This window comes from Stegodyphus dumicola, chromosome 7, assembly GCF_044657685.1.
Source record: "Stegodyphus dumicola isolate Sdum_Otavi_A_Nest chromosome 7, ASM4465768v1".
Lineage (NCBI taxonomy): Eukaryota > Metazoa > Arthropoda > Arachnida > Araneae > Eresidae > Stegodyphus > Stegodyphus dumicola.
Window position 1 is genome coordinate 164,423,978 of NC_140774.1, and position 916,606 is coordinate 165,340,583.

Here is a 916,606-nt window from a genome sequence, read left to right on the forward strand (position 1 = left end):
TGTTCTTCAGATTTATCCTTTAAATCGGCATGCTTAAATTTAAGATGTCTTAAGAAACAATGGTTTCATACTTTTGATTGGATAATAGTTCACCCCAAACTGAGGTTTAGGGTCCATTTCATCTCCATTCCAAGAAAACACAAATGATAAATAACTTTCATTCTATTTTCTATAAATCATTTTTTTCCCAATATTCTTAATGTTAGTAAATTGTCCTGGATCCATCACCTGTGAATCATCACTTTTCCTGCTTAGTCAATCCTAGCCATTTTTTCCATTTTGAAAATCTAAGTTTGTTTTATTATTATTTTTTTACAAATATTTAAATGAACAATATATTAATTCTTCAAAAACTATGATATTCTCAACAGCAAATCCACATAAAAATTATTTTAATTAAAAATGGAGCAATATGAGCCGAGACAAAGTGTAGACATGCTAATAAATCCATCAACTCCTGAATTAATCAGTATCATAAGTATAGATAAGATAGTAGTAGTAGTATTTAAGTAAAGTATAATGTTTATTTCCTATTAAATACAACATCCATTTCTAATCCTCTTTTTCAGAAACATAATTTACAACAAATTTTGTTATGTCTATAGCTAAAAGAATATTTGTGAAAATAAAAACTGATTATTTTGCTAAAGCCTACCAGCAGCTACAGACCATAAACAAAGCTCAGATCGCATAAATTTACGAGCGTTAGAGAAAAAATTTAATAGTTAAAAGTGCTTTATTTTGCATACCACCAGTTGAGAATCACTGGTTTATTGGGTTTTCCAATATATCTTTGTTGTGTGCGAACCAAATGGAATGAATAGTGGTTAGGAGAACTTACTGTAATACCAAAGGCTTAGGCTCGATTGCCATAGAGGGCATGGTTGTAACTGTCTGTCCCTTCATATAAGGTAAAAGTGCCCACCTATTAGGTACACTGCAAAAAAACGGGGGGAAGATCTCCCCCAGTCAATCTCCCGCTCTACTGGGACTATTGACGAAATTTAAATTGCGTTTTTCACGTCTCGAAAGCGCAACTTAGGATATATGTTAGATTTATATATAGCATCATTCTAACATACCGTATATACCCACGTATAAGTCGAGATATTTTGGACAAAAAAAAAAAAAAGACTTCAAAGTGGGGGGTCGACTTATACGCGGGGCCATAAGAAATTAAAAGAATCGGAAGTTCAAAAATTTCTTTATATAATGCAGTTGTTTTCTTCCCGCACTCAAATTGGACGACTTATCAAATAAGTCACTTACTTGAAGTAATTTCATGACTTAAATTATGTGACGAACTAATTAGAGTCCCTCTGAAATTATTATAAAATCATTTAAAAAATGTTGTATTAGCAACGAACTAGACGGCACGGAAGATGATGCTGTTTTTGAAAGCGAAAATGACGACGAAGGCTCTAGTAGTGATTGTAACAATACACAGTTCGAGACTGAAAATATGTATGATGACGAGCCAATGACAACAGAAGAGTTCTATGAAATGTTTGGCGAATCGGACGTTGAAGGATTTTTTGTTTATTTACCAAGGTATTTTTTCTCAGATGATTTTGAATAAATGTAGTACTTAAAAAAATTTTTTTGAAGTTTCTCGATCGATTTCGGAAGTGGGGGGTCGCCTTATACGCGGGTTTCTTATTTTCTACAAATTTTTTATGTCGAAGTGGGGGTCGACTTATACGCGGGTATATACGGTAGGTATTTTGACACAAAATCGGACTTTTTTCTGAAATAACGCCCATTTTTTTCATATTTCGATTTTATGACTCAAATTATGCCAGACTACTAAGTTTTGTAAAAATCACACGAGTAGTTTTTAAAAAAATAGCTCCTCAATGTTAACCACTTGCGTTAAAAAAGATGTGCCACTCACGTCGAGATGCTTTTGTCTCAAACCGAGAGCGACGTGAAAAACCATGTCAATAGGCATTTATCGCAAAAATGAAAATAACATGGTGCACACATCGCCTAACAACGAGATTGTTTATTTCTCGAGTTACAGCTCTGGACTGCACTCGCAGACACGGAGCGGCCTAAATGAGACACTTTACCGCTTGTTATATTGTAGCGACGGCACCACAACTGTGAAGTTTAATCATAGCGCAAGTGGTTAACTGAATTCAGTATATATTTTTTATTAAACTTTTTTGATTTTTCCTTTCACATTTCGAAATTTAAGTTCATTCCAAGTAAAATTCACCTTTTTTTACGATTTATTTTTAAATAATTTTTATAAATTTTTCGAAAAAAATTTCAAATTATAACCTATATTTCTAAGCATACTTGCAAAATTTAGACTTTTTTATTCAAAATTTTCGAAGATAATCGTTTTGAAATTTGGCATCTTTTTTTGTGAGTGATAATAATGCCAAATGTGGTTTATCAATTTTGTTACAGTGAATTGCCACAGCTATTTTCAACCTTAACATTCAAATAAATTTTTATGCAGAATGAAATTTTTTTCCTCAATGGTGTGTAATAAATATTTATTATTACTATATGAAAAGCTATTTTTTTAAATTAGAGATATTAAAATTTTAAACTTTTTATAAAAAATATTTGTAAGAGTAAATTTTTACCTTTGTCGTGTTATCGTCTGCTACTTTACTTTAACTTCATTTACATTGAATTGTCTAAAACTGAGAAAAGTTCATTTGATTTTTATTTTCACAATGTTTTTAAGCAAACAAGATGTTGACACTTTGGGTCATGTAACAGCTTTAAAAAACATATATATAAACATAAATTTTTACATTAATTCTCTTAGAAAAAATGTTTTAAGTAGTAATTTTCTCTCATGTTGTAGATTACATAAAAAACATTTTCTTTAATATAGAAATTTTTAGGCTTAGAAACTCTAAACAATAAGATTAAGATTTTTTGCACTCCATATAAGAATTGGGTTACTTGGTGGTACAGAATAAGCGCTGCTCGAGTGGTTTATTTCTTTTCCATTTAACAAAAATCTTTTAATTTAAATATCTATCCTTTGAACTTTGCTTTAAACTTTATTTATAGTTAAAATGTCTAGAAGCTGTCTTCAGCTGAAATGCATTTAATTAAAAAATTATTTAAAAAAATATATTTTAAATTATTTCTCCTGCCTTTTTGGTTTAGTGATACTGTACACTGTGCCGGTATCCAGAGGTCCGTGATTCGATTCTCGGTGAAGGCGATTTGCTCATTTTCATCTCTCCAGCTTTTCCAATTAACCTAATGTCTCTACAGTGGCACCCAAACTAAAAAGGTGTAGGATGAGGATTCTCCACACCCACCAGTGGCGTAGCGACAGGGGGGCAAAGGGGTGCATGATGCCCCGGGCGCCGCTCGTAGAGGGGCGCCAAATGGTGTCCAAACAAGATTTTCCGGAAAATTTCAGTTTTTATTTTGTTCGATTTCTGGAAAATATATTTAAAATTAATAACTATTGTAATATAATTAATTATTTATTTCCTTGATTTGTTTGATAAAATGTGTAATAAAATGTTTGTAGTACCATCAACCAAAACGTTCTTTCTGACCATTTTATTTCTCCAAAGTAGAGATATATTTTTATTTTTTTAAACGAAATGCATGCATATCTCTCGCTTTTTATTTTAAAACGATAACACGACCTTCTCCCGAATTTCTCAAACATATCTAGTTTCCATAATCTGGAAATGACATTTTGGGAAAATCCTAACGCTTCCGCTACAATGGATTGCATTTGACTTTCCTGTAAACGACTGATGGCCTTCTAGTCTACTGATTCTACTAAGTCATCTTGCTGAGACATCGGACTGACTGCTGCAAACAGTCAACTCTTGTCAATTGTTTTTAATCTCCTACTACAAAAGGAATGCTGCAGGTCGCTTTTCACTCCTTATCTTAAACTCATAGTTTTCGACGTCACAGACTAAATTTGCATATTCCCAACTTTTTAAACGTTATAATTTCCCTTTATAATCTATTCTATTTCCTTTTGTTCAAAAAGGTTATCGATTATATGGTTTTCATACCGAACCCACAATATCCCCTAATTGTTTTGAGCAGTGAATGTTACTTCATGACGTTACTCCGCAGTAGAAAAGAAACGGAACCTAAAATTCCACATCAGATCTATAGAGAAAATGTTTTTCCAAACCTAAGAGTCGCACTTTAAATACTGCTTACTATTTCGTTATCAAATGCTAGCTATGAACGTTCGTTCAGCAAATTAAAATAAATTTTCACATATTTACAATCAACGATGGGCCAAGATCCCCTAAGTCATCTAGCATTTTTAAGTGTGGAAAGAGAAAAATTTGAAAGGATCGACTTTGATGAAGTAAATGATAAATTTGCTTCATCCAAGGTAAGAAAAATGTATACATAGTAATTAATTGTATTCATGTATTATATTATTATTAATAAATATAAGTGCTCGACCATGTCGAGGTGCACGTGATTGAAGCGAGATGAGAGCAAATTAAAATTTTTAAGTTGGCTGGTGGTGTGTCTGACAATTTTAGATCTTTGGCACTCCAAGCACAAACGTGTCAGGTTGGCTATGTCCTTTTGCGTGCTAGGCCATACGAAACGTTGCTGTATCAGTTTCCTCGAAGCCTTGATGCCAGGATGTGACAGACGATGTAATTAACTAAAATGGCATGGCGAAACCTGGAGGGAACTTAAAGTCGAAATCTTGAATCCTAAACATCACAATAAAGTGATTTTCCAGGTGACAGCTGCATAGGCTGCAAGTTGAGATTGGTGGAAGATTTGCTTTTCAAGAGGGTTTGTAGTTCTGAATCCCGGTGTTGTTCATCCTCAAGGGCAGCAAAGTTTATTGGTGAAGGAACGGCTAGTTGTTCAATACGAGACAAGGTGTCTGCAACAATATTCTGCGAACCCTCAATATAACGGATATCTTTTGATATATATTGCTCGTAGCATATGTCGAAAATATTTGACATCTTCATAAATTCCTAATAATTCGCGATCGTGAGTGCTGTATCTGGTTTACACTGGTGAGAGTTTTTTAGAAAAATATGAAAGTGGTCTCCATAATTCTTGATCTTTCTGTTGTAAAACTGCTCCTATACCTGTTGTTGATGCATCATCGTGTAGAGACATTAGGTTATTTTTTGGAAGCAGAAGATATGAAAAATATGCAACGGCCTTCGCCGGGAATCGAACCGCGGACCTCTGGAGTACCGGCCCAGCGTGCAGAACCACTACACCACAAAGCACGCTAGAAGAGCGGGAGAAATACCTTATAAACGTAGAGTGATAATTGTTTAGATGCGGAAGGATACTGCAAATTTGGTGCCGAAATTAAATCATTTTTGCATTTTTGGAACGCTTCGCGAGATTCTGTGGTCCAGGTTATAACACGTTTATCGTTTTTCTTGCTTCCAACCGAAAAAGAATTTAGAGGTGCTTGTATGGTCGCTGCATGAGGTAAGAAACGTCGATAAAAATTGGGCATGGCAAGATTCTTAAGTCCTTCACTGAAGATGGTTCGGGTATATCGTGGATAGCGTTGACTCTATCTGGAAGGGGTCGAACGCCATCAGCGGAAATTTCATAACCAAGAAAGGATACTCTTGGTTGGCCAAAAACGCATTTGGAAGGATTAAGACTGACATCGTACCTTTGAAAACGTTCAAAAACTGTTCTCAAATGTGATAGGTGTTCTTGCTCTGAAGAGGAGGTGATTAAGACGTCATCAAAATAAGGTAAACAAAAGTCGAGGCAGATTAACACCTGATTCATGAAGCGTTGAAACGTTTGAGCAGCATTGCAGCAGTTTTTGGAATATCAGCTGGGTGATACGCCCGCTCAAGATCAAAGGTTGTAAAAATAGCTTTTCCGTCTGAAACTTGCATACAGTCTTGAATGTGCGGGACTGGGTAACGATAAGGAATTGTAGCTGCATTTAACCGACGATATTGGCCACACGGGCGCCAGTTACCATTTCGTTTCCGAACTAGATGGAGCGGACTGGCCCATTAACTTTCTGAAGGACGGAAAATTCCCTGTTCCATCATGTATTGAAATTCCTCTTTGGCGGCTTTAAGCTTGTCCGGAGGTAAGCGTCTTGGTTTAGCCGCAATCGGAGGTCCGGTAGTTTCAATATAATGTAGTACATCGTGTTTGGATTCGGAACTACCCATAACTGGGCTCGTGTTTGTAGAGAATTCTCTGAGAAGTTGTCGCCATGGGGAGTTACCCGAAATCAGTTTAATGCTCAAATCTTGACTATTGTGAATTACTCCCGGATAAGTTAAGTTGGTTGTAGAATCTATCAAACGGCGATTCTTAAGATCGACAAGCAAAGAAATTTTTTGAAAAACGTCAGCGCCACTAATAGGTCTTGAGACAGTAGGACTTGAAATGAATGGCCATTGGATGTTGCGGCGCAATCCTAAATCAACAGATATCAGGCGTTCACCAAAAATTTGAATAGGAGTTCCATTTTCTACATAAAGTAATAGCTTGGTAAGACCCTTTTGTTCGTGAAAATGTGGTGGAACGACAGAAACATCACTCCCGGTGTCTACAAGAAACCTTAAGCCCGAATTCTTTTCGATGACGAAAAGGCGTGCAAAATTCCGGCCGCTGTCGTTCACAACTTCGAACAACGGCCCTTCTCGTTATAACGACACAGTGGGTGGCATTTGTTTGCCTTGTTTCCAAATTTGTGGTGGTAAAAACAAATAGCCCTGTTACGAATACCCGGCTTTCATAACGTTTCCTCAGTGGGCTACGACGTGTATTTCGACCACGGGATGTGGAGCGGTTGCGCTGAAAAGGTTCAGCTTGGATGGCTACAGGACAAATCATCAATTTGAGCCTGTAGCGCCGCAGTACCTGGACCAGGAGCCTGCACTGCCTGTATTTGCGCTGGACTGGCCAACTTGTGAATTTTATCAGCGATTTCGGGAATATTTTTAAGTGGCTCCCTACTGGCCGCTAAAATGGTTTGCATGTTAGATGGGAGTCTATGTATCCATAATGTTTTAAGAATGTTATCCGTTAGGTTACCGGTGGCTAAGTCTGGCATTTTAGACAGCAGTTGAGAAGGCCTCCTATCACCCAATCGTAAATCGTGCAACAACTGCTTGATTCTGTCTATGATTCTTCACAAACAGAAATTAAAATTTTTTAAAGATTTGTATTTGTCCGTCGCAGGTGAATTCAAAATTATTTCACGTTTAAAGATTTGTATTTGTCCGTCGCCGGTGAATTCAAAATTATTTCACGAGTTGATTGCAGTACCTCTGATTCTAACACGGAGATCGCTGTATAAAATTGAGTTTCGTCGGCAGTAATGCGACTTAACTGCGCATCCAATTGAATGAACCATAACGATGGGTCTCGGCGACAAAAAGGTGGTGGCTTAACTGCCACTCGCGCCAATTGTGAAGCAGCATCGTTGTCAACCACTTTATATCAATCAAATACGCACAATAATAATATGTATAGAAAAATAATCAATTATGTTTATAGTGACACAGTTTCTTGGTACTTGAAATCAGAGAAATTGGCGGCTCAAATGCTGTAGACGATACATATGTCCACTGAAATTATGACAGAAATATGTTGACTCACCGGAATGCGGCACAACGCTTTAAATGACAGGTGAAATGTCTTACTTGCATCTCATCACACTGGATAACTTACTGCTGCTCAGAATTTTGACATATGCACTCCATATTCGTGCATCATTGAATGTTGCTATTCGTAATAAGTACGTGTCACCAATTATGATAGTACAATTTTTTGAGACAGATCATTAAATAATTATAACAATTGAATAGAATAAATATTATTTTGTTCTTTGTTGCTATGGGTTACCAGACTGGCAGAGTTGAGTTGTAGTAGGCAAGTTGCTACATATCTATTTATCTATAATGTATATTAAACTTTTAATTGTTTAAAACCTGCACTTTTTAAAAACACTTATAACACCTTTTGAACTAATTCTAGATCATCGTATGTCTGATTTTTCCGCCGACACAGATGCATTTCCGAATCCAAGGATAGTGTAGTTAGTTAGGTAGTGACTATTCTTAATATATTTTTGAGTATTTTATGGCAAATTCAGCATTTTATTATTATTTGCATTATTTTCTTATTACGAATATATTCTATACATTATATTACTGAAATTTTTTATTGTGTGGGGGGGCGCCAAAAAGGTATTTTGCCCCGGGCGCCAGTCATGCTTGCTACGCCACTGACACCCACGGTTTGGCGATTAGTTCCCCTAAAAATCCCAGCTGTCCTTTAAAAAGGGGAGTATATAAGATATTTCTCCTGCCTTCGTGGTGTAGTGGTTCTGCACGTTGGACCGGTATCCAGAGGTCCGTGGTTCGATTCCCACGAAGGCGATAGCTATTTCTCTTGCTTTTTTTTTTTTTTTTTAAAAAAAAAAACCTAATGTCTCTACAGTGTAACAATCTAAAAATTTTAATTTTCTTGTGTTAGTACTGAAAACAAATGCAGAATGAAATGGGGGGGGAAGCAGAAGCAAAAATTTAAAGAGGAATCTACTTCCAGGAAGTGTGGTTGGAAGAAAACACTCAAAGAGAAAACACTTTTGACGTGTACACCAGCAAATGGCAGCAAATGAGTTAGTGCTAATGGAAAAGACAAAAATGATATCATTACAGATTTAAGTGAAGAGCGACTGGTTTTCAACTACAGTACAAAGTCCGTAATCCCGACTATTCCGGATTATAAATCATCAATATAAATCTGGCAGAAATTATACAATTAAAAATGTGAAACCATAATTTATGAAATAAAGAGCAATTACGATCTAAAGGCTATCAAAATTTACAAAAAAGCTTAATATTTATTTGTTTACTTTATTAAACATTTCTTTCAACATAAGTTAAGATGCTTCCAGAAAAAATTCAAAAAGTTCATTTTCTTGTGTTATCCAATGCCATACTCCTCGCATAATTTTGAGAGGGATATGCCTTTATTTATTTTTTGCAGCAATTCCACTTTTGTTTGATGGACATCGAAACATGGTTTCCTCTGTAGATCCTTTGACAGCTCCAGAATTGGAAACTCTTTTTGACAATAATCAAAAGTTCAAACTTTATTTTTATAAAATTGCTCTAGCAGTCTGCAAAAAATAATAAGCCGAATCCAATTAGAAGATTAAGGAACAGCGCAATCTGCAACATTAACTGAAATGCCTTAGAATCAGTAAAGATAATTTTAACCTAGCTTATACTGTCCATTATAGATTAAACACGCATGCGTAAAGCATACAAAAAAAAAAAAAAAAAAAAAAGTTTGTGGCTTTGAGGTCCAGATTATAGATCATTCTGGATAATGGACTTTGTATGGTTGTATAAATTTACTTCACAGAACATCATATTGTATCATAAACGGAGCATCCCTTGATTTCTCAGTCGAATTATTTAAAGATTCCATGATTTATCCAGTGACATATATCAGCTAAAGATGTTTTCCCTCTTGATGAAACCAATCTTTCCTTTCATCTCACGCCTTCAAAATGCTTAGCCTGTAAAGTCTGATAAAGGCTCAGACCAAATACTGATAAATGGATTGATTTGGATTATTAAATTATGGCAAAGCTGGGCTATCTGCCTTAAAGGAGGGATGCCTTAGTGTAGAACTTTCTAAGTGAAACCAGCTTGTATACATGTTACACATGAAAAAAACTATGAAAACGTCCATGCAACCAGCCCATACGCCGGGATTCCAACCCCGAAGCGAACTACCAGTATTCAGCGACTTTACCGCTCGGCCATTTGTGGGCCCTTTTGAAATGGAAGACGATAAATTTATTTAAAATTAATGTCAGAAATACCAATATTTTTCGAAAAGTTGGATGCTTTTTAATATACTTACACAGAATGTCTGAAAAAATTTTGTTAATTTTATGATATTTGATTCTTGCGATTTCAAAAATATTTTATTAAACTGACTAATATTTTAAGAAATTAAATATAGGATGATAAAATTGTTTAAAGCAACGTATGCAAGTCATCCTAAATTAAATTGTCAGATATATGTCTCTCTTATTCATATATCTTTTCTGAATGAAACATTGAAAGGCATGTTAACTGTGCTTTTACTGTTTTCCTCTTTTAATATATATGCAATTTTTAAATGCATCATAGTCTGGGTCACAAAGTATTCTTCCAAAAGAAATGCAATTGAAATAAATAAAATCAAATTCTGGAAAATTTATATTAAAAAATATATTTAAAATGTGCAGTTTGAATGAATGAATAGAAAATTTTAAAACAATTATCTAAAGAGAATGCAACAAAAAAAAAAAAAAAAAAAAAAAAATTAAAAATTACCTAAAATAATAACTGTTGCTAAAAATATAGTATAAAGAAAACTATTTGGAAAAAAATAATAAATGATGAACCTTTTATTTAAGCTACGCAGTTCGAATGAATAAATAGAAATTTTTAAAACAGTTATTTGAAAGAAACCATGCAGCTTACATAATTGAAATGGAATTTTTAAAATAATATATTTAAAATAATAACATAAAAATATACTATAAAGAACACTATTTGAAAGAAAAGAATGATGTGACTTTTTTTCCCTGTCACACACAATGTAAAAAGGAAAATAGGATGCCATATATTAAGAAGTTCGCCAAATGAACTATTCTTGGCACAAACTGGAAAAAAAAATGGCAATATAAATTGTTGAATTTCTCCGTAAATTTCGCACCAAATTTGACAAAATTTAATATTTAGGCATAATTTATGTCGTAGAATCGAAATATGTAAAAAAAAAACAGGTATTTTATTTCAGAAAAAGTCTGATTTTGTGTCAAAATACCTATGTTAGAATAGTGCTATATATAAATCTAATATATATCCTAAGTCGAAAAACGCAATTTGAATTTTGTCAATCAGCCCAGTAGAACGGGGATATAGAACTGTCTTTTTTTTTTTTTTTTTTGTGCAGTGCACCTCTACAATAAAATGGCCACCTTTCTGGTCATAGGAGTGGCCAGTGCTGATGATGTAAGTGCCCACCATTGGATTAAACTCATAAATTTATTTCAATTAATGTTTATATGAAATAACACCAATCAAGTCGTGAAAGTAATATTTGTTTTTCGCATACCACTTGATTGATGTTATTTTTTCCTGCTAACAGTAGATAAGATATACTGTGGCCAAAAAATTAATTTTTGATCCATGAAACCAGTTTTTACTGATGCTTTTTCACCTTTTTTTTTTTAATAAAAAAATCTCGTGAAACTACATGTCAAATCATAGATATGCTAATAAAAGAGTAACATCACAATCAAATATTAATGTTGATCATGTTTAGAATGCTCTAAAATGAAATTTACATGATTTAAATTAAAATTTGCACATATTTATTATTTTACAGTATGTACATGTGAGATTTCACTGTCTTGATTTCTTAAAACCTTTTTTCTTCCCTCCACGGAATAAAACATTTTTAACATATTTATTCTTCTTTGCTTTCTTCTTCTTTTCATCCTGCTTTGCTTTTTCTTCACTTTTTGGTTGCTTCCTATAAAAAGAAATATATTGTTAATTTTCAAATTAATTATTATGACTATTGTGTGGATGTGTCAATCTACTGATAATCAGGTAACCCTTTTTCTTTCAACATTTGCTTTTCAAGCATTTGTCTGAAATAGCAGAATCTATTTGTCATTTAGTTTGGTTTATTTAATTATGGCAAAGCACAACTAGGGCTATCTGCCTAAGGGGAGGGATGCCTTTGTGGATGACTTTCTAAGGGAAACTGGCTCGCATACACGTTACACATGGGGAAAACCACAAAAACGCCCGCGCAGCCAGCTCGTTCGCGGGATTAGAACCTCGGACCGAACTACCAGTGTTCCGTGACTTTACCGCTCGGCCGCTGTTGGGCCATTTGTCATTTAGACTTTCATCCCTGAAACACTGTGTAAGTAAGTACATTACAAGAGGTGACTCTATCTACATCTGTAGAGAGGCAACACATACATAGTGAAACCTTACAAACAAGTTAAACCCACACCCTTGTTTTGGGCTAGCACTCAGCCATCACTGGTCCATGGTCGCTAAATATATAAATTAGATTAAATTGAAAGGAGAGTTCTTAATTGTAAAAAATTTTGGGAAATCTGCATTCTCCCCTTGTGGCTGCGCAGTGCTGAAGATGTATAAAGTTCAATGCCATACAGTTCTGCGGTAGAAGTCAAGATGTGTGTGAGAGAAGACTGTATATTCTTCCGATGTCCTGGTCATCAGCATGGCCAGTAGTTGTAAATCTCTTCAGCGTCATGCACCAATCTGATATACGGAATACTGACATGGAAAGGAGCTGTTGAAGATTATAATGGAAATACAAATCTAGCTGAATGTCCCAGACATCTTAATGAAATATCACATGGAATTATTGGTACACAGGCCATAAGCTTCAAGACCTCTTTAAAATGTGCTGAATATAGATCTCCCATCTTTACATTTTTATATGTAAAATATTAATTTCTAATAATTCATTATCAATAGCCATTTAACTCCTCTCTTCTTTCTAAAAATAGGGAAAGGAATAATTTCACTGTCTTGATTTTATCTTGTTTCTAATATAATCTTTACTTTCTGTCATTCTGAAAAGTGATCCATTATCTGATCTCTATTGCAATTATTCCAGGAAGGCACTGAAATCTTAAACCAGCATCTCAATATTATTTAATCTGCTATGTATCTGAAATTTAATTCACTTAATGTAAACATTCTTCCAATGTGATCTGAAATGTAATCTTGTGTAAAAGGTCTTTGCTGGCAGTCTCCCTCACTTTTTGGTCCGCTTTCTCTTTGTTTGACCCCATGCTTTGCCCTGCTGCTAGCCACACAGAGTTTACTTTGCATTTCGTTCACCCTCTAAGAAGAACACAAAATTATATGTCACACCCATAAATGATACTTGTTAATCTGTTTATGTATATCAAGGCTTATTCTATTACAAAAAATCAGAAATCAGATGAAATCTTTTCTTTCTGGTTCTCTTGTCTAATATCATATGACTGCAGGTGCAGAATATTTTTCACCACATGCATATCTATTATTAGAAGTAAAACGGTTTTTTCTTAGATTGTTAATAAAATAGACAAGAGTCTCATTTTTCTCTATATTTAATACATAATTTCATAAGTCATCTTGCAAATTTTTCTCCACGTTACCTCACATAATTTACATAATCGCCTTTGCAAACTGTCCTTCCTCTTTATAATTACATATATCATTAAAAGCAATATTTGCTTAAAAAATAAAGTAATAATATAGAGAATGCATTTTTTACTGTATTGTTAAATAATCTTATATGTATACTGTATCGTTACATATTCTTATACTCTTTTGCAAATTCTTTCACACATATTAAGTCATCAATTTTATCGAATGAAACAAAGTGCTAATGGTGACCTTACACAAAATTTCCACTGTACATAAATATATACATATATATATATATATATAAATATATTACACAATTTTTCAACAGAACACACATTTTACATTACAAACAGTTTACATTTATTAATTCGCAATACCACTTAACTCTATTTTACTTCAAAAAACTTACCCTCTAGATTGGCTTAACTCCCTAAATAATTTATCGTTAAAATTAAAACTTGAATTACATACCTTTAGGAATTTTAATTTTTAATTTTTTCTAGATTTATTTTTATTTTAATATTACTGTTTGCAAAAAATTTTTAATAACAAAGATAGCAGCTTGGCACTCAACTTTACCTACATAAGCGCCATCTATATAATTAATTTGAAGAACACACTTACTTCTCTTTAAAAAACACTTTTGCAGACCCCAACGCTCATTTAGTAGGTAAGTTAGAATTAAAACTTACTATTTACTTGCCTTAAGTATTTTTTAAAATTTTTTATGTAGTATTTAAGTATTTTCTAAATATGAAATTATATTTTTAAGTATATATTTGTTTTTTAAAAATTGTGAATTAGTTCTTTTTGTTTCTTATTGGTTTATATGGATTATGTCTAATTCTTTTAATTTCTTTTTATTGATATGCAAATTCGTGTCGGGGAGGTTTCTGTAGACAAGGGTTTCTATACATTAGTTTCTAGATGATTTTTTATAAAAAATTAGTTTTTAAAAAAAATTAATTTAAAAAAAGTTTAATTTAATTTAATACTTGACTTTACTTGCTTGTTTCTCAAAAGACTTCATTAGTATTTTCCTTTTAGAACTTTAATTCTTAAATGCTAATTTCTAAGGGTACCACTTTATTGGTATTTCTTTTTGGACATTCTTCCCTTTTTACTTTTACCCTTGCCTGCATGAATGACGAAACACGAATTGAAAGATTGGAGAGTTAGGTTTGGAGGCAACTTCCCCTTGATAAGTCTGTCTCCTGCCTGCTCAACAGTCATTCATTTATGCATTTTTTAAACAAAATTTGGATTTGGATTGATTTTAATTTTCTAAATTAGTGAATTTGTTTTCATGGATTGGTTTTGTACTTGATTTGCTTATGCTTCTGAATTTAAATGATATTGTAGATTAGTTCGAGAATTAAATTTTTTATATGTTTACACATTTTTTTTGGCTTTAAATTTGCTTTTTTTAATTTTGAATTTAAATTTGCTTTTTTACTTTTATACGTGTTTGATAAAATTTAAATTTAATTTGTTTAAATATAAATATATATATATATATATATAATTAAATGATTTAACATTTGAATAGTTTAATGATTTATAGATATGCTACAAAGGATTTCATGTAATTTATCTGCACATTAATTTGTAGATTAATGTGCAGATAAATTACATGAAATCTAATTAATGAATCTGTGCAAAAATTATGTCACATTTGTGAAACTTGTTGTGACTAATACCATTCAATCAACAGTAACATGAGATCAGATCTCAGATATCAGATCCCACAAAATTCATTGTGGTAAGGGGCTAGATTGTGCCTTGAGCACCATGTAGGTGACAGTACAACTCTGCACAGTTCTGCCCCCAATTTTGATGGAGAGTGCCTTTGGGGGGGGGGACTTGTAATACAGTCAAAAGTCTTAATCCAGACTCGTCGGGACTTTGGCGATTCCGGATTATAGATCATCAATTTAAATCTGGTAAAATGCAAGCAGAAATTATACAATTAAAAGTATGAAACCGTTATTTATGAAATAAAGAGCAATTATGATCTAAAAGGTATCAAAATTTACAAAAAAAAAAAAAAAAAAAAAAAAAAAAAAAAAAAAAAAAAAGCTCAATATTTATTTGTTTACTTTATTAAACATTTCTTTCAACGCGCGCATGCGAAAAGCATACATTACACATAGTCGGAAATTAGAAAATTGCAACCAGAAAACTATTTGATGTGTATTTGTGATACTCATGACAAGGAATTTGATTTAAAACAAAGACGGAGAGTACATCGAGATGAAATACTACATTTAGCAAGGAACTAGCGGGCAAGCCTGCCCGCTTTTAATTGTTCGTTTTTAAAAGAATTCCCATGTTAAAATTCGCCGGTATTCGAAAGTTGGACCGAAATACGAGATTTTAGCAGTTCTGCTCAGGGTGCACCCGCTTTATTTATGCACTCATACAGAAGATACTCCATATATGATACAGATGCGTAAAATCATGAAAACACCCGTGTAGCCAGCCTGCTCGCCAGGACTCGTAAATTGGACCAAACTACCAGTGTTCAGCGGTTTTGCGCGGGCTCCGCTTGCTTTATTTACATATGCATCCACAATATACTGCCAGAAGGTACTGCATATATGATATGCATGCGTAAAATCACAAAAACAGACATGCAGCCAACGTGCTCACCGAGATTCAAAAGTTGGTCCGAACTACAAGTGTTTAGCGGTTTTGCGCGAGTAGCGCCCACTTTTTTTACGTATACATCCACAATATACTGCATACACGTTACACATACACAAAAATCACGAAAACTTCTATGGAGCCAGCCTGTTCGCCGGGATCTGTAAGTTGGACCAAACTAAAACACCCATGGAACCAACCCGTTCACCGGGATTCATAAGTTGGACTGAACTACCAGTGTCCAATGGATTTGAGCAGGCTTCGCCCACTTGATTCGCGTATGCGTCCAGAAGATACTGTATACACGATATGCATGGGGAAAATCACGAAAGCACCCATGCACCCATTTATGGTGCACACATAAATGATACGGAACGATAGAAATTGATACTAATTAACACCGCATTGAGAATTAAATTAACGTCAACACAGTACTAATTAGATAGTAATTAACAAAATAAATATCAGCTTAATGAATGATACAATTTGGCATACTCATCGAATGACACTAATTAACTGATAATACAAAATCATACTAATTTATGCATTTAAATAGCATAAGTATCTAATAACAGCGAACACTATGGTAGTAATAATGCAGTAATTAATTGCTTGAACAACAATACTAACTAAAGCAGTGAATGATTGCTTACCTCAGTTAAAAAAAAATGAGCACGCTGATTTACGCTATTAGAATTATTAATTTCGATTACTCAAAGTTGCTTAGTTAATCAGATTTAAAAGTTAAAAAAATTCACTAAAAATTCATATCTTGTGAACCAATAATCCGATCGGCTCCAAAATTTAGAAATTTACGACTGATAGATGGTCAAATGAGGGATGCCCTTTGTCCTAGATTGACTGGCAAATTAGATGATTAATTAGCATAATGACTAAAAATACTCCACAACGTTAATTTCCCCCTGGGCGAATGGCCTTGAGGATTCCAACCATGGATGCGAAACCATCTGCTCTCCCCAGACGGCAGCTTCCCACTGTCCACAAAAAAAAAAAAAAAAAAAAGGAAGGAAAAGGTATTAGGGCTTTTTTAATGACCCTACTAATTACGATGCTAATTCGCAAAACTGTTTGCAATTAATGCCAAGTTTCATTTGAATTTCGTCCCTGGCGAATGGCCTTGACGATTCCAATTGTCCACTGGATACAGCTGCAACCCCTCAAAACCTATGGCCTTCGAATCCCAGCTTGTCCACAAAGATATGGGAAGGAAAGAAAATGGAGTATTAGGGTGTTTTTAATTACTCCATTAATTAGGCTCCAAATTCGCAAATCAGTGTGGAATCAATGCCATCAGTCGTTTCATCATCTCGCGGGTTCAAAATTTCAAAGAAATCGCACGGTAAGATTCCGAGTTACCAATGTTTTCTGCAATTTTTGGCCTAATTAGCATCTTGGCTAATTAAAGTCGCAAGAAGATGCCAATGGCGAGCCACGGTCGTCCTGAATCCAACGGTATGTTTCGCTAAGATCTGCATTCAGCCGTTCTCGAGAAGCTGAGGTTACAAACAAACAGACAGAGGGCACATATTTTAATTGTATAGATTACATAAGCCGAATAAAATAAAAACATCTGCCCTGAAGATAAGGATAGTGCTGACAGATCAACTTCCAGTTCATTGCACACCGCAACACGTTGCAGCGTGAAATTGATAAACATATTTCGGAATGGTTAGCGAATCAAAGGATATGCTCCTTTATCCATTTTTTGCAGGAATTCCACTTTTTGTTTGATGGACATCGAAACATGCTTTCGCTTTATAGAACCTTTGGCAGCTCCAGAATCGAAAATTTTTTTTGACATAATCGAAAGTTCAAGCTTACTTTTATAAAATTGTTCTAACAGTCTGCAAAAAATAATAAGCCGGATCCAGTTCGAAGATTACGGAACAATGCAATCTGCAACATTAACTGAAATAGATAATTAGATAATTTTAGCTTAGCTTATAAAGTCCGTTATACATTAAACGTGCATGCATAAATGTAATATGCGCATGCGTGGACACGCATGCATAAAGGTATTATGCGCATGCGCAGAAAGTTTGTTGCTTTGAGGTCGGATTACAGATCATTCTGGATTAAAGACTTTTGACTGTATGTATATAAAACTATTATTATAGCTTTCAATTATCTTCACTTTTAGTTCAATAAACAGTACTTTATATAACACCAGAAAAAATAGTCATGTGAGATAATATAGTTACAAAATAACATATAGTTAAAGGAGAAATATCAAAAATAACTACTTTGTCTCAGTCTAATAGCCGAGATTTGTGCTCATGATTCGGATTTAAGATATTCATACTGAAAAACTTACAGCAACAAATAAAAAAGAAATAACATAACGATCTACGCTGCGAATTACAGTATGCCACTTTACACACGCTAAAACTCACACTTCCTCTGAATAACATCAGTAGGGTATGCGTATGTCTGACAGATGGCACCAGCATCAATTATTATGAATTATTGAAGTCAGCTCTCGTTTGACGGTTGCTTGCTCTTCTTTGATTCCATATTTGTACACATCTAGCTCCGCCTTTCCACATAAGCTCCACCTACTTCGCCTTGCTGTGAAACAACACATTTTGCGATCTTTGGCATGATGTAAAGTTTTTTTACAAAGAAAAGAGGAAGAGAGAGAGCGAGAGCCTGTCCTCCATTTACCCCTCCCCATTTGCCGGTCGCGATTTCTCAACGGTTCTGCATCGATCTCAGAAACAGCCCGGGCGACGTTCAAAAAAGCGGAATTCCGCGAAAACGCAGAAAACTTTCATGCCTGTAGCTTAGAGTACTTTCTGCACATATTTGGTATAAATACCACTTGCAAATAAACTGCGGCATTCCTTTCCCTAGCTTCCGCCTTGCGAACATCTCTATGCTGGTATGACCTGCTTTGTTCTAAGATGATATAATGCACACATAAAAAATATTGTAATTGCTTATGATCTGGAAATAGCTTATCTACTACGGAATGATATGATATGCTTGAAAATAAATATTGGTGATTTGTTGGAATCCAGTTTTGTCATCTTCGTCTTGTCTTCCCACTCTGCCATCACTACTACCACTTATCAAAATTATTACATATATATCAGAAATACAGGGTAACCAAAAAAGTCTTTTCTTATATGACATTGGAAAAGTGAACCCCAACAAAAAAATAGTTGCCAAACCTGGTGATGAAGTGGTTAGGATGGAAGTCCGGACATAGACTAGGAGTATAATAGCTCGTTCCATCGGTACTTCAAGCATAACTCACACAGTGACTGATTGAAATGGACGTGTCAAAGGCACTCGTTCGGAGTTGTTTGCTGTAAGATTTTAACGTGGGTCCTTCAGCAACAGAATCAAGTCGCCAAATTTGTCAGGCTTTGGGGATGATGCCGTTAACAAACAAAACGCTAGGCAATGGTTCCAGAAGTTCAGGTCAGAGGATATGTCTCTTGGTGCACTACGCGGCACTAAGCCACAAGCGTTAGACGTTCAGGACCTGAGAGCAGCCACAGAGAACGACAGTAGTCAAACATGTGGTAAGCTTATTGCACACTTCCAGGTATCTGATAAAATGATCAGATTCCATTTGCACCATAGGAAAGACATACAAGCTGAGCAAGTGGGTACCTACTCACTGTCCAATGCAAACAAGTAACAGCGTGTTGTCATTGCTTACTCGGCACTGCAATGCATCCATATTTGATTGAGTACGCACCAGCGATGAAAAGTGGGTCCAGTATGACACACCCAGACGTTCCAGACATTAGCTGCCACCATGGAACGCTGTGCCTCACACTGCGAAACCTTCTTTCCACCCACACAAGATCAAGCTCTGTATCTGGTGGACTAGTCACCAAGTGGTACACTACAGCACCTGCCAAGTGGGCCAAACCATCACAGCAGGTCTGTACTCGCAGCAGTTGGAACGTGTGCATCAGGCACTGATGCATAAAGAGGTAGCATTGGTCAATCGTAAGGGTGGACTCCTCCTCTATGACCATGCAAGGCCGCATGTGGCTTGCGTGGCCAGACACACAATCCAGCAACTGGGCTGGGCTACACTGCACCATACACCATACTCCCCAGATCTTGTGCCAACAAACTACCACCTTCCATACTTTGGACAACCATCTTCATGGGAAATACTTCAACAACTGGCCAGACCTTAAAAAGGCCCCAACAGACTTCTTTACATTCAAGACTCATGAGTTTTACCGTGATGGCATAGCATAGCTAGCCACTTGTTGGCAAAAGGCACTAGATGCCTATGGTGATTACTTTAAGGATTAGCGGTGATTATTGTTTTATGATTTTTCTTTCTGACTGCCCAAAACGGCAAGAAAGTTTTTAGTTACCTTGTAGATTTGTGGCATGACACAACCATTTTATTTTCCAGATTTATAATCTAGTATGTATACTCTTCTCTTTTATGAAGATAGTTTAATAGGATCAGCATTTTCAGAAAATTCAAGCTAACCAAAATTTATATTTTAATGCTAATGGCTGAAATTTCAAAGAAAATAATATTTTACATTTCAAATTTAATTGCCCTATAAGTATTTTAGATAAATGTTCTTAATAAAGGACTGAACCATATAATTCATTACATAATACAATATATTTACAATGTTTAAAAAATTAAAATACTTACAATGGCTTTGTCATGTAACGTTGTAATGCCTATAAAAGAAAGAAAATTTTTAAATACACAAGGAACTTCACATGATATATAACAAACTTATAAATTGTATGACACAATGCAGTAAATAAACAAGATAACCATTTGAGAAGCATAAGCAGTAATGTTTAATTTCCACGTGTACTGTAGCATTTTAAATCTCTAGGCATCAGCAATTTTAAAGTAATTTAATAAGTTTCCTGTTTACACATAGCTTTATTTTCCATCTAATAGGGGGACCGGAAAGTAATGTCGCTTTCTTACATTAAATTCAAATGAATACATTTTTAACAAGTTTTTATTTTTAATCAATAATATAATCGCCCTCGTTATCAACAACCTTTTGCCATCTAATGTGCAGATTTTCAATACTGGACTGATAAAAATAAATTGGTTTTTGAGTAAAATATCTCGAGAGGCCGTTTTGGACATCATCCAAATTTTCAAATTTTTTGCCACTAAGAAAATGTTGTAGGAATCCGAATAAATGGAAATCCAATGCTGCGATATCGGCCGAGTATGGCAGTACCCATCACCCCAATTCATTAATTTTTTCCAGTGTTCGTCTTGCACAGTGCGGTCTTGCATTGTCGTGTTGCAGAATGATGCCTTTTCTGTTGACAATTGATATTTTTCGATTAAAGATTAGTTCACTCCATCCAATTCTTCACAATAAAGGTATGCATTAACAGTTTGTCCAGGTTTCAGCAATTCAAAATGAACAATTCCGCGAATACTCCATCAAACATCCAGAAGCACCTTTTTGGGATGTAAACCCTTTGTAACCCCTATGAAAACTGCCTTTTGAGTTTTGGATTATCATCTAGGACTTTTTTTTTTTGTCTCCACTAATCAAACGATCAAAAAACGGTTCTGTATGGTGCCTTTAAAGCAATACGTTGCATGTGATGGATAGGTTGGCTTTGTTCTTTTCGGAAAGATTATGGGGGGACTCAAACACCTGCTTTGCTTATTTTTCCATTCTGCTTTAAATGTTCTTGGATGGTCGACCAAGGTTGGTTAAGAGTGTTTGACATGCATTTGCTTCCACTTCTGTCCTTAGCATGATGTTGTCGACATGCGCAGAAACGACATTACTTTCCGGTTCCCCTATTATATTTATGTTGTATTATTTTTAGATCAAGAAAATCTCTTTTGAGATTTTTAATGATAAAATGTGCTTTTAATTGCTCTGTTATTAATTAGTAAATATACTCTTCAACAGCCAAAAACACTTTCGTGACAAAACACTGAAACAAAATAAAGACAGTTTCTAACTATGGCTAATATCTTTTGACTAAATCTAGAAATGGTTAGTTGAAATTCAAAATAATGGTAAAATGTTACATAGTTTAAGCTTTCTGTTTTACTTATCAAGAGTTACTATTTTAATAACTTATTATGTAAAACAATAACTACATTTATTTAATCTAAATTACACATATGAAAAAAGAGTATCCACTAGATTAATTATTACTAAATCAATTCTCATAGTTTTATGAATTATTTTATAAAAATCTCCACAAGCATTCTTTACAAAATCAGAAATAAACATATCAAAATTACTGCTAAATTAATTCCTCCATACCTGAATTTAGTTCACACTTTTTAAATAAAAACTTAAAATGATTAACATATAATCACAAATTATATCAATTTTTATTCTGAATGTTTATACATTAAAAATACTTCTTTCACCAGTATCATAAAACAAATTAGTATATGCAGAATTTTAAAACTTATTTCCTTTTAGCATATTGTCTCTGATTAGCCTTAAATGTTAAGAATTGCTAAATTTAAAAAAAAAAAAAAAAAAAAAAAGAATAATCTCTCCTTTAACATTATGAACTATTGCCTATTTCCTTATTTGGAGGGAAAAGAAAACTCGATAAAAATGTTTTAAAAATATGTAAATTAAATTGTTATATACAACATAAATTATTTAAAAGGGAAAAAAATATATGTGCTAATAATTGATGAAAGAAGATTTAACATAAATAACATGCATTTAGAAACTAATAATTTTGTTTATCCTGCTTATTACATTCATAATCATTTCCCACATATATCATTTACAATTAGTATAATTAATTTTAAAAGAAAGGTTATTAATATTTTGAACAAAATACATACCTCTTGAATGTCTAATTTCGGCTTTTTCTTATCTAGCTCTTCAAATATCTTCAAATTGTTCTCTTTTTCTGACTTCATACTGCTCGGTATGTTAGGCTTAAACTATAAAACATTTACAACTTTAAATTTATTACTAGTTTAAAAAAGACATGACTGTTTAAAAGGTAACATCTTTCCACTGTAAATAATATATTCTAAAATAGCCTCAATTTACTAAATTAACTCATAAGAAAAGTTTAGATAAAAAAATATTGCAAGCTTTCAAGACATTTAATTTCTTAATATTTAACATAATTCCTTCAATTTTACATTTATTATAGACATAAATTGCAAGGTAAATAAATAATGACAAAAAATTACATCTCATTCTAATCCAATGTGAAATTACTATTATAGGAAGCATAACATTCTGAATTTCTATAAGAAGAATAACAACTTCTTAAAAATGAAACTTTCCAAACTCCAATCAATTCCTAATTTACCAAACTTTCCCCAAAAGTCTAAAGTGCAACTTTGTTTTCTACAGAATAAGATGAAAATTACTTTAACAAACAATCAAAGTAAAATCTACTATGCTGTCTCTGGAAAATACAAAATGTATGCGATAATAAAAAAATAAAAAATGTATACGATAATAACAGTGATGGCTGATAGCATCCCAAAACTTATTTATTTTGATCCACAACAGTATGTAATCCAGAACATGTAACTAAAATTTTGCCTTTTCTATGCAAGTCTAAACTTGAAAGCATTAGTCAAATGCTTTTATAAATATTGTTCTTTATTGCTAGTTATAACTTAATTTCTTCATTTTTCATAATGTTTATTCTTTCATTATTTGCAGTGTGTTCTTTTAGCCCTGAATATCAATATAATTTATATAACCAAATGAATTTATTCTTCAGATTAAACTGCTTGAAACAGAGGTAAATTATTGTTAATAGTGTTTTTCTGTTATTAATAATATGGGTTATTCTTTTTTCCTGTAGCCTTCAAATTAACCATGATTTTGAGTCAACTGTGGAATCTGTCTCCAGTATTACCCCTCTGAACTGGAGCACTCTGCTACTCTATTGCAGAAATTAATTGCAGTTGTAGATAATCTATCACAGTGGGGAGTAATGCCCACTCTATCACAGAAAATGTAATGTTTATCATGTATATACCATATGCAGAACAGAACTATTTCTGGGAAAAACTAATTGGTACCTCATAAAATTCTCAAAGAGTCATTTTTATGACTCTTTGAGAATTTGTTAGTTAGCAAAAACTGTGAGAGAACCACTTCAAGATGACAAATTTTTTCTGTCTATAATAAAATGAGATGTTATTTAACAGTTGAACACAGATGAAGAACACTGATAGGCAAAAGCCAATGAAAAGCTGATTATTGAATCTAAGCTCTGTTCAGTTGCTCACAGACCATTAAAAATTCTATGGAAATCCAGTGGAACCCAAAGTCTTCAATATCATTACAAAAGCACAGTACAAATAAAAGATAAACCACAGTTGTAAATATCTTTAATTACTTCTTTAATAATAGGGCAACTGCACCAGAAAGACCAAGATGCATCTAAGCAATCCTACTAAGGAGACAAGACTAAAAAAAAAAAAAAAAGGGGGGGGGATTTTTTTGCAAAGGAAACTTATAATAGTACATTGTTTAAAATTCATATCACTGCCGTGATGTTTTAAAACAAAACTGAGGAACTAAAAATTACACTAAATTGAAAGTAGTTTAGTTAATATAATTATTAATTATGAACACCCACACAGTGACTTACTCTATTTTTGAAAGGCAATTACATTTTGAGATCTAACAGCTGCAGTCCTAAAGAAAAGAATGAGGAACAATTTGCTAAGAAGTGGATAGGAAAGCTAGATCTATGTAAAGAGGACTAAAAAATACAATAACTTTTCTCCTGTTTCCTTTTTAAGATGCACAATTTTTGTCTATTGGCTATTATTTATTTAAAACCTGATTTTTTTTTAACATTTTGAATTTAGTAAAAATTTCAGTTTGTCCTGACTTTTCTGAATAAACTTGATTTTTAAGACTTTCTCCCACTTTTGCTTTTCTCTGTCTTTCAAGATTTTCCTAGATGTGTGAGAATTTTATAATAATTTTTTTCACTGTTTTAAATATTTTCATTATAAAAATGTTTTGTAATTTATGAAAACTACTGCATCACTGTGCTCACTCAAAAACATAATCAAAATATCTCACGATAAAGCATTTTTTCAGACTTTTAAATTTTTCCCAGATAGAATTATCTGCTGATTACTTCCATCATATAGTTAATAAATTCAGTTGGCCACAGACACGTTTCCACTTACGAATATGCTTGAAATACAGAAAATATGCATATTATGGCATTTTAAAATTTAAAACATTTTTTGCAAAAACCACAAAATCTACCTTTTCAAATGTTCACAAGTCCACAAATTTATATACAGTAGTTATTAGTTTATTTATCTTATTTGCACAATTTGCATTCTAGAAAACGATGGTGAATTTCAGCATTAACACACAGCCAATGATAGTATTTGCAAAAATTAAAAATCAAATAATTCTAGTCTAATGACTTTTTGTTCCATATGACTATTTGAATGTGATATTATAAATATATTTTTAACATTTGAAACTATCAAATGAGACAAAATTATAAATTAAAGACTGTTACACACTAATAAACCAGAAGAGAATACCTCGGGAATAACATTAAAAGGGGGGGGTCTTGATTATTTTTATTTATTTTTTAACCTCTCGAGCAAAGTGAAAAGTTTTTCTGGCACAGAAATATCAATAAAAATACCATACTTCAAAATTAAATATCTTGGCTAATTTTTGTATATAATAAATACTCAATAATATATATAATAAATACTCAATATATTGTGAGGGACAAACACATTGTTTTATTTTTTGAATAAGTATAAAACCTTTAATAAACATTATATGAACCAGAACACAAAATGTTCTTTAGTGCACTATAAAAAGCAGATTTTTTACAATTTCTTTTAATAAATTAAAAAATATAATGTGAATATTTGCATCATTCAAAATATTGTGACTTGAAGTATATTGTTTATGGCCAAGAATTGTAAGAACTTTTATAGATACGGTGTATATTATATAATTTTCTGTTTTTTAATATTTTTCTTATTTGATTGCATACATTTTTGTATTGGGCTTTCCAATACCCTAAATTAAAAATAAAATAAAAATTTTTTAGAACCAATTGTTTTATTTTAGTATGAATATGAAATATAATAGTATTATGAACATGAAATATAAGTAGAATTTATTGCCTTTATAGAAAATGTTAAATCCAAATTCACATCAAATGCTTATGTTGAATGTAATCTTTTTCAAAGAATAAAAATACTTGTAAAAACAAAAAGTTATTTTAACATATATTTTACCTTTCGCTTTTTCATAGAATTTTTGGGTGCTTTTTCTTTTGGCAGCTTGTCAGTAAAGCGACCTAAAGAAGCTGTGGCAGTTTTTGCTGCAGCCAGAGACCTGGATAACTATAAAAATAAAGAAATATATAAATCCATGCCTTATATAAAAACACTTATGAATAGCAGTAACATTTATTGTAGTAGCTTACACAACAATAGTAACAAAACAAAACAAAAAAATCCTTACAATTTTGGTTTTAATTAAAGACAATACATTTACCTGATGCTTATCAGCTTTGTCAACAGATTCCAAATTTGTTACTAAAAGGGGGGATAAATGTTATTAATGTACCTTTAGTATCAACAATGCACAGCATTAAACTATTTAAAAAGAGAAAAAAAAAAAGTTTTCAGATACAATTTAAACAATATCATATAAAATGGCATCAAAATAACATGATACATTCCAAGAGAATAAATTCCAAAGTAACATGAAATTATATAATGTTTTTACTCGACTTTTATAGAGCAACTATACCTTTCATTTTCTGAGAAGCAGCAAGATTTCTCAATCTTTGATACTCATTTTTAGCCACTTTTTCTTTCTTTTCTCCTTTAATTTTCCCAAAATAGTCAACATTTGGATCTAAAGAAAAGTAAACATGGGTATAAAAGTATGTTGTTATAAACAAGATAAACAACTATTTTGACAAATTATTAGGTGCCAATCTGAAAATAAGCAAGTAACATTTGATTAATTCTACAATCAGCTGTCTTGATTTTATCTGGTCATGAGATTTACTTTCATTTCATTTCGTATTATATTATTCTGTTCCTCACATCCTATAATTTAAAAATCATCCTTACTATCTAATGATTACAGTAGGAAATCTCACTTTTCAATAAAAAGGTTACTAGTTGCATCAAAAATAAATAATGATCTGAAATTTAACTACAAATATGAACAGCAATCCTTTCAATACATGCTATTAAATGAAAAGAATGGCTATTATCATTAAGCCCATAATCAACACATTTACAACGAACAAAGAATTAAACTGTGGCTTTGCCATTTGACAAATCATGTAATCCATATTCACACGTTGACGCCACCCTGACCCACCGGTGGGTCATACTTGTCTGTTCAGTGAGGAATGCTTGATTGTTCTGTGGGCCGGCATGACCCACCGATCAGTCACACTTCTATATAAAAAAATACATATTTTTTAAAGCAGACTAAACAAAGTGCTGGCAAGCCCTTACAAATATCGCAATATGTTGTTACTTTCTTTGCTTTATATGTAGCGTTTATATCATTTCTTGTATCACTTTCTCATCTTACTCACGGATCCTTCATACGAATAAAAAAAATTGTTGTGTTTTGTTATTATTACTTCACTAGGGGGATTCATATAATGGGCAGCGAGTGAAAAGAACCGCTAGTTAAAGCCCGGCGGTGCGAAAAGAACAACGAATATCTGCTCCACCATCAACGTATTAAAGCACTTTAACAAAAACAATTTAAAATGTTGCAGGAAAAATTCATGTACTGATGTCCACTGCTCGATAAGCAAGACTATGAGTCACATTTCACTGGTCCCTGAGGTGTGCTACGAGGCTCTGACTGCCGAAAATATAATAAGAACAACATACCAATTTTTCTCTTTCATCATCCTCTCTGGGTACAACATATCACATATCATGTCTTTATCAAGTGTGTTTTACATTATGGAATATACTGTAAAATAGCACATAATGGGATAATCCAATTTAATTATAAATTTTTTGCTTTTCTTCTCACACACAATTTTCTAAAAAATTTATATATTATACTTATTTCTGCATTAGCTCTTAACATACAAAATAAAAATTAATAATAAAACAAATTTCTCTATTAAAAACAGTTAGAGGTATACTAATGAGTCAATTACCTGCATTATCTGGAACTTCTATTAGCCAATCTGTTTGGTTGCTGATACCTCGATAACCATATTGTGGTTTCCAGTCCTTGGGGAGGGGAAAAGCAATTTTTTATATTATAGTAAATATTTTCACACAGATTTTAAGAATTTAGGGATAAAGAAAACTTAAAAAGTTTCATGGTATGGTATGAATAGTAATTTACAGAAAGAAAAAAAGGAAACTTGCTAAATCTTAGCATAAGCAATGAGATTTTCTGCGAAAGCAAAACTTTCAAACTTATTGTGTGGCATTTTTACTGGAATGGAAGTCTGAAATGAAGTTCTTAAATATTATTAACAGCAGTTTAAAGCTTTAAATCAGTGTTTCTAAACAATGTTTATATGTTATAGAAACATAACATTTTCAAGTCTTGCATTTCTAATTGTCTCATTTAACTATTCTATGATGCTAATGATGAAAGAGTCCCCTCCTCCGGGAAGGATTAAGTTGATGCACAATGTTTATACAGAAAACTGTTTAATGTATACTCTCCTACATTGAAAAAGATCTTTAATTTTGATCAAATGTTTAAAATTGACATCTACATGAATTTACAAAACGTGCATTTACTTATTTCGTACTTCCAACTAATACATATTTATAACATATTGTTTCTTGGTATATTAGTTTATAGTTTTACAAAATCATGCTACTCTTTTTAAAGTCTGTTTTAGCTAATACTTTATTTTTCAAGCTGAGTCTTTCCTGCACTGTTACTGTTAATGCTATTACTCCACTAGAAGATAAAAATGAAATAAGTGTAAATAGAAGTGAGACTCTGAGTTTAAGAGAAAAGACTGCTAGTTTCAACTTGCCATAATGAAACTTCTCTGTTATTAACTTTGAGTGAACAGATGGTGTAAGTTTGATAAAAAATTATGTTAGCATTGCTGGAATAATGAAAATGGGTTGTTAAGCTTTATATTGTAATAATTTTAATGACTTTTGTCATTTAACCATATGAAGTGGAAGTTTTGTTAGACGTTTTAGCTCTGTAACTTCAAGATAAAGCTCAAATAAATATGTAATTGTTCTACATTGCTGTTAACTACTTTATTCTGATATTCAAAATTGTAAAGACAGGATATTAATTTGTCCAGAAGTATAAGAAGGTATGACTAATATTCAGATCAAGCCCAAGTGAACTGAACCTTATAACAGAATCACAAATCCAAAACAAGCAATGCAAGTTAAGCATTTTATTCCAGTAGGAATATGTTCACAGTTTCCTTAATAACTAACTTTATATGCACTTATAATATTTTTTTTACACTCATACAAATAACACTTAAAATTATTTTTACAGAAATCAAAGACAAAGTCATAAACGGGGAGAAAAAAATACCTTAGAGCTCTCATCCCAGACTAACTTTTCCTTCTTTTTCTTTTGGATTCCTTTAGTTTTCGCAAATTTCTCCCACTTTGTCAGAGGCTTTGATTTTGGCAACTGAACAAAACAAATTAATTTGAATATTAAAGAACAAAGAAATTTGAAACACTTATACTTCTATGTAACACAAATTTTGGAGTAATATGATTCCAAAATTGTATCTTTAATGCTACAATTATTAATTTAACCATCTCAGTGTTACGGCCGGAAAATTCCGCATAGAAGGCTGCCTTCTATATTCATTATACATGAAAATTTCTACTAGTTTTTAATGCATCTGATTTTGGTTTGGATGTATATTGGAAGAAAAGGAATCAAGGTACAAAATGAGAGTGTCATTTTTTAATTAAAATCAAGAAAATACCACTTATTTATGACATTTTGAGGAACTTTGAAATTTCAGGGCTAAACCCGTAACGCTCCGAGGGTTAAATTTAACAGTACCTCATTAAGTATGTTAAATAAAAATTTAAAAGATTAGAATAGGAATAGAAATAAATAGAATAAGAATGAGAATAGACTAAGAAATAGAAATAAAATATCTTTTATTTCTTACAATTGCTCTAATTTAATTATTAAATTATTCCCATTATAGGTAAGCCTTTGAAGATTAATCACCTTATGCATCATTTGCTGGTGAACACAGGCTATAAATTTACACAACATTTGTCCACATTATGTTAAATTATTCAACTTGTTTATTTGATGGAGTAGACGTGAAGATTACATTCAATCACACAAAACACTTATCTATTAATAACATTTTATGGATAAGAAAATTGACACTATACAAACATATATACATATTTTAAACATTATATGATATAAAGTATTCACTAACTTTAGTAAAAAATATGTAATGCTAATATTTCTTATACGGAACTTAAAAAAATAAATAATAATAATAATAATAATAATAATAATAATAAAAAAAGGGGGGAAAAACTCACAGGTTTTTCTCGAGGAATAACAGTACTTGGCTCTGGCAGCTAAAAAATAAAAATAAGAATTAGTAAATGCTCAGGATATGAGTAACTTAAAATTTCTCCATTAAGGAGAAATTATCATGTTCTTTGGGATACGCTGTACAATATGCTGCCGTGATTCAAATTTAAATTTAACACTAATGTATGTCTTGTAATAGAAAGTAATTTTTAATAGATTTTATAGGTAAATGAAAGTACTATCTTGTGTAATATGTGCTGTCAGATATGAATTTTTATTTCACAGAATCCAGATCTTTACACAAAACTGTCTATATCAGTGGTTCTCAATCTTTTTTTGCCTCATGCGCTCCTTTCACCACTGCTAGCCAATCCTCTCTCCTTTCCAAAGCTTGAAAAGTGCATATACATTTATTTAAATTTAGATTATTTTTTACTGTATTTTGTGAAGCAGATAAGAAAAAGTATAGAAAATGTTGACAGATAACAAAAATTGAATAAAAGCAGTTTTTTTTTTTTTTTATATTCATAAACTAAATACTTAATCGCTAATAGGCTGCCTGTCTGAAACTATATTCTAAGGAATTAATATTGTTACAAAATATCCAGGCGCGGTAAGATAGCTTCTCCACAACAGAGTTTTAGGGTTGCCATAATATGGCATTGAAAGGCAGGGTTGGCGATATGCCACGGTCAGATGGAAAACCTGAAACGAATTTGTACCGGTTTGCCCAAAATGTTCTCGAACACAAGCCGGAAGCTACATAAACCCTGGTGGTCCACAGTCAGTGAGTGTGCCTCGCATAGAGTGCGAGATAGTTAGTCTCGAGTTAGTCAGTCAGTGCAGAGTCGATCGAGGTGATAATCGGGCAGCGAGTGCCGAGTGGGTAGTCGAGTGCATCGAAGAGTCTCTTAGTGTATCGTCGAGAGAGTGTGTTAAGCTCCGGGACCGACTGAACCGAAGAGTCAGGAGTTGAGTGCATCGCGAGTTGCAGCGTGGAGAGTCTCAAGAGTACGTGGAGTTCTGTGAGCGACCGAGCAGAGTCAGCAGCCGTACTCTGGCGCTTTGCAGTGAAGCTGTCTCCACCGTTATTGCCTGTCAGTGTGAAGGCTGTGTCGCAGATTGTTACAGCATGTTTATAGTAGATCTTCGACTACTGTAAAAGTGTTTTGGAGCTGTCCTGATTAATATTGGTAAATAAAGTGTGTTTCGATATTCCATCAAGTGCTGTCGTCATTATTCACTCCAAATCCACACGAACCCCGTACTTACGAACATGAAATAAAGGAAAGAAAATAACGTAATAACTGGTGTCAGAAAAGAAAGAACACAACAACTGGTGTCAGAAAAGAAAGAATGCAACAACTGGTGTCAGAAGTGGGATTTGCGAGTGAATGCTAGTGACCTGCCTGCAGAGGAAATGAAGACTTTGATGGACTTCTTAGCCGAGATGAGAGCTGAGATGAAAGCCGGACAGGAAGAGATGAGAGCCGAGATAAAAGCCGGATATGAAGAGATGAAGGCTGAAATGAAAGACAGACTGGCTGAGATAAAAGCTGGATATAAAGAGATGACAGCTGAGATCAAAGCCGGGCTGAAGGAGATGAAAGCTGGATATGATGAGATAAAAGCTGGATATAAAGAGATGACAGTCGAGATGAAAGCCGGATTGAAGAGAAGAAATACATGTTGGCCAAGAAAAGGTATGACAGCAACTCCGACAGGTGAAAGGGGAAAGAACAGAAGAAACTAGAGCCACAAAAGACGAAGTGGAAATGAGACAATTGGCATCTGAAGAATCAAAGGATGAAGAAATGAAGGAAGTAGCTAATGAACTGTCTGAGAAAGATCCAGAAATGAGGGATGAAATATCTAATGAGATCAAAGACAGAGATTGAAAAGGTGAAGAAATGAAAGACAGAGAAGAAGTTTTTGATTCTCATGTGCCTGAAGTACAGATAGAAGAAAGTGAAAATGCGATTATCAAGATCGTAGAAAATGATAATGAAGTTAGAGAGTCGCAGTTGGCAAGAGTTGAACCATCTGAAAGTGCATGTGATGCAGAGATGGGAGAAGCTGATATACAGCCTAGGCATTGCGCTCCAGTATTGCAAGAAAATTCAGCCACTTTGCAAACTATGTGTGCATCTCATAGTGCAGGTTTTGCAGACAAGGACTTGATTCTAAACCCAGATACTTCTGCTTGTAAAGGATCGGCTTCTATTCATGATCCTGGTGCAAACATTGGAACTAGCTTTCAGGAAATAGAGGCAAATAAGCATGTACCATTTGCTGAAAATATAACAAGGTGAACTGCAGGCATGCTGCAAATGAACTGCAGAGTGGTGAACAAACTGTCTCGGATCTTCCTGTGGATGACAAAGACAAGTCTGAAAGGACTAAATCAGGGTTCGTAGCCACTTTTAGTTAAAAAAAATAAGCACCTATAAGCACTTTTCAAGCACATTTTAAGGAAAAAATAAGCACCTGTCTAATTACTTTATACACAACTGCATAACCTTAAAAGACAAATTAGACTTTAAAATTAGACTGGATGTTTGATTAATTTAAAATATGAGCAATGCAATATTTATTAAGAGAATGAGCATTACCTCAACCATGGAAAACAATTAACATTTTTTTTTTTTTTTTTTTAAATTTCAAATGACAGTTCAATTTACAGAATTAGTTTACAATGAAACGGGGGAAAAAAACTATGCAGAACTAAACTATATTACAAGATTTAATGATGAAATTTCAGTTCAAAATATAGAAAATAAATAATAGTAAGTCATATTAATTGTATTCGTTTGACAATTTAAATAATTTAACTTAAATTAAAATTCTGAACATTTTCTAAATTTCCATTGCATAACAGTTTTCCCTTAACATATATTCCAAGCAAAGTAATTTAAGTAAAAAAGAGGCACATTTCTGAAATCAGAAGGTGGGAAATTGCTTCATGCAGTCATCCTTTAACAGTAAAAGCTTAACTAACCCACATACTCGGAAATTGCCAAATATTACGGACAGTAACTGGAAAAAGAGGAGTGGGGGAGATTGTTGCCATTCTTTAGATTTCTCGGCTAAATAAATGATTTTGACATTTTGATATGTGCATCACATAAAAATAGACCAGCGGAACTGAGAAATATTCTTCTTAGAAAGCACAGTAAAACTCTTTTAAGTGTTCATAAACAAATTTCAGACTGAACATCAAAATTAATTATCTGTGCAAAATACCGCAAACATTATTGCGCAATACGTGAGGTGTAATTCTTCCATAGGTGATATTACGCAATCGGAATCAACAGCTACTGGTATTCGAAGAATAAAGAATTAAATAAAGGAAAAGAAAGAGACTTGCTAATCTGGGGTGTTTTTGATTCTAATTTTCAACAGACTGCGTTAAATTTCCGGAATAGAATCAATCTTCGCTTGGGTTGGGTAGACAACAAAACTTTTAGTCCTATTCAATCCAGATTAGACAATGATATAAAAAAAGTCAGCTGCTTGAATATTAGAGATTTTGCAGAGACAGGGGAGAGCCTCCCAACCTCCATACTGTATAATGTATTGGAAAAAAAAAATGAAATTATTTTGACTATTCGAATATTTTCCTTTTATTTAAGTCATTCTGAATATTATTCCTTAGAAAGCTAATTTGTGTAAAAACATACCCATTTTGGAAGTTTATCTATACTTCAGCAGTTACTGCAACTATATTATAAATATTCATACATATGCTCATAATATAAGCATAACGATCAAAATAAACACGAATATGAACTGACCACGTGGAAAGAGAATGCAAATTATTAAAATCTTGATAGAAATTCAAACGTGTGTAGTATTTGGGTGGGAGGAAATGAATACCGAATGTATCGGAATTTTCTACTGTTTTTGCAATTCTTTGACCAATAGAACTACGTGCACCTGTCTGTACTCTCGTGCGCACCATAGGTTACGTTAATACAGAGAAGGGGGGAAAGCAATTTCCGGGAGTATGATTCACCATCTGGCGTTGCATATAAGGAAGAAAAGTTGTTTATTTAGTTTCGGCTTTGTACGGGGAAAAAAATACGCATTCATTAAAAAAAGCACCGAAATCAAAAAATAAGCACTAAAAACAAAAAAATAAGGGCTTTAAAGAAAAAGTAAGCACCTATAAGGGCCTTTATATTTTATTTTCAAATATAAGGACTTATAAGCACTTGTAAGGACCGCTATGAACCCTGTGAATCTTCAGACTGTGACATGCAAAATACAAATACATCTGAGAACTGCAGTGGAGTAGGCTAATCTTTGGAATAACAGGTAGTTTGGCGACATTTTGGTAAGGCGATAAAGGTTACTAGCTAGGACTTTAGCAGTGTACATGGATAAAGTCAAGAGTGTGTGCAATGCCATTTTTGTGCAATTCTGGGATGTTTTTCTAAGTGAAAATAGGTCGATGTGTACATGAATGACACCGTGTATGTGCAATTCTTAAAAACGCGACAAGCAGTGGCCGATTCTGCACTTTTTCCCAATCTTGCACCTAATCTTCGACACGATTAAGCACTTTTGTTCCATAAAAGTTCAAGCATAAGCGTAATTCAGCTAGCAGATTGTTGGGAAAAAAATGTTGAGGTAAAAAAAAAAAAAAAAAACTAGCAGGTTGCTGTAGCAGTGTTGGTTGCCAAATTTCGCCAAGTTACCATAATCCAAAGATTAACTGTGGAGTATTTGACCCGGGTATAATTTAATGAAAGGACTGAGACTGAAATTCATTCTTAACTTTAATTTGTATAATTTAAAATTATTATATATTTAATTTGTGTATATAACTTGTATATAGTGTATATATTTGTTTCTTTAGTTATGTTACTTGTTTATTTTATTGTTTTGTTTGTATCGAATTTGGCTTCTGACCAAGGGTTGTACTGCCCCGGACATCTCCTTGGGAGGGGGCAGTTTTACAAAATATCCAAGCGTGGTAAGATAGCGTCTCAGGAAAGCAGTTTTAGGGTTGCCATAAAATGGCAAGGGAAGGCAGGGTTGCCACATTTGGTGACAAAATTGGCGATATATCATGGACGGCTTGTGTTTGAAAACATTCTGGGCTAAAGCGGTAAGAATTTGTTTCAGAAGGTTTTCCAACCATCCACGGTATATCGCTAATTTTGTCACCAAATGGATGATTTCTCGCCAAATGTGGCAACCCTAAAACTGCTTTGCGAGGAAGCCATCTCACCGCGCCTTGACATTTCGTAACACTGCTACTTCCCAAGGACTGCACGTCCCGGGCTGAGTATCACCCTTGGTCAGAAGCCAAAATATACCATGCGTGGATGGAGAATCTTCTGGCACGAATTCATACAGGTTTGCCCAGAATGTTCTAGAACACAAGCCAAAAGCTATGTAAACACTGCTGGTCCACAGTCAGTTAGTGAGTGTGCCTCGCATAGAGTACGCGGTAGTTAGTCTCGAATTAGTCAATCAGTGCGGAGTCGATCAAGTTGACAGCCGGGCAGCAAGTGCCGAGTGCATTGTCGAGAGAATGTGTTAAGCTCCGGAAACGACTGAACCAAAGAGTCGGGAGCTGCGCTCTGTGTGTCGTTGAGTGCATCACGAGTCGTAGCATGGAGAGTCTCGAGAGTACGTGGAGTTCTGAGAACGACCAAGCAGAGTCGGGAGCTGCACTCTGGCGCTTTGCAGTGAAGCTGTCTCGACCGTTATTGCCTGACAGTGTGAAGGCTGTGTTGCTGATTGTTCCAGCGTGTTTATAGTAGATCTTCAACTACTGTAAAAGTGTTTTAGAGCTGTCCTGATTAATATTGGTAAATAAAGTGTGTTTCGATATTCCATCAAGTGCTGTCGTCGTTATTGACTCCAAATCCACACGAACCCCGTACTTACGAACGTTAAGTACAGGAAAGAAAATAACGTAACAACTGGTGTCAGAAAAGAAAGAACCCAACAATATACAAAGGATACATTATATCTTTATAAATCAAACATTAAATGCATGGCACATAACAAAGGATCTCAAAATAGAAAGCATAGAGTCATATTTCTTTTAAAATAAAATGAAGATTGGAAAACGAAAGAATCTTACGGGTTTAATACTCATGTGTCTTGAAGATAACAACTGAAATATTTAAAAATAGCAGATAATTTTTATATGAAAAAACAATAATTATTTTCATTTTATAAAAAAAATATATCAGTCTCTCCAATGCTGATGAACTTTCTCTCCTATTAGCAAAGCATTAATTGATTGTATCATAATTTATTTTGCAATGGCTAGAGTGATTTTGGTTTGCATAAATAGATAGTATTATGTTTGTTTTGTCAGTCTTCTGGCCATCTCATCTATTTTTTTCTTTTGAGATTTGGCAGCTGATTCGTTTGGGTTGTTATAGAAGCAAATTCTGTTAATTTTTATTTACAACCATTAGCTGATGGTCACTTTTAACATGCAGTGCAAAAATAAACTTTTTCGATATATTTCAATTTTTTACTTCCTTGTACAAAAGAAAAAGGAAGTATTGTAATCGTGAAAAGTTTCAGGCAGCATATTTCAACGAAAATATCCATTTTGACCGCTATCGAATGCAATTTAACGATGTTTTTGCATGATATCTGTACATAAGGAAAGAATAAAATACTCTTTTCCTCCAAAAAAATTATAAAACTGCTTTTAAACGAATTCTGAAGAGATTTTTTCGAGGAGTCTATACGAACATATGTACGTACGTACGTATCTCGCATAACTCAAAAACGAGTATCCTCAGAACGTTGAAATTTTGTATATAGGACGGCTATAACATGCAGATAAGCACCTCGTATTTTGGTTGAAATCGGCCGCACCAAAAATATATAAATATATTTATATCCACTCTGTTACCCGGCTCAGTGATCTCAGTTTCTTTACTCTTATATGTTTGTAAATTGTACATTTTTTGCTTTAAAAATGATTGAATTATGTTTTTTTTATCTTCCGGTTAAGGTTTTTATGCCTTTAGTAAATCTGTGTGAAATATTTTTAGAATTATCAACAATTTTAAAGTTGTTTAAGTGCCGCTAAGCCTTTTTTCTGACGGCGGCCATTGATTGTTTACGTTTGAAACAGCAGACTAGTGGATTTGTTGCCAATCTAGAGAAACTTAGCTTCGCAACAACAAAGATAACGCCTTCATTTATTATTGCCAATTAAATCATGCTTAATCCTTTCTGGAATTTTTCAATATAATATGAACGAAATATAATACTGTTAAGTAAATCTAGCGCCAGAGTGTCTCTATGGTAAACAAATACAGTGAATTTTAAAGAATGCATTTATTCTATTGTGGTTTATGCACTGTCAACAAAGTAGATTTAATTCAATCCAATACGTTTAAATGAAATGCAAGAAAAAATGCATGTAATTTAAATATCCCGTACAAGGAAGTCATGTGGTGTACACATCAGATTTTTTTTTTTTTTTCATAAAAGGCAAAAGAGTGGCTGAGACTTACAAAGAGATAGATGACGTTTATGATGCTGACTGTTTAATGAAACACAAATGTCAGAATTGGTGTTAAAATTTCTTTCTACAGATTTTTCACTTGAAGATGAGTGATGTTTTGGCAATCTTTCTGAAGTTGATGATGAATAAATTAAAGCCATAATTGAATTGAATCATCATATAACTGTCGGAGAGACTGCAAAAAGGTTAAACATATCAAACAGAACAATTGAAAATCAGACAGCATGTCTTGGACTTATCAAGAAGCTCGATATTTGTGTTTCAAAGGAATGAAAGAAATTCACTTAACACAGCGAATCTGTATTTGCTATGTGCATGTAATACAACTGACTCTTTTTATCACAGGGGATGAAGAATGAATTATCCACAATAACATTAATTGAAAAAGATCGTAGTGCAAGTATGGAATTAGCAGACATCATATTGAAAACAAACAGCATTAGAAAAAGATCATGCTGTCAATTTGATATAGTTGCAAAGGTGTTGTATATTTTGAGCTGCAAACAAACAATCAACTCAAGATGTTTACTGCTAACAACTTATAAAACTAGAGAAAGCAATCAAAGAGAAAAGAGTAGAATTAATAACAAAGGAAATGTGTTCTATCACGACAATGCGAGGCCTCGCACATCTTTCACAAAACATACAAAATTAATGGAGCTTTGTTGAGAAGTGATATCATATCGCTCCATCCTTGCACAATTGGATGATCCTTTATTTCAAAGTTTACAAAATTTCTTAAATGTTACAAGTTTTAATAATAACGATGACTCATTCATCTAAAGTTAAATGAAGTACTAATATTAACTGATTAAACATTGGTTGTCTTCAAAATAATTTTTACATATGTCTACAGTAGATTAAGGTAATTCACAGCAAATAAAATTTAATAATAAAACTTCTGCTGAAAATCATTAGGAGTTCCATTAATGCAACGAATTTAATTTATTACTATGAAACGTTCTCCTTGGCAAAGGCTAAAAATTATAAACCAGGATAATAATGATCTACCAGGAGATCTGATGAAAAACTGAAAATTTCCCAATAAAATTGAAAAAATTGCCAGCTATGCATTATGTACCCTTTTTATTTATTTAGCACATATTACATAATAATTTTTATTATGCTAATTTGGCATATTATGTTTATCTTGTACTTTTAAATGAACTGACTTTTGAATTGTAATTATAGCTGAATACTGAATGAGTATAGATATGGGAAAAAACTCTCCTGCTGGGTTTAGTGACATTTGGTAACCTTCTTGCAATTTTGTCACATACTGGAAAATAAATTTTGGGGGCCTTATGGTTGATTTTTCTTGAAACTTCATGAAAAAGTGCTTGAATAACGGTATAAATATTAGTGTCAGAGCCAGAAGTCAATTAGCTAAATGATATCATTCAACATTATATGGTTACTGAACTTCAGCTCAGTGATTACTCTTAAAACTTTGATCTGCACATGATTTTGATCATTTATGTCACATCCCTCATGTATTAAAGGGAATTAGCGTTCCCTGCTGTCTCCTTGAGCTATTTTTGGCTAATTTACGTTAGCATGGTCATGTGATGCCACAGAAAATGGCAGCCAAATAGACATAAGTTCAGGGGCAGTATTTTTGAGATGGCCAAAGTATCATCTAAAAGTCAATCCAATTTTAACTTTGACTATTTCTCAGTCAGTTTCAGGTATCACAGAATTATATGAACCAATGATTATGCTGTTTTGCGTATCCACTGGTTGCGCACATTTAAAAAATCACTTCTGTCTCAAACTACAAGCTTAGCCAACAGTAGGCACCCCCATATTTTTAAGATATCTTTAAACGTATTAGTCGGATATCAAAATGTTTCACTGCATAAAATTATGAATTTCATTTTAATTTATTGCAATTTACAAAAAATAAAACCAAACAAACAATCCAACTTTTAATTCATTTTTACTGTTACGATTGCAGCAGATGTAAATTAATCATCCATTTTTGGTTTTTCTGACATGACTTTTTATCTTACGAGGCTCGATTTTATTACTCTAGTTATTCCAAAATTATTTCAGATCTTTTAACAAAGAAATTTTCATTTATTTGCCTTTTCACTTTGCAAACTCATTCTTCTATACTTTCAATTTCATTTTGCAAAGACATATTGGTGAAATGTATAGAAAAATGAAGCAACAGCCATTGTGGTCAGTACATGGGAAGGAGACTCCTTGGTACATCTGCCATTTCCCCCACACATATCTTGTATTCTTTATTTTTATTTGGTCCTTTGAATTCCATATTTATATTTATTCTAACATCTCATTTTACTGAAACCAGGGTCTCTCTTTTTTACTTTTTCCCCTTCTTCCAACAAGAAGTTGCATTTATAGTTTCTACATCTTGATGTACTTACTCTATTTAGGTAAATCTCAAGTGCTTGAAATTATATGAACTTTATGTTTAAATGAGCATTCATGAAGCATTATCAAAGTACCAAACTGAATTCCTTTTAACCAAATAATAATAATAAAAGCACAGAAAGTGAAAGTACCATAGACAGATGCTCTTAAATAAAAAAATGAAAAAGTGAGAATGAGAAATAGAAAATGCCCCCCCCCCACAAATGCATTTCTGACACAATGAGGAATCTAGTATGCACAGATGATACTCTTTTTAAAGTGAAATTTTTTACTGCAGTGTGAATTAAACCTTACAGCTGTTCAGGCTGTAAGGTTTAATTCACACTGCGTTATTTTTTTAAATAAATAATACTAAAAAAATACTGAGTTATTTTTTTAAATAAAATGACAATTTTTTCCCTTACACCTGACAATGTAATTAAGAAGATCTACAAACTTGTTGATGGCAATACATTCAAAGGGTTTTAAGCTTATGTAAAAAAATTCTAGTTTTCTCACTCGCATTTTAACTTCTATTATGTAATATATTATATATGTATCAAATTTAGAAACAAACAGTATCTTACTTTAGCAACTGGCACATGTTCATGGTATTCACTGGGAAGCTATAACAGAAAATGGAATATTCATGAATGACAAATGTTGAAAAAAAAATCATTCATTTAATTTAAATAATGAAAATAAATTTAGATGTGAAAATAAACAACGTAGAAAGAATACAATACTTCTCATATTGTGTAATTTTAAAAAGTAAAATTACAAACTTAAAAATACAGTACTGCTGTACATTTTAACAACAAAGAGAAAAAATAAAAGTTATTTATATATTAAAAAACTAAAGAACCAAGCAAAATTAAATATTAGACACACAATGGATATGAAAAAAAGAAAAAATTATACATTTCAAGAGATGATTTGATGTTTAAAAAAGTAGGAATTAAGATCAAAGAATTCAAAACACATCACTGACAATGAGAAACAAAACAAATGGACTAATACAAGTACATTATAACTTTATCAAAATAACTTTGCATAGTCGGAATCATTAATATGATGAACACCCAACAAAAAAAGGGGGCACAGTTGTATATAACCTGTTCTACTTGACCAATTGACGAAATTCAACCTGCATTTTTCATGTCTCGAGTCTACGACTTCGGGCATATACTAGATTTATATATAGTATTGTTCTAACATACATATTTTGACATAAAATCAGTTTTTTCCTGAAATGACATGCCAATTTTGTTTCACATTTTGATTTTACAACTCAAATTCTGAGTTAAAACTAAATTTAGTAAATATTTGGTAGAATTTAATCAGTAATTTGAAATTTACATTACTTAAACTTTTTTTGGCTTCGTGCCACTTGGTGAACTTCTCAGTTCTTGGCGACTTATTTCACTTTCATTCTGCACAAGCAGAAAAAAGTATTATATTTTTTAATCACAGTTGTTCCTTTTAGACATTTTTTGCTTTTTAGAATTTCATTTTAATTATTTAAGTAGCACAGTTGAATTAGTTATTTAAAAATTGTTTATTTATTCATTAGTATTTTGTACTTTAGCATTTTTCTTTAAAATTGATTTCATTTATTTGAGTAGTATTTATTTCAAAATAATACTTTGTTTGGAAGCACTTCCGGAGAGAACCCGGTGAATGTAAACATTGCCAAATTTGGCGATAATAGTTAAAATCTGGTAACCCAGCGGATTCAACCTATTCGCTTGTTGCAACCATTCATCTTGCGTCCATTTTGTTTCGTTATCACTGTGGTTCTTCGCATTTGCAGATTTCTATTATTCTTCTTTTATTTATTACTTTTTTTCTTAATTTTTTAACAACGAATAGATAGAAATATTTTCGTAGATCCCGGTTCTCGGTTCGGGATGAAAGGAAGAAAATAAAGCGGGAGGGGTGAATGCTAATTTGTAACACGGCTGTTCACGTTGTGTTCTTAATTATTAACAGCTGTACGCACGCAGAACCATGAGGTTCGAAACGCTCAAATAATTCGTTTTCGTACTCCGCAAAAATGTGCGTTTTAAATAATTAAGTAATGCTTTTATTTTTATTATTGTTTATTCTCACCTAAAACTATGATAATAAATCAATTTTTATGGCGTAAAATTGTAACAATATATTGTTAATGCTTTTCTTACAATAACCTTTCAGAGGATGGCAGGTGTGACATAAATAGATTATTAAATTTTAATAATAAATACTATTTATTACTGATTATCTGTGACAGAATAGTTTGATGTATTCCCATGGTCATCAAAATTAGCAAACCACTGCTGGTGTAAGGAATATAGTTCAAATGACTCTTGAAAAGTAATGAAATGTGTAATGTTCAAGTTTTATTAACAATGCTACTGAAGAAAATTTGATTACTGTTGAAGGTTATTAGTATTGTGAAATAAATTATGAAAAGGATGGGTATTTGTTTCAATGTAAATTGCTTTAACCTGCATGCAAGTAACATAAAAAAAAAAAAAAAAAAAAAAAAAAATACTGAAAACTGTTAATCAGAGTTCATACACATTTCTGCACACAGAAATTAAGGACCATTAATGAAAAAAAATTCAGGACCTATGAGTAAACGCGAACTGAATAAATTCAATTAAAAATATTAGCGATGCCTGCATTTCACATTTGTAATACCATCCTAAAAATAAAATAGATCCATAAGTAGTATGTATTATTACTAAACATGAATTAACATAATTATTAATAAGTTTGAAAATGAAATAAACTTTAAGTAATTGATCAAGTAGCATTAAATATTTTACACTTATAATAGTTGGGCATATTTGAAAGAAGTGACATTTACATTTTACTAACTTTATGTAACTTTTTTTTTGTCTCATAATGTCACATACTTGGTCAGGCTAGCGGTTTAGTAAGTAGCAGGTTGATTTTATGTCAAATGGCATAGGTTAAAATGAGAAGTATCATAATCAGCAAAATTCATAACAAAAGTTAATAATTTAATAATTAATTTCTGTTTAAATTTAATACCAATTTATTTCCGTATATCACGTTTAACCTGTTAGTTTTACATCTACATGCTTATTATCTGTGAATTTTTACTACCATATGCTTAATATATTGTTTAGTCTGCTAACTAGAATTTACATGCACTAAAAATCACGTTTACAAAGTATCACGTTTACGGCTCGCCTCAAGCGTTGATGAAACGCGAGCTTGGCGAGTAAAAATGGAACGGCGCCAACGGGTTCTCTGCGGATGAAAACCCCTTTGTTTTTATTTGCCTTTGAAAACTGCATTCTGAATTAAAAAAGAAAATACTGTAAAATGTGATTAATACCTCTTTCAGAAAAGGTATATAAATGAGAAAGTTGTATAATCTACATTTTAATTTAGAATGATATGCATACAAATAATTTTCCACGGTTTTATCGCTGTACAGTTGCTTTCACAATTTTATGCTCATACATTTAGTTTGTTAAAATATTATCTATATTTCCAAAGAAGTTATAATTTTTTTACTTTTTAAATTGTAAAAATCAAACAGCATAACTAAAAAAAATAAATAAATAAATAAATAAATAAATAACTAAATTTTATGCATATAAATAGAAAAATAAATATTTTATTCTTAGTGCCTTCAATTTTTCTTCTTAATGGCTTAAAACCTCAAGAAAACCTTGTAGAGTCATTAGGTTAATTGGAAGCAGAAAAGATGAAAAATATGCAACCGCCTTCGCAGGGAATCGAACCACGGACCTCTGGAATACCGGCCCAGCGTGCAGAACGACTACACCACAGAGGACACTAGGAAAGTGGGAGAAATACCTTATACACTGACTACCAATAAGTATTTGGACACCTATGCAAATGATGATATCTGCAGTCCTAAGGTACATCACGGACTCCGCCGGTATATATCGTGTAGGAAACAGCATCGGTTTTAGTCGCATGCAAGATGCCTCGCAGATCGGAGCTCTCTGATTTCGAGAAAGGTATAATTATCAGGTATCACAAATGTGGCCGATCCTTAAGGGACAGATCTAGCGATCTGAAGTACCCAAAATCGACAGTGGCCTATGTGATTAAGAAGTGGAAGGTGAGCGGTGATTGTCGGAATGTGCCCCGAGTCGGCAGACCAACGAAACTGGAAGATAGAGACCGACGAGTGCGGTCTGGAGAAATTCGGAAGAACCGCACCCAGCCGATGGCCCTCATCTGAGAGGAGTTTCAACAGGCATCCGGGAGTATTGTTTCAATGAATGCCATCCGTAAGGAAGCACATCTGCTTGGTTTTCATGGTCGTGCTGCTGCCCATAAGCCTTTGATCACAAAGTCCAACCGCGCTGCTCAGTTAATGTGGTGCAAAGCACATCGTAATTGAACCCTAGATCGGTGGAAACGGTTTCTTTGGAGTGAAAAATCAAGGTTCACCCTTTACCGTTCGCATGGCAGGGTCTGGGTCTGGCGTCTACCTGGAGAACGTCTCCTGCCAGAATGCATCGTGGCAACAGACAAGTTCGGTGGAGGTGGAATTATGGTCTGGGGTGTTTCTGCTGGTATGGGCTGGGACCCTTGGTCCCCATTCATGGTAAGCTCAACTCCGATGCCTACTGCACTGTTTTGGATGACAATGTGCTTCCTACGTTGTGGCAGTTTTACGGATTGAACCCCTGTTACTTTCAGGACGACAATGCCAGTTGTCATGTTTCGACGTTAACCAAGGCTTGGTATGGTGCCAATGGAGTTCATCGAATCGACGGCCTGCCCAGAGTTCAGACGTGAACCCTATCGAGAACCTCTGGGACGAGTTGCATCGCCGAATTGAGGGGTGCACTATCCGTGCAAAATCGGTGAAGGAACTTCTATGTCTTCTCCAAGCCGAGTGGAAGAAAATACCACTAGCTGTCATACAAAGACTTGTGGAAAGTATGCCCCGGAGAGTCCACGCTGTAATTACCTCTCGTGGAGGCTCTACCTACTATTGATTTTGAATAAAGTTAGTTTTTCGTTTCAATCACAGGTGTCCAAATACTTATTGGTAGTCAGTGTATAATTCCCTTTTTAACTCTTTCGCATCGAAGTCGCCCGTAATGCCCGTTCATTCAGGCAACGGCAAACCGCCGCAATGCCTCATTTATTTTCCACCTAGTGCTTTCCTCTTCCACGTTAGTGTATGGCTCATTGGTTTCGTGAGTTGTTAAGAGACATGTCAATCATTCTTTTGAAGCAACTAAAGGAGACATACGGAAAGCCATTAACGTTCGCATGTGTAATCCGGCTCTAGGGCGAACCTGCACACAATGGATGAAACCGCTGAAATCCCCCAAGAGAGAAACAGTCATTTCACTTAAGTAGGTTATTGTTAATGCTGTAGCTATCTACCAGGCAGTGGGAAAGGAAAACTATTCCAAGACAAATTCGTAAACATGGGCGTTTTTGATGTTTGATGAAAACAGATTTGGTCGTCTCTTGATGCGAAAGAGTTAAAGGGCGACTAGGGTTTTAGGGGACCTAGTCGCCAATTCCTGGGTGTGGAGAATCATCATCCACAAGTCGTTTAGTTCGGGCGCTACTGCAGAGTCATTAGATTATTTGGAAGCAGAAAAGATGAAAAATTAGCAGCCGCCTTTGCAGGGAATCGAACCACGGACCTCTGGAATACCGACCCAGCGTGCAGAACCACTAGACCACGAAGGACGCTAGGAAAGTGGGAGAAATACTTTACAACCTTAATGACTTTTTGAGCCATTCTGAAGATACATATATATATACAAAAACATTCACCCCCACCTTTTTTTTTTAATTCACTACATACCATACTCATTTTTAAAACAGCTTGTTTTCTACGATATTTTTATGAGTACAGATCTTGCTTTCCATTTTATTAGTAACTCGCCAGAGTAAAAAATAGCAAAGCAAATGACTCTGACCATCTTTAAAAGCAATACATTTTGAACGCACGAAATGAAAGAAAACACCAGTTTCATCAATAGTGAAAACAATTTTAGATGATATCCATACACTTTTTTAGATAAATTTGGGGATTTTCAATAAATTAGGTGCATACCTGTCAACCTCTAAAGATAAAAATTCAGAAGATTTCTCCAAAATTCAGAAGAACACAAAGAATTAATATCATGCTTTGATATTAAAAAAATAACAATTTATACAAATAGAAAAAAGAAAATTGCACTTACATTAGTAAATCTCAATTAAGTAGTAACTAAAAAATTTATTAGGAAACATAAAACAAGAACTTAATGTTACACAAAAAAATTATTGCAATGAATTTAGAGTGCATTTTTTGGCTTTAGCCAAAAATTCTTTGGAAAATTTCCTGTCATAACAATTAGTTTCCTCATAACATTCAGGAATTAAAATGTTTTCTAGAGTTTTTGGTGAAATTGAAGAACGAAACATAGTTTTGTTTTTCTTCACAACACTGAAGACTCTCTCGCACTCAGCATTACTGTGTGGAATTACGAGAATAGCACATAAAACTCTTGCTAGTCTATCATATTTTGGTGTTCCATCAGCTCTTTTTATTCTTTTTAAGGTACCAACAAGGACATCAAGTCTATCTTCTCCAGAACTGGCAAAGTCTTCAAACTGTGCAGCAGAAAATTGGTTCTGTAGTTCATCTAACGCATCATTTTCTTTAATTGTTAAAAAAAAATGGAAATTTATCAATTAAAAAAACGAATCTTTTCAAAAGATGAATTTTCAATTTGTTTCAAATTTGCCACTTCAGCATCTAAAAGAACTTCATTTTGCAAAGGAAACTTCCTTACAATGTAATCACAGGCTGAGGAAAAGTACTTTCTAACACATTGAAAAAATTCTTTTTTCTCATGATCTTTCAAAGAATTTACAAGTTCCCTGGTTTGATTTCCAATTATAAGATCATTGTCATCCTTTTGATTTGCCAAACTATTATAGGCAACACGAATCAACACACTGTTTTTCACAACGGACGGTTTTACAAACTTAGTATAAAGTTCTTTCAAAAGATCATTAAGAATTTGGATAAGCAGGGGAGATTTTGGCAAAGCTGATTGTAGAAGGGTATTTACACTTTCAAAAACCTTAATGGTACTTAACACAAAACTACAATATGCTTTGTTCAAATCCGAAGAAAGAAGATAGAAAATCCTTTCCTCCCGGCTAATAGAAGATTGTTTCTTCTTCCCTTCAACTTCTTTAACAAAGTTGACCTTTGAGGAGTCTTCTAAGCATTTTCTTTTTAAAGGGTTTGATTCTGTGTATTGGCTTTTCCCTTTTAAAGCATTTTGATTAGAAGCAAAGTTGGTTTTCGGAATCTTATATGCCGACAAATTTGATGGGATCTGTGGTTTCGTTTGGTCTCTTTGTGGAAATATTTTAGCAATGCATCCCACTGTTCAATAAACCTTCCTAGCGCTCTGCCTAAGGATAACCATCTCGTGCATACATGTTTCAGAATTTTTCTCCTTTCACCAGAGCACAGTTCTTGGAAATTCTTTAGGTTTTCTTTCCTTTTTACACTTTTTTCCAGATAGAAAAACACATCAATCAGAAGCTGGTCAATATTTAATGGTAAAGCTGCTGCAGCTTTTTCTGCTGCCAAATTAATTAAGTGGCATGGGCATCCAATAACAATTAATTCATTTTGTTCTTTTTTGAGGAAAGAGGCTACACCCTTTTTGTCACCCACCATGACATGAGCATTATCTGCACCAAATGAAATGCAGTTTAATATTGGGATGTTAAGTTGTTTCAACTCATTAATTACCAAGGAGGCAATATTTTTCCCCGTAGCGTCTCCATTTAACAATGGAAGACGCAAAAGATGAGTTTTCATTTCATTAGAAACATCACAGAAATATGTGACAACGATGGGGTAAAGCTTCCAGTCGCTGTCGTTGCTGCCATCGATTGACACCGAAAATGCTGAATTCTGGAGTGCAGCTATCGTTTTACTTTGTGCATCGCAAGCAATTTCGTTCACAATAGAAGAAGTTTTTGTGTGAGCACAAGCTCTAACAATCTGTAAAAAATAATAAGCCGGATCCAATTCGAAGATTAAGGAACAACGCAATCTGCAACATTAACTGAAATAGATAATTAGATCATTTTAGCTTATACCATCCGTTATACATTAAATGCGCATGTGTAAACATATTATGCGCAGCCCTAAATGTCTTACGCACATGCTTCAATGCTACGCATGCGCAGAAAGTTTGTAGCTTTGAGGTCCGGATTATGGGTGTCCTAATTAACGACTTTTGACTGTATAACTAAGACAGGAAACCTAAATAATTAAAAAATATATTACTAAATAAAAGCAGACTATAAATCAAATTATTTCATATAATACAAAATACCTTATGTATTTCATTTATTAACTTCTGTGTTCCTTGTGCAGCTAAATCCTTCAAATCCTGCTCACTTATACCCCTTAATGAAAGCAAAATTATAAAGAATTAGACAAATACATGAAATGAATATTAGAACTACATAAAATTCACTAATTATTTTATAACATATTTTGTTATGAATTTCACACAGTATGTATGTGCAATTGTGATAGATAGATTTCAGTCATTGTGCTGGGATTTCTAGTAGTGTTAAGAGGTAATTTTTAACAACTTTTCAATAAAGTAGAACGAAATGTATTTGCAGCACATGATATCATAGAACGAAATGTATTTGCTGCACATGATATCATTTAGATGGTTTAAATTATACTGACAGAAACAAATAATATACAAATATTTTTTCACAGTCTTTCATTTTGACTGATAAGAATTCAGTAGTAATTGATTCTTTCTATTATTTAATTATACAATTACATCTTTTACATAAATTTACTCTTAAAAATTATGTAATAAATTAAATATTAAGCTGTTTGTTACACCATTTCAGAGACATCAACTCCTCTGCCCAAGAATACATAAATCTAATAGCAGTGACAAATGATATTCTGGAATCGATGACCGACTTTCCAACATGGAGGCCCTTTTTGCAATTTTTAACACTACACTTCCAAATGGTTTCATCATTAACATAAAATTTCAGGTTGTGGTTATTTTTGCATACTCATTTGCTAGGTAAAAGACCTCTTTGTTGAAAAAAATGATCCGCCATCTACCTCACTACTTGGTAATTTAAAGCTTGTTGATGTCATATTCACACATGCCAAAAAAAGGAAGGGGGCTATGAATATATTTTTTAATAAATAGGTCCAAATTCGAAAACCTCAACAAAAATTAATAAAGAATATATTGCAAACAAATCAACAAAAATTATACGAATATGTGGTGGGAGGGAAAATGCCATATGGTGGTAATATGTGTGGCGAGACATAAGGAAACGCAGTCAGTGCTAATACAGTCAGAAGTCTTTAATCCAGACTCGTCGGGACTACGGCGATTCTGGATTATCGGTTTTTCTGGATTACAGATCATCAATTTAAATCTGGTAAGATGGCATGCAGAAATTATAAAATAAAAAGTATGAAACCGTAATTTATGAAATAAAGAGCAATTATGATCTAAACAATATCAAAATTTACAAAAAAAAAAAAAAAAAAAAAAAAAAGCTTAATATTTGTTTACTTTATTAAACATTTCTTTCAACGTGCGCATGCGTAAAGCATACATTATGCATAGTCGAAATTAAAAAATTGCAACGAGAAAACTATTTGATGTGTATTCTTGATATTTATTATGACGAGAAATTTGATTTATATCAAAGACAGAGTACATCGAGATGAAATACTACATTTAGTAAGGAATTATAAGCCAAATAAAATAAAAATATCTGCCCTGAAGATAAGGATAGTGCTGACAGATCAACTTCCAGTTCATTGCCCGCTGCGATGTCCCCCTCCCCCCGCAGAGCAGCGTGAAATTGATAAACAGATTTCGGAATGGTTAGAGAAACAAAGGTATGCCTTTATCCAGTTTTTGCAGCAATTCCACTTTTTGTTTGATGGACATCAAAACATGCTTTCGCTTTGCAGATCCTTCGGCAGCTCCAGAATCGGAAATTCTATTTGACATAATCGAAAGTTCAAGCTTACTTTTATAAAATTGTTCTAACAGTCTGCAAAAAATAATAAGCCGGATCCAGTTCGAAGATTACGGAACAATGCAATCTGCAACATTAACTGAAATAGATAATTAGATAATTTTAGCTTAGCTTATAAAGTCCGTTATACATTAAACGTGCATGCATAAATGCATATGCGCATGTGTAAACGCATTAAAGTTTGTAGCTTTGAGGTCCGGATTAAAGACTTTTGACTGCATATGATCAAGCAGTGAGGCAAAAACACACGCAGCTACGTTTTGGAAAAGCTTCTTGATTGGTTGGTGATTCAATCTCAGGGGCTGCTATAACAAAGAAGTACTGATAAAAACTAATGAATTTTGAAGGTTCAGGATTAGAAATTAAGTCCTTGATATCGTCTTTGGTTGATATTTCTGGCTGGTCTGCAATGGATTTCATCATGCGGGATTTTTTCCCGTAGTTAGAAGTCTTCTCTTATCCAGAACCTTAATTGCATAAAAATTCTTTCTAGGATAAAAATGTCATTTTTGGGGCACATCGGTCAGCATTTTGATGAAACTGAGTGATCATATTTACTTGCACATCTGGTTTTGCTTTTCTTGAGTTGGCAGGTTAAGTCAAGTTGCACTTTCCCGTGTCTGTAACAGTGAATTAGAGTATTGCAGCTGATTTGGCCATGTTCAAAGCTTTAGCAGCAGAAACAGATCATGAAGATTTTCTCTGATTAGTATATGCTAATGCTGATAGAAAGCCCTGCAAGGATTTTGAATTTATAAATGCTTTTTTCAGCATGCATGTGTTGTAGTTCTGCAAAAAATAGGAAGTAGTCACACCATTCTTCTTCCTCTTTGATGAGTCTTGTGACATAAATGATACAGCGCAAATTTCACTTTTTGTGAGATTTATGCCTCATTCAGGCCCTAAAGAACTTTTAGGATTATTGCCACGCAAAGGTCAGACGCGTGGAGAAGATATCGCCAATACTTTAATTGAGTGTATGGATAAACATCATATTCCCCTCGATAAAATCATCTCGATTTCAACAGTTGGGGCCAAAAGTATGACCGGCGTAAGAAAAAGGGTTGTTGCTATTTTGAAAGAAAAAAATAATCACAAGATACTTGTTTACTATTGTATCATTCACCAAGAAGCGCTTTGTGCGCAAACATTTCCGGAAGAAATTGTAAAGTTATGGAATTAGTGATTACCATTTTCAACTCCAATCTTAGCTTAATCATCGCCAATTCAAAGAATTTTTATTTGAAATGAAGAGTGAGTACGCTGATCTGCTTCATAACAAGTTACGTTGGTTATCAAGAGGGAACGTTTTAAAACGTTTCGCATGCCTTTTTCCAGAAATTAAGCATTTCTCCTTGAGAAGGGCATTCACTATCCAGAACTAGCAGACGATCAGTGGATCCAAAACTTTTATTTCATGGTAGACGTTATGCTTCATCTAAATCAGCTTAATCGTAAATTACAAGGGAAAGGAAACTTAATTTTTTCGATGTTAGAAGAAATAATAACATTCGAAAACAAATTATCCATTTTTGCACAGGATTTTGAAAGGAAACATTGTTTCACTTTCCGAGCCTGCTGAAGCACCACCAAGAAAATAATTCCTCTGTTGATAAACACCATTTTAAAACAATAATTTTAAATATAAGGGAAGCATTTCTCAGCAGGTTTCAGGAATTTAAAAACAGCAGAGCAACTTTAGCATTTGCCAAAAATCCTCTTAATGCTACGATAACCGAGTTGAAATTTTCTCCTTCTGAAATTGACATTGATAGCTTTGAAGTACAATTGCTGGATTTAAAAAACAAGGGTATATAGCGTTCTAAATTCGAACGTCTTTGTGTTGAATTGGAAATACTGGAGAAGAAAAAAGACCTTAGTTCACAACACAAGTAGTCTGCTTTGAATGACCTGGAGAAGAAAGACATGATCATTTTCAAGGCTTGGAATAGTATTCCTGACTCTTACGATCAGCTAAAAAAGCTCGCGTTTGCTATTCTTTCCCTTTTCGGTTCTACATATATATGCGAACAATCTTTTTCAAGCATGAACATTATCAAGAGTAAACTGAGAAGTCGCCTTATTGATGAGAACTTGGAATCATGCCTAAAATTAAAAATAACAACATACAAACCTGACTTACTCAAACTTTCTAAGGAGATGCAAGCACATTGTTCGCATTAATAAATACTAAGTATTAAATTTAGTTTTATTTAGTGTAATAAAAGTTTACTAAACAAGCAGATGTGGCTCCCAATTTTTTTTTTTTTTTAATTGTTGTAATGTTCATATTTGGCTCTTTGGCTAATAAGTTTGCCGACCACTGGGTTAGGTCATTCCTAGATCCCCTTGCCGACGCAATTCCTCAAATGGGTCGTTAACAGAAAGTAGTCTGACATCATTATGTTGCATCAGCTCTAACATCACCTGTTTAAAATTGTAATTATGTTCTGTTTCAAAGCAATATTCTAGCAATGTGGACATCCCAAATTGTTTTTAATTACAAATATTTATTATTGAAGTCAAACTACCGGCTCTCGGAGTAATTTTATGCTGCCAGCAAATACATTTCTCATAATTTAATTAGCATTATTATGAGAAGAATTTGAGATAAAAATGCATTTAAGAGTGCCTCTTGGCAAAAACCGCCGCTCCACAAACCCCAAATAACAAGTCAAAGAATTGCACAAACTTCATGTTATACATTGATCTATTTTCATATCTGTTATAATAGGGTTTCCATAACATTTAACTACTCAGGTTACTATAAATGAAACAACAATTTGGTGATAATCCAAGGGGCATCCTAAAATATAGGCTAACCCGGCAGAGCAGTGTGAAATTGATAAACAGATTTCGGAATGGTCAGAGAAACAAATGAGATGCCTTTATCCATTTTTTGCAGCAATTCCACTTTTTGTTTGATGGACATTGAAACATACTTTCGCTTTGTAGATCCTTTGGCATGTCCAAAATCGGAAATTCTTTTTGACATAATCGAAAGTTCAAGCTTACTTTTATAAAATTGCTCTAACAGTCTGCAAAAAATAATACGCCAGATCCAATTAGAAGAATAAGGAACAACGCAATCTGCAACATTAACTGAAATAGATAATTAGATAACTTTAGCTTAGCTTATACCGTGCTTTATACATTAAATGCGCATGTGTAAAGGCATTATACATTTACGCATGCGCAGTAAGTTTGTAGCTTTGAGGTCCGGATCATTCCAGATTAAAGACTTTTGACTGCATTGTCAATATTTCCTTTTTGTAGTGCATATATGCGATAACATGTATTTCCTTTTTTTTTTTATGTTATTTCATTGTGTGATTTAAAATGCAGTTTATTAAAGTTTGATAGGCAACAAATTTTGTTCAATTTGGTGATCAGCAACTTTGTTTTAACATTGTATGACATCATCATTCTCCTTATTTTTGTTAAGTAAAAAATAGATTGATGTGTACAAGGATACGGAGTCTGTGCAATTCTTTGACTTTTTATTTTGGTTTTGTGTAGCGGCCATTTTGAAATTGTGCTTTGTTGGCCAATCGCCAATTTTTACCAATGGGCACCCTTAACCTTTTGTAGACGGATGGCCAATATATTGGCAGTTGTATTCCCTGTTTAAATGGACGGGGTTGTCCACTTTAATGGCCATGTCTTTTCCCCCATTTTACAGGCTGAAAAGTGGGGTGAAATGTCAAAGTTGACGTCCCTGGGTTTTCAACCACTTATCTGTTTCAAAGATTTCCCTTTTGCAACATAGATGCACCCCTCTGAGAATCCATTAAACTACACAAGAATCTTTGTTGCAAATAGGAGGTGATTTCTTAAAGGGGGGAAAGCATTCGGTTCAAGATTTCCCGTCTTTTGGTAGCTTTTACTGCTACCAAAGCCCCGGCCTCAAAAGGTTAAATATATTTTTACCACCACGTTTATCAATCAGCAGCAGGTACAGTACTTCCAATATGGATAGCAATTTTCCAACATTCTTTGAAAAAAAATCCGAGCTGTATTATTCAGATCAGATTCCACGTCTTTTAGAATTTTCCACGCATAAGACATGAGATGTCATCTTAGTCTCTTAACAAAGTTTTGTTCCCGAGATCCTACTATCCGAGTATATCCTATATCAAACCCGAGATCCTACTATGCATACATCAAGGAGCGATGTCAACCCTTGCTGATGACGAGTATGTACATAACTGGGTTGCAGATAAATACTTTGATGAAATCCTAGGTTGCCACACAAATAATTTTTTGCGAAATAAAAGTTGCAACTTAAATACAGTCAAAAGTCGTTAATCCGGACTCGTCGGGACTTCGGCGATTGCAAAAACTAGGTATTGCGCACTGCCTTAAATATGTCCATGTACAAATCAATCTGTTTTCATTTAAATAAAATCGGGAAGCTAAAACAAAGTTAAAAACTATCGTGGTAACCAGAAGTGAGGTTTTATCGGCACAATTTTTTATTAAATGTCGCCAATCGAAGGGACACCCTATTCTACACTAAAATCCAATTCTTCCTGTCGCTGTTACCCAGTGCAGGTGTGAGGCCCATAGCTGCTAGGTCTCTTTCAAATGCAGTTTCCTGGGAGTCAGGTTTCTTGGGAGTACAATCCTAATCAAGTGGTAAACTATACCTAAGGCTAAATACTGCCGCGAGACCGATAGCAAACAAGTATCAAACTATACCTAAGGCTAAATACTGCCGCGAGACCGATAGCAAACAAGTATCACGTGGGAAAGTTACAAAGAAACTAAAAACAAGAGATTTGTACAAAAGATTTTAAATTCATAAAATGCACAGACTCAGATTGTTCACCACAAGTTTACAGTATCAAAGCTTTTTCAAACATTAAACTGTGGAAGATTAACCCACACCACCTTAAATTAATCATGAAAATACATTTGATTTAAATTTATGAGATCATGCTGCAGATACATAATTGAATTCTACCACTAGTTTCTAAATTTTACATTTAATTTTAATGCTTTGAATCAATAACAGGAATTTCAAGATTATGTAAACACTGCAAAACATAAAAAATTTGAACATGCACCCAGCATCGCTTTAGATAATAAATTTAATAAAAATTATCAGCGAAAATTAAAATACCTGCTAACTGAAGATTTTAGGCGTACTATTTTAAACACAGACAAATTTCCAACATCTAAATCCACAAGAATTTCGCTTTCCTCGCTAGAAACCATGCTTTCTGTATTTGTAAAATGGTTGCCAAACGCAGTTACTTAACATTGCTGACATTACAGTTAACAACTTTACTCGAAAATTTATTTTCAGTGACTAATACATGCAAAACAAAGACGGTGGACTTGATTCACGTTATATTCCTTCAGGTTCATGAATCGGAAACTTGATATTTTCATGAATCAGTGTTTGATAGTCAACGAAGAAGATAACAACGGCCCTAAAACTCTGATAAAGAGATTAAATGTACTTAAACAACGAAGCGCGTGGCATCAAACAAGCGTCTGCTCGCCATGTTCATTGTTTGAAAATGCAACGTATAATAATTTTCGGTGATATACTTCATGCTTTACTCTGTTATTAATTGTTAATTTTTTTAAATTACTGCGTTATGAATCAAGAATATGAGAAACGGTTGTTTCGCCAACAAAATGGTCAAAATTCCGAAGAAGTTCTGCGAACGGCCACCCCTGTAAAAGAAGTCTATGGTGATCGTTTTATTCCTTGCCGCAATCCGTCTTCTTGGCAAGTAAGTTTTTCTCTTTTGCAAGAAAATATTAAATCTTCTAGCCAAAGTAAGAAAGCTAAAGACACAAGTTCAGATTGTTCGAAAGATGGGGTGGCTTATACATGCTTATTAAAAAATGAACTGTTGGGAACTGCGATTGAAGATGTTAAAGAACAAGCAGAAGAAAGAAAAGCATTCTCTCCTTGTGAAGGTAGAAATTCAAATTTGTTTAATTATCGTGTCTTGGACAATTCTGTAATTAATGAAGCATCATCCCCATATTCATTATCACCAGTCAGCAGTAAAAGTCAGAAATTGTTAAGATCTCCCAGGAAAGCTGCTAGGAAAATATCTCGTATCCCTTTCAAAGTACTGGATGCTCCCGAATTACAGGACGATTTTTATTTGAATTTAGTAGATTGGTCTTCAACAAACGTTTTGAGTGTAGGACTTGGTACTTGTGTTTATTTATGGAGTGCATGCACGTCACAAGTAACACGTCTTTGCGATTTGTCTGCAGACGGAGACACTGTTACTTCAGTATCTTGGGCTGAAAGAGGACACTTAGTAGCTGTGGGAACGCACAAAGGGTATGTTCAAGTTTGGGATGTTATTGGGAATAAATGTGTTTCTGTTTTAGAAGGACATTCTGCACGTGTTGGTGCTCTTGCTTGGAATAGTGACATTCTATCATCAGGAAGCAGAGACCGCTTAATTTTACAAAGGGATGTTCGAACACCTTCTTTGACACCTGAGAGGCGATTAGGAGGACACCGTCAAGAGGTTTGCGGCCTCAAGTGGTCACCAGATAACCAACATCTTGCATCAGGTGGTAATGACAATAAATTATACGTATGGAATATGAGTAGTCTTGCACCCATTCAAACATATACAGAACATTTAGCTGCTGTTAAAGCTATTGCGTGGTCCCCGCATCACCACGGTCTTCTTGCAAGTGGTGGTGGGACTGCAGATCGTTGCATACGATTCTGGAATACTTTAACAGGACAGCCTATGCAGTGGATTGATACTGGCTCTCAAGTTTGTAATTTAGCATGGTCCAAACATGCATCTGAATTAGTTAGTACACATGGATATTCTCAGAACCAAATCCTTGTGTGGAAATATCCATCTCTAACTCAAGTAGCAAAACTAACTGGCCACTCATATAGAGTATTGTATTTGGCCATGTCTCCTGATGGAGAATCCATTGTCACAGGAGCTGGAGATGAAACCTTGCGTTTCTGGAATGTTTTCAGTAAAGCACGATCACAGAAAGAAGCAAAATCAGCTTTGAATTTATTTACTAGCATTCGTTAACAAATTTTGAATTATTTTTTTAATAGAAAACTTAACAAATCTGTGTTTAATTATTAATGCTTTAATATAAAATTTCACAAGCATTTTGGTTAAAATATGTTAATATTAGTAACTTTATTTCCCTAACCGTAAATTTTGCAAAAAACCATAACCTTCTCACTTATAAATCTTTCAATTTGCTCTTAAATTTAAATTACAAAAATTGTGTTCTGCATTTATTTAGATGTGTGCAAAAATCTTAATCTTCTAAATTAACTGATATTAGCATCATTTTTACATCTAATATACCTGGTGAAGTCTTAAATGGTACATTTAACAAAATATATTTATATATATATATAATTTGAAATGATATATTATTTATAGTTATCTTATCTTTGTGCATCTTACATCAAATAGGACAATTTTTTTATGTGAATGAAAAGAAATTGAGAAAATCAATAACTGTGCATATAAAATTTTATCACATTTTGATTAATAAACTGAATGTTATATCTATTTAAAATTTTAATACATTGATTTTTGTTATATTTATTATAGTTTTAATAATTTTGTGTGAAAAGTTCTTTTACTATTAATTATTATAATTTTTTAAGTTCTAGTTCTCTCAGTGTATTTCAAGTATTTGTTAAAACGTAGTTTTTGTATTAAGTGAATTGCGTATACTGTTATATTAGAAGAATTTATGTCTTTTTTCCAGGGGGGATACATTTGATTTGTTTGTACATTAATTTCCTGCTGCAAGGAAAAGCTGTTGTAGAATGTTTTTGAATAAAAAAAATTATCACTTAAAAACTTTAAAAAATGTATTATTTCAAAAGTACATGCCTTAAGTTCATGTTTAAAAGATAAAATATCTTTCTTTCTAATTAAATAAGCTATTAAAGACTAAAAATCAATGCCGTTTTCAATATTATAGTTTTTTAAATTAATTGAGTGAGTATAGTATAATGAGTAGAAAAATGGCTATATATAATTTTTGAGGTTCTGCTGTATAATATGAGAAAATGGTCTGGAACGTACAATGTTTGTTAATAGCTAAAGTAATACATTCTTTTTAATAACATTTGGAACATCTGTCATCAGTAAAATAAGAGATTTAATCAAATTTTCATTCTTTTATCTAGTAGGTTTTTTTTTTTTTTTTTTTTTTCTCATTTCAAATTAATTTTAGTCTTCATTCTTGCATTACTATAATTTTCATCATTTAAATTTTTTGTGTATATCTTTACATGTATTTCCCCCCCCTCATTCATACGTCCTTTTTCTTTATTTAAATATCTTTTTAAAGTTTCTTGAGTATTTTTAATAAATTATTAAAATTTGATCAATTTATATTTCTGTATTATTAAATATCTAAATGGTTCATTTCGTATATTTATCAAATGAATTATTTTTCTTCTATTATTTCTTTCTCTTGTCGATGTGGTTACATTTGTTATTTGAATCTAAATGTACCATAATTTAATGTAGACAAAAAAAAAAAAAAAAAAAAAAACATACATTGGATGTGGTGTAATCAAGAGATTATTTTTCAAATTTCCGTGTGTATAATTTAAATTTTAATACATTATTATTAGACATAGAGGATAAAACAACCATTTATTGAAAAACCAGTTTTTTCTGCAAATTTTCGATGAATATATTGTTTATTAACATAGGTAAATGTGTTGCTTTGAAATTTTTATTTTGTTCATTAAATAATACTTATATATTCATAGTTATAGTACTTTTGAATTTCTTTGAATCCAAGTCATATTTTTTTTTTTTAAATTTAAAGCTTAAAACATTTAATTTTAAAATGTGTAATCAACAGATCTCTTGTAATAAATATATATTCTTATTTGAGAGTCTGTAAAAATGTTTCTCTTATAATCAGTGTAATTGCATCAAGAAATGTGCTGCTTATTATATTGGGAAAATTGCTGTCATATGCCTAAGATTATCCAAGTATAATTCTTGGTTAAAAATCAAAATCTAGTTTTAAGAAACAGCTAAATGTAATATATCCAACTCTGGCATGGAATAAGTGCCTGTATATATCCATATAATAATTTTTTTTTATTTCAGTATAAATGTTGGTGTAATTTTAATAATTTTTCAGTGATCATTAAATATCCTGGAACTGGGATAATGTCTGGCCATTGTTTTTAAAATTAATAGAATAAATGGCTAATCTTTGGAATATGGTAACAGGTAGTTTGGCGACATTCATGGATGATACCGAGTATGTGCAATTCTTAAAAACGCGACAAGGAGTGGGCGATTCTGCACTTTCTCCCAATTTCGCACCTAATCTTCGTCATGATTAAGCATTTTTGTTCCATAAAAGTTCTAGCATAAGCTAGGCTAGCAGATTGTTGGAAAAAAATGTTGTGTAAAAAAAAAATGCCTTCGTGAAAACAAAATGACGTCCAAAAAAAAAAAAAAAAAAAAAACTAGCAGGTTGCTGTAGCATGGTTGGTTGCCAAAAAATCGCCAAGTTACCATAATCTGAAGATTAACCGAATAAATATGTGTTTATTTTTTATAATTAAGTGTTAAATCAATTAGACTAAATTATGTGTAGCGACTCTTAAATATATGGTAGACAGATCAATACTTATGTATGAATACAATTTATTGATATTTAAGATTTATTTTTATATTCTACACATTATTTGAAGGCAGTTTTGTAATATTTATATAATCAATATATGTTCTGTATGATCCACTGTGAATAGATTTACACTTTGCAAATCCTTTGATTAAAAAAAAAAAAAGGATACTGAATATCTTGCTTAGGCCAATAAAGCTCTGTTTTCTTTTACACTTTTCAGTAAGCAGGACATCACTTGACATAGAATCTAACTGTAGAGGAAAATTGTAGTCATAAAATAAGTTTCATGAAAAGAATGAATTTTATTAAAACAAAAATATAAATACTTATATAAAAGTGCGTGTAATTATCTCAGTCAACAGTTGTGCAGTTTTTTATTCCTAGTCACAAGTGATAGGATTTGACCAGTATGAACTCTTGAGATTAAAATAATCTATAGTCTATATTAGAATAGTTTGACATTATATAATCTATGAATAATTATCAGAAAGGAATGCATAAACCTTCAAACCAGCATCTATCCGCTGTGCACTTTTCTTCTACTGCTTAATGTGATTGTGTTTAATTTATCATTCGGATATTGTTATTGATTCTCCAAGTTATGCCTGTTTTTATAAGAAAACTCAGAAAATACATCTTTTATTGTAATCAACAATTCATATAATGATGAAACTGAAGTCATCAAATAAGGTCAAAATAGATTATAAAAATTGCAAAGTGGCGGAGAAATGACACCAGGCAGCTAGATTTCAATTTAAGTCAAATTTTGAAAATCAGGCAAAAAATGCTACCGTAGTTTCATGTGTATTTTGAATATATCTGTTGACTTTGAGGATGAACAAACACAATTTTTTTTTTTTTTTGGGAAGGGGGGAAAAAAAAAATTCCCTGAAATCATCTATGATAAACTAAGGTTGCTTTTATGCTTATCTCTTCAGCAGTTGCAAGATTAAGCAATTCTATCTCTCCAAATATGCATATCTGTCAGATACAGTGGGAACAGATGGCACTTGTCTTTTCCCTAGATCCTTTATGTCATTATCTATATGAATGAAAGGAAAATTTGCCTACACCTGTATAGAAAGTTAATATTTTATACGATTTTTAATGAAATAATAAAAATAGTATGACAATAAATTTAATGGAAATAACACTTTTATTTGCCATTATATTTTTGCATATTATTAATTTATCAGTAATGCTGTTTTAGTAATAATGTACAAATCAATAAGATATGTAAACGTATAATAAAAAAATTTAACGAGTGTATATTTATATTTTTGTTGTTTGACTTCTAAATTAATATTTGTTTGGTGTGTTATTGTATCTTAATATATTATTTACCTAAAAACCCCTTTTTTTGTGTGGTAGTCATTGAAACACGTAATGATGCAAAATGTGGCATTTCACACTATTAAAATCTTACACTGGAATCATTTTCAGAACTTCGAAAACATCCAAATCATTTTCATTATCTTAGAAGTCAAACAACAAAAATCAGTGTTATATTTTCAAATTTTCACTCTGAAAATTTGAAAATATAATGCTGATTTTTGTTGTTTGACTTCTAAATTAATATTTGTTCGGCGTGTTATTGTATCTTAATATATTATTTACCAAAAACCCTTTTTTGTGTGGTAGACATTGAAACATGGAATGATGCAAAATGTTGCATTTCACACTATTAAAATCTTACACTGGAATCATTTTCAGAACTTCGAAAACGTCCAAATCATTTTCATTATCTTATAAAATACTTTTTTCTTCAGAATCAGATGCCTCAATCAAAAAAGAAATATGTTTTAGCTTTCTGTGATACCATTTCTCTAGCTATAACACAAATTCAAAGTATTGCAATAAAAAATTCCTTAAAAAAGCTGCCAAATTAACCCTTATTATAATGTGAAATATGCATTTACTTTCTGCAACTATCTATACCAAGAATCAAGTATTTAGAAGTTTAACTCGGTCGTAATATTAAAAACCATTAAATTATTATCAGGATTCTGCATTAACATCCCTGCTTTATGCTTTTATGATCCTCCCTATTTGAAATTGCTTTTTATTATAGTAAGTGTGTATTTCAGTTGCATTGTATGTAATTTTTAGCATTTTGAGGTAAAGTGATATTTTTACTATGTTTTTCCATCAAATTTAAATATTTTCTCTCATTTACAAAGCCTATTTTTTTTTTTTTTTTTTTTTTTGAGAATTGTTAAAACTATTTTTTTCCTTTTAAAAGATTTTTTCATTTTTATCTCTCTAAATAAGTACATTATGTGCTTGCCGTAAGCATTTACTTACTTGGTCTTCGAAGAATAATATTTGGAATGGTTGACAGATGGAAATGTTAGGCTTTTAACCAGAAAAATTTGTAAATTATGTTGAAATTAATAATTATTGGATAGCTGTCAATCTTCAGAATTCGGTATTTGAGATTGTGCATTGCAGTTATAATTAATAAATTTGCTTTGCTTAAAAAAAAAAACCTTTTAGGTTGAAGGATGCAACACAGAAAATATCAGATATAAATAATATAAAACATCACTGCCTATAAATTCCCCAGTGACAAAGAATTATCTCGTTCATAAATGTGGCATATAAATTACAAAAGTCCTGTGAATTATTTTAATACAGTTAAAGAAAATCTTGTACTGACATTATTTGTTGTATAAAACTTTTGTGTAAGACTTCAGTCAAACGAATATTTTTTTCAATTGTTCTGATTTTTGCTTTCCTAAATTATATTATTGCAAATTAGATTAAGAAGAATCTATAAAATTTTCAGTATATTTCAGAATTTATTGCTTAGTAATCATCTGTATAAAGCTATTAATTAAAACAAATAACAGTTTCTGGAAAAAATATAACATTTACAATATTTTATTTTAGTTTACATTAATATTTTATATGCAGGATGTACAAGAAAATAAAGTAATTTGTATATGATTGATTTAGCAGTTTTATCTGTGTAAAATATTTTGAATATTCAGCTGTTTTCTTGCATCTCGCTAGCTATTGAAGAATATATGTTTACATAACTGAGATATTTCATTTGAATTGGAAAAAGAAACTAAAATCTATAAATTTATTTGCAAAATAATTTAAAATACTTTCATTTGATTATTGATGTATGTCTATTTATCTAATATAGATTTATATACACAGATTACTTAAACAATTCTCTTTTACTATATATTATGTGTTGAATAATTGCTTACAAGCCCATTGTTTCACTTTAACCCTTGGGCAGTTGTGAGATTAAGCAATTCTTTTTCATTAAGTACATGCAATTCATTTGACACACTTTTGTGCATAAATGGATGCAAGCTGAGCTCATTGGTTACCATCAAATGTTTAAGAAATTAATCAAATTGTATAGACTTTCAGCTTATGATAATTTTTGTGAAGTGATGTGTCTTCTTAATAAAAATACATGTAAGTTATTTTATAATTTTTAGATATTTTTATTAAAAGATGGCACTTATGAGCTATCATGAAGAAAATATTTGGTTAGTAAATTGTTCCTTATCCTACTCAATACTTATCATTTCATCTGTTGAAGAAAGTTTATCTGATGAGGAAAACATTGATGTAAGGTGTCATGTAAAAACTGAATTTTATGAGATAAAATTTTTTGAATTCTACAGTTCAGAATTTGATATTAATGCTTTTCTACTTCGTTTTTTACACAACAGATTATTATTATCTATGTAAGATAGACTTACAAATTTGAGTTATCATAATGTGATAGATATATTTTAGAATTTTAATTTAAAAACTGATGTGCATCTTTAAATTAATGTGTGTTATAGCTATTAATTACATTAAGATGGTTTTTTTTACTTTGCTTGATTTGTTACATTTCATTTGTATTATTTTTTCTTGTATCAATATGACTGTTCATCTATTCATTGACATTTTGAATTTCCTTATGAGACTTGTATAAAAATTTTAAGTTTTCATTTCAATTGTACTGAAAGTTCTCATGTGATGTCATGGTCTTTCTTAATTTCTTAAATCTGAATTATAAAACTGCCTTAAGAACATTTTGTCAGTTAATAAATTCAATTTTATGGAATTGTGCTTTTTGTTATAATTCAAAAAATCTGTAATATATATATGAAAGGAATACAATATATATATATATATATACATATAAATATTCTTAGTTGAGTATAATTGTAATAAAATATAAGAGCTCATATTAAATAGAAATGTTTTATTTTAAAGTATAGAATTGTGTAGATTGTGGTCTTAAACTGGTGGTTCCTAGATGAGTTTTGAAGACATTTCAGTGATGTATTTGTTGTAAATATGGTGGTGTAAAGATTTAAAGATTTTAATTATTTGAAGTCAGAGTTCATATTTTCATTTCTGTTAAAAATGTGTGTGAATAACACACCACAAAATCTATACATGGAGCTAATTGATTTGTAATGTGATATAAATTTTATTTAAAGATTTGAAGGCACAGATTTCGTTAACATTTATTCGTACCTGAAAAAAACTCAATTGTGAATTTAGAGTAGGAATAATCGTTTTGTTTGGGAATACATTTATATGTAAATAGCTTTTTCACAGTGAAAAATAAATAAGAAAGGAATCTAATTTTTAGTAGTTTCTCTCTAAGGCTACAAACTTTATCTGAACTAGAATATCATCAATTGTCAAACAAGTGAATAAGAAACAGGAATGATTTATTATTATAATTATTTACATATAGATGAATGTTGTTTTATTTATACATTGAAGAAAAATTTGATACATAAAAAAGAAACCAGGTTGCTATTATTTATTCTTAAATTTTGCCCCACTTGGTAAATTTCCTCGGAAAACTTGTAAATTGTTTAATGATCAAGTAAGCATTGGTAAATTTCCTCGGAAAACTTGTAAATTGTTTAATGATCAAGTAAGCATGTTATGATTACTTGAAAGAAATGACAATCTATGTGGATTACCAAGCATTACCAATGAAAGGAAATCTTTTTATTTATGTTAGATAATAAATATAATATGAATTTGAATATTTCTCCTTTGCGATATTATGTGTGTTTTGACAAATATTTAGTAAATGAAATTTAAAATATTGTTGATTTTGTTAATAAAGTTTTTCTTTTTGTTAAAAAAATAATAATTAAAAAAAATAAACTTCTGGCCCAACAATTGTTTTCAGATAGTGTAATTGGCTGCATAAAGTTTGAAACCACTGGTCTATTTCTTTAAGTCCTGGAGCATATGCACTAATTTATTCTTGGTTTTTAATACATATTTGTATTTGAAATAATATAGAAACAATTATGTCTTGAATGACAAGTTTTTGTGAGATATAGTGCTTTTTTGAATGTTGTATATTTTTACATTGAAAAGAATGTTGTAATATCAATTTCTATTACTATGCATAAACGTATTTCATTTAAATTTAACACCAATTATTTTCATGATTTTTGTAAATAAACTATATTGAACTTTCTTAGATGTATATTTTTAAAACTACTGTTCCGTTTAGAAATTTAATACTGTAATAAAGTGGTGTGTTTTCTGCTAGTAGATTTCTCTCTCCTCATTTGTGTGAAATAGCTTAAATGCCATAAAAAAAATTGTATCTGAATTTGTAGTGAAACAAATTAGCTGTGCGTTCGTTATTGAAAATAATCACTTAATTGTTTTCCAGATATGTTATGATATTCATAAACTGAATTCAGTAATTCCAAGTTATTATATATATGTACATTTATTTTACATAACACTTTTGCATATTTGAAAAATGTAACTGAAAATATGAATCATTTTTCTAAATATGCATCAAACGTTTCATTGCATATCTAATTATTGTAAAAATTCAAAATTACTTCTTGAGAGCCAGTACACATAGCAGTCATCAGCATGAAATTCATTTTTATGCTAATATTGTGAAAAATCTTGTTACAGAGCTTGAGATGATTATCTTGCAATTTTTTATACTGGAAGTACACTGCTCAAAACTGTTAAAAGGTATCGTAAGTTCGGTATGAAACAGAAATATAATATATTAGTATTTTAATAAAAATAAAAAGTTTCAAAATTTTGGAATATGCAAATTTTGTCTGTGACACCGAAAATTAAGCGATTATTATAAAAACTCAAAAGCACTAAATCCATCTCACCATCATGACTTTACAAAATTGGTCATATGAAATGCAATACAACTTAAATAATTTGGTATCCTGGAGAGCCATCTGTTCTTTAGAGCTGGCCAAATGAAACCATTTTGTGAATACCTAAAGTTTCATTTGTAGAGTAAGGAATTAATTTTTACAAAAAAAAAAAAAAAAAAAATGCTATGCAAGTCAAGTATTTCACACCAATGGCAAGAGGAAACTACTGTTTGAATGCCACTCTTTTGAAACATCTGAGTGCTATGATCACCTAAAGTTCAACTCTAACTGTTTGACATGAACTCCAGAGTTTGACAGCCATCTGTTCTTTAGAGTTGACCAAATGAAACCCATTTTGTGAATACCTAAAGTTTCATTTGTATTTTAGGGAATTAACTTTTAGAAAAAGGAGATGCTATGCAAGTAATGTATTTCACACCAATGGCGAGAGAAAACTACTGTTTGAATGCCACTTTTTTGAAACAACATCTGAGTGCTATTGCCGCCTAAAGTTCATTTCTAACTGTTTGAAATGAACTCCATAGTTTGAGTTCACATGCTTGAGACCATTAGTTTGTATTTCTTTATGAACAGACCACTGTGATACCTGCAGAAAGTGGGCACATGAGCACCTCAAATAGAGACTGAATGGATCTTTTCAGATGAGTTCCACTCTTAAGTATACAACCTAACAAATAGACAGCTTAACATTTGAAGAGAATGTGGCAGTTGGAATTTGTAGGAAGCGGATTGTTGGTCTGAGCCAGTACCTCTATGAATGCCTGTGTATAATCAGAATAATGACATGCCATATTGTGCTTGGCTAATATGCAACTTCCTTTTCAATGAAGGATTCCTTTGAATAGGTTGATCAGTATGTTTCCTAGATATAAATCCTTCAAACATGTTTGGAACATTTTAAGGAGAAGGGTTGCTTATCATTTCCAAAAACAGTTCAACAGCCCAAAACCTCTCTTCTACAGAAGTGAGAGAATACCTCAGGCCCTCCATGCCTCATAAGTCATTATCATTGCTTTTAATTGAGAGAAAAGATGCATCATATTAAAACTCATTTGTATCTTAGAAATTGTACTTTTAATTCATTTTTATAACTTGTACAAAATAAGTTTTTTTTTCCCAAAATATATATATATAATTTCTAGTTCCACGCATTTTCCTTTGTTCTAGCTTACAACACCCATGGATCATATGTCAACTAACAAAACATTCTCTTATCCATAGTTTATATCCAAAATAATATCTATTTATTGTTTTGAGACTGTATTTTGAATAATAAGATAATTACAAAGAAATTGGGATTTATGTAACACAAAGCAATTACCATTTATAAAGCCTTTGTAGCCCTCTACTTGATCTAAGCTTAAATGGAGAACAAACTGTCATTTATTTGTGTCCTAGATATTTCTGTATACCACCCCGGTCTTTCCTTTCCTTTTCTCACTACTGCCGTGTGTAGCTTGCAGATAGCAAGCTGTATACAGGTTGTCATGAATTAATAAATACACTGATAGCAAATGCATGAGTATGTCCGGAGGACAGGATGCAAATTGAAAGAGGGCGTGACTATTTTGTCATGTGAGGCTATAGCGGCATCTAGTAGGCTGGAGAGATGCTGGTCGAAGTTTCAGGAACAGTGTGCATTTTTACAAATATTCAGTGCATAAACTCATCGAAGTGCATTTTTTCACAATTAGAAAAACTATATACAAAAATAAAATACGTATCTACAAAGTAAAAGTAGGCAGGGAGTCCAGCTGAAGCAGTCAAAGATATCTCTTAGTAGAGGTCTTCTGATTGGCTGTTGAGACGAGTATGCGAAAATCATGAAAAATTTGATATTTACAAAATATTCAATTGCAGAGACAAAAAAAAAAAAAAAAAAGTAAACTAGAAGTTGAAATAAATAAAATAAAAGAAATTTGAAACAAATAGGAGCAGTGAGATCACCCCGGTATGGGTTGCAACCATCTAAATCAAATCGAAATAAAATTCCAAGTTCTTCAAAATAAGTTTTTGTTTTATATTATTGTCTGACAGGAAAATGCAACACCTTCAAACAATGAATAGAATATGATGAAAATTGGGAGACAGAATGCATATATAAGTAAGTGATTTTAATTTTAAAAATGTTACACAATACAGCAATCAAATACATAGGGCAATTGGCACAAAGAAAGACCACCTCTTGCAGCAATATAAGAAGAAACCATTTGACATACAGATGGAGGAGAGGGATCAGCATGCAGATTGTGTCCCAATACATGGATGGATGTCACATCCATGTATCATCAATACTGCATGCAGTGTCACATCATCTTGCCAGAAAACAGTATTTTGTTACAGGTTAAGTGGGGTGGGACACTGTTACTCACCATTGCTAGTACAGCCATTCAGCTTCGCCTCAGTTTTGAAGAATACCCAGAGGGTCAGCCACTCCTCTTTTCCTAGCACCAATTACCTGAGACGACTTTTGGCTCGCTGTGTAGTTGATATGCCCTGTAGCAATGCCAAAGCACATGCAACTATTGCAGCAGAATTTTGAAGTTGTGACGTTTGCATGTGGTGGCAAAATGTCTAGCACTGGCCTTGCTGAGGGCCAGACACATGCTCGCACCTTGAAACAGTTCAAATATCGGAAACTCTTAGACAGAAATTTTTTTGCGAATAGTTCGGTATTTAGCTTACTACAAACAGACTGACTGCCTAACCCCAAGGTTAGTTACCACCATCGAGGGATAAATACTCATATGCTGCACTTCCCAGCAGTGTTAAAAGATGGTGACATGAGCAAGCAATAAAATATTGAAAGTTACACAAGTAATCCTGATACCTTGGGATCATCACACACTTCATGCAGCACAGACTCCATACACTTATAATTATCTGTACTTTTTCTACAAATGAACCTTGACCTCAATGATAAAACCAGGAGCACTAATAATGGAGCATCCAAACCTCCCTGCACATTCTGTATAGTGTTGACAAATGTGCTTTTGGATTGATTTGGTTGCCGAGTCATGCCTTTGGATGCGTTGATCCAAATATGTTGACACTCATCTAAATGCACCAATATTCTAGCAGGATTCACACTCCCTCCTTCAATCCATCTTCTCCAAATTCTTTCCGCTATGGATATACATGGAGTTGCAAAACAGTAGAAGGGCAAAGTAGCCGTTTGTAGGCCTAAAATGGACCTTGAGAACTATTGTGTTGTCAGCCAGGTTCCTCTTCAGTTACATGTATCTTTTGAGATAAAAAAAGCTTCAAAAACAGATTTTCTATAACAACAGAGTATTAACTGTTGATTCATCTGACATTTTCTTCTCTTTATTTCACTAATTTATCACCTGAGAAATGTGCATTTATATAAATTGTTTACCTGCATATTCCTTCCAATTCTACGTAGTTATAGAACCGAATCTTCATTTCTTGTATGGAGTGGCTGTCACATTCCTCTTATCTTAATCTCTATGAAAAACCTTTAGACCCATACTAATGCAGGAATGGCTGTTCTTAATATCCATGATAACAGATCACCACGTTAAAAGCACGAGCAATCACTTTAAAGTTTGTGTATAGATCTGGAATGATCACGTAGCTTATTAACACATTGCTGACAGAAAACAAGAATTCTCATTTCTGATCACCAGTACATTAATATAAGTTTTGTTTTTAGGTTTAAACATCAATTATGATTCAAATGTGACATTATGATATAATTTATGACTTAAATACTTTTTTAAAATGCATAATCCTTGTTTACTTTCAGGCATACACATATTTGTTATCTTCATGTGCCATCAATCAAAGCTTTACTTTTCCATTTTTGTTGATTTAATCATTGTGTGTTTAATCATGGGATGCAAATATAATATTAAAATAATTTATTTGGATCTACTTGCATCTCACTGGCACTACAGTTTTATTTAAAATATGCACTTCAAGGTTATAATGACTCTCACTCTGATTTATAATGATAAAGTATATCCTCATGCCCATCAGCAGCTGAGTAGGTAAGACCAGTGAACACAAGTAGTTTGACCCATATTTAAATCCTGGTGAATGGGCTGCCTATGAGTGAATTTGTTTTCTCTGTGTGTAGTATGAAGACAAGCTAGTTTCTCTTAAGAGAGTTCTTTACAAAAGCATCCTTTCCCTTAAGAGAGAGCATTAGCATGCTTTGTTGATTAACTTCTGGTATGCTGCAATCTTGATATGCTGTTTGTTCACCATATCTTTCTGGATCTTATATTTTGAAGCGAAATAAAAAATAATCACAAAATTAACCCAGATGTTAACATTTGTATGAAAATGAAATACAGTCAAAAGTCGTTAATCCGGACTCGTCGGGACTTCAACTATTCCGGATTATCGATTTTTCCAGATTATAGATCATCAGTTTAAATCTCATAAGATGGCATGCAGAAATTCTAAAATTAAAAATATGAAACCGTAATTTATGAAATAAAGAACAATTATGATCCAAAGTTCCGCTGTTCAAGTCCCGTAATTGCTATGCCGAGAATACCCACTAACTTGTCAATCGAAATTTTTTCGTTTTCACTAACCTCTCTGTCACCTTCTTCATGTCTTTATCCATTTTTTTGCAGCAATTCCACTTTTTGTTTGATGGACATTGAAACATACTTTCGTTTTGTAGATCCTTTGAGAGCTCCAGCATTGGAAATTCTATTTGACATAATCGAAAGTTCAAGTTTACTTTTATAAAATTGCTCTTACAGTCTGCAAAAAATAATAAGCCGAATCCAACTCGAAGATTAAGGAACAACACAATCATCAACAATAACTGAAATAGATAATTAGATAATTTTAGCTTATACTGTCCGTTATACATAAAACGTGCACGCGAAAACGTATTTTGCGCTTGCGCACACGTATATGCGCAATCGTAAAGGTCTTACGCGTAAACGCCTATGTGCATGTGTCAACACGGCGCATGCGCAGAAAGTTTTTAGCTTTGAGGTCCGAATTAATGACTTTTGACTGTAGTTGTGAAAATAAAAGCTACACGAAAACTTGTATGTAACATTATGCAGTTATCTATGCTGTTTGATAAAATTTTTCAGAACTTTGTTACATTGACATGAATTATGTTAAAATTTTTATGTTAAAATACATAAAGCATATATTTTTATCACTGAAATATGATCACAAAATTTATAAAAAGAGATCTAGTTTTAATTCTTTAATAAATGAAATATGTAACAAAAAAAGAAAATGACACAATGTAAGAAATGTATTTGAGTGAAGACTGCAAAAAGTATAATTTATATTCAATACAATTATATTATCAATTTATATACATAAAAAATATATGTTCTAATATAAATAATAATAATAATACAGAAGTAAATACATAAGCAATTTTCTAATTTTAAATATATTCTCAAGAACATTTCCATACACATATTGCTTTGTTGCCTGCCAAAAACATATACATTAAATGTTTTGCATCATGAGATATTTGAAATCCAAATGCTTCACCAACAACAACATGCCATGGTGATCCATACTTCTGGTCTAAAGTTTCTTTGATAAATTTTGCAACCTTCTATAAATAGTTTGGGAGAGGAGGAAAAAAAAATTAACATTCGACTTTGATCATACAAAAATTTATTTTTGACATAAGAATATTGCACTTTGTAATAATAATATATATTTCATGGATATTTTACTATATATTTCATAATTTAGCTTTAATGCAAGAATTTTTTTTAAAGCAGACTAAATTCGGAATCTTGATAACATAGATTATGTTATTTCATATGTTTTGAACAATATGGTAAAATTAACAAATTAATTAATGCTATTATTTTTCACTTCAGGTACATTACTGTTAATCTCAACTTTACTGTATTAATGCAATAAAATTTGAAATATTTCCTCTTCTTAATAATACAATAAACATGCATAAAATACAACAATACTATACAATTATAAGAAAATTAAAAAAATAATTAATTTTTTAGTAAAATCAATTTATTACTTAACAATGACAATCCAACTTATATATTCTAGAATTCAAAGAGTTTTAAGAAAAATTAAGAATTTGCTTCTGTTATTTTATAAAATTCCTATCAAATTTATTTTACTGAAACATTTTGATAATCAAATTAAAAAAAGCTAATTAATAAAAAATGAAAATTACATGATCATTTTAAATTACTCATATTGTCATTCACAGATGGTTAAAATATGCTCATGTGATTTATGAATATGCAGTGAATACAGGCAATATTATCTGTTTATTAAAAGTTGAACTCCAGCACAGGATTTAATCTATTGCATCAGAGTTCTCACTCACCTGTCAAGTTTCAGAAATGAAAAATGGTCAGAGAAAAGAAGGTAAAACGAACTTTTTTCACTTATGTCAAGAAAAATCAAAACTTTTCTAAAAGTCTTGAAAGTTAAAAAAGAGAGGAGAGTATCTTTTCAGTTCTCTCATATAATAAATGTTTTAAGAGGTATATAACATAGAAAAGCTATTCTTCTTAAAAAAAAAAGCAAATATAGAGTTATTGTTATACTTTATTTATTTGCAGAAAATATTTTATCGAGTAATATTTGATACAATTTTATCAATCCATAGCTCTTATTTTCCATCATTTTTTCAGAAATGTTTCTATACTACTATCCCTTTCTTAAGAAATGTTAACTGTTCTTTAAAGATGAATAGCATAATTAAGTCATAAAGTGTATGGCTGTTATTATAATAAATAATTATATTTATTAAGTACTTTTTTCAGTCAAGTATAATTGAAAATTCTTCAGCTGTATCTTGAAATACAAGTTACTTACACATTATCCCACTCATTGTGAAAGTTGACAGAAATTCCACCAAAGTTGCACCAATCATTCTGAGCCACACTTCTATCTGCAACTCTTAAAATAAAACATTCACCAGTCTCTCTGCACAATAACCACTGCTTTAGAAGTTTTTGACCCGCTTCATTTTTGTGGCTCGTAAAAAGATTTTCACTAATTTTTACTATTTTGTCAGGCCCTCCAATTTTACTGGAAGCTATTTAGAACACTAGGAGTACAAACATCACACATGTGATTGTTCCAATCTATTACAGTACAAAGTCCGTAATCTGGACTCGTTGGGACTTTGGCGATTCCGGATTATAGATCATCAATTTAAATCTGGTAAGATGGCATGCAGAAAATATACAATTAAAAATATGAAACCATAATTTATGAAATAAGGAGCAATTATGATCTAAAGGGTATCAAATTTTACAAAAAAAAAAGCTTAATATTTATTTGTTTACTTTATTAAACATTTCTTTCAATGCGCAGATGCGTAAAGCATAGGCGGGTAATGAATGAGCATTCTTTATGCGCATGCGTAAAGCATACAAAAAAAAAAAAAAAAAGGAAAGTTTATGGCTTTGAGGTCCGGATTATAGATCATTCCGGATAATGGACATCCGGATTACAGACTTTGTACTGTACTAATTTTTCTGCCCTATCTAGTCATTCTTTTTCCCATTCAAAAAACATTAATTGTTTAGAACAGCTGTAAATAAACTATAATACAATCACAAATGTGATTCTATAGCTCTCAAACTTGTCCCTCCCCCCAAAAAAAGAATAAGAGGGACAAAAATATAGAAATAACAATTTACTTATATCCTTTTCATAAAAATAAAATATTCTTGAGAATTAATAGGGGTTACATCAAATGAAAACACAAATGTTATGAGTGTGCAAGTTACCCCTAGCTAGTGTAAAATTGAGCTGTTTGGCAACAGTTTCATGGTTGACAAAATAGCATGTAAGTACCAAAATACCAAATGAATAATATTTATTATGAATGATGTACAGTTGTAATTTAATTCCTTTTGCTAAATGAAATATTTATCTAGATTCTGATTTTTTAAGCCATTATGTAACTTTTGAATGATTTAGATACATATTTCCTATCTGTATTTCTTTCATTTGTTTCACAGTAATTAAATGATAAGAGCGAAATATGTATACTGTATTTTGTAGTAAACATATAAATTGCAATTATTGCATTATACTTTGCAGTAAAAATTATTCAGTTATTTATAGTTAATTTCATTATGAATTATTATGTTTGATCAGGGAAATAGTTCGTATTATCATAAAAATTTAGGGAAATAAATAGTTGAAACTCTGTTTACTCAGCTGATTCAGATTGAATATATGTATAAATTAAATAAGCATTTGACTTAAAATGAAGAACAATATGATCATTTGCATAAATAAGAAAATAAGTAAAATCTGAATGGTTAATATGTTGGACAAAATAAACAGATGTAATTTATTAATAAGTCTAAATTTACTCAAAATACTATTATCACAGACTGTTGGATTATTTTATCTATAACTTACTATTAATTTAATCAAAATTAAACCAATGTATCATTAATAGTATACACAGAGCACAGCATTTAGAAAATAACTCGGTTTATATGTTATATAAGTTTCCTTTTAAGGTTTTTAGTCGTTTTATGCCTAGTAAATTTGCAAGATTTTCCTCTTTAATATTGAGCAATTTTTATTTTTTTAATTTTTTCTTCCAAAAAGACTAACTGTAAAGTAGGTTAGCTTCCTCATTATCTTCATACCTTAGTTAAAATCAATTGAAATAAAATTGTGTTAAACTTCTTATACATGGTTGGAATTACTAATATTATAGAGGAATTGCCTTGCTTTGATTCCAATTTAATAATAAATTTAGATGCTTTAAGTTTATTCTACTATAGCAAAGGACAGGTTAAAATTTAAAAAAAAAAATTTTGTAGCCTATTTTTATGTTTCTTTTTGTATATATATATACATACATGTGTGATATCTCTGCAACTGCTGGATGCAATTTCCAATTACCTGGATATTACTATTTTGATGTCATTTTTTCTACAGATGAGGCTCTGTTTCGAATCTAAAGTTATGTTAGTACTTAAAACATGATTACGGTCATTAGTGATTCCTTATGCTGCATATAAAATAGTCTTGCATAACTTGAAAATATAAGTGTGCTATCTAGATAGCCCATGGCTGATCCTTTACTCCTTCCAGAAACAATGAATAAAAACATTACTAATCAACACACCATGATTTTATCAGCTTACTTGTAGACGATAAAATGATCTGCTCCTGTTTTCAACAAGATGGTGGTACTGCAAATACGGTCAATATTTTTATGCTGATGAGGATATTCCAGAACATGTCATTTCTGAAAACTTGAGGTCTAGCTCAAACTCATGACACACAGGCCTTCAAAGCAACGTTGCCGTGGATAAATTTCAATTATGTACTTGTAGCAAATAAGGAGCTTATAATTTTACAGAGATCTAGAGATATGGACTGAACTTACATGCACATCTTATATTGAAGGAGAGAAGAAAAAAAAAAAAAAAAAAAGATAGAGTAGGTTAGGGCTTTGCCTTTTTCACTGCATGCTTGTATAAGAGGCCACATGACTAAAACTGAATTTCCCATATTGGTGCAATCAGTAAATTTAGTTCTTCAGCTGACAGCTGGTGGAGCTTCCGTATTCAGTTTTGTCAGAGTTTTTTCTTTCTACTGATTTGGTACTTTCTTTGAGTCAATCACTAGCTGATTAACTAGGTGAATAGCTAAAAAGTTCACAATGCTACACAGATGGAGACAATTAATGCATATTTTATAAAAACTATTTATTTGCACTAGTTATTAGATGTATATCATATCAATACTATAGTTTGGAATAATGTTTGTGCATGATGTTTTAAAAGCCTTGGCTATTAAAAGTTCAGCTTGCTGAAATAAAGTTAATAAAAGAATTAAAGAACCCTGCTGTTTTCAAACGAGGTGTTACTCATAAACTAACGGTAATTGAGGAATTATTAGAAATAATTATTATGAATAGAAAATCTGGTGCGCAGAATATTTGTAAATGATATAGTATGTGATCTACCATTTTAGTTTAGTTATTTATTTCTCAGACTGCATTACTAAAATATTTTTTTAATTTGAATGTGTGATTAAATGGTGGGAAAATGAAATGATTAAAACAACTAATTTTAATCCTGCCATTTAAAATAAATAAACAACTAAAAGTGATAGACAGCAAACTACATCATTGCTGGATATTTTTTCTAAACTAAAAACAGAAACAAATAAATATAACTTAATTTGGGACAAAATGGTTGAATTTGTAAATGATGGTGCAGCTGATATATTGGTAAAAATATAAAGCAGTGGTAAAATTCAGAAATAATGTAAAAGAAGTAAAATTTCAGAGCATCTTTTGCACTATACTTTGCATTATTTAGTAAGCACTTTGCATTAAAAATTTGCAGATGGATATTGTGGAAACAGTAAACTTTGAGAATTTATGCAGTGCTTGAAGAAATTAAAAGTAAGTACAGAAAAATGATTTATTATAAGGAGGTAAGGTTATCAAATTGAAAAACTGTATTAAAGTAATATTTTGATTTAATAAATATAATCACAATTTTCATGACACAAAATAAATAAAACTGCCAATAAGCTACGTAGGATGGATAACAAATTTTCGTTTTTTTTCATATTTTACCAGCCATTTAAATCTTTTCAAGAAAGATGTACAAGAAAACAATAAACTGACCACTAACACACATGCTTGTATTAAATCTTTTTAATTACAACTATGTGAAACATAACTGTAATTAAAAATTATATATTTCCTACATTTTAAATCTCACTCTGTCATTTCAAATGAAAAATCTCAATATATATTATATATATGTGAGATAAAAAATTATATAAAGGATGAATTATAATTTAAATTAGCAATAGCCCCTTGATTCTTAATTTGGTATTCTTCCTCTCTATTCTAAAAATAGTAATATTTTTCTGCACTCCATAATTTTGAGACTAATCCATGTCATATCCTCTACTCTATACATAACGCTAATGATGAAAATGGAGTGTGAACTCAAACAGCCAATAATAAGTTTTAAATTATCCAATCAAATACATTGAGAAACAAAAACTAACTCCTTCTAAATTAAGATTTCATCGTGAACACAACTGCACTTCACCCTAGCTGGACTGCTGCCTAGCACTTTTATCTTACTGCAAAGCTATAAAAAATTTAAACATTTTTAAAATAGGCAAAAGTAGTGTGCCAAGTTGTTATAGGGTGTTAGTGAGCAGATTTTTGAAAAATGCAGAAAATTTGAAATCAATACACATAATTTTTTTTATAGATTTCAGAACTCCATACTATTGCAATAATAGGGACTTACTTATAGAGGCCATGGGAGAACTAAATATTCCAGAAACACTTGTCGCACTTGTGGCTTTGACTCATAAGAAAAACAAGATACAAATTCGTTTACAAGGTGACTTTACAGAACAATTTAAGGTCGAGAACGGAGTAAAACGGGGATGCATTGGCAAGGCCACTTGTTTAGTATTACATTTGAAAAGTTATTAGAAATTCTAGGATCAATACTAGAGGAAATGTTTTTAATACTACCATTCAATTACTGGCTTATGCAGACAATATTTGCATTGTTGCCCAAACTGTTCCTGCTCATAAACAGGCATTCATGGCACTGGAAAAAGTGCAAAAAGATTTAACCTATCTGTTAATGAAAATTAAACTAAGCATTAGCCTTGTTGATTTACCACTTAGTCATTCAGAAATTAGTAGTTAAAGATATGAAAATGCCTACAGTTTCAATTATCTGGGAGCAGAGATGAATTGTACAAATGAGATAACTTCTGAAAATAGAATTTTCCTGGCTTGAAGAGCTACTTAAAACCCAGCTTTCTCAAATTAAGAACTAAATTACTTCTTTACAAGAATCTTGAACGATCTGCCCTGACTTATGCATCAGAAGCTTGGGTGAGGAAGATTTGAGGAATTTTGAGAGATGGATTTTACATCACATACTTGGTGGGGTCCATGTGAATGGATCATGGAGAGAATTTAACTAAATTAAAGCTATATAAGATCTCTAGATAACCTGATGTAGTACAGTTCTTCAAACAACGTCACTTTAATGGGCTGATCATCTGGCCAGAAAGCATGAAGATTGGTGTTGTAGGAAAATCTTTCTCGCAAAGCCCATGGGAGCCAGATCTTAGGGTAGATGCCTAGTGAGATGGATTGATTGTGCTGAAAATGACCTAAACATTCTAAAGGAAACTAGAAAACAGTTGCCAAAAGCAGAGATGTCTGGAGAAGACTTCTGGAGAAGGCCAGAACCCACCCTGGGATGTCAAGTCAAGGAAGAAGAAGAAGATATGAAAGGTGTTCCCAAAATTCAAAGAACTGAGCTCTAGTTCAATTCCTAGAACAACACAACATTTCTACACAACGTTATTGGCCAGAGACAAATCCTGACATGTTTATGTAACTTTTCCATGGAGTACTGTTTAGTTCAATTCAGCTGTTTGCTGATACTGGTCATTTTTGTAGCACTGTTTTGTCAACCATAGAAAATGCAAAGATCAATTGTTCTTTGTAGAAGGAGGTGTTAAAACTTCAGAAGTTGTTCAACGATTATTCTATTCACACATTTTGCAGAACCTTTTTGAGTTGTTCTATTTGAGAGTTTAACCATGTCATAAATAAACAGATTGAGGAGACACCCAGAAATTTTTTTTGAAGACGGCTTAAATTAGTTTTTCACTGAGATAAATGTATTCAATTTAAATGGGGATCATACTGAAAAACCACACTGTAATACTGATGAAACTTGATGAAATAAAAAAATATATACCTAAATTCCTAGACCTTTGTAAGGTACCTCGTAAAATATATACTAGTTATCTCTACAGAATAGTAAAAATTTGATGTAATTAAAATAACAATTAAACGGTTTTTAGACTCAGATCAATATTCTTTTTCTGTATTATTTTAGTTAAGCTTTGTTGTGTTTGGCTAATCAAAATTTTATATGTACATTATACATATTAATACTAGGCCTGTGGAGTCGGAGTCGGAATCGGAGTTAGGCAGATTTCTGGGTAAAAGGAGTTGGAGTCGCTAAAAACACATCAACTCTGACTCCAGTTTATATTAGACAGTTTGAATTTGAAATGAAATTAAAGTGAATTGAAAAAAGATTTAAAGACAAACTCAATTATTATTTTTATTTATGGACTATATACATTAATAAATAGTTATTTTCTATTTTATTGACATATTAATAAATAAATATAAGGGAGGAGGATGGATGTGATATTTGCCATTATGATTAAACTGATTCCTGTAAGCAAGCAGCACTAGCAACAAGAACTCCCAAAGTTGATGCCATTCTTAGGAAGCGAGCAGGAAAAGGAGCAATTATTGATCAAGCAATGCAATGGGGAAGTACATATTTGATTACATAGAGATTGTTTGAATTAAGAACTTTTTTAGAAGATGTAGATAACCCTAACGTTTCACTAACGGAAAGACTGTGGAATGATCTTGCAGAATTGAAAACTTTTCTTTGTACACTGCATATAGCCAGAAAAAAGTTACAATCTGAAGGATCAGGATTATTATCAGGAGGTGAGAATGGAAGAATGAGACATTTGTTCTTTCTGGAGGGTTTATTGCAGAAGGAATCTTTTCTTCAATGAAGAAAAGAGAAACTAGTTTGCTAGACAATGAGATCTTGCTAGGTTCAACATATGTAGATCCAAAACACCGAATTTTGTTGGATGATGAACAAATTAAAAAGGCAAAGAAAGCCATCTGTGAACTTTCATTAAGAATGAAATTATTCTCAAAACAATTGGAGTATTCAAATCAGGATAGTCAAACTGAAGACATTGCAACTGAGTCTCTATCATCCTCTTCCAGTGATGAATTAGATTTTGAGAAATATTTGGATAATATTGAAAAGGCTTAGGCAAATCGAAAAATACAAACAAAACTTCTATACGGCATTTGAAGAAATAGAGAAATATGATTGCTCTCGCAAAACACTTCATTTAGAACTTATAAAAATCTATCCTGACAAGTTAAAAGAAGTAGCTCTAACAGTAACAGCTCTTCCTCCTTCTCAAGTCAGTGTGGAAAGACTCTTCTCAGCTCCAAGTTCAGCAAATTGGATCTATGGTCTTTATCAAAGATCTTGCCAAAGCTATACTGTTTCTTAGAAATTACTAATGTCAGTTTTTCTATTTCATAATAAATATTAATTAATATAAATAATTTTCTATGTCATCAATTTTTTTCTATAGCATCTATTACTTTTTTTATATTAAAAAAATAAGCTGCAATCCGTGTGTATAGGTATACATATATCTCAGGAAGTCGAAAACTTTAAAATTCCAGGAGTCTGTCATTTTCCTTACCGACTTCACAGCCCTGATTAATACAGCATCTATTATCTTTGATCTACAATTTTAATACTTTTATTCTCTCATAAAGAGAAAGCAAATTTTGATAAATTATGATAATGATTCATAATTTCTCAAATTTTAGGAAATAAATTATCACCTCATGATCTGCTCCAAATTTTTCAAAAGATGTAACACAAAGATCCATGGTATCACTTTTCATTTCTTCTGACATGTCTGACTCCTGTGAAATCAAATCATAAAGAAATGGAATTAATTCTCTAATTAATCTTCAATGATTATTTTAATTGTAATAGTTTATTGAGAAATATTCCTTAATGACAATCATCACCATGGGTCTTCTGTGGTTCTTTAAAAATATATATATATGCTTAAAACAAAAAGGAATTAAAATATTTAGAGAAATTTCATATAAGCATGCACTATTTCATTGTCATGTTTATTTATATTAGTATAAATTCACTTTATTTAACAAGTTTTATTTAAGATACAATAACACACCAAACAAATATTAATTTAGAAGTCAAACAACAAAAATCAGTGTTACATTTTCAAATTTTCACAGGACTAGTTTCAATGATTTTACCGAACCATCATCTTCAGCTGCAAAAGCGCAAATGAATGGGATAAAATATAATGATAAGATAAGAAAGCCTAAGACAGGAGATAAGCTACTGGCACCATCTGTTGATGAAACCAGAACTAAAACATAATTTCCTTAAAGGGTTGAAGGCAAAGATGGATTGGTATTACAGTCGTTAACTAGAACAGAAAGATTTTTTTTTTTTTTTTTTTTTTTTTTTTTTAATGTGACATGCCTCTAGAAAATCCAGTTCACCAATGGAAGATGTTTTATGAATAATTTTGGCAGCAGAAAAATTGAAAGTGTGGTTTTCGGACCAACAATGTTGGGCTACAGAAGATTTCTGCGTTTCCTTTTTTCTAACATATGCCTCATGTTCCTTGATGCAAAAATTTAAGGCTCTTTTAGTTTGGCCAATGTAAATTAAACCACACTGGCAAGGAATCCTGTAAATACTCCAGGAATTCACATCTGGAATGGGGTCCTTGAGTATGGAACTCGGAATTTTATTGATGGGAGAATAAATGACCCGAAAGTTAAATTTCTGCAAAATACAAGCAACTTTATAGCTAATTGATGGAAAGCAGGGAATGACAGCAGAATTTTTATAATCTCCTAAAACAAGAGTGTGTGTTTTGGTGTGTTGAGATGAGAATTTTTTAACTGCTTGATTAATAATGTTGGGTGAAAAGCCCCTGTCAATAGCTATTTCTTTTAAATAATTTAGTTCTTCATCAAGGGATAATTTGGAGGAGCAAACTTGAAGAGCACTGAAAACATAGGAATAAAATGAAGCTAACTTTTGTTTAGTCAGATGATATGATTTGAAGTGTGGTGGAAGGCAAACCGATGAAGGTTTACGGTAAGCCTTAGTACTGAAGTTGGATGTGTTACGTGTGACCAGAATATCGAGAAACGGAAGAGAATTGCAAGTCCCCAAGTTCAAAAGTGAACTGAATAGCAGGATCAATGGAATTCATTGTTGAAAGAACTTTATTTAAATCATCTTTATTATCTTCAAACAGGGTCAAAGTGTTGTCTACGTAGCGGAACTATACTGGGATGTTTAAAGTTTCAAAAAATTTTGATTCATAATAATGCATGCAGATATCAGACAGGATGGGACTGAGGGGGTTTCCCATGGCTAATCCCTCAGTTTGCTTGTAATATTTATTTTGGAAAAGAAAATGCATTTGTTTCAAACAGAGTTGAGTGAGAGAAATTAGCTCATCAATTTCGATGCAAAAGAAATGTAATTCACGTCTGGTTTCTAGACATCTTAATGCACTCTCCACTGGAACATTGGTGAATAACGATTTTACATCAAAAGAAACCATGAGTAAATTTCCAGGAGAAATGTTTTTAACCATTTTTACAAACTCTATTGAATTTTTTATGGTGTAAATGTTATTGTGTAATATAGTTTGGAAGATGACCATTTGCCGTATACTTATATATTCTGTATCACATCTGACTCTCAATGATACTTTTCTGTTAATGGTCTTTATTTATCCCTCCAATTTTGAGGTATCTATTTGATGCACAGTACATACAAATTGTAGAGAAGCTAGCTGGCATATCCTAAGATTTTGAATCTTGGTTTGAATCCTGGTAAAGGAATAAACTTTCACAAAAGTACAGTGTCTTTACAGCATAAGGGCACTTAAAATACTATTAATCTGGAAATCCTCTTGAGATAGAAGTTGCTCAGATTTGTCTTCTGGAAGATTCTCTTTCGAAATTGGGACAGAGATGGCCAAATTTATACTTTCACCTAAACAGTGTCCAAGGCCTAAGCCAATGATAAGGCAAAACCTTTTGGCCATAAGAAATTCCATACATCTAATTAAGTTATAGGATCAGAACATTAGAATTAAAAACAAAAAGTAAGAGCTATCTATTCAAATAAAGTACAGTCAAAAGTCGTTAATCCGGACTCATCGGGACTTCAATGATTCCGGATTATAGATCATAAGTTTAAATCTGGTAAGATGGCATGCAGAAATTATAAAATTAAAAATCTGAAACCGTAATTTATGAAATAAAGAACAATTATGATCTAAAGGGTATCAAAATTTACAAAAAAAAAAAAAAAAAAAAAAAAAAAAAAAAGCTTAATATTTATTTGTTTACTTTATTAAACATTTCTTTCAATGTAAGTTGTTTAAGTTGCTTTGTTTTATGTGATAATACTTTCTCTTTAATTCTATAAACAGACACAATTTCTTCTTCAGTTACAGAGTTCTGCTGTTCAAGTCCTATAATTGCTGTGTCGAGAATACCGACTAATATGTCAATCGAAATTTTTTCGTTTTCAATAACCTCCGTGTCACTTTCTTCACTATTGGAAGCGAATTACAATGACGAGGAATTTGATTTAAATCATATCAAAGACGGAGTACATCAAGATGAAATACTACATTTAGTAAGGAATTATAAGCCAAATAAAATAAAAACATCTGCCCTGAAGATAAAATTAGTGCTGACAGATCAACTTCCAATTCATTGCGCGCCGCGGCGTTCCCCCCTTCCCCAGGGCAGCGTGAAATTGATAAACAGATTTCGGAATGGTTAGAGAAATGAAGGATACGCCTTTATCCATATTTTGCAGCAATTCCACTTTTTGTTTAATGGACTTTGAAACATACTTTCGCTTTGTAGATCCTTTACATGTTAGTAAATATATATTGGAAATTCTTTTTGACATAATCGAAAGTTCAAGCTTACTTTTTATAAATTTGCTCTCTAACAGTCTGCAAAAAATAATAAGCCGAATCCAATTCAAAGATTAAGGAACAATGCAATCTGCAACATTAACTGAATTAGATAATTTTAGCTTAGCTTATACCGTCCGTTATACATTAAATGCGCATGCGTAAACGTATTATGCGCATGCGCACACGCATATTCGCAGCCGTAAAGGTCTTACGCGCATGCGTCGCGCAGAAAGTTTGTAGCTTAATAATTAATTACCGAATTAACGACTTTTGACTGTATATGAATTAATCATGATTAAGAACAACAGAGTACTATTATCAACCAAGGCCTTTGGCATCTTATTCATAAACAAAAGTATGACTACCCACCTCTTCTTACTTTTGAAGGCAAAGATCCCATATGTGAAATCAAAGGGCCACCTGCCACTCTTTCTCTACCATTAATCTCTCAAAGGGGCTTTTAGCTCAACAGTATTTTAAATGTTAACATGTCACAAAAACTATATATTTATAAATATGTATGCATCATTTGGAATTCCAATCCTGGCAAGAGTACAGTAATTGTCACCACTAGCCACTACACCAATCAGGGCAGCTTATTTTTCTCTCTTCGAGGCCACATTTATAATATTAGAACTTCACATAAATGTTGTATTTATAGTATTAGAAGTTTATATAAATTTTATATTGATAGAATGCAAGCAGTATGAAACTGACTACTGCTTTGATGTGCATCAACTTCTCTGAAGTGCACACATAGATTACATAGTATTTCATTTGATATGCTTTTTGCATATTGTGGCATGTTTTTTATATTGTAGGAAATGTAAATGTGATGCTTACATTGTTAAATGATATATTACATGCTTTAGTCTTGTTTTGTTTTTTCAACGCCTGAACATTAGGTAGTTAAGCATTTATTGGAAATGGCCAAAATCATCAGCTATTTAGTCATTTGTTCACTGATGATATTGCTTAGGAGACAACCAATATTACAAACATAAGAAAGTGAAGACAGCTAAAATAATTTATGCCTCTTTTTAGGTTCAAATCCAAACCTAACAATATGGTAACCAGCATCACTAACCACCCTTGGTACGGGAGTAATATGCTGTTGCATCGTAAAAATCATAATGTTTTCCATGCAAGTAAAATCGGCTCCTTCTTAAAATATCATCTGTTGCTAATCAAAGCTACTGCATGGCTGCCATAACTAGGTTAAAACAGGTCAATGTCTACATAGGAGTGCAGTGCCAAGCTGCTCTGTGATGCTGAGAATTCTGCAATTCTCCGACTTTTTTATGGTGTAAATGTTAATGTGTAGTAGAACAGATTACTATAAACAGCAGAAGACCAGGAAAAATGAAAATTACGTATTTTATTATGGATGTTTTGTTTTCAATTTAGTTAATTCATTGCTATTTTATACATTTTTGGTGTTTTATTATCAATGTTATTTAATGTAATTTTCAGTTTTCCATTATAGATGTTTTTTACTTTTTTAATTTAATTTATTGTCATTTTTTATGTAATTTCATTACTTCGTTATGGATATTTCTTGCATTTTTAATTTTGTTTATTTACTGCGCTTTTGTGCAATTTTCAGTGTGCCTCCCATTTCTTTTAATTGGCTACTGTTTTTCATTTATTAGGTTGTCAATTTTGCAGGCTGGTTGGGCAGATAATGTGACAGTTGCAAACTTTGTTTAATCACTCAGTAACTTGGCTCTGATACTTCCTGATTAGTATAGAAAACTAGTGTGCTGGAATCCCTATGATAACTACTCACAGAAATGAAATGTAAATGAAAAATAAACAGATTAGTATGCAACCCCTAAGCTCGTAGGGTCTTCCAGCAAATGTGCTAATGGCCTATGCTTTAAGACAACACTGACTTGGTCCAGCAAAGGCAGTGAGCATAGATTTGAACTCTGAAGTAGACATGAAAGTTTGTAATATACAATGCTTTAGTAGCATAGCAGGACTTATAATAGAGTTTAAAGTCTCTTCAAAAGACTTATGCTAGAAGAAAAGTAGGCTATCTTTGGATCTTTCACTTGGGATATTCTCCATCAAAAAATGAGACAGCTGGGAAATCGGAGGGTCATAAGTCCACAAGGCCTTGGCTAGCAACTATTAGCCATAATGGATTTATAGGCCTAAATCAAAATCCTTTCACATAAAAGGGATGAATCATAACAATATAATGTGGCTTTTAAAATACAGTACTTCTGTAACATTTCAGGCAACATTCTTACTATTTTTAATGCTAATAGAGACAGCTTCAAATTCAGAATTATGGAATATTATATGATAAAAGCGAGTTTTTAAAACTTACTTTAAGCAATGGATAATTGAAGATAATTTTTTTATTATTTGAAGTTTCTTTTTCTTTTGCTGCTTCATTCATGACATCAAGGCACTAGCAACAATCAAATATTAACATTATTATAGAAAGAAGACAAAATAACATAATACTGAAAAACTTAAAATACAGTAAACCCTTTTAAAACATGAACTTGCTTAAGGCAAAAACTCGGTTAATGTGAACACAATTTTGGCCCCAGCAGCAATGCATATGAAAGTAAGGATAGATTGTATAGTAAGTTTTCTTGGTTAACATAAATTACAGTCTTTTCTTATAGTCTGTAGCATCATTAGATTTTATCATTTAACATGAACTTTCAAAGTTTTTCATATTTTTTCCATGCTGTTTCTCTGCTAGCGATGTGTTCAGAAATATTAACCAGCATGATTAGCTTTGCTCAATAATCACAATCAGCACATTGACAGTGTGCTTCAATTAAGAAATACAATTCTGTGCTCAGATGTGCTTTGATGTACACTGCACAAAAAAAAAGGGAGACACAGTTCTATACAGTCAAAAGTCGTTAATCCGGACTCGTCGGGACTTCGGCGATTCCGGATTATCGATTTTTTCGGATTATAGATCATCAGTTTAAATCTCGTAAGATGGCATGCAGAAATTCTAAAATTAAAAATATGAAACCGTAATTTATGAAATAAAGAACAATTATGATCTAAAGGGTATCAAAATTTGCAAAAAGAAAAAGCTTAATATTTATTTGTTTACTTTATTAAACATTCCTTTCAATGTAAGTTGTTTAAGTTTTGCTTCGTTTCATGTGATAATACTTTCTCTTTAATTCTATTAAACAGACATAATTTCTTGTTCAGTTACAAAGTTCCGCCGTTCAAGTCCTATAATTGCTGTGTCAAGAACACCGACTAATTTGTCAATCGAAATTTTTTTGTTTTCAATAACCTCTGTCACGTTTCTTCGCTATCGGAAGCGAATTATAATGACGAGGAACTTGTTTTAAATCATATCAAAGACGGAGCATATCGAGATGAAATACTACATTTAGTAAGGAATTATAAGCCAAATAAAATAAAAACATCTGCGCTGAAGATAAGGATAGTGCTGACAAATCAACTTCCAATTCATTACGCGCCCGCCGCCGAGCAGCGTGAAATTGATAAACAGATTTCGGATTTCAAAACATACTTTCGCTTTAGATCCTTTACATATTAACAAATATATATCGGAATTTCTATTTGATATAATCGAAAGTTTAAGCTTACCTTTATAAAATTGCTCTTACAGTCTGCAAAAAATAATAAGCCGGATGCAATTCGAAAATTAAGGAACAACGTAATCATCAACATTAACTGAAATAGATAATTAGATAATTTTAGCTTATACGTCCATTATACATAAAATGCGCACGCTAAAACGTATTCTGCACTTGCGCACACTCATATGCGCAGTCGTAAAAGGTCTTACGCGCACGTGTGAACGCCTCTGCGCATGTGTCAACGCGGCGCATGAGCAGAAAGTTTTTAGTTTTGATGTCCGGATTATAGATCATTCCGAATTAACGACTTTTGACTGTATTTCCTTTCCGTTCTACTGGGCCAATATTGATGAAATTCAAATTGCATTTTTCATGTCTTAAAAGTGCGACTTGGGATATGTATTAGATTTATATATAGCATTGTTCTAATTTAGGTATTCTGACACAAAATTGGACTTTTTCTGAAATAACATACCAATTTTTTTCCATATTTCAATCCTACAACTCAAATTATGCTAAACTACCATGTTTTGTAAAAAATCCCACGAGTAATTTTTAAAAATTTAGCTCTCAAAATTTTATCTTCTCAATGTTAATTGAATTTGGTACATATTTATTAATATCTCATTTTTTATTAAACTATTTGACTATTCCTTTCATATTTCGAAATTTAGGTTCATTTCAAATAAAATTTGCTCATATTTTATGATTTATTTTTAAAATTTGTATTGCTAAATAAATAAATTTTTTAAAAAATATTTTCAATTATAATCTACAAAATTTTTACCATCAACTTAAAGTAGATGTATTTCTAAGCATACCTGCAAAAAATTATGAGTTCTTTATTCAAAATTTCCGAAGACATATGTGAATTTTCATATTGGCACGTTTTGAAATTTGGCATATTTGTTGAAAGTCATAATAACATCAAATGTGGTTTAGGCACTTTGTTAAAGTAGGATTTGAAAGTAGGAACAATGTGACTTTCTTTCCGCAAAGGGAAAGGAATTAGGTTGCCATATATTAAGAAGTTTGCCAAATGAATTATTCTTGGCGCAAACTGGGAAAAAATGCTGCAAGATAAATTTTTTAATTTCTCCACAAATTTCACATCAAATTTTACAAAATTTAATATTTAGGCATGATGTGAGTCTTAGAATCGAAATACTGAAACAAACTGGCATGTCATTTCGGAAAAAGTTCGATTTTGTGCCAAAATACCTATATTAGAACAATACTATACATAAATTGAATATATATTCGAAGTCACACTTTCGAGACATGAAAAACGCAAGTTGAATTTCGTCAATCGGTTCAGTAGAATGGGAGATATAGGAGATATAGAAGTGCCCCTTTTTTGTGTGTGCAGTGTACATATGTGCAGATGTGCTTTGATGTCTTTAAACATTAGATAGTATGACTAATGTTAAATCTTGAATAATTCTAAATTAATCAGGTAAAATTATTTACCATGTTCTTTCAATGTTTACCAGGACAAGTTAGTATCTTGTCTTCTTCCTATAACTAAGTAGGACACGGCACACAAAATGAATAATTCCAATTCAAATTCAAATGAATTTAATTTACAAGTAAAATATTTACATAGATAGTAGTTTAGTTACATATGAATTTTTGGCATGTACCAGCATGACTTTTATTCTCCGAAAGTTCTAGTGATACTCTTCAGCACACTCTGACCGCTTTCTGAATGTAACAACTAATGCTAAATTAAGCAAGTAAAGAAAAGCAGTACGCCAGTGATTCATGGCCGGAAAATTAAGGCAGTAAGAGAGTGATTCATATCCCAGAAGAAGATGGTATAGATATGAAAATAAAACTAAAATCCCTAAAGAAAGCAGACATTGGTATACTGAAGAAAAGTACAATTGTTGTAAGGTATGGAACTGCCAAATCTAAAATTATGCACAATACTTGAAAAAAATTATTAAGGCTACTGCCCATTGGGTTCCGGGAAAATTTAAATGACTTTGTAGTGCTAAGTAAGAAGATGTTGAATCTTTCCTTCAAGGATGGTTCAGTCATATGCATGCTTTGAATGTATCTCTAAGTGGACCTATAATTCAGTCGAAACAAACAAGATTGCTAAAAAAATTCAGATACTAGACATTTAGACATCGTTGCTCTGCTGGTTGGCTGTACCGCTTCCAGAAGGGACACTCAATTCCATCATTAGTGATCTGTGGTGAAGCAAATAAAATTGATGAAGCAGGTACAAACAACTGGTCGCATGAATCCGACTAAGCGAGAGAAAAGTATGTCTTGTGTAATATCTATAATATGGATGAAACTGGACTTTTATATAATCTTTTCTCAAGTCATACCTTTGAAATGAAAGGTGACAAGTGCCATGGTGGAACATACAGTGCATAAAATTTAACTGTTGTCCGTATGTACAATGCAGATGCATAAACATCCCCCCCTCTCCTAATTTCTCTATTGCTCTTTATAATCTCTCAGTCCCTAATTCTCATTTTTCTACCAGCTCTAAATTTTTGGTAATTAAGGTAATACGATAACTGGCTAATGTGACTGATAACACTGATGACAAAAGTCACAATAAATAAGAAAAAATCTTGATTAGTTAAAATTTCCATCATGTTATTTTAATTTCTGGAAAATCATTTATTAATTCCCCAGACATCCTCCACTTTCTCAGCCATCTGAATACCACTCTCTTAGCTCAGAAAGTGAGCAGCATTTGTAAAGTGATCAGTGATATGTGTTAAATCTGTTCATTTTCCAAGCACATCATGTTCTCTCAGGGGATTTTCTCATGGAATCTGTGCATAGCAGTAACATGGAAGATAACTGACTATTTTATATGTGTCACTTGGACAAGAATTACACTAATAATGTGAAAGAGAACCGAAAAATGATATGCAGCATAAATATGCAATAGTATTGCTTTTACTCTGGGCTGGATTTTAGACAAAATGAAAATGTTAATAATACAGTAATTTTTCAAATTATAATTAAATTGAAATGTTATTTCATTCAGGAAAGCTAATTAAACATTATTATGAAGTGCTTACATTTACCAGTTTTACAAATATGAAATAGCAGTAAGGATTTTTGTCAAGAACTGAAGAAAAACCATACATGATACAAATGCAAGCTACATTGAACACACGAGATCTGAATACTGAACACAACAAGCATTATTTTAGAGCCAACGAATACATATTTAATTTATAATCATCACTGATAATCTTTGCGTGTAGTGCTGCCAAACTCACTTGAACAGTGCAGAAAATTATTTATGCCATATGCTCATTAACAGGTTAATAAAAAGATCCATGGGAAGAGTATCAAACAGAAAGGTTTCTATGACAACCACTCTCTTAGCTCAGAAAGTGAGCAGCATTTGTAAAATGATCAGTGATATGTGACATTTTGCAAGCACATCATGTTTTCTCAGGGGATTTTCTCATAGAAAGCAAAGTTATCTGCATTTTCTATAAATCTTAGCATAATTTATAAGAATAGGAAAAGATAAACGGATAGGAGAATGTATGTCACATTCTTTTTGGATTTGTTATTTTGAAGTACACTGGATTGATGAATATGTTATTACGCAGTTAGGCTAATTGTTATAAACAATTTTGGTTGATTATCAATTTTTAATTAGAAAAAGCTTATATTTCTAGATGACTATGTAGTCAAGAAGCTCATTCAGAACTCGGGAGGACTGTCCATGGAGGTAGGCATACCTACCTAGCCGCTTGACCTCTGTCTCTCTCGTGAGAAAATAATGCATTATCTGCAAAAGTTTCTATGAAAAATGGAAAATTTTCAAAGGAGTATAAATGCAGTCATTTCTATGGTTTTTAGTTAAACACAACTGCAGTTATGATAAGAAATTTGAACACATTGTTCATCATGATGCAAATTTACATTAAATAAATAATATTATATCAAAAATTTATTTTATATTATTTATAATTTAACATCGAAAAGCCAATGGGCATAAAATGTATGCACATATAAGAATTTGTATATGCATACTCGTATGTATTTGCATATGTATATTTGTATAGCGAATTTCTCGTGTCTAGAAACAAATTTCCCCATTGAAAATAAAGGAAATCCAGTGAATCTGTTCCACACCCCCAAAAATCTCCTTGCCACCTCATATTCAGTCAACGTACCTTCAGTTTTTCGGAGAAGGTCCAAATACAGATTCTTAGCCTTAGTGCAAATGATAGCTTCCGACACCAAATCATCTTTCAACTGCTTCTCGTTAATCCGCACAACAGCTTCTCAACATCATCTAGGAGTTTTAGATGGTGTTTGGAAATAATGGTAATTCCTTTGGCCACATCAAGTTTCTTAATTTTTTTCCTTTTACTTCAGAATAGTGCAGATTCTTTACAGTAATCTCCTTGGGAGGCATCGTGAAATAATTATTTTCACGTTAAATGTAAAAAACAATTAACTCACTAGCACACAGACATGTAGATCAAAGAACACTGAGTGATTTGACAAGGGTATTCCCCATGTTGAGCCAGATCGGGAAACATGCCAGGTTTATCAACAGCCTGGCTCATTGCTCGAGTCAATGCTCATACTTAGAGATGAATTTTTCACTCTTACTTTGTACTCGTATCTCGAATTTCTTGTATATACAGTTGCTCATAACTCGAGGTTCCACTGTATTTGAAATAACACTACTTAATATTAATTTAGAAGTCAAACAACAGAAATCAGCATTATATTTGCAAATTTGCACAGGGCTAGTTTCAATAGTTTTACTGAACCATTAAAACTAGTCCTGTGAAAATTTGCAAATATAACGTTGATTTTCGTTGTTTGACTTCTAAATTTATATTTGTTGGACGATTACTAATGTTAAAATTATACATTCAAGTTAAAGATCACATGCATTTCCACCTAAAATAAATAAATAAGAACATACCTACTATTTGAACTTATGTATTTATTTCAATGGCTAAAGAGTGGTATATTTATTTTAAGGATTAAATTCAGTTATTTTAAAAGTGAAAATGCCATGAAATACTTATCAACATCTTAAAATGCATATATACACATATATGTAAGTTATATATATTACATACACATCTTAATTACTCTAAAAATAAGAAGAGTGAAACATTATGATCAATAGTAGGAAAATATCTATAGTAATATACTTTATATTCTACGCTCTTTATTTGCATGTATCTGTATTATATTAAGTGAAGAATGCACGCCATTTCAGTATAATTTTTAAGAATAGTTTTGACTTTTAATAATGAATATGCTGGATAAATTTAAGGAAAACGCGCCATGCAATTACACTAAACAACTACTTCACATCGTAGTACTTTTGTTTACGGTATTTTTAATTCGATTTTATTTACTAAAAGTTATTGCCAGATCTTTTAGTTAAACTTGTCTTTTTTTTTTTTTTCCTTTTTTTTTGTCTTACAAGATATTTAACAAAAGTATGACACAATCGTCATTAAAAAACAGTGCACAATTCTCTAATTGGTTTGCTATTGACCTACTACAGCTCAATCTTGGATTTACTACAGAACTGCTTACGGAAGGTCTACATAAACTATGCAAGACGATCGGCTGCTGACTGTGGACGTCGGATGCGTAGACACGAGCATCACCGGTGACGTAATCGAAAATTAAAAGTCTCGACCTTTCTCGAATGTATGATAGAGATTTCGTTTCGGGTTTCGTCAGACAAGCGATTGGATAAAAACCCGCCGCGAAGAATTTGTGGTATTTGAAACTTATGTTGTTGAATGCGTTTGGAAATTTTTTATTCTTGAACCTATTATCGTTGTTGTGAACTTATTTGCTAATATTTTCGTTACTTAAAGGTACATTTAAGGTGACAAAGGGAATACGATAAATAGCAGCATGTCAATCTTAATAAGGCGAAGTGCTCCGTTCGTCCGTAATTTTGTATCGAAGTTCTGTGGATCTTTATGTCCGGAAAATAATATTGGTGTACGATATTACTGGAGACGCCGGAATGCATTTTCGGAGCTTTCGTCTGCTGTGCAAGCGCTTGAAGATAGCGTACGAGATATGGACCGAGAGATGAACCAACTTTTTAGCAATATCCAACGGGCTAGTCCCTTCAGAATTCCGCAGTTGTTTTCACCATTTGAGTGGGGTCGTGCAAGAGAAATTCCAGTAATATCTTCAGATGCTGATGGCAGAAGATATAAAGTGGAGATGGATATGCAAGGTATGGCACCAGAAGATATTAAGATAACCTTGAAGGATCAAGAGCTTACTGTAACTGCTCGAAGAAGTGAAAAACGAGATGATGGTTCACGGTATGAGCATGAGCACAGTTACCATTACACTTTGCCCAAGGAAGTGGATGTAGATACCATTAGGTCATCATTAACAGATGGTGTACTTACTATTGAAGCGCAGTTACCTGCACTGGAAGCAAAGGAAATTCCTGTGACTATAGAAAGTAGTTCAGGTTCCGAAAACAAGGCTGATGATGGTGTCTCCAAAAAGTAAGATTTCTTATGGAACATTTTTGTTTTAGTTTGTTAATAGGAACTATAAATTTGAATGCTAAATGTTGTATTCTTTTTCATCTGTGAAGTTCTACTCATTTCATTTGTCCTCTGAAACTTCAGCTTCAATAAATTTTTTTAAGTATTTGGGTGTCTTTTATTGCATATTAAATCTTTAAGAATGTAATACTTAGAATTTGCAGTTTGGGTACTGCTAATATCATTAAAGTTTGTTTCTTAATTTTTCTTTGTATGATATGGTGATATGACAAATACATTTTGTAACACAATAAAATTTTGCGTATTAAATGCATTAGGAATCAAACTAAAATATCAGTAGTATCTTCACTTTTAATACATATTTAGTGACATATTGAGTGATTTATTTCTCAATAGGTAACATGTTATTAATTTTGATTTGAGAATAATCTCAAATTATGTTAATTTTCAATATAATTATTTTAAAATTTAGATGTAATCAAGATATGCGAACTGTATCTAAATACATATAGTAAACATATTTTTCAGCCTAATATTTGAGAAGTTTTTTTTCTTTTGGCATTTGATATATTATAGCAACTTTCATGAAGGGAACTGACAAGCAGTCCATGGTTAAAAAAAAAAAAGCTAAGTAGAAAATGCATGAAAATAACAAAATTAAATATATTTCTTGTATGTAAATGTTGTCATTATAACACTTATTTTTAACATATACTTTACTTTTGGCCATACATCTGAGATTGCTGTTGATTTCGGAAGAGCTTTGGGCTGATCTTTAGGATATGGTAACTGGTAGTTTGGCGACATTTTGGAGGCGATAAAGGTTACTACCTGGGACTTTGGTAATAATGTGAGCAGTACTCAGTTCCGATTACGCATTATTTTGTGTGAGGGAAATGAGAGATCATGGGATATGTCGTGATATTAATGGACGAATTACGGTTCTTTAATCGGAAAAGGGGGGAATTTGGAAAAATATCTGTGGCTGTATATTATTTTGTATTAAGCTTCATTGTGTGTTGTGTGAAGTAGGGTTGAATAATTTTGGGATTGTATGCGCTGTCTAAAGTGAATTCTAGATTTTTAATGCGTTTGTGTGATAATTCAAAAGAATTGGTTGAATGGTGCATGAGTATAAGTTTAATTGCGGATAAGTATGAATGTCCAAAATGTGGGAATGAAATGAGATTGTGTGAAAGGAAGGATATTACTGATAAGTTTGAATGGCAGTGCAAGAAATCTGGTGAAAATAGACATTTTGTGAAACGGAGTGTAAGGAAGGGAAAAAATCGTTCAATAATTTTATTGAATCCATAATAAAAGTGTATCCACCATGTAAGAAGGATTCTGAAGAAGATTAGGTAAGTTAGTATTTTTAATTATTTGAGGATATTATTTTTATGCATTGTTCTAAATGTAAGGTGGAAGTAAAGTAATTTGGTATTATTGGGAAAATTGTTATTAGCAATCATTTAGTTTAAAGTAATTAGAATTGTAAGCTAATTTTTATTAATTTAATGTAAGTGCTTATTTATATTTTAAGTAGTGTTTTTGAATTTAATTATATTTTAATTAAATGATAGTTATTTTGTGAATTTTATGTTTGTAGGAATTTGGTATACGTTTTAGTTGAAGTAAACGTGCATGGAAATAATTTAAATATTTGACACTAAGTATTTGTAATGTTTGTGGTATGAATTCGTTGGTGACGTTTATAATAGATAATTTAGAGGTAAAAGTTTTTGGATATTTTATTTATTTTATTACGTGGAAATGTTCATATTTGGAAAGGGTATATACTTTTTCGTTATTAGGTAATTTCATATATGTTCCTTTTAACGGGTTTAAAGATTCAGAAAATTGTCATGCATTTTCGTGAAATTTTTCTAATTTATGAGAAAAAAGCAGTGTACATGGATATGGTGAAGAGTGTGCGCAATGCCATTTTTGTGCAATTCTGGGATGTTTTTTTAAATAAGTCGATGTGTACATGGTTTATGTGTATGTGTTATTTTGAAAAACGCGTAAGGAGTATGGTATTGTGCACTTTTCCCAATTTTGCAGTGAATATTTGTCATGATTAAGCAGTTTTGTTAGATAAAATTTCTAGCATAAGTGTAATTCGGCTAGTAGATTGTTGGAAGAAGTGTTCAGTAGATAAAAAGAAAAGAAACATGTCTTTACTTCGTGTAGACAAAATGGCGGCGGGAAAAAAAAAAATAGAGGGTTGCTGTAAGAGAGTTGGTCGCCAAAAAATCGCCAAGTTACCATAATCTAAAGATCAACTGAGCTTTGCTTTACTATACACTGGTTTTATGTGTATATTCTGCTAGTTATGACTAAAGGTAAAGCCAGGCTGTTTGTGATCGTTTCGATATGCCGTATTATGAAAAAAAAAAAAATGTTTTTTCCTATAAAAGAATGTTTTGATATTTTCTTTTTTCCAATTTTAAATTAAAAATTTATTATTACGCATATAAAAGAATGATCATCTCGCACATTTAGTTTCTCTTGATATATAGAGTGTCTTTTTTAAAATAGGTTGTTTGTGAAGATTTAACTGTATTTTAAATCAATGATCAGCTTTGCCAATAATTGTAGATGTGGCACTTTGCACAGAAAAGCACATTATTGTTAAATTAGAATGGAGTAATACATGGGTGTTAAATTTTGTTTTAAACTTTCCCAGACACATAAGCTCAAGTACTGAAGAAGTAATATTATCTACCATATCTACTAATTTTAATGTAGAACAGACATTTCAAAGACTTGAGAGAAGACATTCATGATTCAAAACCAGTTTACCCAAAAATACTGATAAAACTAACCTAGGAAGCAAGCTAAAATGTTACAAAGGATCTTAAAGTGTTGTGCCCAATGCAAGCTGACGAATTTGGCTGTCATAAGACATGTTGAATAAAGAAAAAGAAATGGGGGGGCGGAACTCTGAAGTCTTAAAACTATTATTACTAGTACTGAGACATGTTTAACATGAAACCTGAACATTGTATAAATTTTTTAGAGTTGTCAAAAACAGCATGGGGGAAGGAGCATGTGAGGACAATTATTGGAAAGGAATTATAATAAGAGCATAATATTGTCAGATAAGAAACTAATAAATCCATAATACTTCACTACACTCCTCGCAGAAAGGAAACATTTTGGGGGAGGGAACTATCTGCAAATTATATCGGTAAAAGTATATTTAAGGGTACTCCTTAGTGAAAATTGGTGCTACACAAAGCCAAAATAACAAGATGAAGAATTGCATTAACTCACTATCCGTGTACACATCGACCTATTTTCACTTTTAAAAACAAAATCTCAGAATTGCACAAAACTTGGCATTGTGCACTCCCTTGACTTTATCCATGTGCACATTGACCTATTTTCACTTAAAAAAACATCAGAGAACTGCACAAACTAGGCGTTGCACACTCCCTTGACTTTGTCCATGTACACATCGAATTATATTCACTTAAAGTCAAGGGAGCAACCAACAAAAAATACATAATCTGAATAAACTATTTTAAATCAATGTAATAACATAAAAAAAGGAAATTCATCTTTGCACTAGACAAAGGAAGTATCCACTTACTTTATTTACGAATTAACACCATCCAAAAACTTCCTAAAATTATCTGAACTAGAATCTGTATACTGACATAGCCACATAGTTCACCAAATAGGAGTAAAAAATATCTTCCGTAGTGCCCTATCATCCGACCATAGGCACATTCCTACAAACAGGACACTTAATAATGTCTACTAAGTAAACCTCATTTACACACCAGTGAAGTAATACTTTTTTTCCCTTTCTTTCCAAATTGTACAGAAACTTCAAATTAATCTTAGCACATTCAGCCATTTTACCCTCTAAAGCAGAAAACAAGCAAGGTACTTCGTATCCAACACACATGACAGGCCTTTACAAATTCACCGTAATCATGCAACTGACATCATAATAGGGTTTCCATAATATTCAACTACTCAAGCTACCATAAATAAACTGCCACTAGGCAATAAATGAAACAACTTTGCAATAATACAAGGGGTACTCTTCTACTCTAACCACTATACCTTATAGTCTAACATTTCAAAAAAAAAAAAAAAAATTATTACTAAAAATTAAAAATGAAAATAAATAAGAATTATAAAAATATTTCATATTTCTTCTCTGGATAAAAATATCTAACTAATGAGATTTTTACAGCTAAATTTTAATTGTAAGAGTGCTGGTTTGTACTTTTTAAAGATAAAATGGTATAAATAGCAAAATGTAAAAATTTAAAAAAGTGTTACTAAATGAAATTTTATGTAATATTTTTAGAAGACTGAAGTTTATGTACTATGTATTACAAAATTTCATTACACCTCTTAATGATAGTTGCAAAAATCCAAAAATATTCTACTGAGCATCTCTTACAGAAAAACTATTAAGTTCACATAACTCGGCAATCTGAATTATTATATCCAATAACAAATTGCATTTCTTGAAAATGTACTCTTACAGAACCAGTCTGAGAAGTAGATTTCTGTGTGTAATACTTTTATTCAAAATATTGGTGTAAATACCATTTAGTCAGAAGGAAGTTAAAGGGTCTCTGAAGGATGTAAGCAATAATAGACTTTTACGTGCCATATAAATCAATCAGCATAAGCAATATGGTACTCAGCTGTTATTGGGACCAGATTCAGAAATGAATGCATGTAAGCATGTGTGTCAAGATGTACGTGTTCATGTATGCATGTATATATGTATGTTAAATTTAAATAAATTAAAATTTAATTTTTAACAAATACATATAAAAGTAAAAAAGCAAATTTAAATCCTGAAAAAAGGAAAAAAGCCAAAATAATTTTTAAAACAATGTGCAAACATATAAAAGATTTAATACTCAAACTAATCTACAATATCATTTAAATTCAGAAGCATAAGCAAATCAAATGCAAAATCAATTCATGAAAATAAATTTACTAATTTAATAAATTAAAATTAAACATTTTTTTAAAAAAATGCATATGTGAATGACCGTTGAGTAGGCAGGAGACAGACTTATCAAGGGGAAGTTGCCTCCAAACCTAACTCTCCAATTATTCAATTCGTGTTTCGTCATTCATGCAGGCAAGGGTAAAGGTCAAAACCAAAAGTAATTCCAATATAGTGGTTCCCTTAGAAATTAACATTTAAGAATTAAAGTTCAAAAAAGGAAAATACTAATGAAGTCTTTTGAGAAACAAGCAAGTAAATTCAAGAATTAAACTTTTTTTAAAAAAAAATTAAATTTTAAAAAAAATTAATTTTTGATAAAAAAATAATCTAGAAACCAATGTATTTTAGAAACCCTTGTCTACAGAAACCTCCCCTACACGAATATGCATATCAATAAAAAGAACTAGACATAATCCATATAAACTAATAAAAGAAACAAAAAGAACTAATTCACGATTTTTAAAAAAACAAATATATATTTAAAAATATAATTTCATATTTAGAAAATACTTAGATACTACATAAAAAAATTTTAAAAAATACTTAAAGCAAGTAAATAGTAAGTTTTAATTCTAACTTACCTACTATATGAGTGTTGGGGTCTGAAAAAGTGTTGTAAAAGAGAAGTAAGTGTGTTTTTCAAATTATATAGATGGCGCTTATGTAGGTAAAGTTGAGTGTCAAGCTGCAATCTTTTTTATAGTAAATTATTTTTTTTAAATTTAATTTTTAACAAATAAATGTGTACATACATTTTTTAATCCGGTCCCAATAATAGAAGAGTACCACAGATTTGTTAATGATGTCACATTGAGCAGAACTTTTAAATAATCTTGATAAAAGTGATAAGTGATATGTACCGTATATGCTCACATATTTTGTCCTTAGGTTTCTGAAAGTTTTCATGCATTCTGAAATTAAATTATATGAATATTTTAAACATTTCAGCCCCAGGCCAGTGGCATAGCTAGGGTGGGACATCTGCCCTTGACCACAGCATCCAGGAGGTGTCAAATTAATGTTATGATATTTTTAATGAAATGATTTCCATTCTTGGCACACAGAAAAGGACACAAAATCTTCAGTTATCCCTGGCCACTGATAACCTTAGCTATGAAAATTTTTTAAATGTTCACATAATCTCCTTATTCCCCAGCGAGTTTAGAGAAAGAGCTAAAGTTTTCAAATGGATTCATCTACATAATGATTGTTTTTATCTTACTAATAAAGACAAATCCTCAGAAGGGTCACAGCGAACCTTTTCCTTCTAATGGTTGAATTTTACGAACTGCCTAATTCACAAACTAACCATTTAACTAGTTAATCAGACATGAACTGATATTCAGTCTATGATTTTACTGAATCAGCATAACATACATACAACCACATTCTGTAATTAATTATGGATGATTTTGAGGCCTACCAGAGATAATGATAAGAATTGTTACAGAGTTATGATAAGAGATAAAGAATTGTTATTGAGAAATAGAAATGAAGATATCTTGTTTGGTACTGTAATGTTAACATTACTATGTATTCTTATTGGAATTTATTTTAAAGAAATATGTTGATATAAGCCAGTTTTTTTCAAGTCTTCTATGAAGGTATCCTTAACCAGATCATCCTAATGTGCTTTGCCATAACCAAAGAAACCAGAAATGTAGAGTGATATCACAAATAACTATACAAATTAATTAAAAAATATTGCTTGCTTTGTATTCAGTTTCCTTCTCAAGGGAAAAATATCATAAATGAGATTGACTGGGTATCTAATGGAAGTAGATATTTAACTCTGACAAAGCACACAACTGCTTAAGGAGGAATGTCTTTGAAAGGCCTACAAATTATATTGAGAACTTAAAGAAGCTGTTTTGCATATATGTTTATATGATGGGAAAACCTTAAAAGCTATGCTCAATGACTGAGGAATAAATGTGAGGTTGACTGTCTGCATGAAATGATCATTATTTTAAGTTCTGAAAAATGGAGAATTAAGTGTTTTTGTATGTAGATTCATAAATGCAAAAGTACATTTGTTCTCAAAAGTGATAAAATACCTTACTTACTGACATAAGAATTTGTATAAAATGTTAGCAAAAATAATTTTTATATAAATATTTATACCTAGTAACTATTAACAAGATGTCAACTAATATGTCTGTAAATTTTGATGAAATAACAATAGTTATTGACAATAGGCCTCAAGATTTAGGGTGTATAGAAATATTTTCTGAAAATTAATAAAATGAAAATTTCCTCTCTTTTTATACAAGACATGCCAATGAATAAAATTTTTTCCACTCCGATTCTAGCATTTGATTAAAATATCTGCAATTAAATTGTATATTTTTTTTTATAAACACAGCTAATTTTAGAAAAGAAAACACAACGGAAATTGAAGTTTAATTTTTAGTACAAGAGAAAGGAAATTTTGAAAATATATTATGGTTAATAATAAAGTGAGCTTTTTTAATTGAATAATTATCTTAATAAATTCTGCAATGGTAAACTCAGCTACTACTAGAAATAAAAACTCATATACTATAACAAAAGTATTTCAGTATCACTAAAACTCAATACACAAAATGTAAATATTTATTGAAAAATTAATAATTGGTAGTAAAGTACAAGAAATACAGAGTATCTGGGGAAAAAGTGACAAAAAAAAAAAAAAAAAAAAGGGACAGTTATATTTAACATTAATGTGTGTTTTGCATTGTGGTTTATATAAATCAAAAGAATTAAAATTTTCTAGTACATCTCTAGGTAAGCAATATGCTATATTTTCATTCCACATATTTGAAAGCATCACTGGTGTATGCAGTCTTTAATTGCCTTTGCAATTCAGGCATGCAAATCTAAAAATTTGCCACAGAATTTAATACACCCTCTCCTTAACAAAATTCCACAGAAAGAAATATATAGGGACTATCAGCTTCATACCAGTCTTCCAAGCAAACAAAACTTTTGAATTTTCTTTCCAGCTATGTAAATCATGATGCAGTAAACACATTGATTTTGCAATATGTGCCATTCTTTTTCATTACTTCTTTCGCAAACATACTTCATTGTAAAAAAAAAAAAAAAAAAACTGAAATGTTTCAGATTTTAAATTACGTCCAAAGGGGCATTTTTTTAACATTTTGAGTGTTACCTTTATTTATTAAATATCATGTTCTTTGCACTTAAACCATAAAATTCAGTTCAAGAGCAATATCGCAAAATAATGTTAAATTAAGCATATCTTTAGAATTTCCGATATACACAGTCTCGCGAGCTGGAGATAAAAGTATTTTTTTTCTATATAACATTGCCATTTCTCGCTTTTAAAGCATTGAGTTTGTAAATCAAAAATTCGTTAAAGTTTTACAAAATATAAAATCTATAATAAAACAAATTCCAAATTTGGGATTTCAGATGCCCATATTCGCAGTAGGATTTCGTCATTCAAAATTCGATGGCTCTATGTACCATTGTTTTATCACAATGCGAGAAATAGACAATCATTTATGCAGATTTTTCATTATTTAATTTCTTCAAATATAATGCAGGACTCTAACATTTTGTGGCAACAGTTTGAAAAGTGAACCGACGTTTATGAGTCTGACGCAAAATCGCAAAACGAAAACAATAGTCCTTCACGGACAAAGCCCCTTTGGACTAAAAAGGCATAGAAATAATATGTTAGCAAAAATTAATCAAAGTAATTGTTAAAAATTAAAAGTATTTTAAACTTAACAAAGTTCAAAACAATGACATAGCTAAGCAATATTTAGATTTCTCAAAGTGAATGAGAATTTAATACTCATTCAAATATTTTATATATTAAATTCAGTTACAATGTTTTAATTTTTACTAATAAGATCCTAATGATTAACTGATCACAGAGATAATAATGTTCTATGCAAGTTCTTTCAGAACCTAAATCAGTTTTGAATTTAAAATTAAAATGAAAAAATAATGCTGTCTCAAACTTTTTTTGTTTTACCAGTTTTTAAATTTCTGTTATTTTTTTATAAAGAAAATATTTTAGACTTTGGGTATGAAATGCATTAAATACACTTGTTATATATAGTATTTTATATTATTTAATAATTTTTATATTATTTAATAATTTATGACTTAAATGTTTATTTCTTCTATGAAAATAATTTATAAGACAGTAAATTTATTGCAAAATATATTGCATTTTCATATATACAGTCAAACTTCACTATACCGTCACAATCAAACCCAGCTTATAATGAACAAATATTCAGTACTGTCTAATTTAGACTTGATTTTATTTTATATGACTATTGCAAACTTCCAGATGTATAAAAATCAGATATAATGAATTTTATAGCTATCTTGACATGAAAGGTTTTTGTATTTTTCAAACTTTCTCCTAGAATTTCTGAAATTTTCAACTGAAAAATTACTAATTCTTAAATTCATGCTGTTTAGGCTTTAAAGTAATAATAAAATAATACAAAATAATAATAAAAACACCTTTAGGTCACTTTTTTATCTTCACCCCAGCTTCCTCAGTGTTCTAAATAAGAAGCTGCATCAGGTAGGTGTAGCACTGAATTCTTGGAAAAACCAGGATATCCAATTAAAATATCTTAGGAGATCCTATTGTGTCATGCATTGAGCTAAATCCATTGAAACAAAAATCCTGAATCAGTACTTTCCTTCATCAAAGTTCTTTGATTCAGCTATCAGACAACACCCAATTGAAGTCTGATGCTTATTTGTATTCCTAAATGTATATTTTAGATGGAAATATATAATTGGAAGGAAGGGTCTAAATCATGACTTTTATGCTAGATAATTTTCCATGGAAAATTATTAACATATAATGAAACTGAAAAACAATATAAAACAAAATTTACAATTGTAAATAATAATAGTAATAAACTTTTTATCTCTTTTAAAATCAAAAGTTAACTACATTATTAACATCTTTTGAGAGATGTAATGGTGCCAATAAATCTTTTTGTGTGATTCATTTCATTCATCAATCAATTTTTACACTATTTTGTGAGGTGATCTATTTTTTTTCTTATCAGATTGGATATAGCAAATCAAAATTTTGGTCCTTTGAAATTCATTCTAGCAGGGTTCAACTGCACTAATAACGACATCAATGCATCTTCTCATTCCTCTCCTTTTATTATTCATAAGATTGGGAAAACAAATATTAGAGATAAATATTAGTTTCACTTTTTTCAGAACTGCCAACCCTCTCTGTAAAACTATGAGAATGCTGAATTTTCATCATAGTTTTTCGTGTCTTAGTAAATCTTCAAATCTCGTGGTTTTAATTGTCTGAGTTTAGATAACCTCTTTGAAATGTAAAGAGAAGAACTGTCAATAGCAAAATGTCAACAGAAATGCTGTGAAGAAAATTTTGATGATAAATATTTAAAAAAGCTACCACATCTATGTTGTCACTTCTTAAAATTAAAATCAGAAAGTTCCAATTTATTCCAAGTGATTTTTGCACTAATTGTTTTGAATATTTTTTATTAACTCTGAACTATTTTAACATATTATAATTAATATGTAATTTGCAAAGATTTTTCTTTACATCTGTAAACAGTTTATTAGTAATTCCGATCATGCACTTATACAAGCAATATTTTTACTATGTTTAAAGTATTTTGTTAAATAAAATATTTTCTTTCCAAGTTTTCGTCAATATGAAAGTATAAAGTATATTAAATTCAAACAAAGCCCAAAACCATAGATTAATGAATTAATTGATTTTATGTATAATTATGAATTAATTATAGTATTAATTTATTTTAATTTCACCAGGTTTATAATAAATCACATAACTACTACTTTAACATGCTGTATTATACATATGGTTAAACCTCACTTGTAAATTTAGTCCTTTGGAAGTTACACTGCAGCATGGTATGAAATTCTGATTTTTTTTATGCATATAAAGTCAGCAGGTATTTTTTAAAAGTTATTATGTATTTAGATTTTGAGATTTATTTATACTTATATTTCAGACATTATACATAATCTGTGTATTATAAAACAAGTTTTCTATACATAATCTGTGTATTATAAAACAAGTTTTCTATGTCTTGCACATAATGATCCAAGCACTGACAAATTTCTACCATGTTATGTACAAGAATTTACATTCTTTTTTTCTATTACTTACTAAAACATTGATTTATTATTGTGGAAGTTTAGAATACTTATAGTCCATGGTTTAATATAAAATCTTTTCTTCAAAAAATTTTTTTGGATAAAAATGTTTTAATAAGTATTTTATTATATATGCTTTATTCACATAGTAAAAAGCATTACAATAATGGCATGAATATGTTTTAATATAACTTAAATTTCACTGCATGATACACACTAAACATTTTGCTTTATTAAATGAAATTTCAAGTGAAATTGTAACAATTCATGTTCTTAATTAAAGTATAAAAAATCTTACTGTTCAAAATCACTAAATTGATATGCATTCCAGGGTGAACACTTATGATTAAGAATTTTTCTTTTATGTACAATTTTCTTCAATACATAATAAAAATTTTAAATTAAAGATCATACAATGTGACTAATTTTTAAGAATTTGTTTGTTCAAATAATTAACATGTTATTTGTGATATCTATATCTACTTTACCCAAAACATATGTAAAAATTCTAACCCATTTTTTCTGTAATATATAATCTGTTTTCTTGAAAATGCTCAAGTAAAGCTGAGCATAAAATAATATACAAAATTCTGAGATAATGCACAAAAGTATGATATAGCATATAAAAAAATTAAATATAACTACAATAATATAATACTCAGTAGTGAAATTTTTTAATGAGACTAAAAATAACTAATATGAATATATATAACAACATAATACTGAATATAAAAAGTGAATGCAACAAAACAATAAAAGTATTACATTATATGGTTATAATGCAACATTGCTTATGGGTCAGTTTTGAGTCGTTTTGTGGGAGAATCATTGGAAGTCTCTTTTTTCAGCCATGATGTTAAGGATGTATGTTTGTAGGGCTCGATTTTTTTTTCTGTGCCTCTAAATAATAATAATAATAATAATAATAAAATAAATAATACAAAAAAATTCTCAATTTGTAATTAGTAGTAATTACATAATTTAACAAGTTAATGCATGTGAAAAAGGCTACAATATTTTGATTTTATGACAAATATTTACTGGGAAGAATAAAAGTAATTAAATGTACATTCCCAAATATGAATATTTTGGGGAGAAAGAAAATAGTCAGTAGTGAACTTTTTTGATGAGACTAAAATAACTAATATGAATATATATAACAACATAATCCAAAATTGGAAAATAGGACTATTTTTATGATCCTATGCCTTGACTGCATATATTTAATTCATAAACAACACAATGAATTTAAAAATAACTCCTATTGAAAAGTGCACATATTTAGATAAAAAGTTAAGAATTTCAATGTGAAGTCAAGAGTTACACCTGATAAATAATGCAGTTTAAGCAACAACTCTTTTATTAAAGTCAATGTAGAACAAATTTAATAAAATTTTAAATTATTGATAATTAGAGAAATTAAAATAATTAAACTTACAAGATAATGAAGAAGTGAAGTAAATTAGGAATTAAAGGAAATCTGTCTGTCAAACAACAACTAAGAGTTAAAGCAAATACATATAATACAAGAGTTAAAAGCATTCAAAATCAGTAAAAAATTCAGTTAAGTTAAAAAAAAATGAACAACTGAAAAGTCAGAGAGACAATGCCAACTCATCAGGGAGAATTAGCTTATCTCACCTTCCCCTCAGTTGTTCAGACATTGTGTTTTGTCTTTACCATTCATATGTAATCCTAAAAAGTTTTTTTTATAATTTTTAATATTACAAATTCTTCCATTAAATTCATATGCATGTTAACAATTCCTCTATACAATGTTTCATCTCCAATTCTAATTCAGTTAAATTTATTAAATGCAAAAACTGCGAGAAATAAGTCTTTCAAGAATTACATCAAATATTCATGCAAATTAAAATCAGAGAGAAATACATATTAATATCAAAATATATTTACTTCCATGGCTTTATACATTCAACTGAATTATTTCTAGAATTATTCACTACAGTTGACACTGGATGCATCTGCAAGTTTTCAACTGGTTTTAACAATGTAAGTGCCTAATAAGAATAAATACACAATTAAATTAAAACCAAAAACTTACTCAAACAAGGAATATATTTCAAAATAATTTGCATATATAATTTGTACACTGTAAACTTTAAAATAACATTTTAACAATTAGTTTAGATATTTAGAAGGTATCTTAGACACACTACATGTGTAAATTAAAAGCACAAAGCATTGCAGAAACTTTTGTATAACATACATTAAATAACTTATATAGCAAATAGTAACTTTAAAATATAAATTGTAGCATAATTTCTATTTTATTGATTAACTGCTTATAATAATAGCTAGAAAACTAATAAATAATTGTGAAGTAACTTCTGACAGATTTACATTGTAATTTATAGCATATAAATATGTCAATTATAGCGTATGAGCTTTTCCTGACTCCTTAGATAGAGACAGGTTCAAGAACATCATAAGTAGCAGGGAATGCATCAGTCATTGATCATAGGTGTGGGGTATAGTCATTATCATGATCATGCACAAGCATTAGGTCTGTTTTATTTTAACCAAGAATATCTTAAGGGATGGCATATGATGGTTTAACACCACTCTTTCCCTTCTGATAACCTCTTAAGAGGAACTACATTTTGACAAATATTACGTGCCCTTATTCAGCATGGATAATCACAAATATCTTATCTAGAATTCAAAACCTGACCCCTTAGTAAAGGCAGACTTCACTGAAGCATCATATAAGTTGAGCAGCAATTTACATTCTAAATAAGAATTTGGTGAACATTTTCAAAATTTATTCAAATATGCAAATTTTATAGCTAATCAAAATTATGATCAGTTACTTGGAAGAGAGATTCTGAACAAGATTATGCCCACTCTAATTACAGAATAAGGAACAAGTAAGATAAGAACCCAAATTCAGTCAATATTTATTAAAATTTTCCTAAATTTTACCATTTTGTTAATATACTCATAATTAATATTTTCAAGAATTTTTTCCAATTTCTTTTATGATTAATGTTATTGATCTTGTTACTACTGTTGAAGGTAGTCTGTAATATATTTATAATAAATAAGCCATTTAGGGTAACATGATTTGGCAGTTCCATTCCATATTGCATTGATTTGATTGAAAAAAGTAATTTTGCTTTATTTAGTTACTTTAGGCAAAATGCACAAGGGCTCTCTGCTTCAGAGGGATATCTGCATAGAGGACTTTTAATGGAAAATTAACTTGTATTACACATTGAAAAACTCCAGCGAAAACATCAATGAAGCCAGTCTATCAACTAGTACTTAAAATATTCTTGCATCATTTCAGAAATATTTGAGTCTAAAATGCAGCTGTACATTGCTTCACCTTGTGGTCAGATATGTATTAATTAAAAAAAATTACTTTTTTGGTTGGAACTCTACTGCTGTCCAACCACATTGCAACTTCATCATCACTCTCTAAAATAGCCTACATAAAATTAAAAAAGAAAAACTATTCATAAAACATATTTAAAATATCAGATTTCTTAAAAATATATAAAACAATTGAATATCAGGTTACATGAAAGAAGTTTAATGAACAGAAAATTATAAAATATCATAATAATAGACAAAATTGCATTATATATATGAAATGAAAATTTTGATATTGCTGATGCAGGTGTGTGATGACAGTACTTGTGCATAAACAGTAGCAGCAATCATAGCCAGTTAAATACTCCTTTATCAGTAATAAAACACTTTTTATAAGCAAAGCTAGGCTCACATGGTCTTTGAAAATTTCACCTATATTTTCTTGAGTTGTCATAATATATTTAAAGTAAGAAACAGCGGTAGTTAACAGTAAGCTAGTAGGAGAGAGAAGCAAAGAAGAAAAGAGCAGATTATTATGCTAGAAGGAATGGTTTGAAATGATGCAGTTTAGAGAGATTCGTTATAAGCAATTACTATATTGAGGACAGAAAAATGAGATAATAAAATTAAAATGAAGAGTTAAGAGACTATTCCAAATTAAAGATAAAACTTTGATTTATACATTTATTACCTTACACACATGCACACACATATGTTGTGTCCATCATAGTATTCTTGTGAGATGCAGTTTTTTGAATCAAAACTTTTAGTTGGAAGTTATATTATTTTTGTTTTACCTTCAAATAATTACTATATTGCTTGAAATTTCAGCTGCACTTCTTATTCAAATATTTAAGCTGTAAACTTTTGATGCAGCTTAAATTTATAAAGCAAATAATTTAACATCTTATTTTTGCTATTCTCACAACTCTTAATGATTGGCCCTTGCTAGATATATCCCTGAGGAAATTATCATAAATTCTTTTTTAAAAATGACTGAAATGGAATTGAAGAGGATGTATTTTGGGGCAACAGGTGAAGATGAGATTTCGAAGTTCTGAAAATGAAGATATTAAAAGTGAGAGTATATTTACAAAAGATTCTTAAGAGATTACTTAGCTTATTATAGTTATGGTAGTAACTATTTAAGTAAATAAAAATGTTTCTCATTTTTTAATACCTATTACAAAATTGCTATTATTTTTTATTAATTTTCAATTTTAAAATCCTACTTGGCCTAAGTTTAATGATGAAAAATTTTATTATCTTCAAATTTTAAAATTCTACTATGACTGATACTTTGGCAGCTTAAATTTGAAATAATACAGGAGTAATTTTATAATATAACAAATAATACTTTTATTTAAAATGGATATGATAATTAATGTTTATAATTTATCATATAGTTTAATGTAAATAATAGATTAAACAATTCTATTCACAGATTCATCTACAATTTTATATCCCGAATAATACAAGGATGGGGTGCCCATAATAAATAAAAAGATTTAGTTAAATACCTATTATTTCACATGGATACAATACATACATGATCTTTTTTAAATGAAACTTTTTACTGATGATATGTACGCAGACAATGTATTTTGAATATTTTATCAAAATTAAAAAGTTTTGGAAGAATAAAAAGTAGTGTGGTAAATCTACTAATATTATTAACAAGTATATTTTTATATAAAATGAATTTACACTTAGATATACAGCAATCTGGAAATTTGTGTGATAATTTAAAAAATAATTTTCAAAGTAATTTTCAATTGTGTAATGATACATCATCACAAGATTATTTAAAATTTCTTGCATATTTTTCATTAATGCATTATAAGCCATTAAATTACATTAAACAAAATAAAAAGCAACTAAATATAAAGTATAATTAAAAATTACTGGCATTCTTGAGTGAACAAATGAAACTGTTTTTGATGCATCCATTGTAATGACAGAATAACTATACATAGTTCCCATCTATAATGAAATAAATATAAATACTTCATTTAATAACATTAAATTATAGTAATTAAAATTTGCATCATGAAAACTGTTTCAAGAAAAAAATTAATATTTACATTTTCAATGAAAAGAATTTTTGATACTTGTCTTCAACATCGGCCTTAGCAAGTACACTCAAACCTATTTTTGTGTGGTGGATATGGACCACATAAAAATGAATAATAATAAAAAAAAATCGTGCAAAACTTCATGAGTAGCTATAAAAATAGTTTTCGCTGAACAATTAAAAAGTATTTTTTTATGTGGTGAATAGGGACCACAATAACTCAAAAACCTTATGAAATAACTAGGAATTGTTTTTTTAAATAAAATTAAGACACAAGGCTTGGCAGCTACCTGGAATTTCACCAAACCTTTTACATTCTGGTTTAGAAAATACACATGCAAACATTTTTAAATATTTTATTTACATATATACTTATTTTACACATACAAAACTTTTCAAAATGTATAACCATTATCCTTCATAGTATGACATTACATAAACTTTCTTGTGGTAAACTGGTTCAAAATCGCTTCCCTCACTTGAAGATACTACCTCGCACTTGTTTAGACTCGACTTTTTTTCACTGTTCATGTAGTCGGTGATCAGTTTTTGCGACGACTGTTGTTTTACTAGATGCTTATATATGTCTCAGCTAGATATACAAGATTGAAGCTCATTTTGATGCTCTTTCAGAACTAGCATTGATTTCAAGAAAATTCTAATTTATGGCAAATATCCTTATAGCACAAATAACATGTTAATTTATGGCACAGTTGGAGTCCTGCATGATTTTATCTGCTGTCATATAATCATATAATTATGCTTTAATTTGATTGATATTTTCATATACCATGCAAAAAGAATCGCACAAAAACAGTTTTGAGTGTATGTTAATTTGTTTGTTTCTACGTTAGTTGGAAACAAATGTTTACTAATCTGCAAGATTGAAGATATCTGTGCATGGGCAAGAAATGGTTAAGAATCTAACTAATTTTCTGTAATTGTGTCAATTTAGCCATTTTTCATTGCAAAATACTCATTATGCTTACTATTTTCAGTCTCCCATCAATAGAATAAGAAGTTATAGTTGACAGTTACATTATTAACAGTATTTGCTAAACTGTGCCACCATGAGTCTAAAAAATTATTTTTTGGTATGTTTATATATAATTACAAAACTATTCTTTTGAAAAGTAAATATAAATATGCCTAGTCTTTTCAAGCATTAAGCTGCAGAAAAATTATCATTAAAGACATAAAATAAAAATTTAGAACTAATATTTCACAAAGACCAAATATTGAAATTCATAATTAATAAATTTCAAATATTTGCAACAAAGAATTTTAAAAAGTTAAAACCAAAATACTTTAAACAAGCAAAATCCCATTAAAAAATTTGGATACTTAATGTATATATTAAATAAGTTCTGTTGAATTATGTTGTTCAAATTCATATTCAATTCCTTCTACAGAGTGATTCTATGATCATGGGACAAACTTGGATGGGTGCTTGAGCATACTAAAACATGTATTTTTTAAATAGGAATGTAGGGTCTAAAGTGACATGTTAAGGCACGAACACAAAAAATGACACGAGAGAAAAAATGAGTTTATTTACAAAATCAACGCAAGGTGCTTCTTTGCAGCAATACAGTATTCACAAGAATTGTTCAAAAGCATGAACACTAACAGTAATACAAACTACAGCTGTGACTGGTTGGCAATGAAGCGGGTAACAGGCGGTAGTGAGCTGGGCAAACTGCGATCCGATGCATTAGCGGAAGAATTATGCCATTCACAACTGTGATTTCGAGCATGATGGATGAATTTACTCATAGTGAAAAAGCTGGCATGCATCTAATGTATAGAGCAGCTAATGGGAATGGCAGAACAGCCTGACTGTTGTACCAGAAACGGTTTCCAAACAAGTGTAAAGCACACAGTGTTCGAGAGGTTGTTTGAAGGAAAATGGAATGCCATTTTCCTTTTCGTCTCTCTGGAAAATGCCAGCTCTTCCTTTCAAGCTACTCTGTGAGGAAATCAAAGCTCTTTGGAAAGAAGTTTATGAACCTCATCATTCTAGGAATTCATCTCATGCCAATTTTTTTGGATGCAAATGTTAAGTTGCATAACAAGTTCTGCTTTTATTACTGAAAATTCAAAGACAATGCAAAAAAGTGCATTTCGACGTGTTACTATAAGGGAAATTTGATGAAGGAATAGTAGAGGCAACCGACTCTTCCCACCCTCCCACATCATGTTGCCTTTTCATTACAGATAGGTGTTTTATGATAGATTCAAAAAATGATGGCAGTTTAACTGTCACTAATAAATCTGAACTGAAGGCACCAGTACACCAAAAATTTTGTGCTGCCTGTGGAACATTCCTTGATGTTATAGTCATAAACATTGATGAATGTTAATGAAATGAATTAGTTAATGAATGTTTATGAAAACATTAATGAATAAGTAGTGGTCAACCTAAGCTACGAACCCTAGATGTGCTAGAGAAAAGAATGTGCATCTGGAGAAGAGTTAGTCCTATCATTTTTAGTCGCTTTAATTTATAAATTAAATAATGAAATATGAATATTGTTGAGATAAAGACTGATCATAAAAGAGAATTTACAAAAAGAACATTGTTTACAGTTTGTTTGACAAAATTATAATTTTCTTGTTGATTAAAGGAAAAAATTAATGACATTCCTGAATTGTAAAATGAAGAACAGTTAAATGATTTCTTCTTTTCTATTGACATACTAACTTATATGAACGAACTAAACACTGCACTGCAAAGAAAAAAGCAATATGTTTTCAATAAGTACTCAAAAACCAGAGCACTCGTGACAAAATTTAAATGAGAAATAGTGAAATCACTTTTCAACAGTGGAATCACATCCAGAAAACTTGAGAAATAATGATTTTGTTAAATATGACTGTAAAAAGGGATATGTGTTAAATTTGGAATAAGATTTGAAGACTATAAACTGAAAAAGATTTGTCATTAAGAAGCATGCCATTTAATTTAATGTGCAATATGCACTACTTCAGATTCAGTTAGAACTGACCAACTTGCAGCGGAATCATTTGTTAAAGCAAAATTTTTATTCAAGCATATCAACAGTTTTTTATGGTTGCCTAAATGCAGATAAATTCCAAAAAAAAAAAAAAAAAAAAAAAATTAGATTATGTCAGCAAATATTTTAGCTTTATTTGGACCAACTTATTTATGTAAAAGAATGTTTTTTGTTAATGAAGTATATACATGCAAAATATTGATCACAAATTACTCAGGAAAATTTACATTTGTTATTAAGGATTGCTACAAGTGAGCTGGAATCTAATTTGGGTGAAATAATCACAAACAAACATTTATAATTCCATTTATGATTTCATGTCTCACATTCAGTGCATATTAATCAATAGTTGTTTTTACAACAGTGTTTTGTAATACAAATAAAAATGAACTGCCCAAATGGTATAGTGGTTAGGGGAGCTGACTGCAATACCAAAGGGCCTGGGTTTAAATCCTGGGGAAGGCATGGTTGTAACTGTCCATCCCTTCACAGGAGACAAAGGTGGCCTACCTCTTAGATACCTCCATAAAAAAGTGACCATGTCTGGCCGTAAGTATTGGCCAACGTCTATGATGATGACTTGTGCCTGCCATTGGAAAATATATATATATATATATATACATGCAAAGCTATACATTTATAAAAATGTTTGATTAATCACCAGTGTCTTTTTTTCCCCTTTATATTCCTTTAAATTTATGAGTATATATAATATTTCACTGGTTGAGCTGCATACATGGCTGTCTTGACCCTGTGTTTACTACAATACAAAGTCCGAAATCTGGACATCCGTTATCCGAAATGATCTAAAATCCGGACATCCATTATCCGAAATGATCTAAAATCCGGACCTCAAAACCACCACCGTTTTTCATGTAGGCTTTACGCATGCGCACTTGATTACCCCCCCCCCTGCCCCATGCATAATAAAACATTTGGAAAGTCCCGATTCTTAATTTCACTTTGACACTAAATAAAATACCTTCTTATTGAAGAAACAATCATTTTAGCATAAATTTGTAGGATCAGTAATTTGGCTCCGTTGCTGCATATCTGCTTGGCACACATCTCAAATTGAAACATTCCATAATGACACATCATTGATCTGACGCCAGGCTGGCGAATCATTATTTATTATACTTTCCTTTCATCACCGGATGTTTATCAAAACATGGCAACTTGAGTAATGACTCATGTAGCGATGCCTAAGCAATTTTTTATGTTAGCAACTGAATAATAAAGGAGTATGGTAACCTTTTATGTTGACATTATGCTTGGCGATGATTACAGATTTAAGTAAATGCGCACTAAAAAATGTTGACGAGGAAAAATTTACCAAAAATTTTGTTCTACATAACTAAAAATAGATTTTGTTGATGATACTCATAGACCCAAAGATTGCATTTAAGGCTATTTGAATTAAGAATAACTGATTTGCTATTCATATAAACCCAGAACCAGCGCCAGGGCTTGTATGGCTGCACCAAGTCACAGAATTTAAGAGACTGTATCAGGCGATAAGATATCTAGCGCCGGCCCTCAATAAGGCTTAAGTATATGTGGGAATTTATTATTCTGAACTCTGATAAGCCTTAAGCATGTGAAGAAATAGGCATAAGTATAATAAATAACTAAACTAATACAATTCAGGCTTAATTGTCTCAGTGTACGATAGAAGCAAGATAAAATTTAACAGAGCAACTTGTCATTAGTCGCCAAGTTCATGATGACTAGCCAAATATGTATAGTGAAAGATAGCTAAATTTGATGATGATAGCCATTAATTTTTAAGGTTTTCATATATCGCAAAACAAAGGTGAAATTTTCCAATTAACGGATTTTGTAAAGAAATGTGGAGAAGTGGTAATAAATGAAAATGATATAAAAGAAGTTTTTCATTGTGATGACAATGCTTCTCAATCATCAATCAATTAATGAATGGCAAAATTTGTAGTATGGTTCTAGATCCAGAAAATACTGCTACCGATAGTGAGCAGTTACAGGACTTCAACAATGTAACTAAACAAGAGATTATGTCTGTCTACAGAATTAAAGAGAAAGTATCAGCATAAAAAACGAAGCAACTTAAACAACTTACATTAAAAGAAATGTTTAATAAGGTAAACAAATAAATATTAAGATTTTTTTGTAAATTTTGATACTCGTTAGATCATAAATACTGCATTATTTCATAAATCGCAATTTCATATTTTTAATTTTATAATTTCTACATGACATCTTACTAGATTTAAACTGATGATCCGGAAAATTCCCAAATCCGCAACAGCTGAAGTCCAGACAAGTCCCGGTTTTTGACTTTGTACTATATCTAGAGCTTATTTAACCCCTTAACTGCAGCGGGCACATATATATGTAAGATGTAACAAAATATGATAGCTGTTTCAAAAAAATAATTGACGACCTCAAAATTAACATTCTAAATTTGGTAATCTGCCCCTAAATTCATCTCTTCTCACAGGTTCCAGACTTTTCTATCTTATGTAACGTTTTAATGCAGATGCCTCTCGTTCAATCAAATTAATTCTAAACCAAAACTGTGAACTGAAACTTCAGCCTTCTTGCTATGAAAGTACTATAACCTTGCCCTTTTTACCAGCATAGCTTTCCTGCTGGCAAGACGCTCTTAAACCATGCTGCTGCTTACTTGCTTAAGATGACGTCGAACTTAAAAATGTGAGTTATTCTATTCAAATATAATTAGGAAATATCTTGTCTGAAAAAGGATTATTTGATATGCATGGAAAAAATAAAGATTGTGATTTTTCAAGATATGTTGTGCTAAATTGTGTCATCATGCTTTCCACTCTGCCACCGATTCGATCACCGTGTAAAAAGAAAAACATTCAAAGTGCTTTAAGATCAGCAACCTCATGAGGGAAAGAGGGTTTTGTGCACATTTTGCATTTTTCAGTGCTCTTATTCAAAGAATGGAATATTATCAAAAGTTATTAATGTGATATTGAAGTTGTATTAAGTTCCAAAATGAGTAAATTACATTAAAAAAAAAAAAGAAAAGAAAAAAAAGAAAAAGAAAAAGAACTTTGCGTTTATAGGTATTATGATTTATTGACGATAAAGTTTTGCGTAAGTCATTTTAAAATCAAAGTTAATAATTTAAACATTTTATGATTTATTTAATATGTAGTTTTGTATTTCTGAATTGGGAAAAAGAAATTATTGAATTTGGTAAAAATTAGGAATGTTTTACTTAGGGAAGGTCTAATGCGAATAATATTTTTGTACTATTGTTTAAATTTTTTTTGAATTTTTACTGTATTTTAAGAATGAAATTATTGTTTGAAAATTTTAAATTCTAGGAATTTCTTTAACGTTTTTATGATAAACGTTGAAGGCTCTCACCTTATGAAAAAATACATTTTTTCAATCTAGGTATTTTTATTTTTTCATTAAATGGAGTGTGTTTTTAATATTCATATGGAATGACAGCAGTTCGAAAAAGGCCAGTTGCCTCTACAGAAGCAACGGAGGCCTTTTCTACTACAGTAACTGCTAATTTGGCAAATCTTTTGGCCACTGGTGAAGAATATTAAACACCAGTTTGCTCAACTGATAAACCAATATGATGGAAATGCTAGTATTTAGATAAAGTTGTGGAGTCTTCAAGTTTTGTAAAGAATAAGTAAATTTTAAAATGTCTTAATAATAGTGAAAAGTTTAAAATTTGTTGCGGTTATGAATGATGTGTTACAAGATTTTTATATTTTAAAATGCCTTCCTTGAAAAACATAATAATATGAAAATTGGCATCTTAATTTGTAGTATAATAGAAATATTTTCATCACCAAAAATTTGAAAGAATTTTATTTGAACATTTAGTTTGTGAAAAAATTTGAACTTTTACCATGTGGAACTCTCAAGAACTTTACAAAATTTCATTGGACATTCTTATCCCAGAACACTAAAATGTGCAACTGTTTTAAAAGAGTACAGTGTCTAAAATTATTATTGAATTCAAATTTCTATAACATTCAGTTAAATGTCAAAATTGATTCAAAATATCGGTCAAAATTTTATGACAATAATTTTTTGTTTAAAAGTTAATATGTTTGTATTTTCAAAATTATATCTTTCACATTTTGCTGCTCTAATGCTTGTTCTTCCACCCTGCTCACCCAGCTTTTCTTTTGAAGGGGAGGATATGTAAGATATAACAAAATATGATAGCTGTTTCAAAAAAATAATTGACGACCTCAAAATTAACATTCTAAATTTGGTAATCTGCCCCTAAATTCATCTCTTCTCACAGGTTCCAGACTTTTCTATCTTATGTAACGTTTTAATGCAGATGCCTCTCGTCCAATCAAATTAATTCTAAACCAAAACTGTGAACTGAAACTTCAGCCTTCTTGCTATGAAAGTACTATAACCTTGCCCTTTTTACCGCATAGCTTTCCTGCTGGCAAGACGCTCTTAAACCATGCTGCTGCTTACTTGCTTAAGATGACGTCAAACTTAAAAATGTGAGTTATTCTATTCAAATATAATTAGGAAATATCTTGTCTGAAAAAGGATTATTTGATATGCATGGAAAAAATAAAGATTGTGATTTTTCAAGATATGTTGTGCTAAATTGTGTCATCATGCTTTCCACTCTGCCACCTCATTCTTAAAGCCACTACAGTCTTCTCGGTCATCTACACAGTATCGTAAGCTGTTGGGAGGTCCACTGCTTTCATCTACACTTTTGAAATCATTACATATATATGCCTTGCTCAGCCAATGCGTTAACTGCCACGGGCGTATATATATGCCCTTCCAAAATACTATCATTTACTTTGCGCTGCTACCCGTAAAATTATTCGCAAAGCTTTGGAATGCAACACCACAATGACCTTGACAAAGTATACGAAGGAGGATACTATTTCAAAGAGGGGGAGAATTGGAGAGGGGGATGAGTGCCGTGAAAGTAATCACTGCACGGTATTGGCTGGAGTTGTTTGAGTAAAACGTACTTTTTTTTTAATTCTGTGTACTCTGTTTTCGTTTACTTTTTGTAGTAGGTTCCAAGAATAAAGAATGATATAACATATGTTTCAAACCCATTTATCTTTTTTGAATTATTTTTTGATGAACTGCTCATACTTCATATTGTTACTGAAACTAACCGTTTTGTAGACGAGTATATGAACCAACACCTTGCAAACGAAAAATTAAGAACAAAATCGTAGCATTCAACCAGTTCAGAAGAAATATGTGTTTTTTTAGGCATACTGATTTCACAAGGTATAACACTGAAACCTGATGTTACACTTTACTGGTCTAAAAAATGAATTGATCGAAACTCCATTTTAGGGATCTTTTCTAGTATAAAAACATCATTTTTATTATACTTTTACTCAAAATATTAAATTTTGTGCATTCATTTTTTCTTTTAATCTTTATTTTGTGAAAGTAAACAGTTTTTAGAAAGTAAAACTTGCACTTATTTTCACCCTAATACATCGCATAACTACGCGTGGTGTGAAAAACCGTGGCACTGGGAAATGAATCTTGTATGTTTTCCACGGCAGTTAAGAGGCTAAATTCAAATATCTAAAACTAAGTGGATAAAACATATTTTAAATTGCAATTTTTTTTAAACATTTCTACTGAGGGAAAGTAGTTCCCCATGTAGCGTGACATGGTAAACTATAGGGGACCGCAAAACATCCTCACACAAGCATTATTGTATCTTTCAATGGCCCTGCCCACATAATGCACTAAAAATAATCTTTTTGGCTGTGATTAAAAGCATTTACCCATGCCTGCTTACAGTCATAAATGCTTCATTATTTCATAAAAAATATTTTATATTTTTAATTTTATAATTTCTACATATTATTTTACTAGATTAAAACAGATAATGTAAAAATCCTGGAAATTTCCAAAATCTGAAATCGATGAAGTCTTGAATCTCGGACTTTTGTACTGTATTAATAATCTGCCATTGCTTGATACAGATATTATTAAAAAGGCTCAATCCCAATTACATCAAATTTGGATTTTACTGGTTATTACATTTATGTTGCAACGAACAATAAAAATAGTAATTCTGCTGAAATAGTATTAATTTAGAAAATTAAAATTAAAACTATTCTAGCAATCATAATTCTCTTAAAATCATAATTCTTTTCATATAAAATTCGTTTGCTGCTAAAGAGAAACAGCTTTAAAATGGTTAACTTAAAAAAGTCTGAAAACCATACTTCTGAAGTTCTCCATATGTCAAAAAGGCCTGCCATTGTCAGAAGATGAGGTCCTTTCCATTCTTTGCTTTCAGATGAAGAGTCATTTTCCCTGCAGAATACATCAGGACCATCTTCTTGAGGAAAGTAAATAAAATAGGGTTTTTTCTGCTTATTGCTAACAACTTTCCATTCATAAAATCTAATTGAAAAGTGATGAAGTTAAAAAGAAATCATCAAATAAGAAAAATCATGGAAGTACATTAAAACAATTCATGGAAAAAATATAGCATGAATTGATGCAATCAATTCCAAGTATGTTTTTTCACTTCAATCATAAACCATCTTGTCTTTTTATTAACTTCTTTACTTGTCTTTTTATTAACATTTTCTTATACTTGAAATTTTATATTTATAATCTTTCAATCTAAAAAATAATTTTTATGAAAAAGAAATACAATTTATTGTATCTGGAAAAATTTAAGAAATTACAATTTAATTAAGGGGGAAGAATAAAAGTGTGTATTGCTTACAAGTAATTCTTTCACATTCTGAAAATCTTGAATTTGAATTATTAATATATATTTATCAATAACATAGTAATAATAATTTACAGTTTATTTAAATAGCATATTAAATTTAATTTTTAAATTGTTATCATATAACATTCATTATTGAAGATCATATTAACTCTACTACATGACATTTATTATTTTTAATATGTTCTTTAAAGCGACTAAGTCATACCTTCATTAACCATAACCCACAAAATATAATTTCATTAAAATTTTCTTTTTATGGCTTCTGTTTTATGGCTCAAGAACTGAATGAAAGCATTACTGCTGTGATGGTATAAATAATTTTTTATTATGTTCTTTTTATTATTTGGAAAATTCCATATCTAGTTTCACGCCTTCATTAATGTTATTTGTATTTCAAATTCATAAATCCAGTTGTTTCTATGTCATTCAATAATTAAGCAATTTAATTTTAATTCCAAGCAATTTAATTTTAATTTTAAATTTACATTATTTATTTATTTATTTGGTTCCTTGCATCAAGTAATTTAAAAGAAATTCTGAAAACCATTATTATTTGCACTCCTTGAATTGGAACATTAGTTCAAAATAATTTAACATCAAAAGAAATCACCCCTCAATTTAGTGTCCATGTGCTTTTCTTTCATAAATAACAACACATTGTTTTGTTGAGATAAATAACTTTAAAAATCAGTTTTCTTTGAGCAGTAATTGGGAGAAAAAAAGCTATTACAAATTTAAAAATTTTTTTTAATAAATTCTCCTTAGAAATATTAGCAAATTAATTTGATTAACAGAACTTTATTCTTTTCCAATTTTATATCCATTTTAAATGAAACAACAAAAATTGCTATGCATTCAACTTCTTCCTCTATTGAGGGATGGCTGATTATGATACAATGATAATGAGTGCAGAATAAATCTGGGAAAATGGGATATCCTAGTAAAAGAATTCATAATTATCTATCTTTGCCCATTTACAAATGTTGTGGATGTAATGAAAATATAGGTGGAATAATCTTTAAAAGATTGGATTGTGTAAGACATACACACCCTATCTTTGTTATCAAATAATGAAGATTCTACATGTATACAAGTTCCTTGCATAGTGGAAATATGACAGCATATAGAGCCATCAAATTTTAAAGATAGAAAGTCCTTCATCCACCCATGAGCCTCTTGAAGCTCAAATTTAAAATTTTTTTATTGAATTCATATTTTATGTGAATTTAATGACATTTTGATTAACAAACTTATTAACTTAAAGTTTAAAACCAAATTTTCATTAACAAACTTGACAATATAAAAACAAATTTTGATTAACAAACTTGACAATTTAAAAACAATCTTTTGCAACTAAAGAAAGAATAAACTAAAGTATATAAAGAAAGTATACATTTCAAGTTTAATCAGAAAACTCATGATTAAAAAGAAATGTATTACCAATCAGCAAAGCATAGGATATTTATGTCTCAGATTTAAGCAGAAAATTCAGCTATTTAAAAGAAATATATTGCCATTGATCTAAATACAAGGCAAACCCATAAAGTAACTGAACAAACTAAAATACCAAATGATAAAATAAAAAAGTATCTTTTAGAAATGCATATACAGTCAAAAGTCGTTAATTCGGACACCCATAATTCGGAATGATCTATAATCCGGACATCAAAACTAAAAACTTTCTGTGCATGCGCCGCGTTGACACATGCGCAGAGGCGTTCACACGTGCGCGTAAGACCTTTTACGACTGCGCATATGAGTGTGCACAAGTGCAGAATACGTTTTAGTGTGCGCATTTTATGTATAATGGACGTATAAGCTAAAATTATCTAATTATCTATTTCAGTTAATGTTGATGATTGCGTTGTTCCTTAATTTTCGAATTGCATCCGGCTTATTATTTTTTGCAGACTGTAAGAGCAATTTTATAAAGGTAAGCTTAAACTTTCGATTATATCAAATAGAATTTCCGATATATATTTGTTAATATGTAAAGGATCTAAAGCGAAAGTATGTTTTGAAATCCGAAATCTGTTTATCAATTTCACGCTGCTCGGCGGCGGGCGCGTAATGAATTGGAAGTTGATTTATCAGCACTATCCTTATCTTCAGCGCAGATGTTTTTATTTTATTTGGCTTATAATTCCTTACCAAATGTAGTATTTCATCTCGATATGCTCCGTCTTTGATATGATTTAAAACAAGTTCCTCGTCATTATAATTCGCTTCCGATAGCGAAGAAATGTGACAGAGGTTATTGAAAACAAAAAAATTTCGATTGACAAATTAGTCGGTGTTCTTGACACAGCAATTATAGGACTTGAACGGCGGAACTTTGTAACTGAACAAGAAATTATGTCTGTTTAATAGAATTAAAGAGAAAGTATTATCACATGAAACGAAGCAAAACTTAAACAACTTACATTGAAAGAAATGTTTAATAAAGTAAACAAATAAATATTAAGCTTTTTCTTTTTGCAAATTTTGATACCCTTTAGATCATAATTGTTCTTTATTTCATAAATTACGGTTTCATATTTTTAATTTTAGAATTTCTGCATGCCATCTTACGAGATTTAAACTGATGATCTATAATCCGAAAAAATCGATAATCCGGAATCGCCGAAGTCCCGACGAGTCCGGATTAACGACTTTTGACTGTATATATATATGTTTAGAAAGAGGGACATTTCAACTCTTGTTAAAGACAGTTTAAAATAGTTATTTTGTCATCTGCATATCAAAATGCCACAGTCATTTTGATTTAGCGAGAAGACGTAAAAAAAAAAAAAAAAAAAAAAAAATGCTTCGAGATGGAACAACGTTATAACATTACATTTTGTTAAAAATTGGCCAAATCTGCTCCCAAAATGTTAGAGATGATTCGAACAGCATGTGATGATACATCATTGTCAAGAACACAAATGGATGAGTGGTACAACCACTCTAAATGTGAACATGAAAGCTTTGAAAATGAACCAAAGATAGGGTGCTCTTCAATTTCAGAGAATGAATTAAATGTGATGAAAATTTGTTCTTCAGTGAAAGCTGATAGATGTGTCAGCAACTTTTGGAGATGCTTGGGATAATCAAAGAGAGAGTAGGTTAATTTTAATTGAAAATCTGAAAATGAGGAAAGTTTGTGCTTAATTTGTACCTCAGATTCTGCAGAATATAAAAGAAACAGAAAAGCTTGCTGAGAACAGAGAAAGAAAACAGAAAAACTTGCTGAGAAGATTTTTCTGACTATTGCAAGACAGAATTATAATTTCTGAAAGTGTATCATAATGGAAGATGAGACTTGGTGTTGACAATGTGGCCGAGAAATTAAGAGACAAAGTGCATAGTGGAAAAGACAATCTCCCCCCTTTTTTTAGAAAAAAGGATGTCAAAACTGAAAACTAAGATGATACTGATTGCATTTTTTTTATTACAAAGGACTTATTTAGCATGAGTTTGTTCCAGCAAACCAATCAATTAATCAGTATTTTTACAAAGAGGAGCCTTTTTCAAATAAGAAACATGATAAGGTGAGTTACGAAGGAACCTTTTCATTCTGGGCAGTAGTTTCTTTTAAAGCAGTAGTTTCTTTCTTTAGGCCCTGTACAATATCTTGCCAAGCAAATACAATGATAAATCACCCATTATATTCTCTTGACTTACCACCAGTTGATTTTCTCTTTTTCTGAAGCTTAAGATGACCATGAAACGACAAAGATTTGAAAACGTCTCAGATATTAAATCAAATGTTACATGTATTTTGTGAACAGTTAGTTTCAATGTCTATAAACAGTGCTTCGATGACCTGAAGAAATGTTAGAAAAATTGTGGACTACTCTAGTGATTATTTTGAAGGAGATAAATTTATTTGAAGTTTAGTAATATTTTTCTTATTTAATAAGATATTGTTACGAAATGTACAGGCATGGTAAGATGGCTTCCCCGCAAAGCAGTTTTAGGGTTGACATAAAATGACAAGGGAAGGCAGGGTTGCCACATTTGGTGCAAAATCGACCATTTGGTGACAGTTGGCGACATGCCATGGATGAATGGAGAACCTTCTGGAACGAATTCTTACCGGTTTAGCCTAGAATGTTCTCGAACACAAGCCGAAAGCTATATAAACCCTGCTGGTCCACAGTGTATGTGTGCCTCATCTAGAGTGTGAGATAGTGCCTTGTCTAGCGAGTCAATCCCTGCAGAGTCGATCGAGCTGACAGCCGGGCAGCGAGTGCCGAGTGGGTCATCGAGTGCACCAAAGGAGTCTGTTAGTGTATCACGGTTAGTGCATCGTCAAGAGAGCGTGTTGAGCTCCGGGAACGACTGAACCGAAGAATCGGGAGCTGTGCTCGTGTGTCATTGAGTGCATCACGAGTTGTAGCGTTGAGAGTCTCGAGAGTACGTGGAGTTCCGAGAACGACCAAGCTGAGTCGGGAGCTGTATTCCAGAAAGCAGAGTCAGGTGCTTTGCAGGAAGCTGTCTCCATTGTGACAGCCTGATAACCTGAAGACTGTGTCGCTGATCATGTCAGCGTGTTTATAGTAGTTCATCAATGACTGTAAAACGTGTTTTGGAGCTGTCCTGACAATATTGGCAAATAAAGTGTGTTTCGATACTTCATCAAGTGTCATCGTTATTCACTCCAAACCTACGAACCCCATACGAATGTAAAGGAAGAAAATAACGTAACAACTGGTGTCAGAAGAAAAGAGAAAAACCCAACAATACGATATTGTCTGGTTACTTAATGAGCACTCCTTGTAAAATAATTTTATCTTCAATGCACTATTCAGCTAAACATAAAACATTTTTCTCTCAAATTTAATCTGTGTATTAGTGATTAATAAACTGTTATGGGTTATACGATTCAAAATCAATATGATTATATGATTCAAAATCAATATACACAATTATTTATTTCTGTCATTACCAACAACGAGCTGGACTGGTGAAAGTATACTAGCTGGATTAAATAACATAATTATATATACATTTTTTTTTCTTTCATAACTTTCTTTAAAAACTTTTCTTTGAAACTTTTATTTCAGGTAGCTGGATGTACAAGCAGTTAGCTATTAGTTAGGCAAACTGCAGAGTATAAAATCTAAATGCAAAAATGCCTACTTTTGCATTTGGATTTTATAAAATGAACACCAAATGTATAATTATGACCTCATTAGAGGGCTCTTGTATTCTCTTTCTTATGGCTAATACATTTTCTACCGTGGACTGAAATGCTTACATTTATTAAATGCTGTGGAATACAAGTAGACATAGCTGATGAACCTCATTCTACTGGAATAGTCACTTCAGTGATGTGCGTATCTTGGTCATGTGTTCTAAATTCAAAGAACTGATATCTTAACCTCCTCAAAAAATAATGCTGGGCGAAATTTTCCATAACAGTAGATTTTCAATGATATTTTCAAGGAAAATAAGAAATGCGTACTTATGTAGCCCTCTAAACAAAGACGACAAACCATTCATGGAAACAAATGAGCAATATTTTAATTGAGTAGCATCATATACTCAGATTGCTGGAGCAGACAGAAATCTAAGGGCATAGGAGCCATAAGTTTTCTCCAATTATGGTAAACCCAATTATAATTTCACAGAAACAGATAATGATGCTCATATTCAAAAGATTGAATGACTTTGAAGATCAGTGAAATAGAGAAACAAACACAAATGAGACACTGTACATCAGTACATGGATTTGAAACTCACAATTTGGAGAAACTACAATTTGAAGTAATTTTACCTGCAGTAGTATATTTTTGGCAACCAAAAATTGTGCAAAAATAAAACAACAGTATATGAGAACATTTATAAGTAATAACTACAGTATATAAAAACATTTAATTGTTTATTAGAGTGTAAATTGATCAAAATTAAATTAATTTAAATTCACCTTATTTTGTTATTTTAAATCATAAATTATACTATATGTCTTCAGATGATGTGAATTTAAATGCATGTTTTCAAACAGTGCCAACTAGAACCAATCTGTTCTCCTATTCTGTAAGTACCAAATTGTATTTATGCCCTTATAAATATTTGCACACAATGAAAACGTTATATACATATACACTTACCTATGAATAAATATACATAAGTAGATAAAACATTATTTTAACTAAAGGTTTCAAATTAATAGTGGAAAAACTGAAACTATATATACAGAGATAATTATTTATATAATTTTTAAAAGGAAGAGTTGCAAATTATGGTACTATTCCGTTTTGAGGGCCGTGAAAAATTGCAGCAAAAATGTATGCGCAAAATCGCCAAATCTAGCAAACGCGTCCATACAACAGCGTGCCAAATCTAGCGTACGCACTGATTTCAAATTGCACAAGTTTAGATAGTTCTATATTTCTTAAGATGCCATTGAAATACTAGTTTAATTTTTAAATCTTTTTTTGATAACTTATGGATTTAACAATTTGCAAATTGCCCATGACGAAAAATCTGCAATAGAATTTTTTCAAAGAAAAGGCATCATTCATTATAGAAAATTATGTTTGGACAACCAACGAGATGAAATTATGCTTTAGCGATAACTTAGTAGCGAAATAGCAATGAGGGAATACATTCAGCTATGTTTAGCCTTTTTTATATAAATTTTTATAATAAAAAAGTATTATATGAAATTAACCTTTCATCTAAATTAAAACAATAAAATCTTTGCTACTTATTTTCTATTATACTTCCTTTCTTGCGTTAGGGTTGCCACAATTATTTTTAGCAGCACTGGCATCAACAGTAGTATAGCGATTTTTATGGTCCTCAAAATGGAATAGTAGTACCCAAATTACATAGTTTATAGAAAGACTAAAATAAATTTTATTAATGGTGTATAATTTGAAATTACAATTAAAATCTATAAAAAAAACTCAAAAGGCATTAGCAACCAAAACTAACCCATCGGCAAGAATGACGCATCGACGACCAGCTACGGCTGATCCTCTGTAGGTAGGTTTCTCCAAAATGCCTTCTATTCGGCAGTTGTTCGTTTTCAGGGAAAATTCTTCATATGATCCTTTGTACCACGATGGAATAAAACCCCAACGCATTGGTGTAATAACATGATTGTAATCAGAATTATCTTGTGCAGAAATTAGATAATCAGCTACCAGAACAGGACTAGAAAATGAAACTGATTTAGACAGAGAATAAACAAGGTTTACAATTTTTATATTGTTAATAAAATAACAATGGTTTTTTTACATCTGTATCTTCAAAAACTATTAAGACTAAAAATATATTACATGAGATGAAATGATTGCAATAAGTTGATAAATTTAGCATCTCTTATTTCTGAAAGAATCTAATGAAAAACAGTTGAAGCAGACTGTTTGAAACAGTACATATAAAAATGAATTAATAAAAAATCTTTTCTAAAATAATTAAAAACCTTAGTTTGGTATTACACATTAAAACATATTAATATAGGACATACTAATAATTTATTCTGTGTTCAATAGCACCCTGTAGTATTACTTTAAGCTAAAATTTCAGAATTTTGTCTTTCCCTCTACCCATCCATAAAAACTGTTGTTTTTGTGAATTCCCATATTTTCTGATGTTTTAGAAAGAAAAAAAAAAAAAAAAAAAAATACAGAAGAGTCATGGTTATAATTTGGTATAACAATACAATTAATTCTTAAATATTTATTTATTTTTTAATACTTCATACCATTTACACTTCTAGGGGGAAAAACTTCTCATGAACGCAGGTTTATTTAAAAAAACAGGACAAAAGATTTGTGTTATATTATTGAGGATTGCATTTAATTAAAAACATATAACAATCTTGTAATCCATGAATTTCCGAATAAATTCTTTTTTATCTTTGATGGTAACAGGACAAATAAGAACCAAGACACTTAAGTTTTTGCAGATTTTTAAAACTGCAAGAAAAGAAAAGCACTGCACTGCAAAACAAATAAGACTGTTCCAAAAAGAAAAAAACTTTCCAACAAAAATTATGCTTATTTTGGACTACAAACATGCGAGAAACATTTTTTTGGAGGGGTATTTTCTAATTATCAGAACCCAAGTCAAAAAGGCAAAAAATCATTGATGACAAATTTTTCATAAAGCTACTGCATGAAATGCAAAAGCTATTTCCAGAATGGCAGTACACTAAGAATTCCATACAAGAAATGTTTAAAAAGCAAGAAACATCACTAATAAAATACTACTTGCCTTTTTTTTAGAAATTCTTCACAAATATATTTTTAACTATGTTTAAAAAAAAATATATAGCAAATTTCACAAATTCAACATAATGTACCAGCTAAAACAGACATAACTAAAAATACATTTCAGGGTGCCCCTTGGCAAAAATTGGCGATTGGCTAGCAAGGCACAATTTCAAGATGGCCTCTATACAAAACCAAAACATCAAGTCAAAGAATTGCATAAACTCGCTGTCCGTGTACACATTGATCTATTTTCACTTAAAAAAAAAACAGGAGCATGATGACGTTATATAATGTTAAAACAAAGTTACTCATCACCAAAATTGAACAAAATTTGTAGCCAATCAAAGCTTACAATAAACTGCATTTAAAATCAGACAATGAAATAACAAAAAAAGAAATTTTTGTGTTCGTACATATGTACTACAAAAAGGAAATATCGACTTACCATATTTAAAAATTTCTCTGTCTTCTGTCTGTGGCACACAAAATTCCTTAATAGCATCCAAAATCTTTCTAAAATTATCTGAACTAAAATATGCATAAAATATGCTGTCACCACATAAATTCACAAAAATAAGAGTAAAAAATATCCTCTATAGCGTCAGACTGTCGGTGGCATTTTTTGCATGAACCTTTCTTGGGACAAATGTATTCAAAGCCATCTGAACAATCTTTATGTTTGACCATACACATTTCCTTCATACAAACAGAACACTTATAATGACTACTAAGTAAACCTTCATTTACCCACCAGTCAATGCTACCGCCTCTCGGCGTAATTTTACGTTGCCAGCAAATACATTTCTCATAATTTAATTAGCATTATTATGAGAAGAATTTGAGATAAAAATGCATTTAAGAGTGCCTTTTGGCAAAAATCGCCGCTCCACAAACCCCAAATAACAAGTCAAAGAATTGCACAAACTTCATGTCCATTTACACGTTGATCTATTTTCATATCTGTCATAATAGGGTTTCCATAACATTCAACAACTCAGGTTACCATAAATAAAACAATTTGGCAATAATCCAAGGGGCACCCTAAAATATAGATTAACCCAGACTTGTACTATTTACATACTTGGGTTGCCATATAAATACTTTTTGGCAATAACATGAGTTGCAATATAACTACACTGGTTTATGGAAAATAATAAAAAATCACAAAAATAGCAATAATACATTCAGAAATATACAATCCATATAAAACTTGAATATGTTCTCAAATAAGAATTGCTGAGTAAAACTGCAGTATATGAATTAGTAAGGCTGCAATCAGAACATGCCATTTGCGAGGAGTATAAAATTGCATGTTTGAGAACAAGCCTGCAAATTTCAGTGTAATATTGAGATATGAAATCTGGGATAGCCAATTCATAATAATGATCTCCACGCATTTTTTACTGGATAACCATAATTATATACTGGATTTTAAAGAACTGGAATAGAGAGCCACTAGAAAACTAAAGGCAATACAGTCAAACGTCATTAATTCAAACACTCATAATACGGAATGATCTATAATCCGGACCTCAAAGCTACGAACTCAAAGCTCGCATTGACGCATGCGCAGAAAGTTGAAGATCTTTATGGCTGCAAATATGCGTGTGCCCATGCACATAATACTTTTACGCATGCGCGTTTAATGTATAACAGACAGTATAAGCTAAGCTAAAATTATCTAATTCAGTTAATGTTGCAGATTGCGTTGTTCCTTAATCTTCGAATTGGATCCGGCTTATTATTTTTGCAGACTGTTAGAGCAATTTTATAAAAGTAGGCTTGAACTTTCAATTATGTGAAATAGAATTTCTGATATATATTTACTAATATGTAAAGGATCTACAAAGCAAAAGTATGTTTTGAAGTCCATTAAACAAAAAGTGGAATTTTCACACCATTAAACAAAAAGTGTCAATTTCACGATGCTCTGCCGGGGGGGGGGAGTGGCCGACGCGGTGCACATTGAATTGGAAGTTGATCTGTCAGCACTATCCTTATCTTCAGGGCAGATTTTTTTTTATTTGGCTTATAATTCCTTACTAAATGTAGTATTTCATCTCAATGTACTCCGTCTTTCATATGATTTAAATCAAATTCCTCGTCATTATAATTCGCCTTCGATAGTGAAGAAAGCGACACAGAGGTTATTGAAAACGAAAAAATTTTGATTGACAAGTTAGTCGGTATCCTCGACACAGCAATTATTGGACTCGAACAGCGGAACTTTGTAAGTGACGAAGAAATTATGTCTGTTTATAGAATTAAAGAGAAAGTATTATCACATAAAACGAAGCAACTTAAACAACTGACATTGAAAGAAATGTTTAATAAAGTAAACAAATAAATACAGTCAAAAGTCATTAATTTGGACACCCATAATCCGGAATGATCTATAATCCGGACCTCAAAGCTACAAACTTTCTTCGCATGCATCGCGTTGACGCATGCGCAGAAAGTTTGTAGCTTGTGGAATTGCTGCAAAAAAATGGATTAAGGCATATCCTTTGTTTATCTAACCATTCCGAAATCTGTTTATCAATTTCATGCGACTCTGCGTGTGTGTGTGTGGGGGGGAACGTCGCGGCGCGCAATGAACTGGAAGCTGATCTGTCAGCACTATCCCTATCTTCAGGGCAGATGTTTTTATTTTATTTGGCTTATAATTCCTTACTAAATGTAGTATTTCATCTCAATGTACTCCGTCTTTGATATGATTTAAATCAAATTGCTCGTCATTATAATTCGCTTCCGATAGCGAAGAAAGTGACAATTAGTCGTTATTCTCGACACAGCAATTATAGGACTCGAACAGCGGAACTTTGTAACTGAACAAGAAATTATGTCTGTTTATAGAATTAAAGAGAAAGTATTATTACATAAAAAACGAAGCAACTTAAACAACTTACACTGAAAGAAATGTTTAATAAAGTAAACAAATAAATATTAAGCTTTTTTTTTTTTTTTTTTTTGTAAATTTTGATACTCTTTAGATCATAATTGTTCTTTATTTCATAAATTACGGTTTCATATTTTAAATTTTATAATTTCTGCATGCCATCTTACCAGATTTAAAGTGATGATCTATAAGCCAGAAAAATCGATAATCCGGAATCGCCGAAGTTCCGACGAGTCCGGATTAACGACTTGACTGTATAAAGTCAAACAGAAGTGACCAGATGGTTAAATGGGAGTCCTTCTGTGGTCCATATACTTTGTCAACAATTTCTAACCACAGATTCGGCATCCAGGAGGTTCACCAAGGATTGGACAACCGCTACAAGTGCTGATGACCAGTATTTGATGTTAGAAGCCCGAAGGAATAGAACGTCAACTATATCTTAACTCACATCCTCCCTAGCTGCAGCTACTAGAAGGTTGGCATCAATGTGAAGTGCAAGTAGAAGGCTTCATGAAGGAGGTCTGTATGCGAGCCAACCAGCCATTTGCATGCCATTCACCTCACGTCATATAAGGTAACATTACAGATGGGCACATCAACTGCACAGCTGATCAATGGAGGGCTGCTCTCTTCATGGATGAGTCTAGGTTTAGTCTCCAAAGTAGTACAAAGTCTGTAATCCAGACGTCCATAATCCGGACCTCAAAGCTACAAACCTTATGCGCACGCGTAAACGCATAATGCGTCTACGCATGCGCATAATGCATTTACGCACGTGCGTTTAATGCATAACGGATGGTATAAGCTAGTCTAAAATTATTTAAGGCATTTCAGTTAATGCTGCAGATTGCGCTGTTTCTTAATCTCTGGCTTATTATTTTTTGGAGACTGTTAGAACAATTTTATAATAATTAAGCTTGAACTTTCGATTACATCAAAAAGAGATTCCGATTCTGGAGCTGCCAAAGGATCTACAAAGTGAAAGCATGTTTTGATGTCCATTAAACAAAAAGTGGAATTGCTGCAAAAAATGGATAAAGGCCTATCCGTCTCGAAATTATGCAAGAAGTACGACATTGGAAAGTCCACTATATATGACACAAGAAAAGGAACATTTTGAATTTTTTGTGGAAGCATCTTAAACAATGTACATTGAAAGAAATGTTTAATAAAGTAAACAAATAAATATTAAGCCGTTTTTTGTAAATTTTGATACCCTTTACATCATAATTGTTCTTTACTTCATAAATTACGATTTCATATTTTTAATTGTATAATTTCTGCATGCCATCTTACCAGATTTAAACTGATGATCTATAATCCGGAAAAACCGATAATCCGGAATTGCCGAAGTCCCGACGAGTCCGGATTAACAACTTTTGACTGTATTTGTTTTGAAGAGAATCTGGAACCCATTATCATCCGTAAAAAATCTGTGAAAGAGATGCATATAAAGAAAGCAGTATCTGTGTTTGGGGTGGTATCTCTCTGGGTGAAGCCACAGACCTCCATATCTTTCCCCATAAAACCGTGAATGTTCAGGTTTATAAAGATGACATCCTTGATGCTTAATTGCACCCTTATGCCAAGATGATGATTTTATGCTACAGGAGAACAATGTTAGACCACACAGGGCTCGCATCGTGAATGATTATTTTCAACAGCAAACAATTCAGCACATGGAATAGCCAGCTCGATCATCAGGACCTAAATCCTGTGAAGCATGTTTGGGATGATTTAGGAAGATATATGGCTGCTCTCAATCTTCGTCTTAAGACCCTTGCCATGTTTGCAACTGATTTGCAAGTGCAATGGCTCTCACTACGTATGGAATTGACGGACTGCATAATTGACAGCATCACATATTGCTGTAATGTGCTGTATTGCTTCTAGAGAAGATACTCCATACTAAACGCAATTTTCCTATACAAACTGACATATTTCATACATATGCTAATTTCTATAAAATCATAATTATCTGGTAGTTTTTTTTTTTTCCATGTTATTTTATACCTTACTGTGTGTACTGCAGGTCAGTTTCATTAAATTCTACATGTAACTTTTTGAGTAATTAACATTTGGTTTAGAGTAGATTGAAGGGTGCCCTTTGTATTATCGTGAAGTTGTTATTTCATTTATTATAACCCGAGTAGTTAAATGTTATGGAAACCCTATTGTGACATAATCGGTTGCATGATTGCGGCAAATTTTGAATTATGGGAAAAGATTTGTAACGGCTTGTGGTGTGTATTTGTTAAGAAGTACATTGGGCTGATCTTTAGAATATGGTAACTGGTAGTTTGGCGACATTTTGGAGGCAATAAAGGTTACTACCCGAGACTTTGGTAATAATGTGAGCAGTACTCAGTTCCGATTACGCATTATTTTGTGTGAGGGAAATGAGAGATCATGGGATATGTCATGTGATATTAATGGATGAATTACGGTTCTTTAATCGGAAAAGGGGGGAAATCGGGAAAAAATCTGGAAATTTTGTATTTGGCTTTATTCTGTGTTGTGTGAAACAGTGTTCGTTAATTTTTGGATCCCATGGCCCTAACTAAAGTGAATTCGAAATGGGTATTTAGTGGGATTGAAAGGGGTAGTAATAAGTGTTTCTTTAAGGTTGTGTGAGACAGAAGTAAAGATGTTTTATTAAGTTATTTATTTTACCTGGTACCTTGCTGTGAACTATAAGTATGATTTTAAAGATCCTGAAACAGGCGCACATACGCTTGCTTTTTGTTTAGCGGAGGAAATAAGAAAAGTTTATCGGACACGTAATCAAGATTCTGAAGAAGATTAGGTAAGTTAGTATTTTTAATTATTTGAGGATATTATTTTTACGCATTGTTCTAAATGTAAGGTGGAAGTAAAGTAATTTGGTATTATTGGGAAAATTGTTATTAGCAATGATTTAGTTTAAAGTAATTAGGATTGTAAGCTAATTTTTATTAATTTAATGTATGTGCTTATTTATATTTTAAGTAGTGTTTTTGAATTTAATTATATTTTAATTAAATGATAGTTATTTTGTGAATTTTATGTTTGTAGGAATTTGGTATACGTTTTAGTTGAAGTAAACGTGCACGGAAATAATTTAAATATTTGACACTAAGTATTTGTAATGTTTGCGGTATGAATTCGTTGGTGACGTTTATAATATAATAGATAATTTAGAGGTAAAAGTTTTTGGATATTTTATTTATTTTATACATGGAAATGTTCATAAAGGCTGTAGGAAAGTATATTTTTTCGCGATCAGGTAATTTCAAATATGTTCTTTTTACCGGGTTTAAAGATTCAGAAAATTGTCATGTATTTTTGTGAAATTTTTCTAATTTATGAGAAAAAAACAGTGTACATGGATATAGTGAAGAGTGTGCGCAATGCCATTTTTGTGTAATTCTGGGATGATTTTTTAAGTAAAAATAAGTCGACGTGTACATGGTTTATGTGTATGTGTTATTTTGAAAAATGCGTAAGGAGTATGGTATTGTGCACTTTTTCCAATTTTGCAGTGAATATTTGTCATGATTAAGCAGTTTTGTTAGATAAAATTTCTAGGATAAGTGTAATTCGGCTAGTAGATTGTTGGAAGAAGTGTTCAGTAGATAAAAAGAAAAGAAATATGTCTTTACTTCGTGAAGACAAAATGGCGGCGGGAAAAAAAAAATAGGGGGTTGCTGTAGGAGAGTTGGTCGCCAAATTTTCGCCAAAAAATCGCCGAGTTACCATAATCTAAAGATCAACCGTACATTGCTTGTTTTATGGTTTAGATGGTAAAATGGCTGAATGTGGTAAGACTAATTTGAAGTTTCTATACGATTTGAAAAGAAAGGAGAAAAGAGCATTAAATGACTGGTGTGTAAATGAAGGTTTATTTAGTAGCCATTATTAAGTGTCCTGTTAGTAGGAAGGAAATGCATATGGTCAAATGGTTGGACAATAATGCCGTTACAGAGGAAATTTTTATCTCTTATTTTTGTGAATTTATGTTGTGATTCCAGTATACAGATTCTAATTCAGATAATTTTAGTAAGTTTTTGGATGCTGTTAAGGAATTTTGTTTGACTGAAGATGCATTAATTTGTAAATAAGGTAAGTGGATATTTCCTTTGTAGTGGAAAAATGAATTTCCTTTTTTAAGTTATTTCATTGTTTGATTTAAAATGTAGTTTACCGAGATTCTATGTTTTTTGTTGGCTGCTCCTTTGACTTTTTAAGTGAATATAGTTCAATGTGTACAAAGACAAAGTTAAGGGAGTGCACAATGCCTAGTTTGTGCAATTCTCTGACATTTTTTTAAGTGAAAATAGGTTGACGTGTACATGGATAAAGTCAAGGGAGTGTACAGTGCCAAGTTTGTGCAATTCTCTGATTTTTTTTAAGTGAAAATAGGTCGATGTGAACATGGATACCGAGTTTGTGCAATCCTTTGTCTTGTTATTTTGTCTTTGTGTAGCGGTGATTTTTGACGTAAAATTCAGCGATACACAAGCCAAAATAAATATCCTTATATATAACAAGTCAAAGAATTTCAGAAACTCAGTATTTATATACCGGCAAAAATTGCCATGGGGACAACCATAAATATATTTTTACCCATCATTTTCGTGATTTTTTGGTAATTAATGATAACCAGTGTATTTTGACTGCTCTCAGGGAAGATGAAAGGCACAAGAGAAAATTCTCAGGGAAGATTAAAGACCATGTATATTTAATACTTTTATTTTTAAAAAATAAAAATGAGAATAATAATGTGAAAAGAAGATAACAGTGTATTCTCAAAATCTTTGGATAAAATATTCTATATATTTAATCTCAGCAGTCATTAATTCTGACTCAGTTATGAAAAAGATTCCCTTAAAAAGATCAGTCCAAAAAAATAATAATAATAAAATAAAATAAGAAAGAAAACCTTACATATAATCTATAATACTATTACATATAATCTATTAAATCTATAACCAAATAAAAATGTTAGAAAAAATATCGGTTATATAATAGAAAATAAATTTTAATATAATATTTGCAACAATTCTTCTTTTCTACATCCTTAAATAATTCAAAATTCTGTAAGTACTTATAAAACAATGGATGAAACTTCAAAATTTATGAATCCTAGAATGTTAGAATTATGTTGAATAATAAAAAGTAAACAACATAGGATTAAATTTCGAATTTTAACTCGAACAGCTATTTTATTTACTTATTTTAAAATACAAGTGAAAAATTAAAAATAATCAAATAAAAAATTACACATTGCTAGAAATTATAGTTTCTACAAAATAAAACTTACGATATCTGGCTAGGAGAGAGATTATAATTTGGTTGATAGCTTTGCCAGTTATACTTTTCAATCCAGTTTAGACTTTCCTTATTTTTCGAATATCGACAAGTCGCTCTTTGAATGCAATCCTTGTCAAGTGTACTATTAAGAAATGAGGAATTTAACGTGCTTATGTTACTAGGAAAACAAGATTTCCGAAAACGATATTCATAAAAGTCTAAATGATATATATAAATTACACAACAGTTTTCCTTACCAAGCAATTCTACCGCACATATTTTATAAACTGTGCTTTAAAACTGCATCCTAGCTTGCCAGCTTCAAACTTCGTGTATCCTAAACATTGAGATTTTCATGGTAGCAGACGATACCAAACAATGTGCGTGATTTCTGCCAGATTCAGAAGGCAATTATTCGGAAAGTTCGATCAAATTATCTAACCAAAGTGTATGAACTCCTATTGATATACTTTGGTTAGATAATTCACTTGGAACAAAAATCAAATATGAAGAAAATCCGAGAATTAAATTTAAGTGACATTTAAAGTTAAACATTTTCGTGCGACACAGTTACTGTTTGTTTATCTACGAGCCATACTAGGAGCGTTTTTATGCTAAACTTGAATTTTTCAGTTATTTGTCGTGAAGTGAATTTACCACAATTACAAAAATTTTTAGGGAAAATATAAAATGTGATGGAGATAAATATGCGATATGCTGATAACAGCAGTGGAAATAAGAAAATTTAAATGTGAAAGGATCTTTTTATTTCTCCATTCTCTTTTTTATGAACTGGGTAATTTTTTTATAGTTGCAATTCTTTATTCTTTAAAATCATGAAAACATTTAAGGAATTTTAAAAAATTCAACTACAAAATTACTGTCATTAGTGATCATTAGATCACTATTGTTTTAATACATAAAAACTATTGTTTTAATGCAAAACAATTAAAAAATACTGAGTTTGGGAATTTATTATTTCATAATTATTGCCTTCTTGTTCAGATATATGCTAATTTTAACTATTTAAATTTTCTACTGAATATAAACATTTGAATAAGGTGAAAGCAGAATTTGATGTTTTTTTTTTTTTTTAAATTATTATTCATCATTTTATTTTATAGCACTAATGAACACATAAATGTTAATGTGTAACACAGGCTGAAAACTTGCGAATGTTACTTTAGAAAGTAATCACAGAAGTACAGTTTTGTTTTCATTTTATCATTTCATAATTCAAATACTACATAACAGAAATTGGTAAAAGTTTACAATTGGGTGCCCCTTTTTTTTTTTTGGCGATTCTTTTTTGACGCCAGGAAGGCACAATTAAAGATGGCCGCTATACAAAATCAAAATAAGAAGTCAAAGAATTACACAAACTCTGTGTCCATGTACACATCGATCTGTTTTCACTTAAAAAAACATCCTAGAATTGCAAAAACTAGGCATTGCAGACTGGCTTAAATTTATCCATGTACACATCAATCTATTTTCATTTAAATAAAATCAGGAAGCTAAAACAAAGTTAAAACTATCATGGTAACCAGAAGTGAGGTTTTATCGGCACAATTTTTTTTTTAAATGTCGCCAATCGAAGGGGCACCCTATTCTACACTAAAGTCCAAGTCTTCCTGTCGCTGTTACCCAGTGCAGGTGAAATTTGAAAAAAATTGTCGCTAATCGAAGGGGCATCCAATTCTACACTAGAGCTTAGAAATTCATTTTTTTTTTTTTTTTTTTTTTTCATTTCATGCATGAAGAATTCATATTTTCATTTGTGTGGGTGGGCTATACTGAAGCTGTGCCCTGTTATTATTTTTACAAGTGATAGAAATGTTCATTAATCTGATGTTTTTAAAAATTGGTTTAATTTCCAGCATAGTTTCTTATTGAGTAGGTAATCCTGCTGTACTCCTATGGCAGTTTATAGTTATGTGCTTTCTCATAAATAGTATTAGCCATATTTAAATAAAATGGATTTCTCATATTAGTTTGTAAAAATTAAAAAAATATTAAAGCCAAAAGCCATTATCTGAAAGAAATAAATACATGTTATTTGCTGGATTATACTTTGTTGTTGCCTGCAGTTTTTTTTTTTTAATAATTTAGCAAAGCAAAATATCAAAAATCATTTTCCTGGATATTTATTTTAAATATCTGAATAAAGGGGGGGCGAATATTTTTATAGATAGACACTTATTTATAATCCACTACTGCAGACTTTAATTGGCATTAAGATAACTTTGGTAGTGGTCAGGAAAACACATAGTTTGGTTAAGATCTGATTTCCACAGGGGTACATGAGACATCTGCTCTGGGCTTCCACTTTCAAGGAAGTTTCCTTTAAAATATGTAAAAATATACATGCCATTTGAAGTTTTAATGCATAAATACTGCAGAATGGCACATTAGAAAAAATTATTTCTTCTGCATTTGGAAGACACTGATTTTTTATTTTACTCACATACTTGATCATTGAACTTGATAAACAATTTTGATTTGGTTATGCTTGTAGAACTCAAAAAGGGTTTTTTTTTTTTCAGTAAAATCAGTAATAATTCTGTAGGCTGTTTCCTTGTATTCGATTCCTTTCAGAAAAAACAAGATCTTTGTTTAAATGCATAAATTTATATTTTATGCAACACATACAGAACTGAAACCATGAAAACAAAATGTACCTTTTTTTTTTTTTTTTTGTTTAAATAATTTTGAATGAAAAATATTGAGTAATAAGATTATTTCATGAAGTGCTTTATATGAATAAAGATGTGAAATATTCTTTACATGAAATGTAATTAGTGTCAGTGATCTTTATTATGTAAAAAAAAAAAAAAATTAGAAAGGAGAACCCCATAACTCTTTTGTTCCAGGCCTGTAGCTTTGCAAATTAGGCTTTGATTTAATTCTTCCTTTAATTCAGTAATGCAGACTTTTCAAAAGAAAGTTGTTACAATCTATGGCAGTTGTATCTATCATATCCATTTCTTGGCAAAATTTAACATCTGTTACCATTTTGAGGTGGTAGTGAAAAGATTATATATTAAGTCTGAAGTTGTAAATGTCATTTACTATTCTCACCTGCCCATCAATGGCTCAACAGTAAAATTTCTGAACATGGATAGTTTAAGATAGGTTCAAATCTGGGGGGAATAGGCTGTCTGTATAGGTATTTTCATGGTATTTCTCATGTAAGTGAATACAAACCTGAAAAGTCCTTTCAGAACCATCCTTTCCTTTAAGTTGATAGCCCTTGTGAGCTATGCCATAATGCAGTCTAATCCAGTCCTTTTCTTATCATCTATTTGCACTTTTTAATGTTGCATTCAGCACATAAAGACATCTTTCTGTTCTGGACAAAGGCATCTCTGCTCCTTGTAGTATGGTATTAGCACCAGGTGAGCAATTTATTTAAATTATTTTTTGGACAAATAATGTGCTTGCCTGTTACTTGCATAGCTTGCCTTTTTAATTTTACATTAGTGGCTCTTATGTAACAAACTTCTGTACTGTATGTTTGATGATGATGTATGATTGTATGACTGATGTATGATTTCATACTCTGCGAAATTTTAGAAACCTGTTGCATGCAGAACATGTGAAAGATAATATAAGATTAACAGATATAGTGCCACACTAACAAACAATACACTGCACTGCATAAGTCATATTTGATATAGTAAAATCCCTCATAACTGGTGCCCAATTAACAAGCAATTTTAAAATAACAGTACCTTTGAAAGTCGAAGTTTAAAACCAAAATTTAGGCCCACAAGAAAAAAAGTGTATAATAGGCTAACAATCTGAAGACTTAAAAAAACATTTGTGTCATGTTTTTGCTGCTAACTTATCCAATTAATAATTATTCAGAATATAAAAAGGAACTATCGATCCCTTTTTATGCATTGTTATGTGAACTTTGAAAGTAACGTCATGAACTGAACGTTCATGACGTAATAATATTTTCTTTGGTTCTTTCCTGGAAAAAACATTATTTGCTGTTGGTGTATATTGTGGCCTTTGATCATACTCATAGATAACAAGTTGAGTGATAAAGATTGGCTTAGTTTTAAAACAAGTTTGATGTCCATGTCATGGATCAAGAAAGATTTGTGTTAGTAAAGAGGAAGTGCAGGCTTAGATGGATGTAGACAATATTGTTCCTTTTACATTCTTTCAAGATGATGACTATATTTAAATTTTTTTTTCTGACATATAAAATTACATGTATGTGTTTTTATTTAAATAAGCTGTTCAATTATCAATATTATTTATTTAATAACAGTGACAGATAAAAAAGTATGACCAACTTACTTCGCATTTCTAAAGATGGCTTGACGAAACAAACAGGTAAGTTATAGAAATATATATTCAGTTATCTGAAAAAAGTATCTTATCTGGCATTAGAGAGGTCCTATTGCTAAGAGAGATTCTGCTGTACTATTGTTATGAGAAAAATGACCAACATAAATATATTTGAGTTTAAAATACAGATGTATTGTTAACCACGTTTGGGTTGACTGGTGTGGCCTCAGTAAAGCATAAGTCGTATCTGATCCGGTAATATATGTGTTAAACAAGTGGCTAAAAGAAGACAATGAAAGCTAAAATGTCAAAAATTGACCAGGATATTTAATTTCAAAATTGGCAGATTTTGATGTCATTTTCAACATGCCTGGAGGAATCGGCTGATTAAATTAGTGTAATTTGAGGACATAAGTTCAAGTGAAGTGCAACAAAAAATGTATGTAACTTAATAAGCATACAAGGAAGTCATGGTATCCATATCAGATATCTTAATTTAGAACTATCTTTATCCTTAAAGGTAAAGAAGTATTTGCATTGTGTAATTAAAATGTATTTTTCAGTGCATTTTAATTGTCCATGAATACTTATTTATTTATCTTGTTAAATTAAGGAAAACGTAAATATTAAAAATATGCATTATATCTTCTTTTCTAGTCATGACTTTCTAGAATTTCTAATTTATATTATTGATGTCAGTGCTTATAATGCAAATCATTTACGTTAGGTTCTGTAAAATTTTATCATTATTTAGGTCCAATCTGTGAAATTAAATTTTATGAGTTTCTAAAATTGAAATTTATTTTTCTATTAAAACGTATTGTATTGAAAAAGTAAAAACAAATTTCAGTTATTGAAATGAAGTATTCATCCCTAAATTTATATTTCTTTTTTAGTTTTTTTCTAGTTCTGGGTGAAAACAATGGATAATGAAGAGAAGGAGTCCCTTATTTGTCAATACATGAAAGAACTTTTAAACAATTATAATAAAATAAGAGGTAATTTTGTATTAATTAAAAAAATATGCTAATTTTAAGAAAATTTTTTTTACTAATTTTAAGAACTAATTTTAAAATCATATTCTTTTTTATGGATACCGAGGTCAGGGGAAAAAAGAAAAAAATTAATAAAAAAGTCTGAAAAGTTTAAAATTTTAATGGTCTCCCAAAAGGGTTTATTGAGGTTTTTTATTATGTCACTGAGCTTGCAGTCTACCACTCTGCTCTTGTGATCACTTTCACTACCCCCCCTTTTTTTATCTTTTTATCTTTATTATAAAGCATCTTCCCCCCCCCCCACCTACGTCACTCGGAATGACCCAATAGAATCACAAAATTTTTAAAAGTTGAATAACAGCATATGTTTAGAATTTGTGATGCAGTGTTAAGTGTTGACATAAATTTTTATATATTTTTCAGTTTTAGTTCATCATATCAATATTTTTTTAATCTTGACTTTTCTAATATGAGTAAAAATTTTCACACTTAATGATGAATTTAAAATGTGAGAAAATACATAAAATCATACTTAAGACTTTAGTTCTTTAAAACATTGAATGAACTTCAGGAAATCTTTGTAGTAGATGGATACCTATTGTTTCTTTCCTAACACCTAGCATCTATTTTCTGCAATAGCTTTTAGATGTTTGGAGATATGTTGCTCACACTAGCAGTTTTCAGAAGCCAAAAGAATGCCTGTTAACTCATTAACAACTGATGTTTTGTTTTTGCAACATTAATCAAAACAATGTTTTTGTCTTTGTAATATGTTTTTTCTTAAATATTTTTTTTAATATTGTAAATAAAACTGCATTGTTTCTAGACCAAAAAGAAAATTTCTCTTACAAATAAAATTTTTTATAAAAACGAATTATGGTACATTTTTTGTGAAATTTTTTCCTTTTAATTTTGAGTAGATCTCAGAGGGCACAACCAATAAATAGTTTTATGAAGGCATGCCAATCTTTTAGAAACATTAGACTGTATAATGGTGTTAAAAGCTAAGGTTATTACTTTGTCTTTCTTGGTATAAGTATGCAATTTTTAAAATGTTTCAAAAATGCAATGTTAGTTAAAAGAAGTATCTTTATTATAAATATACATAGATTTTCATAGACAGTGGTATCTTCTTTTGCAGTTCCACAAAACAAATGTTCTTAAAAAAAAAGTTTTAACATTCAATTAAGCATTGAAATTTATGGAGGTAGATAAATGTGATGTTTTAGAACAGTAGGTGATGATGGTTGAGGTGAAATAGATTTAGTAGTGATGCCCCCAGAACCAGACTTTGTGACCGATAAGAAATACACTGATGATCTGTTAGATGATAATTTGCCATTTGCCAATGAGGAAAGATGTATCAGATGAGATAGAGGTTTTTTCACCTAAAAAATTTTAAAATATATTAAATTTATCAAAAAGTTTTAAATTCTGAATCGTCTAAAAAAAAAGAAACTGCTTGGAAAAATTGTTCTCCTTTACATTCAGTGATGCCTGTCATCAAATAATCCATTAGTATGCACAGTAGTGACACATTCTACTTATACTAATATCAAACAGAAATTGCATTTAGCTGATAAGCATTGCATGAGATAAAACTGAAAAACTGGCTTAGGTTTGTCTCTACTTAAATATTTTTAATGCCAGTTTCACGTAGCATGAGGTTTTTTAGCAAATGCTTCAAAGATTTCCATATATCCCCAAAATAATCAGTTTTGACTGCCGTTGTAATTTTGTAACCTTTTTTATCTTCAGTAAAAATGATTTTTTTTTTTTTTTTTTTCAATTACAGTTTTTCAGCACATCTTTCTACAGATGAGCAAGTGATACCTTATTTTGGTAGACATTTATACAAATATGTTTCTCAAAGGAAAACGCATTTGTTATGATTAAAATGTTTGGTTTTTGTGTTCCTGTGAAGAGTACTATATCAGTTTGATATATATTCAGGAAAATCTTCAAAGATAAATACTGACTGCCTAGCTGGAAATGCTGTAACAGATCTTTTAAGTGTGGTGGAAGTTATTTCTAATCATTACACATATTTTGACATCTTTTTTATGCCACAAGTGTTATCGGAATTGAATGAGCTGAAATTTAATTTGGTTAGTACAGTTCTTGAATACACATTAAGAAATTGTCCTGTAAGCAAAATGGAATACCTGTAAATAAAATGGAAAAAGAAGAATGTAGAATATAAGACACTGCATTTGATAAAGAACATGGTATCATAATAATTCAATGGAATGATAGTTCCATCACAGGTATGAAAACTAACTTTGATATAATTTTATCCACTTTCAGTGTCCAAGAGGTATTTAAGGAAAGGAAACAAATCTGTATTGTAAAGCAACCTAAAATCATCAGAAATTACAACAAATGTATGTATGGAGTGGACCTTCTGAATAATTTTATTGTGATGTATATAGAACGCAAGTAAAATATTAAGAAATTGTAGGAGCCAGTTTTTATGAACTTTATTGATGTAACTAAATCAAATGCATGGAAACTTTATAAGATTCAAAATTTCCCTCCCAGGTTTTCAAAGAAGTGTTGCACGGACATTGCTGAAAACAAGGGAAGAATATTCCGAAAATTCGCAGCCGTCATTTTCGTATACTTATTGTTTTGGCTGATCATCTGTTTTTTGATAATTTAGCATCAAGCAGAATGAGAAAGGATCCCACAAATCAGATTAGTGAGAAAAATTCATCAAACAAAAGTTAAAGAGGGAAATACTGTAGTAGTCAAACGATAACTGCTTGTAATAAATGTGAAGTGCCTTTGTGTAGCAAATGCTTCAAAGATTTCCATATATCCCCAAAATAATCAGTTTTGACTGCCGTTGTATTTTTATAACCTTTTTTATCTTCAGTAAAAATGATTTTTTTTTTTCAATTACATTTTTTCTCTTAATTAGACTCTAATACATTGAAAAACTGATTTTTATTAATTTCTTTCAGGTGAAAGATAGTGTGGTCATTTACGGGTTAATTAGATATCATTGGGTATTTGTTTACTTCCATCTGGGAGAAAAACCATTCACACTCATAAATACTACCAAACATGGAAAGGATGTACAAAATTTATGGCTTTCTGAAATCATGTGGGCAGGTATTTCTAAAATTCAGAGATACCTACTTTACTGAATTTTAGCTGTGCAGTTAAGTCACACTGTATTAATATTGTTTGTAAAAGGGCTGGTACTTTCTCAACATCAGCACTTGAACTTGTAGCTTTTTAGTACCTGAGCTTGTATATGTTCTTTATGTAGAATATAATTCTAATTTTTATTAATATGTTATCATTGAGGTTTGCTATAATTCAATAAATTCCAATCTTTCCTTTTGCACTGAAGGTTCATATGACTATATAACTAGTCTTATATGAAAAATGCTGCCTCCAAAAGTGTGTCAACCAGAGCAAATTGCTCCATCTAACTTCAAGCTATGCAACAGCTATAAACTGAGTTCAGTGTTTTTATAACTATAATTTGGTATGTGTAGACATCTTCAGCAACTCATAGTCTAGTTACAAGATGTCAAACCTATCAAAATGAGTGTGGAGTATGAATGAGAGTTTTTTTTTATCAGAAAAGGTGTATGATAACATTTACCCATGTTTCAGCTGTACCAGGAGTTCACTGAATGTGAGATAAACAAATTGCATACCATTATGGAGCTATCACAGCCTATACTAATCTCCTGTTGGCATTTAGGATGTATGTGTTCATGGGCTTGTGGGAACTGGAAATGTGATTGATCAGACCCGGTAACTTATTTCTTGTCATTAAGATTCACTGTCCAAATTGCCAAATATAGCTTTTTACAGTACATTTATCAGAGGTATTGTAGTTGGGTGTTGCCTTCTAGAACTGAGAAAATAAAGACTCATGTGTGTGTGTTTTCTGGGGCCTTAAGCATTAAATTCAGATATCAGTTTAGGTAGTGTTGTATCATTATTATGTGAAATGATTCTTGTCCTCAAGTACTGGTCATCTTCATCCATATTGTTTACGGCCACAGACTTATTGTAACTTGAAAATTTTGTTGCAACTCTTGAAATTGTGGTACACTTTTGAAAGTGTTGTATTTAAAATTCCAAATTTTACCTCTTTCTATGGCATAGACTTCATATAATTTAGCTTATAAATTCTAACTGTTAGATCATATTAAAATATAATTTAAATTATCAAAATTAGTCACTTTCAGGATGGGAATAATTAAAGAAGTTTCTACAAATGCCATAACTTTATGTAAGACATTTAAAAAACTAATGGAATAAGTTTTAAGGCATGGTAGAGAACACTAAACAAATACTTTTAATTATAGAATGTTAGCATATTAAACAGTTAGTATTTTTCTTCCCTCCCCTCCCACAGACTGTTTTTTGCAGTACTAAGATATGAGCACTTTCAGAAACATATATAATAATAGGGAATTTTGCAAAGCACCATCATTATTTTTGTATTTCTAGAGGCGTAGCTTTGATTTTCAACTGATGATTTTTATATTCAGTACTTCTATTTTTCATTTGTCAAAGCAATCGAATTAACCTTTGGTTAAGAGGCAATGGTCTTACTAATTTATTCACTTTTTCTGTTATCTCCTCAGAGAGGTTTTCAAGTCCAGCCTTATAGATCATGTGTCTTCAATGACTTCACTGAGCCATATGCATCGTGCCATGATTAATATTCCAGACTGTACCATTGTGTTAATGTCTCGTTCTGTCAGTTGCCAAACTGGAATGAATTGGTTATAATTAAGGGAAGTAGACACCATTATCTGCCTTTGTGATGCAAGAGATGATGCATGTGGGGAAAAAAAAAGTTCATCTAGCCATTAATTGCTTAATAATTTGAAATACATTCTATGATAAAAAGTGTTTGTTTTGTTATGTTCTGTCAACTTTTAGAGTTTCTTCTATTAGTCTTGAAAAACCCTATATGTGGCCTTGTGGACAAATCAGTGATGCATAGATAATGTTCCTTAATATTGGGCACTACAATATGAGTTTAGTGTCTGTCTTAAATGTAGAAAATTATGATTTGCCAAACAGACTTTTTATAAGTTTATGCTAGTATTTTTTGTAGAAGCAAACTGACTTTTGTAAACTGAATCTGTACTTATATCTGAAAACTCCTAGTGAAATCTTTTTGGAAATTTTTCTTTCAATCTTTTCAAAAGATATATTTCTGTTTTCCAGAATTATACATATCCTAAGACTGAATTTTTTCCCATATTTCTTTAAACATCTTGAAAGAAATGAAAGAAAACATAAGTAGTTTGGAAAAATGGTAGTTATCAAATAATTGATAATTTTACATGCAGTGTCATCAAGATGAGTATTTTGCATTTTTGGGATAGAATTCAGGAAATATCTGTAGGAAACAAATTGCAGTATATTACTCAGTATTTTAGGACTTTGCAAAGCCATGCTTCTAGTCACATTTAAGTAAAAAAAAAAAAAAAAAAAAAGCAATTATATTTTTTGAAGCACTTTATACATGTATAAGCTACTTTTGTAAGTTTTGTTCATTTTTATGCATCCATACTATATTTTTTATTTATATTTGTTTCATAGAATTCAGTTTATATTTTGTCTCTTGTTACATAGTTAAGGCATTTTTTGAGATAACAGACTTTAATCTTTTGAGATTTTCCTTGCATCATTTAACATGAGCATCTTTTTAAGCTTGAATTTTGTGAAATTCAGTGTGAATATATTCTTTGCACTTTTAAAGATTCAAGTAAAATTAAATGCACTTGGTTGCTTGAAAAGTTCAAAGATGCCTTGGCTTCATCATATATTATATGATGATTTGAAGTGGTCCTTCGTTACATAACATCAATGTTTTCTGGTATTATATTGGTTCTTGCTAATCTTCATGAAATTCTTTAAACTTTTTATAAATTCTTGCTTGGGATGGTACTTCTTCACAAAAATCGATTTTTTTTTATTAATAGCTTTTTTTGTGTTTAACCTAGTCGATGGTCATAATAAATCATAGCAGAAAATCTCTTGGAGCTGCTCCATGATTTTTTATATACTTAAAAATGGAGCTCTTAAAAAGAATTTTAAAGAAATCATTTATAATTGTATCTATCATTATCTTTTGTATTATAAAAATGTGTCGCTCAGTGCAATGTTAATTAATCGTTTTTAATAAATGTTATTTTGTACCATGAATATTATAAATAAAATAAGTTTCTAATATCTTATTAGTTGATTGCAAAACTTCAGACTATATTTCTTTTGTATGTTATCATCTGCATTCAGAATAAAATATATTTCTTATGATGAACTTTTTTATAGTAGCTTAAAGATAAACATAGTATAGTGCAATAGTTAATATTTTAAATGAGTACAAATGAATGAAATAATAAATTAGGTACATATAGCACAACCATCTTATCTGAAGACACCAAATTTTCAGTGTACAGCAAAGTCTGAAATTATGTGCATAACAATTCTTCAGGTAATCATGTGGGGGGGGGGAAGTGAAAATCAGTGAGCTTTTAACTGGAGGCTTCTAAAAATAAAAAATATATATATATAATCAGTCTGCTGCCAAAAGATTGTTGTTAAAGATTTTAAACTTTTAGCTTTTTTTCACTTAATGAGAACTGGGTGTATGGATAAGCAAAATAGGCTTACATTAAAAAGTGTGTTCATCAGTTGTGTATAAATTATATATAAATAAATATTTTTCATTTATTTTGATGGAAATGCTATATTACTGGTTTTATCAAATATGTTTTTTGGATTCATTTTTTTTTTAATGTGAATTAAATTATCTGATGTATCCTTGACTGGGGTGGCAGATATATTTAGTGAATAACTAATGAGGCAAAATAATAAATTTTTCAGATCAATATTTTTTAATGTAAAGGGCATTTTAGAACTTTTACTATGCATTGCTTCTTTCACATAAATACAAGAGTGAATAAATTAGCCTAAGATAAAATCCTTATATTCTCTAATTGTTTGGAAAACACCTTTTCATCATTCATTAAAGCATGCTTTGCTGTATAAATTATTTATCTCTACTGAGTATAAAATGCCTTGTAATAAACTAACAGTTTTTCCCCTGCATCACAGGAAGATCAGTTGATTCTCAAGAATTATTTTGGGATGCTGTCATTATTTCTGCCAGTGATACCGGTCAGAAAAAAGGTTATGAAGCACAAATAGCTGAGAAACTGTGCAGAGGAGAAATCCCACTTGACATTCCATTTCATGTATTTGCTGATCCACCTGGATATAAAATTGGTATTTTCTTAATTTTTTTTTTTAAATCTATAAATAACACGTCAATTAGGGAAATGTCGAGACCTAAAATCTTGCTAGTACTTTGCAGTCAAAAATTGAGGGTCGAAGAGGTCAATGTGATAATCCGTTTATTTCTTGTGAATAATAGTCATGCAATGATGTCATTGTGATAAGCAAAAAGAATAAATAGTGATCTAGTATATTTCCCTCGAAGATTTTAAGTTGTTTCTCTTCTGGTTTGAATCCTGATTTCCTCTTCCTTTTTAAAAAAGAATCCAAGTGGATTACACTATTTGACACCTACTGGATGATGAAAAGTTGCAGATACATTCTTCTATCATATTGAAAGTAATATCATAGTGATATCATTCATATTGAAAGTAAAAAAAAATTTTTTTTTTTTTTTCTGTTACTGAAGTAGCATCCTTTCTTCTGTACACAAGAACCTCATGCAACCGATCTGATTATAAGCGTATGTGAATCTTTAAGCATTTCACCGTTTGCCTTGAGAAAGACTTATTCACATTAAATGCATCTTCATCTGCTAGTAATGGCAGATTCTCATCGGGGTGAAATGTGGGCTGAAGGTAACCCCTGAGATGCATTTGTCACATCATGTTTTTCCAGCCCCCCTCAAACTCAGAATGAGTCAAAAATGAAAAGAGGTGATTGATGGCTTATTTGGTCCCACTTGCTCCTCCGCGTTGTTGCATTAGGATCACAGCGTGATTGTACTATCAGGAAAGTAAAGGATGGGGGATCACTTTCTCTGAGTGGATATCCCCTCAACACATCTTGTGAGATCCACAACAAATTTCTCCCTTCCATTAACGAACACAAAGGTTTGAAGGCTTTAAATATCTTTTCAATTCTTATGATTCCCTGAGAATATAATCTGAACTTTATTCTCTGAACTATGAATTGAATTGAAATGTTATACCTAATACATGCTTTTATTTTACCACCTTACATGCACAGATGGAGATATTATTTGCTCTACATTTCCTTATGATTTGGTTGTGCCAGTTATAAATGACATTGTTGAACTGAAATTTTCAAAATTCATTTTTCAAAACTTGAGTTATTAATTATTATTTTATTTTCAGTCGATACTTTTATATTTTTTAAAATCTCATTGATTGAGAAAGTTACAGTATTAAAAGTCTCAGAATTTACCCCCTCCCCAAAAAAAGTAATATAGGATATTTGGATTGCTCTATTGTTTCTTTTAGTTTCTTCCTAAATGTATTTTGCACAAAAAATTTTAGACAATATGCATTTTTTTGGTTTGAGAATAGGTGTCTGTCATTTTTTACAGATTTATAAACTGCTGGAGTAAAGAATTAACAAGTGGTAGAAATGGTTGGTATACCTTAATTTGTAAAAAATGCTGATATAAAATTTTATAGAATTTTCATTTACATTGTAGAAATCTTAAAAATAATTAGCAATCATATTTCATAAGCAAACTTCATAATATATCTTTACTGTACAAAAATTTATTTTTCAAATGCAATTTTAATTTCTTTAAGTAGAGCTAAGTATACCTTCATTGTAAAGTTGTATAGAAATATGCAAATAAGAATAAAGTTTTGGTATTTTTCAATTTATATTTTTTTATATTTTTTTCACATTATATGTTGTTTATGTTATTTATTTAACACTTTCATATTTATGCTAACAGTTAAAAATTTAGTATTTAAATATTTAATGTATTTAAATTCTAAATACAAAGTGGAAGACTCAGTCTTATGTATAATTATGTTATTTAAAATATGCAAGGTATAATGTGAGTGTATTTTTAACCTACATATACAAAAACCTTATAAATAAATTTAGATAAGTATTTAAGTTACCCTAATCTAATTTTAAGAACACTGAAACAGTTTTATGAAGATAGTCTCAGAAGATACAATTCTTAAAGCCATTTACTTTTATGAGGCTAGATTAAGAAAAAAGAAATATTAATGGAATTATAAAGATAGTTGCAAGAATTACAATTTAAAAAATTAAAATTGGAAAGAAGTTTGCTGCCTAATTTTATTGTGAATAATGTTGAATTTTAGTCCAATTTAAAAATAGAATATTCACGCCTTTAGTAACTTATTCAACAAAAACAACTACAAACAGTTACTACCTTCTTACTCTTTGAAATTAGCACTTCACATAACTAAAACTTTCTTTGCTGTAGGAAGAGTATAATAAACTTGAAAAAATAAATAATAAATAATAATAAAATTTTAAATTAAATATATAAAAATATGCTGGAAATAATTCAATCATTATTTTTGTTACAGTGCATCAAGAAAATAATAAAACAAAATTAAGGATATTTCAAATATGCAATATTAGCTAATGTGCTTATTTTTACTTCAATGAACAAAGCTTTTACTTAACATTTTAAAATTGCATTTACATTGTAATAAATTGCAATAGATTTAGGGTTAGGTGCAATAAGTGAGGTCAAAGTGAAAAATATCTGATCTAAGCGATACACAAAGCTTTGCATTTTATGGTCCTTGTTAGGGGTCATTATTCAGTGTCCTTGAGTGTGACAAGTATGCGGTCAAGTTGATTTGAATAGAACTTCTAAATGGGTCTTCACAGTTGGTGAAAGGAGGAAAGAAATATTCTGAGGTCAGTTTTGGAAACAATTTAACTTTGGACGAGATATCCAATATATTTTCACATGTTGGTAAATTGGACATTTTTCACTTTAAAAGTGGTTGCTTTTGGACTGAAAAGATTTCTGCATTGTTTGAAAAATGCAAAGCTGATATTGTACAATCCACAACTCTCAGCTTCCACGCACCTGTCCTGAAACTGCCTCTGATGGTCGTTGCATCTGACATCACCATCGGATCCGTTTTAAATGGTATCAGCAACAAAGGTGACCAACCATTTGCACTTTTTTCATGAAAACTTTCCCCGGTGGAGCAGCGATACAATATGCATGACCACAAATTATTTGCCATATGCAAAGCTGATATTGTACAACTGATATTGCTGATATTGTTCTTGACACACGTACAGCATGTTGCTGGGACAGATAATGTTATCGCAGATACTTTGTCCTACATCCAGGGAAATGACGCCGAAGGTCCCATTGATTTTGTAGCTATTGCAGTTGACCAAACAATAGATGTTTAACTCAAGTTAATTATTCACTGATGCTGCAACCACTAAAATTCACCCCTGATTTACAAATATTCTGTAACACAAGTGATAAGCAGATCAGACCTTATGTTATGCCTAAATTTTGCAGACAGATCTTTAACTCACTGCACAACCTCTCACAACCAAGCATCCATGCTACTAAAAAACTTATTCTGCTTATTATTTTGTTTGGTCATCAATTGCCAAGGACCTTATGGTCTTGTGCCTGTATCCATTGCTAACAATCAAAGATTTCTCGACATACTAAGAGTTCACTTCAAATGTTTCTGCCCACAATACAACAGTTTAACTATGTACATTTTAACTTGGTTGGCCCTCCTCCACCTTCCAATGGTGCAGTTTACCTGGTTACTTTCATTGACCGGTTTGCATGTTGGCCAAAAACCATTCCTTTGGCTGACATTTGTGCCCAGACTTTTGCCTGTAAATTTATTGAATGCTGGATTACGCATTTCAGGGTACCCTCCATCATCACAACGGACCAAAGATGATAATTTGAGTCATTGCTTCTTCTTTTGCTGACATCTCTACTTGAAACAAAGTGCACCCGCTCGTCTCCATATCATCCTCCCAGTAACAAACTTGTCGAGCACTTCCATCGCTCCCTTAAGCAGCCCCTCAAATACCACAACAATCCTTGTTGGACAGAATCCTTGCCTGTAGTTCTTCTTGGACTTAGGTCTGCCTTTAAGTCTGATCTTCAATATGCAGTGACAGAAGTGATATATGGTTCCCCTCTTTCACTATCCGTGAATTTCTCAGATTCTGTGGCAACCAACAAAGTTGAACCATCAGAATTTCTCAGACAATTATGTGAAACGATAAAAAAGTTATCTTCTAAACCAGCATCATTACGTGATGTATCAAGAGCATTCGTCCATCTGGACCTTCAAACCTGCACTCATGTCTTCCTCCATCGAAACAATGTTGGCAAGCTACTACACTTTATGACGGCGCCTATCAAATGCTTTCTTGAACAGCAAAGTATTTCAGCATCTGCATACACAATAGGATGTCTACAATTAGTGTTGATAGCTTTAAGACTACATTCCTTCTGGCTGATGACTGCCTGTATCCACCTAGAGCTGTTCCTCCAGCCATCACCCATCCAGCTTTAATTGTATCACCCAGTCTTATGCCTTCTTCTGACTCTAAGCCTTCTGGAAGCTCAAGCAATGTTACAGCACCAACAGTCACCTGCTTTGGACGGAGGGTTTGTTTCAATCCTCGGTGACTCTAACTCTTCGTACCTTTGGTACTTACGGGGGAGTACTGTGGGGAATTGTTCTTTTTTCCCCCAATAAATGGCAGCACTATCCAGAGCGAGATTTCTTTTGCCATTGGCATTAGAGAATGTTCTCTTTTGGTCAGTGCTATGAAACCAGCATGTGATCAAATTACTGTAACAACAAAAGCAATAATTAATGATTAAAATTATGTAATTGTTTGGTGGTGGTGTGGTGTATTTAATTATGGCAAAGCACACTAGGGCTATCTGCCTAAGGGGAGGGATGCCTTTCGTGGAGGACTTTCTAAGGGAAACTGGCTCGTATACACGTTACACATGGGGAAAACCACGAAAACGCCCATGCAGCTAGCCCGTTCGCGGGATTTGAACCTCGGACCGAACTATCAGTGTTCAGCGACTTTACCGCTCGGCCGCTGGTGGGCCGTAATTGTTTGGTGAAATGTATTTTATGGTGTTGGTATCCTTTCTTCTGTATACAAGAGACTCACACAACAGGTTTTATTATAAAAACAAGTGGCACTTTAAACAACCTCTGTTTCCACAGTGCTTTTGATTATCTGCACCCCCGAGCCAACTTATTGGCTATTTGGTAAAAAAAAAAAAAAAAAAAAAAAACACTTTTGTTTGGTCATTTTTATAAAACATAGATAATATAAGTACATATTTTGTTCATAAATGGTAAAAAAAAGGCATTTTTACAAGAAATAAGAAATTTTATGAAGGAGGAAAAAGTCTATATGGCCAAAATTTACATTTCTACAGCCAATGTAACTGTTTAGCAAAATGGGGGTTAAATTTATTTAATTTTGTAAATTCATATATATTCAAACACGCATGTGGGTTGGCTGTGTAACATCGGACACCCGTGTCGGGTGAAAGAAAGACAGGTTGTCTTTTAAATTATTTATTTGATAAACTAAAATAGATTTCTTGATTAAAACATAAAAATAAACTGATCATTACAGCCCTAAATCATACAATATCCGCTGACGCAGATTGGACGCAAAAAGACGTCCTTTTTACTGTAGTTACAGCATAAAAAAAACTGTTGTTCTACAGAAACCACTGGCGTGGTTTAGAACGTAAAAGAGGCATCCTGTCACCTCAAAATCACATGAAGAACTCTTACACAAAGATTTCACTCGTTTTGTTATCTGCGAAGAGAAATATAATTAGTTCCTTGTGTCCGGAAACTCCCAGGGGGTTTTATCTGCAGTCCTGCTTTTGCAGGTATGGTCCATCTCGTCCGCGAACAAAACAGGAAGTTATAATTCAGCACCTGTGCCCGCGGGGGGGGGAGTGTGCTAGTAGCTGTAACGTCACAACCCCTTTTCTCCCCGGGGGGCGGGGGTTTTCAGAACTCCAATTCCCGGTAGCTACCACAGCAAGTTTTCAAAGTAAACTAATTAGCAGTTATTAGCATTAATACATTTTACAACAACACTGGGCTAAGTACCAAGGATAATATAACAAGAACTATATTGAGGCCAGTAAACAAACATATAATCAACATAATGCTGAGAACTAAACTTAATTATACTCATACAAATAAAGAACGTATAGTTTTCTGAAAAATGGAACATACATTCCTAAGTTTAATATTAATTATATATCTAGCCAGGCTGAAAAGGGAAACCTTGCAGATTTTTAATTTTCCGTTTGTGATAAACTCTCATTGGTAGCCCAACACCTGGATGAGAACTACTACATTTGACCTCAAAATAAACATGTACATTTAATTTGGCTTTAACATCAGAAAAAACTACTTCATTACAAGTTGGATTTACATCATTCATGAAGTAGCTATATTTAATCCCCTTTGACAGTTCAGTATCAGGCACTAGTATAGATAAATGATAAACTGGGGATTCTTCTACTTTCCTTGGTAAATTTACATTACTAGGTGTCTTGGGCAATTCTCCTACGGCATTTCTAGGCATTCGCAAACCTCCCGAGTCTGGTTGGTACGAAACGTCATTTAGCTTACCTACAGTTTCTTGTTCGTGCCGAACCGAAAAGGTCATTCTTAACTTGTGCACTTTTCCCAAAGAGTTACTGTGATCGTTTAACGCGACTAAGTCACAAGATGGCTTTACAATGTCACTTTTCTTTTGTAGGTCCGCTATAAAAGAATATTTTATTTTAGGCAGTGATAGTTCATTCACTTTCGTTTCAGGCAGAAAGAAATTGGTTTTCTCTATCCTTTGTGTTTGAGACAAGACTTTACCCCTTTCTATAATGAGGGGAGAAACTTCGCTTGAGGGTTCAAGTTCGCCGCGTTCAGACTCCAGTGGACAACTTTTCCCCATTTCATTCTTTGATTGACTCGGAGCTCGAATACCTGTTTTCACCTGAAAGAAAAGTTTATCGTGTTGATCTACTGCTAATTTTTCGGTGGTTCTGTTTCCTAACAGATAATGTTCCAATTCATTTCGAATGACCACTGCTTTTGTTGTTACTTGGCCAAAAGTTCCTTCTATTGTAACGTTTGCTAAGGGTACACAAATTGGGGCCTCATCAAACGGGTTTTTTACCCAAAATGTCTCGCCCGTCAGCATCGAAGGAGTGAGATATTTCTTGCAAATTACGTCAAAGCATGACCTGGTATCTCTCAAAACTGGAAGATCAAAACCGTTCACTTTAGCCATCGTTAGATACGGGGCTAAATAATCTTCTTCAATCTCCTGGACTCTATTTACAATAAACGGAGTTTTGAGATCCTTTTTAATTTGCGGACATTGAGGCCTTAAGTGTTGGGTTGAACCACAAGAATAACACTTAAGTGGTCTTCTCATATCAAATTGACGCTCATCCTGATTCCGGAGATGTTCCTTTCTGTCAGAGGCATATCTATCTTCCCCTCCAGACTGGTGATACTTTTGCGGATCCCTCGAATTTAAATTATTTGTATTTCCCCTTTGTGACTCAACTATGAACAGGAGAGATCTTCTTCTGGGGTTCGCGCACATTTTCATATTCTTCTAGCATTTCCGCTAATTTCTCTGGAGTTGTTATCTTCGACCATTCGTCAATAAAATGTTGCCGCACTTCGGCATTTACACGATGCTTCATTTGGTCTGTTATCATGAGATCCTATAAAAGTTCAAAATCCGTAACTTCCAAACCTGCAATCCATTCTTTAAAATAATTCCTTAATTCAAAGGCAAAATCTCTCCAAGTGGTTTGGGGGTGTTTCTGAGATTGCATGAATTTGATGCGAAATTTTTTTTGACTAAGTTTGAACCTTTTAAGCAGTATCCCTTTTATATAAGCGTAATCATAAGCCTGTTGTTCTGGTTATCGCATAATCAGCTGAACTATGTCAGTTGGCAAAATTGTCAATAAAACCGAAACCCATTCTGATTGGTGAAGATTCGCACGCTTTGCTTGGCGTTCAAATATGACTAGATACAAACTGATATCGTTTTCTTCAGGGTCAAATTTTGGCATCATTTTTTTTAGATCGTATCGGCTTTTTTTTAGTCCATTTTCTTCATTCCCACCATTTCCAGAGTCATTTCCATTAGCGGCTAGTAAACGTAACTTGGATAATTCAAATTCCCTTTCTTCTCTTCTAATTCTGTCCTGCCTTTCTTCTTCTTCTCTCCTAATTCTTTCTTGCCTTTCTTCTTCTTTTCTCCTAACTCTTTCTTGCCTTTCTTCTTCTTCTCTCCTAATTCTTTTTTGCCTCTCTTCTTCTTCCTTCCTAATTCTCTCCTGCTCCTTTTTTTCTCTCTCAAGCCTCGTTGAAGTGATATTTTCTAACAGGCCTTTCACTAGTTCCTCCTCATAGGATTCATTTCCCATAATCAGCTGTCTTAAATCCAATATCCTAAGTTCAGGGCTATTTTCCCTAACTCTTCAGCCAAGGATTTAAGATCTTCTTTCCTAACTTTTGCTAAGAATGCCATGATATAACCAAAATTATGATTCTAACAATTTTAGCTCCCTCACACTACAGATACATACAATTGATTTAAACAGATATCATTTTCACAGGAGAGAGTATAATATGCACATTACGCATTCAAAAATAAAAACAAAAATTGTTTACTTGAGGACGTATGAAACTACAAATAATATTATCCTCTGAAAAGCTTTAAATTCAGTTGCGTAAAACACACTTGCTTATGATAATACAATATACTTTCCTCAAAATTTGGGATATATTAAAATATGCATTCAGAAATACAATAAATTACACAATACCTATCCATATGCTAGTAATTAACATTAATATGACAACAGTTAAAAGGAAAGATACTGGGGGTTTTATCATTCACCTTTTACTCCTTCAGTAGAAAAAAAAAGATCCCAGTTCTTACCAGTTCTTACACAAATAAAAGTTTGACACACCTTAACTGAAATTCTAATATTTATAACATTCAAAACGTCTTAGAAATGATATGTCAGAATGCCACCTAACATTAAAACCTTCAAGTTACAGTAATTCTACTCCTTTACACAATCCAATATATAAGTTTAATTTAAGCACAACACATTAACATTTCAGATATTAAAAAAAAAACTATTAACACAGGTTTAAATTCTAAATTTTATACTTACTTATTGTAACATAAAACCCAAAAAGCACATTTCTTTAAGCTTTACAGGAACAAGTTGACTTAAAACAGTTATGTGAACTTACATACTGATTTAGAGAAATAAATTAAATCACTTTACTGCCTCAATATAAAAATCCAAGGTACTTACCCGTCTGGAGTGGAGAGTGGAAATGGTTGCGATGCAAAACCGGATGCCGTCACGACTTCGCTTTCTCACAATTTGAGATTTTATGGACACTGATGATCCAGGCACCTATATCGCACACACACAAGATCTGATGATCTAAATTTTCTCAATCACAAGGGTGATCACCCACATATCACTTTTTCAATACTCTACACATCACAATGATCTGATGATCTTCGGACAATGATTGTCCCACACGCTCACTGCGGTAAATTTTCTCGAACACAAAAGATGATCGCACAAGTAGCATCTTTATCACCGCGCTTAAAAATGAGCTTATTTCAAGAGACTGTCGTTCCTCTTTTTCTGGACTGATGTCCGTAACTTCTTTGTGGATTCTATTCCCCACTTCGAAGAGCAGTAAATCACTTTTCGAACGGATGTTCGTAAATTCGTGCTGCACTTCAGAGCCTGGCAGTCTGTACTATCTGCAAACACTGATGATGTTCGGACAATGGCTGTCCTACAAACTCGAGATGAATTTCAGACTCGGACGGTCTGCAATCTCTGCATGGATTTTGTCATCCCACCGCTGCCACCATTTATTATAGCTGTAACGTCAGGACACCCGTGTCGGGTGAAAGAAAGACAGGTTGTCTTTTAAATTATTTGTTTGATAAACTAAAATAGATTTCTTCATTAAAACATAAAAATAAACTGATCATTACAGCCCTAAATCATACAATATCCGCTGACGCAGATTGGACGCAAAAAGACGTCCTTTTTACTGTAGTTACAGCATAAAAAAAACTACTGTTCTACAGAAACCACTGGCGTGGTTTAGAACGTAAAAGAGGCGTCCTGTCACCTCAAAATCACATGAAGAACTCTTACACAAAGATTTCACTCATTTTGTTATCTGCGAAGGGAAACATAATTAGTTCCTTGTGTCTGGAAACTCCCAGGAGGTTTTATCTGCAGTCCTGCTTTTGCAGGTATGGTCCATTTCGTCCGCGAACAAAACAGGAAGTTATAATTCAGCACCTGTGCCCGCAGGGGGATGTGTGTGCTAGTAGCTATAACATCACAACCGTTGTTGCTAGCTTATTTAGAAATGAGCCAAAAATAAATAAGTTTTACTTATGTTGAAGTTGGGGGCCAGATAATCAGAAAGTACCATATTTATTTTGGATTTAATAAAATAGAAATTTTTTTTTCATGAAGTTGTATATATATCTTTCAGGATCATTCATTCCTATATCTAGTTAGATTTCATGCAAACATTTATTTATGCTTGCCATGAAGGAATATCTGTTTTGAAGGTATTGCAGTGGTTGAAAATGGGTTAATATGCCATATTGATCATTGCCAAGTTCTTTCCTATCTTTCGTATTGTAATTTCTTTTTTAAAGCTGTATCAGTGTAAGTCGTTTACTGCTTGTAACCACAAGAATTATGTGTTGAAAAATTAAAATAAAAGGAAACTTAGAAATCTTCTTTCCCTGAAAGCTCTAAAAGTTAAAATGATTCTTCAATAAATAAGTTGAAAATTTGATGTGTTCTTTTCTGAAGGTACAGTGAACCTTCATTAACACGAATCTCAGACTGAGAAAAGGGTATACGTTTCAAAAACATCATGTAAATGGGTGACTCAAATTTTATTTTAAAAATACTTTTTTTCTACACATTAACCATATACTGTAAGATCATATACATTGGTGCAGGGACAGAAATTTTGTTCTTTTTAACCGAGTGCTCAATTTAAGCGAATTCATAGTAAAGGGATTTATTGTATTACCTTTGTATGAATTCCATATTTCATTTAAATGGCCAATGACATTACCATCATAATGTAACTTCTACTGTAATAATAATAATAATAAAAAAATTAAATATTTTTTTTTTTTGGCATTCAAATGAGAATCCCTGCTTGTAATAAATGAGCTCGCATAATTTTTTTGATGTACTGTATATGTAGCAAAAGGATATATACTATAATGATATAATATGTAATATCTGATTGATATAATGTGTAACTGATAATTTTTATAAATATTTTCACCATTAATATAATTAATAAAGGACATATGTACCATTTTGTCCAACATGGTGGCTAACAGTACTTACTGCCCTATCGTTTGGCCCTACCTTTAATCTTGGAGAAAGCAGGGATGTTTATAAATATATACAGGGTGTCCCATAAGTCTGTAAATATTTCAAAAATTCATAGAAGTTGAAAGCATTGATGGGATTGAAGGTGGTTTGCAAAAAAAGTTATTCTTATGAAGGAAGATTTTTTTGGGGTTAAGGGGGGGGGAGTTAAAATTTTCGTCTATAGAGGGTGCTGTATGAGAGCAAATCACACATTTCAAGGAAAACTGTATTTATTTGTATGCAGGCAAATGTTTACAAGCATATCACTTTTATTCTATGTGTCTGCCATCACCACAAACTATAGTTTGCAAGCAATTTACAACACTGTTAACTGCAGCAGGTAGCATATCTGAATGCAAAAGATGTTGGAACGAATAGCATCCTTTAACTGCATCAAGGAAGATTGTTTACTGCAATACACTCTAGACTTCACATAACCGAAAAAGACAAAAATCAAGCGGTGTTAAGTCCGGCGAGTGAGAGCGCCACTTATTTCTACAATCATGGCTAATTAATCACTTTTCACTGAAAGTTCTTCTTAGGAACTTCTTCACATCAGCTGTCATATGAGGAGGTGCCCCGTCTTGCATTAACGTCACTGTGTTAAGGACATTATGTTCCAGTAAGTGTGGTATCACTTTCTCTTGCAGCAGCTGCAAGTAGAATTTTCCAGGAGCAGTTCTTCCAGCCAGCTTTTGCACAGCACTCTTCAAAGAAAAAAGGGCTGACAATAATCGACATAGTGAAACCATACCAAACAGTTAAACAAACTCAGTATAGGCATTTGGGTTCTCCTTTGCCCAGATTCTACAGTTAGGTGTGTTGATTGTTCCATGCAATGAAAAATGAATCATTCATAAGGGCTTCAGTGGGCGATCCTTGGCTGAGGTACAACTTCACTAAATGCTTTATCCACTAATGTCAGCATCACAATTAAAAACGTCATGTAAGAGCAAGTAGGAGAAAAAATCAGAAATGAGCTTTTAATCCTAAAACTTGCATTTTAAAGGACTCTGATTTACATATTTCTTTTTACTGCATTTGTGCGGCGCCCTGTATCGATGAAAACTTTAACTATTTTTTTCTCTTTACCCCCCCCCCCCCAAATCCTCCCTTCACAAGAATAACTTTTATGTAAACTGCGTTCAGTTCCTTCAGTTTTTTTTTTTTTTTTTTTTTTTAATTTAAAAAATATTTACAGATTTATAGGACACCTTGTGTTGTCTTTGTGACAGAGCTATTAAAATATCTTTGATCTAAAAGTCCCATTGAGAGGTTGTGGAAGAAGTGTTGAAGAGGTTGTGGAACCAGTCCCTTGGATCCATTCATTGGGATGTTCTTGAAAACTGGGATAAAATTGGGAAAACCTTTAATGTCACCTGTGAAAAGCTTAAAACCTTGGTCAACGATAAGTGCTACTCTATTAATCTTTGCCATAATAAATTCATGAACCTGATCTAGATTTTGATTTAAGATTAAAAAGTTTAGAAATAACACCAACATAAAAGATATTTTCAGTATTACATAAATCAAAGCTGTTTAGTTTATTGATTGCTATATGCTTTTGAATCAATCAGATTGTGCATTTGTTATATTAATGGACAATTATTTTGTTTTATTGTAATTTTTTATACACTCTGGCTGATTGTAGTTTTGCTCATGGGAGAAGAAAAAAGGTATTACATTAGAAGCATTATCCTCTGTTTAGTATGTTAGTTACAGAATAATGATATGTGCACTGTCAAAAAATGTGTGATGCACGTGTTTTTTTAAGTAGGCTACTAAAATTCTATTAATAAATAATTGAATAATAAAAATAGTAAAATTAGCAAACAAGTTGCTTTTTTTTTTTTTTTTTTTTTTTTTTTACAGAACACTTAATTTATTTCTAGTCCTTTTAGTTTGTCAATAAAGATATCTTTTTAGGATGTGGAGGCTCTACTATGTTTGTTCTGGAAAAGATATTTCAAATCTATGGTAATGCTATGCATGATATGCGTTTCCTGCTTATACCAGCTGGTGGATACAGTCAGAGACTTCCAAACTTATGTGTTGTAGGAAAATTATTCTGTCCATTACCATTTGGCGAAATGAGATACCAAATGTTGGATTTAATTTTAGCAACATACCTGCCTTTCCTAAAAAACATGCCTCCTGGAGTTTTTCTTGCCAGCTCAGATGCTATTATTAGCTATTCCTTATCTGACAAAGGTAAATTGTTTAATATTTTATTCTACACTTTTTTTTTTTTTTGAAATGTATCCTAAATCTGTAAGGCAGTGGATTTCTGTTTATCCTGTTTGTCTATTTTATAGCATTATTGTTATTCAGAATTATATTTCTGAAAAATTCATTAATCTCTTTAAAAATTCAAGTTAAATTCATTCCTTCTTCAATAATTAAATCCATTCTTGTTGTTATAGTGCAAATATAAAGCTGCTTTTTAGGGCATTGGAAAATATATGCTTTATTATAATTTTATGGTATTTGTGGACTTGGAGAAATTAGTTTACCAAAAGAACTCTAATCTAAACACAAGAAATTTTCTGACTGCCATAATTATGCAGTTGCCTCAAGAACAGTTTTTCTTTACCTTCAACATAAATTCAACAAGATAGGAAATACAAATAGTGAAAGGGGCCATTCTCTTCTTTTCGTATTTGCCATTCGGCTGCTCCCTGTAATTTCTCAATTTATTTTGAGGTACGTGCTAGAACAGGGATGGGCAAACTACGGCCCACCGACCGGATAGAATTTTAATTTTCCGGTCCAAGGCAAATTAATATATATATATATATAATCTTAAATTCACTTAGTGCGAAATCAAGTTATTCTACTACTTGTGCAATAGCTGCTAAGTAATTAAATTTTTCCCCCTTTTCTTCAAAGAACTGACGATCTTTTTACTTTCTCTATTTTTGTTCTGCAAAACATAAATCGACAGAAATAGCAAGCACAAATAGCTTTCAATGGGTAAAGTGTTAAAAGTGGAAGTTACTTGTTAGTTATAGCTGTAGCTTGGTGCCAACAAGCATGATCTCTTTCTCAGGGAGCAGACAAATGGGAATCCTATATAGGTGAATTAGACCTCACATATGGCAGACCATGCATTTTAAGCTCCAGCCAGTGGCATTTTCTTTTAGCGGGATTTCCGATATTATAGATTGCAGAGTTATAGCATCATTGTGAATAGTGGTGAAATTATTAAAAGTATAGTGTAGCTAAGGCTTGTTTGGGTTATTCATAAAATATTTCAACCCCAAAATGGCTACTAAAATACGTAAAGTGCCATGCTTTTAATGATGAATAGACCTGGAAATATTTTTTTACAGTTGTAAGACTAAACCAGTCTCATCCGCAATGTAGCTGTAGCTGTCTTCAAAGAATATAACATTTCCTGTCATTTCACATCTAAGCATAAGAATTCCAATTACAAAGCAATGCCCGAATACAAAAGAAAGCAGAAAGTCTTTGTAAAACTTAATCAGGCCAACAAAAGTTTTTCAAGAAGGTAAACATAATCCAAGAAGCAGCTACGCATGCAAGTTACATTGTAGCATACAATATTGCTAAAAATAATAAAGCTGTCAGTGATGGGGAGTTCGTTCAACAATACGTGCTCCAAATTTGTGATGTTTTAAAATAATTTTGAAAAATAATTTTGAGACTGTAAGCTTATCTTGAAAAACAGTGACTTCTAGAATCGAAGACATCGATAAAAATTTGACATCACAATTAGAGTCAAAGATTGGCCAGTTTAAATTTTGCTCCATAGCTATGGATGAAAGCACTAATATAAATCATACTGCTCAATTAGTATTATTTATAAGAGGTGTTGATGAGAACTTTGAAACTACTGAGGAACTGATGTGCATGCATTTTTTAAAGGGAACTACAACGGGATATGATATTTTTCGTGAATTTCAGGAAGGGATTTTAACTTTGAAAGTGCCTATAACAAATATATGTAATATTAGAACCAATGGAACCAAATATGACAGGAAAAAAGTCTGAATTTCTTGGACTCTTTAATCAAAACTATCCTGGGAACAATGTTGTTTTTCTACATTGTGTTATACATAAAGATGCTCTGTATAAATCTGCACTGAATATGAAACCTGTGTCTGATGCAGTCGTGAAGCTTGTAAATACTATTCGATCTCGTGGGCTTACTCACAGGCAATTTTGAGATTTTCATCAGTCCGTGAAATCTAAATACTCTGACGTACTGTATTACATGAAAGTAAGGTGACTTAGTGCAGGATGTGTTTTTGAGCGATTTCGGCAGCTGAAAGACGACATTCTGTCGTTCTTCCATAATAAACAATGTTCTTGGAGTGCAAAATGTTAAAAGATGTAGAATGGCTTTTGGACTTTGCATTTTCCCCAGATATTCTTGTCATATGAGCTACTTGACTGTCAAGATGCAAGGGAAAAATCAGTTTATCAATGATATCTCGGCCTATCTCAAAGCTTATAAACTAAAACTTGATCTGTTTGCTGGGCAGCTAGCTAACAACGACTTGTCTTATTTCCCGAGGTTAAATTCAATACCCTCAGTAAATGAAGAGAAGCTTAAAAATTATGAAGATGGCTTGAAAAAACTGCATTTCAAACACATATTCAAGTGCCATTCAAACAGAATCATTTATCTTTACCATGCCTTTCAACTTAAATTATGAAGCAGTGAGGCCAAATTTGCAGCTTGAATTAACTGAGTTGCAATCTAACAATCATCTCAAGCAGTTGTTTTTAAATATGCCAAATTTAGAGTTTTATAAATCATTATTGAAAGTAACTTTTCCAAATTATTATCCATTATTCCAAATTATTACCTGCCCAGAAAATCAGTGCTATATTTTCTTCATCTTATATATGTGAACAAGTGTTTTCCACTATGAACATTGGAAAGAATTACTTCAGAAATAGATTGACAGATGAGCATTTAGCTTTGTTCCTTAGAATCAGTTCATTTCACTTCGAACCTCAATATAAGGAACTTTTAAAAATGAAATCACAATTTCATTCATCTTATTAAGATATTTAAATTGTAATATTTGTATAATGTTTTTAAAATTTTAGAAAAATTTATCTTGGCTCGCCAAACATTTTTCTTTCGATTTTTGGCTCGCGACTGAAAAAGTTTTCCCATCCGTGTGCTAGAACTTCAACCAGAAAGCACTCTCCAGATTTTGCACTGATTTTTCAGCACATACTTCTGAGCATTCACTGTTTAGGTAAATTTTTTTTTTTTTTTTTTATGTGCAAAGAGACTGTTGTGAATTTCAACAATTTTATTAGGTCATGTAATTTGACTGGAGCATGTTTTATCAAATGTTTTTAGCAAACCTCCTACCTAAAGTTATTTCAGTCAATTGTATCACTGCACATATTTAATTTTCTCACCCTACTTGATTGATCTGATTTCTTCTGATCAGTAATCGGTAAAACATAGGGTGGTCAAAAAAGAATTTATAATCTGTAAAACCAGTTTTTATCACAAAAGTTTTTTTAGATGTTTTTTAACCATACACTCCATGCCCTAAAGTATCATTTCATAATTGTTCTTACAAATCTTAGTTCGTGGTAAAAATTTTTATTGATGATAAAATGCAGATGGAATATTCTTATGATAAAAAACTGAACACTAGAAGCTAACACGTGAAATACAAGAGGCATACATGAGGGTAAGAACTCGCAGAAAAATGAGAATTGCTATATTAGAGGCCATTAAGGTTATCTTTCTAGGCAATTTATTGAAGCTATTCCAAAGGTCCACAAAGACTAATTTTATTAAATCAAATATGGATTAAAAATGAGAGCTAATAAAATATAGAAGCTTAGGGATAAATTTCTACAATAGTTTCACAAAGTTTATCTTGTGATGATATTCATTATTGTTAATTTATTACTAAAATTTTGATTGAATTTTTGGTATTGATGTAGTATGTGATTTACTGTTTTTCCAGTTGTATCCTAGGATCATCAAACAGATTTTGAAAGTAATGATTCTATGCAGTATGTGAAATGCTATATTGCATATACTTCTATATTATCTTGCAGAAGCGTAGTGGGTATCACTTAATAAAAATGATGACTATTTTTAGCCATACTGCATGACATTAGTAGTGTATATGGATAAATGCTCATACAAATGATCCTTTTAAGGTCCACTCCTGTTTCTGTTATGTAAAACTGTGAGCAATTTAAATTTAATGGAATTAAAAATTTAATAGGTTATTAAATTGAGTAATGGAGTAATTTTCATTTGTGTATTCTCAATTATTTGTATTTATTTTGATGCTTAAAAATAGTATTTTATTGGCATCATCTAAGAAATAAATAGCTCTAAGCAGTAGATCATGTACCACATAAATACCAAGTTTTCTCTGTAACATTGTTGAAGTTTTATTTTCATGTATAATTTGATAACATTGTGGACAAATTCAACTTTGATTGTTATGCCTACAAAAATATTTGAAATACTGTATTGTCTTGAATATAAGATGGATTTATATGTAAAATGATTTTATATTTTTAAAGGTACTTTTCCTCAAGAAGGTAAAATAAAAACTAAAATAACTGTATAATCTGACATATTTGAAGTGGGTTTGAAATTTGAAGTATTAAATGTATTTAACAAGAAATGTAAGAAAATGGTGTAACTATTATTCCTTTTGATAAATTATTATTATTATTTGGTTAATAAGGAAATTGAAGAATAAGTGTTAAATTGTAAAGCTACAGATGTTTTCAGATGCACATTTTAAGGACAGAAATGCCATCTTGAAGTTTGGGCCAATGTGTTGTTTAAATCCATAGTTTGGTATATTTTCTATTTATTCATAAATCATATATTTGAAGCATATTTATAACTATTTTATATGTAATTACAGGGACATTCACTAAGTTCTAAGCATAGATATGATGTAATAGTTATGAGACTCTGAAACATGGTGAAGTGATTGGATTATCCTCAATGAATATTAACAGAAAAGTACATGTATCAGATGTTATTATTTGATTTTCTAAGTGGCTGTTAGATGTTTCAGTAATGTTTGCCATTACTAGAAGTATCAAACAATATACAGTGACTGAGTTTTTGACAACAGAAGGCATAATGCTGACAAATATTTATGAATATATGATTGCTGTCAGTGATGACATAATACCTTCTGATACTGCCATCATAAAGTGGAAGATGCCTTTAGTCATGCAAAAGTGTTCCTTGAAAATGATTCCAGACCAGGCTACAGTACAGATGTGACAACTGAATTAGTATGTGCTGATGTTGAAAAATATATGATAGAAAACAGATTCATTGCTGTTTCTCGGGTTGCTATTGAAGAGGCATCATTGTTGGGTTAGTGGAAAAAATTGTGCCTAAAAAGCTGGAGGTTATGAAAGTCTGCATCAGATTGGTGCCCAGGATTTATATGCATGATGAACAAACACTGGGCTGTATGTTCTCAAGAAGTGCTTTTCCTGATAAATGCAGGTTAGTGACAGGAGATAAAATATGGCTTTAACACTTTGACCCAGAAATGAAACAAGATAGCATTATACGGAAACACATTGTCTCTCGGAGGTCTCACAAGTCCACAACGGAGAGATTTGTTTAAAAGATTTTGGGCAACATTTCCAGTATGGAGTAGAACCATTACTTATGGATTATATGCTAATGCTTTAGTACACATTACTGAGATTTTCAAGAATGCTATCCATTAATGTTGATTTGAACTTCTTCTCCATATATTTCTTAAATTCATTAAACCTGGCCCTAAGTGACATTTTGTTTCTAAAGCTGAAGGAAATTTTCCATGGTTCAGATTACAGTGATGATGATTTGAAAGATATTTTTCAGAAATGGTTTGCAGGTTATAACATAACTTTTGTTTTCCTTCTGAAATGCAACATTTAGGGTTAACTGCATTAAAGCCAGGAGGAGTTATAATGAAAACTGAAAAAATAGTTATAGACATTTATCGTGTACAAATGTTTTTGGTTTAAAATTCATTTAACACCCTCTGTAGTTTATGATATTGAAGTGAACTGGTTCTATACATAGAGCTGCAGCAAATTGAGTATTCTAAACAAGTCTGCTTATTTCAAGAAGTAAGCTAAATAAAGTTTTGATTCTCAAGCTTTAAAACTGACAGCATACATGCAAAATTTAAATGTGTTTTATGTCCAAAAAGTTCGCATAAAATCAGTCACAACTTTCTGTATAGTGTAATTTACAGTTATTTTTAACTAGTAATGGAATTTAAATATTGCTGTATAATACTACAAATAATTTATAAAAATATGAAATTCCAGCCAGGAAAATAATGTGTCATTTATTGAGGAAAAAAGAGTAAAATTATGAAACATTAAATGTGTAAAAATGCATAGATTATTATGAATAACTTTTTTTTTTAAATTTTTAAATTAAAAGATATTTGTGATAAATGCAGAAAGCATTTCTAAAATTCTAATTTTTCACGGTAAATAGTGCATTTAGTGCATTTCTAAAATTCTAATTTTTCACAGTAAAGAAGTTTCCTGGGTTATTGAAACTCAATTAAAATTATAGTATATGAAGTTTAAAATATTAAAGAGATGGTTTTTTATACCGCTTTCTTCTTTAGAAGCATAAAGCATGTTCCTTTACACATTATTTTAAGTATCTATTTAAACAGTTTATAGAAGTTTGTGAATTAGACTTCTAATTCAATAGTTAATGTGGAAAAAGTAAAGAAGATAATAATCATGTTATTGTAATTATTTTAATGATTATTTTATCCATTATAGTGAACGAATTTCATCATAAAAGGTTAGAGATTTATATTCAGTGGCAGCAGCTATTGAGTAGAGTTCAAGATTAAATTAGTAAAAAAAAAAAAAAAAAAAAAAATACCAGGACTACCTTAATGAACTTAGTTCTATCTCTGATCAGAATCTTGAACTTTTTATAAATAATCCAAACTCTAATCACCAGTGTTTGTCTGTATTAAAACAAATATTCACAATTTTGTTTTTATTATTTCTCAGTAGATGTCAGTCTTTTATTACTTCTCAGGTAAGTTTATGGAGGATAGGATTTATACTTTATGAGACCCTAAGCTATTTTAAATATGGAGCCTGTTATAAGGAATATGGGACAATTATGAGTGTTCCCAAGAAAGTGGGGTGCCAAGGCTATAGCTTGTGTAGATTATGCATACTTTTGGCACTAGTTTCATGTATTATTAACTGATTTGAGAATTTTGTGCTTGCTTATTTCTTATTAAAGTAGGAAAGTGGTTGTGTATCATTCTTGCAATGCATTTATTTTGTATAGTTCCTGAAAATTAATGCAATAATCTATTGCTTTTTATTTTTGTCTTTTTAAATTAACCTATGTTATTTTATAGTATAAGAATGTGGTGCATTAAAGTACATTCTTGATTTGAAAAACAATTTAATACTTGAAAATATTTATTTTAAAAATGTGTTCTGTGGAAGACAGAGTGAGTAGTAACATAAACGTATATCTGTATTAATCAAATTTTGTGTTTATATAATGTGTTTTATGGGTAATGTAATTTCTGGATAATATACAGAACATAAATTTGGACTTGTCTTACCAATTAAATTTCTTGTTAAATATCAATAAATCCAGATTTTTACTTCCTTGTATGAAGAAAAGGAAGTATTGTAATCCTGAAAAGTTTTGGGTGTCATATTTCAACATAAATATCCATTTTGACTGTTCCTGAATCCATTTGGATGATTTTTTTAATGATGTCTGTATATACAGATAGAATAGTAGTCTGTATATGCATAGTAGTCTGTATATATATCTGTACATACAGTCTGTGTATACAGATGATTTATTTTGAATGATGTCTGTGTATACAGACAGAATAAAAGACTCTTTTTTTCCAAGATAGATTGTAAAATGGATTCAAAAGAGATTTTTTTGTAGTGTCTGTATGTACATATGTTTGTATTTCACATAATTAAAAAAGGATTAGCTTAGAACACTGAAATTTTTACATGCATATATGACTGCTATAACATCTGGTTCTGCACCTCTCTTTTTTATTGCCGTCAGCAGTATTAAACATATGTGTATAGCCATCCATTTACTTGGTCCTTATTTTCGCAATTGTTGGTCATAATCGTATACTTCCAATTACAGAAGGGTTTTAAATGGTGAAAATACACTCACTTCCAAAAGTCAAGCATGGAGAGGAAAATGCTAATTTCCGGAAGCCAATCAGAATTGAAGAAGATGCAATTGGCTGCAAAGGTAGATGGAAGTATATGTTAGGTAACAGCCAGTTGCACTTTCATGTCAAGAAATATGCAAAAAAGGCAGTCTTATAAGAAGCCAGCTTTATGAAGTGTTACAGAAGTTGATTGTAAGTGCTGATAGAAGGTGTTTAAAACTTTCGTACAATTTATTTTCAAGACATACGTGTTTCTATGACTTCCAGAAGACAAATGGAAGATTCTGAGCACTGGCGTGTTGTGGGGCGCATTGAAGCAGGACATTCGATCACAGATGTTGCTCTTTTCTTTGGCATTCATGATTCTGTAATGTCACACTTATGGAAATAATTCCAAACCACACAAACAGTTGTCCGAAGGCCCATAACCGGTCACCCAAGGGTTACAACCCCCGCGGAAGATTGATATATTTCTATTGTAGCCAAGCGGAATCGCAGAGTGACCTCCACACGTGTGACATCTATGGTTACAGCATTCATTGGTAAGGCGATATCTGCAGCTACTGTATGCCGAAGATTACATATGAGTGGACTGTACGCCCGGGTACCTCGAGTTTGTGTTCCTCTATCCGTCCAGTCGAGATGGGCACGGCAGTGGTGCTGGGAACATGTCATTTGGAATGTGTCTGACTGGGGCAATGTCATGTGTCCTGATGAGTCAAGATTTGCTCTGGAGACAGATGACAAGCATATAAGAAGCATATAAGGATATGGCGTGAACAACGAACACGCAATCAGTTCCAAAACATCACTGAACATCATGCATTCCGAGGCAAAAGTATTATGGTGTGGGCAGGGATTTCATTAGGATACCACACCGACCTGCACATCTTTAAAGGGGGTTCTTTAATGGCTGTCCGGTATAGAGATGAAGTCCTAGAACCCATTGTGAGATTGTATTGATCCTTTTATTTTCTCTATTTTTGTTCTGCAAAACATAAATCGACGGAAATAGCAAGCACAAATAGCTTTCAATGGGTAAAGTGTTAAAAGTGGAAGTTACTTGTTAGTTATAGCTGTAGCTTGGTGCCAACAAGCATGATCTCTTTCTCAGGGAGCAGACAAATGGGAATCCTATATAGGTGAATTAGACCTCACATATGGCAGACCATGCATTTTAAGCTCCAGCCAGTGGCTTTTTCTTTTAGCGTGATTTCCGATATTATAGATTGCAGACATATAGCATCATTGTGAATAGTGGTGAAATTATTAAAAGTATAGTGTAGCTAAGGCTTGTTTGGGTTATTCATAAAATATTTCAACCCCAAAATGGCTACTAAAATACGTAAAGTGCCATGCTTTTAATGATGAATAGACCTGGAAATATTTTTTTACAGTTGTAAGACTAAACCAGTCTCATCCGCAATGTAGCTGTAGCTGTCTTCAAAGAATATAACATTTCCTGTCATTTCACATCTAAGCATAAGAATTCCAATTACAAAGCAATGCCCGAATACAAAAGAAAGCAGAAAGTCTTTGTAAAACTTAATCAGGCCAACAAAAGTTTTTCAAGAAGGTAAACATAATCCAAGAAGCAGCTACGCATGCAAGTTACATTGTAGCATACAATATTGCTAAAAATAATAAAGCTGTCAGTGATGGGGAGTTCGTTCAACAATACGTGCTCCAAATTTGTGATGTTTTAAAATAATTTTGAAAAATAATTTTGAGACTGTAAGCTTATCTTGAAAAACAGTGACTTCTAGAATCGAAGACATCGATAAAAATTTGACATCACAATTAGAGTCAAAGATTGGCCAGTTTAAATTTTGCTCCATAGCTATGGATGAAAGCACTAATATAAATCATACTGCTCAATTAGTATTATTTATAAGAGGTGTTGATGAGAACTTTGAAACTACTGAGGAACTGATGTGCATGCATTTTTTAAAGGGAACTACAACGGGATATGATATTTTTCGTGAATTTCAGGAAGGGATTTTAACTTTGAAAGTGCCTATAACAAATATATGTAATATTAGAACCAATGGAACCAAATATGACAGGAAAAAAGTCTGAATTTCTTGGAATCTTTAATCAAAACTATCCTGGGAACAATGTTGTTTTTCTACATTGTGTTATACATAAAGATGCTCTGTGTAAATCTGCACTGAATATGAAACCTGTGTCTGATGCAGTCGTGAAGCTTGTAAATACTATTCGATCTCGTGGGCTTACTCACAGGCAATTTTGAGATTTTCATCAGTCCGTGAAATCTAAATACTCTGACGTACTGTATTACATGAAAGTAAGGTGACTTAGTGCAGGATGTGTTTTTGAGCGATTTCGGCAGCTGAAAGACGACATTGTGTCGTTCTTCCATAATAAACAATGTTCTTGGAGTGCAAAATGTTAAAAGATGTAGAATGGCTTTTGGACTTTGCATTTTCCCCAGATATTCTTGTCATATGAGCTACTTGACTGTCAAGATGCAAGGGAAAAATCAGTTTATCAATGATATCTCGGCCTATCTCAAAGCTTATAAACTAAAACTTGATCTGTTTGCTGGGCAGCTAGCTAACAACAACTTGTCTTATTTCCCGAGGTTAAATTCAATACCCTCAGTAAATGAAGAGAAGCTTAAAAATTATGAAGATGGCTTGAAAAAACTGCATTTCAAACACATATTCAAGTGCCATTCAAACAGAATCATTTATCTTTACCATGCCTTTCAACTTAAATTATGAAGCAGTGAGGCCAAATTTGCAGCTTGAATTAACTGAGTTGCAATCTAACAATCATCTCAAGCAGTTGTTTTTAAATATGCCAAATTTAGAGTTTTATAAATCATTATTGAAAGTAACTTTTCCAAATTATTATCCATTATTCCAAATTATTACCTGCCCAGAAAATCAGTGCTATATTTTCTTCATCTTATATATGTGAACAAGTGTTTTCCACTATGAACATTGGAAAGAATTACTTCAGAAATAGATTGACAGATGAGCATTTAGCTTTGTTCCTTAGAATCAGTTCATTTCACTTCGAACCTCAATATAAGGAACTTTTAAAAATGAAATCACAATTTCATTCATCTTATTAAGATATTTAAATTGTAATATTTGTATAATGTTTTTAAAATTTTAGAAAAATTTATCTTGGCTCGCCAAACATTTTTCTTTCGATTTTTGGCTCGCGACTGAAAAAGTTTTCCCATCCGTGTGCTAGAACTTCAACCAGAAAGCACTCTCCAGATTTTGCACTGATTTTTCAGCACATACTTCTGAGCATTCACTGTTTAGGTAAAATTTTTTTTTTTTTTTTTTTTTATGTGCAAAGAGACTGTTGTGAATTTCAACAATTTTATTAGGTCATGTAATTTGACTGGAGCATGTTTTATCAAATGTTTTTAGCAAACCTCCTACCTAAAGTTATTTCAGTCAATTGTATCACTGCACATATTTAATTTTCTCACCCTACTTGATTGATCTGATTTCTTCTGATCAGTAATCGGTAAAACATAGGGTGGTCAAAAAAGAATTTATAATCTGTAAAACCAGTTTTTATCACAAAAGTTTTTTTAGATGTTTTTTAACCATACACTCCATGCCCTAAAGTATCATTTCATAATTGTTCTTACAAATCTTAGTTCGTGGTAAAAATTTTTATTGATGATAAAATGCAGATGGAATATTCTTATGATAAAAAACTGAACACTAGAAGCTAACACGTGAAATACAAGAGGCATACATGAGGGTAAGAACTCGCAGAAAAATGAGAATTGCTATATTAGAGGCCAATAAGGTTATCTTTCTAGGCAATTTATTGAAGCTATTCCAAAGGTCCACAAAGACTAATTTTATTAAATCAAATATGGATTAAAAATGAGAGCTAATAAAATATAGAAGCTTAGGGATAAATTTCTACAATAGTTTCACAAAGTTTATCTTGTGATGATATTCATTATTGTTAATTTATTACTAAAATTTTGATTGAATTTTTGGTATTGATGTAGTATGTGATTTACTGTTTTTCCAGTTGTATCCTAGGATCATCAAACAGATTTTGAAAGTAATGATTCTATGCAGTATGTGAAATGCTATATTGCATATACTTCTATATTATCTTGCAGAAGCGTAGTGGGTATCACTTAATAAAAATGATGACTATTTTTAGCCATGCTGCATGACATTAGTAGTGTATATGGATAAATGCTCATACAAATGATCCTTTTAAGGTCCACTCCTGTTTCTGTTATGTAAAACTGTGAGCAATTTAAATTTAATGGAATTAAAAATTTAATAGGTTATTAAATTGAGTAATGGAGTAATTTTCATTTGTGTATTCTCAATTATTTATATTTATTTTGATGCTTAAAAATAGTATTTTATTGGCATCATCTAAGAAATAAATAGCTCTAAGCAGTAGATCATGTACCACATAAATACCAAGTTTTCTCTGTAACATTGTTGAAGTTTTATTTTCATGTATAATTTGATAACATTGTGGACAAATTCAACTTTGATTGTTATGCCTACAAAAATATTTGAAATACTGTATTGTCTTGAATATAAGATGGATTTATATGTAAAATGATTTTATATTTTTAAAGGTACTTTTCCTCAAGAAGGTAAAATAAAAACTAAAATAACTGTATAATCTGACATATTTGAAGTGGGTTTGAAATTTGAAGTATTAAATGTATTTAACAAGAAATGTAAGAAAATGGTGTAACTATTATTCCTTTTGATAAATTATTATTATTATTTGGTTAATAAGGAAATTGAAGAATAAGTGTTAAATTGTAAAGCTACAGATGTTTTCAGATGCACATTTTAAGGACAGAAATGCCATCTTGAAGTTTGGGCCAATGTGTTGTTTAAATCCATAGTTTGGTATATTTTCTATTTATTCATAAATCATATATTTGAAGCATATTTATAACTATTTTATATGTAATTACAGGGACATTCACTAAGTTCTAAGCATAGATATGATGTAATAGTTATGAGACTCTGAAACATGGTGAAGTGATTGGATTATCCTCAATGAATATTAACAGAAAAGTACATGTATCAGATGTTATTATTTGATTTTCTAAGTGGCTGTTAGATGTTTCAGTAATGTTTGCCATTACTAGAAGTATCAAACAATATACAGTGACTGAGTTTTTGACAACAGAAGGCATAATGCTGACAAATATTTATGAATATATGATTGCTGTCAGTGATGACATAATACCTTCTGATACTGCCATCATAAAGTGGAAGATGCCTTTAGTCATGCAAAAGTGTTCCTTGAAAATGATTCCAGACCAGGCTACAGTACAGATGTGACAACTGAATTAGTATGTGCTGATGTTGAAAAATATATGATAGAAAACAGATTCATTGCTGTTTCTAGGGTTGCTATTGAAGAGGCATCATTGTTGGGTTAGTGGAAAAAATTGTGCCTGAAAAGCTGGAGGTTATGAAAGTCTGCATCAGATTGGTGCCCAGGATTTATATGCATGATGAACAAACACTGGGCTGTATGTTCTCAAGAAGTGCTTTTCCTGATAAATGCAGGTTAGTGACAGGAGATAAAATATGGCTTTAACACTTTGACCCAGAAATGAAACAAGATAGCATTATACGGAAACACATTGTCTCTCGGAGGTCTCACAAGTCCACAACCGAGAGATTTGTTTAAAAGATTTTGGGCAACATTTCCAGTATGGAGTAGAACCATTACTTATGGATTATATGCCATGTAATACCATAGTAAGAGCTGTTTATTATATTACACGCTGACACAATGCCAACAAACTATAAAGATGAATCACTGTGGCAGACAAGTGTTATTTTGGTATGCTAATGCTTTAGTACACATTACTGAGATTTTCAAGAATGCTATCCATTAATGTTGATTTGAACTTCTTCTCCATATATTTCTTAAATTCATTAAACCTGGCCCTAAGTGACATTTTTTTTCTAAAGCTGAAGGAAATTTTCCATGGTTGAGATTACAGTGATGATGATTTGAAAGATTATTTTCAGAAATGGTTTGCAGGTTATAACATAACTTTTGTTTCCTTCTGAAATGCAACATTTAGGGTTAACTGCATTAAAGCCAGGAGGAGTTATAATGAAAACTGAAAAAATAGTTATAGACATTTATCGTGTACAAATGTTTTTGGTTTAAAATTCATTTAACACCCTCTGTAGTTTATAACTATGATATTGAAGTGAACTGGTTCTATACATAGAGCTGCAGCAAATTGAGTATTCTAAACAAGTCTGCTTATTTCAAGAAGTAAGCTAAATAAAGTTTTGATTCTCAAGCTTTAAAACTGACAGCATACATGCAAAATTTAAATGTGTTTTATGTCCAAAAAGTTCGCATAAAATCAGTCACAACTTTCTGTATAGTGTAATTTACAGTTATTTTTAACTAGTAATGGAATTTAAATATTGCTGTATAATACTACAAATAATTTATAAAAATATGAAATTCCAGCCAGGAAAATAATGTGTCATTTATTGAGGAAAAAAGAGTAAAATTATGAAACATTTAAATGTGTAAAAATGCATAGATTATTATGAATAACTTTTTTTTTTAAAATTTTTAAATTAAAAGATATTTGTGATAAATGCAGAAAGCATTTCTAAAATTCTAATTTTTCACGGTAAATAGTGCATTTAGTGCATTTCTAAAATTCTAATTTTTCACAGTAAAGAAGTTTCCTGGGTTATTGAAACTCAATTAAAATTATAGTATATGAAGTTTAAAATATTAAAGAGATGGTTTTTTATACCGCTTTCTTCTTTAGAAGCATAAAGCATGTTCCTTTACACATTATTTTAAGTATCTATTTAAACAGTTTATAGAAGTTTGTGAATTAGACTTCTAATTCAATAGTTAATGTGGAAAAAGTAAAGAAGATAATAATCATGTTATTGTAATTATTTTAATGATTATTTTATCCATTATAGTGAACGAATTTCATCATAAAAGGTTAGAGATTTATATTCAGTGGCAGCAGCTATTGAGTAGAGTTCAAGATTAAATTAGTAAAAAAAAAAAAAAAAATACCAGGACTACCTTAATGAACTTAGTTCTATCTCTGATCAGAATCTTGAACTTTTTATAAATAATCCAAACTCTAATCACCAGTGTTTGTCTGTATTAAAACAAATATTCACAATTTTGTTTTTATTATTTCTCAGTAGATGTCAGTCTTTTATTACTTCTCAGGTAAGTTTATGCAGGATAGGATTTATACTTTATGAGACCCTAAGCTATTTTAAATATGGAGCCTGTTATAAGGAATATGGGACAATTATGAGTGTTCCCAAGAAAGTGGGGTGCCAAGGCTATAGCTTGTGTAGATTATGCATACTTTTGGCACTAGTTTCATGTATTATTAACTGATTTGAGAATTTTGTGCTTGCTTATTTCTTATTAAGGTAGGAAAGTGGTTGTGTATCATTCTTGCAATGCATTTATTTTGTATAGTTCCTGAAAATTAATGCAATAATCTATTGCTTTTTATTTTTGTCTTTTTAAATTAACCTATGTTATTTTATAGTATAAGAATGTGGTGCATTAAAGTACATTCTTGATTTGAAAAACAATTTAATACTTGAAAATATTTATTTTAAAAATGTGTTCTGTGGAAGACAGAGTGAGTAGTAACGTAAACGTATATCTGTATTAATCAAATTTTGTGTTTATATAATGTGTTTTATGGGTAATGTAATTTCTGGATAATATACAGAACATAAATTTGGACTTGTCTTACCAATTAAATTTCTTGTTAAATATCAATAAATCCAGATTTTTACTTCCTTGTATGAAGAAAAGGAAGTATTGTAATCCTGAAAAGTTTTGGGTGTCATATTTCAACATAAATATCCATTTTGACTGTTCCTGAATCCATTTGGATGATTTTTTTAATGATGTCTGTATATACAGATAGAATAGTAGTCTGTATATGCATAGTAGTCTGTATATGCATAGTAGTCTGTATATATATCTGTACATACAGTCTGTATATACAGATGATTTATTTTGAATGATGTCTGTATATACAGACAGAATAAAAGACTCTTTTTTTCCAAGATAGATTGTAAAATGGATTCAAAAGAGATTTTTTTGTAGTGTCTGTATGTACATATGTTTGTATTTCACATAATTAAAAAAGGATTAGCTTAGAACACTGAAATTTTTACATGCATATATGACTGCTATAACATCTGGTTCTGCACCTCTCTTTTTTATTGCCGTCAGCAGTATTAAACATATGTGTATAGCCATCCATTTACTTGGTCCTTATTTTCGCAATTGTTGGTCATAATCGTATACTTCCAATTACAGAAGGGTTTTAAATGGTGAAAATACACTCACTTCCAAAAGTCAAGCATGGAGAGGAAAATGCTAATTTCCGGAAGCCAATCAGAATTGAAGAAGATGCAATTGGCTGCAAAGGTAGATGGAAGTATATGTTAGGTAACAGCCAGTTGCACTTTCATGTCAAGAAATATGCAAAAAAGGCAGTCTTATAAGAAGCCAGCTTTATGAAGTGTTACAGAAGTTGATTGTAAGTGCTGATAGAAGGTGTTTAAAACTTTCGTACAATTTATTTTCAAGACATACGTGTTTCTATGACTTCCAGAAGACAAATGGAAGATTCTGAGCACTGGCGTGTTGTGGGGCACATTGAAGCAGGACATTCGATCACAGATGTTGCTCTTTTCTTTGGCATTCATGATTCTGTAATGTCACACTTATGGAAATAATTCCAAACCACACAAACAGTTGTCCGAAGGCCCATAGCCGGTCACCCAAGGGTTACAACCCCCGCGGAAGATTGATATATTTCTATTGTAGCCAAGCGGAATCGCAGAGTGACCTCCACACGTGTGACATCTATGGTTACAGCATTCATTGGTAAGGCGATATCTGCAGCTACTGTATGCCGAAGATTACATATGAGTGGACTGTACGCCTGGGTACCTCGAGTTTGTGTTCCTCTATCTGTCCAGTCGAGATGGGCACGGCAGTGGTGCTGGGAACATGTCATTTGGAATGTGTCTGACTGGGGCAATGTCATGTGTCCTGATGAGTCAAGATTTGCTCTGGAGACAGATGACAAGCATATAAGAAGCATATAAGGATATGGCGTGAACAACGAACACGCAATCAGTTCCAAAACATCACTGAACATCATGCATTCCGAGGCAAAAGTATTATGGTGTGGGCAGGGATTTCATTAGGATACCACACCGACCTGCACATCTTTAAAGGGGGTTCTTTAATGGCTGTCCGGTATAGAGATGAAGTCCTAGAACCCATTGTGAGATTGTATGCTGCAGAAGTTGGCCCTATTTTTATTTTAATGGACGATAACGTACGTCCCCATAGAGCTGACATCATCGTTGACTACCTGGAGAGTGAAGAGATTGCGCGTATGGCGTGGCCAGCATATTCGCCTGACCTTAATCCCATTGAAAATCTTTGGGATGCTCTCGGCCGTGCTGTATCTTCACGTGTCCCACCTCCAGCCGCTCTGATTGAGCTGGAAACTGTCTACAAGAAGAATGGTGGTTGCTTAATTCTGCAGTGGTTGACCACCTAATTGAAAGCATGGTCACAAGGTGTAAACTTTGTATACAAATGAGGGGGGATCACATACCCTATTAATGTTCTTTTTTTTTTTTTTTTTTTTTTTTTCATTTTATGCTGTTTATTTTCACTTTACACATAATTCTGTATAAGTCTCCAGTATGTCATTATCTGATAACTTACAAAAATTTAATATTGTATTCATTTCTGTATATAATTATTGATTTTGTTTTATGCATAAATATATATGTACTTTCCTGCCGAATGTTGTGTCAATCAAAGCAATATTTGTTGATTTTTGTGCATTTTACATCTTTGTACTTAACTTTTGGAAGTGAGTGTATTTATGTTTTGGCAATAACAAATTGAAAAAAAAAAAGTTTCCACAAATAACAAAATCAAACTTTTAATGCAATCTCCCGGTTTTTGTACTTATATTTGGGAAAGTTTTATACTTGTTATGATTAAAAATTGGCTAGGGTATTTAATTTCAAAATCTGTAATTTGTTATGTTATTTTTAACTTGCATTGAAGAATCGGTTAGTCAGGGAAGTTATATGATGTCTGCATCAGATTGTTTTTGTGGAAATTATATCTGTTACATTAAAAATAAATTACTTTTATTGCGTGTATATATGTATGTTTGATTTTATAGATATTTGGACATTTAAAAATGAAGGATTCACTGCATTGGCTCATCCATCCCCTGTTCACATTGGAACATCTCATGGTGTATACATTCTACCAGAAAATCAAGATCTTGGGAATAATTCAACTGTTATGAGTGAATGTTTACGTGTTCTTCAGAAGCCATCTGTGCATGAAATGTATGATAAAAGGGCAGTACTAAAGTCTTCCTGCTTGGCTGGTATGAGTTTCATTTTAAAGGAAATGCTGAAAAATTAAAATTACGTTTAAAGGAGAAAATAAGATAGCTGGTTAAATCAAATTATCTAATATATGAAAATTCAGCTTAAATGCTGAGTGAACATAATTATTTCACTGATTTAATAAAGAGTTGGTATTGGTTACTCTGGTTCACATTTTCTAGTCATAATTTTTTGGTTCCAAGAATTTTTTAGGTATGAAAACCTTTAGTGACATTTTGATAATCTTTATCTGTAAAAGAAACATTCCTGGTGACAATCATTTGTGTTTTTGCCTCTGACCTTTCAGTGCATCAATTTTGCTGACTTTTTTTCTTCACTTTTAGCAGCTGAGTATTTAAAGAATAATAACTTACAATGCAACAGATCAAACTCAAAACAATAGCTGTCTTTCTATACTTTAGTAATGTTTCCAAAATTTCACTGCTTGTGTCTTGTTGCTAAAAACATTCTTGGCACTGAAGAAGTATCACCAAGAAAATATGAATTGAATAGGAAGTAAATATTGGATTTTAAAAATAAGCATAGCCAAACTATGTCTTATTGCATGTATCTCTTTCATCTCTAAAATGCAGCTTGCATTGTAAGAGAGTAATTTTATATTTAAAATAAAATTTAAAGCAGAAATTATGCTGCTTTGTAACAATCAATAATTAAGTTTTAAAATTACATTATGCACTCAATGTGCATAATGTAATTTTAAAACTTATTTCTTATTATAATATAAGTAGGAAAAACAAATGTGTGAAAGCTTTCAGATTTTATATTAGACCCAAAGGTGCTTTTTTCTGTAACATTTTATGTGTTACCTTTATTTATTAAATATCATGTTCTTCGCACTTAAATCATAAAATTCAATTCAACAGCAGTATCACAAAATATTTATAAAGATCATACCTTTAGAGTTTTCGATACACAGTCTCGTGCACTGGAGATAAAAGTGTTTTCTGTATAGTGTTATCATTGCTAGCTTTAAAGTCATTGAGTTTGTTAACCAAAAATTTATTAAAGTTTTACAAAATATGATATAGATAATAAAACAAATTTCATATTCCAAATTTGGGCTTCCAGATGCCCATATTCGAGTGAAGTACTATGTTGTTTAAAATTTAATGTCAGTAAGGTATCATTGTTTTTTCACAGTGTGAGAAACATACATACAGTCATGCAGTTTCGTTTATTTAATTTCTTTAAATATGGGGCAGGACTAATATTTGGTGGCAACAATTTAAAAAGTGAAATGCTGTTTTATAGTGGATGACGCAAAATGCCAAAATGAAATTAATAGCCCTTCTGAGCACATTGTTCCTTTAGGATAACAATTATAAACTGAGTGCTGATTATCAAAATGAAAAATAATTCCATTTGTGTTATTTTCTGTTTTGGCAGTGCTAATTTGAGAACAGACTAAATATCAGACCAATAGAAAAAGACTAATAATTGGCTATGTTGGTTAATGATGCACCTCAAATTTTAATAAAAGGTGTAAAAATGTGCATAATTATATTACATTGGAAAAATTATATACATTGGAAAAACAAATATATTTGATATCCAATTCTCATGAAACGAATTACATAATGGAATGATTTAAGTTTGTGTGTATTTGTGTGTATAATTATAAATTACATTGGAAAAACAAATATATTTGATATCCAATTCTCATGAAATGAATTACATAATTGAATGAGTCTGTATGGTTTTCCTCATATTTGTTGCAGAGAAATCTGAATAATTAAATTCATTCAAAATCAAAGTTAAATAGAAAGCATATTTTTAAATAATTTTCATATTGATAATTGTAATACCTCCGTAGCACATGCTCATATTCGTTTTGTCCGCTCCAGAGGAATGAATAGGGGTTAAAGAGTAAAAATTATATTTTTTAAATTATTGCATTATTCTTCATATGAAGAAAATTTTTTACATTGTACAGGGATCATTTCTATCCGTTCCCTTCTTTTTATTTACAGCTAATTTTGATTGCAATCCGTAAACAATTTTAGTCAAAGATTTTTTATAACTAGAAGAAAATACTTTGTTTTCTATTTGGGAGAGGGGAAAAGAAAAAAGTGCTTAATATATCATGTAAAATTTTAATAGTGTAGGAATATACATTTATTAAGATCAACAGGATATTTATATTAACAAATAACCACATTAGTTGAAAAGAACAAATCCTTGTTAATTTACTTCAAAACTTTCTTTTTATTTAAAAACTACTTTTGGTACTTTTTAAAAGGTACAGAAGTATAGTTGCAACCCTTGGAGGATCTAGTTGTAGCTCTTGAATATAGAATATAGTTGCCTCCTACCCAAGTCACACGGCAACGTCGCAAACTGGTCGCGGATGTCGTTGCAATATGTTGTCTTTAAGACGCTCAGATGTCCGCGAAACTCCACTGTTTTGCAACCGTTGCAAAGACGTATTTATTACGTCTTTGCAGATAAGGTTTATGTTGAATAAACGTTGTTATTGTGTCTTTCTCACATTATATTTTGGTTGTGAAAGCATCGTATCATGATGTCTTAACGCTGCCTAAATGTTCGCAGAATTCAACCTTTTTGCAACAGTTGTGAAAATGTCGTTATGACGTCCTTGTGTTACATATTGATTTATGCAGAAAAATAAGCTTAATAAATAATGTATTTTTTCTTTTTTTTTTTTAAATTTTGTATTCCTTGTATTTTTCTAAAGTTTAAATATTCTATCATTAGAATAGAAGAGAAACACACCAATGTGACCATCAAAATTGCAATAACAACCTTGTATTTCACGCACATTTATTAAAACACTCGATCGATTTCAAGGGCAATTCTAGTAATTTCATTCTCCTGATGAGGAGGGACCTGTAGCCCTCGAAATCGATTGAGTGTTTTAATAAATGTGCACGAAATACAAGGTTGTTGTTGCGATTTTGATTATTTTATCATTACCTGAAAACCAGAAGATAATACATTTTTTTTCTTTAGACTGAATGTGCATAATTAATAATAGCCTTAATTATTTTCAGTACTTTAAACTATATTTTTTAAATAACTTAAATTCTAAATTACGATTATTTTAGATTTCATCATTTTTTTCCTTAATCCTCTAGTATGTAAGTGAGAGGAATAATAAAAGTGGTTATTATAAATATATAACAATATTAGTAGGTTTTAAGTAAATGAAACTCAATCCGACATAAAAAAGAGTTAAGCTGTATATGTGGGTAAAGAAAAGAGTGTTTCTGATTATGACAGCATTATCACATTAATTTCTGTTAAATCTCAGAGACAATGAAAATTGCTCCTGTCATGATAAATTAGGAAGTGTAAGGTAACATAATCAGTATTTTGCCTGAACTCAAGTATAAATTTATTCACGTTTCATAGTAAAAAATATAACATTAACTTCTATATCTCCAAGATATACAAATGAAAGACTGTATAAAGAAGTTAATAAATGTGATCAAAAATATTTCATACAAAAATATACCTAAATCTAATAACCAAAAAAATGTCCCATATTCATATCTAAAATGAAATAATAACCTAACAAACAACATACATGGCAGCACTATTTAAGAAAAAGCATGAGCTAGCAGTGTTTGAAAGTATAAATAGCAGAAGGAAGGTAACAGAATTAAAATTTCAAATTAATAAAAAAAAAGGTACTGCAATCAAAAGTCGTTAATCCGGACACCCATAATCCGGAATGATCTATAATCCAAACGTCAAAGCTACAAACTTTCTGCGCATGCATCAACGCATAATGCATTCACGCATGCGCGTAATACTTTTACGCATGTGCATAATACGTTTACGCATGCACGTTTAATGTATAACGGTCGGTATAAGCTAAGCTAAAATTATCTATTTCAGTTAATGTTGCACATTGCGTTGTTCCTTAATCTTCGAATTGGATCCAGCGTATTATTTTTTGCACACTGTTAAAGCAATTTTTTAAAAGTAAGCTTGAACTTTCGATTATGTCAAATAGAATTTCCGATGCTAGAGCTGCCAAATGATCTAGAAACGAACGTATTTTTCGATGTCCATGAAACAAAAAGTGGAATTGCTGCAAAAAAAAAAAAAAAGGATAAAGGTATATCCTTTGTTTCTCTAACCATTCCGAAATCTGTTTATCAATTTCATGCTGCTCTGCGGGAAGGGGGTAACGTCGCAGTGCGCAATGAATTGGAAGTTGATCTGTCAGCGCTATCCTTATCTTCAGGGTGGATGTTTGTATTTTATTTGGCTTATAATTCCTTACTAAATGTAGTATATCATCTCGATGTACTCCGTCTTTCATATGATTTAAATCAAATTCCTCGTCATTATAATTTGCTTCCGATAGTGAAGAAAGTGACACAGAGGTTATTGAAAACGAAAAAATTTTGATTGACAAATTAATCGGTATTCTCGACACAGCAATTATAGGACTTGAACAGCGGAACTTTGTAACTGAACAAGAAATTATGTCTGTTTATAGAATTAAGAAGAAAGTATTATCACATAAAACGAAGCAACTTAAAACAACTTACATTGAAAGAAATGTTTAATAAAGTAAACAAAATAAATAAGCTTTTTTTTTTTTGTAAATTTTGATACCCTTTAGATTATGATTGTTCTTTATTTCATAAATAACGATTTCATATTTTTAATTTTATAATTTCTGCATGCCATCTTACTAGATTTAAACTGATGATCTATAATCCGGAAAAATCAATAATCCGGAATCGCCGAAGTCCCGACGAGGACTTTAGACTGTATTCGGGTTTGAGGGCCGTAAAAAATCACCAAACTATTGTTGATGCCAGTGCTGACAAAAATAATTACGGCAACTCTAACGCAAGAAAAAAAGTATAATAGTAAATAACCATCTAAGATTGATGTTTTAATTTAGATGAAAGGTTAATTTCATATAATACTTTTTCATTATTATAATTTATATATAAAAGTCTAAACATGACTGAATGGAAGCATAAGAGTAAATAACTATCCAACTGAATGGATGCCTGCATCGCTGTTTTGCTACCGAGTTATCGCTAAAGCATAATGTCATCTCGTTGGTTGTTCAAACATAATTTTCCATAATGAATTATGCCTTTTCTTTGAAAACATTCTCGGTAAAGTGCACAATCTCCCACTTATTTGTTTGCCACTTTTACAAGTGTAAAAGCAATTGGATTTTTTGTCAATTTTCTTTTGCTTCTTAAGTGACAATGGGTCGATGTGTACGTAGATAAAGGGTGTGCGCAGTGCCATTTTTGTGCAATTCTGGGATTTTTTTTTAAAGTGAAAATAAGTTGATGTGTACATGGATACCGAGTATGTGCAATTCTTAAAAATGTGTCAAGCAGTGGGTGATTCTGCACTTTACCCAAAATTCTATCGCAGACTTTTCATCGTAGGCAATTCCCAAATTGTTAAATCCATAGGATATCAAAAAGGATTTAAAAATTAAACTAGTATTCCAATGGCATCTTAAGAAATATAGAACTATATAAACTTACACAATCTGAAATCAGCACGTACGCTAGAATTGGCACGCTGTTAAATAGGCACGTTTGCCAGATTTGGCGCTTTTGTGCATACATTTTCGCTGCACTTTTTTTACGGGCCTCGAAACCAAATAGTACGAAACAAAATTTCCACTTTTTAAATAGTAAGCAATTAAAAGTGCAATAATTATGGATTGCAGTATTTACTAGTAATGCTGATGTTTCTTAACACCATTTCTTTCAATCATATGTAAATGTATTTACTTACTATTAGTTTCTACATTTTAGAATAGTGGTAGATTACAATGATCATTTCATGCACTTTTTATAATAAATAACGTTTCTTTTGATACTGTACAGAAATAATTTAAATAATATAGTATGCGATAGTAAGCTAAGTACGTTAAAGTAAGCTCTTCATTAAATAGCACACAATGAAACCTTTTGTTTTATTACGAAAATCTTTGTTATCACATGCACATAAAATGTAAGCGAAGAAAATAGAATATACTTAAAAACAAAATATTCTTAAGAATATACTTAAAACTTTAATAAAGAACAAAACCTAACTTCCAACATTCATTTATTGAGATAATCTAACAGACATACATAACAGCAATATTTAAAAAAAACGCGACTTATACAGTGTTTGGAAGAATAGCTACCAAATGACCAGTAATAAAACTACAATTTGCAATCAGTAAAAAAATATTTAGTGTTTTTTAATATTACACACTATTATTCCATCATTCTCTTGCTGTATTGAAGCTCTCCAGTATTTAATTCCGACGGTGAATTACAAAACCGCGAAGAAAGTATTTCTGTAAATAAGATGAAGTCTGAAATTATTACACCATTAACTAACTTGTTTGAATTTGGCAGCTAGCCAAAGCACGCAAGCCTCAATCTCAGATGTTCGTTTATATAATCATCCAGTAAATAATATGTGCATGGAATGTCAATCTCTCGAACAGCAGTTCAGACTAAATTTTTCAGCAGTTTATATGGTGGCATTAAACCTTTCGACGGTTCTTCTGATAATTTAATAGAATCCTTTTTTAAATGGCATAGAAGAATTATTTCAACTGAATAGAATTACGAACAATGTTCACAAGATTATATTTACAAAAAAGTATTTATCATTTGTAATGTCAATATCGCATTTGTAATGCCAAATATCAATTTGCTAAAACATTTGTAATGTCAATATCGCCAAATCCCGAGTGTACCGCATACTAGGATTAAACCAAGCATTTTTAAATGCATGGTGATGGACAAAAATGTAACAAACAGTTTATCAGAACTTTTATAGCTAATGATTTCATATTTTTGTTCACGGTTTCTCTAATTTTGATGTCAATATTTATTAGTAATTTATCAAAGCCATTAATTTTGTCATTCTCCATTAAAAGTGTTAATATTTCTTTCTCCTTTTCCATTAATTTTTCCGTTCTGCTTCTCCTGACTGTTGGTGAGTTTTCCGTCAGATATATTGGACAGCCGTTAAATATGCATGGAAGTTCAACGTCTTTTAACATTGGACATTTTCTCGGACTTCTTAAAATCGCCTCATTTATAACCATGAATACATCTTCAAGCACAATCATATCTTCATGAAAATTGTACTTTTTGCTCTGTAAGCGGTAAAAATATGTCATATTATGTCAGCATATTAATTCAAATAAATTCGTCCTTACTTCAAAAATAAAGTCATGTTTCAGCAGTAAAATAATTGCTAGCATGTGATGTGCATTGATTTCGGAAATATGGTTTTTCTTAAATGTATAAAATGCATAACTTAATAACTTACTTTATAGATTAGTTTCATTTTAAAATATTTTGCTATAATATTTATAAAAAAAATATTTTAAGTATTAATTATTTTAACAATAATTTAGCACATATTTTTAGTACTAATTAAATTTAATAATTCAAGTATTTATATTAAATTTATATTTCATTAGATGAATCTACCTTAGATTAATATATTTAGATGAAATAAAGTAATGAAACATTGCAAAATAAATTTTATGCAGACTTCAGATTCTTGAAAGGGCAGATTTAGTTTCTTTTCATTCTAAAAGTAACGTTGATGAATTCTTCTACATAACAGATGATTGGGGAGAAGCATGAGACCTAATCGACCAAATCTAGGTGATGATGACTTACTCTCCACTACATTTTAACACCAGCATCACTATATATACCATTAGACATTTCAGGCCAGGAAACATGAAAAATTAACTGTGCTCCTGTCAGAATTCAAACCACAGATCTTCCAGATTTCCAGCTGGACATGCTAATTTAATTAGCAATACAGTCAAAAGTCGTTAATTCGGACACCCATAATCGGGAATGATCTATAATCTGGACCTCAAAGCTACAAACTTTCTGCGCATGCGTCGCATTGACGTAAGACCTTTAGGGCTGCAAACATGCTCTGTGCGCATGCGCGTAATACGTTTACACATGCACGTTTAATGTATAACGGTCGGTATAAGCTAAGCTAAAATTATCTATTTCAGTTAATGTTGCACATTGCGTTGTTCCTTAATCTTCGAATTGGATCCAGCGTATTATTTTTTGCAGACTGTTAAAGCAATTTTTTAAAAGTAAGCTTGAACTTTCGATTATGTCAAGTAGAATTTCCGATGCTAGAGCTGCCAAAGGATCTACAAAGCGAACGTATGTTTCGATGTCCATCAAACAAAAAGTGGAATTGCTGTAAAAAATGGATAAAGGCATATCCTTTGTTTTTCTAACCATTCCGAAATCTGTTTATCAATTTCACGCTGCTCTGCGGCGGGTTGAGGGGGGGGGACGCCATGGCGCACAATGAATTGGAAGTTAATCTGTCAGCACTATCCTTATCTTCAGGGCAGATGTTTTTATTTTATTTGGCTTATAATTCCTTACTAAATGTAGTATATCATCTCGATGTACTCCGTCTTTCATATGATTTAAATCAAATTCCTCATCATTATAATTCGCTTCGGATAGTGAAGAAAGTGACACAGAGGTTATTGAAAACGAAAAGATTGTTGGCAGTGGTGATAAAGGCAAAGCATATTTTGCTTTCCTTAAATAAAGCTAAGACTAATCTAAATAAAATGCATGCTTTATTCCGTAAATAAAATAAAAGAGCTAACACTGTAGCCTTTACATTTAAAATCATTTGATTGAAAGAAAAACTAGCATAATGCTAACTCATAATACCAAGAGAACAAGACATTCGCCAATACCGGCGTACATATACATAATATTTGGCCAACCCGCCGATCTTGACGTCATCGGCCAATCAGCGGCAACCACGTTATTTTACCGCCGATTGACCTCCAATCAAAATTTGCATGTGGAAAACTAAAGCCAACAAACGACCCTCTTTTCCTCATGCAAAGACAAAAAAAAAAAAAAAAAAAAACTTACACAGAAGTTCATAGTTCAATTCTGTTAAACGAAAACACTTATTGTCTTTAAACACTGAAAACATCTAAACAAAACTTTCTTAAATTAACAGCAGTCGCTGCTTTTGTAAATAAGTCGGCAGTATTTAATTTACTGGTGATAAATTCAAGGTCAAACACTCCATCATTTACTAGTCTTCTAACAAAGTGATATTTTATGTCTATATGCTTAGTTCGGCGATTTTCTATTGGCGATCTAGAAAAATCAATGGCAGACTTGTTATCACAAAATAGTTTACACTCTCTTAAATTGAACTTTAAAATTTCATCTTGTAAGACATTTTTCGTCCACATTAATTCCTTCGCTGCTTCAGATAAGGTGATATACTCCGCTTCCATGGTTGATAAACTTACACAATTTTGTTTAACAGTTTTCCAGATTACCGGTACTTCACCTAAATATAATATAAATCCTCCCATGGACACGCGGTCATCTCTATTACTTGCATAATCAGCATCTGACTAACAATATAAATTTATATGTTTAATTTTCGATAAGTTTAATTTATATAATTTAGTACTATTGAGATAACCAAGCAATTTCAACAATGCTTCCCAATGTCTAATTCCAGGATTCTCCTGAAATTGTGATAAGATATTCACTGCATATGTAATATCAAGCCTTGTCCTGTTAGCTACAAAAACTAAACATCCTAACAGATTTCTAAAGGGTAATGTATGCATTTCCGCAATTTCTGCACTTGTAGATGGACATAATTTTATAAGAATAGTGCCTTTAGATATGGGAAGTGAAGTTATTGATATCTGGAAATGTTTAAATTTTTCAAAAATTTCTTCGATATATTTTTGCTGATGTATAAAAACCCCATTCTCATTCTCTAAGAATTCAATTCCAAGTAACGTTTTAGTTTTGCCTAATACTTTAAGATCAAAAAACTTACTCAGCTGTGAAATTACTTTATCTATATTATATTGATCTTTACTAAAAATCACAATATCATCTACATATAACAAGAGAATTACATTTGAACTCTTATAAACACAATTACACCATTGTATTGTCTTAAAATGTAGATTTTCTAAAGTACTTTCAAATTCACAAAACCATTCACGGCCGCTTTGATGTAGACTGTAAATGGCCTTGTGTGATAAACACACTTTATTTTCCTCTTCGATAAATCCCTCTGGTTGGGTCATATATATTTTCTCATTTAGGTTTGCATATAAATATGCGTTCTTTACATCTAACTGACAATTAGTCCATCCATATAAACATACCAGGATAGTGAAAAATATTCTTATGATTGAAAAATTTACTACAGGACTGTAAACGTCATCAAAATCTTCACCTTTTTTCTGCCTGAATCCTTGTGCTACTAAACGTGCTTTGTATCTAACCACTTGATTCTTTTCATTTCTTTTTAGCATATAGACCCATTTGTTTCCTATCATAGTTTTATTTTCTGGCTTTTCGATTAATTCCCAAACCTTTCTTTTCTTTATTGTGTCAATTTCTTCTTTCATTGCCTTATCCCGTTCTTCGGCATTTACTGATTTTCGTGCTTCTTTAAAATTTTGTGGGATAATTATTTCTATGGAATTTGCCTCTTCAGACACGGAGCTAGTCTCCTGTTCTACGAAATTTACTTTCCCCGAGTATTCGTTTTAACCACTAAAATTAAACTTATCTTTTTCCAAATTTAATGTTTCTTGCTTCACAATACTTTTCAATATCATTATAAGATCTAAAACAGGTGTCTGTTCCCTCTACATAATAATATATGTCTGTACGTGTTCCATCTGGCCTTTTAACTGCTCTTCTTTGCCAGTTTAAGCCTGATACTTCTTTCGGAGTAGATTTGTCATCTGACAACTTTATTTCTTCTCTAGAAATTTCCTGTTCTTCATCTGATTCTGCTAATAGCTCAGATTCTTCTAGTCTTTTAAATTTAGGTTTTGATTTCTGTTCCAGGATGGCATTTGCTGCATACAGTTTTTCATCGAACTTCACATTACAGGTTTCTATTAATCTGCGTTCTTTTGGCAGCCTATAAGCCCTAGTTTCCTTCGCATATTCTACCATGATTCCTTCTTTGCACCTCATTTGTAATTTATTTCTAATCCGTTTTGGCACGCCAACATAGGCTTTACAACCAAATATTTTAAAATAAACAACACTGGGTTTCCTATTTAGGAACATTTCATAAGGGGTTCGGTTGCTTTTATGACATACTCTGTTCCACGTATGTACGAAACAGCCAAGAGCTTCTGCTCACCATTCTTTTCCCATTTTACCATCATTAAGCATAGCTTTAACTGCATCTAATGCCGTTCGGTTAAAACGTTCATACACACCGTTCTCTTCTGGGGTGTACGTGTTTGTGTGTTCAACAGTAATTCCATTTTCAGCTAAGTACCCTTCGAATTGCCTGTTACAGAATTCCCCACCGTTATTGGTGCAAATACTTATTAATTTTCTATTCATCAGTCTTCCCATTTGCCTATGATAGTTCTGAAAGTTGTAGAACGATTCATTTTTATTTTTCATACAATACACTGTTACTAATCTACTATAGTCATCTACAATAGCAAGAAAATATTTACTCCCACCCTTAGATGGAACTGGTAGTGGGCTACAAACGTCTAAATAAACCAACTGCATTGGTTTATCCGATCTTTTCGGAACAGTTTTAAAAGTTATTCTACTAGATTTAGCAATAATACACGGTTCGAACCTCTCCATTGGTTTTTCAATTTCTGTTAACCCTTTCACGCTTTGATTCTTACTAGTTTTCTTAATATAATCAAAATTTACGTGGCTAAATCTCCGATGCCACAGCATTGCATCGTCTACTTTATTTAACTTTCCAATTTCTGTACCGTAACCAGCTTCCCTTTTACCTGTTGCGTATCTAAATGGTTTTACGTGATAAAGTCCGTCATATCGTTTAGCGTAGCATAATCTATCCCAATTATTAAAGTATATCCACATTTTCCCTTTTGAAATTACAAAATGAGCACCTGCCTTTTCTAACCTTGCTCCCAATAATAAATTTCTTCTTAGATTTGGATTATATAACACATTATCTAACTCAATCCAATTTATCCGATTGCCTACTTTTACTGCAAATTTGACGGTACCCTTTCCTAGTACTTTACTTTCACAATTTCCTATAGCTAAAGACATACGTATATCGTTTATTTCTTCAAAATTTGTCATTAAATTTCTATTACAGAAATAAGTTGTAGCTGCAGTATCTACGACCCAATTAAATTTATCTGCATTACCTCCTTTATCTGTAGTTGTTACATAATTTTTTACTAACATTAATTCTTTATCTTTAAACTGTCCATTTTTATCGTCTATTTTAAACTTCTGATTTTTAGTTACATTTTCTTTACATTGAGCGATTAAGTGCCCAAATTTATGACATCTGAAACAAGGTCCTATTCTCATATTCCCCATCTTTTTCTTAGATATAGTTTTATTTTCAACTTTATCTTTCCCTGCATTTGAATCAATAGTATTAAACACGCTTACCTTGCTGTCTTCTAAATCGGCGTTTACCTGGCGAAGTCGGCTTTCTTCTCTTACCAGCTCTTCAGCAATTCTTTCCAGCACAAAATGTTCGTCCTTCCACCTATAAATCAACTGTACAATGCCGGAGTATTCCTGGGGTAATCTTCTTATTGCCTGGAATCTTTTAAAAAGATCTGCCAAGTTGTGACCAGCTTCAGCCAACTTCTTTGCAGTCATTCTTATCCTGGCGATGAATAATCCTATTTCTTCATTTGGAGTATATCTAATACTAAAAAATTCATCCAGTAACTGAATTATCCTTGGTCTTGTTTTGGGTTCGAATTGCTTCTGTAGAACTTCCCATGCTTCCTTACCACTTGAACATTCTTGTATCAGCTGCCTGAACTCAGTTTTATTTCCGTAATATAATGTAGTGAAGGTTCTGTTCTCTCTCAGTTTGAACTCCTGCTTTTCACGTCTTGTTGCACTTTTATCTAATTCTTCTTCTTTGTCCTCTATGAAGCTCCAACAATTTCTATCCAATAACAGCATTTTCATGTCGACTTTCCATCGATCCCAGTTGTCATGGTTTAACAGCTCAAAACTTTCAGGTAGTAATGACCTTCTTCAATTAAGTGTGAGCACAACGACTTGAACAAACTTCTAAGACAGGTCAGCTTCTTTTCGCGGATAACGGCCCTCTTCACCTACATTCCTACAATGCTGAGTTGAACTGGATGACCGATTAGCTGTTGGCGCTGGGCCCATAACCCTGTTGGCAGTGGTGATAAAGGCAAAGTATATTTTGCTTCCCTTAAATAAAGCTAAGACTAATCTAAATAAAATGCATGCTTTATTCCATAAATAAAATAAAAGAGCTGTAAATAAAATAAAGAGTAAACTGTAGCCTTTACATTTAAAATCATTTGATTGAAAGAAAAACTAGCATAATGCTAACTCATAATACCAAGAGAATAAGACATTCGCCGATACCGGCGTACATATATATAATACTCGGCCGATCTTGACGTCATCGACCAATCAGCGGCAACCACGTTATCTTACCGCTGATCAAAATTTGCATATGGAAAACTAAAGCTAAAAAAAATTCGATTGACAAATTAGTCGGTATTTTCGACACAGCAATTATAGAACTTGAACAGCGGAACTTTGTAACTGAACAGGAAATTATGTCTGTTTATAGAATTAAAGAGAAAGTATTATCACATAAAACAAAGCAACTTAAACATCTTACATTGAAAGAAATGTCTAATAAAGTAAACAAATAAATATTAAGGTTTTTTTTTTTTTTTTTGTAAATTTTGATACCCTTTAGATCATAATTGTTCTTTATTTCATAAATTACGGTTTCATATTTTTAATGTTATAATTTCTGCATGCCATCTTACCAGATTTAAACTGATGATCTATAATCCGGAAAAATCGATAATCCGGAATCGCCGAAGTCCTGACGAGTCCGGATTAACGACTTTTGACTGTATTGTTTTTTGTAAATAGGTGTTATTTGTAATTTGCTCCAGGGAGAAAAAATCGCTAATTTTTTTAATAATATCAAACATATAGCATCTTTTTTTGCTCTTTACCTTTTGTTTAATAAATAAGCTTTACAAATAAGTCAAATTTGTTTTGCTTCTAACTCTTCCTTTGCCTGATTTTGCATTATCCTTAATTTATGGACATGAGTGTATTTGATGTGTATTCATGATATTTATAATGATGAGGAATTTGATTTAAATAATATCAAAGACAGAGTACATCGAGATGAAATACTACATTTAGTAAGGAATTATAAGCCAAATAAAATAAAAACATCTGCCCTGAAGATAAGGATAGTGCTGACAGAGCAACTTCCAATTAATTGCACGCTGCGATGTCCCCCTGCAGAGCAGCGTGAAATTGATAAACAGATTTCAGAATGGTTAGAGAAACAAAGGATATGCCTTTATCCATTTTTTGCAGGAATTCCACTTTTTGTTTGATGGAATTCGAAACATACTTTCGCTTTGTAAATCGTTTGGCAGCTCCAGAATTGGAAACTCTTTTTGGCATAATCGAAAGTTCAAGCTTACTTTTTATAAAATTGCTCTAACTGTCTGCAAAAAATAATAATCAGGATCCATTTAGAAGATTAAGGTACAACACAATCTGCATCATTAACTGAAATAGATAATTAAATAATTTTAGCCTAGCTTATACTGTCCGTTATACATTAAGCACGCATGCGCAAACGTATTATGTGCATGTGTAAAGGTATTATGCGCATGCATAAACGCATTATGTGTTTACGCATGCACAGAAAGTTTGTAGCTTTGATGTCCGGATTGTAGATCATTCCGGATTATGGACATCCGGATTAAAGACTTTGTACTGTAATACTTTCAAATTTCAGGAAATTTTCTCTGGCATAATCCTGAAATTAATTCTAGCAGTATGATGACATACTATGACGAAATTGAATGCACATATTTTTTGCTTATGTATGCTGCTAAATAAATATAAAAAACCTGGATTTATTTAAAAAATCATTAAATAGATTTCTTTCTTTTGTTTAGCTGCAAACTGTCTGCTGACAAAGACATTTTTAAATACTGATTGGGCAGATTCTGATATCAATCTTCAGTGGAGAAAACAACTCCTATTATAGTTATAATAATAATGCTTTGGGGATATGTAAGTCATGTGTAAGCGCAAATTTTTGTGTTTTCAAATGGTACTATGATTAATTTACCTCTAAGCACATCCATCGTGCATTATGCGAATAGACTGGAATTTTCTTAAAACACACCTGAAAAACCTGGAAAAGTCAGTGAATTTCATTCTCCTGTTTGAGTGGTAACCTTGTAATTACTTATACCATGAAAGTATGTATGGGGGAATGTTATAATTCCTATTCTGTCCTGTTTGAAATGCAACTAAGAAATGGTTTACAAAATTCTGGTGGTGGTGGTGAATTATTGTGCAGAACATCTTATTATGGGTGTTAGTGTACAGTATATTGCATCATAAAACATTAAAAATCATCAAAATTTAAATAGATCTTCCAGTTTTTTCCAGTCATCATTTGGATGTGCTAACCACTTGCACTACAAAAGCACACATGGGAGAATAAAGTAACTCCTACCATTTTAATCTTTATTTAAATATATGCCTGTAGATTTATATATTTATTAAAGCCATGGTCTTTTTTTTTTTTTTTTTTCTGTTCAATCTTTTAACAGTCTTATTTAATTTTGTAGGTTAATAAATGCAAGATTGCATGAGATAACATAGTATTATTAAAGTATGTTTTTAAAATCAGTTATTTATTTTATGAAAACCTTTTGTCTATTTATTGTTTCAGGAGGTGATGAAATGCAAGATGTTGTATTCAGTGACAGTGCCTTTTTCTTTGACAATAGTGTTATTTCCAAATTACTGAATTTCTACAGAAGTAATAAACCTCTTAAATGTGAGTTGAGTTCTTATGGTGACTTCCTTCAGCCATTGGGCTTGACCGCTAGCCCATCTTATATAGTAGAGAAAATTACCAGTGAAGATTTGGCATCAACGAGATCCGCTTTATATCGGACTTTATATGGTTTGAAATTGTCTATTTTAGTGCTAAAAAACTCAAATTTTCATCATTTAGGTACAATGAAAGAATACATTGATAGTTTATCTTGCAAAAATAAATTTCCTGAAATGTTCCCTATATCCAGATTTTCTGTGAGTACTTTATCTGTTAATAATATTATTCCATTGTATATTGAAGGAACTGTGATGCATTCAATAATTCATCCTTTGTCCTTGGTGCCTGAATCAGCTGTTATAGAATGCTGTGACATTAACATTGCTGTGGATGTTGGAAGAAACTGTATTATCAGCAATGTACAGCTTCATGGAGTTTTTGTACAAAGGTTATCATTCCAAATTCCAGAAAATACATTAATGCATACTGTGTCAGTAATGGATGGGTATGTGTGTATTGCTTGTGCAATTAGTGATGATATTAAAAAAACATTCAAGTGGAAAGATTCTTTAGAAATTCAGATATTTGGAAAAAAGTTGAAACAATTTATAAGACCTGATGACAATATTTTTTCCTCTGGCTGTAGTAAGCCAGCATTATGGAATGCTAAACTTTTCCCGTTATGTAAGACTGCTGATGAAGCATTTAAGAAAACTCTTGAAATTATTATAAGAATTAAAGAAGAGGAAATGTATAATCTCTGTTTTATGCCAGATGACAAGGTGTTGAAATGGGTCTCGATGTCTGATGTTTTGTCATTAAAAGATACTGAACAAGTATTAAAGTATCAAAAAGAATTGTATGAAAAAATTACATTCAAAAAGTAAAGTGTAAATAAATTTATATGATGTCTTATGTGTAAAGGTGCTTTGGACTGAGAAGAATGGGAAATTAAGGAGAGTTGATAGCTCTATTTTTTTATGAAGCTTCATAAAGTGAAAAAGCGATTCACAGCGGGATTTACTCATGGCTTCAAAAGCTGTCTGTTGCATAATAAAATATAACCATTTTTATTTCAGATAAGCATAAAATCCAATAAAGTGCATTTACATACTGTGCAACTTTTTTTTTTTTTTTTTTTTTTAAATCTCAAATCACCATTCCTTGGAGTATTCGATGGCTCATATTTCCCCCTTTTACTTTATTTAAGGTAGCAATATTGTTGCGTGTGTACGGGTTCATCGCACAAGTCTTAAAATTGATTAATAAAATTTATTCTTATCAAAAGAAATATATTATAACTTAGGAATTTTCCTCGGAGATACTCGTACAAGTTTTAACAATATCACACAGTTATAATCAGTAGTTATACTTCAAACTACTAAAATCATTAAATAAAACACAATGCACAGCGCATTTAAAGAGAAATCTAATCCGATCTCGCGCTAAATTCGCAACAATAACACAGCTAACTAAACAACTGCACTGAGAAGTGCTCTCTCTGACATTTTATAGATTTCAACCGGTCGCGAGATATTTCTAGCAATTTCTGTTTCTCTAGATTTCTGGAAAACAATAAGAGGAGGAAATTATGGTTACAATTAACATAGTAGTCAATTACATTTATTCAATTTAAATATAAATTATTGAGATATCATTTTACTGAATGTTAAATGCACGTTCTCCTGTATTTTTACTCTTATAATTTGTCTTGAGCTGCATTGCACAGGGAAATGCAACAATTTTAATTATAATTCTACTAAAATTAGCTAAATTAAAGTAAAAGTTTAATTATAATTGTACTAAATGCAAAATTCGTAACAATATGTTTAATTTTTTTATCAAGAGTCATAGGTTATGACTCTTGTACATGGGAGTGGGCTGAAGCAGGCAACTTTGAAGTGTTCCCATCTGCTAGTGGAGATTTATGATTTAAGATTCAAAATATACCAACCTTAATACTGAACTATAAGTTTAAGGAATATTTAATTATATATCTTTACTATTAATTATTTATCTTACAAAACTAGAGACCTAGAGCAAAACCTCTTTGTTATGTGCACCCCTTCTTCTCTAATTCTTTTCAGTATTGTAGATATCACTGATTCGAATTTGATGAGTTATTTTGAAAAATTACTGAATAATTTATGAAAGTTACCTAATGGCTAATGATTTATTTAAAAATCAGTTCCTCATTCTACATATTTATTTTCAGTTTATTATGTGTTGTATAAGGTTATATATTTTAAACCAGAGTTTTGTTTTTCCGAGAATTTACTGGGATAATGAAAAAGGAGGATCTAAAGAGCTCTTAACTGATTTTATTATAGAAGACCAAATTAATAATAAAACTAATATAAAAAAAAGCAGTTAAATTGTTCATCAATGTAATAATCAGGTATATAACTAAACCTACAATAACAAAATAAAATCAGGTACTTTGCCTAACATGTTCGGCAAATTAAAGCTTTTTTTTTTTTCAACCCTGATTAATCCTCGATAAGGCAGTTTATCTGTTCATTTTCTAATTAAATAAAACACTGTTTGTTCCTTCCAAACGTCTACCAAAATAACTGCTGCAAGTTTGAGATTGGTGAGATTTCTGCCAACTTTCACAAGGGAAAAGTACATAAGTACCAAATCTCATATTCTTATGATATGAGCTTGAAATAGGATGGTTATGTTGTAAACATTTTTACAACAAATTACCAAAGTAGAGATTAGAATAATTTCTCTTACCTTGTATCCAGCACAGCGTCATCATAGTTTTGTAAAAGGATTAATCAAAAAAAAAAAAAAAAAAAGAGGTTATAGATTCAAATTGCAAGATTACAAACACATTTTTTTTACATAATAATAAATTAAGATTTTTTTTATAATATATATCAATAGAGAATTATGTGAGAGGGAGTTATATCACTGTCCTTTTCTCAAGTGAGAAAAGAAAAAGCGAGTCACACAATTAAATCCTTTGCAGGGTGCCCAGATTACACTGTTTTTCACGCTACTGGCGACTGTTCATCACCATTTGCATACCAATAACCCTACTTGATGGACAGCATTGCCATTTGCAGCGATTGAAGTCTCTCGAACACAGGCTTGCCTAGCAGTTTGGTGAGCAGACCTGCAATCATGTTGGAGCTTCTGCAGTAGTCTAGTCTTAGGATCCCCTTTTGTTGAAGTTCACGCAGAGGTGTAGCTAGAGTTTTCAGCACCCTGAGACAATTGAAGATTTTACGCCTCTTTCTGTGTGCGAAGAATGTAAAACATTTCCTTCAAAAATTTCGTAACATTAGTTTGGCACCCCCTGATACAGTTTGGGCCAGGGACAGATGTGCCCTCTTGCTTCACCCTAGCTACGCCACTGAGTTCATGCAAATAGTGGTATTTGACGTCTATATGTTTTGTTCTGGAGCTATTTTTCCCTGTTTGTGAAAGTCTGATACATAACTTGTTGTCTTCATAGAGAGTAATTGGTAGATTTTGTCTTAGTCCTAGATCTTTAAGTAAATTTAACAGTCATTATGCTTCTTGAGCTGTATTAGCTGCTGCAATATACTCTGCTTCTGTAATAATACAATACAGTTTTGACTTTTGTTGCTAGTTATTTCCTAGTTTGAATACGTATTAGCTAATAGATTTTCTAGTTGTTCTGTCATATCCCCAATCTGCATCTGAATATGCAGTTAATATAGGTTCTTGAATTTTAGTAAAGACCAACTTCAAGTCTTTAGCTGTATTATGTATCGAAAGACTTTCTTGACAGTATTTCAATCAATTTTCCGAGGATTTTTGTTTCTTCTTCTCTCAGTAGTTTGATGGTGCATGCTATATCTAGTCTACTAATTATTTGCCATGTACAATAAAGCCCCTACTGCTTGTCTATATTCTGTATTATCTTTTAGAAGATCATCTCCAGTTTCTAGTTTGCAGTAGGGTTTTTTTTTTTTTTTCCATTGGCGTATATGTTGGTTTTTCATCTCGAAGTCCGAATTTTTAAACTATTTCTTCGATTTTGTTCTTTTGGTTTATGGCTAAGGCTCCATCTTTAGATCTTTCAATGTTTATGCTGAGGTAGTAGGTGACTTCTCTTAGGTCTTTGATTTCCACTTTAGCTTTTAGTGGTTGGATTGTTTCCAATAAAGCTTCTTCTCTTTCATTGCCTTATAAGTATATCATCTACATATAATATTATATTTAAGAATTTTCTATTTATGTTTTTTTTTAAAAAAGCATGGGTTTGCTTTACTTTGTTTAAATGATATGTTTAGAAGTATTTTCCAATTTTTAGATTCCCAGCTCTAGCGGCTTGTTTTAATCCATATATTGATTTAATCAGCTTGCAAACTTTATTTTCATTTTCATCTTTTGAGTATCCTTCAGGTTGAGTCATGTAAATTTCTTCTTCTAGTTCTCCATGAAGGAAAACTATTTTGATATCTGTATGTTTTTACACAAAGCTGCACATAGGAAAACTTGTAGAGTTGTGTATTTTACTACAGGAGCCAAAGGTTTCATCATTGTTAGATCCAAACTTCTGGCTAAATCCTTTTGCGACTAATCTACTTTATATCTCTCAAATTTTCCTTCTGTATTGAGCTTGGTTTCGAAAGACCATTTACAGCCTATTGATTTTCTTCCTGATAGTAAATCAACTAAATCCCAAGTATTGTTTTCTTCTAGTGAATTAATTTCTTCTTGAACAGCTGTCAGCTATTTTCGTTTTTTCATTTTCTTCCAAAGTTTGAATTTCCTTCCAGGTTTCGGGAGAGACTGCATATTTTGCAAGATATCCGTAGCGATCAGGAGGTTTACCTTTTATGATTCTGTTCGATCTAAAGGTTCTTCTTCGGGTTCTGATAGTCCTTCTTTTTCGGGCTCTTCAATTTTTATTTCTTCCTGTTCTGAGCTTTCTTCCTTAGCATTTTCTTTATCCTGGTTTAAAAAGACGCTTACAGGCTCGTTAGTTCCAGTGTCTTCAATAAATCGTACAGATCGACTTATTGTGATTTTTGTCTCCAGGAAATAAAATGCTGTAGTCTTTACTTCTGCTGTCGTAGCCGACGAGTATTCCTTATACAACAGTATCATCCAGTTTACCCCTTTTAGATTTTGCACTCGAATGTGCTCAGATGAGAGAGGCTGAGTTTCTTGTTACAATACAAAGTCTTTAATACGGACGTCTATAATCCGGAATGATCTATAATCCGGCCTCAAAGCTACAAACTTTCTGCGCGTGAGTAGCGTGTACGCATGCACATAATACGTTTACGCATACGCGTTAAAAGTATAACGGACGGTATAAGCTAGGCTAAAATTATCTAATTATCTATTTCAGTTAATGTTGCAGATTGCGTTGTTCCTTAATCTTCTAATTGGATCTGGCTTATTATTTTTTGCAGACTGTTAGAGCAATTTTATAAAAAGTAAGCTTGAACTTTAGATTATGTCAAAAAGAGTTTCCGATTCTGCAGCTGCCAAAGGATCTACAAAGCGAAGCATGTTTCGATGTCCATCAAACAAAAAGTGGAATTGTGGCAAAAAAATGGATAAAGGCGTGAAGAAAGTGACAGAGAGGTTAGTGAAAACGAAAAAATTTCGTTTGACAAGTTAGTCGGTATTCTCGGCACAGCAATTACAGGACTTGAACAGCGGAATTTTGTAACTGAACAGGAAATTATGTTTGTTTATAGAATTAATGAGAAAGTATTAGCACATAAAACGAAGCAACTTAAACAACTTAGATTGAAAGAAATGTTTAATAAAGTAAACAAATAAATATTAAGCCTTTTTTTTTTCTTCTAAATTTTGATACCCTATAAATCATAATTGCTCTTTATTTCATAATTTACGATTTCATATTTTTTATTTTATAATTTCTACATGCCATTTTAACAGATTTAAATTGATGTTCTATAATCCGGAAAAAAACTCTAATCCAGAATCGCCGAAGTCTCGACGAGTCCGGATTAAAGAATTTGTGCTGTATTCCATAATTCGTATGGTGTTTTGTCATTGGGTTTTGTAGGCATACGATTTTGTAGATAATTTGCAATCAGGGCTATTTCTGCCCAGTAGCTGTGAGGTTGACCTGAATCGGCTAAAAGACATCTTGTCATTTCTATTAAAGATCTATTTTTGCGTTCACTGACTCCATTTTTTGCTGGACAATGCGGTACAGAGCTGGTGATTTATACCGTATTTTATGAGATATTCTTCAAGTTCCTCACTTGTGTATTCACCACCGTTATCACTTCTTGGCGTTTTTACCATTTTCCCTAATTTATTGTTTGTAAGTGCGATAAATTGTTTTCGTTTAGAAATTAGTTCATTTTTTTCTCATTAGTTAAATCATTGTAAACGTACTGTAATCATCAATAAAAGTTACGAAGTATAGGTAACCACTGACAGACGGTGTTTGTGCTGGTCCAAAAACGCCAATGTGAATGAGTCCAAGCGCTTTAGATGCTGTGAACTTCGATTCTGTGGGATACGGAAAATCAGTTAGCTTACATTTTATGCATTTGATATCATGTTTACAATTATCTAGTTTGGTTCCTTAAGCGAGTTCTTTGTTTACAAGCTGTCTGATCACGTCGTCGTTTCTGTGACCAAGGCGTCTATGTCAAAGTTGAACACAGTTTTCATTTTTGCAGTGAAATGCTACATGAACTGATGGTTCATTATTCCCGTCAATTGGTTTAATTTGGTAAAGATTGTTAGTTGCACGACATTCTAGAATAATTTGATCTGCTTTCGCGATCATACATTTATTTCCTTCAAACAGAACTGAGAGTCCCTTTTCCGTTGTTTTTTTAATTGAAATTGAATTTGTTTCTAACCCCGGAACGTATAAAACTTCCAATAAAAGACTTCAGTTATTTTTGTTCAGCATTTAATGTGTTATAACAGACAGTTCCTTTCCCTGCAGATTTGAGATTTTGCCCATTCGCAATTATGATGTCTGAAGGATTTATGGGTTCGTGCTCGATGAAATATTTCTTATCATTTACTAAGCGGTTGCTTGCACCATTGTCAAAAACAAAACTCTCTGCTGATTGACGTACGATGGTGTCAGCAGGCAAAGCGGCGACATCACTTCTGGATTCGATTTCGGATGTTTTACTTTTTTTTTTTTTTCTTCTTGATTCATCGCGAGGTTACATGCACTCTTTGCTTGGCGTGTTTTACAGTCCGCGTATGTTTTCTTCGAGTTTTGTCGCGGTTCATTTTTTTTATTCCGATTTTAGATGATAGCATTGTGATTACTTTTGTGATAGTATGAGAAAACCTTTTCTCTCTTTTTTGTGTGTGTGTTTGAAATGAGGCTATAAATGCCTTTGAATCTGATGAATTATTTTCAAGTCTCGTATTAAATTCATCGGTTAATTTTCCTTTTATAAATTCTGGGGTTATTTCTGTGTCTGATCTCGTTTCAAGAACTGTTATGAGCGTATCGAAAGAACTAGGCATTGAACAAAGAAAAGTGCTGAAATATGATAATCCTTTATGTCACCTATTGCCAGGGGCGTAGCTAGAGGGGGGGCATCTGTTCCCGGGCGCAGAATCCAAGGGGCGTCAAACTGATGTTACGACATTTTAGAATTAAATGTTTTCCATTCTTGGCAAGCAGTAGGGGGCGCGAAACCTTCAGTTGTTCCTGGGTGCTGAAAACCCTAGCTACGACTCTGCCTATTGCTTTTAGTTTATCGACTAACTACAGTAGGGTTTTGATTTCAATACATTTTTTTATATCGCCGAAAAATGTATTTTCGTTTTTGATATGAAACTACAATCTAGCCTTTACAGCTTTTTTCTTTATTATTATTTAATTAAGCTATGGTATTTCATTCAGTCTTATAATCTTTTGTTGTAAACATTTTTATAGTAATCGTTTTCATAACAAATTACCAAAGTAAAGGTTAGGATAATTTCTCTTACCTTGTATCCAGCCCAACGTCATCATAGATTTGTGAAAAGATTAATCCAAAAAAGAGGTTGTAGAAGCAAATTGCAAGATTACAAACACATTTTTTTTTACGTAATAATAGGTTAAGATTCATTTGTTTTCATAATATATATCAACAGAGAGTTATGTAAGAGGGAGTTATATCGCTGTCCTTTTTTGAAGGAGTGAGAAAAGAAAGGTAAAAGAAACTTAGATTGATAACATAAAAGAGCTATTATTGCACAGCGCAACGTTGCCGGTTCTCGACTTCAAGCCCTAGGACACATGATATATAGAATTCCGGACGTAGAGACTATCTCTGAAGAGAAAACGGAGTAAAGGAAAAGGAGAGAAGTACCAACACTGAGGTAAAAGAAAAAGCGACTCACACAATTAAATCTTTGCAGGGTGCCCAGATTACGCTGTTTATCGCGCTATTGGCGACTGTTCATCACCATTTGCATACCAACAGGTTATACAATAGTAGAGTTTGGCTGAGCAAGTTAATATTAATTTAAAAATCAAGGTTTCACTAAATAATATTAGTCACCAATGAGAATGAAAAGCATTGGTACAGTGTCCGATTTTTGAGAAAAGCGAAAAAAATCAAAGAACAGAACTAAAAGTATTATCCTGCTTCTAATTGTAAATTTGTATTGAAAATTATTATTTAAACTTGCACGCATTCTAAATATTATTGAGGGATTTTAAAGCCCGAACACAAGCCCTGTTTTCCGTTACATAAATCAGACACTGGAATTTCTAAAAAAAATTAAGAGGTTAAATATTCAATAAAATGGTTATTGCATATTTAATCTCGTATTGTCTAATAGTTAAAATATTTCTGTATATTTTCGGGCAGCCTAATATCAGAAAATATAATATGTTTTGGTTACAAAAAAGGCTTCCAGAGAGTATACTAAGCATCGTGCATCAATGCATGAATGCAGATGGAGACTACTTTGAAAACATGAAGATCAGATTTAATTCAGGTAAGTCTTCAAAATTTGATTGGCCTAGTCTAATTTCTTCATTATCAAATTGTATAGTATGTTATTAAAAAATTTTGCTTTGTATCATTATCAGTGTTCGGAAGCTACTTACAACTTTAAGCAAGTTCTTAAGCATATTGTATTGAATTTCTTAACATATTAATTGCATTGTCAATTTTTAAAGTCCCCAGAATAAGGAATAAACTGATTATTATTTTTCCAACTTGAACGTCACAACATCTTTTATTTATTTAAAAAAATTACATGGTCTTTATAAGTTTCTGAATGTAGCAAATGACCGATGATTTAAATGAAAGGACTAGATTTATATAACCCCGGAGGATTGTAGGTAACTATGTACATAATTCGATATAACTAAACGATCCGATTTGTGCGATTTTTCTGCTGTGACTTTACCTTTTTCTTTTGTTAATGTTCTCTTATTTGTTGAGGGGTGATGGCGATGACTTTTATTTTTTTATTCCAACTCCTGACCAATTACAACACTGTATATTGTAAATTTCCGTAAAAATTTTAATTCATTTGATTGCATTGTTTTCGTATATTATTGTAACATTGTTTATTATTTTATTTATTTATTGTTTATTAGTTATTTATTTATTAATCCTCTGAGATGAATAAATGATACATCTTGAAAGATGTAAACCGGAAGTCACCGAATTTCCTGCTATTTATTTGTGGCCACAGCACGTTTGTTGAAATAAAATCAAGATTTAATCAGCCTCGCTATTTACCTTTGAGTCTCAGGCTGTGCTAAAAAAACATTACATACCAAAGATTCTCAAATAAAGATGTTTTTAGTTACAGCATTTATTATATCAGACAAATCGAGAAAATCCCGTATTCTTATACATACATAATTTTCTTACGTCTGTTTCCCTGTTTGATTTTCTCCCAAATGTAAGGGGAGGTCTGTTCCTATATTGCTGTGCTGGAATTGTAGCATTTTGAAAGGCCAAAGTAGCTGTCAGTTAATACGTCAACGATAGTATCTATGTCCTGTTAGTCTATCGTTGACACTACATCTCAATCAAATAATCCGCAAAGCGGTAAGAAAAAATAATAAACATAAAATAAAATACTGCCTCCCCCTTCGTGGCCAGCAACATGAAATTATAACAGGGGATTTTAAGTTTGCAGAATTTCGGAGAGTTGTTAGAGAGCAGATAAATAAATAGCCTCCAATCTATAATACCTTTTAGTTCGGTATCAGCAATTTTGGTAATGCCCACAGTGACAACAAAAGGAACGGGATTAGAAGTCACTTCTTATTTAACATCAACAGCAATGTGAATTGAGGTTGCGGAGAGAAAGAAATCCCGAATCTCCACCTTCCGGGATTGCTAGAATGATATGTACACTCGAGCATAGAAAAAGATAGGATTTTTAAAATGAAATTGAGGAACTTTCCCCATTTATGTTTTTTTCTCGAACCTAAGACCCTTTTTAAGAGGTCCTTCATCATTGGAATTAACCTCTTTCACTAGCCTCCCCACCAGGCTGCAGTTGGCTGATTAAACATCCATTCAATCGCATTCATCGTGCTATGTCTTACAATTTAATTCCAAGTAGAATAGCAACAACAATGAAATTGGTACCGTTGGGGGTCAAAATACATAGTGGAGCATCTTCCTTGTCTAACAATAAATCTACGAAAAGCCAAATAAAATGCTTCAGTAGATAAACTGGGGGCAAGTTCTAGATGTACTGCCCGGTAAACGGCGCAGGTGAACAGCAGTATGCGTGCTTTCAGAATCCCTCTCCAGTGGCCCCAGTAGCCGCGCCCAGAATCCCTCACCAGTGGCCGATTAGTAAAATCGCTGAGCATTGGTAGTTCCGACTTGGGTTCGATTCCTGGCTTCACAGTCTGGCTTCATGGGCGTTTCGTCGTTTTCCCCACGTGTAACCAGTATACGAGCCAGTTTCTCTTAGAAAATCCTCCACGAAGCATCCCTCCTCTTAGACAGATAGCCGTCGCATGCTTTGCCATAACTAAATAAACCAAACCAACCATATAAGATATAACGGTCCAGTTACATCCTGGTGGGCCTCTATCTTCTTTGAAGAAAACGCGTACAAATGACGCCCTTTGGTATTATTTTTGCTTTCCTCTGGTTCAAATCTAGAACTTTTCACGTAGTATAGTAATTTTAAAGGCCTTTATTCAAATTATTCTTGTGATCATGTTTAATGAGTTTCAGCACAGCTTTGTGAGAGTAGAACTATTTTCTTTGAAAAATCTCCTTTGTCTTTTTCTTATCTACAATTTGTGTCTTGACACATGATTCTATCTTCACCTAGGCAAATAGCCTAACTTTTAAATCTTTTATTTTCTCTTTTGAAAGCTTTATTTAATTACTTGTACATAATTTCAACTCTGCTTTCTGAAATTCAAAATCCAACCCACTGCACGAACGATTGTAAGTACGATTAGATCCTGTTGCACTGGGTAGCATTTCCAGTCTTAACTAAAGACTTTATAGACTTTAATTTCTCCTCTTCTGTCTCTTCTTCATTAATATCTTTATTCAAGGTGCTTCCACAGTTCCAAAAATCTGATGTTCTTACTATATGACTTTCTTGTACGGTCAATTAAAGTACACACATATTTTGCTGCACTTTTTTAAACTTATTACCTCAAATTATTCTAACTTGATTAACTGATTCCTCAAGGAAAGTTGAAAATGACATAAGAAATTGCAAATTTTCAAATTAAATATCCTGACCAATTTGTTTCATACGGGAGTCAAATTTCTTATAATTTTATTTTTTCATAATTTAAACTTTCTCAAATAAAAGTATGGGAACCGGGAGACCGCATTAAAAGTTATATTACATTATCTTTCCAAAATAATGTTTGTTTGTTTTTTAATGTGACGTTACCAAAATATAAATATTTTCGCCATTTGAAACACTTCTGTGATTGAAAGTGTATCACTACTACTATCAACGACTGCGAAAATAAAGGCTGGGTAAGAACTTTTAAAACGAGTACGGGGGCGGATATATGTAATACTTGCTACTGCCGATTGCAATAAAAAAAGGGAGGTGCACAACTAGATGTCATAACAGTCACATATACAAAATTTCAACGTTCTCCTGCTAATCGTTTTTAAGTTACGCGAGATACATACACACATACGAAAAAAAAAACCCTTTTGAATCCATTTTACAATCCGTTTTGAAAATAGTCCTTTATTCTGTGCGTACGTACAAACGTCATGCAAAAAAAAAAAAAAAAAAAAAAATCGTCCAAATGGATTCCGAAGCGATCAGAATGGATATTTCCGTTGTAATATGATGTCTGAAATTTCTCTACGTTATAGTACTTATTTTATTTCGTACAAGAAAGTAATAAAGGCTGGGTAAGGGGATGGGTGTATGCATATATATATATTTATATATGTAAGATATAATAAAATACGATGACTATGTTAAGACATAATTGATAACCTTAAAATTGACTATTCTAAATTTGATGTTCTCCCCCTAAGTTTATCTTTTCTCCAAAATTCGAGATCTTTCCAAATTACATAACACTGTTTTTAAAAGAGAAGTAAAACCTAAAATTAACTAATCGCAACTTAGCTTTACTTATGCAGCTATCTAGTATAAATGCTGCTTCGCGAGCAATTACGTCGCTTCTTCTTGTTCTTAACTACTCCTGTCATGCAAAACCTCTGCTGCTATGCTTACTTACCTAAGAAGACGTCGTACTTTAAAACTCGTGTACATAAAAATTATTGTACTCGTATTCAAATATGACTGAAAAGAAATTTGTCTGCCAAAAGGATGATCTGATATGCGTAAAGATGGGGACTCTTTAAATTCAGTTTTGTTGGCTTTATCGCCTGTATGCCTTCGTACTCAGCCACGACGGATACCGGAAGTTAAAATATCACACATATATGTATAAATCAAACAGTACCGTTTCGTACTGCTGTTCGCGATAAAAATTGTGGTTTACATTTAGATGTTATAGCTGTCCCATACGCAAAATTTGTATGTGGGACTGCTGTAACATCAATACATATACTTTTCTATGGCTAATCATTGTTGAGTTATGCGAGATACATACATGCGTACGTACGTATGTATGTACAGACGTCACCAAAGAAAAAATCCGTTTTACAGTCCGTTACTACTCAGCCTTCAGTTTCTGGTGAACGGGATGGATTTTTGGAAGTTTTCTGTTTTCCTCTTGTGTAATTTGGATACGAGCCAGTTTCCATTAGAAAGTCCTCTAGGAAGACATTTCCCTCCTTAAGGCAGATAGCCTTCGTGCGTGTAACAAATAATCCAATCTAATCTTACTTAGGCATTGATTGCTATGCAACAAAACTAATGCTCTGTAAAATGAATTGAGCAAGAAATGACGGGAGATGGGAGGGATGCCGCCATCATGATGAACTTTCTAAGAAGAACTAGCTCGACTTCAATTTACACATCAGGAAACACGAGAACAACCATGCAGCCAGCCCGTTCACTTGGGCTCGAATCTGGATTGAAGAATCTTAATCACGGCTTTCAATAGTCTTAATCAGTCGAAATGCATATAATACTTAATTCCATTCAAGCTGCTCTATACTTAATTCCATTCAAGCTTGTCACTGCTATGCAGTGAAGTTCAGATGGTTGAGAAAAAATTAGGTATCTCTAAGGAATTAGTAAATGATTTTGCAGAAATGAAACTAACAAGATGCAAACTGTAATAAATCATTACCTTTTTTAGGGTTTATTTATGGTGACTTTTATCATTGGTTTTATCTGTCACTCTAAGTCTTTAGGTTTGTCGAAGCAAGGAATATGAAAAATCATTACGCCCTTGCCAGGATTCCGGGCATTCTGATGATAGCCTGAAGTGCTTTTTAATTATATTCCAAAGGTATAGGGTAAAGAGGGAAAGTGCCTTACAAAATTAGTCAACTACTATTACCTTAATTACTTAAAAGTTAGAGCTGATGAAACGAAGAAAATTAGGGAAATAGAGGAGGAAAAACTTTAGAAATTATATATTTTATAAAAATAAATTTTTGAATTACTTGCTGTTTGACTTCTCCAATAATGATTATTCAACATGTTATTTTAACATAAAATATTTACTATATTTAACTATACTTATGTTTTGAGATTTCATTGTAATATGTAGTATTGTTTTTTATTATCCATTTTGATTTTATTTTACTTATTATTGTACTAGTTATATACTATTATTTCTTTAGCCGTAATTTATTATACTTCATTTTATTTATATATTTTTCTATTATAAAAGTGCATATTATTTATATATTTATTTTAATTTCATATTTGTATTTTTCAAACATTATTCTAACAGTAATTTTATAGTAAATATTTTATTACTTGTGTTTATATAAACATAAACACAAGTAATTTATATTTTCTAGACTGCAGTGTTAGCATCTTTTTTGTTTTAATATGTCGTCGTGTTCCAAATGCAATTTATATCCCATATAATAAATAAAATGTAATCTAGTTTCGTGTAATGTTATAGTATTATATTATTAAAATAAGTGCGCATGCGCTTTAAAGCCAATGCATTTATGATGCTGAGCTCTCCAGACGCTAGTGAAACCAAATACAACGACCAATGAAAGAAACTTGCACTCATATCATACACTCACAAGTAATCGTGAGCCTTCTTCTTTGGCATAGCCCCAAGTATCGCTTTGCAGTATAGCCTCAGGTATTATACTTTAGAGAGCACTGCTCTGTAGAACGAAATTTTAAGGTTTTCTGTGTTTGACATTGTATACTAAACCCCACTTGCAAGGAATACTGTAGTTACCCCAGGAGCTTATATTTTGAATTGGGTCTTTTAAGTATCAAACAGCGAACAAACTAATGACAAAAACAAATTTGCTTGCCTGACGCCTATTACTGTTGCTTATTATTTGTTTCTTTAACGCTAGCTTATTCAATGTGTTATATTTGTAAAATATCATAATATAGTCAACCTCGATTAAACTGGGGTGTATAAATCTGATTGTATATTAACAGGGCCTTGTATAAAATCATGTTAAATTCATTTACAGCAAAATAATGGAAAAATATTTTCAGAAACCATCAGAATAAAGAAAAATTTCTAAAATAAACACAAGAAAGAGATGCAAATGCATGGGATAGCATAAGTGATATAAAATAAGGCCCCTGTGTTTCTATGCACAACGGCATGTAATTTAAATATACATAATATAGAGTATGTAAATATTATACAATTTTCTATTAAAAAGAAATTGCTAAAGCGTAAACGTAAATTAAATGAACAGACATTAATTAAGACACAATAACACGCCGAATAAATACTAATTCAGAAGACAAACAACAAAAATCAGCGTTATATTTACAATTTTGTAAATATAACGCTGATTTTTGTTGTTTGTCTTCTGAACAGACATTAGTTTACTACATGAGATATTAACTAAGACACAATAACACGCCGAATAAATACTAATTCAGAAGACAAACAACAAAAATCAGTGTTATATTTACAATTTTGTAAATACAACGCTGATTTTTGTTGTTTGTCTTCTGAACAGACATTAGTTTACTGTTTCTCATTGACTGCTATTGAAATTCGAGAATAATATAAGCAAAGACAGTTCTTTATATGCTACATTGCGCTCGTTTTGACTGCTGATAGCCAAATGAACTAATTATACAGATGAAAGTGCTTAAAATATAGATATAAGTATAATACTTTTTTTTTCTGTTAATTATAACATCAGTTATTCCTCTTTCCTGTGCCATTTTTATGCTGTCGAATTGTCATTTTTAATTCTGTCGGTAATTTGGGGGTAAACGATGAGTGTGTGTGCGTGTTAAGAGGTTAGAGAGTGTTAAGAGGGGGTATACCGTATTATTGATTTATGAATGTAATTGCGAGGTAAGCTTTATTACATTATGAGCGTCTGTAAAATAACTTTTAAGTAGAAAGGGAGTAGTTGTAGCAAAATGTTAAAAACACCTTAGAAGAAGCGGTCCCCAACTTTTTGTCCCTAAGCACGCATTCTAGAATATATGTTGGAAAAAAAAAAAAAAAGATTTCGCCATTAAAAATTTCAAAATATTTTTTTTTAATATAAAAACTTAAATGTGTGAAATCATAAGAAAGTTTTTTTAGTTTAGTTAGTTGTAGTTTTGAGTTTATTATATTTTTAATTTGTAAAAATCAGTAAAAATACTCTTAATTCCAAATTTTTTCTCGGAGTCTCATACGATTTATAACTATGTTTGGAAGAAGAGGAAAAAAAAAACATAGTTTCTGATTATTAACGTACCACAGAAGATGCTTTTATTTTAACACAATCCTGATTTCATGTCGTAGTAGAACAGAAATTTTTGTAACGTTTTAAGGAGCATTAGGGCAAGAAACGTCAAAATCAACTGTGTCATTCCCCGATAATCGGGCACCATTTTCTTTTTCAAGGTGAATTTATAGTTGATACATGCACATTAAAAGGGATCGTTCGCATTTCGCTTTGTGCTGATATCGTGCTGGACGCAATTTATCGAAAATGAGAAAACTTTCACATAGAATTTTATTGAAAACTAAAACATTTTTGTGATCTATAAACTTAAACTATTGTGATCGCACAGCGGTGAAAGCGCGTTAAACGATCGGCGGGCGCGATGGTGCCCGCGGGCATAGGGTTGGGAACCCCTGCCTCGGATGAATGTGAAGTTTCTCTGCATACTTTCTGTTCATGCAGAAAGGCTCGTTTTACAGGTTAATTAATTAAGTGGGCAAGTACTCGAATAATTAACTGCCTATGGAGTTTACGCTTCCTTAGAAGGTTTCTATAGAAACCTCTTTAATATTCATGATATATATTTTAAACTATTTTTTTGACAATTTCTTTTCGCTTATGGGAACCGAAAACAGGATGAAATTGCAAATTTGTTTCCTTTTGTTTGCCACAAAATATAGAGGATTTTGGATTTATTAGATGATGAAAAAACACACTAATGGTTATTTGCCTTAGAGAAAAGATGCCTTCGCGAAGGACTTTCTAAGGAAGCATAAGTCGTATTAACATTATACATCCGGAAAGCCACGAAAATATCCATGAAGCCTGTTCGTCAGGACTTGAATTACCAGGTCTTGTACGTATTTGAACTCGAGTCTTTTTCGCTTCATCGTTAATGGACCACAAGAAATAGAGAAAGTGTAAGATAGAGTTAGGCTAAGCTGAGTTTCGTCCAGTCATTGCTTGATTTACAAAACTGCATTCTCAGGAAAAAGCCTCTTGCCCAGGACAAAGCGTCCTTCTCTAATAATTATTTTCCGGGTAGTATATATCACTGATGAAGTGTTTTGTGAAATATCTAATAATTTAATATTTCTTAGTTTAAAACTATTTTAACAAAAATACATTTAATCTTTATATAGTTTTTGCTTTTGCAATTTCATTTTATTGTAAAAACAACTTCTGTATTTTATACGAGGCCTTTTTTCCCTCTGTAAGCTAGCTGGATTTATTGCCTTTTACACCACGAGAGCACGCAGAAGAGAAGGCGAAAATTCTTTATATTCCCTCCCTTTAAAGGTGGAATAAGATCACGGCGGAAGAAGATCAAATCGCCAAATACAGGTGATAACGAATTATCACTCACGACGTAGAAATTTATTGCTTGTTGTGTTATCATATTGCTTTTTGTGATACAGTATTTGTTGTGTTATCATATCATATTAAATTAATATGAAGACGTAACTGGGAATTTTTTCATTTCAGTGCTTGCTCACAAGACTTGCAACAAATATTCTCTGCAACTTAAGTTATAATAATTGCTGCATTTCCCATTCCATTTGCTGAGTTAGCACGCCCAAAAGATCCGTTTTTCGATTCTCGGGGTATAATACAGTTGATTTTGACATTTCTTGCCCTAATGCTCCTTAAAAAGTTACAAAAATTTATGTTTTACTACGACATGAAATTAGGATTGTGTTAAAATAAAAGCATCTTCTGTGGTGCGTTAATAATCAGAAACTATTTTTTTTCTCTTCTTCCAAACATAGTTATAAATCGTATGAGACTCCGAGAAAAAATTTGGAATTAAGAGTATTTTTACTGATTTTTACAAATTAAAAATATAATAAACTCAAAACTACAACTAACTAAACTAGAAAAACTTTCTTATGATTTCACACATTTAAGTTTTAATATTAAAAAAAAATATTTTGAAATTTTTAATGGCGAAATTTTTTTTTTTTTTTTTTTTCCGTACTGGAAATTGAAATTCTTTAAGTGCAAGTACTCTTTTTCTCTCTTTCTTTTTCTCTCGCAGAAACTGGTTGTAAAATTCCGTGCGAAATGGAGTTATGGAGTTCTAACAAATCAAGAATCATACAGAACGCTGTACCTGGAATATAGGAGTCATTCCTTATAAGTGGCAGTGCTCAGGGTGAAGGGAGTGATGCTATCGGGATATCCCGATCCGAGTGCAGGACGCCTGCGCTGCTCCACCCTCCTGACTGGTACCTTTTGTTGGCTTGCGCCAGAAATTGGCGATTTCTCGCTTCGTGGGAAAAAAGCTTTAAGTTACTTAAATAAGAAGCATTCTGGATAAAACCGACGCTAGTACGTAATTACAAACCGGTTTAAGTTCTTTTTGAGGGCGGATAGCCCTCGAGTGCTTTGCTCAAACATGGACCAAATAATTTCTTCTAAAAGATATATATACTAAGGATACTATTAGACAGCTGCAAATTAAATATGTTGACCTTATCTATTACAAGCCGTTTGCGCAGACAACCCCCTAAAATAGTTGCTAGCATGTATGATAAAAATGGTGGTAATATGTTATAAGAATAGTTCACAAAATGAATTATTGTAGCATGAAACAAAAAAAAATTGCAACAGTAATATGTTACAAGTAGCGTTCAAGGGAAAAAAATAATAACTCGAAACTTTAAAGTTTATGAATTTAGTATGCAATATGATGTCCCCTAATTTGACATACATATCACAACGTGTTTTCATACCGTCAATAAAGTTGTTAACCACGGTTTGGGGAATTAAGTTCCACTTCTCCAGTATTTCAATCTTTAGGGCATTTATTTAGGAGAAGGACGGCTCTGTGCAGCTGATCTTTCAAGGTAGTTCTATCTTTACTGGGTTAAGATCAGGAGATTTTGTTGGCCATGGTATGAGCTAGAGGTTAAATTAAACCTATACTCATCATTAAAAAGAACACAGGGCCATTGGTGTTCATTCCAGTTCTGATATTTTGTGTACCAATTAAATCGATCTCTCTTTTATTATGAAAACTTGAAGCCAAGGCTTTTTCATTAAGACTTTTGTAAACCGTTTGCAGTGATAAAACAATTATAGTGGGAGCTTCAAACTCTGGACCTTAACTGCCTAACTCTAGACCTTTTTATATGACCGACAGTTATTGCCAGATATGGATCCTGACAAGCAGTTTTGTAGAATCATTAGGATTTTTGAACTAGGAAACACGAAAAATGAGCAATGTCTTCGCTGGGACTCGAATCTGGATCTCTCGAATACGCGCCGAGTGTGCTACCGTTACATCACGAAGGCATGCAGAAAGGATGAAGAAAATATCTTATATACTCCCCCTTTTAAAGGGCGACTGAGGATTAGGGTACCCAGTCGCCAAATCCCGGTGGTGAAGAATCATCATCAACCACTTTATATTTCTCGTTCCACCACTTTGTATTTCGGGTTTTTAATTTGTCATTAGAATTTTTGATGTAGGAAACACGAAAAATGAGCAATGGCCTCTCCAGTACTCGAACCTGGACCGCTCCAATACGTGCCGAGTGTGCTTCCATTACACCACGAAGGCATGCAGAAAGGAGGGAGAAAGCAGCAGCATGCGCTAGGCTAGCAAAATCACGCTCTGACTGACTGTCCCTTTTCGTCCTTTAAATACTCTTTTTCACTTTAACTTAATTTACATCCTGCCGAGGAAATGCGAGGCGAAATTGAGGAGTTCAGGAAAGATAACAAAAATTAGAATAATTGGTAATTCAAACTAAGGGAAACCATACAGTTTGTTACTCGTTTAGGATCTTGTCTGGGCCTCCTTTTATAGTTTCAGTATTTTGAAATCATTTTCTTAGCGTCAAACTGAAATAAAAGGCTGTATTACAAAAATTCACTCAGATATTCAATCTGTGCAAAGAGCTTGATTTCACCGTCAGATGATGTAACGCCATGATTTGCATCTCAGAAACCATTTTACCACTTTTGATTGGATAAATCTAATTAGGTTTGTCTTTCACAAATTCCCTGCAAAAGTAGATTGCATCGGCTGAATAATTCATGAATATAATTATATTCAGATATGTAAAGATAAATTTGGACATGAGTGTATAGTATTCAAATTTAGTTAAATAAATGTTAATAAACTTAGCAACTTGAAACATTAAATTGCTCAGCTTATTTGTAACTATTATAGTTTAGTGATATCAAATTCACAACGAAAACTACTTATCGAATTTTCATATATTTTGTTGGATGGTTTTTAACTAAAGTATAATAAGTTTGTTTAATCTGAGGCTGTTTAATCTGGCTTTCTTAAATAAATTTATGAAACTTTAGAAGTATCATCTGAACGATTTTTGAAACTTTTACATCATTCTCAAAACTAAATAAATAACTAATTTAACTGTAAAAAATAATATAAATTATGAAGTAATCTTTTTCGAAGCATGTAGCTCAGTTTTAAAGAAAATAATTTTAAAATGTAGCCAAAAACTCGTTGTCAAGTGGTTCATAAACAATTGTTTTGCACTGATGATTGTACGGAAACTTTACTTTCGAAATGGTCATAGAAATTACCAGTATAGTGTGTTACAAATCACGGGATAACATGCAAATTACATTACAAATACAATTATTATTAAAAGTATGATAACGATAAACATTTTTAAGAAACTTATACAGATAGTTTTAAAATCTCTTATTTAACAATCTCTAATCTAAACAATGAAATTTGAAAGTTAAAGATAGTATGCCATATCAAATAACAATATCTTTGACATCTCAACTTTAAAAATAAACATATCTGTTGGGCCGATTAAAAAGGCGATAAAATAATCTTTCATATTCCCCTTTTAAGTAGCAAATGTTAAAAAAAAAATCAAAAGTTCTTAGATTCACTGATTCCAAATTCTTAAAGTATTCCTTCATTTTTTTTGTAGGTAGCGAATGTAAAAATTTAAAAGAAGTATTCTTCTTTTATTAGATTGACTAATTGAAAAATTGGTAATGTATTCCTTCATATTTCCCTTCTAAAATGGGAATGCAAATAAATAAGTACATAAAATTAAAATTAAATTAAATAAATTTAAAAAAGAATAATAATAAAAATATATTATAAGGTATTTCTCCCGCCTTCCTGGCGAGCTTTCGTGGTGTAGTGGTCTGCACACTGGGCCGGTATTTCAGAGGTCCGTGGTTCGATTCCCGTTGAAGGCGTTTGCTCATTTTTCATCTTTTTGGCTTTTCCAAACCTAATGTCTCTACAATATATATAAAAAAAGTCTGAAAGGTTTCAGATTTTAAATTACGTCCATTGGGGCGTTTTTTTTAAACATTTTGTCTGTTACCTTTATTTATTAAATATCACGTTCTTCGCCCTTAAACCATAAAATTCAGTTCAAGAGCAATATCGCAAAATAGTTTTAAATAGATCATATGTTTAGAATTTCCGATACAAAGTCTCACTCGCTGGAGATAAAAATGTTTTTTCTGTACAACGTTGCCATTGCTCGCTTTGAAATCTTTGAGATTGTTAATCAAAAATTCATTAAAGTTTTACAAAATACGAAACTGGTAATAAAACAAATTCCAAATTTCAAATTTGGGCTTCCACATGCCCATATTCGCAGTAGGATTACGTCATTCAAAATTCAGTGGCTGTATGACCATTGTTTTATCACAATACGAGAAATATACGTACATTTATGAAGATTTTTCATTACTCAATTTCTTCAAATATAATGCAGGACTCTAACATTTGGTGGCAACAGTTTGAAAAGTGAAACGGACATTTATAGTGAACCAACGCAAAATCGCAAAACGGAAGCAATAGTCCTTCAGAGACAAAGCCCCTTTGGACTAAAAAAATCTGAAAGCTTTTAGATTTTACATTACGCCCAAAAGGCGTTCTTTGAATGTTTTATGTGTTACCCTTATTTATTAAACAAATAAGTAATATGTATGTTCTTCGCACTTAAACCACAAAATTTAGTTGAACAGCAATATCGCAAAATAATTTTTAAATGAATGTATCTTTAGAATTGCCGTTACATAGACTCGCGCACTGGTGATAAAAATGTGTTTTTTTCCGTATAGTGTTGCCATTGCTCGCTTTTAAATCGTTGAGTTTGTTAATCAAAATTACGTTAAAGTTTCACAAAATATGAAATAGATAATAAAGCAAATTTCAAATTCCAAATTAGGGCATCCAGATGCCCATATTCAGTGGAAGATTAAGTTATTAAAACTTTGATGGCTCTAGGTACCATTGTTTTATCACAATGCGAAAAAAATAAACACATTTATGCAGGTTCTTCATTTAATTTCTGTCAATATAACACAGTGCTCTAGTGTTTGGTGGCAACAATTTGAAAAGTGAACCGACGCAAACGGATAGTGACCGATAGTGAACCAACGCAAAATGCGAAAACGAAATTAATAGCCCTTCTGGGCTAACGCCGTTTAGGCTAATAATGTGTGTTAGTCTGTTGGACCGATAGATTAAAATGTTGCTACAATATTTATTCACATTTCCCTCAGTAGCAAGAGCAAAAACGAAGAGCATCTGTTAAATTGATAATTAAAATGCTATAAAATATTTCATCATATTAAATCAATAGCGATTGTGGGAAAAAAGATTAACATCTATTAAATTGAATGACTGTAAAATGTTACTTCATATTTTCCTTCTAAACAGCGAACGCAAAAATTTTTAAACGATCAATGTCAATTTGAGTGAGTGAATAAAGTTTATTTTTTAATATTTCCCTTCTAAGTAGCGAATATAAAAATTTTAAAGAGATTGATTAATTACAAATTTGATAAAATATTTCTCCTTATTTGTTTTCAAAATAACTAAAGCTAAATTTTTTTCTTCATATTTCATTTTCTGCATTTGTATTCCCGTAATCTTGACTTGGCGACATTATGTCATGCTTTGGCGACATTGAAGTTTAGTGTCTTGCCTCAAACAACTCTTTCTTCGAGCTTGTAACCCTACTTAGCCTTGGCATAGAGATAGAATAGGTAGATAGTTCGAAAGGAAGAAGACTCGAAGGGATAAATAAACGGACTAGATCGTCTGATCGCTGAATGATATGTGAGCGCATTATGGACAGAACTGTCAATTGGAAGTTTGGCATTGCACTATTCACCGAACGAAGAAGATGCCAATCCTATGATAGAACTTTTGTGGCACTTTTATTCAGTCAAAATTAAATTTTTAGGTAAGTAGCTGAAGTATATTGATGTTTTTAACTGGACATGCATAACTATGAAGCACATTAAAGTTTAATTCAATTTTTTAATATCATTTTATTAAATTGATCGTTATTCTAAATCTTCAGTTTAAAGAACTAAAGAAAACTTCGGTAAGTAATTTTCATAAATAAAGCTCCAATTCTAACTGAACTACCGAACTGGAATAATCTGAAACCGAAGGAAGCGAGAAAAATTTCGAGTATATTGAAAAGTGGATTAACAATAGTTTGGGCAAATTACGTAGAACAGATATCTAGGATTTTACTATGCGTATAAATGTATATAAATGCATAAATGTAACGCTGCATAAAATAATATAGTGTGAAATCATAAGATTTTGATAGAGAAACAAATGAGAAATTTCCATTTGAAATTTCTAATTATGTTATTAAAAATGTTTCCTTTGCATTTAGTATACTTCTTTTAATTTCATTAGCATAAATATCACGTGACACCATTAGTGCGAATTATGTAACACAAATATTTGTAAACTATCATGTTTTGATTTTTTAAAAGTAAATGCATTACATTTTATATAATGTGGAATGAAACGTAAAATATGGAACAGATGAGTTTTTACAAAATAACACATATTGCATTTCTGAAATAAGTTTCAAATTTTAGTTAAATAAATATAGTAGTTTCCAAAGTCTTGGAAATAAATAATAATATAATAGTAATATAAGTAAGTAGAAAAATAGTTATATACATAGAAGTATATTTGGTTTAATTAGGAAAATTTGATTTCATTTTAATGCAATATTATTACAGTTCTTAAAAAAATTATCTATGAAATTTATCCAGATGCTATTTAAGAATTAAAAAAAAAAATACATTAGCAATACCAAAAAAAAAAAAAAAAAAAAAAAAAAAAAGCGTAAGGTTTTGGGGATACTGAGAAAGAATTGTCGGAAATATCGAAAATGTTTCAACTCCTAAAAAATCTAGTACAGGGATTCTCAACCAGGGGCGAAGTTCCCCTGCGAAGGGAATTCCACAATTTCAAGAGGGAATGCGATCAATCTTTTATATTCAAGCTGTTTAGAATTTTCGTTTATGAATATTAAAAACTACTTTTATTCAAGTTTTAGTATTATCAACATTTTCTGTATTTTTTGTTTAATTTATAAAACACATTAAAAGTAATCTATAACATGAATTTTCGGATTTGGGAAAGGAGGAGGGAAACGATCGACTAGCGATGATGAAAGGGAAACAAGCTGAGAGCCAGTGATCTAGTACTCAGTAGGCCATCGTTTTGGTTTCATTACATATTGCAAATGTTTTGGCACTGTATAACTAATTTTTTGTAAATTTTGCTCTAAAATCTATTTGTAACTTTTGCTCCATTTTCAGCTCATTCCCCCCCCCCTGTTTTTTAAATTCAGCTTTTGATGACATGCTACATTTCCTAATTGGAGATGAAACAATTCTCTCCAAAATATATTTAAGAGAATTTAAATTAGGAGATTGAACAAGGATTTTGATCACTTTTGATAAAATGTATAAAGACCACAAGTGAACATTTAAAGCAACATGCCTAGTTTTGCTGTTGTAATATTAATGCTTAGTTTTATGTAGTAATGCATCGCAATTTTGTTTCTAATACTCAGTTTTTGTGCTGATGTCTTCAGTTTGCTTTTGCAGGCATCAATAGAAACTAAATTAGATAATCCTTTTGCGGACATAGCAAAACATCTTTGGTCCGAAGCATTGCATTAGATACCAAATTCTTTAGAGTTAGTTCACTTTTCTTTGCCAGCTAATAATATGACCAAATTAATAAAAAATATTAAATTTATTGTCATCTATAAAGATCACCTGATTTCAATATTATAAAGTTATATTGATTGTTTATTTTATAAATTAAAATAACTAAGTTTATAGTATCCTAAGTGTGAAATATTAATTCAAAGTCATTCACGCCTTGTTCGACTGCCAAGAGAGTCTTCGTTCCGTCTGACAAATATCAGACGGAGTTTTATGAATATTTTAAACAAATCTTTAAGCTTGAATTGAAGAGATTGCCCAGATTGTGGAAATTTTGCACTTAAATCAAAACTCCTTGAATTGCGGGTTTAAATTTACAATTTAAAGAATCTGATGACACTGCATAATCTCCTCGTACGCCTATTAAATTATACACATGTTTGCTGCACTGCATTTAAACTTATTTCCCCAAATTATTCTAACTTACTTAACCGATTCGTCAAGGCAAGCTGAAAATAACATCAAATTGTGAAAAGTTTGAAATAATAATATAAAAAATTTTTGTCGTACTGCAGACAAACTTCCTATAATTTTGTTTTATTAATAACGAGTATAAAACTTTCTCAAATATACGTATAGGAACAGGGAGATGTCATTAAATGTTAGATTTCGTTATTCGTCAAAAATTAACTTTTTCTTAATTTGACCTTGCGAAAACATGAATATTTTCATCATTTAAAAGATTTCTGTATTTGGATATATATGACTACGACCAAGGATTGGTTAGGTTAGGTTAGGTTATTTAATTACGACAAAGCCTTGAGGGCTATCTGCCTATGGGGAGGGATGCCTTCGTGGAGGACTTTCTAAGGGAAACTGGCTCGTATATACGTTACACATGGGGAAAAACACCCATGCAGCCAGCCCGTTCGAGGGATTCGAACACGACCAAGGATTGAGAAAATATAGACCGAGGAAGGAGATGGATATGTATATACTCACATGTTTGGTATCGCCTATTGCAATAAAAAAGAACGCTGCACAACTAATGTTATAGCAGTACCATATACAAAGTTTCAACGATCTACGGCTAATCGTTTTTGAGTTATGCAAGATATATACATGCGTGCATACAAACGTCACTAAAAATACCTTTTAAATCCATTTCGCATCCATTTTACAATGCGTTTGTGAAAAAGGAGTTCTTTAATCTATCCGTAGGTACAGACGTCAAGCAAAAAAAAATTATCCAAAGGGATTCGGGAACGGTAAAAATGAGTATTTCCATTGAAATATGATACCCCGAAATTTTTGGCTATTACAGTACTTCCTTAGAAGGAAGTAAAAAAAGAAATGAAAAGAAAGCGTCTTGAGCATCATTGGAAAAAAGTTCAATTTATCGAGCATTTTTCTGTTAAAGGATTTGTAGCTCAACAAGAAAAGTTATTACTAATTTTTAATAAATTTGCAGGAAAAAATTAGCTGAACTCATAAAAAATTTCGGATTACTAAAATGTAGCTAATTTTACCAAAGGGAATTTTTAAAGGCAATGCATGCAAACTAAATTTGCATTACAACTCTTTATTTCAATAAATATAATAATATAATTAAGGTATCTGCCTACGTTCGGAGCACTTTTTTTTAAAAACATAGAATTCTGATGAAATATATATTTATTTAGTCAAAATATGATATCAAATCATGAAAATAGGTAAATTTTTAGGAATATTTTTATAAATTTTTGAAATGTATGCAATTTTATGCAAATTTTTAGGAGAATTTAACACTTACGTTAAATGCCGTATATTTTTTCTCACAGCATATATTTCAGTTTTTTTATACTATATACTACTACAACACTTATCTGTGTTATGAACTAAAATGTATATGATATTTCTAAAATTTACTAAAATATGTGTAATTACATGAAAAAACACAGTTTTTTGTAAAATATTTCTTATCGTTTTATATAGAAATACTTATAAAACAATCAAATTAATAAATATTACTTAGATTGTAGCTTAAAACCTAATAAATAATATAGAAAACATTTTAGTGAAATTTAATAAAGATATCTTTAGAACATTTTGAGTAATTACATTTCTTGTATGTAAAAACACTAGAAAAATTAGTTTTTCAGAAAACGCATTTAAAGATTTCCCATAACAGAAAAACTGTTCTGTTGTATTTACACACTTAAAATTCTCCACACTTGTACATCACACCTTCCATATCTTTATACTTAAGTAATTTTGATTTCCTATTTGATTTTAATTTTTTTCTGGCTATTTTCGAAATGAGCGACGAATGAATTTTCGAGTTCTTTATTCTTTTGTTATCAATTCCAAAGTAATTTTTAATCATTTCTTGTTCAATTGATATGCCTAAATGTTCAAACACAGGAAGTAATCCAAGATACCCTGAATTAAAAATTAAAACGGCTATATATGCACCCAGCAACATAGTCTTTATACTTAATCGCAATGTTGCCAAACCCAGTTAAAAAAACCGCAATGTTGCCAAACCAGTTCAAAGAATTAAGGCAAATAATTATTGCCAGAAACAAAAAAAAAAAAAGTACCCAGAATTAAAATGAAATGGTTTAGCACAATTTTACACACAAACAGTTAAAAAAAAACACGGATAACAACACTGTTTACCTTTAAATTGAGCCTTTTAAATGGCACTTCCGGTCTTTCTGCTTTCACTTCCAGTGCAGTTAATTGGCTATACCTTCTCTTCTAATTATCACAAACGTAAAAATGAACCATTTTCGGAATCCTACAAAATTGACCTTTCAAATTGGGCAATAAAAAAAATCGAATTTTTTCGCCGAAATCGTTTTATTAACGTAGGCAGATACCTTAAGAAATTATGAAAGTTAATTAGTTTTATTCCAATCTGCTGATTAATTTTTAATAAGATTTTACAATAGCTTTTATTCTTCCCTTCCTAGGGATAATCAAAAATAAGAAATTAATAAATACATTTATATAGTTATATAATGCAAAATAAAATAAAAAATAAGATTTCTTCCCAAATTTACACGTTTTCTTCTTCCCACGTTTCTCAAATTCTTCCCACGTTTAATTCTTCCCAAATTCATTTCGGAATAAATCACGTGCAAAAGAAAAAAAAAAAAAAAAAAGCACAGTGACAAATTGCAAGAAATAAAGGGCCAAAATATGCCATAACCAAAAATGAAATATATTTTGTTTTTCCAAATATTCAAATATTATATTAAAGAACCACTGAATTATTATTCTTGCAAGTTCAGTTTTTTGGATTCGATCTACTCATAATTTTTTTTTAATTTAATTTTATTTTACAATTTTTTTTGAATTTGTCTATGTTTTTGGTGCTGTAATTTTGCAGTTTTTTGAATTGCTTACTTCGGTCCATGGGGGGAGGACTGATAAAGAAACAGATTACGTTTATTGTTTTTCTAAGATTATATTTAAATTTTAAATTGTAGCTTTTGCCTTTTTCGGTACAGAAATAAGCTGTTTTAGTTCGCTGCACCATTCGATGACGATGCAGCGAATGATGTAAATTTAACACTATTTCTTTGTTTTGTTTTGGAATATTTTGTCCCCATGTCGTTTAGATTTTGCATTTTATTTATTCCGAATTTAATATGTGATCACTATTAAACGCATTTAAAAAAATTTTATTTCGCATTATTACCATCACTTGTTGCTGCTATCAGCGCACGATTGGGTTAGGTATATATGGTGTGTTTGTGTATGGAATCTTATGTATATGATGCATGCATTTTGTAGAATACAAAACTGCCTTTCCGCAAGAACATCTATTTTTTTTGGAGGGGGGGGGAAGAAACATTTGAAAATGAGTGGGAATTTCTCTTGATTTGCGGCAATATTAATTCGAAATGAAATAATCTGTACTCATTCTTTGGTGTTAACTTTTCGGAAGTTTTTGTACGAAACTTTCCGTTTCGCTTGAATCCTTTTCTTGCCATGTACGTAACGTTTTTCGAGAATGGAATGTACAAATCAGTGTCCCCTTTAAATGTTGCATTTTTTGTTGCCTAGCCACGTGACACTTCTCCCATTTACACGGTAGAATTCTGACTGTCCGCGGTTGCTTAGTGCTCGAATTTCTGAAATTTGAACTCAACCAAAATTTCGACTTAACCACTTCGGAACGAGAGTTTACTTCCCTTATAAATTTGCAAATATATTTTTTTGTTAAAATTAGGTTCTGATGATAACATATTTGCTTGGGAAAAGTATTTTTTTTAAATTAAAGTTATTTATAACAGTCTTTCCATCCGCTAACGTTTTACTTCTTACAGTAAAAAATAATCGTGAATCTTTATAAATTTTTCTTTTTAGACAAATCGTTATTCGTGAGGAGTGTATATCAAGTTGTCTTTTAAAATGAATTTTAGTTTATATGGTTAACATGTGAAATGAATTGATTAATTCACGGTGTTTAGGCGTCCAGTGCTGGTGTGCTAACATTTTGAGCAGTGAACAAATTTGTTTACATCGGCGGCGATAGGAAGAAATCCTTTAAACTAACTCTTGTAATGGTATTTATTGAGTTAAAAATGGAAAACTTAATATAAAAAAGGAGTAAAGCTCGCATAATATTTCTTTTAATAAATCTAAATTTCAGTCCTATGTTAAGTTATTTATTATTTGCTAAGATATTTAGTTTAACTGCTCGACACTTAACTGGCGAAATAAGCGTAAGTATTCAATTTAGGGAAAATTTTAATTATTTGGAATTTTGCAAACAGTGTATTTATTTATTATTCTCTGGTTTAAGAGAATTAAAATGACTTTCAAATTAATTTCAAAGGCGTATATAAAATTTTTACTTAAAATACTTTGATGTTTCTTAATAGAGGAGCTCTTTAAAACACCTCCTTGTTGCTTACACCCTTTTTTCCTTATTACGCTTTTTACAGCATTTTTTCTGACATATAAATATATATGGAATAAAATATTACATTGGGTGGTTATAAAATCTCACACATAGACCATGAAAAATTTGTGGAAATTCCAGAATGGATATTTAAGGTAAATTATTTCAATGGGTGTTACCCCATACTGTTACAAGTAACATATTACTTGCAATTTCTGTCAAAAAGTATGCTGTTAGCTTCAAAACCCATTTGTTTGGTGCAAAATGGATACAGTTTTCACAAGCAGAAAGAAATTTTATTACTGAGCTATGTCGTGTATTTGAAATTTATATAAAGCTGAGGCAATAATTAAGTACCAAAAATTGATAAATACATAATTTTTTTTCTTACTTTCAAATGAACATTATGCACAATCAAAAGCAACCGCAAAAAATTAAACCCAGGTTCGATTAACATAACACACTTTACAATTCTTTAACTGTACTATAATGGACAGAAACATAATCCTAGATAAAAAGATCACATAATCTTAGGCAGAAAATATTCTTTATTTTAATAAATATCACATTAACATATTAAAATAGCAATCTACATACAAATAAAGACTAACTAAGAAGAGGTTTTTTTTTTAAGAAACAATAGCTGATACTAGCCATTCCGCCACTAAGCCCATAAGTGGTGGTTATTTTATTATGGAGGTACCTAATAAGCGGCCACCATTACCTCCTTTGAGAGGACCGACAATTTAAATCCATGCCTTTTTCGGGATTCGAACCCCGACCCTTCGGTATCGCAAACTAAGAAGAAGTAAAGAGTATTTACAGCAGCAGACTTCATGAACACGGAATATAAAACAAACTTATGGATGCTGAAGGATAAATTGCGGAGGCGGCAGGCTGCAGAATAAATTACTGTAACCTGTCCTAACACAGTCACTTACAGTTTTAATACTGTTCGCTATAGTTCGTAGAATGTAGCCATTTCTCCATCACGCTGAATTATCAGGTCGTATTGCACTTTGTAGACCGGGAACACTCAACAGGAACCTTGCATTTTATCAGTCAGAAGCCGATATTCTATGTTGCTAGGTCACTCCGTCTGGAACAGTCTCTTTATAATACTTCGTAAGTAGTAAAAAATTGCCCAAATAATTGCTCCTCGTCAATCGGTACCAGAAGCAGATATTCTAAATCGCTAAACCAGAAATTTCAATAATCATACACCTTTTTACTTACTTCTTTCATTATAACAGTCCCGAAGATATAGTTTCGGTTAACCATCACTCATAGAATCATAAGTTTGGTATATCTTTGTGTAACACATATCATGACAGAACACTACAGAGACCATTGCATTTACATCGCAATGAATTTTTCATTCACGTCTTTCTAGTTCATCAACTCTAAATCATTCAATATAACTGTCATCTTCCACGAGGCCGACACGTCTTGAGTAATTTCTCATTTAGCTCCCACATGCTTGAGAATTGTCACCATATTACTCTCAACTCTCACTTCCATTTCCATATTCTGGTCGTAGTTCTCAAATTTCTTTCCTTTTCCTTCTTTTCTTCTTTATTTTGATAAACTCTCATCTTAAAACAAAAGCTAAAAATCCAAAAACTCAAAAAAGGCTCCATTCTTCTTGCGACCGAGCTATTGCATCTAGGTGCGACTTTACCGGCTTCTTGAAAGTTAGCCGTGATGGCCCTTGACAGTTAATAGTTACAGACCGTGGGGATCTCACTAAATCAGGAATCAGAAAAAGGTAGGCATAGGGCTGTTCGAAGGCCTCAGAAAAGACAGAAGCAATCAGAGGTGTTAAAAGTCACGCGCAACGTGCACGGAGTCCTCATCCAATTTAAAGCAGGTCCAAAACTAACCCCCAAAAAGCGTCTCCCCATTCCTCAACAAAATCTTTCCTAATTAAGACACAATAACTGTCTTTCTAAAATCTTTCCTATTTAGCCTTACCTAATTATTAACCAAAAGGCATGCTCTGAAGCAACCACTCTTCACATGAATGCTTCTTTTGGCAGGTACTGCCAAATACCGGTCGTCATTCGGCATTGTAACTCGTTGGCGACCTGTACTGTAACGGCTACTGACATTTCCATCATTTTGGAATCGTTGCCAAAGTCTAGACATAGTATTTTGGGCTATTCCAAAGTCATCGAATACTTCCATCTGAGTACGTTCACATTTCAGGCGATTCATTAGGTTATTTCGAAGCAGGAGAGATGAAAAATGAGCAACGCTCTCGCCGGGACTCGAACCACAGACCTTTTCGGACTCGAACCACAGACTTTTCACGTCCAGCCTGCTGACCACTAACATTTTATTTTTGTGTTAAGTTTTACTGTATCATCTATTTATTTCGCTAGCCCCCTTCCCAAAATACAAATTAGGTAAAATTCAAATTGCAGGTGATTTAAAGAAACAGACGTGCAACTCGCTAGTAGGTGGTGTGGTGTATTTAATAAACCAGCCTGCTAAGTTTCTCTTCATAAAACAAAAATACTCTGCAACAGACTAATGCTACTTTTTGAAAAAAGAACATTTCTGTTGAAAGCACATCTTTTAAATTAATGCTATTCTGAGGTCAAATTGACTAATTTAAAAAGCCAAACTATTATGCTTCACTTGCATATATCTGTATAATGATATACACATGCAGATATTGTTTTACTCAAAACATCTTGATTTCAGTATATTTTATTATTATTATAATAAAATATACTGAAATCAAGATGTTGCTTGAACATCAGAAATCAAGATGTCTAAAATGATGCTTATTAGCATCATTTTAGACAAAAAAATCTATTACTTTTATAGACATATCCTTTAGTATTATCTATGAAAAATATATTCTACACACATAATTACTTAATGGGATATTAGAAGGAAATAATCTGAAACCTTTACAGATACAACCATTGGAATTTTACGTAAGAAAAGTATCTTCTACTCACATAACTTGCTATAATAATACAAGTAAATAACCTGTAACGGTTACAGATATATCTGTTGAGATTTTACATGAGAAAAACATGTTCTTTTTACATAATTATTTGCTGTAATATTACACGCAAATAATCTGTAACCATTACAGATATATCGTTTGGGAATTTACATGAGAAAAATATGTTCTACTTACATAACTATATGCTGTGATATTACAAGAAAAAGATCTGTAACCATTACACTCAAAACTCTTGTAATGTTACAAAGAAAACACCTGTTTCTGTTACTCAAATAACCCATGGCATCCGAGTTTCCATGAGTTTTCTTAGTAACCTTACAGATTTTTTTTTACAGTGTAGACAATAATTCGTTATCTCTTGCATTTAGTTGATTGGGTCTCGTGCCTAGTCTTTTTTTGAGTGGAGGAGAGTTTAAATAATGATTTCACTCTACCCTGTCTGGTATAGATAGTCAGAATGTGTAGCCATCAATTAAAAAATTTGTGATTCGACTCCCGGTGACAGCACGGTTAGGTTTTTGCATATATTGCTGCTAAAAACCTGATTGTCTTTACTACAGTTCAAAGAATGAAATATAAGAAAATTTAAATAACATTAAGTAAGCACATTTATTTCCCTGTAGCTAACATACACAGTACTGAATATGACAGAAGCTTTACATTCACTTAATCATTTTTTCTTTGTTCTAGCCTAGCTGCTATAGTTATTATAAAAAAGAGAAAATGTATAGTAATTTTAATGAGTCCAGTTAGTTATTAATAATAACAGAGATGGGTTATCGTTTCTAAATGGGTTAGTTTGTTAACAAATATGATACCATTTAATTTGAAAGAAAAGTTTACCTTACGATTTAGCAAATAGCAATACGCTGACGCCCAGAAGATAAAAGTATTTTATTTCGGTCTGTGGCAATACAATTCTTTTAAGTCGCTCAGTTCTTGATTGGATACGATCTGCCGAAAGACAACACATTGCTTTTAAATGGCTAAACTATGGTAAATATCACAATCTGTAACAAACCTATTAACCTACTGTTTAATCTTCTTGTATTTCAGATGAGCTCTTGTCTTCGAACTTAACTAATTGTCTGAAAGAACAAGAATCCAGAGAAAAGTTTAACTAAAGAATAAAAGTCACGCCTTGTAACACTAGAAAAACTTAATAAAACCGCTCCTTTTGAGATAAGAGCAATATAAATATTTAACAGAAATGGGTTGTTTAGGAAATAAATAACTTACTAGCGAGTTGCGGCCCACCAGCGGCCGAGCGGTAAAGTCGCTGAACACTGGTAGTTCGGTCCGAGGTTCGAATCCCGCGAACGGGCTGGCTGCATGGGTGTTTTCGTGGTTTTCCCCATGTGTAACGTGTATACGAGCCAGTTTCCCTTAGAAAGTCCTCCACGAAAGGCATCCCTCCTCTTAGGCAGATAGACCTAGTGTGCTTTGCCATAATTAAATACACCACACCACCTACTAGCGAGTTGCACGTCTGTTTCTTTAAATCACCTGCAATTTGAATTTTACCTAATTTGTATTTTGGGAAGGGGGCTAACGAAATAAATAGATGATACAGTAAAACTTAACACAAAAATAAAATGTTAGCTAAAACAAGCATTACAGATTTGCTTAAAAATTTAAATATTTTATCTATGAGTATTGCAAATTTCTTAAAAATATAGTGAGAATATCACAGTTCATTTTTAATTATAAAGTTGCGTTTGTGATTCTAGTGGAAATTTCTTTATAATAGAAACATAGTATTATCTGAAAAAAAAAAATGCTCGTGAAATCTTTCTTACTTTTGCTGTGATGTAAAAAACTCTGGAAAATACTAGAAAAGAAAATTCTTTATTAAGAAATTGAACTGTATATTCCCATCTGTGCCATAAATACTGAAAATAGAATGACAGGAAGAAAAACATGATAACTTAATATTTTAAGGTTACCTAAAAAGCCATTTATAATTATTAGAAGACAGGATTTTTTGCAGTCAAAATAGGTTGAAAAATGAGGAAAAATTTATTTGCAGTATGTTTTATATATTTAAGTCGTTAAAAACAGACTAACTGTAAAAATAAACGCACACAAGATTTAAGAAATGTTTACCATATTAGTCACAAGATGCTGTATTTTTTTATTAAATTTGACGTTTTATGGAAAAGTACTTTTCTAAATGCAGTGTGGATAAGATACAGCACATCACCCAAATTCTGGCACTTTCACATTTTTCTTTATTTTGAAACTTTTTGTAACAAGAACGAAAAAATTAAAAGTCTTTCCCGTATTTGATTGTGTCCTCGCCGGAAATAGATTTCATGTATCTTTCAGTACTAGTTGAAAGGGCCAAATAGCCAAAAAGTTACGAATGGGAGATTGCCATAATTTCTTAAAACATTAGATTCCTTCCACGAGAAAGTCTTAGGTATTATCTCACAAAATTTGTCAGTTTACATATAAGAAATGCATGAAGGATTGGCGGATTTGCCTTCCGAAAGCAGGACATAAAATAATCCTCTTCACAAGAATTCCAACGTCTTTGAAATTCTAAATCATATATATTTGCAAACATAACATTTGTTTATTCTGATGTATGATAGCTACGTTCGGAGGAAATGCGCTTTATTTGATTTCCAGGCCTGCCTGTACTTTTTGTTTTTTTTTTTTCTGAGCTCGATCGTTGCTCCAGTGGCTCTACAGGTGTCAGAGAAAGTGCAATCCACTCCATTCCCGACTACCCGTCCGAAGACCTCTACATCCCCGCAAATTGGCTCCTCGCGTGATACTTCCACCCTCTCTCTTGCCCCATGATTGGAATATTTATTGATTGATAAAAGAGTGGACTTCGTAATGGACAGTGCAATCGAGCAGAGCAAATGGGAAAATGAAAATCTTGACTTAATGATGAGGTGTCCGCGGCTGGTGGGATGGGCACTATTTTCTTGCTGTCACAAGGATGTCAGTGCAAAGAAAGAATTTTCGATTCTTATAACGTTCTTTATGAATATTTTAAATTTCTTGATGTTATTTTTTCACTATTGCAACGGGATTGTATTTCTTTTTATAGTTGCATTTCAGCCGCTGATTTCAGAGGAAATGGGCAAACAAATAAAACAGAACACGAAAGTTAAATCATTGCACAAAAATCACTGTGTTCCTCCAAGTGAAAGGACGCACTAAAATGAGTAATCTGTTTATTTTAAACAGCTGATAATAAGCCTTTCGTAAAGGAAGCATGAAGAATCGCTAGTGCTCTTGATCGGAACAGAGCCACCGATCATTCGACGGCTAGCTGTATGGTCTATGCATTATACTTCGACGAGGCTACCACTAAAAACATAGCGGCAAAAATATCGTACCGTTGAGAAAGCAATGCGAGTGGAAAACACCGTCGAGTAAAATGTCGTCGCAGAAATGAAAGCTAAGAGAAAATATTACAACCCTAAAACATACGGTATAAAATATCATGGAAGCAAATAAAATTGATAAACCATTTGAAAGTTTTCAAACATCGTTATATTAAATATTGTGCGAAAAATAATCGTCTGCAAAATGTTGCATAACATTAATATCGCAAACCGGGACTTAAAGGTTTTAAAATTTTGAAAAGCACATTTTATAAAAAAACTATTAATATATTTTTATAAAAAAGTTAAGAATTTCTAACAACCATTAGGCATTTTATTTAGGAGCAGGACATACGAAAAACGTGCAGCGCTTTCTCTAGAATTCGAGCTCTGGATCTTCCAACTTTTAGCCGGATGCAAATTCCGACTACACCACAAAGGCACACGATAGGAAGAGAGAAAATATCTTATATACTGATTCTTAAAAAGCAACTGCTTTCGAAGTTTTATTAACTACTTTAAGCTGTAGTTTCTACTGATTTTCCGATTTTTAAGGTTTCTTCATGATTTTTCTATTAAAATGTATTAATCAATTTAAAAAAAATATATGACAAGTAAATATATTCCTCATTTTGTTCTGCTCTCAAAAAGCACTGCACATTACAACAGCCAACATATTGTTTCGAATTAAGGATTCTTTGATATCTCTTTGATAACTATACCAGATGCACAGAGGAAGATTTTTGTTGAAATAAATAACTCTGTAGTTTTGTAGCAATAACTTTGTAGTAACAAGTAAAGAGCTACAAAGAACTCCAGGAGGACAACAGATATGGAGCAAATTTTCCTAACATGCAAAAAATACCGCAGGTCATTGAAATCACTCCTACAGTTAACTCTAAGGAAATAATCATACCATTCTAAATTGACTGAGTTAAATCTTTAGACTGAACTATCAGATTCCCACGATTCAGACGCAGCCATGCATACAGGGCTGCCAGCCTTCCGGAAGCTTCGGGAAAAATCTCTCCTAGTTCTTCAAAAATATGTATTCTAGAAACTTCAAGAATGTTACTACTTGGACCGCAATTGCCAAATAACGTCGACGTAGTGACAAAAATTATTCTCCAAGGTCTATCCAGAGAGTTTTTATCTACATCTCGACTTTTAACTAAACTGTTTTCAGAATTTAAATGTTAATCTATTCACAATTACAAAACTGGCGTTATAAAACACAATAAAATGCTTTCAGACACAACGTGTGGCTACAAATTTGATTTAACAACAATACATAATTATCGCGCAAAATGCACTTAATAAGCATATGAATTAATGCAAACGAAACATAATAATATATGTCTATAATGTAGCATCATGTGATGGTTTTCGGTGATTTCTTTACCATTATGTTTCGTACTACTTTTTTTTAATGCCAAGTTCGTCTTTGATTTATTTTCTACCATTTTAGATTTGGATGTTTTGTAATTGCGATATATTCATTTTATTTTGTCTCCTACCACGAGATTTTGTACGATGATAATCTTCACTCGAATCGTTTTCAGTGCGTTTTTGTCTTCAGTGTTTTTGCTGTGATGTTTTCGGCAGATAATCCTTAGGAGATGCAGGAGAGATATCTTAATTACCCTGCAACACTTTCTAACTACTTTAATAATTCTGCATCCAGCAAGTGAATACTGTAAGGCAAAATTCATTAAAAAAAAATCTGAAGATTATAGGTCAAAACCTCTCTGACTCAGTATAGGTACAAGTTGAAGCCATTACATCTGCATTCTTGAAGGTATATTAGGTATCTCTGGGCCTTGTTAACTGTCAAGCTTTCCCCAACTTCGATGGGGAATAAATCAATGGCTCGTCCATGGGGTTTCCCACCTTTCTTCTCCTACCATCAAACCCTCGAGAGGACTTACGGCTCGTCGTATATTTTGGGTATCCCCTTGCCGTACAGAAACTATGCGCTTGCAAACAACTTCTCCGGAATTCGAGCCCGAAAATTCAGTTAAGCCCTACCCGGGATTCGAAATACGCAGGTCTTCTCTTTGCTAAATAATATATGTAATAATTAAATAAATAAATAAATGACATACTAATCGCTTACACAACGAGAGCACGGATCAGAAACGCCATAATTCGTTATTTTCGTCCCTACTTAAAGGATAAATGGGAAAAAACACAAGACCCAGGTCACATAATCCAACTGGTGACGAATCATCGATCCTCAATTTGAGTTCGGGCGCCACTGCGGACATGCGTTTGACGGTGAGATGGAACTTTTCGTATTTTAAAAAACACGAGAAATAAATTTTGCCTTCGCTGCTACTCAAAACACTGATTGAAATCTTGCTGGAATGGACCCGCTAACCATGCACACCATGCACGGGTTGAATACGAAAATTTCTTGTAGATGTTTCTTTAGCTGTAAACATGCCTCATATGAGCTGGATATTTTTGTTGAAACTTAATTTTTATGCAAATGATATCTACTACATTCTTTTAATATGCGATTTATAAATACTACAGTTCATTTCCTGGGGGTAAAAAAGAGAATTAACATAATAACATTGTGAAAAATTGCTTTTGACACAGTTTTGTTTTATTGAAAGCTTTCTATTGCTATGTAAGGAATTATCACATTGTAGTACGTCTAATTAAGCATCTGGAAGATTCATGATCTGAATTGCTGGTTAGAAAGAACTGACTTCTACGAAATTGATCTGTGGCGTGGCTTCTCCAAATAGAAAATATTGTGGACCATAGTTCGTTTGAATTTGATCTCATTTGAATTCCATGAAGTGGTATTATGCATCTACCCATCCGCCTTTTAAGTGAGGAATAATGTAAGGAATTATCGCACACCTTTGCATGTGCTTTTCTAGCCTGTGTAAGCAGGTCTTATTACCAAATGGAAAATCGGGGATCGAACCTTTAGTTGGACACAGTTGATTTCTCATACTCCATGCTTCAGAAAACCTAATAGTCTCTATAATTTCATACTGTATTTGAAGAAACAGTGTAAAGTATGGTGTGATCATTGATGTTTATGTCCTGTTAATGTTAACATTGAATTCATGTACTATTATCAACAAGAATATTTGATATACTATATTGTCTTTGATATATTCTGACAAAAATAACCGAAAGAGAGAGGAAAAGATTGGAAGCGACTTATTAGTAACATCATCATTTGGTCCCCAGTGACTAAACAAACAGTTTAAAGTATTTCGTTTGATAATTTGCAAATGTCAAGTTTCCAGGTGGAACTAATCAATCTTTCTGTAAGGTATATTCTTGGAATCTTTATCCAGTTGTGTAACTATCACCAGTTATGTTGAATTAAATAAATACTACGTATTATTGTACCTGGAATGATGAAGAAAAGTTCACAAAAAGCTCCACCGCAAATATCAGTAAAATTCAAAGCTCATTTTTACGCAGTGTAAGAACAAAAATCTCTGTATATATGCAAATAAGCAAATTATAGCCATTTGTTATGAAAACACTAATTTTCTCTTACCTGAGAAAAAAGCTCTCACTTAGCTTTTGTTGCTTCTGGTGAGATTAAACTGGATAGCAAACGAAACATACACTGGCGGAAATATTAAAGGAACAAACCATAAAAGTTCATGGACCTTGAACAATTTCGCTGCTAAGAAAGCAAAACTTGTACAAGATCTTTATTTTATTATGCTTGATATATCTTCAAAAAAGCAGAATTGTCTATTATTGTAAAAAGCAAATGTAAATAAGAACATAAGAAAGGTGATATAAAGTGGTGATATAAAGCCTATGTTTTACATATAATACTTTACCAATAAAATAGCCTTCGCTTTACTGTATACGGACATACTAAATAAGGAATTAAGACATCTTTGCTTTTCAATACTTTGAAAAGTTCTCTTTCTCTGTTGGAATGATAGCATTTTATTACTTTCGACCTTTTTGCTTTTTCTGTTTCATGAAATGTTCCCATTATTCCTTGATGCACAACAAATATAGCCACTGAAAATTACATATACAAAAATACAAATTATTTGGTGTGATAAAGATTTAAGAGCAGGTATGATATAACTTGATTAAGTGGAGAATGATTAATGCCTGCAATGATTTATAGTCCCGAACAGACAAACAAAAGGATCAATAACTTACTTTCCAAAGCCGAGAACTGTTAGAGATTTATTGGAATTAACATGCTATTTAACTGTTTTCTGCTTTTCAACTGTTTCATTTACTCCATCAGAAAATAAAAATTAAGTGAGTTCAAAATAATAAGTGAAAATCTACGTTTAGAGAGGGAGAGATTTGGCAACATAATGTTCGTTGTGTATGTACAGGGGAATTCTGTTTCTTCCTGTTGAATTTCTGCACTGATTCTTAGCAGTTTAGCGTTTTGCTTGTAGATATGAGAGAAGATATATTAGCATAGGAGCTAGGCTTACATCTCTACTATTAAATAATTATTAAATAATGAAGAATCTCTATGTATATGCTCTTCGCATTGTACAGATTGAATTTTAAGTCGGTGATGATGAAAGTTTTTACGTAGTGTGAAACCTGTTTCCTTACCAAAAGAGCATACATGCTGTATGTTAAACATAAAATTTAACGGGTGCTTTCCTTGACCTTAATTAAACAGACGAATAGGATATGTATGACTATGACATCTGAGGAATAAATATAACATAAAGGAGAGAGGAGTTCGATAACGGATGGTGAACATAACTGTTATGTGGTTAGGTACTTTGCTGTAACGATTCCATACGATACTTCATATAAATGCTGCCTCGAAAATTCATCTAGATTTCTATTTCCGTTGTAATCTTCTACATATCTGTACATATCCTTCCCACGCCAGATTCTATACATCAGATTGCCATACCCCGCTGAAGAGATCGACAAGGCTACTAGCCTTGTCGATATGGCTACTAGCCTTGTCGATATCCAAGACGTCGAGAGGACACACAGTCTTCTCACACACACAAGAGACAGAGACACCTTCTTGGCTTCTATTGCGGGACTATGCAGCTAGAGCAACGCAAATTTCCCAACAGTGCAGAAAAGGTGGCATTCTGTAGACTTGCCAAATTTCTAACACACATAATCTTTTCCCTAAATGCGTGCATTTCGAAGCAAAAATTTTGAATTTGTGTTTTACTTAATTAACATTTTGTGGAATATTAATGAATTACTGATTAAACATTTTAGCGATTTAAAAGCAATGTGTTTCCACTGTTCGAAATAAAACATTCTTATATTCCGCACACCAGTTGTTTTGCATTTCGGCAAAATGCAAGATATTTATCTTTCAAACTAATGAACAATCTCGGCTACTTAGCTGCAATGGGCTGTTATGTCGAAATAAAATGCTTTTTTATTCCATCCGCAAATGTATCGCCATTCAACAAAGCTTAAGCTTTTGAACTTTCAAATCTGTTTATTATTAATAACAAAACTTAGCGATTTAAAAGCAATCAACTCATATTTTAATAACATATATATATTTTTACTTTTTAATATAATTGATTTAAACGAAAATACATTTAAATAATGATATACCTAATTAATAATTTTTAACTGGACTTTTTTAAAGTTAGGAAAGTTTTTTTTATTGCCGTATGGTGTGCAACCAATTTTTTTTATTACCACGGTTTTTTTTTTCTCTGTTGTTGCCATATAGTAAACGTATACAGAATCCGTTTATTACCCCAAAAGAGCTTATCAGTCTCAAAATAGAAATTTGTATCGAATCACTAAATATGCATCGTTTCACTCTTCATTTGAATTTGTTATCGTTCGACATAATGTAAAACATTGATTAATCTTTCAGACTGAATCTCTTTGTTGTGGATAAACAAACTAAACTACTTGAAAGCAATAGATGGAGTTCTTAAGAATATTCGTTTTTTACTTTTGAAACGGATTGATTTAAATAATAAAAGTGCATTTAATTCATGATATGTCTAATAAAAGATACTCAGGATTTTCATCGAATAATGTTATATATATATATTATTATTTATTTCAAAACTGCGTAAAACATTAATGAAATTTGATGATCAAACTCAATGATTTGAAATCAAGCAGTGACAAAATTGTACAGAATAAAACCTTTTTATCTTCAGCGAGCGAGACTGTCTGTCGGAAATTCTAATAAAATGCTGTTTTTAAATATTTTATGATTTTGCTACTGAATTGTATTTTATGAGGTGTAAGTGCGAAGAAGGTGATATTTAATAAATTAAAGTAAAAAACACAAAAGGGGCCCATCAGCGGCCGAGCGGTAAAGTCGCTGAACATTGGTAGTTCGGTCCGAGGTTCGAATGCCGCGAAAGGGCTGGCTGCATGGGTATTTTCGTGGTTTTCCTCATGTGTAACGTGTATACGAGCCAGTTTCCCTTAGAAAGTCCTTCACGAAAGCAACCCTTCCCTTAGGCAGATAGCAATAGTGTGCTTTGCCATAATTAAATACGCCAACACACAAATGCCAAAAACACAAAAGGTTAATGATGAAAACACAAAAAAAAGTTGTGGAAGCCTTTTTATTAAGAAAATTGAACACTGAACCGAGGAAAGACTGAAAAATGTAGAAAAATTTATTCCAACACTAAACACTGCTCCAAAAATTCTAAACATTTGCTACTATGCTGCCTTTAAAATTTTTACGATGTAGCTATTGAATTGTATATCGTAAGGATATTTAATAATAAAACTAAAAACAGTTAGTAGGAATAATTGCGACTCATAGAGCGTACGAAAAACCTTAAACCTTAACAAACCCTTTTTGGGTGACTTAAAATCTAAAATTTCAGATTTTTTTCAGTTAACATTTTTCTAATTTTTATAGCCTGTTAAATTTTTTTTAAAAAGCAATTCCTTTTTCAATATTTTGTATTGTAATTTAAAAACTTGATATGCAATCTTCTTACTTATTTGGACTCCTGCTAATAATTCGTACTGAAATTTTTCCATGTTGTTTATGTTTAGTCCGACTAGTCTATCCTATACCTTATTATAAAATCGTATTCCTTTCTTGATTAATTTAGTGATTCTTTGAGAAAGCTTCTCCAGGCTTCATTGTACAGATAGAGAGAAAAACTGAATTTATTACAGAAGTAATATTAGTGGTGATTAAAGTAAGGTTGCCTAAGTCGTACCACCGCTTAAGTCGTACCTTTTTTTTAAATATTGAGTAATATCACAGCAACTGCGAATCTTTCGGCAAAACGAGTTACTCTCAACCATATTGTTTCATATCGCGTTCGTCTCCCTGTAACATTTGTGAGGATGACTGTGAAAAGAATATGATTCCGTGCCTAAAATGGAAAGGCTAGGTGCTTATGCGTTAGAGCTGACAAGAAAATGAAAAAAATGTTTTTGTGATCATTGCTGTAATCAATTGTATAAATACATTAATTGAGAAAAAGAAAGTTTTATTATAATTGTAACAGTTTTAAATTCAGCACGACTTAAGCAACATATGGTAAGACTTAGAATACTGGAAGTCGTATTAATTTCATGTTCATAAGTTTTATTAATTTTATCCAAGAGATTTTATTGTAAATAGATTGCATGAAATTTTATTGTAATAAATATCAGCAAGGATAACACAAGATATTATTACCACACAGAATTTTTATTTTTTTTTTTCATATATCCTATAATTTATACCTATTCTTTCTTAGGAGATACGACTTACGCAACCTTACCTTGCCACGAAACGACCATTATGTCCTCTATCATAGAATTCTTCGAATTATTTTAGAAAATCAAAATCAAAATAAAATGAAATAATTCATATTTGAGCTAATATTCAGAACTGTCAATACATATTGACAAACAGATTACCATATCTGTATTTAATCAGTAAACTTTAAGACGCTTTAGTGCCCTAAAAAATAAATTCTTTTAAAGCATTTTTCTTCATTACAGCTCTTTTAGGAGCGTAATTAAAAGAGTTATTAAATTAAAGAAGTTGTACAGTGAGCTGTAATATTCTCTGCAGTTCAAAGTATAATTTCTATATCTAAAATCTATAACCTATTTACTGGAGCGATTGATCAAATTGATGTAATTTAAAAAGCAAAACTTTTGATTTATTATTAAAGGCATTAAATATTTTATGAAGTTATATTAGTTGAACCCTATGAAATTACATTAATTGGTTAACTAACTGATCTTTTCCCTTTTCTATAACAACTACTTTAGGCGACTGACTGCTTAAAATATTTATTATAGTCCTGCGTATTATAGTTGCTGTATTATTGTTTTATCAAGCTATAAGCAAAAGGAGTTGAGCTTTGTTCATCTCCTTAGTTGTTACTTCCAGCTGGAAATGCCAATAAATATATTAATTACTTGGCATACGCTTGTGTTGTGGGATTCTAAAAACGGAATGAAAAGTCATATGGCACCCTAAAACAACTGTTCATTTTTAAACTTAAATATAATTAGATTATAACTTTATCAAACAAAAAGCATTTATTAGTCCAAAGGGGCAATTTGCCCAGAAAGACTGTTAATTTCGTTTTGGCATTTTGCATTGATTCATTACAAGCGTTGTTTCACTTTTCAAATTGTTGCCACCAAATATTATCGCCCTGTATTATATTTAAAGAAATTAAGTAATGAAGAATCTGTATAAATGTATACACGTTTCTCGCACTGTGATCAACCCATGTGTGCGATGTTATGTGCGATGTGAGCATCATGCTATGATTTGCAGGTACTTTATTTTTTACCACGATATTTTCTACGACGATGTTTTTAAACTGCAAAGTTTTTTGAACAGCTTAATTTTCGACCACGATGTTTTATACCACGATGTTTTAGAACTGCGATATTTTCTCTTTGCTTTCTTTTCTCCCACGATGTTTTGTACCGCGACGTTTTCGCCTTGCGTTGTATTCTCCGCGACGTTTTCGTCCACGACGATTTTATCCCAATGTTTTTCGTGCCCCGATGTAACCCTAGAGCCATCAAACTTTGAGTAACGTAATCTTCCTGCGATTATGGGCATCTGGAAGCCCAAACTTGAAATTTGTAACTTGTTTTATTATTGATTTCATATTTTGTAAAACTTTTAACGAATTTTTGATTAACAAACTCAAGGATTTCAAACGAGCAATGGCAACGTTGTACAGAAAAAACATTTCTATCTCCAGCGCGGGAGATTGTGTATCGGAAATTCTAAAGATATGCTCATTTAAAAATTATTTTGCGATATTGCTCTTGAACTGAATTTTATGGTTTAAGTGCGAAGAACATGATGTTTAATGAATAAAGGTAACACACAAAATGTTAAAAAAAGTCCCTTTGGACATAATTTAAAATCTGAAACCTTTCAGGTTTTTTTTTTTTTTTTTTTTTTTTTCCCTGTTTAGTTTCACACATGCTAACTTTTTTTTTTTTTCTTTTTTCTTTTATATATATATATATATATATATATTTGGATCCAGCTGAAAAGCCAGTAAAAAATGCAATATATTAGAAACAAGGAAATTTTTGACGTTAATTAAAAAACAGATTTTATTAAATAAAATTTTGAGTTGCTTTCTAAAAAGCGTAAGTTGTAAAACACTAATAATACAGCTTAAGATATACCTAAGCAAATTATTTTTAACTGATTTTTAACAGTTTCATTTCAAAGCAAAATTTGTTGTGTTACTAAACTATGTATCCTTTTGTGTTTGTTTTCAGAGCAATGGCCGATGAACCGGATGATGATGAGTTAGAAGCGTATCTACGGAGTAGTTTAAGCGAACGCAGAAGGAGCAGATGGGGGCGGCAGTCGCTGCGCAGGGGGTCTTCTCCCTTCCTCACCGAGGCCATGGCAGCCAAACACGGCAGAAGACTCTCATCCTTCACCACTTCTTCGGGAGAGTAAGTAGTAACCACACGCTTCGTAACAATGAGGAAGGGCTTCAGTCGGGGTTTAAATCAATATAATTAGAAATGTTGCACTTTTCTTCGCATAAGGCGAGGAAGAACTGAAGTTACCCTCTGAAAGGGTTTGAAGCATAAGCTAAGTGTAAAATATTATACTGGCTTTTATTTACACACAGTAACCAAGTTAATTACTATATTTAATAAAACTGATTAATTGTATATTTATCGTTCCAAATGAGAGCCCAAATAAAAGAAAAACGTATTTGCTTATAAAAACTGGATTTTCAATCAACATATTATGAAGGGGCAAATAAAGAGCGGCGACTCTCTATGCTCTCGAAAAGTTTTTAAAAATAAATTTGTGCAAGAAAAACCATTTATCTAAGCTTTCATTTCGTTCACTTACAGTGTTTGTCGCTGCTGTCTAAAGTTTGTCATCGATTTCTCAGCTACTTTTTGATAAGCTAACGAGTTCAAATTTTCTATATGCGCTGTTTGTTAACGGCAATGCAATATAGTGGAAGATCTCTTCAAAATTCGTATAAGAGTTTTATAAAATTAAGCATTAAAAAGCCTTTTCATACTTGTATTGTTTTAACGAACAAACTGAAAACCGCAGAATTTTATTGTTTGCGGAATTGGATAGAGAGGGGGGAAAAAGATATTTTAAATAATATTCATATGAGATTCATATGAGAAAAATCTAGAATTTTTCGATCGTTTGATGACGTAAATAATTGTTGGAAGTAAAAAAGTGATAATTATACTTATGAAAGTGATTTTTCAAATCAATAATGTGATTGATAGCGTGTCATTGACACAAAAATTTGATAATATAATACGAAAAAATAGAAAAAGCTTTTATAAAACATGCTTTTATCTAAAATCCATAAAATGATTAATGAACTAAAAGCAGAAAAATTATTTATCTTGCAGTTCGTTCAGAGAAAGTGATTAAATAATTCTCGTTACAATATTCATCTACAAATTTATGTCACTGATAAATAAAACGTAATAAATAACGAAAAGTAAGAATCGAATTGCATTGCCATAAATATAAATCATTAATTTTATATGTTTATTAAGTGTTCTCCATGCTTATTATTGGTGATATAAAATTGTAGATGAATTTTGTGAAGAGAATTATTAAACCTCTTGCTCCCATTTAATTATATACTAAAACCTTTTTCTCTTCATAGTTCATTAATCATCTTACGAGTTTTAAACTAAAAATTATTTTATAAAAAACTTATTTTTATTTTTATTAACTTATCTTTAAATCATTGACGCTTATTTAAACTCAATCGTCATCATCTGAAATTAAATGCTGTGCATCATTGTACATTTTCTTTCTGTAAGTCTTTTACTATACCAATTTGCAGTCATCCGCAGTGTATTCAACTTGATAAAAAGCATGCGCGTGATGTGTTTTTTAATATTTACGTTACATCATTTTATAAACAATGTTCAGAATATTTTTTTTAAAGCCTTTTTTTTGTAATACTACACACGTTTAGAATAAAAGTCAGTTTTTTATATTATTTACTTTTACATTTTGAATAAATGTTTTGGAAAGAAAATTATCGGTAAAACGATTTTGATTGGTCATAACGGAAAATATAGGCAAACTTACAGTTTCTTGTCAAAAAAGTTCATTTACATTTCGATTTCATCACAGGCGAGATCGTTCTGTATTGAGGAAATAGATAAACTGGGTAGAATAGCAAAAGGTTATTTACAATAATAAACTGATGCCTCATCATTGCTGTAAATAAAATTCGGTGTTTTTTTCCGCTGAGGGGAAAAAGATAAAAACTTAACTGTATCCTCACTGGGAATCCAGTTATATATCTTCTAATTACAAAATCAGTTACAATCTGTTGTACGCCACAAGGACACATGAGAAAATCAGTTACAATCTGTTGTACGCTACAAGGACACATGAGAAAAATGACCTTAATTATTTGCCCTTCAGTCTTAATACGAACTATGTAGAAAAGTAGATTAAGGTGTCTAGAATATCATAAGCATAAAAGTATTTTAAAAGATTTGTCAATCGGAAGTTACGTTGTGAATATCGTATTTAGTTGTTCTTGGTACTGTTGTACATTCCCGTTAACCGTGAAAGTTGGCGGATCTTCTGCAGAACTTGTGGCTAGTCATTGTAGCGGAAATGCAAAGGAACAGGTCGCTTTTTATGCAGCTAGATAATAAACCGATTTAAAGTTCCGCGTACAGCATACGGAAAATTTAAATAAAAAAACACAACTTATCGCCATTGTTTATTTTCAAACAATGCCCCATATCGTGACTATTAAAAAAAATCCTTCTTTCCCATAACTTTGAAATACTGCATTGTATGCTGTTCTGTAGAAAGCAGGTTTCGAATTTTAATAGTTTTCTTTCAAAAAATAAATAGTGAATTAATTAAGGAAAACTAATAAATAATGAAATAACATTTAATTCATATTTTTCCGTATAAAACGTGAAGTGGCTTATCAAGGATTAATTTTTATATTCAAGATTAATCGGGGGGGAGATCTAATGGGTATATAATGACATCATGCTTAGTATTATTCTTAAGTTATATTTTCTGGCGACAGTCCTTGTTCGTCAAAAAATGATCGACCGTACAGTACATAAATCCCTCATTTTTGCAACCAGGTCCATTTCTTATTTATATGCTTGCTGTTTTTAAGTCTTGAAGAATATGAGACTACGAAATGCCGATTCTATTTTGTAGTGGTTTCTTCCTCATATTCTACAGCACTTCCATCCCACAGCCACGCTTAATGAGAGTAACAATACATCGCCAATAGCGCCTTAAGCGCGTAGTAAATGAGAGTCCGAAGAGAAGATGCGGCACCCCATCGTCTCGGAGAGGGTGTGGTTCTCGAAGCAGGAAAGAAAGGGTGTGTCCGCCAGCTGACCCCCACCGACAATAATTCATTGAGGACCTTGAGATCTTGGCCACGTTTCGGAAAAAGCGCTTGCCTGCTGCAGCATCTTTCACGTGCAGTCACGTGCGTTTCGAAAGAAGCGGCTGACTAACTCCTTCTTTATAGGGTGAGAGAAGAGAACTAAATCTACCATTCCTTGAGTTACCATTTAATTGGATCTCAGGAAGCTTTCCTTAAGAGAATTTCTAATTATGAGCAGGATTTCGATCCATTTGAAAAGGAAAATAGTTGATTGATTTCTCTCGTCACAAAAATTTTCAAATTCTTAGCTCATATCATTTCAGTATTAAATGAGAAAATAGCTGCAATACTCAAAGAGAATTATTCTCTGTAGTTGTAACTTTGAAGCATAATAAACAGCATTTTATTATATATTTATGTATGAGACCTGTAAGGGACTATTGCATTCGCCCATGAGGGCTTAATTTAACAAAATATCCCCAGGACGTTCTGTTTATGTCGTGACATCCCATAATTCACTTAAGATATTTCGAGCATCTTAATTCTCAGGTATGCTAAAGACTTCGTAATTTAACATCCATGATAATATCTTACTTAAGTGGCTACGTACCGGAATGTACGTAGATGGGGTGAAGATGTTGATTTTCAAATGCCTTGAACATTTCGTTATTTCACATTCTAAGGGCATTTATTCACAGTTCTAGCGATTTTAGTTTTTTTTTTTTTTTTTTTTTTTTTGAATTTGGAGGCCTGAAAGTATGCATTATTATTTAATATTTATATATATTTTGCTTTTTAAATATGTATGAATATTAATAGTATGCTGAACATTGTTTGAATTAATATAGGTATGCAACTGTTGAACATTGTTCAGAATTAATATAGGTATACAAGATAAATTTAACGTTTATTAATTTTAACGGCACCTTATCAGACATTTGCGTTAATTTACTACTATATACGGGGAAAATATTTTTAATAAATTAGATATGCCTAGAATATTTTAGTAAATTGCATATACCAACCAGCAAAATTTGCATAGCATATAAAATTGCATATGCAAATTTTGGTCAATAAATTGCTTAAATTATTTGCGTAATTACTTTTATATGTAAAGTTTTGGGTCAAATTGATAAAAAATTATTATTTAAATTATTTATATAATTATTATCATATTTCAAATTATCATAAGTATAAATCAAATTACTAACATCTTTAAAATTAGTCAAACAGAACAACAAATCTAGAAATTTGTTAGTAATCTAAAACGAATTGAGATGCGTTTTAAAAACTCTTCGTATGTTAAAATGTCCTGTAAAGTAAACCCTCAAATGAGTACTATCTTCCTGAAACGACCACCTCTGGAAGAAATCAGTGATTCTCAGAACATTCATACTGAACATCATCACTTTTAAATGAACACTGTTGTCACATTCCCCGTGTATTTTCCCATGCATTACGTTAAGAAATTTTATCACGCGGTTGTAAAATAATCTTGTACTTTAAAAGTTGGACAAAATTAAAGAAATTAAATATAATATATAAAATGAAATTAAATATAATATAAATAATATATAAATACTATATTATTATAAAAATAATAAATATTAAAAATAAGAAGCTCAAATATAACTTTACTAAAATCCCGCTATTAATGTGACTAAAATATTTCCATTTAATCTTAAAAAAATTTCATGCTTATAAATTTTATCGTTTCTTTGGAAGTGGTCTATAAATTTGTAAAACTAACAAGAGGAAGGTAAGTGTTTTACATTAATTTAACGGACCTCGCATTTAAATGTTATTTCTTTTTTATAATTTATGTGTAATTCTTAGAAGTGGAGACAATCACTGAAAAATAGATGAATTTGAATTAGAGCTAAATTATTAGGGAAAAATAAGAAGACCATCTAAGCAAGAGAGGAAAAAAATTAAATTGAAAATGAATAACTCACATTAAAAAAAGTATTGTTTATTATACAGTTGTTAGGTACAACTGTAATATCCTTTTTGTGTATAAATGTTAAATTCAGGCGTAGCCTCAAATAAGACGAATTTCTTTCTTTTTTTTTTTTTTTTTTCTTTTCTTTTTTTTTTTTTTTTTTTTTTTTTGTACAATTAAATCTCAGTATGTTGTATGATATTTTATTTTAGTTAACCAGATATTATGGGTATCAGCCTATATTATATTTTTTTCTTTTCATACTCCTCACTAGGATGCGAATTAGGTTTTCGATGCATTTAAGCTGAGGCTAAGAGTAGAACTTCTGGCAGCCTCATCTTTCCTGTTATTTAAGACAATGTCATTTTGAAGACCCAGAATTTCTAGCACCAGTTTTCCTGTTCTTGTTTGAATAAATTCTGCAATATATGTAGCTATTGAGATTACGTTTACTTGGTTACTTAAGTAAAATGACTGATGAAAATGTAATCGTTGGTTCGAAAATATTAAACTGTTCAAATCGTTTTTCAAACTGGTCTTTAAGTAATTTAAGATTGATAACAAATGAGGACAAGTCAGTTTTAGCTTCGCTGTTATTTGTTTCATAGTTTAGAAATGCACAAGTGACTTCCTCTGCAGATGCGATATGCACAAAACCAGTTTACATTTAAAAGACTCTATCATTTAAACTATATGTCTTTCCCTGCAGTTCCAAGTTTAAATATGTTTATATCTCAGTTATGTCTGTGAGAAAAACCTAAAACCACCAGCCAGGAAAAGTCAGCAAAATTTTGATTTTTGTTTGGTAATGATATAATCGTTTTACTTATTCAATTAAATTTCCAAATCTTGAAGCTCTTTGCCTTTACTGAGCTAACGTACTTCAATAGAGGATTTTCTACTAAGCCGTTGAAAAGGCAGTGTTGCAAAGGGCTGTTCCAGTAAAGTTTACTATTTTTGTAAATATTTTCATGACGCGTCCGAAGCAACATTCTACCACACCAAGTTTCAGGAGGGGTGATACACTGACTCGGACATAAAGTTTGGAAGTGATTTATATTTTCTGCAGAGGGCAAATAATCCAATAATATTATCAAGCATTGCTGGTGCTTCAGCAGAGATTATCGCAGCTTATGTAAAGGCATAAATAGTTCTAGTTAATTTACGAGTCCGTGGCTACTACAACTTTACTGAAGTTATAAGGTATTTCTCCCGCCGTCTTAGCATGCCTGCGTGGTGTAATGAGCAGCACACTCGACGCGTATTCGAGAGGTCCGTGGTTCACGTCCCGGCGAGGGCATTGCTCGTTTTTGATCTTTTCTGCTTTCCAAAAATACCTAATGTCTCTACAGTGGCTCCCGAACTAAAAAAGGTAGTGGATGATAATTCTCCACCACCAGGATTTGATGATTGAGTCCCCTAATCCCCAGTCGCCCTTTAGAAGGGTGAATATATAAGGTATTTCTCCTGCCTTCTTAGCATGCCTTCGGGCTGTAATGGCCAGCACACTCGGCGCGTATTCGAGAGGTCCGTGGTTCGAGTTCCGGCGAGGGCATTGCTCATTTTTCATCTCTTCTGCTTTCAAAAAATACCTAATGTCTCTACAAAGTGTTTAGGGACTATTCGCTGGTCTTCTTGCAACTATGAACTATATATCAGAGAAGAGTTAGAACACCCTTTTATTCATTCCAAGAATTACTACAGACGGTAAGCTTCCACTTGGGCTTTAACTTAAGATAGAAAATAAGGAACTAAACTGATTCTAACTAGCTATACTTTAGCCGAAGCTGTATAAAGACAAGTAACCGAATTTTCCCGTAATTAAACCTCATCTGCGAATACTAACAGGCACGTAAGATTACAGCGGAAAGTAGTAAGATAGGCTCAAAGCAATGACGTGGCCCTAAGGTAGAACACGCTCTACTAAGAACTTCTGAGCTCTACTACGGAAGTGACTGAACTTCCCATTAAATACTGGTTGTACTTCATTTGCATAAAACGCGATACTGAAATCTTATTCTGGCATAGAGTTGTAAGTGGAAAACAAGAATTTAAAGGAAAGGGTTTCAAAATAAAAAATAACTATTAGAAAATTAAAATAATCTCTACAGGCATATCTATAGACTTTGTGTATGCTGTAAATATGTTGCAGATATCTTCATCGTCTTTCAGAACGTTCCCATGTCAGTCTAAAAGGAAGGCCTGAAGGCTAAAAATAAAGAAGGGAAAGAATAAAATAACTAATAAAAAAGAAGAGGAAGAAGGGGGAAAATGAAATAACTAATAAAAAAAAATTCTGAAAGCTTTTCAGATTTTACATTACGCTCAAAGGGGCGTTTTTTTTTTTAACGTTTTATGTGTTACCTTGTAAGGATCTTAAGTTTCACTAACGTTTATTTTATTTTAAAACTTTACTGTCCTCTCTTACTTTCCACATCCGACCAGAATAAACGCGTGAATATGTTTATGCAAATTGTACTTGCTAACGCTTAGATATTTAGGTTCTGGCTTTTCTCCAAGAACAGAGTTAGATGGAGAGAAAGTGAGTCTCCTTGCCACTGTGTTCCACGCGAGCTTTCAATCAGTTGCTGTCCGCCTTTAAGGCCATAGGTTTAGTCCTCACGATATTTAAAACGTATTGTAGTTTTCCGCAGGTTGCGCTCTACATACGTAATAAACTAAAAGGCCAACCTTAGTGTTTGTCATCTGTATCATCTCTTATTTAAATTTAGTTAGTTAGTAGTTCTCATATTTTTACGTTCAGACCACAAGTGTATCCCGAAGTGCGGGAGCGCCTGTAATATCGTGGAGAATAAAGGGTAATTAAACCCTTCTCATCTTGTCGTCTCTTTTACACTCCATAAGACATAGTTTGTAGTCAGACTCACTGTCTCGTCATTACACTTCATGTTTGCAAAGCAGATAAGGAGAAATAGGAATCCTGATAACCTTTATTTATTAAATATCATGTTTTTTGCACTTACACCATAAAATTCAGTTCAACAGCAGCATCGCAAAATAAATTTAAAATGAGAATATCTTTAGAATTTTCGATACACAGTCTCGTGCGCTGGAGATAAAAATGCTTTCTTTTCTTTCCCCGTACAGTGCTGTCATTTTTCGCTCTGAAATCGTGGAGTTTGTTAATCAAAAATTCTTTAAAGTTTTACAAAATATGAAATATATAAAATATAAAACAAATTCCAAATTTGGGCTTCCAGCTGTCCATACTCGGGTGGAAATGTATGTTATTCAAAATGTGATGGCTCTAGCTACCGTCTCTTTATCACAATGCGAGAAACATACAATGCATTTATGCAGATTCTTCATTATTTAATTTGTTTACATATAATACAGGTCTGTAATATTTGGTGCCAACAGTTTGAAAAGTGAACCGGCATTTAAAGTTTTCAACGCAAAATTCCAAAATGAAATCAATACCCCTTCTGGGAAAATTTTCCCTTTGGTCTAAAAATAAAATGACTAATATTAAATAATTAAATTAAATTTCAATGAACTATAAAGATATTAATAAAATTTAATAAATTATTAAATTCATGACAAATAGTTAAATAAAAGAAATAAAATATCGGGCCTCATCTTATTTGGATCTCTGCTGGACTTAAATTTCATTCAGAATAAAACTAAGTAGTAGCTTAGTCGGCCTTCGGCTAATTCTAGCCCTGAATATACGGTATATTGTACAATTTCAAGGCGTGATACAAACAAAGGCCATTCTTTTCCCAGCATGCCGCTGAAAAAAATAAAACGATTAAAGCGGCACTAATGAGAACAGAGAGAATTATAGAAACAATATGAGAGTATAGCAAGAAAATTTAGTGGAAAAATGTAGCTTCGAAAACAAAGAGGGAAGAGTCCTAAGCTTTCTGACCCCTATGCCCCGCCCGGTTATTCTAGCTGTCAAGCAGAATGTGACTGGGCACCCCAAAAAATTCCCCGGAATTCTATCTAATAACAAAATGAGAAGAAATATAAGGTCTGCCACAAGTGAAAATTTTTGGCTCTCGTATTTGTTGAATAGTTCAAGTCTGCAGGACCTCTGCAGTGAGAGGTCACTAGCTGTGGAAGTGCACAACCAAAGAAGTCATTTTTAGTACTTTCCGGAACAAAACATTTTACCCGCTCTCATAAATTCTTTGCACTGCATGGAGAATACGCTTTTGACATGTGGATAGCGGATTTTCTAACCTTAAAAGTATTAACACCTCCGTCCGTTTTTACTCCAGAGAAAAACTGGTATGCATTCGGAAGTTATAATCAACTTTTACGTATATTTACTTTTAAAAGAAATTTTTCCCATTGAAATTGTGTTCTGTTTACATAAAAAAGTGCCAGATGGAAAAATGTTCTGTTTACATAAAAAAGTGCCTTTTATTTCCTTTTATTTAGGGCTCCGGTGCGCTCTGACTAGAATCATCATTTACCTCAGAAATTGAGAAATACCGGAGCCGGACTCCGTTGGGCTCCGGCGCAATTTAAGCTCTGGTCAAAATACATATTCATCTAATATCCTATAAAAAGTTTCCCTATATCGCCTGGGCCATGTCAATCGATAACCTATACTGATAAACCAAATTAAAAGAACCTTTTGGGCTATCTTTAAAACCTCAGTCGTTTCAAAATTTTTTGAAGACTTAGCTGTTAAGCACTTTTTATTGCTTATCTATATGATTTAATAAATGTTTAGTAAGCGAAACTATTTACTATTAATTTAATTATTCTTCATTTGCCTTATTGTTTCATTTAATTCTTACATTTATTCTTACATTTTAATTTATGGTTTATCTATTTATTATTAATTTAATTTAATTTATTAGTATTTTTATTATTTACCTTTAATTATTCATTTCTTTTCAGTGGTATTTAGTTATATATTTTTATTCATCGTCTTCCTGACAGTCTTCCATAGGGCTCTGGTAATTCTAATTTTGGAAATTAAAACATGACTAAATTGCAATACACAGGATGACGGCAAAGCTGTTATAGCACTGTCAATCCTAATAAAACTTTACACCTCACTTAAATTTTATGTACATAGTGACACATAAAAACACGTATTTGGGTGCTTTTTCTTCATGGAAAATCCAGTAAATGTCAGGAGAAGTGAGTATTAAGCTCTAATTTGCCTCGAATAGTACAGTTTGCAAGACGGTAAATAACGGAGGTTAAGTGTCGAATAGCAGATGAAACTTGTGAGTTTTTTTTAAAAAAAGATGAATTTGGTGGTGATACAAAGAAGTTGCCTTGCACACTCTACTGCAAAAGACGCTTCTTACGAACGGATTAGTCAGCAGTTTGAAGCCACTGGCTGTGCATTGGAAATGAATCAACGACGACCATCAAATGCTCACCCACTTGCAAATGGCAACAGGTTTCTCTCTACACACTCAGTGATTTATGCAGAAGAGCCTACTTCATACACTGCAAATGTTGTTCTCCATTTCCTGATTGAGATATTTAATATGTAATATCTCATCGGTTTCCTAAACGCCAGGAGGGAGCAGACCCAGCGCCAAAGCCAGTGCATTCGCTTTGGGAAGTAAAAGTTTAAGAATTCAGGAAGAAACAGAGCGCAATTTATAAGTCTAAAATTTTACAATGTGCGGCGAAAAGCCTAGGCCGACCCTGAGTGAGAGATAGAGGCTCCCACATAGCCTGGATATTAATCCACTTGATTTTGTTTTCTGAAATTTTTAAAGATAATGTGTTTGTAAGGTAGTCTACAGACGTAGTGAAACTAATCTCTCTTTCTTGCAGTTGTGTTGCGCACTTTCGGAAGAGTCGTCCGCAAGTTTGTGACAAACGCAAAGGTTCGCTTTCAAGAAATTGTGAACCAATTTCAGAAATTCATGGGCTGTTCTGAGAATTTAAAATCCAACTACCATATCTTCAGGATATAGCAGAATATCCCCTCCCTGTGCGTAATGTAACATCCTTGTATATCCGAAGAAAATTCTTATGAGCTCCTTAATTGTATGCAGGTATGCAACAACGAAAAATTATTGAGCTGGAAGTAAATTATTCGTGAAAACCACTTTATGAAGTTGCTCTAATGAAAATATTCGTTTTGCGTATGGGTTCTAAACTGCAATTTCAGCACTACTTCATGGCAAATACATCTCAACAATTCAACATTCTGATGAAGGGAGTGCTGTTAACAGAAACAAACATCTCACCTTTCCCCGTAGGCTGCAATGAAGCCAATTAGAGAAGGCGACAAACCAAACAGTTCAGAGAAAATTGAACAACGTTGTAATCAAAGAGAGTGGTGCACCAACTCAAAAGAATAAATAACTGAGACCTAATGAAATATTTGGTTTGGCTTAATGGCAAGAGTGAAGGCGTTTTAACTTAGTCATCAGCACTTCGTTTCTGTCAATAATTTGCCAGTGGGGAAGTCATTTAGAAAAGTTATCTACTGATACATTGTATTTAATACGTTTATTTAAAACTACAGTTTTGTAGTACAGCGATGAAAATATCATTCTTATTTTTACCCGAAAAATTTTTTTATTGGTATCTATAACTTCTTACTTACTATTGTTTCGTTTCCGGATAGAATTAAATTACTGTTTATTTCAATTATATAGTCAACTCCTGATAAACCGAGGTGGATTGTTGCAGCTGCAGCTTAACTGGTATGTGTATAAATAAAGAAACTTAAGGTGGTTTATGGGATATGGTGAAAACATTATTGTCACAAGTCATATTCCTAAAACAAAATTGTCCTAGAAAATGTAAAAAGAAAAATATAATTATCAGGGAAATTGCAGTGATACCTAGTTAATGATGGTATAGTATTTGGAAGCTGTTTTTTTCGCAATAGTTTGTAATTTAACTCTAATCTGGAATATATAAACATTAATTCGCTAAAAGTAAAGTATTCAATCTGAAAAAAAATCATGTGTTCTAACAGCTGTTTTTAAGCGAGTTGAAATCAACGATATTTTTTAAGTTCTCTTGCAAACATAATACTATTTATAACGTAATGTTTTTCATTTCTAATGACATTTATTTTTCTGTTGTATGTTATTTTTTTATTTCAGTTTATTTTTCTTTATAACTGGCAACTGTTTAAATTCCGTTTAATAATGGAACACATTCCTTAATAAGAATATTGGTTTCTTAATAACAATATAATATTATTTTCTGGTAATCCAAAGTCATGTTTTAAAACTGCCACATTTTTATACCAAATAAACAAATTTTTGCAAGTCCGTGTACTATAAAAATATATTCTTTACTAGGATTCGTATCATGTAAAGAAAGTAGAAAGCTTTTAAATTTAAATATATATTTTTCCCTAGAATATCTATAAAAACGATTAAACTTCCCTAAGTAGAAATGGTAGAAATACATTGCGTCCTCCATGGAATTCGCACCAGGGATCTTCCAGTTGTTAGCTGGATGTCTTAACTCCTTATACTATAAAAATATGCATAAGGAAATGCGACAATTTTTTTATTTTCTATTTAAGTGGAAACTAATTAAGAAGGGACATGAAATCTCCTTTAGCAAATCCAAATGATGTTGAGTTCAGTTCGGGTGCCACTTTAGAAATATTTTTATATTATTTTAGGAGTCAGAAAGCAGGAGAAAACAACTGTATCCTCACCTCGAATTGAACTACGCATTTTTTAGTTGCTAAATGAACGTGCTGACTTCTTACAGCATGAGGGAAGGCGATAACTTCTTGTATATCTAGTTCAGAATGATTTAAGTGCCGTTTAAAATTCCTTTCACCGATTTTATTGTTAAAACAAGCAATATTGTTTCACATTATGTACTTCAGTGATTGAATGATCAAATCACATGTCACTTCGTCAACGTGTGTTTTAATAGTTTGTGATAATGATACTTGTGTTTCCATTCTTTGGGAAATTAACTAACTTTTGACACTATTCCTTGTTCAAGAAACTTTCTGACTCACTTTTTGATGAAACTGTTTTGAAAAACTGTTTCGAGGGCACTCGTAATTAAACCTAAGTAATTTAAACTTAAAGTATAAAATTTAATTATACTGTGATTATGCATTAATTGTTATACTGATGTGTTTCATTTTTCGTTGACATTATGTTTTCTCCTAAATATCGGAATGAAATTTTCTTTCATTCTTCCTTCAATTTTGATGCGAAGACAGTTGACGGCTCGTTATTGGCCAAATGAATAAGATTGCTGAATACTGGTAGTTTGATCCGAGTTCGCAACCTGAACAATAAATTAGTTGCGTGGGAGTTCCCAGTGTATTCTGTACTTTTAACATAAATAAGAGTCAGATTTTGTTAAAACATTCCCCGCTAAGACATCCTTTCCTTTAGTAGGTACTTTACACGATTAAAAAACGTTTTTCAATTATTATATATTTTCTCTTTCAGTTTGTTTTTGAAAATTTAATTGTTTATCACAACAGTTCCAATGCTGTTTTTCCGAAATATTTCAAAATTCTAATAATCTAATTCTAATGTTAAATTGATACTATGCAGAATAAATCTAGGTGCATTAAAGTTTGGATAAATATTGCCAGAAATAAAATAAAAGCACGTAGATTCACTGAAAAGTATAAGGATCGTACTATACACAGGCATTCTAGAGGTTTTTTCTGTAGGTAAAGTGCACGAGAGAGATAGTTTCCATTAGAAAGTCCTCCATGTAGGATAAAGTTGATTTCGCCCTTTTTCTCCACTGAAGTGTCTAATAGTTTTTATAATGGACTAGAAGAGTGGAGAACAATAATTCATCTTTACTTGGATTGTCTGACTGCATCTCTTGCCTTTCTTCAGTCGCCCCTTAAGTGGCAGAATGTAAAATTATGGTATCAACCCTTGTGAGCTCTTCAGGTGTTTACCTTGTGTTGGTTAGCATGTGTACCTAGCACAGTGGTTCGAATGCCGCAGAGGGCACAGTTTCTTTCTCCCTTTTCTTGCAGTCTTAAAATAAGGTAGACGACAATTCGTTACCGTCTGGACTTGGTTACACCTGGTTACTAAAGGAGGGGGAAAAACGCTCTTTTATGGGATCAGATCAGAACCGTTCAAACTACTGAATCGACTTTTATATGACTCACCGCTCACTATTAATCTTGAGGAATAAGATCTTGAATGGCTTCATATTCCATTTACAAAATGCTTCAAATTAATTTAATCCCAAACTGCCTGTACCTAGTGTGGCAGTGATTATTACAATAGTCTATTTTCTTTAATATTAAGCAAAAAAGGTTGTCTTTTGGCTTATACAGTAGAAATGGGTAATTCGCTCGTGCAATGATTCAATCAACCGTTTTACTTCAATGATTGAGTGAACATTCATGTGATAAAACCGTGAGAGTGGATTACTATCTCTCTGGGCTGATTTCTTTCAAACGTAGTTTTCAGATTCCCCAAAACCTCTTTCTACACAGAATTACATTAAAGTTCTGGAATAAAAAACTATCAAAAAGTTGAGAAATGATAAAAATAAAAGTCACTTTTAACATAGGTGCAGAATGCCACCCAGATAGTATAGTGGTTAGGGGATCGGACTGCGATACCAAAGGGCCCGGGTTCGAATCCCTGAGAAGGTATGGTTGTAACTGTCCGTCCCTTCATAGGAGGCAAAGGTGGCCCACCTATTAGGTGCCTCCATAATAAAGTGACCACCACTTCTGGCCCTAATTGTGGCCAAGCCGAAGTCGGCTGACGGTCCGCTATTAGGGGGAAAAAGATCCCTTTCTTTCGTAAAATAGGAACCGAACTTCGTTGCACGCTTCCAACAAGAACAGAATTATAAAAGAGTAACCGTTCGGTTTAATCGAATGAACGTTCGCTCTATTAAAGTAAAACGGTTCATCGAATTATTTCACCGGCGAATTGCCCATTTTTAATGGATAACCCAAAAGAATTATTATTATTATTTTGCTAATATTAAGGAAAACAGCCTATCGTAACAATCAATGCCACATTAGTTATGAACGGTTTTGGTATTAATTCACTTGCAACATTTTGCAGAAGTGCATATATAAAGCCATTTTTACTGTGTACATCTAGTGTAATGGAAGATTTCGGCTTCTATTCTAGGGGAAAGCACAATCTCTCGCTTCCTTTTCTGCTTTTCTGAAGTCCCACATTTACTGAACGGACAGAGACTGTTGTTGCTAATGCTTAGTTGTCTGATCCTTGCTCACTTCTTCACTTGTCATCCCAAGCCCATGAAATTCCTCAGGGCTAGGAGCAAAAGTTTACGTCTATCGTTGGCAACAGCCTTGAGCACCGTACAGGTGACAGTGCGATTTAACTCAGCTCTGCTCCCCAATTATGCTGGAAAGTATCCCCGACGGAAGTGTCCAACCCTCTTCTCCTATCATCAACCTCATCAAACATCCGTACCTTCTCCGGGATTCAAACCCGGGCCCTTCGTCACGGCAGTCAGTGACACTAACCACTATACCGGTTGGGCAGCACGCAGGGACTTTACCATGTGTCTTTCGCAGTGTAGTTATCATCATATACAGCTAGCAAACTTGTAGGTGAGAGGCCCATTACCAGTAAGAACACAATTGAATTTTTCCCGCTTCCTGCTCTCAGATAGATAATAACAATGTCGCAATTTTTTCTGTTTCATAAATGTTTCAGAAAATTCATAAACGCCTGAACCACATAATTGTGCTTACTTATATATTTAGAAATTAAAAAATTTATAGAAAGTAAAGAAGTGTAAAATACTATAGTCATTTTTTACGACTAAAATTAATTTGTTTTTGTAAAACAAATATACATGTTATATTATTTTATTTATAGGTAATATTCTCTGCAATGCTAGTATTTATAAGAAATAAAACTTTTGTAGAGCACATCATATCTTTACTTATTGCAATTACATCTATTATTAGATGAAATCCATCTGTAGTAACATATTTGCATGTGGTTTCTATTGGCTGTAAATCTGGGTTTGGTTTATTCGGTTTTGAGTGGGTTATTCAATTATGGCAAAGCACACGAGGGCTATCTGCCTAAAGGGAGGGATGCCTTCGTGGAGGGACTTTCTAAAGGAAACTGGCTCGTATACATGTTACACGTGGGGAAAACCACGAAAACGCCCATCCAGCCAGCCCATTCGCGGGATTTGAACCTCGGAACAAACTACCAGTGTTCAGCTTCTTTACCGCTCGGCCGCTGGTGGGCTTTTATTAGGTTATGACAAAGCACGCAAGCGCTATCTACTTGGAAAGAAGGATGCCTTCGTTTAGGACCTACTAAGAGAAATTGGCTCGTTTCCACGTCACACATGGGCAAAAACACGAAAGCGCTAACGTAGCCAGTACATTGGCTTGGAATCGAACCTACTACAGTTCAGCGACTTTACTGGGCCGCTGGTGGGTCTTATCTGTAAGCTCTATCTAATCTGTTAAAACTGCTCCCTATTTAATCTTTCTGTGGTTCCGACGACAAATTGTCTTCACATTTATCTAGAAGTCTGCAGCTCTAAGAATACAGACCAGATGTAAAACTCATATATTCTCATATTATTATCTCATATTACTCATATATTAATATTACGCCCATTTAGGTACCACTAAAATTTAGAAAAATTTATCCATGGCTCCTTGCGTATGTTAGGAACATAGATGCTTAGATACTTCTAATACTTAATTTAGTAATGGTGATAATCAGCAATTTGAAAGTTTACTTAAAATACGCCAGAAATGGTTGCAACTTTTCTTTACAGATGACAAAAACCGTCAGTGAGATGACTAGCCATGCGATAAAATTATGTATGAACTTAAAATGAATTTAAATTTGAACTAAGCTTGCCCTTCAGTAGCGTTTTGCACATCGTTTATTAATCGCATAATTGCGTCTCGAATGTTACTCTAATGATTACATTTGATTGTGAGTTAAAAGTCACTTCTGGTTACAAGACTGCGACGTAAATAAAATTGCTTGACTTGACAGCAAATATCTACGATGCCCAAACAACTTCGCTCCATCTAGCCGTGATTTCTAGTCCTAAGCGCTAGCAAATAGAAAATTCCACTCATTAAAACCAGAATGGCAAACAACAGTTTACAAAATCTGCTTTCTGGTGCGTTGCCACAGCTCTCTCTCTAAATTACATACTCGCTTGCAATTTAAACTTCAACTAATTTGCATTCTTGGAAAGGCTGGTAAAAGAAATTAAATGTCACAAGAAATAATTAAAATTAGGGTGTTATCTAAAATAAACTTTGCCGATGTAACGACAAAGCTATAGAAGAAACTATTGCTATTCTTCTATTGTCAAACATTCTTGTTGTCAAGCATTCTGTGGATATGTATTCTCAACTGTTTTGCGATACAGGGTTTTTAAATTTTCTCAGAAGTGTCTTGGATATATACTGGAATATAACTTTAAGAACTACGGTACGTGTGCCATCAATTCAATTGACGGTGAATGGGGACACTTGATCTTTACCAGTGATTAACAGGTATTATCCCACATCCATCATTAACTAGATTTATTTCTTCAAAAAATAATTTTTTTTTATATTTTCATATTACAGTATGTAATTTAAATGCTTAAATTTTGTAGCGCTTATACATAGAAAAGGAATAAAAAACTAGAATTAAAATAAAATGGAATATTCTGTTATACCCATATTTTTAAAAGGGTTAGAAAATATCTTTTCCTAGTGCAGGAAGTAGTTTCGTAATTTTACAAGGTTTGAGAAAAAGATGTCTATATTTAATGAAAGGAATGAAACTATTAGTCACAGGGAATTTAATATGGTATTCTTTCGTTAAAGGACATTCCATTACATAATGATCTGGAGATCCTATGTCCTCACCCACACAATCATCAGTATTGGTAAATCTATGTTTAATTCCACCCTTTTTGCCATTTTTATTGAGATTGTCAAAAGGTATTTTATCAGGTATGATCTAGAATATCACAGGAATTGGAATATATTCTACATTACAATTTTCAGTGGCCTCTTTTGCCAACTCATCCGCCAACTCGACGTGATCCAGCATGAGTTTTTGTCCAACAAATGTTGACACGAATCCTTTTGCTGTTTCATACAAATGATGAATCTTATGAAGTAATGGTGATATCTGAGAGTAATTTTAAATTCTATAAGATGCTGACCATTAATAATAATTAATAATTAGTAATGATTAGTGTTTGGTTTAATAATTTTTAATATTTCTACCTGAAATATACTATTTTCATTGTCAAGATATCTTTTCCATTGATATTTAATAGAGTATCAATCTCTCTTCCAGTAAAATTAATGAGCATCCCACATTATCATTAATTCTACAGCCATAGGTAGACTCTAGGCATTTTATTTCAATTTGATAAATGCTCATGCTATGTCTCCCTAATAGTTTTATTAATGAATATATTGCTAGATATTCCCTCATGTGCCGCATGGATGTTATCTGAAGTTGTGGCCTTTTCATAATTAAGGTGGGCTAGATACTTCTTCGACATAGCTTACTTGCCTTTTGAGTTGTAAATATAATCATGAGAATGGCTTCATGCTATATTCGGATATGCAATGAAACTATACCTGCAAACACAGTAGCTACAGGAGCTGAAGTAGTTATGTAAGTTTGGGTAATTGTAAGCAAAGTGGGCGCTGAGTACTTAGTAAATGTTTAATATTTCTCTTTTTCATAGGAAATGCCCAGAAAGCAGCAGCTTTTTTTCTATCACAATGCTATATAACTGTTTCTGTATATATGGTTCAAAACTTGAATTTATGCCCTAGAATATTTAAATGGTTTGTAATAGCTTTTGCTCTCCTTTTAAAATTTTGTATACGTGGTATCCAACGGTGCTTTTACTATCATATTAAACTCAAATGCTTTAATTTTTTAATATATTTAATTCTCGTTTCGCTGAATTTGAAAAGAGGGTAAAGCTTTATTTTCCACCAGGTTTACTGATTATTAGAATATTATATGTGCTGAAGATTTATTTTCTGAGATAACTTATTTGTATCTAGAACTAAATGTACCGAACAAGTTAACAATAGTACTGCAATGATTTTTTAGTTGCTCTAGTGTTACTTTTAACAATAAATATTGCATCATCCGCGTAGGCTATCACAATAGGATAGTTTGGCCAATCATCTGACAATATTCTCTTAAAAGTTCTTTCATAATATAGGACCAATACAAGATCCTTGAGGATAGTTAGAACCTGAGGCTGTGAACTCAACCCGTAAGCAATAACTTCAAGATACTCTGAGGAAGATTTTTGCTATGTGGGTATCGTCAATGTTCAATGATATAACGCAGTCTTGTTACTTATGCTTAGTGCTTGGAATATGCATATGCTTATTCCATATGGAATCAAATCATTAGTTAATTAATTGTAGAGACATTAGGTTTTTTTAAAGTTGGAAACGTAAATAATACGCAGTACCCTCGCCGGAACTCGAACCTGCACCTTTCGAATACGCGCCGAATTTGCTATTGTAGATTTCAAAGGACATGAACTTGCCTTATGTTTTCTATATCTTATATGTTTTCTATTATATTTTCTATGTCTATACATATATAACATTGAAATGTTTTAGATACGGCAGACAATATGTCATAAAAGCAATTATTTGTTAGCTATATGTACAGTGTCTCACAAAAGTGATGGGACACTTGTGCTTTACAAAAGGAAACTGTAATAAAATAAATTTAAAAAAATGTAAAAATTTTTTGTGGGTGTGTTTCGTACTTAAATTTAGTAACAATTATTACATAACATACATTTTCTCAAAATATTAAAGTATTAATTTATTAAAAATACAATTGTTTAAAACGGAGCAAAAATTGGCTCACGTAAGTGATGGGACACCATTAGATACTACTACGTACTACAATAAAAATATTTTTTGGGTTTTTATTTTTACTCAAAAGCAATTAGCAATAATTTATAAAATCGTCTGCAGTATTTCTCTCCAGTTTGTTTCGGAATTTTTGTGTTTTTTAGCTCTGTGCAGCCATGAATGCTAAACGAAAAGAAACTTTACCTGAAATTCGAAAATTAGTTATTAATTTGCATATTGAACGTGGAAAATCTATTAGAGGAACTGCTGAAACAGTTAACTTGAGTTATTCAACAGTCTTCAATATCATTAAATGATATAAAAAGAATCATATGATTCAGGATAAAAGAAGACCTGGCCGACCATCAAAGCTATCCAATGGAATAAAGCGAATTATCGTTCGAAATATTAAAAAAAATCTAAGAATGAGTGCTCCTAAAGTTGCTGCTGATTTACAAGCATTATATGGAGTAATTGTTAATCCTGAGAATATTAGAAGAGTAATTCGATCTGCTGGATATCACGGTAGAGCAGCCAGGAAACAATTCTTCGTAAGTGGAAAGAATAGAAAACTCTTTCCACTTACGAAGTTTTCCACTTACGAAACTCTTTCCACTTTTCATTTATGTGGCTTTCGAAAAATCCAACATAAATAAGAATTCTGATTACTGGAATGAAATTATATTTGCTGATGAGAGTAAATTTAATATATTTGGTTCTGACGGTAGAATCTTGGTGTGGAGAAAACCCAGGGAAGAATTTCGCAAACAGAACTTGGTGCCAACAGTAAAACATGGTGGAGGAGGAGTTATGGTATGGGGGTGTATGTCGTCCGCTAGAGTTGGTAATCTTGTTTTTATTGACAGTATAATGGATCGGTACAAGTATATTGACATTTTAAATCAAAATTTGAAATCTTCAGCACGAAAATTGAACCTTCATAACGATTTTAAATTCTGCCAAGACAATGACCCCAAGCACACTGCTTTGAACGTTAGATTCTGGCTGCTTTATAACTATCCTTAAATAATAAAAACACCACCGCAATCTCCAGACTTAAATCCCATAGAGAATATTTAGCAAGAATTCGCAAACACACCATTTCTTCAGAACAACAATTAAAATCGGTGCTTCAAGAAGAATGGGGTAAAACCACTCCAGAAATCACAAAAAAATTAGTCGAATCCATCCCAAGAAGATTAAATCATGTTTTAAAAGTAAAAGGAAATCCAACAAAATATTAAAACCTTTTAAAAAGTAAAATTTTTTGATAAATATTTGATGGAAAAGTAAATGTCCCATCAGAGCAATTTTTTGCTTCGTTCTAAACAATTGTATTTTTATTAAATTACTATTTTAATATTTTGAGAAAATATATGTTATGTAATAATTATTGCTAAATTTAAGTATGAAATACACCCACAAAAATTTTTACTTGTTATTTTAATTTATTTTACTACAGTTTCCTTTTGTAAAGCGCAAGTGTCCCATCAGTTTTGTGAGGCACTGTATATGAATTCCTTTTGCGCAGACGATAATTTGCTTCAGTAATTGCAATAACTGCTCAAACGACAGCATTATCGCGCTTTTTTTTTTTTTTTTTTTTTTTTTTTTTTTAAGTAGGACTAAATCAAGAAGAATGTCTTCAACGTATAGAATTAGAAGTGGAAATTAAGTTTCATCTCGTGCTGTTGTATTTTGCAACAGGAAGTTGGTTAATTTATTTATTAGGATAATTAATATTTGTATTAAGAGATATTGCTTATTTCATGCTGCTTTTGATTTTTGGACACGCAACACGCACATCGCAATCTTCTTATTCTGACGCGCGCGTGTCTCGAGAGGCACAACGGAAAGAATTTCCTTTTTTCCCCTTCTCTCTCTCTTTATTAGCTAATGGCAATGAGGTTTGTATATTTTGAATTATGCCATCCACAAAGCACAATTTTGATTGGTTATTGCTTTCTGATGATAATTTCATTCTTTTAGAAATATGGTTTTGGCAACTGTTTTTCATTCATTGCTTTGGACACTAGACTGCTAATTGTTTTCTCTTGAAAATATTAGATTTGTTGCTTATTTCATAGCAATTTTTTATATTATGTTTTAATTATATATAATTTTAATTATATAAAACGTTTTGCATGATTTTTTTTAGGAAACAAAGTTCTTAACTTCCTTTATACCATTTAAATTCTTCAGATTTTGCAATGGGAAGTTAGTAATTTATTTATTAGGATAATTAATATTTGTATTAAGGAATATTTCTTATTTCATTGTAATTTTTTTAATATATGATACATTTTTATTGTAATTTTTTTTTGATAAAGTTGTTCTGTAGAGTAAAATTTTGTGCAGCTTTAAATTGAATGTTTGGTGTTCCCTTTAGGCACTTTTACGGTACATTTAAAAGCCAGACATAGTTTTTAATAAATAGGACCTTCTGTGTTATAGGATGGCCCCATAGCGAGCGAGAGATAAAGTGAACCCTAGCCGTGTTCAATCCGGTTTATATTTTGATGAAGATCTGGTTGCATAGAAGAGTTCATGGTTTTCTCCATGTGTAATATGAATACAAGTTAGTTCCCGTAGAAAGTCCTCCACAAAGGCATTCCTCCCCACCCGAGGCAGAAAGTTTTCACATATCCAGTCCTTTAAAGAATCATATCCAATCCTTTAAAGAATCAACGAATTTTCTAATGAAAAATATGCCTACATTACATATTTATCGGCTGTCATAAAATTAAATGTATTGTTTCGATCTCTTAAAACAGCATTTTTGTCTTCAAATTAAATGTATTGTCAATACAAAAATTAATGTGTTCTTTCTACATCATTCTTTGTTTGCTGTAACATTACAATATGTATTTCTTATGCTTCAAAAACCGTACCACTGTCCAAATTAGTTGTTGATGAAAGCATTTTTTTATCTCTGAAAATACCAACTTAGCACATATGTCATTCTAGAGAAAATTGTTTGTTGTGTATTGTTCTATAACTGAAAATATTGAATAGATTGAATTTTTTTCGAAACAAAAATACCTGTAAACCAGTTTTAACTGCCAATTTTACAGAATTACAATAATTAAAAAATCTGTAGCTTTCATTCAAATGTAAGACCTTCGTCACTCATTTAAATATATTTCCTACCTTGAATCACTGGAATTCGATTCGGGAAAAACATTTGGATCTAACTGGCGCGACAACATACGTTTAATGAAAAAAGTTGTGACGCAAATCAAAAAGTAGAACAGACATCCTCTCTTGAAAAGCTTGTCTTATTGAATAAAAGACTCTAAATTTGATGGTTTATCCCGATGGGCGTATTCCGAGTCCTGTCAGTGTCCTGCGGAAGGTGTGGCTTCCCCAGGACACTTAGATGGATTGAATTTCTTCTTTATATCGTTTATTTATTCCGACGGAACGCTATACCAAGAATATCAGATGGCATTTTAGGTCGAATGCATTCCGAGAAGCGACGCACATAAGAATTGCTGTTGTAGAATGATTAATAGTTCAGTTTTTGTTTTGTCCGAACCTTGCTGGCTTGGATAAAGTCTTAAATGTTTGTGTGATACACTTATGATTATTTCGTTTGCATTTTTGAAATGGAGGTGCAGCAATTTTACTTAAGTTGTTATTTTCGGAATAGCCAGCGGAAGAAAATCATAGGAATTAGGGAACTAGTTATGAATGATTGATTAAACGCTATCTCTTCAATAACGAGAATACCCATCAGTCCGTGATACTTAACTCTTCAAAGAGTATTCTTTAACTGTAATGATAAGCAAATTAACAATGTAAATAATTATTTTACAAAAAATATAAGACGAATACTATAAATTTAATTTTAAAAAATCCCTTTTCGTTTACATTAAAGATAGATTTCCCAAATCGAGAAACATGAAAGACCAACAGTATTCTTGCCAAATTTTGAAGTACAGTTCTTTCAGTTGCGAGGGCATATACGGAAGAATGTAATAATTTCCACCAGCAACACCTAAAGAGCGAGTGGGGAAAAGGGCGAGATCGAGTCGGCCGAATCCAGATTGTGACAATTTATTGATTCCCGCATTAAGTCCCACCAATGGCCGAGTGGCTCAGACAGTTGAATACTGGCTAAGTTCGACCTAGGTTCGATCCGAGGGATGGCTGATTCTTTGGTTGGCTTTTGTGGGTTTGGGATTACAGACAGTTTTAGGATTCTCAACCTGTATAGCATAACGTGAATACGAGCCGGTTTTCTTTGAAACGTTCTCCACAAAGATCAAACATACAGCCCTCATGTGCTTTGCCTATTTGAGTAATCTAAGCTAACTCACATTTTAAAATTTAGGTGTCAGTTTTGGGTCTATTAGATTCTCCGGTAAAGGAATCGTGAAAAATAAACTATGCCCTTGCCGAATTTCAATCATCATGTTCTTTATGTTTGCTGGAAGTGTTACCATATACACAATGACAGCACACAAGGGAGGGGAATGCTATAATTCCTTATAAGCTTGTAGGGTTTATATTTATTTTAACTAACATTTATTTTAAGCTATCTTTCCTGTCAAGCCTTTACTTTCCCCTAGAATTGCCAATGCCAGAGTATGTAAATTTTAGTAGAACGCGCAGAGTATTCAAATTTTAGCAGAAGTAAATTGAGTTAAATAGAAGGGAAACGAGATTGTAAGTGTGCTTCTTGAATCGCGAGCGTGAAGGTTGCTAGGTAGAAATTTTAAGAACCACGCGTTTCAGCCTGTGTGCCTATTTCGGCAGTTCGTTGAATCTTTCAACTTCTTAATCAGTAAGTTTGCTGAATCTCAGCTGTATCTTAGAACGCGGTTAAGTTAGTTACGATTATAGAGCCTCGTAGATAGTGATTTCGTTATTTATTCATCCTGTCATTTATTTTTAGTTGCATTTTTGTCTATTTTGTTGAGCCGCCGGGTCGGCGTAGTTTGTGAGCGTCAAGTGAACGCAACTGTGATTTCTAAAGTGGAATAAAAAGGGACTTGAACTCTTCTTACGAGTTTGTGTACTTTACAGTTCATAGCAGTCACTACTACTGTTGCTGACAAGTTGGGACCACGCAACATCATAAGTTGATGACATAATTGAGTGGAATAAACAAAATAGGATAACATAAAATGATTGAGATATCATTTTGCAAGATTTCATACTTTGGCTTTTAGCCATTCTCACCAGTCTGCTTATCTAAGGTTGCTTCAGGGAGATCACTCTACTTTGGGTGTTGGTTATTTATTGCTTTGAATTATTTTTAACTTCGCAAGTAGAGGAATTACTCATAAGTTCCGCTTTGCTTAATTATCCTGCAGTTTTAGAACTAAAACTAAAAAATATTTCAGCAAAATGGAGTCTATAATCTATTAATGATATGTAATAAAAGTGAGGTGACTTGGCTTTTTTAGGATTACAGGTTGAGAAGAATAATTTCTCTCAAACATCATACTCCGTTGTTTTCTACTGACTAAACATTTAAGGTTCCCTTAACAACTTGCACGACAAACAGAAATACTACGTCTTCCAGCCAGTTACAATTAGGAACGAAGCTTCTAGGAGACAGCAAGCAGCATTCACTTTGATAGGCACATACTGCAGTTAACCAACATAGATTTTAATCTCTCTTCCACATGCTGTTAATTCGTAAAACTTTCTTATCTAAGCGACTATGTGTGATGTGAAACAACGAAGATATAGGACAATTTTTAACTTATATTTCAAATGTTATAGAAATAACTGCGAAGTTTTTGCATAGCTTTATTTTCTACCACGATGCTTTGGAAATGTGATGATCTTTCCTTTTCTCCTGCGATATTTTGTACAACGATATTTTCCCCTTGTATTGTCCCCCCCTCACAGAATTTTCTTTCGCGTTGTTTTTAAAATCTGTATCCATAATTGTAAAGTAATAATTTTATAGTTAATAAAGTAATTATAAATATAATAACCAGATATTTTTGAGCAGATTTATCATGAAAATCAAAACATAAACATACCTCAAACTCTTCTCTTTTATAGATCGTAACTTACCCGTGTTCTTATTTATCAGTTTACCAAATTAAGAACCCCGCATCAGCATGTTGCCATTCAGTAAATCCTGAGATACTTTCAAAATTTATCTGGAAGGTTATTGAGTAATAACCCAAGCAATTGAATAGCAATAAACATATTTCTTAAGCATATTTTTTTCTACTTTCTAATGTGATTGATTTCAATAAATATGCGTTCACATCATGAGATGTCTTGAGAGTAAATATGTTATTTGTAAATGTGTTATGTCTGCCCACATAGACATAACACATTTACAAATTTCCTTGCTTTCTGCAGGATTCGAACCAGGGTCATCAGTATAAGAATCAACAACGCCAATCACTGTACCGATTTTAAGTGGCAGCTTCTCAACTGTACAGGGTCTAACAGAATTTATGGCCACAACTTTAAGAGGCGATACAGCATACTACAATAAAAATATTTTGTTCAGGAATGTATGGGCACGAGTGATGTGTTGAGGCACTAAGTCAAGAAATAGAACCTGAAAAGAACTGTAAAGTATTTACATTTAGTACCGTTAACAAGCGCTTCTAATACATGCTTGGCAGCGTAAATAAAGTGACTGGCGTACAATTGCAAACGTGAAAGGTATTTCTGCCAGAGAAAGCAACTTCTGTCCTTTACTTATAGTAGTAGAAGTATGTAAATCACTCCATCGATACTCTTATGATGATGATGAAAACAATGTTGAGTAATTCACTTGCAGTTGAAGCAGTTGTCAATGACGCTGCAAGTGAATAATTCACGTTTTATTTTAGATTTTATTTCTATTCGTGCGTCACCAGTGGTGGATTTATTAAGACCGCTGAATGCTGGTGGTTTAACTTAGATTAAAAGTTAGGCATACGGGCTAGCTGCATGGTTGGGTTTCGTGGTTTAGTATAACTGTAAGGTGAATACGTGACATTTATCCTTAGAAATTTCTCCACGAAGAGACAATCCTTCTTTTATGTTAGATAACCGTTGTGTGATTTACCATATTTAAATAACCTAACCTAACCTCTATCTATGAAACGAAATCCAGAAACTGAAATCTTTAACAGAAAACGTCATTAAAGATCAAGAAAAATGCTGAACTACAATACCATAAGCTACAGAGTAGATTAGAAAGATTAAACATAATGAATATTGAAAAATTTACGCACGCATGATTAGCAAGTGTCTAAATAATTGCATATAAAATATATAATTTTTTAAAGCGACTTAGTTTTTAAATAGCATCATAATACCAAAATTATCTTATGGATGGGTGGGTGGGGGTACTTTATCAGCGAACTGTATCGGTATATGGACAATTTCTAGACTGACTGACAACGAAAGCAGAAATCTAACCTTTGGCTTTGCATCCATCTAGAAAGACGACATATTTTATGGATCATTAATTATTAAGTACATCAACAATATTAGTTTTATGGCGATGGATTTCTGGCTAAAATTATACCTAGGGCGGGCACAGATGTGACAAAAAATACGAAATTCCCTTCGGACGTTGACGAAAGATAACTGGCTTCTTATTTGCCACACGCCCTCTAATAAACTGAAGCTATAAACAGTCAACATCCGAGAAATGATAACACAGCCATCCATTAATGGCATTTTCATGACAAAAGTAAGATAAAATTTATCAACTTAACTTACTTTTACTCCACATCGTAAACGCTTTTCTCTGACATGAATTGATTCCTATTATATTTAATAAGTTTGACTTCGTAAATCCAAGAAAATTGCAAAATGTACACTGAAAGAAGCAGTGATTCTTCTTGAAACGTCCTGGACGAAACTGGATTCTAGTATTAAACGATTTTGGAATTTGAATGGAATGAGGTGAGTTTAACCGACTTATTCTATGCAGCTCTTTTCTTACAAATCTTTTTAAAGGAGATGGATAGTTTGTAAATTTAAATATATATATAGTATTTGAAACTTCTAAATTAGTTTTCCAAGCTAGAATCATCCAGCATTGAAACGTTTGTAGTGAGGCTTACCTTGTTTATTTTATAAGATTTATTTAGCACATTTTCTTCCCAACATCTTGCTTAGGCTCACATGAAACGCTTTTATTATTAATCAGCATTTAGATGATTTAATAAGTGTTTTTGGAAACACTCTTCAGTATAAACGCTGTCGCTTCAGCGAATATTTCGTAATGCTGATGTGTTGAGCTGGTGAAGCATTTTTATGTGATTTTTGTATTTTTTCATTTGGTATATTTATATGTATTTTTGTGTTATTTTTATGTCTTATCACTGCTGATTAGCCGCTTGTTGTGATCACTACCATGCACAGTATTCAGGCCAGCCCCCTCAATACTGTTTTTATTCACGGCTCCTTTCAATGATTATCAATTATATGAATACTAACTGATTGACCTGTATTAACAATGCACGCAATTTATTTGAAAATTCTGATCAAAACTTTTGAAAAACATTTAACCGCGTTTATGCCATCACTTTCCATATCCATAATTTAAAATATATTGGGAAAACCAAAATTTTCCTCAATCTCAGAATAAATAACCACAGATCCTTAATTGAAAAGTATGACTCAAATAGAATTAATTAGTATTACTCAAATAGAGTCAAAGCAAATGCATGTTACGCTTCTGAATTTGGAACATTTTAATCAGCATTACTAAAATTGAAATCTTGGAAATTATTCCCAACATTTTTAATGGAATTGTACTGATAACTGTGCATGTACTACTTTGATTGTTGTCTAAAAATATTTTTTAATTTTAAGTTTTGTGCCTTTGACGATTCAGAAACAGGCTGTTTTATTTAGTTACTTTTTACGTTGCACCTGATGACGACGCGACTAAATTTTATACTTCATTTTGAGTTTAGTCATATTTGGCCCCCTATTTCTTGCCTTTTGCCACTTTGCTTCTGTTTTTTGACTTTTGCGTGTGGTTCTTTCCGATGTGGATATGGGATATATTTTAGACGTATTTTTTATTTTATTTTACTTTGAATCGTATATATATGTATATCGTGATATGATATAACGTGATATGATCGTGATATCTGTGTGTGAGTGTGTATGTGTGTGTTAGATGAAATTCGGAAGAAGCTTGCTTAATAATTTGGCGTGGTAGATGGATGCATAAAAAAATGTGGACATGGCTGCTGATTTGAACGCATGATTTTATTTTCGTAATAGTTCAAACTTTAATACGCATACAAAGATTCAAAAGCAGCATTTATGGGTGCGACATGCATCCCGCAATTTTGCAGAGTTTATAACTTCTTAAGACAAGCGGAAAGGCGAAGCAGAGGAAGAAGCATGGAAACCACAAAGAGCGAGCAAAGAGATTGCGTATCAAATGCTTTTTATACCGAGGCATGATTACAATTCGGATAGCATTGCAACAATATTTATTTTACGTCAATTTTATTTCAGCTACATAACAGATTTAAAATTTGGATGCTCGGTTAAGATTTAATCGCATTCCAGGCATGATTGCGCAATATAAAGTTGCTACAAAGATACTTTACGAAGGAAAAAAATTCTTTTTATGGGCCAACAATATATGCTGAGGGTGTTTAGATTAATATTAGAAGAATTCCGTGAATGATTCAGAAAAATATTGAATTGATGGTTTGTATTTTTGTTAACACAATAAAAATATTTATTTCACAGGTAAAATTTAGTTTTTGCACGAACTATTGATTTGAATATTTTTCTCTTTTAAACGTAAAGTAAATTTTGTATACTTTTAGCAATAATATTAAAATGATTTATTAGAAATACACAAAAAAAGCCAAATTATTATATTACATACTGTTCAATACCACTTCGTTCCACCACTGGTGTTGATATCGAACATCGTCCTTGCTATATTTATAGTTTGGGGCAGACGACACCAGCGGCTTGCAAGTAACAATCAAGTAACACCAGCGGCTTGCAAGAATCATCCGACATGATTTGTAGTGAGGCTTACCTTGTTCATTTTATAAGATTTATTTAGCACATTTTCTTCACAACTCTTACTTAGGTTCACATGAAACGCTTTTACAATAACAAGATTCCATTGAGCTCATTGACGTGATAGCATCATGAATGTATGTAATAATTTCTCTTTTCAGTGTAAATTGGTTATGCACTTATGCAAAATTCATGCAACATGCTATAGACTAGTAAAAGAGGTGAGTGCAATAAAGATGTATATTGATATAATTTAATGTTTCAGTGACACTGCCATTTCGATAGAAGAAGAGGAGACACCCGAAGAGGTGAAAGAAAACATGCGCCTCAACAAACAGATCATTGAAACTATCAAACTGCAACCTTGGAGAATGAAGAAAAAATACAAAATATTGCGGTAAATCATTTTATATGTACTATCCAAATATAATTAATTATACAATAGTTGCCTGTTAATCCGATCGTGATTAATGTTATCATTTGGATACACTTATCGGATTATTCAAGTACAGCAGCAGGGAAAAGCATTGAAACAACACAGCAATTTGGAAATTCATTGTTATTATAACCAAAATTCGTTTAATATATCAGAGTATTAATAACTGAAATTTTATGGAATCTTTTCCATATAAATCAGCGATGTAATAAATATTAATCACTTTTAGGAAGTTTTATAGAGAGGCATAAACATTGTAGTGATTTGAATTTACAACGTCGGCCATTAAAAGCCGCCTGTAACCTGTAACATGTATGTAGAATCAAAGGAATTCAGCAGAATTTAAAAAAAATGGATTGCTGTTGCCTTGAAAAATTTTCATATTAATTAATCATGGCTTGGTGATAGTTATTCTTTAAATTTTCCTATCTATTAATTTTAAGCAAAATTCTCTCCTCTTCTATTTGTCTTGTCACGAAACTCATTCAGACTAGATATTTATGCAAGTTGCACGTCAAGAGACATCAATTTAAGGAAAAAAGATGAATCTTAGTCTTGCACCTAGTAAATCTTGCTTCTTATTGCTGCTGTTTTGCCTGTGGAAATTGCCTGCATAAACTTTAAGAAGAGATTACAGAGGTATATGACGTTTTGATAAGTTTTTAGAGAAAGTTAGATATCCTTTCAGACTCCAGGGGATTTGTAGTTTTGCGTTTAGGCGATTGCTGTAACTGAATGGGAATAGTGAAAGCAAGAAGTCTGTCTGTTGTAAAGTTTGGACGAGAAGCAGTTGTTTTAGTTTAAGAGTTCATTTGAACTTTCGTTAAAATTCACAAAACTTGGAAAATAAATTTCTGTTAAAGTTTCACCTTTGAGTTTGTAGAGACATTAGGTATTTTTTGGGAAGCAGGAGTCATGAAAAATTAGCAACACCTTCGCCAAGAATCGAACCACGGACCTCTGGAATATGCGCCCAACGTGCAGACCACCACACCACGAAGGCATGCCAAGAAGGCGGGAGAAATACTTTATAAGTTACGTTTTTTATTTTGATACATAAGCAGTATCAGGAAGAGAGAATAACACGCCAGGTATTGGGTAAACTTCTCTAGACAACAAATAAGTGCTAAATGGAAGTTTTGTTTCTTGCATATAAGTTATAACTTTATCAATATAGTTGTCTCATTCGAGATTTTTTTATTTGTGAAAAGTCAAAGCGCTGTAAGTCCCGCCTTCCCTGTGGCTGTTAATCATGCTTTTCCTATAATTTTCGTCTTAGATGACGTTTACGCTGTATCAAAAATGTAAAAGTGTTATTCATCTCTCTCGACTACGTTCATCCCTTATTCCACAGATTGACATCTCTTTTTTTTTTCAGAAAATCTGAAGGGTTTATTATGTTAAAATTACGAAGTAACAGCTTCTGGCCACCAGCACTTTCAGTTCATTTTCAAAAGCCCCCATCATTGGCCAACTGGTTCAATGCCCCGAATGCTGGTCATTAAATCTGGCTTCAAATGCAACTGAACCAACTAGCTACATGGTTTTTTTTTCGTACTTTTTCCATAGTGAATAAGAACCAGTATGAACAGTCTTCTTGAAATAGTACAACTTTAAGTTTTTCTACTTCCTGTAAGAGAATAATCTTTTTGTGCCCTCATTTTGGGGATTGTTTTCTTTTTTCTACAACTATTCAATTACAGAAATGACATAATTAAGTTTACTTGATCGTCTTTTTCAGTTTGTTGCATGAAAACTATATTATACAATATACTGTTGAATTTAATTCTGAAATACTGCGAAACAATTTGCCTGAAAACAAGTCACAAATAAAGCATCGAAGGATATTCACTGAACACGGAGAAAAGAGGATCGTTAGAAATATGATTTATAATTCTATATAATTATTCCCATATATGATGAAATATGATTTAGCCAGTGAAATCTCTAATTCCATATAGTTACCATCATTAGAAATCAGACTTAATTGTTAAATGGCCAACGAATAATTAGCAAAACTAGCAATGCTTAATCTGTTAGAAATATCATGATAAATTATAATTTTTATGGCCGAGTACTAGAAAAATCGATTTCTCAATAAAGCGAATCTAAGAGTATGTTTATAATTCACTATATTAAAAAACATTCAGAATTGTTGGAATTAGGCTATATTTGGAGATAAAAGTAAATTTAATGTTTAGGGAGTAATTAAAAGTTAATGTTGAACTTCAAATGAAGAATTCTTCAGTAAAACAGTATGGAGGTGGCCCTACGATCTTGGCTATATGAGTTCTATATTGTATTGATAGCAAAATTGATAACTTTATGTGCTTAAATATTTAAAATTAAAATTTGAAATGCAGAATATAAAACTGGGCATATTGTCACAATGAATTTTTATCCGAAGAACAACGTTCATTTTTGCAACCTGTGGATTTTATATACCTATATACCTTATTATACCCATGTAATCAAAACGCTTGTCAGACTTCAATTTTAAACACGTTTGGCGTCATTCTTAAGACAACTCAATAAAAACAGAATTTACAAGAGAAATGCACTCGGTTAAAAATTCACCCCAAAATGGAAAAATATAGAAGTAAATCCCAATCAACGAAACCCTGCCTAAAAGATTCCGGGGTTATAAAGAGGAAAGGTGACCCATACATTATTAGAGCAATTTTTATAAAGTTTTTTAATATGTTTGAAGAAACATCGAGAACATAGTAATTACCAGAATGTTCTCGTACGCAATTAAAAAGCTTTAAAAAGTCGGACAGAAACATCTCATTTCAGGTGTTTTAGTGAGCTGTTGTTGCTTACTTAGCTACTTTAAATTTTGATCGGATTAACTTTCTCTGCGCTTTGTATTGTGTTCTGTGTAACATTTTAGTAGCTTAAAATAGAGCTACTGATTATATTGCATGATATTGCGATATTATACGAATATCTTTCAGGGGAAAAAATCTTGCGTTTTGCTATTTATTCTTGTGATAAGAATAAATTTTATTAACTTTTTATCGTATTTGTGCATTCAATCTACATTTTACGAACCCGTACGCACGCAAGAATATGCTGTTTTAAAAATTGCATGGTGGATTTAAGAACTTTCGCGTCATATACTAATTTAACATAAATTATAGAAACTCAAGTATTTATACCATGGTTTTCTTTAATTGGAGAAACGATGGATAACGCCATTTACTGCAACTTTGTTTCGGAGTTTCAGTTCGTACTTAAACTTTGACCTTTCCTCAAATCTAAAAGAACTGCCTGGAGAACAAATTTCCTGCAAAAGAAGAGATTATCTGAAATCAGGACTAATCTTTGCTGATATCATTCAAAATGTTTCTGGTGGCGTCAGTAGCTTTCCAGATAGATGTAGAATGTTTATCGGTATGGAACAGCATCAACTGAAGGTTTTTTTATCTTTATATGTCGCATATAAATATACTTTGTATGCAATCCTCTATTCTCAGAATTCCATCTTTCCCCATTCATTAAAGAATTGTTATATTTTGCTCATAAACCTTTTACTTAACATTGCTCTAAATTAGCCTTACCAGTCTGCACACCAAGCGGTACTTCATGCAGAGCTATTCATTTCATGCTAGAAAGTTAACGCTATTCCAGACATATTACAACTAAATTTAGCCATTCCTAGTAAATTGCAACAAAAATTTTAAAATATGGCAGAAAATAGTCGATAAACTATCGAAGATAAGTTAAGAAAGTGTAGCGATTTGCATTTTAGGATTACAAATTTGGCAAGAACAAGTTTCTCTCAAATATCGCATCTGATAGTTTCCTACGAACTAAGCAGTCACTTAACAACTCGCACGGCAACTGGGAATAAATAAATACTGCGGTCTCCAAAATAAAGTGCCGTGTTCCTTCCCAGTTTCAAGATTTAAACGATACCTGAATGATTCAGTCATTCGTCAGCAGCAAATTCTCTGGGAGTCGTCTTGTAAGGGACGTTTGACGTTCTAATGTATGAATAAAGTTGATACAAGAGCGCTTAATGGCAACTATTATATCAACCAGCTTGTCATTGGTAGTGGGCATGGTAGATTTCAGCAAGCTTGTCATTGGGCATGGTAGATTTCAACACCACTTCGAGAGGTTTGGTGTGAGTCCGTCCGGTAGTTGTATGAGGTAGTTCTCCCGCTTTCTTAGCATGACTTCGTAGTGTAGTGGTCTGCACGCTGGGCGCGTATTCCAGAGGTCTGTGGTTCGATTCCCGGCGAGGGCGTTGCTCATTTTTCGCTTCTCCTGCTTCCAAAAATACCTAATGACTCTACAGAGGCGCCCGAACTAAAAGGGTGGTAAATGATGATTCTCCACACTCAGGATTTGGCAATTGGGTCTCTAAAAACCCCAGTCCATCTTTAAAAGGGGCAGTATATAAGGTATTTCTCCAGTTTTCTTAGCATGCCTTCGTAATGTAGTGGGTTCTACACGCAGGGCGCGTATTCTAGAGGTCAGTGGTTCGATTCCCGGCGAAGGAGTTGCTCATTTTTCATTTTTCCTGCTTCCAATTAACCTAATGTCTCTAGAGTTGTAGTTGTGGTTAGGGCGCACATTTCTTGCCAGTATGTAGATATGAAGTTAAGCGAAGTGCATATTGAAAAGGGTGACTTTCTGAGTTTATTCAGAGCGTGGTTTCGCTAGCCAGCTCACGTTACGTTCTTGTTTCGCTATTACTCTAGTAAGCTTCTTGGCCATATGGGATTTACCATCACGCCTGTTAGGTTTTGCGAGTCTACCTCGGAGTAATTTAAGTGCTATCTAGCACTATTTATTTTAGGTTTGACTTAAATTATATTCTACGTTTTTAGTTTTCCTCGCAAGTTTGACGATGCCTTTGAAACGCACGAAGACCGTGCCTTTCTGTTATCTATTTTGAATTAATAACGGGTTATTTTCACTCTTCTTCTGAGTTGGTAGTTTCTTCATAGCTGTGCGAGAATTCGCCAGGTCATTTTAGGATCTAATCTAATAGTTTATGTGGGACAAAAGAGAACGACCATATAACGCGATAGACGAAAAATGAGGTAATATTTTGGATCAGAGATCAAAAGTTATTCAAAAACAAATGACAGATCTAAGACAACGAAATTACTGTTCCCCAGTGTAATTTTTCTTAGTTAGTACATGAGCATTCATTCCGATTGGCATTAATTGCGGTTAACCTGTTTGTTTTTGTTTCATGTGCTCTTAATTTGCCTAACCTTCTGGATTGAGCGAATGGGACATGAAACAAAGAGAAGACAGAAGAGTGTTTAATTTAAGTGTAAGTAAAACAGAGTCGCAGTTATGTATTTCAAATAACACTTTCTGATTTTTTTCCTTAGAAAAGCGAAGGCATACGTCCGCAAGCACGAAGGAGAATTGGCTCAAAGTAAACGATCAAAGGACGTTTTCGCCAAGTATAGGCTGTGGTGGAGTAGAGTAAGTAAGCGGCAGTATATGCATATCCTTTATTAGTTTACCTACATGATTGTAAATAATTTAAATGTGTACCTCTTAATAACTGTTACATAATGTTTTTGCAGAATATTTTATGCTTATTGCCTTAGAACGTAATTATCTTTAACGAGTTTAGAACTATTGCATATTGTAATCTTATGTCCTTGTCTGTCCAAACATTAATGGTTCTTTTATGGCATTTTTTTTAAATTAAAAGGAACTTTAATAGCTGATTGGTGTCTTCTTACGGAACAAATATTTTTGAAGTTTTTTAACCCCAATTACCCTATGTATTTGTGTATAATTTCCGGAAAAGTTCCAAAATGTTCCGCGTAGCCAGGACTTTGCTTCTGTAGCTGGCCGGAATATCGTTTCCAGTGGAGTTGGTTCTTCTCGGAACTCTGCCGATAAAACAAATAATACTAGAAACTCGTTTCTCCGAAATGTCTCGCCTGGCACCGCGCGTCACTAGATGTGATCCCTTTTTAGTTGTATACTGGAAAGTCTAGAGAACGGTTCGGCTATGAAATATTTTCTGTTATTGATGTCATAATGACGAGAAATATTTGCAGAAGCATTGTCTCACGTTTTTCGTCAGTATTTAATATTGCTTTATCTTGCTAGAGCTGTACCCTCTTGAAATCTGTTCCACGATGATACAGTTATGGAGCAAAGGAGTTCTGCAATATTTAGAAAAATTCACTCTTAAAAAATAAAAAAGATTATGCGAAGAATAGTTCTGTTATTATAATAAATTACTTTGTGTTTCCTATTGTTCTGGAAAATAAGATAAAAATTTGAGTTATGCGTTATAATAGTGTTTGTAATCCGAAAATCGTCAGACCTTTGAAGCCCAAGCTTGTATACCTTTTCTTCAGTAATTTTATTGACAGTAGCGTTAATTTGCCTAAATAATAAATCTTTTATCATTTATATCTCATTTCATTATTTTTTATAGAATTACGTTTCATACTTTTTCTTCGCAGGGTCTGAATCGATTCAAGAGAGAAGTTGCCAATTTTATGGTTATGTTGACGCCATGGGAAATGCGTATCAAAAGGATAGAAAGTAATATTTTTTTCTAATCAGCTTAAGTTCTTAAAAGATTATCAGACGCAAAAAAGGCATATACCCATTTTTTTTTTTTTTTTTTTTTTTTTTTTTTTGTTACAAGTCTTCTGAAATTCTGAAAAATTACCAGCATTTTTTTTACATTTCTGATATATGCTAGGTTCATAGTAGCCGATAAAATAATTGTCCCAATTTTAATTGGCCGCATTTCGCCTGAATATGTATACTGTTTGACTGAGCGGTACATACAGGGTGTTTCTATAAACAAAAATTGGACAAACTTTAAGGAATGGTAGAATTCGCAAAAACAATAATATTTTTGTCATAGAATACGTTATCGAAAATGAAACCTAAAGGAACTGGAAGGCCCTTGCTTGCCAGCAAATGGCTTTTCTGTAAGTATAAATGAGTTCAAGCTTCAAATTCAGAAATGAAGAATCAACACACGACTGGCGAGAAAGCGTATATCGTTCATGGGCTGCAATACTCACCAGCGAAGGAATTGTAAAGTCATTAAACACTGGTAGTTCAGCCTGAGGTTCGAATCCCGGCGAACAGGCTGGCTGCATGGACACCTTCGTGTTTTCCGCCATGTTTGACGTATATAAGAGCCAGTTTCCCTTAGAAAGTCCTCCAGAAAGCATCCATTCTCTTAGGCAGATATCCCTAGAGAATGCTTTGCCACAATCAAATAAACCAAAAAACAATACTGACACAAGTCAAAAAGTAAAGTTTTGAGAGACACGTGTTTAAAGTTTTCCTTAGTTTTGAAATGCAGGACTCACCCACTTAATTTATGGATTAAAGAATAAGCATTAAGGAAAGGATTCACAGAAGTTCTGTTAATGACAATAACTATAAAATATCATAGAATTAACATTACTTAATAATAAATTTTATCAAATTGTGCTATTGTTGTTATTTTTTCATACATTATCATAAACTATAATATATATTTATGGCTTATAATAATGAAAAATATGTAGAGACAAGAAATTAAATTTTATCAATAATTTTACTACATTATATAACACGTACTACAAAATTATAAAATAGCATTCTTAATGGTTCAGTGCTACATCGTTAATCAAAATACAAAAGAAAGCGAACAATTTGTCAAGAATAGCCTGTATTTTATATAACTTTCAAAATAGAGCATATTTTTACGATTCACATTTTAGATTGTTATAAAATGTTAAATTATAGTTTGGTATCGCACTGCGGGCAGTTAAACCGCAGATCGTCAAGTTTTTTCTTAGTTATTGCGAGAAGTAAGGTTTTCAGTACTGCTTTCTGGAAGGACTGCAAACTTTTCCTGCCTCTGAAGGCTTTCACACTGACTGTTTTAAAATTTGTTTTTGAAATTCTTGTAGAAGATGTAATCATATTATTGTTTTTTTTAATTTCAGTGCATATAGATTGTTAAATATGCAGTGCCACTGTTAAGACTTCAATAAAATTTTAACATGTCTGCTGTGTGAGATCATTTACATCAATCGTTATAACGACTGATGTAACGGGTCTTATGATTGATGTGTATATCGATATGTATTTGAAGTCGTATCGATATGTATTTGAAGTCGTATCGATATGTATTTGAAGTCGTTATGTCCTATTTCCAAAAATTTGAAAGGGTTGCTTTGTTTCTTTGCAACTTTAATTAAAGAGGCATATTGCGATAGAATACAGATGGGGACTCATTGCAATTATAAATTATGTTTTTCATCTGCAAGTATGCCACGGCACACAAGTAGCAAGCAAACTAAGAGGCATCAGTATTGCAGTCAATAGGCTCAAGAAACAAAAGAATGCATCAGAGATACTACTGCCATTTGTAATGCGGTACGGAACTAAAATATTTGTAGTGCTGCTGTCACAAAGAAGATGAGTTTACTATGTTGGGGACGATCATAATTCAGAATTCGTATTTTTCGAATTGGGCCAATATTTCAGCCCATAAACGATATGCACTTGTCAATTTGATGAGAAAAGTACCATATTTTCTTGCAGGAGGTCTTGCCTGAATATCTAACCTTGAATATCTATAGAGGCATTCCTCTCCTTAGGCAAAAACCCTAGTGACCTTTGCCAAATAACCACAGTTGGCAAAGGTCACTAGTCAAATAATTGTCAAGGAATAAGTGAAATAATTGACCTATTTCGAGTTGACGTATTACTCAAATAACCAAATCTTTGAGCCTTTTCTTGACTTTGATCAAGAACTCGTTGTCAGAATTTCTATCGGTATAGCAACTGAGGGTAATGTGTGTGCTATCAATAAAGTTCCCTAACCCTTCTATTCATTCAGTTGTATAAGTGGTTGCTTTTCAAAACATTTTTATAATTATTAGTGATTAAACGTTTTTTATCTTCTATGTCATTCTTGAGGATAGTCTGTATGTTTCTGATTTAACTAGCAAATACCGTTTAGCACTTTTACATTTCATTTTCGGTCATGCATACTCTAGGGCAAAAATGGGTGTTTCTGTATATTCTATTTTCTTTTAAAATTTTCTCATTTTTTAAAAAAAACTTGCATATTTGAACAGCACAAGCCATGACATTTCAGTTGTCATGAAGGAGGGTATTAACAGGATCATACTGTTTTAAGAAAGAATAATGCATGTTTCTGTGATATGTCAATGTATGCGAAGATGTTACGCGATTTTCTACAGTCAACGATCTTGGAAATGCACTTTAACAAGAGGAAGCTATAGCACACAAGTCAAATGAACCTAAGGAAATTATGTGAGAAATGATTCCAGAATATGCTATTCATAACTCTGTGATAATGGACTAAACGGATCGTTTGCCGTATCTGTACACTTGTGATTATTTTCTTTATGTACCTAAAAGCTGAAGTCTCTAAACATAGGTTTTAATTCAACTTCTTAAATTATCTTCAATGCATGCTTACATAACGGTATTTCACTTAGAACTAACTTGATGGGTACTGTCGGGAAGTTATTGCTCTGATTATAATCAACTGAGTCACTGGACCACAGACACGGTAATTTGTCCAATCTTAGTGAGTTAAACTTAAAACTAGAAAGTATCATTGTAAAATGGTCAATTTCTTCCCGACAAGGCAGTTAACAATTAAGCGGCTTGCTTCGAAATATTACGACCATCCAGAACAATATCTCTCAAACAAAGCACCTGGATATTTCGCTCAGTAATATTAGAAAAGCATTTACCATTCTTCAAATAAAAACGGTGTAGTCTCCCACAAATACAAACGGATGCTATTTCTCACAGACAGCACGCCAGCTTTCACTTCAAGAAGCATAAGTTGCAAATTAATTTAACTAGTTTTAACCCATTAACCGCCAAAACTACAAGGAGTGTTTCTTTTCTCATGAAAATAATAACAAATATTAAATTAAGCATTTATAACATAAATTTACATTGAAAATAAAAAAATGCTCTTACCTGTGGAAAAAGCGAGTGTTGCGTTCGCGCAACGTCAGCGGAATAAAACTACAGATGTTTAGTGAGTAGGATTGTACTCGTGTGATGTTTCTTTTGAGTGGAACGCAGGATTTTTTTTTAGCTGTATAACGTTTTATGAATCTACAAATCCCTTTACTTGTAATTAATTTAATATTAAAATATACATTATATTTCTTTTACAAATACAGATTATTTCATTTGAAAGATTCAAGCATGAAAAGCTTGATTACAATCATGATGTAAAGCTACATTACATACTTTGCATCTATAAACAGTCTGGCCATGGTACTCTTGACAACAAAGTCTTTTGTTATCAACGGACTTTACGATAAAATACCTACCATCTCCATGCAGTGGTTTTTGAATGCTGAATTTACTAGGTCTTCCTGTTGCTGATCTATTTCTGGCTAATTCTACACTCTCAATAGGAGTTTGCAAAAGGAATAATGCATTCTCGCATCTGAAATCTAAAAGAGACTTTATATTTCCAGTAGTAAAAAGTGGTGATATTTAGTAAGTTTAGATACTGTCTCACCTCATATAATTTATAAGTAGTGTCAATATGACTATTGTCAAGTGCAAATTCTGCTTCATATTCCTGTACTGCAAGAGTGATATCAATTCTCGTGCAACAGAAAGAGAAATGTCCTTATCAAAAGACCAATACATTTTTTCTTGAGGTAAAGAATGATATCCTGTAAGCAATAATATTCCAATTAATTTTTTTTTTTTTTTTTTTTTTTTTTTTTTTTTTTTTTTTTTTTTGCTGAGCGTATATACGAGTATTTGTCTGTTCAACGAGAAGAGACTAAATGTCTAAACCAAAAAGAAAATCGAAAATCTGTGCACTTGTTTTACCTTGTGTTTTGTCTTTTATAATTTCTCTTCTATCTCTTTCTTCATGTTCTTCCTGAAACATAACTAACAGTTCCTTTTTTATCCACTTCAAGATTTCAGTCTTCAGCTTTTTGAACTTTTTAGTATGACTATAACTGCTGTTAGAAGGCTGAAACTTACTTCTTACGTGAATTTCAACTTCCCCAGCAGTATCATTTTGTAAAATATCATTATCATTATTTAAAACATTGCCATTCCTTTCTTCTTCGTCACTAGCCTCTGCAATTTCTGCGGGAACAACAACAATATCAGTTTCATTCTGGTCATTATTAACATTATCATCATCTGTTTCTTCATCAAAAAATCTTTGAAGGGCTTCTTCTAATGTAAGATACCTCGTTCTAGGCATTTTTAAACAACCAGAACATGAACCAGAACATCGAAAGGAATGAGTGAAAAAGGAGATTGACTACCCGTTTCCTGCTGACGTTGCGTCAACGCAACACCTGTTTTCCCTTCCTTCCCAACACAAATATAAACATCTGACTGGTGTAATGTTCTGATAAACGGTGATCTATTTCATATGCTGGTAAAAAATATCTTTCGTAGTTATATTTATATACGCATTTATTTTGACAGTTGCGTCAACGCAACACCAGCGGCTAATGGGTTAAGCTACTTTTCGCATGCTCTTAATCTGAACTATATTCTGGTCGGAACCAACACATGTGATGTGAACCAAAGTGAAAATAAGATAAAATTAAGTTTACCAGTTAGCAAAATTTAAAATAATTGTCACATAGGATCGCAGAAATTTAAGAAAATGAAAGCCATTACTCATACTGAGATCATGGCAATGACTTGACGTTGCTTGCTGAACATCTGCGTAAGGCTTTTGGAGTGTATAGCTCGTGACAGAAAAATAAAATCTGGAATAGGGGTTTAAGTTGTATTTTTATTTCTATTTTAAATTAGAGGAACTCTTTTCTTTGATTGCATTCCTATGTAAGAAAGATGAGGTTGTTACACGTTTAATGATTTGAAATTTCAAAGGATTTTAAAGTGACATTATTTATTTACTACAATAAAGTATGACAAATCCTTTAACAGGAACCACATTCAGATATGAAATACCTCAAATAAAATAGTTTCTTGTGAATTAGGATGGCTGAACGTAAATACAATGTAAAAAAAAATACAGATCATCCTCTTCTCTTGTTAGACGTAGTAACATATTTACTCTTGTATACCCCCCTCTCAGCTTTTCAGCACACGATTCTGAAATTTTCTGAAAAAAGAGTCGAGCTGCGCCATAATAAACTTCAAGAGACCAGATGCTTGGTTTCTAAAAAGAGGCAGTTCCCATACCAGCTCCGATAAGAAAAATGGATTATTTCCCAAAAGCGCGCAAAAATTGAATGGTAAATCAATAATAGTTTAAAAAAACTATTAACATTGTTATATTTATTAAAAGAAGTGAATGAATAATAAATCTCACTAAAACTCACATTAAATTTTAATTGCAATTTATTATTACACGCAGTCATTTAGTTTGTTGGTTGTTCTGTTTTAGTTTTACTACGCGTCAATTTTGCACGAAAAATTAATTAGCATTAATACCATTGTTCGGATCCTTTTTCCAAATTACTGATTTATAACTATGAATAAATAGTTTATTCTTAACAATATAAAAAATACTAAAAACAAAACAAAAATAATAATAGTAATAAAATCTTAAATGTTTCATATTTCAAACTGCGTCCAAAGGGTTTTTTTTTTTTCTTTTTTTTTCCCTCGTGTTACTTTTATTTATCAAATATCAGGTTCTTCGCACTTAAACCATAAAATTCAGTTCAAGACCAATATCACAGAACAATTTTAAAAGCATATCTTGAGAATTTCCGATACACAGTCTCAAGCGCTGGAGATAAAAATGTTTTTTTTTTTCGTACAATGTTGCCATTGCCCGCTTTGAAATCGTTGACTTTCTTAATCAAAAATTCGTTAAAAGTTTTACAAAACATGAAATCGATAATAAAACAAATTCCAAATTTCAAATTTGGGCTTTCAGATAGCCATATTCGCAGGAGGATTACGTTATTTCAAATTGGATGGCTTTAGGTACCGTTGTTTTATCACAATGCAAGAAACATGCATTCATTTATGCAGATTCTTCATTATTTAATTTCTTTAAATATAATACAGGGCGATAATATTTGGCGGCAACAATTTGCAAAGTGAAACAACGCTTGTAATGAATCAACGCATAATACCAAAGGCAAACGGTGTTCTGGGCTAACACCGTTTGGACTAAAAATTGAAAAATTTAGTTTAAATTATTTAAAAATGCTATTTCAAAGTGAGACTGCGGCATTACTAAACTCGTACAGTAACAATGCCTGAAATGCTCCTTAAGAATTTTTATTTTCTCACTAAAATGAATAAATTAATATAACAAACTCAGCTTATTATATAGATATAGACTTTATTGTTCTGCATTTTTATTGCTAAAATGTACCAATCATTCACTGTCGTCTTTGATGTAAATCCTCTGATTTGTGTTGGAAAACCGGGTAGAAGTTTGCATATACGTGATTTTTTATAGTGATTAGCTTAGCCCCTCTAATTTATTGACGGCACGCCACTGACTTGTTAGACTCAGTTATTGAAATTCGCCTTCACTGCTTTGTAGAAGTTTCAAAATGATTGTTACAGCTAACGAAGTGATAAGTGCAGTTGAAGAAGTTAATATCTTTCGTAGGTCACTTTGGATCTGTGGTGGCTTCTTATTTCACCTTTCTTAGATGGGTATTCTGGATCAACTGCTTTATTTCTGCCTTCGTGTGTTGTTTCCTAATGGTGCCTGAAGTAAGTTTGTTTTTCGTTGTCTTCTTTCTCCGTCTTTTTTTTTTATTATTTTATTTGGGAATAACCTCAATAACCAGTAAATTAAAGAGAGATAGTTCTTAAAAATTTTATTGGTTATGTATAATTATTTCAAAATATAGATATTGCTGTAAATCTTTATGTTAATTTATTATACAACAGTATTCGTCTATTTTGCGTTATTATATAATAGCTTTCAATTATTTATTTTGTATATTTCTATGACAACATTGGTGAGACTAGTAGGATTTTGGAGCGAAGAATATGAAAACATATGTGCCTGTCTTCAAGATTTGAATTACAGATCTCTTACATGTTAGTTGGATGTACTAACCACTTATGCCAGGAGAGGAATGCAGCAATTCCTAGTTCTCTTTTCCATTTAAAGGGTGATTTGGAAGACATAAATAACCCAGTCATGCCAGAAATCATAAGTCGACAGGATTGTAACGAATTATCATGCATTAGACTTTAGTTCAGTAGTTCGGGCGCTCCACTATAGATACACATTATGTTTTGCAGGCAAAAAAAATCTGTCGTGTCTCTCGCAAAGATTCTAACCACGGGTCTTCCACTTGCTACCTGAACATGCTAGTCCCTTGCTTCACGAGAGCACGAAAGGGGCATTACAAATTTCCTTACGTTGTCCTTCAATTAAATGGCAACTACGAAGAGATATGAGATCCAGTCGACCGAATATAGGTGGTGATGAGTTACTGTCCAAACTATTCCCTTTTGGGATTCCAACAATTGATCTTTCACTTCTTGGATTGACGTGTTAACTACTTACACCATGAACACGCCGTATGCGATAATTCCTTGAAATATTATGTTTATTTATACTGTATTATGTGTAATCTTTATTTTGTAGTGCTATATTTTGTTGGTGTGCGTATAATTGCTTTATTGTTTTGTAACGCTTGTAATTATAAGAAACATAAAGAGAATCCGAGATATAGGCTTCTTATGTTCTTCTGATATTTATCAAGCTTTGATGTCAGAAATTTGCTTCCAAATTCTCAATATTTGGGAACTTCCCGGAAAATAATTCCTAGAACCTAGTATTGATTTTCTGCAAGTTTCTAATAGCGTCGTCTCTTTGTTTGACTATGGTAAAAATAGGATGCTTCAAGGAGCCGTGAGTTAGGGTGAACTGTGGGCTACAGAGCTTAAGTGCTTGGTAATATTTTACCAACATTCTGTAAGCAGGTTTGTATATTTTGGAGTACTTGACGTGAATACAGAGAATATCAACGTTAACTCTAAATTCTTCTTGAGTTACTTTTAGTTGATATCTTCATTTCTAAAAATTTGTCACTTGAAGCTGCAATAGAGATTACATTTCCTTTTTGCTCTGACCTGTTAATGTAAACTCATAAAACTGAATACTGTTGATTGTTTGAAGTAAATCAGAGTGAATCACCTCGTTACAAATGATTGCAGCAAACAGTGTAATTGCAACATATTTACTGTGATTGGAATGGAACAGATTATTTGAATAGAACGCCTTCATACCGATGCCATATCTTTACTAACAGGTCAACCACTATTCTAAAAGACAAAAATCTTCATAACGGTACCGCAGCATAATGGAGCGTGCAAAATTGAAGATCAGTTTCTCGCTTGAACTGATCATCGGCATCCTTATGTCAGTCCCTCGTTTGTTAAATGTGCGTGTACCTTTAAGCAAATCTGATTTTGGTTTCAGTTACTGATTAATGCATTAAGCAGGGTATGAAATAAATCTTCGGCACCACTATGGAAAAACGCTAAATTGTTACACAGAACCTATGAAAAAGGCCTGATTGGCATAAAGGTACCGAAGTTTCCGTCAATCAGGAACAATTTTTCAGGTTATGCATCTCGGAAGAGAACTCGAATTATTTGAAAATTAAACTTTATTTTCCCCAGAGCGACGAATTGCTATACATAAGAAGTGAAAAAGAACGTATTTAAGTTTCTTTTATTTACATTTTTTATCTTAAATAAATGTGGATTTCAACTTTAACACAAATTTCTTCATTAAGTTTTTAATATTACTTTTTCCCATGCATTATGTTTAATAGTTTAAGTATTCTAGTATTCTAATTGACTACTTCAGCTATTAATGTAGTCGATTTCATACATAAAAAAGCACTGATAGTAATGGAATGTTTTGAAGATGCTTGCTAGAAATTATCAAAAAAAAAGTTGATAAAAAGAGATGGAAAAGTATCCGGAATAAAATAATGCTGTAACGGATTAGCAACAAATAAATATGAATAACTATCAACAATCAAGTTGTCATTAATTCGTTGTTTAAATAAATACGCATAACTGTAACTTAAAATGTCTTTTCACTCCTCAACGAAAATTATTTCACTCTGTAGCCCATGTTTTGCGAATCACTGTTCCATATTATTCAGCGTTTGAAATCTACTCTTTCAGAAAGTATGGCGGCTATGGAAAGAAAAATTTTATAAAGGAAAAATTATGCGTACGTCTATGGAAAACATCGGCTTGGCATTAGGGTGTCGACAATCAGTTTCAACCTAGGAATCGATTTTCAGTTTGTGTGCGCTCCCTTATGCTGCGGCACTGTTATAAAGATTTCTGTCTTTTCGAACAGTAGCAATTTGCATAACAGTGTGACACCGTTATGCTGGGACAAGGTTATGAAGGTTATTGATTGTAGAAAAGCACTTGAAGGCTGTCTGTCTACCTGTTCAAGTGACTTGCAGGAAGACGTTTCAAGGAAAATTGGCTCGCATGGGAAAAATCGCAAAACGTTCTACGCTGCTAGCGCGTTCACCAAGATTTGAAACATGTCGAACTATCTAATGTTCAGATATGTCCCTCGATGAGCCATATTTACTTGTGATGCATGAAATTAAATTTAAATTATGCAAATTTTTTATCAAGCACTGAAGTTATTCCATGTGAGATCCTTCTGTCAGGCGATATAGCTGTATTTATCTGAGTGGGTAGTAGTAGTATTAGATGCATCCTCCTCCGGGTGTTCTCCATAAAATCTGGGACTGTACAAGTTAGGGCGTGGGAAATATATATGTAAAACCAATGAAGTTTTGGTTCCCATTCACATTTTTTTGTCCTATCGCGCAAGATATCGGCAGTCTCTAGTGCATTTCAGTTCACATGTGTTGGAACATATCCGTTGTGACTGGCACTGGCGGCACGCATAATGTATATTTTGCCTTCATCGAGGTCAGATTCATACAACAGTAAAAAAGCAATACTTTTAATATAATTACATAAATAAAATTAAAAAAATAAAAAATTCTAAAGTAGTAAGGTCTGGCGAATTTAGAAGTCATATGAAAAAACAAATCGCCATTTGCTACTTTTGACACGAAAAGGGTCGCGGCACAAAAGCATCTCACCTAGAGCATCTGTGGTAACGAATGCTGTTTGAAATTGTGTATAGAATTTGATAGGAAGTAATGCAGGGATATTCAATGAGTTCATAAAATTCGATAAAAGAAGTACCTTAATGAGAAAATACCATAAGATTTCTTATAAAGAAACCTTACATCATTATTTTACGTTTATTATGTTGTTATTACGTTCATAAATTACATAATATTGTAAAGTGCTTCAAAGTAACTAACTTGCATGGAACATTTTCTTGTGCAAAACATATATAATGTTTTTCTTAAACAAAACTAAGTTTACATAACTGATTATTCAGTACTTGTTAATTTTTTATACCATAGTTGTTGGCTGTTTCGTTATAGGTACTTCGTGGAGCAGAAGACCCGACAGGTATGCGCAAAGAAATAGAAAGTGACGAAAAAGAAAGCGCCCTAAATCTCAAAAACATCTGGGATTTCGAAGTCAGTATTGTTAAAATTTTCTAAGTAATTTTAACAATGTTTTTAAAATAATGATTGCCATTGTTAATCATCGTTAGGCGGTTTGCAAATAATTACTCTATATTGACATATGGCATTAGAAACCTATAAATCCATTAATTAACTATATTGAACTGCAACATTTCATTTAATTACTTTGTAGGACTGTTATTTAAAATTAAACAATTATCTATAATTTCTGCCTTTACTATAACTTCTCCTTTCCTTTCGTCATCAGAATGCAAATAGCTAGATAGTATTTATACTAAGAGCTTTGGAGTTTAAATGAGAGCATGTTTCTGTTTACACGCTGCATGTCAGTTTTTGCCACGATATCAAATTGGGCATACTATATCTGTAAATGAATTAGTTTTACTGATGCATTTTATTGCATAATTAGTCTATTTAATGATAAATATCTTCCTTCTGCAGGGATATTTAAAGTATTCGCCTATTTTTTACGGTTATTACAGCAACCGAGAGAAAACGGAAGAAGGGTACAGAGTTCCATTAGCATACTTCCTGACTTCCATTTCCGTTTACTGCTTCAGTTTTTTTGCCATATTAAGGAGGTAAGGATTTGAAAGAGTTTTAATTTCTGAGCCCTTACAAGTAAACTCATAATAGGTCAAATAACTCAAGATTTTAACCACTCCTGATATTTTTTTATCCACCTGTGTGCTTTTTTGCATTTCATATTTATATTTGCCTGCTATGTAACTATATGCCTCTAAAACATGACTTCGAATTTTTTATTAGTTTTTGAGAAATGCTTAAATTTTCGTATAAAACTACATGAACGATAACTGTACTGTTGGTTCTTCTAAGCCAACTGTTCTCAATCTATGATATGCATCGTTCTGGACGTAAATGACGGCATAATCAAGGGTACTTGAAAAATTATAAGTAATACAGAAAAAGTAAGATAATGAATGCTGATAAAAAAGCGATTTATTCAGGAAATTAAAATTTGCCATTGAATAAAAGGGAAGGTAATTTTGAAGATATCTGATGTGAGCATTACTCATTGAAATATGTGCAAAAGCCTAATTAGTTGCTTTATGTGTTGCATAATTAGTGAAAAGCAGCATAATTACTGTAACTTTCCCCGTACACACATATCATATCACTCAGTTCTATATACATTGTATTGTCTGTGTCTCTTTTCATTACTCCCCTTTTCTCAAAATGTCTGTACGCTCTGGTTTTCTTACTCCCTTCTCGCAGTAAGTCATCGAGCTTCAGCCAAGAAACAGTTTCCTCGTTCATGCTCCCCAAGTAACTGTGCTGATTTACCTTGCTCATCGCTACCAAGGCACGCGCTACTGAAAACACGTTCGGCCCTACGACCATAGCTGACTTCCTCCGTCGCATCTCATCACTACCACTAGCTGTTTACCTCCCTGATTGATTGCTTCTACATTTATTCATCTGCTCATCATCTCTAACTACTCTTCCTGATGCTATCTACATCTACCAACTTGCAACGCACACCTTTCATTGTGCTTATCGTTTATCATCACTAGACTGCTATCACAAATCATACATGATATTTATGCTATGTTCTATATCTATTATTGCTATACTGGGATAGGGCTTCGGCCTAGCAATCCGCCCTCATGGCCTGCGGCGACCTATCAGATACATTGCATGTAGCTATCCTCTAATTCACTTCCTCCCTTTTTCCTCTTCGTCGCTTTGTCGCTGAGTATCGGATAAGAGGATTGGCAGCCAATAAATATTTTTAATACTGAGAGAGTGAGTTATATTGTTTTCTAATTGTGACTCTCAAACCAATTTGAATATGAAATCTTGTTTAGTTTCTTTTATCAGTTAATTTATGTAAACTGTTGTAATATAAAATTGTGCGAGTGATTTTAAAGCATGTATAGGAATAGAACTAAATTACCGTAGGTAATGTCTGTGACTTTGCTTCTGCTTTAAGTGCATCGAGGTATCTGCTGGCTATCAATTAAAGCCCCAGTTGAAAAGATAGGCCGAGAGATAGCAAGAAAAATGAAAATATTGGCTTTTCCAGAAAAAAATAAAAGTATTCTTATAAATTTTTAAAGGTTGGATTTTTAATTACAGGAGATAAGGACAGCTTCTATCTTCTGTGTCTAGTAAGTAAGGAGGTTTTATCAAATGAAAGTATGGAACTTTTGTTATTGCTGTGTCATTTAGGAAGTAAACTCCTCAATTGCCAAACAAATAAGCATCTTTCAATCACAGTCTAAAGGTCCTAAAGTAAATTCTTATCTATTATTAGCTAACACAGACAACGGAAATACAGCTGTAGCGTCCTACAGAAAAAAGTATCGTAACGCTGAAAGTAGTAAATGCAATTGCTGAAAATTTGATAGTTCTTCTTATTAAAGGGACCGTTTAGTATATGTTATGTTAGAGAAGAATGTGGTGGAAAAATTAACGCCATTTTCAAACAATGTTGTTCCTCGAAGAATGAAGGACATCTCTGACGATACTAAATGACAGAATGAAACATAATCTATTTTCATATCCTGGATGGCGAGGGCACAGATGTGTCAAACCTCTCAATTTTGCTTTCTATTGTACGGTATGAACAATAAAAAAATCAGGGTGAACCATCTACAGGATGTACACAGAAGGCCATTTTTTAATGTCATTAAGGATTACTTTTGTATAAAGACTATTGATTGGGTTAGTTGAGGTATTTGTACGGATAGGGGAATGCCTTGATGCTACGCAGGTGCCACCCAGACGATATCATCGCTGGCTTAGATGGGTTAGGGAAGCCTGACTGGGATACCAAAGGTCCCAAGTTCGAATCCAGAGAAGGCAGGAATGTAAAATTGTCTGCCTCTTTACTGGAGGTAGCAGTAGCCGTCTATTAGGTGCTTCCACAATAAAATGGCCCCCGCTTCTCGCTTTGCAGTGGCTAGTGCCGTTATAGGCAAGTGCCCGCCATTGGAATAAAAAAAAAAAAGTTACGCAGGTTTGCGAAGACGCATCAGTGAAATCGCACCCCTATAGCCTGAAACCATTTTTGCATCCTCTTGCAAAATCTAGTTTCCAGACTTTTACCACACCGTCATGGACAGAAATAATGAATGAATTTGTAAACGCTATTAATTTCATTAAATCCATTGGAACAAATTCCAGACGCAAAGCATTGTGTTTGAAGATAAATAGCTTGCATATTACACTAGTTTAATACACAGAAGTAAAGTTACTTTCGAAAAGGAAAATATTAAACGTATTATTTGGGTTAAGACACAAAGTTTAATTTGAAAGCCATCCATTTCAATTTAGCTTGAAATTTGCGAGTGATGAATGCGTATTTAGATGATACTTTTTTAGAAATAAATAAACTTATTTTAGAATAGCAAAACAGTGGCTTAACTGCTTTCAAAGTATCTAAAAGACTGTTTCTATGATCAAAAGTTAAATTTTTAGTAATCATATATTGAAACATTCAGTTCAAAATCTCTGAGATAGTTTACAGTTTCTTATTAGAAAACGAGCTTCAGCTTAAAAATGAAATGAAAGGAAACTCCAACGGTCGTTTAAATTTTATTTTCCCAAATTAAGAGACGACAAAATTGAATCCTTATTTCATTTGGCAACTCTTTCAATAAACTTTTCTTTAAGGCAGCCTCAAAACTGTCATTTTCTCAAACTAAACAACTTGTTCAGCATTCTGACTTTAAATGTAGAGCTTAATGAAGCATTTGAAAGTATCATATTAATAATGAAACTGGAATAATAATTCAAGATGTTTTTACTAAAATTGTTGCTCAAGTTTTATAATTTAGTTTAATAATTTTTAGATGTATTACGATATTGTAGTATTAATTTTGAGTTTGCGCGTATGAGCTATTAGCGTTTTCTTACAGATTGAAAATTAAGTTCTGTCTTTAGTATATATTATTATTATTATTATTATTATTATTATTATTATTATTATTATTATTATTATTATTATTATTATTATATCTTTATTTTATGTTTCGTACAGATACGTTCCTATTCTGATCTACAAAAGTAAGGTATATTGCGCAAATACTGAAGGGGGGAAGCGATCTTAAGCTCTGAATGGGAGGGTTAGGGACACTCAGTAATTGTATTAATAAGATTCTATTTAGCTTATGTGAAAAAGGGACAAAAATAGTGTTGAGAATTTTGTTTTAAACTTAATTAAATTGGAAATTAGTTAACAAATTAATTTTAAGACTTTTAAGTATATAAAAACATTCTACAGACCTGCTTTGTAATATTATTCTTTTCAACTTCAAGCTAAGTGAACTAAGCTTTTATATTTTTCTGATAGGTGGCGCTGCATGCGACAGTATTCTTCAACAATTCTTGTCGAGTTTCCTAAACACGTATCTCGTGGAAAATGAATTAGCAACAAATTTCCAAATTACAGTTGTTTAAATTAACTTGTAAACTCTCAATATAATATACAAGGTAATTTAAAATGAATATATAAAAATGAAATATACTTGTAAGACAGTTGCAAGTTGCAGTTAAAAGGAAGAACAGGCGTTAGGTAGGATGATCTAGGGGAACTTGCGCAACATCAATTGCACGTGATTTGAATCAACACGACCAGTTCGGCGTTTTGAAAGACTTTGGTTGAGGAAATTGCGTATAAGTTTATGACAATATGGAAAAATGCCGTCTTGTTGTAATTTGAAGTCTGGCAAATTTTCTTCCAACTAGAATAATAATCATACGGACAACATGTCCAAGTATATGAACCTGTAATACACGCTTTTCAAAGAAGAAAGATCCAAATACCTTATAGTTGGTTTATGATACAGAAAACATTTATTGTTGTAAAGTTACATTCATGTTCGACGATTTCTGACGAAGCTTTGCGTATTCTAGCCCAAATTAGCTTTCTCTTTAGCTGAATTTCGAATGGCAGCACTTCTAAAGTCTTTCACAAATGGCGAGGATATTGCCTAATGAAATTTGGAAAGTTAACTTTTCATGTTTTACCCTTGTACAAATGACAGCAGAAATAAACTTTTATAAATTATCTAATACATTTCATCATAAAATAGATACGTTCCTTTTCCGAAACCTTATTACTTTTAAACAGGTAGTAAATAAAATATACAATTGGTGAATTCATTTAATTAAAAAATAAATACAATCGCCAGAAACAAGTTTTCCTGCAATGGTAAAACTAATCAATAACCAATTTACTTTTGAGATTACTTCACACAAATTCGCACTTTGCTTTTGAATGGATATTAATCCTGAAGGTATCAATCAGATGTTCTCCTTGCTACTAACTTCTATTGTCATAACTTCAAGTATGGTTTTATGTCTATATACTTAGACTTTCAACATACAGTTTATTTGTTTGTGTTTTTTATGCAGAATGGCGGAAAATTCAAGAATGAGCAAATTGTCAGAGAAAGATGACGAATGCACTTTCGCCTGGAAGTTATTCACTGGCTGGGATTACATGATCGGAAACCCGGAAACAGCTTACAACAAAGTTGCATCTTTAGTTATGGGTTTCAAAGTAAGTCGAAGTCTTCTTTAACGAACTCACGATTTCTTTGAAGCAGATTCTGCAAATTAAAGTCAAATGAATCATTGTTTTACCCTTATTACAGCAACAAAAACAATATTCTTTGTTCGGTTGCTAATAACGAAATACTCTTGTATAAAATGTGTAGTGGATAAGAAAGAGACAGATTTGAAGTTTCCTATAAAATTCACTGCGTATGTTCCTAAAATCAAAATTTTCATCAACATACAGTTTAATTAATTAGTTTTCGATCAGCAGATTCCACATTCAAATTATTGCGTAATTCTTCATTGATCTATTTTATAAAGATTTGCTTTGGTTCTTCCCATTTATGTTTCAATAGTTTCTTTAAAACGTGTTTTAACAATCAACGGTAAATTTTCCAGGTTTGAGTCAAGTTTTGGGGCACCTTCTTTACACTATTGAATTTGCTTTTAATAAGGCTTCAAACTGTTTTGTCACCTCAAGCTTAGAATATGTTAGAGGCATTATTCGATGCAGACATAAAGTCAGTTTTTTTAATGTTTGAACTGTTAACAGTACGCTCCGCAAAATGGCTAGGAGTTAAGTCAGGCGAAAACAAAATGTATGTAAACTGATGATGTTATTTGATAAAATGAATAAAACCTTTTTAAGTGCTCTGATTTGAATAAACAAAAATCTTTTATCCTTCCCTGAGAGAAAAATGACTAGATTAGAAACGTTGTTGTCACTGTGTGAGAAAAGATATACCGTAACTGTTCTTGGAAAGTATTGTATAAACTTTGCTTAAAGTGCACAGGAACAAAGTCAGTGCAACCACTGAGATTACGATCAACCATAAAATAAATTAATCATTTAATGATAAGTTTTTGCCTAAATTTGGACGGAATCAATTTAAATGACTCTATTAATAAGTTATTTAAATATTCTAGTTTGTGGATTTGAAGAACTCTTTTGTCGTATTTCTTGGCCACTTTTTATTTTGGAACCATATCTATATACGATTTCAATCTTAGATCTTTTTTAATCTGATGAATAGTTGATTTTGATAACTTTAGTTTTGTAGCAACTGGACTGACAGAAATATTCTGTTTTGTAACGAACTTCTCTTTAACAATTTTCTCACTTGTTAACTTCCTTTCCGCTCTTCTCAGACGTTTTAGCTGATAATTACAAGTCCGTGTACTTCATATGGTTTTAAAACTTGATAAATTCTTTTGATATTTTGATAAATTAACAAAAAGTTTAAACATAACTTTTCTAATCATCACTTTTATGTAAGCGAATCTTTTTTTATCTTAATGGCTTCCGTTAAATGAGGTTCACTTTGCAAGTTGCCTTTTACTTTGCTATTGAAGGAAATGAACCGCTACAATTTGAAATTAGAAAAAAAAATCCCACCACGATATTCTGTCTCGGAATTTCGAATTGGACTGAAAAATTATAACAAGTCAGTTAGTTGCAGTTAATCACCTATGGTACTATAGAGATATTGGCCTTGCTTTAATCCATATTTCATTTTACTGTTGTTTCATAGATAATGCTGCGGACTTTGAGTCTTTTTTAATTAGTTGTTTATTTTTACAATATCTAAAATGACTTAAAATATTTTTACATGTTCAAGACGAAGAGATCACGTCAGCTTCCTCCGAAGTGTATACCTGAGACGTTTTTAAGAAATAACACTCAAAATGGTCAACCGCTTCTCTATATGTTCTCTAATTACCTATAATGTTTATTAATTATACGTATTATTACGTATAATTAAAATAGGATTAAAATTCGAATTTACTCAACATGGAAGGTAAGAAGGCAGAAAACAAATAAATATCATTATGGATATTTATGTAAGATTTCGTATCGATACTATCATAATTTAAATAACGAATTACGCTTTTTCTTTCAACGTCATTTATGTTTTGCCATTCTTGACTTCGAATGCAATTTAAGCACTTGCGTTTGTATTATGTTTCTAAAATAATATCTGGCATTATTTTCCCCGACTTGACGTATTTTATTCGAATTATTTCCGTAACTCCTTTTTAATAATTTCACTTCCCAGATCTTGACTGAGTCACTGAATACTGGCTTTAAGTTGTTGTATGGGTCATAGTTCCTTTGCATGTAGATTTCAATTGTATTCCAGAAAAACATACTCTGTGATTGTTCATTCTGTTAATCTTTATATCCAGTCATTCGAAAATCAAGAAATTATGCAATACCTAAAAATTCCCTCAGGAATCATTATTTGTCGCTTAAAATATTGAACCGATTGATAAGCTGTCACAGTAATCTGATCATTAGACAAATGTGGTATGCTTATTGCGTCTAATAGATAGTGTTGATTTCTAATGTAAAACTGAACAATTTTCGTTCCTTGCACGATGGTGAAACTTTCATCATAAAATCTTCAAGTATCTGCCAGGCAATCCTAAATTGCAAGTGGAAAAAATACAATACAAGATAAGACTTATTTAAATCATAACGCTACTTATGCGCCATTCTAGGCAACGTTTTCATGTATAATTCAGGCTTGCTATTCTTAGTATCGTTATTATACAAGGTATTTCCTTTCTCCTTTCCGCATGCCTTTCTTGTGTAACTGGAAGCCCGCTCGAAACTTATTCGGGAGGCCCAGCGTTGGAATACCGGTGACGGCACCACACATTTTTCTCATCTCCACAAATACACTGGTGTGCAAAAATTAAGGACGAGACGGTTTTTTCAATATAACTTTGTACAAAAGCTTTCCAAATCAACACATTTAATACCGTAAGATCCCCAATACGTAAGGACATGAGTAATGTAAGCAACACTTACTAAAAGAGAAATCAGAGGGATAAAAAGAAGCTTTTTTGAAAAAGTAGCATGGAGCGCAATGCGACTGAAGGCCGAAACATCCCTGTGATGGGTGTCCAGCAAGAAACATCTGGTCTTTACTAGGGGATATGATCTCCCCTGACTGCTAGGCAGGTTTTACAGCGTCTGCCCATGCTCAGAATGAGGGTGTCAATGAGTTGTTGAGGCATTGCTGCCCATTCGTCTTGCAGCGCCAATCGAAGCTCCGGAATTGTTACTGGTGGTAAGATACGAGCTGCCAAGCGTCTGCCTAGAAAATCCCATACATGCTCGATGGGATTGAGATCCGGAGATCGTGCCGGCCAGTCCATACGTTCAATATCCTCACTCTCTAAGAGCTGTTCGGCAGCTACTGTGAGATGACATGGTGCATTGTCGTCCATGAAAAGGAACTGCGAACCCATAGCACCTCTAAAAAGACGCACATATGGAAGAAGAATCTCGTTACAATAACGGGTCCCGTTGACTGAACCTGCGTCGAAGATGTGAAGGTCTACTACCAAGCATGATGCTTCCCTAAACGAGAACACCGCCACCTCCATACCTGTCCCTTTCAATGATGTTCGAGGGATGACTGCGGCTTCCCCGATCTCTCCAGATGAGTATGCGATGAGAATCGCTACTCAGACTGAATCTGCTCTCATCTGTAAAGAGTACTCGTCCCCATTCATTGTCTCTCCAATTCCGGTGTTCCCGGCACCACAGAGAACGCCTTCTCCGATGGGCAAGCGTTAGATGTACACACCGTACAGGGCGTCGTGCAAACAGACCACCACCGTGCAGTCTTCTGGCCACGGTAAAACGCGATATCGGTCGTCCAGTCGCCTGTGTCGTGGTCTAGCAATTTCTCCCGCTGTCTGCCGCCTGTTTCTTCGAGCCTGTAAGGCAATATACCGGTCATCTGCGGGTGTGGTTCCTCGTGGACGACCACTACTAAACACCCGAATAGCTGTTCCTGTAGTTTGAAATTGTCTCCAAAGTCGTGAAACGATGCTGTGAGCAATTCCGAACTCTGCAGCCACACTTGTCACACTGCGGCCTTCCTCCAACTTCCCAATGATTCGGCCTCGGGTAAAAGCATCCAGATGTCGTCTAACAGATTGATTATTCGCCATTTTTCGCTGAGGCAGCAACTCGGTGTGATTTTAACTGTTATACGGCGTGCAATCTCTTTGCCAGAAATACTGATCTTACACCGACTGTAAGGATCTTAAGTTTTACTAACGTTTATTTTATTTTAAATCTTTACTATCACTTCTTATTTTCTACTTCCGGCCAGAATTATAAGCGTGAAGGAGTTTATGCAAAGTTGTCTGGCGAACGCCAAGTATTTAAGTGTGGCCTTTTTGCCAAGCAGAAGAGAGGAAGCCGTGAGTTCGAAGCAGGCCGCTTACCTTAGAAGTTACGCAGTTGCTACTTTGCCTTCCAGGCCAGAGGTTTTAATCCTCTTGATAAATTAAACGTATTGTAGTGTTCACAGTCTCTGTGCTACATACGCTTTCTGTTATTATAAGGCCAATCTTATTCTAAAGTTAAATTAGAGTTTAGTTTTATTTTGATATCTTTTAAGTTAGACCCCGAGTGGAGGGTCATTGTATTCCGAAGTACGGAAGTCATTGTATATAAAGAAAAAATAAAGGGTTTTGTATACCCTTCGTCTGTATCCTGTCTACTTACTACAATTAGTGAACATAGCTTTAGTAAGCTCTCTGTTCTAGTCAGGTCATTGTATGTTTCCGAAGAAGGTTAGAAGAAACATTGAACCTGATAGTGGCGCCCGACGAAGAATAACCATGGCCGAGTTTCAAGAAGAACCTGTGCTGCCTGCAGAAACAGCTCAGAATCCAGAAATGCCAGCTGCCGCCCTGGAAGGATTTGGGTATATTGTCCAGACCATGCGCGCTTCGATGAAACCAGAAGCAACGTTTAATGGAAACTCACAGGTAACCAGTTTTTTGGAAAAACTGGATGACCACTTCATGCTCTACCCCGTGCACGAGTTTCAAAAAGTTACCTTAGCTACCAGCGCTTTGAGGGGCCAAGCGCTTAACTGGTTCAAATGTATCGGCAGAAGTCTCTTGGGTCAAGCAGGAAGTCCCACCTATACCTACGAAAATTTCAAGACTGCCCTACTAAAAGCCTTCCCTGTTGTAAGGGATCGTGCGAAATTAGAAACAGAACTTTTCAGTATATATCAACAAAGAATGGAAAACATCTCGAGTTTTATTTTAAGAAAAATTCACGTTTTCAAGCTCTTGTATGGAAACCGTCCGGATCCTGAAATAATTCAAGTGATTTTGCCGAGGTTACTACCCCAAGTGCAAGACTTTATTGAATTGAGAAATCCGACTACACTGGAAAAATTATTTGAGCTAGCAATCCAGTTTGAAAGTAGAAGAACGGCGGACGTCGAAAGAAGACGCCAATATCAACAGCGAAACCAATTTGGTACGCCAAGACTACAGCAAACTCAAGCACATGGCTACGGAGAAAAAGCGAATCAGTGGGCAAGGAAACCCGAGCATTCAAAAACAGCCGGCGAACGTCGACAGTTCAATAGCAACCCAGGAAAAAAGTCTCAAGGCCAGTGGAGAAAGAAGGAAAGCACCGAAAGGAAAAATAATTTAAACTAAAACGGATTTCTGCTGACGAGAGGGTGCGGAAATCCGAAGGCCACGAAAACCCCTCTTCCTACAAGTTAAATACAGTAATGGTGAAAAATTTAACTCTTCCGAAGATTGAAGTCTTGGTAAATAATATCCCGGCCACCGCACTCCTGGATACCGGCGCGCAGTGTTCCTGTGTGGCAGAAGTCTTTTTTAGAAAGTATTTTCGCAAATACCGCATATATAATGCGGATAATACAACAGTATTAGCGGCGCAAGGAGAACAATGTAAGTGCGTAGGTAAAGTACCTTTGTACATCCGTATCAAGGACGAACAAGTAAAGGTGATGTTTTTTATAGTAAAGAATTTGCAAGCACACTTAATACTAGGAATAGACTTTCTTTCAGACGCACAAGCTACACTGGATTTTAATGAAGCGTCTCTTAAGCTGACGATGAAACCAGTGCGTGTAGAAAAGGTTGAACCGCCAAGGTTAAATCTTGACCACCTGCCTAATGACGAGCAAGATAGAATCCGACAAGTGGTAAGTGAATTTGCTTCCTTATTTAGTGATATTCCAGGATTTACCCAGGTTACTAACCATAGTATTGACACCGGAGATGCATTGCCGGTTCGTCAAAAACCATACCGGTATGATAAGAATAAGGAAAAAATTATAGAATGGCATATTACCGATATGCTACGTAAAAAGATCGTAACGCCTATCTCAAGTAGTTATGCTAGTCCGGTGGTTTTATGTAAGAAAAATAATGATTATCCTTTGGAGCATCCAAAAAGGTGGAGATTCGCTATTGATTACCGTAAATTAAATTCCATAACGAAATATCCGGTATATCCGTTACCGATTATAGAAGAAATTTTAAGGAACATAAAATCAACCAAATTTATGACAACTTTAGACTTAACGAATGGTTATTTTCAAATAGGGATCAGGCCTGAGGACGTGCCTAAGACTGCTTTTATAACCAAGTCTGGCACTTATGCATTTTTGCGAATGCCGTTTGGCCTTTCAGGCGCCCCAGCAACATTTCAGCGATGCATGGACATTGTGTTAAGACCTGTTCTCGGAAAGTCCACATTTATCTATTTAGACGATATCATTATTACTAGTGATAATCTAGACCAACATGTACAGGATTTAAGACAGGTGTTTTCTTTATTAAATGAGGCCGGTCTAAAAGTTAATGTCGAAAAATGCAAATTTGCAGCCCCTGAATTAAAATATTTAGGTTACAAAATATCGCAAAAAGGGATCGAGACAGATGAATCAAAAATAATCGCTGTACAAAAGTATTCGACTCCAAACACGGCAAAGAAGCTCTCTTCTTTTCTAGAACTTTGTTCATATTATAGGTCCTTTATAAAAGATTTTGCGGCTATCGCTGAGCCATTGTTAAAATTAAAAAGGAAAAAGGCAAGATTCTCGTGGACGGCCGAAGCCAATAGTGCTTTCGAAAAATTAAAACAAGCATTAACGCAAGCCCCTGTGTTGAAATTTCCTGAAAAGGATGAAAATTTAGAAATTTCAGCGGATGCTTCGGATTATGCGGTAGGAGCGGTACTTTCGCAAAATCAGCAGCCAGTAGCATTTTTTAGCCGAACTTTAAATCAAACACAAAGAAACTATTCCGCGACCGAGAGAGAGGCACTTGCAGTTCTGTTAGCAGTGCAAAAGTTCCGAGTCTATTTTGGAAAGGCGCCGATAACAGTATATTCTGATCATGCGGCGGTAACTAGATAGTACTCTGGAAAAAATTTATCCCCAAGGTTAATAAGATGGGCACTCAAGCTGCAAGAATATAATCTGGTAATCAAGCATACCCCCGGAAAGGAAAATATCGTAGCAGATGCCCTGTCACGAATTAAATTAGACGAACAGGGTAATACCGTAAAAGTTGCAATGCTGACAGCGTGTACAATAAATTCCCGAGAAACTGTAATAACCAAACTGGGTAAGGATCCTGAGTTTGGAAGTATTTATGAGTATTTGAAGGATCCTGAAAATTTTAGCCACCAAGATATTGTGGCGATAAGAAATAGGGCGGCCCATTACGAACTAATAGATGGTCTATTATTTTATACAAAAACTACGAATTCCAACAACGAATTTCGACCTGTTATCCCAGCTAGTCTTAGATTAAATATCCTGCAAGAGCTCCATGACAGCCCTTTAGCTTCTCATGCTGGTATTCGAAAAACTACTCAACGCGTACGCGAGGCAGTCTACTTTCCTGAACTGCAAAAGTTAACAAGGGCGTATGTCCAGTCCTGCCCAACATGTCAAGCCGTTAATTATATTAATTTCCGCCCGGCCGGGTTTCTAAATAGTATTAAATCCGAATTTCCAAATGAAATAATCGGCATCGATTTATTGGGCCCTTTCCCAAAAAGTCAGTTAAACAAAAGTCGCTATCTCCTTGTTATAGTTGATCATTTTAGTAAATGGACCGAAATTGTTCCCTTAAAACGAGCCTCCGCGAAATTAGTTACCGATTCTATTTTAAATAAATATATTTTAAAATACGGGGCGCCCCTAAAAGTTATATCGGATAATGGTCCTCAATTTGTAAGTAATATATTTGAAGACATGTGCCAAAAACTGGGCATACGTCATTTAAAAATGGTCCCGTATCGGCCGCAATCAAATATAGCGGAACGGGTCAACAGAAATATAGTGAAAATTATCCGTAGTTATGTTAAAAATTTTCATAAAAGCTGGGATAACTATGTCAATGAATTTGCTTTCGCCCTTAGGACCGCAAAACATGATACAACGGGCAAAACTCCTGCTGAGTTATTTCTAGGCAGAAAGGTTATAACACCGTTAGATAAACTATTTTATGTGCAACAAAGAGCCCCAGAATTTAAAATGGGTGATATAGAAAAACTAATAAAAGAAGCAAAAAAGAATACGGAAGTAGCACAAAGAAAACAAAAATTGTATTATGACTTGAAACGACGGGGAGTAACTTATAAAGTAGGGGATGAAGTACTAAAAATTAAGCATTCACTTTCTTCAGCACCAGAAGATAAAACTGCCAAATTTTTTCCACGCTTTGAAGGACCATATGTTATAGAAAAAGTAACTCACGCTGTTGTAGTGTTAAAGGCAAGAAATGGTGAAACCTGTTCCGCAAACATTGACCAGATAAAACCATTCTATGACCGTAATAAAATGCAAATCTTTTCAGATCTTTTGCAGGATCCGGTACGGCAGACACCGCAGGTACAAGTTCCAGAGGTGGGAAAACGACAAGTACAAGGGCAAGCCAATGAGAGACAGAAGCAAGTGAAAAGAAAATTGCCCCGCGGAAAAACTGAAGGTAAAAAGAAAAAGAAGCCGTTCCACCGTCCAGAAAACAGAGTTCACGAACATCCCCAGAATGAAGAAGGGAGAAGGACGACGTATGTGGAAAAGACCGGGAGAAAGGACGGCAACTATAACCCGGCTGTGAAACGGAAGATTGACTCATCCGACAGAACTCTCCGCAGCAAAAGTCGCCGAACTGCGGAAGGGCCATCAGCGGCGGAGGAAAAAGTACAAGAAAAATTTGAACGGCCAACAACGAGGTCCAAGCAGGATCACGACAGAAGTTTCCCGGTTCCACCAAGACCAGCTGCCTTCAAACGGCCAAGACCACAAGCAGAGGACAGAAGGAAGATGTTCAAGGGTGGCCGTAGTGGTGAAAAACGGAAGCTTCCAGAGGAAAGCACTGAAGGGCGAGCCCGTACAAGAAGGAGGATCAACCAAGCTACGGTCTGCAGCACCTTTAAAGACTGGGCCCAGAAAAGGATGTCTGAATATTACAAAGATAAGTAAAATTTTATGTTACTTTACAAACTTAAGTTAATCTTTCATTCTTACTGCAAGTGGCAGATTTCAAGAAGTTTTACCTCATGCGAGGTCTACCTTTATCGCCAAAAGGGCGAGAAATGAGTTGTGACCGATTTTCTTATTATGTTTTTCAATTACTCGCGCGTAAAACTAAAGTTGATGTATAATAGCGTTGTATAAAGACTTAAATATTGTAAAAAGTTATTGTATAAATTTTATTTAAAACATTCTAACAAGAAAGAAGTTTTAGTCTGAAAGACTTTTTGAAATGTAGTATTATTTCAATGTAGAAAGAATGGGCACTTGCTTTGAAAAGAATAGAAGTTAACAATGTACTACTAATGTATGTTTTCAAATGTGTAAAATTAACGGCATCTTGATATGTTCTTGTATACATGTGAACTGTTATTTTGAATGTTTAGAAATAACGTGATATGGTAAAAGTGAAAGTAATGTTAAAAAATTTGTTATTCGTGTGACTGTAAAGATTAAATCATGGTGAATATGTGTTAAAGGTTGAATGATGTAGTTAGGCTCTCTGACGCTACACTTTAGAGTTAGCCACTTTCAGAATAGTACCTCAGGGTCTAGAGTTGAAATTAGGGTGTGTTAAGAGGTCTCGTATGTTGAATTTTAACACATTAGTGTTTTGATTGTAGGAGGAAGTGTTGAACACATAGACAGAAACACATTCGTGTTTGGTGTTTTTACAACACATGTCAGAGAGCACGGGGAGAGATAATTAAAATAGTCATGAATGAAATAAGAATGTTAAGAAAAGTATATTCTATATGTTATTTGCAATGTCATTCTGTAACATTTCATTAAACTAGTTTTCCTTCCAGATCTCTGGAAGGAACCAGAATTGAATAAAGCTCCTGTTTTGATGCAGTACAGATGAAAAAGAAAAAAGATTGTTGTATATTCCGGGAGCTGCTATTGTAACAAATTTCTTTCTTTTAAAATTTTCTAGTTTCTAGCTAAGTTATGATTGTAAAAGTTTGGCCTCGCGTTAGTTTCTAGAGCTAAAAGTTTTCAACAAGGTCGTTTTAGACCTCAGTTTCAAACTAATTAACTCTGGCGGGAAGTATGTAAGGATCTTAAGTTTTACTAACGTTTATTTTATTTTAAATCTTTACTATCACTTCTTATTTTCTACTTCCGGCCAGAATTATAAGCGTGAAGGAGTTTATGCAAAGTTGTCTGGCGAACGCCAAGTATTTAAGTGTGGCCTTTTTGCCAAGCAGAAGAGAGGAAGCCGTGAGTTCGAAGCAGGCCGCTTACCTTAGAAGTTACGCAGTTGCTACTTTGCCTTCCAGGCCAGAGGTTTTAATCCTCTTGATAAATTAAACGTATTGTAGTGTTCACAGTCTCTGTGCTACATACGCTTTCTGTTATTATAAGGCCAATCTTATTCTAAAGTTAAATTAGAGTTTAGTTTTATTTTGATATCTTTTAAGTTAGACCCCGAGTGGAGGGTCATTGTATTCCGAAGTACGGAAGTCATTGTATATAAAGAAAAAATAAAGGGTTTTGTATACCCTTCGTCTGTATCCTGTCTACTTACTACAATTAGTGAACATAGCTTTAGTAAGCTCTCTGTTCTAGTCAGGTCATTGTATGTTTCCGAAGAAGGTTAGAAGAAACATTGAACCTGATACGACAACATACTTTATACTACTCATACACTCCCCCATTACGTCTACCTGCATATCTGCGCATGTGCTACCGTACATCACCTTACTTAATCTCCTGATTGGTCTTTCTGTCCGCTCTGCCTCTTCGTTCAGCTGATATGCTAATTTTTCGACTTCGTCCTTAATTTTTGCACACCAGTGTACATATATATATATATATATATAATGATTCTACAAGTGGTGCCCAACCCGAAGCCACTGCTCATTTTTCATGTACTCCTGCTTCAAAAACGTCCTATTACTCTGCACTTGCACCCGAACTAAAAATGGCGGATAATAATTCGTTACCATCAGGATTTGGCGATTGCGTCCCCCTAATCCCCACTCGCCCTTTAAAAGGGGGAGTATGTAAGGTATTTTCTCCTTTCTTCGCGTATCCGTGGTTTAATTGGAAGCATACGCGTATTTGAGAGGTCCATGGTTCGAGTCCCGGTGAGGGCATTGCACATTTTCACATCTCCTACTTAAAAAAAAAAAAAAACCTGATGACTATACAATTACACAAAAGGGCCAACCGCTTATCTATATTTTCTAGATCATAGTTTCTGAAATATCGTTTCAGTTGTATTTTTTTTTTTTTTTTATAAATAGTATGCTTCCTTTGACCTGCTTTCTCCGAGACATAAATGAGAAGCGATAGATTAGAATTTAAGAAATATGCATGAAATTATGTAATATGCGTGTGTAAGATAAGTTGTTAAAAAGTTGAATTTCAGTAGGACAACGAAATAAATCTATAAAAGAATTAAATTTGTATTCGCTTAAAAAATAGCTATTCAGGGAAACAATAAATAACCCAGTATTGAGTACTTTTTTTTATCTTTGACTAGGAAGCCATATTGGAAGAAAAAGAAAAAAAGAAAGAAGTTAAAAGGTAAGAGAATAAGTTTTTTTGTTAGCTTTTTAGCTAATTAAAACTATCACTCTTTCTTCTCATCAGCTGCTCACTCAAAAGATGTGTAAATTAGCAACTATAGTTTCTAGCATTGAATGTTTGAGTTTGTATTTTTATTTATCAGCACTGTATTTCGGTCTAGTTAAATCAGTCTTATAACTGCTGTTAAACTTGATTTATTGTAGTTACAGTCCAGTCTAGAGGTTTAAAACGGCGTCTATTTTCAAGGTTTTATTTAAAACATTTCTTTGCCTACGATTAATATTTTATACGATTTTTTTAAGCATTAGTAGCTCTTAAGTTTTAAGCATCTTGTAAATCTAAGATAATATTAAATACTCTTTTTTTTTTTTTTTTTTTTTTCGTTTCATCCGTGTTTAATTAAAAGGCCTTATAAATGTTTGGAGCAACCGCGGTAAATCGCTTAAAGTGGTATGCTTTAATAACCTCTAAAACTGCATGTTAGTAGTAATTTTGTTGCGCATGTCTTAATATCTAAAACAGTGTGAACAGAAAGTTTTAACATTAAATTGGATTTAGAAAATTAGCAGCTGATCTTTTTAGTTATATACGCGTGTAACTGAGATTATTCTATATTTTTTGAGAAAAATTGAGAATCCAGGACCTTCCTTGCCTGTACAAAAAGATCTATTAAATGACAACATGTGCCATACAATTTTCTTTGTAGCGATATATATGATATTTCTTCAAGAAAGCATACATGCATTATCAGCTCGTATGGACTGTGATAAAGGCTTTCTAAACATAAAAAAGTAGAGCTCTTAAGTTAGTTACTTCAGAACCTAAGAACTATTTAGAATGATATATTGAAAAAATTTTTATTTACCATACTTACTTGGTAAACTGAAGCATAAAATAAAAAGGGAGGATAATACGTTTGATTTAATGTCGACCATAATAGAAGCAAAATAGTGGCATATGTCTTTCTATGGAAAGTTCTTTACTATCCGTTGCTCTGTTACTGATCCCCAAAAAAAAGCTATCAGTTATTTTGAAAGATTTTTTTTATTCTTTTGCAGTTGGAAGTTAATAGCAGTTCGTGTAGCCGCTAATTTTGCAGTCTTTATACTCCTGGCTTCCAGCGCGTATGCTGTGGTTCTTGTCGTCACGCGCTCCCAGGAGCCTGAAGCTCAAGAGGGTGGATCTTGGTACAGACAGAATGAAGTAAGTCCAATCCTTCCTTGTATCTTCACCCAGTACTAAGAAAATTAAGGCCACCAACGGGTAAGTCGCTGAATACTAGTAGTTCGACCTGCGTTTCGATTCCAAGCGAATGGGTTGATTGCATGAGCGTTTTCGTGATTTTCATAATGTGTAGCATAGATACGAGTAAGTTTTCCAAATCCTCCAGTAAAAAGTATTTCTACCTTTCGGCACATCCTCCTCGCACCCTTTCCCATAATCAAAATAAACCTAAACGGCCTCCTATCTTTATTAGTGATTTGATAAAGATACGATTATTAGAATGCGTCCAGTGGGAGCTTTCATGTATAACATTGCTTAAATCAATGAGTTTTATGAGATGAATGATATAGCAAATGATAACCAAATATTAAAAGAAAACATAACATTGTCAGGGAATGAAAAACAGATAATGGGAAAAGAAAGACAGTCAAGCCAGTAACTCAAATTGCATGTAAGAAATGAAACATCACACTCTAAAAACTAACAGGTGCAAATATCTGCATGCTGAAACTAATTTCGTACCAAGCAGATTGCTAAAGCTCCACTGATCAATAAAGTAATATAAACCATGCTAAATTGCCCATTATACAGGTCAGGTGGGGCACCAAAAAATCTTTATTAGTGATTTGATAAAGATACGATTATTAGAATGCGTCCAGTGGGAGCTTTCATGTATAACATTGCTTAAATCAATGAGTTTTATGAGATGAATGATATAGCAAATGATAACCAAATATTAAAAGAAAACATAACATTGTCAGGGAATGAAAAACAGATAATGGGAAAAGAAAGACAGTCAAGCCAGTAACTCAAATTGCATGTAAGAAATGAAACATCACACTCTAAAAACTAACAGGTGCAAATATCTGCATGCTGAAACTAATTTCGTACCAAGCAGATTGCTAAAGCTCCACTGATCAATAAAGTCATATAAACCATGCTAAATTGCCCATTATACAGGTCAGGTGGGGCACCAAAAAATCTTCATAGACAAAGCTGGATTTCAAAGACCGCACATTAATTGTCAAGCTCCAAGGGCTACCAACTGGTAATTTATTTATGGTTTTAAGAAGGTTACAAGGAAGGCTACAAGAAGTTTACAAAAAGATTATTGAAAGTGATTTATTCCCTCCAGTTGTAAATATTTCCTTTCTTCTTACTCATCACTACAGCATCTATAAAAACTTGAAGAGACTGTGAAATGAGGTCCTGAACACTTTCCAAATATCTGCCTTCTGGAGTGCACCGTGTCATGTCGTACACCAGAGATAATAACAGCTGCTGTTTTAACAATTCTTAGCCTATCCTCATCCTTTTGCATCCTTTTCCATGAATCCGTAATAATCTTCTGACTTGTAGACTTCAAACATACAATATAAGCCATATAAACTGTTACTAATGCATCATCGCCTAATTTCAAGAAGCCATCCTTTTTAAAGTCACCTTCAATCTCATTCATCAGTTTGTCAGTTGTAAATTGGCATTCCTCTACATTGCTTTTAAAAAAATCTGAAAATTGATTGCATTGCTACTTTCACATCATCCTATGTTTGCCAGTATGTAATTAGTACAAAATCTTGAGTTCAAACTTAGTCTACTGTACAATATTTTCACTCAAAACATTTAAGTTTTATTTACTATTTGTAGTAGATGTAGCAAAGAGAATAGTGGCGCGATTTCCTATATACTAATGTGTTCGCCGACAACTTACCTCACTGATGTTCGTAGACATACTAGGCATTCATAAAATAATTAAATGCAGGCACATGACGTTGATATTAGGATACCATCGCACAGTTAAAAGACATATAGAACCGGCGTGTACTTTTCTTAAGAATTTTTGAAGTACTTTTCGAAGACAGGTTCATGAACTGCTTCATTTCTCAGGCTGGTAAATATCGTGTGGCGAAACCTATACATTTCAAAATTTTATTAATTATGAGAAATGCCTCTGGCCACTCTGCTCAACTAGACGACTTTCCTTACAATATTTCGGAGAGTAATTTTTATGCTTCTTACACAACCTTTCCCATTCAACCCGTGGATCAGGTTGCTATTTCTGCATTCAGAGCTTACTACCTTAGAATAATATTAACACAAGCCATCGAAGTCATAGACTCTAATGCTGATTTATTTTTGAGATACTTTCAGCAGCAGCAGCACATGTTTTACTGTATCAAGAATATTTCGATCGCATGAAGGTGTGTACCGAAGAATTCAATAATAAGAATTTTAAAAAAGTGTCTAGAATCTCGTATGAATAATGCAGTTGAAGAACGTGAGAAAGGAGAGGACCTGGAAGAGATTGTATAAGTAATTATTAAATTAGCCAATAACTTTGGTTGAACTGCATGTACTAAGTGTGGCTGAAGAAAAAGCGAGTCAGGAAGATTTCGAAGGAATGGATTCTAATATCGAATGATTTACAAAGATAGAACGTATTATTCAAAATACTGTGAATTTTTCATCTAGAGATACACGAAAGAAAAATTAAACAAGTGGTTACAACTAAACTCAGCTGGTTCTTTTAAGAAAACGTCAATCTCGATCCATGAACATTGCCCTGACGATCCACAACCCATCACAGGTAAAGATTAAAAATTGATTTCGTAAGTTACATTTGTATTAAATTTTACAACAACTTTTGATTGTAATTTCTTGTTTCTACATTCAGTAGAGTATTACTCCAGAAGTATTTACTATATCATTAAACACGGTAGTTTTGTATGTTTAATAACAGTATGACTAATAAGAAAATTAGAATATAGAAACCTTTTATTGTTTAAAACTCATAATCTTTAACGTTACCTAAAATAGAATGTGATAAAAATTCAGAAGATTTAAAAAGTAAAATACAAAGACGGTAGAAAAATCAGAAAGGTTAAAAAATATTAACATACTTTCATTTCATATAAAAGGAATAGTATTAATAAACACTTGGCCGACTTACGACCACATCTGCTCGTAACCCGTTGATAAGAACGGACGTCGGTCGTAAGTCGAAGAGTATGGCACGAAGGACGTAAATGCTGCAGAAGAAAGATAATCAGCAAGAAGTAATTTAAATTGTATCACAAATGTGAAACATCTCAGCCCAAGAAATAAGAGTGAAAGTAAATATTTGCATGTTAGAACCAAATTAGAATTAAAAATTGAAATCAGAATTTTACCCTACCTTTCTCTTATTTTACATATATATGAAGTGCGTTTTTATTTTCCCTTTTCTTTCAGGTCACTTTGGTTGTTTCTTTCATCTCACTTTTGTTCCCCAATCTTTTTGATATGATTGGAATAGCTGAGAAGTATCATCCCCGAGTTCAACTCAGGTGGCAGCTAGCTAGGTATGTTTACTCCTTTTCCGATTGGTTGTAAAGTCAATAGATTTTTTTTAAGCTGGAGACATCAAAATGTGCAACGCCTTCGCCCGGATTCGAACATCGGGTCTCCCGATCATTAGCCAAACGTGCTATCCAATTACACCACGAAGGCACTTGTTAAGGACGGAGAAAATACCTTATATACTTCTCCTCTTAAAAGGCGACTGGGAAGAAGGGGATCTAATTACCAAATCCTGGTGGGGAAGAATTAGCCTTTTAGTTCGGGCGCCACTTGTAGAATGATCAGGTTCTATTGAAGCAGGAAACGTGAAAAGTGCCGAGATTCGAACATCAGAATTCCTAAGTGCCAGTCGGACATGCTATCCGATTAAACCATGATGGTGTAAGAAGGGAGAAAATACCATGTATCGTATTTATTGCGATATAAAATTCAGCTCTTAACCAAGTATTCTTCTTTTCATAGAATTGCATATACAACTAATATTTTCATAAAATTCTCTATAATTGCTATTTTAATTTACTTATAATGCAAATGGTATATTAGTTTCTTTCCTAAACTGATAGCAGCTTATCTCACATTTTATAGCTTGTCTCACAATACTGCGACATAAAATTAAATTAAAATGGCATTGAGTGTAAAGGCTCACACACGCAGAATTATCTTAGCCTGTTAAACAGAAAGAAAATACAAAGAAAATTAATGTAACTTAAACTACATTTATTAAGCCTTACCTGGTGGCTTACGACAGACATTACACCAACTAAAACAACTCATAACAATGTTCAATTTAAAGCTAAATACATGAGTGGTTTTACACTACAGCTATACTTTTAAATCACTTGCACAGAATTCCTCTTCGCTAGGCCTTCAACCGATACAACAGGAACTATTACTCAGAGCGGTTGCGACGAATACTCCAAAGTAAGCCACAATGAAGGTTAAAGTTCTACTTGTAAATTATGTGCATGCTTTTAATTTCCCTAACTTTATGATGTGACAGAAACATGTGACAGGAGTCAAGAAAGACAGGATAGAGCTACTAATAAATAATTGTCGCAATCACATGCTAATTTTTCAAAACAGTCAGTCGACATTGATTCAACATTGTTGATGCCCTATGGCTTGCTATGCAGCCTCACTGAGTAGATTAATAAGCATTCTAAACTGCAAATACTCTCTGACAATCTTTGAAACTTAATACGTGTTTACACTTTAAATTAATTTTTATTCTGTTGGAATCTGATAAAATTAGAAAAATAGAAACTTCAAACTGATACAGTAACGGTTGAATGAAAAACGTTACATTCGTTAAATTTTAGAATCGTATTGCGTGAAATTGTATTAATTACTAACTTTTCCTGCCCAGCCTCTCAAACATTTAAGATCTTTAGAATTTCAAAATTTGATATAAAACTTTATTATGTTTGGCATATGCTATTAATTTGTTATATACAAACATGGTGGTAACTTCTTATTTTTTGTATTAGCAGAACCTCTGAAATTATCTGAAACATATCCTTCAAAATTTCCTTCTAATGTTATGTTAACGCATTATGCTTGAATTGCCAAATTATGTATGTTTTTCTTCTAAACTAATAACTGAATAGTGAGCACAAACAGTATCCAATGACCTGTGGTGTTTAGCAGGTGGTTTCTCTACCCCATGCTTAAAATTTCTCTTTAGAAAGTGCCAGTATGTCCATTATATAAATGCAAAGATGTATTATATGTTTGATCTTAAATTTTCCTAATTGCTGCAAAGTTTTAATCTTTTTTGCAGCTCTGGAAAATAACTAAAAATGAATTACAACTATAAAATTCTTCTATTAATAGCAGAAATTTCAATAGAATTTACAGTTTCTGCCTAAACTAATCAACAGTAAAGTACGTATTTGAACTTTTGTAAAAAGCTGAATTCTGGGATTAATAAAACTTTTCACCTTCATTAAGATTGTATTCGCATTTCCCATTTCTCCTATTGCTAGTAGTTTGTTCTATGTAGATTCTAGGAGAGTAAGCTGGCTGCACGAGCGCTTTTGTGTTTCTTCCCATGTGTAACATGGATGAGAGCCAATTTCCTTAGAATGTTTTACACTAAGGCATCCCTTCCCTAGCGTGCTTTACAATAACCGATTAAACAAAATAAATCAGACCGTTCACAAGATAGTTTGTAAACACATTGACGGATTTTAGCTTGATGAGCCCTGTTGACAGTATTATTTAACTGTACAGCCATTAGATTTTTTTTAAGCAGAAGATGTGAAAACATGCATGCCCTCGCCGGGACTCGAACCTTGGACTTTTCGAATACGTGTCAAGTATGCTTTCAGTTACACTACGAATGTGTAAAGGAGGTAGAAAATACTTCATATAACAATATTACAGATCACATTCTTGGCAGGTTTTCTGTCAAATGATGTACTTTCAGAAATGATGTCAAATGCAAGAAAAATGCAAGAAATGAATATCACAGTGGGGACATAGTTTTAACATAATTATAATTAATGTAAGCATTACATGAGTTTAAACAGGTAACACTGGACTGTGGAGCTTATACTGGACGTTGTCCATTAACAACACTGTAAATTGCCATTTTATTTACAGTTGTTATATACTGAAGTAAAGATATTACAGGACAATTTTTAAAAAATATTCTAACTAATTATTACACAGCTCGACTTTTTGTAGGGTTGGTTTACGAGTACATTTTATACGATGCATTCAGCTAGTTATAGTGTTAATTATAAGTATTCAAATACAAAGAAGCGTATTCATGCTTCTTTCATACAAAGAATTAAACACAATCATGGGTCATTGAGAAAACACATATATGTTTAAAACCTGCAATATTAGTGCTGGTTTTTTTCTTTCTCTGACTCGGGTTAGTTGAAACTAATATACTGGAGCTGGAAATTCACTTTACAAATTTTTTAGTATTGTGTAACAAATCCTCATTAGATTTTTGCCTTAGAAAGGTGTTATTCCATCTTCGATTTATCCGAGGCTTACAAATCAGTAGAAGCCTAGATTTAGCATCATCAGACTTTCATTTCTTCGTACCCTTTAGGTCGAAAATAGAAGTCTTTAGCAGCCTTAAGAGCAAAGTAGTTCTGGTCTAATAAGCAGATTATTGGATGCTGTGTAAAAAAAAAAAAAAAAAAAAAAAAAAAAAAAAAAAAAATGCGTCCATACTCTATCGAAAGGCTTCATGAATTAAGAAACTTCACGGGCCCTTGAACAAGTCTCTTGTAGTGGTTGGTGATTATATGTAATTCTTTTCATTTCTTTTAATAAATTAAATTTAGCCCATTAATTCATCTTTATAATTTAACGCCCCTTCGTTTTACTCAATTAAGTTCAATAGTCTATTTAAAAGAACATGATAGTTGCTTTTAATTCAGTGCACTTGTGGAGGTTATGATATTTTTACATTTTTATTACAAAGCAGTAAAATTTTATTTCTGTGCATATTAAAAGATGTAGTTATAACAGTGATGTTCACTGTTCAGATTTACAATAAATAATAGCATGTTTTCAAGATAATTGCAAATGTACGGTATTATAACATATTAAAATGACGCTGACTGCTTTGGGTGGGTCATTTTAACATTTTAACATACGTAAGAATGAAAAAGATAATCAGAATGTTAACACTTCAAGTGAGCATTGTATAATTACTGATCAAGCCTGTAGACTTTCGTAACATATGATTTCAAGAGCTTATTCATGAAGAGGCATCAATCTGAGTAGAACGGTTTGCTTCCGATGCTCATTTACGTGTATCCCTGTTCCCAGCTTCCGACCATTTTCACGATGATAGAAAACAATCCTGAGTATCGTAGTGAAATTTTCCGCTTTGTCAAAGAAACCTTCAGCTGAGATTATGGTTATTCTTCGTCAAACCTTCAAACATGATACTTTGAATAAATAAGTATGCTAGTGGTTTTCCAGATTTTTATACTTGTAGAGACATTAGGTATTTTGGAAGCAGGAGAGTTGAAAAATATGCAACGCCTTCACCGGGAATCGAACCACGGGTCTCTCAATTACGCACTGAGGGTGCAGACCACGAAGGCTTGCTAAGAAGGCGGGATAAATACCTTATATACTCCCCCTTTTAAAGGGCGACTGCGGTTTTTAGGGGACGCCAAGTTCTGGGTGAGGAAAATCATCATCCAGCACCCTTTTAGTTCGAGCGCCACTGTACAGACATTAGGTACTCTTTTTTGGAAGCAGACAAGATGAAAATTAGCACCGCCTTCGCCGGGAATCGAACCGCGAACATCTCAATTACGCGCTGAGCGTGCGGACCACTACACCACGAAGGCTCGCTAAGAAGGCGGGAGAAATACCTTATATACTTTAAATGTGTAAACGTGTTATAAAGTTCCAACCTCTTCTCTTAAGCTATGTGTATGGAACCTCGAGAACTGGTGAGCGAATAATCTCTTTAGCTCAGGAAACAGAAACGTAAACTCAAGAAGGGTTAATTACCTTTTATTTCTCAAAATAAGAATGTATAGACGGCTTTTGTCTTAGAGGGTACAGAAAGCCTCCGCTTGAGCTTGAACTCAAGAGTACTAAGAAATCAAACTTAACTAATGCTTAGCTAAAAAGATGTAGCCAAAGCTATCAAAATTCTAAAGGAGTTGGCCCTTAAATGTTTACTAAACGGCGAAGCTATCAAGGGCCTGAAATACGGCCGAACGTAGTAATAGCTTAGGGAGAGTGTAGCCAAAAGGCAAACGTGCGCTAGTCAGAATCTTTGGCTCTCTAACGAAGTCAGTGGAACTTCGACTTAAGTACCGCTCTTCCTCATTTGCATCAACCGTGATTCTAAAAACACACTCTGGCAGGAAATTGTAAGCTGAAATGAAAAGGGACAGGAAAGTAGCTTTAACTAAAGATAACTGTTAAAAACTTGGGATAAACTTTACAGTCTAACGAAGACTGCTTTGACTCGATTATTCATTGCCCAGCAGAAAATTTAGAAAATTGACAAACTGCTATAGCCTACTAAAGATCGCCGAAAAATCATTCACCACATTTCTGAAGAAAATCTTTCTGCCCTACTGTTCGGAGAGAAGACCAGCAGAACAACGTGATGCTTTTAACCCTGTATGTTTTAACAAATATCTCGTATCATCCTGTAATATATGTCATATTTCTCGCTTCATCCTGTAATATGTTTTGAAAATTCTGTTCTTAAGTATGTGTATGTCCTTATATTTGTCATATATATATATACCTTATGCATGTCCTTATATTTGTCATCTTACGTATTTATTGCACCTTATGTTCTACGTATCATGCATCCTGGCATCTGCCAATATTTGTATCTTCTGCACATTGTAACATATATCCCGCATAATCATGTATCATGCATCTTATTTCGCACCTTCTTACCATGTATCCTGGCACTTATATCATTCTGCATCTCGCATCATTTATCTTGGCATCTGCATATATCTGTATCCACAGCATTTTGTATCATATATCTCGCAACATCCTGTAACATGTAACTTATTCTGCACCTATATATCTTATATTAATAAGTATGTGTACGTCACCCAATGTGTGTCGCCTTAGATAAGTTCTTATGAATGTCCCCTTATACATCTCATGCACCCCATGTTCCTACGTAACATGTATTTAGTCATTTGAATATATATGTATCTTCTGCACAGTCTATCTGTAGCTACCGTACATTCTTATGTATCATGTATCTAGGCAATAGATTAAGGTGGACGTGGCGCTATACCGATTAACCGTATTGGTAGAGGGATGGTGCCCACGTCCTCCGTCGCATGTCTCATTCACGCTACTCACTAAATCGTTTTGCTCAGTGTGACTTTTTTCTACTTTCATGGATAAAGAGAATTCGCAAATCAGTTTGTAAGATCTATCTCTACTTTTCCACATCAGGGACAGGATAAAGTAAAAAGTGATTATATAAAATTTCTAGGAAGCTAGTTACCGACCCGACGTTCTTCCGTCAAATATCACTAAGGGTTTCATGGAGGTCCTCATAGTGTCCACCAGATGTCCAAAGCCTTCCATCATACTTCCAGGGGCCAGTGGGGTCTGCGATGTCGATGGAGCTAACTCAGCTGCACCTTCGTTGTTAGCCATGAGTTTAGAAAATTTCGGGCGCCGCTTGTAAAATCTATCTCTACTTTTACACGTACACTAACTTAGATCCTACAATGAACCTGGTGAATTCTCGCACAGGCGTAAAATAAATACCAGCACAGAAGAAGGGTGCAAAATAACCCTTTATTAACTCAAACTAAAATAACAGACAGCACGAACTTCGTGAGTTACCAAAACACCGTTCACTTGCGGCGGTAACTAAACGTAGACTATAATATAAATAAAATCTGAAAAATAAAACTACTGCAAGAAGGCACTTCAAAATTACTCCTAAGAGATGGACTCACAGAAATCTAACCGGCGTGATACTAAACTGATAAGGCCAAGAGGCTTACTAGAGTGACGTGACCTCGAAATAACAACGAAACGTGCGCGAGGCTAGCGAAACACGCTCTGAATAAACTGAGATAATCGCAAGTTTAAATAGCACTTCACTTAACTTTAAATTTACATCCTGGCGAAAGAATGTGAGGGGAAGTTTGAGAAGTTGAGAACAGGAAAACTTAAAATAAATTTGTTATGCAAATTAAGAAAACCTCTACAAGTTCAGTAATGAATAAACTACAAGAAAATGTATGTTGCTTTGTATTAAAAAATATTTCCAAGTCAATAGTTTCAGAACTGCTTTTTCAACAGTAGGCAAAACGTTGAAAATGGTGTATCGTTGTTGGTGCAGAACATTTTTTAAGATAACCAAAATATATAAGTGTAACTTATAATAGGACAATATCAGCTGTTCAACGTGGATCGTCATCTTAAACGAAACTCCTGTGTTTCAGAACACTTGAACATATGCTGGTCACAGTCCACAAGGGTATTATTATTTCTAAACCAAATCTGTTTTGGTAGGTATGTTTGGTAGGTACCAGTGAAAAACTGCATAATATCTTCTTGACTAATTAATATTGCTGTGTCTAGACAAACGCACATCTGCCGTTTGTGAAGTCAACCTGTTATTCTTGTTGTCATTTCTATAATAACGGTGTCCAAGCGGATAACTTAATATACAGGACTGGCAACTGGATGTGAACTGATCTTACACTAGGATCTTTTAAGGTTATAAGGTAACAGATTAATCACAGTTACCAATCCTTACCATATGTACTTGAAACTTCACATTAGGCGTATACTGCCTCGAATTAATGGTGACTGCTGAGACACTTAAAACGGTGAAAAATAGACTTTAAAAATTTTAGCTGCTAAATACTATAACACAGTGAGCTGCTATTTCTAAAACTATCACTATTATCTGTAGAACTCAGTAGGAACGAAAAAGAGAGGAAAGGATAAACAACTGGATAGTTTAATATTAAAATGTTACAAAATTATTTAATGCTAAAAATGATTGAGCAGTTCTATTAATCAAGAAAATTTCTTACTGTGTTAACATTATCGAATATAAGTTTTAAATTTCTTTAAATATTGCTACTGTGGCCATTTGCGGGTGTAAACAAATAGTCTTTAGAATAAGAAAATGAAATTTAAAGAATCGTTTTCAAATGCAACTTAATGCACATGCTGGAACTTGAAACGATTACCTGTTAATTACTTTTTAGAGTGCAGTATATGTCTAAAATGTATTTTCTGACTATTTTCAGAATACTTCTTTTATATCTTCTGAATTTGTACACACTCATCTTTGCTCTTTTTGCCAAGGTTTACAAAACAGTAAGTAGCGATTTTTTGAACTTAACATCTTTCTAGTTTCAAAGCTTTTAGATTTCTATTCACAATTACTATTTATGATTAATTTTATTTTAATTCCACTTGTTGCATAAATTATAAAAAAATTAAATCAAAATATGTAGACTTTATTAGGTTTTACGGAATAAAAAAATCTGATATGTACACCACATGACTTCCTTGTACGGAATATTAAATTATACGCATTTTTTCTTGCATTTTATTTAAACTTATTAGATTGAATTAAACCTACTTCGCCGACAGCGCATAAACCACAATAGAATAAATGCATTCTTTAAAATTCACTTTGTTTACCATAGCGACACTGGCGCTAGGTTTACTTAACAGTATTATATTTCATTCATATTATAACTCAGAATGCACAAAATGTATATCATTTAAAGAATTATCTAATCGTTGCCACATGTTCTATTCAAATACTATAATAAAGCTAGAACTATATATAAAAGAAATTAAGCAAATAAAACAAAAAAGAACCAGTTTTTCACAGACGATTGAGTATTTCTCATTTAATTAATTCAGTTCTTACTTCGCGAGAAGGCAAAAATACATAAAAACTCAAAATATCTATATTAAAAATTACGAAGTAAATCTCAAACGCTTATTTCCTCGAAAAAATTCCAGAAAGAATTAAGCATGATTTAATTGGCAATAATAAATGAATGCGTTATCTTTGTTGTTGCGAAGCTAAGTTTCTCTAGATTGGCAACAAATTCACTAGTCTCCTGTTTCAAATGTAAACATCCATGGCCGCCATTAAAACAGGCTTAGCGGCAATTAAACAACTTTAAAATTGCTGATAATTCTAAAAATATTGCATACAGATTTACTAAAGGCATAAAATCCTTAACCGGAAGATAAAAACAATATAATTCAATCATTTTTTAAAGAAAAAAATGTACAATTTACAAACATATAAGAGTAAAGAAATTAAGATCACTGAGCCGGGTAACAGAGTGGATATATATATAAATATATTTATATACGTTTGGTGCGGCCGATTGCAACCAAAATACGAGGTGCACATCTACATGTTATAGCAGTCCTATATACAAAATTTCAACGTTCTGAGGCTACTCGTTTTTGAGTTATGCGAGATACGTACGTACGCACGTACGTACATACGTTCGTACAGACGCCACGAAAAATTCTCTTCAGAATTAATTTTAAAGCAGTTTTATAATTTTTTTGAAGGAAAAGAGTATTTTATTCTGTCCTTACGTACAGATATCACGCAAAAACATCGTTAAATTGCATTCGATAGCTGTCAAAATGGATATTTTCGTTGAAATATGCTGCCTTAAACTTTTCGCGATTACAATACTTCCTTTTTACTTCGTACAAGGAAGTAAAAATGAACTATCATCTCACCAAGATTCAAACCACGAATCTTCCTAGTTGCTAGTTGGATGTACTAACCAAACACAAGGATTAGCCCATCCATATAACAAATAGGAAGTTTACAACAGAGGTGAAAGCGATTTTCCCGTACAAATGATAGTTTGCAATTGCAGTGCTAAAATCGGAGTTCTGATGGGACTTGCGTTTTATGTTTTTTCAATAAAATAAAATTTATTTTTAAAGTTTCTTCTTCTTATTATTATTTTAAAGTTTCTTATTATTTTTATTATTAAAGTTTCTTCTTCTTATTATTATTATATTTTAAACTTTCTTATTAAAGTTCCTCTATTACTTTCAGACACAGATCCTAAATATAACTGAAATTCATTTTCTAGTATGCCCCACAGTGAGAGAAATTAGCGCACATCGAAATTGTGCCATGACCGCAAACAATTTCTTCCATACAAGTAACTAGCGTGAAATGCAAGTGATTTAAATTTGATACCATCGCTCATGATCATGCAGCTTGTAATAGCTCTACAATTACAATCCCGAAAATTTAACCTGAGGCATCGCGTTGATTCTGTATGAGACAAGTCGCCCGATGATGTTGTCACGTATAAAGGATAAGAAACATGTCATTTACACGCCAGAAACAAAGATTTGCGTACTTGACATATTTTCAGAAAGGCCTTATCATGAGTATAAAAATCGCAGTGTGGTCGGCATGCAGTACAACCCACCGCGTGGATCGTTTGAATAATATCATCGCACAATATTGTTGCAGCAGTCGGTACGTGACATATTGTGGAGTAGAGAAGTTAGCGCGATTGTGCGCCAAGAAAATGCGGATTAGTAGCGACTCGACGTACTATGTAGGCAGCTGCAGTGAATGCGACGGACGTGAAAATCATCTTCTAAGACTCCTTTAAGAGGTGAATTGGCGACCCTAGCGTCCGTGAATGTTCTACCTTAAACATTAGAATATCGATAATTCGTTTCCAATAGTGCCTCGCCAGCATTTCATTTCGGTCCAAGGCCTTCTTCCAGGTGCACTAATTTTATTTATTGTGACAGTAGATAACTTAAGCCTGAATGTACAGAAATGCAATCATATCCATGCTTTTTCCGTGGGCTAAAATGACAAATATTTTTCGTCTCTTATTTGGGGAAAAATTTCCGAAACGGAAGATCTTTCCGTTCTTGTTAAAAAATTATCAAAAACAATTTTAGTTTTTGTCTTTTTAATTGACAAGATTTTCTTTTTGTAAACTGCTAAAGCAAGTATATATAAAATATTTGTACCTCTGTTGTAATACTAAATTAGCTTTTTTTATGTGTGTATGATACATGCTAAACGGTATTCTTTTTAACAATGGATATAAGGATTTTCTCTACGTAGCTACTACTTTCTGTATACAGGTATAGAGGTAGTACTAACACCAAGAATATATTACTAACTAGTAGTGATATATTCTGTATATTACTACTAGTTTTTTCTCTTGCTTTCACTTTCATAAAGAAACTAGACAGAAGAAAGAGCATCATTTATTCTAATTTTGGTGTTTTGAAATTATTCTCTGTTTATGATAATTCTTTAATTTTCAAATGTCTCAGATTAAATAATCTGGCGGAAATTAAAGCCAAATAATAAATATTTAAATATTTCTTTTCCTTAGAGACATATAACAACGTATCAAACAGAAAAACTAGTAAGATGGCAACAGCTATGGCACACAGATGAGGAATAAGCTGAGGAGCATGAAAACTTGAACTACGAATATTAGTAGTTAAACAAATATCGCGAAAAGACGTTTAGATGAGTCATTCCTTGTTTTAGCTATCGCAACTCACTAACAAGGAAAACTATCGAAATTTCGAGTTCCCATAGAAGTTTCAGAGAAAAAGTACACAGTGTGCCATTTTACAAATAAACTCAAAATATTAGGCATATAAATTGCCGTGCATGCCTCCAATATTTGCAGTAATAAATTGGCAAAAGAATTCTATCTGTAAATTTCAGGGTGGTTGCAGAAAAAGTAACTCGATTTCAGTACCAGTGCCATGCTGTTTGGACGAAGCCGTAAATTCTTTTTGTCTGTTCGCTGATTATCCGTCAGTCCGGTGACTTCGTATCGCCAAAAAAAAAAAAAAAAAAAAAGCAGTGTTCCAGTTTCATTTCGCCTTGCTCTTCACTCATTCTATGTACAGTGCATCAGAAAGATGGTGTCCATCTTAACATATTATTGTCGGAAGAGGGATACGTTTTCGCATTAACCGTGTATAATGTGAGTTAATGCGTTAACCGTGTATAATGTGAGTGATAAAGCGTGTTCCTGGCAGATAGCATACGTATCGAAAGGCAGCGACTGTTGCTTGAGTACTGTGATTCAAAGCAAGGGCATGCTTTACAGCTAACAAGTTATGTTTTAGAATTACGTATAAACCTTTGCACGATTAGCCAGATTGCTCGTAGCTATATATGTCATGGAACAAATATTAATGACATAGAAGACATAGAATTATTCAATAGACAAGAGAGTTCCAATATATTGCCAAGTGCTTTAAATGATAGTTATTGTCTCTGAAAGAGTAACAAAAAGCTCTTAGTAGCAGTCGTTGAATACAAGGCAGCATCGAATAAAGGTTTTTTCAACGGTAGTTCTTTACCCTAACAGAGCAACAAAACTTCCTTCGCAGCATATTTGAAAAACCAAGGCAGAATTGAATAAAGCATGGCAAATAATCATGGCTTTTAAGGCAAGTAGTTCAGTGGAATGCAAAGTGACATAAGTTCGCCAACAAATAACCATAAATAAAATTCTAGAAATTAGATAAAATTTTAGAAAGTATGCATGGGATTGCATACTCTAGTTTCTTTCTAAAAGTAGCATGGGATTGCTTAATGACAGAAAACTTCATATCTCACTCCCACATTACATTTCCGATCTATGCCTCAAATATTGCGAGCGCCTGCGCCATATTATACGCCTTATTCTCTGAGTTGCAGCTGATTGCGAAACGCCACACTTTGCACCAGTTCTTTCACTCATATACTTGGCTATTCCTGGAAGTTTCGTGGAAATTGTCATCGGGAAGTCTGATAGCTTTCCTTGTAAAAGGGAAGAGGAATTAATCTTGTAAAAGGGAAGAGGAATTGCATATAACTTCGCCAAAATTACACTCATGTCCATAAATTAAGGATAATGCAAAATCAGGCAAAGAAAAAGTTAGAAGGAAAACAAATTTGACTTATTTGTAAAGCTTATTTGTTAAACAAAAGGTAAAGAGCAAAAAAAAAGATGCTATATGTTTGATATTATCAAAAAAATTAGCGATTTTTTCTCCCTGGAGCAAATTACAAAAAAAAAAACATGTTAACAAAAAAACAATATTACATGGTTGGTATGATTGTTAATACATTGTATGTCTCCCAGACGATGCAATATAGTCCGTACAACACCTAGGCATGCTGAGTATCAAATTATAGATCTGATCTTGGGGGATATTACACCACTCCAAAAGCAATGCTCTCCGAATTTCCGGTAGACATGTAAGAGGAGGTTGACGGGCTGCAACTCGTCGGCCAAGCATGTCCCACACGTGCTCTACTGGATTCAACAACGTGGTGAGAATGCTGGCCAGTCCGTACGGGAGATATTCTCCGATTGATGGCATTCGCTTACGATGTTTGCACGGTGAGGACGGGCGTTGTCATCCATAAACACAAATTGTGCGCCCATAGCACCCCGAAACAAACCTACATGTTGTTCCAGAATGACGTCCCGATAGATTTGGCTTGTTATGGTTCCAATTTGAACATGCAGGTCAGTTCTGCAACCCAGAATAATTCCACCCTAAACGAGAACTCCTGCACCACCGTAACGGTGTCGTTCAATGATGTTTTCTTGGTGGTAACGGGTACCTGGAGCTCTCCATATGAAAGTCCGGCGAGAATCAGACTGCAAGCTAAACCTGGACTCGTCGCAAAACATCACACAAGCCCACTGTTGCGGTGTCCACAATGCATGCTCTCTACTTCAGGCTAACCGCAGGTGACAGTGAGTTGCAGTAAGTGGAACGCATCTGACAGGCATATAGACCAATCTGCCCTAAGCGTCTGTACACGGTCTGCCTTGAAATTGTCGTACCAGTGGCTGAAGAGAGCTGACGAGACAGGTCTGAGGCTGTGCTCCACCTGTTTGTTTTGGCAGTAACTGCCAAATACCGGTCCTCATTCGGCGTTGTAACTCTGGGGCGGCCTGTGCTGTAACGTCTACTCACATTACCATCATCTTGGAATCGTTGCCAAAGCCTGGAGATGACACTCTGGGCAATTCCAAGTTCGTCTGATACTTCCAGTTGGGTACGCCCACATTCCAGACGGCCGATAATTCTACCACGTAAAAAATCATCCAAATGCGTCCTTTGTGTCATAACTATTCGATTATTGCACTGAAATGCTTATAAAGCGCCTGCGAACAATTTTACTTCTTTTCCTGTATTCCTTATATATCACTCTCTTACACTCTCGTCATTGTGACGTACCATCGGTGTCATCTGGTTACTTCCTGAATTTTGCATATGATTCTTGAAGATGTGTGTAGTGATTTTACAGGTGATATATTTATTTTAGAGTTCGATTTCCGTGTGACTCCGAATTATCCTTAATTTATGGACATGAGTGTATTTACATATGTATAAAAATTCGTAACAATATTCACAAGAATTGTTCAGATGAGCATCACCAACTGCAGTGGATGCATTCGAAAGATGAGGAATTGTGTTTAGTAGTCGCAAATTGATATCTTGTTAAAATGAATAAACGTAGCTGCTGCAGAAGTACGTGCAGCTTCCATAGTTCGCCGTTCAGTTCATTGCCGTTGTGACGCATGTATTGCAGTTTGATGGTCATTCATTTGAACAATTTTTTTACATAGAAAACATGATTTCTTGAAACCAACCGTGGTTAAAAGAACTTTTCGCTCTCCATGTTCCTACGTACCGTATTTGCTCATTTACATTTCACATTACACTCGCCTATCGTGTTAACATTTGTTAATTTAGCCATATTCAATTTCTATATGCGCTTCATATTGCGATCTTCAATTATGTTACACCCTATAACTTTTTGCAAATTACGTTGGATTTTCATGGTACTTAATAAAGATAATTCATGTCGCATGGTAGTGATTATGATGCGAGCTCTTAAGTATGAAATAAAAAATTCAGCTTGATAAATTGTATTTTTGCAGCTTTATGAGGATATAATACATATTGTTTTCAGAATAAAAAAGTAAACTTTTTTAAAATAACCATAAATAAAACCTGACCACCAAAAGCTCCACAATTGGATGTATTTCTCTATAAAAGCAAATTTTGCAATGCAAAACAAAATTTTCCAAAAATATTTTTTTACTTGTTAATCATTTTAACTCGCAAACATTACGAATAAGAAAGAATTCGCATACAAGTGAAGTTTTTTGAGATTTTACTTAAAAAAATAGGGTCTGAAGCAGATCCTATTAAAAAAAAAGGATCCAATCATTTTTAACGTTTCTTCCTCCTCTCTCTATGACTCTGTTTATTTAATGGCTTTGCTAAATCTATAATGCATTAGCTTGATTTATGTCGTAAATAAAATTTGTAATTTTTCAGACAGACGAACTGGCTGTTTTGGCCAAAAACATCACAGAGACCATCGATGCCCAGAATGCATCTCTCAGACACACACGGAGCCTCCTTGAGATTAAGGAAGATCTCACCGAGTCTACCACTCTTCTTTCGCCTTACAACTGCACATTCATTATCATCTACAACTGCACTCTTGCGGCCCTCTACTCGAGCCTTAACCTCACCGACTTTCCTCTCACCACAACGGCCTTCCCTTCCAACATGACAGCTGTGGACGGAGATTATTTTCTGGACAACTCTACAACGGAAAATGACTTGCATCATATACTGCATGTAGCTAACTTAACAGCGGCTGCGTTGAATAGCACGACTGACAACTCCTCCTTGGTGTTCGTTAATATCATTCATGTACCCAAGGATAATAATAATAATTCCCACTCGATGTTGCCTAATAGCTCTCCATACGTCGATACTGACAAAATACAGTGGGTCATTCCTCTAGACCTCATCAGCGAAATACCCAATAACTGGACTACCTTCGAAAATTTCAATGAATCCCTGAGTACATTGGTGCCGCTCCTGTCAACTGCATTTTTATTAAACGGTAAGTGAAATATGCAACTTAAATGTGTATGCAAAATTCAATCCCAAAAAACTCATTGAAAATGAGAAAATGTACTGTGTGCTAAGATAGATCTGTTTAATAATTACTCCAGAAATAAATAATAACAGCTAATAATAAAGCTATAAATAGCTAAAACAGATCAACGAAGATAAGAAAAAGTCTCCTTAATATGCGAAAAGTATCGCAGATCGCCGATATTACCTACAGAGTAAATTCTAGAACAGCCACAGATAAAAGTGGGCGAGAGACTAGAATTTCATCATTGGTCGTACGCGTACAGTCTCGCCGCACTAATTGTGCAGTTCCTCCTCAATTTTGAGGAAGAGCACCCAGGGGTGGGCTCAGAAAATAAATCTGTTCTACTAAACACTCCCGAGAGGACTTTGGCTCACCGTGTATTTTCAGTGCCTCTTGTTTCACAAATACTATACGCTTGCAAATATCCATCCCTTTTCTGAGATTCGAACCTGGGTGCGGAGGTCAGCATCACTAACCAAAACTCTAGGTCAGTAACACAGAAGGTGTGTATTGTTATCAATATTTTAATTAAACAGTTATTTATAATTTCACCTTTACTATCAGACTTACTTTTGGTTTCTTAACAAGAATGCAAATCAATTTGATAGTATTTAAGTCGAGAATTTTGGATTGTATGACTGTAGAGCGTGTTTCTGCCTCTGGAGACCACATTACTAGATTCGCCAGCGCTGATAATCGTAATTCTTCGGCTTTCTTGCAGATATTTAAATTGTTACGCCGGTAAGAAGCCAATTTCATTTACGTAATCTTCGAATTTCAATTATGTAATCTAATTTCAATTATTCCAGTTTATTTCAATTAATTCCAATTTCAATTATGTAATCTTTGATTACTAAACTTAGTTTAACTTTTGAAATTGAATATTACTTTAAGTTACATAGCTACAAGTGGTGGGTGAAAATGTTGTTTTCAACCCTTTCAAGAGTCTATTGATAGTACCTCAGACCAAGTGATCATTTGCACGAAGTCTATTAGGACTTTGATGCTAATTTATGCTGCCAAAGAAAGCCAAACTCTTCAAGTGCTTATACATTTTTATAATGGTTTTAATAAAAAATTTAAAATGTTTTGAAATAAAAATTTCTCGCAACAGCTTATTATTTGAAATGAGAAATAGCATTTGCAACCTCTAATTTTTTTTTTCTTTCAAAATGTCGCATGTAAATAAGTTGTGGATTGAAGAATAGTTTTTTTCCTTTCTGAAGAAAAATATTCTTTTTCTATAATTAAAAAACGTTATGAAATGCATGGTACTAAAATTTCGAAATGCCAAATTAACAGCATTATTAATGTAAAAATTAAAATTGTGAATCATTGCTTTACACGAAAAAAAGATTTCAAATGAGTACTCGAAAAGGGTACATAACTGTTTTCTAATGATTTTTTCTTTTCCCCAATGGCGAGCCCTCAGCCGACTTCGGTTTGGCTACAACTAAAGCCAGAAGTGGTGGTTACTTTATTATTGTAGCACCTAATAGGGGGCCATCTTTTGCATCCTATGAAGGGACGGACAGTTACAGCCATGCCTTCTGCGGGATTCGAACCCAGTCCTTTGGTATCCAGGTCCTTCGGCTCCCCTAGCTAATATACCGTCTGGGCGACGATTCCAATGTTTATTAATTTAAATCGTTAAGAAGAGATAAACCGCCGATTCAGAAATCAATTGCCAAGACTTTAAATACACGTGTAGCAGCAATAAATAAAAAAAAAAATGAAAGTTTCCGATTTAAATGGTCGCCCAAAAGTGTTTATTAAAATTTTTATGTTATCACTGAGCTCATAGACTGCTGTTACACTCACTCCTCCTAAGACACTTTTCTTTTTAGCTTCATTATTAAGCATCGTTTTCTTCGCACTTACATCATGCACAAATCAACAGTAAAATGACAAAAGCTTTATAAATATTATTATTAACGTTTTGTGTGTTTACTTTATTTATTAAATGTTGGCGCTAACGCCATATGAAATTCGATTCAACAGCAAAATCACAAAATATTTAAAAACACTGTATCTTTAGTATTTCCGATAGACAATCTTGCGCGCTGAAGATAAAAAGGTTTTATTCCGTACAGTGTTGTCACTGCTGGCTTTCAAATCGTTGAATTTGTTAATCAAAAATTTATTAAAGTTTTAGGGACTTAAATATGATACTCCAAAATCAAAATTCGGCCTTCCAGGTACCCATGCTCGGGTAGAGGAATGCGTTATTCGTAATTTGAAGGCTCTAAGTACCGTTGTTATTTCACAAAGCGAGAAACATGCATACATTCATGCAGATGCTTCTTTATTTAATTTCTTTAACTATAATACAGAGCGATGATGTTTTTGTGGCAACGATTTGAAAAGTGATACGCTGTTTATAGCGATTCAACGCAAAATGCCATTTGGAGGTTAAAATTCTATTCGGGATTAACGTCCCTTTTGGGCTAATAAGCCGAGACTTGCACCTTAGAAAAGCTTAAAAACAATGTTCATCAGCTTTTGAATGGGCATGTGGCTCAACGCACAGCAATTTGTAGAACCCTATAACAAAACAATTTAGCCGAGGATAAACTGAAATGCATTGTAACTCTTGATGAAGCATGGATTTACCTAAACTATTGCAACAAAGCAAGGTCTATTTATTATCAGAAACGAATAAAAAAAAGTGTACAAATCTGCTCCGATCAAGGCAAAGAATTTTTTCGTAAGGTTATAATGATAGCCGCAGGATTCCCTTAGAACAGAAAATTAAAAATAAGGAGAGCGGGAAAAAATGTTAAAATCAATTAACGTGCTATCACGTTACCTCCAATATTTACAGAAGAAATTCCATTTCTTTATTCCAGTGACTTTTAGAAAGTGGAACTAAATAACAAAACAACAAGTCATGCTTTAAAAAGTAACACCGCATTCCTTGCAAAAATAAAAATTTATACAAGTATTGCATATATATACCATTTCAGCGTATTCCTAAAAGTCCCCTGACGTTTCACCTGTGGGACTGCTTACTGTGACTTGAAAAGAGCTCTTTATAAGCGCATACCCCCAAAGATTGGTGAACTCTTGACAGTAGTAGAAGAGGATTTAAAAAAATCAATACCCCTTGGACGTTTTTGAAAAGCTCTTCCATCTTTTAAATGACGATGCAGACTTATAGTCCAGAATACACTCTATCAGATCGAGCATTGAAAATATTCCTTACATTTTAAGTATTAATGGCCGCAAAATCGTTCTAAAATATGTAAACATAGTCTGTAAGTGCATAATTCTGAATCACGCGATATTATGCATGAAAGAACCACCTGCACGTGCAATATAAGATCATTAATTCGACTGAGGAAAAACACTAATCAAACTTCTTACACAATAAAAAGTAAAACTATAAATAATAATGCAACACGCAAAACCAAAATAAAATCACATAAACACTGTTTACAGTAGAACGTAACTTTATTATTCCAGATCTATTCATAAATAGCCTTATATGTAAATTAAATGCATACAATATTTTTTGCTTAAAAGTCGACGTTTATATTTTATTAAAATAAATTAGTAATGTTAGGCACATCATGCTTTCTAACAGGTAAGTTGACCCTCTAATTATTTCAAATCCATGGTCTAGGTTAGGTATGGGCAACCGTTTAGAGGAGAAAGGCCAAACAGGCGCTATGCCGTGTCTCAGAAAAGGGCCATGTTTCTTGCTGTTCTGGAAACATGGAAAGTGAAAGTAGTTTTCTTTTTGAAGTTGTGATTCACATAGTTGAAGTTTTCATTCAAAATCAGTAATTAGACTAAATATCTCCAATTCAAGCTTGTTCTGTCCTTCGCGATTCAAAGTGTCCATGTGAGTCATGATACCTAAATCAGCTAACATTCAATCTTGAAAGCAAGAGTAATCTTGATCTTTGCACTTTAAAAGCATAGAAATATCTTTTATTAATATATATATATATATATATATACTCGTTTCAGCAATTTTCCGCTGTTGAGTCGCAGCACATTTCAAAAATGTGTAAGATCGCTGTACTCTGTATCAATACCTTTCAGACATTCCTGGAACTAGCGGAGATTTAGTCCTCTTGGCAGTCTAAAATTTATTATTTTCACAACCATTGCCATGATTTCCTTAAGATTCTGATACTTTGCACATAATGCTTCCTGGTGAATAGCTCAATTAAGTTAGATGAGTTTTTTTTAATAAATACAGATGTGATCTTAGAGAAGAAATTATAGGGGTAATAGTTTTTTATATATTTATTGTAATTTTATTGGTAGGATTAATATACGAATATTATTGTGGTTCATTAGAGTGAATAGATATTCCTGTTTCTAAGGCTTAAACTTGGTGCACTGATCTGCCATACAGATAGAGCTGTAAGCAATTTCATAGTTAATGAAATAGAAGGACTTAATCTAGCTATATAAGTAAATAAAACCATTACAGTTAATATTACTAATAAAAATCATATCTATATCAATAAGACCCTATTACAAAATACACCATTATTGAATAAAACAAAGTTACTAAAATCATTCTTATTGGAGTAATTCAACAGAACCCCTTTCCGCTCCATCTGCGATTACTCCTGGAAGCTTTGTAAATCAAATTTCATTTAGGTAGTTCATTTAATTATCATTTCAAAAACATTTCCTGCAGTGCTAGTGTCCTTCAAAGCAGACAATCTTACTAATTCTTCCACAATATCAGGCAATCACAATCGATAGCAAAGGAATAATATTTTAGATGGCCTACAACTACTTTTGGCATTCTTCAGTTAATTCAACTCTTCAGTTTGCCTTATTATTTATTAGTCTTTCGGATAAGTTAATACAAGATGATAATTCTTTTTTTTTCTGGACAAGTAGCATCAGCTATATTTGTAGAATTCTATTATTTTTACTAATAGTTATTTTAATTTATTATTCTTTTCTCTCTTTTCTTATTTCCTTCGCGTATTCCAGATACAGGGAAGTAGAAATAAAGTTATCTTACTAATTAGTGCAATGTTAATAGTACCATGTATTCTTATCGGAATCTAAGTTTCTTTTAAATAAATAATATTATTAGAGTTATCGATAATTTATTCATGAATATATTTATTTTGTTATGCTTTTTCTGGAACTGCGTCCTTCGGAAATTAAATAGAAAATTAAAATACGCGCATAATTTTCCCCTCTCCATTTTCGGGCGATAAAACTAATAATTTTCAAATAAATTTCAAGTTTAAAATATCGCAGCTTATGCTGAATAATGATTAGAAGTTTGAAATGGATATAGCTTTTCACTTCCAAATTAATTTACTGCATATATATATCAATTTTATGAACTGCATATTTTTATTCACCATGTATTTTGAGTAAAGTTGTAAATACAGTATTGACCTTTGCTCAGTAGGCGAGTTTAAAATTCTATTTGGACAAGATGAAAATTTTGGACAGTAAATGATTCTGAATTTTTGGAATCAATTATTTCCGGGTTAAAGAAGGCCTTTAAAAGAAATTATTGGCACTACTGGTGCTTATTTTGGTGTTCTTTCTCTTACATAAATTTAGGCCCACCAGTAGCCCACCAGTAGCCGAGCGGTAAAGTCGCTGAACACTGGTAGCTCGGTCCGAGGTTCGAATCCCGCGAACGGGCTGGCTGCATGGGCACTTTCGTGGTTTTCTCCATGTGTAACGTGTATACGAGTCAGTTTCCCTTAGAAAGTCCCTTACGAAGGCATCTCTCCCCTTAGGCAGATAGCCCTAGTGTGTTTTGCCATAATTAAATACACCAACACCTTCTCTACATTTATTCAGATCTATGCGAAACAGTTAATCGGTCAGAAGGATTTTGAATTAAATTCTTATTCTTTATTTCTACGCTATAAATTTCTCCTCAATTTCATTTGATTTAAATACCCACCAGCGGCCGAGCGGTAAAGTCGCTGAACACTGGTAGTTCGGTCCGAGGTTCGAATCCCGCGAACGGGCTGGCTGCATGGGTGTTTTTGTGGTTTTCCCCATGTGTAACGTGTATACAAGCCAGTTTCCCTTAGAAAGTCCTCCACGAAGGCATCCCTCCCCTTAGGCAGATAGCCCTAGTGTGCTTTGCCGTAATTAAATACACCACACCATTTGATTTAAATAGTATATAGTACATACGTTGTTCGCACATTTTTAGACGACTTTGTTTTGCTATAAAAGAAAATCACCTGCTTGGAAAATTTCTTTTAACTAGTATAACTATATTTTTTAAAGTTAAACTTTCTGCTGCTTGACAGCTTTGTTTTCACGCACAATGTCTCTTTTAAAGATGCAATTGACGGAAGGCTATGTTTGTGCTCTTTCCAAAGACAATTATTAGTATTTAGTTACCAAAAAATGCCGTGAAAGCCATGATTTTTCGGTATCTAAAGGAAGGATAGATAGTAATGTCAATAAGAAATGGAAAAAAAATCAAAGTTTGCCTTGAAGGCGAAAAATTGTTCAAAATACATATCCAAGCAAAAAATGGAATGTTTCGAATATTGCGAAAGAAGGAACTTTAATGTTAAAAAAAATCTTCGAAGTCAAAGGACAATTGCATAATCATTAAAATGCTCAGTTTCAACTGTAAACAAAGTGATTAATGCTGATTTGAATCTTAAAGAGCGAAATATCGTAATGAGCACCGTCTTTCTCTACGACATATCGCCGAAAGCAGAACACCCTACAAAATTATCTATTAGAATAAATTACTGGGACAGAAATGGAAAATATTATCACAATAGATAAATCTTGGGTATATTTAAATGACCGCAATAAAAGAGATCCATTTATTTTTATCAAAACGGAGCAAAAATTAGAACATGGTTTAAAGTATCTAAAAAACATTTTTCTTAAGGATTTATGATTGTCACTGGGTTTTGATATAACGACAAATAAAAATAAAAAGAGATTTCAGAAGACTATAAAGATCAGTTCCACATATTATCAGGAACATAATTTATACCCAATTTTCAAATACGAAATATCTTCTCTTTACCCACAGTGCCATCAACAATAGAACTGCATCAAGACAAAACAAGCAACCACTCTTAATTTCTTCGAAAAATACAACAAGAGACGTGCATCAAAGCCATACCTTTCACTCATATCCTTACTAAATCTCCTGATGTATCATCCACGAAATTTTGCGCTTTTGGATACTTAAAAAGCGAATTGTCCAGGCGCTGACCTACAACCCTCTTTGGGCTTTGGAAAGCTGTTCAAGAGGAATGAGATAAAGTATCTTTTCCGCTGCTAAAACAAGGTTTATTGTCAATGAAATTACGGTGTCGAAAGATCGTGAAGTATAAGGGTTATCAAATGGAACATTTAAAACACAAAACTGTAGGTAAAATATTTCTGTAAATAGAGTGAAAATCGTCTAAACAATGGGCGAACAACCTCAGCCAACGTTTTTTGGTCTAACAAAGCGCTGATCTGGAAAACAAATTCCAAGTTTCTTTGTAATTTTACTGTTAAACTGTTCCAAATAGTGTGCCCACCTAATGATACTTCAGTTATTCTCTTCTATTATTATTCGAGCATCTTTAAGTTTACATAACATTTTGCGCAAATATATGTGACAGGAGCCAAAGAGAAGTTAAGATAGAGTTCAAATTAAGCCTAACTGTCCGTAAAACGTAAAAGTAATTATTTTAACCTGAAAGCTTAAAGGCAGGTGGTTTACATTTTAACTGAATACCATTCTAGAGACAACAACGACAGAAAGCCCTGCAGAGGATGATGACAGTACGACGACAGATTCTGGTTGGCCGCCCGAACTGAACTGCACTGTCATGATCCCTGTCTGTTTTCCGTCTCCTGACTTCACAACGGAAGATTCAGATCTTGCTTCGACAACTGAGGGCTTCGATAGCACCACATCGGACGACGATTTTGACTTGACGCTCAACGGCACTGATTCCTCGGAAAATGCAACTTCTGTTCGACCTTGTGCTGGAATAATTCCGGACGAAGATGCTCCTTGTCCGAAGAAGTGCATGAAGGAAGAGAAGAAACACCGTATGCCAACGCAAGAAGATCTCCTCAATATTCCCGACTCCACCAAAGATCTGCTGCGGAAGAAGTGTTGGGAAACTGCATTTGGACAAGTAAGAGAGATCATAAATATTTTTTTTTTTCATTACTGTGTTTGATAATTAAATGAAGCTTGTTTAAAATTTCCGCACTAAGAAATTATTCTGTGATTTGGGAAAGGTACCAAAAAAGCTCTTGAGGTTATGTTCCTGCGTTACTAATACAAAGAACCTCCCCAAAACATTCACCATAGTCCCAGACAATTCTAAGACATCTCAGTGAAATTTCTTGAGATTAACGTTTTGTCTGTAATTTTATCAGAATTTTAATGGACATTAAGTTAATATTAAACTCATGATTTAATGAAATTATGTCTTTATAATATTGTCATATAACTTAACAGCTGGAAATTCAATGAACCTTGCATTATACCTTTTAGTAAAGCAATTTTAGCATGTTCTGCACCAGTAATTCTTCTATAAATAGATCAATATTATCAGAGTTATTTAAGTTATTTAAACTAAACAAAAGGCCGTATAACTACCTCCCTTAGGAACCTTTCTTGTTTTATTAAGCTTAATAGACTCTTTATTTTCTACTCATTTTAATAATATTACATTTATGCCCACCTTAAATTGTGTCTCTTCACCGGAACTCAAAACAACCGATCTTCCAGTTGCCGATTGTACATGCTAACCACTTACAGCATGAGAGCAAAGCAGGAGGGAATGCAATAATTCTCTAAATTTCCTCCACTTGAAAGCAACAGAAAGAGGCACAAACTCAGTCAGCCAAACTTAGGTGGTAACGAGTTACCTTCCGCCACAATTTTTATTTCGAAGCCTTGTAGAGACGCTTTTTAGCTTTCAGAGCAAAAAATTATGCCTGCCTCAGTTGAAGAATCAATTGTGCCTTCGATTTAACCACTAATCTTCCGCCTTCTAGCTAAACGTATTGACGACTTGCAGTACGATAGCAAGCACTAGGGAATGCGGTAGTTCCTTACAAACCCCTAAGCTGGTTTTCAGATTAATTTTTCTCTTAAACTGTTTGGGCACTCAAAATGTGTCTGCTTCTTTCATCCGTTAATCAAAATAATTCCACACTACATGTGCTGTTCCTTCTTAATACTGAGACGTGATTACTGAGTAATAAACGCAATTATTTTCTTCTCTTATTGTCGATAATAGCTACTTTCAAAAGTATGGAAAGATTCCGGTATTCTTGAAATGCAATACAGAAAGAAAGATATAATTCAGTAACACATAATTTTTATAAGCATAAATAATGCTGCTAAAAATAGCGGCAAGTAAACAAGGTGAGTTGAAAGTTTTTTCATTAAGGCATGCTCTTTAATTTTACATTTATTTCAATTTTTTTTTTTTTTTTTTTTTTTTTTTTTTTTTTTTTCAGGAGCTGGTAAAGCTGACTGTCATGGATTTAGTTATGACAGTCATTTCCACAATTTTAACAGACTTTCTGAGAGCAGTATTCGTTCGATACGCCAATAATTGCTGGTGCTGGGATCTCGAAAAAGGCTTCGTAAGTCAACTTTTCAAGTTATTTTTTAGGAAATGAAAAAACCTTACATCTTCTGTTCCCTAATATTTCGGGAATCGATAAACGATCTTGATTAATGACATAGATTGTATTAAAAAGCGAGACTTACTGTAAAGAATAACATCAGTGGCGTGCCATGGTTTTAGTCGCAGAGGACTAAATACGAAAAAGAATTATTGTCCGCTCTAAGACCATCCATGGACGACCATCCACGATGTTCAAATAATTTTCGACTGCAATGGACGTGATTTACTAGAAAAATAATGCTTATTTAAGTTCTCAGAAACACTGTTTACTTTTCGAAATGGTCCATGCAAATAGCAGGGTTTATTGGATTTGAATGCAAAGAGTAATTAGTGAAATTATGCAAGATATGCTCTAATAAAAATGTGAAAATCATTTGAGAAGGACATTGTTAGAAATGTTATCGTTTTTATTGATTAATTCATTAACTTATTACTTTTGCCTTTACTGTTACTTCTGCTTTCCTTTGTTCCCACCTAGATGCAAATTAGTTAATGTATATAGGAATAGAGTTTTTAAAGTTAGACAAGAGGTTCTATTTCCTATAGATGACGATCTTATTACTATTTTCGTCCAGAGTGTAGATTTATCGACTTCAGCGATTGTTAACTGTGTCGTGTAATTTGAGTGCCTGAACTAAAATTTACATATCTTGTGAATTTTATACTTAATTGCTTAAGTTTCACTTTTGTGTTTTGTAAAATTTTCGTACGAAGTCACCACTTCTTGAGAAATTATTTTGTTAGGCAAGCCGTGTTATGTATTAAACTGAAACACTGATGAAAAAGTCTTTTTGAACTTTTTCTGAGTTCGATATTATTATCCTGATAGACTAAAGGAAATCATTTAATTGTCTACAAGTAGCCAGAAGTGAACATTTAGGCAGCAGGTTCCGTACAAAAATACTTTTTATAATTTGGTAGATGTCATAAAAACAAATAATTCTTCAAATGACCCCTATTCTTAAAAAAAGAAAAGATTAAACGGACAGTAAAACCAAATTTAACATACATTAATTAATTTATTTAAAATATTTATTCAATTGCATCCCCGTCAGATGCACGAATTGCAGTTCTTAGCTTAACGCAAATCTTTCTATTTCAGCCAGGCTATGGAGATTTCAAAATAGCTGAGAATATTCTACACTTGGTAAATAATCAAGGCCTAGTTTGGTAAGTTATCATTATCGCAAAGAAATGAGTTGTTGTCTTCATTTGCTTCAAATGTATTATTATTATTATTTTTTTTTGAATTGAATGATATTTTTAAAAAACTGTTCTACTTAATTATTTCAATTTCAATCATTTAAATGCAGACCTATTTTTCCCAGGATGGGTATGTTTTTCTCGCCTGGTTTGCCAGCAATCAACACAGTAAAGTTGTGCATCCTGGTGTACGTGAGAAGTTGGGCTGTTCTCACTGCCAATATTCCTCACGAGACAGTTTTCCGCGCCTCGAGGTCGAATAACTTCTATTACGCACTTCTGCTCATCATGCTGTTCCTCTGCACGCTGCCGGTTGGCTTTGCTTGCGTTTGGCTGGAACCATCGTGGCATTGTGGGCCTTTCAGGTAAATGAAAGAATTTATGAAATCTAGATACTTTACATTTTACTCTGATGAGATATACTGATTTAAAAATATTTAAAGTTCTTCCTTGTTAAAGCTGCCACTGCACTTGGTTGCCATTGGCAATCTGAATCATTTGATCCACAAGACGTAAATTTTAAATGCCGCCAAAAACTTATGCAGTGGCTTCTTCAACAAGGAAGTACACTTCGAAAAAAAAAGGGGGGGAGGCAGGACAGTCCTCCCGCTGCGACGGGCAGCCAGAGTGACTGGTAGGTAGCAAATTAACGACCAGTGTCGTCAGAGAGACTTTTCCCGGGCGGTGCGGGGGCAGAGCGGAAGTTGAACCTCCGCTCTTGGTTTTGAGGATTGAGGGGATTTGTAGCGCGATTAAGTTCGTGGAACAAAGGAATACTCAAAATTTGTTTGTTTTATATCTCCTGTTCTACTGGACTGATTGACAAAATTCAAATTGTGTTTTTCGAAAGCGCGACTTAGAATATGTATTATATCCATATATAGCATTGTTCTAACATATGTATATTGACACAAATTCGGACTTTTCTGAAATAACATACCAATTGGCTTCCATATTACGATTCTACGACTCAAATTATGCCTGGATATTAAATTTTGTAAAATTTGGTGCACATTTTATAGAGAAATTCAAAACTTTATCTTGAAGCAATTTTTTTCAGTTTGCGCCAAGAATAATACACTTGACGAACTTCTTAATATAAGGCAACCTATTCTCCTTTCCCTTCCATTATGCCGGAAGGGAAAAAAGGCGCCTCGTTCCTATCTTTTTACATTGTGCATGAGGAGAAAACAGTCACATCGTTCCTACTTTCAACTAATTTTAACAAAGTGTCTAAACTACATTTGATGTTTTATCACTTTCAGCAAATATGTCACATTTCAAAACGCGCTAATATATAAATGCACGCATATTTTCGGAAATTTAGAATAAAAAACTGTAGTTTTTTGCAGGTATGCTTAGAAATACGTCTACTTTAAGCTGATGGTAAAAGATTTATAGATTATAATTCAAAATATTTTTGAAAAATTTATAAAAATTATTTAAAAATACAAATTTTAAAAATAAATCATAAAAAATGGGGGAATTTTATTTGGAATGAACCTGAATTTCGAAATGTGAAAGGAAAAATCAAATAACTTTAATAAAAAAAAGAAAGATTAATAAATATATACAAAACTCAATTAACATTGAGGAGCTAATTTTTTTAGATCTAATGTTTTAAAAACTACTCGTGCAATTTTTAAAAAACTTTGTAATTTGGCGTAATTTGACTCGTAGAATCAAAATATGGAAAAAAAAATAGCATGTCATTTCAGAAAATGTTCAATTTTGTGTCAAAATGCCTATATTAGAACAATGCTATATATAAATCTAATACATATCCCAAGTCGAGCTTTAAGTCGAGATATCAAAAACGCAAGTTGAATTTCGTCAATCGGCCCAGTAGAACGGGAGATATAAGAACTGTCCTCCCCCCCCCCGCAGTGTACGTGTTATCCATTTCACAACTTATTTTTACAAGATGCCAGATCCAGATTGAATTTCACTGCAACATTGCTTTTAAAAACGTATAAATAAAAGTTTACGTTAGGTCAAATTTCAGAATAACAGTGCTATTATTAACATATGAGCCGTTCGCTGCACAAATCGATTAACTCCACTTTTTGAAATATCTTAAATTTTAGTGTCAAAGCTCTTGGTTAAGTCATAGCTGTTTATAATTATAATCAATTTCCCAAATAATAAAGATTAACACCATTAAAAGACAAAATATTTTTGGCTATTGAATAATCAATAATTTATTTTAGAAAACATTTTGATTAACTCCGTACTTTTATTTAAACCCTTGAAATAATTCAGCTCAAATTCAGTGGCACATGCTGAAAGATAACGGTAAATTTTTAGTGCCATTTTATCCGAATTAAAGTAAAATAAATGAGGTTGTGTTTTTCTTCGGATTTTCCTGATTGAACAGTAAAATTATTGCAACAAACATATTAATTGGGAGGGAAAGAAGTTGTAATCCTGACAATTGGGACCGAAATTTACAAAATCATCAGAGAACAAAAAGGTTGGGCATGCAATAATAGAAAAGAAAATTTAATACCTGCAAAAATATTTGTCAGTGTAATATGCAAATATCATCAGAAGTGTATAGAATCATTAGGTTATTTCGAAGCAGGAGAGATGAAAAATGAGCAATGCCCACGCCGGGACTCGAACCACGGACCTCTCGGATACGCGTCGAGCGTGTTACCGTTACAAGTTTTCCACTAAACTGTCTTAAAAATGGGCTGAATAAAGTTTAAAAGATCCGAACCCCACCTCATACAATTCAAATGTGATTATAATAAACATTCATAATTTAATGTCATTAATATAAGTAAATCTTCAGCAGGTAACAACACAAGGTTTGAAAAATGTCGATCAGCCCATTTTATATCCTAAAGATAAAAACTGTGACAAGGGAAAAAATTTGAAGTGTACATCACATGGCTTCCTTGTACGGAATATAAAATTATACGCATTTTTCCTGCATTTCATTTAAACTTTGAAAGGTACATTTTAATTTTATAACAGTTATTTTAATTTTAAACACCTTTCCTATCAATTCTTGTTTCCACTTACAACTCTCTACCAGAATAAGGTTTTAGAATCCCGTTGAATGTAAATGTGTCTTGCTTCAATACAGAGTGCAAGGAATCCTTAGTAACACGTGTTTGCCTTCGAGCTAAGTCAATCTTGAAACTATTACTCTTGGCGGTATTATTACGTGCCTTTCGACATTCGCTGGCTAGTTTAAATTAAGGGCCAATTACGTTAGATATTTGTGTTTAGCTTCGGCTAAGTCTCATTTAGTCCTAAGTAGAAGCTTGCTGTAAGCCCGAGAAAGGGCCAACTGTTATTCTTATTTAGGTGAAATATTTGGTATTTTAACAATTCTCGAGTCTACGAGTCAAAATATCTTCATTACAAATTGAAAGATGTAGAAAAAGATAAAACACTAAATGCAGTTAAAGCACGTTTTACAATAAATATTAGATTTTCTACCCGAAAACAAGCCATTCGGCCAGCATGCTAGAAGGAAGATTTTTTTGGTGCACAAAACTAAAAGTTTCCTTTTGTTGCCATCGGTAAAAAGAAACTGAAGGTACAGAGGAAGACTTAATTCACTATTCTGCTAAGTTTCAAATGTAAGCAAATGTAACTGCTATGGTAAGAAAAATTAGGCTTAACCGCACTTAAACAACTTTTAAATTCTAGATAATTCTACAACTATTGTATGCAAATTAACTAAAGGCATAAAGAAACATAACCGGAAGATAAGAACAACATAATTAAATAATTTTTAAAGGAAAAAATGCTCAATTTAACAACATATAAGAATAAAAACTGAGCTCACTGAGTTGAGTAATAGAGTGGATGTATGTATAAAAATATATATTTGGTGCGGCCGATCGCAACGAAAAAGGTATAGAGACATTAGGTATATTTTTGGTAGCAGGAAAGATGAAAAATAGCAACTGCCTTCGCTGGGAATCGAACCACGGACCTCTGGAATACCGGCTCAGCGTGCAAAACCACTACACCACGAAGGGACGCTAGGAAAGCAGATCAAGGGAGAAATACCTTATAAAGGGAGGGGCAAAATTAGATGTTATAGGAGTCCTATATACAAAATTTCAACTTCATGAGGCTAATCGTGTTTAAGTTATGCGAGATACATACATACATACATACATACGTACGGACGGACGCCACGAAAAATCTTTTCTGAATCCATTTTAGATGAGTTTTATAATTCCTTTGGAGAAAATGAGTTTTTTATTCTGTCCTTACGTACAGATGTCATGCAAAACATCGTTAAATTGTATTCAACGACGGTCAAAATTGATGTTTTCTTTGAAATATGTTACCCGGAATTTTTCGTGATTACAATATACTTTCTTTACTTCGTACAAGGAAGTAATAAGGGAGAGACATGATGGACCTGCTAAAATTCATTCATGATTACTATAAACATTTGGCAACAAATCGAAATGACGAATCCTCACGTACAGCTGACGATGAAAACTTCATTATACTGAATAATCTCTAACGCCTTTCAAAAAATTAAAAATACACAATTAAAAATGTTTAAATGTTCTAATATTGCACAATTTAAGTAAAGAATTACTTCATTTGTTTCTTTCTTTGCAATTCAAAATATGAGTGGATTTAATAAACCAGTTACCCCTACTACATAATAACACTGCATGTTCTTAATTTAAAAATACATACAGCATATTCTTAGTAATACTGAATTTTAATTCATTTAGGCTTAAATGTCAGGAAAAATAAATATGAAAGGAAATATGGTATTAAATCGCGTCATTGTTACAGGCATTCATTTAAGAAATGGAAAAATTGAAAATCTACTAACAAAAATTTTATATCTCATACTACAAATTATGCTTATCTTGCGCTACAAGTCTATTATTTCTTTATGTATATCTTGATCTGCTGATCTATGGAATTGTTTTTCGTAAATGTAATAAACTGAACAACTGATTTTATTTCTTATTAACTTTAGTAACTATTTATGTTAACATTTTTACAAAACTAATTATGTTTTGGTATATGCATTTTAGCGAGCAAAAGAGAATTTATAACGTCCTCACGTCCTACGTCTTGAGTGCCTTGCCTTCCTTCATGGTTGACGTGGTCAAATACTTGACATCTCCAGGAGTCGTAATACCTCTATTACTACTTCTCATGTAAGTACCAAAATTTAAAAAATTGCGAAAAGAAGTATAGTAGAACAAGTTTCTTATCGATTTTAAAAATGCAGCATCATGTTTTACAAATATATGCATATAAAAATGTCACGTATGATTTTTAGGTAATGGAGTTTCTATCTGTCAAAGTGTAAATTTTAGTCATCATATCTTTATAAAAGCTTGCAGAAAAAACTATACGAAAAATTCAAGACATAAAGAATATAAATTTATATAGTATTAGCGCTCCAATCATCAAAATTCTTCGAATAGAATATTCCTATGCCTTACCATTCATCTTATGTTGTTGTTATTAAGTTATACTCATCCTAAAAGTATGCCCCTTTTAATCTCGTTCATTTAACGAACTATTGAAGTCCCTCCTAGAGAGTACAGATTTGTTCGAGTTACCATTTTAAAGACCTGAAAGGGGACATGTGCAACTTTTCTGGAAGTCAACTTTATTCCTAATGTATATCGAGCATAGAAGTGCAAAATAAAGGTAAAAGAATCGGACACAATCATAAAATAGCTTGGCATTATTATTTACAAACTTCTAACTATAAAATATTTGCAGAAAATATATATGACCCTAATAATTAAGAGAACCCAGAGATGTAATATCCGAGTGTGCTACGTCTCATATAGGTATTTATAATCATAGAATTATTTTTTGGTTTATGTTCGGTTTGATCCGTTCTTAGCATCCTCCCTTACCGGTGAACTAAGTTCATTACAGATTACATTTATAATTTTTCAGCCTTTCTGACTAATGTAACAAATGTACTGGGTGGTGTATTGTGTTACCTTTGGCTAGGCAAATATTACGTGTATGCATTTTTCGATCTCGAGCAGTAAGACTTTCAGTTCAGTTACAACCTCCATCTTCCACAACAGTTTCATAAGTTGTCTTTATGGATGAGAACAGCTGAAGCCTTCAGAAGATGAGATGAGGTCATTTTAATATCTAAGCTTCTGAAATACATCCTTTCTTAATCTGATGACTGGTTTTTAAAGCAAGCATCAGGAAACCGTATTGATATGATATTTCCCATCATTGCCAAAGCTTTTCTGATGGATAGAAATGATACTTGTATCTCTCTTGATAAACGTTTTGTACGGACTGGGTTTTTTTTCTATTATTACAGAAGGTAATGGTGTTAAACTTCTGATGGCGAGAAAATGTGCTGATATTAGCGACTTCAATTATTTAATCTCCAATTCTTTAATAAATTAATGGTCACGAATAAAGGATTCTTTCAAATTTAATAATAATAGTTACTAATTCTTCATAATTTAGAAAGCTTTCTTAAGAATTTTTTTCGAGCATCCTTTACTGGACCTTACAAGCCTTCCGTAAAAACATTTAAGAAACCTACACTGAATTTTTGCACAAAACGTCCACTTTCAACTTATTGTCGGAACGGAAGCCCTGAAAAATGAAAGTACGTGCACTTTCACTATCAAAAGACCTTTCTGATTTATATACTTCTTTTGCCTTTAGTTGGAAATCAAAGTTAAGTAACGTACGTAATATGTATCATCAATCAATTAAATAGTTCGTTTCTGAATTGCATCTCATGCATTTTTCACTACTTGAATTTGTTATATGCAAATGAAGCTCTAGGTTCTCACATTTATAACATTCGTAAATATCATTTCTAAATATACTTTTTTCCTTTCAGATTCTAAAAGCAGGAAAGCATATGAAATAATTTATGTAATAGATGCGAAAATATATCTTACTAATCTCCATTTAGTTGATTCATATTTGAACACGTTTCCTTTCCCCACCTGTTGTTACGAAAAAATGTCTTTTTTTTTCCTCAGACAATGGTATTTTCAGTGAAAGAATCACAGCAGAACAGGAATTGTCCTCATATCCATCAACACAAGCATATCACAATGTTATACTAACTACGAATAGGCTAGAGTGGGCGTGCGTGTTTGACAAACACCGCTATAATTCCCCATGAGGTTATTAAACTATACCTTTCGGAAAAATAAATTCTCAAATACCAAATCCAAGATACATGAGAGCAGCAACTGTTAACAAAACAAATCCTCGTGTTAGAGTACGTATTCATCAAAATTAAAAGCTGTGTGTAATTAAAACTTTTAGAAAGGTAGCGCGGAGAACCTGCACGGTGTTTCCTGTATCAATAAGATAGCGGGCAATAACAGCCATATCATATAGTGAGCTCTGTGTCCGATATGCTTTATTCTTCTCTTGTTTATATACCTTTATACGTCAATAATGAATATATTCGACTTACTCTTTATAATTATTAGTACTGGTTCATAAGGCAAAATTCAAACTTAATCTGCCGCTGCTTACAGGAAAGCTTTATGTATTTCGAAGAAGCTTGTTTTCAATGAATTTCTTGGGATATTCTCGAAAGATCAAGAATGTATGCAGAATACGCAGAGCGTCTGTGAAGACAGTTTGCTTTATAGGAACAAAAGTTCAGTAATAGACAACATTAATTTCGATACGATTGAATAATAGTTGAGTATTAGGTTTAGATTTCAAGAACACATGCTATAGCCAGCTCGAGCATCCCCAACTAGAATTTTGATAATTGCAAATTATGCAGTGAAGAGACTCAAGCCGCAAGTGGTCGCCTACTCTTTATAACTATTTTTTGCAAAAATATATCCAAGGCAATATGTAGGTTCCACCCTTGCTGAACTAGTGCAAGACAGTGACATCAGTGATCATACTTTGGGACATGCTTGGTGAAATGTAGGGTGAAATTATCAACACCATTAAATTTTCAGAACCTAGAAGCGTGAAAAATTAACTATTTTAGTAACAGTTATTAGGCGGATATATTTTCCATCTACTTAAACCACGAGTCTAAGCATAAGAGAATGCAATATTTCTTTACGCGTGTACAAAGCTTTAGGACTTGTGCAAACCAATCCTTACGAAGTAATCAAATGATAATTAGTGACAGTGATTACTGATATATCTCAGTCTTCCCGAGTTACATTATTCTATCACAGGAAGCAATGTGAATGAAATTCTTTCTTTGATTTTATGCAACAGAATTATAAGTAAAATTTAGTCGGTTGTCATAGATTTAATTAATAAACAGTATGAAGCAAGAACCTTTTTTCGTATAATTCGATGGTCATAAAGTATTTTGTTACAAACTAAAAAGTACTTCTTCTTTATTGTCTTATTTGATGGTTTTGATATCTAGAGTCCATTTTCCCCCACCATGAAACCTTATTTCAAAATTTGCCATCTTTAAACCATGTCAGAAATTTACAAAACCGTAACTGTGAGATGGAAGAGTTCCAAACTGAGATACTTGGCATTTTAGCCCCACGAAATAGTTTCATTTTGATATCGCACTGTATCAAAAACCTTCTAAATTTTATCTGCTACTGCAAGCCAAATCTCATCTTCCACCAAGCCAAAGTTAACCTCTTTCTACACTTTTGTTTTCCGTGCATTCAAGGTATGCATCTTTAAGTCAGCGCTTGATCAGGAACATTTCAGTTTCAGATTGAACAATTTCAGAGTCATTGCAATCCGTAGAAGCTTCTCGTCTCAAACTTACTTTAAAACTTACGGCATCACTTGAAAAATTTCCAATTTTAATAAAAGAAGAAAAATAAACATTCGTTTGCTCCTATGAATCATAATTATTTGGTCGTTATTTCTTTTTTTCTGTAAAACAACACAAAAATCCGCGTCATATTACACAAAAATTCATCCTTTTTACACCTGGCTATAAAACTCACAGTCATTCCTTTAAAGATCGTTTAGAGACGTGAGTTTTAATTCCTGGGGAATTGACAGCAGTCCTTATCAACGAGGCATGCTATACACTGAGGAAGCAAAATAAAGTTTAAAATTTCGCACCAAGGCTAGTGAATTTTTTGTTCGAAAAAAACACACACATAAACCCTTTATTAAACAGTACTGTTGGTCTGCAGACTATCAGCTCAGCTTTCTTTTTACCAAAATCATTAAAAAAAAATCCCCCCGGTAAATTAAATTTCCTCGTCCATAAAAATTCCTCTACATTAGTCAATGATTTAGATTCTAAATTGTTTTCCTCATCCACTTTCATTAAAAAAATCAATTTTGTTTCCATTTGCCATCCTCTTCATAGGAATTTTCTTTCTTTAATTTGTTTCATTATTTTTTTCTTTTCCCCTTCATTACGGAGAATATCACTATTAGACTCTAGTAAGTTTTTAAAAATTTGTTGATTTCTCGTCCCGTTTGAGGTAGTTGGTTTATTTAAAATATAGTTGGTTTATCTGAAGAAAGCGATAATATTCCATTGCTAAAAACGCTTCTGCTGAAATAAAACCTATATCGATCAACGTTCGCTTTCTTGCATACAGAATTGCTCAGTTCGAAGAACTGATTTCTTTGAAGAATTCACGATTCATAATTTGCATAAACGGAATATATATATTTTGTTACGAATTTTTTACTTAGATAGATAATTATAAAAGAATTATAGGTAAAATTATTGTATTTTTCTGTGTAATGTAGCGTTAGATAAATTTTAAGAGAAAGCTATGCCGGAAAATTAAGAGTACAGGGGCACGTGCATTTAACATTGAGTAAATGGGTATCTCAGTACTTTGGCAAGCAATCGCGAAACGTCGCCAAATTTGACTCTCATTTGGCGACATTTTGGTCCGGTCCCTGTATCACTGTAATATGTATTGAAATTGAATAAATGTAATTGACCACTATTATGCTAGCTGTAACCGTAATTCCACACTCTTATTGCTTTCCAGTAATTTGGAGAAGCAGAAAGTACTAGAAATATCTTGGCGGCCAGTTAAAAATTATAAAAGGCCAGAGAGAGAGAACAGAGTTCAGCTGCTTATTGTTGTTGCGATTTGTAGTTCCGCTTGAGTTGAGATAAATCCGAGTTTGCATTGTGTTTGTTTAACGTTCTTAATAGTTTGAAGTGTAGCTACAGATTATATTGTGTGATACTGTGAACAATTGCACGAATATTAGAGTTCCTAAATATTCTTTTTTATAAGAATAAATTTTATTAGCCTATTATCGGACTTGTACATTCGATTTGTTACGAATCCATACGCACGCAACAATATATTAATTCAAAACATAATCTAATCGAATTCAAATATCATATTCAGATCTAAAATAAACAGCTGGTACATAAAATTGCTAATGCAGAAAACTATTGCAGAAAAACAACTAGAATAGACCTGCTCCATAGGACAATTCATCTACGCGTGGCAAATTTTTGGGAAGTGTATGCTGCACAAAAACAAAATGAAATCATAGCAATGCAGACTTGGAAACACCATCTGCATACATTTGTGCGCAGAAAGGACAAGCAATAAAGCATCAGCACATAAGAGAATATGAAGTTTTTTCACTACTCACAAAACATTTTCAAAATGCATTCAGGATGCAGAAGGTTTTTGGTATTACTGGAAGGTCTCTGATTTCCAAACGCCTACAGAGACACATGCTTTCATTGAAAATGCTGTACATGAGATATTTGAAATAATCTCATAAATTCAAATCAAGGAAGGTTACGTATGATAATCTTCCAGGCGAAGCCGAAGGTATCATAAAATTCACAAATGCTGGTGTCCTAAAAAGTACGTACATTCTCGCGGCCAAACAATGCATGAAGATGGTATTCCCGACGTTGCTATGTGATTCCGTTTTTTATTTATGCAATCGACCCTGCTAGAAATTTGTACACCTTTATATACGTGTAAGTTGAGACATCCTGTAGTATTATATATATACATTATACTACTCTTGTTTTCTACAAGCATTGAAAACATTTCTTTGAGTTTTAATTGAAAGTTCTAATAGAATTTTTAGCATATTTCTTGTATACTTGAAAGAAGTAATTGAAAGATTGCTTTCAATACAGTTTATATATTTAAATGTTTATTTACTTTTCAGATTAATTATATATTACTTGTTTTCTCTAACGGGTTCTCTGAGAGAAGCGAACAACGACCTCAAAATGCAGCTAAGAAGAGTAAGTCCTAAATATCAAGCATTATATTGTTTAAAATGCTTTTGATGTTACATGATATTTTCTAAATGTAGAGACTTTCTAAAAATGTCAGAAATTTAAACATTTATGTTTTGGTTTACTTTTCATTTTAATGCATTTTTTTTCAGTCCCTTTTGTCAAGAAGCACGTCAAATGTGACAAAGTTTCAATCTTTTGCTTCTCTTAAATATTTGTGTGTTATAATATATTATTATAATAGCTTGTTTTATACAAACGGCTTTATCTTTTATCTGCAGTCTACTAAAGTAAGGTTTTAATTCCAAAATCCGCATGCTGTCCCTTTTTAATCTTTTAACCGCAAAACAGAAACTTTTTAGTCTCATAACAAAAATTAATTTATATTATCTAAAATTAAACTTTATTGAATTGTATATTGCACAACATTTTCGAATTCCATAAATGATCAGTTAAGTATGCAAATCTATTCCCGACTAGAATCTCCATAAAACTTGTAGTGCAGTCTTGCATACGAGCAAAATAATAAACGCAAAGTGTAGCATTTCGAAATCACTTGCAATACCCACAGCAGAAAACACAAGGTGGAGCGCGCGGCCGCAGCATTTGTAACCATGGGCGTGGGAAACAATCTTCTTGCTTAAAAAAAAATCTCTTGCAAACACTGAATTAGATGCTTGTTTAACTTATTGAAAACAAACAATTTAATCAGTTATAGTATAATACTATTGCCTATCTTGCTAACAAAACTGTTCTTAGTTAACTCTATTTTTTTAACAAAGTTTTTTTTTTTTTTTTTTTTTTTTTTCAGGAAAAAAGCGAAAAAGAAAAACCTCCAAAAACAGAAGAAAAACGTGAGTTTTTTTCATTTTCTTCTGTCCAAATTTTTGAAATTAACCGACGTGTTTGTTCTATTGCATTATTTTGAGATCGTGTGTGTGCCAATTATGGCCATAAACCTTTGACAATTCTAGAGAAATTACTAGTTTCATACATTTTACATATGAATTTAAACTTCTGTAAAATATTTGAGAAAGATAAACATCGAATTTATTTCTTTAAATATCGGGTTGGTAAGAAAGTAATTTCGGTTTTTTTAGTGGAAATATAACTCAACTTTTGCTATACAAAAAATGAACTTTAATCCAATCAAATATTTTTCGTTTTTTCGATGATCTTTTGCTATCTTTCTGGTAACTTCACGATTCCACGCTCATAAAACTTCTGGTCTTTATTAGAAAAACACTCAATCAAGTATGACTTGAGGTCATCGTTACTACTAAAATGTTTGCCATTTAGGGAATTTTGTAAACTTCGAAGGCAAGGTCAGGGCCATATAAGAAATACGACGTCACTTCCCAGCCAAGCTCCAGTAATTTCGTACGTGTTGCTAAAGATGTGCGAGGCCTCGCATTGTCATGGTGGAATACATGACAATCGTTTGAGAGTTGCCAATTTTAGCTTTGTCCCTTTTATTGCTTCCTCGAGTTTCATAAGCTGTTGGCAGTACACATCTGAAATGATCGTTTGGTTGCTTAAAAGCTGCTAAAATTATCCAACAGCTTTGCAATCCCACATAATTGACAGCATGTTCTTTATATGATGCAATTTAGCAATATGATTTACGCTGATACATCATGCTTGAACCAAGATCTGTTTCGATTACTGTTACTGTTGACGATCCATTTTTCATGACCAGTGGTAATTCATTTCAAAAAAGGGCCAATTACACTACGTTTGAAATGCGTATCGCAAACACTGATTGCGCTAGATGAATTTCTTTCAGTTCATGCGGAAACCAAATATCGAGCTTCTTGACGAGTCCAAGACATGTGATTTTCAATTGTGTGATACATTTAACTATTTTGGAATGTCTCGCAGAGTTACATGACGATTCGATTCAATTATTACTTTAATTTTGCCGTCATCGACTTCAGAGGTCGGCTAGAACACTGGTCAACTTCAAGTGGAAAATCTCCAGAAAAAAAAAAATTAAATCAATCCTGACACATGCTTTCTGTTCAGTAACAACACTATAAATATCAGACACCTCTTTGTGGGCCTCGGCCACTGTCTTGGCTTTATAAAAATAAATAAGTGAAATATGTCAAAAATGTTATTTTTACATACTCTGTAAAAACTTGACCGTAAAATAACAATTGTAAGCAAAAATGCACGTAATTTGTTACTAAAAGTATAAGCTGCCAAATCTCAAATATCATAAGCTCATGTACATATATGTAAGATACACAGAAAGATAATGCTATCTATTTGTGCAAACGGAAATAACTTTCTTGCAAAACCAATATTAATCCTTGGCATGTAATTCATCTGGTTTAAGGTTCTGTGTTTAATTGTTTAAAATGCTGATTGAAGAATAGTACGAAAGCGAGCAGAAAACGCATAAGAGTAGAAACAAACTTTTGTCTCATCAGTATGTTATTCATTATTACAATTTAATCTCATTTCTAACATGGTGTTGTCTTTTGTATTTATGTTTCATAGCTCCGGAAGCGGTGGAATTGCCGGACGATTTGACAAAATGGTCTTCTGCAAAGAAAATAATTCCAGTGCTGCCGAACAAATTCCGACCATCCAGCCAGTTACTCGGAGACGACTCGGACGATAGTCATGATACTCCTTCTAAAAAAAGCAAGTCTTAGGCCTCTTAGTCTATTTCTTTTCCATATTTTAGAGATTTAATGAGCATTTATTGCTTATTAAATCTCTAAAATATTATTTATTGCTTTTTTTATTGCTCATTTCTAAAATATTATTTATTGCTTATTTTAGGCTAATTTGATTTTGATAAAATGACTTGAGAAGGTAGAAATTTTAGAACCAACATAAGGTTTATATATTTGTCCACAAGATTATAGTTTCGTGTAAATTTGTTAAAAAATATGGAAAAATAGTTGCACGTTTTCGAAATTTTAAAATAATCGCTTTAAAAAATAATTCAAGAAGATTTAAAATTAAGCAAAGCAAAAACCTTATTTCAGCATAAATTTTGAATGAAATTCTATCGATTGCGACGGGGATCAAACATAGGTAACTTTTCTTCATGAGCAAAGACAATTTTGCATAAGAGCAAAAAATGTTTCCTCTTCATTCAAAATGGAAGTCAAAATAGAGTTGCTTTCTTCCTAATTTTATATTGGCAAAATTTCTCTTCCGTTTAATGTGAAAAGTTTAAATTTCTGTACACAATGATAGAAGAAAGAGAATTAATTTACGATTGTTGGGAATTCTAAGAAAATTGGCTTTAAGAAATATCAGAGAAAAATTTATATTCCTACCCATAAGACGGAAACTTAGTGTAAAGTTGATTGAAAAAAGGGGAATGAGTTATGTTTCTCGAAATTCTCAAAAACTCATTTAAAAAACATTTAAAAAGTAATTTAAGAAAATTTATAATCATGTTCACAAGATATGAGCTCTTGATGGAAAAAAAAAGAGAAATAGTTGATGTTTTGCCGAAATTCTAATCATATAGCTTTAAAATTGTAACATAAGAAAGTTTATATTAATATTCCCAAGATGATAATTAATGTTATCTTAAGCAAAAGAAAAGGGGGATAAGTTACGTTTTTCCGAAATTCTAAATTTAAAATGTTGTCTCTATTTCTTAGTGTCTTTTAAAAAATTGTTTTTACTCACAGTAAAATAATAATGAGTAGATAGAAGCTGATATCAAAAATGTTTTCCGACCATTCTTTTAGAATTTTAAAGTCCAGCATTCATAATGTTTACATAAACATGTTTCTTCTCCAAAGGGACGAAATGTTCTTAATTGTTAATTTTATTCATAAATTTTACGCAGCGTTGTACTAAAACTGAAAAGGATTACACTTCCGCTGCGTAAAACCTTACGCCTGTACGCACTGAAGGGCACTTGAATGTCCCCAGTGCACAAAACATTTGTATGATCATTTATATGTATTTTTATGTACAGTCTGCAAAGTCTTAGGACTAACGTTTTTAAAAAATTTCAGCAAACATAATTTAAGCATTTACTACTGCTGCATGTCAACTTGCTTTTCTTACAATATTGTCTACTTACAAACCGAATTTTATGTGCAATGAATCGTTCTCTTGGATCTAGTGAGCATCTGCTGTCACGAATTCGAAACTTGAGCAAAAAATAACAATGATATTTTATTATAAAAGCGAGAAAAACTGCACCATTTTTCAAAGAAGTTATGAGTGGAGATGAAATTTAGAGCTTTACTCATGACCCTGAGACAAAACAGAGATCATCTGCTGCGAATAGAAAAGATTCAGTATTGCCACAGAAACTTCGGTTTCAGAAATCTTCGATTAAAGATTATCTTGGTAACAATTTTTGATTGGAGAGGAATAATTTACAATGGCTTTTTTCCCAAGTACCATATTTTCTGGTGAACTTAATATTTTATAAAGACCTAAAGAATAAACTTCTGAAGAAAATTCAGCATCTTAGGCCAGAAAAAGCTCAATAACTCATTTATACCGTCCCACAATTCTATTCTGGTCAAACACTTTCCAGGTTTATAAAAAGAAAACTGAGAAAAAGTGAAATCTGAAAGGGTGCAGATTTTAATGGTTTCCCAAAAGGGTTTGTTAAGGTTTTTTTATGCTATCACTGAGCTCGCAGTCTACCAGTCTGCTGATTCCCTCACTTCTGCTAGATCCATTTTTTGTGTTTTTAGCTTAATTACTAAGCATCATTATCTTCGTACTTACGCCTCATGTACAGTTCAACAGTAAAAACTACAAAACTACTAAATTTTAAGCGGAGCATTGGCATACACTTTGCTATTTTTTTCAGGATTTTCAGTTCATTATATCAATCAATTAAAATTGCTTGCAAAAAAAATTTTTCCCTTTATTATTAACGTTTGGTGCGTTAACTTTATTTAGTAAAATATCATCGCCTTCGCACTTACGCCACATAAAATTCAATTCAACAGCAAACCGTTCTACTGATGGATGGCCCTGTGGCTAAAGAGAATGTGTTTCATATTTGAAACTTGGGTGTAAAATATGTTCCTAATAATATATGAAGTTGATTTTAACATTTTGTTTCACTCTCTTTATAAGAAAAATCAGCAACAATCCTAAATCCCTTTGAAATATTTTCTCTAAATTCCTTGAACCATGACTTCAGAAATTTTTTCTCCCCTTTGATGACAATAAATGCATTTCTTTTTATTATAGTCATTTAAATGCACCCAAGAGTCATCTAGTGTAACAACATTTTTCATTTTTTTTTCCGGATAAATATTTCTCATAAAGAAGTCTGCAGCGCGTTCTGCGTTTTGTCGTGAAGAAAGACGATGAATAACATGTTTTATCCCTTTTTAAGATTCAGATCAACTTGAATCACTTTGGTTATAGTTTAACAGTGAGCATTTGAATGATTTTGCAACTATCCTTTGATTTGGTGAATTCTCTTTTAACATTAAAATTCTTACCTTTGCAACGTTCGAAACATTCCGTTGTTTCCTTGGATAACGTGTTTGGAACAATTTTTCCCCTTGAATCCAAACTATTTTTCTTCCTTTCTTGTTAACAATATTATTTAGCGTACCGTTTAGATATCGAAACACTATTGGTTTCAAGGCGTTCTTTAACAACTAGATACGAATAAATTTATTTGAAAAGAGTACAGAAATAGCCTTTCATTCATGGGTTCTTCAAAACCGCCATTTTTCATGAAAATGGCATATTATTAGAATATTATGAATTCCTACAAATTCTAACTTGGGCATCATGATGAAGTCTTTAAGCACAGAGTTTCGAGCTTCAGTAAAGTATGCAAAAGTAATTTAAAAATTAGGAAAAATTAATTTAGTTTTTGTAATTGATAAGTGGAAAAAAAGCGGAAATAATGTACCAACCTTGTTTCTTTTAGGAAGGAAAATCTAACTGCATCTTAAGTCATTGCATTCATGGCTACGAAAACAACAGAATGAAAACAGAGCGCACGGTACGGGGAAAATGAATGAATGGCCTGGCCCTCTGCTTTGTTTTGTTCAGCAGACTACTAAGAATATTTAACATCAGCGAAGACCGATTCGAAAACGATCTCTTGCGCATTGCAGTTCTAAATCTCTAGAATTATAGTGTTGTTTGGCACCAGGGAAATATAATTCAGGTTCAAAAGCAAATCAAATAACATGATTAGGTGGATTCATAGCTAAATCCTCTTTTCTGTCAGAAAGAGCAAAAGTATGATAAACATAAGGGATCCGAAATGACAAGGTAAATTTTTAAATAATTTAAATCCAAACTAATCATAGAAATATCAATAAAACGAGAAATGTAAATATTCTTTTGCTAAACTTTCTACTTGGTGATAATAAATATTTTAGTAAAATAAAACCTAGTTAGTTTAGAAGAAGTGTCTTCTAGTAAATCTGCAGTAACTTTTTTTAATCAAAATACTTACAAGGAATTTGTACAAATTGATGTTTCTTTGAATTTTTAATTATTTCCAATTGTATTTCGTTTCGATGTAGGTAAACGTATCCAGTCCTCGGATGAGCAGTATGTAGGTACGGAAGATAAGAAAGCCCACAGAGAAGAGCACGGGTATCACAAGGATAGGTAAGATCGAAAATATCGAGAAAGTTGGGTTCCGAAAATATGCGTGTTAATTATCCGCATTTTGTACATATTAATTATCTATATGCTTCTTAATCCAAAAACATATATTAGAGGAAAAAATACATTACATGTTTATTTATCTAAAGTATATTTTCGGAACATGCTGTCTACGAATTTCTTTATAAACCACAGTTAAAACTGATTTCCTTATTCTTTTCCGGAATGAAAACTGAAAATTTTCACTGCGTGTACCAAGACATGTAATATATAGCGTCAGAAAAAAATTTTTTGATTATCATAATAATTTAAATGATCAGAAAAGCTAGCAATTAGGTATATTTTAAATCATATTCATAAAATGTACAGAAAAGCTAGCAATTAGGTATATTTTAAATCATATTCATAAAATGTATTACTACTTCCGTTCAACAGTAAAAGTAAAGACAATTTATCGAGATGTGCCAGTAAACGTAAAACCAATTTATCGAGGATGTGTGCATGTATTGTTTCTTTTCAGTCGCTTAGTTTGTTAAAGAAAAAAATCTGTTTTAATTTGAAACATAAATTTAAGAATTTATGCCATCCAGTTGCAACTCTGATAGGAACTGGCAACTGCCCAAGCCATGTAAATGATAAACTAAAGATTTCTGTCTGGTGGAACGCAAACGTTGGCAGACCATGTATAGGATAAGCCTTGGTAGCTTAATGTAACATAACAACCGAGAAATTGTGAAACTAAATAATAGACGTTTGTAATATCAGAATGTTAGCTGACAATCTTTTTGGCGGGGCCGGAGGTAATTTTAAAAATGATGTGTAATTATTAAAGTTATCATTTGAAATATGTTACATAATTTGTAATTGTATCATATATTTTGAAGTTAAGATGAGAAGTTTTTAACACTTTATGTACTGTTACGTATACAGGGCGTTTCAGAGAGACTGCCTGACCAAATATATTTTTGGATTGCTCAGTTTAAAGAAATAATCAAATTAGGCAGGCAGTTCTGACATGTGACATTTTTTATTAACAATACATAGAGTTTAAATTTTTCACGTTCGCTCCACAAATAAAGTTGCATTATGTAAATCGTCCCTTAACCCATTAAAAATAATTTTCAGCAATAAATACTTATTGTCTTGGGTTTATTTGACTATGGAAAAGTACTGGAGGGCTATCTGCCTAAAGGAAGAGATGTCTGCGTGGATCACTCTCTCATGGGTTCATATATGCGTTACATATGGGAAAAACCCCATGTACCCAGTCGTCCGTTCGCCGGGATTCAAGCCTCGGGCCGAAGTACTCTTGTTCAGTAATTTTACCTCTTGGCCATTGGTGAACCATTTACTGAAGTCATAGAAAAATCCTAACACATTTTAATCCAAAATTCTTTGCAGAGGAAATATTAGAAAATATGTTTAACATAGCTGTCACTAAAACATGTTGTTGTTGTAGGATCGGCCGACGTCCGTCTCCGATGTCAACCGAATCGCACAGATCTTCCTCTGAAGGAGACGATCGAAAATGGATCCGAAGAGGAGGCATTACAGGAAACGGAGACTTGCCGCTCATTACGATCAGCCAAGCATCGGAAGGAAGAGGTAAAATTAAGGCTTAGAAACTTCATATTAATATAACTTTAATATAACAGTCAAACATCATATTAATTGAATTTCATTACACGTAATGTACATACGAGAAGCATCGAGAAACTACTTTTTTATAATAAATAAAAGAAAAATGTTGTTTAAGTACATACCCTTTTAGTTTTGAAAATACACAATTTGGACTAATATTCAGCATGAGTGCCCATGGCATTAAGGCTCTTACTGTAGCTACAGACAAGTTTTTGTACACCACCATCGCATGTTTCAACTGTCAATTCATTGAGGAATGCTTAAATGCTGCTTGGAACTCCTCATTGTCAGCAATTATTTATTTCAAGAACCAGAAATACTTGAAAAATAAAAAATAATGATATCGCCCGAAGTTCCTCGTTCTCTCAATGGCAGGGCATTTCCTTAACGTCCAGAATTAAAAAAGATCTTCGACTAAGCTAACCGATATTACTGTTGCACTTCATTACCACCCAGTAGATTCGGGCGTAAATCAATTACAATGTAATTTCTTAATAACTGAATTGCAGTGTAACTGTAAATATAAGTAACTCAATTACAGTGTAATTGCAGTTACATTGTAATTGCAATTTTCTTCATTTACAATGTAACTGTATTATAAATCGTACAATTACAATGCAATTTTAATTGCAGTAGATTCAATTACAATGTAATTTCAATTACAGTTAATTTAACTTCAGTGTAATTGTATTATAAATTGTACAATTACAGCTTAATTGTAATTATAGATAATTCAATTATAATGGAATTGTAAATTTATAGTTACAATTGCAACTACAACAAAATTATAAATTCAGTTATAATTATACTGTATGTGTACATTATCTAGAAATACAATGTAATCACAATTAAATTTATTAGTACTCGCGATTTTTTACACCTTTGAGGGAGACGCATCATTTTTACTTAAGATATAAAATATTATTCTCGGAAAAGAAAATCTGCAGACACGATCATGTCTCTGAAATTGATGGACAAAATGAATGTCAACAATCTAAAAGCAGCTTTCTAGGACTGAAGTCAGTGCTCGAAATGTAAGATCTTAATTAAACTTTCATGTGCCTTCGCATATAGTAGTTACTCAGAATATTGTCATTCGACAAAACACGGGATCTTTATAATATATCCTTAAAATGCAAGCTATCTTTTATTAACTGAACAAAGTTGGTGATTCATTGTAGTTACTTTAGTTAATACTATAATTAATGCATTTATAGTATAATAACAATTAGAATTAAAATATAACTGCAAAAGAATTAAATTTTTGGTTTTGTGGTAACCAAGTAGATAAAGACTTATTTTTAATACCTGTAGATTTATACGTGTCCGAATTCCAATGAACAATCTAGATGTTTGGCTATCTTCATGGGTTTACTTCTATGGAATACAAACAAGTTTCTCTTAGAGAGTCCTTTAGGAAGGAACCCTCATTTGCATACGCTCTGGCGCCCTAAAATTAAAGAGGCAATCAATAAGTACCTTTTCCTAACAAACATACACTTACTTTTTTATTCAAAATATTTCTTGCAAAAGAAATTCGTTTGCAACAAAACTTACTTTTAATTATTTATTGCAAATATATTTTGTATTTAATAAAAGCTTAATTCATAGTTAATACCCTTTTATAAAAGTTGCAATTCGTACATTAATTAAGATAGATGGTCTCGGATAGAAAAATCATGCCAAGGTTTCTTAATAATATTATTCTTATTTATTTCTACCTGAAGCTATGAAAGCTAGTTCGGGCAAATGTATCGAACTGTGAAAAATACTGTATTTTAACTACTTATTAAAAATATGGGTTATATTTAATAAAAGTCTATTTCAAGTTATTTTACTGCAAATTTTAGTTCACTCAATAATTATAGAAGTAAATAATCCCATTTTTCTGCCGCTGCCTGAAACTATGGAAACTAGTTTGAACAGATGCACCCACCAGTAAGAAATAAAATGTTTTAACTATTTATCAAAAAATGGTTTTATATTTAATAAAAGCTTATTGCATCGTTAATATCATTACTGCAAATTGAATTTCATTCAACAATTACGCAGGAGGTCTCGTACAGAAAATAATTACAATTTTCTACTGGTAATCATCATCTTCAGACACTTCCTATTAATATTATTATGCCCTTTATTTCTATATCAAACTATGGAAACTAGTTCAGAGAGGAGCATTCATTTGTAAAAATAATGTGTTTTAACTATTTATTGAAATCATGGATTGTATTTAATAAAGGTACTATGTAATAGTTAATATCATTACTGCAAGTTGAACTTAATTCAGTAATTGCTCAGGATGACCTAGGATGGAATATAAGGCCATATTTCCGTACTCGGCGTCCATCAGCGCCGAGAGGTAAGACCGTTGATATTATTAGCTTGACCATGGTTTAAATTTCGGCGAACGGCCTGACTTTATAGGCCTTTTCGTGGTTCTCACTGTAATGTAAGTACCTGCCAGTTTCTTTTAGAACGTCCTGCACTAAAACATCTCTCTCCTACGGCAAATAGCTTTTGTATGCTTTGCCATAATCCGTATAACCTAACTTTCTGACGGAACACTCATCTACAGGTAATAAAATTATGCTAGTTTATTTTTATCTGAATCTCTAGAAAATAAATCTTACAGGTGCAATCATTTATAAGTAAATAATGCTTTTTTAACTATTTATCTAAAAAATAATAAGCTAATTTGCAATCAACAGCCTTAATGAAAATTTTAGTACACATAGCAATTAAATAGAACAATAATGGATCAGAATCATGTTTCTACCAGCTAAGATAGAAAAATGGAATTTAAACGGGAAAACTAAATGAAATTTTCATGATTTATTTCTTGTGTAATGTAAAAAAAAAAAAAAGTTCTGTTAACAGATCCTCCATAGAGGCATGTTTTTCCAAAAGCGTCTTTGTTTGCTTTCCTTTCTCAAATAAGTTCAAATCCACATATCTCTCGACGAGCATTATAAACAAGCATATTTGTTTATTAAAGTTACTTGTCTTTATTTCTATATGAAACAGCTGAAATTAATTCGTGTAAATACATTCCGCTTTAACAGTTTTCCTTTTACATATTTACTGAAATTATATATGGTATATAACACAATATTAATTTAGACTTTACGTTGCTATTAGAAGCTGCTTTTAATGCAAAAATTAAGCAGGAGTATTCTAGAAGGAACATACTAATTATTTTCTTATATGTGAATATATCTTTGAATTGTTAATAACTCGCTATCCAGAATGGTAAATCATTTCAGATATACTGTCATTTACTGTAATTCTCAATTATGATCACGATTTACCTAGGCTATGTAACAGAAATTATAAGAGGCTATTACTTTCCTAATTACGTTATTGTAATTGCCTGTTGCGATTACAATTACAATTATCACAATCACATTGTAATTAAATTATGCAATTACAATGGATATGCAATTGTATTATAATTGTAATTAGATTTCACAATTACTATGCAATTGTAATTAGATTATACAATTACTTTATAGTTATAAGTACATTGTAATTTCATTGTAATTGTAATTGGATTTTACAATTACAATGTAATTGTAGCTGCAATTGCAATTATTTTGCCCAACCCAGAGAAATATTCCAAAGGCAAGTTTTAAACATTGCGAGGTTTGTATCGTAGTGTATGCATATGTGCGAAATCGCTTTCTTCTTTGAATCCTCTCATCTTCCTCGATGCGAGGCCCGATCCCTTCTTTCAGATTCTCTGGGACAACTGTCCAACAATTTTCTTTCAGTCGTACTCATATTTTTTTTCTCAAATCTACCTGGTGGTAGCTGCTATTTGAAGACTTCTTTCAGATTCTCCAGGAGAACTGACCAGTTTTAATACTTTTCCTCTCTTCTCTCTTAATATTATGCTCAAGGTAGTTACTTTTTGATTTGTTCCTTCAGATTCTCCAGGACAGCTATCCAGCCTAAACTCTTCAGAAGAGGCAACTCCTCCTTCCAGCATCACTTCTAGGAGAAGACCAGGTCTTATTCCTTCGGTGAGCGAACAAGAGGAAGATCTTTACGTAGAAGAAGAAGAGGACGAGGATTTAACCATCGAGATTCGAGACCACACTCATTTTGAGCCCATTCGGGATGCGCAGGAGAATGGTGAACAAGAGGAGGTTGCTTTCACTCCAGAGATGTTACCATCACTCAGGGATACAGCGGAAACAAAGGGCCTTACAGGTAAGAGAGAAAATATTTGTTAAAATATTATGAATTAAACAAATATTTATTACGTCATATAAAAATGTCAGATATTTCAGGCAGGAAATAAAACTGTCTTTTATAATCCAATAAACATTTAATTCATGCAAACTGGCAACACTTGTTTGTATGATGCTGTATTCCACGGTTCAAGTAGTTATTCGTTCCTGGTAGTATTCATTACTCTCTTGGCCTTTAGCAGTCACAAATTTCATTGAAATTCTTTGATCTTATTCACATTATGTTCGTCTGTCTAGGCTTCAAGAATAAAAGGTGAATCACATTATTTGCAATCCATAATATTGTCACCGTGATATTTTGATTGTATAATAATGGACTATGTTTGCGTCACAGATGGCATCGATTCGTGCTTACAAAAGCCAATAGTTTTGGCTTAACTCAAAAAGTAACAAGTACCTTAAAATAGAGTATAATTAAGTTAGACTAACGGATTTTCGCAGTTACTTAACGCGCAGGCCATCTCTGACTCACAAAAGTTGGCGTAAACAAGCTCAATGGCTGGAAGCGCTCAATGCCATAGAAGTCTAATCGCTAGTAAATCAAAGACAACAATGTAATTCAGGCAGGCAGAACACTGTCTAAAATCACCTTCCAAACCCTCCCTTAAACACTAACTTCTTTATACAATACAAAGTCCGAAATCCGGACTCATCGGGACTTCGGCAATTCTGGATTTGGATTTTTTCCGGTTAATAGATCATCAGTTTAAATCTAATAAGATGGCAGGTAGAAATTATAAAATTAAAAATATGAATGAAATAATAAAGTATCTATGATCTAATATCAAAATTTATAAAAAAAGCTTAATATTTATTTATTTACCTCATTAAACATTTCTTACAATGTACGTTGTTTTAAGTTGCTTCGATTTTTGTGCTAATACTTTCTCTTTAATTCTGTAGACAGACATAATCTCTTGTTTAGTTACATTGTTGAAGTCTTGTAACTGCTGTTTCGAGAATTCCGAATAACGTGTCAATCGAAATTTTCTGGTTTTTCAGTAACTTCTCTGTGACTTTCTTCACTACCGGTAGTGGTATTTTCTGGATCTAGAATCATACTACAGATTTCGTCATTCATGATATAAAAACTTCTTTTACATTATCTTCATTTATTACCGCTTCTCCATATTTCTTAATCCGTTAATTGGAAAATTTCACCGTTGTTTTGCGATATCGGAAAACCTTTAAAATCAGCGATTATCATTATCAAATTTATCAAATTTTTCATATCAATCGAAATTTTCTGGTTTTTCAGTAACTTCTCTGTGACTTTCTTCACTACCGGTAGTGGTATTTTCTGGATCTAGAATCATACTACAGATTTCGTCATTCATGATATAAAAACTTCTTTTACATTATCTTCATTTATTACCGCTTCTCCATATTTCTTAATCCGTTAATTGGAAAATTTCACCGTTGTTTTGCGATATCGGAAAACCTTTAAAATCAGCGATTATCATTATCAAATTTAGCTATCTTTCACTATACATATTTGGCTATGCATCATGAGCTTGGCGACTAGCGACAAAGTCCGTTAAATTTTATCTTGCTTCTATCGCGCATTGAGATAATTAAGCCTGAATTGTATTGGTTTAGTTATTTATTATGCTTATGTATATTTCTTACACATGCTTAAGGCTTATCAGAGTTCTGAATAAATAAATTCCCACATAGCCTTATTGAGGGCTGGCGCTAGATATTTTGTCGCCTGATGCAGTCTTTGTGGGTCCTAAATTCTGGGGCTCGGTGCGGCCATATGAGCCCGGGCTCTGGTTCTGGGTTTATGTGAATAACAAATAAGTTATTTTTAATTCAAATAGCCCTAAATGTAAACTTTGAGTCTATGAGTATCATCAACAAAATCTATTTTAAGCATATGGAAAAAACATTTTGGTAAAATTTTTCTTGTCATCATTTTTTAGCGCATTTAACTTAAATTTGTAATCATCGCCAAGCATGTCAACATACGAGGTACCAAACTCCTTTATTATTCAATTACTAGCATAAAAAATTGTTTAGGCATTGCTACATGAGTCATTACTCAATTTGTCATGGTTTGATAAACATGCGGTGATGAAAGGGAAGTGTAATAAATAATTATTCGCCAGGTTGGCGTCAGATCAACGATGTATCTGTGTGGAATGTTTCGGTTTGAGATGTATGCCAAGCAGATACGCAGCAACGGAGCCAAATTACTGATCGTACAAATTTAGGCTAAAATGATTGTTTCTTCAATAACAAGGAATTTTATTTATTGACGAAGTGAAATTAAGAATCGGGACTCTCCAGATGTTTTATTATGCGCGGGGGGGGGAATCAAATGCGCACGCGTAAAGCCTACGAGAAAACGTTGTTGGTGGTTTTGAGGTCCGGATTTTAGATCATTCCGGATAATGGACGTCCGGATTTCGGACTTTGTACTGTACCGCATTTAAATACAAGTGTGCCAACCCACTTATATTCTGGCAAGAAAACGTGGGTTAAAAGCGAGAGCAATAGGAAAGTTTGCTTCAGAATAAAATTAACTGTTAAATACATTAAATAAACTCCCACAGTTTAATTCATAGGAATATCGCATACTGAATTTTACAGCACTTCACATATTCTTGAGGTGATTAGCGACGACTTCGTAGAATGGTCAGCACTCGGCTAATCATACAAGTGATCAATTTGTTATCTGAAATCTGATATTTTATATTACACGATAGTACAAAATGTTCAGCGGCTACTTTCTTATTATCCACTTCCCGGCTTCACCATACGGTAAAACAGCAGTAATCTTGCGCATTTATGAACATTCAAACGAAAATAATCAAACCATGCAAGTGCATATGTGTTTGTCACACAAGTGCTGCTTTACATTTAACAGCTATTTTGCTGATTAGCGCATTAGATGTTTTATATTTCTTATAATATTTCTTGTTTCTTATGAAATGCTTCTTTTTTTATTATTTATAAACAGAACAGTACCTATGAGCTTCAAAAAAAGCCAAGCAAGCACGTTTCTCCTCAGAAACCGCTTATACATAAAGTCGCTAAAGAGCTGGCTTTTGTAGTGATGCAGATAGACAGATATTCGTACAATATTCTCCAGATTCTTTTTAACATAAATGTTCATTAACATGTGCATTATTGTGGAAGGATTATTGGATGGGTTGATAGACAGCTTTATAGGATATTTTGCCATTTTCATTTCTAAATAAATCTCGAAAATTTGTTGAAGCATCTATAGTGTTACTGGCATTCATTGATTTGCTTTTCCATTTCTTCCATTTAACAGGGAGAGATGAAAGCCAAAACCGTAATTTTCAAAATAAAAATCGTCGATTATGATTGCAATTCATATACCTCTATTATGGTGAAGTTTGTTTCACTTTTCCGTCGGAATAAAAGAGAGCTGGCTTGCAAATGAAAAGGTGAGCTGGCAACCTGAATATTAGCAATTTCCAAACTTCACACTTCTATGGATTTCATATGTAAAAGTTTAATTCAATTTTATCAATTATTAATAAAGTTGTTAAGATCCTAGATCTTCTCGTGATAAGTAAAAAATTATGTGGAAAATAATTTACCGATCTTTTATCCCCTTCCCAAGAGAAGAAGTTTGTTTTTATTAATGCTAGATGTATATTTATCCATTCCTATTCTCTAATACAGTGGAAGGATGACAACATATCCCTGCAAAGTTTTCATCATATCTACATCCCGTACTTAATGATTCTATGCGAAGTGCTGAATTTCCCAAACTCTGTCTTAGAATTCAATTACTGTTACTTTCTTTTAGGTTGTGCACGTCCACGCATACGGCACATGGACGAGAGTTCTTCTACGGAACCTGAATATGACGATTATTGCAATAAATCCACACTTCCCATGGATTCTTGCCCGAACAAAAGGGGTCTTCCTTCCAGCCGATCCGGCCGCCAGTCTTCGCTGCAGAGGTCAAAGGCTGTCAAAGGAAGCGACAGCCTGGGAAGCACAGATTCGAACACTCTGAGACCCCCATCACCAGAACCAGAAGTTAGGTGAGTAAGAGTTTTAAAATCAATAGTTAGTAGTCATAAATATAAAAGGAAGTAGTTATTTTGAACCTTGTGTAAATGCAGTCAAATCCGATTTACCAGGGTGGATTAACTGGAACCTGTCTGCTAATCCTCTAAGTGAAAAGATTATCGATTTGATAAATACTAGCCGATTTTTATGCGAGTTTGATCTCTGTGAAATTGGTTTTTTGTAAAGATTATGCTTTAATGCCGTTTATAACTTACTATATTCATTTTTAATCATGTCTAATCTTCCATCATTTAAACCGCATTATTTTTATTATGAATACTGATTTATTTACGTAGCCAAGTAGATCTAGATTAAACAGCTTGAAAACTCAGGTAAATTCTTAATGGTATTTTTTGTTAATTGTAGTGCGGTGTAAGAATTATGTTAATTTTATTAACAGTTCAATTTTGAGTTAAAATTCTTTTCCTATCGATTCTTAACTTCAACTTACACTTCCGGGCAGAACGTAGTTTTAGAATCACGTCTGAATACATTGTGAGGAAAAGAGGTATTTAACCGCGAAGTTCTTCGGTCTTAAGGAGAGAGATACCAAATATTCTGGCTGCACGCGTCCGCCTTTTTAGGCTACTCTTTCGTAAGCTATTATCCCGCTCGACCGTACTTTAGGCCCTTGATAACTTCGCAGTCTATTAACTTTAAGGGGCCAACTCGGTTAGAATTTTGATAGCTCCGACTATACCTCTTTAGTTTAAATTAGTTTAGGTTAATGCTTAGTATCTTAAGTTCAAGCCGAAGTGTCGGCTTTATTGTGCATTCCAAGATGAAGTTTTGTTAAACTTTAATTGGAATAATAAAAGGTTAGTTTACCCTTCTATCTTGTTGTTTCCTGTCGCACGAACTCAAGCCATTATTCGCTTATCAGTTCTTAAGATTCTTCACTTCCAACAGTAACTTAGAATTACAAAGTGAGGAACTCTACAGCGGTTTATACCTGTTTCCCATGTTCTCTGGATTAACCGTGATTTTAATTAGCGCTTGGTCTTTGTCCCAGTAATTTGGTACTTTTATTCAGAGTAATTGCTCTAGTAAATATTCTAAGTAAAAGAAATTAGGTATTAAAAATGATAGTATTTAAGAAAAAATATTATATCCAGGTTGAATATTTTAAGTTTATATGTAATTATCATCAAGTTTCTCTTGCTGCAAATAAAATGTTTTATTCCATAACTCTTTCTCACCAAACTAGTAAGTCCCCTATTTTGTAACGACTCGAATAAGAGGGCGTGTGAAATTCGCTTCGGTGTGAACTGTATGGGAATGAGAATGAGAGAATTAAACAATAGGGAATAAATCCGACTCTAGTGTTGGACATTCATTTTGAGACTCGATAATAAGATTTTAAATGAAATTAAAGAAATGAATGATATTAAATAAAGGTGGATAAATTATTTTATTCTTTTACGTAGATTTTACACAACAATGAGCAATAAAATTAACAAAAGAAATCAAATAATGAAATCAATCAAAATTTCACTGTTTACAATGTTACGTGCAAAAACATTCTTAAGTGTTGGTAAAAAATAATAAACATTGATCAGCCGAATGTGTTCAAGCCACACACATTTTTCCCCTTCCCTTTTCTAATATAACATAAATTACGTTAGTAAAATCATAGCAATTAATGCATAACAATTATACTACATTAAAATAAAATTAAAGTTTTACAAAGTATCAGTAATGCAACTAGTGCGTAATTTATATACTGCTATAATATTAGTTAAAATTGTTATAATATTTATGATGAATTATGTTTAATTAATACTATTTTAATTAATTTACTAAACTCTAAAAATTAAATTATATTCATTAACTACTAATTATATTAATTTTAATGCACATTAAAAATTAAATTTTACAAAATATAATGAATGTATATTAGTCTCCTTAAAAAATTCTACAAAAATAGTTTCATAAAACCTTTATTAAAATTTATAACAGATTAATCTGCATTTCACCATTTTTGACTAGTAAATTTATTTAAGATTTAAAACTTGACATATAAACTAAGGTTACTCCTCGCATTCCAATAATTGCTCCTCTTACTGCCTTTCTCGCCAAAAAGAGTGTTCAACACATAAAAATATTTCCACATAAAACAATTTCAATTTTATTCGACGTAAATTCCAGAATCGAGTACCTCTTGAATTAAGAACCACCAAATGGGCGATAAAACGCCACGTGAGGCTGATTATGTTTACCTACGATGTTATGGTATTATGGCAACCTTTCTTGAACGTGTCCAAGCCATACACATTTTTTTCTCTTCCTTTTCTAATAAAAGATAATTTCTAATAAAACTTCTGACTCTTTTTTAACATTATGCAGATTCATATTATTTGATGGTACTCTGAGATCTGTGCTAATATGGGAGTAGGTGAAGACAATTCTGTCAAAAAAAATTCTGAAAGCATGTCTATATTTTTCTTTTTTTTCTGACTGTAAGATCAAGCATACTGTTTTATCTTATCGTCAAATTTTTGCTTTAAAATAATAGCATTGCGAAAAATTAGGCACTTAGCAACGATTTCTAGAGTTATCATCTTTACCAGAAATTCTCTTTTTGGCGTTTCTAATCTTTGCTTTTTACAGTTTAATTAAACTAACTTTTTATAGTTTAATTTTTTTAATTAAACATTTATCTTGACCGGCATCTTAGAAACTGTTTAAAAAACATTCTTAATTCTTTTCTAATTCACAGCCTTATTCTAATCACATGTAGGTGACAGAAGTACTCAGTTGACTGTAAAGACATTAAAGAAAATGGAAATGGTCCTGAGTACTCTAATTCAGTGTTTCCCAACCTTTCTTATGTGTGCCCCACCTAACCTTCCCCTAAAGTTTTATTATACCTATCCGACATTTTTTTTTTTTTTTTTTTTTTTTTTTTTTTAGCAGTAGATCATTTATGTCACTGAATCCGCTTTCAACTAAATATGAAGATGGAAACGGTAGCAATAGTTCTCTTGCACATTTCGTTGCATTTAGATATTTGATTTCGGTTTCTTCATAAAGCCATGTCATCGTTCTTTTTGTATTAAATCAAGTTTTTATTGACTCATCCACTTACATTTCTGCAAGTTCTTCTTGATACTGCATACCTGAAATATTAGCCAAATCCACTAACATTGGCTGCATCATCCAAGTTGGAAAATTAATTTGTTTTTAATCAGAAAATCTTTATTTAAATCAGCCGACAAAATTTTCAGATGATCAACAATAATTTGTATAGCGATATCAGTTACTTCACATTTTTGGAGCCAATGAAACATTTCAAAAGTTTTGTTGTAAGTATATGCCTGACATCAATAAAGGTAATGGAACCAAATATCTTAGCTTTTGCATTGTCAAGAGTTTTATTTGCTCCTTGAAGTTGTTTATTTAATATATTTAGTTTTTCAAAGATATCAGCTAAAGAACTCACAAATACCTTACCATCAACCGTTAACAGATTTTTCATTTCAGGTTTGTCGCTTAAAAAATAACTACACATCAAATAGTTCCATAAATCTTTTCAAGCAGTTCCCTTTCGACTTCAGTGTGAAGTATAAGTCTCATATACTCTTCATTTTGTTCGTCACAAAATAACTTGAAGAGACGTTCACATTTGGCACTGGCTTTAATAGCATTGATACACTTTTATAACTGAATTTAGCACTTCATTTAGAACAGGTGAAATGTTTTTAGCTACCAGGTTTTCCCTATAAATAACACAATGCACAAAAAGCATTTCTGGATTTTCAGTCTTTCAATAATTTTAAGCAACGCTTTTTCTTCCCCGTCATATTAGGAGGACCATCTGCAGCACAAGATGTTATATTTTTCATTGGTATAGTTTTGAATTTAAGTAATTTTTTAGCATACTATAAATATCTTTGGAGGTAGTGATGCTTTCTAATGAACTTATTTTACAGAACAACATTTCTTTTGCCTCACTATCTCTCACGGTTGATTCATCCATTTGCACCGAAAATTTTCTTGTTTTCAGCTTTTCAACAAGTTGTAATTCAATATCCTTACTCATCTCATCTATTCTTCTGCTAACAGTGTTGTAACTTAATGGCCATCTTCTTTTAAACCGTTTTAAGAAATGCTGATATTTATGGTTTGATTAAATTCTCCCCTCTAGTATGACTTTTCCCAGATTTAGCGATGAATAATGAAATTTGATAACTATCCTCAAGAGAGTTGCATTATGAGCAGTAATAAGAGACTTAAGTGTTACTCTTTTTCAAAATTTTTCTTTAACATTTGAATTTCAAATCTGAATTAATATGAGCCTTTAAATGTGCCTAAGACGCCTCGTTTCATAGATTTGCTGGTCAGGCATTTGCGGCATAAAAGACAAAAAAGTGACCTTTCATTGTGTGTAGCGGGTATAAAACCAAATTTTAACTATTCCTCCGAAATAGTGACGAACGTTTTTCTTGCTTGCACCACTTTATTCACTAAGGGGGAAAGAAATAAATATAACATCAATTAAAACTTCGTCACACCATTAAATATAAACTAATCTGAAAGCAGCTGCTGTTGCCATTTAAGGGAAGAGTAATATATCTGTTGCCGTTCCTACAGTAAAGAATAAAGTGAATTCGTTGGCTGATATGCGCGAAAAACATCTGGAAAGCCTAATGTGTTAGCTGTTTAAGTGCCGTTAAAAGGCATTTTAAATGTCCATGTGTTAAGGCTTAAGGTGTTTGTCACGTAAAAAAGTATATTCCTTTATATAATAACACAATTTATATTTCTTTTTTTGGTAACATAGTTGGCAGTTCATTTTTAATAACTGATTCTTTAATTTACAGTAGGCTTTCCTTTACGTTGTCAATGCTAGTTTAAATTCCATTGGGGAAAAGAACTACATTTTTGCTTTCGTTTTTATTTTTTATTTTTATTAATATTTTATAACTTTATTGCTTAAGGTTCTATATTTAGTTTAAATAAAATAAAATCATAATGCATTCAAGCTTTCAGCAATCAGTATAGTTTGTTTTACAGCTATTTTTTCCATTACTAGGAGAGCAAAAATTCAAAGACTGGACACCGATTCTTTGTGAGCAAACTGAATGGCAGTAAGCATGTATTCTACTACTTATTAACAACAAATTTAACAGACAATGAATAAATTTGTTATTTTTAGCGATGCAAATTCAATACTATGCAAAACACAAATATTATCTCTTCTTTTAGATTTTAATTTTAACAAATTACACTAATGTCTTTAACTTGTAAAATAGCAAAGGTGAAAAACTAATTCTGCTGTAAAAAAGAAGTTGTAAATTCCTTTTATTTTAAATTTTACGGTTCTAATTTTAAGGTTACTAAAATATGTGACACCTTACTATTAGTCTTTAAGAGTGTTGTAATTAGAAACGTGCATTTATTCTTAGGCTATAATATTTTTTTTAATTTTCATCTTTTCCATATCAGATAATTATACTAGCCTGTATAATCATAGGAAGCTTTTTTTTTTTTTTTTTTTTTTTTTTTCCTAAAATATTTAAAACTAAGTTTTCAAAATATACGATTTCATGTTCTGCATCTTGATTAGTTAATCTTCATTCTTCATTAATAAAGTTGCTTCATTCTTAATTAGTTAATCTTCATTCTTCATTAGCATAATATCGTAATTATTAAGCTTAAACTTATATCGGGTATGAAGGTCAGCGAAATCTAAATAAGAAGATAAAATAAAAATATTTGTATATTTTTTTATACTTTGTAATCTATTTATATTTCCATACTTTTTAATTTTTTAATACCTTTTTAACTTTTAATGATAAATTTTTCTTTGAAGTGTCAGAATGGTAATTTGAAATTTTTGAATTTCAATCTTTTCCTCTTCAAACTGTAGAGAAATAAAAATTATGTTTTCTCACTGTCAAGTGTTACACAAAATAAAAAATTTTGCATCTATAGATTAATTTTGTTTTCTTCTTTCAGTTTCACAAAAATTACCAAAAGTACGACGATTCGAAAGTCTGGAGATCTTCATATTCCATCGTCTCTGGTAATGGATTTCTGGATCTCGAAGCAGCTCCCGCTGCTGTTAATGGCCGTTGGACACACAAGGAAAAAAAGAAAACAAAACCTTTATATAGATACATATCTTTTATTGTTGTCACAACCTCACACATTTTCCCACACAAAGAACAAATTACTGCACGAATGTGTAATTTTTGTCCTAAGCTCTTTCAACTACTTAAAAGTATCCACGGTTGTCGCGCTTTCGCTTTATCTAGATAACTACTTCTTGGGGTGTCTACCCCAGAGTTTAACTTTGTTCAATATAGTAAAGCTGCTTTGTTAAAATAACGATGGAAGTAAGGCATTGGAATTTTAATAACAGAACTCGTTAAGTATTCCTTTATAACTTATGCCCCCTTCTATGTATTGAACGTTAGGAATAGTTTTGTTGATATCATATAACATTTTCTAACCTTATTTCTATAATATTTTGAGTTTATTGCCTGAGAAAAAATAAGAATGAGGAACAATTTATGAATAAATTATTTTTAATTCAAGAAAGAAATATATGCAAATGATTAATCATTATTTAATTACCTTATATACTCGCAAATAAGTCGAATTATAAACTTCTAAAATCAATCACAAAATTAAATGTTTCAGTATACGCACGTTTAAAAGTATGATTTTGTATGATTTTAGATATATTTAGTAATTATATTACTTTGGTAACTGTTTTTCTGTCAAGTATTATAGCTCTCGATGCAATTTCATAAAAACAAATGCTAAGTTAAAAATAGTACTTTTGTTGTAAACTAAATAGAATTTATACTCGAAGGGAATATAAACTTTCTATTATAATTATTTTAGAAATCAAAATAAAATTAACGTCTATAGAATAAATTTCATTCGAAATTTTATCATATTTAATCGTCTTCGTCTGACACTGAAATCTGATCCTTTTTTCTGAATGAGGTTTCAAAGTCGCTTATTCGTCGTTGTATTCGACTTATATATCCGACATTTTAAATTTCCGGAAATTTTACGATAAAATAAAACCTCGACTTTAAGCTAAAGCACTTATGATAGTATATAAGGTAAGTGTTTTAATTAGGTGACCTTAAAAACAAACAAAAAAATCTTTCGTATCTTATTGTAAAAAATAACATTCAATGACTAAACTCTTCGTGAGATAGTTGTATTAAAATTTGAAAGAAATATTTTCATATGAATCTTTTCATTCAAATAAAAAAATGACATGAGCTCTAGCCGCTGTATCTATTACATTTATTTATCTAATTACAAGGCATATTTTCACTTCATAGGCTTAGTCTTGCCTTAACAAGGTTTACTTGTCAGAATTTTACAATGACAGTCTAAAAAATAAATAATCAGCAAACCATTGTTTAGCAATCAGATCAGAAAACAATCAGGCAGAAGATCAATAGTGACTAGAGCTCTATTTGATAAGTACTTAATGCATAGTTATACAAATTGATTCAACTAGAAACCAAAAGCTTTGCAACTTGAGCAGTTTTATAAGCACTCAAAATTTTTCAAAATTATAATGACAGCTAGTTTCTTTTACGATGATTGAGCCAAATTAGAGAATAAGCAAAGAGAAAATAAGCAGTGATTACAGTTCTGTTTGTAAAATTTAATGTATAGATATACAAACTGAAAGATTTATAAAGAAAATAGATAGTAAACTAGAGCTCTATTTGGCAGATTTAATGTATATTCATACCAACTGGAATTGCTACAAACAATATGGCTTTGCATCTTGGGCAGTTTGGTAGGGAAATGTGTCTCTGGCTATCCTAATACTCTTTTAAAATCATAAATGAATTTATACTATTTTAGCTAAATCGTAATATCGTAAGAAAAACACATTAACTACTTAGCATTAAAAACCGTACTTAATAAACTACAATAGCACATTTTGAAAATAAAACACCTTCTGCGTACTTCATGACCATCAGACAGGCAAAGATCTCATAAAATGTCTTGTTTTGCGCCATTTGAATCTTTCTGCTCAATGACGAACTGCCATCAAAAGCAAACTTGCTTATGGTTTCTACTGTCAAACGTCAATCTGTATTTCGAACGGGCATTGCTGGCAACTCTATTTCATTATTAATGTTGTCATATAATAAAAATTAACAATGATGTCGTCTTATAACTTTATATATAAAATCGCTTATTCATTTCTACATTAAATGAAATAATTACCTCCTCTGCAAAATTCATTTGTAATAAATTTAAAAGGATATTTTTCCTATGTTTTAGAGATGTTCAGGCAGTTCTAATTTCCCCACCTTAAGCTTGTAAAACCACCTAATAAAATATATCACTTTGTTGTTCAGTTACAAATAATTATGCATTTACGATTGAAGATTGGGTACTTAATTTGAAAAGCATACTGAATGGAGCTTCGGATTATTTTCTCTACGGTAGAAATTAATTATTCTAAAGCATGCTCTTTCGCCGGTGTTCAGCTTCCGTTAATAAAACGTTCAATCTCGGCCTGTTTAAGAAAATTATCGAACTGATGAAAGAAGATAGCTATTTTTATTATGCCACTTGCACTACAGTCTTCTCCTCTACTTTATATCTAAGAATATGGTCTGTATTTTTAAATTAATAAAATTATCTTATTTCTACTTGTCGTTTTCTTCATTTCCTGTTATTATGAATTCATAGAATGTAAACTTCTATGAGGAACATAATGGCAAGTAATATGCTTACAACCATCTCGAAATCTAAATTTTTTACTACATACAGCATAGTCTCGCAAACATAACTTAATATGGATTGAGATGGTGATATATTAAAATAAATGTCGAGTTTTACCGAAGAGATATGTTATCCACAACTAATAATATTTCGTTGAACACCTAGATCCATGTTAATTTTATTAATACTTTTTTCTTTGAAGACAAAAGGAAAATATGTGGACATTTATATGCATAAATATTTAATTGCAATAGTGTTATAATTAATATGCATTTGCACCGTAAAAGACATGGTATGACTAGCGTTGCCACCTCTTGGCTGTCAAAATCCGGGAGAGAAAAAAAAAAAAAATTCCGGGAAAATAAATTTTTTTTTTTTTCCCCCATTCGCAATTGAAAAAAACTCCGCCTTCTTAATCTCGTTTAAAAGTATTTTTTGAGCTGCAGGAGCAAGCACACCTTCGCAAATACTTGTACATTTTGTTCTACCACAAGAAATCGTTCTTGCCAAAGAAGAATCTGGAAATAGATTGCTATACAATTTGTGCGATCCTGGCTATTAAAAGTGTGATGGTGCTTAATCCTATGATAGACTGAAGTAATTTCAATTGCTAATATATTGTCTTGTTCTTCTGAAGATTTCTTTACGAAAAGGTACGAAACCGATTGCGATGAACCCTAATCAATATCAACGACTGGTATTTCTTGCTTTAGAAATGTCCAGCTAAAGCTCTAACATCCTCGTACTTAACATTAACCGTTTTCCGACATACTTTACATTCTCCGTTAACGTTGTCTCTCTTCATAAGCCAATCAAAATTGAGTTAACCATTTGTCTTGAAACGACGTCGAATATTTTGTCTTTGTGGCACTTGTTTACGTGTAGAATCAGAATCGTTTTTTACACTAGACATTATTATGAAAGCATTTAAATAATTTCAAAATACGCACTTGTTTGTGGATAGCTAGCTAATTGCAGACTAAATGAAAGAATGGATTGAAAATGAGAGGGTGAGGGGAGTGAGGGCGCGATACGCCGGCATGAAACCACTACTCATCCTGTAAGGCGCTTACCGTAGATCGCTGAGAATATGTATTGACATAGACTCGATCTTTGGCTGCTGTGCGCGGTCGTGTGATTTTCGATGCTCCCAACCATTTCGCTCGTGCGCATTGTGTCGTTATTTTCGAGAAACTTGATATTCCGGGAGAGTAATATTTATTTTAAATTCCTTCCGGGAGCCGGGAGATTTCAATTTTCACGACTTAATTCCGAGAAAGGTGGGAACCCTAGATATGACACCTGAGAACCTTTAGATCAATAGGTCGGAATAATGTTTGTTCCATTTCATAATATCTGAATACAGCTTCTTTTTTTTTATTTAATTAAAAACTTCATAATTTCTGTAAATCAATGACAGGAAAATTATTACCCCAAACAGGCGGTAGCCCAGAAGGGTTATTAGTTTCGAAACGGAATTTTGCCTTGTTTCACTATAAATGTCTGTTTCACTTTTAAAATTGTTTCCATCAAATATTATCGCCTTGTATTATATTTAAAGAAATTAAATAATGAACAGTCTGCATGAATGTATGTTTTTCGCAATGTCAAAAAACGGCGGCACCCAGAGTTATCAAATTTTGAATAACGTAGTCCTCCATCTGAACATGGGCACCTGTAAGCCCAAATCTTGAATTTTGAAATTGTTTTATTATCTATTTCATATTTGTAAAACATTAAAGAATTTCTTATTAACAAACTCAAGGGCTTCAAAGCGAGCAATGCAACACTGTACGGAAAATAACATGTTTATCTCCTGCGCGCGAAACTTTCTATTGAAAATTCTAAAAATATTCTGTTTATTTTGTGATATTGTTGTTGAATTGTATTTTATATGATTTAAGTAATAAGAACAGGATATTTAGTAAATAAAGGTAACACAGAAAACGTTAAAAAAAAACGCCCCTTAAAATCTGAAAGCTTTCATTATGTTATTAAGCTTCATTTTCTGTTACTATTTTTGTTTTGTAATTTCTGTTAATGGGTTTTCCTCTTTTTCGTTTTTTTTTTTTTTTTTTTAATTACCTTCGAAGGAATCGTGCCATTACTTCTATTAATTAAGAGTCGACTTTAATTTAAATAAATAAAATCTGAAAGCTTTCAGATTTTATTTATTTAGCATGTAATGCATAATGATATATGATTGATAATGATAATAAAAATAACATCAATAAAACGTGATTCAGCTCTTTTTGACTTTAAGTGTGGGTTTAAAATATGTACGTACAGAGTTCCAAAAAAACACAATGATTTTTTTATACATATATCTCATATCCAGCTGATATAAATAATTTCTTTTGTTATTTACAGTAAGGCTGCAAATATTCAAAATTATCAGTTGGATCTATTACAAAATAAATTTTAAATTAAAGTCGACTCTTAATTAATAGAAGTAATGGCACGATTCCTTCGAAGGTAATTAAAAAAAAAAACGAAAAAGAGGAAAACCCATTAACAGAAATTACAAAACAAAAATAGTAACAGAAAATGAAGCTTAATAACATAATTTAAGAATAACAGGAAAGTTATATGAATTATTTATCTATGTTTTCAAGCAGTTTTATCTAGAAAGTTAATTTTTTATTACATAAATTAAATCAATATTATAACCAAGGAATACACTGTTAAAAACGAAAGACTAAATATAAAACTGAATGAATTCAGATTTTTAACTATGCCAAAAAGGTCTCTTTAAAAGTTTAATATGATTTGTCGGTTGATATTATCGATAGAGATGGCCCAGATGGAATCGCGAAACATTTCATTCCTTCCGAGGTATTCTGTATTAAAATTTAAATGCAGCTAAGGAAGTCACACTGTCACCAGTTCTATTCAAAGTCTGCGACACATAACATATTTATTTACTGGACCACCTAAGGTTATTCGCGGGGCAGTTAAACCAGAAAAAACAAAGCTGCTTGCAAAAAAGTAAGTGATTTAGCAAGGCTCATTTTCTTAACAATATTATTAACATGTGTATAATTAAATAAGAAGAGAAACATACCAATGTAAAAAATAATATTATGAAAAAGTAAGCTTATTTTTTGGCACAGATTATAATTGCAACTTGAAAATCGATTTCGAGGGCGATGAGGTACAGACCTCTCTTCCTTAGGAGGAAGAGAGAAAACGAACTGCAAGGAAATGAGAAGATGACCGAATTTTTACATCAAAAACAAGATGCCGTCGTCGCTCCTCCCTTCTTTGCAGAATTTTGTTATTCCTGAAGAAGAGGAATCTTGTCCTATCTCTCTCGAAATCAATAGAGTTTAAATTAAAATCTATAGAAAAAATGAGGTTGCTGTTTTGCCTAGTTAAGTAATGAAAGAGGTTACAAAAGTTCTACACCGAGGGGGTCCTCGAAAATAATGGTGGGATTGCGTCCAGTCTCTAAAAAGTATGTCATAAATAAAGCAAAAAAATTGTAAATCAAATTAATAATCAGGAATATATAAATCCTACACTTCTTTGAATAAATTAAACACTGAATTTTTATTCATTATCATAGGCATATAATTAATATTCGTTGTGTACACTATTAGTACTTCATTTCAATTTTGTAATAGTTTGACTGGATAAGCTCTTCTGCACAAGAGAAGTAATTTGTTAATTTAAGTACTGGATTTATAATTTTTATTTTAATCAATACGTTATTTCTGTCTTTAAAATTTCTCCTACACGTCTACTGTTTCGTTCTATTCTACCAATACGTCAATAAAGCGAGTTTAAATAACAAGCGCTAATCTGTACTCACGAGATAATTTCTGCAACACCAGCCTGCCCCGTTATAGGCTATATCAGCCTCTCTTACTTTTATGCCTTGAGTGCTGCTGCTACCAAATACCGAATTAGTCCTGCATTGAAAACTAAGTTCATAGGTTCGGAATAGCAGAGGCATGTTGTTAGTCTTTTAAATGTATATTCTGACTTTAAATATTTTGTATCACTGAGTTAATTGAAAATTTGAGTCCGGCAAGAAAAGGCAGTTAATTCGGTTAACTGTTTTAATTCTGCATTTCAGGTTCCATTTCAAATGCGTTTTACAGTTGTTTCATATTAAGGAATTTATAAACTGTTTTGGTATTCAAAGGTAAATGCGATAATTTATTTAGCAGTCTAGAACAAGGATTCTCAACCTGTTTTGCCTCTTTCACCATTGCTAGAAGGTCATCCACTCTTTCTTCCTTACCAAACATTAAAAAAATGCATATTGCAATGCCTGCCGCTTATTAACCTCCCACTCAACCACTTACTGCATCCAAATTTTCAGGAATCAAAACCAATACATGTTGAGAAAAATCGTCGTTTATTAAACTCTCTCCGCCGTTTATAAAACTGAAATCGGCAAAAGACTGATTCTTCAAATCCAAAAATAAACTATTTGTGGCTGATAAAAGCTGTTTGCACTTCATTCATTTATGTTTCAATTATGTAGTGCTTGAATAAAACTGATTTAGTACAAAATTTGGTCCGTTTAGTTAGAATCAACACGCCCGGGGGAGGGACACTTCTCTAGTTCCTGTCAGACACTGTTTGCAAATCTCTTTGTCCGGACTAATGCTGAAAGCAACAGAATACCTTTATCTTCTGATGAATAAAAGCTTCTAGAAGGATTGGAAGCAGGTTCTTTGATTATAAACGATTGAGGTTTTCCCACGATTAAAGAATAAGTGGTACTTAAGTGAACACTGATTCCCTTTCACGAGCACCAGTTGATAGGGGATGGCTGTGCACGTATACATTAAGTTTGTAGGGTGTTCTCAGAAAACATCATGAAAGGCTTCTTGCATAATCGCACATTATCACTCTTTGATTGGAAAAAGGGCGTGGTCGTTGTAGGCTGAAGAAAAAAAAAGCAAAGAAAGCATTGATTACACCTATGATAACCATAAAGTGACAGGCGACTTCCTGTTGGCAAGAAACAGGAATTTTGGATTTGAAGAAAATCACTGAAAGTAACATTTTTATGTTCTGTACGTGAATTGTAGCATGTCACAAATGCTTAAACGAAATGAATTAAGCCTGAAAAAAAAAAAAAAAAAAAAAAGCATAAATTACTGAAAGATTACTTTAAGAAATTATATGTTACAACCTGCAAATTACTTTAAGAAAGAAATAAAGTTTGTAAAGAACTAGTAATAAGAACAAATGTCTCAAGGAAGTGCAAAAGGGACGGAGAATCGACAGACGCTGAATCCGCTCTTCTAGAATAGTTTCATACTATGACTCTTAAAACGTGTTCTCATTTCTACGGCTCTTTTGACCACAAAAGCGTTAGAATTCTCTAAAATTCGAGAAGAATATTGTGTGCCAACTGATGGATGACTCACAAGATAGAAAGAGGGTAACAACATTGTTTACCAGAAACTACATGGTGAGAAATCATCATTCGGCTGAAAGATGGATAAAAGACGTTTTACCTGATTTTCTGAAAGAATACAAGCCACACGAAATGTATAGCACAGATGAAAATTTGTTTTACAGAGCATTACCGGAAGTCAGATTAATGTTTATATGTGAAACAGCAGCTGATTTCAAGAAATTAAAAAAACAAGCTGCTGTGTTATTTACGGACAATAAGGATGCAACAATTAAAAAGACGCCAGTGGTTACTGTAAAAAGTAGGAAGCATCGATGTGTAAAATGAGTCAAGAATTCACCTTTAATTTATCATAATAACAAGAACTCGTGGATAACAAAGGGTATTTTTAGTGATTTCCTTTTGAAATGATACAGAGAACTGAAAAACGAAAAAATAGATTTACTGTTAGATAACTGGGTTGCAAACCCCAAGGATATCATTTTCAGAAACATTAAATTAGTATTTCTTCTTGCAGAAACGAATTCTATTATTCAGCCATTAGATCAAGGTATTATAAAAGCTTTCAAATGGAATTACAGAAAAGGTGCCTTGCAGAAAAAGCTAAATAAAAGTAAATTTCTGAAAATGTGATTACTTCGAGGAGATAACTAAAGGAGATTACTAAGGAGATAACTAAATTAATATCTTTGCTAGAGGCTATGCATATTATAGTAAACGCATGGGGAGCAGCCTCCCCAACACTTAGAAATTACTTTAAAAAATGTGATTTTTTTTAGAAGAACTCACAGAGGAATTGCAAATGACTCCTAGTATTTCGGACATCAGTGAGGAAAATTAAGAAGATTCGTTTGTAAAGGCATTAGGATTTTTTTTGGAGCAAGAGCGATGAAAAATTAGCAATGCCTTCGCCGGAAATCGAACTGCGAACCTCTGGAATACGCGCCCAACGTGCAGACTACCACACCACGAAGGCATGCCAAGAAGGCGGGAGAAATACCTTATACGTTTTTAGAATATTTTGCAATCGGTGATAATATCAAGACAGCATATAAAAATATCGACTACGATGTTTTAGAAAGTGTTAAAAGTTCTGCAAAAATTAAAAATGTAATGAATGTGAAATGGAAGAAAGTGACTAGCTAAATCGATAAAAGCACTGCAAACTAAGAAACTCTTGGATTGAAAGGCGGAGATCAGAAAAGTTGTCAACAATTTTACGAACTTAAAAATACAATTGAAAGACTGTTGACGAACAGTTGCGAAACAAATACGGACAGAGCAATTTTTTGTAAAAGTTTAAAATTTAATCAGTACGTAATTATAAAATTTTTTATAAAAAATTAATTTCCAAATTTTTGCCAATAGTTTAATTTTTAATTACTAATCTAGATATTATTAACTAGATTAATTGTTATCAACTATACTAAATAAATTCAAAGTCGATACCTTAATATGCAATATTGAAATCGCCTTTCGTTAAACTCAGCCACTCAATAAACTAAAATATGACTGGAATAGAAGTGTTTTTAGTAAGCGGCTGGTATGTACATTTATTTAGATTATTTTTAACGATGTTCTCTTAATTAAATAAAAAACTGTAAAAAATATTGATAAATATCAAAACTTTAATAAAAAATAGCTTTTATATACATAAACTAAAACTAAATACTTAACAGTAAATGAGGTTCGAATCCCGAGAGGGCGTTTTCGTGGTTTTCTCCATGTGTAACGCGTATACGAGCCAGTTTCCCTTAGAAAATCCTCCACGAAGGCATCCCTTCCTTTAGGCAGATAGCCCTCGTGTGTTTTGCCATAATTAAATACACCAACACCAACCTTTAACAGTAAAATAGAGGCTCATGGAATCCCTACTAAGACTAAAAAATTCTCCTCTTACCTGATTGAGAACCCCTAGTCTAAAAGGTTAAACAAAAACGCTTTATAACATTACAGACAAGCAAAAAAATTTTTATAAAATGTCTTTTATTCAGCAAAATCGTAAAGTAGTAGTATTAATGCAATACAAGGAGGGAAGCATAGAAACCTGCAATCCAATTAACTACCATGAAACTTCCGTCTTACAAGAAAACCTCGCCAATAAGCTTGTAGAGTAGTAGCGGCTGCCTGCTGTTTTCTCTCAAGTTCTTCTAATTCTTTTTCCTCTACTAATTTCTGATAGATAATATCTATTTCCTGAAGCTTTGTACATAAAATATTAGCCTCTTTTAGTTCTCTTGAGAATTTGCTCCAAAGGTCCTTTTGTTCTTTCTATACGAAAAGTAAGCAATAATTAGCCAGGCTTTTAAAAATTTTTAATTTAGTCAATCCCGAAAACCAGGAGTGGATAACCCAGATCCTGTGTAAAAAAAAAAAGTAAAATTGGTTTATTGTATATAACCATCAGGATAAAGCAGAATTATCGATGGAAAATACAAAAAAAAAAAAAGGGGGGGAAAGCAAAATGCACGGAATAACAGCAGCGACAGATGCTGCTATTCCGTGCATTTGGAAGATGTGATAACAACATATAATGCGATTTACAACTTTTAGTTATTTAGAAAGCTCGGCGGTCATATGAAATGACCGCTGTCCTAGATATTATAAATTGTAATTAAAATGATTTGTGCAAAGGTGTCTGCTAATTCAAACTGAATTATCCACAGCAGGCGGCGAGGACGTCTCTTTACTTACTGCCCCACGGGGTTTCCCCCTTCTACTTGCTTAATTGCTTAAAGTAGAGTGCAATGAAGGAAACCACTGGCGGTACATTTCTTAGGAGCCACCGCTAGCTCAATAAATAAAGGTGATTTAAATAATAAAATGCTAATTCACATGTCTAAGATCTCTTTGTAGACAACATTTTTTGTGTAGATCTTTCCATCATTTTTAAGCTCGCCTTGCAGAGGACCATCCATTATTTTTAATTTTACGTCTGTTCTTTCACGAAATCTTGAACAGGCAATATAAAGTTGACCGTGTACAAATGCAGGCTCAGGTAAAAAAATGCCAACACGCTTAAGTGTTTGGCCCTGAGACTTATTGATGGTCATAGAAAAGGCAAGTTTTACAGAAAATTGTCTACGTCTCCATTGAAATGGCAACCCTGTGCCGTGGCAACTTCACCCCATTGGCTAGTATTATGCAAGCCATCAATAAACTATCGGCGACAAACAGACACTTAAGCCGCATATAATAAAGATATTTTTTTATTTCATTTTATTTGATTTTTCATCGTTGCCGGTTTTTGCCGGTTGCATATTTCCGAATTCTTTTATATATAGATGTTAAATTTATTTATTAAATGTTAAATGCACGTGCTCTTGTATTTTTAATTTTTTCAGCTTAGCGTTCTCATAATATTCGTCACGCACTGCACTGCACGGGGAATAAAACAATTCACAGTTACGCAAGCAACCAATAAACTATCAGCGACAAACACTTAAGCCAAATTTATATAAGAAGATTTCTCAGATGCTGCCACTAAAATGTTATTTTTAAATATGAAAATAAATACCAGTAATTAAAAATACATTAAAATCATTCAATTAATTAATTTAATAATCCATTAAATTTTAATTCCATTAATTTTAAATTTCAACAACTTCATAAAATAAAAAATGTGATGTGAATATCATATGATTTCCCTGTACGCCTATTAAAATATACATATTTTTTACTACATTTCCTTTAAGCATATTTCATTTGAAGTGAGATAAGATCTTCCAAATCAAATCCCCCCCCCTCGGTTAAGAACCTCTGTATTATTGGTTGCGCATTACATTATATGGAACAAACGACTTTGGTATCTTAGAAAAAACACGAAGACGCACCTGATATTCCTTCAAACGGGCCTTGTTCTTGGCTTTCAACCATTCTGCAAATTCCTTGGTCCGTAGAGTTTCCTGAAAATGATATGAAATAACAGAAATTTTCTTTGATTTAAAGCAAGCAAAAATCCACCGATGCTTTTAAAATAAAGATTTTATGACACAATTTTCAGTTTATAGCTTCAAAACGAACTTACTTACCTCCATTATTTTACGGATTTCTTTGCGGTACTTCAGTTTTGCTTCTTCGAAGCCAGCTTTTGCCTCATTTTGCTGCTTTTGCAATTCTTCCAGTTTCTTTTCATTGAACGTTTCAAGTAATTCTATATACCTCTCCGCATTCGCTCTGTTTAATATCACAGGGAAGAAAAAAGTTATTTTCCAAAAAATTAGATATATGAACCATTTTCTGCAATCCTGGAAGAATACGCTTGAGAAAATGCTTATCTTTCTCTAATTTTATATGTATCGAAAACATTTTATTTAAAAAAAAAAAGTATGGCCTGGGACAAAGCGCATACATTGCAAATTTAAATTTTACTTTGTCAGGTCGCTGAAAACCGTACTTGAAACAGGAATTCAAGTTCATTTGATTTCTTTAGAACAAATACAATACGTATAAAACGGAAATTCGGCTGTGCAATTGTCCCGATTGCTAGGTGCCACGGGAGCAAAACAAGGTTAATTTCCAGTTATTCTTTACAAGTAAGAACTCCAGTTATTCGGACTCCGGATATCCAAAAATCCACTATTATTAAAATAAATCCCAAAATAGTTCTAGACACGTTGTAATAAATATCAAGTACTTAGTAAAAAAAGGTTTTATGTCCAGCGTAGTTTAAAATTAAATGCTTTTCTTACTTATAGTAACCGAAAGTTGCATTTTAAAAATGCTCTACACATAATTTTGCTAGCCAGTCTTTAAAATACCACTGTCTTTAAAACGGTATTTTATTATCCGTATTATATAGGTTACAAAACAATTATATTTTTATATACAATATAGCCTGTTTTAAAATACGATTCTGGGGGGGGGAGGGGAGACTTTATTTTTAGCATTTCGGTGGTTTCAATTTTTCTATTGGTAGTAGTTGACAAATAAAAAAGTCTGACATTTAAAAAATGAGGGTTTTTACATTAGGCATCATTTTGTCAGGGGCAAAGGCTACACTTGCCTGCCTTTACTTTTAAATTTGCTTCTGTATCCTTCTATAGTATAAAATTTTATGTGTTTTCTCTGCTTCTATGTTTTAAAAATATAAAATTAGTAGCAGAACACATCAGAAGAAATGATTTCTTCCACGCTTGAGAGAAACTCAGTTTTAGAATTCAACATTTTCACAAGATCTTCGTTTAAAATGAGCATGTTTGTAATTTATACAATTCATACTGAACAGAACCTTTGAAAATAAAGCATATGTTGCTGTTGTCTTGTCCAAGAATTTCATGGAAGAATGATTATCAGAGCCTCAAGGACGTTGAACTTCTATTTCCATCCCACTTTTGAGGGAGAGCACCCCTGGGGTTGGACCGAGGGCCTTCCTCTCTGTTCTACCACCAATCCACAAAAGACGACATTTGCTTCATCATGTATTTAGCGTGTTCCTGTGCCGCAAAGACACTACATATTTACGAGCATCTGTGCCTTCTCCGAGATTCGAACTCGGGACCTTCTGTACCGCAGTAGGCTTCCCTAATCATTATACCGCCTGGGCGACAAATAAAACATATAAAAAGGTAAAATGTACACTGCCCCAAAACATGGGACAGTTCAATATCTCCCGTTCTACTGGGTCAATTGACGAAATTCAGCTTGCGTTTTTCATGTCTCAAAAGCGCGACTTAGGATATGTATTAGATTTATATATAGCATTGTTCTAATATAGGTATTTTGACACAAAATCGGACTTTTTCTGAATTAACATACCAATATTCTTCCATATTTCGATTCTACGGCTCAAAGTATCCCAAACTGCCAAGTTTTGTAAAAATCACACGAGTAGTTTTAAAAAAATTAGCCCTCGAAATTTTAGCTCCTACACGTTAATTGAATTTGATATATATTTATTGATATATCTTTCTTATTATACGTCTTTGATCCTTTTTTTGCATTTCGAAATTTAAGTTCATTCCAAATAAAATTCACCCATTTTTTATGATTGTTATGTAGAGAAATTATCTGATAGCGTTATAAAAATTAGGTGAATGATTTTAATTCACCTAATTTTTATAACGCTATCAGATATTTAAATTGGAAATTTAAATTTTATTTTGATTCTGAATTATTTATTTTAAGGCTTTAATTTTGGGGAAAAACAGATGCTTCTGGAAATATTATTTAGTTTAAATGAATATTATTTATTTTCTTTTATTTGCAAATCTTGTACAAACTTTTATTCATTGTGAAAGAAGCAGGGAAAGGGAGGCAATTTTTGCCAAGTCATGATTTCGCGCGCTTGTCCTTTAGAATGTTCGAGAAAGAATTTTCATTGTTAGTTGACCTTAAGAGAGGAAAGTACGTGACGGAAAGGTCAAAGGTTGCTACTTGTCTTTCAATGTAAGTCATTCAGGTTTTGGCGATTGAGGGTCCGGTTGTTGGCTAAGTGAAGAAGGGCGCGCATGCGCGATCACCCTTATTTCCGCATTCTGGAGTTGAAACGAAGATTTTGCCATAATTAAGGGAGCGATAAGTGAAGCCATAGTGGGAGCCCGGTTTGTGAAGGAGACGAAGGAAAATTCGAGTTGGACTCACTTTTTGGCTGACTCTCTGACTGACTCGCTGATTTTCGGGCTTGCTGGACTTACGGGCTTGCTGGACAAAATGTAAGTACGAAGAAAAATGTTTTCCCGGCGGGGAGCAGCAAATATGCTCCCCGGCCGCGTTTTGGTTAAGAGGCGAGACACACTTACTCTGGACTGACTCACTCTTGGACTCGCTGACTTTCGGGTTTGCTGGACTTGTGGACGTTGCTCTTGAAAACTGGCTTGAAGGAAATTCGAGTTGGATTCTCTCTCTTACTGACTGGCGGGTGGAACTTACTTGGGACGTTACTCGTGAAGCTTGCTCTTGGGATGAGTAAGAACAGGCGAGCCGTAATTGCCTAGAAACAACGTTTCTGACCTGAGGCTGAAAACCCTCTTCCTTGCGGCGTGCTGGTAAAGAGGCGAAATTTGAACGAGTTACCTGCGTGTTGACATAGGACTTTCAGGACCAAGCGGATAACCGTCCTGGGCAGCAGTGCTCCTGTTTCTGTTCTACAGTGAAAAAAATAAAGTACCAGTGTCAAGATAGATGAGCCCGGCCGACATCAACGCTTGATAAGATACTAGTCTTCCACTTCAAGATGTCCCCTCAAGATAAGTTTTATTTTTTTGGTGTGTTTGAACTTTAGGCAAGCTTTTCAAAAACGTCCTTAGCAGTAAAAAAAACGTCGAATCTAAAATTTAACTCTCAGGCCTTAAATTGTTTCCCTTTCCTTTCATTTAAATTACCAGACAAACCTTAAGTTTTTTTATGAATTTAAATAAAAAGACTCTCAGATGAGGTTAAGATTTTTCTTATTGTGATGTAATTGAATAAACTGATATTTAATCTGGAACCTCTTACAGTATGTTTTCTTTATATATTTAATATGAACTTTTCCTTTATTTCTTGTATATGTTTTTCTTATGTTTTCGATCCTCTCACGGCGCGGTCCCGGGATGCATTTTTCTCACAACGCAAAAATGCTGTACACGGTTCACTATACGATCACTACCTTTCACGGCAATTAGTTTCTTATTTAACATTTAACATATAGGTATTTCAGATATAACATGGTACCTTGAAGTAAAGCTATTTAACCTTGGTGGCGAAACTTTTAGATATAACATGATTTATTTCTAAAATTTGTATTTTTAAATATTTTTTATAAATTAAAAATATTTTTTTTAATATAATCTATAAAATTTTTATTGTCATCTTAGAGCAGATGTATTTCTAAGCATACCTACAAAAAATCTGAGTTTTTTATTCAAAACTTCCTAAGATGTACGTGAATTTACATATGGCGCGTTTTGAAATTTGGCATATTTATTATAAAATAATAATGCCAAATGTGGCTTACACACTTTGTTAAAATTATTTGAAAGTATAAATGATGACTTTTTTTAACGCTCGTGCACGAAAAAAGGCAAAGGAAAATAGGTTGCTATAAAGTAAGAAGTTCGTCAAGTGCATTATTCTCGGCGCAAACTGAAAAAAATGTGCCAAGTTAAATTTTTAAATTTCTCATCGAAAATTAAAAAAAAATTCAAAAACATTAAGATTTTGTGTCAAAATACCTATATTAGAACAACGCTATATATAAATCTGATATATCTGATCGAGACGTGAAAAACGTAATTTGAATTTTGCCCAATAAAACGGGAGATATAAAAGTGCCTATTAAATATAAAGATAATTTAATGCAATGCTTTACGTGAAATGCATTCTATATAAGACGGAATTTCACATAATTCACTTAAAATGCAATAAAACTATATATTTCATGTAAAATGCAATAAAAGGAGAAATACACATTTTTGTTTGAATAATCTTGAATGAAAAACAGTAAATTATAAAGTTATTTCATGAACTATTTCATTTGAAATGAAATATAATACACGTAATATAATTTGGCTCACCAGCGGCCGAGCGGTCAAGTTGCTGAACACTGGTAGTTCGGTCCGAGTTTCGAATCCCGCGAACGGGCTGGCTGCATGGGTGTTTTCGTGGTTTTCCCCATGTGTAACGTGTATGCGAGCCAGTTTCCCTTAAAAAGTCCTCCATGAAGGCATCCCTCCCTTAAGGCAGATAGCCCTCGAGTGCTTTGCCGTAATCTAATAAACCAAACCATAATTTGCGTCCGCGACACCTACAGTAAAAATTGCATAATGCCGGCAAGTTCGGGACATTGGTAATGAAAATTTATCAGATTTGCTGGATTATTGGACTTATTCCAATAATGCAGTAAAATAATTTTATAAATGTAATTTAATACTTTTTAAGAATGCAAAATATTAAAGGAAGTTCTACGCAGAATAACACCACAAATAATTAATGGTTGAAAACTAGTAGAAAATAAACTATAGAATACATGTAATTTATCATTCCTAATCAGTTTAAATTTAGAAATATACTGTACTGCTGTCGCATGTAGGTTTCGGAATTCGAATAGTTATCTTTTTCTCAAAATATCATTGACAAAAATATAAAGACTTCTCTGCTTTGTGGCTATTATATATTGTAAATTTCACAAATACTTTAAATGCTCCGGTAGTCTCACACGAAAAGTAATATTAATTAAACCTTCTCCCTCGTCACTTTCCACTCATTCACCAGAGGAATTTTTCGCGATTGGTGTACCGTGTGCTACCTTTATATATTCACTAAATTTCATCTTCAGAAAGTGTGACTAGAGAAAAATTCGAAATAATACTTTAAATTACGTCTAACAATTCACAACAATCAGTGGTTAATTAATAGTTAGAGTCCAGCAACAAAATTTTGCTACGTAAGATTCAGCAATAAATGTACTGGTCCTAAGAAGTGACGATGGTTTCCAGTTAATTTCCAGAAACGCAACTGTAGCCTCATCAGATGTCCTTCTACCGGATACATGAATTCTGGATTATCGAACTTTTAATTAGTCTGTCCACCGTGAGAAGAAACTTGACTTCGCCTGTTAGGAAATTGGTTTGGTTTATTTAATTAAGGCAAAGCACGCAAGGACTGTCTGCCTAAGGGGATGGATACCTACGTGGAGAATTTTGTAAGGGAAGTTGGCTCGTATACACGTTACACGTAAGGAAAACCACGAAAACACTCATGCTGCCAGCCACTCACCTGGAATCGAGCCCGAGTTGGAACAACCAGTGTTCAGCTTGGCCATTGGTGGGCGCCGCCTGTTAGGAAAGTGCGACTGCAGAATCTCATTGCTGGAAGAGACACAGAAAACTCATCTAAAGTTGCGAATCAGAATTCCATTCTTACAGAGCATGCGCCGCTAGTCCTGGTTTACCTGAAGTAAGATGTTGGGGATCGTCCAGCACCAAGTGATGCAGGCGAGGTTAAATCTTTTCTAGGGGTGTACAGACTGCATATTCCTTGAACGAATTAAAGAAGGCCGTCGCATAAGATTTTGCACTGTGCCTCCGGTTTCGTTTATAGGACTTAGTTTCACTTCATAAAACTCCATAAAGAATTTGAGATTTTTTTTCCACTTTATTTCAACTGATCACGGATTATTTCAACAGAGGTAAAAGAGTAACTCGATTTATAATACTCGAACATAAATGCACTTCATTAGAAAATGCAGGTCAGAAATTTTATGCCCTTACCTCACCAAAAATGGATGTTGATAGCTGGAATCTTCAGAAGCAGATGACAATTTACGTTCTCTGTCGATTTCATCTTTCATCTCCGGAGGCTGTAAATTTCGTATCAAATATCATTTACTTCATTAATTTACAAATTGTATAAATAACGTTATATAGTGGAAATGCAAATATCAGGCTTTAATGAATAGGTTCATAACCATCTTATAGGAAAATTCGAGTAATTGAATTGTCTTGTTCCTACCTACAAACTTCATAAGAATAAAAAAATTCGAAGATATATAAAAGAGGCCTCCTACCATAATTACAGCATTTTCTTGGCTTTTGCTAAAATATAATTTCGAAAACTGTGCTTTATAACAGTTATTAGCTAGTTTAAATACCAGAATAATGATATATTGAAAAATAATTACCAAAACGAAGGTAAGGATGTTTGAAAACATAGTGGAAAAAAATAAAAATGTTTAATTTTTTAATGATATTGTTATAAAAAATGCAATACTTATATAGTAACATAAAAATATTTTATCGTATACCTTAAAAAATCGTCATGAAATCCGTGTCACTGAATCAAAAATTTTTGTACACAGAATAAATTTAACCTTCTCCCTAACTAAATTCAAATACTGGCTTAATTTATGTTGCCTTTGTAAAAATTACAAAATTCGCAAACAAGAAGTTTTTCTTGTAAAATAGTAACATTTATTTAGCACAAAGGGGCGTTAGCCCAAAAGGGCTATTACCTGTGCCACATGTTCAAAACTATCCTCAGTCATCAAACTACCCTCAGACCTGTTTCACCCTATTCGAAGAATTTTTTTTATAAACGTGACTAACGGGATTAAGATCCACTATTTTATTGTTTTAATTAAGCAGAGCACACTGTAAACAAATTGGAATTGTCTGGTTGTTTGCCATTCCACAAAAAGCACAGACTTTAACATTGACAAAATTATAAAAGTAGTTATATACAATAATATATTCTCCTCATTACGTTTTGCCTTAAACCAGAAAATTCTGCAGCCTAAATGTAAAGAATTATCGTATTAGCCCACGCATGCTCTTGTGGTGTTAGTGTTTGGTTTTCTGCTGGAAGATACGTGATTCGAACTAAAATATAGCTAGTGACCTCCAGGGAGTAATTAACTGAGTTTTGTACCTCTCCCCATTCCCCCTTTATATGAAGGAGAATGTAAGTAACTATTCTAATCTTTCATGCAAGCTCTCGTGATGTAGATGGTTAATATGCCCATCTAACAATTGTAAAATCTTTAATTCGATTCACATTTCTTGCTTCATAAACACCTATTTTCTTTAAAAAGCGTCTTTTGAAATTAATTTTCTTCTTTCAGTATATGTTTAATCCACGCGCATTTATTTTCAAGAGAGAAAAAATAAAAGAAAAAAACATAAAAGAAAAAAAATGGTTTAAAATGCAATAGGAAGAGCATTACGAGAATTCAACAAGCGAGGGATTTTAACACTTAGTATATTCTCCTGGTAAGCATAATATATTTGATTAAAATTATTAAAATAACTCACAATTTGATCTCCAAGATGTGTAGCTATTTCAACTTCTTCGTGAATATTTTCTGATTCACTGTTGAGTTTATCAAGCTCTACAGGAAAATTTTTTTCATCCTCTTTTATTTGTATCCATCTTTCAAGTGGTATTTCCAGTCTGTCTTCGACGAGGTGTCGTAGTTTCTCGAACTTTGCATAGAAATCTGAGAAGTTTATACATATTAAAAAAATTTTAATGTTGTCCTTTAAGGATGAATATGCATCATACAAAACCTGATGAATTTAATGCTTACGATTTCCGAGAAAAGAATTTTAAAAATAACAAACTAGGATTGAAAATGTTTTATGTTTTTTCGAAAAGAATTATGAGTATAATTGAGATCAAAATGTATCGAGACTTCATAAAACACAAGATTTCAAGTTATAGGTCAGTATGTATTGCCTCTTCAAAGTAGTCTTCTTCGATTGCAATGGACTTTTCAGTGGTACTTAGGCAATTTCAGTTCTTGAGACATGTTTTAGGTTAGTACTTAAGTGCCTAGGTTTGTTAGTATGCAAAATATTTTAAAACTATAGGTACAATACTACAGTGGTTCACATTTGTTTCGGACACTAGTTTTTTTTTTTTTTTTTTTAATTAATTTTTAGGTCTTGTACTAAGTATCGAAACATAGACTCCAAATATTTTTATAATATATTATATTTTCTTTATTTTACGTTTTGCTTGTTACAAAATAAATATCATTAAAATATACGTTAATAAAATAATTTATTCATGAAGTGCTGATCAATAACTCACATATTAATTCGGGCATTTCAAAGTTTTGTTGAAAGGTTTCAACAGACGATGTTTGTTGTCACAACTTTTTGGGTACGCTTTTTGTTATCGGTACAATATTCAAAAATGTATATGTAATAATAAAAGCAAAGGAAATGACGGAACACTGTAGATGCATGATTAGACCCATATTGAAGAAGATTTTGATTGCGTAGTATGCTAGTAATGCTAACTTGGTAACATCTAAAGAACTTGGCAGTCGAGGCAGTTTTAATTCCATTTTTATTTCCAATTAATATTTGTGGCCACAATCACTTGGCACTCTAGTCGTGCCTTTCCACAGAAGATTTACATTTTTGATATTGTTGAGATAGAAAGCAAGCCAGCGAAATTACATCATAGCAGAGTAGAGGGCAAAAGCTGAAGTGCGTAGTTATGAAAGATGGAAGCACGCGAAGAGAAAAGTTTTGGTTTACAGTTCGGTGATTGGTTGTCAAGAGGTGTCTGGTATTAACGGTTGCGTAAGATCGCATGATTAATTTGAATGACGCAATGCAGATACGTTATTACGATTTTAGAATAAAGAGGAAGAATTAATGTTTATAGTTTAATCTATAATTTTGATTCATATATTATTATCTTACATATTCCCCCCTTCAAAAAGAAAAAGGCGTAGCGATAGAGAAGCCTTTTTAAAGAAAAAGAGTTAAAGCACAAGCAAATTAAAAAAAATATAAATAAATAATAAAATTTTGATCCTGTAAAGTATTATTTATAAATATTTTTTTTTAAATAGATTCTTAATTTTTAGAGTCCTATTGAATTTTTCAACATTTCAGTCCAAAAGTCTTTTTGTTTGAGAGTTCACATAATCATAATTCTTCAGGGAAAGTTCTTGTTATCGCAGAATATCACAAAATAAACTTTTACATAATCATTACTTATAATTAAATGTAATGCACATAAATATGTATGATATTAATTTTCATATTGATAAATTATAATTTAACATGATTAATAATAGGATTAAGATTTTCAGAATTTATGGTTTCACCGTTATCATCTTTCATTTACAATTCCTGATTTTACCAAACTGGAAGCCTCGCAATACTTCTAAACAAACATATCCATCAAGAGGGCTGTCCTCTTGAGCTAACTAGTGTGTCCTCTGCACTGGTGGCCCAGCGTGCCTAGACAGTTACTTGAAAAGGCCTCCGTTCCTTGCATTAAGGTAACTGGCCTTTGAGAACTGCACTAATACATTCCATAATAAAAAATATAATAATAATATAAAAAAATTACAAACACTCATGAAATGAGGGCCTCCAACATTATCTTGCATGAAAAGGGTAAAAGGAACAACTGTACAGAGGTAATAACAGGCCTCTGAAGGAACCAATACTCCCTCGACATACACTATACTTAACATACAATCACCCATAAATTTAACATGCATTTATCATAATTTCATATTACGTATCTGTAATAATTTTACTTATTTTTAACATCTTTATTTTTAGAATAATTATAAAATTCGTATTCAAAATTCTCAACAAAATTTCAAAAACATAAAAACTTATCTTAATATCCTTCCCTATGAATAATTTAAATAGCTTAAAATTCGTTACTTAATTTGCTCACACATAATTATGAAAAATTAGAAAAATTAATGAACAAGAATTTCAGATTTTCTCAAAACAAATTACAGAAATTTTAACCAAAGTTGAAATCAAAACTATAGAATTCGCAACATATTAAATGATTTAGTTCCTGAGTTAGAGTCACACGAATGTAACAATTTTTGAGCTGTTGAAAAAGCGGAAGTGCAAATAATTTTCTGTCACACATACTTGCAAACACTAACTCGGATCGACCTTGAACCCGCTGTAATGCTGAATTCCTAAACGGTAATTCACTGATGATTTAAAGCACTTTTTTTCTAAATATTGTAGAGATCGGCGAAGCAAATTCAATATTCCTTTTCACTAGGCATTCGAACTTCTCAATTTATCGGGAGATTACTTTCAATCTGTAAACACTACGCGTGGTTATTTTTTTAAGCACTTGCAAAACACCATAACAGAAGAATGATCTGTTATTTTATAAACACTGAAAAAACAAACTTGATGATTCACTTCTTTCACATTATCTTGGATTTATCACAAAACGATGATTTGAAGAGCTGAATTAAATTTTCCATTGAGGTTTCAGGCTGCAGGAAACTATCCTTACCGGCTTTATTGTCATAATAAAAGCACAAGGAAATGAAGGACGGAACACTGTAGATGCGTAGTTATCCTATATTGAAGAGGAAGTAATCTGATTGCGTCGTAAGCTAATGTGTTGACTTCGTAAATAAAACTTGGCAGTAGAAGCGATTTTAATTCCATTTTTATTTCCAATTGATATTTGTGGCCACAATCACTTGGCACTCTAGTCGTGCCTTTCCACAGATGATTTACATTTTTGATATTGTTGGGATAGAAAGCAAGCCAGCGAAATTACATCTTAGCACAGTAGAAAGCAAAAGCTGAAGTGCGTCGTTATGAAAGATGGAAGCACGCGAAGAGAAAAGTTTTGGTTTACAAGGTCAGTTTCAGTTCTTAATTATTACGTCATCAGAGTTGCGCGGGCCATAGAGTGATCTAGAAATGACGCAATGCAGAGAAGTTATTACGATTTTAGAATAGAGAGGAAGAATTAATGTTTATAGTTTAATCTATAATTTTGATTCATATATTTTTATCTTACATATATATGTATGCATTTATATATATATGTATATATGTGATTAAATCAAACTCAGAAGTAATGAGCCCACCAGCGGCCGAGCGGTAAAGTCGCTGAACACTGGTAGTTCGGTCCGAGGTTCGAATCCCGCGAACGGGCTGGCTGCATGGGTGTTTTCGTGGTTTCCCCATGTGTAACGTGTATACGAGCCAGTTTCCCTTAGAAAGTCCTCCACGAAAGGCATCCCTCCCCTTAGGCAGATAGCCCTAGTGTGCTTTGCCGTAATTAAACACACACACACAGAGAAGTAATGACCAGCAGGAATTTTGATGGCGTAGAAGTGTTGATCCATAATGAATAGGAAATAGGAGGCGAAGGTAGATTAAATCTTCATTTTTACTTCCTTGCATGAAGTAAAAAAGGAAATATTGTAATCGCGAAAAGTTTCAGGCAGCATATTTCAACGAAAATATCCATTTTGACCGCTATCGAATGCAATTTAACGATATTTTTGCGTGATATCTGTACGTAAGAACAGAATAAAATACTCTTTTCAGTGCTACTTTGGTAGACGGTTGCACGGATTTTTGGCGATTTACATTGGCGCAATTGTTGGCGCGGTTTTTACAGTCGTCAGTCATCTTGAAAAATGCTGTTTTTACATATTTTACGCATATAGTAAAGTATTGGAAACTTTAAAAAAAATAAATAAATATCGTTAAAAATAATAGATTAATTTTTTGTTGAAAACGTTGTTTTTTTAAGATGGCTGGCAAATGTAAATAAATACATTTACTAAGAGTATAAAATGCTAAAGTAAGGTTAAGTTATTACTTTCATATAATAAAATAAAAACACCGCTATAAAAACATTGCCCCAACATTTAATTGGATTAAAATATTACTTAAATTGAATATCGAATTAAAAACATCATACCAACGTTTAAAAGAATTCAAATATTGCTTAAATAGTTTAAAATAAGTTTTATAGGATTTAATTATTTACCATTAAAGCATATGGGGCAATATTGTATTAATTTTTTAATAAAAATTGAAGTATACAATTATAAAGTAAAAGAAAATTATGTACTTACAGTTTTTTAAAGTATTTTACCCGTCGTATATTGATAAGTACCACAAAAAAAAAAAGTCTTTAAACGATCTTCATCTGTCATTGACATCTCTCGCACTTAATTGAAGAAGCAATTAGCGAGGTTTTCTCCAAAAATTTAAAATAAATTTCCTCTGACGCTATTAACAATTTGTAAATAAATCTTTGATTAGGAAAGACAGGTTGGCCACAATAAGGTCTCAAAGGGCAATTTTTTTTTTATTTCGATACCAATAATTCTTGGTAATTACCAATAACAACATTCATCTTCGAAATGGACATATCCATACCATTTGAAATCTGAGGAATTCGAAGAGATGAATAATAAAATTTTAAATGGCGCGGTAATGCACAAATATTCAGTAACCAATCAGGGAGCTGATTACATCACGCATAGAATTGAAATTATTTAAATAATCATTCATAATAAAATCATTTTTAAAACAAATGCAAAATTAAATTGTATTTTAATACTTAACAGCCATAAATAATGTTTAAAACATTAGATTAAATTTATAGATATTAATAAAACCAATTACTTTTTAAGTAAGGTGACGTCATTGATTACATCATCCACAACATAAAATTATATAAAGTATTATAAACAACAAAATTTTTATTTCAAATAAAAATGCAAAATTAAATTGATTCTTAATATTTAGAAGCCATAAATAATATTTAAAACAGGGAATTTAAGCATAATAAAACGCATTATTTTTTTAAAAAATGGCAACAAAGTATCGTTACCATAAATAACTTATCCAGCAATGGGTTTACTATAAGTCGTATTACTCACCAAAAGAAAAATCGCCAAAATCCGTGCAACCGTCTGCCAAAGTAGCACTCTTTTTTCATCCAAAAAAAATGATAAAACTGCTTTAAAATGAATTCTGAAGAGAATTTTTTGCTGTACGAACGTATGTACGTACGTACGTATCTCGTATAATTCAAAAACGAATTCAGAACGTTGAAATTTTGTATATAGGTCTGCTATAACATGCAGATGTGCACCTCATATTTTGGTTGCAATCGGCCGCACCAAAAGTATATAAATATATTTATATATATATCCACTCTGTTACCCGGCTCAGTGATCTCAGTTTCTTTACTCTTATATGTTTGTAAATTGTACATTTTTTGCTTTAAAAATGATTGAATTATGTTGTTCTTATCTTCCGGTTAAGGTTTTTATGCCTTTAGTAAATATGTATGCAGTATTTTTAGAATTATCAACAATTTTAAAGTTGTTTAAATGCCGCTAAGCCTAATAATTTTTTTGATGGCGACCATTGATTGTTTACATTTGAAACAGCAGGAGTGGATTTGTTGCCAATCTAGAGAAACTTAGCTACGCAACAACAAAAATAACGCCTTCATGTATTATTGCGAATTAAATCATGCTTAATCCTTTTGGGAATTTTTTCGAGGAAATAAGTGTTTAAGATTTACTTCGTAATTTTGAATACAGATATTTTGAGTTTTTATGTATTTTTGCCTTGTCGCGAAGTGACAACTAAATTAATTGAATGAGAAATACTCAATCGTCTGATAAAAACTGTTTCTTTTTTGTTTTGTTAGCTTAATTTATTTTATACATCATTCTAGCTTTATTATAGCATTTGAATAGAACATGTGGCAACGATTAGATAATTCTATTCTTTAAATGATATAAATTTTGTGGATTATGAGTTATAATATGAACGAAATATAATACTGTTAAGTAAACCTAGCGCCAGAGTGTTGCTATGGTAAACAAAGTGAATTTTAAAGAATGCATTTATTTTATTGTGGTTTATGCGGTGTCGGCGAAGTAGATTTAATTCAATGCAATAAGTTTAAATTAAATGCAAGAAAAAATGCGTATAATTCAATATTCCGTACAAGGAAGTCATGTGGTGTACACATCAGATTTTTTATTTCAGCAAACATGTTTGCACATTAGATGTGCCTATTCCAAAAAGTTTACCTTTTAAATAACTTTGCAGTAAAAAAGAAGGAGCAGACAGCCTGCAGTCAAGCTAGGCTAAAGCATAGACAGCAAGTGCGTTATGTTCAGGGTAAAATCTTAATTCAGACCGAGTTAGTTTTGGTTCTCAGTGCATTTTTGTTGGATAGTTAATATTGCTATAAAACTACTATTGAATGTTTGAGTTTTAGTTCCATTTACATCATCAGAAGTATGTAAGAATCATATGACATGGATTAATCTCGAAATGACGCAGTGCAAATAGAGGTTTCTATTTTTTGAATAGAGAAGGGAAATTAATTTACGCTGCTAATTTAATCTTTTACATATTCATTATTTTTCTTACATATTTATATATATGTATAGACACAGATACATACGTGCGTACAGATGTATACATGAACACGTACATTCATATATACATGGATATATACATACTACATTTCTGAATCTGGTCCCGATAACAGAAGAATACTCTTTTTTGTTTTAAATGAAAATACACCATAAGAATCATCGTCTGCCTTTGGAGATTATTAGTTGTTTATAAAAAATATATTAAAATTTCGGTATCTGAATGAATATGACAAGATGCTACAGATCAGCCAAAATTTATATTAGATATTAAAATTTCGGTATCTGAATGAATATGGCAATATGCTACAGATCAGCCAAAAGTTATATTAGATATTTAAAAAATCGGCATTTTAAAGATCCTAAAAGTATTCGAAATATGCAAAAAATTCCTTAATGTAAATAAATTCGTCAGCTATTTTTAATATTATGAAACGATGAGAATTATATGGAACTGTTGAATATTCACTGAAGTTGACTATATTCTAAGGCAATGCGAAAGACTCGGAGATTTATCCTACCAAAATCAAACAAAAGACAAAAATTAGTGCTGTAAAACTTGCAGGGAATTTAGAAGAACTCTTTGCAATAAAAGCTAACCCTAAAAGTGTTAGAAGAATCATTAGGGGACTGGATACAATGAGCAATCAGTAAGAAAGAAATTCTTCGTCAACAAGAAAACAACGAAAATGCGAAATCTATGATAAGCTAAGATTTGTCGTATTAAAACAATCTTATATTTATAGACGAGTCACAGTTTATTATATATTTATACCCGATAGATGAACTGTCATGTGACGAAAACCGAATGAGGAACAGAGTCCGAAAAAACGTATTGTATATTGTTAAGGAGGTATAATAGTTTGGGATGTTTCGCTGCTTCTGGAATGGAAAATATAGTTTTTATAGAAACTAATATTGGGTGAGTATAAATATATACAGTCTCACCCAAAAATGCTCGAACACTAAAAATTTGCAGAAAAAGCGCTGTAACCGGGAACTGAAATAGAATATAAAACCCAACATTTTCATGTGATTTTGAATAAAACCAAACTTTTTAATTTTTAACACTGATTTTTTTTTCCCCTAAAATTGAAAATGAGGCATAAATAAAACACACTTCAAAATTGATTGTACACCGCATAAGGAGGCATAAATAAAACACACCTCAAAATTGATTGTGCACCGAAACATTTTCGCAAAATTACTTATATAAATTTACAGTCTATCCCTTTTTACTCCCTTGTACGAAGTAAAAAGGAAGTATTGTAATTGCGAAAAATTTCGGGTATCATATTTCAACGAAAATATCCATTTTGACCGCTATCGAATGTAATTTAACGATGTTTTTACGTGTATCTGTACGTAAGGACGGAATAAAGAACTCTTTTTCCCCAAACGAATTATAAAACTGATTTAAAATGTGTTCAAAAGAGATTTTTTTTTTCTTGGCGTCTGTACGTACGTAAGTATATATGTATGTATGTATCTCGCATAACTCGAAAACGAGTAACCTCAGAACGTTGAAAGTTTTTGTAAAAGACTGCTATGATATGTAGTTGTGCACTTCCCTTCTTGGTCACAGTCGGCCGCATCAGACATATATAAATATATATATATACCCACCATGTTACTCGGCTGCGTAAGCTCAGGTTTATTTTATTCTTATATGTTGATAAATTGCGCATTTTCTGCTTTAAAAACGATTGAATTATGTTGTTCTTATCTTCGGGTTAAGGTTTTTATGCCTTTAGGTGAATAATCTGCATGCAATACTTGTAGATTTATCAATAATTTAAAAGTTGTTTAAATGCGGCTAAGCTTAAATTTTGTTTACCATAGTAGCCATATTTGTTTACATTTCAAACTTTTCAGAATATTGAATTAAGTCAGTTTGTACACTTTCAGTGTCTTTTTGCCAAGTAGGTTCAAAAGTAAACTTTCAGTTTTGTGCACGGGAAAATCTACCTTGTTGCCCGCTGGCTGAATTGCTTGTTTTTGCATAGAAACTGTAATTTTAATTGTAAGGATGGTGTGTAAGGGTACATATCAGCATCAGGATTAGACAACCAGAATTTATTTTCAGAACTTTTTGAATAAATTATTCTTAGCACAAAAGGCTCTATTAAAAGCAATTCTTGGAGAGGAATGGAACAAAATGGAATATTTTTATTCTTAAAAATTAATTAAATCCATGCCAAAACACAGGAAAAGTGCAATTTTAGCTAAAAGGATAGCTAACGATATATTGCATTGCCCGTTATTTCCATGTTCATTCCCCGTCACCATCATCCTCAGCTGCAAAAGCACAGAATTTGCACTTTTGCAGCAGAAGAACAAAATGGAATATTTTTATTCTTAAAAATTAATTAAATCCATGCCAAAACACAGGAAAAGTGCAATTTTAGCTAAAAGGATAGCTAACGATATATTGCATTGCCCGTTATTTCCATGTTCATTCCCCGTCACCATCATCCTCAGGTGCAAAAGCGCAAAATTTGCACTTTTGCAGCAGAGGATGCTGGTTCGGTAAAACCATCGAAATTGTGAAAATTTGAAAGTATAACGCTTATTTTTGTTGTTTGACTTCTAAATTAATATTTGTTCAGTGTGTTATTGTATCTTAATTATAAATTGCTTATTTAAAGTGTTCCGAATACTTGGAATATTTTTATTCGAAAAAAATTAAATCCATGTCCAAACACGTGAGAAGTGTAATTTTAGCTAATGGACAGCTAACGATGTATTGCATTCCCCGTTATTTTCATGTTATTATTAAATACAAATAGCTCATTTAAAGTGTCCGAGTTCATTTTCAGAACATTTTGAATAAACTATTTTTAGCCCGAAAGGGCGTTAGGTCAAATGGGTTAACGCCCTTTTGAGCATAGTCTACTACATAATGCGTCGTCCACTATAAACGGCGAATCACTTTCCACATTGCTGTCATCAAATACTAACGTTCTGTATTATCTTTAAAGAAATTGAATAACGAAGAATCTGCATGTTCCTCACATTGTCAAGGAAAAAAAAAAAAGAAAAAGACGGTACCTACAGCCATTAAATTTTGAATAACGTTGTCCCCACCCCAAGATGGAGACCCGAATTTTGATTTTCGAGTTTTATATTTCATTTTTTGTAAAATTGTAATGAATTTTTGATTAACAAACTCAACGCTCTGAAAGCGAGCGGTGGGAATACTTTCGGAATTAAAACATTTTTATCTCTAGCACGAGAGACTGTATGTATGTCATAAATTCTGAACACATGCTGTTTTAAAATATTTTGTGATTTTGCTGTTGAATCGAATTTTGAGTGGCATAAGCGCCAAGAACGTGCTATTTAATAAATAAAGTTAACACACAAAACGTTAATAACAAAATGGCCAAAAAAAAATTTTTTTTTCAAGCCATCTAACTAAGAAAACTAAACATTGATAAGATGAACAAAAGACTGAAAAAAAAAAAAAATTAGAAAAACGTATGGGAACACTTAACACGGAATCGGAAATTCTAAGCATGTGCTGCTATTAAAATTTTTGTAATTTTGCTGTTGAGTTGCAAATGGCGAAAGTTCGAAATTTTATATACGAAAAATGGTGCTTAATAATAAAGCTAGCAAGAATGATTGCAACAGCAGACTGGTAGACTGCGAGCTCAGCGAGAGCGTAAAAAACCTTAACAAATCCTTTTGAGCGATCTTTAAAATCTAAGTTCTTTCAGATTTATTATTATTTTATTTTTTTACCAAAAACATTTTGAATATATTTTTTTAAAAACCAGGTTTTAAAAAAGGATTATCAACTGTATACATGAAATGAAAAAATTATTTCCCTAACATTTAATAACTGATATTTATAAATAAAACTGAAGCACAAAATCAGTTGTTACAGTGGCTCATATTTGTCTGAAAACAAATGTAAGCCAATGAATAACTGATTGAAACTTAATTCACCTTAAATTTCAACAAGTTAACTCAAAAACTATTTAACAGTTTGTAAATTTTAATCACAGATCAAATTTACCTGTAAGGGCTCTTTTTCCTCTTTGAAAGTCATACGAAGCTGTCCGATTTTTAACTGGAATATTTTTGAGAAATTCAAGAAATCTTAAGCACTCTTCTTTAGACGATCCACTATTAATATTTGAAAATATTTTCAATGCATCTTTTACAGCTATCGGTACACAAGCATTGTAATCGTCCTTTATTTCAGACAGCAAAGTTACTTTTCGTAACATTTCAGTTGCTTCTTCAAAAGCACCAGTTATTCCAGTAACAAGCAGCGGCTCATAATGCTGCGATTCCCAACTTTTATTCATGTCAGAGGTCAAATTACTACTAATAAATATTTTCAACGTATTTCAAATTTAAAATACATAAATTAATTACGTTAGTTTATTACTATTCCTTCTTGAGCTTTTAAAATCCGTCAGTAACGAAGCAACAATAATATCCCTTTAAAAATTTATATTGCGCTAACCAGATCCTAAAATATAAATTGAATAAAATTATAGGTATATTAACTTAATAGAATTGTGACGTTAATTGTAACTGCAACTGTATTTCAAATGTATCTGTATCTATATTCCGGAGGAGAAAAAAGGGAGGTGCTTCGTTGCAGTAATTGAGCGCTCCTGAACATTTGCGTCTCTGAGAAAAAAGAAGAAAAAAAGGGCCTCTGATCAGGAGTGTGCTGCTTTGAAAACTATAATTGTGATTGGGCTAGTCGTAAGCGCCGGCAAAACCAATGAAAAACAGAAATTTGAAAAAAAAATTTAAAAAGAAAAGAAAATCTGAAAGGTTTCAGATTTTAAAGTACGTCCAAAGGGGCGTTTTTTTAACATTTGATCTGTTACCTTTATTTATTAAATATCACGTTCTTCGAACTTAAACCATAAAATTCAGTTCAAGAGCAATATCGTATCGTAAAATAATTTTAAATTGAGCGTATCTTTAGAATTTCCGATACACAATCTCACGCGCTGGAGACAAAAATGTTTTTTCTGTACAGCATTGCCATTGCTCGCTTTGAAATCCTTGAGTTTGTTAATCAAAAATTTGTTAAAGTTTTACAAAGTATGAAACCGAAAATAAAACAAATTCCAAATTTCATATTTGGGCTTCCACATGCCCATATTCGCAGCAGGATTTCGTCATTCAAAATTGGATGGCTCTAGGTACCGTTGTTTTATCACAATGCGAGAAACATGCATACATTTATGCATATTCTTCATTATTTAAATATAACACAGGGCGATAATATTTCGTGGCAACAATTTGAAAAGTGAAATGGACATTTTAAGTTTTCAACGCAAAATGCCAAAATGAAATTAATAGCCCTTCTGGGCTAACTCATTTTGGGCTAAAAACGAAAATCTGAAAGTTTTTAGATTTTATATTACGACCCAAAATGCGTTTTCTTAGCGTTTTGTGTGTTACCTTTGTTTAATGAATATAATGTTCTTTGCACTTAAACCACGTAAATTTCAATTCAACAGAAATATGACAAAATAATTAAAAACAGAAAAACAGCATATCTTTAGAATTTCCGATACACAGTCTCGCACGCTGGAAATAAAAATGCTTTTTCCCCCATACTGTGTTGCCATTGCTCGCTTTGAAATCGTTAAGTTTGTTACTCAAAAATTCGTTAAAGGTTTACAAAATGTGAAATAGATAATGCGAAATTCAAAATTCGGACTTCCAAGCGCCCATGCTCGGTTGGAGGTTATTCAAAATTTGATGGCTCCAGGTATCGTTTCTTTTCACAATGAGAGAAACATTCATGCATTCATGGAGATTCTTCATTATTTAGTTTCTTTAAACATAATACATGGCGATAATATTTGGTGGCAATAGTTTGAAAAGTGAACAACACACAGAAAGTGAAGCGACGCAAAATGTCTTTTTGAGACTAATAGCCTTTTGGGTTTAACGCCCCTTTGGGCTTAAAAAAGAAGAAGGTCCAGTTACATAACAATTTATATAAATCTATTATTCTTCTTATATATACTGCTTATTAACAAGTCTATATAAGAAGCTAACCTAATGTAAGACAGGAAAGCCAAAATTAAAAAAATAATAATAATTAATAATTTAAAAAAAAAGTTTAGTCCAAATATGGAAAACAAAGCAATATGTTTGCCCTCACCTTGTAGCGAAGAGTGAGGACGTGTTTTGGAGGTTTTACTCAATTTGCCTTTGCTAACGTTCTTATTCGGAAAGTTCCGAGTTTTATAGTTATTTATTAAATTAGTTTAACAACGTTGACGACCATAATTTCTCTTTATTAGTTGTAGAAAAAGACATCATTTTGCTTATGTCTTTGTTCCTTCCAAGAATTTTTTAAATCCTTGGAAAGAACAAAGACATAATCCTTTATTGATATAACCTATACATGATCCTTTATTGATATAATCTGAAATCCCATGGCCAAGGTAGAACGCTTTCCTTTCTTCTTCGTCATTTATATTAGGTTATACTGCTCATCATTTAGGAAGTTTATACGATTTTTTAACGTTATGTATGTATATAGTTCCTTTTTGTATAACGTAAGTAAGAACACTTTTATATTCCGTTCTCCCACCTTCCTACGAAGAGAAGGGTTTCTTTCTTTTCAGAGACCTTAGTTCATTGAACTTCAGTATTTGCTGCAAGAGACGAAAATATAGAATTTCTGCTCCTTGAAATAAGGAATTCATGCAAGCATGAAGCGTTTCTTTCTTTTACTTATTCATTTTTTTTTTTTTTTTTTTTTTTTTTTTGTATAAAATTTTCAGTACTTAGAATTTAAATTTTACCCCTTCACTTCGAGATTATTTGTTCGGTAAAAATTAGTACCGTTTCAAAGCATACTTGGGCATTCGTGATTTATTGCCAGGATTTATTTTCTTTCACTATGATTGCTGAAGTCTTGCGTGGAGTCTTTAAGCTTATTTTTCTTGATTATATCTTATACATTTTGTGTCTTTAGTGTAACTCCTAGGAATCTTGCTGGTTTTAAAGATTCCGCTATTTAGAACAATGTGATTGTTTTGTAACGTTTCGTGCCTTACCTTCAAATATTTAGTGTTTTTATCCGAAACTTCACTATGCGTTCTAACTTATTGCTGTTTACTTTGAACACATCTTTGTAGACATATCTCCCCCTCTTTTTTTGGCTGATGTTAATCTTAGCATTCTAAACAGTGGACATTTTGAAGGGTATGTTAATCACCAAAATAAATTCTTATGAAAGTTGCATTAGTTCTGAAAGCATCCAGAAAATTGCTCCTTGTGCAATGCTTATAAGAAGCTTTGCATAAGGCGGTCAAAAAAAAAAAAAAAAAAAAAAAAAAAAAAGAAAAAGTGTTCTAAGAAATATTCATGCTTCAGGCTCATATATAAGGCTGCTTCTTCAAATAATTTAGAAGGGTTAAAAATTTATTATTTTGCTTAAAAATTAATACTCTCTCTCTCTCTTTATCTATATATATCTATAGACCTACATACTACCTCTACCACAATAACAATAATAATAAAACAATTTATTAAAAAAGATATTTAAAAAACTATATATATATAGCATCCCGAATTTCTAACTCCGAAATCTGGTCCCCTTATGTTCAGCTACAACAGATAACAATAATAACTCGGGTACTCTTCCGTTATACGGGCACCACGAAAAAACAATGTATAGTAACGTGAAGATAGCAACAATGTGATCACTTAAATCATCTCTGTTTTATGAGCGAAACTGAGCCAAATATTTACCCGTTATGATTTGCAGCTTTTTTTTAGAGCCGCACTAAACATAATTTCATAGATAACTAACTCTCTTCGTCTACATTATTCACCTAAAAGCACTTTTTATAGAGGGAAAATGGATTTAACAACCTGGGATTTACTTAAAAATGAGGAGGAGGCAGGAAATTACTGCAGGATAAAGGAATTCTTCACAAGCGAAATTTTGTAAAAATAATTAATAGCTTACGTTGTGTTTTACCAATTAAGATACGCCAAAATGGCGTTGCAAACTTAGATCTTGCCGAGAAAATATAGCTGCCAGATTTTGCACTTGGTTTGAAGAATCGCTCCTATTCCTTACAGCTCAGCTGTAAAATTTATCTATTGCCATGCATTAACCTCAGTTGAGTGAAAATCTTTTTATAAGAAAGAGTAACATTAGACGTGTTCTTCCTTCACAATGGATTTTTGGAAAAATTTGTAAAGAAACAAAGGAATGTTCTCTTGTACCGTTTCAGATCGGTTAAAGCTCCTACATACTAGGTCTAGAGGAGCCTTAGGATCGAGTCAGCTAAAACTTTACTCGGCGCAATTGAAAACGTTGTCGCAGACGGTAATACAGTTTTCGAAGATTGATGGAAAGCATATAAAACAAAGGATTTCAAAGATGCAGGATACGATGATATGAGTTAACCACAGACACAATTTTGTAGACCCAAACACTGGAAGTCATACGCAAACAGTTGAAAGAACGTAGGGCGGTGAAAAGGGCGTAGTAAACGACAAAGTGACGATGATTACTTCAGAAAAATGAAATTTTATTCAAAAATTTCCAAAACATCACTCCATATATCCAATTCATGCTCTCTGTTAAAATTTAAATTGTACTTTATTTATAATGAATTTAAAATTTATTAATACCGTTATAAGGAAAAATATCTCATGCTCTTTCGTGGCGCCCGTATAACGGAAAAGTACCATAACTCTAATAGTAATTTTATTGGTAGATGAACATGTATAACTATATAATTTTATTTCTCAATATTTGATAATGAGCATTATAAAAGAGAAAAAACACCTGTTCTGAGAAAGTACTATAACTTCAAAATGTGCTGGCGGGAAATGTTGCTGTGAGATCGTCTGCTTGTATTTGTAAAATTTGATTTTTTTAATGTTGCCTTAATTATGTGTATTACTGATCGAAATTCTATGGTAATATATATCCAAGTTTGAATATTCAATCATGTCTAGAGATTTGACGACATTTCCTTTTTCTCAAAATACGCGTTTTAAGTTATTGAATTCCGGTTTTGTTACTGTGGATGATTTACGCGATTTCAAACCAAGTGAACTCTCTAAAGGTATATATTTCCTTCTGCACTTCTTTTTGTGAATTTAAAAAGAATCTCCATTTTCAAGATTGTTGTAATTATATTTATCATCTAAGGTATGACATGAAACATATACAAGCAAACAACTAACGTGATTTTCTGTCATTGAGGCATTTTATAACATATTTACTTTTTGACGGATGGGTTTTGTAAATGCATTTAAACCAAACTAATCTAAATGAATAGATTTTCTTTTCTGTTTTAAGAAACCACAATTTCTGTAGTCCTGCGTAACTATACTTTTGTTCCTGTAATTTGTGCTGTTTGGTCAACACATGATCTAGCGCAGGGGTTCTCAACCGTTGGTACCCAAGAGAAAAGTAGGTGGTACGCAGAGAAGCAAAGTATTTTTGGCTAATCTTTGGAATATGGTAACAGGTAGTTTGGCGACATTTTGGTAAGGCGATAAAGGTTACTAGCTACAGTCTCGAAAGATGTTCTTTTGGGAAAAAGCTCTTGCCGTAGAAAATGATTGTAAAAAAAAATTTCACCTGAGGTAACTGATAAGTACTCAAGATTGTCACATTTAATTCTTGAAAGGAGAAATACAGGTGGCTTTCAAATTTTTCATTCAGTATATAAAATTTTATGAGGCAAAATGAGTTGTTTTGAATTTTTCTATCTTATTGTAGTATTATCAGTATTTACACATTTTCTTATGGGCCATTTCTGACAAACAAAAACTGTCACAACAGTATGATTTAGCACCAATAATGGATAAGCATGATGCTCCAACACACTCATAAGAGCTTGGTTTTATGTAACTGCAATTAATCCTTGATAACCAATTTAGTTTTGTAAACAAGACCTTATATCATGCTTATACATTATCAGTGCCTAAATTATACTGCTTGGTGATAGTTGTTCTCAAAGATAATTAATAGGAAAATATGTAAGTATTATATTATCGAATATATATCCTTTGAACTCTGACTTTTTTGCAATTGATTATAATATTGTATTTCTCTTTATCAACCTAAAGAAGTTCGTAATATGCATCAGAACTTGTAGATGTGACATTTATAATATGTATATAGCAATATTGATCTACTTAAATCATGCTGAATTCTTTTTACTAATGGCAGAAAATATACTTTTTTTTTTTTTTTTAATGCAGTTTCTTACTTTAGTGCAGACTACATTTCTTTATTCGCCATAAGGGCAGTACGGTTTAATCCTAGTATTCGGTGCACACGGGATTTGGCGACTTTATGATGAGCAGTAAAAACGGGGCATATACGATGAGTAGTAAACGGGTCATTCAAAAGAATATATATAGTTATACATAGCATAATACTATGTATATAGTGTATATACACACATAGTATATAGTGTATAGTCTATATACATAGACGTTCTTTGGATCATTTTTGGTGTTGGCAATAATTTTCAAAATCGCGCCAAGGCTGCACCGTATACTAGGATTTTACCGGCAGTACATTTATTTTTGTATTTACTTGGATTTTAATTGTATAATTAAATTAATCTTATTGAATGAAGTCGAGAATTATCAAGAAAATGTAGATTTTAGAAAAATGTATGTTTAAATAAATAAAAATCGGTTAATCTTTGGATTATGGTAACTTGGCGAAAATTTGGCAACCAACCCTGCTACAGCAACCTGCTAGTTTTGTTTTGGACGCCATTTTGTTTTCATGAAGTAAAGGCATGTTTTTTTTTTTTTTTTTTTTTTTTTTACTCAACATTTTTTCCAACAATCTGCTAGCCGAATTACGCTTATACAGTCAAAAGTCGTTAATCCGGACTCGTAGGGACTTCGGCAATTCTGGATTATAGATCATCAGTTTAAATCTGGTAAGATGGCATGCAGAAATTATAAAATTAAAAGGTTGATCTTTACATTATGGTAACTTGGCGTTTTTTTGGCAAAAATTTGGCGATCAACTCTCCTACAGCAACCCTCTATTTTTTTTTCCCGCCGCCATTTTGTCTTCACGAAGTAAAGACATGTTTCTTTTCTTTTTATCTACTGAACACTTCTTCCAACAATCTACTAGCCGAATTACACTTATGCTAGAAATTTTATCTAACAAAACTGCTTAATCATGACAAATATTCACTGCAAAATTGGGAAAAAGTGCACAATACCATACTCCTTACGCGTTTTTCAAAATAACACATACACATAAACCATGTACACGCCGACTTATTTTTACTTAAAAAAACATCCCAGAATTGCACAAAAATGGCATTGCGCACACTCTTCACTATATCCATGTACACTGCTTTTTTCTCATAATTTAGAAAAATTTCACGAAAATACATGACAATTTTCTCAATCTTTAAACCCGGTAAAAAGAACATATATAAAATTACCTGATCGCTAAAAAGTATTTACCCTTTCCAATTATGAACATTTCCACATATAAAATAAATAAAATATCCAAAAACTTTTACCTCTAATTCATCTATTACATTATACACGTCACCAACGAATTCATACCGCAAGCATTACAAATACTTAGTATCAAATATTTAAATTATTTCCATGCACGTTTGCTTCAACTTAAACGTATACCAAATTCCTACAAACATAAAATTCACAAAATAACTATCATTTAATTAAAATATCACTAAACCATGTACACGCCGACTTATTTTTACTTAAAAAAACATCCCAGAATTGCACATAAAAATTTAAACACAAAAATGGCATTGCGCACACCCTTCACTATGTGCATGTACACTGCTTTTTTCTCATAAATTCGAAAAATTTCACGAAAATACATGACAATTTTCTCAATCTTTAAACCCGGTAAAAAGAACATATATGAAATTACCTGATCGCGAAAAAGTAATGAACATTTCCACATATAAAATAAATAAAATATCCAAAAACTTTTACCTCTAAATCATCTATTACATTATACAGGTCACCAACGAATTCATACCGCAACCATTACAAATACTTATTGTCGGATATTTAAATTATTTCCATGCACGTTTACTTCAACTAAAACGTATACCAAATTCCTACAAACATAAAATTCACAAAATAACTATCAATTAATTAAAATATAATTAAATTCAAAAACACTACTTAAAATATAAATGAGCACATACATTAAATTAATACATACATAAATACCCATTTCGAATTCACTTTAGTTACGGCCATGGGATCCAAAAATTCACGAACACTGTTTCACACAACACAGAATAAAGCCAAATACAAAATTTCCTGATTTTTTCCCGATTTCCCCCTTTTTCCGATTAAAGAACTGTAATTCGTCCATTAATATCACATGACATATCCCATGATCTCTCATTTCCCTCACACAAAATAATGCGTAATCGGAACTGAGTACTGCTCACATTATTACCAAAGTGCCAGGTAGTAACATTTATCGCCTCCAAAATGTTGCCAAACTACCAGTTACCATATTGTAAAGATCAACCAATTAAAAATATGAAACCATAATTTATGAAATAAAGAACAATTATGATCTAAAGGGTATCAAAATTTACAAAAAAAAAAAAGCTTAATATTTATTTGTTTACTTTATTAAACATTTCTTTCAATGTAAGTTGTTTCGTTTTATCTGATAATACTTTCTCTTTAATTCTATAAACAGACATAATTTTTTGTTCAGTTACAAAGTTCCACTGTTCAAGTCCTATAATTGCTATGTCGAGAATACCGACTAATTTGTCAATCGAAATTTTTTTGTTTTCAATAACATCTGTGTCACTTTCTTCACTATCGGAAGCAAATTATAATGACGAGGAATTTGATTTAAATCATATCAAAGACGGAATATATCGAGATGAAATACTACATTTAGTAAGGAATTATAAGCCAAATAAAATGAAAACATCTGCCCTAAAGATAAGGATAGTGCTGACAGATCAACTTCCAATTCATTCCGCGCCGTGGCGTCCCCCCCCTGCCACAGAGCAGCGTGAAATTGATAAACAGATTTCGGAATGGTTAGGTCATTTTTTGCAGCAATTCCACTTTTGTTTAATGGACTTCGAAACATACTTTCACTTTGTAGATCCTTTACATATTAGTAAATTGTATATATCGGAAATTCTATTTGACATAATCAAAAGTTCAAGCTTACTTTTATAAAATTGCTCTAACAGTCTGCAAAAAATAATAAGGCGGATCCAATTCGAAGATTAAGGAACAACGCAGTCTGCAACATTAACTGAATTAGATAATTTTAGCTTAGCTTATACCATCCGTTATACATTAAACGTGCATGCGTAAACGTATTTTGTGCACACGCATCATGCGCAGAAAGTTTGTAGCTTTGAGGTCCGGATTATGGGTGTCCGAATTAACGACTTTTGACTCTACTAGAACTTAATATATACTTATACTGAAAGATTAAGCTTTGCTATACAACCATTTGTAATGTGTCGTCGACGAATTTAGAACGTGAAATCTTTTTTCTTTTTCTTTCTTTTCTTTTTTAAATTATCATACTTTTCTTTGCTTTATTTTCTTGTAACATTTAATTGGACACGAACACGAACGTAATCAATTTGCTGGACCTTATGATGGATATTTTGACCATCAGTCTTGCTTTTAATACCATTTATATCAAAATTACATAATGTACTTACCTTGCCAAGTTTAGATGTTTTAGCACTGATTTATTTTTGGTTACGAAAGGATCATTACAAAAATTCAAAGATCTTGTTAGGGCAGGGGTTTCTTTTCGTTAGTTGAGTTCCTAGATGTATCGAAATATGAACAAGTGAGCCACCAACAAATAATATTCCAAAATACTGTTAATTCAGTGGAGAAAATGTCTTCATAAGAAGGAAACGGAATAAGCAGGAAAGGATGATGTTCTTAGTTATTTAATCTACGATATTTGTGCAAAATGAGGTAAGGTGCAACTGTTCATAGAACAATATCATGTTGATAAAGCAGTAGTAAGCCGTAGCATAAATATTTGCGATGTCTTGTTTAAGGAATATTTTTAAACGCAGGTGGAAACAAATCATGGGGCGAAGGCTCAGCGATTTTTAAGTAGAGGCGAGCAATGTGAAGAAAAAAAGATTAATCTGGTAACTTGGCGAAAATTTGGCGACCAACCCTGCTACAGCAACCTGCTAGTTTTTTTTTTTTTTTTTAACGGCATTTTGTTTTCATGAAGTAAAGGCTTTTTTTTTTTTTTTTTTTTAATACTCAACATTTTTTTTCCAACAATCTGCTAGCCGAATTACGCTTATGCTAGAACTTTTATGGAACAAAAATGCTTAATCATGATGAAGATTAGGTGCGGAATTGGGAGAAAGTGCACAATCGCAAACTGCTTGCCGCGTTTTTAAGAATTGCACATACACGGTATCATCTATGTGCATGTTGACCTATTTTCACTTAAAAAAAAATCCCAGAATTGCACAAAAATGGCATTGCGCACACTCTTGACTTTATCCATGTACACTACTAAAGTCTTAGCTAGTAACTTTTATCACATTACCAAAATGTCGCCAAACTACCTGTTACCATATTTCAAAGATTAGCCTAAAAATCATATGAAGATTTAAATTTTTTAACTGCCATGTCATTGACAGATATTAGTCAGTATGTTAACATAATTTTATGTTACAGTCGAGCATTTTATTTTCACTTGATTATCATTGTAAAAGTTTGTTTCAACAAGAGTTAAATCTTGCTTCTGACTGCAGGTAAATATGCTGTTGAAGCCACTGATCAATTCTTTTTTAACTTTGAGGATTATGTTGTCTACTTCAGTGTACTTAATTTTCTAAATATTAATTTTATATGTTTGTTCTTCCTACCAATAAAATTAGTGGGAAGTGGATACATTTTTTAAAGAATTTAAAAATTGTCTTGTCTCTGTAATTAAAAATCCTTTCCTAAAATGCTCAATTATAACATGTATTTGGTGAAAAGTTTTCTGTTGGAAGATATGTTTCACATTAGAACAATAAAAAGATTTTACTCAATAATATTTTATTTTTAGAAACACAATTGACAGTTCAAGAAGCTATGGACGTTTTGGACCTGGTTTTTCCAAAACCAAGCCATTCCAAATCAACTATTGAATCAAAAAGTTGTTCTGCCTTGAATATTTTACTTGAAGAAAAAGATTCACCTCCAGTAACAACTAGCTGCAAATTACTAGACTCAATTTTAGGAGGGGGCATTTCAGTCAGAAAAGTAACAGAAATTTGTGGTTGCCCAGGTTCTGGAAAAACACAATTGTGGTAAGACATATTTGTATGCATTTTACTTAGTTATGAACCTGTTACAATTTCTATAAAAATTTTTTAGCCATGAAACTGTGCTTTGTTGTGCCATAGCATCATTAGTAATATATCAGAAAATTATGTGTATTTAAATTATACAGGTAATGTATAAAATGTACTTTCTGTTTAAAGGACACCATTAACACTAGAACATAAATGTTGATGTGAAATCTGATTAGAAATTGGTATGGCAACCCTGAAGACTAAAGATATATAACTTTATGAAAATATAGCTACTTTATTAAATTTATAATTACTGATATTAAGTATACTAAATTTCACAAATAAAAGTGCAGGTAATTATTTCAGTAAATAGTTTCATTTCTAGTTGCATTTGATAGAATTCTGTCAACATGAGCCCTTGAAACCAAAAGTAAACAAACAGAATAGCTCTTGGAACTATGATACTATATTTTTTACCACTTTCAGCTGGAATTTTTTCCCAGCTATTACTGGCACCTCAAATAACACCGGTTAGGAGAGACATGCATACAGTACATTGTAGTAGACTTTAATTAGGAACTGCAGGATAAGTGTGAGAAGATGGCCAGTGTGAGGTGAAATTGGAAAATAGTGCACAGTTGTGTAGTTAAAAAGAGTAGCGCAATTGGGAAACTCTTGGAAAAGGAATGTGTGGACTTTTGAACCAATATCTGCTCACTTAATCTGCTTTGTAACATGATCTTTCAGTGTTAGGGTAGTAGTAAAACACAATTCCATTCTGTGATTTTTCTAACCAAGTCTTTCAAAATCAACTTTATTTTGTATGGATTTAATTTCAACTATCTGGCAGTTGGCAAATCGTAAAATCCTTACTGATTCTTCCTTCTCGTTAAAAAGAAAGAAAGAAAATAAAAAAATAAATGTGCTGCCTACCACCTTCCTAAATTCAAAAATTTGGCTGCCTCTAAATTTTGTATCCCAATGCCTTCCCTAAATTCTTAAGATTTTACCATTCCTTAATTTTATTTCTTAGTGCTTCTCCAAATAAAATAATAATAATAAAAAAAAAATTTTTTGTCTTCTCAAAATTCTGCTGCCCGGTTCGGGTGCACCAGTTCTGGCATTGCCCTGGGTTTAACTGAATAACAAAACAGTTATTCTCAATTCATGGAGCACTAAATGTAATGAGTATCATTTACAAAATCAATTTTTTGCATATCGAAAGAAATTTGTATTAAACTTCTCCTTAACATTTTGTACTGGAGTTAGCTGAATTCTGTAATCATCTCCAAGCGTAATGTGAACATAAAAAATTACTATGCTCTGTAGTATTCAATGACTAATATTAAAAATTTATATTGAGAAATCACTGCATGAGTCATTTCTCAAGCTGCAGTGTGTTGATAATCATGCGATGATCAAAGCAATAAATAATAAAAAAAATTCTGAAAGCTTTCAGATTTTATATTATGCCCAAATGAGTGGGTTTTTTTTCCTTTTACAGACACATACACGTTTCGAGAGTATTTGGGCTAAAAATATTTAAAAATAACATATCTTGAGAATTTTCGATAAACTGTCTTGCTTGCTGGACATAAAAGTGTTTTATTCCTTACAGTGTTTCTACTGCTCACTTTGAAGTTGCTGAGTTTTTAATCAAAGATTCATTAAAGTTTTACAAAATGTGAAACAGACAATAAAACAAATTCCAAATTCGAGCTTCCAGGTGCCCATATTCAGGTGGAGAACTACGCTATTCAAAATTTGATGGCTCTAGGTACCGTTGTTTTTTCACAGTGCGACAAACATGCGTACATCCATGTAGATGCTTCCTTATTTAATTTCTTTAAATATAATGCAGGGCTCTAATATTTGGTTTTAACAATTTGAAAAGTGAAACGCTGTTTATAATGAACCAATGCAAAATTTCGTTTCAAGACTAAAAACCCTTCTGGGCTAATGCCCATTTGGGCTAATAAATAATGATGCGCCAGGTTGGCATTAGTGCCAAAGTGAAATTAAAAATCAGAACTCGCCACATTTTACTCTGAAAAAAAGTATCAAATGTATGTAAAAAAAAAAAAAAAAAAAAATTATGGATTGCTGGTGATCTGGATGTTCGGGTTTTAGGTATTGATTGTCCAGATTTTGAACTTTTGCAAATATAAAAAAGAATTATGGTAACACTTAATGCTCTATCTAGAATTCTAAAAATATGCTTTTTTTAAATATTTTGTGATTCTGCTGTTGATTTTCATGTAGCGTAAGTGGGGAAAATGTTGTATTTAATAAATAAAATTTAATGAAATTATACAGCTACTGGAATACACCAAAAAAAAAAAAAAAAAAAAAATGGGGAATTACCTTGTCATATTTAGTTTTATTTCATACTTACTGTTAACATCAAAGTGTGGTTATAAGCATGGGTTAAGTAAAATTAAAAACACAGAAAGTTAGGAATAAAAAGACAAAAAGCGTTGTGTAGGTCATCTTGCAAGAAAACTAAACATTGATATGATGAACTGAGAAAAGAATATAGGTAAATAAATGTATGTCAAAACTTAGCACTGTGTCTGGAATTCTAAACATATGTTGCTTTTCAGGACAGGCATCCCATATACACATTCCTTAAGAACGTCTCTTACAGCCAGGCATCCCATCCATGCATCACTAGAGGTTGCATTCAGAGGACGGGTGATGTGTATATGCATTTTAAGCTGGAATGTTTTTCTGAAGGCCACTAGATGGCATCCTGTATCCATTACTTTTGAACACAGTTTTAGGCTCGTGACCTTGAGTTTGATATATTCTGTCTGACTTTTTATTTTACTTATCAACTGTTGCGAGGGGGGGAAGCATAAACAGAGTTGGGCCCTTTAAATCATCCCGTTCTAATATAAATATTCGCGTTCTAATATAAATATTCGCGTGTCTGATTTATATCCAATTCCTTTTTTTATTCTATTTTTTTTTTTTCATCTACTATATATGGTCTTTTAGGATTACTATGTGGAATCCTGTTACGCTTTGCATTGCCTTCAGCTATATTTCCGTTTCTTCTCTTTTTATTTCGGAAAGCCTCACCTCCAGTCTATTATGGTGGGAAGGCACTATTTATCAAAGGAAGAATGCCCTTGTATGGTTAATGAACCATTTACTAACAGAGATGAGAGTGATGATTCATTTTCTAAAGAGTTAGAAAGTGATACTTTTTCTAAGAGTTAAAAAGTGATACTTCTCCATGCTTCGAGATTTACCACAGTCTTCGTTGTAAATTTTGTTACTTCTTACTGAAAATAGTCTTTATTGTGTTGTTTTATTAATTTTAAACTTTATTGATGGATCTTGTCAATTAAAATTCTGAAATAATTTGAATAGCGCTTCCGAAAAAGATTTTACAAGATAAGGAAATTTTTAAGTATATTTTCGTGTAAAATAAAGAAAAAAACGTTATTAAGTGCTAATTTTAGCATATATAAGAGCTCAAGTAATTATCTAAAATGATACCAAAAATTACGATGTTAGAAGTGAAACTTTTTTTTTTCTGATTTTTTTAATAAAATTAGGCTTAGTGATGCAAAACCTCTGTTCTGTATGGTGACTGCCTTCGATTCCCTTCCATTCCGCACGAGCGTCTTAAACAAAGGCGCACCATCGTGAAAAGGTTAAAAATTTTGTATTGACTTTTATGTGGCGTAAATATGAAGAAAGTGATGCATAATAATAATGGTGAAAGGAAAAGAAAAAAAAAGGGTTTTTGCAGGAGTGAATTAAAGACCAAACAGGTAGATTGCAAGCTCAGTAAGGGCATAAAAGTGCTTCAAATCCCCTAGTGTTAAAATCCTTTCAGATTTTCTTTTAGCCTTTCTTCTTCTGCTCTCCCCCTCTTGTTTAGTCAACTTTGATATGTATATTACATAAGAACTGTTTTAATTTTTTTTTCATGTGCATATGATCAGCAACATATTTAAAACACTCATTATAGCTCATAACATTTTTTAAATACATCTTACATAAAATTGGATTGGATGGAGTAGCATTTTTTATTCATACAGGTGGACTAAATCTTATTATCTCTGAAAAGATAATTTGCTTTTTAGCTTCATTAACAGAAAACAATGAGTAATCACATTTATTTTGCTTAAGACTGATACACTGAGAATATACGAGTATAATAATTTTACTTAAAAATATACAATTTTTATAATTTTAAATAAGTAGTTTGAATCTGTAATTAATGTATTTGAATTAATTTGATAGATTCTTATCAATAAAAGAATTTTATTCTAGTATTTTTTGCAGTGTTAATTTGTGTGAATTAGTAATACACTATTTATTCGAAAATGAGACTTCTTTTTCATTATATTTTTGTCCTTAAATTTAGTAGGGTCTTGTAGATGGGTATTTTGATAAATGCATTTGCAGAATTAGAAGAGGGAGTTTTATTACCATACTATATAGAATAATTATTGCTTAAATACTATGTAAACTATATTTATTATTATCATATATGTAAACTACAAAATATCCACAACTTAATTGTTTAGCCATATATAGCCAAATAATTTCAGTTTAAGCCTGCATCCACTATATTGGTCACAGATATGTCTGAAAACTTATAATTAACAATATCCTTTAACAGTATCCTAAGATTTCAGAAAACTGTATTGTGATTTGAGAAAATTCTGAAAAAAGGGTGGAAAATTAAGGTATTTTTCAAAATTACTGCAAAATAAATATTCACCTCTATTTTTATTTCTTAAAATTTATCCTAAAATTTAAGATGGCTCTCATATAGATCAATGCTGTATCTTTCTCGGCATTCTTTCCATAAGTGAGCAAGAAAATTATGAATTCTTTATGATTTTTAAGTATTTATTTTATGTTCCTTTGTTGATATAGTTTGCAGTTGTGTGTAAATGTTCAAATGCCTAAACGTTTTGGTGGATTGGATGGAGAAGCATTTTTTATTGATACAGAAGGAAGTTTTATAGTCCAGAGACTGGTTCAAATAGCATCTGCTACTGTGCAGCAGTTGAAGACTGAAGCAAAAGGTTTGTATACATTTCCCTTTTTATTTTAACCTAAATGTAAGGGAAATGTTTGTCATTTATCATTGTTTTATAAAATAATATATTTAGAATAAAAATTATATGTTTTCTACCTCGGTTGAAGTAAATAAATGAATATATATCACTTCTTGTGTTTTAGTGTCAAAAATTCCTTTTTGATTATCTGCACCTCTTATGAAAAGAGAGGTAATGAGTATTGTTGACTTTGTGAACTGGCTAGAAATGTTTGTTTAGCTAAATGTTTTAGTGTCAAAAATTCCTTTTTGATTATCTGCACCTCTTATGAAAAGAGAGGTAATGAGTATTGTTGACTTTGTGAACTGGCTAGAAATGTTTGTTTAGCTATCTTTACTTATCTTGGGTATTATAATATAATAACAAAAGAAATATCATATTTACTATGAAATATGAAAATTGAGAAGGAAAATTATACAAATAATTTAATTTCTAAATTCTAACATGAGTACAATAAGAACTAAACAAATGAATAAATCGCTGGTAGCTATCATAATATTATTTAATTGAAAGAAACCTACATTTGAATAAAAATATATAATCATATTAACATTACACTACTAAGGCATTTTCATTTCTGCTGTCCTATATCTTGAATCTTGTCCACATTTATTGTTGTCCACTGCTAATCTGTGGGCCTCAGATCATTTAATGCTACTGAAAGAGCTGTCTGTGCCATTGCTACAAACTGTAACAGGGTTCGTAGCGGTCCTTATATGTGCTTATAAGTCCTTATATTTGAAAATAAAATATAAAGGCCCTTATAGGTGCTTACTTTTTCTTTAAAGCCCTTATTTTTTTTTTTTTTGTTTTGTTTTTAGTGCTTATTTTTTGCTTTTAGTGCTTTTTTTTTTTTTTAATGAACGTGCTATTTTTCCCGGTACCAAAGCCAAAACTAAATAAACAACTTTTCTTTCTAATATGGAATGTCAGATGGTGAATCATACTCCCGGAAATAGCTTTTCCCCTTTCTCTGCATTAACATAACCTTTGGTGTGCACGAAGAGTACAGACAGGTGCCCCAAACTGAAAAATCTAAGGAAATCTATAATGAAAGATTCCTTTGTCATATGAAAATCAAAGTTAAAGAGTATTTGGGGAGACAAGGACCTCTGCAATGTTTTCGTTGTCAGGGGTTCAATCATACACAGGTGGGTTGCAATTATGCACCCAAATGTGTCAGATGTAGCAAAGAGCACTATGTGAAAGACTGCCCTGATTGAAATAATAGTAACAAGCCACCGGTTTGTGTTAATTGCAGGGGTTCCCACACTTCCAGTTTCAGGGGATGTGAGAAATTCCCGAAAAGAAAAACAGATAAACAAATCAATTTCCCCAATAGGGTTATTGAAAACAAAACTTATTCACAGGCGCTGTCCTCTGGACTTTACTCAGACATTTTAAGTGAAGCGAAACAAGTCTTCACTGACCTGGCGGAACTCGTTTCCGTTATAAAAACTGCTGGTTTTCAAATTTCATAGCAGGTCAGAGGAATTCAAGAAAATAATCAGGAGATAAAAACTTCCTCTATAATTGTTAATGGGTCAAATTAGACCTATGCTTGCTCCTATCGAGATCATGACATGGAATGCTAGAGGCATTGCTTATAAAATTATGGAACTTTCTAACTTCTTCAGGGGTCAAGATATTGACGTGGCAATGATTACGGAGACATTTGCTACGCCGAGCACCCAGATGAAAATTCCGAACTATGTTTGCTATAGATGCGATCGACTAAGTCACCGAGGTGGGGGGGTCGCAGTTTTTGTCCGCAGCTCCCTACAATCATGCCTAATCAATGACGAGCGATTTAATGGACACGAGCTGGTCACTGTTTCTGTCCGACTGCCGTACTATGGGAATGTGTATTTTAACTCTATGTACAATCCTCCAAAGAATATTCTCGATGTTGATTACTTAGCAAAGATATTGGATATCAGCAAGCAGGTCATTCTTGCGGGTGACTTAAATGCTAAGAATCAAGAATGGAATTGTAGGAGGACTAATAACAACGGTATTAAATTGTCGGAATTCATAAATAATTACCCGGTTTATTTACATGTGCCGAGTGAGCACACTTACTTGCCCAATAACGGTAATTCGGGTGATATACTTGACATCTTCCTTTCCACCATCTCACTGTCTTTCGGCCTAGAGGTTTTACAGGATCTGGACTCGGATCACTGCCCAGTCATTGCCACTCTTGGTACGACTAAGGAAGTCATGGAAGCGCTTATCAATACGATGAACTGGAGGGAGTTTAATGAAATACTCTCAGAAAATCGCAAAAACCTTATGTTATGCACTCCCAATGACATAGAGCGTGCTGCGAGGCAGCTGACGACAGACATACAAAACGCTTATGATGCGGCCACCAGAAAGATTCCTAGAAAGCACATCACAAATAAACTACTGACTAGAATTAAAAATCTTATCAGAATCTTATCAGGAACAGGATCTTATCAGAATCTTATCAGGAACAGGATCTTATCAGAATCTTATCAGGAACAGGATCTTATCAGAATCTTATCAGGAACAGGATCAGAAAGAGGTTTCACCTTACCTATGACCCAAACACAAAGAAAGAAATGAATAGGCTCAGTAGAGAGATCAAAAAACAGATCAGTATTTACGGTAAGGATCTATGGGACGAAAAGATAGAAAGCTTTAATGAGCCAAGTAGTTCTTTTTGGTCTTTTGTAAGACGTTTAAAAAATAAGAATACTGTAAACAGACCAATTTATCATGAGCATGGGATTGCACTTACAAATAGTGAAAAATGTAACACGCTTGCTGAACATTTTGAAAAGCAGTTTACCCAGAACACATCACCATCTAATCAGGATTTTTCTACCTTAGTAAACTCCACTGTTTCTGACTGGATGGATAATTATGATACGCAGAGTCATCTTGAGCTCACTTCGCCCCATGAAATACTTAGCATCATCAAAAAACTCAGGAACAGGAAGGCCCCAGGGCAGGACAATGTAAATAATGTGGCGCTTAAATGGCTGCCGATTAATATGGTCAACCGGCTCACAGGCATTCTAAACGCTTGTCTTTATAACAGTTATTTTCTGCAAATCTGGAAATCTGCTAAGATGATAGTGTTTCCTAAACCGGGAAAAAATCTTATGAAAACAGAAGGGTACAGGCCCATTAGCCTGTTACCCAGTATGGGTAAAACACTAGAAAGAATTATCCTTAGCCGTATTCAGCCTCACATGGATAAACTACCTCTAGAACAATTTGGTTTTAGAAAAGCACTTTCCACGACTAAACAGTTAGTTTGACTCAACGAATTCATTGGCAGTGCACTGCACAACAAGAGATACGTTGCCTTACTCATGCTAGATGTGGCGAAGGCGTTCGACCGCGTCTGGCATGAGGGGCTTATTTACAAGTTAATCAGCTTAAAGTTCAGTGATGAGCTGATTAAAATTATTTATTCTTTTCTGACCAACAGGACTTTCCACATTCAAATTGGAGAAAGTAAATCTATTACGAAACAAGTGAAGGCCAGGGTCCCACAAGGATCTGTTTTAGGGCTCTATCTATTTTACGTAGCAGACTTACCTGCTGAACACCTTGATCAAAACTTCTTCATGGGGTGCTACGCAGATGACACAGCTTTCGGTGTCAAGTCTGGGTCACCGAATTTTGCCGTAAAGAAGCTGCAGAGATTTATGCCCAAGCTGGAACAATGTGCGCCAAATGGAAAATAGCAATCAATGCAGATAAGTCCAAACTACTGATCTTTAAGAAAAACAAAATGAATCATCCCTTGGCAACACAGCTGATGCTCTTTGACACTGTAGTGCCTGTTGTCAAAAGCACTACCTACCTCGGACTAAAATATTGTTCAAATTTCCTCTGGAAAGACCATATTAACTGCATTAGAGGCAAAACTATTGGAGTCATACGAAGTCTCACGCCGCTTCTGTCTGCGACTTCCAGATTAGATTTAAAGAGGAAAAGACATATATATAATTCTATCATACGACCTATCTTTTCATATGCCTCTCCCGCCTGGGTAACTGTTCAGAAGAAGGAGATAGACAAGTTACAAATTATTCAAAATAAAGTTCTTCGAATGATAACTAATGCACATTATTATGTCTCTAATCACACTCTACACCGTGACCTGAAAATGGATTCCATCGAGACGTATCTGCATAATGCAAATAACAAATTCTTTAATAAGGCTCAGGAATGTAACCACATGACTGATCTTAATGTTTTGGATTATGTTATTCTTGATGAAGATGCTTCGTTAAGACCACTCGTGGCCCACCTCGCCAGGGACTTAAATTTCCCCACGTAAAATCTTCATGAAGGGTATGCACAGCTCTTGTATATATTGTATATAGTGTATATAATTTTATTTCTCAATTGCAATTTGTATGTTTCTTTTCATGTTACCGTAGTATTTATGTAATAAAGTATGAGTATGTTTAATTATTATGAAGTGTTTTAAATTCAGATGTCAAAATTGAAATTGTTGGATTTTGTCTGTGTCTTCTTTGATGATACAACACAAACATATCATACAGATCCTCACGGCTCCTGCTTTGCGAATTTCTTGATGCGCGCGCCATTCAAAGGCCTTGCGACGCATTGTCGCCCCCTGTAATCACATTTGACCTCTGTAAATTTGTCAAGAAACTACAATGTCATGTGCCGTTTGGGCTTATTATCAAGAGCCGGACAAGTTGCGCAGCAGCGCGACATTTCGGCAATAGTCGCACAGACTAGACTAGACTAGACAGGTGCCCGTCGTACTATTGGTCAAAGAAATGTGAAAGTAATAAATAAAGGGAAAGTAATCGAATAGTCAAAATAATTTTGTTTCTTTTGGCCAATACATTATACAGTACGAAGATTGGGAGGTAGGTTCTCCCCTTTCTCCACAAAATCTTGAATATTGAAACTTTTACAGTTCGCTGCAAAACAAGCAACGGACTTTTTTTTTTTTTTTTTTGTCACTTTCCAATCTGGATTGAATAGGACTAAAAGTTCTGCGGTCTACCAACCCAAGCGAAGAATGATTCTATTCTGGAAATTTAACGCCGTCTGTTGAAAATTAGAATGAAAAACACACCAGTTATTTAGTTCTTTATTCTTCCAATACCAGCAGCTGTTGATTCCGATTGCGTAATATCACGTAAGGAAGAATTACGGCGCACATATTGCGCAATAATGCTTGCAATATTTTGCAGAGATAATTAATTTTGATGTTCTGTCCGAGATTTGTGTATGAACACTTAAAAGAGTTTTACTGTGCTTGCTAAGCAGAATATTTTTCAGTTCCATTGGTTTATTTTTATATGATGCGCATATCGAAATGTCAAAAGCATTTATTTAGCGGAAAAATTTAAAAAGCGGCTACAGTCTACACCCCCCCGCTCCTCTTTTTCAAGTTACGCTCGACTGTCCGAATATTCGCCAATTTCCAAGTATGCGGGTTAGTTAAGATTTTACTGTTAAAGAATGACTGCATGAAGCAAATTTCTGTCTTCTGATTTCAGAAATGTTCCTCTTTATTACTTAAATTACTTTGCTTGCAATATCTGTTAAGAGAAAACTGATATACAATGAAAATTTAGAAAATGTTCAGAATTTAGATTTAAATTATTTAAATATCAATATGAGTGGAAAAATAAAATTGTATTTATTATTAGGTTCCAAGTGAATACAATAAATATGCCTTTTTATTTTCTCTATTTTGAACTGAAATTTCATCATTAAATCTTGTAATATAGTTTAGTTCTGCATAGTTTTTTTTTTTTCCTCTCGTTGTAAACTAGTTCTGTAAATTGAACTATTATTTAAAATTTAAAAAAAAAAAGTAATTATTTTCCATGGTTGAGGTAATGCTTATTCTTTCTTGATAAATACTGCATTTCTCATATTTCAAGTCTAATTTTTAAGGTTTATGCAGTTGTGTATAATGTAATTAGACAGGTGCTTATTTTTTTCTTAAAATGTTCTTGAAAAGTGCTTATAGGTGCTTATTTTTTTAACTAAAATGTGGCTATGAACCCTGTGTAAAAAGTGGTCACCAATCAGTCTGTTTTTCCACTTTCAGTAATTTTCAGAACCATCAAGAACATTAAATGTCTTTTGTTTTCTTTAATTATCTTTTTAATTTAATCTTTTAGTTGTTATTACTTCATCAAACAGAGTTCCTGAACCCACTTTCCATGAGCAAATCAATTAATAACATGAGAATTATCACTATGTGAACAAATGCATTTAAAAATTTAAGGGAGCTCACTTTCTGACTATCTCCAAGATGGGAAAAATTGCATAAATATTTAATAACTTTTCAGAACCTTGTGCTAAAAAAAGGTTACGCGGAACATGAGTAAATATGATATTTTATGAGAATGAATAAAAACCTATATGCCTTATATTTATATTTTTACAAATGGTAGATACTCTCAAGTAAAATGATGCTAAACATATGAAACATGTGTGGTGAGTGCATACAAGAATAGGCTGTTCTTATGTGTATACTTGAAATCAAAACAGTGTTCAGAACAGTAGTTTTATTGAATGTTAAAACTGGGGGTTGCAGATATAAAAGTACATAAAAGTTTAATATTCTTTGGTAAAATCAAGAACATATGTTTTTTTTTTTGTTTTTTTTTTTTGTTTATATTCTTTGCACCAGATGTCATTAGTTTGACATGATGATGACTATCTTTATAAACACTGCTATGCAACTATGTTTTTAATTTTTTATTTAATGCCTGCTGTTTAGTCTTATATGATTCTGTTTATAGTGCAATGTTTATTAATTGCTATTATTTATCGTATTTCCTTTCAGGGTTTTCTCCTAGCTTTTTAATGCTAGGTTTTGAAAATTTTGAAAATGTTTGTGTAATTTTCTCTTCCCTCTATTGTACATAGTTTTCCATTATGCGGGCTATTTTTTTTAGTAAATTGTATTCCCTTGAATATTTTTATTCAGTGTGTTCAAGTTGTATTTTCATTTTTGTATTAATTTTATTTTCTCTGGCATGTATTATTTAAAATGTATTTCGTGCTAAATTTCAGTAAGTTACCCAGAGATGGCAAGTGTTCTCACACTTAGAAGTTTTCCAAGCATGTGATTTCACCTTACTTCTATTATTTATGTTCCAATTCATCGTAGCCTTTCCACTGCTGATGTGTTTTATCTTTTGATCTTTTTATTTGCCCCTATCTCTATCCTTCTTCTGATATCCCTCTTGGGAACTGCAGTCAAGACTCATTCACAAGTCATGTGAGGTGCTCCTAGAGCTTATGCCAGATAAGTTACAGTCTATGCCATATTTGTGGCTTCATTGATTCTGTTCAATTCTTTATTTAGAATTGAGAATTCATAGTTAGAAGTTTCTTTTGACGTTTGTGTATCATGAATTCTGAGAACCATGGGAAAAGAAAATAATCATAGCTAAATAGGAGCATTTAAATTAAAATTAAAATTTGTTGAAGTTAATGATGTCAAGCCTGCCAATGAAACATTTTGCAAATAATAATAATAATAAAATAAGGCAAAATATATTATGTAAGTGATTTTAAAATGGGTATAAAGCTATAGAAGATAAAGTAGTTAATAAATAAGGATTTAAATTTGCTTGTATAAGCAAAGTATTTATAATGCTAGCTTACCTCATTCAGAGTCTGTCTAACAAATATAAAAATGTGTGAACAAAAAAATAAGAACAATAATAATCATGAGAAGATAGTAATATATACAAGGCATGCCCATGAAGTAACTGGACAAATTGAAAGACCAAACGATAGAATAAAAAAGTGAAAAAAAATAAATGTATGTTTATAAAGAATAACATATCAGCTTTTGTTAAAGCCAATATAAACTGGTTATTTTGTCATCTGCATATTAGAATGCCAGTCATTTTCTTTTACTGAGAAGACGCTATAAAAGCAAATTTACTTCGAGATGGAGCAGCATTATTATATTTTTTTTTTTTTTTTTTTACAAATTGGGCTAATCTGCTACCAAAACGTTCGAGATGATTGGAACAGTATATGATGATGTATTTTTATCAAGAATACAAATGTATGAGTGGTACAACCACTTTAAATGTGAGCACAAAAGGATTGAAGATGAACCAAAAGTTGAAGGGCACCCTTCAATTTAAGACTGAGGAAAATGGGGGAAAAATTTGTTCTTCGATAAAAGCTGATAGATGTATAACAAGATTCAGATGTGCTTGGGATAAAAAAAAAAAGCTGTATATTGATTTTAATTGAAAATATGAAAATGAAAGTCTATCTTTGATTTGTGCCTCAGATTTTGACAGAACAGCAAAAGAAAACAGAAAAGTTTACTATGAAGATTTGCTGATTACTGCAAGACAGAAAAACACTTTCTTAAACTTTTTCATAGTGGTATATGAGACGTAGTGTCTACAATACAATTCAGAAACAAAAAAGACTAACTGCTCTGTGGAAAGGACTGTTTTTTCTCCTACAAAAAAAAAAAAAAAAAAGAAAAAGCACATGTTGAAATCAGAGACTAAGATGATATTTTTTTTTTATCACAAATCAGAGACAATATTTTTTTTTTATCACAAAGGATTTATTCACCATAAATTTGTCTTTGAAAATCAATCAATTAATCAGTATTTTTACAAGGAGGTGCTTTTCCACTTAAGAAACAGGATAAGGTGGGAAAGGAAGAAAATTTCTGGTTCTGAGTAATGGTTTCTTTCACATGATAAAACTAGGTCCCATACAGCATTGTTTGTAGTACTATATCTTGGTAACTGCAGTGAAAAATCACCCACCATATTTTCCATACTTATTGCCAACTGATTTTTTTCTTTTTCCAAAGTTTGAGATGGTTATGTAAGGAAAGAGATTTGAAGCCATCTCGGATATTAAATTAAATGTTTCATGTATTTTGCAAATACACTCACGTCCATAAATTAAGGATAATGCAAAAGCAGGCAAACGAAGAGTTAGAAGCAAAATAAATTTTACTTATTTGTAAAGCTTATTTATTACAAAAGGTAAAGAGCAAAAAAAGATGCTGTATGTTTGATATTATTAAGCAATTTTTTTCTCCCTGGAGCAAATTACAAAAAAAAAAAAAAAAAAAAAAAACACCTATTTACAAAAAGCCAATATTACATGGTTGGTATGATTTTTAATACATTGTATGTCTCCCAGACGATGCAATACAGTCCGTACAATGCCTGGGCATGCTGAGTATCAAATTATCGATCTGATCTTGGGGGATATTACACCACTCAAAAAGCAATGCTCTCCGAAGTTCCGGTAGACATCTAGGAGGAGGTTGACGGGCTGCAACTCGTTGGCCAAGCATGTCCCTCACGTGCTCTACTGGATTCAAGTCCGGTGAGAATGCTGGCCAGTCCATACGGGTGATATCCTCCGACTGAAGGCATTTGCTTACGATGTTTGCACGGTGAGGACGGGCGTTGTCATCCATAAACACAAATTGTGCGCCCATGGCGCCTCGAAACAAACCTACATGTTGTTCCAGAATGACGTCCCGATAGATTTGGCTTGTCGTGGTTCCAATTTGAACATGCAGGTCAGTTTTGGAACCCAGAATAATTCCACCCCAAACGATCACTCCTGCACCACCGTAACGGTGTCGTTCAATGATGTTTTCTTGGTGGCAACGGGTACCTGTAGCTCTCCATATGAAAGTCCGGCGATAATCAGGCTGCAAGCTAAACCTGGACTTGTCAGAAAACATTACACAAGCCCACTGTTGCGGTGTCCACAATACATGCTCTCTTCTCCAGGCTAACCGCAGGCGACAGTGAGTTGCAGTAAGTGGAACGCATCTGACAGGTCTACGAGCATATAGACCAATCTGCCTTAAGCGTCTGTACACGGTCTGCCTTGAAATTATCATACCAGTGGCTGAAGAGAGCTGACGAGACAGGTCTGAGGCTGTGCTCCACCTGTTTCTTTTGGCAGTAACTGCCTAATACCGGTCCTCATTCGGCGTTGTCACACTGAGGTGACCTGTGCTGTAACGTCTACTCACATTACCATCATCTTGGAATCGTTGACAAAGCCTGGAGATGACACTCTGGGCAATTCCAAGTTCGTCTGATACTTCCAGTTGGGTACACCCACATTCCAGACGGCCGATAATTCTACCATGTAAAAAATCATCCAAATGCGTTTCTACTACCTTGTGTCATGACCTTGAAATATCTTTGTGTCATAACTATTCGGTTATTGCACTGAAATGCTTATAAAGTGCCTGCAAACAATTTTACTTCTTTGCCTGTATTCCTTATATATCACTCTCTTACACTCCCGTCATTGTGACGTACCATCGGTGTCATCTGGTTACTTCCTGAAATTTGCATATGATTCTTGAAGATGTGTGTAGTGATTTTACAGGTGATATATTTATTTTAGAGTTCGATTTCTGCGTGACTCCGAATTATCCTTAATTTATGGACATGAGTGCAGTTAGTTCCAAAACCTATAAACAGTATTTTGATGACCTGTAAAAAATGTTATAAAAACTGTTTATACTCTTCTGGTGATTATTTTGTATGAGATGAATTTATCTGAAGGTTAGTAATCTTTTTCTTATTCATAAGAAATTCCAGTTATTTTATGGGTGCACCTTGTATATGATGTCAAAATGAAAGCATATGCATGAATGTATGTTGAAGTAAGTAGTAATAAAAAATGCTGTTTTTCCCTTCAAAACCAAAGAGAAGCAGTGTAAAAATTAAAACAAGCAAAAACAATAATCTTACTTTACATATAACTTATCACGGCAGTATATGTTTCTATATTTATATATTATCTGCGATCTTAATTTTGTATTTACACATTTTTATATATGTTAGACTGTCTGTGAATAAGGGAAGCTCATATTACTAAATATTTCTTTTTAACTTAACTAATTTTTTTAAACTTAACAAAACAGATTCTGATATATATACATCAAAATCTATTAATCTGTTTATCTCTGTTACATATACGAAGTAACAAACTACAGAAGGAGTTTAGAAAATTTAAAATTAAGATTTTTAATTAGTAGTCATGCTATAGGCTGCAAAATTATTTAAATAATCAAGAGATAATAATTAAATGAAAAAAATGGCAGCTAACAAGCTCACAGGAAGAACATAAATCAAAACTGGAACAAAAACAAAACAATTCGATAAGCTAACAAAAGTATAAAAAAATACATAGTTGAAAATTCTGTGATCTTTTTCAGGAAGAAACCAAAAAAATTTTCAACAGAGTCATGTTTCTGAATTATAAAAATAATTAAAAATAAGTGTAAATAAAGAAAAAAATTGAAGTAATTTATAACAAAATGTAAGGCCATTAAAATTGTTTATCTAAAATTAATAAAAATTAATATAAAATATTTTAAAATTAAAATTTTAAGAATTTTTTCTAGCTAATCATTTTTTGATTTAATTATTATCTCTTGATATATATACTAAATACTTTATAAAATATTTATAAAAGTATAAATAATAAAATATATATTTATAAAAAACATGCTTTATAAATAAATTTTTCTATAAATATGTTTTATTTTTTCTTGTAAATCTTTCATTTTTTATAATAATAAAATTTTCATTTCTAAAATTTAGAACTAGTAAAACTGATGACTGAAAAATATCAATGTAGATGAATGACTTATATGTTTATTATAATTAAATTTACTCTTACCACATCAATCCATAACTAATGTCATTTTTTGAAGCAGTTTTTAAGAACTGAAAAAACAAGATACTAATTTAATTAACTATATATTTCCTCTCCTAAAACAATAACGTACTTCCAGTATCATAATAGTTTTTTTATGTTATTTCTAAAGAAATCAGTTGGTTAATTTGTGAAAAGGTATTGATGGTCTGTTCCAAATGCTTCATGGGAATTTTATTTTTTGCCATGAGTGAAATTTTGCAAGCTTTGAATCAGAGAAATTTTCTTTTTTTGTTTTCTCATGTAAATGAAGAGCAGTGCTGAGTTCACACTTTCTCGTTGATTAATGTCAGTAAATTCATCTAGAGCCCATCTGCCAAACTTAGATGTAATTTTAGCTTCTTTCATATGCCAGTGAACTGTTGATGATGATAAATTTAGCCTCTTTTGCCATCTCTTTAACAGCTACATATGTAATTTTAACTTCTTTCATATACCAGTAAACCGCTGATGATGATGAATTAACCCTCTTTTTCCATCTCTTCAACAGTTACATATGGATTTCTTAAACTGCTGCTTTCAGTACATCATTATGAAGCAAGGCAGGGTGCTATAGAAGCTGCATTTTCAAGCTAATGCTACCTTGGTGAAGTTTAAAACCATTATTAGCAATTTTGAATATTCAAAATATTTTTACCATTTAATTCCCCCACATTTTTTACAGCATTGATTGTCCTGTTGCCTTTTTACTTCCTTGTACGAAGTAAAAAGGAAGTATTGTAATCGGGAAAAGTTTCATGCAGCATATTTCAATGAAAATATCCATTTTGACTGCTATCGAATGCAATTTAACGATGTTTTTACGTGATATCTGTATGTAAGGACAGAATAAAAGACTCATTTCCTCCAAAAATATTATAAAACTGCTTTAAAATTAATTCTGAAAAGAATTTTTTTTGGGTCTGTCCGAACGTATCTCGCATAACTCAAAAAAGAGTAGCCTCAGAACGTTGAAATTTTGTATATAGGACTGCTATAACATGTAGATGTGCACCTCGTATTTTGGTTCCAATCGGCCGCACCAAACATATATAAATATATTTATATATATATATATCCACTCTGTTACCTGGCTCAGTGATCTCAGTTTCTTTAGTCGTATATATTTGTAAATTGTACATTTTTTGCTTTAAAAATGATTGAATTATGTTGTTTTTAATCTTCCGGTTAAGGTTTTTATGCCTTTAGTAAATCTGTATGCAATATTTTTAGAATTATCAACAATTTTAAAGTTGTTTAAGTGCCGCTAAGCCTTTTTTTTTATGGCGGCCATTGATGGTTTACATTTGAAACAGTAGTGGATTTGTTGCCAATCTAGAGAAACTTAGCTTGATAAATTTCTCTAGATTCTTTAAACTTAGCTTAAAACAAAGATAACACCTTCATTTATTATTGCCAATTAAATCATGCTTAATCCTTTCTGGAATTTTTTCGAGGAAATACGTGTTTAAGATTTACTTCGTAATTTTTAATATAGATATTTTGAGTTTTTATGTATTTTTGGCTTCTCGCGAAGTGAGAACTGAATTAATTGAATGAGAAATACTCAATCGTCTGTGAAAAACTATTTCTTTTTTGTTTTGTTTGCTTAATTTCTTTTGTACATCATTCTAGCTTTATTATAGTATTTGAATAGAACATGTGGCAATGATTAGATAATTCTATTCTTTAAATTATATAAATTTTGTGCATTATGAGTTATAATATGAACGAAATATAATACTGGTAAGTGAATCTAGCGCCAGAGTGTCGCTATGGTAAACAAACACTAGAGTGAATTTTAAAGAATGCATTTATTCTGTCGTGGTTTATGCACTGTCGGCGAAGTAGATTTAATTCAATCCAATAAGTTAAAATGAAATGCAAGAAAAAAATGTGTATAATTTAATATTCCGTACAAGGAAGTCATGTGGAGTACACATCAGATTTTTTATTCTTGTAAACCATGACATGTCTGATGAGCTTTTCTCTGACAGTTATTTTCATGAGGGACTATTAAAGCAATAAATTAGTACTAGCATACTTTCAAGTCAGAATTTATCTGAATGAAGTTTGTTCTGTTGTATACATCAATGAAAATCAGTTGGTTAGATGTGCAAGAAAGTGTTTTAACATGTCCCATCTGAAAAATATTACTTGAGGGATCACCAAGTATAATTTTTAAAAAAAAATTCATTATCTTTTTTAAATACTTCACAGTAGTTATTATCACATAGTAAGGACTTGAAATCATCATTAGCATATATTAGTCATGTTTATCCATTCTACCTTTCTTTTATTTTAATATACCATTGGCTTGCATTAACTAATGATTCCTTTTTGTTGCATATGGCTGGAATAAATGACAGTGAGATTTTAAGACATTTAATTGTATTTTTGGGATACACAAAGGAAACATTTTGCAATATGAAAGTCTTCTTGTATGCTTTAAAAATATTTGGTACTGTTGTGTTTTTCAGACCCTATTCAGAAATGTATATATATATATATGAGGGTAAATGTGTGTATATACACATATATATATGTACGTACATATAAAAAATACATGCGTACTTTAACACATCCATCTATACATACACACAATTCTGAATCCAGTCCCCCAATAACAGAAGAGTACCAAATATTTTAGTATTTATATTACGATATATGTAATACTGCTTTTCTTTTATTATCTTTGTTTCCTAATACTGCAGTTTATCTTTAAAAAACTTATAAGTGTTGTCTGCCTCTGAAGGGATTTAAAAAAAAGGCTAGCATAGATTTTGAATAAAATTCAATGATTTCAAGGCTGATGAAGACATATGCCATTCTTTTTCAGGAACAGAACATTTTTTCAGTGGTGGAAGATGTAGCATTTATATAAAAAGCAAAAGACAGAGCAAAGTAAAAATGAACATAGGTAAATAGTAACAAAATGCAAAAAAGAGCTAAGGCATTAGAATTTGAAAGCAATGGGAAGAAATGAATTGGAATTAATATCATTAACTAAAGAAGTTGCATTTTTGTAAATGCAAAAAGTTTCCAGAAAATCATAGTCACCAGCCAAACAAGCTTAGTAATTTTCACAGAACAAAGTTAAAATTAGGATCATGTGATCAGCCAGGATTAGTTATTGCTCTATCTGTTTATTTCCATTTACATGTGGTTGTTGCTTCTCCCACTTTTGCAAAATTTTTGGTACCGAGAAAAAATGCCTTTAAAATTGGTAAAGTTTATTCGAAATCTATGCCAATATAATTTGCTGTTTTGCATAATTAAAATTTTACATTGACATGTTTCTCTTCCAATAAGGTGTAACTTTTTGGATGATTTCCTAACAGACTTATTACTAACTTATTACTGTAGCTTATTACTGTTATAACTAACTTATTACTGTAGAATGAACATGAAATTTGTGCAACCAGTCGATTTTGCTCAATCAAAGTCAAAACTAAGCTAGTGGTTAGTTCAGTGGTGTTATACACTTGGGTACTAGTAGGCACTTTTATTTTGTTATTTTTAGTTTAAAATTTGTCTCTTTTTGTTTTCTAAATCAATATCAAACCATATAATTACACACTTTTATTGTGTGTTCTTTATTTTACAGTTTCTGGCGAAGAGTTTACCCTTGATAGGATCCTAAAAGGAATCTATTATTACCCTTGTAAATCATATACTGAAGTTATAGCTAGAATAAATCTTTTGCATGAGTTTCTTGAGCAACACAAGAAAGTGAGCAAATTTTACTTTTTAAAATTTCTTTGTCAGTAAAATATAAAATGATAAAAATTGATGTTCAAATATATCAAATATACAGTTAATAATAATGTATCATTCAGGAAAGTATTTAAGATTATGTTTGAGAATCACTCATTGTGTAAATACAGTCAAAAGTCGTTAATTCGGACACCCATAGTCCGGAATGATCTATAATCCGGACCTAAAAGCTACAAACTTTCTGCGCATGCGTCGTTCTGACGCATGCGCAGACCTTTACCGCTGCGAATTTGCGTGTGTGCGTGCGCAAAATACGTTTACGAATGCGCGTTTAATGTATAACGGACGGATAAGCTAAGCTAAAATTATCTAATTATCTATTTCGGTTAATGTTGCAGATTGCGTTGTTCCTTAATCTTCGAATTGGATCCGGATTATTATTTTGTGCAGACTGTTAGAGCAATTTTATAAAAGTAAGCTTGAACTTTCGATTATGTCAAATAGAATTTCCGATATATATTTACTAATATGTAAAGGATATACAAAGCGAAAGTATCTTTCGGAGTCCATTAAACAAAAAGTGGAATTGCTGCAAAAAATGGTTAAAGGCATATTTTTTGTTTATCTAAACTTTGTTTATCTTAAACGCCACGGCGGCGTGCAATGAATTGGAAGTTGATTTACAGCACTATCCTTATCTTAAGGGCAGATGTTTTTATTTTATTTGGCTTATAATTGCTTACTCAATGTAGTATTTCATTTCGATGTACTCCGTCTTTGATATGATTTAAATCAAATGCCTGGTCATTATAATTCACTTCCGATAGCGAAGAAAGTGACATAGGTTATTGAAAACGAAAAAATTTCGATTGACAAATTAGTCGGTATTCTCGACACAGCAATTATAGAACTTGAACAGCGGAACTTTGTAACTGAACAAGAAATTATGTCTGTTTATAGAATTGAAGAGAATGTATTATCACATAAAAAACGAAGCAACTGAAACAACTTACATTGAAAGAAATGTTTAATAAAGTAAACAAATAAATATTAAGCTTTTTTTTGTAAATTTTGATACCCTTTAGATCATAATTGTTCTTTATTTCGTAAATTACGGTTTCATATTTTTAATTTTATAATTTCTGCATGCCATTTTACCAGATTTAAACTGATGATCTATAATCCGGAAAAATCGATAATCTGTAATCGCCGAAGTCCCGACGAGTCCGGATTAACGACTTTTGACTGTACCAAGTTTTATGAAATTTTAACAACAAATTTGTGTTTTAGTTAATAATTTACATTTTATGATTAAGGGAATTGAAATTCTTTATTAATTATCACTTTGGAATTATATAAGGTGCCAATACAAGACCTTCTAGATAGAGTTACAAAGCCCGAGCACGAAAGCGTGACGTCATAGCAGAAAAACAGTTGCTCATGTCTGTGTTCCTTGCTTTGCTGATTTATTTACTTAGCTCCTGCTTGCTTCCAATTTGTTTAACTTACTAATTATGATATGTGTTATTCAGACCCTATTAATAAAATTTGCAATAGAATTTTTGTATTTAAATGTTATGCATTATTCGAAGAAGTCAGGAAGATTTGTTTTTTATTGCATTGTAAAATGTAATAAATGAGAGTGCACAGTAAAAGTAAATAAGTATGAATTCTAATTTTCTCTCTTTTTATTGATTATTATTATTAAGTAATTAATAAACCTGATCTGTAATTTTCTCTTAGATTAATTTTTCCAATGAAGTAATGTTGAGAGATATATGCCCACAATTTCAGATTTCATAAAGATATAAATTTTAGAATAAATTTAACCTAATATTCATATGCATAATTTATTATTCAATGAAACTAAAACTGTTTCCTTATTATTTTGCTATTATTATCTTCAAACATTTCATTTTAAACCTGATATTCTAATTTAAAAGGCAGTGAAAATTTTTTCACAAGAGAATGAAATGAAAAATATGTTTGCTTTTGGAAGGGAAATTACTTTTTCAGAGCTTAAAAACTGATACACCATTACACTTCCAAAAAATAATAAATAATAATTTATTATCAAAGGTAAGTAATTTTTATGTCAAATTAAACAGGTAACTAAATTTTAATAAACTAAATATATGGTGTTTGTAACAATAAGCAGTTTTTCATCAGTACTTAGAAAAATTACTTGAATATTTTTTAGATATTGTTTGCATGAAATAAAATAATTATTAAAAATTATCAAAAATTAATAAGATGAAATAAGAATTCACACAAAAAAGAAGTTATATAAAAAAAAATGAAACTTGTTTTCAAGGTATATATAAAAAGGAATATAACTTTATATTCATATCCATCACAATAATGTATCGTAATCAGTTCATTAAAAGGTTATATTATGGAATAATATCCTTTCTGGCACTTATTATCCTTGAATATGCTTCTTATAGTAATACTTTTAAATACTATATAAAAAAATCTGATGTGTACACCACATGACTTCCTTGTATTGGAATATTAAATTATACGCATTTTTTCTTGCGTTTCATTTAAACTTATTGGATTGAATTAAGTCTACTTCACCGACAGCACATAAACCCCAATAGAATAAATGCATTCTTTAAAATTCACTCTAGTATTTGTTTACCATAGCGACACTCTGGCGCTGGATTCACTTAACAGTATTAATAATTATATAACAGTTAACTTATATAATAATTATATAACAGAAACTAAGTTAACTGTTATATAATCCAATAATTATATATAACAGTTAACGTATATATTTCGTTCATATTATAACTCATAATGCACAAAATTTATATCATTTAAAGAATAGAATTATCTAATTGTTGCCACATGTTCTATTCAAATACTATAATAAAGCTACAATGATGTATAAAAGAAATTAATCAAACAAAACAAAAAAGAAACAGTTTTTCACAGACGATTGAGTATTTCTCATTTAATTAATTCAGTTCTCACTTCGCGAGAAGGCAAAAATACATAAAAACTCAAAATATCTATATTAAAAAAATTACGAAGTAAATCTCAAACACTTATTTCCTCAAAAAAATTCCAGACAGAATTAAGCATGATTTAATTGGCAATAATAAATGACTGCATTATCTTTGTTGTTGCGAAGCTAAGTTCCTCTAGATTGGCAACAAATCCACTAGTCTCCTGTTTCAAATGTAAACATCAATGGCCGCCATTAAAAACAGGCTTAGCGGCAATTAAACAACTTTAAAATTGCTGATAAGTCTAAAAATATTGCACACAGATTTATTAAAGGCATAAAATCCTTAACCGAAAGATAAAAACAACATAATTCAATCATTTTTAAAGCAAAAAATGTACAATTTACAAATATGTAAGAGTAAAGAAACTGAGATCACTGAGCCGGGTAACAGAGTAGATATATATATAAATATATTTATATACGTTTGGTGCGGCCGATTGCAACCAAAATACGAGGTGCACATCTACATGTTATACCAGTCGTATATACAAAATTTCAATGTTCTGAGGCTACTCCTTTTTGAGTTATGCGAGATACGAACGTACGCACATATGTACATACGTTCGTTCAGATGCCACGAAAAATTCTCTTCAGAATTAATTTTAAAGCAGTTTTATAATTTTTTTGAAGGAAAAGAGTATTTTATTCTGTCCTTACGTACAGATATCACACAAAAACATCGTTAAATTGCATTCGATAGCGGTCAAAATGGATATTTTCGTTGAAATATGCTGCCTGAAACTTTTCCCGATTACAATACTTCCTTTTTACTTCGTACAAGTAAGTAAAAAATGCAGATACTATAAAATATCTGCCGTATTTTATGCACTTATAAATGCAGATATAATAGCTAAATAGTATATTTATAAAATGTAAATATATCAATGATTATGTCTTGTATACAGGATGGGAAATCTATGTAATATAATCAATATAAAAAATTGTGAGAAATAAAATTTTGCAAAAAATTTTAAAAAAATTCAAACTATACAAGAAATAAAAGAGCTTTACAAGAAATAAACTTTACAAGAGCTTAACAAAATTAAAACCAAAGAAACAAATGAATGAGTAAAAATTAAATTAAAAAAGAAACAAAAAAGAAATATATAAAATACAACAAAGCATTAAATTTGTATCCAAATGATATTATGATATTATGAATCCATTATGATAATGCTTAAACCAGTTCACTAAAGATAGTGTTAACATGCCCATTATGGTAAGTTATGCAATATGATGATGTTTTTAAAACTCTGATTTTTAGAGTTCTTTTTAATTATATAATTTTTTTTATAAAAATAATTTTTGAGCAAACTATTTCAGAAACTCGGAAAAAATTTTTAATGTTTTCAGCATAATACCCTGATAAACATATGCCTACAGTTCTGAAAACGTTAACTGACTAATAATGGTTGAACAAACTAAGTATATCTGTTGCTGTGCTTTTAAAGTGAACCCTTCATATTTGGATGAAAGTAATTTGACTACATTCTAATGGTAACTCATATCTATCAGATTCAGTAACAGTTTTCAGTTATTTGATTATAATTTAAGTCATCAGCAAGCATACTGAAGTCTTTTTTTAAAGATTAACTTCTCCTAAATGAAAGGAATAGCAAATTTAATTAAGAATATCTAAATATAAAAAGAGAGATTTACTTGGCTTCAGGAGGTAAAACTATGAATTTTTTAAATGGTAAACCATTTAATTTCATGTTAAATAATTATTGAAGTTCATTGAAATTCTAAATTCAATCTATATAGAAGATGATTTATTTGCAAAAGTAAGGTAATACAAATAAAATCTTTATGCAATTTAAAACTTTTTTTATGTCTTCTGCTTATATTCAACTTCCCCCCCCCATTTTGCTTATACAAATCCTTTGTAGTGCAAGTTTCAGTTTTTTTTTGTTTTGTTTTGTTTTGTTTTGTTTTGTACGTGAAATAACAGTTTCATTACATCCTAGAAAAATTCTTTTAAGTATCTTCAGTTAAAAATCACGATTTAGAGTAAACTTTTTAACATATTTCCTGTTTTAAGTATTTTCTGCATTTCTTGAATGAAAAGTTTTTAGTGTTTGATTTTATATTTTCGGAATAAAATTCTTTAATTTCTTTTATCCAAAATATATAACTGGAAATACGCATTATAAAAGAAATAAAATGTTGTTAGTGTTCATTTCTTTTTTTCATTCTAGTTTCTCGTATTATCATGCTTTAACATCAGTTATTTTCTCACTTATTGTTTATTTGTTTCATTACTTTTTGCAGCATATTTATCAATTATTATTATTAAAATTATACACAAACTTATCGAATAAAATTAATAAATATATAAAATTAATTTGTTGTTATTTAGCATTTATTTTTATAGTTTGATTTATTCATACACTGTTTAAGATGCAAGTGTCCAGCATTTGTGAAAAAACGAAATTTACACACTGTGTTCATATTTTTAGTTGTTCTTAATTTCTCATCAACTTTTCACAAGGTTTTGGAAATTTGAATATAAAATTAGGCTTAAAATGCACAGCAGAGTTTGAATTTAGAAAGTGAGAGTGCAGTATAAATGCGCAAAATATAGAATCGTCGATTAGTTTGAGCTTCTAGAAGACACTTTCCATTGCTTTGTGTCAGGCTTCTCATCATTACATCGCTCGTGACATCAGTCAGTCACTCGTGCTCAGGCCTTATTCTTCAAGATGGTGTTGGCTAATAGCACTAAATACTGTGAAATTTAAAATTTTGCTGCATCTCAAGTTAATAAATAAATAAAACAAATTTTTTTCTTCCCCAGTTGTGCACTCAGTTTGCACATAAGTACTGTATTTTCCCAGTGTATAAATCAACACCTAGTTTTTACCTAAATAATCTATAATTTTACGTATAGGTGTATCAGTTAGTTCTCTATTACTAATTGATAATGCAAGTTTTCAGTCTTCAAAAGCAAAAATGTCCAGGCTGTTAAGTTTAAGTAACAAAAAATTAATTAATTAAATGTAAAATTCTTTTTTTGTAAAAAGGGAGTATTTCAGTTCTTTGAAAGAAAAAAAAATAATGATTATTTTGTGGAACACTGAGAGACAAAATGAAGTTTCTAGTAATTCAGCCAGGGAATGAGGTCCATCAGCAGTAGAATATGAAAAGAAAATAAACATTTAACTTATGAAGATGATGGTGGATTTTAGGTCAAATTTTTTTATGTAAAAATTAGAATTTTAAAAAGGGGAGGTTATTTGCAAAAATATATTTTCAAAGTGCTTCATCACCATATCTGGACACTATTATTTTCTTCCTTTAAAATAATTACATAGACTATTATTTGATTTAAATTCAGCAGTTTAAGTAAAAATATTTTTATTAATTTATATATTTTATTTTGAATGATAGTTATTTGCAGTTTATCACTTTTATTAAATATAATAAGTACCATTGTTAGTAAATGTATAAAAAGATCATTATTAATTTTATGCTTAGCATATAAATCAATTAGAATTTAATTTTATTTATTTATTTATTTATTTGCTTAAAATGTCAATTTATATGCCTGAAATATGGTAAGTTAGCCAAAGGAATCCATTCAGTATGCAGATTTTATATTGTAAATTGCTGATGTTTGGTTGAAATGCCATGGAATATAAGATATAATTTATTCATCAACAATATAAACTGCATATCACACTGTGGATCTGCTAGGGAAACTGCATAGAAATTCAAAAAGGCATTAATGTAGAAGAAATAAAAACTGATAAACCTAATCTATAAAAGAACTGTTATTGTGTTACATTAATAAGGATTTCTAGTCATATGTATAATTTCTAAAGAATTCCATCACATATAGAAAATATTTTTATTGTTAGCATACCAAACATAAGTTGGTATTGTCACAATTACTGCAGTAAGCTATTCATTAAAAATGCCCAAGAAGGAGTGGTCAGAAATTTATGCAAATTTTAGAGTAGACGCACGTTATTGAGTTATGCGAATGATGTGAAATGCACACCTCTCCGACGCACATGAAGTAAGATATAAGGGAAGGAACGTGCAGAATGGGCAATATTCGTGTCATCATTTCTGCCAGACAAATTATCGAAGAAAGTTGGTTTTTGTCCCGGAGCATACGTGTAATAGGAGAGAATGCCAGGCCGCCGTCAACGAAGGCACTTCCAGCAGATAGACGATTTTACAAGGGGTGTGATGATCAGACTGAAAAGGGCGGGTTGGTCCTTACGTCATATCGCAGCTGATATCCATATGGATGCGAGCACGGTGCATCGGCTATGGCGAACATGGTTGAAACAAGGAAATGTGGGAAGAAGGAGGGGTTGCAGGTGCAGCCAGAGTGACATCAGCACGTGTAGATCGACGCATTTGCCGACAAGCTGTGGTGATCCCGCAAGTCACTTGTACCGCGATTCTGCAGTATGTGCAAAATACCCTGGATGTTCTCGTGCTGACCAGAACCATTTCCTGTCAATTAGTTGAACGTGGCCTGCACTCATGGCGTTCGTTAAGAAGACTGCCCATTGACCCCACAGCATAGACGCCAACGTTTAGAATGGTGCCGAATTGGAGAGATGTGGATGACAGAATGGCGAAACGTGGTGTTCTCAGATGAGTCACGCTTCTGTTTATCCAGTGACAGTCGCCGCATACGTTTGTGGCAACGACGTGGAGACAGATCTAATACGGCAGTAACTGTGGAACACACCAGCACATGACAACGTGGCATAATGGTTTGGGGCGCTATTGCCTACGTCACCTTTAGTTCGTATTCAGGCCACTATGATGGCCCAACGATACTTGATAATGTACTGTGGCCGGTAGCAATCCCCTACCTTCAGGGGCTGCCTAATGCAATTTTTTAGCAGGATAACGCCTGGCCACACAGTGCTCGCATCTGCCAACATGCTCTGCAAGGTATACAGATGCTTCCTTGGCCATCATACTCTCCTGACCTGTCACCAACCGAACATGTGTGGGATGCGATTGGATGCCGTTTTCAGATTCTGCCCCTGCCTCGTTCAGAAGATGAACTGTGACAAATAGTTGAAAGGGAATGGAGAGCCATCCCTCAGAACACCATCCGCACTCTTATTGCCTAGACGTGTTTCTTCGTGCATCACTGTCCGCGGTGGCCCTACATCTTACTGAGCCGACGCAGTTCTCGCTTTGTATTCTGACTATCATATTGAAATAAAGATCACTAATTGCTGCTTGCTGTCTCTGTCTTTTTTTAAAATTTCATCACTTTCTGACCACTCCTTCTTGGTGTTGCATTTTCAATGTCGAGCAGTGTATTAAATATTCATGATGATGTGAAGTATTATACTATTATGTAGAACAGGGTTGCTTAAACCTTTTTCAGTCATGGCCCCTTTTTATCACTGAGATTTTTTAGCGACCCTCAGGACCCCATAATATTTTTAAAAATTTTGTGGGGCTCCATAAGTATTGCACAAATCCGACACACGCGTGAGTGAAACTGTCATTTTTTCACTTTAATATACTATTGCAGTTTTAGGTCATTAACTTTCATTTCTAATTTTAAGACATAGAACGACGTGAAAATTTTAAATAAGTAACAGACGAAATGACAGCGTCACGTGCAAAGCAAGGAAAATGAACGTTTATATTATAAAAAGAATGCATTGAAACTTTTTTTTTTGTCTGTATTGTCTTTATCTATTTTCAGATACACTGCGTAAAAATATTTGGTAATTGTAAAATTATTATGATAAGTTAAAGAAATATCAAAACTGCTAAAATTTTTGGCAATCCAGAAACCCTGATGTAGAATATGCTTTTTAATATTATCATCGAGTTAAATTGAATTAATATGTAAATTTTTATAAAATGTCTGTAATAATTATTTTGTTATTAGCTTTTATTCCAATAAGCTGTCACTTTTTTTGCTAATAAAATTAATTTAAAACATTCATTTATTTTTTATTATTATAGCAACATTTTTCATCCTTATAAAATTTTTTAATTCTATATTTCCTGTGATTCACAGTGTAAGAAAATAATTCTTTTGTGAACAATGAATTTATTACTGCTCAAACAGTTATGAAATATAAAATACAATTTCACTGAAATTAATCATGTATTGTCTATTGAAAATATTAAATTTTATGCATATAATATACATGTATATTATAATGTATTTATATTGCAGATTGCAGTTGTAATTATTGACAGCATAGCATTTCATTTCCGATATGGATTTGATGGCACTTACTCTCTCCGTACACGACTTTTGAATGGTATTATGCAGACTCTGGTGAAGGTGGCTAACCAGCATAAGGTTGCTGTGAGTGTAGTTAAAATATTTTATACTTAAAACAATTATATTAAATGTATTAAATCTATCATTATGCTTAATGTTTATTATGTTAGTATAAATTTTTCTGTGATGAAATGAATTTTATTTTATACATCCTTGTTTTCACCCAGGAAAGTTGGTGTGCATATCTTGATAATTCTGTGTCAATCATTATAGCAGCCAAAAATTTTTTATAGCTCCCAAAATCATGTCAAATAAATCTTGCACTTTTAAAGCTAATGCATATAAATTCAGTTAAATAAGAATTTAAATGCTTTCTTGCAGCTGTGCAAAGTTTCTTTTTTTGCTGTTTTACAGAACAGCAAAAAGTCTTTTGACAGATTGAATGCAGGCACCAGATTCTGGATCGATAAAGTTAAACATATGATTAGCTTTATAATGTTTAAATCACAAAGCTCGTAACTCTTCAGCTGTGTAGATCTTCCAAGAGTCAGAAAAATTACACTTCCATGTTCAATTATACCTTTATGATTTTGATTTGACTTAAATGTTTACAGCAAGATGTTCATTGTTCTCCAGACCCATTTCACTAAACAATCATTGCTCTAGAAACATTTTATCCATTTGAATTTTGCACTTTGTGAAAAAACTTTAGCTCATTTCCATTATTTTATTAAGCCTTCAGAGTTTTTTTTTTCTTTTTTTTTTTTTTTTTTTCAATGGTTTGGATAGAAGGTTAATTGGTTATTCCTTGCAAATAGCTGTTCCATTTGAATACTACCTTGTCAACCAATACCAGCTGTTTATTTCCCCATGCTATAGATGCTTATTCTTTGGACCAGCTATAAATGAATCTGAGAACCGTCAGAAATGTAATTTTGGATCTCTCTAATCATATCTCTTTTCAAATGGATATCCGTTTACTTGCAAGTCTACATGTTCCGTTGCCATTATTTTTCATTGCCTATATAAAGTATTATCGTGTCTGTCAGTGCATAATGTTTTTTATAACAGAGTGCAGTAATTTTTACTAAGATTCCAGTACCCATTGTTCTGTAGAAGTAGGGGCAAATTTTAATTCCATTTCAACATGCAAGAAAAAAAAAAAATAGTTAGTGTAAACATTGTTTAATGCTGAATAACACAAACAAAACAATACCTATTGTTAGGGTTATCTGTATCTGGATAATTCTACAGAAGTCGCACACTACAATGTTTGATGCCAATTCACTAAATTGAGCACCATCTTTCCTCGGCAGTGAGATAATATGAAAGTATAGTATATTCACGTTGAATGACTTTTATTCTAGGTTGTATTAACAAATCAAATGACTACTAAAATTGATGGTGAAGAAAGTTCCCATTTAGTTCCTGCTCTGGGTGAAAGTTGGGGTCATGCATGTGCTATTCGTTTAATTCTTTCATGGACTGATAAGAAAAGGATGGCATATCTTTTAAAGTCACCATCAATGGCTGAAGCAAAAGCTCAATACACTATCACTGTAAGTAGGTTTATATATATAAAAAGTCAATCAGGAGAATGCAGAATAATTTTGATTGAGTTAATAAAGCAAGGATATTTGAAAGAATTTTTCAATTACTGTATATATTATTTCAGCAGTTTCCAAACTTTTTGCCTCGCAGAGCTCTTTTTCAAATCAACTTTTCTAAATGAGCTCCTTTATGTCTTACAAGTTAATGATGTTAAATAATAATGTTATAGAGGTATGGGAAAGGTACATATATGTTAAAATATAAAAATAAAGGAAAATTATTAACAAATTACAAACTTAATTGGCAATAGCTCTTTAAATTCCTAATTTTAATTTAAATGCAACCCCTTCAAAGGCTCTGTACTGTGTCACTGATGTTGTTCTTTACCTGCAGTAAATTGCAGTGTGAAAGCTCTTGGCCAATCATCATTTAAAGTTCAAACAAAGAGTTCTGAGCTATAAATACTCTAGCTGTGTAATATGCATCATTTTATATAAAACTGAAATTTTAAATTAAAATAGACATTTCAGTCTTCAAGCTAGTTTTATTTATTTATTTTTTTGCAATCAGTATTTGTATGCAAGCTACATCCCTCTAAAATATCTCAGCCATGATGAAAAAGTGAATTGATGCCTTCCCTTGTTAAGCTCTCATCTAACATCAAGTTATCTATAACTTAATAAATTATTACATCTTTTAGTGGACAGGATACGTTCCTGTGCTTCACCAAAGTGTCATCATAAAAAACCGCATCTACAATTGTCAAAAGACTTAGTTAATGCTTTCTTGCACTTCCAATATATCAGCAAAAAGTGCTTGTAGAATCTAGGTGAAGGTTAAGTTTTTGTCTAAAGTATGTTTGGGAGATTTTCTTTGTTTCGAATTGCTGATATGTTTTGCCATTGCATTCATGTTTGTCAACCTGGAAGTTAAATATCATGCAATGTGTTTGTGATTGACTAGTGCTTTAAGTGTGTCTACTAAAAGTTATGTCATCCATTTCATTTTTCCATGTTTTGATTTCAATATGTGAGTGTGAAATTAACAAATGTTTCCACGATACAGAATAAAAAAATATGCCATTTAAAGTTCACAACAAGTATATTTGTTCAAAAAATTACTTTGATTTTGCTGTTATAAAAAACATAAAAATTATTGTTGATGGAATAAGAACTTAGTAATTCAATAATGCATACTTAAATTTTTTTCATTTCTATGAAGTAAGTAATTTTAATAGTTCGTGTTTTTTTTATTATGTTTTAATATCATTCTCAGGGTTGAGTAAAAAAATTATTCAGTTTTGATAATAATATAATAGATGCAGTTATGTTCTCAAGCCAAAATTTTCGTATGAAATTCCAAAATTGTTTCTGTAGATAAAGAAATTTACTTATCCTGTATTTGACGCCACAGAGATTATACTATAGATAAATATTTGACATCTTTTAAAAAATTATATAATTAAAAACACTTAAAAAAAAAAGAACAATCAGCTTTCCATCAGAAATGTTCTTTATCAAGGTCACTTTTTTTCAAAATTACTAATAAAATATTTTATATTGCTGATTGGTGACGTGTTTTGAGCTCTTGTCCATTTTCCCCCTGAGTTTTGCCTTTTAAGATTATTGCTGTCATCTGTTCTACTCAAATTGTCATGGTAATTTTTTTTTTTTTCTTTTCGTGACTTCTCTGTAACAGTTATAGGGTAAGGTTGCACTAGTTGTACCATTGCTTAAGTTGTACCTTTTAAATATAGGCATAATACCGTGCCAACCAAGTCCCTTTCTTGAAAATGAGTTGCCTGCTAGTCAACCATATTGTTTCAAATTATGCCCACTTTCCTGTAATATTTGATACAGCTCGCAAAGAAAACTAAAGTGCAAGCGATGGGTACACGATTTATGTACTGGAATTGACCAAAAAATGAAAAAATGTCTTTGTGATTGTTGTTTTAATTAATTCTATAAGTAAATTAATTGATAAGAAGAAATTTTTATTATATTTATTCAATTTTAAATGTACTATGACTTAAGCTATAGGTAGTACAACTTAGAATACTGGAATACTGGTTGTCTAAGTTAAATTAAATTTGCATTCATTAAGTTAATTAATTTTATCCCGAGAGTAGACTGTATAAAATTTTTCTTAATAAATATTAGTAAAGAAAACACAAGATATTATTACTGCACATAGTTTTATTTTCTTCATATATCCTATGATTTATACTTATTTTTTATTAGCGGGTAAGTCTTACTCAACCTTAACCTGTATAGTTAACTCTGTTTGCTTTTACGTGTTCTAGATAAGGTTATAAATTAAATTTCAATTTCAAGGCAAACTATAGTAGTAAAATCCAGAAAAGAATGATACACCGGGTGACCATAATTAAACTAACAGTGCTCACAGTGTTCTGTAGCGCGATCTATTTGCGAGAATGATGCCACATTTTGTAGGAAGATTAAATAAGACAGGAGACGTAGGATTCCGCGAAAAAACTAATTAGTTCCAAAAGTCACCGCTAGGGGAATATTTGGCACTGTGTAATAGAAAATAGAGTGTTAACAAATGCAAATCAATACGGAAATTACCTTTTATTTTGCATTCAAATGAGGTTCAGTGTGGCTGCCGTTGTTGTGGACCACATATTGCATTCTGTGCACAGTATGCACAACAGCAGAAAGTAACATGTCTGCAGGAATCTCCCGTACAGTCCATGATATGTTTTCCTTCAATGTAGCCAGGTCCTGGACCACTCCTTGATAGACCTTGGACTTAAGGTAACCCCATAGCCAGAAGCCGCATGGGGTAAGATCAGGCGACCGAGGTGGCCATGCAATTGGAAAGTAGTGGCTAATGACTCTTTCTGTTGTAAATTTCTGTCATAGCATCTGTTGCACCTGTACAGCAACGTGTGTAGGGGCTCCATCTTGCATGAAAATGATTTCCCCCAGGCATTGTCTTTGCTGAAGTGCCGGAATGACAAAGCTGTTCAACATGTGGCGATATTTCTCTCAGGTAACAGAACAGGTTTCCGGTCCTGTCGGGGTAATGTTCTCATAGAAGAATGTACCTTCGATAAATTCCGCTGTGAACCCATACCAAACAGTTACCTTTGGTGAATGTAAGGGAATTGCTGTGACTGCATGTGGTGATTTGTCATCCCAAATTCGGCAGTTCTGGGTATTCACAGTTCTATTCAGGTAAAAGTGAGCCTCATCTCCCCATAAGATTTTCCACGGCTAAGCATCATCCACCTCCATTCTGGCAAGAAAGGTGAGAGCACAAGTCAATCACTTATCATGGTTGGGGTACAGTAACTCCTGTACACGGCTGATCTTGTACGGATAGAAGTTGATAATCTTTCGTAAGATTTTCCATACCATACTGTAAGGCATATCCATATTCCGAGCTACTCCACGAGCGCTAGAGGTGGCAGCAATATTGTCTGGTCCTCTGTTGACAATTGCCGTAGCAACTGCTTCGATTGTATCCTGTGGTACAGATTCTCGTCCTCTGCCTGAACCATCAGAGAACCGTACAGCAACAAATTTGTTTCCTCAAAGGTTGCAACCATTGCTTTTAGCCCATTAACTGACACAGGACTGTTACCTTTACGCATTTTTCTGTACGTTTTAAAAGCACGAAGAGCGGCTGACACGTTGCACTGGTTGAGGTAAAAGAATTTGACCAGTAACGCACGCTCGGCTAAAGAAGGAGACATTGCACATAAACATTCAATGTGATTGATTCGAAACGTAACACATTGCCTTTTAAAACCCAAGCAGCTGGTACTGTGCAAATGGATGTAACGTGAAATTTGAATAAACAACTTCTTCTTCTGCTCAGCGTACGTGATATTGCAGATCACGAGACTTTATCGGATAGATTTTATTTTCCGCTTTTTTAAAAAGTGTTGCCATATTGCACTTGAACTAAATCAGAAAATGTGCATAATAAAAGGCAATTTTATTCCATATTAATTTGTATTTGTTAACACTCTATTTTCTATTACACAGCGCCAAATATTCCCCTAGCGATGACTTTTGGAACTAATTTGTTTTTTCGCGGAATCCTTCGTCCCCCGTCTTGTTTAATCTTCCTACAAAATGTGGCGTCATTCTCGCAAATAGATCGCGCTACAGAACACTGTGAGCACTGTCAGTTTAATTATGGCCACCCGGTATTTAAGTGTATAAAATTTCATTAAGCAACTAATAAAAAATTTATCGTTATGCCTAGATAAGAAACTGCTATTTTCAAGTAAATAATTTTGGTGTGTAAAGAAGGCAATATTCAACATTGCACAGATGATTATTCTGCACAGTAATAAGTGAAATATTCCTCAAATAATAATAATTTAAGCGTAGTAATAGTGCAAACGTTTATAAAATGTTTCATTTGAGTTTATTATAAATATACTTAAGATATCAGTATTATAGATAGACATATTATAAATCACATTAGTGTATTTAAAAAGAGCAAAAATTGCACATATCGATTTTAAATTAATTGATTAACTGAGTCATGGACTGACTGAACTTTAAATAAATTAAAGATCTTATCAAACACTGAATGGCAAAATCGAATGAGTTGCATAGAACATAACAGAAAGATTTAATGCCTTGTGGAATCGAAAGAGTTAGCACCAGGACACTTTGAACGGTAAATCCTCTGGTAGCATAATGCTAACCTAGTGTATAGATTTTTTCTATGGCTAAAACAAATTAGTGTTTTAAAGCCAGGTTTGTGGAATGAAGTTATAGCAGGTGTTTAATGTTGCTTAGCAATGATTATGAAAAAAAAAAAAAAAAAGGTAGCGTCAATTATTTAATGTTTATTTAATGTTAATTATTTAATAAATTTTTAATCAGTCATCTGTATTTTTAATAAAATATTTGATACTTATAAAAGTCAAAATCCAACAAATCTATTTAAGCTATTACAGTCAAAAGTCGTTAATTTGGACACCCATAATCCGGAATGATCTATAATCCGGACCTGCGCATGCGCCGCGTTGACACATGCGCATAGGTGTTTGTGCGTGCGTGTAAGACCTCTTACGACTGCGCATTTGCATGTGCGCACGTTTTATGTATAACGAACGGTATAAGCTAAAATTATCTAATTATCTATTTCAGTTAATGTTGATGATTGCCTTGTTCCTTAATTTTCAAATTGGATCCGGCTTATTATTTTTTTTTGCAGACTGTAAGAGCAATACTATAAAAGTAAACTTGAACTTTCGATTGTGTCAAATAGAATTTCCGAATCTGGAGCTCCCAAAGGATCGTACAAAACGAAAGTATGTTTCGATGTCCATCAAACAAAAAGTGGAATTGCTGCAAAAAATGTATAAAGACATGAAGAATGTGATAGAGAGGTTAGTGAAAACAAAAAAATTTCAATTGACACGTCAGTCGGTATTCTCGGCACAGCAATTAACGGGACTTGAACTGCGAAACTTTGTAACTGAACAAAAAATTATGTCTGTTTATAGAATTAAAGAGAAAGTATTATCACATAAAACGAAGCAACTTAAACAACTTACATTGAAAGAAATGTTTAATAAAGTAAACAAATAAATATTAAGCTTTTTTTTGTAAATTTTGATACCCTTTAGATCATAATTGTTCTTTATTTCATAAATTACGGTTTCATATTTTTAATTTTAGAATTTCTGCATGCCATCTTATGCGATTTAAACTGATGATCTATAATCCAGAAAAATCGATAATCCGGAATCGCCGAAGTCCCGACGAGTCCGGATTAACGACTTTTGACTGTATATACTTTTTTTCTTCTTCCTGTAACACTATATATGTAATTACATTTTATAACATCATTTATAGGGACATCTGTAGAAGTATTTAAAGGGTAATTTGATAGAACTGATAGGGTCATTTTTAGGTCATTTCTTTATAGGGTAGAGAATTTTTCTATACATTAGCCGAGAATCTATACTAATAGATGACTATTTGCAAATGCTAATGATAGGAAGTAGTAACCTCAAACTCCAGTATTATCTCAGGAATAAACTTAAACTAAACTCAAACTTCAGTATTATCTCAGGAAAAATAAATATATTCATCACATTAGTACAAAACTTAACTTGTTCTGTGATACGTTTATTAATAAATGGCAATGCAGTTAGGCCTCCTACAACACAGTACATAACATTTTTTGAAAATATCATGTTTTGGGAAATCACATTATAAGAGATACCAACTTAATACAAAAACTGGGATTTGGTTCTAAAAAGAGAAAAACTGCCTTTTATGGTGTAATATATTCATAACTATTTTAATTTATGTGCATGAAAACCGAGGACAGTTGAATATGACATATTTATGGGTGCTCGGTTCATTCTAAGTCTTGGTTGGGCTGTGCTCTTACAGGAAATATCTTTATTTGTGCTCAGAATATCTACGTAAGATTACAATATTGGAAAAGCAAGCGAGCCACAGATGTCATGCAAAGATGATGCACTCAAGAGAGCAATGAGAATTAACATACATCCAATGTGATCCCTAGAATTCCTATCTAGGGGTAAGTTTCTGCTTTCTGTGCTGGCGTGCTGTGTCAGTTTTATCCAATCGGAGACTGGGGGAAGCCCCCACACATTACCTAAACTTCATTATAAAAGTACCACATTGTAAGAAAATTTCTGTTTTTTCCATCCACGTTGGAGCAAAAACGTGTTGTAAAGGTACTGTGTTGTAGGAGGCCTACCTGTACTCTTTTATGGTAAATGTCAGCAAAATTTGTATAAATGTTGTATAAAAATATCATTGCCTAAAAACTTTTTTATCTCTTTTCTTAGCCCAAAGAATGTTAGCCCAGAAGGGTTATTAATTTCGTTTTGGCATTTTGTATTTAAAACTTTAAATGTCCATTTCACTTCTCAAGTTGTTACCACCAAATATTATCGCCTTGTGTTATATTTAAAGAAATTAAATAATGAAGATTCTGCATAAATGTATGTATGTTTCTCACATTGTGATAAAACAATGGTACCTAGAACCATCAAATTTTAAATAACGTTATATAAATTATAATAACGTTAACCACCGAATATGGGCATCTGGAAGCCCTAATTTGGAATTTGTTTTATTATCGATTTCATATTTTGTAACACTTTAACGAATTTTTGATTAACAGTGATTAACTATGATTTCAAAGTTAGCAATAGCAACACTAAACAAACAAACAAAACAAAACAAAACAAAAAAAAAAAAAAAAAAAAAAAATTGGCTCCAGCGCGTGAGACTATGTATCGACAATTCTAAATATACGCTCATTTTAAAATTATTTTGCGATATTGCTGTTGAATTGAATTTTATGGTTTAAGTGCAAAGAACATGATATTTAATAAATAAAGGTAACACCCAAAACATTAAAAAAAGCCCCTGTGTGTGTAATGTAAAGTCTGAAAGTTTTCAGATATTTATTTTTTTTTTTTTAGTTTACTGAGCCTAAACTTTTCACGATCAGCCCCTTTCTAAATAAACGTTTGCTGACCCTTGGTCTAAATTATTGACAAAACTCATCCGAACTGAAATCAGTAAATCTTATGATTTTGGTTATATGAAACATAATTCTATAGACAAATTTCACAGATTCAGAAACCAGTCATTTTCTTAAAATACATATCGTTTTAATCATTTTTAATTTTTGAATTGCTGCTAAAACTGTGTAACTTTAAATATGGATACCAGTACATGTGGCATATAGCTTGGCCCACAGTGTTCAACAAATGTTAATAGATTATAAACTTTAATGAAGCAATTTCATATAACACAAAGACTACTGTTCCCCCCCCCCCTTTCATGAGTTACTGCCTAGCCATAAGAAATATTTCTTTTCTGAGAAACAGACTAAAACAACTCATGCATGATTGTAAAGAAAAACAAGTTACAAAGATTAAGAAATGTACACAGGATTTAAAAATTAAAAATAAATAAATAAACAAATAAAAAAGTTTGTTATTACAACATACTTTTATAATTGATACATGCTAGCTTTTGACTGCATTATTGCGTACATTGTGCAGTAAATTCTGACTATAAAATAATACAGCAACAAAGTAAATGATAGTTTTTATTTCAAAATTCCATGATACAATTTTATCCTATATGGGAACTAAGTACAACCCTTGTGTTAAAAGGTTTGCATATTATTGCCTACATATATTTTTAAATTCTAGAATAAAGATTTTATTTCATGTTCTTACACTTGTGTTAAAAAGGAACAGAAAATATTTATTTGATTATCAAGTGAAATATTTTAGAATTTCTTTTTAATTTGTAGTGTAATTAGAATGTACTACAATAAGACTATAATCATCAGGTATGTAAAAAATTATAAATCTATATAATGTATACATATTTTCACAGAAGGATGGATTTAGAGATGTATCTGTTGTAGTCTAAATGGAAATGTTGCAGACTAGATGCTCCCCAGGCAGATCTTAAAAAAAAAAATGTGCTACATTGCTTTTTGTACTGCAGCTAAGTTATTTGATTTTTGAATTCTAAACTGTTGTTATATCTATTTTATTATTAAAGAAGAATTTTCAGTATTGTTTAACTTTTCTTTTGTGGCATTTAATTCATCTACATAAGCAAAAAAATCAAATAATATTTTTAAAACTAGATCCTTTATTTTAGGATGCAATGATATATCTAAATAAAATGAAAATTCCATTTTTTGTTTTCCATCTTTTAAATGAAATGGTTGGGACTTTATGCATGTGCCATCCAGCCATCTGATAATTCTCCTTGTGCTAAGTGTTAAAAAATAAGAATTAATTAAAATATTTTTCTAGTATGATGATAAATATTTAAAATAAATAAATCATAAATTGCAAAAAGCACTTGATGTTTCTAATATAATCACTTTACTTTCACTCCCCCCCCCAAAAAAAATAGTTCAAAATTATTTGCATCACATCTTTTACAGTTGAAACAAAAGTATTAATTTTTTACAAGTTCATTTACAAAAACTGCTTATTTAAAACATCTGAAAACATTTGTTATCTATTAACTTTACGTTAGACATTGTCTATATCTTAATTTTAGGACTGGTTAAGAAAAAAAAAAAAAAAAAAAAAAAAACAATTATTAACAAATAGCAATGCTTTTAATATATGTTGATCAAAATACTTTCTTTATTCAGTTCATGCTTTTTAGCATGCATACAGCTTTATTAAAATTCTTAATAGCCCAAATGGCATTGAGAAACTCAATTAAGTAATTTTAACATCATGAAAGTGGCCATCTTTCACTTTGAATTTAATTTAGAGATTATAAAATAGTCCAGGGAAGATGATTGTGATATGTAAGGTGATGATGAAACAAAATAATTTCATTGTACACCCAAACTCACAGGCTCCAGTCTATTACGAGTCATAAATAAAATGGATTCCAGAGTGCAGCTCGAATTCAGTGAATACATTATTGCACATAGCAGTATCTTTGAGAATAATCAAGAACAAATCTTTTGTTTACTCAGATCTTCTATCTAAATATGATAAAGACTATTTTTCTTGTTCAGAGAGATTATTAGTGCATCTTACTGACATGTATTAATCAGATAGCTTAGTGGATTTCTTCTGAGAATGAGTCATCATCATAATCTTTCAAGACATCAAAATTGTGCCAACTGTTGAAAAACTTTCGTACAGAACCTATCAACGTCACTATAAACTTGTAGCATTTTCTTCTAGTTTGAAAAATTTGATATTCATTTGTTACATCTTATTTTTCAACATGATTACTTCATTTATATGCTTTTTAAATATTGGGTTATCCAATAAATTCTGTGGTTTTACAAATTGAAGTTTATTTTGGTCAAATTACTTTGTTACTACTCATAAAGAATAACCCTGATTGAAGCAGACATGTAAATACTGTCTTTTCTCCTCATGTTATGTATTTCTAGCTTGTGATAATTTTGTTTTCAGTGCACTGCTAAGAATGGAGAATCCAAAAATTCATTTTCATCATATTATGCTCTTTTGTTTTAAAACAGGAAGAAATGTTAGTCAGACTGTTTGTAAAATATGTGCTATTTCTGATGATATAGTTTGAAGGTATTTTACAGAGCTAAAGCACAAAAAATTCTGCCTCGAAGAGGATGCCCATTCTGAACGACCTAAGGTTGTAACCTACAGTTGTAAGGTGTACAACGAGATGCTAATCTGTGTTGACACTGTATCAAGGAAAAACGTTGAATTGAGTTCCAGGGCAAAATGATAAAATTTCATCAAGATATTGCAAGACCACATGTGTCTGCATTCACTGGCTGGACTCTGTACGGACTTGAATGGGATCTTTTGCCACACCTGCAGCTACATCTTGCTGGTGCTATCTTTCATTCTGCATGGGACATCCAAAATGAGGTTAATTTGTTTTTGGACCTACGGCCATCAAGTCTTTCAGCCGAAGGCTTTGAAAAATTACCAAAACGTTGGCATAAAATCATAGATTTGGGTGGTGATTACTACCCACACTAAAGGTACTGCTTTCAGTTTTTTTCCCCTAACTTTATTAAGAATGTGTTTTGGTGGAAAACTTTTGTTATAACCAGATAAATCTTCAGTTATTGATTGCATTAGGTACATGCTACATAAATTTCCAATCAATGGTGAAATGATTTTTACATGCAAAGTTGCAGATGTTTCTGCTCTAGCAAATGCATATTATATTTTTTGAATAGATTTCTAGTTTTACTTCATTTAGTTTTGAAAGACCATGATAGTAATGTTGCAACAGATAAACTGCAGGTGCAAGTTTGCAGTTTACAATTAGAAACGTGTATAATGTTATAAAATAGCAAAGATTTACACCAGTGGAGTTTAATTAGAGAACTGAAAGGCGCTGATGGAATTTTGAAGTACAGTGAACTGTCTAGAACAATGTTGGCAATCCTGACAATTCCCCATAATAATGCAGACTGTGGGAAGATTTTCAGTGTTTCCATTAAAACAAGGACTAAATTTAGATGCAATATTAGTAATGACACATTAGAAAACTTCTAAGAGCAAAAGCAGGCCCACGTGGCAATTGCTAGGAACAAAATTATGAACTTTCTCTCTTAACACATTGATGGTGGTACAGATATTCATTGTTCTTTTCATGTGTCGCTTGAATTAGCGGTCCGTTTCATGAGGTGGTGCAGCACCAAATTATATTATTTTTTTATATACAAGCATGACCCATTGGTGAGTCATGCCCGCCTGCAGAACAATCAAGCATCTCGGAAGAGACAAGTATGACCCACCGGTGGGTCAGGCACGTGTCAACGTGTTAATGAAAGCAAAATCTGTCATTTTTCTTTCCGTTCGTATGGAAAATGATTAAAATATTATTTTTTTACCAGGAAGTTACAAATAATAAATTATTATTATTATTATTTTACATTTAAGTGTTTTTGTACTATTTGCATTTAAGAAATAGTAAGTGAACTTTCAGATATTTAGTTTCTATTTAAAGTTAACTCATTATTAAAAATATATTCTTTAATACATAATTCTTTCTTTATATTTTTATCATATAAAGGATCTTTTTGGTATTGAGAAAATTCTCCTGATTTTTTTAATGTCATAGACTGTATGTGTCTGACAAGTATGTGTGAAAAAGAGTGAAATGATTGGGGCCCTGATATTGTTGTAGAGATTGATGTGAACCATCTTGGGAACATTGGTTCTTGGAACCATTGTTGGCATCAAAAAAAAAAAAAAAAAAAAAAAAAAAAAAAATTATGGGACACCCAGTTGCAAATTTTTACTATATTTTCTAGTTTAAAATTTTAAATTATGAAACACTAAATGAAAAAATATTCAATAATTTTAAGTCATTTTTTAAAAATCTAAATCTGCTTTTGAACCATTAAATTTTCTCTTTATTAAAGATTTCTTTTTTTATATATAGGCAGATGGTAAAAACAAAACATTAATTTGCAATGAATTTCAATCAGACTTTTTAATTAATAAATGTAATCATTTTATTATTAAAAAAGTCTCTTTACTTCTCTAAAACTATTCTTACAACATTGATCAAGTTATTATGCTGCAATAGTTTCCATTCATATGACAAATTAATTTTTCATAGTAAAACATAATTTTACGTACTTTTCTCTACACATTTGCCATTTTCTTATGAACACACAGACAACTCTCTTTCATATACCAGAACTCTCAATAATACATCTGGTGTTATTCATACAATTTTACATCACAAAATACTTGGTCCATATTTTTTATCATTTGCTGGCATACTATTGCCTTGAAGTGTACCCACTGTTAAAAAGTTAAGTAGTACACTAAGATCCGAGAGCCTAGGTCATATCACAGAAACATTGTGACTGGTTTTATTAGGAAATGTTAATTTTGGACACTCTGTGAGTGTATTGAGATAAATTTGCCAGAAGAATATCTGAACTTATCAAAACAAGCTACTGGCATTTTACTTCCTTTTGTGACAATGTATTGGTGTGAGACAAGTGTTTCACATTACACTGCAACAAAATCCAAATACAGAAACTGATTTGATGCTGCATTTGATATAAGAATTCAGGTTTCTAACATTGTGCCTGACATTAAAAGAATTTGTAATTTGAAAACTAGCAAATAAAAAATTATTGAAATATTTAAATTTCTTAATTTTTTACATTATTTGTTTCTCTTAATTAGTTTTATATTTTATTATAAACAGATAGACATTTTTGTTATAGGTATGATATAAAAATTTGAAAATGTTTATTTTTGTTAATCTAATATATATGTTATCATTTATTATAATTAAAAATCGAAATTTGTTCTAGTGTTCCTTAAAAACCTTTAAAACCTAAAAAATGTTCTGTGATGGAAAAAATTCTATACCCAATTCTAACCCTTCTCACTGGTTCGCAACAACTTTCATTTTCATCTCATTTTTGAGGGTACAGACCTTCTTTGCAATTTGTATTTATTTAATTAATTGAAAGTTGCATAAATACTGAATATTGGTAAAATCATTCATATTTACCTTTCAACAACATTTTTGATGAAACAAACAAAGACCAGTTTGATCCGTGTTAGAGAGGCTATCACAAATTCATCTCCAGAATTGAAAGCAGCTCTCACATATGGGAAAACAAAGTGCTGTAATACTTCATCCTTTAAATATTCCAAGTTTGAAAGCATCATCTGAAAATGTAATGAATAAATATTAGTGTATGTAATATATAATGAATATGTAATTCAATAAAAATCTAAGCTTTTTTTAAATTTTAAAATGAAATTACTTGTATTAGAGAAATCAGAATTTTTTCTTCACAGTGGAGGTAATACTTTCGCATGTGTTTAGCTTCTCTAGTCGTTGTTTTAGACGTTATTTTTTCTAAACTTTTTAATAGTGTTTCTAAAAATGAATGGATATTTACTATTCTTGTAACTTTTCGTTCCATTTTACTTTCAACATTTCCAAAATATACCTAAATGAAATAAGGATAAGCAAATAGCAATTTATCATCAAGTCAAGAGTATTTTATCATTAATTAATTTTAATAACTTAAATATATATGAAAAGATGATAAGAATAATGAATACAATTTAATTTGAAAAAGAAAATATAGCATTAAAATAGTAATAATCTTCACATTTCTTTAAGACATTTACTACAATGAAGAAAAGAGTGCAAATTATTTTTGCATTGGAAGAATACCATCTGTATTATCTTAAATGTTTTAGCCAATTAAATAATAAAAGCAGTCATTTGATTCTGTTTACATTCCAATAAAATGCCGCTCAGATGGTATAGTGGTTAGGGTCGCCTGACTGCGATACGAAAGGGCCCGGGTTCGAATCCCGGAGAAGGCATGGATGTAAAATTGTCTGTCCCTTCATAGGAGGTAATGGTGGCCGCCTATTAAGTGCGTCCATAATAAAATGGTCACTGCTTCTGGCCTTAGTAGTGGCCAACGCTGTTATAGGCAAGTGCCCGCCATTTGTAAAAAAAAAAAAAAAAAAAAAAAAAATTGAAATACTTCAATGCAAGTGTCAAGTACATCACAAAATTTTATGGCATTCACCTTAAATATCAATTAAACCTTAAACCTGCATAAAAATTGGGTTGGTTTGGTTTATGTGATTGCGGCAAAGCCTCAAGGGCTATTTACCAAAGGGGAGGGATGCCTTCATGAATGACTTTTTAAGAGAAATTGGCTTGTATACTCGTTACACATGGGGAAAACAGTCTTTTGCAGGATTTAAACCTCAGACCGAACTACCATTGTTCAGCTACTTTACAGTTTGGCCGCTGGTGAGCCTTCATAAAAATCGAGAATTTTATCATTAAATTAAAAAAAAAAATTTAATGTTAATCAAAAGCATATAATCACACTGATAAGAATAATTAATGAAATAATAATGACAATTATAGTTAGCACAATTATTTACTTCATATAATTTCTAATATATTTTCATTGACATATATATTAATCAGAAAATCTAGGTTTTTATTCATTTTATTTGAACCTGTCTTTCAGTTTTACTGAGAAATCTGGTAATAATAAAATCATTCACATTCAAATTAAAATACCATTCTTACATGGATTTAAATCTACATTATAAGTTTCATCTCATATTAAAACTTGCTAAACAACCAAACAAGGCTTTATTTCTAAAATTAGAAGTACCAGAGAGCCCTCTGGACAATCTTCATGATAAGCTAAACCAAATTAAATAAATAAAATAATGTATAGTAAACTTAAGTAAAACATAAAGAAATAAAAAAAAATAATAAAATATGTTAGACTAATGATAAATAATTAAATAACAAACAAAAATATTAAACTGCAGCTTTGAGCCAGCATTATGATTTTACCCAAAGAAAAACCAAAGGTACCATAGCTAGGCTCCAGCTAAATTTAGGCTCTTAAACTAAAGCACACTGGTTTTTTGGTTTGCAAGTATAATTCATTCTGAAATGCTGCTTGTTATCCAAAGCACTCATATATCAAAAGAAAATTTTCCATAGAAAATAACAGAATATCAGATCATTTGTTCGACAAGTAAAAAATATTCATATAAAAATTATATAAAATGTAAAAATACATACAGCAAATTAGCCTGAATTTGAAATAAATCATGGCTAATTTATGGAACTACTGCTATTTATTGAGATACTGGATTTTTTTTCATTTCATGTGCCTCCAAAATGAAATTGACTGATTGATAATTGCATTTTTCTCCTTTAGATGATTTCACAGAAATGTGATATTGCATTGCTGTTAAACATATTCATCACTTATATTATACAGTCTCATTTTTGCAGTGTTTTCCTACAAAACTTTGCCCTCTTATCAACTTGTTATACATCTCCCATAATCTCATTTGAAGTAAGAGATTCTTCCATCTTTTACTCCTCCTCCTTAGGTGAGATCTCTCCACTGCTGTTGCTCACAAGGCATGTTTCATCAGTCCATTGGTAGTTAGTTCTTCCACCGGCTCTTAAATGTCTTTCTCATTTACTTCTACTTTCATAGACACAGTTTTTTTAGCAGTTGTTGATACTTGTTTATCAGCAAATCCATCAAATGTCCAAGAACAATCAAATCATATTTTTCTCCAAGTAAAGTGCTGGATTGTCTTAGTGAAACCATTCCATGCTTTATCAATGATCTTGAGGCTATTGATACTGTAAAGATTTTTTTTTTTTTTTTTTTAAATTTTCAGATGATTAAGGTGTGTGTGTGTGTTTTCCCCTTTTTACCTCACTTTTTAGTGTAGATCTTTTTAAAACTGGAAGTGACCTGCTAACCCATGACCTGGAGCAGTGGAGTTATGTTGAGATGTAGCAATTTAACCTTTAATGAATTCATATTCTTTTCATAAGTCGTCTTTAAGGCCTGGAAGATGAGCAGAAGCATTATTTATGGTCAGCAAGATTATGAGTAGCATGTTTCTTACTCAAAAGCTATTTCTTCTGTGCAGAACTGAAGACCTCACTGATCCACTCAACAAACAAAATACGAATGGCACAAGCTTTCCTATTGGAACCCCATACAACATTTAATTAATATTTCTGTTCCTTATATTTCTGAAAGGTTCATGGATTCTCAAAATGAAGACATGAGCAAGGATTTGACTTTAAAAGTTCCCAACTGCATTACTGTATGCAACAGACGGCTCAGATATTTTTTCATGAGTTTGTGACTGGATAATGCATTCTATTCTATTGTAATTAAGTCCCATTCGGCATATTTTTCCAAAAATACCACCTCATCGCAGTTTAAAACTTGTGGACAGTAACACATTTTGAAACTCAACTGCAAAAGGCTTATCTGAATTTGCAGCACTTTTGTGCTTCCCAACATTATGGTTGCAGCTTCTCTTAAAATTACTAAACTATCTCCTGCTCGCTTTGAACTTTACTTTCTGTCAACGTATTTGACAGTTTACTTAAAAGATCAGTATACAAGGTCCTTTCTTTACCTTCTTGTAGATAAAATTCTCACTCATATAGTATCCCTTGTTAATTTTTCTCATTTATCTATGGACAAAGGAAATTTTCTAGATCTTCGAGATCATGTGGCTGCTGCTTTGCTATTCTCGTGACTCCTTTTGCTATATCTAGCCCCCCTTATTTCTTCTTTATAGGGAAATTCATTGAAGAAGACTTATTATGAAATCTTGAGTGTCTTTTTTTTTTTTTTTTTTTCCCTTGTTCTTGGTGATTTCTTCCTTTACCTTATCTTACCTCTGCCTTTTCAACATTTTCCTTCATGAAGACCACTGTTGTCATACAATTACTACAAAAGAATAGTGACCACTCTTGAACATATATCGGCTTCTTTTTTTCAACTTCTTCTGGTATCCCAAACTGGCAACCACAACAACAGCTAGATACTTCTCAAAGCTGTGCGAAGAAACTGAGATGCCGACGAGCATTGGGACGCTGCGACGGAAGCATGGATGATGGAGCTTGAAGTGTGAAACTTAAAGAACTGATAATGCAATGATACTCTGCTGTTATGATACCATAGACTGAATTTCTCATTTTCATCTTACATTATCTTTGTGTTAATTGTTTCATCATTAAAAGTCATAAAATGCCACTAACTTTTTCGTCATTGAGCCAAACCTCATTCTACATATTTAAAGTTTTAAACAAACATAACATTGTTATAATAAACAACATATGATCACATGGATGTCTATTATTCGAGTGAGGCACATTGAAATAGCACAGAGCATGGGAAATGTTTAACTACAATCATGCAACGAGAAAGAATTTTTGCTCAATAAATTGTGATCATACGATGCTCGGCAGACAATGCACATGCATGCTATTCATATGGCAAGGCAATATTTATTTATTAAGTTAAAATTTGTTACAAACTTTTATTCTTGCAAAATACTCACAATCCAAGAATTTGCTGAAACTACATTTTTATTCCTTTGGAACACTCATAGTAAGAGGCATCCCTACCTGAATGAGATCAAATATCCCCAATGTGAATTTTAAATAAAAGTTCATTTTGAATAGTAAATAAAGAAAGCTAACATTTCTTTATTGTAAGAAATTATATTAGTATGACCAAAGCCCTTATTACAAAATAATGCACAATTAAGTTTTTGAAATTGCAAATAATAAAAAAGTACTATGTCACATTTAGAAAATCAATTTGCATAATAAAAAATAACTGGAAATGATTATTTTTATCGTAGTGATAGTTTTTTGCAAAAGCATGTATTAAATGTGTTGCAAGATTTCAAAACTCTACTAACTGATTTTTATATTCTTTTATTCAAGAATCATGTATTTCTAGTCTTCTCAATACTCAGTCAATGTATATCACTTTAATCAATGATTAACCTGGAAAATGATGCACAAAATAATGAATAAATATTGTAACATTTATACAAAAAGCTGCATACCTCACAAGTTGGTATTTTTGTGGCATCAATGTTAGGAAAAAGGAATAAATCAATATCTGATAATAATTTGATTTGTTTATCGATTTCCAAAATTACATTTTTAATTTCTGTAACAACACCTCTGTACACATCTGTTGCCTGGAAGGAAGAAAGAAACATATTAGATGCATAACAATTTATATAATTTTCTTGTTGAACTTGTTGAATTTTTACATTTCAGTTTTATTTAAATAGTTAGTTAAAAACTTTTATATAATTTATTTTTATGCTATTGTATGTACCTTTTATAATGGTGTATGTAAATAATTTTCATTAATTACAAATTCACTAAAGTATACTCTAATATAGATTTCATATTGGGATACTTATCATAATTAACAATTTTTGGTTTTCTTCAGATGAAAAAAAGAATATATAAAATTGGGGGCTTTTATGCATTGTTCTAAATATATAACATTTAAATTAAAAAAATATTTTACAAATACAAACATATATACTGAAGTCTTATGAATAAAAATAATACTAGCACCTGCTTCATTTTCTTTAAAAACTCTGGAACTTCATAGGAATCCCACTGAATATTGTTTACTCCCAAATCAAGAACAGAACATAGATTCTCATTGGGAATAGTCAGAATGTGTATCTATATTAAAATAAGTTAAACTGAAGTGATACATACTTTCTAAAAGAATTAATTTTAATGACATGCATCAGATATAAATAAAATGCTTACCTCCTCTTCTTTCAAGCTAGACACAGCAGTTTCTAAATTTTGTAGCATAAGTTTTAATTCATTTCTAAAATCATAGTAAATTTTCTCCTTAAAAAATAAATAAAACATTAAATTATTTAATCGGAAAATATCAACAAATGTCTAGAAATAACATTACAAACACAGAATATAAACTATCTCGAAAAATAATCAGCTTATTGTAATGAAATTTTATGCACAGATGCCAAATATTATGAAGACAGCCGATAGTGATATAACAAAGTAAACAGAGAGTAAATGTTTTGTGATATGCAGATGAAACCATAAATGGCCAAAACATAACACCTTTTATTTCCAGAGTAGTCTAGTTAATAAGAAGTGTGACTGCCCGTCAAACTTAACGGCCCTCAGAACCTCTCACTGTAAATATGAGGTTGTAAATCATAGCTCCTAGAAATAAATACCATTTTTTCTAAAAATGATGATTTTAACACTTGGAGGTTTCTGGAAGGGTGTCACTGTCGAAGGCTGTTCCTAGGACATCCAAAATAAAATCTGTTGTATTTAGGTTCGGAAAATTTTCTGGCCACAGCATATGACAAATAACCTCTTCTTCCACAAAATCGTCACCCAACATATGTGGTCTTGAGTTATCATTTCTAAAAGTTAAGTTCTCTCTAATACTCCTGCAAAATTCTTAATGTTCATGAACCTCATCTCTGTAATACTTTATGGCTGACACCATGATGTCTGCCCACAAAATGATTCTACTTCCACCAAAGCGTTTCTCTTAATGCTAGAGGGGACAATACAATAGCAGATCTCAGATTCTCGTGGCTGTCAGCGCAAAAGACGGGTTCTCTTTGAAAATCTGTTGAAGGGAAACACCACCAGGCATAAGGATTGCTGTCTTAGATGCCTGTATGCTGTCTGCCTGTAAATTATTTTATAGGCAGCCGCTAGCTCTTGGCCGGGCCTCCTGGGGATGGTACCTATAGTTTGGAATTTGTGCTATAACTTGGAAATCAGCATTCAAGACTCTTGTAATCATCAACCTAACTCTGTTTCAGACTGGCCAGATTCAAGCCAACTAATTGTTCTGTATCTCAATACGTCGTCTAAATGACTGCAAGAACTCATTTTAATTAAAATCAGACAATCTTATAATTTTTCTTGCAAAAAATACAATTCTGTAGACGAATTTTACAGATTCGTAAACTAGCCTTTTTTTTAATAGACCCTTTTAACAAACACTAATTAACAACTGGATACTTGCATTACATTTACTGTTCCCCAAATTATATATGACGTAAATTTTTAATATGTTAATGGTAGTTGAGTTACAGCCAAAAACAAAAAAAAAAAAAAAAAAAAAAATATGTGAGCAACTTTAATTGTAAACAGCAGTGTTAACATACACAGTACCCGCCGCTTATTAAACTCACTGGTTAATAAACTCAGTCACTTATTACATTCAAATTTCCAGGAACCAAGACAAATGTATACAAATCAAAAACCGTCGTGTATTGAACTCATCTCCGCTGCTTATAAAACTCAGATTGGTAATAGACTTATCCTTCAGTGCCAGGATAGCTTACTTGTATCTATCAAAGTTGTTTGTAAAGTCTCCATTTGACTTATGTGTACTGTGGCTTATTTTACGTTCATATTTTTTGTTCAGGTATTCAGTTCTTTAATAAAACGGGGTTGTTCAGGTATTCGATTCTTCAATAAAACGGGGTTGACAATAATTTTTCTACTCCCCTCCGGTCTGTTATCTGTGAGACACTGTATTTAGAGCTCTTTGTCCACACTAGAGATCAGAGGTGCAGAATTTCCTTGTCTTAACATTAATCCTAATGGAGATGTTGTAAATGAATGAGTATTTCTCACGCATACTCGCTCATAGGAGGCGTGAGAGCAACATTTGCGTCTCATTTTTTAATGTTCCCCGTTCAAAATCTTTTCTTTGGGATACACACATTATTTTCACACAGGGTTCTAAAATTAACCATCTGTGAATGGAATGGGAGCGGTAATTGTAGGCTTTAAAAAAAGCAAAGAAAGCATTGAATATGCCTGTAAGCGTAAAATCGGCTTAACTGACAAATTTTTCCCTGGCAAAAAACGCGAGTCTTAGAGATTGAATAAAACACTGGAAGAAGCATTTTTTAAAATTTGTTATAAATTTCACTTGTAACAGTTTGAAAATACTCAAGGTCAAAGATTTAAAGCTGAGGGTGGGGGGAAAGATAAATCATTAAAAGATCTTGATTTTGGTTAGTGCAGCCAGAGAAAAGCTGCATTTAAAATGGGAATTTCCCAAACAGCATTACGCAATTTAAAAAAAAGAATCACGGTTCATGAAGAACTAATAAAAATGCAAATGTATCTAAGAAGCGTGGGGGGGGGGAAATGAAAAATCCACAGACATTGGAATTGCTTTCTTAAAATGGTTACAGGCAAAAATACAATATATTACAAAAATACCCTAATATTAAGAGCTTTTTTTGAATAGCTGTGGAATTCTTTAAAACGCTAGAAATTTTTTTATCAATTGACGGATGGCTCACGAGTCGGAAAGAGAAAAATAACATCGTTTATTGGAACCTGATCGACAAGTAAGAGGCATATCATCCAGTGACTGAAAACTATATAAATGACTTTACCTAGCCTACTTACAAAATCACAAGAAATTTATAATAGAGATGAAACTAAACTATGTTACAGAACATTAACGGAACAACTTTAATGTTTAAATGTGAAACAGGAGATGTTTAAGTAACTGAAGGAAAGTGTTACTGTGTTATTGGCATGCAATATCGACTCAAAAAATTATGAGGGCAGCACTAGTAATAGATATAAGACTTTGATATTTGAAAGAATTCAAGCGTCAAGTTGTTTTCCAGTTTACCATAGCAACAAGAACTCATAAAAAAAAAAAAAAAAAAAAGTAGTATTCTCCCCTTTTTTTTAATGGTTCATGGAAAAAAATGAAATAATAACTTTACTAATTAAATAATTTTACAGAAAACACACTTCTGATCTCAGTTTGAAAAACATTAGTGTCTCTTCCTGCAGATACAATTCTAACATTCAGCCTTTAGATCAAACTTTCAAATGGCATTACAGGAATTGTTCAGAAAATGATAAACAGAATTCGATCTTGTGAAAATGCAAGCATTTCGAAGGAGATAATCAAGTCAGTAGTTTTGATAGAGGACACGCATATTATAGTTAATGCAGGGGGGTCAAGCTTAGAACATAATTAAAACTATTTTTAAATATGTGAATTTTATATAGAAGAAACCTCGGAGAAACTGAGAGCTAAAAGTTTTTAATGTTTCAGATATCAATGAGGGAAGTTATGAAGATTCCTTTTTGAATATGCGCCAATTAGAAACAACAATGAGACACATATGTCAAAGCAGTACACAAATCGCCGTTTATTAATCAGAGCCGCTTAATAAACTCAAATATGTGGAACAGAAATGATTTTAATAAGCGTCGGGTACTGTACATACATGTGTGTGTATCTAAACAGCAAAATAAAAACTGATATTATGCAGATTTCATTACCTACTTGTAAAAGAATATTTTTTATGAACACAGGTATATCATATCCTAAATATTCCAAAAGTTTTGCTTCCAAAGATACTTCCTCTAAATATAATGGAAAATTAACTTCATATGATAGGGCTTCAGGCAGATATGCTATTTGAAAAAAAAAAAAAAAAAAAAAAAAAAAAAAAAAAAAAAAATACCAGAAAAAAAAGCATATTAAGATAGATTATATTTAAAGAGGTAAATAGATATTTTATATATTTAAATATTGCAAGAACTAAAAGACCTTAATTGAAAAAGAGAGCAGAAAAATAAATATTTAGAAGGTTTTTTTTTATTAGCTATTTAAAAATTTAAAACAGCAACCTTGTCCTTGGAATAGATTTTAATTAAAGATCTACGCCAAACAGAAGGCTGCTGATTTACTTATATTAAGTTTTACTTTGGCATGTTTCTTTTCTCCTCTGATATATATGTGTTTTAAAAGTATTTCATCAAGTCAAAATTATATATTTTAGCAATGTTTTCAAATTTTGTTTTTATTGGAGAAATAGAAATTACTGACCACTAAATAATTATTCAGTGCAATGTTTTTTTTCCCTATTCTATTAGCATAAAATAATTTCTGATGGGTAAATATAGTTATGAAGAAGTGCACATATGGCTTGAGCAGAAATATATATAGTTTGTGTACAAAAAAAAAACGCTGATATATGGTTATAAAATTCATGAATTATTTTGGCGTGAAAAAAAGTTTCTCGCCACTGCAAATATCATCTGCACACAGTTCGCGTTGGGGTGTTTGATCATAAATAATATTTTGTCAACTGATTTTTGGCATTTGAAAGAAAGATACTTGCTTTAGACCATTGTGTTGTGAAACTTGGAAAAATCGTTATTATTCAGTACAAGGTGCCTGAAATGGAACTGTCACCCTACCAGATTACAACCTTCATTTATTTCCAGTTTTGTTGCAAAACGTCAGCTACAGAATCAAGTGTACAGCTTGGGTACTGATGTTGTATCTTATGACACTGTGAAGGTTAGATACCGAAAGTTCGAAAACAAGGACTACGACATTCAAGAAGCAGAGTGCTCTGGCAGGCCTACTGATACTGATGAGGCCCGCCTGTGAGAACTGAAGAAGATCGGTATGCAACTACTCGAGAGCTTGCTAAGGAGTTAGTGCCATGTCCATTAGTCGTGCTGCGCATCGCATAAACCTGACGTACAAGTGCAATCGCTGAATGCCACATAAGCTGACTCAAGCAGATAAGGATAGACGTGTTCGGGCCTGCACTGATCTGCTCAAATATCAACACAAGGACAAAATTCAGAACCGGATCGTCACTTGTGATGAAAAGTAGATTTACTCAACAACACAGGCCTAAAAGGGGGGTTGGTCTGCTCCCGGTAGGCCCATCGGCAGTATTGCTAAGTGCGATTTGACTAAAAAAATGATCATGCTTTGTATCTGGTGGGATTGCCGTGGTATTATCCACAGGGTATCTGGAAAAAGGTAAAACCCTCGACGTAAAGTGTGCAGTGACATATTAGTCCGTGTTGACGCTCCTATTAAGGAAAAACATTGAACTGAGGTCCGTCTAATATTCTATCAAGATAAGGCAAGACCATATGTATCTGCATTCACCAGCTGGGCTCTGTATGGACTCCAATGGGATCTTTTGCCACACCCACCATATAGCCCTGACATCGCTCCTTTGGACATCTACCTTTATTCACACCTGCAGCTACATCTTGCTGGTGTTATCTTCCATTATGCACAGGATGTTCGAAATGAGGTTGATCCGTTTTTAGACTCGCGGCCACCAAGTTTCTGGGCCGAAGGCTTTGAAAAACTACCAAAACAATTGCAGAAAATCATAGATTTGGGTGGTGATTACTGTCCGCACTAAAGGTGCTGCTTTCTTGCGTTTTTCCCCTCTAATTTTATTAATAACGTTTTTTGACGGAAAACTTTCATTACAACCAGATATATTTTGACTAAAATATAGGGATAAAAACTTACCTCTTAATAAAATGTTTTTATAAAAAGGCTAATTGTTTTTTTAAAATTAATTCACTATTTTAGAGTAAATTCTGAAAGAAAAATAGCAGTATGATATGTTTCATCTTAAATCTCAATTTTGTTTGCACGTATTTGATATATGCTACAAGATATACTTTTCCAAGATACATAAATACGTCAATGATTAGAGATTCAATAGTACTGCAAAAATTATGGAAGATGTTTGATGTCGTATTACAGATATTGCGAGAATAATCTTTAAAGGAATAATTTTGATACTTCCTTTTTAATACCTTTTTAAAACTATTCTACAGACTTCGAATTTAGAAAACGATTAAAAGTAATGCTTACTTGTAGACTTTGTATGTTTCTGTAAAAGCTTTGTGTGAAGGAATTTATTCAGATTTTCACTTGCTGTAATTTTCCATGTTTCGTATTTTTTAATCTCATAAGTTTTAAAAAGGAGCTCTGTTTTTCTAAAACGTTCTTGAACCTGCAAAAATTCATTGAGCGTATTTAAATTTCACAAAAATTTTTGGTACTTTTTGATTAACATTGTGCCAATTGTAATTGCATGCCAAATATTTATTCACTTGCTTATTTCACCTCACTAGGGTTAAGTAATGAAGTCATTACAAATAAGCAGGAAGAATGAACATCAATCTAATAATTTTCGCTTTGACATAATAAGTTATTTTTTTAAATGCTAATATATATATACGAGGGCACGTCAAAAATTATCTACACTTTTGTCATAACTTTTCTTACATTGCGCACTTTCTTCCGTTCTCGCATATTTTATTGTTATACTGTTGCGGTAATGCTGTGAAAGTTTGATCTTAATTCCTCCATTTTTCTTCCTTCCGTTGCAGATATATCATGGCTGCTTCATTAGAAATTTGCACCAAAGAGGACAACGAGCAGTGATCCGATTCTTCTGGTCGGAAGGTGTCAAAGGGACAGACATTAATCGCAAACTATCATTGCAATATGGTAAACGTGCACTATCACGTAAAACTGTGTTTTGACAAAGCATTGACAGACCCTAACACGAGTGAGATTGTGTTCTACATTAAGCTTTCTTGGTACCCACCGTGCACAGACTTTATGAAAACCGAGCTCGTCGTAGATGATTTGATGGGCAGAGCCATGACTGATGTTCAAAGTAGATGCTACTTCATCGATAGTGATTCGTCTATTCATATCTGACCCTTTGACACCCTCCGACCAGAGGAATCGTATCACTGCTCGTTTTTCCTCCTTTGGTGCAAACTTCTAATGGAAGAGCCATGATATATCTGCAACAGAAGGCAGAAAAATGGAGGAATTAAGATCAAATTTTCACAGCATAACAATAAAATATGCGAGGACAGAAGAAAGTGCACAATGTAAGAACAGTTATGACAAAGGTGTAGATAATTTTTAACTTGCCTACGTATTGTATCTGCGTGTGTGTATGAGAGAAAAAAAAAAAAAAAAGTCAAAATCTAATCCAAATGTGCGCTAATAGCAGCAACAAGTGGCGGTAACAATGCAAAATAAAATAAAATGCATTAAAAATTCATCCCATATTCAATTCAGAATGTGAAGGTCAAACGTGGCGAATAATTGGTAGAATCAAGGGAGATAAAATACAACACTCCAATATTTGAATATCCCTCAAAGTGTCATATCAAGAGCTGGGAGTCGCTTTTCGCTTTTTAAGCACTGGGTCAGTTGATAGAGAGCCAGGTGAAGAGTGACCAAGAGCAACAACTGCATCAGAATACCGTTTTCGGTCGCTGTCGGATCTAAGAAACCACAAGGGACTACAAGATTTGGTTTCAGACCTTCAGGCTACCACTGCAACTCAAATTAGCCGTTCTTCTGCTGCACGAAGGTTTAACGAGGTTGGACTGTATGCAAGAAAAACCACTCGTTTGTATCCCATTCACTCCAGTTCCCAGAGGGGCCCGTAAAACTGTTGCCGTCATCATGTTCATAGGAGATAAGACCACTGAGCCCGAGTATTGTTTTCTGATGAATCTAGATATACTCTAAACAATGATTCTAAACGTGTTTCTGGAGAGAGGAAGGTCGATGCAAGTCGCCTTCCTTCTCTCTCTCTTGTCCATGAAATATTTCGTTTCTGCGACCGCGGTTTAATGATTTAGGGAGGAATCGACAAATGGCCGTACCGAGCTGCGCATCTTTCAAGGAAGTTTTTAACCGCTCGGAGATATGTGAACGAGATATTGGAATCCCAAGTTAGACTGTTCAGGTTGCTGTTGAACTAGAGTTTTTCTTAATGAATGGCAATGCTCGGCCTCATCGAGCATATGCGGTGTCAGAATACTTGCAAACAGAAGATATCAGTCAAATGAATTGGCCATTTTACTCACCTGACTTAAAGATCGACTAAGCATGTTGGGATGCGTCACGGAACCGAATTTCAGGGCGTCAGATTCCTCCCCGGACACTCCAGGAGCTGAAAAGTGCATTTTTAGAAGAGTGGCGAGCAATTCTACAAGATCTGATCAATACTTTGTTAAAAGTTTATGAAATCAAGATGTTAGTGATGCATATCTGTCCAAAGTGGCCATACACGATATTAAAGAAAAAAGTTTTCCACAAGAGGTGAATTAATTTTTCCATCATTTTCGAATTTTCATAAAATTGGTTTTAATTTCAATATTTTGCGAATAATCAACAAGCCAAAGAAACTAATGCTTTTGTACAAATTTCTATGAACAATTTTCCATTAAGTGTTAGTTACATTTTATTTCTGTCACTATCCTTTAATTTTGTTGACAGTATATATATATATATAAATTGTTACGTGGGTACAGGTTCATAAAGGATTGAATACACACAGAACCGATGATAGCTTCATAAAACTTATTTTACCAGAAGAAACATTTCACAAGTTTGGAACTTTCCATAAAAATAGTCGAACAGCTCTTCGCAGTATCACAGAGTACAATCGGTAGTTACACTTGAAACTACTAAGAACGTTAAACACAACGCAATGCAAAGCGCATCTAGAAAGGAGAAGCTCTCACAGATATCTCAATAATAAGAATTCAGCTCTGAACTAACAACTACTACTGAGAAATGGATGCTCTCCCTGCTCTTGTACAGTTTTTCTCGGGCGCCGAGACATCTCTAGTACTTTGATGTTCTCGAAATTACTGGATGGCGGATGAGGGCCGGATACGGTTACAATCACATAGAGGATCAATTACAAATATTTGATTACAATACCTATTATAGTTGGACAGGAACCGGAAATGTCGCCAAGTTCGGCGACTTTTCCGAGTTGACTTGCTTTTCTTCAAAACTGTGCATCACTTCAACCGTGCCTATAGATCTTGAATTTAGTCCTCAGGCGATGAAAGCGCATCAGAAGGGCGACCAAACAAGAGATCATAAGGCAGACGAAGGTCACCACCGAAGAGCATCTGGGATGGGAAATAGCTGGTAGTCTCGTGAACAGCCCTGCGATAAGCTAACCAATGATAACTTCTTGTCCCAGTCCTGCTGGTTGCCGGAAACCACCAGCGAGAAGTTATTAAGGATGATTCAATTAAACCTCTCTACCATGTCGTCTGAATGGGGATGAAAAGGTGTTGTTTGAGTATTTTCGATGGCGAATAGTTTGCAGAGTTCTTTAATTACAGCCGAGGGAAAATTTTTTCCTTGATCGGAATGTAATTGAAGAGGCAATCAAAACCTAGAAATCCAGTGCTTTATCATTACCTCTGCTACCGTGACAGTCACTTCATCAGGGGTATGATACGCTTCTGGCCATTTTGTGAAGTAATCAACGACAAAGGGATGTATTTGCTGCCATCAGCAGTTCGTAGCAGTGGTCCCAAGATGTCTAAGGCGATGCATTCACAAGGCGCTCCTACATTATAAAGTTGCAGCATTCATCGGCTGCGTTTCTTCGGTCCTTTCCAACCAGTACAGGCATTGCAAGATTGACACCACTTTTGTACATCATCCCTTGCATTACTTCAGTAGAAGCGCTTTTGAACTCTGTGCGAAGTCGTCATTATTCCAAAGTGACCTCCCTGTTGGGCTGCTATGTAATTTTTTAACGATGTCCGGGATCATGGACCTTGGAAGTAGCAACTGCCATCGGAATGCCTTTCCATCATCCGACTCGAACTTTCGGTACAAGTTTCGAATATGGAGTGACTACCAGATAACCCAATATTGTTTCGTTGTAGGAAAAAATCAAAATGTCCTGTAGTTAAATAGTATGTTTCCTATTTGAAGATTCCATTACGTCAATGATACGTTTAATGTCGCCGTCTTCCAAATGGTCTTTTCTGACTTCTTTGTCACTTCATGGGTTTGGCTCACTCGATGTTGAATTTATAACTTAACATACGGCCGGATTAAGAACTCGTATCCTTCGACCCTGGAACAATATCAGCAGTTTTCTGGACAGGGTCTTCAAATAGGGCGTCGGCGTTTCCATGTGATGATCCCTTTCGATGGCGGATAGTTATGTCATATTTCTGGAGTCTCTCTATAAATCTGGCTATTTGGCAACTGTATGCATCCTGGGGATTCTTGAAATTTAAAAGCCGGGTCAACGATGCATGATCTGTGCGGAATAGGGATTTACTACAGTAGAGATAGTGATAGAAACGTTCTACGGTTTTTATTTATGGCAAGCAACTCTTTCTTGGTAACACAGTAATTCCTCTCCGGTTTAGATAGACACTTGCTCCAGTAGGCTACGATACATTCTCGACCGTTTATTTCTTGGGACAAAACAGCACCGGCACTCATTGCTCGTATCTGTGTCGAGAATAAATGGTTTGTCGATTTGTCAGGATTGGAGCAGATGTTAAAGTTTCCTTCAGTTTGTTGAATGCATCCTCACATTCTTTGGTCCACAAGTACTTTTACTTGCTCTCTGTCAGCTAATGAATGGGTGTTTTCTCAGTTGATGGACATTTTCAGGGCGTCTCCAATCTTTAACTGCCGCCACGTTTTCTGGATCCCTGCAGACCTTCGATAGAGATGATATGTTCAAGGTAAGTCACTTTCTGTCTGAATAGTTTACATTTGGCGGGACTTACCTTTAGATTGGCTTTTTTCAGTTCCTGAAACAGCTTTCTAAAATTTTCTAAATGCTCTTCAAAAGTTTTTCTTGAAGATGATGAACTCAGCAACATATATAAGACAGGCTTCATGGAAAAGACCTCTCAACACTGTCTCCATGAGGCGTTCGAATGTTGCTGGTGCATTACATAAACCAAACGGCATCACCTTAAACTGCCAAAATCCTTGTCCAGTAACAAACGCCATCTTTTCTCTGTCATCAGGGTATATCTGTTTGAGTGATTCCTATATTGTGTAATATTTGACAACTTCTTTCGTTTTCTGCCTTTATTCTTTTTCAGGTTAACTATAATTTATAAATTTTATAATTATTTGTTCTAAATTCCTGTTTTACGTTCTCTAAATTTGTTTACAGCTTTACTCACAATTTCTTGACGCAGCCCTTTCTACATCAGAATTTAATTTTTTTTTATTCTTTACAATTTTTAAATATTGTTTTGTTTTTCAAAAAAAAAAAAAAAAATTTCACGATGCACAGCAATTCAAAAATATTCATGATCCACTACAATTAAAAAGTTATCATTTAAAAACTACCGTTTATCTAAATATTACAATTGTTTTCTTTTATTGAACTGAAGCAAATTAATACTTCTCTTGAACTGAAATTGAGATCAGTTAAACTCATACTCGCGCTTTTTAGATTCATAAGCAAGGTAATTTGATGTTCTTTTACAAACTATTCAGTTTTACTTCTACAATATAAGTTTTTCTAATTTTTTTCTTTTCTTTTTGTATATGCTAGTTTACTTTTGTTGTACATGTTTTTGGATTCGATCCACTAAAATTAAAAGGTTTTACTACATTTTCAAGCATTTTTGCTTGTTTATGAATTTTGCTTTTACTTTTAGCCCTGTTTTCGAAATCTGCATTTAGTTCTGTTTTTGTAGTTTTGAATTTAAAAAAAAATCTGCGTACGGTTTTGTTTTTTCAAGTGTTGGATTATTATTGCTGTAAGTTTTGTTTTTGAACTCAATCTACATTTGTCTATTTTTTCGCAATCGTTTTGAATTTGTCTCTTTTTTTGATGCTACAATTTTTGCATTGCTTACTCGGCCTGTAGGGGTTGGACTGATAAAGACACAGATTGTATTGATTGTTTTTTAAGGTTATTATTTTTAAATTTTAATTTATGTTTTTGTTAGTTTAGAAACATATCACTTTATATATTTGCTTCTTTCCTTACACTAAACTCCCGATGAATATGCAGCGAAAGATGTAAATAATATTTTTCATTTTTGATTTTGGCATGTTTTACCCCATATTTTTTTAAGTTTGCTACTGCGTTTCTGTTGTTTTGTTTTCCATGTGGTTTATTCCAAATTGAAAATGGGATGGATTTAAATGTTTTCATTCTTTATTTTATTTTGCATTATACACATACACACACACGCACACGCACACATATATACGAGATATAAAATATGAAAGAAAACTACTAACTATAATTTAGCATTATTCCTTTTAATTCCTTATTTTAATTTGGTTACGTTCTCTTGGAATCTAAGGTACGTCATCTGAAAATTAAGCCGCATTGCGGCATTATGTAAGAGTAGCAATGCGGAAATTTTTTATCCAATCGCAGTCCGAGGTTTAAATAAAGAAATCATCTCTGTGAATATGCCTTTGCTGAAATGTGCACCATTTTTACTTGTATGTGTTCAGGGACTTCTCGTTTTGCTTGTAAGTGTCATTCTAATCCCTATGTCGTCCATTGTCTCGAGATGAGATTAATTATATAAAATTGTGAGCTGTTTATCTCATCCATAATGATGATGTATAAAGATGAATGTATATGTCTTCAAAATAAGTGACGGATTAATAAAATTGTGTCTTGTTATCTACGCTCTTCTCCGTTATTCATCTTGTGATTCTTTGTAGCTCTATCAATCTATATACGCCGTAAAAAGAAACATCAGGTATCTACAAATATCTACATATATATATATGAGCAAATTTTCTATCTGCCGCTTTTTAATTTTACTATTTCAAGTACTTTTTTTAAAAAACTTTTTTAATTAAAAAAAATCAAATCTTTTAATTTTAATTTAAATATTTGTATTGCTTTTAATTAATTAAAAATTACGACTTAGTAAATTAGAATTCTTAGTTTTCTTTATTGGCTTTCTTAATTTTATTATGAAATGTAGGAATTATAATAGGCATATTCCCCTTTCATTCTTATGAATGTGTTTAATTAAATCACTACAGGCTAGGCGCAGGATTCTTAATACTCCTTCCTTACATTTATTTATTTGTTTAAAGAGGAATACTCCTATTAAAATTCTATTAGTTAAAATTAAATTAAGAGAATTACAATTTGAAGTTTAAATTCCAATTTTAAAATTCACTATTTTAAAAGCAATATTAAATAGAAAAAGTCAAATTGGTATGGAAAATTGTTTTACTACCAATGGTATTTAATTATATTTAATTAAATCATTGCAGCCTCTCTCTATATATACATTTTTAATATTTATTATACGTATATATTTAAAAAGAAAGAATGAATAGAGATTATGCAAGTTAGTAGTTGGCAAATGAAGAATTCACTCAGCTACGAATGACAGTACAGCTATTGATTGGAATAATTGCATGCATTTTTATTTATAAATTTCTGCATTAATTCTTTTTATTTATTTATTCACTTATTTTGGATTTAATAAAATAGCCACAAGTTTTATGAAGTTATATATCAATAGGGCTGAAATTGAAAACATTTATATTTGATGCCAAGTGGCGCTCTTTTAGCCAAAATGTATCCTATTTTTTCATTAAAAGAAAGCAAACTTTCAGAATTACATTTTAGATAGTTTGATTACTTTATAAGGATTAAAACTCTAAAAAAAAGTTCACAAATATTCATCGGTATAAATTATCGAATTAATATAATAAAAAGATAACCCCTGGGATGATGAAGATATGCTGCGGCTCACTACTGAATTATCAGGATATAATACTTTACCATAGAGAGATGTTTGGTTTGGTTTGGTTTATTTGATTATGGCATTGAATGGTTTGGTTTATTTGATTATGGCTATCGAGGGCTATTTGTCCTGAAGGGATAGATGCTTTTGTGGAGGATCTTTTTAAGGGAAATGTTCTCATATACACGTTACACATGGGGAAAACCATAAAACCAACCATGCAGCCAGCCCGTTCGCCAGGATTCGAACCACAGAGCAAATTACTAGTATTCAGCAACTTTACCACTTGGCCGCTGGTTTGCTGTACGCAAAGTAGAGCGATTGCTGAGTTACCATTCTACAGAGATGTGTGCTAATGCAAGGATAAAATAATATACCTGCTTTTAAATCCACTACTTTAATTAGATTAGAAAATATATCAGCTTGGCACATATATACAGATAACAAAAATAAATTGAAAAAGTATGAATCATTCGACGAAATGAGAGTAATTACAGACGAGAATCCATATTAGTAACACGCATGGTAGTTCGCAAGAAATTAAGCCGATAATGCGCGACCGAAGAGAGGGCGAGGTCAGTGCGAAGCTTCTTATGGCTACAATAAATGAATTATTGGAGGTCAGTCTCAAGGTCTCTCCTCTACTAGATAAAAGGGAAAAGCTATTGTGCCATCTCTTGGATCTGGATGTTACTTAAGAGTTCTAGACAATGGCACTAATGTTCTAAGAACCCTTACCACATTTTACACAAATTTTGAGGATCAAACAACTAGGTACATCTTTCCTTGTAGAGTCAGTAGGTTTTTTTTTTTTTTTTTTTTTTTTTTTTTTTTAAAAAGCAGGAGACATGAAAAATGTGAAGGCCGTCGCCAGGATTCGAATATCAGACCTCATGATTGCCAGCCGGATGTACTATCCAAGTACTATCCAATTACACTATGAAGGCACGCCATAAGAAGGGAGAAAATATATTACATTCCTCCATCTTCTGAATATACTTACACTGCACTAACTGCATTTTGGAGAATCATTTGTTCGTATCTAGGCACATTATTCGTCATCTAAGACTTTTCATTCGGTAAATTTGTTCGTGAACCAAAGTTCCACTATATCTGTAATTTTCTTCTGTTTTGCAGATATTCAGAAGTTTGTAATATGCAGCTAAGTATCTGTGAAGTTTTCATTTCAAATTTAATAGTTTTCTTAACTGATGGATCTATTCAGAACTTATAATTGGAAGAAGCAACTAACTGTTCCTTGAAGAAAATGAACCCTTTACATATCTTCCTTTAAAGCATAATTTTCCATAAGACCAACATCCATCAGTGGTTTATTTCTGAAAATTGCATGTTCTAGTCTGAATTTACATGTTCTCTTCCTGAAATATTACTATGACTGTACCCTGTTGGCATGGTGGTTAGGGAACCAACCACCATAGCCTTGTCTGGGTCGAATGCCAGAGAAGGCATCAATGCTTGCAGTGTATAGTAGCGTTGCAGTAATGGAGCACACTGTTTAAAGATGTTTGAGTTTAAAGATGTTTTGAGAAGTTTAAAGATGTTAAGTTTAAAGATGTTTTGAGAAGTTAAAAGTGGAAGAGGGTTGGAGTCTCTAGGACTAATTCCCTAGTTGATTCTTCACAGAAACTGGGATGGAGTTGGGAAACCTCATACTGTTACTTATAATTGTGCCTAAGCCAATGGCAGGCACAACTCTTTTCTCTTGACAATGATAAAATTCAGGGACCTCATCTGATTGAGGTTCAAACCAGAAGGTTAGTAACAAGAGCAATATAATGAGGGCAATGAATTTGCACTTCATAGGACAGTGTAAAAAATTTACTTCCCTTGTCTACTTACCTCTATTTCTTTCTTAGATAGAGCTGAACGTGCTGATATACGAGACATAGGATGAGTCAATTTAGATAACAACTCTTCCACCCACAGAATTGCAGATGCTGTAGGTGGAACATTTTCAAAACATGGCGGTTCATCTTCATAAGTGAGAAATTCATTTTCAGTTTCATATATCTGTAATAATTTATGAAGGATGTTCAGACAGCCATTTTCATTTTGTAGTTTAAATTTCAGTTAATGAGAAAGATATTTTTGTTTTAATTTGTAGTTCAAATTTCAGTTTAATTTGGAGACAAAGAAAAATAATTCGAGTCATTATATCTGTTCTAAATATCACAGATAAACATATAAAATATTTTATTTTTAATTCGTTAAAACATAATGAATAATTTTCTACTTGAAATTAGTTTGAATTAAATAAAACAAAATACATCTATTTTTAAATGATCAAAATTACTTGACATTACAGGTAAAAATCATAATAAGCTTTTGGGATTGTATATAAAGACATTACTATTAAAATCTCATTTGTAGAGATGTTAAAAATTCAAATTGTTTTTTATCTAATGAAATTTACTTTTTACACAACCACTGAAATTAACATTTTTGTCTCTTTTTCTTCAGGTAAATATGGTTCAAGTTACATAATTTTGAGAATCATTTTCAAGGCGCATTTGAATATAACATAATAAACTTTTTATCCTCTTCTAAAAGATTTTTGGTGAAATAAAAAACAGTTTACTCTTTTTTTCTAATAGCTTATATAAAAATTTAAATTTTATATATTTTCATTAATATATGTCCCAAGACCAAAACTGCCATGGCCTGAAACACTGTCTTATTTTATTTATTTTCAAAATTAGAACCATTAAGTTTACGATTATAAGTCTTCATATTCAAGCGTTTAGAAATTGGATTTATATAGAAATGTCCAGGTGTAGCAGACCCACTGAGATATCTTGCTAGAATTATAACATAATCTATTTTTTTTTAGAAGCAATCAATTTCTGGATTTATTAGATTATGGCAAAGTACACTAATGCTATCTGCCTAAGAGGAGGGATGCTTTTGTGAAGGACTTCCAAAGAGAAACTGACATATATTAAAAGTACATATGAGAGAAATCGTAAAAAGGCTCATGTGCCAGCCATTTGGTGACATTTAAACTCAGGTTGAACTACCAATGTTCAGTGGTCTTATCCACTCAACCACAGGTGAGCAGGAGAAGCAATTTCATCCAAAATGATGTTACATGGTTCCAGTAAAAATAGACATTTAGATATATTGAGAAAGCACTTTTTAGCTGGTGATGTGTGAAAAATGGGATTTTTCCATCAGCATGAAACATTGCAAAATCAAAGTTCTCTGTATGTTTGTGTAAATACCATATGGAAATTAAGTGTATGAGACTTGCCTAAGACCATGAAAGGGATTCAAATTGTTAATTTACCAACTGAAATCTATCGCTACTCCCAGTGTTGGACTCGCTAAAAGAGAGCAAAACTTTCCATTGCAATGCAGCATCGGAAGGCTAAAATCTCACATACACCTATGCACCGATTCCAATAACTTTATAGTAAAATTGTAGGTCACTCAAATTTGCATAAATTCTGGTGTGAGCAAATATAATAGCAAAATGAAGCAAACAGAGAAAGATTTAAATTAAATAACATTTAACTAGTAAAATTTAAACATAAATGCAACAGTGCAGTTAATGTGGAGAGTAAGCAAGCTTGAATTTTGCTTATTTGTTTATGCTAATTTCTGGTTCATTTTATTTAATTATTTACTTTATTGGATGGTTCATGTATACTTTTGTTGCTTACCTCATACATCATTGTTGAATTCACCTGCATCATTTTCAATTTTAATTTTATTGCTTTCTTAAATCTAAATTTTACAAAAATGACATTTTTATTTTTTACAATTTTTAATGAATTTTTATTTAGTATAAATATTTTGGTGGTGGTGCATTGGTTTGGATTCATCAGTTTATTAGTTATTTTTGCTTTATTTTGGTTTCTTATCCCTTTTACAAATTTTAAAAAACTTCGAAACATTTTTTTTATGAATAAATTGGTGTGGTCAGAAATGCAGCCTATGGAATTATAAATATGTTGCCTTTGATGAGATGGCATTAATGTACTATGACTAGTTTCATTATCCTTTGTTTGTGTTTATATTCTTAAAATAAACGAAATTCATGAATTTTTTGGTTTATTCTTACATGACACTGGTGTTTGTTTCAATATTCACATATTTGCAATTTCCTTGAAAATATTCCATTTTTTTCTTGTACCTTTTTTTCTCAGTTTTGTCAAGTATTTTTACTTTTCAATCATGTATTTATACATTGTTCTAGCTATCATTTTTGTGCTTACGTATTTTTAGAATTGAAAGACTGGCTCTAAGTGAGGGAAGCTCACATTATTAAATGTGATACTTACAAATTAACACTACTACCGTGTACAGTTTGATAATTTTTTATAGTAGAAAAAGAAGGATGACTTATGATAGCAAAAAACTATTTATTTCGAATATACATATTAGTACATGTTTTATGTTTTAATTCAGCTATTTATCTCAAAAATCAATTAAACAAAAGGGTTTCTGCCTCTTTTGCCTTAATGTAAATTTCATGGCTGTCACATCACGTTAAGAAAACATTCAAAGCAAATGCTTTCTTTAGTTACTCTCAGGTGAAGTACTGTATTCTTACAAAATACTTACTACAGTTTATTCTGCTAAAAGCAAATCTCACAAGTGCATTTTTAAATTGAATTTCAGATAAAAATATAATACTTTAATTTTAAAAATATTAAGATTTATAATAATAATAAGAAGAAAATGGCAACATTACTAAACTGCAGAATTGCTACACATGTGATTGCTTGAAGAATTGCTATGATCATAATTGATATAATTAGGCAAATTCTGAATATTTGACAACTTCTATTAAGGTGGCTGTGCTAATATATAAGTATTTAAATACTTTATACGCTTATATAAGCAAATTTAAATGTTTATATTTCTATATAATGACATATGTTACTTTATTTAAAGCCTAAAAAATTCATCATTCGTTATTTAAAAATAATTAATTATGCTTTATTTAAAAGTAATTGTTTCAAACAGCTTTAAAAATAAATTTAGACTTACAAATAATACTAGAAGAAGAACTCACCTCTCTCAAAAATTGTTTTATCATATTATCATGGCTTTTGTCAATAAACTGCTTAATAGAAGATGACAGAAATACTTTGTAGAAACTTTCTGTAAGTATATAAGCATTCTCCCAGGAAAGAATAGAGTGGAACATTTCATTAATATAATTTTTGACCTCATCTTCAAAATTCTTGACATCACGATAGAAGGCATTTATAATCAAATTCCAATCCAATTTGCACTTGGGATCAAAAATATCAAAACCAGCCTAGAAAATAGATAAATCATGGTTAATGTAACTTTTGCAGTTTTCTTGTTATGTAGCTTCATATTTTAGGATCTATGAAAGAAAGTGCTATTTCTTACATATTGTATTCTGGAAGTCATGCCAAAAATTCTTATTTCCAGCACACGCAGTCCTTCAATGTCTTGAGCAAAATGCTTCAAATTTGTGTTGAAAATATTCTTCAGCTGCTGCAGAGTCTTAAATATGCACGAAATAATATAAAATATCAGAGAAATACTGACTGGAAATCTGAATTAAACAGCAAGTTTAATTAAAGAATACTATAATTACTATTTAAAATTAGGGGGAAAAACTTTATCTCATAGCTTTTGAATAAAACTCTGTCGATTTCAATCACACATAGGTCCTTCTTCCTGAGGAGCAGAATTTTTTATTATCCTTCTACATTAATAAAATTGTTATTATCTAGTTCATTAATGTTTGATCCCAATTACATTAATAGGCTCACTGAAAATTACTACCCAGTTTTCTCTAATTTATTTAGTGACTTCAGGAAAATGAAAGAAACAATGAAATTGTATGCATAATGTGGTAAGATATGTTTCCAAACTGTCTTCGTATTGTTTGTCGTTATGATGCTATACTTTGTGTACATTTTTTATATGATTTTTACATTTAGCATCAAATATAGGTACAGTACAAAGTCCGAAATCCGGACTCGCCGAGATTTCGGCGATTCCGGATTTGTGATTTTTCTGGATATTAGATCAGTTTAAATCTAGTAAGATGGCATGTAGAAATTATAAAATTAAAAATATGAAATCGCGATTTATGAAATAATGAAGTATTTATGATCTAAAGGGTATCAAAATTTACACACACACACACACACACACACACACAAAAAAAAAAAAAAAAAAAAAAAAAAAAAAAAAAAAAACATAACATAATCCCTTGTTTAGTTACATTGTTAAAGTCCTGTAATTGCTGTTTCGAGAATTCTAACTAACTTGTCAATCGAAATTTTTTTCTCTTTTCAGTAACTTCTCTGTCACTTTCTTCACTATCGGGTGTATTTGGTGTATTTAATTATAGCAAAGCACACTAGGGCTATCTGCCTAAGAGGAGGGATGCCTTCGTGGAGGACGTTTTAAGGGAAACTGGCTCGTATACACTTACACATGGAGAAAATCACGAAAACGCCCATGCAGCCAGCCCGTTCGCGGGATTCGAACCTCAGACCGAACTACCAGTGTTCAGCGACTTTATCTCTCGGCCGCTGGTGGATGTCTTCGGTAGCGGTATTTTCTGGATCTAGAACTATACTACAGATTTTGCTATTCATTAATTGATTGATGATTGAGAAGCATTGTCATCACAATGAAAAACTTCTTTTATATCATCTTCATTTATTACCGCTTCTCCACATTTCTTTAATTAATTTACATTAATTCCTTTAATTGGAAAATTTCTCCTTTGTTTTGCGATATGCGGAAACCTTTAAAATTAGTGGCTATCATCATCAAATTTAACTATCCTTCACTAGACATATTTGGCTATGCATCGTGAGCTTGGCGACTAACGACAAGTTGTTCCGTTAAATTTTATCTTGCTTCTATCGCGCATTGAGACAATTAAGCGTGAATTGTATTGGTTTAGTTATTTATTATACTTTCTTGCACATGCTTAAGAAGATTTGGGCATTCCCCGTATCGAGAACTCAATCTCATTCCGGGTCCACTCCCCCTTTGGGCACTTCGTGGTGGTTCAACCTCCACTATTACCCTCCAGGAGAGCAGCGCACCACCTGGGGAAGTACCCCAGGCAGCACCGGTCGTCTAATGCTCCTACCAGTCGCTTGGGCGAGCCCGTCGCAGCGGGACATTACCCAGCGACCCCGGGGGAGACCCCCGGGTTACTAGTACCACGCCGCGCTAGGACGTGCCAGACTCCGGGGCTGGCCAATAAGTGACCTTTCCCAAAGCCTTCAGAACCACCAAGTTCATAAATTTTATACCCCCGTGGCCGAGACTGCCTAGGTACAGATCCTAGCCAGTAGCTTCGCAGAATTCTCTACGTCGACCCCCGGGGGGATGCACATGGTTAAGGCTTATCGGAATTCTTAACAAATAAATTTCCACATATAGCTTTATTAGCCACATATAGCCCACATAAAGCCTTATTGGAGGCTGGCGCTAGATATCTTACCGCCTCTGTGGGCAGGCCCGCACCAAGCCTAATCGGCGCCGTCGTGCGAATGTCTAGTGAGCGCCTTTATGTAGTGACGATATTAAAGGGACATTACTTATGGTTAACACTTAAAATGAAGCATTATTAACATAATAATATGAAAAACCAAAAAAAAAAAAAAAAAATGTACACTTTATCTTTTGGCTAAATATACAAACGACATTTTACGCTTTGTTAAAACCCACACTCAAACATATTTATTGAAGAATTATACATACATTTATGTTATAAAAAGCTGCCCAACAGGTATAGTGGTTAGCGTTGCTGACTGCCGTGCTGAAGGACTCGGGTTCGAATCCCGGAGGCATGGGGGCATTCTAAATATGCGAGGCGAAAGTTCTCTCGAGGGCAGAGGGGACGATCGGACCCGTCACCACAGGGTGCTCTTCATCAAAATTGCAGGCGAAAGAGTTAAATCGCACTATCACCTGTAAGGTGCTCAAGGCTGTTGACAACGACAGGCGTATCTTGCCCTCCTTGCAACGAGGAATTTCGTAGGCTTGGGCTGACCCTGGGTCAGACAAGTAAGTATTAGTCAACAACATGTTATAAAAAAGTAACACTGCAAGCGAAGAGAAATTAATATACTAAACGCACTAGATAACAACTATGTTGCTGAACACTATTATCTTAAAATTAAAAAATATATATATACATATCTAATAAGTTTGCACTGAATTAATTGTTGTATGCAGCGTAGTTTACGACAAGGTTCAAACTGTGATTACAACAGGGCACAAAAAGTGCTCTAGGGCTGATATCTAGAAATATATCAAAATTCTTTTCCACTCGCCACTATGTTGTTGACAACGATATAGCGTAGAGTTTCAACTGACGATGCTACATTTCCTCCAAAAGTTTGCAACAACTGCAGTTCATGCATAAGATCTATACTATGTATATCCCTTTGATTTTAATCAGTTAATGCTTTTTGCAGTTTTTGTCATGAGTTGAGCTGATCTTGCAAATATATGTGAAAGAAAATACGTGATGCCGATGCGTATGTAAGGGCACAGGGGGTGCCGTAGACACGTTTGACAAATTGCTTAGTTCTTATTTTGTGTCTACTTTTGCAATCGTATTAATTTGTACAACATTTACCTTTTTTGTTTTTCATTTGGTGTGTTATTGTTATTATACATAAAAAAAGGTAAATGTAGTTACCTATTATGCTAAACTTAGGTTAGCTTGTAAATTCATAAAACCGACGATTTGAGCACAATTACTCGAAAAATGTTTTTTTACATGAACCATTTGTTTATTAAATTAAAAGATATTATCTTTCGAGAAGAAAGGATTGACATATTTACGGAGTACCACTGAATTTAAAATATACCTATTTGAGATTTGAAGTCAAAAATATACAAGGTATTCTGAAATAAAAATTAGCCATTTTCCGATTTTTAGCTATACGGAAAACCGAAGGAAAATGTTTCGCTATTTTTCATTATTTCATTACGTCTTAAATATATTCTTTAAATTTGATTTATTTACTTTAATAAACAAAAGAGTACCACCATCTCCTTGAATTATTCCGTATTGATCTAATAGTTCATATATTTTCCAAGCATGGTTTACGGTATTCTCACTTTTTCAGAAGTAAGGTAAAATAAACCAGAAATTTAAAATAACTCAGTTTTTCCAAAGCCCAAAGACTACCCAAGTTGACACTACTAGCAGTAGTTGTTCATCAACGTCTCAGCTACCATGGAACCTAACAATCAGAAAGAGTTTGAAAGTATTTTCACGCGGGAATTACCTTTAACGAAGCCGGTCGAAGAAAAAGACAAAATACTATTAAAATCTACAATTTCTGCATTAGATACGCATTTGCCTGTGCCTGATGATTATGCTCAAGCCCATTATTGCCATCCCAAGTTCAAGCCTTAATAGAAAATGGTCCTGGATATTACCAAAATCTGGTTTCGAGTTTCAGTTTCCCAAAAGACAAAAATGGACGTAAATTTCTTTAGATGTACTTTTGTCGAATCTTGCCAAACAACGAAATAGTTAACCCGATTTTTCAGAACAGCATTGGTGCGGTGTTATTGAAAGAATTATCTATGCCATCCAGTTTTTAGCCAAAGAAAACTTAGCCTTCGGTGGTTCCAGTAACAAATTGTTCGAAAGAAATAATTTTTTAAAGTGATCACAAAATAGAACATAGAAATGATCACAAAATTTGACCCTAGCATGTCTGTATATATTAATAAAATTCAAACTAAAAAACATTATGCTTCATTACCTTGAAGATAAAATTCAAAATAAAATAATTAGCTTATTAGGAGATAATACAATGCAAATTATTTTAAATAAGGTCAAACAGGCAAAGCATTTTTCTATTTTACTTGATTGTACCCCTGATGCCAGCCATCAAGAGCAGATATCTATTTGTATGAGTTGTATGAGGTATCTTAATTTAGAAAATACGGACATGAGTATTGAAGAAAGGTTTTTAGTATTTTGTATTACAATAGATACGAACAACATTCTTATTAAAGGCTTTAAAGAGGAAAATGGTTTAGACATTATCAAGAATACGATAATGGTTCAAACATGAGAGGTAAACATTTTTCAAGTAATTATGGTCAAATCATTGCTTTTCCGAATTAAAAATTTAACTAAGTTTAACATAATATGTAACTACAGTACCTTTTTATGTAGAAAATACAATCACAATAAAGATAAATGTTGCACATATTACTACGATTACAACAGTAACACGAAATAAGGATTAAGCAATATGTCGAACGCGTCTACCTTTACATACGCATCAGCATTAAGTATTTTCACGTTCAAAACAAGACAGAAGAGAACATCAGAGACGAACTCCTGCCCTGGTTATAACTTTCGGTCAAATAAGACAATGTGCTAGGAGGAAGGGGCATTCAGACCTGGCAAGCTCCAGGCTGCCTTAACACAGTTAAATGCCCCAACCCGTATAGGCGATCCAAGAGGCCGCTAACCTATCGGTCAAGCCGACGAGCTAAGACTAAGCTAAGTCAACAGGAATACTCAGCAACACACATTCCACGTCCCTGTTCTGGAGGAATGGTAAAAACTTCTGCTATCAACAGGGGTCCCAACCAGTTGATAGCAGATGGAGGTACTGGTTGGGCAGTACCTCCTACATATGTAGGAGGTACTGCCCAACCCCGGACAGCAGAAAGAAGTTACTCAAACACTGTCAGACAGAACCGGGCCACCAGTCCGGCCTGCTAACACTACGTCATGGTACACTGATGTCGGCTAAAGTCGCTCTAGGGAAAAGCCATGGAAGGATATGAATATGCAGTTTTGAGGCGCCCACTGGAAACCTCAAGCAGTTTAAAGGCTCGCTGAATTCGCAACCTCATTCGATGGGGGTGTTTCATACCGCACAACCATGAATATCTGACTATATAGCTCCACCACAACCAACGGACGAGACAGTACCATACGGTCCCTGCCGAGCCTGAAACAGCCATCGCCAGAGATGACTTCAGTCCTGTGGAGTCTGAATTTAAAAACCTGTGGCCGAGACTGCCTAAGTACAGATCCTAATCAGTAGTTTTCCAGGTTTTACCCGAGTAGACTCTCGGAGGGAAGTTCAAATAAAACAAGAATTTTCTTGTTTAGACAGGCAGCCAGACGAACTGCTTGTCTTAGTGATTGCCCGGCGCCTTATTTGACTCAGCGCCGTCGTGCGCCGCACGACCTTGCACCTATTGTTGGCGTGGGCCTGTCCGTGGATCCTAAATTCTGCAACTCGGTGCGGTCATACGAGCCCTGGCGCTGGTCCTGGGTTTATGTGAAAAACAAATCAGTTATTCTTAATTCAAATAGCCCTAAATGTAATCTTTGGGTTTATGAGTATCATCAACAAAATCTATTTTTAGCATATGAAAAGAAATTTTTGGTAAATTTTTCCTTGTCAACATTTTTAGCATATTTAACTTAAATCTGTAATCATCACCAAGCGTAATGTCAACATAAAAGGTTACCATACTCCTATATTATTCAATTACTAACATAAAAAAAATTGTTTAGGCATTGCTACATGAGTCATTACTCAAGTTGTCATGTTTTGATAAGCATGCGGTGATGAAAGGAAAGTATACTAAATAATGATTCGCCAGGTTGGCGACAGATCAACGATATATCTATGTGGAATGTTTCGGTGTGAGATGTTTGCCAAAGCAGATAGTCAGCAACGGAGCCAACTTACTGATCATACAAATTTATGCTAAAATGATTGTTTCTTCAATTACAAGGTATTTTATGTAGATTCGAAGTGAAATTAAGGATTGGGCATCTCCAGATGTTTTATTATGCACGGAAGGGGGGATCAAATGCGCATGCATAAAGCCTACCAGAAAAACGTTGTTGATGGTTCTGAGGTCCGGATTTTAGATCATTCCGGATAATGGACGTCCGGATTTCGGACTTTGTACTGTATATAGATATAAATGCGGAATGGGGGGCTGAAATACGTATTTTATTGCATAACTTTAAAACTGCACGAAAATAAACCACACAAAAAAAGAGACATCTCTTTAAAAGAACTAGAAACCTATCATTTATGTATTATTAAACTTAAATGCGTATACATTTAATTATTTGAGAGAATATATTTTTTAAACTTTTTCTTTTTTAAAATTCCTTAACTTAAATTTTTCTTTAACCTCTTCGCTAAAAATTTACATTTCCTCTCTGATCATTTTTCTTTTTTATGATTTTCTAGGGTTTTCTTAGTGTGAGAACCAATAAAAGTGCTTAAAATATTGTCAGAAGTCTCAGAATCATTTCAGAATTTACTTTCAAGAATTCGGTTTCAGCACCATTAAACCAACGACATACATTACAATAAATATAATACACTACATACCTCAGCAATTTTATCCAGATCACGACAAATCTCAATCATGTAATGCGTTTCATCAAAAAACAGTCTCACATCAAAACGCCACCAATGACAACCTCCATATTTTTTCAGATCTTCGCACTGAGCTTCATACAAGTCTGTCCAGCAAGTCAATATCTGAATTGAATCATTGGCAATTTTCCTTACCTATTGGAAGCATGTTCTTAATTTTATGTCCATTTTAAGGTGTATTTAAACAGATAAAAAATGCAATACGAAGGAAAATACTTTCAATGCATCTGAAATCTAATTATCTAAAATTCTTAAATAATTAAAAATGATTTTAAAATTTTTTCTTGTACTTTTTAGTTAACAGAGCAACTGCTGTTTAAGTTAGGTGCCAAAGTAGTAATGTGTTTATTTCACCTCATAACTATGCAACGACATCATTAGGAATAAGCAGATGGAAATGAACATTGATCCAACAATTTCCTTTGAAACAAACATTTGCTTTTTTCTTCAAGTGCTGATTTTTTTCTTTGATCCAACAATTTCCTTTGAAACAAACATTTGCTTTTTTCTTCAAGTGCTGATTTTTTTCTTTATCCACCTTTGTTTAAAAAAAAAAAAAAAAAAAAGTGGTTTACTAAGCAGATATTAGTGCAATAATTCGCGTATTCATTCTCTGATAGTTATTCGGTTTGTTTACTTCTGTTATCCAGAATTTATGTCTGCAGATTTTCAACAACTGTAACTAGGAATGAATCCCTGTACATTTGTGCCGACTGGAATAATTACACGCATTCTTATTTCTAAATTTCTGCCCCTGTCTTTGTTTTTCAGCTTATTTACAGCTTACAGAGCTGTAGCCGAGACATTTTTGGCGAGCTTTAAAAAAATCCTGCGTTAGCCGGTACATCGTTTCCATAGCTAGGCGGGACTTTGTTTCCAGCGATGTTCTAAGAATCCTCCCGTTTAAACCACTGCCACCAGAAATCTAGCAGGGACTAGATTAAAAGAAAGTCCTGTCTAGCAGGGACCGTTGTTAGGTGTGATAACCCCTTAAGTGTTGCCTTGTTAACCAAAAAGTACACTTTTTGTTGATTTAATTATTCTTGAATAAGACTTATTACCTCATCCAAAGGTTTTCTGAAAAGAAACTGAATTTCAGCATCTTTTTTTACTTTGTTCATCAACAATACTGATACTCCTCTTATGATTCTGCACATATTTGGAACTTCTTTGTAGTAGCTTGACTGGATCCACATTATTTTTAGCACTATAAATAGATCACTGAGTGACTTCTGTGCTTCATCTGTTGTTGCTCCAGAGAGAAAATTCTGTTAGATTAAATAAAGATACATATATATTACCAAAAAAGGTGCTTCAGTTAGACATGTACACATGTTATTTTTAAAGCATGTGTTCTATCGAAGGACATTATACAGTATTATAAATATGCCATAAATAGAAATTGATAACAACATGATATAAAGTTTTGCATATTTTAGAGAATTCTTTGAAAAATTTCAGGTTATTATCAATGAATTCCATTGTGCATGGTACACATAATACCCAAGTACAACAGTTTTCAATTCAATTAAAAATTTTCATAACTGTTTATTATACTCTGTAAAATAAAATATTGCATCTATAAATCTATATGCTTTTTATACAGTAAAAGGAACATATACATAAAAATATATTAACGAGTACTGTATATATATATATCCTGCTTGCTCAACAGTCATTCACTTATGCATTTTTTTTAAAAAAATTTAGATTAATTTTAATTTGCTAAATTGGTGAATTTATTTTCATGGTTTGGTTTTGCACTTGATTTGCTTATGCTATCTGAATTTAAATGATATTGTAGATTGGTTCGAAAATTAAATATTTTATATGTTTGCCCATTTGGCTGATCTTTGAAATATGGTAACAGGTAGTTTGGCGACATTTTGGAGGCGATAAAGGTTACTACCTAGGACTTTGGTAATAATGTGAGAAGTACTCAGTTCCGATTATGCATTATTTTGTGTGAGGGAAATGAGAGATCATGAGATATGTCATGTGACATTAATGGAAGAATGACAGTTCTTTAATCGGAAAAGGGGGTAAAAATTTGGAAAAATATCTGTAGTAATATATTATTTTGTATTAAGCTTCATTGTGTGTTGTGTGACATAGTGTTGATTAATTTTCGGATTGCTTGGCGCTATGTAAAGTGAATTCTAAATTTTTAATGCGTTTATCTGATAATAATAATAAGTTGAGATTGTGTGAAAGGAAGGATATTACAGATAAGTTTGAATGGCGGTGCAAGAAATCTGGTGAAAATGGACATTTTGTGAAACGGAGTGTAAGGAAGGGTACGTGGTTTGCTGAAAGTAGTTTGAGTATGGGTGAAATTTTATTAATTTTTTATTACTAGGTGAATAGATTGCCAGTTGACTACTGGATTTCGGATTTAGAAATTAGCAGTAGTACTGCAGCCGATTGGAACTCTTTCTGTAGGGAAGTGTGCGTGCCACGTAATGAAGATTCTGAAGAAGATTAGGTAAGTTAGTATTTTTAATCATTTGAGGATATTATTTTTATGCATTGTTCTAAATGTAAGGAGTAAATAAATTAATATAGTATTATGGAAAATTGTTATTAGCAATGATTTAGTTTAAAGTAATTAGGATTGTAATCTAATTTTTATTAATTTAATGTATGTGCTTATTTATATTTTAAGTAGTGTTTTTTAATTTAATTATATTTTAATTTAATGATCGTGATTTTGTGAGTTATATGTTTGTAGTATTTTGGAATACGTTTGAGTAGAATACGTTGAGTATTTTCATGCATTTTCGTGAAATTTTTCTAATTTATGAGAAAAAAGCAGTGTACATGGATATAGTGAAGAGTGTGCGCAATGCCATTTTTGTGCAATTCTGGGATGTTTTTTTAAGTAAAAATAAGTCGACGTGTACATGGTTTAGTGATATTTTAATTAAATGATAGTTATTTTGTGAATTTTATGTTTGTAGCAATTTGGTATACGTTTCAGTTGAAGTAAACGTGCATGGAAATAATTTAAATATTTGACACTAAGTATTTGTAACCATTTTTAATGTTCGCGGTAGAAATTCGTTGGTGACGTTTATTATATAATAGATAATTTAGAGGTAAAAGTTTTTGGATATTTTATTTATTTTATACGTGGAAATGTTCATCCTTGGAAAGGGTATATACTTTTTCGCATTTCATATATGTGCTTTTTACTGAGTTTAAAGATTCAGAAAATTTTCGTGCAAATTTTTGTAATTTATGAGAAAATAGCAGTGTAGATGGATAAAGTTAAGAGTGTGTGCAATGCCATTTTTGTGCAATTCTGGGATTTTTTTAAGTAAAAATAAGTCGACGTGTAAATCGTTTATGTGTATGTGCTATTCTGAAAAACGCGCAAGGAGATTGCGATTGTGCACTTTTTCCCAATTTTGCAGTTAAAATTTGTCATGATATACAGTTTTGTTACATAAAATTTCTAGCATAAGTGTATTTCGGCTAGTAGATTGTTGGAAAAAGTGTTGAGTAAATAAAAAGAAAGAAACATGTCTTTACTTCGTGAAGACAAAATGGCGGCGAAAAAAAAAAAAAAAAAAAAAAATAGAGAGTTGCTTTAGCAGAATTGGTTACCATAATCCAAAGATTAACCGCACATTTTTTGATTATTTTAACTTTAAATTTGCTTTTTTACGTATATACAGGTTTGTTAAAATTTAAATTTGTTTAAATTTATATGTATACGTATATATAATTTTGCAGTATGGATGCAAATTTGCATGAAAAGCTTTATGAGAATTCTTAAACATAATTACGTGTACCATTTTATAGGTTTTTATTGCAGACTGAAATACATAAAAACTCTGCAAATCTCTTTTAGAAACATATTTTGGTAAAGTTAATAATATCCATAAAAATATTTGTGAAAATTAAGAAAAATGTGTATTCCCACATTATTATACTTGTATGCTGTTAACCTTGATTAAACATGATTATCTTTCAGAATTAATAATAAAATGTAATAATAATTAAAAAAAACTTTAAAAAAATATAAAATGCAAAAGAAAATTAAGTATTTTCAGAAACTGCAAAAATCTCTAATTTGTTTTTGCAGTTTCTGAAAATACTTAATTTTCTTTTGCATTTTATATTTTTTTTAAGTTTTTAAAGTTTTTTTTTATTATTATTACATTTTATTATTAATTCTGAAAGATAATCATGTTTAATCAACGTTAACAGCATACAAGTTATAACCTGAATAATAATGTGGGAATACATATTTTTCTTAATTTTCACAAATATTTTTATGGATATTATTAACTTTACCAAAATATGTTTCTAAAAGAGATTTGCAGAGTTTTTATGTATTTCAATCTGCAATAAAAACCTATAAAATGGTACACGTAATTATGTTTAAGAATTCTCATAAAGCTTTTTATATTTATTTTTTGAGTAAAAAGCCATTTATTAGAACATCACTCTGAAAATTAATGTTAAAAAATCCTCATAACAAATATTCAAAATTTGAATAGCAAGAGATTTTAATTTTGTTGTATAATTGATTAATTTTCATTCTTTGTAAAAATCCTGGAAAATTTTATATAACACTTTTGTAGAAATCGTATTAGGTAGAATTCCATGCATCAAAGCAAAATTTATCTTCTCTCCATTTGTACTCAACTTCTAAAATAATCTTTTTTTTTTTTTTTTTTTTTTTTTTTTTTTAAATGTGTTAACTAACAGCATTTTTTTAAGACCTGGAAAAGAAAGACACGGAACATTTTAAGATATGGAGAAAATAGCAAGCAGTTAAGAGATACCAAATGAAATGAAAAAAAAATATATATATATATATAAAATTTCATATGCAGGCAAAAAGATGACTAATAAAATTAACTCCTGTTCTACACAATTTCTGTTCACGTTTTTTAACATCTTGAAGGGATATTATTGTTTTCATTTTGCAGCAAAATCCCATCCCTCATTAAAGAGCTGTTGTGATCAGTTGATGATGCATAAGATCTTTCATTTATTTTTAACATTATAAAAGTGTACTGCTGAATAGTTTAAAATGACATTTTATATGGCTTTCCTAACAGTTTGCAGTGAGTGCTGTTTTATAATATGTGTATCATAAGTAAAATAATTTTCTACAACTTGTAATTTATTGACTGCAAAATTTGTAACACTACTTTTCGGGTCAACCATCATAGGAAGAGTAAAGTCTATGATAATGATGAAATTTTACTGTAAGATATAGATTGTAAATCTATATGTATACAGGATGCTCAGAAAATATTTGGCAAAAAATATAAAAACAGAGAAGACAGAAAAAGATTTCATAATCGAATGTGCCTGCAAAAATGGCACACACAAGTGGTACAAGGTGCTATTGAGCAGAAGATAAAAGCATTCAAACTGCTTTAAACTGTCATTCCCTCTTCAGATTTTGAGCGACATGCACTGCTACACAAATGTGGAGCTGTTCTTGAATAGCTGCTTCATTCCTTCTGCTGCTCTACAAATAAAATGCATATCACCGAGCTCTGCCTTCAGGTAATGATGCATATCACTCGAAATCCGCACGAGAAACGGCAATTCACATTAGCAGAACACTTTTATTTCCCACTCAACGGTGTTCTTTACCATCTCATGGATGCATTTCGGCACACATGTTTCATTACAAAAACTGTTTATTTTGGCCCCTTCTACCTGCCTTTACAATTTTGCCAGATATTTTCAGAGCACCCAGTATATTTATTTTTTAAAATTGGATTATTTGGCTCATGGGACAGCACAAAACATCCACCTACTTAAGAAGTGGAGTGCTTTCCTTTATCCATGTTACGCATGACGAAAACCACAAAAAATACAGGCAGCCCCCTTTTGCAGGGCTTAACATTTTTACTTTTTTAAAATTATGTTGAACACTTTTCAGAATTCTAAAATTAATTCAACAAGAAATACATCAAATTAGATAATTTGCTTTTTGTCTTTCTTTAAATAATTCTAGATTACAATGATAACAAAGAATAAAATATTTTAACAAAAGATTATAAACAGCAGTATTAAATATAGAACTGACCTTTATATTATTTTCTAGCAATATTAAGTATTTTACAATATCTATCACTTTGATTAGTCGATCTTCGATTTTACTAACGGAAGAATGAAATTCCAACAAATCGCAGTTTGCTAATTGAAGAATATTAATTGACTTCTGAATATCAGAATGGCTCAACTGATCAAAATATGTACTCAATTTAAATTTCTGACTTTTCCAAAACTCAATTTCAGACAGAAGATCATTGCCTGGATTTTCCTATGAAAAGAATAACATATCATATTACTTAATTAATTTTCTGCTTAATTATATATATATATATATATCAATATATTTTTTAATTCTGGAATCATATAAGCCTTTAATAAAATAACATTAAGTTGAAGTAAAATTTTTAGCTATCGGGTTTTAACGAAAGTTTCCCGCCACCGCAAACATGGTCTGCTCAGACAGTTCGCGTTAGCGTGTTTAATCATACTTTGTCAAACGATTTTTGGCAAAGGAAAAGATTTGATTTAGAACACTGTGTTGTGAAATTTGGAAAAAAAATATTATTATCATTACTACGATTACTTATTATTATCATTACTTAAGGTGTCCGAAATGGAACTATCATACTACCAGATTAGAACCATCATTTACTTCCAGTTCTGTTGCAAAAAGTCAGCTACAGAATGTCACCAAATCATGAGCTTTAGGTATTAATGTTGTATCATTTGACACTCTGAAGGTTTGATACGGAAAGTTCAGAAACAAGGACTATGACATTCAAGAAGCAGAGCGCTCTGGCCGGCCTACTGATGCTGATGAGGCCCACCAGCGGCCGAGCGGTAAAGTCGCTGAACACTGGTAGTTCGGTCCGAGGTTCGAATCCCGCGAACGGGCTGGCTGCATGGGCGTTTTCGTGGTTTCCCCATGTGTAACGTGTATACGAGACAGTTTCCCTTAGAAAGTCCTCCACGAAAGGCATCCCTCCCTTTAGGCAGATAGCCCTTGAGGCTTTGCCATAATCACACACACACACACACACACACTGATGCTGATGAGGCCTGCCTGCGAGAACTTGTGGTGCAACCAGTCGAGAGCTTTTTAAGGAGTTAGACATTAGTGCCATGTCCATTACTCACGCTATGCATCGTAGAAACCTGACATGCGAGTTCAATTTCTGGGTGCTGCATATGCATAGGCATCCTTCGTTATGGTCACAGCTACATAGAGCTTTTGCCATTCGTTCTAAAAAGCCATTGGCATTTCGCTGTTGTAAAAAAATCTAAAGGCAAACTATTTTGTTTGCCGACACCCGGAGGCGTGAAATGCGATCAAGACCGAGGTCTGGGCGTGGAAAAGGGGTTAGGTCACAAAAACAGAGTCGTGAGTCCAAGAGTTCTAAAACGTCCTGAGTAAATGCAGTAGATCAAGTCAAGAAAATCCATCAAGATGGTGAGCTCTCAGTCGAGCTCTTCGTTCAGGGTACTAACTAATCATCGCACTCTGCAAATTCCATTAGTCTTATAGCAGCCTGGAATTCTAATGCTAACTTCGCTGCGGTGTTGTCGGCCGCTCTGATTTTTCAATACTTCCTATGATTGTACTTAGGAACTTCCTGATTTTCCTATCCTGCAGCCATGAAACTGTTTCTGAAAGATCATCTGGAGGGGGCTGGATATTTCCTTCTCACTGTAGGAGATTCTCTTAGCTCTCTTTTCCGGCACTGTGTTCTTTCTGATAAGTTGCGGGAAATTTGCTGACGTCGGGACTGGCTCCTTGGGTCTGGTTACGATATTTTTCTTCTCGAAACGTTTTCTATACGTCTCACATCCTCGATATGAGCTCACATGAGTCTGACTGCAAAAAATGCAGGTGGGCTTTTCCTCATCTTTTAAGGTGCATAGCTTACTCCTGTGGGCCTGCCTACATATACAGCAGCTTTCAGAGTTGGAGCATAGGTGCTGAGAGTGACCATACTCTTGGCACCGGTAACATTGCAATGGTCTTTTCCTCGGCGCGAATTTTTCAGTCCTTACATTCAGTCCAAACATGTTATTCACATGATGAATAGCAAATCCCTCTGCTGTCTTTTCCAGTTCAACATAGTAGATAGGCAACTTCTCAAATTCATTTTTCCGGCTTCTTCGAAATTGCTTTATTTTGGTGACTGGGAAATTTCTTCTTTGAAGGTCTTGTATGGTTGCCTCATCCTTGACTGAGTTGGGTAAATTCTTTCTCACCACCCTCAGCGGTTTCTCACTTTGCAGCTGGAAAGAATGGTATGGAATAGTTCGTTCTCTTAATATTTTTGTGGTGCTGCATGAGCTGACTCAAGCAGATAAGGGCAGACGTGATCAGGCGTGCACTAATTTGCTCGAATACCAACGCACAGAGAAAGTCCTGGACCAGATCGCCATTTGTGAGGAAAAGTGGATTCAACAACAAGGCCGAAAAGGGGGTTGGTCTGAGCCCGGTGAGTTCGTCGGCAGTGTCGCAAAGCTGAATTTTATTAACAGAAAGATTAAGCTTTGGTATCTGGCGGGATTGCCGTGGTATTATCCACAAAGACTAACTAGAAAAAGGTATTACCCTCGACAGTAAGGTGCATGGCAAGATGCTAGTCCGTGTTGACGCTACTGTTAAGGAAAAACGTCGAATTGAGTTCCGGCGCGAAAAGGTAATATTCCATCAAGATAATGCAAGACCACATTGTGTCTGCATTCACTGGTTGTACTCTATACGGACTCGAATGGGATCTTTTGCCACAATCACCACATAGCTACGCATCGCTTCTTCGTAACTTTTTTCACACCTGCAGCTACATTTCGCTGGTACTATCTTCCATTTTGCAGAGGACAAATGAATTTGATCTTTTTTCGCACTCGCGGCCACCAAGTTTCTGGGCCGAAGGCTTTGAAAAACTAACGTTGGCAGAAAAGCATAGATTTTGGGTGGTGATTATTACCCGCACTAAAGGTATTGCTTCCTTGTTTATTTATTTATTTATTTATTTATTTTTTCCTAAATTTATTAAGAACGTTTTTTCGCGGAAAGCTTTCGTTACAATAAGATATAATTAAGAATATACTTCAAAACTAAATTCTTAAATTCATTCTCCTCCTGAAAGTGCAAGAAATACAATAAAACATTGTAGTGTAAAACTAGATTATCTAACATAAAAAAAGAGGAAGGAGAAAATAAATAATGTATACAGTATAAAGCACAAATTTTTAAATGATTACTTTTATATGTTTTTAAATGTAAGATAAAATTCTAACTTTAATTTGCCTTAATTAAAAAAAAATGCTTATATAAATCTTTCTGCACGGTTTCATTTCAAAATTAATCCCTCTCATATGATTGTTATAGAATGCTAATGATGAAAATAACATTCTGATATAATACTGAATTTGACTGCAGAGAATACTTGCCAAAAATCAAAAACCCTCTTTTAGCAACATGCTAACATAAAAAACATATTTCATCATCAAAATGCACCAAAATTACTAGTGATATATTGACAAACACCAGCTAATACAGATAAAACATAGAGTTTTTATACATAACGTTCCGAAAAGAAAAATTTATAGAAAAACATTTCTAGACATCAATATACATGCAAAAAGTTCATTAAGCTCTTTAAAATTAATTATTAATACAGAAAATAATTCATTATTATATCGTAATATATTGCAATATTATAATACAACATAATTAATGCAAGATAATACACAAATACCATAAACATGTAAAACACTGAAAATTTTTAAATAATTCAAAATTAATAATTGGATAACAAAACAGAAAATTCCAAATTATAGATGGTTCAAAAGCAATTACCTAACCTTTTGACTACATTCTTCTAATAAGTCTGTAATCACTGTAATCCATTCAGATACAAGCTCTTGTGTTTCAGCTACAAATTGTGCTTCTTGAGCTAATTCTTCCAGAACACAGGAAGATGGAATATCAGGAAGTTTGAACACAAATGGTTTTTCTATTTGATGGATAGCTTCATTGGTTGAATCTATAAATTCTTTGGTTTCTTGGTTAAACTCAGAAAACAAAGACATTACCTATTTAATATTTAAAATCAAAGTAAATATTTTCCAAAAAACTTTTCATATTTCAATGACTTGAAAAGCAAAAAATATTTCAGTTTGTAAGGATGAAATATGTAAAAAATATATGAAACATACTATCTATTGGGGATATTTAAAAATGCAGGAAATATGTTAATGTAAAGTTTCGCTTTATTTTTGTTCCTAATGTATACATACCATTATATTCCTAATGTACCATACCATATATATTTAGGTATAAAAGTGTTTAAAGTAATGCAGATATTCACGTTTTAGTATTCTGAAAGTGAATAAAATAGATTTTGAAAATCTGAGATTTAACTTTTTATATAGTTCCACAATCCCTACAGTCTGCTAAATATTTAGCAAAAGTTTATACATGTTATAAAAAAATAAAACAAAAAAAGTTCAACTCTTGTATAACCCAAAAAATTTGCCGAGGTACTTAATTATGTGATCATTTGTCAGCTCTTCTTGAGGTGTCAGTTATAAAATAAAGTAAGATAATTCATGGCGGATTTTTTTTCCTCTTTTAATTCATTCAATCCTTTTGTGATTTACTGATATGCTAGTGCAAATAATGTTAACAGTATTAGTGCAAGTGCAAATAATGTTAACAGCCGGAAAAATTCCTGTATGACATTAAAGAAGCCTGCAATTATTTTCTGGAATACAAATTTTCTAACATTCTGTGAATAAATCTCCTTTTTAGGTAAACTATTTATTTGCGATTTATTCTTTGCATTACTAAACAGAATGTATCTAATAATATACTATTAATAATGTTTGTTTGATAAATCTTTGCAATGGTATAAAAATGTTAAATATAAACAGGTGGCATGCATAAGTTCTAAGCTTATTAAGTATGATATAATTAATATTTGTAGGATTGCAAAAGATGGTGAAGTTCTTGCTGCTCCTTTGGAAAGATAAAACGGAAAGCATACTCATTTTTTTTTTTAATTCAGCTACTACTAATAAAAGTATCAAACATCAATTGGTGATCAAATTCTTGATAAAACAGGACATAACACTGACAAATATTTATGAATTTGTGGTTATAATCTATGATGATTCAACACTTTCCTGTGTCACTGTCAAAATATAAGCTACCATATTTAGACACAGAAGAGCACCACTTGAAGATGATTCCAAACCACGCTGTAGAGTGAATGTAACTACTGAAGAAATAATATGCTAAAGTCGAGGAATACATGAAAGAAAAGATATTAGTGACAATTTATCAGATTGCTGCAGAAATGGACATCAGTGCCGGATCAACAGAAAAAATGCCCTGCATGAAAAACTGGAGTTGTCAAAAGACTGTCCTAGATGACTATTCGTAATGTTTGCAATAAATATGAAGGTACATCGGGTCAAATATTCTTAAGAACTAATCCCCATAAAAAATAAAGATAAAATATTTTGTCTGTGCCTAATGACAGGTGATGAAGTATGGCTACACAACTGAGAGCCAGAAATTAAATAAGAAAGCATGATGTGATATATAGTGGATCTCTTTGACTTAAATTCAGAATAAAGGAACCTACTAGGAAAATTTTGGGATGAAGAGAAGCCTCTTCTTTTTAATTATATGTCTTATGATAACAAGTGTTTATCATGCTAGTCTGCTGACTCAACTCTAACAAGCTGTAAATGTAAAATGTTGTGGCAGAGTTTTACTTTTGCACACTCACGCGCACAGGGCTGCGATATTGGCATGGTATTAGGGGAGCTAGCTGCCATAATGTTGAGTCTGGAGTTGAAACCCATGAATGTTTATAAGTGTTTTTGCAGCATGAAGGTGCTTAAAGAACTCCACAGCTGAAGTCCTCTGTAAAAGTTGCTTACTATGGCAACAAAGGTAGGAGACCCTCAGATATGTCCCCCTGGGATGTTCCCATCATCATGAATAATATTACCAACTCAATTTCCCAAACTGCTGTTCAGCAAGGTAGATTTCAATTTCTCACCTACCCATTATTTTCATGAAACCAGTCTCCAAGAGATTTTCTTTCATTTAAAACTTAAAGAGCATTTATCTGGATCACATATAGGAACGATTATAGATTTAAAAGGGCACCATTCAGAAATTGAAGGTTATAATAATTTTTTTTTTTTTCTGTAGGAATCCAGTGCATGTGCTATATCGCTATGCTAAGTGAAGTCATGGAGAACTATGTGGTAAACTGAGTAAGAAATTTTCCGTATTTATCTTGTATGAGTGCTCAGCTTAATCTTGTATGAACGCCCTTTATATTTACGCCTTTTAAATTAATATTATTTCTGTTAATTCTATGAAAGTATACAAATGAAAAACTGTTGACATTAATTATAAAAGATTTCACATAGAAAGAGTATATGACCAAACAGATTTTCAAAATGATTCACATTTCAGCTTTAATTCCCAAACAAAAATTTCACATGGCAATTTAATTTATATTTTCTAAACATATACTTGTCTACATAAAATAAAATCATACCTGTTTGCTTTGCAGCTTGCAGTTTTCTGGTAAAATTTTGGTTATTAAATGTTCATCTTGAAATAAAGGAAGATATATCTGAAGAATGAAATATATTATTTTAGAATGCTATTTTAATTTTTAATATTTTACCTTTTATTCCAATATATAATTATGAAATTTGCAAAAGGTTTTTGCTTGTTTGCGACTATTTAAGTTACATATAAGAACATATGGGTTAGTTAATTTGAAAAGTTGCTGAAAAGAATTCCAGAGGGTGTTTGCACATTTTAGAATAATTTCAGTACCGTTTAATTAATGTTTAAAATGTAAAGAATATTATTTTAATGTTCGATTTGATATAATTTTTTCTAGACTTTCTCATCGTGATTTCCATGATAAAAGAGCTTTTTGTAAAATTTCAAGGGGTAATGATTTCCAGTCCTCTTCTACTACTTCCACAGTCCGTCAGTCATGGTGGTTTTGCGCTTAAAAATAGAACTTTTCAAGAGACCAAAATAGGTGCAGGATCAGGGGACTTACATGTAGAAAAATGCTGAAAAGGTATATATGTACTATTTAATTCAGCATTAAATTTTTTCAAGGAATACAGTGTTCCTCTCTAAAGTATGGCTTGTAGCTTTTTTGATGACGTTTCATTCTTTGAAAGTCATTGGGATAAAGAAATGAAAATTTTTCTGTAAATATCAACATAAAATTTTCTCTTGATAGGACGTTGAATTGATTTTAACCTTTTTTCTCACTCTCCTTATTTTCAGTTTCCATTGTTAGAGAAACCTGAGACAAGCATAACCCCCCTTATTGAAACTTTCTTTACATTGTCAGAACAGGTCTGCATATTTTTTCCTCTTCGTTTTCGATAATAAATAGACCTTTTTTGTTGCAGTTATTTAAATAAATCTATGTTTCATCAAGGGTCACAATGTATTTCCATTTATCTCCTGCTAAATAGTTTTTATACATGGTTCTACAAATCGTTCTGCATTGACCCTCATGCTGGTGAAAGTGCCAAAAGCTGAGGAACATTATGTGTTTTAGCTTTCTTAAGTTGTAACTCTTGGTTTATTATTTTATTTATTGTTGCTACAGATGTATTTAAAAACTTTGCAATTGATTTCTGCATAGGATTTTCTCTTGTTACCAAAGATTTAACATTAGAAACAGTACATACCTTTTTCGGGTATTCTTTCCATGTAGAAGTACGATTGGTGGTTTTTTTCTCTTTCCGATTAATAATGTTGCTTATTTTGCAGTTAGAAATTCGACATGCACCAATAGACTATGTGAATGTTGACATTCACCGGTGAAAGTCGATATTCTCCAGATTTCGGTGTTTCACGGTAACATAGATATTAAATCAACAAACCTTTAAATCAATATGACCTTTAGTTTGACATTTTTCTTTTTTTCTGAGTATATAAATTTAATTTAGCGTCATTTCTGTGTAAGATGCTTTACCATGAATAGCACAAAGATGTTGCTGCAATCACTGAACAATTATTTCCCAGTAAAACATGACAGTAATTCATCAGGCTTATATCACTTTAATCAAACAAATGCAGTTAAAAATTACAGATTGACAATTTAATTTGTGGATCTTTCCTGTGGTGTAACTAGAACTCTTGGGCCCTATGTAAAACAATTTCTTGGGGTCCTCTCAAAAATTTAATCAATCTTAATTAAATAGGTTAGTAATAGCCAATAAACAATCCTCTTGTATAAAGAATTGTTCATCACATATTACTTTATAATGAAAATGATCAGATTTTTTTAATTTAAGAAAAAAATTAAAGATTAGTAGAGTATGTTTTGCTAAGGCTTATATTATCTGGGACAGTGCCTAAAGTCATGAAACCAGTGCAACCACACTGGATGGCAGAATTTTTAGAATTTAGGAATGCACCAGGCAGCAGAACTTAAGAGCCACAGAGATTTCCCAGACAACAAAAGCCCTAGCAGTTGCCCTACATGTAACCATACAAAAATTTTTAAAAAATCTGCTGTCATTTTTTTGGGGTGTGTGTGTGCAAAATATTAGTATTACAAAACCATTCTTGTATAAACTTGCTTAAAAATAAGTTCCAAGCAATTTAAAAAACGCTGACATTCTTTAAACTAGTAAAGTGGATAAACACAAAACTACTTGCCCACACTAAAAGCATACCTAACAACGAATTGCCAAATTTGCCATCACCTTATACTTCACTTAAACCAGAGGGGGAAAAAGCACTCAAGGCAATAAAAACAAATACTAATGACCGTCTTCAATCCACGAAAAACAAATACTAATTGTCAGTGCTCATCTGCTGCTGCATGCAACATATACCTGCGTTGCCACATAAATACATTAGGGTTACCTCACAGGTTGTATATTTTAGTAACATGGTGCATTGCCTCATGAATACATTTCAAAAGCTGCGCAGATAAAAAGTATAAAAAATTATACAAAGACTTAATATCCAGAATAGTAAATGATGAAAAACACCTCTAGATTCTGATTTCAAGGTAAATTCAACTCATGAAATTGCTACTAATTTACCATACAGTGAACTGATTTGGAATGCCATAAAAAAGTTTTGAGATATTTGAAAGAAATAGTAGATCAAGAGTGTTGTGCAAGAAAAGAAAACAAAGAAAGAACTATTTTCAAACTTAGGCTGGAGATAAATCTACAAAAAAAAAAAAAAAAAAGCGTTTCAGGGTATGAAATAAATACACAGAACATGTGTTTCAGGATAGAAAAACAGTACTGTGACTTTCATGAAAACAGAACTATGTGAACTCATGTTTCATGAAACAGAACTCATTTTGTGAAGTAGAATACACTGACTACCAATAAGTATTTGGACACCTATGCAAATGACGATATCTGTGGTCCTAAGCTACGTCACGGACTCCGCCAGTATATATCGTGTAGGAAACAGCATCGGCTTTAGTCGCATGCAAGATGCCTCACAGTTCGGAGCTCTTTGATTTCGAGAAAGGTATAATTATCGGGTATCACAAATGTGGCCGATCCTTAAGGGACTTATCTAGAGATCTGAAGTACCCAAAATCGACAGAGGCCTATGTGATTAAGAAGTGGAAGGTGAGCGGTGATTGTCGGAATGTGCCCCGAGTCGGCAGACCAACGAAACTGGGAGATAGAGACCGACGAGTGCTGACCAGAGAAATTCGGAAGAACCGCACCAAACTGATGGCCTTCATTCGCGAGGAGTTTCAACAGGCATCCGGGAGTATTGTTTCAATGAATACCATCCGTAAGGAAGCACATCTGCTTGGTTTTCATGATCGTGCTGCTGCCCATAAGCCTTTGATCACGAAGTCCAACCGCGCTGCTCGGTTAATGTGGTGCAAAGCACATCGAAATTGGACCGTAAATCAGTGGAAACGGGTTCTTTGGAGTGACGAATCAAGGTTCACCCTTTACCGTTCGGATGGCAGGGTCTGGGTCTGGCGTCTACCTGGGGAACGTCTCCTGCCAGAATGCATTGTGCCAACAGTCAAGTTCGGCGGAGGTGGAATTATGGTCTGGGGGTGTTTCTCCTGGTATGGGCTGGGACCCTTGATCCCCATCCATGGTAAGCTCAACTCCGATGCCTACTGCACTATTTTGGATGAAAATGTGCTTCCTACGTTGTGGCTGTTTTACGGGTTGGACCCCTGTTACTTTCAGGACGACAATGCCAGTTGTCATGTTTCGACGTCAACCAAGGCTTGGTATGGTGCCAATGGAGTTCATGGAATGGACTGGCCCGCCCAGAATCCAGACCTGAACCCTATCGAGAGCCTCTGGGACGAGTTGCATCGCTGAATTCAGGGGTGCACTACCCGTGCAAAATCGGTGAAGGAACTTCTACGTCTTCTTCAAGCCGAGTGGAAGAAAATACCACTAGCTGTCATACAAAGACTTGTGAAAAGTATGCCCCGGAGGGTCCACGCTGTAATTACCTCTCGTAGAGGTTGTACCAACTATTGATTTTGAATAAAGTTAGTTTTTCTTTTCTATCACAGGTGTCCAAATACTTATTGGTAGTCAGTGTATTGTTACATCTGGAGCTTGATCTCATATTATCTCCTTAGCCAGAATTGCAGCTCATTTGGAACATATCAAGCCTTCAGGTTTATAGAGTTTTGAGTTCATTAACTCATTATCTTATTATTCTGCCTTCTATTCACTTCTAATTTTGTTTGCTCCCACCAGGATGCAAATTAGTAACGTATATAAGAACAAACAGAATTTAACATCTGAAAAAGGTAGATTTTGTATGGCTTGTAATTTAAATTTATATAATCAGTGTGCAAATCATTTAAAGAAAAAAGCTAAGAAAAGAACAAGAGAAAGTTAAAAATTAGTTATAAGAAGTTAAGATAATAGTAGTTCCCATAATGATAATGGATATCATTTTATTAAAGATTTAGAAAATAAAAGTGCAATTAAAGAGAATTATGTACCAACTTCAGAAAATGTTTCAGATATTTTCAATAAAACTTTATTCATAATAAAACTCACAAATTCAAAAAAAGTTTTATATAAAACTTTATTTCAAAAATTAAATATTATTTAAGTTTTATATAAAGTTTTATATAAAGTTTGAAAAGTCATGCAATTTTAACATTTAGTATTAAAGTTAAAATTTAGGAGGTATTAAGAATTTACTTTGGATTTCCATCCAATTGTATCATTTGTAAACCATCTTATGTACAAAAATAAAATGATGTTTTAAGTATATGAGGCCCCATTTTCCTGTATATCTGATAATAATAGCTACAGCAGATAAAAATGGGAGTAAATGAATATTTTAATTTCAAATGCTGATGACTGACTGACCTCTATAATTTAAAGACAAATAAAAAAATTAAAAAAAAAAGTTTTATTTTATGAACATATTTTTAAAAATTATTTTGCTAGCACAGAAGGCTTTCTTTTTTTTTTTTTCTTTTTTTTTTTTTTTTTCTTTGCCCCTCATAAAATTTTCTTAGAATAAGAGTGTTTTTCAATTTTTATAAATAATTTTTTGTCTTTTATTTGGAGTGAAAATGTATAATTAATCACTTTTATTCAACATAATCACTAACACTTTAATATGGTTAGTTTGTATAATTAAAGACATTTTCATATTTTTTCTTTGCCTATAAGTTGATTAGACTTTTTGGAGGATATTTGTTTGGGGCCTAAAACTTCAGCTTAGATGCAGAAAATATAGCAAATCTGGCTTAATCACAACATTGCAAATTAGTATTTTTTTACAAAATAAAACAAATGCATTTACTTACATTAGATACCACTTGATTCAAGGCTACAAGAGGATGTTGATTAATGAATCCAAATTCAAAATACTCTGGCATAAGCTCAGAAGCCTCTTGATAGGTTGTGACTGTAGGTAATGATTCCAATTTTCGTAACAAGAAATATACATAGCTTTGAGTTAATGATAGCTTTGGTATGTGTAAAGAAAGACGGAGCTCTACTTTCTTTACAATTTCCTTCAGGAATGTCTGTGACTATCAATATAAAAGTTACAAGAAAGTAATTTTTATTTAAATTAAATAAAAGAACATTATACAAAATAATGAAAGATCTAACAAAGACTCTCCTTTCAGCTTTGTTTCATAAGTTACTGCAAATGAAAATAAAAATGATGAATCAGTTCAGGTTTTTTTGATTTAATTAAAAACGAGATTTACTACATAATTAAGATACGACTATAATATTTAAATTCACATTTCAAATTTTTCTAAAAAGGAAACCATTGATGTAAAGCTTTTAGTCTTGGTATAAGAAAGAACACAAAATTTAATTTCTATTAGTTCATAAACTCACCGCCAAATGAAAATATTGTTCCTGTATGCAGAATTTATTACAACAATTTTCTTAATGCTGCATTCCCCTGTGCAATGATATAGATCATAAATAGCTTTGCATATACAAAAAACAATTATGATTTTCAGTTGGGCATATGGACAAAAACTAGAAAATCTCATGGCATGCTGAAATAATTTTTTAAAGGAATATAAGTTTGAACAAGATGATTTCCACCACCACAAAACTGTGTTCTTTGGTTATCTCTAAATGTTCATGCATTATTTGCAAAATGCTTTCATCAACATAACAGTAATCTATTAAGATGCTGCTGAGTATTAAAAAGGCCAAGAAACTGATTTCCTAATGATTTATACAGTGCATAGCTTGGGTGGAGCAAGGGTGACATCAGTCCCCGGCACAGCATCCAGGCGCCGCCAAACTGATATTATGAAATTTTAAAATGAAATGTTTTCCATTCTTGCCACACAGAAAGGGGCAGAAAATCTTTAGTTGCCCCTATGAGCTGAAAACCCTAGCTATAGCTCTGGATTTATAGTTATTAATTATAACTGTTAGTTACTCTTAACCTTCTATATGAAAGGAGGATAACGTAGAAAATAAGCCCCTGCAGAAAAACCATGGAATCTGTGGCATTATTGATAGACAATGACTTCATGGCAAGAACTAAACTGTTTATTTTATTTTAAATGTATTGTTTTCCTTTAGGTACTGTCAATAAAGTTGCTCAAAAATAGCTGCGTATCATCTCTGTCAGCCATATTAAGATAGTGAAATAAGGATGAATCACAGCAAAAGTATTTGCCTTATGAATCCTAAAAATTCAGACTTCTAATTATGACTGAATTATAACTGATTACGTGGCTGACTGAATTTCAACCAACTAAAAATCAGTTATATCCCAAAATTACTGACATAGCTTAAGATAAATTTATTATTCATTAAGCCAAAGGCAATATAAGCATATTAATATTTAATTACTTGATAATTATTCCATATAAAGCACAACTAAAAATTAAAGTCCAGGTAGATAAATTTTTTACTTACAGTCGATTTTTGGACTTTACTATCTTCTTCAATAAAATTTTCAGTTTCATTTTTATCAACTAAGGTATCTTTTATACTCATTGTCTCTTCTGTTAAAGCATCTGAAAGAGCTTTCTGATCTTCTGTTTCTTCTTTAACTGTATTTTTATAAACAGAAAGTTTACATTTATATTTATTTACATTATAAAATTATTGGAAAATTTGGCTAATATAAAAATGCATATAATAATTTCCTGAACACAAATATTAACATCATTTTTAAAATATATACAGTCAAAAGTCGTTAAACCGGACTCGTCGGGACTTCGGCGATTCCGTATTATCGATTTTTCCGGATTATAGATCATCAGTTTAAATCTGGTAAGATGGCATGCAGAAATTATAAAATTAAAATATGAAACCGTAATTTATGAAAGAAAGAACAGTTATGATCTAAAGGGTATCAAAATTTACAAAAAAAAAAAAAAAAAAAAAAAAAAGCTTAATATTTATTTGTTTACTTTATTAAACATTTCTTTCAATGTTAAGTTGTTTAAGTTGCTTCGTTTCATGTGATAATACTTTCTCTTTAATTCTATAAACAGACATAATTTCTTCTCCAGTTACAAAGTTCCGCTGTTGAAGTCCTATAATTGCTGTGTCGAGAATACCGACTAATTTGTCAATAGAAATTTTTTCGTTTTCAATAACCTCTGTGTCACTTTCTTCACTATCGGAAGCGAATTATAATGACGAGGAATTTGATTTAAATCATGTCAAAGACGGAGTACATCGAGATGAAATACTACATTTAGTAAGGAATTATAAGCCAAATAAAATAAAAACATCTGCCCTGAAGATAAGGATAGTGCTGACAGATCAACTTCCAATTCATTGCGCGCCGCGGCGTTAAAGATAAATAAAGTTTAGATAAACAAACGTGAAAGTTTAGATAAGCAAAGGATATGCCTTTATGCATTTTTTGCAGCAATTCCACTTTTTGTTTAATAGACTTCGAAACATGCTTTCGCTTTGTAGATCCTTTACATATTAGTAAATATATATCAGAAATTCTATTTGACATAATCGAAAATTCAAGCTTACTTTTATAAAATTGCTCTAGCAGTTTGCAAAAAATAATAAGCCGAATCCAATTCGAAGTTTAAGCAACAAAGCAATCTGCAACATTAACTGAATTAGATAATTTTAGCTTAGCTTATACAGTCTGTTATACATTAAACGCGCATTCGTAAACGTATTTTGCGCACGCGCACACACATATTCGCAGCTGTAAAGGTCTTACGCGCATGCGTCAACGCGACGCATGCGCAGAAAGTTTGTAGCTTTGAGGTCCGGATTATGGGTGTCCGTATTAACGACTTTTGACTTTATAACATAGTCAAATAGAACAACTGAAAAAGTTAAATAACACAACCAATAAATTGGCATAGATTTTGAATAAAACTCTGTTGATTTTGAGGACAATCATACACAGAACCTTCTTTAGAAGCAAACTACTTTAAAACTTTTCACAAAACTAGAAGAAGCAGCCAAATTTATAGCAAAATCAGTGGGAGGAACAAAGACAAAATGAACTAAAAATAATAATGAAATATAAGAAATCTGAGATGTTAAAATTTTGAAGTACTGGAAAGAACTGGATTTAAATCAATATCATTAAAAAAAAAAGAAAAGAAACATGAATAGGAAAAGCTTTGCGGAGATCAGTTCATGATTTGAAAAAACTTTATGGATAATTTTCATAGGGCCATTATTAATTAATTCCAATCCAGATTTTCTTAATTCTTCCAAAATTCTAAGAACTGAGGTTTTACATATTTCATTTCTGATTTCCCTAAAGATGGTGCCACATTCATTTTCTCTTTGATCCACTCATTGAATTTAATACAAATATATTACTTATTCCTCCCAGTTTTTCAAAAATATTTTACTTCTGAAGAAGAGGAATCCATGTCTGATCATTTATGAAACTGATAGAGTTTTAATTAAAATCTACCCCAATCTAAGATTACCTGTTTTCTTAATTTTAAACTATAACATAGTATTTGATGCATATAGCAATCCGAAAATTAAAATCTCGTAATAAGCAAAGCAAGTAATAAAGCTTCAATAGCAGATGAATACAGATCAGAAAAAGAACTAACTCATCAATTTTTTTTATTGTAACAATAATATATTTTTATGCATTTCCAGCAAATATAAAGTTAAGAATCTTAACCTCTTCACTCCCACCATAGAGAAAGTGAAATGCTTTCCTGAGTCTGTGACCTGTGCACTGCAACTTTCCCTGTGGGCCCAGGCACTTTTTATTACTAAGCCTAGTATAGATTAAAAATTTCTATAAAATTGGCTTTTCTTCAAAATATGATTTTCACATATGAGATTTAGAATATTTTACTTTATATGGGTTAAAATATTCTAATTAAATTAAAACTAATTAGATTAAAATAAAAATTTAAAGTAATGTAAAATGTGTGTGCTGGAGCAAAATTAATAATAATAATTACAATCACCTATGACATTTATGAATTTCAATTTTTGGTCTTTGTGGAAAATTAGTTCTAAATATCTTACTTGGCTCTGCTGATTGCAATAAAAAGGAGGGGTGCACAACTAGATGTTATAGTAGTCCCATATACAAAATTTCAGCATTATATGGCTAATTGCTTTTTAGATATGAGAGATACGCACATGCATAACGTCTGCAGACGTTATGAAAAAAGGTCCCTTTTGAATCCATTTTGCAGTCAATTTTTGAAAACAATAATAATAGCCTCTCCCCCCCAAAGAAAATAAATGTTTGTTTATAAAATATGAAGAACATTGATTTTTACAATCTTTTATTATATAAATGCAAATATGTTTAAAGGTGTATAACTGATAATATTCTACCTCTTTCATGTATAATAATTTTAATCAAAATAATATGTACTTACTTTTTTCATCAGCAATATCTGAATCTAATATCTCATCAGATTCTATTTTACTAGATTCAGATGATTCAGCTTTTGATGGTTCATGACTTTCTAATAATTCTTCCAAAATATCTAAAATTTATTTCAATTCATGTGAAAGTGACTAGAGTATTTTACAACAAAAATTAACAATGAAATTATTTTACATGTATTAAAGCATAAGTTTAGTCCATTAGTGTAAACATAAAATAATTACTAATGAAATCCAAAGTAAAAAAAAAAAAAATATTTTTAACACGTTGAATGCCGCACGCATTTTAACATGGCACCAACATGATTTTTTTATTATTCAATGCATACTATGTTGAAATATTATCTACAAAAGATAAGGTGAATAGGTGAATTATATAATCATGTTTAATGCATTTTTCCTGGTTGGGGGTCACCACTCACCCCTGAGAGGCTGCAGACCATTTTTGCGATTTATTATTTAAATTTTTGTCATCTATTACTCTTCAAAACAATGGTTATTATTTCTTCTGTATTGATATTTACTCTAATTATATGTTTTTACTGTGATCGCGTTGCTAGTTATCAATGCCCCCCCCACGGCGCTGTAGCCAGCCAAATCGAGTGCCGGCCACCAGTGACCCCCCACGGCAGTCAACGCGTTAATTAATTATCAATGAGTTTGGATATTCCAAATAAATCTTAATAAGTAACAGTTTAGCCATTTCATTAAAAAGTTAATTCTTAGGTGAATAAGTTCACTAATTCTGACCTAAAACCATAATGGCCACATTAACAAAAAAGGAAAAAGCTTCTTTACAATATTTTTTGTATTTTTTAGGAAATAAGTTATTTAAAAGTTATGCAATGTCTCAGACTTATGATTTCAAAAAATTCAGTTTGAAAAACTATCTGTTGTTGAACACTGTTTGGGGAGACAGTATTTCAAATAGTATGGAATTATTAAAAAAAAAATTGCTGATACAGGACTTCAAAAAAATACTGCAATATGAACACACTCATAAATATCAATAAAATTGAAGTTACCTAATTCTAGAAAATGATATATGAAAAACATAAAATGAAAAGTTGATCGGAGCGATGGAAAATGCATAGAAATAAATTTCACCTTGAAAGTTAATTTAATTTCTCTCCACTGAAACCAACACCAAAACTCCACAAGAATATAAAACAAAATAATGATTAAATGAATGTTTCATTTGAAATGAAATTTAAATCTGATGAGAGAATTTTTTTTTTCATGTCATTCTCATGGAATTTACTCATAATATAAAAATACAATTTTGAATAATCTACAAAGCTGTTTATTGTTTAATGGTTTATGAATGTCTTCAAGTGTCAAAACAGTTTAAAGCATACTAAAGTGAAAAAAATCCATATTATTACGCCTTTTGTTTCATTATATATTCTCATTGCATAACAACCAGTTTTAATAATATAGTTACATTTAATGTATTAATAATTAATATTAGCAATGCACACAAATGTATTTGCTACATCGCTAAAATTTTAAGAACATAAAATATATCTCAAATTTGCGCGAATAGAAATAAAAAATTTAGAAAAAGAAGTACTTCGATTACATAACAGCACAATTTTGAAAAATGTAATAATATAGTTTTGCAGAATTCAATTTTTCTTGCCTTGTTTCTCGATCTCCTTCTCCACTATAATAAAGTAAAAGAAAATACAACGTTGAGTTTCTTTAGAATTAGAAAATAATGTGTCTAAAGTTTTTAAACTGACATCATCTCTTTCTAATAGTTCTTCAAATGCCCTATCATTCTGATCAATCGAAAGAAACCTATAAACAATATCTTTCATCCATTCTAATCTATAATCATTCATTCTGAAGAAAAACAGAGCTAGATCATTCGATTTTTCTAACAACTGGACACTGACAATGTAATTTCGTTCATTTTCTGCTTTACACCACACTCACTGTATTAGCGTTTCTCTGTTTCTATGGAAACCAAGCTTCATACAGATTTTGAAAAAAAAAAAAAAAAAAAGTAGTATTTTTAAGGATATATTATATTTTTCTATAATATTTTAATAATTAAATAGAATATAGAGAGCAATTAATTGAGAATATTAATGTTTGTCTAGAAATCCATGTTTCAAACATTTATCATTAATACTGTGCTGCGACTCAGCAGCAGCTGTAGACATCTCATCTTTTGCAGTTTTTCTGTTTATATCATTTCAGCTAACTGCAGACGAATTGGGGAAATAACGTAGGTGTAATTTTTTGAGTGAAATCCTTAGTATTTACTCTAATATAGTAATGAAAATCGATGTGTAGATTATTTTGAGTTTATTTTTTTAGCTGATATATAATATAACGGAACATTTAATCCAGAAACTAAGTAAAATTTAACATCATCAGGGCTGTTTTCTGGATTTCTTTGTAAAATTCTTTTGTTTTTGTTTCTTTGTTAGTAAAATCGACATTATGGTATTTAATCCTGACTTCTGAAAATTAACTTTTATGTTCATATATTTAAAATGTAAAATTATTTTATAGGAATATAAATAAGTGAATTAATTGTATTGAATATTTAAAATGGAAGACAGTCATACCAGTACAGATTCTCACAAAGACATTTTAACAGATAGTGCTGATAACGGATCAGGCTCTTCAGATACAAATAAATTTGATTTAAAAGGTTTCACAGAAGCCTTATCTGATGATAAAATAAACGCTTCATCTGCAAAAACTGAAATCGAAGATGAAGATGATGATGAAGAATATAGTGATGCTAAGGATATATCTGAAGCTGATGAAGTGCTTGAACTTGATGAAGAAGCTATGACTGAATGTCATAAAGACCTGTCGGATGATAAACTTGAGGTATTCAATGTTTTCCATGTTGCATTCTAAACATAAATGTAAATTTTTTAATTTCAAAAAATTTGACATGTTTAATGAAATATTTAGTTAAATTTTAAATGTTTTTTAATGAACTAAAAACTCTTTTTTTATTTGAAACTGTGCTGCTGAAGAAATGGCTGTAGTACAATTTAGAATAATCTGCCTAACATGTGTGTATCTATCTGTATGTTTTGTATTAGCTGTATGTGTGTATGTATTATCTGCATGTGTATATGTATGTATGTATTATATATATGTTTTGTTGTTTGTTATATTATCTGTAAATTTGTATAAAGCACTTCAAACAACAATAACAAAAAGTTTTCCTGCCTTTTAAATCCCTGATTTTTTTTTTTTTTTTTTTTTTCCTTCAAGTTGTTGTGTTGATTTCCAAAAGTAAAAAACTTTCTTGAAATCCCTACTGAAGATGATCTTGCTTTGCTTAACATTTCAGGGATATTCCTAAAATTATTCAGTTCCTAAAAATATCTCAGACAAGCTGGTGATATTGAAAATATTTTATGACTTGAAAAGCATGATCAGTAACATAAATCTATTTAAATCTTTGGCCTATAAATTATACACATGTGCTGAACAACGTTAGATGTAAACTGAAAATTGCTTTCTAATTCTTTACTCTTTTTTGTCATATTTGCTATATTGTCAATTACAAAACTACAAATTTTACATTTCCAGCTTTTTTAATAGCATTAACAGATAGAATGAGCAAGTTTTCACTTGTAATTGGTGTTAATGATGTAGCAATGATTTCCATTCATCTATTGTATAAACACATACACAAATTATTGGTTTATTATGGATATTAGACGCATCTGGGATCATACGTACTATTTTTGCTGTGTTCATCCTCTGGGTGTGACAGTAAACTTTTCTGAGGTTCTTAACCTGTTATATCCGAAGAGCTGTAATCTTCTTTTCTCTGATCCTTATCATTTGCTTTTTCCTTGTAGAAAATAATAAATTCATGTAATATTTAAGCTTATTGAACTTTAATTTATTTCTCTTCAACAAAACCAGTTTGATATTTTGCTCCATAAATTTTATGTCTCATTTAGTTCAAGAATATAAATGTTTGTGCTTTACATTTGATGCTTATCATAGTTCCCTTTTGTGCTTGTAGATCCATCTTTCTATGTTTTTCTCATCTTTTATGAACTTATGCTTTGGATTCAGATCTTTTAGATAAGTAATGTTTGTCTTGACTCTTTTGTATAGTTCATAAGGTGTTAATTTTTGTCCTTTTTGTGAATGCTTTTGTTTACACGAACAGCCACTTAGCACTTTGACTCCAATGTTATTGGTAATTCTGCATTAATCAGCATAGCTCTAGAATTCTCTATGATAGTACAATTAAAATGTTCAGATTTTCCATTGCTCTCTGTAAAGGTACTTACATATTATCATAGCCACCGTAGTGCAAGTCACCAAATTTTCAGAATGGGCAAAACTCCAGCAACCACACATGCTAAAGAACTGCACAAGCAGATAATCTGACTGATCAAGTGACAAATACAGATTCCATTTCAATACATTATGAAGATAAATTTTCCCAAATAAATTCAATAGCTGTCTCAGATACTTGCATTCAGAATAATTATGCATATTTGGACTTGCATTCCTATAATAAAAATAAGGAGATTCAGACAGATATAATTGACAGAAAAGATAAAATTTCACAAATACTTATCCCAGTAAGGGAAGTTTCTTTGACAGAAGACGCCAGAAAAGTTCCGTTTAAGAATAATTTTTCTGTGATTGGTAATTCTTCTAAACATCATTTAGATAATGTTATCATTGTCTCCTCATCACAACCAGTCAATACTTTGGCTGAATTTCAATCTAAGTTAGCTAAAATTAATGTATCAAATACAGGAATCCACATTATGAATATGTGTTTTAACTCCTTCAAAGGATCTTCTGATAGGTTGTGATACACAGGAGCACCAAGAGCAGCTTAAACAATTTATATCATACTAATTCAGAAGTCAAACAACAAAAATCAGTGTTATATTTACAAAATTTTCACAGGACTAGTTTTGATGGTTTTACCGAACCACCATCTTCACAGCTTTGCTCATTTGCGGTTTTGCAGCTGAAGATGGTGGTTCGGTAAAACCATCGAAACTAGTCCTGTGAAAATTTTGTAAATATAATGCTGATTTTTGTTGTTTGACTTCTGAATTAGTATTTATTCGGCGTGTTATTGTGTCTTAATTTATATCATCTTCTTCAGATGCCAATATTTTGGCATGTGTACCCAGATCGCATATGGATAGAATTATTGGTGAATCTTTAAATTATGGTAACTTAGGCGATTTTTTGGCAAAACTTTGGTGACCAACCCTGCTACAGCAACCTGCTAGTTTTTTTCAGATGCCAGTAAAGGCATGTCTTTTTTTTTTTTTTTTTTTTTTTAATACTCAAAATTTATTCCAGCAATCTGCTAGCCAAATTACGCTTATGCTAGAACTTTTATGCAGCAAAAGTGCTTAATCATGACGAAGATTAGGTGCGAAACTGGGAGAAAGTGTAGAATTGCCCACTGTTTGCCGCGTTTTTAAGAATTGCATATACACGGTATCCATGTACACGTCGACCTATTTTCACTTAAAAGAACATCCCAGAATTGCACAAAAATGGCATTGCGCACACTCTTGACTTTATACATATACACATCGACCTATTTTCACTTAAAAAGTCAAAGAAAATTGACAAAAATCCAATTCTTCTTACTCTTGTAAAAAGCGCCAAACAAATAAGTAGGCGATTTTGCACTTTAGCAGCGAAATTGTTTCTAAGTGCATATTAGCTAAAATCCCCATTGGAATTTTCTGGAAAATGTCACATTACATGTCTCATGATCTGTCATTTCTCTGAGACAGAATAATCTGTGATTCGAACTGTGTACTTCTCAGATTATTGCTAAAGTCCTAGCTAGTAACCTTTATCGCCTTACCGAAATGTCACCAAACTACCTGTTACCATATTCTAAAGATTAGCCGAATTATTTTATTTTGAATTCTAATTAATGTAACTGAGGCTACTATAGAAGTTGCTTTTAAGGCGCTCTTGCCGAGTGATACTAATTTAAATTAAAATTTTGTCACAAGTTTTAAATGCACAGACAATAGTAAGAATTTCATTCTACAAATAAACAAGCAGTCTTTGACATTACTGGGATATAAGGGTCGCATTTATGTCGGATTCCATTCTTGTAGTTTTCGTAAATATATTCAAATTTTAAGATGCTATGGTTGCCAGGCTTTTGGCCACCATATTCGAAATTGTACAAATTCTTTATTTTGCTCTTACTGCATTCATGCACATGATAATTTAGTTCCGAACTGTACAGAGGGTCCATCTTGTATTAACTGTTTAAGATCAAATTTAGAAACGTATACACAGTACTACATTTGTTCAACTTCTAATTCTTATGCTTGCCCTGTTTTTAAAGAAGAGTTATGGGTAAAAGTATAGTTTAGGTTACTCTTTGGCGAAACTTGGCGATTTTGTGCAATTCTTTGACTCGTTATTTTGGCTTGTGAAGCAGCGATTTTTGCGCCAAAAATCGGTGCTACACAAAGCCAAAATAACAAGACAAACAATTGCACAAACTCGGTATCCATGTACACATCGACTTATATTCACTTCAAAAAAAAAACCCACGAATTGAACAAAAATGGCATTGTGTACTCCTTTGATTTTATCCATGTACACGTCGAACTATTTTCACTTAAAAAAAAAAAAATCCCCGAATTGCACAAAAATGGCATTGCACACTCTTTTAACTTTATCCATGTACACATTGACCTATTTTCACTTTAAAAATCACAGAATTGCACAAACTTGCATTGCGCACTCCCTTTACTTTGTCCATGTACACATTGATATATTTTCACTTAAAAAGTCAAAGGAGCACCAAAGTCTACAATATGGCAAACAAAAAATACATAATCTCAATAAAATACATTTTAAACCAAACAATAAAATAACATAAAAAAGGGAAAACATGTTATACATTTAAGCACTACCAAAAGCAAATATTTACTTACCATGATTTTCGAGTTCACTTCGTACACCCAGAGCCACGCAAAAATCAAAATATCAATCATACTCAAATGACTTTTTTCAAACTAGGTACTCTTTCTGATCGAGCACTTTACATAGTGACCATCTGAGCCTTTCTTCCTACAAACCCATTCAAATCCATCTAAACGGTTTTAACACACACCACAAAAACGCTTACAAAACATCCCATGATTCAAAATTTCCCAGAATCATGCACCTGATTACATCACAATAGGGTTTCCATAACATTCAACTACTCAGGCTACCATAAATGAAATAACACCTTGGCGATAAATCAAACAACAACTTCGCCATAATAAAAGGGGTACCTTAAAGTCTACTCTACCCAGAGTTATGTTCTCAGTTAAAGGCTATGTCTTAAAATAGCAAACTAAATGTTATTGCTATATTATTTGTTTGTTTTTCTTTTCTTAGTTTTTGAGAATAATTGTATTTCAAACCGGAATATGTTAATTAGGAGAGCATTTCATTCTATAATTAAGATAAATTTTTGCCTAGATAGAATTAATTTAGATAGCTAAGAATCATTATAAAAAGATAATGTTCTTTGAATTAAATTTTACTGCTCTGTTTTTCGTATTAACTATGAATAATGAATTTTGGTAATTTGTTAATTGTTTATTATTGTTTTGGTTTTTAGACTTGAGAATTTATGAAAAATGAATTTAAATAGTGACCACATTTTTCATGTAATTATGATCTAATTGCTTTGACCTGGGATTCAATTGTGCGGCCGTTCCCAACTAGCTAAGAACAAAATAAGATTTGGAACAAAATATGAATTCAAGACTTCATGATTTTAAGAGGTTTCTAATAACTTTCAAACTTATATTTATATGTATATATATATGGTTGATGGCAGCAGTTGTAACTGCTTAGCTCTCGTATGCAAATTTTGATTATGTAATATATCATTTGTACATATGTTGCACAAAGTGCAAAGATGTCATTGATACATATTCTTTAATTTTTGAAACAATTTACTTTGGCTGATGCAAAATAAGCGTCGCTGATCTGGCAATCCACCTAGTTATGGTGGCCGCTGGTTGTACAAGTAGATTTTACCTCCGCTGACAGGTATTAATTCCGATTGGTTTCACCTTAGGACGGAGGCCTGGTCGGCGGCGAACGAACAAACGGACATGCTAAATTATTGGTATTGCATTGCCATGGGTTAACCAACATGTTTGTGCTAATTTGGGGATTTTGTGCGTACTTTATACTTTCGTCATTATATATGACATCTTGAACTTGCTTAATTATTTACTGCTATGGGAAAAATAATAAGAAATATCTTTTGTGAATATTTCCATATTTGATGGTGTTACTTTGACTCAATGACTAACTAGCACATAATGTGAAAGAGTTCAGATATGTACCATGATAAATACTCATGGTGTATCCTTTTTTTTTTTTAGCAGTGACTGTAAGCAATTCTTAGTATCTATCATAATAGTACAATTATTACTTCCATTGACAATGAGATTACGTATTGTAACTTTTTCCCTCATGAAAAGATCCTTTATAGTTTGATAAAGCTCTTATGAAGTACCATTTTTGATGCACACAGTGTCAAATAATACATTTATACCATCAAGATTTTTAATATCAAAACGTCTAACCACAACAACTAGAACTTGTGATACACATGTATGTGTGTTTTCATCTATTATCAATGAAAACTTGTTTCTGCATATGTTAAAAATGCATATTTTTGCATCTTGCATAAGACGAGACATTTTAATTGTCTTCGTTTGACTTTTTTTTCCAATATTGCTATCAAACAAATGCTTTTTTATATGCTTCTACAAGACGATTAAGCAGCACAAGCAGAATATTATACTCAATAATGAATGTAGCAGTTGTTAACTCTGTTAGTTTTTTTTCTCCTTAGGTTTATTTTATATGAAGAACATATGTAATGTTGAACTTGTCTTAGCTATATTTACACTTTTTTATGCTTAATGTTTTGTGTGTGTGCACTAATAACATCAGTTGACTGACATTTTTTAATTTCATTTCACAGCAAAAAGAATAAGACATACTTTTTTCATTACTGTCTTTATCAACCAATCCTGTAATTCTGAATTTTCTAACCATTCATATATAAAATTTTGAGTATGTCACTGTTTACTCATCTTTCTGTATGGGGAACAAGTTTCCAATATTATGGATATGGCTAGTAAGTAATTATCTTATTTACAAATGTTTTATAAAATAAAAAACACTAATTCATTAACATAAAACAGAATAGTGATCTGAACACTTTAAATACACTTTATTATATGACTGCACATAGTGCACACGTAAATATAAAATTGTATCAAATGTTACAATAATCTCACAAATGATCAGGAAACATTGTACGCTAAGTATTGCTTTCCGATTGCTGAGTAGGCTGTTCACATAACATGTTAGCAACACAAACCAAACCAGTGGGATAGAACCCTGTGAAAATTTTGAAATCCTCTTACATTTGCATTATTATTAACTAGCATTTGAAGTATTACAAATTATAATCTGTATTGCTAGAATATGCAATTAAGGAAATTATAAACCTTTATTAAATTTTATTGTATTTACAAGAAATAAGTTTTGACTTAAAAATTACTGAAAAAAACCCAGTTTAAAAGTTATATCTGTGAAAAATCTTATCAACCCAGATGATGATAAATATTAGCTGTATTAGCTGTATGTATTATATGTATGCTTTGTTGTGTGTTATATTATATGTAAGGTTGTACGAAGCACTTTAAACAACAACAAAAAAAAGTTTTCTTGCCTCTTCAGTTCCGTTTTCTTTTCCTCCAAGTTGTTGTATTGATTTCCAAAATTAAACAACTACTGAAGATGATCTTGCTTTGCTTAACATTTCAGTGACATCTAGTTCTTTTCCTCCTGTACATTTTTTTAAAGAGCTATTGATTTCTGTTGCATAAGTATGGTCAATTCAAGAATGAATCTACAGGAAGGTGGTACATGAAAAATGAATTTCTGTGTACTGTTTAACAAAACAGTTTCTGCATATATAATTTGCAAGCAGTTTCTGTATATATATACATATATATATATGTGTATGTCATATTTTCTAAGCACAGTCACAATGGCTGGAACTCTGAACAGCTTTTAATGTCCGTCATGGCTGTGGTTAAGGCATATACATGAAGATAATAAAACATGAAGAAATTTCCAGTCTTTATTTTCACACATATCCAATTAATTTGGCAGACACTTATTTAATCATAATTAAATATAAATTTCTACGTACATTGATTCTAAGAAATTAAGACACAGACTGTTTAGACGGAGAAGCAAAGTAAGGAGTTATTAGCAAGGTGGAAGCTAGAAAAAAAGTGATGCAATTACCTATGATTGGTTAGTTATTGGTTTTGGTTACCCTTTTCAAACAGCGTTAGATAATGTCAAAAAATCTCGAATTTGGCAGAACAGATGAATTTAGGAGGAGATCACCAAATTTAGAATGCTAATTTTTAGGTCCCTATTGTTTTTGTAAAGCAGTTATTGCATTTCGTTTTATCTTACACACATATATATATATGTATGGATATAAACAGGCCTGGGAGCCCTGATTTAAGTACTAGATTTGAATATTTTTTGTTATTGTTGCATTCATCATTTTTCCGTACCTTCTTTGCATTCCTTTCGATTTCTATTTGCTCATATAAGGGAATACCATCAGTTAGTTTTCTGATAAATACTGATGGTATATCCTTTTTTTTTAGCAGTGACTGTAACCTACTCTTAGTACCCATCATGATAATGCAATTATCACTTCCATTGACAATGAGATTACTTATTGTAACTTTTTCCCTCATGAAAAGATCCTTTATAGCTTGATAAAGCTCTTGTGAAGTACCATTTTTGATACACACAGTGTCAAATAATACATCTACACCACCAAGATTTTTAATATCAAAACATCTAACCACATATATAACAAGTCAAATTTATCATATTATATGCCATATTTTTTCCTTTTCTTGGTAATATTAACAAATTATTACATAAAAAAGATTTAATAAAGTAAGCAATGTTTTATCTTTTGAAAATTTGTTACCAGCGATGACAACTTTACTCTGCTACCAATTTGTTGAATCTAAACTTCTAAAAGAAACACTTAGAACAAGGTTGTTAAAGAACATTTCGCATAGCCAGAACATCTTAAAATCGAAACATTCTCAACTAATCCATGGAACTCAAGCTGCCAAAGAACAAATTGCTCTTCATTTGCTTCATTCGATTTTGAGATGTCCTGGCTATGGGGAATGTTCTTTAATAACGTTGTTTTAAGTGTTTCTGTTAGAAATTTAAATTCAACAAATTGGTAGCAGACTAAAGTTGTCATCTCTGGTAACAAATTTTTAAAAGAATTGCTGAATTTATTAAATCTTTTTTATGTAATAATTTGTTAATATTAACAAGAAAAGAAAAAAATATGGCATATAATATGATAAATTTAACTCATGCTGAAAAATTAACTGATGATATTACCTGATATGAGAAACAGAATCAAAAGTGAATTAGGAGGAGAAGTACCATAGAAGCAAATAAACTACAAAAATAAACAAAAGTGATCATGATAACTATAATACTCGAATGAAAACTTGGCAGATATGGGATAATAATAATAACGCAATAGCAAGATTTTTGTTGTTTGACTTCTAAATTAGTATTTGTTTAGCACGTTATTTTTACCTAAAATACCATTAAGTTTACTATTAATTTTTCTAAATTTCTTTCCTCCTAGAAATTAAAAGAAGAAGCTGTGATTTTGAAAAATAATGGTAATGAATGTTTTAAGAAATCAGATTATGAAGAAGCAATCAAATTGTACACAACAGCTTTGAACACATGCCCTCTTAAATATCAGTCAGAGCGTTCCATTTTGTATGCTAACCGAGCTGCTGCTAAAATAAACTTAGTAAGTATAGTTTTAAAACAATTAGCTTTTAAATTTTTTATGAAAATTATGAATATGTGTATTTGATAAAAATATATCATTTATATTTATTTGAATATTATGTTGTTGAGCTGTTTTGTATTTATATGGAGCATAAAACATGAAAATTCATCAATATTTTTACTGTGCTTTGAACTTTGGATCTTTTGATTATTGGTGGTACACAGTTACTCGATAACTGCACACAGTGAGAAAGGCAAAAATTTCTTATGTATGTAATCTTATTAACCCATATGTACAGGATTATTAAAAAAGACAGTGAAATTTTTTTATACTATGGTATAAAATAGCTGTTTTTGACAGAAAAAGCACTAAGGCGTTTCTGAGCAGGAGAAATATCAAGTTTTACTTACTTTGTGAAGGTTTAAAATTGCTTGTTGATCAGTATGATTGTTAGTTGTACTAGCTTTTATATTATTGAGTCCAGGCTCAGATCCTCAAGAAGACATGCATATTTGTAAGTATATAATCGCTTTACAACATGGAACTGCTTAAATCGCTGTGTGCATGTGGCAACCAACAATTGAACTTGTACATCAAGTTTATGCGATGAATAGCATGACTAATGGATATAGCACTAACGTCTGTCTCCTTAGCAAACTCTCAAATGGTTGCATACTGATCTTCTTCCACAAATTCTCACAGGCGGGCCTCATCAACATCAGTAGGCCTGCTAGATCACTCTGCTTCTTGAATGTCATAGTCCTTGTTTTTGAACTTTGGGTACCTAACCTTCACAATGTCATTCACCACCTAAATTCACAAAAATAAGAGTAAAAAATGTCCTTTGTCGTGCAGGACTGTCAGTGGCATTTCTGGCGACAAACCCATTCAAAGGCATCTGAACAATCTTTTCATTCTACCATGTGCATATCCTTCATATAAATAGTACACTTATAATGACTACTAAGTAAAAACCTTCATTTGCACACCAGTCAATTAATGCTTTTTCCCCCTTTCGTTCCAAATCATACAGAAACTTCAGATTAATCTCACCATTTTACTGTGTACAGCACAAAATAAGCAACGTACTTCTTCATTGACATCCTCGTCAGTCAAATTCACCACAATTATGCAACCAATCATGTCATAATAGGGTTTCCATAACATGCAATTACTTGGGTTACCTTAAATGAAACAACAATTTTGGCGATAATGAAACTATAACTTGGTGATAAACCCAAGGGGCTCTCTAAAATACAGACTAACCAACCAACTTTCTCAGATGAAAAGGTTATACCAGGAAAATATGGAAATAAGATTTTAGAACGAAAATTTTGTGAATAGTTTGAACTTTCAAGAACATTTGGAAAGTACTAACTTGTAAACACATTATATGGTTTTTTACCGACCTACAAAATATAGTTGGATGAAATTTGTTATAAGATAGTAACTAAATATATTTACAGGGCTTAAGTTAAGTATTATATATAAATATACTTGTCTAATTTATATTTTACTATAATGATATATAAATGTGTATATTCATAGTAAACGAAAAAGGGATTTCATAATTTAAAATTGAGACATAACATATTTATGGGACTTGCATGAAATATATAATTATTAGTATAAATATTGTATTTTTTATCTAATTTATATTTTACTGTAATGGTATATCAATATGTGCTTACACTGAAAGCTTAGAAAAAAATCTTGCTATTTATTAAAGTTACTTTAATATTTTTATTTTAGGAAAAAAATGAAGAGGCTATTTTAGATTGCAATAAAGGTATGTATTTTCTCTGAGTGTGTTTAAATAATATTTTTTTTTTTCCAGACTTGAATATTGTGCCTTTAAACTGTGCAGCTCTTCAGATTTGTTTCAACAAATATATTGCTTTTTTTAATGTTAGTGATGCTTATTATGACATGCACAATTTTCTGTATCACAGTATCAGTGGTAAGCTGTGAAAATTTTAACAAAGTAACTTTGTCTAATAAAAAGTAAAATTAAATGTTTAATTAAATGTTTTATGTTTTACCAAAAAGGTACAAATAACAAACATTTTAAAATTTATAAAAATAAAAATCATAAAATGTTACAGAATTTAAATAAAATAACAAGTAAATTTAATTATGGAGCATATTTATGCATGAAGACATTGCACATTATTTTTTTCTTTTACATTAGTTGGTGTTCTAAAAGGTTCTAAAACTGAGCGGTGATTTATTAAAAAATTGTTTACACTAAATTCAGGATTAAATTCTCTTAAATATTTGCTATTTTAGGATATTACCATTAAATCTGAAATATACTGCATAGTCAATAAAGATCTTATTGATGGAATATTGTTTATTAAAAGCTTGTTCAGACTAATATGAAAGAAATATTAATACATCATGCGCATGAAGCGACTAATGTTGTAGATTTTAGAGTAGGGTTTCTTAGTCGGGGGGGGGGGAATTTCATAGTTTCAGGCGTGAATGAGGTCAGTCTTTTATTTACCTGTTAAGTATTAAGTTCATGAGTATAAAAAATTGCTTTTTTTTAAGCTTTTGCCATTTATCAATATTTTCTGTATCTTTTTTTGTTAAATTTATAAAACTCATTAAAAATAATTTAAATTAATATATATGTATTTTTCAAATTTTGAAAAACAAGGAATGGGAATCATGGTCTAGCAATGGTGAAAGGGGTACATGGAACAAAAAAGGTTAAGAGTCACTGTTTTAGAGGAAGTATATTTTGCAATAAGCTGCAGTTTCTCTAATATAAATGTATTGCAACTTAAGCTACTGAGTTGATGGTTCGGTACAAGATTAGTAAAAACTTGATTTACATTTCTGGCTCGATGGAAAAAGGACTGTGCTTTCTTGCAGGAGATCTTAGCATATTTGCTGGAATATGCTCCAACAGACATATATATGTTCCAGCATAGTGTAGTATTTGCCCATTTTTGATAAGATGTAATGAACAAACTGTCATTTTTGATAAAATGTGAGGAACAATTGGATGTCAATTTTCCAAATCACTGGATTGACGAAGTAATTTTATACCTAGGCTCTCACGATCATGTGGTCTGTTGTATTGTAGTTTCTTTTCTCTTATCTAAAGGTAGATGATATATGAGACTCTCCTTAAATGTATTTAAGAACTTATCATAATTTTGGTCAGTGCTGCGGCTGTGTGTGATGTGTCCCATTTCGTAAATTTTGCCAGTACTTTTATTGCCATTCTTTGTCAATGGTTGTTGTTTCAAGCAATTATTAGAACTATTCGCAATTAAAATTATTTTTTCATCATCTGTGTCATTCTTGTGTAAACATGTGTCATCTCTTTGAATACATTATCAAACACACTCTAGTGCTCTTATGCTTCATTTTTGGCATGAATTATGTGACTAATAAAAAGGTGTTATTTTGGTGTTCTACTATTTTTTTTTTAATTTGCCTCATCAATTTAAATATAGCATGCATATAAATATATATTTATACAGCTCAAAGTTAAAGGAAATTTAGATTGACATTTTAATCAAATCCTTAGTATATTTTAGGACATTATTTGATTTGACATCTCATTTTTAAAGCATAGATATTCTGCAAATTCTTACAGTTGCTTAGCTGGAAATGGAAGTGAATTTTGCTTTCAAGTGAGGAAACATTTTAAGAAGCTTCTAACAGAAAGAGGGGAGAATAAGACTCTTATTTTGCTTCCTCATTATTACTCCTTGAGATAATTCTTAATCATTTGAGAAAATTAAGATTAAAATAAATAATTGAATAAGAAATGCATGAATACTCTAGAAAAATCTAATTCATCGACTGAAGGGTTATTTTTTAATAATTTCCATTACGATGAAACCCAGTCATGTTGACCACTTTTCATATAGACCAATGTTTCGGAGAATGTTAATAAAGACCTTTATTGAACATTACAACTCTAACTTCTTCAAATTAAAAAACAAAATTACCTAGACCTGTAAGGAGTCATCTTAGAGGACATTTACTTTACATTGCTTATATGTCCCAGAACTACAGGCCTGCAAAATTGTTGTTTCGACAAAAGTTTAAGGATTAGAAAAGTTGTCTTATGCTAGTAAAAATTGAGTAATGATTTTTAGATAATAATTCTCTTATATTTGCGTGAGAGAAGATGCATGTTTTTCTTTTTTTATAATTTGAAATACTAGGAAATATGGAAAATGCATTTAAATGAAAACAGTTAAGAGCACAGATTCCTGTGTTTCGTCTGTTTGTTGATGATAGATTCTCAGCTATTCATTCAAGTAGCATGCTTGGAGAAAAGTACCTAAACTCTCATTTTGAAAAATTATTTAAAATTTGATCTCTTTGAGCATGTGTTTATATCAAGTGTAATGAATATGTATTATGTAAAAGGATATCTGTGGACCTTTGGGGCAACTAATCCACCATAAAAGCTCCAGCACAAGATTTTTTTTATAGGTATAATTTTACAATTGCAGCTAGAATAGCTTTGAAGTGATTTTCTTGACTTTTGTGCTTTCGTCACATAAATTTAATGAGATGGGACTCCAGATGTTCATATTTTGCAAATATGTTTTAGTATCTTTGTTAGAAACTTTAACTATAAAGCAGTCTTCTGTTTACCGCATGTACCTTTGAATATTTAGTTTTAGATTAAAATGCTTCAAATTTGTTTTTTCTTCATGCAAAAACAAGATCTTTATTTCAATCATTTTATTGGGTTCTTCTGTTCAGCCTTTGGTCAAGTATTTTGAGCAAACTGATATCATGTCCTGTAACCAACAATAAATGTAAAATGCTCAAAAAGGGAATTTTTGACCTTGAAACCAGTTTGTGTTGCTAGTGTTTTTCATTCTTAGACATTATTTAAATGTACAATGCCCAATGCCATATAAATTTGTTGTAAAATTTCATTTCATGATTGCTTTCATAATTGAAAGTTTCATTGCATGATTGCTTCTTGAATGGTAATTTTTTTAACAGTATCTTTTTCAGGAAATGGCAAACCGAAAACAGGTAACATATTTATTGATGAAATACAATATAGAAAGACAGATGGAATATCACTATAACCAATAATTGAACATGAAAAGCTATCTCATGAAAGATGAGGTACACATGAAGAAAACACATGGAAAAAAGGGGTTGCCATATTAGACATTATTAAAGTTATTGTTGCAGGCATTTTATCAATTTTGCCCAAAGATCCACAAATACCAGCTTATAATTATTTACTATTATATGAATTGTTTAGTAAAATACATTTTCTATTCTCCAGCTCTTGAACTAAATCCCAGTTATTTAAAAGCACTTCTACGGCGGGCATCACTCTATCGTAAGATGGACAAGTTGGATAATAGTCTTGAAGATTATCAGAAAGTTTTGGAACTTGATCGTAATAATGTGGAAGCAAGGCAAGCATGTGCAGTAAGTTATCGTATTCCATTAGTTTTAATATATTTGCTTTATGCATTGTAATTATGATTTTTTTACGTAGTTTTATATTTTCTGTTTTTAATAGTGAAACTGTAATATGTTAAAAATGAGGTAAAATATTCTTGGTTGACATACTGAAACCACGTGTAAACATAAGTTAAAGTAGGAGCTTTTGTAGTCATTATTAAACACTTTTACTGATACATTGAGGTTTTTAATAGGAATAATAATAATAATTTAATTAGAAGTAGTTTTATGTGGTAAAACATGCATTTTTAAACATACTATTTATTTTTTGGTATTTTTGTCTTATACTAATGTGAAAGGAAATTGTCACCTCTGTAATTAATTGCCGAAGTAGTTTTTGAACTAAAAACCGATCCTACTAAACACCTTACATGAGCATTATAACTGATATAGTCACAATAGTTTTACACATTTTTAACTGCTTCTTGCACCATTTTATAGACAATCTACTCGAAAGTAAATAAACTTTAGTGCTGTTAGAAGTGCTAGCCCAGGAACCATAAAAACAATTTCTGACTTGAATGCCTTTCTTTTTCCGTTAACACATAACAATGCATTCCGAAATGCTTTCATTCAGTGATATATGGTTGCATTTCATAATCATTCCTGCATACTTTATCTGAGATAAAAGCCCTTTTTTGGAAGGAATAGTATTATGCCTCAGCATTACCATGAATTGTACCTGGTAGAGTTTCTGTAATATCAATACATAAGTACATATCAATACCCTTTAAAAATCATTATACGGAAGAAATAAGTGTAAGTGAGAAACTGTTTGCAAGAAATAAATATAAGCATATATTTGTTATATTTTACTTTTGTATGCTGCTCTTTTTTTATTATTATTTATTAATTTCTATCCATTTTCTGCTTAACAGTTTTTTTGATGCTACACAATTTGTGCTTGGCAATTTTCTTTCATTTCAAAAAAGTGCCATTACTCCTCTTCAAATGAATATAGTTGTACAAAATTTCTTTTTGCATATCATATCCCATAAAATAGATGTATGGTGTCATATAAATTAAAATATGTAAGATATAAGGAAAAAATAGTAGAAAGATTGTTATTTACATAAGTGCAAAGCAAGCCTAATTTCAGATACTTGAGGAAAATAATATTGTCCAAATTAAAACAAACAAAAAGTAGTTGAATATAGAAATTAGCTCAGGTAAAGATGAAAATATTGCTGACTGTGCTTTCTTTGGAATTTGGCCAATATTGTCAAAGGCATTGTTATTGCAATAAACACAGCAGAAGTTGTAACAAGTCACATGCAAGTTGGAATATGTGGTCAAACGAACTAAACTGGGACTCGTAACAACTTCTGCCACTTTGAATAGAAATGGAAAGGAGACTGACTACATTATTAACCAGATTCTTGTGCTAAAAGATTTCTAAAGCTTCTAGAAAATCCAGATTAAATGTCAAATTAGTGGAAGAAACGATTTTTGATTTCCAAAATTCAGTATTGTGACTTTTGCCCCAACTATGGTAAGCAGTTGAAGAACTTTTCTTCTTCAACTGCTTACCATTGTTGGGGCATTTGATTTTCTACACCAAATATGTTCCTGAGTACTAAAGATCTGCATGTTCATCTTATATGTGCAGAACTACACACACTATTCTATAAATGCCCCATGATTAATTTCTATAAATGCCCCATGAATGAAGGCTCAGTATCTTGTCTATTACAAACAAGAACTTGATTTTGTTGATATGTTTAAAGAAAATTATGAAACTATACTGTTTGAAACATTTGGAAAGGAGAGTTAAGTTTTAGTTAAACAAATGAATAAAATTGAAGTGCCCTAATTTGATGACTTAAAAGTAAAAGAGATGGAGTTCTTTAGTTTCATAAATCCAATATGATGGTAGAAGGTAAGTTCAACTTTAAATATAAATTGTATATTATCACCTAAAATATTTACTGAAGGAAAAATACAACAATATGGTTAATGGTGTGGCTTTCCATTTCCTTCCTGTCAGTATCATAGAAAACCTGTTTCAAGCCCCATCTCTTTTTGTTCAATCTCATATTCTAATTTTCAGGAATAAACTACAATAGTGCTTTGAGAATGTTCAATTTGTTCGAACAGAACTGAAATCGGTATAATTCTCATCATTATTTTTGCTAATTTTTATGTTGAACTACAGAAAAAGTCTGACTGTCTGGCATTAAAATAACCAGAATATTATTAAATCTTAGATTTTTGTTTATTATTATTTTTTTTAATTGAGCGAACGGGAGACATGTAAAGCCATCATAAACAATATATAGGACTGTGACATGGAAACCAGCCTGTAATATTGCAAATGTTAATACAATTACACAGCTGTCTTTCATATGTTGATTACACTACCCCATGCTATTATATTCATCATATTGTTTCAAGAATTCATCCTTGGAACTGGACATCCCTTATAAAAAGAGAAGTAAGGAGTTACTATGATACAGGAACATATGAGATATTCCAGAGCTTACTCAGGCATTTAATCTGCCTATTGTCAAATCCCAGAGTTTAAAATTATATTTAGTTTGCAGTGATTGGCAACAAAAATGTTTTCTTTAACTGTTTTTGGTCTGTGTTTTTTATAATAAATGTTTGTACTCGGAATCAATTAGTATTCGTGCTGATTTGGTTTTGTTATGAAATGATTCACATAAATGTGAATTTTTGTCCTTGATATGCTGGTAGTGTAATATGTTGATTGAAAAATCTTTTGAAAAGGGAATGCAATGAAAAGGGAATCATACTTACGGCTAATTTAGAAGTTTTGAGAAATCTAGAAAAACTGAGAGAGCAGCAGCTTTCATGAAAGCATGTAGTAAAATAAGAATTGATGGCCTTGAAAGATGTTAACATTTTCCAATAGGAATTAGAACTGAATGTTTTGAAATCAAAAATTGATCATTTAAAAATAACACTTACAAGCATTCTTGAAGCTCTGTCTGAAACAGAATTTGACACAGAATTCAAAAGTATGTTGTAACAAAGGACGATTGTAATTGAGAATTATTATGATAAAGCAATAAAGATTGAAATAAAAGTAAGGAGAATTACTGATAGTCAACAAACTGTAACTAGTATTCTAAATCTAACTCACAGTGAATCTGCTTGAGTTCTGTTGAAAATGCTGTTATTGAAAAAAGATCTTTTAAATTGTCTGAATTAAAGTTATGGAAATTAGATGGCAATGGTAAAAAGAGTATTTATGAAAGCAATTTTTTTTTTAAAGTGAAGTCTGATAAATTTCATTAGAAGTTGAGCTTGATAGGTTATTGGAAGTTTTCTGCCAGCTGGTGATAATTAAAGCAATTGATTGTTTAAAAAACTCATTTGGGTCATGTTAACTTACAAATAGAAATTTATACAGTCAAAAGTCATTAATCCGGACTCGTCAGGACTTCGGCGATTCCGGATTATAGATCATCAGTTTAAATCTCGTAAGATGGCATGCAGAAATTACAAAATTAAAAATATGAAACCGTAATTTATGAAATAAAGAACAATTATGATCTAAAGGGTATCAAAATTTACAAAAAGAAAAAGCTTAATATTTATTTGTTTACTTTATTAAACATTTCTTTCAATGCAAGTTGCTTCGTTTCATGTGATAATACTTTCTCTTAATTTCTATTAAATAGACATAATTTCTTGTTTAGTTACAATGTTCCGCTGCTCAAGTCCTATAATTGCTGTGTTGAAAATAACGACTAATTTGTCAATCGAAATGTTTTCGTTTTCAATAAACTCTGGGTCACTTTCTTCACTATCGGAAGCGAATTATAATGACGAGGAACTTGATTTAAATCATATCAAAGACCAAGTACATCGAGATGAAATACTACAGTTAGTAAGGAATTATAAGCCAAATAAAATAAAAACATCTGCCCTGAAGATAAGGATAGTGCTGACAGATCAACTTCCAATCCGCGGCGTGAAATTGATAAACAGATTTCGGATTTTGAAACATACTTTCGCTTTGTAGATACAAATTACATATTAGTAAATATATATTGGAAATTCTATTTGACATAATCGAAAGTTCAAGCTTACTTTTATGAAATTGCTCTAACAGTCTGCAAAAAATAATAAGCCGGATCCAATTCGAAGATTAAGGAACAACGCATTCTGCAACATTAACTGAATTAGATAATTTTAGCTTAGCTTATACCGTCCGTTACACATTAAACGCGCATGCACACAAACATATTCGCAGCCGTAAAGGTCTTAAAAGGTCTTACATGCACTCGTAAATGCCTGTGCGCATGAGTGAACGTGACTCATGCGTGAACGCTACGCATGCGCAGAAAGTTTGTAGCTTTGAGGTCCGGATTATGGGTGTCCGAATTAACGACTTTTGACTGTACTGAAGATTTATAGTGGAATTACTTTATCCTTTGAGATTGAATCTTACATGTCCAAGTATTTTCTTAGAGCTTGACAGCAAAACTCAAGTTTTGAACTTGGCAGCAAACTGAAAAAGAGACTTTAGAGTTTATTTACATTTTAGAAAATGGAAGTGGAATCAGAAGAGAGAAATAACTTGTCGATGACTGGTTTTGATTTGAAGGATGATTCATTAAATAAAAATTAATAGTAAACTAAATAAAAACAAAAATGTGTATTTAGCTACTTTGTTGACTACTACTGCATATGAAGATAAGCTCTGCATTTTTTGCGATGGTAAGCATGCACAAATTCCTTCAAAACATAAAAATGTCATATATTGGGCATCTAAACATTTTTAAAGACAAAATTTACTGTTTTCTATGTTTAAAGGTTGCACATCAAGCAGAAAATTCCTGAAATTTTTCAAATGTATTATTTGTAACAAGATGGCCAAAGCCTGTCTTTGACAAGTCAGCCATGTGATGCCACGCTTACTTTCCGTTATGCCCACTCGGGTTTTCTACCTCCAGAGCATAGTAGGTGCGGAGATGATCAGCATTCCCTTCTCCTGAGTTACATAAGGGGCATGTGGAGGAGCTGATGATGCTGTTTTTATGGAGACAACTCTGGATATAGTCATGGTCTGTGGTCAATTTGAAGATGGCCACAGCGAATTCTCGGGGTAGATGTTTGAGAATGGATCTTATTATTGCCGTTTTCCATCTTTTACTAACAGCAGCTGCCCTCCATGCATCATCCACTGTCTTCTCAAGAAGACAGTGGATGATGCTAATGTAATTTTACTGCATATGGATCTGCATGTTAGGGGGTGTGTAGGCTGAAGCATAGAGCATCCTTCCTTTGCAAGTCTGTTTGCTCGTTCATTTTCTGTGATTCTGCAGTACTCTGGGGCCCATAGTACATGAAAATCTGTTGCTTCCTGTAAATTGAGAATCTTTTCTGGTATTGCACTACAAGTTGTTCTTCAGGGGGAATAGGATAACCTTTAGGATTGCTTGTATTGCAGTCATTGAGTCTGATCGGAAGACTGCTTTTTGTTTGATGTGTAGGTAGTAAAAGAAATTTTCTGTCTCACTTATAACTAGTTGAACCTTCCAATTGAAGTTTATCATTGTTTCCAACAGGGAAAGCTTTTATGGCAAGGAGAATGTAAAAGTCGCATTGTTATCGCCAATAGCTGATCCATCTGTGTACATACAAATCCATTTAGGCTGAGGGTATTTTTTAGCAATTATTTCTAGTGCAACTGCTTTCAGGACTTATGGACAGATGTCTGCCTTTTGTTTATTTAAGCCAGGAGAGAGATCGAGAACGTATCTCAGATGTTTAAACACTGATCGTGTGTGTTCTAAAGAGCAGGCATTGCTCTGCTTCTAGGTTATAGTTCTGAAAGAGGGCTTGAGCCTGGGCCAGCAGTGTATTCTGAGACCTGAGTCTCTTTCTTGCAGGTGCATAATAGCATTCCCAAAAGTTCTTCAGTGCTTCATCATTGCCTTGTTTCACGGGCTATCAAGAGGTTTTATTTGTGCTTGCCATTCAAAGGAGGGGATTGGAGTGGATTTCATATCACAGCAGATTATTTTTAGAGACTTGAGTGGAGTCTAGTTTCTTTTTTAAGGCTTTGCTAGCTGTGGAAAATGCTTCCCATCTGTATTCCATCAGTGGCCTTATGTATGCCTTATAGGTGGTAGCAAGGACGTCCTGCGTCGCACCCGATTTGGTCCCTGTGAGTCTTTTCAGTATGCATTATACTCACGAGCATTTTCAGTATGCCCATGAGTATTTATGGCCCTAGTGGCTACTCATTGATGTGTTGAGCCCAGTCCATTCTGGAAACCATGGAAATATATTCCCAGGTATTTGGCTTTAGGCTCCCTAGCTATTAGCGAGCCATGATACTGAAGGTCTGTCTGATGGTTTTTTTTTTTTTTTTTTATTTTTGTTGACAAAGTGAAAAGCTGTGCTGTGGTCATGTCTTTGCTCAAAATCATGTTCTTTTATGTGCACCATAATTTAAGATGCTCAAGTGCCAGGTTTAACTTTTATTCCAGGATAGGTACATTTGTACTGGTGGCTCAAATTGTTACATCATCAATGTAGCACAGAATATCAATACCCGGGATCTTTTTCAATTCAGTTATCAAATTGTTTATCATGATTTTAAAGAGTATGCAGCTCAAGACAGTGGTGCACTCACTCACTCACTCACCTTGGGGAAGACTCCTCTTTTGTTGGTGATACCTTGAGGTCACATTGCAGTATCTAACTTTAAAAATCACTGGCAAGGAAGCCCTTAAGCCAGTTAAACATCTTACCATTTAAGCTTAGACCACTTAACTTATTCAGCATACATATGCATCCTGGAAATGTATGAAGCATGCCAGGATGGTGATTTTTTAATGAAATCCATCTTTTACATATTGTGTCAGTTTTATGACTTGGTCCATGGTGAACCTGTTTTTTCTGAAACTGGCCTGATATATGCTGATAGTATTTGTTTTGTTTAGAAAATCTTCTAATTGGTGTAATCGCTTACCATTCTGTCAGCCACATTACATAGTGCTGAGGTAAGGCTTATTCCGGCATCATATTTTGGTATGGTGTTAAAAATAAATGTTTGAACAAGCATGGTGCCTATGTTTACCATTTCCTTACTATTGTGTTTTTATTGTTGTATGTGGAATAAAGTTAATCTTTAAGAGAGTCTTTTTAATTGCCTTTGTTTACATCTTAAACTGGTAAGCCATTATACAGAAATAAGGTGTGTATTTAAAATCACAATGCCAAAATAATAAATAGTTATTTTTAAATGATAATAAGCTTTTATTAGTTAATAACACAAACTTAAATTTATTTCAGGTTTTACCTGCAGAAATAGCTGAAAGGAATGAAAAGTTAAAAAATGAAATGTTTGGTAAGTAATAATTTAGATTCCATTGCTTATCCAAAGGGGCAGTTTGCCCAGAAGGACTATTAATTCCGTTTTGGCATTTTGCGTTGATTCACTACAAGCATTGTTTCACTTTTCAAATTGCCACCAAATATTATCGCCCTGTATTATAGTTAAAGAAACTAAATAATGAAGAATCTGCTTAAATGTATGTATGTTTCTCGCATTGTAATAAAAAAACAACAGCACCTAGAGCCATCAAATTTTGAATAACATAATCGTCCTGCGAATATGGGCATCTGGAAGCCCAAATTTGGAATGTGTTTTATTATCGATTTCATATTTTCTAAAACTTTAACAAATTTTTTATTAACAAACTCAAAGATTTAAAATCGAGCAATGGCAATACTCTACAGGGTAAAAAAAATCCTTTTTATCTATAGTGCATGGAACTGTGTATTGGAAATTCTAAAGATATGCTCATTTAAAAATTATTTTGAAATATTGCTCTTGAACTGAATTTTATGGTTTAAGTGTGAAGAACATGATATTTAATAAATAAAGGTAATGCACAAAATGTTAAAAAAACACCCCTTTGGATGTAATTTAAAATCTGAAACCTTTCATTTTTATTTTTTGATATTTTAATTACACTGCCTATTTATTTTTGTAACGCTGTCAGTTTCTTTTATTCTTAGGTAAATTAAAAGATCTTGGAAATATTTGCTTAAGGCCATTTGGACTTTCAACTGACAATTTCAAGGTTGTGAAAGATCCAAATTCTGGTGGTTATAGTATCAACTTCCAAAATAATGGTACTTGAGATTCAAAAATTATTTGTATGATACAGTGTTTTTAATGGTATAAAAGAAAAATGCAGGTTGATTATTACTGCTGAAATTCACATTTTTTTGTTCATTCTGATAATATTAAAAATTGTGAAAATATTAATTACCAGTAGTATATGTTTAATATTGCTTTGAACAGTTACATAATTTTTATTTTTATTTATTTGTACATTCCATTAGTCCTTTTCTTCTTGGAAGTTTCACTACAGTTCTGAAAATGTTAATGTATTAATTTCTGAAATGTGTTATTTTTGTGAGTAATATGAAATAAATAGTTCAAAATGGTGGTTGTATTTCATATATAGGGGGCACATGAAAATCCACTGTAAAGAAGTTTATTCATAAACATCACTATTTACACATCTCATAATAGTTTTAATGCTGTTCACAAAGTCAACAGGTAAAATTTGTACAACCTGTAACTATTCCCCCATTACAACATTCAATATAATTTAACAATATGTTGCATATAATTTTTAAAAAATTTCCGTTGGTATGGAAAATTTGATTTCTGGAGTTTGATTTCTAACATTTGGCATTTAATTTTCCATCAGAAAATTATTACAGCATCTATAATGAGATTAAAAAATGTTCAACAATGAGACTGTGATAACATTTCAACACTATTTCTGTACAAAAAACACATACAAGGTGTGTAACTACAGAAAGTATAAAAAACTAGTCTATCACAAATATTTAAGTAGTTGCTGTATTTATCTCAATAAACATATTCATAATAAATCAAATGAAAAAAAATCACTATTTATTCTTTAAATGATATGTTTTATTTTACAATACATAAATTTGAAAGGGTAAGGAATATATGTACAGGTGGATACAATTTAAATAGGTAGGCAAAATTTAAATTTTATACAACATAAATAGGTAGGTAATGAAAAATATTAGATGTAGAACAAATTTTGTGAAATCGGAATTTATAAACCTGAAAAATGTAATGTTATAAATTATCATGTGTGTTTATGAAATTAAACTAGCTCTGTAGATATCAACAGTGAAAGAACTGAATTCATCGCTTTTTTATTTTTAATTATCCACTCTACAGAAATTAATAATTTCAGCTGGATAATTTCTGTACATGAATTTTTATTTCTGTTGGTACACATATGTATTTCTAAGATTAAAAACCATCTGAGAGCTTTTTTTAATATTCTAGAAAAATGAAAATTGTATCGAGCCACACTTTTGGCTTTCAAGTAGGTAATTTTTTCAAGTAGGCTTTCAAGTTGGTCAAGTAGTAAGAATATTATTTTGGAGGTTAGAAGTAATTGATGAACACACATAAGTGTTTACATTTATGACACAAAAGTTACCTATTGTAACAAAGGTAAATACTATGGTTTCTTTAGCTGTGTTTGCTGTAAAATGAAAATGTGGGCATTCCCAGTCATCAGATATGTACTATTTGTTTGTAGTTTATTAGTTGTTTTGAATTATTTTTGCCTGGTTCACAAATGTACCGGCTAGTATTTTCTCTGCTGCACATAAGTAGCACTAGATTTGTAAGACTGCCATTTTTTCTTTAAAAAAAATAATAGCAATTTGTAATAATTATTAGTCATAGTAGGTCATGTAGAGGAAAAAACATCTAAAAGATTTTCAAATTTAAGTTTTGGGAAATTCTTTGACGTAGTTAAGAAAACAAAAAGATAATAAAATAAATGTACAGAACTAGTATCTGAAAGAATTAATATTGGTGGGGGTAGAGTTAATATTAATATGACTATTAGTTCTGATTTACAGAGCTAGAAAGAGTATTATAATAAAATTTAAAATATTTTCATGTTTAAAATGATTTATTTATTTATTTTTTTACAATTTTTTATTCAACTGAGAACCACATTTTTATCCAGTGCTTTGCTATGATATATAGGTTCAAAATAAAAATTTTGACATTTATATGAATACATAATTTTTATAGTTTTTAGCTAAAAATTTGTAATACTGCTTGAAACTTATAAAAATTCCTCTAACTTCAAAATAAGAATAATACAAAATTTAGGTATTTTCCACTTAAAAGGGCACTAGTTGTAATTGTGTGCCAGCATGTCAAATGTGGTAAGCTATTTAACTTATATCACAAGTAGTTATGCAGTGAACTTAGGGAAAGAATGTATATCGATTCAGATTTTCAGTATGGACTTTTGGTAAGAGGAAGAAGGAATCAGTATGGATTACAGGATTTGGTGATTACCAAATGCTTCAAATAGCTGCAGTTAAAAATTCTTCAAAGGTATATCATCCATAATGCAAGACTCCAGAAACTGAAAAATGAAACCATACTTTAACACTATCAAAGCACCGAAATAGCACTACAGTGAAAGACCAGAAAGGTTTATGGAGTGAATACTGGTTTGAAGATCTGTACATCTTTTCTCTGATTGCTGTTTGATTTAGGAATTCCATTAACTGCAACTATAGAAATTAATGACCATACAGTTGTCAACTGGAATAGTTGCATGTATTTTTATTTGAAAATTCCTGTATTTGTGTTTGATTTTTGTATTCATTTTGGATTTAATAAAATAACCATTCTTTTCATTTTTTCTGTAAACATCAATAGAGATGCTCTATCTAATTAGTTCGATTTCATGCCAGCATTTATGTTTGATGCCTTGTTAATCAAAAAATACCAAAGTTTGAAACTATTTCATGAATTCTAGAAATAATTATCATTATTTTAATTTTGAAATCAAATTTATCTTTGAATTAATATATCTCAGCTATGGACATATTGCAAGATTCATTTATACCCTGTTACAATAATTAATACAGCTGCATGAAGAATATTTTGAATTTCAAGAACTGGAAGAAAAAAACAAATCAAGACTGAATTAGAAACACATGTCAGTCAACAAAATGACTGTAACATTCTAACACTTTACTGAGGTGTGTACATAAATTGATATACTAGTCACTATATCTAAGTACATATTTGAATATATTTAAGTACATAAATGAAGTTTTCTGAACTAATCAAAATTTTACAAATGAAAAACTGAGTTTCTAAATATGGATCTCATGGAGAGTGTTTCGGGTACTTACAAAGTGAGTAGTTTAAATACGTGAAATAACAGTGATTATCATTTTATAATACTTATCTGTATCTCCATATGTATTTGGCAGTATAGATTCCTGTTTTTTCATCCCTTGTTGAAAAACGTAGCATTTGTAGTCTAATAAAATCAATTTAATAGTTATAATGTTCATATGATGGTAATTAACCATACAGTTATATGTAATACATATTTAAAATCAAAACATGAAAGCCTGCTAATTTTACATATGCAATCTTGAGACACAGTACAAAGGAGTACTATTATTATGAAGATTCGTGAGTATGGATTGTTAGGTTTCCTGCTAAAGAATTCTTAATCATTTATATTTGTGTATATATAACTTCATTATTTTGGGAAAACATAAGTTGCTATCAAATACTGAAATAAACATTTAATATTCTGTAAAAAAACAATATATTAACATAAAATAACAACTAAACTACCAATAAAGTAGAGAATTTGTTGAATATAATCCATATAAAGCATAAGCTTATAATGACAAGTATTTTCAAACAACAAAAATTGTAATGAAAAAAAAAATTGAGGATGGTAAATTATTTTAATTATCATTAACTTTTATCAATAATTCGATAGCTGAAATAATTGAAAACTGAAATTCATTTATATACTCTCAAAGATGCCATTTCAAAATAAAGTAATAAAAATCATTTTAAAACTTCAAAATTTTCAGTTTTTAGATTGTTAATCTTACAGGTACTCTTCTGTATTTCTCAAGAGATATGATCATTAATTACACTTCAGCTGCTTGGCTTCCTTGTTTTTCTCTTAATTAAAATAATTCACATTATGTACACTTTCTCTTTACTTTGATTTGAATAATATAAACAAAATTTTCTTTCTGATAAACCTTTCCCACATGTATTATTTTGATTGTTCATTCAGCAAACAGGGGCATATTTAAATTTTAGCCACATGGACAAAGAAAAAATACTATTACTCTACCAATAAAGTTATACCTAACTTTACAAATAAACTCATAAATGAGCTAAATGGTTATGCAGGATGTAATCCATCTAGCAATTTAAAAAATAGTTCTAAGGAACTATATAAGGACGTGTTGTTGATTTTATAATTAAAATTTTCAATATTTGCTTCCATTAGTTAGCTGCCTAATGCTAAAATCATATGCCCCTGTTATTAGGTTTTTCCAGACATAATAGGAAAATGACCAATAAAACACATTTTATACATCGATTTGCAAAATCTTTGATCTTTCTACGAATAAGTGTAATTTTACACTTCACCCTTGATTGGCTTCATTCACATTCAGATGCATTCTTCAATGAAAATTGGAATGTTGCTGTATAATACTTGTTATCTGCTGCTATGATGTTACCTGGAAAGTATAATGAGTAATGAGTTTAGTGCAAATTTTAAAAATAATTCATTTAATAATGTAAAACTGGCACATCTTATTAAAATCTACAATAGATGTAATAGCAATAAATCATTCCTTCATTTTGATGGAAGAAAACACAATAGTAATCAAAATTTGCAAAAAATATGTGGTGATTTAACTAAGAATGTACAAATTTCTTGAAAGAATAGATTGTACAAAGAGAAGTCGGAATCATAAAGCAAGTCAAATTGCCTGTCATCATTATAATGTAAGCATGCGTTTCATTTTCGTCAAGTTTTATTCCCATAACTAAAGGGGCTCACCAGTGGATGAGTGGTAAAGATGCTGAACACTGGTAGTTAATTATTTTTATGATATTTTGTGATTTAATTCAGTTTTGACGAAGAATTAAAATTAATCCTGTAGTGACCTATTGGAAACACCTCACATAATGATCATCATATGAAGCGGATTACGTTTATTAAGCACCTATATCCTTTTTATCAAAATTAATGACCAATTTCTGTTTTCAAAGTTAAAGTATGTACTCAATCCAGCAGACTGTCTAAGAATACTTCTATATGGTGAGCCCTGCATGGCCTATTTACACCACTTGTGAAGGCTTTCAGATTCTTGTCCATTCTGGGGAAGAGGAATCGCAGCAACAGATGTAAGCATCCCCCCGACATTCTTATTCGAAGAATGAAAAGCTGTGGTTTATGAGGTTAGTGGGCTAAATAATGAATTTCTTTCCTTTTTCTTAATAAGTGCACCCATTATTGATATACTTTTTTAACATTTATATTACTGAAGATGATTTTACTTCCCTGCCTCTGAGGGGCAAAAAATAATAATAATTTAAAAGATTCTCTCGACGAAGTTTGAGGAGTTGCATAGAGAATTAGTTATCATTTGGATTTGTGTTCTGCTGTTAATGACAATGAAATGTAGTAAAGGCTTTTAAAATCTATGGCAGTAATTAACTGTAGTAAAAATATTTCAGAGAATATTGGCTAACTTCTAGTACCCTGTAAATTAATAACTAGTTCTGAAGTTGTCTTTCGACTCCTGTAATTGTTTTGAAGGGAAAACTTACCTCCCAAAAGTTAGAGTATCATCTAGAACAAGTGTATGATTGCTTCCATAGAGTGAGGTAACTGGCTGGAACTGGCTTCCTCCATCGTACATGTCCAAAGGATAAAGATCTGTTGCTTGCACCTGGACAGACCCTGAACTGTCACTTTTGTTGTCCTCTGGGCAATTTATGAGTTCAACACGGGAAGATGGTCCATTGTATAATTTCTTTGTGTTTAGAGACGCTTGTGAACCTGAAGAAGTGAAACAGAAATTTTTGGTATAGCTGATGCTGCATTGAAATAATATATATATATATATATATTTTTTAAAGATCGCCAAAACTTGAGAGAAAGGGAGGATTAAAAATTCGACCCTTGATGTATCTCTAGAAAAAAGTTGTCATGTGGTTTTAAATCCGGACTTATCGATGGCCAACATACTAGAACCATATGCTTGTTGGATAGCAAGCCAGATTTCTGTCCAAGTAAATTTTAATTTCCTGGTACCAGTGCAAGGGAGCATCATTTAGGATAAATATTAAATTTTTACTATGTTACCTCGACAGATATCAAGAAAGCTCACATGGAGTTGTTGTCCTGTTAAACAGACAAATAGAGAAGGTGGTAAACTTGAAGACTCTCTATAAAAGTATTAAATGCTTCCTGATAAAGAAACAAACACTTTTCAGTTTTATGAGCACTTAACCTATCTATTTCTTTTACTTTAATCCTGTACATAATTTTTTTCTCGGAAATATTTCCTTTGGTAAATAATAGAAAACAACATAAACTGCTTTTAATGGAATAGTCAGTTTGATTTTAATAAAACTGCTTTCTATTTTTAATGTCCCATAACTAATTTATAAATAATTCTGTTTCTTGTAGTGAAATTAATTTGTTTTAATTAATTACACTAAAGCATTAAATCAAACAGTAATTTGACAGCTCTATCAAAAGCAAATTTCTTTTTATTAAATTTGACTTGTCTTTTCGCCAGTTACTTGCTAAAATTTTAATGTTATAGTATGATTCACTCTCTATAATAGGATTTACTTTACATTATAGTATGATTTACTTTATGTTTGCTGTAGAAACCCTGAGTATGCAAAACAAGTTACATGAGACATAAGATACAGCATAAGACATTTTATGTACAAGACTGTTTTTCTGATGACATATATGCGATATATAGGAAAATCATCCATATAACACCAAAGACCACCTCCAGAATGCAACAAATAGTACCTACCATATAGCACAGGAGCTAACGTGGAGAAAGTTTTCTGGGAAGAACCATACAAAGAGTGGCTGTAGGTAGTTGGCTGAAGATGGGCCTTGAGGTCCTGATCTCTGGCTTGCCTCGATAACTTGCTGTAAAGATATACTTTGCGCAAGTATAAGAATATCATAATGATAGTGGCATTCACGAGATTGGCAGCTGCTATAGTGGTATCTCTGTAGTGTGGAGACAACTGGGTAGATAGAATCGTCCATGCCAGCCATACGACGGCCACAAGAATGGCACAAGCTAATATCCATCTAGATTCTCTGTTGTTATCTTGGCACTGCCATGTCAAAAGGGCAAAGAGGGTTGTTATAGCCAGGAGAAGCATGACGTAGATGAGGGAGACCACAAGACCTTCTTCAAATGTGGTAGGTGGAGCACATCGCCACACCTGTTCGAAAGCTCCGGTTTTGGGTGGCATAAGTATCAGCCAAGCAGCAGATAAAACAATCTGCGAGGGTGGGGAAAAAAAGGTGATATGAGTATATGCACACTGTTCTCAATAGAAAGAACATTTTTATTGCTTCCATATTAATAATGCTCATGATATACAAAATTAGATTCATAATAGATAGGCATGTTAAATTTAAACATTATGAAATATAATCAACACAATGAAAATGTATTTTTTTTAATGTTTAATACTTTTACAGGTTAGATTAATGGCTAATGAATAGAGATGATGGAGCTGGTGAAAAAATTTTCCTTTCCTATGGATTTCACTAAAGCAGCGATCCTGTCCGATTCAAAATTGCCTTCTCTTGTTAAATATTTACTTGTGTCTTTTGGATTTTGCATTACAGGATTATCTTAAAGCAATTTGACCTTGTGGGTAATTATTGATTTGGCCAGGTGATATGAAAACTTATATTCAGTAATCGCGAATCATGTAAGTAACTATGATGAAATCGATGATAAAATTAGATATTTACACATATTAGCTAATATTCAGTAATTTTGTGTATTTATAACTTTTTGAAATATATATTCATGATTTATATATAATAAGGTATTTTACGTAATTAAAATAAAATAATTATTTATATTTGTTATTCTTCTAAATGTTTATATTATAAAATGTGTAACTTATATTGACTATTATTTTATTTTTTTACAATTAAAATTATAATAATTTTTCACTGCATATTCTATTTCATTTTTCTTCCTTCCTTCTCTCTTTTCCTAATTCAATACAGTCCATTTGTTAATCTTATATAGCAAATGAATCTACACATAAGTTATATAGTTTTTGATATATATACATATACCATAGATGTTTTCGTAATTTAAATAATTTTTCTTTGAAAAATTCAAGTAGGTGTACGATGTTCAAATCGATTAATTATTGATTGATTAATGTAAGGATTTTCTACGTATTTTATTTATCAGTGGGCTTATTTTTCATGCGAGCATATATCTATGTGAGCTTTTTTCTGTGTGAGCATATTTCTAAGTGAGCATTTTTCCATGTGAGCTTTTTTCAATGTGGGCATATTTCTGTGTGGGCTTTTTTCCTGTGAGCATTTATACCTGTGAACATTATTTTGTGAGCATTATTCCTGTGGGCATTTTTCCGGTCACCATTTTTTACAGCGATAAAAATTACTCTGTTATTGATAACTTATGAATCCTAAGAAACATTGGCATGTTTATAAAATCCAAATCTTTGTATCTTTTGATAGATATGTATTCCTCCAGGGAAACATTAAGATTATGGAAAATACAATATGTAAACTAATACACTGAAATAAGTAAACATATATTCAAATAAGAAACCTCACAGTTCTTTCATACCTGAATTATTACTAATCCAACTGCAATTACGAGAAGACCAGCAGGACTGGACAGTCGTGTACCATCACTAAGAATACGACTACCGTTGTAGCCCATGAGTCTCCAAGTGTTCATAACTTTCACCAGCATTCCCGAGAAGATGACAGCATATGCCAGTCCGAGACCAAATCTGCGAATACCGCATGTTCCTTCCGTAGGTGAAAGCACAAAAGCAAAGTTGACTGCATACAGCAGCAGAAGTCCAAACAGAATCATATATCCGAGTACCTGAAAAAGCAATACAGTATACTATAATTACTACATACGAACGTCAAAACATATTTACAGTACCCGATAATCATACTCCAGGAAAACTTTTATACATCTTTGTTTTTGGCTATTAAGAATTTTAACATTTATACTGTGCTTTCAGAATATCAACGAAAAATTTTATCTTTCTATTAATATTTCTAAGAGAAATCCTGTGCTTATTAAGCACTTAGTGTAAAGTGAGCAGGTGTCCCCGTTTGTGCATGCCAATAGCGTAATTCAATGAAGTAAGGGATGTGCACGAAAAATATAATGATATCTGAGAATCTTCCAAGATTTTGAAAATAGTTGACATTAATTTTGCTGCTCTGCACCAGATGTTGTTGTGACTTATCTCGCTTGTCTGACAGTAACATCAGAACAAGCCCACCCACGAAATTCACCGTTGCAAGGTGAACAAGACTTTGCCTGTCGTTGGCTAGAGCCTTGAACCCCATGCTGGTGACAGTACGACTTCACTCAGTTCCGCTCCAATTTTGATGGAGGGTCTTCCACCTCTCTTCCCTACCAAGGGAGAGCTCTCGAGAGGATTTGCGATTCGCCATGTAGTTAGAGGGCTCCATGCTGCAAAGACACTATGACATTTACAAACATCCATGTCTTCTCCTTGATTCCAACACGGGCCATTCGGTATCCCCTAACCACTATATCGTTTGGGCGGCTGGGATCAAAGTAAATTTATGTTATTAACCGTTAGGTGAATCTTCTGTCATCTTGACTATTCGGAATACATTTTGATTTTGCACAGAATGAATGCACATAAGAAACTGAAAGTATTAACCCTAACAATTCTGAAGAGAACGTTTATTAACTCGCATTGTGAAGTGATGCATTAGTTGTGTAAACAAAGCGCGCATATTTGTCTGTGAAGGTACTTTTCTCGGAAAAAAAGGAACTCCCATTTTAAAGAAATTCAGAATGGTCGCTACACACACTACTTCATTCATTTCTATTATTAATGTTTAAAGATGTATCCATTGGCCCGAAGATAAATTTTCATTCGCGGCAAAAGTTCTGCCTAAGAACAAACTAAAAGCGCATGCTTTCACCTACATGAGACACAAGAAAGCAGCTGGAACGTTCCATTATAGTGAGCCATGCATACGCTAGTGTTCCATTATGTTCCATTTCATCAGAATAGAGCAATTTCAATGGGAAATGCTAAATATACATTACAAATATTACATAGAGTGCATTACTAAAATTCTGTAAATATCTTACTATCATTACAACTATAACGCTTGACTACAACACCAATAATTTTCGTCATAACTCCATATAACAATAACACCTGGCAAAGTTTTAAGGCTTCTCTGCCATTACGCTATAACACGGGTAATATCTGGCATAATATGACAGCCGCACACTTCATATTTTCTGTTGAACAGAAAACCACTACCAATGTCGATGCATTTTCAGAAGCAGACATACGTGGTGACACAAATAGGCAAAGCAAAAATTCCTTTTAAAACCTCTGCTTAACGCTTTGTTCTATTCGCCATTAACGAGAACACCACCACCAATGTCAGTGCATTTCTTCTTCTGAAGATTTGACAGTGAGTGACACCAATTGAAAACATAATATTGCTTTTTAAAGCCTTTGGAAGTTCTTTTAAATCTCTGTTTAATGCTCTTTTCTGTTCGTTGTTAGACAGAACACCACGGCCAGTGCCGATGCAGCTTTTCAGAAAGTAGTTTTTCAGTGTGTGATAACACACTAATGGATAAGGTAATAGTGCCCATTCAAACTTGTGGAAATAATCTGCTTAAAAGTTCATTCTATTCTGCCGGTCTGACACCAACTGATTTCTAAAGCTTTTCCTAAAAACCAAAACTCTTATAAACACTCTATAACATGGAAAACGATGCACCGAAAAGGAATTATCCGAATGAGACAAAATTACGTGTCCATACATTATTATAGACTATGCCAATGATTAACTGCTGGCAGCCAATGAATGACTAGCTGGAGCTCCAGCGTCTCGCAACGGAGTATCCCGATGGTGTATAAAACAGAGAATATTCCAAAGCTAAGGCATGACTTCCATAAGAATGTGGTTCCATTGACCCACGTGGACTGCGCCAATGCCTTTAAGACGAGTTCACGAACAGTATGAGAAGATGGCACTATCTTAGAGAGGACACGCTACTGGACTAAAGCAGGATGCACAAATCGCATAATAGCTAGATATTTGGGATCGAAATCATGCTACCATTTAACGATATTGGCAGGAACGAGTGAATCATGGCCATACATAGCGTAAAGAAGGTAGCAGTTGACAGAGAGCGACGACAGAATACAAGAACAGCGTGATCGTTCCCCGATTCCTCCTTCCCCCGATTTCAGCGATCCGACGTGTAACCGAAACAGTAGTTACTGCAATGACCACTTAGGAACTCAGCCAACTGAGGTAACGGAGGCCATTGCGCCGATTTACCCTCACCGCTGCGCATGCGCATTCGACCTGGTATATCGTCGATTACAACGCTTCGAACTGAGCCCCGGCGACCAGCGAAGATGTGTCTAAAGATTTTCAGGACAGCGGTGGGATATAACCTGAATGTCGTCATCCGCACAGCCGGATAACCAAGAGTTATGGTATGAGGTGCCATTTCAGTTGATTGTCCTCCATGACACCCTTACAATACAGCGGTGCGTCGACGAGATTCTACGGCTCTAAATGTTGTCCTTGTTTTCACAAACCCCTGGACTTACATTTCAACAAGATAATTGCCTGCTCGTACAAACGACGCTCCTTTCTACTACTTTTCTTCGTGCTTCTCCAACACTTCCCAGGCCGGATTTCTTCTCAATATAGCACTTTTGGGGTCTGATAAGCAGGTGTTTCGGATCGTCTCTTTATCGCGTTGATCTGACTTGGCAGTTGGAACGCGTATGGCAAGCAATCCCACAGGAGAACATCCACCAAACTCTACGAACCAATTCCAGCTGGATAACAACTTGCATCAGAGTCAGAGGTGGGCCAAAGCATTATTGATTTTTCTTTTCCCTATTGCTGCTGTATTTCTTGAATAAAACATTCAATTCCTACGAGTATAATACTGTTAGTGTTTCGTTTTCAATACTTGTACGTCACATTTCTAAATTTCGGCCCATTTTAATAACTTCGGTTTTTATGTTATAGAGTGTATTTTAGTGAAATTAAGCAATTTGCATCTCTTCGCGTGTTTTATTTACTTACTTGACGCTTACGCAATCCTCCCTTAAAAATTAAAAAGTGACTGATAAAATATGAATTGCAGTTCTTAAATTTTTAAAATTAATAAAACTTTAAGCTTTCGTGAGAGAATTCTTTCTAGAAGGATTTAAAGCATAAATGAGTCAAGAGTTAGCAGTAAGTAGTTCAGTCAACATTTCAGACGCATATGTCCGCAGAGAAGGCAAAGGTCACTCACTACCTTCAAGGACACCAAAGCTGCGAGGCGGAGCAATTACTAAAGTACAGTAAGTTACAGTAAAGCCTGGTAATGCCGGAATTCCCGCAAGATAATTTCGTAACTTCATTACAAAATGTATGTCGTTGAAAATTCTTATTAAAAAAGAATGATTATGATTTTATGATGATTATGAATTTATCATGCATTTAAACCGATGAAATGATCTTTATTAATCAATTATACAGCAGAAAAATATTCTAGAACTTACCGTAGTACCAACAGTGATCGGGAATGACATCAGGAAGTACAAGGCACAAATGATGACTAGTACCATTCCAAGGACAGACAATGCTGTGACAATGATGCCCCAGACTGTCTGGAAATTTGCATAGATGGGTTCTTCAGAGGACAAATAACTCTGTGTGCTCCCCAGCTGAGTCATGCAGTTGCCGCATTCTTCTTTACATTTCGATTTTGGTATATCTTCTGTCGAGAACATAATTTTGGCATCTTCTATGAACAGAATACCATCTTTCCAGCTTCCAATCTGCAAGTGATAAAAAAGCTGTTCTCATAATTTAGGAAACATTGTTAAAAAAACAAATAAATAAGAATGATTTTAATGAGCCAGTTAATTCAAATAAAATGAGCGGCAAGGGTTGACGTTGATTATTGCTATTAATTAAATATTTTATTTGAAAAAAAGCGTTACTAAGAAACTATATTTCAGTTGTATAAGAGCTTAGTAAAATCAATATGGTCATAGTTTAGTGGAAAAAAATATATTTTTTGTATGGCTATGATCCTAGAGTAATAAAACTACATATGAATATTATTAACGAATTTTCAGCTTTTACGGCCTATGTAAAAGTGCTGTCGCATACCAAATACAACAAAATTTCAAACTAAAGAACGTTATACATTAGTAAATCAAAAGAGAATATAACTGAATGTCATAAAGGAGAAAAAAATCAGTTCCCAGTTATTCTAATTTATTTCTTACTCATCACTCAAGGAATAGCGAAGAAGATGGCAGAAGTCCAAATTGCGAAATTAAGTATCATGGTGAATTTTGGTCTCACCAGAGTCAAACTTATATTTTACAAATAAGTTTTTACTGAATATAATTATAGGATATGGAGACTGCCTAAAAAGTTAAGAGCTCGTAAATTTAACGAAACTGAGTTTTTTAATTTAAAACTACGTTAATAAGAAATATCTGGCTTATTTAAAACATTATTGTTAGCTTGTAGTATACAGCTATGATGTATGGTTTTGAAAGTAAGAAGGACGAAAGAAATTTTATGATGATGATGTATATCAGCTAGGTCACAATGGAGAACACGTTTATTTCTCCAGTACGTTGCAGAGCAATCACCTAGCATATCCTTTTTAATTAACTGTAGAGCATACCTGCCAACATCCGAATAAAATACAAGACTGAAAAAATCTGGAGAAAAATGTGAAATGAATTTTACACAGGAAACTGATACAGACATGAAAGTTTTAAAATAGTTACCGAAGGAAAAGCATTGGTCATAAAAATGGAAAATTTGGCAAATGAAATTAATTTTAATATACTTACAGTAATGCTTCTGCTTTTATTACATTCGGAAACTATGTTATACAACATTTATAATCACGTTTAAAATTCAGAATTAATAAAAAATCGACAAAATGAAAGATTAAAACAAAACAGAGGGAAAGAAAATAGTATAATTAAAAAAAAAAAAAAAAAAAGTAAAGTCTGAAAGGAATCAGGTTTTAACGGCTCGCCCAAAGGGGTCTGTTAAGTTTTTTTTACACTGTCGCTGAGCTCGCAGTCTACCAGTCTGCTCTTCAACTCAATCTTGCTAACCCATTTCTTTAGCTTTATTTGAAGAAAAATGAGGCTTTTCGCACTTACGCCATATGCAATTCAACAGCAAAACGAAAAATATTTTTAAATATTCACAATAACATAAGTTTAGAATTCTCGATGTAGCGTTAAATTTGGTATAAATTTTTCTCTTTTTTCAACCTTTAAGTGACTTGCAAAACTTTGTCTTTTTATTTACTATTAACGTTTTATGTGTTAAATTTATTAATTAAATATCATGTTCTTCCCACTTAGGCCACATAAAAGTTAATTCAACAACAAAAATCACAAAATATTTAAAAACATAATATCTTCAGAACTTCCGGGCGGTAAAGACGCTGAACCCTGGTAGTTCGGTCCGAGGTTTGAATCCCACAAACGAGCTGGCTGCATGGCCGTTTTCGTGGTTTTCCCCATGTGTAACGTGTATACAAGCCAGTTTCCCTTAGAAAGTCCTCCACGAAGGCATCCCTCCCTTTAGGCAGATAGCCCTCGTGTGCTTTGCCGTAATTGAATAATCCAATCCAATCAGAATTTCCGACTGACAGTCTTGAACACTAGAGATAAAAACGTTTTATTCTGTACAATGTTGCCACTGCTCGCTTTCTAATCATTGAGTTTATTAATCAAAAACTTATTAAAGTTTTTTAAAATTCGAAATTCAAAATTCGGGCTTCCAGGTTCAGATATTCGGATAAAAGACTATCTTATTCAAAATTTGATGGCTCTAGGTACCGTCGTCTTTTTACAATGCGAAGAACATACATACAAATACGCAGATTCCTCATTATTTAATTTCTTTAAAAATAATACAGAACGATAATATTTGGCGGCAAGAATTTGAAAAGTGATACAGCCGTTCATAGTGGACAACTCAAAATTCCATTTCGAGACTAAGAGACCCCCCCCCCATTCGGGCCAACACCCTTTTGGGCTGCGTTCTTTCCTAAAAGACGTTAATTTCAATGTTAGAGTTATTTTAATGATAAATTTACAACGTTATTCCGTTTATTAAGAAATCCGCCATGAAATTCGCATTCATCAAATCAAAACTTTTGTAGCCAAATTGTTCTTAATATATTCAAAAGATCATCACTAAGTCGACAAATCTATCGATGCATTAGAGATAAGTTAATTTAAAAATTAAAATTAAAAGAAAATTCTCGCATTCGTTTTCCAAAAGGAAAAAACGTTTTTTTGATACAATCGAATACAATTAATTTGAATTCTTTCCAAAAATAAGTGCTTGAAGTACACATTTGGCAATAAATCGCCAAATTCATAGGATCTTTGCAGTCTTTACAAAAAAATGGCGAAATTGTTTTAATAATGAATTTTGTGAGATAGAAAAACTGAGCAAATTTTTAAACTGAGCAAAATTACGAAAAATTCGTAAAATTTGGCGAATATGATAATACAAATTGCAGGTATTTGCCTTTGTTTGTTTGTAAAGATGAATTTCTTTAATTGAGTGAAATGTGTAAATGTTAACCTCCTAAATAAACATTGATACACAGAGTTATTTTCCTTTGTAATTTAAAAGCTTGAAAGTAGATCTTTCCGTGTTAAAACTGTATTTTTTTTGCACTTGATTAGGAATTTACAAATCAAGAATGGTGAGCTCTTACTTTGAATTACTTTCACTATAAATAATTTTTTCTGTTAATTGACGAAAATTTTTCAGATTACAAGTTATATTTCAGATTACAAATATCTGGTCTCATAGACAAGTACTTAACAGCAATTTTTTCAGACGCATATTTTCATGTTATCTGATTATCATATTGCCCTCCTCAAACAAAGAAAGTTTCTGTGTAAGCAGGCTAACAACTGGGCCTTTTTTAACTCCAAATCAACTAACTATTAACAAATCTAGTTAATATCATTGATTAAATTAATTCTAGGGGATATCGATATGACTAAGGTAGGGCTCTCTAAAGTGGTCGATGTGATACTGAGAAGGGTCGACTGGATTTGACGAAAAAAATATATTAAAATTCATTAAATATAATATATATAAATAAATTGTAACTATTTGGTTTTAAAACTAATTTTATCCTATTATAAATACATAATAATTACACTTAAAAGATAGGTAATGCAAGCGCAATTTTGGAAGCACGGATGTAAGACCACTGAGATGTAGAACCGCAGCAATGTTGTTAAGCGTAGATACTTGATCCATATTAAAGAGGAACAAGCCGAGATAAATTAATTTTCTTTTTTTTTAAACTCACATTTATGGCCACAATTTACTTGGCACTTAAATGTGCCTATTTCCAGAACATTTATATTTTTTATACTATGGTGGTAGAAGCGAGCATAGCGAAGCATCCACCCACCACAGAAGTTAAAGCGAAAAGTGACGTATCAATTCAGAGGAAGAAGGGAGGGAGTCAAAAGTTTCACTTCGAGTTAAAAAGTTTTGTTTTACAATTATTTCATTGGACAAGAGGTATCTGCGTTATACTTACGTAGGATCGCATGATTAATTTGAATGACTTATAGCGCTATTTTTAAGATAGAGATATAAAGTCCCCAAATTAAATAAAAAATAAAAGAGGTTACAATCAATTACATTTAGAAGTTTGCTTTCATATTTTTATCTTAAATATTTATATTGTGTTTAAAAGGAAGAAAAAATTTTTGTAATATATTTTTGTTTGCTGTAAAAAATGTAAGTAATCGAAATAAAATGAGTTATGAGACTAACGGCTTCCACTTTGGAAAGTTTATTTCGGATATGATTTATAATAGCCTTACATTTTTAGCGGTTGTTTAAACATAAAATGAAAAAAACTTGGAAGGGAATTAGAACTATCTTTTCGAAGTAAGTTTTTATTTTCTTTCCTTTTTACTTTTGAGATATATGATATATTAAATCATTATTTAGATATGATAAATTGGGCTAAATTTATTATTGAATTGTATATATATATTATATATAATAATATATATCGGGATAATAATATATATATAATAATATATATCGGGGAATGCTTACTCGAGCGATATCACTTTTACTGCAATTGCTTTTCACTCAAAACTGAATTAGCTAAATTACTTAATCGAAATAAGTTCTTTGGATCTCTGCATTGGTTCTTAATCCCTTCTATTCACAGAAATGTTTGGCCTGACTTGAATTGCCGGTTTGGCATCGCCTTATTGCTCGAGTAAAGGACGTGTGTGTGTGTGTGTGTGTGTGTAATTATGGCAAAGCCTCGAAGGCTATCTGCCTAAGGGATGCCTTCGTGGAGGACTTTCTAAGGGAAACTGGCTCGTATACACGTTACACATGGGGAAAACCACGAAAACGCCCATGCAGCCAGCCCGTTCGCGGGATTCGAACCTCGAACCGAACTACCAGTGTTCAGCGACTTTACCGCTCGGCCGCTGGCGAGTAAAGGACGAAGCACCTTCGTATTTATTTCTTAATTATTGTTCGTTGAAGTTGGTTTGTTACCCTTGAAAAGTCAACTAATTTCCGATCAATGACAATGATTACTTGCATTTAATTCTTAATTTATTCCTTTTAAAACTGTTATTCATGATTTAATTCCAGTCCCCGTTAAACATTTTTAACAATTAACATTCCAGTTACTTAAAAACATCTTTCGAAATAGAACTTACTAAGTATGGATTCACTCTTTTCAGATCATTATACTATAATTAATCTTAGGAGATAATATAATCAATTTTATTTAGTAAATAAATTATATATTATATATATATATATATATAATATATATATAATATATATAATTATTATATAATAATAATAATAATATTTTGTTCTGTTTCCGTAAATTTGGTATTTTCGATTCAGAGAATTTACTATTTTCTTCATTTTCGATGGATATTGAGTTGAACTAGAATTTACAAAATTAAGAAACGTAATTTAAAATCTAACCTACGTAACCTAAAAAATAATAAATACTCTAAAATAAATAACCTAAAAAATCACATAAATGCTTTTTTTAATCCTATCAAAATTATGTAATTAAATGGTCGGTAAAAAATTTGAGAAATTCCTAAAAAGATCTGTTAGCAAACATATTTTGAGAACCCTGCATTAGAATTTGTAAGAATTTATTAATACCTGAATGTGTAAATTCGATCCATTTCTTGCCACGGAATGTTGTAACACATCATATCCAAATACTGTACTTGAAGATCCACATTCTTGGCATTCTGAATAATCACCATGAAGAGCAATATGAATATCTTTCTGAAGTTCCAGTCTCGAATCAGTACCACAGTCATCGATATTCATTGCTGCCATACCATAGGGGCATTTTTGGTTAAGATATGAATGTAGTCCTTGTGCTATAGATTCAATTGTCTGGATAGCTTGATAAATATGTTCATTATGCGAGAGTTCATCCGAGGATAAGCGTTCTTTGCCAGTGCAGATGGGAGTGTATTGCTTTTGTACACCAACGCTATTGGTAAGCTGGCACTGGAAACGACTTTGCCAAAATTCTTCAAACCATGCGTCAGGAATAGGATAGTGGTTCCATAATGTCAGTCCTTCGTAGAACTTCTTGAACTCTGGAATATCCTGACTCTCTATTTTTAGCGTTATAGCATCGAACTGGGCGTCTTTCAGATTATTCAAAATCATTGGATCATTACCCCAAGTTTCAGTACCGATCCAAACATATTTTGTTAATACTTTGCTTATTTTTATAGCTGTAATCATTTTTTGAACTACTGGCAAGTCATCAACAAGTGAAACTACTATCTTAGCATCGCGATTCAAGCCACTTTGAAGATTGGTCAGCAAAGACTCTTTCTCACTTTCAGGCTCAACTATGACTACATTGGCAAGACAAATGCCCCTTTTCTTTGCGCCTTTGGAAAATTGGTAATAACCTGCCCGCCCAAAGTCAGTATTGCTGTACACAACATTAACATATTCCCAGCCAAATTTTTTCAGAATACTTAGAAGAGCTTGTATCTGAGACATTGTCGAAGGGGCGGTGTATAATATATCGTTGTTCTCAAAAGATTCCATTCTATCTATAGGTGTTGCGATTTGCATAATATTCATTGAATCTAATATGGGAGAAGATTCTCTAGAAAGTTCTGTACCGTAAGTCACTGCGGCGATTATAGATTTCGGCTTAATTCTTAAATTAGACAATTCACCATTGTCTTTAGAGAAGAAGTTGTATAGTTGATCTTGGCCTCTTTGTGGCCTGTCACAATAATCGAACACTATAGCCCCCATCTCGGTTCCAGGCATAAGGGTCGAATTTTTGTTAATTTTGTCAATGGCAAAGGCGATGGCTGTCAAGTGGTGGAACATTACTTCATCTCTCATTTCACCACAGGTAAAGAAAGTACTACCTTTCTTGTGGACGGGCATCAAAACAGTGACAGCGAAGTCTTGTTTTGGAACAATCTGCATTGTGGATGTGAACAGATTTGCAGGTTCTTTCTTGCAGGATTCGCAAGTAGATTTGACGTCATAAAGACTAACTTCTTTCCCGTATTCGTTATAAGTTCTTATTTTACTGAAATTCAGAAATAAACCTTCGTCAGGAGAATATTTGCCAACCTGAAATAAATAAATAAATAAAAATACATTGCAGAATTAAAAACACAAGAACTTAATATATGTAAATTTCGTTTCATGATGCAAATTCAGAACATGTAGTTGGGGGGGACGCAAATAAAAATAATTGAAAAAGATATGAAACTCTGAAAGAAACATTGCTTTTAAAATTTACCGAGTCCTTTCGTAAACCTTGATATAAAAAAACAAACCTTAACTTGAGTTTACATTAATGAGCAGCACATTTGTAACTTGATAAAATAATAAAGTCTGGTAATTAGTAAAACTCAATTCTATTCGAAATTTTCAGAAAAATACGTTTCTGAAAAATGTTAAGGGAAAAAAAGCTTTTTCAAAGCGTTTTAATTTTTCTTACTTGTATAGCAATTAAGGACGCAGGCAGAAGTATCCGTTACAGAATAATTTTAAAAACTTTATAACCCCTGATTCAAATATTTACCTTATTTGGATAATATTTTAAAGTGTAAGCATAGATTTATAACCAACCATTCGAGTCCTGTAATATGTTTTAAACAAACTTTTATATCAAAACTGAAAAAGCAAAAATGATATTTGCAAACAGAAAGAGCCGTATCTATTAAATTTCAAATGTTGCGAATAATTGTTCTTATTTTAAAGAATAAGAAAAAATGTTCACAGGGACAGACATATGTTTTTAGCAAATACTGGGGCAGTAATTAACTAATATCTGCAATAAACTGCCGCTTGCATCCTACTGGGGTTAGCAGTAATTCATATTTTTACATAGCTATTCTGTTTTTTTAATTAATAGTTTATAACTAAAATACTCCACGAATTGTATCGCTTTATGAATTCACAATCGATTACAATGCCTAGTTATCAACCACGTAAAAATGCATTTCAAACGAATTACGATTATCTTTTGTTTAGAAAATTAACTACGGTGCGGCACTTCAGGAAGAGTTTTATGGTCATCGCGAACTTCAAAATGAACACGTGCACGTATAACTGAGAGAAGACGTACGACATTTCTTCATAATGGTTTGCATTTTCTTTGTTGCCAAGTTGCCTATATACATTACATTTTTCTTAATTAATCAATGATCAGTGTATTTAGAGACTTTTGCCTTCTAAATGGTTACAGCCGAAAACATCGCGGACGATAACGTCGCGGAGAAAACAACGCAAGGCGAAAACGTCGTGCTACAAAACATCGTGGGAGAAAACATCGCAAAGAGAAAACATCGCAGTTCTAAAACATCGTAGTACAAAACATCGCCGTCGAAAATAAAGCGGTTCAAAAACTTCGCAATTTAAAAACATCGTCGTCGAAAATATCGTGGTAAAAAATAAAGTATCTACAAATCATCGCTTGACGATGACATCGCAGACATGCTTTTTTCATACATGCTTTTCGCAAACATGCGTTAATAACTGTAAATGGATATTCCCATAATGATTTGTGAGCGCAAAATGGAAAGAAGGATAATTTTTACTTTCATATTTTTTTATTAACTAATAAATTTTTCTGAAAAAGTAAGAAGGAAACTTAAGCATAGGAAATTAATGCAACTTATAGCAATTAATATAATTTTAAACCGACATAGTTAACTAACAAAGGCCATTAATAAATAATTTTTTATAAAGTTTTTACTGGTAATTTTTCGTGAAAAGTATAATCTATAAGTTGCATTTAATTTTCTATGCTTAAGTTTCCTTCTTACTTTTTCAGAAAAAATGTATTAGTTAATAAAAAATGTGAAAGTAAAAATTATCCTTCTTTACATTTTGCGCTCACAAATCTTTATGGGAATATTCATTTACAGTTATTAAAGCATGTTTTGAAAAAGCATGTCTGCGATGTTATCGTCATGCCATGATTTGTAGATACTTTATTTTTTACCACGATATTTTTGACGACGATGTTTTTAAACTGCGAAGTTTTTGAAGCGCTTTATTTTCGACGACGATATTTTTTACCACGATGTTTTAGGACTGCGATGTTTTCTCTTTGCGATGATTTCTCCCACGATGTTTTGTAGCACTATGTTTTCGCCTTGCGTTGTTTTCTCCGCGAGGTTTTCGTCCGCGATGTTTTTGCCGCGATGTTATCGGCGGACACCACAGAACCTTAGAGAAACTCTCTTAGGTAACTTGTCACGCATCCACAGACAGAAAGTTGATAATGCTTGTATCGCCGTCCGCTATTTTGTCTTTCCTACAGCTAATGAAGCAAATATGTTTCCACATTTTAATTGCATTTCTCGTATTTCCAGTTTCAATTACCCTTTAATGAAGTAAAGAACTTTGATCTTATTACGTTATCTGCTTATCGTGCGTAAGCTGCATTTAGAAGACAACCAAATGTACTGAGCGTGCCGTCAACAATTACCTCACAAAGAAACTAATAAAATTTCTAAATTATATATGCTCTTTAAAAACATTTAGCCTCTTAGGACATTTTCTAAAATCTGCCACGAAAAAGAACTAATAACAGTACTTCAGTGATATTGAAAAGCTCAAATGAAGACTATGGTACATACATTGACAAAGGCGTGTGCATTGCTTCCAACTTGTCTGAAATTTAAGACATCCAAGAGACCAGCAGAAAATCGTCGTTGAGTGAACTTGAGTAACTTCCCGTCCGCTCCGGTGAAAGAAGAGTCACGGGTCAAATTAAAGAGCAGATCTCTAATTTGCTGACCATCAGACATTGCTGAACACAGTCCATGGTCGATTCCTGGACAAAGGTGTTGTCGCAATGCTTCCAGTCCAACGCCAATGCTTAGAACAGAGTTGATCACTTTGGAAATGCTGGAGTCTTGCACCAAAGCCATTTCTGCTACATTTTGGTGTGTTTCGTCGCACATAGCACCTCGGCATTTGAAGACCTGTGAAAATGCAAATTATAAGGAGTTTTATGAATAAAATCACCATGGCATAAATAACAATAATGTAAAAATATTAACAAGCTTTCTGGCAAGTCATCTACCTTTCAAATTCTTTTTTTTTTTGGGGGGGATAAGGAATTAAACTTTACGTTGATTTACTTAAAAAACAATTATAACTTTGCACTGTAATGGTACATCCTAGCTGATATGCATACATTAATTGTTATACATTTTCTAATCAACTTATATATGCATTTAATACATTTTTTAGTTTGTATGTTTTAAATACATGACAAATCAAGTACTTGTAGCATATTTCAGAATCTGTTTAAACGTTTGAGCACGTGATTATCTCTAATTTTCCTAATAAGCAATGCACTACTGTAGAGTCATTAGGATTTTTTTGGAAGCCAGAGAGATGAAAAAGTAGCAACCGCCTTCGCCTGGAATCGAGCCACGGACCTCTGGAATACCGGTCCAGCGTGCAGAACCACTACACCACGAAGGCACGCTGGGAAAGTGGGAGAAATACCTTATATACTCCCTTTTTTAAAGGGCGACTGGATTTTTAGGGGGCACAATCGCCAAATCCTGGGTGTGGAGAATCATCATCCACTACCCTTTTAGTTCGGGAGCCAGTGTAGAGACATTAAGATTATTTTGGAAGCAAGAGTGATTGAAAAATACGCAACGCTTTTCACGGACCTTTAGAATACCGGCCCAGCGTGCAGAACCACTACACCACGAAGGCACGCTAAGAAAATGGGAGAAATACCTTATACTATAAGAAATGATCTGCACTATTTTAATTTTCCATCTTATTATTCTGCGAAAGTATTCATGCGGTCGTTTTTAATTATTTTATTTTTTAACATATTAATATAATGATCCATTTATAAAATACTAAATAATTTTCATTTAATTAGCTTCTTTAGCTCTTTACAAATCTGCATAGGTAAACCATCGGTCAGGTCATACGAATTTATTTTTCTTTCTCTTTTCTTTGAGGAGGATTTCTTTAAGGTTTATTGTAAAACCCACCTGTAGCTGTCCCATGACACTACGTAAATATTGGTAGTATGTTTTGCAGTTTTCTGGGGTTTACTCCATGCACCCATATTTATACGGGATGGATAATACAAAGGAGTAACGAACATCAAACATAGCTTAAAGAAGGGGGAAATGTGATGCTTTTATGTTTAATTTAATGTTTTATATATCATTTTAGGCTTAGGAGAAAACTATGATGGGAACCAGAATCTTGTATCAGGCACTCGATGTGAACGCTGTAACCGATTGCAAGGCCAATACTCTATTGAAAACTTCTGTGCTGCGAATGAGAAATTAGAAAGCGCGTTTGTGCTAACAGATCTTCAACGGTAAATGATTATACCTCATAAGTCTTACAGATGACGAATCACGTTACTTGTTCTTTGGTGGCCAAGGTATTGCATGCGTCTGAAACACGAGTCATGAGTACCTATCTGCACATACACAAAGAAAATTAAAAAATGTGCATTCCAAATGATTAGTCTCAATGGCGATGCACATATAAGCCGTTATCGGACTGCGTCATTATCTGTAATGCAAAATGATTCCCAACAGCAAAAATCCCCCGGAGGGGGGGGGGAACACCTCATCTTAGTCTCATAAGTAAAAAAGCAAGAGAAAACAGACAGAAGTGGGCTAAGAGATTCATATTTATTCATCATATTCCCTGAAATTCACTAAACGAGCATAATCTTTTTCGAAAATACAGGAATACTATGCAAAACCATTGCATTAATAAAGACAGATTTTGAGAATAATTTTTCCAGAATATTCAGAAGATGAGCTGTTTGAGTATTTATTTCGTCATTAAAATAATTTTACCAGAAAAGTACCTTTGATTTCAAAACAAGCTTGCATCAGTATGCAATGTAGCCTACTTTAATGACTTATAATTATTCTAAAAAAATCTTGCGTTATTATTCACCAGTGAAGCAAACAACTTTCCGCGGGGCCGGTTGCAATTAATAAAATATATAAATGCACACATGAACAAAATTTTATGCAATTCCATGTTCTATCGAGTTCAAAGGTAGCGTGTCTGGCTATCTGATGACTCTGGAAAAATAATTTGCGATACTTTTCTTTAAAAGTTTCGATCAAGCTCAGAACATTTTAGGGTCCTCCTTAGAAGAATAATAGCATAGTTCCCTAGAACAGGTTAACCCATGAATTGCAAAGTGACTAAAGCTGTTAAAACAGGTAGCTCCATCGGGTTCGGTTTATGGAGATTCATTGGTGTGGATACAGAGGTTCTCCGATGTATAAAGTCTGGACAACACAAGCTTTCTATAATAAAAATGTAACATTCAGAAGTTTTAGAAAAATTAGGGGCTAATACAATACCTGTTGCCAATATTCTCTGAACCAAGGATTACGGGAATTATTTCTGGGACTCAAACTGCTCAAGTATTGCTTGAAAGGGAAAACGGGAGCTTGACTGGGCTGCATCATTAGAGATCCCAAAGATACCAATGGATATTGATGAAAGGCATCGACATTTTCGAATGTAACCCACACAAAATCTCCCATGTTAGTACGTCCATTTTCCTGCTGGCGTTTTACAGCACCAAATAGTTCTTCTGAATGCTTGTTACTGAGGAACAACACGACAACTCTGCAAAAAAAAAAAAAAAAAAAAAAAAAAATATCATTCATCAATTCTGGTTATTTCATATACAATAAATATTTCATAATATTCAAAAGATTCAAAGTCCTATTTTATATAGTGAAAATAACAGCAGATAAAAAATCTTAGCTGTTCAAATATTTACTTTGTTGCCTTTAATTCTTTATTGCCATCCTACAATTTAATTAATATTTTAATTAAAGATAGTTTTAGATCCTGGTATTATCAAGTATATTAAGATCCTTCCTTCATATAATTCAAAAACGTTCATTTTCTTACCACTGAAATAAACAGTCGATTAGCTTACAGGCTCTTAGCTTCCACTGAAGCAAACAATCCTGAAAAGCAGTCTCTTAATTTCATATTCCATCCAGAGTATAATTCGATATTAAATATATAAATATTTAGAATTTCATGCTTTTAAACGTTCACCGAGGAATTAGTTTTAACGAACTACTGAATTACTAATACTTAAAAGCACGTATGCTTCCAGGGTTATGTCGGTTTTACAAATAATAACTAAACCAAGGTATACTTTGTTCTAATTTTATAACATGATTAATTTATATGGAAGCCAACTAGGAAGCCGAAACAGCTGAAATCGGGTCTGCATTCTTCAATAGAAAAAATATTTATCTTAACGTTTATACGTTAGAACAATAAAAACTACTTACCTAGCTCCTTCTTTCCGTTTCGTTTGCAGTTTGTCAAGAAGAACTTCCATGGCACCATCTGAAAATGAAGTTGGTATTCCTTCTGCAAGTGCTAGTTCTATTTCCCTAGCTTCTGCCCTTCTCTTGAAGGAATGAAAAAAATCAACTTCGTTCACAGCATTATCAGAATATAGAGAAGAGACGTAATTCCACTTAAAATGCTTCAGGAGATCGACAAGAGCTCCAGCTCGAATGTCATTAGGAAGTGATGACCTAAGAAGTGTGGGATATTTTTCTTCATTGTTGAAATCAGTCAGTGTTACTCTAGGGGCTATGGTCAGAACGTTAAAAGGCATCGTAACATCTACGATGGGCTGAATAATGCTATCGGTCTGAGTGGCAACTAATCCGAGGATTTGATTTACACCAGGGATTTTGTGACTTGGAGAAGTGGCAGACAAAGAACTGCTGAAAAAGTTTGCAACATCCCTTGCTGCTTTTTCTCTGCTGTTACACGTGTCAAAAATAATTGCGCCGAGATTAACACCAGGTAGAAGGGTAGGACTGCTGTTTATTTGGTCCAGTGCCCAAAGGAAAGCTTCAAGCGTCTGAAGTCCAGATGACGTGATGGCAGAATCGCATTTCAAAGGATTTGATGAGGATTTATGGATATCCACTGACGTAGCCATGTACAGGTGGTCTTTGGAATCCAAGATAACGAAGTCGGTCGGACGTTTTTCGCAGACTCCGCAATCTTCAATACACTCGGAAGACATATTTTCCACACTAATTTCTTCACCATCAGAGTTGTACATAACGATATCGGCCAAACTATTCATTCTATTTTGATAAGTACCAACCTATAAAAAATTTTAAAATTTAAAATGAAATATAAACTTAAGACAGCAAAAATTTAATTAAAAGCAAGTTCTTCAATAGAGTTCCATGCACTAAACCCAAATAACATGAGAATGTTCATTATTCTTTCAAATAGCGTCTTATTCTCTCTATGACGTTCCGAGCAATTAAAAATACGCTAATGTGGTACGTGTTATAACCGTGCTCTAAGATGTACCTTTTAACGTACAAAAATGCCAGTTTCCAGTACGCGCTGAAGAGTACGTGTTATTAACGCTGTGTTTAAAGCAATTATTTTTTAACGTTATCTTATGAAAAAAGAAATGTAATGGATAAAGTAATATACCATGATACACAATAATAGAATATTTTATAGCTTACTAGAAAACAGAAGCTTCTGAAACGGAATTATATCTTTAAATATTCGGAGTATATGGTAAAATATAATCATGAAAATTAAACCAATCATTCCTTTCCTCCATGAGCATGAAAGAATGTGAGAAATATTTAGGTTTTCTTCCCTGACATTAAAATAATTCTTAATTTTCGTATCTGAATTTCTAAGATACCGATTTCATTTTAAATTTCCTTTCTCATTATGTTTTTAAATACAGAAGAAATTTTGTTTATCACATCAAAACGCTATTTGAAGGAAAACTAAATACTTGTATAAATAGGCTTATTACGTGATTGTTTAAAAATATGTTAATATGCTAAATAATTTGCATTTCTATTAAAAGCGTTCCTATGAGATATTTGCGAATGTCCTATTCCACATGATGCTTTTTTAATTGCATACTTTACATGCTATATATTTATAATACATACTTTACATGTTATATATAAGGTGCTAGTAATATCAGCATTTAAGGTATTATTACAGAAGTGTAATACATAGCCGTAATTCAGAATTTTTTGTAATACATAGTATGTTCTTTGCATGTTACGAGAAAGTGTTGCCAGTAACAATGTACAATGCGGGGGAAAAAAGAGGGAGGGGGGACAGTTCTATATCTCTCGTTCTACTGGGCCGATTGACGAAATTCAACTTGGGTTTTTCATGTCTCGAAAGCGCAACTTAGGACATGTATTAGATTTATATATAGCGTTGTTTTAATATAGATATTTGACACAAAATCGGACTTATTCTGAAATGACACGCCAATTTTTTTCCGTATTTCGACTCTACGACTCAAATTAGGCCAAACTACCAAATTTTGTAAAAATTGCACGAGCAGTTTTTTAAAAATTAGCTCTAAAAGTTATAGCTCCTCAATGTTAATTGAATTTGATATATACTTATTAATATCTCTTTCGTTATTAAACTTACTTGATTCCTTCTTCCAGAATTCGCAATTTAGGCTTCATCCAAATATAATTCGCACATTTTTTATTGTTTATCTTAAAAATTTACATTTTTAAATATTTTTTATTAATTTTTCGAAAAATAGTTTGAATTGTAATCTATAAAATTTTTAACATCATCATAAAGTAGATGTATTTCTAAGCATATGTGCCAAAAATTAGAGTGTTTTATTCAAAATTTTCTAAGATATACGGGAATTCACATTTTGGAGCGTTTAGAAATTTGGCGTATTTAATATAAGCGATAATAACGAAAATGTGGTTTACGCGTTTTGTTAAAATTATTTGAAAGAATGAACGATGGATCTTTTATCCTCTGGCGTATTAATGAAAAATAAGGAAAATAAGTAGGTTACTATAAATTAAAAGTTCCGCCAAATGAAGTATTCTTGGCGCAAACTAAAAAAAAAAAAAACCGCTAAGATAATTTTTTCCATAATTTCTCACCAAAAATTACAAAATTTAATATCTAGGCATAATCTGAGTCGTAGAATCGAAATTTGGAAAAAAAATTTATATGTTATTTCAGAAAAAGTCCGGTTTTGTGTCAAAATACCTATGTTAGAATAATGCTATATATAAATCTAGTATATATATCTTAAGTCACGCTTTCGAGGCATGAAACACGCAATTTAAATTTCTTCAATCAGCCCAGTAGAACGGGATATACAGAACTGTCCCAATTTTTTTATTTTTTTTTTTCGCAGTATACATGCTTTTGTACGTTATTGATCTGTAGTACGTAGACGTAATTTAGAACGTTTTTGTTGCACGTTGCGTGTACGTTCTTTGTAGGACATTCTTTAGACATGACATACTATTGTAAGTTGTAGAACTGTAAAATATAGATGCGATTTAGAGCGTTTGTGCAGAACATTGCCGCCATGATCTTCAGTAAAGCATGCTGTATGCTTTAATTGGGAGTATGATATGCATTTAACAATATTAAAAATTATTATTCAATTTTAACAATATTAAAAAACTAGCATTAAATATAACCAAAAAATAGAAATTCAATCAGTTAAATATAAAAAATGGCTATTTCAAAGTTAAATTTATTATTTCCGTGCGGTTCCTAATCTATGATACCCATAACTATTAATTTAACCAAAACCACAGAGGTTTAAAATATGTACTAAAATGCAGCGCCGTCATAAAGTTAGCTAACGTTCATATCACATAAAATCATCAATAATTACAATAATGACGCTACAAATAAATATAATAAATAAGGCCTTACCTTTTGATACACAAAATTCTTTCCTGCTGCTCTCCTGAAGTTGAAGATTTCAATAGGCAGATTTCCGTACCCTTGTTTAGTGAATGCAAACATTTCTCCTTTGGCATCTAATCTCGATGACGCTGTTTCTCGAATGTAGTTGAATAAGTGTTGTCTCAATAACATTGTTTGCAGCATCCTGGGGCATAATCCAGGTTCTGGATGACATAGTTCATTTCTCAAACGAGCCAAACCGGCTGAGATAGTCAATAAACCTTGAATCATGTTGACAGTTGATGAAGATGGTATATATTCCACTGGCGCAGAATTAGTTTCACACTTACGGTCTCTGCATTCCTTTCTTTGTTCCCAAAGCTCGCGGAACCACGGATTTCTTTTGTTTGAATCTGGTCCCAAACGCTGAAAATAAGTAGAGAAATCTTCAACTTCTCCTTGCTGAGTTTTCAAAACTATCACACCAGTGGCTTCATTTTCGAACTCTTTGAATGATTGCAAGTTAACAATCCAATCACCACTTGAAATGATAACCAGATCACCTCTGCTGATAAGGCCAGCTACTACGGCTCTATGAACAGCTTTCAAGAAAGCTCGAATGGTATGCTCATTAGTCCACATAACCACAGCACGAGCACCTTTCTTCTTAGCAGCAACTACATTCATTACTAGACCGTCCATCTCAAAATCATCCAATCCTGAGGGAGATAAATCGGCAGAAAGGCATATATCACTCTCCTTAGCTAAAGATTTAAAAGATTCCATCATCAAAATACTGCGTTCATCTCGATCGTGGATGACTGTAACATAATTCCAGCCAAGGTAGGCTAATGTATCCACAGTAGCTTTAGTTTTTCTTTCTAGAGGAATAGCTACCTGGAGATGATTGTTCGTCATGTCCTTCGGTCTGATTGCATCATTAACCGAAATTAGTGTGGCATTTAATGCCGAGATGACAGAAGATGCCGCATGGACTTCATCCGGAGATCCAACTACAACAAAAGCCAAATCAGAGCTAACATCATCAACTTCTTTTTTCTTCGTGTCCATTAAGTAATTGGAAAGTTTTTGAGTTATCTGCACAGGAGTTGAGCATGTATCTATAGCCACGACACCTAAGCGAATTTCTGGCAAGAATTCTGTATCCCTGTTGATTTGATCCACAGTCCAAAGTGCAGCTTCGAGATCTTGAACAGCTTGAGCATTGATCTCGTCACTGCACACCAAAGGATTATGACCGGCTTTATGAATAGGTAGGAGAATCGGTATCGATATGTCATCAGACTGAGAAGTGACAATGAAATCTTCATTGGATGCCATGCCGATATATGGATCTTCTAAACGTGACTGGCGGACACTGCAATATAAAAGTTACAATTTTGAGGTAAATGAATTACTTAGAAGTTTTTATTATTAAAATTACACTTATAACACATGATTTAAGTTTTATAACATCATACATTCTGCACTATGAATACTTCCACCAAAACCAACATAGCCTTAAAATAATGTAACATGAGAAGCTAGAGAGAAAGGATGCTCTGCGGAAAAAATAAGAATGCAATAGCAAGCCTAAAACATTGAATTGAATTACTAGCTATATCGCAAATTTGGCGAGATATCGCCAAGCTGCCAACGGGTTTGGCAATGATTTGGAGACATTTGGGTCCGGTCCTTCCATAATATTGTAACTGAATTACTGTAATTGATTTTTACATTAGATGCAAACGTATCCGGCCCGCATATAAGAACTCTGTACCGAGCCACGCACATGGGGAAAAATCTCTCCTCGTGATTGGATATGGCTTTCGATGACATCGTTTCCTCTACGCTTAGGAACGCCTTGACTTTGCTTGGACTCGAGGGTACATCTTCATACGTTTGGTTATATTTTGATAGCAATACCGAAAAGATTATTACCTGCCTGGTATTTTTGTTGCTATGAGATTACACTTCTTACAACACTATAGCGTGGTGAATTCAACACAAAAAAATGTAGTGATATTTTTTCCTAGAGTGAAAAAGTATTTCTTCTTGTGCTAACTCCGTAAATGTATATTAATATCAAGTGCAGAGATTTTTAATATTAGTATTAAGTGTTCTTAATTATTAGTATTCTCTTCACATTAAAGGTGTTGTGATTATTAATTCATTATTTCATGTTCGTTATATATATCCCTTCTCTGCAGATGCAATCTCCGAAAGCATGAGACAAGTTAGTTTTCGGAATGAAAACGTCGTTAGAAGCTGACATAGTACACAGTAAATTTACAATATTTATAATTATTCTGACAGAGTAAAATTTATTTTTGAAGTTAGACTAATCTAATTTTAGAACAGAGAAATAGAGATACACATTTTATACTTACTAATATTACTTTATGAATATTGCCCATTTTTAAGTGTGTAACATTTTTTAAACCTTTGCATAAAAATAGTGTTTGTCAGAGAAGGAAGTTTCTTTTCTTATATACGTGTATTACATTCAGCAAAAATACTGAATGCCCTTTTTTCTTTCATTTAAGGCAACAGAATATCAGAAATGACATGGAAATTAACACGGAAATAACATTTGCAAAGGAAATATTTTCTGCAATGTGATAGGAACAGAATGCAACAAAATTGCAATAATACTAATGTACTTACTAGCACACAATGCCTTTACAGTTGGCTCGAGATTGTCGTGTTTTGGCTTTTGCACTAAATTCATGAACTCAGCTATTTATATAATCTAAGCTCTTGAAATCGCTTCTGATATTAACAGCATCTTTGAAAGATTTTATAATTTTATTATTACATGAAACACGAAGCCATCTGCGGAATGCTGCAGCTAATTTTTTTTTTTCCTTTCAAATAAACAAACGATAATTTTCACGCTTTTGTGTCATTCAACGAAAACAAAACGTATTAATCCCACCTAAACGCCATTACGCAAAGAGAAAATGATGTCATCGGAAAGTATGTCCAACCACAAAAAAGGATTTTTCCCTATGCGCGTGGCGCGGTACAGAATGCATATATGCATCCGGCCCTCATATGCCTTCCAGTAATTTTGAGAAGCAAAAATACTAAGAGATTTCTCGGTTTCCGGGGTAAGACTATATAAGACCGAAGACAGAATCAGTTTCTCAGTTGTTAGTTGTTAGTTCAGAGCGACTTCGAAGTATTGAGATATTCATGAGAGCTTCGTCGTTGGAATGCGCTTCGAACTGTATTGTGTTTGACGTTCTTAGTAGTTTGAAGTGTAATTACTGATTGTACTCTGTGATACCGTGAACAGCTGTACGAATATTTCTGTGGAAAGTTCCAGAACTCTGAAGTATTTTTTTTTTTTTGATAAAATGAATTTTATCGACCTATCATTGGATCTGTGTGCATTCAATCTATTATGAACCCGTACGGGCGCAACAATACATTATCTGCTGTGCCACCTCACAGCATTATTCTCGGAGCAAAGCCGGTACAACGTTTTCTCGTGAAACCTTATTGATGGCGTTGACCATGAGGGATCCGGAGCAATCTCCAAACAGCACTGCTTCCGAAATAGAATAAAGAATTGTTGCTGAAGAGAACAGTCATAAAAAATTCTAGACAGTTGAAAGAAATGGTATGGGATCAGAGCAAAATCATGTCTCTGGTCTTTTGGCTCATATACCATGTGCTCTGAAGCCATAATCGTTTGGTAGACGGCCTTCTGATCGTTTGGTAGACAGTGATGAAATTAATGAGTTTAGTATAGGATGCTCAGCATCAGAGCTGGATTAGCAATTAAGTAAAATAAGCATGTGCTTAGGGCAACAAGGAAAAAGGGCATCACGAAAAGGTGCTCAGGAACTCTGGAAAAGGGCACAGGAAGGCCGTTTATACCATGAAATATATGACATAGATAAACCAAGATCCAGAAAGAAGGAATGACGAAAAGGCGTAAATTTATGTGAAAACATCAAAATCTTTTAAGTACTTAGGGCCTCTAAAAGTCTTAATGCGGCCTATTCAACACAATTAGTGTAACTGCGCTATTTTTCTAACTGGTTGATCCATCAGAACAAAGTTTACTTCTAGCCACCACTAACTGCTGTCCGATTTGATCATTATTCTTGCAACCAAAGGGATACAGAACGTTTAACAATGCTGATGTTTCAGTCTAATAACCTAGTGATCTGCCATAGTGGAATTCTGCCAGAATCTTGGAGTTCAACGATTCTGTACCTGTCAGTTTGCGATGGATGGTGATAAGTGGTACAACGACGAACTCAAAGCATTACGCTATCAAAGTCAAGATCTAAGTTTCATATGACAGAAAAAAATTACATTTGATCAAGCTTTTATACAAATTATGTCATTTTAAGAAATCACTAAATAGAGTTGGCGCTTATGAATTCGGTCATTTGTATGCCTTAACTATAGTTTCCCAAATTTGCATGACTTTGCGACTTTTCTTTCTTTTCAGAGCTGATCAGCGTATTTTATAATTCTCTCACTAAAGTATTTTGGATGGAATTTTTCATATGAAATATTAGCTGTCTGAATATTTTATACATATATAAATACTCAAACAAAAACAGTCATTGCTAATTATGTTAATAATTTAAAACACCTTACACCATTTAAATTACGAAAACGTTTATAGCAACTTCGCGGCATAGATATTAATAATGAAATTATTTTTAGTCTTCTTAATTCAGTAAAACATTTCGTACCTTAAGCAATCCTTGCAACCACCCTTAGGACATACTGATGGAACATGAAGGAAAGATGCATCCAAAACTTTTACTTCTTGTGCATCATATGCTAAAACCTGCATAAATTTGACAAAAAAATTAGTGATAATACAGAGAATGATAAAAAATGAAGTTCAAAATTCATTTAAAAATCATAAAACAATTGGTATTAGTTTACATAGTATCAATTCCACATCAAACTGAGTAATCCTCTGATTCAGAAAAACGGTTTTGAAACCGTTTTATACGTCTGAGTAAAATTGAATTATAAAATCCAGATAATAATTCTTTAATTTGCATCTGCGTCTTAATATACTTTACTGCGGCGAAAAAAAAAAAAATCTGCGGATGTAATGTAATGAAAATAATAACAACAAATCAGATCAGCAGTTTTAGTGCATTGCCGAGAATCTGTATTCTAGCAGTCATTTTCATATGCCGAAACTTAACTTATATGAAGTTATATTATATATGTAATATCTGAAGAAATATGTCGAGCACTAACTAAAGACAGATTTAGAAACGTAGTTACAGAATATGAAAGAAACATCTGATATGGACACATGACTTCCTTGTATGGCCTATAAAATTATACACATATTTTGCTACATTTCATTTAAACTTATTTCCTCGAATTTCATTAGAAATATATTTCTCATTCAATTAAATCAGTTCTGCCTGTCAGTTTGCGATGGATGGTAATAAGTGGTACAACGACGAACTCAAAGCATTACGCTATCAAAGTCAAGATCTGAAGTTTCATCTGACAGAAAAAAATTACATTTTATCAGGCGTTTATACAAATTATGTCATTCTGAGAAATCACTAAAATTCCTCGGCAACGCAAAAATATACATAAAAACTCAAAACATCTTCATTAAAAATTATAAAATACAGAAAAACATAAGACACCATATACAGTTAAAAAACAATTTTTACAATTAAAATTACAGTTTATATGGGAAAAAAAGGCAATTCTGCCAGCGGGCTAGAAGATATACTTTTGGGTACACAAAATTGAAAATTTACTTTTGGTCCCTCTCGGCAGAAAGGTGCAGAAACAGACTTAAATCATTATTCTACTAAAAGTTTAAAATGTTAATAAATGATGGCTTCATTAGTCTTAATAGCACTTAAAGAACTTTTAAATTGTTGATAATTTTACAAAAAATGCATGCAGATTAACTGGAGTCATAAAATCCTTAAGCAGAACATTAAAACATCATAACTCAATCACTTTCTAAGCAAAAAAATGCACAAATTACCAACATATAAGAAAAAAAAAAAACTGACTGTACGTACAAATGTCACGCAAAAACATCGTTCAAATAGATTCGAGAGGTGTCAAAATGAATAGCTTCTTTGAAATATGATAACCGAAATTTTTCGCGATTACAATACTTCCTTTACTTAGTATAAAGAAGTAAAAATAGCAGATTATTTTTCGATATAAAATACAAATATAACTACAATTATTCTTCACAAGGTCCTATGAAATTTAATCACAATTAAAATAAATTAAAACAGCAGTTAAAATTCGAAAAAAGAATGCTTTAGAATTAACAAATAACGGCTACTAATTTAAATTTTTAAATGGCGCAAGGTAAGAATATTATATTTTAAGTAGCAGTCATATATAACTTTAATTCGCACGCTAACACCCGTTTGGTTAAACAGTATGAAAAGTGTAACTTCAAGGAGTTATTAAGTAACGCTCGATGATGTTGAATGTAAGGCTTACTGAATACAACGTTTATTATTAAGATTAATGTAACGATTATTGAACGCTTATTGAATGTAACGTTGAACGTATTATTAAGATTTTGAATGCAACGCTATGATGTTAAATGTAACGTTTATTACTTATTCTTATTAAGTAACTCTTGATGATGTTTGATGTTGTTTAATGTAACTTGAATGATGGCTATAATTTTATATTGAAATATAATTTTAAAGTTTTTTTTTAATTCTTAAATATTAGATTTTCTACTAATATCCATTAAACTGCGAAGTTCAGATTTTTCTCCTTACTAGTTCCTGTTTCATAAATTCTATAAATGTTCGAATTTTTAGAATCCTCAACAAATTTCGAAATATGCATTCTCAAGCATGGATTTATTTGATTTACCAAGAAATGAAGCAGAAAGAGTCATTTTCAGGTACGTGATATTTTGTCAAAAATCGTGAGTGTTCCAATTCTCACGCGGATAAATTATACATAGTAGAAGATACATGATTAAAAATGTAATGTCAGGTTCAAAAAAGTTAATTTGCCTTCATATTTAGCAAAGTTTATAGAGAAACACAGACAAGCAACGATGGTGCGATTTTAAATGCGAACATATCCATTGATAAAAAAATAGCTTTTATTGATCTGGTCAAGTTGAAAAGATATTTCATCGCCTAGAGGCGTCTACAAGCATTTAGATTTATTTAAACAAATTTTAGTTATCTGCCCCATGATATTTAACAGTATTTATTCCTATGAACATGATAACAGTATTTATTACTATGAAATGTCAACTTGCTTTCCTAAACTATCATCTGCTTACGTGCCGAGCAAAGAACAGCAATAAAGTTTTCATGTTAAGCGGAGAAAACAGTAATAAAAGAATAAAAAATGTTGCATAAAATATGTAGGGTTCAAAAGCATTAACATGATACAGTGTTTATCATTGGTTACGGGCGACGTTGGCTATTCGACTCGAGGATATTGATGATGAATCTAATTTTTTTTTTTTAAAGAAAAAGTTTTCACCTTTCACAGTTTAATCGAATAAGTTCGCTAACTGGTGAATCCTAAGACATAATTGATAGACTTCTGAACAGAATTGAGATCTGAAAACGGTCAATCAAAATAATGGTTCTTGCTGCACGACAACGCTTTGCCACACGATTGAAGCAGATTTTTAACAAAGAAAAGTGTCACATTCTTGTACCATTTCTTTTTACTCATCATGTTTTTTATCAGTAGATTACTTTTCTTTCTATAAAATGAACTCTCAGCTTAAAAGTCATTCATTATTTTTTCAGAAGCTGTAACCAGATACTAACAATATTCTAAAAGATAATTTCTACCAAGGTTAGTAGGCAAACAAAGCTAGTCTCTTTCCAACGCTCGAATCAATGACGTCGATATACGTATAGAAGTAAGGGAAACGAAGACATAAAAGGAGTACGGAATAGTTTCTTGTGAGCAGACTATGAGTCAGTGACGTCATAGAAGAGCAAACTCCGAAGGATAGTAACTTTGAATTCTGCGGGTGAATCAAACAGCTGTATAAACGTGTCAAGCGTTGACTAAACTGATAAGAATTCAATACTGAATGTTAAGAAGTAAGAATGTTGTTTCTTTCAATGTTCGGTTGTCTACAAACTTAGTCAATACTACTTTAAGCATATAGGAGGTACTGAACTTGGTTTTAAAACTTTATGGATGCATTGTGTAGATTGATGGCGGTATATCGGGGTGGCAGTTAATACGCAAGTACTCACAATCCTTTTGTTATTTTACGAGACGGAAAATATTCTCATTTTGGGAAAAGAGTATGAAAGTTAACTCACCTGCTTGAACTGGAGTCCACTGCTCGGTGAGAAGGAATACGCATTTAACGCAATCTGCATGCCTTCCATTTCTCCGCTGGCACCTTGACTTGTTTTCTCACCTACCACTCCTTCCGGGCTTCTTTCGCGGGAGTCATGTGCAAACTCCAGTGGTTCTAAATACCGTTCCACAAATTCTCTTCTCGACATGACTTTCAAATCGTGACACATACCAGGCACACCATTACACTTATCGGTCCAAGCTTTACGATAGGCGTGTGCGAAGGTGAACAACGCATGAATAGCAGGTAAAAACCTGAAAAAAAAGTTCATAATATTAATCGCTTTTTTTTCTGAATCTGAAGACACTCACAGAACAGAAAAAAGGGCTAACAAAAAATAATTACATAGTATTTGAAACTAACAGCGACTAGACATTTTAAAGATTGTGTTGATGTAATTACAAATGTCGAAGATCACTGACTTTGAGACACACCAGTTCACGATTTAATACAGAGTTTTTCTACAATATAAAGGCTTCATGTAGAGTAAATTATATTTAATTTTAGGGTAATATTTCTATTAATTGATTTTTAGGAATGAAAACGTTTTTGTCCGAGATTATCTTATAAAGACATTAGGTTTTTCGAAACTAGGGAGCGTGAAAAATAGACTCCGAGATTCGAGCCACGGATCTTCCAGATGCTACGGATGAAAAGGTTTGTATACAGACAGTACAAAAAATCATATATATGGGGTAAGGAACATTTAAATGTTTACATTACTTTTGTAAAATTCTGTTATTCAAATAATGTAAATTTAAGATATTTCACTTTCACTTAAAATTGAAAAAATGCCAATACAAAAGATAAAGCCTGCAAAACGAAAACGTTAAGAAATTAGGGAACAAATAATAGCTTGCAGAATATTTTTTTTCTACTTTTTTAAAGGACTTTACTAAACCTCTTTTGTATACTTATCTTAATGTGTCCTTGGGACTTATGCTACTCCATTATTTTGCCATTATAAGCCTTAACGTATTTAATGCCTTTACGGAATTTTATGTAGTTTAAAGCTCCAGATAATCCCGTAAACGTTTTATTGGATTTAACTCAGAGAATGTGGAAAGTATAGAGCCATTTTGCCACAATGCATAGCAAACAGTGCCTCCCGACGATTTCAACAGCGTGGGGTTCTTATTTTGTCGAAAATAATAATCGGTATTTACCGTAAGTCCTTTAGCATTCTGCTACACTTTTCATATTAATATGTTTAAATAACTCTCTTTTTTCATCATGGAACATAAAATAAAAGTAGCGAATACATACTATTAACGTTCAAGGGTATTGAAAGAAATATACAATTTTAAATGTACCGTAAGGTATTTTTTATTCTTTAAGCATAAAATTTTTGCTAAAGTCTATATTTTAGCAAATATTTTAGCAATACGTTGCTCCAAGTATTTCATACGAGTGCTTCTCATACGAGTATATGCTTTTTCGCCCAGTCACATTTCGTTTAAGAATTCTTTTTCCGTCGTCAGGTAACAATTCAACTTCTTTTGAAGTTTCTTCCCCCCTTCTAATCACTTCTACCCATGGAGGTAAAAAATGAAGGAGAGACCAAATCAGCACTACAAGTGAAGCACTGCTCCGAAGCTTCACTCTCCAGATGGGGCGTTTTTTGTTTACATTTAGAAGCTCCCTTGACAGCGCTCTGATAATATTTCGACACACGACAGTTCTATACAAATCGAAAAACGGGATACTTCCGCATGAAAGAAACGTTCCTTGTGTGATGGATAATACCAATTTGCATAGTTTAGTGACATTTACGCAAAAATCACATCTTGGTTATTTTTCGATAACTAACAATAGCAATTTTGATTATAAATTTGTTTTATAAAATTCTAAGCTGTTGAACTACAAAAATATAGATTTTTAGCAAAAATGTTATAAATTTGTTTTATAAAATTCTAAGCTGTTGAACTACAAAAATATAGATTTTTAGGAAAAATGTTATAAATTTGTTTTATAAAATTCTAAGCTGTTGAACTACAAAAATATAGATTTTTAGCAAAAATGTTATGCATTCTTTAGAATGAAAAATAGCTTACGGTACATTTTAAATTGTATACGTCTTTCGATACCCTTCATAGAGTATTCTTGACTTTTATTTTATGTTCCAAACGCCAAAAATGTTTTAAATAAAATAAACATTTTTGTTATCCACATATTATTGCAACACATACTTTTTAAAAATTTTTAGAGAAGAGGCTTTATAGTTGCTCATTTTAAACTCATCGTTTTATTTTTATGTGTAACTGAAAAAATAATTACTTTCACTTCATTTCATTTACACCCAAACTCAATTTCAGTTAGTTCTTCTTGCAATAGTATCGCAAGAAGAACTGACTCCATTTCAAAACATAATGTAAGGAGTATCATCCGCTGTTGCCATTCAAGTGATGTACAATTATTTCTACCACAGTTGGTGCCAGACTTATTTTCGATGTATGTGCAAGGCACACCACAAACAGATTACTTCGTTCCTGTGTTACAAATTTGTGCTATCAAAAGATAAAAGCCTACAGAAGAAACCGTATGACCTATGATTGTCACACCAAATTACTCATATGGAATGAAAGCCTACATAAATGAAAACTACACAGCTCTGGCACATTAAATAGTTTAATAACACTTCGTCCAAGCTAGCAGACAGAAGATTTGGACACCTAGAACATTTTGTAGGGTAAAAGCTCTTTATGCCCTACAGAATGACGCGCATCAGAGGCCAAGTGACTAAAACCACTGTTCAATGTTAGTTTGATTCAGGTTCTAGTCTCTCATCTCCTTCTTTAAGAAGACAGATAGCCTTCCTGCGCTTTGCATATTAAATTAAATAAATAAGCAAATCCTAAAAACCTCCTGCATACGATTCTTAACAATTTCTCGCTTTCCATCACAATCAGTTACTGATTTTGTGTTAAAAAGAAAAGCAGCATTTACAAGCTAGAATTTCCATTTCAACTTCCAAAGTTAACACCAGTGTGAAGAACTCGAAACAATCATTATTTCTTATTTTTCTTTTCCCAGATTTTTATCTCTTTTTCCCAGAAAACGATCTTTTATCGGACGACATCCATAATAAATTTAAACGCGGTGAAATCTTTTATCTTCTCTTCTTTACGTAAAACGATTTAGCAATTTTTCTCTCGATCTTTTTTTCTTTTCTTTATATTACAAAGGTCTCACTTTTGAAACAGAAGTTCTGCAAGCTGAGATAAGAGTCGGGAAAATAAATTATCTTCGCATTTCTTTATTTCAGAAGCGTAGCAAGTGACAGATTGTGAAAAGTTTTAACTACTTACTTTTCTGTTTTCCTTCAGATGATGCGGAAGTAAATGAGAAATAAACTCATAAAATATCTGTGCTTGAAGACATGCCATGATATGTCCCGGTAATAACACAAGTATGCGATGAAATTTTATTGAATATTTTAGCATTTGTAATGAAATACTGGACTCTTAAATCAAAAATGCCGATAAAATTATATAACACGGAATATATTTTCACAAACTTAACAGCTTTTTATTATATATAAAATACAGAAGTGCTATAAATAAGGTTTTATTCAAAGTTCATAGTAGCCCATTCTAATGAACACAAAGTAACGGAATTTAGAATACAGGTTCTTCAGACTAAACTCAAACTCAAATGCGGGCCGAAAGTACTATCTGAAAGCAGCTGATGGGCCAGAATAGATTTTTTTAACAAAATAAAACAAAAACTTTTTAACAAAAAAAGTAAAATTAGTTTCATTTATTGAATATTTACAAAACATAAATAGACAATAATAACAGAAAGGAAAAATTCAAACTTATATTTATTTTATATGAAGAATAAAGTTTGGTATCTGTAAGAAATTTCTGTTGGTTATGCTTGTAATTCAAACGCATTTATACCTAAATATTTAATTCTATGTCTCATATTTATATCACATAATTACAATATTTGAATTAACCGCACTTAACAACTTACGTTTAACCTTAACTGGAAATTTCAAGCGCTACCAGCTGTGGGCTGGTTAAAATGAAATTTATTGATTATACCAACAAGGGAATTTCCCTTACCTTACCCTTAGTCGCGCAGCTTGGTGTACAAGCGCACTGCCTCCTGAACGGTATAGAAATTAGTGACGCTGCCTGTCGTACAGAAGAGCCCGTGCTCGAATTCCGGAGAAGGCATGGATGTTTGTAAGCAAATAGTGTCTGTGCGGCATGGGAAACACTCAAAATACACGGCGAGCCAAAGGTCCTTTTGATAGCAGGGGAAGAGTGACGGGGCAACCTCAGACCGCCTCCCTCAAAATTGGGGAGTAAGATTAACAATTAACTATGTTCAACAGTATCTCAGTCACTTGTGTGGTACTACAGAGGTGCTGGCACAGCTTCTACCTGTACTTTAAGCATACTGTAACAAAGACAAACTACAATCTATCCATTCCATCATTTTTACTTCAAATAAATAAAAGCTCACTCCATATCTTTATCCAATAACAGCTCAAACCGTATCTTTATGTCTCTAAAACTATACCTACCGTATTGGCAGCATATACACGACTGAAGTGCATTCGCGTACTGCGAGTTTGAGACCACAACTTTAGGCAATAGAGAACAGAAATAGGAAGAAATAAAAAAAAAAAAAAGCTCACATTTTCGCCACTAGGGCACAAATTTTCGCTTTTTAAGAAACATTTTATCAATATGGAAAATATATTTCTTCTATGCGAATTAGAAAAGACTATTTTCTCAACGCAACTGAGCAGCTGTTGCTGTTCTCATAAAATAACTTGGAAAACAAAGCATATTCTTTCTTCTCTAAAGAAAGGTTTCGCATAAAAAAGAAAGCTATCGGTATCAGTAAACTATTCTTGTTTGGGTCAATAATGCGTCTAAAGAAGAAAGAACGCGCACTGTTCGTCAAATAACTAAATAAATTATCTTCGCAAATAACTGTACGAAAGCGGCAGAATTGCTTAGCTGCATTGCAGATATCATTCGTTGGAGGGACTGAAAGAAACGGCAGATGACAAGACCCTGGTTAAAAAAGGTAATGAAGAAATTTGAAGAGGCTGGAGATTTGGCGTGGCTCAAAGAGGGAGACAGTTGCTGAAGCAGCTCACTGCTCAAGTTGCTGAAGAAGTGGTTGTAGCTGCGGCTGATGCAGCTACCTGTTCTAAATATTCAGTCACAAATGCTCGAGAAATGGCATATGAATTTTACATTCCCTGGTCCAGGGTATGAAAAATGTTACAAGTCAATTTGTTGTGGTACTCTTCTGAAATCGGCACTGTATATGAGTTGAAACCACAAAATGCTCAAAACGTTTTCTTGCTTTTTCTCGCGATAGTATTTGTTGATGAACTGTGACAATGAAGCATTCTATGGCATGAGGTACCTTTTATTTCATAAAGAGCAATAAACACACAAAACTATTGCATATTTTTCTTACCCTATGTACACCATGAAAATTATTTCCGTTCCGATTATGTGAGCCTAAAGCATAGGTTCTGAATCAGGGAGAATTTCACAGTTTCAGGGGAGATACATTTAGCCTTTTATTTAACAGTTAAGTGTTTAGTTTTAGTTTAGGAACACTGAAAACTACTTTTATTCAAGTTCTAGTATTTATCCATATTTTCTATACTTTTTCGTTCAGTTTATGAAACACAGTAAAAAATAATCTAAATTTAAATAAATGTATATATATTTTTGAGTTTTGGAAAAGAGAGGGAAGGGAATGATCGTCTAGCGATGGTTAAAGAGATGCGAGGAGGGTAAAAGATGAGAACCAATAATAGAAAGGCAAACATTTCACAGCATGCAATTCCTGTTTTGTAAGAATGGTTTGGAGATAGCAGTTTTCATCGAGATTGCATTTCATGTGGTCGACATCAAAAAAGAAATGTTTCTGGTAACAGTTAAAAGGTCTTACAGAAGGCCTTGATATTATCCCTTTCCGTATTCTACGTGATTTCTGGTTGTGAGAGGTCTCTAAAATTTAAATAAGATGATGTGGCATGCCATTGATGTTCCTCTGGAATCTCATCGTGTGATGACTACCAAGCTGTCTCATCATGCGACGTTATATCAGGATGATCTCATCATACTAAATATTGAAATGTACAATATTAACATTACTTAAAATATAATTCATTGAAAGTGTTTCGTATGGAAATGTCATTAACATCAGATGATATTTCCAAATTTTATGGATTAGGATTAAGGGTGATGTATTAATACAGAATACTTCACTCTTAATCACAACGTGGATATGAGCCAGTTTACACGAAGACATTCCTCCCTTTAGGCAAATAACCCTTGCGTGTGTTTTTCCATAATTAAAATAAACGAAGCCTTTCACTAGGGTGGGATAATCACAGTTCAGCAGTCTTATTATCCAATCAGCGTAGAAGACCATTCAATTACTGACAATTTTATAACTTTTTAATTCCCAGACATACTTGCGGCAGATGGCTCGTCTACCAATGCCAAGGATCGAAGAAAAAAAAAAGGGGGGCTATTAGCAGGGCTTCATGAAAAGCCTTTCAAATGGAATCTGAAAGCCTGACTATGTTACCAGCACTGGTGAAAGGTGCGGGTATTGTTCTTAATTCCTCTAGGTGTAGCAGCTGTAAAATAAAGTCTAATATAGCCCTCATCTTAACTTGCAGAAGTCTATTAAGTGTAAACATTTAGACAACTAGAATCTAAATTTATGCAAGAAAGCATATGATCGAGAGAAGATTGTGCACTCAAGCATTTAAAATGGTCAAGGATAACATTTTGCCTGTTGACGACTTAAAGGCTGTTTAAAAATTGTAACATAAAGACATATAGCTCTCACGTTATATGCTATAATCCATACAAGATATCGAATCTTTATTAAAACTGCATAAAATAAACCCAAATTACACAGTGTATACTACTGCTGTGTACATTGATAAAAGAACTTCTTGTACAATTAAAAAGCGTATATGAATAATGAAATATAAGTTTATCATTGCCTACAATGTTATTTTCTATCCTTCTTTATAATTGCTGTTAGAAGTTTTCATAAAGAATTTCTAGCAGAAATTGTTTACAGAAGTTTCCCGGTAGTGTGGACGAAAAACTCCCGATAAGAGAATATCGTTTGGAAATGGAAACTGTAGGAACAATTTATAAATGTCTTCTAGTAGAAGAAGCGCTTTATAAATGGTTCTGCGATCTGAATCTCCAAGTGATATTCTCTCTCTACCAAAGCCATTTTTTGAAAGTCCCCGAAGTAAACGAAGAAGTTTTACATAAACAGTTCCTGCAGTGTGTATATCCAAGTCATATTTTAAAAGTTTTTTTCAACAATCGTTTATACAGAACTTCAGCTAGAAGTTCTTTATAAATGGTTCCGTATTTTAATACTAGTCAATGCCGCCCATCGTCCATGGATAAAAATAGCAAAAAAGGAAGAGAATTTAGATTAAAGACTAGACCCGTTAGAGACTCAGTCTGCATACGATGTCGATAAAAATTTTTCCAGAATATAGCTTGGAGACAAAAACTGCAGGAGCTTCTAACAAAGAATATAAAGAACGTCTAACATATCTTTATAGAAGTTTCCTGCAGTTTAAATCTCTAAGCGATATTCTTCCTTTACCAGAACCATTTATAAAGAAATTTTCAAAGAATGTATTTATAAACTACTGCAATTTGTATCTCCAAGTCTTCCATATCTTTGGAAGTTCTTTTAGTAACGGATCCTATTCAAGGCTATTCATCTTCCCTCCCAAGGAGATACTATAAAAATATGTGGCCTTGAGGAGTAAAGATTTCATCAGCTGGAAACTCAGTGTGCAAAAAATCAGTTTTCGACAGGGAGAGTAATCGCCTATATATACATATTGCAGGAACCGTTTGCAAAGACCTCCTTTGATTTTAAGTTTATAAACGTTTTAAGTAATGGGTCTTGCAAAAAGGCCATTCATTCTCTTTCCTAAGGAGATAAATAGTGAAGTGGTGAATAAACAATCTATCGGTTGGACAATCAATCTGCAAAAAGTGTTCAAAGTCAACTACAAAAAATGCCCCCCCCCCCGCGAGGGAAAAAAAAACTTCTGAAGAAACAACATCAATTGGAGGCGCAAACTACTGCAGTCGTTTATAAAGAATGGCTTCAGTTAAAAATTACTGTAAACAGTTCCGATAACGGATCCGACGCAAAACCATTTCTCTTCTCTCTCATGGAGGTAAAGAGTGAAAGGAAGTAACTTTAACGGTGAAGATTTTAGAAGTTTACGTACAGTCTTTTGCAAAACGTGTTGGCAAAGATACTTCTTATGATTAAATTCTTTATAAATGGTTCTTGCAGTTTGTATCTGTAAGTGATATTCTCTTTTTACAAATCGTTACCAATTTCACTTATATGGAACGCTAAACAAAAAAATTTCTTTACGAACACTTTGCATCTTAAAGCGGCAGTCTTCTTTTATATATATATGTAATAATTTTAAAATGCGTAGATGAAGTAGATGAAGACACTGGAACTTGTAACAGCTTTCGACATTGCGTAGATGGCTGAGAAGACCGTAGTGGCTTTAAGGCAGGAATAAGTGGAAAAGCATGATGACGCATTTAGCACAACGTATTTTAAAGAATCACAATCTTAATTTTCTTACGTTTATCTTTTTGCAAACAAGGTGTTTCCTAATTATGTTTCAATACAATTAAGTTCCATTTTGAAGTACTGCGTCATCCTAAGCAAGTAAGCGGCAGCAGCATGGATAAATAACGTCTTGCCAGCATGAGAGCTTATACGAAAAAGGGAAGAGTGTCATAGCACTGCGGAGGAAGAAGGTTGGGAGTGGGAAAGTTTCAGTTCAGAGTTTTGGTTTACAATTAATTTTGATTAGACAAGAGGCATCTGCATTAAAACGTTACGTAATATAGAAAAATTTGGAACCTGTGAGTAAAGATGAACCCACAGGGATATCACCAAATTTAGAATGTTAATTTTGAGGTCGCCATTTTTTTTTTTTTTTTTTTTTTTTTTTTTTTTTTTTGGGAACAGCTATTATATTTTATAGTATCTTACATACAAGATGAACCCACAGGGATATCATCAAATTTAAAATGTTAATTTTGAGGTTTCCAATTATTTTTTTTTTAGAACAGCTATTATATTTTGTTATATATTGCATATATATATCTTTTTCACTTCCTTGTACGAAGTAAAAGAAGTATTGTAGTCACGAAAAATTTCAGTATCATATTTCGACAAAAAATGTCCGGTTAAACCGCTCTCGAAAACATTTGAACGATGTTTTTGCGTTACATCTGTACGTACGGACAGAATAAAGGGCTGCTTTTGCCGAAAAGGATTGTAAAATGGATTCAGAAGAGAATTTTCCCTTGACCTCTTAACGTACATTGGTACGTATATATGTATATCGCACAACTCAAGAACGAGTACCCGTAGAATGTTGAAATTTTGTATATAGGACTGCTATAATATTTAGTTCTGAACTTCCCTTTTTCGTTGCACTCGGTAATATTAACTGGCTGTTCCAATCTTATACAAATATATATGTATATATTCTCATTCTTTCCCTGGCTCGGTGAGCTTAGTTTTTTATTCTTATACGTTGTATAATAGTGCATTTTTTGCTTTAAAAGTGAACGAGTTTTGTTGTTATGCTCAGGTTACGATTTTTATGCCTTAAGTTAATCTGCATGCAATAATTGTTGAATTTGAAACTCAATAGAATAGTGAATTAAGTCAGTTTCTGCACCTTCAATGTCTTTTTGCCGAGTGGGAGCAAAAGTAAACTTTTAATTTTGTGCACCGAAAAATCTGCCTTCTTGTACGTTGGCCGAATTGCTTGTTTTTGTATAAAAAACTATAATTTTATTTCTAAAATCTGCTTTTTAAATTGTTTTAACTATATTTGGTGTATTATGTTTTTCTGCATTTTACAATTTCTAATGGAGATGTTGTTTTAAGTTTTTATGTATTTTTGCTTTGCCGCGAAGTGATAACTAAATTAATTGAATGAGAAATAGATCTCTAATGAAATTCGAGGAAATAAGCTTAAATGAAATGCAGCAAAACATGTGTATGATTTAATACTCCGTACAGGGAAGTCATGTGGTGTGCCCCACATCAGATTTTCTTTAAAATTTTGTCACCAGCAATCTTACAGACCAATGTATAGCATGAATTTTATACTATAAAGTATTTGTTATGTAATCTCAGTACTGAAATGTGCATTCTAATACAGTCTAAAAAATGCAGCATACGTTTTATTCTTTTTCAGTTTCTTACACTAGAGGAAGAATGGGATGTCATTGCCTAGGATTACCTTTGCTGGAAGCTTTATGAAGAACGTCTAATGGAAGAAGTTCATTATAAACGGTTACAGTCCGCTTATCTATCAATATTGTTGGTTTACAAGTGTTTCTTCAACAGCTTTTGGAGTCTGAATTTCCAGAAGGTGCAGTCTTTGTTCAAACCTTACTTCTTTTCATTATTTATCTTCGTATGAAGGCGAATAAATTGTTTTGACCAGTATTTTAATGGTTTTAATGAAAATCTTGGAATGCATGTATAAAGAATACTAATCTGAATAATGTTAAAAAGATCATCTCAAACACTCTACTTCTTAAACTCAAGGTTATTCAAATAAATCGAAGTTCTTAAATTATTTACTACAAAAATGCAATAAAAAATACCGAAAAGCAAGAAATACTATTAAGTACCTCAAAAGAATCACATCATTAAAAAAAAAAAGCATATTTTTTCGATACCGCAAGAAATAAATATAACCTTACCTGGCTGTTCGCATCAAGCTATCAGTTGGGTTTTCCTTCAAAATCAGATTTTCGCACATAACCATGTTGTCATAAATCACATTCTTGAAACCAGATACTTTACAGTTCTTCTGAGACATAACATACTCCATGAAGAATCGATCGTTGCCTTCAGCATTGCTAGCCAAGTCAGAGAGTCTTCGCCAGTAATCTTCGAATGCAGCAATCTCTTTAGGAAATGGCGCCAAAGAAAATATATTCTTCTTGTTGATCATGGTGCCTAAATTCCGGAGCTTGGAAAAGGCAGGCATCCAAGAAAACAGCCACTGAAGGCGAGAAAAATTATTCTGGGATTCACCGAGAGCCTGAATTATCATTTCAAACGATTTAGTGTGACCTGTAGCAATTAGAAAACGATATACATTATTTAGATCAATTTTATTATCAAATAAAAAGACTCATAGTTTATCTACAATTTATCAAGTAATAGTATTGAAGAAAGATGTGACTTTTTAATATTTAAGAAAATAAACATATGGCAGAAGAACTGCAGTTTTATTCGAATTTACGTTTCAGTTCTAACATTCTCCGGAAATGAAATGACGATTGTAAAAGTTAATATTATCAACTCCTGTTTAACTAAGGACAAATTAACTGAGCGTCAGATTAAACTTAAGCTTTATTTAGAATAAATGTTAAGCTCGTTTATTGCGGAACGCTGGAAAAAGTACGATTTCAGACCGTAAGTGTAAAACAAAATAAATGCTCAATTTAGACATAGCATGAATTCTATACTATAAAGTATTTGTTATGTAATTTCAGTACTGCAATGTGCATTCTAATACAGTATACGCCGTTAATGTGATCAAATTTGTTCATGCTTATTTTTTATAACATTAACCGAATAATAATATTATGCGATGAAAAAATAACCTTCAAAATATCAAGGGAATTTAAGTAATTTATTACAATATAACTAGAAAACGTAAATATTTACTTTCACAGCATTTTAATTAAGGAAAAGTCATTAATCATTGATTGTCTGCAAATGTTCAGAAAATTCAGATATGAACGTTTACTATTCATAATGTTTCTGGAAATAATTTGACCGATGCTCTACCTAATCTTAATAATCTTTATTCTTCAGCTCATCATTTTTAGGAAATTCACCAATTTCATCATCATCTTCTTCAGAAAGTTTCTCACACAATGTACTTGGATTTGTTTCAGAAACCGATTAGCAAATGTTTTCTGTCATTGACGCTTCAAATTGAGGTTTCCCACCGATATCTGTCCAAAAGTTAAATTCCACGCAATTCATATCAGTAGAAAATATTGTTTTTAGTTCTTGAGTATCCTCTATTTCATTATTTATTAATTAGAAAGTCGTCCACGAACATATCCTTCCCCTTAGGTGGATAGTCCCGGTGTGTTTTGCGATATTCAATATTTATAAACTATTTATTACCACCACTATTTATTATAATGTTGGCATGTTTAAAGCTTCTTTCCTTATTTGCGATTCAAAGACATGTTCAGCAAATGCAATATATCGTAGTTTTCTGGTCTTCTTGTCTAGAAGATTCTTCGAAAAACAGGGTCCTTTGTACATGGTAACCTTAAATCAAACTCAGAATACTTGGCAATTTAATCCCTTATTTACTGGCATGTATTTGTCATTTGGTAATTTCTATTCTATTTTGACTTTCCATTTTATTAGGGAATTTACTTCAGTTTAAAAAATTAATTCTAAAATATTCTGATAACATTAACCAACTTGTTGATTACAATAAGCGATGTTTTTGTATACAAACGAGAGGGACTTCTGCACCCGAAAATTCTTATCTCCGTAATGTAGCATGTCTTGTAAAAAACATCTGCAAGAAAAAAAAATTCTATTGTAAATCACATAGCATCATAAGAGCACTCTGAAACCGTTGCGCAAAATTCTACTTTTTATTGTAAACTTGCGATTTTATTATAAATGCTGTTATTCTTGCCGGAAGCTATGTTTGGGTGAGATCTAGCAGATGACAGATTTTTCCACAAGACAGGTAATAAAGTTGGCGATTCACAGTCGTACAATTGGCCCATTCTCTAGTTTACTACACTATTTATAGAAAACAGAAGTCCGTACTATAAAAATAGCGAGAGAAGATGACATCAAAGGAGCATTTGAAGATTTGTTTTTATTCTTAACAATAAGAAATTTAATTGCACTTTATATGGCATACATAAATAATCTGCAACGAAAAACAAAAAGTTCTAACCGAAGTTTTACCGCTTTTGAAGTCAATGACATTATTCAAATTTTCTTTCGAATATATCGTTCTTTCTTGCTATTTATAAATAAGTTTCTTCATTGACAAATAATTTTTATTCTTTCGTTATTTGCAGAGCATTCTTTTTGTTTTGAATACTGATTTAGAATTTATTCTTTAGATTAAACTGGTTGAAAATATAACACATTGATAATTATAATTTGTCGAAATTTCCTAAATGTTTGAGTAATTATAGACCATTCCGAATTAAGAATTTGATCTGGGATGATCTTTAATGTGTAGGATTTTATCCTATTAGCCTATACTCAACACAGTGTAATAAGTTTGCTTCATACTTAAGCATACATATGTAATATGTAGAAACCTGCTTCGTCAGTGCTGATAATGTGTTTTATGAGTTCTATTTTGTTTAGCAAAACACACCATTAAAGCGCCATTTGCAAAGGCTAACAGCGAATTCATACAGGAGGCATTAAAGATTCTTGAACGGCGTCATAATGTAACACAAACTGTTTAGAATTACGTTCATGACTGCTACAACTATAAATAGCATATCAACCATTGGCAGAATTAGGCAAATGTGTCCAACAGGAAATACAGTCGTAGAACGTTAATGGCTAATAAAAATAATGGCAAGCCAAAAGGTGAAAGATATCATGATGATTTTTAACATTAAAATGACGAAAATGACAGAATCTAGAGAATTTAAAAGGAAAGAACTATCCATCCTTTTCCATTCAATAGGAGATTTTTAATCACTTAGAAAATTAGTAAAAAGTAACAAAATATACTTACGTATTATCCAGCACCTGCCAATTCACAGCCAAAATTTGCCGCCTTTTGGGAATGAAGTATATTTTCGATGTCAAGAGACAGATGATACAGATATTTTTATTTCCAGTGCGAACTAGCAGTGTTTAGTATTCAAAATTGTAGCACAGTACTATTCTCCACAGTTGTCTCTGCTTCCGTATCTGCTCTCGAAGTAATATTTCTTATTCTAAAACTTTTTTTTGATTTTTTTTTCCGGGTGGGGAGTTGGTGAAAGTTGCATCGCTGTTGAGTACTGCTGATAGTTTAAATCAGTATAATGTCAAACATGTAAGCTTGTTTTCAGAAAATTATTCTTTTGTTTAATTGAAAATTATGCCAATGTTCTGTACCGCGCTGCGATACTAAATATTTTAAGCCCTTTTTTACTAACTTTCTTAACGGCATTGTTTTATTTCGTTCAGTTGTTATGCTCTATGTCCAACAGCAGTTTTGAATATTTTTCTGTATCACGTAGTTACACTAAGGAAGGAGGTATATATATATATATCGTTTATATATACAAGGAGTATATATATATTATCGGTGTATATATATTATCGGTACACGGAGATATATACACGGAGAGAAAGGATAATATACATATATATTTATATGTATAGGAAGTCCTTTCCCTTCCAGCAGAACCCAAAATATCTCCTAGGATCTAAAATGCTCACGGGAATCAGGTCCAAGATCGGTATTTCTGGACATATATCGGCAGGTACCGGTTAATACATAAGTATTTTATAAATAACTAACTCAAAAGATTACCAATGACAATGACTCCAGTATTGTCTGAGAGTTTGGATGTGAAAGATGAGAGAATTCTGTGGTAAGATCTGAGATCTGCGCCACTTCCGTCTTTCTGGGACTCGGGTACAGTTAATGAACGGATGGCCGAAATGCAGGGATAGCCAGATTTGGAGATCTGACTAAACACCTTGGCGACGAATATGCTGTACTCATCGTCTTCGTGCAGAATGGCCACCTTCTCCCAGTCCATGAAGTGCACAACCTCAGCCAAAACCTAAAAAAATAAAACTGGTTAGATTAGATGCATGTGTAAGTGAAGGGAGATATCAACGCACCAGATGTTGTCTCTCCTCATTCTTAATTTTTTGTAAAGAAAAAACATATCAGCAGTTTTCTACGAGTAATACACTTTTCCCAACATATTGCTTTACGGCTATAAATATGGACACATTTCTGGAAGTGACACAGAATATTAATCATGGTATGGGATTTATTTTTATCTTCCTCACCCATATCATTGAATTATTATATTTTAATCGAGTGAACTGATTTTTGAAAGTTTTATCTGCGGAAATACAAAAAAATTTGCAATGAACAAGATTTGAGACACAAGCGACATGTTATGAACAGTCGGATGGAGACAGTTTCTTCAGAAATATGGTGAACGGTCTTTCGACGATCTTCAAGCCTGCTTGGTCGCATTATCTGAATGCTTTCTTCATGTTTGTTCGTCAGAGGAGTCCAAGTCACAGCAGGCTACATCTGACATGTTGCCACTTTTGAATCCCGAAACCTCTTCATGCACTTGCACTCAGTTTACACATGGCATACGCTTTAAATGTTTGCCGAAGCAAAACAACACTCTTGTGGCAATATAACTGATAAAAACAAAATTTTAAGCACATTCTTTGTTTTCAGATCATTCTTTGTTTTAGTTATTTCAGTGAACCAAGACTGAAATACAGTGATACAGAATAAAAACTTGTTATTGACAAAATTCATTCATAAAAACTCCTTTAATAAGAAATAAGAATAACACATTTTATTTAATGATTAACAATATACAATTTGAATACATGAAAATACTTTGACGCATATTATGTTAGAGCGGAAAACGTCTCCAAAATTTGGATAACTGTCATTTCCGCTCGAAAAATTGCATTCACTCTTTGTCTAAAACTAAATTACAATAAAATCTCTCGTAATCAGGACCCAGTTAGCTGGTAATTAAAAAATAACGGATAATTTCATAATTAATTAATAAATTTCGAAGTTCTAAATTTAAATCCGAAATTTAAGCCTATTAGATAAAAAGTACACAATCTACTATCAATGTGGAGAATTAAATGTGAAAAATGTTTGTTATATTTCTGCTGCTCAGCGTAACAAATTTATTTCCAATAAAGAAACAAGGAATTATCCTGAGTATTATTATGAACTAGTGACCCCTTTTTAATGAGTCAATGTGTGACTTCAAAATCAGTGTCTACGATTTTCAAAAACAATTCACCTAGAAAAACGCTCTTTTGCGTTGTATATTGCGTGAAAAATGTAAAGAATATTACTCTACGTTGCTGTTGGCACAAACTGCGGCGTATGACGTAAGTGACGATCTGACTGATATGATGATTCTTCTGATTTTGAAACACATACAGATCCCGTGCCCGACATTTTAGAATTAATTTCACGTTCGGAGAAGTTTAGGTCTAGTGAAGAGAAGGTTCAGTGGGCGGATGTAGATAATTTTGTTCCCGTCACATTCTTTCAAGATCATGACGAAATAATCGGACATGTACTGGGAAATAAGAAAGATGAGGTAAAACAAAAAGGGATTCGCAATTACGTGCCATTCCACTAAAAATTACTAAGTTTTATGTGATAATGTTTACAGTAATTTCAAAATGACGTTTAATTTTGTGTTTCTAGTATATAAACCCATGCATATGCCTTTTAATATTAGATAATCTTTACGATTTTTTATATTATTTATTTAATTGAGGCCGATAAATTTCAAAACACAAACAATGGACTTCGCAAAGAGTAAGTTTCATCGTAAGACATTAACAGGTATGTTCTAAAAATATATATTGAATTTTCTGGGGAAAAAAAATCTGTTATCCAGAATTTGAGAGATTCCGGTGCAGAAATGAGAGATTCTATTGTCATAAGAAGTCTAATTTTTTTTAAACCTTTGCATTACTTTTCTAGTTTCTTCTCAACCACGTATTTGCTACCAACTATCTCAATCAATTAATGGCCACTTACGTCTAATATGGTGAGCAACCATCTCATGAATTCTGTCGAAAAAGAAGCTTTGAATCTTTTCCGTTGCAGTACAACTACGCGCCAAACAATTTTCTGCTAAATGATATATATTCGCAAATATTACCTACTGGCCCGTTGATCTAAACGTGTAGTTCTTATCATTTATAACAGTATTTTTGCTTTCAAACGCTGCAAGTAAAAAATTTTCAAAGTGCGTCATACTATTTCATTCTCTCTTTTCTTTTTAATAACTAATTTAAGATATATATATTTTTTATATGTTAAAAAATATTTTACTATAATGGAAACGAGCTGATAGTGAAAGTTTATTTTCTTGTTTAAAGTATCAAGTTGACGCGTAAAAGAATTTCTCGTAAGACGCGTAAGAGGCGCGTAAGTTGACGCGTAAGAGAATTTTCATTGGCCCTTAACGGGGGAGGAAAAAAAATCAAAATTTTCATCACTATTACTTTGTTTGCCTTTGTTTTTAGATTAAACTATATTTAGGTCATCAATGTCAACGAAAGTCCGATTATCTTTCTACGCCTGAATATGTAACTTGACAGTAGCGAAACTGAAAATAATTATAATTCGTTACTTTAGAATAAGCCCTTCAAAGCCATTTTTACCCTCTCTCTCAAATCATTCCTCATAATTATGGCAACGACTGAGAAAAAAAATTCGAATCCTCAAATTTTCTAAAATTCCCTAATTTCCTCAGCGCAGGGATGACGACACACGTTACGATCGTAAATGAAAAGAAGTGTCGTTACGTTGTTGTTGTGACTTTTGTTCGTCATACGTTTAACTTTCTCTTATTTTGACGAATTCTCATCTTCGTATTAAATGGAAGTTTCAACTAAAGTTCAGTAACACAGGAAAGGCAGTAACACAGGCATAAAACTTAACTAAAATGTTTATTTAAAAATTCATTTTACATAAAAATTAACAAAAATACTAGCATGTGGAGTTTTAATAACTCTGTAAGGTATTTTCCCCCTCTTTTCAGCGTTCTTTCGTGGTGTAATGGTAGCACACTCGGCGCGTATTTGAGAGGTCCACGTTCGAGTGCCGACGAGGGCATTGCACATTTTTCATGTCTCCTGCTTCAAAATAACATAACGACTGTACAACTCACTGTTTTGATATATATATCAAGTATTTAAATAAATATAATATACAACCTAAGTTCCAACTACTAAAAAACTCGATTCTGACTAATACGGATTCCTATCCTGCGTGTTTATAAGGCATTTCTCCCACCTTCTTGGCGAGCCTTCGTGGTGTGGTGGTCTGCACACTGGGCCGGTATTCCAGAGGTCCGCGGTTCGATTCCCGGCGAAGGTTTTGTTAGTTTTTCATCATTCCTGCTTACTAAAAATACCTTATGTCTCTACATGTTAACAAATACAAAATTTACTCATCGATCACGCATGTCATGTAGGTACGATTCTCAGGCTAAGCAGCTATACTAGCTCCTTGTCACAGTACTCTTTTAATTAAAAATTCGCTTATGACTGAACTCATTCTGCATTCCGATGACGACTGGTGGAAGAAATAAACGGTAGAAAAAAGAATAAACACACGAATAATGTGTTAGCTAAAATAGATCTTACACACATTTTTGATATATATATATATATATAGAGAGAGAGAGAGGTAAATATAATAAGCTCGCCAAAAAGTAACCAAAAGCTGTGGCTCCAAGAAAACTCCAACATAAGCCTATTCAGTAGTTATTGAAAAATGTGAAAATGGAAAAAATTTTGTATCTTTACAAGTTCGATTAAATTCATATATTTTATAAACTGCATGACATGAAACTTTACACACATATGTACGAACCTGTCAAGTTCAGATTACACATGTTCAATATGTCCTCCATCAGCGACACGAACAGTATCACATCGATACTTAAAATCCTTCCATACTCGGGCAAGCATGTCCGTCGTCACTGATGTTATGACAATACGGATCCGGTTCTTCACCTCTTCCAGGTTCTGTGGAAGTGGTGGTACATAAACGTTGTCTTTAATGAAACCCCACAGGAAGAAGTCACAGGGTGTCAAATCCGGTGGCCGTCGAGGCGAGCTGAGACATGCTAAGTCGCCAGCTCCTTGATGAGCAATCCAACGGTTCGGTAGAGTTTCAGTCAGAAAATCGCACACTTGGCGACACCAGTGAGGGGGGGGGCAATCTTAATGAGAAATGAAGTTGTCTTCGTGCAACCTCGGAAACAAACAGTTTTGTAACATAGCAAGATACTGCTGACCGTTAACCGTGTTTCCATCAAAGAAGAATGGGCCGATCGGGATATCGCACAAAACACATTGATTTTGTGCGAATCTCGTACATGTTCAACGGCTGCATGTGGGTTCTATAGGCCCCAAATTCAAACACTGTGTTTGTTTACATGACCACTAACATGAAAAGTAGCTTCATCACTGAACACGATGCGTTGTGCAAAAGTGTTATCATTGTCAATATCATCAATAACCTCGTTACAAAAGTGCCACACGTTTGCGTTGGTCATCAAGACGCAGAGCCTGTAGCAAATGTAACTTGTTTGGCTTCACAACCAACCGATATCTCAAAACACGTCAAATTGTTGTTGTAGGCAGTTGTAACTCCCGACTAGCACGACAAGTTGATTTCGAAGGACTTCGTTGGAAAGCAATTTGAATTCGTACAACATTCTCGTCGGGAACACGAAGGCGGCCAGTTCTCTTTCCTTTACATACACATCCTGTATTTACAAACTGCCAATACCATCTGCGAATGTTCCACCCATTCGGAGGATCACTTTGGTACCTCAACTTGAAACGCCATTGCATTGTAATCACGAAACTTCGCAAACTCGAGAACACAAAATAATTTCTGCAGCGGAGTAGCCATTTTAAACATGTGACGATTACCACGCAAAACAGAAGACTACTGACATCTAGTGCTATTAATATAAACTAGACTATGTATTCGTTTTGCCAATAGCCGAGCCGAGGCGCAGTGATCGATAATTTGGACAAAATACCACTTTGTAATTCGTATATTCTTTTTATATAAACGTAAAATTATTTGAATTTTTTACTAAAGATACTTCTTTTTGATCATTTCAGCGAACAAAGGAACAGCATTTAAGCGTAGTTAAAAAAGCAAATTTCACAAAGTCATTCCAAGAGAACTATCATGGAAATATTATATCATGGAAAGAAAAATTAAATATTCTTCGAATTCTCGAGAAATACGAGTATATTCTGAATGTTGTTCAAAAGGCTGCCTAAAAGTAAATGATGTTCAAAGCATTTTTTCGAACAGTTTTGCCAAGTTGCATGAAAACTCTTGAGAACGCAGACATGGAATATGCATCAAAACTTACATAAACTCAAAAATAAGAATAATGATAGAAAATACTTACATGTACCATCAGTAATATGAAAGGGAAGAAAAATTCTTAAAAAAAAAGCTTCGTAACATACTTCCTATTTTTTACGATAGATTAGTGGCTCACATACGCCATTAAAAAATCTTTTTTTAGCATATATATATTTATATAGTATATATATACACTCAAACTAGCTATACTTTCAGCTAGCTTTCTATAAAAGGATTTAAAGAAGGGGTATAAGAAGGAAAGAAGAATGTTTCTTATTTTTTTCAGAGACTAAATAATAATTTCTTTCGCCTGCACGAAAATTTGGTTTAGGGATTTTGCAGCGGTTTATTTTCTTTTCCTATATTCTTAGATGCTTGACTTTTAATCGGAAAATCTTTAATCGCACTTTTAATCTGACTTATAAAAAATCGGAAAATATTCAAGAGGAGTCATTAGGTCCTTCTCCTCCCAGTGCAGTTCATAAATTTCTACCCTCCCTAGCCGAGTCTGAAAGGAATGAATAAAGTGAGTGATTTCAGATAATATTTCAAATATTTAACACATTTTTGACAAGAAAATTGCTGCAAGTTTTAAAAATTATAAATTAAAAAAAAGCTTGCAATCTGAAAACTTCGGTTTACAATGTAACATTTCAAAGGAAAGATTATCTTTTAAATAGTAAAATTATTAAAAACTGCAGTTTAATCTTTATGTTTGGATTCCAATTCAGTGCACGAAACAGTTTAACTAGTTATGATAGCACCAATAAATCCTCAGAAATTCAAGAAAAAAGGGTGCAGTGCATTTAACATTACCCATTTTCAGTGCAGAATTGTATTGCACATAGCAATAAATACAGCTGAACACAGTTGCATAAGACAATGCCTTAGGATCACAAAAAAGGCCTCATTTCTTTATTGCAACGCTTCGGTTAGTTTGACCTGGTTTAGTTGATTAAGACAAAGCGCACGAGAGCTATCTGCCTAAAAGGTTAAGTTAGATTAATCGATTAATTCAAAGGAACTCAAGGGTTATTTTCTTAAGAGAAGTTCAAGTTTACACCCATAACTTTACCAACAAAGAGAATTATCGTGCTAAATATTCACATCAGAAAATCATGCGTCCGGAAATTGAAGCAATAAACTCCTTGAGGTTAAAGGAGATATTGTGAGTTCGGTATAAAACAATTAATTAACTGAGTAATTTTTTAACAAAAATGAAGCCCATGACCGGCCAAGCGATAGATCCGCCGAACACTGGTACTTCGATCCGGGGTCCGAATCCTAGCTAACGGTCTTGGCTGCATGGGCGTTTTCGTGATTTTCCCTATGCGTGAGGTGCATACGAGCCAGTTTCCCACTGAAAGTTCTCCACGAAGGCTTCTCTTAGGCAGATAGCCTTAGAACGCTTTGCCATAACCTAATAAAACAATAAACAAAAATGAAAGAAATTAAGATTAAAAATGAAATTTCGGAATATGCAAATTTTGTCTGTGACGAAACATTATGGGTTTTTGAGATGCAGTAAAAGCGGTCTGCAGCATTCTTTATGTAGAAAGGAATTAGAAACAATTGATATGTTTTCAATGCATCATAGCAGCATATATACGATGTCTTACAAAATGTCTTAGACGAATTGGTAGTTTGAAGTACCATTGGTTGTTTAGAATCAGGTCAGACGCAAAGTCCTCTAGCGTGTTGCCCTTTAGAGCGTCCCAAAGTGTCCTTTCCAAACTGCGGAATCGGTGTTTGGATACGGGAGATATTAGGTGATGAAGATCAGAAGAAGGTGGCTGACTTGCAACAATGCAAAATGAGGACAGCCAAAAGAAACGCGAAATGAATGCCACTCTTTTGCAACAGCTCCTACTGAGAGTTACTGGAATCAAGCGTTTCACCTCACATTATCCGAAAGTATTCCCTAGTATTGTTTATATGTGTACAGATGTAATGTTTTTGTGTTTCTTTAACAGCAGGCCACCGTGCTATCCTCAGAAGGTCGCACAAGAACATCTTAAATGAAAATGAAACGAATGGAGGAACGCTCTTTTCTCAGACGAATCCTGCTTACAACCGGTATGGTATGCAACCGGGCAATAGGTAGCTTATTATTTGAAACGAATGTGGAACTAGGAATCAGGAATAGATCATTGGTGGCTCAGCGATATAGACATGAGATTATCAAATCTTCTTGATCCTCTAAATCTGCCGCAAATGAGGATGAGTTCATTCCCATGAATGAAAGTGCCAGGTCATATCGTGCTGGTCTAGTGGAAAACTTTTTTTTGGTCGACAATACAATAGAATCCTTCTAATACATTAATCGGCATGTTCTCCAGACATAATTAATCGAACATGTTTGGTATATTCTAGGGAGAAATCTAAGCAGTTATCTTCCCCAGAAACAGTTCAGATGCTCGAAACCACTGTTCTACAGGAATTAAATAAGAGCTCTGAACATCTCTGTCCAGAGGGACAGGGATATATTCTACAGGAATGGATGGTTCCTCTGGACAGAATATGTTCTACAGGATAAATATTCTACAGGAATAGGAAAAAATATCCCTGAGGCATGGAGTCAAAGAGTTATTCCGAATTTCTTTGACTCCATCCTCATAGGTTTTATAACATTGCTTTCGATCAAAGGAAACCATAAACCTTACTAAGGCTATCCCATTTTCGTAATTCATTTTTTTTGACATGGACAAAAAGCGCGTTTTTGGTTTTTGACAAAAATTGAGAATAAACTTAATCACGCCCTATTTCATGCGTAGTTTTCTTTTCTCATAGCTTGCAGTACCTGAGGATCATAAATGAACTGGCAAAACGTTTCCTCATCTGCGACGGGGCAGAGCCAAGTGTTGAAGTCGTTGAACACTGGCAGTTTGACCTGGGATCGAATCCCAGAAAACGGGCTGGCTGCATGGAAGATTTTCCAGTAACTTGGGTACCATTCAGTTTCCCTCAAAAAGTCCTCGAAGAAAGGTCCTCGACGAAGGCATCCTCCTCTATAAGCAGATGTTGATTTGCTTTAATCAATTGATATAACCTCATCCGATTATTTATCTCCATACTCGTAATATCGTCTATTTGCTTCGAGCAGTGTATTTGACTTATGCTACATTTTCTTGAAATTTGATTCCTTAAGTCAAAATTTGCTCTGAAATATGCATTTCCGCTTCAGCGACTTTAAGTTCTTCTCCTAGAGTCATCAGATGCGGATTTCAGAAGTAGTGATGCTCTCCCCTGACAACAACAGCCATTACGAAACTTTTAATCGCGAGATATTTATCTTCACGGAAACACAGTAGCAAATAGCGATAAGGAGAGGGATTAGTTGGAGATAGCTCGATGCACTTACAGCGATAAGCGGTTGACGTGTTCCTGCACTCAACTCCCATTCTGACGGCCAAGCCCCTTTGCTGTCACCAATGCAGCTATTAAAGAGACACACGTACGTAATTACAACAGAACACGCAACGCATCTTGACTAGCGATTATAATAACTATAAAACGGTTTACTGGTAAATAACGAAAAACAGCCTAAAAAGTTTTGCTAACCAGAACATGGCTTTTTTAATATTTGATCATTTATTCAGAACGATTTTAAGTTGCTTTCCTTTCACAAATTCTGTAATTTCCCTTAATTTAAAGAGCCCTTCACGTACTTTAAAGTTCTGTTACTTCCTGGAAACCCAAGCAAAGCATTCTATGTTCAGTTTCCCGCGAATGAACAAGCTGGCTGCATTGAGTTTATCATAGTTTTCCGAGAGTGTAACATGAAGACGAAGTCGTGCTTCAGAAGGACTCTTAAAAGGCAAGATTGCTTTTGAGAGCTTTGGTATAATAACTAATTAACTTGCGTAAACATTACGATAAATGCACTAAAGGATCTCCAAGAATTGAATAGCAGGATTTCATGAGCAGGGTTTTTTTGAAGGGAGGAAATAAATTAGGTTAAATGTATTGAAAGGGCTTTTATTTAAGTGAACCACTCGAAAGGATCATTAACAAAGTTAAGAAGTTTCAGATACATAAGTGAAGAACAGACCCAATTTTACACGGACCATGGTCCCTTCCTCCATTACCTCCACAGATTTGGAAAACGAGATATAGACCCAGGTGAATGTGGAGAGGTCAGTGTGGAGATCCAGATCACTACCTTTTCAACTGTCCGAACACAACGAATGAGCACCTAAAATTTCCTGGTAGTGACTACTAGCCACAGAGAGTTGAGAATACTTGTGAAAATATGCAAGCCAAGCGTAAGATTTAGAACATTATCAGACTCTGTGCAGTAAAACAGTTAAAACGGGAATACCTTAGAAGTTTCGGAGAAACACATTTTGCTCCCTGTTGCTGAGAACAGTGCTTCGCCTAAACATTCTTAGGTCAACCGTAGCCTAGCACAATTGTACCAAACAACACTAACGCTCAAAGTAACAAAGATGCTTCCTTTACAGCTACCATAGCCTCAGTATTAGTTGCAATAACTCAAAATATAACCATATATATCTCTATAACAAAACTGTAAAAGTGGACTGCATAATGTTTCGCCCTTTTGCTTGAAGTCAGTTCATAATTTTAATCAAGATTATTGGGTACATATACACGAATAAAGGTCGTCTAAATAGTAAGTAAATAATGTATGAAAACAAACAATGAAGGTTTTAGGTTACACAATAAATGTACTCACCAAAACCTTGTATATTTATGTAGTGAACCTGGTGTATTTATGTTGTGAACCTGGTGTATTTATGTTGTGAACCTGGTGTCTTTATGTTGTGAACCTGGTGTATTTATGTTGTGAACCTGTATTCCGTAAATCTTGATTAGCCACAATAATTACGCCGTCCATTTTAAAGCTGAAATCTTCCATGCCCCAGAATGATGATACACTAGAAGATATTTGCTCAAATGTCAGGTCAATGGTTATCCCTGGTGGCGCAGAGTATGTCCTCGATTGACTGTACAACAAGACGTCTTTGCGACAATTAATTTCGGTCCACAATCTGGTAAGTACCTCTGGTGCAGCACTTGCAATTGCTTGTGGGTTTCTTTTATTGTGGTAGTCAAGATTATTAATTCTCTCGCTGTAAGCCTCAGTTTCGAAAAAGCTCTAGAAAAAATGCCTAGTGGAATAAGATCAGAACATTTTATGAGAGTGTGTCCATTTCTGCAAATCCATCATTCTAGAATTAGACTATTTAATTCGTCTCGACCATGTACGGAAAGATCTGCAACATGTGCAAGTCAGTTTCAACAAAACGCCAAAAAATCTTATTACTCATTAGATTCCCACAGCTGAAATTAAAACACTTACTTTAAGAGAATCTTGAGTGTATCATTAGGGAATTCACAAAGTGTAGCGGAACTCTCATGTACTGATTAAAATCTCATGCACATAGTATTTTTGAATACATGAATTATATTAAAAAGCTTTCAATTTGTATCAGGTAATATATAATTTGCAGAAATCTCGTGAAACCCCATTATTCATTCTAAAAAAAAAAAATATTGTAGTTGAGGTTTTAGGTATTTTAAGTAACGTACTAATGTTTCTTAAAGGATAACCCCCAAAACGCACTAACCAGTCAAACCTCACAAAAAGTAACAAAAACCACTAAATTTCTTAATAGGGATAGTTCCAGCTTTAACTGAAAAATGATCTCGTTTCCTCTCCATTATCACTCCCAGCTGTTACAGACAACTAACCCTAACTCCCAAACGAGTTACCACCTTCACCCCTCCTTCTCTTTATTGTAGATAATCAATAAAGCTCACAGGCCAGAGAACGTAACATATCAAGAGGAGCTAATATATTTCTGGTTTCGTTCTAGTTTAGGGAATTTCACTCAAGTACATAACTTATCACATTATTTGCTAAAGTGAAGCTCAGGAATTCATTTAATGTGGTATATTTTATAGTTCATCATCTATCACATACTTATTTTCAGTACCTGCGGATCTTTGGAGCAATCAGTTCGCCCAAATCTCGCCAAATGAGAACAATCTAAACACAAAACATGTTTGGCTACAATTCAGCAATTACCACGAGAGCACAATTTTCTGTCCTTATATTACCGCCATATAAATTCAACGAGATAGAACACTGGATAATACACTGTACTTTGTAAAGGTTTTTGGACGTCTCAGCAACTTCAGTCACAAAGCACTCACATGTTTCGTGACATATGCTCCTGAATATCTTCGGTTTACGCAAAGTCCTTCTGCGCTGGCTCATCAGTGGCCGAGGTGTTAAAGACTACTAAATACTGGTAGTATTCTCCGCTTACGAACCAAGTTAACGGACTGGCTGAGTGGTTGGTTGATTTTCGCGGGTTTTCCCCATTTGTAATGTGATTCTTTAGAAATTCCTCCTTGAAGGAATCGTTCCTCTTAGGCATGTACTTATCCATATTCAAATAACCAGCTAACATTCCGGTATTATTTCCCGCAGGTACTGAGTGACTGTTATTGATTTTCACCATTTTATTGGCCCCTCTTATTTGGCCCTTAGTATGTTTGACTAGATATTTTGAGAAAATCTTTCTTATAGAACCCCAGTTCCAATCGTTAAAAGTTATTCCAATCGATTGTTGTATGGTTATAAATATCTAATTGTTTTAAATATTGTTATAAATATCTAATTGGTCAATAGTGAATAAAATGCAATGCCGTCTTAAAAAGGATTTTTAATCCATGAAACCAATTTACTTCGAGAATTCTCTTCTTTTTTTAAAGACTTTTTACTTGTACAGTGTTAAATAATTTCGGTCCAAAGTTTACTTTTTCGATTATTTTCATAAAGAATAACAGAATTCCCTTCTTTTGGAAGAACAGCGTTTGTTTTTTCAGTCGGTGGAAAACTAAAAATAGTTAACATGTTTGTACAGACATTTCATTTTCCGGAAGAAGAAATACGAAGATTCAGCCATACCCTCAGCACGCTTCTAACCATGACCATCAAACTGCTAACTGGATGTGCTAACACGCAAGGTTAAATGAAATAATTCTATATATTCTCCTCCGGTGAAAAGATGATTGGGAAAAGGTATGCGACCCAGTCGAACACAAGAAAGTATTTATGTATACGTTTACCATGGTTCGAACCACGGATTTTATAATTGCTAATTCGAAATGCTACCATTTACCCAGCAAAAGCACTCACAGGGTAATATGATAATTCTTTATATATTTATGAATAACATACATTGTTTAAAAAAAGCATATGTGGTGTTATTTTACTGAAGAACAACCACACAAAAAAGGTAATGCAGAAAACAGCCATACGTGAAGAAAATACGTGCAGACAGATGAAGCTTGTTATATTAGAGGCTATTATTTTTACAGATGAAATGTAAACTTAAAAAAAAAAAAAAAAAAAAAAAAAAAAAAAAAAAAAAAAAAAATCGTAAAATATCACTATAAGGAAGAAATGAAACACTAGAAGCTAACACAAGAGAAGAAAACAAAAGGACAAATACCAGAATTTTAGATATAGAGGTCATAAAATTTACCACTGTGAGCGATTTACAGCGATTGCCACAAAGATCTTCAAGTACTTAATTTTTGCTGATTTTCTTTATCGCATATCTCGGATTAAAGCCCGTTTAGTTCCAGTTGATGGCGATGAATTGAGTGAAATAAGTGATAGGAATTTCTTTGTTTACCAGTAAATGTAAAAAACTTATAACATTACACATATGTTACTACAATCTAGTAAACAGTAAGGCTCTTAATATTTTATCATTTGTGTGTCCGCCAGGGAGACAGTTTAATTTCCTACAAACAGCTTTTCCTTTACGCTTACGATTTGGCCATCTGTTTGAGCAAGAAGCTTAGTTTTAAAGCCTATACGCCAGCTTTCGACAAGTCGTTCTTTCCAAGATTAATTGCATCTGTCACTTGATTTAAACTGAAAGAATGCGATTAAGGAGAAACTTCCCAAACGTAAATATCTTTATTTCTTAAATTATAATTATTTACAAAGCAGCTTGATAACAATACAACACTTACTTTAAAATTTTATTTATTGCTTTGAAGATAAGTAAGTCATTTTAATTTTAATATTGAATTTAAATAATTCGTACGAGATTTTATTTTCGATTAAATAACTATTTTAAAATTTATTTCTTCTAATCTAGACTCTCTTAAATTATTTCAGAACTTAGATCATTCAATTTTATTGAAAAATGCAAAATGGAACAGAATAACCTGCACTTTTTATAATTTTTTTAGCTTATCTTCACGAATCTCACATTAATTAAAACTTTCATTAATTAATTTGTTCACAAAAATATTATTCAGTGTCTCAGAAGCAGATGACACTATTTTAAAAGCAATGGAAAAGTGGTCTTCTCTTTTTGGTTCTTTTATGTCTTTATTTTACAGCTTATGCATCTCTTTGTTTTACAGTACTACACATTTATTAAAGGTGAGAAAAAATGGACAGAAACTTAGCGGCCTTTCTCGCTCCCTTAAATGGTTAATTCACTTCTAGGATAGCAGTGGAATATGATCAATCCAGGCGCATTGACAACAAACAAAAAATAGTCATTCCCGCTCTGAAAAAAAAATATTAAAGACCTCTGTTTCTAGGTCATATTAGAAAAATAAATACATTCAATAAAAAGTTCTGTAAAAAAATAAAGGGACAAAAAGTTCATTTTTCAAATAAGAAGTTCCTATAAAGATTAGTAGAAACACGTTAAATGAGAAATCTTTCCAGATGAAATATTCTATGCGAAAAAACTTAACATTGTTGAAATGAAAAAATTTAGGCCTTTAATAAAATAAACTTTTTGATCGACAAAACTTCTTAAAGAGTTTTACTACGTGCTAAACGCATAAAATTTTCCCCATGTGCAACGTGTTTTCCCCCATGTATAACGTGGATACAAGTCTGTTTTCCTTAAGAAGTCCTCGAAGGAGCATCCCCCTTTCTCTGTAATGCTTAATGGCGGAGCATGTAATAAATAAATAAAAAAACACAAAAGAATGTAATAAGTATTCATAATATTCTACGGAATGACGTCTTCTCCCACTTTCTTTTCTTTTATATTATTATATTTATTATTGTATTTTATTTTTGTATAACGAAAGCCAGACACAGAACTGTATTTATGTATCGAGCTTTACTTGGATAGATTTCCTACACTGGCAATAATGATGACTTCAAAGAAAAATTTGTTTTAGTCAAATTATGAAAAAGATTTATCTACTGATACGTTTTACCTATATTTGCGGAATTATTTTCATTATTCAGTACATTCAATAACGAGGGGGAAAACTCTGCGGCTTTACACCGCTTTAGTATAATAATCATGCATGTCTTAAGTCCCGAACGTACCGGGTAATCGAACTTTTGCTGTATTCTTCTGGAATGCGAAATTTCTTGGGCACTGGAATATGTATAATGCAGTGGCAGATGATTACATAGAAAAACAATATTTAAGTCCTTTCATAGTGTTTCATAAAAGTTTAGTTGACAAACATCTGTTTATATCCCTTCTTATAAGAATGTTAAGTATTTTAGATAAGTTATTTCTCAAAAGCCATTGCTTTTCCCCTGGACGCTTTGCTCCAGCAGAAGTCAACGACTCGAAATCCCTGACAAGGACAGCATGTCCAAACAGTTAAATACCCCAGGGAGAAGGAAAGGATGGATAAATGAGGATCACCTTGGCCAGCTGTTCGGGTGGCACCGCAGTCTCTTGCTGCAGAGGGATGACTGGAATGATGTATCGACCGGCAGTCTCAGCAACTCTGGAATCCCTTAGACTCGAGCTCATGTCCACCATTCCTGTGGGGAATAGAAAAGAGAGATGGTTAAAGACACCTCATTTCTCAGGTGACTGGTTGGAAGGATTATAGATGTCACAAAATTACGACACCCAATAAGCAGTTGAAATTTTGCGGAGGTAGAGTCAATTTCCGATTTACAAAGGAAAGTCCACGATTAATTCCAAATCTCAGTTTAGAGGATATTTAAGAAAATCAGAAGAAAGTGGAATGCTATAATTAGCATAAAAATATTATTGGCCTGCACTTTCAAGCAGTTTAACCCCAAGAATAAGTTTATTTGGTTACATAAATTACTGCAGTGTTCAAAAGAAAACAGAACACATTGGAAAAAATGGAACAATAAACATCATTAGAAAGAAAGATAGAAAAAAAAAACTAAACTATAAATGGTACAAGTTTTCTTTTTCACTTTACATTTCATAGGATATATATATATATATATATATATATATAGGTCTTTTATCGTTTGTTCTCATGTAACGTAAAAAATACGTAAATCAAAATTCTAATTTTAATTTGCAATAATTTTCCTGCCTCTGTTTTAATTTTGCTGTTTCTCTTTTCTCGAATCTGTTTAAACTGAATTTGAAAATTAAAAATTAATTAATGTCATACGATCTTACCTAATGCCATTGATGCAGGCATTTACATAAACCCTTTAGTCAATCAAGGTAAATCAAACTGATTTTGGAAACACTAATTTACTTCTGTCCCAGGCTTTCTTCCTGAATGCATTGTATTGCTGCTCTTGCTTAAGACGATGCCGCTTACCCTGCGGTAGTGAAGGTAAATCAAACTGACCTAGCCAATCAAGGTAAATAAGACTGAGACTCCTTTTGGAAACTCTAGCTATTTTACTTCTGTCCCAGGCTTTCGTTTTAAATGCATCGTATTGATGCTCTTGCTTTCTTCCTGTTAAGATGATGCCGCTTATTAGTTATTTTTCATCAACCCTATTGTGATTAAATATAGAATAGGCAAAAAAGTTATCATTATGGGCACTTAGTAGATTCGGACGCGCAGACGGGTGCGCAGATGGACTCGAAATCTACTGGAGTTTCTCTGCATAGGTTCGAATTCTGTTCGACTACAAAATATATGATGATTTAGATGGAGAAGATTTAGGTTCTTTTAGTCGCAGCCGATGTTGTAAATTGTGATGGCGTCTAGATGTGTAGATATAGTTACCGTCAAATGTTAACTGCCCTGCCGATTTAACACATTTCATTTGTCGACAGCACAATCCTTGAAAAGCACATTGGGCATATAATCTGTGTTCCCATCTTGATCACATCTTTGTCTATTTGATAGACTATGATAATATGGTTTAATAAAGAGAGGATTAAGCGGCAGCATCATAACAGGAAGCAACCAGAAGCAGGAATGCTGTACATTCAATAAGAAAGCCTGGGAAAAGTTATGAATCCCCAAACTAGTTTCAGTTTGATTCACTGTGACTGGCTAAAGCGTTTATGTAAGCATCTGTATCAGCAGTGCTATGTGAGATCATATGACACATTAATTTGAAATTGACGCAGTTCAGAAAGATTTATTATTAGGAGTTACTATTTTTAGGACAGAAAGAGGAAACAGCTGAGAATTAAAGGACTATTGCAAATTAAACTTCGAATTTTCATTTATATACTTTTTATTTTACGTATATATTTAGAATAATATTTTGAAGAGAACTTGAACAATGACAATGAGTTCAAATTTGGCTTTAAAAATATGGTTATAACATTTTTATTTTTACTGTAAAATGTATTACATATATAAGCATTACGTAATTTTAAATACGTAAACATGTTTAAAATTACGTAATGCTGTGGATAAGAACAATTACCAAACATTGTCTGCTATCACTGCTACCATCCCATGCCATTTTGTTCATTTGTACTGAAATATAACAACAAAATACGCTTTTGATTTTTAAAATAATAGTGCTTTTAATTGGTAAAAAAGTACGAAGAAAGCACTAAATATGAACGCGTACTTTGAAGCATTAAATTCATGTATAACAATTCATATTACAGTCACAATATTCGTATTATAAACAAGGAAGCAATTCCACTGCAGGAGGAAAGGCAAAATTCGTGCGGCAGTTACGGGATAAGTAATGAAAATCCGCGAAACTTCTGCAGCCTGAGATTTACACTTTCATTTTCGAGAAAGATTTCGAGGTCAAGCTTTTATTAGTCCAAAGGGATTTGAATCCCGAAGGACTATTAGTTTCGTTTTGGCATTTTGCGTCGGACAAATGTCGGTTCACTTTTCAAACTGTTGCCATAAAATGTTAGAGTCCTGCATTATATTTGAAGAAATTAAATAATGAAAATCTGCGTAAATGTATGTATATTTCTCACATTGTCATAAAATAACGGTACATAGAGTCATCGAATTTTGAATAACGTAATCCTCCAACGAATATGAGCATGTGGAAGACCAAATTTGAAATTTGAAATTTGTTTTATGATCGATTTCCTATTTTTTAAAACTTTGACGAATTTTGATTAACAAACTCAAGGATTTCAAAGCGAGCAATGGCAACGTTGTGCAGAAAAAACATTTTTATCTCCAGCGCGTGAGTCTCTGTATCGGAAATTCTAAAGATATGCTCGTTTTAAAACTATTTTGCGATATTGCTGTTGCACTGGATCTTATGGTTTAAGTGCGAGGAACATGATATTTAATAAAGAAAGGTAACACACAAAATGTTAAAAAACGCCCCTTTGGACGCAATTTAAAATCTGAAACATTTCAGATTTTTTTTTTTTTAATTAAATTTTTGGAGGCAAAGATATCTACCAAAAGTGAAATAATAACGCAAATAACTGAACTAATCCATAACTGAATGAATATACGCATAATGTTAACAGTAATTTTAAGTGAGATTTACATTTATAAACCAATTAAATTCTGAAAATTATTATTTCAGACAAAAATAGTGAAAGTTTGACCTTGTAATAAGTAACCAAAGAATTTTCTATCTTTTTATACTATCACTGTTACATATAATAAATAAACCTGATGAATTTAGCATGGAATCTTTGCTTGAAATTTGCGCAAATTTTTATGAATGTCCTTCTTTGTCAACTTATTTAATCCATTAAGCAACATAATTTTGATTCTTTAATTCCTTTTATCCCATATTTTCAATACAACCTTTAAATTTTAAAACAAACACAGATCATGAAAAAAATCTCCATAAAAGTATAGATAATTAAAATGATTTTTCTTTTAGATTCATATTTATTAAGATATGAAGCTTTGATTAAAACACAACTGTTATGCACAAAGCATATTAAATTAAGTGATTCTGAATTAATATTCTAATAATGGCATCAAGTGTGACGTATTTAATAATTTTCATTTATTTATTTATTTCTGTTTCAACCAGCTTTCGCTTTCTTCATGCTCGGGCTACTATCATACCATTTAGTAACTGGGATACATATTTACCAATAAGTTATTTGCTATATTTAGAAACAAATATTCCTCACGAAAGACATTAAATTTTATCCGATGGATCATGGCGTTGCAACTTTAATTAATCTTTTTTTAATTGCCAGCATTATTTAGAAATAAAACATAAGAAGACAGTTTTAAAAACTAGGTAGATAATAGGGTATCTTTATCAAACAATTAGGGAACAGACGGTTGTGTTTTAACTCTTATCACGCATTAAAGGAGATTTTATTGTTATTTATAAAGTTTATTTGGTAACTACGCATAAACGTGTTGTTGTTGCTGCTTATGCTCACTTGTCTCACAAAGTCAGCCCAAGCCCACGAAATATCTCGTGGCAAGGAGCGCTAGAATATGCCTGCCGTTGGAAGCAGCCTTGAACACCATTCAGATGACAGTGCGATTTAGCTCAGTTCCGCCCATAATGTAGATGGAGAGCAGCCCGGGGGGACGGGTCCGAGGGTCTCCCATCCCTCTCCCCTTCCACCGGACCACATGTGAGGACTTTCGGCTCACCGCATATTTAAAGTGCCGCCATGCCGCACTGACACTATGCATTTACAATCATCCATGCCTTCTCTGAGATTCGAACCCGGGCACTTCGGCACCGCAGTCAGCGACGCTAACCACTATACTGGTTGGGGGGGGGGCGCATAAACGTAAAATGCTGTTGAAGGTTTATAAAATACTTTTTTTTACCGAAACAATTATAAATGAAATCTTCAGCATGAAAAATGAACGAAAGGTGAACTCTTTAGCATACTGCAATTGAATATCCTTATTTCCCGCATTTATTACTTAACATTAATATTTTTACTATTAATTAAAAAGCACAATATTGTAAAGTTAAAGCTACATTGAGATTCAACTCAAGACAATTTTCGCTTTTGGTCAATTAACTGTAGAACTGATGGACAGATTTTACTGAATTGTACGGATGTAGGGTGATATACCATACAACAGCCACTGATGTATACATGCATGATCGTATGTAAGGCTTATCAGCTGAAAAAGGTCTAAAAGGAGGATAAGGGATCTTGCAGAATCAAGAGAAAAGGAGGCTAAACGGGAGTATGGTCTTCTTTAATAATTTTACAACACAAGGGGGTATCTCGCAACGGGACTTTATGGCGGACATGAAGCAATTTATTAACCCTGTTCCAGTCATTCTCATTTCTGCAGCAACGCTAGTTTCAAGTCCTGAAGGGCTTTCGGAAGGAAAAGACGAGTTGCTATTGCATTTCCCAAAGCGTTCCAGACTTGTCCGACAGGAGGCTGGCCATTCGTTCCGGATAATATCCTGACTTTTCAGAAAATCACTCCCCCCCCACCATGTAGATGAGCATTGTCATTTATAAAACTGAACTGCAGCTTAAAATGACGAACACAGCGCTCTAATAAAATCTCTTCCATATATCTTACGGCAATTACAGAACATCTGTCAGAGGCATGGAGGTCTGTGCGCCCGTCCAGCATGATGTCTGCTTAAACCATCAAATTTCCGCTGCCAGACAGGTCCTTTTCTCGAATGGAGGAGGACAGAAAGCGGATTCCTGATTTTTTACAAAACAAGGTTAAGCCGCAGATCAGTGGTTAGGCTGAATGCGGAATCATCTGGGAAGAGCAGATCTCCTACTGATGCTTGGTCCAAAGTTAACGTTCCGTGCACCATGCTAAATGAGCTAGCTCTCTTGTACGCAGAAATAAGTGAGACGCAAACAGTTAGCTTCTTGAAAACAAATGAAGTATACATGTCTGCTGTATATATCAGCCTGTGCTCATTTGAATGTTTTGGCATATCTAACATTCTCGAAACAATTACAGAAATGCATATTAGAAGGTCCTCGTCACTTTCAACGAAAATGCCATACACCAGGTTTTTTTTTTCATGTTATCCAAAAAGAAGTGATTCAAAAATGTTTCCGGTGATTTTGCAAGTCGGAGAACAGATCACCAAGCCCGATTTATAGATGCTCAAATATCATGTTTAAGTGATGACGAATGCATGAAAACAGGTTTCCAAACCTGCACTGCTATTATGGTTTCGGTCTGTCTTGGTGAAACCTATATCTCTCAGAAGTTTCCATACGCTTAGTTAAACCACCCTACATATAAACAGAATTCTGAAGGCATTATTGGAGAAGTCAAACAATAAGAATCAGAGTAATATTTATAAATTTTGCAGAACTAATTTCGATGATTTAACTACAGAACCATTTTCCTTAGCTGCCTAAGTGAAAATGCTTCTGTAGTTAAACCATTGTCCAGCTAAATTTACAAATATTATGCTGATTATTGTTGTTTGACTCAATAATCATTATTCGACGAGCTGTTTTAACCTAAATTATTCTGGAGGCATTTTGAACTTTCTAATTCTTCTAAGGTATCCTTTGCAAAAATACTAATGTTAACTTTATGCGTTGAAATTTCAAATGCCACTATATATTTGCATGACAATAAAAGATATTTCATATTTTGTCATTTACTTTCTATTGTTTTACAGAATTTCATTCCCTCTTTTGAAAAGCCTTGTATTCAAATAATTTTTATTAAAAGCCTAACAAGTTCTCAATGTGAACTGAAAATTTAATTTTGGAATAGGTCAGTATCTAGGCACATAGCTACATTTCGCACAATTAAAAAAAAAATCATATTTTTACGATGTTTCTCGAAGACACATTTTCATTCGGAAAAGGAACGTTTGGGAAAAAAACAATCCTTTTCCTTTTAGTCAAATTGATTTTTTTCCTGCCTTCTCATAAGCAACAAATTGTACACGAACTTGAAAAATGCTTCCTAAAGTATTCAACGCTTAGTATATCAAGATGCAAAGGGTATTTACATATCAAATTATGCGTCGAGCAAGAGGGTCATGCTGCCAGACAGACGTTGAATTATTGAAAGATTAAAAAAATTACTGTCATGGACTTTTACCTCTCAATCTACATGAGTATTTACAAAATACTTTTTTTATTTAAGGCATTTTAGAATGAAAGGTTAAATTAACTAACTCTAAAACTTGTTTAAACTTCCGCAGACGTTACGTCTTTGAATTTAACTAGAAGTTCAGAGTTCTGAAAACACAGACAACATATATAAAGTCTTAGAAATACTCCGCTGACATAGATACAACAAAACAAATAACTTTAATAGCTAGACAATTCAGCTATTCTTTCCAATTCAAATTTGAGGTTAGAAATTAAAAATTAAGCAAGAATGCCTAAGACAGGGGTTCTCAGACAGGAGGAAAATCCCCCCCCCAGAGGGAATTACATAGATTCAGGAGAATGTGGTCAGCCACTAGCTGTTAAGTGTTTGCTTTTAGTTTATAAATATAAAAAACTACTTTTATTCAAGTTGTGGAATTTAACATTTTCTATTGTTTTTGTTTAATTTATAAAACACATTAGAAAATTATCAAAAAATTAATAAATGTATATGTGTATTTTTAAAGTTTTGGAAGGGAGGGACAGAATGATCTAACAATGGTGAAATTGGTGCATGGGGCAAAAAATATTGAGAACCATTGGGCTAAGATAATTCACATATAAACAGGTTTTTAAGAATAAAGCTGGTTTATATTCAAATTCTGGAATCATATCGTCAGAGGTGATGCCACAGAAAATAAACAATAAAAACAAAAGTTCAGGAATTTATTTCAAAATTTTAATAGCGTGCAAGATCGTTACAGCTGCTCAAGTTATGTCTTTTCATCTTACAAACAACGAAATGAACGATAGGAATATTAAAATGACATTAAGCAAGGTAGAAGGAATATTCGCAGAGCTGATGGAAAAACTTTGTCTAAGGAGTCTGGTCAGAGTTCGATATTATTCCGACAGTAAAACGGCTGTAGAAAAAATGGTGGTAGATACAAAAAACAATCCCCAGAGTTCAACACTTGATGGTCTCACAAGAAGGAGCCATCGCCTTTCAGCCGAATAGGAACTATGTTCAGAAGTCATGGTTTACAACGATCAAACAATCGCATAGATTACTTTCCCAATATAAAATCGTATAGAACGTTCCTTTATCATCCATTTTTAGCTGTCTTTACTTACAGTGGTAGCACTTGACTTGGCAACATCACAATGGAATAAGAAGGTCGGTTTACAGAAGAAAGTTGAGGCTCAGTAACGATTCTGGATGTTCAAGAAGCAGTAATCCAATTAATATTTTATAATCGCATTCCCACGAGCTTCTTCGATGAGTAGCATCATCAGAACAATTATGAAATGCCAGCGATAAGGCTACATGTTTACCCAGCTTTTAAACGACAAGGTGTAAATATATATCTGCATGATCATAACACCCCCATCAACAACAAGCTGACTGTATACATGGATAGTTCATGTATGGAAGACAAAGTTGGCAGCGCACTAGTTTTTGACCACGGACAAGAAATCTTACACCTATGATGGTCCAGACTAAACGAGAACAACAGGACGTTTCAGGCAGAAACTGTAGCTATTTACAGAGTTACTCTTCATCACTCAATCAAACCCACAAGATATCATCATACACACAGGCAGCACATTGCATTGGTAGTTCTATATACACTGAATATTATTACACATTCCCACTAGTTACGCAAATCCAGAGAGGTTTACGGAGGTATAAACATCATAACAGTATGCTCTCCTGAGCACATACTGGGCTGAGTGACGATGAAATCGCTAACATATTAGCCAAGAAGGCAGCATCAGTAAATATTCATTATCTACAACCAGCACTTTGGCCGCGCTCTTTCTTGAAGAAACAACTGAAACGTAAGGTACAGATCAAATGGGAAAAAGAAAATGTGAACAAATCCGCCGCAGATACTACCACATCACGTACATAGATGACAAATACAACATTTCTTCCCCACACAGTCAACAAGATTTGTTACAAGACACAATTCTTCACTATTTTTAATAGACACGGCATAAGCAACATCGAATCTTGTGTTTGTGAAAAAATGGTATCCAAGACCATTATCTTACCATCTGTCCAATTACGAGAAAAATCCGTCTTAAAATACAAAATAACAGTTTTCTGGTAAAACAATGTCATCCGGTGGCAAGGATCACTCGAATTATAATCTGGTAATTATCACTATAACAGCTACCGAACTATACCTTGTTACTTAATTATTTTTTAAACAGAAACTGTGCCTAGAGTCAGAATTGAATATTCACTCAGTTTGTTTCTATAATGTGCACCATTGTAAAGTGTATGTCATGCTGTTGTAAAGTATTTTGAGTGTCTGAAATTATGAAATAATTACGTAAATTATATAATTTTGTTCTGAGCTCCAACGACAAAAATATCTTAAAATATTATTTAATGAATCTCCTATAGCAAGACTTGGTGGGACACGAGACCTAACCTCGTAAGATATTAAGTTTTACTAACGTTTATTTTATTTTAAAACTTTGCTATCCTCTCTTCTTTTCCATTTCCGGCTAGAATAAGCGCGGGTAGATTTGTTTATGCTAATGAGGTGGCAAACTGTATAGGTATTTAAGATGTGGCTTTTAGCCAAGAGAAGAGAGAGACTACTTGCTGCTTTACCACGCGCTTGCTATTCAGTCAGTTCATGTCTGTTAGACAATAAGAGCTGGTCTCTGTATCCCGAATTGCGACAGCGATTGTAGGCTGTGGAAAATAAGGGTAAAGTTAACCCTTCTTATTTGTGTCGCTTGTCCTACACACACACATGAGTAAGTTTGAGTAAGCTCCCTGCTCCCATTAAGGATTAGTAAATGTTTCCAAAGGCAATTAGAAGGAACAGCAGTCCTGACAACCTTTTGGTAGAATAATGATGTCTCCGCCTCCTGTCAACTGTCCACGAAATTACTTCGCAAATATAAGCGAGAGGGGCCTCGCGTTTATGGATGGTAATGCGATCTTGTAGATATTATCCGTACTAGCAGAAATACTCACGAACAATTCAGACCGGCGTGTTTTAAGTTTCCCTACGAATTAGGAGATAAGTTTCATGGCGTAATGATTTTCATCATTCTTTTTTTTCTTTTTTTTTTCTTCTTATTTTCTATAGTTTTAAAGAAGCAGAAAAGGTGAAAGAATAAATTCATTTCAACTCTTGGGAAAATAATAAAATCTTACAACCTAACCAAATCACCCAACAAAAAACGCTTTCGTGAACACCTTAAGACGTACGCTTTCCCACCTAGTAACTCTACTAACATAAGACAAAATATTTTAATGGAATATCAATGAGCATTAAAGCTTCCGTATTTTAACTACAACAACGTGGTTATTAGAGTGTTTTATTGCTAAATAATGTTGTAATGTAATAATAAAATTTTCTCGAAATAGATGAAACATTTTGAGACAAAACTTACCTATGATTGTTGATGAATTATCTTGCAAGCTATCACACATCAGAGAACCCGATTTCATCACAGGGAACAGTTCCGTCATGTAACGCTTAGCGAGTTCTTTGTGTCCACAAGAATCATACACTTGCAAACCTACAGAATAAAGACAAACTTAAAAAACGCGTAATATTATGTGCAGAAACAAAAAAGCAAGACAAGAGTGCAAAACCTAACAATGAAAAGCTAACCATTTACCAATCAATATTTTAAAGCAATTTAAAAATTTATGCGAACTACAATTATCGCATTTATAAATTTTAGTTACTTTCTTCTGAAATTAAAGTACGAAGCTTGAGAAATATCACGAAATACTTCTTTATGGTACATTTGATAGAATTCGAATACTGCGCGAACAGTTTCGAAGAAAACTTATAACTGTCTTCATCATGACATTAAAACGTATAATTTAGATTCAGATAACAACAACAAAAAGAACGTAGCAGAAAAATGGCAACAGCACCAGATTAAATGAAGTAGATTGAAGGATTACGTGGAACGTAGGCAGACCTTGACAGATTTCAGTACCTCAAAAGAGATCACGACGCATCCAAATAAAGATAGGGGCAGAAATATGACGGCTAAGGGCGAACTAAATTAACAACAATTCGTGAAAATCATACGTGGAAGGCACGGAAAATCTGGGATATTTCCAGAACAAGTAATAATGAAAGAGCCAAGAAATGTGGTAATCAATTCAGATAAAACAAAATGTAGAATAATCATACCTGGAACTTGGAATACCTTTAAGAGATGCACTGAACGAATGGATAACGGGAGAGATTTTCTAAAGAAGCTTTTCATTGTTTCCAAACGGATCGTGATAGACCTAAACAGAAGCCGTATGTGGAACGTATGGAAAGCCAGAGAAGGTTCCAAGAGATGTTCTTTACTGCTCCAAAAGTTAGAGTGGTATACAAATTTTAATAATCGTATACGTGGAACGTATGGAAAACCGGAGAGTGTTTCTAAAAAAAAGACCTTCGTGGCTGCAGAGGAAATTATGCTACGTCCAGGTAAATGGCATGACAAAGCCAGATTAAATAAAATAGGTAGACGTCGCACGCAAAATACATAAAGAATCTGTCAAACATCAAGGAGAAGCTTTACAGTACTATAAAAAACAAAGATCATAACAGGCAAAAATAGATGAATTTATCTATCCAAGACACGTTAAAGACAATCTTTTCAACAATGAGAGTTAAAGGTTTTAAGATCTTTTTTATAACTTAAGAAATTTCTCCTACATAGAAAAAAAAAATTCAAAGTTGTGTCCAATGCAGAAAAATATAAAAATTTCTCACAATTTTTGGGATGTTATGTGCTGTCGATTAGCAGGCTTTATACTTCATTCACGTATGCTTTCATTGCTTTGTTTAGTATAGATTTCCAAATACAGATTAAGTTCATGTCTTAGACAATGAAGTACATGAAAAGGAGCCTGCATATCCTTCCTGATATTATAATTAGACATATTTTAAGTTAATCTGTAAATGAAATATGCATTTACTCAGCAGAATTTCTTGACTTACCTAGCTTAACACCTGGGATGAAAGAATCTGTAACAGGAGTGCCACCAAATTCTCCAGACTTCTGATTGAGAGCACTGATAGCCCACCTCAAGGATTCAAAATACTGCACACCTTCCGTGGACGGTTGGCCACATCCGAAGATACCCTGGCCCGGGTGGTGCAGCTGAAGAACGCCACCGACCACCACATCTGCCTCGGATTCAATTTGAGCAAGGTTAGGTTCACTGGAGGGACAAGTGTCTGATGAGAAGCTCTGGGACTTGGCGAGGCTGCAAATGCCTGCCAGAAGTAGAAGCAGATGCAAAATTTTCTTTCTGGCCTTCGCCATTTTGGCTACTGGAGAAAAAGAAAAAGCAGTGTGAGGAACAATGAACTCAAACATATGCATAATGCTTCAAATTCCATAAACTCTTTTAACTTTTAATGCAGAACATGATCTCAATTTTTATGATAATGTGTTGAATATATTAACTGGCAAATATAAATAAATTTGCAGAAACATAGATGAGCATCCAAAAAAATCACAAGATTCATTGGCATTTCAGTCGGTTACTGAAAAAACGCTAACTTGCAATAACATAAACATAAATAATAACAAGAAAAACACGCTAAACTTGCATTAACATGTGGTGAAACTCAGCCTTGCGTTAGAGTTATGAAGTTTTTTATGTATATCGTGTGAACATGATACAGGTCTTCCTTCTTCAAAGAAGGAAATTATCAGCGAAGTGAAGACTGGCTCTAGCATCGTTTTCTTCTAGAAAGAAAACATAACCATGCCAGTTTCATTAGAAATATACAGAGGTTTCCTACCAATTAACCGTAACGGTAGAGGGATGGTGCCCACGTCCTCCGTCACTCACTCACTCTAATACCAGTACCAGTTTAGGTCCGAATTTTGTGTAATTATAATAGCTCATGAATATTTCATAGAAATTCATCAATTTGTTTCGCATTTAAAAATGACGGAACGAAGCATAACATCTGGTAACGGGTTAAACACAGTTTACACCGTTGCCTCTTTTAGATTTTTGCTGCTTTTTGAAAAAATAACTTATTTAGCCTTTACTTACTGATTTCTGAAAAAAATAACTTTCTTATTTACTTTATTTACTGATTTTTAAAAGAAATAATCTGCCTTAAATGCAAAAAAATTACATTAAATTAAAATTTAATTTAATTTAAAATAAACTTGCTTTGCATTTAAAATCAAAGAAAGCGAGAGAACGGCTTTTTCTCATTGCGTATTTTGCATTTTTGCTTTTTTTTTTTGAAAAATCAATGTGCCTTATCATTATTTAAATTGAATTTAAAATCAACCTATTTTGATATAAAATTATTAAAAGCGATAAAACGACTTATTCCCTTGGACTTTTACTGCGTTTTGAAAAATTGCTGTGCCCTATGTTATTTAATAACGTTAAAACTGCTATTAGTTTCAACATGATTGACTTTTGACAGCTTTAAAAAGACGCTGCCAATCGAAATATTTTTCAAAAATTAAAAATTCATTCTTCGTATCTAATGAATTCAAAATTATCGAGCCAATGAAAAAAGATTATTCATCCAGAACAAAGTGAGGCAAACGACTGCGACACAGTAACATACCCCATTGCTGTATCAAGCGTGGAATGTTTTTGCAACGATACTCATCTCTCGTTCCATAATCAGTCTGAGTCATTCGTTACATCACATACGATCCATGAAATGACAAGATAATCCCCACAGGAATGGGGTCAGACCCTGCGAAAAGAATCGACTAAAGTTAATGAATTGAGGGAAACGTTTATGATTGCCCCATACAAAAGTTAAGACTTTCTTTCAATAAGTTGGAAAATCATATATATTATTTTCAAAATTTAAGTTTACCACAAAACGGAGACTTCCTTTCAATAAGTTTGAAGATTATGTATTATTTTTAAAATAAGCAAAAGACCATTACGTTCAAAAACGCGGCTTGCTTCAACAAGTTTTAAGATCGTATGTGTTACTTTAGAAACAGGTAAACGTTTGTTTTACTACAAAACCGAGATTTCCTTTCTATGGGTCTAAAGACTCTACACTAAAATCAAGTGAACTTCTATAATCGAAATTTTCCTTCAACAAGTTTGAAGATCTTAGATCTTCAAACTTGTTGAAGGAAAATTTCGATTATTTTTTTAAAAAAATAGTCGGAAGTTTATTATAATACGAAGAGGCCCACCAGCGGCCGAGCGGTAAATTCGCTGAACAATGGTAGTTTTATTGTTTCCCTTTATTAGGGAAACCGAAAATGCCTGAAAGTGTTTCTGCTAAGATCATGGATCACCTGCAATGCCTGGAGGAAGAGTTCACAAGAAGATATCAGGACTTACAAAAAAATGAGTCTAAATTCAGTTTGCTTTCTTACCCCATCATTGGTACAGCACCTAAGGAGCTGCAGCTTTTGTATTTATTAACGTGCAGTCAGATCATACTGTGAAAGACATGCTTAATGCTGTGACATTAATTGACATTTACAAATCTTTGTCTGCTGAAAAATTTAAGAAATTTGCTGGTAAAATGTCCTCTATATTTGGATCTACATATATTTGTCAGTAAAGTTTTTTTTGATTGAAGATGAACAAGAGTAAATATAGATGCTATGTGACAGACATTAACTAACCTGCAGACTGCCATATGAATCTCAATAAGCAATCTCAATCTTGATTAAAAAAATGTAGAAAAGTGTGATAGGTTACATTTGGCTCATTAAACTGATTCTAAAAATAAATGTGCTTACAACTATAGATGATATGAAATTAGCACAATAAATAAATTGAATAAATCTACCATTATTTAATTTAATTTATGTAATGAATTTTATGGTACAATAAAACTGCTAACCCCCGGTTCCGCAGTATGACGCCTGAACAATATGGCCCTGGTCATTAGCATAGAAATGGCAACTGACCATTTCTATGCTAAAGACTAGTTTGTGGCAACCATCCGGAAAGCTCCCGGGAAATGGGAATACTACATCTAGTTGAATGGAAATTACCTATAATAGTCATGTTGGCATTCTGACAATTAAAGCATGTTCTGTCACTTAACGGGGGCCCACCAGCGGCCGAGCGGTAAAGTCGCTGAACACTGGTAGTTCGGTCCGAGGTTCGAATCCCGCGAACGGGCTGGCTGCATGGGCGTTTTCGTGGTTTTCCCCATGTGTAACGTGTATACGAGCCAGTTTCCCTTTGAAAGTCCTCCACGAAGGCATCCCTCTCCTTAGGAAGATAGCCCTCGAGGCTTTGCCATAATTACACACACACTGTCACTTAACGTTTCTTAATTCAAATCATTATTACTCAACATAAAATGAAACAAATAAAATTTAATGGCCCTTTCAACTTGATGTACAGACTGATACCTAAGAATAGAAATTGATTTCCGCATGTCACGGGAATAATATATAAAGTCAAATTACTTAAAATTCGTAATTTAAATTCCTATCCTATCACCTGGGCCCGTGAATTTTACGAAATGGTTTTTCTGCTAATCGGAAGATTGCAAGTTATCTGCTTACATCTGCTACAAAACAGAGGAGTTTGCTTAAGAAGACGACTAACGCTAGATCTTTTTTTTCTTTTTTTTTTTTCCTTAACTTAGAATATTATTCTGTTTAAAACGCTTATATATTCTCGTGACAGCAGACAGAGCAAAAAAAAGTAAAGGATAGATTTAAATATAAGCAAAAATGTTTTCTTTGAAATGAAACGTACGACTTTACTATATTCCTAACAAAATCATACAGGAAATTTATCCAAATAACAATTTCACAAGTTTTAGAGTTCAGTTTCATGATATCAAAGAACAAGAGATTAAGAACAAGACAAAAGATTATTATTTCACTATTATGTTCTCCTTCATAGGTATCTTAACCACTAGGCCAAACGATAATATAATTCTAACTACTGTGTTATTTTCTAATCTGCATAAATAATAATCTAACAGACTGAATGCTAGGAAAATTCAAACACTCCCGGTGTCATGTGTTAGTAAAGATAGGAAATCGAATATCTTTGAAGCCCAAGATACTTGAAGGCGGTAAATGACCTTGGAGAATCGAATTGGTGTTTGTTGAGTAGCATCCATACATCTTATCGCCGAGAAAAAGGGCGCTGTTCCCTGACTTGCAGATATATACGAGTAGATCCAAGACTTAGAGTATACCGTATATAGATCTATTTTCCAGCGCGAGCATCTGATGGGCCATCGGGATCACTGTAGAGTAAGGTGGTAAATGACCTTTAGCGTCGAAGAGGGGTCACTCGTGTAGAAGCCTAACATCATATCGCTAAGCCAAAAGCTCTCTTCTTGCCATTTTGCCTTATTCTTATAGCTTATCTTGCCAATATTCGAATCGGTCTTCGGTCTGAATTGTCATAGAGACCGCTACAAGTTCAATGTAGTAGAGTTTAAAAAATATCTGCAGTGGTTCTGTATGCCTCGAGCATTCTCAAACGTCCATTACTTTAACAAAGTGGCAGCACTCTGATAAATCATCTACTATAAGAAAAAACGTAGAGGTTGGAATACTTATAACTTGTTTTCTACTATAGCGTCATCCATGCAAATCGTATTGTACGTATCGCTGTGAGAAAATGAGAATTACTTCCCTAAAGATTTTATTAACATTCAAATGCAAATTTCGTACATTTAAATTGATGCATTTTAAAATACCAATCCACTTTACGCATCTTTTCTTAAATTGATTTTCCATTCATTTACATTAACAAAAAACAAAAGCAAAAATTATCTTCAAAGTACATCTGAAGATGCACAGAATTCAAAGTGACAGTCGGAACAGAATAGGAAAAGGAAATAAAAAGATAAGCTCTGTCATCTCTTTGTTAGCTAGATTGAATGCGCAATTTAAAATACGATTTTACATCGACACGATGCTTTGGAAACATAATTTTGAAAGAGATTATTAGAAACCATCTTCTTCTCCCCCTTTTCGCTCCAAATAAACAAGAAAGAAAAATTAGATTCTAGCATCTCAACATACCTCTTCCTCTCTTGATAAGCCAGCGTTTGAAGGTTCATTACGTATTCGTGAAATCCATTTGAATATTTTAAAGGAAAACAAAGCAACCGAAGCATATTCTTATTTATAAGCAAGAAATACATTATTAACGGTGAATGAACTTTAGAATAAAACGATTTATTCTTTTATAATTCTTTAAGCTGAGAGAGTTCTAAGCTATTTTTTGCATGCTGAAAGATTTTTTATGCTATATATGCATTTAATACCAGATAAATAGCATTTGCAATTGAGAAAAACGTTCTATTCGACAAATTCAACTATTTTGCAACTTTTAAATAAAAATACATTAAAAAAATCTGTGCTATGTAATTTTTATTTGAAGCTATCATTCAATTAAAAGCTTTTTTAAACATTTACTTTTACAGTTTATGCTATAATGTTAAACTCAATTTTACTTAGGGCCCACCAGCGGCCGAGCGATAAAGACGCTGAACACTGGTAGTTCAGTTCGAGGTTCGAATCCCGCGAACGGGCTGACTGCATAGGCGTTTTCGTGGTTTTTCCCCATGTGTAACGTATATACGAGCCAGTTTTCCTTAGAAAGTCCTCCACGAAGGCATCTCTCCCTTTAGGCAGATAGCTCTCGTGTGCTTTGCCATAACTGAATAATCCCAATCCCAGTTTTACTTAGTACTAAACACTAGTCTAAATTTCTTAGACTGCTGGACGAATTATTCTTCCTTCAAACTTAAAACTTAAAACATTAAAGCAAGAACAACCAGGTCAAATTTGAGCTAACATTTTTAATGACCCTTCAGCTCGAATTTAGCAACACAGGACTATGGAAAGTAGCAATAAAAAACATTTCAGTAATGCAAGCTGAAATTATCATCCTCTTAAATTTAATACATTCACGCTTTTATTCAAAACTTAACTTCATTAATATATTCTGACGGAGTAGATGAAACGGTAGAAGTGCAGGAAAAAATAAACATAAGAAATAACCTGTTAATCAAAGAAATCTTGCAAAATTTCTTTTCGGCACTAAGGGATTAAATTAATGTCAGTTAAAGAAACCTGTAGAGTCATTAGGTTATTTGGAAGCATGAGACATGAAAAATGTGCAATGCACTCGCCGGGACTCCAACCTGGACCTCTCCAATATGCGCCGAGTGTGCTAACCATTACATCATGAAGTCATACAAAAACGAGGGAGGAAATACTTTATAAACTATTGGCAAAACTGCAGAAGCGTTGCCGACAATTTCACTAATTAAATATCATTTAACTCCATAGTTATTGTGCGTGAAGGTAACTAGCAAATTATCCCTTTAGGAAAAAAAGCAAGCGGACAGTTTTTACTTAAAAGATGTTTCTTGTTGCAAGGTGTATAAATACTGTACATATTCGCGCATTTTCCTCCGTCGTTTTTAGCCCATCTTTGGATCAGTGGACAAGACTGCTCAATAATGGTAGTTCGACCTAGTTTTAAATCCTGGCGAACGGACTGGTTACATGAGCGTTTTGTGATTTTCCCAATGTGTAAAGAGATAATGATCCAGTTTCCTATAAAACATCCTCCGCAAACACACTCCTTCATTTAAGTAGGTAGCCTGAATATGCTTTGCCTTAATTCAACCCAACCCAGTCCAAGTCCAATCTTCCACTTCTTGACGCTTATTCTTCAAAAATCAGCATTATCAAAAAAAAAAATAAAAATAAAAATAAAAATAAAAAAATAATAAAAAAAAAAAAAAAAAACTAGCTTTTGAGAAACTTAATTTCTCTCTCACTTTTTCTACCTTCTTGAATCACTGTAAATAATTCGGGATCCCAAAAATTTTCTAATGGGGGAGGAAAGGTTTTAGCTACGCAACTATTCAAGCTGGAATCAAAAAGACGTTAAATCAAACCATCATAAATCCAGGATCTATGCATTCTTTTTAGATAACGATTTGGTCGACTGGGTCTGGTGCCTCCTCTCATTTGCACTCTAAGAGATGAAGAACGTAAAGAATTATCGTATTTTTTGTACATGATCTTATGACATCCAGCTGCAAACGGATGGCCCATTCTTCGAGTCTTGGTGAGGACACCGTTGATTTCCTATGTTTGCTGTACCGGGATTCGAAGCTAAATTGTGAGTAAAGTACATTAAAAAAACTGGCTTTTCAGACCACTGAATTTTTTTTTTTTTTTTTTCCTTTTGCTTTAAGCATTATTAATTATTTTGGCTCAGAAGATATTTCTCATATGAGAGGATGAGTTCTAGTGACAATTGTGACAATTATTCTGTAAGTATTACTAACAGGTGTATAAGCAAAGCAAGGCTGGCACCTATGCATTCCCTTAGGTATATATTAAGTATCGTCAAGCTTTGCTGCCTGTTAAGCTTTGACCTCAATTTTGAGGGACAGTACCCAACACCTCGGGGGGGGGGGAGTCCGAAGATACCCAACACCTTTTTTCCTACCACGAACTTTCGAAAGGACTTTCGGCTCGCAGTGTATTTCGCAGTGTATGTGCCTCCTTGTCGCACAGACCCTATACGGTTACAAATATCCATGCCTTCTACGGGATTCAAACCCCTGGCCCCTTCGCTAAGTGCAGCCAGTATCAACAACCACTGTATAATAATGCCCATAGTGTCAATAATCAGTATTTGGTGGCAAGTATGTTACTAAAACAATTAGATTTGAGTTAAACTCTGTGATTGATTCTCTATTCTCAAATCTTCACACAATATTCGCTAAGATCAGAAATTTATGCAAATTTAAAAGCATGGTTATAAAGGTAGGCTATCAACCTTTAACTGTAAGATTATTGGAGCTTTCCCCACGTTCGCCGTTGTATCTTACAACGCGCTATATTCCTTAATGTCAGTGAATGGCTAAAGTTAGATAACTGCTGCGTCTGGGAAGTGTTTATTGAGTTAAGAGATAATATAGCCAACCAGGTACTTAGGTTTGAATTTAAAACATTTGTTGTGATTAATATGTAATTTAGCAGGGCAAGTAGCCTCATCTTGTAATAACATTATGTAACTGATAAGTCAACGATTTTAGCTGCGTTAGCATTTAGTTTTAATAAGACAGGATAAATACTTATGTTCTGTGTTGATAGTTAAATAATTTTCACGCGCCAAGATGTTAAGATAATTCCTTGGCTAGATATTAGGTTGTTGTTATTGTCATCTTGTCCTTGCAATTTCATGGAAGAATGGTTGTGTTACTGGAGCCTCAGGAAGGTTGGACTTTACTTTCCACCCTAATTTTGAGGAAGAGCACCCCCGGGGGGTCTCCCGGTCTCCCATCCCTCTGCCCCACTACCAAGCACATGGAGGTAAGAAAGGATGGTCTTACTCCTACATTCATGACCATGGTCTTATTTCCTATCTCCATGGAGGTCTTATTTCCTACCTCCATGACCAAGCCACACGACAGAACTTTTGGCTCGCCATATATTTAGAATGTCCCCAGGCAGCAAAGACACTACACATTAACAAATATCCATGCCTTTTCAGGGATTCGAACTCGGGCTCTTCGGTACCGCATTAGGCTTCCCTAACCACTGTACCGTCTGGGCGTCAGATATTAGGTTAAGAATTCAATTTTAAAAGTTTTTTGTTGTTACCAGTCCTTCTGATCTGAACCTATACCCAGAACATGTCCACGAATTTTATCGTGTCCAAGAGAGAAAAGGCTATTGTCATTGGTTTAGGCCTTTGGGAACTTTACAGACAACAGAAAAAACTTGCTCTGCTCTGTTCAAGTTTTACATAGAATCCTCTCCGAGGACAAATTTTCCCCACCCTCTCGATAAAGCTTTCGGCTGGGCATTATTTTTAATGCCTCCATACCGCAATGACACTACATTTATACACTTCTGTGTCTCAGTGGCACTATACATTTATACACAACTATGCCTTCTCAAATATCTGAACTCGGGCCCAAGACTCCCATTCCAACAGAGCATTAGTAAGTTAATTTCACTGTAGTTACTATAAAATCATCGTAAATTTAGAACTTCTGCATTTTTTGGCCAGATCCTAGATTTACAATGAATGAAAAATCATCTTAAATCTAGGATCCGTAAAAGATGAATGAAATGTTTTTTACTTAACACACATTGTTTCTTTTTTGTTTACGTAAAGGTAAGCGTAAGCGTAAAGGGCGTAATGGGAAGATAATCTCACCTCGCTGGATGGTCGGGAAGGGAGGGGTGAACGAGATGAATGAGTGGGTGGAAAGAACGGCGAATTCCTTCCTGACCCTAGATCCTAGTGTCAGTGAACTCATTCACCCGCTAAGAAAAAGTTCCAAAACTGGAATGGTGAGTTGCTTTAAATGCCTAACTGCTTTTCTTGCTTTTAAAAAGTAGGAAAGCCTGCCATGAAAAGCAAGATGAATACAATTTTTTTATTATTTTAGTTTTCACAGGCTGGGTTAATTTAACAACAATTTTCGAAGGTTAGTTTTTAACTTTTATTATTTTGTTTCGCTGTTGAAAAGTGGCTGAAGTTGTTTTGCAATTAGTTTAGAAGGTCAAGATGTAGTTCACAAACGTTAACCATATTGTAAAAAAAATCTATTGTAGCTGTTACGTTGTTTTAAGATCATGAGGTGTAATTTTTTCACGATAAAAAGAATTAAAGATACCACCAACTTCCAATTTATAATTGGAATATAATACAGAAATATGCTCGGAATTATTCTGATTACATTAAACAAATCTCAAAAAAGCGGAGTAACTTATAACTAGCACAAAAATAATACGCCCAATTTACCTGCATTTGCAAGAAATTAACCCGGAGGGTAATTTTATTTTATTTTAATTCTATACAAAAATAAGGAACCTGTACGTACGTATGCTCATCGCGTTGTGAAAACGACGGTGCCTAAAAGAACCATCAAATTTTAAATACATACGGAACTTATCTGCACCTCAAAGCCCGAATTTAGAATTACGATTTTTTTTTTTACTTATTTTATATTTTGTATGAATTAAATGACTGTTTAATTAACAAATTCAGGGATTTGAAAGCGAGCAGCGGCGATACTGTTTAACATAAAATATTTTTTATCTCCAGCGCGTTAGATTGTTGCCATTTGGCAAAAGAAAAATGTTTATTTATCTTTCAATTTTAATCAACAAATTCGCTATTTAAAAGCAATTTGCTGCAACTACCTGAAATAAAGTATTTTTATCTTCCTAGCACCAGCTTATTGTAAAAGGTAAGACATTTAACTTTCAAACTTGATCTGTCTATTAGTGAGAAACAAACTAAGCGATTTAAAAGTAAAAAACACAATTCTTAAGAACACATTTTTCAATTTTTAACCTAAATTTTTTTTTAAATTTATTTAAATGAGTTAACTAATTAGAAACGTTTTTGTGAAATTACATTAGTTGGCCTTATTAAAATCATATTTTTTATGGTAGTTATTTTAGACCTCTGGCGGAGCAAAGAACACATTTTTAAAACTATAGAAATATTGGAACAATTATACTTTTTTATAGACAGCATTTCAACTTTTTCCTTTCATTTTGGTACTTTGCTGGTAACTTGGATCGTCGTACTCATTGCCATTTTGTTCAATTACTTTGTTTTTCATTATCAGCTATCGTCTTTCTTAAACATAATTTGAAATATAAATTTTAGAAATCTAAGTTACCTTTTACAGGTCATATTTGAATACTTTTCGATTTTTAAGCAATTTACCTTTTACGAAATTTCGGTTTCTCCGATTATCTTATTCTTAGTAACTAAAAAACTTATTCCAAGTTACTAAATTTTTTTAATTAAAATAAATTAATCCTTTTGCTTCAAAATTTTCATTTTTTTTTTCTTTCTTTTTTTTTTTTTCCTATTTTCCTTCGTGTGTGTGTGCGCGCGCGTGTGTGTGTTAGTGTTATGAACAAATTTCATTCGAAGTCGAAAGCCCACCAGCGGCCGAGCGGTAAAGCCGCTGAACACTATCCGAGGTTCGAATCCCGCGAACGGGCTGGCTGCATGGGTGTTTTCGTGGTTTACCCCAAGTGTAACGTGTATACGAGTCAGTTTCCCTTAGAAAGTTCTCCACGAAGGAGTGTGCTTTGCCATAATTAAATACACACATTCGAAGTCGAAACAGGTTATATCTTGATGATTGCCTTTAAAAATTTATTAAAATTTTCAAAATACTTTAAATTTTGTAATAATGTAGTTTATACTTAATTACTTCAAACTGAAATATAAAAAATAATTTCTTTGAATATTTTCTTTTGTAATTTATCCAGACACAATTCAGAAATGTGATTGTGTTGGTAATTCTTTCGGCTGTTCCTTGACAAAGACCAAGGAATTATCAGCTATTCCTTATTAATCATTATTTAAGATTTAATGATTATTGTTTTCTGTTTATATTCTATTTCAGCTTCCAGCTTTTGCTCAATTGTTTTTAAATTTGTTAAATGGTTTACAACTCTAGGTTGCTATTAATTCCATCCATTTTTTTATCTTTAATAATTAAACAATTTTGTAGTATTTCAAGTGACATTAACAGCATTTATCAATTAAATATCCTTTAGTTTTTAATCTTTACGCACTGTGTGCACAAATGCCCTTGCTCGACCTTTGTTTTCACTATGGTTGGAGTTACAAATACACTTCCAATTCAAAACATTTATTTTTTGGCATTTTTAAATTAAAAAAAAAAAGGATTTATTAAAAATCCGAGCTTTCAGATTTTATATTACGTGCAAAGGGGCTTTTTTTTTAATGTTTTGTGTGTTACCTTTATTTATTAAATATCATGTTCTCCGCATTTAAACCACATAAAATTCAATTTAACGATAATATCACAAAATCTATAAAAACAGCATATCTTTAGAGTTTCCGATAGACAATCTCGCGCGCTGATATAAAAATGTCCCCCCCCTACAGTGTTTTCATTGCTCGCTTTGAAATCGCTGAGTTTGTTAATCAAAAAATGCGTTAAAGTTTTAAAAAAATATGAAAGAGATAATAAAACAAATTCAAAATTTAAAATTCGGGCTTGCAGGTACCCATGTTCGGGCGAAGGATTACATTATTCAAAATTGGATGGCTTTAGGTACCGCCGTCACACTGCTAGAAATATACATACATTCATGCAGATTCTTCATTATTTAATTTCTTTAAATATAATGCAGGGCGCTAATATTTGGTGGCAACAATTTGAAAAGTGATTCAGACTTTCATAGTGAACCAACACAAAACGCCAAAACGAAATTAATAGCTCTTGTGTGCTAACGCCCACTTGCGCTAAAAAAGTTAATGAGGCACTTGGAATCTATAGCAATGGTGGCAACAGCTTCTATTATTTATCCTTCTTCTTGAAGTGGGACTTGTTACCATATATACTCAAAAGTTAGAGGCACTATTTTTTTTTAGATTTTTTTTTCTTTTAAAATTTGGGTTTTAAATGAAAATTCCATTCATGAAAATAAGATTGAGAGTTTAAATACCATACCATACACAGAATTAGACTGTTTAAATATAACTAAATAAATAAAACATTTATTTACTGTATTGCATTTATTACTAGTAAACTTGTAGTGACGAAAGTCATTTGCATGATATGACAGAATAGGATTTCAAAAACGCATGTATGCGATGTTATCGTCATGCGATGATTTGTGGGTACTTTATCTTTTACCATGTTATTTTCGACGACGATGTTTTTAAACTGCGAAGTTTTTTTAACTTCTTTATTTTCGAACATGATATTTTGTATCACGATGTTTTAGAACTGCGATGTTTTCTCTTTGCTTTCTTTCTCCCACGATGTTTTGTACCACGACGTTTTCGACTTGCGTTGTTTTATCCGCGACGTTTTCCTCCACTATGTTTTCGACTGTAACCAGCTTATAATGCCTGCAACTGAAGGAGAAGATTCTATTTAACCTTCGAAATCAGGCTTACAAATGTGTACAGTTCGCGCTGATTAAGACATTAGGTATTTTTTTTTTTTTTGGAAGCAGGCAAGATGAAAAATGAGCAACGCCTTCGCCGGGAATCAAACCATGGACCTCTGGAATACGCGCCCAGCGTGCAGACCACCACACCACGAAGGCACGATCGGAAGGCGGGAGAAATATGTTATAAACGTATTAAATACTTGAAATTATAATCCACGTTTAGCCAGGTAATTTCATCTTAGGCATGAATCGAGTGCATTGGTGACTGTTATGCTTGAAAACAAATAGGTAAAATGGTATCTCTAACAATGTCAAAATTTTTTTTGGGGGGAGGGCACATCCTAATGTCATTGTTATTTAAAGAAAATTTTTAAAAAAAGGAAGAAAAAAATAAGAATCTCCATCTCAGAATTATTGTAGAAGAAGAAAACTATTCATCTACGTCTTCATGCCTTAAAATTTATCCCCAAATGGAATTAGGATGGTCTTGTTTAAATCTTATTTTCGATACGTTCTTCGCATAATAAATGTTTTTGTTACGTTCATCAGTCATTCTTATTCCTCATATACAAATCAAATAGCTTTTAAATCTTCTTTTTATTTTCTACTAAGAAAATAAAAGCCTTTTGCAAATATTATTCTGTAACAATGCCGATACAAAATGGCAACCATGCAGCTCATTTCATTCTCCAGAGACGCAATTTTAACTCAGACACGCTATACTATTCATCAGAATGGACGGTAATAACTGTCGCGATCTTTTCAAACAATCAATAAACTCGTATACAGCCAAATCACAATGCACGTGCGAAAGCCTTATCGACAAATTCTTTGTCTCCAAATTCCGCACCTAAAATCACAATACCGTGTACTGATCAAATTCCAATAGTCGCATTTGTAACAGTGTTAGTGTCAATGAGAAACTGGAAACAGAAAAGACTGTAACTTAGTGTCTGCGATTATATAATTATTAGATTCCAATACAACAATGGGGTAATTGTTAAGCTTTGAATAAGGCACGTAAATGATAATCGAATTGGTTTTGTTTTAGTCTCAATCGGGAATAATATTGCATTTGTATAACGCCAGAGAAGGGTTTGAATTTAAATGAACTGGAAGGAATTATGCATAGAATCTTATAATTTTAAGACTGAATCTACTTCCTATGTGAAATGTAATTCAGGTACGCATTTATTTATTTACGCAAAACTTTCTACAGAGTTATTTATGAGGTAAGATATCACCTCATAGGAGCGAAGTTTTGCTTACATTCGCAAGTTTCAGAAAATTTTCTCAAATTTCGTGAATACCACATTTTTTTTTTTTTTTTTCGCTAAAGTTAAATAAAGCCTCAATTTCAGATTTTTAACTATTACTTTTTAAAAAAATTTCTATTATGATTATTCGATTATGTTTTAAATTTAAACCATTTCCATACTGCTTTTCGTTAACATGTCCTGTAAAACACACTACAAAGTTACAATTTGAAAATCGAAATTACAAGACTGAACTTTGAATTATATTAAGAGTTAATAAATCTCTGGAATTTGGAGGGGGGGGTCTGGAAGTTTCATAAAGTCTTCTTCCATTTCTTGTCAATATGCTGAACAATATATTGTTGCGAAATGCCCAGCTGCAGTGAGATAGCTTCCACAGAAATCAGGGTTAGGGTTACCAAAAAGTGGCAGGAAAAGGCATGGATGCCACATTTGGTGCAAAATCGCCCATTTGGTGATATTTGGCGACAAAACTGCTGATATGACACTACTTTAGTGCTTTGGCGTGAAGCTCTCTTCACCGTTATAGTCTGAAGGCTCCATTGCTGACCGTTTCAGCGTGTTTATCGTAGTTTTTTGACGAGTGTAAACGTGTCTTTGGAATTGTCTTGTGTAATAATACTGGCGAATAAATTGTGTTTTGATTCTTCTTCAAGTGTTGTCATCAATTACTCCAAATCCGCGAACCCGTAGAACGCATAGTATATCGTATAAAATCACTTCTAATCAAAGGTAATCTTGATCTAAAATAAAGATGAGCAATAATAAGTATATTAGCTAATTTTAATCAGCGCGAACTGTATATATTTGTAAGCCTAATTTCGAAGATTAAATAGAATCTTCTCCTTCAGTTGCAGGCATTATAAGCTGGTTACAGTCGAAAACATCGTGGAGGAAAACGTAGCGGAGAAAACAACGCAAGTCGAAAACGTCGTGGTTCAAAACATCGTGGGAGAAAGAAAGCAAAGAGAAAACATCGTGATACAAAATATCATGGTCGAAAATAAAGAAGTTCAAAAACTTCGCAGTTTAAAAACATCGTCGTCGAAAATAACATGGTAAAAAATAAAGTACCCACAAATCATCGCATGACGATAACATCGCATACATGCGTTTTTGAAATCCTATTCTGACATATCATGTAAATGACTTTCATCATAATTAACAAATCGATATTCAAAAAATTTATTGCACACTATACATGAAAATGTTAACGACACTTTAAGAGCAAATGAAAACAAAACAATATATAATTTTCACTAAAACAATATCAGATAAACAAATGTGAAAGAAAATAATTTTATCATTAAGTAAGCAATTTTTATAGAGGTAACTTCATGCAGTTATTTATCTTCCTTTATCTAAGCATTTTGAGACGGTATTTTTCATAAAAAAGTATCAGTAAAACTTAAACCGTTAATTTATTAATGAGTTTTGTTATTAACTATGTAAATTTAAAATTCTACTAAGTTCTATAAGTTTCATTAATTTTCTTTTCATTTTCAATATCTTAAATGCTTACGTTTCCTTCTTATTTTTCCAGGAAAAATTTATTAGTTCCTTCAACAATATGAAATATAGTAAAAGAATCCCTCTTTCCTTCTCGCGCTCTTAAATCATTATACCAACACGATACGATTTACAATTTTTTAAAACCTGAAAACGCATATGTGCGATGTTATCGTCATGCGATGATGAATGCAGGTACTTTATTTTTTACAACGATATTTTCGACAAAGATGTTTTTAAACTGCGAAGTTTTCGAACCGCTTTATTTTCGACCACGCTGTTTTGTATGACGATGTTTTAGAACTGCGATGTTTTCTCTTTGCTTTCTTTCTCCCAAGATGTTTTGTATCACGACGTTTTCGCCTTGCGTTGTTTTCTCCGCTACGTTTTCGCCCGCGATGTTTTCGGCAGACACCTATAAGCTAACCAAAATAAATAAACACATAAAGATATTATAGCGATAAGAACAAGCATTAGTTGCATAAATTTGCAGGACTAGTTTCGAAGGTGAAGTACAACCTTTTTCTTCAGTTGCAACAGTGAATTATTATCAGAGTTTAGCTGGTTTGCAAATTTAAATTTGTATATAAGCAATATAATTTTCATTTAGTCTTGACAGTTGTGTTTAAAACGTTACTAACAGTTAGCTTTAAGTTGATTGCTATCCTATTTTTTTTCTTGGCTCGTCGCGATATTTACTCACCCCGCAAGTTCATGCAAAGTGAACGGTAAGTGTAAAGTTAAAAATTAGGAAGTTTATCTTAATTTATGACGGCGTTTTGAAGTTTGTTCTGTGATTCTGCCTCCTTACAGGGTAAAATAGCTTGCAGAGCGGTGAAATAGATATCCAGAAGTTTGCCTGAGATAAATAAATTTTTCAAAAGGTTAGTATTTCTTTCCAAGACTTGTAATCATATTTTCACCTTAGCATAAACTCGAACAGCCTATTGTTCCGAAGTTTGACACTCCATTTGAGTGAGTAATCATTTTGGTTTCGTAACATACGCAAGTAAGTGTATAATAAAGCTCTAATTCAACTTCTGTGCTTAGCCCTTGGCTGTTTAGAGCAGGCTCTAAATTTAAAATTAGAAAAAAAAAAAAAAAAAAAAAAAAACTGCAAAGCACACAGCGGAGCTCAAATCTCAGAACATTTTCTCAATTATCAATAAAATTCTTTTTTAGTTTCTTAAAAATTCCCTCTCTGACTTTAATTCTTGGGGAATTTATAGTATACCTGACAGTACAGTTTGAGATACATCTGCCAGATTAAAACAGCTTTAAAGTTTCGCATCGTGGAACACGAATCTCATATCTGAAAAGCAGAAATAAACAAATCTTTGATAGCTAGTCAGAGTTCGAACCACAATTTTACCTTTGGTCCTGCGAAACTTATCCATAGAACTTCTTTATTTGGTGAGTTGAATTTCTTTGAGGTTTCGTACATTCATCAACATTTATCTTCTTTGATCAATGACATTAATTCCAATCCAGCCCGTCATAATGCTTTTCGAATTCTATTTCGTGTTTCGTTACGATTTCCTTCGACAGATGGCGATACTTCCGCGTTCGCTCTGTGCCACCCATTGTCTTCGATATGTGTACGATCGTTGGTCCTCCCAGTTTTAAAGAGAGACTTGTCTATCTCCCTCGACATTGATAGCTTTGTGACAAATGGGGGCGTTTTGGGCATATTTCTTTTCCATTTTGAGTTTTTGACGTTCCAGACTACACGAAACTACGTACGCCATTTTTAGTCCAAAGGGGCTTTGTCCCTGAAGGACTATTGTTTTCGTTTTGCGATTTTGCGTCGGACTCATAAACGTCGGTTCACTTTTCAAACTGTTGCCACAAAATGTTAGAGTCCTGCATTATATTTGAAAAAATTAAATAATGAAAAATCTGCATAAATGATTGTCTATTTCTCGCATTGTGATAAAACAATGGTACATAGAGCCATCGAATTTTGAATGACGAAATCCTACTGCGAATATGGGCATCTGAAATCCCAAATTTGGAATTTGTTTTATTATAGATTTTATATTTTGTAAAACTTTAACGAATTTTTGATTTACAAACTCAATGCTTTAAAAGCGAGAAATGGCAACGTTATATAGAAAAAAAAAAATACTTTTATCTCCAGCTCGCGAGACTGTGTATATCGGAAATTCTAAAGATATGCTTAATTTAACATTATTTTGCGATATTGCTCTTGAACTGAATTTTATGGTTTAAGTGCAAAGAACATGATATTTAATAAATAAAGGTAACACTCAAAACGTTAAAAAAAACGCCCCTTTGGACGTAATTTAAAATCTGAAACATTTCAGATTTTTTTTTTTTTTTTTTTTTTTTTTTTTAGTCCAAAGGGATTTGAATCCCGAAGGACTATTAGTTTCGTTTTGGCATTTTGCGTCGGACGGTATAAATGTCGGTTCACTTTTCAAACTGTTGCCATAAAATGTTAGAGTCCTGCATTATATTTGAAGAAATTAAATAATGAAAATCTGCGTAAATGTATGTATATTTCTCACATTGTCGTAAAATAACGGTACATAGAGTCATCGAATTTTGAATAACGTAATCCTCCAACGAATATGAGCATGTGGAAGACCAAATTTGAAATTTGATATTTGTTTTATGATCGATTTCCTATTTTTTAAAACTTTGACGAATTTTTGATTAACAAACTCAAGGATTTCAAAGCGAGCAATGGCAACGTTGTGCAGAAAAAAACATTTTTATCTCCAGCGCGTGAGTCTCTGTATCGGAAATTCTAAAGATATGCTCGTTTTAAAACTATTTTGCGATATTGCTGTTGCACTGGATCTTATGGTTTAAGTGCGAGGAACATGATATTTAATAAAGAAAGGTAACACACAAAATGTTAAAAAACGCCCCTTTGGACGTAATTTAAAATCTGAAACATTTCAGTTTTTTTTTTTTTTTTTTTTTTTTCCCTACTTTTAAAACATAAACAAAATACTAAAAGCTGAGCTAAAATATTATTCTGAAACAAGCAAGAATAAAAGATATAATGATATTATTGTGAAAATGAATACTGAATGCGAAGTATCACACGCGGCAAACGCAAGATATACATTTCTTAATGACAGAAAAAAAGCGTTTCGCTCTTTGAGAACTTTCTTTTCCTAAATGAAGATGAATGAGAATACCTTCCCGCAAAAGAAATGTTTCAGGAACAAAGACGGATCTGTTTACAGAAAATCTTCTTACACATTACGTGATTTCTTAGAAAATGTATAGCTTTGTTTAAAGGCTTAGATGGTCTTTTGTTTATGACCCACTTTTTGAACTTAAAGAGAAAATTTCCAAAAATGCCACTACTGAGTAATTGTTTACTTGTCAATGAGTTCTTTTCGGTAGCCATTTGTTAAAGAATTTATAAATATAGCCGAACATAGTTTTCTAGTGAAAGAAATTTACAACTGTTTAAAAATTAATATTGTATTTAAAACAATAAAAAACAAGTATAAATCGAGATATTATTGGTCTAAGCTACGTATACCTATAAAGTGAATATCTCATAGAAGCGTGTCATATGACTTCTTTGTTTCCAGTGTTTATAAAGGTTATATTTACACAATACTATTGTGATAAAAAAACTATCGGAAACGATACAGCAAAAATAAGACAAATTTATCGGTCGATATTCATTGTTTCACCTCTTATGGAAAAGTTTTCCAAATACTTTTAATATGTTTCAAAACTGTTTTAGTGAAATTTTTCAGAATTCAAGCGAAATTTTCGTTTATTGCATCAATAGCAATGGCCACAAAACGGCAGTTTTAATGCTGGAAATAAAGAAAAGTCACACAGTGACGGATCATGGGAATACGGTTTTGTAGTTTTCTTATGTGTAACGTGAATGAGGTTCATAATTGGAAATTTACCTCTCTTTCTCCCTCTTAGCAGATAGGCCTCTAGTGCTTTACCAACTAATCTTACAATAAACCCATCTGACTAGACTGCACTTATGAAAATGTTTTAAAAAAGTCTTGAAACACGTTTCAAAACCGTTTTAGTGAAATTTTCAGAATTCAGACGAATTTTCCTTTTATTGTATCAATAACTTCAAAGCGATAACCAGGAAATGGTAGTTTTAATGACGGAAATAAGGAAACGTCACACAGTGTCAGATCAGATGAATACGGGGCTACTGCAGCCGTATTTGTAGAATTTCCGGTCAAAAATGCAATAACATTAATAGTACTACATAAGTTATCATACCACAATTCTCATCGTTTTCTACAGACGTTGCTAACGTCGACGGATCATCAATGCAAATGTCGCGAATACTCGTACTCAGATAATATTCTATGCTAACAGCGAGTCTAGCGAGAAGAAATACAAGGACAATCGAAGAAATCGTCAGCAAAAAATCGACTTGTCGATTTTTGACCGACTATGACATAGCCTTTTCAGCTTTACTCTAAACTTGTAGCTTTTCAATCTGCTTTTGGACTCTTTTTATCAGTTGTTCAGATGCTCGTAGATCGAAAATACAGATGAATGTTTCATTACAATTTTAAGAGAACTAGCTTTGAGGAAGGATCTCCAGGGCTACATGAACAAGCGCAAACGTTCAAAAATATTCAACTTAAAAAAAAAAAAAAAAAACCAACTCTAAATGCGACATGCTAAAAATGCAATAAATAGCTTTCGAAAAAAGCTTCACAGATTCCAAATAATATAAGAACTTATTCAGCACCAACTTTCTGCTTTGATAGACCTTGCCCATTATTAATTGAAGAGTACAATTAAGCGTTGACACATTATTTGCCTTCCATAACCGTTTTATACCATTCAAAAGCTCTTGTTTTTTGATGAAGTATTGTCCACAGATGCCATTTGCAGCATTTTATATGTTTTTGTAGCAAGAGTTCCGTCGTGGAAAAAAAAATGAAGCCTACTCTTTGCTCAACTACATCGTAATTCTGGGAAATCGCCAAATCAAAAATTCTTTATTCATTGAAAACAAATTTATTTACAAATGCAAAAAATTGAAACATGAATTGCTATGAAAAAGACCTAATTTACCACCTTCCACAGCATTTGAAGGGTGATTTAGTCGATTCTGGCTTTTGATTTGACATGAGAAACATGAAATACCAATAGTATAATTATTGAATAATAATGCCAGTTCCTACGTAACAAAAGATGGGACTAATAACAGATTTTCTAGAATAGAATAATCCAAATTAGAATCCTAAAACTTTCTCAAATCCTTCACAAAAGGAATGAAGAATCCTTCATTTAAGGGGAGGGAAAAAAGGGGGAACGCATTTTTGCTTAGAGTTGAGAGCTTTTAATCAAAGTAAAATCTGATACTTCATTTTTCATGAAAAGTAAATTTAAGAACACAGTTCTTAAAAATACTCCTACATTTATTAAGAGCATAAAAAATAAATTTACCAAATGAAGGATATAGTTACAATTTCTAAATTCTCAATTTCCTTTTCTCAGCATAAAACTATCTTCATCCTCCCTTTCAAGAAAAAATTATTAGCTATCTTAACCCCCTACCGAAAATAAGAGGAAAAAAAGGGGAAAATTTGAAAAAAAAATTAATAAAATAAAAAATTTATCTTTATCGAAAGGGTCGAGAACAACTTCTAGTGTTGCTGTAATGCCCCCGAGTCATGAATTGGCGTGGTATTGGCTCATACCGGCTAATACACAAGTACCGTAAACAGTACACGAATGATTCTGCCTGAATTTTCTTCATCATGTGCTTGTAACTTTGAAACATAAAAGTCATTTGAAGTTGGTTCAATTATTCTAAATACACTACATTTATATCCGAGAGCATACTTCACTTTTTATTGGCATCTTTGATGACTTCATTTACGAAGGCAATGCCATCCCAGAAAACTTGGATAATAACAATTGGGTGAGCGTAATTGTATCAGTAATCCCTCTTCTTTCAGTAATAGCAAAGGAGAGAAAAGAATCGCCTGGTGTTCTGCCAAAGGTGTGACAGATCGATAGAAAGGGGAGATAATAATTGTTATGCCCTTAATCACTTCTTGAAACAAAGGAACACTGGAATGGGAAGGCGGAGAGGTGGAAGATGATGACAATTATGTTGTCATCGCATCATTTTTAACAGATCTCTCGTATGTCATCAAACGGGAGAAAGAAGAATGGCGCAATTAGGCTAAAGCAAATATATGATCAATTCATGCAGGCGAGGACAGGGTCCGTATGGGCCACTGCCCATTTTTTTAAAATTATTATTTTTTACTTCTTATGTTTAACGATTAGTTTCAGAGATTTAAAAAAGACTGCTTTAAAAGCGTTTTTTGGAGCATTTCCTAAGCTTTACTTCATTAAACAGGGTTAAGCTTATAAGGTATTTTCTTCCTCGTTTCTGCATGCCTCCGTGGTGTAACGATAACGCACCCGGCGCTTATTTGAGAGGTGCAGGTTCGAGTTCCGGTGAGGACATTGCTCATTTTTCATGTGCTCCTGCTGCAAAAAAAGTACTAATGACTCTACAGTTGCAGCCAAACTAATAGTGGTGGACAATAATTCGTCACCACCAAGATTTGGCGGTTGGATCCCCTAAGCCCAAGTCGCCGTATAAAAGGGGGAATATATAAGGTAGCAGAACTGGGCGAGGCCCGACCTATCTTACCAAACAAATTGGTCTTATGGTCATAACAGGCCATGCTGGAGTATATAAGGTATTTCCTCCTTCCTTTCTGCATGCATCTAGGCATCATCATAGTCATAGACTTACTTGGACAGACCATATAAATAATATTAGAAATAGATTTTATGGAAACATGAAACAGCTTATGCCACTCTTAGGAAAATTCTCCAGCCTTGACCTCAGAAGAAAATGTCATATTTATACAGCTATTATTCGGCCTATTCTGTGTTATGCCTCTCCCGCCTGGGCCACTGACAAGAAAAAAGATCTCAATAAGTTACAAATTGTCCAGAATAAATTTTTAAGATTAATCACGAACGCTCATTATTTCGTCTCCAATGCTACCCTACACAAAGACCTAAAAATTGACTACATCAAAGATGTCATTCATAAGCTTAACGAAAACTTCTTCAATAAAGTTATTACTTGTCCGTATATGAATAACTTCCAGGTTTTCAACTACATCATTCTACAAGAAGATAGAGATTTAAGACCCTGGGCGGCCCACCTCTGTGACTCAAATTTTCCGACATAGTTCTTTTGTGTATATATTGTAGCATTGTTATTATTCTATTTTATATGTTTTATTAATCCGGAATTTTTTCTGTCATTTTTTAATCCAGAACTTTATTTCATTTATTTATTGTATTACTTATGAATGTATTTTTATTTTATATGTATTCTTACTGTACTTTATTTCAGTTTTGTATCATGCTTATGTATGCTTCCCATCATACCTATCAGGACTTATTCTTCACGAATTTATCATTTCCCTGCAGCACTCAGTCTTGTCTCCAGTGGTCCTGTTGTCTGGTTTTCCCTTCTTGTGACGCATGGTCATCTCCTCTTCCCCCTAGACTTCAGTTCCTCCTTTACCACCAGTTTGCTACCTCCAACTGCCAGGTACCATCATGGCAAACTATCAGGAGCCGGTAAAGTTGCATTTACTTGCGACGCACCGGCAATACATGCATGGATTGGATTGGATTTCTCCATGCCTTCGGGGTGTGACGGTAGCACACTCAGTGAGTATTCGAGAGGTCCAAGTTCGAGTCCCAGCGAGGGTATTGCTCATTTTTTCATGTTTCTTGCTTCAAAATAACCTAATTTCTACAAGCTATTAAAAAATAGACAGTTTGAAAATTTTACAGAAACAAGAGTTTTAATATACGGTGAACAGACTATGTCTTGAAGTTCGTGGAACTAACACGGCTTTGTAAATATTCTATGTGTAATCTTTTTGTGCCACCACGGAAAGAATATGTCCATGTCAAGTTGTCGGCGAAAACTTCGCAATAACATCTCGGATGAAAATGTCGCGGTGAAAAGAACGCAAGGGGAAATTGCTGTTTAAAAACTTAGCAGTTTAAAACATCGTGGTAAAAAATAAAGCACATAAAAATCATTGCATGATGAAAGAATCGCAGACATGCGTTTTCTGAAAGGAAAAAAGAAATTGAATTTCCGTGTAATGATTTGTGTGAGGATAAGAAGAAATGAGGAATATTTTTAACCTCTTTGTTTATGTTTTGGTATCAACGAATAAATTTTTCTGAAAACCCAGGAAGGAAATTAAAGCATTAAAAATCTGGAAATTAGTAACAATTAGTGCTGCATTGATGGCAGTTGATAAAATTTTAAATTTACGTAGCTTTTTCTTTTTAATAATATATTTTTTTTTACGAAAATCTACAAATACGTATCTATAAAATAGGTTAAAATAATAATGACTTAAATTAATAAGCAAAATATGTTTAAAATTCTAATCTATTAGTCTATTCTTAATATTAATTTTTACTATTTTCCAAAATTTGAGAGCTCAAGTTTCCTTCTTGCTTTCAGTAGACATTGGATAGTTAATACGAAAGTATGAAATAGAGGTAAAAAATAAGACTTGCTGCTTGTCTATGCGAAATTTCATTAAAAAATTTATAATTAGAAATTACGTGCCTGCTATTACGTGTACGTGATTTAATTAAGACGGTGTTTTAAAAAGTGAGAAGTTTTAGCCCGGCTTTATTTTCTACCACGAGGTTTTACAAAAAGTGATGTTTTCTCTTTGCTTTCTTCTCCCCCACAATGTTTGTACAACCAGCAATGTTTTTCTCTTGCGTTGTTTTCTCAGAGACGTTTTCGTCCGCGATGTTTTCACATGTGACCCTTGTGAAAAGTCTGAACACCAATTGTGATGCATAGTTTAAGATTCTTCAATATTGTAGGAAGGAGTGGCCAAAAAAATTGTCCCTTGATATTTCTGCATAAATAATCATCATACTGTGTTAAAAAACCTGGATTTATTGATGATTACTTTGCCGGAGCTATGTTCTGGTTTGTTGAACAGCCAATCCAACGCATTTGTAGATTCTAAATTGGCGCTGTTTAATAATCTACACGATAAAATGTGTCTGAGAATATTCAAGCACAAATAAGGTACTGTAGTTTTTTTCTCATTCATCCGAACAGTTCTTGTAAATATCAAACTCTGTTCCTCCTAAATATCAGTCATTCAAATGATATTTAGTTTCCCATGTTCTTCTCATTTATTGCGATTCAACCGCAGACTCTACTATGAAAATATAGATAGCCCTAGTGTGCTTTGCCATAATTAAATACACCAACACACACCAACAACTATGAAAATTCTCATTTTTGCCATGTTCTATCACCTCTTAAAGGTCTGACCATTAACTTTGTTACATCCTGTATAATATTTCGTTTCCTTTCCCTTCGGGGAGGAAGGAAAAATCTCTCTTTTTTTTAAAATTTATTTTTAGCCCTTTCCACTTCACTTTAATACATTGGAATCATTCCATATGTAAGCTCCAGAAAAGGAGTACATTTTTTATATATGGCGACATTCGAAAATCGACTCATGCAAAATTCATGCTCGTACAGACCGGGAATAGCAAGGGTGAATTTCCGTTTGGAACTCCTTCGAAAATGATGTTTTATGACATCATTTAACATCTTATCAGTCGGCGAAATAGTTTAGTATATCGAGTACTTATGCTCAGATAAAATTCCAAACACATAAAGTGATACCAGAAAGGGACAGCAAAACTTGTAATTTGGCAAAATAGAAATTTTTAACTTGAAGTAAAGTTTTGTGGAAAATTCGAATCTGCAGTTAGTGATGCAAAAGATGGAATTTATTTCAACAGTGTATTTTTCATTCCTCCTTTTTTATGGCACGTAATTTTAGCGTGTTTTATTTTCCTTTGTGTGGTTCGATACTTCAGGAATCTGAATACATAATGCTGAAGTTCCCTTTAAAGAACAGTCCAGAATACTACGTACCTTGTAAGATAAAAATAAAAGAAAGCATTCCATGAATACCGTATTTACTCGTGCATTTTTCAGCCTCGCGTCCTATAATTACAGCTTCCTATAATTTTGGCACAAGTTTCGGAAAACATTTTTAATATTTTCGTGATTTCCACTTCTTGAAGGTGTTCAGTAAGGGAGCATCACTAAATTTTAAAATGGGTTCATAAATTATAGACAAAATAGTAAGAAATTTACATAAAATATCTCAAGTCTGTTACCCGTCTCGGTGAGCTCAGTTGTTTTGTTCTTATATGTTGATGGAGTGTGTATTTTTTTGCTTTAAGATTGATTTAATTATGTTCCGGTTAAGGTTTTCATGCCTTTAGTTAATCTGCATGCAATAGTTGTAGAATTATCAACAATTTAAAAGTTAATTTAGAAGTCAAACAACAAAAATCAGCGTTATATTTACAAATTTCTTCAGGACTAGTTTCGATGATTTTACTGAAACATCACCCTAGGCTGCTAAAGTGCAAATGAGCGAGATAAGATATAGTGATAAGAATAAGATAAGATAAGAATGGCTGAACAGGAGTCAAGCTACTATATATATAACAGTAGTTTTGTTGTTTGACTTCTAAATTAATATTTTTTCGGCGTTTCATTAGTCCAAAAGGGCTTTGTCCCTCAAAGACTATATTGTTTCCGTTTTGCGATTTTGCGTCGAATCACTTTGAATTTCCGTTTCACTTTTCAAATTGTTCCCAACAAATATCGCCCTGTATTATATTTAAAGAAATTAAATAATGAAGAATCTGCATAAATGTGTGTATGTTTCTCGCATTGTGAGAAGACACCGGTACTTTACAGCCATCAAATTTTGAATGACGTAATCCTGCTGCCAATATGCTGGAAGCCCAAATTTGAAATTAGGAATTTGTTTTATTATCGATTTCCTATTTTGTAAATCCTTAACGAATTTTTGATTAACTCACAGATTTCAAAGCGAGCAATGGCAATGTTGTACAGAAAATTTTTGTTATCTCCAGCGCGTGAGACACTGCATATCCGAAATTCTAAAGATATGCTCAATTAAAACTATTTTGAGATATTGCTGTTGAACTGAAATTTATGGTTTAAATGCGAAGAACATGATATTTAATAAATAAAGGTAACACACAAAATGCTAAAAAAAGTCCATTTGGATGCAATTTAAAATTTCAAACCTTTCAGATTTTTTTAAAATCTAAATTAAAAAGTTGTTTAAGTGATAGTAAGCCTAATAAACCCGCCATTTGCATTTGAAACTCTTAGTAGAACAGTGAAGTGCGCCAACTTCAGTGTCGACTTCAGCGCCAACTTCAGTGTCTTTTAGCCGAGTGGAACCGGTGCAACGAAAAATCTGCCTTCTTGTTAGCTGGCCGAATTGCTTATTTTTGCGTAGAAGTTCTAATTTTAATTCTAAAAATTGTTTTTTAACTGTATTTGGTGCTTTATGTTTTTCTGTATTTTTAATTTTTTAACGACGGATGTTTTGAGTTTTGATGTATTTTTGCTTTGCCGCGAAGAGAGAACTCAGTTGATTGAATGAGAAATATATCTCTAATGAAAATTCGAGGAAATAAGTTTAGACGAAGTGCAGCAAAAACTACATATAATTGAATACGCAGTGTAAGGAAGTCACGTGGTGTCGATATCAGATTTTTTAAAACATTATAAATTTTGTAACACATTATATCATTTTACCAAAGTAAGTTTAAAAAAAATAAAAAAATAAACAGAAATAAATTAGCAAAAGATTTAAGTCTGCTTCTTTATTAAGAAATAATATATTCCGAAAGCAAAATTTTACCTTTGTTGGAAATAAAACATTCGAATAGCATCAATTCTGGTTATATGAGGCCTGTACAGTTGAAATTACATTATATGAATTTCTTCTATTTCCTAAACAATTCTTTAAAAATAGAATTTTTTTTAAATTTGTTTTTAAATTAATACAGAAAACTCCTTAACTTCTTCATTGAAGCGAAAAACTTAAGCATTAATAATGATAAAATAAACCAATTAATTCGTCATATCTTTTGTCGAATTTCCTTATCGTCTAGTTTCTGCACTAATTGCAGTTAGTATGAATTGAAAGAAACATAAATAAAATGCTAGAATTAAAAACAGAAGAAGTGAAAATACTACTGTTTCCTGATCTGAGACACAGAACTTTCAGATAATAAGTTTAATGATCAGACTCTTAGTCCAAAACTCCAAAAAGAAATCTAAACCGAACAAAAGCCTATACGGCGCATATAAAACATTGAAAAAGACTGCATTCAGCTGCATTAGAAAAGGAAAAAAAGCATGTTTCTTTAAAATGTTAGTTCTTTAAATAATTGCGAACACTAACAATGACTGAAACAAAACGTTCCGAAACAATGGCAACGACTACTCTGTGTGGGCATTCAGCCGCCTAAATAATGTTTCATTTGATAACGTTAAAGACCATTACGTCACTAACGTTCGGGAATTTATACAATGGTGGGTGGCAGCAAGAAATAATTAGAGGATGTAAAAAGCAAAAGCACTGCATTAAAGTAGCTTAAAGAAAAGTTTCCGCGTTTTTATTCAACACATAATACTGCTTTGAAACAACTCTGTTACAAAACTTTTCCGAGGCCATGTAAAAATATATATATTGATAAAAATATATTCTGAGTGCAAGTTTTTTAAAAACTTTGCCATTAGCATTTGCTTTCCTATATCTTTTGTTGATGTATATTTACCATTATTGTTTGACTCGAAAGATTATATTTATAGTTAAGCCCGTTTCTGTTCTTTTCGAATGAACAAGAGAAAGCATTCTGGAACAGCTTTCACAGTTTGGTCATTTATCTTTGTTGGAGATAATTAATGAATTCTATACCTTCTTTGTAATGGAGATAAACCTTAAGGCTAATCTGGAAATTCTTTTGGCCAAGTAAGTCTGAAGATTTGTTGGGAATGTACAGAAAATAGAATTCATTTATTATAGAAGCGATAGCTTGAAATTTCCTGTAGATCATTATAAGATCCACAGGCAGATTTTAATTTAGGGGACGCCTTGCACTAAAAATTGTACAGACCACTGAGTAGATAAACTACGAAATACGAAAATTTAACTGTTTCTCTGCGTGGATTCAAACCACGGATCTAAATGACGTTCTAACTAAACATTTACTATATCACACACAAAATACTATATTCTAAAATGTATAAACGGTTGGAAAGAGGCAGGAGATCCAGTCCACAAAATCAAAGTGGTGGCAAATTATCGTCCACCACATTTTTAATTCTGGGGTCACTGGAGACTCTGGTAGTTCTGGGCGTTAGCTCGAGTGCTCCTTTGCGTTTTGAAGGCATTCTTATCGCCATCTATTAGCGCAGATGATAACTGCGGTACTACGAGGCATTAAAGGTGGTAAAAGACATTGCAGGTCCAACGTGGGCCTGTTTCATTGCAGCCAATTAGATTACCGTCATGGCAGATCTGCGTCTATTTGATATTGGACCGTCTGTTATCTAATTTATAATCCGATATACGAGCTGTTTGCTGGTGTGAGCTTCTGATTGGCCCTCGAAACCACTATCTGAGACCAGAATATAAAAAGTTGACCATTCCCTAGCCAGCACCCAAACCACGAATTTTCTAAATGTCAGGCTGGATGTGTTAACCACTTACTATAGCATATCACACTATCACACACAGGAGCATGTTTTAACTATTTATTGAACAAGTGAAAAAAAATTGAAATTACGCAAAATGCATCAGTAAAACTTTCAGTGAGTTTACAGAAAAACTCAAGAGTGTTGGTTTTGCAGCATTTCGAGGGATACTGGCACAGAACTATTTTTGTCTCCCAAGAAACAAAATCATTCTTAACCGTAAGCTGGAAATACGTTACTTAAAATAAGCGAATGAAAACACTAGCAGAACTATATTTATCAAGCAAAATAGTGATCACAGAAACCAAAAATTATGATATAAAGACTTTTAAGGTTTTGTAAATAACTTCATAGGAATTAAATTGCAGTCAACTCCAAATTATCCGACGACGGATTGCTCGAGTTGCGGATTAACAAAGTTCTATCTAAACCTTAAAAAGAAATCTAAACCGAATTTTGAAAAAATCGCTTCACTGCATCGCACTGTCATTGATAAGCAGTATGTGTACAAAATTTGAGCCGAGTTCAAATTATTCGAAAACGAGAATATCGATGAAAAAATTCCGATCATAGTGAAATACCATGAATGAATTAAATAAAAACTTAAAAAAATAATAAATAACAGTTAAATTTCTTCACAGCAGAACAAAAAATTACTATCAGAAAATATAAGCACAAAACAAAACTATCTACGAAAACTGCAAAAACGGGGAAAAAAAAAAAATGCGCGGGCTCCCAGTAGTAGTAGATTATATCGCAGTATTGTTTCATCCACAACAATACGTAATTTAATTGTAAACAACCTGTTATTTGTAAATATTTCTCAGTCATGAGTTAAAAATAAATTATTCAAACATAAAAATAAATGAAGAGTATAGTCAATAATCTGATTCACACTGACTCTTATCGAAACACAAAAGTAGCATAAACAAAAAATAAACAGAACGTGCAATCGTGGAATGAAAAGAAAATACAGACTGACAGGAACAAAAACAAAGAGAGAGAAAGCAGAAGCGCTCGAGTACTCGGGAGAGAGCAAAAACTTTGAATATTTATATTATAATATTCTATGTTAATTATATTACAGGTTTCCCTTTTTTGTGTAAGTGTGTTCTCTTTTAACTACTTTTAGATTAACCTTCATTTTGATTTAACCGTGGGCGTCGTACACGATATATTATGCTGGTTGACCGAGAGTTGCCTCTACTTTCCAGCTTATGATGCAGTACATTTGCTCCTTGAAGTAAGAAAAACTATAGTTGTTTTCTCAACTTACATAATTTGCTGTAAAATCCGTATCAATCCAAAGTTTCTATTCTGCCCAAATTTAAATTTTGCATCGGCGTGTTCTTCTTATACGTATTACAAAAAATTTAAATTTTGTATCGGCATGTTTTTCTTATATATATTATAAAAAATATCTTCATTTTTATTTTGCTTATTAAAAATCTCGTTTTCCACTTTAATGATATGCTATTCTGGCAAGACTGCTACTTGAGATAAACAACTGCAAGTCTCCGGGGCTAAGATCTAGTGACACAAATGCACAATTAGTTCAAGTAATTAGCCCTTCTAAATGCACAGACCTCCACAAAGTATTAATTTACATCATAGCAGATTTTTCCTCCTACTATTTGCCATTTTAAACAATTAATTTCAAATATAAGATTTTATGATTTATATTTTCAATTTCCGGGGACTAATTCTCAAACAAATAGATCAAACGTAGCTGCTTGGCTTAAAAGTTTTCAGTTGGTGAATTTAAATCTGCATACTAAGTTTATAAGAGTTATCGCATTTCTCCATGAGTGACCTCGTAGTTCAAGTGGTAGCGCTTTTAGCTAGATTGGAAGATTCGTGATTCCAATCCTGGCGAGGTTTTTTGATATTCAGTACAGAAAAATCCTGAAACTCTCTACAGTAGCGCTCGAAATAAAATTTCGGTCATGATCATGCATCACTAGTTATAGGTATAATCAGAAGTGCGCTTTACCCCAGAATTTCACCATTGATCGGATAGGTGCAGTCTCACCTCACAAACGTTCCGGCTCCACCCTAATCTTAATCGAAATTTCCTCGGAGCAGGAATGTTAGAGTCTTCAACCCTTCCTCCTCTATCTCCAAGCCACTCGATAGGATTTTCGAAACTTCCCCGGAGCAGGAATGTTAGAGTCTCCAACCCTTTTCCCTCTACCTCCAAGGCCACTCGATAGGTTTTTCGAAATTTCCCCGGAGCAGGAATGCTAGAGTCTCCAACCCTTCTTCCTCTATCTCCAAGCCACTCGATAGGATTTTCGAAATTTTCCCGGCGCAGGAATGTTAGAGTCTCCAACCCTTCTTCCTCTATCTCCAAGCCACTCGATAGGATTTTCGAAATTTCCCCGGAGCAGGAATGTTAGAGTCTCCAACCCTTCTTCCTCTATTTGCAAGCCACTCGATAGGATTTTCGAAATTTCCCCGGAGCAGGAATGTTAGTCTCCAACCCTTCTTCCTCTATCTTCAAGCCACTCGATAGGATTTTCGAAATTTCCCCGGAGCAGGAATGTTAGTTTTCAACCCTTCTTCCTCTATCTTCAAGCCACTCCAAAGGATTTTCGAAATTTTCCCGGAGCAGGAATGTTAGAGTCTCCAACCCTTCTTCCTCTATTTCCAAGCCACTCGATAGGATTTTCGAAATTTCCTCGGAGCAGGAATGTTAGAGTCTCCAACCCTTCTTCCTCTATTCCCAAGCCACTCGATAGGTTTTTTGCAATTTTCCCGGAGCAGGAATGCTAGATTCTCCAACCCTTCTTCCTATATCTCCAAGCCACTCGATAGGATTTTCGGCTCGACATTTAACTACTCCCATATTGCATGTTGTTCCATGTTACACTTATAAACATATATGCCTTTCCCGGAGTTCGAATCCGGGCCGAACGTTACAGCAGCAACGTCATTCACCGCTTTACTGATCAGGACGGTAAAATGTACTTTTGGTTCGACTAGATCTTGACACTTTTCCCAGTCGCCCTTTAAATACTGGAGATTATAAATAATAATTACGTCCAGCTAACTTGGAAGATTCGTGGGTTGAATACCAGCGCGTGCATAACTAATATTTTTGTGTTTCCTGCTCCAGAATAGCTTAAGTGTCTCGGTAGTAATCCTCGAAGTAATATGTAGTAGACGGCAATTCGTTACCTCCCACATTTGGTTGACTGAGTCTCTTAATTTTCTCCAGTCGCCCTTTTAAAGTAGAGGAGAATAGAGAATATAAAAAATTGTGGCATTTCCAGTGAGTGCTTATTACAGACAGCTAGTAGTTGGAAGATCTGTGGTTCGAGGAAGAACTACTTTTCGAAAATTCTTGTTCTAAAACAACCAAATGTCTCTACGAGATGAGATTGCAATTTCTTGCTAACAAATTGAGGAACCAGGTCAAGATAAAATTCTCAGGACATTAATATCCAATTGAAAACAAATTAGCATAAAAAAATTGCTTCACAAACATATTCAAAATGAAGAACACAACATAACATTAAAATACCATCTTCCTGGTTCTTTATTATTCTTATGATGAAACATAATGTCTAGTTTGCGTGGCTCGAGTTTTAGAAGATCGATGAATATAACAAGGCACTCCATCCTTCCTACGTGCGATTGATGTTTTTTCTTAATGCTTGATATTTCGTACTCAGAATTACGCGAAACTGTAGCAACAATAGGACTCTTTTCCGGTTTCTTCCGGGAGCTTAGAGGTACAGAACACGCAAAACTCCCTTGTAAAAACTATTCAACATGAAACAATACCACAATAGAAAGAATATATGAAGTTATGCGGCTTATGCAGTTATTAGGTAGACTGCTATAAAGAGGGAAATCTAAAAATAAAGAACACTCAGTTGTATACGTAATAGATAGATATCAAAAATTACTTCTTTAAAGAGTAATTTTCAAAACTTCAAAACAAAAAATATAAAATGTTTTATTGAAAACATTGCTTTTTATGTCTCCGAATACTGACTTTCATAAGAAATCATCTTAAAATTCAGAGAAAAATCAGAAAATGCATTTTAAATTAGTATTTTTTAATATGTCCAAAAAAAAAAACACATATACACTGGAATTTTGAAGTTAATACTTAGATACCAATATCTTGAGGAAAAAAGATTAGTTAAAATTTGGGAATTGGCTTTGATTTAATGCGCTATGGTTTTTCGAAACTGCTTTACAAAATTTAAATTCTTATGTGAAAGAATTGAAATCCAAAAACTTCAGATTTAATTCAAAAGAAGAGTTGATTTTTTTTAATTGATATATATATTTATAACAAAATACGATAGCTGCTTTAAAAATAATTGGCGACCTCATAATTAACGATTCTAGCTTTGGTGCTCTTGCCCTAAATTCATCTGTTCTCCCAAATTCAAGATCCTTCCATGATTATATAACAACCTAAAATTAACCAATCTTAGCTTAGAGTACTTTTTGCATGTACTTAGTATAAATATCACTCGCAAATAAACTGCGTCATCATCTTCTCTTAGCTTCCGCCAAGCCAACATCTACGCTGCTTTACTTTCTAAAATGATATCGGCCCGTTAAGCTGTGTATATAAGAAATTATTGTAATTGTTTACGATCAAAAAATATATTGTTTACGAAATATTATTCTCACGTGCCCGGAAATAAAGATGGTAATTAGCTGAACCTTGTTTGGTATCAACATCTTCATCCCGTCTTGCCGTTCTGCTATCAAGACTACACATCAAATATATATATATATAAATTTAAAATATAAAATATCATACAAATATTTCATTATTCTTGTGAAGTTCCTTTAATTTGAATAACCAGTAATTTTTCGTTTTGAATCTGTACTGCTATTTCTCTGTTTCCGCTTTCCCGCCAGAATGCAAATTAGTTCGCGTGTATTTATAATGAGGTTTTGAGATTCTTAAAAAAGAGCGTATTTTGCCTCTTGAGGCCATGTTAGTAGGGCTGCCATTCTAGATAAGAGTTCCTGTCGTCGGCCTTGCATTATAATTGCTAATAGTTGAAATCCACACACCGATGAAGTTCTGAGCCAACTTCGCGTCAAATTGTCTGTGCAGCCTTTCGCTATTAGTTATTTGAATTTAACTTTACATTTGTCTTACTGCTTTTAAATTTATCGCCTAAAATGCTGGCGGAGTTGTAAGCACCAGAAGTGCCTTGTGTTCAACTTATTTAGTTTTAAATAGAGGGAATCTTACACCCTTCGCAAGTCTCTGTGGTACTTTTACCCTCGGCGATAAGTCGCTTGATGTCTACATAGAGTTTAACTTGGATGGTAGCCAAGAGAGAGAGATGATAGCCTTTGCAATATTCTTAAAATAATGGCTTCTTTTGTCAACTCCTAAAACTAACCATTTACAGTTGAATAAAAGTAAAAATTCAACTCTGAAAGAATTTTAATTTTAAAAGCTCCGACTTGTCTCAGCACTTCTTCTTTTAATAAAGAATCTTATAATTTAAAAATATTAAAAAAGGCATATTAGTATTTAGAATCACTTAGAAAAAAATGCATGTAAAGAGGCTTACAATGTATATGCAACTAATAGAACTTAGATCGTATGTTTAGTTTCAGATGACCATGTCCCAAGAAGTAGAGTAAGAAATTTTGACATTGACTCATTATAAGAGTTAAAAACCTATTTTATTTGTGACTTGAGACGTATAAAAATAAGAGCTGTAACCAAATGTTGTTAAGAAGTTTAAATAAAATGACTTTTGAAATAGTTAACTTGAAGCGAAAATTACTTTTCATATGAGTAAATTTTGAAGTGCACGTTTATAACAGAATATTAAAAAATTCTATTCATCGGTAATTAGGAACAATATTATTTCAGACGAGAATTTATTGAAATTAAAAACAATATAGTTCAATAGTTCTTTCAAGTGCGAATAATCATGCAGTTACTTAATAGTTCAAAATTAGAAACACAAATTTCTCTGTTTAAAATATCCAGAACTTTAAAGCACCAACGAGGGTAAAAAATGACAGATTTACTCTTCATTACGGCGTCAAATTCAAATCGACTGAAGGGGTTCAGTTAGTTTGGGAAATGTACACACAGTGCTATAAAAATTTGTACATTATACAAGCAACTGTCGGATCATAACGAAACTTGACATGAAGGTATGTGTCACGAATCTATGCAAATGATCAGAAATACAGCGTGAATGTGAATTACTTAATGCCACTAGACGGCAGTGAACTTCGTTTGCCCTGGCACATGAAAAAGGTCTTTACGTTGCATATGTCAAAGACCACGAAAACCAACCATGCAGCCCGTCCGTTCGCCTGAGTTCGAACCCAAAAATCTCCCAGTATTCAGTGGTCTTAATTACTCGGCCACTGACGGGCAAAACATCACTGCATATCACACGAGTGAAAAGTTAATTCGTGAAAGTTTAGGCCGATTATACCTATCCAAATCCAGTCCAAGCAATGCCACAGTAAAATTTAATAAAACAATAATTTGGGTAAGTGAAGGATAGGCTTAACTCTTTGAAGACCATAACGCCCCTGACGACCTTTCATTCAAACGACCACAATCGGCCCAAACGGCCGAAATTGCGATATTGGTTTCTTTTCTCCCCTATGGTACGCAGTAGCAGGTGCAGTTTTCCCAAATGCATTGCATTAGTCTATTTCAGACAGCTTATCCTATAAAGGATTTTATTTGTGGTTTCTTATCTTTATTGTTAGGAAGTAGAAAGGATATCATTTGAAACCTTCACTCTGCGTTAATAGATGGGGAGGGGATGAAATTGTTGTGACTGTCGTAAACCTTTTCGGGCGGTTCGGTATTTTATGCATACAGGTTAGCAGAGACTTCGGTTTTCAAAGAGTTAATAAAGGCAGATCGTAATGTATCGAGAGTATTACCGTACAGTATTTCAGAGAGTCGTTTGGAAAATTCGGTTTACTTCTGCTACATTAAATAACCAACTTCTGTATGCATCAGAATATATCATTGCCATTTAAACTGTTCGACACAAAGCATATGCGAGAACGGAAAAATAATGTTCACAGTACTCAATGAAAATTACGAAATGGAAAGTTGGGAATGCCGTTGCAAATGACATGTTATGTGCTCCACATAACATGTCATTTGCAACGGCACTTAGAAACGTCGCTTCGACAATCTGCCATCGTATCGCCTTGCCTATCCAGCTTTGAAATTTGGTTATACTGTGGGGCTGTTCTAATACTGAAAACATCTGCATTCTTGAATCTACCTTAATATTTCCAATAATTATATGCTCAGAAGTAGCCGCTCTATGCATATGTTCAGCTACATGACAAGCCCTCATTTATGAATCAATGTCTGTAACCGTATAATCGATGAGAAAGGCCAACTAGATTGACATTTACAACTTCCGGCGAAGTCTTATTCATTAGAATGGCCTTTTCTATTTTACCCAAAATCAATTTGACTGAACTGTTAAATTCTTAAAGGGATGAATGGCTTTATATTCTAACTGTTAGCTTCTGGAAACAAACATTTCATGAAGAATAAGGGCTGTAATGTCAGCTAAGAATGGATCGATGTTTCATTACACATAAAGAACTTCGATTAAATGTTTAACTCACTAAACTGTCTCAAAACGTTTGGCAAGGTGCCTGAACAGCAGTTATTTACGGATATGTGATTGATTAGGCGATACGTGACAATGATTGATGAACAAAGGTTGTTTTCAGTATCGGAATAAGACTGATTGTCATTTACAAATTTTTAACATTTTCTTCCGCTTGTTTTTCGATCTTTTATGTACAGCATTTGTCCTTCTTCCGTGTTCTCTATGCTGCAAATAAAATTATAGCAGTAGCTAAGAAAGAAAGGACATTACTCCAAGCACCAGTTCTCGGATTATATCAGCCATGCAGCCAATATTTCTTTTTACATCTTTTTTATAGATCTTCCTGTTTATATTTTCATGGACCATTGTATTTTCTCGAGATAGTTTATTTTGAATGTCTTGTGGCTTGTGGAACCTTTTTTTCGCCGAACGGTTTATGGCAGTCTAAAACAGATCAGGATTAAGCTTCGAATTATTACTACTTAGCTATTAAATTTTCGACTCAGAATATGTAATCTACATATTTAGTTATTGAATTGTCGTGTCGTTTGATTTGTGTTACTGTTATCCTTTCTTGTTAAAATCTTGCAAGATAATTGTTAACAATCACTGCTTTTAGACACAGTGTATGTTTACCAAATTAATTATTCAGTGCCTTACAGACAATTATCTCATTTTGCATGTCCATAACAGTACTTAGCTATTAGTTATTTTTGATTAATTATTTTGGAAAACGAAATAAGTCTGACTCAAAGAACTGTTATCGACAGATTTCAGGATTAGTTGGGCATAATATTCTTAAAACAGCACTTGCTGATATCTATTTTCATGCAACTATTTTGAGGTCAAATTATTTGAAAAACTATCTTTTCTGTTCTGGATTCCCTATTTTGATGACACATTCGCTGTTTTTGACGATAATTAGGAAAATTTAACTGAGATTTTATGTGCTATGAATTCGATTCATCCAACCCCAGTCTACTTCAAAATTGAATTTGATAAATACTTTCCTTTCTTTGATATTCTAATTTTCCATATTAGAAATATTGTTTACCGTACATTTTCTGTCTGTTTGCCTTTTTGTGCTAAAGCATACCACTCTACTAAAAAAATGGCTTATTTTTTTTTTTTTTTTTTCTTATATGTATATCGTGTTCTCAAAGTTAGTTCTTCAGAAGATTTGTTTTCTCATGGACTCAATTGTTTCAAACGGGTTGCTATTAATAAAGGGTTTTCTCCCAGTCAATGATATATTTATTGAAAAATTCCGTCTTGCCATCAAATAAGACATTTCGCTAACCATAATAATATTGCAACTATGTTAGTTAATCCTTCCATTTAAAAAATCGCTCGGATTCCAGGTAATTTTTTTCACCAATCAATAAAAGTCTTTGTTCGATTCTTAAAGATCTCATCTCTAATTTTAATTTTTTATAAATTTTTAGCATATCTTATCAGCGTGTTTTAACTTTTATCGAACAAACTAAATGAATGTTACAATTTCGCAACAAGGAACGCGAATCTTTTATTGTAAGAAGAGAAATAAATAAATGTTCTATAACTAATCGTATTAGAGAACTTTTTTACTTTGGTTTTGACAAAATTTTAAATAAAAATTCTTCAGAAGGTAAAATGGATTTCTTGAAATCGTCTCACAGTCACAAAAATGTATCTTCTTTAGTTAAGAAATTCAGTTCTTTAGTTTAGATATTTCCCTTAGATAAGAAATTCAGTCCAGCTCTTCCTAACGTTTTCAGAATCCTACTATCTTGTTTTTTTCACGTTTCAGTACTATTTTGCTCCATAGATAGCGCTACATTCACTTTGACTTTACTCCGCCCATCCGTTTTCGATATAAAATTCTTGTCGCTTCTCCACTTCTTGAAAATAATTTTTGTTTCCGATGAAGAAAATCTTGTACTTTATCGCCCTCGAAATCAATAGGTTAGGTCAGGGTTTCCTAACTGGAGAGAAATTTTATAGTTTCAGAGGGAATGCGGTCAGTCTTTTATTAAGCCGTTAAGTGTTTATTTTTAGTTTATGACTATATGGCTTATGCGCTAATGTTTGGCATTTGTAAGATAAAATAAATAAACAGGTTATAACTATAAAAATCTACATTTATTCGCGTTTTGATGTTTATCAATATTTTCTATACTTTGTTTAATTTATAATAACATTAGAAAATAATCTAAATCTAAATAAATTTCTATGTAACTTACCAGTTTTAATCTGTAACAATCGTGAAAGGGAAAAGAACAGATTGAGAACTGCTGGGTAGTGTTATCAGGATTATGGCAAAGCGCAAAAGAGCTATCTATCTACCTAACAGGAGGGATGTCTACGTACAGGGCGTTTAAAGATCGTATCACACATTCAAAACATTTCCTAAGAACAACTTTTTAGAAAAATTTTCTGCTTTGTCACATGCCATGAGACAGCCAATTACTGAGAATCGTTTTGGGGTGACATTGTAAAGGGAAAACTCGTAGCTGATTGGTTGTTGAAAAATAAAAACTTTCAGTTTTTTTCCGAAAGAAAGGAAAAAAGCGTGTGTCTGTCAGTGCTAAAGCCAGTGCTTCTTTCAGTGCTAAAGCCGGTACAAAAATTGTCTGAAATTGTTCATCTGAAATAAATGGATCTGAGATACCAGCCTTAAGGAGGAACTGGCTCGTATACGTATTACACATGGGAAAATCCCGAAACTCCTATGCAACCAACCCGTTTACCTAGATCCTCTAAATCTACGTTATGCCAAACTATGGTCGCTTTTTCGCTTAATTGTGAATACATTTAAATGTTGGTAGGTCTATGTTCCCGCAAGTAGCAGTGAATATACGATATTTTGTTAAATTTCAGTTGTACTCAAGAGACATAGTTTTTTATGGTTAAGTTTTACTTCTTGTCTCTGTTCTTAAGCTTATAATAGTTAGATGCAAAGATGATTATTCGTCCGAAGCAAACAAAAGCACCGGCTTTAATTTAATAATTAATTAGATTTTCATTTAGCCACATCGTCAATTTAAACTCTGTAGCCCGAAGAATACTATAAACAATTAAAATAGCCCAGATCTATCATTAGATTTTTAATGATGTCAAAAGAGACATTTCAGGTAAGCAATGACAGGTACATTTCATTAGCCCCAAGGGCTATTAATTTCATTTTGGAATTTTGCGTTGGTTGACTACAAATGTCTGTTCACTTTTCAAATTGTCGCCACCAAATATTACAGCCCTGCGTTATATTTAAAGAAATTAAATAATGAAGGATCCGCATAAATATATGTATGTTTCTCGCATTGTGATAAAAGAATGGTACATAGAGCCATCAAATTTTGAATAACGTACGTTTCCACCCGAATATGGGCAAATTTTGAATTTGGAATTTGTTTATTATCGATTTAATATTTCGTAACACTTAACGAATTTTCGATTAACAAACTCAACGATTTCAAAGCGAGGAATGGCAACACTGTACGGAAAAAAAAAAAAAAAAAAAAAAAAAATTATCTCCAGCGTGCGAGATTGTGTATGGGAAATTCTAAAGACATGCGCATTTTAAAATCATTTTGCGATATTGCTGTTGAATTGAATTTTATGGCTGTTGAATTGAAGTGCGAAGAACATGATATTTAATAAATCAAATTAACACATAAAACGTTAAAGATTTTTTTATATTTTATTTATTTATTTTTGTTCATTTGACCATTGTGAAAAGTATCGAAAAGAATAATGCAAACATGTCTGTTATAGACACAATTTCTGTCATGAGATATACGTTCATCAAAAGATTTAAAGAGATTTTAGTTCAAAATTTAAATTGCCAGAATTTTTCATTAACTACTAGCATTATTGAATAAACAGAAATTAAATATAAATTTCTTTGAAATAGTATCCAATCATACGAAAAATAAAATATATACCTCAACACACATGCAGAATTTTTCTCCTAAAATGCCATTTCTAAGTTTTCCATTTAATATGCATACAGAATAACATCGAAATAAAATATAAAGTGTTTTTGCCTCAGAATTCGATTTTGAGCCGGAAGGGGGTGGAAAAGGAAAGACGAAAAGAAAATTCCCAATAATATGATCGACATTTCGAATAAGGTAAGAACCATAACCGTTACATATTGAAACTTTTACAAAATTAAATTATTTCCGAAGTAAAGTTATGAAACACATTTTTTTGACATTTCTGAACTAAAATAATAATAATAATATTAAATGTGTGCAGATAAATCTTGTATGTATAAGAAGAAAATCAGAAACATTCAGCTGGATTGAGTTAGGGTTTTGTCTTCGTATTCTACTACAGAATCTATGATTATAGGTGGAAGGAGGAAAGAAAAATGAAATTTCTTCAGAATAAGGCTTCGCTTCTGTTCGAAATTTAATAACCCTAGTTCCTGTGCTATGAATCGTGAAAGAATAGAAGGATTGCTTCTGGAAATGAAGGCTTTAAAGATAACAATAAATATACGTTAAAGAATTTGTTCTCATATCTATTTGCACGCGTGGTTATAGGCAACTACCGAGTCATCGAGAGGCATACCAGCGGCCAAAGGGTAAAGTTGCAGAACAATGACAGTTCCACCTGGGTTGAAACTCTAGCAAAGGCATTGGATGCATTCGTGGTTTTAGCAATGTGTAATGTGGGAACGAATCAGTTTCCCTTAAAAAGTCCCTCACGAACATATTTTAGGTAAAAAGTCCACGCCATGCTTTGTCATAAAAATGTTACCCAGATAATAATGCGATATATCGAACGTAATGTCTATAGCTGCAGCCCAATCGGGACAGTGGTTGCGACGCTGACTACCATTCCAAAGGGCTCGCACTTGAATCCCGGAGACAGTATGGATGTTTGTAAATGTATAGTGTCTGTGCGGCCTGGGGGTACTCTAAATATGCGGCGAGCCAAAAGTCCTCTTGAGAGGTTGTAGGTAAGAGAAAAGGGGGTGGGAGAATCTCGCAGCTGGTTCCCCAGGAATGCTGTCCACGAAATTGAGGGCGGAACTGAGCAAAGCCGTACAGTCGTCTGCATGGTGTTTAAGGGCTCTTGGCCAACGACAAGCGCAATTTTGCACTGCCAACGACAGGCACAACATGTCTATGGCTAACTCAAAATCGGTATTAATTCAAAGGCAGTTAAAGAAACAAAGGAAAAAGAAGTATCCAATATAGGTAGCTATGTTGCTATTAAAATATATCATACTTTGAGTTTACAGTCTAAGCATTTTTCTTTTCGTATTTTGCATAGGCAGTTTTGATTTACGCTGATAGCAATTTTTATATTGCTCTGGAGTAAATAAATCACATTTCTTTCAGATAGATCCCAGCGCATGTAATGCGCGCACGGATAATCGAGAATTGACTGTATTTGATTACGAAAATTTTTCAGAGGGTACTGACTCGAATTCACATTACACATCACACAAACCACAAAATCGCCCGTTCACTTGGATCTGAAATCCGAGACGAATTTAACATTCTCTGGTCTTATTCATTCGTCACTAGTAAGCCTCGAATAGGAGCGAAACACTCTAAAACATAAATAAGCAGTACATCAAACATTTTTACCTAATTTAAGGTAGAGCACTTTTCTGGGACAATCATTTACCGAACATTAATAAAGTAATAAAAAAGAATTAAAGATGTTTTTCCCTCCCCCCCCCTTTTTTTTTTTTTTTTTTTAACAATTAGGACTTGGAGCATCTCCTAAGGAAGTTAAGCCTGCTGTGATTAATAATAAGTAACATTTTCAAAACGATGGCATCAGCTAGTAAAGGTTTATTTTAATTAGCATTTCTTTTCTTATGTTGAATGTTTCCTGCTCTTCTATTATTCCATCTACTTCCTCAGAAGACATAATGGATAAATAAGAATCAAAGTTTAGCAGAGAATTTTGGCAACTTCACGTTGCCATCTTTTCTTCACGAAATGGAAGCTCATTCGAGGGTAATACAAGAATTCTGAACAACAAAAATTAGAATGATATAATGGAAAAACAAACGCTTCTTTTGTGATTATTTTTGCTTTTACGAGCAACTGGGGAGGGGGGCTGAAAGGATAAGTTATACCTGTTTTGGATTTGGCAGTAATGGTGGCCAAGCGATCGCAGAGGAAAATAACCAGACGATAAATTATGTTTCTGGAGATGAAGCTACGAAAGGAAGTTTAGTTTATATGTTTGCCCTTAGCTAAACTGGAAAGACAAAATAAGTCGTCATTTAAAGAATAAAGAAGAACAAAAAACAAACAAACAAACAAAATTCTGAAAGCTTTCAGATTTTATATTATGCCTAAAGGGGCGTTTTTTAACGTTTTATCTGTTACCTTGATTTATTAAATACCATGTTCTTCGCACTTAACCCATAAAATTCAGTTCAACAGTAATATGACAAAATAACTTTAAAATGAGCATATCTTTAGAATTTCCGATACACAGTCTCGCGCGCTGGAGATAAAAATGTTTTTTTTCCCCCGTATAGTATTACTATTGCTCACTTTAAAATCGGTGAGTTTGTTAATCAAAAACTCGTTAAAAATTTAGAAATGAAACAGATAATGAAACAAATTCAAAATTCGGACCTCCAGATGCCCATAGTCGAATGGAGACTATGTTATTCAAAATTTGATGTCTCTAGGTACCCTTGCTTTTTCACAATCCGAGAAAAATGCGTGCATTCATGCAAATACTTCATTATTTAGTTTCTTTAAATATAATACAGGGCTGTAATATTTGGTGGCAGCAATTTGAAAAGTGAAACGCCGTTTTGTAGTGGACGACGCAAAATGCCAGAATGAAATTACTAGCCCTTCCGGGCAAATTGCCCCTTTAGACTAAAACTGTTTATAATTATATAACTCCTTCTCTTTCACCCACTATCCCCATACCAAAAGTAACTGGGTATACTTTTTTATTTAAAAAGATGATTTTTTTAAATAATTAAAAAAAAGGTTTTGAAAAATAAAATTAGCGATGGCATTATTTAAAGTGAATGAATAACATTTTATAGAATAAACACTAATGCAGCGTCCATTTACATAGGCTAATTAAAAAAAAAAGTGCATGATTTCAACGTCTTTTTTACCAACGCTTTCAAAATTCTAACATTTTTATACTTCATATTTTTGTTATTTTTTTACTTGCTCAGACAGTTAACTACGCATTCATTTTGTAATATTTGGATGATAAACAAAACAAAGGGTATGACAGTTCGTGCGCCACTTTAAATTTGTATAACTTCCTTGTTTCAACGAAGATGTGATATGAGCCAAGGAGGATAGGGTAAGATTTGATTGAAATTGTAATTGCTGGTAAAATTTAAGAATAATTGTTCTGTATGAAAACACACTAAGCATTAATTGTATACCAACAACTTCATTGTGCTTACCATATTATAATCACCGACTGATTGAATTCGAAAAGAAAAACGCATACGTATATCAGATACTTGCAAGCTATCTCTTAAATTATCTTTACTGACTCTGACGCTAAGCCAAATAAAATATAAAAGAAATTGGCTATGCCTCTTGGGAAATCAATTTTTCAAATGCTACAGAAACAAGAAAACTCCATTACGATTTCCGCTTTAAAACAAATGCGAGGTCTACGTCTCAGGGAAGAGGGAAAAATAAATAAAAAATTTGTCATTTATCTGCGGATCCTTTCGAAATGCATGAAATCAATCATGGACTCCATTTGGAATAGAAGTATTTTGTAAAGTTCTTTTCTCTTAAGAATGGAAAGTTCGATTTGAAATGAAAATTAATATCGCATTAGAAAAGAGGGAAATTAAAGACACGATTAATGTTACAGATATTTACCATTATTAATATGCAAACATGAGCACATGTTTAGTAATTAGATAAAAAATTCATCCCATATGATTTACGATAAACTACCTTGAATATTATCCGCCGAACAAACTTTTATCAATTTTTGTAAACGTTTGTTTGCTTATAAACCAGCGCCCAGATGTAAGAATGCTGAAATCGACTTGTGTTCAAATTGCAACAAATGGGCTGAGTACATGGGACATTCCAGCCAAACGGGCTAAATATTTTGGTGGTTTTCCTTATGTGTAACGTGAATATGAGCATAAAAGCCAAATTCCCTTAGAAAGTTTTCCACGAAGGCGCTTCACTCCGCTTAGTTAGACAAATTTAATTTGCTTTGTTGTAATTCAAATAATCCTAAACTTGCGTATAATTTTTTTTTATTATTTACATATTTGTTTCTACACTCGTGTGCGGAATTAAGAAATCATGAATATTATATCTGTTTTAGAAAAATTACTGAACGAAGTCTCCGATGAATTATGCAAATATTCACAGCCGAATATGTAAGCATACCTGTACGACCCTGCGGATGTGGAGAGTCTGCGTGCGAGTCTGTGACTATACAGAGGACACGAAGCGTTTTCGAAGATTTGCTCCCTTGTACTCCTTCACGACATTCGCCTATTCTCCCCGACATTCGCCGTATTTCTCTCTTGAGTACATTTTTAAGGCATCAAGTAAAATGAGTAGCCACGAACGTATGGAGGATTATCGGCAGAATGGAGGCAGGCCAGTTACAGGCGTACATATCTAGTGGTCGTATATAGTGGTCGTGTAATGCCCACTGTCATCTGAAATTTGTGGAAACACTTTCAGGAAATTGGATTCACATCGAGAAGACATTAATAAAGTCGACCAAGATCCACAATGACAAATGAGGATCAATATTTAGCATTTTCAGTGTGGCAATGCATTGCTGCTACAGCTTTACAGCTCTAACGAGAGCTATATGTTGCCACTGGAACCCGAGTTTCATGGTCTACAGTTATCCAAAGGATTCATGAGAAATGCCAGAAGTTCCGTTGTTTGCGTCGGTGACCAGACAAAAGCCCACTGGACGAAAGCGCACGCGACAAAGGCCTACAAAAAAGACTCCACTGCTTGTCCTTTCCACTTTGTGTCCTGCTCTCAGCGCCACACGAAACATCGCAGATAACATGCGCCTTCAAACAGACTTCAAGTGGAGCACCGTTTTTCAAGTCTTACAGATCAGTCGAGATTGAGCCTGCAGATTGATTCTCGGCGATGGAACACGATACCATCCCTCCACCATCACAGAAAGAGATCATTACGACGGTGGAGATGTAATGATTTGGGCAATCGTTATGTTAGACGGGCGCAGACCCCTGCATTGGTTTAGCAAAGGCTTCTTAACTGCTATGACATGCAAAGAGGAGATCTTAGAGCCTTAAGTATGATTTTTATGTGCGACCTGTCTGGCTGTGAGAGGAGAGCATACCTCATATTAGACTCATTTTTAATTCGATATCACACCATTAATAAAGGTATGATATCGAACCATAGATAATGGAGATCCTTGCTGATATTCATGTGTGCATAAAATAACTTTTGAATGGCACATCTCTTTCTCTGTTATAATTGCATATTCATACCAAATTTTATTAAGTCTGTAAATTAGTTTTTCAGATTGATGAGATGATGTGCAAATGTCTTAATATGATGTGCAAATGTCTTAATATGATGTGCAAATTGTCTTAATTATGCACACAAGTGTATTTATTTATTTAGTACTTTTTTATTTAATGAGTGCTTTTGCTATAGTAATTTTATGTTTAATTACCATGCATTATATTAATTTTCAATTTGTTGCTACTTAGTGCATTTGCACGTATTTGTTTTATGAATTATGTTTTAATTCTGATTCAACTAATGTTTAAAACAGGGGTTCTATTACTTTTACTAAAGTTTTAGCATTTATCAACATTTTCCATTCTTTTTGTAATTTAATTCATAAAAGAAGTTAAAAATAATCCAAATATAAATAAATGTATATGCATACATCCAAATATAAATAAATGTATATGCATATATCCAAATATAAATAAATGTATATTCGTGTTTTTTAGAGGAGGGGGTATGATCTTCTAGCAGTAGTGAAAGGGGTGTATGGGACGAAATTGGTTGAGAACCACTAGGTTAAAGGATAGTTGAAATTATAAGGATGACTCAAGTACAACCGAAGATATAAATTAAAACCCTTCTACAAAGACTTGGTAACAATTTTTGGTGACAAAATAGCGACATTTGACGACTTCTGCCAGTCTGGATGTATGTTGAAGTTTTTAGGAAAATCCATAATTGATTTTTTTTCTAAGTTTCCAACACATTGATCAGTCCTTTGATCAGTCTTTAAATAGAGGTTGTCAGCGGTGGAAAATCAGATAGCTCAGTTCATAATCCTGCAACTATATTGAGCTTTTTATTCATTATTGTTTTACTTTTTGTCCTGAAAGCGAGTTTGTTGTCTTAATGAACTTAATCTGCAATACTCCTCGCGTGTAACGGAGGATTTTGCAATATCTCTATTTTATTCCTTGAGTTATTTATAGATATTTATCTTGCTGCAGGAGATGATATTTTTCAGATAAAGTTAAGTCTTTCTATTCATTCAGTGTAAAATCTCGGGGCGCTTTCGATAAATTTATACAGACAGTAGCTGTTTGATGATAATATTTAATGAGCATATTTCCTTACTTAGGTGTCCACGCGTTTATTATTCGTGACATAAAATTAATGAATGATTTTTCGTGATATAAAAATGAATTCTGTAAAGGAGGTTTTTAATCTATTGTGCCCATTAAACAACATAATAAATCATTTTACTCATTTTTACGTAATAGATTATTATTTATCACATAGTTCAGTAACTATTTTATACGTTTAAATAAAAGTTTGTTTTTTAAAAACCGTTTTTTAATATTTTTTATTTGCTCAAAAACTTTAAATGAAAATAACGTAAATTATTAGGCTTGTTTCCACGAAATAATTTATACGATTTGCATCACTCATTGATACTGCATTAAAAAGAATAGAAAAGAAGGGCCTCCATAAACGTTTTTATTTGGGGCTTCCATTTTTGGGGCCACGACATACAAATCTATCTAGTGCTCATTTAGACATCCTAGATATGGACAGTTCAATATTTAATAGGGTCTCAAAAATATTTACATCAGTTTATCATCTTTAAAATTTCACAGCAGAGTTCTTGCGCTGTGGATCTTGCATTTTAATTTGAATGCTGCAGATTGCGATAAATGCTCGTTTCACGAAGCGTTACCACTTTTTTTGGAGGGAGAGAAGCGGGTGATAGAGGTAATAGCAGTCGTCAGTCGTCGAAGCCTGTTAGCATAGTTTTATGTTTTTAGAAGTATACTTTTTAACTTGAATTACAAAGTCCGATTGGCGCCAATCAAAGCGTGTCTACTTTCCATCTCATTTGTGCCTTTCTACATTGTACATGACAATGCCATTGATGATTGAGAGGCAAGGGACAGTATGCTGGCAGGACAGCAAGCAACAGCAGGAATGCCGCATCTGTAAGATGAAATTATCAATTGTTTCAATTCTTACTTTATGCCTATCGGTTAATAATAACTTTCGGTGTGCAAATTTGAAACTTTATTCGCTGACGCTTGTTACGTACCTGCACCATTAGCGCTCCTCAAGAATCATACGACATGGATTAATTTGGAAATGACACAGTTTATCAAGATTTATCATAAGCAGTTACTATTTTTAAGATAGAAAGGGAATGAAGAGACATCAGGTATTTTTTGGAAGCAGGAGATGTGAAAAATGAGCAACGCCTTCGCCGGGAATCGAACCACGGACCTCTGGAATACACGTCCAGCCTGCAGAACACCCCACTACGAAGGCGGGAGAAATACTTTATACTATTCCCCCCTTGTCCCCCATATCAGTGTCCAGCAATCACATGTTATTCCCATCTTATGGCCCCTCGTCTGTAAACACACCCCACAATGTACAGTATATGTGATCAATGAGGCCAAATATGTATCTGACATGTGGTATATGTGCATTATTATTTTTTAAGTGTGCTTTATTTGTCATAAGTCTTCAGTGTTAATCAAGTGTATCCCTCTCCCCCCTTTTTCCCCTCTGCGTGTGTGTTTTCTGTACATTTTCATGTTTTTGTGTTTTCATACATTTAGTACCTAGCTCTGAGTCCCTCACCTGTAAATCCGTCCCACAAGTCTCATACCTGTAATTATGTAATTAGTCAAGCAATGTTAATAAGTTGCCCCTGTTTGGCCATGTAAACTCCTGCACCCTTAATAAGCTCCCGGTGTAGACTCTTGAAGCCACAGGGAGTTGTTGCCATTAGATAGTGGAAGGCGAGGGACACATGCCTGTTTATCTCTGGTAGCCACCAGGCGTCCCCGTCTTCCGTCACCTACCTACCTACTATTCCCCTTTTAAAGGGCGACTGGGGTTTTTAGGGAATCTAGTCGCCAAATCCTGGGTGTGGAGAATCATCATTCACCACCCTTTTGGTTTGGGCGCCACTATAGAGACATTAGATTATTTGGAAGCAAGAGAAGTGAAAATGAGCAACACCTTCGCCGGGAATCGGACCACGGACCTCCGAAATACGCGCCGAGCATGCAGACCACTACACCACGAACCTGTTTGAAGGCGTGGTAGAAGGCGGCAGAAATACCTTATAGGGTATACTTATACCTTATAAGGGATGGGAATACCTTATAGGGGATACAGTTAATTAAAAAAGAGATTTAAGAAATGATTGAAATTAGTTAGTTAGAATTTTGATTTATACACTTTTTTATCTTACGTTTTTATGTAATGATGTTATAAAAAACACAGGATGAAATAAAATATTGCCTTGAATAAAATTCTGCATTTAATAGTATATTATTTCTTTCTTCTCTCCAGCATATTCCGAAAAATCAGTCAAGTAATCTCGTTTGAGATCAGAAATTTCATCTTTCCTTCGGGAATAGACACTCATCAAGCGCGCCTCTGTTGTTTGCCCAAGAATGCGAAGATTCATTCAAGTGTGCCCCAACTTCTTTTCCTTTCTTTATAGCAGTGGTGTTTTATAACAGCTTCGTGCAACCGTGACAAATGATTCCACGATTGTAATGTTTCACTAGATCGGCATCATTTTCGTCTTTGGGAATGCGCCGAAAGGAGATTACCCTGAAATGCGTGTCTGAAAAGGCCTCAGGAAGGCTGTTTTACAAGATCTATTGATCGTGGCTGTCAGCAGAAAAACCAAGTGGTCGTGACTGTAAGTTTGAATTCTAGATATGTAATAAAGACCAGACATACAGAATAAATTTACGACTGAATAAACAGACGGAATAAATTTATGACTGAATAAACATACGGAATGCCGAGGTTTCGCCGCCAAACAAATATACTCAAAGGATTTGTTCTGTAAAGCTTCTAGTTTAATGCTCTTTATTACTGATTCCCCTAAAAATAAGTATTAAATAAAAAAAATTGTTTACCCTAAAATACACATTATCTTTATAATGCTCCGTTAAGTCGCAGGTTCTCAGGACACATTGAGGATACCCTGAGGATCTTATTTTATAGAGTTTGACTATCTTTGGAAGCATACAAGTATCAAACACCTAAGAGACGTTAAGCGAATTATCGCTGGGTCTGAAATGAAATATACAGTCATGAAAAGGTTTAAATCAAACCTTTTTTTAAAATCAGAACGGGAATACAAAATACATGTCTCGTGCTATCTGTAGCGATGCAACTCAAAGTAACAGTAAACTTCAGAATTTAAACTAAGCCCAGTAGTTTAAGATTATACAATTAATTTTAATTCTTAGTCGGTTCAGAATTATGACGACAACTATACCGCAAAGCAGTTCAATCTTATCAGTGTTGGCAAAACCTAGTAAATGGCCTCGAGAAGCAGAAACATGTTCTATCTTACAATCCCAAACCTCAGTTTAAATACTCTCTAACTGATTTACATTCCTGGTGAGGAAACAGGAAAAGAGGATTTATGGTAAAGGTCTAACTCATAATAACTGGCTAATTAAAATAATAATAGCCCTATAGATTTTCAGATGTCATAAAGACGTTGCAAATTAACTTCCTGAGGATGTCTTGTAAATTGCTGTGTCTCGGAATATGCGAAGATGTCATCACGATGGTGATTTTGATATTTCTAAGGATTTAGTCATTTAATACACTGAGCACATCCATACTGCATGTTTTGGAGAACCGTGATAAAAAATTCTAAACATATTTAGGATCCTGGGAATATACTGGAAGCACCGCGAGAGGATGATTGAGAAGTTCGAGGAGAGACATTCCTGGACATCTTAAGCATGTGCGTAATCCTGTTAGCAACATCTTCAGGACATTCCAAGGAGGATTTTGTACTATGCGGATATTTCAATTAACACGATATTTCTTATGCTGTACCTTTCATGAACTTCTACAGTTTCGTCTACTCTACCACCATATGTACAAGTGTACTAAGTGAAGTGAGTTTAAATAAAGAGCAAGGGTCTAAGTACAGGAAGAGCTTGCCGTGCAGAAGTTCTTTTGTTGCTACGAACTGGTATCTTTGCCTGGTATTTTTTATGCATTAGTAGTCGCTGAGTAGCACAGACAGGCTGTTAGACTTGAAATTTAAATTACATTGGTAAATGATTTTGAGCTGTTGTTGTCTGTTCGACCCGCAAGTAGTGGTAGTTAATTTTATTAATACCTTTATTCCTTGTAACTTTGAGCTAAAGTGAAAAATATATGATTTATTTTATTTTATTTTTACTTTATTCTCTCTTTAACCATAGTAAGTGTCTAGGTAAAGACGGGATGATAATCCATCTAACGAAAGGTTTACTTTAAATGTTTAGTAAAATAAACTTTTACTAAACATTTAAAGTAAACCTTTAAGTAAAACCTTTAAAGTAAACATTTAGTTTAATGTTTAGTGTAATCCAAATCGAGTTTAATCTAACAAAAACACTTGAATACTATTCCTTCAAACGATTAATCTTTCGTGAAACCGCAAAGAAAACTATGTTTTGCAATTTCTGAAATAAATATTTATTCTTATGCAGACTATTAGAAATCCGAAAACGACAAGGCCTTGAAAACTAACTAAATCGGTTAATTCCCGATTTACCGAACTAATAATACTAGAGACTACATCCGCAGTTAATTCAGAATCAGAATTAATCAGAGGTCAATTAAAAAACATAGGAAAGAATAAGAGACCATATTATAGCTAAACGAAAAATACTTTTAATAATTTAATTGTGTTTCCAGACAATTTAATTTGGAGAATAAGTTCGTTTGATTACGAAAGTTAAACCAGCAGTCAAATCAAAAAGAATACACTGTGAATAACGGAAGAATAAATGTCTTAAAAATGAAGGATCTAAATGCAATTAAAGAACAACATTCTCAAGAAAACTTCAACAATGTCCTTCACTTCAAACTCGCATGAAAAAATCAGTTATATATATATATATATATATTTTTTACTTTACAACGTTTATATATTCTGCATAACGTGCAACTAAATTACGTACTATTCGAATAAAAAGAACTCCTAATACTGTATCATCGAAATTCACTGTTGTTAGCATACGCATTTTCTTTTTTTCTTTCTTTTCTTTTTTAAAAATTAGTTACTGTTTTTGCGCTTATAGTTTGTAATAGTAATTTTTCCACCTTTACGCAATAAACAAAGTAGCGATTATGTTTTTATTTATTAATTTACAGTATATTAATTTTTAATTAAGTTTTATTTTATCTTTATATTTTACTATTCTTTTGTATTTTGATGTATCAAATTCTAATATTTTGGAAAAGATTAAAATTTCTTTTCTATTGCAAATGCAATGAACGTAATTAAATTTGTAAGATAATCACTCGGTGTTGCAGACTTAGATACATAACTAAAAAATATACTAATACTAATTATTAATTGAAAATGAACATTTAATGTAAAATGCAAAGTTGTTAATTAATTTATAAAAATTTTCCCATTTTTTCATTTCAGCTGCTAAAATTGTTTGAAATACAAACGACAAATCTGTGAAAATCTCATGGAATCCTTCATTTGCTCAAATGTACGTTTTAATACTTCAGATATTGTTGTTTGAATTCAGCTTACGGCTCAAGTATTCATTTACTTTAACTTTTAATTACATGATTTAACGAATGATTATATCTTTTATGTTTCCCATAAACAAAAAAACAAATAAATAAATAAATAAATAAATAAAAAATAATAATAAAAAAATAAAAATAAAAAAAAAAAAAAAAAATATTATAGCTTTCAAGGGCGAAGAAAAGCTTAATCTTAAAGGAAAGAAACTTAAAGGAAGGGAAATCATAAGGAAAAATATTTTATTAATCATACAAAAACTAGATAAGAAAACATTTAATCCCATTAAATGAAAACTATAATCATATAAAACATCCTAATACCTTGACACAAAATTTACTATTGAATTTAGTTTAAACGAACTTCCCTTAACCGGAACAGCGCAGAAACATTACGCCTAAAAGAGGCGGTTTTTTTAACGTTTTGTGGGTTACCTTTATTTATTAAATATCATGTACAAATTTAACCATAAAATTTAGTTCAACAACAATATCGCAAAATAATTTTAAAATGAGCATATCTTTAGAATTTTCGACACACAGTCTCACGCGACGGAGATAAAAATATTTTACTTCCTGTACAGTGCTGCCATTCCTCGCTCTGAAATCGTTGACTTTCTTAATCAAAAATTCTTTAATGTCTGACAAAATATGAAATTGATAATAAAAAAATTCCAAATTCCAAATTAGGGCTTCCAGGTGCCCCTATTCGCTGGAGGGTTACGTTATTCAAAATTGGATGGCTCTAGGTACCGTTGTTTTACCACAATGCAAGAAACATATATACATTTATGGAGATTCTTCATTATTTAATTTCTTTAAATATAATACAGGGCTATAAAAATTAGTGGCAACAGTTTGAAAAGTGAATCACCGATAAAGTGACCAAACGTCCCGATTTTAGCGGGACATTCACACGTACCGCCCATTTTTAAAAATGTCCCGCTGTTTAGAAAACATCTACATTTCTTATTTTAAATATATTATAAAAATATATTGTCTATTATTTATTGATTATTAAGAATATAATGAAATAAAGAAAACTCATAAAATGCATCCAGAGTAAACAAAATTAGGCGATGTAACGAGTTAGATTTACTCGGTGGTTTTCGATCATTGTCGTTACGTCTCGTCAAGGAATATATATTGTTAACGGAGAAGGGCTATTTGTTTCCACACCATAAACCATAATCAAAGTTTCAGATCAATTGACTGTACGTCGCAAATGATCAAGACATTGTACGACAAAAAATTTGCAGGTGCAAGGACAAAAACCAAAGCAATTATTTGTAACGTTTTTTAACCATATTCGTTTTCACAACTGCAGAAAGAATTAGATTAAATGCACATTTATGTCCATGTATTATGATGCTTTCAATCACAAAGATTTAAAATTATTTCCCACACAATTGTTAGAGTTTTGTAACAGAGTCCATTAATCTATACTAAGGCCAGATTTGATGGTCTCTTTACTATGGAGGCACCTAACAGGTGGGCCATCATTGCCTCCTATGAAGTGACGGACAGTTACAACCATGCCTTCTCCGGGATTCGAACCCAAGCCCTTCGGTATCGCAGTCAGGGTCCTCTAACCACTATCCGTCTGGGCTGCTGCCGGGTGAAACTTCATAAATAATTTTTGATTCAATAAGTACTATTATAAAAAAAGAATAATTCGAACAGTAAAATTATTGCCTATTGTGAAACAATAATTTTATTGTTGACACTAACGCCAATTTTGGTGGAAGAGCTAGAAGAGGCATCAATAACGTTTCTACGAAATTACGAAACTTAACAAATGTTTGAACCAAAAAATTATTCGAGTAGGTTGTGCAGCGCACATTCTGCACTTATTTACTTTATTTCAACCAGTAATCATATCCTCTAAAGAAACAACCAACAAATTTAAGGAATGAACGACGAAAGTTGCATTTAAGGCTTTTGAAGCCCGCATGTCGTCTGCGTGACGCTCAGCCTTCTTAAAAACATCTTACAGACACAAAATAAAAACATGGAATAATATGAGGACATACGGGCAAAAGAGTCAATTTCCGCTCCAACTGATAAACAGTTCAACCTTCACTAAAAATCAGTCTTTGTTATGGAATTGACCCAACAATGAGAGTCCAAGGATAACATGGAAATATCATCATACTTTGACATTCAGTGCAATTTATTGTTTGCACTGCTATCAGCCAATGGTCTTCGAGTTCTGTCGACTCACGGAATCAATAAAATTACACTTCTTTGTTTGTGTGGGGGGGAGGGGAATGGGAATTCTGCCATCTTCAATAAAGCAAATTTTAAAAGAGCACTGAAACTATATAAATTTTGCTTACACTTCACGAGAAAAACGAAAAGAAAATCATTACTTTTAAGCATGGAACATAGGAAATTTCATATTTCAGAATCTTGAAGAAAGAAAAGAGATTGGAAAATTCGAATTATCGCTCTATCTCTCTCTAGGGGCAATTTGCCCAGAAAGATTATTAATTTTTTTTGGCATTTTGCGTTGGTTCACTATAATGTGGGTTCATTTTTCAAATTGTTGCCACTTAATATTATCGCCTTGAATTATATTTAAAGGAAATAAATAATGAAGAATCTGCATAAATGTAGTATGTGTTTCTAGCATTGTGATAAAACAACGGTACCTAAAGACATTGGATTTTGAATAACGTAATCTTCCACCGAATATAAACATCTGGAACCCTAATTTGGAATTTGTTTATTATCGAATTCCATATTTTTTACCACTTTAACGAATTTTCGATTAAGAAACGATTTCAAAGCGAGCAATGGGAACACTGTATACTGGGAAAAAAATTTACCTCCAACGCGCGAGACTGCGTATGGAAATTCTAAAGATATGCTCAAAAATTATTTTGAGGTTTAAGTGGAAAGAATATGATATTTAATAAATAAAGGTAACTCACAAAACGTTAAAAAAAACGCCTCTTTGGACGTAATGTAAAATCTGAAAGCCTTCAGATTTATATCTAGAAATAACGTAAGTTAATTCATTCATATTCCGGCCTTTTGTACTTTTCATGTATATTGTACATTTCCTTCAATATTGCACATTGTACATTTCATTATATATTTGGAGGCAACTTCCCCTTGATAAGTCTGTCTCCTGCCTACTCAACGGTCATTCACATATGCATTTTTTAAAAAAAATGTTCAATTTAATTTTAATTTATTAAATTAGTAAATTTATTTTCATGGATTGATTTTGCACTTGATTTGCTTATGCTTCTGAATTTAAATGATATTGTAGATTAGTTCGAGTATTAAATCTTTTATATGTTTGCACATTTTTAAAAAAAATTATTTTGGCTTTTTTCCTTAATTTTAAAATGAGCATATCTTTAGAATTTTCGACACACAGTCTCACGCGACGGAGATAAAAATATTTTACTTCCTGTACAGTGCTGCCATTCCTCGCTCTGAAATCGTTGACTTTCTTAATCAAAAATTCTTTAATGTCTGACAAAATATGAAATTGATAATAAAAAAATTCCAAATTCCAAATTAGGGCTTCCAGGTGCCCCTATTCGCTGGAGGGTTACGTTATTCAAAATTGGATGGCTCTAGGTACCGTTGTTTTACCACAATGCAAGAAACATATATACATTTATGGAGATTCTTCATTATTTAATTTCTTTAAATATAATACAGGGCTATAAAAATTAGTGGCAACAGTTTGAAAAGTGAATCACCGATAAAGTGACCAAACGTCCCGATTTTAGCGGGACATTCACACGTACCGCCCATTTTTAAAAATGTCCCGCTGTTTAGAAAACATCTACATTTCTTATTTTAAATATATTATAAAAATATATTGTCTATTATTTATTGATTATTAAGAATATAATGAAATAAAGAAAACTCATAAAATGCATCCAGAGTAAACAAAATTAGGCGATGTAACGAGTTAGATTTACTCGGTGGTTTTCGATCATTGTCGTTACGTCTCGTCAAGGAATATATATTGTTAACGGAGAAGGGCTATTTGTTTCCACACCATAAACCATAATCAAAGTTTCAGATCAATTGACTGTACGTCGCAAATGATCAAGACATTGTACGACAAAAAATTTGCAGGTGCAAGGACAAAAACCAAAGCAATTATTTGTAACGTTTTTTAACCATATTCGTTTTCACAACTGCAGAAAGAATTAGATTAAATGCACATTTATGTCCATGTATTATGATGCTTTCAATCACAAAGATGTGATTGTCGTGATACGTATTTACTTTTATACGTATTTGTTAAAAATTAAATTTAAATTTGTTTAAATTCATTATATCTTATTATATATTTCAATTTTTCAACTTTTATTTCATTTGTTTTGGAAAGCTAGCATAGTTCATGTTTATTTCAATTATTTTGAGTTTCATTTCATAAATCCAGTTTACTATTTATTATTTTTATAAAAAGTATTTTTGAATTAACATGCATGAAAGTGAGGGTGTCGGGCGACACTACCTAATTTGGCTATTCACTCAAAATTTCTAAAGAATATATTGTCTTAGCGAAAATGCTACAATCAAAATGAGTTCTTTGGTACTTTATTTGGTTATAAATCCCATCACTTCACGGAACTACAATTTTGGCCTAACTTAATTTGCCAGTTTGGCATCATCATTCTTACTTGAGTAAAAGACGAAGCACCTTCGCATTCATTAATTGAACGGGAGTTTATTGAACGGGAGTTGGTTTGTTCCCCTTGAAAAGTCAACTAATTTCCGATCAATAACGATAATTACTTGGTTTATTAATTTTCATTTTCAAAGTTTGAATTTTTGTTATTCGTGATTTAAATTCAAATACCTTTCGAAATCTTTTTCATGATTTAAATTAAAGTCCCCTTAAAAATGGTTTTCATGATTTACCATCAAGTTCCTCTCTAAAAAACAATTTTCGGAGGGAGAAAATTCTGAATTGAATACTTCATTAAAAGTTTATATACATATTAATACTAATACATTGTATGAATCTGATTAAATATATGGAATTTTCGTGTATCTAGCTGAGAGTTTTTAGCAAATCGTTTGCTACTTTCTTTTTGAAGTTGGTTTATACTCGAGTTAAAAATGTATTTAAAAATATTTCGGTCAATATTTTAGGCACAATAGTTGAAAAATATTAGTTTTATTTTATTTAATCGTAATACATAATAAACAAGTTTTTCAATATTGGTGTTCGATTTGGAATGTTCTTTCTCGCTACAGAGAACTGCGAGTGAATATTATTAACATCCAGTTCATTATTAACATCACTGTCATCCATAAATAATATCATCGTTAGTTACATCCATTGCAAATGTAACATTTTTTAAAACTATCTGGCGACCATTCTGTCCTTTTTTACTGCAGACGAGAACTTGGCATTCACTTTTAGAACATCTGGCGGGTCTACCTTTGCGAAAATATACTGTGGAATTATATAAACTAAATCCAATGTCAAACTTCTTTAGAATCATTGCCCCATTTTCTGTAAACCAGGCCAGAGATTTTGTACAGAACTCCATGAAACGTTAGATATATTAACTGCACAGTTATGTAACTAGATTCTGTAGAAATATATGCTGATAGATAGTTTGTAGATTTGTACAGAGGTTTTATAAAAATTTGTACAGATTTTCTGAAGGTTTCGCCTATAGAATATAATAAAATGTATAGAGAATCAAAAATACAACTCTATTGGAAGTATCAAACACAGTATATACAAAATTGAGATAAAATTCTAAATAATTCTAAACAAGCTTCCTTGCTTTATTTTCTTAGAGAAGCTTTATGTATTGAAAAGCAATATAAAATCCAAATTTTCTTTGGAACTAAAAAGAATGAATTAAATTTTTATTTTTTAAGAGAATTTTTTTTACCTTGCTTAAATATTAAAAGTGTAAATGACATTTTAAATAACAGTTAAGTTTAAAATTGTAAGCCATTTTTCTTACCAGGGAAAAATATACGATAATTAAAACCACTAATTTCAAGAATTAAAATTATATAATAAACCGCATAAATTTAATCTTTTAATTAATTATATGATTTAAATTGATTTTACGCTTCCACAAGATTTAATTTTCGCATTATATAATTAATACTGTACAAAAATTTGCGCAAAATGTTACATAAATTTAGAATCTAAAAATCATTAAGCTACAGGGAAAACGACAAAACTTTCCATTCCAAAATGATTATGAATAAAAATATTTATTTTTGCTCTTCTATATTACATCAGAAATATATTATTAATATTCTATATTACATCTATAGTACATCAGAAACTCAAACTTTGGTTTAATTACAGTTTGAAAGCTTTACAGATTTCTACAGAATATCATTCTATAAAAGCTTTGTAAAATTTCTATACGATTTTGCAAAGCAGATTTTTTGTAGAATTATGTTCTGTGAAAGCTTTTTAAAGAATTTTATAGAGAAGCGTTTCTCAAGAGGATTAGTTCTTAGGAATTTCTACAGACTTCGATCAGAGTCGATAAAAAATAGTTGGTAAAGGTGGTTAAAATTTGGCAATAAAAAGCAGGACTTGAGGTCCTGAGACAGTTAGGAATAGAGCAGGCCTCAAAGTTTACTTTATACGTGTTTTTAAGTTTGGCTAAAGTTCCGATGCAAAATCTTTACACACGGTTCATACACGAATTCACCTAGCATTCGGTTTGTTTATTTGAATATCAAAGCACAGGAGGACTATCTGCCTAAGAGGAGAGATGCCTTCATGGAGGATTTTCAAATGGAAACTGGTTCGCATTTACGTTACATAGGTGACACGTTCGATAGAAGCTTTGGTAGCCAGCCGGAGCGGACACGTTTGGAGGCTAACAAGGATTAGTAGGAATCGTCTCCACCTTCCTATCAGGAGTTAATTATAAAAAAATTAATTTTATCCTGGCCAGACAAGGGCGAGAGTACATAAATGATACATTACAAATCTCTTCCTGGTACATAATGAACAGTTTAGTTTTGTCAACATTTGTTCTGTTATAATTATCACTTCTGAATTTTATTGGTGTCTTCATTCTGTTTCACAAATGTCTTGATCCACAGTTGAAATACTCGAGTTACAGAAAAGAAAAATCACGAAAAAAAGCCAGCCCGCTTGCCTGAATTCAAACTGCTAGTATTTAGCAGTCTTTAACCGCAAAGCCATCATCTAATATTAAAAAATATAGGGTAATTATTTTAGAGGCTTAGGTTTTGTGTCTATGTGGTAGTGAAAAATTCTTTCGGACTTTGATGTTGACTAACAAAGTCTACGAAAGTTATATGGAATACTATTTATGTACCACTGTTTTAAAGTAAAGTTGCAGTTCAGTATGAAATGTTGTTGTCTACATAAACCAGGACCGGTTCAACAACCTCGAAAGTCATTCTGTAATCTTCTTAAATAAGTTAAACCCAGTTTTTGCCTCAACATATCAAACAATGAAAACAAAAATCAAAATCCGATTGCTGGATTCTTGGATTCCTAACTGTCTCAACCTCGATCAGACATGCCGTTCAAACACCAAAATAAGCTATTTGGAACAATAGGAAATAGTATTAAAAAATAAAAAAAAAGAGTTATAGAGTGGGTGACAGTTCTCGGAAAAAATAGGAAAGGGTTGAGTTATTTTTAACTTGATGCTCGACATGAGAGGGGGGTGAAATCATGCTTCTTCTTTTAAGGCCGTTTTTAATGTCAGATACCACAGATTTAAAAATAATGCCTTTCGGACATAGGTATCTTTAAAATATTAGGTAATGATGAATGGAATTCAACAAAAGGTAATAATTCATGAATATAATTAAATTATAAATAGATATGATACAATAAAAAAGTTGATTATTTTGAAAAGACAGAATTTACACCAAGGAATGGCATTTGCATGTACAAAAATTTGTTAATTCTAATATCCAATTATTCTTAAGACAGCTTATCTAATGGCACTTCAGTAAAGTGTTTTACTCAACTTATAATTAAATTGAGCCCGCTAAAGGAAAAAAATTGCTTAATGTGGAAGCATGAAAAAAATATATTGGAAACCAGTAGCGTGAAACAAAATTGCCTACTGAAAATGTTAGTAAGTTTGGGTTGTATTTATTAAACTGTCATAAAGCATACTAGGTCTGGAAGAGATGCCTGCATGCGGCACTTTCAAAGAGAACCTGGCTTTTAATGACGTTATACTCGAGGAAAACCGCAAAAACACCCGTGCAACCGTCCTATTCTTCAAGATCTGAATCCGCGTCAAATTACCACTGTTCCACAAATTACCACAAGGCATGAGTTTTAGTTAGCTTTTAAACTATCTTGTGAGTGCTTTAATTTGCATAACCCTCTAATATGCGTGCATGTCCGTGACCGGAATCGAAAGAAAAGTAGGATAGGTTTTAAATTATGCTTAAAACTATTAGTAAAACTTAAAATTATTGTCACACATTCTGCCTAAAATAGATTTTTCAATACATATAAATGAAAGTAAAATATAAATATAAAACGCGGATCTAAAAGCAGGAAAGCAAAAATTTATAAAAGCTTCTGACAACAAAAGTATCTTTATCGCAATCTGAGAAGTGTTAGGTCCATTATTGTACAGAAATTTTGTACTCTGTTATCATTATAACACAAACTTCGAAAGCATAAAGAATGAAAATAATGTCAGGTTAAGATAAGGGAATAAACGTTTTCTTTGTTGATAAAAGACAACGAACGAAATCTCATTAATCAATCAGAGCAAAGAAAAACACGTAGACTTTTGTTTTTCACTTTTCGCCTCAACACGATATACTTCCACTGGAATTTCAATTGAGAGTAACGAAGCAAGCTGAGATGTTATCCTGACATTAGTCAGTTTAAAATCTGGTTCATTAATGTACTTAAATGGTAACAGGAATTTGTTTCTAATTTTTAGGTCATTTTCTTTCTGCAAATTAAATTCACTGATGCAGTCAGGCTTAGCGTTGAGATAAGGTCCAGAGTAATATAGCACAGTTAGTAAGTAACTTGTTAAAATAAAACTCGTACTTACAGTACGATAATCATTTTCAAATGCGTACGAAAGAAACAAAGTAGATATTAATATAAATGTACAATAATTGTTTTCAGCAACATCTACCTACGAGATTATTTCTGCTTGATGGGTTGTCGAAAATCCACGCGGTGAGAAAGCTGAAAAAGATTATGTTTTGTTATATTTATGTTTCCTAAAGATTTAAAATAAGTATTTAAAATCATTTCCTAAAAATGTTAACGTCCTTTCTCCTCTCTTTCTTTCTTTCTCTCCCCTTTTTTTTCTTAATTAACTCAAGTAGAACGCTAAATTTACCAATTTTTTTAACTCGAACACCTGAAAAATATATCTGCTGAAAAGTAAATATGTACATCTTTGTTAATAATGAATGCAAATCAGTTTCCTCGATTTGAGGTTTTTGTTCTTCGTGTTTATTTAAGTACCATTTTTTAAAGCTTTTAATGCGAAAGTAATGAAAATTAAATAAGTTGTAATTTTTTAGAAGAATAAATGCAATTTTGAAACTTTTCCATCAGAGGACAACATGAGCCAAACAATGTTTTACAGAAAAATACATGCGCCGATGTTACCTATTAGTCACATTTAAATTAAGTATGTTGTTCTTTTCTCTTATAAATCGATCTCGTTTTCAAAGAAAATACACCTAATTCTGATTTTATGTCATAAATACTCTCTGAAGAATATGTACAAAAATAGGTATTCTATCTACGGGAGAAAAGAAGATTAGTTTCGGATCTAAAAGGTCAGCAAAATTAATTTTAAGAAATCATCTGAAAACATTCGTTTTAAGCTTATTAGTTTCTTTCAACAAGATATACGTGTTTTAGAGACATTAGGTAATTTTTGGAAGCAGAAGAGATAAAAAAATTAACAACGCCTTCGCCGGAAATCGGAGCACAGACCTCTGAAATACCGGTTCAGTGTGCAGACCACTACACAACGAAGGCACGCTAGGAAGGCGGGAGAAATACCTTACAGCCTGATAAATATGTAAGAGAAAATTATTAAACTAAGCCTGCAAAACTTCAAACAAAAAATATCTGTTTTATACATAATGAGATTTAAATCATTTTCACTTTTTGATCAAAAGCGAATTATGTGACATTACATAAGAGCTCCATAAAATACCTCTTTGTATAAATGAAAAATCTGATGCTATCAGGTTCAATGTTTCTTCTAACCTTCTTCGGAAACATACAATGACCTGACTAGAACAGAGAGCTTACTAAAGCTATGTTCACTAATTGTAGTAAGTAGACAGGATACAGACGAAGGGTATACAAAACCCTTTATTTTTTTCTTTATATACAATGACTTCCGTACTTCGGAATACAATGACCCTCCACTCGGGGTCTAACTTAAAAGATATCAAAATAAAACTAAACTCTAATTTAACTTTAGAATAAGATTGGCCTTATAATAACAGAAAGCGTATGTAGCACAGAGACTGTGAACACTACAATACGTTTAATTTATCAAGAGGATTAAAACCTCTGGCCTGGAAGGCAAAGTAGCAACTGCGTAACTTCTAAGGTAAGCGGCCTGCTTCGAACTCACGGCTTCCTCTCTTCTGCTTGGCAAAAAGGCCACACTTAAATACTTGGCGTTCGCCAGACAACTTTGCATAAACTCCTTCACGCTTATAATTCTGGCCGGAAGTAGAAAATAAGAAGTGATAGTAAAGATTTAAAATAAAATAAACGTTAGTAAAACTTAAGATCCTTACATACTTCCCGCCAGAGTTAATTAGTTTGAAACTGAGGTCTAAAACGACCTTGTTGAAAACTTTTAGCTCTAGAAACTAACGCGAGGCCAAACTTTTACAAACATAACTTAGCTAGAAACTAGAAAATTTTAAAAGAAAGAAATTTGTTACAATAGCAGCTCCCGGAATATACAACAATCTTTTTTCTTTTTCATCTGTACTGCATCAAAACAGGAGCTTTATTCAATTCTGGTTCCTTCCAGAGATCTGGAAGGAAAACTAGTTTAATGAAATGTTACAGAATGACATTGCAAATAACATATAGAATATACTTTTCTTAACATTCTTATGTCATTCATGACTATTTTAATTATCTCTCCCCGTGCTCTCTGACATGTGTTGTAAAAACACCAAACACGAATGTGTTTCTGTCTATGTGTTCAACACTTCCTCCTACAATCAAAACACTAATGTGTTAAAATTCAACATACGAGACCTCTTAACACACCCTAATTTCAACTCTAGACCCTGAGGTACTATTCTGAAAGTGGCTAACTCTAAAGTGTAGCGTCAGAGAGCCTAACTACATCATTCAACCTTTAACACATATTCACCATGATTTAATCTTTACAGTCAGACGAATAACAAATTTTTTAACATTACTTTCACTTTTACCATATCACGTTATTTCTAAACATTCAAAATAACAGTTCACATGTATACAAGAACATATCAAGATGCCGTTAATTTTACACATTTGAAAACATACATTAGTAGTACATTGTTAACTTCTATTCTTTTCAAAGCAAGTGCCAATTCTTTCTACATTGAAATAATACTACATTTCAAAAAGTCTTTCAGACTAAAACTTCTTTCTTGTTAGAATGTTTTAAATAAAATTTATACAATAACTTTTTACAATATTTAAGTCTTTATACAACGCTATTATACATCAACTTTAGTTTTACGCGCGAGTAATTGAAAAACATAATAAGAAAATCGGTCACAACTCATTTCTCGCCCTTTTGGCGATAAAGGTAGACCTCGCATGAGGTAAAACTTCTTGAAATCTGCCACTTGCAGTAAGAATGAAAGATTAACTTAAGTTTGTAAAGTAACATAAAATTTTACTTATCTTTGTAATATTCAGACATCCTTTTCTGGGCCCAGTCTTTAAAGGTGCTGCAGACCGTAGCTTGGTTGATCCTCCTTCTTGTACGGGCTCGCCCTTCAGTGCTTTCCTCTGGAAGCTTCCGTTTTTCACCACTACGGCCACCCTTGAACATCTTCCTTTTGTGCTCTGCTTGTGGTCTTGGCCGTTTGAAGGCAGCTGGTCTTGGTGGAACCGGGAAACTTCTGTCGTGATCCTGCTTGGACCTCGTTGTTGGCCGTTCAAATTTTTCTTGTACTTTTTCCTCCGCCGCTGATGGCCCTTCCGCAGTTCGGCGACTTTTGCTGCGGAGAGTTCTGTCGGATGAGTCAATCTTCCGTTTCACAGCCGGGTTATAGTTGCTGTCCTTTCTCCCGGTCTTTTCCACATACGTCGTCCTTCTCCCTTCTTCATTCTGGGGGTGTTCGTGAACTCTGTTTTTTGGACGGTGGAACGGCTTCTTTTTCTTTGTACCTTCAATTTTTCCGCGGGGCAATTCTCTTTTCACTTGCTTCCGTCTCTCATTGGCTTGCCCTTGTACTTGTCGTTTTCCCACCTCTGGAACTTGTACCTGCGGTGTCTGCCGTACCGGATCCTGCAAAAGATCTGAAAAGATTTGCATTTTATTACGGTCATAGAATGGTTTTATCTGGTCAATGTTTGCGGAACAGGTTTCACCATTTCTTGCCTTTAACACTACAACAGCGTGAGTTATTTTTTCTATAACATATGGTCCTTCAAAGCGTGGAAAAAATTTGGCAGTTTTATCTTCTGGTGCTGAAGAAAGTGAATGCTTAATTTTTAGTACTTCATCCCCTACTTTATAAGTTACTCCCCGTCGTTTCAAGTCATAATACAATTTTTGTTTTCTTTGTGCTACTTCCGTATTCTTTTTTGCTTCTTTTATTAGTTTTTCTATATCACCCATTTTAAATTCTGGGGCTCTTTGTTGCACATAAAATAGTTTATCTAACGGTGTTATAACCTTTCTGCCTAGAAATAACTCAGCAGGAGTTTTGCCCGTTGTATCATGTTTTGCGGTCCTAAGGGCGAAAGCAAATTCATTGACATAGTTATCCCAGCTTTTATGAAAATTTTTAACATAACTACGGATAATTTTCACTATATTTCTGTTGACCCGTTCCGCTATATTTGATTGCGGCCGATACGGGACCATTTTTAAATGACGTATGCCCAGTTTTTGGCACATGTCTTCAAATATATTACTTACAAATTGAGGACCATTATCCGATATAACTTTTAGGGGCGCCCCGTATTTTAAAATATATTTATTTAAAATAGAATCGGTAACTAATTTCGCGGAGGCTCGTTTTAAGGGAACAATTTCGGTCCATTTACTAAAATGATCAACCATAACCAGGAGATAGCGACTTTTATTTAACTGATTTTTTGGGAAAGGGCCCAATAAATCGATGCCGATTATTTCATTTGGAAATTCGGATTTAATACTATTTAGAAACCCGGCCGGGCGGAAATTAATATAATTAACGGCTTGACATGTTGGGCAGGACTGGACATACGCCCTTGTTAACTTTTGCAGTTCAGGAAAGTCGACTGCCTCGCGTACGCGTTGAGTAGTTTTTCGAATACCAGCATGAGAAGCTAAAGGGCTGTCATGGAGCTCTTGCAGGATATTTAATCTAAGACTAGCTGGGATAACAGGTCGAAATTCGTTGTTGGAATTCGTAGTTTTTGTGTAGAATAATAGACCATCTATTAGTTCGTAATGGGCCGCCCTATTTCTTATCGCCACAATATCTTGGTGGCTAAAATTTTCAGGATCCTTCAAATACTCATAAATACTTCCAAACTCAGGATCCTTACCCAGTTCGGTTATTACAGTTTCTCGGGAATTTATTGTACACGCTGTCAGCATTGCAACTTTTACGGTATTACCCTGTTCGTCTAATTTAATTCGTGACAGGGCATCTGCTACGATATTTTCCTTTCCGGGGGTATGCTTGATTACCAGATTATATTCTTGCAGCTTGAGTGCCCATCTTATTAACCTTGGGGATAAATTTTTTCCAGAGTACAATCTAGTTACCGCCGCATGATCAGAATATACTGTTATCGGCGCCTTTCCAAAATAGACTCGGAACTTTTGCACTGCTAACAGAACTGCAAGTGCCTCTCTCTCGGTCGCGGAATAGTTTCTTTGTGTTTGATTTAAAGTTCGGCTAAAAAATGCTACTGGCTGCTGATTTTGCGAAAGTACCGCTCCTACCGCATAATCCGAAGCATCCGCTGAAATTTCTAAATTTTCATCCTTTTCAGGAAATTTCAACACAGGGGCTTGCGTTAATGCTTGTTTTAATTTTTCGAAAGCACTATTGGCTTCGGCCGTCCACGAGAATCTTGCCTTTTTCCTTTTTAATTTTAACAACGGCTCAGCGATAGCCGCAAAATCTTTTATAAAGGACCTATAATATGAACAAAGTCCTAGAAAAGAAGAGAGCTTCTTTGCCGTGTTTGGAGTCGGGTACTTTTGTACAGCGATTATTTTTGATTCATCTGTCTCGATCCCTTTTTGCGATATTTTGTAACCTAAATATTTTAATTCAGGGGCTGCAAATTTGCATTTTTCGACATTAACTTTTAGACCGGCCTAATTTAATAAAGAAAACACCTGTCTTAAATCCTGTACATGTTGGTCTAGATTATCACTAGTAATAATGATATCGTCTAAATAGATAAATGTGGACTTTCCGAGAACAGGTCTTAACACAATGTCCATGCATCGCTGAAATGTTGCTGGGGCGCCTGAAAGGCCAAACGGCATTCGCAAAAATGCATAAGTGCCAGACTTGGTTATAAAAGCAGTCTTAGGCACGTCCTCAGGCCTGATCCCTATTTGAAAATAACCATTCGTTAAGTCTAAAGTTGTCATAAATTTGGTTGATTTTATGTTCCTTAAAATTTCTTCTATAATCGGTAAGGGATATACCGGATATTTCGTTATGGAATTTAATTTACGGTAATCAATAGCGAATCTCCACCTTTTTGGATGCTCCAAAGGATAATCATTATTTTTCTTACATAAAACCACCGGACTAGCATAACTACTTGAGATAGGCGTTACGATCTTTTTACGTAGCATATCGGTAATATGCCATTCTATAATTTTTTCCTTATTCTTATCATACCGGTATGGTTTTTGACGAACCGGCAATGCATCTCCGGTGTCAATACTATGGTTAGTAACCTGGGTAAATCCTGGAATATCACTAAATAAGGAAGCAAATTCACTTACCACTTGTCGGATTCTATCTTGCTCGTCATTAGGCAGGTGGTCGAGATTTAACCTTGGCGGTTCAACCTTTTCTACACGCACTGGTTTCATCGTCAGCTTAAGAGACGCTTCATTAAAATCCAGTGTAGCTTGTGCGTCTGAAAGAAAGTCTATTCCTAGTATTAAGTGTGCTTGCAAATTCTTTACTATAAAAAACATCACCTTTACTTGTTCGTCCTTGATACGGATGTACAAAGGTACTTTACCTACGCACTTACATTGTTCTCCTTGCGCCGCTAATACTGTTGTATTATCCGCATTATATATGCGGTATTTGCGAAAATACTTTCTAAAAAAGACTTCTGCCACACAGGAACACTGCGCGCCGGTATCCAGGAGTGCGGTGGCCGGGATATTATTTACCAAGACTTCAATCTTCGGAAGAGTTAAATTTTTCACCATTACTGTATTTAACTTGTAGGAAGAGGGGTTTTCGTGGCCTTCGGATTTCCGCACCCTCTCGTCAGCAGAAATCCGTTTTAGTTTAAATTATTTTTTCTTTCGGTGCTTTCCTTCTTTCTCCACTGGCCTTGAGACTTTTTTCCTGGGTTGCTATTGAACTGTTGACGTTCGCCGGCTGTTTTTGAATGCTCGGGTTTCCTTGCCCACTGATTCGCTTTTTCTCCGTAGCCATGTGCTTGAGTTTGCTGTAGTCTTGGCGTACCAAATTGGTTTCGCTGTTGATATTGGCGTCTTCTTTCGACGTCCGCCGTTCTTCTACTTTCAAACTGGATTGCTAGCTCAAATAATTTTTCCAGTGTAGTCGGATTTCTCAATTCAATAAAGTCTTGCACTTGGGGTAGTAACCTCGGCAAAATCACTTGAATTATTTCAGGATCCGGACGGTTTCCATACAAGAGCTTGAAAACGTGAATTTTTCTTAAAATAAACCTGGAGTGTTTTCCATTCTTTGTTGATATATACTGAAAAGTTCTGTTTCTAATTTCGCACGATCCCTTACAACAGGGAAGGCTTTAAGTAGGGCAGTCTTGAAATTTTCGTAAGTATAGGTGGGACTTCCTGCTTGACCCAAGAGACTTCTGCCGATACATTTGAACCAGTTAAGCGCTTGGCCCCTCAAAGCGCTGGTAGCTAAGGTAACTTTTTGAAACTCGTGCACGGGGTAGAGCATGAAGTGGTCATCCAATTTTTCCAAAAAACTGGTTACCTGTGAGTTTCCATTAAACGTTGCTTCTGGTTTCATCGAAGCGCGCATGGTCTGGACAATATACCCAAATCCTTCCAGGGCGGCAGCTGGCATTTCTGGATTCTGAGCTGTTTCTGCAGGCAGCACAGGTTCTTCTTGAAACTTGGCCATGGTTATTCTTCGTCGGGCGCCACTATCAGGTTCAATGTTTCTTCTAACCTTCTTCGGAAACATACAATGACCTGACTAGAACAGAGAGCTTACTAAAGCTATGTTCACTAATTGTAGTAAGTAGACAGGATACAGACGAAGGGTATACAAAACCCTTTATTTTTTTCTTTATATACAATGACTTCCGTACTTCGGAATACAATGACCCTCCACTCGGGGTCTAACTTAAAAGATATCAAAATAAAACTAAACTCTAATTTAACTTTAGAATAAGATTGGCCTTATAATAACAGAAAGCGTATGTAGCACAGAGACTGTGAACACTACAATACGTTTAATTTATCAAGAGGATTAAAACCTCTGGCCTGGAAGGCAAAGTAGCAACTGCGTAACTTCTAAGGTAAGCGGCCTGCTTCGAACTCACGGCTTCCTCTCTTCTGCTTGGCAAAAAGGCCACACTTAAATACTTGGCGTTCGCCAGACAACTTTGCATAAACTCCTTCACGCTTATAATTCTGGCCGGAAGTAGAAAATAAGAAGTGATAGTAAAGATTTAAAATAAAATAAACGTTAGTAAAACTTAAGATCCTTACAATGCGTCTGAAAAAATCTGAAATCTTTGTATAAATGATTAATGTCATGTGCACACCACATGACTTTCTTGTACAGAATATTAAATTACACGTATTTTTTCTTAAGTTTTATTTAAACTTATTGGATTGAATTAAATTTACTTCGTCAATAGCGCATAAACCACAATAGAATAAATGCACTCTTTAAAATTCACTATATTTGTTTGCCATAGCGACACTCTGGCCCTAGGTTCACTTAGCTGAGTTACATTTCATTCATTTTTAAACTCAGAATGCACAAAATTTATATCATCTAAAGAATTATCTAATCGTTGCCACATGTTCTATTCAAATACTATAATAAAACTAAAATGATGTATAAAAGTATAAAAGAAATTAAGCAAGCAAAAAAAAAAGGACAGAAACAGTTTTTCACAGACGATTCAGTATTTCTCATTCAATTAATTCAGTTCTCACTTCGCGACAAGACAAAAAAAAATAAACATTCAAGGCTAAAAATTGAAAAATATAGAAAAACATACAACACCAACTACAGTTAAAACAGTTAAAAAACAATTTTTGCAATTAAAATTAGAATTCCTACGCTAAAACAAACATTTCGGCCAACGTGCAGGAAGACAGATTCTTGCGTGACTTGCCGTCATCAAATAAACCAAACCAAACCCAAACCAATTAACTGATATTTGACTGTACCCGTAAACTTGAAGTCAACTGGAACTCACACAAAAATTAGGTTCTGAGATAGCTTACAATACACACGGAAACAGAATCACTGTTTGAATGATCTGCTGTATAGATCTGAAGATGTAAAGGTTAATGGAGAAGGTGAGAGAAATCACAGAGAGCGAAAGCATTCCCAAGTAATATTTTCTTTTGTTCTAGGTCATGCTGAGAGATTCTTTCAAGGCCGTTCTTTCTTTCACAAAGACGATTCAATAACTTAAATACTTTTCGGGAATTTTATGATTTAAAAAAAAGAGAGAGAGAAGAAGGTTATGCAGCACATCATTTCTTCATGAAAACAAACAACAATGCAAGTTTGTCAAATGTCAGGATGAACTATTAGTACGCAATAATTGTGTGAAAAGAGAATTTGGTACATGAACTTTGAAGACTGATAAGGTAAATGATTTTTTTTTCTTAGAAAACAATTGTTTCAGAATGATGCAAAAATTAGATTGTATCGAGTTCTGGAAAACGTAGCTTTATTCGGAAAATTGGTAACAAAACCCGATTTTTACACTTTCAGTGATTAAAAAAAGCCATAGTTTTGCGTTAATACAAAGTTATGAAACTCATTTTTTAACAAATTCCACCAAACCTGCCCAATTGTAATTGTCGGCATTTATTACTATAACATCTAAACTCACTTTTCTAAAATATCGTCTGCTTAGAAATAGAATTTCCTATCAGTTAATCGTTTGCTTTAATCCAGAAAATATCTACTGTCATGGATCCAAAAGCTGAGCAAAGAATAACAATAAAGCTTTGCTGTGAAGCGAGAAAAAATGCAGACTTTTTTTAAACAAATAGTGACTGGAAATAGAACTTAGCATTTTACTGGTGATTTGGAGACTATTTTCCTTAGGTTTTCATTTTGTACGAATTTAGACCTAAAACATTTCAGGCACATCGTGGAGCTATAAAAAAGGAAGTCTTGTTGGCAAATAAATAAAATCTGAAAGCTTTCAGATTTTACATTTACGCCCAAAGGAGCGGTTTTTTTAACGTTTTGTGGGTTACCTTTATTTATTAAAAATCATGTTCTTCGAACTTAAACCATAAAATTCAGTTCAAGAGCGATATCGCAAAATAATTTTAAAAAAATGAGCACATCTTTAGAATTCCCAATACACAGACTCGCTCGCTGGAGATAATTTTTGTTTTTTTCTGTACAACGTTGCCATTGCTCGCTTTGAAATCCTTGAGTTTCTTAATCAAAAATTCCTTAAAGTTTCAAAAAATATGAAATCGATAATAAAACAAATTCCAAATTTTGGCTTCAGATGCCCATATTCGGAGGAGAATTACGTTATTCAAAATTTGATGCTCTAGCTACCGTTGTTTTATGAAAATGCGAGAAATATACATACATTTATGCAGATTCTTCATTATTTAATTTCTTTAAATATAACACAGGGCGATAACATTTGGTGGAAACAATCTGAAAAGTGATATAACGCTCATAGTGAATCATCGCAAATTGCCAAAACGAAATTAATAGTCCTTCTGCTCAAATTTCCCATTGGACTAAACAAAAAAAGTTTTCTATTCGGGAAACAGGAGATGCATTCCAAAAATAGTACCTGCCTGTTAATATAGAAAGTTAAGATTAATCTAATTTTAATTTAAATTAAATGCTCATTTAACCATTCTTAAGACTTATCATCTTCCTATTGAATTTAAAATTTATCAGTCTAAAATTGCAATAAAGAGTAAAACGAAACTAAAAGTTAATTCATTACGAACTTGTTACGTTCTTTACAGTGGGATGCAATGAAATTAAATATGTACAACCAGCCAAAAAGGAGAATGGGGGCATTTTATATCTCCTGTTCCTACTCGGTCGATTGAGGAAATTCAACTTGCGTTTTGCATGTCTCGAAAGCGCGACTTAAGATTTATACATAGTGTTGTTCTAACATACGAATTTTAAGACAAAATCAGAATTTTACTGAGATAGCATACCAATTTTTTATCATATTTCGTTTCTATGGCTCAAATTATGCCTAAAAAACCAAATTTTGTAAATTCTGGTGTTGCGAAATTCAATCAGCAATTCGAAAATTTACTTTGGCGCACTTTCTTTACTTTGTGGCAAGAATAATTCACTTGGCGAATTTCTCAATTCACGACAACCTATTTCACTTTCTCTTTCATTCTGCCAGAGACGGAAAAAGTATAGTTTTTTCTTTCTTGCGTTTGTTTTTACTTAACATTATATTTTTTTAAACATAGTTTTTTTATTTTTACATTTTTTAAAATTTATTTTTAATATTTCAATTGCTTGGTTGAGTTATATAATTCTTCAGACAGTTATTTTAAAAATTTGCTTTTAATCATTCGCACTTTGTAAAACGCACAAATCAAATAGCGTAACTTAAAAAAGTTAAAATTTTATACAAATAAATAATTAAATAAAAATAAATAAATAAATATTTTATTTTCTTAATGTCTTAATTTTTTCTTCTTAATGTCTTATTGCCTAATTCAACTTGCGTTTTGCAAGTTGAAATTTTTAAGGCAAAACCTTAATGCCTTAATAATTTTCTTGAGGCATTCTGCAGATATATCCGCAATCAGCCTTCCTTCTTTATTCGCTGTATACCATATTCGCTTTAGAAGCAGCTTGTTTTGTGCGACGTCCTTATAAGTATAGGTGTCGTCTTCCGTTTCATCAGTAATTGGTCAGAATAAAATAGTGAAGCGATTTTATCCATGATACTGAGTGTCTTGAGAGGTTACACATTTTGAATGCATGAAATGAAAAACAAAACTAGTTTTATCAACACTGAAACCATTCTTAGCTGATATCTACACACCTTTTCGGATAAATTCACGTTCCTTCAAAAAATTCGTCAAAGGCACCTTTGAAATCTCCACTGTACAGTAAATTAAAATGGCAATACATAGTAAATTTACAATAAATTGGCAGTAGCATTTGTTTATGAGTTACAATACGGCTTATTCCTTTTTTCAGTGTTCTTTTGACTGGTTTCGTATTAATTGTGATTTTAAATTAACCGTGAATTTCCTGAGTTGACTGCAGCAATTATTATGCTTACAACAAAAGTAACAGATAAGGATAGAATTTCTAAAGGCTAATAATTATCATTTATAAGGTTAACAAATGAACTGAAGCGGCTAATAATTATCATTTGTTAACATTCAAGTCTCGAAGTCTTGAAATTCTAACAAATCATAATTGTTTTCTTTACAAAGTTTCAAAAACGTGTAATTAAGGGACTTGTGAGTACTCAAGAATAAATATTTTAATTATTGTCAGCATTTATTACACACATTTGTTAATTCCTATGCATGAACACATATTAACGAAATCTGAAAAAGGGTCTCAGGGTCAAGTGTCCTTGGAACCCTTTTTTTCTACTCTAAAAACGACTTCTATGTAGAGATCGTTAAATTTTTCAAAACAATAAATATGAAAAATAAACTTAGCCCTTGCCAGGATTCGAATCACAAACTTTCTTACTTATTTAACCTTTTATATTACAAGAACGTCAATGAAATTATCGCATTCCTCCGATCAACAAAAAATTTAAAATGCGTACAAAAATTGAAAAAAAAAAATTATTTGACCTAGAAAAACCTACGAGGGACCTCGTTAACCGGACTTCGATCTCGAAGGGGGGGGTGGAAATAAAAAAGTAATATTGCAAATAAATTAAAATAAAAATAAATAACATTACGATCTTGGGGAGGGTAAAAAAATAATGCTAAAATTACGACATAAAAAAATTGGCAAAAAATATCTTTGAACGTAAAAAAGGTATTCATTTCTAAGAAATTTATGGGACATATGTCTCAGAATCTCATCATCCCCTACAAATATTTGTTATATGTCCCATAAATTTCTTGGAAATAAATGGCAGAAGATTTGCACAAGCGTATTCGTCTATACCTTAAAAGATGTATGTAACAGAATACAGTATAGTCGACTTTATGTTCATTCAATTCATAGATTAAATAACGCTGGCAACAGTCCATGACTAAGATAAGAGGATTTATTGTAACTATTTGTTACATATATCGTAACAAAAACGAAAATATTCCTTTTGTCGAATAGCGGGTCTCTGGAGATATGAATTTCGAAATAAAAACATCACGAAAAAAAATATTTGTTTGAGCAGATTAATTCCTACTTTTTGCTCATGATTAAGATAGCATCCTTAAAAAAGGGGGGAGGAAGAGAAAATTCACTGGGCGAGGGAAGTAAAGGAAATTCGACTCAAGTTTCGTGGAATTTCCTTTATTTAACCCCTCGCAGGTATTAATTTAGAAATTAGAACTGGGATGGGCAAACTCCGGCCCCCCAATAAGGTTCTAGTTTTAATTTACCGTTCCGAGGCAAATTAAAAGAAATATATATATTTACATATTATGTATCCATCTTCTTTTCTACTTTGTTTAAATATTATTTTTTTCTTCATTTTGACGATATCTGGGCCCATCTCAAAGCTTTTAAACTAAATCTATTTGCTGCGCAGCTAGCTAAAATCGACTTGTCTCATTTCCCGAGGCTAAATCCAATACCCTCAGTAGATGAAGAGAAGCTTAAGAATTATGAGAGATGGCTTGAAACTGCATTTCGAGTTCGAACACCAGATTTCAAGATTTCAGTGCCATTCAAACAGATTCAGTGCCATTCAAACACTGGGTATTTTTAATATGCTTTTCAACTTAAATTGTTAAGCAGTGAGGTCAGATCTCCGCTTGAATTAATTGAGTTGCAATCTAACAATCATCTCAATATGTCAACTTGTTTCTAAATATGCCAAAGTTAGAGTTTTAAAAATCATTATCGAAAGTGAGTTTTCCAAATTCAATGTCTCACGCCCAGAAAATTACTGTATTTGCTTCATCTTATATATGTGAAGAAGTGCTTTCATCTATGGATCTTAGAATTATTCCAGAAGTAGACTGACAGATGAGCATTTAGTTTCGTTCCATAGAATCAATACATATCATTTTGAACCTCAATATAAGGAACTTCTAAAAATGAAATCGCAATTTCATTCATCTCATTAACATGGAGTTAAAGCTAAACCCCAAGCTCTCTGAATACTGTCTAACTTCATCCGTAATCTAACCAGGTGCCCTGCTCTGGATCCCCAGGCTCCAATTCCTTTAGCTTTAATCTCATTAACACATTTAAATTGTAATACATATATATGTTTTTAAAATTTTAGAAAAATTTATCTTGGCCCGCCAAACTTTTTTTTTTTTTTTCGATTTTTCAACCGCGACAGAAAAGGTTTGCCCATCCCTGATTTAGAATATGACAAACAGGCAATCTTATATTGGCGTAGATTTTAAAATAAAGAACTATCAATTTCGACAACGATCAGAGAAAGATTCCTCTTCTTCAGAATCGAAAAATTTTGCAAAGGTGAGAGCAGTAACAGCCATATTTTTGAGAATTTTGTATATATGTGAATAATTTTAGTGAAATTAGATGTGAAAATGTACTAACTTTTGTATAATGTAACAATTTTGCATAATAAAATGCTTTTTCAAGTGTTTATAATTTGCACTCTAATAAAAATTCAACGGAAAGACCAGTCTTGAAGGTCTATTTTTATTTTAACTAATACGTACCGTCCACTGGCACGAGGACGGCTGCTGTACTCTTGAACCCGGATTTAAATCTCCAAGAAGGAATGGATGTTTGTAAATGTAGAGAGCATTTAACGCGTAGGGGCACTTAGAATATTTTCGAGCCAAAAAGGCTTCGAGAGGTTGATAGTATGCTTAGAGGAGTACCCTCGGTTTTATTTTCTGCCGTATTCTCTTGCAAAACTGGTACGGAATTCCCTCTTTCTAGAGGAAGTAATTCAGTCACCCTCTGCAGAGCACCGGGGCACTACACTAAATTGCTGATGGGTTTCGCCACTTTCGATTTGCAGTTTGTGACAAAGCTCGTTGACACAGAAGCCAGGACCTTAGTCGTTAATAGCTGATTTTTAAATATTTGAGTCAATGAGTACTGGTAGTTCGAATCCAGGCGAAAGTGCTGGCTGGCTGGATGTTTTTCATGGTTTTATCCATGCATAATGTCAATACGAACCAGTTTCCATTAGAAAGTCCTCTAGAAAAGCATCTCTTCGCTTAGGCAGGCAGCCGTTGTGTTGTCCGGCATATTCAAATAACCTTCAACTGCCCTCAGATTCGCCATGAACGTCGTTACTGGCAAACTGGAAGTTGAGTATATTCTCCTTTAACTTTGAAGCCTATACGTGGAAAGAAAAATCACTACCGCATAGGATTAAATTAATATTAATTTAATTAACTTTTAGATACGAGAGCGATGTCTTCAGATGTGGCAAGCTTGGCTTCGGGAACACTTATCACGATTTCCAAATAATTACTTCCTAATGAGGTTGCCGGTAATTAGAATTCCTGATGCGAAATATGTTCTCCCATCACCTCATGCATCAACTCAGAGCGAACCAGCTGGAATATAATCAACCCATTTCCATTAATTACTTTCGGCACAGAAATGTGGAAGGGATTTTTTTTAAAAATATGTCTCTAGATTATACTATTTAATATGCGATGCAAAGTTATGCATAAGATTTCAACATGGCAATTACTTAGTTTGAAACAGTGACAGCATACATTTAGTAGAGTCGTGGCAAATAATGGAAAATTAATTTCGTAATTCTGGAATAATATAATTTTACTTTGAAAAACAAATCTGTGTTGGCAACATTAAAAAACTGTGATTTTTTTTTTTTTTAAATATGAAAGGATTCAGATTTTAACGGTCGCCCAAAGGGAGTTTTTGAAGTTTAATAGGATTTATCAAGATAGGTTTGTAGAGACATGAGATATTTTTTTGGAAGCAGGCAAGATGAAAAATTAGCAACGCCTTCGCCGGGAATCGAACTGCGGACCTCTCAATTACGCGCTGAGCGTGCAGACCACTACACCACGAAGGCTTGCTAAGAAGGCGGGAGAAATACCTTATAGGTTATCAATATAGATACCCCAGGTGGGAAAGCGAAACATTTTATAGGATACTAGATGAATATACATTTAGACTAAAATGGGAACGTTATGTACCTTGTGCAATTTAAATTTGCAAAACTTAGTGCAAAAATTAAATAAAAATTTATCTGAATAAGATTCAATAGTAAAAAAAATAATATTCTTAAGAACTGCAACTACTGCTTTTAAATAAGTTAGTATGTTAATTAATAAAAGATAAATTAACTATGAAAGAATAATAACTTAGGTTCTTCCTAATGGCAAAAGGATTTCAAAAAATCATGTCAGTATAATGCTAGTTTTAATGTTGAACGCTAAAAAGTTTCGGGGTATGTATTTTTCCTAAATCTGAACAAATTATAACGTAGTAATCTATCGTAACCTATAAATTGAAGCCTCAGATATGATATTGATTTTTTTTAAGCCTAAATTCTAAAAATTTTTAAGTTAGTAGAACACACTGGTTAGCAGTTGGCAGAACGTTAAAAATCTGAACAGTTTCAGAGTTTTTTAAAAATTATCACAAATTTTAATATTGGCAGCACAATTTTTTTTTCAAAACAGAATTATATAATTCCGAATTACAAAATTAATTTTTCATTATTTGCCACCAGTCAACTAGAAAAAAACAGGCTTAAGATTGTAAGTGGGAAGTCATTATTACTTATTCTGTTTGTTGTCAACACAATTTTTTTTCAGAATAAAATCCTATAATTCCAGACTTTCCTATCATGACCTACGACTTTATTAACAATATAGGAAAAAGTATCCCGTATGTACTTCTTTATGGAGTTAAAAAAAACTGCATACAAAATGGTTATCTGAAATGCCCCGGCAGCAGCCACTTAATGCCTTCGTCTGCAATGATCCATCGGTCACTTAGCTGTCTGTTCACGAAGAAAGTTACCCAAGGTGCTAAATAGGGGCCATATTAAAAATTTTTTAATTTAACACCTTTTTTTTTTCAAACCTCTCGTGAAGATTTCCAGTTCGCCACTATTTTAAATGCGTTCATGCTTCACAGACATTATACATTTAGCCAAAACAGCAGTAATATTTCATTTTGTTCTGTGTCAAACAAAAATATATTGCCATTCAGGACAAAGTAATAATTAAAATTAAAAGTTGTTACGAAATTCTAAACTAGCTGCTTGCCATGATCAGGTAAACGCCCAGCATAAGCATTTCTGCCCAACGGATGCGCCTCGCCTCTCTACCACCGGACTTCTACACAAGATTCCGGGAGAAAAACAGAAGAATGACATTATTTGATTTATATTATCACATAAATTATGAGCCGCTCATTAGAAAAATTCTATCGCAACCTTTATACCGATTTCCTGGCATTTATCGGAATTTTCATTGATAGAGTTCTAATAACGAATACGGACATTTTAAAGAATTTGGTTAATCAAGGATCCACTGTATTTGGTACATTTTCTTTAAACGGATAAAACTAATTTGCATTCTTTAACTAATTAATTATTCAATAAAAATTATCTCGGGTTTTTCTTTCAAATATTACAAGTATTCTACAATGCAATTCGGTTTCACTTCTTTTAAACTGCATAATTAACTGCATAACCTTTCTTTCAAAAATATGATTGCCTTAATCACACGCAGCAGACATAATAATGGCAGCATCGACTGAAGAAGCATCGCAAAAGAAGCGTACTTACACAGCTCCAGCATGACGTGGTTTGTTATCTAGCTGACGTTATCTTTGGCTGCGGTCTTAGATAAAATCCCTTGTTGTTATAAGTGCTCCCTTGTTATACCATGGGAGGTACGCTTCTTTTCCTTCTTTAAAACCGTGTACACTGAAATTGAAGAGCTTCCTCTTCAAAAAAACTCGAATACCCAGATTCTTCATTATTTAATTTCTTTAAATATAATACAGGGCGATAATATTTGGTGGCAACGTGAATCGGATATTTATAGTGAAACAACGCAAAATGGCAAAACGAAAATATATAGTCCTTTAGGACAATATATAGTCCTTTAGGGCAAATTGCCCCTTTGAGCTAATAAATCAAAATTAAAAAATAAATAAATAAAAATTAAAATAAAAAACTCATAAAATTCAGAAGTCAATGACCTTTGTCGAGTATTTACGGTGGTAGTCGCACTTGATTTGAAGCTGAGTTATTAGTCTTTAACCGACTATTTGACTTGTAAATAGTTAATATTGTTAACAGGAAAAAATAGACTAATTCAATAATATTACATCGTTCATTATAATCGGATGACGCGACAAGCTGTGAGAATAAATCTTTTACTTTTCCGATGATAGAAGGCAGACGATTCCGCCATTAAGACGATGACGCGATTAAAAGATGTTTGCATATTAAAGACTATTCCTTTTCTATCATCTATGTAAATAATCTCATCTATTTCCTTCTACGTATGTAATTACTTTGTAGTCTGTAGCAACTATTTATGTTTCATTAAATATTCAAGTTTTACATAAATCGGACTAGTTTATTAGCCCCTAGACAGCCACCTAAGAAGTAAGTTTACAAACATCATATTCCTAGACAGTAAGTACCGATTCTATATTACGATATAAGTTTTTATTTTATATGAAGTACAGGGTTAACTTTAAAAAATCTCAAATTCGTCTCCTTCTTATCCGGAACGTTCTTCGTACTTTTTTCTAAAGCGGGGTAGTTTTCCTATAACATAAAGACATTTTGTCATTTGGAGACACTAAGCTGTCTGCATATCGAAAAAGAGACAGGACTCTCTTTTTTGAATTCATTCAGTCTTGCAAACTGAGCTAAATCAGAGAGTATAAATTGGCTACAGTGGTGGGAAAAAGACTTGGAGAATAAAAAGAACTCTTTCTTGGCATCTCTTGAAACTAAACTTTATGCTCCATCGACCATCCCACACATCATTTTTCAGATACATTCTTTGGAAGTTTTGAAACCGAAAAAAAAGGCTTGCATACAAACTGGCGAAAGAAAAGTGGCAGTTTCGTAACAAAGAATTGCCCGATTGTATCATTTTGTAAAGCAAGAAAGAACGCGCTCTGTAGATTGAGAAGCAGATGTCTTTTGTGCCAGTGTCATGGACACGACTTCATCGTAAGGATGGCGGAAAGTGCAAGTGCTTATGCCGTGTTCTCTAAAGCAGTTGAACTGTCAGATAATAATTTTTGTAAGGCTTCGGATATCGAGATTAGGATCACAGTTTTTTCGGCTGATGTCCTTATTAGGTTTCCAATCCTACAGTAAGCGTCTTTCTCTCGCGAAAGTAATTTAGGGGAAAGTGGTCGTTGAATTAGCATAAATCAAGCAGAAATTGGGGAAAATATTATTTTATGCAGCATTATACTATGTGCATGTTCTATAAAAACTTTAATGAGTGTTTGTCTAGATGTGGAATATTATTTTATTAGAAATTAAAAACAAATTATTTGAGAATTATGAATTGTATTTTCTTCAAATGCGTGAATTTCTCAGAACGTTATTATGCGTTTCCACTTCTGCACTGCTCCAAGGGCATTTTTCCTAACAATATAAGGCCCTCCAGCAGCCGAGCAGTAAAATCTTTAAACACTGGTAGATCGGCTTTCGTGGTTTTCCCGAGTTACGTGTACACGAGCCATTTCCCTTAGAAAGCTCTCCACGAAGGCCTCTCTCCTCTTAGGCAGGTAGCCCTCGAGGCTTTGCCGTAATCGCATAAACCAAACCAAACCTAATAATATCATTAATTCACACTGCGTCTTCTTCCTTATGCGTTCTTTGATGTAATAATACTCTACGTTATTAATCACATTGTAGAGATATTAGACTATTTCGAAGCAGGAGACATGAAACATGAGCAACGCCTTCGCCGGGACTCGAACCACGGACCTCTTGAAGTCGCGCCGAGTGTGCTGATCGTTACACCACGAAGGCATGCTAAGAAGGCGGAAGAAATACCTTATAACATATGCGCTTATTTTCTTTATTCAGAATATTATTGAGCGTTTTAATTTAAAAGTAGAATATTATTTTATCAAAACTTTAGGAAAATAGCTTTAATATAGTATTATTCTACACTGTCAACTGCATTTTCGTGGAAAACCGCATTTAGGTTTCTTTTAGAACGTTACTGGGCGTTTTTACTTAAAATAAGGATATTCTTTTATCAAAAATATTCTTTTAATTTAATAATGTGCTATGCTTTTTTACTGTATTTTTTTGTAAAAAAAACGCATATACATTTCTTCTTAATATGTTATTATACGTTTTTTCTTTGACATGTTTAATGTGCATTTATTCATAATAATTTTACCTAACAAATCTTTGTTGCAAAATTGTTTCAAAAAAAAAAAAAAAAAAAAAAAAAGAAAAAAACTGGGGCAGAGAAGAATGCTTCTTTCAGTTTCTAAATCTTTCAAAACTGAGAAAACTAGATGAAAATTTGCTTGCTTATTGCAAACACTTAAAGACTCTCAGCCAAAGATTTGGCGATATTCTTTTCATTTGGTTATTCGCGATAGTGTGTTGATTCGCGATAGTCTCTTTTCCAAATATACCCACGAACTCTGGTAAATCCATACAGATGCAAGGGCAATGTATTGAATTATCCATAAATGAGGAACTAAAAGCAATGTTTGAACAAGGATATCAACAAATTTTGTTTACAAAAATAGATACCAATTTTATATCCTGGATTACGGGTCACTGTCCAGAAGCTACTGGTTTCTTTCTCGTGTTCCTATTTTTAGTAGAATATAGATTCGAAAAAAAAAAAAAAAAAAGACTCAAAATTAGTGCTCTTGGAGACTTACGAATGTTACTCACAAACACAGAGCCTAAAATAAACAATCTCATATCATCCCATCAGGTTCACTCATCTCACTGGTGATGGGGAGATGTATTTTTTATTTTGAAATAAAAGTTATAATTTCTATAAATACTGTTGTAATTATCAACATTATTATCAACATGTTTCAACTATATATCAACTATGTTTTATTTATATTTTATTTTTACCTCACCATTTACCATTCAAAACATATATAAGTTAAATCTGCAATTTTTTCTATTAAGCAACCGTAATTTGTATAAATTGATAATTTTTATATTAAGTAATAAAGTTAAATTTGTATAAAAACATAAATAAGTTAAATCTGCATTTTTTCTATTAAGCAATAAACTTAAATTTGTATAAAGACATAAATAAGTTAAATCTGCAATTTATCTATTACATAATAAAGTTAAATTTGCATGAAGACATAAATAAGTTGTAATTTTTCTGTTACGTAATAAAATTTGTATAAAGATAAATAACTTAAATCTGCAATTTTTCTATTAAGTGAATGAGTTAAATTTATAATAAGTAATAAATTTGTATAAAGATATAAAAAAGTTACATCTGCAATTTTTCTATTAAATAAATCAGTTAAATTTGTAATTTAAGTAATAAATTTGTATAAAGACATAAAAAGTTAAATCTGCAATTTTTCTATTAAGAAATACAGTAAATTTGTATATCGTCAATTTGTTTATTGTATAAAGACATAAATAGGTTAAATTCGTAATTTTTCCATGACGTAATTATATAGAGGGGGGGGGTCATGTTCAGGATTTGCTATATGAAGAGGTTCATGCGCATAAAATGTTTGGGAAGCACTGTTCTACAGCTAACCCGTTTTGAATTATATGAGATACATAGCTACATACGTACGTACAAACAACGCAAAAAAGTACATTTTGAATACATTTTATAATCCATTTTGGAATAAAGAGTTTTTTATTGTGTCCGTACGTAGAAATGTCAAGCAAAAAATAGTCAGAATGGATTCGGGAATGGTCAAAATGGATATTTCCGTTAAAATCTGATAAACCGAAATTTTTCTGGATTAAAATAATTCCCTTACTTCGTGCGACGAAATAAAAAATGCGTAGCATAGACCAAACAAAACTTTGTAAGACATTTCGTAAAACATTGTAGAGTAAAATAAGATTAGAAGTTTTAATCTCCATCATCACATGTATAGAATAATATCTGCTTCAGTAACGAACTCCATTAATCTTTGTAATCTTTGAAATTTGGGAATTGTAAATAATACTTTATTGTCATTAGAAAAGATTTTATTGAAGAACTTTGTAGGTGGAAATAAGGAAGGCGAAAACTCATGGCATTAGGAGTTTTTAAGTGTCGTTTGATTTAAAACTAAATGTTAATTTAATTTAAGTAATGTATTTGAGAAAATTTTCGAGAAAGTAGTATATTTTTTATCATTGCAGTATTTAATTAATATAAAAATATTTATATAGGAATATAATAATATTAAAGTATGAGACTTAAAATACAGAGGGTGTTCCACACATTTACAGACGATTTTCATTGTAATTACAGAAATATTTTACCTAACCTTTTTAAGTGTTCAGTTTGATAACCCTTATTCTTCACTATCTTTATATACCGTAATTTCTAAGACAACAAAGCTTTTTGCAGTACCGGAAGAGGTATTTTATCCCATTGCTCTCGAGCAGCTTTCCAAAGTCTAAGAAGGTTGTTAAGTCAACTTCTGGACAACCCCCTTTTTAAAAGTCCAAACGAGCAGAAATACACTGGTGATAGATGAAGGAGATTTAGTAAGGATATGAGTGAAGAGATATGAGTTCGACATTTCGCAGAAAAACAAACTGTCAAGTAGATCCTCTCCCAGGTAAAAAATTCTGCACTTATTTAGCAGCATCAAGCATATAAATGACGTAACTAGCAGAAAAGTGCGTTTGTACTCAAGACGTTATTTTAAAAATGGATTTGAAATGTGTATGAAAACTCGACTGCGTGTCATGAGCGATGACATTCACCGTCTGTTACATCTCTTTCATAACAAATGTGCCTTTGTTCAATTCTTAAAAACAGAGTCCGCGGTAGAAAATCGAATATTTCAGTTAGACATTCCGTAAGATTAGATGTATAAAACTGAACATAATCTGACCTAGTCTAAACATTAGACTAATCTTCTTCGATTATCACTCGACTTCATATCGCTGAAATTTTGGGGTATGTAGGACTGCTATAACATATAGATGTGCACCTCGTATTTTGGTTGCAATCGGCCGCACCAAAGAGTATATATATATATATATATATCCACTCTGTTACTCGGCTCAGTGAGCTCAGTTTCTTTATTCTTATAATTTTGTACATTGTGCAATTTGTTGCTTTAAAAACGATTGAATTATGCTGTTCTTATCTTCCGGTTAAGGTTTTTATGCCTTTAGTAAATCTGCATGCAATATTTGTGGAGTTATCAACAATTTAAAAGTTGTTTAAATGCAGCTAAGCCTAATGAATTTTGTTGATGGCGGACATGTTTGTTTACATTTCAAACTTGGCAAAATAGCGGATTTGTTGCCAATCTAGAGAAACTAAGCCTCGCAACAACACAGATAACACCTTCTTTTATTATTGTGAATTTAATAATGCTTAATCCATTATGGAAATTATTCGATGAAATAAGTTTTTCAGATTTACTTCGTAATTTTTAATATAGATATTTTGAGTTTTGTGTATTTTTGCCTTGTCGGGAAGTGAGAACTGAATTAATTGAATGAGAAATACTGAATCGTCTGTGAAAAACTGTTTCTTTTTTTATTTTGTTTGCTTAATTTCTTTTTATACGTCGTTTTAGATTTGTTACAATATTGGAATAAAACATATGGCAACGATTAGATAATTTTTCAGATGATATAAATTTATATGCATTCTGAGTTATAAAATGAACGAAATGTAACGCTAGTAAATGAACCTAGCATCAGAGTGTCGCTATGATAAACAAATATAGTGAAGTTTAAAGAGTGCATTTATTCTATTGTGGTTTATGCGCTATCGACGAAGTAAATTTAATTCAATCTAATAAGTTAAAATGAAATGCAAGAAAAAATGCGTATAATTTAATATTCCGTACAGGGAAGTCATGTGGTGTACGCATCAGATCTTTTATTTTGAATACGAATTTAATTTAGGCAGTCAAATGAAATTACCCCTCCAGATTAAGCTGCTTGAAAATATAGGTAAAGGGATGACAGAATTTTCCGATTACTTATAATATGCTTCAATCCTCCTTTCCTGTGCTTTTTTTCTAATTTCCTTACAATTAAGCGCGATTTTTTTTCGTTAAAAGTATTTTTCTGTTTGATATATGAATATATTCCTCATCCCTTACTTTTTCTACCTGTTCTTAGATTAACTGTAATTTTGGGTTAACCGTGCACAATTACTTGGAATTAATCGGGAACTGACGGTATTAAACCAGGAAAATGCCTGGAACTTTGTGAAATAAACTTCTAAAATGGGAAAATTTCTTAAATAAGAACTTCTGAAAGATGTTTTACTGTACCCATCTGAAAACTGTTGTAGTCGTGAAACAAATGTTCAATAGAAACTATAATTTCTAAGAAATATAAACCTTTTTTGGAAAAAAACAGCACTCCATTGCTCAAACAAATGTTCAGTATATAAAAACTTACAACTCCAGTGAAATATAAACCCATCCAAGGCGAAATAGCAATCCGGGATTTAAATAGGCCTATGCATTACTTTTCGTATCCTTCCCTTACATCACTGAAATAGGAATGGAGAGAGAAAAATAGAATTCTCCAAAGAGAGTGGAGAGCGAATCGAGGATGCAGCGGATTTCTTTGGTCGGAAAACAGGGTCACTCCGTTGTCATGACAACGTCACGGCTATCGATTCAGCTATTTTAAAAGAGCACCTGTTTCATTGCCATCTTTTTTTTTTATGTATTATTCATTTTAATGCGTTCTTACTAACATCCAGCCGCGAACAATTAAACTTAGTTAAAAGGAACCTCAGCGATTTTGTATCCGAGATAGCATTTTTGTGGAGTATTTATTTATATATCTCTTTCTCTTCCATTTTTAATGGCGGGAGGAAAAAGTGAAGCACATTTAATGGGACTCTAAAAGACTACAAACTGCCGACCACCGCGTAAAAGGTGGAAAGATTTTATCTCGGAAATCAATTTGAATGCTTTTTTCTAAATCGTTTTTGAAAGCAGCTTTTTACGTTTTAAGGTGCTATAACGGGAAAATATTACATCCAGAAATAAGATTATTACAAGAAAAACAGAACTATTTATATATAGAACTACATACATGTAGTTTTCGTGCTATATATATATATATACATATATGTATGTATAGTTGAAATAATACGCAATATAGTTATTACATATTCTAAATATATTTTGCAGAGCTATACTTATTATATATTCTAAAACTTTCAAAGGACATTTTTGGACATTCTTGGAATTTTAAAGGTAGATTGACAGTGGATCCTCTTCACCGTCAGCATATTTCACAAGTGTACATCAGCGTAGCCACTGGAGGAGGGGTTTCGAAAATGGACCAATGAGCTTCTATTACTCTTGTGACACTAAATCCTCGTGCATGTGAGCGTATGTTGTTTATGTTTTAACTTGCATGTTTCGCAGTTATAAATGTAGAACGTAATAGTAGAAAATCTCGTTGTGCTTTCATTTTATGAGTTTAATTAATTTCTGATATTTCACGTTCGCGATTTTTATCTCGCATTAATATTTGGATTGATGTTCACAGCATATTATTGCTCTTTACATTGAGAAAATGATTCGAGCTATAATTAGCCTCGAATATTATGTATTTACTAACACCTGTGGATTCACAGAATTCAAGTGTATAGTTTTTTTTTTTTTTTTTTTTTTTAATTGAGTTCAGAAGGACTGTAAGTGTTACAATGAATCTAGTGTTTTCTTATTTCAGTGCTTGCATTCTTTTGATTTTTAAAGTGTAAGATTCAGAATACATATTGTGTATGGTCTGGTTATATCCATTGTTAACATTAAAAATTATATGTGAATAAACTGAATATATTCTTTGCGAATAACATAAATTCATTCTGTTTTGGTGAGCATTTCTTGTGTAGACAGCACATTTAAGAGTGAGCAGTTATTAAACGAGAAATTTAACACACTAAATGTATACGAATGCAAATTTGTAATGTTCACTTTGAATAAAATTCTACATTGGCTATTATTATAGAACATCTTTTTCATATAGACTGCAATAAAAATTGCTGACATGTATTTACATATATAATTGGTGTAAATATTTTTCTCATATGCTTACTTTCATGTAAAGATAGCATTTGGGCTCAGATGTTTATCACATATTTCTTTCCTCATCTTATTTACAACTTATGAAGTAATATTTTACATGGATATTTTTGCGGAGTATCCAGCATGTGTTTGTATTCATTTCAAATTCTTTCAAGCAGGTAGTGAAATCTTCACAATTGCTTATATTTGATCTACATTCGCAATAAAAATTTTCAGAAGGAATCGACGATGCTTTAATTATATTGTACAGAAAATTGCGTGGCAGAATATTTTCCACCATCTTGCTTAAATCTTAAAGCAAGCGAAAGGTCATGTGACATGACAAAAATATTACTGGATGCCCATTGGTCCATCCTAGAAGCCACTCCTTCGGTGGCTACGCAGATGTGCAATTGTGAAATATGCTCACCGTAAAATGTCAGAAAATAATGATGACAAATGTCATTCAGTTACACTGAGCTGCAATAGGAAGAAACTTCGTCTAATATACATACACTTAAGATAAAAAATTTATTTTAATTATAGACGCTTTACTCTCACGTCCAGTTAGAAAATTCAGGTTTTTCATGCAAATTCATTCATTAAATTTAATTTCATCACCTACCATGCTACGCTATATTTCAGCTTATATTTCATGCTGATCATTAATGGGAGGCCTTTGAGAAAATACTTAAGAGTTTAGTATTCTTTGCTAGCATAGAGTAAGCTCAGACGCCTAATATACTTGACGCTTAATATACGTACTAATACCTCTCCAGCATTTCTCTGGCTAAGTCTCTCCCCAATAGAGCACGTTTGGATTCTGATGAACAGGCATCTACAACTTTCTCTGAATCGCGCCGATCTAGCTGGTAAATTGGAACATATCGCAGTCTCGCAGGAGGACATTCTCCAACTCTACCCACCGGATGAGAGATTGCATCATGGCCAGAAATGAGCTGACGTATTAATGATTTGTTTTTTCTCTTGTAGTTGTGTTTCCTGAATAAAACACTCAATTCGTATAATACTGTTAGAGTTTTGTTTTCAACGCATGTGCATCACATCTGTCGATTTTCGTCCCATTCTGATAACTGCTTCTTGGTATGTCGCCTTTTATATTATAGAATGCATATGCAATACACTACCTAAATACTGTATTTTACAGTGTTTACATAAAGTATATAACATCCGTCACAAATATTATAGAAAAAAATATTCTAAAGTATCTCCTATTGTTAATGCACAAACTGTTTTTGTAAAGCTTTCTACCTTATTTTAAAAACATTTTCAATTTGAAGTACATATCTACGGTAAATATCTCACGAAACAAAGCCTATAACCACCTTTTCAAACACCTTATTAAACGTAGAAAGGAACTTACGTTTAACTTTTTACGCTTTGTCTTTAAGGAAATATTTCATCCAGTTTTCTTCCCCAATAGAGAAATGTTTAACACATCCATTTTAAATGATCCTGCAAGAAATAAGGAAATATATTACTACCTTTATAATGTAATACTATTACAAATATTATCATGCAAACTAAAAATAAAGCATCTAAATACAGCTTCTAAGATTTGGAGCACCACATCTTAAACTTATATGTTTAAAATCATTCAGCATATAATGTGCAAGGTATTTTCTGCCTCCTTTCTGCATGCCTTCGTAGTGTAACGGTGGGTGTCCGGTACGAGTCCCGGCGAGGGCATTGTTTATTTTTCACTTTCCTACTTCAGAATAACCTAATGACTCTACAGTGGCGCCTGAACTGAAAGGTGGTAGATGATGATTCTCCACCGCCAGGATTTGGTGATTGGGTCAGCTAATCCCCAGTCGCCCTTTGAAGGGGGGAATATGAAAGGCTTTTTTTCCCTCCCTTCTATCTGCATGCCTTCGTGGTGTAACGGTAGCACACTCGGCGCGTATTCGAGAGATCCAGGTTCGAGTACAGGCGAGGGCATTGCTCATTTTTCACTTTCCTGCTTCAAAATAATCTAATGTGTAAGGTTTATCCTAAATTTATAACAGTTATTTTTAAGTTTGTCACACTTTCCTACCTCTCCTAATTTCAGCTTACAATTCCTTACCAGAATGAGTTTTTAGAATCGCGTTAAATGCAAATGAGAAAAGGTAGTATTTAAGTCGAAGTTTCATTGACTTCGGTAGAGAGATTTAGATACCCTGAATAGCGCGCGTTTGCCTTTGTGTTACGTCTCTCTAAGCTGGTACTACGCTCGGTCGTATTACACGTGCCCTTGATAGCTTCACTAGATAATTTATTATTAGGGGCCAACTAGTTAGAAATTGTGTTAGCTTCGGCTAAATCTCTTTAGTTAGTTATTAGTTAAGTTCTTAATTCTTATATTTTTGAGTTCAAGCCCAAGTGGAGGCTTTGTTGTACGTCCTGAGAAAGGGACCATCTCTACACCTTTAGTTTGGGTAATAAATAGTAATTAACCCTTTTAGAGTTTTACGTTTCTGTTTCTGGACTTAAGTGATTATTCGCTTAGTATGTTCACTAGGTGCCTCCACACTTAGTTAATAGATAAAAGGGGAGGACCACTACAAATATATAAGAATAGAAATAAATAAAGAATTAAAGGTTTCATTTTATTGATTTTTAATAAATATATTCACACTTATTTAATGTGCTTTGTGACTATGTCATGGCAACGTTCCGACGCAAAAATATACACTGTTATGATAAAAGGATTTTCTCGAATGGTGTTTGAACAGCCACGGCTTAATTTCTAAAATTAGAAGATCCGGAGCCCTACCGTAGACCCTCAGGAAAGAGGAACAAGAAGAAATAAATAAATAAAATCATTAATCATTAAAATAATTAATGATTAAAGGGTTAATAATTAAAGAAATATATTAAAATTTCTTTCTTTAGTGATTGTAAATATAATTTATTAATCTAATAAAATTATTACATTAAATATATAATAGATTATTAGTCCAAAGGGGCTTTGTCCCTGAGGGACTATTGTTTTCGTTTTGCGATTTTGAGTCGAATCACTCTGAATGCCCGTTTCACTTTTCAAACTGTTGCTACCAAATATTATCGCCCTGTATTATATTTTGAAGAAATTAAATAATGAAGAATGTGTATAAATGTATGTATGTTTTTCGCATTGTGTTAAAACAACGGTACCTAGAGCCATCCAATTTTGAATGACGTAATCCTACTCCGAATATGGGCACCTGAAAGCCCAAATTTGAAATTTCTTTCATTATCGATTTCATATTTTGTAAAACTTTAACGAATTTTTAATTAACAAACTCTACGATTTCGAAGCGAGCAATGGCAACGTTGTACAGAAAAATATTTTTATCTCCAGCGCGTGAGACTGTGCATAGGAAATACTAAAAATATGCTTAATTTAAAATTATTTTGCAATATTGCTGTTGAACTGAATTTTATGGTTTAAGTGCAAAGAACAGGATATTTAATAAGTAATGGTAACACACAAAATATTAAAAAAATGACCCTTTGAACGTAATTTAAAATCTGAAACCTTTTAGATTTTCTTTTTTGTCTTTTTTTAAATTTATCTCTAATTTTAATAAATTTAATAAGTAACTTTAATATAATTTTATTGCTAAAAATAAAATTTTCGAGATCAAATTTCTACTGAAATTGTTGTTCAATTCCATAAAAGAAGTACCGGAGCCTTCTTATTTAGGGCTCCGGCGCCATTTAAGCTCTGCAACAGTAGGCAGCAAGAATTAAATTTCCCAATGATTTCCATGGAGCTTTGGAGCTTCTTGAGAAATAAATGAAATTTCAGAAGAAAGATCTTTGATGAAATTATCTATATCCTAAGTACTCACACAACTTAAATGCGCGTAATTAAATGTACAAGTAATTTACTACTTGAGTTCGAAAGAAACCAAAAGAGCATAATGTGATCATATCTCGAAATTTTTCATGATTATCAGTCTTTCCTAACAAAATACTTTTTATGAATTCCTCATTTTCTCAAAGAAAAAATATGCATCATTGCAAAGTGTATTTCCCTTAAAATGAAAATACAAAAATGGATTAATTAGTTGATTAATGCATTAAATATTTAACTCTTAGAATTAATTCGTGAATTTCCCCTGAGGTGGCTGTTTTCGAAATAAAATGGTTGATTACAAACCCTAAGACTTTTCGACTTTTTAAGCTGAGCAATTAGCATTTGTCGAGCAATTAATTTATAATTAGCATTTAAAAAGTCTGCAGGAGAGAAAAAAATGGTATCTGAATATTTCAGATTAAAGTGTAACTCCTAAAATATTTAGCATCAAAATTTTAAAAAATAAAGACAAATATTAAAAAATATAAAAATTATTATGAGATTAAAGAGAAACTGCCATCTCTGCTTACTACGCAGATTTGAATTTAACGCCTGAGAATAATTTTAAACTAGATAGTTACGATATGACAACTTGTTTAAGAATGAGTCTCCCAGTGATTAAAGAGAGAGAACATAAAAACATAATATATTTAAAACGAATTGTTCAACAAGTCACAGCCAAATGAAAGGGTAAAAAGTGCTAACCGTTTTAAAATGAAGAAATAATGGAATAAGGAAATTTACACACTTATTTAATAGCTGCACAAATCTCTGGTCTAATAAGATTTATATTCAACACGTGGCTGTGTGTTAATTTCACAAATATTTCTTTCCTGCGGCATTATCTGTTTCGCTAGAATAAGGAATCCATGAACTAAATACGATAAATTTGTCGAAGAAGTTTATTTCCAGGTATTTAACCCTTAGAAAACCGAAACCTTCGCTAACCTGTATGCTTAAAATACTGAAACGCCATTACCCGGGTCGTCTGTTTCTTCCCCTACCCATCCATTAACGCACAAAGATGTGTGAAGATTTAAATAACATCCTTCCTATTTCCTAAGAAAGAAGCTTCCATTAGCCTTTTAGGACAAGCTGTCTGCAATAAACTAATACAATGTATTTGGAGAAACTGCACCTTAGGAAAAGGGCAAAAAAACAGCATAGCAATCTCGGCCGTTACGAGCGGTTGTGGTCGTTTGAATGAAGAGTCGTCTCGCGCGCTTTGGCCTTCAAAGGGTTAAAAACAGAGCTTCACATCTAACTTAAAGAGAAACACGCCAACGTAGAATTTGAAATGATATAAAACTGCCGTCTTAGATTGGCATAAGTTCTGAACAAAATCGAATGCAGCGGAATAAATAGAATAAAATCAATATTCACGACGATCCGACATAAGATCGTACATTGCAGCAGACATTGAATAAAACTGAATAAAATCAAACCCAGTCCAATAAATTGAAGGTGGTCGGACCTGTTCAAAAGCAAAACATTTTTTTGCTCCTAAAACAGGATAAAGGATCTGCAGCGTTACAGAAGTGTAGAATTTTTGTTGCTCCTGAAGACGTGTCCGATCGCACTCCTAAAAAGCATCCCCCTCCTGAAGGACGACTTATATCCCATCACGCTCTCGAAGACCAAAAAAAAGTTTTATTCCCTGAAGCAATAGTCCCTGAATCATAGAGTTCCCTGAATCAGAGAACCGATGTCCCATGAATCATGGAACCGATGTCCGAACAGCATTTTTTTTTTTTTTTTTTTTATCCTGAAGACAGATCTATGTCCGATTCTCTCTTAAAGAGCAAACAAGTTTTTTTTTTTTTTTTTCTCTTGAAGAAGTACCTATGAAGAGAAGTGCTTCTGAAGAGTAATCTTGTTCAGCGTTCTTAAAACTTCGAGAGCGATCGAAAACAAATTCCGTTCTTCAGAAGTAAAAAACTTTTGCTTCCGAAGAAAATGTCCCGAACTTCCCTTTTTCTAAGTTTTAAATATATTTTTACTAAATATGTGGAGCATCGATTGAATCTAATTCCTTTGCAATCATTTCTTTAGGCCTATCATTGTCATTTAAGAATATTAGATAGTCATTTTGCGTCCATTATACACCACTTCGAACGTCGAATTTTATATTTATTTGCATTCGCTTTTAAGTCGAATTTTATCATTTTGTATAAAAGGCAGCAAATAAAAACATATGCTTCAAACTTAGCCTTAGAATCCGAAAATATCGTAAGAGTATTAAGAAATAAAAATTAATAAAGAGAAAAAAAAATTGTCTGCTAGATACTCAAAGCACCAACATACATTCTTCAACTATACCGCAGTTCCCAGTCAAAAAGGTTACCTGTTATTTTCGCCTTAATATAATAGATACTTAGACATGCTTGGTCTAATATTTTCACGGCTTGAAAAATCATTATGCCATATATTACTGCAATATAAGCACAGAAAATTAAATTGAGGTTAATGAGACACAAATAATTTTTTTTTAGATAATAATAATTTAGTCAGATTTTCCGCTAGGATCATATTTCATACATTTAAAAAACTCAGTTGCAAAACAGCATTCAACATCGTTAAACAAATGTCGTTAAGTTATTTCAACTACGTGCGAATTATCTGATAATACTTGCATTTAAATAGCATGAGAATTTACGTAATTGGAGTTAGGCTGAATATACATAAACTGTATTTTCATTTAAGATAACTCTTCTGTTTCTTTTCTTGTTTTGAAGAAAAATAAGAAAGAAAATTTGAAGTGTTCCCGACCAAAAAATATCTATTGGCAATCATATGTAAGATCATTCCTCGATCTATTATATTGGAACAGAGGATGGTACTAATCTGAATAAAGTATATTATTTAATTCCAAGCTAATATCAAGGAAATGGAGATATATCCTATGAAAAATCAAATAAGACCCATTAATTAGAGCGTCTAATGGATTTCGAAGAACAGTTTGCAATAAACGTTACCCTGAAACTTTTAGAAGAGTCATTAGGGTGCATGGATACAACGACAGATCAGCAAGAAGGTAATTCTTCACCAATAAGAAAAGAAATAAACAAAAAAGTGTGGTGTTCGCAAAATGCATGATAAACAAAGATTTATCATATTAGAACAATGTTATATTTCCAGACGAGTCAAAATGCAGTATATTTGAGTCCTGTAGACGAATTACTGTGTGACGAAAGGAAAAGTAAATCCGTATTACCTACTGTTTAGCACAGGGTGTGAAGGAATAACGATTCGAGGACATACCGCTGGCTCTAGGATGGGAGATTTGTGGCTCAGTATAAAAGTGTAAATATCCTTAATAAAAACTAAAAAGTATCTGCAAGAAAACTTGGAATGCAAATTTTGCATTCAAGTTCTATCAGGATTACGATCTTAAATATACAGCCCTAACAATTCGCTTGTGGTTATTATACAACTATCCTGAAGCTCCAAAAACTTCTCCATATTCCCCCGACTTGAATGCTATGGAAAATGTATGGAGTGAGTTACAGAAAATAATAAAAAAAAACATAAGACATAACTTCGAAAGCTTTTCTGAAAGCAATTTTTACGAAGGAATGGAAATAAATAGAATATACTTACACGAAAAACTTACTGAACCTGTGCTCATAAAATGAATAATTTTTAACTAAAAGTTATTCAGCAAAATATTGAATGCACCCTTATTTTATGTTTTTATTAAATATAAACTGGTTAGTTCAAAATGTCCGAATACGAGTTCATTTTCAGAACCTTTTGAATGATTCTCCCACACCAAAAATGTTTTTAATTACTTGTATTCAAAACAAACACGTTTTATAAAAGATAATCATAGTATATGTGAAAGAAAATTAAAATGAATTCGCTAACATTTAGTAGCTGACATTTTTAAATAAATTAAAAAACACGAAAGTCCGAAAACAAATATTCAATAGAACCTTTTTATGTATTGTATACAGTACTTTATTATAATATGTTATACACAATACTTATGTAGTGCCTGATTATTATACTACATAGCATTTGCATTATCATATAGCCTAATTTTTTTATAATATACACTTTTCTATGATACATTTCTATTAATGAAAAATTTCTTATACTTTCTTTAAATATTTTTTTAATCAAACAACTATGTATAATGTAAAAGTTATTGTAATAACATGCCTAAAATTCTCTTTAAAACTCCTGTTCTTATTAAAATTTATGCAATGACTCTTGACATCTGAAAACTTTAAATGTCAAAATTTATAATAAAACTATAAGAATGAAAAGAAAAGGTACGTATTTACGTCTTTCAAAATTAATCCGTTTAAGTAATCATGCTACACTTCAGAAAATTCTCAGCCAATCAGATTTAAGGAATCATTTTATTATAAATATCACTGATACTATTACGCAACCTTTTTCCATGCTTTGCTTGCTACTGACAACGTGCACTTCTCGTTAAGCAACGGGCAGGAAGACAAAATTTTCCGTGCGCAAAATTGAAAATTATCTTTTGCCTCTATTGTGCAAAAAGACACTGATGTTGTTACACCAACTGACTTGATTCACTATTCTATTGAGTGTTTCAAATGTAAACAAATGGCAGCCAAAAATACATAAAAACTCAAAACACCTTCATTAAAAACTGAAGAATACAGAAAAAGTTAAAACTGCTGAAAAAAGAATTTTCACAATTAAAATTAAAGTTTCTATGCAAAAAGAAGCTATTTGACCAACGGGCAGGAAGACTAAATTTTCCTTGCACACAACTGAAAGTTAACCCCCACTGCGCAAGAAACTGGTGCAGCAACGGACTTAATTCATTATTCTATTACGATTTTCAAATATGAACAATGGCGGCCGCGTTAGGTCTAGCGCCACTTAAACTTTTAAATTGTTAATGATTCTACAACTATTGCATGCAGATTAAGTAAAGGCATAAAAACATGAAATGGAACATAAGAACAACATAATTCAACCTTTTTTAAAGCAACAATACGCAGTTTACCAACAAACAAGAATAAAAATACTAAGCTAACCGATCCGGGTAACAAGGTGGGAATATATTTATATATACGTTTGTTATTGTCGACTGCAAAGAAATGGGGAGATGCACAATTACATGCTATAGCAGTCCCATATTCAAAATTTCAACCTTCTACAGCTACCGTTTCTGAGTTATGCGAGACGCATACATATGGTACGTATGCACAGAACGTCACGGGAAAAAATCTTTTCTGAATCCATTTTAAATTCATTTTACATTTTTTTTGGACAAAAAGAGTCTCTTATTCTGTACGTAAGTATAAATGTCCCGCAAAAAAAATCATTTAAATGGATTCGAGAGCGGTCAAAATGGCTACTTTCGCTGAAATATAATACCTGAAGTTTTTCGCGATTACATTATTTCCTCTAATTCGTAAATGGAGGTAAAAAGTAAAAACATATAGTGATACAATTTCAATGATAAGCAATTTTAAATGCTTGAGAATAACACTATAAAAATGGTTTCAAAACTCCAACATGCGAAAATTTCAATTTATTATTCGTAAAAATAATGAGATATTCTCAGAAATCGAATTAAGGACAAAATAGAAATATAAACATTCATTGTCGTCATGGCAACAAGAGAGAATTAAAAACTTATCTCTTCTTTTTCTCGTGAAATGTTTTATTGGTTATTATTGAATTCAAATAACAAAAGTACTTTTAAACGCAAATGTAATGAAATTATAATGTAAAGCATTCTCGAAATGCTTATTAAAAACCCAGGGGAAATATTCATGAAATTCAATGTAACTTTAACATTTGAAACTTTAAACTGTGTAAACAAAGCTTTGATAAAAATGAAAGAGGGGGAAAATACATATTATACCATAAAAGTTGAAAACTGCGAAACAAAATTATGATAAAAGTCTAAGAAGCAATATATATACATGAACAGAATTTCCTTAATATGTAATTTAAAATGCGGGAAAAGAAAACATTTTATAAACACGAATTAAAAAAAAAAAAAACTTCATACTTACTTACACAAGAAAATAATAAGATATTCAAAAATCTCAAATTAAAAACGAAAAAGAAATGTAACGGATTCTTCGTCGTCTGGGAAACGGCAAAGAATTAAATGTTATCGCTTGTTTCTACAATGAGATATTTTATTTGTAATTGAATTCAAATGATAAAAGATAGCAAAAATGTTTTTTTTAATGCAAATATAAGGAAATTATAACCAATAGAACAAAAATTATCTTTGCAGAGCTTCATACGCAATAAAAATTTATATATATATATATTTGAAAAAGTTGTAAAAAATTAAATAAATTAAAAACTTGCCCGTGAAAAGAAATAATTTGTTTAGTATAACAATAATAATCCATAACTTTAATTTTTATTTTAAACAAATCAGTTTTTTTTAGTCGTCACTGATAACTCAGATAACACCAATTAGTAAAGGAAACATTTTATTAATTTAAAAAAGTAAATATTCTGGGTAAAAAGACCAATTTGGTTCAGAAAAGTTTCCATTTATTATATTTATTTTTATATTCAGTATTTATTTATAACAAAGGTAATCGAAAATTATTTATGCGTCTACAAATGGAGATTGTGTTTATAATGCATTCGTGGAAAAAATAAGTAATTTTTTTTTTCCTAAATATTCAACTTGGGTATGTAATTCTAATTAAAATGTTAAAATAATATAAAGATTTTAATAAAGCGCTTTAATCATTGTAGATAAGAATGATTTGTAAGTACAAAACATACCTTTCAGTTTGATCCGTTTATATCAAAAATTCCAAGAAGTAATTATTCGATAGCCCTATTATTAAATAATAAAAAAATCTACCTACATACATATATGTATGCTAGGGTATATGTTTTTGTATTATAGAAAAACGGCAGCAACCAGAACTACCAAATTTTGAACACACATATTTCTCCCTTCGAAAATGCGTACTTCGAAGTTTGATTTTTTTTAATTTCGAATTTATTTCATGCTTCATTCATTTTTATTTATTTATTACATGTTTTATGGGAATGGGAAAAAAATTCTGGTTAAAAATTCAGCGATTAAATGTAACCTGTTGCCACTGCCCGAATTAAAGTACTTTTATCTTCCACGCGTAGCCTGTTTTCGCTCAGCGAAGCTTAAATAGTATTTTTTTTTTTTTTTTCATTTTTTGTTATTAACCAGTTCGCCGTTAGGAAAATCGTAAACATTTCGTGCCATTTTTCGCATCCAAAGGTAAACTTTTTGTGTCTAAAACTGGGTTCAGAATATTTCTTTCCCCCTTTCACCACCTGTGAAAGCCTATTTAGAAGTTCTGTTCAAATCAGATTGAACAGTGTACCTGTCACACTGAAGGATGGTGAATAACGACCCCCTAAGAAGCAACATGAAACACAAAGACTGGTGTAATCCTTAGAGCAGATATTTTTCCCTTTGCACCCACCCCACTTCCATTTCATGCACCTAACCCCAAATTTATTGCAATGTAAATGTAATTTTTAATTGTCAAGAAAAAGCTTTATATAACGTAAAAATAAGGGCATTAGCTTGTATTTGAAATATCCTTGAATTTTGTTTTATTATTTTCTTGATGGCCTGTAACAAAAGAGAAGAATTGAATCGTTAAGAATTGAAAGGATAGCATTCAAATACCTTTGTCCGTTAATAGAAAAGGAGAAAGCCGTTGTGGATCCCATAAGATATGTTGAGGGGGTAGCTAGTCGAAGAAAGTGTTCCCATCCTTCACTTTCCTGAAACAGCCCCGCTGTGATCCTAATGCAACACCGCTGAGAAGATAAGTAACCCATCAATCACCCCTTTTGATTTTCGACTCATTCTGTGGGGGTTGGAAAAACGTCGCTGTGTCTTATGTGTCTCGGGGGTTACGGTTCAGACCAAATTTCACCCCGACGAGAGTCTGCCGACGCTAACGGATGACGATGCCTTTTCTGTGAACGTATTTCTCTCGGGGCAAACGGTGAACTGGTTAATTAACAAACTAAGTGATCCAAAGAAATAAACATAGATTAATTTCAAATATAATTACTTAGTAACTGGACTCGTAAAATTATATTAGTTGGATTCACTAGAATAATTATACATATTATTTTCTATAATAATTTATATTTGGCGGCTGGCCGAAATGAGCTGCTAGTTCTTTACAAAATTAAATACGAAATGATCCGCCTCAGTTTAGGCTGCAGATTAATCACGGAGGCTGTTTTACCTAATAAGGACCTACTAACTGCCGAAATGACAAACTTTTCCTTTGCAGTTGCTTTCTAAATTTTGCCGAAATGAATGTAACGGCGACAGGTATTAAAACTAGGGAGACCGAAGTGATAGCTAAAACGATTGTAGAATTATGTAAAATGAACTAACGGTACAATAATATGATGAAAAAAAAAAAAAAAAAAAAAAAAAGATAAACCTCTAAGCGACAAAACATACTAAGCCATTGTTTTCAAACTTGTGCATTAAGAAAAGCCATAAAACTATTTTATAGATTCAGAATACAGACATAATTAGTCTCCACCAGGACTTGGCTATTGGGTCCCCTAATCCCCAGTCGCCCTTTAAAAGGGGGAATATATGAGGTACTTTCTCCTTCCCTCGAGCATTCCTTTGTGGTGTAACGGTAGCACACTCGGCGCGTTTCGAGAGGCCCAGGTTCGAGTCCCGGCAAGGGCTCTACTCATTTCTCATGTCTCCTGCTTCAAAATATCCTAATAACTCTACAAAGTACAATACATAGTAAAATCTCTCGTAACAGGAGCACAATCAAATTAATGGTATTTAAGGGTCTAAAAGTAAATGTAAAATTTAGACCTATAAGGTAAAAAATATGCATAATGTGCCAACAGTCTGAAATTTAAATATATACATTAACGTAACCAGCATTATCAAACCAACGGACTAAAAAATTATCTAGAACATAAAGATGAACAACGAATCGCTTTTTAATCGTCAATTTGTGGACTTTGAAAGCAGAGTCTGAGATTTTCAGAGTGTATTCACATTGGAAGATGCCAGATTTATTTCGTCTGTTGCTCGAAAAGATGTAAAAGAATTACATTAAGCCTCTGTTGGCTTAAACTGTAGTCTAATTCATATTCGTAGACGACGAATCGAGTGACGAATATTCTCAGTTTTCAAATACCTTTAGCGTCCATGCACGAGATCTTGGATTTAGTTGCATGTTCGGAGAAGGTTAGTATTAGTGAAGAGGAGCTGCAGGCTTGGGTGGATGTAGACAATTCTCTTTCCATCACACTTTCTCAAGATGATAGAGAAATAATTGGACATGTACTGGGAAAGACGAAAGACAATGAAAATGAGGACACGGATGAAAATGAAAAACGACATGCCGAGTAAGAAATTTACCTGAAAGGAAACTGAGGAAGTATACCGTAATTTAATAAGATATTATGGAGTAGCATTGTATACACAGCGAATTTTTAAAACCACGGCGATAATCTTGCAAACTGGCGGACATTCGAAGTTATGTATCATATCACACCAAGAAATTCACAACTTCATTTGTCAATAAATACAATAATTTTAAGCCTGTTTAATTTCGTTTTTCTGAAATGCAAAATCAAGTCTATGTGTTTTAGTTTTAAATAACCTCTGCTATCTTTGATATTCTTTACTTAACTGTGACCAAAAAGACTACCTACGGGTTTCGAAAGCTGCAATTTCTACAGATGGCCTCGCAAAACATGAAAAAAATTATAGAAATATATGTCAATTTTAAGGTAGATTTTAAAAGGGACTATTCAAATTTGAAAGATTTTGTAGTGACAATAACGAGGATTATAAATACGAACAAAGATTCAGTTGGAATTCAGCACTGAGACTCAGATTTTGGACTTTATATGTTTTTTTTTTTTTTTTTTTCCCTTATATATATATATATTTTTTTTTTCTGGCCAGTCCCATTTTTTAATCATACGGCCGGCTTTGTGCCGGCTAGGAGGATCGGGCTGTGCCCTTATAATAATAATAAAAATAACAATAATAATATCAATTATCCAGAATCGGCAAGGTCCCTTGGCTGCTGGTTAAAAAGGATTCTACCATACAATAATTTGTGAAAATTCCAATATCCTCGAAAAATAAAACTTATCCTTTGTGGGGCCTCTATATTACACCAAAAGGGCGTTAGCCCAGAAAGGCTATTAGCCTGGAAACGGCATTTTCCGTCGAGTCACTAGAAGCATTGAATCACTTTTCAAATTGTGGCTACTAAATATCATCGGCCTGTTTAATATATAAAGAAATTAAATAATGAAGAATCTGCATGAACATATGTATGTTTCTCACGCTGTGAGAAAACAACGGTACCTACAGCAATCAATTTTAAACAACGTAGTCCTCCACCCGAATATGGGCCTGAATTCGGAATTTCGAATTTGTTTTGTTGTCTATTTCCTATTTTGTAAAACTTTAACGAATTTTCGATTAAAAATGCATGATTTTAAAGCCAGCTTTGGCAACACTGAACGAAAGAAAATATTTTTATCTCCAGCTTGCGAGACTGTCTATCGGAAATTCCGATGATATGCTGTTTTTAAATATAATTTACTCAAACGTGCGTCGGCCCAAATGCTCTCGAAACGGCTTTTGAAACGTGTATGTGTGTGTAAATTGGGGGGGGGGGAGTAATTTGAAAATGGATCCCTAGCCATTATGAAATTAAAAAATATCTAATTAATTATTTTAGACGCTTTAGCTTTATGGGTCCCAGATTTTCAAAAATTCTTATTTTAATTTTAAATTGCGGAACTCCAGGGTTCCGCGGAACATAGTTTAAAATCCACCAAACTAAAGCGATCAACAACTAGCCATTTATCTTTTTAGCTGTCTGATACAAGCAACAGATTCCCATCATTTTTAATACAAACAACAGAAAGCTACTTAAAAAGTTATGTTTATTAGTGCGAACATAGCATGCGGCTAGGAAATTAACCAATTTCCAAGCACTAGACATCATTTCCTACTTCGCTCGCGAGTTGCCTAATTGCATGTCCTTGCATTTACAAAGTATTAGGCTTAACAAAGGCGGCCCGATTTCCTTTGCCGATTCAAACGCCATCAAAAGAACGCCGCCGTGCAGAAAGATAACGGTTAGCGAACTCAAAAGTCTAAAGAATATTATTTCTTTTAATTGCCATCGTGGCAATGAAAAGCGGCAAAGAACGACATAACACGGAAGTAGATATTTCTCTTCATCAACTCATAGGTTGCTCATTAACATTATTTTTAGCTTCACGGACTAATGGAATGTTTTACAGAAGAATCGGAATGCATTGTATCGTGTTGTAATTTATATTTCATTGTTATTACGGTACTTGATGATGTTGCGATTAAAAATGGCGTAAGTCCGTTGCCACTAAACGTAAAAAAGGAAACGAAATTAAACATCTTTAGAAGAGAAAGAGCTATGCAAGCAACAATATAAAGATATAAAATGTCCATACAATTTGCTAAACTAAAATCTGCATCAGAAAGCTTTTGAATTTAACTTTGTAAAATCAAACAGGAAAAATTTATTGCACAATTTTTCCCTCAGTTGTTTTTGACATCAGAAACGTTTTAAGAGACGTCTGTCAAAACATTTTTGGATTATTATATTCAGTATGATGCGCTCCGCACAGTTCGCAAAGTTCTGTCATTGTGTGAAATAAAAGTCTTTTAATTTAGCTTTCGAATTTGTTTAGCTAATTATAACTCCTGAACAGACTCGGCGATTTCAAAGCAAAATTAAAGTATTTCTTAAAGCCTTTTATTTAAAAATTGTATTTATTCTTTATTTTATTTAAAAATTGTATTTATTCTTTATTTTATTTAAAAATTGCATTTTTTCTTTATTTTTTAAATAACTAAAGAACGTAAATTTAAAGATATTTCATTTATAATAATCATCTGGCAAAAGCCATATAATAGGGATACAGTCATAAACTTTCCTTTAATTTAATTTATTATTTAATTATTTCCTCATGTGTTGAAGACAAAATTAAAAAATCTGATGTGTACACCACATGACTTCCTTGTACGGAATATTAAATTATACGCATTTTTTCTCGCATTTCATTTAAACTTATTGGATTGAATTAAATCTACTTCGCCGACAGCGCATAAACTACAATAGAATAAATGCATTCTTTAAAATTCAGTCTAGTATTTGTTTATCATAGCGACACTCTAGCGCTAGATTCACTTAACAGTATTATATTTCGTTCATATTATAACTCATAATGCACAAAATTTATATAATTTAAAGAACAGAATTATCTAATCGTTGCCACATGTTCTATTCAAATACTATAATAAAGCTAGAAAGATGTATAAAAGAAATTAAGCAAACAAAACAAAAAAAGAAACAGTTTTTCACAGACGATTGAGTATTTCTCATTCAATTAATTCAGTTCTCACTTCGCGAGAAGGCAAAAATACATAAAAACTCAAAATATCTATATTAAAAATTACTAAGTAAATCATAAACACTTATTTCCTCGAAAAAATTCCAAAAAGGATTAAGCATGATTTAATTGGCAATAATAAATGAAGGCGTTATCTTTGTTGTTGCCAAGCTAAGTTTCTCTAGATTGGCAACAAATCCACTAGTTTTTGTTTCAAATGTAAACAATCAATGGCCGCCATCAAAGAAAAAGGCTTAGCGGCACTTAAACAACTTTAAATTTGTTGATAATTCTAAAAATATTGCATACAGATTTACTAAAGGCATAAAAACCTTAACTGGAAGATAAAAACAACATAATTCAATCATTTTTAAAGCAAAAAATGTACAATTTACAAACATATAAGAGTAAAGAAACAGATCACTGAGCCGGGTAACAAAGTGGATATATATATAAATATATTTATATACGTTTAATGCGGCCGATTGCAACCAAAATACGAGTTGCACACCTACATGTTATAGCAGTCCTATATATAAAATTTCCACGTTCTGAGGCTACTCGTTTTGAGTTATGCGAGATACGTACGTACGCACGTACGTACATACGTTCTTACAGACGCCACGAAAAATTCTCTTCAGAATTAATTTTAAAGCAGTTTTATCATTTTTTTTGGAGGAAACGAGTCTTTTATTCTGTCCTTACGTACAGATATCACGCAAAAACATCGTTAAATTGCATTCGATAGCGGTCAAAATGGATATTTTCGTTGAAATATGCTGCCTGAAACTTTTCGCGATTACAATACTTTTTACTTCGTAAAAGGAAGTAAAAACACTGCCACGTTAATTAAATATTGATTTTAACTAACAAGTTTGCGTGTTTCTGTTGAGTTTTGTCTGATCAAATTTGACAGAATTAAGTTTTAAGTGTAGATTTTAGAAGAAAAAAATTCCTTGTAAATACACGATAAAAATATTTAGCACGAATTTTTTTTTCATTAAAGGAAAAAAGAAATGCAGAATAACGGTAGAGTTCTTTTATGTAATAGCAATTTTTCAGTATTGTGCTATTTTTTATGTATAGTATAGTGTATTTTTTTATGTATATTATACTTTTTATATGTAAATTAGTTTAAGATTTTTTTTGGCTTAAGAAGTGTATTCCATAATTCATAACCTTCAATTTTTTCCCATAATACGCTTTATCGAGTCCTTTTAAGAAGCTCGTGCTATTCTTCAGAGAAACATACCTTTCTTTAAATAACAGATCCCCCCCCCCCGTTTTCAAGAAATTCTTGTTGAATATACTATTTTCCCGATTAGAAACAGAAATCATCGACAGACTAACAGTATTATTGTTTATTTACTTTTTTATTGCTGTTGTCAATACCTTTCCACTCTGAACGCATATCACGTGCTACAGTCAGAATGATCAGACAGAAACAAGATCTGTGGCGAATTACCTCTTAAGGTGGCGAGGAAGGCTGCTCAGTTTCGGTCCATTTTCTTTCGTCTTCCTTTTAAAATGTGTATCATGGGAAAACAGAATCCCTTAGAACAGGGAAAAAAAAGATTACTAGTCCACCTTTTCTGTGTCTTTTCAAATGGTGTCCTCCATTTCTAAGACGTTTTATACATATAAAATTACAAAATTGATTAATGAATAAAAACTGCATGTTTAATACTGCATATTTAAAAAAAATAATGAACTACTTTTATGATAATTTAGTTGGAACTTAAAAGAATTAAATTTTAAAATAGTTAATTAATATGGATTATAAAATTTCAATTTAAAAATAAAATGCGTGAATTTAATTGCAAAGCAATTAATAAAGCTATAAATTTACTTTTGTGCTGTTAAGTGCACTGATATTTTGTGAATAATCATAATTAAAAAAAAAAAAAAAAAAAAGAATAGTGCGCCCGTTTACCAAGTATTTTTATTTGTTTGTTTGGATCTCTTGGGAAAATTCCTAAGTGTGTTCGGCTACATTAAATGCTTTCTAAAGCATTTCGAGTACCATTACTAATTATCTCCGACAGCAGAATGCTGAAAATGGTATTTTAAAAATTCGCAATTGTCTTAATTCTTAAGCTTCTTAAATTTTGTGATGAAGGGAAAAATGAGTTGAATTTTCTTTTAAGAGCTTAAGACATTAACAAAGAAAAGCTAAGAATTAAAAAAAAAAAAAAAAAAAAGATTAAAATTAATTTCGAAATAATGGCCATCAACTTTTTTCTTAGAAAATATTTAAATACTTTTTTCGCCCTAATTACAGCAGTTCTTCGATAATACTCTAAATCCTTAACTCTTTGAGAAATGCGAAAAAAATACGAAAACTGGCTGCTACAAATCGACATTTTCTCTTTTCTATCGACTTACATAAAAACTCTTTTTTTTTTTTAAGGAAAAGAAAAAAAAAAAAAAAACTTCGATAATCTTTTTTAAACCAAAAGCATTCCCATATAACACGACCCACACTACTTTCACTGCAACTGTAACTGCAAGCTCGTTAACAGTATTAAGGGGAAATCACCGTTAATTACTACTCTTCGTTTAACGCGAAATAAAAGAACATTTAAAAAAAATTATTTTTGCATCTTAGCATTCTGTTCATTGAAGGTACTGAAAGTTCACGGTCACAGAATTTCGCCCGAAGGACATTCTCTTAACGGTAACTGCACTGGAAACAAACATTCCGCCAAGCCAGTCTGTTGTTTGCTGAGTATCCCCTGGGAAAGTGCATTGGGCATGCCAGGTCAGGTAAGGTTACAGTACCGTAACAACTGGAGATTGTTATGGAAGTGATTTGGAGGAAGGAAAATCCGATCGCCAGCATGTTAAGTCTGACTCTATATTTCGAGGACTTGCTTGTCATCTCTTCGCGAGAGCCTGCTTCGTTCTTTTCCATGATTTGTTTTGGAGCAACGAAAGAATGGGATAAGGACTGTTGAAAACTACCGTTCGTATCGATTTTGATGCTTGAAAACAAACCAGTTTTCAATGCAAATAAATAAAACTGCATTTATAGTGTAAGTTTGCATATTCCTTTTTGTGCTCTCAATTGCGGTGGCGTAGCTAAAGCTTTGGCCGCCCGGGGCGGTCCCGGAATTTGCCGCCCCTCTTGATAAACAAACATATGACTAAAAAATGTAAAAATGATGTATAGGGAAATAAATTTAAATTCTACGAGTATTTTTGAAAAAAAGATTTCAATTCCAACTTACAAAATTATATTACTGTTATATTCTGGCTTGTTTTTTTGATTCGAAAAGCAATTCTAAAGGTCATTGTAGAGGTCTACTTAACTGCTCCTAATAACATAAAATGCTATGCAGATAATGTGGAATGATTTCTTAAACTCGCCGCCCAACCGGGATGAAGGTGACTGCCGCACAAAAGGCCCCGCGTTCGAATCCCGGAGAAGGTAGGCACGTTTATAGTGTACAAATGTTATAATAATTACAAAAATGTGTATAGTGCATGTGCCACACGGGGACACTCTAAATATGCGGTGAGTCAAAAGTCCTCTCGAGAGGTTGGTAGAAGGCAAAAGGGTGGGAGGCCCTTGGACCCGTCCCCCCCTCCCGAATATATGGTCACCTATCTACAAAAATTCAAGAGGAGCGGTCTCCCACGTTCCTGTTCGGTTTCCCCTAGTAATAAGGCAAATAAACTCTGAAAATGCTTCTCTCTAAGCGAGGAATTTTGCCTTATTAATGTCACCGTGATCATAATTTAGCTTATATTTGTAATTATCATTCAAAAGTTCCGAGAGAATAAAAAAGGTAAAGGAAAAAAAATCTGAAAAAAACATTAGGTCTTCCAGATGCCCACATTCAGTGAAGAATTACGTTACTCAAAATTTGATGTCTCTAGGTATCATTGTTTTATCACAATGCGATAAACATACATACATTTATGCAGATCTGCATGACAATGAAGAATCAATTCTTCATCATTTAATTTCTTTAAATATAACACAAGGCGATAATATTTGGTGGCAACAGTTTGAAAAGTGTGATACGGACATTTATAGTGAATCGACACAAAATGCCAAACTAACAAGATTGTGCAGCTGTTGAAAATTCGCGCTGATTTCTCTGAATACTTTACTTAGAGGAAAAAAAAACACTCTTTTACCTCAATTTAATTAAATATGGAAAATCGGAATCTCATTACTTATACTTTTTCGATGTCTCGACGATCCACAAGACTAAACCTTATAAAATAATGTTCCATCCGAAAAATATTGCCCCCCAAAATGTGCTTTCCAGGGTGGACACTCCCCTTCTAGATACGTCACTTGTCAATTGATGTATTACGTGAACCTTCAACACGCTGTTACAATAGTTCCTCATTGTGATGATGTGAAAAATGAGGAATGCCCTCGCCGGGACTCGAACCTGGACCTCTCGGATACGTGCCGTGTGTGCTATTGCTACACCACGAAGGCATGCAGAAAGGAGGGAGAAAATAGCTTACATGTGTTTTATTTTTTATAGCAAGTAGAACAATTTTCTAAACATAAGCATACGTACCGAAGCAATATTTAAAAAGTTGGATTTCGTAATTTCTACAAAAGTGATTTCTTTAAATTTAAAAAGGCTGAAATCATTTATGGTTCTTTGTGTCACTTAAAATACTTTTGGAACTGAAAGTCTATGTATACGACAAACGGTTGCGAAAGTAAATGCTGTGATTTTGGTATTCAAGGTGTATATGCTCTCTCATGGCCCGAATATATAATTCCTCGTATGGCTTGCCGGGACGAGGGTCTTGGTCGTGGTGTTCTGTTCTGTATATGCTCTCTGTGGTCTACCTCGTAACGGTCCCTCCATGGTCGCGGTAGAGGGGCGGCAACGTTCTCCGGATGGGGAGTGGCAAATGAACTTGCCACGAGGCTGCGGGTGGCATCCTATCATGGAGGCTAGAGCAGATCTTGGTGATACATTTTACATCACGATATGGTTGTGCTCGGTAATGAGTACTCTGGCTGAGGATGCTCGTCATGGGGTCATATTGTCGGCACAGTCAGGGTGAATGTTGTATACCGGTGATAGAACGTATTTTAGTCTTGGAATGGGTCAATACCATTTAGTATACATGCCTATATACATTTGCGAAAATCGAGGAGTATCAACGGGCTGGAAACTGCAGCGCTTTAAAATGCGCCTTAAAAAGTTATCCATGAAAGCATCTCTTCTCTTAGGCAGCTAACTCTTTTATTGTCTTAAATGGTTAAAACAAAACAGTCGCTCCTCCTATTTTTCAAAACGATTTTTGTTTCTTCAAAATCCACAGAGTTTTTCTTTTTTTTAATCCGGGCCAAAGTTTGCTTTTTTGCTTAATTTTAAACTTTAAATAAGCGTGTCTCGTTTCAAATTAAACATCAATTTTTATTTACAGTATTTATTCATTCTAAAATACATAAACGATCTCTTTTCTTCAGGAAAAGAATAAGCGGGGAGGAGGGAAAAAGGAAACGAAGAGCAAAGTGATCTTAATGGAAAGTATTCCATTCAGGAGCAGCTGCAAGATATCTCTTTTCCGTTAAAGTTGGGTAATGAGCACCGAAACACCATATTTGCACGGCAACCGTAATCGGAAGTTATGCTGCAGCAGATGGAGACAAATAAAAGTAAAGACTTTTCTGCTTACATAAGGGACAGACTGAAATAACGATTTTTCTCATACAGGTTCTTTTCTCGTCGAATATAACTATTGTTCGCTTAGCAAGAATCAGGACAAATCTGTTGTTCCGTATTCCGATTTCTGTATACATTGCAATTAAGATATAACGAATAAAATTCTATACTTACGTAAACATTCGTACTGAATATGCAGGGGCGTAGCTAGAGAGGGTCAAGGGGGGCATCTGTCCCCAGGCGCAGAATCCAAGGGGCGCCAAACTGATGTTAGGACATTTTAGAATTAAATGCTTTGCATCCTTGGCAAGCAGTATGGGGCGCGAAACCTTTAGTTGTCGCTGGGCGCTGAAAACCCTAGCTACGACGCTGTGAATATGAATACATTTTGGCTTTTATGCATTTCTTAAAGTATTATGCAAATATATTTATTTATTTAGTATACTGCTTTTATTTATTTATTTAATAATTTTACAATGCATTTTTGTATATTTTTATATATCTTTAATATGTATTTTTGGGAGCATATATGTGTATGTATATTTTTTGTACATTTGTTTACAGTGTATTTTTTGTGTTTTTTGGTGTTATATATTGGTTATATTTTGGTGTTATATATTTTTGGTGTTTTTTGGTGTTATATATATATATATATATATATATATCAAGGGCGTTATAATCTAATTTATAGACACTTATTGTGTTTTTAAGTTTTTATTTCGTGTATTATTTGTACATCTTGTAATTCCGAATAGATCAAAATTTGAATTATAAAGATAGATCAACTAGAACCGACTACAGCTGTGGTCAAGTTGATTACATTTTTGATGATTTCTTACCAACTTGGAGACATTCTAGAAATTTCCCGAAGAAGAATTTTGAAATCCTTAAGTTTCGAAAATTGCTCGACCTTTTCGACCTATAATGGTGATTATAAATCAAATTCTTCGCCCTCCTTTAAAACAAGAATAATAAAAGGATGTTAACTGGGCTATTTTTTACCTTTAAAAATATATTTATATATATATGCTGCACTCTGACCTTAAGCAGCAAGGGAGATGCTGGGTTTTCATTCGACATTACGTGATTCGTTCGGAAACATAGATGGAATTAACATTATACATCACACAATGAGAGTTTTTCTTGTTTTCATATAAATTTCTTTCTTCATCCTCTTTTAAAACAACAATGATGAAAAAAAAATTCCATTAGATGGATTTCTAGATTTTATTTTCAAATTAGCCGCGTAACTCCCCACACCGAATGCGTGCCAGATGTATTAATTTATCTAAGAAAACAATTATTCTCAGAAAGTCAAGCCTATTTTTAGCAGAGCAAAGTCATAGGAAGGATTGGAAATTCAATAGCAGGGTAGCATAGCTGACTAAAACAAAACCGTATAGTAATAATAATTCATTAGAGAAAGTGCGAGTAAATGTCAAAGATAGTACTGGATAAATACATTTTTTTTAACACAAAGGAGTAATAGCCCAGAAGGGCTATTAGTCTCAAAACGGTATTTTGTGGCGTTTCATTATAAACGGCGAATTACTTTTGAAATTGTTGCCACCGAATATCATCGCCCAGTTTTACATTTAAAGAAATTAAATAATGAAGAATCTGCATGAATGCATGCATGTTTCTCGCATTGCGAAAAAACGACAATATCTAAAAGCCATCAAATCTTGAATAACGTAATCCTCCATCCACACATGGGCACCTGGAAGCCTGTATTTGGAATTTGGCGTTTATTTTATTATCTATGTCACATTTTGTGAAACTAACGAATTTTTGATTAACAAACTCAAAGATTTCAAAGCGTGCAATGGCAACACTGTACAGGGGAAAAAAACTGTTTAACTCTGTGCGAGCCTGTCTATCGGAAATTCTAAAGCCCACCAGCAGCCGAGCGGTAAAGTCGCTGAACACTGGTAGTTCGGTCCGAGGTTCGAATCCCGCGAACGGGCTGGCTGCATGGGCGTTTTCGTGGTTTTCCCCATGTGTAACGTGTATACGAGCCAGTTTCCTTAGAAAGTCCTCCACGAAGGCATCCCTCCCCTTAGGCAGATAGCCCTCGAGGCTTTGCCATAATCACACACATACACACGGAAATTCTAAAGGTGTGCTGCTTTTAATATTTTGTGAAAATGCTGTTGAATTGAATTTTACGTGGTTTAAGTGCGAAGAACAGGATATTTAACAAATAAATGTAGCACATAAAAGTTAAAAAACTCCCGTTCGGGCGTAATATAAAGTCTAAAAGCTTTCAAATTTTTTCCTCTTTATCGCAGAATGATATATATAAATTTTAGCGTTAAATTAAAAATAACATACCGTAAGAATATAAATAATAACATAATTATTAGATGTAAAAGAGTGAATATTTATTGCCGAAAAACGATTTTTAAATTGAAACATTTGACTGATAACGTGCCATTAAAACTAAAAGGAAGAAAATAAAACAAATCAAAAAGTTTTTTACAAACAAAACTCTTATTTGAAACTCATTAAATATTTAATGAACTAAAAAAGAAAAAACATTCATCTGCAATTTTATGTTACGAATTAACGAAAGTAACCGATGGTACTTAAATTAGAATGAGCGTAATGTATCTAACAACACAGAAAACGATACTGCTATAATCCTTCTTCACTAAAGAGGCAAAAAATATGATTCACAGTCATACATTTTTCAGTCTGATGCGATATGGAACCCACATAAAAATTTCGATAGAAAAATAAGCTAATTCTCTCTCATTATATCCAGCAACAATGGCATGCAGTTTTTAATGATTTTCGTTTTTCTAATAAAATGGTCGTAAAAGCTCAAGGTCCATCCAATATTTCACATATATTCAATTTTAGTCGATTAAATGTGGCAAAAAATTGATCATATCATAATTCATCTAAAATCAATAACGCGGACGAACAAATACACAAACAAACATTCTTTCTTATATGTATAGATTTTGTAAAACTTACAAATTTTTGATTAATAAACTGTACGATTTGAAAGCGAGCAGTAACAACACTTTTTGAAATAAAAAGCATTTTTATCTCCAACGCCCGAGACTGTTGCCACTCGGAAAAATGAGTGCGAAAATTAGCGTTTTCAAAGTTTTTAATTAGTATTTCGGCTAAGTAAAATCGTACGAAGATGGGAATAGTAGAAATGGCTTCCCACGAATTTTTGGAATCGGGAACAATGTATTTAATGTTTGGCAATGATATTTTTAGTTTATCCTAAAACTTCGAAAATTTTTATTAACAAACTCTATGCTTTGAAAGCGAGCAGTGGCAACAATTTTCGAAATAAAGCAGATTTTCATCTCCAGCTTGCGAAACTGTTGCCACTCGGAAAAATGAGAAAGAAAATTATCGTTTTCCCGAGTTTTTAATTAATATCTCTGAATTTAGCTTTTTTTGGGGGGGTTGGGAAGTGGAACGTCCACCTCTTCCAAAACCTAGAAAAGTATTGTAGAAAGTTTGGTGACGATGACTGAATTATTAGAGGACAAACACACGGACTTTCTTCTTTATATACTATATAGATAATAAAAGCACGCGCACCTAAAATAACAAATTCTTATCACGGAACTGTATTATTAAAAGTATAATCTTTTATTTTTATAAATTTATCAAAGACGCTCCCCGCTTTATTATTCGTGGTATAAAACTTCAGATGAATTTTGTGAAAAGAATTATTTAACTCCATTTTCCAATAAATTTAGATGACAAATTATTTTTCTTCTTTTAGTTCATAAAACATTTTTAAAGTTTCGAAAAAAAACTTTAAAAAAAAAATTTTTTTTTGTTGTTGTTTCATTGAACAGAAATATATTTTCAGAATAAAATTGAATTAGTTAATTTTATACCATATGCATTATTTTCTAAATCTTTTTGGATCAAAACAGAGTAAAACAAAATTAGTGTAAAAACAGAATAAACAAAATTCTGACAAGTTGCTTTTATTCATTTTCTTCCCATCTTTTGCAGGTTTGGAAATAACGCGACCATTACCCAGAAATGAATTTTTCACGGTTTACTAAACAGGTTAAAGCAAAGGGCTTGTGTCTGCAGCTGCGACGCAAGACAAGACTCCGTAACCCGAATTAAACGACAGCTGTGTCGACACACACACGCGACACAAAGACAATAACTAAAGAGGTGAACGTACGTGGAAGAAAAACAATACCAGAAATAAGACAATGCATAACCGAAAGGCGATGGGAAGCTTCATCTTCAACTTTGAAAGTCCCGTTCATTTGTAAGTGCCAGCGACCTATAAGACGCTATCAATGAACAATGAAATAATTGCAGTAGCCAATTAAATCTGCCATAAAATAAGTTGAAAGATTAAACCTAATTAGCTACTTAACTGCATATGCTTGATCTTCTCTTGCTGTGACGTTTTAGCAACTAAATAGAGACGCTTTAGCAACTAAATGGAAGTCTAAATCTGCAACTAAATACAAATGTAATAGGGAATAGGAATGACAACCTTTAACAATATGCAGTTTCGTGAAAGAATGGCTGCTATATTAAATCCAAAATAAATACAAATTAAATCAAAGACAAATACAGAAATTTGTAAATAAATTTAATAATAAAAGCGAATAAAACCCCCTGTAATTATTCCAACTGAAGATGAACAGTATTAATTCCCCGTAACATTTGATGCAGTTCTACCAAAGTGAATTTGACGCTAGAAAAAATAAAAGGAATAGCTATTAGAAGAGAAATAAGCTTCGAACCAACGTCCACTCTCTCTCTCTCCTCCTTTGCCGAAAGACGTTATGAGGGCAAGGTTCAAATACCAGAGAAGGCGGATAAATGTATAGTGTCTGTATGGCAAGGGGTGGCTCAAAATATATGGCCAGATTGAAGTCGTCTCGAGACTGCAATGCGTGTTTTCAAAAAGATGTAGAAAATCACTGAATTAATATTTTTTTATCATTCTTGTTTTAATACAGGGCGAAAAATTTGCTTTGTAATGTGTGAAAAATTAAAAAATTTATATCCAGTGCATTTTCAGATGTTTAAATTTTAAAATCAAAAACGTCAAATGATCGAGAGATTTTCAAACATTTGCCAAAAAACTCAGAAATTAATTTACAATTTTCATACAAGTTTCAATGAAAAGATTTTTTTCCGCTGTAATTGATGGTGTAAAGAGTATGTTACAGTTTGATATGTTTAGTCTGTCCGTTAAACAAAGATATGAGCGAAAAATCGTTTAAATATCAAATAAAAAGAATCTAAATTAAATTTTGAAGAAATCCTTTCCCCACCTTGCATTGTCTTCAACCAAAAGAGCATGCACAAAATTTGAACACGATAGGTTATCAGAAAGCAGTTGAAAATTCGATGACAAAATTCCAACCGTAATGAAGCACCATGAGTGAACTAAATAAAAGCTTAATTTATAAATTAAACAACAAAAATCAGCGTTATATTTTCAATCATCATCCTCAGCTGAAAAAGCATTTACGCTTTGGCAGCTGAAGATGATGGTTCGGTAAAACCATCGAAACTAGTCCAGTGAAAATTTGAAAACGTCCAAATACGTAAAAGTTACTTATCTTTTGTTTTAATTAAAGCTATCATTTATATATTTTTCTTTATGTTGATTAATTTAGAGGAAGAGTAGGTGCTAATTTTATTAAATACGTATATATGCATACAAAGAAATTGTTTGTAAATATTGCGTAAATTTACGCACTCTTAAACCCAGTTTTACCTTAAATAAAAGCTCATACAATCAAAGATATTAATAATAAAATAAGTCCCCGACTTAGGTCAGAATCGACTTATAACGGGATCGCTGAAACGACCCTTGTCGCTGACGACCTGTGGATCTTTCTGCAGAAAATTGTTTGGCGCGTGTTGTCCTGTAACGGAAACGATCGGTAATTATTGAAATATTCAAAAGAAATGTCGCCATATACTGACAGCCTTAGCAAATATCATGCAGCAAAATAGTAAGTAAGCATTAATATGTTATACTCGCTTTCACTGGCTGAAGCCTAAAGAAAGAGAAAAAGAAATATTTCCTCTGATCTAGCCACCAAATCTTTATCATTAATTCAGGTAACGCCACGGTAAGAATATCTGTTCATATAATTCATCATCATTATCGACCCATATTTCCCAAAAATTGCTCTAGGCTTTGCATGCCGTTAGCGAATGAGGTTATTCTTTGCAATAAAAGACCTCAACGTGGAGGATGGTCTCGGATTCGGATTCTTTTAAGCGCAGGATTAGGTCCGTGACAGTTCCATCCCCACTTAGAAGACTTTGCTGAAGTCTTTCCTTTTGAATGATGTCTTAAGCTTCTAATGGCTCAGTTTCGATTCTGTTGGAACATTAATGGCGTCCTGTTATGGACCATTTGGTAGAACACGACATCCGTAATCTGTTTTGAAGTTTAAAAGGATGACAGTACGCGAGTTTGATGAGGCAACCCACTTTCTTTTTAGAACTCCTGCTTTATTTTTAAACTAATGCTATTTGGGAAAGTCTGCAATCAAATGAATTAGAAAAACAGAATGCTACTAAACTATGTCTAATCTGGGTGATTTTAAAATTTAAAAAAAAAAAAAAAAAAAAAAAAAAAAAAAACATCTGAAAGGTTTCAGATTTTAAATTACGTCCAAAGGGGCGTTTTTTTAACATTTTGTGTGTTACATTTATTTATTAAATATCATGTTCTTTGCACTGAAACCATAAAATTCAGTTCAATAGCAATGTCGCAAAATAATTTTAAAATGATCCTATCTTTAGTATTTCCGATACACAGTTCCGCACGCTGGAGATAAATGTTCCCCCCCCCTCCCGTAGAGTGTTGCCATGGCTCGCTTTTAAATCGTTGATTTTGTTACTCGAAAATTCGTTAAAGTTTTACAAAATATGAAACCGATAATAAGAGAAATTCCAAATTTCGAATTTATCTTCCACATGCCCATATTCGTAGCAGGATTACGTCATTCAAAACTCGATGGCTGTATGTACCGTTGTTTTATCACATTGCGAGAAATATACATCTATTGATGCAGATTTTTTATTATTTAATTTCTTCAAATATAATGCAGGACTCTAACATTTGGTGGTAACTCTAACAACAGTCCTTCGGGGACAAAGAGCCCCTTTGGACTAATTATCTTTTTGGTGAATGGCCTAAAAGTCCAAACAGTAACGTTTTTCATTAATAAAAAGTGGGTTAAGTCACTCAAACAAATAAAAGAGTTTTAAAAAATCAAGTTTAAAATTCTAAATGAAAACAGCCCACATGTAATAATGGAATAGACTATTTCCAATTTATATTCTTATCTGAGTGACTACAAAATAATTAATTTATTCAAACAAAAACAAAACGACCTTTATTGATAAAAAGAATAGATTCTAGTACTTAAAAAAAGCAATAATCATAAGATAATTTATAAAATGAAAAATGGCTGATTGCAAGAACAGGCTTAAAATTCTAAATAAAAAATAGAAATATTTGACAAACTTCAAAGAAAATTAGTGAAATAGAATAACTACAAATTGTGTCTAATCTTAGTGATTATAAAATAATTAATCATTTTGTAGAAGAGCCTTAAGAATACTGGCAATGCGGATTTTTCTTCATCAAAAATAAGCACTCAACAACTAATTATAAAATAAAAGAAGGCTGATTAACAGAAAAAGGTTTAAAATTCTAGATAAAAACTGTCAGAAATATTTAATAAACATCTGAAAAAATGGAATGGCGGTGAATGGAATGCTTCTAAATTTTATTTCACCTGAGTGATTATAAAATAATTAATCTTTCCATTAAATGGCTTAAGAATTTAAACAATACGGTTTTTCTAAGCTTGATATTTTTTCCAATTAGCCATTTTTGATTTTTATGTACTTTCTTGTTTAACTTATTTTTTAAGTAACTACCAAGTTAAACAAGAAAGTAAACAAAAAAATCTAAAATGGCAGATTGAAAAAAAATCAAGCTTACGATTCTAAATAAGAAATAGAGTTTAAATAAAAAAAGGGGAGATGGAATGCTTCTAACTCATGTCTAAATCTCAATGATTATAAAATAAGAATCATCTTGTTAAATAAATAGCCTAGGAGTTCAAATAAAAGCGATTTTTCTTAACAAAAAGAACATGCTTACGCGTTTAAATACACAATTTCTCATCAAATTAAAAAAAAAGACCGATTATGAAAATAAGCTTTGTATTACACATTTTTAATTGAAATTTACATTTATGCATCAATCAAATTTTGAAAACATATTCAGCACCCTCATTTTAGATCAAGATCACCATTTAACTCTTGCTGCATTCATTTTAGCGTACCATATTTCCTCAGATTTTCTTCATTAATTAGCATACTTTTAAAAAATGAATGTTTGGCATCGATTGTCGGCATCGAGAGGCAACGGTTGGCAACTTTTTAGTCGTATTCCAAAAGTCCAAAAAAGTTTAAGATACCATGCACAGTGCTTCATTTATGTACAGTATATATTTTACCCTCTGCATTTGTATTATATTATCAAACAGTGTTATAAAGTAAGGATAGTTTTTTATATATAACAACGGATGCATCATATTCCTTTTATATTTTATTGGAAAAGTTTGTTTGGTATACGTCCAAGGATGTGGAACGGATTAATGACGTATTTACGGAGGTACAACCGTAATTAAATATTTACGAACGAGAAAACATCAAGCGGCTGATTACCGTCCATTCTTGAATCTGATCACAAAACGATTTGTTACAGAAATTCTATTGTCCCGTCCAAATTTGTCAAAGTATCAAAAGCATGGTATAAGAGTGATTCAGATTTATCCAGCCTCGTCGAAAAATTCCAAGCGCATGTAAACAACCTTGCGAAAGAGAAATGAAGTTACCATACGCTTTATAAATCTTTCTCCCCTTTTCTGTGCTTTGAATGAATGTTGCTCCTTGACCCAAATACTAGAATTAGAGGATGTTGTGTTGCTACAACATATTATTAAGTTCTTCTCGCTTTTGGATCATTTGCAATGCTTCCAACGACGAAGCTAGTTTTTCACAACTTTAGGAAATTAAAATGACATCTGTAAGTATCTTAACATAATATTCACGTTTTTGGAGAGAGTTTTTATTGAAGGAAGTTGAAGCTGTTTAAATAACTTTGTATATACCAGTCAACTCCCGATTAATCGACAACGAATTAACCGAGAAGCGGATTAACCGTGGCTTGTCTAAAAAAAAAAAAAAGCTAAGATTCTTCAGTGAGGAATAATGAAACATTTACGATCACAAACCATCAACAAAATTGTCTTCGAAAAATGCAAAGAACAAAACGAAAGTGCCAGCTAAAACAACAACGATAATAAATGATGTCGTAGTATTATTTGAGATTTGTTTTTTATTGGAAGCAGTAAGTAAAATATTATAAACATATCGTATGATCAAAACTTATGTAAATATAACTTCTTATGTAAATATGCAAATATTGTTATTTAATGTTATATAAAACAGTGGACTCAAATTGCATATATAAACATATCGTAGAAATCACATTGCATATAAAAACATATCGTATTATCATAAATATTATAAACATATCGTATGATCAAAACAAATCTAACCGGCTTTTTTACGCGAGTTTGAAATAAAAGATTCTGTTGAAATTATGTAAATATGCAAATATTGTTTTTTAATGTTATATATAACAGTGGACTCAAATTGCATAATTTTTTACGCGAATACACGAAAAACAGTTGACAGGCCAAATCCCCCCCTTTAAAAACGAAATCTTTCTTCAAAAAAAAAAAAGTGTCACTAAATTTTGCATCCTAAATGTTTATCAAAACATACATAAACAGTAATAATAATAAGTAAAAAATTCCAATTTATATTTAATTTGTGTCTGAAATCTAAAGGTTGGTACCTGCAAGAAATTTATGTTGGTTATACAATCAGGTTCAAAATGAAGAGAATTGCAAATTATGCCTATTTTTCCGAAAAGCACCGAACCAAAGCTGCCGCCGAAGAATCACGCAAATATTCAGAGTCGAATATGTAAACGTATACGTGCGTATCCGCAGAACTGCGATTGTGGATGGGATATAAGCGCATGAGGGGTTTTCGACGATCTGTGCGCTTTTTCACGACATTCGCCATGTTTCTCGCAAGAGTTCGGTAAATCTTGTAAGGTATCAGGTAAATAAAGTTACAACGAATGTGTACATGACAGAATGAGATGGAGAATTGTGGGGAGATTGGAGGCAGACAAATCACAAGCCCAGGAGACTACAGAGCTCAATGCAATGCCTAGTGTCGTTTGAAGTTTCTGGACATTGGATTCACATAGAAAAGACCTGGACAAAGTCGACCAAGATCCAGAACGACCGATGAGGATCGTTATTTGGCACTTTCAGCTCGCGACACAGGACTGTTACGGCTGCAAGCTTTCGCGTGAGTTGTATATTGCCATTGGGACTCGAGTTTCACCGTCTACAGTTGTCCGAAGCTTTATGAAATAAAGCTGTATGCTAGAAGACCGACTATTTGAGTTCCGCTCACAGCAGATTACAAGAGAAAGCGTTTAGCATGTTGCAGACAATATGCGACTCGAACCAAAGCTTCTAAGGAGCAATGCGCTTTTTACAGATGAGTCGAGATACAGCCTGGACACTAATTTTCGACGTATCTGTACCCGGAGAGAGCATGAATCACGATAACATCTTTCCCTCATCAAGGAAAAGGATCACTACGGGACTGGAGATGTAATGGTTTGGGTAGGTGTAATGTTGGACGGTTGCACAACCCTGCATGTGTTTGACAAAGGCTTCTTGACTGCTATTAGGTATACAGAGAAGATCTTAGAGCCTTACGTTCGACGTTTTTGGGGTGCATTGGCCTTGGGTTCCCGTTAATGGGCGACAACGCTCATCCACGGCTCAAATAGTCGGCGATTACCTGGAAAGTAAGGATATTCGTCACATGGATTTACCAGCCAAATCTTCTAACTTTAACCCTAAAAAACATGTCTAGTACGCTCTTGGGAGGGCAATTTTATCTCGCCATCCCTCTCCAAGAACCATCCCTGAGTTCAAAAGTGCCTTGGAGGAGTGAAATGGTCTGCCAACAGACACTACACATCTGCCTTCTGTCCAGTATACTGTCACGCTGCGCGATTTGCCTGGCTGTGAGAGAGGACCATACCCCATATTAGACTCATTTTCGATATCGCAACGCATTCTAGACATCCCTGCACTATGATCTTTACTGTTAATCGTGTGCAAACAAAATGACTTTTGAATGCTATCCCTTTTTCTCTGGTCTAAATGTATATTCATGTCAGAATTTCATTAAAATCTGTCTATTAGTTTTTCAGAAATTGGCATAATGAGCAAGTTTTCTTAATTTTGCACACAAGTGTACTTTGTAGTTCAAACGTATTGGGAGCTAAATATTAGAATTTCAGACTGGTATTCATTTCAAATAAGGTTAATGTGTGGAATTAACCCATAAATAATTTACTTAAACTCTAAATAAACAAATTACAAAAACTTTCCAATTGGGACAAAACTTGAGAATAATTAATGACAACCTATTTTCTTTTCTTTTTTATGAAATTTTTCTTTGAAGCATACAGAAGAAAATACATATATATGTAATTAAATAAATAAAACTTTTTTTATTTCTGACAACAATTTTCAGCTACAACAGTTCATGACGTTTTGATTTTGATTAAGTTCGTAACCTTGGAGAAAAAATATTAGAATCTAGCTTTGTCATGAATTGCAGTTGTTCATCAGTCAATCTGCTCTTTTCTTAGACTCAGTAGTTTTCAAATGCGAAAAAAAAACTGTAACATATAAAATAAAAACATATGAAATGTTCACATCTAAAATGTTTTTCCAAACAAAGCGATTATTATTCTTTTTGCAAAACTTCGTTATTCTGAATATTTATCTTTTGGCAAATAGGATAAAAGATTAATCTGATCTGCTTCCTCAAACCTTTGAATAAGATTTATATCACAGTATAAGGAATTTTATGTTAATTAACCAGTCATTTATTACTTAAATCTTTACTCTAACTTCTCTTTTCCGTATTCTTTAATAGAATGCAAATGAGTAGCCAGTATTTAAATTGAGGTTTGTGTATTCTGAGGTAGAGCATGTTTCTAGTATCGTGTATGCGCTACGGTTGCTAAGTTCCTGCCAGCTCTGATAGTTGTAATTATCTGGTTTGCGTTCTATCGCTGCCGACACTTAGATTCTGACATTCTGGTAGAATAGTGAGCCAGTTTCTAATAATCTTTAATTGCGTAGTCCTTGAGTGCTGTTCAACGTTAGATTTACATCTGAATGTTCTGTTTAGTTGCATCACCACGAGTTGTTGTGGCTTTTATTGTAGCATAACAGACTGCCTTTGTATTATAAATTCTGTTTAAATAAAACGGTTATTTTAGACTTCTTACGATTGTATTGTTGTTCAGACTCGACGATAATTTGTTTCACGTCTGTTAGCTTTTTTGGATTAATTGGCATTACCAGATGAAGTGAAACCCTACAATGGCATAAATTAATTAGTTCCATTTGTAGATTTTCTGGAGCGTTATGAACGTTCGTTTTCGGTAAAGAAAACACGTTAAATTGGACTCAAAATCATTAAAAGCTAAAAACTTTCTTCATAACCTTGCCCTACTAATTAATTTCATTATAATGCTAATTAATTTAAAGAAAATGCATTCGCTTCAGGGGCAGCCAGTTTAAGATCGCTGCTTTATAATTCAGTTTTTTTCACTTATAATGATGAAATTTATTTTCATACCTTCATTTCTAATGATGTTTGTCTTATTTACAGCAGTCTTTTAATACTGATTTAATTCATGTAAGAGAATGAATTTATTCTCAAATTAAACTGCTTGAGGTTATAGAAAAATTGTGACTTGTTAATTGTAATAGGGATTATTTCTCTTTACTCTGTCTTCTATAACTGCCCTTGGATTAAACACGGTCGCCCTTCCTGCATAATCCTGGTAAATTGAAAGTCGAACTTTTACGAAAACAATTCTCCTTTTACTTTTACAGGCTTAATAGTCTATTATTCATTCCGTATTTAATTCCGATTTGCCAAGGACAATAAAGGCAAGTAATGGCGGCCTGCTATGCGTGCTCTTGTAGTTAAGTGGTTAGGCATCCAGTTAACAAATACGAGATCCTTGGTTCGAATTGCGGCGACGACATTCCTGCCTCCAAATTAAATCTGAGGTTTTTGCAATGGTATGTTATCTATATAATTGTGAAACGGCCTATGATTTTGGCTTGGGTAGATTATAGCAAAGCACATTAAGACTATCTGCCTAGTACGAGGGATGCTTTCGTGGAGGACTTTCTAAGTGAACTGACACGTTACACATGGGGAAACCACAAAAACGCCATGCAACCATACCGTTCGCCTGGAATGGAAACGCAGGTCGGAACTACCAGTTTTCAGCGATTTTATCGCTCTGCCGTTGGTTGGCTGTGTAATGTTATGTAAAATCTACATATCATTACAACGTATGACAAAAGTTCTGTGATTAAGTACACGCGTCTGTGATTAAGACACGTAAAGTTCTGTGATTAACGTCATAAGATGCGCACTTGCGGTCGTAAGCCAGCAATGAAGTACAGTAAACGTGTCATAACACGTTTGAGCGAGACGATTTTTGTTAGCAAGATTCTAGCGTACCCAAGTGCAGCAGTGGCTGTAAAATGGAGTGAAATTAAAATTCTCGATCAAGTTTAGTAAACTTGCCAAAGGATATTATGACATGCTGAAACAAGTTTCCTTGCATTTGCATACTTAAAATAAATGTTTGTAATTGAAAGTGTATACAGACGGCTAACAACTGAGACCCTCGTAAACACTTTTATGAACATAGTATATAATGCATAAAAATTTCACCTAATTAAATGATAATTTTGATTTGAAGTAACGATGTCAGATACGTTTCCCAAACCTGCTTGGTTTATAAACGTCAACTTGAATTAAAAATGCATAGTATACTTTTAATTTAGTTACACAGTAGATTGATTATCTCTGTTCTCTTTCATTCTTTTACTGCATACTCAGCAATAATCTGTTACTTTAAAATAGGCACATTAAGGCCGTAGCGACCCTCCCCTCATTTATGATCGCAATGTGTGTCGTTATCATTGCACATCCGGAATTATGAGATTTTAGCAAAATAAAATCATTGGACCTCTTTTCCGCAGCAGTCGTCGTCATGGTTACGGTTTGGGAAGGAACGCAAAATGGACTTGAAGTGTTTATTCTAACGTAACAAACTATAATTATACCTGTTATTGATTCACTTCTTATAGACATCATATAATTTTTCTTCACGTATTAATACAATCATCAGAGATCTCGACCCATTCGCATAACGTTACTTAAAAAATAAATAAGCTAATAAATTAAGAAAATAACTAAATAAAAGAGATCATTCGGTAAGTGTATTGTTCTCATTGAAATTACCATTGAATTGTTCATGCTCCGTTCAATTTCTTATTCATTGATAAGCAGTCAGTTCAACAGATTCTTTCGTCAGATTGCAAAAGATAAATAATATTAATAATAATCTTGTTAAAAGTAATAGTTATCTTACTGTATAATCTTATCAGAAATAATAGCGTAACATTCTTTGAATACAAATGGATTTCATATGTGACGTAACACATATTCGTAGAGCAAAGATTATTTTTTATCAATAGACGCAGATAGGAGCTAAGTCATCAAGTTATATAACTTTTAAATGTAAAGTTTTCAAATAATTTATCTCATTTCGAGTCACATTTCAAAATAATGAAACTAAAGTTACATATATTAATTAATGTACACAAATTCTCCGAAATATTATTTTACATTCTTGATATTAGAATGCACTTAAGTTTCAGTTTCTATTTAAGAATCAATGTTTAAGAAGTAAAACCTCTGTAGCCATTTTTTTCGGAAATACCCCTACGCACAGCGTCTCGGCGAATGAATGGTGGGATTTCATGGCAAATGTGTGAAATACGTAATTTGTAAAATGGATTGAAAAGGAACTTTTATTTAATACACTCTCAACAAAATCACGATTATAACTAATAAGTTCCAAAGTGTGAGCCATTAACAGCAAAACAGAAGTCAAAGCGATATTCAGTTTTGGATGATACTCTGGCAAGAATGTTTAATTCAAAGCTCATAAATGCTTGTGCGATCTCTCCTTAAGATGGTCAAGATTCAGTAACTTAACTAAAAGGGGCAGCTTTTGAAACCGGCATTTTTCATGTGAAATATATTGTAAGAGGATATTTTCAGATTTCATATGGATCTCCGGAGTAGAAAGAACGATTAGGGTTTTATTGGATTATAGCCAAATCTATTTCTAAGATTATACTTTATAAGTCATCTATATGTAGACATATAATATTGTTACGAACTGTACAGGCTCGGTAAGATAGCTTCTTCGCAAAGCAGGTTCAGAGTTGCCATAAAATGGCAAGGGAAGGCAGGATTGCCACATTTGGCGACAAAATTGGCTTATGCCATGGACGGATGGAGAACCTTCTGGAACGAATTCTTACCGGTTTAGCCCAGAATGTTCTCGAACACAAGCCAAAAACTACATAAACCCTGCTGGTACGCGGAGAGTGAGTGCGAGATAGTTAAGGGCCGTTCCCACTGAGGTTTATCTGAGCTAACGGGGACAACTAACGTAGCCGACTTATCTCCCAAACCAGTCTTTTCCCAATAGGGCAGCAAGTTGAAAATTCTGAACTGCAGGCATAGCGGACCTAGTCGACGCAGAGAACTGACTCCGTTAGCTCAGATAAACCCCAGTGGGAACGGCCCTTTAGTCTCGAGTTAGTCAGTCCGTGTGGCGTCGATCGAGTTGACAGTCGGGCAGCGAGTACTAAGTGGGTCGTCGAGTGCATCGAAAGAGTCTCTTCGTGTATCGCGGTTAGTGCATCGTCGAGAGAGCATGCTGAGCTCTGCGAACGACTGAACCGAAGAGTCGGGAGCTGTGCTCTGTGTGTCGTCGAGTGAATCGCGAGTTGTAGCGTGGAGAGTCTCGAGAGTACGTGGAGTTCCAAGAACGACCCAGGAGAGTCAGGAGCTGTATTCTGGTGCTTTGCAGTGAAGCTGTCTTCACCGTTACAGCCTGATAACCTGAAGTCTGTGTCACTGATTGTTCCAGCAAGAGTATAGTAGACCTTCGACGACTGTAAAACGTGACTTTGGAGCTGTCCTGATTAATATTGGCTAAATAAAGTGTGTTTCGGTATTCCATCAAGTGTTGTCGTCGTTATTCACTCCAAATCCACATGAACCCAGTAGCGTGAAGGAAGAAAATGACGTAACAGTATCTATAGCCTAGAGTGAGTAATCTGTATGGAGGACCAAAGGTCTCTGCGAAAGGAGTGCTGACATGGATTCACCTCATGTACGCACGAATACAACACTACGTACTTTATTCTACCTAAAACATGAATCTGCTCATGTAGCAGCCTGTTCTTTGGGATTAGACACCAGATCGAATTACCAGTACTCAACCATCTTAAACCACCCGGTCATTCATGAGGTGAAGAATCACGAGATACTGAATTGCCATAAGAAGTTTAATTGAGGATAGTAATATTTTTACACTGGACAGTGAGGGCCGAAGTACACATTGATTTCTGCCAGTTCATTGCTCTGTAAATCAACGATTCAACTTATTTCGCCCATGATTTGAAGAGGAGTAGCTCTCCATCTTGCTGAAAGATCTGCTATTTCGAGTCTTGCATTTCCATTTGCTCGATTTGAGGAAACAAAAAGACCTGCGGCATGTTCTAGTTTCCATTGAATTTATTAGCTTTTTCAACAAAGAGAAAAGTGCCAAAAATATCTTGCCAATTAAACCTGTCCAGACATCGATCTTGCGAGAGTCTTGTGTTATACAAGAATTTTAAAGCCCCGAATTCGAAAACTGTAGCGATTTACATAACTTTTTACATGGACTATGGTCTTATTTGAGTATTTGAGTGTAACTCTGATTCATAGTCAAGATAACCTTAAACTCCTCATTTTCTAATTCGATTGAATGCAAAAGTTAAATTTTATAATCATGTAACTTTGGTCTGTTACTCATATCATCACACAAAGCTGATATTTAGTGTAAAATGGATTTTTGAAGACTACAAACACTGTACTTTCAATACTATCTTCTACACTGTAAACAAATTCTCAATGTCAGTTACAAGCAACTCAGTGTCTCCAGTTTCCATTCACTCGAATCAAAAAGATATGTGGCGCGTATACATTGAAATTGATTTCAGTTTCGACAAGTTAAAAAAGGGCTCAACACCTTGCTTCTCATTAGGCTGCTTTAGATATAGACCTTAGGAGAAATGAAAGTGAACGTATATGTATACATATACATACCTATCTAATATATATATGTGCATATATTTGTCTGTCTATATCTATTAATCTCCATCCGTCTATCTCTCTATCTCAATATACTTCTCTCTCTCTATATATATAATATTATTATTAACGTTTAATGTGTGTGTTTGTGTGTAAACAAGAGATAAAACATTTCAAAAAAGATTATTAATTATTAAAGTTACGCAGTTATCAATTATATCATTACAAGGTAGTTAACTTTCTAATTTGAGTTTTGGTTTTGAGATTTTTATTAATTATCTCACTGTAAATTAAGTTAGCTCCTTATGTCTTTTTTATTATTATTTTTTTTAATTTTGCTTTGTGCTTTTGATGTTAGATAGCTGGCCACCAGTTCTGATTTATATACATACATATATGTAAAATATAAAAAATAGGACAGCTTTGTTCTATTCGAACAAGCAACCTCTAATTAACTTTCCGCAATTTCAGAATCTTCCCCCTAGACCAGTATTTTCGAGAACATTCGAGCCTATTACGTAACCGCTTCTATAAATGGAGAACTCGCACCATTTTCCGTGGGAAATCGCTTCTGCCTTTACTGCTATTAGGATCTCATCTGCTTCTCTTTGTTAGAATACTATGACGCATTGAATTTAGTCTTATTTAGTAAAGAATCATAATATGTCTTTTGAAGTGAATAAAGATAAAGCTATAAATTTAAATTCTTATGTGTCATCATTTCAGCCAATCTTCATTCATGTGCCCGACTGCCAAAATAACCCAGAAGTATGAAATTTAATTCAGAAAAAAATTTTAAAGGAATTTTAATGTAAATCATGGAAAACATTTTCAAGAGGACTTGAATTTAAATCATGAAAAATAATTTCGAAAAAAAAAAAAATTTTAAAGGTACTTGAATTAAATCAGGAAAAATAGAAATTCAAACATTGAAAAATTAATAAACCAAGTAATTATCGTCATTGATCGGAAATTAGTTGACTTTTTAAGGGGAACAAACCACCTCTCGTTCAAAGAACAATAATTAATAAATGCGAAGGTGTTTCGTCTTTTACTCAAGTAAGACTGATGATGCCAAACTGGCAAATTTAGTTAAGGACAAAATTGTAGTTCCGTTAAGTTATTCGATTTTTGGAAAAATTGAGATATTAAAGCCAAGTAAAAAAAGGTAAAACGATAAAAATGGACATTGAAAGCACAAATTCTACGCTCACGGTGCTAAAATTATATATATATATAAATGAATAAAAAAACAATTAAACCTAATCCCGTTGCGCACTTGATAACAGCAACAAGTAGTAATAATAATGCAAAATAAAAAATTAAAAATACGTTTAAAATTTATCACATATTCAATTCGGAATAAATCACATGCAAACCAGAATACTAGTAGCACAGTGGCAAACTACAAAAACTATGGGGGTACATGTGCCAAAACCAAAAATGAAAGATGATTTTACGTCTTTCGCTCATCACCAGGAGGTTGCTGCTATAAAAGAGGTGAATAAATAAAACAGCCTGTTTCTGAACGACAAATTAAAGATTAAAATTCAAAAATAGTCCCAGAAAACAATAAAAGTAAAACACATTACTTGTATTGTTTTTCTGAAACTATTTTTTAGTTTTGGAATATTTAGTCCCCATATGTCTTGCAATCTGCCTCTGTGCTTCGGGTTTTTTGGCTTTTGCATATGATTTATTTCAAAATGAATATGTTTCAAATTTATAGGGACTAGATATGGACTGATCATATGTGTATATATATATGTAAACACATAAGGTCCATAAAATTATAAAACCATATTTACGACAAACGCATAACTGAAATGTGTTCTCGGGCGACATAAAATTACCGTAAATTTCAGACCATTGACATAGTCATTTTCAAAGCTCTAAATTCAGCAATTGTGGCTATTTACAAAATCGTTTGTAAGGAAAGTGGCTTCACTCGAGAAGACATATTTGTAAAATATTCTGGTTCACAGTGAAGTCTTTGCAGTAGCATGGTGATAATATATGTATTCCTACGCTTTTTGCTCACGTGGTTCAGTTGTGAATGATTAGGGATGTCGTCTCAATCTCTTGTGCATGACGTTATTCGCAATTGATTTTAGAAGAACTAATTATTGACTTCAGCGTTAAATAGTCTTCCGAAGACTACGAACATAAGACTGTCGAATCATCCATTGCTGTCTCGTGTACACAATAAAAATATCTATATATAATTTTTCTTTAATGACTGAATTCTATAAAAGCACTTTAAATCCATTTTCATAGATAAATCTGGAGTTTCTTTAGAGGCACTATTTATAGATACTAAAGTTAGAAACCAATATCCCCCCCCCAAAAAAATCTGAAAGCTTTTAGATTTTATATTACACCCGAAGGGGCATTTTTTGACATTTTGTGTGTTACCTTTATTTATTAAATATCATTTTCTTCGCAGTTAAATCATAAATTTCAGTTCAACAGCAATATCACAAAATATTTAAAAGAGCATAAGAATTTCCGATACTCAGTCTCTCGCGCTGGATATACCCCCCCCGTACAGTGCTGCCATTGCTCGCTTTTAAATCGTTGAGTTCCTTAATCAAAAAATTCATAAATGCTGTACAGAATATGAAATAGATAAAAAAAAGACAAGTTCCAAATTCGAGCTTTCAGATGTCCATATTCGAGTGGAGACGTACGTTATTCAAAATTGGATGGCTCTAAGTACCGTCGTTTTATCACAATGCGAGAAACATACATACATTTATAGAGATTCTTCCTTATTTAATTTCTTCAAATATAATGCAGAACTCTAATATTTGGTGGCAACAATTTAAAAAGTGTTTCGCCGTTTAAAGTGAATCAATGCAAAATGCGACAACAAAATTAATAGCTCTTCTGTGCTAACGTCCTTTCGGCTAAAAATAAATGAACAAACAAACTCTCAGTAGTGAAATGGAAGATTTTCACCTTTTCTTAAACACGCCACCTTTGACCAGTTATCAGAGAAACAACACGTAATGAAGATCTTTCTTCACACACACACACACACGTATTCTTCACTTCTTGAGTAACGAAAATGGAATAAGATGTAGACAGAAAAAAAAAAAAAAAACTTTATAAATAAAAACATTATTGACTTCAGAGTTTCCCATTCCATTTACTTGGTCACTTTCCTCCCGCCACAAATCATGACAGCAACGCGGAAATTACATATACGAAAAGAGAGAGAGATTCGTCACTGCCCTCGGGTGATGTCCTGCACTATCTCGAGAAAGATTATTTTTCATTTTGACGCTTTTTCCAGCCGCGACCTAAGCAGTGTTCGGGGGAAATGAAGGGATAAAACCAGTTTTCGATGCCTCTGGGTATTAAAGAACGGAGAGCGAAATAAGGAGTGGGAACCATGGAGCTCCATGGTGTGAACCTATTCGGGGGAACGATAGGAGGTTTCTGTTCCAATCTCCACAATTCGGACTCGCGGAAGAAATGACGTTAGCACACCTGTAAGTGCTTTCACTTACAGCGGCTACTTCGAAGAGAATTTTATTCGTTTCATTTAGTTTTGCACCAACTTTTTTTTTTTTTACACGAATTTGATTTAATACGAATTTAAAATAAATATTTGATTATGCTTTGACGTCTGTCAAGCCAGTTTCAAGGTTCTTTTTTTAGCCCAAAGAGGCAATTTGCACAGAAGGTCTATTAATTTCGTTTTGACATTTTTGGTTGGCTCCCTATAAACGACGTTTTCATTTTTCAAATTGTTGCCACCAAATATTAGAGTCCTACATTACATTTAAAGCAATTAAATAATGAAGAATCTGCCTGAATGTATATATATATATATATATGTTTCTCGCATTGTGGAAAAACAACGGTACCTACGGATATCAAGTTTTGAATAACGCAGTTCTACACTCGAATATGGGCATCCAGAAGCCAAAATTTGGAGTTTGTTTTATTATCTATTTCATAGTTTGTTAAACTTTAATGAATTTTTGATTAACAAACTTTTAGAGCGAGCAATGGCAACACTGTACGGGTGGGGGGAGACATTTTTATCTCCAGGGCGCGAGACTGTGTGTCGAATTTTGCGATATTGCTGTTGAATTGAATTTTATAATTTAAGGGCGAAGATCATGATATTTAATAAACATAACACACAAAAGGTTAAAAAAAAGCCCCCCCCCCCCATTTAAATATGAAAGCTTTAAGTTTTTTTTTTTTTTTTTTTTTTTTTTTTTTTTTTTTTTTTTTTTACTCAAAGGAGCGTTAGCCCAGAAGAGCTATTATTCTCGAAACAGCATTTTGCGTTGAATCACGTTAAATGGGATGTATCGCTTTTCAAATTGTTGCCACCAAATATTATTGTCCTGTGTTATATTTAAAAAACTAAATAATGAAGAATCTGTATGAATGTATGTATGTCACTAACTTTGTGGAAAAACAACGGTCATCACATTTTGAATAACAACAGTCATCACATTTTGAATAACGGAGTCCTCCTCCTGAAAGCCCAAATTTGGAATTTGTTTTATTGTTTATTTCATATTTTGTAAAACTTTAACGAATTTTTGACTAAAATACTCAACAATTTCAAAGCGGGTATAGCATTAAACATCTCTCTTTCGTTTACCCTAGCAATAACGCAAATAAAATTCTGAATATTTTTCTCTTAACAAGGAATTCTTTGTTATTAATATTATCATGATCATAATTTAGTTGATATTCCCATTTTTCAGTCTACATTTTCGACAGAGTAAAGAAGAAATAAAAAGAGCGTGTAACTTTTGAAATTTCGCAGTGATTTTTTTGAACAAACATATTAGTAGAGTTAGGTTTATCGAGGCAGGAGACGTTAAAAATGTTTTACGAATTTTATGAAACTTTCATTTCTGAAATTGTAAATTCCTCTACATAAATAAGTGAACAAACACCTTTATATTCAAAGGTATGTTTATTGACATTTCTGTCAGTCTGAAGAACTGGCGACTTACCTCAGTACTTATATGACGGAACACGATGACGTTCTCAAGAGAATGTACACGCCGCGTATATCTTGCAGCTGTTTCCCTTTTAAACTTTGAACACATCTAATAAGCTTCTTGCCTTTTGCTGACAAAGCTACCGAGCACTCAGCCAGCGTTCGTCACAACTAATGTTCAGAGCAATGACACGGCATGAACTACCAGTATTTTCCTAAGCTTTAGTTTGCTGAAACTTTGAAGCTTTTCGGAGACAGGTGCAGTGCCTTGTCTTCCAAAACTTTAAATCTAAAAGTAAATACTGTCTGTCTACTAGAAGAAGAGCTCCCACCGCAGTGTCTGGCGGGTGGCGGTCACTATAGCAACAGGGGTAATGTATTTCAAATAGCGGCGAACCAAGGGTTTCTTTATTGTTATTTCATTTTTGGAGACTGTTGGCTGAGGTGAAAAGAGTTTATCATTCGTCTTCAAGACACAAGAAAATGGCCCAAGGCTCGTTTCTACGGCAACAGACAGCTGCAGACTAGCTGGCGAGAGCTTTTCGTATGATAGACAGAATGTACTAGAAGAACAGCTCCTGCCATTGTGTGTTGCGGGTGGCGGTTGTAATAGCAACAGGGCTAGTATATTTCAAATAGGGGCGAACACCAAGAGTTTCGTTGTTGTTATTTTAATTTTGGCGACTATTGGCTGAGTTGAAAAGAGTTTATCATTCGTCTTCAAGACACCTTTACAGAAAATGGGCCAAGGCTCGTTTCTACGGCAACAGACAGCTGCAGAATAGCTGGCGAGAGCGTTTCTTATGATAGACAGAATATAGCACCCAAGGTTCTTTAATACATTAACACATCTCCACATAGTACCCTCTATCTGGAGAAAAAGAGTTAGTTCCAACTCACTGTAACTGGAGTTTTTAGAAACTGGCTTTCAACAATCCTGCCTTAATTAAAATATTTTATATTTGTATAAACTGTATATAATCTACGATTGTGTGGCAAATAAATGAGATATTTAACCTGAGTGTCATTGATTGTATGAAAAACGCGACACCGGCCACAAGTAGATCTTACAACAGGAAATAGGAGAACCAGGAAACAGGAGAAAACTAATAGTGACTTCGCCGGGATTTGAATTACAGATTTTTCATTAGCTAGCTTCATGTGCTTAACCACTTACAACAAATGCGAAGGAATGCAATAATTTCTTACAAGTTAATAACTTAATTTGATCAATTATTTTGTAATTGTAAAAAATTCCGCTTTACAATGTGGAAAATAACATTTCCTTTTTGTACAAACAGAAATATTTGAGGTAGATATACTTTTAGTTCAGATTATTTAATTAGGTGTCACAAAATGTTGCTAAGAGCTCCTCCTTTTTTAAATGATTCACTTATCATTGTATTCATTTTCATATAATCGAAGACAAATGAAAGATCTTATTCATCCTCAATCAGCAATAAATCCGTTTATATCAAATACGAATTTATCAAAAATGTAAACACATTAAAAAAAAGTCTGAAAGCTTTCAGATTTTATATCACGGCCAAAGGGGTGTTTTTTAACGTTTGGAGTGTTAGCTTTATTTACTAAATATCATGTTATTCCCACTTAAACCACAAAATGCAATTAAGTAGCAATATCAGAAAATAATTTAAAAAGAGCATGTCTTTAGAATTTCAGATACACAGTCTGGCGCGCTAAAGATAAAAATATTCCTTTTCGTGCAGAGTTGCCACTACTCGCTTTGAAATCGTTGAGTTTGTTAATCAAAAATTCGTTAAAGTTTTAAAAAATATGAAATCGATAACAAGTTCTAAATTCCAAATTTGGACTTTCAGATGCCCATACTCGACTGGTGGACTACGTTATTCAAAATTTGATGTCGCTAGGTACCGTTGTTTCTTCACGGCTCGACAAACATACATACATTCATGCAGATTCTTCATTATTTAATTTCTTTAAATATAATGCAGGGCTGTAATATTTGGTGGCAACAATTTGAAAAGTAAAACGTCATTTCTGGTGAGCCAACGCAAAATGCGAAAACGAAATTAATAGCCGTTCTGGGTAAATTACCCCTTTGGGCTAAAAACTACTCTTCTTTTCCCGTATGGATTGTAGTCTTTTTAAATATTTGGAATATTTCAAATTTGAGCACATTCTAATTCATGTTTAACTATAATAATTTGCTTTAAAATCTTCTAAAAATTTCAGCAAATCATACAAATCTAGGAATAAATGCAGTTAAAAGTATCATTTATTCCTCTCATTAAAACAGCAAGGCTTACAACAAACAAAAAAAAAAAAAAAAAAAAAAAAAAAACTGATATGTACACCACATGACTTCCTTGTACGGAATATTAAATTATACGCATTTTTTTCCTTGCATTTCATTTAAACTTATTGGATTTAATTAAATCTACTTCGCCGACAGCGCATAAACCACAATATTTCGTTCATATTATAACTCATAATGCACAAAATTTATATCATTTAAAGAATAGAATTATCTAATCCTTGCCACATGTTCTATTCAAATACTATAATAAAGCTAGAATGATGTATGAAAGAAATTAAGCAAACAAAACAAAAAAGCAACAGTTTTTCACAGACGATTGAGAATTTCTCATTCAATTAATTCAGTTCTCACTTCGCGAGAAGGGAAAAATACATAAAAACTCAAAATATCTATATTAAAAATTACGAAGTAAATTTTAATATAGATATTTATAAATTTTAATATAGATACCCCAGAAAGGATTAAGCATGATTTAATTGGCAATAATAAATGAAGGCGTTATCTTTGTTGTTGCGAAGCTAAGTTTCTCTAGATTGGCAACAAATCCCCTAGTCTGCTGTTTCAAATGTAAACAATCAATGGCCGCCATAAAAAAAGGCTTAGCGGCACTTAAACAACTTTAAAATTGTTAATAATTCTAAAAATGTTGCACACAGATTTACTAAAGGCATAAAAACCTTAACCGGAAGATAAAAACAACATAATTCAATCATTTTTAAAGGAAAAAATGTACAATTTACAAACATATAAGAGTAAAGAAACTGAGATCACTGAGCCGGGTAACAGAGTGGATATATATATAAATATATTTATATACATTTGGTGCGGCCAATTGCAACCAAAATACGAGGTGCACATCTGCATGTTATAGCAGTCCTATATACAAAATTTCAACGTTCTGAGGCTACTCGTTTTTGAGTTATGCGAGATACGTACGTACGTACATACGTTCGTAGAGACGCCACGAAAAATTCTTTTCAGAATTAATTTTAAAGCAGTTTTATAATTTTTTTGGAGGAAACGAGTCTTTTATTCTGTCCTTACGTACAGTTATGACGCAAAAACGTCGTTAAATTGCATTCGATAGCGGTCAAAATGGATATTTTCGTTGAAATATGCTGCCTGAAACTTTTCGCGATTACAATACTTCCTTTTTACTTCGTACAAGGAAGTAAAAAGCACTCGTATTTAGAATTCTTCTGTACTTTGAAAGTGCTTTAATTGTCATACTGTACTTTAAAAGCTAATCTAAAAACCGTCTCAAAGTATATAAAACTAGAAACAAATTAAATAAATTATATCGGTTATTCTTTTCATTAAAAATGCAGTGCCTGCAGTTACGGAAAAAACATTTGGCTTTTCATTGCACTTTAAAATACACTTCAATCTCGTAATATACTTAAAAAATTATTCTAAGAATTTTCTCCAAGCATATAAGACTTACAAAAATGAAGCAAAACGTATTATTATTCCTTTCATTAAAATTGCCCAGCCTGCAAATACTTAATAAAAGAAAACCCTCATTTACTCCATTACCGTCCGGTAAAAAACATATTTAAAAAAAAGTTTAGTTTTTAAAGTATCCAATACGTCTTTTTTACACTAATGGAAATTTATTTATTTTTCACACAAATGCATTTAAATTTATTCAGAATGCAAAATACTTTTACTCTGTTCTACTTTACTTCTATTTAGTTTATTCGATCTAACATCAAGCGTTGTCGAAGAAAATAAGAGTAGCATATATTTATTTTAATGCAGTGGCAACGCTGCGTTAATCTAATTTAAGCGATCATTTCCCACACGCGCATGAACAGATTAACAGTTCGCCAAGAAGCTGAAGTGTTTCCAAGCAAGAGAACGAAATCGATTCCTTCAACCATTTTGTGTGGAGGAAGTGGTCTTCGATAAACTCAATTCCAAATTACTTACTGCTAGGAAAATTTTTCTTAAAATCAAATGTGCAGCAAATGACGCAGAAATCGGGAAAGAAAGTTTGCAATAATAGAGTAACTTTAAGAAAATTAAAAAAGTCATGAATATACAAGATTGAAATTATAGATGCTTTTTCATTTTTTTTTTTTTTTTTAGGTAAAGGGAGATGCTCGTCTGATATAATATAAATTACGTAATGTTTCGACTAATTTAAGTAAAATAAATCATTAGAAAAACAGAAAGTATTTGATGTTTACGAAAAATCAGTTGATTTCAACAGAATAACACTATATAAACTTTAAACAACATCATTTTAAAAACTTTGATTGTTATCAAAATAATCATAATTTCCTAAATTTATTCTGCGAAGGATAACGAGTTCAACATATTAGGCGCTTGTAGCTTGTTTATTTTGGTTGATTATGGCAAAACATGCAAGGGATATCTGCCTAAGCGTAGGAATGACTTCGTGGAGGGCTTTCTCAGGCAAACTGGCTCGTTTACAAGATACATTTTGTGGGAAAACCAGGAAAACACACATGTCACCAGCCCGTTCGTCTGGAATCCAGTCCAGATCAGAACTACTAGTATTCAGTGATTTTACCGCTCAGCCGCTAGCGGGCTTATTAGGCGCTTGTAAATCAGGTTTTTGGAAAACAACAAATATTTTCGAATAATTTTCATCAAATTTTCGTAAAGAAACATTGTTAAAAAAATTCAAAATATTAGCAGTTAATAAGACTAAAGATAAATTAATTTCAATGGAACAAACAATATCGAAACCTTTAATACCATAATAGTATTTTGATTTGATTTGAAAATTTGATTGCCATCAGTTTGTTGTTAAGATACTTGATTTATTAAACTTTTTACACAAATGTATCAACACAATACAGGCGACTACGTAAATTAGGTTTACGCAAGAACAACAGAAAAAAATTAGAAAATAAAAAAAAAACCAATAGTTTATAATGGTTGAACAACCGCTCTTATTACTCCTTATATAAGCTCTTCAGGAATAAAGGTAGTTAATCCAAATATGCCTATTATTCCTGGTCGGTACATGGTACATCTACAACCACATGGTACATCATCGTGGTTAAAAATCCTGCATGTCTTTAGCCACCAATGGAAGAGTGGATAAGAGTGCTGAATACTAACATTCGACCCGCAATTGAAATCCCAATGAAAGGGATGGCTGCATGAGGATTTTTCTGTATTTTCTCATATGTTTAGTGATTGTTATCAGTTTACCTTAAAATTCATCTACAAAGATACTCTTCTTTGTGTATTTAGACATAATCAAATAATTCAATCCATTCTAATCCTTGGCCTCCAGTAGTGATAGTATACCTATCATAAGCCATTTCAAATTTCATAATGACACTCCAGAAGGCAGAATCTGAGGATCTTGCCCTCACAACTGCTCTTCCACTACCATTTCTCTACAACTTTCGAACTGATGGATTTAAAATGCCCCCTACTCTTCACAGAAACTAGAATCATTTCATCTTTAACTGAAAGTTCGAACTTTTCAGCAAGTGACCAATTTATAATGATCACTATATCAATTGAGCAGATTTTAGGAGGCTATATTTTCATCGTATTTAAAGACTACCATTTCTAAAGGGAAGTGTTCTTGTAATATCTAATTGGACTTCTTGCCAACAATTTGTAAGTTTGATTTAATTAATACGTTTATTTCTTGTCTTATCGTTATTTATTTATTTTCTTAGAAGGGAAAAAAGAATCCTTTTGTGACATTTTACAATTTAGTCCGATAACCCAGCATAGTTCGGCATTTTTGAAGTCCCGAACGTGTCACATTATTAGACTTTTGCTGTGCATTTACTATCACTATTACTATGGTAAGGAATTTCCCACTTTTCTGTGTTTTCCGTCAACAGTTTTGTTTTAAACTGATAGTTTGTGAAAGCAGTTTTTCTATCGTTTCGCAATAAACTAACTCAAATTTATTTTTAGACAGTGGCCGAGCAGTAAAGTCGCTGAACACTGGTAGTTCGATGCGGATTTCAAAACCTGGGATGGCTGCATTAGAGTTTTCGTAATTTTTCTAACGTATATCGTGAATACAGCCAATTTCCCAAATTAAAAAGACCTCTTTCTCCTGAACGCAAACCTCCCCTTAGATAGACTGCCTTGGTATGATTTACCGCAATCTACATAATCTATTACATTTACGGTTAACTGAAAAATGACACTAATTATTTGCATTAGAGGGAATTATATATTAAGGCTTTCAATGAAGTTAAAATAAAAATTAATAATAAACTTTGTGTTATTGTCAACAGTAGCAAAAACAACAACAAACTTTCTTATCTTATTTGACAAAAGAAGCGAAGTTAAAATCCACCCTGACCCGGTAGCAACCCGGCCGGACGTCGATAATGTATGAGCATGCGCGGTAAGGGGTAATGGTTCCAGGACCTATGCGTGTCCGGGAACAGCGGGATGGAGATGGAAGAGTTTTCATCGATCATTGGACGAATAATCGCGGAGTTCTATCGTTAGCGTCAGTTCCTGGTGGACGGAGAACCCTCACATCTAATTTCCCATAATGGAAAAGTCAGGGGAAACTTCCTATATTATTTTATTACTTTTGTTTATTTCGTTTCAGCTAAAGAGAAGAATTGCTTAGCGATATCAGCTTCATGTCCAATTATTGTTCTCCGTATAGACTTGGAAGGATGGTATGGCAGGGAAAAATATTTTTGCCCCATAATTTATCTCAAGTAGCACTGACTGATAATATATAATGTGGACCAAAGTTGTCTACCGACTTAGTGATTAAAATCAACTCTAAGAAGTGCTACCGGAGTATTTCTTTATTTTACAAATACACTGCCATTTATCATTCCAGTGTTTTTCTCTATCCCCAAGTTCTTAATTTTGAAACAACTTATTTCTCTAATGCTCTTTGCGTTTTGATTTGGTTTTTGGACTGTGATGATTAGTACAGCTCCATTTTGTAACTTTACAACTTAAACTATCTCAACATTCATCTAACAGAACTTCATTGAGAATTATTCCCTAAAATACTAAAGAATTATCACAGAGTCTACAATGAACTTACACAGGCACAGATTTAAAATTCAACACATTTTATTTGTCCGCTCCTGAAGGATGACAATTAAAGTTGAAATTCACAAACTATATGGTTGATATCGATCGGACCTTTATTGATAATAATTGATCACATTTGTTTAGGTCATCTGTTTAGAAATTTGAAATTATCAATATCAAATCTTGTACACAAGACACCTAGTTTTATACTCACTATGAAACACACACTAGCCATCATCAAGCACCAAGTTCCAACTAATACTAAATCCTTTCCAAACAGACCAGCGCTAGCTTTTACTAACAGTAAGATGGCTTGTTACACCACAAGGAATTAGTTGCAATTTATTTTCACTAACTTTTAAATTCTCTTACTCCTGCTTTAAATTGCACAGCTTTCTGGTCTAAGCGAATATATGTGGCGTAAAATAAAGGGATGATAAGGCAATGTTTAAATCAAATTTAATGCTAGTAAAACATGAAATAATTGTCATGATGTTACTTTGAATTCGATAATGGCTCTAATTTTATTAATGCGCACTTGAGATTTCAAACATACTTGGAGAAGTTACTCCCATACTGATAACTCTTCAAATTTTGCCAACCATTGAACATTTTCTTGTTTAGCAATGATATGATAGGTAAACTTCTGCAGAAGCAGAGTCGTGGGTATTTTTGCAGTACATGATGTTGTCCCATCTCGTACGAGTACAATATTGCCATTCTATATTACAGATATTTTTTAAGCGTCTTCGGTATTTAAACTATGATGGGTATAGCTGTAACTCTTTCCAGTACCCTGAGTTGGTCAGTGTTTCAAAATTTACCAACATACACCTCAGGCTTCAAACAGCCACGGATGAAGTGGGACATGGAACATTTTCTTCTCAATCACAAGAAAGAGGACATTGTTTAAAGCACAGCCATGGATTCTTTAGCATATGTTATATTTCTCGTCTTATCCTCAGAGATTTTCAATACTGCTGATCTATAATATCGAGAAAAAATCGTCAGATTCAAGGAAGAACATCATCTCAAAGACTTTGATTTTGAAAACAAAAAACTCAAGCCAGAAAGAGCTGTTATGCATTATTTATCCTATTCTTCTGATCTCATTGTAAATAAGCATTTGATTTACATTTCACGTAAATTAAAGTATATCAAGAATAAAAATCGTCGGATTGTTGTGACCTTCTCTGCATTATACACAGTACGAGTTCGATTAAACAAAAATGTTAAAAGCCATCAAAGAAAAAGTCTGAGGCTGTGATAAAAAGAAAAGAAGTATGCGCTAAAGCATACTTAAACAACATTATTTAAAAGAAAATAAAAAAGGAGGCAAAAAAAAGGCTATAAGACTTTCAAAAAGAAATATTTTGTGTTACTACAATAAGCAAAGAATTAATTTTTAATTTAAGATCATTTTGGCTTCAATGTATCAACCAACGAAAAGTTTTCTGATATCGTCGTGTATCTATGTATCTATGTACACAGCGGAAGAAAAGGGGGGTGGACACTTTTATATCTCCCGTTCTACTGAGCCGATTGACGAAATTCAACTTGCGTTTTTCATGTCTCGAAAGGGCGACTTAGGATATGTATTAGACTTATATATAGCATCGTTCTAATATAGGTATTTTGACGCAAAATCGGACTTTTTCGGAAATAACATACCAATTGTTTTCCATATTTCGATTCTACGACTCAAATTACGCCAAACTACCAAGTTTTGTAAAAATCGCAAGAGGACTTTTTAAAAAATTAGCTCTCAAAATGTTAGCTTCTCGATGTTAATTGACTTTGGTACATATTTATTAATCTCTCTTTTTTTTTATTAAACTTATTTGATTCTTCCTTTCACATTACGAAATTTAGGTTCATTCCAAATAAAATTTACCCATTTTTTATGATTTATTTTTAAAATTTGTATTTTTAAATAATTTTTATAAATTTTTCAAAAATATTTTTGAGCTATAATCTATAAAAAGATTTTCATCATCTTAAAGTAGACGTAGATTTCTAAGCATACCTGAAAAAATTACAGTTTTTTTATTCAAAATTTCCGCAAATATACGTGAATTTATATATTGGCCCGTTTGGAAAATTTGCATATTTGTTGAAAGCGATAAAACATCAACTGTGGTTTAGACACTTTGCTAAAATTATTTCGAAGTAGAAACGATGTGGCTTTTTTCCGCTCATGCACTATGTGAAAAGGTAGGTTACGTTAGGTTATTTAATTACGGCAAAGCCTCGAGGGCTATCTGCCTAATGGGAGAGATGCCTTCGTGGATGACTTTATAAGGGAAACTGGCTACACATGGGGAAACCCACAAAAACACCCATGCAGCCAGCCCGTTCGCGGGATTCGAACCTCGGACCGAACTACCAGTGTTCAGCGACTTTACCGCTCGGCCGCTGATGGGCAAAAAAAGGTAGGAATGAGGTGTCTGCTTTTTTCGCACCGGCATAATGGAAGGGAAAGGAAAATCGGTTGCCACATTTTAAGAAGTTTGCAAAGTGAATTAATCCTGGCGTAAACTGAAAAAAGACGGCAAGCTAAATTTATGAATTTCTCCGTAAATTTCGCACCAAATTTTACGCAATTTAATATCTAGGCTTAATTTGAGTCGAAGAATCGAAATATGGGAAAAATTTGGTATGCTATATCATAAAAAGGTTCAATTGTGTCAAAATACTTATATTAGATTAATGCTATATATAAATCTAATATATATCCTAAGTCGCGCTTTCGAGACATAAAAAATGCAATTTGAATTTTGCCAATAGGCCCAGTAGACCGGGGATATAGAACTGTCACTTGTAGAGCTGTTTATATATTTTCAAAAGTACAGAATACGATAAATCATCTGTGCCCTCGCCGAGATCTGAGCTCTTGATCTTCCGATTGCTAGTCGAACGTGCTATTAGCTACACCACTATAGCACAAAAGGCAGTACGAGAGGCAAAAATTCCTTACACAGTATTAGTTTAATGCCAAATGTAAAACATAAGTGGATGAACAGCTTAAATTAGGCAATTCGTGCAATCTATAATACTATATACACTATACAGATACACTATAAAATAGTATTCAGAGATTCTATCAGCTATCGTGCATGCTGAGTAATTAATATACCTAATGGGAGGGGAATTTGAAAAACTTTGAAACTTTGAAAAACATGGTTTCACTGATCGTTACATTCCACATTTATGATCATAAACGTACGATCGTTTAGTTTATTACGACGAATAAAAAAGTGGCAACAAGCGAAAACGTCTGATCGATTGGAATAAAAACTACTGCAGTGGCGTTGCAGTTGCGCCGGGAGAATTTGGAAGTTAAAGAAGTTAAAATGGAAGAACCGCTGCCACAGGATCTGAACTAATTAAGAAGACGAAAAAGAAAGCATTCTCCGAAACTCTATTCGCCACCTACCCCAGCTGTGGGTGAATGGAATTCTTTTTAAGAAGATTAAAAGCAGGGAGTGTTAAAATCCTGCACACAGTTCTTTCCGAAGGAGAAGTGAATAAAAGTTTAATTAAAAGAGAAGTCGAAAATGAGCTTTCGTTTACGTTCAGGTTAAATATCGTCTAATGCGCTTTTGCTTTAGGGAACAGAAGTCAAATAAAAGAGGTAAATGAAACTATTCGTGTTCAACAATGTGGTCGTTTTAGCTCTACGGAATGGATCCTGTTTTATTTCAACAGTTTATAAATGCGAATACTTTAAAAGGAAGCATAGTATAGAGTGTAAATTTCAAAATATAAAGACTACAAAATATATTTTTAAAAAATTAACATGCAGTCTGAAAACTTCAGATTAAATCTAACATTTCTAAGGTGAGGATACTACTGGAAATTAAATGAATAAATAAATAAAAAAAATTAAAGAATCACAATCTGAAATCCTCAGAACATCGTCTAACACTTTAAAGAAGAGATTATCAGTAAAAATTAAAAAATAATTAGAATAAAATAATTGCAATCTGAAAACCTCATCATTATAGTCTGATAGCTATTTACTGTTGAAAATTTAAAAAAATAACAGCAAAAATCTGGAATCTGAAAAGTTTCGAATTTCAGCATAGCATTTAGAAAAGAGTTAGCATTTCAAAAATTTATGAAAAATATTAAGAAACAACATAAAATTCATGTAAAGTTTTTAATGATTTTTTAAAAATTAACGTATGGCGTCATAAAAATCTTTTATTAATAATAACAAAGCTTTAAATGATCATAAACTATCAGCTGGATATATTACAAATCAAATGCATTTTTATTCGTGTAAGTAGCTATAAAAGTTTCCGACTTCACATATTAAAAATCGTTTGGCAATAAATTCTTCTTGTAAACATGTAGTAGCAAAACTAAATGGACAAATTTGAAAGTTAAGTGCCTCCTAACGGCTGGCGCTGTTCATTCATAAAAGCAGTAAAGAATTAGAACCAGTAATTATGAAATTGCGATAAGCTAACCAGGACAGGGTTCAGATGTTGAGCTTTAGTTTATCTTTCGATTTTTTTTTATAATATCATTCAACCATTTTCTTCCTCTGAGTCTATGAGTTATGATTAATGTTTCACCTTCTTTTAAGCTGCCAGTATCAGAAAATAAAGGCACCGGCGCTTCGCAAGATTTCCCAAATTTCCAATAGTCTCATCCATTCCTACTCTATAGAGAAATAATAGTAAAACTGATCCGCATGGACCTAGAATCCGCTGATGGTGATTCTCGTGAAGGTCGACCACTGACATAAAAAAAAATATTGCTCATGTTCAGGATGAAATATTGAGTGATAAGAGATAAACCCCAAGGAGATAGCAGCAAAATTGCATCTACCCAAAACAACTGTTTTGTGCTTTGAATAAACACCATCCCATGAATAAAATCTCTGCAAGATATATATCCCGATCTTTTTCAGCAGTCCAAAGTAGCAAATTGTCTTTTACTGTGATTGGCTGTTGCAGATTTACAGTGCAAATGATAAACATATTTTACAGTAGATCACTCCTGCTAATAAAACAATTATCCTGCATTATGATAGCTTATTGAAAAGGGAGTAAAGGGGAGAAAACTGGATGAAGTACCATTAAGAACAGCAAAGATGCACCAACAGGGGAAAATTATAACGGTCACTACTTTTGGAGACGATTGTCAAGAGGTCCCTCCTGATAGATTTTAAGGAAAGAAACGCAACCCAACCTTTAATAAGGAATATGAAACCTTTTGCATAAATTGCGCAATGAAATTAAAGAGAAATTTGGAATGCTAAGCCTCAGATTTCACCTTCTCCATGACAACTTGCCCTGCATTCAGCTATCGTTTAAATTAATGATTTTATCTTTTTTCGAACAGCAGCACTCGGAGAATCGGATATCAAAAAGATGCATGGAAGACGCACGTGACATGAGATTTCTCGAAGTTTTTCATTCTTAAGAATATAAGATTGATTGCTGTGACTTGGATTTAATGGGATTTATTCTTAATCATCTAGTGTCAAAATAAAATCTGATTGCAACTTTTTAAATTATTTTTATGATTTCTTATGTTACTTATCTTTAAAATTAAAAAAATTGCAATTTTAATAATAAATTGATATTTGAAACAATAGTCTTTCTCAGATTGCAATTTCATTTCGAAAATTTTTCTATTGTTTTTTATGTAGATAATTTCTTCATTGATATTCACGAGAAATATTTCTTAAAAGTTTATGATTAAACTCATACAAAAATAACTATTTTGTTCATTAGCTAACACTTCACTTTCAGTATAACCTGAATTTAATTCTGGTCCATAACCTATGTTAAATAAATAAATAAAACATTGTTAAAATTTATGACGTAACATCCTCCCAAATCATGCTCAATGGAATAAAGAAATAGTTTGAAAATAAAGAACTTCAATCCTCTAACATTTCCTTAATAGAGATAATTAAAATGGCGGAAGTATTAATTTCGTAATACAGTCTAAGAAATAAACAGTAAACGAAAATAAATACCTTCGATGAGGAAGAATTCTTTCAAGAGAAGCGATAACTAGATAGGTTATGAAAAGGCAATATAAATTGCGAGGTACATCCCCAAAATCTTGAAAGCAGACGAAGTTAATTAAAACTGGAAGCATTAAAACGATCAACGCACTCTTTTCTAGGCACATACATAAATATATTAAAAAATAAGAGCCAAAAAAACTTTTCTCTTTTTCACTAGCATCAGTTAGGTACAAATTCACGCATTTTTTAATAACATTAAAATAATTTCTTATCGAGCAACACGAGAAAAGCAATTATTGGAAAATAATAAAAATTAGATACCTATTTATGAATAATTGATATTCTAAATTTCTATTTCCATAGTTATACTAATTTTTGAAAATTATGTACATTACCATCAAAACAGTAGATTACATGTATTCCATGTCTTCAGCATCAAAAATATAAATTTCTTACCTAGAAAAGAAAAAGACTTACTAAAATCTTTCAGAAGTTTAAAAATAAATTATAAATAACAAATTAATATAAAGTACTTAGAACATAATAATTCGATATTGAAAATATTATTAAAGTAATGATAATAATAATAATAAATCTGAAAGCTTTCAGGTTTTTACATTACGCCCAAAGAGGCGTTTTTTAACGTTTTCTGTGTTACCTTTATTTATTAAATATTAATTTTTAAATGAGCATATCTTTAGAATTTCCGATACACAGTCTCGCGCGCTGGAGATAATTCCCTCCCCCCCGTACAGTGCTGTCATTGGTCGCTTTGAAATCGTTGAGTTTGTTAATGAAAAATTCGTTAAAGTTTCACCAAGTATGAAACAGTTAATAAAACAAACTCTAGATTCCAAATTTGCGCTTCTAGATGCCCAAATACTACTAAGTATGAAACAGTTAATAAAACAAACTCTAGATTCCAAATTTGCACTTCTAGATGCCCAAATACTACTAAGTATGAAACAGTTAATAAAACAAACTCTAGATTCCAAATTTGCGCTTCTAGATGCCCAAATACTACTAAGTATGAAACATTTAATAAAACAAACTCTAGATTCCAAATTTGCGCTTCTAGATGCCCAAATACTACTATGCCAGGACTACGTTATTTAAAATTAAATGTCTCTAGATACCGTTGTTTTTTTCACAATGCGAGAAACATAAATACATTCATGCAGATGCTTCACTATTTAATGTCTTGAAATATAATACAAGGCTCTAATATTTGGTGGCAACAAATTGAAAAGGGATTCAGACTTTGACAGTGAATCAACGCAAAATGCCAAAACGAAATTAATAGCCCTTCTGGGCACATTGCCTCTTTGGGCTAAAAAGAAAAGGAAAGAAAGATAGAAAAAAAATCCGGTTCGGGTAAATTTTTAGAGTTTAAATGCATTTAAAGAGTTAAAACTAAATTTTTTAAATTTAAACTTAAAATTCAAATCTCTCTCCTTTTTTTCCCCTTCTTCTTCCACACTTTCGTATTAAAACAGAAGATTTCCCGTTCCATCTTTTCAAATTTGATGCTTCCACTTTTGCAGGGAAGAAAATATTAATTTTATTTTTCAAGACATAAACTGTCATTTCTTGCATTAAATTCTTACAGTGACAAATTTAACTCTTAACAGCTCTTAAAGCTTGAAACACAAGGACAAAGTCTAACACTAGACAACTCGCTATATTCATTTCGAATGATATAAATTCTAATAAAATACTTTCAAATGGCTTTGCATCGAAACGTCTAGATACAGCCATAACTCTGTTTCTACGTTTTAAAATTTTTTAATGGTAAATTGTTAGACTGCATTATGAAGTTGTAATAATCGCAAACTAATTATTTTCACGCCGTTATTTTCTCTGATGCTTTTTCTAACACATATGCAATTTCTCCACAGAAATGCATGGAAGTATTACTTAGAAGTTTACAATTAAATATATATGCAATAATTGTATTCTTTTGGAAAGGGACATTCAGTATAACCAAGATTTAATTTCTAGTCCCGTAATCTGCATTATGCAAAGAAGACTGCTCAAATTTATGATGCAAAACATTGCTTCGACCCATGCTCGAATACTTTGCAAAATAATAACCCATTCTTAGAAAAATTCCGCAAAATGATAATTAAATGGAGGAATTATTAACCTTACAAAAAGTATTCGAAATACAACCCAATAATAAACAGAAAAAAAAAAAAAAAAAAATCTGATGTGTACACCACATGACTTCCTTCTACGGAATATTAAATTATACGCATTTTTTCTTGCATTTCATTTAAACTTATTGGATTTAATTAAATCTACTTCGTCGATAGCGCATAAACCACAATAGAATAAATGCACTCTTTAAAATTCACTCTATTTGTTTACCATAGCGACACTCTGGTACTAGGATCATTTAACAGCGTTATATTTCGTTCATATTATAACTCAGAATGCACAAAATTTATATCATTTGAAGAATTATCTAATCGTTACCCACATGTTCTATTCAACTACTGTAATAAATCTAGAACGAGGTATAAAAGAAATTAAGCAAACAAAACAAAAAAGCAACAGTTTTTCACAGACGATGAGTATTTCTCATTCAATTAACTCAGTTCTCACTTCGCGAGAAGGCAAAAATACATAAAAACTCAAAATATCTATATTAAAAATTACGAAGTAAATCTTAAACACTTATTTCTTCGAAAAAATTCCAAAAAGGATTAAGCATGATTTAATTGGCAATAATAAATGAAGGCCTTATCTTTGTTGTTGCCAAGCTAAGTTTCTCTAGATTGGCAACAAATCAACTAGTCTCCTGTTTCACATGTAAACATCAATGGCCGCCATTAAAACAGGCTTAGAGGCAACTAAACAACTTTAAAATTGCTGATAATTCTAAAAATATTGCACACAGATTTACTATAACGACACTCTGAATGCACAAAATTTATATCATTTGAAGAATTATCGTTGCCACATGTTCTATTCAAATACTATAATAAAGCTAAAACGATGTATGAAAGAAATTAAGCAAACAAAACAAAAAAGAATCAGTTTTTCACAGACGATTTAGTATTTTTCATTCAATTAATTCAGTTCTCACCCCGCGACAAAGCAAAAATACATAAAAACTCAAAATATCTATATTACAAATTTTTAAGTAAATCATAAACACTTATTTCCTCGAAAAATTCCAGAAAGGATTAAGCATGATTTAATTCGCAATATTAAATGAAGACGTTAGCTTTGTTGTTGCGAAGCTTAGTCTCTCTAGATTGGCAACAAATCTACTACTCTGCTGTTTCAAATATAAATAAACATGTCCGCCATGTTATTTAAAAATTAGGCTTAACCACACTTAAACAGCTTTTAAATTGTTGATAATTCTAAAAATAGTGCTTGCAGATTTCCTAAAGGCATAAAAATCTTAACAGGAAGATAAGAACATCATAATTCAATCATTTTTCTCTCTAGATTGGCAACAAATCTACTACTCTGCTGTTTCAAATGTAAATAAACATGTCCGCCATGTTATTTAAAAATTAGGCTTAACCACACTTAAACAGCTTTTAAATTGTTGATAATTCTAAAAATAGTGCTTGCAGATTTCCTAAAGGCATAAAAATCTTAACAGGAAGATAAGAACATCATAATTCAATCATTTTTAAAGCAAAAAATGCAGAATTTACAAATATATTAGAGTAAAGAAACTGAGATCACTGAGCCGGGTAACAGAGTGGATATATTTATAAATATATTTATATACTTTTGGTGCGGCTGATTGCAACCAAAATACGAGCTGCACATCTACATGTTATAGCAGTCCTATATACAAAATTTCAACGTTCTGAGGCTACTCGTTTTAGAGTTATGCGAGATACATACGTATGTACGTACGTACAGACACCACGAAAAATTCTCTTTAGAATTAATTTTAAAGCAGTTTTATAATTTTTGGAGGAATTTTGACCGCTATCGAATGCAATTTAACGATATTTTTGAATGACATCTGTACGTAAGGGCAGAATAAAAAAGTTTTTCACAAAACGAATTATAAAACTGATTTAAAATGGATTCAGAAAAGATTTTTTTCGTGGCGTTTGCACGTGCATACGTATCTCGCATAACTCAAAAACGAGTAGCCTCAGAACTTTGAAATTTTATATATCTAAGACTACTACAACATGTAGATGTGCATCTCCCTGTTTGGTTTCAATCGGCAGCACCAAAAGTATATATATATATATACCCACTCTGTTACTCGGCTCAATGAGCTCAGTATTTTTTATTCTTATATGCTGGTAAATTGTGCATCTTTTGCTTTAAAAATGATTGAATTATGTTGTTCTTATCATCCGGATAAAATTTTTATGCCTTTTGCTAATCTGAATGCAATATTTGTAGAATTATCAACAATTTAAAAGCTGTTTAAGTGCGGCTAACTTCTATTTTTTCCCATAGCAGCCATATTTGTTTACGTTTGAAACATAGCAGAATAGTGAACTAATTCTTTCTGGACCTTTAAGTGTATTTTTGCAGAGTAGAACCAAAAGGAAACGTTTAGTTTTGTGCACGGAGAAAATTTGCCTTCTTACTCTAGCCGAATTGCTAGTTTTTGAGTAGAAAATGTAATTTTAATTGTAAAATTGTTTTAAAATTGTTTTAACTGTATTTGCTGTTTTATATTTTTCTACATCGTTCAATTTTTAATGAAACTATTTTGAGTTTTTATGTATTTTTGCCCTGCCGCGAAGGGAGAACTGCATTGTATATCTCTAATTAAATTCGAGGAAATAAGTTTAAATGAAGTGCAGGAAAAAATGGGTATAACATTCTTTACAAGGAAGTCATGTGGTGTACACATCAGGTTTTTTACTATTATTATTAATTTTAAACATTTACTTTCATTTTTCTTCCAGCTTCCCCATCCCCTGCACGTTTAAAACTACAAGAAGATTTTTTCCCCCACTCAGCGACCAACTTTTATTCTGCAACACATAAGCTGCGATTTCTTCCATAGATTTCCACAACACAAAAACAAATTTCTGTCTAAAAAATCACAGATTTTCCAACTGCCAATTGTACAACTTACCACTGACACCACGAGAACGCACGGGTAATATTAAAATTCCTTACAAATTGTTATATTACTTTATAATAGGTGTAAGTAAAAGTGTTCCTTCTAAGAATTTTTAAATATGTGATATTTCAAATTCCAATGCAGAACTCTAAAAATCCACATCAAATTAAATCACTCTTATCTTCAGCAACACGGATATTGCAAAAAGTCCATTTTCTCTCATAACAGCAAAAAACATTTCCCTGTTAAAAAGGCAGACGAACCTTAAAACTGCTAATTTTGCAAAATTATTCCTCATTTCACATTCCTTTCAGCTTTTTTTACAGGGGGAAAAATTCGAGAGCTCTGTAATCAACAATAATAATGAGTATGGATTTGTTTGACTGGAATATCGGGAAAAAAATGACAGAATAATAAAAAATTAAAACCATTCCGTTGAAGAACATTGCACTCGTTGATTGCCAAGCGTAACTGGGAGAAAATGTCTGCATGGGAAGGATAAAAAAAATAAGCAAACGACTTTTGAAGCGGAAAAGACATAAATGAGGAAAAATAGGTGTTTTTAAAAACGAATTCTTGCAAGCTGAAGGAGATAAAATGATGATTTTGCGAGTAATCAACCGAAAGAGAAAACCTTATTATAGACGCAATTTATTTTCAGGTCAGATAGAAACTAACAATCGGTAATATAGATTTTTTTTTTTTTTTTAGGAATGAGAAAGTTTTCATTTAAAACACATTTATTTTCTTTAGCTTCTTTAAGATATTCTTAAACTGATAAAACAGAAAGTGTTTACATAAAATAGTAAATAAATATTAAAATTTGTGGGGGGGGAAGCAACCTTATATAGGTGCTAAAAAGTTTGCGTAAAGTGGAAGAAACAGCACAAATTTATAGGAAACTCAATGGGCGGAGCCAAACGAAAGTTAACGTAGCGTACTAGGAAAACAGCAATAAAATGTGAAAAAGCTCAGATATTAAAATTTTAAAAGCGATGAAACGAAATGGCTTGTATTTTTGCTTCTGAATAAGAGGAACTGATGTTTGATTTCTATCGAAATCAACAGAATTTTACTCAAAATCTCCGCCAGTCTAAGGCTGCATTTTCGCCATTTTAGTTCTCATATTAGCGAGTTTCTCTTCCATTTATAATCAGTAAACACTTTATCAGTTTATAACAAGGAAAACAAAAACACAATTAGTTTTATTTATTTAGGTCTAGTTTTTGTTCGATAGCACACTCGGGAAATTAAATTTATAATTTTTATATATTTTTATATGCGATACATAATTATTACACATAATAATTTATACATATTTATTTACGTATATAAAATATTTATATATATTTTAAATAGGAAAATTTAATAGACGAGGGCAAAAAATCTATTCAATATTTTTAATAGTTATCGTCATCAAACTTTTTTACAATTCTTTTCTGGGACCGGAAAAGGTCGAAGTTCACTTAAAAATAAATAAATAAATAAATAAATAAAAATAAAAATAAAAATAAAAATCAGAGATATTAATTAAAAACTCGGAAAAAAGATAATTTTTGCCCTCATTTTTCCAAATGGTTGGTAACAATTTCGCAAGCTGGAGAAGAAAATCTGCTTTATTTCGAAAGTTGTTGCCACTGCTCACTTTCAAATCTTAGAGTTTGTTAATAAAAAAAAAAAATTCGAAGTTTTACAATGAAATAAAAATAGCATTGCCAAACATTTGATACATTATTTCCGATTCCAAAAATTCGAGGAAAGCCATTTCGACTGCATACGACTTTAATCAGCAGAGATATTAATTAAAAACTCCGAAAACATTAATTTTCGTACTCATTTTTCCAAGTGGCAACAGTTGGAGATAAAAGTGCTTTATTTCGAAAAGTGTTGCTATTACTAGCTTTCAAATCGTTGAGTTTGTTAATCAAAAATTCGTAAGTATTACAAAATCTATATATATATATAAGGAAGATATATCTATATATGTCATGTTTGCTTTCTGATGAATTATGATCAATATTTTTGCCACATTTAATCGACTAAAATTGAAGTGAAATATTGGATGGAACTTGAGCTTTTACGACCATTTGATTAGAAAGACGAATATAATGATTATAGACGAAGATTATATTGAGACGAAGATATTGATTAGTTAATTTTTGTATCGAAAATTTTGAAGTGTGTTCGATATCGCATCAGACTGAAAAATGTGTGGCTATGAATTGTATTTTTTGCATCGTTATTAGGGAAGGATTACAGAGGTATACAGCTCTGTGTTCTTAGATGCATTACTAGCAATTTAACTTGACTGGCATCGGGTACATCCGCTAGTCATTGTATAAAACAAATGCTCAACGATACTTGTATATATTTTTCCTTAAACGATAAAACCACTTATCGTTAACAAGAAAGGTACTAATAAAATGCATAAATCAATTTTAGAGCAAATCATTTAAATACAAATTAAACAAAGTAAAATACATTTAATAAACACAAAAATCAAATACATTACAATAAAATTCGAAATAAGTAATTAAATAAAACTTTAAAATAAAATAAAAGTAAGCATTTTAAAATTGAATTGCTCGAATTTTTAATGTTAAAGCCATTCCATATTTTTCTAGACAAAAGGGAAAAAATTATAAATTTCTTAAAAGTACTCTTAAATACTTCACCGTACTTTCGCAGTCTGAATGGTTTGCATTATTTGAATAAAGTATTGGTGGTTTGTTATGGCAAAGCATTAAAGAGTTATCTACCTAAGGGAAGGGATATCTTCCTGGAGAACTTTCTAAGGGAAACTGGGTCGTATACACGTTACACATGGAAAAAACTACGAAAACGTCCATGCATGGTTCGGGGGTCGAAACTCGGCCCCCGAAACGAATTACCTTCACTAAGGCCTCGTGGCCGTTATTCAACGACTTTAATTCACTGGGTCGTTATTCAGCGACTTTAATTCACTAAGGCCTCGTGGCCGTTAGTGGGCCCACGAGGCCTTAGTGAATTTACGTCATCGTCGTCATCATCATCATATGCATAAAATCTTTCATTTTTAAATTTGAATATTTGGAAACGATAAATTTCCAAACTTAAAGAACGTTATGATAGAAATTTTCAAGAGTTTTATATACATTCGCAATTTAAACTGAAACTACCGTTGCCATTCACATAAGCAAAATAAACAAAAATAAAATAAACTTGCCCGCACATGTTAGACAAACCTATTTGCTACTTACTATACGAACCGATTCTTTGAAAAATGCACGTTCCACACGTAAACTTGAAATTCGTTTTTTCCTTGCAACTGAGCTTTTACAGTATTAAGGGGGAAAAAAAAAAAAAAAAAAAAGGAAATCGGGTAAGTGCCGAAGCGACAGTGACTGATTATTTTTCACTTATAAAAAAAAGCATTTTTTGTTTAAAAAATGTATGCCTTCCATCACGTCCAAGAACTGGATATAGAATATCTTCAACGGCTTATGAATAATTAATTTCAAAAAGGCTCGAAATGAATAATTAATTAGATATCCCAGGCACAAATAAGAGAAAATTTCATCGAGACAGTCAATCAAGTCATTACAGAAACTGACACTAACATAACACAAAATAAATAAAAATTTTATAGCTTAGATGTATAATACATGAAGCTAAAACTTCTAATAATTAATTACCCTAACGGTATGATAGTTAATATTAATAAGAAATTAAAACGTTATTTTTTTAAAACTCTCAATAGCTCTTATAAAAAGTATGCTATTATAATACACACTTTACGATCGAGTGGGTGATTAAAATTATGGTAAGTATACGAAGGCTTATCTGTCTAAAGCAGGCTTATTAAACATTTTTCAGTCGCGACTCGTTTTTATCACTGAGATTTTTTCGCGACCCCCATGACGCCATAATATTTACGAAAATTTTGTGGGACCCCATAAGCATTACGCAAATCCGACACACGCGTGAGTGAAACTGTCAATTTTTTTCACTTGTACTGTAATATACTATTGCATTATTTAGGTCATTAACTTTAATTTCTAATTATAAGACATAGAACAATGTGAAAATTTTAATTAAGTAACAACGAAATGACAGCGTCACGTGCAAAGCAAGTAAAATGAACGTTTATATTATAAAAAGAATATGTCGAAACATTTTTGTTTTTTCTTTGTTGGTACTGCCATATGTTTATCTATTTTCAGATACATTGTGTAAAAATTTTTGGTAATTGTAAAATTATTATAATAAGTTAAAAAAATATCAACACTGCTAAAATTTTTGGCGAACCCTGCTGCAGGTTCCGCGACCCCCAGTTTAAGAAACTCTGGTCTAAAGGAAGAAATGTCTTCGTGGAAGAGTTCTACATAATCAAATTACACATGCGAAAACAAAAAAACGAAAAAAAAGAAGCTCATTCGGTAGGATCGAACGAACTACTAGTGTTCAGTGACTTTACTACTCGGCCGGTAGTGAGCCTTTTCATTTAATACAAGAATTAGCTGATTGGCTAGTCTGCCAACCCGAATCTGAACTCTTAGCTATCCTATCACTCGTTTATTTCATTGTATTTCAGTTTTTATGCGTTTCTGTGATAATATGCGCTGTATCTATTTATTTACTTATTTATTCGGTGCATTTTATGTGACAGTTTTAATGTGTGTTTTCGTTCAATCAAGTTTATGGCTCTTGGTTTGTTTATAAGTGTTCATTATCCTAAAAGGGAGTTACCCCGAAAGAGCTATCAGTCTCGAATTGGGATTTTGCGTAGTCACTATAAACGGCTGTATCACTTTTCAGATTGTTTCCACCAAATATTATCTCCCTTAATATTTTTAAGGAAATTAAATAATGAAGAATCTGCTATGTGTATGTATGTTCCTCGCCCTATGAAAAAATAACAGCACCTAGAGGTATCAATTTCTGAATAACGAAGTTTTCCACTCGAACATGTGCCCCTGGAAGCCCGAATTTTTAATTTCGAATTTTATCTTTCATATTTTGGAAAATTTTAATGAATTGATAACCGACCTGTCAAGGTAAGTGGAAAATAACGCCAAATATGCGAAATTTTTAAATTTAGTATCTCAGTCAATTTGTGTTGAACAGGAGTTCAACACAAATTTCAAATTTCTGTTCAAATTTCAAATTTGTGTTCAAATTTGTGTTGAAATTTTATAGAAAAATATGGAATGGCTTTAACATTAAAAATTCGAGCAATTCAGTACTTTAAAAAAAATAATGACGAGTATAAAATTTTCCTAAATATGGGGACAGATTTCCAGAAATATTTTACCTAAAATTTTTGTGTTTTAAATGTTCTATTTAATAACCCTTCTTCTTCACTATCTTTTTACACCGTAATTTCAAAGACAATAAAGCCCTTTCTAGTATCGAAAGAGGTATTTTATCCCATTCCTTCTGAACACCTTCTCACAGTCCAAGAAGGATTGAAGGTCGACGTTTGGATAATTCCCTTTTTAAAAGTCCCAAAATGCAAAAATCCGTGGATGATCCACCAGGAGACTTAGCAGGAATATGACTGAAGACACACGTTTCTTGTTCCAATTTTTCCAGGAAATTAACAGTGGATTTTGACGTGTGGCTGTTTGTTTTGTCTTGATGCAATTCTCCCGATTCATGGCACTGTGAGTAGAGAGATGGTATTTCACATTTGAAAATTAGGCATAATTGTTCCCGATAATATGTGGAGTTGACCTTAACAGTTTTCTGTGCTCTCTTTATTTTTTATTTGTCGTTATATCAAAAACCAGCAACAATCATAAATCCCTTTGACAAAATTTTAGATTCCTTGAACCATGTTCTAAGATTTTTTTCTTCTCTTTGGTGATAATAAATAGATCTCTTTTAATTGCAGTCATTTAAATACAAGCAAGATTCATCTACTGTAACAACATTTTTCCATTTTTATTAGAATAATTGATTCTCATAGAGAATTTTGCAGTGCGTTCTGCTTTCGACGATATGTAGTGGAGGATGGTGTGGTGGTGGTGGTGTATTGAGAATACGGCAAAGCACACTAGGGCTATCTGCCTAAGGGGAGGGGTGCCTTCGTGGAGGACTTTCTAAGGGAAACTGGCTCGTATACACGTTACACATGGGGAAAACCACGAAAACGCCCATGCAGCCAGCCCGTTCGCGGGATTCGAACCTCGGACCGAACTACCGGTGTTTAGCGATTTTACCGCTCGGCCGCTGGTGGGCTATGTAGTAGAGGAAGACGATGTATTACATTACGTTCTTTCACTTTTTTAAGATTCAAATCAGTCATTAATCACTATGCTTACGTTTGAAACTGAGTATTTTAAAGATTACGCAACCGTCCTTTGACTTCGCAAATTATCTTTTAACATTAAAGTTCTTACCTTTGCAACATTCGAAACATTCCGTTTCTTTATCTTGGATATGTATTTTAAGCAATTTTTTCCCTTAATGCTAAATTTTGACGTTTTCTCCTTTCTTACTGACAATATTATCTATCATTCCTTTAGATATCTAAAAGTCACGCGTTCACAGCATTTTTAATAACTAAATACGAATATTGTTCTTCGAAAAGAGCACAAACATAGCATTCCATCCATTGCTTCTTTAAAAGCGCCATTTTGCATGAAAACAAAACTGTCAAACAGCAGACGATAATTTACACTTTTAAAAATATAATTGTAACTAAAAAAATTTTCCAAGCAGGCAATTTTTTTATAGCAAAGCAAAGTCGTCTAAAAATATCAGTAATTTTGCTACCTTTGAAAATGCCAAAGAATGAATATTTGCGTCAAATAAAACTTTTTTGTAATTAGAAGTATACCAACGTCTGCGAAAATAAAGGGCGGGTAACGACATTTTTGGACACGGTGTATATTGCAGTATTAAATAGTAAAATAACATATCTGCTATAATGCAAAATACATTTATTATTACATTAATTGTCAATTTGTAATTATATATGGCACAACAAGAAGGCTGTTAAAAGATTCATCCCTCATGAGAAAAGCCTAAAGACAACTCATTTCTAATAGAACTCGCGAATTTTACTGATTTTCGCTGTAGTCTTTCTAATGTTACTGCATTTTCCCAATACTTTCTTCAAACTGATTTATCAGCTCGATTAATAGAGACCTCGGTTGATATAAGCCAGGTTAAGAAAGGTTCTACTATGTTAAATAATGTCTTTAGCTTTGTATTCATATCATTATGAAAATGCATCGCTTACGAGGAATATACTGCTGTGATTTGAAAAAAAAAAAATGAAGATTTTAAGAATCTGGGACTGGCAACAGCTATAAAAATTGGCAATTTGATTGGTAACGTGTATGAATAATAATGTTATTAACATAAGGAAGTGTGACTCGAAAACAGATTATATTACCGATTCTTAAATTGGACTAAGCGAATTTCTTGGGATCCCTGAGTTTATAGTCAGGGATACGTGATCAATTTTTAAATCTAAACTTGTTTCTTTATTTAATTTTACAATAAAAAGTGTAATAAATATACTATGCACTTCATAGTTAGAGGTTTCACGAAATGAATATCACGTTAAAGTTGTCATAATTATTTGACTTTGTACAGATGCTTCCACAAATTACATTCCCATTACTTCAGTCCTTACGCTTTGTAAACTCAGTAAAATGGAAGCATAAATGAACGTATTAATAAACAAAGCCCAAAGATACGTGATTCTCAACAAACTTGTTCTTAGCTTAAGTTTCCTTAAAAAGTTGAAAAGAACATTCAGTTCTGCTACACTGCCCAAAATGTTTCGGACATGGGCTTTGGTGTCCGTCGCTTGTTCTTTTCATGCATGCCTGACCACCATCGACGGAACAGGAACAAGCGGAAAAAAGTAATAACAAGGGGTGTTGAGATAAAAATTACCTAATTTTTGAAGGGAACACTTTCATTTCCTGTAAACACTCAGCGTCGCATTGGCCATTTTCAATAGTTGTTATGTTGCATACTTTGAACGCAAATGCCCTAATTTGGCTTTTGATTGAGGTGGTTATATAAGAAAATAAGCATAATTATTTCATTATTAGGAATGTTGCAGTTTTTTTTTCTATTGGTTCAAAGTCATAATATGTCTATTAAAAAAGTAGTGGTTATTTTACTACAGAATTTTAATTTTATTTCAGTATTTTAATTTAGTAATTTATGCAAGATTAGCATGTAGCGTTGCGCGCCTCCAACTTGCACGCAACCAAGAGGAGACTGTTGAAACTGGATAAATGACAGAGTCTTGTTAAGGGTTTAAGTCCCTTTTTATTCAACGTAATAAATTACAAGTTCGGGCTCTTGACGCTCACAAACTACGCCAACTCGGCGGTAAAATAAAAATAAGAACCTGAAAAGAAACTAATGACAAGACTCTAACTACGAGGCTCTCTAAAAGTAACTAACCTCACCGCGTTTTACAATACCGCTGCTAATTCAGCAAACTTGAAGATCACTTGAACGATTAACAATTCTTCCAGGCAAGCACACAGGCCGAAACGCGGGGTTCTTCAATTTCTGGCTAACTACCTCCGCACTCGTGAAGTAAGAACAGCACACCTCGAACTCGTTTCCTTTCTATTTAACTCAGAATACTTCCGCTGATAATTTGAATCCTTGCGCGTTCTACTAAAATTTACATACTCTGGCATTGGCAGTTCCAGGGTAAAGTAAGGCTTGACAGGAAAGATAGTTTAAACTTAAAATAAATGTTAGTTAAAATAAATAAAAACCCTACAAGCAAGAAAAATCAATGCCGTTAACTGGTTACTATACACATTTAGATTTAGACCAGTGTTCGCCAACGTGGGGCCCACGCCCCAAGGGGGGGGCAGTTCGTAAAAGGATACGTCCAAGAGTTTAAGGGGACAAGGGACGTTCAAATTTCCGGTTTCTTCAAAATTTCATTTTTTTTCCCCAAAATAAAGAATAATGTAAGTAATTAAAAAAATTTGTTACATGTAAATATTGTAAACGCATAATTTAAAATCTATAATATAATATAACTTCTGTTATATCAGAAGTTTAGGTCCAGTTCTCTTTGACTGACATAACTTTCTAACTAACAATGTGTAATTTCTTTATATCTCATATTTGTAAATAACAATATATATTAAAACCAACCTTCATTAAGTATACAAAAGGTAAACAGAGTTATTAAACTAAATAAATTTAATGCGAGTATAATACGGCAAGATAAAATGCAGTCATCTAAAGATAAATATATCTTGACAGCGAAAGACGACGGCGAAATGTCCTATACCCTTGGGCATACCACAAAAAAGGTTGGAAATACTGTATTAGACCAATGCAAAATTTCTTGGTGTAATATTATACGGAGTTATTGGATTTCCCCATGCATTCTTTGGTGGTGTACATGGTTCGTACATCCAACTATCATTTTAAGAATTTGCGATTCGAATTCTGCAAGGTCACAGTTAAGCTCTAAAATACGATAACAATTATCTCTCCAATAAGCTCTAAAATGTGAGTTAGCATTTTTTAAATAGAGATTAATTTTTATGCTTAAATTTATTAGAAGTTAAATTTCTATTTTGAATAATTTATACAGTTTAAATTATAGTGTCACGGTTTTTGGCACTTGTTTCTTTTTCTTTTTTTTTAATAAAAGAACTACCATTTAAAATGAATTTAAGATCCTGAAATACCCTATTTGTTGGAAAATAAGAACTTTTTTGACTTAATTTCTGTTCTAAAATTAGACAGGATCTTATAATCAACATTTTAATAAGTGAAACTGCAGAATGAGAAGAAGGAGCCACGTTTATCTAATGCACTCAAATCATTAGTTTTGTCACGTGATGGAAATCGATATACTTAAGTATCCATCATAATGATACAGCCCTCTTCTTCAATTACCTCAAACTCGAACAACACAGATATTCTCATTCCCCAAATAGCCAATAGAAACTCTCAGTAAAATTATAAATACCCATCAATCACCTCGAACATACATTGCATCCTCCTAAATAACCACATAATAGTAGAAATTCTATAATTTATTTTCAAAATGGCAACATTTTATTAAGCCCAATCTATACTTTAACACCAAATAGGCAGATAATGAAAACCATAAGTTCATTTCTAGGGAAATAATGCGAATTAATTCAGGATATATTGAAGTTTGCTCAACGAGATTAATTAATCATAGAAAATTGGGTTAGGGAGAAGGAAGAAGAGTTAATTTGAAACCAAAGAGTTATTCATATGCAATAGTTTCTTAATCATTTTCGCTTAATGAACATATTTCGGTTATTTACGAGAAGATTGATAAAAGGTAACCGAAAATTCTTCATTTATGAAGTATAAGACTGTAAAGCAAATTGTTTAATTCTTTACAGATTTCGAAAGTGCAGTTTAATCTAGTCTTTGGCGGAAATTCAGTCATTGATGCATCCATCGGAAACATTTGAAATTAAAAATTAGAGAAAGAATTTCTATTATTCAAAAATAAAGAATCTGTATGCATGTTCTTCGTACAATGGACAAACGGCGGTATCTGGAGCCACTAAATTTGGAATACACCTTTTATCCAAACATGCGCTCCTCGAAGCTCAAATTTTGAATATATTTCTGATTTATTTCCTGTTTTTTTTTTGCGACTTTAAGGAGTTTTTAATTAAGAAACTCAGAGCTTTATAAGCCCTGTGTTTCAACTCATCACAGCATAAGGTATATATGTTTCAGATTAAAGCAAAAAACTCAGCGATTTAAAAGAAATGTATTGCCACTCTGCGAAGGGTGAGATATTTATTTGTCTTTCAGATTTAATCAACAAAATTGGCTATTTAAAAAAAATGTATTGCCGTTGCCCCCCCCCCCCAAAACTAATTTCATGTGCCCGTGTATTCCATTGGTCAAACCCTAAAATATATTTTTTTTTCCAAATTTAATCTATATATTAATGATTATCAAACTAAGCGATTTAAAAACACGAGATAGACCCAGGATATTATGTTATCTTCATTCATTAAAATTATTACATATTTCTCCCTTTTTTTTACAATAACAATTTAAGGCAGCTGGTCGCGTAAGCGACTAATAGAATAAACTTTCAACAATTAGATGATCAGCGTAGTTCGTATTGTAATACGTTTTCTTTGATCAGAATTCTAAACCTTTCGAATAACTTCCTGATCAACAAACAAGGGAGTCGGAAACATAATACAAACAACAGAAAGTGGTTGCAAGTAAGTGTTAGCGATTCATACGCATTAATTGATTCCATAGCAACCTTACTTGCAGATTTATCATGATATAAGCCCGCTTTTCTGTACGATGAAGTTGGTTGTAAGAGGTTAACATTTTCAGAAAATTCAAACTATCTAAAACAAGAGATGATAATTCGTGAGAGATAATACATTCCAACAGAAGTGTGAGCTTCGAATGTGAGCAGGGAACAAGTTTTCAAACTTCAAAATAGAAATGCCCTAAAAGCATTTTCCGCGAACTGTTAGAATAAAAAAGTAGAGTAAGTCTCAGATAATTTTATTCAAAAGAGGCGTTAACTTTTTTCCTTTACATTAATTATTATCTCTCCATTCAGTACTTTGCTTACAGTTAAATAATTCCTAGCGTTTATCAGCAATGACTTTGTTGCGCAAAGGTAACACTATCTGCAGCTGCATTTGAACCAAGGTGAAACTACAATTACCACATACCTAAACAACGCCCAAAGTGGCGTAATTAATCTCTTGGTGCACGAAATGGATGATACCACTAGGATGTAAGGACGTGTCCGTCTAGAATGTTTACGTTTGGGTGGGGGATTATGAATATGTAACTAACTAATTAAGTATTTACCTGTTACTAATAATGAAAGCAACTGCAGAGTCGTATAAACCCCAGCTCCAAATTAGGCAGCAGGAGGAGGAATTTCGATGTGCATTTTTGGGCCCCTAGAGCAGTGGTGGCGAACCTTTTTGGGCCACGTGCCCAAAAACGTTTTTTTAGGTCGGGGCGACGTGTCCAAAACCTCTTTGATTAAATGCCATCGGAGAGCAGTTTACCATGTTTTGCCAGGCGTAGTGAAATTTGAAAGCTGGCCGCTGTTAGATGGTTTGTTTTAGAAAGACAATTGCAAAATCCAACTTTCTGGTAATTATAATTCCTCAATTTCGCTTCAATAAACACCTTCCGTTCAGCTTCATCAAGTTCGGCAACAATCTTGCGGTTGGTGTTAAAGTGCCGTAAATAAGAAAGTGAAAAGTAAGCCGTAAGTAAGTGAAATGTTCAAGAACAGACTAAAACACTTATTTAAATTACATAGTATCATTTTGTGATTATTGATTAAGGAAATAATATTGTAGTCGCGTAAACTATGGCACGCGTGCCGCCATAGTTTCGCCATCACTGCCCTAGAGTCTAGCCCGAACTTTTCATCGCCTAAGAAAGCGGGCACTCTAGTCCATCCTGCTGCCCACTTGGAGGGATTCCTCCGAGCGTTAGATGGGTTTAGCCCTGAAATTTCAAAGTTCCTGAAAATGTCATGAATAAGTGGAATTTTCTTGATTTTAATTAAAAAATGACTCTCATTTTTTACCTTGATTCCTTTTCTTCCAATATACATCCAATTTTTAAAAATGCTTCCAGCAATAAATCCCGGAAATCGGTTGATAATATTGTTACGAAATGTCCAGACGCGGTTCCCCGCAAAGCAGTTTTAGGGTTGCCATAAAATGACAAAGGAAGGTAGGGTTGCCACGTTTGGCGAAAAATCGCTCATTTGGCGACAAAATTGGCAATATGACATGGACGCATGGAGAACCTTCTGGAACGAATTCTTAACGGTTTAGCCCAGAATGTTCTCGAACACAAGCCGAAAGCAATATAAACCCTGCTGGTTCGCAGTCAGGGTGTGTGTGCCTCGTCGGGAGGGCGAGTGACAGTGCCTCGCATAGAGTGCGAGTTAGCTGATGTCTCGCCTAGCGAGTCAATCCCTACGGAGTCGATCAAGTTGACAGCCGTGCAGCGAGTGCCGAGTCGGTTGTCGAGTTTACCGAAGGAGTCTCTTTAGTGTATCGCGGTTAGTGCACCGTCGGGAGAGCGTGTTGAGTTCCGGGTGTTCATGCGATGCGTGCGTTGTTATACAACAATTTCAAATTAACTAGAAGTGGACTGTACTAAATATTTTATTCAACAACCTTAATCAAATGCGTGCCATCTTTCAAGCGATGACTTACTACTAACAACAACAGCAATAAAAAATAAAACTGAGTAAGCGTTTACAGGGTTACTGTAATGAACATCTGCGCCATGCAAGGCGCCAAGAAGAGAAAAAATGACGTAATCTTACAGTTAAATAGTCTTAATGACTTAACATACCCCCCGGCATTGAAGGGTTACTTCAATAATTTCGTGCGATAATGTACAATTTTGAAGGTTATTATGAGTATTATCGCACGAAATTTAACCTACAAAATTGTACAATTACTGCCTTATACAATAATGCAATACGAATAATATCTCTTAATTCAATATAATAATATTCAATTTTCAATACAAAATTTTATACACAATACAATGTACAATACAAGTTTTATAATAATAAGCTAACACTTAACTAACTTAGGAAGCTTCTTCTTGGGGTAAAATTGCAATTTTTGTAATTCCACGCTTAATGATGCCCTTTGCTGTCTGTATTTCTACTACTCTAACCTTACCGTCAACTCCAGGAAAAATTCTTGTAATGCGCCCTAACACCCATCTACAGACAGGAAGCTCATCCTCCTTAACTAGTACTAGCATACCTATTTTAATATTCGTTTGTTCTACCTTCCATTTTGAACGCTGTTGTAGTGTGTTTAAATAGTCCCTATGCCAACGATTCCATATCAACTGGACAAATCTGATAGTTCGTTTCCATCTTGAGAGTCTGTTTTCAGGTATATCAATTAATTCGGGTTCTACTATAGCATTCAAGGGTCTTCCAACGAGAAAATGACCTGGTATTAATGCCTCTAAATCATTTACATCGGAAGATAAGGGAGTAATAGGGCGAGAATTTAAAACAGACTCTATCTGAGTTACTACAGTTAATAACTCCTCGAAAGTCAACCTTGCATTACCTACAATCCGCTTTAAGTGATATTTCACGAATTTTATTCCAGATTCCCATAGTCCACCAAAATTAGGTGTCCGTGGGGGAATAAACTTCCATACTATTCCTTCTTCACCTAAATAATCTGCTAATTTTTTGTCAGGATTTCTAATTAAATTGTTAATTCTTTTCAATTCGGCATTTGCGCCAACGAAGTTTTTTGCATTGTCTGAGAAAATGATTGAGCATTTTCCGCGCCTAGCAATAAATCTCTTTAAGGCGGCAATAAATGCGTCAGTGGTGAGATCACTCACTAGTTCGAGATGCACTGCCTTTGTTATAAGGCAAATGAAAAGAGCTATATATACCTTATGAAGAGTTCCTTTCCTCTGTCCCTTGTACCTAATAAAAAATGGACCGCAAAAATCGGTGCCGACATGATTAAAGGGTGAGCTTGGATTTACGCGCTCTGCAGGTAATGACCCCATAATTTGTTCGATAGTGACTGGTTTATTTTTACTACAAATTATACATTCATGGGTAATCTTTCTAGTTAAATTCCTACCTTGTAATGGCCAAAATTTCTGTCTCATAAAACACAATAATGCTTGCGAACCTACGTGTAAATATTTCTGATGATAATGCTCAGCAATCAGCTTAGTTAGTTTGCATTTAACAGGCAAAATTATTTGATGTTTTTGTGAAAACATTACATTGGCCCCTTGTAATCGGCCTCCTACTCTCATTACATTATTTGCATCCAAAAAAGGGTTCAAAGAAAGTAAATTACTTTTATTATTAACGGGTTTACCTTGTGCGAGGGAGTTGTAATCTGAATAAAAACTACATTTTTGAACCTCTCTTACTAAAAAGGATTCTGCCTCATTTAACTCCTTTGAACTTACCCCTCCTGTTCTTCTCTGTGCTCCTTTCTGTTTTGCACACCTAGAGTTCCAAATGAACCTGAAAATATAACTAACAATACGTAATAATTTTAAATAATTGTTAGTGATATCTAGGACATTATCAATAAATTTTGAAGGCAAAGTGCATAAACAAGCAATGTCAGTTCTTTTTCTCAGTTCATTAGAAAATGTCTCTGCTTTTTCTAATTGTTCAAAGTCAATGTTCTTGTTAGGTATGACACCCTCACTCAAGAATGGAGGACCTTTCCACCACAGATCAGCATCATGCAGCTTGTCAAAATTCAGTCCTCGGGAAATAAGGTCTGCTGGGTTCTCCTCTGAACGCACATAATTCCACTGGCATGTCTGTGTTAGCTCTTGGATCTGCAACACTCGATTAGCAACAAAAGTTTTTAGTACATGCGGAGGATTCTGAAGCCATGCTAACACTATGGTTGAGTCACACCACAGACATATTTTACTGATGTCCAATTTCAATAAAGGCACCACCTTTGCAACAAGCTGTGCTAGCAGTACAGCTGCGCAGAGTTCCAGTCGAGGTACTGTCAGCGGTTTTAGTGGAGCTACTCTGGACTTGCTGCAAAGCAAATGTGAAGATAAGTTATTGTCACTTCTACAGCGTAAATAGATGGCTACTCCGTATGCGTGTTCTGATGCATCTGAAAATCCATGAATTTGTATATCAGAAAAACTATCCTGTAAAACATATCTACTGACTTTCAAATTGTTGATAGATTGCATTGAATCAATAAAAAGTTGCCAATCCTTAATTATCCTTTCGGGTAGCGGATCGTTCCAATCAAACTTCAATAACCAAAGTCTTTGGATGAAGATTTTTGCTTTTGTTATCCCTGGACCAAGCAGTTCTAATGGATCATAAATGCGAGCAATATCAGACAACACTGTTCTCTTTGTGTAAGTAGTTGGTTTCTTGATGGTTGATTTGTACGAAAAACAATCTATCCTTGGATTCCATAATAATCCTAAAGTTTTGATGCTCTGATCGTCATCGAAATTACTGAAAGAATATTCCTCTTGTCCATCCGGAAACTGCAAAAGATCAGGATGATTAGCACACCATCTGTGCAGACGCATTCCTCCACGTGATAATAGGTTAATCAATTGCGACTGTAATTCTTTAGCCTCTATTAGAGTATGGGCTCCTGTGAGTACGTCATCGACATAAAAATCCCTTTGTACTATTGGCGCTGCTAACGAAAAATTATTTTTCTCGTCTTCTGCTAATTGATTAAGTGTGCGTGTTGCTAGATATGGTGCGTTGGAAGTACCGTAAGTTATAGTCTGCAGTCAATAGACCTTAACTGGTTCTTCTTCACTACTCTTCCATAAGATGCGTAATAAATCTCTTTGATGTTCTTTAATCAAAATCTGACGATACATTTTTACAATGTCTGCTGTGAAGGCAATTTTATGCGTTCGAAATCTGCAAATAATATCAAATAGTTCGTCTTGAACTAACCCTCCATTCAGCAGAATATCGTTTAACGAAATTCCAGTAGTCGTAGGAGCAGTGGCATCGAACACTACCCTAAGTTTAGTCCTAGGTTTCTTGGGTCTGAAAACCCCATGGTGAGGAAGATAATATGAGAAACTAGAGCTATCCCCTTCATCAATTTCTTCGGAATGGCCTAATTTATTATATTCCTTAATGAAATCTTCGTATAAGTGTTCCATTGCGGGATTGCGAGTGAAGCGTTTAAGTAGATAATTCAGTCTTTTGCTAGCGTTTTCTCTCGATTCCCCTAAAAGGCTAAGTCCTTCCTCCTTAATTGGCATTTCCACTACATATCTGCCATCACCTTGCCTCGCGTGTGTACGAAGAAAGTGCTGTTCACAAAATTCCTCTTCCTGACTTTTCACTTTTTTTGCTTTATTAATACCTTCAATCTTCCAAAACCTTCTCATGTTGTCAGATAAATTATCCCCATTTTCCACAAACCCACAAAAATTATCAACACTGCCTTGCTGCGGCATGCGTACTGACCCGCTAACAATGTATCCAAAAACTGACTGATGGAGAATCAGGTCTTGCATATTTATTCTATTTGTTCCCAGTAAATCAAAAAATATTTCGTTAGATAATAAAACATGTATTTGACCAGGTTTATAAAACTCTGGATCAGCTAAACCAATGAGTTGCAGCTGCTTAACATCAGGAATGTTTATATATCTAGCAGGCGTTACGCGAGTTATTTTTGGAACAACAAAAAATTGTAAGGTACGAATAAAATCTCTAGTAGCGTTAGCGATGGTTGCTATAGCTTTTTCCTTAACACCCATAACTGTACCATTGATACCTGAAATAGAAGCGTTTATTTTTCTTTTCTTCAAATTCAATAACTCAGCACCTTCTTTAGTAATGAAATTATTTTGAGAACCGAAATCCAGCAAGGCTCTCAGCGAGATAAATTTTCCATCATTACCCTTAACGAAAATAATTGCAGTTGAAAGTAGAACTTGTTTATTAAAAGAACTGGAAATATTCAGCGCAGTACCGTTAATGGACTTTGCTTGGTTGGTTTCATTAGTGTCACTAACCTTTTGGCTGCTTGCCATTGGAGTAAATGTATCAGCATTTGGAGAAAGATTACTGCTTAATTTATTAGTTTTGTTTGTGATTTGATTCGATGTGCCATTTGCTTTATCGAAATTTTCTTCATTTCGATCAAAATGTAAGAGCGAATTGTGAAATTTCTGACATTTTCTGCATGTATTAGAACTTTTACAGTCCTTGATTGTGTGGACCGAAGATAAACAATTAAAACATAGTTTTTTTGCCTTTACAAATTCAAATCGTTTCTTGACTGTTAGATTTAAGAATTGCGCACATTTCAACAATAAATTATCAGCTTTACAATAAGGACAATTTTTTGAATTTTCCGAAAGTGATGTAAGAGCTTTGGTATTAAATGAACGTTTCGATTCCCCATGCGGAGGTTTGTAATGTGATAGGGTGCGAGCGTGTTCCTTCAAAAAACATGTCAGTTGTTTAACCGTTCCTATCTCGTCTTTTTTAAGTGACCTTTCCCACCAACACCGAGTATTTCTATCCAACTTTTCAACTAATAAATAAACAATTAACGTGTCTGAAAATTCTTCCACCTTTTGCTCCAATGCTTCCAAGGATAGTAAACATTCATACACCTTATCGATAAATTTTAAAAGTGACGAAGTAGAATCACTCGTTTGAGGTATAGAAATTAATTTCTTTATGATAGAATTGATCAAATCTTTTTTGTTGCAATAGCGATCAACCAACAGATTCCATGCTATGTCATAATTCGAATCTGAAATTGGAATGGACTGAATAATATTTAAAGCGTCTGCCTTACACGAACTCTTTAAATATTGCAATTTTTGCGCATTAGTTAATTTGCTATTTTTATGCACAGCTGCGGAAAATAAATCCTCAAATTCAATCCATTCTTCGATTTTCCCACTAAATATTGGAAGAGACAATTTAGGCAATTTTATATCCGAAACAATTATGTCTTTACTCGAACCGTTTTCATTTGAGCAGCTATTCCTTTGAGAACGGATCTCAGAAATTTTTCTTTTAATTTTCAAATGAATTTCATCGAGATTATCTACTACATTTTCCTTTTCCTTAATGAATTCGTCAGTGTCCTTTTCTTCACAATGTGCAAATAAAGAATCGAAAATGTTACTTAATTCCTTTTTAAATTCTAATATTTTTGATTCGTATAACTCCAATAAGGAAATATCTGCTTCATCCACTGTAGAATTTACCTTATTTTCAAACTTTCTGATACTGCATTTTAAACTTTTTTTATTAGCTTTAATAGCTTTCAATTCACTCATCATGAACAAATAAATAATTTATCACTTACCGTGATTGCAGATTTCTCGACAGCAACACCGGAAATGAACGATGACACAGTATTCAATCTTAATTGCGTAATCCACACGAAAACGAAAGCATTCCAAACACTCTATATGAAGTTATGCGAAATACAACCAAACGAAAATATTCTAAATGTTCTAAAAAGTTAATTTTAGCAACGATGTCTTTTACCTGTGGCTCGGCGGGCCATAAAGTGTTCATGCGATGCGTGCGTTGTTATACAACAATTTCAAATTAACTAGAAGTGGACTGTACTAAATATTTTATTCAACAACCTTAATCAAATGCGTGCCATCTTTCAAGCGATGACTTACTACTAACAACAACAGCAATAAAAAATAAAACTGAGTAAGCGTTTACAGGGTTACTGTAATGAACATCTGCGCCATGCAAGGCGCCAAGAAGAGAAAAAATGACGTAATCTTACAGTTAAATAGTCTTAATGACTTAACACCGGGAATGACTGAACCGAAGAGTCGGAAGCTGTGCTCTGTGTGTCGTCGAGTGCATCGCGAGTTTTAGCGTGGAGAGTCTCGAGAGTACGTGGAATTCCGAGAACGACCAAGCAGAGTCGGGAGCTGTACTCCGGAAAGCAGAGTCGGGTGCTTTCCAGGAAGCTGTCTCCACCGTTATTGCCTGACAGTGTGAAGGCTGCGTCGCTGATTGTTCCAGCGTGTTTATAGTAGATCTTCGACTGTAAAAGTATTTTCAGTCCCTAAAACTAACTAAAACTGCTAAACTAAATGGCTTTATTTATCATTAATATTGATAAATAAAGTGTGTTTCGATACTTCCTCCAGTGTCGTCGTTATTCACTCCAAATCTGCGAACCCCGTACGAACGTTAAGGAAGAAAAAAGCGTAACATCTGGTATCAGAAAAGAAAAACGCAACAATATGATGTTTTCTAAATTTCCGTGATTAAAAACGACTTTTCTTTCTGCATATTCTTTGTATGTATTGTGTTTGCGCATTCTCATTTCAAATTCTACCATACCTACCTACAACCCACCAGCGATCGGGCGGTAAAATAGCTGATTACTGGTAGTTCCGACCTGAATTCCATTCCAGGTGAATGGGGATATTCCAGGCTGCATGGCCATTTTCGTGGTTATCTGTAGCATGTATATGAGCCAGTTTCCCTTAGAAAGTCCTCCACGAAGGTATCCCTCTCCTTAGTAAGATAGCTCAAGTGTTCTTTCCCAGAATGAACATTGATACTTCGGTGAGTGTACTGAGACATAGCAGGAGAAAAGGTCCTGCTCATGGTAGTTCATTATTGAGTCCCGAATTCAGTCTGACTCGTATTAAAATCCGCAGATAGATTCTCCAGATGAGACAAATATCAGGGGGAAATATACTGATGCACTTTGCATCCGGGGGGAACACATGGACGAATCAAGAGAAGTGGGAGGAGCTTGCCAACTACTTCATACATACACTGTGCACATGAAAACAAAAAAGTGCTAAAACAAAAGAAAATATTTACAGTATATAACACTATGACCATTCAAAATAATCATAAAAAATCCGTATGATGGAGCTAGGCCAGAATCAGCCGAACCATATCTACTTTACATGAAAACTACTACTTTGGCCATGCTCTGTCACTTAGAATTGTGACCATCGGTTCTGTTACTTCCTGCATATAAGTGTACATGTGTATGCGCGCTTGTGTGCCTGACAAAGGCAAAATTGGTCGCAGATCTGATTTAACTTGTTTTCTAATGTATATTTCTGCAGCCCATTAAACATACATATAACAGAAAACATATTACATGCTATAAATACGGAATATGTTTATTTCATATACTTCATAAATACATCTGATTATCGTTTTACAAAGCTATCAGATACACTAATTTGTAGATTTGTGATCCGTTCGCTTTTGTAATAAAAACTACTAACAAAACATAAATTTAAGTATATTTCATTCTAGTGTATTTTTCAGAACACTAAACTGCTTTATTAAATTTCATTTCATTGTTCTACTTACAATTTCCTCTGAATTCTCGAACCGATATTTTAAATCGCATTCACGGCATCTTGTGTGAAGATTAAAACAAGGAAAACCGTGCTCAAAACAATTTTAAAAACTTGCGAACCAGACAATGCAATCCGATTTGTATCTCAACAACTCCCTTCGAAATCGAAATCAGGAAAGAAAAGGACTCAGCAATTCTGTGCTTGTTTTGACACTTTATGTTGGGCAACGTAGCAAAGCCTGCCGTTAAAAAATTAACCCATTTTCCCCAAAGTTCGCAAAGCGTGTGTCTTGAATATTATAGCCCAAGGCTCAAATATTTATCAGCAGATTTTCAAACCAGTTCAGTCCAGTTCCTTATTTCCTTAATAATGAGAAAAGACAGCCATTACAAGGAATAGTTAATCAGCATTCTAGATCACTTTTGAACTGTACACCAAGAAAAAAAAAAACATTATCTGGTATGATATCTTAAGGAATTACTTAGGGAGATGCAAAATGAGCGATTAAGTCGATTAAGAATTCCTAATACGATTCATTAAAAAAGCTATTAGAAATTTTTTCAAAGAATGATTGGTTTCTTAAAAGGAATGCTGTCGGATACATCCCAAGGATAATCGCTACAGAACTTTCAAACTTGAACAAAACACCAGACGAAAAGTGGTTCATTTTGCGATCAATCTCAATCTCAAAATAAGGCATATAAAAAGGGCTCTTGCAACCACGATATTTTCCCTCATAAATTGCCAAATGTAATGTAACATTAGGTTTGAAGCATTATCGTACAAGTCACTTTCTGGAATCTGATGTTCGCGAATTTGTCTACTTTATGACCCATTGTACTACCTGTATCAAAGTGCGGCAAACTCGATAGTTTTTCTGTACTTTTCTCAGCATTCCTATTGTATTTTTGGCAATTATTAATAACGATTTTTCTGGCTCCGACAGAATAAACAATCCCTTACAAATCGCTTGGTTAATATACGTTGTAACCGTCTCGCCTGTAAGGTACTTTTATATCGCCTTCGTCTCCAATATTTACTCTATGTCATAAAGATTACATATCATTTGATTAATGGCATAGCAGACTTATTATTTCCGAAACGCTCCTTGTTAGAGAATTAACGTTCCCAACGCAAGGCACGATATGCGATACGGAGCCGTGTACCGTATCACACACCCCAAACAACACTCATGCCATATGACACGCATGCCCTCTTCCAGGAATGCGGTTTATCAGATAAATTACATCGTAACTCACAGAGACATTACATTTGCTAACCTATGGATTCAAATTACACAGGTGAGCGCGCTACATTGTACGATCTGTTCTAAGAGTTGCAGGCAACTGCGAAAGGACACACTTTGCACATATTATTTTGTTCACCATTTTCGTGAATGAAAGTTTTGCAGCGATGTCATCTGCAAGCCCGATAGCTTTCCCTTGATGATATAATTCCTTATCTGTGTGAAACTCTTCAAAAGAATCTTCTCTGTGTCTTAGTATAAAACTGGCAAATCTGTGACTTTATATTCTCACATTAAATACAGCGTTATTGAAAAAGATGACTCAGTTTTAAATCACTATAATGTATAGGCGAAATAAATTTTTGCTAGGAAATTTTACTCAAATCAGCACAGACTTGAACTGGCGAACTTATATGAAACTGGCAACCGTGCGCTCGCTGTAGTACGAAGGTTTTTTTAAAAAGTTTCATAACTTTTTTAAAAAGTTTAATGCAACTTTTTGCAAATATTTATGGAGCACTGCTATATGATGTAAAGGGATTACTTGTTATTGTTGCTAGAGTATCCCAGACATAGTCAGTCAACTGTACATAGATAGAAAAAATACCGCTTTGATACCTGGAAATTTACTAATGGAGCGCATATTGAAACTGATGCTAATAAATTTACTAATAATAGTACAGAAATAATTTAACTTGCATGCTTATTTTGCTCTAAAAATCATTAAAACTGGATCTAAATATTGGAATATTGTATTTTTTCCTTCTTCATGTGCACAGACTGCTCAAGCTATGCCTTGATGAACAAAGCGACAACTATTCTAGCAAACTTTCGATAGGAGGAAAACTGTGGCATATCCTGACTATGGATTACCTTCCGAGAAACTAGTACCTTTATTAGATGGCACATTTGTGTAAATATAAATTGATGCATCTAGGGAAGAAGGTTTCATCAAAGTGAAGACCCCAACTGTCCCGTCCCCCATCCGAACTACAGGACAGACATTTTGAGCGCATCAGTATTATGGACTGCAAAAGTATGTCTCAAATCCTAGGTCAAGAAATATGTTTTCATAAACAACCAATTTTCGAAGATAATTCAGTGGTGTCAGGAGCATCGAGGAATTTATGCAAAGGGTTCATTGCTTCAGCTATCTTTGACTGTACACTGCATGAATTCTGCGTCTGCCACGTTCCAAGAATGTCGCAACGAAGAAAGAAACTGGCATGACATCCCATTTTCTTCTGTAGCATTAATTATGATGGCCATAGTGTTTGGCGGGGCAATTGATTGATTGCTACACTGGGGATCGTCTTACCGACCCGGGATCTAGCTTTATGGTTCGCATTCCAGCCCTTCTGTTAGCTCGCGTACAGTATTCCCGGCATGATAAATAGCCACCGTTACATTGCTTAGGTGCTGGAGCATAACGGATTTGTCCGTTATCTTCAGGGCCTAAATCAAGCCAGTTACCATTAAGACAATACATGACTGGTTGAGACATGCAAAATCTAGCAGCTGATAGATTCCCACTGCATTTCTTCTCTTAGTCCACACATTAACTGATCTGTTGCAACTAAACACGGAAACTGCCGATATTTTCTTTTCCATCGATAATACCCTCCTCAAGGTTGCGTATGTTGGCTTATTACTATACTATGACAGTAGTACTTCGGGAGGTACAATAACATGAACCCATTTCCTATAGCCAGAAAGGCAGCCAAGGCTATTCCAGCGGTCGTGGCTCCGGTCATGCGAGTGAGCTAGCGGAGAACTCCCTTTTGGGACTTTTTGACAACTTCCCTACCTAATACGGAGGTGTGGGGTCTGTGTATGTAGTGCCTGACATTGAGATCGCGGAAGAGGTAATTTAAAGATTTCCACCGATAATGAATTTAGTTAGCTTTTTGGCCAAAAGCCCCATTACCGGAATTATCTTATACTTTTACGGTTGGGCCATATACGATAGGTTTGCCCTTGAGACGCAAACCAAATATGTGTATCTAAAGATGGAAACTTATCGGCCATCTTATGGTAAGAGGTATAGACAATGACCTACAGAAGACTAGCAACGCGTCAAAACTGCATGAATAAATATATTGCAGGCATGCATCCAACGTCTATGCCAAGCCGTACAGTAGCAGTATAAGATGCTACCAATTGTGGTTAGATAAAATACTAATTTCTTTACACTCTTTTAGTCAAACTTTTTAAGCTTCGATAAATTAATTCTTGTACCATAAATAAGTGATGCCTATTATAACAAACTTTAAAATCTAAAATTTAATTATGAGTACATATAGTTCTCGAAATCTACACTAATATTTTTCTCAAATAAACCATCATTAACATTGGAAATATCGAACGAAAAAGGAGATGTACGAGGTACTGCACCGCAGGAAATAGTATATACTACGAAATATTATATGATATAAAACATATTTAATTAAAATTACCTTTAGAAGAAGTTTGAAGCCATTTTTCGAAAGCAACATCTTTGCGTCACCGATTATCAACTTTTCTTCTCCCCTTTTTTTTGCGTTGTTGTTGTTGTTGCCAGACTGCCATTTTTTTAAGCGTTCCCTAAAGAATTTTCAGATGCGCACATATATAATGAACATGTTTCTGGCAATTACCACATTTTCTTTTATAATTCCTTACATTCAGTGCTAAACATTGTATTATACAAAAGCGAGATAAGAACATCCTTTTTGAACGTTAAACAAAAAAAAAAAAAAAAAATATGAAAAGGTAGGAAACAATTCGAATACACAAGCAAGCAAGCAAGTTGACTGAGAATGTAACTTCTAAACATATAATTCGAGAAAGAATGTTCCCTCAAACAGTTTTGGCATTTAAAAAAAAAATAATAATAAGGTTGTCGTAGAAATTAAAAGCAAACCGTGAAAAATTATATACAACTAAAAATGCTACATGACAGATTTCAACAATTTGTTTTTTAGCCAATGAGAAATAAACTGTTAAAAAAGATAATGTTGAAAATTTTTCGCTTATGTAAATTCGATAACTTTTTTGGTTACTCAGTTTCTTTTACGCCATTTTTCCCGCTTGGAAATGAAAAACTTTTTTCACCGTTATACGCAGTGAAGAACATTTTTCTTTCCTTTCAGGTAAAAATATAGATAAAAGAAACCGATTCCAGTAATCTTTTTTTTTTTTTTTTTTTTTTTTTCTTTTAAGTAATCCGAAAATTTAATTTATTTAGAGACAAGGATATTTAAAATGAAATCTGCTTCTGAACTACTGCTGCTGTAGTTTTAAATATGAAATATAATATGAAAAATGGATATTTTTCATTAATAGTGTTAAAAAATACTATTTAATTAATTTTTTAAGTTATTTCAGAAAAGTATAAAATGAAACCTTACGCAATTTTGACATTCTGGCAACACGATAAAAATGTTATCGATTTCAAAAGAAACAAAGGTATTTTCGCGATATAAAATTCCGTTGCAATAAATTTGTCGCAAATTTCGTATACGATATTCTGATGGGCTTTCAAAACTTTAATTCATCCATTTTTTCCCCTTCGTTTCATGCATCAAGTTATTGGATTTTCGAACCATGTCGCACAAAAGTATTCGAATTTATATTTTGCTCATGTATTTATCTATCATTGTTTCATTGTTTCTTATAGTTTTTTTATTTCTATCATTGTTTCATTGTTGCTTAGATGCAGCTTTTCAGTAAGGCGATACTGCTTTTATAGCGCAATTTGTTCTGATTTTTCCCCCCAAAAAAGTGTGCAATGTAACTTATTTCCTTCCATTTGTTTGCCAAGTAAGAATTTTTTTTATTTATTTTTAATTTATTTATTTATGTATTTTTATTAATTATTTATTTAGTTGTTTATTTATTTTTACAAATTCCAGAGAATTTACCAAGCGATAATTGCCTGCTTCTATTAATATGACACTTTAACTTGCTTTTCCTAAAATATCGTCTGCTTGCGGAAAGAATATTCTATGCCGGTAATTGTTTCTTCTAAATGCAGAGAACATCTGCTGTCACGGATTCGAAAGCAAAGCAAAGAATAGTAATAAAGTTAGTAAAGTAAGAGTTTGACGAGAATGGAATTGTGTGCTGCGCAATAATGCGCCGACACACAATTCCATTCTCGTTAAACAGTTTCTAGCATAGAAAATTGTCGCGATTCTCAATCTCACGTTATTCATCAGATTTGCCACCTGTAAACAATTTTCTCTTCCCTAAAATGGAGGATCATCTAATAGTCCATTATTTCAATAGCACTGAAAAGACAGATAATTGAAACCACAGATTCATGTAGTATTCTAAAAGATATTTCCATGAAAAAATCAAACAGCTATATGAATGACGCGAGTGATATAGTATAGATTTACAAACATCGTTTCGATTTTGCATTAATTTAATTCTAAAAATGTGTAGACGCACTGTATAGTCAAAGCTTTGAAACACAAAATTTCATAAAAACATTAGTTTTAAAAATTTTGAATGATCGTGAAATTAATTTTAACCGTCTTTCGAAATTAATTTTAACAGAAACTTTAAAATTCTCACAAAAATGCTAATTAATTTAAATGAATTCCCAATAATCCCTCCCCAGAAATATTTCGATGTTGCTAATTATATAAAAGGACACGTGAACATCTGTTTAAATCCATATTGTTAAATTCGAAGTTGCACATGCGTGGCTGATTGGCGCAGCCGTTTTTACACGCTGCCACCCATGATCAACGAATTTCTGAATAATATTTACCGCTACGTTAAGCGCTTAGCATGTTAATGGCTGAAGCTAAATATTCTCTACCTTAGAAAAAAGGAAATAAAGCAAATTCCTTCGCCTTCATTAACCGCTACCGAAAGCTAAACAAAAAGCTCGTTAACCATAACTGTATTCAGAACATAGAATCCGGTTAAGAAAGAAAGTGCAGTGAACTTTCGATAACTTCTTGGCAAAACAACCATGGAATTTTATTGCAGTTATCGCTAGATGTTTGTTTTGGTTTGCAGCACTTCCTAAAAAAAGAATTCTGATTTTAACTCGGCCAACATAGCCTGAACTTTGAAGAAAGTTACTTCAGAATTTTAATCTAGAGATGCGTCTGCGTACTTAAAAAGTAAAGATAAAAGTTTGAGTATATTTTTGGATTGCATTCTGGTTGGAAGAGAGGCTCATCCGTTACTTAGTGGATGGGAATGATGGTAATTCATCCCGGGGTCTGTTACAGATCACGTAGATCAGTGATTCTCAACCAGTGATACCTAAATACCTGTAGATATACGATTGCGAAAGGTAGGCGAAAACATTATCAGCAACGGCAGAAAAAAGTGTAATAAATGCTGATAAAAAGAAAAATATTCAAAAAGTTTAAATTTCTTCTATTTATACTGTTAAAATCTGTGCTACGTGTGTCTCTTTGTTTGTGGCATTATCTCCTCATGGAGATAATGCCACAAATGGCGCGGAGTTGAATTTCGATAGAAGTAACCTTGGATTCGTGAGAAGCTATTTCGACCATTCTCATCTTCGTACGCCTTTAATTAGCAGAGATATTAATTAAAAACTCTGAAAACGCTAATTTTCGGCTTCATTTTTCCGAGTGGCAACAGTCTCGGAGATAAAAATTTGCTTTATTTCGAGAAGTGTTGCCACTCAAATCGTTTGTTGATCAAAAATTTGCAAGTTTTAAAAATATGAAATAAAAATAACATTGCCAAATATTAAACATATTATTATTATATGAGGTCATGTTCTGACGTTGAAAAAATAACGCAACTGTATGTGGCGTCGCTGTATGTCGAAAATTGTTCGTTAATGTCAGCAATTTAAATAAATAGCTGTTGGCAACTTTTTTGTTTCAGGTTAGTATAATTACACGATATGTTATTGTCACGTTGAGTCTATTATTAATATTGAGAAAATATTGTTGTATTACATTAAATTCAAAGCATGACGTTATACGCATTAATCTGAAGTGCCAAAAGTTTTTGTTTTCTGGTTCGGCAATTAAAAATTATTTACGAATTGGTTGTTGCTCGGAAAGAATGAACTGATTTCTCTTATACTTTCTTTCTTTTCGCCATCAACGGAACAGCTGGCCCACTGGGTTAGGTGCTTTTCAGCCTGTTGGATCTTGTCGATGGAATTAAAAATAAATATATGAATAAATATAAATAAACAGCTTAGCACTGTGTCCTCCGCGGAATGGCCACGAAACGAGGAACATTGAAATAAGGACCAGAACGTAGAAAGAAGGTGCATGGTAGGGACTGCTGAAACTAAGCGGAACACTTTTCACTATTATGGTATATGTTAGGCATGCAGTTATATTAAAGATGTGCTTTAATAATCAGGTGCAGATGTAAAGATGATCAAATACATTACAAATTGTGGAATACATTAACTGAGTTCTGGATTAATCATAATATTAAATATAATTAAAAAACAGCAAAAACAAACAACAACAACAAACAAACAAACAAAAACCAATAAATAAATAAATAAATAAAATAAAAAATAAAAAAACAAATTAAGTAAATTAATATATATACGGAGCGGGCTGCTAACGGCATGGTGTCCAAGGAAAGAAGTCAATCCAGGCTGTCAGCAATGCTTTTAGCAATGGTAGTGCAGTCTCTAATGCGGCTGAGCGCATATTTATTCTTAATTGTGCTCTTGAACCCTGCCGGCATATTGATTGCAGTTGGTCTTTTAAATGTGAATTCCCTGTGTGCGAGCAGTCAAACAGATAGTGATCTGAGTCACCAGTACTGCCACAAATACATTGGTCACTGTCTCTTAGGCGAAATCTGTGAGGATAGGACATATATGGGCCATGCCCTGTCAGATAATGTATGAGGTGCGAAGAGTTGCTATTTAAATTGTGGTTAACTTTTGGTTGGAAATCATATAGTCTTCTGCCTGTGGTGCTTGTCTCCAGTAGTTTTGCCACTGCTTCATTAGTTTACATTTGAGAGTAGTTTTCAGATATGAGTGCGGAAGGGGCATATCAATGCTACTCACGTGGGGTTCATTGGCTGCGCCTTTCGCAATCATATCCGCTGCTTCATTTCCTTTAATCACCGATTCCTTTAATTTCTCCATTTCCTTTAATTTCTTTCATACTGAAATGTTTTCATACATTTGCTTTTCAGGGATACATAGAACTTACAAATTTTGCTTTATCCGCAATCCGCTCACCTGGTGGCCCGCTAGTTTACTGTTAAATAATGAAAATTCTGTAGGCATGTTTCTTTCTCACTTTGGGAATTAGAAGGTTGCACCTAGAGCCAATAAATTTTTAATTAACATTGTCCTTCATCTCGACACTCGAATTTTGAATTTCACATTTAATTTTTTATTTATTTTACATGTTATGGGAACATAATGAAATTTTGATTAAAAATTTCATTATATTCCCATTATGTTTATATTTTAACTAAATTAAAAGCAATGCGTTGCGTAAAATAAATATTTTCAAAAAAAAAAAAAAAAAAAAAAGCGGTTGAAAAGAAATGTGTTGCCACTCAGCAAAACATAAGATGTTTGTCTTTCATATTAAAGCAACTAAGGGATTTAGATTTAGAGGAAATGTGTTGCACAGCCAGCAATGAAATATTTTTATTTTGAACGCGGCAGTGTGTTGCCATTCAGCAAAGCCTAAGATAGTTAACTTATCTTTCGAATTTAATCTCTCTGTTACTAATTAATAAACTAAGCGATTTGAAAGTTGTGAAGGAATCTCTTCCCTTTTGTAATTATGAATCATCAGCTGGATTTGTGAAATGACACCAACTGGAATAATTAAAATTATTATTATATATATATTTGTAATAAGTATTATGGGGAACTGACCGTGCAAGCAGCTTACTTTGATATAAAGAAAGCAATTGCAGAGATTTCCGGGGTGGCTGTTACTCCCAAAAAATGTACAAAACTACATTGCAACTAGTACCATAAAATGTAACTAGTCTTACCTACAGCACTCATATTGCTCAATTCCTATGCATTGCAATCACCAGTCCTTCCCCACTGTGTCAAATCTGTAAGAGAAAGCTGATAATACAGTTTTAGTTTTGCCTTTAATTTCCTATAACAAAGTTACACATTCATTGACTTTAAAATTGGTACTTTATTGTGGTACAACTTTATTCCTAGTGTTTTCAAGTTTAGACCAAAATCTTTTCTATAAATAATAAATTCATCAGTTTCCTCAATTTCAGTTCATCAGTTAAATAATAAATAAATTCATCAATTTCCTCATTTTTTTCTCTATGTTTTACAAACGGTGATAATCAAAACAGCTACATAACATTATGTTATTTTTTTGTTCCAAAATATGTGTTATCGCTGTGTTTATTTGAAATAAACAATGTTATAATTGGTCTTTGTTTATATTTTTCCAACTTTATTCATTGAAGGCTATTGATTTTATGATATCAAAATAATAGGACAGTAAGATATATGGCGAGAATACGGAAGAAGGAGGTAAGAAGTTAAATTATTTTAATATGGCAAAGCACAAGAAAGATGTCTAAGGAGAGGAATGCGTTCGTGAAATGATTTCTGGGGAGAACTGGCTCGTATTCACGTTACACATGAAGAAATGACGAACCAGGCAGTTCGCCTGGCTTCCAACATCAAGACTATCAGTATTCAGTAGTCACTAGTAGTAAAGAAAGGAAAGGCTAGATTCTAAAGCGAAAAGTTACGGATATGCCGTAATTACGAAAGGGGTACAAGAAAGAAAGAAAAAAAAAATATTGGGAACCGCTGAAATTCAACACAACTCGCGTACTTTGCTATAATCAAAACTTTAATTTTGCAGCATGGGTAACAAAAATAATATTTACTAAAATAACATTTACATGTAAAAATGAAATTGTGCGGCTTTAGACTTAAGTGAAACTTAAAAAACCGAAGATTTATATTAATATATATATATATATATATATATATTTGTTTCCCAAGAAAATAGTAAAGTTAAATTAAATTTAAATAATTCTCTTGCGCCATTGCTGCAAGAAATGAAATTTGAATTTAACAAATATTCTCTATTCATATAAAGCAAATATAAAATTTTAATTTAATTAAGAAATTTTAATTGCAAAGAAATAAAAATAAAAATAATTATTATTTCTGCGAACTAATTTACAATATCATTTAAATTCTAAGAGCATATATAACTTAATTGTACGTATCTAAAACCATGAAAAAATATATTATTCCAAAAAATTTAATATATTATGATTCTCCCCCCCCCAAAAAAAATGCATAAGTGAATAATTGTTCAGCAGATAGGAGACAGACTTACCAAGGGGAAGTTACCCTCAAACCTAACTTTTCAATTACTCAATTCGTCCATATAAGCAAGGGTAAAATTAAAATTCAAAACCAAAAGTAAAACCAAATGTTGTGAATTACTAAAAAAGAAATTTAAACAGTGAAATTTTGAAAAAATAGCAAGTATATGACTAAAGTTAATTAAAAGAAAATTAAGAGTAGAAAACCATATTTTTTAGAAAACCAAAGTAATTTAGAAACATTTGCCTACCGAAGACTTCCCCAACACGAATTATGCATGTAAACCTAAAATAAACTGTATATAACTATCAAAATATAAAAATAAAAAAATAATTAAAAAATAATAAAACAAAGGCTAGTAAATAGCAAGTTTTAATTTAACTTACTTAGATATACATATATGAATTTCTGAGTTGTTCTAGCATTTGCTAAACTAGTTGAGTTGAGTAGTACTGTAAAAATAAAGGACTCTAATACAATATATATATACATATATATATGTGTGTGTTTTAAGTAATTACTCGCAGATGAGTCTGTTTGAAGCATTAAAATATGAATAATTAATATGCAGATTTAAATTTCAGATTTTTAAAAGAAAATTTCAAAATAAACTCTAACATTCAAATACCTAATTAATATGCTTTATTAGTTACGCAAAGTTCTCTTAATCTACATTTAGAGTTTAATGAGTCCTAAAGTTCCAGATTAGTATAGTTTTTATTATAAAAAATAACTAAAATTATATATACATATGTAAGATATAAAAAAATACTATAGCTGCTGTAAAAATAATTGGCGACCACAAAATTAACGATTCTAGATTTGATGCTCTCCCCGTAAATTTATCTATTCTCCCAAATTCGTGATCCTTCTATGTTATGTAACCACCTGAGATTAACCAATCATAGCTTGTCTCTACATTTACATCAGACATAGTATAAATGCTCTTGGCACAAAAAATTAAATAATTCCTTTCCTTAGCTTCTGCCACGCCAACATCCACGCTGCTTTGCTTCCCCATCTAAAATGCCTGTGTCTTATTTTTAAAATCGGTGCCCACATATTTACTATAATTCATTATGATTGGATAAATATCTACTAAGATGATTTTATATGCGTGAAAATAAAGATTGGTGATTTTATCCAAATCCAATTTGTTATCTTCATCAGTATGCCTTAGATATAAAGCCATGACGACTGCAAGCTGATTCTGCCTACGTAGTAAATTATGACATTTATATATATATATAATGTACTATAGCTATATATAACTATAAGCATTCGGTACTTACTTGTTATTCTGCTGATCGTTGGCGGAAATTTTGCAAAAATCGCCAATCGTTATTGGGAAATTCGAAAGGGTAAGGTCATCCATCCATAATTGGCACTTAATCGCGCTACTTGGCCGGTCGACGGGATAATGCTTAAGTAAAGCATTCTTAACATTTATAAATCAAACGAATTCTGACGATGCTATCAACACCGTTACAACTGAGACATTACAATCACTTTTCAGAAAAGTAATGCTGTGATATTTAAAAAAAATGAAGTATTTGTGTGCATCCCGTTCTCGCCCCCAAAACACGTTTCTCTTTTAAACGAAAGTTCGAAAGTTGTTTATGGCAGTCATGGTAGACGTGATAAACAATTAAAAAAAAGTGCGTGGGAAAATGCAGTATGTTCAAAATAAAAGAAATATTTTTTTTTTTTTTCATCTGCGAGAAAACTTCCTTAAAACCAAGTTTTTGATTTATGAAGTAGAGATACCGATTCTTAGAAGATAGTTATTTTATTTTATTGATTTTATATATTTATTTATTTATTTTTTCCTGAAGGAAGAATCGAAAAATGTAAGAGATGAATACGAATCGCTTGGGTGAATGGCGATTATTACAGCCTTTATGGTATGCCTGTTCAGCCGAGCTGACAGCTGCAAAAAAATAAAATCGCACGTATTCTGAAAATCGTCTGACAGTTTTTCATTTAATAACTTTTTTCTTTTCCTCTCTGTTATAAAAATGAATGTTTTTTAAAGATTTTCATACTGCCGAATCTAAATATGATATTTTTTTGCCCACATTCAGCTAACAATTATGAGAAAAATGAGGAACCAAATTGACTTATGCCAGGAAAAACTTCTTAGTTTCAAAAAACAGGAAATAAAAAAAAGAGGTTGTGATTCGTATAATTTCGTATACGGCAAATAATCGTGCTTAATAAACATAAACATTTATGACGCAATGAATATAACAATCACATTACAGCAAAAGTTCTATCATCGGAAAAGCGTAAATATTACAAGTTACTGCCTGTTCTTAAAAGCTAAACTAGAGCTCAAAATCAATCTTATTTACAGTTCGCATACGTTTTTTAAAACGTACCTTTACTAAATAATTTAGTACTAGGAGCCACGTGACGTAGAATAATACCGCTTGTCTAAGCATTGATTATATCGTTTGCTATTAGAAACTGTAACTGCATTTAAAATTTCAAAAAACTTTTACTTCGTTTTATAAATATATTTTTGAATGGTTTGTTAAATTTTATTTCACATAGCAATTTATTTTATTTTATTTATTTATTTTACTTTTATATTGCAATTTTTTCATTTTCTTTTCTTTCTTTCTTACCAACATTTTACAAATTTTTTATAACAATTTCTCATTATCATACTTTGGATAATGCAAATAATCCAGAGCATGCTCATTTGGTTAGGTTTTGGTGACTTTGGTTAGGTTAGACTCTGGACTTAGGTTCATATGTATAAATAATAAATTAGAAAACGGTCACATATACCGGATCTATAAGAAGACAACAAACATCAAACAAGAAAGATATATGTCCCAACTAACCACTGTTAAATTAAACGTGTTACTCTTGTCTTTTACAGTAATATTCTTATTTCCATTGTAAATAATGTCTTTAAATGGTTTTTAAAATGTGTCATTCTATTTCGGAAGCCGTTATGCAACAACATCCTCCAAGCAATTTTCTCTAAAAGATGTACGCCACAAGATAAATTTTTAAAATGTATCTCTTATTTTGGTGCTGTGTTAACCGAAATAACTAACCTAAGCGATACATCTCTTTGGTGTTTAGCAAAATGTTCCATCATATTTGAAAGATACTGACGATGAAAATATGTTCATCACTATCTGGAATATATTCCAGCTATTGAAAGTATCATTTTACTGTGTATATTTTTCTAAAGAACAGCGCTTGGATTAGACTGGACTATTTGAAATATAGCAAAGCCCACGAACGCCATCTTCCCGAGGAGATGATGCCTTCGTGGAGAACTTTTAAGGGAACTGATTCTAATACATGTTACACATGGGAAAATCACGCAAACTCTAATGTAATGTAGTCCCTTCAACGGGATTTGAATCCGGATTCAACAACCAGTGTTCAGCGATCACAACGCTCGGCCGTTGGTTAGGCATTAAAAATTCCTTGCTACTCTGTATCGGAAAATTTCCCAAATTTTTCAGCCACCTCCTTTTTCTCTTGCTTAAATTCAAATGAAAAAAAAAAAAAAAAAAAAAAAAACAGTCCCTCTCAGATTTATACATGTTTAATGAACTTCTAAACCTTCAATTCTTTTATAAAATATTTTCGCTCCTGATTGAGAGAGGTCCATGTCTGACCGTCCTCCAAATCGGTAGAATTCTAATTAAGTTCTACAGTGGCTTGTTTCTTTTTTATTTAAGAAAATTATCTAACACCCATGGCCGAGAGGTAAAAATCGCTGAATGCTGGCAATACAACCCAGATTCGAATCTCGCCACACGGGCTGGCTGTAAGGGAATTTTCGAGGTTAGGCCCAAATCCAACAGAAAAGAAAGGTTAGTCTCTTGCGAATGCTGCCGTCACTTACTTACAGAAGCGAGGAAAACGAAGGCACAAAGAGAATGCAGAAGAAATTGCATTTGAAGAGACTAAAAGTCACTGACGTCATACAAAAGTAAACCTTGTAGCGTAGTAACTTTGGTTTACCCTACGTATAATTTGAATACGAGCCAATGTGTCGCACTCAAGTCCTGCATTAAGGCATCCCTCCTTTTAAGTTGATAGCCCTCGCGCGCTTTGCCATTACCTAATCTAACCTAAACATCTATTTGGCACGTGGTACATATATTTTGTCATTCTGTTAAATGGTTTACTTAATATTTTATTTCTAATTCTATCTTCTCCTAATACGACACTTATGTAGAACTTTACATTTCTTACAAACATAATTTTCTTTTCCCAGTGGGAAAAATCCGTATATTACTAGTAGAAAGCATTGGAGGGGGTCGAAATACTGTCCCAGAAAATGATGCCATTGATAAATGTGTCCTAATATGACACAGACCTCTAGCGGAACACCTGCAGGCACGTTCGTGATCCTGGAAGCACAGAACACTCCCCCTCGGATCTCGAATGTAGGAAAGCAAAGCCGGATATGTCTTTCGATCAGAATAAATCACCTGTGACAACAATAAGGGGCGGAACCGGCAAGAGGCGCTTGGCACAGAAACAGCTTTTGAAATATTTGTAATAAAAATGCCCTTGGTGCCGAATAGCATGACCTTGAGTTGCAACACTGGGGCAAATAAATTAGACAATTTAACAGTTAAATACCATTCTATTAAAAAAAATATTCATCAAACAGATTGGCGAGGGAATAAACTTTTAATTCCGAAAAAAATTTAATTGACTTTATAATGCTTTTAAATACTTAAAAGCTTGCATAGAATTGTTTTGTAGACAATTAAAGCAAGGAAAGCATGTTTAGAATTGTTTAGAATTATACTCAGTTTTCTATATAAACTCGATAAGATATTTTAACAGATAATTCTCTCAGTTGATTGTATACGCACTGTATAAGGTTCTATACATAAGACCTCCAGATACTGTGTACAATTTTACAAAATCTCTACACAAATTTCTATGCAGCATCTATACATAACTCCATAAAAGGTATATCTAAAATTTTATGATATTCGATAGAAGCTCTCTGACCTAGGCTATAGAAAATCGGGCCATAACTCTAAATGAATCTAAAGAAATTTATGAATTTTTTAATAGATCTCTATAAGATTTTTTCAAAAAGTGTTCTTGTACTACTTTCTATAAAATTCATATACATTGTATATTTTGGCACATTTAAATGAAATTCACACGAAGCTCATTAAAACATTAACCTAAGTTATATGTCGGGTATTCTGCAAAAAGTTGGAAGCATTATTTTCAAAGTTAAGTAAAGATTACTTGAATATGGCAGAGCACACAAGGTTGCCTCCCTAAGATGAGGGATGCCTTCGCGGAGGGCTTTCTAATGGAAATGAGCTCGTACTCAAGTTATATGTACATAGAGGAAAACCACAAAAACTCCCAACCAGTAGCCCGTTAGCCAAGATTTGAAACATTGTTTATTTAAGCAACCTGACAAAGATGTTTCTGACATTTAGATAAATATTATCACGGTCGAAATGAACTGATGAAGAAAGTATGCTTTCTTGTTGGACATATCAGGTTGGCATATATATTTTCCACGACAGAAAATTACTTGACGTCTCTTACAATGGGAAATAGCCAAAGTTTCCTGTACCCAAAGCTTTCTATTTTTATTAAATAAATATAGTGCTGTCAAATGTGGCTATATATAAGTTTAAAATATGATCTTCGTAGTGCAGTAAGTTCAGCGATAAAATATATTTATCATGCATTTAGTACAACCACCTCGCTTAGATTAATGGGAAAATATGGTAAACATCCGTACAAAACCTTCTTACGTCAGATCAGCTACCACTCTCTAAACTCTTATCACCTTCTGTTTGCGAAATAAATAAATAGTCTTTCCTCATTACAGAACATATATTCCGTAACGTAGGTATTGCAAAACATTCCTCGTGAAACGCATTTCTTACATGTATCGAAAAAAACTACACTATTTAGAATACCAATTTTCTCGGAAGCACAACACATTTCAAACGGTGCGACTCTCATTTATTACGGAAGTTAATATCTGTGAAAGTTTCAGTCGACACTTTTCAATATCTTTTCACTTGCTGTGTTCAATTAATCAGCATCAAATCCTTCACTAGCGAGAGAAAAAAAAAGGACAGTAAAGTACAAAAAAAGGAAAACTGGCAAATTCTTTCGCCCATGCAAAGATCCGAGCTTGAAATGTCTGGTTTGCGAGTAACTTTGGCGACGATCAAGGTCATGGTGGAACGCGTCTTACTGAACCTCGACCGTTATGCACCTGTGGGTACCCACAAGTGGGGATACCTGTTGTTCTTTCGTACCATCTCATTGCGTTGGTCTGGGTCGAGATTATTCATAATAGAACGAATGATTCTCTATGTGACTCACTATCTAGCGTCGTTTAAATCGACGCAATCAATGTTGACTTCAGAAATTACCGTACATATATAACCGTTTTGACAGCTATTTTTAGTATGTTAGCCAATAAAGCATATCGTTTTTCTTGCTTTCCCATTTTCTTTGTTTCTCAGTCTATAATATTAAAGTATAAAAAATTTGAAATAATAGAGGCAAACTAAATGCAGCTAAGAAAAGATTTAAAACTAAATTATCCCGATATCGTATGTCAAATAAAGCTTCCTTGCAAGGTCTTAAAAAAAAAAAAAGTACTTGAAAGAGTTGGTGCGGTTGATTTTCTTAGCATGACGCAAATTCGAAATGAAGCCCCTTAAATGTTTTGATTTCGCAGCGCATGTCGCCCTGATCCCACTTAATGCCGCCGTCTTTCTGCATCATAGCAGTTGGGAGCTATCCCGTTATAGGACAAGACACACCAAATAATATTCTGTGGAGAGATATATATTCCAATGTTCCCTATTTACAACCGTTAAATTGTGTGCGTTGTTTTTAAAAGTGTTCTTGTTTTCAAAGTAAGTGCTGTAAATGAAAAATTTTGGATTTTTTGTGGTATTAGACAAAACGCTCCAAATAATTTTCTAGAGAAATATTACATGCTTTAAAGTTGTCCGTTGGTTATTACCATCAAATTTAATGTGTTGTTCTAAACACTCTCATAGCAATGGTCTTGTTTTTAAATTAAGTGTTAGCAATGAAAAAGATACCTTGAACGTAATACATCTCTTCCGCAAGATCCATGAAAAATTCCTTCCCCCCATAAAACTACTTCAAAGACATATGGTCATGTTATTATATGAACATATTTTATCCGTGCTTACTAACTGTAATATAATAATTTCCATAAAATATTATATATGCTTATCTGTTCTAAAATCACGATCGATTTAAATGTTATTTTGAGTAAAGATTAAACACAAACAAGCCGATAATTAGCAATAAAAATGCTATAAGTCTCGAAATGCACTTTTGTCAGAGTCATATTTCAAGCTGTTGTCACCAAATGTCGCATCATTTTAAGAAAAAATAAATAATGAAGATATGTATACTATATACTTATTCCTCGCATTCTGAAAAAACGACGGCACATTAAGCCACCGAATTTTTAGTACATGTAGTCGTCCACAAGAAAATGGGCATCTCGAAGCCCGAATTTAGAATTTCGAATTTGTTTTATATTTTGTACGAATTTAATGAATTTTTGTGTAACAGATACAGCAATTTAAAAGCGAGAAGTGGCAACAGTGATCGAAATAACTCATTTTTATCTCCCGCGCTCCTGATTCTTGCCATTCAGCAAAATGTAGGATCTTTTATCTTTCAATTTTAATGTACAAATTTGGCTATTTGAAAGCAATGTCTTGCCTCAGATACGAGAATACTTATTATCTTCAAGCACCAGCGTGTTACCATTCAGCAAAGCATAAGATATTTAACTATAAAAAATAATCATTTTGTTATTGAGTGGCTAGTTTTCAAAGAAATAATATGGCGAACATTAGAAAAATTATGACAATCCTAGGAGGTAAAATGTATATTCCTATTGGGAATTCTAAAGATATGCTGTTTTAAAATATTTTGTGTTTCACTCTTGAACTTTATGTGGCGTAAGTTTAAAGTAAGCGTTGCTTAATAATAAAGCCAAAAAGAGGAAAAAAAGTGTTAGCAGGAGTAATTACAAATCCAGATTGGTAACAACGATGTTCAGCGAGAGCATAAAAAACCTTAACAAATCTTCTGGTTCGGCGTTAAAATCTGAATACCTTCAGATTTTCTTTTCCCCACTTTAAAAAAAAAAAAAAAAAAAAAAAAAATCACATACTTTATACCTATAAAAATTAGTTTTTCTTTGTATAGACAATTTGTTGTTTCATAATTATATTATTTGTTTACCAGCTGTAAGCTGCCAAGCCTATGACGAGGTTTCAGCAAATCGAACACTTTTATAGAACAATGTGATAAAAATAACTGCTTGAAGAACAAGTGGCATACCTTTTTATGGCATAATTATATTTATATTTGTAAGCAAAATTATTATACGTTACTCAGGAAATAAGCGAATTTCGACCATTCAAAGCAGGATATCATCAGATTTCTTACCTGTAAAAGAATAAATAAATTTTTTGTTATTATAAAAGTCCTGTAAATTTTCTTTAGAATAAAAAAAAATTACTTCTGACAATAGAATCTAAATTATCAGATTCCAATACGAAGAAAACTCGCTGTAAAACCTAAATTAATCACATTTATAAGTAGTATTAAATGAAAAACAACCATTTTCATAACAAAAATATAAAAAATACAGAAACGATGATTCTTTTTTAAATACATCTTTGTCTTTAAAATATATTAAATATTTTGAATAACTTCTAAAAAAAATTAAGGATGTTGATTTAGCTTTGTTTCTTAAATAGCTCAAAATTCTTTAAAAAATCGTGGACTTTGCAAGTGAGAAAATTTGCTTAAACATGCAACTAAAGAACACAAGTTGTAAACATAAACGAAACTAAAAATTCAAATGATTTTGGCGCGTGGGTTGACAACTGTTACATATACTAGTTAATAAACAGTTAATTTAAAAAATTCTTATTTACAAACATTATAACTCTCAGTTAGCAAACGTTTCGTATTTCAGGACAGGATATTTTTTCGCATATGAGTGTTTTTTGTACATTTCCTCATGCGTAACGTGAATACGAACTAGTTTTCCTTCGAAAGTCAACTTTGAAGACATCCGTCTACTTAAACACATAACCCGCGTGTGCTTTGCCATGTTCAAATAACCAATAAATTTCTATATAAATGCTTTTTAAGGCTTAGGTAATGTTATGTACTATGAATATGGAAAGTAGTATTTTTTCAGTAACTAGCAATGTCATAACTGAAATTTAAAACAGACTACTCTAGGTACTTCAAAAACTTGTCAGAAACACTTTATTCTTATTTTAAAACAGTCATAACTGATGTCTCTGAAGTTTAAAAATTTTTAGTTTACTAAAAAATTAAATTAGCTTACTAAAATATGTCCCTTCAAAGTTCCCAGAGTTTTTAAAACGAAAAGAAAGTTTACTAAAAATTTTAAAAACAAATCTTAAATGCTCTCAGATTATATAATATAGTTTTTTAACGTTTTGTGTGCTAAACTTTATTTATTAAATACCATGTTTTTCGCACTTAAACCATAAAATTCAATTCAACAGCAATATCATAAAATAATTTGAAAAGAGAGCATCTTTAGAATTTCCAATACACAGTCTCGCGCGCTGGAGATACTTTTTTTCCCATACAGTGTTGCCATTGCACGGTTTGACATCGTAGAATTTATTAATCAAAAATTCGTTAAAGTTTCACAAAATATGAAATACATAATAAAACAAATTCCAAATTCGGGCTTTCAGATATGTCCATATTCAAGTGGAAGACTACGTTATTCAGAATTTGATGTCTCTAGGTACCTTTGCTTTTTCACAGTGCGAGAAACATACATACATTCATGCAGATTCTTCATTATTCAATTTCTTTAAATATAAAGCAGGGTTCTAATATTTGGTGGCAACAATTTGAAAAGTGAAACGCCATTTATAGTGAACCAACGCAAAATGCCAAAACGAAATTAATAGAACTTCTGGGCAAATTGCCACTATAAACTAATAAAATTTGCTAAAACTTTAACTCGTTAACGTTTCTTTATTAAAAATATCTTCTCTAACTTCAAAAAGTATGAACACTGCAACAACTCTTTCAAGTATGAATTAAATTAAAGCACGTCTTCAAGTTTAATGTTGACCTAGTGCAGTGTTATTAGAGCGTTTTTAATCGCATGTAGAAACTATACGCAAAATGTCTACGTGTTATAGCTTACCGGATTTTGTTACGCTTGAATAGTTTTATTTTTGGATTGGTTTTAAAAAATTAAGTTATTCTGCAATGCAAATAACTGAAACATCGCCTAATCTTCGCAGCAGAAATGATTACTGCCGCAGTGTTTCAGAAATAATTTTGTCTGTCGCTCAAAAACATTAATTTTTAAGATTAAAGGAAAGGCATGCATTTTAAAAATAAAAATAATTATTTATCATGATGACCTGGCATCGAAGATGCTTAAAAATTAACCCCCTTTTCCCCAAAAAAGCTATACATTTTGAATAAATCTTTTTCACAGCTCGATTAGGCATAAATAACGTCATTTTTCTTCAAGTGCAAAATTTTGGGGGAAAAGAATTGTCAAACATGTGATCTGTTCATAAAATAAATCAGTATGCTGTTTTAGTACACAGAAAATTTATTTCGTAAAATCTACAAGAAATAAATACTAACAAATAGTATTATTTTTCAGTATTTATTTATAAAATTATTTCATTAATTTTATTTAAATGAAAAATAATAAATATAGAACTAGTTATTTTCTATCTATGTTTTGTATGATTTTTCTCTGCCTAATTTTATTTTTTCCTTTTATTAAAATGTCTCTTTAAATAAACGCATTTTTTTAACCGGAAACGGAATCTTGGATTACATAGAAAAAAAAAATTATTTTAATTCATAAATTGCAATTTCCGGAAAAAAGAAATTCGAGAAAATACATACGATATTCTCGAGAAGAACCCCAGTCCGTCGTCGTTTTTAATTTCAGAAATTATTTCTAATTATACTAAAATATGATATTTTGACAATACAATTAAAATCTTTTAATATTAATTAAAATATTCATGACGTTTGGGATAATACAGGATACTTAACTAAGAGGACATATCTATTGTTGATAATTAAATTACACTACAGAGAAAAAAAATAAAGTTAGAAAATGTAAAAAAATTAATTGTTTTAAAAAAATTTAGAAAAATGGCACAATTTTTTTAAGCATCTCAAAAGAAGCTCATCGAGGCTTTCTATCGTTTACTATTTTCCCTTCACGAATTTCATCTCTTAGGAAATATTGCTCATTCAGTGCATTTTCATTCTCATTCAGTGCTATTTGTGCTATTTCACGCATTGCTATTTGTTACAATCTTCTTGCTCAAGCGATCCACAGAAATAAATGCACAGCTACGTCTTAAATATTTATGTTTTTTCTTAATTAAGACTGAAATCTTCACGTGGCATTTATTTACGACGAACTAATATCATAAGGAATTTCTTCTCCTACAATTTTGAGTAGCTCATTTCAAACGTAACATTTTACGTATTGGGTTGGATTATGGGAATCACCGCAACGTACGGGAGGACTGTCGCCTTAAGGGGTGGAGTGACTTCGTAGAGAACTTTTTAGAGCAGGGTTTAATCTCCTATCCTGTTTTTTTAAAGTATCTCTCTTTTCAATTCGCATTTCATTTCCCTGCCAGAATGCAAATTTCCAGCACGCGCGATATTCAAATTAGGCAGAAAGAAGGAAGTTTCGGAGAGTAAAATCAGAGCGTGTTCTGCCTGCTTGAAGGCCACGTTGCTAATTTTGATTCTCTAGCGATTAGAATTCTGTGGCATTAAGGTATTCTTGCCATTTAGCTTGTTTACGCCGGCTTTGGAGTCAGAGCCAGCTTGCGCGATACATAGCCTGTGAAGCCGTTAGGCTATATTTAACTTAATTAATTTTTAAGTTATTCATTACCTTTTGAGTTAAGCAAAAGCATTATCTTTTGTAAACACGAGTTGGTGCCGACTGTGAACTTTATTTGAATTAATAAAGATTTCTTTACACCCTTCTCTTGACTTTGTAGTACTTTAGAGGACTTGGTGATAATTCACCAGTCTTCAAGCGAAAACTCTTATCAAACGAGTCCGTTCTTCAGCATTTGAACCTAGGTCGAACTATCAGTGCTCAGCTTTTTTACCGCTAGCCTTTCATTTAACGGTAGTCAACAGCCAACGATTGGTGCATGTATTTCCTTGCATAAAATTCTTCGTGGAATTTTCTGTAAACGAAAAGGTCTGATTTTATATCGTTAACTTGTGGGGAACTAATTTTTAAACTAACAGGCCTGTCATAACTGTTCGGCTTGATGCTAAAATTTGCATATCAAGATCAGATTGCAATTTTTTTTTAAGGTAAAAGTTTACAATTGGGTTCCCCTTGTTTTTTGGGTATTCTTTTTTGACGTTAAGATCGGCGTCAGGAAGGCACAATTTCAAGATGGCCACTACACAAACCCAAAATAAAAAGTCAAAGAATAGCACAAACTCTGTGTCCATGTACACATCGATCTGTTGTTTTTATTTAAAAAAAATCCCAGAATTGCACAAACTAAGCATTGCGCACTGCCTTACATTTGTCTATGCACACATCAATCTATTTTCATTAAAAAAAAAAAAAAATCAGGAAGCTAAAACAAAGTTAAAACTATCATGGTAACCAGAAATTAGATTTCATCGCCAAAATTAGAAAAAAAAATTATCGGTAATCGAAGGGACACCCAATTCTATACTAGAGCCTTTTTTAATTTTATATTTATTAGATTTACTTTTTATAGTTTTCAAATTTTAAAATACTTTTTTTAACTTTCTCAAACTTTAGAGGTAATCTCTTCCAAGGTCTAGACTGCAATCTGAAGTTTTAAGATTGCAGTTCCCCCCTTTCCTTCTTTGATTGTGTGCACGTGTGAAGACAAAATATATTATTTGAATTTTCTTCCAAATTTGTCTCCTGTTTTCACTTTTATCTTCTGCTATGTATGGCTCATTTCACACAAAACGGAACGTTCATGAGTGCTTTTAGAACTTACATAGTCACTAGGTAACATATTCCATTTGTGGAATTGCTTTTAAACGGTCTGTTTTTATGTTAACCAGAAACATGAAGAACCATAAAATAAAACTGGGTGATGGTAAAAGTCTGTAAACATAGAAACATAGACAATATGTTTACAGACTTTTATGTTACACATAACGTATGTCCATTAAGTTAAGCATGAGGAATATAATGCAAAATGGGTTTATATCTTTTTCCTTTCATCACTGCGAAGATTTTTTATAGCTTCTCTTCCTACATTAAAAAAAAAAAAAAAAAAAAAATCGACAAACACTTTTAAGAGCATCTTCGGGCAGCAGCATATTTCGAGAACTTATGAACAAGAAAAAAAAAAAAAAAACTAAATAAATATTTTTTTCGTGAGTCTTCCAGTAGTTAACCACCTCCAACCCGCCACCGATTCTTTCTCGAAAACTACGTCGTTAAAATGGCGACTGCTTAACATTTGCTTTCCGGAGAGCGAGAGAATATTTTCAATTGATAAAAGACTTAACAAAGCTTAAAGTAAAAGGGATCATAAATGGCACGCAGAAGACTGCAAACAGGGTAAAGTGCGTTGAGTATTTCCCGAAGAATTCTTGAAAACTCATAGAGACTTTCATCTTTTCTAGAAGTTAATGTAATATTTCAGAATTTTTGGGATATGAATCGTGCATCGCTTTTAATAAATTTATGACGATAATGGCTTTTGACAAAGCCTATCGAATATTTGTTATGCAGGCGACCACGCTTTTATTATTCAGCATATAAAGTCGTAGATGGATTTTTAGAGAATTAATTGTTTTATCTTTTGTTTCCAAAAAACCAGCATTTTAAATCAAAGCATTTTAGAAAAAAAAATTTTTCACTTATTTTGTGTTCTTCTTTTTAATGCGAATGGCACGTTGTCAATTAAATTATTCAGTTGAAAAATTCGTTTTTCAACAATAAAAAATTACTCTTTTACTTCCAACAATTGCCTTTTGTCGGCCAAAAATTAAAAATTAGATTCTGCAAAAAATTAGAAATTTAGTTAAAATTATATATAAGCTTCATTTAAAAGATTTGTTATCTCTCTATCCAATGATACAAGCAGTAAAATTCTGAGATGTTTGTTCGGTTGTTGAATAACGATATATGCGAAAAATCATCTAAACATTAAATTTTAAAGGGAAAAAAAAGAATTAACAGTCTACCAACCTGCTGTTAACCTCACTCCTACTAACTCCATTTTGTTGTTCTTGTCTTTTAACTTGTTGTCACTTAACGCCATATACAACTCAACAGCAAAATTACAAAAAATTTAAAAATGGCGTATTAAGTGTTGGAATACATTTTTCTGTTGCTTTCAGTCTTTTCTCTGTTCATCATATCAATGTTCAGTTTTCTTACTGAGATGGCTTCACAAAACATTTTTCTTTTTATTATTAACGTTTGTGTGTTTACTTTATTTATTAAATATCACGTTCTTGGTGCTTACGCCAAATAAAATTCGATTCAACAGCAAAATCAGAAAATATTTTAAAAGCAGCATATTTTTAGAATTTCCGACAGACAGTCTCGCATGCTGGAGTTAAAAATGTTTTATTCCGTACAGTGTTGCCCTTACTCGCTTTGAAAGCATTGAGTTTTTTAATCAGAAATTCGTTAAAGGTTTACAACATATAAAATAAATAATAAAAAAAAAATTCAAATTCAAATTCGGGCTTCCAGGTGCCCATGTTCGGGTGGAAGATTACGTTATTCAAAATTTGATGTCTCTTAGTACAGTCGTTTTTTCACAATGCGAGAATGAATTTAACAGTACATTCATTCAGGCAGATTCTTCATGATTTAATTTCTTTAAATATAATACAGGGAGGTAATATTTGGTGGCAACAGTTTAAAAAGTGATACACCATTTATAATGAATCTGGGCTAACGCTCCTTTAGGCCTAAAAAAAAGGTAGATTTAACTTTTTTTAAAAACAGTCACAGAAAATGTGTAATTATGTCATTATGTCACAATAGACGTCATTGTGATAACATCGAAGCCAAATGACAATGCATGTTGCTTATAACATTCCTTTACCGATTGCCATGGTCCAGAAAGCCGCTTACAATTAGTGAAGAACTTATTCTTACCGGCTATAAGGGTGGTGATGCGCACTATGCTGCATAAATCAGCACTCAAAATTATAAGAATTCCACTGAGTAATAACTACAATACAAAGAAGTATTGAAGAAATAGCTCATCTCGTAGAAAATTTCTTATGTGAGTACTTAAAACATCTCAATTCTTTGCACAGCTTGAGCTTTGTTAGAAAACGAAGCTTTTCTTTTAGCTTATGTGAGCTTTGTAAGAGAAGAGACAAATTCTGAAGAATTTCTTTTTGGTAAATGTTTGGAAACTGATACGAAAGGTGAAACAATATTTAATGAATCAAAAGATTTTTTGACATGAAGACTATACGCATGAGTAACAGCCTCTCCGGTGCTACTGATGGTGTTCCGGCAATGTCGGGACAACACCGAAAAGGCTACCTGGCTCTCTTAAGCTATACCGAGAGAGCTTAGTGTTTACAAGCAGTAGTGTTTTTGCACGAAATTCTATTGATTTTACTGTGAAACTCATCAATGGTTTCAATATTGCGGTCCTTGTACAGAATTTGATTGCGCACGTAGAAGTGCGCGTTAGTAATGACGCGCAGAATATTTACTTGTTGGAGTTTGAGCAGGTAAGAGTAGTCCAAGCCCGTGAAGCACAGTTAAGGACTGGAGGAAGAATCAATATATAAATGAGACGTTTATTTCTTAAATCTAATTTGGAATAACTGCCAATAATTGGAAGATGTCAACTGATGACTTTTCTTGCTTTATTCTTTATATTTTCGATGCGATCCTTCCAATTAAATTTGCTATTGAAAGTATGCCAAGATATTTAGCTTTTGAAATAATTTAATGAAAAAGAGTCAGAGTTTTTCCTTAGGTAAAATATTCATTTTCTTTTTTACGAATAATTGACAATTGAGATTTATGGGTTTTGATGGATGTTCTCCAATTTTGTGCACCAGTCTTCAGTTACTGGCATTAACTCTTGGAGCTTTCGGATCGCATGGTTTACGTTTGCTGACTTCACTGCCAAAGCGGTATCATCAGCATAACAGCCCACAAAATAATTTGCGTAATTTACTGGTTTGGGAAAGTCCATCATGTAGATGAAATAGAGGGTAGGGCCTAAGACAGAACCCTGTGAAACTCCGGCTCTGATTTCTCGTAAATCTGATTGTGCTTTATCAATTGTAACTGTAAATGTCCTAATTGAAAAAAAAAATATTGGGCAGACAATCCTTTTTATATGAGAAACAATGAGTGGAGCAAAGCAAATACTAATGTACCGCCATCAGTCGAAGAAAATAGAGTTTTATTAAAATCTATGCCGAACAAAATTTTTCTGTCCGATTAGGCCTAATGCGTGTTTTTTTATTGCTGTGAATCTTTGGCAGAAAACACTCTGTGATTTTCTACTTCAAAAAAAAACAAGAAGCTTTGAGTCAGCCTTTTCGTTCACAGCACTTTAAAATTCTGCTCTTTATTTGGTCATTCGATCACTTTTCTTCAAGATCATACATAATTCATCACTAAACTTGAAAGCTTTTGACAAGGGAATGTTGTTTTGCAGACAGAAATCAAATCACTTATGATAATAAAAATGCAAATGTTCGAGCTGTACTTAACCCGATTATCATCTTAGGCACATATTTAAGGGTAGAATAGTTTTGTTGTCTATTTAAAAAGCATACTTTATGTATTTTTACATATTTAGTATGCGTTATATTTTATTAGTTTTATGCTTTACTTTTTTAACTTGAGCATAATAAAACGACTGCAAGGGAAAGACAGCAGGCCCAAATAATAAAACAGAAGAAAGGTCAGAAGAATATTCGAATTCGTCCTGTGTTTGACTTTTATCCATGTAGGGCTGGTTACATGAATGACCACATATGTGTTATTTAAATTTATTACCATACACTTTTTTAAATTCATTTCAAGTTTTTATTATTATTTTTAAGAGGAAGTTAAAAATTTTATAAATTTCAATGTTTTAATTAATTTTGCTGTTGCAGAGCAAACTAAATATTTTTCTTGGGATTTCACACAAAATATTTGCTTCTTTACGTATATATCTAGATATATATATATATAAATATATATATATATACATAGAGGGAGAGATGTGAGAGAAAAAATATACAAAGCAAAATTCTAGCTTTAATTTTCAATTATCCCTTGATTCCCCATTTTAATTTTGCTATTTTCTCTTTCTATCCTAAGCATAGCAACTGCTTATAATAAACCTCTTTAACTGCATCATTTCGAAATTAATCGCTGCTATATAACTGTTGCATAATGAAGAGGCACTTACATGAACAGTTTTTGAAAATAACTGTTATCAAATCGAAAGTGAAATCAAATCATTCTAAAGGATCTATTCTATTCTGAACACGTCACATTTGCTCTTCCACCTCACTCCTGAAAGTTCGCTGCTGTCTTCTATATATAAAATATATATATTCTATATATATTCTATATATAAATATAAAAATGGCCCAAAATAGACGCGTTTAGAGCCTATTACTTATCCATGTTGGCATTAAAGATTTTTGTCAATGGAAAAATGTAAAAGTAAGTTAACAATAAAGAACATAACTTTACTAATTAGGAATATGAACAACGATTCCGATAATTTGAGTTTTTGGCAATCCAAAATCTGGATAACAGCCCACCAGCGGCCGAGCGATAAAGTCCCTGAACACTGGTAGTTCGGTCCGAGGTTCGAATTCAACGAAGGGGCAGCTGCATGAGCGTTTCCGTGCTTTTCCCTATGTGTAACGTTTTAATACGAGCCAGTTTCCCTTAGAAAGTCCTCCACGAAAGCATCCCTCCCTTCGGACGGAACACGCAAATAATAATAATAATAAAGTATGCATAACTAGAGTTCTATTGTAATATTAAAATACAATTTCGAATTTCCTCGTTTGACAACGATCTGACTATCCGGAATGCCGATAATAGGAGTTCTGTATAATAGGAGTTATACAAGGTTTCCAAATTTTCCCGCTAGATAATCATCCGAATAATATGAGTTCCGAATATCCGGAGTTCGGATAGCTGAAGTTTTTTGTATTATTAAATAACATTTCCGAATTTTTTCGTTTGGCAATGATCCGGATATTTTGATCGGATATTAAGAGTATCAATAACTAGTGTTACATAATGTTTCCAAATTATTTGAATCCAAGGTGTCCAGAATTTTGGATAATATTCCTCATCCTTGTTTAGAAAAGATCCCGATAAGAGAGTTCCGAATATCAGTCTTTTTACTGTATTTATTATAAGTAACATTTTCGAAATTACCCGTTTGCAAATACAGTAGCTAGATCATTGAAACGATATGTAAATGCGCCAGAAGGTTTCTTTGAGAAATTTTATCGAATGAGAAATAATCGACGTTCGAAATCGTCAGAAAGCTGTTAGATATTTCACAAAAGGGAGGGGAAATGCGTCGACTTCTCTGAGTTGAAATGGCAGGAGCAAATGAAATCGATTTCTATGCCGTCAGTTCACAAGGCATTTAGTACCTCACAGCGCGAAAGGGTATACATAATTAGTTATTCGAATATTAGTAATAGATTCGTATAGGAGTGGAAATGGAAAATCTATCGTCTGTGCCAAATACAATGCGAAAACGAATTGAATTGCTTACATTTAATAAATCAGCCCTCATAATCAGTTAGCCTAAGAGAAAATCACAGTGTGTCAGTTATGTTAGAAATTCCTACTATAACTTGTAATCTGCCGATAAATGGAACTGCAAGAAAGTCGCCTTTACGAAATGCAGAGTGAGAAATGTGAGCGAGTGCAAAGCGAATGTAACGCTATATCTTGCACATTTTTGGAAAAAAAAAAAATCTTAAAGCTTCCAGATTTTATATTACTCCAAAGAGACCTGTTTTACTTCCTTGTACGAAGTAAAAAGGAAGTATTGTAATCGCGAAAAGTTTCAGGCAGCATATTTCAACGAAAATATTCATTTTGACCGCTATCGAATGCAATTTAACAATGTTTTTGCGTCATATCTGTTCGTAAGGACAGAATAAAAGACTCTTTTCCTTCAAAAAAATTATAAAACTGCTTTAAAATGAATTCTGAAGAGAATTTTTCGTGGCGTCTGTACGAACGTATGTATGTACGTGCGTACGTTCGTACGTACGTACGTATCTCGCATAACTAAAAAACGAGTAGCCTCAGAACATTGAAATTTTGTATATGGGACTGCTATAACATGTAGATGTGCACCTCGTATTTCGGTTGCAATCGGCCGCACCAAACGTATATAAATATATTTATATAAATATCCACTCTGTTACCCGGCTCAGTGATCTCAGTTTCTTTACTGTTATATGTTTTAAATTATACATTTTTTGCTTTAAAAATGATTGAATTATGTTGTTCTTATCTTCCGGTTAAGGTTTTTATGCCTTTAGTAAATCTCTATGCAATATTTTTAGAATTATCAACAATTTTAAAGTTGTTTAAGTGCCGCTAAGCCTAATACTTCTCTTGATGGCGGCCATTGTTTGTTTACATTTGAAACAGCAGGATAGTGGATTTGTTGCCAATCTAGAGAAACGTAGCTTCGCAACAACAAAGATAACGCCTTCATTTATTATTGCGAATTAAATCATGCTTAATCCTTTCTGGATTTTTTTCGAGGAATTAAGTGTTTAAGATTTACTTCGTAATTTTTAATATAGATATTTTGAGTTTTTATGTATTTTTGCCTTCTCGCGAAGTGAGAACTGAATTAATGGAATAAGAAATACTCAATCGTCTGTGAAAAACTGTTTCTTTTTTGTTTTGTTTGCTCTCTCTCTTTTATACATCATTCTAGCTTTATTATAGTATTTGAATAGAACATGTGGCAATGATTAGATAATTCTATTCTTTAAATGATATAAATTTTGTGCATTATGAGTTATAATATGAACGAAATATAATACTGTTAAATGAATAGCGCCAGAGTCTCGCTATGGTAAAGAAATAGTGAATTTTAAAGAATGCATTTATTCTATTGTGGTTTATGTGCTGTCGGCGAAGTAGATTTAATTCAATCGAATAAGTTTAAATGAAATGCAAGAAAAAATGCGTATAATTTAATATTCCGTACAAGGAAGTCATGTGGTGTACACATCAGATTTTTTTTAACATTTTGTGTGTTACCTTTATTTATTAAATATCATGTTCCTCGCACTTAAACCATAAAATCCACTTCAAGAGCAATTATTATTATTTTTTTCTTTTTTTTCCGTACAATGTTGCCATTGCAGGCTTTGAAATTCTTGAGTCTGTTAATCAAAAATTCGTTAAAATTTTACAAAATATGAAATAAAAAAAAAAAAAAAAAAAAAAAAAAAAAAAAAAAAAACTTTGTACTTTTGACACACTTATTCAGTTATTTGCTTGAAATATTTCTTTAACTTTATGACTAATGACTAAGTTCTGCTAAGATCAAATTTTTACATGAGAAACATCAATAATTATCATAAAATCTTACTTTTTAAAAATATTTTTCACTGATTTCCTGATACTGAATTCTGTTTTTCTGCTTGAAATATTTCATTAAGTTATTGACTGCTTAAGTTTCTGACATTAGAAACAGCAGTCATTCAGTCTTTCTATTTACAGTTTTATGTTACATTGTGCTAAAGAAGACATATTAGGGCGCGCATTAATAACCAGTTTTGAAAGAAGATCTCATGCTGAACAAAACTGCAGAAGGGAAACAAAAATACTATTAAGCCCAAGTTTTAGAATTGTTTCTAATATATCAAGGCAGATTACAATCAAAACTGGAAAGTATATATGATTCATTTCTGCAGCAACATCCGTTTACATATTGTAAAGCAGACAGACAGTCTTCTGTTGAATCAAATGCGAAATATTAAAGGAAATAAAATAATTATTATGCTCAAGTTTTAGTACTGTCTCAGTCAAATCTTAAAGGAAATAATTATCAAAACTTCAATGTGTATTAGATTCATTTCTGAAGGAAAAACCGTTCATACATTGCGCAAGGAATAGTCTCCTGTCAAATCAAATCGAGAAAATAAACTGAAACAAAATCCCTTTAGGATTAAGGTTTAGCATTGTTTCTTCCAAATCTTAAGTGGATTGCAACCTAAACTTCATCATGTACAAGATTTATTTCTGCAACAGCCGCTTATATATTTCGAAGCAAACTGTCTTCTATCGAACCAAATGCAGAAAATTATAGGGAATAAAATGTTCTTGTTCCCAAATTTTAGGCGCCGTTTCTTCAAAATCTTAATAGAGATTTATAACTAAAACTTCAGATTCTTTTCTGTAGCAATAGATTTAGACTTGTATATTATTGCGAAACAGACGGCCTTTTATCGTATCAAATGAAAAAACATTAAAGAAAATAATATAATCTTATCTTAAATGTTATCTCCCTCTCTCTCTCTCTCTCCAATATTTTAATGGAAATTATTAACAAAACTTCAAAGTACATCAGATTCCTTTCTGTAGTAACAGCCATTTACATATTGCAGACGATCATTTCCGTCGAATCAAATGCACGAAATTTAAGGAAATAAAACGCAGTTACACCCAAATTGCAATATTGTTTATACAATATCTTAATAAGAGATCACAACCCAAGCCTCAATTCACCATGATTAAATTAAAATCCCCGGAAGCCAAAAGAAAAACCCCAAGAAAAAAAACCTTTTTCATGCCTTTGGAAGAATTCTGTATACGGGAAAAAAAAAAAAAAAAAAAAAAAAAAAAAAAAAAAAAAACCGAGCGGAGAAGCAAACTGTACTCCATTCATAAAACCCTCTTCTGAGGTCAACCCAAGAAGTTAATTTATAAGACGAGGGTGTATTGGTACTGAAAGGTTTCCATTGTCCCTCACTAGCGGAAAGGAGCTATCAACGTAAAAGAGTATAGTGGGCGAGAAAATTAAAAAAAAATCTAATACATTGGGAAAGAAAAATTCTTAGAAACAAAAGATGCCACCAACGATAATGAACTGCGTGGTTTGCACACAGATACACACAAAACCTTTTTTTTTCGGGGGGGGGGACTTTTTACACAATGACCAAATAACCCCAGCGCTTTTCTGGTAGAAGATGAAAAGGTTAGACAATGTGCCATTAGGGTACAATTGTGAACCGAAAAGTGTCCAGAATGTAACAATCAATTCTTGGAGGGTCACACGAGACTGATAGTCGGTTGCAAACAAAGTAGGCCAGGCGGAAGGTATGTGCTTGTAAAGTGTAACACTTGTGCTATGCGAAGTGGAAATCCTCAAGGCGTTCTATCTCTTTGAAGGGCATCAAGCGTTTTAAGATTTTGTTTTTTAAAATTCTCACGAGTGTTTCCCATGATGTGACAATTTACCATTCGCAGCAGAAAAAAATGTGCCACCACTGGTGTGTAAACAGCAAGATCTCATTCCACGTAACAGCACGCAAGGACCTTCCCGTCCACAATTATCAAGTTTTAATTAAATCTAGATCTTCTGTACGAGTACTGTACAGCTATACTACCTTACGTTTAATAATAAAATTTTAAGATTATAAAGGATTATCGCACTTCCCCGTGCGAGCTGTCATGTTATGACTAGTTACCGTGGTCTATTTCGAAATGTTGGAAGATTCTATTTCAAACTCTGGTGAGGGTTTAGTTGATTTTTCACGTTTTACACTCTGAAAATTCTAATAATGTGAATATATATATAAAGCAAGACTATTTAGAATTTAATAAAAAAATAATAAAATCATAAAATCAGATACAAATATTCATTTAAGTAACATTAATTACAGATAAAGAGCATTGAAGATTATAGACAAATTAAAAAGTATGATAAAATGTATGAAGATGAGCTTAGGGATTTAAATCTTGGATAGTCTAAAAGTATTGAGCTTTTTTTGTTCACGAAATAGTATTTTTACTTATTACCTGCTCCGCCCCTAGGGATGCCCCTAGGGAAAGGGCCGGAAAGGGAGGTATGCCCCGTGGAGGTCTTTTTAAGGGAAACTGGCTCGTATCCACGTTACACATGGGGGGAAAACCACGAGAACGCCCATGCAGCCAGCCCGTTCGCCGGGACTCGAATCCCGGACCGAACTACCAGTGTTCAGCGGCTTTTATCGCTCAGCCGCTGGTAAGCCACGAGATAATATTAGCGCCCCAAATCGCAGCGTATGTTAATCGCAGTGGGTCAGGCTGAATATCATTTCACAGCTGACATTTGAAGCTAATAGGATGTGCAAAATGTGGGAACTGCGCCGTGTTTTAAGATGAGTGAACTTTCCAAAAAAACTGTGCAATTTCATTTCGATAACGGTATAAATGTTGCATCAGCCCATAAAGATATTTGTACTGTTTATGGGCAAAGTACATTACCAACAGTAATAGCTAAAACACGGTTCGCTCGCTTTCGTTTTGGAAACCTCGATGCTCAAGATGCTCCTTTGTTTCTCAAGATAATCCTTCCAAAATGCTCAAAATGTTCCTAGAGATGGATCTTTGCTGCCTAGCGGGCAGTTCCCCTGCGAGCTGCTATTCTTAAGCAGAAATATAAGCTTACAGTATCGGCAATTAGAGCCATTACACAAAGAAACAGCTGGAACTTGTCAACAGAAAGAACGATGTATATACCTCCCAGAAAAACCCATAACATCTTTAACTACCCGTTTAGAAACGGGAACTTGGTAGTTTTCAATGCACCTACCATGTAGAATCATGGTGGTAAGAAAGAAACTCCATGTTCTCCATTCCTACCTCCATGTGTAGATTAACCTAGAATCATCAAACTATCATTTGTTTCAGTCCCTACAGAACTTCCTGAATGATATTTAGTTAGTTTCAAGAAAACCCTGTAAAAACCATGCGTCACAAATTTTGACCAAAAACCATAGAAGTTTTGTGGCGATGGGATTATGGTTTTGCCGAAAAAATTGCAGAAGGTCATTGAGCGAAGTGGTGCATGCGTAGTTTCATAATGTGATTTTCCAATAATGATAAATGTATTTTGAATTTTGACCTCCAAAGTCTCAATAAGTATATAAGCTAACAAATTCGAACAAAAACTGCTTCAGTGAAAAGAATCGTAGGGCTGAAATTAAAATTTGTTCTTGAATTCTTTCATTAGCAAATTAAAATAACAAAAAATTTTGGGGCACGTTCACAATTCTTTCGGAAGTTCTCATACAAATTATTAGTCTCATAACAAGTTCACAATTCTTTCGGAAGTTCTCATACAAATTATTAGTCTCATAACAAGTTCACAATTCTTTCGGAAGTTCTCATACAAATTATTAGTCTCATAACAAGTTCACAATTCTTTCGGAAGTTCTCATACAAATTATTAGTCTCATAACAAGTTCACAATTCTTTCGGAAGTTCTCATACAAATTATTAGTCTCATAACAAGTTGGCCGACGCAGCGATATACTAAAAAGTATGAAGCATATGTTTGTCTGTCGCAGGTGAGAAAAAGGTGGCACCCCTACAGTCACCAATTTTTTTCTGCAACCTATTTTAAGTCATTCTGAAATAATAGTAATAATAATCGTTATGGTGAAATGGTAATGTTTCAATGCGTTGCTATAACAGATTTATCACGCATGTATGTCTCTTTATTTCTTTATTCGTTGACATACAGAAATTCCATAGTTAGATTTTTCATCTGCGAGTTTCATCCATATATTTTCATCTCGCTTCTTTTTCACATTACTTTATTTACTTTATAGCGATATTTACTATTGGATTCTCCCCTCTAAATTTCCCATAAAATTTAAGTTTTAAGTTACTTAGAAACGGAACTGGTAATGATTGATTGTATACCACGCGCTGTAGCCCCGCCCCCACTCCGATGAGATGGCGTAAGATAGATTCTTCCTATTACCCAAAAATTTTTTTCACGTAATTTTTGCAGCCTTTTTTAGACCAAACGGCGTTAACCCAGAAGGGCTATTAATTTCGTTTTAGCATTTTGCATTGGTTCACCATAAATGTCGGTTCACTTTTCAAATTGTTGCCACTAAATATTAGAGCCCTGTGTTATATTTAAAGAAATTAAATAATGAAGAATCTGCATAAATGTATATGTAGGGGCTCCGGCGCTTCTAATTTTGGAAATTAATCCCTATACGTAAACGAATGCATCCGTTATTCAAAATAAATATATTACAAATACGAGTGAGTTTTGATGGTATTTTCTATTAATCATTTCTTCTTCCAAGTTTTTTTTTAACTGCATTTTTATTAATCATGATCTTGAGCTAATCGTAGGCGTCGTTCCCGTTATTACCTGGCAAATCGGGAGTCAATATTATTAAAAGACACAAAACAAAATTGATTGTACGTCGATTAAAGAATTTGCCCAACCCCTTTTTATCTTTTGCATATATTCGATGAAAATTCGATCTGGGGATCGTTATGAATTCCTCGGGCGTCGGTTTCAAAATCCTACCCAACCGAAATTTCAAATTATTCGCGTCGGCCTCGTCAAAACACAAAAACCGTTCCACCGATGATAGCGTGATAACAAATCATTAACATCCAGTCTCATTCCGAACACGTCCATCCGCAAGAGCGTCCGGGGAATTTTGGTGAAGTATTCGTAACCTTGATTTTCTTCCCCCTCCCTCTATAAAAAGAAGTTTATATGCTGGTATATAAGCGTTCTTTTTTTTTTTTTTTCTTCCCTGTGAAGGAAAGCGTCGATAAAGAGAAGGAAGGAAACAGGGTGGCCATGTGTTTGTTCTCTCATGACCAACCAAAGGACGTTAAATATCCGTTATGATGGTATCTTAACATTATGCTAATTGCCACTGAAAATAGGCCATGTTGATGGTCTTTAGTTGGGTGGGGGAGGAATATATACGCGATGCGTCTACAAAAGAGTAATTTTATATATTTTCTCCCTTCTTTCTGCATGCCTTGCATGTAGCACACTCGGCGCGTATTCGAGAGGTCCAGGTTCGAGATCCGGCGAAGGCATTGCTCATTTTTCATGTACTCCTGCTTCAAAATAACCTAATGACTCTACAGTGAAACCCGAACTAAAAAGTGGTGGAAGGTGATTCTTCATCACCAGTATTCGGAGACTGGGTCCCCTAATCCCCAATCACCTTTTAAAAGTAGGAGTATATAAGGTTACTACAAAGGCGAAACCAGCTTCCAGGAATATATAAGGTACTTTCTTCCTCCTTTCTACATTCCTTCGTGGTGTAACGGCAGCACAATCGGTGCGCATTCGAGAGGTCCAGATTCGAGTTTCGGAGAGAATATTGCTCATTTTTTATACACTTCTGCTTCAAAATAACCTAATGACTCTACAAATTTTTAACAAAAAAAAAAAAAAAAAAAAAGATTTTTTTCGGACAAAAGCAAATTGATAATATTTGGACATCTATCTCAACTTACTTTTTTCTAAAATATCATATACTTACAGACAAAATTTTTTATATAGACAATCGTTTTCATTGAAGATAGAACATTTGCTGTTACGAATTCGAAAGCTGAACCGTGAACAGCTGTAACATTTGGCTGCAACGAAGGAAGAAACAACAATGGAAATATTCGAAATGCTATATAAAATACAGCGAAACTTCTGTTCGTGAATCTAATTTGTTCCTGGAAACCATTCGTCAATTGAATTGTTCGTAAACCTACACAACTTTCCCCATTAATGTAAATGGATTTAGTTCATTCCTGGATCACAGATTAAAGTTTTAGAACTGCACAAATGACTGCTTATTTAAAGTCTCTTTGCAGAAATACATAACCCAAAGGCCAGTGGAAATAATTAAATATACACGAAAAATGTAAATACAATATTAAACAGATGAAAAATTAATAATTTTACTGTACCTGTACAAAGAAGAGTAGACGGCTTAAGTGGAAACATAATGAGGAAGGTGTTATTGTTCGAATGTAAAATTCCTTTTCATAAAACCATGTTTTGAGGGAAGATCTTCTTTCATCTTTTCTTTGCCTGTAGGCGTCATTCAGTCGTGCTGGAGACTTCACTGGGCCTCCATTATTTCACTCAAAATTTGTGCTGCGTAATTTGCGATTGCCTATGTTTTAAAATGTTTTCAAACTGAGACATTGCACTGTCTTTGGAAATAATAACATTGTAGCTCGCTATTTTTTTACCTTTATGTGGAACTTTGCATCTTGCGTCATTTTATATAGATTCGTGTATCTGAGAATAAGCTAGTTTTGCTTTCTTCCACGTCTTCTGAAGACATTTATTCCAAAATTGCTTTTTGTTACTGGTTCTAATGTTATTATATTTGTTTCACGTAAAGCTCATATTTATGATTCTCTAGTAACTTCTCCACGTTTTCATAATTAACTGCCTAGGCCATAGTTTTGCCTACATAATAAAGAGCATAGATAACAAAACAGTCGTACTCTGCCTGCAACCTAATCTTACCGTAATTTTTCCCAGGTCATAGTCCTGCAAGTCACTTGTTTCGAGGCTTTGTTAATGAGAGTTAAGAAATAGAAAATATTGAAACGATGTTTCCAGAATTAATTGTGTGCTATAGGTTACCTCAGGACAAGGCAGGACTAAGTGTGGGAAGCACCAACACATCGCCATTGGCAGAACTGGTGTCGCTCCTTCACACTAAACGTCTTAAGAAGAACACCACCACAGGGCGTTCTTACGCCACGCATCGGTGTTAATTGAAAAGTTATCATCAGGGCACGCAGAACGTGTGGTACAGAGCATGGCCGGGAGATACAGTTGCTGATGACAATGACATTACAATACAATACCCTACATTACAGTGGATGGTGAAATATAAATATAAACGTAAGTGTATAAACACAAATAAACAAATAGTACTGAATGGAAAAACATTATTACCTTGGTTAAATCATTGTGATATTAATGTGATGTTTTTTGGGACAGTGTAATACATATTTGAGAATTTCATTGTGAGTGTCGTAAGGTTTGATAGGTATTATAGGTTACCGCAACACAACTTAAAAATGATATATTGCCGACTTAAACGTTTCAATACGATCCAATATTTTTCGTTAGTACGCAGGATTTCAAGAGTTCTGCGAAAATGCTGATGTTGGAATCGGGTGTGATTGGATGACCTGCGCAGTGTTGAACAGAAAAGAACACTGAAAATATTCGAGAACTGTTGCTGAAAAATTCATCCTTTGTGTCTTCGAATGACAGCTGATATAGCTCACAATTTTCTATGATAATTCTCCCAAAATTGTCGTCAAAAATGTTGAAACTTTTTTCTCATTTTGTTCTTTACACATTCATTGTAGAACCGAAAGCAGATTCAATTTCAGCATTTAATGATTTGATCCAAACGGCAGATACTAATCCTGACTTTTTTAAAACAAATTAATTATTGAGATGAAACTTAGTGATTGCTTATGATCCGAAAACCAATCGGCAGTTAACTATTTGCGTTGAAGAAGACTCCCCACGGCCACAGAAATTTAAATTCCAGAAATCTGGTACAAAAACTACGTTGGTGATATATGTTTGGTTGGAAAGGAGCAATTTACAAGGAATTTATTTCTGAGGGAGTGGCAGTGCACTCAATTTTTTTATAACGACATAATGGATTATTCCCGAAAATATTCAATCGAATTTTTGCTACACGAAAAAGCCCCGTCATACAATTCCATTCTCGTAAAGCAGTCTCTAGAAAATACCACAATTCTCAGTCACCGCCTTATTCACCGAATCTGGCATCCGCAGACTAAATTCTTTTCCTTAAAGTGAAGTCACATTTCAGACGACATTATTTTAAAAGCATAAAAGAGATTCAAAAAACCGTAACGAAAACCTAAAACAGTATTTCAAAACATGAGTTCTACGAAGAAATCAGGCAGTTATATAAATGTGCCAATCGCTGAATAAGTTTTTTAAATTTTGAAAGGTTGTATAAGGAAGGCTAAAAAGGAGTCAGAATGTCGTTTTCGTCAGTTTTCGATTTCGGATGAATTTAGTCCTGAAACTTCGTAGACGCACTGTGCATGACCACATTCATTGAAAACAGATAGCTAATTAATAGTTATAATAATTAAACTAATAATAATTAAAAATAGTTAATTAACTTGCTCCGATATTACTGATATTCCTTCACCCGAAATGGCAGTTTTGCTATAGTGCGAGACTTCAGACAAAACATTAAAACATTTTGGCCTAGGAAACATGAAAAATCAATTGTGCTTGCATGGATACATCTGGGCATGCTAACTTCTTACACCATGATGACATGCCCGCACGGAGGAATGCGATAATTTTTCATATTTTCTCCCACGTAAATGGCGATTAGAGAAAATCACGAAACCCAGTCGACCAAATCCGTCTGGTGAGCAATTACAGAAAACTACATTTCAGTTCCAGCGTCACTGTATAGTCTACTAAATATCTGGTGCAAAGGAATTAAAAAATTCAACTGCTTCCTTATCGGGACTCAATCACACATCTTCCAGTTGCTCGCTAGATGTGGTACCACTCATACTACAAGAGCACGCACGGGAGACTATGATAATTCCTTATATTTTTCTCTCGCTTAAACGACGCCTGGGGAGAGTTCACCCAAATACTAGTACTGACAAATTGCTATCCACACATTTTCAATCGAGTTTTACAGCGCAGTTTTATAGATGATTTTGAAGCTAGGAAACATAAAAATTCAACTGCGCCTTTGCCAGAATTCGAATGATGCATCTTCCGATTGCCAACTTTATGTTCTACCAGTTACAGCCCAATAGCATAGAAGGCGAATTCCTTGTAAATCTTTCTTAAATATTTCAGTAATGGAATTACAAATGACATAATAATATTAGTTTCTCTTAAAACTTTTCAATCGGAGTTGGCGTATCATGTTTTGCAGTTAACAATTCCAGCAATTTCTATATTATAAAGACCTGGTTGAAATCCTTTAACTGTTTGCAAAACTGAAGACAGAAATTAGATTGTCCCCTTAAGATAATTGGGATGAATATTTATTTAAATCTCAAACACACATCAACAAACATACATCAAAAGAATGTTCTTCTACTTTTGACGGCTATTCATTGAAGTAAATTGTGACTCTCTCTCTCTCTTTCCCGTTGCCATTCTGTGAAGAATAAAATGAATGCAGTGAAATTAGAGTCAAATCAAAGTTAACTGACAGTAAACTAAAAAATAACCATTATGCGAAGTTGTATACATTTTTAAAATAAAAATAATATTTAAATATTAATATGTTGTTTAGAAAAAAAAGCCAAAACAAGAAGGAACAACACGAAAATTTTTCCGCAGTCGCACAACTCCATTTTTAATTACTTTCGTATATGTAGGAAAGAGTGTGAACATATAAAGAAAATGGCGAAGTTCTTTCAAAGCAGATGAAAGAAATTTATTTTAAATGTCTGAGTGTCTAGATTACTATTCGTAGGAAGAATGAAATCCTTCATATTGTTTCCATCATTTTGACGACACGCTGCAAAATAATGGCAACGAACAAGAATAATGGTGTTTCTAACTTTCTTCTATTACAATTATGCGAGACGTCTACGAAGTTTAGATTAATTCTTTTTCTTCATAACAAATTTTCGCACTCTTTCGAAACAAATGAGCGATATGAATAAAATATAAGGCATATGAGGTTTGTATTTATTGTTTTATTTAAAATATAGGAAATGATTCAATAAATCCCCAAAAAGAATGTTTAGGCTATGATTGTAAGAGAAACACGTCAGTGTGAAAATTAAAATAAAGTAAAAAAACAATCTTAGTTAGGCGTAGATTGAGAATAAAATTTTATTTACTTCATGAGCGATTAGGCTTAGGTTCCTTACTTTCAGAATAAAAAATTCAGCAGCAAGATTTCTGCAGGTTGTTTTTCTTGTTATGTTTGCTAAACGTATTTGCTCCTCAAGAAGAGAGACCTAAGTTTAATCACCCTCGAATTCGTTTCTTTAAAAATTCTACATTAAACCCAAGATCGCATTTTTTTTTTTTTTTTTTTTTTTTTTGTCTTGCAATTAAATATTGGCGGTATCAAACTGGATGGCAAACACACCCATGCAAAATTTTAAGCTAGCGAAAAAAATTGTTTGGTATGGATTTTGAATAAAATTCTACTGATTTCGAGGATGATCAATTATAGGTCTTCACCCTCAAAAGCAATTCCTCCCACTTTCCTAAGGAATGCAGTTTACTTTGCGGAATAGTGTAAAAAAAGGGCAGAAAAAAAGTCGTTCATATATTGCTTGTATAGCATAAAAATTACACATAAAATAAGCCATTAATTTTCGATAGAATCTTCAACTGGTTAATTATAATTGAATTACTTAATTAATTACTTAATTTTAGATTGCTTAATGAGGGGAAAAGGTTTGCTTTATTTGATTATGGCAAAGCATTAGAGGTCTCTCTGCCTAAGGGGAAGGATGGCTTCGTGGATGACTTTCTAAGGAAAACTAGTTCGTATGCACGTTACAAATGGAGAAAACCACGAAAACACCCATGATCTTTCATAGTCCATAGGGAGTTTCCCAGTTCATAGGGATTCGAACGCCGAATAGAACTACCAGAGTTCAGCAATTTTATCGCTAAGTCGCTGGTGCGCCAACAAGGGGAAAAAAATTCCATATTAAAATTATTAAGTTAAAATTAAAAGTAATACCAAATTACTAATTTTATTAATTAATTTAAATTTATTATTTATATCTTATTTCATAAGAGGAAACTTGATTAACTTACCCTTAGGATCTTCAACTTACTGCGGATATGTGCCATTTTAACGCAGCACAAACAATAGACGAACGATTTTTTGTTACTGTTGCATAAAGTAAAATGAATAGTTTTTCTTTAATAATATTTATTATTCAAGGTATTGCAAATCATCAGAATAGTACGAATTTCGAAGTCCACTTTAACGGCTTGTAAATTTTGAGGTCTTGTTTCTTGTAAATTTTACAGCCACTGAGAATACACGTTTTTACCGACACTTCAAAATTGCTTAAGATGCTACAGCGAAACGTAACAATCGTAAAATCGCAACTCATTCAATTAAAATCAAAATACAGTGAAACCGGATCCACAAACTTAATTCGTTCCTGAAGACAGTGCTGTCACACGAATTTCCTGAACATAGAGTCATCAAGCGAATATTCATAAACCGAGACAATTTTTCCCATAAGAATTAATGTCAAATATATTAATTTGTTCCCGGATCTCAAATGATTTCTCACAAAAAAGTTGTACGTATGTACGTAATGCAGAAGCAATGGAATTCATTAAATTTAACACACTGTAATATACTAGCTAAATCAGTAGTCCTTGAGAGCTAGAATACTTAAATATACAGCGAATTATCGCAGAGTTCCCGGATGTAACTGACAGAGAAGTACAAAGAAGGGTTAAAACTACTCTTCATCCCAACTCAAAAATGATTAACAGATGGCCCCTTCTCGGGCTTACAGTATACAAAAGACTTTTTGTATAACACAACACTTTTTGTATACTGTAATATTCATTTGGGCTTTAATTCAAGATAGAAAATAAAAAAGATAATCTAATAATAACCAAATAAAACCAGCCAAAGCTGCACAGAAATAGCTAGCAGAGTTGGCCCTTATTAAAGATAACTGGCGAATACCAGCAGGCACGTATTAGTAAGGCCGACGGGTAATAAGATAAGACTTAATAACAACGTGGCCAGAAGGCAGAATACATTCTCCTAGGCCGTACTAAGCTCTTCTAGTGAACTAACTGATCCAGACTTCAACTTAAATACAGGTTTCTATCAGATTTACATAAAACGCAATCTTGAAAACTCATTCTGGTAGGGAGTCGTAGTTACAAAAAGAGAAGGTAAAGGAAATGCCTGTTCCCCAAAATAAAAATAACTATTAGAAAATTAAAATAAACCCCTACAACATGCACAGTATTTAACAAAATGCTAAACCTATGCAAAAAATAAGAAAACTTGAATTAAATTTTACCGTTTCTCTACGAAGGAACGTATAAAATGGTGAAGAAGTCAAAGGTGCAAAATGCTATTACTTGAAAGGGAAATCCTATTCCGTAAAAATAATCAGGTAGCTGTTTTTTCGGCTAATCTTTGGAATATGGTAACAGGTAGTTTGGCGACATTTTGGTAAGGCGATAAAGGTTACTAGCTAGGACTTTAGCAGTGTACATGGATAAAGTCAAGAGTGTGCGCAATGCCATTTTTGTGCAATTCTGGGATTTTTTTTTCAGTGAAAATAGGTCGACGTGTACATGGATACCGTGTATGTGCAATTCTTAAAAACGCGGCAAGCAGTGGGCGATTCTGCACTTTCTCCCAATTTCGCACCTAATCTTCGTCATTATTAAGCACTTTTGTTCCATAAAAGTTCTAGCATAAGCGTAATTCGGCTAGCAGATTGTTGAAAAAAAAAAAAAATGTTGAGTATTTAAAAAAAAAAAAAAAAAAAAAAAAAACTAGCAGGGTTGGTAGCCAAATTTTCGCCAAGTTACCATAATCCGAAGATTAACCGTTTTTTCTTTTCTTTTTTCCTTAACATAGATCGCCTCTACTTAAAATTCGCTGAGCCTTTGCCCCATGATTTGTTTCCACCTGCGTTTTAAAATATTCCTTAAACAATACATCGCAAATATTTATGCTACGGCTTACTAGTGCTTTATCAACATGATATTGTTCTATGAACAGTTGCATCTTACCTCATTTTGCACAAATATCGTAGATCAAATAATTAAGAACGTCATCCTTTCCTGCTCATTCCATCTCCTTCTTATGAAGACATTTTCTCCACTGAATTAATAGTATTTTGGAATATCATTTGTTGGCGGCTCACTTGTTCATATTTCGATACATCTAGGAACTCAACTAATGAAAAGAAACCCCTGCCTTAACAAGATCTTTGAATTTTCGTAATGATCCTTTCGTGACCAAAAATAAATCAGAGCTAAAACATCTAAACTTGGCAAGGCAAGTGAATTATGTAATTTTGATATAAATGGTATTAAAAGCAAGACTGATGGTCTAAATTTTCATCATAAGGTCCAGCAAATTGATTACGTTCGTGTCCAAAGTTCGTGTTCGTGTCCAATTAAATGTTACAAGAAAGTAAAACAAAGAAAAGTATGATAATTTAAAGAAGAAAAGAAAGAAAAAAGAAAGGAAAAAGATTTCACGTTCTAAAATAATCGACGACACATTCATTACAAATGGTTGTATAACGAAGCTTAATCTTCATGAAGAGTCATCTTCATGGCATTAGCTCTCGAAAAATTGTATCGAACGTTCTATGTACTGCAATGGTTTGTTTGTTTGTTATTTAACCCATTACGGCAAAGTAGTGTATTCTGACCAAACTCTTAAATAAATAAAGTTAGATAATTTAGCTCCGGAATGTAAATATTTCATATTTTTAAGATTCATGACAGATTAATCTTAGAATTCAAAAAGTCAACCGTTCTAAACATCGTCGAAGACCCATAACAAATGGTTCTACAACGATGTTTAATCTTCATGAAGATTTACTTTTCTTTGCGCCATTAGCGCTGAGTAGTTAATCTCGAAACTTGTATCCATTCTAATGTTGTTGTTTTGTTTGTTTGTTTGTTATTTAATCGATTACGGTAAAGCAGTATATTGTGACCGAACTCTTGAAGAAATTAAAAATAAACTTTCTAGTTCTGAAATCTAAACATTTTACAATTCGTGGCAGATTAATTAAAAAAACCAAGCCTTGCAGAACTCTGATAAGTCATGTAAGACAGCAAATAAATCTAACGCTAGTAAGGCAATTATAAAGTCGTGTAAATTTTCTGGAAGAACAGCAATTAATCTGTTGATCGATGTTTACGTAAATTAGAAACATGCGAGAACAAAGCCACAGCGAGTGGTAAGTGAAGCGTAATCTCATAAATTTACGGAAGGCAATCTCAACTCCAGGTCACTTAAATGAACTTGTTTTCTTTAGAATGAACTGAAAAATTGCAGAAGGGAACATTCCTCTGAGTCTGTTAGTACATTTAGTTAGTCCTTTAGAAGTATTTACGTCAAGTTTATCGTAAAAATCTCAACACGACTTCGCATCAAGCTGCGGAAGAATTTAATAGATATAAATAGAATATATTTTAGGATTTAGATAGAAAATGGCTAGTAATTTTCGACCATTTAGTAATGATTAAGATAATTAAGATACAATAATTTGAAAAAATAATGCTGATTTATGTTGAAAATATAACGCTGATTTTTGTTGTTTGACTTCTAAATTATTACATTTACAAGAATGTGTTAAAATTAATACATTTTACATTCAATTCTAAATTAATACATTTTATATACATACTTCTAAATTAATACATTTTACATTCAATAATTTTGAATTTGAAAATATAATGCTGATTTTTGTTGTTTGACTTCAAAAAAAATAAGTTCTTCACAACACTATCTTATTTTCCTTATATGGGCGTTGTTTATTGATGGGGAAGCATTTTACTTGGCCTCGATATTTTTTAATATAATAAGAAATTTAAACACCACAATATTTTTTTAAGTATATTATATTAAAAAGATAAGAATTTATGCTCAAATATATGTAATTCTAGATAATGAACTTGAACCAAAAAATCCACATAAAAAATTGCAAGAAAACGTAAAATCGTAAAGTAACCATAATGTGTTTGTTCACTTGCCTATTTGAAATTTAACCATAACACAAATAATTTCATTTCCATATGAGATATTTTTTATATTAACGCGTGTGCTGAGTTTAAAATATTTACTTTATGGCTGAAATTCTTAAAAAATGTCTTCATTTGGAAATTCACCTACATTGCACAACTTCTCAAAGGTATCTTGCAGATATTGTTTAGGGAACAAGCGCACATCCTTAGAACATCCAAGAACATTCCCCAGATTCTCAAACACATTCACCAAAATGCTGAATGTCGCATCCCATAATATCCCGAGAACTTCCTTGCTGGGTCCCCTCAACAATATATGACATGGATTTACAGTCCTATTTGCCACATCTACAGGATATGCCGGAATAGTCCCCTAATACATCCACTCAATTGCAGTAAATCCCCAAGACATCTTTGAATTCCAAGCAAATTCGAAAAACCAAAATGGCTAGCAGAACTTAAATAAATAAATAAATAAATAAATAAATAAATAAAAAACACCCTCAGAATGTTTGACAGTGGAATGCAGTATATCCTCAGGATTTTAAATATCAACGTTCTCCAAACATCTGAGAATCAGCATTTTAAGGACATCTTCGCATATCCCGCGATATAATAACGTAAAGAAGACACATTCAGACAGTTAAATTACAACGTAATCAGGAAAGCTGAGAATGAAAATCCTCAGAATGTCTCGGAACGTCGCTATTTAAACAGGTCGTCTAGAAGATATTCTGCATTATGGTGACAGTAACAGCTTTAAGAACAATTAACAGTATATAATTTTGAATTTAATTGTCCTTAAAAATAAAAAATAAATTAAAACGTTTCAAAAGATTTTTAAAAACATCTTTTATCGATGACATAAATTCTTAGTCAAAATAATGATCATTCAAGCAAACTAGAAAAGATCATCTACAGTCTACTGCCCAATCACAACAAATGGAAAATTCATCAACAATTTAAAAGCTGAGGCAAATATCTTTATTCATCAACCATGCTTTTATTTCATTCTGGGGTCTCTCAAGCATGGAATTAATAAGCCAATCACGAACAGAAGCGTGCTTAAGTTACTTACTGTTTAGGATAAGCTTCAGTGTTGCATTTACTTTGATTGCAAACATGAAAAGAAGAGATTGTCAATAGTTCTCGATTGTTTTACACCGGAAATGGGTATTCCTATTGCATAATGAATATTGTAGAGGTTTCTTGAGAATATGAAGGAAGGATTCTGAAGTACGTTTGGACAGGCTCATCATGAAACGAGGATTAAGTGTTCGTAACCTACTTTTTCTGACAGTGATTCACACGGGACTGAATGATACGAGGAAACGTTTATGGCTGTTCAAATGAGAGTTGCTAAAATTTTGTCAAAAAGATTATTGTAATACTTTTGTAACTGTGTTCTATCTTTCGCTTCGGAAAGATTACAATTTCTCTGACAGACTTTATTATTGTGATTTAAAAGTATAGGCATTATAAATTAATAATTACCATTATTAATACCATAATATTATCATAATATTAGGCATTATAAATTAATAAATTGCTGTAATAATTATTAATTACAGCAAAACATTTTCAAAAATTTTTACTGCTTTCCTCGACATCGGCCAACATTTCCTTTTATCGTTTGCAAATGAATTCGCTTTTATTGACTAAAGAATTTTCCTAAAATGGCGAATGTAACTGAATAAAGACTATGCGTTAAGTTTTACATTCGCAATGGAATTTCTGCCATAGAAATATTTGAAAAATGGTGAATAGCATTCGAGAACAAAATTTTATCAAAAGAAAAGATTTTGAGTGATATAAGATGTGTAAAAAAGGCAGAGAATGAGTAGAAAATAAACACCACATTCTGGAAGACTTTTCACACATCAAAGAACACATCAACACGTTGATCATCTCGGTGTTTAGTGATCTTCATTTAACAATTAGGGGTCTTATTAAATAAGTTCCGATATCACTTGAGTCTTATTAATCAGTCTTGTAAAATCTTCTGGGCTTGAGAAGCAAGCTTCTCGAATTGTTCCATAAATGTTGGACTTTTACCGAGAGATAATAACGTGTTTTAAATGTCTCAAGCAGGGCTGTGGAGTCGGAGTCGAAGTCATGGAGTCGGAATCGGGGTCGGGCAGATTTTAGGGTAAAAGAGTAAAACAGGTCGACTCCGACTCCAATTTTTGTTGGACAGTTTAAATTTGAAATGAAATTAAAATGAATTGAAAAAAAATTAATGACAAGATGAGTTATTATTTTTATTTATGAACTATATACATTAATAAATAGTTATTTTCTATTTTATTGACCTATTAATATATAAATATAAGGGAGGAGGATGGATGTGATATTTGCCATTAGTGAATAAATTGATTCATTTAGTTACAAATCTCACTGGTAAATTTAGGTAAGCAGCAATAGCAGCAAGAACTCCCAAAACTGATGCCATTCTTAGGAAGCAAGCAGAAAAAGAAGCAATTATTGATCAAGGAACGCGATAAGGATGTACATATTTGATGATAAAGAAGTTTTTAGAACTAAGAACTTTTTTAGAAGATGTAGATAACCCTAATGTTTCACCAACAGAAAAACTGTGGAATGATCTTGCAGAATTGGAAATTCTTCTTTCTACACCTTATATAGCCACAAAAAAGCTGCAATCTGAAGAACTGACAGGAGGCGAGAATGGGAGAATGGTATGTTTGTTCTTTCTGAAATGGAGGGTGTATTGCAGAAGGAATCATTTCTTCAATGAAGAAAAGAGAAACTAGTTTGCTAGACAATGAGATCTTGATGAGTTCAATATATGGAGATCCGAATCACCGAATTTTCTCGGATGACAAACAAATTAAAAAGGCAAAGAAAGCTATCTATGAGCTTTCATTAAGAATGAAATTATTCTCAGAACAATTAGAGAATTCGAATCACCACAGTCAAACTGCAGACATTGCAATTGAGTCTCTATCATCCTCTTCCAGTATGAATTAGATTTTGAGAAATATTTTTGGATAATATTGAAAAGCCTAAGGCAAAGCGAATGAAAATATAAAACCAAGAGCCTTCAGATAAAAAAATGAAAAAATACAAACAATATTTTTACACAGCCTTTGAAGAAATAGAGAAATATGATTGCGCTTGCAAAACACCTCTTTTAGAACTTATAAAAAATCTATCCTGAAAAGTTAAAAGAAGTAGCCCTAACAGTAACAGCTCTTCCTCTTACTTAAGTTAATGTGGAAAGACTCTTCTCAGCTCTGAAGTTTATCTAATCGGATCTATGGCTCCCCAACAAAGATAGTCTTGCCGAAGCTATACTGTTTCTTAGAAATAACTAGTGCCAGTTTTTCCATTTCATAATAAATGCTAATTAATATAAATAATTTGCTATGCCATCAATTTTTTTCTGTAGCATCTTTCATATTAAAAAAAAAAGCTGTAACCTATGTGTATATGTATATTAGGGAGTCGGAGTCGAAGTCGGTCATTTTAATGACCGACTTCACAGCACTGGTCTCAAGAGATGCATTTTCAAGCTAGTATGTTTAAGTGTCTTCGGAGATGATTTCTCAATCCTTTTCGCGGTTACAGTTTTGGGACTACTATTGCAGTGGACAGAAATTTGCTTAAGATCTGACCGAGTTTCACAAAAAAAAAGACATTAAAACGTGTTTCAAGAACTATAAAAAAACCTCAGGATAGATACTTTGCATTATGCCTTTTGCAATCAGATGGGATTACTCTGAAGGAAATGTAATAAATATTGAGTAATACATTGAAATATTGTGTTTTATGGAATTATTTTCGAAAAGGTTTTTTTTTTTTAATCTTCATAGTATACAAAATATTTAAAATATTTTTGAAACCAGTCATGCTTCAAAAAGTATATTTTAAACCAAATAGTCAAAACTGTTACCATAGGAAAATTAACTGTCTATAATATTGATTCACACCAAAAGGAAGGAAAGGTTTTATGATTTTCGAAGCAGAGATTATGAAAAACCTACAGAAAAATCTAATCTTTCTGTCAGAATTTAAATTCCCCATTCAAAATGTTTTTGGAGCTCCTAAACTAGCAAATCATGTGTACTTTTTAAAATGGTACTAGAAATGATTAAAATTTCAGTTATCACTAAAAAATATAATGGGAAACCTGAAAGTATTCTTTACCTTACCCTAAAATAAACCTTCTTTTATGAAAGAGTTATGTTTTATAAACAGTTGTTAATGTTTATAAAAGCTTATACAAGGTATACATAAGCTTTTAAGAAGGTTATAAAAGCTAGCTTCTATTTTACTTCCCACAGAAATTCAACTTATAATTTCCCTGACTTTTCTGATGGTGATTCACCGGCCTAACGGTAAAACAGGTGAGCACTGGTATTTTGACCCAAGGCCAAGGCTCAAATCTGGCGAACGGGATGGCTGCATGGAAGCTTTCGTAGTTTCCATATGTTTAATATGAATACTAGACATATTCCCTTAGAAAGCCCTCCGCGAAAGCATCCCACATTCGAATCAACCTCGAATGCTTTGCCTTCTGTCTAAATGATCCGATTTTCCCTGATCAAAGAACAATATTCCTGAACAAATATATTGAATTTCAAATTAAGCATGAACAACAATAATTTTGTACCTTTTTTCTAAAATACAAAGCGACAGCCAAGAATAATATAAAACTTTACCTTGCTTATTATTATGAAGTAATCGAAAGTGAAATATATATATATAAGAAATATTCATGTAAATCAATCAAGAAAGTAGATAGGGATGTAAAAAGAAATATCGAATTTAAGAAAAATTGCTTTTCATTTTGCAAAAGAAATTTATAACAACACTATATTACTCATAGTACATAATTTTGAAACATCATAGGAGTAATAAAACTCCTATGATGTTTCAAAGTTAAAGAGCTAAGAATTAAATTCGACTAGGAAAAACCTTTTTAATCAATATAGTTATTAATTACAATTGGCAATTAATACACATAATATAGTGACTTGAATACACAACTTATTTTGAATGGCAATTACATTTCTAGTGTGGAACAGTTTACTAACACATTGAGAACAGTTGGTCGGTTTGGTTTGGTTTATATGATTACGCAAAAGACTATCTCCCTAAGGATAGGCATGCCTTCGTTCGTGGAGGACTTTCTAAGGGAACTGGCTCGTATACACGTTACACATGGGAAAAACCACGAAAATACCCATGCTGCTAGCCTGTTCGCTTGGAATCGAACCCAGGTCGGAACTACCAGTGTTCAGGGATTTAACCGCTCTGCCGCTGGCGAGCCCACGTTGAAAACAGAGCTGGGGCTTTATAAAACTGTATAAGATATAGTTGGTTTAAAGTAAGTTATTTGAATATAAAAAGCCCAAACAGGCTATTTGCCTAAGAAATGCCTTCGCGGAAAGCTTTCTACGAAAAAACGGGTTTGCATTCACGTTACACATAGAGAAAACCAACCACGAAGCCAGACTGCTCGGCCTGGTTCGAAGGCAGGCCACATTACCAGTAATTAACTGTCTTAAACACTCGACTACTGGTGGTGTCTGTATCATATATGAGGTAGTTAAAATACTTTGCGCAAGGAAAACAAAGATTACAGTAATTCGTCTCTAACTTTCCTTTTAAGAGAAAGTAAGCTTAATTTATTATATACTATTTAATAGAGCTTTTTAATTTTTGACAGAATTTATTGGTACATTTTTTTTTATACTTTTTGAAAACAAGTTCTTATTTTTCAAGTGACTAGAGAGCCTGAAAAAGATCTATCTACAATGGAATATTCGAAGTATTTTCATCTCAATCCCTATTCTGGTAACAAATATGTGTGAATCAGAAAGCTGTTCACGGTTTTCCTTCACTTATGTGACACTGAAAGCATTTTTATTCCATGCAGGCACTTTTAGTATACTTGATGATGATTCTTGTAATCTTATCTATAATTTATTGTCATTTATCTCAAGAAGCAATGAAAGAAACAAACATACTACGTCAATAGAAATATCATATAAACCATCCATTTTTTCACATTTAACATTTCTTGGTTTGTGAAATTTATGATTCAAATTTCACTAACAGTTAGCTTTATGTTAAGTTCTTTCCTACATGCAAATTTTATGAAAGCGGTCCAGTTGAAAAGTAGGATGTAACCTTAACCGGGTGCCCAGAGAAATTTGTTCCGGAATATTGCTATGCTGCTGAAAGAGCAGTCGTAATGGCTTCCCAGGAATTTTTGGAATCGGGTATAAGATATTTAATGTTTGGCAGTGCTATTTTTATTTCATATTTTGTAAAACTGCGAAATTTTTTATTAACAAACTCTCAAGTTAAACAAGATTTCGGAATCGAGAATAGAATATTTAATGTTTTTTATTTCATATTTTCCAAAACTTAAAAAATGTTTATTAAGAAACTCTACGATTTGAAAGCGAGCAGTGGCAATACTTTTCGAAATGAAGCAGATTTTTATCTCCAGCGTGCAAGACTGTTGCCACTCGGAACAATAATGGCGAAAATTAGCGTTTTCAACGTTTTTAATTAATATCTCCTCTAATTAAAGTCGTACGAAGATGAGAATGATCCAAATGGCTTCCCACGAATTTTTGGAATCCGGGAGGTACCTCTCTCGAAATTCAACTCCTCGCCGATCCGGAGGATATGCCACAAACAAATAGACAGACGCGCACAGATTTTACAGATTTCAGAAATTGAAGGATTTGAAAATATGTGTGAAGCAAACATAGAAAGGTAATATAGATCGAGAAAGGCAATCAGCAGAGAAGGCAATAGGATGACATTCTTCGCTAGATGTTCTCTGTGCAAAGCGAAAGAATTAATAGATAACAGAAAAGAGAAAAACAGCACACCAAACATGACCACGATGGGGAGTTTGTGGAGAAGCGCCGTGAAAACATAGATGAATACACCCGACTGGAAGAGCATGACATCATAGTTTGGTGCAGGAATGTCAACATGATACAGACGCAGGACATAACAGACACAGGAGAAAAATTTAAAAATTATGTAAATTTTACTACACCAGTAACTTTTAACTAAATCTTGCTTTAAACCGTGCAATGAACGTTGCTCTAAAATGTTGAAACACTTCGTTCTCTCTCCTTCATGAAAACTGTGCAGTAATTACAATTTTAATGCATTTTTCGTTTACCTCTGCACTAATTACCCAAATATTCCAGAAATATACAGGATTTACAAACCATGCGAATAGTCTGTACAAATAAAATATAGAGTTTTAACCGCAAACAAACTTTGTGTTTTTTAGAGAAAGATTACAATTTTAGCCCCAAAAGACACTTAGGTTTCTTATATTTTATGTTCACAATCAAACTTTACATGATTTATAGAATAATGATTTTTAACTAACCGAACTGATTCCACATGCATAAATTCCGTAAGACGTTATTAAGCAATAAATGTTAATAACATAAAAAGGAGCTAGTTTTCCTTTAAATCTCTCTCAGAAATCTTTTGGTGTTTTGATATTTTCAGCTATTAATATACGTCACTATCAACCAAAACCAATTTAAAACTTAAACAGAAGTTAGATTTCCAGTTAAGAGAAAATCTCTCCGAAAGTAAATAGCTCTTGGGCTTTGGGCATGTTAAATTATAAACAGAGACCATTATTAACTAATTAAACACGTAAACAGAAGCTAGTTTTCCCGTAAAAAATATCTCGCCAAAATTGTTTGGCCTTCTGATATAGTCAATTATTAATATTAAAACATTATCAACCAAAACGAATTAAAAACATAAACTTCTGTTTATGCCAGATATTTCATTTAAAAGGAATCAGCAACACCAACTTTGCAGTGCTCAAGATAAGCGGTCATCAACATTTTTCCCTTAGTCTCAATGCACTTTCCCTTAGTCCCCACCGTGAACTTCCTTTCCAAACTCTTCTGGTCCGTCTTTCAATGCTCCTCAGGTTACGTAGTCATTTCCTAGACGACAAGATTTAGTTTCTTGAGCCCAAAGGGTCAATTTGCCCAGAAATGGCTATTAATTTCGTTTTGACATTTTGCGTCATCCACTATAAAAGGCGTCTAACTTTTCAGATTGTTGCCACCAAATATTAGAGCTCTGATTATATTTAAAGAAATTAAATAACGAAGAATCTGCATGAATGTATGTTAGAGCCCTGTATTATTTCACTCGCACTGTGAAAAGTAACTGTCCCTACAGACATCATAGTCCACCACTCTAATAGGGGCATCTGGAAGCCCAAATTTGGAATCTGGAATTAATTTTATAATCTATTTCATATTTTGTATAAACTTTAACGAATTTTTTGATTAACAAACTCAGCGATTTCAAAGCGAGCAATTGCAACACTGTGCGGGGGGGGGGAGGAAGGAAAAAAAATTTCAAAGCTTTCAGATTTTATATTACGCCCGAAGGAACGTTTTTTTAACCTTTTGTGTGTTATCGTTATTTATTAAATGTCATGGTCTTCGCACTTAAACCATAAAACTCAATTCAAGGGCAATGTTACAACATATTTAAAAGAGTATATATTTAGAATTTCCGATACACAGTCTCGCGCCCTAGAGATAAATTTTTTTTTTTTTTTTTTTTTTTTTTTTTTTTTTTGTATAGCGATGCCATTGCTCGCTTTGAAATCGTTCATTTTATTAATCAAAAACCCATAAATGCTTTACAAAATATGAAATAGGTAAAAAAAAATTCCAAATTAGGGCTGCCAGCTCGCTTTGAAATCGTTCATTTTCTTAATCAAAAACCCATAAATGCTTTACAAAATATTAAATAGATAAAAAAAAATTCCGAATTAGGGCTTCCAGATGCCAATATTCGGGTGGAGACATACCCGAATATTGGCCTCTGGTACGTTATTTGAAATTAAATGGCTCTAGGTATAGTCAGAATGCGAGAAACATACATGCATCAAATGCAGATTTTTCATTTTTTGATTTCTTTAAAAATAATACAGGGCTCTAATATTTGACGGCAACAATTTAAAAAGTGATTCGCTGTTTATTGTGAATCAACGCAAAATGCCAAAATGAAATTAATAGCCCTTCTGAGCAAATTGCTCCTTTGGGTCGAAAAAAAAATATCTCTAGCTCCCGAGACTGTCTATCGGGAATTCTAAAGATATGCTCTTTTTGAATATTTTGAATATTGCTTTTTGAATTGAATTTTATGGTTTAAGTGCGAAGAACGTGAGATTTAATAAATGAAGATAACACACAAAACGTTAAAAATATGCCCCTTTGGGCGTAATATGATCTAAAAGCTTTCAGATTTAAAAAAAAAAATTATTTCATCGACGGTATCGAACAAGCTGAAATGCACCTAACCCAGTGATCCAGCTGTTCTGTCGACGGCGGAAAAAAAAGAATATTATTAAAAGAGATCTGTCAAAGAGGAGATAGTTCTTATCGACAAATTTAGTTATTAACATAAAACATTATCAATCAAAATGAACTCAAAACGTAAATTGGAGATTTTTTCTGTCGAAAGTTTCTCCAAAAAATATGTAATTTTGGATGTTCCGACGTGTTCAAATTATTGTGAACCAAAATGAATTAAAATCATAAATAGCAGTTAGCTTTCCTTCTAGAAATAGTTTTTCTTCTAGGAAAATTGAAAAGTATTTCTTAACGTTTCGACATGTCACTTTGTTAACATAAACCATCAGATCGAACAAAAAATGTAAAAAGGGGCTAGTTTTCCTGTTAAAAGAAACAAATAAATAAACTCTCCGAAGTGAAAATGAAAGATTAATTTTTAACCTTCATTACAAGTTTAATACTTTATATGCAACTACGTGTTTTAACATCGTTTACACTTTAATTCGCTTCCACCTGAGTTTTTATGTCTTATAATCCGATTTCATAAAATAAATTCTGAGATTGTATCTAGAAGCTTGGCCTTGGGTGGCAATCACAAGCAATGCGTATTGCACTCGGGCATTAAGGGCAGATAACTGTAGATACGATGCGTAATAATTTTTTTAATACGTAGGTTTAAGCATTGCGTTAAATGTTTCAGTACAAAACGTCTACTAAAAGTGTACGCCTTCCACTACTGAATAGTGGGAAATTTCCTGGTGTTCAAATATAGTAATGTATTCAATATAGCATGAAGATATTTAATTTATTGTAAATTGATGCAAAAATGCTTTTGAGTCGGAGATCCAATCTTCTTAAATATCATAATATTGGCCTTTACTAGTATATATTTATATTATCCGACAATTAACGTGAAGACCTGTAAAAAGACATCACACTCTTTTACTTCAGAAAAGGAACGATCTTTGAGCGATTTCTACCTTTTTACTTCCTTGTACGAAGTGAAAAGGAAGTATTGTAATGGCGAAAAGTTTCAGGCAGCATATTTCAACAAAAATATCTATTTTGACCGCTATCGAATGCAATTTAACGATGTTTTTGCGTGATATCTGTACGTAAGAACAGAATAAAAGACTCTTTCCCCCCCCCAAAAAAAAAAAACTAAAAAACTGCTTTAAAATGAATTCTGAAGAGAATTTTTCGTGGCGTCTGTACGAACGTATGTACGTATCTTGCATAACTCAAAAACGAGTAGCCTCAGAACGTTGAAATTTTGTATATAAGACTACTATAATATGTAGATGTGCACCTCGTATTTTGGTTTCAATCGGCCGCGCCAAACGTATATAAATATATTTATAAATATATCCACTCTGTTACCTTACCCGGCTCAGTAATCTCAGTTTTTTTACTCTTATATGTTTGTAAATTGTACATTTTTTGCTTTAAAAATGATTAAATTATGTTGTTTTCATCATCCGGTTAAGGGTTTTATGGTTTTAGTAAATCTGTCTGCAATATTTTTAGAATTGTCAACAATTTTAAAGTTGTTTAAGTGCCGCTAAGCCTTTTTTTTATGGCGGCCTTCGATTGTTTACATTTGAAACAGCAAACTAGTGAATTTGTTGCCAATCTAGAGAAACTTAGCTTCGCAACAACAAAGATAACGCCTTCATTTATTATTGCCAATTAAATCATGCTTAATCCTTTCTAGAATTTTTTCGAAGAAATAATTGTTTAAGATTTACTTCGTAATTTTTAATACAGATATTTTGAGTTTTTATGTATTTTTGCCTTGTCGCGAAGTGAGAACTGAATTAATTGAATGAGAAATACTCAATCGTCTGTGAAAAACAGTTTCTTTTTTGTTTTGTTTGCTTAATTTCTTTTATACATCATTCTAGCTTTATTATAATATTTGACTAGAACATGTGGCAACGAGTAGATAATTCTATTCTTTAAATGATATAATTTTTTTGCATTATGAGTTATATCATGAACGAAATATATAACTTAACTGTTATATAATTATTGGATTTTATAACAGTTAACTTAGTTTCCGCTATATAATTATTATATAAGTTAACTATTATATAATTATTAATACTGTTAAGTGAATCTAGCGCCAGAGTGTCGCTATGGTAAACAAATACTAGAGTGAATTTTAAAGAATGCATTTATTCTATTGGGGTTTATGCGGTGTCGGCGAAGTAGATTTAATTCAATCCAATAAGTTTAAATGAAATGCAAGAAAAAATGAGTATAATTTAATATTCCGTACAAGGAAGTCATAAGGTGTACACATCCGGATTTTTTAATTAAAAAAATTATGATAAACTCATTTTTGAAATGTTATATAGTAATTTAAAATTTAAAAATTAATAATTTTTTTATGCTGTGTATAACAGGCAATAGAAAGGCATTATATACAAGCCTTACATACAGACACAGATGAGCTTGATGAACTGATGGTGTCTTGTAAAACAGATAACTAAATGATACTTAACTACTTTAATTTCAGATTCCGTATATATCAATTATCAAGATTTATAGTAGACTAATTTAAGGCATTTTTATTTCGACGACCATGATACAGCTAACTCCCAATGAATTGAGGCCGTACTAATTGGACTGCAGTTGATCGATAAAATTTTTTACTTGTTACAAATTTTAAAATTTTTCCTATTTTTTTATAAGTAAACAATTTTATTTAAAAAAAGCTAACAAAAAGTGCAAAGTATTCTGATAAAAACAAATACTTTAATAAATTTTTAACAGAATATTTTTATAACAGAATACTTTGTTTTTATAATTCGAAATCTTCTATCAACTTTTATTAGTTTTATAATAGCTTCAAAGAATTGCATTGTAATTAATAGTTATAAAGAAATTGCTTTCCAGCAGTTAAGCTGCAATTACGATAACACGAACTGTAGTTGTATACCATATAACAATAATTATTTTATTACAATATTTTAGTACCTTATTATTAGAATATTATCACAAAAATATCTCAGTATTACTAGAATATTTTAGCACGTATTTCAGATGGAATGTTTTTATTTTTTATTAGCTTACCCTTTTTAAAAATATTTTAATGTATTTTTTATTATCTTTATAAGAAAGACTTTGCTTGCACAATATCTATCTTTTCATCGATGTAGCTTGCACAATATCTGTCTTGCAATTTATCCCTTTCTGCTTCATTTTTGTTTTTAAATAGGTAAATAAAAAGGTGCAGTTGGTTCAAAACACAAAATATTTAAGTAACCACTCTAATTAAAATTTTAAGAAGCTATTAACCACAGTTCCTTGCACAATTTAGAAAATGTAATAAGATTTCAAACATAGTAACAATTCACCACCTTTGAAACACTACATTATAAAACAAAGACATTTACCTGTTTGTTTGCTTTTTCAAATTCTCCAGTTCCACCTTTTTTACAGTTCCAACGGCATGAGTGACCATATCACAAAAAAAAACGAATCTTCTTAAAAACAGTATATCCGTTGTTTAGTCAAAGAATTAGAAAACAAATAAGCGCGCGATGGTAATCCCGAAGCACAAAAAATAAAATTTTCAAAAATCTTTTTTTAAATGCAGATCAATCCTTAAAAAAAAAATAAATAAATAAAAAGAGAGATGAGTCACAACATTTAGAGCACTCAAAACGCTTGTCTGACAGCGACGATGACGATACTCATTCTTACGAAGCTTATTCTTTGCCGCTGGAGCTCGTTTGATCCCACGAGCTAGGGTTACCACTCTCTTCGAGTTTTCTTCACAGCAGCGAAACACCGCCAAAAATCGCCAAGGTTCTGTCACAAGGAGTACATTTACGGTTACAATCAGGGCCTGATTGTAGGGGCAAAAGGGATACTAGCATCGGGCCTCCAGATGCTCAATAGGCTTTAAAATGTGTAAAATTTTCCTGTGTTTATTATTACCAGCTCAAAACGGCGTTAGCTCAGATGGACTATTAATTTCGTTTTGCCATTTTGCGTTAAAAACTTTAAATGTCCGTTTCACTTTTCAAATTGTTGCCACGAGCCCTGTGTTATATTTAAAGAAATTAAGTAATAAAAAATTTGCATAAATGCGCGAGAATGTGCATAGAAAATGCTTAAGATATGTTCATTTTAAAATTATTTTGCGATTTTGCTGTTGAATTGAATTTTATGGAATATGCGAAGAATATGATATTTAATAAATAAAGGTAACAGACAAAACATTGAGAAAACGCCCCTTTGGGTATAATGTAAAATATCTGAAAGCTTTCAGAATCTTTTCATTTATTTCAAATCTAGTTTTTAAGAATACAGAATAGAAGCAGAATCTATCACAAGAAATGATTTCTTTCACGTTTAAAAAAAAACTAACTTTTCTAATTCCATGTTTTAGTTATGCGTTTGATTACTGCAGTGATAAAAAATTTAGATGCATCAACTTTGTTCTATAGCTGTCGATTTATAAGGTTTGCAGTAAAAACAATAACAATTCTTATAATTAGCCAATACAGTGAAGTTTTAGACTGCAAATTTTAAGTTTCTCTGTCTGTTTGAATAAGAATTTTTTATTCTATTCATTTCATTTCAGTTTATTTAAGAATAAAATGTCCTGATTTAATATATAATTTTACATTTTATGCAATACATCATAAATTGAAAGCTTGTAACAAAACTTATAACTTTTAAAGAAAATTAATAACTTAAAAAATTATCTTGCGAAATACTTTTATGCGACATAGAATTTGTTTAGGTCTCTTCCATCTGCAAGATTTTCATTAGCCGCTCTCACCACACCAATATTATATATCGAAATGTCTCAGTGAATCTTTAGGAACATCTCTCCAAATACTGTCAAAAGAGTTCGGATTCTCACATTAGAAAACAAGGAAATTCCGGTTTTTTTTTACAAAACTTGCATATCCAAAAAATTCCTCTTATTGGATGTTTCATTTTACCTGCATTTTCAGCTTTTAAATAACAGTAACGAAAAGAAATACTGGAATTTCAAAACATTTCGGGTATCAGATTTCAACGGAAATATCCATTTTGACCGCTCCCAAACACATTTTGACTATTTCTTTGCACGACATCTGTACGTACGGACAGAATAAAGGATTCTTTATTCGAAAACGGATTGTAAATGAATTCAAAATGCTTTTAATTCCTTGTACGAAGTAAAGAAAGTACTGTAATCGCGAAAAATTTCGGCTATCATATTTGAAAGAAAATATCCATTTTCACCGCTTTAGGACTTGCGGTGGCGTGATATCTGTATGTACGGACAGAATAAAAATCTTTTTCACACAAAAAAAAAAAAAAAATTAAAAATGGTTTTCAAATGGATTCAAAAGAGATATTTATCGTGACAAGGGCGTACGGATGTATCTCGCATAACTCAAAAACGAGTAGCTTCAGAACGTTAAAATTTTGTATATGGGACTGCTATAACATGTAGCTGTGCAACTCTCTTTTTGGTTGCAATCGGCCGCACCGATATAGTAGCAAGTATATATACTCGTATATATATACTCCGTTACACGGCTCGGTGAGCTCAGTTTTTTTTTATTGTTATGTGTTGGTAAATTGTCTATTTCTTGCTTTAAACGTTATTGAATTATGTTGCTCTTATGCGCCGGGTAAGGTTTTCGTGCCTTCAGTTAATCTGCATGCAATAGTTGTAGAATTATCACCACTTTAAAAGTTGTTTAAGTGCGAATAAGCCTAACGGCGGAGCCATTATTGTTTACATTTGAAACTCAAACGAAAGTGACTTAAGTCATTTCGGAACCTTCAGTGTTTTTTTTTTTTTTTTTTTTTTTTTTTTTTTTTGCCGAGTGGGGCCAACAGAAAACGTTTGGTTCCACTCGCCCAAACTAAAAGTCAAACCAACTAAACCAAAAGTCAGTTTTGTGTGCACCGAAAAATCTATCACCTTGGCCGCTGGCCGAATTACTTATTTTTGCATAGAAACTCTAAGTTTAATTGTAAAAATTGTTTTCTTTTTTTAACTGTATTTGATGTTTTATATTTTTTTCATTTCTTAATGAAGCTATTTAAAGTTTTTATATATTTCTGCCCTGTCGCGAAGTGAGAACTGAATTAATTGAATGAGAAATACGTATCTAGTGGAATTCGAGGAAGTAGATTTAAATGAAATGCAGCAAAAAATATGCATAATTTTATAGGCCGTACAAGGAAGTCATGTGTTGTTCGAACCAGATTTTTTTGTGATATCTGTATGTACGTATGTATGCATGTATCAAATGTAACTCAAAAACGTTTATCCGTAGAGCTTTGAAATTTCGTGTATGGAATTGCTGTAACATTCAGCTGCTCACCTCCCTTTTTTATTGCAATCGGCAGAACCAAAAGTATATATTATATATACATATATATATATATGCACACGCACTCATCTTACCTGGCTTAAAGATCTTTATCTGACCTTTATTTTCGCAATCGTTGTCGTAGTCGTGTACTTCCAATAACAGAAGTGTTTTAAATAGCGGAAATAAATGGAGGTTTTAGCAATTTGAAATTTATAAAAAAAAATAATAATAATTTTAGAAAAGTATGGAAATCTAATTTTACACAGCAAAGAAAACGAAAATGAGAAAAATATCATTCCTGCAGTAAATATTTTGTTCGAGCGTAACTCTAGAATAGTATCTTTTCTCGAGAAGTTGGATTAATCACCTTCGAAACATTATATTTGCGCCACAACAGTAATCGAAGCTATGTAACAACAAATGCAAGCAAATGAAAAGAATCGTCTGCTCGCATGACATTCAGAATGAATTAATCATTTTCTTGTGGGAATTATTTTCTCGTCGAATATTTGAGATGGTTAGAGACTGTGAAAATATTTTCTCTATATTTTTCTTTGTAGCTTTGGCATTAGAAAAATATGTAGCCTAGTGTTTGCTTTTTATTAGCTCTCGCCAACTTCTATATATATAGGTAAGTGAGGTAATGTTTTTAGTCCAAAAAATTCGACAGTGAGTTTCCAATGAACAAGTACAAATTAAAGTCCCCTTAACACGCTTTTATTATTTTTACCATTATGTCTGTCTGTCTGTATGTAACGACTTTTTCGTCCAGTATAAATCGTATATCAAACTTCGTAAGTAATATCGCCCTGGGTTATATTTAAAGAAATCAAATAATGAAGAATCTTGCATGTATGTATTATGTATGCTTCTCACATTCTGAAAATCAACGATACCGTCAAAATTTGAATAGTTTAGTCTTGTGCTTAAACATATGCTACTGGAAGCTCGAATTTTCAATTTCTAATTTCATTTTTCATACATTGAAAAACTTTAATGAATTCTTGATTAACAAACTTAACGATTAGAAAGCGAGCAGTGGCAACGCTGTAGAGAATAAAATAATTTTATTTCCATCGCGCGAGACTAAATATCCGAAATTCTAAAGATATACTGTTTTTAAATCTTTTGTGACTTTGTTGTTGAATTGAATTTTATGTGGCGTAAATGCGAGAAACACGATATTTAATAAGTAAAGTTAGCACACAAAACGTTAAAAATAAAAATATTTTGCAAACCATCTTAGTAAGAAAAACTGAACATTGATATAATGAACTGAGAAAAGACTTTAAGAAAATAGAAAAAATGTATGAAAATATTTAAAGCTGCATCGGGGATTTAAATCATATATTGCTATGATGTCTTTTTGTAATTTTGCTGAACTTGTATGTGGTGTAAGTACGAAGAAAAGGACGCTTAATTGTAAAGCTGAAAGTTAAAAAGGAATGGATTAGCAAAAGTAAGTGCAATAAGAGACTGGTAGACTGAGCGTAAAACATATTAAAAAGGTCCTTTTGGGTGATCGTTAAAATTTGAAACCTTTCAGACTTTTTTCCACTTTTTCTTTCTCAATTCCCCACCCCCTTATTTTCGTGTTTGTACTTTCCATGTTTCACCTTGATTGTTTGAGATAAAGTAAATTTCCCCAGCTTTTCGCAATAAAGAAACTTAATATTCTTTCCCAACCATGTTGTTAAGGAATATTCTTTGATATCGCTAAGAGATGGAGTTAGAAGACCATCTCTTGGCTTACTTAACACTCCCCCTTATGAATACGGTGACTTGAAATTTTATTCTTCTTGAAGGTAGAATTCGATGCACTACGGAATATAATTCGATTTAGATTCTTTGATGGAACTATTCAGTTCTTGCTTTTCGAACCTTAATATTTCATTCAGGTAGTTTACCTGCATTGTACATATGTAAATATTACCGTATATACCCGCGTATAAGTCGAGATATTTTAGACAAAAAAGAGACTTTAAAGTGGGGGGTCGACTTATACGCGGGGCCATAAAAAATTAAAAGAATCGGAAGTTCAAAAATCTCTTTATATAATGCAGTTGTTTTCTTCCCGCACTCGAATTGGACGACTTATCAAATAAGTCACTTACTTGAAGTAATTTTATGACTTAAATTATGTGACGAACTAATCACAGAGTTTCATACTTTAACTAGAGTAAGTTTCGATTAAACCAAAGAATTTTCGGCCCACGAACAACCGATCAATATCGAGCAATAAAAAAGTTTCGCCAACACGGCAAGAAAAGAGAAATGCAGATAGTTTTTACGTACGTATAAGTCTTTATAATAGTTATTGTTCACTCATGAAATACTTTTGTTAACAGGCGTACACGTCAAAATTTACAACATTTACAAAGGGAGGCAACATTAAAAAGCCCGATATTACATTAATTGCTCAGTGGGTTAAAGATGCTTGGAATGAAATACCCTCTGAAATGATTATAAAATCATTTAAAAAAATGTTGTATTAGCAACGAACTAGACGGAACGGAAGATGATGCTGTTTTTGAAAGTGAAAATGAAGACGAAGGCTCTAGTAGTGATTATAACAATACAGAGTTCGAGACTGAAAAATATGTGTGATGACGAGCCATTGACGACAGAAGAGTTCTGTGAAATGTTTGGCGAATCTGACCATGAATCGGACGTTGAAGGATTTTGATTTTGTTTATTTACCAAGGTATTTTTTATCGTATATTTAGTTTTTTTCTCAGATGATTTTGAATAAATGCAGTACTTAAAAAAAATTTTTTTCGAAGTTTCTCGATCGATTTCGGAAGTGGGGGGTCGACTTATACGCGGGTTTCTTATTTTCTACGAATTTTTTATGTCGAATTGGGGGGGGGGTCGACTTATACGCGGGTATATACGGTAAGTTTAATTAAAATTATGTAAAATCCTCCACACCATGCATTTCGTTTTTTATTATGAATGTCTCGAATTTGATCTGAAATTTCGTTTCAATGTTAATCCCTCTGGCCACCGTTAATAGGTAATAATTGACAGTCGTATGTTGTTTTTAGAAAAAAAAAGTGAAAAATTAAAAAAATCTGAAAGCTTTCAAATTTTATACTACGCGCAAAGGGGCGTTTTTTTTTTTTTTTTTTTTTTTTTTTTTTTTTTTTTTTTTTAACTTTTTGTATGTTACCTTTATTTATTAAATATCATGTTCGTAGCACTTAAACCATAAAATTAAATTCAACAGCAATATCACAAAATATGTAAAAGAACATATCTTTAGAATTTCGGATACACAGTCTCGCGCGCTGGAGATAGTGGGGTTTTTTTTTTTTTCGTACAGTGTGCCATTTTTCGCTTTGAAATAGTTTAGTTTTTTAATCAAAAATTCGTTGAAATATTACAAAATATGAAATCAATAATAAAACAAATTCCAAATTTGGTCTTCCAGATGCCAATGTTCGAGTGGTGGACTACGTAATTTATGAAGATTCTTCATTACATAATTTCTTTAAATATTATATAGGGCTCTAATATTTGGTGGCAACAATTTAAAAAGTGATTCGCCGTTTATAATGAATTAACGAAAAATACCAAAATGAAATTAATAGCCCTTCTGTGCTAACGCCCTTTGGGATAAAAATAACGAAACACATTAAGACATATATGTTTTTCCGAAGCATAATTTTATTTCTTTATTTGTGTTGTTGTAATGTCAAAATGCACTATCTGGAGGTTATACTAATACTATTAAAAGCTGCATAAACCTAAACGCTCTTTTACAAAAATAAAAATTATGAAAAAAAACAAGGTTGGTATCAAACATGATGCAACTCGGTATTGTTGCACCTGGCGGTAGAAATTAGAGTCGGTAAAAATTTTTAAAATACTCGGGGCTGCTTCACAACGGTGCCGCGTCTTTTTGCATGTTGGCCATGTTCGAAAAGATCGTCTTCATAACGGTGTTACGGTATAAAGGAAGCGCGTGCAAAATGAAGATAATTGTCTTGCTCGAAACTGAGCGTCGGGCCTCTTATGCCAGTGCGACATTTTACTGAAAATACACAACTGCTTTTCTTTATAGAAATAACTGGTCTTGTTTTCTGGAAGCGCAGATATCAGTCACTGAATAATATAGAACAGTTGTTCTCAAAACATAGATTGCTTTCTGAATTAATTTTCGTTCAGAAGTGAAAAGATATTTGAACATTTCTAACATCAAAAGTCTCGAAACTCACTTTTTGAATATTTCACTTTTGTCTCCGAATCACTTTCCAAATTGTTGCCACCAAATGTTACCGCAATGTATTATTTAAATAAAAATTGAATAAAGAGAAATCTGTATGTTCCTCGCATTGTGGGAAAACGACGGCCCCCTTACAGCCTTCAAATTTTTAATACTAAATTTTTAATAATTTTCTTAATAAAATAATTTGTAATATTTTTAATAGTTAATTTAACAATAATTTTTAATAATTTCTTCCATCCGAATCACCTCGAAGCCCAAATTTTAAATTTCGAGTTTTATTTATTTATTTTTATTTTTTATTTTTTTATTTCCTAGTTTCTGCAAATGTAACTAATTGCTTTCTTGTACGAAGTAAAAGAAGTATTGCAATCACGAAAAATTCTGGGGACCACATTTCAATGAAATGACCGCTATCGAATGCATTTAACGATATTTTTGCGTGACATCTGTACATAAGGACAGAATAAAGGACTCTTTTTCCCGAAACGAATTATAAAACTGATTTAAAATGGATTCAGAATTTTTTTTTTTTTTTTTTTTTTCCATAAAGTCTGTACGTCTCGAGTTTTCAGCAATACTTGAAAGTTATTTTCTGCTAGAGGCGAGTTCAGTGAATATCACCGTTTTACATTTCACCATTGACATTATTGACATCATTCAAATCAATTCTCATTTTGCGGCAAGGCAAAAACACATAAAAACTCAAAACACTTTCATTAAAAATTATCAAATGCAGAAAAACATAAAACATCAAATTCAGTTAAAAACAGTTAAAAAAGGTCTTTACAATTAAAATTAGAGCACCTACACAAAAACAAGCAATTCGGCCAAGGGCAAGAAGACAGATTTTTTGGTGCACAAAATTGAACATTTACCTTTGGTCCCACTCGGAAAAAAGACGCTGAAGTTGGTGCACAAACTGACTTAATTCACTGATCTACTAACAGTTTCAATTTAAACAAATGTTGGCCTCGTTAGGTTTAATACCACTTAAGCAGCTTTTAAATCGTTTATAATTCTGCAACTGTTGCATGAAGATTATCAAAAAGCATAAAAGCCTTAACTGGAATATAAGAACAACATAATTTAAGCACTTTTAAAGCAAAAAATGCACAATAATTTATCAACATATAAGAATAAAAAAAAATGAGCTCACCGACCCGAGTAACAGAGTGGGTATATATGCATATATATATATGTTTGGTGCGACCGAATGCAATAAAAAAGGGAGGTGCACAGCTACGTGTTATAGCAGTTTCACATAACAAAATTTTAATGCTCTGAGGCTACTTTCGAATTATGGGAGATACATACATACGTACGTACGTACAGGCGTCACGAAAAATCTCTCTTTTTCTGAATCTATTTTAAACCCATTTTAGCATCCTTTTAAGAAAAAATGAGTCCTTTATTCTGTTTGTACGTACAGATGTCACGTAAAAACATCATTCAAATGGTTTCGAGAACGGACAAAATGTACATTTTCGTTGAAATATGATACCCGAATTTTTCTTCTGATTGCAATACTTCCTTTTTACTTCATAAGGAAGTAAAAGACCCTGTGATAATTTGAGAGTAGTCACTCCAACTAAGTACCTAGTTCTGCGAAAAGAAAGGCCAGTAATGACATATGTGTACACAAACGTGTATAAGGCGATTTAAAATTCGGATTACAAACCGGTTTTTAAGTTTCGGCTTAATTTTTAGATTTATAATACGCTTATATTCGGAAATATATTGTACAAAATTTCTGTTAAAAAAAAAAAAAAAAAAAAAAATCAGCTTAACAGAAACTAAGGAGAAAAAGGGTATTTAAAAACGTAAACATAAAAGTCAGAATTTTTTGAAATATTATATTATTATCATTATATATTATTATTATTATTATTATTATTATTATTATTATTAAATATTATATTATATTATTATTTTCCTCGTTTTATTCTTTAAAAAAATTACACGTCGTTACATATTTTTGTAACTGTTTGAACTTATTTTTAGTCCAAAGGGGACAATTTGCCCTGAGGGATGATTATTAAATTAAATAATGAAGAATATTTACAATTAATTTAATAATTTATTAAATTTCTAAATAATATCTTTACATTTTCATTAATTTAAATTTAATTATTTATTTAATTTTTAGTCCAAATGGGCAATTTTCCCAAAAGGATTATTAATTTCGTTAATTAATTTACGATAACGTTAAGTGTTGTTTCACTTTTCAAATTGTTTCCACCAAATATTATCGCCCTGCCACCAAATATCATTTAAAGAAATTAAATTATGAAGAATCTGCATAAATGCATGTATGTTTCTCGCACTGTGACAAAACAACGGTACCTAGAGCCATCAGAATTTAAATAACGTAATCTTCCATAGACCATAGGCATGTGGAAGCCCTAATGCGTGTTAGATGTAGGGATCCATTCAAATACATGCTTCGAGTATTCGGATACTGCTTTTAAAAAATTTGGTTAATATATATAAGAAATAAAATATAAATAATACTTTTTTTCAGATATTTAAATTGTATCTTCATTTTCTTGGTCGAATTACTTGTAAATGACTTTAAATTTGCATACAAGCCTTTTCATGAACCACAGTCGTAAAAAAATTTGCAAAGCAATTTCGGCTTATAGTCAAATACTAGTCTAAATAGTTTCGGCTTAGAGTCAAAATTATTGCATTTATACAACAGCACAGAAACCTAATCTTCGATGACGGTTAATCAAATTTCTGCCGTTACCTTAAATGAAACTCTTCATTCAAGCTAATCTTAATTAACACAAACAGAAGTTTCTCCGGGACGAAATCCTTTTCTCCAACAGCGCTAATCTAAACACAGCAGCTATCAAATTAATTTCCAGCAATCTTCCGCTATCTGAAGGTATTTAGTTGCGGTCAGCGAACTTTGCTTAATTACTTGCTTTAATATCGCCCTGCTAACGACTTTTCCAGAATCACTTCTGTCTCCTACTTAATTTACATAGTTTCATTCTCTGGAATAAGTGGCTCGTTTAAGACGGAAAAGGGGCAGAATAAATTGAACTCAGAACCCTATCAGTGGTTCAGTAGTTGAAACTACTGAATGCTGGGTGTTCGTCTAGGGATTCAAAGGACTTGCTGTATGAGTTTTCTTCCTAGTTTTCCTCGTACGTAGAGTAAATTCGAGCCAGTTTTGTTTAGAAAGACCTCCACGAAGACATTTTTTCCTCTTAGTCAGGTAGCCGTCGTGTGTGTAATTTTAATCAATATAATGCTTCTAAGAATCAAGAGTAGAATTTTATGAAGTTATCTGTCACGTATGTTTTATGTGAAATGAATGGAAATTGCTTTTATATAAGATGAGTTGAATCTCCAATAATTTTATATGAGATATATATAGGAGATGAGTTGGTCTCCAGGATGGTGGACTGGTAGAAATGGATTCATCTCGTGATTTGCAAGAAGTCCTGCTCTCATTCTGCTAGATTTCTTTCTCTGAATCTTTGTCAAAAATTAGATCTACCCTTAATTTATAACTTTGACCATTTTAAAAAGAGAATCGGCCAGCCAACTGTAAACGTTGCATCAGACGTTTTTGCCGACACTAAATATCGCCTCTGGTGTGTTTTGTGGCTACAGTGCTCATATTCAAACTCTTTCCTAATGATTGAACTAAGCAAACGTACTCTCATTCCATTTCACGTAATGCATACTTTATACCACAGACTCATGAAATCTTACCACTCATTCCTAGATATCCTATATTATAATTATAAGATTGTAACATTGTGTAATTATAGTTTATCAGCTAATTTTGGATAATAGAAACGCAGTGGTTTTCAGAGGATGGGTGTTCATTTGAAGAATGTATACCAAAAGAGGTACACCAAATGATATACACTGCGGAAAAGAAAAAAAAAAAAAAAGAGGGGGGGCAGTTCTATATCTCCCGTTTTACTGGCCGATTGACGAAATTCAACTTGCGTTTTTCATCTCTCGAAAGCGCGACTTAGGATATATATTAGATTCATATATAGTTCTAATATAGGTATCTTGACACAAAATCGGACTTTTTTTTTGGAATAACATACTTTTTTTTTTTTTTTTTTTTTTTTTTTTTTTTTTTCATATTTTGTTTCTACAACTCAAATTACGCAAAACTACCTACCAAGTTTTGTAAAAATCGCAGGAGTGGTTTTCAAAAAATTAGCTCAAAATTTTAACTCCTCAATGTGAATTGAGGTTTGGTATATATTTAATCATCTCTTTTTTTATTAAACTTATTTGATTCTTCCTTTCACATTTCAAAATTCAGGTTCATTCCAAATAAAATTCATCCATTTTTTGTGATTTATTTTTTAAATTTGTATTTTAAAATAATTTTTATAAATTAAAAAAAGTTGCATTATAACATATAAAAATTTTACCATCATCTTAAGATAGACGTATTTCTAAGCATAAGCATACCTACAAAAAATTATGTTTTTTTATTCAAAATTTCCGAAGACATATGTGAATTTATATATTTGCCCATTTGGAAATTTGGCATATTTGTTGAAAGCGATAAAACATCAAAAGTGGTTTAGACACTTTGCTAAAATTATTTGGAAGCAGAAACGCAGTGACTTTTTCCCGCTTATGCACAATGTAAAAAGGTAGGACCGAGGTACCTTTTTGTCTGCTCCTGCATAATGGAAGGAAAATGAAAATTGGTTGCCACATGTTATGAAGTTCGCCTAGTGAATTATTTTTGGAGCAAACTGAAAAAAAAATTCACCAAGATAAATTTTTGAATTTCTCCGTAAATTTCGCAGCAAATTTCACAAATTTTAATATCTAGGCATAATTTGAGGTAGAATCGAAATATGAAAAAAATATTGGTATGTTATTTCAGAAAAAGTCCGATTTTGCGTCAAAATACCTATGGTAGAACAATGCTATATATAAATCGAATATATATATCCTATGTTGCGCTTTCGTAAACGTAATTTGAATTTTGTCAATCGGCCCAGTGAAACGAGAGATATAGGAACTGTACCCCCTTTTTTTTTTTCCGCCGTGTACCACCTCTTGATCACGTTATATTAGATTTGCTTGCATTCCTCTTCCTATATATATATATATATATATATATATATATATTGGTGTGTGTGTGTATTTTTAAAAATTTTTAGAGGCTTTTTTATTTCACATTTTTTTAATTCATCTTACTTTTGATTGGTTCTAAATTTCTAATTTATTGTCTTTACTGATTCATTTTCATCAGCATATTGAGCGGAAATACTTGGGATAACTTTATTTCTAAATACAAATTTCTGTTACTATATATATATATATATATATATATATATATATACATACCCCTTTAACTGGATTGAGAGTTCTTACCCGACCTTAATGCGGGATTGATTAATAAAATTAGAATAATTAAAGAAATAAGTTTAATCAAGAGCAACAAAAATGTGTATAATTTAATAGGCCGTATAAGGAAGTCACGTGGCGTTCACATTAGATATTTTTATTCATCCTAGCTATAATACGCAAACTGAATGGCTGAAAAGGGTTTGATTTTTTGTTTTACACAAAATATCGTATTTATAAAAACAGATATACTTTATTTTAATGTTTTATGTAATGTGAAATAAATAAAAATAAAAACATATTTATTAATTATTTATTTTAGATGCTTAGATTTTCACCCACATTGCGTTCAATCCATTCATATTGCACGAATTTTAAAGCTGACTTGTGAAACTTTAAGAAGAATCTGCGGGTCCAAATGAACAGTATTTAAACGAAATCGATTCAAATTATTTTCGCTAGATGAAAAGAAAAATTAAAAAAATAATTTTAGGCATCATATAAAATCTAAATTTTGGTGACTGCAAAATTTCAAATTCTTCGGACGTTTTTAAAACATGTCTTAGGAATTTGTGTTTGAAAATTTAACACTCTTTACCACCTCTAGCATAATTTGTAGGTGAACTCAGTCTAGTATGGTCTGAAGAACTTTGAGAGCCAAATTATTTCAGATATTGTTATTTGAACGTATGCACTCGAGATTGTGTTGATTTAAAAACTATAGAGCTCTCACGGTTTTACAGGTGACAGGTGACGGAGGACGAGGGCGCCTGATGTTTAACATAGGTAAACAGGCATATGCCCCGCGTCCTCCACTATCTAGTGGCAACAACTCCCTGGAGCCTCATCAGGCTGCCTCGGGAGTATATTTGAATCTTAATGAGAAAGTTACATGGCCATACAAGGGCGGTTGACATAGTCTACATTACGAGTGATGTGTATGACATTTGAAAGTTTTAGGATTACAGTGGTTACAGGAAATCTAAAAAAAAAGGGGGGCGGTGGCATAATAATGTAAGACATAATACACATAACGACATTGAATAACATTTAGACCATACAGTACACATAAAAACACTTAAAATACACAGAACATACTCACAGACTACTAAGTAGAGTACTAATAATGCATTCATGTGATGCTGTTAGAACATATAATGCTGGGCAGATGTAATACTATGTGACATATAAAAACGTGTAATAAAACTGGTAAGATCACAGGATGCAGAGCAGAGATAAAACTGTGATACTAGTGAAAACACATGGTGCATGCCAGATATAAAGCACGCGTGTAACATTGCCAGATATAAAGCACGCGTGTAACATTGCCAGATATAAAGCACGCGTGTATACTAATTAAAGCACATGATGCAGGGCAGTTTTAAGACAGATAATAACATAAGTTGCAAATAATTATTAGCGATGAACTTTTGGTTTACATATGAAACAGATGGTAGTATATGAGTAATAATACTGTTGCGTTCGTACGGGTTCGTTATGAAATGAATGCACAAGTCCAATGAAAAATGAACAAAAATTTATTATTATCACAACAAAAATGCTTAAATTTTCTCAAATTATCATGTAGTATTACAATATCTCACAGTAGTTATCTTTTAACTACTCAAATGTCCAATAGAACGTAATTCAAAACAGCTAAAGAACGCTAATCCGCGAATTCGCTACAATCAACAAGAGCAGTTTTCTAAACAACAACAAACTAAGCAACTACTACGAACTGAGATGTTTTCCTCCTTTTATAAGATTTTAAAAATCGCGCTAGAATTTTCTAGTACTACTACGAACTGAGATGTTTTCCTCCTTTTATAAGATTTTAAAAATCGCGCTAGAATTTTCTAGTACTTTCTCGAAATCAAAAAGAGATATTTATTTATTTAATGCATGCGCTCTTATATTTTCAATTTTCCGGCTTAGCTTTCTTTTAATATTCGTCACGCGCTGCACTGCGCGAGAAATAAAACCATTTAATTTATAATTGAAGTAACATTAGCTTTTTAAATACCAAATTCGTAACACTGCCCCCTTCCCAAGGACTGCACGTCCCGGGCAGTACAATCCCTGGACAGGAAGCTAAACTTACAACTGTGGCATAAATGCATTAATAAGTTGCATAATTACATTACAATAATAAACAACATGAACAATAAATGCAATAAATAAAACAAATCAAATACAAATCAAATACTAAATGCAAATCAAATACTAAATACAAATCAAATAAAAGACACATTTAAAAACAAAAAGGACCATGGTCTTATACTATTTACAATTATTTACATTACGTACTATGGCCATAGTAATGAGCTAACCTATCGTAATGAACGACTTTAGGCTTAGAGTTCGAAGACTTACGAATCCGAACCACGACGTCATTCAGTCTGTTTAGGACCGTGTACGGACCATCCCAAGGTGACTGTAATTTCGGACAAAGTCCTTTCCGTCGAGTCGGATTCCACAACCACACCTTGTCTCCTTCGTGGAATTGATGTTCAGTAGCTCTTGTGTCGTATCGGATCTTCATCTTCTCCGTCGCCAAGTTGACTCGCTCTCGAGCAAAATTGTGCATCACTTCAAAACGGGCCTGCAGATCTTGAATATATTCCTCAGACGATGAAGGAGCATCCGGAGGGCGACCAAATAATAGATCACAAGGCAGACGAAGGTCACGACCGAAGAGCATCTGTGATGGGGAATAGCTGGTACTCTTGCGTTTCTTTTCGACCCTAGTATGATTTTGGCAGCTTCCCGAACTGGGTCTTTCGGACAAGGCGTCGACCTTTCCAGGCGAGGATCCCTGTTGAGGATGGATAGTCATGTCATCAGTTGCTGAAAGCAGTTTGTTGTTTTTGAAGTCTAAGGAAAAATTGTATTTCCTTAAAAAGTCCAATCCGAGTATGCATGGATCTGTAATATCCGCCACATAAGCCGTGTGATGGTAGGCGACACTTCCAAACATGATGTTCACGTTTAACTTTCCAGATATGTCGATCTTATCACCAGATGCAGTCTGAAGGGTAACACAGGATGGCGTCCAAATAAGTTTATCTTTAACTATTGAGTTAAATCTCTCCGAATGATGGTAACATTAGCTCCTGTGTCAATGATCATATTGCAAGGAACTCCATCGATGTGCCCATTGATGGACAGTCCGTCACTGTTGCCACTCACTATAGAAATCTTGAGCGCTTTAAAACAAGGTTTCTCATTCTCTGGCACCATCTATTCCTCGATATGGTCATTCATTTGTTTCTTGCGTCGTTGCTGAGAAATGGTCTCAATTTTCGTACCCTGGGGTGTTCTGTAATTCTTTCGTACGTGGCCTCCAGTTCCACAGTTCCAGCACTTTGGTTTCTTGTCAGTCCTTTTCCTTCCCGTGGCATTTAATTGTCTGTTTAAACCGTATGCCTTATTTTCCGTGTTCTGGGGTGTTCTGCAGTTCCTTAGTAGGTGACCTTCAACACCGCAATTCCAGCACTTCAGGGTCGGTTTCTTTTCACCACTATTCCGTCTTAAAGCATTCACTGGTCTTGTCAACTCATCCGTTTTATTATCCGTGCCCTGGAGTGTTCTGCATTGCCGTCGTAGGTGACCTTCAAAACTACATTTCCAACACCTTACAGCCACTTTGTTCTCACTGCTACTCCGTATCAAAGCATTGACTTGTCTGGATAAATCATCTAAATGAGCCATCAATTGGTCCCCTGGCTCGTGGACTCGCACAGCTCTGACTGGGTAGCGATCTCTACGAGTTGCTTGCTGGGCTGCCTCCAATTTCACGGCGTACAATAAAGCGCTTTTCAAATCTTTAACATCCGCCATTCGCAGTGCTTTTTGTATTTCAGGGTCCCGGATGCCATCGATGAAATATTGCAGCGACAGAATTGTAAAGGCGAGGTGGGACAGCCTTTCAACATCTGTGGCGAGTTCCTGGAGTGATTCGGTGGGGTTCTGTTGACGGGATTTTAATTGAAGCCTGCTGTAGTCTTTTAAACATTTCTCGCCAAAGCGCAGCTCCAATGCGCCGGATAAAGCTTCGAAGTCAAGTCTTTGGTTTTCTGGAAGCGTCTGCAGGATATCCGCTGCGTCTGCTCTCAGAGAAGCGGCGAGATGACAGGCCTTAGTTTGGGAATCCCATCCATTCGCATCCTAAACGATAGAAAATTGTGTTTTATACACTTGCCAGGATAACTTCCCATCATATGTGGATAGCTTCAGAGATGGACGAGCAGGCATCATTAAGAATTTAAAACCCTCGGAATTGCTTCCTTCTGTCGCTATGCTCTTCTTTAAAGTGTCAACTTCTTTGGCAACAGCAGCAGAAACCCTTTCCTCAATTAGTTGCTCGACGGCAGAAACTCGCTCTTCTATATGCTCTTTTACAGAAGAAACTCTTTCTTCTATTTCTTCTTTTACGGAAGAAGCTTTTTCTTCAATTTGCCCAACTTTATTTTCAACCACATCTATTCTGCCTTCCATAGCATCGAATTTGGTTTCTATTATGCAGGCAATTTCTCTTTTCATTTCGTATTGACTTTCTTCAATCTTTACTTGTACGGCTTTTATTTCGTCTTCAAAAGTTAATTGACCAGCTTGAATGGCCTTCATCTCTTCCTTAACGGATTCTTGTCCCGCTTTTATTTCTTCCTGTCCCGCTTTCATTTCTTCCTGGTCCGTTTTCCTTTCCTCTTTAAATGCAGCAAAGGCTGATATCAACTGTCTTAACTGCTCTTCCATCGCTCTTGTGATTGGCATTCAAACCCCACTCCTGACACCAAAAATTGTTGCGTTCGTACGGGTTCGTTATGAAATGAATGCACAAGTCCAATGAAAAATGAACAAAAATTTATTATTATCACAACAAAAATGCTTAAATTTTCTCAAATTATCATGTAGTATTACAATATCTCACAGTAGTTATCTTTTAACTACTCAAATGTCCAATAGAACGTAATTCAAAACAGCTAAAGAACGCTAATCCGCGAATTCGCTACAATCAACAAGAGCAGTTTTCTAAACAACAACAAACTAAGCAACTACTACGAACTGAGATGTTTTCCTCCTTTTATAAGATTTTAAAAATCGCGCTAGAATTTTCTAGTACTTTCTCGAAATCAAAAAGAGATATTTATTTATTTAATGCATGCGCTCTTATATTCTCAATTTTCCGGCTTAGCTTTCTTTTAATATTCGTCACGCGCTGCACTGCGCGAGAAATAAAACCATTTAATTTATAATTGAAGTAACATTAGCTTTTTAAATACCAAATTCGTAACAATACTTATGGGGAGACAATTCATAGTGCATGAACCTAGGGTAACACATGATAGGAGTACATGATGCAGAGCAAATATGTTAATAGTATATACACATTATACAGAGCAAATATAGAGCTAAATAAAAGACATGATTTAGGGCAACTATAATACTGATAAAAAACACATGACTTTGGGCAGAGATGATGCTATTTAAAAGCACATGATGCAGGACAGAGATAATACTAATGAAAAACACATGAAGCAAGCATGAATATGATACACATGGTACAGGGCATATGTTATACTAATAGAAACTCATGATGCAAAGCAGATATAATACAAATAGGAGCATATGATACAAATAAATATTAGGGTAAACAGTTGGTGTTAGAACATATGATAGTATGTGTGTAGTAATATTTTAATGAGACAACTCGTGCAGGAGCCTAGGCGAACACATGATAGAAACACTTTATGCAGAGCAGGTATGATGCTGGTATATACACATGATGCAGAGCAAATATAGAGCTAATTAAAAAACGTGACATAGGGCAGATATAATACTAATAGAGATACATGAAAATACATTATGCAGTGCAGTTTAAGTTCTAATGAACACGTATGATGCAGATCAGATATGAGAGAAAAAAAAAAGGCCACATGCCGCTGAGCAGGTATAGTACGATTAAAATCATTTGATGCAGGACAGATATGATACTAATGAATATACATGATGCAGAACAGATAAATAGCTTATAGGCTCATATGGTACACAGCATATGTTGTACTAATAGGAACGCATGATGTAAAGTAGATGTAATACAAATGAAAATATTTAATGCAGATAAATATTTGGGGTAAACAGTTGGTGTTTCACATAGTAAAAAAAAAAAACTTAGGATTAGACAACTTATAGTGCACGAACTTAGGCTGTCATACGATTGCCTAAACATAATAAAATACATAATGCAACATAATGAAACACATAATGCAGTGCAAATATGATATTAATATGTATACATGATGCAGAACAAATATAGAGCTAATTAAATGACATGGTGCTGAGTAGATACAGTACAGGTGAAGAACGAGTAAAAACACTTGGTACAAAGTAAATATGATGCCAATAAATACACATGGTGCAGAGCTGATATGATACTAATAGCAAAGCAGATATAATACGAATAAAACACATTGTGCAAATAAATATTAAGGTAGACAAAGATACATATGATAGTAGTACTGCAGAGTAGTTATAATACTGACAAAAGCACATAATACTGTGCTTGTATAGAACTAATAAGGACACATGACAGCGTTAAAGTTCATTAAATATTTGCTATTGTGCAAGAGTTCTCAAACCAGTTTAAGTTCTGTTTAGGTATAAGATATAAGGTATGCGTGTGTAAATTGTAGTTTCCTGGATAAATGCAGTGGAAAACCTTATGTTGATTAAATGGGCTGGCAGATATCCTGACCTAGTGCCGCGATAAATTTTATAATTTTACATATTGCATTAATGCTTCCCTTGTGCTTAATTATCAGTCGGTGGTAGGCAGTTATGTTGCTCGTGGGCATGAAAAGATGCATGGTATCTGTCAGAGGGCACTTGAATAGGTAGTGGTCTGGCGTTCGGTCTTCTCCACAGACATAGATGTCTGTATTTGATATCCCATGTCGATGAAAATAAGACGGGAACGACCCGTGACCTGTTATGTAGTTTACCAAAGGAGCAATGGCGATAAGGCGGTCAGTTGATACCTTTGAAATACGCTCATAGGTGCGCCTCCCTGTTTCCGCATTAGTCCATTCTTCTTGCCATTGTCGTATTGCTTGTCCCTGCAAATTACGCTTTAGATAGGATGGTGAGGCAGGAATATTTATTTCTTGTGCTTCGAGATTGCTTGCAGCATCCTTAGCCAAACGGTCAGCTGCTTCATTTCCCTGGTTGCCATCGTGGGCTTTAATCCAGACCATGGTAATTTTAGTGTGACGATTATGCTGCAGGATGTCTTGCAAGTTCATGATGCTCGGCGATACATGGTGTTGATTCTCTATTGCATTTATTGCTGAAAGGCTGTCCGTGTATATGGTAACTGCCTGTATATTGTTGTTGAGTATATGCTGTACCGCTGCTGTGAGAGCAGTAACTTCCGCCTAAAAGACGCTGTTTTCCGGTTTCAGATGTCCTTTCCATGTGTATTCGGTGTTGGAACCGTCATAGTGTATAAAGGCACTACCTACTCCAAGTTCATGCTTCGAGCCATCCGTGTATATCTTCGTGAGGGTGTCTCGATGAAGGCAGTTGGATTTAACTGTGCATATGCCTGTCCCTTTTATTGAGGGATGTGTACGCAATACGTCGCCCCGATACTCATGTTGGACTGGGCTATAGGTAGTGTTTCCAAATGTCGCATCTCGGCGCAAGTGGATCAGTTGGGCATATGCAGATTCCATTAAGGCTTTGATATGCAGTGGTATGATACCAGCTAGTACCTGTGCTGCATTTGTGGCTGTAGTTCGATATGCTTTGCATAGGTTTATCGCAAAAGGTCTTTGCAAGGCTGATAGTTGACGGATTTTCCTGGCTCCCATTGGGTTTGCCCAGATTGGGGCTGCATATAATGCGATTTTCTCTGCAACTGTGAGATATAACAGTTTCTGAAAATGGGGCTCTGACCCCAATTCTTGCCCTGAAATTGGCGCGCTGTTCTCGCTATTAACACGAAGGTCTTGTATATGAGGAATAAAGGTTAGACCGGAGTCCCATGTTACTCTTAGATATTTAAGATTTTTAACGAACTTAATATTTCTACCGTTTGATTTAATACAGGGCCGTCGTGTTGGATTTGTTCCTTGCCTTGGAATGATTAACGCTGTTGACTTTTCTGTTGATATTTGAAGCTTAAGTCGAGTGCAGCAGTCAGCAAAAAGTGTGCAGACTTCTGTGCCGTTTTTCTCCAGTTCGTTGCGTGTGCGTCCTCGCACCAGGAGTGCAGCATCATCTGCGTAGGCGACAACTCGTGTGTGTGCGGGCCAGTCTGCAGCGAGCATTTCGTTAAATGTGATGTTCCATAGGAGGGGCCCCGCGCAAGAGCCTTGCGGGCAACCTCTCACTTGGGCTTTGGATGAAACACCTGCATCGTGGGACATTATTAACATACGATCTTGTATGTTAGATAAAGGTGATTCTTGTGATTGTTAGATAAAGGTTGGTCGGGCATTTTGCATTGCGTAAAACTTGTTTGATTGCTGGCCACCACAGAGTAGCAAATGCGCTGGCCAGGTCAATCGAAATGAAAGCCGTATGCATATTATCATTTCTATTCTTCTGGATGCAATCCTTGATTGTTGAAAGGGCTTGAACGGTGGAAGATCCTATGCGGAAACCTTTCTTTCTTTTCTTTCCACCGACAGCGAGGCAGCCGGTCCACTGGGTAGTTAGCATATCGGCCAGGTAGCCCCGCTGACGGAAATAACTTGAACAAAAGACACACTTATAAATACATATTGTGCTCAAGACGACTGCTGGAGGCAGTGCAAACAAATGCTGGACGAAGACGATAGCGCATGATGGAAGAAGGGTGCATTGCGGGCGTGAAGAACAATTCCAGTTACATATTTACAGAGTAATGGATAGGTGGTTACAAATACTAAAAGTAATAAGAAGTAAAATACTAGAAAGTAAAACAATGCATAAAATAAAAAAAAGGCAAAACAGTGGAAACAATACATAAAATAAGGCAAAATACATAGTTCAAGGTTCATAATTCAAGGTTTACAGTTCAAGAAGATAAATATATACAGGGAATAAGAAAAGCCGAATAAGCTAACTTAAGATAAAATTAGTTCGCTGCAGGTACAGAGCATACAGGGGCTGTGCTGGTGACGAGGATGGTGGCTGAGAATTACTCCAGCCTGTCTGAGATTATGCGTGCAATGTTTATGCAATCGCATATGCGTTTCAATGCATTGCGATTTTTTGAAGTAGCTTCGGCCCATGCATGGATGTGGTTTGCTACTGGTTGCCTAAGATGATATTTAGCGGTCTCTCTGCAAGCGAACATATAGTGGTCCGGATCTCCTACCGTCCCGCATGAGCAATGCTCGTTTTCGCGTCGTCTGAAGCGATGCAGGTAAGTCATGAAGGGACCATGTCCTGTTAGATACTGAGTGAAGTGAGACGAGCCAGATTTTAGAAGCCGGCAGACTTTTGGAAAAAATCTGTAAACTCTTCTGCCGGTGGTTTCTGTCTCCCACAGATGTTGCCAACGTTTGAGTAATTCTCTCTCGAGCTCAGCTTTTAAGAACGAACCCGGGAGAGGCACGTCAAGTGTGCGAACGTGGGGGTCAGTTGCTGCTCTTTTGGCTATTGCATCTGCAATTTCATTACCCAGTATTCCAGTGTGGGCAGGTACCCACTGGAGTTCAGGCCTATAGTATTTAGGTGTTCTTAGTAAGAGTTTTTGTATGGCCCTGACGAGTGGATTTTTACTACATTTGCCTTGGATTGCCTGGAGGCTAGAGGCTGAGTCTGAATATATACTGGAATAGTTATTTTCCAGTGCGTAGACAAGTGCAGCTTTTAATGCAATCAGTTCAGCCTGAAAAACTGAGTTGTGGTGCTTAAGCTTTCTTTCCCAGGTCTTTAAGATCTGGTTCCCAAGTAGAACACAGTATCCGCTACCGGTGCCACATTCTCCTTTGGAACCATCGGTGTAGATTGCAGTGGCGTTGAACCACGTTGGTGACCTGCAGTTAATCGAGATATTGAATTCGGCTGGGTGGCAAGGTGGCTCGGGAATGCTTTGCTCATAATCAGTATCAACATAAGTCCTATCCCATAAACTTATTGTCTCTTTGAGTCGGAGCACTCGCACTATTGCACTCTCGCGCTGAGCTAAGAGATGCAGAGGCGGTAGTCCTGAAATCACGTTTAGAGCATTAGTGGGCGAGGTTTTATATCCTCGGGTAATGCTCAGGAAGAATGGTCTTTGTGCTGAGCGTAGCAGATTCTCCATTTTAGTAGTGATCGTTATGCCCCACATGGAGGCTCCATGTAGTGCAATACGTTCAGCAACTACAGAGTACCACGTCTTAAGCATCCTCGAAGAAATTCCCCATGTTGGTGCTGCTGTTCTAAGCATGGAATGAAATATCCTGTGAAGTCGTGCCTTGACCTCCTTTAAATGTGGCATCCAAGTCAATGTGTCGTCAATTATAACTCCAAGGTACCTCAAGTTTCTGACTATTTTAATATTTTTCCCATGAAGGTTGATGCACGGGGTTCTTCGATGGCGCTTACCTGGACAGATAAGCATACCTTGGGTTTTTGAGTTGGCAATAGTTAACTTATGGTCATTGGCCCATTTGGCCATCTTGTCCATTGCTTGTTGTGCCCTAGTCTCATATGCGTTGCGGCTGTGCCATTTGGTTACCAGCAAAAAGTCATCGGCATAAGCCAGTATTTCCGTGTGAGGATCTGTGTTAAAGAGGGTCAGCGCTGTGTCCGCTACAAGATTCCAGAGCAGTGGACCCAGACAGGATCCTTGAGGACAGCCTCTATTGATGGAACGTGAGTGTACTCCTGCGTCCGTAGTGGCTTGTAAGCGGCGATCACTTAGGTAGCTGTAAATAAGGTCAAAGAGAATCTTAGGGCTACCCCTGTCCTGTAATCTCTTCAGTACATCGGGCCACCACAACGAGTCGAAAGCGCCCTGTATATCCACAGAGATAATGAGACTATGTTGGTTATTTATTCTGTTATTTGCTATTAATTTTCGTAGGTGCTGCAGCGCGTGATCCACCGATCTGCCAGGAATGAAGCCGTATTGTTTGTCATTTATGCTTTGTCCAGACAGGATATAGTGTTCAAGTCTGTGAAGGACGACTCTTTCTAGTACTTTACCCAAGGCAGGAAGAAGGCAAATAGGCCGGTAAGACGTTGGTACATTAGGGTCTTTTTTCGCTTTGAGGAAGAGCACCACCTCACCAAGTTTCGTGCCGGCTGGGAAATATCTGTTGCGCCAACATGCAGTCATGTAGGCATGCAGTAACTCCGGATGCATACTGTTAATGGCTTGCAGAATGCCATTATCTATCCCATCAGGACCTGGTGCTTTATTGGTGTTTAACGCTTTAACAATGTCGCATATTTCTTTGGCGTTAGGCAGTGGTTCAAAATCTGTTTTCTTGGTATTGTAATATTGCTCAACGCTGGCTCTGATATTTCTTTGTGCGGGATTATCTGTGTCTGCGTTATCAGGTCTAAAGATATTGTCCAGAATGTGCGCAACTACTTCTGTGCTAGTTGCTGCTCCGTGGCTTATTGTGGCAGTAAGATTAGTAGGTGTAAACATCTTGTCATGTGCAATACGGAAGACAGTTCCGAACTTATTCGCAGTGTTGGTACAGTACTCTTTCCAGGATGAAAACTTCGCTTTTGCAATCTGTCTTTTGTAAGCAGCTCTGTGCTTTCGAAAAATGAGCGAGTGTGTCTCTCTTTCTAAGGGATCCTTGCATGCTTGCATTTTGCGCCTTAGGGCACGGACTTTGCTGCGTTCAGCAGTCAGCGTGGTGCTCCACCAAGGAGTGCATTTCGAGGCTGCGTAATGTTTCCTTTTCAAGACTTTTTCGCACACTGAGAGCAGTGTTTGCATAAGATCTTCATGCATGGCGTCGATGTCTTTACTACTGTTGCAATTGCTACACATTGTGCCACGAGACTTTCAATATGGGTTGAAAGTGCATCTCTCTTTATATACTTCGTTTTCCATCTGTTCTTTGTTATAAATTGGTGCTCCGAATCTATTCTGAACTCAATGTAGCGATGGTCACTGAACGAGGGAGTTTCGCTAACCTTCCAATTGTGAATATTATTAAGAATACCAGTGGTGGCTAAAGTGATATCAGGCCACCCCTGAGCCCTGGTAGTCCAGTATGTCGGAGGGCTGTCGGTGGGGTTGACGACTGCAAGGTTATGAGAAGTGATGAAGTCAAGGACAGGGCAAGCACGCCTGTTTTCCTCTGGCGCACCCCATAGAGGGCTAGCAGCGTTAAAGTCCCCAGCGATTATCTTATTCCTAGTCGGAATCATCATGACTTGTTCCAGCTCCTGGAGTGCAGTGACAATGTCGTGCGAAGGAGGAAAATACACGCTGGTGATGGCAATTTGACCATAAGGCCCTTCCAGTTGTACAGTAACTGTGTAATCTCCTTTATGCATTAGCAGGGGCGTGAGTGGACCATTGTAGGCGATGGCTGCTTGATTGCCTACTGAATGGTAAGTTTTGAAGTTGCTGAATCCTGTGATCCTGTTGTTAATGGAATGAAACTCTTGTAGTGCGGCTAGATCTACATTGTTTTCTAGAATAACCTGGGCTGCATGGACAATTGCGGCTTGGCTGCGTTGCAAGTTGCTTTGAAGAATTGCAAAACCATGTACTGTACTTGGATATGCAATAGCCTGCTGTTCATCTACCACTGCGCCGTTGATTTCATTCTGAACAGTTCTGCCTTGTAGGCTTGACATTGTCTTGCACTAGACGGGTGTGTGGTGTCGAAGCTAGTGCCTTTGGATTTATTGTGAGTTGCGCAATTGACGCAGTGTGGAGTCTTTGCTTTGCAGTTATCCTGGCTATGAGCTTGTCCACAGTTTACACAGGCCAATGCTGCTTTACAAGAATGACTCAAGTGTCCTAGCCGCTGACAATTAAAACACCTTGCAACTTGAAAGTATTTTCTGAAAGCACAAGAGCTGAATCCTATAAGAATTCTTCTAAGGTCCTTAATATCCTCGTACAGATTCTGCTGTAGGTGGACGATCCAGGTTTGGCCGATAGTTGTGCGAATAGGATTTCTTGGATGTATTTGTTCTTCACTTGCTGAGGGCACCAGGCTCGCAAAAGCTTCACGTATGTCGTCTGCTGTTGCGGATGTGGGGGTACCAAAGACGATTATTGTGGACTTTCTGAAAGAGGGCTCTCTGAGCGTGACTGCTGCTGAGAGTGAGGGCTTTTCCTCAATCGCTTTCCTGAGTGTTTCTATATTTTGTCTGTGGCTGCACCTAATTAAAAGTTCGTTAGAGCGTGTGGGCCGCACTTCTTCAACAGTAATGCCCAGTTCCCTGGCACTAAGTTCAGTAGTCAGTTGTGTTCTGACTTGTTCTGGAGTACTATCTGTTTCTTTTGCTTTTAATAGGAGGACGTGGTCTGATAACTGTTTGTTAAGTTGCGCAGTTCGTGCTTTTCTTTTTCTCTTTTTGACTTCGGTAAATGGGGTTTCTTCTGTTTCCGTCTGTTCTGGAAGGTCTTCTGGTGTGGCCGGAACTGTTAAAGAACGATTATCATTCACGCTGAGTTGCTGTTGCAGCAGCTGAATTTTTCCATGCAGACTTGCACAGTACACTTCTTGTTCTGCAAAAGTATTGCGGATAGAGGTAATTAATGAACCAAGCAGTTTTTTCTCGCTCACGCTGAATTTGCGGCTGTCTCTTGTTTGCATTAAAAATGAATGTAGCTGGTCGCTAAGATGATTGATGGTCTCGATTCTGGAAGCTGGTGAATTGATAGTAGTGGTACGCGTCTCATACGTGAAGCGACATACGTGAAGCGACATCGTCTCAGCTGGAGGGGAAGCGTTCACATTAATCATAGCACCCTCTGAGTTTGCTTGGGATTTTGGAGTTTGCGAGCTCATTCTAGTGACTAGAAATTATCTTGCATAAACAATACAAGTAGGTTTAACTCATCAAGTAATATAATACAAGTAGGTATAACTCAGCACTAGGATGGTAATTGCGTAGAATTATATGCACCGTCGCACTGAGAGATCCTCTCAGTAGGGTACAGAGCCTCGACCGCCAGCCCCTTTAAATAAGCATATACAGGTAATCTAAGAATTAAACAGTTTTAAGTAACTTAACTTAACTGAACACACTAAATACTATTAGAAAAAATTGCATAATAAGTATGAGCTAATAGCTCAGAACAAAACATAGGGGAAATGCACAGCGTTAATAAATTATTAAACAGCTACATATAAGATAACCCAATACCAAAAAAATATCAAAACAAAGAATTATTTCAATTATACAAAGTACAATGAAATGAGAGAAAACTACGGAGAACTGAGATACACAATTTACACCCAACACGTACTCAACTCGTATTATTTACACGAGTATGTTTACACGAGTATTAACACGAGTTATGATGGGCAACATATGCTAGGAATATTCAAATAATACAGAAATTAAAATTATAATATCCGATAGGCACAATGTTTGAGAATTGAAATGTTTAAATTATGATGGTTTCAGCGTATACTAGGCATATTCAAATAACACTGAAATTAAAATTACGATGACCGATAAGCACAATATTTGAGAATTAATATGTTTAAATTATGATAAGTGCAACATATACTAGGAATATTCAAAGAATACAATAATTAAAATTATAATATTCGATAAGCACAATGTTTGAGAATTAAAATGACTATGTAATGTAGAATAATAAAGGTACAATAATACAAGACGGACGAGACCACTGAACGTACGTTGCGGAGTTATTGCAAAATTTGCGACACTGTAGATTTTAGCAGAGAGATAGTAAACTGTCGCATGCAAAATGAAAACTCAAAAATGCTCCAATGCAATAAACAATTTTAAAATCCTATCTTATGATAATATACATCTATTCTTCTCTTCATAAGAATCCACACATAAAACACGCAGATACAAATGTTGACACTGAAAACACAGACACTAATGTAATTACCCGAATTGACTGGGTATTATCTAGTAGCGGAACACGGGATGGCCTTGCCTAAATTCACTCTATAACGCTGTACACACAGATGTAGTCACTAATTTAACTGAAGTTTATTAGTTGTATGTATAGATCGGCTTGCAAAATTCAGACTAGAACACTCTTCCCGCACAGATGTAAACGTAAATTTAGAAGCGTTGAAAAATAATTGCTTGTCATTGAAAAATTTGCTTAAATCACTAAAACCAATTAACTTACTATTTCGTCAAATTTGAATTTTGAGTTGGTGGTGTCCTTCGCTGTGTAAAAAGTTCGAACGAAACTGTATAAAAAGCTAGACTTGGAGTTTTCGAACTAACAGTCCGAATTTCTTCGATTTTAGAAACTTTGGTTCCACTCGATATGCTGTTTATGGGAAAATTAGCTTGGAGGCGCTAAAGTAATTAGCAGCGGAGATATGACTTTGAAAATAAACACTCACTTCCATTTGTTATCTCTCCTTATTGCAGCTCCATAAGTTCCCTTTGCAGGGGGGAGGCGGGGAAGGTTGCACTGCTGCTCTGCGAAGGTCAAAGTTCACGGGTGGTAGCTCGGACCTATCGAACGGCTGTGCCGCTTCTAGGGAAGTTGTAGCTCCTTACTTTACACAATGCACGTAAATGGAGATACTTTAATATTCCTTAATAATTTTCATAAGCATCACACGGTCAAAATCGTTAATCATACATGTACTATAGAGCTTGCTCTTTGCGATGATACTATTTTTGACTATTGTCACACACTATATCTGCATATACACGGCTTTAAGGCGGAGCGATAAAAAACGCTTGCTACTTCTCCCGACTCCTCGGGCCAACTCCCCCTATGCGGAAACCGAATTGTCTGACACTTAGATATTTGGTCTTGTGCAGATGATGACGAAGTCGATTGACAATCAGCTTTTCATACACTTTGCCCAGTGCTGACAACAAGCAGATTGGCCTGTAAGACCGCTGTTCAGCTAGATTTTTGAATTTTTTCAAGAACAAGACTACCTGTCCCTTCTTAAATACGGTTGGGAAGAGCTTTGCCTGAAGTAATTTATTGAAGAATTTAGTGAAAAAATCTGGATTGGCTTTATATGCAACTTTAATTATTGAATAGTCCAGGCCATCTGGTCCTGGGGCTTTTTTCAGGGGTAGGTAGCGAAATACATGAGCGATTTCTTTTGCTGAGAAAGCATAATCATCTGGCGTATCTGGGATAGTTGTATTGTTTCGCACTGCACGTTGTTCCAGTGTACCTTCATGCGGATCGTCCTTTGCAAAAATTTCGTCAAGAAGGGTGGCAGCTGTAAACCCCGCTGGGTTTGTTGAAAGACTAGCTGTTGGAACCTGTGCATGAATTTGTGCTGGTTTGAATACCTTCTGTGTTGCAATCTTATGTAAGATCCCGTAGGGATTCGTATTGTTGTTACAGAAGGTACGCCAGCTTGTCACTTTTGCAGCGAGAATATTCTTCTTATATTTAGCCCGCTCTTGCCGGTATGTAGTCAGAATCTGTGCTTTGGTCTCTCCGTCCACGTTGCCTCTTAGTCTGCGGCGCAAAGCTCTGCATTTTTGTCTTTGTTGCCTTAGTTCGCCGGTCCACCAAGAGATTCCTTGTAATTTCTTGGTTGTACGGAGGGGTAAAATTTGTTGACATATTTCATTAAGTTCCTCTAGAAGTCCTTGTGCAAAGGAATCAAGGTGTTCTGAGTTGTTGCAAGATTCTAGCTGCAATTCTTTTGTTTGCAGGAGACGAGTAAAGGCCTGGGTCAATTGTCTAACCTTGTTACCTGGCAGCCTATAGCGTTTAATTATAGAAATGGTGGTATCTGTTTGTATAGTAAATTCTACGTATTTATGATCTGAACAACTTTCATAGTCTGAGACATGCCATGAATGTATGTTGTTAGCAATATCATAAGTTGAGATCGTTAAGTCTGGCCATCCTTGATTGTACGAATTATCGAATGTAGGTGGTGCATTCGTTGTATTGTGCAATTGTAAATTGTTTGCCGCAATATAATCTTCAAGCTCCTGCCCTTTTGGATTTGTGGTACTATACCCCCATATAATATGATGGGCATTAAAGTCGCCTCCTATGACTTGAGCTGTGTTTGGAAATTTTCTACTTGTTTCGCTTATGTGGGCAACAGTGCTGCCAATTGCATCTGTTGGTGGTGAATACACCGAAGTAAGGATAAATTGCATATTTTCAAAAATGATTAGAAGGGCGACATAATCCCTATGCAGCTTGATGACTTGTGGTGTCCATGCGGGGTTGCAGCAGGCAATTGCTACTCTAGGAGCAAGATCTGCCGTCGGGGACTCCTTTTGGTATATTTTACATGCAATAGGTAAGCTAGCGACGTGACCTTCTCTACAGTATGGTTCCTGCATCATTACGAGGTCTATGTCGTTGGAAATAACTTGCGTGAGGACATGAGATGTTGCTGCCTCATCCCTTTGAAGATTGATTTGCAGGCATTTGATGATATTTGTGCTTAGTGTACCCATGTTCCTGCTTGATGGAGGTATAGTATGTGGAGAGAGAATCTGCATATGATTATTATTATTATTAGATTGGATTACAAGCGTGTTGTTGTTAGCATTAGTAGCAGATGGACTATTCATAGATAGTGCTGCGTTTGATCCGTTCGACGTATCTCGTGTATGTTGGACAGGCAACATCATATGCTGGATGGTCGCAAGCTTTCTTGTTTCGGTTGCGGTAGTTACTGTCTGCACAGTTGATGCATGTGGCTCGTCTGGCTTGACAGTCTTTGATTGCATGATTCCCCGAGCAGTATGCACAATAGATTTTATTTTGGCATCCCTGCTGGGTATGGCCAAATGCTTGACAGCGGTAGCACCTCTTAGTATTGAAGTACTCTGAGATTCGATGTGCCCGCCAGCCGATGAGTAGTTTTCTGGAGCGCATGAGTTGTTGGAAGGCATCGGGATTACATTCGACAATCCACTTGACTGTGTTACTCCTTTCTTTGAGCCTGTACAGGATTTTGGCATTATTCTTGTTAATATGGAGTTCTAAACTAATGACTCGTCCAAGTTACTCCTGTGTAACGCTTAATGGGATATTGTGTATAGCAACCCTGGGAAGCCTTGTGCTTGGGATCTTGGTTTGCAAGAATTCTTTAGCCTTTTCAGTCTGCAATTTTTCCGAGAGCGCGTGAATGTCCTCCTTTGTATGGCAATCCACTGCAAGTCCTTCCTGCGGGATGTATCTTAATGCTGCTACTTGAACTCCCAATGTTGGTAACGGAAATTCAGCAATCAATTTTTCTTTTAACACTTTCCTGGATGTTGTGGACGGGTCTTTAGGGTAGATCAGCAAGGTGTGTTTAGGCTTTTGCGCCGTTACACTTGCGTAGGACTTTCGATTGTCTGTTGCCTTTTGCGCTAGATTAGGTGCAGCTGTGATGTGTTGCTGTTGACTTGCTAGTTCACACGCGAAAATACTGGATGTGTTGACTGCTTTATCGACGGTATCCGGAAGTGGAATATACTCAGATACTTCCAAAGCCAGAATTCGGAAGGCGTCAACAGTGTCTATCAGTTCCTTTCGCAAGCCTAGGGGTAGAATATTTTTGCCACCTCGAAAGGAAGTTGCGATGTTTTTAATTTCGTCAGTGAGTTTATCAATCTTCTCAGTATAGCTTATGTCCGAGGTAATGAATGTTTGCAAAGCAAATTCTCTCGAGTAAGTGGAGGAATCTGTGTCACTCATCGTATGAGAAAGGATCTAAGTTTCTCTGTACAGTACTGCGTTTGGTGTTGAATTTTTATATTTCTATCTGGAATACAGGAAAAAGTCAAATTTTCTTACCTTGGCAGCAATATTTCATCTGTCCTTCATCTGTATAAAGGTATTCCATAGTAATCCAAAGGCACATAGACACTGAAACACAACACTGCACTGTAATAGGAAGTCAAACTACGCAATTTTGCAGCTTGAAAATTCTAAGTTAATAAATGTCGAAAAAATTATATCTTTGAAACCAGTGGGCCGATCACGACCAAAATTTGAAACTTCTGCTTCTGAAGATAGATGATGAAGATTGCCGTTTATTCCAGCATGATACAGCAATTAGGAAATTAATTAGCAGGCAGCTAATAAAGTGTCCACTTCATAAAAGGAAAGCCGTTGCGAATGTCCTAGACGAAAACGCTCTACCCCGAGGGGGGGGGGACGGTGGCACCTAACGGTCGAAAATGCAGCGTGAGCGAAAAAAGCGCTAAATTAAATGAGTAATTTCTGCATAATTATTCAACCAATTATCCAATCTTGATGAAACTTATATCAAAATACTGCTGAGATGATCCTCTATCCGGCTATGTAAAAATCCGGCTGCTACGACGTCCGTCGGTGCATCCACGGGCTGTGAAGTTGAGGAACACGGCGAAAATGGCTCCAAGTCGTGAATGATAGTGTTAAAAACTTTGAAGTTCCATAAAAAAACGACTAATTGTCGTAATGACACAATTTTTATATATGTGTACTCCTGATGATGTTAGTTACACGTAGCAACTACTTTTACAGCGGTACGTTGAGAACTTCCGCTGATATTAGGCAAAACGGCGGAGCGACAAAAACACGTCCTGACAGCACGGCGGGAGCCGGTCCACCCTTCACGGTTTTACAGCGAAAAATTCCGAAATTTTTTCAATTGATAACACCCACTTTTTTCCCTGCGCAAACTGGTCAACGCATTGAAAAACCATAAACGGCGTTAGAACGATATACGTATGACGAAAATTGCCGGCGTAAAGCTTTTGCAAAGAAAGTGAATGACAACCATACCTCCATGATGACAACACAAGAGTAGAGGAGGGGGGATTATTGGAATTACAAGTTTCCAACGGGTCTGCCTTTGAAGACGAAAATGTATTGCATGCGGGAGTTTGCTAACAACAATGAGGAACGTAACATCACAGGAGAAATCTGCATTACTTCACGTTTTATGGTATCTTCCAGTTCTGACAAATCTTACGGATTTGATGTGTACACCTTAGATTTCAGATGACCCTCTAGAACCAGGAATCCATCGGAGTGAGGTCAGGGGTTCGCTATAGCTACGAAACTGCTAAGTTAAGACTTTATCTTGAAAGGCTGTACACGTTGGAAACTTGTCACTCGAAGAAACGTTTTTTCCCCTTGTGTTATCATTGGGCCTTATACAATGCTTTTCTTTGCAAATAATTTATGCCGACACTTTTCGTCATACTTGTATTGTTCCAATGCTGTTTGTGGGTTTTTAGTGCGCTGATCGATTTGCGCAGGAAAAATGTGAGTGTTGCCATAAGGAAATTTCGAAATTTGTTCACTGCAGCTGTTACCGTGAGAACTTTACCGTATTTAATCATCACAGTCTTGAGCATATACCTTCAAATAACAATACCTGAAATTTCGTTTCGATTGGTTGAGCCGATAGGCCGCTAAAGGTCTATATATAGGGGAATTTTTTTTATGACTACGCTGTATATGCTAGGCGTAGTGAGAATTATAAGTATGATGCATTTAAAAGCACACTTATGGGAGTATTCCACTTGTTTAAAGATAGAGCCAAACTGGAAGCGGAACTTTGTGATATATAACAGGCGAACTAAGGATGAGTCAACTCATTTTATTCTAAAAAATGTCCAGGTGGGAAAACTGTTGTACGGAGAAAAACTTGATTCAGAGTAACTGAAATTTTATTACCCAAATTGTTGCCGCATATCCAAGATTTTGTAGAGTTAGGAAAGTCTGATACGATAGATCAGCTTTTCGAAATAACTGTCAACTGTTTTTCAAATTTCAAGCTCAAGTTTTTTCATATTTCATATTTCAAGGTGTCGTTAAATATGCGTAGGTGGGAATACGATCAAAGAGTTAGCGAACATTTTGGAAAGTCTAGCCAAAAAGGGGAGGGGCAAATTTTACGACAGGAAACATTTTGGTGGTAGGAAAATTATTTCCTCTGCTAATAGCGATCTCCAAGATAAACCACAATAAACGAAACAGGGGAATGATTAGTAGAAACCTTTAATTGATAGGGATGCTTTGGGTCAGAGAAATCAGTCAGCCCCTCTCACATCCAATTAAATATAATATAGTTCGACCGCCTCATCCGCGACCATGAGCGCAAACACACATAGGACAGGATTATTCTCAAAATAGGGTGGAAGGATGGGGACTTTCTTTCCCGCCAGCATAGCTCTTTCCTGAGAAGAGAAGACCTTTCACGTCGCAGCAAAACGAGTCTATGTGTTTTGGCAGAATGCCAACCAGGGTTGCCCTTGAGACGGTCGAACTGTACCAATTAAAAACCTTTCACTTCCGAATATTCAAATCGTTTTGAGAGGAATCCCGTCAAATGCTATACTGGACAACGGGGAGGAATGTAACTTTTGAAGGAAAGCTTTTTTTTAAATTCATACTATTAGCTCATACTATTCATACTCTTCCTATGTCTTTCAAATTTTCAATCGTTAATAAAATACTTTCTATTCATCCATTCAAGTTCAAATACATTTTTTTAAACTTGTAGTGGATGACACTTGATGTTAATACAGTTTTTTCACATATTAATAATTCTTTTAATTAAAAAAAATAATTAAAACATTTTAATTAAAAAATTTTAAAAATTAAAAAAAGTTTTTTTAGTACTTTAATTTTTTTTTTATCTTATAATTTTTCTTTATTGACCTTAGTAGGAATTGTCTTTAAAAAGTATTTTTATTTATTTAATTAATTAATTTTCAGTTGTTTATAAAATACTTTTTATTCATCCATTCAAGTTCAAATACATTTTTTTTAATATTTATTAAATTTTTTTTTGTATTATTTTACATTTTTTGTAGTGGATGACACTTGATGTTAATACAAGTTTTTCATATAATAAAAAATGTTTTAATTTTTAATTAATTTTTTTTTTCATATTACTTGTTAAAACAAAATTTAAGAAGCATAGGTTATTCGATGTTGCAGGAACTAAGGAATTAACACTATGAATACATACGGAGAGTGACCTCATATATGCAAAATAAAAATGGGTAGTAAAGAGTGTTTTTTCGGGGTTATGTATGTGTATGCGATGTGAAATTTACAGAAGTAAATCCTGAGATCAGCTACCCGGACAGGAAAATAGTTAGTGACTCTGACTGCCATACCGAAAGACCCGGGTTCGAATCTCGGAGAAGGCATGGTTGGAAATATTTCGTCCCTAACTAGGAGGATACGATGTTCCACCTATTAGGTGCCTCCATAATAAAGTGTCCAGCCCTTCCGGCATTAGTGCTGGTCAACCCCTATAATGGCTAGTGTCCGCCATTGGCGAAAAAAAAGTCCTGAGATCGAATTCAGTAGATTGCGAAAAAGATATGTAACAATGCTTCTGACTTACCAAAAAAAAAAAAAAAAAAAAAAAAAAAAAAAACAAATAAAAAAAAACAGAGACTTATGTCAATTTTTAAGACTTCTATAAAGTCTTAAAAAGCTCAGATTCACAAAGATCTAAAACCGAATCGGTTATTCTTTCATAAAATATCCTTTCTTTTTAGACACCCATCAAACAATCCATCTAGAGACTTCTGAGAGCTATCATCCATCAGCCGGATATCACGGGCAAGAGTTACCCTTAAAAAGGGAACATAATGACCCAGGATGTCATTTAGCACCTGTACACTTTTGTACTACTTCCGTTTCAGTGTTAGTTGCGTAAAGAAGCGTAAGACGCTCGATAGACATTAGTCTAAAACTTGCTGGGTCTTCGAGTACTCATCCGTTCCTAATGTGCCTTGCGATTTTGTCAAATGAATGCTTTCCAAGAAAATATTTGAAAGCAGAGTTTATGTTCATCATTAAATTCCTATTCTTTGCAGAACTAATGAACGTCTTGGTGACACGATTCTAAATGAAGTCTTTTCTTTGGATACGCTTAAGAAAATGCACACAATAAGACCTTGACATTAAAAGCATTCTTGCTAGTGTTCAGTTCAAATTTGTTCAGTCTACGAACTGTGAACTGATGCTACTTCAAATATGTTTTCATTTTTTTTCGAGTTTGTATAGGAATTATCCCACCCACCCCCTCCGCCAACGCGCTGTGATTTTGTTCAAGTCATTGGGCATAAGTTCTTGTATAAGTGGTTAGCAAATTGAGCTAACAGCTGAAAAATACGTGGTTTGAATTTCAGCTAGAGTACTGTTGATTTCACGGGTTTTCTCTCCCAAAAACCTGTAAAAAGTATATATAGTGGTATCCGAATCAAAATACAGTGGATAAAAATGCATCCTCACCTGCATTTGGTCAGTGGAGGCTCATGCCTCTTTTAAGTCCCTTTAGAAATGGTGAAAAATGTAAAGATTTATCAAATTTTTCCGTGCGTATTCTCGTGGTATAAATGGCTAACATGTTCAGATAGTAAAAAGGAAAATCTCCGGTTTCATTTATGCTTGTAAGCAAGGATATCGCTTAAGAGACTTCGTGCGTTGTCAACAATAAAGCTAACCTATAACGTTTCGTTTTCTCTGGGGGCATACAATGTACGAAACGTTTTAATGATTGAAAAGTGTATAAGATATATCTCCCGCCTTCCTAGCGTGCCTTCGTGGTGTAGTGGTTCTGCACGCTGGGCCGGTATTCGAGAGGTCCGTTGTTCGATTCCCGACGAAGGCGATTGCTCATTTTTCATCTTGCCTGCTTCTAAAAAATACCTAATGTCTCTACAAGTGAATTATCACTATGACTTGTAAGTATCACAGGGGCAGGGAAAAGGGTGTAAATAACCCTTTATTTGAGTCAAATCAAAGCAACAGAAAGCCCCACTCTAGTTAACAGATATAGCTAACAAATACAGCTTACAAATATAGCTCATGCTTACAAATATAGCTAACAAATATAGCTTACAAATATAGCTCATGCTAACAAATATAGCTTACAAATATAGCTCATGCTTACAAATATAGCTTACAAATATAGCTAACAGTTATGGCTTAAATCAAGATGATGAATTAAATTTACTAAGTAAAACCGCTGGTACACAGTTTAAGTAACGCGTAACTTGGCTCTGACCTAAAAGTCGGCGTGACAGGCCTAATGGCGAGAATAACGCAACGCCGCAGAATACTACAGATAGCAGAATAATAAAAATTAGTAACGTGGCCTTCAGCAGGCAGAACACGCTCTGATTCTACGCTCTAGAACCTTCCTTTAAATACTCTCTTTTTTCTATTTCATTTGAATACCACGGGAGCTAGAAATTTACATTCTAGCAGAAAACTGGAAGGGAGAAGAGTAGGAAAGCTTATAAACATAAACTAACTAGTTAAAAATTAAGCGAGACTTTACAAACACTTTAAAGAAAGCAAACATTCCTGGTGAAATTTACATCATTAAAGCGTGCACGGAAAAAATGTGATAGCCCTTTGCATTTTCTCTCACTTAAAGTTTGGCAGGGAAGAGGCACGAGACTAAGTCCGCCAGATTCAAATATAAGAGTATCGTCCATGATATTTCTAGTTGGGAGGGCTACTACAGAGATAATTAGGACTATTTTTTCCGTTTTCCGGAAGTAGGAGACGTGAAAAACCTAGCTTTGCTCTCGCCAGGATTTCATTCACGGAATTTTCCGTGCCAGATGGAAATGCTAACCACTTAACACTATAAAAGTATATACGGGAAGGTATTATAATTCCTTCAATTTAATGCAGAAACAAATGAATGCATATTAAGTGTATTTAGGTGGATATAATAAAGTCAATTAATAGCTAGTTAAGAGATATAATGTAGTCAAATATTAGAGCTATGTCGTCAAACATTATAAGTATTTAGTCAAACATTATGAAGTATGTATATTTAAAAGACCATATTGAGATACTTATAATCATAACCAATTAAACACATTTTCCTTTATTCTTCAGAAACACATTCTTAATATGAATTACACGCATTGTGATAGACGAAATCTGCGCGTCCATCCTAATTATTGTGTGTTCTGTTATGTAATTACAATGTAATGGTTTGGTTTAGTTTATTTGGCACAGCACACTAGGGCTATCTGCTTAAGGGGACGGATGCCTTCGTAGAGGACTTTCTAAGGGAAACTGACGAGTACAAACATTACACATGGAGGAAACCGCGAAAACGCCCATGCAGTCAGCCCGTTCTCCTGGATTCGAACCCAGTTCGGAACTACCAGTGTTCAGCGATTTTACCGCTCGGTCGCTTATGGGGCCACAATATGATGGATCAAAGAGAGAGATAAGCGATGACAGCTTATCTATCGCTTCTCAAGAATTTCGCAAGACAGCAAGCAAAAGAAGGAATGTGTCGCACTTCAAAAGAAAGTTGAGTTCAAAGTAATTTCAGTTTCCCTTCCGAATTTTTCCTTTCGATAATGAGGTTTCGCTTCCAATTGAAGTTTTAATTTGCTGAAGCGTTTCTACAAGTTGTAGACTAAGTCAGAATTTTTTTATGTCAGGAAATTGAAGAAATCCGCGAACCCCTGGCCGGGATTCGAACTGCGAACCTCCCGAATACGCATCGGACGTGCGTCCAGTTATACCACAAAGGCATGCGAATTATAAAGTATCTAATTCTATAGTTCTTACGTTTAAGTAAGAATAATATGACATGGATTAATTTCGTACTGATGCAGTTTAGAGATATTTATTAAGTTTATAATTTATTAAGATAAGAAGTAGTTTATGAGGCGAGGAGAAGTACGATTGTAGTAAAAGTTAGAAATTAGCGCGAAGTGCTACTATGTTTAAATGAAGTAAGAAAGCTAAGATGTGTATCGAAATCATCAGCAAGAAGACATCAATTTCACCAAGTAATTGTAATATATGAAAACAGCAAGGTAAAAATCTAATAAACTAACGTATGTTGATCTTAATGCAAGAAGTAAAAACAAGATTCTAAAACTTATAGTGATCTTGATGCATAAAATAAAAATACGAAAGTAAAACTGCGTCGATTAATCTCCCTTGTCTGGAGCTCCATAACATTAAGTGTTATAAGTGTTTTGAAGCTCCATACCTGGTTGATTAAAATATATATTTTAATATAATCAATCATTAAGAAGGAAGTTTTATAATTCAAAGGTTACTCGTGTTGAACAGGTTGAACAACGATTCATATGCAATCGAATTTTGATAATTGTCTGGAGACATCGAAGGAAAAAAAAAAAGAGTAAATTATCAAGAAAAATTAACATTAATGTTGAGCTCCACATTTCAACATTTATTTCGCCTCTTTGAAGTTTGAATGATAAAAATCCTTCAGTACTGTTGAGTCATTTTAGTATTAAGAATGTAACGCATTTAATTATTATCATAATGCGGATCTTCTGTCAACGAAGCAAGTAACCAACCTATCTTTCAAGAGACCTGACTGGCGCCAAGAATAAGGATACGCCGCTAAGGATAGCCAACCTTCTAAGTGCGTCAGATGAAGATTCCCGCCAGGTGGAACTCGCAGGTCATAATGAATAAGGTTTCTCTATGTAAAAAATTATCACTTCCTTTTACAAACAAAAGAAATATATTGTTTTTTTTTATTTTTTGAGACTCTTTCTTTTTTTCATGTAGGTAGCACATTGGTGTTTGCTTAATTTAGCTGGGAATTCATTTAGTCAACTCAGGATTAAACAAAGGTAAGTTAATTGGGTTGTGAATTCCCTAAACCCTGTCTTAAAATTAAAATCATGTTTGTTTATTGGAAAATGATGGGAAAATTACTGTCGCAAGCCACTCAATGATATTGTTTAAGTTCTTTTATAAATACTAATCTTTAATTCCATTTGTAATTCGGTTTTCTTCATCTCTAATTATGATAATTTTCCGTTATTCACAGTGTGTTCTGATTCAGTTCTTCCGATTCAATTGCTCGAAATTACGGGCAAATTGTAAATAGCATTTTTCTGTTATCCGTATTGTTGGCTATTCCTTTTAGTTTAGAATTCAAACAACAAAAATGAGCGTTTAATTTTGCAAATTTTCACAGGACTAGTTTCGATAGTTTTACCGAACCAACACCCTCAGCTGCGAAAGGGCAAGTATGAAAATTTGCAAATATAACGCTGATTTTTGTTGCTTGATTTCTAAATTAATATTTGCTCGGCGTGTTATTTTAACCTAGATTATTCCTTTATTAGCCCAAAACGGGCTAGCTGCCTCGAAACGCGATTTTGCATGATCTACTATATGGCATTCTTTCACTTTTCAAATTTCAAATTTATTATTATTATCAAATTTAAAAAGCAATTTAGTTTTTTTTTTTTTTTTTTTTTTTTTTTGTCAAATTTTATTTGTAATTTTTTGTTAAAATATAAAACTACAATTTTCATTATAAATTTGAAAAAGTAAAAAAGCGCGAAAATAGGTACTATTTTCTCTTTAATTAATATGCAATTTCTGTGTGTTAAATCTGTCCTGTACTACTCCTTCCATCAACTCGAACACAAATGTTAATTAAATGGATTTTAAATAGTGAACGAAAAATGTAAGTTGGCAGAAGTTTGAAGAACTCTAATAGAAGACAGCTTTTGCAACGTTATCGGCAGACGGCTTAGTGCTTCCTCCGAACTATAATCAGTTTTGGTGTTTGCCTTCTCTTGCGAAAATATAAAATATCGCCCTCATTTTAGGAGACAAATTGTTAGTACATATTTACAGAAGATGTTTACATATTTTTAAATCGATTTCGATTGAGAATTTAAAAAAGCAGATGGTTTGGCATAAAAATTTCTGGCAAGAGCTTTGTATTTGAAATGAGAAATATCATTTGCTAGTTTTAAATTTATTCTTCTTTTAAAATGTCGCATGTAAACTAGCTGTGGATTAACGGATGTGTTTTTGAGCTTTTCGAAGAGAAATATTCCTCTTCTGTAATTCAAAAACGATGTGAAATGCATTGTATTAAAATTTCTAAACGCAAAATAAGCAACATGATTAGCAGTAAAGGGAAAAATTATCACTCATTACTTCGACATAGAAAGAAGACTTCAAATGAATACCGGAAAATGGGGCTCACTGTTTCTAATGTTTCTAAAATTAAATCGTTGGTAACAAGAGTAAAACCGCCAACAAAGAAATCAATTGCAGAGTCTTTAAACGCATCTGTAACAAGAATAAATAGAATAATAAACCAATGTTCACACTTTGGAAATGCTAAAAAAACCTGGTTCCATCAATGCAGAGAAAGTTTCAGTAAGGGTTTTATGACTGTGGTAGGTTTCTTTTACAATGGGAAATTAAAAATAAGAAGAGTGGAAAGGGAATGTTAAAATCAACTCATCCTACTATCAAGAGAAATTGTACTTCCGATATTTACAGAAGAAATTCCATTTCTATATCCCAGGGAGTTTAAAATTGTGAAATTTCATCAAGAAAAGCAACAAGTCATACTTCGAAAAATACCACGGCATTCCTTGGAAAAATGAGAAACTGATACAGGTATTGCATATATACCTTTTCAACATATTGCTACGAAGTTCTCTGACCTTTCACCTATGGACTACTCTGCATTTGGTCTCTTGATAAGAGCTCTAAACGGAAATCCACCACAAATAATGTACTCTGGAAAATAGTGGAACAGGAATGGAAATCACTAGAGTCCCTATCCCTGAAAATTTATAAAAAGCCCTTCTATGCATGGGAATCACGATGCAGACATATAGTTCAGAAAAGGAGAATCAAATCGAACATTTAAAAAAGTACTTTTTATGTTTTTAACATTAGTTAAACAGTCCCAAAGTCGTTCTGAAAATGTAAACATCCTCCATAGTTACTTGTTTGCATTAAATGAGAAGCGGTGAATATAATTTATTGTGCTTTTATTTTTAAATTATTAAGTTCAAAGGGAATGAACCATTTATTTGAAGTTTACTCATGTCGTGGTCTCTTGACTTTTTAAAATGAGAAACTGATAAACGTCTGATAGTATAGGAAGGTTAAGTAAGTGTTTAGTTTAAGGTAAAAATTTATTTGGTTCCGCTTTGCAGACACAGCTTCAATACTTACTTTACGTAATTCTTTTTTGTACTAGAGCCTATGGGGGGGGATGTATAAATTCTTGTATACAATCAAATTCCGATTGCTCAGGATAATACCGGAAATGTTAAATATTTCCGATTGCGCAGCTAATCCCTGGGCAATTAAAATAAGAAACAGCAGTTACCTGTTTCAAAATTAGCAGAATAATACTTTTAATATTTTACTGGCATTTTCAAGCAGTTTGATTAGGATGATCGTTAGGTTACATAAATTAAACCAGTATTCAGAACAAAAACAGCATTTTTTTAATTCTAAAATTTTAAAGAAACACTAAAATAAATTTGGGCCTTTTTGTTATAATAAATGATAACACAGGTACATTAGAAAGCAAAATAGATATTTATTTCAATTTTTATATCATAATTATAAGGGATTTTTTTATTTTTAATTTTACAAAAAATGACATAAAGACTAACTAAAGAAAGAAAATAATATAAAAAACTAAAAAATAATAATAAAAAAAAATCTGAAAGCTCTCAGATTTAACGTTTTGTGTCTAACCTTTATTTATTAAATATTATGTTCGCACTTAAACCATGAAATTCAATTCAACAGTAATATTACAAAATATTTAAAAGAGCATATCTTTAGAATTTCCGATAACGCAGTCTCCCGCGCAGGAAATAAAAAAAAAAAATTTTTTTTGGATAGTGTTGCCATTTCTCGCTTTGAAGTTGTTGAATTTCTTAATCCAAAACTCATAAATGCGTTACAAAATATGAACTAGATTATAAAGCAAATTCCAAATTTGGGCTCCCATATGCCCATAATAGTGGAGGACTACGTTATTCAAAATTTGATGTCTCTAGGTACCATTGTCTTTTCACAGGGCGAGAAACATACGTATATTTATGCAGATTCTTCATTATTTGATTTCTTTGAATATAATACAGGGCGATAATATTTGGCGGCAACAATTTAAAAAGTGATTCGCCGTTTATAGTGAATCGACGCAAAATGCCAAAACGAAATTAATAGCCCTTCTGGAAAAATTGCTCCTTTGAGCTAAAAAGAATTAAAGCTTTTTTTTTTTTTTTTTTTTATTATTATTTTCGGTGAATTTGGTATGTTTGAGTGTTCGAATTACAAATTCTTTTAATGAGCACGCACAGTGTTAGAAATATGAATTCTTATATAAAACACAGCTTCTCTGGAATTTGTTGCAGCATAATGTGAAAAATGAAACGACAAACCTGAAAATACATGATCGCAGAAGGAAGTAAAATTTAGGTTTTCTTGTAAGATTTTTCTAAGAATCGTTTTAAATTGTATTAAACACATAGGAACAGAAAACTTTTCCTTGTTCTCTAACCTCATTCTATGAATTTTTGCAGCACTCTTAGTGACTGTTTGCGGAACATCAATATTCCGAAGTCACAAACCACGTAATTTTGGAAACGCTGCTCTAAATAACGGAAAGATAAGCATTTTGGGGGAAATGTGTTGTTGTTGTTTGTTACCAATCTCATTTGTCTGACACTGGTCCGCACGAGCCCACGAAATTCATCCTGGCAAGGTATCAAATGCACCTGTCGTTGGCAAGAGACATAAGTACCATATAGGTCACAGTCCGACTTAAACTCAGTTCTGGCTCCTCCAATTTTGACATGACATCCCAGAGGGAAGAGTCCGAGAGTCTTCTACCCCTTCTTCCCCTACCACCAACCTCTCGAGAGGACTTTCGGCTCGGCGCATATTTAGAGTGCCTCCATGCCGCACAGACACTATACGTTTACAAACATTCATGCCTTCTCCGGGATTCGAAACCGGGCTCTTCGGTATGGCAGTCACTAACCACTATCCTGATTGAATGGTGATGGTGGGAATGTTATAAATACTATTAAAGAACAATATATTCAAATATGTGTGTGTTAAAATGTCAATTGGAATTTTTGCTTTCTGTACTGCAGTATTTATATTCAGTGTCCAAAATGTCTTTACCCGCCCTCCTCCTTTTTTCCCTGCTACCGTTAGCCGTATACATATACTTCCAATAACAAAAATGCTTTAAATGGCGAATATATTCATATTTTGGTAATTTTAAATTTTAAAATGTCAGTTTTGTGCAAATTACTAAACGTAATTTTTTATGCCATCTTTCGATTCGTCTACTTATGTTTAGAAAAATGTTATATTTATTATAAAAAAAAATAAAATAAAAAAATTTGCCTTCCGTACGGCAACAATCGACCGAGCTGTTTCATTTGAAAAATTTTTATCTCTGATTCCATTTTCAATTTGAATTGACAGATCTATTAATAAATAAATTAAAATAATTACAAGTAGATTTTTTTCCTTCTTAAATACCTTTCAGTGATATTCTTTCATAAATTACAGAAGCCCACCAGCAGCCGAGCAGTAAAGTCTCTGAACACTCGTAGCTCGGTCCGGGGTTCGAATTCCGGCGAACTGGCCTGTCTGCATGAGCGCTTTTGTGGTTTTTCCCTTGTCTAACATATATACGAGGTAGTTTCTTTTAGAAAGTCCTCCACGAAGGCATCCCTTCTCTTAGGCAAACAGCCCTTGAGTGCTTTGCTGTTACTAAAATACCAAACCAAATCCAAAGCCTTTCATGACTTACTAACGCTTTTAATTCAAAATTATGTTTCATCTGATATGCCGAAAGAACTTTCACGCAGGTAATTTAAAAGTTTGCAAAGTTTAAAAATACGTTATTAATATGCTCATGAAGTTTTATTGTTTTAGAATTATAATCTGGTAAGCCTAATTAAATTTATATTTTTTATTTTGAATTAATACAAATAATTTTACGAGTTGGCTTGCGACAATACTGACGCTTGCTAATAGGACTGGATTCAGCAGTAAGTAATATAAACACTTGCTTAGGGCATCAGAAAAGAGGGCACCACAAAAATGTCCTTGAGCATCCAGGAAAGGGGCCATCGCGAACGTGCGGCCATTAAAAAAAAAAAAAAAGAAGACAATGCGTTGTACAGCTAAACCAAAACCGGGAGAGAGGAGGAGAGAAGAAAAAAACATATATAGAGGGGGAGCCAAAATGTTTTAAACGCTTAGGGTCTTTGATGGTCTTAATCCGGAAATGCCTGCCAAAGTGTTTTACAGTATGAATTCTGTAATATTCTGCGGATAAGGTCTCTATTTGGAAAAAAAAAAAAAAAAAAAAAAATTATTGACCACTCTTCACAATAATTTGGAAAGAAATGCTTGTCACTTAATCTCTTAACATCAAAATCATTTTTCTAAACTGACATTTTATTTTTAGTCGTATGCAAACGGAGCAATTCGCTCTTCAATTTGTGAACAGTTCCTGAAGATCTCTGATATCAATATCAAATATCTCTGTCAATTTTGATCACACGGGAGTCAGACTTTGTGTGTTTTGTTTTTCATAACTAGTATAAAAGTTTTGTAATATAAGTATAAGGACTGGGTAAACGTTAAAAAAAAGATTCAGATTTCGTAATTTTTAGAAAAAGCATTTTTAACATACTGAAAAGAGGGAGAAAACACTTTATAGAGTCATTTAAAACATTTGGGCATGTGGAAGCATATGTCTACGTCAACGTTTACAAAAATGAAAGCCAGGGTAAGGCTTTTGTACACACACTGCATGTCTCAGATTACCTATAAATAAATTACGTACTGCTGTGTATAAAAACAATTCCCGTATACTATAACATCATCTCTTTCCTCTGCCGTTACCTTGTAAGGATCTTAAGTTTTACTAACGTTTATTTTATTTTAAATCTTTACTATCACTTCTTATTTTCTACTTCCGGCCAGAATTATAAGCGTGAAGGAGTTTATGCAAAGTTGTCTGGCGAACGCCAAGTATTTAAGTGTGGCCTTTTTGCCAAGCAGAAGAGAGGAAGCCGTGAGTTCGAAGCAGGCCGCTTACCTTAGAAGTTACGCAGTTGCTACTTTGCCTTCCAGGCCAGAGGTTTTAATCCTCTTGATAAATTAAACGTATTGTAGTGTTCACAGTCTCTGTGCTACATACGCTTTCTGTTATTATAAGGCCAATCTTATTCTAAAGTTAAATTAGAGTTTAGTTTTATTTTGATATCTTTTAAGTTAGACCCCGAGTGGAGGGTCATTGTATTCCGAAGTACGGAAGTCATTGTATATAAAGAAAAAAAATAAAGGGTTTTGTATACCCTTCGTCTGTATCCTGTCTACTTACTACAATTAGTGAACATAGCTTTAGTAAGCTCTCTGTTCTAGTCAGGTCATTGTATGTTTCCGAAGAAGGTTAGAAGAAACATTGAACCTGATAGTGGCGCCCGACGAAGAATAACCATGGCCGAGTTTCAAGAAGAACCTGTGCGGCCTGCAGAAACAGCTCAGAATCCAGAAATGCCAGCTGCCGCCCTGGAAGGATTTGGGTATATTGTCCAGACCATGCGCGCTTCGATAAAACCAGAAGCAACGTTTAATGGAAACTCACAGGTAACCAGTTTTTTGGAAAAATTGGATGACCACTTCATGCTCTACCCCGTGCACGAGTTTCAAAAAGTTACCTTAGCTACCAGCGCTTTGAGGGGCCAAGCGCTTAACTGGTTCAAATGTATCGGCAGAAGTCTCTTGGGTCAAGCAGGAAGTCCCACCTATACCTACGAAAATTTCAAGACTGCCCTACTAAAAGCCTTCCCTGTTGTAAGGGATCGTGCGAAATTAGAAACAGAACTTTTCAGTATATATCAACAAAGAATGGAAAACCTCTCCAGGTTTATTTTAAGAAAAATTCACGTTTTCAAGCTCTTGTATGGAAACCGTCCGGATCCTGAAATAATTCAAGTGATTTTGCCGAGGTTACTACCCCAAGTGCAAGACTTTATTGAATTGAGAAATCCGACTACACTGGAAAAATTATTTGAGCTAGCAATCCAGTTTGAAAGTAGAAGAACGGCGGACGTCGAAAGAAGACGCCAATATCAACAGCGAAACCAATTTGGTACGCCAAGACTACAGCAAACTCAAGCACATGGCTACGGAGAAAAAGCGAATCAGTGGGCAAGGAAACCCGAGCATTCAAAAACAGCCGGCGAACGTCGACAGTTCAATAGCAACCCAGAAAAAAAGTCTCAAGGCCAGTGGAGAAAGAAGGAAAGCACCGAAAGAAAAAATAATTTAAACTAAAACGGATTTCTGCTGACGAGAGGGTGCGGAAATCCGAAGGCCACGAAAACCCCTCTTCCTACAAGTTAAATACAGTAATGGTGAAAAATTTAACTCTTCCGAAGATTGAAGTCTTGGTAAATAATATCCCGGCCACCGCACTCCTGGATACCGGCGCGCAGTGTTCCTGTGTGGCAGAAGTCTTTTTTAGAAAGTATTTTCGCAAATACCGCATATATAATGCGGATAATACAACAGTATTAGCGGCGCAAGGAGAACAATGTAAGTGCGTAGGTAAAGTACCTTTGTACATCCGTATCAAGGACGAACAAGTAAAGGTGATGTTTTTTATAGTAAAGAATTTGCAAGCACACTTAATACTAGGAATAGACTTTCTTTCAGACGCACAAGCTACACTGGATTTTAATGAAGCGTCTCTTAAGCTGACGATGCAACCAGTGTGTGTAGAAAAGGTTGAACCGCCAAGGGTAAATCTCGACCACCTGCCTAATGACGAGCAAGATAGAATCCGACAAGTGGTAAGTGAATTTGCTTCCTTATTTAGTGATATTCCAGGATTTACCCAGGTTACTAACCATAGTATTGACACCGGAGATGCATTGCCGGTTCGTCAAAAACCATACCGGTATGATAAGAATAAGGAAAAAATTATAGAATGGCATATTACCGATATGCTACGTAAAAAGATCGTAACGCCTATCTCAAGTAGTTATGCTAGTCCGGTGGTTTTATGTAAGAAAAATAATGATTATCCTTTGGAGCATCCAAAAAGGTGGAGATTCGCTATTGATTACCGTAAATTAAATTCCATAACGAAATATCCGGTATATCCGTTACCGATTATAGAAGAAATTTTAAGGAACATAAAATCAACCAAATTTATGACAACTTTAGACTTAACGAATGGTTATTTTCAAATAGGGATCAGGCCTGAGGACGTGCCTAAGACTGCTTTTATAACCAAGTCTGGCACTTATGCATTTTTGCGAATGCCGTTTGGCCTTTCAGGCGCCCCAGCAACATTTCAGCGATGCATGGACATTGTGTTAAGACCTGTTCTCGGAAAGTCCACATTTATCTATTTAGACGATATCATTATTACTAGTGATAATCTAGACCAACATGTACAGGATTTAAGACAGGTGTTTTCTTTATTAAATGAGGCCGGTCTAAAAGTTAATGTCGAAAAATGCAAATTTGCAGCCCCTGAATTAAAATATTTAGGTTACAAAATATCGCAAAAAGGGATCGAGACAGATGAATCAAAAATAATCGCGGTACAAAAGTATCCCACTCCAAACACGGCAAAGAAGCTCTCTTCTTTTCTAGGACTTTGTTCATATTATAGGTCCTTTATAAAAGATTTTGCGGCTATCGCTGAGCCATTGTTAAAATGAAAAAGAAAAAAGATTGTTGTATATTCCGGGAGCTGCTATTGTAACAAATTTCTTTCTTTTAAAATTTTCTAGTTTCTAGCTAAGTTACGTTTGTAAAAGTTTGGCCTCGCGTTAGTTTCTAGAGCTAAAAGTTTTCAACAAGGTCGTTTTAGACCTCAGTTTCAAACTAATTAACTCTGGCGGGAAGTATGTAAGGATCTTAAGTTTTACTAACGTTTATTTTATTTTAAATCTTTACTATCACTTCTTATTTTCTACTTCCGGCCAGAATTATAAGCGTGAAGGAGTTTATGCAAAGTTGTCTGGCGAACGCCAAGTATTTAAGTGTGGCCTTTTTGCCAAGCAGAAGAGAGGAAGCCGTGAGTTCGAAGCAGGCCGCTTACCTTAGAAGTTACGCAGTTGCTACTTTGCCTTCCAGGCCAGAGGTTTTAATCCTCTTGATAAATTAAACGTATTGTAGTGTTCACAGTCTCTGTGCTACATACGCTTTCTGTTATTATAAGGCCAATCTTATTCTAAAGTTAAATTAGAGTTTAGTTTTATTTTGATATCTTTTAAGTTAGACCCCGAGTGGAGGGTCATTGTATTCCGAAGTACGGAAGTCATTGTATATAAAGAAAAAAAATAAAGGGTTTTGTATACCCTTCGTCTGTATCCTGTCTACTTACTACAATTAGTGAACATAGCTTTAGTAAGCTCTCTGTTCTAGTCAGGTCATTGTATGTTTCCGAAGAAGGTTAGAAGAAACATTGAACCTGATAACCTATGCATTTTTCTTTTTTTTTGTTTTGTATTTCCTATCGACACTTTTGTTTTACACTGAAGGTTTATGTTGATAATTTTGCAATTATTTTTTTCATTTCGCAAAAAGAGTAATGTTTTAGTTTGTAATTTGTTGAATCTTCCTCTCATTAATTAGGAGGTAACTATTTTTACCAATAGTTTGTATTCCCTGCAGTAAAAATCATGCAATACGATTTTCACACAATACTACCTCCATTATCCTTTTCAAAACTCTATTGTATTTTTGAAATATAAAATGTCGCCGTATCGAAACATCACGTCTTTTAAACTGATATTCAAAATGAACTCCATCGGAAAGATATGTCAAAAATGTAAATACTTGGAAAATTGAAGATTCTTCTTGCGGAAAATGGACTGTCACTTTGATGTTTTTGTGTATTGAATGTGCTAGTAATTTTACTTTATTTCTTTACTTGCATCAAATTTATATATAACGGGAAAACTGACTAAATTTTATAAAGGTATAGATTATTTCAAAATCAATGGCGTAACTGGAACCTATGCAAAAACGTTTTTGGGCCCCCTATTAAATTTACAGTACTATCCTCCCCCCCCCCAAAAAATTCAATGATTCCAGGAGCCAAAATTTTGAGGATGTTTTTTATCAGATAATAATTAAAAAATCAGATATGGACACCACATTACTTCCTTGTATTAAATTATACACATTTTCTGCTGCGCTTCATCTAAACTTACTTCCTTGAATGATTTTAATTTAATGAACTGATCTCTGAAGGCAAGAAGAAAATGACATCAAAAATTGAAAATTTTGAACTAAATATGCCGGTCAGGTTTTGCACAGAAGTCAAACTTCTTGTAATTTATTTTTTTCATGAGTATAACACTTTCCCAAATATAAGACCGGAGGAAAATTTAAATTTGGTTAATATGTCGAAAAATATTTTTTTTAATTTGACATTTCCAAAACATTTTTCATCCTGGGAGACTTCTGAATGGAAAGCAATGACTATGACCAAGGACTGCGAAAATAAAGGTCGGGTAAAGGGACTGGATACATATCCTCCCAACTGCAATAAAAAAATGCACAACTAGATATTATAGCACTCTCAATTATACAAACTTTCAACGCTCTACGGCTAATCTTTTTTGAGTTATGCGAGATATATATCTCTATCTCTCTGTCTATATCTATATATAGATAGATAGATAGACATACATATGTACGTATATCCAAACGTACAAATGTCACGAAAAAAATTTTCAATCCATTTTAAACCCATTTTATAATCCTTTTTTGAAATGAAGATTCCTTTATTCTGCCCGTACTTACAGAAGTCACGGAAAAAACTGTCCAAATGGATTTGAGAAAAGTCATAATGGATATTTCCGTTGAAATATGATACTCGACATTTTGGCATACGTAACACTGAATTCAACTTTTATGAGGGAACCTTGCTCTTGGTAATAGTATTTATAAAAGAATGCGTCTTCTTTTAAGTTTAATCATGTGAATGTAGTTCAGCAGGATATTCGATGGCCCTGTAAGCCTTCAGAATAAAATGTTCAGAATAAAATGCAATCATGTGCACATGTGTATAATGACTACTTTTGCTCAGAAAAGGGATTATTTATTTCCCAACGTTATTTTCATGTAAATCATTTATTACTTTTCTTCCCTATTTATTTTACATTTATTTATAATGTTACGAATTTTTTATATATGTAAATAACTTCACTTAACTTAATAAGTGAAATTGTAATATCTTTTATATAATGTAACATAAAAAGCCTGGAGAGACGAAACTCTACTGGCAAATAAAATTACAGGGACAAATTTACTTAGCATTGAGATAAATGGCTGTCTTTCTAAATTGGCGAAATATCTCCAAGCTGGCTACGTTTTTGCCGACTAATTTTTATCTCTAAATTTGGCGAGAAATCGCCAAATGTCGCCAAAGTTGACGATTATGTGATGACTTTTTGACCCGGTCACTGTTGAACTCACTGTTGAACCTGGTCACTGTACAGGAAATTAATAACTGCAATAGACCCTTATATGTAATTTTAACCGCATATGCCTTCCAGTAATTTCGAGAAATGGAAGGTACTAGAGATTTCTCGGTGGCCGGGGGAAGACCTATGTAAAACCGGAGTGAGCATCAGTTTCTCACTTGTTTAGTTCAGGGTTGAATTCGAAGTATTGGGAGATCTCCGCAGGAGCTTCGACTTTTCAGATGCGCTTTGCATTGAATTGTGTTTAACGTTCTTAGTGGAATCAAGAGTAATTACTGATTGTGCTCTGTTATACTGAGAAGAGGTGTACGAGTACTTTATGGAAAGTTTTAGAACTGTAAAATGTTTCTTTTGGTAAAGTAAGCAAGCAAGCTATCATGAGATCTGTGTCCATTGAATCCATTATGAACCAGTTCGCATGTAACAATATTATATTATATACCTTTATTTTCTCCCGCGATTGAAAGTTATAAACCATTTTTAAAAATGTTTTCGTGAATTTGAAAATTAATGCTCCTGCAACTAATAATGTTCTGGATAAGAATGCGAGGATGACATTGATTGAGCCAATAAAAATAAATATGGAAATTTTTATGTTGCCATGGTAACAGCAATTCATTTCCTTCAAAACAACAGCAGTGTCCGTTAAATGTTAAAGCCATTTATAAACAGAAAGCTATTAAGAACGAAATAATACGCTTTTATAACTGTGATGTCAGAAAAAGCAAAATTATTCTGTTTGAAACAGTTACATAAACAGTCATATATCAAACGCAACCATTTATAAAATTTTGAAACTGAATGAAAAGCATTGTACATATTGATATGAATCCATATTTTGGAAAATAGATGCAAAAAAGTTGTAAATGAAGACTATTAATTTCGCTTTGGGATTTTGAGTTGATTCACTACAAGCGTTGTTTCACTTTGAATGTCGGTTCATTTGTCAAATTGTCGCCACAAAATATTATCGCCCTGTATTATATTTAAAGAAATTAAATAATAAAGAATCTTCATAAATGTATGTATGTTTCTCGCATTGTGATAAAACAACAGTACCTAGAGCCATCCAATTTTGAATAACATAATCCTCCTGCGAATATGGGCATCTGGTAGCCCAAATTTGAAATTTGAAATTTGTTTTATTATCGATTTCATATTATGTAAACATTTAACGAATTTTTGATTAACAAACTCAAGGATTTCAAAGCGAGCAATGGCAACGCTGTACAGAAAAAACATTTTTATCTCCAGCGCGTGAGTCTCTGTATCGGAAATTCTAAAGATATGCTCATTTCAAAACTATTTTGCGATATTGCTATTGAACTTAATTTTATGTTTTAGGTGTGAGGAACATGATATTTAATAAGGTGACACACAAAATATTAAAAAAACTCGCTTTGGACGTAATTTAAAATCTGAAACCTTTCAGATTTTTATGATTTTTTTATTTATTAATTGATTTATTTCTTCTATTTTGGTCAAATCTTTGACATTTTAAATTAATCCGTTAAAACTGAGTAATTTCCTTAAATCGATTGAATCCCATAATTCTAGAGAAAAAAACAACATTAGTATAAAAATTAATAATTTGATTAAAAACATTTTTGGTCCATACTTCCCTTTTCAATTAGAGGGTATTTACACATTTTTAGAACGTTTTCGGGCCGTTTAATTAATGTTTGAAATATGAAGCATATTTTTTAAATTTTCAGTCTGTTTGCCTTCTTTTATAGACTATAAGTCTGCATCTTGATTTCCATGATAAAAGGGTTTTTCATAAAATTTGCGAGGGAAATTGATTTAAATTCCTCTTCCATTACTTTCCAGAGTCCATCACTCGTGATTGGGTTTGCGCTTAGAAAGAGTTCCTTCCAAGATAACTAACGCACAATGGTCCATAGATGAACTATGGACCATTAACCGCAAACTATGGAACAATGATCCATAGGGAACTTCGTAGGAATATGTTGAAAAAGTATACATGGAACACTTCCATCAGTCTTCATGTTTGCAAGGAATACAGTGGCACTTTTCGAAATATAGTTTACTGCTTTGTTTTGATGAAGTTTCCCTCTTTGAAAGTCACTGAGATAAACAGAGGGAATTTCATCTGTAAACTTTCTCTTGATAGAACGTTGAGTTGATTTTAATATTTCAACCCCTACTATTCTTTTTATTTTTAATTTTCCTTTGTAAGAGAATCGTACGGCAGTCATAAACCTCTTACTGAAACTTTGTTTGCATTGTTTCTCTCTTTGTTTTCGACAATAAATACATCTTTTTTGTTGAAGCTATTTAGGTAAATCGATGATTCATCAAGGGCCACAATGTATTTTCAAATATTTCCTGATGAGAAATTTTCATACATGTTTTACAAATTGTTCTCACTGAATCATATTCTTCGGCAAAAGCTGGTGAACATTATGCTTTTTAGTATTTTTAAGGTGTAAATGTTGGCTTATAATTTTGTTTATTGTTGCTAGACATGTATTTAAAGACTTTGCAATTGATTTTTATGTCGACGGATTTTCTCTTGTTACCAGTGATTTAACTTTAGAAACATTAGAAATACGTTCATTTTTTCCGGTATTCGTTTGAAGACTTTTTTCCATGTCAAAGTAATGATTGATGATTTTTCCCTTTCCAATTTATAATGTTGTTTATTTTGCATTCAGAAATTTGAATACAATGCATTTCACACCTTTTTTAATTATATAATCGGAATATTCCGCTTTAAAAAGTGCTCCTTCATCCGCAGTTTGTTTACAAGCAACATTTTGAAAGGCGATTAAATTAAAAAGTAACAGACGATATTTGTCATTTCAAATAGTATACTGTCGCCTGAAATTTTTATTCCAAAACATTTGCTTCTTTTAATTCTTATTGAAATCGCTCTAAAAGTGTACAAGCATACTTAGTGTATTATTTAAAATAGCGTTTAGAATTGGCTATGGACATGTAGAATTGATTTTCTTAAAATTATTAAAAATAAGATTTTTAATTTCTTCCGAAATTTCGGCAGCTTTTCTTTCTCTCTTTCCATTCTTTTTATTGAATTATAAAACACGGATGCTTGTGTTTGGAGGAATCGAAAGCAAAGTTCGACTTGATTATGTAAAATAAAATTTTTGAAAACTCTCGTACACTTTTCAAATGAAATAAATCATGATTTTAAAGGATTAAACAATTGTAAAACTCTTCCGGCTGCGAATAATAGAGCTAGCCATCTTGTTTTGGATATCCCTAGTAAGGGCTTGTATTCCCCGTTAGCACAAAATTCCTCCAGATTGTCTTTTCGAAGTGTGTAAATATAAAAATGAAGTTTAAAAAAAATCTGAAAGCTTTCAGATATTATATTACTCTCGAAGGTGCGTTTATTTAACGTTTAGTGTGTTAACTTTATTTATTAAATATCATTTTCTTTCGCACTTAACCCACATAAAGTTCAATATCAAAAAATATTCAAACCAGCATTTTTTTTTTTTTTTTTTTTCCTGTACAGTGTTGCCATTGCTCGCTTTGGAATCGTTGAATTTGCTCATAAAAAATTCGTTAAAGTTTTAAAAAATGGGAAAGAGTTAACGAAACAAATTCGAAATTCAAAATTCGGACTTCCAGTTTCCCGTGTTCGGATGGAGGACTACGTTATTCAAAATTTGATGGTTCTAGGTATCGTCGTTTTTTCCCAATGCGGGAAGCATACCTACATTCATGCACATGCATGCTTTATTTAATTTCTTTTAAAATAATACAGGGTGATAATATTTGGTGGCTACAATTTGAAAAGAGATTCAGCCTTTTACAGTGATTTAACACAAAATCCCGTTTTGAGACTAACAGCCGTTCTGAGTTAACGTTCCTTTGTGCTAATACATTTTGCCAGTTATTCTTTCTATAGCTACAGGAAGTAAATCTGATGCAGATTGAACTGCATTGTGTATTATGTGGGCAGCGCAGCCTACTCCACTTACTGGGCGATTTGATTGATTATTAAATTGGGAAAATTTGTTATTAGTTCTTTTTCTATTAAAGACGTATTCGTATTAACGCCTCCAAAATTTGAATTGATAAATCATCTGCACAATATCCCACCAATTTATTTTTCAAGTGGATCCAACGCGTCAATAGACTTTGTGATTATTTTTTATGTTTCTTCGGGAATAGTGATTAAATCTAGAGTTTTAATTTGAACACCTTTTCTTTGATCAAAATATTTGATAAGGAGGTCGAAAACAGATTTAAATCTTTGTGATTTGAAGTATCCGTGTAAGTGGTTATAAAGCGAGTATTTTCTAATTTGATTTTCAGAGTGAAAATTGCGAAGGGTTTTATCACATTTTTATTTTTTGCCTTAGTTTTTATACATGCACAACAAACTTTTGTTTTTCAAAAAATGCTTAATTTTGACAATTGTTTTTATGTACCATTAATTTTGATGTAACTGACAATTAATTTTGACGTAAATGATGATTAATTTTGATGTACAATCTATAGATCTAAAGGACCGATTGTGTGGAATGAAATTATTGCTTCAATCAGTGCAAGCTGTCGTTCCTTCTCAACCAATCCGTTTTGACGAAAATATTATATGGGACAGTATGGGAAGATGTTTATTGCTTAATTCGTCTTCGTATGTTTTGGGGACTCAATACGTTGTATAACGTCGTTTCATCTGTCGTACAAAACCGAAAACATTTAAAAGCCCCGAATGCAGTGAACATTAGTATCAAGTTTTGTCGGCTTTATAAAAGTAGATTCTTTTGCATATCATCATCAAATATACAACCTCTTTTCTTGCTCGTCATTTGGAAGGATTCTGAAAAAATTAAATTAAAAAAATTTCAGTAATTGTACTGAAAAATGTAACTGTTGTACTCTGACAGTAGGAAGTATGTTTTATTTCTCTGTCCTCTAAAAATACTTACTTGCAGCACATGATTTAGTTCATGAAATTTATATATTTTGACCTCGCAGCAATTTGTTGATATCTGAAGTCCGTGGGGTGTGCGGTCAGACGTGTAAGTCGGGTGGCGTAGAACGCAGATATTACTGAATGCGTGTACATAGTCTGAGAGCTCGCGAGAAAATGAAGAGCTTACGACATCTACAAGCTGCCTTCAACAAAGCTTCGAAAGAAACATTTCTCAGAATTTTTATTTTCTTATTATCTGAACTTCAACTTGGAGAATTGTACAAAGTTTCAAGCGAAACATTTTCAGTTCAGTTTCAAAAAGTCCCGCGTAGCTAACCGGGAGCGGGACACAGTGACCAACACTCAAAATTTTTTTATTACTAATAAAGAATTCTTTGTGAAACATTTTTTGTTTTTGTTTTGTTAGGAGCAACAGAGCTGCTTTAAAGGCAAATCTACCTGAAAAACCCGGTCCCTTAAACTAACCCTTTCTGAAGCTTTATTATCAGGAAATAGCAAGGCTGGTTTATGAGCTTCAAAAGACAGAACCCTGAATTTACACTGGTCTTGTGATGCATAAATACTGGATAAAAGTAAGTTTAATTTTTTAACTTTTCATAATGAAATTCCAGTTCATTAATCGATATACATCGATCACGCTGTGATAACACAAACTGTATTCGCAATGAGACGATATTTTTTTGCCTTAAATTTTTAAATTTTATATCTACTGAAATTCCAGTTGAAAAATCGATATACATCTATCGTACAATGGTAAAATTTCAAAACAGAAAAAGTCACACATTGTTCGTTACATTTCTAGTTTAAGAATGAGTCTTACTGCAGTATTTTTTCTTTTTTTTACCACCAGAGTGTCTTGAAAATACAAAGAGAAGGTTAACTTATTTTTATAACTACTTCGATAAACCTTTCAAAAAATGTAAAAGTTCGTGGAAAAAAATTCTTGCAACAGCTTTAATTTAAAATGAGAAATATCGTCTGCTACCTTTAAATTTATTCTTCTTTCAAGATGTCGCTTGTGTGCAACCTGAGGATGGAAGCATATATTTCTGCTGATTTTGGAATCAAATATTCTTATTCTACAAGTCAAAAACATTGTGAAATGCGTGGTAATTTAATTTCTAAGTGCAAAATAAACAACATTTGTAAGAAGAAAATAAAAAATGATCAATCAATATTTTTAGACAACAAGAAGACTTCAAACGTATACCTGGAAAAAAAAGAAAAGTATGTTTCTAATGTTTCTAAACGTCTTAATTTTCAAAATTGAAATTTCTGATAACAAGAGAAAATTCTCAAATTTTAAAATCAGCTACAAAGTCTTTAAATACGTACATTTGTAACAACAATAAATAAAATACTAAACAAATATTTACAGCTTAAAAAAGCTGAAAAACAAAATGCTCGCTGACTTTTGCTGCGAGATGTGCGTGAACGCAGAATTGTAGTATGAACACCATTTAGCAGACGGTAATTGGACATACATTGTGACCTCTCATGAAACATGAGTTTTACTTAAACGACTGCGACAAAAAAAGCCTATTTATTATTACAAACAAAGGGGGGGGGAACACTCACAGAGCTAGTTTTGACAATCCAAACAAAGTTTCAATACGGGGTTTAGGTGTTTATCATTGCTGCAAGTTTCCCGCGTAAATACATCTGAATCACTCTTACTTAGATCTTCAAGATTAATTACAAATTCTAAAACTATTTATTCGATAACTTAAAGCCAAAAACAAGTTATTTATTATTCCAGTTTTCAAATACTTATTTTTCTTTGGATTTCTATTCTTCTTCTTTTATTTACGGATTTCCATCTCCATTTCATTTGAATTGCAGATGGAGGAAGTTGCAAGCGATTTTCACTCTTTTAAGATCGCTACTGCACAAACTGCTCCATTTCATCCTGTAAGGCGTCGGGGTAAAATCTTTCGCATTCCATTCGCAGCTAAAATATATTCTTCTTCGAAAATATCTTGGATGAAATCATTACTACTCTCTATTTTTTTCTACTGGATGGCTGAGATAACCTATTCTTTTTTTTTTTTTTTTTTTTTTTTTGCAAACAGCCAACTTCGATGTATTTACATGCTAAAAATGTCTCAAAAGCAAATACTGTAGATGGTTTCTTATATCTTTCCGAATTCCTTTCGGGAATCTTAGACGGGAAAATTGATTTTCTTACTTTCTCGTTAAAATTCGACAGGTGCGGCAAGACTTTTTTCCCAGAAACGAATTTTATTCGGAGAAAATATGCTAAAGAGCACACAGTCGTCATGGGATTTTTCAGATCGATTTTTTCTTCTAAAGCTTTCCCAGTAAAATGTCGTTGAGAAATTAACAATATAAAGTTAATTAAAAAAAATTTCTAAAAATTTGCAATATTTTACGTTATAAAGTTCAGACTATGGATATAGGCACTTAGAAAAAAAGTCTCATCCTGTATGTAACAGTTAAGCAATACATAATGTTTTGTTGTTCTATCATAGAAGTTAAGAAGATGCGTGATGCTTTGATAATGTTCTCAGTTTTCGTGAATGTTTGTATTTATTTATATTTAATTTGGTTTTATGCAATTTTGTACTGTTCTTTTTTTCTGCATAGTTATTAACTTATTTAAGGTATTCTCGTATGTTCATTTATTGTATACTTTATTTAATTTTGAATGTATTTCTACTTATTGTGTTTGTACGTGTTTATTTCATGTATTATGATACAGATCTTTTAATTCTAAATCAGCTGGATCTTTAATTCTAAATAGGTAGAAACTTTCTATCAGCACATTGGCGACGCTTTTTATCGTCAGTTTGGCTACATTCTGGAAGTTCCTTGAAAACTCATTTTCGAAATATTAGGACACCGATTTGTCTTGAAGGTTCCAAACATGCTTATCGTCTCCTACAAACGGCTTTATAAACAGGAAACCAAGAGAAGCAGTCAGTCAGTCAATTCAGGGTCGTGCGATTATATTTTCAAACTGAAATTCTCGCTCCCTTATCACCGGCTCAGATTTTGCTCTGCGAGCGATTTTGTTGATCTGCGATATTCCTCATGTGTTATGGAGAAATTCGCCTTGTCTCTGTTTCTCTGCTTAGTTTATTTCTAATCGTTAACTCTGCTTTTAAGAGCTGTTATTCATCTTGGAGAAGAACTCTGTGAGCCATAGAACGCAGTAATAAGTAAACCTTTCTTAGATTTTTCAGATTCTTTTGTAAGCAGGTTCATTTAATAGACATTATAACAGCTTCCAATGAACCAAAAAAGATAAAATATATAATTATTATGCATGTAAAATGTAAATTTTTAAAAGTTAAAAAAGGGGCTCTAAATCCGCATGCCTGTGATATCTGGCGACTGTTTGGCGATCAACAGAGCATGCTTGGCGCAGGTAGCTGTTCTTCGAGAAGGGTTAATGTATTTATTAGGAGTTGCATGTTAGCCTCGGAAGAGGAAGGTAGTAGATTGTACTATGCGGTAGGAGCGACGTACTGCTCTGAGTAACTATTATATTATTATTTGAATTATATATTTAATAAATGTTTGTTTCGTCTTGCTAAATGGTGCCTTGTTAAACCATGAAGTCATCACAACACGCTCTCTTACGAGAAAACCAGAGAGGTTAGAAGCTTAGAGCGTTGAAAACGGAAGAGGCGTAAAGTTAAGCCTAACTAACGAAAGAAGTGTTCATTTGCAAAAGAGAGTAAAAACGTGAGAATTATTTAATCGAGAGTTTGAAAGGCTTGATTCTAAAGGAAAATAGAAGAAAATGTTCAAAAACGCAAAGAAAGAGGATTTAGTAACAGTTCTATTGGAAATTGGCGAAGAAGCATCCCCAGATTTGAAGCTGGTAGAACTGAAACACAAACTCCAGAATAGCAAGGAATACATCGAAGATGCTGATTTCGTGAAAGAAATTCTGATTACTACAGTGGAGAATAGAAAAAGAAAAGAAGAAATGGAAAGAATGCAAATGGAAGAAGAAAGAATAAGAACAGAAAGAGAACACGAAATAGAACTAGCGAAGATTCGAGCAACTCAAAAGGAAGGAAGAAGAAGTCCAACACCTTTAATCCAAAACACAGAACGAGAAACCGAAATTTCACTGGACAAGCTGATCAAAGGAGTAGAAACACTGACTATACCAGTACCGAAGAGAGCAGAAGAATGGAATATATTTTTCGATTCTATCGAAAGAGCATTTAAGCACAAGAAGGTTCCTGAAGAATACAAATCAGAAATATTATTGAAATTAATTGGAGAAAAAGCTTCAAATGTTCTTGTTTATATAAAGGAGGAAGATCTGCAAAATTACGAAAAAGTGAAAACTCTTGTTCTGAAGGAATATCAACCTACTCCTCAAACCTGTTTAGAAAACTTCAGAAAAACTAAACGTTATTCCGGCGAAACGCATATCCAGTTCGCTTCAAGACTAACAGCTACATGGGATTATTACTGCAAGTCAAGAGAAGTAAAGGATTTCGAAACACTCAAGGAGTTAATTATTTCCGATAAATTATTCCAAGCATTAGATGCAGAAACAGCTGCACACGTCGCAATACGCCAAGGAAATAAATGGCTGAAGCCTCAAGAATTAGCTACAGAATGTGATATTTATTTCACGGCCAAAGGAAAATCTTTCGACGAGGTTCGAAATGAAATTAAGCGATCACCGAGATTCCTGGATACAACATGTGCACACGACAAATATATTCCACCACCCATGAGAAAAGAATATCCAAAACACGAAAGATTTCACGCGAGAAGAAAAGAATGTTATATTTGTGGAAATTATCAACACATCGCGAGAGATTGTCCAGACAAAAGAAGAAAGAACGAAATTGCAGTAAATAAGAAGGGAAAGGATGATTCCAAAACTCAAAAAAATTCAAACAGAACATCAAAAGAAGAAGCCATCGTAGCTAAAGTAGACTCATCCCATCTACGATCTGAATTCGCAGAACGCATCGTTCAACCACTGCAAAAAGTAGATATTTTTATTAACTCTGAGAAAATCGAAGCTATCGTAGACTCTGGAACGCAGATAACGATCGTACATTCATCGCTCATTCCAAATTTAGAGGAGAGAGAAGGAGGTAAAATATTGCTAACACCTGCTTTCGGACAACCAATTGAAGCAAAAGTTTGCCGTGTACCTATTTACCATTAAGATCATGGAAGCAATATATTTAATTTTGTGGATACATTAATTGCAGTGACTGATAAGCTAAATGTGCCTTGCCTAATAACTCCAGAAATATACGAACTGTTGATTAATCCTGCGGCAGAAGAACCAAACGCAGAAAGAAATAATTACGGAAGCGAAAACTTACAAACTTTATTCGCCAATGCACAGTCAAACGACAGCGTCGATTCCCCCCCCGCTAATGCTTATGGAGGAGAAAAACGAAGAGGAGGAAGGGAAGAAGGCGAGTGTTTATGTAAACACAGACTTATCGTCTGCTGAACGCCTACGCGAAGAGCAAGTTAACTGTCCCTCGCTGAGAGAAGCATGGAAGCTAGCAATAGAAAAAAGAGGAAATTATTTATTTATTGATCATCTTTTACATCACCAAGAAAAAATATTAGGACAGAATGTTTTTCAGTTAGTGCTTCCACTTAGTAGAAGAGCACAAGTGTTGGAATTAGCACATAGTTCCATTTTCGGTGCACATCTTGGGATAAGAAAAACAAAGGAGCGAATACGATATTCATTTTATTGGCCTGGATTAGCACAAGATGTTGAAACCTTTTGTAAAACGTGCAAAGATTGTCAGTTGAAAAGTCCAGAAAAGCGATCTGACAAGATTCCCATCACACCGGTCAGAAGGCCAGGATTACCTTTCGAAACAGTTAACATCGACATTATTGGACCTATTGAACCTCCCTCTACTAGGAAACATAAATATGTGTTATGTCTGGTAGATCAACATTCCCGATGGCCAGAAGCCATTCCACTGAGAAGCTTGACAGCAAAAGCCACTTGCGACGCGCTTTTGGAGATTTTCATGAGAACAGGAATCCCTAATACAATAGCTAGTGACAACGGAAGTAACTTCGTTTCAAAATTAACTAAAGAATTCCAGAAAAGACTAGGTTCTCACCCTAGGTTCTCTACACCTGCTTACAGTGCTTCAAATGGATTAGTAGAAAGATGGAACAAGTCCTTCAAGCAAATGTTACATCATGTCATCAGGACTGATCCTTCGAATTGGGATAAGCACATCCCATACCTGCTCTTTGCATACAGAGAAGTACCAAACTGCACCACGGGTGTCTCACCATTTCAGCTGATGTATGGAAGACAACCAAGAGGTCCTTTAGCAGTACTGAAGTCTTCATGGTCAGGAGAAATACCTATACCACCTAATCTAAGTGAATCGGCAGTGGATTACTTACAACTTTTAAAAATCAGGTTAGAACAAGCAGCCGAACAAGCCAATTTAATTGCAAGTGATAAACAACAAAAATATGCTGAGTACTTTAATCGGAGATCAATACCAAAAAATTTCAAAATCGGAGAACAAGTTTATTTACTCATACCAGATTCAAATAACAAACTCTATGCACGATGGACTGGTCCAGGAGAAATCGTGAATCATTGCCCACCTCATTCCTATAAAGTAAAACTACCTGATGGAAAGATCAAACATGTTCATGCAAATAAAATTAGAAAATTCCAAGCTAGTGTCAATGCAGTTGGAGTGATATTTAAAAATGAAGAAGAATTTGGAGAAATTATAACTTTACCAGGAAAAGATCTCTCGACCCCCCTGGAAGATTTTAAAATAGATGCAAATCTGAATTTAGAAAATTTGAATCCGCAGCAGAGAAGAAAATTGATAGCTCTTATCAACAAACACCGAGCACTATTCACCGGAAAGCTGAAAATAGCTAAAGTTGAAGCTCATAAAATTAGATTAATACCCAATATGGAGAGGAAGAAACCTTACATTTATAGGATTCCTGAAGCATTGAAACCCAAGGTCGATGAAGAAGTAGAAGAATTATTGAAATCGGGACTAATAGAAGAAAGTAATGCAGAAATAGCTCATCCAGTAGTTTGTGTAAGCAAAAAAAATGGAGATATCAGATTGTGCTTAGATTATCGAGCTTTGAATGCAGTGACGAAGCCAGATGACTTTCCTATGCAAAATGCCATTGATTTAATGTACAGTATAGGAAGAGCCAACGTCATAACAACTTTAGATTTGCTGAAAGGATTTTGGGCAATTCCCATGGAGGAACAAAGTAAAGAGTACACATCGTTCAAAACTAATCGAGGTCAATATCAGTTTAAAGTGCTACCCTTTGGATTAAGGAATGCAGCAGCAACTTTTCAGAGAGTAATGAATAACGCGCTGAAAGAATTTCAACAATTTTCAAGAGCCTATATTGATGACATAGCTATATTTTCCACGGATTTCGACACTCATCTCCGACATCTGGATAAAGTTTTTACCAAACTAGAGTCACTTGGATTTACTATCAATTCGAAGAAATGTTCGTTTGCAAAACCTCAAATTAAATATTTAGGACACATCATTGGATCAGGAAAACATCAACCAGATCCCGAGAAAATAGAGGCAATCAAGAAGCTGGAAACGCCGAAAACGAAAAGAGATCTTAAAAGTCTGTTAGGACTATGTAATTATTATCGCGATTATATCCCAGGGTATGCAGAGATCGCCTACCCACTCACAGAACTCACGAAAAATAAACAACCGGAAATACTCGAATGGAAAGAAATTCATGAGTCAACATTTCAACAACTGAAGGAACGATTAGCGATGTCAACGGAGCTGATCACCCCAACACTGCAGGATCCGTTTGTCATTCATTCTGATGCATCCCAAATCGGAATAGGTGCATGTTTGTCACAGCCATGGAGGTAGGAAAGGGAGGAGGGGCCATTCCGCGCTAGAAGTGAAGCACTGCTTTGAAGCTTGGGTCACCAGACGGGGTGTTATTTGTTTACATTCAGAAGTTCGCTTGACAAGATTCTGATAGTATTTCGACACACGACAGTTCCATAGAAATCGAAAAAGGGACACTCTCGCATGAAAGAAACATTCATAGTGGGATGGATAATAGCAATTTGTATAGTTTACTGACATTTACGCAAAAATCACATCTTGGTTATTTTTCGATAACTAACAACATCGATTTTGATTATGAATTTGTTTTGGGTTTTCATCCGCAGAGAACCCGTTGGGGTTTCGGGAAAGAACCCTTTGGCGCCGTTGCAGTTTTACTCGCCAAGCTGAGCCGAGCCGTAAGCGTGATATTCTGTAAACGTGGTTTCTGGTGATGTAAATTCAGGTTAGCAGACAATGGTAGTAGAAATTCACAGATAATAAGTATGTAGATATAAAACTAACAGGTTAAACGTGATATACGAAAATAAATTTCTATTAAATTCAAGTTAGCACAGAAAACAATGTATTAAACATAACGAGAAGTAAAAATTCATTTAAAAAATAACAATTAGTTTTCTTATACTTACGTTTACAATATACTTATATGTATTTTCTCTAATTCATATAGAATACTAATATTTCTATTACAAATGTCTTTTTTCACTATTGAGTACTTTGCCTGTTGATTGATGTATTTCGGTAAGAGCCCATGCCCATGTAATAAATTAATGAATGCATGACCTTTAATATATCCATTTTACATAGTTTTAAGTATTTTTTTTTTCAAGTTACTTGCATACAGCTTAAAGCATTTTACGTTGAAACAAATACCTATCCTTTTTCATAATATATTTCACAATACAAATAACCTTCAACAGTAATCAAATTTTCTTCAGTAGCATTTTTAATAAAACTAGAACTTTATACATTTTAAAATTATTATAGGGATTGGAAACCTCATGGATCTGCATGGTTACAGCTGTTAATAATTAAGAACATAACGTGAACAGTCATGTTACAAATTAGCATTCACCCCTCCCGCCATAATTTCTTCCTTTGATGCCGAACTGACGACCCGAGAACCGGCATCTTTCGACGAAAACTTCTTTAATTACGCGAAAATATTTCTATCTATTCATTGTTAAAAAATTCAGAAAAAATAATAATTAACAAGAGAAACATAATATAAATCTCCAAATGCGAACGACAACCTTCGCATAAGCGAATAGGATAAATTAGCTAGGTTACCAGGTTTGAACTATTATCGCCAAAGTTGGCGATGTTTACATTTACCGGGTTCTCTGCGGAAGTGCTTCCTTTGTTTTATAAAATTCTAAGCTGTTGCACTACAAAAATATAGATTTTAAGAAAATTGCTAAAAGAGATCTGCCAAAATTTATTTTCTAGAAGATTTGAAAAGTTTGAAACTTGATGGCTAAATGTAAATATAAAATTATGTATGTTAAAATATTTGTAATTAGGCACATAGGTCAGATTAAGTTTTTATTAAATAGAGTGTAACGCATGCAAGGGCTATCTGCCTAAAGAGAGAGATGCCGTCGTGGAGGAATTTTGAAGAAAAACTGACCTTTGAGTGGGTATTAAAAATAATACTTATAATTTTCATTCAAATTATATTCATATATATTTTTTATGTAAAACTTTCGGGTGTATGCTAAATTAGTGTAAATTACTTTACACGAAAAATATAGTGAATGCACAGAAATTAAAGATTTGCACATGCCGGAAATGATAAATAGGAAATATGTGTGGGTATTTATGCATGTGCTTGCAAAAAGCATGTATCTGCCTTTGACAAAATGCTTAAATATTCATTAAATTATTTATAAATGTATTTGAAATGAAGAATTTATTCACTTATAAAAAACTGTGAAAGTACTGTGAAGAAATCTAATGATTAAATGTATCTAATTCATAATGATTATAAATATTATCTAAATATATAATAACCTTAATATTGAATTGTAAACATAAATTGAAATCCTGTTGACAAATACGTTATAAAACTATTTAAGCAAGAATTGTTCGTATTGGAAAGCAATCTGTTAAAAGGTACTGTAAAGCAAATGCTATGAGATGCGCACTTAAGAACGTAATAAAGAGTTTTGGAATATGTATTGTTGAAATGAAGGGTAAAAAAAAATCTGATAAGTATAATTAAAAGAATTATTCCCTTTACATTTTATAATAACTCAGTTACAAGTTTTAAATAATACTTAAAAAAAAAAAAAAAAAAAAGTATTTTATTCCCTTTCAGAAATGTTCAGAGAAAGTCAAATACTATTTAATACATATTTAATTATTAGGAATTAGCGAAATACTTATTTAAAGTATTTCGCTAATTCCTAATAATTCTCTAATTTAAAATGAACCGAATAGAGCATTAATTATAAATTGACTTACATTTTTCGATTTAAAAGAAGCCAAAAAATCATGTCATATTTAAGAAAGTATTTTAGGAAGAAGCTCTATAAATAGAAAAGAAATAATGCATAATTTTAATATTAATAATACAATAAACTTTGATCTTAATTTTTGTACCTTAACCGAATAAAATCGAATTACCTTAATTTTTTTTTCTAATGTAATTAACGAAAACTTGTGAAAATATTTCATTCAAATTAAACCATTCTGAGAAAACTGTCCTGTGAAAAGTATAGCATTTAATTCCGTTCAGAATGAAATGTTGTTTAAAAATATGTTGTTTTCACATACTTAGGACACTGAAGTGTTGTAGAAAAAGAAAATATATACATTTATATGTATATTTGCGACGTAATTACAAAATATTTACACCCGAACGCGTCAAATCCCATAGAACTCAATGGTAAATGACCCAATGTTTTGGTCACCACGTAGGGATGGCCGGTGCTTCAGAGCAGGGTACGGAGAAACTTGTTTAGGGCGACTCCTTCTTACTTCCTACCTCCATGGTCACAGCAAAGGGGAGAGAAGCAATTTCCCATCTGCTACGCGAGCAAGAAATTATCGAAACCTCAACAGAGCTGGCCGACTATAGAGCGAGAAGCTTATGCTATAGTATGGGCATTGAAGAAGTTTGAACCTTGGATATTCGGTTCATCGGTGAAAATTGTGACTGATCATAATCCTCTAGCGTTTATAGTGAGAAATGCTCCGCAATCGTCCAAATTACAACGATGGGCCATAGCTTTGCAGAAATATAATCTCGAAATAGAACATTGCCCTGGAAAAAAACTGTCAAACGCGGATGCATTATCCAGACTTCCCACTTGTGAACTTTGAACATTAATTTACTGTCCATCTTCACGAACATTTTGTATAGTTAATAATTATATAGTTTTCTTTGCTTTTCATAATCATTTTACAATTTTGTGCAAATAAGATGTTTATGTAATTTGAAATAGATAGAGAAATTATTGGATAACAAATATTCGAGGTAAGTGGTAAATTTAGATATTTGTCTCCCAAGGATTTAAATCATGCTGCAGCATCATTAATTAAAAGGAATGTTAAGAATATAATTTTATATATATATAAGAAACTTAATAATTTTACTGTCATCATTGGAATAATACTAGGGTATATTTTAACATGTTTATAAAAGAAAATATCAACTTGGTTTCTTTGAATTAAGAATTGATAAATTGTTACAATAATAATAAGGTTCGGAACAAGTGAAGTTAAAAATGATTTATCTATGTTTATATATAAAAATGTGTTATCTATGTTTATGTAGTAAATTGAGGTATGTCTATAGTAATTGAGATTTGAAAATTAGGAGAGAATGTATAAAAGTATATGTAGTTTTTTTTTTCTTCTTCTTCTTTTTCACGTTGATCGCAAACAGTTGCTAGATTTTAGTTTCCAGATTGCTGATTGATTTGTAAATAATATCAACAACAATCTTACGACGGGGGTGTGATATC

At 32.9% G+C, this 916,606-nt stretch overlaps 12 protein-coding genes and 1 long non-coding RNA gene across 32 annotated transcripts; 7 read left to right on the forward strand and 6 right to left on the reverse strand.

Annotated features, from left to right (window-relative positions):
- Nucleotides 1–11,360: 11,360 nt before the first annotated feature.
- Nucleotides 11,361–55,722, reverse strand: LOC118198701 (ribosome biogenesis regulatory protein homolog). Its single transcript, XM_085821036.1, has 12 exons — nucleotides 55,477–55,722; nucleotides 48,644–48,716; nucleotides 40,853–40,891; nucleotides 30,379–30,417; nucleotides 29,384–29,485; nucleotides 28,008–28,083; nucleotides 26,615–26,722; nucleotides 26,357–26,397; nucleotides 26,095–26,202; nucleotides 22,669–22,770; nucleotides 20,509–20,537; nucleotides 11,361–11,544 (listed from the first exon to the last, which is right to left on the reverse strand). Exons 1-12 carry the CDS (start codon nucleotides 55,569–55,571, stop codon nucleotides 11,415–11,417), a joined length of 942 nt encoding a protein of 313 aa, XP_085677162.1. The 5' UTR covers nucleotides 55,572–55,722; the 3' UTR covers nucleotides 11,361–11,414.
- A 168-nt stretch (nucleotides 55,723–55,890) lies between these two features.
- On the forward strand, nucleotides 55,891–68,041 carry fzr (fizzy and cell division cycle 20 related). Its single transcript, XM_085821034.1, has one exon. It carries the CDS (start codon nucleotides 55,961–55,963, stop codon nucleotides 57,395–57,397), a length of 1,437 nt encoding a protein of 478 aa, XP_085677160.1. The 5' UTR covers nucleotides 55,891–55,960; the 3' UTR covers nucleotides 57,398–68,041.
- Nucleotides 68,042–71,420: 3,379 nt separating this feature from the next.
- Nucleotides 71,421–92,751, reverse strand: LOC146996577 (dynein axonemal light chain 4). 3 transcript variants are annotated; one of them, XM_035357277.2, is made up of 4 exons: nucleotides 92,550–92,751; nucleotides 86,118–86,201; nucleotides 80,619–80,702; nucleotides 71,421–71,726 (listed from the first exon to the last, which is right to left on the reverse strand). In XM_035357277.2, the coding sequence occupies exons 1-4, from the start codon at nucleotides 92,574–92,576 to the stop codon at nucleotides 71,562–71,564; spliced, it is 360 nt and encodes a 119-aa protein (XP_035213168.1). In that variant the 5' UTR covers nucleotides 92,577–92,751; the 3' UTR covers nucleotides 71,421–71,561. The 3 variants fall into 3 exon arrangements, with proteins under 3 accessions (XP_035213168.1, XP_085677168.1, XP_085677170.1); XM_085821042.1 differs by lacking the exon at nucleotides 92,550–92,751 and adding an exon at nucleotides 87,386–87,553; XM_085821044.1 differs by lacking the exons at nucleotides 86,118–86,201; nucleotides 92,550–92,751 and adding an exon at nucleotides 87,386–87,676.
- LOC118187091 (abasic site processing protein HMCES) lies at nucleotides 80,647–137,035 on the reverse strand. 5 transcript variants are annotated; one of them, XR_015042240.1, is made up of 9 exons: nucleotides 136,876–137,035; nucleotides 136,629–136,760; nucleotides 127,139–127,360; nucleotides 119,694–119,874; nucleotides 110,281–110,358; nucleotides 108,425–108,490; nucleotides 106,954–107,057; nucleotides 86,118–86,201; nucleotides 80,647–80,702 (listed from the first exon to the last, which is right to left on the reverse strand). XR_015042240.1 is itself a non-coding variant. In XM_085821039.1 (8 exons), exons 1-8 carry the CDS (start codon nucleotides 136,893–136,895, stop codon nucleotides 105,831–105,833), a joined length of 822 nt encoding a protein of 273 aa, XP_085677165.1. In that variant the 5' UTR covers nucleotides 136,896–137,035; the 3' UTR covers nucleotides 105,692–105,830. The 5 variants fall into 5 exon arrangements, 4 of the variants coding, with proteins under 4 accessions (XP_085677165.1, XP_085677163.1, XP_085677166.1 ...); XM_085821039.1 differs by lacking the exons at nucleotides 80,647–80,702; nucleotides 86,118–86,201 and adding an exon at nucleotides 105,692–105,939 and having other exon boundaries at nucleotides 119,694–119,784; XM_085821037.1 differs by lacking the exons at nucleotides 80,647–80,702; nucleotides 86,118–86,201 and adding an exon at nucleotides 105,692–105,939.
- Nucleotides 137,036–137,214: 179 nt separating this feature from the next.
- Nucleotides 137,215–198,168, forward strand: LOC118204225 (fucose-1-phosphate guanylyltransferase-like). Of its 6 annotated transcripts, XM_085821029.1 has the most exons (7): nucleotides 137,225–137,414; nucleotides 140,904–140,968; nucleotides 141,820–141,921; nucleotides 149,023–149,193; nucleotides 162,392–162,676; nucleotides 180,923–181,135; nucleotides 196,947–198,168. In XM_085821029.1, the coding sequence occupies exons 3-7, from the start codon at nucleotides 141,846–141,848 to the stop codon at nucleotides 197,939–197,941; spliced, it is 1,740 nt and encodes a 579-aa protein (XP_085677155.1). In that variant the 5' UTR covers nucleotides 137,225–137,414; nucleotides 140,904–140,968; nucleotides 141,820–141,845; the 3' UTR covers nucleotides 197,942–198,168. The 6 variants fall into 6 exon arrangements, with proteins under 6 accessions (XP_085677159.1, XP_085677155.1, XP_085677154.1 ...); XM_085821028.1 differs by lacking the exon at nucleotides 140,904–140,968; XM_085821030.1 differs by lacking the exons at nucleotides 137,225–137,414; nucleotides 140,904–140,968 and adding an exon at nucleotides 139,432–140,016.
- A 22,118-nt stretch (nucleotides 198,169–220,286) lies between these two features.
- Nucleotides 220,287–353,132, forward strand: Tmc (Transmembrane channel-like). The gene is made up of 22 exons (XM_035361241.2): nucleotides 220,287–220,494; nucleotides 243,174–243,356; nucleotides 273,278–273,409; nucleotides 278,806–278,902; nucleotides 279,907–279,988; nucleotides 287,043–287,149; nucleotides 290,902–291,000; nucleotides 291,451–291,590; nucleotides 296,392–296,539; nucleotides 308,380–308,423; nucleotides 309,485–309,629; nucleotides 312,882–312,991; nucleotides 320,741–320,810; nucleotides 327,846–328,425; nucleotides 336,187–336,587; nucleotides 337,927–338,055; nucleotides 339,202–339,269; nucleotides 339,428–339,667; nucleotides 344,336–344,461; nucleotides 350,397–350,475; nucleotides 351,281–351,323; nucleotides 352,975–353,132. Exons 2-22 carry the CDS (start codon nucleotides 243,178–243,180, stop codon nucleotides 353,130–353,132), a joined length of 3,177 nt encoding a protein of 1,058 aa, XP_035217132.2. The 5' UTR covers nucleotides 220,287–220,494; nucleotides 243,174–243,177.
- Nucleotides 353,133–356,953: 3,821 nt separating this feature from the next.
- Nucleotides 356,954–375,655, forward strand: LOC146996578 (uncharacterized). The gene is made up of 6 exons (XM_085821041.1): nucleotides 356,954–357,060; nucleotides 358,517–358,662; nucleotides 362,626–362,910; nucleotides 366,739–366,979; nucleotides 372,043–372,097; nucleotides 372,969–375,655. The coding sequence occupies exons 2-5, from the start codon at nucleotides 358,539–358,541 to the stop codon at nucleotides 372,080–372,082; spliced, it is 690 nt and encodes a 229-aa protein (XP_085677167.1). The 5' UTR covers nucleotides 356,954–357,060; nucleotides 358,517–358,538; the 3' UTR covers nucleotides 372,083–372,097; nucleotides 372,969–375,655.
- Nucleotides 375,656–383,077: 7,422 nt separating this feature from the next.
- On the reverse strand, nucleotides 383,078–393,548 carry LOC118190522 (uncharacterized). 2 transcript variants are annotated; one of them, XM_035361245.2, is made up of 5 exons: nucleotides 392,838–393,548; nucleotides 391,299–391,387; nucleotides 385,140–385,284; nucleotides 384,942–385,013; nucleotides 383,078–383,379 (listed from the first exon to the last, which is right to left on the reverse strand). In XM_035361245.2, the coding sequence occupies exons 2-5, from the start codon at nucleotides 391,376–391,378 to the stop codon at nucleotides 383,167–383,169; spliced, it is 510 nt and encodes a 169-aa protein (XP_035217136.2). In that variant the 5' UTR covers nucleotides 391,379–391,387; nucleotides 392,838–393,548; the 3' UTR covers nucleotides 383,078–383,166. The 2 variants fall into 2 exon arrangements, with proteins under 2 accessions (XP_035217136.2, XP_035217137.2); XM_035361246.2 differs by having other exon boundaries at nucleotides 383,335–383,467.
- Nucleotides 393,549–396,047: 2,499 nt separating this feature from the next.
- On the forward strand, nucleotides 396,048–463,505 carry LOC118190521 (DNA repair protein RAD51 homolog 3-like). 4 transcript variants are annotated; one of them, XM_085821052.1, is made up of 7 exons: nucleotides 396,048–396,186; nucleotides 414,840–415,083; nucleotides 419,971–420,122; nucleotides 435,484–435,608; nucleotides 444,791–444,925; nucleotides 446,209–446,400; nucleotides 461,808–463,505. In XM_085821052.1, the coding sequence occupies exons 1-7, from the start codon at nucleotides 396,150–396,152 to the stop codon at nucleotides 461,865–461,867; spliced, it is 945 nt and encodes a 314-aa protein (XP_085677178.1). In that variant the 5' UTR covers nucleotides 396,048–396,149; the 3' UTR covers nucleotides 461,868–463,505. The 4 variants fall into 4 exon arrangements, with proteins under 4 accessions (XP_085677178.1, XP_085677176.1, XP_085677179.1 ...); XM_085821050.1 differs by lacking the exon at nucleotides 396,048–396,186 and adding an exon at nucleotides 408,569–408,840 and having other exon boundaries at nucleotides 461,808–463,501; XM_035361244.2 differs by lacking the exons at nucleotides 396,048–396,186; nucleotides 461,808–463,505 and adding exons at nucleotides 408,571–408,840; nucleotides 454,786–454,978.
- Nucleotides 454,940–513,603, reverse strand: LOC118190520 (uncharacterized). The gene is made up of 19 exons (XM_085821049.1): nucleotides 513,497–513,603; nucleotides 510,561–510,697; nucleotides 508,967–509,194; nucleotides 503,690–503,767; nucleotides 500,970–501,200; nucleotides 497,158–497,394; nucleotides 492,158–492,364; nucleotides 491,049–491,231; nucleotides 484,051–484,167; nucleotides 483,704–483,952; nucleotides 480,523–480,693; nucleotides 470,969–471,110; nucleotides 468,608–468,738; nucleotides 465,046–465,132; nucleotides 464,842–464,955; nucleotides 464,313–464,450; nucleotides 459,677–459,865; nucleotides 459,418–459,578; nucleotides 454,940–455,174 (listed from the first exon to the last, which is right to left on the reverse strand). The coding sequence occupies exons 2-19, from the start codon at nucleotides 510,639–510,641 to the stop codon at nucleotides 454,940–454,942; spliced, it is 2,979 nt and encodes a 992-aa protein (XP_085677175.1). The 5' UTR covers nucleotides 510,642–510,697; nucleotides 513,497–513,603.
- Nucleotides 513,604–515,642: 2,039 nt separating this feature from the next.
- Nucleotides 515,643–539,324, forward strand: LOC118190525 (tetratricopeptide repeat protein 1-like). Of its 2 annotated transcripts, XM_035361249.2 has the most exons (7): nucleotides 515,643–515,742; nucleotides 516,033–516,359; nucleotides 525,259–525,432; nucleotides 527,167–527,203; nucleotides 530,699–530,847; nucleotides 538,159–538,213; nucleotides 538,888–539,324. In XM_035361249.2, the coding sequence occupies exons 2-7, from the start codon at nucleotides 516,072–516,074 to the stop codon at nucleotides 539,010–539,012; spliced, it is 828 nt and encodes a 275-aa protein (XP_035217140.1). In that variant the 5' UTR covers nucleotides 515,643–515,742; nucleotides 516,033–516,071; the 3' UTR covers nucleotides 539,013–539,324. The 2 variants fall into 2 exon arrangements, with proteins under 2 accessions (XP_035217140.1, XP_035217139.1); XM_035361248.2 differs by having other exon boundaries at nucleotides 515,718–516,359.
- A 32-nt stretch (nucleotides 539,325–539,356) lies between these two features.
- Nucleotides 539,357–849,198, reverse strand: LOC118190517 (uncharacterized). 4 transcript variants are annotated; one of them, XM_085821046.1, is made up of 20 exons: nucleotides 848,879–849,198; nucleotides 798,931–798,996; nucleotides 707,520–707,611; nucleotides 618,195–618,530; nucleotides 616,630–616,758; nucleotides 606,691–606,812; nucleotides 591,392–591,647; nucleotides 587,547–587,922; nucleotides 576,701–576,995; nucleotides 573,116–573,213; nucleotides 568,422–569,772; nucleotides 564,980–565,818; nucleotides 564,023–564,293; nucleotides 561,281–561,628; nucleotides 557,295–558,758; nucleotides 551,606–551,884; nucleotides 547,630–547,896; nucleotides 545,800–546,286; nucleotides 544,571–544,802; nucleotides 539,357–543,471 (listed from the first exon to the last, which is right to left on the reverse strand). In XM_085821046.1, exons 4-20 carry the CDS (start codon nucleotides 618,520–618,522, stop codon nucleotides 543,468–543,470), a joined length of 7,146 nt encoding a protein of 2,381 aa, XP_085677172.1. In that variant the 5' UTR covers nucleotides 618,523–618,530; nucleotides 707,520–707,611; nucleotides 798,931–798,996; nucleotides 848,879–849,198; the 3' UTR covers nucleotides 539,357–543,467. The 4 variants fall into 4 exon arrangements, with proteins under 4 accessions (XP_085677172.1, XP_085677171.1, XP_085677173.1 ...); XM_085821045.1 differs by lacking the exon at nucleotides 798,931–798,996; XM_085821047.1 differs by lacking the exons at nucleotides 798,931–798,996; nucleotides 848,879–849,198 and adding an exon at nucleotides 723,871–723,975.
- On the forward strand, nucleotides 546,355–587,286 carry LOC146996579 (uncharacterized). Its single transcript, XR_015042241.1, has 2 exons — nucleotides 546,355–546,724; nucleotides 587,033–587,286. It is a non-coding gene; the product is annotated as an uncharacterized LOC146996579 (long non-coding RNA).
- Nucleotides 849,199–916,606: the final 67,408 nt, after the last annotated feature.

Coding starts and splice junctions, on each gene's coding strand:
- LOC118204225 (XM_085821029.1), top strand. CDS start 141,846: ATGGATAATGAAGAGAAGGAGTCCCTTATTTGTCAATACATGAAAGAA. Junction 141,922..149,022: donor CAATTATAATAAAATAAGAG/GTAATTTTGTAT, acceptor CCTGCATCACAG/GAAGATCAGTTGATTCTCAA. Junction 181,136..196,946: donor AAAGTCTTCCTGCTTGGCTG/GTATGAGTTTCA, acceptor TTATTGTTTCAG/GAGGTGATGAAATGCAAGAT.
- Tmc (XM_035361241.2), top strand. CDS start 243,178: ATGGCCGATGAACCGGATGATGATGAGTTAGAAGCGTATCTACGGAGT. Junction 278,903..279,906: donor ATAGGCTGTGGTGGAGTAGA/GTAAGTAAGCGG, acceptor TTTTCTTCGCAG/GGTCTGAATCGATTCAAGAG. Junction 308,424..309,484: donor AAAAAGAAAGAAGTTAAAAG/GTAAGAGAATAA, acceptor ATTCTTTTGCAG/TTGGAAGTTAATAGCAGTTC.
- LOC118190521 (XM_085821050.1), top strand. CDS start 408,723: ATGTCTAGAGATTTGACGACATTTCCTTTTTCTCAAAATACGCGTTTT. Junction 408,841..414,839: donor ACCAAGTGAACTCTCTAAAG/GTATATATTTCC, acceptor TTTTATTTTTAG/AAACACAATTGACAGTTCAA. Junction 415,084..419,970: donor TCTGGAAAAACACAATTGTG/GTAAGACATATT, acceptor TTGTTGATATAG/TTTGCAGTTGTGTGTAAATG.
- LOC118198701 (XM_085821036.1), bottom strand. CDS start 55,571: ATGGTTTCTAGCGAGGAAAGCGAAATTCTTGTGGATTTAGATGTTGGA. Junction 26,398..26,614: donor TGCTTCTCAGAAAATGAAAG/GTATAGTTGCTC, acceptor CCCCCCTTTTAG/TAACAAATTTGGAATCTGTT. Junction 22,771..26,094: donor ATTCTATGAAAAAGCGAAAG/GTAAAATATATG, acceptor AATGTTTTATAG/TTTAAGCCTAACATACCGAG.
- LOC118190525 (XM_035361249.2), top strand. CDS start 516,072: ATGGAAGACAGTCATACCAGTACAGATTCTCACAAAGACATTTTAACA. Junction 527,204..530,698: donor TATTTTAGATTGCAATAAAG/GTATGTATTTTC, acceptor TCTATTCTCCAG/CTCTTGAACTAAATCCCAGT. Junction 530,848..538,158: donor AAGCAAGGCAAGCATGTGCA/GTAAGTTATCGT, acceptor AATTTATTTCAG/GTTTTACCTGCAGAAATAGC.
- LOC118190517 (XM_085821045.1), bottom strand. CDS start 618,522: ATGGCGAAGGCCAGAAAGAAAATTTTGCATCTGCTTCTACTTCTGGCA. Junction 591,648..606,690: donor CACCCGAACAGCTGGCCAAG/GTGATCCTCATT, acceptor TTATTTTTTTAG/GTTTTGGCTGAGGTTGTGCA. Junction 544,803..545,799: donor GTTAGCTCCTGTGCTATATG/GTAGGTACTATT, acceptor TCACTTCTTCAG/GTTCACAAGCGTCTCTAAAC.
- fzr (XM_085821034.1), top strand. CDS start 55,961: ATGAATCAAGAATATGAGAAACGGTTGTTTCGCCAACAAAATGGTCAA.
- LOC118190522 (XM_035361245.2), bottom strand. CDS start 391,378: ATGAAAGATGAAATCGACAGAGAACGTAAATTGTCATCTGCTTCTGAA. Junction 385,285..391,298: donor CAACATCCATTTTTGGTGAG/GTAAGGGCATAA, acceptor GATATTAAACAG/AGCGAATGCGGAGAGGTATA. Junction 383,380..384,941: donor CCCGTTTGAAGGAATATCAG/GTGCGTCTTCGT, acceptor CTTTTCGTATAG/AAAGAACAAAAGGACCTTTG.
- LOC146996577 (XM_085821042.1), bottom strand. CDS start 87,469: ATGTTGATGATTACGTTGTTCCTTAATTTTCGAATTGCATCCGGCTTA. Junction 86,202..87,385: donor GTAAGAGCAATTTTATAAAG/GTAAGCTTAAAC, acceptor GATTGTTGCTAG/TGCCTTGATGTCATGAATGA. Junction 80,703..86,117: donor TCAATTATCCATTGCTTAAA/GTAAGTTTTAAA, acceptor TTGATTTCACAG/GAGTCAGACATGTCAGAAGA.
- LOC118190520 (XM_085821049.1), bottom strand. CDS start 510,641: ATGAGTATAAAAGATACCTTAGTTGATAAAAATGAAACTGAAAATTTT. Junction 509,195..510,560: donor GTAAAGTCCAAAAATCGACT/GTAAGTAAAAAA, acceptor TTATATTGATAG/TCACAGACATTCCTGAAGGA. Junction 464,956..465,045: donor CTAGCTTGAAAGAAGAGGAG/GTAAGCATTTTA, acceptor ATTTTAATATAG/ATACACATTCTGACTATTCC.
- LOC118187091 (XM_085821037.1), bottom strand. CDS start 136,895: ATGTGCGGTAGAATTGCTTG. Junction 136,761..136,875: donor ATGTGCGGTAGAATTGCTTG/GTAAGGAAAACT, acceptor ATTTCTTAATAG/TACACTTGACAAGGATTGCA. Junction 119,875..127,138: donor TGCGTCATTCTTGCCGATGG/GTTAGTTTTGGT, acceptor CTTTTCAATTAG/ATTTTATGAATGGAAAGTTG.
- LOC146996578 (XM_085821041.1), top strand. CDS start 358,539: ATGTCAACCGAATCGCACAGATCTTCCTCTGAAGGAGACGATCGAAAA. Junction 358,663..362,625: donor CCAAGCATCGGAAGGAAGAG/GTAAAATTAAGG, acceptor TTGTTCCTTCAG/ATTCTCCAGGACAGCTATCC. Junction 366,980..372,042: donor TCACCAGAACCAGAAGTTAG/GTGAGTAAGAGT, acceptor TTCCATTACTAG/GAGAGCAAAAATTCAAAGAC.